Source organism: Hemiscyllium ocellatum, chromosome 15 (assembly GCF_020745735.1).
Source record: "Hemiscyllium ocellatum isolate sHemOce1 chromosome 15, sHemOce1.pat.X.cur, whole genome shotgun sequence".
Taxonomy (NCBI): Eukaryota; Metazoa; Chordata; class Chondrichthyes; order Orectolobiformes; family Hemiscylliidae; genus Hemiscyllium; species Hemiscyllium ocellatum.
In genome coordinates, this window is record NC_083415.1 from 22,831,299 (window position 1) to 23,984,731 (window position 1,153,433).

General features: G+C 40.3%; 3 protein-coding genes and 2 long non-coding RNA genes across 14 annotated transcripts; 3 read left to right on the forward strand and 2 right to left on the reverse strand.

Annotated features, from left to right (window-relative positions):
* The first annotated feature begins 67,926 nt into the window (after positions 1-67,926).
* On the forward strand, positions 67,927-583,734 carry LOC132822716 (teashirt homolog 2). Of its 4 annotated transcripts, none has more exons than XM_060835994.1 (4): positions 67,927-68,141; positions 330,373-330,453; positions 330,955-333,473; positions 583,400-583,734. In XM_060835994.1, the coding sequence occupies exons 1-3, from the start codon at positions 68,102-68,104 to the stop codon at positions 333,462-333,464; spliced, it is 2,631 nt and encodes an 876-aa protein (XP_060691977.1). In that variant the 5' UTR covers positions 67,927-68,101; the 3' UTR covers positions 333,465-333,473; positions 583,400-583,734. The 4 variants fall into 4 exon arrangements, with proteins under 4 accessions (XP_060691977.1, XP_060691975.1, XP_060691974.1 ...); XM_060835992.1 differs by lacking the exon at positions 583,400-583,734 and adding exons at positions 334,650-334,684; positions 338,774-338,819 and having other exon boundaries at positions 330,373-333,473; XM_060835991.1 differs by having other exon boundaries at positions 330,373-333,473.
* Positions 583,735-645,229: 61,495 nt separating this feature from the next.
* On the reverse strand, positions 645,230-720,408 carry znf217 (zinc finger protein 217). Of its 4 annotated transcripts, none has more exons than XM_060836308.1 (7): positions 720,391-720,408; positions 710,060-710,159; positions 678,840-680,702; positions 671,448-671,573; positions 665,109-666,851; positions 655,442-655,570; positions 645,230-647,336 (listed from the first exon to the last, which is right to left on the reverse strand). In XM_060836308.1, exons 3-6 carry the CDS (start codon positions 680,548-680,550, stop codon positions 655,461-655,463), a joined length of 3,690 nt encoding a protein of 1,229 aa, XP_060692291.1. In that variant the 5' UTR covers positions 680,551-680,702; positions 710,060-710,159; positions 720,391-720,408; the 3' UTR covers positions 645,230-647,336; positions 655,442-655,460. The 4 variants fall into 4 exon arrangements, with proteins under 4 accessions (XP_060692291.1, XP_060692289.1, XP_060692290.1 ...); XM_060836306.1 differs by having other exon boundaries at positions 720,299-720,408; XM_060836307.1 differs by lacking the exon at positions 720,391-720,408 and adding an exon at positions 720,191-720,248.
* Positions 720,409-721,768: 1,360 nt separating this feature from the next.
* On the forward strand, positions 721,769-731,381 carry LOC132822717 (uncharacterized). The gene is made up of 3 exons (XR_009645464.1): positions 721,769-721,822; positions 725,644-725,775; positions 731,164-731,381. It is a non-coding gene; the product is annotated as an uncharacterized LOC132822717 (long non-coding RNA).
* Positions 731,382-1,001,290: 269,909 nt separating this feature from the next.
* Positions 1,001,291-1,107,186, reverse strand: LOC132822718 (breast carcinoma-amplified sequence 1-like). Of its 4 annotated transcripts, none has more exons than XM_060835997.1 (13): positions 1,106,958-1,107,186; positions 1,093,139-1,093,220; positions 1,084,494-1,084,572; positions 1,076,498-1,076,557; positions 1,065,615-1,066,135; positions 1,031,400-1,031,564; positions 1,030,573-1,030,635; positions 1,028,489-1,028,656; positions 1,027,294-1,027,314; positions 1,020,888-1,021,058; positions 1,016,788-1,016,853; positions 1,004,606-1,004,884; positions 1,001,291-1,001,969 (listed from the first exon to the last, which is right to left on the reverse strand). In XM_060835997.1, the coding sequence occupies exons 2-13, from the start codon at positions 1,093,208-1,093,210 to the stop codon at positions 1,001,895-1,001,897; spliced, it is 1,740 nt and encodes a 579-aa protein (XP_060691980.1). In that variant the 5' UTR covers positions 1,093,211-1,093,220; positions 1,106,958-1,107,186; the 3' UTR covers positions 1,001,291-1,001,894. The 4 variants fall into 4 exon arrangements, with proteins under 4 accessions (XP_060691980.1, XP_060691978.1, XP_060691979.1 ...); XM_060835995.1 differs by having other exon boundaries at positions 1,027,276-1,027,314; XM_060835996.1 differs by having other exon boundaries at positions 1,027,276-1,027,314; positions 1,093,139-1,093,223.
* On the forward strand, positions 1,106,936-1,141,868 carry LOC132822719 (uncharacterized). The gene is made up of 3 exons (XR_009645465.1): positions 1,106,936-1,107,020; positions 1,116,987-1,117,014; positions 1,141,543-1,141,868. It is a non-coding gene; the product is annotated as an uncharacterized LOC132822719 (long non-coding RNA).
* Positions 1,141,869-1,153,433: the final 11,565 nt, after the last annotated feature.

The window sequence follows — 1,153,433 nt, forward strand, 5'->3', positions numbered from 1 at the left end:
ACTGTTAAACTATGAAAATTATCAACATTCCTAAATTAATTTCACAACTATTGCTCCCACAACTTCTGTACTGCTCATTGTTAGCCAATCCTTTGTCCAATTCTGAACTGACCGAAAGCAACCTGCATTCATGTTTAGCAAAGCGTTCCCATTACAATGAAGCCTTTCTCTCATTTGGTGGGTTGGACTAAAATGGGCTTCACCTAAAAAATTAACTTGCATGCGAGATACTCTTGCACTCTTCAAAGTGCACCGCAAATCGAAGTGCAAAGACGGGTCTCACTAAATAGCATTTCAGCAATCTTTCTGTCGCCAACAAAACTGAAACGACAGACTATTAAATAATGAGACATCTAATCTCAAACTCCAAACTCATCTGAGGAAAGCAATAAACCCTCCATTCCATTGAAGGACCAACCTGAAGGTGAAGCTAGACCATGGAAGGCCTTCCTATTTATGATCTCCATTCCAGTATATTGGTGCAACAATACTGTAACCCCACTTGGCTTCCATCAATAAAACTCTTGAGAAGCCAACTATTCTGAAGAACCTGATCAGTACTGTTTCAAAGTAACGTGTTTCATCAACCTGATCCTTCCAGCTCAGGCAGATTCAGACAAGCAGTTTTTTTTAAAACAAATTTAACTTTTTGATGGTGGCCACATTTGGTCCCCTTAAGGACCATTGTTTTGGTGAGATGTAGATACCATTTTACTGGTGTCAGAACCTGCTCCTTTGCACTCAAAATAAACCAATTTTACCAAGTGGATCTCAAAAATACATTAGGCTTGTTATATCCATACACAATAAAGTAAAAGGCTATTCAGTATGGGCCTTGGATGTCTCTGTCTTTCTGCTTTCAGCAAGAGGATGTGAGTGTGCACATTCTGCTCCAGAAAAGCACCACCATCCATACTGCTCCAAGGCACTTTTACATTGTTAAAATGAGTACATGAGTGAACAATCTCTAAGGTGTTTATGTTAAACAATGCTTCAATATATTTACACATATGCAAATTGACAGAGGTACTAAGCAAAGTATTGATAATCAGTTGAGGGGTATTATGAAATTTATATGGAGTTTATAGCCTTGGCTTCATGTACTTCTCCCAGCTCCCTCATTGTCTTTGGAACATCTCAGCAGGGCATGAGCACTGAGTATGGAGGACGACTTCACCCTGCCACATGGACACCTTGCCTGACCCCGATCAATTCTCAGGCTTATTTGCATTTGAGAAGGGCAGGAGGGCAACACAGCAGCAGTGGCTCTCAGAATCTGTCAACATGCAAGTAGCCTTTGTGCCTTGTTAGAACAGAATTATTTATATATTCTGAAATAATTGACTCACTTCCTTCATTCTTCACAAAGCAATGCTCCATGAGCACATGCACAGGCTCCAGTTTGAAAGAAAATGTTCCACCTCTTTTTTGCCAGCTGTTGAGTATTAAATGCCTGAGCCAGACTCATATTCATTACATCTTAAAAATGTGTTGCTGGAAAAGCACAGCAGGTTAGGCAGCAGAAGGGCTTATGTTCAAAACGTCGATTCTCCTACTCCTTTGATGCTGCCTGACCTGCTGCGCTTTTCCAGTAACACATTTTTAAGCTCTGATCTCCAGCATCTGCAGTCCTCACTTTCTCCTAGTCTTATTTATTACATTCAGTACAAATAACGGAAGTGTTCAAGAGGTCGTAGTGAGCTCATTTGGAGTATCTCTATAGATATCCACACGATATGAGCATTTCTTCGCTGGTGAGAAATGGAAAGAGCACACGATCCCTGAGATTATTGTCCCAATTTTTGATGTACCTACAAGAGTTTTGATGAAAAGGTGATGGAAACGGGGAAAATTTAAACTTTATCCAAACATCCTAATATCACAGTGTTTTCTAATTGCAAACATAAGTGTGAAAAATCTGTGAATAACTATGTTACTCATAGAGATTTCATATTGCATTTCAGAAAGCTAGATTAATGGCCACTTTGAGGGAAGAAAGGTCATTTCATATTTTTAATGTCATTTTTTGATTATGAAAGCACACAATTCTGTAATGATATCTTCTAAATTGTTCTTATTTTGCCCCAGATCTATACTAATGGAACATCTAATTAGCAAGGCAATATATTTAAAAAAACTTCAAATAATTATACAAATGAAGCCACCTAATTATTTAAACATACAATGCATAAATCAAAATCTTCCTGATCTAGAACACAGAATTAAAATCAAATTATACTTATTGTTTGGAATGTAAAAGAAAAATAATCTAACTGGATTAGAGGGTGGAATTTCCATCTTCCTATTTTTATTTGGTCAATGAAATCACAATGGTGAAATTGCGCTAATTTTGCTAAAATCCACTAGTGAGAGAATTACTGTCAGTTTGCATTTTCTATCAACTGTTAATGACTTTCAATAATGGTTACCACCAGAATCATTAAGATACAATTAAACTAATAATTACATCCCAATTATAATCTTCAAACACAAGTTCCTTTCCTTAACACTGGCAATAAGAGGCCCCACCAGAGCATTAAAAATGAGTGTTCAGAAACAGATTTTATTTTTGTTTGAACCAATGTCTTCACAAAGAGATTAGGTGGCACCTTATGTCCAGGAACAAAAGCTACGCAACACAAAAGAAAGAGGGTGAGACATTAACAAGTCCATTGAATTTGCTGAATAAAATTTAACAATCAGATTTACTTAAAAGCAACACGCATGAGGATGTTCGTTCATGTAATGGGTTTGATGGATCTGTGTCACCTGTTGCAGACTGATTTACAAACAATTCTCTTGTGTTTCTCACAGCCATAAACCTTACATTTATATGTTGCCAGATCTTTACAGACAATTTTCAGGATAAAGAATGAATGTTTCTTATTGAACAAAATGAATCTAAAGTCCCTTACTTTTGGAAATGGGGCTGTGCAAAACGTATATTTGGAATGGTGAATTGTAAACATCAGTTTAGACCACTTGGGCTGGATTGCTTTACTCTCTATTATAATTTTAAGTAATTTTAGTTTCGGTGTTATTATCCATTATATAAATTAATTATTGCTGTAAAGTTTCTGGGCATGAGAAATAAGACTGTGTAACAAGCATCAGTCAAAACCTTTAGATGAATGACCTTTCTTGGGTGCTGTTTTTAAGTAACATACATTGTTAACCTCATTCAATGGACTTCTATTGTGTTGCGTAGCCTTTGATGATGTTTGGTTAGATCTTTCCAATGACATCGCTCCACTCTTGTCATGCAGTCACTATGTAATCTATTTTAAATGGGTTAATGCTACTGCTAAAGATTGAACCATGTTTAGCATTTTTCTTTTAAAAGCCCTTTATCGCTAGCTGATACTGAACAAGTCTGATCCCAAAGTGAAAACTAGGTTGATGAACTTGTATGCCTTGGAGGTCAGTCACTAAACACAAGCCTGCCAATGTAAATATAATGAAAGAAAATAAAAGTTCATAACAGAAAAGTAAAACTTAAACTACACTGTACTATATAAGATTGGATTGGAAGTCATATTGGAAGCACCTTCAACACATTGTCTAGCTATCACCATTGTTAACAGCTAACCCAAGAATGCAACTTTTTAAAAAATGGTTTTGTGATTTGCACATGAAAGAAATGAAACTATCACTGTATTCTAACAGATGAAAGGCTTAACAGACAATCAATTTTTCAATGTATAATTTCAGTTACATCACACTATAAATTTTTGCTATAAATTCTGTGTGTTAGGATCGAACCCTCCACTGTCACCTGATGAAGGAGCGACGCTCCGAAAGCTGATGTGCTTCCAATTAAACCTGTTGGACTATAACCTGGTGTGGTGCGATTTTTAACTATGTAAGATTGGAGGCTGTATAGAAAGGTATAAAGATTTGTTCGTGTCATTATCCTTACCTAGGATGTTTTTAAGCTTTGCTGCTTCATGTGCACCTGGGAGTAGCAGAGTGCAGGCCCTCTCATTTTCTCATTACATAATCTAATCTTTCTGCAGAGGTACAGGCACAGTCTCCTTTCCTTCCATCAGTTCAGCAGTTTGCTCCTCAAGGGGTCATCTGTCTGAGATATGGCTCACCCTATCTGGGCACCTTCATACTGATTATGCATTTCTTTTTCCTGAGGTTGAGAAGCATTAGGGGACAATTGGTTGAAATGGAGATGTCAACCCCTACAACTAGGAATGGCCACTACTGTGTTATTGATTAAAAAACACGTGGCTTGGGGCATTTGAGGACTTGAGGAACCAAGATTCTGTTTCATCAATAAGTTAGAGTAGATGAAAGACGATAAAGCATTATGTGACTGAGATAATGTTGAGATGTTTCGAACAAAGTCTCTTTTGTGGTTGTATCATTGTCCTAAGAAAACCTTCCGTGATTTGTAAATTCTCCAAGTGGACATGAAAGGGCTTGATGTGATGTATATGCTCTGCTAAGTGTTGTTACTCATTTATCTCATTTTATGTTCTAAGTGTGAATCTTGGTTAATATTAAGAGCCAGTTGCAAGTGGTGCAACATTGGTAAACATAAAGATGAAGCCAATATAGTTCCAGAGAACCATTGGGCTACGCTCTCATAAGGAGAAGTGAGAGGTAATGGGATTTAACTTGAGGGTCACCACACCTCAGGTGAGGGAAGAGTTTATGGCAACCTCTGCCAATGTGGTGAAGCATTGTTAAGTCTCATTGATTAAGATATATTTGTTGCATATGAGACATGTGAGGAGACTATCTATAACCCAATATTGTGTGTGACAATCCTTTACATTGAGGAACCTACAATGCTCACTCACATTCAGGGGTATGAAGCATGGAGTAAATAGTGGTTCTTGGCTTGTAGGAATGTAGTTCATCCTCTTGTAACACTGGAACCAGGTTCTTTTGAGCTTTCCACTGATCTCTACAGCAAACTAGGCTGCCTTTGCGATTGGCCTCCTATTGCAATCCCATAGAAGCAGTTCAACTTTTCTCTGCCAGATAAGAAGAACATTGAGGGAGATCATTGAAATATGAAACCACTTACTGATGTCAGTTCCAGGGGTGGATGGGGCAAGCAACCAACTTTGAATGATATATGGCTTACAAAGAACAAAATGCTGACCAGGTAGACCTGAAAGTTGAATCCCAGGAAATCCCAGAAGCCTTTGGAACTTTCTGCCCATAGGATTCAGTGTTCTATTTACATATACAACCACATTGAGCTGACAAAAATGTAATTACAGGCCAACATGTCACCATGCAGAGGCACTCCTTGCTTTTAGGTCTGAGTCACACAAACACAAGACTCTACTCATAAAGTTTCCAATACCTGTTTACCCTTTAACTGGAGTGTTGTCTGTAACTTTCCCTTGACAGCTAGTTCAACTCTTCCAGGACCGTGAAAGTGGGTTTCTGTTGGCTGCAGGCAATACATTGACACTCATGATTCATTACATTATAAAACCATGATATTCACTCCAGTATCTCGTTAAATTTGATAATATGTCCATTGATCTATATATTTACTTCCAAAATGAATAATTGGGATAATTAATCACATCAAGGAAATCTTTTCACTCCTCTTTCAGCAGAGATTCGTGAACTTAATAATAGATTTATGTGTATGGACTTTTTCTTTGAAAAGTTTAAAGGCAGAGATTTTACTTTGGTACATTTTCCTAAAATGGCCAATTATTTGAGTCAGAATACATTGCTTTATTTGCAGGACACTGCAAACTAGTGGGTTCATGCCTCCTGGTCTTTCTAGCATCATAGTGCCGAGGTAGGGTTTTATGGCATCTTGCACATTTCCACCTAATTATAATCTTCTTTTCTAGTGTTTCTTCTATATTCCTGTACTTAAGTATTGTAAGGTCACTGGAGGTTTCCTGAGGAAAGGTTTATCTGCACCTTTCAGTATTGATTTGTTCTATGTATGAAGCTATTTATGGATTAGTTTTTCTTTCACAGAATACCGGACATCTGTGTTACAACCTGAAATAACTTTTAAAGTTGATTTTCTGACTCCCTCTGCTTCCACCTAATCTCTTAACAGGTTTAGAGTTCTTCCATTGTCTCTTAACATACTGGTTAAGAGATGATACCATTTTCTCAGGTCTGATGGTGGATCATCATCATTGTTAAACTTTCAGTGTTTTGGGATCCTTCACAGTTGTCACAATATTATATACGGATTAGCCTAGTTTTGGAGAGACTACTGAGGTATGTTCAAACAGTACTCGGTTTATTAAGTATTAAGGAGCGTTATACAACTTTACGTTAATGTGTCGTCCTGTTGAAGAGATAACCAAACTCCCTCTAGGTATCTCTGTCATGAGTTTGCTTACATCAGCATTATATGAGGTGCTATCACACAATCCCAGAAATTAACCTTTACAACTTTAATTTTATAGTTTATTTTAAAAAAGACAAAGGCCTAGAATTTCCGCAATCTTAGTCAATGTAGCCAAAAATCAGCCACGTTAATCTAAAAGATTTAGGTAGCGCAAGTTATTCAACATAAGTTCAGTTTCTGTGTTGTTTAGAAATGTTGCTTAAAAAAAGGCATCCAGGTAGAAGCTAGGTCCATCCTAAAAGAGGTTACATTCCTGATTGAATTAATGACCATGGCAAGGTTCTGCTGATTACATCATTTGTGGCTCTCAAAGAAGATTTTGAAAGAAGAAATAAGAGGAAGCAAAGAAATGTTTTGTAAATTTTAAATGTTAAAAGCAATTCAATTTACTAAGTAACTGAAGAGAGTGTGACAATGGAACTGGTAAACAAGTATGTATGCATTATGGTGTACTTTTCAATGACTTAAAATCTGACATCTTCACTAAACATGTTTTTTTTTCATGATATTCCCATTTTCAAATAAATAAAAATGCACCAGGTTAAGACTCCGAAATATTTTAGGGAATTTTAAAAATTCTAAGGTAGAAAATAAAAATAAACAGTTAAATTCTATTCTGTCTTACTTCACTGGTTCATGCAAGATTTTACATTTGTGGTTTGCAAATGAGTTTGAATGGCGATTTGAACATGAAATTCACTTTGAAAAGTTACAGGAATTGTGAATGCAATTTGAGACCGGGATTATTTCAGAAATCTTCATCAGAACTGTCATTTTGGGTGTGTACTGAGCTTTTGAAGAGTACATACATAATAGATCATAATCTGTTTATTCTCATTATAGATATTGATCAGAATATTACCTATTTGTTGCACTAGTTTTATTTCAGTCCTGTGCTACTGTTAAGCATTGTCTAATAGTAACCATGATGGTCCAATTTATAAGTGATACGAAAATTTTAATTTTGGATATGCACATAGATTAATATCCTCCACATATACCGCCTTATTTCAAATTCAATGATCTTTGATCTGAATATTAGGAGCAAGCTAAATATGACACGATTAAAGAAATGGTAACAATTGATAAAAGTTAAAAAAAAAAGTGCTGATGACTCACGTTGGTATGTCAAGTATACAATTCTACTCAACAGTTAGCAAACATAACTTTGAAATGTTGAAGAAACTCTTCTGCTTATTGGTAATTCAGATGGTGTTCTTCAATCAAACCTTGAGAAGACCTGCATAATAACTGCACACTGGTGCATCATGCAAACTATTGGTTTTTAGGCCTCCATCAATGAAGATCTTTGATTTGAGAGAACATTTTCTTACTGCGAAAAATAATGAGCTAATGTTAGAAGTTAAAGAACCCTTTGCAGCCATTATACCGTGTCAAAGTTAAGAATTTCTTGCAATGATTAAATAAACATTTAGAATAAATATTCCTGCCTTCCATGTAGCACAAAAGCTGGAGGGAGAAAATATTGAAAACCAATAATTGATGGACAGGCGCAGTAAATATAAATAGTTGTAGAATCCTGATGAGGGCTCCGAAATACAAAAGAAGTACGACATCAGTGCATGAATCACCAAAGTGTTCTGAGGGACTGTGCTTCACCAATGTTTTCAGGGATATAAGTTATACCACATAGTTGAAACCAGCAATTAATGAATCAGACAATAAATCAAGGTTGTTGTGATTATTTAACAAAGAATATATTCAATAAATGTTAAGAATATTAAGTATTTTCTTAACAATACCTTTCTCAATGTTTCTCTGCATGATGTGATCTGAAGTCAACAGTAGCAAATTGCCTTGAAAGGATCAAACGTAAGATGAAGGATCAGAGCTATTAACTTGGAATGGGTTATCCTGAAAATGAATTCAAATATCCACCACTTTGAGAGCAGTAATACTTCATAATTCCCCTTTATGTCTGTTGTCTGAGGCGGTGCAACTAGCTTTGAGCAGGTAGAGGTGATGCTTTCTCCAAGAGATTTTCGAACATCTCTCACACTAGTGTACTTACAATCACTCAGTATAACCCTTGTGTTATGGTCAGTATGTCAGTACACCTTCAACAGATGTGGTCATGACATCATCACTGCCTTCGAGTGTGTAAACTGAGGTTATAAAGGCCTCCTACTCCATCCTACCCTGGAACATTTAAGCAGGATACTACCATTTCTCTGTTAATCTAAGATCAAGCTGTTAGCCCTGCATTTATGAGCCTGCAAATATGGTGTATGATGTCTGGTTACAGCAAGGCAGAACATAATGTGCAGTGTTACAATAACATTGAGTCAGTGTATGGGATTGCACTCCACTGTGTTCTTGTGCATGTGTGACTCCACAGAACGCCTTTTTAAATGTTTTAGCAATCCACTCAGCTATATCCAATTGCTACAATGTCTGATAAAAAAAATGAAAGAAACAGATCACTCAGAATTGACCAAGGTACCAAAATCAGCACACATCGTCTTATCCTCCGTACTAATATCTGAGAGGTAGTACTAAATTAGGAAAGGTATCCCATAGACTAATTGAGCAACATACTGACACAGTCATTCTCATAGAATCATAGTTCACAGACAATGTCGCAGATACCATCATTATCAAGCTTATGTATGTTTAGTCCCATTGGCAGGACAGACCCAGCAGAGATGGCAGCTCAGTTGTCTAGAAATGTAAGGGAGTTATCCTGGCAGTCTTCAACATTGACTCCAGACCCCATGACATCTTATGGCATCAAGTCAAACATGGGCAAGGACATCTCCTGCCTATTACCACCTTGAAATAATTCCACAGAGTCGAATACCCTTTATTTCCATGAGCATGGAACATGGACTCTGACCAGCTAGGCCAATGCCAATCTCTGGAATGAGGAGACTCTGAGATTCCTGTTGATATCGGTCAGCCAGGGATCTCTGATTGGGTCCAGTTTAACGACCCAAATCAGGGATCTCATACTTAATGGGCCTTCCTTCCAATCATTACGCACTTATTGCTCCCCTTCGCAGTGGTCCATATTGAAAATCACAATGGGAACTTACTGAGGATGTCAAGGGCACATAATGAACTTTGGGCAGGGGACTTCAATGTACATCATTAAGAGTATTTCAGTTGTGCCACAATGGATTGAGATTGCCTAGTCCTAAAGGGCATAGATGGTACACTGGGTCTGCAGCAAGTGGTGAGGGAACCATCTGCAATGTATAAATCAACAGCATTGTGGCATACTCATTGCATCAAAATGGCACCTCTAAACAGGCTGATCCAGCACAGCTACAGCACTGGCATCTACCTGACAATGTGAAAAGTTGCCCACAAATGTCATTTGCACAAAAGGCAAGACAAATCCATCCTGGCCAATTACTACCATAACAGTCTACTGTTAAACATCAGCATGGGTGAATCATTGAAAGCATAATCAAACAGCACTTACTCAACTATAATCTGCTCACTGATGCTAAATTTATATTTTCTCAAACCATTGAGCTCTTGCCCCCATTACAGTCTTGATGCAAACATGGGCAAAATAATTAGACTCAAAGAGGGGATGTCAGAGGAACTACCCGTGATTGCATTTATTTGAATACAGCACAGAGTCAATTGAAAGCAGGTGAAGTCTCAGTGCAAGTGGAACCACACCATTCAAAAGGGAAAATGGTTGTTGTCATGGGAGGTGAATCATTTTCAGGCACAGAACATCAAAACCAGCATTGTTTAGGGTAGGGTGCAGACCCAGTTATCTTCAACTGCTTCAATGACAGCCTGACCTCCACCATAAGATCAGAGAGAGGAAGGCATTGCGCAATATTGAACACTGTTCCTGACTCCTCAGATATTAACATATCCCATCTCCAGTTGCCCAATTCCATACAATCCAAAACCATTGCTACCTGCTGCTAGCGAGCTCTTGAGGCATGCCATTCTGCACTTGTAACACAGTGACTGTTTTATATACCATTGTGCAATAAGAAAGACCAATTATGCTGTGATTGTGAGAAAGTTTGGGTTCGTATTAGTGGTAGTATTCTCTTCTCACTTTGCAGATCTGAGTAAATAGAGAGGTTTGAGTGAAATTCAGAATTTGCTCCAGGGAGAATCTTCTCTGATCATATCTGTTTAGGTATGTTCTAAGAAATCCAGTGGCAGATCACCTACATTGGGATCTGGGTTGGTCAGGTCATCTGAAGCCATATAATTGACAATGTATTGACAATTTAAGCTTCCTGTGTCATTTTCCAGGTTTGGAGTAGACCCTCCCCCATTAGATACATCCCTGGATTTACGGCATACAGGTCAACTCTAGCATTCCTTATTGCTCTCTTGCTCCACTTCATTTAAGCTGTTATACACTTCCGATTCCATAATATTACTGTGAATTGTTTGCCTCCATTTCATCCAGCAGACCTCTGTACTCAAGTAACTCCCCTCTGTGAACAATTTTCTGAGGTGGCCGTCCAGCTATCAGTTCAACAGCATACGAACGGTGACCTGTGTTCAGCTCTGTTCTGACTCTGTGAGGTACAGTTTGCAAGACACTTTACATCTTATTCTGACCCCTGAATGACTACTCTGGACCAATTGGAAGGTCAGCTTTATCAGCCTTGCAATCATTTTTCTTTTCAGCAGTTCTTTCTTAGTCCTCTTGAATGCCATCTTGAATGATTGGGTTAGATGCTTGATGTTTGTCTATCTGTTCACTGCCCTGCCAAATCCATCAGAACATGTGGTGAGCCCAAGGAGTTGGTCTACAAGTAGGATTTACTCTTGTCCAAAGAAAAGATGGGAGGGAGAGTAGCCTGTGGATGAGTTCAGAATGAAATTATTGGCATAAACCAGCTGCGGAATGCTCTTAGGCCACATCTGTTTACTCCAAGGAGGCAGATGGACATGCAGAATATGGTTTAATAATTCACACTGCTCATTATCTTCTGGATGATAGGGGAATTGTGTGGCTTCTGGCAATGCCCTAAACCCTCCTAAGCTCTTGTAGAGTCTTGGTCTCGAAGTTGAACCCCTGAACAATGTGAATCTGATATGGAACACAAGTCACAAGTCGTTCTTTAATAATCGTTCAGGCTTTTTGCTCATATGTGGGAATTTCCTGCATGAACTTGGTGAAGACATCTGTGAATATGAGAATGTTCTCAATTCTGTTACTATTCTTGTCAATGACCGAAAAATCCATTGCAGGAACCTCCAGAAGAGAGCCCAGGGATCCCATGCTGAAGTGAAGTCACTTGCCTGTTTTGGCCAAAGTACATCTCTCTCCATTCAAATAGTGATCTTCAGCATCACAGCCATCTCAAGGCAGTAACATCTCTCTCTGGTCAGGACAGACACTTCTTTCACTGTTTGGTGTCCTGCTTATCTAGTGTTGCTAACAACACTTGACACTTGTGGTTGTTAGGAAGGATGTGTTGTTTCACCTCTCTTTCCTTGTCATGAACTAACTAATGGAGGATTTGATCCACTTCCCTGCTACACTCCTCACACCTCAACAGTTTTCGTGCCTGTTTGCAATCCCGCGTCATCTGGCACTTGGTTGGTGGATGTTCGATCTTCCAGAAATGTGACAGTCTAGTGATGACCATATAAATCAGCTGAAGCTGCCTGACATTCTCTTTCAAGATAGACAGCAAAGGTGAAATCATACCTTACTCCAGTGGTCTAGACTTGGTTGGGGGATCCAACTCACAAGTGCATTAATGATTATCCACGGTATCTTAGCTTGAAGGTCCATGGGTATTCTGGTCAGAACACTGCTTTTGAATTGATGTTTAGTCACTGTGTTGGCCATAGCACCCTGTAACTTGACAGGGGTGCAATCCTTCTACAGCTGAGTCCTCTGATTAAGAGCATCAGCATTTGCATAACTGTTGCCCAACCTGTACCACATCTGGAATTGAAACTGAGCACAAAGGAGAAAGTGAGGACTGTAGATCAGAGTCAAAAAGTGTGGCGCTGGAAACCACAGCAGGTCAGCAACATCCGAGGGGCAGGAGAGTCGACATTTCAGACATATGCCTTTCATTCCTGATTCCACATTGAAAATGAGCCCATTGGTGGCCCATTGGATCTTTGTCACTCCCAGCTTGGTAGGTTTGAAAGTCGTTGGAATGGATTGTTGTCTGTAAATATTCAAACTGCACACTGAACAGAATCCAAACTTTTGGTAAATAGTCCAACTCATTGCTAGAAGTTCAAGTTTCACATGGATAATTCTCCATATTTCTCTCATTTGACTTAAGGCTCAAACTGACAAGTGATGGCCATTGATTTCTGTCCTTGAACCTGTGGAGCACCGTTCCTGGGACAAGGAAACTGGAACTTGGTTTCTCATATGAAAGGGAGTTGGAAATCTGGGTAACCAAGGACAGGCAATAAGATAAGTTTCTACTTGGGGTATGACAGAAGCCTTCATATACTAGGGTCTAACTTCCTATGATGTTCTGTGATGTAATATGACTTGTACATCTTTTCCCACTCACTCTTTCAGCATTTTCTGTTTTCCTCAGCAAATTGTGGAGTGAAGTAGCCAATTGCGCATAATCTTACACAAATCTCCTACAGTGGTCAGCTGGACCCATGCCATTCCCTCCCTGTTTTCAGGGCTATTCTTCTCCTGCTCAGAATTTCTCAGTATCAGGAGTGATGCCTTCCTCGGTAACATGGTGCCCAAGATATAACACATCTCTCTGGAAAAGTTATGGCTGTGGTTTGACATTCATAGTGTAAAGATCTCTTTTTTTTCAGACCTTGGAGTAGAAATGGGAAAGGGTACTGCTTTAAACCAAGGAAGCTATGTAAGAAGGTGTCAGTTTTAAAAACAAATTACTGTTAGACATTGAGAGTTGCATGTACAAAGTTGGGGAGGAAGCTGATGCGACTCATTAAAGTTTATGAGAGTGAATTTGAAAAAGGAAATCATGGGAAAACAGCGTGGACCAAGTTGTATCTTTAATTAAGAGTCTGGAGGTTAAAACCGCTATGAGTTCAAGAGAGCTGAATAAGGCAGATTAAAGATAAAAAGTGTGTCTGCCAAGAGGAAAACTAACAGCTTTCTCTTCAAAAGATGCAGCTCAACCCATATTAACCTGATAGACTTGTACAAGTCCCATTTTCCTGAGAATGAACTCAGAAATCCAGGAAACTAAAGTTCTGCCTCCTGCACCAATTCTTCAGCCACACATTCATCTATCTACCCAATCCACCTTTAATCACTAGCAGATGGCACTGGGAGCAGTCTTGAGATTACGATCTTTGAAGCCCCACTTTTCAATTTGCTGCCTAGCTGCCTAAATTCCTATAGCAATATCTCACCTTTCTCTTTCTACTTATATCATCAGTACCGTGATGTGAACCACGACCTCTGACTGTTCCCCTCCACCTCAGAATGCACTGCTGCCATTCAGCGACATTCTTGACCATTGCCTAAATGAAGCAATACACGATCCTGGAGTCATGTCTGCAGCCACTAACTAAGGGCAGCACAGTGGTTAGCACTGCTGCCCCACAGGACCACAGACCCAGGTTCAAATCCAACCTCAGGTGACTGTGTGGAGTTATCACATTCTCCCTGTGTCTGCATGGGTTTCCTCCCACAGTCCAAAGATGTGCAGATTATCCAGTTTGGTCATGCTAAACTTGCCTCTAGTATCTGGGAATATACAGCCTAGTGGAAAGACCATGGAAAATGCAAGGTTGAGGGGGTGGGTCTGGGTGAGATGCTCTTTGGAGGGTCAGTATGAGCTTGTTGGGCCAAATGGCTTGTTTCCACACTGTAAGGATTCCATTCTATTGAGTGTCCTACCATAATAGGTCTTCCTCTTTATCTGCTCCTACCATGTGCAATCAGGCTCTGACTGTAGTCTGCTGAATGTTATTTCATATGTGCAGTGGCCAAAGCAAAGACGAAACAAAGTTCATCACCAGAAGCCAAAACATTGCCACAAGTAGATGATTGAATAGCTGAAACAATATTTGAAGATGGGGAAATTTCAAAGGAAGCATTTGCACATTTTCATTATTTGAGGCTTAGAAAATAAATCCAAAGCTAATTAAGTTAACACAAACATTGTAACTGAAACTGAAAGGTTCAGGAGTACTGTTGCATTTTAAACAGATTTCTGATGATGAAGTTGAGACACTCTTGCAGATTGCTGAATGAGGAATGGACAATTGTTCACTATGAAATGGTTCCGTCTCGACGTTGTAAGGAGAGATTGCAAGTGGCATATGAAATGGCAGAAAAGGTAGGAGTACAACAATTCAAGTATCGATGGACAGGCATTTTGCCTGGCCAAGATTTCAAAGGGATGTACTGCAATATGTCATTTGACAGGAAAATCTCAACAGGTAATCAACCAGGCATCTTTAATACCCATACCAGTTTTTGAAGAACCACTCAATTGAGTGTTAGTTGACTGTGTAAGAACATTACCAAAAAAGAAAGCAAGACATCAGTACATACTTAAAATTATGACAGTCTGATTTCCAGAAGCTATTCCTTTTGAGATTAATTACATCTTTGCCCAAAAATGAATGTAATATAAAATTCAGTAATGAACTCTGGAATGAAATTTTGGTGGATGCAGAGGAGGTGTTAGTCAATTTAGGGGAAATCTCTAAATGTGTTGACGAAATTATTATTTTGTTCGAAAAAAATGGATGAAAGTACTGAAAATGATTCCTAATCAAGAAATGTGGAATGCACAAACCTATCACAAAAATAGGATGACAAATGTCTATTCACTGAGAACAATATGAAACAAATGTTCAGTGTCCGAATGCAGATTGATCTGAACCATCAGATTTAAATTTTGATTATAATGCTCAGGAAGATGGAAATTTGCTGTTGTGCAGGAGAACAAAGAAATATAAGGAAACAATATGCAATTAAATGAATATTATATCATAAAACATCCTTTAACAGTCTCCATAGTAGCATTATGTCCAGATTGTTCATATTGTGCTCTGTAAATGGCAAATTTACCCAATGAGGAGGATACTAAGGATATGCCAACATCTCTGGTACAATTAGAAGAATGTAAACTAGTTGTTAAGACTCCTGTTATAAATTCTCTTTTAGAATCTAATATAGATTTCTGTAATTATACTGAGGGAGTATCAATGTTTCTCAGAATGCTTGATGGAGACTTTGAAGTAAAGAAATTCCCTAGAGCATCTGATGAAGAGGAACAGGGGCTATATTACAATGGAGAAAGTAAGAAATGCGTTGAACATAAGAGGCAAGAAATAAGCATTCAATCTGAATCATCAAAAGTAGAACTGGAACCAGAAGCAACAGAGATTTGAATTCCTCACACTGATTGACACATCGATATTCATTTCAACAAGCAAAACATTCTGACAAATTTGTATGAAATAAATGGGTCAGAAAGTTTAAGTGCTGTTGCTTCAGACACAATAGACATTTGTAGCTCAGAACAAGTAAGAAAGTAAGCCTCCAAAAATAGATTTTTGAATCTGTGCGATGATTGAGAACAATAGATGTTCAAGTGAAGTGTTGATGTTTGACACATAATCTGATGTACTACCTTAAGAAATCAGGTTTCTCTTCTGGTCTGAAGAAGTGGACATTAGTCAAACAACTGTGACAAAACAAGAAACTGCAATGGAAAGTAAGAAAACAGACGTGAAAGCAAATGTGTGGGAAAACGTTTTCAGCTCATGCCTTGAGGATGACTTTATTGGAGCAGGAATGCTCAAATATTTATTTGAGTTAGAATCGCAGGAATAATTCAATGACTCTATCTGAGAACATTCATCTTGCAGCCAGGTTAACTCAATATAATTTTAGACACTGACCCGGAGAATTCATTCTGGGATCAAATGAAGTTGTTTTTTTTCTGTTTCAAGTGAAGATCTGGATACAAATATTGAATGTTTATTATCCAAGATTGATGCTATTTTTAATAACGTTAAAGAGACTAAGACTAAATAAGAGACTGAGCCCATAGAGCAAATGGAATTTCTTAATTTGGAAAAATATTTTTGATGAGAAATTTAAAATTCAAAGTATGAATTTACTCAGATAGAGCTTATTGATTCAACTATTCAACACAAAGATTGTTCACATTTCTGGTAAAGGTAATTTCATTGCAGAGCCATGGTTCAGAATGAAAAACTATTAAATAAATTAAAGATTTAAGGGAAGATGAAATATTGTATAACACTTGTGCAAGGGTTGAATGAGAATAAATTGATATATCTCATGTTTTGTTGTTATGTGTCACATATGTTGTGATGAAATGTATTTTAAAAATAGTATTTCAACTCACTTAAGGTTGAAGGCATGGAAAGATCATTTTTATTTTTGGAAAAAAAATTCTGCTTTCGACTGTAAGTGGCTGCATGCAAGAACCTGGTAGGAAATGGCTTATTTGGGGAATACAAACAGCAAAAGTAGGATCATGGCACTGAGATAAGTCAGTGGAGGTGTGCCCTGTGAAAGAGGGCTAGCCAAGCTCCTCAGTACTGAGAGAAGCATGCTGTACCCATGGACCATGGCTAAGTCTCCATCATGCATTCAGATTCAGCACCAGCATGGGCACTAACTTGATGAAGGCACTGTGTCAGTTGAGTGACCGACATGTTCATCAAAAGACAGTCCCTGCTGCAATCAGAATCTCTTACCATTATATCAAACATGAAATTTACTGCATTCACTGGATTCCAACTGAATATTTACTTGACAGACAACGGAGTGATTGTCTCTCCCTCTTACCGCAACCTTCCAAGTTTCACACATTAAGGATCACGTTTTCCCCCAGCATTCACCTCTTTCTTGGTTATTTCTGGTAACTTCTCCATCATTGAGATGCCAATGTTTCATTTGCAAGGACCAATAGCATGATCCAAATCACCTTTGACCAGCATTTGAACCCTCAGCACATTCACTCTGCTTGCACTGCAATTATAGAATGAAAATATTACAAATGAAGTGTGCCTACACTTTGCAAATGCAAGCTTTATGTATTTGGCTCTTCAATGTCCGAGCATCCCACACGTTTACCCCTCAAAGAGACAATGACTCCCTCAACCCTGGGCACTGTCCCAGCCATTTCCCAGGGAATGCAGATCACGATGGACACAGACAGTACTGGCTCCATCTTGTCACAGGTACCTTTCCCCATTGTACATTACTGTACTCCAACAGCCCATTTCCACCCATGTGGAAAACCATCTCAGACTTTGCATCTAACTGTTCCAGAATTGAAAAGTGCGGTGCTGGAAAAGCGCAGCAGGCCAGGCAGCATCCGAGGAGCAAGTTCGGCAGCTACACTGGCACCATCCCCACATTTTCCTCCACTACATCGATGATTGTATTTTGCGCTACCTCGTGCTCCCACAAGGGGGTTGAACAGTTCATCCACTTTACTAACACCTTCCACCCTGACCTCAAATTTACCTGGACCATCTCAGACTCCTCCCTCCTCTTCTTAGACCTTTTCATTTCTATCTCGCACGACTAACTCAACACATTTACTACAAACCGACCGACTCCCACAGCTACCTAGATTACAACTCCTCCCATCCTGCCCCCCCCCCCGTAAAAACGACATCTCATATTCCCAATTCCTTCGCCTGCACCGCATCTGCACCCAGGAGGACCAATTTCATTACCGAACAGCCCAAATGGGCTCCTTCTTCAAAGACCGCAATTTCCCCTCCAACGTGGTCAACGATGTTCTCAACCGCATCTCCTCACTTCCTGCGCCTCTGCTCTTGAATCCCGCCCCTCCAATCGCCACCAGGACAGAACCCCACTGGTCCTCACCTTCCACCCCATCAATCTCCATATATATCGTATCATCCATCGTCATTTCTGCCACCTCCAAATGGACCCCACCACCAGAGATATATTTCCCTCCCCTCCCCTATCAGCGTTCTGAAAAGACCACTCCGTCCGTGACTCCTTCGTCAGGTCCACACCCCCCACCAACCCAACTTCCACTCCCGGCACCTTCCCCTGCAACCGCAAGAAGTGCAAAACTTGTGCCCACACCTCCCCCCTCACCTCCCTCCAAGGCCCCAATGGATCCTTATATATCCGTCACAAATTCACCTGCACCTCCACACACATCATTTACTGTATCCGCCTGCACCCGATGTGGTCTCCTCTACATTGGGAAGACAGGCCCCCTACTTGCGGAACGTTTCAGGGAACACCTCTGGGACACCAGCACCAACCGACCCAACCGCCCGTGGCTGAACACTTTAACTCCCCCTCCCACTCTGCCAAGGACATGCAGGTCCTTGGCCTCCTCCATCACATGACACCTGGAGGAAAAGCGCCTCATCTTCCGACAAGGAACCCTCCAACCACACAGGATGAATGTAGATTTCTCCAGCTTCCTCATTTCCCCTCCCCCCACCTCATCTCAGTCCCAACCCCCGGATTCAGCACTGCCCTCTTGACCTGCAATCTTCTTCCTGACCTCTCCGTCCCCACCCCTCTCTGGCCTATCACTCTCACCCTTACCTCCTTCCACCTATCGTATTCCCAGCACCCCTCCCCCAAATTCCCCCCCACCCGCTACCTTTTATCTCAGCCCGCTTGGCACACCAGCCTCATTCCTGAAGAAGGGCTTATGCCCAAACGTTGATTCTCCTGCTCCTCGGATGCTGCCTGGCCTGCTGTGCTTTTCCAGCACCACACTTTTCAACGCTGGTCTCCAGCATCTGCAGTCCTCACTTTCTCCTAATCTAACTGTTCCAGCCTCTGAGCCCAAATTCACCACTGTGGTCCTGCCTTACACCCTCCTCAACAATCAGCCCCCAGGGCTGCATTCACCCTAGACCTCTGACTGAATTTGACAAACAGCCCCTAGACATGATTGACTGGGTATGACGGAATTTTCTTTGCAGCTCTCTGACTGACAATATACAATTTCCCTGACTGTTTGCGATGGACTGAACAGGCTAACTGTTGTCCACTCCCTGGACTGGAGGCGGACGTATCCCCTGACTGTGAATGTCCCACATGGATGACTGACCGTGGCCAAGCCTCTGGACTAGGTGCAGACTGTGCCCATAGCTAATACTGCCAGGGCATGGCCATTTGGTTGAATGAAGTGCAGTGTGTTTTTCATACACGCAGCTGGCATGTGTTGCAGTATTAGACTGACCTCTTGGTCCCATTGTACATTAATGAGGTGAGATATGCAGTAAATAAGGTAATGTACAAGCAAACTTCCACCCCCAACCCTCTCCCCCCACCCCGCCCAGATGGTTATGACACAGAATAAAATGTTATAAGCAGACAATGACAGTGCCTCGTCTTTAAACTGTTTCCTTAATTGTCAAGTCGAAGATGAGTACAATGTCCAAATGCACAAAAAAGAACTAGACACCACGTAGTCTCAATTTTTGTCCTTCCATTGGGATATCTATTGGGTCATGAACTACTAGAAACTCTAGACTATGCAAAGTGTGATTGAAGACAGATAGGGAGAGCTTATTCTGGCCATGGCCAGGGATATCTGATCCCTGCAAAGCAGAGATTCAGTTGAGGAAAGAGCACTAATCACTTCACACTCCTCAGCAAGGTGCTCACTGAAAACTAGTGAGTAATGGTTGACAATTGCAGTCATGACAATTAGGCACAATATTTCCACCTTGCCAAATGTGATGCTCACAACAAGGCAAATCCCTATCACTATACACGAGCCTCTTCCTAAATGAACCTTGCCCTGACCTGGCACTCAGTGGAAGTCCCAATTAGTTTAATGTCTCGTCAGAAGGAAAGGCAAATGCACACGATGAGGTCTTCGTGTCTGATGGCCCTAGTTATTGAAGGCACTCATTCAAAATACCCGGTCTTATTACCACTCCAATATTTCTGCTAGGAATTCCTATAGTAGGCCTGGCTGTTGGGTTTATTGTGAGATAGGACAGCACCAACTGAATTGCACTTGCTGTGCAGTGATCTGTTTTACCTGACTCTTCAGCCAGAGATCTATATCTCTGTCCTCACCAATGATCACATCCTTGATAATGGCCTGGTTCCTGATCCTAGCAGTCCAATCCTTTTCCCATGATATGGATGATGTAATCCAGGGTGCCAAATAAAGTTAATTGAGATTTCTCACTATTAACGATTTGGAGATGCTGGTTTTGGACTGGGGTGTACAAAGTTAAAAATCACACAATACCAGGTTATAGTCCAACAGGTTAAATTAGATGCCGTAGCTTTCGGAGCGCTGCTCCTTCATCAGGTGCTTGTGGAGAACACAATTGTAAGACACAGAATTTATAGCAAAAGTTTACAGTGTGATGTAACTGAAATTATTCATTGAAAAATACCTTGATTGTTTGTTGAGCCTCTCACCTGTTCGAATACCATGATAGTTTCACTTCCTTCATATGTAAATCACAAAACCTTTTTTAAAAGTTACATTCTCAGGTTAACTGTAACAATTGGTGTCAGCTCAGATCAGATGTTAAGATGTTGAAGGTCTTAGCCCCGTGTTCCCTGCCTGTGCCCTAATGTTTAGACTGATTCTAATCTAAAAAGTGAATTCACAGCGTCTTACATGGAATCATGCAGTTTTTGAGCAAAGTACAATGTAACTCTGCAAGTACAAATTCACCCCACAAATATATCTGTCTATGTGTGCATGCGGATGTGTGTGTGTGTGTGTGTGTGTCTGGGGTGGGGGGGTTGTGCGTGTGAGAGAGTGTGCATATGTGTGTGAGAGAGTATAAAGTGTCTATGTCTGTGAGAGGATGCATGTGGGAGTGTGTGTGTCTGTAGGAGTGTGTATGTGTCTGGGGTGGGAGTTTGTGAGTGTCTGTGAGAGAAAGTGTATAGGTGTGTATGTGTGAGTGTAAAATGGTCTAATTCTGTGAGAGGATACATGTGTGTCGTGAGGAGTGTGTGTGTCTGTTGGAGTGAGTGTGTGTGTGTGTCTGTGTGTATATAGGAGTATCTGTGTTTGTATAAGAGTGTCTGTGTGTGTGCCTGTGTGTGTATAGTGCAATGGTGGTCACCTGTAATGTGACATGAACCCAAGGTCCCAGTTGAGGCCCTCCCTATGGGTACAGTACTTAGCGATCAGCCTCTGCTTAGCCACTTTTCGCTGCTGCCTGCCCCGAAGTTGACCTTAGAGGATGGTCACCCAAAGGACCAAGGTCGAATGTCCTGGAGCACTGGAGTGTTCCCCAACTGGGAGGAAACACTCCTGTCTGTTGATTGTTATGCGGTGACCATTCATCCGTTGTCATAGCCTTTGCTTGGTTTCCCCACCGTATCATGCCTCCGGGCATCCTTGCCTGCAACGTATAAGGCAGACAACACTGGCTGAGTCGCATGAGCACCTGCCATGTACATGGTGGGAGGTGTCCCCATGTGTAATAGTGGTATCTATGTCCAAACTCTGACATGTCTTGCTGCACCTACCGTGACAGGGTTGTATGGAGTTGTCCTGAAAGCTGGGCAGTTTGAGGTTTGGCAGTTGTTTAAAGATGAGCAGTAGAAGTGTGGGGAAGGTCTTGGTGAGGTGCTCATTCTCATTGATAATGTGTTGCAGGCTGCAAAGAACATAGCGTATTTTTTCGGCTCCTGGGAAATACTGAACAACGAAGGGTACCCTGTCGGTTGCAGCACGTATCTGACTCCTGAGGACATCATTATGATTCCTTCTTGTGGCACGCAGAACAGGCAGTCGATGAGTTGAACATCATATCCCATTCTTGTGAGGGCATCCCTGAGTACTTCCAGGTGTCCGTCACATACCTCTTCATCTGAGCAGATCCAGTGTACGCATAGGGCTTGCCCATAGGGGATGGATGTTTTAATATGTTTTGGGTGGAAGCTGGAGAAGTGTAGCATTGTGAGATTGCCAGTGGGTTTGCGATAGAGTGTAGTGCTGAGGTGTCCATCCTTGATGGAGATGCATGTGTCCAAGAATGGGACAGATAGTCGAGAGTGTCCATGGTGAGTTTGATGGTGGGATGAAACTTGTTGATGTCACTGTGTAATTTTATCAGTGACTCCTCGCCATGGGTCCAGAGGAAGAAATTATCATCAATATACCTGGTGTATTGTGTTGGTTGGAGGTTCTGCATAGAGAAGAAGTCTTGTTCAAATCTGTGCATGAAAACGTTGGCATCTGTACATTAGATTTCAAGATGCCTTCAACATAGCCAGAGAGGTTCTCACACAGGGTTCCATTGCCTGATATGATGGGACGTCCTGGTGTTGTTGGCTTTGTGTACCTTTGGAAGGCAGTAGAAGTCACCTACATGAGAAGTACGTGGGATGAGGACATGTAGGGAACTCTGAAGGACTGGATCCAAAGTCCTGATCAATGTCCAGATTAGAATGGTACTGGAAAAGCACAGCATTTCAGGCAGTATCCGAGGAGCAGTAAAATCGACGTTTTGGGCAAAAGCCGTTCATCAGGAATACAAGCAGAGAGCTAGAAGGGTGGAGAGATAAATGAGAGGAGGGTGGGAGTGGGGAGAAAGTAGCATAGAGTACAATAGGTGAGTGGGGGAGGAGATGAAGGTGATAGGTCGGAGAGGTGGAGTGGATAGGTGGAAAAGAAGATAGGCAGGTAGGACAAGTCATGGGGACAGTGCTGAGCTGGAAGTTTGGAACTGGGGTGAGGTGGGGAAGGGGAAATGAGGAAACTGTTGAAGTCCACATTGATGTCCTGGGGTTGAAGTGTTCCGAGGTGGAAGATGAGGCGTTCTTCCTCCAGGCGTCAGGTGGTGAGGGGGTGGCGGTGAAGGAGGCCCAGGACTTCCATGTCCTCGGCAGAGTGGGAGAGCAAGTTGAAATGGTGGGCCACAGGGCAGTGTGGTTGATTGGCGCGGGTGTTCCAGAGATGTTCCCTAAAACGCTCTGCGAGGAGGCGTCCAGTCTCCCCAATGTAGAGGAGACCTCATCGGGAGCAACAGATACAATAAATGATATTGGTGGATGTGCAGGTGAAACCTTGATGGATGTGGAAGGCTCCTTTAGGGCCTTGGATGGAGGTGAGGGCGGAGGTGTGGATGCAGGTTTTGCAATTCCTGCGGTGGCAGGGGAAGGTGCCAGGATGGGGGGGGGTGGGTTGTAGGGGGCCGTGGACCTGACCAGGTAGTCACAGAGGGAACGGTCTTTGCGGAAGGTGGAAAGGGATGGGGAGGGAAATATATCCCTGGTGGTGGGATCTGTTTGGAGGTGGCGGAAATGTCAGTGGATAATTTGGTTTATGCAAAGGTTGGTAGGGTGGAAGGTGAACACCAGGAGAGTTCTGTCCTTGTTACGGTTGGAGGGGTGGGGTCTGAGGGCGGAGGTGCAGGATGTGGATGAGATGCGTTGGAGGGCATCTTTTACCATGTGGGATGGGAAATTGTGGTCTCTAAAGAAGGAGGCCATCTGGTGTGTTCTATCATGAAACTGGTCCTCCTGGAAGCAGATACGGTGGAGGCGGAGGAATTGGGAATATGGGATGGCATTTTTGCAGGAGGTAGGGTGGGAAGAGGTGTAATCCAGGCAGCTGTGGGAGTTGGTGGGTTTGTAAAAAATGTCGGTGTCAAGTCAGTCGTCACTAATGGAGATGGAAAGGTCCAGGAAGGGGAGGGAGGTGTCAGAGATGGTCCCGGTAAATTTAAGGTCAGGGTGGAATGTGTTGGTGAACTTGATGAATTGCTCAACCTCCTCGCGGGAGCACGAGGTGGCACCAATGCAGTCATCAATGTAGCGGAGGAAGAGGTGGGGAGTGGTACCAGTGAAATTACGGAAGATCAACTGTTCTACATAGCCAACAAAGAGACAGGCATAGCTGGGGCCCATACGGGTGCCCATGGCTACCCCTTTGATCTGGAGAAAGTGGGAGGATTCGAAGGAGAAATTGTTCAGGATGAGGACCAGTTCAGCCAGACGGATGAGAGTGTCGGTGTAAGGGTACTGTTGGGGACGTCGGGAGAGGAAGAAATGGAGGGCTTGAAAGCCCTGGTCATGACGGTTGGAGTTGTAGAGGAACTGATTATCCATGGTGAAGATGAGGCGTTGGGGTCTAGGAAAACTGAAGTCTTGGAGGAGGTGGAGGGCGTGGGTGGTGTCTCAAACGTATGTGAGGAGTTCCTGGACTGGGGAGATAGGGCAGTGTCGAGGTAGGTAGAGATGAGTTCAGTGGGGCAGGAGCATGTTGAAACAATGGGTCGGCCAGAGTGGTCTGGCTTGTGGATCTTGGGAAGGAGGTAAAACCGGGCAGTGTGGGGTTCCCGGACTATGAGGTTGGAAGCTGTGGGTGAGAGATCTCCTGAGGTGACGAGGTTCTGTATGGTCTGGGAGATGATGGTTTGGTGATAGGGGGGTGGGGTCATGGTCAAGACGGGGCAGTAGGTAGAGGTGTCCTCGAGTTGGCATTTGGCTTCAGCGGTATAGAGGTCAGTGTGCCAGACTACTACTGCACCCCCTTTATCTGCTGGTTTGATGGTGAGGTCGGGATTGGAGCAGAGGGATTAGAAGGCTGCAAGGTGTGAGGGTGAGAGATTGGAGTTGGGGAGAGGTGTCCTGATTAATGTGTTTAGTTCACGGGTGTGTTCTTTGCTTGGATCAGCCAGTAGTTGCCTGTAGTGTTCCTGGTTGTTCAGTTGTCGGTACACTTCCTTGCAGTAATCTATTCTATTCTGAAGGACAATGGCTCCTCCTTTATCTGCTGGTTTGATAACAATGTTGTGATTCATTTTGAGAGCCTGGATGGCATTGCGTTGTGATTGGGTGATGTTCTCCTCTATCTTATGGGTACAGCTGTTGAATCTGGCATATATATATTTCCTGACGGTTTGAGCACACATGTCAAGCCCAGGGCAGCATCCCTCTGGTGGGGTCCAAGTTGACTCCTTTGGTTGCTCCCTGTTCCCGGTTGATTTAAAGGAGGAACCCAGGAGGACTATACAGTTAAAGAACTTTACCATCTGCAGGGATATGTATACCGGTGCTCCCCTTTGCCTTATATACATTTATGCCCTCTGCTGTAGCTATAAAAGGTTACCTCTGCTCCAAAAGCCTTAGTCAGTTCCTCAAAGATCTGTTGTGAATTTCTTTGAACATCTGGACCTTGCCCAATGCTTCTTGATAAGCTTTCCCACACAGACGTTCAATCGCAAACAATGCCACCCATTGTATGTCAGAACCAACCGTGTGTCCTCAATCCTGTCCTCAGTCATTGGATCATTGGATGTTTCCAGTCTACCCTTAAATACGTTCAGCTTCCTAATCATCAGCAAGTAGAATATTCAACCAAATGTCTCCCTTCCTTCTTCTCTAACATCAAGGGGAGTCATCAGGGAAGTCCCTGCCTGGATTTGGCCTAAAGGTACAATTTCCGGGACAAGCCTGGAGCAGCTTCAGCCCTCCCTCCCTCCTCGTGGATATTGCCAGTTTCAATTACCCCTTCATAATGATTAGGCACCTTTTAGCATTCTATTGCTTGATTTTGCCAGCGCTGTGGAATCCTGCCATTTACACCAGACGTGTAAATGAGATTTGAACGCACAGTCAGCCAAAAGATCGTGAAGCAAGGAGTTTTTATTCCACCAGCATCAGAAGACCATAAGAGCATAAGACATGGAAGCAGAATTAGGTCATCGATCATGGCTGATATGTTTCTCAACCCCATTTTCCTACCTTCTCCCCTTAACTCTTGATCTCCTTACTGATCAAGAACCCCTCCAACGCATCTCATCCACATCCCACACCTCCGCCCTCAAACCCCATACCTCCAACCGTAGCAAGGACAGAATGCCCCTGGTGCTCACCTTCCACTCTACCAACCTTTGCATAAACCAAATCATCCGCCGACATTTCCGCCACCTCCAAACAGACCCCACCACCAGGGATATATTTCCCTCCCCACCCCTTTTCGCCTTCTGCAAAGACCGTTCCCTCCCTGACTACCTGGTCAGGTCCACACACCCCTACAACCCACACTCCCATCCTGGCACTTTCCCCTGCCACCACAGGAACTGTAAAACCTGCACCCACACCTCCGCCCTCACCTCTATCCAAGGCCCTAAAGGAGCCTTCCACATCCATCAAAGTTTTACCTGCACATCCACTAACATCATTTATTGTATCCGTTTTTCCAGATGCGGTCTCCTCTACATTGGGGAGATTGGGTGGCTCCTAGCAGAGCACTTTAGGGAACATCTCTGGGACACCTGCACCAATCAACCACACCGCCCCGTGGCCCAACATTTCAACTCCCCCTCCCACTCTGCCGAGGACATGGAGGTCCTGGGCCCCCTTCACCGCCGCTCCCTCACCACCAGACGCCTGGAGGAAGAACCTCGGAACACTTCAACCCCAGGGCATCAATGTGGACTTCAACAGTTTCCTCACTTCCCCTTCCCCTCCCTCACCTTAGTTCCAAACTTCCAGCTCAGCACTGTCCCCATGACTCTCCGGACTTGTCCTACCTGCCTATCTCCTTTTCCAACTATCCACTCCACCCTCTCCTCCCTGACCTATCACCTTCATCCCCTCCCCCACTCACCCATTGTACTCTATACTACTTTCTCCCCACCCCCACCCTCCTCTAACTTATCTCTCCATGCTTCAGGCTCACTGTCTTTATTCCTGATGAAGGGCTTTTGCCCGAAATGTCAATTTTGCTGCTCCTCGGATGCTGCCTGAACTGCTGTGCTCTTCCAGCACCACTGATCCAGAATCTGGTTTCCAGCATCTGCAGTCATTGTTTTTACCCCAGTGATCAAGAACCTGTTTTTCTTTGTCTTAAATATCCTCAATAACTTGGCCCCCATAGCCTTCTGCTGCTATGAGGTCCACAGAGTAACCATCCTCTGCCTGAAGGGTAAAAAATGAGGTCTGCAGATGCTGGAGATCACAGTTGAAAATGTGTTGCTGGTTAAAGCACAGCAGGTTAGGCAGCATCCAAGGAATAGGAAATTCGACGTTTCGGGCATAAGCCCTTCATCAGGAATGAGGAGAGGGTGCCAAGCAGGCTAAGATGAAAGGTAGGGAGGAGGGACTTAGGGGAGGGGTGATGGAGATGTGATAGGTGGAAGGAGGTCAAGGTGAGGGTGATAGGCCGGAGTGGGGTGGGGGCGGAGAGGTTAGGAAGAAGATTGCAGGTTAGGAGGGCGGTGCTGAGTTGAGGGAACCGACTGAGACAAGGTGGGGGGAGGGGAAATGAGGAAACTGGAGAAATCTGAGTTCATCCCTTGTTGTTGGAGGGTTCCCAGGCGGAAGATGAGGCGTTCTTCCTCCAACCGTCGTGTTGTTATGTTTAGCCGGTGGAGGAGTCCAAGGACCTGCATGTCCTCGGTGGAGTGGGAGGGAGAGTTAAAGTGTTGAGCCACGGGGTGGTTGGGTTGGTTGGTCCGGGCGTCCCTGAGGTGTTCTCTGAAGCGTTCCGCAAGTAAGCGGCCCGTCTCCCCAATGTAGAGGAGGCCACATCGGGTGCAGCGGATGCAATAGATGATATGTGTGGAGGTGCAGGTGAACTTGTGGCAGATATGGAAGGATCCCTTCACGACGGTTGGAGGAAGAACGCCTCGTCTTCCGCCCGGGAACCCTCCAACCACAAGGGATGAACTCAGATTTCTCCAGTTTCCTCATTTCCCCTCCCCCCACCTTGTCTCAGTCGGTTCCCTCAACTCAGCACCGCCCTCCTAACCTGCAATCTTCTTCCTAACCTCTCCGCCCCCACCCCACTCCGGCCTATCACCCTCACCTTGACCTCCTTCCACCTATCACATCTCCATCGCCCCTCCCCCAAGTCCCTCCTCCCTACCTTTTATCTTAGCCTGCCTGGCACCCTCTCCTCATTCCTGATGAAGGGCTTATGCCCAAAACGTCGAATTTCCTATTCCTTGGATGCTGCCTAACCTGCTGTGCTTTAACCAGCAACACATTTTCAACCATCCTCTGCCTGAAGGCATCCTCCTCACAGCAAGTAAAGAATCATCCCTTCATTCTGAGGCTGAGCCCTCGGGTCCTCATCTCTCCTATTAGTGGAAACATCCCCTCTAAATCCACTCAGTCCAGGTCTCTCAGTTTTCAGTAAGTATCAATCAGACACCCTCTCATCCTTCTAAATTCTTAAGTTCAAGCCCCAAGTCCTCAACCATTCCTCATCTGACAAGCCCATCATCCATGGGACCATTCTCAAGCCTCCTGTGGACTCCCTCCAACACGTTAGATACAGTGCTCAAAACTGCTCACAATATTCCAAATGCAGTCTGACCAGAGCCTTATAGAGGCTCAGCAATATATCCCTGCTCTTGTACCCTAACCCTCTTGAAATATATGCTAATATTACCTTTATCTTCCTAACTGCTAACTGCATCTGCATGTTAAGCTTAAGAGAATCCTGAGCAAGGACTCCAAAGTCCCTTTATGCTTCAGATTTCTGTAGCCTTTCCCCATTTAGAAAATAGTGTTTGCCTCTATTCTTCCTACCAAAGTGCAGAACCTCAAACTTTCCCACATTGTTTTCCATCTGCCAGTTCTTTGCCCGCTTGCCGAGCATGTTCAAGCCTTTTTGCAGTCTCTCCATTTGCATAACACTACCTGTCCCTCCACCTATCTTTGTGTCATCTGAAATATTAGCAACAATGCCCTCAGTTCCTTCTTCCAGATCATTAATGTTTCATGTAAATAGTTGTTGTCCCAACCCTGCAGATCTCCACTAGTCATTGGCTACCATCCATCATGCCAGAACCTTGCCTTTAATACCACGAGCTCTTTTCTTATTTAGCAGTCTCATGTGCAGCACTTTGTCAATCCAAATAGAAAGTCGAAATAGATCACCTCCACTGTCTAACTTACTTATTACCAGCTCAAAGATGTCGAACACATTTGTCAGGCATGAATGCCTTGATGAAGCCATGTTGACGCTGCTCTATTTTACCATGTATTTCCAAGTACTCCACAACTCATCCTTAATAATGAACACTAAAATCTTACCAAAGACCAGAGTCAGGTTAACCAGCCTAAGTTTCTGCCTCTCTCTCTTAAAGCAGAGTGTTACATTAACTTTTTCCAGTCCTCTAGGACCCTCCCTGACTCCAGTGTTTCCTAAAAGATCACCACCAATGTTTTCACAATCTCTTCAGTTTTCTTCTTCAACACCCTGGGATGTGGCCCACACAGTCCATGTGATTTATTCACCTTCCGACCTTTCAGCTTCCCCAGCACCCTCTCCTTAATGATGGCCACTACACATACCTCTATCCCCTGACTCTCTTGAAGTTCTAGTGTGTTGCTGATGTCTTCTAGTATGAAAACTGATACAAAATACCTACCCAGTTCCTCCGCCATTTCTTGGTTCCCTATACTACTTCTCTCAACTCATTTTCCACTGATCCAATATCCACCGTTGCCTCTCTCTTACCTTTTCAGATATCTAAAAATCTCTGGCAATCTTATTTTATATTGTTAGCTAGCTTACTGTCATATTTCACTTTCTCCCTCCTTACCACTTTTTTCAGCTATCCTCTGCTAGTTTTTAAATGCATCCCAATCATCTGGCTTCCCACTAATCTTCAAAGCATTATTTTTTACCTTTTCTTTTATGTTATCCCTGACTGCTCTTGCAAGGCATGGTTGCCTCATCCTCCCTGAACATGTTTCTTCTTCCTTGGGATGAATTTTGGCTGTGCCTCCCAAACTTCCAGCAGTAACTCCTACCATTGCTGCTCCACTGTCTTCCCTGCTAGGATCCCCTTTCAATCAACTCTGGCCAGCTCCTCTCTCATGTCTTTATAGTTATCTTTACTCAGTTGTAATACTGTTACATCTGTTTCCAGCTTCTTCTTCTCAAACATCAGAGAGAATTCAAACATGTTATGTTACTTCCCCACTACGATCTTCCTTCCCTTAAGCTCCCTTATCATGTCTGCCTCATTATACACCATCAAATCCAGAATTACCTACTCTCTAGATTTTTTTCTTCAATTCATTTGCAGGATGAGGGCATCATTGGCAATGGTAGATTTATTGCGTATCCCTAATTGCCCTGAGGGCACTTAAGAGGCAACCTCATTGCTGTGGGTCTGGAATCACATGTAGGCCAGACCAGGTAAGAATGGCAGTTTCCTTCCCAAAAGGACATTAGTGAACCAGATGGGTTTTCCCAACAACAGGCAATGGATTCACGATCATCAATAGACTCTTAACTCCAGTTTTTTTTTTCTTATTCAGTTAAATTCCACCCTGTGCCGATCTGCAGAACATGGGTCTGCAGAATATTAGCTGAGTTCTGAATTAATAATCTAGACATATAACCACGAGGCCATTGCCTCCCTTATGTAGTGGGCACTACCACAAGCTGCTCCAAAAAACCATATGGTGGACATTCTACAAATTTATTTTCTTGAGATCTGCTCCCAACCTGATTTTCCCACTCCACCTAGATATTGAAATCCCCCACGATTATTGTAAAATAGCTTTTGTTACATGCCTTTTCTATCTCCTGATTTATTCTCTTCTCTGCATTCTGTCTACAGAGGCCTATGTACATTTCCCATCTACATATTTTCGTTTTGCAGTTCCGCACCTTTACCACTGTAGATTTGATGCCTTCCAACTCTCTATCACTTCTTGTTTTTGATTTCATTTCATTTCTTACTAACAAAGCAACCTCATTCCATCTGTCCATCTGTCTGTCACCATCACCACCTGCTGGTGGTGGTTTTGGTACAATTACTTCAGCTGCCCTGCTCAGCATTCTCCTTTCCCATTATCACCATTGCTGGTGGTTCTCTTACATTTCAAAGGGATTTTGGTTACTGGAACCAATTTCCAGGTCACGTTTAGCACCATCAGTTGTCAGTCAAGTTCATCACATAGCCCCCCCTGCATTTGAAAATCGCATTGTCTCACTGAGGTCTTAGGATCTTTAAGACTAAAATCTAGTCCAAGAGTTTGAGATAATGTTTTCTAACACATAGATAAAAGGTTTATGTTTCTGAAGTATGTGTATTTTAAAATGACTGGACCTCTTTGAACACACCAGTTTCTCTGCAGGAAAGCTTAATAACTTGAACTCTTCTTCTGTTTCCTCATGTACTCTGCAAAATATGTACCATAGGCAAACATTGTATTATTAATGCATTATTAACTTTACATATCCCTATCTCTTGTTGGAGAGCACAGTCAGTAAAGTGACAAGCTACAATGTTCTAAAATTCAAAAAGATTATCCTGCGATCAAATAATGATCACTCTGTCTGAGTCTTTGTCTCACATTTGTGTTACTTCTTCCTGAAGAAGAAATCATGGAAATACAGGGCTGTTGACTTTCCAGGTTTGTGAAGATTTGAACACAGTTAGAAAAATTTAGTATTTTTAAATTCCCAGATTTTACATGGGAACACTCAAGCAAACTGTGTATTTTAAAATGATCAGTGTAAAGTGTGTAATAAAGCTGGTATGAGTACAGAGTCCTTGACTTAATGCTCGAGCAAAACTTGACAGAATATATTTTCTAGGCCAAATAGGATTCATTCAAGGGTTTTTAAGAAACTCGAAGACATATTGACAGAACTATAAGACTTTGAAGATAATAAACATGAACTATCAATATTCAACCTCCATTGTCTGGTTTTAATATCGGAAACCTTCACTCATTAAAGAGATTTTTCTGGAAAGGGTAACTACAGACATGAAAAATGGCTGCTGTGATCACCTGACCACAGATTGAGGCTAGCTTTTGTAAAACCAGTCTGAGGTAAACAATCACTGTCTGCATTGAAATTACCATTGCTTTCAAAGACTGTGAAACTAGACGATTATGTCAGCATCAAGAAATTTGTGTCTTGTTTAATTTATAGGTGTATGATGATTTCACACATTGGGGTATGAAAGACGAGATAGCCAGTTTGGAAATCCAAGGAGCAAACTAGGGAATGTACAACTGGACCTGTATCAACAGCTGCTCCTGAGCATCAGAGACAAGAAAAAAATTGACGTGTTAGAAAGAATTGGTTGACAATCTCGCTCTGTCTGTTTCTCTCTCTCTCAACTTCAAAAAGCAGTGCCCAGTGAAAAATGCTTTGGAACCACAATCACTTGTCGAGAATTCAAGAATTACAAATGTCACCACTACTGAAGAAACAAAACAACAGCTAAACAGTAGGGATTCGGGCTTAAAATCTAACACCACAGAGACTTTAAACTGCAACTCTCTTTTCCTTCCTGTCCTTTTTAAGCTTAATTCTGGTGGTAGCTAATTGTGATAACGATGTACTAAAAAAAACATTGGTTTGTCACCTATCGAGGAGGGGTTAAACAGAGAGGAGTCAGTCATCCTTGCTCATCTATTAATTCTGTGCTTCTGTAAAATGTTTAAGATTCATTGGAAAGAACAGTAATTTAGGAGAGTAGCAAATATAATATCCTTATTTAAATATGATCTAAAGTTACAATGGCACATTGTGGGAATATTCAGGAATTAATGGACGCGTATGGCGCAAATTTACAATTGGGACTTAATACCAATTTGATATGATTTTTTGATAAATACATGATGTTGACAATGTAGATGGGCTTTACTTGGCTTTTATGAAAAGCACTGCAGTACTCAGTTAAGTGATGCTCAGTTGCCAATCCTGATTTCACGCGAGCTGGTAAACCGAAGCACCATCTGTCCTCTCAGGTGCACATAAATGAAGTGGAGGAGCCAGTACTGAACTAGGGTGTACTAAGTTAAAAATCACACAACAACAGGTTATAGTCCAACAGGTTTATTTGGAAGCACGAGCTTTTGGAGCACAGCTCCACAACCACCTGATGAAGGAGCAGCGCTTTGAAAGCTAGTGCTTCCAAATAAACCTGTCGGACTATAACCTGGTGTTGTGTGATTTTTGACATAAATGAAGCTATGGTTCCATTTCAAAGATGGAGTTGGTGTATATTTGTTGCTCTTGTCATTAGCACATTTGTGTTTCTGTAAGCATGCTTTGTGCAAATTTCATACAGTGTTTCCTGCATTACAATAGTCAAGTGATGTATCACATACCATCCAAAGTATCCAGTGGGCTGTGGCAACATCCATATTCACATACATGCTGTAGCCTGGAAGTATAGTATAGCAGCTCTTTCTTCCTTTCCATCACACAGCTGATCAGGAATTTCTCTTAATCTGCTAATGGCATGGGTTAGAAGAATTTCCAGTTGAAAATAGAGTCATAGCATCGTAGAGACGTACAGACCCTTTTGTCCAGTTTGTCCATGTCGACCAGATATCCTAAATTGATCTAGTCTCATTTGCCAGCATTTGGCCCATATCCCTCTGAAACCTTCCTATTCATGTACCCATCCAGAAGCCTTTTAACTGTTATAATTGTACCAGCTTCCACCATTTCCTCTGGCAGCTCATTCCATATGTGCACCAACCTCTGCATGAAAAAGTTGCCCATTAGGTTCATTTAAATCTTTCCACTCTTACCTTAAACCTATAACTTTTAGTTTTGAGCTCTCCATCCTGAGGAAAAGACCTTGGCTATTCACCCTAGCCATGTCCCTCATGATTTTCTAAACCTCTATATGGTCATCCCTCAGCCTCTGATGCTCCAGGGAAAATAGCCCCAGCCTATAGTTCAAACCCTCCAACCCTGGCAACATCCTTGTAAATTTTTTCTGAACCCTTTCAAGTTTTACAACATATTTCCTATAGCAGGATGAACAGAATTGAATGCAGTATTCCAAAAGTGGCCTAACCAATGTCCTGTGCAGCTGCAACATGACCTCCCAGCTCCGATTCACAACCCACTCACCAATAAAAGCAAGCATATCTTTGGCTGCACTGTGAATGCATCTACCTTGGACATCAGATCACATTGTGGGTCTTGAAGCCAAATTTTCTGGTTCAGAGTTAAAAATCACACAACACCAGGTTATAGTCCAATAGGTTTATGTGGAACCACGAGCTTTCAAAGCACTGCTTCTTCATCAGGTTGTTGTGAAGCAGAATCGTAAGACACAGACTTTATAGCAACAGGATTGCAGTGTCATGCAATGTAATATTGAACAAATTTAGCTTAACTATTTCATCTTTTAGAATGACCATGTTAGTTTCGGTTACAATCTCAAGGTAGCTTTTAACAATAGGCGTCATCTCAGCTCAGATAATGCATTGAAGGAGTGAAGTTAAAGTCTGACTGAGTCCCAATATTAGGTCAGACTGATTCTGTTTCTAAAGTGGGAGTTACAGAATGTTACATGCATTTATTCAGTACCGAACTTGGCTCACACAGACACTCACATCCCCCAACACACACCCACATGCTACACACTCACTTGGTCTCCCTGCACACACACATAAATGATTATATTTTCTACAGTGTGGGAACAGGCCCTTCGACCCAGCAAGTCCACACCAACCCTCCGAAGAATAGCCCACCCAAACCCCTCTCCCTCTGACCAACACTCTGGGCAATTTAGAATGGCCAATTTACCTGACCTGCAGATCTTTGGACTGTGGGAGAAAACTGGAACACCCGGAGGAAACCCACGCAGACACAGGGAGAATGTACCAACTCCACACAGACAGTCGCCCGAGACTGGAATCAAACCTAGTACCCTGGTGCTATGAGGCAGCAGTGCTAACCACTGAGCCACCATGTGGGGTGAATTTGTACTTGCAGAATTACATTTTATTTTGCTCAAAAACTGCATAAATCCATGTAACATTCTATAACTCCCACTTTAGAAATAGAATCAGTCTGATCTAACATTGGGATACAGTCAGACTAACTTCACATGTTCAATGCATTATCTGAGCTGAGATGACACCTATTGTTAGAAAATACCTTGAAATTGTAACTAGAAAAAAAATTCTAGGATTTACACATGAAGGAACTGAAACTAACATGATCATTCTAAGACTTAAGGTAAATTTATTCAATATTACATTGCATGACACTGCAATCCTGTTGCTATAAAATCTGTGTCTTATGATTCTGCTCCACAACCATCTGATGAAGAAGCAGCGCTTTGAAAGCTAGTGGTTCCAAATAATCCTGTTGGATTATAACCTTGTATTGTGTAATTTTTAGCTTTGCCCACCCCAGTCTAACTTTGGCGTCTCCAAATCATTCCTGGTTCAGAGGCAGGGATGCTGCACATTACAACAATAACAACTGCAGTTCAAATATATTCCAATGGTTGAAAAGCCTTTGGGCATATCCAGAGGTTATGAACAACACAATCCAATGTGATGTGTCACATGGTAAACTAGATGAGAAAAATAATGGACATTGTAATGGGTGAAACATGATGAAAAGGATAAATATTAGGTATATCATGGGAAACGAGGTCTCAGTAAACGGAAGCTTTTCTAGTTGGAAATGTGATGAATCTGTTAGCATTATTCTTATATTTGTAATCAAACTCTTTAACACTTTCAAAGCTAACCTACAACAGAGCAAGTCGTGTTTGACTTAAGAATGGTATCTTCAAACCAGAGCATTAAGGGTTCATTGTATGAGGGTTAATTGGACAAGACAATAGCATTTGAAATAAAATGGCGAAGAAAACGAGACCTGGTGAAAAACAATCCAACCTGTTTTGGCTGGGAGGTGACCGCATAACCTTGCTGGAGATCACAGCAGGTCAGACAGCATCCATGGAGTGAGAGTAAGCTAACACTTTGCGTCTAAATGACTGTTTATCTAGACTCACAACTTCAGCTTGTTTTCTCTCCATGGATGCTGTCTGACCGACTGTGATCTCCAGCATTTGTTGTTTCCAACATCTGTAGTAATTTGTTCCTACAGCATAATCTTGATTGTCTGTGGGAAACATTTTCTTGTGTAGTTAACATGGAGCAAGCTGGAGATGTTTCTGCACAATGCAATTTCTAGAAAAGTAGTCAAAGTATGACAAAATGAAGATACAGCACATAACCAGAATAGTATCAATATCAAGGACTCTGTTCTTCTCATAGAACTTTTCCCATCGGACCCGGGTTGATGAGACTGGGACTTTCCCCATTGGACCGGGGTCTATGAGACTGGGACTTTCCCCTTCAGACTTGGATCCATGAGATTAGGACTTTGCACATCAGACTGGGATTTGTGAGACTGTAATTTTAGCCAAGGGACTGGTGTCCGTGAAACTGGGACTTTTCCCATCAGAATGGGATTCATGAGACTGGGCTTTAACCATGGGAATGGTGTTCATGAGACTGGGACTTGTCAGGTTGGACTGGGATCCTTGAAACTGAGACTTTCCCCGATGGACTGGTGTCCATGAGACTGGGACTTTCCCCACTGAACTGGTATCTGTGAGACTGGAACTTTCCCCTTTGGACTGGTGTCCGTGAGACTGGGACTTTCCACATCAGACTGGGATTTATGAGACCAGGGCTATGGACCTTCCTCATCAGACTGGGGTACAAGGACTGATGCCAGGGAACTTGAATAAGACCTCGGAGTATGAGTCGTCAGCCAATACTCCCCAATAGGCACCAGGCAGTGAGAGTCATTTATTGAATCTGTTTAAAGTTTAAGTTAATAGATTCATTTATTATTTTGTGTATTTAAATGAGATTAAGCTAATAAATTTTCTTTATACCAAAATGTGTGTGTCTTTTTATCATCATTTTGATGCCACCTTAAAGAACTTGTTCAGTATTTTCAGACTAACAATACAGAGTGTCAATATGTTCATTGAAAAGTTTCTGATTCCAAGCAAAAATTTAGGTTAACAGATTGGATGACGTGTACAAGCTATAGGTACAGTTAGACTCTATGGTTAAGAATGTATAATTGGAACATGCAACTTAGATGAAAATAAAGTTATATGCTTAGAAATACACTATAAACATTGATCAGAAAGTACTGTCAAAAATGAATTGGGAAAATTATCTTGGATCCATGCACTTCTCAAGGTATTGTGCTAATTGTCGATCATGCTAAAATTCAAATGGAAGATTGGGTTTTGTGAAAATGTGAAAAAAGTACAGCTCAAAGTAAAATGAAGTATTGGTCAGGCTGTGCCTGGTGCATTTTTAGCAAGTCTGCAATCCTCACTGCAAGAGGTATATAGTGAAAGGGAGAGAAGAACTACAGGAATGATTAGGGAACTTGACAAAAATACAAAAGTGGACTCAGTTTACATCTTCTTCGTACCTTCATAGATGTGAAGACTAGAATGGATATGGTGACAGTATTCAAACTGGAATATCACAAGAGACTTAGAGATATTGGAAGATTCATTAAGAAGATTAGCTTTATCATGGAATAGCTGAACAAGAGAAACAAGTAGAAGTTAAGAAAGCCAGATTCAGGTGGGAAATTTCCTCTGAGACACTGGACAATTTTGGAATAATTAATTTAACAAGAATAGTTGTAGGAGCAACAAAGTGAGATCTCTTCAAAAGGAAACTGGATAAGTCTGTTGAAGAGAAAGGCTTTTGCTACAGCCACTTGTAAAGATGCACAATACAGTCTTTTCCATATTGGAATTTTCTATTTGCTTACCTTTTTCTGCAATGTGAAAGCCTTGTTTCTATTTTCCTGCTGCCCATTGTAAGTGCTGTCACTAATTTTAATAACATAATGCTCATTTATAAAGGTCAGGTGGTTCATTTCTAGTTCACTAAATTCATTAATTTTTACACTTCTGTCTGGTTGGCTAAATTTGTGGTCAGTGGATTGATTAGCCCAGCCACAACAGGAAATATGGCTTTTAGTGCGCATCAAGGGAAAATTGAAGCCCCACATCTAATTTAGAAAAACATCTTTGCAAAATACCTGTAAATCAAAATTATGTTTTCCATCTTTTATAGCTGATTAGATAGGGTGTTTGTGCTGGCAAGTTGCCAGACTGAACAGACTGATGAGCAATCACATCTGGATTGGAGCAATCTAAAGGGTCACTGCATGCTGGTCATGGAGACCTCATTTCTTTTCAACCCCATTTCTTGTATTACTTATTACCAAGCAGATGTGAGTCATCTGAATATATCAATTGGAAATTTGGAGGAAGCATTATTTTATACATTTTTTTGCCATTACTTTCAAACATTATCAACAACGCTATTGAAATTCAAAAGGTGCAGTTGAATCAGTCCCTTCAAACAGCACTTTCATGACGACAGATATCTCTTCTCAACTAACATATTGCTGCTGAGAAAATTTCTCCATAATCAGGTAAGGAGTTAAGATAATGGAAGATTTTCAATCCATGATGGAATAACAATTTGTGGAAACTGTAGAGACAAAGTATTTTAGGCACATTTGAATTTTCTGACATAGCAGCATTCATGGTGCTATATTGCTAAATGATTGTAATTTCTTACTGAAACAAAAAAAACAGTTCTGAAGAAGGGTGTCTGGATTTAAAACACTAACTCTGCTTTCTTTCCACAGATGCTGCCAGATTAGGTTCTCCCGCAATTTCTGTTTTTGCGTCAGACTTCAAGCATCCACAGTTCTCTGTTTTATTTTTATGCAATTTGTTACTCTTTTGTAATCGTGTTACAAGGGTTCAAATTCCACTGTGCTGTTTTGTGCTATGACCATACAAACTATTTTACCCTGTTTCTCAACTGGCACACCCATTAACTCCAGTGCGATGACAGAATCTGGTAAAAAAAATACAAGCTATGTAAACATGATAAGGACATTGGCCATCAATCCATTTCATTTGTTTGTGGAATATATTACCTTGAAACATTTCAGAATGAGAACAATTTAGACAAGTATTTTCACATAAAAGTGATATTTCAGAATTCGGTTCCAGCAAATTCTTACTTAGTGGATATTCATATTCTTACAAAATAATTATGAAAGATGAAAAGGCCTCTAAACTGCCAAGACTTAAGAACCTAATATTGCAATGTTTGCACGCTATACATTTCTGTATAATTGCTCAAAAAACACCATTATAAGAATTACAACAAATAATATTGATGAGTACTACCATGTCATATAAAACTGAGTTGATCACCTGGATTCTTGGTATTACAAGATTCATGGCATACCCAGTCTAAGTTATTGTCTAACAATTGCAATGTCAGCTGGAGCTCGATGACACAACTTTCTTCAATGGGTCAGATGGTTGTGGGTCAAGTGACAGAGAGAAAGTGAGGACTGCAAATGCTGGGGATCAGAGTCGAGAAGTGCGGCGCTAGAAAAGCACAACAGGTCAGGCAACATCTGAGGAGCAGGAGTGTCGACATTTCAGACACAGCCTTTCATTAGGAATACAACATTCCTGATGAAGGGCTTATGCCTGTAGTGTCAACTGGCCTGCTCCTTGGATTCTGCCTGACCTTCTGTGCTTTTCCAGCACCACACGTTTTGACCCAGGGTCAAGTGACACTAAGCTCAAAATCTAGATGCTGCTCCACTGCAATACTGAAGCAGTGATGACATTTGGATGAGACATAAACTGAAGACTTCACTTGCCAATCAAGTGGACACAATTGATCCCATTATATGTTTTGAAGAAGGTCAAAAGTCACAAAACATCAGGTTTTAGTCCAACAGGTTTATTTGAAATCATAAGCTTTCGGAGTGCTATCCCTTTGTCAGGTGAGAAGAGAGCACCCAGGCATAGAGTTTATAATCCAAGAGATCAAAAGATCATATGATCAATGCGTCATACACTCTACTCACACTGTTCGTATGATCTTTTGATCTGTCAGATTACAAACTCTGTGCCTAGGTACTCTCTTCACTTTACCTAACAGAGGAGCAGCGCTCTGAAAGCTTGTGATTTCAAATCAACCCATTGGACTATAACCTGGTGTCTTGTGACTTTTGATCTTGTCCACCCCAGTCCAACACTGGCACTTTCCCATAGTGTTTTGAAGAAAAACAACAATAGGTAGTTTTCTCCAGTACCTTGGCCAGTCCCCAAACCTATACCACTAAAGGGGTTGGATGCTTGTGAGGTTTTGCAATGCTGAAATTGCTGCTGCAGCATATTCTACCTTACACCAGGAACTACAGTTCAAAAATACTACTCTGGCACTTTAGAGTTTCCTGAGATTTGGAAAGATGTTGCTATACAAATCAATTTGCATTAAGCTTAGCTTCTTCCCGAGTCACATCAACAGATGTGTGAGTGAATTACTATATTTGATGATGTAATGAAAGGTGTATAATATTATATATTCTTATCACTTTGGAAGTTGGGTTTTAAAATAAAGGCAGAGAGATTTTCATCAATCCTGCAAAGGTTCTTTTTCAATGTAAGGATTTGTTTTACTACTCCAACTGCAACTTCTCTGTTTCCTGAGATACAGTTCAGTTCAATTCCAAATAATGGGATGGGTTTGTAATTTCTATTTATACATCCAATTAATATTGTCTCCTTCATTAACACCTCAGGAAAATAAATCCTCAGCTGCCATCAGTGATCGACTTACTCTAGTGTCTCTCATAACCTTTATTGGTTTACTTCATGAAGAGAAGGGAATGCACCAATTGAAATAAAAATTTCAGAACATCTAGTTGTCTGATTCTCCTCATCAATAACTGAGAAGAATTTTCTCAAATGTGTGGAGTCACCTTTCTTAGTCAATTCCAAGAAAACATATATCTTCAAATGACACCTCAGTGTTAATGCCTGGTTCCTATCTTGATACCTTCGTCTTTGAGGGTTCCATAAGCAGATCTCCGACTGCAATCTGTCTGCTACTTAAACAGCAAATGACTTTGCAATGTCCATTTTTATTAAAACAGGAGCATGTAATTTTCTTTATATCACTTTTACAAGTAATCTTTCTACTTTCTTACATTGTCATCCTTCAAGTTGTTCCATAAAACTAGTACCTCTTCCATGCACTAAATTTCTAAACTTCAAATTTCCTATGGAGAACTGTGTGACCATTTCCCCACTTGCAACTTCCTCTGTGAGACACTATATGCATCTCCAAAAAACACTGCTCTCAGTTAAAAACAGAATACCATCTGATATTTGATGCTTATCTAAAGAAGTTTTAGAATTTGCTGGAAAGCCATTTCAAATTCCTCCCTCACTCGCTCAACATTTTTCTCTAACATCAGTGTTTGAAACCACTGATTCCACCACATTTCGTTTTTCTCTTGGCAAATTCTGCAAGTATCTCACGAGGTTGTGTTTTTTTTTGAAATCTGACATTTTAATAGATGAACTTCAGGGACAACCTCATAAGCATTGAATACAGCATTTTAAACAGTTTCATAATCTGTCGTTTGTTCTTCTGACAAAATGCCACGCATTGTCAAAGCTGCACCTGTCAAAGCACTTTCTAAGGTTAAGGTCCAAATTGTGTCGACCAACTACTTTTCAGATGAGACCACCTAGTTTTCAACTCTATCCTCAGGCACTTAACATAGATTTTTAGTTGAATCAAATCTGTTACTGGAATCAGAATCATCTCTGAGCTATTTGGATTTCAAGTTTTTTATAATTCCAACACTCTGCAAATTACTTTGTTTCTCATTCCTCTCCTTTTCCATTACTTTTATTTTACTCTCCTTCATATTCAAACTTTCATAATGCCAATTCTTTTTATGTTTCTTGCTCCTCCCTTTCCATCGTTTTTTATTCTTTTCATTTTCCATTTTTGTTCTCTTTTCCATCCAAGTCAAGTAGAGCAAACTTTGTTTTAACCAGCACTTTATAAATTGGCACTCTGAATAAACCAGCAAAAACAATACACCTCAAATACCATAAAGTTTACTATCTTATTTTGCCCACTTACTATATGTTTTTATATTTATTTATGCTCAATCTAAATATACTTGTTCAATCAAAGGGCCACACAAAATACCAAATTTGATTCAATTTCAAATTAATTTCTACTCAAATACCCATGATATCTGAGTAGTCAACTGAAGATGTGAGTCAGATGTTCTCTACCAGTATGTTTATTTAAGGCAAAGTTGCATTTGTTTTTAAGTGATTTATGCTGTAAAAAAAGTGACACGTATACCCCTTGCATTATGTCTCGATTACTTAGTGTGTGTTTTTATTTGGATTATATGGACATCTTCACTATCTGGAATATTTGATTCAATCAGCACACTCCTTGTACCAGAGAATCTCTACAATGGGGAAGCAGGCTATTTGGCCCATCAGGTCTGCACTGAGCTTCCAAATAGCATCCCACCCAGACTCACCCCCATCCCTGTAATCCCACATCCAATAGTCAACCACCAAACCCACACATCGCTGGACACTGTGAACAATTTAGCTTAGACAATTCACCTAGCTTGCACATCTTTGGACTGTGGATGGAAACCAGAGCACATGGAGGAAACCTACGCAGACACAGGGAGAATGCATAAACCTGAGGGTGGAATCGCACCTGGGTCCCTGGCGCTATGAGGCAGCAGTGGCTCAGGTCCAGATAATAAAACGTTTACAGTAGTTCTGTTTCTCCTTTCCTTTCTTTTCACTTGAACTCATTTTTTTTTTCATTTCCAATGGAATCTTAGCTAATTCAAGTTGTGATATCTCAAATTCATCTCAATTTGCTGCGACTAATTCGAGATGTTGAGTAATCGCTTTCAAAAATCTCCTTCAAGACCCTACTTGTATATCTACCTTCAATTCATCCACTAATTCCTTTAGTTTAGCCATTGTCAAAGATTGTCAACAATCCTCCATTATGTTATCTGGTCCCAGAAACATTTTAGCAACATTGAAAGTTATTTTGAAAATCTAACCCATCCAATAAACTTTACCTCATGCACCTAAATTATGTCACACTTACATTCAATAAATGCAGCTCTGAGCAAAACCCTCCAACTGTTATAATCCCAGTGACGGTAACACTGAACAAGTCAGATTCCAGAATGAAAGCTGGTTTAATAGATTCTTTTCATTCCTGATGAAGGGCTTTTGCCCGAAACGTCGATTTTGCTGCATTTTGGATGCTGCCTGAACTGCTGTGCTCTTCCTGCACCACTGATCCAGAATCTGGTTTCCAGCATCTGCAGTCATTGTTTTTACCTCCTAGATTCTTTTCATTGTTTAATTAGCTAGATTGCTTGCATAGTAACTAAGCTAAATTCACATAAAGCTGCACATTTTCTTTAACACAAAAAACAAGCTTATAAATATAGAAGTCCATTAAAGTAATCAAAAACATAGAACAAATCGAAGTCACAACCTGTTTCCCAATAGAGTTTTACAGAATTTCAAGTCCAGACAAATTATACCCAGATCTCAACTCTAACATTCCTACTTAACTGACTCCTTACAGTTTTTTTTTTGGTTGTTGACAATTTGATGAGTCCTTTCCAAATCTGCCAGCATGAACTTTAACTGAAATCTGACAACCTAAACTTTCTCAGTTCCAATAACTTGCAGATTTCTAAGTGAACCCAAACGGAAATTTCACAAACTAAGCTTTCTACTGATCCCTCACCAGTCCTCAGCACCTTTTAGGACAGAAACACTACCTGCTTCTAAACTCAACCTGAGTGCTTACTGAACTAAACAAATGGTCAGCTCTAGACTCTTCTGTACTGAAAACAGAACTAATGACCTTAATTGTTTATAATACTACATCTCATGAATCCAGCAGTATAAACCTCTTCAGATTAACGCTGCAAGGAGCTGCAAATATCTGCTTTCTGACTAAATGCTCAATTTAACACTATTCCAGAAGGACTTAATTTTATAGACATAATCAGAACCAAACTATTTTGAACATGAAATCCAGATTCCAAAATAATATGTTTGAGCTTTTTTTGTTACAGCATTTTTATTTCAACAGGTACAGCTATGAAAGTGCATGTTAGCTTGTCAGAAAAGCAATCAGAAAGTTATAGAGATGTACAGCACAGAAACAAACCCTTCAGTCTAACTTGTCCATGGGGACCACACATCCCAAATTAATCAATCTCATTTGCCAGCATTTGGCCTATACCCCTCTAAAGCCTTCCTTTTCATGTACATATCCAGATGCCATTTAAATGATGTGGAGGTGCTGGTGTTGAACGGGGTGGACAAAGTTAAAAATCACACAACACCAGGTTATAGTCCAACCGGTTTATTTGGAAGTACGTGCTTTTGAAGCGCTGCTCCTTCATCAGGTAGCTAGAGGAGTAGGACACAGAATTTATAGCAAAAGATCATAGTGTCATATAACTGATGCAATATATTGAACAAACCTAGATTGCTGTTAAGTCTTTTTAACATTTAAATGATGTAATTGTATCAGCCTCCAACACTTTCTCTGGCAACTCATTCCATACACACAACCTCTGTCTGAAAAAGTTGCCCTTAGATCCCTTTTAAATCTTTCCTCTTACACTGAACCTGTGCCCTCCAGTTCTGGACTCCTCACCTCCCCACCCCCACACGCACCTCCCCCTCCCCCACTCCCACCACCACCCCCCAACCCGGGGAAAAGACCTTGTCTATTTATTCTACCCATACCTTTCATGATTTTATAAACCTCTATAAGGTCACCCCTCAGCCTCTCACGTTCCAGGGAAAACAGCCCCAGCCTACTCAGCCTCTCCCTATAGTTCAAATCCTCCAACCCTGACAAGATCCCTGCAAATCTTTTCTGAACCTTTCCAAGTTTCACAACATTTTTCCTATAACAGGGAGACCAGAACTGAACACAATCACCAAAAGTATCCTAACCCATGTCCTGTACAGCAGCAACATGACCTCCCAACTCCTGTTACTCAGTGCTCTGACCAGTAAAGGAAAGCACATCAAATGCTTTTTTCTCTATCCTATCTACCTGTGACTCTACTTTCAAGGAGCTATGAACCTGCACTCCAAGGTCTCTTTGTTCAGTAACATTCACCAGGACCTTAGCATTAAGTGTATGAGTCCTGCCCTGATTTGCCTTTCCAAAATGCAACACCTCGCATTTATCTAAATTAAATTCAATCTACCACTTCTCAGCCTATTTGCCCATCTGATAAAGATCCTCTTGTACTCTGAGGTAACCTTCTTCACTGTCCATTTCCTTGATAACGTGATGGCTGGATTCTTATGTGACCCTGCACTAGATAAAAATCACGCAATAAAAATAGTACTTAAAGTGTCGGTGATGGAATCGCATTATAGGCAACATATGTTTTAAAAGTTAGCATGTTAGAAAAAGTGTCCCCTATTCTTAATTGCATTACAACCAATTTGCATTGACAAAATGCGCATTACAGCAGAACGACTTTTATCACCAATGTTGGGGGCATCTGCAAACTTACTAACTATTCCTCCTATATTCATAACCAAATCTTTATATAAATGACAAAAAGCAGTGGATCCAGTACCTTAACCAGCAGACTATGAAATGTTAAAAAGCAATATTCAATGCTTATGAGCTTGTCCCTGAAGCTTATCAATTAAAATGTAAAACAACAAGAAGGAAAACTAATCAGATATTTGTTGAACTTGCCAGGGAAAGAATATGTTGGATAACACTGGGGTTAGAAAAATGTGAATATAAAGCAAATAATGATTTAGCAAGAGTTCAGAAATAGTATCCCAGTAAACCTTTTAAAATGTGAGTGTTCGTCATCTGTTAAAGATCTGAGAAACAAAGTTCTGGCAGATACCTGTGATTTTCCCACAGGGAGTTACATGTGCAGAGATTATAATATGAGAAGCCAAATTAAAATGGGGAAATAAAAAATACTTGTGGATGAAAAAGTACTTAGTTTTGGGGAATGACCAGAAGGTTGCCAAAGTAAGAAAGTGGAAAGACTGGAGCTTAAATGAGATTGAAGAACATAACATGCTTCAACTGTATTAAGGTTGGACATACCAAATCCAATCACCTCAAGTTAAATGGGAGATTCATTGGGCCATGTTTAAGGCCTTAGAGAAGGGTACATCAGGAATGGAAATGGGTGCAGTATTATATTTGGGGCTGTAGTATGACAAGAACATGTTTTGTTAGAATCTTCTAAAAAGGAAACGTTGACTCATGAAAGTTATGAAAGGTCTTCCTCAACTTTCAAACCTCAGGAATCAATTTGATCTTAAGGAATGATCTGTCTTGTTAAACAAAAACACTGGTTTCACTAAGCATGGTGTAACAACAAACAGAGGTTAAAAGAAAACTGAGATGTTACTAGAGGAACATCCTGGATTGTTTGTGGTAACTAAATGGTAAAGTCAAAGAAGTGGATAGGAAGAGGAGGTATCTATGAAAAGAGATGACTTTGAAATTCAGATTCCAGACAAAATTTTTGAAAACTGAAAATATATTAACAGAGAAAAGGTGAAGAGAATGGGGTTGAATAATTTAGCCCACCTTCTTTAATAGGTTTGCAATAAATGAATCATGAATTAAAGGCAGTTGTATCAAAGAGAATATTCATGAAATGAGTCAGAATCAACACCTGAGTGTTATTATTTGAATGTCAAAGTATTAAGAAATTGGAGGCAACCTTCTATACCAGTCAATGAAAATGTGCAGTTAGGTGGCTGTTTCATCTGAGTTATCACTGATTCTCAAAATTCCACTGATAGGTAATTTACATATTAGGAAAACATAGAGTAAAATACTACACCATTTGGCCAGGAATATATAAAGGTGCTGACAGTCATTGCCAGATATGTTACTCGTGTTAGGTAGTGGGGAAACCCAAACCATGAATTAAAAATTTCATCCCAATACCAGTTCCTGAGAACTATTTAGCAGGGTTTTAATAGAATATGTAACACTGCTACTTAAAATGTGAATGAATGTATTTAGCAATTATGCATAAATCAACAACATTTCTGGAAGGAATGCCTTTGGGGAATATTAAGCCAAAAATGGTATTGGAAAAGTTAATTCAGATTTTTACAAGTTATCAGTGACCCAAATAAACACAATCAGATCAAGGTTCAATGTTATAAATATTTTGTGATTTGGAAATAAAATAATTTACATTTTAAGTTTATCATTCAAAATTTGAAGAAGCACTAGTAAGGTGGTATCAATGTGAATTCCTTATGACCGTTATCCATTAGGGATGCTCCTAATGAGTCCAGAGGATTCAGTCTTTCTGAACTGATATGTCGACATGAGGTGAGAGGATACCTTAAATTAATTAAAGAGAAATGCAGAAACTACATTTCGACTTTATGTTTCAGGTTTCAGAGAAAAACTAACCAAAGCGAATGAGTTGGCTGATAAAGCATTAACAATCATTGAAAATGAGAGCAAATAAACAAGCCAAAGCTCAAAATGTTGATGCTGGAAACAGAAGTATTAGTAATATTACCTGGTTCTCTGAAGTTATCATAAGTAAAGCTCACTGGACCTTATCAAATACAAAATAAAATGAGAATTACATAATGAGTACTGCAGACAGGAAGGAAGAAATTATATTGTTATGTTAATACATTAAAGAGCTATCACAACAAGGAAGGTAGTCACATTTGACAAATTTGCAAGAGTTCATTGAAGCTATAACAGAGAAAGTTGATAAAGCTGAATCAGTCAATTTAGTGTGTCTGGATTTTCAGAATGCACTCAATAAGGTGCCAATTTTTTAAAAAATCCATTGCACAAGATAAGAATTCATGAAGTTGGGAGTAATGTATTAACATAGATTGAAGATTGATTAACTGATGGAGTTCACAATGATCGAATTTCCTGTTCCTTGGATGTTGCCTAACCTGCTGTGCTTTAACCAGCAACACATTTTCAGCTCAGTCCTAAGACCACAATTATTTGTGAACTATATGAGTGAGTTAGAGGAGGGGAAGTGTAATATATCTAAATTTGCTGATGATAACAAGGAGGTAGAAGACCACCTTATAATGAGGAGGTAATCAATCTGCAAGGGATATAAATAGGTTGAATAAGGACAAAAACTTGGTAGAGGGAATTAAATATAGGAAAATGTGATTTATTTATTGATTATCAAGTGTATCTTGTCACAAGACTACACTGAAAAATATTGTGAAGTGTTGCTAGTTAAAACACAGAAAATAGAAACCAAATATCAAGCAGAAAAATGAAGAAATAAAGAAAAAGTGTCCAACTTTACAATTATCCTTGTTAAGTGCTCCATCATGGGCCATGGGCCACGAGTCCCATTCAGTGCACCACCACCGCTTGAAGAAAAGTTATCTCTCTTCAACACCATCTCACCTCCAGCAACACCCTTGCCAACCATGAGTCCTCACGGGACCTAGCTAATGCAGACACCACTGACGCTGCCCACTACCACAGCAATCCAAACTCAACCCCGCTGCCGCCACCAGGAGTTTACTTTGGGCCCACATTGCCGAGAAACTGCTACTGATGTCGCTGGGTCACAGATTGGGCCTAAACTCACCTTCTCCCCCGCTAGACACAGACACTGTCTGGAACCCACGCTTGCCTCTGCCACAGCAGCCAGGACCACCTCGCCAATGCAGAAGCCTCCAGGATGCCAATCTGCCTCTGAAGTCACTGTCACATGTCCAAACTGCTGTGCTTTCAAGCTACACTGATGCAGTTGCCACAACTGAGCCCTTCATCAGGGGGCAAGTAAACCAAAATAAAAGAGGAGAGAAAAAAAGGAAAAGAAATGAAAAGAAAAGCGGATGGAGTGGACAAGTCCCAAACTCAGGAGTCCTACTCCACCGCCACCTTCATGAACTTTGGTAAGAAGCTTCAAAAGACAGACTTTTAGTTAAATGGTGAGAGACTTCAAAACTGTCTAATGATGGGGAATCCAGGAGTTCTTGTGTATGAAATGTAAAATGTTAGCAAGAGGGGCAGCAAGTAATTATGAGGGCACATGGAATTTTGGCCTTTATTGCTAGGAAGTTAAAGTTTCAAAACAGGCAAGTTTTGTAAAACTGTACAGGATATTGATGAGTCTAGCACTGGGTACAATTTTGGTCCCCATATTTTGACAACATATACTTGCAGTGGAGTTTTATCAAACAAGATTCACAAAGATTCATTCCTAGAAGAAAACGGTTAACTTATCAAGAAAGACTAAACAGGTTTGGCTTTGTTAGAGAACAGCAATGATCTTTTTGAAACACATATGATTCTGAGGGGGCTTGATGGGGTAGATGTTTGAAAGGTGATTCGAACAGTGGTGGAGGCTCAAACAAGGGGCATAGTTCCGGAATAAGTTGACACTCATTTCAAAGTGAAATATGAAGGAATTTTTTTTCTCCAAAAGGATCATGAATGTCTGAAATTCTCAACCTCACCACATTGTGCAGACGATGATTTGGAGGTGTTGGTGTTGGACTGTGGTGGACAAAGTCAGAAATTATATGACACCAGGTTATAGTCCAACAGTTTATTTGAAATTATAAGCTTTAGGAGCACAGCATCTCCGTCAGGTGAAGTGAGAGAGACACAAACAGACACAGAATTTATAGGCAGAGGAATCAAGGGCAGAGAGATCAAACAATCAGACAAATGGTGTGAGTGGATTGTCAAATAATAAGTCTCTGCAGGTGATCAAAAGTGCCAGAGGGTGTGTGTAAAATGTCAACAGCTGAATAACAAGCAAAGGGATTACCTATAATTCATAGAGTCATAGAGATGTACAGCATGGAAACAGACCCTGCAGTCCAACTGGTCCACGCTGATCAGATATCCCAACCCAATCTAGGCCCACCTGCCAGCACCTGGCACATATCCCTCCAAACCCTTCCTATTCATATACCCATCCAGATGCCTTTTAAATGTTGCAATTGCACCAGCCTCCACCATTTTGTCTGGCAGCTCATTTCATACACATACCACCCTCTGCGTGAAAATGTTGCCCCTTAGTTCCCTTTTATATCTTTCCTCTCTCAGCCTAAACTTATGCCTTCTAGTTCTGGACTCCCCTACCCCAGGGAAAAGACTTCGTCTATTTATCCTATCCATGACCCTCATGATTTTATAAACCTCTATAAGGTTACTCCTCAGCCTCCAACACTCCAGGGAAAACAGTCATAGCGTATTCAACCTCTACCTATAGCTCGAATCCTGCAACCCTGGCAACATCCTTGTAAATCTTTTCTGAACCCTTTCAAGTTTCACAACATCTTTCTGATAGGAAGGAGACCAGAATTGCATGCAATACTCTAACAGTGGCCTAACCAATGTCCTGTACAGCAACAACATGACTTCCCAACTCGTGTATTCAGTACTCTGTTCAATAAAGGAAAGCATACCAAAGGCCTTCTTCACTATCTTAACTATGTGCGACTCTACTTTTGAGGAACTATGAACCTGCGCTCCAAGGTCTCTTTGTTTAACAACACTCCCTAGGACCTTACCATTAATGTAAAAGTCTTGTTAAGATTTGTTTTCCCAAAATGCAGCACCTTGCATTTAGCTAAATTAAACTCCATCTGCCACTTCTCAGCCCATCTGATCAAGATCCTATTGTAATCTGAGGTAACCTTCTTCATTTCCACTACACCTCCAATTTTGGTGTCATCTGTAAACCTACTAATTGTACCTCTTATGCTCACATCCAAATCATTTATATAAATGACAAAAAGTAGAGGACCCAGCACCGATCCTTGTGGCACTCCACTGGTCACAAGCCTCCAGTCTGAAAAACAACGCTCCACCACCACCCTCAGTTTTCTACCTTTGAGCCAGTTCTGTATCCAAATGGCTAGTTCTCCCTGTATTCCAGGAGATCTAACCTTGCTAACCAGTCTCCCATGGGGAACATTGTTGAACGCCTTACTGAAGTCAATATAGATCACATCTACCACTCTGCCTTCATCAATCCTCTTTGATACTTCTTCAAAAAAATCACTCAAGTTTGTGAGACATGATTTCCCATGCACAAAGCCATGTTGACTATCTCTAATCAGTCTTTGCTTTTCCAAATACATGTATATCCTGTCCGTCAGGATTCCCTCCAACAACTTGCCCAGCACTGAGGTCAGGCCTACTGGTATACAGTTCCCTGGCTTGTCCTTACCACCCTTCTTAAACAGTGGCACCACATTAGCCAACCTCCAGTCTTCCAGCACCTCACCTTGGAGAAAAGAAGGTTTAGGAGTGACTTGATAGAGGTGTGCAAGATGATTAGGGGTTTAGATAGGGTTGACAATGAGAACCTTTTTCCACATATAGACTCAGCTATTACGAGGGGGCATAGCTTTAAATTAAGGGGAGGTAGGTATAGAACAGATGTTAGGGGTAGATTCTTTACTCAGAGAGTCGTGAGTTCATGGAATGCCCTGCCAGTAGCAGTGGTGGACTCTCCCTCTTTATGGGCATTTAAACGGGCATTGGATAGGCATATGGAGGATAGTGGTCTAGTGTAGGTTAGGTGGGCTTGGGTCGGCACAACATCGAGGGCCAAAGGGCCTGTGCTGCGCTGTATTTTTCTATGTTCTATTTCTATGTTCTGTGACTATCAATGATACAAATATCTCAGCAAGAGGCCCAGCAATCATTTCCCTAGCTTCCCACAGAGTTCTAGGATAGCCTGATCAGGTCCTGGGGATTTATCCACTTCCATGCATTTTAAGACATCCAGCACTTCCTCCTCAGTAATAAGGACATTTTTCAAGATGTCACCATCTATTTCCCAACATTCTATATCTTCCATGTCCTTTTCCACAGTAAATACTGATGCAAAATATTTGCTTAGTATCACCCCCATTTCCTGTGGCTCCACACAAAGGCCACCTTGCTGATCTTTGAGGGGCCCCATTGTCTCCCTTTTGTCCTTAATGTATTTGTAAAAACCCTTTGGATTCTCCTTAATTCTATTTGTCAAAGCTATCTCATGTCCACTTTTTGCCCTCCTGATTTCCCTCCTAATCATACTCCCACTGCCTTTATACTCTTCTAAGGATTCATTTGATCTAGCTTGTCTATACCTGACATATGCTTCCTTCTTTTTCTTAACCAAACTGCTTAACTGCTTTAGTCATCCAGCATTCCCTCCACCTACCAGCCTTTCCTTTCCAATTAAATGAGGCAGAGAGATAATTACAAAAAATTAAAAATAATGTATGATGGAGACAAACAAAATAAACCTGACAATTCCAATAAACCTGTTGGACTATAACCTGGTGTCATGTGACTTCTAACATTATTCACCCCATTCCAACACCGGCACGTCCACATCACGGCTATCATCAGCACCACAAAACCGCCGGCTCAAAGTGAAGAGGATCTCTAGATCACGCATATCAACACAGATAGCAGAGACAATCCTGAAAGGATTACAGATCACGAATCCATTTAAGTTGACCTACAATACAGACTATGCTGAGAGACTCTGCTATCACACCTCTCGCACACTCCTCAATCATCTCGCACACCAGTTCAACAGCAGATGCTGCAACTTTGTAACTGAGATAGAGTACACATTCTTAGCTTGTGTTCCAGATACAGCAGACCAGCTACAAGGCACTGTGAAGCAGACAAGGCAATGGACCTACATGCACACCTAAGCAGACAAGGCAATGGACCCAAGTGCAGGAATCGAGAGAAACTTGGCAATCACCACCAGAAGTAACCAAGCCTCCTTTGGTGCCATGGTTAAAACAGATACTACCATGGAAGAATCTATCATCAGCCATATCTATCACACACTTCAACTGGATGAAATCAAAGTTCTCAGCTGAGGGCTCAATTTCTGCCCCACCACCAAAATGGACCCCATTGGGTTGGCGGCAGACACAGAGGAATTCATCAGGTGAATGAGGCTCCGGGAATTCTTCCACAAACTGCAAGATGTCATCAGAGAGCCCAATGAGACAACCAATGAATCAGAACAAGTTACAGAGAGATTCATGAGGCAGTAACTAAAGAGAAAAGAGTCGATTTGGATCCCTCCAGAAGGCCGCTGCCCTCGGCTCAATGTGTATCCTCAAGCTGTCACGAGATGCGTTAATGCCAGATTCATCAGCTGCACTCACAAGGTAGCTCAGAACGTCATCTAAGCACAACGCAATACTATCCACATTCTCAAGACCAATTGCAACAAACCAGCAGCAAAGGTGAAGTCATTATCATACAGAATAGAACAAACAACTGCAAAGAAGTGTACTGACAACTGAACAACCAGGAACACTACAGACAACTACCTGCTGATCTGACCAAAGAATACACCCATCAACTGAACAAACTGATCAAGACTGTTGATCCAGACCTTCAGAGAACCCTGTGCAATCTCATCACACATGCTTCTCGCATAGGAGTCTTTGACTGCCTTCCGAAGATACATAAAGCCAACACAGCTGGACGTCCCATCGTATAAGGCAATGGGATCCTGTGTGAGACCCTCTCTGGCTATGTCAAGGGCATCTTGAAACCCATTGTACAAAGAACCTCCAGCTTCTGTCGCGACACTACAGATTTCTTACAGAAACTTAGCATCCACAGACCAGTCGAACCGGGAACATTCCTCGTCACAATGGATGTTTGACACTCTAAATCAGTATTCTCCATGATGAAGGCATCACTGCAACAGCCTCAGCATTAAACGTCAACAACTGCCAATCTCCAGGTACCATCCTACAACTCATCTACATCAACCTCAACCACAACGTATTCATCAGCAACAACCAGTTCTTCATCCAGACACATGGAAAAATTTGCATCCCAATATGCCAACATTTTCATGCACAAGTTTAAGCAAGACCTCCTTGCTGCACTGGACTTTTGACCAACGCTATACACCAGAAACATTGACAAATTTTCTGCCTTTGGACTCATGGTGAGGAATCACTGAAAAGACAACATAACGATATCAACAAGTTTCATCCCACCATCAGACTTACCACAAACTATCTTCAGAATCAATCTCATTCTTGGACACATGCATCTCCATCAAGGAAAGACATCTCAGTATCTCACTGTACCACAAGCTCACGGATAACCTCATGATGCTGCACTTCTCGGGCTTCCACCCTAAACATGTTAAAGAAGCCACAATCCCCTATGGACAAGCCCTGCACACACACAGGATCTGTTCAGATGCAGAGGAATGTGATGGATATGGAAAGATTTTGAAAGATACCTTCATACGAATGAGATACAGTGCTCAATGCATTAATCGCCAGTTCCCACGTGCCACAGTGAAAAACTGCAATGACCACCTCAGGAGACAGACAAAGGGTATGACTGATAGAGTACCCTTCATCGTCAAGTACTTCTCCAGAATAGAAGGATTACAACACGTTCTTCACAGTCTTCAACATGTCATTAATGACAAGGAGCATCTCATCAAGACCATCCCTACGCCTCCACTTCTCGCCTTCAAACAACTGCCCTAGCTTAAACAGACCATCATTTGCAGCAAACTACCCATCCTTCAGGACAACATTGTCCACAACACCACACAATCCTGCCACAGCAATCTCTGCAAGACATGTTAGATCATCGACATAGATACTACCATTGCACGTGGGAACACCACCCACCATGTACACAGCAGATACTCGGCTGTGACTTGGCCAATGTTGTCCATCTCATACGCTGCAGGCAAGGATGCCCTGAGGCAAGGTATATTAGTGAGACCATGCAAATGCTATGACAATGGATGAATGGATACTGCGCAACAACAGCCAGATGGGAATCCCTTTCCGTCAGGGAACATTTCAGCAGTACAGGGCGTTCAGCCTCCGATCTATGGGTGAGCATCCTCCAAGGTGGTCTTAGAGATCCACAACAGTGCAGAATCGCCAAGCAGAAACTGATAGCCAAGTTCCATACCCATGAAGACAGCCTCAACAGTGATCTTGGGTTCATGTCATGATACATGTGACCCCACCACACTGTACTGTAACAGTAAAATCTTCCTTTCTGTCCTGTTTTGACAGCATCACCTTGATAAATTGGTATGACCTCACTATCTTAATTAGTTTGTATAGTTTTAGATTACTTGTTACTTTGGCTAGACCCTCAGCATGCAACTCTTATACTTGTCATAGTATTCCACACATTTGGTTTGTTGCCAGCACCATTTTATTTTTTATTTTTTTGTAATTATCTCTCCACCTCATTTAATTGGATTATAGGTCATCCCTTTACTTGTTATTCAGCTGTTGACACTTCACTCACACCGTCTGACATTTTTGATCACTTGTAAGGACTTATTATTCAACACTCCACTCACATTATTTGTACGCAGTTAAAAATAACACAGCACCAGTTTGTAGTCCAACAGGTTCATTTGGAAGCACGAGCTTTTGGAGCGCTGCTCCTTAATTGGGTAGTCCAACACTAGCACTTACATCTCATGACTACTTGTATAATCTTTTGATCTCTCTCCCCTTGATCTCTCTGCTTATAAATTCTGTGTCTGTGTTCTTCTCTCTCATTTCACTTGAAGGAGGGGCTACACTCCAAAAGCTTGGTTAGCACTGCTGCCTCACAGCGCCAGAGAACCGGGTTCAATTCCCGACTCAGGCGACTGACTGTGTGGAGTTTGCACGTTCTCCCCGTGTCTGCGTGGGTTTCCTCTGGGTGCTCCGGTTTCCTCCCACAGTCCAAAGATGTGCGGGTCAGGTGAATTGGCCATGCTAAATTGCCCGTAGTGTTAGGTAAGGGGTAATGTAGGGGTATGGGTGGGTTTCGCTTCGGCGGGTCGGTGTGGACTTGTTGGGCCGAAGGGCCTGTTTCCACACTGTAAGTCTAATCTAAAATAACCTGGTGTCATGTGACTTCTGACATTGTGGAGGCTAGATTGCTTAAAATATTTAAAGGAGAAGTAGATAGTTTTTTTTAACAAATGTCAGGGAGCTAACGGCTATATTAAGCTGGCACTGAAGTGGCAATGAGATCTCTGACAGATCAGCCATGATGTTGTTGATTAGCAAAGCAGGGTTGAAGGGGCCCAAATGTCCTACTTCTGCTCCTATTTCCTATGTTCTTATAAATCAACATCCTCACAAGGTTCATCCAGAATTTCATAAGGTGCAATGAAATGATTGAACGTTAAACTGAGTCATAATACCTCAAGCTCACCTTTTGTGATGATGCAGAAACTGGATGGGTCAGAAAGATTGATGATCACAAAGTCAACATGATAACAAGAATGTACTGTTATGCTATTCCAAGACTAGGGGAATACATTGAAAGAATTGTACGCATATGATTTATCACCAAAACAGACTTGCTAACAGAATATTAAGTTCCATCTTTTGATTGAGGTGAAGTATTAGCAACTTTTGTGACACTGAGTAAACTTTATAACTTAACTTAATGTTATTTAGAATGGAAAATGCACCAGCAACTTTACTACTCTTATCCAAAAAAATTCATTAAAGGAGAAAGGATTGTTGAAGGCAGAGCAGTTCATGTAATCCATATGACATCAGAAAGGTATTCAACAAGATTCCTCATGGGAGATTGGTTAGCAAGGCAGATCTCAAGGAATACAGGGAGAAATAGCCTTTTAGGTACAGAACTGGCTTGAAGATAAAGACAGAGGGTGTTGGTGCAGGATTGCTTTTCAGATTGGAGGCCTGTGACATTGGTGTGCCACAAGGATCAGTGCTGGATCTACTGCTTTCTGCCATTTATGCAAATAATTTGGATGCAAACGTAGAAGGTATAGTTAGTAAGTTTGCAGATGACACCAAAATTGGAGGTGTAGTGGACAGCAAAGAAGGTTACCTCAGAGTACAACGGGATCTTCATCAGATGGCCCAATGGGTTGAGGAGTGGCAGATGGAATTTAATTTCAATAAATACAAGGTGCTGCATTTTGGAAAAGCAAATCAGAGCAGAACTTACACATTTAATGGGAAAGTCCTTGCTGAACAAAGAGACCTTGGAGTGCAGGTTCATAATTTCTTGAAAGTAGAGTCACAGGTAGATAGTACAGTGAAGAAGGTGTTTGGCATGCTTTCCTTTACTAGTCAGAGCATTGAGTACAGGAGTTAGGAGGTCATGTTGCAGCTGTACAGGACATTAGTTAAGCCATTTTTCTGTACCCTTCCTAACAGAAGGATGTTGTGAGACTTGAAAGGGTTTGGAAATGACTTACAAGGATGTTGCCAGGTTTGGAAGATTTGATCAAATGAGAGAGACCAAACAGGCTGTGGCTTGTTTTCCCTGGCATGTCGGATGCTGAGGGGTGACCTTATGGAGGTTTATAAAATCATGAGGGGCATGGATGAGATAAATAGATAAGGTCTTTTCCCTGGGGTGCGGTGTCCAGAACTCGAGGGCATGTTTTCACACAGAGGATGATGCGTGTATGGAATGAGCTGCCAGAGGAAGTGGTGGAGGCTGGTACAATTCCAGCATTTAAAAGTATCCAGATGGGTTATGAATAGGAAGGATTGAGAGGGCTATGAGCAAATGGAACTAGATTAGGTTAGTATATCTGGTCGGCATGAACAAGTTGGACTGAAGGGTACGTTTCCATGCCGTATATCTCTATGACTCTATGACTACAAAGCTGAATTCTTTACATTGGTGATGTGATTGTGTTCAACAAAACCTGGGATGAACATGCACAGTATTTGAAATAAATGTTTGGTCAGCTACAGAGAACCGCTTTGATCCTACATATTGCAGAAAATAAACTTATCAAAGTAAAAGTACTCGAGCTGTTGTGGACTTTCCTGTGTGTAAGACAAAATTCAAAATTCTGTGATGTATTGCCATGAGTAGATGTTACTGAACTTATTTCCCCAAATTTTAGGATCATAATGGCTCATTTTGACAAATTTCTTGAAGGCAGGCAATAAATTTGAATGAATAAAATAAGAGAAGAGTGACTTTGACAATTTAAAAGTAGTACTGACAACAACCATACCAATGTTGTCAGCAGGCAATTATGAGAAGCCATTCAAGCTGGTAGTGATGCCAGCATCACTGGTGAGAGGGTAATTTTATTATAAGAAGAATGAATAGCAATTGTGTGGCTAGTCAGTTAGTTTTCCTAGAAATTGAATGCCGGTCAACAAAAATATTCAACAATTTAGAAAGAAATACAGAGTCTTGTTTTGACTCTACATCAATTTGCAATTCACATTCCAATGATTCTGAAGGAACTGTTATTGAAATGGAGCACAGCATTTTCTTTTGCAGAGATTTCAGGACAAGAATTTAAGTTTGTTTAATTGGAGTTTAATATCGTAGCCATACATTCTAAAAACTTTCCATTTTGCTGACAAGGGCAATGTTGTGATGGATGCTTTGACAAACTGAATGATAGCACAGTGGCTCAGTGGTTTGCACTGCTGCCTCACAGCACCTGGGTTCAATCCCAACCTCAGGGACTGTCTGTGTGGAGTTTGCACATCCACCCCATGTCTGTGTGGGTTCCTCGTGCCACACTGGTTTCCTCCCCCCCACACACACACTGTCCAAAGAGATGGAGTTCAGGTGGATTGCTAAATTGTTCATAGTGTCCAGGAATGCATAGGTTAAGTTGGATTTGTCAGAGGAATTGCAGGGATTGGATAAGGTTGGGATGCTGTTCAAAGGGTCAGTGTGGACTTGGTGGTCCAAATGGCCTGCTTCCATGCTCTGGAGATTCTACAAATTGCAAAAATTAAGGAAACTGAATACTGTGACTGAAATGGACCTATGCAGAATATGGGTTGTTATGAAAATCATTGTATATAGCACAACACTGTTAATGTAACATATAAATGATTTTTTGGAACAACTTTTTGTGCAAAATAAAAATGCCTCTTTAGGATATCTTTTCGTATTTGATTGACAATGTTATCATATCCAACAATATAATTTTTTTTGATGTTAGGTTTTAAAATTGAGGAAGAGGGCTTTTGGACAGTTTCATGAAGAATGCCTAATAGGACAGTCAGTCATCCTGGAACAGTGACCCAAATACATCACTGCTACAAAGAACATGTGACTCCAACCAGATACTTAGCAGAACTCCTGTGGTATTAATGGATAAACGACTGTTTTTATGGCAGGTAGGACAAACAGAACCAAGCCATTAGTTTGTTTTGACTTCATCGTAGAAGAATCAACTTGCTCAGATCAGTTCAGAAGAAACAGGCTAATAGTTCAGATCAGGAGAACCAGTCAAATCAGTTTTCCAGTGTTTGGCATTTCAAAGATTGGAGAGTTTGTATATAAGTTGTCAAGTTGTTAGAAGTTCAGGACTTCAAAATTATGAAAGTTTCATGCCTTTACACTTGGAAAGGAATTGTCCCTCCGGTTCACAGAAAAGAAACTGGAAAGAATCAGTTAAGTAGATACTGAGTGTTGAAACAGGAGAATAATTTCTCTGGACTTGAGTTTCTGGATAGTGGATAGTTTTGTAAAATGGGTTGAAAGTTAATTTGCCATTTCTGATGAGATTTTTCTGAACTGTCATCTACATGTAGATCACTTTGGTTTTTTTCCATCCTTTCTGTGATAATCTTATGTTCTGTTGCTAAAGATTATCTCTAATCTTGTGTGAATATGTTTCAGCGACAACCCAACTAAATATATAAAAAGTACAAACGTATGACCAGTCATGCCAGGTTTAATCCTGGGTTCTGACATGTTCAATAGTACCAGTGGCTGGGATCATAACAATAAGTGATAAACTGGTTCAGACAGAATTCAAACTTTATGTACAATTTGCATAATTTGGGTGTAGCTGAAGTTAAAGATGTGCTGTTTTGATTGATTGTCTGTGTTGAGTGTAGCCCTGAGTCAGTTAACATTGTAAACAAACTATGTTAGGCAAGTGTGAAGATCATTTGAATGATTGACTTGATCAATTTGATTTCTGGGTGTGTTGAGATAATTCACAGGCCATGAGCGTGACAGAGGATAAACTGAATGGAATGTATATAACTTTTGGAATTGGCATATAAATTGAAAATTAATTCTTTTTTCAATTGTCAACAGGTTATTGGACTAGCAATCCAAAGACTTGGATTAATAATCTAAAATGTATGAATTCAAATTCCATTATTCAGTTGGGGGTAAAACCATCACAAAATTGTGAGGGGCATGGATAGGATAAATAGACAAAGTATTTTCCATGGGGTCGGGGAGTCCAGAACTAGAGGGCAGAGGTTTAGGCTGAGGGGGAAAGATACCTAAGGGGCAACTTTTTCACACAGAGGGTGGTATGTGTATGGAATGAGCTGCCAGAGGATGTGGTGGAGGCTAGTACAATTACAACATTTAAGAGGCATTTGGATGGGTATATGAATAGGAAGGGTTTGGAGGGATATGGGCTGGGTGCTGGCAGGTGGGACTAGATTGGGTTGGGATATCTGGTCGGCATGGATGGGTTGGACCGAAGCGTCTGTTTCCATGCTGTACATTTCTACAACTCTATATCTGCAGAAGAGCAACAAATGCTAGCATTTCCACCAGTGAATGAAAACAAAGGCATGAATGACAGCAAACATTTGGACAAGCATAAAGTATTGACTTTATTCAGCATCGTAACTTCCCAAAGGAAGGTATCAAGAAGATGATTCCCTCCCCAGAATTTTTTTTCAAGTAGATATTAACATAATGAGGCAGTGGCAATGTACTGTGAATGCCAAAGATCTAAGATAAGGACGAAAAGTGCTGAAAAGCCTCTACAGGCCTGGAAGTATCTGTGGAGAGAGAACTAGTGTTAATGTTTCATATCCAATGGGAATCTTCTTCAGAACAGTTCCAAAGAATATTGGACACAAAATGTTTACTCTGTTTCTCTCATCATAGATGCTAGCAGAATTGCTGAGTTCTTTGTTTTTATTATTGATATAATTGTCTAGCTCATATAATAGCTAATGTTACTTTCAGTGAGCTTGTTACATATATACGCCATAATTCATCAGTAAAACATTATTTCTACTTGATCTATCATCAAAACAGTAGATATCATATGCACCACATTGCACTGTTGAATTATTTAGCCTTACAAACTTACTATCACAGATTTTTAGTTTTATATGCTTGTACATATCTGAGATAATGAAGGGCTTTTGCCCGAAACGTTGATTTTTTTACTCCTTGGATGCTGCCTGACCTGCTGTGCTTTTCCAGCATCACTCTAATCTTGACTCTGATCTCCAGCATCTGCAGTCCTCACTTTTGCCATGTCTGAGATAGTCAAAGTAAAGTAACTAGTGGGTTTGTATTTTGATTGGTAAGCTGGAAAGTGTGCTTATTATTAATTGTTAGGTTAGGTTTAACTTATGTTTTAGGTTGAATATGAACTTGGCTAAGAGACTAAGACTAGAATTGGTTCCTAGCACCTTACTTAATGCTTTGATATAAGCAGTAATGACTGGCACAGAGATCTTAAGGTAACAAAGAATGATTGCTGATGTCTATCTGGAGTCATGGTGAGAATAGAATAGACATCACTATGATCAACAGACTGGGGTTATATTAGGACTTGGAGATATCTCATTATGACAAGTGATGACAAAAAATAATGTGGAGCCATAGATGCTGATTGGCAGAATTGAATTTTGGATGAAGATGATAATGCAAAAAGTAGGATTAGTGTAAAATAAATTGTTTCTGATTAAGGTTGACAAACCACAGATAGATAAGGAGAGAGATACGTCCTGTTAGGTTAGGGGACAGGGCAGGTGAAAAGGAATAGGTATGATTATTAGAAAAACACTAGGGTAAAACAAAATGGGTCAGCAGATAATAAACATTCCTTGGAAAATTCTCTTCAAAATAGAGTATTTTCTTTTCCTTGCAAAATATACAATTTAAAACCGACCCAATTACACCCTTTGTATAGATTCATTACATAATATTCCCACTTTTCTCTCCCATAATGTGTATAATGTCCAGTTCAAATTTGTCAAGCACCTGAGATCATTGTGTTCTGTGTAGTTGCTAGAGTTTAAGAGGTCATCACATATCTTAATGAAGTACAGACGTGGATTGAATCAGTTCTCAGACATGATGTTAAAGCTGTGTCTGTTGTAAGGCAATAATAATGAAATCACATAGCAAAAAAACCTATTGCATATGTTCTGAAAAGAAAATACCTTTACAGTGTGGACACAAATATAAATGTTTAGTGGCTAAAGTGGTTGTAATTAACAAAAGGAAATTAGATTTGTTATTCCTCAGCCTAAAAATACCCTAAATGTAATGAAAATAAACAAAATATTATTATCTTTGCAAGTAGGTTGTAGTGATTCAGCTTGGAACTTACTCTCAAGGTTTGGACGATGGTTAACCACTTGAGTATTACTCTAACGGTTGACAAGGTTTCTCAAATATTTGTAGAGTGTTTTTGCAAGGTTTGTGAAGGTTTGTATCTCGGGCTGAGGTTCAGGGTGTAGGTTTGCTCGCTGAGCTGTAGGTTTGATATCCAGACATTTCATTACCTGGCTAGGTAACACCATCAGTGGCGACCTCCAAGTGAAACAAAGCTGTTGTCTCCTGCTTTCTATTTATATGTTTGTCCTGGATGGGGTTCCTGGGGTTTGTGGTGATGTCATTTCCTGTTCGTTTTCTGAGGGGTTGATACATGGCATCTAGATCTATGTGTTTGTTTATGGCGTTGTGGTTGGAGTGCCAGGCCTCTAGGAATTCTCTGGCATGTCTTTGCTTAGCCTGTCACTGTCACAGTCGAAAGAAAGGACAACGGAGATCTACAAACCTGTATATCCAGAAAACTGACAAACACTGACCAAATATTTAACTATACTAGCAAGCATCCCAACACAACAAACGAAGCTGTATCAGAACACTATTCCAACGAGCCACCACACACTGCAACACAGAAGAACTTCGGAAAACAGAGGAGAACCACCTATACAACGTATTCAAGAAGAACGGATACTCAAAAAAATACAGTCCGCAGATTCCTCAAGAACAAACCACGACAAGCAGACCAAACACAGCCAGAAACCCTAACCACCTTACCTTACATCAAAGAAATTTCAGAAACGACATACTCGGAATCCTAGTAGCACACAAACCCACCAACACTGTCAAACAAAAACTAACAAACTTAAAAGACACAGTACAACCCATGAACAAAACCAACGTCATCTACAAAATTCCATGCAAGGACTGCCACAAACACTACATAGGACAAACAGGAAGAAAGGTAGCCACCAGGATACACAAACACTAGCTAGCCACAAAAAGACACGACCCTCTCTCCCTTGTAGCCCTATACACAGATGAAAAAAACACCATTTCGACTGGGACAACACATCTATCCTGGGACAGGCTAAGCAAAGACATGCCAGAGAATTCCTGGAGGCCTGGCACTCCAATCACAATGCCATAAACAAGCACATAGATCTAGATGCCATCTATCAACCCCTCAGAAAACGAACAGGAAATGACATCACCACAAACCCCAGGAACCCCATACAGGACAAACATATAAATAGAAAGCAGGAGACAACAGCTTTGTTTCACTTGGAGGTCGCCACTGATGATGTTACCCAGCCAGGTAATGAAATGTCTGGATATCAAACCTACAGCTCAGCGAGCAAACCTACATCCTGATTTGTAGAGTGTGTTGCATCCTTTAATGTAGCTATAACTTACCAATTATCATGATAGAAGTTAGTTTGCTTTCTTGTATTTGTCATCAGTTACATTTAAAATCGCACTTGCTAACATAAGAAAATGAATATTTGCCTGACATTTTACACTGAAGGCATGCTGGGTCAACCAGTCCTCTAATGGTTTGGATCTGAAAACAGAATTTGGATGCATTTTATAGAGCAATGGATGGTAATTAATGAAATACGGATATCAATATGGCGAAGGTAGTGGAACTTGTAGTGCATTCAGATGAACATTCCTAACTCATCCTTTGTACTATCTCATATGTATTATAATTGCTTGACAAAGTTCGAATTAATAGTACGTATAGCTGCATTTATAGGATGTGTATGGTAGATGTAATTAGCTGCCTGTGTAGAACACAAGATGGATTATTACATCTCATTAATAGTCAAAGATACTAAAAGCATTAGATTATAAGATTATGATGAATAACATTGGTTAAGGTCAAGTTGAATATATTAGATGATATTTGGCAGAGAGGGGCTTGAATCATGGTGAAACCGAATGAAAAAAATTATAATTAGTCAGAACAGGAAAAGATGTTTGGCACACTCTAGGTTAGGATAAAATTTCATTTTTTCCTATTCCTTAGTTAGAATAAAGTGAGGTATATTTGATTGTTAACATGGTAAGGCAGCCTCGGAATGGAAATAGATGTCTGTAAATATGTTTCATATAATGGAGTTAGGATGACAGGCACATCTGATTTTAATTTAGCATCAGAGTGAAAATAGTGACAGATGATTAAATTTTCATTAATAGACTGATCATAAAGTGGAAATTAGAAGTATTGCCTATGAACATACTTCATCAGAGTGTGACTTGGTATAGAGATCATTTATTTCATCACCTGTACGTAGCTATTATACTGTATCCTAATGGCACAATTGTAAATAGAACAGTGTGTCTTCAAGGGCTATTTAATCATAAGGAATATCATATCACTACAAGGGCTGCACTGTGATCCTGACAGATGGGCTTTAGTGTAGGTGAGCATAATTGACAGAGCTAAAGTTGAAGGAATGATTGACAAATTGGGTTCAAGGTGGAATTGGGCAGTAATTATGATTGACAGACTGAACTTCAGGGTAAATTTAGAACTATGATTTTTTTTCACAGATTTGGGGTTCAGTGTGGAATTTGAAGTATAAAATTATGACGATAGATCAGCGGGTTGATAAATCTTGTATGATTAACAACTGCAGATCAGATTTTAGGATAAAAAGGATTATTGAAGCGTGGGAGAGAATAAAAATCTGATCTCGCCGAGGTAAATATTGAAAGTGCGAAACATAACGATTATTCTACCCAATGGTTCAAATTTAGTGAAGACTTGAAGTTGTATCATGAGAAAGTTGGGTGACCTTTTCAATCGGTTATCCTTCTAACCGGCAGGTGAGGATTACTATGTATCTTCAATGAAAATCATTCAAATCACTTTTTTTTTTGCAGGGTGAGTTTCAGGATATTTAAAGCCCCTTGACATCGTTTCAATTAATGCTGCATTGGACCAGATTGGAGGCTGAGCCAAGGGTTGTGTAATTATATTATCAAATTGTTGATTCTATTGACACTATCATGCACGTAATGATTGGCAGATCGTGTAAGGTGTCGAGGAGATCAGAACTGCCGGATGGTCTATGGTATGATGTGGGTGAAAGGTTTTTATTGATTGAAATCGGGTTGGGGTGTATTTAGACAACAGGCAGAGTACATTGACTGGGAGTTGTAGCTTCTGCTGCTCTGTTACACTCGGCAGGCTCGCGGTCACTGATTTGACAGAACAGAGGTTAACCCATGGTCGGTGATTTTCCTTCCTGGTTTAGTTGATTAGATTACATGCCTTTGATGGTTTCTTAATCACACAGTAACCGGTCGGTGCAGCCTGCCGGTGAGTTTAGCTAATCGAAGAGGGCTGGAGATGTCAGTGATCAGAGAGTCCTGTGATCCATTGCCGTCCAGGGACAGATAGCACTGACAAAAGCAGCTCCGCTGAAGTTCGTACTGGGCGATCGGAAAGCGCGCAAGTCTCTTCGATTTCTCATGTAAGACCAGGATAGCAATCATTTGTATGTTCACCATCAAGGATTGCCAGCCGAAGTTCATCAAGTGACTCTTCCGAACTATCCAGTAAATTATTGATGTGCCTCCAAATCCTGGGACATGGTAAATTCGTAAGTACGGCCAGTCAGTCTCATCCATCAGTCTTAAAGCGTATGAGTAAGGTTACTCATCAAACCCATATTAAGAACAATATAGCACCACACAACTTTATTAGCTTGTCGCGTCGTGGGACGGTGTCGATGTATACATTATTCGTGGCAATGTATGATGTTAGGTCAGACTAAAATGTGCTGGTCAGATATTTTGTAAATGTGATTTCATACGCTTTTAAAAACACATTTACAGATTCATTCATTTGACCATTCCTTCTCATTCGTGTTTCTCAAGTGAGTGAAATCTCTCATAACTGACTTTTTTTATTCTTGATTCAAAATAATGAAGAATTCCAGATACATCTTTTTTTTAAAGAAAAAAGTTTAATCCTCAGCGCTCATTTGCCTTTCCACACACAGGTTAATTTTGCTGCGTTTTCTGAATTCCACAATTGAACTTAATCTCGAGTCAAACGCGTTTTGGAGTGGATAGATTTTCAAGATGCACACCAATTATTAGCTTTGGTGTTAGAAAAAAGCACAATTTAGCAGCAAATATTCTTGGGGATTGATAACTTCATCAAGCGTGTTATAAATTGTCCTGGAACGTTTAGTAATACTGAATTTCAAACCTGGGTCCGTTGGCTCTGTCCCAGCATGTCTGGCTTCTGCAGCACTGAACTGTACTCAAGCAATTCATGCCTACCCATGGACACTAACCATGGAATTGTAATTCTCGGTTTATTTACATTCAGCAGAGATTACTAAACAAATCCGTTCCAGTTTCTGCTGTTCTTATTTCTTACTGGAATTCGAATTTAGAGTCAGCAGTTCTAAAATATTTAAAATTGCATCTGCATAACACCTGCTCTTGTATTGTCATGAATTGGTATCAGATATCATGGTACTTACCGGGACATATCTCTATGTCTGCAGGCTCAACTCTTCATGTTCGATTGACAGAAATTGAAAAACAGAAGGAACTTTTTTTTTAAACTTTCTGGGAGCAATTAAGATTTTGCATTCGTGAACATATACAATCCAGGGTCCATGGTGTTTCACATGTCTATATGCCTGATTCACATAATTGTAATTTATGTTTATTTATTTTGAAACCCATGTAACAATATTGTACCTATAGTACACAGGCATATTGTCTGTGCAAATGTACATGCTTAACATCTATGTCGTATAAACCAAATGTTTATCAACATTATATTAAAGCAAGTTGCGTGTCGCGTTATGTGTAACGTGAATAATTACAGCCAAAGCTTATCCGCAAATAGTTGCCTTGTTTTCTATAAACATTTCCGTGCGCAGCATAAGTGGGAAACCAGCTCACGCGAAAAAAAAAGAAAGTTGGCAGAAATGGTCTTTGTCGGGATCATATGTCGCCACAAATTGAGACAGTTTCAAAAGTTTATATCGGGGGTCAGCTTTCTGTTTCAGAGAATGCTTTAGGAATAATTTTACACAGAACGGATAGATGTATGCGTACGATCTGAGTGCAAAATGCTCATCCAATTCCCAGTTCAGATAGAATTCATAATTCTGTCATTGTGTATGCATTGTTCTTACTGTCGTTAACAAATACTCAGCGCCTTGTTATTGATAGATTTCTGTTCTGCTTTCATTTTTCACTGTTCCAGATGCTGTCAAATGCAAGGATGAGGCTGCTATAGATTGCATTTGACTTTGCCAGAAGGAGGAGCAGAAGGGAGGAGGAGGGGATCGATGCTCGCTTCTATCGCTTACCCGTGTCTGTACGAGTGAGACTGAGCCCAGTCCCTCCGGAAAAGCTACCAGCCACCGACCGACCGAGAGCAGCAGAAGCTCCGCTCCGCCACTGCTCCAACAGGCGCTCGCTCGGGGAAAGGAGAGAGAGAGAGAGACTGAGACAGGGAGAGGGAGGCAGGACCGACAGCTGCGATCGTCCAGCCGGGGGGGTGGTGCGTCTCTGTGCAAACCCAGCCACCAGCTCATCCCCCCCCCCCCCCCCCCCGACACTTCCATACGTTATTCTGTGTAATATTTAGGATATTGTCTTTAACACCTACACATCTATACACACGCAGATAGAGAACTCGCCACCGCTGAGCATCCCTCCTCTTCCCCGTCCTCCCCTCCCTCATCACCCCCCCCCCCTTCCCTCCCCTCAGCCTCACCTCTTCACACACCTGAAGAAAAGTCAAGTTGAAACTCTCACACAACATGCCGCGGAGGAAGCAGCAAGCACCCAAACGGGCTGCAGGTAAACAAACAACTTCTAATATCTTACCTCTGCTCTGACCCCGGCACTGTTATTATTCAGCAATTGTGTTATTTTATTAAAAAGAAACAGAAAATCTTCCTGTCCAAACGCGTTCTGTGATATAGCTCATGTGGTCGTTGGTGTTTGGGGGTGGGTTGGGTGGTGTGATTTTGTTGAGACTTCCCTCTTTTGCCTGAAGTTTTTGTTGTTTTGTTGTTGGATGTGGATTCTTTTCGGTGAGTTTAGCGGGGACTCTGAGCTGTGTGTGTGTGTGTCTGTGTGTGTGTGGAGTTCATGCTGATGGGGACTTTGCCTGGTCCAGCACAATGTAACCCGTGTGTGTTTATTCCCTGTCAGTCAAAGGGAATGCAGTCTCCCTCTCTCTTTGCGAGAGAGAGAAAAAAAAAGATGGATGGGTTGCAATATTTGACTGTAATCTGATACAATGTTTGCAGTGCAGGGGATTTGTGCTCTTACCGCGGTTAAATGGGCTGCTCTCTGTCAGGGTAAAAAAACAAAAGCAACGGAATTGTGGAGAAGCGGGCACTTCGTAAGCTCTGGCTGAGATATACATGGAAGTGCTGCTGGAACTTTGTCCGATTGTAGCTCAAGTCTCATAACCCTCCGAGAGAGAGATAAAAAAAAACATAGCTTTACAAAAGAGGAATCTAATCTGGGAAATAAATTGCCTGCTTAAACCTTTCCTCCTGAGAGTTGTGATATTTGGTGGTGTGGGGCACAGAAATAAAAGTTCATTTTTCATCCGCCGGATCCACCCACTTAACTGGTCTTAAAGTCGATTGCCATCTTTGATTTGACGCGTGATTGATCACCTGTCATGTGGCAGGCTTTGATCTATTCATTCTCGATAAATATCAATAAATCACTCACTATGGCAACGCATGTGCTAGTGACGTAACGCCTGCCCCTGTCATTTTCTTGCCCAGACATGCACAATTATTTTGTTTAGTTTTTTTTTAAATGTGTTTTTTTCTTCATTTCCTCTCCTTTAAGGAGAGTGGGATGAATACATTATGAAGAAATCTTGGCTATTAGTTTACACGCTTTCAACTTGCATGGCTGTAATCTGGTAAATGTGTCACTGCTATAGAAATAACCCTCCAGAAGACTTTCTTCATTGTTGAGGTAATTGTCTCTCCCTTGACAGGCACATTCATCAGTGGCTTAATGGTCAATCAAAAGTTGGCAGGCTGAGTGTTTTCATTCTTTCCTATACACTACATTAGGCATACTTAATCAAAATGTCTCTGTGTAATGGCTGTGAAGAGTTCATGACTGAGTGATCTGTTGTCTGCACAGATAGAAAATTAACAGCTCAGTGCTGGAAGATGTGAGCTTGCAGATAAACAAATCGTGCATTAATATTTCATCTTTGAGACCTCGATGTGCTATCAGCAGCATATTCTTGGCTGTTCTTCTTCCTGATGGTTTCACAGCTGTAACTCATTTCACTGATGACTTTACTGGGGTTACCAAGAGTGACGACAAATTGATTACCTGGCAGTACAGGAAGGGGCAAAGAGATGTGGGTTGACAGACATGATATAATAATAAGTTCAACAATGTATTGAAGGAAATTGGGTTTTGGATGGGGGGGGGGAAATCAGCAAGTCACATTCACAAAAAAAACTTTAAATGCTGTTTCAGTGTTTAAAAAGATACTTACTTATTTAGAGAAATGCCAGTTCTCCATGTTCCTGTCATTCCTGAAACTTGACACTACCGTCAACCAGGGAATTCAAAAAAATGTCTGGTAACAATATGTTTTATGATTTGAAAGTTTGATGAGGTTAAAAGTGCAGTAATACCACCTGGTGGGGTTCACCAGTTTATATGGTGCCAAAAATGTCTGTTGTATAATGTCTAGAAGTTAACTGTGATTGTGACGTCACAGCCAAGGAATTCTAATAAAACTAAACTAAAGTTCTTCAGAAACTAAATCCACTCATAGCTTCAAGAAAAACAAAAACATAACTAAATAATTTATCTACCTTCAAAAAAGTGTTTCCAAATTTGATTCATTTTCATTTTGCTTTATCAATACACTTTTTTTCTTTTGTTTTACAAATAGAATCTCTGAATTTACTATTCATATAGTATTTCGATATTTATATTATGTCAGGATGATTAATATTAGAAATTGTCTTGAGTAAAGATGGCATGAAATATATTAAAGAATTGACCAGAATAAACTACTTTAAGAATTCAAATTATGTTCTATGGGCCAGATTTATAAAAACCTTTTATTGTATTGCAGGACATTTGTGATTTAGTATTCAGTTCTTTGTAGAAGACAAAGACGAACAAACTTTTTAACAGAGTCTTGGTTTTATTTGTAACCTGATGATTCATTATTTTAATAATATAACAATTATCAGCGCTCCTTTTAAGCTTACTTTCCAAGTCTATCTAAGCTCGGAAAACAGCTTTTACTTTAGATCAGAACTGTGTGAAAGTCGTAGTCCTGAACTCTCACTTTCAAAAGATCTCAAACCTGGAACATTATTTGTTGTAGTTGTCCATTTTTTTCCCCCCCATCTTGCTGTCATTTTCATGCTTTTAAAACTGAAATCAGAATGTGAAATCAATGTTTCTTTTCAGTCTTTCCTACCTTGTTGGCACATTGCACTTCCAGACCGCAGTCCTTCACCTTAGTTTCTCACTTATAAATAAACGACTAATGTCTCTAATAATCAGTGCATAAGAGTAACCTTTTCTTGAAATGTGATTTCCATCATCCTTTTTGTAGAGTAATGTGGAAACCATTTAAAAATCAGTTTGTGAACTGCATAGGTTGTAGCCTTACAGGCAAGATTAATAACTCTGTTTTAAGCATTAATATTTTTTAATGATTAACATTCTAGCTGATTGTATCAGTTCTAAGTGGGTCAACACATGCACCACTTTTGTTTCTTTAAATACAGGAATAATTGCCTGCCAAGATGTATCACTAAGCACAAGACTGTCCCAGTATTGAATAGTTCTCGGTGACTTTACGGATGGTATGGTCACTGGCTCTCCAAAGATTAATTTCTGACTCTTAGTGTGCTTTTTTTTTCTGAAGTCCAAAGTGTTCTAACAAAAATCAATCCCTTAATCCTTTATAGGTGTAGGATCTCTTGCTCTTACACACACAGCCTAATGCTTTGGTGAGTTTGTTTCTATCATTGTGATATGAAGCCACAGGAGTGTCATTTTGTCGCTTCATGAATATAATGAATTTCAGAAGACATAGCAGTGAAAGTACAAGGAAAACAAAGAGAATGTTGGAAATGTGAGGCAATAAACATAAAAGGCTAGAAGTACACAGTAGGTGTGGCTCCATCTGAAAAGGCAGGTTAATGTTTCAAGTGTAGATTCTTCATTAAAGCTCTGATGAAAGAACTCAGTCTCAACCATTAATGCAAGTTCTCTCTTTTCAGAGCTTGACAAACCTACATTGTACTTTTGTGTGTTTTCTCTTTGCTTCTAGGAGAGAAAGTGCTCATGGTGAAATCAGAAATATGTTTGTAACTGCTTTTAAATCTTGATACTTTCCAGTCCAGAATTTTCAGGGTGGACCATGCTGCAACAATTTGTGATGATAAGTGGGTTATTCACTAAGCAGGAATTAAATGTAATAATTACAGTTGTACATTAGCTCCACATGAAGTAATTGTAGATTAATGAACACCTGTGTCCAGAAGAGAAAACTTAAATTCTTGCTTTGAACCTTCTCACTAATTGTACTAATAAAACAAAACAAAGACCAATGGTAAAACAAAAGAAAGGTTTGTTGATTTTAACATCTGTTTTCAATGTGTTTTTTTGAAATGAAAATCACTTATTGGATACATTCTGTTCGAAAGTGTGGAAATGTAAGTTTATAAGTCCCTTGAATTTGCTTTTAAAATCATAGCTAATTATACACCAACTTCTTGTTTCTATTAGTGGCACCTCAGTGTTTGGTGTAGTATTAGCTTGGAGGATGCTGTCACTCCACAACGAAATAGACCATGCTGAACTTTACCCAAGGTGGTAGATTTCACCATGCTCCAACCAGTACAGCCATTGTTGTAAATCACGCTTTGGAACTCTCCTAACTGAGATTGAGCATATTAAATCTTTATATTCATTTACTATTGCAGATTAGGATGCAAATTTTGAGAAGAATTAATATCGATAATATGTTATATACTTTATTCTTATGATTTCTACTCTTTGCCCATAAGACCTTGTGAGTAAGAGTCCTCGTTAAGTTAGGAAAATAATCAGAAATATGAGCAAGAGTTGGCCATTTTGTCCAAAAGCCTGCTTAGACAATCAATAAGATTATGGCTGCCTTGATTGTGGCTTTGATTCCATTTTCTAACATGCCCCCATAACCATTAACTCCCAGCTCAAAAATCTGTCGAATTTAAAGTTGTCTATTTAGACTACTCCCTGTGCAAAAGAATTCCATGGACAAATGACAATGAGGAGAAATTTCTCCACTTCCTCACGTTAAATGGGAGGTATGCTATTTTAAAACAGTGTCCCTTTGTTCTCAATTTCCCCATAAGATGTAATATCTTCTCAGCATCTACCTTGTCAAGCCTTGTCTCAATCTTGTATGTTACAGTACAATCATGCTTCGTTCTTTTTAACGCCACTGAATATCGACGCAACCTGTTCAGCCTTTCTTTACAAGGGAAGACACTTTCATTTTAGGAATGTGCCTTGTGAAACTTGTCTGAACTGCCTCCAAGACAAATATATCCTGACTTAAATAAGGAGACAAAACCTGTACACAGTATTCCAGGTGAGGTCTCACCAATCCAGAGGAGAGCAGTGAGAGTCCAAATGTGCATCAACACAATCAGATTCTGACATAAACATATGCGTTTACTACAAAGAGTGTATTCAGGCAACAATGCCCTATGTAAGAGGCAGACAGTTCTAATATGTATTTGTTCACAATGAATATTTATTGCTGAAACAGGTTTTTAAAAGGTAATTCATGGGAATCGCTGGCAGGGCCAACATTGATTGTCCAACCCCAGTTGTCTTTGAGGTGATGGTGGTGGGCTGCTTTCTTGAACATCTGCAGTCATTTGGTGTCAGTATACCCACAATGCCATTAAGGGTGCGCTATTGAAGCTTTTAATCTTGCATCAATCAAGGCAGAATATTGTTTCCTTTGAGATTTGATATTTTGGGATTCTATGCTAATGAAAAGGTTCAACAACATGTTTTTTTCAAAAATGATTAAGTACTGTGGTAACAAAATAATAATTATAGAATATAAATTTAAACTTACTTAGATGACTAAATTGCTTCTGTTTGGATCTCTGGAATCAGTCAAGCAGCAGCTGGATAATGTGGAATGGCTGCAAAATGGACATTACAGTTTCTTTGGAAGATAGGCAGGGTAGAGTGGGTGGCCCATCCTAATATTATTCATTTTATGGGGAATGTCAGTGGGAGGAGCTGGTAGCATAGTGGTAGGCAACAAATGCCACCTTGCCAACAATACCAACATCCCATGCAAGAATAAAGAAAAGAGAAATTCCTGAACCAATGTTGACAGACTCAGAAATTCAGCACTGAATGCTGACGTTTAATCCATTCATTGTCTGTGATAGTAACACATGAGAATGAATTCATTTCATCTCATTTCCTTCCTCTTACTCCGTATCATCTTTTATTTTTCTTTCACAGTTCATCTGATTCCCACTTAATAGTCATGATTCACTCAGTTACATTAGTCACTTGTGGTAGTCCATTTAATATTCCAGTAACCTTCTGTAAATAAAAGAAAAGGCTTCTAACTTTTCCCTTCTAGTAATGAGTCAACATTTATATCACTATGATTTGAACATTTGGTGGCCAGAAAGAAAAGTATTGAGGCCATGATTCTTGTGAACTAATTTAGTTCTGTCCATTTTGGATGTTTAGATTAGATTAGATTACTTACAGTGTGGAACCAGGCCCTTTGGGCCAACAAGTCCACACCGACCCGCCGAAGCGCAACCCACCCATACCCCTACATTTACCCCTTACCTAACACTACGGGCAATTTAGCATGGCCAATTCACCTGACCCGCACGTCTTTGGACTGTGGGAGGAAACTGGAGCACCCGGAGGAAACCCATGCAGACACGGGGAGAACGTGCAAACTCCGCACAGTCAGTCGCCTGAGTCGGGAATTGAACCCGGGTCTCGGGCGCTGTGAGACAGCAGTGCTAACCACTGTGCCACCGTGCCGCCCACAATTCTTTATCACTACGCAATTAATGTTGGAAGCAGCATTATGTAAAATGGGCTGAATAAGGCTATATCTATCGGCAAAGAAGTATAATATTGGAGACGTAGAACGATGCTATTTTGGTGAGTCAGTGCCACTGGGTAAGTGCTCATAATGTAATACAATATCTTAAAGAATTTACCTTTAATAACGATATACGTCCTTATATTCTGGAGTGAAAGTCAAATAAAACATTTTATCTTCAATATATAATCAAGCTTATTGTGACTTATGCATTGATAGCTTGAAGAAGATGTTGGTTGTGGAAAAGTTCTTGCCTTGAATTTCCCCACCTGCTTGCCTGATTGAGAGATGTGGTAGTTAACATTCAAAGGCGCACAAATGGCAAAATGCAGTTTTCTTTTTGATATATATTTGTTGGTATGTATCTCAGTTGCAGAGAAATAAGCCAATGGATTGTTGTGTATGTCTGGGCCTTCCTATAAACAATGAAAATGTAATTGTCATTTTTCATGATTTACTATTGGAAACAGATGTTTTTTGTTGATTAAAAGTCTATAGGTAATGACCACAATGCTGTGCTGTACTAATGTGTATGTTTCAATCAAAAGCATCTGTTTCTCACTTTCAGTGCCATATTTCTATAAAAGTTGTACACTTACGTAAGTTACCAGACCATGTGGGAAACCTTTCATTCTGCAAGGTATGGTTCTGGAAACAAAATACAAAGTAATCATTTGACATTGCTCTTCCCATCTTCTGTGATGCTTTTGCATTCTTTTGCATTATTATGTTTTGTTATTAGATGCAGAGATAATAACAAATTCTGAGTCATTATGTCTTTATTTGCAATCTGAGTGTTTCTTGATTAGTCCCCCCTTCCCATAGGCTCAACATAGACCCTTAGCCAAACGTCCATAAAACAGCTTGATCCAAAAGCACTATAAATAGTGACTTCCTTAGAATGTGCATTTTTATGTCAAAAGGGCATTGACTTCAAGATGTGGGAAGTATGTGGGTTAGACAGAGACATTGGTTATTGCACCAGATAGCATGGTGAATCATTGGTCGATCAGCATGCTGTTATCTGTAGCAGTGCAAATTCTTCCTTGGTTCTTTAATTTTGCTTTGTTGAAAAGGCTCTTGATTGACCTCACTGTGTGTTTATACTTCTCTGAATTAAACTACTCCAGCAGTAATTGACCATTATATTTGCCTGAAAAATAAAATTGGTTTGCGCTTTAACAAAATCCTCTGATTTTCACCCTGCCAATTTGTTATTTTTAGAATGTGTTAAAGTCAATTTAAGCCTTTTATATGAAGTGTATAATTTATTCTAAGGAGCATACAAGCTTTAAGTCAAAATGGTGGCTGCTTTTAACTCTGCTGCTTAGCTTAGATGAGCCTCTTGCTTGTAAAGTCATATATCATCTTTGCTGAGAGCTGTGGATAAAACCTAGCACTATTTTTGGAAAGAAAAGAGCAACGCAGCTGAAAGGAAGAAACATTTTTTTTTAAAAAGGCATAGTAGATATAATAGAATCATAGAATCGCTCCAGTGCACTTAGAGGCCATTTGACCCATCAACTCTACACCAACCCTCTGAAGGGCATTCCACCCTATCCCCATAACCCCCCTTTTATCATGGCTCATTCCCCTAAATTAGACATTTCTGCACACTAAGGGCAATTTATCACGGCTAATCCACCTAACCTGCACGTCTTTGGACTGTGGGAGGAAATCCATGCAGACACAAGAAGAATGTGCAAAACTCACACACAGTCACCCAAGACTGGTCAAATCTTGGTACCTAATGCTATGAGGTAGCAGTGTAAACTGTTGTCATTGATAACATACAAAAAAAAATCTTTTGCATAGGAGGGAGAAAGAGAGTTTAATGAATTATCACACATATGCACGCAATCTGCAGCTCCAGTAATGTAATTAGAATTTAGGTGATTCAAATTTATTTGACTACTGGTGCTTTACATTTGGCTGAATTTCTGTTTGAATTGAATAAGTCCAGCAAATCTAAATCTCCAGATGGCAAACTATATATTGGTGATTTTTCTTTTTTAAAAAGTGAATTTGGGTTTGAGATTTAGTTTAAGGATTGTGTGGCCCAGATTAAAGTTCAGTTTTGTTCCAGTTTTCTACCCTGCCCCACATTGTGCTTTTCCTGAAGTACACCTATACCAAGTGCTGACTCCAACTACTGTATTTACACCTAACTGATATTATTTAGTTTAATATAGAAGTGGTTGAACTTGTAAAGAAAGAACAGCTTTGAAAGAAAGATTAATATTGTGCCTTTCATGATCTCAGGGCGTCTCAAAGCACTTGAAGCCAATGAAGTACAAATTGAAGTATTGTTCATGGTGATTTGCAAACTGAGAAAAGACGTCAGGATTTTTAATGTGCCCACTTCTAGGTAGTGAGGTCACTCTCTTTCATTTCCTATCCTTTTTATCTATTTATGTTTCTGGACATAAAATTTGGATCACCCTCGCTCACAGATGCAGAATTTTACCTCTAGTGCTTTACTCCAAAGAACATCCCTTTATGCTGTTTGCATAAAATGTTTTGACAGACATTATTCCATAATCCACTGTTGTTAATAACTCCCAGCTCCACATTTTCACCAGTCACTTTGACTCTTCAACCTTTTTTCTGTTGCCAAAGCCAGTTGGCTGATATTTAGTCTGAACATGGGAAGGCTGTTATCATTATCTTTGGTTCCCTCCCTATTGCTTCAGACTGCTCATAGCCTTAAAATCTTGTTTGAGTTGAGATCTTGCCTCCAACACATTCCTGATAGGTCTTCCATGTTCCAGCCTGTATAAAAATCTGTTTGCATAGGAAACAAGAAACAGAGTATGGTAAAATGTACCAGGTTATGTTTGTTGACCTACACATCGACATCTATGAGTGCGGTGCTGGAAAAGCACAGTCAGTTAGGCAGCAAACGAGAACAGGAGAATCAGCGTTTCAGGCATAAGCCCTTCATCATGAAATGTTGACTCTCCTGCTCCTTAGATGCTGCCTGACCGGCTTTGCTTTTCCATCACCACACTCTTCAACTCTATTCTCCAGCATCTGCAGTCCTCATTTACTCCTACACATTGACATCAGCCACTGCGTCAGATCTAAAATTCTTATATCCTTGTCCACAACATTATCCCACCCGCCTAATTTCTTTCATCCTTACAACTGTCATCTCCACTGTCTATATCTCTTTTTTGGCTCTTGTGCATCACCCTCTTCCCTTTTACTGTGCTAATGGTGATGATCTCCAGCCCTCTGTGTCCCATTTGATTGAACAGGCTCTGGAAATCTTCCTTTATCTTCCTTTCATTTTTCATTTTAAGAGACCTGTTGGTATCCACTTCTTTGGTTAAGCATTTAGACACCTTCTACTATCTCCTGCTTTGTCTCTAGTGTTCCCCTTGGTGCGACCCAAATGATTCTTGTCTTCACAATGGGATTTTAACTAAGGTGATCACCGCCTACTCCAGTAGAATTTTTTTTCAAGTTCCTAGATTGTCAGGGATATTAATTTTGCTGTGTATTTGGTTCTGCTCTTCAAAAAGGAGAGACCTACAAATTTACAATTAAGCATCTCACAACATCTTCTAATTTATGCTATCAAAAGGCCAAGACAGTGGAGGACTGTACTTTGATTATTGATGTCCCACAGTGAGTTGACATGTTGATGCCAAGTCTGGTATCACTCCTAAATTGAATAACTTCCCTAAAGTACATCCAATGTAATTACATTCAAAGTGCTCTACAGTTCTGCAAAACTACCCCTGAAATATTAATTCTATAAATTTAGCACTGGCCGTAAGCAAATTACTGTTGGGTAGTTTTTGTTCGTATTGATTTTCGTATTTATTTACACCTGTATTTCCTTTGCATTAATGAGTACCAATAACAGAGTTCATATTTCCGAATGTTTCTATCAAAGATGGATTGTTTGGTAATCATCTTTACTAAGACCTTGCTGATTTTTGTGGCACTGGTTGGAAAAAATCATTATGCTCCAATGCAATGCATTCTAATGAATTTTCAAAATACTTTTTTTGTTTGAAGCAGAACTTTTACCTCTATTCCTTTTGTGGTCAGGATACCTCAACTTATAGAAAGGGAGACCAAGTACTGCAAAAAAAAAGTTATCAGCATCTTATCAGGCAGAGATCCAAAAAATGTCAAATTGTAGAACTTAAGCTTTGTGCTGCTATTTAACTGTAAAGTTGATGGATTTTTGACAGGTTTATAGCTGACAAGTTCCATGGCTAGTCAAGCAGTGCAATTATGTTTGAGTTAATTTGATATAATCAAGTTGATGTTATGCAGTCCCAGTTGACTCGAGCAGTGTATGTAGTCCGTTTTCTGCTGGTGGTTATAAGTAAGAATTGAAATTTGGTTAATCCAATCAGAGAAGAAAGCATCTCACACTGTGATATGTTTCAAGTTTGTTGTACTTTGTAAAGTAATGTAAAAAGCAGCAGCTAATGTCAGAGGTAACCCAATCAGTCACATGTAGAGTGGAGACCATTTAGTTGTTCGTGTGCAAAGCCGTAAATGTTGTGCTTTGAAATGTTTCTTTTAATGTAGTTAAATTGGCAGAAGCTGTCTCCCTTCTGAACTGAGTTGAGCATGCACGCTTGAGAAAGCGTTATCATGGGAACAAGCTTTGTGGAGCCTAGTTCAAACTAAATACACTTGCTTTGGAGCTGTACAGCACAACACAAACTGGCAGTATGGAGTTTGGGGGTGAATGTAGGTTTTACATTGTTTGAGTAACAAAGTTGAGCTCTAGCTTAGAAAGATGCAAGTGACCCTGATTGTTCACAGTAGAATGATTGCAAAAATCTCCAACCTTACATAGGTTTTGATTTATTTTTAAAATTGTCATCAAAAACAAACCTATAACTATTTGTTTCAAGCACAACACAGGGAAGCTAGGGCAAATGTTATTTTAAATTGGATATTTGAGGTCCAGTTTGCCACATATAAATTTCCTAATCTAAAACTAGATTGTAGTAGATGCTGGAAATCTAAACAACAAATGCGGAAAGTATTCAGCAGATCTGGCAGCATCTGTGCAGGGAGAAATTGTTAATCCATGGAATTTGAAGCTGCCCTGTGAGCCAACTGAAAGGAGGTGTGGACGCATAAAATTGAATGACATGGTAGGAACACTGTGCCTGTTGTCCTCCTGTCCTGCTGGTGAAATACCAGTAGTGGGAGGGGAATCTTGGAGTAAATGGCAATGCCACCAGATACTGTCAGCTTTATTGTAGATAAAATTTCTCATGTCCACCTTTGTTCACCCTTGGGCTAAGGAAGGGCTTCCTCCCTTTGCTAGCGGTATTTTCCCAGCAGTAGGGAGCTCAATTGCATGAGACATAACCACTAGGTAAAGCCTGTTTGCCTTGTTACCAATATTTGTTTGGGAGGGATGGGCTGAACAGCGGGAACTGTATGATAGTGAGGTACCAGTACCCAAAGATACTAATGTGTGTCTTCCCCTCCCCAACCCTACCAGAGTCCCCCCACAATACTGATCCTGGTCTCTTCCATCCCTGTTACTGGGCTCTGCCCTCCTGGATGTGTTGGGACACCCCCTCCCCCCAAACATACACACAGATACACACCCCCTCCTCAGCTCAAGCTATGGTGGGGTTGGCGACTGGATGCAACACCTATCACATTGTGAGACACAAAAGAAGTTGCATCAAGACACTGTTCAAAAGAGCCACAACACACTGCAGTACACCAGAACTGCAAAAAGAGGAAGAAGAACACCTATCCAATGTATTCGCCAAAAACAGATACCCGCGCAATTTCATCAACAGATGCCTAAGGGAAAGACAATGGAATGAGGACATGCTGCAACCCAAAGGACTAGCCACACTACCATACATCAAGAGCATTTCCAAACTGACAGCCAGACTACTGCGACCGCTAGGACTCATAACAGCACACAAACCGACAACAACTCACCAGAACAAAGGACCCGATACTCAGCATGAGCAAAACCATGCAAGGACTGCACAAAACACTACATAGGACAAACAGGAAGACAGCTAACGATCCGCATCCATAAACACCAACTAGCCACAAAAAGATACGACCAGCTATCCTTAGTTGCCACACATGCAGATGACAAGCAACATGAATATCCCTGGGCCAACACTACTATTATAGGACAAGCCATACAGAGAACAGCCAGGGAATTCCTAGAGGCATGGCACTCATCCACAGATTCAATCAATAAGCACATCGACCTGGACCCAATATACCGACCACTGCAGCGGACAGCTGGAACTGACAACCGGAAACGGCAGATTCAAACCACAACAAATGCCGGAGGAAAGATTCCCAGGAGGCTCCCAAGCACTGAGGATGTCACCTAGACAGGGGACGAAACGTCTGCAACACAAATTCCCAGCTTGGCGAACAGAACCGCAACAACGAGCACCCGAGCTACAAATCTTCTCCCAAACTTTGAAGGTACCCCCCCATTACATCTCAGGGGCAATGAGGGATGTACAAATCCTATTGGCCTTGCCAGTGACACCAACATACCTTGGATTAATTAAAATCAAAACAGTTGGAAGTTCAGAACCTTGTTATCTTCTAAACAGGATTATCAACTTGCATTTAAAGGGACTTGTATGCTGTACATTTGTGTTCTAACAGGTTTGGAACAAACTTCTCCCATTCTTATTTCACAGTCCTGTGGCATGCCTTCAAGCAGCAACTTTAAACAAATCAGCAACTGTTCTGACTCTCTCTTTGAGGTCTCATTTCAAAATGATGCAGGTTTTCTCTTGCCATAATCTTTTTCACCAGTTGCCCAGACTAAGTACTTAGGCCAACAGTTTAATGCAGAACCAAAGATGTGCTGCATCATCAGCAGTGATGCCTTTCAGATATGACACAATTATAAAACTCTGCCTTTTCAGATAAATGCAATAGATTCCATGACACAGTTTGAAAGAAGCACAGAGGAGTTTTCAGTTTTCACATTGCTCCTTATTGGACCTCATTGCACAAATTGACAGTCACACATCCAATTTGACAGTATTTCAAAAATATGTCTTCGGCTGTAATGATCTTGGAGGCAGCCTGAGGTCATAAAAGGCACAAAAGAAATTAAAGTTTTTTTTTCTGTTTTGGACAGGGGGCATATTAATGTACTTTAGTCATTGAGATATATTTATGCATATAGTTAGAAGTGAAAACTATAAAGCAATTGCATTGATATGGAAAATAACACCTACTAGAGACACAATGCCACTCAAATTTGGCCCATTCAACTAAACTCAAAATGTTGCTCTTAGGCTCTTTGAATCTTGTCAGATACCTTCACTTGTTGAAAGGGAAGGCGGCCTTAACCTACAGTTGTTGAAATTAATTATACAGTCTGATGATTAAACCTAAGAAATGTAGGTAAATGTACTGTTTTGTCCAAAGGATTAGTTGCAGTTTTGTGTTTGGTGGCATTAATATACATTATCCAACTGGGGTCTCTTGTTTTACTTGCATATGCCTTCAGATTTCTATACTTGTACAATCACTGGCACTTTATTTCTGTGACTGTAAATCTAATAAAAACTCACCTCCTATAATACTTTCTTTTGGATAAGTAATCTTATCCCTTGGAGGGACAGGAGGGCATAAAAGTGAATTATCATACAGAAGTTTGAAAGTCGTTCAATTAAAGGACAAACTTAAGTTTCGACAGCTCAGTATTTTAATTCCAAAAAACATTGCTTTGTTCAAAACTGATGCAATGTTTTTTTCCTTTTTATAGGGGCAGCACTTTTCATGTGGAATTCTTAATCCTGGCATCAAGCTCAATTAAGAATCAGAAGTCCATAATAGATGGGGAATGGTCATTCATGACTTTTCCTTGTGCAGCCAGTTAGTGGCTGGGGTTGAGTGAATTGGGGACAATGAGGAGGGTTTCGCAGCTGGAGGGTTTATTCGAGACTTTCTAAATTGAAAACAGCATTTTGGAGCCATTCAGGATATTTGAGAAATGAAGCTTGTCAAACTGGATGCACCCTATCCACATCTCTTTGAAGTTCAAATACTTTTTTTTTGCAGCCCCGGCATTGTTGTGGGAAGGAGATCCTTCTGCAGAGTGGCCTATAGCTGCTGCTGTACCCAGACAGACCCAAAGGGACATCCAGCAGTGAGCTGGAGAACTGCCCTCTTCCCCAGTCTATAGCTGGAGGCTGTCTCTGTGCAGTGTCTCTCACCACCTGTAGGAATCTGGAGGCTCATGGGAAAATCTTTGTTGGCCTTAAGTAGCCCTTAACAAGCCTGCTTGGCTACTCACTGTATGTGGATGGACAGCTCTGTGAACCACCCTGGATCTCACCTCCAGGAAAATGCCAAAGAGGCAGAGTGGAACTGGAGAATGGGCAAGCTGCCAGCAGTGTTACTTGTAGTATTTGACTGCATCTTCTCCTTCGCCCTCCTAGGGCAGCACAGTGGCTCTGTGGTTACCACTGCCTCACAGCGCCAGGGGCCCGGGTTCGACTCCTGCCTTGTGCAACTGTCTGTGTGGTTTTTACATTCTCCCTGTGTCTGCCTGGGTTTCTTCTGGGTACTCCAGTTTCCTCCCACAATCCAAAGATGTGCAGGTTAGGTGAATTGACCATGCTAATTTGCCCATCGTGTCAGATGCATTAGTCAGGGGTAAGTACCGGATAGGGGAATGGGTCTGGGTGGATTACTTTTCACAGTCTCGGTGTGGACTTGTTGGACCAAATGATTAGTTTCCATATGTAGGGAATCTGATCTCAACAAGTCTAAAAGTTGTGCCATTGGTGGTCACATAATGCAGTGGTAGTGACCCTACCCTTTGGGTCAGGGGGCCTGCGTTCAAGTACCACCTGCTTCAGAGGTGTGTTTTAAAATATCTGAACAGATCAGATTGATTTAAAGCTATCTGAAAATCCTTTATGGTTTCCAAATCTCACCAGCTCTGGGCATATGTGTGATGAGATGTAACTGCTGTATTAGTAGTGGTACATGTGGCGAGGGGGAGAACTGGAGCCACTAATAGAAGGTTTAGATTTCAACTGTAAAACATGGATAAAAAGCTTGTTAATATACTCAAATGCAAAAACAAGGCTTAAGTGTTCTCATTTTTTATACGTATGCGTATATTAAATATTTCTGGGAGAATGTTTGAATCCATAAATTACACCCTTCAGTTTGTAAAATATTTGCTTCTTGATTTGGATAGTAAAAGACCTCAAAGGAAACCATCCTTTTTTTGGCGCAAGTTAACCATTGCTCTCTGTTTCCCAAAACCATTGATAAGAGCCTTTCAGATGATAGGCTGTCATTCAGTAATCCTTACCCTCTTCCCAAAATATTGTTACTAAGATTTAAAAGATGCTGTTTTGTCCCGATAGTTGCACTGTAAAATGTATACTGCCTCAAACAGTCATTCACTCCTGTTATTAAAATACTTGCAAGTGACAAAAGAATGCACCTATTACATCGGGAGGCTTTTGTTTTGCATTTTTAATTAAGAAAATTGCATCTAATGTCATTTAGGGAAAAAAGAATGCGATCTTTGAATGTAAGTGCAGAATATGTTGACTTGAAAGAATGTCGAGTTAAATTATATCCAGCTTTCCCCAATAAAAAATGTATTGTGCATCAAATTTAATCCACAAAGATAATGTGTTCATTCCTGATGTTTTTTTTCTTTCAAGTTGTCTTGTCTGATGCATATGAACTGTTTGAGTCGACTGCAAGCATTATTTCTATTTGTGAATGCAGGCAAAAGTGGCAGCTTGTAAGCGCTGTTGAGTTAATTTGATGTGCATCAAAATAAAGTTGACTCCAATTTGAAGTTGACTTGTGTCATGCGTGTAAATGCGGTATGTGTCAATGTGTTTTTGTTTACCTGACTGCTATCGTTGGAGATGTTACCATTTTTCTGGATGCTTCCAGTGGTAAAATCACATCTGTCGCATCCAAATCTCAGATTTGATTGCTAAGCAGTAAGGTGATTCATTTAAAACCACATTTCCTTGTCTCGTTCAAGTAAGGAGTGATGTTTTGTCGAACACAAAGTCAAGTATACACAAACTAATGAGGAAACATGGCCAACATTTGAAGAATATGTTTCATTTTACGTTAATTAAGCGTAATTCGTACAACAAGGCCATTGTCAACATTTGTCTGCATTTGGAATCTTGACTTGACAAAAAGGTTTTGAGTTTGACATCATGAGAGCTGTTCTAAAGAGCCTCAGGTCATGATTCAATAATGAAGATGAAAGCAACATACCACATGTGCTGGAAATTTTGAAATAAAAGCAGAATGTAGTGGAAACACTGGTTCTGGCAGCATCTGAAGAGAAGGAATTACAAAACCAGCGAACAAGGTTGAAGATAACCGTTCATAGATCTCTTCACAATCATAGAGTCAGACAAGTCGACAATTCAACCTAACTATCTAACTCCACTTTCCAGTACTTGACTCATAGCCTTGTTTGTCTTGATAGCACAAATGTACAGCAAATACTTAGTATTTTATTAGATTACTTACAGTATGGAAACAGGCCCTTCGGCCCAACAAGTCCACACCAACCCGCCGAAACGCAACCCACCCAGACCTATTCCCCTACATTTACCTCTTCACCTAACACTACGGGTAATTTAGCATGGCCAAGTCACCTAATCTGCACATTTTTGCACTGTGGGAGGAAACCGGAGTACCCGGAGGAAACCCACGCAGACACGGGGAGAATGTGCAAACTTTACTCAGTCAGTTGCCTGAGGCGGGAATTGAACCCGGGTCTCTGGCGGTGTGAGGCAGCAGTGCTAACCACTGTGCCACCGCACTCTTACAGGCAGAGAATTTCAGATTCCTATCACCCTCTGGATGATTTTATTTTATTTTCCTCAAATCATCTGTCAAACTCCTGCCCTTAACATTAAATCTAAGCCCCCCTGGTCATTGATCTCTCCACCAAGGGAAAATGTTTGTTCCTGTCTACTCTGTCAAAGCCCCCTCATAATTTTATACATCCCAAATATGTCCTCTCTCCGTCTCCTTTGCACCAAGAAAAACAGCTCCAGTGTAAACAATTCCTCTTTAATAAGTAAAATGCTTCATCCCAGGCAAGATTCTGGGAAATCTCCTCTGCAGTCTCTCCAGTGCAATCATCCCTCCCAAAGGTCCTAGCATCTTTCTTCTTAAGGTCCATCATGGTTTTTATACTGCTGGGGAGCTATTTCACTCAACCACCAAGTGCCAGGTATGTCATGGACAATCTGCACATAGTGCAATGACCCTGAACTCCTTCTGGTTGGAGTTGATATTCTCCCAAGGTTATTTTATATAAAACCTCTCAAATTCCTAGTGGAAGAGGATTTGTTCCTACAGTTGTTGTTAGTATTCTGATTCTAGCAAGTATAGCAGAATATTTACATGGAAAGCTCATTTAAAATCGGTACACAAGTGAAACACTCAATATAGCTCATCATTATTGCATTATTTTTTTAATTAAGAGATTGTATGAAGTTTCCTAAACGTATACCTTTAAAATGTTAAGAGGAAAATGTTGTAGTGGTCATTACAACTTTAACTGTATGGACAATAATTTCATCTAGCAAATAATGCATTTCTTTGCCCATTATACATTTGAAGAAACATTGTCAGTAAAGTGAAGCATCTTGTGAGAGATTCATAGACCAAAACGGTAAATAATAAAATTGACCTGATGATGCACATTGTAGGATACAGTAGCATTGTGGTTATGCTACTAGGCTGGTAATCTACAGGTCTTGATGAATGACTTGGACAATGAGTTTAAATCCACCATCGCAGCTGGCGAATTTAAATTCAGTTTATTGGATGAAAATGTAGAATAAAAAGCTAGTAGTATCAGTGGAGACCAGTAAACTACCAGGTTGTTGTTACAAAAACACATCTGGTTCTCTAATGTAAAAGAAGAAAATACTGGAAATACACAGCAGGATTGACAGCATCTGTGGATAGAAAAACAAAGTTATAAGACCAAAAGAAATAGGAACAAGAATAGCTTGTTTATCCCTCTGAGCCTGTGATGCTATTCACAGGATCATGGTTGATTCGACACACCTATGGCCCTCAATTCCCTTACAATTCTAAACTTTGTCTATATTTCTGATTAAAAGTAATAGGTTTTAAGGAAGTGAAATGGAGGAGGGCAAAAATGTGAGGTAAAGTCTGTGATAGGGGAAACGAGACATTGTCCTACATTATAATGAATGTCTACCATCTGAAAGTAAAAATGATACCAATGAGGTTAAGATGGAAACCTGCAAAGAGAAGGAGACAAAATGGTGGGTAGTGATTTGTGGTCTCTACTATGATCTGAATTCGCTGTTGTAAAGAGGTCTGTAAAGTGCTTAATAAGGAAATGAGGTGCTGTTCCATGAGCTTGTGTTGAGCTCCACTGCAACATTGTTCTTTCTGTAAGACATTAGGGAACCAATCAGCCATCCTTACTTGTTGCGGACATATGTGACCTACAGCTAATTGATTGTCCCACAACTGTTCTGAAATTGTCCACAAAGCTACAGTTACATAGAAGATGGCTCACCACCACCTTTTCAATGGTGTTTGGGCATCAGCAATAGCTGCTAGGTTGCCAGTGATGCCCACATCCCATGAATAAATACAGAAAAGGATGTGGGCAAAGAGCAAAGGAATGGGAGTGCAAAACAGCAACTTCAGATGATAAGTTGGAACTTGCACAAGGATAAGGAGACTCCTTCTGGACTGTGGCTTTCATAATGAATCTTAAGGTCTATTAGGATGGCACAAGGTCGTATTGTGAACCACGATTATGTGATGGTAAAATTGACTACAGTTTACAAATAGAAATGAGAAATAGGATCTTTGAAATGAATACCCTTCGCTGGAACCGATCAAGGTGTAGGTTGTTTTTCTCCATATCCATCCTGCAATCAAAAACAGTGGAATTTGCAATGACTATTTCACAATCTGAACCATACCCTACTAACAATTCACAACTGTCATTGTGCTTTTATTCTTTTGAATGATGTCTTTGATGCTGTTATTCTCTTTGTAATAATGTAATTTGTGCTATGCTGTCAGAAATCCTTGAGGGGGATACTCCAATGATAGAACTGCAAAGCAGAATTCCCCATTGCAGCAGCTGTAATGCCAGCAATGCTAAATCAAATCCTTAAGAGTTTGCTTTGGGGGAGTTCATTGGAATTACCCCAGGGCCATTTGCACCAAAAATGAATGCTAACAATATTATGCTCCAAAAAAAGCCTCAAACGGTTTGCCTCTAGGATCAGTTACCCTGGTCGAGGTTAAGGAATGGAACCTTTCAGAAGACTTCGATAGGACTCATGTTAGCAGTTAATTATAAGAGTTCTTCCAAAGGTTTTCAGGCCTCAGATTCCTGGGTAACCCAGAAAGTCTGGTGACATGGGCCCTGAATGAGTGGGTATCAGATTGTGTGGTCTAGCTGAAGCTCTGTCCATGGTCTCTCCCTTCATTATCAGTCAGAATTATTATTTTACTTTGCACCATGTTACCTTTCCATCTCTTTATTTTTCTGCTGCAGTAAATATGATAGTCCATTGTGTCACCAAAACACACTAATGCTGATTCCCTGGAAAGAAGTTATTGCTCACCATATTGGGAAATTGCAGTCAATTCTACTGCTGTTTGTAGCTGTGTATCCTGAAAAACCCCTCAGCCTTTCAGTACTATCCTACTTCTTAATTTTGCTGACTGCATCACACTAACATATTTACATCGAGATTGGGGACTGGTGACAGACTGTCAGTTAAAACGTAGGTCTGGAACAGTCGTCATTCTAAAGTAGCTGAAAATGTGTTGCTGGAAAAGCAACACATTTTCAGGGCTTAAGCCCAAAACGTTGAATCTCCTGTTCCTTGGATGCTGCCTGACCTGCTGCGCTTTTCCAGCAACACATTTTCAGCTCTGATCTCCAGCAGCTGCAGCCCTCACTTTCTCCTCGTCATTCTAAAGTAGTCAAGGTGAAGCTTCAGCTGTGAGAGTACACCAACTCTATAGCGAATAAGAATCATTCAGTCTAATCCTTATTTCAGCATTGCATGTCCACATAACTATACCTCCTAAATCTTGTATTTGAGTAAAGCTGGGGTAACCTTTAAGAATGGTGTCTTTGATCTCTACTCTAGTAATAGTGCAGGAATTATGATTGGCCTCAGTGAATCTGGGTAATGGATGTAGAAGGATTTGGTGTTTCTCACTCCCAGTTTCTATTCCGTAGGTTCCACTGAAAAAGTGCAAACTTTATCATTGGATGAGTGAAGATTTCGGGATCACTATTAATATTTTCCATGCTTCTAAAAGCCTGTCAACCACTGTCAAATCCTATACAAATAATGCCCTCTTGGACAAGAAACTGTGCAACTATACAGCACCATCAAAGAATCAACCATGCATGGAGAAGAAAGGAAGGAAAATTACTGACAAGAAAATTATTTCTGGCAATTCCATCTCGACCTGCTAACTGTGTGGTGCTTTGCGCAGCCCTACAGACTGGCAGCCTTTTCATTCAGGTTCACCAAACCTCGAATAAGTTAGGAAATTGTGAAGTCTATATTTAGATCAAAGTATCTGTAATCATATTGCATGTTTTAAGTCATGTAGTGACATTCTCAGCTGAGGTTAAAACTATGATCAAGGCTGAATTATTAAAATGTATCTTTCCTAATATTGATGGAGCTATATTGGATTGTCACAAATCCTCCAAATGATTAGGATCTCAGCAATTGCATTAGGTGTCCCTGCAGAAGACATTTTAAAATAAACATATAGACATGGGAAAAAAGACAAAAGGTTGTTGATAACTTTGGACACAAAATCCAAAAATATCATCATAATTTCAAGTTTTTCATGGTGTAGTGCTTCTGTTTTGAAGGTGAAGAATGCTTCATTTTTTTAATCAGTTGCCTAAAGTAAGTTTAAGTTCGGGTTATCACTGATGCCATAAGACATACTCTGCTTGGTTATAGCTAACGTAAGTATTCAAGTTAAGTATAAAACATAAGAGAAATTGGGCTCCAGTTCATATCACTGGATTTCAAAAGGCTACCCATGATAAGCTGAAAGATAATTTTTGAGGGCTAGGGGCACTGACTCATACGGGGTATCTTTAACTGGTAGCACAGATTGGAAATTAGGGCACATGATCTGTCTTAAGTTTCTGACTATCTGAACGATTGAAAATTCTTGGCAATGGAAGAGGGTTGAGGTCATGGTATTGGCAACTCATAACTTTCTCGACCAATGCTCTTTATAGTTATTTTAATCAATGTTATCGGAGATGCTGAGACACTCCTCTGTGGCAAGTTGGGCTTGAACCTAGACCTTCTGTCCCAAAGGTGGGGATACTACCATTGCAGCACAGAGCCCTTCTAGGTTCCACTTCATGGATATTTGTTCCAGTGATCTTGTTCAGAGGTATTGTGATGCAACTTTGGAATAGATGAGACTTGAACCCAGTCCTTCAGGCTCAAATCACTATTTCACAAGTGCCTTTATGAGCACTTCTTCATCAATAGTTTTCCAATCAACTTGTTATGCATCTCTGGAGCAGGTGGGATGTGAATTTGGGCCTTGTGGTTTAGAGATAGGGTCACTGCCACTGCACCAAAAAAGCTGTTCCCTCCTTCTCTCTGTCAGATATCGAAGTGCAATCTCCTGCAACTGAATGGCTCACCCCACCCCTCCCCCCTCTTGCTCATGAGGAATTGGTTAACCAGCTCAACAATCTTCAAACATAGAATTGTCAGCTATGGAGTACAATATCACCTCTTTCAACAGTCGAAGCATTGAGATGTGACTGAGATTAATTTGGGATTCAATGCAGTGGAATTTGAGTTTTGGGTGTAACAGAGTTGATCAGGTCTTGTATTGAAGGAAGACAATAGACTCTGTGGAACCTCAAATTCTGAATTATTATAAATCTGTAAACGTGGAGATGGACTGTGGTGTCATCTTTCCTCTATAAAAGTGTATAGTGATTTTAATTTTGAATCATAGTGAACTTTCCAAGACATTAATTCCCAAAGTAGCAAATTTTTAAAAACGACTGATTCTGACTGAACTGCAAATGGCCAAATGAACCAACTTGGCTGTAATGCCATAAAACTTTGCTGTTAAAATGCAGAATGGGTGCCCAGAGGGGACAAACACCCGCATTTAAAAATTGCTCAAGTATACTTGCAGTATATTGCATGCCTCCCAGGAACCGATGAGTCTGTTTTACATCGGTTATGGGGACATGCATTATCCAGCCTTTGTAAATCAGGACATTCCTAAAAACCAGATGTCCATTCCCTGTAGACACCCCACACTTTTTTTTTTCCGGCAGTTCAGTTCAGTTGACGGTTCACTTCATCTTAACTGAATTCCACAACACAACAGTTGTCATATTTGATTTGTCATATTCAATTAAGTTTATTTGTAATACCCTGAACAGTTTGACAGGTTCAAATAAGCAGAAGAGAATGATGTACAAGTTTCCATTTTAAAAATTTAGACTATATTGGCCAACAAAAAGGGTACTACCTTTTTTGAGTGTATCATCTGGATAAAATAACATTTGACAGCACACAGATGCCACTCGAAGTTTTAAAACATTAAATAAATGCTTCTGTATACAAGGAAGGATTGGAATTACCAGTGGAGAACATTTTGCACAGCCAGCGGTGTGGCTGCATTATAAGTGTCATATTAGATTTAGCTACATTATTGACATAACATTCTTCCAGGCCAGGTGACATGTAGAACAAATAGTGGATTCACATAGCCGCTTGCTATAGAGGTCATTAGACTGTTTGAAAGCAATAAGTCACCTTTATCAATTTCTTGCTTGTTGTATGAGGATTTCAGCCCTTTTGTAGGGATGTATCCATTTCATATGGATAAAAAAAGCAAGGAACATCTTGCCACTTTTTTTTCATTTTGTGATTGCTTTGGTTTGTAGCCATTCCGATTTTCCAAAAGAATTTTGTGCCAGAGATGACTTTTTTAAATATTAAAGTAAGAATAATATTGTTACAGGTTGTAGTTTTATCAAAGATGTGAATGATCTTCTGATTGTCAGCTTTTAGCCATTTTTACGTAAGAATATTTCCACAATAAAATTATAAAGTGACCGTGGTTTATTGAGTATATTAATTGATTGGTAAATTTTACTAGAAAAAAGATTAGGACATGGAATCTCTAGGATTCCCGAACATTAAAATTCATTGGAGGACTAACTGGAAAAGAGGAAAAAAATCAGAATGTAACAAAATGAATGGAAGGTCAAAAAATAATGCCTGTTGCATATGATAATACTTTTGAAGTCAATTTTCCTAACATTGTGAATTAGTTCAGATTATTTGGGTTTTGGGGATTTTTCTAAGCTTGCTATTTAACGCTTGTCTTTATTTATTAAAGTGACATTACTGTTCCTGCAAAGTTGGACAATATTTGTGTGCTTGGTTAGGAGCAACACAAAAAAAAAACAGAAGTGTATTGATTTAAACAGGTGGCTGAGGCAATGGTATAAATAATTTTACATAAAGTATGAGGTTTGTATGCAAAAATGGCAAATGAAGTCTGATCTAAAAGGGGAAGACCAAATTTCTAAGTTGAAGAAAGAAGATGTGGCATATATACAAAAGTTACTGAACCTGGTAGAAAGGAGTTGGGATGCTGGACTTCTTCACAAGATGTTTAGAATATTAATGCAAGGAAATCTTCTTGCAGTTTTGCAGAGCATTGGTCAGAGCAAATTTATAGCACAATATTTAAACATTAAACCTCCATCTTTGGAAGGAATAAAAATCCTGGATAAAGCTCAATTACAGCCTGGTCAGACAATATTCAAGTTGAAGGGTTTGAGTTATGGGAATGTAAACTTGAGATATATAAAGGTGAGGGAACCAAAGGAAGATTTTTATCAATATATAAAAAGGATGTGATTAATTATCTCATCTGGGATCAATTCTTCCTCTGATAGAATGAATCCTACATTGGCCTTTGTTCTTAGCAGTAAAGGAACAAAATTTGCCTTTCATGTTGCTGCCAACTGACCTTTGGTAGGCTTGTGCCAATGAATTCCCCTCAATGAGTAGCCCTTCCAGTGTGGTACCTTCTAGAGGGAACTTGTTACATCTACTAGTACTGAAAGCAACACATAGGTTCCTCAACTAATCAGATCGAAGAAACATAAGTAAGACACATTGGAGATTAAGTTACAAAAGTCATAGGAAATTGCCATAAAGAGCTTCTCAACATTAGGAGCAAAATATCCCATATTCCAAGCATGTGTTGAAAGGTGAGATGAGAATCTGACTGGTGAATAGTGAGAGACCTATTAAGATAGGTAGAAATCTCATTATTAGTTCATCTCACTTCATTTGTTTGCAGTTTCCCATTCTCCCACTTTCTGGATCAAATCTTAATATGAAAGTCAAAATGCTAATCTCATTTTTAGTCACTGGCCCTCTGCTTTGGACAATAGTCAACAATGTCTAAAGGCTCACAATACTTCTGTCTTGAATTGCATTTCAGGACAGACACAAAGCCAGGTAGCTAATGATTCTTGTCAGCTGGCAGCAGTCAAAGAGCTGAATGTATCTCTCCACATCACCATGCTACGTCAATGTCACATCTGCACAATGTTTCAGCAGCCTGTGTGGCACAACTCCATGCACGTATATCGGTTAAAAGACATGTCAAAGTTTTAGTGGAGTGGGCTTTAGTCAAATCAATGGACACCCTTCAGTAAGAGGGTCTTGGCACAGTAAGTCAAATGCTGACTTTGATATTAGTCCATGAGCTTGGGCACGGTCAGTCAGCTGGTTGGGACAGTCAGGGTCAGGATCCTTTCCACGTCGTAGTTAGTAGCCAAATGCTGGACACCATACCCAGTGTCTTAGCTTTTTCTTACCTTATATGGGACAGTTTCTCCTGGAATGAGACAAAGGGATAGATTGAGTGAAATACAAGTTGATGGCACAATTGTTAACGCTGGTGCACATGAGTGTAAAGCTGATGAGTGTTGAATAAATGAATGGATAGCAGAGAGATCATGTAGGCAAGTGGTTTGGGGGGTTTGGGTGGGCATGAGGGAAGATATAGTATACAATAGTGAGAGGGTGATCCGTCAACTGTGGTGAGACACATATGCAGTGGAAGAGTTAGAATGAGTGTGAGATGGCAGCAAGGAAATGAATGTAGTCACCTTTTGTGGAGCAAAACGGCTATTGACCTTCCAACACTCTGGAATGTCCTTTCAAACCATAAAACCAGGTCTGACCCAGATGGCAGTCTCATGTGTATTGACAGCATCTGGTGTTGTGGTCGTCTCTGCTTGACATGGGGGAAAACTATGGCCTTCCTCTGTACCATCCTTCCAAACAGACCTCCAGCTCTCTGTCAGCGAATTGGGTTGCCTGTTTCCCTTTGTGTTTATGCTTGACACAGTTGCCATGGAACAATGCAGGACAGCTGCAGACTGATACCACTTGACTTGGTGTACTCCTGGGCTTTTAAAATGATGCTAGTGGGAGGAATTCTAAGAGTTCCCAGCAATGGTGAGTACTATTGCCTGTGGTGAACGGGAGAAACAACAGCGGGATGCCACAGTGGTATGTTGCATAGATAATGAAGCAGGTTTGAGGAGATGCCGTGAGAAATCTTGCTGAGGCTCACGGGACCAAATCTTCCTTGCAATTTGCTAGCATTTACACTGAACTGATTTTTTGGTAAAACTCAGCAATAAGAATTCAAATGCAGGAATTATAAATTTTGTTCAAACGATGCACAAAAGTGCAATAAAAATTGTGAACTATAGATGGGATTAAGGGGTAGGAAGAAAGGAAGCACAAATGTGGACAAAAATTAACTTTGAAAGAATAATTCTCCTATGTTCTCTTCTGAGTGCAATTCCACATTTGCAAAATTTCTTTTCAGGGACCGAGATAGCTCAGCAATATTTATCATTTATTATGCCATTATCAATGATGAGAGTTGCAATAGTGTGGCCTGTGAATAATCCAGTAATTCCTGACAGCAGTGCATGATTTCTATGTTTAGCTGAGCACTGGTGTACTCTAGAATTACTTGCGTTTTTCTCCTTATTTTATAGTCAAGAGTACTGATACCGTTTGTTGACAATCTCAACACCACTAATTTCAACCCATAATCTTAACATGTGATCTATGCCAATTTAAAAATGAATTTGGAGAAAAACAAAAGATTCCAGCAATTTAAATTACATGGACATTGATGCCAAAAGAATAATAACAACAACATAGGAGTTGGGAGATCATGTTGTGACTGTACAGGACATTGCTTTGACCACTTTTGGAATGCTGTGTTCAGTTCTGGTCTCCCTACTGCAGGAGGGATGTTGTGAAACTTGAAAGGGTTCAGAAAAAATTTACAAGGATGTTGCCAGGGTTGGAGGATTTGAGATATAGGGAGAGGCTGAATAGGCTGGGGCTGTTTTCCCTGGAGCATCAGAGTATGGGCGGTGGGGAGGGGAGGGAGGGTGACCTTATAAAAGTTTATAAAATTACAAGGGTCCTGAATAGGGTGAATAGTCAAGGTCTTTTCACTGGTGTAGAGGAGTCCAAAACTAGGGAACGTTGTTTTAACATAGGAGGGGAAAGGTTTAAAAGGGACCCGAGAGGCAACGTATTCATGCAGAGGGTGGTGCATGTATGGAATGAGCTGCCAGAAGAGGTGGTGGAAGCTGGTATAATTATATTTTAAAAGGGTACATGAACAGGACAGTTTTGTAGAGATGTGTGCCAAATACTGGCAATTAGGACCAGATAAATGTAGAATATCTGATTGGCATGGATGAGTTGGACTAAAGGTTCTGTTTCTGATCTGTACATCTCTATGACTCCATGGTGTCTTCGCAAATAAATACCTAAGTTTTGAAATTTTTAAAAAATTTTCTCTGCACTCAGGGTCACATCCAATAACCCAGAGACTTTTTTTTTAAACTTGCTAAGTATCAAGTTAAATTTGTATTGTGTCTGGTCAAACAGAGAACTTACTTACTTCACTTTGTTTCAGCTCTTTAGTTTTTCAGATGTAATCTTTGTTGACTTTGAAGGTATTAGGATGACATTGTATTTCAATGTAACTTGGGCTTTAAAATCAACTGACTCTCTGAATTATTAAAATAACAAATTAATGGTACAGTGTGGATTTACAAAAGTTGAGTTTGCCAATTTCCTTGAGTCAGTGGAATAAAGCTAATAAGTATGACTGTATCTCTGTGTGGCAATTCATTTTCCATTTTTTTATCTATCATTTTCAGAAGGTTTCAGATGAACTCTCCAATCAGAACCAGCTGGGCTGAAAAGTAATTTTCAGAAAACAGCTGGGTACAAACAAATGCAGCTAACTATTAAACTCATAAGCAGCCAATCAAACCTAATCAGGCCAATTCCCACCAAATGCTTGTGCTTGAATTGAAATTTTACAATAGTTTGTCAGATCAAACTCAGAATATATTTTCTGTAAGTAAATATAGTTTACAATTTCTACATATCTTGACCTTTAAAGAAATTAATGACAAAAATGATTGGTACATCAAGGCTGCAAAGAAATAGGCATTTAACATCCTTGTACTCTCTCTGAACTTATTTCCAGTGATTTACCAGATTTGGAGATTACAGACATATTGAATCACCAGACGGTAACGGATTTTCTCTGTCATATAGCACACTTAAATTTCTATGCTTCCAAACATTTCTGCTAATCTATATACAATAGCTACTGGTAGAAATGGTATGTTATGTTGCACCTCAAACTCCTCATACCTGGTATCACAGTCATATCAACTTTACTAGCAGTTTCATACTCTCTGTTGAATCTTCCACTCACTTTGACCAACCTCATCAGATAATTGGGTCTGGCTCAGTTTGAGTGTATGAGCTTGTGTGTGGGCTGAAATTTTACTCTATAGCAATGGCTAACTACATAGTCTTGGTTAATGGCCTATAATACCAATTGTTGAAGGCTGATTGGAATTTGTTCGTCTGCGTTCAGATTCCTGGAGGTATTCGGAAACAGTATAGCTGCCTGGAAGTGGCCATCAGTGGCAAATTGAGCTGTATGATAGTGAGGCAGAATGGGGCAAAGTGCCCAGGTGTCCCTTAGTTATCTGATGGGCAATGACTACCAAGGATCAGAGTGCCGGATACTAAGAACACTTACAGCAGTGCAGAAGGAAAGATGTTATTGTGTGGTGTGCTCTCAATGTTATCAAGGACTTCCCATCAACAACTGTAACCTATATGTAGCCTGCAGCTAAGATGCCATTAATATGTAAGAGACATGGGGGAGGGAAAGGTTCAGGTCCCTGCTTATGCTTCACTGCAGCAGGATGATAAGAGTGAAGTACAGTAAAAATTAATCAATTTGTTTTTTGTTAATTGCTCCAAAGTAACTTACTAAACGTTATGGAATCCAGTATTGCACAATGAACAGACCAACTCTGAGTGGGACAATACAATGTAAAACTAAACAAATGCCATCCTACTTACTTGCTTGGCTATTGCTGCAGTTTCACTATCCTCCACAATGGTGATCTGACTGCTATTTTGTTGTAGTTTAAAATGTTTAAAGGTAGAACAGAGGCTCTTTGGGGTCCTCTCCCTCCGATTCTTGAGAGAGAGTTTCTGTTTTTATCACTGCTGGAGAATGTTCTACTGGCTGTACATCCTTGAGTCCTTAATTGGCAACCTGACTCTTTAGCCACGAATTGGCCAATTCGAGGAAAATCCCAGTGGAATAGGTATGGATAGCCCACAGAGTATAAGCCATATAATTTCCTTTGGTGCCTGAAAATGGGATGTTGAAACCCATGAATAAACCTTGCCCCATGTTTCAGACATTGTTAGTAAATCTCTGATTAGTATAAACAGTGATACACACTTTGTTTCCATATATCAATTCTAATAGTGAATCCTTGGAATTCTGTGCTGTGTTTCTGTACATGATATTTGTCAGTTTGGCATTAAACCTCTTTCTGAGTTTGTTCACCTGAGGATAAGGTTGAAGTTGTTTTATTTGGCACTGTTGCCCTAAATAAGCAAAGAGCTTAAACATTAAACTAGCCAACTTATTCGACAAAATCTCTTCTGAGAAACTAATTTAGAGACTATTTCTAAGAATTAATTGGTCATGTCTTCTGCATTCAGAAGTGCACAAACTATCATGACTGGATATTGAGGTGAGGTGGTGATGCAGTGGTACTGTCACTGAAGTAGTAATCGTGAAACACAGATAAATACTCTGGGGAGTTTGAATCCCATCATGCCAGAGGATAAAATTTAAAGCAATGAAAATGTGGAACTGAAAGCAAGTCTAATGGCAACCATGTAACTGTTTTTGATTGAATACCAAGATGGTGTGGAATTTCTTCTCTGAGGGTTGAGATTCTCTAGAACTTCTTGCTCCAGTAATCTGTTGGGGAAGGGAGCAGGTGCATGGTCTGTGTATATTTAAGGCTGAGTTGAATAGATTCTTGATTGGTAGGAATTCAAAGGATATTGGGAAATGGCAGGAAAGTGGACATGATGAATGCCAGATCAGCTATGATCCTATTGAATGGAGGAGCAGGCTTGAAAGATCTACTCTTCTTTCTGTTTGTTATAAAATCCCTTAAAGGAAGAAAATCTGCTATTCCTATGTGCTCTGGCCAATATGTGATTCTAGATCCACAACAATGTGGTCTGCTCTAACTGGCCTGTGAAATGGCCATTGCAAACCACTTGGTTAAGTGGCAGTTAGCAATGGGCACTAAATACCGTAACCAGTAACTCCACCATCTCATGAAGGAATTCATGGTGCTGTTTGTGGTTTATACTTTTACCTATTTACTGGCATTGCCCCAACCTTTTTCTTTAAATTAACAAAAGCGCTCACGAATTTTCTTTGAGATCCTAGACCCAATCTGTTTTTCATGTACACTAATGTCTAAAGACATAAATTAATGTTACAGTGAATCTTATCAATATGTCACTATCAGAACCCATCTTCATACCATCCCTGAACTGGTTTTGATTTTTCATGTTGGATCAAAAGGCTTTCCTCATAACTGTACATCAATTCAGGCAGCTGGTCCCTGATTCTTGGGATGACCTGAACTTAAATGCCTCCTGTTGCACATTAGTGAGCCTCTACTACTTCATGACAATTGAGATTATCCAGGTCTCTGATTGCAAGATAACATGTAGGGAGACCCGAGCCCTCATGTGCTATTACACAATTTAGCCTCACTACAGCAGCAAAAGCTTCCTAATGTCAGGACCTGGTTTCTGTCTTATATACAAATGAGCTGAGGTTGCTATTGCTGCTTTGGCTGCCAGTGTTTCAGTCTGGCTTAGCTCCACTGTCTTCGTCTAACACTAAATAACCAGCCAAAATGATCCTTCATTCAGACTATTTCTCAGCATTAAAAAATGAGTGTGGGGATTTTTGCTTTCACCTCCAACCACAAATGATATTCCAGCTTTATATTAACTGATCAAATTAGACCAAGGCTTTGGGTATTCTTCTCTGCTAAATTCTATACCAATTTGGTCAGATCAGTTAGAATTATTGCTGTACTCAAGTACTGGAGAACAGTGAAAAGTTTACAATGTCCCCCCAACCAGCAGCATCTTAGGTACACAATACCGAGGCACAAGTCTTCGATGAGAAATAGAGAAAAAAGTTACATTACCTTACAGTTAGTGTAAGTTAGAAAAATAATAAATAAATAATAAGTTAAAAACATTACAATTCCAACACAGACCCAATCACACTTAAAACCTCGATCAGCTACCTGTTCACCAGGCCAAAACAAATTGTGTTATGTTCCACGTATTTGCATGTCTTTTTACAAAGTCAAATCTTCTCACTTGGGACCTGGAACAACAATTGCTTATATTGGAGTTATTTGGTACAATTATAGCACTTGAGCAGTTTTCACATTGACTTAGTGTTTCATTCTACAGTCCTTTTCCCTCTTCCCTGGTCCTTCACCTTTTTTATTTCTTTATAACAAGGACATTAGATTAGATTAGACTTACAGTGTGGAAACAGGCCCTTTGGCCCAACAAGTCCACACCGACCCGCCGAAGCGCAACCCACCCATACCCCTACATTTGACCCCTACCTAACACTACGGGCAATTTAGCATGGCCAATTCACCTAACCCGCACATCTTTGGACTGTGGGAGGAAACCGGAGCACCCGGAGGAAACCCACGCAGACACGGGGAGAACATGCAAACTCCACACAGTCTGTCGCCTGAGTCGGGAATTGAACCCGGGTCTCAGGAGCTGTGAGGCAGCAGTGCTAACCACTGTGCCACCGTGCCGCCCATTATGTTGGTATTGAGAATAACATCACATAGTATGATTCTATTTTGTCAGCATTTTGAGTAAAGTTGATTTTCAACAAGAAAGGATTTTCATTCTGGTAGGCACTGATATTGTTCTGTCCTTTCTTGTCATGGCTATGCTGAAAACATCTTACATGCTTGATTTCATAATAACTGGAAGGAATGAATATATTTCTAATATGGGAAAGAAAAGAGAAGGGATAGGGAGCAGTTTGAGAGAGGAATGTGAATACAATTCAGGTCATGTTTTTAAGATATGCACAATGTTTTTGACAAGCAAACCAAAACACACTCCAAGTTGTTCTTAAACTCATATCAGGCAATACTCATAATTTGCCAGTATCAATCTGATTCCTATCTTGACTGTGGTCCATTATTGTTAAGGGGAATAGTTAGTGTATTATTAGATGGTCCAGCTTCCTCTGAAATTGGCACTGTTCTTTTGCATATTGACATATGCACAGGACATGCTAGCTTCTGGATTAAGTTCCACTCCAGGACTTGAAACACAAAAATCAAGACTGACAGTCCCTCAGAATCTCACCATCTTTCTGGTGAGGTATTAAAATGCAGCCCTCTCAGCCCTCTTGTGTGGACATTAAAATAGGGCCATGGAGAAAGTGAGGACGGCAGTTGCTGGAGATCAGAGTTTGGTGCTGGAAAAGCACAGCAGGTCAGGCAGCATCCAAGGAGCAGCAGAATCCTGATGAAGGGCTTATGCCCGAAACATTGATTCTGCTGCTCCCCGGCCATGGGATATTTTAACAAATGTCTATTTCTGAATCAACTTCACAAAATCAGATTATCTGGTCAATTGCACATAACTGTTTCCAGTGACTAGCTAAATGTGAATTGACTGCCTTGCTTTATAAATGACAATGGTGACTACACTTCAAAAGTACTTCATTGGCTGTGAAGTGTTTTGAGATATCCCAGTAGTCATTAAAGATGCTATAATAAATACAAATTTTTCTTTTAATTATTACAACACCATAATGACTTTTAATGTAGCAGAGTAGGAGAAGAAAGGAGACATACTGTTGATAGTACAATTTAGTTAGGAGGAATTCTGAGGCAGGAGCCAAGATGTGTGCCATGTGTAGGTAGAATAACATTTGAATTTCAGAGGAAATCAGGCAGCAGTGAAGAAGTAGTAGTAAATGTTGTTTAATGTGGCTTGCTTACACCAGCCCTGTCACTATTACAATGGTAACGTTTCATCAAGAGTTATTCATGTAGATGAGATAGACTAGCTACTATTATTCTTAATTACAGGGGCACAATACACGATCAAAACATCAGGTAAACAACCTACTGCCAGGCATCTTCTAGTGATGCTCATTAAATGACCACTAGGAGGTACAGGAGAACCATTCAGTTGATCTATGCCTGCACTTACCCTCTCTCCTTGAAGAGTGGTGTCTATCATTTGCTTTCTGTACTTCTATCTGACAGTCCAGCTGTGTGTGGCAGGTAGAATTTGCCCATTAGGTCTGTAACCCGTTAGGCATTCACTTAAGGGAAACAGCTATAATTTTTCTTCTTTTGAGCCAGGTGACTGGTTGAAGGTAATTCGAGGTCTGAAATGTCAGCATAATTTGGAGTTCTGTTTGAAACACATCAGACCACAGGGGTTTCTTGTGAAATTCTAGAATTGTAGAATATATCATGACACAAACAATATTCCATCTTAGGTACCCCAACTAGAAATAAATAACATTAAGTTGTTTTACAAGCAAAAGTTGGACCAATAATCCAATGGGTAAAACACTATACTGGGAGTATGAATTTATAAAATTATCCGTTTGGAATAAAGTTTCCTCTGTCTATTTGAGTTTACGTTAAAATATCCTCACTTGGAATTCCTCTGAAATAGACTTGACAATCTTGGGTGCAATCCTTTCTTTCTATGACCTTCCTAAATTAAACATGTAATGGTGCTATAATAATTTTAAAAGGACACCTTGGATCTGTTTTGTAACATTTTATGGCCAATTAAGTACTTTTGATATGGAGTCACCATTATAATAAAGGGATGGTGGCAGTCAGTTCATACACAAACTCCCAGAAACAACCATGTGATCCCGATCATGTTATCTGTTTCTGTTATATTAATTGAGGGATAACATTGAACAGGTCACCTGGAATAACTCCACTACTCTTCTTTGAAGCAGAATGTTGGCTGAATTTTTGTTTAACATTTCACTTGAAAGATGGCACCTCTGCAATACTGAGGGAACCTGACTTTGGTGTACAACTCTCAAAGGGAAACTTAAATTGAAGCTAGTAATGCAGAAGGAGAAGTGCTATATTGAGTCATAGCTGACACATTATTCACCAATAAAGAGAATCTGGTGAGTAATGACACATTTCTTTTGGTTTTATCTGTTCCCACATTTGTAAAAGTTCATTTGCAAATTTCTCATAATTTATTCTGGAACTTGCAGTTAGTTATATATAAAAAAACCGTTCAATGAGATTATGAGACTAATTTGGATATCAGAGCCACCATCTCATGTATACCATGAAATACAGTGTTATATATTTGGAATGTGTCAAAGAACTTGGCCATTATTATCATAATGCTGGATTCTACGATAATACATTATGTTGCAGATGTTTACTGTTAAATGTTGTACATTGTAATGATGGTCAGATGCCGTTTGTTTGTATTGGCTAGTAGTGTATTTTTAATGGCTTGAAGTTGAAGATGGTGTTGTTATTGTCAGAATTAGAAATGCAGGCCCCTTTTATGGTCAAAGAGAGCAGGTGATATCCATTGGACTTCATATTAAAGAGCTGAGTTCTGTTTGGTGGAGGAGATAAAAAGCATTCAGTTGGACAGGAAAGCACTTCAGGATTCAAAAGAGCAAAAACACCTGAATTCATTGTTTGATCTGATATTGGAAGGTTTGGAAAAAAAAGCTGCTTTCTGTGCTCTTATGGTACAGTGGTAATGTCCCTATCTCTGATTGATGACTTGGGTTCAAGTCCCACCTGCTCCAGAAGTGTGTCATAACATCTCTGAACGGGTTGATTGGAAACTATAAAAAGAGGAGCTCAGTTCATACCTCTCCACTGGGCCTGATCAAACTGGCCATCAGCAGATCCCAGGATGTAGTTTGTGACTGCCTATCTCTTTTCCATGGCTGTTTTCATGCCTGTGTATCCTTAGTGAGTTAACAGTGTCGACCAACTCTCTTGAGCCATTTCAGTGGGATATGTGTGTAACTTGTTAGGTTAATTGGTGAAAGGGGTGATTTGGTGATGAGATTTAAAGCAAAAGAGTTGAATTCATGCCTCTCTCCCACAACCCCTATGCTTGTGTCCAGGTGTCCATGTGACACAGGAGAACAATAACTCATCTTTTTCTTTGGAAACCTTGCCACAAAATCACCCTTTTATGCTACAGTGATGGTTCCATACTGTAAGACCCATGTCTTTTAAAATCTACAAAGAGAAAAGACTGTTTTTAAATCAATGATTTACCAGGATGGCTTCATAATTTCACAGCAAGGAATTTGATACCAATGGTGAACTCTGTTTTGTGGCTATGGGTTCCTGCAATGTGCAGACAATCAGGAGCCACAGAATTATTTGCGAGTGAAGCTGATTGGTTCTCAGCTACCTGAGCAGGTTGGAACTAAAAACAAGTTACAGAGTCACACCGAGAGATAATGACAACAGAATGGTGTGCTGTTGTTCAGTCCAGCAAAAGTTGCCTCTTCTGTTCAGCAAAATAAACTCTATTTAGACTTGAATAAAACCATGTACCATTCCTGTAGTAGTTACTGTGAGCTGTGACTTTCCAATTGACAAATCAAAGACATTTTGTAAATGAATCATTTGCTCTTTTACAAACTGGTGGAAGCTTCCAGAGAAAGACAAGTGAATACTAAGAGCTTGGCTACATGAAGCAGGATCCTCTCACTATCAGAATCAGGAAGCAAAGGCCATTGAACTGACTCTCCAGTTTGATCCAGGTTTGAGTCCCAACTGCCCCTGGGGTATGACATAATATACCTGAGCAAGTTCATTGAAATCAATGAATTGAGGTTCATATTTAAGTCCCAATTGCCCTAAAATAAAAACTTATAAGAGCGGAATTCTTGAATTGATAATTTGAATAACCCACCAATAACTTTTAAAAAATGAGATTTTTAGCATGGTAGGGACGAGAGTGCATCCTTTTTCCCTCCAAGGATATTTTGATCTAATAAGATTTTGCTTTGTTTTAAATTAATTAACTTACATTGCTCCCAGCATGGATGTTTTGTTTCCTTTGATTATTTTTCTGTTTTTTTTAGGAAAAGAGCTAACTTGTTCCTCAGTAAAAAAGTTATCTTCTGGACAGGAAAGGGTCCAGAAGGGAAAGTTGGAAACTGATGTTTGTACTAAACTATAGATTTATGGGCGGCATGGTGGCACAGTGGTTAGCACTGCTGTCTCACAGCGCCTGAGACCCGGGTTCAATTCCCGACTCGGGCGACTGACTGTGTGGAGTTTGCACGTTCTCCCCGTGTCTGCGTGGGTTTCCTCTGGGTGCTCCGGTTTCCTCCCACAGTCCAAAGATGTGCGGGTCAGGTGAATTGGCCATGCTAACTTGCCCGTAGTGTTAGGTAAGACGTAAATGTAGGGGTATGGGTGGGTCGGTGTGGACTTGTTGGGCCGAAGGGCCTGTTTCCACACTGTAAGTAATCTAATCTAAAACTTTCATACATTTGAGTAAGTCTTTATTGCCTACATCATTTTATGGATATCTGTATGTCAAACAGATATTTCATTATTCTACCAATTTCAACCATTCCTTCTTTAGGTATACTTGGCAAGAATGCTACAGAGAACTACTTTATCCGTGCAGTAAATATTCATATAGTGAGAATTAATGTCAAAGATTGATTGCAGCTCCAGAATTGGTGCTCTTCCACATTCAAAATTGTTTATCCAGTATCCTCTCATATTGAGTTGAAAAAGAATCTTAAACAGTCACTAAATAGAGTTTTTTTGGGAATGTCTGCAGCTTTTTATATCAAGTTGTAAACAAAGTGGAAAGCAATGTTTGCATTCTCCTGTAAAACAAAGTAATGTACTCCAAAACTTCAATTTATAAGTTGCTGTAGAGTTTTGGGGGAAAAAGGTGATAAAAGTCTTTTTTACACTCTTAATAAAAGAAAAACTGATTTAATTAGATCCAAGGCAATATTCTAGTAGAACTCCAGTCTAGAGCCTAGAAGTTCAAACAGAATCTGGCTAATTTGGTTTTCTGCTATAGTTGTACCAGTTCCTGTGCAGGAGAGATGGTAAAACTTTATCCTGTAATCCAAATGAATGGTTGTGGTTGATGAGTTTTGTACGAGTCTAAATCAGGCCCAAGTTAAGGCCCCAGCACTAATCATGGGTAATCTATGCTGGAGAGAATTGATTACCTTCAGACGATGATTACAAAGCTCCCCAAGCAGTTTAAAATTTGGGAAACTTGTATTTCTGTAAGAATCCTTTAGGTTTCAAAAAAAAAATTGCAAGACTTTGGGGTTTTATCAGAGGGGCTTTGCTGGAATAGCAAGGTGGTATGACATTCCTGTTTGTGTGATTCAAGAGAAAGGTCTAGACCTTTTCTGTTCAAGCATACAAAACAAAATGATGCCAGTTCTTTTCAGCTGGCAGAGTGGCTGGACTGGAATGTTTGGGGGCCTTTATGTGTTATGATGTTTAAAAACCTTTCCCCTTTTGTTTTTTTTCTCAGTGCTTCAAATTGTTCCTTGTAGAATATGGTTAGTCGAGAGTGGAAATAATGAAAGCATAATATGCTGTTATGCTGCTATCTTGATAATTTGCTTTATTCATTTAAAAATAATTATATATGGTGTATTGCTTTTCTGGGAGATACTGTTTTTAGAATGTGCAGAATGATACTAGCAATGGCACCATTTCTGTGATACAGCTATAGCCAGCCCTGGAAAGAGTCCAGCTTTACACCAAACCCATGTTTATACTTCTGTGATATGAATGTACTGTCAGTATGACTCCCCACAGCTGGAGGGCAAATGTTCATACAAGTATGCAATCGGTGTAAGGGGAGGAAGGTTACATTATACTGTTTCTTGCAAAGCACAGTTCATTTCAGACTCTCCAGCAACATAACTTTATAGAGCAAACGAGGCTGGCAGCAGTTAAGAATCTTTTGAATTAGATTCTATAAGGGGAGTGGAATAAAAAGAGCAGCTATAATAAATACCCGAGTGTGTACAAAAGAAGGCAAGCATAGTGCGGTATTGGGTTGTAATTTAATGTTGTTTTATAGAAAATGTTAGGTCAGTCTCGTCTGAACAACTTTAACAACAAAAACATTTTGACATATCTCGCTTACGATGAGTCTGTTGTACCAGCACACACCATTTTTTTTCTCCTTTTGGGCAATTAGGAAGTGTTGGAAGTATTACCAGACTGGTTGTCAACCTGTTTAAATCATACCATGAACATTCCTTGGCTCACAATTACTGACCTGATTCTTAAACCCAAAGCTTAATCATAGGGGCACTACTTACCAAGTCACATGACCTCCATTTTATGGCCATCTTGGCGTTGGATAACTGGACTAAAAGTCAGCTATGTTTTGGTAGATGAAATTTTCCTTTTATTGCATAATTTCTCGACCATCAATTCAATGTGTTTGCATGAAAAGCAGAGATAAACTCTTGTTTGCCATCCAATTTCAATTGGAAATGTCACGAGAACTGGAGATGTTACGTAGTAGATACACCTCTTGGAAGTATGTTCACCTTCCCTTTAAGCGAATTCACCCTGAAGGACTTCATTTACTGAGTGTGTGGCAGTTACTCTGCTCTGGGTCCACAGTTACAACTATAGAGGTCAGTTGAATTGCTATACTTCCTATTTAATAAAACTGTAATATGTTTTACCAAATTCGATAAACTAAACCATGGAGTTAATCCCAGGCAGTTTTGGGTCTCTAATCTTACGTAAAACATCATTGCTATTGAGAGAGTGCAATGAATGTTCACCTAGACTTATTCTCAATATAGCAGGACTATACTGTGAAGTGGGACTGGAGATACTAAGCCTGTATTCAGAGTTTTGAAGAATGTGAGGTGATCCCTTTAAAACTTATAAAATATCAAAAGAGATAGTCAGGGTAGGTGTAGGTAAGATATTTCCACAGGTTGGGGAGTTGAGAGTTAGGGGATGCTATTTCAAAATAAGGAGGACGCCTCTTAGGATTGAATTGAGGAGAACATTTGTCAATGTTTGGTTTCTGAACCCCAGAAGGCAGTAGAAGTTCAACATTGAGGATTAGAGATGAATAGCTTTCTAAATACTAATGACATAAAGGTGTTTGGAGGGAGTGAGAGAACAAGGCATTAAGTGGATGATTAGCTTTGATCATGTTGAATGGCAGACCAAGCTCAATTGGCTGAATGGCCTCCTTCTGTTCCTGTGTTCTTCTTTAATCCCTGGTGAGGGAGTGATTTTTATTAACTTGACAGTCTCACTCTGAATTAATGGAAATTGTTGTCATTTGCTATACACTAAAATTATGGAAAGTTATTTAAGATCAGTATTTTTGGAAATGTGACCACATTAGAGGGGCAAAAATCTGCATTTTGTGTGAATGGTTCGCCAACATTATTGCATTGTATAGCATGGTACTCAAATGCTAGACTTGTTGAGTGGAAGTCTTGAATTAAAAATAATGATCAGGACTTAACTGGGTGAAGTGCGTTGTTAACTGTGCCCCATTATCCCACAAGTCTTCACAAAATGTATAAATGCTTAAAAACTGAATTAGACCATCAAGGTGACCAATTTATCTGACTGACTACTACCCAAGACAAAAGCAAAATATAGGACGTTTACCTCAGTTAACGGTATGCTTACTTAACTTGACCAAGAACACTGAAAAGAGAGGATTTCAACTATACTCCTTCAAAACTCCAAACACACACAATCATAATTGAAACAGATAACAGTCAACAGTTTAACACATGTATACTATGTATACCCATAACACTATGGGTGGAGAATAATATACATAGGGTAAGCAAAGTTCTGAAGTCCAAACTTTCAGACGACAAAACAGAGAGGTCCTTGTGATTTCACAAGGATGGGATGTCTGTATGTTAAGTCATTCTTTAATTTGATGACGAATGAGGTGAACTTGTATAAATTCTTTCTTTTCAGCTTTCCTGGGTTTTCTGTGACCCCCCACCCACCCACCCTGTCAACAAAGGTGGGATGCTCTCTGTCTACAGGGTTTGGATGTTGTTCAGTCTCTGAAGCCCCTGGTACTTCATACTCTGAGCTATAGAGGGCTGGTGCCAGGCAGATTTTGCTTAACTCAAAAGATTTCTGATGCCATTCTGTCTTGAATTCTCTGTTTTATTGCTTTCAAAAAGCAACATTGTATTGCACAGCCTAATAATATGCAACACTTGATTTCTAAGTTTCAAAACCTTTCCTGGTGTTCTAGTTATAGCATTCCAACTTTAGTTTCAATTCAGTTACGAAAATGAAAATTATATGCCTTACACTAAGCTGTGACTAGTGGGGTATTGCAAAAATCAGTACATGTTGTCAATATGCATGAATTATTTGGATGGAAGGACCAAATGCAATATTTGCAAATTTGCAGGCGATAGAAAGCTAAATGGGGATGTGCATTGTGAGAAAGATATTGGATGTTTTCAGGAGGATTTGAAAATGCTTGGTAATTGGACAAGAACATGGCAGATAGAAATCCAATGTGGGAAAAAATTAGGTTATCCACTTTGGTGTGAAGTGTAGACGTGCAGAGTTTCGCTTAAATGGCGAGAGGTTGGAAAGTGTGGGTATGCAAAGAGATCTGTGCGTCCTTTTCAATAAGTAATACTTAAAGGGATGGATAGTGTAGATACAAGTAAGTCAGTCCCCCTTGTTGGGTCATGAAGAAGTAGGAGGCACCGTTTAAGATCAAGATCATAAAAAAAAAGTTTTGTATTGAGAGAGTGGTGGAATCTTACCTGGAGGAGGATGGAAGCTCAGTATATTTACAGTAGAAGTTGATAGATTTTTGATTACCAATGGCATAAAACATTATTGAATAGTGTAGTGATAAGGCAGTGAGGTGTTTGATTGTAATAACTGAAGGAGGAGGCTTGCCAGGTTGAATGGCCTACTTGTGTTCCAATGTTCCTAATGTTATTCAAGAAATTCTGATATTGTGCTATTTGATTTTCCAACTGATCTAAAAGAAGTTTATTAAAATCATGAGGGATTTAGATCAGGTGAATGGCAGGTGCCCTTTCCTTAGGGTGTGAGATTTCAAGATTGGGGGGCGTATTTCTAAGGCGAAAGGAAAAAGATTTCAAAAAGACATGAGGGGCATTTTTGTTTTACACAGTGTCATTCGTGTGTGGAATGAACTTGCAGAGGAAGTGGTGAACGTGGGTATTGTTACAACGTTTAAAAGACATTTGGATAAGTACTTGAATAAGAAATGTGAGGAGGGATGTGTGCCAAGCACAGGTAGGTGGGACTGGTTTAATTTGGGATTATGTTTGGCTTGGACGAGTTAGGCTGAAGGGCCTGTTTCCATGCTGTCTCACTATGGCTGCAGAGGGTTTCTGAAAATCTATCAGTGGTGTCAGTTCGTAATGCTCTCAGTCAGATCATCAGCAAAAGGTGGGAAGGTTTCATTCATTGTGTTACCAAGCAGCATTTGCAAAGTGGTAAACTGTTCATAAATTCTTTAGTGGATTCGGCCACTGTTTCTGTAATGAACTTTAGATCTCATTAATTTGTTAATTCATTGTGGACCCAAAATCCACAAAAATCTGGGGATAAGATGACATTTACTGTTCTTAACATCAAGGCAGCACTTGACTGAACGTGGCATCAAGGAACCCTGGTATTAGTGACCTCAAAGGGATTCAAGGGAAACCTGTTGACTAGTTAGATTCATATCTCACACATAGGGAGATGGTTATGGTCATTCTCTGTTGTCCAGCAGTGCTGCAGAAATTCCTCCGTGTCGTGATTTAAGTCCAACCATGTTAAGTTGCTTCATCAATGTCCTACCTTTTGTTATAAAAGTGATAACAACTGCATAATGTTCAGTACCATTCATGGCTCCTCAGGTACTGAAGCAGTCCATGCCCACAGGCAGAAATACCAGGCCAACATTCAGGTTTGGCTGACAGGAGGCGAGTAATATTCCTGGTACGCAAGTGCGAAGCAATAATCCCTCTCTATCAAGAGAACGCTACTTCTCTTTTATATTCAGCTGCATCACAGAATTCCTGAAAATCAACACTCCAGGGATAGCTACTGACAAGAAAGTTAACTAGAACAGCGTAATAAACAGTGCTACAAGAGGAGCTCAGAGGCCAGGCAGTCTGTGGCAAGTAACTCACCAATTTAGTTCTGAAAAGCCATCCCCCAGTTACAAATATGGAGTAAGATGGAATACACCTTTGCTTCTCTGGATGAGTGCAGCACTAGCAATGTTCAAAACTCTTGACATTCGCCAGGCAAATGCAGCCAATATGACAAACACCCTTTATGTAACTTCAAATATTCGCTCCCTCCAAAGCTGATGCATAGTGGTAGCAGTGTGTACCAGAAACACAGGATTCACTGCAGCATCTCAGTAAGGCTCCTTTGACAGTACTTTTCAAACCTACAAACCTCTACCATTTAGATGGAAAAGGCATCAAATGCCAGGGAATACCACCAGCTGCCGGTTTTCCTCCAAACAAGTCACATCCTGACTTTGAACTATATCACCATGGCATCAGCATCATTATGTCAACAGCTTGAAACTTCTATCTCAACAACACAAGTACACGAGATGGACTGCAGCGGTTCAAGAAGCCAGTTCCCCCCCCCCCCCCCCCAACACTTCAGGAGTAATTAGGATGGACAAAAAAAAATACTTGCCAATGTTGCCCACATCCCAGAAAGACACACAAAAACATTCCAGTCTAAAGTTCATACCAGTCTAAAACACTGGTGTGAATGGTCAATATCAGTTGAACTACCAGTGGTCCTTGCCACCATTCACTTGAGTTTCAGTTCTCAACAAAATTTGGTCAGACATGTACATGTCCATGTCTGTTTTTTCATCCCTTTTGAGTTATGGATGTCTGTGCTCATAATTTAACTGGTGCCAGTCTTGTCATAGTGATTTCAGTGTCTCACAGATCTCTTCTCAGTCCATCTTCAGGAATAAATGTTGCTCATACCTAGGAACATTTTGGTCTGACCACATGTAGCTTTTTGGGACATCCAACTTATTTAGAAAAAGTTATTGACTGAATTTGGAAATAGCGAGTTTTGAGAAGAGTTTGGAATGTCTCAGTTTTTCATTTCAGTAGTTGTTATTTCTTGCTGATCATAAATATCAATCCCTTTTAGGAATGCAATTTTTTTTATATAAGTAGTCCAGATTCAAGGTAATTTATTCTCTTTATCTCAAGTCTAATTTGTTCCTCAATTTTTTATTTAGTCAGAGCCTGTTTGGTTTTTGACAATTATTTGTGCTGTTATGCACAGCTCTATTCTTTTCGAGGTGTTCCACTTATCTTTCAAACGTACCACCGCCTCCAAATGATTTCTTTCATTTTTTTCCTTCATGTTGTTAAAATTCACCCTTTTAAAATGATAAATCTGACGCCCAGTCTTAAGGCTTTTCTGAATCAGAATCTGTAATAATCCTTATTTAGAGCTGTAAGCACATGATTTTATATACATCTTTGGGCCCGTTTTGTAGAGGGTGTGGTATTATGGTGATTATATTACTAATAATCTAGAGTTAAAATACCAATGCAACAAGTTAAGGAATGGAGGTCAGTTTAAAAATAAAAAGATGGTATCAGTAAAAGTGACAATTACATTGCTGGATTGCTGAAAACTTTAGCTAGTTCATCAGCTTCATTACCCAGTATGTCCTGCATGCAGCCATTGTTCCACACATCCTGCAGTTAACCCTTATCTGCCCTATGAAGGGATGGAAAACACAAAATTGCTGGAAATCACAGAGGATCAGGCAGCATCTACGGAGAGAGAGCAGGCTAACCTTGAGTGTAGATGAACCTTCGTCAGCCGTCTGAAAGGACCCAACCAACCTTCTCTCTCAAGCTAATTGGGGAAGGACTTCATAAATTGCTTTTATCAGTGACAATAATATCCCGAGATCTAAATCCAGACGAACTTGTGCCTTGCTGCACTGAGTAAAGATGCAGGCATGAATTACCAGCTCTAATTCTTTCCTTTTAGAACCCCATCTGTTTCCCAGAAAGCTGGACCATGTCAGATCAGGAAGGTCAAAAGGATCACTTAAAGAAAAATCACTCTAGGGCCATCAACAGGAACCTGCAAAACTGGAGGGAATAATGTTCAAACAAGGAATGTAGCCAAAACTGATGGATTGCTGCATTTCAGTTTAACTGAAATCATTTGTCATCTGCAAAATAAGAATATGTATAATTTAATGGATTTCATTCTGTATAAATTACATATTATGGGAATAATAGCAGTTGGATATCAATATTATTTTTCAATAGTTGATAATACTTAACGTACTGATGAAATCACTGATGACAATTACAGCTGATAATTAAAGCTTATGCAAAAATTGTTACATAATACTATGTTAGATAATTTGAGGAAGTAGTCAGTCATTCAAAACAAATGCATGGAACAGATAAGGTTAAAAATAAAGCTTGCTGATTTAACAGTGAGGAATGGATCCCTGCAGAAGTTGCAAAGCGGGGTGGTGGAAGGGCAGTGGGGAGCAGAGAAGAAATAACACAATCCTCGTGAATCAAATTGGCAATATTTGAAAATAATTAATCAAACACCATGCTGGTCTCTCCCCCACCACCCCACATCTCAATTCTTTGCCACTACTGACAATCAACACGAAAAAGAACTTTCACTGAGATATAGTTGAAACTGGAAGTGGCAGACAAAAGGACCTCATTTATATTCTAACATTACACCTGGTATTCAGATTCGGCTCAAATGGATGGTGGTTATGTTACTGGAGTAGTAATGCCAAGATCAGGGCTAATGATCCAGAGATATGGATTCCAAACCCTCCACAACAGCTAGGGAAATTATATTCTATTAACGAAGCAAATGTGGAACCACAAAGTGTTTTTTTAAATATACTGGAACCACAAAGCTTGTCTCCTGGGGTCAACTATCCTCAGCTGCTTCATCAACAACTTTCTCTCCATTGTAAAGTCAGAAGCTGATAATTTGCAGAGTGCCTGGATAAATCCACAACTCCTCAGATAACAAAATAGTCTTTGCCTTTATCCAAGAAGGCATGGGCTGACGAGTTGGAAGTAATGTTCAAACCAATACACGTGCCTAACAATAACCCATCTCTCCTTATAATTCAATTGCATTTGCATCACAAAAGCTTGACTTTATTCAGATCCTGGGAGTTGCTGTTGACCACAAATATAACCAGAGCAGCCAGAAGTCTTTAGAGACTCGGCTTTCTGTAGTGAGTAACTCAAATTCTGACTCCAAAACCTATTCATCATTGACAAAGTGCAAATTATAAGTGAGTTGGAATACTCTCCACTTTCCTGAATGTGTGCAGCTCCAACAATATTCAAGAAGCAATATTTTACAATTGGGGGAAGGGAAATTATGATGCTGTAAGACAGGATTTGAGGAGCATAAGTTGGGAGCATAGGCTGTCAGGGAAGGTTGTGATGGAAATGTGGAACTTTTTCAAGGAGCAGATACGACGCGTCCTTGATATATATGTACCTATCAGGCAGGAAAGAAATGGTCGTGTGAGGGAGCCTTGGTTGACGAGGGAGGTTGAATGTCTAGTAAAGAGGAAGAAGGAGGCTTACATAAGGTTGAGGAAACAGGGTTCAGACAGAGCAGTGGAGGGATACAGGATAGCCAGAAGGGACCTGAAGAAAGGGATTAGGAGAGCTAAGAGAGGGCATGAAAAATCCTTGGCGGATAGGATCAAGGATAACCCCAAGGCATTTTATGCGTATGTGAGAAACATGAGAATGACGAGAATGAGGGTAGGTCCGATCAAGGACAGTAGTGGGAGATTGTGTAATGAGTCGGAAGAGATAGGAGAGGTCTTGAACTAGTACTTTTCTTCAGTATTTACGAACGAGAGGGACCGTATTGTTGAAGAGGAGAGTGTGAAACGGACTGGTAAGCTAGAAGAGATACTTGTTAGGAAGGAAGATGTGTTGGACGTTTTGAACAACTTGAGGATAGACAAGTCCCCCGGGCCTGCCGGGATATATCCTAGGATTATGTGGGAAGCAAGAGAGGAAATTGCAGTACCGTTGGCAATGATCTTTTCGTCTTCACTGTCAACGGGGGTGGTACCAGGGGACTGGAGAGTAGCGAATGTTGTGCCCCTGTTCAAAAAAGGGAATAGGGATAACCCCGGGAATTACAGGCCAGTTAGCCTTTCTTCTGTGGTAGGCAAAGTAATGGAAAGGGTACTGAGGGATAGGATTTATGAGTATCTGGAAAGACACTGCTTGATTAGGGACACCCAGCGCGGATTTGTGAAGGGTAGGTCTTGCCTTACAAGTCTTATTGAATTCTTTGAGGAGGTGACCAAGCATGTGGATGAGGGTAGAGCAGTGGATGTAGTGTACATGGATTTTAGTAAGGCATTTGATAAGGTTCCCCATGGTAGGCTTATGCGGAAAGTCAGGAGGCATGGGATAGAGGGAAACTTGGCCAATTGGATTGAAAACTAGCTAACCGGTCGAAGTCAGAGAGTGGTGGTAGATGGTAAATATTCAGCCTGGAGCCCAGTTACAAGTGGAGTTCCGCAGGGATCAGTTCTGGGTCCTCTGCTGTTTGTAATTTTTATTAATGACTTGGATGAGGGAGTCGAAGGGTGGGTCAGTAAATTTGCAGATGATACGAAGATTGGTGGAGTTGTGGACAGTGAGGAGGGATGCTGTCGGCTGCAAAGGGACTTAGATATGATGCAGAGCTGGGCTGAGGAGTGGCAGATGGAGTTCAACCCTGCCAAGTGTGAGGTTGTCCATTTTGGAAGAACAAATAAGAATGCAGAATACAGGGTTAACAGTAGAGTTCTTAGTCAGGTGGAGGAACAGAGGGATCTTGGGGTCTATGTACATAGATCTTTGAAAGTTGCCACTCAGGTGGATAGAGCTTGTAAGAAGGCCTATGGTGTATTAGCGTTCATTAGCAGAGGGATTGAATTCAAGAGTCGTGAAGTGATGTTGCAGCTGTACAGGACTTTGGTAAGGCCACATTTGGAGTACTGTGTGCAGTTCTGGTCGCCTCACTTTAGGAAAGATGTGGAAGCTTTGGAGAGAGTGCAGAGAAGATTTACCAGGATGTTGCCTGGAATGGAGAATAGGTCGTACGAGGACAGGTTGAGAGTTCTCGGCCTTTTCTCGTTGGAACGGCGAAGGATGAGGGGTGACTTGATAGAGGTTTATAAGATGATCAGAGGAATAGATAGAGTAGACAGTCAGAAACTTTTTCCCCGGGTACAACAGAGTATTACAAGGGGACATAAATTTAAGGTGAAGGGTGGAAGGTATAGGGGAGATGTCAGGGGTGGGTTCTTTACCCAGAGAGTGGTGGGGGCATGGAATGCGCTGCCCGTGGCAGTGGTAGAGTCAGAATCATTGACGACCTTTAAGCGGCAATTGGATAGGTACATGGATGGGTGCTTAATCTAGGATAGATGTTCGGCACAACATCGTGGGCTGAAGGGCCTGTTCTGTGCTGTATTGTTCTATGTTCTATGTTCTAAGCTTGACACATTGTAAGACAAAGCAGTGTCTTTGAAAGGCCCGACCAACAGCATACATGTTCACTCACTCCACCACTGTAGTTGCCATGGAATCACCTACCTCATCATGACAATGACTCATCAAGCCTTCAAAGGACCAATGGTTTTGAAATGTTAACTTTGTTTTCTCTCCACAGATGCTGTCAAACCTGCTGAGTTTCTCCAGCAATTTCTGTTGTTGTGTGTTTCACATCTCTAGCACCCACAGTTCCCTGTTTTATTATCATTTTTCTTTTATTCACTTTGTGGGACTTGGGCATTGCTGGCTAGCCAGCAATGATAGCCCACCCCTATTTTCCCTTGAGAAGGTGGTGGTCAGCTACCTTCTTGAATTGCTGCTGTCGCTTGCTGTGGGTTGACCCATAATGCTGGTAGGGAGGGAATTCCAGGATTTTGACCCAATGGCTGTGAAGGGACGGCAGTATACTTCCAAGTCAAAGTCATGAATGGCTTGGAGGAGAACTTGCAGGCAATGTTTTCCCAAGTATCTGCTTCCCTTGTCCTTCGAGGTGGAAGTGGTGTTGGGTTTGGAAGGTGCTATCTAAGGATCTTTTGGTGAATTTCCTTGAAGTTCCCTCCAAGTCAAATTGCTCTGACTTGGGAATACAGCACTGTGTCTTCAGCATTGTCAATCAATATTCCAAAACTCCCTACTTAAAGGACTATGGAGGCTCTGCACCACGTTCACAAAAGTGATTCTCAAAGGCAGCTTACTACTACTTTCCAAAGAGCATTGCCCTTGTCAACATCCCATGGAAGAATCAAATAAAATTGGCTGACAGTTTCTTTCCCCCTTCTAATAAACAAGGAAGTTCAAGTGTTTCTCTCTGTCTGCACACTTCAATGACACCAAGTATCGCAAATTTTTCTTTTATTAACATTAATGGAGATAAGAATTGTAGGCCCAAAAATGTCCACCACATTCATCACTTCCTCAGGAAGTTCATTCCACATTTGAACCAGCCTCGTGTCTTTTTTTTTAGACCTCTCACCTCTCACTTTTTAAAAATGTGTGCCCTAGCACTTCTAGTTGATATAAGCCAAAGACAGGCATTGCAGCTAGAGAAGACAACTTCAAAGTACAAAATGGGTTGGTTAGGATACACAAGTTATAGAGATTCACAGCACGGAAACAGACCCTTTGGTCCAACTCGTCCATGCCAACTAAATATCCTATATAGATTCAGGAGAAAGTGAGGACTGCAGATGCTGGAGATCAGAGTCGAGAGTGTGGTGCTGGAATAGCACAGCAGGTCAGGCAGCATATAAGGAGCTGGAGAATCGATGTTTCAGGCAAAAGCCCTTCATCAGGAATCAGTTATACAGATCTAGTCCCCTTTGCCAGCATTTGGCCCATATCCCTGTAAACCTTTTTCTATTCATATAACAATCCAGATGCCTTTTAAATGCTGTAATTGTACCAGCCTCCTCCACTTCCTCTGGCAGCTTATTCCATACATCTCTCCCTCTCGCCCTAAACCTATGCCTTCTAGTTTTGGACTCCCCCACCCCAGGGAAAAGACTTTGTCTATTTATCCTACCCATGCCCCTCATGATTTTATAAACCTCCATAACTTCTTCACTCAGCCTCTGATGCTCCTGGGAAAATAACTCCAGACTATTCAGCCTCTCCCTATAGCTCAAACCCTCCAACCCTGGTAACAAATTTGTAAATCTTTTTTGAACTGTTTCAGGTTTTGCAACATTCTTTCTATAGGAAGGAGACCAGAATTTCTCACAATACTCTAAAATGGCCTAACCAATGTCCTGTACAACTGCAATATGATTTCCCAACTCCTATAGTCCGTGCACTGACCAATAATGGCAAGCATATCAAACACCGCCTTCACTATCTTATCTGCCTGCAACTCCACTTTCAAGGAACTATGAATGTACAATCCAAGGTATCTTTGTTCAGCAATACTCCCCAGGATCTTTCTATTAAGTGTATAAATGCAGCACTTCACATTTATCTAAATTAAACTCCCTCAGCCCATTGGCCCATCTGATCAAAATCCCATTTTACTTAGAGGTAACCTTCTTCACTTTCCACTGCACCTCCAATTTTGGTATCATCTGCAAAGTTACTAACTATACCTGCTATGTTCATGTACAAATCATTTATATAAATGATGAAAAGCAGTGGACCTAGCACCGATCCTTGTGCTCCACCACCAGTCACTGTCTTCTACCTTTTGAGTCAGTTCTGTATCCAAGTTGCTAATTCTCCCTGTATTCCATGTGATCTAACCTTGCTAACCAGTCTACCATTAGGAACCTTGACGAACGTCTTACTGAAGTCCACTTAGGTCACATCCACCACTCTGCCCTCATCAACCCTCTTCATTACTTCTTTCAAAAAACTCAATCAAGTTAGTGAGATACAATTTCCCACACACAAAGCCATGTTGACGATCCCTAATCAGTTCTTGCTTTTTCCAAATACATGTGAATCCTATTCCTCAGGATTCCCTCGGACAACTTGCCCACCACCGATGTCAGGCTCACTGGTCTATAGTTCCCTTGCTTTTCTTTACCACCTTTCTTAAGCAGTGGCACCATGTTAGCCAACTTCTAGTCTTCCGGCACCTCACCTGTAGCAATTGGTGATACAAATATCTCAACAAAGGGCCCAGCAATCATTTCCCTAGTTTCCCACAGAATTTTATGGTACACCAGGTCATGAGCATAGCAATGATGGATTAAAGTTAATGCAGAAAGGTGAAACTGTATTTATGTATAGTATATATGAAGGAAAATAGGTAAGACATATACTCCCATGAGCAGAATTAAAATAGCCAAGGCTGAAGTCCTAATCATGTCTAAACAATGCGGAGCAGCAAAGAATCAAACCAAAAGGTTACTTACCTGCATTATCAGAACAGTAATATAGAATCTAGAGGAGTTAATGATGGAGTTTAGTAGACTGAGATCAGACAACATCTGTCCAACTGCTTTCAGTTTTGGAAGCAGTGTGAAAGATAGCCACAATGCTGATTTCTTGTAGCAGGGGTCAGAGTTATCTTATAACTTGGGAGAAATTGGACTTTTCTATCTGGAAAGGAGACATTATAGAAGAATATTAGATTGTGAGATGTGTATCAGAAATTATTCTGGAAAATGTACTTAAATCAAAGTGCAAGGATAGAGCAAGAGGGTACAGGCTCAAGTAAGTGGAAAGATAATTTTAGGTCTGCTATCCAAAAATTCTTCTTCATTTAAAGTGAAGAACAAGTGAATCAGATATCAGATGGAGTACTGGTGGCAGAAGCATTAGAACTTTGTAAGGAACAGTTGGGTGCTACATTGGGGAGTCTTTGAGTCTCTGAAAGTATGGTTGTCAAAGAGAACTTACACAAAAATGCAGAAGTCAGTAATTTTGATTGAGTGTGGAATCAGTACAGTTTTTAGTTTGCAATGATTATTGTAATTCTAGACAGTCATATTTATGGCAAGTCTGTGTCTAGAGAAATTTCAATTCAATTGTTGATTTGGTGACTGAGCTGCGGACTTTGTGAGTACTTGGTTGGACAGGGAAAGTTACATGACACTTTCCAGAGGGAAGTCTTAATGTTTAGGTTAAGCAGTGCATTATAGTTGGTCAATCATTGGGGCAGCACAAGTGATTAAGAATCATGGAGGTATGGGGATCCATACATAGCATTTACCCATAGCATAAGGGTAAATTCAAAATCAGTGAGGGAAATGTGAGGGCTCTGGAATAAAATTCAACAAAGTAGGCAAGAAGAGACAGTGAATGTAATAAATGAAATGCCACTTCAGTGACTAAGTAGGTCTCAGGGAAATTTCAGGGAAAAGTTCCAAGCTAAAAGCAATATACCTGAATCTACAAAACATTCACAACAAATTAGAGAACTTAATGTTTTGATTTAATAACTATTATTTTTATTAATGGTCATTACAGAAGTATGGTTGTGAAGAGATCAAGGTTACCAATTAATATTGTGCAATACTTAACATTTAGAAGCAGTTGAAGAGTTGGGGTGTTAGCCCTTTTATATAGGATGGGATAAAAGCACTAGACAAGAATGATTTCAGAAAGTCAATAAATTGAATTGGTTTTTAGGTTAAGAACTAAGAACAGAAAGCTGGTGGGTGTTATCTGTAAGCCTATAGAGGGATATAAGAGGCTCAAAAGTAAGATTAATGCAATAATCAAATGGACAGAGTTAAGCAAATTGAAGTAATGGTGTGGAGGATGTGTTCACACATTCAGTACAAGCATATTGAAACTGAGTCAGGAACAGATTATTTTGGATCTAGTACCATGAAAATGGGTTATTTGATAATCTTCAGATAAAGGGAGCTTCTGGGGAAGAATGAGGATAATAGGATTAAACTTTATGTTGTGTTCTTAAATTAGTTAAGTCCAAAACTAAAATCTTAAATCCAAACAAAGCAAAGAACAAAAGAATTAGAAGTGAGTTGCCCAATGTGGATTGAAAAACCGGATGAAAATCTATGTTAGTAGATGAATAACGAGTGACATTTAAAGACTTGAACTGTAATTTGTAGCCAATATTGACTTCCATTATGATACAATAACCCCACAAACAAGTGGTCTGGTTGTGTCTAACAGCAAAGTTTAATGCTAACAGAGGAGTCATGGTGGCTCAGTGGTTAACATTGCCACCTTACATTGCAATCTCAGGTGACTGTAGATTTTCTCCCACAGGCCAGGGATGTGCAGGCTAGTTGGATTAGCTATGGGGAATGCAGGATTACACGGATAAGGTAGGGGATTGGAAGTGGATGGGATTCTCTTTAGAGGGTTAGTGTGGACTTGATGGGCCAAATGGCCTGCTTCCACACTGTAAGGATTCCGATTCTATGGAAATGGATTGAAGAACTTCATAAAGTTGCCAAAAAGATACCCGAAAGGACTGTTTTTTTTAGAATTTAACAAAAGAGAGCTAATAAATTATAGTCATAGAATCATACAGCATGGAAACCAATCCTTCAGTCCAACTAGTATATGCTGGCTAAGTTTCCCAAAGTAAGTTGGTCCCATTTGCTTGCATTTGGCCCATGTCCTCCTAAACCTTTCCTGATCATGTACCTGTCCAAATGTCTTCTAAATGTTATAACTGTACTTGAATCTACTACAAACTCAGTATATTGTAGATTCCTGATGAAGGGCTTTTGCCCGAAACGTCGATTTCGCTGCTCCTTGGACGCTGCCTGTACTGCTGTGCACTTCCAGCACCACTAATCCAGTATCTACTACAAGCAGTTCATGCCATACACGAACCACCTTCTGTGTGAAAAACTTTCCCCTCAGGCCCCTTTTGAATCTTTCTACTCATCTTAAAATTATAGCCTCTATGTTTGAACTCCCCAACCCTAGGGAAAAGACCTTTGCTATTCCCCTTATCTGTGCCCATCATGATATTAAAAAACATCTTCTAAAACATCTTATAAAGTCATTCCTCAACTTCCTACACTCCAGTGAAGTCAGTCCCAGTTTATTCAGCCTCTCCTTATAGCTCAAACCTTCATTCACAGCCACCTCCTGGTAAATCCTTTCTGCATCTTCTCCAATTTAATAATATCTTTCTAATAACGAGGCTCACCAGAATTGTATGCAATATTGCAGCATCTGATATGACCATAACATGGCCAAACTCTCATACTCTATGGACTGAGCAATGAAAGAAAGTGTTCCAAACACCACCTTTACCATTCTGTCTACCTGCGGTGTAATTTTCAATGAACGTACCTGAACCCTACAACAAGACCTAGGGTCCTACCATTCACTGTGTAAGACCTGCCCTTGTTTGTCTTACCAAAATACAACACCTTGCATTTATCTACATTAAGCTCCATCTGCCACACCTTGACCCATTGAGCCAACCGATCAAGATCCCTTTGTAATCTTAGATCACCTTCCTCACTGTCGACTATACTACCAATTTTGCTGTCATCCGGAAACTTACTAATCATGCTTCTTGTATTCTCATCCAAAATATTCATACAAATGCCAAACAACCATGGACCCAACACCAATCGCTGGTCACATGCCTCCAATCTGAAAAACAACCCTCCACTACCACTCTCTGGCTCCTACCATCAAGTCAATTTTGTATCCAATTGACAAATTAGAAAAGGAGAATATGAGAAGAAATAATTAGCATAAAAAATCTGGTTGAAAACATTTCTAAATGTATGTAAATAGGAAGAGATTTATGAAAGTAAAAATAGATCCATGAAAGATATAGACAGGTGAAGTTATGATGGAAAATAAGAAAATAGTAGAGGCTGTTGAACAAAGTTTGCATCTGTATTCATGGTGGAAGACACAAAATACAATCCATAAATAAGTGAGAACCAATGTCTATGGGAACAAGAAAATTCTAGAAGTTGGTACAAGTAAAGAAATAGAACTACAGCAATTGATTGGACTGTGTTTATCCACCTCCTGATCTGATGTCCTGCATCCTAAGACTTTAAAGAGTTCATTTCAGGTTTAGTGCATGCAATAATATTGATCTTTTGGAATCCCTTAGATTACAGAATAGTTTCCAAGAATCAGAAGGTAGCAAATTTAGCCTAGTTATTTTTAAAAAGAAAGTAAGAGAGAATGGATTTATGTTGGGAGAATTTTGTTTGACAAATCTGTTTTGAGATTTTTGAGGAAGCAACTCATTGCAAGGAGAAGAGGAAATTTATGGATTTGATGTTTGTGTGGAGTTTCAAAAAATGATCAGTAGGATGCTACATGCAAGGTTATTGTGTCAAATTAAGACGTGGTTCATGGGGTCATATATTTGCAAAAATTAAGGATTAGTTTATGGGCAGAAAACAGAATTTGAGTAAACAGGACATTTTCATGCCTGTAAGATAACACAAGATCTCAGCCATTTATAATCTATATCAGTACATCATTTTTAATCTAATCCAGGGGACTGAATGCAACATACTGACTTTGGTAAAGATACACAATTAGCTGGGAAATACTTAAGAACATATAAAGTACCTTCCTTGTCTGTACTTAACATGTCAGAAAATGCAATTGCTTGGAAGGGTTTACTCAGAAGTTTGCCAATGGAGGTGAGAAGTGAAAGATAAAGTGGATGAGATATCCTAGTGTAAAACCAAAAGTTGGTGAAATGAGTACTCGCACATTGACAGAATGGTCCAGCCAAGTTGCACATGATGGAATTGTTATGCTCCACAGTTGTAAAAATACTAGATCAGTCAGATATTTGTTAGGATCTGGCTTGATAGGATGAATGGCAAGGAAGAATGAAGGATGAGAAAATCAGTTGCAGTTCTCCAGCATTAAATTGAAACACCAAAAGAATTTATATGATACAAACTTGAACAGAACAGGCAGCCTGAACAAGTAAAAGTAACATACCAGGTCATGTTTTAAACTCAAGCCAACAGACTTGACCCAGCTTAGTCTCTTCACTGTGACTTTCACTCTGATAAGCTTTTAAGCTAATTCCTTTTATATTCTGGGTTAGCCTGCTAAGGTCACAGTTCATGTCTATGGTATATGATTTCCTGGTCCAAGTATAGGTGATCCCCAATTTATGAGCACTTGTACTTAATGTGATCCCATATCAATATAAATTTTAAAGATTTCTGTCTTGCAAACATGTTCTCATACTTATGGATGACTACTGTATACTGTATTTTATTGTGCTGTGACTTGCTTACAAATTGAGTTATGAGTGGACTGAAGAACCGAGTCTATTCGGTGACCTAGGGACTGCCTGTTCTAGGTGTTGTGACAGTCACGTACCATGACCTAACTGACCAATGTAGTCACTTTCTTCATCTCAACTCTGCAGATCAATTTCACCTCTGCTTTTACATCTCTTTGCTCCTCACCATTTGTTGAGCATTCCGTTTTATCTTTCTAAACATACAGAACAAAATTCTTCGGTGAATCACGACAGACTATGTTTTGCCTTCCCCTGTTATTTGGTGTTTCAAAACAAAGATCCACCAATTTCAGTTTCAAACTTCAGTCCAGTAGCTCTTAGACTTAACAGTAATAGTAGTTATTTAAATTAGTAAACCTCATGGCTTTCTTGCTTTTAAAAACCTCTCACCTGGGTCAAAAATCCAAGCCTTATTAGTAAACCCATGCAGGCATAACATAATTAATTTTGTAATGGATTTATGAATACAGGTTGGAATGGCATAGTGAGATGTAAAGTAATATGGAATCAATAAAGAGAAAAGCTGCTGTATTACTTGTAATACACAAAATGACTGTGACACAATCTTTACCCTGTACCACCTTTCACCAATTTTAAAATTTTGTTTGACAGAAGTAGCACCTATCAGTTTTGTCAGTGATCCTTAGCTGAGTGTGTATTAAATTACACTCCATCAAAAACTGCAAGGTACTAAGCTTTTTAAAATATATTTACAAGTTTAAATGTTATTTCTAATACACTATGCAGTAGTCTTTAAAATAAAAATCATAATTTTAGAACATTTCTTTTCCTCTTACACACACACCACATTAAACAGTTTGTATCAAATTCAGCAATCCTTCATGTTAAATTGCTTCCAATATTAGATGTAACCATTTAACCTTTTTAGTGTAGATATTTCATGCAATATTTATACTTTTAAAATTTGAGTTCAGTGTTCCCTATTTTTGTGACATTTTGCTTTTTCTCACACTTCAGTTTCTTTCATGATCTGGCCTTACAATCATCACCGAACCATCTTCAACAAGATGTCTGTGAAACCCTGTTGTACATTCCATGTGAAATTCCCACCAAAATGATCTATACATTTTAGTTAAGGTCTGTGAAGATACCCTCCCCAAAATTCTAAGATATGCCAGTCTGCTATTTCAAAGCAGTTAACTGAAAACTATTTTTATTTTTTTTCACTGTCTTGCTTTACAGCAATACCATATGGGTAAATAGATGGGTGACCTGTTTTCAGCTGTTGCTTATAACTGGCCCTAAGAAAAGATCCAATTACTAGACTTTGAGCTTAACATTTGAAATTTCTCTAAAGTGAACTCCTATTCCCAAAAAGGCTGACAAAATGTAGTTGGGAAAACAACAATTGGAAGGATCATGGTCCTTCAAAGAGAACAAGAAATTCTAACAGTGAGTTAGAACCTGGCACTGCGCCATCTGACTGTCTCCTGCATTTGCCTGGAATGAGTACAGATTGCATTGATTGTTCAAACAAATGCAGACATGTGAAGTCTGAAGAACTCCATGTAGTCTCAATTCAGATCCATGAAGGCCTTTGATGTTCTCTGTTCATCACGAAGTTAGAGCTTTTGGCAAGCAACAGGATATTTAATGAACATCAAATGAATTGAAGAGTACAGGTAAACATAATTAGAAAACAAATCAACATGCATTATTGAAGTGATATTACTTTTTGAATGAAATAAAGCCATTTACCAAGCTCATGATTATAACCACTGACTTTGATCTTTGTTGTTGTTCTGGTGCCTGGATCTTAAAGTTGGGACATAAGCAATGAAACCTTTCCTGAATACAGTGTTACATGTTTAGCAGAGCTGTTGATTAGTTGACTGAAGATACTATGTATGTGTTCTACTTGGAGCTGTGTAGAATGATATAACATATTTGGCAATTACTTTTTTAAATCCAGTTTAGTGGCAAAATATTTACTTAAAACATTCTATTTTAGCCATTATTGAAACATTTCAATATAGTCTCAAAAAGACTACTTCAAAAATATTTATTTCAAAGTCATGAGACCATGTGGATGTGATTATTCATTCTGATATTGCGTCTGAAAGACCTCAAGTCATATCTTGCTGTGGCTGGAAACTGGAAGTATGTAGATTTGGTGGTAATGGTTTGATTTAATCTAATCGAAAGGATCAAGGCCAGGTTTTATAATCACTTAGGAAGACAGGAGAGCTATTTATATGATGTGGATTGTGTTGTTGTATAATGTCATTATATGGAATGAATGTTGTTACTAAATGCTAACAAATGCTTTATTTAATTGCTGACTTTTAAGTCAATTTAAGTTTGTCAAGATTTTCTTAAGTATATGATAGACAAGTAAACAGAAAAATGTAATTTATCAATAAGAATAAATAGGATCAATCTTTTTGTTTTTCAGTAAATTCCCATGGGAAGTTTATCAACTAAATTAGTTTATTGGCAAACAGTTAAAAGTTCTTTAATCTTGTCACCTAAATTGAGAATTAACTGCCTTCTGCTTATCCATCAAAAATTGTAACATTGAATTAACAGACTTATTAATCAAGACAACCAGTTCACAATGAGTTCAGGTAGCCCTCTTATAAAGACAAATATCTGAACTGTATGTTGAAATGATTTTTCAGACTACGTTGAAACTATATTCCTGAGAGCGCCAGTGATTGCAAATGGAATCCAAAATCAAGTTTTCAAAACTTGCCCACAAATTAATTCACTCAATTAGATTTGATGTGCTTTTTCCTTCAGATGGTAGAGATTAAGGTTGAGAATGTCACATTTTATGGATTTCCTCTGTACTGAACCAAGGGCCGGTAATGCCAGCTGTGAAAGCTGGTTGGTCACCATTGTCAATCTGCTATTATTAATAAAGCAATGAAGCTGCCTTGGTCGCAGAAGTCGAAGAACACTAGTTCATTCAGATTTTCATTATGCCCATGTTACATGAACATGACAAAACTGTGTCCTCTCAATGCAAGCTTTAGTCACCAAACAGCGGTCTTTCCTTGCAAGGATTCTGGTCCTTTCAAGAGCAAACAAAATATATCGTTAGAGAATATTCTTCCAGTGGTGCTACCATGAATTTTTGGTTGACCAGAAGAGAATAGATACACTACAGAATCATCATGATGCAGAACTGCTGTTTCGAGCAATTATGCAACATGATGTTCTGATGGAAGAAAGTATGTGGTACAAGTCAATTTTTTTTAGACTATGCCTAAAGGTTAAATTGATGGAGTTGACTAGTACACGGATAGTACTTTTTGAGGGGCTGAAGTTTGCTACAGTCCAAAATATAATCAGCAGAAGCCCAAATGATCTCTCAACGAATAAAGAGGAAAAGCCACAACGAATTACACTAATTCTACATGTGCTACAGGGGAACTGAGCTCAGCTGAACTATACACAAAGAGAAGTTGTTTCCTGACTCTGACCTGATGCATCTAAAACTTTCATGCCGAGTTCTTCCATTTTCCTCCATTTTCTCTTGTCTCCTGTTTTTTTTTGTTTTTCAAACTAACATTATAAGTTTTTATTTCTGATTTTAAAAAAGTGTTATCAGACATTTGACTCTTTCACATTTTCACCGATCATTGTTGCCGTGAGAAATCATTACCAGCTGCACAGGAATTACCGTGAAGTAAATGCATATACCAGTCAGCCTATCTTGTACAGGAAATGATGATGTAATAAAGTTTGTATCACACTAATTATAGTGCTCGTTTGACAACAAAAACTTAAGAAATCCGTAGCTTAATGGTGTGAATCGTGTATCAAAATGTATGATAGCATGAAAGAAGTTATTTTCTCATCATAGCATATATGCATAGGATAATACCTATCTCTCAAATGGTGATCTGCTACCTGAGAAGAACAAGTGTTGACTTTTGCATGAGAAATATGGAAAACTACAGATTGTTTGGCTTAAAATAGGAAGTTGACTTTTACATGAAGTCGACCTTTCCTCAAGCATCTACGGTAGCTACATTGAATTGAGGGCTAAAGTGTATTTAGGAAGATAACAATGTACAGAACGGGATTTAGAAAATTAAATACTACTTAGTCTGGACAGTTTGTCCTATTATTGGGTCTAGGGTCAGGATGACCTTTTCAGATCACTTTCATTTCTGTTTTGCTTTGTCCCAAGCTATTCTTTGCAACACGAGATAGTTCTTGTTCTAATATTTCACTTAATATCTGATTGACATGTATTGTTTGCCTCTTCATTACATTCTGGTTCAACATAGAACTTCACCATATTCACGCCAGTCCCAGTGATCATCTTCACAATTTTAAAGATAAATAGGTAAGGTGTATGGCTGAAAAGCTAGAGACATTAGGTAAGTCTCTGATTTGGACCTACGACCATAAGAACATGACTATTTATCTTTTGCTGGTAATGGCCCAGTAGTCCTCTAGCTGTTGCATTTAGAAGAAGCAAGGCATTGACACAGATGGGTTTTGCCCATGTCTTGAGACTGTTGTATTCTAAGAGAAAAATAGAAACATTGCCTACTGATTATCTCATTTTACTGGTCTTTGGTGAACTTGGTTCATTCTGCTCATATAAGGCCATGATGTGCTTGTCTGATCATTGACCTGTGCACACAGACCTCTTGAAGGCAATTAAGGATGGCCATTAATTTCTGGCCTTGCTGCTGCTCACATACCAGTGATAATTGAAATGATAATTGAAAAATATCTTTGTCAAAAATCAGAGATGATGCCCAAGAAGGAATAGTAGTTAAAATTGCAAATCACTCTTTGTTATCCACTCATTTTACAATCTGAATGGGGAAAGCTCCATTCCATTAGGAGCCAAGAATATGCCTTATTGATGCTTATGTTTTCTGAGAAACCCAATTTTATTAGCACATCCTGTAAGGCTGGCAGACTTTGTATAATGTATTGTGGGTATATAGTCTTCTAATGTTAAATATTATTTGCTAAACAGAGATACACGTGGTTACTGAACTTTCATGTAATTCAATTCATTTATAGTACATTTAGTGGAGAGCTGATAGTCATAGTGTCGTATAGTTTTGTAAGGACTAGTAAACAGCTGCTTGATCCTTTCGTACTGAAGGAAACAAAGCAAACTGTTTAACTGAAACTAATAACCTGCATGTATGGAATCTGCCTTCAACAATAAAGCTTTGTTAGTATCAGACAGATGGGTGTTTACTGCAATATAGTATTAGTGATTGGAGAAAGCAAGACAAGGGATTTTCAGCTGATATTTCTGCTCTGGGAATTCTTTGCAGTGTGACACACACCCTGTTGTTGAATTGTATGTGATTATGTTGGTGCTTAACTATAAGCTGTATGTAGGAGAAAGTGAAGACTACAGATCAGAGCTGAGAATGTGTTGCTGGAAAAGCGCAACAGGTCAGGCAGCATCCAAGGAGCAGGAGAATCGACATTTCAGGCATAAGCCCTTCTTCTGGAATGAGGAGAGTGTGCCAAGCAGGCTAAGATAAAAGGTAGGGAGGAGGGACTTGGGGGAGGGGCATTGTAAATGTGATAGGTGGAAGGAGGTTAAGGTGAGGGTGATAGGCCAGAGAAGGGGTGGGGGAGGAGAGGTCAGGAAGAAGATTGCAGGTTAGGAAGGTGGTGCTGAGTTCGAGGGTTGGGACTGAGACAAGGTGGGGGGAGGGGAAATGAGGAAACTGGAGAAGTCTGAGTTCATCCCTTATGGTTGGAGGGTTCCGAAGCGGGAAGATGAGGCACTCTTCCTCCAGCCGTCGTGTTGCTATGGTCTGGCGATGGAGGAGTCCAAGGACCTGCATGTCCTTGGTGGAGTGGGAGGGGGAGTTGAAGTGTTGAGCCACGTGGTGGTTGGGTTGGTTGGTCCGGGTGTCCCAGAGGTGAAACGTTCCGCAAGTAGGTGGCCTCCTCCCCAATATAGAGGAGGCCACATCAGGTGCACAGGATGCAGTAAATGATGTGTGTGGAGGTGCAGGTGAATTTGTGGCAGATATGGAAGTATCCCTTGGGGCCTTGGAGGGAAGTAAGGGGGGAGGTGTGGGTGCAAGTTTTGCATTTCTTGCAGTTGCAGGGGAAGCTATGGTCTGGCGATGGAGGAGTCCAAGGACCTGCATGTCCTCCATTGCTGGACCATAGCAACACGACGGCTGGAGGAAGAGCGCTTCCTCTTCCGCCTAGGAACCCTCCCACCACAAGGGATGAACTCAGATTTCTCCAGTTTCCTCATTTTCCCTCCCCCCACCTTGTCTCAGACCCAATGCTCGAATTCAGCACCACCTTCCTAACCTGCAATCTTCTTCCTGACCTCTCCGCGCCCACCCCCACTCCGGCCTATTACCCTCATCTTAACCTTCTTCCATCTATCTCATTTCCAAAGTCCCTCCCCCCTACCTTTTATCTTAGCCTGCTGGACACACTTTCCTCATTCCTGAAGAAGGGCTCATGCCCAAAATGTCAATTCTCCTGCTCCTTGGATGCTGCATGACCTGCTGCACTTTTCCAGCAGCACATTTTCAGCTATAAGGTGTATGTGTGTAGAAGATAAGAGTTTGGGCATTGGTAGTTTGGAAAGATGTTTCAAATAATGCAGTTCAGAAACTTCCAATATGGTAATTACTTTGATGTATTTACTGCATTTGCCTATTGAATAATCCTTTTTGCAAGGAGGAGCAAATTTTGGGTGAGGGTAATGGCATGGTGGGGATTTTGAGATGAGGGGGTTGATGTTTGAGTATAAGGGCAATTTTATGTTTGTAAACAAGATGACACAACTCAATAAGTAAGGAAATGACCCATGAATGAAATAACTAGAAATCAGCAACTAACCATACTCTAGAAACAGGAAGGAGTAATCAATTTGGAGTGATATGTGTGTCCAGTCCCATTTTTAGTTTCAGTGATAATGCAACTCAAAGGGGCTTGGACTAGTTGTGCATAAAAGACAGTAATCTATCATAGAGGTGCAGCAAGTAATGAGGGATACGAATGGGATTTTGGCCCAAGAGGTTGGAGTATAAGAGTAGGGAAGTCTTACTGCAGCGGGTGAGACCAAATCTGGTATATGTAAGCAGTTTTGGTCCCTTATTTAAGGAAGGATATTGTTTCAGAGAATGTTCAGTAGGATGATCTCTGGTATAGAGAGATTGACTTATGAGCAAAGGTTAAACAAGGTAAAACTCCATACAGTGCAACTTAGAAGTATGAGTGGTGATCTCATTGAAGCATATAGAATTCTTAATGCGCTTGATAGGGTAAATGCTGAGAGGATGTTTCCCCTCATGGGGAGGGCATAGTCTCACATTGTTGCTGCTTTATTCTGAGTCTAAGGTGAGGAGGAATTTTTTTCTGAGGGTTGAGTGTCTTTGGAACTCCTTTCATCATAGAACTGTGGGGCATACATTTATGTGTATTTAAGACTGAGATAATAGACTCTTGATCAGTTGGGGAATTGAGGGTAACCGGGAAAATGCAAGAAAGTGGAAATGAGAAATGTTGAATCAGCCATGATTCCATTGAATGGCGGAGCAGCCTCAAGGCACCAAAAGGCTGCTTCATGTTCCTATTTCTTATGGTCTTGTGTAGTTCGATGACTGCACCTCACTTGCTTGACTAAAATGATGGCAATTTTTTAAATGAAGTGGGTATTTTAAATACCATGCTTGAACTATCTTGACTGCTGTTCTGTGATATGTGAACTTCATTTGCACCATTTTAGTTTTTTGTGACAATATCAGAATGGATCAGATTAGACTCTTTTTTTTTAAAAAGCCTATGTTGGAAATGGAAGTAAAACAGTGTTGAATTCACACAATGAACACTAAAAGAAAGAATATAACTTTTAAATTGTTCAGAGTTGTAATAAATGACCCCATCTGAACTGGTAATTTACTTTTCTTGTCGATATGTGACCTGCTGGGAGCTTTTGGAATTGTCAATTTTTAATTTTGTGATATATTAATCATTCAGAGAGTTGCATTGTCTGAGTTCGTCCTCCTGAACTACGACTTATTTAATTTTCTAATTTATTTTACCTGAAGAATTTGTACTCAAAAGATCTGTGTCTAATGGTGTCATAAGTTGCGACTTGTAAACTTTTCATTGTACTCATGTAAAATACATCTGAAAATGAAACTACTTCAATAATGTACATAGTGACAATTGTGGACCATCAATAGCAATTGGAGCAGGAGCATTGCAACAATAACTTGGATATCAGTGAAAGAAGTAAATTTTCCAGGAAAATGACACCAAGTGCAATATCATATCAGTTTTACTTATAGGGAATGCATGCGTTGTTGTGTGAATAGCATGCCATATTGGGTTGATTAGCTTTGTACATTTTCCTTTCACCTTTGAACATGTTTTTGAAACCAGGTGATAGCTGCATAGAATATACAGCACAGAAGCAGGCCATTCAGCCCAACCTCGTGATTGGCATTTATTTGACACTTGAGCCTCCACCAATCCTTCCTCACTTAACTCTTAACAGCCTCAATTATCAAGTTTCCTCTTGAATGCAACTATACATTTTTCTTCAACTGCTCACCTATAGTGAGTTGCACATTCTCGCTACGTGAATAAAGAAGTTTATTTGAAACTCCCTATTTGATTTCTTGGGGATTATCTTGTATTGATGGGATACAGGTTTCTTCAGTCTGTCATCCATAATGATCCCAAGTGAAATGAATTGCGATAGCTTTAGCTTGTGATCATGAGACCTTCTACGTGCTCATAATTTGGGCACTAGCTTGGACATTGGTTGTTCAAGAAGTTATTTGGTGTAGGAAATGGAAGTATGTAATATAGGAAGTAATATTCTTTTTGTATTTGATATTGACAGAGTACATTACTTGCTGCTTTATTCTGCAGTTGGTCTGTGCCATTACAGGCATGGAAGTATATCATTCTGACTCAGAGGCTCAAAATGCTAGACTGTTCCATTTCCTGTCCTGCTCTAAATAATGTAACAAAAGATCCCAGTGAAACAGACAGGAGTGCTTTTTGCCAGAAGCCAGATTCACACAATGAACATGTAATAGAAAGAAGACAACATAACCTTTAAATTGTTCAGAGTTGTACTGAATGATCCCATTTGAACTGATAATTTACTTTTCTTGTGTAGCTGTGTGACCTGCTGTAAGCTTTTGGAATTGTCAGTTTTTAATTTCATGATATATTAATGGTTCAGAGATTGCATACTCTGATTTCCTCCTCCTATTGTCTGTAATGCAGGACTTTAATTTCTTTATTTTTCTATTTTTCTTTCCTTAATACATCACTGGTGGGCAAGTTGTTGGAGGGACATCCTGAGGGACAGGATGTACATATATTTGAAAAAGCAAGGACTGATTAGGGATAGTCAACATGGCTTTGTGCATGGGAAATCATGTCTCACAAACTTGACTGAGTTTTTTGAAGAAGTAACAAAGAGGATTGATGAGGGCAGAGCAGTGGACGTGATCTGTATGGACTTCAGTAAAGCGTTTGACAAGGTTCCCCATGAGAGACTTGTTAGCAAGGTTAGATCTCCTGGAATACAGGGAGAACTAGCCATTTGGATACAGAACTGGCTCAAAGATAGAAGACAGAGTTGGTGGTGGAAGATTGTTTTTCAGACTGGAGGCCTATGACCAGTGGAGTGCCACAAGGATCGGTGCTGGGTCCTCTACTTTTAGTCATTTACATAAATGATTTGGATGCAAGCATAAGAGGTACAGTTAGTAAGTATGCAGATGACACCAAAATTGGAGGTGTAGTGGACAGCGAACAAGGTTACCTCAGATTACAACAGGATCTTGACCAGATGGGCCAATGGGCTGAGAAGTAGCCGATGGAGTTTAATTCAGATAAATGCAAGGTTCCGCATTTTGGGAAAGCAAATCTTAGCAGGACTTATACACTTAATGGTAAGGTCCTCGGAAGTGTTGCTGAACAAAGAGAGCTTGGAGTGCAGGTTCATAGCTCCTTGAAAGTAGAACCGCAGGTAGACAGGATAGTGAAGAAGGCGTTTGGTATGCTTTCCTTCATTGGTCAGAACATTGAGTACAGGAGTTGGGAGGTCATGTTGCTTCTGTACAGGACATTGGTTAGGCCACTTTTAGAATATTGCATATAATTCTGGTCTCCTTCCTATCAGAAGGATGTTGTGAAACTTGAAAGGGTTCAGAAAAGGTTTACAGGGATGTTGCCAGGGTTGGAGGATTTGAGCTATAAGGAGCGGTTGAATAGGCTGGGGCTGTTTTCCCCGGAGTGTCGGAGGCTGAGAGATGACCTTTATAGAGGTTTATAAAATCATAAGGGGCATGGATAGGATAAATAGACAAAGCCTTTTCCTTCTGATGCGGGAGTCCAGAACTAGAGGGCACAGTTTAGGGTGAGAGGGGAAAGATATAAAAGAGACCTAAGGGGCAGTGTTTCATGAAGAGGGTGGTATGTGTATGGAATGAGCTGCCAGAGGAAGTGGTGGAGGATGGTACTCTTTCAACATGGAAAAGGCATCTGGATGGGTATATAAATAGGAAGGGATATGGGTCGGATGCGGGCAGGTGGGAGTAGGTTGGTTTGAGATATCTCGTCGGCATGGACAAGTTGGACCGAAGGGTCTGTTTCCATGCTGTACATCTCTATGACTTGAAGAATTTGTACTCAATCATCTGTACCTAGGTACCTTTTATACACAATGGTGCCATAAGTGGTGACTTGTAAACCTTTCACTGTACTCATGTGAATACTTGTAGTAACAATTAACATTTATTTCAAGTCCTAACACTTTCTGGGTAAACTTAATTGAAAAAAAGTTAGACAAATCAGACAAATTCTCATGATGGTAGTCTATTGCCTTAATTTTTTTAGTGAGGAGGGGTATTTCTCTTGTTTTCATCACTCCAGTTTTGAGTGCTGAGAGCCAATAATATATTAGGAATTTGGGTGTATTATCTGTGCATAGGCAGCACTGTAATATCAAATAATGCTAAAGCATCAGCAAACACCAGGGGACCAAAGAATGAAAAGTCAGTGAGCAACTGAAATTGTTCTACTTTCATTGTTATACATATTTTTGTTGGCAGACATTGTGGGCAGCCTCTTCAAGAGCGAAGAGTGTGATGTGCTTTTTTGTCCCCTCTTTTTTTGGAGAAATTTTCTTCTTTGACTTTGTTTTAAAAGATGCCAATATTCTTTCAACACAATGTTGAGTAGTGTGTTCGTGATCATGAATGGTAAAAGTGGGCAGGAGAAGGAGATTGGAATAGCTATTATTGGTCTGATAGCCTATAGCTTCAGAAACATATTTGCAAACTTGATAGATTTGGTTTCTAAATTGATGTCCTGTCATTATTGTTTGAGACACTAACAAGTATGCAGAGGCAATGACGTGCAGAAAAGTACTTTTTGTAAAATGTCTCCTCACCAAATACCTTTTAACTTTTCTAGAGCAGGCACTACTCTTTTGTCATTACTTCCATAAGAGACATTTTATATTTTGTTTAAAAGTCCTGAATTTAATTGACTGTTTTTGAAATAAGAGTCAATAGTGTGCTGCTAGAAAAGGACAGCAGCTCAGGTTACATCAGGAAAGGCTTTTGCCCGAAAGGTTGATTCTCCTGCTCCTTGGATGTACCACACTCTAGACTCTGATCTCCACCATTTGCAGTCCTCACTTTCACCCTGTTTTTGAAATAAGCTAAAATGTTGGATGCTGATCAGATTGAAATAGTTTGTGGACAGCAACCTAACCTGTGTTCCATTTAAGATGCTGATAAAATTGTATTGTTAAAAAGCATGAAATGTCATAGAGAGTCATAGAGATGTACAGCACGGAAACAGACCCTTCGGTCCAACCTGTCCATGCCGACCAGATATCCCAATCCAATCTAGTCCCACCTGCCAACACCTGGCCCATATCCCTCCAAACCCTTCCTATTCATATACCCATCCAAATGACTTTTAAATGTTGCAATTGTACCAGCCTCCACCACTCCCTCTGGCAGCTCATTCCATACACATACCACTCTCTGCCTGAAAACGTTGCCCCTTAGGTCTCTTTTATATCTTTCCCCCCTCACCCTAAACCTACACCCTCTAGTTCTGGACCCCCCGACCCCATGGAAATGACTTTGTTTATTTATTCTATCCATGCCCCTCTCAATTTTATAAACCTCTATAAGGCCACCCCTCAGCCTCTGATGCACCAGGGAAAAAAAGCCCCAACCTATTCAACCGCTCCTTTTAGCTCAGATCCTCCAACCCTGGCAACAATCCCTGTAAATCTTTTCTGAACCCTTTCAAGTTTCCTTTCTGATAGGAAGGAGACCAGAATTGCATGCAATATTCCAACAGTAGCCTAATCAGTGTCCTGTACAGCAGCAACGTGACCTCCCAACTCCTGTACTCAATGCTCTGACCAATGAAGGAAAGCATACCAAAAGCCGCCTTTACTATCCTAACTACCTGCAACTCCACTTTCAAGGAGCTATGAACCTGCACTCCAAGGTCTCTTTATTCAGAAACACTCTTAGGACCTTACCGTTAAGTGTATAAGTCCTGCTAAGATTTGCTTTCGCAAAGTGCAGCACCTCACATTTATCTGAATTAAATTCCATCTGCCACTGCTCAGCCCATTGACCCATCTGGTCAAGATCCTGTTGTAATCTAAGGTAACCTTCTTCGCTCTCCACTACACTTCCAATTTTGGAGTCATCTGCAAACTTATTAAATATACCTCTTATGTTCACATACAAATCATTTATGTATATGACAAGAAGTAGAGGACCCAGCACTGACCCTTGTGGCACTCCAATAGTCACAGGCTACCAGTCTGAAAAACAGCCCTCCACCACCACCTTTGCGCCAGTTCTGTAACCAAGTGGCTAGTTGTCCCTGCATTCTGAGAGATCTAACCTTGCTAACCAGTCTCCCATGGGGAAGCTGGTCGAATGCCTTACTGAAGTCCATGTAGATCACATCTACTGCTCTGCTCTCATCAATCCTCTTTGTTACTTCTTCAAAAAAAATCTCAATCGAGTTTGTGAGACATGATTTCCCATGCCCAAAACCATGTTGACTATCCCTAATAAGTCCTTGCCTTTCCAAATATATGTACATCCTGTCCCTCAGGATTCCCTCCAGAGTATGTCTTATGGCATCAGTAATAACCTGAACTTAAACTTACTTTAGGAAACTGATTAAAAAAATGAAGCATTCTTCACCTTCAAAACAGAAGCACTATCACGAAAAACTTGAAATTATTATGATAACTTCAGACACAAAATCCAAAAACATCAACAACCTTTTGTTTTTTTTCCAATGTCTATATGTTTATTTAAAAATATCTTCTGCAGGGACACCTAATGCAATTGCTGAGATCCTAGTCATTTGGAGGATTTGTGACAATCCAATATAGCTGCATCAATATTAGGAAAGATACACTTTAATAATTCAGCCTTGATCATATTTTAACCTCAGCTGAGAATGTCACTACATGACTTAAAACATGCAATATGATTACAGATACTTTGATCTAAATATAAACTTTACAATTTCCTAACTTATGCGAGGTTTGGTGAACCTGAGTGTAAAGGTTGTCAGACTGCAGGGCTGCACAAAGCACCACACAGTTAGCAAGTTGAGATGGAATTGCCAGAAATAATTTTCTTGTCAGTAATTTTCCTTCCTTTCTTCTCATGCATGGTGTTATTGGTGATTTCAAGTAACACTGCTCTGTCAATACTGAAGGGAAAGAAAGTGTTAAATGGAGAACTAGATTCTGACTAGGATTGTGAATTACGAATGCATTGAAAAACTATTTTGATCCAGAGCCACATAATACTTTGGTAGGGTGTAATATAGATCTGATGATTTCCATCCTATCCTAAGCATCTAGTGGTCTGAGTTAGTGTAGCAAGTTGCACCATATTCTGTTAAAATTCTTTGTGTTTATACTTCCATATTTTGAGTTATGGTAGTTTTATTTTGGGGGGGGGATGGTGAGGGAAATACAGTAATCATCTCTCGTTTGTTTTTCAATGTATTTTTATATATTTTCTAATTGTTCTTGCAATTTGAGTGTTGTCTACCTTTAATTGCCTCAAAAAGTTTGATACAAGCCTTGCTTTGTACCTAGGAAGGATCGTTGCCAGGCAAATAAATGGTAATACATGTCCCAAATTGCAATGATGTGGAATTCCAAGTGGTGGTGCTTCCATGTGTTTGCTGCCCTTGTTTTTCCAGTTAACAGATGTCAGTGGTTTGACAACTGCTTTCAGAGGAGATTTGGTGAATTAATAGATTTCATTTTGAAGCTGGTACAAACTTCTACCACTGTATTTTTTTTAGATGGTGCATGTGACTTTTTAGATTGGTTGATTGGGCACGCAATCTGTGTTTTCTTGGATGCTATTGAGCTTGTGTGTTCAACTTTTATTTATCAATGCAAGGGGAGATTCCATGTAAATTATGAACAGGCTTTGGGAAGTAAGCAAGTGAGTTACTCACTGTAGAACACTCAACCTCTGACTTGAGTAATATTCATATGACTCGTTTAGATATGTCTCTGGTCAGTGGTAATATGCAGAATGTTGATGATGGTGGTTCAGTAATGGTAATGTAGTTGAATGTTCGAGGCAGATGGTTAAATTCTTTCTCTTTGAATGCGGTGACAAATAGACCTCGGTATTGGGGGATGTGGGATTCATAGCGAGGGTCTTTTGACATTTGCTTTAACATTGTTCCTGAACACACACAATAGATAATGACACTTGTGGTGGGCCATGATCCACAATCCTTTAATAGCCTCCCTTAATTTCATAAAAACTGCAAAGGGTCAGTATGGACAGGTTGGACCAAAGATAATACTTCCATGCTGTACATCTCTATGACTCTATTACTGGGTCATTTTTATCTTTGAAAATCATGTTGAGAGAGCTGGGTGTCAGCTTGATAACTGAACCTAAAAGGCACTGAGTGAAATTTGGAAAGCCTGGGATTACGGCTGAAATACCCAGAATCAGAATGCACGCAATGTTTTCAAAGGGTTCCCGAGTCATCCTGACTCAGTAAAAATCTGGCCCCAACAGTGTATCTACTGTCAGCACAGATACTTCTTGTCTGTAAGTATTAAGGTGTTGCATCTTCTTCCCTGTAAAACACCACTGACTCCCCTTTAGTCTTCTCGCCTCGTCTCGCCGGAGTTGTGGTGACCCTCAAGTTCAGCCACCACTAGTTGTCTTGCCTTCTAATGAGAGGGCAAGCCTATGGTCTGGTAGGATTATGGCAACTTTACTCTTTACTGTCTGCAAAATGCAGAACAGGTCACATGACTGCCTTTCTTTCTCCATTTTACTCAAAATTAAAACACTGCTTTGAAACAAAACAATCCTGTAAAACATCTTATTTTTAATGAGGTGGGCCAAATGACCTAGATGTGCTCCTATATCTTATGCAGATTGATGGAGTGGTATTGTTTGGGTTATATCTGTCTTGCTTTTTGTGGTTGGGACATGTCTAGGCAATGTTCCCCATTGTTGGATAGACGACCATATTTTAGTTTTACAGATGGTTTTCATTTAACACTGTACTTGTTTCTGAAAATTAAAACTTAAAGCCAATCGCATTTCCCCATTAAAATCAATGTAATGTTATGTTTTGGAGGATTTCTGCACCAGAGGAGAAAAGGACATGATGCCATTTAAATTGAAGATATTTTCATTGCGAATAACTTTTAAACGAAAATAAACTTGATGAATGAAAATGGTAACTTTGATAGTATCTCAAATTCACTGTGACTTGCACATTACATATCCTTGTTTTATACCCTTCTGACCTCTGTGAACTCTTTTCTCTCACTGATCTTCCAACCTGCAGCCTCTCCTGCTCGCTAACAGTTCAGTTGTTGAGTAAAACGTCTCATTGCCAGGGGATCAGGGGTCAGCTACCAGGGGATTTCAGATCTCAAAGAGATGAAACTGATCTCAAGACCATTTGAAGAGAATTTAGCCCCTGCAGGTTGAAACCACTTACCTTGAATCACCATTCATAGAGCCCTCGCTTACAGTACAGGTTCAAGCAGGAGAGGGAAATCCCAGGAAGGAGAGTCAGGGACAATGAGGAATCTCAAGAGGGTGAGTTGTGGAGCAGGAAGGTCGTTGAGTCAGAGGGTCGGCAAGCAAGATGAGGGGATGGAGATGAGGGAGGATACTTTAAAGTAGTGTTGATTGGGTCACATTGCCAAAGTCATAAAAGGAGCAAATGGTGTTGAAACAAAGTTCATAAACTTCAACAAGAATATAGGTTCTTTTAACTTACTGATATTAAAATGAAACAATGAAAAATAGGCCATTGTTAAATGGAAACTTAACAAACTGGAAGAGCTTAGCTGAGGACACAGCTAATATTGAACACAAGTCTTCAGTACTCATGTTGGAATGTTGACAGGGCCCATGACCTTCACTGTACCCAACATGCTCTTGGAAAAACACTGGAGAGTGAATCAAATTGTCTGCAGAATAGTAAGAAAGATGATGGTGGGCACCTCAGAAGAAAGCTGAGGTGAATGATTCATCCCAAACATTAATTATCATTGAGTATAATAAGCTTAGCACAGTGACATATAACATTCTATTTGACGAAATATGGAGGGGTAAATAAACGGCTGTTCAAATCCATTTAGAAAATGGCTTTTTCTGATCCTTACTGAAACTTTCATTTTAAAAAAGGTATTCACATTTCTTGTTGTTTAGAATGTTTGTTTCACACTGTAGCAAAGCTAGTTACCAAAGTGTGGCTATTAGGTTTCTTGTAGTACATTTTATATCCAAACTCCCCATAGTTTCAATTTTCACAGAAGTCCACCGACTGTGCAAAACATTTCTGTATAAGTCATTGGGGCCGCATTACTTCACAACATTTCACAGCCTTGATGGGAGTGTATGAGAAATCCTGCTGTACCATCACATGGATCTGTGTGTGATGCAGTTGAGCTGTCTGTGTCTCTGAGTTACTGCTAATTCCATTCAGTCCCTGAGTCAATGCAGGTCGTGGTGTAATAGTACCGTTCAAATCACGGAAGAGTTGGAACTGGAGTTTGCCCCCAGTGTTCCCAAAGCCTTAACTGGACTGAACAGAAAGGAGCAAAGCTTAATGAAGAATATTTTTCAGTAGCACAGTGTGCCCCCTGTTCGACTGGTATTTAGTGTTTCTATGGCCAATTGTTGCTTGCTTCTTCCATGTTAGATCCCATTGGAATCTATGCTTCAAATGAAGTTGAGGTGCAGAATAGAGCAGGTTTGAGAGGCTGAATATCCCAATGTGTACTGAAGTCTGTGTTATCGTCACCAAGGACGCTTCTCTTTGGGCCTTTTTGAAGTACTTTGAATGGAATTCCTGGAAAAGTCCAGTAATGCCTCGGCTCCCACCCCCATCACCAGCACCACCACCATTCCAAACTGCCATATTGGATAAGTACTGTGGATAGGTTGAAGATGGATGGAAGTATCCATTTCTTGGAAAACAGTTGCTGGGGGTTGGAAACACTGTGGATGTGGGTTATGTTGCAAATTGCTGTCTCATAAATAAAAGAATGGCATCCCTGTTGTAATCAAAATTTCTGTACCAATTTAAAGGGGTTTTCATTGAAGAATAAATCTAGTAGTTGCTGAATGAAATTGATAATTAATGAAGTGATTATTGGAAGTTCATTCCAAGTTATACAAATATCAAAAACGTAAAATGAATTTATAAATTCAGAGTTTGATACAGTTTATCATTGTTTTATTCATTCTCTATCTTTGTTTACATTAATCTTACTAAAACAGGAACTCTTCATTTGATGTTAAACTTTAGTTATGAGAAAGCACAATTTTAGAGATTCTTAGGTTTAATGCAATTTTAGCAGTACTAGGCAATACTTCAGTATTAGATTAGAGTGGTGCTGGAAAAGCACAGCAGGTCAGGCAGCATCCGAGGAGCAGGTAAATCGACGTTTCGGGCAAAAGCCCTTCATCAGGAATAGAGGGAGGGTGCCTGCAGAGTGGAGAGATAAATGAGAGGGGGATGGGGGTGGGGAGAAAGTAGCACAGAGTACAATAGGTGAATGGGGGTGGGGATGGAGCTGATAGGTCAGGAAGGAGGGTGGAGAAGGTAGCAAAGAATACAATGGGTGAATGGGGGTGGGGATGAAGGTGATAGGTCAGAGAGGAGGGTGGAGGGGATAGTTGGAAAGGAAGATAGGCAGGTAGGACAGGTCATGAAGGCAGTGCTGAGCTGGGGTGAGGTGGAGGAAGGGGAAATGAGGAAACCGGTGAAATCCACATTGATGCCCTGGGGTTGAAGTGTTCTGAAGCAGAAGATGAGGCGTTCTTCCTCCAGGCGTCGGGTGGTGAGGGAGTGGCGGTGGAGGAGGCCCAGGACCTGCATGTCATAGAGTCTTAGAGATGTCCAGCATGGAAGCAAATCCTTTGGTCCAACCTGTCATGGGAGGGGGAGTTGAAATGTTGGGCCACAGGGCGGTGTGGTTGATTGGTGTGGGTGACCCAGAGATGTTCCCTAAAGCGCTCTGTTAGGAGGCGTCCGGTCTCTCCATTGTAGAGGAGACCGCATCAGGAGCAACGAATACAATAAATTATATTGGTGGATGTGTTGGTAAAACTTTGGATGTGGAAGGCTTCTTTGGGACCTTGGATGGAGGTGAGGGAGGATGTGTGGACACAGGTTTTGCAATTCCTGTGGTAGCAGGGGAGGGTGGGTTGTTGGGGGGGCATGGATCTGACCAGGTAGTCACAGAGGGAAAGGTCTTTGCAGAAGGTGGAAAGGGGTGGGGAGGGAAATATATCCCTGGTGGTTGGGTCCATTTGGAGGTGGTGGAAATGTCGTTGGATGATATGATTTATGCGAAGGTTGGTAGGGTGGAAGGTGAGCACCAGGGGGGTTCTGCCTTTGTTACAGTTAGAGGGGTGGGGTTTGAGGGCAGAGGGGCAGGATGTGGACGAGATGTGTTGGAGAGTATCTTTAACCATGTGGGAAGGGAAATTGCAGTCCACCCTACCAATCTTCGCATAACTCACCTTCCACCCTACCAACTTTTGCATAAACCACATCATCCAAAGACATTTCCGTCACCTCCAAACAGATCCCACCACCAGGGATATATTTCCCTCCCCACCCATTTCAGCATTCTGCAAAGACCATTCTCTCCGTAACTACCTGGTTAGGTCGACGCACCCCCCCCCCCCCCCCCCCCCCCAACAACCCACCCCACAACCCACCCTCCCTTCCTTGCACCCTCCCCTGCCACCGCAGGAATTGCAAAACCTGCCCCCACACCTCCTCCCTCACCTCCATCCAAGGCCTCAAAGGAATCTTCCACCATCCATCAAAGTGTTATCTGCATGTCCACCAATATCGTTTATTGTATCCGTTGCTCCCGATGCAGTCTCTACATTGGGGGAGACTGGACGCCTCCTAGCAGAGTGCTTTAGGGATAATCTCCCGTATACCCGCACCAATCAATCCCACAGCCCTGTGCCCCGACATTTCAACTCTCCCTCCTGCTCTGCCGAGGACATCCAGGTCCTGGGCTTCCTCCACCGCCGCTCCCTCATCACCTAACGCCTGGAGGAAGAACGCCTCCTCTTTCGCCTCAGAACACTTCAACCCCATGGCATCAATGTGGATTTCACCAGTTTCCTCATTTCCCCTTCCCACACTTCACCCCAGCTCCAAACTTCCAGCTCAGCACCGCCTTCATGACCTGTCCTACCTGCCTTGGATGCTACCTGAATTGCTGTGCTCTGCCAGCACCACTAATCCAGAATCCACTACCTGTCTATCTTCCTTTCCAACTATCCACTCCACCCTCGTCTCTGACCTGTCAGCTCCATCCCCACCCCCATTCACCTATTGTACTCTGTGCTACTTTTTCCCCACCCCACCCTCCTCTCATTTATCTCTCCACTCTGCAGGCACCCTGCCTCTATTCCTGATGAAGGGCTTTTGCCCGAAACGCCGATTTTCCTGCTGTTTGGATGCTGCCTGACCTGCTGTGCTTTTCCAGCACCACTCTAATCTAGACTCTAGTTTCCAGCATCTGCAGCCCTTGTTTTTACCTAAGTAATTCAGTATTTCAGACTAGAATTTATCCGCAAAGGAATTGATGTTGCTGCCTTTATATGGTCGATTCATCCTAAAGGAGGCACTATTTCAGCTTTGTTTGTGCTAGAAGTGCATTATTCCAAATATTTTGACAGGCTTGGCCAATGCAATACCCAAGTCTTAAAAAGAATCATTTTAACATGCCTCATGGAAGTGTTATCTGATGCTCAGTACTAAGAAGTCAACATATGTTGATATATTCTGATAGAATGCATTGACATCTGTGGATGGGTGGCGAATGGATAAAACCTGAAATAGTAAATTACATTAATTGTGATTAATTTATCTGAGTAAGACCCACACATAATCAGTTTGAGATGGACAGGATTAGAAATTAGACAACTGAAAATGGATTATAGTTATCAGCTTATTTAATGAAGATGTTTGTTACAGGTTGAATGCAGTAAGTACACAATGTATGTTACAAATTGGATATAAAAAGTCATTCTATTTCCAAGACCCCTCCTTGCACACAGGAAAGGCTCAGAGGCTGAGATGCTAACTTTTAATGGTATGAAAATGGATGCAACTCACTGATGCCGGAAGGGAAATTTGCTAATTTCTGAGTACCAAATATCATTGATGACCAAACAGGAGCATAGCAGCATTCGTCTGCTGATCAAATAGAGAACAGGATAAGCCTTTGTTTTATATTAAATGGAAATGCATTTTTAAAAAAAACTCATTAGTTGAGATCTCTTCTGGTGAGATCTGGCAATTCATGGTATCAATCCTTAACATTTACTTGAGGATCAATATATACATTTTCCTGGGGCAATTCAATACTCAAACCTTCAAATTTCAAGTTGTTTTTGAGATCCTTAGAACTGAGTTGGTGTAAATACTATCTGTTTGAGAAATTTTGCTGGGTTTGGAGTTTAGTGTGTAAAGTTAAGACCCCATCTGTTTATAAGCAATGGATGAACGAAAACAGTCGCAACTATGGATATTTTCTCAAAAAAGGTCTTTTGGCCTCCAAGAATGAATTAGTAGCCTGCTGTTGAATCTTGAGTAAATTCTGGAGTGGAAAATGTGTTGCTGGAAAAGCGCAGCAGCTTAGGCAGCATCCAAGTAGCAGGAGAATCGACGTTTCGGGCATAAGCCCTTCTTCAGGAATGTCACAGAGTCGTGAAGAAGGGCTTATGCCCAAAACATCAATTCTCCTGCTCCTTGGATGCTGCCTGACCTGCTGCGCTTTTCCAGCAACACATTTTTCAGCTCTGACCTCCAGCATCTGCAGTCCTCACTTTCTCCTAAATTCTAGAGTGGTTCCATGTTGACTAGGAAATGAATGGAAGTTTGGCTGCAGGAAATTCAAGATGGATGCTTGTAGCTGGCAAAGAGAGGACACATTTATCTCCTAACCATAATAATTATCAGATTGAAACTGTGAAAAATGAAAGGACAACACCAAAATAATTGGATATAACAGCTGAGGCCTTTGAAGTTATTAATGGAATGGCTAGTGCTTTAAAAAGAGTGATCTTTTCAAGTTTTATAATTAGTGGGCCGACTAACACTGAGGTTGGTGAGAGTGTTCAGAGTAAAGAATGCTTTCTCTGATGCCATTCATAAACTTACAATATATAACTTGACTTTCACTGCCATTAAAAACTCTCCTTTCATTCTAGCTAATTGTGGTTACCAGTTTGCTCTGACCAGTTTAAAGGAGAGTTATATTAACTGAAGTAAGAGATTTGTACTAAACCAGATTTGATGCCAAACTCTAAAAATCCAGATAGAATGACTGCTGGGAAGTTTTGTCTGGTATAACCATTGTGTTTGGTGGACTGATTTTATACTCTGATATTGCGGTGTCTTGTATTTTCAGGAAGTCTGTACTTTCTTTGTGAGATATCCACTTTCACACCAAAGTGAACTGAAAAGTATAATGAAAGAGCATGAGTTGGTTTCCTGATGATTACTGCATCATTAAGTTCCAACCAATATGCACGTGTGTGTGTGTGTGTGTGTGTGTGTGTGTGTTGCTGTATTCTCAGAAAAGCTGCCTTTTTGTGGATGTTAGTAGGGAAAGTGCTTTCCCAGGGAATAAAAAGTCAGTTTGCAAACAATAAGGCTGAGGGAGCAGGATTAAGGCAAGGTGGATAGCAAGATCTTAGTAAAACTACAACTGTGCTGGTTTGTTATACTATGACTATTAATTAAAAATTCAACTTCATTGCCCGAGTGCTTTCTTAAATAGCCATTTGCTTTTTTTTTCATAAAGACTAAATCTATATCAGCTATAAACATAAATCAACAATGTTTCACAGAGAAAAGGCATGCATCAATATCAGCGAAGCGCCATACCTTCTGCTGTACCACATGGATAAGAAATGAAGAAACTTTGCCATTTTAAACTGGACCATCACTGAACACCTATCCCCACAAATGTCCTGAACTTTGAACTCGTTGGAGAATCATGCTATCCTTCACAACAACATTGACACCCCATTCTGTCATGATTGGATCAAAAATGTTTGAATCAGGAAGGTCTTTTCAGACCAACAGGAGCACCCACAATATTTTGCACCAGATCATTTGGGATTAACTTTATGGTTTGTAGCAGCATAGAACGCAGTTGAAATTATTATTAAAACAGTTAGATATCACTGGTGCCTTAATTTCCTTGTTTAGTAGTTTATCATGATTCACATGATTCTAACAATTCAGACATTTTAAAATTTTCTGGACGAAAGCAGATTATTTTCAGGGTATACATGCAGGTGGTGTTAGTGCAAATTTTTCACATCTCGCTTTTTTCTAGAATGATCAAATTAAGCATGAACTCTTTGAATTACATTGTTCTGGTTGGTTTAGCCTAGCAGCAGCAGCAGCATGGGAGTGTGTTACCAGACTTGATCTGCAAAAGCTTTGGCAATAATGTAACTAGGTTTAATGCACATGTCATAATGTATGCAATATTCTTTAAAAATATCTTAAGTTTAAATTACAAACTAAAATAGTATTGAATTCATGTATGTTGTTTATATAACACCAATTGATTTTACTTTTTTGGCAAAATTTTGTTTTCTTTTAGAAAAGGATTTTTTCGCAATTGTTTGACACAGTGAGCTAGCAAATTTTCATTTCATCTCTGGAACATGAGCTTAAATCCCATACCTCCTGATGAGTGTTGCATCTTCTCAGATAACTACACTGAAAACTACTTAACCCTTGCATCCTCTTTTATTGCCTATTAGGTCCTTTGCAGCATTAATTCAGGCCTTTTTAATTGTGGCATTTCTCAGATGGATAAGAAACTTCAAAAAGGCTGCTATATCTCAACTGTTTTACGCTGGTATAGCTTTATCATCGTCACATAGCTATTGTATAAAGCAGCTTGGATACTGAACGGCATGTCATGCTGTGATACATTGCGACTGCATATTGCAATACCATGACATCCATGTTTTTAACTAACATGTCAAAGTTGAATCATGTCACTGCAGTCTAGTAATGGTAAAGGTTTGTGAATAATGATGACCTGTAAACAGTAATTTCTTTCTCAGTATGTGAGAGACCATTAAAACTCTGAAAGTATTACTTACATGTAGGGTCTTGACATATTTAATTTTTCAACATGTTTTAACGTGAAAGAAATGCAAAAGAGGCAAGTTTAAGCATGGAACTCTGTTTTGCTTCATGTTTTCTCTTATTTTTATCTTCCTTTTTTGTATATTACTTGAAGCCAGGGTAATGAGGAACTGTGTTTCCATAGGCAGTTCTCTCAGACTACAATTTATTTCTGTATCATAGAGTAAAAACATTGTGTTAGAAGAGGGTCATGTGCTGGTAATGTTTGTGTGCTATTGTTTCTGCTGAATCTACTGATCACACTAACAAAAGCCCCAAAATCCATAAACAAGTGTTTATGTTCAGTCTAGCATTAATTACAGATTGATTTCAGAATGAATACTTTTTAAGGTTTAAGTTTAAATAGTGTTTGTTGGAGACTGAGTACAACTTGCGAAATGAATACTTCACCTGAAATCAGAGCATCTTTTTGAATTTGCGATAACTGGTCTTTTCAATTTGTTTTAAAAGTATTCTGATGTAGGAAATGCAAGTGATATTTTATCAGCTTAGGCAGGGTAAATAGGTGCGAAACAAAGACATTTCTGATTCGGAATCTCAAAATCAGTTTTTTTTTCCTTTTTTATTTGGTCATGAGATGTGATGTCACCAGGGCATATGTTACCCAATCTTAATCTCTCTCTAATTAGTAGCATTATTGCTTTTGATTTCATCTCCCTTTTTAAGGATAGAATTTTGGGTGTGCACACACGCCAACTATTAAATTTGAAAGTATGACTTGAACTTTATGGCAACATGAATGATTAGCAGAATCTGAGATGTGAATCTGTTACTTTTATAATTTATAAGTCATTAGGCACTGACAGAAAGTTCAAATCAAATGAAGTGATTTGAAAGCTATTGGATTTTTACCTTGTGAGGAAGGATAGTTGGTCGTTTCAGATTTTGCAAACAATGTTTGATTCTGGGGAGGGCTAGAGTACAGATTTCTCCTCCCACTTGCAAATAATCAATTGTTATTCTGACAGTGGTGAGAGACTCCCTATTCTATTTAGTGAATTTGGTGGTCAAGAGGGCCAATGAACTATGCTTGCAGGCATCATATGACCTTTTCTGTGACTTCATTTGTGCATAACAATTATTTTTCATGTGAAGCAGCCCAGCTAATATTTTGCTTAAATAAGCTGAGAGATGATGGCAGGTATTCTTGGTTAATGTGAGAGATCTGTAATTCATACACATTTGTTTAGTACTTGAGTTGTGGTTTCCTTTTGCAGCAATGGATGAATATGAGATTTGCATTGCAAAGCGATAGTGAAGACCTCGAAATGTTTGGGAGGCCATTCTGCCTTTTAATGTTTTGTTCAAATGTAATTGGTGTTGTAGAATGCGTATCATTGACTTATGCCCATCCTTGCTGGTTTCAATATTAATCATTCTGGCTTTATTTGCTGAATTGAAAACAAAAATGAACAATGTGATACAGTAAGTGACAATACCTTTCTAAATCCATGGAGGAAGAAATGTGAAAATACTGACTGTTGGTGTAAACATTGACAGACATCAATAGCTCAATTTAATGAAAACGAAAACAGAAAATGCTGGAGAAAATCATCAGATTTGGCAGCATCTTTGGAGAGAGAAGCAGAGGCAATGTTTTGAGTTGGAAATTACTTCTATTATTCTGAAGAAGTCTCACTGAACTTGAAATGACAATTCTTGTTAATCAGTCCAGAGATGCTGCCAGAGCTGCTAAGCATCTCCAGTATTTTCTGTTTTTATCTCATATTTCCAGTATCCACAGTATATTGCTTTTATTTGAAAGCATTTTAACTGGTTTGTGCCAGTGAAAGTTTGTTTGAGGCCATTCATAAAGCTGTATCATGGACATTTCACTTTACCTATCTTGTGACCAAGTAAGGAGTGTGACATTCACTGCCCTTTTTTAAAAACTCTTGTGTCATTGCAGACAATTTTTTAAAACATTTTTGATCTGATTAAGTCAATTTAGTTGAAGGAAAGCCAATTCTAGAATTTCCTTTGAGTGCAAGACCGTGGAGATTTACTCCTTAACTAACCTTGAGAAAAACAGGAAAAAGTGATATTAACCACATAGACAAAGAACAGGTAACAAGCTTAAAAAGAAGGGGAAGATGTATCTAGTACCGGAAGGTAATGGTTTGCGTGTTAAAGGTTTCAATCTTTATGTTGCAAGAGTGAAACATGAGTTCCAGCTGTTTACCTGTTTCATCAGGAACCGCAACATTTGTAAATAACATTGATTTCTCAGTGAATAGCATTGTTTCTAAGTTACTTTATCACCAGCACTGGTTTTTGTGAGAAAATTTTCCAGTGTCCGAAATGTAACTTTTTAATTTTTTTTGTGAGATGTGGGTGTTGCTTGCTAGGCAAGCATTTATTGCCCATCCTTAACTGCTTGTTAAGGGTCCACCACACATTGCTTTGGGTCTTGAATCACATGTGGGTCAAACCAGATAAGATTGACAGATTTCCTTACCTAAGGGACATTGATGAACCATATAGGGTTTTAAAATGACAGTTGACAGTTACAGTTAGATTAGTCTTTTATTACTAGGTTTTTTAATTGAATTCAAATTCTGTTATCCGCCCTGGGTAGGATCTGAAGCAATATCCTTGGGTTTTGGGTTACTAATCCAGTGACATTACCACTATGCCACTGTCTCCCCAATATTCATTTGTGTATTCCAAGTCTATCTATCTGCACTGTCTTTTACAAACTGAACACTCCACAGGTAGCTATCTCGATTATATGGGGCTACCGTGCAAGTGTGAGTAAAACAAGAGATGCGCATTTCTTAGTGTCTCATTGAGTTCCAGTTTATCTTGATTAAATGCTAATTCAGATGCAATTGATTTTGTATATTCCATGCAATTTGTTTAACTGGTCAGGTGATCATAGTAGCCCACTGTAAGTCAGCACTGTCCATTTTAGAACCACTTTTATTTCATGAAAGTCTCTGGTCTTAAAGCCAAATGATGGAAGTTGAATATTGATTGTCCATTTTCACTATGATCATAATACCTACCAGCCGCCTCTAATGATTTATTCACCCGTGCATTCAATTTCATTTTTTTTTGGATAGTCTGTTGTTGAAAAGAACATGTGATTCATTTCCAGTCAAATGTTGAACAGTCAACAGTAAGTGGAATGGGGCACATGCAAAAAGTGAGTGCTGAATAAAGCTACTTAAACTAACCTTTCCTTTTACACTTAAACCAGTTGTTCTTTTGCTGAAGAGAAATGCATGCAATATTTAATTACTCTGCTGTAGTAGATGGGTTCCATTAAGAACAACTGCTCTATTTCATCATTCAAAATGGTGTGATGCATCATGCTGTTCTTCACTGTTGCTCCTACCAGAATTCACCAATAGAGCAATGACCCTTCAAGCAATCTGGAAAATAAGTTATCCCTTACCTATAGGTCATTGATATGAACTTAAAACCATTACAGAGACATAGTTACATGAAAATCAATGCTAAGAACTTCACTTCTCAAAAGGACAGGCAGACAGGAAAGGATGTGGGCTAGCCTTGACATGGAATCATTACAATAGCAAGAAATTATGTTGGATCAAGTGTTATGGAATCCATGTGAGCGGAGCTAAGAATTAATGAAGGGAAGAAGGCAATGATGGAAATAGTCTATTGCCCCACCCACCCCAGGTAGTAACCATACTTGTATGATAGGGAATAGAATACAGTAGGAAGTTATTGTCACATATATTTGTACAAAAAAACATACGAAGAAGTTTTATAAGTCACCATACCACAGTCCTGAAATAGTGACAGAAGTCATAAATATGATAAAATGAAGCAAAATTAAATTAGGAGGTAATTAAGGCATGTAAAAAAGCAGTACATTTATCATGGATGATTTTAATCTTCATGTAGATTGGCAAAATCAAATTGGCAGAGATAACCGTGAAGAACATATCATAGTGTATAATTAGGGTGGTTTCCAAGAAATGTGGATCCAATTAGAGATCAGTGTTTTTGGATCTGGTAAAATGCAATGAGGCAGATTTAATAAATGATCTCACAGGAAAAGATCTGCAGGAAACCCTAACTATTGGTAGAATTTAGCAATTATTTTGAGTGAGAGAAATTTGGTTTGGAACCAACTGTGCTGAACTTAACTAAAAAGTAATTATGAAGGACTGAAGGCAGCATTAGCTAGAGCTGACTGAAAAGCTTTTTTTTTAGCAGACAATGCAGTTGAGGAACAAAGGCAGAATGACTTTCAACAAAGATATATCCTGGTGATGAAGAAACGTCATAGGAAGGTTAGACAGCAATTATGGTTAAGCAAGAGCATTAAGGATAGCATCAAATTGAAAGGAAAAAAAAATTCAACGTGGCAACCAGAAAATGTGAAAATTTTAAACCCAACAAAAGATGATCAAAACAACAATAAAGGAGATCCAAATAAACATTAAGGGTAAACTTGTTGTAATATCAGAACAAACAACAATCCTTTTTAACTATAAAAAAAAGAGAGGGCAAAGCGACTGGAAAGTCCTTGTAGAATCAGGCCGAGGAAGTAATGGAACCAGGAAATCACAGAGAAATCGAGTAAATATCCTGCATCAGTCTTCTCAGTAAAAGACATTAATAGCTTTCTGAGCATACTAAATAATCAAGGATGAAAAGGTGAAGACATAATCAATACAATAACTAACAATTGGTAAAAGGTACTGAGGAAACTAATGGGACAAAATGCTGATAAGTCCCTTGGAACTGATGGCTTGCATCCTCATATTTTAAAGAAAGTATATATAAAGTATATGTAGTGGATGCACTGGTAGTAATCTTCCAAGATTCCTTGAATTCTGGAAAGATCCATCGGATTGGAAAACTGCAAATTTAATACCCTAATTTAAAAAAGAGAAGGAGACAGCAATTAGGTAACTATTGGCCAGTTGGCTTAACATCTAGAAGTGGAAATATGTTCGAGTTTATTAGAAAGGATGTAATCGTAGAACATTTAAATACTTAATATTTTTAAGCAGAATCAGCATGGCTTTATGAGGGGGAAATCATGTCTAACAAATTTCTCAGTTGTTTGAGAGGGTGTAAAGCAGGCTAGGAAACAGAAACCAGTAGATGTCATATATTTGGATTTCAAAAAGGCATTTGATAAGGTACTGCACATAGGCTCTTATCTTATGAAGTAGCCTTATCATGTTTGGATTTGTATATTCAAATGGATAAAGGATTGGGTAAGTCACCAAAGGTAAAGAATTGGGAGTGGGGGCATTTTCACTATGGCAACCTAGTACTAGAGAAGTGCAATAGGGATCAGTGCTGGGGTATCAGACATTTATGTCTTACATTAATGAATTGGATGTAGGAACTAACCTTACTATCACCAGGATTGTGGATAATGTAAGAATAGGTAGGAAGGCAGCTGGTGAGGATCACATTGTCTACATAGGAACATGGGCAAGTTAATTGAGTCGGTGAAAACTTGGGAAATAATGTCACAACATTTGAGTTTTAACACTTTGGCAGAAGAACTATTTAAATGGGGAGCAACTCCAGAAAGCCACAGCACAAGATGATGTGGGAATCTTGTGCATAACTGACAAAAATGCTAGCATATAAAATCAGCAAGTAATCGAAAAGGCAAATGGAATGTAAGTCTTTATTGCAAAAGGGATGGATTTTCAAAGTAGGAAAGACTTGCTAAAAGGAGAAAGTGAGGACTGCAGATGCTGGAGATCAGAGCTGAAAAATGTGTTGCTGGAAAAGCGCAGCAGGTCAGGCAGCATCCAAGGAGCAGGAGAATCGACGTTTCAGACATAAGTCCTTCTTCAGGAATGAGGCGGGTGTGCCAAGCAGACTTGCTAAAACAATGTAATACACTATTTAGATCACACCTAGAATACTGTGAAGAGTTTTAGTTTGCTCATCTACAGAAAGATATTGGCATTAGAAACAGTCTAAATAAAGTTCACTAGATTGATCCCGTGTGTAGAGGGATTTTCTTATGGGAATGGTTGAGGGGTTCGACCTGTATTCGTTGGAAGACAACGAATGAGAAACTCCAAAAATATTCACTCCCTCCAACACCGTAGCATTGTGTACCAAACAAGATGCGAGGCAGAAACTTACCAAAGCTCTGTCCATGGAACCTTCTAAATCCACAACCGCTTCCATTAATATTTGTGCCAGGAGCGTCAGACCTCTGGAAAAGAAGAGCTGTCCTTCCCTCTGCAGTAAGAAACACCTCAAGCCTGATGCGAGCAAGTTTACTTTCTCCCATCACTTGCTGTGAGAAAGATGGTCAAGAAGCTGCAAGTCCTGATAAGCCAAAAGGAGCACCTCTGTGAACTCTGTGGATGATGACCATTGACCTACATTTCCAGTCTTTCCATCCACCCAAGACAGTTTTGCTTTATGTCGATCTGAATGAATGTGTAGGGAAAGTTTTACAAGGGGGTCAGAGTTTTAACCAGGAGATTCAAATGGTGACCTAATCTATTTACATGTAATAAATAGCAATTCTTGTAAAGTACAGAAACGTGGTTGATGTTTGCTGTCCATGTGGGTCTCAATATCAGGTATATTTTGGAATTTTGTGTACTTGTGTAAAATCTTGAACTTCTGTGACAACTGCAGCAATCGAGAGCCTTGATTTTCATCATGCTGTCCCAGTGAGGTATGACATGAAACATATAAACAGGGTGAATGTTGCAAGGTTAGTTTTTCCTGTCAGAGAATCTTAGATTGAAGGGCATAGTCTGAGTAAGAGATCAACCAGTGGGGACAGAGATGGGAGGAATTTCTTCTTTGAGGATAGTGAATCTTTGGAGGTTTTTTGTTACTGCAGATGGTTTGGTTAATTATATTTATTGTTGAGACAGACAGATACATAATCACTAAGTGAATAGGGGTTATGGACAAAAGGCAGGAAAGTGGAGGTGCAGTCATTTGGATCAGCCATGGTTTCATTGAATGGTGGAGCAGTCTTGATGGGCCATATAGCCTCATTTTGTTCAATGTCTTGTGGTCTATAGCATTTACAGCCTTTGCAAAGAATACTTTTATTCTACGTTTTGTACAATTAATGTTTGGCTCAGTGTCAGAGATGTTATTATTCAAAGAGTTGGCTTCTTGGCAACAATTACAGTCCTTTTACAGGAGATTGTTGAGTTCATTAAAAAAAAATGCACATTAATTATACTTGGTCTCAAGTCTTCGTTTGGTGAAAGACAGAACTTGAATTTAAAAAGCACTTACCAGAGGACATGACATACAAAAAACTGTTTTGAAAAATAGGCATCGTTGTTATGTAGGTGAGTGCAATAATCACCTTGCACACAGCAGGATCCCATGAGCAGCAATAACTTTAGTATGACAATGTTAGTTCAAAGAGGAATGTTGGTTAGGCCACACAGAACTGTACTGCTTTTCTTGGTGTAATTAGTATTTAATATTACCTGAACAGACAAATTGAGTCTTGATTTTAAATCCTTGAACACGATAACAAATCTGATGATGCGGGCTGCATTGTTAGAGCACCGTGTATAATGAACTCAAATTTTGGAGTTGCACCTAAACCCCTAAACTGATGTCTTGGACAGCAGTGTTCTCAACCAATCCAAACTGATGAGAAGGTTCAGCTGCTTTATTTGATCTTGAAAACATAAGATTTGGAATTTTTAAATACATTCATCTTTTGTTAATAAATCAATGTGTCCACCCTCCTTCTCATATCCATCAACTAGTTCAATTTTGAATCTGCTTTCCTGCTGTGATTCAGTGATCTTTGCTTGCAACCAATTCCACAAATTGAGGCCCTGGTCAGGGTAAAAAAAATCTTTTCTTTTCTCCTCTTTTCTTTTCATTCCCAAATTCATAAAACACTTTTAGAAGTTAGTGCATTATTGCTTTTCGCGAAATGTTGCTTTAAAAGCTGGACACGATGATGAGTCAAAGATCAGGATGAAACTCCATGACCAATTGCTATCTGCAGTCAAGCAGAAGAAAGTTAGAGTCCAGTTACATATATACTTGTATGTGAGTATGAGCTGTAGTCTGTGCCTTTTAATAAATCTGCATAAGATTTTAAAGTAAACTGAACCCACACTCCTTAACCTGTGCTTTTTACCAACAACACAGGAGAAATGGTATGGTGATCAGTGTTGGGGAATCTTCTTAAGAAATAAAGACAGTGATGCGAGCTTGAAAACCTCCAGACAAGATTGGAAGCAGTAGAGAAGTATATTTACATCAGACCCTAGAGAAAACAAAAGTCCTTGTAGAAACAGTGAGTGCATGATTTCTGGATATCCAGGTCCATGCAGGTAGTGAGTTGCTTCTGAATTGGATTGTGGAAGCAAAAGGACTAACAAGACAATCTCGTGATCACTGCATTAAAAAAAAACTGTTTTATATTTTAAAAAAACTTGAGCTGCTGATGGAAAGAACACAGTGTAGAATCTTTTCAAAAACGAAACACAGCAGCTGCATTATTGAATCTCCACTCCCAGTACCATTTTAGCAGTAGGACTATTATAAATCTTGTCTACGTTGATGGCGTGTGCAAAAGATGGGGAATATCACAAAGATGACAACCACATTCCCTAACATGAACTGGAAGATCACCGATATCCTATCTGATATGAAGCTCCTTCAATAAAAGATGGAGCTATTCATTTTTACTTTTAGCTGTCAGAGAACCAGATAAGAAAGTAATGAAAATTAACAGAATGATTGGAAATAAAGGGCTATGTAAAGTTAACAGTTCAGGCCTGTTTCAAGAGAACCAGAGGATTATGATAAGGAAAATCAACTTTGTACAAAAGTAAGCTTTAGAATTCACCATCAGAGTAGGTATCGCAAAGACATCAGCCACAGGAAACACTTGATCAGTCTCTTAGTGAGACTGGGATCTTTTAGAGGCTGAGTTGTTTGAGCAGATAGGCAAAAGTGAGGACTGCAGGTGCTGGAAACCAGAGTTTAGATCAGAGTGGTGCTGGAAAAGCACAGCAGGCCTGGCAGCATCCGAGGAGCAGTAAAATTGACATGTCTACGTTCGTTAGGTGCAGTTTTGATATTGCTGCATCAGATGGAAAAGATAAAGCAAGTAAGCCGTTTGGGAAGTGCAGGCTATTACATCTACCAGCAAGTTATCATGCATTCCAAGATCTTTGCGAGTCATGAAGTGCAAAAATTATATTGGGCTCACCTAGGTAAGAAGTCTGCTTCCTAAAATACTGTCTTAAGTTACAATGGGATATAATCAAACGAAAAGCGTTTGCAGTATGTATGCAGCAACAATGGTGAATATGCCAATGATCTGTATAAATGTAAACATACGCGTGAGGTTAGCAGCAGGACTGGCTAGGCAAAGGTTCAGAGTGGAACAACCTGTGGCCTTAAGATGAACAGGCTTTCCATGTTGTGGATGAACTCAAATAGTTATCAAATGCCTGAAGAAAATTGACTAGCACACTAAATGAAACCAAAGTTGGCAAAGGAGCTAATTCAAATATCCTACTGATCAGAATTCTGATGTATTTTGATCCCATCCATTGCAATAGTGTGTTAATTTTGAAATGCAACTATGGGAGATCTGCATGGAAACGATATATATTTTTACCTGAAGGACAGGGGAGCACCAGCAATAGTGGGATTACCGAGATGCACAAACTTCAATGTTGTAACCATTTAATAAAACACCAAGATACCAGTTGCAGCAGGAGAGACCAGTTGGTCAGATCAATTTATTTTGTTCTCTGTAATAAAGCTAGGAGATCTATCCTGACCCAAACAAAATTGAATATGTTGCCAAGGCAAACAAGACCTGCAGCAGAGATGTCTTAAATTTTAAAATTCCTTAGCACCATGCCAAATGTTTCTGACCAAAATGTCATTAAGAGAACTCTTCACTGGAAGACCATCATCTTGTATTCTAATAATGCAAAAAAGCATTACTAGTAGAAACTCTTATGCTACGATATTTGGATCAAGGAAGAGAACTGTTCTGGAAGTTAATCCTTTGCGGAAAGGATGAGGAATGTGCATCATGCAAGATGGCAAATCAGTTTCATTTGGATACAAAAGTCTGTTGTAAACACAAGCAATGTGTACAAGCATTGAGTATCTTACACTTATTCTAATGGCTGGTATCACGTGATTCCATATGTATCTGTTTGGTAAGCAATTCACTTTGGCAAGGGTCTGTAATTATTTTCCAGTGATTTAGTGCAGATCACTAACGAATACTCCACCTAGATTGATTTTTAGTAAAATTATAGAGATGCAACTTTGATACTGTGGTTTGCAGCGGATAGCAAAACAGCTACATTTCTCTCTATTGGTTTACTGTCACAGGAGAATGTTTGGAAAGCAAATTAGGGCAACTTGGCATCACTTGCCCAAGTTCTCTGAGATAAAGGACATACTTGAAAGATAAGGGAGAACAAAGATGTGGATGTAAATTACCTACTTGTTTCATAGGACAGGAGGTCAGAGTCCTACAGCCTTCATGAGGAACATGGTATCCAAAACAGACTCTGAGCCTCGGTCTTAGTAAGTCATGCACCAGGTGGAACAATATTGTGGAGGAACAAATGTCAACTCGGGGAGCTATATAATATTTCAATTGTGATCAGAAACACACAAGCTTGGATATTAAAGGTCAGGAGACATTCAGGACAACAATCAACACGCTAACAACATGCAAAATTTCAACAGCCCAGTACAAAAAGAACACCTAAATATGAAGTCCAAACCTCAAGAAATTTATCTTGTAGCATGATAATGAAGGATTGTCAAACCATGACACATTATACAGATCTTAGTGTCTTAAACAGTTAATAATTTTAAAAATTTATTCTGTCCAATTAGCTTTATAAATTCCCAAATGTATACGTAGGTTCAACCTTAGTGTATGTAATTTTATCTTGTGTTGGGAGGTGAGAAGAGGATGAGTATTACTATTTTAAGAGTTGGGTTGCTTTAAGAATGGAATATGGTAATAAGCGAGGACCCAGATGAAACCGCTTGAGCAATTGTCTTGTGCAATTCAACTGAAGCATGCAGGATACACATACATGGTGATCTGAAAGTGCAAGGTGCAATCTGAGCTGTTAAATAAGCTGTATAATCGAACCGCATCTATACTATTTAATTTGTATTATTTATCCCTGTATTACCTACATATCCCTAAAAATATATCAATAGTGAGAAAAATGGACCACAATATTACAGTGAGGTAATGATGATAAATTTCATACTACTACCAAATGGCAAATTCAACAGTAGCAGGACAAACTTATACAATTAATGAAATGCCAAATTATCACAGAATTGCTAATAGTCTTGATTTTCAGGTGGAGCTCTATTCTTGTGGCTGGAGCCTCTAAAAGAAACAGGATGTACATAACTCAGGAAAAATGAGAGCTAAATGATGTAATTCAGAATCAAAACAACATTTTCATCTTGTCTTTCTAATTCACTGTTTCTGCCCATTGCCAAAAGGGTTCAGCTATTACTATTGGTCATTTAAAGAAACAGACGTGGGCAAGAAATGCAGCCCTCGGCAGTGACATGTACTTCCTGCGAACAAACATAAATTAATTTCAGCTGCAATCAGGGATGTTAGATAGAAACTTGTAACATTTTTATTAGTCTCTTATAAATTTGGGCTTTTAAATTCTATGCATTATATTGAGCCCAGTGAATTGAGAGTGGCATTCAGTTGGGTCACTTACCCTGGAAAGAGATCTTAGCTACCCCAGGGGCAGGTGAGTGCTCAGATGGACTCATTAGAAGGTTTGCCTTGGTACTTGGAGACTCTGTCCCAGTTGGTTTTAGAAGCTGTTAGGTCCATGTAATCTTCACTCTTCACACCCATTCCCTTCCTGCCACCTCCATAGCCACTTACTCAGTACTCACCATGGGCAAACCTCTGAAGCATATGGAGGTAAAAATAATGATAGACTTTCAGTAGATTAAATAAAGTCTTCACTAAACTTTTTAAATTTTCTGCAGTGATTCATCTTTAACTCGAAGCAAATTGATTCTGAACCTCCATCAAAGATGGCTAATATTTTCACTGCATCTTTAAACTATCAATAAAACTGACTTAGAATATCATGCTGAGAACAGTGTAGCCAAAGTCAGCCAAGCATTCATCAAGTCATAAAATAGCTGTTGGGGAATTGACAATAAAAAGCTTTTTGAAACTGGATGACCAGACTTTTTGACTCTAATCTACACTGCATGACCTATCAAACAAAGCAATCCAATATTTGGGCGGCACGGTGGCACAGTGGTTAGCACTGCTGCCTCACAGCGCCTGTAGACCCGGGTTCAATTCCCGACTCAGGCGACTGACTGTGTGGAGTTTGCACGTTCTCCCCGTGTCTGCGTGGGTTTCCTCCGGGTGCTCCGGTTTCCTCCCACAGTCCAAAGATGTGCGGGTCAGGTGAATTGGCCAAGCTAAATTGCCCGTAGTGTTAGGTAAGGGATAAATGTAGAGGTATGGGTGGGTTGCGCTTCGGCGGGTCGGTGTGGACTTGTTGGGCCGAAGGGCCTGTTTCCACACTGTAAGTCTAATCTAAGTCTAATCTAATCTAAAAAAAAATGTTCTCACCAAAAATTCAGCCTACTTTCTTTATGCGTAAACAACAGTCAATTTAACAATGTTCTGCCCTTGCTGCTAAAATAGACCTAATCTTCCCATCAAGAGTGTTTACATGTACCATTTCAATTTATCATTCCCATGCTGCAAGTAATCACTATGATAGTGAGAGTAGAGTGGTGCTGGAAAAGCACAGCATGTCAGGCAGCATCCGAGGGGCAGGAGAATCAACATTTTGGGCAAAAGCCCTTCATCAGGATATCTGGTTGGCTGATGAAGGGCTTTTGCCCGAAACATCGATTTTCCTGCTCCTTGGATGCTGCCTGACCTGTGCGTTTCCCGCACCACTCTAATCTTAACTCTGATCTCCAGCATCTGCCGTACCCACAAATGCCTAATCACTGATGATATTAACCAACTGGACATCATAGGATATGAGTTCCCTGATTGGGGCTGTTAATATTAGTGGCCAGCACAGTGGTTAGCACTGCTGCCTCACAGCGCCAGAGACCCGGGTTCAATTCTCGACTCAGGCGACTGTGTGGAGTTTGCACATTCTCCCAGTGTCTGCGTGGGTTTCCTCCGGGTGCCTCGGTTTTCTCCCATAGTCCAAAGATGTGCAGGTCAGATGATTTGGCCATGCTAATTTGCCCGTGGTGTTAGGTAAAGGGGTAAATGTAGGGGAATGGGTGGGTGCGCTTCAACGGGTCGGTGTGGACTTGTTGGGCTGAAGGGCCTATTTCCACACTATAAGTAATCTAATCTAATCTAATCTGGTCCAGTCAGGGAGCTCTAGCTGACAGATTGGGCCGAAGGGCCTGTTTCCACACTAAGTGATCTAATCTAAAACTCTGATCGGCCCGGATTGCTCTTAAGACAAAACTTTTTTAAAAAAAGAAAAAAAAAAGAACAGGAGTGTCAAACACTGCTCACTCTGAGAGCTGGATCAGTGTCAAGGACTCTCCATACGTCACTAAAGTGGATTTGGCGATGGGGTACCTGCCTCTGCAGAATTAGTTCATTAAGGTATTACATCAACTAAATTGATGTTTGTTCAATCTCTGTACGCAGTCTAAATGGCACTACTGAGGTTGTATTTCCCTCTGTAAAATTCATGCCATGCCCACTCTCCTGTTCTAACAACTTGGATATCTGTAATGGGATGGGGTGATATCAGTGTCCTGCCCACTATTGGTAAATTGCTGCAGAAACATCCTGACTCTGAAAATCCAGTTCTGAATGGTTTCAGTTGAAGCTTCTCATTCTACTATGCTTTTAGCTGAGATGTTAATCTATTGATTGCAATTAGTTAATACTTCCACTAAATTAACAAAGGAAATTTGAATAAAATGTGTTAATTGTTTATCAATCATCTTGCAGCTTAATTTCAAGGACTTAGAATATTCATTTTGGCCAGAACCCAAGTTAGCACTTACATTCCATTCACCTCACCGTAATCAGTAGTTTATAGGGGAACCCCAGGTTAATGTACACCTTTTCATTCCTCACCACCAAATTACACAGTATACAAACTTCAGAACACAGGAGTGCATTTTGTGTTTTTCAATCACAGTTGGCCAACAATGATATGATAATGTGGCATCTGGCAGAGTTAGGCACATGTCCGTCTGAAACAATGGGATCCTGTTTCAATTCACTGATTGCCACAGGAGCTGTCACATGCCTTCTGTAGATCACAGTTCCCATGTCAAAGCTGTGCTATCATTGCAAAGCTAAAGTGTAACAGAACACACACTGATTAACAGTAGTACGATATACAGCTTGCCCCCCCTTACAAGCAAGACCTTTGCTCTCTCATGGGGTGGGCTGAAAGTCTTCCCACTAATCATTGCAAAGCCTGTATAATCAATTCACAAAATAATTGTGTGCTCCTACTGCATATGCAGGCTTCAACCAGTATGTTCTTGCTTATTTTGCCTGTCTTAATGTACATTAATAACTTCAGAATGTGCTTGCACAGCTGGTGTTCCCCTTTTGTACACTCGATTAAACAGCCAGGACTTAAATGACAAAATATTTTTCATTACATTAGTTACATCTGCAGTAGTTTTACTGCTGAGGCTGTATTTAGTAAGGTGTACCAGTTTCAGATGTTAGCAATATTTTATCTCTGACTAATGCATGTTCCTTTATATAATTGTTTCATTATTCCTCTTACTGATGTATCACAGATTTTTTTGCCACTTGCTAGATATTGATGCATAATATGTAAGAATTCAGGAAGTTCTGCTCTTAAAGAGGAAATGTCTATCTTGATGATTTAGAACTCTCGCAATAGGTTGCACAGTAATACACCCATGCAGCAACCAATGACCTTTTTTATTTTAAAGGCATCAACTTATATATAAAACAAAAATAAAAATTCAAAGACTTGGCAGCTCTCAGAACATGCAGCCACAAACCTGCTAACAAATTCTGGCGGTGGATTCTTCCTGGCTATGTAAAGAACTGAAAAAGTTCAACCCTCAATGGCTCTTGAAAGAAAAACATCTTTATGCAGGTAATGTACAAATGAATGAAGATATTTGCAGAAGACATCATAAGAACTGTACATTAAGCACAAAGAACAAATTTATAGCGGGGCTTCCAGGTGTCAAAAACACAGTACCTCAGCCATCATTGTGAATTCAAGAGATACTCCTCAATTCACACACATTGTTGTGAGTACAGTTTATCACTCATGCTGCTTTGTAGTGTGTGCGAAGTTTGTTTTTTTGTCTCATTGTCTTCATTGACCCAATATGAACACTTTTTGTAAACAGCACTCACTAATTTGGTGATGAATACCCCTTTATGTGGCACAATGCCATTGGAGGGTCGACTCTGCAAAATAAACCTACTCTTGCTGACCTGCATTGGGTGTCTGTCTCCAAGTGCATTCAAGTTAAAATCCTTATTCTTGTCTTCTGATTTATTTCCCCTCTCAATATTACAACCTAGTACACAATCTGGCACAGTTCAATCTTCTGGTTCTTCCTGGAGTGGTGAAAGTTTGAAACCTTCTTCTGTCTTGGCAGCCAATGACCAATTGTCGATTGTTGATTTTAGAATTTGGATTAGCTAGATTATTGTTGGTCAAAGATATTAAGTGATGTGTTGCAAAGATTTAGGTCACATTATAGCTATAATTCAATTGACTGATGGAGCAGGCTTGAGTGATTAAATGGCTGAAACCTGTTCTATGCTCTGTTCAGTCCATATGGCAGTGGAAATACCTTGTCTAAACTGCCTCCCTTGTCCCATCATTTTAAAAAATTCTTAAAACTCATTTTTAAAAATTAACTCCTGATTTCTAATATTAATTTGGCATTAAGTTTAGCACTTATTTACCCTTTACATCATCATTTATTTCTTCCTTTCTTCTCATGCTTACCAGTTGAATATAATAAAACTGCAGTTTATCCTTGTTGTTGTGATAGATAAAGAGATAAAATATATTAAAGAGATAAAATTAAGAATAAGAGTAATATATATTGGAAGGCAAGGTAACACTGTTTTCATAAAATGATCTTTTATGATGCTTGTCTAGAGTTTAGATAACTCCCATAATATTGGAAAAAATAATCCTCGTGTGAGATAAAATAAACCTTCAGAAGAACACCAAGGAAACATGGTCACTCTAACAGCACTTTCCATGTTTTTTTTAAGGAGTTTAAATTGCCATATTACCCATATCATGTTTTCGCAGCCATTTTGTCACAAAAAATTCCTGATTATTTCCAAATTGTAGCGCAAAATGTAATCTACAGCATGCATGTAGTAAAGCATATTTTGAGCATGAATGTTTATCTGCTAATTGAAACCAGGACATTAATTTTCACTGCAATTCTGACTGAGTTTAGAGCATTACCAGGACTGAAATTATTTCCTGTGTTTTTTGTTTTGGTAAAAAACTTAATGCTGACTTCAGATAAATATATTATTATGTTGGAATGGAATCTACATACTATTTTGGATCTGCTGATGTTTGCCATCTTAAAAGTGAATAAATATGATGTTGTCTAACTTTTGAAGAGAATCTGTCTTCATGAATGCAGCAGATCACAATAATGTACATAACTTCTTCTCAAAGGTAAAGCCTTTTTATGATGAATTAATGTTGCTGAGTTACAAAACTGTGATGATTCATGTGAATCATGATACTGTGCATCTTACTCAATGTTGTCAAAAATATACAGGGAAAAGTTGGAAATGAACAAAACAATTTTACTGCTTACAGGATGATATTTCACTTGAATGAAATCCAAAAATAATAATTAATATTTCCTGATGTAGCCATTTCATATAACACAATTATTTTCATTGAATCATTTGAATTGTTTTATTATAGTGCAGGGAAGGCCAATTGACCTATTGAGTCTGCATCAACCCTCTGAAGAGTATCACACCCAGATCCAGCTCACCCACCCTATTCCCATAACTTTACATATACCATGGCTAATCCACCTAGCCTGTACATTCGTGGACAATTTAGCATGGCCAATCCACCTCATGTTAACATCTTTTGACTGTGGCAGGGAACTGGAGCAGACAGAGGGAAAACATGCAAATTCCACACAGTCACCTAAGACTGGAATTGAACACATGTCCATGGCACTATGCGGCAGACACGCTAACTACTGAGCCACTTTGCTAGCAAAACATTTACCTTGGGTGAACTTCATACTCTATTAACATAGACCCTCATTTATGTGGCTGAAATCAGCTTTTGTTTAAACAACAAAATATCACCCACTATGCTATTTAGAACTATATCGATATAATTCACTGAAGGATTAAGTAAAATAGATAGTTCATTTATGTTTAAAGTGAGGTATCAGGGATAAGTTGAATGAGTCCTGTTCTGTACCATGCTTGGAGTTTCTGTGTGACAAGGATTAGCCAGTGTGGAGGGGACCATAGTTTTAATTCAGTCTAGAAATAATGCAGGAACTGCTTTCTAAAAGTTCTCAATAGAGCAAAAGACTAGCCTCCAAAGTGCACAACTTCAGACAAAATGAAAGCATCAATGTAGTGTTATTTGAATGAACTGCTCCTGATTTAAAAATCGCTCATTAAGAAATATGCTTTTTGCAACTTTTTCAGTTGCTTCTATATTTTCTGCTGACGAGTAAGTTTTGATCTCATCAGAATAATTGTTTTGAACGTTTGAGACAATTGGAGCTAAATTAACTTAAACAGTTGAAGCTGAAGCACTCTTTTCTGAACATCTTTATCTCATCTGTTAATTTAACTCGTTTACATAGACAGACTTGGTTATACTTTCAAACCAAGAATTCAAGTGATGTCTTCAACAAATTTGGTTGTGAATGTAGGAAGTATGGTTACTAAGTTTGCAGATCAGACCAAAATAGATGGTGCAGTGGACCGAGAGGAAAATTATTTCTGAGTACATTGGGATCTTGATCAGATGGGAAAATGGGCCAAGGAATGGCAGATGGAGCTTAATTCCGATAAATGTGAGCTGTTGCATTTTGGTATGGCAGACTAGGCCAAGACTTACACTGTTTTTGGTCCTACTCTGGAGAATTTTGTTGAACAAAGAGACTTAAGGGTTCAGGTGTGTTGTTCCTTGAAATTGGAGTCATGGGTACAAAGGATGGTGAAGAAGGCATTGGCATGCTTATCTTCATTGGCCAGAACACTATAGGAGCTGGGGCATCATGTTGTGGTTGTCCAGGACATTGGTTAGGCCACTTTTGGAGCATTGTGTGCAATTCTGGTCTCCTTGATATTGGAAAGATATTGTCAAAATTGAGAGGGTGCAGAAAAGATTTAAGAGGTTGTTGCTAGTACTAGAGGGTTTGAATGATAGGGAAAGGCTATATAGGCTGGAGCTTTTTTCCCTGGAGCCTCAGAGTCTGAGGGGTGATCTTGAAGAGGTTTATATAATCATGAGGGACATGGATAAGGTGAACAGCCAAGATCGTTTACCAAGAGTTGGGGAGATCAAAACTAGAGGACATAGGTTTAAGGCGAGAGAGGCAAGATTTAAAAAGGATACAAAGGGTTGTGCGTGTGTTGAATATGCTGCCTGAGAAGGTGGTGAAGGCAGGTATAATTTCAACATTTAAAAGTCATGGGCGGAAAGATATATGAAGAGGAAGTGTTCAGAGGAATTTAGACCAAATGCTTGCCCTGGTCTACCTTACCAAAATGCAACACCTCACATTTATCTAAATTAAACTCCATCTGCCATCCCTCGGCCCAGATTGGAATGTCTGGTTGGCGTGAACGAATTGGAACAAAGCTTCTGTTTTCTCTAAACACTATTTAAACAAATATATTTAGAGGTCTTAGAGGACAAGAGCAAGAAAATGATGTGAATATTCTTAGTTGTAACTTGCAACTTGAATACTGCTGAAAAACAGCATATTGCTGAAGGTTTTCATCTTGCAGTCATCAGGATAAACGTGAGTGCCAAATTACAGGTGGCTAAAAGCATTTTATGGTACAGGAGAAAAGATGCTCATTGCTTGGTGACTCAACTTTGGCCATGGAAAAAACAATAAGGAACTATTGTCTATGCAACGTTCCAAGCAAATAAGGTAAAAGGCTTGAACTTATCCTTTTGCTTGTCGAGAATGGATCCCTGTGTATGCATCTAACAACTGTAAATAAACCAGATTGCAAATATGGCTGACTGCCTTAAATGAGACATCAATGTCGCTCATAACACACAAAGGATTCCTCAGAAAATGCAGCCAAATTACAGAATTGTTGTTTTGGACTTTGAAAGCATGGCTCCTTGAGTATGGTTTATTTATTACAAACATAGTGATGATTGCATAACTATATTGTTGCATGTGAATTTCAGTGAGAGTGCAATGCGAGCAGTACATCCTTGTGAATCATAAACCATTCATAATGTGGCTCTTTTACATTTGCTGGAAATGGCATATTTAATGTTATCTGCAAACAAAATGTTCCAGCTTTGCAGCTTTTGAAGTAACACCTGGCAATTCCTCAGACAGTTAGAGTAGCCTTATCAACGAATTAGCACCCTTTTCTCCTGTATTAATTTTATTGTACAAATTATTGTGATCATTTGAAATTCGGTACATCTTATTGCTTTGACAATATGTATCTTTTTCAGCAATACTCAGTTTCCTTCTTTGTAATGTTTTTAGATTATCAACAACTGACAATAATACTTCCACTTAGACAATGTTTGTTTGCTTGAAAATCTTTTCATTTCTATGGAGTATTTGCAAGGCAATTCAGGAATCTTCTGGACCATAAGCCTGGGCACAATATTTTCTGTACTAAAGGCTTTTTTGAAGTTCTCGAGACGTACTGTTCAAAAGCACTATTATTGCTTTTTTTTTTACATTTACCCTTGACTCAGTTTCTGTCCTGTGATACCGTGTAAATGTTGGATTGTGTTATAAATAATAACAAAAATCTTACCATATTCTACCCATGCAGACTTGAGATGTTTGTGAATATTATCCTACACTTGCAACACAGAAAGATGGGTCACGTTTGCACCTCAACGCTTATTAGTTGCAGGATTGCATATATGTTATGACTGCGACCTTCATAACTATTCAACTTTAAATGCACCAGAATTGACAATATATATAATGAGGAAACATGTTCAGATATTTTTAGAATTAAAGGACATTAAATCCACAACAGTTGTCCCATAATGTCATATATAATGATGTAGGGCGGCTAAGACACTGTGGGTTAGCTTACTTTGCAACGCTAACCTCTCTGTTAATGAACTTTGTTAATTACAGAAGACAGATTTCCTTTAACTGTGCAATCTTTGCCATCAAGATTATGTCAATTTAATGATCACTGTAGCTGCTTCAATGTATTATAAGTCTTACTAGAAAGACTTTTTTTTAGAAAGCTGACCCAGAGTCTAATCCCATTTTCTAGCACTTGGTATGTAGGTTACGGCACTTCAAGTTCACGTCCAAGTAACTTAAAAAAAATGCATTCAGGACTGATGCTTCCATTATCCTTTCAGCAGGGTGCCCTAGATTCCCACCACCCTCTTAATGAATATAATTCCCCTCAACTCCCCTACCTGAGTGTACTGGGATTGATAGCAGAAGATGCTATGAGTTTTAAAAAGTTGTGTGACACAACCCTGAAGGCCATAGTGCAAACGATGGGCAGCAGAAAAGATGTCCTTTTCCCTCTGGTGCCAGGAGGCCCTTCAAGCAGCCACTTCAAAGGCAATGCATGTAAATAGCAGTTTCGACCAGTGCCAGCGATTTAGCAAAAAGGGTCTAAATGTAGTGCCACAAGAAGTTAAATGATCTGATATGAATGGTCAAAGTCAGTGAATGTATCTCTTGATGTCGCATCCTAACAAATGAACCATTAGCCTTGCACACTGCCCAGTTCACCAGCACTGACCCACCCTCACCCCAGTTTTGCCTCATCCTCATATTCTTAGCACCACTGTGAACACCATACTAAAATCTTGGAGCTTCTCCACACTGCTAGCTTTTCAAGCATGACAGTACCGTTACTCAAACAATCTGCTCTTATTGACAGACTTTCTTCCTGCAGGACAGATGTCAGATAAATTAAGGCAACAGTGCATGACGAGAAAGTGTTGTATGTACCTTTTTCAATTTGAAATGCTGCTAGTAATCATTAGGAATGGCCATTTTTGAGGCTCTTACCAGCTGTAGGACTGGAAACATTTAAGATGACAGTATTTTCCTAGCTTTTATCTCATTTCACAAACTATCCTGATTTACAAACTGCATGTGGTGTGAGCGTGTGCCTTTTGCTTTTCCTGTTCCCTGCTCATCCAAAATCTACCTGTCGTTCCTCTTATCCTTCCAGATGCTCAAGAACTGTCACCTGCTCAATCATTGGTATGGAAGTCTGAAGAGGAAGCAGAAATTAATGAAGAAAAAACACTGTCAGCCAATGTCTTGCTTGCATCCAGCAGCTCAGGCACTACTGCTTTCTTGGCTGTCACTAGAAATGAGCAAGATGTTTATCATTCAAGCCCAGACTAAGGAGAGGGAGAGAAACAGAGAAAAAAAAATGGAGTAAGAGGTAGAGAGAAAGGCTGGAAGACAGGAATGAAGTCAGTGAAGGGGGGGGTAGAAAAGAGAGAATAAAAGGCTAAAGAAGAAACAGCATTTTAAAAATAACTAAACAAAACAACTATATTCCACATCAACAATCAGTTGTTAGTTGGTCAATCTGTGGTCAATGAGTGGTTGTGTGTCTTAAACTTTGTTTTTGTTCTCACATCTTTGGCCTTCATCATCCACCTTGCTTCAATGGCAGTTACACCTTGGCGAAGCAGGGCCTGCCATTGTAGATGATCCGGTGCACACACTTCCCAACTGTTGAGGTCAAAGCCGATCTTCAGGTAGCCTTTCATGGTATCATTAAAACGTTGCCATCCTGTGGTCTTTGACAGGTTTTCAGCTTGAAACAGGGAGTACACTATGGAAAGCCACAATTTGGCATTCTGAAGTAATCGCCCGATGACTACAGTTTCCACATGAATTGTCGCAGTTATGCTTAGGAAGCCTGCTTATTGGATGCCTCTTATTCATGATCCATTCAGGTGATGTTTATGGAAGATCCGACAATGTTGATGGTATGTATCTGACTTTCATAGATATCCCCAAAGGCAAGCTGTCGTTGTCTCAAGCCAACATCAAAACCTCAAGATTGACATCATCATCTAAGGAGCTGTGGAGAAGGAATGCTGAAGAAGGTGGACAGTGGCCCTTTCTGGAAAGGCAAGAGCTCCATGGAAAGGAGCATCTGTAGAATTGCCTTTGCCAGTCAAAATGATCTTATATGGCTGCTGGGGCAAAGCCAGGGTAGATAGTTCTCTGAATGTATTTTTCTCATGGTCAGGGCAGCGCGATGGCTCGATGGTTAGCACTGCTGCCTCACAGCGCCAGGGACCTGGGTTCAATTCCAGCCTCTGGCAGACTATCTGCGTGGAGTTTGCACATTCTCCCGGTGTCTGCGTGGGCTTCCTCCTGGTGCTCTGGTTTCCTCCCACAGTCCAAAGATGTGCAGATTAGGTAAATTGGCCATGCTAAATTGTCCATAGTGGTAGGGGCATGGGTCTGGGCGGGTTACTCTTCGAGGGTCAGTGTGGACTTGTTGGGCCGAAGGGCCTGTTTCCGCACTGTAGGGAATCTAATCTAACCTAAAAGTGACCGAGTGTATGCCACCACTCTAGACTCTGAGAGCACCGCCAAGGAACTGTTCATTGTGGACATGTGCCAGCCTTGCTTCGTGTCCTAAAAGATAACAAACTCATTATACTCGCCGATTTCAACACTAGGGTTGGATGTAATTACTCAGTCTGGAAGGGGACAATCGGGAAAGTGGTGTTGGTATGCTGAAGCTACAGTGCCTTTCTTTTGAGTAAACGTGCTGAGCACAAACTTCTAACCACCCTATTCTGCCCACACAAACATACACAAGTCCTCCTAATAGTAGGAGACAATGAGGTCTGCAGATCAGAGTTGAGAGTATGCTTGCTGGAAAAGCACATGAGGTCAGACAATCTTATCCCCCTGCCATTTATCTCTCCACCGCCGAGGCTCCCAGCCTCATTCCTGATGAAGGGCTCCGGCCCGAAACATTGATTCTTCTAAAAGTAATCCTGTTCCCAACATTGCAACTAAAATATTATATCATTGCCCATGCTTGAGACCATTGCAGCACAAGCAGAATATACAACATCTCAATGCTTCAAAGGAAACTCAAACCGAGTTCACCACGTTTCAATATGTCGCCATGTCTGCCCAGTTGTACTGGATAGATGCAGAGTGCAGTGTGAACACAAGGATTTTGAGGGACTTTTGGCGTTTCATATCAGTATAGCAAATTGCTGAGATGCTGTCCAAGAGAGACTGTGATGGTACTTCCATCAACTATAGACCTGTTGTCTTCACTCGCAATAAAAGCATTGATGCTTTGAGCAATGTTGCTTGACTAGAGCTTATGGTGTTCCTTGTCAACCAACCTGCCCCATCTGCTATGACTGATGCCAATAGGGTGCGGTCGAAATTAAGCCCACATGGTATGAGGTCATCCTGCAATGCCATTGGTTGTTTTTATGACTCAAACGTTTTGCCCAACAATGCTGTAAACACTGGGAAAGTACTGAGGAGCACCGAAACAGGCTGCTGTAAAACCAACACTGGGAAATGTACAAGGCTGATTAGTTTTACATTGCATATTTAATGGTTTATTGGATGAAGTTGATTTAGTATGGCAGCCTTGTGTTATTTACCTCAGTATTAATTCAAGAGAATGTTGGAATTGTAAGGTATGTAACTACTGCACAACAGGGCTTTGTCTTGGATTTAACCAGTAGTTGAGAGAGACAGTCATAGGTATGAATATTTGGTCAGGAAAACAATATAATATAAAAATAGAAAATAAAATATAAAAACTCAGCCACCAAACAGTAATAAAAATGAGGAAGCTAAGAAATGGCATGTGGTTTGTTTTTATGATGTGGCATTACCTTAAAAACAGTATTATTTCTGTCCTTGTCAAGAGTTTGATTGCAGGGGCCATTTTAATTACATACTCTGCCTTGTCAAAACTTTGGCAGTGTGGTAGCTGGGAGAAGCTTGGTGTTCAGTGTAAGCCGTTCTCCAGCATTTGGGTGAAGAGGAGACAGCTGTTTGACACTGCACTGTTTAAACTCACTGTTTAAACAGAAATATTGCTGTGAACATTTACCTCATGAGCATTATCTAGTTAAGTAATCTATGCAGTGTGGTTTACTTAAATGAGTGAGGGTGGGGAGTGTGGTGTTGATGAAACAGAAGGCCATAACTTATGTTATAATAGTAGTAAGCATTAGGTGTCTCTCATTGTTGCACTTTTTGGACATCCTTTTGGGAGTACGCATATGCACGTCATGTAATTAACTGCTAAGTTTAAACTTCCTTTGAGCTGATTTCCACTGCCTTGGATTCTGTGAGAATCTCGCTCTCTTAGATGTACACTGTTTTCTCTAGACTTGTTACACTGTTTAATTTCTGGTGTATCTCAATCCACTATTCAATTGCCCTCCATCACATGCCTCAATGACCGAATTGCCCATCCTCTAAATGCCATTACGCTAGCTGCCCACCTTCAAGCTATGAGCTAGAAAATGGGATCAGAGTAGAACTTCAGAAAAACCACTGTGGAGAGAAAGCAGAATTAACATTTGGGTCCAATGATCCTTCTTCAGAACTGATTGTAGCTAGGAAAAGCTCAGTATATATACTGATGGTTTGTAGGGGGACAAGTGGTGGAGTTGGAGGATGATAGGTGGAGATGGAGCCCAGAGAGGAAAATAGCAGCTGGGCAGACAGAGGAATGGGGACCATTAGTAGCTGAGAATGGATTGGTTGTGTTAGCAACCCATGTAATGACAAAGCCTGGTTTTTGGGAATTGGGGGAAAGACATAAAATGAGGCATTCAGTCACTCAGATTAATGAACTTTTAAGCTTCACAGTCAACTGCAATATTCCCAGCATCAGCACTGACTGGAAGACCTAGTAGAACATCACTTTGGAACACTAGAGCTCTGCAAATAATTTAGAAAATGTATTTATTTAAAAATGTTTGTATTTTGTTACAATCTTTTGCAACTTCCCATCTGCTACCAGTTATGGTTTCTCATTTGATGATTAATGCATTTGAGCTAGTGCTTGCAGGTTCTGAATGATTGATAAGCTTTCATTTATAATAGCATCTTCCTTCTCATCTATTAGGAAGGGCATCGTTCAGGAAAGACTTCAGAAAATGCAGGAAAGTGCAAGTAATGCTGAGTAAAATGCTATCTATTATCATGCCATTACCACATCTGGGGAGAACTGCTAGCCAGTGAGTGAGCTTGTAGGCCAATGAAAAGCGGTGAGATGATTATTTAACTTGCTTGGCAACTAAGCATCAATCTCTGCACCACCATTGCTATAATATATCATCTTGGAAAGTCACTGGAGACTGACAATGAATTTCTTCCACTACCAAGTTTGAGTCCTGAGGTCTGAAGCTAGGTCCAGGCGCAGTAGGTGATTGGGACTTGTGAATTTTCACATGCTCCTCCAGTTCTTGGCCTCCACCTGGACATGTTGGAGATGCTGGACGTGGGTAGCAGCTTTGTGGTTGCTTCCTCTTCCGTTTAGGTGGTCTTGAACAGGAGGTGCCCATTAGACAGTGGGGATTTTGCATTCCCCAGAAAGGTTTGTTGCTTTCTGTAATGAAAATTTGAGTAGAGTGTTATTTTGGAAATCTCGTTTCAAGCTCGTGGATAATATGACTTGTCCAGTGCAGCTGATTGGCCATAACTAGTGCCTTGATGTTGGGAACTGTGGCTGGAAAGATGATACTATCATTGGAGCATTTAAAATGCCAGTGGATTAGTAGGATTTTCCTGCTCATGTTTAGGGATTTGAAATATCTGTGGTATATTATGCACATTTCCAATGTGTACATGAGGGTTGGTAACTTCTGCCTGTTGACTTTAAACTTGGCACTGGGTTTGACGTATTTGTCATCAACCACTCTGCCTTTGGCCATCAGAGGAACAATTTTAAATTTCATTGTCTCACTAACACTGTCCACAGCTGCCATTAATATGGTTTGTAGGATGAACTGTTCATACCAGTTGAAGCAGCACACGTTGTCAGGGAGAACTTCAGTGTGAGCTTTCTCACACAATGGTTATGGCTTTGTTTCTAATCATTCATAGGATGTGGGCTCTGCTGGCCAGGACATCTTTTTTTTTTGCCTATCCCTATTTACCTTTGGGAAGGTGGCACTGAGCTATCTTTTTGATTCATTTGAAGTCTATTTGGTATAGGTACAATTAACCATGCCCTTAAGGAGGGAATATCAAGATTTTAGATTAGATTAGATTACTTACAGTGTGGAAACAGGCCCTTCGGCCCAACAAGTCCACACCGACCCGCCGAAGCGCAACCCACCCATACCCCTACATTTACCCCTTACCTAACACTACGGGCAATTTAGCATGGCCAATTCACCTGACCAGCACATCTTTGTGACTGTGGGAGGAAACCGGAGCACCCGGAGGAAACCCACGCAGACACGGGGAGAACGTGCAAACTCCACACAGTCAGTCGCCTGAGGCGGGAATTGAACCCAGGTCCCTGGCGCTGTGAGGCAGCAGTGCTAACCACTGTGCCACCGTGCCGCCCCAGTGGCATTGAAAAAATGGAAATATTTATCCATGTCATGGTGAATGACTTGGAAGAAAGCTTGCAGATAATGGTGGTCCTATATATCTATTGGCCTTGGCCTTTTAATGGAAGTGACTGCAGGTTGGAAGGTACTGTCTAAGAAGCCTTCATGAATTTCTGTAGTGTGTGTAGATGGTACAAATTGTAGGGTCAAACGTCTTGAACATTATTGGAGCTGAATTTCTCTAAGGAGGTATTCCATCATACTCCTCACTTGTGATTTGTAGATGGTGGACTGAGTTACTCATTTCTAGCCCCTGACTTCCTGCGGTAGCCACAGCCTATATATGGCTAGTCCAGTTTGTTTCTGGATGTTGATTGTGGGGGATTCAGTGATGATAATGGTACTGAATGCCAAGAGTTGATGGATAGAGATGGTCATAACCTGACACTTTTGTGGCATAAATGTCTCTTGCCCACTTGCCAGCTTAAATGTGGATATTGGGTGGCACAGTGGTTAGCACTGCTGCCTCACAGCGCCAGAGACCCAGGTTCAATTCCTGACTCAGGTGACTGACTGTGTGGAGTTTGCACATTCTCCCCGTGTCTGCGTGGGTTTCCTCTGGGTGCTCTGGTTTCCTCCCACAGTCCAAAGATGTGCAGGTTAGATGAATTGGCCATGCTAAATTGCCCGTAGGGTTAGGTAAAGGGGTAAATGTAGGGGAATGGGTGGGTTGTGCTTCAGCGGGTCGGTGTGGACTCGTTGGGCCAAAGGACCTCTTTCCACACTGTAAGTAATCTAATCTAAAGTAATCTAAAGTTTTACTGTATTTGGATGTTGAATGGTAGGCCAGGAGATTACGCAGAATATAGATTAAAAACAAAGATAGGAGAAAAAAAGCATACAAGAGCTAGAAATATAAAAAAAACAGATTTAAGAGTTCCTGTAGGTATTTGAAAAAGAAGACCACCATGAACATTGTCCTGTACAAGGTGATTCTGAGAAATTAATAAAGCAAAGTGAGGGCAGTTGAATTAAACATGTATTTTTCATAATTCCCCTCAATGCATGATACAAGCAACATCCCAGAAATAGCTGGAATTCAGTAAATGAACAGAGGGAGAAACTTAATCAGATTACAATCACCAAGGAGGTGCTACTGAAGAAATTATTTGAGCTCATAGCTTACAATTCCCCAGGTCCTAAAGAACTTTACCTGACAGTCTTAAAAAAAGTAGCAAGTGAGATCATTGACATATTAATTTTCCAAAATTCACGAGGTTTGAGTAAGTTGGCTGCAAGTCGGACTCCTCTGCCGGAGAAACATTACTTTATTTCTGGACTGACTAAGTTAAAGGCAAGGAAAAAAGACAAGGAATTTATTTATTAATGTCAAATTGAATGTTTGTTGATAATGCTTTATTGTAAATCTGTTGGAAATCCTACTCAAAAGATCAAGAGGTTAGATCTTGACAGTCAGCTGGCTTATCTTTTTAGCACAGACTTGTTGGTCACAAGCACCACCTGCTGCATGCAACGATTCAGTATCTTGCCTCAGATTGTTCAGTCTTTTGCCACATTACTACTTCATTAAATTCCCCAGCAGATACACCACACCCTTTGCTGATGGATAGGCATTTAGATCATGTAGTTATTATTATCCCTCCTCTAAGGATTGACAGACACTGATTTGACAGTTACACTTAGAGACATTTCTAATGTTAACCGATTCCTGTCCGGTTAGTGTTTTTGTTTCAGTTTTCTGCATCTAGTTGAATTTTTCCTGGTTTGACCTCCAGTTGTTTTTTTTTTCCCATGTTGTAAATGCAATTGTAAGTTGTAATCATAATATAAAATCTGTGATTTCATTCAATCACAGTTCTGACCAAAACATTATTTTTTTGAGCACCCATTCACTTATACTTAACCGACCAGATTGTAATGGACTGTCAACACTTATTTCCCCACTGTGAGTGCCTTCTCAAAATGTCCTCCCACATTGTGTTATGATGATGAGGTGTTGTTACTGCATTATAGAAGCAAGTATGTTATACCTCTGTGAAAATAACATAACACTTTTTAAAAATACTAGAAAAATAGATGTCATCGGGGCTATACACAGGCATCCAACCAGAATTAAAAGCTTTAACTGAAACTGCCTTCTGACATTAGCAAACCAATTTTATAAATAATCATAAATAATACAATAGGCTGATTTTACTATTTCACACCAATGCTGTTTGGAACATGTGCGCAGCTCATTAGGTGCAGACTATTTAGATCACTGCTACTTGCTAACTTGTCAAGGGTCCCAAATCTCAAGTGGCAGCTTGTAGAAATGCTACACACATTAAACATCAGCGCACTGCATCATCGAGTGATAGGATATAGGCCTGTGACTTATTTCCCCTACGTACTGACATACTTTTCCTTTGAAGAGGAGCTTGAGGTGCATAAAAGTAGGTCAAAATGAGACATGGATGATGCTGACTTAGTCTTTCTCTGTGACTAGACTTGCAGACTACACCCAAGTTGTCCACAGCAGCAATCTGCAAGTGTATGCATTGGCCCCACCATAGAGATGGTGGGCTAGTGGCAATGTTAATGACCTAGTAATCTAGAGGTCTGAGAACAGGGTTCAAATCCCATCATGGTAGTTGGTGCAATTTAAAACAATATTTTAAAAAGATATGAAATCTAAAGCTAGTCTCCATACTGGTGACTGTGAAACTATGAATAATTATCATTAAAAGCTACCTTATTCTCAAATGCCCTTTAGGAGCAGAAGTTTGCTGTCCTTACCTTTTCTGGCCTGAACGTGACTCCAGAGCCTGAAGAATGTGATTGATTCCAAACTGTCTTCTGAACTGACTGAGCAAGCCACCCATGCAAAGTTAAATGAGGCATGGAGAATACATGTATAAATTCCTGGTATACACATGGCATCTTATTATTTTTATGTACTTTTGATTGAGAACTAAAATTGAAAAAGGACTGTTTCTTGTGGAGTTGTGATCAGTTGAGGATGAAAAAGGCCATCAGTCTGGGAACAGCTATCTGATTGGCTGCTGGGTAGCTGAACTGCTTGTTTTTCGTTTGGGGGTGGGAGGCAGGGGATGAATGAGACTAGTAGTAGCCTTTGGACTGCTATAAGGGGCAGGTGGTGAGCATATTTTTGTCTCTAGAAAATGACGAAAGCCAGGAGGCCTGGGTTAAAGAACACTAATAACAAAATTTAATGACCAATTCTTTGGCAGGTAAAGCGATGAAATATTCCCACAAGGTCAAATGATATTTTATAAATATTCCCATTGCGTGCATTTCAAAGTTAAATATTTCTCTGTTTGATCCCATTACACAGTAAATGACTTCATTTTCATGCCTTTTGGCCACTTATCTGAGAGGTTGTTGTTGTTGTTGTTGTGTTTGTTGTTGTTTGTTTGTTGTTTAATTAATCTTTGGTTCCTTTTAGGATTATTTTTAGTCCTCACTTAAAATGAATACAGATGAGTCCCTTTTTATTGCAACATAGTCCTGTTTTAATACAGAGCACTACCTTTGGGTAGAGAGGTCCAAAAAGTGGGTGACTAGATTTTCTATGGAATGAGGTGAAAAATTGAGATAATCTATGAAACCAAAAAAAATAAAACTATGTATAAATGGAAAAATGAGGAGGAAGTGTCTCCGTTTTTTTAAAAAAAGTAAATCTGCTAAATAAGATGGTGCCTTTATTAAACAGAAATCCTACTTGTAAAGTTGCAGTCATTTAATCACCAATGTACATTATTGTTACTCGCTTCAGTGTTTTCTGGCAAGAGATATGACTGCATTATATGATTTATATTTCCTCAAGGTCTGGACCAAAAAAAAAGTTTTTAAATACATATATATGTGCTAGCAGTTATCTCATTTTAAATCTCAACAAATGTGGCAAAAGACAATGTTTCCTTTGGATGCATTGATTTTGGACCAGATTTGGCAGTCTGTAGCAAGAAACAGGGTGTATCACCAACTGAGAAGAAAACTGCTCACACAGAGCTAAGAAGCTTTTTTGTTCTGGATTTTGCATTTCTCAAGCTAATTGCATTCTGGGGCTATGTCGCGGCATCCAAAAACAGTGATGTCATCATTCAGGCGAAACCGCCAATCACCTTGAAGAATTCTCACAGACGTCAAGCCAAGAAGTTTAAAAAAAAATAGACTATAGTTCACCTTTTTATAGTTTTACAGAGAGTGAAGTGAAAATATTCAGACATAAGCTAAAATATCTTAAACTTAAGTTTTTTTTAGTTCAGGATATCACATTCTGCAAATATAGCTTTCAGTTTTCAGGGCTAGAGTGATCATTCGGCAGTAATTATGTACAGTACACTAGCTGGTTTAAAAAAAATTACTCTTAGTCAACAAGTTATAACTTTTCAAAGATGTTGCAGGGAGATTAATAGCTAAAAATTTGCAACTTTGTGTCAGATTAAACTATTTCTAAGATTTCTGTCTGTGACAATGTAAATAATGCTTCCTATAAAGAAGCAGGAAATCACACACATTAATTTGAGTTTTTGCATTCACTGCAGATGTCCAGGTGCCATAAATTGCTGTCACACAACAATGACCGTGTCACTGAGATTTTGGGCAATATTACAAGTGCAAAATACAGGACATTTATTTTAAACCATCTGGGACAACATCTTTTTGCACTGACACTTGCATTTGGAGACATTCCTTTGTACAGAAGAATTGAATATGTGAAAACAACAACATGTGTAAAATAAGTAGAAGAATTGAATGTTTGTGCAAGGGAAAGTTGATAGACTGAGATACAACCATTGGCTTACCTAATATTTCTTTTAGGCTAGAGTAGGATGTTATGTATTTGATTATTGATACTTTTTATATATATAGCCCATGCAAAACGAACAAAAGAATCACTGTCCCTTTAAATGGATTATTGTAACCATCAAAGTCGACATTCTCACTTATTTGGCTGTGGATGAATGCTGCCTTTTTATAGTGTGTTGGTGTTAGTAACAAGCTACTTATTACAGAGGCAAAAGCTGAAGCCAAAATGAGAGCATGCATGACTGGCAGCAATCAATCAGCCTTTTAATGGCACCCTGTTTCTGCTTTCATCTATAATCTGAGTGCTGTATGCAGAGCCTGCCAAAACATAGGTGCATTCTTTAAACACTGAGCTCTGAAATTTTAATAGGTAGTATTCATATCAATGTTCTTTAAAGTAGTATAGCAGACTGTAAACTGTACACACATACAGTGGAGGAATCACGTTAAACAGAGTTTTCAGATCAAGAAACTTTGTAATACTTTATCCACTGCATTTCTAAAGGCCGAAAGACATTCCAACCCTATACAAAAAGGTTTGAGACCAGCGTAAATAGATTTGCACAATGTTGGCATTATTTGTTACAAAGACCTTTTTTATCTGTAGTGTTTTTTCTTTCTGAAACACATTGTTCCTCACTGCTGAATTGCCAAGAATGTTGCAATAATATTCGTTAAAGCCTGTCTGTTTTCAGTGCTGGACGTTTTATAAGATTTTTTTTAGATTACAGTGTGGAAACAGGCCCTTCGGCCCAACAAGTGCACACCAACCTGCCGAAGCGTAACCCACCCAGACCCATTCCCCTACATTTACCCCCTAACACTAGGGGCAATTTAGCATGGCCAATTCACCTAACCTGCACGTTTTTGGATTGTGGGAGGAAACCGGATCACCCGGAGGGAACCCACGGGGACACTGGGAGAATGTGCAAACTCCACACACAGTCGCCTGAGGCAGGAATTGAACCCGGGTCTCTGGCGCTGTGAGGCCGCAATGCTTGCCACCGTGCCACCCATGGACTGGGTTACTTGCATGCCACAATTGTGTGTTCATACCTACTTCTTTGCTGTAATTGACAAATATAGTTTAAAGCAGAAGATTCAATAAAAAAAGTTATTAACTTAAACAAACCAAATTGGTGAGCTTCCCAGTAAGAAGGGGCTAATGGCATGACAGGAAATAATTGGTAGTTTTTAAAATTTAAGATTTTTTATTCTCTAAGATGGCATACTTTTTTAATGGCTAAACGTTAGCATTCCTCTTGCAATTTCATTTTTTTAAGTTTGAATGCATTGTGGGTTATGGCCTACTTAACTTGTGGGCCAATGGATTTCTGGGTAATATTTTGTCTTAAAGTCTGATTTGTATAACACAGAAAACATTTTACTATGCCAGTGGTTCCCAGCTAAAAATGGCACCTCAAGAGATTATTCAACCAGAATAAGTTTCTCATTCTATCTTAAGTTTGCTTTAAGTTATTCTGTTTTTAAGTCTGAAGTTTTATTTTTGCCAGTTTCTTGTGTCAGTTGCATGGGGTTACATAATCCAGTAACTGAAAACTGCTTACATTCCAAACATGACAAAACTCCACTTTTGGCACTAATCTGGTTTGGTTGTTTTGCGGGATCTGCGGCAAGTGTTCTAAGCTTCTTTGTTTTTGAAGAGATAGATGATCCCTCCACAGATTTTGACCAACAATACTCTGTTAAGATTTGATCTTCCTTATATGCCAGAGTATTTTCTGTACATTCTATTGTCATGTAATTAATGAGTCCTTCCTTTTATATACAGTTATTTAATGCATAGTCAAGCAGTTGAATGTCAAAAAACTGTGAAATTAGCTCCATAAAATCCAGTGTGAGCTGATTTCTCTTGCTCTAATTTTCAGTGGCGTGGAATGTCTTTTTAAGTTTTAAGGAGTAATTTTGTCTCACTATTGCAATGACACCATGATCCACCCCATCCATGAACTCTGCTAAAAAAACAGAACCCCTGGTGATATCTAGGCAGCTGAGTCCTCCAGTGACTGCAATTGTGATACATTTAGATTTTTTCCAGCTATCCATTTAAGCGTCAACCCACATCATTTCCTTGAAAAATGAAGAAAGATATATTTTTGATGCACATTTACCAACCTCCTATGGGTTTTCAACTGACAATCAAATGATAAAAATACCTTAGACATGTCATGTTGCACAGCGGATGGCACTTGAGTACATATCTAATAATTGAGTATTCTTGGTATTTACATACCTTCAGTAGACCAAGTTGCTTTCTGTTCATTATCAAGTTGCTTTCCTTTATTTGTATTAATGACAGTGATGATGGGGCTGAATAACACACATTGATTTTTTTTTGCAACAGATGAGCAAATAGCATGTACTTACAGATGTGATGGAGGCTGAGGCATCATATAGTTTTGGATGCTCCATATATATTCCCAATAACCTACCTCATTGTCATCATTGCTGTATTGTGTTGTTCATAAAAGATGCTATGACTTGCACATACCAATTTCCCATGCATGACCTTCCTGGAAGTTGGTACATATGTTCAAGGGGCCCTCAGATTTTCTTGTCAGTGATATCTGAGTTGTGGAACTAAATGAATTTGGATGGTGTATTGAACCATGCCTTCTGGGAGCTGTGTTGATTTAGGTTGAATCGGAGGAGGTTGGTGCTAGTCAATCATGTAAGGAAACAATGTCCTCTACAAGGTTTGTCCACCAGGTACTCCAGGACAGTACCTGTTGAAGATACCATATAATGAGACTGTCTACAAGAGAAACTCCTGAGATCAGTTGTCAGGAAACACTGACATTTATTATTAAGGAAGTTTTTGCAATTCATTTAGAAATTATAGCCTGGTCTAACAAAATCAGCATGAGTTTTTGGGAAGGAAAAATATGTTTGACCGATGAATTGGAGTTTTTGAGTATGTAACTAACTAGGTCAACAAAGGAGAACCAGTAGATGAAAAACACTTGGAACGTCAAAGGTTGCCACAATACAATAATAGGTTAAGAAGGTAATATCATCATCATGTGTTCTCTATATGAAGGCACATCTTCGTTATAGGTACCATAGAAGTAAATGAGACAAGGTTGCAAAGTCATCCTAATAGGAACAAGGATCTATTCTTGTGCTGTTGGCATTATTACTGGCCCTTCAGCCAACTCTGTTGCCTTCCACAGTCAGAATTGCTGCAGTAGCATGCAGTTCTGTATTACTTTTGTAGCCTGGAACTATGAATAGCAATGGTAGCGGCTCTGATTACTTTCCATTAGATGACTGATCAGGAAGTTCTAATCCTTATCCTCTGCCATCAGCATACATTGGAAAGATTTATTTAACCTGTTTGTTTGGGTTATGTACCTATCTTCATTGGCTATAAAGTTGTCAAGTCAGACATGAACCCAGAGCTTCTGGCTCAGAGGATGGAATGATACCCATTGTGCTACAAGAGGACATTGGCTGTTCTATATTAACATGATTAGAGAATTAGGTGATACTTGGGAAATAAAGAGCAAGGATAGATAGGGTATTTTTAAAGTTTCCAATCTGTAAGCAGTGGACTACTACTTGGAACATGCTGGAGCCTGAACTTATTACAATCTACATTAACGAATTGGATGCAGAGACAGAGACTAATGTATCTCAGTGTGCTAATAGTAAGGAGCTAGCTAAAAATGTAAACTATGAGGATGACACAAAGAGGTTGCAAAGAAACATAGGCGGGTTAAGTGATGGGCAACAAAGAGGAAGATGACGTGGGAATAATGAAGACACATTTGAAATACTATTTGCAGTTTTGGTGTCCACACTTACCTTGGAGACAATATTGGATTATGGAATGAGCGCTGTCCTACGCAGAGAGACTGAGTAAACTGTGATAAACCTCTGACAACTAGTCAGTGAAACAGAAGACTTGGAGTAAATATTTATTCACTTTTAAATTAATTCATAAAGTGAAATGTCACAAATGTATAATCACAACGTATGTCTTAATTATGTTGAGTATCAAATTAATAAAAATAACTTAATTAACTGAAGAACCACCGACCCTTAACGGCACTGGAACAAAAGCAAAGTTTAAAGGAAACTTATTAATTTTAAATGAAGATCCTATTTTGGGGGAGAGGATGCACTCTGGAAACACAGGGCCCCCAGTTGTGGAAGGCCTTGAGCATGTCAGGGAATATTGCATGCTCCCTCTCTAGGGCCACCCTGGTGCCCACATTACTACAGAAGAATGGCAAGCTCTCAGGCCTAGTAACTCTTACATGACCTACTGCCTGCACCCATTAGTAACCACCACCTCCAGGACCAGAACTGACCTATGAGGAATTCTTCTGAGTTGCCAACACTTCAAACTCAGTGGCCAAATACCAGAAGCTGAAGTGCAGTTGAAAATTGAGTAACAGCTCCTTCTAAAAGTGAAAAAGAATTGTATCCTAACACAACTATTAGACACATGGAACAGGGGCATGTCTTTAAATAATCATCAAATGAATGTCTCACACCTTATATCCTTAACTTTAATTTATAAAATAAACCAAAGGGAAGCTCTTGTGATAGAGGGTAGTGTTTGTATCTCTGAGCCACGAGATCTGGGTTGAAGTCCCACTTCTTCCAGAGGTGTGCAATAACATCACTGGACAGATTGATTAGAAAATGTATATAATACAAACAAAAGTATATAGGGGTTCAGAAACAGGAGATTCTGAAGAGTTTTGCAGGGTTGACACTGACAGGTAGTGTATTTGGCTGGTGAATCTGGAACAAAGGGACAGAGACTCAGAATGGCCATTTAGGACTGAGATGAAGAGAAGCTTCCTCATTCAAAGGGGAATTGGAAATCTTTAGGATTTTTAAGCCCAGCGTCTTGTTCTTACTCAATCTCTGAATATATAAAAGCTGAGAGAAACAGAATTTTGGTGCCTCATGGAATTAAGAGATGGCTAGAGAGCAGAGGAGTTGGAGGTGGGGAAATGCAAATCAGCTGCGATCAAATTAAGTGACAGAGATCGGTCATCTCCGATCTTTTATGTTCTTTAAGTGAACATGTTCAGATAAATTACAAACTATAAGCATAATTCAAACTGGTCCTAACTGTAATGTTACCTCAAAGCTTATCATCGGAGTGTCAAATTCCTTACAATTTTAGGTTTTTGTTTGCAGAAGCCTTGAATGAAAGAGGATTTTTTCAGTACTCTGCTTCTTGTGAAACATGCCAACATTTTCCATATATGAATCTCCCTTTTTTGAATGCTACCTTTATCTACTTTGCTTCCATTCATAGCGTACCTGCTTTTGAGGAAGTGTGGAGCTGCTTTGCTTTTCAGTGTAAAAGCTGCCTCTCATCGAGATCCTTGGTCAATAATGTTCCATTTGCTGAATGTGATAATGTCTTCTGATTGCATTTCTCTGGCTGTCTGAGAGTGAATTGAGGTAGAATTGGCATTCTCTGGGATTTTATTCAGAGCCTGCCAAGATTTGAATTTCTGGGTGAAGCATGCACCTGAAGCATGTAGTAATGTGAAACTTAGTGTTTAAAGCAAACCGAATCAGGCTTTATAGAGCATAACTATTTACAACATCTTACATGGAGCCCTACAGACTCAGACTCCAGTATGATGTGATCTGACATCACAATGACATAGCCTTATTCAGCTTTGTTGCTATCCGGAATTTAAAAGCTACAATTCCCTTTCTTGACAATGCTCACCTAACCTATGTTCATAAGAAAGGTGCTTAATCTCTTGTGGTCTTTTCTGAACTGAAAAATTCAAATATAGAGTTCTGTTCTTTGCAATGATTGAGCAACATTATTCCTTCTCAGGAAGAAGCTCTAAATGACTCTCTTTTCCCCAGCAGTTTTAGGCACATAATTTAGATGAAAAGTGCTTCATCCCCAAGAGTATTGTTCCCCTTTAAAATGTACAACAGATCTCTCAATAGTGACAATGAATTATGGCCGTTCTTTCATGAACATGAAAGACCCATAACTCATGAGTGCCTGTACTTATGAGATGGTCTTGTGCATGAATGAAAGAATGTTTGTTTAGAATTCAGTATATCAGAGAAATATGTTTATTCTGTGAACCCGTAGTTCCTAGTACCATTTTTAAAATGTCATGAAGCGAATTTGATCATGTTAAAGTAGATCGAGCCACACAACATGAAACAGACTCTTTGGTCGAACCAATCCATGCCGACCACTTTCCCAAACTAAACTAGTGCTATTTGCCTACATTTGACCCATATCTCTCCAATTCCTTTGTATTCATGTACTTATCCAAATGTCTTTTAACTGTTGTAACTGCACCTGCGTCCATCACTTCCTCTGGCAATTCATTCCACACATGAATCACTTTCTGATTGTGTGTGTGCTCTCACCTTAAAAATATACCCCTAACTCAGGGAAGAGACCCTTGCCATTCTCTGCCCCTCATGATTTTATAAACTTTTATAAGGTCACCCTCAATGATCCAGTGAAAAAAGTCCTAACCTATCCAGCCTATTTTTATAACTCAGACCTTTGATTCCCAGCAGCATCCTGGTAAATCATTTCTGAACCCCTTCCAATATAATAATATCCTTCCTATAGGAAGGCAATCTGACATGCACACAGTGCTCCAGAGCCTCACCAGTGTCCTGTACAACCTCAACATGATTTCCCAACCCCTATACTCAAAGGTCTGAGCTATGAAGGCAAGTGTGCTAAATGCTGTCTTAACCACCTAGTCTACCAATGATGCAACTTTTAAAGAATTATGAACCCCTAGGTCTCTCTGTCTACATGGCCATACCATTAATTTTATAAATCCTGCCCTTGTTTGTTTCACTAAAATGCAATGCCTCGCATTTATCCAAATTAAATCTGGCACTCCTTAGCCCATTGATCAAGATCTCTTTGTAACCTTGGGTATAGTGTCCACTATGTCACCAGTTTTAGTGTCATTCACAAACTTACTAACCATGTCTCCTATCTTCTCTTCCAAATAGTTTATATAAATAGAACAAAAGTACCAATCCCTGTGGAACACCGCTGGTCACAGACCTCCAGACTGAAAAACAACCCTCCACTACCATCCTCTGTCTCCTATTGTCAAACTGATTTTGCATCAAATTTGTAAGGTCACCCTGACTCCCATGTGATCTAGCTTTATTAATTAGTCTACTTTGTCAAAGGATTTACTGAAGTCCATATAAATTACTTCTCTGCCCTCATCAATCTTTTTGGTTACTTCCTCAAAAAACTCGATCAAATTTGTGAGACGTGATTTCCCTCACACAAAACCATGCCAACTATCCCTAATCGGTCCTTGCCTCTTCAAATGCATGTAAATCCTATCTTTCAGAATCACCACCAGCAACTTACCCAGCACCGATGTCAGGCTCATGGATGTTTTGTTCCCAGGCTTCTCCCTACAGCCTTTCTTAAATAAAGGCACAACATTAGCCATCCTTCATTACCTCACCTATGGTTATAGTTTGTATGAATATTTCTGATCTTCACCACTGAAAGTTGCCTTCTGTTGGTGCATTTGTCACCATCTGTATAATTCCTGTATATGAAAAATGATTATTCCTCTTTGTGAATAACTGTATTACAGTGTGACCATCTGATTATTTTTCTCTATCTTTATTCTTTGTAATTTGATTACTAGTACTAATAACCAAACTCAGCAGTTGTTAAGTTTGTTCACCACTAAGGTCAAGCATATTTCACATACCAACTCTTCTAGATTACTTATTGAGCCAAAAAATTAATTTCAGCAATAGAATTTGGTATCCTGCCACTGAATGTCCCTGTTCTCTGCTCTAATGATTGACTGTCTCTGCACCATTTATACAATTTACTCAATCTACCTAATTCTTTGTCATCATACTTTCTTTATGGAACCTTCTGTGAGATTAAAGCTATCTGATATTTTCAGTTCCTCTTGCCAGGCGGATTATTTTATGTGCAATGTGATAATTTAATGCCAAAAGGGAGCCCGTAATATTAACTTCAGTCTATGACAGTTGTATCTTGTCAGTCCTATTGCGCTCGCAAATGTCCAATATAATATGATTGTGCAAGGAATATTTCACTTCTTGACATTTCAGGTGACTTCTGTACAAAAAATGCTTGCATTGTCAAATTAGAAATCTGAAATGAAATAGATAAGGCCCTTTAGGTTACGTTTTCAACAGTTTGAACTTAGTTTGAATTTGTTGTTTACTTTATTAGGAAGCAGGTATATCAAACATACAGTATGTGTTATATACTACTGTGTCTTGCTTTAAGTTCTTTTGTCATCCTTCACAAAATGTATGGTAAATTTGATAAAAGAAAATACAAGTTCCAAGCTGTCAGTTGTTTTGTGCGTAGTCCACTGCTTAATAGTTATTTAGTTTCGGGAAGGTCCAGTCAAAGTTATTTGTTCATGTTCAGTGGCATTAAAGGTGATAATTTGTGAGAAAATGCCAACTGCTTGGAAAATTGAGCACTTCCCTCTGCATCTTTTCAGAAACTGTTCTCACTAGAGCATTAACACAATGAAAACTTTTTGTCTGGTCACGAGTCATCTCCTTCCCCTCTGATTGCGCACAGCAGCAGTTAGTTTTCAGACATCATTATGTAGTGACAAAGGGCTACTAACAGCTTCTAGAAAGCACTTCCTGTCTTGTGTACTGAAATCTCCCCTGTGAAATCTAAGTGGCATTTGAAACCAACTATTGAGTAGCAATTTTTCCTTTCAAAAAAAAATGAAGTGGGTATAAACGGTTTTCAGGATTATCTCAAAAGGTAGAGAGTCAATTGTTGGCCTTTTCTACCTGTGAGTAAATGTGGGCAAAAAGTCTTTTCGGTGCTGTTAAAACTTGTTCTCCTGCCATCTTGTTGAAGGTCTTGAAAGGATTTTAAAACATTCTGAAGTCTTTGAAAGGAATTATAGTCACCCTTTGATATGTTCCTTTTCACAGACCTGCTCAGAGTCTTAGTATTGACAACAGACTCTGTGGTGTTACTGTATTCTTGTAGGAGCATGTTTATAGAAATGTTTATTTACCATCTCTTCTACTAGTCCAAAATCATTCCTAACATAATTTAGTTAAACCTCACTGGAGGATTTTCCTTGTGCTTTACCTTGATTGTTACCAATAGTAAGCATTGTTTATATGTATCATTAATTTAGTTGTGTCACTTATCTACAAACCAGTGATTGCACTGTTGTCTTGCTTGACTTGGAATTAGTTTTGACTTTAAGTCTGAAGTATTGGGCTCGAAACTCCATCCAGCACTTGACCCTATCCACTGTTACATATTCAGAAGAGGTTGTTAAACTGATTTTCAATTTGGTAAATATTAAAGATCATGAGGCATGATTTGAAGAAAAAATGATGGGGCGATTGCCTCTTGTCTCAGCTACGTTCCTGTCTCTCCAATAAAACAGAGTTCTTGATATCATCTAAATTGTTTCTTATGGACTTTGCTGCACGTGAATTGGCTCCTGTGTTTGAGTATATAACAAAACGTAGCAATGTCAGTACTTCAAATGTAATTGTTTTGTATGCAGAGATGAATGAATGCCGTGAAGCCATGATGACCTTTTCTATACAGTCATATTGTCACAGTGAAATTTGAGAATCTCTTCATCTGGGGTGAGGTAGAATTTGGAAGTGTAGCTAGTGAAGAGAAGATGTTGACTGTACTTTTGAATTTTGGGGCATGTAGCTACACAAACTTTAAATGGCGTTTTCAGATTTTGTACTTTCATAATGTCAAAAACCTGTTTAGAGCACTCATTTTCTTATTTTATGTGTGTTTCTCTGCAGCAGCTGTGTTATTGTCTCCCCACTCAGTCATTCTGTTCTTTGAATGTGCCTGAAATGACAGGTTTAAAGACTCGGTGCTCTCCCCAGTTACTGTTTATGATCTTTAGCACTGATAATGTGTGCTTAATGAGAATTTTTCTTTGTTGTAAATCCTTTAGCGAGTGCTCGATTTATTGACAGATGTCTACTTTCCCCCTTTTAAAATTACTTCATAAATCTCCTTGGGGGTGAAGAAAAGGACCAATGGTCACTGCCGAAGAGGGATATTCATGGAGGATTGCTTTCATTGCTATTTCCACGACACTGGACCTGTGCCTGAGTCCTGTGGCCTGTTTTGCATTCTGTTACTTTCATTAATGAGGCTTTGTGCACCTCATAGATTGATTTGTTCAAAGCTTTACAGCTTTGTTCTCTGGCATGGTGTAGATTCTCCTGAGAACCCAAATAAACTGTCATCAATACAACAATATGATGAGTGTTTGAGTGCTAAGATTCACATTAACATGGAGCAACTGCTGATTAAAAGTAGCAAGGGGAATATGTCAAAGCTTTCAAGACACATTTTGGTCCCTGATTAAAGAGTCAGTGATTGACCAACTTAACACTTTAATAACCAAATATGATTAAATACATAAAAGCCTGCTGTTTTGTAATGGAGAAGTTGTGCCTATTGGATTGCAATGTAAACTGACCATTTAGCATTTTACACTGAAGCCTTTGCATTTTCCTGGCTTGGCTCCAGCAGAGATGGCCATGCACACTTTTTCATCCTGAGTCAAAGACACACCCAGTATGATCTCCCTTTAGTTTCTTGCCCCACACTGTTTTTAAATGGAGCAATCGCCCTCAATCTCCTGACCAACAATATTAACACCACCTTACCTGACAATAATTACCCTCTCTCTCACCACCCCTTATGGTGGCAATGCTTTGCCCTTCCAACACCTCCCAAAAATCACTTGGCCTCCTCTCGCCCCATTCCCCAGCAATGCTCACCACCTCTCCCTGTCCCCTTCCCCTCATCCCTGACATTGTCTGCCTTCACCCCTCTTCAGTGCCAGTGTTCATTCTCTCTAGTCACCCCTGGTATTGTTCATCCCTTTCTTACCTGCTGGGTTTTATTCAGCATTTTGTGTTTCTGTTTCAGATTTACAGTCTCTGTAGTACAGTATTTTGCTTTTGTGTCTCTTCCCCATGTCAGAGCACTTCTCTTTTATTTGTATATCTGGGACTCTCATCATTCTCCTAACACGCAATTGCAAAAACCAGTTAAGCCAGTTAGTTAACTGGTTGATCTCATCTGCTCTGTACCAGAGGCTATGATTTCTTCACTTGGCACGGTCCAGCTTTAAAGAAGGGTTATTACAGCAAAGGTAACAATTTAAGTTGGGATGGTGAGGTGTTCACAATCCCTTTGATTCCTTCACTGTGTGGTGATGTAGAGCCTTGGTACTTCTGGCAAAGTGTAGGTTCACTGACAGCAACTTCTAGATTTCCATATTATTTCGCACGTCAGTTCACTGGAGTAATGTTTTGTTATTCTGATTGCAAAATTCAGTCCATATCATCTATTTTTTCACATCTTTAAGTGTGATATTAAGATAAAGTTGGGAGGAGTGGACTGATTCCTCTCCATGTCCCACTCACTCACTGGGTACAACAGAGTTTGAGTTTAAAAGAGAAATAATATTGCCATTTATGTATAGGTAAATTGGACCATATATAACTTAGTATCAGGAGTAAATTAATCAATTTCCTTAAAGTAATGCTGTATTAGTTTATTGCAAAAATCTTACTAAAGCAAAGATGGCAACAAAAAAAAATCAAAGGTTTAACATGCAAATATGTCATACTACACCTCTTGAAAAATTAGACAAATCTACACAATCCGGCAGGGCTGAAGTGGGTACTACAGATGCTGGAGATTAGAGTTCAGATTAGTGTGGTGCTGGAAAAGCACAGCAGGTCAGGCAGCATTCGAGGAGCAGGAAAATTGACGTTTCGGGCAAAAGCCATTCCCGAAGAAGGGCCTGAAACATCAATTTTTCCTGCTCCTCTGATGCTGCCTGACCTGCTGTCCAAATCTACACAATCCCTCCAAGCTTGGAAACAAAATAAATAAAACTCTGTGGAGTATTATCTTAAAAGAGCTTTGACCAAGCAACAGTTAAAGTCAGGAAAAGAAAACTGACCAAATGATGGTCTTCAGCCAAGGTCAGTCTCACATAAGCTGTTGATATTGAGATTTCTCCATAGATCAGTTATGGCAGGTTGAGGGATGTTTTACTGGAGACAGTGCTCTATATTCAGTTGTAGAGTACCTACTTTTACATTAGGAGGCCAGGTTCAAGTCACACCAGCTCTAGCAGTGTATAATTACATATCCAAACTGATTTGTTTTTGAAAATATCTAAAATGTAAAGGCTGTTTTATCTCCTCCCAAGTTGAGTATATAATAGGTGTTTGGTGTCTGGACCTATGGCTTTTTTCTCTTTTAGTTTCTCTTCTTTAGTTAGTATTTTCACACTGTCTGACCCAATTCCATTAACTTTCTCTTCAAACTCATTCTTTTGTCACTTTTGTTAAAAATTAAATTGACAGAGACATTTGAAACTTCTGTAATCTTTCGAACACTGCTCTTGAATTTACATTGCTATGGCCCTTTTGCTATTATTTTCCTTTTGTCATTGTCCCTGTAGAACATCCATCTATTATTATGTTGGATGATAATTTGATTTTGTAATCTGTTTTCTGGATTGTTTTAACTTATCCCATAAATTCTTAGCTTGGTGGATGCAACATTAACACTAATTGTGTGTGGATATATATATGCTCCAAGTATGATCCAGACAAGCTAATGTCGATCAGAGCATCAAAAGGATGGTTACAACTGGAAAAGGGGACTGATCTACATTTATGATAGATTTGTTGACACGCTTCAGCCTATGTAGAAGAGAGACAGACTTAGCCTTACTCATCTTGCAAAGGAGGTGGCTATTTGCCTTTATCCCTCTTCCTTTTGCTCTTTGAGTACTTGCTATTCATTTTCTTTTGATATAATTATGTGTTAGTTCTTTATTCATCAATAGTGCTCCAGACTTACGTAGTTTTTGAGCTTTTACTGGGATGAATTTCTGTTAAACTCTAATGATTACACAATTAAACACTTCCTGTTTACTGATGTTCTGGTTTTCAAGTTTTTCTCCTAAGTTACCCTCTTTAGTTCCACCCTAACCCCTTCATAACTTGTTTTTTTTCCCAACCTATTACATTAGACTTTGGCCCACTCATGTCAATCTTTATCCTGATCTTGAACCTTGTTATATTTTATGATCACTATTACTAAGATACTGTCGACCAGTTTCTGACTATTACCTTTTATAAGGTTCTGCAGTGATTTTTTTTTTGTTTGTCGCCTTACATTCTGAATGAGAAAGGAAACGTTTTTCCTTTTGCTATTTCCTCCTGCTGGCTTATCTGGGGGCTAGTTTAAATTTCTGATTGTTGTTGTTGTTCTGTGCCTGTGAGATACCTCATAACTTTGCCAGTGCATATCCTCCTCCAATTTCCCTTTCACTATTTCATTGGTTGCAATATATAATTATTAGAGTGATGGATTGTTTTTACTTTTTTAATTCATTGTTTGTCTAAACTGCTACTTGCACCTTTTTTTTTCTCCATTACCCATTGTTATCTTTAAATGGCACAGCTACTCCACCACTTGCCATTCCTTCAGTTCATTCCAAGAAGTGATGTGGAGGTGCTGGTGTTCGACTGGGGTAGACAAAGTCAGAAATCATGACACCAGGTTATAGTCCAACAGTTTAGTTAAATTCATAAGCTTTTGGAGCATCGCCCATTTTGTCAGGTGAAATGAGAGAGAAGCACACAGAACTTATGAGCAAAGAGATCAGAAGATCATACAAATGGTTGATGAGCTTTTGATCTGTCTGCCCGGATCCCTCTGCATATAAATTCGTGTCTGTCTGCTTTCCTCTCATTTCACCTGACAACGGGGCTACGCTCCTAAAGCTTGTGATTCCAAATACACCTGTTGGACTATAACCTGGTGTTGTGATTTCTGACTTCATTTCCAGAAGTATCATATCTGATGACGTTCTGTTCCCAATCCTGTTACCTATGTTTGAACCCTCTCTACAAATTATTGCTTCAGGTTCATCCATTTTGTTTTGAATACTGTACATGTTTCAAAACCAGCAGTCTAATTTTGTTTTTATTTGTCATTCATTTTTTTGGTTTTTAGTAATTGTTTTATCATTTTTAAGCATCAAACCTGAGGTTGTCTTTTCTTGTTAACCGTAGGGAATAGATTCTGCGGTGTGTACTTTGAAAGTAGGCATGCAATCTGTGCAGGGAGGTCGGAGAAGTGTCAGAACAAGTTCCCCACTTGTTTTTAACAGACATTGCTGAAGTGTTTCTGACTGTTCTGCCTTAATCTCATTTAAGAGTACAGATTTAACTGAAATAAATACCTTGCATATTTTAAATAATGGGATCTTAAAATAGAAATAAAGCCATTCAGCCCATCAAACCCTGTTCCCTTGATAGAGTAATCCAATTTGTTGCACTTCTCTGTTTTTCTTCTATTGGTCTTCAGATATTTCGCTTTCAAATATTTATATAATCCTGTTTTGAAAGTTACTGTGAAATCAAAAATTTCATCCTTCTTTCAAACAATATATTCCAGATCATGCCACTAATTGATTTTTTTTTAAAAACTCATCCTTTGCATTTCAAGCACAATTTGTTGAAGGTGAGAGAGACAGCAATTTATACATGTGTAACAGTTCATTCAAGACTATTTCAACTTAAATAACTATATAGCCCCTATATGCCATTAATTCAGCAGTCTTCATGGGGTTGATATTGTGAGACCCTTTTTTCTTTACAGAATTGAGATAGACTTCGACAATGATAAAGATCAGGAATTCAGATTGTTGCCATTTGTAAAGGATAGATTTTCTGTGACTGAGTATTTACTGGTGATACCGGTGTTACTGTCCCATCTCTGTGGGAACATATTCTATGTTTCTAGGGAATTTATTGGCAGTTCACTGTTATTTCTTTATGTATCCACTTGTAATAGCAGGTTGGGAAACTCCATGGGTGAAAGTGCTTTTAAATTGTATTGTATTTGTTTAGACCATGATTTCAATACCATTTTTTAATTAGATGATTTCTCAGTTATCAAAATGTTTGTTCATTCTCAATTTTGGAGGACCAAAGTGTTGATATGCTTAAGTTTGCTGCTAAAATGCCCCAAGTATTGCACTGTACCCTGCAAGATGTCAGTGTGCTGTGGAGGTCAGCAAAGACCAACAATAAATTGCATTTATATTGTGATTTGATTGTTGCAAAGTATCACAAAGTGTTTCATGGAAAAGTCATCTGCCAAACGTTGACACCATGTGGAAAAGGAGATACATAATTAGGAAGTTGCCCATCACTTTTTCAAAGAGGGAAATATAACTAATGTTTTAAAAGAAGAATAGGAATCTTAAAAGATTTGGAAAGGCAATTCCAGAATTGAGGACCGAGAAGAAGGCATGATTTCCAGTGATAGGGTGCTGTAAGGTGGATACAATTAAGTAGCTTTAATTGAGAGAGGTGGATTGTGGTGGGGGTATGTGGCTGGAGGAGGTTACAAAGAATCAGGAGGCATGGGAAGATTTCAAAAAAAAAGAGGAGAATTTTAAACTTTAGAATCGAAGCACAGGTGGACTTGGGGGCTGCAGAGTGCACAGGAGTGAACAGATCTTTGAGCAAGTTCAGATACAGGCAGCCAAGTTTTGAATGACCTCACGTTTAGACAAGAAAAGTTGGGTGACTGGCTAGGAGAACGCTGAAGCGTTGAGACTCTAGGCAAACTGTACTGGAACCACAATCTACTGATGTAACTGCACCTACCTGCCAATTGCTAACTGCAATTGAATCACATTGCATTAGATTAGCATGAGGATTGCATGGGGAAAACTCTACTACCTGTGGAAAAGAAAACTGTAGACCATTTGAAATAATAACATGATCATTGGGGGGAAATGGCGCTGCAGTTGTCAGCTGTTATGTCTATGGCTTATTCTGAGCTACACTGAAGAATGTGTTAGTGTGCTGCTCATCTGTATATCACACACATGACTGTCATGTTGACTAACATGACTTTTATTTGTACTTCCTTTCAAAATTGCATGGCATGACATGACTGTTCTTGATGTTTTGTTATGTCAAAGTGCTGGGCCTCACTGCTTGCAGCCTGTACAAACCAGAACTCCGTCCTCAGTCATAGCAGGTTATGTGTTGCATTGCTTGATGGATAATTAGAGTTCATGAAAGGTGTGTGTGCATGACAAGTCCTTCAAATTGCACTTCCATGTATGTGCCTGGCTGATGTGTATAGAAATCTAAGATGTAATGGAGCAATTGTAAACTTCACTCAAGGATTACCAGGAATTAATTCATAATATTTTGGTTTACAAAATTTGTACTGCAAACGCCTGGCACTCTTCCCTGAGTCCTGCAATTGCTTTCTGCTTTTGAAATTGCCTGACAGAAGGTAATATTATCTTGGGCACCAAATGGGCAAAGCCCCTTGTACCCACTCTCTGCAGCAGAACCTCAACTTTGCCAGCCTTCAGTTGGTGGCCAAGTGTTGTTCTATGATCAGTAATTGCCCACAAGGCTGTTTCATATGTATTTATTATTTTTCTTTTATTTTAGAGTTTCCTGCCATCTTTTTCTCCTTTCAAAGCCTCTGGAAAAGTTAACAAGCCTTTAAAAAGTATTCCTGTCCTTCTACTGATTACTAATCTTTCAGTATCCACATTTCCTTGAATATTGAAACAGCTTTTGTGAATTGCTTTGTTGCCCATAAGTGCCACCATGCTTTAATTGAACTCTGCACCTGGTCCAAAGTGTGCAGTCCTTCACTAAATTTCCTCATCATGTGCGCTCACAGGTGATCACATCAACTCACTACTGTGTCATGAATAAAAAAAGCGCAAAATTAGTATTTTATATTTTTATAGTGTTTTGAGATTAGTCTTTGAAATGTTTATGGATATTGGTGGGGTTAAGGTTTGGAAGGCAACACCTTGACCCCTTGGTTCTGTTATGATGGATTATCAATAATCTGGAGAGTCACTAAGAAGCAATTTTTGAATTATGAATATTATCCCACAGAATTACATTCTTTTTCTGGACAAACAAACATCCTTCATAAGGTAAAACCATAAACAGAATATCTGAGGAAAGAATGAATGTTTAGATTTGAAGTTTTAGCTTATTATTAGATTTTACAATCTTACTGTGTGTCATTTTATGGATATTGCTGGATGATGCAAATGACTGGGGTCCAATGGTGTTTGAGGACACTCATTTATATTGATAGAGCCAGCTAGGTCTTCAGCTATCCTCTCACTGACCAAGCCTTACACCAAGCTGCTTTTCCATGTTTCTCCACAATTTTCTTTCTCAAGTGGCGAGTGGATCAGGGAGCATTGGACTTGTAAAGTCTACAGATTTTTCAAATTTACTACATTGCTAATCTATGATTTGTTACTTGAGGTATACACCAAACAGATGCCTTTACTTTTCTATTCATTATCAAGGCAGTAAACTTGTGCTTATGGTGTACAGTCTACTGGAAGACGATGAAAAGCATCACAAGTAAAATTGATAGCAAAATTTCTGACTGAAGGTCATTGCAATGGATGAAACACCATAAATTACAGGGCATTTGATATTAAAGTGATTAAGAAAAGGTTACATGTGAAAACAAGTTGTTACCCAGAAAGGCAGGAACTTACATTTGAATACAATCTTGCGTGACCAGAGGACATCCCAAAGCACTGAAGGATATAGCTGCTAGGTCAGACATGCTCCTATTGGGCATTAGGGTCAAAAAAGTTTATCTTCAGCTCTGATAGATTCTTCTAGATTCAAAATGTTCGTTTGCTGTCTCTCCATGTATGCTGTCTGACCTGTTGTGATCTCCAGCATTTGTTGGTTTGAGCTTTTTACTCACAACGAGTAACAAGAGTGGTAGCTCTTCTACCCTGTTATCTCCGGTTCCGTAATGGAGCTAATGGTTTAGCTCCATAATAAAAGTAACGACCCCCTGCAAACTTACCTAGCCCAAAGAAAGAAATTGATACAGTCCCAGTCAAAAAATCTGCATCCGGATGCTGGTTTTGGCTGGAACTGTGTTTAAGTTATCTATATTCTTGCTTACTATTTGCTCTTGTCCCAGATATGGCAAACAATTTTAATGGCAACCTATTGTAACTGCATCTTTAAAAGAAGATTATTCCCTTCAATTTCCATTTTTAATTAAATTGACGTGTATGTACTGCCTCAGCAAATCCAGCAGTGGAGGACATGATCTTTGCCGTAGTTTACAGTTTTAGAACATGTTGAGAGTTCTCCCTGTCTCGCTTTCTTTTAAACAAAAAACAGTAGTTATCATTTTTCAGTCTCTGAAACGCAGACCTGACAGAGTCCAGATCAGCTCTCTTTGCCAAAAAGTTGATTTCCTGATTGCCGGAGTCATTTATCACAGACACTCCCATCTGTGCTGTTTGCCTTTGACAGAATGACATGTGTCATTTATCATAAGAGCTGTGAAAGGCTGTGGGGATGGGAATTTAAATCCTTTTGGAAGTGCTAGATATGCAGTGCTTGATCAACAGGATGGTCTTGTCCAAGAATTGTCATGTACGTCCACATATATTGAAATGGAAAAATACTGTTGACTTATTTAAGTCAAAATACAGTCAGTTGTTGCAGTTTTGATATGCTTCAAAATTCACAGCAGACTAACAGCTCCATTTTGGGAAATGATTTTGTTTGAAATAATATATCTGTTGGGAATATCTGACCTGCAGATACAGACCCATGTTTTATCAAAAATGTTGAACTGGGAGCTCCTTGCGATACTTTCAAAAACACTTCAGTAGAGGTTGAATTTTGCTGTCTTTATGCATTTTGCATTCCTCTTTCAATGAAACAGTTGTTGAGAAGATTTCATTGTACCATTACATAAACACTACTGAAGTTATTGGCAACAGTTTAAATGCCAGACGGGCCTTCCTATTACATTCTCCCCAGTTTTTTTTTTGGGCACTTTAAGCACCTAGCATGGATTTATATACTGATCAGGATTCACCTTGCTGTTAAGAAAATTTAAATTGAGCAATGTCACATCATGGTAGAGGACAGCTGATAATTCAGAACCAGAATCCTTTTCATCAGACAGATAGGCAGATACGTACAATGAATAACAGAGCAAGTAAAATGATATAGTTAAAATTAATGCAGCAACAAGGGCACAGATTATGATCAGAATCAGAAACCTTGTTTTCGACCATGATCGGATGAAAAATAACCTGTATGTCTTTCAATGTTTTCTTTACTGGAGATTCCTTGACAGAGGTTTCTTGTTATAAATCTGTCCAGAAATCCAGCAGCAAAGATATTCATTGAAACCATTCTCCATTTTGCATCAGTAAAGTTTTGTGATTTAAATACCTAGTAGTACAGGCAACCACTCTGAGAGCTCCTGTGAAAGAGCAGTTATTAAAGGTAAGTATGATGTAGCATAACAGATGGTTGAAAGGTTTAAATCATTGTGTAGTGTAGAGTGCCAGGTGGTTAAGGTAGGTAATGTGCTACATGGGTGAGGTGAGCAGAGTTCCAAGTGGGTGTGAGGTAAATGAATGAGTGCTCAGGAGAGATTAGGGAAATGTTATGTCTGATGGCAGAGGTTTTGCAGTCTGGTGGCTAGAAGGGTTATCTGGCTCAAGAAAGGCCGGCAAGGATGAGTTGTTGGTGGGGAGAGTAGTTGGGTCTAGCAGGGAGGTGGTCAGAGGATTGGGGGTATCAGGTCAAGATTGGCATTGATTTGGACTGATGCCTATACTGAGGGGCTATCTTTTTTGTGGTCAGATGTGTCAGATTCAATATGTGGGAGGAGCTTTCAGATATGGTATTCCAGGCCAGTGGGGTGGCAGCAGAGAAGTGAGGATGGTATCAGAGCTGGGGTGTTTTCAGTTTCAGTAGAATTGTTGGGAGGGAGGGCGTGATTGTCAGATACCTCATGTTCACCAAGTTATCAGGGTGCTGTAGTTGGGGGGGGGAAGGTTAGTGACGAGGATATTGTCAGTTTAATACCTACCCAGGGATCAGAGTTTTTTTAAATTTTTAACTCACTCTGGGTGAGTGTATATTTTAACTGAGTTGAAACCTTCAAATGTTTGCATTTTAAGGAGTTTTCTTGGATGGCTCCAGATGCAGGGAAATTGACCATTAGAAGTTTCAGTTTCGCAGGAAGTTCCCTCAGAGTCATCTGTGTCAGGAATTCCACACGGTCCCAATGAGCTACACCAATCTGTGTGACTCCAACTACACTTGCGCCATCAGAATACTTAGGTCAATATGAAGCCTTTGAGTTATAAAAACATTTTGTCATTGTGATTTTTAAGTAAAACAAGTTTGCTGAATTGGATTTGTGGTCGTATGCGAGAGATAAGCAACTTTGTTGAGCCTTCTCTAGTGTGTTACAATGTAAGTTGTTCGGGTGAAGGTTCAAGTGAAAATACAGAGTGCCGGGGAGGAGAAGATCTGGGAAGGCATTGCATCAGTGAGCGTGACTGAGAAGTTTAATGGATTGTCAGAAGTTCATCTCTTCATGGTTTCTTCAGTTAACCAATTGATGTGTACTGTGAAGGTGGGGTTGGGGTAGGTATAATGGAGGGTTGGGAGAAGTCGCAGGTTGAAGGCCAGAATGCTGAACAGCCTTTTATCAAACAAGTCAAGCTCCCAGAGAACTGAGGCAGGCCTTACAATCTCACTGCGTCCTTGGCTGCCCCTTTCTGCCTGTGGGGATTGTAGGCCTTTTTTAATATCACAAACCCACCTCACCAAGGACACATTGTATGTTGAGGGGTCATTTATGTTGAAGCAGATCTGCTGAGCCAGGTCGCTTCCCAAATGGAGAAGTGAAAAGTTGGCATTAAGTATACTGACTGCTTAACTGTGGTTACCTTAAAAGAAACAGATTACAGAGGCAAGTGGGTGATGTAGATAGAAATACATTTTTTTCTGTCTGTTTTATCTCTTAATAGTACAATAAGAAAGAGGTATAAAATAAACAATTGGTTACAGTACTGTCAACCTCGACCAGTGGAAAATACAGTATTATGCACAAATTAATTTAATACGTCCTACACACTTGCATAGCAGAGTGTTACTGTCTGTTGACATTGCAAGAATAGAGGAACATTAAGCTTGGTGCCATATCACCATGAAAACTGCCAGCATTTCTATTGGTCTGCAAATACTCAACCAATTACACCAAGTGTAATATTTTATTCTGATTTTCTGCTATCTTTCTGTACATTGCAGCATATTAATTGAACAGGAGATCCCACCAGTGTGGAATTATATAGTTTATCGACAGAGCATTTTGTATTCCTGTGAGGCTGAATTTTGGGAGTCTTCTGTTAGTGCACTGTATTTCAGCACTTTTGCTCTTTATATTTGCTAACTAATTCTGATTTAGATTTTAGATTTTTTACTTAGTGTGGAAACAGACCCTTTGGCCCAACAAGTCCACACCGACTCGCCGAAGCGCAACCCACCCAGACCCATTCCCCTACATTTACCCCTTCACCTAACACTACGGGCAATTTAGCATGGCCAATTCACCTAACCTGCACATCTTTGGACTGTGGGAGGAAACAGGAGCACCCAGAGGAAACCCACGCAGACACTGGGAGAATGTGCAAACTTCACACAGTCAGTCACCTGAGGTGGGAATTGAACCCAGTGCCTGCCACTGTGCTGCCCAACACTGTGCCGCCCAATTCTGATTGTGTTTTTTTACAAGTGCACTCATGTTGGAACTACAAGTGAGATTGGTGCAGTGTAACCTATCTGAGGGCTTCTATTACTGGATTACTGCTTTGTGACTGATTTCACGCCTATCATTATCACACGAGGATGCATATAATTTTGAATGTAGGTTTGCTCAGTAAGCTGGAAGGTTCATTTTTCAGACGTTTCGTCACCATACTAGGTAATATCTTCAGTGAGCCTCTGGATGAAGCACTGGTGGTATAGCCCACTTTCTGTTTAAGTTTGGGTTTCCTTGGGTGGTGATGTCATTTCCTGTGGTGGCATCATTTCCTTTGGCAATGTCATTTCCTGATATTTTTCTCCTGGGGTGGTAAATGGGATCTGGAAAAGCGCAGCAGGTCAGGCAGCATCAAAGGAGCAGGAGAATCGACGTTTCGGGCATAAGCCCTTCTTCAGGAATGAGGACGGTGTGCCAAGCAGGCTAAGATAAAAGGTAGGGAGGAGGGATTTGGAATGCGATAGGTGGAAGGAGGTTAAGGTGAGGGTGATAGGCCAGAGAGGGGTTGGGGGCGGAGAGGTCAGGAAGAAGATTGCAGGTCAAGAAGGCGGTGCTGAGTTCGAGGGTTGGGACTGAGAAAAGGTGGGGGAGGGGAAATGAGGAAGGTGGAGAAATCTGCATTCATTCCCTTGTGATTGGAGGGTTCCTAAGCAGACGATGAGGCGCTGTTCCTCCAGGCGTCGTGTTGCCATGGCCTGGCGATGGAGGAGGCCAAGGACCTGCATGTCCTTTGCGGAGTGGGAAGGGGAGTTAATGTGTTCAGTCACGGGGCGGTTGGGTTGGTTGGTGTAGGTGTCCCAGAGGTGTTCTCTGAAACGTTCCGCAAGTAGGCGGCCTGTCTCCCCAATGTATAGGAGGCCACATCGGGTGCAGTGGATGCAGTAAATGATGTGTGTGGAGGTGCAGGTGAATTTGTGACAGATATGGAAGATTCACTTGGGGCCTTGGAGGGAAATGAGGGGGAGGTATGAGCGCAAGTTTTGCATTTCTTGCAGCTGCAGGGGAAGGTGCCGGGAGTAGAGGTTGGGTTGATGGGGAGTGTGGACCTGACGAGGGAGTCATGGAGGGAGTGGTCTTTCCGGAACACTGATAGGGGAGGGGAGGGAAATATATCCTTGGTGGTGGGGTCTGTTTGGAGGTGGCGGAAATGACCGAAGGATGATACAATGTATCTGGAGGTTGGTGGGATGGTAGGTGCGGACCAGTGGGGTTCTGTCCTGGTGGCAATTGGAGGGGCAGGGTTCAAGGGCAGAGGAGCAGCAAGTGAGGAGATGCGGTGGAGAGCATCGTACAGCCAATGGGGAACTTCAAACCAGCATCTACAGGAAAATAACACATATGGACAAAATATTGAATTACAGAAGCAATCATCCCAACATCCACTAATGAAGCTATATTAGAACATTATTCCAATGAGCCACCACACACTGCAACACAGAGGAACTATGCAGAGCAGAGAAAAATCACTATACCATGTATTCAAAAAGAATGGGTACCGAATGAACAAAGTCCACCAATTTCTCAGCAACAAACCCAAACAAGCAGTCAAAACATGTCCAGAAACCCTAGCCACTCTCCCCTATATCAAAGGCCTATCGGAAACAGCTGCCAAACTACTCAGACCCCTTGACATCATGATAGCCCACAAACCCACCAACGCATTAAAACAGCAGCTAATGAACTTGAAAAACCCTATACAGACAACAAGCAAAACTGATATCATTTACAAAATACCTTGTAAAAACTGTAACAAACACTACATTGGACAAACAGGCAGAAAACTAGCCACTGGGATACATGAACATCAATTCACCATAAAAAGACACGACTCTCGTTCACTAGTATCTTTACATACAGATGAGGAAGGACACCACTTTAACATGGACAACACATCCATCCTAGGACAAGCCAAAAAGGGACATGAGAATTCCTAGAAGCATGGCATTCCAACCAGAACTCTATCAACAAACACATTGACTTGGATCCCATTTGCCACCCTCTGAAAAAAATAACAGGAAATGAAGTCGCCACAGGAAATGAAATCACCAACCCAAGGAAATCCAAACTTATAAATAGAAAGCAGACCATACCACCAGTTCTTCATCTTGGTGGCTAACTGAAGATGTTACTTAGCATGGCGATGAAACATCTGAAAATGAACCTTCCAGCTGTGAGCAAATCTACATCCAGAATCTCAACCTGAGCTACAAATCTTCACAAAACTTGCTAATATAATTTTGAAATCTAGTTTTTCAGCTCCAAGTGATTACAAATGAATTTGGAGAAGATTTATAGCTCAGATTGTAAAGTTTTTGGTGATAAACACATTGACATGGTTTCAATGCTTGTTGTTAAAAATACTTTCTTCCATTATAGGTTTATTGTTTTACAGTTTTATTTAGTTGGAGTGTAAAAGTTGCAAACTGATTTTTATGGCCGTGCATTTTTATCAATATAGTGCAAAGTCAACAACGAAAATATATAGGCAACAGTGAGGACTGCAGATGCTGGAAACCAGAGTTTAAATCAGAGTGGTGCTAGAAAAGCACAGCAGGTCAGGCAGCATCCAAGGAGCAGGAAAATGGATGTTTCAGGCAAACGCCCAAAATTTAAAACATTGTTTTAGCTGGCTTTAAGGTCCTGAAGTTTGCTTATTGCTGATACTAAGTGACATGATATAATATAAAGTCAAATAGTGGTGGGCGTGTGCTGACATGAAATCGCATGAAGTTTGTATAAGAACTGCAAAGGGCTATGCAGGATGGATTAAGGGGCATTGACATGTTTGCAGGAACATAGATATGCTTCAGAAGGCATTGTGAAATGTATGGAAGGTGAGAGATGGATGAGAACTGAAGGAATGTTTTACTTTTATTTAGTATTTTTAACTTTAGACATGCTGTTGGTTCCTGGAGGCAGACAATCTCCTCAGCCTCTGATCTCAATCGCCTCCTGCATTCCTGAGGCATGATCTGCCCTCCAACTTTTCAAACACAGACTGGAAATTAAAATACAAGCTGAGTTGTTAAAAGTGGACTTTGTAAATCTGGGAATTCTCCCATTCTACGCATGTGAGAGACAAAGTCGGAGACCAAAGTGTTTGTATTCCATCTTTAATGGTATGTGTTGCTGGGTTAGAGGATGGCTATCATCAGTCATCTGACTTAATCAATTATTATATGCTGTTTACTTATCACTAATTGAAAAAAAAATTTTGGAAGGAATGCTGGGATTGCTTCTAGATGATAGAGTGGAATCAAAAGTGGCCATTTTACCAATGACTAGATGTCTCTCCATTCCAGATGAATAGAAGGAAGAGCATCATCAGTGTTGTTATTAAATGCATTTGAGAAACCAAAATGCAGTCTGTTTTTTTTTGCTGTGTTTAAGCCTTTGTGGCATGAATCTCTCCATTGCACTAGAGAACTTGTTCCACAACTGAAAGCTTTCCCAGTTTGGGGTTGACATGGATGAATGGTTAAGTGGTTAAATGAGGGATGCTTGACGTGCAGAGGGCCTTGCCTGCATCTGCAACTAATCGTGATTGATCTATATCAGCACAAGGATGTCCTTGGCTGCTTCATGACTTTCAAAAGTGCTCACTGTCACCTCTGCGAGGCTCCATGATAGCACCAGAACTGCACCTGACTGGATTACTCAACCACCTATGCATGTGTGATATGGTCTCTTGGCTGCAAATTTTCATTTGTTTGTTGCTTCTCCATAATTGAAATGCCTGGGGATTGATGGAAAAACAAAGCAATAGTGCAAAACAAAACTTTTAAAAATTGGAAAAAAAAATATTTCTTGTCCAACCTCTCTCGTGTCTCCTTTCCTCATTACTGTGTATTAGGGTATTGTCAATTGCATGACAACTCTTCACCCGTGAATACCACCTGATGTTAAAGTATTTGTGGTGCCCCGATGTCTTGCATGTGCCAGGAGTGCCAATAAATTACGTAGAATGGCTGCACTCATTACATTGAGAACTTGAACTGATGTATTTCAGATACAGACAAGACCCAAACAACAGCACCATTGTGTGGGGACTAATTATTGAGCCAGGCCCCACTGATATAACAGGTAACTGGCAACTAGAGTTCTGTGCACAACTTTCAGGCTCCCTCCTGTACAAATCGATCTTGTGTGTAGTGAGTTGTTATTATGATATACTAATTCACGGTCTTACATTGTGACCACATCTCATGAAGAAATGATGGGTTTGCAATTAAATTGTTTGCTCCAATTTCTTGCCTCGATTCATTCCATAACCCTGTTACTGTTATTACTGTCCTACTTGCTAGCAACTGACCTCCCATTCTCTCTGTCCATTAAAAAGATTTCATTCCACACATCGTTAATAATCACTTAATTTCTTATTTCTATAACTGTATGTTAGGGTATATTTCCAGAAATAAAAGGTAATGCTCCTATAACATATTCTGAACCTGCTACAATTAGTTAGCATCCTATTTTCACTTGCAGAAATAAATGAGAATGCTTGCTGCCATATTAGTACATTCAGGAGTTGGCCTATAAGTTTGTTGCAATATTTTTATTAATGCAGAGTTTTTAGTTGCTTAAATTTTTGTGAGGCAGAGTCAGCAATTATTACACCATCCACCTGCTGCATTAAATAATATGGTAGACGCATCACAGGCATTAGAAAACTATTACTGTAGCTGCTTTCTTGATACTCTGTCCTTAAAAAAAGCTTATTTCAAAACTGTACCACTGTTTTCTTAGGAACTTCATAAAATATGTACGACTAGCATTTCATGTGTGTTTTTGTTCAGAAAAAGAGGGATCTGACTTAGGAAGAAAGATGCTAGATTAATATTGTGAGGTTTGTTCTAAGGATAAGTCTCGGTGTGGGGAGGGGGATGGTGGGGAGGAACTTGAACTGCTGCCACAATTTTGGCTCAGGAAGCATGTTGTTAACTCTGAGGGCTTAAAATGGTAGGCATTCCATTTCCCAATCATGTCCAGAAAGCAAATAAATTCCACAATAAAATGAAAGAAAAATGAATTCTTTTAATTTCCATTGTTTAATCATTCATGTTAAGCAGGCATTGCTGGCAGGCTAGCATTTATTGCCCATCCCACGTTGCCTTTGAGAAGATGGGAGTGAGCTGTCTCTTAACGGAATCCTCATCTTTACAAAATTTGGGAAGCAGAGAAATGTCTTTTTGCTGTCTTGCTATTTATACATATACTTCCTCATCATTGCTTGAAAGGTAGTTTAGTTATCACTGAGTTACAATTTCACAAATAAAAATCATGGAATCACACATTTTGCATCCTTTTGCATTTCAAAACTTGTACTGTCAATAATAAACATTGATGTTTAATACCATTGTACAAATTTCTTCTGTAGTAGACGTAGAGGTGCTTTCACTAAAATCGAAAAATGGTGAAATGTCACACATTCACTGGTATTGTGGGCAACAGTAATTTCAATCATGTAGTATCTGGTTTTGTCTCTTTTTATAAATAAGAGGCATTTGAAGTTGATGTGAAACCCTTCCATCTTATATCTTCCTTGATAGTGATCTAAAGATGAAACAGTTCTTTTAGATGATGTCCTGACACTGTTTGTGTAAATCAGGGAGGCAATTTCAAATTATATTTTGAAGCTAATAAAGAAGTAAGCAAAAACATTTAATGGGAATATCTGAAATGGTGCACTTGTATATAGCACAATAGACATTTTGCAGAAACATTGTGTCATACTTAAACCAACACTTGGCATTAAACAAGCCTCTTCAAATAAAGAAATTTCACTGTGGAAATATGATCAAGTTGGGATGCGTGCACTGATGAAGCGATGTGCTGTGGAGGTCAACTCCATGTTAAGCATTACCTTGTATGTCTCAGTAGCCTCACATTTGCTGCAGAGCAAGACAATGGGGTGAGAATGTGCACAATTCACTGTTTGTCAGGGCCCTCCTTTTTTTCCTGGCTGTATTTTCTTTGTTCCTGGTGTCTTTTATTGCCTTTCTAGTGATACTCCAAAGTCTTAACATCAATAATTGTCTCCCAGTTGTCTGCTATTTTAATTTCTTGCTTGCAGGTGTTACCCAGTGGCCAATTCACAATCGTCTGAAGGTCACAAACTGTTTGGCTATATGTATATCAATATTCTGATGCACTCAGTAAAGTCAATCTAAGTGTTGTTAGTTTAACAATGATTGAATTAGCATGCTCCAAGACCTCTATGTTGGCAGAAATGAAAATTTTGAGACCCAGTTTTAGAGAAATGTTACATGGTCCTTCAGCAGATAATTTTCCCACTTCCAAAGCAAGCAGACAATTTCAGATGACTCTGATACGTCATAAATGTTGCTGTTGCTTGGCTTTAAATGTTAACACTTCGAACAAAAATCGCTTTTTTTTCAAGTCACCCAAGTTTTTTTTAACCAGTGCTGAGAATTGTAAAGATTTTATAAAGATAAAAAGTATCCCACAGGAAAGCTCTCTGAAGGGTATGATGGGACAGACTGCTTACTAACCGGTTAAAGTATATTTGTTTGGAAGCAGGTATGAGCAGATTTGTGCATTTTGCCTATGTTTGCTTGTAATTAATATGTTGAATTAAAAATTCTCATTTTTGTTTTCAATGTTTCCATGGCCATGCTCCTCCCCATCTCTGTAATGTTCTCCAGCAGAGCAGTTCACTGAGCTATTTGCCGGCCTCTTCTGTATTTCCAATTTTAATTGCTCCACCATTGCTGTCCATACTTTTAGCTGCTAAGGCTCCAAATTCTTAAATTTTACTCTTTAAACTTTTCTGCCTCTCTGCGTCTGTTTCTTCCTTTAAGACACATCTTGGTCTCTACCTATGACCTCATTTGTCCTAATATCTCCTTATATGTCTTGACACCAAACTACTTAAATCTCTCCCCTCCAGACATTGTGATATTTGACCATGTTAAAGGTACTATATCAAAACACTTTGTGTAACATTGTTGGATAAAATAAAACAAATGCAGTATATGATCTGGTAAACCTTTTTGATATCTGCCTGTCAATCACTGTTTGGTGCTCTAAGATCAAAGAGGCTGAAACATAGAACGAACTAACAGAAATTTTATTTGTCTTTCATCAATGTAGAGGCAAATACGTGAGAGCCACATGTGAAATGGGCTCAATCTAGAATATAAATCTCCTGTTTGAGTGCTAGCCCAGGTTCACTCCGAGGCATTGCAAACATTATTGTTCTAATTAATGGTCAGTGGTTACCTGTGGTAAGTTAATGAATTTTGCATTACAGTTTGGATATTCTAGTTTTTATTTTATTGAACAATGATTCAGAAATTAATGCCGAATTCATATAATCTGAACAGGATTATCATCCAGTTATTTCAACATAAGTAAAACGTGAGCAGACTTGTATAATTTCTGACAAGATAAATACAGTTATGAATTCCTTTTTTTAACTCTGAAAGAAAATGTAACATATCAGCTGTTGTTTGTGTAACTCTACACTTAGTCATTTGGAGGGTGACAGAAATATACAGTTGAGGCCAAAAACTCTGGTGATCCATGTAGGTATAATCACTATCGAGGGTAAAGATAACGTTAGTGGAATGGGCTCTGTTATTGATCACCACCCCCTGCCACCACCTCCACAAGTGACTCCTGTCATTTGTCTGTCTGTTGTCAGTTGCCATCACATGCTGGGTACAAAACTTTGTTTTTTTTTAATTTGAGGTAATATATTTATTGGGGGAAGAGAGTGGCTCCCTGTTTTGAAAGCTCTGTGATGGTTCAACTTTCAGGAAGATTGGCAAAGCAAAGGATGTTGGGCTCCAGAATGGCTTAATATTGTTTAGTTGTGTTTATACGATATGATCTTTTTAGTATCTCGGATCTCTCAATTAAATGTGCCAGTATGCTTAAAGCTGTACTTGTCTCTGGCTTGTGAATGTGGGCGTCTGTGGATGGAATAGTTCATCTGGCGAAGCTCTGTCATTAGACCTGACACAAATTATCTAGACTTGGCTGTAAGACGATTGATCTTTGTTCGTAAGCCTAAGGTCCAGACAGTACCACTTAACACAAGCTTTAAAATATCCGTGCCAATGTAATCAATTGCTAGAAGGTTCAGCAGGTAATGTGCAACAGCTGATGAACACACTAGGGTCTCAGAGCAAAAGAAACAAACCACTGTGTGGAGGAAATGGCGCATTTTATAGCTGCATTATGGAAATAATTACAATTAAAAGATTATTATGAACCATGCATGTAAGTTGACTGAATGGAATAAAGTGATTGTGGAATGCTCCACAGTCTCTTTCTCTGAAGGGAAAGGGGTAACTCCAAATATGCTTTACTGTTGTAGTTAGGCTTGTTTATTGCATTGGTTCAATGCACTAATAGGTGTGGATACACTTAAGCCAATAGATTTTAATGGTCTGTGATAGACTTCCTGTGTAATACACTTCATTACTCATCAATGTAGAGGCAAATTCGTGAGAGCCACGTGTGAAATGGGCTCAACCTAGAATATAAATCTCCTGTTTGAGTGCTAGCCCAGGTTCACTCCGAGGCATTGCAAACATTATTGTTCTAATAAATGGTCAGTGGTTACCTGTGGTAAGTTAATGAATTTTGCTATTACAGTTTGGATATTCTAGTTTTTATTTTATTGAACAATGATTCAGAAATTAATGCCGAATTCATATAATCTAAACGGGATTATCATCCAGGTATTTCAACATAAGTAAAACTGTGCTACCATTGCCATCAGTAACAGACCTGTAGCTTAGTGTATGGAGCATGTTGTGTACAAGTTCAACATATTAAAGGATAATAAGATTATTTTCAGTTTACCACTGGTGTGTGAAGCTGAGATTGCAGGTGAGTGTTTGTTTCACTCTAGAAAAATAGGTACCCAACTTCCATTGTTTTTACCCTGAGAGGGAAAGGCTCCACTTCATAGAAACAGCAGCCAGGGATAACTAGAGACAGGGACAGCATAGTCCCACCTCATGTGGATGTACATAACAATATCTCTGAACTGGTTGATTAGCAAATAGCTAAAACAAAAAGAAAGGGCTTACAAAAATGCAAAAACAAACACCGATCCTGCTGAATGGGAAAGGTACAAAAACCAGCAAAGTTCCACAGAACAGTGTTTAAGAGCTTATAAAGGGATTATGAAAGGAAACTGGCCAGAGGCTTCAAAATCAATAAGAAGAAATTTTATAGTTACATAAAGGAAATTGGGAGGTCAGTGAAATGGCATCAGGAATGTCAATATAGGACGCCAGACTGTGCTAAGTGAGAGAGACCGTTTACTTGAGGGGATAAAGTTTGGTGTTAGAACCACAGAAATGGCCCTGCATGGGTAAGAGGCACAGACAATGTGAGGCCGAGTCCCATCTTGTGTGAAGTTTGGGTAGGCGTGATGGTCCTGAACAAGCATGTGGATCATGTGAAATCTGAGAACTTGCAGCACTGTGGGTGCAAAATGTGTCCAGCTCCTCGACTGCTTTTCCAACTATTGGGGAACCATTGGTTCTTCCTGACCGTCAAGCATCGAAGATACCTCAGAATCTGAAATGGACATGTCACCAGCTCAATGCCTTTGCTGTCTGAAGAAGAGAATGACTTTCTTTGGAGATTGGATGCAAGAGGCAAGCTACTGCGCATTTCGCACCACCTGTAACAGAGGCAGAGTTGCTCAAACACCCCAGGAGAAGCTACAAAAAACAGAACTGGCATATGTCCTTGGACTCATGGGAGAGGAATGTAGTGATTGTGATGAGGTCAGCTAGGTGGACCTCATAGAATATGAATTCCCTAACAGGGGCTGTTAATCTGGTCCAACTCGGGCCCGCAGGCTGATAGATAAGAGCAGGAATGTCAGACATTCTGTTCACTCTGAGGGAGCTGAACCAATGTCAAGGACTCTCCATGTGTAAATAAAGAGTAAAGTGGTAATGGGATGCTTTTTTTTTTACTATCTTGCTCAATTTAGGTCTAGTGGTTCTCTTTTGCTGTCTCAAGTCCACACACCTTAGCAACTACAGTGGCTTACAGGCTTAGATCCTGAAGAAAATTTTAACCATTTGGCCATGGCTGGCTTTGGGGTTTTGCTGTGGATTGACCTAGAGTCATGCTGTTCAGGATGTGTCCTGAGTGAGACTGTGCACTTTCCTTCACTCAAGTAATGTTCCCCAAGCTCAGTCAGACTAGCAAGGGTGTCCACTTTCATTAGACTATCCTGCAACCATTATATTCCACTTGCCGCATTTTCTAGTGATAAAGCCAGCTGTAGTGCCTTTTTGAAGTTCAATTGGACTTCACCTAGGTGTTGCATTTACATGTTTATTATTAATCCCACATACCAAACTGTGTCTCAGCATCTCATTAAGGGTAAACCAAAGTCACATGCCTCTGCTAGTTATCTTAACATAATCAAAAATCCTGAAAGGAATTCCTGTAGTTCTTAGATTTCCAATGAAACCATTAGCATCTCAGACTGAGAGGAGGCTTAGGGCCATAATATTCCTTAGCTAAATCCATCAACTCTTGAAAGGTTTTGCTAACTGGTGCCTTGGGGAAAGTTTAGCTCCTATTAACCAAGAAAGCTGCAGAACTACGAGCTGTCAGGAGCATTACACGTTGCTTTTTATCTGCCCTAATATCATTTGCCCAGGAAAAAAAAGACATTCTTTCCACATACAGTCTCCAATGGTAGGATTGAATGAGTCAAGCTTCCCAAATAACGGGTTGATGTCAGAAATGTTTACCCAATTCAAGGATGTTGTAAGAAAATTTCTTCAGGAGTGTGCATCCCACACTAATCACAACTGAAATAACTCCACAGAGGCCGGTATCCCGTCACCAAATCAACCTTTATTTATAAATGGAGAATCCTTGACACCAATCCAGCTTTCAGAGTGAGCAGGATGTCAAGGGCTACCTAATTGGACCAGATTAACAGCACCACTTGTATTCTATGAGGTCCATCTGGCTGACCTAATTACAGACACTACTGTTAAAAGTAATGGTGACCCACGAAAGACTGAAAGTGCGGATATTGTTAATGACTATGTGAAAATGGCAGACATGTTAAGTAATTACTTTGCTTCAGTATTTACAGTAGGAAAGGAGGATAGCTTATCGGAAGTCCCAAGGGAATTCATAATGTTACGGAACTGAATAATGAAGAAATGAATGGACTTAAAGAATGACAAGTCCCTGGGACTTGACTGTTTCCATCCAAAGAAGTAAAGGAGCACATTGCAGATGCCCTAACTATCAACTTTCAGAGTTCCCTGGATACAGGAATAATATCTCTGGATTGGAACATTGTGTATGTCACTCCACTTTTTAAGAAGGATGAAAGAGGAAAACCAGGTAATTAGAAACCAATTAGCCTAACATCTGTGGTGGGATAAGTGTTGCAATCTACATTAAGAGATGGGCTAACTAAACATGTTGTAAATTTTCAGTAAATCAGGGAGTGCCAGCATGGATTCATGACAGCTAGGTCCTTCCGAACAACTAATTGATTTTTTTTTGAAGAAGTGACGGAGGTAGTAGATGGGGAATATCTATGGATGTTGTTTATATAGACTTCCAGAAAGCATTTGATAGATGCTCAAAATAAGAGATTTTTAACTAAAATAGAAGCCCACAAACTGAGGGCACATTATTGACGAGGTTTGGAGATTAGTTAAGGCAATAGAATGTAGGGATAATGGGAAGCTATTCAAATTGGAAGAATGTGACCAGTAGTGTTCCACAAGGATCTGTTAGAGCCTCAGTTTTTCACATTACTTATTGTTGACTTGGAGAATGGCATAGAAAGTCACATCCAACTTTGGTGATGACATAAAGTTAAGTGACATTACAGACTGTGCAGATGATAGCTTATCAACATCCATTGATAATTTTATGCTAATTGAGTGGGCAAAACTGTGGCAGATGGAGTTCAATGTAAACAAGTGTGAAATTATCCATTTTGATCTGAAAATGAATACATCGTGATAGCATGAAATTAAATGCAATGGATAGGCAAATAGACTTGTGGGGTGGGAATGTTCAGGTGCTTTGTTCTTTCACGTGTCACAAACGGGTGCAGAAAATAATCATGAAAGCTAATGGAATGTTGGCTGTCTATCTTGGATTGGAGTACAGGGATGCAGAAGTTAGGCGCAGTTAGACAAAAACGTAGTTAGATTCTAATTGGAGTACAGTGAGCAGTACTGTGATTCTATATTCTATGGCCTTTCTATGATGCAGCAGATGTGGGCACCACACGTTAGGAAGAATATATTGACCTTGACGGAAGTCCAACCTAGGTTTACAAGAATGATACCTGGACTTAAGAAATTAAGTTATGAGAAAAGATTACTCATATTAGGCCTTTTTTCTCTAGAAGTTATAAGGTTAAAGGGTGATCTGATCGAACTCTTCAAGATATTAACAAGAAAAGAAAAGTTAGATAAGGATAATCTTTTCCAATGTTTGGTCATTCTAAAACTAGGGGCATAGACTGAGAATTAAGGCTAGACCATTCAGGAGAGGTGTTAGGAAGCACTTCTACACACAAAGGGCTGTAGAAGTTTGGAACCTTTCCACAAAATGCAGTGGATAAATTGTTAATTAAACTAAGTTTTTTCTAAAGATTAAGTAAAGGGATTATGGATTTGGGCCAAGGGAAGGTATATGGAGTTAGGCCACAGATCAGCCATGATCTCATTGAATGGTGGAACAGGCTTGAGGGGTTGAATAGCCTACTCCTGTTCCTGTGTTCCTAAAGTTGGCCAGTTACTATATCACGGACCCAAACAGCAGTGCTGGTTTCAGTTTACAGCAGAAAAGTGAAATTTACCCTAAAAATCATCAAAGTGTTTAAAAACTTTAGACATGGAAATCTGGGTTTGTATTGTTAGTTTTTATTAAAGTTAGCAGTGGATGTTCAGTAAGACGTTCCATAAGACCATAAAACATAGGAGTGGAAGTAAGGCCATTTGGCCAATCGAGTCCACTCCGCCATTCAATCATGGCTGATGGACATTTCAACTCCACTTATCCGCATTCTCCCCATAGCCCTTAATTCCTTTTGACATCAAGAATTTATCACTCTCTGCCTTGAAGACATTTAGCGTCCCGGCCTCCACTGCACTCTGCGGCAATGAATTCCACAGGCCCACCACACTCTGGCTGAAGAAATGTCTCCGCATTTTTGTTCTGAATTGACCCCCTCTAATTCTAAGGCTGTATCCACGGGTCCTAGTCTCCTCGCCTAACGGAAACAATTTCCTAGCGTCCACCCTTTCCAAGCCATGTTTGACAAAGTTCCCCATGAGAGACTGATTAGCAAGGTTAGATCTCATGGAATACAGGGAGAACTAGCCATTTGGATACAGAACTGGCTCAAAGGTAGAAGACAGAGGGTGGTGGTGGAGGGTTGTTTTTCAGACTGGAGGCCTGTGACCAATGGAGTACCACAAAGATCGATGCTGGGCCCTCTACTTTTTGTCATTTACATAAATGATTTGGATGCAAGCATAAGAGGTACAGTTAGTAAGTTTGCAGATGACACCAAAATTGGAGGTGTAGTGGACAGTGAAGAGGGTTACCTCAGATTACAACAGGATCTGGACCAGATGGGCCAATGGGATGGAGTTTAATTCAGATAAATACGAGGTGCTGCATTTTGGGAAAGCAAATTTTAGCAGGAAATATACACTTAATGGTAAGGACCTTGGGAGTGTTGCTGAACAAAGAGACCTTGGAATGCAGGTTCATAGCTCCTTGAAAGTGGAGTCACAGGTAGATAGGATAGTGAAGAAGGCATTTGGTATGCTTTGCTTTATTGGGGTCAGAGTATTGAGTACAGAGGTTGGGAGGTCATGTTGCGGCTGTACGGGACATTGGTTAGGCCACTGTTGGAATATTGTGCGCAATTCTGGTCTCCTTCCTATCAGAAAGATGTTGTGAAACTTGAAATGATTCAGAAAAAATTTACTAGGATGTTGCCAGTGCTGGTGGATCTGAGCTACAGGGAACAGGCTGGGGCTGTTTCCCTGGAGCGTCGGAGGCTGAGGGGTGAAATTAGAGGTTTACAAAATCATGAGGGGCATGGATGGGATAAATAAACAAAGTCTTTTCTCTGGGTTCGGGGAGTCCAGAACTAAAGGGCATAGGTTTAGGGTGAGAGGGGAAAGATATAAAAGAGACCTAAGGAGCAACGTTTTCATGTAGAGTGTAGTACGTTTATGGAATGAGCTGCCAGAGGAAGTTGTGGAGGCTGGTACAATTGCAACATTTAAGAGCATTTGGATGTGTATATGAATAGGAAGGGTTTAGAGGGATATGGGCCAGGTGCTGGTAGGTGGGACTAGATTGGGTTGGGATATCTGGTCGGCATGGACAGGTTGGACCGAAGGGTCTGTTTCCATGCTGTACATCTCTGGCTCTATGCTTGTGAATTTCATTCTTCCGCCAATAAACTTTACTGAAATCCTTGTGAAAATCAAAGCCTATAATATTCTTGTTTAAAAATGATCTCATCGATGACAGAACTGCTGTGTGCTTATCCATATAAGACCAAGAGCATAAGACAGGTGAATTCCTGTGTTAATAACTGCATCCCTGATGGTTATAGTTAGCAAGCAAGATGACTCATAAGACACAAGCTGTTCATATTGTGAGATTATTTGCAGTATCAAAATTAGCATATTTGTGTCATTCAATGCTATCAGTGCTTTGATCTGATTGTTTTTAATTAAATGCAAATGAAAAACAATTATGTTTGAATTTATTGGCCTCTTAAAACCAGGGCAAGTGAATGTTTTGTTGGCATGTTTATGTACAATGTGACTTAATTGGATAATCTGGCAAACAGAGCAGCTTTTAGTTGAGCCCTTTACCTGAAAGTCGGGATTTTAAAGATAGGTTTACAGTGTAGACAAAAAAAAAATTATGGAATGCAGAAGAGCATTTCCTCTGAGTGTTGGTTGTGGAATTATGAATATATTTTTAAACAAATAAGTTCATGAAAACAGCCAACAAGATGTGGTTTGTCCCCATTACACTTTATTGGATGCTGATTATTTCTTGAATGTTAATTTTTGAAGCTATTGAAATTGTTTACATGGTGGTTTTAAATGTTGATGTCAAATATGACTCAATACATCCTTAATTCAGTATGTGATACCATTAGCCCCTGCATTAATATTTCCTAGTCTTACACAAATTTAATGTCTACATTTTTGAAATACTTTGATGATATGTTGGCATGATTATCCTGCTGCTGAATAACATTTTCGAAAGAATCTTTTAAAAATTCCAGTGAAATGGTCAGCATTCCCTCATTGCTTCTTCCAAACAGTGATACATCAATACTGACACATGCCCAGATATCAGCAAACAAAGAGTTAGACAAAACAATGAAACCAACATTATGAGCCATTATTGAAGCGTTTGATGCAAAACAAAATTTGGAGGCAATCAAGTGAACTGGTAGGAAATTGTTGAAACATTCTGATGACTGAGAAGCCTGCTGTTTGTGACTGTGAAGTGTAACTCATATTCAAATGTTGTTGAGCAACATTCTACCAGAGGGCGACACAGAGCCAGCAATGTAACTGCAGTCTGCCTCCTACTAGTGGATGCTTGTTCATGTGTTTTGGTTTTGGTTTAGTGGTGGTACTGTGACCTCTAAGCCAGAAAATCTGGGCTCATGCCCCACCCTTGGACCTGAACAAACAATCTAGGTGGATACCAGCGCAAAACATGGAATGTAGCGGTTGGCTGTTGTTCAAATGAAAGACTAAAATGGGTCCTGTCTGTCTGTCCATATGACTAAAAGAAATCCCACCACTTATTTGTTTTGAAGAAATGCCAAAGAGTACCCTCAGCTTCCAGTATTTAAGTCTTAATCATGCAAGTATAGCTTCATTGCAGAAATGAATAACTAGTACCGTTGGTGTTCCTGAGATCTTGTTATACATAGTGACTGCTTTTGCATTTTAAAAAAAGCAGTGACTACATTTTAAACGCACTTAATTGACCATCTAGAACTTAGAAAGATCCTGAAATTGAGAAAGATGCCACTTAAATCCAAGTTAATTCTTTCCACTCTGTGATATAGAAATAAATCATTCATTCATCATTGTGCTTCTTCTACATGTTGTGGACAAAAATTCAGAGCTATAAGGGAAGTCATTGGATGGTAGAGTACATTTGTCAAAGTAAAAGAGAATTGCGATTTTCATTAATCTAATTGGTTTTATGTCAGTAGTACATCAGTCTTAAGCGGTTGATTAGACTGGCAGTCTCAGCATTTGCAGATAGTGTTTGCCTGGTAATTTATGTTTGATTGTTTCATTCTTTTAAGAACAGTTTTAGAATGAGATTATTCTACAATTTACTTGGACGAAAACGGTCTGACAGGCACAAGAAATCTCCCCTCTTTCAGTAAAGGCAGTGGAGAAAAATAGCCATATGATGAAGATTTGCTTTTAGAGAAATAGAATGCAGATTTAGGCAAAAAAAAATAGCAGATGGAGTTTAATCTGAACAAATGCCAGGTGATGCATTTTGGAAGATCAAATTCAAGTGTGAATTATACAATAAATGGCATAACCCTAAGGAGTATTGACATACAGAGGAATATGGGTAAGGAGGTCCACAGATCCCTAACAGTGGCAAGACAGGTGGATAAGATGGTCAAGAAGGCATACAGCACACCTGCCTTCATTGACTGGAGCATTGAATATAAAAGTTGGCAAATTATGTTACAGCTGTACAAAACTTCAGTTAGGCCATATTTGGAATTTTGCATGCGGTTCAGGTTACCAGACACTTTGGAGAGAAGGTTTATCAGGATGTTGCCTAGTCTGGAGGGTTTTAGGTATGAGGACAGGTTGGACAAAACAGGATTGTTTTCACAGGAAAAATGGAGGCTAAGGGGAGACCTGATGGAGGTTTACCAAATTATGAATGGCATCGATTGGGTGGATAGTCAGAGAGCTTTTCCCAGGGTGGGAAGTTAAACCACAAAAGGGTATTGGTTCAAGGTGAAGGGGGGCATGTTTAGGGGAGAAGTGCAGGGAATTTTTCACACAGGGTGGTCGGTGCCTAGAATGCACTACCAGTAGATGTAGTGGAAGCAGGCATGTTAACAACATTTAATGCGTAGCATGATGGACACATCAACATGAAGCGAACAGAGGGATAGATACTGTGCTTGGGCAATAAGGATTAGGAATTGACACATGTTTGGTGGGCCAAAGGACCTGTTACTGTGCTGTATCGTATTGTATATTCTATTGCATAAAAATAAAAATAAAAATCTATCATTAATTTGCAGAATTTCTCCAATGATATGACTGCTGTTTAGCCAAGAAGGTCTTAAAGTTTAACGTTTTTTAAAAACTGCTTTTTAGATGACAAATGAGATTGCCAACAACCAAAAGAATTATTTTTGGTAATGTTTGCTGACACAGGAACATACACAGTAACAGCAGCATCTCGTAAATAAATTGAAATGAAGAATGTGGGTGTTAATTTTGTCTGTTAATCTTCTTTTAAGCTTGATTTATGACTTGTCCCTTGATTTTGCCATTACTTATATCCATTGTTCGTAGCTTTTGCTTAATTGTTTTCCATCTACAGGAATTATACAAAGTCATGGTGCTTTCACAGAGTAATGAATGACCAAGAGGCAGTATCCAGCATTCCCAAAGCCATCTTTATAATACTAGAGGTTTTGCATCCAAACACATGTAGGTGAGCATGTACAGTCAGAAATTTTCTTCTGATGGTTGATGTCAGCAGAGACTTTTAGTTTTGCGTAAAAACTGATGAAGGGCTTATGCTCGAAACGTCGAATTCTCTATTCCTGAGATGCTGCCTGGTCTGCTGTGCTTTGACCAGCAACACATTTGCAACTTTTAGTTTTGCTGCTACTTGTTGAATTGTATAATCCCCTTGCCCTCACACAGTTACAAATGGATGTCATGTTGTTCTCATATGTCACTTTGTCTGACCATCTAATTACCTTTTTAAAAAGCTCACCACACATTTAAGTTTAAACTATTTCATCAGAATTTAAATATACTTTATAGTGGCAGATGGGAACTTATTGTTCTAGAAATTGTCCTTCGATCCACTCATCAATAAGATTTAGCATATTATCTTCACAATGAAATAGGATAAAAGTGACTTCTCAAATTCTGTTCAGACTCCCAAACATCATTCCATTGTTCCAGTGTAGCTATTACGTTATCTTGTTCTCTGTAAATGTTGATACATCACCTCACTAATTTAATGAGTACTTTTCTCAAGCTATGGAAATCCTGCAATGTTATTTTTAAAACTGGTGTGTATGAAAGTTGGTCTTGAATTTCAATCTTATTTGAGATTGCACTGGCAATGAAAAGCTGCTGTTCCATCTAAATAATAATGTAAGAATCTTTGGCTGTTGTTGGTGGAGAGCTTGGAAGCCAGAAAGGCAATTAATTAGATGGACTGGTGTCATACCTGACCCCATTGTTGTACATGGATCTAAAAGGATGAGTAGCTGACTGATTGAAATAAGCATGGCCCACTATGTGATGAAGACTTGGTGGGAGAGTAGACTGGGCAGCTCGGTGGCTTAGTGGTCAGCACTGCTGCCTTACAGCGCCAGAAACCCAGGTTCAATTCCAGCCTCTGGCGACTGTCTGTGTGGAGTTTGCACATTCTCCCGGTGTCTGTGTGAGTTTCCTCCGGGTGCTCCAGTTTCCTCCCAGAGTCCAAGCATGTGCAGGTTAGATGATTTGGCTATGCTAAATTGCCCATAGTGCTAGGTGCATCAGTCAGAGGGAAATGAGTCTGGATGGAATACTCTTTGTGGACTGGTTGGGCCAAACGTCCTCCCAGCAGTCTTTGTAATAATGTAGAGCCTATTTTTGTAACCAACTATAAATTGTAGAATAGAAGCCTTTACTCTTCAATACTCTTTTTGTTAGACAATATGATGACTATCCTCACATGCACTTGCCCACAAATGTTCCTAAGGAAACACAAATTAATGGCAATCCACACAGTATGGATATTTTGAGTTCCAATGTTTAGAATTCAAAATTTAGCTTCAGGTCAAGGTTGCAAACCTTGCATTCAACATGGGGGTGCGACCAGGAAGGTGACAAAAACATTTGTTTGGATGCAAAATTTCTAGTATAATAAGATGGCTTTGGGAGTTTTGAATACTGCCTTTTGGTCATTCACTATTCTGTGAAAGCACTTTGTATAACACCTTGTAGGACAACTCAAATTTGCATTGAGTTTTCCTTTTAAGTTCATTTTTGCTTAAATAGAAAGCAATTAAGCAAAAAGCTACGAACAATATAAGATTAGATTTTAGATTAGACTTACAGTGTGGAAACAGGCCCTTCGGCCCAACAAGTCCACACCGACCCGCCGAAGCGAAAACCACCCATTCCCCCACATTTATCCCTTCACCTAACACTACGGTCAATTTAGCATGGCCAATTCACCCTAACCTGCACATCTTTGGACTGTGGGAGGAAACCGGAGCACCCGGAGGAAACCCACGCAGACACGGGGAGAATGTGCAAACTCCACACAGTCAGTCGCCTGAGTCAGGAATTGAACCCAGGTCTCTGGCGCTGTGAGGCAGCAGTGCTAACCACTGTGCCACCGTGCCACCCAAAAGTAACGGTAAAATCAAGTAACAGGTCAGAAATCAAGCTGAAAAGAAGATTAACAGATGAATAATTAATAGACAGCCTAACAATGACCCTGCAAATATTCCTCTGAACAAATTGTGAAATGGTAAAGGAACTGGAAAACTGGTATACTAAGAGTGCCGAAGTGGAAGAAGAAGGAGAAAATAAAATATTGTATTTACATACCCAGGAAATGTCACTTACCCAGGGGAATGAAAATTATAAGGGATCAATTCAAATGTTGACCACCAATGAGCTCCTCTAAAGGGAAGAAGTAACAATGAAAAAAAGACTAAAATATTAAATTAGCACGTGCAAAGTGTTAATAGAAGGAGAGTAAGTGCCGATAGTGGCAGATAAGAAAGAGTGAGAGATCAGACAACTGTGAGAAACTAATAACATGTTAGTCAGTTCACCTCAGTGGACTTCAAGTATTCAGTACAAAATGTCTCTCCATTGGTCAACCTGACCACAAAAACTCTTGGTGTCCTTGTGCACTAGTTGCTGAAACTAAGCATGCAGGTACAGCAGATGGTAGAGAAGCCTTCAGAGCACAAGATTTTGGAACAGTAATTAGGTGAGACCATACCTTCAATTGAAACATATATTGGCAATGGCAGGAGTGCAGCAATGGTTTACGTGATTGATTATTGGGATGGTAGGACTGACATATGAAGAGAGAGTAGATTGGTTAGAACTATATTCACTGGAGTTCTGAAGAAAGAGGGAGGATGAGATATGGTAAATGCAAAAATGATGTTCCCGATGACTGGGAGTTCAGAACCAGAGATCGCAATCTAAGGATTCAGGATAGGTCATTTTTAGAATTGAAATGAGGAGAAATGTCTTCATCCAAAGAGTGATAAGCCTGTGGAATTGTCTGCCATAGAAAATGTTCGAGGCCTTAATATAAAATCATGAGGGGCATAGCGAAGGTGAATATCAAGGATCTTTTCCTCTGTGTTGAGGAGTTCAAAGCTAGGGTGCATATTTTAAGATGAAAGATATAAAAGGGATCTGAGGGGCAACCTTCTTGCATAGAGTGGTTCATGTGTAAAATGAATTGCCAGAGAAAGTGGTGGATGCACAGTTAGTGATGAAAAATCATTTGGATCAGTTCATGAATAAAACATATTTGGAGGGATATGGGTCAGGCACAAGCAGGTGGAACTGGGGTAGTTTGGGAATATGGTCAGCATGGACTGGTTGAACGGAAAGGTCTGTTCCTGTGCTGTATGACTCTAAAACATTGAATATATTCAAATAGAAGTCACAAAAGAGATCAAAGGGTATGGGAGAAAGTGGGAACAGCTACTAAATTGGATCATCATACATGATCATATTGAATGGCAGAGCAGGCTTAAAGGGCCGAATGGCCTACTGCTTCAACTTCATATGTCTCTACAGAGATTCTCTGTTATAATCTTGAATCAAACAACAACAGTAATGGAAATAATGGAGTTAATGTCAAAAATAAAACAAGATGAGAGGTATGTTGAAGAGGTGTGATGAAGTAAAGTTAATTACCAAATAGGTTTGAACAATGCAAACATAACAAAAATTGCCAGAACCTTGAATGTAGAAACTTTTGTATTTGCAAATCTCTGGAAATTTGTTGATTTGTTTTCTTCATTTATTTTTAAAACAACGCGGTTGCAATTCCTGCATGATATTCACCATTCCTCGCTGTGTTTCTGTGTCAAAACCGAAATTAAACTTGGCTTCTTTAAAGTTTATGGTGGAAAAGAGTACACACAATAACTTTTTGGAGGTATCACACAGTGGGAAGGTGCTCCGATGACACCAGTGTGCATCAACAAATTGAGAGCACATCACCTAAAGATTTCTGATGCTTATTGGCTGTGACATACTCAGATTGTTTGTCCCAATTAAATATTTATTTTTAAGTCAACATCCTTTGCATTGCTCCAGGTAATGGCTAATGAATTCTGGGATGGCCTTATCAATTTGCTAATGGTCAGGAAAGGGAATCTCAGAAAAACAATTTCATAATTAAATGCCAGTTTTGGCTTAGTGGGCACCACACTTGCCCATGAACCAAAAAGATTACAACTTCACAGCCCACTTTAGGGCTTCAGCACATAATCCAGGCTCACATTTTTAAATGAAAGCATGTTGTGTTATAATTCGGATAAAATATTAAACCAAGGCTCTGTCTACTCGATTGGGTGCAATAAAATAATTGGAATGACTGTACCAAGAGCTTTGTTTTCTGCAGTCATCTGTGATTGGAACTCTATCAAATCCCTTCAGGAAATCTAAGAATGGCACCTCCACTGCTTCCCCTTTATCTACAGCTTATGTTGCCTCCTCAAATAATTTCAATAGATTATCAAACATGATTTCCCTTTCCCAGAACCATATTGATGCTGCCTGATTACCTTGAACTTATCTAGGTGCTCTGCTATATCTTCTTTAATAATATCTGTCTCAGGGAAAAGTTAGAAGCTGTTAACCTAGATGTTAAGGAAAGGAAGGCAATATACACCTTTTACCCCGTGTTTGAAGATGAGAGCAAGGATGTCTTGGATAATAATTCAATTCACCAACCCTGCTGAAAACACGCATCAACTAATCTTTTGTCATCTACTGCTTTGTGTAGTCTTCCAGTGCAAATGTCAGCCTGAAAAACCAGAAACACATTTCAAATGTAATTCATTAACTGTGAAATACTCCATAAATACAAAATATCTCCAAAAAATTCAGTGTAAGTCTTGCATGTCCACTTTGCCATTTTCTTGAACTAGATTACAACACACACAATCGGGTCAGGAACAAGGTTCAAATAGAAGGTTTGGCACTGACCAGAATTTTGTCAGTCTGCTGACTGCAGTTCACCACAGGCAGACAGGATAAGTCTGCTACACGGAGTGCTTTTCGATGCTGTGGCTGAAGAAAAGAGGAACTGGCAGAGGATGAGTCAAGATTAGAGTGGTGATCATTGCTCATCCCTGCTGCAATCGATGCCCAGGCTGCATTCAGCAGGTGCAAAGTCCTTCTGTAGTTTTAATTGGGAAGCACAACCTTCTGCTAATCCAGGAAGGCCCAGATGAGAACATGCAGGGAGGCATCATGAACCTTTCAGGCCACACATTCTCCTGAAATGTGTGTCCACTTCAGAATGCAGTGATAGCAAGTTGACTAGTATCTCTTCATAGCTAATTGCCTGGTCATCATGCAATTACACATTGCCACTTGTCTTTACTCCTAATTCGTAGGTCATGTGCTTCCATTGGGACATTTATGAGTGCAACACCATTCCACCAAGTATGAAGATATGATTAGTAAATAACTTTATTCCTGCTGACATTATAAACTGAACTGAGTACAGAAACATGAGGACAGGTAGAATTATGTTGAGCTATATACATTATGTATGTGCAGAGTCATGGATGACATGTAAGTAATGTGATTATTGGCTACTTTGGGATTTGGGATATGTTAGAATGGAAAAAAAAACTGATCATTATATTTGAACCCACTCAGCTATCAATTCTGCCAATCATGCCTTTGATCTAGCAACACCTCAAATTTCAAATTCTCAACATTGTGCTCAGATCCCTCCATGGTTTTGCACCTCCCTATTCAACCATATGACCATCTGCATTCCTCCTGTAACATCCTCTTGTATGTCTCTTCCCTTTCACTATTGATTGCTATGCCTACAATCATCTATTCCCTAAGTAGTGGGATTTGCTTTTTAAAGTTCTCCATTTTCCCAAATCTCTCCTCCATTTCTCCAAATCTCTCTCCTCCTTTAAGATTTTCTTCAACATTGACCTCTTTGACCAAGCTTTTTAGGAGATGTTCCAGTGTTAAAAGTACTACCAAAATGCGTTGCTATTGCATTCTCATTTTTGTTTTTCATTTAAATCCAAGATGTTCAAAGAAAGGAATGCTTGTTGGCTTACTTACTGTAATTACTTTAGATATTCTATATTCCTCCTGAGTAACTTGAATGTCCATTGCAGTGGCCCAGAGCTTTATACTTCATTCAGTTTTGAAGACCAGCATTGTTAAATATCATATCCCACATTTCTAATTGCGATTATGGCTGTTTACGATTCCCACAAGATGTCATAATTGCCATTAAAAGTGTAATTTAAATGTTAATTAATTATGTTCTTATTCCAAAGAGAAATGAGAGCTTTCTTGTACTCATTTGTTAATTGCTCCACCAAACTGCAATGCATTTGAATAATTTTGTTTGACTTAGTAAAATCTTTATAATATTGATTAGGGAATTTGGTATGTTAAGTAATAACTAACTGAAGTTGTAGGATATTCATCAATTGTTTTGATCTAAACAAAAATGAAAAAGAAAACATGAATCACTCTTGCAGTTCTTAGCAAATTGTTATGCACTTGCTTGCAAGGTGATACCAAGCAAAAGCCTTAGCGCTGATATAAAATAACTCTGACCCATAAACACTCCACTTTCTCTCCATGGGTCACTGCTTTGTGCTATTAGTGAGCAAGTTTTTTTACGTTGTCACCAATCTTCCATTGCATTGCTAATAGACCACTTGTTATTGTTGTAATAATCACATGGGTAATAAAACATTGACATTCATATTTAATTACCAGAGTTAAATCAGATTTTCAGGACATAATTGATGACAATCTAGAATGTCTTTTATTTTTTCTAGATACTAATTGGATGATTTTTATATGTGATAAATCATTAAACTACTAAATCCTTTTTCCACTACAAGTGTAGGCGTGAGGAGTGAGATTTTGAGAGCTATATAAAGTCCTATATAATGGTCTTGATAAGGTCAATTTGAAGGGCACGAAGAATGTTTTCTCTTGGTGGTGTGTTCAGAACTAGGGTGCACTGTTTTAAAATTAATAGTCACTATTTCTGGTGAATGTTTCATTATCTGAGGAATCACAAATATGCTGAACTTTGTGCCATTGTCAGTGAATGTCGCCACTTTGGAAGGTCATTGATGAAGCAGCTAAAGATGGTTGGGCAAGAACACTGCGGTTTGAGTTGGAATAATGTTACAAAAATGCAAATTGATGTACCAGAGTGGTGGCACAGTTCTATGTTTGGAAACTCATTTTGGGGACAGCTATGACATCGAAGTTATATATACGCTGGTTAGATATCAGACATTTGTCAAGGAGAGCAAGGGAGTTGGTTGTGGGATCTGGTTCCCCAATATTGGATAGCAGATAAGCATTTTGGTAATTTAGTTGTGGTGAAGGGATCAAAAGAAATAGTGATGAGGTGGTGTTGATGGTCATCAGCATGCACTTAAACTGAAAAACAATTATAAACATTAAATGAATTAATTTTTAATTATCAAAAAGTAATGTTTTAATCATAAGTTGTTATGTAAATAATCATTAAAATAATGTTTCCAACATACAAAGAAACAAAGACTTGCATTTATAAAGCACCATTTTCACCCTCTGGCTACCTTAAAGTGCTTTTTAGCCGTTGATGTATTTTGGAAGTGTAATCAAGTATAATGCAGAAAATGTAGTAGTCAATTTGTACAAAACAAGGTCACACAAATATAATGTGATAATGACAAGATTCGTAAAAAGAAGATTTGATTGAGGGATGATTATTGGTGAGGGGTTTGTGGAGAACTCCCCTATGGTTTTCATTCAAATAATACCACTGGAGTTCTCTATTCATCTGAAAGGCCAGATGAGACTTGGTTTAACAACTCATTTAAAGAAGTCAATTCAAAGTGTAGCCCATCCAAAAGGAGCGCAAACTGGATGTATTCTGGGGATTGCAGAACGGTATGTAAAACAAGGGAGATGGCAAATATTGACTAGACCTTGCATGGTTGGGAGTCAAGGTCAACAAATGCTTAACAGCGTTTACCTAATGTGTCCAGTTGTGAGAGGGAAAGAAGGAATGAATTCAATGCAAAAATAAGATTAACAAAAAGAAACCTGCTCCTTGAATCAGGACAATATCAAATGATTTGGACTTTCTCCCAAAAGCATGAGAGATACATTATCCCAGTCATCATCACCTATGGGTACCTACAGAAGGAGCAACTGACTGTTTAAAGGCAGTGCAAAACCATAGATCTCCCGCTACAGGATTAAGTAGCCCAGTACATAAACATTCTTAAATTGAATGTGAGCTCATTTTCACGTGGAATCAGGTGTTAAATTAATATGCAATTATGCACAACTGTGCTTTCAGTGCAACATTGTTGGTCATGGAGCATTTCCATCTTCAGAATCCATGTTGATTACTGTTATCAATGTACAAATAATCATCAATTTAAACATGATAGTGAATTTCCTTAATCTATTTGATGGGTCAGTAGGTGCCTCTTTTTGATTTTATTGTCCTTTTTGAATTTGAAACTGCAGTGCTCATTTCTAACCCTCTTGTAGCCCCTTGGGGGTCCAGGAACTCCTTCATAATGATAGTCAATGGTTCATTAATCTGCTCATTTAGTCTCATTTAGTATTCTGGGGTACATTTCTCATAATGTTAGAGAATGTTTGGAAGGCCTTTTAACATGCCTTGGATGTTCGTTTATTCCCCAGAATGCTTGTAAGCGTTAAACTTTCAATGCATATTTCACATGTTACAGCTTAAGAAGTCACTTTCATGATGTTTAATCTTGAAGCATAATGAATTATCAGAATAAATTTCCAACACTGTAGTAATCATTTGAAGCATCTGTAAATTTCATCTTGCAAGGTATGAAAGCAAAGGCTTATTGTGTAAATTCATTGTTCTCTTCAAAAAATGCTTTAATAAAAATGAGTATCTGACATCAGAGGATCTCATTATCAGAGCAGCTTGCTCTCTCTATCCATGAGCAGCTGGTTTTAGTCACAGCAAGTCGTAAAATATCACTGTTTCCTAAAACCAATACAGCTGGGAGATTTTGTGCCAAATTTCATGCTGTGTGTCCTTCATGCACCAGTCTTCAGAAACGACCACGTTTTCAGTCTCTCAGGCTCCCAGTCAATATTTTCAAAGATGGATGCTGCTTTAAAGCAAATATTGATTGTGGGTATTGAAGATAAGGTGCCATTTGTCATTGCTAATATTATTTAGAGTTATTGTTAAAAGCTGTAACATGAGAGGTGACCAGGCTTAAGGGAAAACGGGGAATAGAGAGTGCCTCAGCTGTGATAGATGAATGCACGGTCTTGGCTTTTACTGCAAGGAAGCTGTTGGCTGCTGTTTGGTTTACCTTTTTCCAAGAAAAACAGTTTGATGGGTTATGGAAGTGAACAGTATCACTCTGTCATAAATGGCGTGAACCTTCCATGGTGGTCTGTTCATCTGTGGGGGAAGAAAGGTCAACTTCTTTACAAAATCCTTTCAACAGGAACATGCTATTTACAGATGTAGGAAAATGGATGTCTATAATAATTTCAAAGCTAAAATATGCAATGGCTTGACTTTAAAAATTATGTCACATGAAATGTTATGTATTTAAAGGAACAGAATATTGTTGGAGAAATTGCTAAAATGATTACACAGAGCTAACAATGTATTTTTCTAAATGAATGCTTTGTAGTTTGCTTCTCATTTTCCCTAGTTTTTGCTAGTCTGTGTGTCCACAGACCCTGGCAGTTCTCTGGTTCCAAACCCTGTGTTACCCAGTAGAGGCGCCAGCAGGATCTTGAATCATTGGAGCACCATGGACAATTCCAATTCTGTCTATCTGCCATTCAACATCCACACGTACAGCTTTGTTGTTGGATAACTATTGGAAGACACATTTCCTGGCTGATTTTCCTTTTCCTGCCTGGAGTTCCTTATCAACATGGATTTGACAGTGAGGTAGAAGATTATTTTGGGAAAAGATAAATGTGAACATTGGATTCTGAGGTGCTAATCAGATTAGCACATGCCTTTTAATTCATTGTTGTCATTATATTGTGTGCATTGTTTAATTAAGATGTGTTTAATTTGTTTCTGTCACTGTCTGACTTCCAACTAATTTCACAGCAGCAGCACCAAGGCAGAATAATGAAGGTTCTTAGGTTAAGCAAAACTATGCATCTTTTGTTCGTTTTCCATTGGTTCTTAGCCAATTATTAAAGTACAATTAGTAACTGTGTTGCAGTAATTTGCAAAATCTGATTTTGCTTTCGAATTTGTTTATTTAAATTTAAGTCATGCTCTGCGTGAAGCTTCTAAAAATGTGTAACTTTAAACACAGGCAACAAGGTGAGTGTAATTATCTGAGCTGGCTTACTATTCAAATTGATTGAAATGTTTTGTGGTGTTTTTAACCTGGCTCAATCCTTTTCGAATATCCTCATTTGCATCTGTACCCAGAATGCTTTCCTGTGAACACCAAATGTACGTTTATATTACTGCACACATTAGGGCATCTCTAATTACATATAATGCTCTATGTGCGCCTGTATAGCTTTAAGACCAGAACGCTTCTAACAAGCTGCTGACACCAGTCTGTTAGCATCTGTGTTGCCAAGCAACTAAGAGGCCTGGTAGGTTAGGCATTCTGAAGTGACCTTGGCAGTCTGTTTATATTGCCCCAGTTTCATAGTGTAATCTGCTGGTTAGGGACCAGGTTTTCATGCTTAAGCAGCACTTAAACAGAGATTTTTATTCTACAGCATAATTTAAAAGGTTTATAAATTTTGTCATTCCCCCATTATGATTGAAACTCAGATGAAATTATTCAGGATCTCTCAATTGGATTATTAGTTACACCTCCAGAAATAGGCTAAGAATAGGAATTTTGTTTTATGAAATATGTATGAATAAAAATCAGGCTCAAACGAGTTTAACAATTAGAACGGGTGAAGAAATATTGGCAGATTAATTTCTTATTGATAAGTAGAGTTTCTGTCCACTTTGGATATTATAGTTAGATGTTTTGGAGTTACTACAATTTTTCAGTGATAGTCATATTAGTCACAATCCAGAATTTCAGTAATATATGTGCCTGATTAAAGTGTTAAATGTAGAGTGAGAAATTATGTGATCAAGGTAGTCATTATCTGGTAAGATGACTCTGATACATCCAATTTTAATATCCAGCTTGCATAATGAATCAATGGCTTAGGCCCTATTTATGAGGTGACCAATAAGCCCAATCCTACAGTTCATGAAACTGTAGGAAACTAGCAATGCCATAATTTATACTGATTGAAGTAAAGATCAGTGAAGTTAGGCTTGCAGTAGATAGCAGTGGAGAACCACCTGGCTCATTTCTCTTCTAGGCCATCAAGAAAAGAGAGTTTAATTGACTGCTTCATTTCAAAGGATGGAGCCCATTAAGGCAAATAATGAAATTCTTACATGCAGCTGTGGATTCAAATATAGCAAACCAGTCAATGTATTGGAAATATTCAAGGCATAAGAGGTTTTGTGTCATTCCACTGAAGACATATTTCTAATAGAATACAACAAAAATGTTTATGAGAACCAGGACTAATGGAGATCCCATGGCAACACAATGTATTTGGGCAAAAATGATGTCATGAATACTGATTCACACAATGGTGCTTGGTCTGGACAGCAGTAATTTAGTGTTACAATGTAAGTGTCTATGGCTTTCTTGAATGTTTCTTCAGTCAATAATGTCAATTGAGCAGCTGGTGCAGTACCATCAAGGTGCAAATCCTGTACAATCTTCACAAATGTGAAGGAATTCCTCATTGTTTATGTGGAAAATTTGTTCAAAACTGTTTGAACAATTAACCCAACCATTTGCTTCGCTGATGTTGTGTAGAACCCATCATAGATAAGGTGGACCATAAAGAGACATAACATTTGAGTGTCTTCAGTATTGTGAACGGAGTACCTGAGCCCTATCATGTATTTTCCCTGATAGCTTCATGATCTTATACAAGTTGGCAAGGTTATCTGGAATCCAATTGCAATTGCAGAATTCCAAATGATGTGTACAGTATTCGCACGCAGTCTGAGTGTCTGCCTGCATTGCAAGGCCTTAGGTCTAACATGGAAATAAAAACCAGTAAGCCCAGCAAAGGGACAGGAATAGATATCCTTTACAAGTGTGACTATAGCAACAAAATGCGTGCCATTCTTGATGAAGGACCCAAATTCTTATCCATTGGAACAGTCTCTTAGCATGACTGCACTTGGTTGGAAAGAATTTATGAAAAGTAGATAAATTTAATTCCTGGAATGGATGTTGCCTTATAAGGAAAGGTTGGACATGCTAGGCTTGTATCTGCTGGAAGATACAAGAGTAAGAATTGACTTGGCTGAAAAATTTAAGGTCCTGAAAGGTTGGAGAGAATCAAGAACTGTGGGTTACTACATAAAAATGAGGGGTCACCCAATTAAGACAGAGATAAGGAGATTTATTTTTCTTTCAGAGGGTCATGAGTTTTTTGGAATTCTCTTCAAAATGCAGTGGAAACAGCCCCGCCTTCAAACATTTTTAAAATAAAGATTACGGAGGGCAGTAGGGAATATAGAATAATCAGATCAGCCTTGAACTTATTGAATCACCGAACAGGTCGGTGAGACTGACTGGTCTTCTCCTGCACTTGATTCATAAGTTCATATGTAACACTTGAATAGCAAAGAGAAATATACCTTTCGTTAAGAGGTTTCTAACCATGGCATGGTGTGATGGGCAATGACTTTTGTGTTTTTCTGTGATATAACTGCCACCCCTAAGTCAGAAAGTTGTGGGTTCTGGTCCAACTTCAGAGATTTGACTGTCTGTACATATTATGACTTTATTTTTTTAAAAAGGCATGGGAGTCATCTCTGGTGCCCTGATCAATATGTAACCCTCAATCAACCTGAAGAGGACATATTATCTAGTCATCATTGCATTGCAGTTTGTGCTGTCTTACAGTGCATAAATTGGCTGCTGTTATTTTAATGTTTCAACAGTGACTACACTCATAATTATTTAACTAGCTGAAAGCCATTTGGGATTCCTGAAGTTGTGAACGGTCTTGTATAAATGTAAATGTTTCTTAAATTTTAAGATGAATTATAAAGTGATAAAGTCCTATTTGAATACTGAAGTAAAGTTTACCTTCTTTATTGCACAAACACTAAGCCTGGAAACTAAAATGTGAGAAACCTTTATTGATTTCATTGGAATAGCTGTTTCTCTGCAATTCAGCTGAAATATTAACTTGTTTCTATCACTCACTTGGTAGAGAGGAAAATTGTAAAATCTGTTTTTAAGTGAAGAAGGTTATCTAAGATTACAAAGAGATTTTGATCAGTTGGGTCAGTGGAGTTGACTGAGGAGTGATGGATGGAGTTTAATTCGGATAAATGTGAGGTATTGTGCTTTACTAAAACAAACAAGGGCAGGTAAGGTCCTAGCTAGTGTTGTAGAACAGAGAGACCTACAGGTTTAGGTACATAATTCTTTGAAATTTGCATCACAGTTAGACAGGGTGGTTAAGATGGCATTTAGTACACGTTCCTTTATTGTTCAGACCTTTTGAGTATAGGAGTTGGGACATTGTGTTGAGGATGTACAGGACATTGGTGAGACCTCACCTGGATGAAGTTGCTGGTTGGTTCACCAAGCTGGTGAATTTTTGTCTCCCTCCTCGTGATATCCTCACTGCTGTGTAGCCTCTTGATGTCATTGTGATATGTCCTGAATTTATACGGTTCTGTCTGTTGTGGTAGGTGGTTCATGTCCAGTTTTGTACTGTAGTGGTCTGTAGATGAGGTCTATTTCAATAAGTTTGTTTATGGAACCAACGGATGAATACCAGGCCTCCAGGAGTTCCCAGGTTTGCCTTTGTTTAGCCTGCCCCAGTATCATCACATTGTCCAAGTTGAGTTGATGACTTCTGTGTATTGATATGAGTGAGGACTGGTCATGTCGTTTTGTTACAAACTGATGTTCATGTATTCTGGTGACAAATTTCCTGCCCGTTTGACCTATGCAATTTTCTTTTTTTGCGGAGCTCTTGGGTATTACAATGTGTTATGGCTCATTTAAACCGGACACAGCTCTGTTTCTGGACAGTGGCATTATTGTTGTAACTGAGGATCTGGTCTGGATGTGTAGCATTTCTGTGCAGTCTGGTAAGAAGTTCAACCAATACATCTAAGTTGATGGTTTTCTTTTCTCTGGTGAACTTGATCCCAGTGAATATGCTAGTGATGAGCTGCTGTGTACTTTCCAACTTGGGCCATTTAATGATGATAAAGGTATCATTCACTTAGTTTGGGCCAGATTTCGGGAAGACTTTTACATCCTCTGAGAATAATGACAGCACCAAACCCATAGCCGCATTTCGCCATCCACTAAAAAGACCCCAAAGCACAACTTGCAGAATGAATGTGAAGTACAAAAAACCATGCAGCATCTGCGAGAAAAATTATGTTGGACAAATGGGCAGGAAACTTGCCACCAGAGTATATGAGCATCAGCTTGTAACTAGACATGACCAGTTCTCCTTCGTATCAATACACAAAAGTCATCAACTCAACTGGGACAATGTTATGATACTGGGACAAGCTAAACAAAGGCAAGCTCGCGAATTCCTGGAGCCTGGTATCATCTACAGATTCCATAAACAAACATATTGAAATAGACCCCATTTATGGACCACTACAGAACAAAAGTGGACATGAACCACCATCACAACAGACAGAACCATATAAATTCAGGACAGATCACAACAACATTTGGAGGCTATGCAGCAATGAAGATGTCACCCAGGATGGAGACTAAATGTTTGCAAGAAAATCAACCAGCTCAGTGAACACACCAACAACTTCGTCCCCAACCCAAGCTGCTGGTCTTCACTAAAATCTTAGACCTCTTCTGGAGTACTGTCTGTAGTTCTAGTTGCCCTGGTATAGGAAGGGGAGTATTAAATTGGGGAGGGTGCAGAAAAAGATTTACCAGGATATTGCCAGGAATGAAGTGTTTGGGTTATAAAAATAGGCTGAATTAGCAGGGACTTTTTTCACTGGAGTCTGGGAAATTGAGGGTGACCGAGGGTTATAACATTGAGAGGCACAGGTCAAGGTGAATAGCAAGTGTTTTTTCCTAGAGTAGTGGAGTTGAAAACTGGACAGTATACACTCGAGGTAAGAAGGGAAAGTTTTAAAAAGCACAGGAGGGTCAACTTCTTACACAGAGAGTGTTTCATGCGTGGAATGAACTGCCAGAGGAAGTGATGGATGCAGGTATAGTTACAACATTTAAAAAAACATTTTGGGTAAGTACATGAGTGGAAAAGGTTAAGAGGGATATGGGCCAAATGCAGGCAAGTGGGACTAGTTGGACCGAAGGGTCTTTTTCCGTGCTATATGACTCTATTACCGGACTACTTCGTAATATATTAGATCCTCCTGAATTAGAGAAATGGACAGAGGGTCAGCAAAATTATTGATTCTCCCAGGAAGAAGAATGACTGCAGTGTCACAGCATACTTGCGAAACAAACTGTACATTAATCCCAAGGGTCACATTGCAAACCCTATGTACTTTATAGAAAAAATAGAGTCCAGGAGCAGAAGCAGCTCATTGGCACTTTGAACCTGCACTGACAGTCAAATAATCATGGCTGATCCTCTATCTCAATACCATATAACTGCTTTCACCCATATTCCTTAATGCCTTTAAAATCTTTTTAAAAATCTATTTCTTTATCAGATTTATTCAATGACTAGGCCTCTACGCCTTTCTTTCAATTGATATTTTTATTGAAAGTTTAACATGCTTTTACAAGCTTACAAATAAAAAAAAGCACAAGTACAAACACTAATATACAATTAAATCTTAAATAAATAATAGCCAAAATCTGTCAAACAAAAAGAAGAGATACAGAGGGAAAAAAAAGGAAAAAGACAAAACTCAACTAACTACGAATCTAACCTATAACTAACCAGAGCGTTTGATCAAATAACTTCCATTACTCAAGAGAAAAAAAAATCACATAGTAAATAAATAGTGAAGTACATGCTCAGAATGAATTAACATCAAATTGTAAAAAAAACGCCGTATCCGTGCGGGATTCCTCCCCAAGGGGCCCCGGACCAGCCAGAACCGTTACCACAATTAGATGAAAGCCCTTGACAAAATGGCCAAAATATCTGTATCTATGTAATTCAAGAAGGGCTGCCATATTTTATGGAATAATTCAGTTTTTTGGTGCACCATATTTGTAAGAAAGTCAAGGGGAATACATTCCATGATTAATCTGTGCCAATTCAGAAGCCCTGGAAGGCCCTCAGCCACCCAGTTTACGAAGATATTTTTCCTTGCACAAAAGGAGAGAATGAAAAATAATTTCCTCCAGTGCACTTCAGAGAAGGTAAGCTCAAGAAGCCCAGGAGAAGAGATAGTGGATCTACTCTAATTTCCATTCCCAAGATTTCTGTCAAGGCATTTGCTACTTTGGTCCAGTATTTGCAGATCTTATGGCATGTCCATAAGCAGTGTGTGAGAGTGCCCACCTCTGTTTTACATTTGGGACACATTGGAGATGCTCCTGCCCTAAATTTTGCCAATTGTTCCAGTGCTATATAAGTCCCATGGAGTATCTTTAACTGAATGGACTGGGTTCTGTTCCAAATGGAGATTTTTCTGGCATTTTCCCAGATGTCATCTCATATTTCTGTAGAAATTTCCAGCCCCAAATTCTGATCCCATGTTCCAAGATGGTCCATGTCTTCCGACACTTCACTATGTGATAAAGAGTGCTGACCGAGGGTACACCCATTGGCCACAACACTCTACGTTCTCTATCTGATATATAAAGGCTATCTAATAGCGTAGTCTTCTTCTGTATATAATCTTGAATTTGGAAGTATCAAAAGAGGTCTCCATTAGGTAGTCCAAATTTCTGATGCAGCTGTTCAAAAGACATCGGGACCCCCTCCTCAAACAGATCCCCTAAACAGGATATGGACCTCTAGGATTTGAATGTGGCATCTGTGAGCCCCGGTTGAAAACCTCATGCCCCACTATAGGAGTATAGCGGGATGTTTTATGTGAATTACCCTTGTTTTGCTGCATTATATTCCAGGCTTTAATTGTGTTTAATACTATAGGGTTTTTACAGTGGTCCATAATGATTTTCATCTTATCTAAAAATAAGAGGGCACTTTAGTTGAGAAGCCTCAACGTCCAGCCAGATTGATTGTAGGTCAGGCGAGACCCAATTGGCTATGTAGCTTAATGGGGAACTCAGCTGATACTTCCTAAAGTCTGGAAAATCCAGCCCTCCCCTTGCCTGTGGAAGCTGTAGCTGCTTTAACTTAATGAGGGGTCATCTATGATTCCAGCTGAAAGAACCCAGCCAACCATACCATTTGTGCAGTGCTGGCCTCAGCAGCATCACTGGGAGCATTCTCATAGGGTATAAGAGACGGGGCAAGACATTCATTTTAATTAGAGCTATTCTACCTAGCCAGGAAATTGGAAGATTTCCCCCCTCCAACGTTGAAGGTCCTGTCTTGGGGTGATAAATATAAAAAGCCCTCCAGAGACCATTGAAATGGGAAGTGAGATCCATCTAATAAGTGGGACATACTAGCGAGACCACCCATCGGCATGGCCTCTGATTTTGTGAAATTAATTTTGTAACCTGAGAATGCACTAAATATATTAATAACTTGGAGTAAGCAAGATATGGACATCAGAGGATTACTAAGAAAAAGGAGAACATCATCTGCATAAAGGGTAATTTGATGTTTACCTGTACCAACCCTCAGGTCCATTATGTTAGAGTCAGCCCGTATAGCTTCCGCTAGTGGCTCAATTATTAGCATGAATAGCAATGGTGAGAGAGGACAGCCCCTACACACACTGAAGCAATCCGAGCCTAATCCATTGGTGATCACAACAGCTTTGGGGTTGAGACAATGTTGAGACCCATTTAGCAAATACCTTTCCAATGCCAAACCTTTCCAATGTATAGAACAGGTATGACCATTCAGCCCTGTTGAGTGCCTTCTCCGCGTCCAATGAGATTACTATTCCCGATATTTTTTCCTGATGACAGACTTGAATCACATTCAAAACTCTTCTAATGTTATTAGATGATCTGCGGCCCTTGATAAACCCCGTCTGACCATCTTTTATGATATATGGAAATACCCTCTCCAGCCTCGATGCAAATGTTTTAGAAAGAATTTAAAAATTACCTTTAGCAAGGATATTGGTCTGTATGATGCACAATCTTTTGGGTCCTTTCCTTTTTTGAGAATGAGGGAGATATTCACCTCTTTCAGTGAAGGCGGGAGGCAGCCCTGACTATATGAGTAGTTGTACATGTCCATAAGTGGACCAGCTAATACTCCTGTAAACTTTATAGAATTCAACCCGAAATCCATCTGGGCCAGGTGCCTTACCGCTCTGAAGCTGCCTGATTGCATCAAGTACTTCTTGGGTTGTTAGGGGAGAATTCAGGACCGATACCTCTTCTGAGGTCAAGTCCGGAAAGGCCAGGCTTTTAAAAGGGACTGTATCCTCCTGGCTCTTTCTTCACAATCCTGCGATTTATACAAATCAGAATAAAACTTTCTGAAGATTATGTTGATCCTTTTATGATCGTGAGTCAGAGTACCAGCACTTTCCCTGGTGGACGTGATAGCTTGAAGGGCCTTTTCTTTCCTTGTAAGAAATGCTAAGTATCTATCAGATTTATCGCCAAATTCATATAATCTTTGCTTTGCAAATAATATTTCCCTCTTTTCTGTTTGGGTAAGTGCGATATTCAGGGCTGTCCTAAGGGCCGTAATCCTTTGTAATTTAACAAAAGAGAGTCTATCAACGTACGCTGTTTCAGCTGCCTTTAAGCGAGCCTCAAATAGACGCTGTTGTTCTCCCTTTAGTTTTTTCTGAGTCGCCGAGTATGAAATGATCAGACCTCACGCATAAGCCGTAATGGTCTCCCACGTCATTGTCAGGTTACTAGCCGCACCTGAATTAATTTCCAAAAAAGTTTTAAATTCTTGAGAAAAATATTTTACAACTTTACTATCCTTCATTAAGAAGGAATCCAGGCGCCAGTGTCGAGGGGATGCCTCATTGTTCCTAGCCTTGATTTCCATATTCACAGCAGCGTGATCAGAAATTATCGTATTACCTATTTTGCTGGATGATTTGGAATTCAAAAAAAGTCAAGGGGCAAAAAACTTATCCATTCTGGTGTGACATTTATGTGGATTAGAGTAAAAAGAGAAATCTCTGCCTTGCGGGTGGAGGCACCTCCACACATTTACTAATCCTAACTCTATTCAAATCCGCCAATTGTCTGGATCTGGGGAATACACCCGCAGTACTCTTGGATATCCTATTTATCTCCGGGTCCATAATGCAATTAAAATCTCCCACTATAATTGTGTGATGAGCCCCGAGAGCCGTCAGTTTGGAGAAAGCTTCCATTATAAATTTGAAAGGATGCACCAGGGGACAATACAGATTTTAAAATCCCATATTCCTCTCCATTTATAAGGGCTTTAATCAGTATATATCGTCCAGATTCATCTTTTATCTGACTTAGGATTTTGAAAGGGGGATTCTTCTGAATAAGAATGACTACTTTCCGCTCAAAAAGTAGGGGAGAAGAAAAGAAGGCCTGATCATATCCTCCCCATTTGTAATTTCAAATGTTCTTTATCCAGTAAATGTGTCTCCTGTAGGAGAGCTATATCAACACTTTCTGTTTTGAGGTTTGATAATATTTTCTTCTTTTTGATTGGTGAATTACTCCCCTTGACATTCCAGGTGCACCGTTTAATCGAATGACTAACCATAAACATCCAGGCAAGTTTGAGACCCCCCCGGAGGAGAAAACCTATCCAAAACACCCCGAGCATAGACCATAGAAAATTCACAAAAATAGAGATTCTTTAATACACTTATACCAATATAATAAAAAACTATTTCTAAATAGAAAAAATATATAAAACATATTTAAATGGAGATTTTCCCCCTTGCTTCCAGGGGGCATCACTTCCTTTCCAAAAATCCATCATATCCTCTCCCAACCAGTGCCCCACCCTCGACCCAGGCACCCCATAATAAAATAAAGAAAATTCAAGTGTACTGTAAAGCTAAAGTTAACAGTGAGTACCCTATCCCCCACCCACCACCCACACCAACATCTAGATATATTTGGTAATGTTAATACTACATATAAACATATAAAACTGTAAAATTACAGTCTCAGCAGATAATAATTAAGTATAGTAACACAAAATAATACAGGGAAACAACCCCACTCTAAAAGAAAGAGATAAGGTAGGACAAGGCAGACGCCTCTCCTCACCTGAATCAACTAGACCACTCAGCCTATATATAAGAGAAAATCACAAAGTGGAGAACAAATAAGCCCCCCTCCCTACTCCCCGGAGATAATATTAAGCAATAAAGGTAATAAGAGAAAAAAAAGGGTAAACGGGGAGGGGGGAGCAGAACAACATCATTCACCACACGAAGGAACTCTTACAATCTATTTAAGAGAGTCCAAAAATTCCTTGGCCTTCTCCGGTGATCCAAAGTTACAGACTGACCCTTCATGGCTAAAACATAGCATCGCTGGATAGCGCAGGGTGTATTGTAGGTTTAAACCCCTTAGATGCTTCTTGGTTTCATCAAACGCCCTTCTCTTGCAGATCAAAGCTGGGAAAAAATCCTGAAACAGCATAACCTTAGATCCTTTGTAAGTCATGGCTTGGGGATCTTTCCCGAGATTTCTGGAGGCTTCCAGGGGCATTTGCTTCTCTCCGAAGCCAGAACAGGACTGGGCGGGGGCGTTGGTCCAACCCGGGCCTGCATATTTCAACCTGGAGGGCCCATTCTACCCTTACCTGGCCTGATCTAGCCTCCAGCTTCAACATCTGAGGGAGTCACTGTTCCAAAAACACTGCAAGCTGGCCTTCCGCTTCCCGTTCGGGAAGGTCCAGCAAACGAATATTTTTTTCAACGACCTCGAGAATCAAGGTCATCGATGTGATCTTCTAAGGCCTGGATTCACTGTTCGAGAGTCTGGACACGACCCACGGTGGATTCTGCAGCAGCTTCGGAGGTCGTGGCCTTTAGTTCCACCCCTCCGACTCGAAGTTCAGTTTTTTTCTGTGTCTCGGTCGTACTTTTGCAGTGCGACCGAGAGCGATTCCCATCTGCTCCTGGACTCTTCTATGAAGGTGTGGATCTTCTCTTCAAGCTTGGAAATCACCGCAACAAGGCTCCCTTGGGCGGCTGCGAACGCCTTTGCTGTGGTGGGGAAGGGGTTCCTGTGTGTTGCGAGCTGTGGGCATTCTTTCCTTTAGTCATTTTAACAGAGCACCAAACTACTCAAGTTTGATGCAAAATGATTAACTGCATTGAATAAAAATTATTTTAAATGATTTGGCAGGTGTGGTAGGGGCAGGCAGCCCACTTTGCCGGAGTCTTGGGCAGAGCACTAGACTCAGACTTGCTGGGTCACCGCCATCTTGGATCACCCCTCTACACCTTTCTACAATAGAGGATTTCACAGGTTCTCTACACTTTGAGTGAAGAAACGTTTCCCCATCTCAGTTCTAAATGGTTTATTCCTTATCCAGACACTCTCTCGTTTGAAATTTCCAACCAGAGAAAACATCCTCCCAGCACCTAGCCTGCCCATCCCTCTCAGGATGTTATATGTTTCAGTCGGATCCCTTCTCACCTCAAAGAGTGAAAGCAAGCTTATTTGAACTGATCTCTCATCCTATGTCAGTCTTGCCATGCCCAGTCTCAGCACAATGAGCCAGGGTGCTGCTTCAGCTGCAGTGGAGGCATTGTGGATCCAGATCTTCCTCCTTGTGGCTTTGGCAACATTGTCCCATAGCCACTTCAGAAACCTAGGAGCCATGGAGGGAACAAAACACAAACTTTGTATCAATTCTTCTTTTAAATTTCAGTATTTAAAATGGCATTGGATGATAGCAGCTTATACACATTCCGCTGTATTTTCATGAGTACAGGTGAGAATAAGTTACTATATTATACCAATCTGCACTCTATTCTCTCAATGAAAAGTATATTCTTTCAGGGAGGAAGTTCAAAACTGCATGCAGTGCTCCAGGTGCATTCTCACCAAGGCCCTGTATAATATCAGTAAAACATCTCAACTTCTGAACTCGGATCCTCTTGCAGACCAGGATAACATCTACGTTCCTAATTACTTGCTGCTCCTGCCTGCGTACTTTCATTGACTACTGTACAAATACATCCAGATCTCTTAGTGCAAATATGTTTCCCAATAGATCACTATTCAAATGGTACTGTCTTTCTGTTTTTCACACTATCGTTTGAGTGGCCCTTGGGTTAAACTGGTGAAAGATGATGTTGGTGACACTGGCACATGGTGGATTCTGCCTACTGTTTTCCCCCAGAACTGGCATTGGCCCTCAGTGCCTTCCTGTGCAGTTTGATCTGTTGTTAACTTCTATGGGGCTAGTTTAAAAAAGAGCTCCCCCATCTGCGACTGCAATGGCCCAGATCTTTGCACGTATACTGAATTGGAAGACATTGCTATCCTACACCCCCCAAAACTTTCAGAGATCACACAGAACCAGAGGAAAATTATAATACAGAGAGAGAGGCCATTCAGCCCATCATTGTTGCACTGGATGAAAACACTAGTTTCACATTCTAATTCCACTTTCCAGCACAAAGCTGGAGCCCTGCAGTTTACAGCACTTCAGGTACATATTCAAATTCCCTTTTAAAAAGTTGAGAGTTTCAACCTCAAATATCAAACTGGCTGTGAATTCCAGATGCCTGCAAAGTAAAACAATTCTCTTCATCTCCTCACGAATTTTGCTACCAATTCCCTTCAATCTGTGCCCCTTGATAAGTGAACTCTCCCATATCTTCCTTTGTTTACCCTCTCCAAATGATTAACTTCATACTTCTCTGGATAAATTGCAATCGCCACTTTTCTACCCAACCACAAACCATTATAGTATCCTGCAGTTGACAGTCTTCATTATCTATTGCCTGTTTGATTTTTGTGTCATCTGAAAACTTCCCAATCACGTCTCCTACATTTCAGTCAAAACCACTAATAAACACCAGAACCTGCAAGAGTCCCAGCACTAAGCCCTATAGAACACCACGATAGGGTGTTCTTTCCATCATAAAAACAGCATTGACCAGTCTGCTTTTTGAAACCTTGTCAAATGTCTTAGGCACTGTCCACTACACTATCTTCAACAATCCTCTTTTTGTAACTTCCTGAAAAAATAATTAATTAATTTCCCTTAAAAACTGTGCTAACTAGCCATTATTAATCTCTGGTTTTCCAATTACTAGGTAATCCTACCTCTCAATATTAATTCTTGTACTTTGTCCACCACCAAGGTCAGACTGACTAACATTTTAATATTTAGTCTATGTCATGCATCCTTTTTGAATAGTGGTATGAATTTTTCACTTCTCTAATGCTGTGGTATCTCAATTATATCTTGTGAAATTGGATAATGACCCTCAGAATATCTGTTATTTCCTACTGCCTTCCCTTAACAGCCTCGGATACAATTCATCCAGCCCTGGTGATTTATTCACCTTCAAGGTCAGTCCCTCCAGTACTTCCCTTCTCATTATGCTTATTTAATCTAATATTTTACACACCTCCTCTTTAAATAGATTGTCTGTGTTACACTTCTCCCATGTGAAGACAAAGAGACAATACTCATTAAGAATCCTTCCACATCTTCTGCATCCATGCACAACTCACCAGGTACAACTTTGACAAATCCAATATTTTCCTAAGATATTCTCCTGCTATTAAGGTACACTACAGATAAAAGATTTTTAAAATTTTTCCTTAATTTTACTGGCCATTTTTTAAAAATCCTCTTTGCTTTCCTAATTCCTATTTCCACGTCATGCTGATACTCCTGAGCTTCCTGAAATGTTATTTATTCTGTTATTTTCATAAGCTTTGTTTTTCTGTTTTATTGGTGAACCAGGACCCTCTATATTTGCCTGTACCACCCTTTTTCCTTGTAAAGATATGTCTATGTTCTATCAAGAGTCTCACCTTTGAATGCCTGACATTGATTTGTTGCTCATTTCCCTTCAAGAAGCTGTAGCTGGTCCATCTTTGCCAGATCATCTTTCAGCTTTATAAAGTTTGTTTTCCTCTAAATTAGAACTTTTACTGTTGTTCTATATTTTTTTCTCTTTATTACAATGTTAAAACTCATTGTATTATGTTCACTGTTTCTAAAACAGTCACCAAAATCTACTTCATCCACCTACCAAGTCTCGTTTCTTAGGACTAAATCTGGAGTTACATTTTATCTCATTGGTCATGGTGACTAAAAAGTTCTATGCTTTTCAAGAATATTGTGCCCTGTGTTCCTTTCACACTTTTTTCATATCCAGATAATACTTGGTTGATGAGAATTGTTTTTGTATTCAAGAGTTTGCCGATATATTTGCTCCTGTAACACATACTCACATTCTCTGGAGGTCTGTAGTATACAGCGAGCAGTGTGGCTGCCCCATTATTGGTTGTTGAGCTGAATCTATATAATTTCATTTGTTGTTTGATTTAGTACATCATTCCTTTTAACAGCTGTGACTTTCTTTCAACCAATAACCCTCATCCCTATCTTGCCTGAAAAGTCTATATCGAGAATGTTGAGCCTACCAATCTTGTCCCTCTTTCCACCAGGTTTCCATTTTGACAATGTTATCAGTCAACTCTGGGTCTACTTGTGCTCTCAGCACATCATGTTTATTCACTGTACTACGTCTTGTGCTGTACATTTTTAAATCAGTCTCAGAGCCTTCAGATTAGATAAATTCCATAACTGTGAGGGATAAAGAAGCCAATTGGGCAGATGCGGATTTGCCTGGATCCCAACAATCTAAATGAAGCAAAAAGGTATCAGTACACTGGAAGAGATCACATCTGCCCTAGCAAGGACAAGAAATTTCTGTAAACTTGATGCCACAAATGGCGGCTGGAATATGAAGCACGATGAGGTACCTTCACTGATCACAACATTCAGCATCCACGTTGGCCAGTTCAAATTCCTGCATCTACTTTTCGGTCTTAAAGTAAGCCAGGATGTGTTACAGCAGAAAGCAGCCAGTCATACAGAAGGTGTAGTTGATGCAGCTGAGAACATCCAGATTATGATATAGGTAAAAAGGTCATGGCCACTATCTAAGCTAAATCATGGAGAGAACCAAGAAGATTAAATTAAGCTAAAAACAAGCAAACACATTGAGTGTGACAATGCAGTTTTTTTTTTAAATTGTGTATTCACTGGGGAGAGTGCAAAATGTCACATCCCATCTCACCAAAAGACAAGGTAGAGTTGAGAGATTTCCTTGATCTGATATCGTTATTAGATTAGATTTGATTACTTACAGTGTGGAAGCAGGCCCTTCGGCCCAACAAGTCCACACCGACCCGCAACCCACCCAGATCCATTCCCCTACATTTACCCCTTTGCCTAACACTACAGGCAATTTAGCATGGCCAATTCACCTAACCTGCACATTTTTGGACTGTGGGAGGAAACCAGAGCACCCGTAGAAAACCCACGCAGACACGTGGAGAATGTGCAAACTCCACACAGTCAATCGCCTGAGGCGGGAATTGAACCCATGTCTCTGGCGCTGTGAGGCAGCAGTGCTAGCCACTGTGCCACTGAATTATTTTATAGCTGATATTTCTGAACAGATAGCAAACTTATGAGAGGTAATAAAAGAAAATATAGAGTAATCATTGATCAGAGTCATAGGGGTCAGGGTCAGACCCTTCAGTCCAACTTATCCATGCCGACCAGGTATGCTAAACTGAACTAACCCCATTTGTCTGCATTTGGCCCATATCCCTCTAAACCTTTCCTAGTTGTGTACCTGTCCAGAAGTCTTTTAAGTGTTATATTTGCACTCGCCTCTACCACTTCCTCTGGCAGCACATTCCATACATGTTCTGCCCTCTGTGTGAAAAAGTTGCCCCTTAGGCCCCTTTTAAATCTTTCCCCTCCTACCTTAAAACTATGCCCTCTAGTTTTAGACATGCCAAACATTGGAAAAAGTCTTTGACTGTTTACCCTGTCCATGTCCATCATGATTTTATAAACCTCTAAAAGGTCAGTCCTCAGCCTGCATGGAAAAAAGTCCCAGGCTATCTAGCCTCTCTTTAATGCTCAAATCCTCCAGCCCTGGCAATGTCCTTATAAAATTTTTCTGTACCATTTCCGGTTTAACAACAACATTTTTATAGGGTGACCAGAATTGTACGCAGTATTGTAAAGGTGGTCTTACCAATGTCCTGTACAACTACAGTATGATGTCCCAACTCCTACACTCAATGCTTTGACCAATGACTCTGGATCAGTGGTGCTGGAAGAGCACAGCAGTTCAGGCAGCATCCAACGAGCAGCGAAATCGACGTTTCGGGCAAAAGCCCTTCATCAGGAATAAAGGCAGTGAGCTGGAAGAATGGAGAGATAAGCTAGAGGAGGGTGGGGAGAGAGTAGCATAGAGTACAATGGGTGAGTGGGGGAGGAGATGAAGGTGATAGATCAGGGAGGAGAGGGTGGAGTGGATAGGTGGAAAAGAAGATAGGCAGGTTGGACAAGTCCGGACAAGTCATGGTGACAGTGCTGAGCTGGAAGTTTGAAACTAGGATGAGGTGGCGGAAGGGGATATGAGGAAGCCGTTGAAGTCCACATTGATGCCCTGGGGTTGAAGTGTTCCGAGGCGGAAGATGAAACTCGTTCTTCCTCCAGGCGTCTGGTGGTGAGGGAGTGGCGGTGAAGGAGGCCCAGGACCTCCATGTCCTCGGCAGAATGGGAGGGGGAGTTGAAATTTTGGGCCACAGGGCAGTGTGGTTGATTGGTGCTGGTATCTCTGAGATGTTCCCTAAAGCGTTCTGCTGGGAGGTGCCCAGTCTCCCCAATGTAGAGGAGACCGCATCGGGAGCAACGGATACGATAAATGATATTAGTGGATGTGCAGGTAAAACTTTGGATGTGGAAGGCTCCTTTAGGGCCTTGGATAGAGGTGAGGGAGGAGGTGTGGGCACAGGTTTTACAGTTCCTGCGGTGGCAGGGGAAAGTGCCAGGATGGGAGGGTGGGTCATAGGGGGGGCGTGGACCTGACCAGGTAGTCACGGAGGGAACGGTCTTTGCGAAAGGCGAAAATGGGTGGGGAAGGAAATATATCCCTGGTGGTGGGGTCTTTTTGGAGGTGGCGGAAATGTCGGCGGATGATTTTGTTTATGCGAAGGTTGGTAGGGTGGAAGGTGAGCACCAGGGGCGTTCTGTCCTTGTTACGGTTGGAGGGGTGTGGGCTGAGGGCGGAGCTGCGGGATGTGGACGAGATGCGTTGGAGGGCATCTTTAACCACGTGGGAAGGGAAATTGTGGTCTCTAAAGAAGGAGCCATCTGGTGTGTTCTATGGTGAAACTGGTCCTCCTGGGAGCAGATACGGGCGGAGGCAGAGGAATTGGGAATACGGGATGGCATTTTTGCAAGAGATAGGGTGGGAAGAGGTGTAATCCAGGTAGCTGTGGGAGTCGGTGGGTTTGTAAAAAATGTCAGTGTCAAGTTGGTCATCATTAATGGAGATTCCTTTCTCACCACAGGAGAGCTCCAACAATTCTTCAGGATACTTCTGAAGAAGAATCCTATCAGGCTGGAAATATTAACTCTGTTTCTGTCTCCACAGATGCTGCCAGACCTGCTGAGTTTCTCCAGCATTTGTTTCAACAGTTTTTTTTCTAGAACTTGTAACATCCGGTGAGACCCAACTGATGAAAATGGAGTTTTCAGCACTCCTGTGTGAGTGTGGAAAATTCCACAAACATCATGGTAGCAGCAAATTTATGCGAGAGAGTAATCATCATCACTGGAGCAGATCCACAAGACAAATCTGTGTAGAAATGCAATAAGCCTGCAGATGTTTTTATTGTGCACTGGAGTCACATGTCAAGTAACAATATATCATTCGATTAGTTTTCTCATCACATGGAGTGGAGAAGGTATACACAACGAAGCTCCAACATTTTGAGTGTTGATGATTTTTAACTAACGGGCTCTAGAGATGTAACATAATCCATTTTAATTCTTTCATGATGAGTATATTGGTACCCTTTTATTGCCACCTCCTCAACCAGTAGAAATAACCTATCATTGTCACGCTACCCTAAAATCAAGAGCTCATCTGCCTAACCGTTTTAAATTACTCAGTGAAAAATAGCCAGAACTTCTTGAATTCCTCCTTCACAACTGGACCGTTCTAATCTTGGTAATGCCCTCACAGTGCCTTTTCCTTGTAGTGCATAATAATCTGATTGAGGTTTAACATTGCCGACTTATTTTGGTTGCTCATGAAGTGGAAAGCAGATGTTCAATGGTATTTTACGAAGCGCTCTTTGCCTGGGCTTGTGCTTGAATCTTTACTTTAATTTCCGTACATCTATCTTTGTCAAAAGAAAATTGTTTACAATGCAGAATTTCCCTAATGATCACAAAACACAATTTATTGAAAAATAATATTCAAGTGAAACTAATATGGTTGTGCAACTCTATGGTAGGCCAAAAAGTAACATGCTGTCTAAAGTTAAGCAATTGTCATTTTTGTTGACTTAACTAACATTTGCCCCACAACTTATAAATTAAAGCAAACATGGATTAAATGGGCTATTGTATGTTTTGGGGTGATTGGGTGTACTGCATTACATTTCTTTGTTGGAATGAAGGATTTTCTAACTTGGCTAGAAAAGTTTTATGTTGTCCAGATGACAATACTGCATAGATTTAAAGCTGTAAGTCAACTGATGAATATGCACAAGTATAATGAACTGCAAAGAGCCTTTAAAATGCAATAGAACAAAGTTAGCTCCAGTTGTCTCTGATAAACTATGTGAATATCAACTAAACAAAAGTTTGCGATTGCAAGGAGTTTATGTCATATTATTACAGATTATCATGTGTTCCTCCCAATTATTGGTCAACATGCATTGACTTAGAAAATGTCATGCAAGTCACAGTCCCCCTTTCTATTTTTATCTTTGTCACTAGTCCAAAAACATTAGCAACTATCTACTTTTAGAAGCTATCCATCAAGGTCCAGTTTCAATACAGTAGCTCTTTGTTTTGTACTATACAGAAAAACTGCCACTTATTCATTTATATGTAAATAATGGTAGTCCATTTTACCTCAGTTCTAGCAAGGCTCAGGCACCCATGGGTAGCTTTTAACTCACTGAATCCAGGTTAAACTATATTTAGGAGAATTACTTACCATAGCAAATAACTCCATAGCAGCCTTTTAAAATTCTTTCTGATACTAATTTACATTGGGCTAAATAACTGAAACAAATAGCCCTGCTGGTGTCAACCGAGAGGACGGCCTGTACACAATCATTGTATTCTAGTTTATTGCACAACTTACCTTTAGAATTGAGGCTGTATGGCATTTTCCAATGAAGATGAAAGATATATAGTTCTGTAATGGGTCTCAGGAAAGAACTTGGCCCCTTTCTAACTTTGTGTTTGCAAATGTGATTAATTGTTGTACAATCCATACTTAAATCACTTGTGAGAAGAATGACAATTGTTCTCAACACTTCTTCATAAGATATTTTGATTGAAGTTAAAAATCACACAACACCAGGTTATAGTCCAACAGGTTTATTTGGAAGCACTAGCTTTCGGAGCACTGCTCCTTCAGCAGGTCACAACCACCTGATGAAGGAGCAGTGCTCTGAAAGCTAGTACTTCCAAATAAACCTGTTGGACTATAACCTGGCGTTGTGTGATTTTTAACTTTGTACACCCCAGTCCAACACCAGCATCTCCAAATCCTATTTTGCTTGGCTTCTGTTCCTATTGGTGAATTGTAGGAGGCTGATATTTAACACCTACCAATGCAAATCTGCCTCCAACTCACTTTTGTTTCTCATAGAAACTCTACAAGCTACAGGTGGTAGTTTCAAATTCAGAAAACTATCCTATGGGTTTTAAAGCACTGAAGCCAATTACAAAGAGTCATACCATTTTTTTGCCAGGTACCAGAAACCTTGAGAGTGTGAGGAACAGAATTTTCTAATGTGTACATTGAAGTGCTAATGGCAGAATTGCTAGTTAGGAAGGACTCTATAGGACAGTAGGCAAGAGCATAGAGAATGTTACTAGCTGACTTTGGAAGGGGCATTGACTGCCTCTGACCCTTCTCCCAACCAAAGTGCCACGAAAATGATTCAATTAGCTCCCTCTCAAGAGGGCTAATTCAAATGCTGAGAAAAAAGTGAGGACTGCAGATGCTGGAGATCAGAGCTGAAAATGTGTTGCTGGAAAAGCACAGCAGGTCAGGCAGCATCCAAGGAACAGGAAAGTCGACGTTTCGGGCATGAGCTCTTCTTCAGGAAGAAGGGCTCATGCCCAAAACATCGACTCTCTTGCTCCTTGGATGCTGCCTGACCTGCTGTGCTTTTCCAGCAACACATTTTCACCTCTAATTCAAATACTGATCCCAGTAACCATGCAGCTGCTTTCACCTTCTGAGCAATCAGCACCAAATGCATGAACAATTCTACTGAAGCTAAAAGTGCATCACATCACATTAAAGTATGCTCCTTAATGTAAATAGGGAAGATTCATGGCACTTAGCTCTTCAACAACATTTGCTCCCCCTCCAAAGGAAAGAAAGAGAATATGACCAGCTCCGCAGAGCAAAAAATAATGGAGGATTGAGATTCTTGGAAGTACTATGTCCAAAGAAGGAGACAATGTTGGATTTAAGAGGCAAATAGGAGAAGAGTAAAGTGGAGGCAAATTGGCAATGAAAGTTGGTGAACAGTCGCCAAGGCAAAAACATTGCTGCAATATCTTTGTCCTCGCCCTTTATTTTTTCAACAGACAATATAACTGTGCATTTGATAGAAAAGTTTGCAGTGTTGAAATTGAGCATGCAGAATCAGAAGGGGAAGAAATCTGAATAGCCATGAAATACTGATCTCAGCAGCTTAGTTTTCAAGAAGACAGTGAATTCAGGGTACTATTCTCTGACAGAGTTAGTTGAGAGGATTTCCTTGCATAAATGGCTGAGAAGTTGTGAGGTAGGAAGAGTTCACTATCTGCAATACATTGCACCTTTTTCATAATCTGCAGAGCACCCTGAATGATGTGATCACCTGGGAAATGGCTGCAGTATTCACTTGTCAGGAGAACTTTCAATTATGTTGTTAATTTCCAGTACTTCAAAAGATGGATTGAGCAGTTTCATTCTGATTTAACTGTCTCAATTTGAACTATTTAATCTAACTGCTACTGGTTGCACCTCTAATTCAACACCTAGCCACAGTGTGGCTGCAAGCATTGGATGCAAATTTTACTGTGTCTTCTGGGTTCAGCACACCCTGAGTTGTTGAACACTTCCTGTCCATAGGGTTCCAGGGCAACTGCATTACCCTCTACAGCTTTAACTGGAGCTAATCAGGTATTGCTCATAGACATTTTTTATTTGGGAACTGACATAGGCTGATTAATCCAAAATATAATCATAGAATCTAACAAGTAATTGTGGAAGGGGAAAATATATTTTCATAGAATGGCTACAATGAATAAGAAGGCCATTTGGCTCATCATGTGTGTGCTGGTTGTCTGAAGCAACACCTCATCTCCTCCCTGTCAATTTCCTCCTGAATCCCTCCATTAAAATTGTGTCTCTGATTCTCATTGCTCCAACCAATGGAAACAGTTTGTCCCTAACTACTGTGCTAAGGCCGTGCTCAACTTTCTCTGAAAGGCACATCCCAACTTCAATCATTTCACAAATCCTCATTCCTGGAGCTACTTTTGTTCAATTTTTCTGCACTTCCTGCTGAATATTTTTGATTCAAGAAAGAATAGCTTAGTATGCCAATTTCCGAGTTTGATTCCATACGTAATTCCAATCTTTAGAAGTTGGATGAAGGCAAATGCAAACTTTGGTTCTTTGAAGGACAACAACAGAAGTCATGCAGTAGAAAGTTAAGTGGGGTCTGGGCTGATGTTTATGTTCTGTTTGCTCAGAAAGCTAGCTGCTGAATCCTCTGTACACTATTCCTTTCACCTATGTGCCTCCCTTCACAATTTGCAGAACACCATGGTCAGTACACTTGGGCGGTCTACTGGTAGGAAGGAGATGCCATCTGAGCTGATTTCAAAAAGCCTTTGGCCTAGCTACTACTTTGTTTTAAAGAATGCCAGTTTTATCTTATCAAAATAAGTATATCCCAATAAAAAAGCAATATGTCGATTTCAAACTGCTTTGAAAACCATAAGTAAATGAGATCCAAAGAGAGCTAGCCAGTTGGTTATATGGATGGTTTGGGTGAGAATTTACGAGATATGGTTAGTAAATTTGTGGATGACACCAGGTTTGGTGGTAGAATGGACAGTGAAGAAATTTATCGGGAATACAATAAGATATTGATCAATTGGGCCAGTGGGAGGAGTGGTAGATGGAGTTTAGTTTAGATAAATGCAAGGTGTTGCATTTTGGTAGGTCAAGCCAGGGTAGGACTTATACAGACAATGTTAGGGCCCTGGGCAGTGTTATAGGACAAAGAGACCATGGGGTGCAGCTCCTTTAAAATCTGGAGTCACTGATAGACAGGGTGGTGAAGTAAGCCTTGAGCGTACTGACTTTCATTGCTCATGTGGGAGAAGATACGGGCCCCGGCCTCCCCATTACATGGTCACAAAGCATACAACACAAAATGTCCGCACTTAGCCACCGAGCCTACCTACAATGCCTCAAATTGGCCAAACCAGGTGCCCCAGACATCACACATACCTCAGGACATGGCTCATCCAGCCCCAGACCACGAGAATATACTTCAGATTAATTGATAATGAGCCTCACTCTCCACAACAGACACCTCTGATGTCCTGAGGGCACAGCTGCTCCCAATGGGAGTCAAGCCTTCACGAAGGGTACCCAGATGAGGAAGCACCAAAGGTACTTTACTTTCCCCCTCAACAATACAAACACATTGACACCAGGATGAAACCCACTAACACCTCCTCCAGCCAAGGATCGGAATCTCCTGAATCAATTAAGAAACTCATTGTCAGACACTGGATGCTTGAATCTTTTCAATGAATGAATTTTATTTCTTTGTTGTACAACTCACACCATTGTCTCATAACTCACCCTTCCTTTTTGTAAGAGTATAAAACTCCACTGTATTCTCTGTTCGGGGAAGAAGCTGTGGTTCTTTCTGAACAGCCTGTCAGTGACTATTTCAGTGGGGTCAAGTCTCTTCCGTGATATCGCTGTTTGTTAAATAAATCCTTGTCAGTTTTCAGTTTGATCTGTGTGTTTGTGTTCTCTGATTAACTGGGCTATGCCAAATTGCCCATAGTGTTAGGTGAAGGGGTAAATGTAGGGTTGCTCTTTGGAGGGTCGGTGTGGACTTGTTGGGCTAAAGGGCCTGTTTCCACACTAAGTAATCTAATCTAATCTAATCTAAAATCAGCAACAAGGTATTAGTGACTTAGCTAAGATATTCCATAGAGAAGAAAGTTAGCAACAGGAAAAACATGAACTCAATTCTGATGAAAGATCAAAGACACAAAACCCTGTTTCTTTTTACACAGATTGTTACCAGATCTCCTGAGAATTTTTAGCATTTTCTATTTTATTGTAGTTTTAAAGGAAAGCATTTTGGAATGGTATATGCTAATGTAAATGAGTACACTTTGAAATGGGTACATTTTAATGAACTGTTGATAAATTTAATGAAATTTAATGATTGTGGAGTGAAAATTGTTTGAATGGCAATTTCAGAATGACAGTTCCACAAAACAATTGTTTTGTGTTGATAGTTCCCTCTCAATGAAAAGGACTGTCCTCAGCTGTATTCCTGAAGAAGGGCTCATGCCCGAAACGTCGATTCTCCTGCTCCTTGGATGCTACCTGACCTACTGCGCTTTTCCAGCAACACATTTTCAGCTCTGATCTCCAGCATCTGCAGTCCTCACTTTCTCCTCAGCTGTATGCCCACAGGTGTATTACAGTCATATTGATATCAAGGTGAAAACTACAGCAAGACTAGATGGTGTGTTTTGTACATCGAAAAGGACAGGTTACAATGTGCAAACTAAGCCATAATAAATATGTAACTGGCTTTGATTGTTTACCCAGTGTGTTGCCCAAGTACTCTGAGGCAAGGTGCTTTATTTTCTTTTGATTATGGATAGGATACTGCAACAATACTGATATGTTAACAGCTTTCTTTCATGTGTTTCAAGGACACAAGTTACAAATTTCTTTTTAAAATAGTACAATAACTCGTGAAACTAATTTGTAAAGCAACTTATTATATCATTGACATAATCCACCAAACAGCCAATAATCCTTTGAATTTCTTTTGTTTTTGAAGTGTAATCACTGTTGTTATGCAGACAAGTGCAGGAGCACATGTTTGAACATAGAACATAGAACATAGAAGGATACAGCGCAGTACAGGCCCTTCGGCCCTCGATGTTGCGCCGACCGAGTCCTACCTAACCTATACTAGCCCAATAACTTCCAAATGCCTATCCAATGCCCGCTTAAATGAACATAAAGAAGGAGAGTTCACCACTGATACGGGCAGGGCATTCCATGAACTCACAACCCGCTGTGTGAAGAATCTACCCCTAACATCTGTCCTATACCTACCACCCCTTAATTTAAAGCTATGTCCCCTAGTAACACCTGACTCCATTAGCGGTAAAAGGTTCTTAGTATCTACCCTATCTAAACCCCTAATCATCTTATACACTTCTATCAGATCTCCCCTAAACCTTCTCTTCTCCAATGAGAACAGCCCCAAGTGCCTCAGCCTTTCCTCATACGATCTTCCTACCATTCCAGGCAACATCCTGGTAAACCTCCTCTGCACGCGTTCTAAAGCTTCCACATCCTTCCTATAGTATGGCGACCAAAACTGCACACAATACTCCAGATGAGGCCTCACCAGAGTCTTATACAACTGCAACATGACCTCAGGACTCCGGAACTCAATTCCTCTGCCAATAAAGCCCAGTACACCATATGCCTTCCTCACAGCACTATTTACCTGGGTGGCAACTTTCAGAGATCTGTGTACATAGACACCAAGATCCCTCTGCTCATCCACACTACCAAGTAGCCTACCATTAGCCCAGTAATCCATCATCTTGTTATTCCTACCAAAGTGAACGACTTCGCACTTAGCTACATTGAATTCCATTTGCCACATTTCCGCCCAGCTCTGCAACTTATCTATATCACGCTGTAACCTACCACTTCCTTCCTCACTATCCACAACTCCACCGACTTTCGTGTCATCCGCAAACTTGCTTACCCAGCTTTCAAGTCCTTCCTCTAGATCATTTATAAAGATAACAAAAAGCAATGGTCCCAAAACAGATCCTTGTGGTACACCGCTAGTAACTGCGCTCCAAGATGAACATAATCCATCAACTACTACCCTCTGTCTCCTTCCAGCCAGCCAATTCCTAATCCAAACCTCTAATGTATCCTCAATGCCATACCTCCGTAGTTTTAGCATTAGCCTACCATGGGGAACCTTATCGAACGCCTTACTAAAATCCATATACACAACATCTACTGCTTTACCCTCATCCACTTCCTTAGTCACCTTCTCAAAGAACTCAATAAGGTTTGTGAGGCACGACCTGCCCTTCACAAAACCATGCTGGCTATCCCTGATCACGTTATTCCTACCCAGATGTTCATAAATCTTATCCCTTACCATTCTCTCTAAGACTTTGCCTACCACTGAAGTCAGACTCACTGGCCTATAGTTACTAGGGCTATCCCTACTCCCTTTCTTGAACAATGGGACCACATTCGCTATCCTCCAGTCCTCTGGTACTATTCCCGTTGACAATGACGACATAAAAATCCAGGCCAATGGCTCTGCTATCTCCTCCCTAGCTTCCCATAGGATCCTGGGGTAAATGCCATCAGGCCCAGGAGACTTATCTATATTCATCCTTTCCAATATTCCCAAAACCTCTTCCCTGCATATTTCCAGGGCATCCATTCTAATTATTTGTGATTCCATATTCACATCAGCAACAGTGTCCTGTTCCTGAGTGAATACTGCTGAAAAGTACTGATTTAATGTCTCTCCAATCTCCTCCGCCTCCACACACAACTTCCCACTACTATCCTTGACTGGACCGATACCTACCCTAGTCATCCTTTTATTCTTGACATACCTATAGAAAGCCTTTGGGTTTTCCCTAATCCTACCAGCTAAAGACTTTTCATGTCCCCTTCTCGCTTTTCTTAGCTCCCTCTTTAGCTCCTTCCTGGCTACCTTATAACTCTCAATCGCCCCTACTGAACCTTCACGCCTCATCTTTACATATGCTGCCTTCTTCCCTTTCACAAGGGACTCCAATTCCTTACTAAACCACGGCTGCCTCACAAGGCCCTTTACACCATGCCTGACTGGTACATACCTATCGAGGACACGCAGTAGCTGCTCCTTGAACAATCCCCACATCTCATTAGTGTTCTTCTCTTGAAGCCTGTTTTTCCAATCCACACAACCTAAGTCATGCCTCACTGCATCATAATTTCCCTGCCCCCAGCTATAGCTCTTGCCCTGCGGCGCACGATTATCCCTCTCCATCACTAAAGTAAAAGTCACCGAGTTGTGGTCACTGTCCCCGAAGTGCTCACCTACCTCCAAGTCTAACACCTGGCCTGGTTCATTACCTAGAACCAAATCCAATATAGCCTCCCCTCTTGTTGGCCTGTCGACATATTGTGTCAGGAAACCCTCCTGCACACATTGTACAAACACCGACCCATCTAATGAACTCGAGCTATAGCTCTCCCAGTCAATATCTGGGAAGTTAAAGTCCCCCATAACAACCACCCTGCTACCTTCACTCTTTTCCTGAATCATCCTCGCAATATTATCCTCTACTTCTCTAGGACTATTAGGAGGCCTGTAGAAAACACCTAACAGGGTGACCTCACCTTTCCTATTTCTAACCTCAGCCCAAACTACCTCAGATGGCAAGTCCTCTTCCATCGTCCATTCCACTGCTGTGATACTGTCTTTGACAAGTAATGCCACGCCTCCCCCTTTTTTACCCCCATGTCTGATCCTACTAAAACATTTGAACCCTGGAACGTGCAACAGCCATTCTTGTCCCTGTTCTACCCACGTCTCTGTAATGGCCACAACATCGAAGTCCCAGGTACCAACCCACGCTGCAAGTTCACCTACCTTATTCCTTATACTTCTGGCATTGAAGTATACACACTTCAATCCTCCTTTCTGGTTACAGGCACCCTCCTTAGAGATCGCTGCATTATTCTTAACCTCCCTACACTCAAGGTCCTGTACCCTAAAGCTACAGTCCTGGTTCCCATGCCCCCGCGGAGTTAGTTTAAACCCTCCCAAAGAGCACTAGCAAACCTCCCCCCAAGGACACTGGTGCCCCTCAGGTTCAGGTGTTCACGTCATGTTCCCATAAACTTCAAATGAGATTAATGATCATCTATTCATTTTTGGTGGGTTCTTTGAGGACAGGTGTTAGCCTGCACAGTGGTAGAGCTCCCTTCATTAAATCATGTTGTAGGAATTGTATTCACCACAACATTAAAAAAGACCAACAGGATCTTGGTTCAGTATCTCACCTGAGGAATAGCACTTTCAATGCTTAATATTCATTCTCTTAAACTAGGGAACACCAGAGCTGTTTTATGTGCTGAGTCATAGAGTCCCTACAGTGTGAAAACAAGCCATTAGGCCCAAAGGGTCCATACCGAACCACATTCCACCCAGACCCATCCCCAACCCTGTATTTTGCCTATGGCTAACCCACCTAGCTGATACAAAATTCCTCTGGTGTTTAGGGATGTATGGTCAATCCGCTTAACTTGCTCATCTTTGGACTGTGGGAGGAAACCGAAGTTCCCAGCGGAAACCCATGCAGACATGGCGAAAATGTGCAAACTCCACAGAGGCAGTTGCCCAAGGGAAGAATTGAACCCGGGTTCCTGACACTGAGGCAGCGGTGCTAACCATGGTGCCACCCTTGATGGTCTTGAATGTCCAACTTTTTTATTCCAAGATAGAGATCTTACAAATTGAGATTTTTCATTGCTACTGTGAGTTGTATTTTTTTGGTTTTCTAGATTTGCTTTGATTTCAAAAATATGTTCAAATTATGGTCCCTTTCGACAAAACTTTTTCTTTGAAAATTTAAAACTTTGTGCTGAAATGCTGAATCAGTACATGAATTGGGTCAATCACACACTTAACCCCGGTTTCAGACTTTTCACTGTGCCACTGAATATTTCTGCTTTCCACAATTGTTAGCTTTCTAGTTTCTTGTTGTGAGATTAGGATTATGTACCTATTGCATCACACAAGTGCATCCTTGAAGCTGACAACAATGTGGATAGCCCATTCAATGAGATGGTAGACTCAGGCAGGTAGGCACAGAGAGAATTGGTAAAAACAATGACTGCAGATGCTGGAAACCAGATTCTGGATCAGTGGTGCTGGAAGAGCACAGCAGTTCAGGCAGCATCCAAAGTGCAGCGAAATCGACATTTCGGGCAAAAGCCCTTCATCAGAAATCAGAATTGGTGACTGCCAAACAATCTAGGAGTGCTAGGTGGTTAGTGCAGGTGGTTTATCAGTATCTGGCTCACTGATGAACCAATTTCCTGTTTTGGATATTAGTGAATATGATAGTTCCTCAGAGAAATGTAGCAAGTTCTTGGTATCACGAGTGGCTGAGCTGAACAGCTGGAGAGGAAGAAAAGTGGAATAGTGAAAGGGAAAGGAAGTTCAATAGTCATGGGAACAGACAGGGAATTTCGTGGCCATAGGTGAGAGTCCAGGATGGTTTGTTGTCTCCCTGGTGTCAGCAAAAAGGATGTCACTGAGCAGAGATAGGACGTTTGTTCAGGGACAAAGAACAAAGAAAATTTACAGCCCAGGAACAGGCCCTTTGGCCCTCCAAGCCTGAGCCGATTGAGATTCAGAAATCTTGGTTCACGTTCATACCAATGATGTAAGTAGAAAGAGTGATGAGGTTCTGAAAGCAGGGTTTAGAAAGCTAGGAAGAGCAGGATTACTAAAACCATAATCTCAGAATTATTTTCAACACCATATATGAGTGAATATAGAAATGGTAAGATTGATTGGATGAACATGTAGCCAGAGAAATGCTGCAACAGGGCTGACTTTAGGTTCCTAGGGCCTTGGGACCATTTCTAGGGCAGGTGAACCTATACAAGGAGGGGATGGGGTTATACTTTTGCAGAACAGGGATAGTTATCCTAGTCGAAAAATTTGCTCGCGCTTTTAGAGAGAGTTTAACTTGGTTGTCTGGGAATATGAATATAAGATTAAATTCTGATTGAGGATTTAAAAACTCTTAATGAGAAGTAGATATGCAGTATACAAAATAGCAAGCAATAAAAACAAATGACAACTTCAAATGGAATCAATAAACAAAAAAATGTTAAAAATCTTAAAGACACTCTGAATTCACACAACATGTGCAGCAAGGCATGTAAGTTGATGGCACAAGTAGAAGTAAATGAGTGTGATCTATTTACTTTATGAAGATGTAGCTGAAGGGTGACCAAGGTTGATAAGAATATTCAAGGATATTTTATGTTTAGGAATTGACAGATATAAAGGAAAATTAGGCAGTGTAGTGCTGTTATTGAAGGATGGAATCACATGTGAGTTAGAAAGGATCATGAATCAAAAGAATGCGATGTAGAATCGAGCTAAGGAGAACAAGGGCAACTAACTATTCAGAAAAAAAATTAACTCTGAAAAGTGAAGTGATGCATCTTGGAAGAAGTAACAAGACAAGGGTGTCCTCTGAATGGCGGGACACAAAGAAGATTAGATGAATAGATCTTGGGATGCTTGTCCATAGATCCTTGAAGGTGGCAAGACAGATTGATCAGGTAATTGAGAAGGCACATGGGACACTTGCCTTTATCAGTTAGGCATAGATTAGACCAGCTGGGAGGTCACATTGGAGCTGTACATGATCTTGGATAGGCCACAACTGGAGTACCATGGGCAGTAGCGGTCACTGGTTGGAGGATGAGTTGCATTGGAGAGGGGGTGTGCAGAGTAGATTGACCAGCACATTGGCTGGGGTGGACCATTTCAACTATGAAGAGAGGTAGGGTGTGCTTGGATTGTTTTGAGCAGGGAAGGCTGAGAAAAGACCTGATTGAGGTGTATGTGTTTATGAGGGGCATAGGCAGATCAGATAGGAAGCAGCTGCTGCTCTTTATTGGAAGTTAGCAATAAGAAGGCTAAAATCAAGAGCTGGAGGTTTAGAGGGAATTTGAGGAATTTATTTGTTCCGGGCTGATGGGAATCTATAATTCACTGTCCCAGATGATAAAGGGTGAAAAAGTGTGCACATAAATTGGGGATATCTAATGAGCACCGATTTTGTGGAACACAAGTTTCTGGAGAGAGTACAAGATGGTTTCCTTGAGGAATGTGTGGAGGAACAAAGTCCAGAAGAGACTAATTAATCCCTTCACTTTACATAATATTAGATTAAAACAATGTTGTTAAAGAACTCTTAAGGTATAGTGATGATAATATGATGGAATTTTCCATTAAGTTTGAAAACCGTGTAGTTCAGCCCAAAACAAGGGTCTTAAATCTAAACAAAGAAAACTCTGCAGGTACAAGGTACAGGTTGGCTGTGATGGATTGGGAAAATACAGGAGCATGTGTAAAAATGGATAGGCAATGGTTAGTTCTTGAAGAAAATAGCTGAAAATGTGTTGCTGGAAACACATTTAAGAAAATACACTGGTTTCCTACAAACATTTATCCTTTAGTCACAAGAGCCCAAAGTGGAAAGTGAGGTAACTAAGGAAATGAAAAATTCTACTAGATAAAAGGTGGAGGCTTATATACTAAGTGAAAAATATACTAAGTCTGAGGAATGGGACTATCTTAAAATTCAGCATAGGGGGCCTGATAAACTGATGAAGAAAGGCAGAATGGAATATGAATGTTAACCAAGAAGAAACATAAAAACAAAACATATATAAAAGAAAAAGATTAAGGAAGTCGAGCATGGATGCATGAGTGACAGATGTAGTAGAATCTACATTGTTTCAGACTGTAATGCATTTTCATGTACTGGACAGGATCATGTTCAAATCCATTGTACTGCATGTCTTAACTTGCATCTAAAAATGGCTGCATGTAGCAGTTGGACACATTTCACTAAATACAAAGACCCTCAGTAGAATTTGTCCCCTAGCCAATTTTGAATACTCCATTGTTACTTTGCATTTACCAGTGGAAGCTTTTCTTTGTTCACTTTATACCCATTCTATTGCGCTTTATCAGTTCCCAATTAACCAACAGAAAAATATAGGGATGAGTTTATCTTTAAAAATCTTAGCCAAAAAGCAGCTGATGAGTGTGCTAGATGAGCAATGGTGCATCTGACATAAGCAAAGCATGTCTGCTCAGTGAGATAGCATCAGTCAATGTTCTAAAGAGGAATTGATAAAGTATATTATACTTGGTAGGTAAATTTAAATTTTAATGGAATAACTAGTTGATTTATATTTTTACCTCTTATAGTTGTTTAATCATGGACAGATTCAGATTCTCTTGTTGATTCAAAGTATTAAGCATATCTACCTTGTAGCAGATACAGCATTTGGGAGATTATGCAATACAGAAAGCAAATTCCAACCTATTTTATATCTAGGCCCTGTTCTGCCATCAGAAAACAGAATAATGGATCACATTCAGTTTTAGCCAATATTAAATGCAGGGGCTAATTGCTATTTTAGTCATTGTCTATTGGCTGCAGCAAGCCAAATTGAGTGGCTGATTACCTGGGAGACACAGGGGCCTATGGCAGCAGGTAAGCATAGAGGAGAAAAGAACAGTACATAGGTCCAGAGAACATTAATGGAACTGTAGAAAAAAGATTGTAATCGATTGGATCATCAAAGTCAGGATCAGATGCAATAATAATTTGGCAGGAGGGAAGGAGGCATGAAGATATTGGGGATGAGTGGGGTGAAAACATGAAAGACCAGAAGAGATTGGTGAAATGATGAAGAGACAGGAAATAGATAAGGGTTTTGTGGGGATCATTGGGCTGGGACATAATTGCAATCACCATTTGTGGAGGCCATGTGAAAAGTGCTGAAGGCAGTTGCTCAGGTGGTTAACAAGGTGGGCTGAGGGTAAAGATTCCTCTTCCGTTATCCCATGAACAGTGCTGCACAGGCACTTACCTCTTCCAACTAGAGTTCACATCTTCCTTCAACAGCTGGGTTTCTAACAGCCTGAGAGGACACCAGAAACAGAGGCAAAATATTGGCCATGCATCCTCCTCAAAATGTTGAAATGAGTAACCAATTTCTTGAGAGGAGCTTGGACATCTGCAAGCCAACCTCCCATCTCCATTAGAACCAATAGGTGAGATTAATTTGAATTAGTTTTTGATTTCAAATCTTTTTTTTTTCATTTTTCACTTCCCAATAACCCAGAGTAACTTTACAGCTTTCAAAAGAAGTTCCAAAAATTTAGATGTCAAGTACCCATGATGCTATTTAAAGAATGTTTTGGAGAATTCTTTACTTATGTATTTGAGTCAACAGCCTCCACTAATCAGCAAGCTGAGGCAGTGTAGGTATGACCGGTGCAGTATAATATGGATTATGTGAGGATATCCACTTTGGGAGCAAAAGCAGCAAGGTGAATTATTATCTGAATGGCTATAAATTGAGGGGAATGTACAACAAGTCCTGGGTATCCTCAGATACCAGTCACTGAAGGTAAGCGTGAAGATGCACCAGATCATAAAGAAGGCAGATGGTTTCTTGGCTATCATAATGAGATGGTTTGGGCACAGGAGCAGGGATGTCTTACTGTAATTATACAGAACCTAGGTGTGATCACATCTGGAGTTGTGTGTGGAGCTTTGGTGGTCTTATCTGAGGAATAGTGTTCTTGCTATAGAGAGTGTGCAACAAAGCTTTACCAGGCTGATTCCAGGGATAGCAGGAATGACATCGCGGAGAGAGGTTAGAGCATTTAGGATTATATTTGCTGGAACTCAGAAGAATGAGGAGGGATTTCATTCAAACTTATGTGGTTGTAAAAGGACCATACAAGGAAGATGCAGGAAGGATTCTCCCAATGGCAGGGAAATCTAGAACCAGGAGACAACACATCAAAATATGGGTTAAACTATTAAGGACTGAGACAAGAAAACTTTTTCACTCAGTGATGAGTCTTTGGAATTCATCACTATGGAAAGCAGTTAAGACAAAATATTGTATGATTTCAGTGAAGAGTTAGATATAACACTAAAGGGATAAAAGTAGAGGATGAGACAGCTGGAACAGATTGAGTCTGATCATATTGAACAGCAGGAATGTCTGGAAGGACCCAAAGGCCACCTCCTCATCCTATTTTCTACATTTTAACTAATCCACAAATGCAAATTAATTAGGCATTTGTTGAATTTCTGTTTCCTTATGTTATATGCATTGATAAGAATTATAAGGCACTGTATATTCCTGTACATATGTACATCATCATATTTTCATTTTGATTGTTCTCTGTCTGCAGACTTATTTAAAAATTTTTATCCAGAATGTTGTGTCTTCAAATGGTCTTTCATTTTCCTTTTTTTAATAATGTTCTAAATGTAACCTCCATGAAAATCTAAGGGCTGAATTTAATGAGGTACCAAGATCCCTGCAGTCTTTCTGAAGTTGGGAGGAGCTCAACCAGGTGATGAACAATTGTCTGGCAGCCATTTAATAGCCAATTTGCTCTTAATAAATGTGGGATGCAACTTCTCCCCCTCACCCTGCCCAGAATGAGGGAGACCTGACTTGGAGAGCTTTCATCAGTCAGAGGCTACTAGGAATGGTGGCCCCTGCTGGAATTTTATCAGTGCCTTTTAGCAGGGACTGTCAATGTCAATGTGAGGGTGGTAGTTATGGGTAGGGAGGCAACACTAGTGAAGTTGGGGTTGGTGGAGGGGAGCATCATAAATGGGAGGCCAACTCAACAAGGGGAAGTCTTGGGGTTGGTTGTAGGCTATTTCCAGTGGACTAATTCAAAACAAATGCATCTCCTCACCCCTCTGTCTCCTGCCCCATCATGTGACAAAAGTTGGGAAAACTAATAAACCCACCTAGATGTGGGTCCTTTCTGTCACCGGATAAATCCAGGTGGTGGTAGGATAAGGAAGTAAAATGGGAACTAAATCCCCTCTCACCACTGGCATAATTGTGATGAGGTCAGCAATGGAATGGGTAATTGGTACCAGATGGCTTTAACAGGCTCCTTCACATCAAATCTCCCAGCTTGGGAGTGTTCAGTGCGATCCTAACTGCATCTCACTGGTGAGAATCACTGTTATACTGCTGTTCTTCATATCTGAAAGAGATAAATTATAATGCTCGCCTTCTTGGTCAAGTTGATTTGTGCCAAATGCCAAGATTGAAGACCCAATCAATTGTTAAACTTAGCACAAATCTTGCATCAGTTCCCACATGTCCCAATTCATGACATGATAACAAACTAGTTCATCCCAGAAACCGATGCAGATAATATAAGGAGAAAGATAATCGATGGTAACTGATTCAAACAGTTATTTCAAAATCTTGCCACTAGCTGTTTAACATTTCACCATGGTTTTCCTGCATTTACATTACAAGGAGCATATGTATTGGATGTGCTGGGGTCTTGCCTGACAGCTAAAGAGCATGGGTAGCCTCTATTGTGGAAGTTCTATCAAATTAAGTGCCATTCAGGCATTTGACTGGGCAGCAGCCTGCAGGCAGAGATAGTGCCAGTGGAAGCTACCAGCCAATCAACAACTAGCAGCTCCTCACTATCCAGCACCATGACCTTGGGGGTAGTTGCTGCTATTGGTGTTGCATTCATCCAAGGTCCAAGATCCAGAAGGATGTAGACACAGGTGAGTGATAGCAGAAGAGGATCAGCTGGAGGTGCATTCACAGGACGTAGATGTCACTGGCCCAGCATTTCTTGCCAATCCTTATTTGCCCAGAAGACAGTTAAGTCTTTTTAAAGCATTTGCAGCCTATGGATCAGTAGTTATGAGGCGATGTAGATGTTCCTTTTAACTACTTTTACTTCTTATAGTCTCTGAAGACTACACAGTGTTTCTCTCAGTGGCAGAGCTTGCAATTCTCATATTCATTTCACTCACCCAATGCCATATTCAATCCTGTCATTCTGGGCACAGCAAATAACTGAGAGGTTTTGGCATGCAGCATTCCTGTTTATGTTTATATTAAGAGGCCATATTTGTGCAGGTATTAATTTTCAGTTATTTTACTGTATCTGTGTTTTTAAGAATCTCTAATAAGTAAATGGGGAAGTGATAGCATAATGGAATTAAATATCCAGCAATCTAGGTAATGTTCTGGGGACCCATGTTCAAATCCCTCCATGTCAGATGGTGGAATTTGAATTCAATAAAAATCTGTAATTAAGAGTCTAATGATTACATGAATCCATTGCCAATTGTTACTCATATCCTTTAAAGAAGGAAATCTGCCATCCTTACCTGGTCTGGCCTCCACATGATTCTGGATCCACAGCAATGTGGTTGGCTCTAAATTGCCCTCTGGGCAAGTAAGGATGGGTAATAAATGCTGGCCTAGCCAGCTTAAGGCCCTCATACTGCGAATGAATTTTCTAAAAAACAGAAATAATGACAATTATTATGCAACATTTTGTATTATTTTTGTGTATATGACGGCTCTGCGGTATAAATCCGATGAGTGACACACTCATTCTCCAATATCACTGATTAGTCTTTTATCCTTTTCCCAAGATGGCGACTGTTTATCCTGGTGTTGATGAGATCTGTTGGCTAGACTGCTTGTTTGCGATGCCCAGTGATATCAACCCTGCGGATTCATTTCTTGTACTGGCTGAGGTCATCATCAAGAACACTCGTTCTCAACTTCCCACCCACATGAGGCATGGTGACCCTCTGGCTAACCCACTACCAGTTGCCTGTCTCTTATGAGAGGGTGGCCCTGTGTGGCTATGGAGATTTTACCTTTTACTATTTATCCTCCACTTTGCAGTCTGCTTTGAGGTGCTTTCCCACATTGAGGAATACTTCAAAAATTAAACTATAAATTTCCTCCACTTTTTTTTGTCATTTTTACCTACACTTCTTTACCAAACGTTTGCTGTTTCATTTTCTAGGTCACCACTTGTGGAGTTTTAAATGGCATGAGAATCATTAAATGCCTAGATATTCATAAAAATGTGTGGCTTCACTTCAATCACTGCACAATACAGTCATGTCCACAAGCTATATGATAACAATTTATTTCAAATGATGTAGTGCTAAATTACAGTGACACTTCATTACTTGGTACAAATACAGCTTATTAGTAAGAGAAAAGCTAGGCGTGGACCAAAAGCACAGAAAGCAGTGGCAGACACATTGCACTTTAAGAGTTCATGGATTGTAGCCATTCTGGAGAGGCTAACATGTCAGTTTAACCTTCTGCCTGATACGGTGAATGCTTTTTAAGTGGTGGGAACAGCAGCTTTTTGTACAGAACATGAAGTGCTGAGAAGTGTTTCTTGTAATGCATTATTAAGGATGTGTTAGGGTTGTTTGAGCAGAGACACCACGGAACAGAGTAATGCAGTTGTAAAAGATGATAAACAAGAATTCGGGCTGTATTTTTTTGCCCATAGCAAAGTGAATGTGGCTCAGGGCATTGTGGTAATTGGATAAAATGCTTCAGCTAAAATCTGCTGAGTTCATTTTCATTTCAATGCACTTGAGACAGGCGTGCCACAATATTTTCTTAGTTCAACATAGGAAATAGCTTGGCAAGAAATATTCAATGAGCATCGAAACTGTTTAACCTGTGCAGTTAAGTTGAGCATGAGGTGAATTTGAATAAAAGTACATCCTTGTGATAGTTCTAAAATTTTCATTGCTTATTTCTGTAAACAAATTGGAAAACACTGTTAGTCACAGTGCAATGTTAAAGTTATTATGTAAGATTGGTATGGTTTATTAAAAAAAATTGCTTTTCTTCTCTAATGGATTTATCTGAGGATGATAACAGTCTGGATGTTATGCTATTTGCATACTTGCAGAATGCTACTTAGTGTCAAAGGCCAAAGCTTGATTCTACTACACACTGCAACAATTCATATCAATCAGTTATAAAGGATATATCTTCTCAATGCATTTTAAGATGCTCGTTAAGTGTTAGCTGAGGAAAGTGCTCAACATTTAAAATGTTGCAGCATATGTGTGTCCTTGGGTTAATGTGGAGGTGGGAGAGTGTGAAGGAGTCCAGTGGAAAAAACTGACAAAGTTGAGGACTCAAGGACCTCTGCAATCATAATGGCAACACCTTATTTAAACAACCTGCTAACTCCCTCCTGACAGACAGCTGAATTTGCAATCTGGCCTGAGTGATATGTGAAGGAACAACAGGAGGTCGTAGTCTGGGACCCATATAAATAGTTCATAGCTGTCAATAAGATGATAAAGGTTTTAGACCATAATCGGCCAGGACCATGGGGTTGGGGGAAACGGCCACTAGTTTGAGAACTTGATTAGAAATTGGGTAGGTCAATTGGTTCCTTGAGTGTAAAAGTGTGGTGCTGGAAAAGTACAGCCAGTCAGGCAGCATCTGAGGAGCAGGAGAGATAATGTGTCAAGCATAAACTCTTCATCAGGAATGTGGGGGTGGGGGGATGCAGCCAAGTGGATAGAGACCAATGGGAAGGGGTTGGGACTGGTGGGGTGGAGAGGGGAAGGTAGCTAAGAATGCAATAGGTAGATGAAGATGGGGAGTGATGGTGATAGGTTGGACTGGAGGGTGGAGCGGAAACACTTGAACTCCCCCTCCCATTTAGCCAAGGGCGTGCAAGTCCCAGACCACCACCAACTACAAATCCTAGCCACCTGATGACTGGAGGAATAACTCCTCATCTTCTGCCCGGGGACCTTCCAACCACACAGAATCAATGTCAATTTCACAGTTTTCCTCAACTGTCCTCCCACCACTTTATCCCAGGTCCACCCTTCCAACTCTCACCGCCCAATTGAACTGTCTTACCTGTCCGTCTTCCTTCACACCTATCTGCTCCACCCTCCGCTCTGATCTCTCACCATTACCCCCCACCTTCATTCACCTATTGGATTCCTAGCTACCTTCTGCCCAGCCCCACCCCCTTCCCATTTATCTCTGTCTCCTTACCCACCCCCATATTCCTGATGAAGGGCTTATGGTCAACTTCGACTCTCCTGATCCTCAAATGCTACCTGACCTCCTGTGTTTTTCCAGCACCACTTGTTTAGACTCCTATCTCCAGCATCTGCAGTCCTCACTCTCTCCTGGTTCCTTGTGAGGCCACGGCTGCTCTTCTGGTCTGTGAGGAGCGCAATAAAATGCTGTTCTGCAGATCTTCACTTCCTGCCTTGTGGTCTGCTGACCAGTATCTGCTACAATATGCTTGAGCCTGCTTTACAATCAAATTTAGATGTGATGCTCCTGATGTTGTCAGATCTCAGCCTTTGAATGTTTTATTGAGAAATCCAGGAACCGAAATAACGTGATGGCTTGCTTTAATGTTTGTTAAGATTTGCATTATGAGAAGTTTGCAACTCACCAAATTCAGTCTTAATTGTTAAGCTGCAAGAGCAATTGTAAACAGTTTTTAATGCATCAGTATTGGTTTCCATAAGAGATTTTGTGGATATCTTTTTCTGGCAAAGTATGCAGTAGCAAACCCCCTGGGGTTAGCAACTCCAGTTGGTGGTCTTTCTGGAGATTTGATCAGATGATGGACAGTCAATTTAATCATGTGATGTTTGTTCATGTGCTGTTTGCAGTTTGCAAACATCCAAATGTCCATCTTTTCACGTTTGATTTTCATGCTCCAGTTCCATTTTAACTAACCTGATTTAACAATTGCCACATGAAAGATACTGTTACATAAAACGAATGGACATACTTTGCTAAATTTCCAAAGATGGGAGTTCTGAAATGGCTTGACAGGGTAGACACTGGGAGGTTGTTCCATCTGGCTATGGAATCTCGAATATTAAAGCACAGTCTCCAGATAAAGGCCTGAGATTTGGAACTGAGATAGAGAGGAATTTCTTCACTTTGAGGCTTCTAAATCTTTGGAACTTTTGATTTGAAAGGATTGTCGATGCTGAATACTGAAGTATGTTTAAATCTGAAATTGGTAGGTGAGAAAGTGGAATTATTGAATGCGAGTGCAGGCTTGAGGGCCTGTGTGCTCCAATCTTGCTGCAGTTCCTTATGTAGGATTTTTCATTCGTACTGGACGTAATATCAAGGGCAATGAAAGGCATTATCTTCCATTGTTTCAAAGTGTTTCTACCTATAGGCAGGACCATACATCTGTCCCAGAAGGTTTTGAGCCAAGCATAAAATTGAAGGTTAAACCTATGTAAATGCAACTGAATAAATATTTTTAAGATTCTGTGTTGTCCAATGGATGCTAAATGCCAGCTGGGGTGTTTATGATGGTTTTATCATCAGCCATCTAGCCAACTGAGTAGTTTACATTGTAGAGGGATTATAATAACATGGATTCAATTTCTGCACTGGCTGGGGTTACCATGAAGGGCTGTCATCTTTAATCTTTCCTCTCGCCTGAGCTGTGGTGTCCCTCGGGTTAAAGCACTACTGGACCCCTCTCTCTCATGAGAGAACAGCCCTATGGTACAGTCAGTCTATGGTGACCTTACCAGGGCTGGCTGCCTTTGGATTCGTGTTGGCATCCAGGCTTTTGTGTGCATCCTTTGATTAGGATACACTGAAGATCTAAACATAGTATTGGATTCAAACACTTCCTGCCAGTTTATAGCTGGACCCTTGACCACTTGGAGGTGAAAAAAGAGCTTGAAAGAAATTATGTCCAACAGCTGAACTGAGAAAGGCCATGACTAGGACTTGGGTCCCAAAGCTGTTGCAATGACGTGGGTCTGCAATTGCAAATACAAACTGTGGAGGCTCTATTTTTTTTCTTGTGGGCAGCCAGCTTGGCGTCAGTCCTCATATGAGGATTTCTAATCTCCTGTTTATATTCTCTTTTTTTCTTTTTTTTTATAAACCCCCGGTACCAATGTCATGTGTGCAGGTGTAGGACACAGTGAAGAACAACGAGTGCAAAAAATCTTTATTATGGAGGCTTTATATACAAGCTGTTTTTCAACTAGCACATCAGACCATCGTCTATCAATTCTTAACTGCAAGAGACACCAAAAGCAAAGCCAGCAAGTTGGCAAGCCTAGAGCTAGCTAAGTAAATCAAGAGTAATATTGAGTCTTGCTTCAACAGATGGGGCAAAGGAATTATAATCCATTACAATTTTTTTCACACAGTTCTATACATTGAAGTTCCATATGATTGCCTGTGGTGTATTTGGAGGGAGAGCCAGAGTTTAATGGTAACCAGCAATTGGCATAGACTTATTACTAAACCGACAATGTCTGTGCTGTTATAGCACAGTGGTAGGTGTCCACACCCCTGAGCCAACAATCCTGGATGGTCCTACCTACTCCCAAGGTATGTAATAACATCACTGAACACATTGTTTCATTTTCTAATCAATGTCCGCACTGACCTGTCCCTGTTTATCATATGCATTGTGGCTGTAGATCCAAAGACTTCCTTTGATGAATCAGCCATTGGTAACAACTTCCTGGGTGTCCATACCTTTCTATAGGGACATCTTCAAATGAGATGTGAAAATAGCAGATACAGACAACTTGGGAGCAGTGTTCCCTCAAAGCTACTTGGCCACACAGCCACTGGAAAAATGCAAGCAAGCAGATTGACCTGCGAATGCATTGGCTTCATCGGAGATACGTGCAAAAATATGAGAAAGAATGTTACTTGAGAGACAGTGACTGATGCCCACAATCTCTGGAGGTGGAATGTTTGGAAAGATATTGGAAGAAGTGAACAGAAATTAAACATTCAATTGGAGAAAAGGCCCAAACAAACCATTCTAGCCCACTGTCCTCCTCGATGCCACTGATTACCAATATGCTGATGGAATCTCCCAATTGTATTGGTAAATGGATAGAACCTAGTCACCTTGCAATTGCATTTTGGGAGTGATTGTGATCCTTCCACCCTATCCATTCAAAGATGCCTTGTTTCATTTGAAACTTTAGCAGAAAATCAGGCCTTGTTTCAGTGTGTCTCCACTGTGACAGCAGTGACTTTGAGTTATCAAACTGAATCAGAACCCTTTGGGTATTGTTTCCAAATTTATGTTCTTTCTACAAAAAAATGAAGCTGAACGCATTAGTCCTATTTGCACGAAGGTGTCAATTTGTGCTTAATCTGCTGTTGGTTTCTAAGTTTAGCACTTTCATGTCTGAATGCTGAAATTTTTGATGCATAAGCACAAGCAGGAATAATAACCAGTTACTAAAATTAGGGACCTATCCAACAACAATGATTATAGTAATAACTTATGTTTGATAGTAGTCCTCATGTGGAAGAATGCAACAAAGGTACATTGTAGGCTAATGGCATAGAAATCTCTCTTTTTGCCAGTCCAAAATGATTTAATTTGGATATTCTCTGTATAGTTTCACATGGCTGCTACTTGCAATAATTTTGAGTTAATTTACAGGATGTATTAAGATGGCTCGTTGACATAGGAGTAAATGCAGATTGGTCGATAAAATACAGCAAGTGGGTTAGTGAAGAATGGAGCAGGTGAGTTTGGGTACCATGGTATATGTGATCCCAGAGTGCTCACAACTCATCTGTTTGAGCGGATAGAAAATTGCAAAGCTTGCCATTCCTAAGAATCGCAACTCCCCAGCATTTCCGCTCCTTGACGGCATCGTTGAACACAGATTAAACTTGAAATCAGATCCAGAAAGTTGAGTTTCTGTGACATGCCAGGCAATGGGATTTAAAAACGTCTTGGAATTTTTAAAAAAATTTACATTTTGCAAGTAACCAGATAGATTCAGAAATTACATTGTGGTGTACAAACGTAAAGTGGCTTTTTAAGTGGGTGATCGCCTTCTCAAAAATAGCAAAAGGAGAAATTCACATTTGTTATTCTCTTAGTATAATTTCAAGGTGACTATTCCAGATATTATTCTTTTCATAAGAGCCCGATGAGCACAGCTGAAATCCCCAAGGCTGGACTTCAACAGTAATGAAGCACTGGGGAAGAAGGCAGTCATGCTCATTTGCTGTCAGATTTTAACAATTGCCCCGTCCAGAAGGGGCAGGAGAAGGTGATATAGTCATCATGTCCAGTGGCCCCAGTTAATATTGTGCAGCCATATGTTTAATTTCTGTTGTGACAGCTAGTGGAATTTAAATTCAATTAATAATAATGTGGAATTGAAGGATAATCTCAGTAATGGTAATCGTGAAACTATGGTCAATTGATGCCTAGTCAATAGCATCCATGTGGTTGTGGTTCCAGTCACTACAGTCATATGTCTCCCATTCGATTACCAGACTTCACAGAAGCATGATGGTTACTGCCAGTGTCAAGCCCTTCATAACACTTAAGGAGCCACACATGCCCTCATTCACAATGGTGGAAGCAAGAATCTGGGCCCAGGTAACTGCATTTTAAAAAGTGCTTAAAAGTTTCTTAAGGAACAGGGTTGCTCTTTCTAGCCTCCCAAAGACCCATTGCAACTCCCCGAATTGAGTTGTTCACCCCATCCCAGCCCACTACTCTGTCACAAACTGTTTCGGCAGGTTCATGATGAGGGTTTGAACCCATACCTTTTCTGACTCCCTCTTGCAAGTGGTGATGTCATTCCTGATAGCTTCAGATAGGACTCCAAACACAAACATGTGAGGAAGACATGGATTTAAAACCACCTGGGCTTCACGCTATGGTTTACTACAGACTTCACCCCCGCCTTTGTTCCTACCTCAAATTAAAGTTGCCCTTTAAACTTGTAGCCTGCAAGTGGATTTCGTGATGAAGGGAAGATTAAGGAGCTAATGATTTGTATAGTACATTGAATAAATGAAAATCTCAACAGCATGAGGTTAAATTCATTTTCACCAGCAGCACAAATGAGATGCACACTGATTTGACAGCAAATGTTTCACTTTGTCAAATCTTTCTTCCTTTGAAGTTCACAGAATGACAGTTCAGATTCTTTGTGTCTTGTTTCCCAGTCTCATGGTCATTCAGATCCAAAGAAGAATCACATTGGACTTGAAATTTTAATGCTGTTTCTGTCTCCACCAATACTGCAAGACTTGCTGAGTTTCTCCAGAAGTTTGATTTTTGTTTTAAAAGATCTCCAGACAACAACAATAATTTATTTTTGTTTTGCAGCCAGTTTAGTGGTCTAGAATTAAAAATCTTGGCAATGTATTGCAAACTAATGAAAAATAAGTAGTTATGTGGTGAAAAAAATGACTACTATCCTGATATGAGCTCATTTTGCATTGCTGGAGAGATCAATTTTAATTTGATGTTCTAATCTGTATTTTTGACAAAGAAAAATCCCAGAATGTATTTCTGAACAGAGATAATCAGTAATTCTTAGAGGAGGATTTATAGTAAAGTATACACACCTACTCTGTTCTCTATAATTGTTGTATCATTTAAGACAGCCCATGCAATAATGTACTCACTAATATTATACAGACTCTATGGTTATATATTGTAATTTTCTAGCTGATGGTTTCCTGATTCAGAGCATCAGAGAAAGGTTACAGTCACTGTTTCTGGGTCCCCTCAGAAGCAGCATTGTGCGTGTTGCCTGTCTTGCTGTCAAGATCTTCTGTAATTTTCACTAAACTGTACATAAAAAAAGAAAAGCTAGCATATTTTATTTGCCACAGGAACAATGTCCCCAATGTGGTGCTCCAGAAATCATCTCATGTATTTTTTTATGCTAATAACGTGTCTCATCTGCCAGAGTTATGAAAGCAATTGGTAGTAATTTTACTGTTAAGTTCCAAATAGTATAATACCGACAGTCAGAACCACAGAAATCTTTTGCTTTTCCTGTATGGTAGGTTTCTCTGAAATTTGCATTACCATTTTAGGTCTTTAGGGCCCACTACTACTAATCCAATGCTGCACAGCTGTGAAATGCTGGGTGTAGATAATCCTATCAATATGGGGGGGTGCTTCTTCCTGCTGAAGGATGTATAGGTCCTTACCAGATAGAAAACTAAGCCAAATCTCTGCTCAGGCTATTTCCCAATTGGTGGTATGACCCATGCACTTAAATATCTAAATTCATCGGTAGGAATCTGATACTGTGACTTATGTTCTGGCTCTAGCCTGCATCACAGATGATTGGAACCGGTTGAGAGTAGAAAATTTGACTTTTAAAAATGTAGTTAATGACATAAAACCTTGTATTTTACATCAGGCAGCTAATCAAAGGTGCACTGATATAGTTGGAACACCATTATTGGTCTGTTGTCATGTAACCCTTACAGAAGTTTTAATGCTCAACAGAAATTTGTGTACAGCATAGTAACTTCTGCTACAAAGCAAGATCACAAGGTTGCAAAGCGATATGGTCAGAACAATGTAATGTTTATAATGCAGACCAATTCATGAACATTCAGGCATAAAAAAAATAATGTGAAATCTGTTTGTGAAACTGAATAAATGTGTGTAAGCAAAAAAAAAAAATCTGTTGAGGTCATCAAGTACCTGCAACGACATATCCAAGATGTTTCAATAAAGTGAATGATCGTACCATTTGATGATTGGCTTGAATTTATTCAATGGAATATCGGGGGTGTGAATCAAATCCGTGGTTACATTTTCAACACCTTGTCAAATGACAAAAAAAATTTTGAACACAACACATGAACAGACATTAAACCATAAGTGTGTGTTTTAGTGTTTGATAAAATTTCGGTGAAAACGTTGGGACCTTCGATTAAATCCTGCAGCATCTTCTGCTCCCATAACTATGAAGATCACAGTAACAATGTTATGCAATCTGGTATTTAGGCTATCAAACCACTGCCCTGAATATGAAAGCCTTTCCTTGTCACATTTAGCACTTAGTTCCCGATGAAGTCTTGTTTTGATCGCTGAAGATTGGAGGAGCGTGATGGTCTAGGGTTTCCATCCACTCTTCAACCCCTTGAGCACACACTTCTGGTTGTTGAGTAATGAGAATCATTAACTGTTTCCATGGCGATTTGTTTGTGGACTGGATCGTTCAACCCACTAACTGAATTGAAAAATGTTTGTGCACGCGCAGAAGTGGGACAGGATGTTTTTAAGAAGGAGCAAAAAAACTTTTTTTATCATGTAAATCTGGTTGTGCATTTAATTTTCAAATAAAGAATAACTCACTATGCACAATACTAACTAGTGAAATTTCATCTAAAGGTGCTGTTTAATGTGCGTCTGTGTCAAGATAACTGGAGCGCAAACCAGGCATTTTCAAACATTCTGCTGATCTCCATTTTTTCTAATTGCATTCATTAATTTAGGGGGCAATACTGAATTAGAGTCAGCAGGTAATATTTAAATCAAAATTCCCAAACAACAGCCCTGTAAATATTTGAACCAACCTTGGTGCTAACTTCTGACATTACTTTGAAGTTGATCAAGTAATTGCCAAAGGTAAAAAAAAGGTTAGGGATTAAAAAACAGATTTTGTGTGACAAAACAGAAAACCGAAAGTAATTAAAGTATTAATTTGGGAAATAATTAAAATGTTAACTGTGGCTTAGAGCGCCATTCTGAAATTTTAATAATTCAAGATTATTGTATAATATGGATTTTATAAGCTCATTAAATCACCTTTCCTTTAATGAAGCAGTAGTAATGAATGGTAGTCAAAAGAAGCTAAATCTTTCTTGACTAAATTAAAAGAAAATGAGGAAGCATAATGGCTTGTGTTTGGCAGCTTAAGCTCCTGTTTTTACTGTCACCTTCACTTTATTCATGGTTGTCACTATTGGGTCATGCATTATTAATAACAATTTTAGGAACATTTAGCATAGATGCCAGCACAGTGTCATGCTGGCTTTGAACCCAAACCTAAAAACATATTATTGCATTGGTTGAAAAATATTCTTAAATTGATTACATCAGGGAACCCCAGCTTTACCTCTTCCATGCTCACCATCCAGGGCCCCAAACACACTTTTCAGATTAAGCAGCGTTTCACTTGTACCTCTTTCAATTTGGTCTGTTGCATTCATTGCTCCCAATGTGGTCTCCTTTATGTTGGGGAGACAAAACGCTGACTGGGTGATTGCTTTGCCAATCAGTCAGTACGCAATCATGTCCCGGACCTTCCCGTGGCTTGCCATTTCAACACACAACCCTGCTCCCACATGTCTGTCCTTGGTCTGCTGCAATGTTCCAGTGAAGCTCAACGCAAACTGAAGGAACAGCATCTCATCTTCCGACTAGGCGCGTTACAGCCTGCCGGTCTCAACATTGAATTCAGCTGCAAATGTGTTGCTGGTCAAAGCACAGCAGGCCAGGCAGCATCTCAGGAATAGAGAATTCGACGTTTCGAGCATAAGCCCTTCAGGGGTTATTCAGGAATTCGAAACGTCGAATTCTCTATTCCTGAGATGCTGCCTGGCCTGCTGTGCTTTGACCAGCAACACATTTGCAGCTGTGATCTCCAGCATCTGCTGACCTCATTTTTTACTCAACATTGAATTCAACAACTTCAGATGATTATCCCATCTCAGCCCCTCGGTTTTCATTCTGTTCCATAATTTTATTTCATTTATTTTTTTTTCACTGTTCTGTTCCTCTTCTTTCTTAATTGTCTTCCTTTCTCTCGCTCCCCACTCTCTCATCACCTTTTTCCTCTCCTCTTCCCCCTTTGCTACCCTTTTCCCCTGTTTTCCATTTTGCCTCTGCTTCACCCATCCCCCACATATTTTGTCAACATAGCACTGGCTTCAGCCTTGGTCATTCACAGCACCTAATCTCTCTCTGCACTGTCATTGTCACCTCTTTATTGCTACATTTGCTTCTGGAGCCATGACTCACCTTCTCTCAGCCTAGTATAAATACCTCCCTATTTCTCCCTTTTTTTAAGCTTTGACAAAGGGTCAGTTGGACTCGAACCGTCAGCTCTTTTCTCTCCTTGCAGATGCTGCCAGACTGCTGAGATTTTCCAGCATTTTCTCTTTTGGTTTCAGATTCCAGCATCTGCAGTAATTTGCTTTTGTCATGAAATCTGCTGTGCTTTATTGTTTTCCACTTACTGTGTCTGCAGGATACATTTTTAACCACTTCTTCGGATTATATACCATTCTTAGTTCTCAAGTTGTGTACAAATTTATATGGTATAAACCTGCAAAAATGATTAAGTAGACAAAACATGAATACTCAACGCTGAAGTTAAACCAAAAGGAACTCTAAATTGCACAGTAAATCAATTAATGCCTGAAGCAAGGGAGGGTGATGTTTTGGGTGTGTTACCTTTCATCAGATTGATTGTATCCTGTGAGGCTTTCACAAGCGGAATATTTTTGCCCCTGATTGTCTGATTATATAGGTCTCTGTTTCCAGAAGGATCTTTGAGCTAGTGTTTTCTGCATTTCTAGACCATTATTTATTTTTCTTTTGCATAAGTCAGATTTAGAATTTGAATGTATTTGGAATGAGAGCAGTTTTCTGTTGTTGTCTGTCATAGCAGTTTGTGTGAACTTTTACTATTTCCAAATGGTGTGTTCGTAAATAAGTGATACAAATGAGTCCAAAGGTGATCTTTGCAGGACAGTGTCCCAAATTCATATTACTTTTTCATCACTTCAGGCTGTGGCGCCGCTGTGCACAGCGACAGTAACAAATGTAAATTTCCCATGATCAGAATTTGGCTGTCGAGAATGATTTCATAATGCAGAAAAATTTGGCTTAACTTCTGAAACATTTTAGATTTGGTGGCAGTTACTTTTTAAGAACAATGCAGCTTTTATGATAAATGCTGAAATATTCTCCTGTACAAATGCAGTGTCCTTTTAAAGATGCATCATAGGTTCACTGGCAAATTAGCAGCTGAAAGGTATGCATGGAAAAAGAGCAGGAGCTTAAAATGTTTGCTGAAACATTAACCCCCTATGCTAATCTGGGAAATGGACTGATCCCTAGAAATTTCAAGGTGATTGTTGGTCTTTATATTTTGGCAAACTCAAATTGAGTTTGTGTATTACTTACCAACCTCATATGTAATGTATTCAATGTTGCTAGCTCTTACTGGGAATACTTATTTGACACATATGATAGCTGCAAGTTTTACTGAACATGATTATCTGGATTGAATTGGAATGCACATTTGGGCAGTACTTTCCTTCCAGGGCTGAGAAATAGAGATGTCACTTGGTCCTGATCCTGATCCAGTTCAGAGTAACAGGGAAATGATGAGATCAGATTATTTAGTAAGGGTTTGCAGCTAATTGCTTTGGGGATGGATTGGTGGACAGTTCATGAGGGCAAGAGCAGAGGCATGACTAGATCATGAACATATATCAGCTGAGGAGCCGGAGGGTACATTCTGTGCCTGACCACCTGCTGGACCCGAAATAGTTCTGTGTTGTGCTGGCACCAGTGAAAATGCAGCTTTGAATGAATAAGGTTAGTGGCATTGGTCATAGATGTCAGAGCCGTATTTTGCTGTGTTCCAGCCTTGAAAGAAAACTGGTTCAAGCTGACCATGAGAGACCTAAGGGAGACCATAAGTCTGTTACCACCTTTAAGGAGGAAGCCATGGGCATTGCCAGGGTCCCTGATGAAGAGCAAGCCAGCCATTACAAAATGGAATCTGAGGTGTATATGATGATCCACATAGTGCTCATTAAATAAGAGCATTGCACCCTAGCCCACACAGCAGCATACTAGACAGAGATGAATTGAAAAACCTCAGATGGTACCTGACCTGCTGTGCTTTTGCAGCACCACTATTTTGGCTCTGATCTCCAGAATCTGCAGTCCTCATCTTTTCCTGTGGATATCTTCTGTCCAAAGCTAATATTCAAGATCGACAGTTGGAGTCTTCAAGGCAATAGGAACAATCTTCCTCACCACATGCAACCACAAATTATGCACTGTCACATCTTACATGTGTACCACTCACCAGCACAGCTACAGTCACCTTGATAAGTCTTTGTGCCTGGTTAAATTGTGAGACATTGCATGATGAGTATTGCACTGGTGTACAGAAGGAAATGCCAGAGTTAGAGGGAACTTGGGGTAACGGAGGGAGAACAGACAAAGCCGTGCTCAGTAAGGCACAGATAGAGAGCCTCTTGAATCAAGAAAGGAGCCCACAGGCAGCTACCTGGGCCAGCAACAACGAATGTGCTTGCATGCTTCAGAATTCACTGAGTGAGTGCGAGATCTTGGGCCGAGATCATTAGTGAATCAGCGAACTTACTTAGTGCAGACAGCTGTTGAAGCTGGACCATTAGAAATATTCAAGGTTGAGATAAATATATTTTAAATGTGAGGAATTGAGATGTATGGAGAAAAAAAAAACAGGAAATGGAATTGAGAATTATTAGATCAGCCATGATATCATTGAATTACAGAGCAGACTCAATGGACCATATGGTCTACTTCTGCTCCTACATCTTAGCCTTCTGGTCCCCTAGGTGCATTGCAATAGCAAGTTTGATTTTATGGACTCTTTTGAGATAGTAGCCAAACTCATGAACAGGACATGGAGTGTGCAGACCCTGCACGCTAATGATCACAGGATTCCTGCTTTATTATGAAGTCTCAACAAGTTAGTGGAGCTGATGGCATAGGGATGTCTAGAGTGAGGATGTCAAGTGTGTTCCAGCTGATGGTTCAGTTACATCTTCCTGGAGTGCCAATTAAGACCTGACACTGTCATGAAGAAGGTTGAGGGTGTTCCCCTGTACTGGAAATTGTCACCATCAGTTCCCTCTCACTGTTGGAGCATCTGAACATTACAGCCTTATCCTGAAATCATATTAGTGGAACAGCCTCCGAACATTCCACTAAAGCACAGTCCTTTCCCTGGAGACAAGTGAGTAGCTGCATCGATCGGCAAGTATAGCAAGAGTACCTTGAAGAAATGGCCAAGAGCAGACACCATTGCATCAGGCAGGGGACTGAGCAGGTCCCTTCACATGTCCACTTTTTGCCATTTGGAGCACTATATAAATGGTGGCACATGAAACCAGCTTTGAAAGCCTTTTTTTATGGAATTGAGAAGAAGGATAACATTGTTTCAATTTACAATGAATGGTGACGTTGAAATTTCTGGACACACACGTGCCTTTCATTGATGGTAGGAAGTAAACTGCTGTGGCTGATTCCTTTAATGGTCATGTTGCAATAATCCCTCCTGAGTTAGAGGAGCTTAGCTGAAAAGAGGGTGAATCAGATAATCTCTAATGTTCATGACTTCCTACTCCGAGGCTGAGCCCAGCAAAGACCAAGCAAACATCTGTGCAACCAGGGCACCTAAACGTTGCTGAAGAAGGGCTTATGCCCGAAACATCAATTCTCCTGCTCCTCGGATGCTGCCTGGCCTGCTGTGCTTTTCCAGCACCACACTTTTCAACCTTTACATTGTGTATCTCCCTTCTCCTCTGCCCTGATGAACAGTCTGAATGTAGGACCTAACTGACCTAAAAATCCACACCTTATCCATAGGCCACATTATGAAGGGGACAGTAGACCACGCCATGTGCAAGACCCTTTCAGTGGATCCTGCAGTATTTCAAGTAAGCAACCCAGACACTAGAATTGTGTCTTCGAAATCCAATAATCTGCTCAATGTTTGTTCCAGTGAGCAGCTATCTTCAGCTGTACAGCCTCCACACCTCTGTCTTGGGGTTTCCTTGAAAGGGTGAGCATCTGTCTCCTCGAGGGGCATCCTTTGTTTCCCAAAATCCATGGGTTTGAAGGACGGAATGCAATGCTTATGCAGTGTGGACTGGCAGAAAATGAAGGAGTCTTGATGACTGCCAGGAAAGCAAAAGTAGACATGCAGGAAGCTGCTGCAGTTCTAGTCAACATTAAGGGAGTGGAAGCCTTTCTTGTTAATGAATTTGACTGATCAGTCACTGTCTCCCTTAATGGCCATGTAGGTGCATTTGGTGATGCTCTGTACCTGAGGAAATCCAAAGACGGAGATGAAACATACTGCTCTCTGAGGCTCCATCTGTCTGGTATTGAATAGATTGTCCATCTTTCACAAAGTGAAGATCAGTGATATGCAAAACTCAATGGTGTGGTTTGCCAGATGTCGCCAAGGTTCTTAGTTAATCATTGGAAGGAACCCGGAAGCAAAAACATCATGCGTGTTCAGCTTTCTGAGCTGCCAGCAATTGGTTAAAACTCCGCTGCACTCCAGAAAATATGGATACAATTTCCAGAGTTGCTGTGACACTAAAAGTTAAATTGGATTAATGACCTTTGCAGATAAGCTGCTTTATATAGGAAAAAATTTATCCAATTCGCATTTCATGATCATATATCACCTACAATGGCATCTGTGATTCGTGAATTGAGTAAGTCCTTCAATTAACATGGAAAAAAGAATTGTTACCAGCCAAAGGTTGGAAGTGCAGCTGGCTATTTGGCTAATGCAACCATAAACACTGGGATAATGATCTCTTAAGTAATTGTACTCTGTGCATTACAGTACAGGTGTTTTTTTTTGTTGTTTAATTTGTGTGTATTTATCAAAGTAATCAGTGTGAGTGCTTGGGCATAAGTTCTGATTTTGGTCTGCAAACAGTAATTACAATAGAGCCATCACTAAAATTCAGAGTGATCTAACTTAAGACAATGTATTTCAGATGCAAACACTTTCAGGTTGGATCATTTTGTTACAGTATACCCATCTCTCCTCATAAAGGAAGCTGAGCTATGCTTAGTTCAGCAACAAATGAGTCCTTTATCCATGACAGTCAAGTGTTACTTTTGTGATTGTACAGTTCCTTTTAAGATCCGATAAATAGTGTATGTGTAAAATCAGTGCTACATCAAAAATCTTAGCTCCATGTAGTAGTTGAAATGTTGTACAACCTATTGAAGGTTTGAGGTCAAATAGCTATAAGTAATTCCCAATGGTCTGATAGATGAAGTCACCTTTGTGGTGATTAACAGATTTCATTTTAAAATGTTGCTGATACCTTTCCCATAAGGATAGGAACTGAGAATGTTCATATTCCTGGAAATTGTGTACTGCTCTGTTCCCAGGATTCATTGTTCTTGAGTACTTCTGCTTCATGGCTGTCAACTTACTCTACTCTCTCCTCCCTCAACTGTAATGCTCAGTATTCTGACAACAGAAATTATGCTGAAATTGGAAAGAATTATTTTGTGAATTACAGCAAGTGGATAGCAAATGCGCTCCATTCATTGTTGGTTGCTCAAAATAAATTGGTTTTGGTCGAACCACATACACCTCTCATTTTTAGTTTTAAGAATAGCGTCAGATTATCCAGGCAGTAATGATTGAAATATCGTGTTGTGAACATTATGGCATGCATCATTGTAGCATGTGAATTGATTGTCAACAAGGTTGTAATGTCCAAAAGTCAAAATAAATTCATATGTTCAACTGAATTCAGGTGAATTTATTCCCTGCCCTCATTTCGGGAACTTCGACCACAATGCCATGTTTCTTCTCCCGGCTTACAGACAAAAGCTCAAGCAGGAGACCCCCCTCGAGGATACAGGTCCAGTGCTGGTCAGAGGAGGCAGAGGATCAACTCTGGCGCTGTCTGGAATCGGCTGATTGGGCCGTGTTCCAACAGGCCATAGGTACCTTGGACAGGTACGCCACCACCGTCGCAGTCTTTATCAGCAAGTGTGTGGAGGACTGCATACCGAGGAAGTCAATCTGAATGTTCCCCAAAAGGAAACCCTGGATGAATCAGGACACACAGAACCTGCTAAAAACCAGATGTGAGGCTTTTAGATAGAAGGAATCCAAGTATGACCTTCGCAAAGCCATTAAGACAGTCGATGACCAATACCAATTCAAACTAGAGACCCAGACAGACACCTGGTGACTATGGCAAGAACTAAATGACATCACAGGTTCTAAGAAGAGACAGTGCAACATAGCAGATGATGACTTATCCCTCCTAGATAATCTCAACACCTTCTACAATCACTTTGAGCAGAATTTCGGTGGAGAGGTAACACCTATTCTGATGAGTCCTAAAGAACCTATTCCCAACAGTCACTGCATGAGAGGTCAGATCAGTTTTCCTTCGTGTGAATCCAAAGAAAGTAATGGGACCAGACGGAGTACCAGGCCGTGCACTCAGAGCATGCGCAGATCAACTGGCAGAGGTCTTCGCTGACATCTTCAACCTCTCCCTGCAGCAGGCTACTGTCCCTGCCTGTTTCAAGAGGGCCAACATCATCCCTGTACCTAAGAAGGCTCATGCAGCATGTCTCAATGACTACTGCCAAGTGGCCCTAACTTCGGTGGTCATGAAGTGATTTGAAAGGCTAGTCATGGCATTAATCAACTCCAGCCTCCCCACTACTCTTGACCCACTCCAATTTGCCTATCGAACCAACAGATCCACGTCAGATGCCATATCACTTGCCCTTCACTCCTCCCAAGAACATCTTGACATTTGGACAGCTACATTGACTACAGTTCAGTCTTCAACACTATTATCCCCTCGAGACTGACTACTAAATTTAGTGATCTCAGACTAAGTTCCACTTTCTGCAACTGGAGCCTCAGTTTCCTGACTCACAGGTCACAATCAGTGAAAGTTGGGGACAATATTTCATCCTCACTAACACTCAACACTAGAGCCCCCAGGGGTGTGTACTCACCCCCTACTGTACTGCAAAGCCAAATACCGGTCTAATGCCATTTACAGGTTCACTGATGATACCACCACGGTCGGTCAAATTTCAGATGGTGACAAAACAGACTACAGATGGGAGGTGGAAGACCTGGAAAAATGGTGCACTGAGAATAATCTAGCTCTCAATGCCATCCCACCCTGGCAATGTTTTTCTACAACCTCTACCATCAGGAAGAAGATACAGAAGCCTGAACACACTCACCAGCCAGTTTTGAAACAGTTCCTATCCTACTGTTGTTAGAATACTGAATGGACTCTCAAACTCTTACCATTTGCCTGTACCTGTGGTTTTATTTTTGCTGCTGTTTACCTATTATTTACTTAGCTGTGCTACTTAACTCTGTATTGCTCGCAAGACAAAGCTTTTCACTGTGTTTCGGTACAGGTGATGATAAATTCAATTCAATTCAAGTTTATTACTGCTTAATGATTTTGGGTGGTTTTCCCTTCTGTCACAGGACTTTATCATTGTGCCACAGGACGATTTTGGTGTAGTTGGTGTGAAAATTAAAATGCAATGTTAGCCTAAACTTGTTTAACTTAATATGTTTGGCTCAATTAATTTCGATGAGCAAAGCTGAATTCCCAATGAAAATCATCAATCTTTGGTGAGACATGCTGAAAAAAGGAGAAAAGATAGGAGTCTAGCAAGACTTAGTCCTTTTATTTTCTAAATAACCTGCCCAGAAATGGTAATGCACACCTCTGGAACAAGTGGAATTTGAACCTGGGTATTCTTGTTCAGAGATAGGGACATTCCCATTGCACTGTCAGAAAACTGATTTGAAATCTTTGTTTCTACTGTGCTAATGATCACTTGTGGAGGATCTTGGATGTCGGTGCCAGTAGTTGGGGAAAGAAAAGATAGGTTTGGACCTTTTTTCTTGTATTCTTTCTTAAGATGTGGGTCTTTGGATTAGTAGTTCAGTGGCATTGCCATTTTGCCACTGTTTCCTCCAGGTGGAAGTCCTTTAGTGGACAGCTGGAGATGCTCTCAGAATAATAGTGAGGCTTTTATTGTTCTTAGAGTAGTACTAAATTCAGTGGATGCCCTTTATTCTGGGTTTACATTTAGCAATCATAAAAGAAATTGTGTTTGATTTATGTTTGGTCTCATCTCACTGAAATGCTAATCCATTTGACATCGGAGATGAGTACATAGCACACATGAAATTCTAACATCCAGGTCATTTAACAAAGTGTTACATTGTTATGGCGCCTGGGTCACGCTACAACCAAATATTAGGCAGAAAAGCGATCAGTTTATGGCAGGTACCAGCCATATTAAACTCAAGTGGATATTGTGGTCATCACATGAAATTGTCTCATGGCTGAGTTTTTGTGGCTGCTTTTATATTTTTTATAAGGCAGTACAAGCTTGAAAGAAAAACATTATCAGCTAAAGGGAAAATGCAAGAAAATGAAATCGGATTTTTACAATTTAGACCAATGCAGGCACAAGTACAATGGATCAAATGGCCTCTTCATGTCTTGGGCATTCTATTTAATGGCAAAGCAATCTTTTATTTTTAAAATAATTCTGCATTTCTCCATTTTTTTATGTCTTTTTGGAACCATTGCCTCTGAGCATAAGTCTTTAGGAATGCTTTATAACTTGCTTATTTGTATCTTTCGTCAACAGGAGCAAAAATGTTACTTGATTAGTTCTTTACCAAAAAGCTTTCAACCAATAGGTAGACAATACTCACTAAGACTGGATTTTATTCTGCAAATTGAAAGCTAAAAGTGAATTAATATCAAAAATAGATATCAGAACATCAATATATCTAAAATATTTTATAGGCCCTGACTGCCACTTTGAGAGGAGAGAAAGAAACAAATCATAATAATCTGAAGAAATCTGCTTAAATGTATGCGTGAGTTAAGTGTGGTATTCCAGTGCACTATACATAAATTCTAATCCAAATGATCCAACCTTGGGAGTAACATTTGTTGTTGGACTAAGTTGCCATTTAGTAAGATGCGAAGAAGAAAATTTAATGAACCAACATCAATGTCTATGTCATCATTGACAAATTCTAAACATAGCTGAAAATGTGTTGCTGGAAAAGCGCAGCAGGTCAGGCAGCATCCAGGGAACAGGGGAATCGACATTTCGGGCATAAGCCCTTCTTCAGGCTTATGCCCGAAACGTCGATTCTCCTGTTCTTTGGATGCTGCCTGACCTGCTGCGCTTTTCCAGCAACACATCTTCAGCTCTGATCTCCAGCATCTGCAGTCCTCACTTTCTCCTTGAAAATTCTAAACATAAACCTATTCTCAGGTCCTAGGTTTGCCCTTTGCATAATTTCGAATTCTCAATACCTGGTGCTACAACCAAGTGTAGGTACGTCTGTAGAACATCATTGTAGATTAACAGTAGGTAATCTGTAATAAGCAGCATGTTTCATTCACATTTACCTTTGTCAGACGATTGGTTGGAAGACAAATCCTTACATATTTTTACATGATGAACTGGAATTTAATATTTTTTTGAAGCTGTGGCCACACCTATTGGCATTATTATTGTCGACTAGAATATTATTCATAAAGCCATGAAGTCAAACTAGGAAGTGTAAGTTTCTACATGTGTTGGATTCTCAAGTAATTTTAGAGCTATCTTCTAGTCACCTTATGAGGAGTAACACAAAAAAGTCAAAGTTTAGCTCATTAGCACGTCACAAAGATGCCCATCACAAAGCATCTTTAGATTCCTTATGTCAAATTGATTTGATGGTCTCACAGCTGGCATCGATTCTGGCACTTTGTTTTGACCCCTGTTTGAAGATTCAGGAAAGGTCATGAAAATGAGGCATAAACGCATTTATTGATTAGAATTTTGCTGTGTAACAACTGTTATGAGCTTCACTTAGGGGACGCAGGGAAACTTCCTTGTAGAATTTGACACATTGAAGCCTTTTATTTGTGTAATGTTAACCTAACATGTCTATAACAAGAACAACTTATATCTACTTGGCACAGTTAATGTAATGAAATGTCGCAGCACTTGATTTAGAAATAATGCAGGTGAAAAATGTCTATTAAGGTAACAAAATTTTACAAGCTTACTGATCTCCCATTTCCTCAGGACTCTAGTCCTGTTTCCTTCAATGGTATCAGTTGCAATAATTTTCCTTGGGTTTCTGTTCAAGGACTCATTGCTTATTTCAGTTTTCACCAGCTGAAAAAGCAGAAAGCAAGTAAAGGTTTTTATCTGTTTGGTTTGTTGACAAGATGCAGTTTCTTTCCTCAAACTGAGATTCATCGATTCACCAATATATAACACCGAGATTAAAATTATTTTCTTATTTGCTTTGCACAAGTGAATTCTTAATGCAATGCTTAAGTTGTGTTTTTCAAGTATATATAGCTTGGGTTACCTTTATGTAGAGTATAAAGTGAATAATTACAGCAGAGTGTAACTTTTTTGGAGCTAATAAACAGTTATTGGGGCCTGATCCAAAATTGTCAACTTTGATCAGAGTCCTGAATGCAAGACGTAATCTGAGTTAACCTGATTAGTGTTTCACAAACCGTTCCAGTGCATTTTCTTGACGTTTCATACAAATGGAATATGGAGGAATGCTATTGGTATTGTAAATGTATCCTTTTCTACATCAAGGACAACTTCCAAAAGTGTTTCAAAATAGGAAAGCACAAGTTTGTAGGTTTTCTCTTTTTTGAAGAATAATTGGATTCCAGTAGTTTATAGCAATCTAGTAGCAAGCTAGTGAATGGCATCAATGCGGTTTATACTGGTATCAATTACCAGTATGAAAAGGCAATATTCTAGTTTATGGTTTATGCCTTGGTTCCTTTCCTCTCCATGTCCTGCAGTCTCAGAACAGTGCACAATTTATTTATAGCTGAAACAGAGCACCACTGGCGCAAAAGACATTCTAAATGCAGATTGGCTGCTGTTTCAGGATTTCTGTATTTTCTGACACCCCAGTGTATTATCATAATTGACTTTTGTACATGATATTGTGCTAAAATGAGGTGCATTTGTTTAAAGCCCTAGAGTCCCTTTCTTCGATTTTACCAAGTTTCAGCTTCATTGTCTGGATCACATGACCTTTTCACCAGACCTGTCCAAAGTTATAAAAGCTGAGTGACAGGGAATGGAGATCCAGTGACAGCCCAAATATATGAAAGAAATCAGACTGCCAGTTGCCCATTAAAGAGGCTGCTGTACACGGCGGCCTCATCATGTTTGCTTTCAAACTACACTGAGCACCTAAATCACCAGAGTGAATGCAGATGGAAGTGGACAGTAGTGCTGCAAATGGCTGCAACAATGTCATCAAACTTTTTCATTCAGCCAAAGGAAAGCTTATTATCACTATTGTGTATAAAGCATTTAACTCTTTCAGTGAAGCATACTTGGAATGAGAAATAAGACGGCTATGGTTCCTGAGTAGTAACCAGTCACAAAATATAAATTAGGCAAAACATTGCAACTGCAGGAAATCTACTGTGGGCAGATCAAACAACAGCATCTGTTCAGTAAGGGAAAAAGTTAGATTAACCGTTCTGGTCTTAGGACACTTTTTTTCAGAGCCGTATTATCTCAAACATTAACTTTCGGTGTTATTTAAAATAACATTTTTATACAATGTTCACCGAATTATTCCCCTATTCTCGAAGTTATTACTGTACCTTTATTGAGATATAGGTTCAAAAGGATTCAGCAGTTGCCTAGTATCTTGCCTGTATTTCATGACTATTTCATCTGCAGTCAGGACACTTAAGTATTATCAGGCTATGTAACCTGGAGGCATTTCAACAGAGCCAGTCTCCCCTTCATCTGTGTATCACCTCTGTTTAGAAAGAACCTACCTCATTTTTGAGGGTGTTTCTGGGTGTACTTTTATCTGAAGATGTATCTGCTTAAGGTACTTTTCTTTTAAAAAAGTGTTTTTCCTATCATTAGAATAAAAGTAAATGTATATCGGTTGTGAAGTTTAAACAAGTTAAAATGTTACAACTGCTGGAAAGCTAATGTGAGCAGATCAGACAGTCAGCCTCTGTGGAGTAAGGGAAATGGTTAGATTAATCTTTTCAGTATTAGGAAACTTCTTCAGAAGCTGCAAGACTTCAAACATTAACATTCAGCTTTATTAACGATACAATTGTTATCAATCATATATAACTATACCTTAACGAAAGTGGTAAATGCAATTTGTGTTTATAGAACATAGAACAGTACAGCACAGAACAGGCCCTTCAGCCCACGATGTTGTGCTGACCACTGATCCTCATGTATGCACCCTCAAATTTCTGTGACCATATGCATGTCCAGGAGTCTTTTAAATGTCCCCAGTGACCCTGCCTCCACAACTGCTGCTGGCAACACATTCCATGCTCTCACAACTCTGTGTAAAGAATCCACCTCTGACATTCCCTCTATACTTTCCTCCAACCAACTTAAAACTATGACCCCTCGTGTTAGTCATTTCTGCCCTGGGAAATAGTCTCTGGCTAGCGACTGTACAGTGTAGAGGTTTGAAAATAAACTGGAATTTGTACAAAGCATTTTATTGCCCCACACTCAAAGAGCTTTATAGTCAATGCAATTGTTTTAATGTGCATTCTCTATTGTAATCTAGAAAGTTAGTGACCAGTTTTGAGGAGTTTGTCATATGAAGACTGATTGAACAGTCTAGGCCTATAATGTCTGGAAGTTAGACGAATGAGAGGAGATCAAATTAAGATATTCAAGATGATAAGAGGTGTGGATAAAATAGTGGATGCTTCCTCTTGCATTCTAAGATGAGTGTTCATAGTCTTAGGATAAGGTGTAACAAATTTAAAACAGAGTTGAGGAGAAACGACTTCTTCCAAAGGGTTGCGAATCTGTGGAATTTGCTAAAAAAAAATGCATGGATACTGGGACAGTGAGTAAACTTAGAGGAGTTAGACTAATTTTTAATTGGTAATGGATTGAAGGGAAATGGAGAGAAGGCAGGAAAATGGGATGACGAACATATCATAGAACATAGAACATAGAAGGATACAGCGCAGTACAGGCCCTTCGGCCCTCGATGTTGCGCCGACCGAATCCTACCTAACCTATACTAGCCCAATAACTTCCAAATGCCTATCCAATGCCCGCTTAAATGACCATAAAGAAGGAGAGTTCACCACTGATACGGGCAGGGCATTCCATGAACTCACAACCCGCTGTGTGAAGAATCTACCCCTAACATCTGTCCTGTACCTACCACCCCTTAATTTAAAGCTATGTCCCCTAGTAACACCTGACTCCATTAGCGGTAAAAGGTTCTTAGTATCTACCCTATCTAAACCCCTAATCATCTTATACACTTCTATCAGATCTCCCCTAAACCTTCTCTTCTCCAATGAGAACAGCCCCAAGTGCCTCAGCCTTTCCTCATAAGATTTTCCTACCATTCCAGGCAACATCCTGGTAAACCGCCTCTGCACTCGTTCTAAAGCTTCCACATCCTTCCTATAGTATGGCGACCAAAACTGCACACAATACTCCAGATGAGGCCTCACCAGAGTCTTATACAACTGCAACATGACCTCAGGACTCCGGAACTCAATTCCTCTGCCAATAAAGCCCAGTACACCATATGCCTTCCTCACAGCACTATTTACCTGGGTGGCAACTTTCAGAGATCTGTGTACATGGACACCAAGATCCCTCTGCTCATCCACACTACCAAGTAGCCTACCATTAGCCCAGTAATCCATCATCTTGTTATTCCTACCAAAGTGAACGACTTCGCACTTAGCTACATTGAATTCCATTTGCCACATTTCCGCCCAGCTCTGCAACTTATCTATATCCCGCTGTAACCTACCACTTCCTTCCTCACTATCCACAACTCCACGATCAAATGGCCTAATTCTGCCCCTAATCTTATGAACTTATAATATGCACGCAGGAAACTCCTACCAACAGTAATGTGATTTTTTTTAACAGATAAGTATTGCTCATGTCTTCACTATAGTGCAGTTGAGTCTTTTGTATTCCAAACAGGCAGATGGGGCCATACTTTAACATCTCTGCACTGGGTAAAACTACCTTAAAAACCTTTGTGAAAGAGCTAATTTGGAGAATTACATTCCAGTAATGTTTTATCATATTGAGAATGTCTTGTGATGTAAAATATTGGTTCAACTGACCACAAAGTATGTGGTTGTAGTGGTATCTATGAAAACAATTGCAGTAAACCACTGCAATTCAATAAAAAAATAAACTAAATGATTACATTAAATGGTGCCAGAGCACTGATATTTTCAAACCTGGCTATCTGCCAGGACTGAAACCTAGTAATTTCTTTTAAGAGCTGGTCTAAAGATTCCTTAAGTATGACCTCTCACAATTAAATATGTCTCAGTTCCCCGCCAATTCTTTCAGGTAATTATCTTGTACTTTTTTATTGTGTGTGTTGCATATCCAAAGGACGAGGGTTGTATATCCAAAATTAAAAGAAAGTTCCATTTCTCAAAATATTTAGTACAGCCAAATTAACTATTTTATAATCATGACTGTAGTGATTTCATTGCTTGAATGTAAGAATATCACATTTGTTTTAAATGTCATACAACAGCCCACAATGCATCATGATTTCCTTGATGACTTAGAGGCCAAAAGAGGAAATACCTTTCCTTTAAAACATGTGCATCAAATATTACCTATTCTAGCAGTGATGAAGTCACAGTACTGCCTCCTCTATTATTTGTTTGCAATCAGCATGCACAAATAGTCATAGAGATGTACAGCATGGAAACAGACCCTTCAGTCCAACCCGTCCATGCCGACCAGATTTCCCAACCCAATCTAGTCCCACCTGCCAGCACCCAGCCCATATCCCTCCAAACCCTTCCTATTCATATACTCATCCAGATCTTTTTAAATGCTGCAATTGTACTAGCCTCCACCACTGCCTCTGTCTGTTTTCTTTTATTCTTTTTCTTCTCTATCTTTGTTCTTCAATGAATATGTAAAATTTCTGTACCGGAAAGTTTTGGAAAGCCCTTCTTTTAATCCCTGTCTAATTCTTGTATTTGCATATCCTACTCTACCTGTTGCAAGCAATTGAATAATAATCCCTATTATAATATGATCAATACTACATTTCCAATTATATCGTGGACCATTGATTCACAGTTAAATCAACTGACCATTAATACACAATCGATAGTTACATCCTGGAAGTTACAATTAACTATGTTGTGATTACTTGGAGTCTAACTTGTCCTTTTGTAGCAGTGAGAATCTCTGGCATGCAGATAGAATAACCATTTAGCTTCTTCATGCCTCTGCTGTTATCCTTAATGCCTAACCTGGACACTGCCAAACCTTATTTGCAGTTGTAAGTTTAGAAGGTGCTGTCTAAGGGGTATTGAATTTCTGCATTGTCGAGATGGTATATGTGGCTACTGTTGAGTGCCATTGGTGCAGGAAATTGTTTGCTTGTGAATGTGGTGTCAAAAAAGTAATCTGCTTTGTCCTGGATGGTGTCAAGCTTTTTGAGTGAGCAATATTCCATCATACTCCTGACTTGTGCCTTGTAGATGGTGGACAGGCTTTAGAAGTCAGGATGTGAGTCACTGACTGCAAGGTATCTAGCCTCTGACCTGTTTTTGCAGCCAGAGAACTTACATGACTAGTGCAGTCCAGTTCAGTTTCTGTACACTGATAATGTGAGATTAGGGATAGTGATAGCACTGAATGGCAAAGGTTGGGTCATCTCTTGTTGGAGGTGGTCATTGCCTGGCACTTGTGTGGCATGATTGTTACTTTCGTCTCTCCTCTCAGCTTAACACCTCAATGCTGAGCAGGCTGGCTTGGGAGAGGAAGTTGCTGTTGGATTGCCTTTTTGTTCACTGGATTAAGAGGATTCTGTGAATGAGCTGAGTATGGTACCTCTCCAGTGCTTTGAGGTGTCTGCTATTGCTTGTTCAGGTCTCAAACAAAAGTGTGAAGGATATTATCTACAGTGATAGAAAGGGACATAGCATACAAACATAAGAATCAACCAACAAATAAAGTCGGGAAAAATGGTAGTCTCTGCCTGAATGCATGCAGCATTCATAACAAAATGGTTGAATTGGTAGCACAAATAGAAATAAATGACTATGATTTGTGAACCATTATCGAGATAAGGCTTCAAAGCAACAATGGCTAGGACCTGAATATTCAAAAGTAATTTGACTTGTTGAAAGGACATGAAGAAAGAAAAATATATGGGGTAGCTTTTTGCACTAGTGGTTTTGATAATAAATGATAATAAAAATAATGAGATATCACCTCAGTTCAGAAAATCAAAGTACACATTGAAAGCTTCCAAACCTCATGCAGTTTTTCATTCTCCTACCGCTTGTTATGTACCAGGCCAGAGCCCTCAAAACATTACAACAAGGTAGCCCAGACCCTAACTTTGCTAGTTGTTTTAAGCTGGTGTAACGCGGATACTCCAGGAAAGAATCAGCTGGTCAAACCATTTAGTTTTAAGCAAAACAGAAATTATTTACAAGATTACTGAATGAAACACAACCAACAGAATGCTGAATAACTTCTCCAAAAACCCAACAGATCATCCCAACTTAATGATGCTGTTCCAAATGCTTGCAGCAATCCCAATATACACCTGTTGGCACATAAAGCTAAAATTGAGCACATGTTCTGACAGGATAGAAGGCAGGGAGAGATAGTACCAGCCTGGACCACCACCTGTGGGCCCAGCAGCTTTTTTTTCACTCCTACTAAGAAAGAAACCAAGCCAGAGAAAAGCTGAGCTGGGAGAACTGGCCACTCCTCTTTCATTGTGCAAGTGTTTTTTTTAATTGAAAGCGTCTGCTGAGGCAGTATCTGTTAGCGATTATCAAATTGCCCCTAAAACCCTACACCCCTGACTTTTCAGAGTCTGCGTCATTTATGACCTCTCCAAGGAAAAACCAAGGACAACATAACCTTATTAAAGAAGCAGCTTCGTCACATGCTGGTTCTTGTAAACTACACAGTGACAATTCCTGACATGAAGGTAAGAGTCTTTACTCTGACTCCAGCTCTCATCTTGCTCCTCTGGGTCTCAATTTCAGACACCAGTCACCAAAGTCTCAGAGCACACATCCATGGGAGGTGACTGCATGCACCCCACATCGATCTCTTCATGGCATATCTCCAGTCTACTGACAGTACAGTTCTGCATGCCAATGCTGCATTTAGGAGTGCACTGACACCTTTCATTGAAATGCTGCTGCACGCACAATTTCTGTACAAGAACAGACAGCCAACTCAAGGACTGAACCAGGATCACTGTCTTTTCCTTAGCACTCATTCACGTTGAGCTGACTTCAATGCTCACAGCATACATGCCTTGGTTTCTGGTAGTTTGCTACCTCAGCCAGAGCTTATGGGTCCACAGATTTTCTGTCTTGCCTTGCTGTTTAGCACAGACAGAAAGCCAAGCAGCTTGTCATGGTTGTCAGCAGTGATGAGCCAAGGATTGGTCAAGTTGCTAAGTGGCACTGTGCTGCATTAATCTCACATTGACACCATGTGACAGTCGCTTGTGCAGCAAACACACTACATATATGGCCAAGTATCAAAGTCTAGGGGGATTTGTCATCTTTAAGTCAGTTGCTCAGTAAGGGATGTCTGGTGTAGTAGGTGATGGGTATAGTTGAATCTCAGTCCAGGGGATTGGACATAGTCAGTTGGTGGCCTGAGTCAGTCACAGTCAGTGGGATCTGTGACACGAGAATTTGGCGAATGGGCCATTGTCAGTCCTGCAGTTCCAGGGCAAAGATTTAGGGGAATTGCAGTAAGTCAGGCAAGGACCTGCAAACAGATCAGCCAGGGATCTGGTCACACATTAGTCAGGACTGTCCAGACAAGTCAGTAAGGGATTGGGCAACAGTTAGCTCTGGGCGTCATCTGAATGAAAGTCAGTGGAGATTAGCAGGGGATTCTGATGATTTTGGGAAGTTGGAGAAATCAATGCTGGAAGTTGGAGGCGGTAACCTGGGATGCAGAGGGGGCAAGAATGGTGAAGAGGGGAAATTTGACAAAGGCCAAAAGGCAATAATGTATGAGACTAGATGGGTTACTGTGGTGGTCGGCAGAAATGTGGTTGTTGGCAGTTGACAACAGCATGACAATGGGCAAGACTAATGTGTAATGGCAGGGCTAAGGGAGTATTGATGGGAGTTGGAGATAAAATTCCAGAGGATTAGTACTGATGGTCTGGACAGAGTGCGAGAAAGAAAAGGACATTGAAGTTTGGCAGGCCCCTTAATTATCGGGCTGTGCTTGTGACTCACTGTGCCCACTGTGAATTGCCAAATAGCATTTCCTGCCATGTTCACTAAACTTGAAAAGGTACACTGCAAACAGAAAAAAGCTGCGACCACAACCAGAGTGAACGGAGTCAGCATTCGAGGTTCTTTTTCTGCCTAAGGACACTGGTTCTTCTAGTGAGTGACATGAAGTCCTGCAAGGAGTAATTGCATTAATCAGCCACTTTCACATTACAGGTTGAAGTCATTTTTAATTATAGCATCGCCCATGTGAAATCCATGTAGTCTCGACTGTGTGGGGTGCAAATACAGGCCACGCGTATTGTTCGTAATTGCAAATTGAAGATAGTAATCTCTGTGAAGCAGAAGTAATCACAGGTGACCCTGAAAATGGCACGTATGACCACAGTTCACAAAGAGAATGCAAGATATCAAAGGCTGCAGAGGGGCGTGGAACTGAATTCCTTTCATTTTGAACAGTGAATATTCACCAACATGCTCTTTGCTGCAGTGATGTCATTTGTGGGCAATGTGGGGCTGGGAGGACAAGGTCTCAGTACTCATACAGCAGTTACAATCTCCTACTGTCTCTGTGCAATGTGACTGCTGCTGCACTCATCAGAATGAGGCCCTGTGTCAAAGTTCCATGTAAAGGCATTCCATGGCTCTCCTGTCACAGTGCTCTCATGTCCCACTGAACAGAGCAGAATGCTAAACCGTCATGTGTGCATGATGTGAATGTTGACTGTTCACAGTACTAAGGACTGCCTGGCTCTTATATTCCCCAAACTGGTTCAGTGTAAGTGTGACTGATCATTTCAGTTACAGCAGGGGTTATTGTCGAACACCTGCAGGGCAGCAAAAATGCAGAGAGGTGGAGGACGACCCAATTTACCAGTGCACCCACGACTAGCAGAAACCACCATGGGCTGTGGAACGGCCTCCACATGATGTCATCCGTGCCGAAGATACAGAAGCCACAGACACTATTGTCCCCAGGGCCAGCCCCTCCAGATGAGTGGGGCACAGGACACTCATAGGTCTATGCCAGCTGCTCGAGTTGGATTTAGGACCTGAAGAGTTTGGTAGCCAACCTATCCTGGTTGAGAGTATGGTGCTGGAAAAGCACAGCAGGTCAGGCAGCAGCCAAGGAGCAGGAGAATCAACATTTCGGGCATAAGTCTTTCATCAGGAATCCTATCCTGCTGTCTGTCAAGGTGACAGCTGTGTAACATTTTAAAGCAACAGGTTCCTTGCATAGAGACACGGGATCTGTGTGGGATCTCACAACCTCATCCCCACAAGTGTATCAAGGCGGTTACAGATACAATTTGTACCAGGTCATACTGCTTTATATTGTTTCCCTCGACAAGGTCAGAGCTGCAGCACTCAACTCTCATTCCTGCTTCGGTTCAAAGGCAGATGCCTTAAAAGGCTGGTGACTGGGAGATGAGGAATACCCTCGGTGACAGGGACTGATGCAAAGCCCAACTGAGATGGAACATCAATAAAATGTAGGCCACTCCTCAACTAGGGCCATGGTGGAGCAGATGATAGGACTTCTGTGAAGGTAAGGTTCAGATTCTTATGTCAGACTAGGTGGATAGACTTAGTGCACTCCAGGCAGAGTATACTTCATTATCCTAGCATGCTGTGCTCTACATAGCTGGAGCAGGCAATGAGGGGATGTGATGGAAGCTGAAGAGCTGGGACAGCAGCAGAAGTCTTCTGGAGAGGCAGATGAGAATATTAAGCAGGAGGAATATCACCTTCAGGATGTTACAGCCCAGCAGTCTCAGAGACAGCAAGCCAGATATGACTTAACTGACATCTGGTTCCAGTAGATGAGACCTGGGTGCAGTGATCAATCATTGACTGCTTACCTTTCAAGGATGAAGTTAATGTGTTTCTGCTCTGAGAGGCAAATGGAGCTTCTGTTTATCTGTCATTTCTTCCACTGTTGCTGGGTAAAAGTGAGTGTTTTGAACATTTCGAAGATTTCCTGTATGTCATGGTCCCACATTGAACAATGTTAAGATATGGGTCTCATTTGGAGGTGTCTCCATCCTACAGGTAGGGATTTCACGTTTCTCTCCAATCCGCATAGATGTCACACGAGGATTGATTTTTTTTCTGACCCCTGTGGTAACCCTGGATCTGGTGGCATCCTGTACGATTGGTAATATTGCCATCTCTGATCATGCTCCAGTGTACCTCATGGTTAAGATTAAGGATGTTACAGTGGATTTCAGGTACTAGCGAATGGACCCCTTTATTCTCATGGACAGTATGTTTGTGGAGTATTTCTTGAGGGAGTTTCGGGCATTCGTAGACATCAACATAGGCTCGGTTGATAGCTCATCTGTCTGGGAAACTGCCAAAGCTTATGCCAGGGGATTAGTTATTTCATATTCCACCAGTAGGAAGCGGCAGAAGGGTAAGCAGCAATGTCTCCTTGAAGCACAGTTGAAGGCAGCCGAGAAGGCCTATTTTGACCGACCCTCATTGGTCAAACTAGATGATTATGGTACTGCGGTCTGCACTAAATTCTGTGCTCATGCAGACGGCAAACAAGGAGCTGGCTTTTGCAAAGCAAAGGTTATACGAGCATGGTGACAAGCCAGGCAAATACTTAGCATACCTTGCCAGAAAGAGAAGTGCCCCACAAACAATTGCAGCGATTGGGGAAGGGTCTGGGAACCTAACATGTGATTCTAAAATAATTAATGTGGCGTTCCAGATATAATTTAGAGTAGAATATCAGTCTGAGAATTGTGAAGAGGGGCAGGCCAAAATGGAACCCTTTTTTAGAGATCTGAAGTTCCCGGGTGTGACTCCCAAACAACAGTCCTTTCTCAATGCCTCATTATCAGAGCAAGAAATGCAGGAAGCTGTGAGGCAGCTTCAGAGTGGAAAGGCGCCCGGTCCTGATGGACTTCCGAGTGAATTGTAGAAGGAATTTATAAATATACTATCAGGCACGATGCTGAATCTGTTTAATGATTCATACAGTCTTGTTTGTCTCCCACCATCTCTGAGAGAGGCCAATATTTCACTTATCCTGAGGGAAGGATCCGGAAGACTGTGCTTCATACAGGCCCATCTCGCTCTTCAATGTGGACTTTAAGATCCTCTCTAAGGCTCTAGCATTAAGGCTGGAGACTGTGTTACCCTCTATTGTTAAAGAGGATCAGATGGGCTTCATAAAGGGTCACAAATCCTTCAATAACGTTAGGAGGCTGCTTAACGTAATTCAAGCATGCCAACAGCAGTCAATACAGGGATTGGTGATTTCTTTAGATGCAGAGAAGGCATTTGACCGAGTTGAGTGGCTGTACCTTTTCTATACTCTAGACTGGTTTGGTTTGGGTGAAGTTTCATAAGATGGATAAAGGTTCTCTACAGTGTACCTCTCGCTGCGGTCATTACCAACGGGGTACGATCAAGCAATTTTAATATTTCTTAAGGGCAGCCGGCAGGACTGTCCCCTTTCACCATTACTTTTTACGTTGATGATTGAACCATTGGCAGAGGTCATTCGTGGGGATCTCAATATATCAGTTCCAGATGTGGAGTCAAAATTACATAAGATCTCGCTGTATGCAGATGATGTTCTAATTTTCTTGACAAATCCTGCAGTTTTATTGCCTTGCCTGATACAATGCATTCAAGCGTTAGGCGCTTTTTCAGGGTATAAGATTAATTTTGCTAAATCAGAGGCTATGCCTATAGGTGGTCTTATGAAAGAGTTGGCTTTTGAGAGTGACTGTAGATTCCCATTTAGGTGGTCACGGGGGTTTTGTGTATTTGGGCATATTCATTACTCCAGTTCTGGATTGGCTGTTCAAAGCCAATTTTACTCAATTATTTGAAAAAATTAAACAAGATCTCCAAAGATGGGAGGCACTTCCAGTCTCATGGTTGGGTCGGATAGTGCTTATTAAGATGAATATTCTCCCTCGTTTGTTATACCCTATACGGATGCTCCCCCTGATTTTAAACAAGCAAACAGTCAGGAGACTGAACAGTTGGTTCAGCTCCTTTATCTGGCACCATAAACGGCCCCTCATTAAATTAGCCAAACTGCAGTTGCCTCAGATTGGGGAGAGTAGACTTTCTGGATGTGAAAAATTACCAATTAAGCTCGCTCTTGATCTACGTGAGTGATTGTGTTTGTAGGGACCCTCTTTCAATATGGCTAGATATCGAAGCCTCCCAGGCAAGGTGCCCCCTTACCAGTTGCTGTTTTTGGACAAGGTGAGGACAGTTAGGGAATATTGCCATAACCTAATAGTCATCAATACTGTTAAAGCATGGAGGGCAATTTGGCAGAGTGAAGGTAATATTGGCAAAACATCTTTGTTTACACCTTTAGTGGGTATGCCGGGTTTTCATCCGGGTATGATAGATTCAGGATTTAAACATTGGGCAGCTAGGGGTATATCTTGCATGGGGACTTATTTGAGGGAGATACAATGATGTCCTTCGATCAGTTAGTACGGAACTACGGGTCACATAATAGTGACCTCTTTCGTTTTTTTCAAGTTAGGGATTTTATTTTAAAAAACCACACTTTTGATCCCTACAAATCTGACATCGAAAGAGGGGTACTAAGGGCTAAGAGTACACTCTCTGTCAGTACTTTATATCACCCATCGGGGGATGCCACATCAGATGAGTCTGATCGACTCTGCAAGATGTAGGAAAGAGAGCTGGGTGTTGAAGTTTCTTCAAAGGCATGGGAGGATATTTGGGAGAATGCATGGAAGATATTAATTTGCAATAGGACCCATGCTTTACAGTTGAAGATTCTCCACAGGGTCCACTTAGCCCCAGACCGTTTGTCAAAATTTAAACCAGGGGTATCTTCAGCATGCCCTAAGTGCAAGGTCTGTACGGGTACTCTTACCCATTGTCTTTGGTCTTGTGACAGGCTTCAAACATATTGGAGCGCTGTGGTGGGTGCAATGGAGAGGATGTTGGGTGTAGGGTGGAGAAGGACCCTATTTCTCTCCTTTTGGGCCTACCCATTGTATTTCCTGCAGACTCGCATAAGAAAAAACTTTTCAATATTCTTACATTCTGTGTAAAGAAGAATATCTTGCTAGGTTGGTTACCCGAAAAACCCCCCAGGCCTGTCGGGTTGGCGGAAGATTGTTATGGAGCATATTCCCCTGGATTTTCTCACAAATATGATACACCACAAAACTGAAAATTTTTACAAGACATGGCAACCCTTTTTGAAATATTTGGACACAGATTTATCTGCCACACTAACAAGGGCTTTTATATAGCCGTAACGATTGTGTTTCATGAGTCCAATATCCAGGGTGGAGGAGCTGTGAATGTATGAGTGTTTTGTTTGGCTGGGCTGAGTTATTACTATTTACTTGTTTGTTGTTAGGTATTTATTTAGTTTGTTAAATAGCTAGCTTAGGTTTTTTTAATTTTATACTTCTCTATATATGTTTATACATTCGTATAGGAGGGTGGGTTGGGGAATTTATTTTTATTATTTGGGTTTAGTTTTGTACTATTTTTGTATTGTTTTGAATGGCATTGTTTTGTGGTTGTTGTAATATTTAAAAATCTATTTTTTTCTTAATAAAAATATATTATAAAAAAAAATATGGGTCTATATTGGGTATTGAAGAAACAACTGCACAGTCAGTGCAATTCTATGTCCAACGAAGTGGCAGCCCTTTGTGATTGCTCTCCCATTATGTGCACGGTGAAGGCCAACTCTGGAAAGCCACTGCTTGACCGTGTGCAGGGTTTCACTCCAAAAACGTAGCTGGTATCTTGAATTCTTGGATGTTCCAGCTACGTAAAAGTTTTTCTGCGTACAGTGAGTACACAAATTTGGTGAGTAGGGTGGCAAAGAGTTGTGATCCATAGGTAATTATGTGGGTTTGGGATGACAGCACAAAAAGTTATGGGTCTTGCAGAGAGAATCCCTCTATAAAACTTGCCAATTTGTGGTAAAATTCAGCCTGCAGAAACTACTGTGGTGGAGATATGATTCAGGAAAGACATAGTGGAAATAGCCTTTAGGTTCCCTTACCGCAACTGGACCAACCAGACTAAATCATAGAGTATAAATCATGGCATAATGTTGGCCTGTAAGAAAGATACCACAATAATTGTCGGGCTTATTTACATTTTTATATAGAGTGGACAAATGAAATTGGCAAAAGCAGCCTGGACGCACATATTCGTAGAATGTATTCAAAACAACTTATTTAAACAATACGTTCGGGGAACAGGCTATTTTAGACTTGATAATGTGTTATCAGTCAAGATTAATTAATGAACTCATGAAGTATCCTCTAGGTGAAGAGTACTTCTAAGATGATCGAATTTTTGAGGGTGACAAATGTAGGTACAAACATAGTTTCCTCCTTGTGTAATTGCCATTTTTAGCACATGAAGAATGTAGCCCAAATTTGAGAATGGCATCTTAGTGTCACTTCTGAAGGTCTCACTGCCTCGTATTGCCACACGGCATTTTCACCAGGGGAAATGGGAATGGGAGGTCGTTCAGATTTCAGCAGTATGCTTAAAAGTGTAGTTGCTTGACTTAGGAGGAATTTTGGCACTCAGGTTTCTGATACACAACCTGTGGGTTTTATACATTTGAGGAAAAGAATTAAACCTATTGGAATTCTTTAAAAAGGTCGGGTACCCCTTTGGAATTGAGGATCGTGAATGTTTGTGCATGTAACAGATGGATAAATTCTGAGAGACTCTCAAATTATTTAAATCTCCTGTCCTTTATATTTTAAAAATAAACAGCCTGCTTAGACAAAAACAAAAAGTGCTTGCAATATCAATATATAATTGTTCAGGTGGGCCTGGTGGTTATCATTAAGGCAACAGTTTTGCTTGACTGCTTCTACAACTTATCATTAACACAGTGCTGGCATGTGAGCTCTCAGTTTCTTCATTCCAAATAGTTTTAAGGAATTAACTGTATTTGAAGCATAGTTATGAATACAACTGCTTGTTTTAAGGGCTTAAATTTGTTCAATGAACATTCATCACTAAGAGTGTTTCTCAATATGGTGAAGGCCATAATAAATTCTTCAAATTTTGTTTGATTTAATCATATCATGGATCTTGAACACTGTCCATTCTGCTGACTTGGTGAATGGTCATGGAGGGTGTATGGACAAATGGTAATGAAGTGGTTTATGGATTCAGGTGAATTGTGACTGTCTTAGTGTCGAAGCCTCCCCGAGAACTTCAGTGGGTAAGGGAGGACTCCCTATTGGATTCTACTGAACCTTCCCTGGTTCTTTCCCTGAGATCATTCAATTTTTTTTTAGATTAGATTGCTTACAGTGTGGAAACAGGCCCTTCGGCCCACACCCAGACATTTAGCATGGCCAATTCACCTAACCTGCACACCTTTGGACTGTGGAAGGAAACTGGAGCACCCAGAGGAAACCCACGCAGACACCCAATTGCCTGGAATAAAATTCTTACAAGCAGTCCATTAAAGGTTTAGCACATTTATTTAAACATTTGCTATAGTATCACAGTTACAGAATAACAAGATACCAAGCCCTAGTCTAAGTAGAGGTTTTAAAACCTCAGCAGAGTAGCTGACCACACTTACCAACCTCATGCTCTCTCAGACTACTCCAAAAATGGCACTCACAATCTTTGGTTTTTATACAATTTTTGCCCACTAAACATATCAATCAAACTCATGCTGATGAACATGATATCCTCCCCGCATTCCTGCTGTGCTTGTGATGAACTTGTTAATCTTTTGATCACATTACTAGACTAGCAATGACGGAACTGCCCTTGTACTGATTCGGGTAATGACATCAAGTGTTGATATCTTCTAAAGTTTGGTCACATAACTTCATTACTTTATGGCCTTGTTTAAACCTGATTACTGGCTTTTTTTGTGTGTCTTAAACCCATTTCTCATTGTTTTCCACCTCACATGCTTGGTCAGTCAACTCTTTGTTCAAACCCCTATTGTCTTTCCTCGTAGGTACTTGAAGTGATCTGTCAAAGGCTTTTGTTCCTCCTTAATGATGAATTGTTGAGTCACATAGCGGCCTAAATGTGTTCTTGTACAATGCTGGGCTTCCTGCTTTTCCCAGCAAAGTTATCTTAATTAATATCTTTTCCTTTTGTTTTATGTCTAACATTCTTTGGGTTCTTTAATTTTATGCTTTCCCTCCGTGTCCTTTCTCATTAGCTTAAGAAATCGAGATGATCAGATAATATGAGTTGGCACAAGTTTGCATTAAGTTGACATTATAATTATAAAGGTATATGGAGGTGAATGAATTTCATGGCTTGGCTTGATTTTAGTTACCAAAAACAAATTAGAAAAATGAAGCATGATTGAAAATGAGCAAGAAATATAAAATACAGTAAAAGCTGCTAAAGGTACGGGTCATTCTGCTATAATGCAGGTTTCGTCAGCGCGGATTGGCTATAATACGAATAATAAATTGTGGATTATGCAAAATTTCTACTGACCAAGTATAGCAATTTTCTATTTGCAGCCTTCCACAGCACAGTTTTCTATAGTGGTTTTCCGTAGCGTGATTTTCTATAGTATGAGGATGCAGTGGAACACAGTTATAGCGTTATAGCAGAAGGACCTGTATATAAGATGGAAGGGAATAGCTAAAGTCAATGTTCTATCCTTAAGGCATGAGACAGGGAATTAAGAATGGGAAATAAGGAAATGGCAGAAAGTTTGAACAATTATTTTGTGTTTATCTTCACTGTGGAAGAAACAATAATCAGCAAACTGAAACATATATAGATATAATACCCAGAATCTCTCTGTCGAAAAGCATTTTCAATTAAGTGGAACATCAATGTGGATAGATAGGCTGAGGTTAACAACCTTCTCATCTGTCTGAAATTGTCCAACACATAAGCAGTGTACGCACGTGCTGAGGCAGAGGTTACGTGATGTTGGTGCAGAGTATTACCAGAGGCACTATATGCCTGTGCCTCAAACGGACACTAGTGTCATTGCAACTGACAAGAAAAGGCCACATTCTTATGTTATGCTCATCTTCCCTTTTTGCTATTGACCTGCACTGAATGCAGGCACCAAAGAGAACACAGCTTTACAGTGGCCACTGCCAGCATCTACCAGCAGTGTTAAAAACGCCAGACTGAAAACAAAACTAGGAGGTGCAGGACTGCATTAAAACACACGGCTTGCTGTTGCCCAATGGTTCCTCTATTTGTGAATGCTACCTTTATCCTCCTTCCTGCCTCATGACCCTCAATTTCCCCTTCTAGTATCTAATTGGGAGTTACAGTGATCTGAACTGAAAATAGGCTCCAGTGAGCTGCCTGCTGATATTCAGTAGTCATTTCCAGTTTGTCAGTCTGCTGTTTATCTGATTATGGCCCTATGTCCAAAAGCCAGGAGATCTAAAATTTAACCTGGTCAAAGTCCTAATGGTGCTGGAATTTGAACTTTGGATTTGTTAAATTCTGAGGGGACTTGACAGGGTAGATACTGGAGAGTGTTTTCCCTCATATCTGAACTCCTAGCACAGTTTAAGTTAAGAGATCCCTTATTTAAGATGGAGATGAGGAGAAATTTCTTCTCTCAGGACATTGTTAATCTTTGGAATTCCCTTCCACAGAGAATAATGGAAGTTTGGTAATTCTGTATATTCAAGGCTAAGATTTTGAACAACTTTGAGAGTTAATGGATACGAGAGATAAGGTAAGAATGTGGTCAAGGCAGTCAAGTCAGCCATGATCTTATAGAATGTTGGAGCCAACTCGGTATATAATATGGCTTCTATTTTTTTATGACCCTTATTTATGGGCTTAGATTAGCAGTGTCTAACTTTTCCAAGGAAGGTTGAGAAATGCTTTAAGGTTTTGTTTCCTTCAGTTAATAAATCTCTTAAATCGAAAGAATCCAGCCATACACATTTTCATGCACATTCATGCAATTAATAGAAGTTGATACAATAATGTAAAAATCTGTTACCACCAGGCTTTTGCCCAATAGCACTCCCCCCAACCCCCCATTCTCTCCCCCCCCCCCCCCCACTCCGTGCTGAGCCCATTGAAGAATGCACTTTGTAAGAAAAATGTGGATACTGAAAATTGATGGATTTCAACATCAGTGTGGATAGATAGGCTGAGGTAACAACTTTTTCATCTGTCGCTGTCTTTTGATCTCTTTTAGATAATTTTGTCACTCAATCCAGTGCAAACATGGTTACTTTTAATATGCATTTAAACAGTTGCAGTGACATGAAACTTCTGTTTCTGCTGTCAGTGTGCCAATTGAGTTGAATATGCTTATATAATATTGTTTTGTCCATTACTTAAACAAACAAATTATATCAATGTAAGGAGCAAATAATTATAATTGTCCCTGATATTGTCATCAAAAGTACTTCATAGCTTATAATTTGTTGTGTAAAGCAAGAGAGGAACAATGATTTCAGGCCTGGAATGCTAAATTCTCCAGTTAGGAAATGGATTTGGCTAGAGATCCAGATTTTTGGCAATCATTAGCTGACTCTGTTAAAAGCCAGACAGGAAGTACCAGTTCAGACCTATCTATCACAATCACATTGACGGTCTTAAGGCAGGCATAACCAAACAATGATGCATGTCTTCAACCCAACCCTGACCAATCAATGAACATTGTATTTGAAGTTGACATAAGTAATCCATCTCTTACAAAAAAATTGTAAATAATTTAGCAACTTTCCTTCAGAATTTTTCTCTCCCTTCTTAAAATACATAGGTATGTTATTTTCAGTTCCCATTGCTCTTGTGATCAGTTCAAATGAGTTGTAGAAAGGATATCCATTTGAAGACATTTTAAAAATAATGTATTGTTCAGATACACAGGGATCAAGAATGATACATTACAATTTATTAAAACCAAGCAGCATATTAGCATTAAAGCTTGCAAAAACCTCAAACCTTGAATAGCTGTTCAATGCAACTGTGTTTTAAAACTTGGAGAGAGGTATTTAAACCTACGAAAGATAAAGCATCCCTCTAGATGTGTGGCATTTGCAAAATGTGCCAAAAACTATGAACTTTCATGCAAATGAATCTGTTGCTGCATTCACATGACTATCTGCATGCCAAATATCAAACAAGAACTATGTTTGGTGTAGATACTATCAAATAAAAATCGTGTTAAAGGTGATGTTTGTGGCCTTTTCTGCCAGCAAAATAAGTATTTAATCAATGGCTTTTTCTCATTCTTGTCCATGGTGGTCGAATCATTAGTAAAACTTCCCTATTTTCATTTGCATTTAAGTCAGGTAGTTTTTATAATGGACTGCCAATCAGCAAAGCCACCTTTATGCCCAGCAGCAAGCTGAACATCAGATCTCCAGTTGGAGGTGACTGCTTGTCACCATAGGTAAACCGCTCCTTCATTTCAAAAGGCAAAATTTCACAGAGGCTAACTTAGGTCAGTATGAAAAATTACTACTTTATTAATTCTATGGTAATTTGCTTAGACTCTGTTTAATTAACAACAGAAAAGGTGAATTTGCTGTGGATAAACCAAAATTAGGGTAAATAATTATCTTGATGTAAGTTTAAGCAAAAAAGGATAGCAACACCACAAATGCCATGAAAGCTACCATAGTGTACACACTTGAAAAGTTTCTTTCTTGAGATTTATTGTTTAAAGAAAATGTAATGGCCTTTTTTAGGATCCTCATATAAGTTTATAGCCTAAAAAGGGGCCAGTTGGCTTACTGTACTTGTCTCAGTTTTACGAAATAGCTATCTATTTCCCAGTCAAGTACTTATCCATTTTCCTGTTAAAAATTTTTACTTTCTCCTTACACCATAGTTTCCCATGCTACATTTCAGCACCTGCCCACCAGCTATCTACATTAGATTAGTTTCCCTACAGTGTGGAAACAGGTCCTTCGATAAGCCCACACCACCCCTCCGAACAGTAACCCACCTAGACCCATTTCCCTCTGACTAATGCACCTCACGCTATGGGCAATTTAGCATGGCAAATTCACCTGACCTGCACAGCTTTAGACTGTTGGAGGAAACTGCAGCACCCGGAGAAAACATACGCAGATGCAGGGAGAATGTGCAAACTCCACACAGACGGTTGTCCGAGGCTGGACTTGAAGCTGTGTCCCTGGTGCTGTGAGGCAACAGTGCTAACCACTGAGCCACCATGCCGCCCCTACATGTGAAATGTTCACCCAACTTGTTCCTTCAAAGATAGTTTCTGTGGGAAAATGTAAACACAGAATTTGTAATTTACAAGACAATTGTTTTCTGCACTCTGCCACATAAAAAGTCTTAATACTTTATTTATAAAATAATTATTATGGCATATAAGAACCTGGAATATTAAGGAACCAGTCACCTCACATCACTATCAGGGCCTTTAGTTTTAAATCAGGCAGCATTTTGATATATTTAAAGAAATTCATGACCTGTCCCTTTATCAATGTGGCGTATTGGAACAATACAGTCATTTTTCATTATTTTGGGTAGAAGGAAAGTTTATTTCATAGCAACATAGTCATTATTGATTTCTACTGGAACAACTCTAAAATTATTCATTTTCTTCCTGATAGATATTGGATTTGTACTTTGTTTTACTCTCTTTGATAATTATCTAAGAAAATTTTAGGTTTTTCTATTAAATAATTGAAGAAATAGTCGATGCAATGTAGAAGAGGTCCAATATTCATAAGAGCTGACAGCAGTGATTTGAAAAGCTGTTTCTATCTGCTAGAAAACAAAATCACGACAAGGAATTTTAATCACCATGTGCTCATCAAGCTGTAAAGGGGCCAGAATTTGCTGTAGAAGTAATGGTTAAGCAATTGGCAGTCACTTATTATTGTGTAAATCAGAAAGCAACTTGTGTGATCACACATGTGCAATTAACCGTGGACATGAGGCAATTGCTGTCTGAGTTGCTCTGATTATCCAGTCGGCGGGCAGGAATGTTAGCTGCAGGGAGGCTCAGCATTCACATACATGGAGTGATGTGAAGTTACTTTATGTTCATGATTGATACCCAGTAAACTCACCTGAAAAAGCAAGGACTTGTCCGTTCCAGTCTAAGGAGTTGACTGTGGGGCTGGAAAAGCACAGCAGGTGAGGCAGCGTCCGAGGAGCAGGAGAATCAGTGTTTCAGGCAAAAGCCCAGTGGAAGTGTTTGTCTTTTGTGATAGAATGATATTCAATAATCATTGCCAAACAATCTCTCTCATGTTGAAAATGATTTTTATAAGAGTCCCATTCCTTCAGATTTCAATTAGAAATTAATTAAGTTTCTAAGAATTTGTTTCCGTTTCCTTTGTTACACTTATTCCCATTATCATTTTCCTTCTTATTTTCCATCCTGCACCAGATTTAAGGACAACTTATTGCCATTAAATAGGACTTAGGTGAGACTATATAAGTGTTTTGTGGCTGGAGATTTGCTGTGGGAGCAAAAGACATACGTTCATTCTGCTTCCTGATTCCAGAGCAGTCACTCTTTGGGATTTTCAACGATTTGACTCCTATTTGACACAGAGTTATGTTGTCTGTCCCATTCAATGCACTGTTCAGCCTCTCGAAGTTAAAAGCCAATCATTGCAAGGGGGGGAAGAGTGGAGCAAGCTGCAATATAGGGTAATTAACTATGAAAGCATGCTTAAATTTGGAATTGCACTCTTCTCAATCTTGTTAAAGCTTAAAGTGAAAAAAACAGAAAAAACAACCTGTCTTTGCCTGTCTGCAAAGTTGCCTGTCCACCATCCCCTCTTGGCTACTGCATGCCTCCCTCCAGCTAATTAATGCCTGCATCATCCTGTTGGGACAGAGATACCCCAGTCAGCCTTCTTTCACTCTGGTACGCGAAATTCTCAATGAGCCCAACTGGCTGTCTGTCAGGTGGCCACGTTACTCTGTTGGTCCTGAATCCACTTGTTCAAAATGACCAGCATTCTGAACAGGGTCAGGCCGCATTTGCCTTCATGCCAGTTGGAGCAGGACCCGAGCGTTCAGTCCTTGATCTTTGTACCTGATGAAGGATATCTGTTCACTAAAAGCAATGTAACAAATGTTCATTCGATCGACTTCTGGGATTAAAGAGTTGTCTTTGGAGGATCAATTAAACAGAATAGAATTAACCTTCCTTGAATTTAGTAATCACACAACACCAGGTTATAGTCCAACACGTTTAATTGGAAGCACTCTAGCTTTTGGAGTGACGCTCCTTCACCTGATGAAGGAGCGTCACTCTGAAAGCTAGTGTGCTTCCAATTAAACCTGTTGGACTATAACCTGGTGTTGTGCGATATTTAACTTTGTACACCCCAGTCCAACACTGGCATCTCCAAATCTTGAATTTAGTAGACTGAAAGGTGATTCCATTGAGACATATGACACTCTAACATATTGAGAGGTCTTGACAAGATTGATGCTATTTTCCCTAGGTACAAAACTTGATGGGTTGCTTGGTCTACTTCTATTGTTTATGTTTTTGACATTGAATTAAATATTGTAACTCACATTACCTGATTCAGGCCTTGATGCTCATTAGTACTTCTTCAGTTTGTTTAGTAAGGTACGCAGTTCACGCATGTCCTACATCTCTTGTGATGGATATCATGCCATCCTTGCCATCTAATTACATTGAACTGCAGAGCAATATAACATTAGAAGTCTGTGGCCAAGTATAAATGTAGTGATCAGTTGACAGCATGTAGAACAAGCTCTAAACCACTGTATTCCCCCCTAAACTAGAGAGTATTATAAATGAACTCTAAATTTATCTGGTGTTCAGTGATATTTTACTTCTTGAATAATTGTAGATTGGAAAAATACCAAGCTACACCAAAATACATAAGACCATGGTTCGATTTGACAAAGTGATACAAGTAACAACAGAATCATAGGTCCTCAAGCTAGTTTCTAAATTAAAGCTTTTAGTTAATTGCTGGACTCAGAATAGCCTTTTCTTTAATGTAGTTATTCTCTTTGAAAAGCCTTACTTTAAAACTGTTTATCTTCTTTTCCCATTGACACGTTAAGGGCATCAACCACTCCTGAACAACCTCTGTCAATGCTAGAACCTTAAAGATTTTCAAACAATAGTTATCTTTCTTAAACCCTCAGAAGAAACTTTTTTCTGATTAGAATGTGGAATAGAAGTGTTGCCATTAACACTTCCACAATCCTAAACTCAAAATTTGTTTCTGCAATAGCTGGCACTATAATTCAGTTTTAAATTCCCTTCCGCAATAACTCAACGAGTTTAGCAGATCAAGTCATTTCCAAATTCATTTCCTGATTTGTGATGAATTGGTTAATCAGCTGAGCTATGGTATAAAATTGTTAACATTCCTCTATTCATGCCCTTTTGCTGAGAAGTATACATTTAGGCAATGGCCCTGCAGTAGATAATGGCCCCTGCTAAAAATATGAGGGTCAATATCAGGTGGTGTGCTGTTAGATGGACCTCACTGCCAAGGCTAACAGAAGAATGTTGGTCATTTAGAGGAGACTTGTGGAACAACTTTCAACTAAGAGAGTTGGTGGGAGTGAAGGCAAATAAAGAAATTAGTTAGAGAGGGGAAAACAAAATTCTGATCATTGAGAATTGTCATGTTTTCGAATCCAGAAGTACGTTTGAAAAATCAGTATTCCTGTTGAAACTATTACAGCTGGTTTCTTTTTAAAAATGTAAGTATGCTGAATTCTCTGGATTGTCATACAGGGTTATTAACTGCACTGATGGCCTTGCCATGTGAACAGGGTTCAGCTAAGTATGTTTACATTTTTTATGTGTGTTGGATTTTGCAAATATCTTTTTTTTTGCCTAGTATTCAGTTCCTACCTCTGTCCAGTCTTTACAGTGTCTGGATACTTTCAAATCATTGACAGCTCAGCCGATTAGACATTCAGTTATGGCTACACAGCAAACATATCCACGTGGCTTTATCATAAAGGATCTTTCTTTTTCATAGAATACATTAATGGGTTATGTCAATCTGGCTATGTTATACTGTTACAAAAAAGCGAAGGTGGGTGAAATGGTTCCATTTTTTGAAGCCCCCTCATCAATTGCAATTGTTAAAAATGTTTAGCAACAGCTATCACACTTTCTGTTCCCAATTATCCTGTTGCTTGTTGCTGACTTTCTCCAACCCTTCCAATTTCTATGGCTGGACTTTTCTGTTTGTTGGGTTTCTTTTTGCTATCAACCAAATTGATCCCCAATAGGCTATCTACTCCAGCGTTGGAAATTTGGAACTGCCTCCACTGTTGCCCGATGGATAACAAATCCCTTCTCTCGGTAAATGTTAAACAATTTGCTTCCAGGTGAATATTTAAATTCTCCCCATGAGCAACATCTGTGGGCATCCAGTATCTTGGAGAAGGTTGATCTCTGGCTATTTAAAACAGCCAGTGGTCACTATTCCATTTGACTCAATCTCCCAACAGCGCTCCTGGTTGACGGTCAGGTCTGAGCAAGCATTGACAACCTTGAATGTTATGAGTACCACTCCTGTAACCTGTTTTTCTGGGGTGATGGTAAAATGATTGATCCCCTTTTGTGGGGAAGGTGCTGGACTTGATCATTAAGAAGGTTATAACTGGACACTTAGAAAACCTCAAGATAATTCAGAAGAGTTAATATGGTATTATGAGTGGGAAATCAAGTTTAAACAATTCAGTGGTATTCTTTGAAGGAGTAATATGTATGTGAATAAAGAGGAGCTTACTAAAGTATGTACTTGGATTTTTAGAAGATATTAGACAAGGTTTTACGTAAAAGATTAATGTACAAGAGCCCATGATAAGGGGGTACCATAATGGCATGTATGGAAAATTAATTGTCTGGCAGAAAACCGAGTCTGCATGAGTATGCAGGTAGGCAGAATATGATGAGTAGAGTCCCGCAGGGACCTTCAGCTAGTTATAATTTCTATCAATGACATTGTTAAGGGGATAAAAGGCATGGTAGCTAACATTGCAGAGGACACAATAATATGTTGTAAAAATGATGTAACAATGATGCAGACCAATACATTATAGGTCAAGTGAGTGGGCAAGAAAACTGGCAGATGGAAAATAATTTGAAGTTGTTCACTTTGGCATGAAGAATTAAAAAGGAGAGTATTATTTAAAAAGTAAATTACTGAAGAATTCTGAAGCGCAGGTGTTTTAGTGCATGAATCACAAAATGTTAGTATCTAGGTTACAGCATGTGATTAGGAAAACTAATGGAATACTAATCTTTATTATGAAAGAAATTGAACAAAAATTGAAGATATTATGTTTGAGTTGTACAGAGTACTGATGAGACCGCACTTCAAATACAGTGTGCAGCTTAGGTCTCCTTATTTAAGAAAAATATAAATGTGTTGGAAGCAGTTCAGAGAAGGTTTACTAGATTCAAACGTGGAATGAACAGGTTATCTCACAATGGAAAGGCTGTGTTTGTTTTTACTAGTTCAGAAGAGCATGGGATAACTTGATCGAACTCTACAAATTCCTAAGTGACGAAGGGATTTTTACCTTGCTCTTTTGTCTGTATTAGTGGCAGTTTCCAGATCCCACCTTTCCTGAATTTATGGGTGTATTTGATAAATCATTGTCATTTGCCAGAATTGATGTCTTTCTGAGCCCTGCTACCATATTTCTTTTGCATGCACCTGGGTTGGAAAAGAAATTGAGATATGACCTCTGAGGAGAATGATATAATAAGGTTTTTGGAGGCGTCCTCAGTTTTAATTGCTCGTGCCTGCTGGTCAAAAACATGCTGCTTAAACTGTTGAAAGTCCAAGGTGGCTCAGTGGTTAGCCCTGCTGCCTCACAGCACTAGGGTCCCAGGTTCAATTCTGGCCTCCGGCGACTGACTGTGTGGAGTTTGCACATTCTCCCCGTGTCTGCGGGTTTCCTCCAGGTACTCCGGTTTCCTCCCACAGTCCAAAGATGTGCAGTTCAGGTGAATTGACCATGTTAAATTACCCATATTGTTAGGTGCATTAGTCAAAGGGAAATGGGTCTGGGTGGGTTACTCTTTGGAGGGTCGGTGTGGACTAGTTGGGCCGAAGGGCCTGTTTCCACACTAGGGAATCTAATCTAAGTCTTTTCTTGATGAAAATCAGAGTTTTTGCCTGTATGCCTCTAACACTAGCAGGCACACACTAAAAGTATCTTCTTTCGCTGCTTCATTATTGTTCAAAAGCTATCCTCAATTAGTTCACAGAAGGGAGATAACAAAATGAGTAGTAAGTTGAAAAATAATATAACAACTATTGATGACTTTGCTGCTCTGTATTGCACTCGAATTATAATATTTTAGATGGCTAATGCCTCTCTAAAATGATGAAAAGAGGAAAATTATATTCCACTGAAAATATTACTCATCATAACTTCCTGCATTTAAAGCTTAGACAATTAAAATTTAAAATAGAGAGGAATTTAACAATCAAGTCATCTATACGTGGTACAGGATCACAAAATGTCTTGATGTTCAAAGTTTGTGAGAAGATTTGTAGCTCGGGTGCTCATTGTTGTGGTTCTGTTCGCCGAGCTGGGAATTTGTGTTGCAGACATTTCGTCCCCTGTCTAGGTGACATCCTCAGTGCTTGGGAGCCTCCTGTGAAGCGCTTCTGTGATCTTTCCTCCAGCATTTGTAGTGGTTTGAATCTGTCGCTTCTGGTTGTCAGTTCCAGCTGTCCGTTGCAGTGGCCAGATCGATGTGCTTATTGATTGAATCTGTGGATGAGTGCCATGCCTCTGGGAATTCCCTGGTTGTTCTCTGTTTGGCTTGTCCTATAATAGTAGTAGTGTTATCCCAGTCAAATTTATGTTGCTTGTCATCTGCGTGTATGGCTACAAAGGATAGCTGGTCGTGTCATTTCGTGGCTAGTTGGTGTTCATGGATGCGGATTGTTAGCTGTCTTCCTGTTTGTCCTATGTAGTGTTTTGTGCAGTCCTTGCATGGAATTTTGTACACTACGTTGGTTTTGCTCATGTTGGGTATCGGGTCCTTCGTTCTGGTGAGTTGTTGTCTGAGAGTGGCTGTTGATTTGTGTGCTACTATGAGTCTAGTGGTCGCAGTAGTCTGGCTGTCAGTTCAGAAATGCTCTTGATGTATGATGGTGTGGCTAGTCCTTTGGGTAGTGGCATGTCCTCGTTCCTTTGTCTTTCACTTAGGAATCTGTTGATGAAATTGCGGGGGTATCCGTTTTTGGCGAATACATTGTATAGGTGTTCTTCTTCCTCTTTTTGCAGTTCTGGTGTGCTGCAGTGTGTTGTGGCTCTTTTGAACAGTGTCTTGATGCAACATCTTTTGTGTGTGTTGAGGTGGTTGCTTTCAAAGTTCAGGACTTGGTCTGTGTGTGTGGCTTTCCTGTATACCTTTGTGGTGAATTCTCCGTTCGGTGTTCTCTGTACCATCATGTCTAGGAATGGGAGTTGGTTATCCTTTTCTTCCTCTCTACTGAGGAGTTTGACCCCACCCCAGAGCTCACCAATAGGATAAACAACACACTGAGGAACCTACAAAAAAATGGACAGATAACCAGGTTTGACCAACAGAGAATGAAACCTGAAAGCAACAACACCCCCAAATTCTATGGACTACATAAAGTGCACAAACCAGACATCCCACTCAGACCCATAGTATCACTACTAAGGACACCATTGCACAAACTGGCTAAAGAACTACAGCAAAAACTGAAACACCTGATCAGCAGATCCAGACACTCTATACAGTCAACACAGGGATTCTTGGACATCATCAGAAGTATACACATAGACCAGGAAGAAACCATGGTCTCATTCAATGTAATGGTACTGTTCACGTCTATCAACATAACCCTAGCCAGAGAAACAATAGCCAACCTGCTGGACATACAGAACAGACAACAGGACATTGAACCTATCAACAAAGACGGCATACTCAAACTACTGGACCTGTGCCTCTCAACACACTTCACATTCAACAACCAAATATATGAACAAATCAACGGCACACCCATGGGCTCACCCATCGCTGGACTCATAGCAGAAGCGGTAATGCAAAGGTTAGGACAAACAATCTTACCGCAAATTCAACCCAAACTCTGGGTCAGATACGTATATGATACTTTTGTAATCATTAAAAACATAGAAATAGAGAACACATACCAGATCGTCAATCCCACACTCACAGGAATCCAATTCACTAGAGAGGAAGAAAAGGACAACCAAGTCCTATTCCTAGACGTGATGGTACAGAGAACACCGAACGGAGAATTCATCACAAAGGTATACAGGAAAGCCACACACACAGACCAAGTCCTGAACTACGACAGCAACCACCCCAACACACATGAAAGAAGTTGCATCAAGACACTGTTCAAAAGGGCCACAACACACTGCAGTACACCAGAACTGCAAAAAGAGGAAGAAGAACACCTATACAATGTATTCGCAATTTCATTAACAGATGCCTAAGGGAAAGACAACGAAACGAGGACATGCCACTACCCAAAGGACTAGCCACACCACCATACATCAAGAGCATTTTCGAACTGACAGCCAGACTACTGCAACCACTAGGATTCGTAGTAGCACACAAATCAACAGCCACTCTCAGACAACAACTCACCAGAACGAAGGACCCGATACCCAGCATGAGCAAAACCAACGTAGTGTACAAAATTCCATGCAAGGACTGCACGAAACATTACAAAGGACAAACAGGAAGACAGCTAACGATCCGCATTCATGAACACCAACTAGCCACGAAACGACACGACCAGCTATCCTTTGGAGCCACATACGCAGATGACAAGCAACATAAATTTGACTGGGACAATACTACTATTATAGGACAAGCCAAACAGAGACAGCCAGAGAATTCCTAGAGGCATGGCACTCATCCACAGATTCAATCAATAAGCACATCAATCTGTACCCAATATACCAGCCACTGCAATAGACAGTAACTGACAACCGGAAGCGACAGATTCAAACCACTACAGATGCCAGAGAAAAGATCACAGAAGCGCTTCACAGGAGGCTCCCAAGCACTGAGGATGTCACCTAGACAGGGGACGAAACGTCTGCAACACAAATTCCCAGCTCGGCGAACACAACCACAACATGTCTTGATGTGATACAGCAATCTTGAGATTTACTGTAAAATTAATGGCTTGGAAAATGTAGAGGTTATATCAAAATACTATGCCAGAGCAAGTGGCTGAATGTGTAAATGTTTCTTCTTGTCAGGATGTGCTGTAATTAGCCAATAATAAATAACTTTGGGAGACAGTGGCAAGGTTAAAGATACGGATAGATAACCACACCAGAGATTCTAAGTCAAGTGTTTTAAGTTGCTGATGTGGGAAAATCTACAGACCCTGCTTCTAGCACAAACATTTGACCACATAACAAAGAAAGAAAAAACTTGCATTTACATGGTCCTTTTCACAACTTGAGGACATCCAAATTACTTGGCTGTCAATGAAGTATATTTTGAAGCATCGCCTTTATTACTCTATAGAGAACCGCAAGAAGTCCACATTGAGCTTAATGGTCATTATTACCATTATCATTTACATTCTGGTTAACCATGACTTTCCTTCAAGTAAAAGAAATCAATTAACTACAAAGATCAGCTGAAGAGGGGGAAAAAGCATCATCCCAAAGAAAGCAGCTCAGATTTGAACAGATTGCTGTGCAATATCAAAGAATTTGCAGTCCTGGTACTGAACTGGCAATTACTTTATGATTATTTCAGCATGATCCGATTTACAAAAAAAACACTTGCCTTTATTTAAGGGAGTCTGCAATAGTAAACACTATTTATGATTTGATTTTTGTTAAACAAAGGTAATGGCACCTAATCCTCCCCAAGACGTGTGTAGATGTTAAAGCCTGGCGGAGGTTAAATGTGATACAGCTGCAAAAACAGTGGCATACATCAAAGTTCTTTCATGAAATAAACCTGATCAAAAATAAGACAAGGATGCATATCCGGTATCTCAAAGCATCTTGTATAAATTTACAGTGCTTTTATGGATGAAAGATTTATTTGATCAGGTCTGCAATTTGCTCATGCTAATCTGTGCATTCTTACTGATTTTTAGGCCATTAATTAGTCATTGTGACAGCTACCATCAATAAAAACCAAGATTTTTAAAACTTCCTTTAAGCCGAAAGAGAGAAGAAGAAGTGCGGAAAAGAATTTTGAATTTGCGTGACAGAATATGTAGGTCTTTTTAAAAAAAAGTGGAATTATGTAGACAAAGAATTGAATGAATATTTTAAAAAGGGCAGAGAACAAACAAAAAGGAACAAAGTGTGAAGCAAATGATTGAGCAAGCAAAATAGTAGAAAGGCAAAATATTGCAGATGGTGAATATAAGTATGTTCATTTGCATTTTTACTATTTTAATATTGCCAATTAGGATTTATTATAGGAAATTTAGTAATGGTTAAAGGCTGTTACAGTGATAAGCTGTTCCTAATGTTTAGTTATTCTAACATAATGGTGTGTGAATGGAAAATTAAAACTTCGAGAACATGGGTTTATTTCCATGCCAAACAACAGAAGCAAGATGTAAAACACAAGGCGAAGTGATCCTACAACCAATGGGTCAAATCTAAACCTTGCAGTACTGCCAATTAAACAATTGGTTGACAATTAAACAAGCAATAGGAGGTAGAGGCAGAAATGCTCCCCTATTCTAAATGATGAGGAATTTAGCACACTGATGCTAAAGCATTTACAGATACCTTCAACTAGAGGCTACGAGTGGACAATGAATTTCAGCTTTCTTGTTAGTTTCCCAGCATCACCAAGACCAGTCCTCAGCCAATTCTATTCACTGCATATGACTGACACACTGGATACTTCAAAAATTATAGACCCTTGTACCATTCTGATTTGTGTTCTAGAAGAAGCTACACCCCTACTCAAACTGTTCTAGTACAGTTATAACACTAGCCTCTTCCCAATCATGGGGAAATTTGCTATGTCCTGCATACAACCATCTGGACAAATCTAAGCTGGCCAGTTCCCGACGTATAAGTCTAGTCTCGATCATCAGCAAAGTGATGTAAGAGGTTGTTGACCTGCAAAGTAGTAAGCTGCTTACTGATGTCTATTTGTTTTGCCAGAGCCACTTGGCTCCTGACGTTATTATAGCCTTTATCCAAACAAGGGTAAGAGAACAGAACTTCAGAGGTGAGGTGAAAGTAACTGTCTTTAACATCAGGACAACATTTGAACAACTGTAGCACCAAGGAGAACAAGGAAAGTTTTAAAAATTGAGATTGGATACACTTGGTAAAACGAAGAAGATGGTTGTTATTGTTAGAGATCAATCATCTCTCTCCCAGAACATCTCTGAAGGAGCTCCTTGGGGTAGTGTCCTAGGACCAATCGTCTTAAGCAGCTTCATCAAAAACCATCCCCCTATCATAAAGTCAAAAGTGAGAATCTTCACTGAGGATTACACAATGTTCAGTAGCTTTTGCAACTTCTTAGGTATTGAAATCTCTGATAATATGCAGTAAGACCTGAACAATATTAACGCTTGGACTGACGAGTGGCAAATATCATTCATGCCACACAAATGCAGGAATTGGCCATCTCAAACAAGAGAGAATCCAATCATCACCTCTTGATGGTCATTACACCCACTAAATCATTTACTATTAACTTCCTGGGGGGGGGGGGTTCCATTGACCCGAAACTGAACTGGACCAGTTACATATATACATGGTTGCAAAAGCAAGTTAGGGGCTGGGAATTATGTAGAGTAACTGACAACTTGTCTCCCTTGCGTTTGTTCACCATCTACAAGGCACAAGTCAGGAAAATGCTACACCTGTACAGTGCAGCTCTAACATACGTGAAGCTTGACAGCAACCAAACCAAAGCAGCCTGTTTGATTGCTACCCCATCAATGAACTTTACCATTCACTTCCTCACCACCAAGGCACAATGGCAACACTGTGTACCATTTAGACGACATACTGCAGTAACTTATCAAGGCTGCTATGAGAGCCCCTTTCAAACCTACACTGTTTATCACCAGATGGCAATGGAGTAGGGCCTGGGGTTCATCTGCTTTTCTTTTAGTTTCTTTTCTTTTGTTTCTCTCTTTTTTTCTTTTATTCTCTTTTATTTTAATAACCTCTCGCTGAATAGCTCAGTGCGACGGCTGCATTGATGGCGGCAAGTGGTCCCAGTTGCGTGAACTCTTGACAATTGGATTGGAGGTGAGTTTGGTCCCCAGTGGCATCTGCGTCCAGCGCTGATTCATAGAGGCAGTGGCAGAGGCAGTTTATGAGCCTCTGGCGACACCAGCTGCATCAGTGAGGTAGGCCCAAAGCAGACTCATGCTGCCGACGGAGTTAGGTTTAGGCCAGTGCAGCACCCAGCGGCATCAATCGCGTCTATATTGGTATGGTCCATCGAGGACTCATAATGACGAAGGTGTCGGGGAGGCGAGTTGGCACCGTACAGTGACAAATTTTGTTCCAGCGGTGGCTCGATGAAGAGACTCATGCCTAGCCACTAGGCCCATGGCTCATGGCAGTGCACTTAACAAGAGGTGTAAAATTAAACACTTTTTCTATATTTCTATATTTTTCTGCCTTTATATTCTATGTTTTGGTTTATTTTTCTGTGTTTTAAGATGGTGCTAGAGTGTCATGACACGATGCAACACTTTCCACTGTATGTTGTACCAAAATACATGTGAAAATAAATCAAATCATTTAGAAGACACTGTAAGCAGATGAAAGTGAAAATCATCACCTGTAAGCTTTTCTTTATGTTACACACCATTTTGACTTGGATATATATTGCTTTTCCTTTACTGTTACTGGGTCAAAAACCTCAAATTCCTTTCGTATATTACTGTTTGATTAAGCTTTTGTTGTGAAATAATAGTGCTTCACAGAATTTGTTAAGTTTGGTGTCTGTCTGATTCAGACAAACCTTTATACAACATCTGTCATATCTTCTTCCACTGCTTTTGGTATACTTAAAAAAAACAACTGCAGCAATCCGTGCTATTCATATACCTGTATTCCCTGAAAGACTTTTGACTACTAGTCTCACTATCTGATGTTAACCTGATTTGCTTCCCTGTCCATTCTCCATAGTAAAAATTTACAATAATAATGTCAAGTGGTGTACCAGGGTTAAATAACACACATGCTCTTGATTTACACGTGCAAGGTAATTTTAAAGGTTTTGTCCTGGGTCCTGGCTGATTGGATCTAGTCAGTTTATACTGAACGAACTGGGTAGCTCACTGAGTACCAGTCAGCATTATGCAAAGAGCAAAATCAACAGCAGATTTGTTAGAATGTAAGGTATGCTACAAACTTTGGTGCTTCTGTTGTAATAGATTCATTCCTGTTACATAAATCATTTCATGCTTTAAAGCAAGGAGAGAAATTGGAAGGGAGTAATTAATTTTCGGGGCCTACTACATAATTGAGAACATGCTGTCAAATTTGTACGAGTTAATTTAATTTCTGCTTGTCTCTCTGAGACAGGAGTTCCATTGACACATTTTAAAAAGAACCTACCACCACACCTAACTGGGGATCAGCTTTTGTGCATTTCCATTGCTTAATATTTGTATACACAGCAAACCACAATCAGTTATGTCCTGGCAATTGGTCTGGAATTATTCAAATAAGCTGGAGACAGCCACCTCTTTTTTCCAATTCCTAATATATTTCAGAATGAGAGATTAATTCTACAAAGTATCAGCGCAATTTCATTTTTAAAAATTCAATTTGATTGCAGCACTGTCACTTTTATATTCAAATAAAATGATGATAACTGTTTTGGTCTCACTGCCATCTTTTCTGGTGACATTTATTAGAAATGCCATGACGTTTATGGGATGGCTGAGCTATACATTAATGCTGCGTAAGCTTAATTTGTGATGCATTAAATTCAGTTCATCTAAATCTGTTCAGAAACTCAAACTTCTTAAGTATTTCTACACTGTAAAGAAAAAATGCATGCGGTAGAAATATTGCTTCCTCCTTTTTGTTTAAATGCCTGACTTTTTAGGATTGGGCCATGGTCAGTCCTGCAGGCCAAGAGCAACCATTCTGAGGATTAAAAGTAAGGTCCACTGGAGTATTGTGGAGACATCAGTTCAAGGGCTGCACCAGTTTTGCATGCAGTGAGACAAAGTGAGGGATTGTGAATAATGGAAGTGGGAGGAAGAGCTGTTAGTGGTGATGCATGAATTGAGCCGGTGCAGTGGCCCAAATGAGTGAGTGAGTGGGAGGTTCAGAGGGCAGAGAAGGTGAATAGTTTGGGAGGATAAGGTGGGTGAGAGCATTGATAGGACATGATGCATGCAAGAATGAGAGTTGTAGACTGTGGGTCTTGGTGACACATATGCGCAGTGGCAGAGTTGAATATGTGGTGGCCCAGTGAACATGAGCAATCAGAGAGAAGATAGTGAGCTTTACACTTAGTACAGAAGATCATTAACTTCTTCGTGCACTGCCATGTGTTGAGCTAACCTGGGACATTGACTGATCTAGGCAACTCTCTTAGTCCAGGCTGGTTGGGTCTGGTGACTTGACCTCCTTTGGCATCAGTAGATAACAACTCTACCCTCTTGTCTACCACCTCATTCACCAGCATCTCCAGATCCCTTTTGTGAACTGAGGAGCTAACTTGCCTTTCCTAAGCATCTCTTTGGAGACTACAGTGAGAAGGGTAGTGTCTTATCTTGCATCTTATCTGGTGCATTGCTGCAGTTTAAACATGGCACCTGAAGTGTGAATGTTATAAACTCCCAACAGCAGTGTGAACGCTTCCACCTCTCATTCCACCACAAAGGTGCTATAGAGGCTGGATGTCTAGAAATGAAATCAAAGCAGAGGATGAGAAAAGTCATATTGAGCCACAATGCCATATGTCTAACTCAAAAAAGTACTTTGCTTTAAATAAATAGGAAAATTTCAGATAACAGGCCATACTTTCCCTGTTGTACTCTCTCAATCATCGCCTTGCACTTTAAAATCTCTTGCCATCCTATAAATTCATAGCATCAGTACCATTTCTTTGCCATTCCTTCTCTCCTGAAAAGCACTGAATTGGGAATAGTGGATCAGATTGTAAAACATCAAAAAAGCAGAGGAAAGTTAATTAAATAGTGCAAATATCTATACAAATTAAAGGTGTGTTTTCTTTGTTATGTTTAGAAAACAGTGTATAGACAATTGTACAGGGCAGTATCCACTATTAGAGTCATAGAGGTGTACAGCATGGAAACAGACCCTTCGGTCCAACCTGTCCATGCCGACCAGATATCCCTACCCAAACTAGAGCCACCTGCCAGCACCCGGCCCATATTCCACCAAACCCTTCCTATTCATATACCCATCCAACTGCCTCTTAAATGTTGCAATTGTACCAGCCTCCACCACATCCTCTGGCATCTCATTCCATACACGTACCACCCTCTGCGTGAAAAGGTTGCCCCTTAGGTCTCTTTTATTTTCCACTCTCACCCTAAACCTATGCCCTCGAGCTCAGGTCTCCCTGACCCCAGGGAAAAGACTTTGTCTATTTATCCTATCCACGCCCCTCATAATTTTGTAATCCTCTATAAGGTCATCCCTCAGCCTCCTACGCTCAAGGGAAAACAGCCCCAGCCTGTTCAGCCTCTCTGTGTAGCTCAGATCCTCCAACCCTGGCAACATCTTTGTAAATCTTTTCTGAACTCTTTCAAGTTTCACAACATCTTTCCGATAGGAAGGAGACCAGAATTGCACGCAATATTCCAACAGTGGCCTAACCAATGTCCTGTACAGCTGCAATATAACCTCCCAACTCCTGTACTCAATACTCTGACCAATAAAGCAAAGCATACCAAACACCTCCTTCAATATCCTATCTACTTGCGACTTCACTTTCAAGGAGCTATGAACCTGCACTCCAAGGTCTCTTTGTTCAGCAACACTCCCTAGGACGTTACCATTAAGTGTATAAGTCCTGCTAAGATTTGCTTTTCCAAAATGCAGCACCTCGCATTTATCTGAATTAAACTCCATCTGCCACTTCTCAGCCCATTGGCCCATCTGGTCCAGATCCTGTTGTAATCTGAGGTAACCAACCCTCTTCGCTGTCCATTACCCCTTCAATTTTGGTGTCATCTGCAAACTTACTAACCGTACCTCTTATGCTCACATCCAAATCATTTATGTAAATGACAAAAAGTAGAGAGCCTAGCACCGATCCTTGTGGCACTCCACTGGTCACAGGCCTCCAGTCTGAAAAACAACCCTCCACCACCACGCTCTTTCTTCTACCTTTGAGCCAGTTCTGTATCCAAATGGCTAGTTCTCCCTGTATTAAATGAGAGCTAATCTTGCTAATCAGTCTCCAATGGGGAACCTTGTCGAAGTCTTATTGAAGTCCATATAGATCACATCTACTGCTCTGCCCTCATCAATCTTCTTTGTTACTTCTTCAAGTTTGAGACATGATTTCCCACGCACGAAGCCATGTTGACTATCCCAAATCAATCCTTGCCTTTCCAAATACATGTACATCCTGTCCCTCAGGATTCCCTCCAACAACTTACCCACCACCGAGGTCAGGCTCACAGATCTATAGTTCCCTGGCTTGTCTTTACTGCCCTTTTTAAACGGTGGCACCACGTTTGCCAACATCCAATCTTCCGGCACCTCACCTGTGACTATCGATACAAATATCTCAGCAATAGGCCCAACAATCACTTCTCTAGCTTCCCACAGAGTTCTCTGGTACACCTGATCAGGTCCTGGGGTTTTATCCACTTTTAACCATTTCAAGACATCTAGCACTTCCTCCTCTGTAATCTGGACATTTTGCAAGATGTCACCATCTATTTCCCTACAGTCTATATCTTCCATATCCTTTTCCACAGTAAATACTGATGGCAAAATATTCATTTAGTATCTCCCCCATTTTCTGTGGCTCCACACAAAGGCCGCCTTGCTGATCTTTGAGGGGCCCTATTCTCTCCCTAGTTACCCTTCTGTCCTTAATATATTTGTAAAAATCCTTTGGATTCTCCTTAATTCTATTTGCCAAAGCTATCTCATCTCCCCATTTTGCCCCCCTGATTTCCCTCTTAAGTATACTCCTACTTTCTTTATACTCTTCTAAGGATTCACTTGATCTATCCTGTCTGTACCTGACATATGCTTCCTTCTTTTTCTTAAACAAACCCTCAATTTCTTTAGTCATCCAGCATTCCCTATACCTACCAGCCTTCCCTTTTACCCTGACAGGAATATACTTTCTTTGGATTCTTGTTATCTCATTTCTGAAGGCTTCCCATTTCCAGCCGTCCCTTTACCTGCGAACATCTGCCTCCAATCAGCTTTTGAAAATTCTTACCTAATACCGTCAAAATTGGCCTTTTCTCCAATTTAGAACTTCAACTTTTAGATCTGGTCTATCTTTTTCCATTCGTATTTTAAAACGAATAGAATTATGATCGCTGGCCCCAAAGTGCTCTCCCACTGACACCTCAGTCACCTGTCCTGCCTTATTTCCCAAGAGTAGGTCAAGTTTTGCACCTTCTATTGTAGGTACATCCATATACTGAATCAGAAAATTGTCTTGTACACACCTAAGAAATTCCTTTCCATCTAAACCTTTAACACTATGGCAGTCCCAGTCGATGTTTGGAAAGTTAAAATCCCCTACCATAACTACCCTATTATTCTTACAGATAGCTGAGATCTCCTTCCAAGTTTGTTTCTCAATTTCCCTCTGGCTATTGGGGGGGTCCATAATACAATCCCAATTAGGTGATCATCTCTTTCTTATTTCTCAGTTCCACACAAATAACTTCCCTGGATGTATTTCCAGGAATATTCTCCCTCAGCACAGTTGTAATGCTATCCCTTATCAAAAATGCCACTCCCCCTCCTCTCTTGCCTCCCTTTTTATCCTTCCTGTAGCATTTGTATCCTGGAACATTAAGCTGCCAGTCCTGCCCATCCCTGAGCCATGTTTCCGTAATTCCGTAAACCCAGTCCCATGTCCCTAACCATGCCCTGAGTTCATCTGCCTTCCCTGTTAGGCCCCTTGCATTGAACTAAATGCAGTTTAATTTATTTGTCCTACTTTGTCCCTGCCTGCCCTGACTGTTTGACTTCTTGAGTTCAACAGTAAGATATGTGTGTCGAACATAAGGAGAATAGTATCATTGTCAGGATATAAGTGAAAGCAGAGTTAGGTAAAGGATGACTCATAAAAAGAATATCGGATAAGAGGCATTTGTAATTATGTTGTACAATACAAGCGAGTATGTTGCAGATCCTGAAGTGTAGCATAATATTTCCTATATTTTGTTTTCCCGTATTATTCAAAACAAATGATCAATTAAGCATTATCATCTGCAGCATATGCATTCGGGTTAACTATTTTCATTTGTAGACAATTTAGAGAAAACCTGTATTTTTCACAGTTAAATTTGATTGCTTCAGATTTGAAAACTGATTTTTAATTATTCTCCTCAAATTCAACATGGACCAATAACTAAATACACTTCAAAACATCAGTGATTATTTGGGGAAGATACCTGGGACCTGAAGAAAAGCAGATGTTGTTTCGCTTTATTTTATAAACAATGTCAAAAGTAGCCCAGGAAACTACAGACCAGTGACACACATGTCTGCTGTGGATTAATCCATGAAAGCCTGTTTTTTTTTAACAATTATACCACAAACCCCAACAGTCAATTTCTTTACCAAGGTGATATCTTGCACTGAATGAACAGCAATTTTGTTCAAAATCCAATTTTAGTCACATTGTTGACTAGTTGGAACTTGTTTGCACTGTACGGACAGTTATCCTCTTTGTCTTGCATTTTGGAACATAAAATAATAACTTTGAAATATAAGGAGAACTAGCCATTCGAATACATAACTGGCTTGTAGGCAGGAGAGTGGAGGGTTGCTTTTCAGACTGGAGGCCTGTGACCACTGGTATGCCACAAGGATGCGTATTGGGTCCATTTTTTTTGTCATTTGTAGAAATGATTTGGATATGATTATAGGAGTATGGTTTATAGATTTGCAGATGACACCAAAATTGGAGGCGTAGTGGACAGCAAAGAAGGTTACCTCAGAGTCCAACAGGACCTTGGGTCAGATGGGCCAATGGGCTGAGGAGTGGCAGATGGACATAAATGCCAAGTGGAAAGGCAGATCAGGGCAGGGCTTATACATTTAATGTAAGATACTGGGGATTGTTGCCAAACAAAGAGACTCTGGAGTGCAGGTTCATAGTTACTTGAAAGTAGAGTTGCAGGTCGATAGGATAGTGAAGGCGGCATTTGATACACTTGCCTTTAACGGTCAGTACATTAAGAATAGAAGGTGGGAGTTCATGTTGGCACTGTACAGGATATCGGTTAGGCTACTTTTGGAATACTGCATTCAATTTTGGTCTCCCTGCTATAGGAAAGATGTTGCAAAACTTAAAAGGGTTCAGAAAAGATTTACAAGGATGTTGCTAGGGTTGGAGGGTTGAGCGATCGGGAGAGGCTGGTGAGGCTAGGGCTATTTTTCCTGGAGCATTGGAACTGAGGGATGACTTATATGAAATCATGAGGGGCATGGATAGGGTGAATAGTGAAGGTCTTTTCCCCAGGGTAGTGGAATTCAAAACTAGAGGGCATAGATTTAAGGTGAAAGAGGAATGATTTAAAAGGGATGACAGGGGCAACGTTTTGATGCAAAGGGTGGCGCATGTATGGAATGAAATGCTATAGGAAGTGATGGAGGCTGGTACAGTTAGGAAGCATTTAGAGGGAAATGGGCCAAATGCTGGCAAATGGGACTAGATTAATTTAGGATATCTAGTCGGCTTGAACAGGTTGGACTGAAAGGTCTATTTCCATTTTGAGGACGGCATGGTGGCACAGTGGTTAGCACTGCTGCCTCACAGCGCCAGAGATCCGGGTTCAATTCCTGCCTCAGGCAAATATCTGTGTGGAATTTGCACATTCTCCCCGTGTCTGCGTGGGTTTCCTCCGGGTGCTCCAGTTTCCTCCCACTGTCCAAAAATGTGCAGGTTAGGTGAATTGCCTGTAGTGTTAGGTGAAGGGGTAAATGTAGGGGAATGGGTCTGGGTGGGTTGCTCTTCGGAGAGTCAGTGTGTACTTGTTGGGCCGAAGGGCCTGTTTCCACACTGTAAGTAATCTTATTTCTATGCCTCTATGGTGATAAATGGCTAAACAAGACAAATCCAATGCAACTAATTACCATCCAACCTGTCTACTCCAATCATCAGTAAAATGATTGATCAACATTACTATCAAGTAGCATTTACTCCACAATAACCTGCTCATCAATACTCCATTTTAATTTCACCATGACCAGACTTCATTTTAGTCTTGCTCCAAACATGGAAAAAGAAGTGGAATTTCAGAATTGAGGTGACTGTGACATCAAGGCAGTGTTTGGCTGGGTGAAGTATCAAAGAGCCCAAACAAAATTGAAGTTAACTGGAACCAACAGGAAGATCTCCAATGACTGGAGCTATCCTAATTACAAGAGAAGATAGTCGATAATCTCAGCCCCAGAAAATCATTGGAGATGTTCCTTGAGGCAGCGTCCAACCATCTTCTTGTACTTCAACAACATTCCTTCCACTAGAAGGTCAGAAATAGGATATTTGCTGATAATTGCAGTGTTAATTTCTATCCACAATACATCAAAAACTGAACTTGCATTTGTGTGGACTGTTATACTGGAGCCTTTATCAATATGCAGGGTAGCACTCTTCTTGCATATGCATAGGGAGCAGACAGAGGCCTTTTAGCCTTTCAAGACTCCTCCAGCATTCAGTAGATCTGTTTATGTTCTGAATTCCACATTTCCATCTCTCTCCAGTAAGCTTTGATTTCCCTCTCCTAATAGAATCTATCTACCTAAACCTTAAAAGATCTAATGACACTACCCCCCCGCCTCACTTTTGAGTTGGAAGTTTGAGAAAAAGAATCCTGCTCTAAAAAGGTGACCCCTAATTTTAAAAACAGTGCCCCTAGATCTGCAATTACCTACAAGAGTAAACATCTTTCCCATATCCACTTTATCAAGACAGACCATTCAGGATCTTATCCACTTCATTCAAATCATCCCTCACTCTTCTAAACCCTAGTAAAACCATATCGAGTCTGTCCCATCTTCCCTCATAAGACAACCTGTTTATTCCAGATACCAATCTAGTAGGCCTCCTCTGAATTACATCCAATACATTTACACCCTTCCTCAAATAAGGAGCCCAAAATCAAACAGTATTTGAGATGTAGTCTCTCCAACCCCTGTACAGCTGAAGCATTTGGAATTTGTGTGTGCATTGAATGCACAAACACAATGTACATCCGGAAACCTGTATGGAATCATTGAATTGCTGGATTAAACTGTTTCCCTCACTTACCGCGTTCCTACAAGCACAGTTTTTTAAAAGTGATTTTTATGATGAAAGCATTTTGAAAATTGAACAAATCTTTCAGTATTTCAAAAAAGATGAAGCATTTATCAGTCTGAAATATGTGGAATACTGTTACCAGCTTCAGCGAGTTGAATTATATTAATAATTCAGTTCTGAAAAATATCAGTATATCTGATTCTGACGCAAGATTAATTAATTCTGAATTATGTTTAGTACAAATTAATAAAGCTCAGTCATTCACTGGAGAAAGATATCTAAAAACAAAGTGAAGATGTAACAAGGTTTTTGAGAAAGTTTAATGAAGCAAAATAAAAATTTGAAGAGAAAGGACTACAATCTCCACACCCCAAATTGTAAATCTTTCCATTTTATACCTTAAAATAAATCAAAATGGTTCAGAACTTAAATAATGTGAATTTAAGAGGTGGTATCACTTTTTATTGGCCTGTTCACAATCTGTAGTAATTGAAAATTCTAAAGAATTGAATATATTCAATTTAATCATGTATGTGGTCCATAAATGTGTTCTGTGCAGAGACTTGTAATCAAACGCTCAACTCCCATTCAGAGCAACTCAGTTCAAATCCCTTTCAATTGGCAATCAAGCCAGCTTTGTTCTGGTTGTCAACAGACTTCTTTCTCCTTTTTGCATGGGAAGAGGACATTGAAAAGAAGATCATTTCCCCTCCTCCCCCTCCTGCTATTCACTGATAATGGTATGACACTGATGGTCAACATGGAGAGCTGTGCAGACTTTTCTTATCAATCCATTTATTAAATATAATTTCAAATGATAAAGATTGTGCATGAGAGCTCCCATAAAACTTTAACTTAAACAGCAACACTATATTGATCTTTAATTCTCTTAAACAAACTGGCTTGTGTTTTGAAATGGTCTGCTTTGATACACAATTTTGGTCAAGGAAAAGTGCAGATATGCTTAGAGTGATTTTCACATTAAGACAAAATACCAGCTGGAGGATCTTATGAAAATAATGGAAGGATCACATCAGGTCAAGTAAAGTTTTGATGCAACTAAAATGACTGACTGTCAAATACAAAGGCCAGTCCATTTCTTCTCTTAAGTAGGATGAATAGATACCACTTTCACTTTTGTTAAAGCTGTTATTAAAATATTGATGAAACTGTTGCTTTGGTGCCACGACTTTCTAAGATGGTGTTTGAGGGGAGGTTTGCACGTACAGTTAGTTTTTCAAATCAGCCTTAACACTGATGAAAAGAAAATCTTAAGCAGACACAGTTGGTGTCTGTTGCAGCAATTATGTTGGCATTACAGACTCAATGATTCAGTACAAATTCTTGAAACAATTTAATGTTTAAAAAGGACAGCCATTCATTTTATAATTAAAACAAATCCATTGCAAAACATCTTTTTAACACTGTGATGCACCAAATTTTCAACAGATAATTGGCTTGGTCACAAATCATATACTCAAATCATCCTCTGAAATCTTATGGGTTCCAGAATAGTTTATGTTGAGGAAACCAATAGTCTATCTTTGCTAACTGTATGAATCCTGCATGAAATCAGTTTGACCAATCCTAATGGCAAAATGTCGCACCTCATAAAGCAACCAACAATTTGAATAAACTGTCTGTAAATTAATCAATGAGAGAGAGCCATTCTAGTCTTAAATTGATCCCATATCACATCTGAGCAAATGTGGTTGCTAGCGGTCTACACTTTGATGACTGGAACAACAACACATGTTAGGGAGATCTCTGGAATACTTCAAAAACTGTGTTTGCAACTCAACCGACCGGATAGGTAGTTAAGATCACCCATGGGAATTAATAGTCAAGCACCCATTCTCTTCCTGTAGATTCTGGTTTTTACCGGTTTTTCTGACAACTGCAGAATCCTCTTTCATACATGTTGGATTCTGAGGACATAATTTAACCTGAAGCTTGTGCAGGAAATTGATTGTAGCTTTCCTACCTGGCTAACCTAATGGCAGGAGACGTTGAAGTCCGATCAGGTCCAAAAAGGTGTGTTACGTTGTCCGCCCATGCCTACCCCCACCCTGCCCCGGAATCCTAATGACCAAACCCTCCTAAACTCCCTCCTGCTATCTTACCTCTGTCAAAAAAATCATTGTTTTGGTTAAAGTATGATGCTCAAAATGCCTATCCGGTCCTGGCCAGTTTTGAGTGGGAGCGGGACTGAAGCAATGCAGATGAAGTGCAAAGATAGTGTCCCATGGTTCATCTACTGACCTTGTTTGTTGCTTGCCTCAGGCCTCATTCATCTAACCTTTGCCTCTTGTTAAAATCACAGCAATCACATCCATCCAAAGCATAAGCTCAGAATACCAGTGATAAAGCTCCTTATGCTGGGAGAACCTCCTGCAGGAGCGTGGTGTCATCTGATTTTTTTTTCTGCTTTTGTGCAGAAGCTCATATTTAATTATTGCTGAACCTGGGTTGACAAATCATAGAGAAAATATTTAATTAACCACTGTTACTCCAGTAATGTCTGCTTTTTTTTTCTCTGTGCTGCCAGCAGTAGTAATCAACTGCAAATGTAATCTGGCCATGTTACATTTATTCCTTTCTGGATCTTGATCAACAAGAAAAAAAAAATCCCCCAGTACATCTGAGGGTGGCTGGTGTGAGAAACAGGTGTAATAATAGGTGTTAGGCAAAATGTTTATATAAATAAGTCTATAATAAATGTAATTACACCAGACACGTCATACCCGTGTATTCAGTTGATCATTTCTGACATCGAGGTTAAATCATAATACTGAACTAATACAACATTAGCTCTAGTTTGCCTCCAGCCATCTTGTACCAGGCCTGAGAATGCTTTATGTCGCATTTTCCACTGACATCCCTCAGTGTCATGTGGACAAAACTGGCCAAAAATATGTAAATTTAAATTTTACCAGTACGTAGTGAAATGTTAGATTTTTGTTGCCTTTAGCCAATGAAAAGATGTCCTCAACCAAAAACACACTGTTAAAGGCATTCCGTGTCTATAACATACATCGTTCTTCAAAGAATATTATTTATTATACATTGCTCTTTTACAGAGGAATGATGTGAACCTGTCTTCTCTCATCATCATGCAATCAAATCTATAAAATGAAAATTTGTCCCAAAAGTGGGCTTTGTACTCCGAGCAGAAAAATGGACTTGCTGAGAAATGTGTGAGATTAAAGGCTAGTTCAGCAACTGTGCAAAAATAGAGATGTATCAGCGATGTTGAAAGTTAGGTTGAACATTGCTGGGGAAGTTAAAACAAACAGGTTTCTTTGGAAGTACAAGCTTGCGGAGCACTGCCCCTTCATCAGCTAGCTACCTGATGAATGAGCAGCGCCCCGAGAGCTTGTACTGTACTTCCAAATAAACCTGTTGGACTATAACCTGGTGTTGAGATTTTCAATGTTGTCCACCCCAGTCCAACACTGGCACCTCCACGTCATTGCTGGAGAAGATGTAAGGAGGAATCTGTTTTTGTTTGTGACAGTAATGTTGATTGTTCAGCTTCAGTTTCTGCTGATTACCATTTCACCATTTCTTTGTATTTCAGTTTATGTTCCAGATGAGGACTTGAAGACAGGAGAACTGAGAGAAAGAGAAGATGCCAGCCCTTCTGCTGCAGAATTGCAAGGTAATGGTTATATGTGCACTGAAGAGGAAGAGGAGGAGGAGGAAGAAAGCAAAGGCAGTTACAGCTACCAGAATTCCCCAGTCAGTGCAATGTCCAATCAGGATGCAGAGTGTGAATCCCACCTGAGTGATACCAGTGACAGATTGGCTGACTTTAAAAGTATTTCTTCCAGGGATGGACAGGAAAAGGAAGAACAATCAAATGGAGAGTTAAAGAATGGCCAGCAGAACAGTTTAGGAGCAATGAGAGCTGTTTATGCAAGCTTTCTGTCTGATTCATATTGGTCAAGTCTGGGATTTGACCTCAAACAATCAAAGACTGAAAGGACAAGCTGCAAGAGCAGCAATGAGAGCACCAAAAGTAGTTTTGATTGGCACCAAGATGCATTATCCAAAACATTTCAGCAAACATCCTCTGGCAGGCCAGTGCCTAAACCAAATCTTTTCAGTTCAGTGCAGTTGTACAGGCAAAATAACAAGTTGTTTGGGACTGTTTTCACAGGTGCCAGTAGGTTTCGCTGCAGAGAATGTAGTGCAGCATATGACACTTTGGTAGAGCTAACTGTACACATGAATGATTCAGGACATTACCAAGATGATAATCATGAAAAGGACGTGGACCGCAACAGCAGTTGGACAAAGACACGAAAACGGGCTTTGCAGGACATTGATGGGATGCATGATGCCCAGAAAGTTTTAAAGTGTATGTACTGTGGACATTCATTTGATTCCCTCCAAGATCTGAGTGTCCATATGATCAAAACAAAACATTACCAGAAAGTGCCTCTGAAGGAACCTATGCCACCTATTGGATCAAAGTTAGTCCCTCCGACAAAAAAACGAGCCCAGCATGAAGTTAATCAGCCTTGTTCGCCAGATTCAACAACTGGAGTTGCAGGTACTTTTGCAGGTGAAGCACAAAAGAATTCAAATCCCTATGTGTCATCTAACAATCGCTATGGTTATCAAAATGGTGCCAGCTATACCTGGCAGTTTGAAGCCTGTAAGTCTCAAATCCTGAAGTGCATGGAGTGTGGAAGCTCGCATGATACATTACAGCAGCTCACAGCTCATATGATGGTAACGGGGCACTTTCTTAAGGTAACAAACTCTGCATCAAAGAAAGGAAAACAGATTGTTTTTGACCCTTTGGCTGTCGACAAAGCACAGTCAGTCACTGAAGGGCCATCAAATGAAACCCAACCATTGGCGCCAGTCAGCAAATTGCCTCCAGATTCATTAACACCCTCAGTGTCAGAAGATAACAAAACCCATGAAGAAAAGCAAGAAATATCAGAAGACATGGAAAAACAGCAAAAAGATAAAGATGATTGCAAAGATGACAACCTGGAAAAGATCTTTGATCCTACACTTCAGTATCAATATATAAGAGAGGAAGATCTAGAAGAGAGCTCAAAGGGGGGTGGAGATATTCTTAAATCCCTGGAAAACACTGTTACTTCAGCCATCAACAAAGCCCAAACTGGGAGCCCCAGCTGGAGTGCTTATCCTAGCATTCATGCTGCCTATCAGCTCCCTGGTATTATTAAACCTGTGCAACTTGGTACACAAATATTACAAGTTAAGCCAAACCTGAAACCAATAGCTCCAAAAGTCAGATATTTCTCTGTTATTACAAGTAACCAAAACCAACCCCTTCAATCCAACAATGACCAAATTAAGGAAGAGCCTATTAGTCCATCTCATGAACAACTTTCATCCAAATTGGAAGAAAGCAATATTGAGAAAAAGGATCCAAAATTAAATCTTCAATCTGGGGTAATTTCACCATGTAAAATGGAATGTGAGAGCCCAATAAAAACAGAAATTCTGCCTGATCAGCCAAGGACGCATTCCCCTTGTTTGAAAGATGCTGAAGAAGCAAAAGAAAGGTTCAAGAAAGAGCCTGTAAAAAATGACACAGGCTCTCCAAATTTTTCAATGACCAATGGTTGCTCTGGAATGACTGTTATCACAGACCATCCATCTGAACAACTTTCTGTCAGTCCACTTAGTGCATTGCAGTCTATCATGAACACTCATCTTGGCAAAGCTGCCAAGCCCCTTAATTCAAACTCTGACCCTGTAACTATGTTATGTAGACTCAATAAAAGTTTACTGGAGAAATCAGCTTCACCACCAAGTTTAGTCAAGCCATCTAATCTTGCTGATCGATATTACTATGAAAGTAGTGATCAACCAATAGATCTCACAAAGTCTAAGAGTGACAAAGCTGCCCAATCAAACCCAGTCAAACCCTTTACTTCACTACCTTCCAAACATGCTCTATCAGATATTGCTGACATGGTAAAGGTCCTCCCTAAAGGCACAACACCAAAACCTTCTACCTCATCGAAGATGACAACAGAGAAGTTAGAGACTGATGTGAGGAGCTTTGAAGATGTGTCAATGGAATTTTTACCAGTTCAGAAAAGAAAAGGTAGGCAGTCAAACTGGAATCCCCAGCATCTTCTCATTCTTCAGGCCCAGTTTGCTGCCAGCCTTTGGCAAACAGGTGAAGGCAAATATCTATTATCGGATCTCGGTCCACAAGACCGCATGCATATTTCAAAGTTTACTGGACTCACCATGACTACCATAAGTCACTGGCTTGCCAATGTAAAATATCAACTAAGAAAGACAGGTGGAACAAAATTCCTTAAGAACTTAGACACAGGACACCCAATTTTCTACTGCAATGATTGTGCCTCCCAGTTTAGGACTCCTTCCACTTATATTGGTCATTTAGAATCCCATTTGGGCTTCACTATGAAAGATATGGCAAAAATATCTGTACAGCATGCCAGAGGGGATCAAGAAGTGTCTAAAGTGACACCTGAGAAGTCAGCAGGGCCATTGGTAACAGATGAGGACACAGGCAGCAAGTTCCAGTGTAATCTGTGTAATCGAACTTTTGCTAGCAAGCACGCAGTAAAACTTCACCTCAGCAAAACGCATGGCAAGTCACCAGAGAATCATTCGCAGTATGTAACTGAATTAGAGGAAGAGTAACAACTCAAGGTGAGTATCAAGACTCTTTCTGTATTATTCAAAGTATTTAAAGTATTGGGAAGGTGAGTCACTGTAAATTGTATTAAACTGTATTCCGGAGAAGTGTTTTGGTCAAGATAAAAAGTCCTTTGCAAAAATTCTTTATTGTTTCTGATGGATAATATTTTGAGTAACTATTCATACAGCAGGGACATTTAATCCTAAAGCTAAGGCCATCCGTTTGATTTGAAGGAAGTTTAGTGCAGTTTTTGGATAAAGAAATAATATGAATAATATGCCCCACATATTTGTGACATTGTGTTATTTCATAAGGTTTGCTTGTTACTCCTTCTTATTGTCAAAAATTTTCAATCATGTCTCTGCTTTACTAAAGAAAATAATTGTACCTGCTATATAAAAAGGGCCATTACTGAAACTTCTTGAGCTTCTCCCTGGCAGTTTGCACACTGAATTATTTAAGTATACCTGAAATATTGAAAATATGCTGCTCAAGATGTTGATGCAAAATGGTCTGGTAGTTGACCAGAAGGAAGCCTGTTTCACACAGTGTCTATTGTTCTTATTTTTTAACTTCAGTAAGAAAGGGAATTTAGCTTGGTGTAAAACAGGTAGCCAGTGCCTATTTTTTGCTACTGGTGTTGATAGTTCCCATCCACAGGATGTTTTGGCTCTGCAAAAAGCTTTTCAGAATCAGTTTAAAAGCTACAGGTACGACACAATTTTCTCAAAATATTGCACTCTTCTATTTCATGCCTGTTATTGCACAAAGATTCTTGATAACAATAAGTGTGTTGATTTGAATGGGTATAATTTATGTCTCAGTATAATTCTGATGCACATTAATGAAATTGAACCTTTGATTACTGGATCTGTGTTTTTTTTGGGAGACAAGCAGATTCCTTGGTAAACAATAATCTATTGATAAAGTGCAATTTTGTTTGAGCCTAATTTAAGAGAATGATGGAACTAACTGTGCATTGAATATTAATGAAATTACAATTATTATTGTATTTTGTGAAACTGTACAAGTACAATAAATATATTTACCATTTAAAACTCAACCTAGCAGTCGACTGTACACTAAGCCCTTTTCACATTCAAAACTCTATTATAGAAAGGTCTGTCAGAATGTAGCACTGAATGCTTTAATAGTTGGAGGAAAATTAGCCTATTTTTTTCTTTTAGAATGGACAGTCTGGAGAGTTTGGTACATAAATAAGGTATGTCATAAAGATTATAACTTCACTTGAAAAATGAAAATGTGTCAACCGTCTATTTCATTATAATAACTACTTCCAGCTTATCATGTGATCCAATATGTGTAATACCAGGTTTTTGCTTCAGTATTATATTCAAAACCTGGGAAAAACAGAATGAATCTAAACCCAAAGTAATCCAAATTTGGCCATTACAAGTTCTTTAGAATTCTGCCTAGTTCTGATTACTTTGGGTGGGAATCATCGTGCCTTATCCATTAGAAGAATAGTCCACAGTCCAGATACATTGTGTTTGGTTGCATGATGGTATGGTGATAGATGGTGACCTGCCATCTGCTTTTGGAGTGCTAAGAGTGCTAACCTTTAGTTCTTTCGGTGATAGAGAAGAAGTGTATTAAACTACTGGCAATCTTGTTCAATGAAGCTTCACCTGTGATCTTGTTGGAAGTGTTTACACATTTACCTTTGTGACTATCAGTGATTTGGGAGTGTGACTGGCAGTGGTGCAGTGTGGACCAACTCGTTCTGACTTAGAATCAATATTCTTGATTCAGGGGAAAAGAGTTTGATTTCTGCCCATTAAATTCCAGATAAATGTTGACTGTGTACATTCTGGAGAAATTTCATCATTGGGTTTCTACATGTTTGTCTTTGCGTTCCCCAGCAGTATCATAGGAACAAGTCCTTATTAACATGCAGTGTAACTGGAACTCTTGCCAGTCAACCAGAGAAGATTGTCACACTCAATATTACTATTAGTTAGAAAAATTGTATTAGAAGTCGAAGACTGATGTTCATCCCAAGGTTTTAGGCTGTAGAATGACTGTACTATTTAGTTGAAACAATAAAAAAGTAGAAGAGAAAATTCAGTTATGGACTGATTAGCAGAATCCATACTTAACATAGAGAAGCAATTTAGTTTTATATTTTGTCAATGAGGGGACAATAAGCAATGCATGATTGTTGTGTAGGACTGATAGTGCACTGAAGACATTTAAAATGTAGGATCTGTCAATATCTGCATCTTGTAGTCACAACAAAAAGCCAGTAACATATGATAATTACACTGGGTTGGCTACAAGCAGAAGAAAAGCCGTAGTTGTTTACAGCTGTTTATCAGTTAGATACTACACTCTCATAATTTGACTGTTGAAGGTATTAATATCTTCTATTATAAATCCCATCATCAAAGCAGTTAAATTAGATCAATTATACTTGTAGAATATTAAACTGTGAATTTGCTAATTTAAATTTGATGGACCAGCTTTTATTCCTCTACCGTTCCCACTTCAAGCTGCCTTGATGTAAGGAAGAAAGCTTCTTGCATTTAAATTTTATTCAACCTGAGGGAATTGCACTTAATTTCCTTTCACAAACTCCAACTAGTTCAATAATGTGTTTCAGGGGGGGATAACCTACAACCCCTATCCAATCTTGACCTGAATTATAAACTGTGTGATTGACTCTTATCAGTTTGGGAAGTGAGCTATCAGGGCATTCATTTATATAAATAACTTTCGTAAAGCGCTCTGTGCTATTGGGAGCCCTATGAAGACTAGGACTGCAGTGGTTCTAGCAAAAGGTCCACTGCCACCTTTTCAGGGAAATTAATGATGATTAGTAACAGTGGACTTAATAGAATGCTAGCGAACCATGAAATCTTGGCAGAAATGGCGGAAGTCATGTTTTAGTCAATTTTCTGCTCCCAAACTGACAGCACAAAAAAAACTTATTTATTTACACAATAGTAAAACAATCCCAGACGCTTTGAAGTAAAATTTTGTTTGATAAGTTAACACCCAGTCACAGAATGAAATCTTAGGATTGATGAGCAAAAGCTGCGTCAAAGAGGGAAGCTTGAAGGAATGTTTTGAAGAAAAACATGTGAAGCAATAGAAAGGCTTAGGATGGAATCCCAGAGCTTGGACTCTAGTGAGCTGAAAGCATGTGGATCATGTTCATCCAGTTCTAGATGTCACATGAGCTGTGTAAAACTGAAGGTATAATTAAAATCAGGGAAGCACAAGCGGAGGCAGTGATGGCAATGACATTGGACAAGTGATCCAGAGACCTGAGCTCTTGCTCTAAGGCATGGGTTTGAATTCCACCAGGACAGCTGGTGAAGCACAGCAAGGCACAACCATTATACGTGTAGCAGCAACGTGTTCTCTGAAGATGTCTGCAAGGGACACATGATTAGTAGAACAAAAGGTATAAGGATAGATCCTGAGAGATCTCCAAAGGGAATGCTGAGAGTGAATGAAAAAGTCATTGCAGATGATTCTCTGGATCAGACAAAATGCATGAGATAGAAACAGGTGAATCAGGTGGATGATGGAGGAGGTTAGTGTGATCATCCTTATCAAAGGCTGTTGACACATTGAGGAGGAAGAGGAGAAATAACTTATGGTCGCAGTCACATTGATTGTCATTTGTGAATTTGATAAGAGCTGTTGCAGAACTATGGCAGCAGTGAAAACTTGACTGAAGAATTTTAACCTTGAAGTTCCAGGGCAATATTCACTTGGATTTGGGAGGCAACAGCAGTCATAGATACATACAGATGTACCATGGAGACAGACCCTTCGGTCCAGCTAATCCATGCTGACCAGATATCCCAACCTAATCTAGTCCTATTTGCCAGCATTTGGCTCATATCCGTCTAAACCCTTCCTATTCATATACACATCCAGGTGCCTTTTAAATGCTGTAATTGTACCAGCCTCTGCCACTTCCTCTGGCAGCTTATTCCATACACGCACCACCCTCTGTGTGAAAAACTTGCCCCTTTATCACTTTTCCCTCTGATCATAAATCTAATTCTGGATTCCCCCATCCCAGGGAATAGACCTTGTCTATTTATCCTATCCATGCCTCTCATGATTTTATAAACCTCTATAAGGTCACCCTTCAACCTCCAATGCTGCAGGGAAAACAGCCCCAGCCAATTCAGCCTCTCCCTATAGCTCAAATCCTCCAACCCTGGCAACATGCTTGTAAATCTTTTCTGAACTTTTCAAGTTTCACAACAAGCTTCCAATAGGAAGGAGATCAGAATTGCACACAATATTCCAAAAGTGGCCTAACCAATGTCCTGAAAGGAAAGCATACCAAACGCCATTTCACTATCCTATCTACCTGCGACTCTACTTTCAAGGAGCTATGAACCTTCACTCCAAGGTCTTTTTGTTCAGCAGCACTCCCCAGAACCTTACCATTAAGTATATAAGTCCTGCTCTATTGCATTTCCAAAATGCAGCACCTCGCATTTATCTAAATTAGACTCCATCTGCCACTGCTCAGCCCTTTGGCCCATCTGGTCAAGATCCTGTTGTACTCTGATGTAGCCTCCTTTGCTGTCCACTACACCTTCAATTTTGGTGTCATCTGCAAACTTACTAACTATACCTCCTATGTTCACATCCGAATCATTTAAACGAATGACAAAAAGCATTGGACCCAGCACCTGTCGCCCAATTCCTAAGCATCTGTATTCCTCTGCTCCCCACCTACTCATGCATCTGGCCAGAAGCACCTTAAATGAATCTACTATGCCTGCCTCTACCACCTCTGCTGGCAACATGTTCCAAACGCCCACCACCTTCTGTGGCATTATCGCTGGGTTGTTACTCCAGAGTCTCAGATAATGTTCTGGGGACCAGCTTTCGAATCCCACCGCAGCAGATGGTGGAATTTGTATTTAATAAATATCTGGAACTAAGTGTTTAACGATGACCATGAATCCATTGTCAATTGTTGGAAAAACCCATCTGGATCACTAATGCCCTTTAGGGAAGGAAACTGCCATTTTTATCTGGTCTGGCCGACATTTGCCTCCAGACCCACGGCAGTGTGGTTGACTCTTAGCTGCCGTCTGGGTATTTATGTATGAGCAATAACTGCTAGCTGAGGCATCAATATCCACACCTCGTTACTGAACGTTTCTAAAACAAAAGGTATCGCATGGAATAGGGTTGAGGGAACAAAAAGAAACAGAACTGAGGAAGAATCATTGGACTCAAACGTTAACTTTGCTTCTCTCTCCACAGATGCTGCCGGACCTGCTCATAGCATTCTCTGTGTTTGTTTCAGATTTCCAGCATCTGCAGTATTTTGCTTTTATTTAAGGGAATAGAAGGCATATCTCGTGGACAAGACAAACTCAGAAAGAACTTGAGGGACGTAGGAGAATAACCAGAGAAACCAAATTTATAGCAGTAAAGAAAAATGGAATTTTCCCATTTGTTCATGTAACTACTAACATTGACATCATAGTGACAAAAATGTAGTGAGTTAAATGATAAAGTAATCTTTTTTTTAATCATAGATTTTGTACTTTTATTGTACATTGTGTCTCTGATATCATGGAAGTTCCTGTGCAATTGCATTACATTTTCATTAGTAATTGGGCTTCTTCTAAGATTACAGAATTTTCCCCATGATATGTGGAAGATGGGCAGCCAGACAAACTGGGAGACCATAGCATTGGATTTATTGCACACACACTGCAGTGAGAATATGCAGTGTAAAATTTATCTGCATCCAATTCACAGTGAATCCACAACACAACATATTACACTGGCTGAAGAATTTCCTTAGTTTGTCTTTTGTCGATCGTGCCAGGTATCGCACCCTTGGTGAGGACAGTAGTATGTATTTTTCTGGATGTGTGTAGACAGGTACAGGATATCAATCAACAAGTAATCCAGAATTGAATGCAGCACTATCCATTTCTAAAGGAACATGTGTACCTACGAAATACAAGTAAGAGCAGCCATTTGGCCCTTCAGATTTATTCCCTTGTTCAAGAAAATAATTGCTCATCTAATCATGGTTTTAACTCCACTTGCTTGGACCTCACATAACTTTTAACTTCTCATGAATCAAAAATTTGTCTAATTTTGTCTTGAATATATTCAATGCTGGGCTTTCTCTACTCTCCAGGTTAGTGAATTCAAAGATTATTGACCATCAGAAGAAATTCCTCCTCAGCCGCCTTAAATACGACAGCTCTTAATTTGAAACTGTGCTCTTTAGTTCTTGATCCCTTTCATGATGGGGAACTTCCTCTCATCAATTATCCTGTCAATTCCCCTCAGAATCTCATTTGTGTCAATAAGATCACGGGTCCTTTTAGCTTCCAGAAGGTATAAGCCTAAGCTGCTCAACCTTTCATCATAAGTAACCAATCAGCCCAGCAGTCAGCTGATTGAACATTCGCTGAACTAGGTCCAATGGAAGTATGCACCTTTTTAAGCAAGGAAAACCAAAACTGGATTATGGAACTCTAATACTCCAACTAAGGCCTGAACATATTTCCAGTCGACGTAAGGACTCACCATTAGCGGTTTTAATCAGGCAACCAGTGTTTAGTTTAATTCCTGATAGATTTCGACAGGTTGTTTTTACAATTGTGCAAGTCACTAGGGTTCTTTGGAATGTTTTTGTTCAAATTTACAGGGTGTGATGCAGTATGTGCTGAAGGACTTGTTCCAGACTTCAAAGCTTCTCCAGTCAGTTCCTCCCGGATATATTACGCTCCCACATAAATGGCTTGGAGAGAATAAGACTCTCACTGACAGATAAAATGTAATTGATCAGACCATTGCTGTATTAAAATGATGCTTCCCCTGTTTTAACTGGTCTGCAGGAACCCTTGGTGGAGCAAGTGCCAAATTATATGTTGTTCTGCTACATGCTGCACAACCTCCTTACCAGGAGGGGCAGCCCCTTGCCACTGGCGATAATGTAAGCAGCTAAAGGGGAGAAGCAAGTGGAAAGCAAGAGACAACCTAAGCAGTCCCTTTATACCTAGTCCAGAAGTGAATAACTCAGCCATGTGAAGGAGAGACAATGGAGTAATGCTGGGCCCAAGTTAATGTTCTGAGCCATGGATTTAAATCCCACCCTGGCAGCTAGTGGTATTTAAGTGCAACTAGTAAATCTGGAATTGAAAGCTAGCCTCAGTATTGATCACTAATGTCTTTTAAGGAAGGAATTCTGCCATCCTTCCTTGGAGATATCCTACATTGAACTCTCAACCACTTTACTGTGGGTCTACTTTCAATTGTCCTGAGGGATGAAGAATGGACAGTAGTTGCTGGATTGGCCAACAATGTTTGTATCCAATGAAAGAATAAAGTTTTAAAAAAGATAAATCCGAACCTCAATTCACTGGTTATTAACAGCTGAAAACCTTAACTTCCCTCTGTTTCTGTCTGTCCACAATACAAAAATAAAATAAATATTCCAAAACTAATTCACTTCTGGTCTATATTTGTATATCTGGTAAATATTTGTTTGTATAGGTATCAACTAATCCGCCTTGTGCATTCCCAGAATTCTGAAGGAGATCGCTGAGGAGGTTGTAGAAGCACTGGTGGTGATCTTTCAAGAGTCACTGGAGGGTCCCAGAGGACTAGAAAATAGCTCCCGTAATACGCCTGTTTAAGAAGGAAGGGAGGCAGAAGACAGGAAGTATAGGCTGGTTGGCCTGAACTCGGTCATTGGTCAGATTTTACAGTCCATTATTAATAATGAGATTGTCAAGTACTTGGAAGTGTATGGTAAAATAGGGTTGAGACAACATGGCTTCATCAAGGTGAAGTCCTGTTTGACCAATCTATTAGAATTCTTCGAGGAGATATTGGGCAAATTGGACAAAGAGTAGGGATAAAAGGTATTTTTCAGGATGAGCTGGTGACTAGTGAAATTCCGCAGGAATCTGTCTTTTGACCACAACTATTCACGTTATACATTAACGATCTGGATGAAGGAACTGAGCACATTATTACTAATTTTTCAGATGACTCAAAAAAGGTAGAGGGACAGGTAGTGTTGAGGAAGCAGAGAGGCTGTGGAAGGACTTAGACTCGCTAGGAAAATGGGCAAAGAAGTAGTGGATGGAATACAATGTGGGGAATTGTGAGATTATGCACTTTGGTCGGAAGAATAGAGGTGTAGACTATTTTTTATGGGGAAACCCTTCAAAAATCTGCAGCAAAGAGACTTGGGAGTCCCAGTTCAAGATTCTCTTACAGTTAATATCCAAGTTCAGTTGGCAATTAGGAATTCAAATGCAATGTAGCATTCATTTCAAGGGGGTGAGAATATAAGAGCAGTGATATACTGCTGAGGTGTATAAGGCTATGGTCAACTGCATTTGGAATATTGTGAACAGTTTTGCGTCCTCTATTGAAGGAAGGATGTACTGGCATTGGAAGAGGTCCAGAGGGGGTTTACAAGTATAACCCCAGGGATGCTGGATTTGTGGTGGAGATTTCTGGGTGTGTACTCAATGGGATTTAGAAGATGAGGGTGTGATCTCATTGAAACTTAAAGAATACTGAGGGAACTGGATAGTGTGGACGTGGAAAAGATGCTCCACTCGTATAAGAGATTAGGGCCTGAGGGCACAGCCTCAGAATGAATGGACAACTCTTTCGAACTAGAAGAAATTTCTTCAACCAGGAGGTGGTGAATCTGTGGAACTCATTCTTGCAGAGAGCTGTGGAAGCCAAGTCATTAAATATCTTTAAGATAGAGATAGATAAGCCCTTGATTGATAAGGGTTATGTGGAGAAGGGAGGAAAATGGGGTTGAGAAATATATCAGCCATGATCCAATGGCGGAGCAGACTTGATGTGTTGGATGGATTAATTCTGCTCCTATATCTTAGGGTATTGATTACTTGTTTGATGTCAGCTACAGTCCCCTTTTCCAGGATAGGGGTCTACAACCATATCTATCCGTTCCCGTTTTGGGTTTTTACCTCCAGTTATGTGCTATCTTGAAATGCAACAGCAAGTGTCAGTGAGTGCTGTGAAATCAGCTTGGGTGTTGTGGCTATCATGGTTGAATGACTGGTATTATGCATAAGTTGAGATTTGTGTTTGACACTTGCAGCATTAGTGTTTGAGGGTGAGTGAAACCATATAAATGTGAAGTAGGAGTCACAATTGATCGAGTTTATTGGTAAAGCAGTGAGGGAGTCTGGTGAATTGAGCAGCACGTGAGGCTGGTGCTGCAGTTAGTGAGGTTTGACATTTGGAGATACACTCACTGACCTTGTCCTCTTGTGTGAAGTATTCAGCTTCTTTCTGTACTGTATTCAGGTCATCAGGGCTGGACTTCTGGCATTGAGCTTGACAGCTATCTACTCTGAATTCTTTGCATTTTTCTAGAAGGCCCTCTGGCATCCAATGAATAAAAGACAGATTAAAGTCATCTAAAAGTGTACTGCCCATGAATTTATTTGCATCAAGTTTCACTCACCTGTCATCTCTGTGGTAGCTGACCTACATTGCCACCTGGTCAAACTTTGTAGTTTTTTTTATTGCTTATTGAATCTTCCCTTCAAATCCTTCCATGGCCTATCACTCCCTACCTCTGTAAAATCCTTTAGCTCCACAACCTTTCAGGATACCTGTGCTTCTTTCATTCTGGCCTCTTGTGCATCCTTGAGTTTAATTGCTCCACTGTTGGTGGTTGCATCTTCAGTTCCCTCAGCTCTAATCTCTGAAATTACCCTCTTCAACCTTTTCTAGCTCTCGACCTCACTTCCCTTAACGGGCCTGGAATAAGTGATGAATGAGTGATGAACCTGGGTCATCTGAAAAGAAACCCAGAAATGTACAACTTCCATGTGGAGTAGGAAAATGAATTTCTGTTCACAACTGTCAAAATTAAGAACCTTTCCCTTATTTCTCTCCAAAATATGTTAAAAAATGAAAAAGGAGCTTCTATAACAGCACAGCACAGTACAATGCACAGTAAATTCAAGGATAGTTTTCCTTTGAGCAGCATGCTTCTGACAAAGGAAGTTGATGAGCGGAAGGCCATCTTGAAAGCTTGATGGTAATTTCTTTTTAAACTAGCTGCAAAAGAAAAGGCCTGCAGTGAAGGATCGTTTCATGTGCCATCTTCTGGCAAAAAGGAAGAAATCATTCACAGATGGGAAAGTAATTGAAGATGCAATGATGTGGCCACTGATTTTTTTTTATTGGCACTAAGAACAAAGAAGAAATAATAATGACAATTCAGAGAACGTCACTTAATACTTCCACAGTAGCAAGATAAGTGGAATTTTTTTATGAAGATGTCTTTTAACAAATACAGCAGGACCTGAAGGACTCACTGCAGTTCAATAAGTCTATTGACATGACCAACACAGCCCAGCTGATTGTTTTGGTATACGTGGTTTTCAAGGACATAACCACTAAGGAGGATCTTCTCAGTCATTTGTTCTCTCTTTAAGGGACAAGGCACGATGATATCAGCAATAAATTCCAAAGGTACATGCTTCAGAAAAAAACAAGGAACTGCTTTCCATCAGAACTGCTGGCACACCAACCATGCTTGGTGCAAATGTGGGCTTTATTGCATTTTACAAGAAATGATTCTGATTTCCATTGTTTTGCCAATTACCTGTGTATAACCTGCCAGTAAGCATTAGCAAGTAAAGTTATTGGCTTTTCATGTAATGGAAGTATTGGTTATAATTGTAAACTTGATACAAGCAAGATCCCTTCAGCATAGCTTTTGTAAATCCTTACCCGATGCTGATTATGATGAGATAATCCCATTTGCTGTTATGAGATGGGTAAGTCAAAGTAAGGTCATGCAAAGGTTTTTAGCTCTAATTTCTGAAATTCAGTTTTCTTAATCAAGAAATGAATAAGTTGTCAGACAGTGTAGTTATTAGACTTTAGCTGCCTGAATGAAAAGCTGAATTGTGAATTGCAGGGAAAGGGCAGAGACTGAACACATATGATCTGTGCTGTGAATGCATCCAAATTGAAATTGGGTTGGTGCTCATATCCGTTGTAAAATAAAATACTATGCACTTCACAAATCTGAAGAACGTTCAAGAAAATAGAAGATAAAGAAAAATGGTTCCTGCTGGCAAACACCTGTACACAGCCGAGAAAGCTAGCAGACAAACTTGACAGGCAATTTCAGAAATTAGGTATGATGGAACAACTCATCGTGTTTGTCTCTAATCCATTCCTTCAAGTAGGCATTCGTTACCAAATTCCATCAGGTATTTGATTTACAGAGCAGTTGAGATGATATGATAATAACTACTACACAAAATCATACTGAGCTGAAAGTCAGATCACGAGAGTGACTGATTCTTAGGGTCTTGTAAACCAAGAAAAACATTCATTTCTATTATCCTGTGTTTTTAAAGTGAAAGCTTACTTTGACTATAAGCCAGATTTCAAAGCACTGGCAAATAATATGCAGTCACAGATGTCACATTGAGGCTTCATAGAATCAGAACCCCTACAGTGTGGAAACAGGTTCTTCAGCCAACACCAAAACCTCCGAAGAGCAATCCACCCAGACCCATTCCCCCTGACTCATGCACCTAACCTACATATCCCTGAACACAAGGGCAATTTAGCGTAGCCAATCCACCTAACCTCCACACCTTTGGACTTGTGGGAGGAAACTGGAGCACCCAGAGGAAACCCACACAGACACTGAGAGAATATGGAAACTCCACACAGTCACCTGAGGGTGGAATCAAACCCAGACCCCTGGTGTTGTGAGGCAGCAGTGCTAACCACTGAGCCACCATGCCACCCTGCTGAGATTTGGTGAGTTGCAGACAAAATAAACAGTAAAATATACCTGGTTTTAGATTTATATAGCACTATAGTTATGCCATTTAGTCTTTTTTTTAAGGTCGATCCTGGTATGTACTTAAATTCAATAAGTGGTCTTGTGTTTGAAAAGTTGGAGACCATTATTTTGTTGTGTTGAAGACACTATGTAGCTGTTAGTTTGTTGTGATTCCCATTCCTCTGCATCTGCTCTATCAAAGCATCCAATGCAATGTCAGAAAATCTTGGAGCTTGCTTCTCCAATTTCATGCCAATCTCGGGCCACTCAGTTGTACAATGGCTCTAGCCACAGCTAACTTTCCTTTTGAGGCACAGTCTAGCTTTAAGTGATTTTGTAATGTTAGGATGTAAAGTTTGCGATTGAAATTTAAAGGAAACTTTTTAATTCTCCTTGCAGTTCTTATTCATCTGTAATTGTAGTATTAAATAGTGGCAAAATCATATTCCAATTTCCTGCTTTTTCTATAAATATTGTAAACTGAATGTAAGCCTCAGGTCCATCTGTCATAATTTCCATCAGGGAATCTTTCAGAGATGCATTTTGAAGATTTTTAGGGAAACATTTACGTACTGATTTCATTTAATGACACCTTTCTTGAAGCTGTGAAGTAATTTATAGTTTCCTGCACCCAAGAAGGCAACGAGTCATACATTTTTAAAAACTTCTTACTATAATATTGTACTGCATTTGTATGAAAGATGCAGTTACAAAATTTCCAGTAATCGTTATTTTGTCATCTGAAAGTCAAGGGAAACACCAATTATGGTTAAAAATTTGAATACTGGCCATTGTGCACCTTTATTACAGAGATATAAAAATGCCAAGCTGATTTAAATTCCAGTACAATTTGCCTTTCAAGTGGCTCAGGATTGTGGATTTGCTGCTGTCTGAGTACATTCGGGAAAAGAAATACTGTCTTTTTCAGTGTAGATTCAAGTGAAGATTTTCTCTTCAAATAGACCTGCAGTAATAATCATATGATAAAAAGCTAGAATGCTGAATCAAAAATTTTCACTTCTATCCAGATTCATTTTGTTCCTTCATTAAGACTGTTCTATGTTACAAAGAAACAAAAGCACAAAACTTTTTTGAATCATTATTTAATTCTTCAGGGCTAACAGCTAAGATCTTGTGATATAAGAAACAGTCAGTTTATAGCGTTAATCATTATTGAAGTCTAAATTGCAGAGATTCAACTTTACAATGCATGAAGGATGTGAATTTGCTGTACTGACTACTAGTCATCCATTCAGACTGAGGCCACTGCATTCAAGTATATGTACAAATTCTAAACCATGATGTATTTCAATTATTGCCAATCTCTCTGGCACTGAAAATTAAATTTTGGAAGTTTATTTTGGAAACCATGTGGTGGAAACATGAAAAGGACATTATCTGTAAGGTGACCTAACATTTTAGACTGTGGAAGGGAGGAATGTTATGTCTCTCAGCTGATCACCAGAGTCCATCATTTGAAGGTATCACTAATATTTCACCTGTCCCACCTGCATTGCAATAAAAGCATTTATCACATCGATACAGCTTTTCTTATATTTCTTTGCCTGGCAAAATTCCTCTCACATTGAAAATGCAACTTCAATTGACATTGAGCTGTATGCTTTCCTTCAAAAAAGAGTTTTAGCTCCAATACTCCTCCTCAGAGTGAGTTTGTCTTCTACTCCCAACCTGTTTTTCATTAAATTGAAAGTGGGCAGGTTGAGTTAGTTTTGTTAGAATTAAAAAAGGTTGTAGCCTACAGTCTAATTCAGTTCATCTCCTGGAGTGTTAAAGTCTCATGTACAGGGAGGTGAGGTGCCTGCTTTAGGGCCCAACTGTGATTTCGAACAGCAATGAGGATGCTAAAACTCAGATAACCAGGCAGTGAAGAATACTGGAGCGCTGTCTGTACACACTTTTATACCCTTTAATTTGCAGACCCACCCAGAAAGCATAGTTTCAGCCTTCTCTTAAATACCTTTTTTTGTGTGCCAAATGAATAAAATTAGATTAACTCTTTAAGTGCCCTTTAAATTGTAGTAAAAATGTAAATTTTGAAGAAACTTAACTAGTTAAATTAAAATGTTATTGTGAGTGGCGATGATGTGAATGCACAATTATTAACCACCCAATTAATCTACATATAATGTGAGCCAGTAAGACCCTTTAGAATCCTGTTTTCAGCTTTCAACTAAAGGTAAGTTTTTTCTGAAGCAATTTCTTATGTAAGAGCCAGGAGGAGTGAAAATACTGATCTGACTCCTCAGTTGTCGTCACTGAACCCTTCCCCTATCCATTAGGGAGAGAGAGAGAGGGCAAGGACCAGTACAAGGAGACTGGAACTGTTAATCCTTGCCACTCATACCTCCAACATAGCAAGTAAGTCAAATTTTAACTCTTCAATTTTTAATTTTTAAGTAGACTGCTCTTAAAGTAAAAGCAGCTTGCTTAGAATTGAGTGATAACTGGTTCAGGACCGAAGCTAAAGAGGAATGCAACAAAATTTTGAAATAAGGCTTGTGTGACTAGAGTGGACATCTTTTGAGACAGATTTTAGTTGACTATTAATGGCGGATTAAGAAAACCTTGATCATTGTCTGGAGAATGGGAGTTTAGCTCCAGGAATGGATTGCAGTTGTTAAGTCTAGCAGTGAAGGCATGGATGAGGGTTTTAGCAGCAAATACTCTTAAGTTAGAGGTCAATTATTATCGTAATAGCTGCCCTGCAGTGCCACCATATCCTTTTTGCTTTGTAAGCTTACATTTTTGCCCTAACCCCACCCCTCCTGAACTGCCCCACTTCCTTAGTCAAAGCTCCTTTTATAGTAGAGTTATTCGATTTGGCAGCATCATTCACTGCTCACTGGAGCGGACTGGGAAAGAAGTTTAGCAGAAAGGTGGTTGAGGAACTACAGAAAATGTTTTAGAAAATTGTTCATGCCTCACTGAGCAACAAAACATCTCAGTGAGGAACTAGAATCCTAGGAAGGGGGTAAACCAACCACAGATAAGTAAAGATGTTAAGGATGATGTGACTCAAATTGGAGCACGGAGGCTGAGGGGTGACCTTGTCAAGGTTTATAAAATTGCGAGGGACATGGATAGGGTGAATAGCCAAGGTATTTTGCCCTGGACAGGTGAGTTCAAAACTAAATGACATAGGTTTAAGATGAGAGAGGAAAGATTTAAAAAGGATCTGAGAGGGAATTCTTCATGCAGAGGGTGGTGTGTATAAGAAATGAGCTGCCAAAGGAAGTGGTGGAGGCTGTTACAATTACAACATTTAAAAAACATCTGGATGGGTATATGAATAGGAAGAGCTTCGAGAGATATAGGCCAAATGCTGGCAAATGGAACCAGATCAGTTTAGGAGGTCTGATTGGCATGGACGAGTTGGACTGAAGAGTTTGTTTCCATGTTGTACGTCTCTGTGACTCTATCACTTACATTTTAGTGTTCTTAAAAAGATTTTAAATAATTGTTTACCATGGAGCAAATGCTTTGCATTCTATGACTAAAATGAATTTCAGATACATCCCTTTTGTGTAAGTGTTGTGGATGAATATGAGACCACCTCCATGATGAATTTTACATTTGACAGCTCTCCTCCCATACCTGATATTTCCCATGGGATGTTATTTTGTTACAAATTTAAATAAGCGCACATTTTTTTAAAAAGAGGCCTTGTTATTTTTCTGCAGTGCAGTACAGATTAAGACCATTGTAGATTGTAGATATTGAGCACAATCATTAGATTATATTTGATTTTTCATGTTGCAAGGTGGATTTTTGATTTCAGAAATGATGATGCAGAAAACTTAGTAGTTGTTATAGTTGCAAGTTGCCATGTTTATTCTTGGCTTTTTGTGGAGGCTGAGATATTTTCCCTCAATGGAAATGAATCAACATCATTTTTATCAGGTTCAACGTTCCTAAACTTCACCCAAAACTTCAACTGATTCTGTATGAGATATTGTTCCACATTTGAGATCACCTTGTGCTACCATTTATTTAGAGCCTGATTTCTGTCTTCTCATGGAGGTAAAACTCAGCTCTCCAAACACAGAAAAATGTTTTTTTTGTAAGGAAGCCCAATGCCTTTATGTCTTCTGCCTCACACTACGTTAATGTAGAATCTTACAGATTGTTAAAGCCTTGGGTACAAAATAATCACACCTCTTCCAAAGTCTGTGTACCCATTGTGAGGGGAAAAGGAAGATTGCATTCCACCCTGTGTGCTATTTTAACGTATTTTTGTGGCTTCTTGAAGGTCAAGAAACATACATTGCTTTGTAGAGTTTGTGATCACTGGGCGAGGCCTTCTGAAGAATCAGGAATATTCTAATAAGTAAGTGTAAAATGCTTTCATACTTTATAATATGACATCTACTGATGACATTTTAATATAGATCTATTTTTAATGCAGTGATTCATCACTGTCCTGGAGAGGCAAGTTGACCCTTGCATTCACCATCATTGTGTGTTACAGTTGGAGAATGTGCCAGAATGCTCTCAATAGTGTCAAAATACATGTTGATAAAGTTTTTTGTCATGTTTGGTTTCAACTTTGTACCAATAATGTTGAGTAGTAAAACACCAGCTCCTCTCTGTTGATTAACAGTGCACTTCAAATTGAAAATGCTGTATTTGTTCTCTCAAGCTCAAGGTTTTGTGGCTATAATGGTTTGTTTAATAACTGTCAGTGTAATGAATGATTGGTTGTGTGAATGATCTGAGTTCAGAAGGTATTCCATTAGTCCTGTTGTTCCTGAGAATGATTGACAGTTTAAAGAGGGTGCAGTAATATCATCTAACTTTGATATGGTTTTTGATTACATGCTTATTTGTTTACGCATATTAATAGTCACATAAATTTTTCCAAGGAGAATTCTTTTTAACCTCAAATACAATGACAGATTTCTGAATGAAGATTTTATTCAGTTGACATGGAATTAATTTACTTACACCTGCATTAAAAATAATTTGTATTGCTTTTAAGTGACTCTTGAGCCACTGTACAGAGTGAATGGCTGGGGAGGATAAATTGGATCTAGATCAGAGAGGTGCTGGAAAAGCACAACAGGTCAGACAGCATCTGAGGAGCAAAGTAATTGACTTTTCAGGCAAAAGCCCTTCATCAGGAACGAGGCAGGGAGTGGTGTGGAGAGGTGGGTGGAGAGTTAAGTGGGAGCGGGGGTGGGGCTGGAGAGAAGGTAGCCAAGAGTACAACAGAGGGATGGAGGTGGGGATAAAGGTGATAGGTCAGAGAGGAGGGTGGAGCGGATAGGTGGGAAGGAAGATTGGCAGGTAGGACAGGTCATAAGAATGGTGCTGAGCTGGCAGGTTGGAACTGGGGTAAGGTGTGGGGAGGGGAGGGGGAATGAGGAAACTGGTGAAGTCCACAGGATAAATCGGATCGCATGGGGATCTGAGTGGCATAGGAAAACGGAGGGGGCATGAAGTGAGAGTGCATAGGCAATCAGAGGGAGCTTTGAAAGGAGCATGGGTATTTGAGGGGGATGTGTAGTAAGAAGGTTCATCAATGAGGGGTAAAATTTGGAGGGCATTTAAACAGTATTGAATAGTGGATAGCTTTCTCTGAGAACTGAGGCTTTCTGACCAGCCCATCTCCAAACCCGCGTTCATGTCTCACTCCACAAAAGTTTGTAAACTGCGTTGCAAACTTGACCAAGTGAAACACAGAAGTGCTGGGCAATGGCTGTCTTGTGTTGATTTTGTTTTGGAAGGTATGAAACACCCCAGTGCATGTTTCACTAGCCTGGCATGGAAATTCACCCATGGTCATTATTATTGGTTGGGCATTAGTAGTGAAGTTCATCTGGCTGATTGAAGCAGGCACTATCTTTGTCATTGTCATCTTGCAATCGATATGTGTGTTTTTTTGCAGGCTGATTGAATAGCAGCCATGAATTAGAAAGCTTGCTGACTTCCCTTCCCTCGCTCAAATACATGCAAGTCAGTTGCAATCACTCTGTTTAAATAATTCAAACTGGGTCCAATCTTGAGGCTAGGGCTTAGCCACTCTTTGAATAAAGTCATCATAAAATAAAGTCTTGCCTTTTTCAGCTATCAGTATCTCATGATGCAATGAGGGGACAGTGAGGTCTGCAGATGCTGGAAATCAGAGTTGAGAGTGTGTTGCTGGAAAAGCACAGCAGGTCAGGCAGCATCCGAGGCGCAGGAAAATCAATGTTTCATCAGGAATGATACAATACCCAGTTTATTATCCAGTCTTCAATATGAAATGACGTCTGTATCATTTAGTTTTATGAACACAGATGCTGTACAGTGTTCTTTCATGACATCTTTCATTATATCTAAACAGTTTTACAGCATACTTTCATATTATTTGTGAAATGTTACTTTATTTATTTTTGCTTTTGAGTTTGAGTGAATGGTGTAGATGATTTAGTTTGTAAATATCGGGTTGACATGATTTCTTGGGGCAAACTCCAACAGACCACATTATGATGTGACCACACTAACTTCCCAAACGTTAGCTCATGTAACATATACTACAAAATCTGGGTTCAGCATTGAGATGAATGTCTTGAAGTTAATAAGCAACACTGTTTACACAAGGTCTGGTTATGTGCTTACTGATGTTATTGTACATTACATACATATAGCTGACTACCCAGACTCAATTGGACTGACAGCATGACTGAAAGTGAAGTAGGTATTTTTATAACAAATGTTGTATGTTGTGATGTTATGTAACTCTCTTAAAAAGTACAGCGCCTGTCTAGTCTGAAATCTATGCAGTAATACACTTGGATGATTGTGCAGTAGCAGGGGCTTATTATACCCGCACCTGTAGAAACATCAGTCTTGAGCTGACTGACAAAAAAAAATGGTCAGGTTTAGGAGGGGTCATGCCAGGTGGAAGGACTGGAAAATATGAGCACAGACCCCACCCTGCCGAGGTACCGTTCTTCCTGCCGATTATCCTGAGCTAGAAGAGGGTGGGCTGACCTCCTTCATTCTACCTTCACTAGTTGCACGTATTAATGCAGTGGCAATGGAGGGAAGACCCTTAGCTGATCAATGATTAGCTGATGCCTTATCTCTTCCCCTCTCCCCCAACACAATTTCATGGACAGCTCAAGGTGGTTGACTGACTACTCATTTTAGTTTGTGTATCCTGTCTAGGACATCCATGTTTGACTTGATAAGAGGCGTATTGCAGGCAGGAGGGATATCCTCCCTCTATCCCCAATAATTTCTTCCCATTCTGAAAGCACAAGGGAGACGGGCAAAACATGAAGTGGTAGCTTTAGTCCTCACTGGTGTAGGATGGGTGGGTGGGCAATGATGTTCAAGCATGCAAATTCACAATGTTGTGCAGCATTATGAATCCCCTTCATCTCTGCAACCCCAGACAGCTCTCTGTGGAGGCAGATGTGGCCGGTATAAGCAACGGAATGTAACAAATTCACTTTAAGAGTCTGTTGTTGCCTATTATCAGGGGCCAACAAGGGGCCTTCGTATCCCAGGGATACCCTCCTGGTGATCATGAGGTAGTGGGAATGCTGCGGACAGGCCTGGAGGCTCACTGCAGTCTCAGGCCATCCTGGGGAAGGGTCTCCCTTGCCTGCACTCTACTGTCCCAGCATTGGACGGTGGTGGTCAAACTGCTTCGGGTATTTCATATTCTGAATTTAAAATGGATGGAGAGAGGCTGCCACCATCCTGGAATACCCTATGCCTCATTTAGCTGCAAAGGTGCCCATGCAGCTTATTCCATGAAGGAGAGCGAAACTGATGTCTGATCAAGTTCTTGGAAGAATGTAGCCAAGTGACTGTCCTACATAGTTCAGATTTCTGGCTCATATTTGAGTCTGAAAGCAGGGTCATAGAATCATACAGCACAGAAACAGATCCTTCAGTCCAACTCATCCCTGCCGACTAAGTTTCTCAAACTGAACTTGTCCCATTTGCCTGCGTTTAGCTCATATTCCTCCAAAGCATTTCTATTCATGGATAAAACTACATAGCTTTTACATGTACCTGCGTCGACCACTTCCTCTGGCAATTTGTTCCACATACAAGCCACCACATTACCCCTCAGGTCCTTGTTAAATCTTTCTGCTCTCACTTTAAAAAATATGCCCTCTAGTTTTGTAATCCCCAATCTTACTTTTACTATTCACCTTATCAATGCGCCTCATGATTTTATAAACCTGTAAAAAGTCACCTCTCAGTCTCTTACACTCCAGTGAACAAAGTCCCAGCCTATCCAGTCTCTACTTATAATTGGAACCCTCCAGTCCTGGTAACTTCCTTGTAAATCTTTTCTGCACTCTTTCCAATGTAATAATATCCTTCTTATAGCAGGGTGACTAGAACTGTACACAGTACTCAAAGTGGCCTCACAAACATCCGGTACAATAGCAACATGATGTTCCAACTCCTATACTCCGTGCTCTAAGCAATGAAGGCAAATGTGCTAAATACCTTCTTCATCACACTGTCTATCTGTGACATAACTTTCAAAGAACTGTATACCTGAACTCCCATGTATCTCTGTTCAAAATCACTACCCAGGGCCCTACCAGTAACTGTATACGTTCTGCCCTTGTTTTCTAACTAAAATGCAACACCTCACATTAAGACAGATGTGAGAGGCAGCATTCTTAAGGACATGGAATGCTCTGCCTGCCAATGTAGTTAACTCAGCCACGTTAGGGGCATTTAATCAGTCGTTGGATAAGCATCGGGATGGTGATGGGATAGTGTAAGGGGCTGGCCTTAGATGAGTTCACAAGTTGGTGCAACATCAAGGATCGAAGGGCCTGTTCTGTGCTGTATTATTCTATATTCTATCCAAATTAAACTCCATTTGCCACTCCTCAGCCCACGTCCCAATTGATCAAGATTCCTTTGTAATCTTAGTTAACTACTTCACTGTCACCCACTACCTGAAGCTAATAGGGAAGGTTCAGGTCCTGGCCCCAGTAAAATGCTTGAGTATACCACCAAGCTTTCCCGCAGCTGTTATTTGCTATGTTTTGACAGAAAGAGTTTTATTTTGGGATGATAGTGGGCCACAAGTGATCATTTGCTGTAGCAGCTCTTTGAGATCATAATGAAAAAAAAATGGCAGTAAACAGATAAAGCATGAGGCTAGAAGAGGAAAACTATATATTCACTTAAAGATTTTCTGTACAGTAGACAATAAACAAAAGTGATTGTAATCAGCCTAAATCAGTAAAGGTCTGGCTTATCAAAGTTCTTATTCACAAAATTGAAATCACTTATCAAGAATTTACATAAATGAAGTCTATTGTCCTAAATAAATCTAAAACCGTTCTTGTACCTAAAGGAAAAAGGAAAAAAAAGCTGAAGATTTTAAGTGCTAATGAAAGTCATTGCATACTAAATTGATTAGTTCCTTTGTGCATTTTTGTGCCTGTCAAGTCATAAGCTACCTCTGGACATCACTTCGCTGCTTCATAATAGACAACTGACATTCTGTGGTAAATGGAAAAAGAACAGAGCAGAACAGCAAATATTCTAATGCGTTGACACTCACTTGCCCTCTATTGTTCAAAATGAGGAGCAATCATCATTGTTCATCAAATGGCTCCTAATGCAGTTAAAGCATTCAGCTATAATTTCTTATTGCATTTATAATTACTGTCATAGACTATACACCTCAGTGAGCATATTAAAGCCATAAATTATGTAGGCCTTGCCATAGCTGAAGAAGTTGATTTTTCTGGCAGCAGTTATTTGTTAGGGAGCTAGGCTTTTCAAATAAAAAGATGACTGAAGTGCTTGAACAATGCAAGGAATACTTTGTTCAGTCAGTCATCTAGAGTTGACTCAGGTAATTGCAAAACAACTGAGTTCTAGTGTTTTAATAATCCATTCCATTAACGGGACTACATTGTACTGGTTGAGTGGCAGTTTAGTCAGAAATTGTTTTTTCTGTGATTGTTTCTACATAGAGTAAATTGATATAAAAATGTTCTGCAGTAAAAATACACAAAATGGTTCCTTTCAGTGCATTGATGAAGGGTGTTTTTCTACTTTCAAATCTTTACTAGTAAAAACCTTTCAATCTTCAAAATTTATATGCCTTTTGTTTTGCTTATTTTCCTTTTGTCGTTTTGTAAATGCCCAGCTTCCTTCTATCATCTCAGATTGACATTTGGTTATCTGCCAAGCAAGAAGCCCACATAATCACAGCAACACGAACAAAAATGCTGTACCACAGATGTTGGCAGAAGAAAGCTGAGTGGCTTTGTATATGATGCAGTCACAAAAGACTTGAAGGTTAAAATGTGACTTTTTTTTTGGAAAAAAAACATATTGGAACTAAATAAACCTTCAAAGAGAAATTGCTTTTTTTTTGGCTCACCTTATTCCTTTACCTAATAACAGCTATATGATTATTGGAGTCAAAAGCCATTAAGGTCAGAATCTATTCATTCAAATCAAATGTTGTGCTTATCAGTGATGAAGCTCCGTTAAGCATTAATGTAGGGTACTTACAAAAGTTGATCCTAATAGGAGAGTGACATTTGTAAACATTTGAGTGGCACCAAAAGAACACAGCACCGTATATAGTTTTTCAGATATTTGAGATTGTGCTACATGATAGAAACTAAAAGAAAAACACTGTTTATCTGACAACAAAAGGGAAATCCTCCTTGGGTTTATTTGGTACTCTCAGAGCACACAATCAACAACATAATCAGTTAGAAAAGGGTAGTTTTAAAGGGCTAGAAATGTCAAATATTCTGAATGTATTCTTCACACATTGGGCAGGCTCTGCATTGTCGTTATAGCTGTAACCTTAGATATTGAGTATTATGAAGAGGGTTTGGTTATAACTGAGGCTGGGAAGAGGGGACAAGACCAGGTCTCAAAAACTGCCTCCAGGACCCAGTGGATTTGTCCAATTCCTATGAACCCACCAGGAATCGACAAAAAGGGCCAATTTGAATGGTTAAGAGCCATCTCAACTGCTGAAAATGTGTTGCTGGAAAAGTGCAGCAGGTCAGGCAGCATCCAAGGAACAGGAGATTCGACGTTTCGGGCATAAGCCCTTCAGGAATAAGTCCTGAAGAAGGGCTTATGCCCGAAATGTCGAATCTCCTGTTCCTTGGATGCTGCCTGACCTGCTGCGCTTTTCCAACAACACATTTTCAGCTCTGATCTCGAGCATCTGCAGACCTCACTTTCTCCTCCTGTGAACCATCTCAACCTTCTCTATTGACGACTGCCAGATCCTGCTGATAGATTTAGTCCCAGCCAGCCTCCAGAATGTTAATATTGCAATGCCAATAACACAAACAGTCTGGAACTTTGCAACATTATTTCTCACCTGCTTGTGGTAGGTGATCACCCCGATCTTTGCTGAGGTGAGCTAATGTAGGAGAGGGGGTGTTGTAACCTGATGTGACTCTACCTGCCAGTTCAACCCTCCATCCACCGTATACCAGTCAGATGTGCATCATTAAAATCACCCCTTAAAAAATTAAATATTGATCTGGCTTTGGGTCACAAGGGATATACGACAGAAACCTCAAGGAAATGGAAAAAGACCTTAAGACGTAGAAGCAGAAATTAGGCCATTTGGTCCATTGAGTCTGCTCCGCCATTCAATCATGGCTGATAAGTTTCTCAAGTAAAAAGTGAGGTCTGCAGATGCTGGAGATCAGAGCTGAAAATGTGTTGCTGGTTAAAGCGCAGCAGGTCCTGATGAAGGGCTTTTGCCCGAAACGTCGAATTTCCTGTTCCTTGGATGCTGCCTGACCTACTGCGCTTTAACCAGCAACACATTTTCAGCACTGATAAGTTTCTCAACCCCATTTTTCCAGTTTCTTCCTGAAACTTTTGATCCTCTTGGCATTCAAGAACTTATCTATCTCTGATTTAGGGATCAAACAATACAGAGAGAAATAGAAACAGCATGCTGCATTGGATGATTGTCTGGGACCATATTGAATTGTGTAGCAGGCTTAAATGGCTGGATGGCTTACTCCTCCTACTTTCTATGCTTTTTATTTTCAGTGTTTCTGTGTCAGGTTTTTATAAATAATGTAGATGAAGATTTAGCATAAGAAGATGCAGTTCTATGAAAAAAATCATTCAGCTCAGCAGTCCTGTTCCATCCAGAGTCCTTGGGTAGAATTTTATTGCTTTCCCCCCCCACCCCCCCGGCTGGGAGGCGAGGGCACCACTGCCAGCCCAGAGACTTGCTGACCACCCAAGGAGGTGAGTTCCTAAGCTGCATAATTACAGGCCCTACTCAAGGAATGTCTCATGGGGTCACTGAGCTTTTGGGACAACTACCAACGAAATGGAGGTGATCTTGCTTTGGTACCTGCAGGAGATATCGGAGCCAGCCACCAGTTGCAGTGGTCCCAACAGTCTCCCCGAGACATTTTCCCCTTCATCCTAATTTTCTTATTTGACCTGAACCTGACATCCTTCAGCAATGCACCATTGAGGTAGCTGGGCTCCTGGCCTTCAGTTTGAACTGATAGTAAAAGGAAGGTAGGCCCAAAGACAGCCAGTTCAGAGGCTGTCTGGGGTGAAATTATTGCAAGTGTGGGCTGGGGGATTTGCCTTTTGCCCTGATAGTGGGGATGCAAAGATTGTGATAGAATTCAAGCCCTTGTAATTGCCTGGATGTAGGTTTGTTCGCTGATCTGTAAGGTTCAGTTTCAGATATTTCATGCCATACTAGGTAACATAATGAGTGAGCCTCCGAATGAAGCCCGAGTGGTATGGTCCACTTTTTATTTATGTGTTTAGGTTTCCTTGGGTTGGTGACATTATTTCCTGTGCTAACGTCATTTCCTGTTTTTCTTTCCTCGGGGTGGTAAATGGGATCCAAGTCAATGTGTTTGTTGATAGAATTCCGATTGGAATGCCATGCTTCAAGGAATTCTCATGTTTCTCTCTGTTTGGCTCATCTTAGGATGGGTGTGTTGTCCCAGTCGAAGTGGTGTCCTTCCTCATCTGTATGTCAAATTGTAATTGCCTTTATTCCATACCTTTGAGAATTGTCCTTGCCTTAAGTATCTATCAAATACCTTTGCCTGCTTTGACTCGACTCTTCAACATGCGCAAGGCTCCTGAATGACTGCAGAAGGTGTAGCTGAGAATTTGAGAGAACAAGTATTATCCCGATACTTAAGGAGGAGTGAAATGTCAGTCTGAAAATATTGGCCATTTAATTGTACCTTTAGTGAGGTATCTTACGACGCGAGTGTATTGAAGGATTGTAAAGTCATAAGAATTAAATAAGAATGGATTTAAAGTAATTGATTGACAAATCTGCTTGAATTTTTTAGGATATAACTAAGTTAGTGGATGAAGCATAATCAATGAATACAATTTACTTGAATTTTCAGAAGCCATTTAAAAAATCTGCATAGGCTCCAATGGTCTTGTGAAGTTAATAACAAATTAGCCAGCTGGATTGAAAATTAATGGCAATTCAAAGGAAAATGCAATGAGAATCTCCTCATTCAAAATTATTTAGTTCCAATTATCTGATCATTAGCACTTCATTCCCATTTGCTGTTTAATTTTTTTTGAGTGCAACATAACTCAGCAGCATTGCTGCCTCACAGCGCCTAGGGCCAGGTTCAATTCCACTCTCAGGTGGTTGTTGATGTGGAGTTTGTCCATTGTCCCAGTGTCTGCATAGTTTTCCTGTGAGTGGCCCAGTTTCCACCCAGAATCCAAAGATGTGCAGGCAAGGTGGATTAGCCATGGTAAATGTAGGGTAACGGAGATCAGGTAAGGGGAGTAAGTTTGGGTAGGATGCTCTTCAGAGGGTCAGTGCAGACTCGATAGGCCGAATATCCTCGATCTGCACTGTGGAGATTCGAGGAAGTATAGAGAATAATTGGAAGAAAATGCAGCACCAAGTTCAAACAGCCTCTCTCTTACCGAGCTTCCAATACAGCTTAAATAAAAACAAAGAACTGTGGATGCTGAAGGTCTGAAACAAAAACAGAAATTGTAGGAGAAATTCAACACATCTGCCAGCATGTGTGGAGAGAAAACCAAATTAGCATTTTGAGTCCAGTGACCCTGGTTTCTGGGAAAGGTCTGCTGCCAGACCTGTTGAGTTTCTCCAGCAATTTTGGTTTGTCGTCCATTGCAGCTTACTGTTCCCTTTGAGTAAGAAAGGCTCCACTTGGACCGTCAGCTGCAAGAGCCTCCTCCACCCTTGATTGGTGATTGACACCTTCAGCTGACACCACCACACCCTCAAACTCAGCCCTTACACTCTGCACCTGAGTTCATAGAATCCCTACAGCCATTCAGCCCATCCATCCACACCTACCCTGCACACAGCATCCCACTCAGACCCATCTCCCTATAACTGAGTATTTAGCATGGCCAATCCACCTAACCTGCACATCTTTGGGCTGTGGGAGGAACCAGAGCACCCAGAAGAAACCCACACAGACACTGGGTGAATGTCTATATGGAGTTTGTGCGTTCTCCCTGTGCCTGCATGGCTTTCCTCTGAGTGCACCGGTTTCTTTCCACAGTCCAAACAAGTGCAGGTTATGTGGATTGAGCAATTTAGCGTGTCCATGGATGTGCAGGCTAGGATTCACCATTGGAAATGCAGGGTTACAGGGATTGGGTGAGGGGGTGGGTCTGAGTGGGATGCTCTTTGAAGGGTAGGTACAGCTAGGCCGAATGGCTGTACGGATACTATGAATTCAGGTGCAGTGTGTTCGGGCTGAGTTTGGGGGTGCGGAGATGATTGCTGGTGGTGTCAATCAGCAACCAAACGTGGGGGAGGCTCTTGCAGCTGGAGGTCCAGTTGGAGCCTTTTGCACTTGAAGGGAACAGCAAGCTGCGATAAAGACAAACCAAAATTGCTGGAGAAACCCAGCAGGTCTGGTGGCAGACCTTTTCCAGAAACCAGGACATTAATTCTGTTTTCTTTCCGCACATGCTGGCAGATCTGTTGAATTTCTCCTGCAATTTCTGTTTTTGCTTCAGACCATCAGCATCCACAGTTCTCTGTTTTATTTAAACTGTATTGGAAGATCGGTAAGAGAGAGGTGTTTGAACCTGATGCTGCAATTTTCTTCCAATTATTTCCTATGCTTCCTAGAATCTCCACAGTGCAGATCGAGGACATTTGGCCTGTTGAGTCTGCACCGACCCTCTGAAGACCCTCCTACCCAAACTCACTCCCCTACCCTATCTCCATAATCCCACATTTACCACGGCTAACCCACAGCCTATACATCTTTGGACTGTGGGAGGAAACCGGAGCACCCGGAGGAAAGCCACACGCACAGTAGCCTGTGTGTGGAATCGAACCCAGGTCCCAGGCACTGTGAGGTAGCATTGCTCACCACTGTACTACCATGCTGCTCCTATTCCACTGAAAAATAGATTTTTACAGCCGTGTCACCATTCTATAGAACAGCCTCTGACTGTTCCTGCCATCCAGGAAGGTAGAGAGAGCCTCAAAGCTTTCTTAAAGTAATGATCCTCCCTTTCCTCTCCCTTTTCCTTGTCACTTGCAGCTCCTGCCTGCCCTCCATATGATCAGGGTTAGGTCAGGCATCAGTGGAAAGGTAGTGCACTGGCCACCCAACGTTATTTACACAGCCCACAATCACCATAAACCCTCATCAAGGACATATAAAACCCTGCAGTTGAAAATACACAAAAAGAGTGCATGTCCTGCCGTCCTTAAAAGGCAAAATATTTAATGGATATTATTTCAACTCCACTTTTTCGATGGGGAATCATGTGTTAGGAACATATGTCAGAAAATTAGGCTTACATCAAACATTGTTATCTGGCAAGTGCTATAAAATGAATGAAAATCACACGTAGCCCACAGAAAAATTGTTGCTATGCATCTTTGACCAAGTTTCCCAGCAGGAGCAAAAGTTCAGCGGATTGCCTCCTTAGGGTTCGCACTTCACTGCAACAGGGCAGTGCTAAACCCAACGTTATCGAAAGTAGGCATTTGCAAACATGACTGAAATAGTGTACAAATCACAGCACTGAGACTTCTGAATTTATTTTAAATTCCATTCATAAAAGCCAACATAGCAACCAAATCAGGATTTCATAGCTTCAGTAAACATTTCAATTTGAAGATTACCCCAGAAGCACACTACTACACACTATGTTGGCAAAATGAGTATAACCCAAGACTGATTATTTGTGAGTTAATGTATTTCACAATATGGAACCATATGGTTATACCACGATTACGAAGTCAATTAACATAAATGTAGCTAACAAGCTTATTTGTAATTCAGTCTCCTGTAGTCATTGCCTCCTAATCACATCAGCTGCAATATCAAGCACCCTCCCATGTTCACTCCATGCTCAAGCTGGTATTGCTGTTTGACTGTATTTCAGCATTCTTAGAAAACATTTTTAATTTGCAGTCCTGTAGTTATTTGTGTTTGTGATCATTCTTTACATCTGCTAGCATCTGCTGATTTTAAGAAATCTAACTTCATTTTGCTAAAGATATTGTCACGATGTTGTTAGAAATTAGGGTGTTAACAGGGCTCCAAAATTTTAAACAAAAAATTCAAACTTTTTTAAAAACCCACAACTGAGTGCTAATTAAAACATGTTCCAAGTCTCTGATGCTTTTCTACAGAGCACCCGATTACCAAACAGTTAGTAAAATCTACTGCAATCTCTCATGTGGCATATTGTTCAAATTTGCTGTGGAGCACTTCACGTTTTCATGTCTGCATTCATATACTGTGAAAGCAAGAAGTTCCAAATCCAAGACTGGTTCCATTTTGGTTTTAGAGTCTCATTAGCTGCTGCAGTTTCTGCACATTCAGAAGTAGCTATACACTGGAAGTACATTAACATCAAGCCATTTAAGCTAATGGCATTAAACTGAATCCCAGCAAGAAGATTGGGATATCCGACAGAAAGATCTAGTTCCAAGCACTGTAGTCAGGAAAATATTCCTGCGCCTCTTGCAAAATAAAAACACACCGGTTTATTTGGCAATCAAAATAGCAGCTGAAAGTCCTCAGCGAGGAGGACCAATACTTATTTTGTTCTTCTTACACTGATGGAACTTTTGAATAGCAATTCCTCGCAAATATATGCAAGAGACTTAACTACTGCTTCGGACAGCCTCACAGGATACCCAAAGAATAGTGATGTCTTCCAAGGCACTGGATGACATGGGTGTTGGTGGGAATGTTAGGAAAGGCAGTGAGATACAAAAAAACTGCAGGTGCTGGAATCCAAAGTAGACAAGCAGGAGGCTGGAAGAATGTAGCAAGCCAGGCAGCATCAGAAGATAGAGAAGTCAATGTTTTTGGTTTAACCCTTTTTCAGGAGTGAGGTAGTGAGATAGCAAGCAAGATGTTTCTTAATGTTGAGAGCAAAAGTCCTGTTTTCTATCATGAGAGTACAGCAAAATGAGGTTCTCACCAAACAGCAGTGAGAGTCCTATTTACATTTCCTATTCTTCCATCCATCTGTTAGAAACTAGACAGTGACCAATCTCCAGATGATGGTCAAATGAGTTATCTAGTGACTCTAGCTCGCCACTTGCTCCTAGAGCCCTCCAACTTGACACCAGGCATCAACATCTCAAGATGTGCTCCGTGAGCAGTGACCATGAGAGTATGCCATGGTCTGACTTGCAGGTCTGACTTGCAGGTCTGACCATTAAAAGTCAATGTGGAGTTATTAGGGGCTGTTATCTTGTGCAGAAAGAAAAATGAAGGGCTCGGTAGTGGGATTTGGAGGCAACATACTGGGATGCAGAGGGGATTTCAATTGTATAGAGGGTCAGCTGTGTATAAGAGAGGGAGACAGCAGAGCATTCAACGAGTAATGTGGGAGAGGGGTTATCAGCAGTCAGCAACACTCTGTCTTCAATGGCAGTATGATGAACTACTATAGGTACACAATGTACCGGGGGTGGGGATAATAAAGCAGAGCAGTGAACTGTTAGATCAATGGATTGGATGGGATGATGGGCAAGTTCAAAATTGATGGGGTGCAGGACTCTACTAAAATGAGAATGTGTACACTTGGGGATTCTCCAAAGAAATGGGGCTGAGACAGAGCTTCACTGCATGGGGAGCGACTGCTGTTTCCCTCTACTGTATTGTAAATAACAAGTAACCAATGGAGCTGAAAGTAGCTGCTAACTCTTCTTTGAGGGAAGGGGTTTCACTTTTGAGTAATATTGAGACATTTCTATGAGCAGTAAATCCTGTGTATGAACCTTAGGCATAATCCTACTGAGTGGAGCACAAAGCACCCTTGGCCACATCATGCAGTGCCAGGAATCAATGCCACATATATGACTTTGATGCACAAGCTATATATAACAGCGAAAAAAGATTGACCCCAGTTACCAAATTAACAGTCACCTTCCAGTTCCCAAAGCCTGCATGGAATGTAGAAACTGCTCATTGAAAACCTTAGACCATAAAACATCATGTCGCACAAGGATTTCTAGTCTCTGCACCTTCAGTCTTGATGCAGCAGCTAGACACGCATTCACTCACATAGCTAATAGTGACAAATGAACTCAAATTTACAAATGTGAAAACATACTTAGTGAAGTGTCACTATGACACCTGTATGTCCTCAAGAAAGTGTCAACTTTTTCCTCCAATTATACTTGGGGGTGTAAGTGTTTGCCCTACAGTGAAGCCAATTGGCCTTGGACTGGTGTCTGGTGACCATTGGACCAAAGATTGAGTGAGTGTGTCTTACCCAGAGGCAGATATGACCTCCTGGACTTAATTCCCATAAGGCTGAGGGTTGCAGGTAACGTGGACATGCAAGGCCTGGCCTCCTCTCACGTGTCCTAAGAGAAATTACCTGGGGTCCTTTATGTGGTTTCCCCTCCATCTGGATATCGACTGATACCACCTTGTGTCATTCTGAGGAAGGGGGTGAAGTCAAGATCCCTCTCCCCCTTTTGCCTTGCTGTTGATGTTGAACACTAAGGGAGTGATGGATTGTAGGTCAGTATACATATCCAGTGGACTCTGAGGATGCTGCACCTAGAGTACCACAGCAATGAGCAATGCTCCTGACTTGGTTGCCGGGTCCCACAGCTGTTTCACCATCATCACGAGCAGATGAGGGCTGAATGCTGTGTGTCTCACCACCCACTCTGGGTCTCCAGAAATGGGACAAATGTTAATCTCGCTCTCGCTCGCGCTCTCTCGCTCTTTCTTCCTTGCTCTCTCTTTTCCTCACTCTCTCTCTCTCCCTCTCTATGTAACGCTCTGTCTTTCTCTTTCTGTCTCTCTCCACTTTGTGGCTGTAACACTGTATTTTGCATACTGTTCTGCCACTTGGATACACTTTGTATAGTACAATCTGCCTGTATATTGCACAAAACAACAGTTTTCACTGTATCTCGGTACATATGATAACAATACATTAATCAAAAAAAGTTATAGAGTGAGATGAAAGGGAGCAATACTTGTAATGCTGGTGCAGGAGGGGAAAGTTAGTAAGTATTCCAAATCTGCGAGTAAGAATGCAGAAGGCATAGTAGTGTGGTGAGTTAGAGAAGGTCAGAACAAGTAAAGGAACATGTTGTTTGAATTGAGAGTGGTTCACCATGAGTGGTACTTGTGGAGCAGAGAAGTTTATTAACCTAATTTGCTGAGCATTTCTACAATCTGTCAACACCACACTGACCTGGTGGCAATCTTAGAAATGATTGCCAGGGTCTGCCTCCTCTGCCAGTCCTGGGGTCTGCTCTTCTCTGCATTGTCTCATCTGCCAGGACCTTCAGGTCTCTACCTGCAAAGCATGGCACCAGTTTCTGTTGTCTGTCATGTCTGGGGCAAATAAGCTGAACTGTGCAGGGCAGGTTCAGGCAGCCCGTGCTTAACCTGGTGCATATTTGCCATTTAAATATGGCAACACCATCAGGGATCCTGGGATAACCCAGAACTGGCAAGTGGCACCAAAAGTGAGTGAGATAATATGATAAGGGAGGCATCATAGGAGTGTGGTTCATGGGTAATGAAGCAGGTTTGGGATGATGGCATACGAAAACTCACTGGGCCTGGTGGAAAGAAGCCCTCCATGAAAGATGCCCAAATTGATGCTTAGCAAGATTCAGTCCAACATGCACCAATTTCTACCCCATTGAGTCCACACTAGGCATTGCTGTCAGGCTTATTTAATCAGTAAGAGACATGTCCAACACTTGCAATAACTGCATATCTTGTGAGAATGTTATTTTAAGTGTGTCATTCATTCAGCATGGTGCTCATTGTTTTAATCATGGAAGATTCAATCTATATTGAGCAAAATTCAATTTAGCAGTCTCCCTGAAATTGGTTGATAGTGATGTTCCCCAATGTTCAGTGTTCAAATCAATACTACAGATATAAATTATTTGGATATCAAAATACGGAGTAATCTTTCAAAGTTTGCCAATGATACCAAACCTGGAGGTGAGACAGATGGTGAAAATGATACCAATTAATGTAACAGATCAGAGGCTACTAGAAAGGGCACACAAGTGGCAGATCAAATTTAATACATACTTTGCAAAATTGCGTTGTCTCACCAAAATAGTTAGTGAGAGACAATATAACAACAACTTATTTATGCAGGGCCTTGAACATAATGAGACATCTCCAAGGACTTCACAAACACTATTAAATATATCATATGTCTGTAACATAGAAAAGCAGGTGAAGCCATATTAACTTAGATGAACAAAAAGAAATCACACAGTGAAGTTGTTTTTAAGGGGTGTCTTAAAGGAGGAAAGTGGGATAGACAGAGGCAGTGAATGTTTCAGAGCTTAGAACCTCAGCCGCTGAAGATGTAGCCAACAATGGAGGAGCAGTTAAAATTGGGAATGGTCATGAAGTTGGAATTAGTGAAGCACGGTTGATTTCAGAAAGTTGTGGGGTTAATGGAGATTACAGCAATAGGAAGGTGCAAGGCCACTGAAGGATTTACAAAAAAGAATGAGAATTTTGAAACCAAGGCATTGCTTCATCAAGAATCAGTTTAGCTCAGGTGTTTAACCAGAACATGACAACAGCATCAGAGGTTTGGATGACTTTACTTAAACAGAAGGTATGCAGTCAAGAATGTGGTGCTGGAAAAGCACAGCAGATCAGGCAGCATCTGAGAAGCAGGAGAATTGATGTTTCGGGCAAGAGACCTTTATCAGGAATAAGCCTCACTCCTAATGAAGGGCTTATGCCCAAAACATCGATACTCCTGCTCTTAGATGCTGCCTGACCTGCTGTGCTTTTCCAGCACCACACTCTTGACTCTGATCTCCAGCATCTCCGGTCCTCACTGAAGGTATAGAGTGGCAGAACAGTCAGGAGTGTTGCAATAGTCCCAGATGTTCTAAGAGTTAGAGCAGCAGATGAGCCGAAATGCTGCTCCAAAACAATAGCTTTATTCATTGTAGTTTTTCCAGTGTTTAGTTGGAGGAGACTTCTGTGCATCTAATACTGTGTGTTAGATAAGGAGTCTGATAATTTAGCAATAGTGGATGGTAAGGTAGAACTGGGTATCATCAGCATATACAGTATGTGAAAACTAATGCCTCACCCTTCAGGAGCAGTAGAAAACTGATGAAGAGGAGGGAGCCAAGGATAGCCATGAGAGGGACAGGGTGATTCACACAGTCTTTTTCCCAGGGTTGGGGAATCGAGGACTAGAGCGCATCAGCTTAAGGTTAAGGGGGAAATAATAAAATGGAACCTGGAGGACAATTTTTTGACAGAGTGTGGTACACATATGGAATGAGCTGCCAGCAGAAGTTGTTGAGGAAGGTACATTAACAACATTTAAAAGACATTTTGGACAAACACATTAATGGGAAAGGATTAGAAGAAGATGGGCCAAGTGCAGGGAAATGGGGTTAGCATAGGTGGACATTTTGGCTGGCATGGACCAGTTTGGGCAAAAGGGCCTGTCTCTGTGCTGTAGGACTCTATCACTCTATGATAGATCCTTAAGGAAATGCCAGGCTAAATGGGATGTTTCTGAAGGGTGTGGGGAGACAAAACGAGACATTCATATGTATAGCTTGTTGAAGGTTTTGCGTTTGATTTATTGTTTTCACATGTACCGAGATACAGTCAAATGGTGCTTTGTGTGTCATATAGGCAGATCGTATCATACCTACCTGGTAGCAGAATAGAGTGCAGGATACGGTGTTGCAGCTGCACAGAAGGTGTATATAGAAAGAGAGAGAGAGGTATTGAGAGGGTGAATTTTTTTGTTCATGCATGGTGCATGGATGCCACTGGCTAGCCAGCAAGTCATGGGATCTTGTGCTCCATGATTAGAGGTATTGAACACAAAACAGAGAAGTTGTGCTTTACCTGTAAAGCTCTGGTTAGGCCACAATTAAAGTGTGATGTCTAGTTTTAGTCGCCTGACTTAAGAAGGCTGTAAGAGACCTTGTGAGGGTGCAAAGGAAATTGACCATCATGTTTCAGAAAGATAGCTGCAAGGCAAAGTTAGAAAAAATGGGATTTCTGTTTGTAAAACAAAGGAGATTGGGTCAAATTCTTCCTCAATGTACAAGATTAGAGAATGTTTATGTAAGGTGAACAAAGAAAAGCTATTGCTGTCAGCTGTTGATGCAAGGACTGGATGACACCAATTTGATATTTTGGGTAAATGCGTTGAGGGGTGTGTGGAAGAACTTTTTAAAACAGCAAGAGGTCATGACCTAGAACTCATCTTCCACAGGGGATGTGCAAATAGGGCCGATCAATGATTTCAACAGGAAATTGAAGGCGAACTACTAATGAATGGTGTAGATCAACATGGATAGAGTGAGTGAATGAAACTAATGGAAGTTCTCGACCAAGATCCAACATGGACGTGATGAAAACAGACTGCTAAAATCGTACTGTAATTCTGGAGTCTCTCTAGCATGTACTCAAAAATGTTCTTTTAACTTAGTAGAACAAACCTATGATCGGAAACAGTGGCAAGCATTCTTTGGGCTGAATTTCCATTGATTTTCCCCAGATCCTAAAGCCTTTAATTTAAAAAAAAGTCAGCTTGGATCCAGATGTGAAAGACCCAACCTCATTTCCAGCAGAACCCATTTTTGCCAGGCAGGCAAATCACAGTGGTGGAAACATAACCCAGCAACATCATTTGAAAATAGTGCTGTGTTTGAACAGACAATACTTTTGTCTTGCCTTAGTAGTATTGCCTTAGCCCACACTGTGGGAGTCACTAATTTAGGGAGGAGACACAAGTACTATCGAAGGGCAAATAAAGGGTGATATGTGTCATGATGTGAAGTTTTTTAAATTTCCAACTATTTAGAAATGAAAAGAAGACAATCAGCAGCTGTCAGTTAGATTTTCAAGATAATCCAGTGTCGGCATTGAATGACAGACCATCTGGTATAGCTCAGAAAGAAAGTTAAAAATCACACACCAGTTTATAATCCAACATAGTTATTTGAAGTACTAGCTTTTGGAGCATTGCTCCTTCATCAGGTAGCTGTGGAGCAGGATAATAAGACACAGAATTTATAGCTTGATATGATCACTGTATCAAGCATGCAACTGAAACAATATATTGAATAAACCTAGATTTCTGGTAATTCTTTCATCTTTTAGAATGAATTGCAGGTTTCAATTCAGCAATATGTAAGTGCCAGAACTACTTTAAATTGCATCCTCAATATAACTTAAGGCTATATAAAAAAGTGACATCTCAGTTCAGCAATGCATTAAAAGTGTGAAGTTAGACTTTGTCTGAATCCCAAACTTGAGTCAGACTGGTTCTATTTGCTAAGAAGGAGTTTTTAAAATGTTACATGGTTTGACTGCCTGCAGATTGTGTGCCTTTTGAATAAAATAAAATGTATCTGCAATTACAATTCTGCAAATGCAAATTCACTCCATAGACACTGATATGTGTGCACGCTTGCATGTGAGTGTGTGAATGCATATGAGAGTGTGAGAGTGCAGGTGTGCACATCTCTCTGGGGTGGGGGGGGGACGGTTGTATGTGTGTGTCTGAGAGAGAATGTGTGTTTAAGCAAGGGTCTGTATGAGTGTGAGAGTTTGTAAGAATGTGCGTGTATGTGTATGTGTGAGAGTGTGTGTAGTGTAATAGGGTCACCTGCAGTGTGATATGAACCCAAGGTCCCAGTTAAGGCCATCCTCATGGGTACCAAACTTGGCTATAGCCTGTGCTTGGGCACTCTGCCTTGTTGTATATCCTGAAGTTTGCCTTAGAGGATAGTCACCCGAAGATCTGAGGCCAAATGTCCCTGCCTGCTGAAGTGTTCCCCGACTTTAGTGGTCAGGGACATTTAGCCTCAGATCTTAGGGTGTGCATCCTCCAAGGCATATCTGGAAGTTCGCAACAACGCAGAGTGGTCGAGCAGAGGCTGATAGCCAAGTTCGGTATCCATGAGGATGGCCTTAACCGGGACCTTGGGTTCGTGTCACACTACAGGTGACCCTATTACACTACACATTCTGTCTCACACATTCACATACACACACATACATGCACACTCTTATACTCACACAGACCCTCTCTCATACACATGCTGTTTCTCAGATACACACACAGCTGCCCCCAAGAGGCACACACACACGAACACATGCTCATATGCACTTATGTGCACACTCTCACTCTTTCTGTCTCACTCTTTCTGTCTCACTCTTTCTGTCTCTCTCTCTCACTCTCTCTCTCTCTCTCTCTCTCTCTCTCACTCTCTCACTTATTCTCTCACTCTCTCTTACTCGTCCACCCTGCCCTCCATGCACGTGCACACACATTTAAGTCTATGGGGTGAATTTGCATTTGCAGAATTGTAATTGCAGATTCATTCTATTTTGTTCAAAAAGCACACAATCTACTGGCAGTCAATCTATATCATGTTTTATAAATTCCTACTTTTGGAAATAGAACCAGTCTGACGCAAGATGGGGATGCAGACAGACTCTAACCTCACACCTTCAATGCAATGCCTGAGCTAAGATATCAGCTGTTTTTTAATAAAACTTTAAGTTACCTTGAGAATGTGATTCGAAAGAAGTTCTGATATTTATGTAATAAAGAACTGAATCCTGCAACCCATTCTAAAAGATGAAAGACTTAACAGCAATCTAGGTTTGTTCAATATATTGCATCGATTGCATACATGGCAGTGATCATTTGCTATAAGTTCTGTGTCTTATGATCCTGTGTGATTTTTAACTTTGCAAAAGTGAGGACTGGAGATCAGTGTCTAGATTAGAGTGGTGCTGGAAAAGCAGGTCAGGCAGCATCCAAGGAGCAGGAAAATCGACATTTTGGGCAAAAGCCTTTCGTCAGAAATGAAGGCAGGGAGCCTCTGCGATGGAGAGATAAATGAGAGGGGGGTGGGGCTGGGGAGAAGGGAGCCAAGAGTACAATAGGTAGATGGAGGTGGGGATGAAGGTGATAGGTCAGAGAGGAGGGTGGAGCGGATAGGTGGGAAGGAAGATTGGCAGGTAGGACAGGTCATGAGGATGGTGCTGAGCTGGAAAGTTGGAAGTGGGATAAGGTGTGGGGGGAGGGGAAATAAGGAAACTGGTGAAGTCTACATTGATGCCCTGGGGTTGAAATATTCAGAGACGGAAGATGAGACATTTTTCCTCCAGGCGTCGAGTGTTGAAGGAGTGGCGGTGAAGGAGGCCAAGAACCTGCATGTCCTCAGCAGAGTGGGATGGAGAGTTGAAATGTTGGGCCACAGGGCGGTGTGGTTGATTGGTGCGGGTGTCCCGGAGATGTTCCCTAAAGCGCTCTGCGAGAAGGCGTCCAGTCTCCCCAATGTAAAGGAGACCGCATTGGGAGCAACAGATACAATAAATCACATTGGTGGATGTGCAGGTGAAACTTTGGATGTGGAAGGCTCCTTTGGGGCATTGAACGGAGGTGAGGGAGGAGGTATGAGCACAGGTTTTGCAATTCCTGCAGTGGCAGGGGAAGGTGCCAGGAGGGGAGGGTGGGTTGTTGGGAGTAGCGTGGACCTGACCAGGTAGTCACAGAGGGAATGATCTTTGCGGAAAGGGGTGAGGAGGGAAATATATCCCTGGTAGTAGGGTCCGTGTGGAGGTGGCGGAAGTGTCATCCACTCCAGTCCAACACCAGCTCCTCCGTATCTCAAATAAATATTACCAAATGTTCTTGCAATTTTAGTTGACTGAATTGTTGCCACTTCCAAGGGTTCTGATTACAACTGAGTCCTTTGAGCAAATGGCTGAATGTTAATATCTCCAAAGTAGAGGGCCTGAAGTTACATCTTTTCGAGGCTATTAAAGGAGTGGCTATCTTTGATGCAGTTATAAGTCAAAGTTTGTTTTAATAAAAGATTAACCACTTGAAAGGAATTCATCTGTGAATGAGAAGATCTGTGAATTCTGTGAAGCAGAGACTTTTTTAAAGGTGGGAGAACTTTGATCACAGAGAATCACAGAGTCTCACAGTACGGAAACAGACCCTTCGGTCCAACCAGTCCATGCTGACCATGTTCCCAAACTAAACTAGTCCCACCTGGCTGCTTCTGGCCCATATCACTCCAAACCTTTCCTATTCATGTACTTATCAAAATGTCTTTTAAATGTTGTAATTGTACCCACATCCAACACTTCCTCTGAACCACTGTCTGTAAAAAAAAAATCCCTCATATCTTTTTATAAATTTTCCTCCCCTCTCCTTAAAAGTATGTCTCTCCGTCTTGAAATCCCCACCTTAGGGAGAAGGCACCTGTCATTCACCTTTTCTGTACTCAGGATTTGCAAAACCTCAATAATTTGCATCAGTATTTACTGTGGAAAGGGATATGGAAGGTATAGACTGTAGGGAAATAGATGGTGACATCTTGCAAAATGTCCAGATTACAGAGGAGGAAGTACTGGATGTCTTGAAACGGTTAAAAGTGGATGAATCCCCAGGACTTGATCAGGTATACCCGGGAACTCTGTGGGAAGCTAGAAAAGTGATTGCTGGGCCTCTTGCTGAGATATTTGTATCATTGATAGTCACAGGTGAGGTGCCAGGAGACTGGAGGTTAGCAAACTTGGTGCCATTGTTTACGAAGGTCAGTAAAGACAAGCCATCGACTAGTGAGCCTGACCTCGGTGGTGGGCAAGTTGTTGGAGGGAATCCTGAGGGACAGGATGTACATGTATTTGGAAAGGCAAGGACTGATTTGGAATAATCAACATGGCTTTGTGTGTGGGAAATCATGTCTCACAAACTTGATTGAGCTTTTTGAAGGAGTAACAAAGAAGGTTGATTAGGGCAGAGCAGTAGATGTGATCTATGTAGACTTCAGTAAGGCGTACAATAAGGTTCCCCATGAGAGACTGATTAGCAAGGTTAGATCTCATGGAATACAGGGAGAACTAGCCATTTGAATACAGAAGTGGCTCAAAGGTAGAAGACAGAGGATGGTGGTGGAGGGTTGTTTTTCAGACTGGAGGCCTGTGATCAGTGGAGTGCCACAAGGATCGGTGCTGGGTCCTCTACTTTTTGTTATTTACATAAATGATTTGGATGCGAGCATAAGAGGTACTGTTAGTAAGTTTGCAGATGACACCAAAATTGGAGGTGTAGTGGACAGTGAAGAGGGTTACCTCAGATTACAACAGGATCTGAACCAGATGGGCCAATGGGCTGAGAAGCGGCAGATGGAGTTTAAATCAGATAAATGCGAGTTGCTGCATTTTGGGAAAGCAAATCTTAGCAGGACAGAGGTTGGGAAGTCATGTTGTGGCTGTACAGGACATTGGTTCGGCCATTGTTGGAATATTGCGTGCAATTCTGGTCTCCTGCCTATCGGAAAAATGTTGTGAAACTTGAAAGGGTTCAGAAAAGATTTACAAGGATGTTGCCAGGATTGGAGATCTGAGCTACACAAAGAGGTTGAACAGGCTGGGAATGTTTTGCCTGGAGTGTCGGAGGCTGAGGGGTGACCTTATAGAGGTTTACAAAATTATGAGGGGCATGGATAGGATAAACAGACAAAGTCTCTTCCCTGGGGTCAGGGAGTCCAGAAATAGAGGGCATAGTTTTATGGTGAGAGGGGAAGATATAAAAGAGACCAAAGGGGCAACGTTTTCACGCAGAGGGTGGTGCGTGTATGGAATGAGCTGCCAGAGGAAATGGTGGGGGCTGGTACAATTGCAACATTTAAGAGGCATTTGAATGGGTATATGAATAGGAGGGGTTTGGTGGGATATGGGCCAGGTGCTGGCAGATGGGAGTAGATTGGATTGGGGTATCTGGTCCGCATGAACGGGTTGGACCGAAGGGTCTGTTTCCATGCTGTACATCTCTATTACTCTATCTACGACTCTAATGTCACCTCTCAACCTCCTCCCCTCCAGTGAAAACAGCTCCAGCTTATCCAGCACCTCAAACCCACAATTCCTGGCAACAACCTGGTTAATCTTTTCTGAACCTTCTCCAGCTTAATAATATCCTTCCTATAATAGGGAGACCAGAACTGGACACAGCTCTCCAGAAGAGGGCTCAGCAACACCCTGCACAACCTCAACATGACTCTTCAACCCCCACACTCAAAGGATTGAGCAATGAAGGCAAACATGCCAAACACCCTCCCAACTATCCTGTCTTTATGTGACAAAAACTTCGAAGAACCACACTCCTTTGGTCTCTCCGCTCCACAACACCACTCAAGGCCCTCCCGTCAACTGTACAAAGCCTGTCCTAACCCGTTTCCCATCCCATCAGGTCAGGCCCACCAGTCCATGCCTGTGCCATCAGCTCCCCAATCCCACTCCGAGCACTGAGTGCATTGAGGCACAAGGCCCCCCCAAACTAAATTCCGCCGATCCGTCCGTCTCCCTCAATCTGTCCGTCCGCCTGTGCACCACACCTTCCACACACTCTCTATCACCATCCACTAGTCCCTAATAAACACCAAGCCTCATCCCTATCACCCACACCAACTCGCAACCCACACCCGCACGTTCGTGATTACCACCCTCACCATAGGCCGCCAGACTGGCCCGGCCCGGCCCAACCAAATGGCCAACCTCCACCCTCTGCCCATCATCCCACCCACTGCCTTGGCCTCCCCCTTCCACATCACCAGTTTAAATCTCATCAAGCCACACCAGCAAACCTCCCCGACAGGGCGCCGGCGCCTCCCCAGTCAAGATGACATCCGTCCCCTCTGCACACGCATACTTGCACTGGAAGATCCTACCGATGCAGAAGTCTGAAATCCCCGCACCAGTTCTTTAGCTGCACTATCCTCCCACTCCCCGCCTCACCACCAAACAGCACAGGGAGCAATCCCAAGTCCACAACCTTGGAGACCCTGCCCCTCAATCCACAGCCAAGTTCCCTGAACTCTCCCTGCAGGACACCGTCACTTGTTCCTTCCCCTCCCCACACCCCCCACCCCCCACCCCCCCACACCGACACAAAGGTGCTCCACAACACCTGGCCATTCACCCTCCTCCTCCCCACCCCACCCCACCCCACCCCACCTCCCTCCCAAAACATCCCGAGCATGCTGAGAGATAGAGTCATCAAGATGTGCAGCACGGAAACAGACCCCTCGGTCCAACCTGAAGGTGCAAGTGTTGATGGAGATGGTATGTGGAGTCTGAGGTGCAGTGACTGATCATGGAGATGTCCAGAGAGGGCATGATGTGTCATCAAGGTGCCATGAGGGATATAAATGGCAGTGGGGATGGGCAGGTTATGTGAAGGCGGGGGGAGAGGGGAAAGGGGAGGGTTAGAAACACTAACAGCCTTTTATTAAAGTCTGAGGTCCCCCTCCGCATTTGCCTGTCTCCATGGCCACTTTTGAACTGCCTAGAGAACCAAAGGCCCCCAATCTGATCACGCCACCAACATCCCAGTGTGAGAATTATTCGTGTAGGAATGGTTTTAACTGAAAAAATACCACTATCAGAGGGTACTACTAAGTCAATAACTCTGTAAATCCTTCATTTGAAGCATCTGTCCTACAGATGACAAATTAACTCGGCAAAAGGGAGAATAAAAAATGGAACAACAGAAAATATTCAGTGGGGATTGATCTGAATAAATTCCTGTGCCCCATTGACAAATATCACTATAAAACTTAAATCAATGCATGGCATTCCATTCAGCGTTTCCTGAGTCCATTTATCATAACTTAGTCACTCCAAAGAAACCAATAATATTTTTGCTTAATTGATTTTCCTTTCTTTTTCCTTCCTTGTCTTTTAGTCCTGCTCTTTCAAAGATTTGATTTTCCCAGATCTTTCCATGTCAATCTCTTCTTCTCTTTATGCATTTTCAGTTGTACATTAGAAGTTCTTTTCTCCGAATTTATTGATTGTTTACTCCGAACGCTATCCATGTTTTAATTTGTTCTGTGCTTCCGTTTTCTTTATTCTTTGTGATTCTTGTTGACTTCAAATTTGGATTGTGTGCTTTGTTCTCATTTTGTTTTTATTGTGTTCACTCTTTCCTGTTTCTTTCTATCCATTTCCTCTTGTGTTGCCTTTTGTTTTGCTCTTGTGGATTCCTTTTCTCTATCTCATCACACTCCCTCTCTGACATCAGTCATAAAGAATAATGAATGCAGTGTCACTAAAGCAACTGCAAAGAAATCTCCATTATCATTAGTCACCACGCAAAATTTCCACTTTCTGTCAATGGTATGACTTTATTTTAATGTACTGTTTTGCCTTCCTCTGATTTCACAGCATTCTTCCTCAACATATCAACATATGCAGAGGTTTTACAGTTCACCTTGCCTACCCTTGCAGATATTACATTACTCCTGCGCCTAACAATTAACCCAGATGTAGCAAATTGCTTATTGGGATATGTTAGGATTTATGCTGTCAATTTAATCTGGAATTGTGAAAATATCAAATGCAAGACCAGTGTCTTATAGGCTAAAATAACCATGATACTCATCTGGAGATGAAAGAATATAATGAACCACCCAAAAAGGCAATAAGAATAGAAATCAGATACAGTCAGATCTCCAAGCGCAGATAATTTGCACACAACCAGTCCATCAAATGTTCATTTCTCCCCCCCTGCTCTCAGTTGATTACAGATAACTAACTGGAGTTGCTGTCGGATGATCACTCAGATGAACTCCTTGATCAGCAAAAAAAAGTTCTGGCTTCTAAGTCAAATTGTCTTAGGTTTTGACATTATACAGTACAACACTGACATACAAATAATTTGAAGTAAGTTAAATCCTAATTTAAAACAGCCAATGAAGGAATGTCATGTTTTGGAATTTTAATTCTTTGGCCTTGGATATATTTGTAACTGTTCATGTTAGAAATAATGTTATAATGTTATAAATTTACAATAACATCACAAATAACCTCTGGGAATGCAAATTAGATTTAGACAGCATTAATTCCAAGTGCTACTTCCCATGCGCAGCATCAGCTTGAAACATTGGAAATTTGTTAAATTATCCCTGTATCCTCCAAATAAATACATCAAATGGCTTAATTTGCGTGTTTAGCAGGAGGTTGCTCCCAGACAAGGCTTATATTTATGTGGGTAGCTGTTTGGTCTGTTGAGCAGCTTATCCTTTATACGTAGTGATCTCGGAGATGATCAGAAGTCAAGTCTTTGATTTGCTCCCCAGCTAAGGAAGAACAGTCAGTCCACAGGAAAACGCTTTAAAATTGAGGTCTTCTTGCTTAGAATGTCAAACATAGACCAGTACAGCGCAGGAACAGCCCTTTCAGCCCACAATGTTGTACCAAATATCATGCCAAATTAAACAAACCCTTTCTGCTTGCCAATGGTCCACATATTTCCATTCTTTGTTGTTCATGTGTTTATCTAAAAGCTCCTTAAATGGTCCTATTGTATCTGCCTCCACCATTACTCCTGGCAGTTCATGCCAGGCAGCTACTGCTGTTGGTGTAGAAAAACACTTGCACCTCACATCTGCTTTGAAATTGCCCTTTCTCACCTGAAATGTATACCCTCCATTTAATGCTGAGAATTATCCATTTCATTATGTATTCCACTCCTTAACAAAGATGGTGGCATGTGCATTAGTTGGTGTAAGTTAAAAGGAGCATAAGGAATAGAATAAAATGTGCTGCAATTTTTATATGTAAAATAAATCAACATGTTTGATCTCATGGAGTATAGGGAGAACTAGCCATTTGGATACAGAACTGGCTCAAAGGTAGAAGACAGAGAGTGGTGGTGGAGGGTTGTTTTTCAGACTGGAGGCCTGTGACCAAGGGAGTGCCACAAGGAGCGGTGCTGGGCCACAACTTTTCATCATTTATATAAATGATTTGGATGTGAACATAAGAGGTATATTTAGTAAGTTTGCAGATATCACCAAAATTGGAGGTGTAGTGGACAGTGAAGAAGGTCACCTCCAATTACAATGGGATCTTGATCAGATGGGCCAAGTGGCAGATGGACTTCAATTTTAGATAAATGTGAGGTGCTGCGTTTTGGGAAAGCAATTCTTAGGAGGACTTATACACTTAATGGTAAGGTCCTAGGGAGTGCTGCTGAACAAAGAGACCTTTTAGTGCAGGTTCATAGCTCCTTGAAAGTGGAGTCACAGGGAGATAGGATAGCGAAGAAGGCATTTGGTATGCTTTCCCTTGTTGGTCAGAGTATTGAGTACAGGGGTTGGGAGGTCATGTTGCAGCTGTACAGGACGTTGGTTAGGCCTGTGTTGGAATATTGTGTGCAATTCTGGTCTCCTTCCTATCGGAAAGATGTTGTGAAACTTGAAAGGGTTCAGAAAAGATTTACAAGGATGTTGCCAGGGTTGGAGGATCTGAGCTACAGGGAGAGGCTGAATAGGCTGGGGCTGTTTTCTCTGGAGCGTCAAAGGCTGAGGGGTGACCTTATAGAGGTTTATAAAATCATGAGGGGCATGGATACGATAAATAGACAAAGTCTTTTCCCTGGGCTGGGGGAGTGCAGAGCTAGAGGGCATAGGATTAGGGTGAGAGGGGAAAGATATAAAAGAAACCTAAAGGACAACTTTTTCATGTAGAGGGTGGTACGTGTATGGAATGAGCTGCCAGAGGAAGTGGTGAAGGCTAGTGCAATTGAAATAGTTAAGAGGCATCTGGATAGGTATATGAATAGGAAGGGTTTGGAGGGATATAGGCCAGGTGCTGGCAGAAGGGTCTAGATTGGGTTGGGATATCTGGTTGGCATGGACTGGTTGAACCGAATGGTCTGTTTCCATGCTGAACATCTCTGTGACTCTATGGCTCTATAATTGTTTGTATTTGTCTTTGTTTCAGAAAGGAGTACACCTATCCACTTATAGGAGAGGCCAGGAATGCTGAACCCAAGGGAATGTCTAGTGCAAACTTAAAATTACTAACATGATATAGCCCCACAGCATTTGAGTCTGTGGTCCCAGAATTGCAGCTTAATGCAACAAACATAATTCGCATGTAACAGAGGCAATACTTCACTATATATCAAAATGAAATAAAAATACATAATATAAATGCTTTTTTAAAATACGTACGAAAACATTGTCATAACTCACAGGGGTAGTCTGCTAGGAATCAAGTCCCACTTTTCTCAGAGTAATCACAACTGTGAAAAGATTTACTTAAACTATCCACAGTCCTAAGTTTAGCTGACCGAGGATAACTGTTTGTTACAAACAAATTGTTTTCAGCCATCAGCAATTAGTTAATATGAATTGCTAACATATAACCTGAACTATTTAAACTCCCCCCTTTACAAACGGGCAGAAACTCAAAGGTGGGAAAAAATCGTGAAATCACAGTTCGATAATACCAGTCAAGTACAGAATTCAATGAATCACTTTCATTGACATTTTTTTCATTTCTTTATAGTTCTTTGTTGTTGACACAAGATTATTTACACGCCAATGCTCTATTTCATTCACTGATTGTGAATTCATCCTTTTACTGTTTTTAAAGGCATTGTATTCCATTTTCAATAGGGTGTTTGCAGAGAAAATTAGTAGAGGTTAGCCTGGTGTCACTGGAGACGTTCTGGTACCTTCACATTGGAGAGAGACAGAGAAATATCTCAGTGTTTTCCCTCCGCAGGCTAGATGGTTGACAGTGCCACTAACTGCACATGCTATCCATGGTCACTTGGTCAAGAGCCAACAAGATGTTACTATCAAGTAGTTTTCCTTTGACTAAGTGGTGTCTATTTGTTGCTGTTGCTGTTCCAGGAAAAATTAAACATTTTATACAAAACAAAATGTGCTCCAGTAAATATTTTACTATAGCCAACTGTATCCATTCTCCTTGGTTTAAAGCTGATTCTCCCTTTTTTGAAGGCCACAGTTCAAAGAGCAAAGGAAATTTTTAAAAATGTGGAACAGGATCCCTTAGTATCTGCACAATTCATACTATGGCAATATCTTTTGTAGAATCAAACATGAAGTCCATTGAGGCCGTCGTGATTTCAAGGATAGGCAAGTAGGAGGCTGGAAGAACACAGCAAGCCAGGCAGCTTCAGGAGGTAAAGAAGTCAATGTTCTGGATGTAACCCTTCCTCAGGATTTGGGGTGGGTGTAGGGGGAACTGCAGATAAAGGGGAGTGGGTTGGGTGGGGAGAGGGACAGAATGGTGAGATAGGAATAGGTGAACATAGCTCGAGGGTACGAGCTGGTTGGCCGATGGGGAGAATGAATCCAATTGGTAGCTGGAAGGAAGGGTCAGTCAGAGGAATGGAAGGGAGGGGGAGGGGCTGGAAAAAGAGCCTCTCCTCCTCCCTTTAATTCCACTGACTGATTCTTCCTTCTAGCTACCAACCGGATTCATTCCTCCTACCATCCAACCAGGTCGTACCCTGTACCTGTGTTCACCTATCCCTACCTCACCACTCCAGCCCTCTCCACACCTAAAACCCTCCCCCAACCACCATTCCCCTTTTTCTGCAGCTCCCCTTACACCCACCCCCAGTCCTGAAGAAGAGTTACACCCAAAGTGTTGACTTCTCCACCTCTGGCTTGCTGCGTTCTTCTAGTCTCCTGCTTGTCTACCTTGGATTCCCGCATCTGCAGTTCCTTTTATCTCTAACTCATGCTGTCGGCTCGACAGTATTGAGTTGCCATATAAGGGAGATTATTGATGGCTCAATTCACCTAATTAATATTCATTTTTTAATCTTGCCAAACTCGCTCAACAAGTTGGATGTCATGACAACACGATGTGGAAGTCAGAGGCAGCTGTCTGGTGGATTAAGCTTGCTGCCTTTTCTGAATGACCTCCATCTTGTGCATGACCAAACAGTAGAATTGTAGATTCCCTACAGTACAGAAAGTGCCCATTCATCCTGTCAGGTCTGCACACACCCACCAAAGAGTATCCCACCCAGAACCCTATCCTATCCGCATAACCATGAATTTATATGGCTAACCCACATAGCCTGCACAACCCTTGACACTAAGGGCAATTTACCATTGCCAATCCACCTAACATCTTTGGATTATGGAAGGAAACCAGAGCACCCAGCAGAAACCCACACAGACATAGGGAGAATGTCCGTACAATCACCAAGACTGGAATCAACCTGGGTCCCTGGCACAGAGTGGGTGCTAAGCATATGATCCAGTCACCAGCAGCACACACCCCTCATTCACGGCCTTGTCATCCAGCTTTTCCAATCCCTCACAACTGGTCCTCTGGAAGCACAGAGTTTTATTGCAGGGTGGCAATCAGTATTAAAAGACCACAGAGGGGACATTTTTGAATGCAAATGTTGACATAATGGATAAGGCTGCATCCCAGGACTTGTTGATGTTCTGCCTTGACACTCACTCACTCAGCAGCGATCTTAGCACCTATCGCAGCATCTGTGCCTTTCCTTACCCTACAATACCAAGTAGTGGTGCTCAACAGTCTCAGTCAAAGACAGTCTTTGTTGTATCGCACTCTGCTACATCAACGTCAATCTTGTGCCTTGTGCCAACAGCTTGGGTGGCAAGCATGTGCAGAAAACAAGCAATCGTGTCTCTAGTTTCCAGGGTGTAGTCCTCACCAAAGTCCATGTAGGCACCTGTCAGTCAGTGGGTCCTAGCATAGTAAGGCAAAGGATGCCTCTGATTTCACCCCAGAGTGTTGGCCAGAGTCAGGCATCCTGTCAGGGTGATTCTGGTCATGGAATCAATGCCTCTGCACTCAGGAGAGTGGGTCATGGTCAGTCCTGTGGCTCCATTGTGGGTTTAGGTTGTGTAGATGTACGGCCATCAGTCAGGGGTCTGAGTGTGTCTCATCCCAGGCTATGTGGTCCAGTCACTCAGTTGGGTATGCCACAGTCAGTCTGTTGGAATCCATTCAAAGAGACTGATTGGACAAAGGGTTGGAGAGGGAACTGTGGTGTGTGCAGGGCAAGAACAGTTGCTGATGTGAGAAATTAATCTTCAGCATTGGGCACCACAGGCTCTGGAGAAGAATGGATTACAATTGTAGGGTGAGGGGGCAACTGTATGCGCTGAAGGGAGATATGGATGGCTGGGAGTCAGATACAATGGAGGGGGACTTTGTCCATAGTAAGAAGTTCCCTGGCTTTGGTAGTAGGGGAGGAGGTGAATGACTACACATAGCATATTGACACCGTGTGCTGGGGTTTGAGTGGGGAGTGTAGGCAAGTGTAGAACATGTGCGTACCAGTTGAGTGGGGAATATGTGAATTCTATGGGGTTTATGAGATGACCTACTTTGAGGGGAATGTGGTTGGGGGCTCAATTACACATTTCATTGGAGGCTGGAAGCCAGTGAATGAGGAGTGCTCACTGTTGCCTTTTATTGTGCTGGAAATGGAAAGTGTGCAATGGGGAAGTAAAGCACTGCCACTATACATTGACCGGGTATGGTAACTGACTTCATTAATGAGGGAGGGTCTGCAGCATTGGCCCTTGAGAGAAGATGAAGGGAGATACTGAAACAACACTGGGAGACGGGGCATGAACTTTGGGAGGGTGAGTGCAGTAGCGGAGAGAAGGATTTGGCACTTGTCCGAGTGTGGTGGAGATCATTGCCCTGCTTTCAGCACTGCTGGCCGTTCATCTGCTGAGTCAGGGTAAGATTGACACAGATAGCAACCTTGGAACAGGCTACCAGGATCTGGTGGCACAATGTCCTCTGCCAGACCCCCTCTCCTTTGCATCACCCTGTCCACCAGAACATCCAGATTGTTCTAAGGGCCACCTTCTAGTCCTCTGTCAGATTCTGCCCATGTGGGCAGCAATGGAATACATGCCCAGTGGCCTTTTCAAAATGGCACAGATGCAAGGAATGCTGGCCTATGGGCAGATATCTGTAAATTGTTCTGGAAACAGTGCATGGTGAGATAGGACTGGACTTGGACATGAAGGATACTATAACGGCCTGGTATGTAGGTAATTAATACGGTGCATTTGGTAAGATGCAGCACAGAGACTCACTCAGCTTTGTCGTTTAAATAAAAACCTGACACAACTTGGACTGAGCCAAAAAAAAAGTAAGATCAGCTTGTGGTTCTTTATGCTATCTGCTTTTGAAATGGTACTGTGTAATACTACTTCTTGACACTCGTTTATTTCTTTTTCTGTACAGCGCAAACGTTCCTAAGCATTTTTGCTGACAGCATGCATAAGAACACATTTTATACCATTTTGTAATTGAACATCAGACCAAATTATGACCTTGATTGATTGGGCCTATCAAGCATCTTTTATTGAAGGAAAGTGAGACAGAATCTATTCTGGCAATGGAACTTGCAAACATTTAACTTTATATAGATATGATTTTCTGAAATAAAATAGCGAGAATGTATTATGTCTGTTGTAATTATCTCAACTTTCTGTTCTAATGTGATAGATTTAATCAGTTCTCAAGCACACATGTAGATCGAGTATCCTACCTTGAGGACAACAATGAATCTTGCACCATAATCATGGTGTTGGTCTCTATGGAGACCTAAACAACATTTCTGCCATTACTTCAGCTGTGTGTAGGTCAGTGACTACTAGGGGGAGAAAAGAATGAGAATTGCATAGAGCAGCTACAGTAAATTACAGGGAAGAGATAGTGCATCTGTATGGTTGATATTGCTTGTCTCTGAAACACTGCACACTTGGGAGACAGACAATAAACCCAGTTGGTAATACAGAAGTACTTTGCAGTGGCATGCACAGTACATCATCCTTTGGAAATCTAGTCTCCTTGCTTGTTATTTTCTGGTTTGGTCCTATAGGCTCCCTATATATTATATCCTCACCTTTTTGAGGATTGAGGTCAAAATGACTTTTTCCATACGTTGGTCAAATAGATTCAGGAACTTATTCATTTTCCAGAAATGTATCAGTTCAAAAAGAAATTTGTACTATTTTAATAAATCAACCCCAAACATGTTCTAATTTACTGTTGGCTTTTTCTTCTGTGGTTTTCAATCTGTTCCTTTCTTTTGTTTTATATGGCCATGAGCATTTCAGTACAGAGTTGATTATTGATGTTGGTAAAATAAGTTAAAACTTTCTTATGATGTTATTCTTTCACAACATGTGAACCCATTTGCAATAAATAGAATCTGCATGGAAACATCATTGCTATATGAATAGTATAAGTTAATATCACTGAGTAATTTTTAGACATTGAAAGGAAACAGATTAGACACCGAGAGGCATGATAAAATTGGACAGAAATTTGCTATTGGGCTTGTCACCTACTGAATGGAGCACTCAGCGAGGCAGTTAATCAGATGTTAGTATTTGCTGAGAAATGAACCGCAGACTGGAGCAAATTTCTCTTACTCTCCCCTCATCTCCTAGTTTCAATTGCTGATCGCAATTCTGTAATGATAGACATTAAGTAGTACTGAAGCTGCTCATTATAACACTGTTCCTGTTATAATGTTTTTTTGTGGCTCTTTTTAGTAAGTGGACATTGTCGTGGTAACGTGAGTGTTTTCAGCACAATAATTTCCTGGAGCAAACAGACCTTGACGATCCAAAAGTACATAGTTCATCAATTTTATTTTTTGAAAATGTTACATTGTTTATACATATCTGCTGCATAAACATTTAGAGTAAATTTTCCTGCAGTTGTATCAAAATATAATTCATTAAATTGGAGGTACTTTAATTGCCAAAATCCTGAATATGCATCTAAACCACCACACGTCTATCTGTCTGTCTGTCTCTCTCTCTCTCTCGAACATCCCTATGCTCTGGTAGGAGTAGTATTACAATTACAATTGATATTGAGTGTGGTATTAGTTTACAATTGATACCAATCCTTTTGGAAGCTATGCCGGGGCAAGGAAAAATATTCTTAGAATCACCTTCCAATCAACTTAGGGAAACAGACAGTATTAAAATCAAAGTTAAAGGGAATTGCTTTCTACACTTTGCTACAATAGAAGAATGATCATCCCTGTAGGTCATTCCCAACAAATATCATAGAATCCCTAGAGAGTGGAAACAGACCATTTGACCCAACAAGTCCACACTGACTCTCCAAAGAGTAACCCACCCAGACCCATTCCCCTACCCTTTTGCTCTACATTTCCCACGAATGACCTCCACATTGGCAATTTAGCTTGGCCAATTCACCTATTCTGCACATCTTTGGATTGTGGGAGGAAACCAAAGCACCTGGATGAAACCCGCACATTCACGGGGAGAATGTTCAAGCTCTACACAGAAAGTTGCCCGAGGTTGGAATTGAACCCAGGTCCCTGGTGCTGTGAGGCAGCAATGCTAACCACTGAGCCATTGTGCAGCCCCTTATATGCTTCATTATTAAGTAGCTGCATGTGTAGCTTTCAATATTCATCGGTTAGCAGGCACCAAAGAAATTCAAATTTATTCACTTCCCACTGCAGAATTGGGATCCATCAGACATTCCAGACTGTGAATAGGTTGTCCCACCATTTAAAATCCTGGCCCCAGCATGGGATAGGTCATCTACAAAAGCAACTGCAGGCACCTAACCTTCAGCTGTTCCAGGGCAGGAGAGCCCAAAACTAGGGGGCCTAGGTTTAAGGTGTGAGGAGAAAGATTTAAAAGGAACTATGTGGCAATCTTTTCACCCAGAGGGTGGTGCATGAGTGGAATGAGCTGCCAGAGGAAGAGGCTGGTATATTTAAAACATTTACAAGGTATCTGGATGGGTATATGAATAGGAAGGGTTTGGAGGGATATGGGCCAAGTGCTGGCAAATGAGACTAGATTAGTTCAGAATATCTGGTCGGTATGGATGAGTTGGACCGAGGGGGTCTGTTTCTGTGCTGTACAACTCTATGACTCTAGGTAAACCTCAATTCAAATCTGTCTAATTAGTTTTATAAAACAGTTTACCAATTATCAGTTTCTATTCTTCTTTCCTTTCCCAATGCTTCTCTCTTCTCCTTAAGATGTGTTCTTGTGCTACATTACTGTTGTCCTTCATTACTTTCCTAATTTGCTTTTTATTTATTCATTCTCGGGCTTGTGAATGCATTTATTGCCCATCTCTAATTATTGTTGAAATGTTGATGGTGAGCCGGTATCTTGAACTGCTACTCTCTACTTTGGTTCAAGGACAATGAAGAAATGATATATTAGCAGCTCAGGATGGTGTGTGTCTCGGGGTGGGACCTATAAGTGGGGTATTCCATGCACTTGACACTCTTGACCCTCAACGTGGTAGAGATCGCAGGGACTGGGAGGTCCTTTAAGAAGTTTTGGTAAATCGCTACAATGGATCGTTAAATGGCATGCATCTCAGTCATAGTGCACTAGTGGTAGAGGCAATGAATGGTGAGAAGGCTGCTGATCAAGTGGACGCTGTGTTCTTAGTGGAGTTGAGCTTCTTGAGTGTTGTTGGCAAAGTACTAATCCATGCAAGCTGAAAGTTTTCTGTCACATTCCTGACCGGTGTGTGTAGTGAATAGATTTTGGGGAGACTGTGAGTCTTTCACAACAGAATATTCAGTCACTGATTTGCTGTTAATCTGCAGTATATGTATAGCTGATGCAGTTAAGTTTCTGGTGAGTAGTAACCTATAGTATGTCAATCATGACAATGCCGATGAATGTCAAAGGGGGAGAGATTAAACAGTCTGTTTAATCGTCATTAAACATCATTACTTGATACAAATTTTGCTTGCCCTCATCTGAATGTTGTCCATTTCTTACCATACATTGCACTGCTTACTCCTTTATTTGAGGACTTGCAAATGGAACTGACCACTGCAATCATCAGTGAAGATGTCCACTCTCCCCTTAGGTTAGAGATAAAAGACCAAAAGACAGTTGGGCTAAGCTGAAAAATCTTCTGACTGAATTCACATTCTATCTCCATTAGTCAATACAATGAATATTTGTCTGTGAGCTGCATCATATATGAGCTACTCCGTGTCATCATTCATCATCCATTGCTGTATATTCCAACAGTTATTATTAGAACCAATTGTAACACATACGCTGCCACTATCTAAGGCCAGTAAAAAATGAGGTCTGCAGATGCTGGAGATCACAGCTGCAAATGTGTTGCTGGTCAAAGCACAGCAGGCCAGGCAGCATCTCAGAAATAGAGAATTCGACGTTTCGAGCATAAGCCCTTCATCAGGAATAAGAGAGAGAGAGCCAAGCAGGCTAAGATAACAGGTAGGGAGGAGGGACTAGGGGGAGGGGCGATGGAGGTGGGATAGGTGGAAGGAGGTCAGATGACCTGGGGGGTGCAGTGAGAGAGAGACTCACTGAAATCCTTGTAGAGGGAGGAAGAGAGCTTCTTCAAGGAAGGCATCCTTGTAAGAGGATTCGCAGTAGGTTAAAATCTTCGAGTAAAAAATGAGGTCTGCAGATGCTGGAGATCACAGCTGCAAATGTGTTGCTGGTCAAAGCACAGCAGGCCAGGCAGCATCCCAGAAATAGAGTTGAGTCTACAATACATTTGATCCTGAACTTTGCTGCTATGTGAATTCAATAACCTAAATAGAGCTGCAAAAGCCATAGTCTTTTAAATTGACTGACATATCTGGTCGGCATGGACAAGTTGGATGTGCTGTACATTTCTATGACTGTGGAAGCATACCTTGACAGCAGATTTTCTATCTGTAGTAGCTATAAGCAGCAGCAGCTGACATTAACAAATACGCCCATAGCACCAGAAAGATGATAGCACAGAAAGGAGCCATTCAGTTCATCATGTCTGCACCAGTTGAATAAACAAGCCACCCATTCTAATCCCACTATCCAAGTTAGTGTTTCAGGTGCAGATCCAGATTCCTGCTAAAGAAGTTGAGAGTTTCTGCCTGAACCACCAAACTGGGCAGGAAATTCCAGGTACCCACCACGTCTGGGTGACCAAGTTTATCTTTATGTCCCCTCTAATACTTCTACCAATTACCTCAAATCTATGCCTTTAGTAAAACAACTCTCTGCTAAAGGAAAATAGTCTTCCCTGTGCTCTCGATTTGATCCCCTCGTTACTTTGTACACCTCAATTAAGTCATCCTTCAGTTTCCTGTATTCTAAGAAAAACAGTCTTGATGCATCCAATTTTCCTTACTCCTGGCAATGTACTTGTAAATTTTCTCTGTACTCCATCTGAAATAATTATGGCCTTGTGATAATGTAGTGACCAGACCAAAGTTCCAACTGTGGTCTAATCAATGCACTGTACACTTATACAGGCATTTTATATTCCTGCATGTGGATTTAACACCTAACCCAATGAAATAAAGTATCCCATTTGCCTTCTTTACCACTTTATATACCTGTCCAACTCTTCCAGGGACCTATATACATGCATCCAAAGTCTCTCACTTCTTCTACCGCCCTTAATGTACTCTATGTAATATTGTGTCGTCTTGGTGTATTTTCCTTTGTTTTGTTGCCCTCCCCAAATGGGTAACCAGGCACTTTGCTGGATTGAATTCCATTTGCTACTTTTCATCCCTCTTCCCCAAGCCATTAATATCATCTACAGTCAACAGCCATCCTCTTCCAAAGACTGTATTCCATAGATGGTCAACTGGGATGGGACTTGCTTCTTGCACCTGTAATTGGTATATATTATTGATTGTTATGTTTGTGTGTTGGTAGAGTTAATAGAAATTCATATCCTCCGCAACATCATTGATGTAAAATGTTGCAGATGAAGGTCCCAGCCCAATTATCCCAAGATCAGGAGCATTGAATGCCAATGGACAGCAGCATATTTGTCCAAATGCCATCAGTTTACTACCAAGTGGACAAACTTCAGTGAATTATGGCCTGGAATCGAGCCGATCCTAGCTCTCAGGACAGGAAATGGAGAGATTGGAGTCTTAAAATAATGTTTTCATGTAAAATAACTTCTAGAGAAGGCTGACTAAGGTCCCAAGCTCACCAATAGTGACAGTATCACTGTTGTCCTGAAAAACAATTTGTTCATGGAAAAACACTACACAATGCCTGCTTGTTTTGTCTTTATATTTTGGTCCAATAGTAAATTTTCAAGCACTGTGGACAGATTGGGAGCTTGAAATAAGAATAGGATAAACCAGCTAGGTTAACAGCAGTTATCACCTATCGTAGATAGCATCAAAATTCACCACAGCCAACATAATCATTATCATACCTAAACTAAATATTTCCTCCAGCAGAGCCACTGTGCAGAAACCCCAATGAGTGACATCTCCCTTAAAGCTGTAACTCCATCCCACAAAAAATCGCAAAGATTTTGTGTTCCCGCTTCTGTCTATGAATCAAAAGACAGTGTAGAAGAGATCCAGACAGCAAAGGAGGAAAGGGGCATTGTAAGCAGCCGATGACATTTCATCTAAATGCAAAGACACCACTGTCAGAATGTCCTATTCTAATATTGCCACCAATCACCGCCACCCATCTCTGGGAGTCCAGGGTCATAGGAAACTAGTGAGACCTCACCAGTTGTCAAATGTACACTTGCAGATATCATATAACTGAGCAATAACTTCACTAAATGGTTGTGTACACATGATATAGCATATGCTTGATGAGGTAAATTCAGCCTTTGGTTTATCCTAACTGTCCAGAATTCAAAGACTGGCTTACAATAGTAAGAGTGATTGCCTGAGAGAGGTGTGCTTCTGTGAAGGACATACAGAATCTGCCCCATTGTCAGAGGGTAATTTTGCAGAAATTTATTGGGTGGGTGTTTCCTGACCCTACAGACATTTTAAGTGACCATATACTACATAGCATTGCAGGGCAGATGCTGAAACTACATTGGATATTTTTTGATTCTAGAGGCAGTGTACTAAATTAATAAAGATTTGGAAAGGGCAGGCAGAACAGCTTCAATGCATGGAAACATCATCCAGTGGAGTAACCTTGTTTAAGCAGTTATTACAATCAAACTGAAATGTATAGTTTTAAACTGCTGAACTGATTTTCTTCAACAAAAACAATATTGCTGTTAGAATGCACCGTTGTAGTGCTAAGCTGTGAGCTGTACTTGCTGTATACTTGATCATAACGCCTCCACCTTCAGGGGACTTTATCTAAAATTAATCAGTGGAATATGTTTGGAGAAAAATAATTTCGACTATAATTTGTACTTGTCTGAAATGACACTCTAACAAAGAGAAATGAATGACAAATTTTGGATCATAAGAAAGCAGATGGTTTCTGTAACATGTCTCTTTGTTTATCATAAACTCAGCAGGAAGTGGAAGCTTGCATTTGTATTTATATATAATACTTGTTTTTTTATATTTTAAATTCACATGCCTGGTCAACTGCTTGTGACATATGTGGAAAAATAAAGTGCATGAATTTGAAATATATGCTGCTATCAACCTTCTATACACACAGCACTGGTTCAGTTGCAAAGACCACTATTGTTTTGACTTTTTGAAATCTATTGTACTGATTAGCTACTTCTGCTTTAGGGCCACGAGTGGTTTTTTTTTTGATAATTTCAGCAGAACCTCAGAATGATATAACACCAGCAACATTACTTAGAAGATAAGCAAACTGCAGGCGAAATTTCAACCCTTGGCAAAGTGGAGATTGAAAAATGCCAGCAGGGGACCATCCTTTAAAATATGTGCTTCAGATTGAGAGATGATGCATCTTGAGGAAGGCTGGCATTTCTTTTTCAGTAAAGTGGTAGATGTGCCTTAACCTTTTCTGCCCCTGAAATGAATGAGGGGCAAGCATTAGCTTCTAATGTGAAAGAAAGCAGTAAAAGAACAGGCTATTGTTTGCAATTGCAGTTTGTCATTTAGAGTATGCAAGCTGAGACAATTAAGAAAGTGAAAAGACCATAAGAATATGATGAATCACAGCATGATGAATTCTTATGGGAGTCATGATTGACCCCCTGTCCCTACTTTCCCCTTGGTTTTTGATTAGGTTCATGGGTATAAGCAAAAGAGTCTGTTGATATTTGATGAGTCAAATCTCTCTGTGATAAAAAGCTCATGTAAACCTCTATGTTGGAGCTCAAGTTTTTTAACTTGTAACTCAATTAATTCAATTATGTTTATAATTTGGCTAGAGGATTATTTTCCAATGTGCTCAGAAAAGCCTGACCTGTGCCTTTTAGTAGTGTGCACAGTACTATTACAAACAATAGTTGTTCGCAATGTCCTATTGGGATAAAACCAGGCCCCTTCCCTAGTTAGACTATTTACATGTTGTGGGTATGTTTGTGAGCTGGGAAGTTGGTTTGCAGACATTTTGTCCCATTACTAGGTGACACCTTCAGTGTTGTGGAGCCTCCTGTACTGTGTCGTTTGGAATTTATTTGGTTTTGTTCCCGTTGCATCTGGTCTGATTCTGGTTGTTCATTGCAATGGTCAGTGTATTTGGGTCTAGGTCAATGTGTTTGTTGTTGGAGTCCGTGGATGAGTGCCCATGCTTCGAGGAATTCTCTGGCTGTCCTTTGTTTGGCTTATCCTATTTATGTTGCATTGTCCCAGTCGAATTTGTGGTCCTTGTCATCTGTGTGTATAGCTACTAAAGATAGCTGGTCATGGCATTGAGTGGCTAGTTGATGGTCATGAATGTAGATTGGTAGTTTTCTGCTGTTTGTCATGTATGGTGTTTTGTGCAGTCTCTGCATGGAATCTTGTACACCATGTTTGTCCTGCACAAGGTGACTATTGGGTCTTTTGTTCTGGTGAGTTGTCTGAGCGTGGCTGTTGGTTTAAGGGCTGTCATAAATCTGAGTGGTAAGAGGAGTCTGGCTGTTAGTTCTGAGATGTTTTTTATGCAAGCTAATGTGGTAAGCATGTTGGGTCATGGCATGTCATCGTTGTGGTGTTTGTCTGTTAGTTATCTGCAGATAAAGTTGCGGGGATATCTGTTTTTGGCAAAGACTTTGTAGAAGTGTTTGTCTACTACTCTTTGCAGGTCAGAGTGCTGCAGTATGTTTTAGTCCTTTTGAACAGGGTCCTAATGCAGATTCTCTTGCTGTCATAATTCAGGATGTGGTCTGCGGGTGGCTTTTCTGTACATTTTTGTTATGCACTCACCATTCTGTGTTCTTTCAACATCACATTCAGGAATGGAAGTTGGTTAGAAATTTCCTCCTCCTTCGTAGATTGTTTCTAAAGACTGTCCTGTATGCATCTAACAAATTCCCAACCACCTTTCATAGGAGGATTCAAACTGATGTGGAAAATTAGAAATGGTTCTCAAGACAAGCACCTGCATTAAGCAAGTGCCAGGCAATATTGGGGAAGTTAAAATTACCCATCGCATCAAACCTGTTTATTTTTCAGGTTTTTCCATAATCTTTCCACATATCTGTTCCTCTATCACCTGCTGCCCTTTGGAGGCCTGGAGTACAATCTCATCAAAGTCTGATTGCTTGATGGTTCTTTGTGATCAGGACTTCCTTGTCCCAGATCATTAATTTTTGTGGAGTGCCTAAAGGCAATGGATCAGCCTGACACTGAGTGCTGGAAATTGAATGGATTGCCAAACCAAATAACCAACAAGGAGCACCAAGCAGATCTTTAACAAGGTGGAGAGAGAAGTAAAAAGGATTCCAAGTGTATCATGCTTCAGCATGCATTTGTTCCTGTTAGATTTTTCACGTGTCCCTTTTAATCATCTCCAATGAGTGGTGTCATTTTTGTTCCAAAAGATATTTTTGGTAACTCACTCCTCAAGAGTACTATCCCTTAGGACTTCTAATGTAACCGCTTTGCTGCTGAAGTACATGTTGATGGAGTTTGTACATCACAACACAAGAATGAATAATTATCAGTGGTTCAACTCATTTTTCTTTCATGGGAGGATTCAAACTGACGTAGAAAATTAGAAATTGTTCTCAAGACAACAGAACACTCTGTAAAAGTGGTCTTATGTTTTCTCATTTGTATATTCTAAAATGAAACTATTAATCCGTCATTCTTTTTCCCTCAGACAAAAAATAATTCTGGATTCTCAAATTTACAAGTTGAAAGCTTGGAGCACCCTACAGTATCATAGCTTGACAGTCCACCAACAGATCTGACTAGACACCTCCAAGATTTACTCTTACAAATTATATAGGCAACTACCTTCATCAATATTTTTCTTGAAATAAAGGCTAACTATCTTTTCATGTACAACATGGAGTCTCTGAACTTGCCCTTTTATTTAGTCCAATCCTTGGTGCTCCTTCCAAACTTACTTCCACTCTTAACTTTATTCATAATTCAACTCACTTTCCCATTCCCCAGCCCCTCCCCACAGCTGCACTTCCAGTATTCAACTGGTCTAGGCATCTTTTCCTATTCACTATTTTTTTCACGACTGAACCTTACCTTCAATATCCACTATTGTCTTAAATCAATTACTCTCCGAGCTTAATTGAATGACCTGCTACTTGTCCTATGGCATTACCCTGAGGCAATGCTGTCTATTCCAAAACATTCACCATTGGCACATTCCACAAAATTTCACATAGAATCTCCTCAACTTATAACTAAAATCTCCTTTTCTTTTCAGAAAAGAGTGGAACACTTTTTCGTATCTAGCCACTGTTTCATGTTTAATTTCTTGAAAATCCAATCTACTTTCTCCAGTTAAAGTCACGAATGATGCCACTTGACTAGCTAAAGGTCCTTTGTCTATTCATGTTCATCATAAATTCTTGGCTATCTTGCCATTGTCGACCATTTCTTCCTGCTCCATCAGTGACAACACTGCTGCACCAGTGGTTTCTCCTATCTTGTCTTCATGGAGGCAGCACAGCCATAATTCAGCCACCCAGAGACACAAGCAAACAGACCTCTACATAAGGTTAGCAATTAAAGGGGTTGGAAGAGGAGCCCAGTGCTGGAGAAACCCCAGAAAGGTCTTGTAGGGAATGAAGAGCACTCCTACTTTTTGGATCCTACAAAGAAACTTTCAAACAAATACAAAAGTGCAGTTTGCTCCTTCTCTCTGTACTTGGAACCTTCTCGTGTCATTTTCCCACGTTTTTCCTCTGTATAATTTGGATATATTCATATATGAGCAAGGTTGGTTATTGTCCATGCCCAATTCTTCAAGAAGGTAGTGATGAACAGCTTGCTGAAACCAGTGTATCAAGATACTACCATGATATTATTAAGTTGAGAGTTCTGGGATTTTGACCCAGCAGCAGTGAAGGCACAGTGATACGTTGGAATGTGATTTCGAAGGGAATCTGCATTGTTCCCATCTATTTGCTGCCCTTGGTCTTCGAAGCAGTAAAGGTCATTAGTTTGTGAGGTGCTATCAAAAAGTTGTTGCAGTATATCCTGTGAAATGTAGCCATGTTGGACAGATGGGAAAAGGAGTAAATGTTTAAGATGCTGCATGTGATTGGCACAAGTGTGACTGGGATTCAGTGTAATTTGGACAAACTGAGTGAAAGGGCACATGCATAGCAGTTGAAGTGTAATGTGGATAGGTGTGAGATCATCACTTTGATAGTGAAAACAGGAGAGCAGATTATTATCTAAAGGGCAGTAGAATGGCAGAGGGGGAGATGCAATGAGACCTGGATGTCTTTGTACACCCTTTGCTGAAACCATGCAGATGAAGAAGGCAATGATATGTTGACTTCCATAGCAAGAGTTTTCAAGGATGGGAGCAGAAATGTCTTGCTGTAATTGTATGGGACCTTGGATGGACAACACCTGGAGTATCATGTGCAGTTTTGATATCCTTATCAGACTGTGTTCACTTGGCCAAGTGGAGAGATTCCACTAAGGCAGATTCATACTTTGTAAGTGACAGGGAGGCTTTGAGGGGTAAGGCTAATACCCCTTTAAGCTGAATGATCACAACAGCTTGTTCCAATCCTGGTGAGACTGCCAAATTTATATTAGGATCTGGTTAGAGACCACTAATTTTACTGTTTAAAGTAGGCAAAATGTAAAATTCTAGGTATTTACACAGAGTATAAAACAAAAGGAGCAAAAGCTTCCATGATCTTCAGCATTTGTGTGGTGTTAATGTTACTGACATGTCAACAGCCCAAGCTGGAATGTGATCAAGGAGCAAATTATAGCAGATGCTGGAATCTGTACTGAAAATAAAAAAATGCTGAAAATCACAGCGGGTCAGACAGCATCCATGGAGAGAAAGCAAGCTAACATTTCGAATCGAGAACACTTTATCAGAGCCAAATGATCCAGGTATTTCTATATGTGGACACAGACTCTTTAAATGTGCGAAGGAGTTTTGAATGAAACTCTGCAATTACCAGTGATGCTGCTCACTTTTCCCGTTATGATGAAGCTAAGGTCCTTGATTAAGCTGAATAAAGGTGCACCAAGGCAACTGACCTCAGAAACAACTACAGTGAAGATCAGGGACTGTGATAATTGGCCTGTAGCATCTGTATTCTTCTTCTATTCTGTTCGTATGACTTTATTCATTTGTGGGAGGTGGGTAATACTGGATAGACTGGCCTTTATTGCCCATCCCTATCTTCCCTTGAGAAGGTGATAGTAAGCTGCTATTTAAAACACTGCCATTCATTTAACACAGGCTCAGTCAGTGGTATTAAGAAGGGAGTTTGGGAATTTGACCGAGTTACAGTGCAGTATCAGTGATATGGTTCTAAGTCAAATGTTCTGGCTTGGAGGGAAACTCTGATGCTCTTGTCAATCTAGTTGGTAGAGGTCATAGCTTTGGAGTCCAACCAGTGGAGAGTTTTCCCCTTAGTTCTTACTGACCTCAATTTTATAAGGACTCAATTGTGTCCCACTCAGTTTATTGCAGCTTTGATGTCATTGCACTCATTCTTACATAATCTCTGGGATTCACTTTCTTTTTCCATATGTAGACCAAAGCATTAACACAACCTGGAGTCACATTGTCCTCATGACATCCAAACTCTGCTTTGTTGAGCAGGTTACTGGTGAGAAAATGTTACTTGATGACCCTGTGAATGGCACCTGCCATCACCTTGCTGCTGATAGAGAATAGACTGATTAGGCAAAAAAACTGAGGAGCAGTAAAATCGACGTTTCAGGCAAAAGCCCTTCATCAGGTATTCCTGATGAAGGGCTTTTGCCTGAAACATCGATTTTCCTGTTCCTCGGATGCTGCCTGAACTGCTGTGCTTTCCCAGCACACTCTAATCTAAACTCTGGTTTCCAGCATCTGCAGTCATTGTTTTTACCTAGGCAAAAAAACTGGCCAAGTTTGATTTGTACTGCTTTTTGGGTGCAGGACATAGCTGGATAGTTTTCCACGATGGGTGAATGCCAAGTTGTAACTGTATTGGATCAGCTTGGCTAAAAGAACGCTCATCCTGGAACACCAGTCTTTAACTCTGCAATGGCATGTTGTCAGGACCTTTTTGCTATCTAGTGCGCTCAGCATCAGATGGAGTGAATCAGATTGTCTTGAGGAATGACATTTGTGATGGTGATGTGCATAACAGTAGGTCTCAGGTGTGTCTGATTTCTTTTGGACCCTGCCAGTTACTATAAGCATACTTTTCATGTTTTCAAGCACCTCCTCTGAGTAAAGTTCATTACAATTGCAAACTTATTTCATTGTAGTGGAATTACAAAAGGGTAAAATTCGTAAAACTATTTTCAGTCCACCTAAACAGTTTTAAATTCATAATAGTACTGCACCATGTTATAGGATAACTAATCCTGCTGACCCCACCCTAGATTATTCCCTGTCTCATGTTAGACCCCATTAACAAAACAGATTTTCCCTATATAGGCAACTGAGCCAAAATAATCTATGACAGGTGATTGAATTAGATTAAAATGATCTCCACCCTACCTTTTATAATCATTCACGAGCTTTCGTTCCCAATAATCTTTTACTCTGTCCTGAATTTTCTTAATGTCCCATGTCTCCATAAAAGTCTACTCCACACACTCTTAACGCTCTGTGTAAGGTAGATAAACGTAAGCTGTTCACCTTCCCTCTTCACAATTGTCCAATCACAGTTACAGAGTGTAGGCTAATTTTAACTTTATGTTAATCAGGTAAGTCGGATTAGACTTCAATAGAATTCAGCACTGGGAGAGAGATGCAATTGGTGTCTAATTCAGTATCACATATTTTAAATCTTACATTAGATAATCTCAAAATGATGCTTTTGTTGTATCAAATAGTGTAATATAGTTTAATTTGTGTAAGACTCTCAATGTTGAAAACCTCATTGAAATTTCCTCTAGGTCTGTTCTCCAGAGTAAACATTCCCAATTCACTTAATCTCTTTTCATGCTCGGGTATCTAATTCTTTCATCAGTCTATAAGACGATCTTTTCTGCATCGTCTCCAAACCCAGAAAACATGCAGTTATGAGCAGAATTATCTATCGTGTTCCAAGTAAGACCATGCCTATGCCTTGTTTGAGCTCACTTGTCGCCTGGGGAGTTGTGTTCTATCCTTGTAGGTATAACTGAATCACTAAACAGTTATATAGTGAATGAAACAGGATTTTTAAAACATGTCTTAGGTGCACATTCTGATTAAACCTAACTTTTCATCTTCTTTTCTATTCCCTGTAGAGTCCTACAGCATGGAAACAGATCCTTTTGTTACCAAACCAAACTAGTCCCACTTGCTTGCATTTGGCACATATGCCTCCAAACCTTTCCTATTCATGAACTTATCCACATGTCTTCTAAATGTTGTAACTGTACCTGCATCCACCACAACCTCTGCAGTTCATTCCACTCTCAAACTCCTCTCTGTGAGAATGTGGTAAGCCTGTGAAATTCCAGGCCACAGAAAACATGTGGTTGACTCTCAACTGGCCCTTTAAGATTAGGAATGGGCAATAACTGCTAGCCTAGCCAGTGAATGAATAGCCCTTGAATGAATTAAAAAAAAGATGCTGCACTGTATTACAATTAAGCTATTAACTGTAATATATCCAATGAGATATTTAGCTGTCAACTGTTAAATGACATATGTTTTAATTGTTGGAATCACTTGACATTTTACACGTCACTTTTAAATAATTTGTTCCAATGGGAGAAATCTATTCTATTTTGTCAGTCTGGAAATTTTGCCACAATCTGTTTTAATCAGAGTTTCATACCAAATTGAACTTTAGTATTGCTATTACAGTTGCGAGTAACGTATGTATGCCTCACATTGAAGTTGCAAATACTACTTAGGGCATGGCCTCAGATTTTTTTTTGGAAGCTTCTTTGTATGTATTACCACAGCTAACCTGTAAACCAGACTCTGTTTTATTTTAAAATGATTTTAATTGGAATTGCTGAATGATTTGCACAAGAGTGGGTTGCCAATTGTACATTTATTTTGGAGGAAGTCCCCGATGAGAGATTACGGTGCAAGTAGGATCCAAATTCAATTTAATTTGATACAAAATGGTTTATCCAAAGCATTCTCAGATTGCTTGGATAATATAAATGGAATTTTAGTGACTTGATAGGTGGGCTCCCAGTGAGAGCAATTTCAGAATGTTTTGGTTTATGAAGAATTCCACTTGCTTTAAAAGAACCAGATGCAACACTAATCCCCTTTTTAGAAGCAAAAATGTACAATGTAATATGATTAATGTCTTTTTAATGTACTTATTTACTTAAATATTAATGCTCATTGGGATACAGAATGGGAGGGATTTCTGGAAATGTCTGACCAAAGGAATGAAATTACTCTTCATGGACGCATTAACCTGGAGTTTTGTGCCATCGCTATCATTTCAGCTGTGTGTACGGTCAGTACAAGCAAGTTTAGTGACAAGTTCAGAAAAATCTCCTGCCAAATTCATCAATGTGTGTGTTTTTTTTTAATAACAAGAAGCAAAAGTATCAAGCACATTCTTTTCCACTGATTTCTTTTGAAATGAATAACTATAATCAGACCCCTCTCTCAAAAAATTGACTAGCATTACTTTTCTCTCTCTCCATTTGTTAATGTACGCTCTCAATGGTGTAAAAGTATTACTGTTATAAATCAGTCCCATGATTTTTTTTATTGGAAACGCATCTCTGTTCACCAGGGGAGCCTTTCAACTCGCTGCAGATTTCCCACAGCCCTGGTACAATGCCAAATAATGCAAATGAAACAAAGATTGTAACAGTTCCCCCTCTGCTCCAAACCGTAGCTCAAAGAAAACAAAACAGTGCCACCATGAAGAAGTAGCACGTCTCTATTTCAGGGTGAGGCTGCATATTCAGTGGAAGTATGAAAAATTTTACAGCCTAAAAGAATCCAATTATCATTTAAGTATGCGTATGGATAGAAAGATATGGTTGGCAGGCTAAAAGTTACAAGTGCAGGAATCTGGAGTTACTGTACTTTAGGCTGTTTACATAGATCATTTAACTTCTGCTAAAAACACATCTAACCCACTCTAAAGCCATACAAACTGAGAAAATTGAGCATGTAATTAAAATACTCACATTGTTACATTACCACAACAATGCTTTGATGTAGTGGAATGTGAAAAAGACTACAATAAAAGACATATTAAGCATCTTCTAGACACGGATAAAAAGAACATGATGTATTTTCAAGCATTTTAAACTTATTAGGCCAAAGTATCATATGGGCCCAGTATCTTTAGTGAAATTAATAATCAATTATTACAGTCCTTGGACTTCAATGTGAGTTCAAAGGTAGCGTGAATTTGTCCATGAAAATCCAGAGTGGGTTAGTATTTGCAGAATTGCTTTAAGTGTGCTAGTTCTGAGGAACCTACATAATTTCTATTACTGCAGATTCCCGAGTACCAAAACAATAATGTTACAGCTGTGAGCTTGTACCCAGTTGTTCTAAGTGCATTTATGTAAACCTGGTTTTCTGTCCTTCCCTATCCTTCCCTATCCTTCCATAGTCTGCCTCTTCAAATTGCACTTGAAATACTATCATACAAGTTTTTCTTTTTTCTGCAACTCTGTAAACCAAGCATCATGCATCAGGCATACGTATCAGGGTTTTAACTATTGATAGAAAAGTCGTAGAGAGATGAACAGATGAATTCCCAAATGTACTTTAACATATTAAGCTCTTCACTATGTTAATCACTATAAATAATAACATTTCAAATAACAGTAGCTTTTTGTATTTTTTCTTAACCCAATTCTGTCTGAGCATAACTAATCAATAAGCAGGTTTTCTCTGTCTTGCTGTAAACAAGTTCTTAATTAATAAGGCTTCTTTTTATTATTTCATGGGATATAGGCATCAATGGCCATGCTGGCATTTATTACTCATCCCTAATTACCCAGAGGGCAGTTAAGTGTCAACCAAATTGCTCTGGGTCTGGAGTCGTGCTCAGGCCAGACCAGGTAAGAACAGCAGTTTCTATCCTTAAAGGAAATTAGTGATGCTCTTTTAGTAATTGCTGGAGCCAGATGAGTTTACTGATAATTGACAGTGGTTTCATGGTCATCATTAGACTCCTAATTCCAGATGTTTGTTGAATTTGAATTATACGATCTGCCATTGCAGGTTTCAAATCAGGGTTTCTGGATTAATAGTCTTGCAATAATACCACTAGGCCATCACTTCCACACTTGTGCCTCTTCTGATAATTTTGTAGCCAGAGATACTTATTTCTGAGCATATCTAGAGTATGAGTGATTTAACCACGCAGTGCAATATCTGGGTGCACAAAGTAAAGAGCTATGACCCTTTCCTGCAGCAGAATAATTTCCTAGCAACGATAACCTACATTCTCCTTTTCCACTAATTGCCACCCAAACCCATCATCCCTTTGCCCCAACCTCCTCATATCCGCTAGCAAGTGCAAGGAGCTCTTGGACCTTTTTTGTAACTACAATTAATTAATTCAGCTTCTTCAGATACTTCACTCTTTTTTGTAATCACCATAGCCTCCCTTCGGCCAGCCAATTTCCCTCCCTTGCCCTAATTCAGTTTAGGTCCTGTTCAAAACTGCCATCATCACTCTTCTTCAATATACTGTAGACATTTCAGTCCTTGCAGCCACCATTTAATATCTATTCTTTCTTTCCTCCTTGAATATGTTCTAATCTCCCAAATATATTTCCAAATGTGTATAGCTTCCTGGTTGAACCATTCCAGTCAAATATTTACCCTTACCACAATACTGAAATGTCTATAATTAAATTCACAAATTACCTCCTTTGTGACATCCCTTGGCTTTCTTGATCCTCTGTAACAGTAACTGTGGCCACTCATGCCATAGACTTTTAAAGCCTCTTCTCTATTCCCCTTATTAATGGGATTATCCTTTACTTGGTCCACTCTTACCTACTTAATCAGAGCAAGAGGACTCTATTAATAGTTTCTCATTCAGTCCTATATTGTTACTACTAGAATCATGCAAAAATTTATCCTTGACTCTTGACTCTTCCTTAACTTATGTAAAGCAAAAGTAAGGCTTGAATCACAACGTCAGGACATCCAAAATGGTTTTTCATCCAATGAAGTACTTTTGGAGTACATTTGCTGTAGTAAAATCTCCTGGATGGGATTTTACAGTGTTGACCAGATAATTTGCATCTCTCTCTCTCTCTCTCTCTCACGTTCACTCACTCTCACATTCTCTCTCAAATACACACACACACACACACACACACACTCTCTCTCTCTCTCTCTCTCTCTCTCTCTCTCACACACACACACACACACACACACACACGCACTTCTGTTTTAAAGATACTGGGATCAGTAAAAGAAAATTAATTATACGTTATCTATATTGTTCATGATTCCAGACTGTGCAACTAGATCGTTCTGGTTTCAGTCTACAGCAAACATTCAAAGCTGAACTTTGGTATAAATGAAACCCATAACAAAAGCAGGTTTGACAGCAAACCTGATGGAGTACTGAAAAATTTTTATTTTTGTTCACAAGGAAGCATTACTCACCTCTTGATTCATGATTTCAACTCTATTTTCACAACCCCTTGATTCTTTAAGTAATATGATCTGTTCATGGGTCAAAAACAAGATTGCTCTACGCCAAAAATCCTTGCAGAAATATGATCATATAGTGAAACACAAAAAAAGATATAAATAAACATTTTAATATCACAGAATTGGACAATATGAGCTTTCAGACCAGGTTCCATTGAAAAGCAATGTTTCCCTTTATTGCTTTGCTTTGAACATAATTCAGCTGTCCAAACTAAGTCAGATCTAATGTAGAAAACACTGTGTCCCTTTCTTAAAATGAGCCTTTGATAATTTATTTTCAATGATTCAGTGCAACCCAAATAACAATCACAAAATGGATCATTATTGCTATCACAGATTTTGAATGTGAACCCATCCACTGAAGTGTTAATATACAGAACAATTAACAATCCCAACAGAAGGAACAAAATATTGACTTCAACATCCCGTGTTAATATTTTTTCACTTTCTCTACGATCTCAATTTCTTGAAAGCACTGGCTTTTAGTCTGATGATCAGAGAGTTCCAATGATGCAGAAAGAGGCCATTAGGTCCATCAAGTCTGCATCAACCCTCTGACGAGCATCCTACCCAGAGCCTTCCCATTCCTGTAATCCCATAGTTACTATGGCTAATCCATCTAGCCTGCACTTCCTTAGACATTATAGGGCAATTTAGCATGGCCAATCCATTTACCTGCGCATCTTTAGATTGTGGGAGGAAACCAAAGCACCCAGCAGAAACCTATGCAGATACAGAGAGAATGTGCAAACTCCACACAGATTGCCATCCAAAGCCAGAATCAAACCTCAGTCCCTGACGTTGTGATATGGCAGTGCCAATCACTGAGCCACTGTGCCACCCATGTCACACAAGTCCTATTACAGCTTCAGCACTTCAACCAAATGGCCATTCTTCGTGAGCATTAATGTGATTCATGGCCAATTTAGCATCCAGTTCTCAGCTAATTTTTATATATTAGCGTTCTATTTGAGGTCATTGAATGAATAACAAAGTAGGGTGGGGCTGGCAGCGGAGGGGAAGAGGAGGTTCTTATGGTGCAATGTAGTGTACCTACCTCTCAGCCAGGAGGCCTGGGTTCAAATCCCACTTGCCCCAGAGATTAAATGTATCTACAATTCATAAAGGAACCCTTACTAAAATGTTCCCACACCCCACTCCACAACCCAGCATTTAATGTTTAGCTGATGCCCAGTTTTAACAAGCTAACTCAACAACATTGTAAGAAAATGTCTGAGTACGGAAATGTGGACTTTGTGAGACAACTGTGAGCACAAATATCTTAAGTGACAAAAGGGAGGTTGGAAATGGTGAGTTATTTTACAAACATAGAGGTCACAAGAGTAAAATTTTCAGTAAGGGGGAGAGACGTTGGCTTAATTTTGAAAGGCAGCCTTACCTGAAAAGAGTGAACCATTCACAATAAAAATAGAAAGTGCCGGCTTAACTCAACAGGTATGGTAAGGTCGGTTCTGAAGAAGAGTCGTAATGGACTGAAAACACTAACTTTGTTTCTCTCTCCATAGTTGCTGCCAGACCTGCTGAGTTTGTCTTGCATTTAATGTTTTTATTCCAGATTTTCCAACAGCCTTAGTATTTTGTTTTCATTTGAACCATTTATAATATCAGCTAATGGGGGTAGGAGTAGAAATTTGTGTGGGCATCTTAGAAACAGGGTCAAGAGAATAGAAAGGAAGGTTTGCAGAGGTAGAAAAGATGACATAATGGACAGTGTTAGTCCACCTGTGAAGGAATCACAAGGGAATTTTAAGGAGACAATTAGCAGTGATACGGGTGGGGTGGAAATTATCTTTGCGTTCCTGGTGAATCTTAGATTAATGAATAGTTTCAACAAAGGAAAGCAGAATGTGACAATGCTTGATGTGGTCTAGGCAAATCTGATGATGAATGGGGAATATAATTGTTCACCATATACATAATATTCTGGACATAACTGGAATGAAGCTGGGTGCCATCTCAGGAAGAACAACCAGCGTAGGAAAGAGAATGATGAGAATATAAGGAAGTGAACAGAGATGCATTATTTGTGATTATTCTAATGGGAATAGAGAAGCCAAATGAGCTAGTATGGTCATAGGATTGAAGAGTTTATACAGGGAGAGGAGTAATGGGAGAGACAGGAGAGCAGTGAACTCAGACAGAGATGGGGGAATAAGTTAGACTGATGACTAAAGCCACTGAGGACAAGAACCTATTCATTGTGGAGATTGAAGGAGGAAAACAGTCATAATTTATCAGTGAGTAAATTGTTACAAGAACTCAGTGGGTGGTGCAGAGCAGGAAATTTAAAGGAGGGAGAGAAAATGGAGCAAAGTGATGTGCTCAGTATTCGAGATGTTCCAAGGTTAGAGGCACCAGTGTAAGTATGCTAATAAGAACCACACCTGGTATGAGAACTAGGGGCAGCAGTAGACAATTTATCCCTTGGGCCTGCTCTACCATTTATTACAATCATGGCTGATCTCATCAAAACTCCAACCCTACTTTCCTGCCACTCTTCATCACCCTTCAACCTATCACTAACTGAAAATTTACCTATCTCCTCCTTAACTGTTCTCAATGTCTTGGCATCCACTGTTCTCTGAGGTAGTGAATTCCACAAATTCATGACCCTTTGAGTGTCGTAATTTTTCCTAATCCCTGATTTAAACCTTATCCTAAAAATATGATCTCTCATTCAAGGTTACCCCAAAAAAGGAAACATCGTCTCCATGTCACCTGATGGTCATGGCAAGGCTAGTTTTGGAATGTTAAACCAAATCTTTTGTAGAGATCTTGGTACTGGAGAAGATGTCATTACCCATGACCCGGATTCTGCAAGAGCCACCACATCAATCATCCACACCAAGGTCATGGATATTGAATCTTGTTCTCAGGTGAACAAATATGCTGGAGGCAAGTTTGGATAGGGAACAATGATTCATTATTTGCTTACAGAGTTCAACAAGGTCAAGGCTAAGCAAGATAGAAAGGATAATTCCTCAGACTGGCCTAGGGGGAAGGCTAGGCCTCCCCAAAATGCTGAAAGAGAGACAACAAAAAAAATCCTCCTCCATGAGACAACCAACCCTGGAAATGGGACTGAAAATTAGAGAAATAATGAACAATTATGGGGGTGGGGTGGACTGCGGTTTGAAGTGCCTGGGTGGGGAGAATTGAAAAGAAGGATGATTGGGTAAGAGGAAGAGGGGAGAAATGAGAAAATAATTCAGCAAGAAGGAAAAGGAAAAGAAAAAAAAAATTAAAGCTCAAATCACGAGTCACAGCTAAAATGCAAAAGAAATATAATCACGTTGCCTAAATGTTGCCAAGCATCACAATGTTTAGAATATATATACCCTGGTTATAAATGCAAAAGAAGACCATCAAAACATAAATTCAGAAACCCTGTGATAGAATAAAATTGGCTCTTGAATGAGATGGGCTCAGTTTAAAACTCTGTTGAAGAAACATCAACCTTAATAGAGAGATGCAGAGGGAGAGTGATCTTAAGAGCTGTTTGAATGGCAAATTATCATAGAGTGTACAATTGGAGGTTATCCCAGGGAACATATGAATCATAGATTCCCTACAGTGCAGAACAAGTCCATTTGGCCCTTCAAGTCTGCACTGACGCACCAAAGAACATCCCACTCATATCTAGACCCCCCTCCCCCGCAAACACCTGCCACTCACCCTTTCCCTGTAATCCCACATTTACTACGGCTAACCCAGTCTGCCTGCACATACCTGAACACTACGGAAAATTGAGCATAGGCAATCCAGCTAACCTGCACATCTTTGGACATGTGAGCTGAGGTGTGTGGAGAATCAGCCATGCCTCTAGCATTAAGTTTATCTGGTGGTCCAGCAGAACTAAGGATTGACTTGGTGATCACGTGAAAGAATCCAGTGTAGCAGCCACAATGAGAAAACAAAGAATGAAAGAGCAAACGCCATTCTGCAGCAGCAGAGCTAAATCCATGACAGGCTGAGGGCTGAGTGAGGGAAATACAGATTTCAAATGATCTACTTCTTCAGTGACTCATACTGAACAGGAGAAAATTTAGGAAGGTTTTACTTTCAGCTCTGTCAGTTATACTCATAGGATTGAAGTTAAAAGCTGAGGGCACAACGGATTTGGTAAAAGAACTTTTGATGTGCGAATTAATGAGGCGATGAGTTATCAGACCTTATCACAGGTGAACTGTTGGGCCAATAGGTGAAGGTTTATGCTAAAATAGACACAAGTGGTATAAACACTAATGTGCTCTTTGAATTTATTATTACCATTAGATCCTGCTATTAAAATGAAAATTGATCTCCAGGCACAAAGTTGCCATGGGAACAAAAAAATCCTTAAAAGGAGAGATCAAAGATTCTGATCCAGTTTTCACATAGAATTGACAATAGTTTTTCCTGGTTTTGTTTATAATTGCTGATGCAGAAAAATGCTCAGTCCTTGAAATCTTAAAATAAAATTTGATGGTGCCGGATTGATCAACTCTGAACTTTGTTTTTAAGCAATACAGATTTTTATGCAGTTTAATAATGGTTGTGACCAAAACAAAAATTGCTTGTCTGTTTAATGTCCAAGGCAATGACCTGGCGTGGTCTAGACAAGAAACCACTGACTGACAATGGCCAATTATATTTTTCTAAGGTACCATATCATGAGGACAGCTTTGCATTATCTGAGTGTGCATCCTGAGCCCCAGTTAATATGAAGACAGAAAACTGTATGAGCTGAAGACTTTGTCAATCACAAAGAATAATGAGATCAATTAGAACATTTACACTCAAATTAGTTTGAGCATACGGTGATTAAAACTGTTACTCATGTCATTGGCTGGCAAGGTTCATTGGCAATACAGTTTGAAATGGAAAACTCGATTATCAGGATGTGCAGTTTCAACTGAGTTTTGTCCTCCATACCAGGGTTAGTTCAAATGAAAAAGGAAGTCATTTATTTGCAAAGTGAAGTGTAAGTGCTTGCAGAATCTGCCTTTCTCAGTATATTCACAGCACAGTACTTATGACAAATGTTCTCAAGGAATTTGGCAACAATCATGCAGGAACTGACCACTGTGTTTTCATACTCCATGAATAATTGTTTTGTAATATTTCAGTGCAATGTTAAAGGAAGTGGAGACAACCTTTTATAAATGCATGTTATGTAGATTTCATTAAAAAAATCTTTCACTCCATACTTGACTGAAATGATCGAGGCGGAGTGGATATAGGACTTGGATACAAGAATGAGACAGTAAAAGCAAGTGAAGTAATTACCACATATTAGGCAGGATGTCTATTGGAAGATCTGGTAAAGAACACTGAATCAGTATTTAATGAGAGGCCTGATAAATCGGTGACCAGGGTGAGGTCATAACCCTGCCTAATTCAGAACTACAAAAGCCAAAAGAGGAGCCCATTTGGCAAAGACTGAATTGCAGCCTCCCCTTTAAGGTCTCCTGGTAATATCAGCTAAACTATTGTGTGGATTTTTGACACTATTTGGAAAACATATACATAGAGGAAGCCAAATTTAAACTCTCAGCTTCAAATCTTTGCTTTCAGAAAGCTTGTTAATATGTAACAGAGGATTATTCTGCCGACTCATTCCTACTTAATTGAGATTTGGTTAAACATTGTTACAGTGTTATAGAACATAACTTCAGTCCAACGACTTCACTCTTACCCCAGCTCTTGGATAATACAGTTATAACCCATCCGGGGCAAGGTTCCCCAATTTATTATCATTCCATATGGGATACCCTGAAACATTAAACCTGTGGGTGACAAGAGTTAAGCTGGTTTCCTTTCTTTATCCATCTGCGACATGGTGAATTGCTACAAGGTTACATTAAAAATTATCCTTCCCTTGTGGATGCCTTCCTCCCAAACCAAATGAAAATATGTTTTAAAAGGTGCCAGTTTAACTAGACTTTCTTGAATTAACCCAAGAATGAGTTTATTTATTACTAAACACAACACGAACCATTAATAAACACAAGCACACACAGATTGGAAATGAGTTCAGTCCAGAGAGTGAGAAATGTTAAATATATGTGTGCATATATATAATCGGTCTTTGAGTCATTTATAAAATGTAAATTATAAAACCTTACCTGTGGCATTGACTTTGCTATTGGGGAAATCAATTTCATGATTCTTGGATTCACTGGTTGATTGAAATTATTCTCCTATGGTTCCTTTATACAGTGGCTGGCTGGTAGCACTCAGGGTGAGATAGTGTTTCTCCTTTCTTACCTGCAGTACAGGGTTCTTGAATGGCTGTTCTCAAAATTTGACCATTACAGCACTCTGGTTAACACATCAGGACACAAGGCCAGTAGTATGCATACAGACCAGGGGTTGCAGATAGTTTTAAAATTTTTCGACAGCCCTGGAAGGAGAAAACACCAGCATATCTGTTGGAGATGGCTTCCTGTTGAAAGTGGGGTAGCCTTTGTTATCTCTTATTGCTTATTGTTTGAATTTTCCAGATTCTGTATGGTGTGACATTCCATTAATCCCACAAGGACTCTCCCAGACTGTCACTGCACAGTTGCTTCAGGCTATATCAGTCCTCTACTACCTATTGGAATTACATGTTTGCTATGTTCATAAGTTCTTCAGCATTCTGAGTCATCATCGTGACAGTGCCTAACCCATCAGATCATTCAGCTCAGCCTTGCTCCAATACTTTCTTCCTCTTACCCAGTATTTTGCCTTTTTATTATCCAACAGGGAATCATTTGTTTTGTACTAGAAGTATGCACACATCCCGCACGTCCATTGTATTGATCCTAAAGAAAGAAGGAAATCGGAACGATGCAGAAAAGAAAACAGAAATTCCTAGAAAAGCTCAGGAGGCCTAGCAGCATCTGTGTAGAGAAATCAGAGTTAACATTTCAGGTCAAGTGACTCTTCCTCAGAACTATTACATATATAGCAATACAGTTTCATTGCAAATATCTTGTGATTGGTTGGTTGATAATAAGGCTGTGATTTGGGCAGCTTTTTACATTGTTCTTAAATTAACCTTTCATATGACATTGTTAGATGCCATTGCAAACATTGTTTCTTTTCTTGAATCAACACTGTAGGATTATCCAGCTTTTGGCTTTATAGGCATCAAAGGCTATGCTTCAGTTATATGTGGCATGAGTGAACAACATTTGGGGTATTGTGTACAATATTGCCCTCCTTACTTTAGGAAGAATTTAAATCCATTGGAAGCGGTTTAGAGAAGGTTTACTAGATGAATATCTGGAATGGCCAGATTGTATTATGAGGAAAGGGTATGGATGTAGGTTTGCTCACTGAGCTGGAAGGTTCATTTCCAGACGTTTTGTCACCCTACTAGGTAACATCTTCAGTGGGCCTCCGGGAAAGGCTAGATTGGCTAGGCTTGCATTCACTGGAGCTTAGAAGTGTAAGAGGTAACTTGATTGCCATATAAAATCCTGAGAGGTCTTGACAGGATGAATGTGAAGTGGATATTCCCTCTTGTGAAGAGGATTTAGAACACTAATTCAAAATAAGAGATCATAAGTCAGAGATAAGGATAATTCATTTTTTTCAGGATTGTATGGCCTTGAAACACACTTCTCAAAAGGTGGTCAAAACAGGGTTTTGAACTTTTTCGAACAGATGTAACAAGGAGTTGAAGGGTTACCTGCAGTAGTCTGACTGCACAATAAAGCTGGGATGGGCTCAAGGACCTGAGCAGTCCTGCTCCAAATGTGTATGTTTGCATGTAAAGGATGTTGGTTTTAAGTCTTTTGAGTAGCAGTTTCTAAATTGAACATTATTGTATTCTCTAGAAGTAATTCATTGGCTGTTAAGTGCTTTTCCGAATTCTGAAATTGTGAAAGGTGCAATAAAATTGCAACATTTTTCCACATTAAAAATACTTTGTTGTTATAATGTACAATTGCTGAATATATGGAAGAAACCAGTGAGGCACACAGAGAGGCTTCAAAAGGCTTTGTGGTTCCCTTAATGGGAGAATTACTTTATTGAAACATATAGAGTCATTGAGCTGTACCCTTTGGTCCAACTTGTCCATGCTGACCAGATTCTTAAATTAATCCAGTCCCATTTGCCAGCACTTGGTCCATATCCCTTTAAATCCTTCCTATTCATACACCCATACATGTTGTAAATGTACCAGCCTCCATCACTTGCTCTGGCAGCTCATTCTGGACACGCACCACCCTCTACGTGAAAAAAGTTGCCCCGTAGGTCCCTTTTAAATCTTTCCCCTCTCACCTTGAACCTATGCCGTCTAGTTTTGGACACCCCATCCCAGGGAAAACTCCTTGTCTATTCACTCCATCCATGCCCCTCATGATTTTATAAAAGCATCAAAAAAATCAACATCCTTTACATGTGAACATATACATTTGGAGCAGGACTACTCAGGTCCTTGAGCCCACCCCAGTTTTATTGTGCAATCAGACTACTGCTGGTAACCCTTCAACTCCTTGTTAATTCTCAGCACAACATGGTGGGCCGAAGAGCCTGTTCTGTGCTGAACTTTTCTATGTTCTATGTCACATCTCAACCTCTGATGCTTCAAGGAAAACAGCCCCATCCTATTTAGCCTCTCCCTATAGCTCAACCCCTCAACCCTGGAAATATCTTTGTAAATCTTTTCTGAACCTTTTTAGGTTTTACAATATTCTTCCTATGGCAGGAAGACCAGAATTGCATGCAACATTCCGAAAGAGGCCTAGCCAATGTCCTGTACAGCCACAACATGACCTCCCAACTCCTATACTCAATGCCCTGACCAATAAAAGAAAGCATACCAAATGCCGCCTTCAGTATCCTGTTTCTGAGCAACTCATAGTTTTAAAGCAACTATGAACTTGCACTCCAAGGTCTCTTTGTTCAGCAACACTCCCCAGGACCTTCCCATTAAGTGTATAAGTGCTGCCTTGATTTGTCTTACCAAAATGCAGATGCTCACATTAGATTCTGCGAGGACTTTTGCACTTGTGGGAGAGACTAGGACTAGGACGCAGGGTTTTAAAACAAAAGGTCAGCTATGTAAGATGGCAATGAGGTGGAATTTGTTCTCTCTTCTCTTGAAAATGATGGGCATTGAGTCACTTGATACTTTTAACACAGGGTTGGATGGATTCTTATCTAATGGGGGAGTTGATGGCTATCATGGATAGGGTCAGGAACAGAAATCACAGGCTTCAATCCTAGCCTCCAACCCCATGTTCACCTCCTGCCCCAAGCACAGTCACCCTGCCCCTGACCCCAAACACAGGAGGCTGCTTGAGCCAAGGCCTTGATTAAAGGGCCCTGACCTCTTGAAAATTGATTTTTCTGCACCTAAAAACTGTGTGGATCATCATATTGCATGGTACCAAATTCAACCTCAATATTACCTCGTTTAGAAATGTTAATTGATACAACAGGTCCCACCACAAATTTGTGAGGTAGATGAAGTTAGGTAAAGCTATATATATATATATATATATATATATGTGTGTGTGTAGCATCTGGATTATAGAAGTAGGACATATAATTTAAAAATGTATGAAAAAAGTGTGTAAAACAATGGTTATTGTTACATGGAGAGACTTGAAATATCAGTATTTTCCAAATGAGGCACAGAGAACATGTTCATAAGCTATGAAGGCTTTGATAGTATGAATAAGTAACTAATGGCTCTTATCGTCTCTTCAAGTTGATCGATGTGGACAATAGGCAGGGATTGGAGAGGTGATTAGTGCTAAAAGGGATGGGGAGGTGGTTAGTGGTAGAGGGGGTTGGCAGGTTGTTAGTGGTAAAGGGGTGGAGAGGTGTTTCGAGGTTGCAAGTATTGCTAGGACCCGGAAAGTTGGAAGTATAGGTTTCCTGAGCGACATCCCTTAACGTTTTCTTCAGTTCATTCATGGATTCAGCCCCTCATGCCCCTTTACAGTTGTCAATTTCCCAAGGACAGTGAATTCCAGCCTACATTGGTTTAAAAATAGAGTCATTGGTAAACTGGATATATGCAACCTTATTAAAATATTTCAATGGCAAATTAGTCTCATGAGAGACTGATTGGGAATTCCACTTCTGAACCATAAGTAGGAGGATCAAGGTCTGGTTAGGTTCCTGTCTGTTTCAGAATTTTTAGCACTTCCCATCCAGAAAAAAGCCACTTAGTTTGGGTGTTTATAATGATCCTCTTTATTTCCTCTGCTTATTGATGAGCAGTCATCAGTTTAACTCACACTAAGAATATGAGGAAAAAGGTTCGGGGAAGTTCTTCATACCAAGAAGTGTTGGAGTTTCAAATGTGTGCATGTTGAAGGAGGAAGTTAAGTCAAAAACATATTTTAACAGAAAGGTGACTAAACATTTGAAGCATTGAAATCTATCGCGAATTGTTCAGTGGGGTTAGTTATGTGTGCTGTATCAGTGAGCTACAAAAACACATGTTGAGTTGCTTTCTCCAATGTATAATCTTGTACTGCTGCTGCTTCACTTATCCTTCATTGCTACCCTTTGTCCAGAATGAAGTCTGACCTTGCCTCCTAAATGTGAGACTGCTGGTGATAAATTAAATGAATAACTGTTGAATAAAGGAACAGGAAGCAGCCTTGGTAACTTCAAAAATTAAATGGGACAACAAAGTACGAACATGAGACCTTACATGTTACATCACCTGTTAATTGTATATAAAAATGAGCATAAATTGCACTCTGGGAGTGAGTATTAATTGGGGATTTATCTACACTGAGAGGAGCAGTGTGAAAGGGAGCTTGTTTGTGGAGTGTCTAATGTTGGTCTCTGTAACTGAATAGAAACTAAGCTGCAATATATTATCCTTCATCACAGATTATAAATATTTTAAAACCATTAATCACGAAGAAGAATTTCATGGAATTCCTTGCATTAAAGAGGAGGAAACCGGTTAGTAGATAATGCTGCGAGTTTACATTTCCTGGCCAATTCCTACTTGTCTTGTGAAGTTGTTAGCCTTAAACTAGCAACTAATTACAACTTAATTGCAACATTCAAAAGGCATCTGGGTAGGTACATGAATAGGAAGGGTTTAGAGTGAGATGGGCCAAATGCTGGCTAATGGGACTGGATTAATTTAGGCTTTTTGGTCGGCATGGATGAGTTGAACAAAAAGGAGTGCTTTGCTTGGAACTCATTGGCTAGTTTTTTGAGGGTATTAACAGTCAACTGCATTGTGAAGGGATAAATCTGATACTGGCCAGATCAGATTGAGGTTACAGATTCTCTTCTCTGAAAAACATTGATTTTTGGACAATTTGGCAGCTTGTCATTGTTATTTGTTTTTCTAGCTCATGCCAGATTGATGGGATTTTAGTTTATACTGTGGAAATGCTGGAAGGTTCTTGAACAGAGAAGAGAAGGGTTTTTAAGAGACTACGTTAGGAAGGGAAAGAGTTGATAAGACAAAGACTTGGGTTGAGCAGAACAATAGTGATTAAAAGATCAATCACCAACATAGAGAGAAGCAAGAATTGAGCAAGACTTGACTGTGATAGTGTAGAGGGTGAGAACTGGAATTTACAATGGAGGAGAACTCATAGATAGAACGATGAGATTGTGGACAGATTGGAAAATGAGAATGTGCTTCTTTCTGTCAGTAAGCTCGGAGACAGGGAAACAGTGAAGCTCACCAAGGCCAGTGCTGATAAAGGTGCATGTCTTTCAGTGAGCTCTTCCATGGAGTTGCAAGTTACTGTAATTTTAATACATGAAAGTGGACAAATAAATGGTTGTGAATAACCATGATAAGAATGTGGATTAAGCACTAACCTTTTCCATTCCAATACCACAGTGATAAGCAGATGGATATTAACAGCACTGCTAAAGATGTCAAATGTTGAAGGTGCACAATGCAATCAGCAGGATTTCCGACGTGTGGTAGTCACACTCGGATTGCCATTCCACACCTTTCTTACATTAACAAAGAGTTCCACATTTCTGACAGCAGATTCTGACAGAAAGTGTGAAGTTACAATTTATTTCTGACAAGTCTCTCATTGTGCAGGATAGCCAGGGTAAGAAAACCACACACTTTTTTTAACTGCAGTCAGTTGTCATATTCTGTGATGCTAGAGACTGATGTTACATATGCCATGATGACAGAGGAGAGAACTCAGATGGTAGAAAAGTTCCGAATTGATAAGAAAGAAGTGTTAGATTGTTGATATGTAAAGTTGGCATGCCACCAGGACCAGATGAGATGCATTCAAGGAGTTTGAATGAAGTGAGAGTGGAAATTGTAGATTTCTGTCAGAAGGCGTTCGATATAGTGCCACACAATAGACCTGTGTGCAAAGTTATAAGTCATGGAATGAAAAATGTTTGCAGCAACATGGACACCAAATTGGCTGAGTGATAGGAGACAGAGAGTAATAGTTTTCAGGCTGGAGTAATGTATATTGTGGAGTCCCCTGTGGTTGGGAGTCTTGTTTTTTCCTGATATATTTTAATGATCTGGATCTCGGTTTTAACATTTCAGAATCATAAGATTTTTATTTTGAATAATTTCGGTACACTGGCAGTCCAAATAATTACAAAAAGAAGTGAAGAGGTTGGAGGGATATTGGCCAAGTTCAGGCAGGTGGGACTAGTTTAATTTGAGAACATGGATGGTGTGAACTGGTTGGACCGAAGAGTCTGTTTCCGTGCTGTATGACTCTGTGGTGTGCAGAGAAACCTGAACAAGATGCAGACTCTTGGAAGAGGATGGGGTAGAATTCCAAAAGGAGTTGGACAAGTTGTTAGAATGGGCAGAGAGGTGGCAGATGAGTTTTGCTGCAGAGAAATGTGAAGTAATGCAACATAGTAGGAAGGACATTGAAAGACAATATAAAATAGGGGATACAATTCTCAGGAGAGTGCATGAGCAGTGGGTCCTGGGTGTATATGTGCATAGATCATTGAATATGGCAGGACAGATGGTGAGAGCTATAAATAAAGCATATGGCATTCTCTGTGTTATTAGTAGATGCATAGAGTACAAGAACAAGGAAGGGATGTTGAATTTGTACAAAACCGTTATGAAACCTCAGTGACAAGTTTGTGTACTGTTCTGGGTGCCATGTTGTAAGAAGCATGTGAATACATTAGAGAGATTGCAGAAGAGATTTACAAAAAGGTTCCAGGGATGAGAAACTTTAGTTAAGAGAATAAATCAAAGAAGTTGTGACAGTTCTCCTTGGGGAGAAGAAGGCCAAAATTAGATCTAATGGAGGTTTTCAAAGTCATGAGCAGACTGGATTTAGTAGAGTGGGTGCAACTGCTCCCATTAATAAAAGGAACAAGAAGAAAGAGGCATTGCTTTCAGGTGATCTGCAAAAGAAACTAAGGTGGAGTGAGGAAAAATATTTTCACTCAAGTGAGTAGTTAGGGTATGGAATACACTGCTTGAAGGTGTAGTGGAGGTAGGTTTAATTGAAACATTCGAGAAGGCACTTAATGATTATTTGGATAAGAATAATGTGTGAGGTTATAGGGAAAAGACAGAAGATTGACACTGATATTCATTTAACAAGCCACTGCAGCTATGATGAACTGATTGGCCACTTCCTGCACTGTTCAACTTGTATAATTCTATAAAATGACCAACCCGATCACAGATAACAACTTTGATAGCTGCTGAGAAAGGGTAAGTGTGTAAGGAACATACAAGACTGGGACGCCAGGTGGTTAGGATGCTATGTGAGTACAGTTCCAGATCAATAGGAAGAAGAGTGCCAGTTGGTTAGGGGGTCAGCTGGATAAGGGATAGGGTGCAGCCTGGTAAGGTGCCAAGTAAATGATGAAATGTTTGGGGTAGATCGTGGGTGGGCAGGACATATGAGGTCTAGTGAGGAGGTACTGTCAGGTTGTGGAGAAGAGTCTTCCTGTATCCCATGAAAAGGAGTTCAATGTGAGTCCTGAGCAGAAAGAGGTGGTGTCATGTCCCAGGGCAAGTTGGAGGGCGGACAGAATGTCTTAGGTGGAGAAAGGATTTTGGATCAGGTGACAGAGATGGGTATTGCAACCTGGAGGTAGAAATGGTTGTCACTGTAAAGGAGTGAGGGATACAGGAAGTCAGGGGAAGGTACGGTTTTGAATGAATGAGTTAAATCTAGGATTGGAGGATTCAGTTAGATCGTTACTTTGGAGTTAGATTAAGTATTTACTATTTAATAGGTATTTAATATAGTTAGGTATTCAACATTTCCTTAGTATCTATTTACTTAACTGCGTCAGAACTTTCTTTACACCTTTGAAATTATCCAGGTGCTGGCATCTTCAATTTCACAGGCAATTTTCATCTAAGTCGAAGACATTGGGGATTCCCCAGAGTCCCAGTGATCATCTTCCATCTACATGGCAGCAACTGTCTGGTCATCAGATCTGAGCCAATGAGCTATCAATGCAGAGACAAATTGGAAGCTGATTAAACGATCAGGAATCCAGGAAGAAATGGGTCACTCAAGTTTTGTTATAGCTCTGTTTTTCTAGATGCCGGAGCTAGGTGACACTAAAGCTAAACAATGTTGCTTACAGGAATCTGCTGAGTCTCCTTTAGGATCTGATCATAGTAAGAGAATGTGTACTCATTCTGTCCTTTGCAGTTACACCACAGATGCTGCATATCACATGAAGCAGCCTCGAAGGATCCACAGGAATAGATCATATAATACTTACAATCTAGGTCAAAGTTAAAAATCACAGAGCACCAGGTTATAGATAACGTCATGATTTGGAGATGCCAGTGTTGACTGGGGTGTACAAAGTTAAAAATCATGCAACACCAGGTTATAGTCCAACAGGTTTAACTGGAAGCATTAGCTTTCGGAGCGCTGCTCCTTCATCAGGTTCCTTCCAGTTAAACCTGTTGGACTATAACCTGGTGTTGCATGATTTTTAACTTTGCCCACCCCAGTCCAACACCGGCACCTCCAAATCTAGGTCAAGCCCACCTTCCAGTGCTCTTTCCAAACAATCTCTGTGTTTGCCCTATTTTACCCAATAGAAGTTTGTATATTGTTGTCAATGGGAGCTGAGTGATCAATCAGAAGGCGTGTGGGAATATATGGTACAATATTTCATCCTTTCACTAGATTTGGTTCATTGTGGATGCTGTTGATTTGATTTGATTTGATTTACTTTAGTCACATGTGCCTAACTACAGTGAAAAGCTTTGTCTTGCAATTAATACAGGCAGATCATAGCAAATAAGGACAAATAGACCATGGGGCACTTAGAGCGCAGTACAGAGGTTACATTGCACAGGAGGTGCACAAAGCAAGACCAACATTAATTGAAGTAAGAGAGTTCATTTATCAGTCTAATAACGGCAATTAATGAATTGTTCTTGAACCTGTTGGTGCATGTGTTCAAATTTCTGTATCTTCTGCCTGACAGAAGAGGATGTAGCAGGGCACTGCCAGGATGGGAGAGGTCTTTGATAATGTTGGCAGCCTTTTCCCGCCAACAGGAAGTGTAAATGGAGTCCATGGATGGAAGGTAGGCTTCTGTGATTGGTCTGGGCTGTGTCCACAATCTTCTGTCATTTCTTATGGTCCAAGACAGAGCAGTTGCCATACCAGACAGTTATGCACCTGGACAGTATGCTTTCTATGGTTCATCTGTAAAAGTTGGTGAGGAGCCTTATGGACATACTGAATTTCCTAAGCCACCTGAGGAAGAGGAGGCATTGTTGTGCATTATTGACTGTCACATCTACATGAGAGAACCAGGGCAGATTGTCCATTATTGTCACTCCTAGGAGCTTGACGGTCTCAACCCTCGAAATTTCCACTTCATTGATATACATGGGTTATGTCCTCCTCCTTGCTTCCTGAAATCTTTTGTTATGCTGATATTAAGAGAGAAGTTGTCAACATTGCATCATGATACCAAGCCCTCTATTTCTTTTCTGTTTTCTGACTGATCATTGTATGATATCTGTCCTACTATGATGATGTCATCAGCAAACTTGTAGATGGCGTTTGTTTGGAATTTAGCAACACAGTCGTGGGTATACAGGGGGTACAGTAGGGTGCTGAGAACACATTCTTGGGGGATGCCAGTATTGAGGGTTATCGTTGGAGGAAATGCAGTTGTCTGTCTTCCCTGATTGAAGTCTATGGGTCAGAAAGCCAAGGATCCAGTTGCAGAGGCCAGAAAAGCAACCAAGGTCTCTGTGTTTTGAGATTAGTCTGGAGGGGATTATGGTGTTGAAGGCGGAGCTGTAGTCCGTGAACAGGAGTCTGACATGGGTGCCCTTGTTGTCCAGATGTTCCAGGGATGCGTCCGGGGCTAGGGAAACTGCATTTGGTGTGAACCAGTTATGTTGGTAGGCAAATTGTAGGGATCGAGGCAGGCTGGGAGACTGGAGTTGATCTGGGCCATGATCAGCCCATTGAAGCACTTCATGATCCTGTTTATAGTTCTACTGATGCCTGAGTTGCCTTGCTACAATCTTGGACAAATACTTTGGACTGTTTAACATTTATGATTACACCTAATTATTTTGGTTCTTAGAATGTCCAATGCCTGAAAGTTAACTTAGAGAACAATCCATTGGTTATGTTGTGAGGATACATTGACAGTCTGCTGTGGTCTGTAATCTTCTTTCTTGCTTTACTCCTTACATCCAAGATGGAGGACAGGAAAAATTTCTGGCTGTAAGAACTGCTTTTTTTGAGGTATTTTAGATGTTGGAGGTGATTTCCTCACATTCCAGGAGCAGCAATTACTGTTTCATATGCTATTGCATTGTTTTGGAACTTTGGAAAAAAAGGTCAAAATTTCAGATTTAAAAGGGAGAAGGAGCAGACAAAGGAAGCACATGGTGAGGACAGTGCAGGTGAGCGAGAACCTGCACAGTTACCGCCTTTGCTGTTTGAACTCGTGTATCGCTGGACATCGGAGTGCATCTGGGAAAATTAACAAATAGTGAAATTCACAACTAATCTTGGAGGAACTATTGGGCGAAGGTCACAGCATGGAATCAGATAAGTTAATTGTTGTTTTAAGTCTGTCAAAGAGAGAGGCTGTATTAGTGAGTACAGTGGGTTCTTTCTTGATTATATGTTTTTGGAGATGAGTCTCTTGATTAAACTTAAAATATAAGCCATAGCTATTAATTTAACCTGGGGCAGTGTTTGTAGAGGAACAAGGCAGTGTTGTTTTCTGGGTCTGTAGATTGTGAAGGAGCAAAAATGGCCTTTGCAGTGATATGTACTTCTTGTCAGATGTGGGAGTTTAAAGAGAGTTTAAGGGTTACTGCGGATTATATCTGCCATAAATGCTGTTGGATGTGAATCTTATCAGAATGAGTGGATCGGTTAGAGAGACAGATAGAAGCGATGAGGAATTTGCAACAGCAACAGTATGTGATGGATGGCAGTTATACGAAGGGGGGAAATGTCTCAGATATAGTCACATAGATGGGTTAACTCCAGGAAAGGTAAGAGAGGTGGGCAGCTAGTGCAGGAGTCTTTTGTGGATGTACCCATTTCAAACAGGTGTGCTGTTTTGGAAAATGTAGGGGGTGATGGATTCTCAGGGGAACCATGAACAGTCAAATTTCTGGTATTGAGACTGGCTCTAATGCAATGAGGGGTACGTCGGCTTCCAAGAGATCAATTGTGTTAGGGGATTCTGTTGTCCGAGGTATAGACAGATGTTTCTGTGGCCAGCAGAGAAAAAGCAGAATGGTGTGTTGTTTCCCTGGTGTCAAGATTAAGGAAGTCTCAGACAGGGTGCAGAATGTTCTCATGGGGGAGAGGGGCCAGCAAAAGTCATTGTCCACATTGGAACCAATGACATTGGAAGGGAAAAGGTTGAGATTCTGAAGGAAGATTACAGAGAGTTAGGCAGAAATTTAAAAAGAAGGTCCTCAAGGGTAGTAATATCTGAATTACTCCCAGTGCTATGAGCTAGGGAGGGCAGGAATAGGAGGATAGAGCAGATGAACGCATGGCTGAGGAGCTGGTGTTTGGGAAAAGGATTCACATTTTTGGATCATTGGAATCTCTTTTGGGGTAGAAGTGACCTGTACAAGAAGGACAGATTGCACCTAAATTGGAAGGGGACGAATATACTGGCGGGGAAATTTGCTAGAACTGCTTGGGAGGATTTAAACTAGTAAGGTGGAGGGATGGGACCCAGGGAGATAGTGAGGAGAGAGATCGATCTGAGACGGGTACAGCTGAGAACAGAAGTGAGTCAAACAGTCAAGGCAGGCAGGGACAAGGTAGGACAAATAAATTAAACTGCATTTATTTCAATTAAAGGGGCCTAACAGGGAAGGCTGATGAACTCAGGGCATGGTTAGGAACATGGGACTGGGATATCATAGCAATTACAGAAACATGGCTCAGGGATGGGCAGGACTGGCAGCTTAATGTTCCAGGATATAAATGCTTCAGGAAGGATAGAAAGAGAGGCAAAAGAGGAGGGGGAGTGGCATTTTTGATAAGGGATAGCATTACAGCTGTGCTGAGCGAGGATATTCCCGGAAATACATCCAGGGAAGTTATTTGGGTAGAACTGAGAAATAAGAAAGAGATGATCACTTTATTGGGATTTTATTATAGACCCTCTAATAGTCAGAGGGAAATTGAGAAACAAACTTGTACGGAGATCTCAGCTATCTGTAAGAATAATAGGGTAGTTATGGGGATTTTAACTTTCCAAACATCGACTAGGACTGCTATAATATTAAAGGTTTAGATGGAAAGGAATTTCTTAAGTGTGTACAAGACAATTTTCTGATTCAATATGTGAATGTACCTACTAGAGAAGGTGCTAAACTTGACTTACTCTTGGGAAATAAGGCAGGGCAGGTGATTGAGGTGTCAGTGGGGAGCACTTTGGGGTCAGCGACCATAATTCTATACGTTTTAAAGTAGTGATGGAAAAGGATAGACCAGATCTAAAAGTTGAAGTCCTAAATTGGAGAAATGGCCAATTTTGACGATATTGGGCAAGAACTTTCGAAAGCTGATTGGAGGCAGATGTTCGCAGGTAAAGGGACGGCTCGAAATTGGGAAGCCTTCAGAAATGAGATAACAAGAATCCAGAGAAAGTATATTCCTGTCAGGGTGAAAGGGAAGGCTGGTAGGTGTAGGGAATGCTGGATGACTAAAGAAATTGAGGGTTTGGTTCAGAAAAAGAAGGAAGCATATGTCAGGTACAGACAGGATAGATCGAGTGAATCCTTAGAAGAGTATAAAGAAAGTAGGAGTATACTTAAGAGGGAAATCAGGGGGGCAAAACGGGGACATGAAATAGCTTAGGCAAATAGAATTAAGAATAATCCAAAGTGTTTTGACAAATATATTAAGGAAGAAAGGATAACTAGGGAGAGAATAGGGCCCTGTAAAGATCAGCAAGGCAGCCTTTGTGTGGAGCCACAGAAAATGGGGGAGATACTAAATGAATATTTTGCATCAATATTTACTGTGGAAAAGGATATGGAAGATATAGACTGTAGGGAAATAGATGGTGACGTCTCGCAAAATGTCCAGATTACAGAGGAGGAAGTACTAGATGTCTTGAAACGGTTAAAGGTGGATAAATCCCCAGGGCTTGATCAGGTGTACCCGAGAACTCTGTGGGAAACTAGAGAAGTGATTGCTGGGCCTCTTGCTGAGATATTTGTATTATCGATAGTCACAGGTGAGGTGCTAGAAGACTGGAGGTTGGCAAACGTGGTGTCACTGTTTAAGAAGGGTGGTAAAGACAAGCCAGGGAACTGTAATCCGGTGAGCCTGACCTCAGTGGTGGGCAAGTTGTTGGAGGGAATCCTGAGGGACAGGATGTAAATGTACTTGGAAAGGCAAGGACTCATTCGGGATAGTCAACATGGCTTTGTACATGGGAAATCATGTATCACAAACTTGGTTGAGCGTTTTGAAGAAGTAACAAAGAGGATTGATGAGGGTAGAGCAGTAGATGTGATCTATATGGACTTCAGTAATGTGTTCCCCATGGGAGACTGTTGAGCAAGGTTAGATCTCATGGAATACAGGGAGAACTAGCCATTGGGATACAGAACTGGCTCAAAGGTAGAAGACCAAGCGTGGTGGTGGAGGGTTGTTTTTCAGACTGGAGGCCTGTGACCAATGGAGTGCCACAAGGATCGGTGCTGGGTCCTCTACTTTTTGTCATTTACATAAATGATTTGAATGCGAGCATAAGAGGTACAGTTCGTAAGTTTGTAGATGACACCAAAATTGGAAGTGTAGTGGACAGTAAAGAGGGTTACCTCAGATTACAACAGGATCTGGACCAGATGGGCCAATGGGCTGAGAAGTGGCAGATGGAGTTTAATTCAGATAAATACGAGGTGCTGCATTTTGGGAAAGCAAATCCTAGCAGGACTTATACACTTAATGGTAAGGTCCTAGAGATGTTGTGAAACTTGAAAGGGTTCAGAAAAGATTTACAAGGATGTTGCCAGGGTTGGCGGATTTGAGCTGCAGGGAGAGGCTAAACAGGCTGGGGCTGTTTCCCTGGAGTGTCGGAGGCTGAGGGGTGACCTTGTAGAGGTTTACAAAATTATGAGGGCATGGATAGGATAAATAGACAAAGTCTTTTCCCTGGGGTCAGGGAGTTCAGAACTAGAGGGCATAGGTTTAGGGTGAGAGGGGAAAGATATAAAAGAGACCTAAGGGGCAATGTTTTCACGCAGAGGGTGGTATGTGTGTGGAATGAGCTGCCAGAGGATGTGTTGGAGGCTGGTACAATTGCGACATTTAAAAGGCATTTGGATGGATATATGAATAGGAAGGGTTTGGAGGGATATGGGCTGGGTCCTGGCAGGTGAGACTAGATTGGGTTGGCATATCTGGTTGGCATGAACGGGTTGGACCGAAGGGTCTGTTTCTGTGCTGTACATCTCTATGACTCTATATGGATATTTTTTCATTCAGTGTCCCTTTTCCACATTTGTCTGTAGACTTCTCCAGAGTGTTGGTACTTGGGCTGTTGCTTGGGTCAGTGACAATTCTTGTTCCACCCTGCTATTATACTCAAGATGTAGCAATGTCATTGTGCCTTGGACTGTCTTCTGCAGAATAATCTGAGGAAAGTTACAGTGCAGAACAATGTCTTCGGAGAGAGAAAAGATCATAAATCAAATATTAACCATAAGTGGGTCATTTTCTGGTTGGTAAGATGCAATGGATGGTGTCTCACTGGAAGTGCTTAGCATCAACTGTTTACAAGTTATAACTTAAATGAAGGGACAAAGATTTGGTAGTTAAATTTGCTGGTGACACAAAGTTGTGAAGAACAGTATGTTGTAATGAGGACATAAAAGGACTATGAAGGAATGTAGCAAACTTTATAGAGATTGACTACATAATAAGGAAATTATGCTTCAGTTATATGGGGGGCAGGTGAGGCCATATTTGGAGTACGATGTGCAGTATTGGTCTCCTTTTTTAAGGAAGAATGTAAATGCTTTGCAAGCAGTTCAAATACAGTTTACTGGATTAATAGCTGGAATTGTCAGGTTGTTCTCTGAGGAAAGGTTGGACAGGCTAGAATTGTATTTGTTGAAGTTCAGAAGAGTAAGAATCAACCTGATTGAGACATGAGGGGAGTTAGTGGAGTGGATGTGGAGATGTTTTCTCTTATGGGAGGACCTAGAACTATGAGTCATTGCTCAAAAATGAGCAAAAGTCCATTTAAGTCAAAGATGAGGTTAACTTTATTCCCCCAGAGTTATAAGTCTTTAGAACTCCCTTAAAAGTCATTATATGCAGGGCTGACCAGGACACAGATGTCTTTGACTATTTACCTGAAGAGTTGTGACATCCTTTGACACTGGCAGTCAGTCATGTCCAGGTAGCTGGGCCTCTGCAGGTGAATAGTCATGTCTTCTTCCCCTTTGTGCCTTGTGTCCATCTCTTCCTGATGCCCAGTCCTCAGCCGTTCACCTGAATCTGGTTGTGCCTCAATTTCTGATGGTGCTGCACCTTACCTGGTGCTCACACAGAGCCCAATCAGTCTTACCCACTGCTCCAATATCTAATCCATAACAAGAGGGTGATGACTTCCTCAACTGGCTAAGAGTCATGGAGATAAGCCGTACAGAAACAGAACTTTCGGTCCAAGTTCTTAAATGCTAACTCTTCCTCTGATCAGTGATGTGCTGGTGCATCTTTACCTTCAGGTAAACTTTTTGCCAAGGAAAGCACCATCCTTATTCAACAGATTTTCACCTGCATCATCAGTCCCAGACATGCTTCTCACTCACCTCCAGCTAGTCTGAAGCAAATAGCTGGTAAGGGCTAACCATCCCTGGGAAGATCCAAAGGGTTTGCAGAGACAAGCTTTAAACAAGCCCCTAACTACTTTAGTTGGACTGTTTAGAGGTGTGGGCAAGTTCGGAGAATCCCATTTACCTTTAACCCCAACCAACCCTACACTGGAAGAAAATCAGAAATGGAGGTGGGACAACTGCCTCATAGTGCTTTGCCACCTTTTCAGGATGCCCACCTCCCCCCCAGGCCCAAATCAACCAATAGAAATCCATTCTGTGATCCCCTGTGCACATTTTAAATACAGACAAATGAAGAAGTAACTAACATTCAACACTACCCAATTGTGGTCCTGGCACAAGTCCATTCCACACATCAATACCACTGCAGGTTTTATGAAATCATGGTGTTGGCATTCACGTTCAGTGTTGGTTTTTTGTGCATTTTCTGTGATTATTGTGATGCCAGATTGGATGTCACACAGGTCATCACTATATTATAGGAAAGATGTGAATGCTTTGGAGAGGGTTCAGAGGAAGTTTACCAGGATGCTGCCTGGACTGGAGGGCTTATCTTATGAAGAGAGGTTGACTGAGCTCGGGCTTTTTTCATTGGAGAAAAGGAGGAGGAGAGGGGACCTAATTGAGGTATACAAGATAATGAGAGGCATAGATAGAGTCGATAGCCAGAGACTATTTCCCCAGGGCAGAAATGGCTTACACGAGAGGTCATAGTTTTAAGCTAGTTGGAGGAAAATATAGAAGGGATGTCAGAGGCGGGTTCTTTACACAGAGTTGTGAGAGCATGGAATGCGTTGCCAGCAGCAGTTGTGGAAGCAAGGTTATTGGGGACATTTAAGAGACTGCTGGACATGCATATGGTCACAGAATTTGAGGGTGCATACATGAGGATCAATAGTCGGCACAACATTGAGGGCTGAAGGGCCTGTTCTGTGCTGTACTGTTCTATGTTCTATGTTCTATTATCATGGTCTTTGCTTACCATTCCCCAACTACTCCAATGTGACATAAACTTGCATCAGCCCTGATTAGTTATATGGCTACCTATATTACCTCATGTTTTCCATTTTTCTTTAACCTGATAGAACTTGATTCTCACTCTAATCAGTTCTGATTAGTTTTTCTAATCCTCTTCATCTCCTAAACCCCTCTGTGGCTCTAAAAATGTTGTCATCTTTTCTCATTGTGTTTGGTTGAATGAATTCAAAACATCACTACAACTTTAGCTTTATCCTTTAGAACATTGTTAATATTAAAATGTACTAATAGCACAGTGGAGAAATCAAATTATGCACATAAATATGCTTGCGTAGCAGGAATAAAACTGAAGTTAGTGACAATGATGCCAGTTCGCATTTGCAAATCTACCATCAATCTGTCATTAAATATGTTATCAGAGGATGCTAAGTGTATGGTCCTTGCTTGCATTGCTGCTTATTCATGATGCTGATGTGCAGTAATGGGGCAATGTACATTAACATATTCTTGGTTGGGTGAACACAAAACATTCCTAGAAGCCTCTGCCTTGATTCCCCTTGTGACCAACTAGGAAGTGTGGCATATCCTTAAATTGCCAGAAAAAAGCAAAAACACATTACTTTTAATTAATAGTCCCATCACTTATTTATCAGTTGAATCCTCCCGTCTTGATAATTTAAGTGATACATAAACCACAGGCCATTTGATTTATTAACTCTTTGAGCACTGGAATTATAGCTTTGCTCAGCACCTGTGATATTTATTCAGAAATATGTATTTTTTAAATGCTGGAGCTAATGAATAATTTAGAATCAGATTACAAATTCACATCTCTTCATTAAGTTGATTAATTCTGGTGACAACATATACTGTCATTGCAGCGATTAGGGTAAAACCACGCCTTTTGCTGTTGGAATTCCAGAGGAATAAATGAGTTTAGCCCTGAAGATAAGATTGTAAATTAAGAAAATTGGATGCAAAACTAAGATGGTATGATGCTGCAAGGCTCAATTTAAGAAGGTTACCAAAAAGCAAGCAGTAAAGGTCTTTTGTTCTATTCGCGCAAGATGCTCATATTGAGCAAGGTAGTTCAAGTAAATTAAAGTAAGGGGACCCAACGTCAGTAATGTTGAGGGAAATGTTGTTCATATCGAAAATTCACGCAGTACCTATTTTATATTGTTATGTACAGTTCAGTCAAGTTACTTCTGATTCTTGACAGCATTTTTATTATTCTAACTAATATATTTGCAGAGTATTTAAGAGTGATTTGGCTTGAAGAATAGCAATGACTGAAATGAATAGGGTCTTTCTGATTTAAATATGTTTTTCACATTCTGATGTAATAATCTAATTGCTGTTCACAGACCTTTATTGTATGAGAACTGGCCACTATATTTGTGTATATAACAGTTGCTGCCCTTTCAAGCAGCTCATTGTATGATGTATCATTTTGGCAGCCACTATTTTGATGCAGATAGTTCCACTTATTTAGAAGATAAAAATCACACAACATCAGGTTATAGTCCAACAGGTTTATTTGGAAGTGCAGCATTCACAGCGCTGCTCCTTTGTCAGGTAGCTGGTGGAGTAGGATGATAGGGCGCAGAATTTATAGCAAAAGATCATAGTGTCATACTCTGTGCAATATATTGGACAAACCTAGATTGCTATTAAATCTTTCATCTTTTAGAATGGGCTGCAGGTTTCAATTCATTAATATCTAAATCCCAGAATTTCTTTCAAGTCACATTCCCCAGATAACTTGAGGTTTCAGAAAAGAAGTGACATCTCAGCTCAGATAATGTATTACAGTACGAGGTTAGAGTCTGCATGTATTCCAATCTTGAATCAAACCGGTTCTATTTCCAAAGTAGAATTTTATAAAATGTCACATGAATTATAAAAAATATTGACTGCCTACAGAGAGTGTGTTTTTTGAACAAACTAGAATGTATCTGCAAATGCAAATTCACCCCATAGACTTGTGTGTGTGTGTGTGTGTGTAATGTGAGAGGGTGAGAGAGTGACTCTGTGTGTGTGTGTGTGCGCGAACGAACGAACATGATGGAGTATATGCCTGTGAGAGGATGTAGTGTATGGGGTGAGAGTATGTGAACACCAACCTGAGAGAGGGTTTGCATGAGTGTGTTAGTGTGTAGGAGTTTATAGTGCAGTGGGGTCACCTGTAGTGTGACATGAACCCAATGTTCTGATTGAGGCCATCCTCGTGGGTACTGAACCCAGCTATCAGCCTCTGCTCAGCCACTCTGCATTGTTACATAGCTATGGAGAAGGGGAGGATTAGGCAAAAATGGGAGGATATTTAATTGGGGAAGAGGAAACTATGATACGATTAGACATGAGTTAGGAAGCATGGACTGGAAGCAATTGTTCCATGGTAAAGGCACTATAGACATGTGGAGACTGTTTAAAGAACAATTGTTGCGAGTGATGAATAAATATGTCCCTCTGAGACAGGCAAGAAGGGGTAAGATAAAGGAACGTTGGATGACTAGAGCGGTGGAGTGTCTCGCCAAAAGGAAGAAGGTAGCTTACATAAGGTGGAGGAAGCTAGGGTCAAGCTCAGCTCTAGAGGATTACAGGCAGGCAAGGAAGGAGCTCAAAAATGGTCTGAGGAGAGCCAGGAGGGTGCACGAGAAAGGCTTGGCAGAACAGATTAGGGAGAACCCAAAGGCATTTTACACTTATGTAAGGAATAAGAGAATAGTCAAAGAAAATGTAGGTCCGATCAGGGATAGCTTAGGGAACTTGTGTGTGGAGTCTGAGGAGGTAGGGGAAGCCCTAAATGAGTTTTTTGCTTCTGTCTTTATGAAAGAAACGAACTTTGTAGTGAATGAAACCTTTGAAGAGCAGGTATGCATGCTGGAATGGATAGAGATAGAGGAAGCCGATGTGCTGAAAATGTTGTCAAACATTAAGATTGACAAGTCGCCAGGCCTGGACCAGATTTGTCCTCGGCTGCTTTGGGAAAAGAGAAATGCAATTGCTTTGCTACTTGCGAAGATCTTTGCATCCTCGTTTTCTGCTGGAGTCGTGCCTGAGGACTGGAGGCATGCAAATGTAATTCCTCTCTCCAAGAAAGGAAATAGGGAAATCCCCGGCAATTACAGACCAGTAAGTCTCACATCTGTCGTCTGCAAGGTGTCAGAAAGGATTCTGAGGGATAGGATTTATGACCATCTGGAAGAACCTGGCTTGATTAAATGCAGTCAACACGGCTTTGTGAGGGGCAGGTCATGCCTTACAAATCTTATTGAGTTCTTTGAGGATGTGACTAGAAAAGTTGATTAGGGTCGAGCTGTGGATGTGGTGTATATGGACTTCAAGGCATTTGATAAGGTTCCCCATGGTAGGCTCATTCAGAAGGTCAGGAGGAATGGGATACAGGGGAACTTAGCTGTCTGGATACAGAATTGGCTGGCCAACAGAAGACAGTGAGTGGTAGCATAAGGAAATTATTCTACCTGGAAGTCAGTGGTGAATGGTGTTCTACAGGGCTCTGCCCTTGGGCCTCTACTGTTTGTAATTTTTATAAATGACTTGGATGAGGGGATTGAAGGATGGGTCAGCAAGTTTGCTGATGACACAAAGGTTAGAGGTGTTGTTGACAGTATAGCGATCTGTTGTAGGCTGCAGCGTGACATTGACACGTTGCAGAGATGGGCTGAGAGGTGGCAGATGGAGTTCAACCTGGATAAATACAAGGTGATGCATTTTGGAAGGTCGAATTTGAAAGCTGAGTACAGGATTAAGGATAGGATTCTTGGCAGTGTGGAGGAACAAAGGGATCTTGATGTGCACGTACATAGATCCCTTAAAATGGCCACCCAAATGGACAGGATGGTTAAGAATGCATATGGTGGTTTGGCTTTTATTAACAGGGGGATTGAGTTTAAGAGTCATGAGATCTTGTTGCAGAACTATAAAACTTTGGTTAGACCGCCCTTGGAATACTGCGTCCAGTTCTGGTCGCCCTATTATAGGAAAGATGTGGATGTTTTGGAGAGGGTTCAGAGGAGGTTTACCAGGATGCTGCCTGGACTGGAGGGCTTACCTTATGAAGAGATGTTGACTGCTCAGACTTTTCTCATTGGAGAAAAGGAGGAGGAGGTATACAAAATAATGAGAGGCATAGATAGAGTCGATAGCCAGAGACTATTTCCAGACCAAAAATTGCGAACACGAGGGGTCATAGTTTTAAGCTAGTTGGAGGAAAGTATAGAGGGGATGTCAGAGGTGGGTTCTTTACACAGAGAGTTGTGAGAGCATGGAATGCGTTGCCAGCAGCAGTTGTGGAAACAAGGTTATTGGGGACATTTAAGAGACTGCTGGACATGCATATGGTCACAGAAATTTGAGGGTGCATACATGAGGATCAATGGTCGGCACAACATCGTGGGCTGAAGGGCCTGTTCTGTGCTGTACTGTTCTATGTTCTATGTTACATATCCCTCCTAGTCAGGGTTTTTTCATAAAACCTTAAGATATCTCGAGAATGTGACTTTAAACAAGTTCTGGGATTTACATATTAATTAATTGAAATCTGCAGCTCTTTCCAAAAGATGAAAGACTTAACAGCAATCTAGGCTTGCTCGATATATTGCATCAGAGTATGACACTATGATCTTTTGCTATAAATTCTGTGCCCTGTCGTCCTACTCCACAGCTACCTGATAAAGGAGCAGCGCTCCAAAAACTTGTACTTCCAAATAAACCTGTTGGACTATAACCTGGTATCGTGTGATTTTTAACTTTGTCCACCCCAGTCCAACACCAACACCTCCTCATCATTATTTCAAAGAGGGGTTAATTCTCTCAGCCACACAAATCAGAGTTATAACTTCACTGTGGGGGTGCTCATAGCACCCCATCCCCTCTTCCTCTATCCATGAATATATCATTATTCCTAAATTTGATAGCCAAATTTCTGTGTTTGTGACTCATTGCTTTCCAATAACTAATCATGTAACAATTGTGTTCATATTTTACAAAGTTCTTAGCACTCAAAAGGTTAGCAGAGTTAACAGCATTCTCCAAAGATGCAAAGTGTTCCAGAATTGAAGCCTAATTAGGTGACGTAATTTCTTATAGAGTCATAGAGGTGTACAGCATGGAAACAGACCCTTCAGTCCAACCCCGTCCATGCCGACCAGATATCCCAACCCAATCTAGTCCCACCTACCAGCACCCGGCTTATATCCCTCCAAACCCTCTCTATTCCTCTACCCATCCAAATGCCTCTTAAATGTTGCAATTGTACCAGCCTCCACCACTTCCTCTGGCAGTTCATCCCATACACAAGAAACTTACTTTCTTCCATAACATCATATCAATTCCAATAACTTTGAAAACAAAAGGTTACCACCATTTCAAACAAACAAAGTGATGAGGCAGCTTTGATAGGTCGATCAACCAAAGACCTAGAAATCTATGCAGCCATGTGACAAACTCATGCTGAAAAATATTTTGAAACGCATTCTTGAGAAATGGTTGTATCTGGCTAAGCCAGCATTGATTTGCGCACCTGTTTGCAATGAGAAGATAGTGTTGGCCCTCCTTTAATGATGACACTCTGCCTTTTCCAGTTAGTAGATAACAGCTCCATGGTGTGCTAGGTCACTTAAGGCAATTACAGAATAACATAGATGGGCAAATTGAATCACACATAGGACAAATATTGGTACAGGCAACTGATTTCACTTCCTAACGAGTCATAGTGAACCTGTGGAGTTGCTACTGGTCATAGAAGCCCTCGTGGTCAGTTTGACTGAGAGCAGCTTCTTATTACTATATTTTGCTTTTACTTGACTTAAAGTCAGCTTCTTCTACTGATGTGACAGGAAATCATATAAATTTATATAAATGATTTATATTTTGGTTCAGACATACCTAATATAATTTTCTGGCAAAAACATTGGAATGTTTAAGTTGAACAAAATCTTAACCTACAGGTTTTATTTAAGGACAAGTGGGGATATTGAGCAAGATTTTTGCAGTCTATCCTGAGTTGTTCACCTATAAAAGTGGAAGCTCAGACCCATTTGGGGTATTTCCAGCTGTAATCCTGGGTGCCCCCATTTTCAGGAAGGCAGAGTAAGGATGTGGCTGGTGTAGGTCACATGTCTGCACCCTGCACTCCTAGTATGATTGGCTCTATTTGAGGAGAGCAGCACAATTTCCAAAGAGTTGGGCATGGTTTTCAAAAGTTGATAGTCATGGCTCTAAGAGATAAACCATAGTCTGGATGAAACATTTTGAAAGGTAAGTTTGAAGATCTTACCTACTCTCCTCATGCCAAACTATGCCCCTCTGTCCAACTCCTCCCCGTTGTCCCTCATAAACCCCTGTGCCAAACCATGGTATTTCCATGCCTATTAACCTATGGCATTTCCATGCTCATTCATCTCCTATACAATCTGTACAGAACCAAATAAATTCTATTTTAACAATGTGATGTATGAAAACGCTCTTAAAACATCACTCATTCATAACTTCCTGAAAAAATTATTGTATTACAGCCAGATAAAAATGTCAATAAAGCTGACCTTAAAGGTGATAAAGTGATAATGGTAGAAACTGTAACCATTTGACATACTTATCTTGGGCAAATACCATTAATCAATTGAGAAATAGATCCAAGAGAAAAGGCTGCCAATCCAAATCGATGACTATTATCATTTAAAGGGCAAGGCAACAGATCCAATGAACCAACATTCCCTGAAAGTTGCTCTTCAAGCCACTCACCATCCTGGCTTGGAAATATTTTGCTATACCTTCACTGTTGCTGGATCAAAATCCTGGACCTTCTCCCCTAGCAAGATTGTGGATGAACCTAACCAATTGGACTGCAGATATAAAAGAAGGCAGCTCATCACCAGCTTCTCTAGGACAACTAGGGATGAGCAATAAACGCTGGTCCAGCAAGTGGAGCCTACACTCACTGAAAGAAGAAAATAAATGAAATAACTTGGGTGTAGTTCTTCCAATGTATTAATGGACCTGACTCCAGTACGTATTCACGCTTCCCAGATTGCAAATCCTATCTTTGTAGGCAAAGATACTCCCAAAGCAAGCTAAGCTGTAGCATGAAATTTCTGCACAGCCACCTACTCCCTTTAGGTCGAAAATACAGCCCCTTAATGTTAAAAGTTATGAAAGCTACTGAGCACACCCTTGTACAAGGGGATCTTGTGGTGCGATGGTAGTGTCCCTATCTCAAGGCCAGGAGGCAAGGGTTCGAGACTCACTTTTTCCACAAGTGAATAATGAAGTCCCTGACCAGGTTGTTTAGAAACCATCTATAAACACATGGTAAAAAGTAGAGGGAGCTAAATTCAATTTCCCTACTGATGCTGCTCTGAAAAGGAAAACTTGGGGCTCTTCTGGTGCAATGGGAGTGTTTCTATCTCAGGCCCACTTTCAAGTCCCAGTTACTGTGAACTGATTGATTAGAAAATACCTCCCCCTTGTGCAGTGATTAGTTCCTGATGTACGATGTTGCACACAATCTCATCCTACATGGCACTTTTTAAATGGATGATTGCATGGCAATTTAGAATTTGAAACTTGAATGGATCTTCTTTTGCAATTGATAGCCATTCGAATGAAAAAAAATGATAAGGTTGGTCACTTATTTGTGCCAATAAAAATCTCAAAATGATCAAGTGCACTGATGAGACTTAGTCTGCAAACTATCTGTTCAACTCAATCCAGACAAAAAGCACCTGGTGACATTGTGTTTCTGAGTCCACTTTGGCCCCCATCAGCATTTGGAATTTATTGAAACATTTAAAATGTATTGTAGGAATTTTATAGCTTTGCATTGTCCTCTGCTCCACATGTATTATTATGCTACATCTGTAATCATTGTCAGGAGCATGTTAGTGACGAGAACTGCATTGTCTTGACTGCTATCTCCTGTATACTGAAGGCAACACTTTATTCATGCAATATGTATTGATTTTAATCCCATTGCTAAAGAAGATTTTCACTGCGACAATACGCAAAATGTATCATATTATGTCAGTATAAGAGTGAATTCTGGGAAATCCCCCTGATGGCTGAGTGCATTTTATCCTGGATGGCAACTTTGGACCAGACTGATGCAGTCTCCTGTTGAGGACTCCACCCCTGATCCTGGAGAGACTGAAGTCCTGCATTGGCACAACAGGACCTCTGTGATTGTGCATGAAACACAGAAAGCTGGCACACAGGTGCCACAGGTAATATGTCCTTATTTCAAGGGGATTGGATATAAGAGTCGGGAAATCTTATAGCAACTGTAACCTTACTGAACAGACCATCGGGAGTATTAAGAGCCATTTTGGTCCCATTATTTAAGGAAAGACATTATTTCATTGGCGGCAGTTTAAAGAATGTTCACTCGGATAATCCGTGTTTATGGAGGAACTATCTTATGAGGAAGGCTAAGCAGGTTGGGACTGTATCTATTGCTGTGTAGAAGAATGAGAGATGATCTCATTGAAACATATAGGATTCTTAAAGGGCTTGACACGATTAATGCTGAAAGGATGTTTTCCCTCAGGGGAGAGTTCAAGACCAGAAGACTTAGCCTCAGAATACAGGGGCACCAATTTAAGACTGAGATGAGGAGGAATTTCTTCTCTCAAAAGATTGAGTGCCTTTAGAACTTCTTGCCTCATTCAGCTTTCGGAGCTGAGTTCTTCTGTATATATAAGGTTGAAATAGATAGATTCTTGATCAGTAATGGAATCAACGGGAAAAATGAGGTAAGTGGACACGCAAAATGTTGGATCAGCCATGATCCTATTGAATGGCAGAGCAGGCTGGAGGGGCCCAGCAGCCTACTCCTGTTTTTATTTCTTATAGACCTGTGGCCTTATAGGACCCTGCCGGCAGAATGAGGCACCAATTTTCCCCTGTCTGCCACATACAGGGCAAATGTCAGCAACCGTACAAATCAGCTGGAGGCTGACAGTGCTCATCAGGGTGCACAACAGGCTTTTAAAGAATTCTGAGTCACCAGAGGAAGATTTGAGTCTATTACGTCCAGCGTTTTTAACACATACTCATGGCAACGAACAAGTTCATTGACCTACAAGAGGGAGAATATTCCAGGCTATGAACATTTAACACTTAAATGTAATATTAAATGCAAGAAACTACATTGAATACCTATCCAAAAGAAAGGCAGTGCAATACTGTCATAACATTAGCTTCAGGTTAAAACCAATAGTCAAGTTTATTTGCAAGTAAGATGCATGAAAAAGTTTGCATTGGTTGGAACGATTTCTTTAGAAAACATCTGTTAAGTGTTAAGTTAAATTTTTTTTAGCCATCCTGATGCAATGATGTATGCTTGTTCATTAATTCTTCAGTGAATCTCAGGACCTGAGATAAATACACCAGAGAAATTTCCTGTATTTGTTTCAATGAAAATACTGCTCATTTAAATATTGGTAATCAATCAAATTTAAATATTCTAGAATGATTCGACAGATAAATACATACATATCATTTAAATATTGCATGCCTGTTGATGCTTTAGTGATGTGTGATTTAGTTTATACATGGTGAATACACAGGCCAAACTACAAGCAACTTTTTATTAAATCAAACAAAGGGAAGTGAGCTGTTGCTTTCTGCACCCTCACATAGAAACAAAGCAATTCCTTTATAGTTGAATAGCTTTATTTTAAAATATTTTCCATGATATTCTGATGCAGGAATGTTCCTTACTAAGATTGAAATATTGATCTGATTTGTCATTTGATCTTGTTTTATTTCCCAGCGTCATCTCATTGATACTGATGTCTCAGCCAAGTGTCCACATAAGGGATAATAAATCTGTTTTGTTTACATAGCCCTATTCTAGATGAAATCTTGCATCATGTCCAGTAATACATTTTAAACTGTTTCCCACAACTTTTCTCTTTACATAGAAACATAGGAAATGAGAGAGAGTAGTCCACCTGTCCCTTTGATCCTGCTCCACTATTCAACATGATAATGGCAGATCATCCAACTCCGTTCCCTCTTCCTACTTTCACCCCATACCATTTGATCCATTTAATCCCAAGAACTCCTTGTTGACAATATTCAGTGCTTTAGCCTCAACAGCTCTCTCCTGGCAGAGAATTCTACAGGTTTACCATTCTCTGGATGAAGAAATTTCTCTTCATCTTAGCTGTAAATGGCCTGCCCTGTATCGTTAAACCATGACTCCCAGGTTCTCCAGTTATCAGAACATCCTTCCTGCATTTATCCTGTAAAGACATTAAAGTGTTATAAGTTTCTATGAGATGGCCCCTCATTCTTCTGAACCCCGTCTCTCTTCATACATCAGTCCTGCCATCGCAGGGATCAGTCTGGTAATTCTTAATTACATTCCCTCCATTGTGAATATATCTTTCTTCAGATAAGGAGACCAAAACTAAACCAAGTACTCCAGGTGTGGTCTCACCAAGATCCTGTACAATTGTAGCAAGCCATCTCTGCACAAGGTACTTAAATGCTCACACTATGAAGACCAGCATGCCATTTGTCTCCTTCACTTCCCATTGCACCTGCATGCTTACTTTAAGCAACAGGTGAATATTGATACTCGGGTCTCCTTGCCACCACCTCCTTTCCTAACCTATTGCAATTCTAATAAGCTGTCTTCCTGTTTTTGCTACCAGACTGGATAACCTTACATTTATCAACATTATTCTTCTTGGCCATGCATTTTCCCACTCAGTCAAACAGTCAAAAGCACACTGAAGCATTTCTGCACTCTCCTCACAGCTCACTCTCCCACCCAGCTTTGTGTTGTTTGCAACCTTGGATATATTACATTTACATTTATTTCCCTCATCTAAATCATTAAAGTTTGGCGTGAATAGCTGGGGTCCAAGCACAGGTCCTTTGGGTATCCCACTAGTCACTCAGAAAAATACTTAGTTGTTTTTATTGTCTGATTTCTGTCTGCCACCCAGTTCTCTCTCCAAGGGTGGTCCAGGTTTGGAATTCTCTTCCAGCAGTTGATAGTAGATCCATTGTTGACTTTAAATCAGATAGATAATTTTTGTTTAGCAGAGGTATTAAATGGTAGCGGGTAAAGGAAGAAATATAGAGTTAGGCAAACAGATCAGCATGATCTCAGTGAATGGTGGAATAGGCGAAAGGGTCTACTCCTGTTGCTATGTTCCATGTCTGTACACCACTGCCAATCCCATGCCCTTTAGTTTTACATGCTAACCTTTTATGGTGGACCTTATTGAAAGCCTTCTGAAAGTCTAAGCAAACCACATAAACTGACTGCTCCTTATTAACTCCAGTAGTTTTATCCTTGAAAAATTGTAGTTGATTTATCAAGCATGACTTGCTTTTCATATATCTATGCTGATTCTGTCCAATCTTGTCACTGTTTTCCAAATGCTGCACTATTATATCTGTTATAATGAACTCAAATATTTTCTAACTATTCATGTCAGACTATCATCCCCTGATTTCTTGACACTTTTTTTTTAAAATAGTGGAGTTATATTAACTACTCTGCGTAGGAACTGTGCTATAAAATCTTGAAAGATGGCGACCAATGCATCCATTACTTCTAAGATAATTTCCATAATTACTCTGGGATTTAGATTATGAGGTTCTAAGGATTTATCAATCTTTAATCCTATCAATTTCCCACAACCATCTCCCTTATAATAGTAACTTCCTTCCAACCCTCTATTTATTGGTTGATGGATTTATTTAATTAACTGATGTATTGTTGACCCTTGTGCTCAGATACATTGAAAAGTGTTGTTCTGCGTGCTGATAGGCAGATTGTACCATGCAGAGTGCATCGGGGTAGCACAATACCTATGCAGAATACAGTGTTACAACCACAGAAAAGGTGGAGAGAGAGATCAGAATTAACATTTGAGAGGTCTGTTCAAAAGTTTGATAACAGCAGGGAAGAATCTGTTCACTTACTAAACTCAGTGTTTCCCAACACTTTTAGGATATCATTTGTATCTTCCTTTGTGAAGACAGAACCAAAGTATGTATTTAAATAATCTTCTTTTTATTCCCCATTATAACTTTCCCTATTTCTGAATGTAAGGGACTTACTGTCTTCACTAATCTCTTCCTCTAAAGTTTCTATAATCAGTTTGTTTGTTCCCTGCAGGCTTACTCCCATACTCTACATTCCCCCTCTTAATCCTTCTTTGCTGAAATCTAAACTGATCCCAATCCATGGGTGTCCTGTTTTTCTAACCTCCTATTAGCTATAGTGGTAAATATATCAATTTAATAAAATTTCTAAGTGGTATTAAAGAATCAACTATTGTCCTTAATGTATCAATTTTATCCACAGTAATTTCCAATGGAATGGAATATGTAACCAAATAATAAACAAATTAACAGTAATAGGACCACAAGAACATTAAAAAGGCAAGTGCAAGGTTTTGCTATGGTAATCGTTACTGAAGCTGACAGCCAACTTTGGGAGTTTGGATATGCACAAACTAACACAGGAGTCCAACAGTTACTGTTAGCACGTCTATGCTCTTCAGTAGTACGTGCTGTCAAAATTCCCACAGACTGCAATCTCCCTGGTCGTCATGAATTGACAAGAACGTTCTCACTAACTCTGGTATTCGCATTGCAAAATCCCTGGAAGCACCTTTCCCCAGTGAGGTTTAACTGTTCTGAAGAAGGGTCTCTGGACCCAAAACATTAATTCTGCTTCTCTCTACAGATGCTGCCAGACCTGCTGAGTTATCCCGATAATTGCTGGTTTAGTTTCAGGTTTCCAGTTCTTTGTTTTTTTTTGTGAGGTATAACTAAAGTTTTAACAATGTACAAACTTAATAATTACTACCAAACACACTCACTGATCTTAACCTAATGTCATACTAGTGGAATGTCAAATTTCTCCACCATTACTTTTTTAAAAATCTGTATTTTTTAAAGCATTTTAAAATTCTATTATATCTTTATTTTAGTAACCAAGCAACTACGGGATACATGTGTTTAATTCCCTTAAAATTTTAATTCAGCATGACGAGTATTAAAGTGGTTTGAAGTTTCTGGTTTGAAATGTGTGGCAACTTTAATATGATTGGCTGCCTACCTGCTACAGAGATTACTAAAACTTTATAGGTAGATCTCTTCAAGGTCAGCAGAGAATGCTAAAGTTTCATGCTGAGTGTAGTGTCTAGGTCAATGTTAAGAACAAAGGACCAAAATTTGAATCACCCTACCGCTGAATCATTTTTTTTTACTAAGTCTTGAGTTATGTTGTATTTTGTTTTTTGGAAGGGTGTCTCACCGTAGGGTCTAGTGAGTTTTCTTGCCCGATCTTACCAACATCAATTACCTACCAGCCTCCGTGGTATCCCTCACTTCTTAACTCTGCTCCCATCTTGGCATGCGCCATTCCCTGAACAATTTACCACTCAGTGAATATCACACAATTCACCAGAATCCCTTCTTCCTGTGCCATCTTTAAAAGTCTGTCATGCATGCACCCTGACGAGCACTGTCGGTCTCCAGTTGTTTTGTACAATTGTTGACATTTGCCCTGTATTTGGCAGACAGGGGGAAAATGGTGCCTCACGTTGCCAGCAGGGTCCTATAAGACCACAAATCTACAAGAAATAAAAACAGGAGTAGGCTGCTAGGCCTCTCCAGCCTGCTCTGCCATTCAATAGGATTATGACTGATCCGACATTTTGTGTGTCCACTTACCTCATGTTTCCCCTTGATTCCATTACTGATCAAGAATCTATCTATTTCAGCCTTATATATACAGAAGGACTCGGCTCCGAAAGCTGACTGAGGCAAGGAGTTCTAAAGGCAAGCAATCCTTTGAGAGAAGAAATTCCTCCTCATTCTCAGTCTTAAATTGGTCCCTTTATTCTGAGGTTAAGTCTTCTAGTCTTGAACTCTCCCCTGAGGGCAAACATCCTTTCAGCATTTATTGTGTCAAGTCCTTTAAGAATCCTATATGTTTCAATGAGATCACCTCTCATTCCTCTAAACTCCTTTAGGTATAATCCCAACCTGCTTAGCCTTTCTCATAAGATAGTTCCTCCATAAACAGGAATTATCCAAGTGAACATTTCCAAACTGCCACCAATGAAATAATGTCTTAAATAATGGGAACAAAATGGTTTTCAATATTCCAGGTGGTCTGTTCAATAAGGTTACAGTTGCTGTAAGATTTCCCGACTTGAATTAAGGATGGATTACCTGCGGTGCCAGCTTGTGTGTTTCATGCACAATCACAGAGGTCCTGCTGGAGAGATTGTGCAACGCAGGACTTCAGTCTCCCGAGGGCCAGGAGTGGAGGCCTCAATACCAGACTGTGCCAGTCTGGTCTAAAGTTGCCGTGCAGGATAAAGCGCACTCAGCCATCAGGGGTAATTCCCAGAAATTGAAGCATGTTCGCCACTCGACCTGGGTAAGTTCCACCATCTTCTCTCCAATAACTAACATTCAATCTGTTTCTGCTGCTACACCCACCTTGCACCAAGGCACATAAACTACTACTCTTGCTATTACCTGCAATACCTTCCCTCACTCCCTGTCACCCACCCCAGCACCAACACTACAAACTAACTTATCTTGTAATCAGTCTGTGCTACCTACTCTGGACACTTTTCCACCTTCAACAACAGTACTAACCATGTGACTCACTTTTCTTTCTTTCATAACACCTGTCTGTCTCTCATTCCATGATGAAAACAGACCATGTTAGGGTAGAAAGATTCAAGATGGGGTGATGGTGTGCTTCCTGTCACTTAGCACCTCACTTTCTTTATCAGAAGAGAACCTTGACTCTGACCACCCTGAACAGGGTCTGGACTGGTATCTGAGGCAGTTCTTGATGAACTGTGCCAGGACTCCTAAGTAAAGGCCAGCTGACCACTGTAACAAGCTTAAATAACACAAGAGATCTGAAACAAACAAAAACACAAATTGCTGGAAAAAGTCAATAGGTCTGGCAGCATCTGTGGAAATTTAATATTTGAATCCAGTGACCTTTTTTTCAGAACTTGGGGGTTCGGCAAGATAGAGCCAAGCCCATCAATCCTGGGAGTAAAAGCTAAAGAGGACTGAGGCAGACTAATTAGAATGACCTTGTCAGTTCTTTGGGACATTGAGACTGTTATCTTATAAACTGTCTAGCCCTAACCCCTCGCACCCACTCACTACATCCCTCATTCCCCTGACACACCCTTCCAATGCCCTTTATTGTGCTTCATGTCAGCTATATACCTGTGTATGTCTACTGATATCCCCAACCTCATATCCACTTACGCAATATCTGCCATCATTAGACCTCAGGAGCTTTAGTGATGGAAATAAATTAACTAACAATCCAACATAGCTCTGCTTTAGATACACTTGGTAATGAAGAAAACTTTTGAGTCACCTCATGTTGTTTATCTCATAAAAGGAGAAACAATCATCTGTTCAGACTCCATATCAGACAACTGTTGCTTTAAACTGTCAATTAAACTGAACTCAGAACAACTGGCTGAAATAACTTGCAAATTTTGAAAATCAGCCAAGCATTGCAAACTGTCAACAAAGAGCTCTAAAATTATCCAAACGGATTCTTCAGTCCCCAAATTGCAGCATTTTGCCGGTTTGTCAAATAGTCCGACAGGGGTATTTTAAAAATCTCACTGATAGCTTCCATCTTTTGTAAAGTGAAATGAGCAAGGCATTTTAAAAACAAAGTGAGATCAAGACTTAGATATTTTTGAAAAGCAGATAAGGTCTGATTATGTCTCTTCCATCAGTTCATGACTTCCACCCAGCAAGGTGAGGCTCTTGCAAACAGCCTGTGTTCAAATGGCACTGCTGCATTTGAGTTTCCTCCCTGAGTAATTCCTGCCCTGCTTGCGACAAGCAGATCTACTTAAAATGGGGGCCACACTTCTGAATCTGGGTCCTGACTGGTGCTTGTGAAGGTCAATGGAGTTTCCCTGATTCTGCGAAAATCTGTCTGTAAAATGTTGTGTAATATAACTCCAAATTGGTAACCTTAAACTAAACCTGTTTGGAGTTACTGCAGCCTGCAGCAATATTTCAATGCGTACATAGTGTGCTGACTGCTATTCCTTGTTCATTTACAAATTGAGAGTATTCAGTTTTATTTGTTGTCAGACCAGCTGCTCAGAGCTGACTGTCATTTAACATGACATATATCAGTGAGGATTGTCACAGATAGCAGCATCTTTTTCTCACTTGCAAACAGAGCAGTTGCTTAAAGACTTGAGTGAGTGCGTGCTCTGGCATTGAAGCTTGTTAGGCCCTGGGGTACATTGTTCAGAACTGACATTATTCAAAGTTTTCTAATGGGTATTTTGCATGAGTGTATACTATGGAGAAGGATATGGAAGCTGGAGAGCATGGAGAAATAAATCTTGAAATATCTTGAAAAATGTCTATATTACAGAGGAGGGGATGCTGAATGTCTTAAAATGTACAAAGGTCGATACATCTCAGGCACCTGATCAGGTGAACCTTGGAACTCTGTTGAAAGCTAAGGAAGTGATTGTTGGGCCCCTTGCTGAGATATTTGTATCATTGATAGCCACAGATGAGGTGCTGGAAGACTGGAGGTTGGCTAACATGGTGCCACTATTGAAGAAAGGTGGTAAGGACAAGCCAGGAAACTGTAGACCAGTGAGCATGATGTCTCTACTGGGCAAATTGTTGGAAAGAATCCTGAGGGACAGGATGTACATGTATTTGAAAAGACAAGGATTGATCAAAGATAGTCAACTTGACTTTGTGGGAAATTGTGTCTCACAAACTTGATCGAGTTATTTGAAGAAGTAATGAAGAAGATTGATGAGTGCAGAGTTGCGGACATGATCTACATGGACTTCAGTAAGTGTTTGACCAGGTTTTCACAGTGGACTGGTTAGCAATGTTAACTCACATGGAATAAAGGGAGAACTAGCCATTTGGATACAGAAGGCAAAAGACAGAGGGTAGTGGTGAAGGGATGCTCTTTAGACTGGAGGCCTGTGACCAGTGGTGTGCCTTGAAAGATCAGTGCTGGGTCCACTGCTTTTCAACATTTATATAAATGTCTTGAATGGGAACATAGGAGGTATAGTTAGTAAGTTTGCAGATGACACCAAAATTGGAGGTGTAGTGGACAGCGAAGGTGGTTACCTTAGAGTACAATGGGATCTTGATCAGATGGGCTAATGAGCTGAAAAGTGGCAGATGGATTTAATTTAGATAAATGTGAGGTGCTTATACACTTGATGGTAAGGTCTTGGGAAGTGTTGCTGAACAAAGAGACCTTGGAATGCAGGTTCCTACTTCCTTGAAAGTGGAATCCCAAGTAGACAGGATAATGAAGAAGGCATTTGGTATGCTTTCCTCTATTTGTCACTGCATTGAATGTAGGAGTTGGGAGGTCATATTGCAGTTGAACAGGACATTGGTTAGGCCACTTTTGGAATACTGAGTAAATTCTGGTCTCCTTCCTATCAGAATGAAGTTGTGAAACTTGAAATGGGGTGAAAAGCCAAAATCTTTTCCCTGGTTGGGGCGGCACGGTGGCACAGTGGTTATCACTGCTGCCTCACAGCGCCAGGGACCCAAGTTTAATTCCCACCTTGGGCAACTGTCTGTGTGGAGTTTGCACATTCTCCCTGTGTCTGCGTGGGTTTCCCCCGGGTGCTCTGGTTTCATCCCACAGTCCAAAGATGTGCAGTTCATGTAAATTGGCTATGCTAAATTGCCTGTAGTGTTAGGTTTAGGGCAATGGGTCTGGGTGGGTTGCTCTTTGGAGGGTCAGTGTGGACTTGTTGGACCAAAGGGCCTGTTTCCACACTGTAGAGAATCTAATCTAATCAAAAGATTTACAAGGATGTTGCAGGGTTGGAGGATTTGAGTTATAGGGAGAGGCTGAATAGGCTAGGGCTGTTTTCTCTGGAGTATTGGAGGCTGAGGGGTGACCTTACGGAGGTTTATAAAATCATGAGGGATTTGGACGGGGAGAAAAGCCAAAATCTTTTCCCTGGGGTGGGGGAGTACAAAACTGGAGGGCATAGGTTTAAGGTGAAAGGGAAAGATTTAAAAGGGACCTCGGGGCAATGTTTTCACATAAAGGGTGGTGTGTGTATGGAATGAGCTGCCAGAGGAAGTGGTGGAGGCTGGTACAATTACAGCATTTAAAAAGCATCTGGATAGGTAGATGAATAAGAAAGGTTTAGAGGGATATGGGCCGCATGCTGGCAAATAGGACTAGATTAATTTAGGATGCCTGGTTGCCTTGGGTCTGTTTCCATGCTGTGCAACTCTACGATAGTATGAATAGTTTGGAAATTTGAACAACCCAAAGAACACTCAATATTGGACCTAGCTCCTATTATCATCAAGCAGGTGATCTGCAGGCACCTATTGGGAAGCTCCAGATATCAGTCTAACAAAAGTACTGGCCTTAAGACAATGTGAACTGCAATCCTCAGCTAAATGATTTGTATCGCCATCTTCCTACCAGACTAAAGAGCAGCTCTCTCATTAGAGAGAGATGACTGGTTGTGAGTTTACCTGAAGGCCACCGTACCTCCGATGAGGAGAGTCCTTCATGGTAACCTCAGCACTGATGGGAAATGAGTCCGTGCTACTGGCTGTCCGTCTAGCCAGCTGAGCTAAGTCAACCCCCACTAAATGATCAAAGCAGGCCTAAAGAGGTGGAAAGATGTTGTAAAAATTGAGAGGGTGCAGAAAAGATTTGCCAGGATTAGAGGGTTTGAGCTATAGTGAGAGGCTGAATAGGCTGGGGCTGTTTTTGCCAGAGTGTTAGAGGCTAATGACTGACCTTAAAAAAGTCTATAAAATCATGAGGGGCATGGATAGGGTAAATAGGCAAGAGTAGGATAGTGCAAAACTGGAGATGAGAAGGGAAGGTTAAGGTGAGAAGGAAATGAAATATAAGGGACCTAAGGGACAATATTTTCATGCAGAGGGTAGTGCGTGTATAGAATGAGCTGTCGGAGAAGGTGGTGGAAGCAGGTACGATTACAAATTTAAATGGCCCCGGTTGGGTATATGAATAGGAAGGGTTAGAGGGATATGGGCCGAGAGTAATTTAGGATATCTGGTCAGCATGGACGAGTTGGACCGAAGGGTCTGTTTCTATACTGTACGTCGCTATGACTCTAAGTAAGACCTTAAGAGACCGAATTAGGCATTGGCTGGAAAATCTCCTCCTCCTCTAAATTCTAATGGATCATAACTTCACACTGAGGCTGTGCCCTTGAGTCTTAATCTCTCCTAATTAATGGAGACATTTTCTCAATGTCCACACTAGCCAGGCCTCTCAGTACTCGTTATGTTTCAATCAGATGCCCCCTTGTCCTTCTCAACTCCATAGAACAGACCCTGGGTTCTTAGCTGCTCCTCATATGGCAAGCACTTCATCCCTGGATCAATATTATCTTCTGGGTCCTCTCCAAGGCCTTCCCTACATGTGGGGTCCAGAAATGCTCAGAGTATTCCAAATGAGGTCTGTCCAGAGCCTTATACAGCCTCAGTAGTACATCTCTGCTCTTGTATTTTTGCTCTCTTGAAATGAATGCTAACAACGCATTTGCCTTCCTAACTGCCAATTGAAGCTGCACGTTAACCTCAAGAGAATCTTAAATTAGCACTCCTAAGTCCCTTTGTACTTTAGATTTCCAATGCTTTTCCCCATTTAAAAAGTAGTCTGTATCTCCATTCTTCCTGCCAAAGTACATAACTTCATACTTCCGAGCAGTGTATTCCATCTGCCACTTCTTTGCCCACTTTCCGGGTCCAAATTGGGAGAATTACTTTGGTTGTTCAGGGAAGATGGTTGTCGCTGGCAATCAGGGAGGGCAGGGCCAGGAATCTTGTAGGTCAGGCGGGTTTGGAAGTGGGGCAAGTGACTGGCAGTTGGCACGGCACAGTGACTCATTGGTTAGCAGTGCGATCTCACAAACCATGGACTCTGGTTCGATTCCATGCTTAGGCAACAGTCTGTATGGAGTGTGCAGATTGTTAGTGCTGGGTGCAGTGCATCATTTAAGATAGCCTGCTTGAGCTGCTATTTAGTTCTAGTTTTCCCCCATGCGGCTGGCATTACTTATCACTGGACAAACCAGTGTTGCAGAGGAGACTGAGCAGAGATTTTTTTTCCCTATATCTTCATAGCAGCTGGCACATTTGCTGATAATGGGCCTGCACGTCCTACTTACTGATGCTGTGCAGTCAAATTTCTGGACCAATATATTTTTGATGCTGCTTCTTTTGAAAATGTTCTGTTTATCTGTGGAATGCATTGTAATACAGTGCTTCCATGCACTTGCTTTATAATCTGGAGGTTGCAAGTTTGATAACAATTTTGTCTTTTCATCAATTTCTGAATCATGTTTACCCAACTATTCCAATAGAGGTTTGTTGATGGCATGAAATAAAAGTGGCCTTAGCTTCCAGATGTATGTTTTTCACCTGGTGCTAGCATGAAACCATTCTATATGGGAGATATGAGAATTTATTCTCTTCATAGCTTTACTCATCATTATACACCTACTCCAGACTTGTAACATTCTCCATCTTGAACTCCATTTCCTTAACATTGGAGTCCTCTATAATCCCCCTACCTTTTGCAGGTCGTGCCTTCAACTGCATAAGCCTCAGACACTAGAATATGCAACCCTCACCCCCACCCCCCCCCACCACCCCCCATCCCCCATCCCCCATCCCCCAGTCATTCCATTTCCCCCTCAACCTTTGAATACTTATTAGCAGCAACACTTCAGCCAAGTCTTGGACTTTGCGTTTCCTTCTTTCATGCAACATTCTTTATTTTGATTCCAGTTTTGCTAAGAGCCTTGAGATGTTCTTCTTAATTAAAGAAACTATATAAATGCAAATTATTGTATTTTAGGCATGTCTTTTGGACAGGAAATGATGCTCCTAAAAAAAAGCAGCTTCTTTCCATTAATGGTAGTCATCCTCACTATACTCCTGTCTCATTGGTCACATTTTCGGCCAATGAAATTCAGTCAATATTGAGGTATAAAGATTATAAATGCTATGAAGCCAAATGCATCATTTTCTCAAAACTTTTAGTGCAATTTTTTTTCGAAAGGTGCAGGAAGCATTTTTTTCTGCACACTCCAAATGGGTTACGGGATGATAACTCCTCTGAAAATTGAGTTATAAATCTTCATCTTACCCATTCTCACTGTCAATAAAGAAAATAATCTATTAAAGGTTCAGAGGTATCAAAGTATTTCCCAACTTTAAAGACTAGCATCTAACAATCCTAAATCTCCATTTTGTCAAACTCTTAATTCTGTTTGAATATTCCCTGTAAGCTCTGGTTCTGTAACAGCTGCGAGCAATAACCTTGGGCTACACGCTGAATTTTCTGTGCAGTAGCAAACAGTAGGATGTGAATAAGTTACAGACCTGCTGCCAATTGTATTGTCAAACTGTGGAAAGAAAATACATACGCGCTGAAATCCCACATCACTAAACCAATCCCCAACACACCCTTTTTCTCTCCCACCCAATATGATGTTGTCGATTCTGATCAGTCTTCAGCCCATGTCTCTTGCCCATGCTAACACTCTATTGTTATTATTTTCAGAACAGACTAGAAAGATGTTGAAAATGCTTAGATCATCCCACTTCATCACTAAAGCCATGGACCTGATTGGATGTACTCTTTTTGAAACCCCAGGGCTGACAGATATGTGCTTCAATAATAAAAACTGAAAAAACTGTAGACGTTGGAAATCAAAAACAAAAACAGTAGTTGCTGGCAAAGCTCAGCGGGTCTGGCAGCTTCTGTGAAGAGAAATCAAAGTTAACATTTCAGGTCCAGTTCTGAGGAAGAGTCACCGGACTCAAAAGGTTAACTAGGTAAAAACAATGACTGCAGATACTGGAAACCAGATTCTGGATCAGTGGTGCTGGAAGAGCACAGCAGTTCAAGCAGCATCCAACGAGCAGTGAAATCGATGTTTCGGGCAAAAGCCCTTCATCAGGCTTTATTCCTGATGAAGAGCTTTTGCCTGAAACATCGATTTCGCTGCTCGTTGGATGCTGCCTGAACTGCTGTGCCCTTCCAACACCACTGATCCAGAATCAAAAGGTTAACTGTTTCTCTTAACAGATGCTGCCAGACCTGCTGAGCTTTTCCAGCAACTTTTGTTTTTGTTGCGTTTCAGTATTACCTTATCCCATTTTTGCAAATCCTATGAAATTTACAAGCAGGTTCTCTGTCATAAACCAACCAAATAGTGATTTACTATAATTTCTCTTTGATATTCTTTGTGAAGATAACAACAATAGAGTGATAGCATGGGCAAGAGGCACTGGCTGAAAACTGATCAGAATCTGCAGTATCTAAGTGCGACCTTCATTGTCATCTGGTCATCAGCTGAGAAGACACTGAGTTCTAATCACCCCTCTGTCTGACCCAAATCATGTTATAAAGTAATTAAAGAGGATGTTGGCAGCATGAAGCAGCACTGTAGTAATTAGTTGTTATCTTTTAAATTCCTTAGAATAAAAAGCACAGCAGTTAAACAATGAATTACAGGGGACTCCTGAAAAATGTATTGCTTGCTTTCCGGAAAACGTTATTCTTTGATGAAGATTATTCTTGGATTGGGATTTCTAAATGATGGGAGTGAATGGGAATGGCGTGGCAGAATCTTTTCCTGGCTGAGTTTACCCAGATGTAACAGTATTGAGGAAAACTGCATTAAAAAAGCAATGGAATATTTCAAAAATATTGTTCATATTTTCCGTAATAGGTTGGATGTGAAGTTATTATGACAGGTCAATTTAGGATTGGCATGTTCATTTTTGCCAGCTGGTGTCAGAGAGAAACCACACAGATTTGGGACCAAATATGAGAAGTGTTACATTGACAGTATGTGTTTACAAACAGAATTATTCTTCACCAACTTTATGTAATTGAGAAACCTGTGTATGTGCCATTGTGAAACTTACAAATAAAGGCTCCTCCTTGGCATTGTCAACATTGGTAATAATAGAGGCACAGGAGGAGATCATTCAGTCTCTTAAGCTTGCTCTAAAAAACTATTAGATCATAACAGACCTATGATTCAACTTCCTTTCTTCAGATTTGCACATCATCGTTTTATAGCCTTATGTCCAAAGATTCAAAAGATCTTAGTTTTGGAAATATCATTTGGAAAGAAAGATTTGGAAAGGAAGTTCCAGATTCCAACAAGCCTTTATGTAAGAAGATTCTTCCCAAAGTCACTCCTCATATCAATGTTGACCTTAGACAATAAGATATAGGAGCACAATTAGGCTATTCAGCCCACCGAGTTTACTCTGCCATTCAATCATGGCTGACATGTTTCTCAAACACATTCTCCTACCATCTCCCTGGAACAATTAATCGCCTTACTAATTAAGAACCTATCCATCTCTTCCTTAAGTACACTCAATGACTTAACCACCACAGCCCTCTGTAGCAATGAATTCCATTGATCAACCAACCTCTGGCTGAAGAAATTCCTCATCATCTCATTTCTAAAGGGTTGTCCCTTCTCTCTAAGGCCCGAAGTTCAGGTCCAAGTTTCTCCTGCTAGTGGAAATAACTCCTCATGTCTACTATATTCAGGTGTCCCAATATTCTGTAAGTTTCAATAAGATCCCTCCTAATCCTTCTAAACTCCATAGAATACAGACCCAGATTCCTCAGTCATTCCTTATATGACAAACTCTTCATTCCCAGGATCATTCTTGTGAACCTCTTCTGGACCCGCTCCAAGGCCAACACATTCTTCCCTGGATACGGGGCACGAAACTGCGCACAATATTCCAAATGCAACCTTACATAATCTCAGCATTATATTTCTGCTGTTGTATTTTAGCCCCCTTGAAATGAATGCTGACATTGTATTTGCATTCCTAACTGCCAACTGAGCATGCATGTTAATTTTAAGAGAATCCTGCAATAAATTTCCTTGCACTTCAGATTTCCAAAGCCTTTCTGCATTTACAAAATAGTCTATTCTTCCTACCAGGGTGTGTCACTTCACATGCTCCCACATTGTATTCCATCTGCCACTTCTTTGTCCACTCTCCTAGCCTGTCTAAATCCTTCTGCAGCTTCCACACGACTATCCCTCCACCTATCTTTGTGTCATCTGCAAATGTAGCAACAAAGCCCTCAGCTGCTTGTTCCACATCGTTAATGTGTAACATGAATAGTTGTGATCCTAACCCGGATATCTGTAGAACTCTACAATCACTGACTGACATCCTCATAAAGACTGTTGCATCCATACTTTCTTGCCTCTACCATTCAGCCAAAGCTCTATCCAAGCCAGTACCTTGCCCCAAACACCATGGTCACCTATTTTATTTAGAAGCCTCCTGTGCAGCACTCATCAAAGCCCTTCTGGAAATCCAAGTAGATCACATCCACTGGTTCTCCTTTGTCTAAGGTGCTCATTACCTCCCCAAAGAATTCTAACAGGTTTTTCAGGGATGACCTCCCATTGGTGAAGCCATGCTGACTCAGCCCTGTTTTATCATGTGCTTTTTCTGAACTTTGGAATTTAGTGCAACATTAAAAAAACCTTGTTTGAAAGGCTGGTTTTATCTCACAACTTCAGTGCTGGCTTCCATATTGTGAACTTTGCTGGAGATGTGGGTGCTGAACCAGATACCTACAAGTTTAATACATGAGCGCTGATTAGCTGCAATTGTAGTGGAGCAATACAGCTGGGCTGCACATAGCCGCTTCCACTGAAGACGTGCAGTCTTCAGGATGGCATTCAGTATCAGGATGGCTTGGCAACCAAATATGAGGGCACGTAGGCTCTCAGATATGGCACTGGAGGTCAGGTGGAGGAGATGCGGAGGGAGAGGGATGGCCTGTAAATGCAGGAGGGAAGGAAGCTACCTCTCTTCTAATCACCTCCTCCCCCGCCCAATCCATACCCAGATATAGCCTTCTTCAGCAGGTAATGCTGAACTCCTCTCTTCCTCCCATTCCAAAACTTGACCAATATGAATCCATGGTAAAATATTGACTATTCTCCTTATGAAGGGCTTTTGCCCGAAACATGGATTTTCCTGCTCTTCAGATGCTGCCTGACCTGTGCTTTTTCCAGCACCAGTCTAATCTGTTCTCCTGGTGACTTTGTTTTCCTTAAGTTGTGAATGTCGCAGCATTTATTCTAGATTCCGAATTACATTCAAGAAAGTAGTTGTGAGTGTGCAGTTTTTGAAACACTGCAGCCTATGTGCTGCAGGTGCACTTACAGGGTTAATGTAGGATTGTTGGACTTTGACAGAGCAATGTGCAACAGCAATATCAAGCCAGGATGATGTTTTCAAGGGCAACTCATGATTATTGATATTAAAATGAATCTGCTGCTCTTGTTCTTCAAGTAGAAGTGGTTACAGATTCAGAAGGTTCTGTTGAAAGAACGCTGACAAGCTGCTGCTGAGCATTTTGCATTTATTTGGGTGAAAATGGGTACTGCAGCTGCTGGAGATTAGAGTCAAGATTAGAGGGGTGCTGGAAAAACACAGCAGGTGAGGCAAAAGCCCTTCATCAGGAATGCCTGCTCCTCAGATGCTGTCTGACCTGCTGTGATTTTCCAGCGCTCTAATTTTGCATTTAGTGCACATTGCTGCTAGGGTGCCTGCTAATGGAGGAAGCAAATGTTTCAGGATTTGTTTGGATTGCCAATTAAGTTGGCAGTTTGGCCTGGATGAAGTTGATTTTTTGATTGTTCCTGAAGCTGCCCTTATCCAGGTAAGTGGAGAGGGTTCCATCACACTTCTGTCCCTTGTAAATGGTGAACAGGCTTTGGGAACTCAGAATTCTCAATTCCTTTGCAGCTGTTTGAGCTACATTATCTGCATAGCTCATCCAGTCAAATTTCTGATCAATGTTAACCCACAGGGTGATAATGTAATGCTGCTGAAAATAAATGAGAGATGATTAAACACTCTCTTGCTGGGGATGGTTATTGTTTGACATTGTGCACATAGATGTACTGCCATTTGTTAGCCCAAGCCTAAAGGTTATCCACATCTTGCTGCATTTGAACATGGCCTGTTTCAGTAACTGATGAGTTGTGAATGTTGTTGAACATTGTGCAATAATCAGCAAACATTCCACTTCAAATCATATGATGAAGGGAAGGTCATTGATGAAGCAGCTGAATGCAGTTGGATTTAAAAACAATGTTTGGAGTAAAACCTGCAGTGACATCTTGGAACTGTGATGATTAGCCTTCAACAAAAACAACCATCTTCATATGTGCTCTGTTATTCAAATCAGTGACAAGTTTTCCTTGATTCCTATCGACTTGAATTTTGACCTCAAACAAATGAATGTGAACAGCCATTTCAAGTGACAGTCAGCTGAGTAGTGAGCATCTAGTTGGCCATACCTAGTGGTGTCTTCAGATTCCTTTATCATGATCTTCCTTTGCCAAGTGCCAATGATCTTTTTCAAGATCCTATCTTGACTAACTCAAAGGATTGTTTGCGACTGAACCTACTGCTGAAATTCACCCTCTGGCTTTGAATAAGGAATTGCAAGTGGTAGAGTTGCTACTAATGAGGGAAAGACATGTATTTCGATTTTGATAATTTACATATTTGTTCTGACTCCAGTATTCTTTCAAGACCAATGAAGGAACAAGGTGAAGAAAGTAACCCGAAAGGGAAAAAAAGTATTTTTGTTTAATTATTTGTTTATTTGACAAGACAGAATATCTCATGAAAAATAGCATTATGGCTAATGCTTCACTCTGTCACACTTACTGTGATAATATTTTGTCATACCTGGATGTCATGCATAGGTATTACTTGAAATTGTAAGACATATACTAGTTAATTAGACTTGCCTTTCACTCCCAAATGTGAAATGTTATCCCTCCAGACTCCATCGTACTCCTATTTCCTTCAAGTACTATCATAGGTAAGTTGTTAAGAAAAACATTATAAGCCCTTCTTCTTAAGTTATTGTTAATCATTCATAGCATTATTTTATCTTCTGGTGCACCGATTCACATAATTTTGATGTTGCAGAATTTAATTTTGGATTTTTTTCTATCTCACTTCTGTCCAACAAGCCACGGTCCACTTCCCTTGCTACTTGTTTCCTGTCTCCGTGTACATAATTCCTTGCTGGATCACCAATTGCAAATCATTCTGTCCCAATCCCAGGGATGACTCCTGGTTACATGGCCTCGACCACTCGATATTGACCTGCCCAGTCATGGTCCAACTCTGGACTATCATAAAGTGCAACAGCCGTTCTGTCTGGCAAACTTGGTGCCATGATTGTTTGGACCTCGAGCACATTTGCTCACTCTCGCCAACAGTCTTAATGTATCCTGTGTCAACCCAATCCTGGATGTGCAGGTTTCTCAGAGATTATCAGTTTCATTTATAGTTGCAATTAGAAGTTTATCAACAAATTGCAATTTTTGAAACTTAGAAAGAAAACTAGATTTTCACTGAGCATCCTATGAGATGGTGGGAGGTTTAAGTGGGAGGCAGTGGGAAATGACGGTTCAAAGAGAATATGGTGAATAGGGCAGACAGGGCTCAGAATTATGGTTTGGTCAGGAAGAATTAAATGGGATAGTTTTGGCAGAATTGGGATGGCTAACATTAGGCCACAAGGGGCAAAATGGAGAAGTCAGGAAAGGATGGAACAGAGGGTTAGGATACAATAGTTGAACTGACTTTTCAAAGGAGAAACGGAAATAATGGGAGTAAGGCAATGATAAGAAAGGCACAATATACTGGAGGATATAACTTTAATGAATGTCATGAAGAAATCATGTTGGGATCTTTCGACCAAAAATTAGAGATATATAAGTGACCACAGTTACATTCTAATTAACCATTTGAGTTTAAATCTAGAGGTAATTACAAGGTTTTTTCTGCAGGCTATTTTTCCAGAAAGTGTTCTGCTCCAACTGAGCATCCGAAATCAGATCTCTTTACCAGACTCCAACCAATCAATAAATAATACCATACAGTATCCGTTGCTATTTTGCTCAAGAAGTAATTGGGAATTTCTTGGGGAGTGCAATTTAGTGATGTAGTTATCAAAATTTAAAAGCAGAATGTAAAACAAGGTCTCATCCAAATGAAGTTTTCTCCATTCACCACAGTTCAAGAATTGAATGTTCTTTTATGGTTATGCAATAAATTGTTGATGTTGGAATATCAATAGTTCCATCAATGTTGTCACTGTTTAGCCATATTGCAGTGTGTTGATGGGATGTTGTCATGGTTGGCAGCATGGAACACATGAGATTGCTAGATCGATCAAGATATCAAATTAGTATCAAATATCCAAATATTAAACAGTGGCATTGCAATTGATTAGAATAGAGAATAAGTGCATCTAATTTTTTTTACATCATGTGACTTTAATCTTCTACAGTTAGAGAATACTCACGTGACCTGTACTTTATGTATCATAAATATCAAGAATTAATGTTCACCGGTCTAACTAACATTAGTTTAATAGCATGCTGGTTTCACAGATTTTTCCGTAAACTGGTTAGGAATCATCAGATATAATGATCCTTTGGGATGTATTTTAAAATCATCACAATATAGTTATTTAATGGAGTGGAAGTTTTTTTTCAATTAATTGCTAGCAGTCAGTTGGATGAATGCTTCTTTTGTGTTTCATTGCAGCAACTGAAGCTTGTGTCATGAAGAATAAAGAGAGGGCTAAAATTGATTTTGTTAAAACTGGATTACTGCTTTATAAATGGATATGTGCACCCTTTGCTGAGTTGGTTCAGTGATGTTTCCTGTGAATTCAGAACACACATTAGCTGATTTCACTATCTGCAACTGCATTTTGACATATTGAAGGTTGTAAGCAGAACTGGCCTGATAGGATGGGAGTCACTGCCCCAATGTAGTTCTGCTCTATGATTTCAAGCTGTGCATTCGTTTCCACATATGATGTTTGTTCCTTCATAATTATTATTAGTGATATTAGCCATTGTATGGTTTGTGTGATGGTGTGACATTCCTTTGTCATTTAAAACAGAAGGGTTGATACCTGCATAAGGTAACAAAGACTTGTAATTATACATACATTAGCAATATCATTGTTAATAATGTCTGGGTTTTTGTGTATCATATTCCTTCTTATGTCTCAGAGCTGTGTTTTCTTATATTCCTGAGCAGACCTCCATATTGGATTCACAGAGTTTGTCTCAGAATTATCAAAACTCGCCCTCAGAAGGTTACCAGTTTTGAATTGAACAGATTCCATTTCACATGTACTTCATTGAGATACGCTGTGAATTTATGTGCACATGAAGTTGCAAAGCAACAGAAATGTCACTGCAATTTCAAGTTGCCAGAAACCATCCCATTGTACCAGAAAATAGCTGCATATTGTCAAAAGGTTAATGCAGCAAAATACTGCAATATCCAGGAAAAACAAAAATAAATCCTGCTGGATTCAGTCTAGAATAATTGCGAAATTGTTAACTATAAGATGTGCACACAAATGCAGTGTTGTTTCCAGAGCTTATTAGTAAATGTTTTATCTATTCTGAAGACTTGGTCAAGGCTTTTGACTGACCTCAAATGGAAAGAGTGGCCATGAAATAAGTAGTCCATGATGTATTTCTCAGTTTTGTAAACCTAAAAGAGTAACATATTCAGTGCAAAAGCTGTATATCTGTTGAGACACACACAAGTGCAGACAGTAGGAAAAATTACTGCAAAGCTTGCAATTGGGAAGTGTATTACCTATTATTTACTACTTTAAGTATGAAATGTGATTGTATTTTACACAGAGGTAGAGAAAAGAATTATTGGCGAACAAGTATTAATAGCGGATTTTTTCCAGCAGCTCATGTTTCAGTGATATTTGCATAATAGACAACAGTAACTGTCCAGATTTAACCTCAAGGATTGCGATAAGCATCTTTTGCATAAACAAAAGAATGTTTCCACATAATTATTCATTACCTTCTTTGCAAAGTGTGGTAACTCAAATTAGGAGCTTTACATGAAGTCAGATTTTGCAGAAAACTGCTGAACAAATATGAAGTGGAAATCAAAATGGTAGAATGCAGATTCAGTATCAAATTTAAAAATCAGAGTTAATATTTGCTTTCACTTATTCATGACAAGTGAGCATCAGTAGCAAAGCTAGCATTTGTTGCCACTAGCAAATTGATCCTTAAAGTTATAGAGAGCCAACCTGCTTGAGGTGCTGCAGAAGTTATGTTGCTGAATCTTACAGGGATCCGAGCTATGGGGAAATTTCTGGCAGCATTAGGCAAGAATCCAATGAGGCTGGTGTCAATATCGGGAACATCGCGCTCCATCTTTTATTCTTTTGAAAAGTGATGTGGTGAATTTCTCTCTAGACAGCAGCAAGTTGCCAATAAATGGGGATTATTTATTAAATTCCGCATTAACAACCCAACTCACCTTATTAATATTCAGCTTCCTATCTGACCAAATACGCTAAAGACGATGGAAGTTGAGAAAACTTGACATGGAAACCAAAGTGGGTGCCTGGCGAATTCAGGTGACTTCATCTTTATATTGGGAGTCAACATCTCAGGACAGGCTCCATGGGCATCAGCCACATACACACTATAGCCATGAATATTGGCATCAGGCAGGCAACATAGTCTTGAGTAGTGTTACATCTGAGTCTGGAGGAGTGTAATGTTTCCTTTTCCGGTCCCACTCCTCCACCGATTAACACAAATTTTTGCTTTACCTGGTTTGGTGTGACAGCCAATTACATAGACCTTAGACCGGCAGGTTCAATGTTAAGAATACATCAGCCAGGTTTCCTTAATCAGCAACAAATGATGGGTTTATTCCCAAGAACACACTTATTTAAAATGTAATGCAAAGTTTATTGAAAAACAATTTGATTTGGACAAATATTTACATCTACCCTTTTTAAAACCAAATCTAACTCTCATAGCTGTGAAGAAGCAAAAAAGAATGAAAACTCTTCAATGTTAATTTTAAAAAATCTTAGCCAAGAAATATTTAAACACATGAAAGTAAATTAAGTTATGGATTGCCCTAAATGGTATTATAATTCCAAGATTATTCTTTACACAATCTACTAACTTTGAGGTGTTTTCCTGGAACAATTCTAATTGCCTGATTACAATTTACTTCAGATGGTAGTGTAGATTCCAAGAAAGTCCTCTTCAGGAACTCTTCCCAAGTGGTAAAGATGACTTTTGCTGGCTGTTTAGTTCACTGATTTTACTGAAAGGAATTGTGAAGAAAGAGGAAGCAAGAACAACGAGTTGTTGCACCTCAGGCAGGTCTCAAATTGTCACTGAATGAATTCAAAAATAGTGGGTCCTGTTCCACCCATCACCTTGGTCATGTGATCTCTCTGAAAATTCTCTAGATTGTGTGATGCCAGCTTCCTGCTCAATGCAGTTGCAACATTGTTCCTGTTACATCAGTGCATTTTTTCTTCACAAAGTGTCCTTTCTTTAATAGTTCAAGATGTATTTAGAATACATTATTATTTTTCGCGCACAATCTTTTGTGAAGCAATATTTGGGACATATCTGTTAATAATATCTTAATGTAGATTAAATACATTTCATTACAAGCTAACAAAACATCTGGGAAAATAAATAAAAATCATGTGCACACCCATTCACTCTAGACTAGCTAATACAGTAATGGTTTTCTACCATGATATTTGCATAATTCAAAACAAGGTTAAACTTTGGGCCACACATTAGTTATCATCTTGTTTCCCCATTAATATGGATAATCTTTGTGTAAAATTCCACCAAAATAGTTTGACATTCTAGTTTTGAATTTTTCTGCAATAGCTAGGGAGTTCTGATCAGTGTATAGCAGTGTCTCCCCTATGCATTTCAAAATGTGGATGTCGGTTTGCTCGCTGAGGTGGAAGGTTTGTTTTCAGATGTTTCGTCACCATAGTGGGTAACATCATCCAGATGAAGCACTGGTGGTGTAGCCCGTTTTCTATTTATATGTTTGGGTTTCCTTTAGGTTGGTGAAGTCAGTTCCTGTGGTGACATCATTTCCTATGGTGATGTCATTTCCTATATTTTTCTCAGGGGGTGGTAAATGTGATCCAAGTCAATGTGTTTGTTGATAGAGTTCTGGTTGGAATGCCATGCATCCGGGAATTCTCGTGTGTGTCTCTGTTTGGCTTGTCCTAGAATGGATGTGTTGTCCCAATCGAAGTGGTGTCCTTCCTCATCTTCCAACCTTGGCCCATATAACTCTATTCGTATCCCCATCCAAATGCCTTTTAAGTGCTGTAATTGTACCAGCCTCCACCAATTCCTCTGGCAGCTCATTCCATACATGCACCACCCTCTGTGTGAAAAAATTGCCCCTTAGGTCTCTTTTATATCTTTTCCCTCTCACCTTAAACCTATGTCCTCCAGTTCTGGACTCCAGGGAGTAGACCTTGTTTGTTTATCCTATCCATGTCCCTCATGATTTATAAATCTCTATAAGGTCACCCCTCAGCTTCCAAAGCTTCTGGTAACACAGCCTCAGCCTTTTCAGCCTCTCCCTGTAGCTCAAATTCTCCAACCCTGGCAACATCTTTGTAAATCTTTTCTGAACCCTTTCAAGGTTCATACAATTCTCCTGATAGGAAGGAGAGTAGAACTGAATGCAATATTCCAAAAGTGGACTAACTAATGTCCTGTACAGCCACAAAATGACCTCAACTCGTATACTCCGTGCTCTGACCAGTCAAGGAAAGCATACCAAAAGCCGCCTTCATTATCCTATCCACCTGCAACTGTACTTTCAAGGAGCTATGAACCTGCACTCCAAGGTCTTTTTATTCAACAACACTCCCCAGGACCTTACCATTAAGTGTATAAGTCCTGCTCTGATTTGCTTTCCCAAAATACAGCACCTCACATTTATCTAAATTAAACTCTGTCAGCCACTCTTCAGCATCTGATCAAGATCCTGTTGTAATCTGAGGTAACCTTTTTCACTGTCCACTGCACCTCCAATTTTGGTCTCATCTGCAAACTTACTAACTATACCTCTTAAGCTCACATCCAAATCATTTATATAAATGATGAAAAGTAGTGGACCCAGCACCAATCCTTGTGGCCCTCCACTGGTCACAGGCCTCCAGTCTGAAAAACAACACTCTACCATCACTCTCTGTGTTTTACCTTTGAGCCAGTTCTATATCCATATGGCTCGCTCTCCCTGTATTCCATGAGATCGAACCTTGCTAACCAGTCTCCCATGGGGAACCTTGTTGAATGCCTTACTGAAATCCATATAAATCACGTGTCCCACTTTGCCCTCATTTTTGCCCTCTACTTCTTCAAAATACTCAATCCAGTTCATGAGACATGATTTTCCACGCACAGTCATGTTGACTGTCCCTGATCAGTCTTTGCCTTTCCAAATACATGTACATCCTGTCCTTCAGGATTCCCTCCAGCAACTTATCCACCACTGATGTCAAGCTCACTAGTCTATAGTTCCCTGGCTTTTCCTTACTACCCTTCTTTAACAGTGGCACCACGTTAGCCAACCTCCAGTCTTCCGGCACCTCACCTATGACTCTCAATGATCCAAATATCTCAGCAAGGGTTCCCTAGCTTCCCACAGAGTTCTAGGGTACACCTGATTAGGTCCTGGGAATTTATCCACTTTTATGTGTTTCAAGATATCCAGCACCACCACCTCTGTAATATGGACATTTTTCAAGATGTCACCATCTATTTCTCCACATTCTATAACTTCCATGTCCTTCTCCACAGTAAACACTGATGCAAAATACCTGTTTAGTACCTCCCCCATCTCCTACAGCTCCACACATAGTTATAGAGGTGTACAGCATGGAAACAGACCCTTCAGTCCAATCCGTCCAAACCGACCAAATGTCTCAACCCAATGTAGTCCCACCGGCCAGCACCCGCTCCATCCCTCCAAACCCTTCCTATTCATATACCCATCCAAATGCCTATTAAATGTTGCAATTGTACCAGCTTCCACCACTTCCTCTGGCAGCTCGTTCCATACATGTACCACCTTCTGTGTGAAAAAGTTGCCCCTTAGGTCTCTTTTATATCTTTCCCCTCTCACCACAAAACTATGCCCTCTAGTTCTGGATTCCCTGACCGTTAGGGAAAAGACTTTGCATATTCACCCTATCCATACCCCTCATAATTTTGTAAACCTCTATAAGGTCACCCCTCAGCCTCCGACACTCCAGGGAAAACAGCCCCAGCCTATTCAGCCTCTCCCTATAGCTCAAATTCTCCAACTCTGGCAACATCCTTGTAAATCTTTCTTGAACCCTTTCAAATTTCACCAGAATTGCATGCAATATTCCAACATTGGCCAAACATAGGCTGTCTTGCTGATCTTTGAAGGGCCCTATTTGCTCCCGAGTTACCCTTTTGCCCTTAATGTATTAATTTGTCTATCTTTCACAGGGTATGTAGGTTTGGTGGGTTATCCATAGGAAATGCAAGGTTACAGGGATAGAATGAGAGGGGTGAGTCCAGGTGGATGCTCTTTGGATAAAAAAGTGAGGTCTGCAGATGCTGGAGATCCGAGCTGAAAATGTGTTGCTGGTTAAAGCGCAGCAGGTCAGGCAGCATCCAAGGAACAGGAAATTCGACGTTTCGGGCTAAAGCCCTTCATCAGTCATTCCTGATGAAGGGCTTTAGTCCGAAACGTCGAATTTCCTGTTCCTTGGATGCTGCCTGACCTGCTGCGCTTTAACCAGCAACACATTTTCAGTTCGGATGCTCTTTGGATGGTCGGTATGGACTCGATGGAGTGATTAGCCTGCTTTCACACTGCAGAGAATCTCTGATTCTGACCTGCCACCTGTCTTTTCACAAGTAAATTATGTTTTTAGTTTAATTTGATACTGCCTTTAACATTTTTAGTTAACCACAGAAAGTAGTTAATTAGAATCTATGTATTCTGTGAATTCTGAAACATTCTTTTAAATGCCTATCAATGCAACTCTACTAATGCATCCTTCAAGCTAATTTGCCAATTCACTTTAGCCAGTTCTGCTTTCATACCTTCATATTTCACTTAAATTAAGGGGAAGATGGTTAGAAGATGGTTTCAGACCCACCAATCTTGCCCTCCATCTGATCAAAAATTCAATCATATTATGGTTGCTGCTGCCTATCAACCTGAAGGTGTCCCATTTTAATGCAATGAAGGCACATATGCATTTAGGCATCTCTCCATCTTCGGCATTTTCAGTTTTGGCTTGAGAGGTGAATGCTTTTTTTGCTCCTGGCTATCCCTTCCCGCCCTGCTGTTTGTCTTCCTTCCATCTTTCCACTTTCTATCCTTCTCGTTTATAAAGGTGTTGGAAGAGGAATTTCACTTGAAGTAAGGACTCCCAAGCCACTCTTGGTGATGGATAGTCAAGTCCCTGATCCATTTAAATTGTGTTGCCTGGCTTCCAATGATATCCAACATGATGAAAAACTGAGTTATCAACTGAGGAAGAGTAACTCACAAGAGGCCTCCTTGCTCATATTTAATCTGATGCCTTAAGTATTCCTGGGGTCCAGTTTTGAGGACTCATAGGCCAGCTCCCTCTAGGATGGTGGTGAGGTGGTGTCAGGGACATTACTTGTATCTTTCCATGGGAATGACAATGCAATGTTTGTTTTTAAGGTTTTTCTCCCAATTATGGTTCTCCTCAGCACCTCCCCAGTGTTAGCAAGGAGGACTTTACAGCATTGACAGTAATGTGTGTATCTTTGTCATTTTCAATTGCCTTAGTTGATGCCAGGTAGTCTATCTAGTTTTGTTCCTTTTATCCGACAATAAAGGATTTAGATACAATTGAGCAGCTTGCTAGCCCATTTCAGAAAGCATTTAAGAGTAAACTATGTTGCTGTGGATCTGGAATCGCATGTAGGCCAGACCAGCTAACTGTGGCAGATTTTCCTTGTCAAAAGGCTATCATTGAACCAGATGAGTTTCCAGATTTTTTTGGAATTAAAATTCATTAAATTTAAAATTCCACCATCTGTAGCAATGGGATTCAAATCTATATTTCCATTATCCTGGGTTTCTGAAATGCTAGTCCGGTGATAGTATAGCTATACCATCTCTTCCCTGCAGTGGCATCAAGAGGAGTGAATCAGATTGTCTGAAAACTGGTAAATGTGTTGCAGGGTACCTCAAGAGACCTAAATCAATAATCTACTCAGCACTTTTGTCTAAAGACATTTGGAAATACTCAATATTATGTTTTGTACTGATGTGCTGAGCTCGCCCATTATTGAGGGCATGAGTATTTATGGAACCTTTTGCTCAGGTTAGTTGTATAATTGCTACTGTCATTTATGACTGCCTGTAGAAGAATTTTATCCCAACCTACCATCTATAGAATCCATCTACCAGGCCCACTGCCAAGGAAAGGCCACCAGCATTCTCAAAGATCCATCCCACCCTGGCAATGTTTTCCTACAGCCTCTACCATTGGGGAGAAGGTACAGACACCTGAACACACCAGTTTCAAAACAGTTTCTTCCCTCCTGTTGTTAGAATACTGAATGGACTCTCAAACTCTTAACATTCGCCTGTACCAGTGTTTTTGTTTTTGCCACTTTTTATCAATTATTCACTTATCTATGCTACTTAACTCTGTGATCTGCCTGTATTTGCTCACAAGACAAAGCTTTTCACTGTGCCTCAATACACGTGACAATAAATTCAATTCAAATTCAAATTCAAATCAGTTGGTTGGCTGTATCTATTGCATGCAGATTGTGTTGTTAAGCATGCATGTAGTTCTGCATTGTAGCTTTGGGTTGCCATCTCATGCTTCTGGCATGCTTTCTTACTCTCTTTAATAAACCATGATTGACTCCTTGAATTTGACATAGCAAATTTGAGAAGCCTGTCCCTGCTTTGAGTTTGTAAGCTCATATGCCTACACCCTCCAAGGGAGCCAGTGAGGCCAGGTGTAAAGGACACACCCCATGCCAATGAAAGTTTTGAACATCAGCAAGTATGGGTGGAAATCTCAAAATAATCCACCATTCTTTAATGGCTTCAAGCTAATTTTAAGTTGTGAAAATTCAATCCTTGGTGACATCCACAATGCAAATAAACGAGTAAAGCTCTTTTTTTCCCTGTCCAATGTCGTCTAGAGCAATCTCAATAAAACTGCTCTTGCTGAGCCACATGAAGTATTTCCAATTCCACTAAATCCTACAATTCTTTCATGCTAAATTAACGCAAGCTTTGCATCAGGTTATACTAAAAATGGAATTGTGATTGCCTAACTTCATTTGACATAAAATTCTTGTCAACAAGAGAACATTTTCAATCTACTGGTGGAGAGTGGATTCAAGCCCAAATTCACTGTTTGATCAAAAGCTGACATAAAAAAACTGTAATTGTAATTTTCTTTGTTAACAATTATCATTTTTTTATCTTTTTGCAAAAAAAAGTGTTGGCTAAGTCAGCTAGAGTCATTTTATAGCACTGTTGTTGACTTATATGCAGCAGACAACTGATCAGTTCATTATTACTTTCGAAAACCTGCTTGTGTGTCACATTCACCTTTCACATTTAGGATAAGATGTGCAAGTTTTCAGCTATGCTGCTGAGAGGAACATCTTGCATCAGAACTATGCTTCCTGTTGGCTAAATCTTAAGCTGAATCACTAGCAGTCGGGAAGAAATGTCACCAACCTGCTGCCAGCAGATCCAGAACAAAGAATTTGTAATGGGGACGAGTAAAAGAAGTCTTTGTATCAAAATAAAAGTTGAAAACAAAATGTAAATGGATTCAACAAAATCAATTTAGAATTCAGCTAACTTTATAGAAGCCATTCCATCTAATGATAGAAATAAACCATCTCAAAACATAAAACAGTAAATTCATATTAAACCTGTGTGCAAATATCAAATCCAGACTATTTCTAGAATTTAGTTTTTACTATGTATTTACCAAGACACACCACACCAAAAAGGTTTTGCAATTCCAAGTGTAATTCAATTCATGCAGTGACTGTGTCATAATTTTGATGTGATGTTGTGTGGTAACTAAAATTCAAGGTGATCTGACCTTGTCCTTCCACTATTTCTTCTGCCTGTCATAAAGTGAGTCTTTTTTTTCATGAATTTTCAGTAATACTTTAACCTGCCAATTAGAGGAAATAAAAAAATAGAAATTGCTGGAGAATCTCAGCAGGTCTGGCAGTATCTGTGGAGAGAAATCAGAATTAGTGTTTCAGGTCCAGTGACCCTTCTTCAGAATTGACGGTAGCTAGGAAAAGGATGGATTTTATGCAGAAGACAGCGTGGGAGGAGGGTGTAAGGAGTAAACGCTAGGTGGAGGTAGAGGCTAAAGAGAGAGAATAACAGTTGGACAGACAAAGGAATGGAAAATGATCAGCCTAATATGAATGGCTGCTAATGGGGCTGATTAGTAACAAGAATCATAGAGTCATAGAGATATACAGCATAGAAACAGACCCTTCGGTCCAATTTGTCCATGCCGACCAAATATCCTAAATTAATCTAGTCCCATTTGCCAGCATTTTGTCCATTTCCCTCATTTACCCATCCAGATGCCTTATAAATGTTGTACTTGTACCAGCCTCCACCACTTCCTCTGGCAACTCATTCCATATATGCACCACCCTCTGCGTGAAAAAATTGCACCTTTGGTCCCTTTTATATGTTTGCCCTCTCACTTTAAACCTACGCCTTCTAGTTTTGGACTTCCTCACCCTGGGGTAAAGATCTTTTCTGTTTACCCTACCATGGCTCTCATGATTTTCTAGCAATAGCACGAGGCACCTCCCATGTCCTTACCCCAACCCTGATATACCAGGCCTTGTTATCACATGGTCAGCTGTTACACACAATCCATTGTTCTCCTCTATTAATAGCTATTCATTCTCCTAGGCTGACCGTTATCCACTCCTTCATCTATCCAACTGTTCTTCTGGTCATCTTGAGCTCTACCATCATCTATCGCTAACTCCTTACTCCCTTCTCCAACCCTATCTTCTGCATAAAAAGCTTTTTCCTAGTTACCATCAGTTCAGAGAAAGGGTCACTGGACCTGAAACATTAATTCTGATTTCTCTGCACAGATGCTGCCACGCTTGCTGAGATTTTCCAGCAGTTTCTGTTTTTGTTTCTGATTTGCCACATCTGCAGTACTTTCAATTTTTTTAATTATGCCAATTAGTAGATCTCGAAATTAAAGGAACTACTCATTGTTTACCAATGCCAATTGTATAAGCTGTTTAACATATGAACACACGTCTTTCACTCCCAATTAGAAATATCAAACTGCTAAAAATCTGCTACTGTAACATATTCAGAAGTTAAAGCCTTGTAAGTGTTGAATGCTAACTTGAGACCACTAGCAAATGAGATAGCATTGCACATACTAACCATTTTAATCATTGTAGTCTTTAGCTTCTCACTTTTAAAAGTTTTGACTCCTCAGGAGTAAAACAATCTTGGAAGAGAATTAGAGAAGTATTTCAAATGGGTTGTTCAACACAGAAACGGGAAATGAATCTGTGCAAATGCATTAGAATTCCACTGACTGAAAAATATTCCATTTTATTAAGGAGGATTGCACCTTATTTACTGCAAGATTTTTCCCTCGTCATCCAGAAAAGTCTTATACTAATTTCTTTTCTCAGTTAAACAGCAATCACTCTTCTGTCACCAGAGTCTTAAACTTTTGAACCCTGTCAGCAAAAAATTCCAACAAAATGTAACCAAAGATTCACAGGGGAACAATTCAGCACCATCAAAATGAACTGCTGCAATACATTAGTGTCTATGTGCAGCGCGGCGAATATTGAGCTCTGTGTGCAGTAATTGTCACGATGACAGAGCTGGGAAAGCTCTTTATAATTAGGATGGTTGTTTTGTCATGTGTAATGATCTGGAGAAGAGTCAGGGAGGGTAGAGGAACGAGAGCTGCTTTTCCCTGCAGCCTAGAGACAGAGCTGGACGGCAGCTGGTGGATTGGCTCAGCAAGCCACCCATCAGCTGTCAGAGAACTGTGCAGCAGAGGCTCGGACGAAATAAAGCCAATCAGTGAAATAATGAGCAAGGTAATATTCCCCCAGAGACTTCCTGCAGGTTTTGTCAAGCCCACCGCAACTGTCTAACTATTTGCTTTATAGGAACCACATTTCTCTATTGATATGGGAGGCCCTTTGTTTTGTGTTAGGCAGAGGAAAGAAAAGTTGATTTAAATCAGCATTCTTCCTACCAGTATGCACATTCTTACCGGTCTGGTCAACTTGTGTTTGAAATTGTCTTTATGTCGCTTTAATAAGTTGCACAGAAACATAACCATAATAACATTGAATAAATTCCAAAGCAAACTTTATCTATTTTAATCATGTGAAGAATATTAAGATTCTTCCATTCTTCTGACTTTCAGTACATAACTGAAGATTCACAGCTACCATGTTCAGAGAATTAGGACTTTATACAAAACATGATTTAGCTGTTTGCAACCAAGCTTTGGAGCACTCTAGCCACACTTCAAGATTTTTTGCAAAGTGCAGTATTTTAATTAAGACCTAATATATCCGCAGCCCTGCTGAACAAAAAAAAGCTGATTGACACATTCAACCTCTGAATCTTGATTCTTTCAGAGCCTCAGCTCTCCTAGAGAATGCAAACATAGCCATTATGCAATGTATTCACACCATGTAATTTTTATATTTCAGGCCATATTTTTGTGTCAACATTTCTTTTGAAATCTAACGTTGTGCAGCTCATGCCCTACCACCTTCAAGACTATTACAGCCTCAATGTTGCAATCATATTATTATGACCATGTAAGGTTATACCTTACAGCGCAGCCACCCTCAATAGAACATGATGACAGCTTTCAGCTGTTCAGTCAGGTACTATTAAATTACTTTCAGTGAATGTGAAATCATTCTGGTTAAATAAGCTTTATTGATACTAACCATACTCAGGCCATGTTGAGCTATCATGTCCTTGGACACTTGTCTATGTACATCAGGTGAAGACAAGATCAAGATTGGCTCATACATAGAGGATTAGATAACCTGTTAGTACCTAAAGCAAAGTTCACTCATGAACAATACCATTGGGTGCTTGTAGAACTTGGCAGTCTTGAAAACATACTCTGAAGCATTAAGATCATGAGAAAAGCAAGGGAAAAAATGGTAAAGCCATTGTAAAATCTCAACCATCAGTATTGACTTTCCAAAATATCCAAACATTGTGTTTTGGCCCTTCATTGTGCTTTAAATACTTATATCCCTCTCACTTAGTACAATCACAGTTAGGGAAACCCAATCGGAAATGGTCTTACCAATAATGCCATAAAAGGCTAGAACTCAAAAGAACTCCAATGACTTGTATACTGTCCTTCAGAGTATTGAATTGTATAATTCTGATTAATTCATCATCTGCAGCTAATTCAAGCAATGCCGCCAGTGGAAATAATGTAGTGCCCAAAGTCAACTTAGATTGAGGTTGGAATGACCTAGTGAGAACAGCAACACATGAACTTCTGTGCTCTGCAATGATGTGATGTGGGTAATGCTTTATGCAGATCAACCAAAATTAATTGGCTCATTCATTATGCTCTCACTGTGACAGATAAATAGACTTTCTCATTCTATTCTTTCGAGTGCATAACCCCTTCTCAATACAGAATCTGCATGACTGATGTATTTGTAGCATCAGTAGATTAAAAAAAATTGAACCTCAAAGATCCTCTTCACCAATGTAGAGAAAGTGATAACTTCAAATCACAGTGCTGTGGAGTGGCAGTGGAAATATGAACATTGAGCAGAGGAGGCAGAGATAGTTGAAAATGTCTTCAAAATATAATGCTGAACAGCTTTGGAAATCTTCTTACCAAAGTAATGCTTGTACAAAACAAAATTGGGAGAAATATATAGAATTATCAGCCTTCCCTACTTTTAAAGCTGTATAACTATATTAGTCAGTAGATGACCTTTATAGTCCGTGACATGATCACTGATTTGTGTTGACTCTTCAATGAATAGAGGATTTACATTTCAGTTCAGCCTTGGATACGGAAAACTGACTTGGAAGATTCAATTTGAGGTCATTCAACAATGGACCATGCTAGTTAATGTGTGAAGACACACTGTCAGACTAGGAAGATGCTTTCATTTTTGTTGTACATCCCACCCCCCCCCCCCCCCCCCCCCCCCCCCACCCCCAAAAAAACTCCATTGGCAAATAGACTAGTAGGGATATGTGTAGTGATAAGATTTGGGTTTATTCCTGTCAACCACAAATAAATTCCCAATCTTGGCCATGTTGGAAATGCAACTACAAAATATATAGCAGGTATCTAGACAAAAGAGAGCAGAAGAATGGGAAGATACATTTCTTCCTGATATTCTCATAAGATACCTTGGGTTGACATTGCTCTGTTTCGAATAGCAGACTAACATAGTTGTAAAATATTGTGTATCCACCTTTATAATAAATTAGTTAACCCTTCATCTTAAACCAGCCAAAAAAATTGCATTTAAACAAGCCACAAAGGAATTGACACAGACACATTAATGTGTTCATTAAAAAGAACATACAGAGAAATTCTTGCCCTTTGCAGCTTGATCAAGACTTGCTTCTTGTAAGACCATTTTGATTAGAAGACTATCAATGAAAAAAAAATATTTTCATGTTTTATCCTGTGTTCCATGTTTCTTGAGGGAAAGAAACACTTTTTGGAATAAAGGATTCATACAAGTAAGATGTTCAGTTTATCTTCATTCCATAAAAAGTGATTAGTTCATATTTATTTAAATTCCAAGATGCTATTACTGTTATTTGCTCCACTCTTTCTTGAATCTTTCTAATTCACATGCACCACTTATTTTATTTCTGAATATTGGTATTCCTAAGTCATTGCCAGCCTTACATTCCTGTTCTGATTGTAGATAAGGCTCAGTGGTGTGCCACAGGCTTCTCAACTCTCACAAATAGCAGACAATTCACACAAGTGGGCACATCAGGTAATGAGCTAACCTCAGTGAGGGTATCATCAGCTTTATCTTGTGCAGTAATGAGACATCACCCATGAAGTGCATGAAGCCTGGAATGATGATAGAGGCAGATGATCTTAGAAAGAGGAAATTGACTCTGAAGGCAACAAGATGCAAGACAGATCCAGACACTCTGTTGACTGAGAGGAATTATGATCAGTCACTTCAGAAATGATTAGGATGTCACTGAGTCCCATATTTAAAAATGGAATGCTATTGATTACAATAGAAGTAAGTGATCAACATTAAATCCAACACTTTGCAAAAAAAAAGGGACCTTGAGAAGAGGGAATGTTTTGCAATTTCTGAATAGGAAACATGGCACCAGAATGAAATAAATGTATCATGATGAATGGCAAAAGTATACTAACTTTTGTGTTGGTATAGGTTGTGTTTTCACATCAGATAAAGCTACATTTTGCAGTTCTTAGAGTACACAGGAAAATAGATAGTTGACATTGAGTTACTTAGCTGTAAGTCAATTAGACAGTTTTGATTAAAGCTTGAATATCAGCAGAGTTCTGTGTTGGTTTGTCTATAACATGGCATGCTTTATTTTTTTAAGTCTAATTTGACTCCAATTATTTTTAACATTTACAGTTCAGTAGACATTTACAGTTTACAATGTAACAAAAGAGAACAGAAATAAAAGATAATGTAGAACGTATGGGCTATACAGAATCACATGATAGCTATGAAAATGTTACAAGTTTTGCCTTGTTCCTTACCCCCCTTTTAATTCTGCCCTCATTATAACAGCCTGATCGTATATTATTAGTAAATAAACTGTTCAGCATATACACCTTTTGCTTTCTTGCATGTTTGCTGCAAAGTGATAACAGCCTTCAGACGGCAAGGTAAATGTAATATAGTACTGAACCATTAGTTGCAATCCAGTTTTGTTTGCATTTTATATTAGAAAGTCATTTGGGTACTTATATCAAATCCTTGGATTACGAGCACTCACCTCTTTATCACATTATTGTATGTGCTAGGACCTATATGATGAATTCACATAAGTTGAAGTGGAGTATTAAATTGAATTGTAGCCCTACTGTTCTTCACTATCAGATGAGCATTCCTCAGTGTCAAATCCAAGTGTCATCTTTTCTGTTGAACTAAACCCTTCAAACACTTTGGAGAAAATGACTGTCATACAGGAATGAAGCAGCTGTGCTTGCCCTGGTTGGGTTGGCAGTCTGCTTTCACAAGCAGCTCCACAAATCACATAACTCTGTCCAAGGGCTATGGAGTCAGGATTATCAGTTTAAAGGCAAAAAGTGTAGGAAATCATTCATGAGAGCAGTGATTAAAGTGTGAACTCTAAGCCTTGTTTACATTAGTGGATTTAAAGCCCATGTGTCATCAAGAATTTCTGCCTTACAAGTCAGAAACTCTTTACCTCTAACATTTCAGAACATGAAGACATTATTGCTGAGACAGCAGACAATTGACTAATATCAAAGATGGTGCTTGACAGATCAAATCTACTGTGATGCCTGTGTTAAAAAGGGATCTCAGCCCTGTTTTAAAATGATAAACGTTAATAATTTACTTACAAGCTAAATCTTGTGCCTGACCTTCTGGGCTGTATTCAGCTGTAAATGGAAAATTGCACATGTAATGTTACATTTTACCTCCATGTCAATGATGACAGTTTGAATTCTTTCTGTTCATCAACCAACTTCCCTGGATGAGTTAGTTACCTGGCCAAAATTATCCCAGAGAGACAGAACAGTAACATCAGTTCCTTGTCACTGTAATGTAAAACACAGAAAGGTGAGTGAGTCACTTTATCTCTGATTAAGAAGTGTGGTGATATTCATGGATAAGCAGCAGTGAGCCTTATTTCCTCTATGTTAGATTTATCTTTGATTTTGTTGGCTTTAATTTTTTTTAAAACAATGTTCAACAATCTCAGACATCACATCACCTAATAGACCTTCCTGGGTATCCTTGGCTCACCCGAGCATGCTGTAATTAGTTGAGCAATGCAGACAAGAAAGATTGAGGTTTGTGCTGAGTTAACAGTTCTCAACCTGGGCAGAATGGCAGAATTGGTATCTGTTGTCACTGGGTTAAGAACCACAAAGCTGGCAACGGTTCTCATTACTGACTGGCATCAAACAACTTCTGTTGCAGTGTGCATCAGATGGGAACAATCCATTTGTCATCTCTCCCCAATGATTGAAAAGCCTGCTGATATTATCCTTCCAACACTTAAAGCTACTGAAATGACATACGTGTGTACATATAAAATTGCCAATAGCTTTAGAAATATGGTGGCATAGCCACCAAAAAGCTGAGGACTCTAGAAAGTACAGAGGGCTAGTAATTTAGTCCATAAATATAAAAAACATTGCTTCACACCTGACTGAACAAGTATGAACACATGAAAAGCTAAAGTAAATTGACATGTTTGAAAATCAATGGTGCATTTCCAGATGAATCTGGACATGTGATCCACCCAAATACTTTTGATTGTTTATATGAAACGTCATGCATTTTAGTTAGTGTCTCCAAATTCTTCATGAACAATTGACCATTTTTTTCTGGATTTAACTTCAATAAGTCACCCCAACTGGCTGAAAAATTGAGCAGAATCAGGCTGGAAGGACTGATGCAAGTTTGAAATCTTAGGTACAGAAAAAGATGCCACTGTTGCGTTGTTAATGCAAATGACACACTTGACTGGAACTCCAGCTTCCAGGCTTTAATGTCAGGTTAGGGGTCATGCCTTGGTGTAACAGCTCTGGGACTAAACTACTTTGGATATGATAGGAGCAGTGCACCTGCAATTTAAATTCAATACAACACTGTTATTTCTTCTTAAAGTTTTAAACTATTTAATTTTGTTCTTGATTTGTTTATTTTATAATTTTGTGCAAAAGTGTTTTTCAAATATCTCAAAAGTTTTAAGAAGCTTAGACAGTAAATTGTTTGAATTTATTCGGAATAAAAGTATTGTTTGACAGCCACGTTTTGTAAATCCCATTCCAGTCCTTAAGCTCTGAGGATGGTTTGTTCAATTAATAAAGCTAGATTTTCTTACCTTGTAAAAGATCTTATCCATGCACATTGTATATAATGCACTCTATATCTAACCTAACAATCTTAAATGGCATCATTACCTACCAAATACATGTTTCACTCTGGGCCTAAGCGACAGTTTTAAAAGTAGCAGAACGAAGTGATGAAGAGGAACTAATAAATCAGTTTAATTTATCATTTACAATGCTAATGTCTGCATTTCTGTTTGGAAGGAACGGTGACAATTGCATTTATGATTAACATTGTCCTTTTCATCCTTATTGGCTCTACAAAAGTTCAATTCAGTGGCATCATTGTCCTTCAATTTAATAAACACCTCCCCCCCCAAAAAAAAGTGTTGCACCATTTATGACTGATGACTGAGACACTTGCAGCACTGAATGTCGTTACTCAGATGATCGGTTTAGAGGGCCGCAATAGAATTATGCAGACTTGATCCTGACTTGATACGTGAAGGTGTCACACATTACAGAAGGAAGTTTAGTCCTGCAATCTTCCTTTCTTTTCGGATGCCGACTCCAGTGACATTTCATCTAGAATTCAAAGAGCACTGCCTTAATGAAATGCATAATTAACATATTATAATTGTGCTGTGCAGTATGATGATTTTGACAGAACTCACTTTCCATGGCTAATTCTATGCTAATTTAATCTGTTCCTCACTTGCCAACATGACCTTTCCTGATTGAGTTTCACAGAGGAATTTTTTTTTGATGGATTGATTTATCAGCATTGCAGAGACAACACTTCATAAGGACTGCTGGACTGGAAGGAAGGAAGGAGCAGAAATTGTCACAAAACAGTGTTGCAAATTGCACTTGCAGCTTTCCACTGCTGTCCCACAAAAAAAGACAGGTGATTTAATTACCAGTCAGAAGCAAGTTCATGAAAAAAAGCATTAAAATGTGTCATAAAAAAGTATCACATTGATAGATTTTAATAGCGCTGGAAGTTATTATGCATCTTTTCAGGGACAACTTGAGGCTAAAAATGATTGGCTCATCAGTGTTATTTAAACATATGGAAATTACAGCAAGTGCATTACCACTACTAGGCAATACTAGAGATGCCAGATAGTCAGAATACTGACACATGATGCAGGGTTCAATCACAATTAATAAGTAACTAAATTGCCACGGCATTTTTAAAGCTTTGGTTATCCATCTCTGTCTTTTTATTTCTTTTTGATTTTTTGGATGGGAGTGTGTAGTAACAACTTACTGAAAATGTACTTAAACTCCAGAAATTTTAGCAACAGGGAATAAGTGATTTGAGCAAGCAATGTTTCTAAGAACATAAAAACGAGACAAGTGGATTAAAAAGTTCATGAAGTTAAGCCTATGAGGGGAACGATTGATATTTCATTTGCAACACTTTATGAAATCAGGAAATACTTAGACAGAAATAACCTGCTCAATAAACCTCAGTTCACATTCCATTGGATGTGTTCAAGTCTAGATTGCTTCACAGCCTTAAACCAGGTGTGAATGCAAGATCTGAATGCCAGAGAAAATGTTAGAATAGCTGGTCTCCACACCAAGCTATGCTTCGGTAGATTATGGCACCAAAGAGATCTATCAAACCTAAAGTCAATAGAGTCAAAAGGAAACCCACCACTAGCTCTCATTCCAGTCCAGTAACAAGTAAACCCTGCATAACTGGAGGTCTCATCTTCCAAGTGGTTATTAAATACCTTGAGAGATCTTAGTCATTCAAAACATTATGTGGATGCAAGTCATCACATTCTCACCCCCAGCCCCCTATCCCAGCATATGACCACGGAGGAATTCTCCAGGGAACTGTGCTTGATCTTAGCTAACTATCTTCAATTGATTCATTAATTGCTTTCTCTCTTTTGTAACAAGAATAAGACTGTTACCCAACAACTGCCCAAGCTGCATAATGAAACAGCTCCTGTATCCAAGTTCTGAGGAAGGGTCACTGGACCCAAAATTTTAACTCTGATTTACCTTTACAGATGCTGCCTGACCTGCTCAGCTTTTCCAGCAATTCCTGCTTTTGTTCCTATATCCAGATTGGGCCCAATCATGGCACACAGTATTTTTGCTGCATGAATGCCAGGTTAATAATTGTCTACCTAATCATTTTGGCTTTATCACATTCCTGTCATCACCTGTTGTACATGGTGGCAAGGTTTATCAACGGTAACAGCTCAGGGTATTGATTGGGGGAAAGGAACTCAGTAAAATCAAAGTGGCTGATCTTTCTTGTGCTGAAAATGGTCAACAGCTGGCACAAATAATACCTCAGACTTCTCCAGATATGGATACAGGCTATTAGATTAGATTAGATTACTTACAGTGTGGAAACAGGCCCTTCGGCCCAACAAGTCCACACCGACCCGCCGAAGCGCAACCCACCCATACCCCTACATATACCCCTTACCTAACACTACGGGCAATTTAGCGTGGCCAATTCACCTGACCCGCACATCTTTGGACTGTGGGAGGAAACCGGAGCACCCGGCGGAAACCCACGCAGACACGGGGAGAACGTGCAAACTCCACACAGTCAGTCGCCTGAGGCGGGAATTGAACCCAGGTCCCTGGCGCTGTGAGGCAGCAGTGCTAACCACTGTGCCACCGTGCCACCCAATAAAAGTCTTCCCCATATTCCCCCGAGAGCAACTTTGAAAATAGGTACTAATGGAGACACCAAAACAGTCAGGTACATGGGCATCAAGAAGCTGCACAGAAGAATGACAGTATATTTAATCAATGAGCTGTGTTATAGATTCTGCTACTTGCATGTGCAATAACAACAATAGATCTTCAACAATGCTTGGGGCTTTATTTGTTGAATTTACTGTAGACTTCTTTCCTTTACAAGTGAATTACACCGCCCCTTGTAAGGGGCTCTGAAATGGTGCAGAAGAACATCTGATTGATTGCCAAGAAGTTTCTCCTAGGTTTCTGTATTGTACTGTGCAAGGGCACCACACCATGAGGTTTAAAGAACAGAAGAAATAGGAGCAGGAGTAGGCCATCTGGCCCCTTCAAGCCCGCTTCACCATTCAATAAGATCATGGCTGATATGTAGATATGTATTATGATGCCATACATGATTAAATCTTTAACTGTTCAACCTACAATCTGTGCAAATAGGATTTCAGATTTTGGTTAAAAAAAATCCCATTTGAACCTGTATAAATTTCAAATATTGATGAAATTGATCTAATACTACTGTAATTACACATTATGTATATCGTCCACTTTGGACTTATTGTTTGTAGTTATCTACATAAATGCAATCAACATCTTTAATATAATTGATTGTCTCCATCACGGTTAGTTTTATGCCTTCAGTAGTTCTTTAAACAAATCTGAACTGATCATGGCTACATCTGAAAGTTTGGACACCTGAAATCTCATAATAGTATTTGTGAAGGATAGGCCTGCTGTGCTGATAGTCTACGCAAGTAGTGTCTCCACTCAAAATGCTACCAGCATTGCCGCATACTTAATGCTAGATTGCAGTGCAGCTAACAGTTATTCTAACCTAATTGCATCACTTCATAATGTCACATGTATGTTCTTAGAAACTATAGAAAAATAAGGTTTACAATGAGGAAGTAGTCTGTCTTGAGTGTTTATTACTGTACAAGACAAATGGGCTACAGTATATGCTAAGTTCTCATACTGTACTGAACTTGTTCCTCACCACTATCCTAATCTCCTCCAGATCTTCAAAGTAGTTTGCATGGAGCTTATTGTCTGCAATAAATAATCATGCTTGCTGCCTACTCTGCATTTGTAAAAATCAACTTGATGAGGCTCCATCACTGAGGTTTCCATTGCATTCAAGGCTTGATTACTAAATTGGGCTATTCTCATTTTTGGATTGATTATCAACAAATACTGTACACTCTACAGTTACATTAATAAACCTTTCATTATTTATTCTGGTTAAGTGGCTTGTTAGCTGCTTGAGAAGTGTTAAAGGATCATTATTGCAGCTGCATTATAATTGGCTTCTATTTTTTCATTATTGCAAACAAAATTGCATTCTCAGAGCATGTGGGCTTAAGATCCATGCATTCTTGCAACACTGTCATAAATTACAACAAGAATGCTTATTCCATCTGTGTTTTGAGAAAAGAGGAGAGAGTTACATGTTAAAATAGGACTGTGTTGAAAGCTAAGATTTAATTGAACCTTTTCTCTAACCATTTAAAATTAGCATGTTAAATACAGCAAAGCTAAACTGGCAGGTGGGACTCATCCAGTAACAGTGTTATTCCTAACACCTTTTTCCCTGCCGTTTATACGATTATGTTTTCCATGTTTTTCTGCAGCTCACTATCTATATTGCTATTGCAGTTACAGGAGTTACATATACGTCAGTTATAGAGACAGCTGTCTGCAGTGACGTGTAGAATGTGTTCTTCAGAGGTGCAGACAATAGAGTTACAATTACAGTATTGTTGGCGGGATAATGGGTTAATTCTGGCAAAGTACATTTACAATGTATAACAAGTCCTCATTATAATGTGATGTTTGGGAGCCGTCCAACATCTATTTTATAACAGAAAAAAGCAGTGGAACAAAAGAATACTGTAATCCCATGTTTCGTGGACGATTTTATCAGTCCAAAATGGGGGATGTACATAGTACGTGAAATTATAGTAGTATTAGATCAGTTTCGTCAACATTTGTAATATATGCAGGTTAAAATGGGGAATTTTATTTAACCAAAATCTGGAATCTTATTTGCACAGATTGCAGGTTGAGATAACTTGAACTGTTAAAGATTGAATTATGTATGGCAACATTATAATTCAAAATTTATTGTATGTACTTATCTAAAATTAGCATCTCTCAATGAGGCTATAAGAAATGCAACATTGTTTGAGCTTTAATGGAGAGTGCGGCAAACAGCCTGGTGCCCATTGTTCAGTTTAAAAAAAACACAAAAATAGGCTGACTTTCACCCGTGTTGGTCAGAAAAGAGCTGTTCACCCTAATCCTTCTTTCCACCTTCCAGCTCTTGTCTGAAGCCCAGTAAGGTGCAGCATCTCACATGCTTGTCAAAGCGTTGTTTACATATAGTGATGCTTCTGTACCTACCATCTTTTTGGGCAGCAAATTCTGGATCACTACCACTGTCTGTAGAAGTTATGCAATTCCCTTTCAATCGTTTTACTAGTTATATTAAACTTACACTCCTTAGTTATTGACCTCCCTAACAGTGGATATGAAATTTCCAATGACTCTATTTGGACCCATTATAATATATGCTCTAATTAAATGTCCTCGAATTTTATATATTCCAAAGAAAACAATTCAGCATATCCAGTCTTTTTAATAGCTAAAATTCACCATTTCTAGCAATTCCTCTCGTAAATCTCCTCTGTACCCTGTGATGCGATCATACTTTTCTTCTAATGCAATAGCTAAAACTATGTCCAGCTCTAGCTGTGATCTAATGAATGGTTTATCAGTTCTGGTATGACCTCCATGCTCCTACATGCTAGGCTTTGGCCAATATCCATCCTGTTAAACTGCCTTATCAGCCCATTCTGTTACTTCGAGGGATCTGTTGATGCACACTCCAAGATCCCTCTGTTCTCAACACTTCAATTCATACATGTATCTTGTTTGACCTCCTCAAGTGTATTATCTCTCATTTTTTCTGGATTGAACTTCATTGGGTACTCTTTCAGTCTATTTGAATAGTCTGATGATATCTGCCTACAGTCCACATTTCCTTCCTCCCAGCCAATTTTGATATCATGTGCAAACTCCTTTGTATATGAAGAAAGGAAAGGGACATCACTTTGATTATACATACAGACAAGAGACCCAGTACTGAGCTCTGCCCACTGAAAGCATTCTTCAAGTCACCAAAACACCCGTTGACCTTTTCCTTCTGCTGCCTGCCACTGAGCCAATTTTGTATCCAACCTGTCACTTTCTTTTGTATTCAGTGCGTTTTTAATTTGCTGACTTGTCTTGCCAGCTCGTCAAAAACCTCGCTAAAATCCATGCAGACTACATAAAATGCACCTCCCTCATCAACCTTTGTTAGTTACTGCCTCCAAAAATTCAATCAGATTATTCGAACAAATCCATGCTGACTATCCTTGATGTCACTGTTTCCCTAAATTAAAATAGAATAGAATTAGAATATCCTTTAGTGTCAGGTGTACTTCACTACAGAGGTACAGGACTGCGATGAAAATTTTTACAATGGCTGCCTTTAATGGTGCCATCTTAGGTACAAGTATCTAGGTACAAATCTTTGATAAAAAGAGGAATAAAAAGAAAAGTAGTATTACTTACAGTGTCAAAAAATAAGTTAGTTATAACATGGTTAAAGAATTGACATTACACTCTGAAAAAGAATTTCAAATAGCAGCAGTTCAGCACATGGTATGACTGCCCACGCCGGGACCCAGTCCAAGAACAATCCCACCCCACTGCAAGCCACCAGTGCACTCTACACCAGCATCAGCGTAATTTGCGCTGTTCCAGGACTCGCTGCTCCAGGACTCATTTCCACCTTGTGCTGCTCCAGGACTCGCTTCCCCTCACTCTGCCCCGGGACTCGCTTTCCCTTGCACTGCTCTGGTATTCACTTCCCCTCACGCTGCCCCGGGACGCTCTTCCCTTCGCGCTGCTCCGGTACTCGCTTCCCCTCATGCTGCCCCGGGACTCGCTTTCCCTTGCACTGCTCTGGTATTCACTTCCCCTCACGCTGCCCCGGGACGCTCTTCCCTTCGCGCTGCTCCGGTACTCGCTTCCCCTCATGCTGCCCCGGGACTCGCTTTCCCTTGCACTGCTCTGGTATTCACTTCCCCTCACGCTGCCCCGGGACGCTCTTCCCTTCGCGCTGCTCCGGTACTCGCTTCCCCTCATGCTGCCCCGGGACGCTCTTCCCTTCGCGCTGCTCCGGTACTCGCTTCCCCTCATGCTGCCCCGGGACGCTCTTCCCTTCGCGCTGCTCCGGTACTCGCTTCCCCTCGAGCTGCCCTGGGACTCGTTTCCCCTCGCGCTGCCCTGGGACTCGTTTCCCCTCGCGCTGCCCCGGGACTCGTTTTCCCTCTCGCTGCTCCGAGACTACTAGAAAGAGCGAAAATAAAGGAAAAGATAAAAAGAATAGGTAGAGCAGAGGAGCTCCGATGGCCTGTCCTACGCTGCGCCATCTTGCCGTTATGGAGCAGATATTTCTTAAACCTTTCCCACCACCAAGATTAGATTGAAAACACTGGATTATCGGAACCATTCTTCACCTTTTCAAACAATGTTACGATGTTAACAATCTCCTTGAATGACACCTCTAGTCAGAAAGGAGAGTTAACGATGGTTAAAGCTTTAGCCACTTCTTCACTATAATCTCGCAAAAGCCTGGGCTACCTCTCTGGGGCAATTCGGAATGGACGTCAAATAATGGCCTAGCCAGTGAAACCACATTATATGAATATACTTTTTGACGAGTTAATTTAGGCCTGATGATGTATGCAGAATGTTTTTAAAAATGTTAAACACCGTAAGATTTCCTCCTTACTATGTTCATCCCATCCAATATTTAATACTCCTCCTAATGACAACATCTGCTTTATTCCCTTTGTTGGTGAAAACAGACACAAGGGGTGAAATCATGTACAACTCTGAGTGACATGGGCTGCGGTGAGATGTGTGGTAGAATCAGACGGGAAGTCTGGCAACGCCCATCTTGCTGTTGGGAGATCTCATTCCATCTGTTATGCTTTTTACAAGTGGTGTGGTGAGGTTCTCAATAGGCAGCATCGAGTTGCCAATTGATGGTGGTTATTGCTTGTTAAACGTCTTGTTAACAGCTCAAATCCCCTCATTACTATTCAGCCATCCATCTTATCAAACTCACCAAACAAGCCTGACATCGGGAAAACCTGATGAGAAAAATCAAAGCTCACTGCTTGTTATGAAAGACATCCATGTTGGACACCAGACAACAGAACCTCAGGGTAGCTCCATGGACACCGGCCACATGTCCCTAATCCACAGACAGTGGCACATGGAATGAGTTGCCAGAGGAAGTGATGGAGGCTGGTACATATGGATGGTTACATGAATAGGAAGGGGTTAGAGGGATATAGGCCAAATGTTGTCAAATGGGACAAGATTAATTTAGGATATCTGGTTGGCATGGACAAGTTGGACCAAAGAGTCTGTTTCCATGCTGTATGTCCTATGACTTTACGTACCAATCTCTATGACTCTACGTACCAATCTTTATGAACCCTCATGGCACATCTCTAATCACATTTCTGCCCTTCAATACTGCACCTCAGGCTGCACTGTTCAACACTGTAGTAATGCTTTAGCCAACACAGTGAGGTCACTGATAAGCACTTAAACCAGGCTGCATCTCCAGGCTCTTTGTTTGCTGTCATAATGCTCGCTCAATCTGAGCGTATCTGGATGCTCACAACGTCTTTGTTTCTCCCTTGTCTTGCCTTTTTCACATTGCCCCCTCAGCCAGAGAGACAAGGCTGACAGTACTTGCCATACCACTTACCAAGGACAGAAAGCCAGGAAGATTGTCATAGTTGTCAGTGGTCCTTGGGCAAGTCAGTGTGAGAACGGCCTTCACTCAGGTCAGCCTCTGATACCGGTCCAGAGCTTGTAGAAATTTCTCAGAGTCAGGGTCCTCTCCTCAAAGGGGTGAGGAGCTGAATAACAGGCAGCCCACAACCTGTTCTTCTACCCTATGGTGGGCTGCTTTCCCCCTAGAATGAGAAAGAGCTGGGTATTACTGAGTGGGACAGCTGATATTGTTGGTGCAGGTGGGGGTACGTCCGGAGTGAGTATAGAGTGCTGAGAACATGTAGAGTCATTGGTGTCGGGTCGGAGTGGGTGCCAGAGAATGAGGGGCAGTGTCATGGGTGAGTGGTGGAGTGAGAGTGGTGGGAGGTGGGTGTGGTAACATAGAGTGAGTGAGTGTGAGGTAGCAGTGCGAGGATGGCCAAATTGCTCCTAATAAGTGAGAATGCACTATCACAAGTGGCAATCTTGGACCAGGCTGGCACACTCTGATGTCATGGCCTCCACTGCTGGTCCTGAGGAAGGAGGAAGTGCCATGCCCGCACTACTCTATCCAGGACACTGCCTGCAAAACAAGATGCTCATTTCCCGATGTCTACCATATGCAGGCCAAACGTCAGTAGGGAAGCTGCAGACTGACAGTGCTTGTTTAGATGTACAACAGGCTGTTAAATCCTAGGATATCTAGGCAAGCTGTCCTGGGAATGGCATGTGATAAGATTGGACACGAGAGACAACATGTGAGGCAAGTCTGTGAGGTAAGATACAGTGAGAGAAGACAATACACCTCAGAAATAACTGGATGGAATTCAGAATTAGCCTAATAAATGTAGGATTCAGCCCAAAGTATCAATTTAGAACTTACCCACATCCTATGTTTCCACACACAACTACGTTTTGGCGTCTCGTCTGTCGTCATCTTAATTACTCTCTTTGTTTTTTTATATATTCAGCAAGCATCTTTAAGTTTTCCTTGATTTTGCTTGGCAATATGTTTTCCCATTAATGTCCTTTCTTTGTTTTCCTAATTTTTAAAATAATTTTGTCACAGATCTTTCTCTCCTCTTGCTGGCATTCTGCTTTGACATCTGACATGCTCTTTCCTTTCTTCCCTTGTTCTACACTCTCAGTTCTTAGTTTATACATCTGCCCTAACTTCAAGAGACAGCAATGTACTAATACGCAAACAAAGCAGACCATCTCCCCGCTGCCCTGTGTCTCAATCCTTGATTGGATTTTGTTCTTTCAGAATGATGCTGATTTCATGCTATATTTGAGTCCAGGGACTGCTAAAGTGTGATTCCATACATGGCCATGGTTATAGTGTCATAGAGTCATAGAGATGTACAGCACCGAAACAGATCCTTTGGTTCTGAATTAGATTTTTTTTTCTCTGTAAATAACATCTACTCTTTGAACTTGGGTGGTTGGAATCTGGAAACTCCAAATTCTAGGCCAAGATCTTAACATCTGACACTGGAAAGATATTTTGCACACTGCATGACATGGAGGGAAGCATATGACCTATTACATCTATGCTGTTTTTGGCAAAAACTATCCAATTAATCACACCTCTGCAAGTAGCCTTTTTCTTTCCTTTCACATCTATATTGAACTCCCATTTTGAGTGCCATTATTGAAACAGCTTCCTTCTTCCAGTTTCTTCTTCTTTAAATTATCAAAACTTGTCATACTATTGAGCATCTCTTTCTTGTTGTAAGGAGAAAAACTCAAGTTTCATTACAGTGTTTTATCACAGACAGCACTGCACAATCATGGCACCATTTACACCCGTGAGCCCTTTCCAATATTTGATTAAGTCATGGTTTGTCTCTGCCACAAATCCAGATCCCTCACCCTTCTAACCATGATTGGACTGGCTTTTTTTCACAAGACGCTTTGTATGATATGTCATGTAAGAGAGTTTTTTTTATGCTCAAAGAACAGTGGCAGAGTTTTGTTGTCCTTTGAAAAAGCAGACAAAAGCTGAGACTACCTAGGATAGGCATTTCCCAGATTTTACTAATTTTGTGCTGCACCTCACTCCACCTTCCCCCTCTGGCACAGTTTCACTGCTGAACTCAATATTGAGTCCAGCAGGCTGCAGGGTTCTCAAGCAGAAAATGAGGTGCTGTTCTTCTAGGTTCTTCTGAACTTCATTGGAGCACTGCAGCAAACCTGAGACAAAGGTGTTGGCCAGGAAACAGGATGGTGTATTGACATGGCAGGCTACTGGAAGCTCAGGGTCTTTTTATTTTTTGCAGAGAGAATGCAAGTGTTCTGAGAAATGGTCACCCAGTCTATGCTGCATTTCCCCATTGTGGAGGAGATTACATAGTGAGCAGTGAATGAAGTACATTATGGAGCAGACTAAACCCACTCAAACTATTTTAAGAAGATAATCTATAGCCTAACGTTTTCGTATTTTAAACGCAAGTGTAAAGCATTCTGTTTTGGTGCAATTCAATTGATCAAACAACCAGACTTGAAACAAAGCCCACTTTATTCATGCAGTATAACTAAAATACAGACAATGTGAAATAAATAAATCGGTGTAACTGTAACTCTATAAAAATGCTTAACAACATAATATATACATTAACTACTGCCAATTAACTGTTCCAATAGAGTAACATCCCAAAAAGGCACCCTTGGAAATGGCAAATTCAGTAAAATAGATTGTCTCCCACGCAATTCTAACAGCAGAAAGAGAACCCCAGCTTTTAGCTGTAACAGAGAGAGGAAGAAGAGCTTCCATATCCAGTTTCAAAATGCCAGCAACTGCAGAAAGCAAGCCTAAGACAATAAATGAATGCTAATGGGATGGAGCTTGACCCCATCCATTCATGCTGTTTCTGTTGTTCCAACGTTTTTTTTAAAAAACCAAGGCATCACAAATCATTTACTTTATTGATGCTGACTTTGAAACAAATAACTCAGTACCTCTGCCTCAATCTCTCTTCAAAAAAAAGGACAAAATACACCTCTTAAAGTCATAGTATTGTTACAAGTTGACTCAATTTTGTGAAGTTCAGGTAAAGTACTGCTTCACCTGGAAAGTGTGTTTGGGCCCTTGGAGACTGAGGAGGGAGGAGGTATACAGGCAGATGTTACACCTGTGTTTTCAGAGGAAGGGGCTATGGAGTACATGTTGGGAGTGGAGGAGGAGTTGACCAGGATGTGCCAGAGAGTGCGGTCCTAGTGGAAGAGTGACAGGGGAGGGGAACATCTATCTGATGGAAGCATCTTGCTGGAGGTGGCAGAAATGGTGGCTATTGATGCTGTTGATCCAGATGCTGGTGGGATGGTAGGTGAGGACAAGAGGGACCCTGTCGCTCTTCCAGGATGGAAGAAAAGGGGTGAGGGCTGAATTGCAGGAGATGGGTCAGACTTGGCTGAGGGCCCTATCAACTACGGTGCTGAGGCAATGTCAGTTGAGGAAAAAGGTCAACTATTTGGAGGCTTCCTTGTCAAATTTGGTATCTTCCAAACGGATGTGATGCAGATGGAAGAACTGAGAGAATGAAATGGTGTCTTTACAGGAAGCAGGGTGTGAGGATGTATAGTCTACATAACTGTGGGAGTTGGTGGGTTAGTAGTGGATATTGGTGATGAGACTACCCCAGAAATGGAAATTCAGATGTCGAAGAGGGAACAGAGGATTCAGAGATGGACTGTATGAAGATTAGAGTGGGATGGAAATTGGAAGTGAAGTTGATGAGAGAGGGAGCAGCACAAATGATATCATCAATACACTGGAGAAAGAGTAGTGGGGGGGCTGCCAAAATAGGACTGGAACAAGGAATTTTTCAAAGAGATGGACACAGGAGCAGACAGGTGGGACTAGTTTAGTTTGGGATTATGTCCAGCATGGAATAATTGGACCAAAGGGTCTGTTTCCATGCTGTATGACTCTATAACTGGGGCCCATGTAGGTATCCATGGTCACACCTTTTATTTGAAGCAAGCAAGAGGAGTTCAAGGAGGAGTTGTTCAGGGTGAGGACGAGCTTGGCTGGACAGGGGAGGGTGCTGGATGGGGAGAGTTCAGGCCTTTTTCCAGGAAGAAGCAGAGAGCTCTGAGACCAACCTGATGGGGGATTGACATGTAAAAGGATTACTGATGATAAGCTGAATGGGAAATATGGAGAAGTAGGGTGTTAATGAGGAATGTGAAAAAGGACCCATTGTTTAACAATTTCAGAATGGGAACCTCCTCCTCCAAGATCATTACCCACACCCAAAGTTGTTTTGTATGGGTCACACCCATCATAACCAATCCATTTTCAACCATTCACACTTCTTGTTAGTACCCTACGCAGCATTACCTTCCTCTCTGCGTATCTCTTTTTCTAGTTCTCACTCATCAACGGCTATCTATTCTAATTACTCCTCATCCACTGATGTCATCAGCATAAGCACTACCCTTTCCTGGCTGCTTTCAGTTCTGTTGAAAGGTCACTGGATTCAGCGTGTTAACTGTTTCTTTCTCTACAGATGTTGCCAGACCCACTGAGTTTCTCCAGCATTTTTTGTTTGGTTTCAGGTTTGCACCTTGCACAGTTTGACACACGCGAGGCTCCGGTTCCCTTCGCTTTTTACGCAGAAAGTGATGTTACCCTTCATGTAGCTGTGGTGTCTCAACGGTTGCCCCAGATTGTACTCCCAGCAGCGAGAAATCAATTAGGAGTGATTATTCCCACTGAGTCGGCAGATGAAGAGCATTGGGTAGAAACAGCAACAGATTAACAGTGGATTCACCTTAATGCATGATATTTTTTCCCCACTGCCTTCCAAGGAGAGGGTAAGCTCAACATTTTCAGCACCTCAGTGAAGGATATATAAGGCTATAATAGGGTGTTAATGATTTCTGGAGCACTGCACTATAACAAAGGTTTCCTGTGTGCACTGGCTGTGGTGAACGCTGGTATTCAGTGTTGGAATCAAAGTTGTTAATACTATGCTGTTGACAGTGTGTGACATTCAGATCAGTTTGTAAGTGTCACCTTGCTTGATGTGAGATAATGAAGATGCATGTCAGCTATCATCAGCAAAAACACAGCTTGAGAAACAGAATTTTAAAAATCCAACTAACAAACTAAACTCTGCATTAAAAAGAACGCAACAAATTCGTCAATCTAATTTAATGTTGAAATTAAAATAATGACAATGTTAGCTGAACCTTTTGATTAGATTGCATACATGTGACTCTTACCTGATTATCTATGATTCCCTGTATTTGTTTAGTTCTTAATGTATAATGTTTAATGTATTAAGTTTCTGTGATATGCTTAAATTTTAACTACGTGACAATTTTATTTGGAAGTTAAGTTTCCATTTTTACAGAAAAATTGATTGGACAATTTGAACACAACCTCATGAATGTTCTAAGATTTGCCTTTTCAGGATGCTAAGGAATGTTCTACATTATCTGTATTTCAAAGTAATTAACCACTCAGCAAAAAGGTCTCAAGTGGGTGAAAAGTAATGCAAATCTCTATTGCCATATAATTGTAATTTTAAAAAGTGGGATTTTAAGCATCAGACAAATCCCTCCAAACAATGTTTCCAGTTATGTCCTCAACATGTTCTTTGGACTGCATTGATAACTTCATGAGGAAATCTTACCAAACATGACCTTGGTTTGTGTTTTGTTACACATACTGTATGGAAACCATGTAGCTGTTCAAACTGACACTGTCCTTTGTATTCACTGACTCTTCTTGTGCATTTTACAAACAATAATTCATAGAAATGTAGAGGAGGTAATCACGGAGGTAGAGAGAAGCTTGTAAAATAATAGCTATCCTCTCATCAATGGACAGTTGAAGAAGTAGCTGCAGGAGTTTACTAACCTGTGTTTGGGATTTGTGTAGCTGCTCTCATTGCTGTGTGTTGAATAAAATTTTATAACTGTTTAGTAAGCAAATAGTACAGGAAGAAAATGTAGTGCAGTAAAGACGTTAACTGAATTATTCCACAAAAATCAGATAACAAGTTTAAAGCATTTTCTCAAACATAATATAATTTTGGACAGAAAAATCATGCTCTGAGCTTTCTAGAGAACTTGGAGCATCCCTGCAGGGGAACGTTTTGTGTTCCCTCTTTGATGTGGGGCAACGAAGTGCAGAGGCATGGAGGAAAATGTTCTCGCTGGTTCAGGTTGACATCCAACAATTCGTGCCTCAAGCCAAGAAAACAAGCTGTGTGTTATCATGTTGGACTGAGGTGGGGGTGGGATGGGATGTCACTATGGTGTGCTTGTTCAAAGCTGTTACTATTATTACAGTAAATGGTTACCACAGTGATGTGACTCAGGGTAGTAAAATCTAAAATGGTAGTAGGAGTGAGCACACAGTGTTCTGTCCAGTCTTCAGATAAAATTTAATTGGGTTGTGTAAAGTGACATATGAAATTGTGTCCAAAAAACTGTTGTCATGGAAATTGTGACATATTGATACGTAGTGGCAGGCTACATTGTATTTCAAAATGACCAATACTTGCATAGCAGATATTCTTATTTTGTTATTAATTTCTATTAATAAAATTGCATTAAGGAGGCTTGTTTTTCATTTTGTGCAAATAGGGTACATTTCAACCATATCAAGTACTTGCACCTAAGTTTTAAAAATAGACTGACTGACATTACTCAAAACATGGATTACTATTAGTGATGAAATATCTGCTTCCCAAAAGTCTGTGAAGAAGGTAGATAATTAAATGGAGCAACATTTTTGAGATGGTACTGTCATACACACCATTCAAAATCTCAGCAAATGCGCTCAGACCATTGATGAAAACAGCAAATTTAACTCCTTTATTCGAAAATGGAGGGAGAGAGAGAGAGAGAAAACAGGCCAGTTAGCTTAATATCTGTGTTAGGGAAGACACTATAGTAGGACACTATGCGAAACAGAAAGAGTCATCTTGGTGTTGTGAACAGTAAATCATGTTGAACTAATTTACTGAAGTTCTTTCAGGAGAACCAATATTTGCTGTGGGTCACTGGGACCTCCTATACTTAGATTTCCAAAAGGCGTCTGATAAGGTATCATATTGAAGGTTATTGCAGAAAATAAGAGCTTATTGTGTAAGAGAGTCCATAATGACACGGATAGAAGATTGATTAGTTAACTTGAAATGAAAAATAGGCAAAAATGGATCATTTTCTAGCTGACAAGCTGTAACACGAGCCACAGGAATCAATGCTCAGACCTAAACTTCTGACAATTAATACAAATGAAGAGATCAAGTGTATAGTTGCAACGTTCATTGATGACACATAGATTGGAAAGCAAGTTGTGAAGAGGACATATGGGCATAAAAGGATATTGATTGGTTAAAGGTGTGGACAAAGTTGTGACAAATGGAGTATCATGTGGGGAAATATGAAATTATCCATCTTGGTAGGAAGGATGGGGAAACAAAGCATATCATCTAATGGTGAGAAATTGCAAAACTTTGAGATGAGGAAGAATCTGGGTACTCTTGAGCATAAATCACAGAAGTTTAATATGTGGGTCCAACAAGTCATTAGGAAAGCTAATAGAATGCTATCATTTATTGCAAGGAGAATTCAGTACAAAAGTAGAGATGTTTTGCTTCAGCCAAACAGGGCATTGTTGAAACTATATGTACAGTTTGGTCACCTTACTTAATGAAGGATGGAAATGTGCTGGAAGCAGTTCAGAGAAGTTTTACTTGACTGATACCTGGAATGTGAGGGTTGCTTGATGAGGAAAGGTTGGGCTTGTATCTATTTGTATTTGAGTTTGGAAGAGTAAGACATGATTCATGAGGGAACTTAATGGAGCAGATGTGCAGAATTGTTACTTCTTGTGAAGAGTTCTAGAACTGGGGACCACGATTTAGAAAGAAGAGGTCACCCATTTGAGACAGGGCTAAGGAGCAATATTATCTCATAGAAGGGGGTGAGTAATCAGAATGCTCTTTGAAAAGATAGATGAAGCAGTGCCCTGAAATCTCTTGAAGACCGGCCTGGATAGATTTTTGAGAAGTAAGGGAGTCCATGTTTATCATTGGAAGGCAGCTATACTGTGTCTAATTTTTCCTGCTACATGCACAGGCCTTGAAGGTCAATGCTTAGCAATGACTTCTGGAAGCAGACATCAAAATGTCTGCAGGCTGAGCTGCATGTGTGGACCCTCCAAGTGACTGTCTGTGTCTACAGCTCATTGATAAGCAGGAATGTGAAGTAATTCGATCTTATTGATTAACAGGACAGACTCCAGGGGCTAAGTAGCTTTCACCTACTCTTGATTTATATGTTTGTATGAGGAATATGTTTGAACATCATTGAATGGTATGCTTTGGATAACTGTTACACCCAATTGTCCTGATGTGATATTTAACCTTAAACCCATGGGCATCGCAATAACATTTAACCCATTTTACAATCGTTATAATAATGATTAAAAGGGTGAGTTTTCCCAGCATTTAAATGATGCAGGTACTGGTGTGTTGGTTGGGAAAATAATGGCAAGATCAAAAAATTAAATTCTCAATTTTAAATAAAAAGAGTCCAGTTTTGCATGTAAGGTTGAATGGAGACATGAGACTCTCATCGTAAGCAAAGAGAGGCCCATTTGGATGGATATCTCATTATTAACTGCTCTTACCTTTGGGTCCGGCATGGTGGCTCAGTGGTTAACACAGCTGCCTCACAACGTCAGGGACCCAGTTTCGATTCTAGCCTCAGGCGACTGTGTGTGTGGAATTTGCACAGTCTCCCCATGTCTGCGTGGGTTTCCCCCGGGTGCTCCAGTTTCCTCCCACAATCCAAAGATGTGCAGATTAGGTGAATTGGTCATGCTTCATTGCCCATAGAGTTAGATGCATTAGTCAGGGGTAAATATGGGGAGTGGGTCTGGGTGGGTTACTCTTCAGAGGGTTGGTGTGGACTAGTTGGGCTGAAGGGCCTGGTTCTAATCAAATCTACCTCATTTACTATTGTGTTTACATTTGCTAGTGTCCCACATAGAAAGAAATTAGCCAACGATAAATGTCCAACATGAAAGTCAGAGTGGGTACTGATCACTCCGGCTTGCCATTTGCTTCTTCAGGCATTCTTCTTCTTAGAATCCCTACAGTGTGGAATTAGACCATTCACTCCATCGAATCCACACTGACCCTCTGACCCCAACCCAAGCCCTACCTTATCCTTATAATCCTGCATTTCCCATGGCTAATCCAGCTAACCTGCAATCCCTGGATACTTGGCAATTTAGCATGGCCAATGCACCTAATCTGCACACCTTCAGACAGTGGGAGGAAGCCAAAGCACCCAGAGGAAACCCACGCAGACATGAAGGGGAGTGTACAAACATACACAGTCACCCAAGGCTGGAATCGAATCTGGGTCCCTGGTGCTGTGAGGCAGCAGTGCTAACCATTGAGTCACTATGCCTCCCCCGGAAGTCCTGAATATCTCAGGGCACACTCCATGAGTAGTGACTGTCTACTGCCCCATTCACAGAGTTTAGCTTGGACACCTACCAGCATCATCACAATATCGCAGCCTGTCACAAAATCACTCAGAATATAGTGATCACTGTCCACTTCAGAGCTGAACTTTGGAATGCACCAAAACCTTTTGATGTGATACTCCTGCCAGGCCAATTTGTGCACAGAGACAGACACTCATCTTACTTTGAAACAGGGTTCACCTGAAGGCTCATTTTATATACACACACACACACTCACACACACACACACACACACACACACACACTCACTCTCAATGCTCGCTCACTCTGTTTCTTATGAAGAGCTACTAATGGCTGGCAGTGATGAACCTGGTGTCCAGCTGGTTTTTAAACATGGTGCTGGTGGCAAAAATCCCTGAGGGTCCCAGGAATGATAAGCACTTCTGCAGATGGTGACTGCATGTTTGTGTAAGCAGGGCACCATAATTGAATGGTGCAAATGATATGAGGTGAGCAACGGAGAATTATGTGAGTTGGTTCATTAGGACCCACAGAGAGAAACCCACCATGAAAATCCCCAAACTCAATACTTGGTCGAGAACATGTTGCCTATGACAGTGGTGGAATTGGAGGTAAATGATTTCAAAAGGCGATTGGATGGCACTTAAGAGAAATGAAGTTTTAGGCCTATGCCAATAGACCGAGATGATGAGAATGAGTCCATTGGCGTGTGGACTTGGTGGGCCAGATGGCTTCCTTCTGTGCTGTCATGACTCTATGACATGGATTGTGGTACACAGTAATCACCACTAGTGGTTCATCCCTTGGAAGAGTCAGACATATATGAGTTTAGCTTTATACTATCAGTTCCATTTCTGTTGATTTGGTGCACCTAGTTACACATTCACAGCTGTGCTGATAAAATTATCAATGAATCACTGACAGATTGAGGTATCCAAGATGTGGAGGAGCCAATGTTGGATTGGGGTGGACAAAGTTAAAAATCACACAACACCAGGTTATAGTCCAACAGGTTTATTTGGAAGCACTAGCTTTCAGAGCGCTGCTCTTTCATGAGCTACCTGATGAAGGAGCAGCACTTTAATCTGTTGGACTATAATCTGGTGTTGTGTGATTTTTAACTTCAAGATTGAGTTATGGCTTTTTAAAAGCATTCTTAATCAATATGAACAGAAATTTGAGCCTGTTGCTCTGTTTGAGTAAATGATGCTGATCTATATTTCAATTGCATTTCATTCCATGTTATTTAATACCCTTACCTAACAAAAATCTGTCAACTAACTACTTGAACTTTCAATTGATTAAGCCTCCATAGCATTTTGGAGGAGAAATTTCTAGATTTTCATTTTGTGCGAAGACTGTTTTTCAATAATCATAACATATCCTATCTGTTAGCATCTAAAATCCTAGACCATAATTCAGGCGCATTACTTCTGGAGGAGGGCTGCAAACTTTTTTTCTTGTTTAATAAATGTTGCTTTCAATGCAAGCAATCTTCGATTAAAGCTAAGCAATTCCATATCAACAAAATGATTACTTGGGAAACTCAGGAATGAGAAATTAATGCAGAAATAAAATGTTTAGCAACATAACCATAAGCAACTTAAGGTTGCAGGTCATCTGCTGATGGTTCAAAGTGAGAAAGCTTCATTTTGTCACAATAACTATGGAACATTGTCATCCCACACTGTGTTCCCACTTAGCCTGATATCTGATGTTTTTGAATGGCTTGAGTCACAGTATAGTCAGAGTTGAAACTGGACCAATCCCTTTAAGAGAAAGAGCTCAAATGAGAAGAGGGAGACTTACACTTCTGATCTTAATATTGTGAGAGAGAGCATTATTTATTGTAGGTATGTGCTTAGTGATCGAAGCATTTTACAAGAAGAACATGAGTATCTATCTCACATAAAAACTGTCAATATTATATTTGAAATAGTGCATTAAAGATATGACTGAGCTGTAACCTTACCTCTAACAGAGAGGTAAGCTCAGTGTTAGAGAAATTTCATGTATTTCATTTATTCATGGGATGCGAGCACTGGAAAGGCCATTATTTGCTGCCCATACCAAATTTCACTTGAAGGTAATGGTGATCACCTCTTGAACCACTGTATTCCATCTGGAAAGGCAAGGACTGATAAGAGATAGTCAACATGGCTTTATCCATGGGAAATCATGTCTCACAAACTTGATTGAGTTTTTTGAAGAAGTAACAAAGAGGATTGATGAGGGCAGAATGGTGGACATGATCAATATGACTTCAGTAAGACATTCGACAAGGGTCCCCATGGGAGACAGGTTAGCAAGGTTAGATCACATGGAATAGAGGGAGAACTAGCCATTTGGACACAGAACTGGCTCAAAGGTAGAAGGCAGAGGGTGATGGTGGAGGGTTGTTTTTCACACTGGAGGCCTGTGACCAGTGGAGTGCCACAAAGATCAATGCTGGGTCCTCTACTTTTTGTCATTTACACAAATGATTTGGATGTAAGCATAAGAGGTATAGTTAGTCAGTTTGCAGATGAACCCAAATTGGAGATGTAGTGGACAACGAAGATGACTATCTTAGATTACAACAGGGTATTGATCAGATGGGCCAATGGGCTGAGAAGCGGCAGATGGAGTTTAATGTGAGGTGCTGCATTTTGGGAACGCAAACCTTAGCAGGACTTATACACTTAATGGTAAGGTCCTAGGGAGTGTTTCTGAACAAAGAGACCTTAGAGTGCAGGTTCATAGCTCCCTGTAAGTGGAGTCGCAGGTAGATAGGGTAGTGAAGAAGGTGTTTGGTATGCTTTCCTTTATTGGTTAGAGCATTGAATACAGGAGTTGAAAGGTTATTTTGCAGCTGTACAGGACATTGGTTAGGCCATTGTTAGAGTACTGTGTGCAATTCTGGTCTTCCTATTGGAAAGATGTTGTGAAACCTGAAAGGGTTCAGAAAAGATTTACAAGGATGTTGCCAGGATTGGAGGATTTGAGCTATAGGTAGAGGTTGAATAAGCTAGGACTGTTTTCCCTGGAGTATGAGAGGCTGAGGTTTACAAAATCATGAGAGGCATGGATAGGATAAATAGACAAAGTTTTTTCCCTGGGTTGGGGGAATCCAGAACTGAGAGTGCATAGGTTTATGGTGAGAGGGGAAAGATATAAAGGAGACCTATGAGGCAACGTTTTCAAGCAGAGGGTGGTACGTGTATGGAATGAGCTGCCAGAGGAAGTGGTGGAACCGGGTGCTCTGGTTTCCTCCCACAATCCAAAAATGTGCAGGTTAGGTGAATTGGCCATGCTTAATTGCCCGTAGTGTTAGCTGAAGGGGTAAATGTAGGGGAATGGGTCTGGGTGGGTTGCGCTTCAGCAGGTCAATGTGGACTTGTTGGGCCAAAGGGCCTGTTTCCACACTGTAAGTAATCTAATCTAGTACAGTTACAACATTTAAAAGGCACCTGGATGGGTATATGAATAGGAAGGGTTTGGAGGGATATGGGCAGGCAGAACTAGATTGGGTTGGGGCCGAATGGTCAGTTTCCATGCTGTACATCTCTGTAACTCTATCTAGCATAGGTGTACCCACAGAACTGTCACAAAAAGAGCTCCAGTTCTTTGACCCAGGAGCGGTGAAGGAGGAGTGGTATGTTTCTAGGTCAAGAAGAGTGTGTGACTTACAGGAGGTAGTGCATCTGCTGCCCTCCTCCTCCAAAGGAGGGTCACCGGTTTGGATAGCGCCATAAAAGAAGGCTTGGTATGTTAATGCATTGCATCCTGTAAATAGTATTGAAGTTCAAACCGAAACGTGATGGCCATTCATCTCTGAGGCATGATCACTTTCGCACTGGCTAGTTTCAAAATCCATTTGTTATGTGGCCAAATGGCCTAACTTCATATTACCGATCATTGCATACAGCATTGCACAAAACAATTGCACTATCAAACCATTTTTTTTTCAAGCAGCTCCTCCACTAACTTAGTTTTAATATTTTATGAGAGGGAAAAAAAAATCCCAGCAGCAGATTCCCTGAGGGAGCTGCTATTTTATTTTTTGATTTGAGTCTGAAGAATGGCTGTCTGCTCTGACTGAAGCCCGTATTGTACACAGCCGTGGAGCAGTAATTGAACACTGCCGGGCCCGCCCTCATTTGCATTTGCCTGCCTTTGAGTGACAGCTGTACACGAAATGCCACATCAGTTGCCAGTATGTTGTGAGTCCGCACTAACAATCCCATGGCTCGGGGGAGACCTGCCATATTGTGATTTGGCTATCAGGCATGAAGGAAATAATTTCAAGTGCCAGGAATATGAGGCTGAATAAATGTTTCAGTGCTTCTGTATGCTGGAGGTGACAGTTCTGATTTACTGTAAAGTAATGCCTTTTTATCTATGGGATTGGCTTTCCTCGTAGTATCCTAGACATTGGTAAATTAAAAATGAATATTAGAATGACTTTATGCCAAGAAAAAATCACATGACTGCACTTGTATTCTTAAAACAATTGTCCTTTTTGTCATAAGTAGGCAAGAATTTCAAATGATCTAAATATACAGATAAATACAGCAGTGTTTAATAACATATATTTCAGTCTCCTTAAACTCATGTAACTTGGTATTCAAGTATTTCTAATGCCAGAGCATTAAGCTTTTAATCCAGTTATGGTGGGCTGGGGTATGGTGCACTAAGAAGTAGGGATAATGTTTGGATAAATTTTAACTTGAAATGTCTAAAGTTTAAAATTTCCAGAGTTCAAAAATCCACGTTTACATTGTAATGCAAAATGAGCAGAAAAGCTACCCTGTTTATTGGCAGCACCATTATATAAATACTGCCAACAATCAGATTAGCTCTTGACAAGATATACACTTTGGAAATACCACCTTTAGAAAGGGCTGCAATATTGACCTCTGCTTTGATTTGTAAATTTCAGTTATTACTGGTAAAACTAGAAGGTAACATGTTTGGCTTATCATTATATATTGGAATGAGAACTTTAGGTAGATAATTAATTTAATTATAAAGGTTTTAAAGATAGCTTTTTTTATAAAATTTGTAATTATACCTCAACCATCAGTTTGCAATAAGTAGTGTAATTATGGCTATACAGTGAGACATACACCAAGCACAAGACCAGTAGGCAGAGGCGTGAGGATACAAACATGAATCACTAAGACATTTCATATAAAGTAATCTCTTACCCAGGAATAGGTTGCTGGCAAAACATAGGAACATATGCAGCACTGAATATAGAAATCCCTTAGGAACCTCACATCACACACCCACCAATCTGATCCAGTTTTTTAAGGGTGGATGAGGGGAAATTGAGGACATTTCGAGTTCAGTAACAAGTGATAATCACAATTCCCACCAAATCATAGTAGCCAGCCAAATCATAGAATCCCTACAGTGTGGAAGCAAGCCATTCAGCCCATCAAGTTCACACCAACACTCCGAAAAGCATTCTACCCAGACCAACTCTCCTACCCTCTCTGTGTAACCCTGCCTTCCCCATGGCTAATCCATGTAGCCCGCACATCCCTGGATGCTATGGACAATTTAGTATGGCCGATCCTTACACATCTTTGGATTATAGGAATAAACCAGAGCACTTGGAGGAAACCCTTGCAGACATGAGAAGAATGTGCAAACTCCACATAGAGAGTTGCCTGAGGGTGGAATTGAACCCAGGTCCCTTACACTGTGAGGCAACAGTGCTAAACACTGAGCCACCATGCCGCCCCACATGGACAATATGGTTAGCATCTGGGAGGAAATGCAATCAGCAAGTGATTGCGATAATGAAGAGAGGAAACTAAGGAGAGGACTGGCAGGCTGCAATCAGGAGGGAGGAGAGAGGTTAGTAATTGGTAAATTAAGAGAACAGGGGAGGCTGGCAATTTGGGCAAGTGAAGGCTGAAGGGTTTTCTAAGATGTCTGAGAGAGAGTACTCCTGATCCACACTCGGTTTTGAAAATGGCATTTTCAAAGATGAGAGAAATGAACTGGGCAGTATGTTGTCAGCAAACTTTTTTCCAGCTCAGTTTGTTCTTCACAGCTTCCCTCCAACTGAGCCAGATAAGACAAAAACCTCTCCAGGCCAGTCACTGTTCAAAACAGCCCAGGTGGGACCTACAGCAAAGCAAGCAGTTATCACCAACCATGTGGCTCACAGGAAGCTCTGCTTAGAAAACATTCTCCATTGTCCACAGTGACCTTTCAATGACCGCTTTAAAAGAAACTACTCAACGTGTTTCCACAAAAAATTAAAATACATGTTATTTTCCACAATCTTCCAAAACTAAAAGTACGCGATATTGAATATAAAGCATTTTTGTAACAAATAATTTTACAATTATGGAATGAAGTATCTGGAAAACCTAATTTATATTTTTCAAATGTAATATGAATTAATAAAGCCAATCCTGGAAAAAAGTTGCATGTTCAGAGAAACCTGAGAGATATAAATTGTTGAAGATGGCAAGATAAATTGATAAAGCTGTTAAGAATATTTTGGCTATGGCCAATATTTATATTTACATGATTTCGGGGACTGTGCATTAAGTGTTGGGGGAGATGGATTCAGGAGCATTTAGATCTCACCAGATCAAGCATCAGTTAGCAGAGGTAGAGGTGGGAAGGATTTTGGAATCAGTGTGGGACATAGGGTGACTGCTCCCAGGGAGAGGAGGGGGGTGGTGTTGTCAAGTCAGGCTGCCATACTGTGAGCTTTTGTCCAATCAGGAACTTTATAACTGAAGACCCATCCAGTTTGAGCCAGGAAGTTACAGTGCATTTCTGGAGGCCCTGGCTGCGAAGCTATGGAAGAACTGCACTGTTGAGCAGGTTAGTACTTGTTCAGGGGGCTGTGAATTAGTGATTACAGACAGAAGACACTCAGAAAGGATGATTCCACTGCCTTCCATTTCAGCAGCCCAATTGTCTTTCTGCCATTTAGATTAGATTCCCTACAGTGTGGAAACAGGCCCTTCGGCCCAACCAGTCAGCACCAACCCTCCGAAGAGTAACCCACCCAGACCCACTTCCCTCTGACTAATGCACCAAACACTATGGGGCAATTTAACACGGCCAATTCACCTGAGAATATGCAAACTCCACACAGACAATTGCCCAAAGCTAGACTTGAACCTGGGACCCTGGTGCTGTGAGTCAGCGGTGCTAACCACTGACCCACCGTGCCACCCTAATTTGTGGTCAGTAAAGGCTCCTCAAACCAAGAAGCAAGCTATCCTAGATGGAAAGGAGCCAGTTTTCTTATCTGCCAAGTAATTGGACTCATAGAAAATCGAGTAGCTGAAAGTGAGGACTGCCGATGCTGGAGACCAGAGTTGAAAAATGTAGTGCTGGAAAAACACAGCAGGCCAGGCAGCATCCGAGGAGCAAGAGAATCTTCATTCCTGAAGAAAGGCTTATGTCTGGCCTGCTGTGTATTTCCAGCACCATATTTTTCAACTCATAGAAAATCGAGGCCTATACATGTTCAAATATTTTCTAATCAGCCTGTTCAGCAATGTCATTACACACCTCAGCAGTTGGGATTTGAACTCAGGCCTCCTGGTCCAAAGTCAAGGGGACTACCACTACAAAACAATAACCCCTCCTTGATGTGTCCATTAGTTGATGACCTAAGGGCAATATTCTGTGAGTAATATTCACAGAACCTAATAGCGGAGGTGGTGGGTCAGGAGTGAGTATCTCCCTAACTAACCTGCTCAATTATACACTCTTCCCACCACTTTCCACCCAGGGAGAGAAAAACAAATGTATAATGGGGCACAAAGAAAATATTGGAAATAATTATAAACCATGTTGGGCCTCAGAGTATCATGTCCGATTTGGGCTACTATACTTTGGGAAAAAGCAGAATGGTACCAGGAACACAAGCTTTCAATAGTGTTGAGTGATGAGAGAAGCTGGCATTGCTCTTCCAACAGTAGAGAAGGTCGAGTAAGATTTAATAGAGATGTTCGAGTTATTATGCATTTTGATAAAGCAGCTAGAGAGAATCTACTTCCAGAGCCATGAGGCTCAACAAACTGAGGATATACAATTAAAATAATTGCAAAATGTCCATGGGAGAAATTGAGACTTTTTTTTAACATGCCAAGTTGCCAGGATCTGAATGATCTTGAAGGAGCATAGTCAATAGTAATTTGAAAAAGGAATTGGATAATATAATTGGAAAGGGGAAAATGTAGAGCTCTGAAGGAAGAGCAATGGAGTGGATCTCGTTGGTTAACACTGAAGAGTTGGCTCCAGTACAGGAAGCTGAAATGGTCTCTTTTTGTGCTTTAAGTGTCCATGGCATTGTTGTTATTAAGTGCCCTCTCCCTTTCTATTTAAACTAAATTCAACATGGGATTCCAAACTTTAAAATTCAGATTTAACTCTGAAGTTCCAATTGTACAGAGCTAAAAATATAATTAAATACAAATTTCTCAAACCCTTTTATAATGTATGACATTGTTCAAAAATGTGCATGCATTTTAATACAACAACTGAGTGGTGAGTCCAATCTAAATATTGTGTGTCCTTCTCAAACACCTCTACGTCATGTTGACATTGAGGCTAAATAGGACTGGTTGCACACAGCATTGTTGAACTCAAGGACATTCTGACACTTCCTCCATACACAGCCCTCCCACTCATTACCTTTATTAATAATTCTACATTGAAAGTTAAATGCACATTTTAGAGTAAGTTAGAACAGGTTTGCAAAATTATTTTGTCACAGGGTGACATGCTGCAACCGATGCTGAACATTTCTGCAATGACTGAGTACAGTGTGATTTGGTGCTTTAGTCCCATCATTGTATGTTGAAAACATCAATTTATGACCGGAGCTGAGTGATAGAACTCTCAAATCATGTACTAACAGTAACTTTTAGTGTAATGGGCATTCTCCTATCAAATTCAGTGGCAGCCAACTGAAAAATATTGTCTGTTGCTGTTTTAGTTTTGACCTCAGATCCATAAGCAACAAAAACAAATGTTGAGGTACACGTGCACATTATCTTTTACCAAATAAGCTATTATTTTGCCTCCTGTGCCAATGTGACAGCAAAATCAGCAAATGTAGATCTGGTAATTTGAGAAAAGCATATGAAAGCTGTCTTACTTTTGTCAAAATCTATTGGTTCACTCATCTCCTTTAGGGAGGGGAATCTGCAATATCTGTATACTTTGGACTGCAATTGATTCGAACCCCACACATGTGTTCATTCTTAATGTTCTCTGGACAACCAGGAATCTGCATTAAAGACTACCTTGTTGGTGGGGAATTGTTGTTGTGCTGGCTATCCCTCGAGGTCAAAGATGATGGTCTTCATTCCATTGATCTTTTTATGGGCTCTCAGATGGCTTATGAGTCCAATCTTGGCTTTGATAGTGAGGATTAGTTGTTAGTTATAGCAAGTTAAGTCTTGAGCAGCACTCACACCTGGAGTAATTGAAGAATTTAGAATTCCCTCCCCAGCTCTATCAACGGTGATATCTAAAGGTAGATACAATGGAGGGAAATCTCAGTGCATAAGAGCGAGGGATGGGAGCGTTAGATGTTATTCATTCTGAGTCTGAATATCATCCAGTACTATTAGAATTTACAGCCTGGTAATTCTTGAATGCAAAGCAGCATCTTATGATCCAATATAGTGAGAAGGAAATAATGTCCACCATTGAGGTCGGGGAAAATAAAGCATTCTCAACCTATGCATGAAGAAGACATTGTATTGCTGATCAACCCAGATTGTCCTAAAATCTTCAAGAATTAAGAATGAATCTTCAACACATTGCTTCAAGTAACCAAGGAGAGAAATCAAAGGACATCAATTGTAGCACTCCAGTTTAACGGTATCAACAATAGGAAATAAAAGATCTTTAACCTGTAACATTTATTGTCCTATCCAAATGCACATAATCTTCCATTGTCTCATTGAAAATCACACAACACTGGGTTATAGTCCAACATGTTATTGTAGTGTATTGTGAACTTGAGGTTGTCCAGTCTTTAAAGGAGAAGGCGTCTTTAGTCTTGCAGGTATAAACCTGCAAATAACCTGGAATGGGTACAAAGCCCTTTGCATTCTTTTATGAGACTTAAAGCTCGTTTGTGGCCTTTGCTGCAGTATTGGTTTCCGTGGGGCAGCTGGTTTGTGTTCAGGAAAACCAGGCTTATGTGCAGCCTAACAGGAGGTTCTGACACAATCAGCCAAGCCGAGCACAAATTATACTCAGAATTGTTTCCGCTCAAACATATTTGAATATCAACATGGAATTTTTAATGAACCAGAACAACTGAGCAATGTGTTCATTGTAATTTTTTTTTGCATTAGGTCCGGATTTCCATTGGCCAGCCAGTTGTTATTCCAGTGTAAATTGGAGTTGTGCATGAGGACCCTGTAGCAGTCTCAGAAGGAATTGCCCAGGAAATTGAAGGGCACTGGACAAACTCTCGACCTTTGGAACCCTTGGAAATATCCATTCAAATGGCAAATTACGGGGTTTCAATGAAATTAAGTACTTGGTTACTTGGGAAAAGTTAAATGATTAAATACATAATCTAACTCGTGACCAGTCACTTAACATACTCACCTCACATACCCTGGACCCTGACCTGACATACCCCCACCCCAATTTCTCCCTGGGAGCTGTCACCCTAGACCCCACTCCCAATTCCAGGACCCCTTCCTCCTCCATCTCCTTCTGCACTACCCCATCCAAATCCCCTTTCCTGCCACTCCAGACCTGATAACCCGACCAGCCTCTTATCCACTTCCCTTCCCCATCTGTGACCTGACACCCACCCTCCCCGTTCCGCTGCCAGACCTATCCATACCAGGCACTGCCCCTGGCCAACCCAGCAGCTGCATCACTTACCGGGCCTTCTTGCATCTCTCTGTCCATGTGGCAGCCTCCTCCCCGGCAGCTACTTTCTGCCTCCTACCTACTTGACTCAGGGTTCTGCACCCTTGGACAACTATCAGAATGAAAGTATGCTCTGCATTTTGGGAGGAGCCCTGATTGGAATGGCCTGTCAGAAATGTGAAGCGCTCTCTGTTTGTGAGAAAACAGGGGGCGGACGGTAATCCATAGGATTGCCAATCCTCTGGAAATCCAGCCCTGGAGCAGTTTTATCAATACTGTTGAAAATGGATTCATCATAAAGAAAGCATCTTTATCTATCTTTGTATCTAAAAAGATACTTGTAATATTTTGAACATCTTTGAAGGCCAACAAACAGGCACAATTAGTGGACTGTTGCAATGGGGACTAATGCATTTGACACTGCCAGCTTTGTGGATGAGGCTGGCTTCAAGGATGATGTTTTGCAAACTAGTGAAAGAGATAATGGAAAATTGACTTGATCTGAACATGACATCCTCTTGAAATTCTTTCTTGCTGGCTGGACTGCTTTTGGATGAATTGTGGTGAGGAAAAAAAGTCACTGTGACCTAGGGAAGCTCCAGGTCAGAAAAAGCAAGGCAGCCAATAAGATTAGACAAGTATCAACTATATTTACCCGAATGTAAAGGTTGGTGTCTCCCAAACCCGCATTAAAAACATTGTCTGCTTCCAGCCAACACATTGTTGATCGCTACTGTTTAATCCCTTGATAGGTGCCAGTACTCACCAGCTTCATTTCAGACTTTATCCACCAAGTCAACCATTCTGCCGATGCATGCAACCAACAATAGTCACACTGTTGAGTAGCTGTAGGCCTCATCAAGAGCCTCCATGTGAATAAAGCCAGCACCACTTAAAGGTAGTTTGTACTAAATTAGGCTTGAAATGAAAAATGTACTTTGACTGGCACAGGTGCTGGAACGGTTTCTAAAATAAATTCTGAAGCAGGATGAAGAATGCTACAACAACATGATTCAAGGTTCTGAGACTTTGAACTAGTGCTCTTCATGGCTGCGTTGGATGTGAAGAGGATGTAGGACAAAAGGCATTTGAAAAAGCAGTAGTACTGGTACCTATGGTAATCAGTACCAGAATTTGGACTTCCAACACAGACACAACGTGCAAGATGCTCAGCAGCCTTATTCAAGGGCTGAAAGTCATTCAACAAATCTTCAAAAGACACAGCCTCTGTCACTACTCATTTACAAATGATCTGTATCAATCAGGACTTATACCAAACATTCCTATCTTCATCATTCTTAGGGGAGGTAATGGCCTAATGGTATTATCACTGGATTGTTAATCCAGAGATATAGATAATGTTCTGGGGACACAGATTCAAATTCCTCCACTGCAGATTTGAATCAAATAATTTTTTAAAATCTGGATTTAGCAGTCTAACAATGACTGTAAAATTATTGTTGATTGTTGGAAAAACCCATCTTGTTCAATAATGTCCTTTGGGGAAGGAAATAGCCATCCTTATCTAATCTGGCCTATGTGCGATTCCAGACCTACAGCAACGTGGTTGACTCTCAACTGCCCTCTGGGCAATTAGAGAGGGGGACTAAATGCTGTCCTGGCCAGTGACACCCTCATTCTGTGAATGAATTAAAAAAACACACACTTAGCACTGCTACAAGTCTCATAGATACAAATTATATGTTGTACAAACTGTCAGTTACTCACCAGTGACAACCACATCACCCAGCCAATGTTACTGATATATTTTTGTTTCTCTGAAAGAATAAGGTGACACATAATTAGAGACTGCACTGTCTAAAACTTGGAATCCAGCTGTGACCACACATCCTTGCCTGCATGGAGGAGAGTGTGTGGTCATTATTAGAGCAGCTAAAGTACTGCAGCCATGATCAACTGCGGGGCTGAGACTGCTAAAGGTGATGGGCCCCCATATCTCTCACCTCAATTCCCCCTCATTCCACAATCTCTTCCAATTTACAATCTAAAGGTTATGTAAGCATGCATCTCCTGCTTTCTCCAGCTCCTGCCTTTGCCACACTATCCATGTGCCTGTCTCCTGTCCTTACTGATCCTTGCTGAGTTTGATGATTCTCCCAGCATGCTTTGATTCATTTTGGAGTCCACAATAAAATATGATGACAGCAACAGGATTCATCTTGACTAGAAAATCATACCACAGTGAAGATCAAGAAACAGACCTCCATTCATCAGCAGAAGAGAATTTTAAATTTATTTCATTATTTCATAAACTCTGAAGTACGCCTCTAAGATCAGCTAGCAGCCAGTAAACCCACAAAGCTAAACTGTTGTGAAGGAAACATCTCTAAACAGAACAGTCATCAGAGAAAACTCCAAAACACTGAGTCTCAAAAATGATTTTACGCCCAGGAATAGGGGAAGCAAGTTTTTAAAAATTAGTGTGTGCAGTAAAGGTACATTAACAGCCATGGGGAGAAATCAAAGTCAATTCCTAACGAAGAGAGATTGGTTATTGGACACCCAGAACAGATTTGATCCCTTAAGTGAAGAGATAAAACAAGAATCATGTTTACTTGAAAAACTATAGTGAGGAACACCTATAAGTCCTCTAAAAGTGAGTTAACAAATTTCTTAATGAATTTAATAGCAGCAAGTTAATTCCTCAGGTACAGAATTGCAAAAAGAATATCAGTTGAAAGCAGAAAAGACAATCAGCAATAAAAATCGTGTTTGCATTTCAAAGTATCAGACTATCAGTGACAGTGACTTTAGTGAGCTCTATTATTATTTCGATGTTTTGGATGACAATTTCAAGTCTTATTTGGTAACTAAGAATTTTATTCAATTTTATTCATTGAAATACAAATAATATAATAAAAGAAAAAAAGTAAATGTGATCATGTGGTGTCAAATTCCTATGAAAACAACTCTATTACAGTAAAACAAATCAGCACCAAAGACTTTAAAGTTGAAAAGCACAGCAGGTCATGCAGCATCTGAGGAGCAGGAGAGTCGATGTTTCGGATATAAGCTCTTCATCAGAAATGTGAGGGATGGGGGAAGGGGGCTGAGAGACAAATAGGAGGATGGGGATGAGGATGGGGGCAAGGCAGCTGGCAAGCGATAGGTAGGTGAAGGTGGTAATAGATCAGAGCGGAGGATGGAGCAGATAGGTAGGAAAGAAGATGGACAGGTAGGACAGTTCAAGGGGGCAGTGTCGTGTTGGAGGGTGGAATCTGGGATGAGGTAGGGGGAGGGGAGATAAGGAAACTGGTGAAGTTGATGTTGATGCCATGTGGTTGGAGGGTCCCAAGGTGGAAGGTGAGGTTTTCTTCCACCAGGTGTCAGGTGGCTTGGATATGGCGGTGGAGGAAGCCCTGGACTTGCATGTCCTTGGTGGAGTGGGAGGGAGAGTTGAAGTGGTCAACCACAGGTGGTGGGTTATTTGGTATGTCCCAGAGATGTTCCCTGAAATGGCCTGCGATTTGGCATCCTGTCTCCTCAGTGTAGAGGAGTCCACATCAAGAGCAACAGACACAATAGATAAGGTATCTGGATGTGCAGGTAAATCTCTGCTGGATGTGGAAAGATTCTTTGGGGCCTTGGACGGAGATAAGTGGGGGGAGTGGGGGGGGAGGTGTGTGCACAGGCTTCACACCTCTCTCAGCAGCAAGGGAAGGTGCCGGGTGTTGAGGGTGGGTTGGTGGGGGGCATGGACCTAATGAGGGAGTCACCAAGGGAATGGTCTCTGTGGAATGCTGAAAGCGGTGGGGAAGGAAATATATCTCTGGAGGAAATGGCAGAGGATAATACACTGTGTCAGGATATTGGTGCTTGTTTGGGGTGAAAGCTGAGGACTGGGGTGGGAGCAGGGAGGAGGAGGGGGCTGGCATTCTATCCTTGTTGTGGCCAGAGGGTTGGGTTCAAGGGCCGGAGGTCTGGGAAATGGAGGAGAGGTGCTGGAAGGCATTGTGGTCCTTGATGGACCATATGGTATGTCCTAAAGTGGGATTCCTCCTCCTGGGAGCAGGGGTTGAGGAATTGGGAGTTAGGGACTGGGAGGTGGTGTAGCCCAGGTAGCTTTGCGAGTTGGTGGATTTGAAGTAGATGTCCATATTGAGTTGGGAGACAGAGAGGTCCAGGAAGGGGAGGGAGGTGTCCGGGGTGAATTTGGGGTCAGGATAGAAGGTGTTCATGAAGTTGATGAACAGTTCAATCTCCTCATGGGGCACAAGGTGGCAAAGATAGAGTCATCAATGTAGCAGAGGAAAAGGTGGGGGATAGTGCCAGTGTAACTGTGGAAGATGGACTGTTCCACATACCCGATGAAGAGGCAAGCATAGCTGGGACCCATTCAGGTGACCATGGTGAGTGACCCCTTTTGTCTGAAGGAAGTGGGAGGATTCGCGGGAGAAGTTGTTGAGGGTGAGGACCAGTTCCGCAAGTTGAATGGATGTGTCTGTGGAGAGGTACTGGTTGGGGCTGCAGGAGAGGCGGAAACAAAGGGCTTGGAGGCCTTCACCATAGTAGATGGACATATGTAGGGACTGAATGTCCATGGTGAAGATTAGGCATTGGGGGCCTGCCAACCAAAATCAAGGAGAAGGTGGAGGGCATGGGTCGTGTGCCAAATGTATGTAGGAAGTTCAAGGCAGCCATCTTTGTGCTTTCATAGAACAGCCATCTAAAAACTAAACTGCTGAAACTAGTTAGCAAACTAAACAGCAGAAGAGGTTTCAGATAATACATTTGTGTTTCTAGGCACATTCAAATTTTCCAAATTGACCAGTGATAGGATCTTTACCTCAGACAGCTGCTGCCTTGTGTTTTGCAGTGTATTTCTTAATTAAAAGTTGCTTACTTTTTGTCATCTTCAAACTGAATATTTCACACTCTATCATGACACTGAGTCTGAATTATATATTTTCTCCAGTATGGGAAAGTATAGATTGTAGAAGGAAATTTTATGGAATTTAATAGATATTGTGTTCCCACTCACTGATCTTCAGACATCTGCAGAAAGAATTGAATGTACCTCACTTTGGAAGCAATTAGGCTTTGGCTCCAATTAAGCTCCTCATCCCAGAGAAAGCTGGGATTGCAAAACAGGTGGCAATACTACCATGTGAATAAATGACTGACTAATGTTAACATCCCAATCATAGTACGTTCTGTGTCCACTTCATGGAAACAGGCATAGCAGAGTGGTCAAGAACAAGAGTACAACTGCCAAGATTATGTGAACCATGTCTGCAGAGCCTGGCACATCTGTATGTCAGGGACTATGCAAAATTATGATAGATGTCTGCTGATTCCATGCTCATTGCCAAGTGGCTTTCTTCTGGTGGACTGCAAATGACTCAGTGCAAGCTGGGTAAATCACCTAATGCATGACTTGTAAACTTTCTAGAACAGTTACCACATTGCAACAAAAACAGAAATAGCTGGAGAAACTCAGCAGGACTGGCAGCATCAGTGGAGAGAAAGCAGAGTTAATATTTTGCGTCCAGTGGCCCTTCTTCAGAACTCACTGGAAGCTCTGAAGATACTTGTCAAGTGGGAAGTTCATAACTTCATTGTCTAATAGCTCAACAAGTATGTCTAGTGAATGGTTAATCATTATACACTAAGTCTGCTCAAGTTTGACCAATATTAATTTTAGTGGTGGTGTTGGAGATGGATTGCCATTGGCTTCCTTGTGCTTCAGTCAGCCAGAGATTACATGAGACATGTCCATTTCCAAACTTAGGCTGAGGACAGAATTGATTCAGCTGCAATATCCCCCTACTGATCTTTACTGTCAAGGTTCATCAATGAGTAGTTGCCACTTGGGTGAGGTGCCAGATGGTGTCCAGTATCCATTCAAAAGCTTCCTGGGGGATAAATGACTAACTGTATAAAGGATAAAAATCTTTAAGGCTTGGAAAGAAAATAAAGTAAGAAATAATTAGTTAGTATTCAGGTAATGTGTGCAATGATATCATGACATCGCAGACAATGTCTCATTGCTTCAGTGTAGTAGAAAGATTATTGACTCCACAGCAGCAAAGTTGTGAATATTATATAGTTTTGGACTTTTGATTGGTGGTGGAGTGATTGCTGAGGAAACATCATCTTTAGTGCCTCATTTTCTGCAGTTCATGGATATTACAGTTGTTATACTTAATGGGGTCCGCCAACCTGAATTGCAGTTGAAAGTAATTTTTTTTAATGGTAGGAAAGCTGCCTGTATATTTAACAGACAGCTGCAGGATAATAATGAAAAAGAAGCTCAGCATTACTTCCTTTCTGGTATTTTTGCTGCTGTTCTTACAGACTGAACAACACCTGCACAGTAGCAAAAGCTTCTCTTCACTGGTCAGAACATGGTTATGCAGCAGTAAATCAGCCACATACCAGTTGCCTGACTCTCAATTCATTAGTTTATGATAAAAATGCATTGGATTGTAGCAGGAAATGGAAAAGTACACATTGCAATGACATCCAAACCTGTGGATAGCACATGATCTGGTGCATTTTGCAATATTCATAGCTGGAAGTACCTGTTTCATATTGGCAGGTTCCCCTTCTCAGCTAGATCACCTTGAACAGTGTACAAGCTTTCTTGCTGATGGGAAAGGTAAAGCAGAAGAGGAAATTGAGATACAGATAGCCTCTGCTCTTGTGGAAGTCATACAGAGATTTCAGGTTCATAGACTATATTCCTAATCTCCTTGACATAGGAATAGAGTATGTTAGGGCTTCAGGAGCACAGTGTAGGGAGAGAATTCTTTATTTTCAATTTTAATAAACGGAAAGTCACAGAGGCACTTCCCCGAAACTGTGTTATATGTAGTGTGAGAGTTTACTGCCAACAAATCCCCCTCATGTGACAGGTCCTTTTCGTCTATTATGACAATGTGTTTTGGAAAATGGTGGTAATCTATAGATTAGATTTTGACCCTGTGACAAAGCAATCTGAACAGTTATCCTGACCCTTCTCCTCACAAGCCAACAAAACAGTCAATTGATTTGGCTGTTGTTTCTAAGATGCCAAAATCTAATGACAGGATTTTATCAGAGGGTTGTGGATTCTTATATTGGGATGAAATAGACATCCTGTCCTGTCCTGTGCCTACATTTGCTAGCTGCAGGTAGTCTTCCAGGAGGCCACTGCTTAATTGGCTGCTCTATTAAGCATAGAGGGCAGGTTCTCAATGCTGGCAGCCCACACAGAGGTGACTTCACAACCCCTTCAGGAACAGTGGGTTTGGTGAGAGCCCATGTGCGATCCCTCAGAATGAGGGTTCTCTTGCTGAGTAGCACAGCAGCACCAAACTAAAAATAGAAATCGGGGAAACCGGGTGCTTTGAGATGAAAGGGAAACCCATCTGCTGGCCTTGCAATCCATCAAAGGAGAAATGGAGCCTCCGGCTTCAATAAACCATCCATTTACAAGAGGTGGCCTACACTGAGGTAGTGAATCCACATGTGACAGGGACCTACTCTGCCAGAGGCCAAACACCTAACAGGACACACATTCACATCAGATTGGGGTCTTAACCAGCATAATTAGCTGCTCGTTTCCATGGAGTGCGCAGTTGGTCTGATTCTAACCCATCCCTAGGAAAGTTCAGGTAACAGGGATGTGTCTGTGCGTGGTCCTGATTTTTTGCTCCTCTTGAGTTCTTGGTTTTCCCTAGCCTCCAACAGTGCCAGCACAGGATGTGGACAGTTTAGTCCTTCCTACTGTTATTGCCATGATAATGAAATGAGCAAACTCCAGACAAACTTGCCATTGTAGAAATATTTTCATGTTTCATCAGTTATTGTTTTACGTAGTACTTGAGTATTCAGGTTTTACTGCTCTCTAATATTCTGGACCATTAAACTTGTCAGTTTCACGAATTTATTTGTTCAATGATTCAGGAAGGTTTTATGATTTCAGTCTGCCCTTGCTTTCTATTCACAGATTAAGGGTGAGATTAAATAACATATGTACAGTAATGATGAATTGGAGTTTGATTCGGCTGATTCTGTTCAGACTCCTGTTGCCAATTCAGGGTGTACTCCTGGAGTTTTCATCACTTGACCTCCACCTACCTAAACTCATCATGCCCCACCAGGGTCCTGCTATTGACCAAAACTTATTTTTTTTAAAAAACCACACATCACCTTTCAATACATAATGAGATTACTCTTTTCTCCCCATGTCCAATTTTTTTTATAACTAACAGAAAAAGATTTCAGAGAAGAAAAATCTTTTTAAACACAAAATGATTTTTCACCCAAGTTACTAATGACAATCATAGAATCCCTACAGTGTGAAAGCAGGCCATTGACTCCATCGCCCCTCTGAAGAGCTTCCTACCCAGACCCTACTCTATTCCACCCACAGCCCTACCCCATCCTTGTAACCCTGCATTTCCCATGGCTAATCCACCAAAACTGCACATCCCTGGACACAATAGGCAATTTAGCTTGGCTAATCCACCTAACCTGTACAACAATGTTCTGATAATGAATCTCGATTTCCTGGACATTCTGGGATAAAATTGGAGAGTTGGAAGTCCAAATGCAAATCTAAGAAGTGCAGTTTGATTCAACTATAGAAGGTATTTATTTTTCTCCAGGGCAGAGAAGTGGAGAAAAATACCCAAAACAGTCATGTCATTCTTGAAAGAAGGACCTATTTAAACAAAGACATTGCATTTCATTAACAACAAAATAGTTGAAATAACTGCACAGAAGCCAGTATCCTGTCACCAAGTCACCCTTTATTTAATTGTGCACAGTACACTGGCTGTGGCCAGCCAGTTCAGAGTCAGTCTGCTGGACTGAGGAGATTCTAAATCCCCTGTTTTCTTGGTCAGCCAGGTCTCAGGTTAACAACCCCAGTCAGGGGTATCGTAGCCAACAAGATCCTCCTGGATCCAATCACTGCAGTATTATTATGATGATGACATGAGCTGGGACAGTGAGGCCTTGTGATCATGACGCACCATGGAATTGCAAGCCTCAGACATTCTGACAGAGAAAAGAGTCCAAATTACGATAAGCTTTTTCCACTTGCTGCTTACTAATTGGAAAGCACCATAGATAGAAGGCTAGACTTAATGCAAGTTGAAGTTGCATTCTAGCAAGGAGACAGACAATGTACCCATTACGTCGTTTTATCAAGAAGTATGTATGGAATATTGCTCAAATGCTTTGCTTCGGCTTTCATTCCCTTTTGAATATACAGATTTAGATTCTACTCGATGTGCAACTTGCAAGTGTTTTTGCAACTAGCTTTCCCGAGCTTTCAAACTTATTATTCACCAACTGCTTCAGAGCAGCCACAGTGGTTGGTGTGGATCTAAGTCCCCTACCTGTCCTATTATTATCTTGCACAGTGTGCACTTCAGGAAGTTCAGAAGAAGAGGAATTGAAATGTCTGTGGAAACAATTCGCAAGTACAGTATTGGTTGTCTTGCTAGATAGTGTTGTGTAAGTTAATATATTCATCATTATTTGTCAAAAATCATCAGCTACCTCGTTAGGAGTGCCTGATGATTTTTGACACTTTTGTTCGTGATCACAGTTTTTATGTGGGTGTGTAGTATGCAGAAGATACCAGCATCTAGTGCAACAAGGATCAGCTGTTTATTTCAGGTTGTAAATAGAAAACAACATATTTTCAAATACATTTGAATTCTGTGATAGGCAGAAAGTTAAGAAAAACAGAAATATACTGCAAGACATAGAGGGAGTTGAAGTAACAGCACTCAGCAGCAATATTCATGTGTTTTCCAGGTCTCTGTGTGTTCTTTTTCCTCCTTGTTAAATTGGCTTTCTCAAATGCCTTCTGTGTAAGTTGTATAAACATACAAATTAGGAATAGGAGTAGGCAACTTGTCTCATCAGACCTGCTCCACCATTCATTAAGATCATGTCCAATCTGATGATGAGCTTAACTCCAAATTCCTGCCTTTCCCCCAAAGCCTTACTCTGCCTTATCCAAAATCGATCTACCTATGCCTTAAAAATATTGGAAGATTCTGCATCTACCAACTTTTGAGGAATAATGTTCCAAACCCTCATGATTCTCTGTGAGGAAAAGATTCTCCTTAGGTCTGTCTTAAATGTCTTATTTTTAAACAGTGGCCTCTATTTCTAGATTCTCCCAGGACAGAAAACATGTTCTCTGTCAAAATTCATCAGCATCTCATTTGCTTCAATCAAGTCACCTCTTATTATCCCAAACTACAGAGAATATAAGCCTGGTCTGTCCAACCTTCCCTCACAAATTAATATGCCCATTCTAGGTATTAATCTTATAAAGCTTCTCTAAACTGCTTCCAAAACATTTACATCCTCCTTAAATAAGGTGATCAATACTTAATGCAGGACACCAGATGTGGTCTCACCAGTGCCCTACATAGCTGAAGCATAACCTCCATACTTTTGTATTCAATTTCTCTTGTAATATGTGATACATTCTATTTGCTTTCCTAATTACTTGCTGTACCTCCATATTAACCTTTCATGATTCATTCACTAGGGCAACTAAGTTATTTTGCATTTCCGCATTCTGCAAATTCTCACCATTCTTCCTGTCAAAGTGGATAATTTCACATTTTGCCACATTATACTACATTTACCAGATCATTGTCCATTAAGTTAACCTATCAACATTCCTTTTTAGTCTACATATATCCTTTTCACAGCTTAGCTTCTTGACTGTCTTTGTGTCATCACCAAATTTAGCAACCATAGCTTTAATACCTTCATCCAAGTCATTATTGTAAAAAGTTGAAGTCCTTGCACTTTGATGCACTACTAAGCACATTTTGCCAGCAAAAGCACAACCCATTTATGCCTACTGCCAGTTTTCTGCCAGTGAGCTAATCTTTTATCAGTGATAAAATGCTACCCCCTACATCTTAAGCTTTGATTTTTGGGAATAAACTTTAATGTGCCACCTTATTAAATGCCTTCTCATAATCTACTAGAATATATCCATTGGTTACAAATGGATATTTATTGGAGTTCTCCAATAAATTTCCCTTTCAGAAAATCATGTTGACTCTGCCTGATTGCTTCAGTTTTTTTTCTAAGATAATGAATATAATCATGACTTCTAACATCTATTACAGATGTTAAACTAAATGTCCTGCTGTCTGCTTCCTTCTCTCAAACTGAATAGATAGATTCACTCTTCTCATTTAATGGAACCATCCCCAAATTGAGGGAAGTTGGGAAATTTAAAACCGTTGCATTGACGATCAGAAGATCTTTTTCTTATAATACCTGAAGACGAAGTCCATCAGGACACAGAGAATTGTTATTGTGCAGCTCCAACAAGTTGCACAGTCACACTTACCTAGTTACTGCAGTTTGCTCGTGTTCCTCACTCCATTGCATTCTGTGATTCTGGGACATTGCTACAATCCTTTATATGGCGATCACTGCAAAATACCTGTTCAATTTATCAATGTTCCTCAATGGGTATCTCCATTAAGACTACCTTGATTACAATGGCAGATTCAAAGTAGTCCTGTGTCAGCCGCTTTGAATCAGTCCCACTACCTCCAGTTGATGCTTGATAGTCCTCTATGCATTCTGTTCTACAGCATGAGAAAAGGTGATGAAAAAAAAATCACTTTTCATTATAATCAAACAAGTTTCATTACACTCATATTGAAAATAAAACTAAGATATGCCATAGAATCCTCAATGCATATTTAACATGTTATGTTTGACTAAATCATAATGTTTCTACTTTCAATTTTGATATTACTGTAATAATTTCTGTGAATGATCAGCAATCACACTCCAGTCTTCGTTTTCCACTTTTACTAACAGATAATCACTCATTGTGTGCACATTTATCAAGTATGCTGCATGAGTGTGCATTACCTTACATTTATCTACACAGTAAAAGAAGATTGAGTGGGAGAATGATGGGGGTCTCTAAAATGCTGAGAGGGTTGGATAATGTATGAGTAAGCAGATTATTTAACTCTGGCTGTGATTGCAGAACTATGAAACATTAGTATAGTAAATGCTGTTTAATCAGAACATCTCAGCGGAAACTAATTCTTCACCGATCAACCGACGTAAATAGGAGCCAGTAACTAATGTTTTCAGTTTTCTCAGACTCTTGACGTTTTAGCCAGCTATGAGGCTCAGCTTTTTACATGTTGGTAAAACAGCTGGTTATATGGCTGGCTGAAATGTCAGGAGGGATAGAACAGCAGACATTCCACCTGACTGCATAGTCTAGTCACTGCATGGGGAATCATTGAAGGCAGTCTGTTCCTGGCCAATCATCCCTTTAAAGCTGATGTCTGAATTTTCCATGGCCCAATCAAATGTGACATGGACTAATTGTTAATGGTAGGTTTTATTATTCCTGCACAATGTGGAACCTCACTTCAGGAAAGTGCTTGGATTAATTGTGTAACATGCGTTGGTTAAATGACTAGGTACAAATGTGATTGAAGGTGCTACAGATAGGCATAGAAGATCAAATGTAAATAGCTTCAGTGTTGTCCAACTTATCACTATATCATCTGTGGAATGCAATTGGTCAGAATAAAGTACTTACCTGATACAGTGGAAACTCGATTATCCAAACGTGATGGGTGGGCACTATTTCGTTTGGATAATCGATTATTCAGAAAATTGATTAAATGCCTTTTCTCTGTTACTCGGAGTTTTAAAGTCTGCTCCCCATTCAGGAGACTGCAACAGCTCGCAGAGTGTGGGAACCCGCCCCCAACACCGCGCCCTCTCTCCCCTCCACGTCCAACAGTGCCCCACACTACTAACCTGCCCCCAAACCCGGTCCAACCACCCCCCCCCCCCACACCCCTCGTCCACCCCCGGCCCCGCTCTGGGGCAGCCAGGCTGCACAGCAACAACAAGACTACTGTGACAGCTGCCTTTGTGGGGTAAATCTCCAAATAGTGCGCACACACACCAACAGCCATATACACAACTTTTTGCTGCAAATGTTTGCCAGGTTCCATGTTTACCCTGTACAGGACAATGTTGGAGAGATAATTCCTGGGAAGGGGGTTTTAGGGTACATCCCTCTGTAGAACTCCAGGTGAAGTGTAGGAAGAGAGAGTGGGCGGGAGGTCAGTCATTTGGAGACGGTGCCTGTTTAATCATTGTAAACAAAAGACGTCATCACTGCTAGAAACACGTCTTTGATGTAATGTTTCTATCGGGACCTCGAGATCTCCTTTGGATAATCTGATTTTCAGATAATTGGTATTCGGATAATCAAGTTTCCTTTGTATTTGGAACTTTGCTTCATTTTCTTGTAGTTTGAAGGAAAACTCTTTATCTTGGAAGTTTACCTCTGGTTCTTCACCTTTCTTAAAAGAGACTCAGGGTGGTAATTGTATCTTATTTGATAAGATTTAGTTTGTATTTGCCTATGAGACAAAGGGTTCAAATCTGAGCTCAGTGGGGCTCACTGGTTGGGTACTGCCGGTGCCATTTGAAGTGGCTTCTGCTCCATTTTGGCAGAGGCACATGCGCACCTAATTTCTAACCGAGGTGTGCAGAGCTGGTGGGTCACAATATAAAGGCAGCACCGTCATTTTGGAGGTCCATACATTAGCTGACATCTCTCAAAATTACACAACTAACCATGCATTAAGCAGCAGAAACCATGCATTAATCCGCCAGCACTAATAAAAAAAGTTAAAAACCATTTGCAGATTAATTGCTAGTTGATTGCTATTGGTTGTTGCTACAATTCTGCATATGGTGGATACTATCCATAGATTAGTTCAATTGTAAAACTCTACAGGAAATGGTCTGGCAGATGCCAAAAGATCTTTCATAGTCTATGAGGCTTCTAGTATTAACCAGGCACGTAGGTGCATGAGGAGAAGGAGGAGGAGGAAAAGTGTAGAAGGATGAAACAAATGTATAAAATACTGGAGAAACTCAGCAGGTTGGGCAGAATTTCTGGAGAGAGAAACAAAGTAAATGTTTTAAGTCTGATCTGACTCTTATTGTGAGAATACTACTAAAACATATAGAAGGGGTCAACAGGAAGCTGTATCTGCCCAGCTATTCAAGCCTATCTCTTACCAGAACATCAGCAAGAATCAATATGTGATACACTTACAATTCAATAAAGACAACCTCAATTAAACTTGCCACCTGCAGTAGACACACCCTCAATCCCACAGCAGAAGCATACGACAGTGCCTGTGGCTATTAAAGTGCAACTGATAAATTAAAATAAATACGCTCACATTCAGAATCCTCTTGAAAACTTTCAAAACTGTTAGTATGAAAGCCAGTTTTCAGAAAGGCCATGAAGTTGTTGAAATTACACAATTAGTGGAGCTTCAACCTTTGAAATTGTAGTTAGACATGCTCTCTTCATCCATAGTATGGAAAGTCACAGTGTAGCTGCCTACAGGAATGCAGCTACACCGAATGATCCTTTTATGAATATTGCACAAGATGAATTATGGGTGTTTCATGACAATTCTTAATGATTGTATGTCCAGAGTATGAATCATTTATAACAGTAAGTCTATGTTCAACAGTGTCCCAGTTTACTTTGGTTCACTTTATCATCTGTTCATGTCACAAGATTCTGTTCAACATCATTTCATTCTAGTCTAAGGTAGGCCCATGTGACCTGACCTGCACCATTTTCGAGAAATGTTCGGACTCAGTAACCCAGCCTCTTACCCTTTACCCCTTACCCTTTGACTTGTAGCCTCTCCCATTCACTAACCTAGCCTCTTGCTCCTTGCCTCCATGGTCAGCAGCTCTATCTAACTGGGCAAGGCTCAGTACTGTAGGGCTAGTCACTAAAATGTGTATGGTCAGTAAGGGAGTTTGTAAAGACAGTGATCAGGAATATGGTCAATCCCCTGATTTAGCTTCTCACCAAACCTTGCTCTTACCAAACCTCCTATTCTTTGACTCTTCCTGCTTGTCCCTTCTTCCAAACCCTCACTGTGACTGCAGAGGAAGCAACAGAGAACTATAGCTTGCCAAAGCTTCCAAAAACTCCAAAAAGTACAAGAATTGAAAGCATTCATTTTATTTGCAGAGAGTGAGCTTCTGCACATGATTGCAAATTACATTTAGCATATGTAAATAAACCATACTATAAATTTGACTGATTGTAGCTGTTTACGCATTCAGTATTGTTCAGCAAATGCCGTTCAATTGCAGAATCACGTCGAACAGTAGCCATTTTGTTTTGAGTTTTGTCAGCATAAATTAGAAACCTGCTGCATTAAAAAGAGTTATAGGTAACTACAACATAAGCAAAATAAGTTCAATTTAATCCATAATGAAATAGTCAGAATTTAATGCTAACACAAGTGTGGTTCTTAAAAAAAACTCATAGAATTTTTTCCAGTTGTTGTTCAATTATTTTTTCAGTGTTATAAGCTACTTTAAATAGAACACTGTTACAAAGATTGCAAAATCTTTTGCCTTCACTAGAAGAGAAAGCTTCTATGAACGAAAAATCTTTATGACTGTGTAACACTTGCTTTTAAAAATGTCTCCTATTGAAAGAAGCACGTCAAAGATGCACTGTTGTCAGAAATTTCAGGCTAGCAAACCAGAAATATTGTTATGTTTAGAATGAGCAATGACTGTCAACGTTATCATCACAAACATGTATTGAATTTTCTTTATGTTTACATCTTTCCTCCCTGCAAACTATTTCTGCTTATTTTGTCTACTTTCATTCCTTTTACTATTTGCTTTGTCCTGCACATATTTCATGAAATTATGTGACTATCACATTCTGTCCTCATTCGTAGGACTCTGCTCACTTCATTCTTACTGAAGAGCAGCTTTCAGAAAGCTGGTCACTCTGCAACTGCAATTGAAAATAGCAGGCTGTGTAAAGTATCACTGACTCCCAACAACATGGTATTTTGTGGTACCTATAATTCTATCATCATGTAGCCACATTGAGTAATTCTGTGGAATCGTGGGATACAAATCGATGGAACTAAGTCTGAATGTGTTTCTCTTGTCAAGCTTTTGAAAATAGGTTCTCACTTACTAGTGGGCCAGCAATAAGTTGAAGTTGCATGACATCTGATTTACTCATGGAATACAAAATACTCCTTGTATAATCTTATCCCATTAACAGTTTTTTTTAAAAGGAGTAAACATGTAACTTACCAATTGTCTGTGGGAACTGATAGAGCCATTCAAATGAAATATTTGTCCAAAACTGGAGGGCCAGCTTCCCTATTGTCTTTTCATAATTGCTCAACACACTGAATAAAAGGAAGCCTCTTCCATGCTCCACATCACTTGTTGGCCATCTCTAGGGAAGAAAGGTAACAGAATCCCTTTCACTAACGCTTGCAACCATTTAACTTTTATCAATTCTGTGGCTAAGACAACTGTGTTTGACCTATTTTGAATGAAAGAGGACAATCATGGGAATAAATAGCAAGAGAAAACAAAATGTTCTATGAACTTTCTTGGTTTTGCATTATTTCTCTAGTTGTCCAAAGAAGCCCCCACAAAGTTATGATAAATGATCAGACAGTCTCCTGCAGAAAGTATGCTTCATGTTGTATAGGGGAGTTAATCTTAAAGATTTGTGTTCAACTTCTTCTGTGTGATTGGATTGAATGTTATTTTGGACGGCACGTTAGGATGCCAGTGCCCCATTCTAATATACAACGCTTGCCCCCAGCAGTTTGCGTCTCCAGAGGTACTTGGGGCAAAATTGATCTATGGCAGTAATGCAAAGTGGGATAATAGTGAATTGGCAGCCTTTTTCACACTATACTTGATTTCTTTTTTATTGACTTCTAGAATGGAAAAGAAAATTGGCATGATATAAAACCAGCTGCCAATTCATTATGAGTTTGTCTTGTGCATTATCATTTTGAACTAACAATTCAAATTCTTGGGAAGAGAAGTGTCTATTTTATCATTGGAATCTTGCTTTATGAGAATCATCTTTGGGACTTCATCATTTAGATGGGCCTCCCTGATGAGTGTCTGGAAATGGGGTGGATCTCATCCACTTAATGATGCAGCTGCGTAATAATAGTAATTTGTAGTATATATCTCTCTCCCCTCAATGTCAATGATGACGATATAAGCTACCAATAGCTAACAAAAATATTTTAGTCCATAAAAATATGAGAATAAGACCTGAGGCATTTTAATAATCATTATTAACACAACGAGAAAAGGTTTCCGTTCCATATCAAACACTGGCATTTTTCTAGCCTGCTTTTACAGTCATGTGAATTTAGAAACTATATGAGAATTGAGAAAAAACATTCAGGTTTGGTAGCTATACTAGATGTAACTAGTAAGGAGTAGCAAACCTTAATTAAATATAAAATTTTAAACATTCTAATTGGGTACTAATGCTATACATGTGCATAAACTGTAAAATTCCTAGTTTTGAGTTGGCCTGCATCTTTAACATCTTCCTCTTCACATAAGGTCTTGCTAAGACTATTCTTGTTTTTTTAGTTGCTATCTAGAGTACTTTTAAAAAGGTGGAGAATTGAGGAAATAATAACAGTTATTGAAAGCAAACCTGAAAATGATGAAGGGAAAGATTTCTTGTAGCTTAAAATATTTTGAACCATCAAAATGAAGCAAATAATAACGAGTGCAGCCTTCCATTGGCAACAGGGCAGCTCATGGTTCTGACCACATATGCAGAGTCAAATCAGACACAGTGTAGTTTGTAATTGACCAAAAGCAAAACAAGCTTTCGACTTGTGACCTTCGGCTATTTGAAATAGAATAAATGACCATTTGAAATATAAAATAATAGAATATTTTTAATCAAGTAGAAAAACCATGCTAATGGTAACACATTTAATGGCTTAAAACTGAAGTGTCACAAATTTAATATAGAAAAACACAAGTAAGGACATGACAAATGCATTGTAAATAGATTTAGCACTAAACCATGAATGCTTTGAGTTCATATGTAGTTCTGCTTGTACAGTGTCATTTCCAGTACTTGGCTGTCTCAATTCACATTTTTATTTTACTGTAGATAATTAAGAACATCTTCCTGACGATGGTCTCCCATAAGCATCTACTTAAGACATCAACTTTCCCAAGCCTGTCTAGTACAAAAAGTCTGAATCAAAGCCTCTGGTTTTGGCACTGTGCCTAAATAAATCATCTGAGTCTTTATCACTCCACACAAACACATGCCTTTGTTCATATACTCTTCTTCCCCAGAATGTCTGTGGCTTAATTAATCCACTGCAAACATTTTGAGTCAACTGCATTACAGTTGATTGCTGTTAATTTTTTAAAATCCTTTTAGAAGTACCACATTGAGCTGGATTATTGAAGAACTGCTGTGTTCCTTAAAAATGCTGAAATCTTTTTGTAGAAACAGTGGAAAGGCTTGGAATGGAAAATATTTAAGTTGCAAAATGACCTAAAAAAAATTGAACTTCCATTCTGTAATAAAGTATCGTTATTTATGGAACTGGTCAGACCTACAGCTCTGTACTGTAAAGGAAGTTCATCTTTGTATCCTGTTCTAGGACAGTACAAACCAGCATGATTTCAGAGAATGAATTATATCGATTGCCTTGCCCCATTTTATTGGAATGTGATCCAAATAATGATAACACCACCCGGAAATGTTAAAATTAAAATGCAAAAAAAGGAAAATATTTTACATCAGTAGGTACAGGAGAATTAATAGGTACACAAAACCAATAACACTATTATTCATTTTCAACGAAATTTGATTTTGAATATATAGGCTGAAAAGCCATGGTTCATGGATGAGGGAAAGGCCCACAATAAAGCCTAGTTTTTAATCACAGTAAAGTCTAGTACAGTTGACCAAAGTTTCACAATGGAATGAAGTGGTTGAATTTTTATGAGAGTTTTCTGAATAATCAGCCATAACTTCAAGGGATGGTCCGTGAAAAGCTCAAGAGAAATAGTATGTGAGCTTTTTTTTCTGCATTTCGCTGCTTTTCACCACGCACAGAGTATTTAGAGCAATTTTAGAAACTAACTACTAAGGGTAATCCAAATTCTCAGTGCACTCAGCTGGGGCATTGAATTAAAATGATGGCAATTTACGTTACAGCTGTATAAAACTTTAGTTAGGCCACATTTGGAATATTATATGCAGATCTCATTGCCACTCTGCCAGAAGGACATGGATACTTTGGTGAAGAAAAGGTTGATCAGGTTAGTGCCTGCTGTGGAGAGTTTTAGTTATGAGGAAACGCTAGATAAACTTGGATTCTTTTCACTGGCAAGACGGAGGCTGAGGGCCAACCTTATAGAGGTCTTCAAAATTATAAGAGGCATTGATAGGGTGGACAGTCAGAGACTTTTTCTGTGGGTAGAAGGTCAAATATAACTGGGCACAGGTTCAAGGTGAGAGGGGGAAAGTTTTTCACACAGAGGGTGGTGGGTGCCTGGAATGCGCTGGCCAGAGGAATTAGTGGTAGTAGGCACATTAGCAATGTTTAAGGTATATCTTGATAGACACATAAATAGGAGGCAAACAGAGGGATAGAAATCATATATGGGAAATGAGTAGTGGATCTAAAAATGGATTAGGAATTGGTACAGTCTTGTCGGGCTGAAGGGCCTGTTCCTGTGCTGTATTACTTACAGTGTGGAAACAGGCCCTTCGGCCCAATAAGTCCACACCGACCCTCCGAAGAGCAACCCACCCAGACCCATTCCCCTACATTTACCCCTTCACCTAACACTACGGGCAATTTAGCATGGCCAATTCACCTAACCTGCACACCTTTGGACTGTGGGAGGAAACCGGAGCACCCAGAGGAAACTCATTGCATTATTATTGTATTAGTAATGTACTTACTAATTCCAGGTAATTATGTCTTTTTCCATCTATGTAATGACTTTGACATACATTCCACAACATACATGTTTATGCCACTTGCTCCTTCATGTTCGCACAGCACAGGTAACCGTTCTTGAGTATCTGACGCACAAAGACTCAAGGGAAGGTTTGGCATCAGATGAAGAGGAAATCATGTATACATTAACCAAAACTGGTATATCAGAAGAGACTGTGATGAGAGGGCAGTGGGACGTGACAAGTACTAGCTGTGCATTTACCATCATCTACAATGCTGTCAGATCCCTACTGACCATAGCCTCAGTCATGGCTGCTGAATGATGAGCATTGCCTCCTCTGTGTGCGTGAGGGCTTGCAGCCATGTTTGCCACTCATTGGTTGAATCCTGCTGCCTGCATTTACGTGTCATCTCATATTGCAAAGGGAGATTTATAACAGAGAGTGTGGTGTTGTGTATTTGGATTCTGTAACACTCATAGTTAAACGACTGGCAGCATGTGCTACATAAGCCATGTCGTTCATGGTTTGCTGCAATGCAAAATTTCTGAGGTTAAGAGGAAGCTGTGAATGTGAGATTTAATACATTGTTGATAGACACTGTTGGTGAGTGAAGGCAGGTGGTGCCTTGAGCAGTGTCTAAGGTTAGCAGTTAGTCATTTGTAAGGGTACAATATTTGTTGGTGAATTCACTGGCCTTCAACCATTTCTGAAAGGCTATTACACTGTATTCAGTTTCAGAGAATGACACTCCTGCCATCTACTTGCTCCCATTAACTTCACTTTCTGAAGAACCTGCTGGTGAGTGGAGAATAACTCTTCTCCTGTCCACCTCCTGCACCAAGGCCTGGACTGCTGTCTCAAATGAGAAACAGAGTAAATTGGCTGGATTATATGTGAAGAGAAGGCTCCCCTTATTCTACCGTTGGGAGTGAGCACTCTTCTGCTAGGCTGGCAACCTTTTAATTAGTAAGAGATAGGGATGGAGGAGGTCTCCAATTGAAGGCTAGCAGCTCTGTGACACAAAAAGATCAAATGCTAAACACTTCCTTTCTGGGTGGGCACACTTAGAATAAAATTATTAATATCTCAGTGTGGAGCAGGGAAATGTTATCATTCCCACCAAGGGTGACACGGTGGCTCAGTGGTTAACACTCCTGCCCCACAGTGCCAGGGACCCAGGTTCATTTACACCCTTGGGTGACTGTCAGTGTGGAGTCTGCTCATTCTCGACATGTCTCTGTGGGTTTCCTTCGGGTGCTCCAATTCCTCCCACAATCAAAAGATGTGCCGATTAGGTGGATTGGCCATGCTAAAATGTCCATAAGTGTTCAGGAATGTACAGGATAGGTGCGTTAGCCATGGGAAATGCAAGATTATGGGGTAGGACTGTTGATCTTGGTGAGATGGTGTCCAGAGCGTTGGTGTGGATTGGATGGGCTGAGTGGCCTGCTTCCACACTGTGGTGAAATCTATGATTCTATGTAGTACTTGGCTCATTCAATGTAGCTGGTCTTCCAGAAAACCCATTCAAGATATTTCTCACTAATAAAATACCAGCCACTACAATTATTGCAAAAGTCCCAAGCCAAAGAGATATCATGAATGCCTCCAAATCCAGGTAAATCTCATGGGCCAGGTTGGAAACCCTTGGGGTGAGGGACATGTTAGACAGTGCAGTGAAGATAGGGAGAAACAGGAAAGCAAAACTGATGAGTTCCAGAGAGAAGGAAGCTTTCCCACACTCCTTTCACTAACTAGCAGCCTGCAAGCCCACAAGTTAGGTGCATGCTTCTTGCACCATCAGTTACATTGGAGTGGTGGTGGGGTGAGGCCTCTAATTGTACATGAATTGCTCACTATCACCCTCAATTGGGTCTGATTAACTGTCTGCACCTTGCCAAAGCACTATGGCGTTGGGCAGGCATGTCATTAATGGCATGGCACCTTAACGTGTGTGCTCACCCACCTGTTTTCCCACTTAGTAACAGTTCATAAAATTAAATCCAGTGTTTTCTGTTGCTGACATTTCATTGTTTCTGATGAAAGGCTTGACCTGCATTTTCTTGTCTTCCTTTCAGATTTCCACCACCTGAAATATTTTACTTTGGTTGAAGCAATAGGTACTGGTTAATCAGACATTGTGATCAGTGTTTTATTTGTGGGCTTTATGAAATTTCACAGCCAAAGCTTGTCATATTTCAGTTTTTTTTAAATTTGGAGACACCGGTGTTGGACTGGGCTGCACGAAGTTAAAAATCACACAACACCACGTTACAGTCCAACAGGTTATTTGGAAGCACTCCGAAAGCTAGTGCTTCCAAATAAACCTAATGGACTATAACCTGAGGTTGTGTGATTTTTAAGTTTTTTTTAAAAAGTGGGCTTCTGTGACTGGATTAGCATTTATTGCCCATCCCAAATTGCCTTTGAGAATGCGCTGATGAGCTGCATTCTAGAACTGCTGCAATCCATCTGGTGTATGTGTCCCTACAATGCCATTAGGGAGGGAGTTCAAATAAGTGAACTGGCTCTACTTTTGTATCAATCTATCTGTATTTTGCCAGTTGTGTTCTACTTTCTTCCCTCACTAGTGTTCTCTCATACTTGTATAAGCTGTGGCTTATTTAGCAGCATTTCTCCCTCAGACATTCGGCTATGTTTCAAACATCATTTTAGGACAAAACTAAGATTGACACTCCAGGGCATTTCTCAGAGAGTACTGCTTTAATGAAGTTACCGCATTTCAGATGAGACATCAAACTAACAACCCATGGCAATGTTCTGAAAATGAGCATTGTCCTGCCTAATGTTTATCCCTCATCAACATTAACAAAAAAAAGTTAAACAATGATTGTTGCATTGCTGTTATGGGAGTTTGCTCTGTGCTACCTCATGTCTGACTTTACAACAGAAACTACATTTCAGAAGTACTTCATTTGCTGAAAGCTCTTTGGGATGTCCTAATGTGCTCTATAAATGGAACTCTTTCTTTTTCCACCAAAGATGCCAGCTTACCACTGGGACTTAGTTCTGAGATAATGAGGTGACATTCAATGTTTCAGAGACACGGCTGTTGTTCATGTGTGAATCTTGAATTTTGGAGAAATTTTCAACTATAGCAGCATCAGAGTGAAGATCAAAGCAATATCCGTCCACAAATCATCAGAAGGCAACAATTTAGCTGCCTTTGCACTCAATAACTCAAGGGCTGTACAAAAGTTATAGTACACCTATCGTTCAGGAACTAAAATTATTTCAACACAAACAAAATGTCAAACTGGGGACTTTCCTCCTGCTGTAAGGTTGAGCTGCACACTGAGTAAATTCAGCAATCAGGAAAATGATTTTCTTGATAAAGTCAGCAGTTAAATTTTATGACATACACTTGCATTGGACATACAGGATAGTTTTGCAATCCCAAACCTTCTGTGCTTACACAGAAGGTTGTTAGGTAAAAGGGTTACAAATTGTAGCTGTGTTTCTTCAAAGCATCCTCCTTGAGAGCAAGTCTTCCTATAGGGAGTCTAGGAGAACAAAATTACATGATTCTTTGAATTTCAAAAATACTGCCAATTCTGTTTTGCAAGCAAATATGAACTTCAGATATACTTTCATAGGATTCAGTTAAGCGCTATATACATAATTCTTCAAAATATGTGGAGGTGAAATCAGCTAACTGCAGTCACAAAACACATAACTACTGTTTGTTTAAATCAGATGATTGAGCAAAATAAACCATTCAAGTCACCTGTACATGAGTGAGAAAGAACATGAAAGGTTTGATCCTTTTCAGCATTATATTTAATAAATGGTCATACAAATGGCCTCCCTCTCTCAGCAGAGCAGGTAAGGGCTGTTTGGCAGTGGCTGCTTGAAGGTTCGGTGACGTTTGTTTTAACGGTTTAAATTTGAATTTTTTTTTAAAAAAAGCGCAGAGCGGACCCGGAAGCTGGTGTAGCACAAGCTTACCTGGGTAAGTTTTCCTACAAATGCACGCAGGAGCGGAACCCAAGGCACTACAGAGGTAGAGCTCCCACCCGCCCTCCTCCTCTCACCTAATAATAATACCCATTGTGGTAAGAAGGTAATTGCTGCATTTTGCTTATTCTCGTGTTTAGACCTAGGTTTTTTAAAGGTTACTTTTAGAGGGATGGCAGTGAAGGCAGTGCAATGTTCCTCTTGCAACATGTTTGAGGTGAGGGATGCCATGGTCGTCCCTGCTGATTACACTTGCAGGAAGTGCACCCATCTCCAGCGCCTCCAAGACCCTGTTAGGGAACTGGAGCTGGAGTTGGATGAACTTAGGATCATTCGGGAGGCAGAGGGGGGTCATAGATCGGAGCTTTAGGGAAGTAGTAACTCCAAAGATTGCAGACAGGTGGGTGACAGTGAGGGGGACTGGGAATAAGCAGCCAGTGCAGAGACCCCCTGCGGCCGTTCACCTCAAGAACAAGTATACCGTTTTGGATACTTGTGGGGGGGACGACTTACGAGGGGTAAGCAATGGGGTTCAGGCCTCTGGCATGGAGCCCATCCCCGTTGCTCAGAAGGGAAGGGTGGAGAAGAGCAGAGCAATAGTTATTGGAGACTCGATAGTTCGGGGCACAGATAGGCGGTTTTGTGGGGGCGAGAGAGACTCACGTTTGGTATGTTGCCTCCCAGGTGCAAGGGTATGTGATGTCTCTGATCGTGTTTTCCGGGTCCTTAAGGGGGAGGGGGAGCAGCCTGAAGTTGTGGTCCACGTTGGCACCAACGACATAGGTAGGAAGAGGGATGAGGATGTTAGGCAGGCTTTCAGGGAGCTAGGTTGGAAGCTCAGAGTTAGAACAAACAGAGTTGTTGTCTCTGGTTTGTAACCTGTGCCACGTGATAGAGAGTCGAGGAATAGGGAGAGAGAGCAGTTAAATGTGTGGCTACAGGGATGGTGTAGGAGGGAGGGATTGCAGTTTCTGGATAACTGGGGTTCTTTCTGGGGAAGGTGGGACCTCTATAAACAGGATGGTCTACATCTGAACCTGAGGGGCACCAGCATCCTTGGGGGGAGGTTTGCTAGTGCTCTTTCAGGGGGGTTTAAACTAACTCTGCAGGGGCATGGGAACCTAGACTGTAGTTTTAGGGTGCAGGACCTTGAGTTTAGGGAGGTTAGGAACCAGGCATCAATCTCGAAGGAGGGTGCCTGTAAACAGGAAGGTGGCTTGAAGTGTGTATACTTCAATGCAAGAAGTATACGAAATAAGGTAGGTGAACTTGCAGCGTGGGTTGGTACTTGGGAGTTCGATGTTGTGGCTATTATGGAGACATGGGTAGAACAGGGACAAGATTGGTTGTTGCAGGTTCCAGGGTTTAAATGTTTTAGTAGGGTCAGAGGTGGGGGTAAAAGAGGGGAAGGTGTGGCATTGCTTGTCAAAGATAGTATTACAGCAGTGGAAAGGACGATGGATGAAGACTCGCCATCTGAGGTAGTTTGGGTTGAGGTTAGAAATAGGAAAGGTGAGGTCACCCTGTTAGGAGTTTTCTACAGGCCTCCTAATAGTCCTAGAAACATAAAAGAAAGGATTGCGAGGATGATTCAGGAGAAGAGTGAAAGTAATAGGGTGGTTGTTGTGGGGGACTTTAACTTTCCAGATATTGACTGGGAAAGCTATAGCTCGAGTACGTTAGATGGGTCGGTGTTTGTCCAATGTGTGCAGGAGCGTTTCCTGACACAATATGTAGACAGGCCAACAAGAGGTGAGGCCATACTGGATTTGGTTCTGGGTAACGAATCAGGCCAGGTGTTAGAATTGGAGGTAGGTGAGCACTTTGGGGACAGTGACCACAATTCGGTGACTTTTACTCTAGTGATGGAGAGGGATAAGTGTGCACTACAGGGCAAGAGTTATAGCTGGGGGCAGGGAAATTATGATGCGGTGAGGCATGACTTAGGATGTGTGGCTTGGAAAAGTAGGCTTCAAGGGAAGGGCACAATCGATATGTGGAGCTTGTTCAAGGAGCAACTATTGAGTGCCCTTGATAAGTATATGTACCTGTCAGGCATGGAGGAAAGAGTCGTGTGAGGGAGCCGTGGTTAAATAAGGAATTGGAATCCCTTGTTAAAGGGAAGAGGGCGGCCTATGTAAAGATGAGGCGGGAAGGTTCAATTGGGGCGATTGAGAGTTATAAGATAGCCAGGAAGGATCTAAAGAGAGAGCTAAGAGCAGCAAGGAGGGGACATGAGAAGTCCGTGGTTGGTAGGATTAGGGAAAACCCAAAAGCTTTCTATAGGTATGTCAGGAATAAAAGGATGACTAGGGTAGGAATAGGTCTAGTCAAGGATAGTAGTGGGAAGTTGTGTGTGGAGGCTGAAGAAATTGGGGAGACACTGAATGAATACTTTTCGTCAGTATTCACTCAGGAACAGGACATTGTTGCCGATGTGAATATTGAGTCACAATTAATTAGAATGGATGGCTTTGAGATATGTAGGGAAGAGGTGTTGGAAATTCTGGAAAGGGTGAATGTAGATAGGTCCCCTGGGCCTGATGGCATTTATCCTAGGATTCTCTGGGAAGCAAGGGAGGAGACTGCAGAGCCATTGGCCTTGATTTTTATGTCGTCATTGTCTACAGGAATAGTGCCAGAAGACTGGAGGATAGCAAATGTGGTTCCCTTGTTCAAGAAGGGGAGTAGGGATAACCCTAGTAACTATAGGCCGGTCAGTCTTACCTCTATTGTGGGCAAATTCTTCGAGAGAATTGTAAGGGATAGGATTTATGAACATCTGGATAGGAATAATGTGATCAAGGATAGTCAGCATGGTTTTGTGAAGGGCAGGTCGTGCCTCACAAACCTTATTGAATTCTTTGAGAAGGTGACTAAGGAGGTGGACAAGGGTAAAGCGGTAGATGTGGTGTTTTTGGATTTTAGTAAGGTGTTTGATAAGGTTCCCCATGGTAGGCTACTGCAACAAATACAGAGGTATGGCATTGAGGGGGAGTTGGAGGTTTGGATTAGGAATTGGCTGGCTGGAAGAAGACAGAGGGTAGTAGTTGATGGTAAAGGTTCATCTTGGAGTGCAGTTACCAGCGGTGTTCTGCAAAGATCTGTTTTGGGACCATTGCTGTTTGTCATTTTTATAAATGACCTGGAGGAGGGGCTAGAAGGTTGGGTGAGCAAGTTTGCGGATGATACGAAAGTCGGTGGAGTTGTTGACTGTGAGGAAGGATGTGGCAGGTTACAGCGGGATATAGATAAGCTGCAGAGCTGGGCAGAAAGGTGGCAAATGGAGTTCGACGTAGGTAAGTGTGAAGTGATTCACCTTGGTAAGAGTAACAAGAAGATGGAGTACTGGGCTAATGGTCGGATATTTGGTAGTGTGGATGAGCAGAGGGATCTTGGTGTCCACGTAAACAGATCTCTGAAAGTTGCCACCCAGGTAAATAGTGTTGTGAAGAAGGCATATGGCGTACTGGCATTTATTGATAGAGGAATTGAGTTCCGGAGTCCTGAGGTCATGTTGCAGTTGTATAAGACTCTGGTGCGGCCGCATCTGGAGTATTGTTTGCAGTTTTGGTCACCATACTATAGGAAGGATGTGGAGGCACTGGAATGGGTGCAGAGGAGGTTTACCAGGATGTTGTCTGATATGGTAGGAAGATCGTATGAGGAAAGGCTGAGGCACTTGGGGCTGTTTTCATTGGAGAAAAGAAGGTTTAGGGGTGACTTGTTAGAGATGTACAAGATGATTAGGGGTTTAGATAGGGTTGACCATGAGAACCTTTCTCCACGTATGGAGTTAGCTATTACGAGGGGGCATAGCTTTAAATTAAGGGGTGGTAGGGACAGATGTTAGAGGTAGATTCTTTACTCAGTGAGTCGTGAGTTCATGGAATGCCCTGCCAGTAACAGTGGTGGACTCTCCCTCTTTATGGGTATTTAAACGGGCATTGGATAGGCATTTGGAGGAAAATGGGCTAGTGTAGGTTAGGTGGGATTGGATTGGCGCAACATCGAGGCCCGAAGGGCCTGTACTGCGCTGTATTTTTCGATGTTCGATGTTCTATGTTCTAAATAATGTGGAGGAATGGACTGCTGTTGTCATTGTCCGAGGATGATTCATAGGCCAGATTTCTGAGGACAAGTAATGACGTTCCAAATGTGTTGTGATTATGAACCAGAAATACCACTAAAGAACAAAAGGTTTCTTGTGTCAGAGATTTTTTTGCCTCATATTACAGTACTAAATGGATGAATTGTTAACAAACGCCCTGAATATTCTAGAATGCGATGAAAAAGGTAGAGAATAATTGGTCACTGTGCGGCATAAGATCAATTCATGAGCAAACCAAGGTTTCATACTGCTGTGCAGCTTACCAGTGCAGATTTTAAACAATACTTCTCGCTCTATGGTTTTTTAAAATGAGATTTGGTCCTGCATTAGTCTAAAAGTAATATACATGTAAAAAGTCAAACAAACTGTTTGGGGTGTAAAAGGCAGGGGAGAAGGGGCATTATGATAGTTCCTCATGAATAATAATGAAAGCAAAATGTTGAAAAGTCTTTCCTGGCCTCTTGTTGCTTCTCTGTGGGAGTGCATACAGGACTGTGTTGTACCCCATAGGATGTGCCTGTACTTACAGTGCACACAGAAGGGTAAAAAACTTGATTTCTGAGTGTGATGTAGGGGGGAAAAAACACAATATTTAAGGATATTGAAAGTTAGTGTTTTTTTTCCCATGTTGTTTGACATGATTAAACAATAAAGCATGAGGAATTCAGAAATCCGAAAGATGCTGGCCATCATCCATATTTTACAAAGTGAAAACTTTCTCAGCGGGGGTATTCACTAAAGAAAGAACTGATCAAATAATATTCCAAAAAATAAGGATTGCCTAGGTCTTATTAAGTTGTCACATTAATCGGGGGGAATCATCCATTTTGAGCTTATTTTTGCGAATATTGTAGGACATTAATATAAAGGATGGAAAATGCTAAAATGGCATCTGGCAACTTTTGAAGATCCCATTAATAACCTAAAATTACTTTAGAAGTTACACCTGTCCAGATATATGTACACATATGGAATGAAGATTTGAGACTTAAAGTGAAATCTTCCATGATTTGACATTAAAATACTGTATTGTATGTGTTTTTAAAGATTCTAATTCAATACATTGTGTTTTCAATTCACATGTGTTTTAGTTATGTGATATCCAACTACGTATGGAGAAACAAAACACCCTTTCCAGAGAGTTAGTTTCATTAGTTGTAAAGATGAGTTTTTGTTTATTTTATTTCTTATCGCATCAGTAAAGCTCAAAGAAATTTATGACTGTGTCTTTTATGTGTGGTGGTCTGGAGACAGTGACTTGACTGGCTTCTGTTGAAAGGGAATCAGTGAAATTGTCAGTTGATTACTTTGCCTTGATTAGCATTTATAAGAGTCCTACGATACATATTTGCATTCCTATTTAGCTGAGATTTTGTAGGGCACAAATGATTAAACTTGTCACCCAGGCTGATTGACAGGGTCAGATCTTTGCTTTATATTCTTTTGAAATTAAAAACAAATGTGTCAGCTTCTTCATGCGGCTGAGTGCTGAGAAGCTGGGCTGCCTTGTCATCGGAGATAGGTCAGGAATGTTTTAATTTTAGGGATAGATTCTAGTTGTCAAGTGAGTCTGATGGCGTGTAGTTCTGAAGACAAGATGTGAAGGGTGTATGGAAGATGGGGGAACAACAGACAAAGACAAACACCCTCGCATCATTACCAGAATCATTTGGATTCTTCTCTGACAGATTTAATCACTCTGAATGACTACAAAACTCAATCAAGCAACTGGATAGTGATCTTGCTGGTCAACTTAACCCCTTGAGGACAGAATCAAATAGCACCCAATAGCCTGCTGCATTAGCTTATTCACTGCACATTGTCATTGAGATGTCTCTTGTTATCTGATTTCTTCCTTTCACTGGCAGTTGGGCATATTTGCAGGGACAAGAACTTAACTAGGAATTATGACAAATGGGAACTTATGTAACAAATGATTTAACTCCTTCGCTGACACATTTATTCTTGACATCTGTTGAAATCTAGCAAACCAAATTGCAGGAAATCTGTCAAACCCAAACCCATTATAACAAAATAAAGGCTCAGTGCCCAGGATCATCACTTTCCACATTGTCACTGGAAAAGGCAATCTGAACCTTCTGAAAAAGTGAAAAAAAAAATGAGATTGAGAATTTGCTTTCATTGCCTTCTGTGATAGGGTAGAGTTGTGAAAGTAACTGAATTATAACTCAACATTTCTATTTTTTGCTAGTTAGTGTCTTTTTTAATATATTTATTGAATTTCAAATGGTTACAGCATTATCAAGCCCCTAATTATGGAACATGATGTATAATATATAGAGGCATTTACACTTTCTCCACCTGTTGAGATTGCAAGATGTGGCTGCTATGCACTTCGTGTAGAAGGCAACTCCAAATACCTGCGACTTGCAGTACAATACATATGTAGCTATTTATGGTCATCAAGAACTTGGCTTTCTGCTACCACCAGTAGTTGAGACTGATGCATCAATTTCATGGGTGACTCCATCTACACAAAGCCAAATGCAGAATTGGTATTAGAATTTGGCACATCATAAGCTTTTTTTGAAAAAGTCTTGCAGGTGTTAAGTTAGCAAGTTCTGTATTTTGAAATTTTTGTGTGTAGTGAAATGTTCATGTTACTCAGATTTCTTTAAAATGATCTCTGACAGGGCCTTAGTTCAGCACTGAAAATCATGTCAACATTTGGTACTTTCCACTAGTTTGACTCACTTGTCTTCCAAAATAATTTATTGGATTTTAAAGAGAAATTGTTTCATTTAAAAGAACAGTTCAAAGCTACCAGAGTTCAAATATGCTCAGCAGGTGGACGTGGAATCTGAATAAAGGTAACTATTTAATTTCAAGAAGTCTACAGCTCCTCTGAAACACACACTACTTCAGTCAGACTATTCTTCAGTCAAAATGACCAAAATAACTGGTTTCACTTAGATTCTTTCTATTAACTCAGTGTTGTTGCAATTACATTGTTCTTTCTCAAGAGTTTTCCCTACCTGTTGGATGCTGTGTAATTATAAAACTGAACAAAAGAAGCATGTTGATCAAAAGCTTTAATTTCATTGAGGAAACATCATGCCAATCTGTATCCCACAACCAGTCCTGAAACCTCTGCCCATATTTTGACAATGGAAAAAATTCCCTCACACCACCTGAATCTTCAGAAAAATCGGTGTTCCCCACTTCCCAATGTTAATAGATCTTTAAACGAAAATGCCAGGATCGTAATGCAGATTTTTATATTTGCCAAAAGATAATCACTTCTTCCTTCAACTATACCCTATCTGTGAATCAAGTTTAATTGAAAGCAGACCTCGTTATCACATGGGCTGCTGCCCCAACAAACCCTTTGTCAGCCATTAACTGTCCCCATTTGCAGTTACACATGCTCCCAGGCTGACCTTTGTGCATTACTTTGCCCAACTGTTGTTCTTTCTTACTGGACTTCCTTTCCATCTATCCTCCACCCAACCCACACTCAATCCTCAGCACCATTTCCTAGCTGCCATCAGTTCTGAAGAAAGGGCACTGAACCCAAAACGTTATCTCTGCTTTCTCCCTTCAGACTGGAGGCCTGTGACCAATGGTGTGTCACAAGGATTGGTGCTGGGTCCACTGCTTTTCATCATTTATATAAATGAGTTGGATGTGAACACCAGAGTATAGTCAGTAAGTTTGCAGATGACATCAAAATTGGAGATATAGTGGACAGCGAAGAAGCAAGGTTTGTGAAGCAAAGAAGGTTACCTCAGAGTACAATGGGATCTTGATCAGATGGGCCAATGGGCTGAGGAGTGGCAGATGGACTTTAATTTAGATAAATGCGAGGTGCTGCACTTTAGAAAAACAAATCCGAGCAGGATTTATACACTTAATGATAAGGTCCTGAGGAGTGTTGCTAAACAAAGATATCTTGGAGTGCAGGTTCATAGTTCCTTGAAAGTGGAGCCGCAGGTAGATAGGATAGTGAAGACAGTGTTTGGTATGCTTTCCTTTATTGGTCAGTGTATTGAGTACAAGAGTTGGGAGGTCATATTGCGGCTGTACAGGACATTGGTTAGGCCACTTTTGGAATATTGCATATAATTCTGGTCTCCCTCCAATAGGAAGGATGCTGTGAAACGTGAAAGTGTTCAGAAAGGGTTTAGAAGGACATTGCCAGGGTTGCAGGATTTGAGCTACAGTGAGAGATTGAATAGGCTGGGGCTGTTTTCCCTGGAGTGTCGGAGGCTGAGGGGTGACTTTATAGAGGTTTATAAAATCATGAAGGGCATGGATAGAGTAAATAGGCAAAGTCTTTTCTCTGTGGTCAGGGAGTCCAGAACTGGAGGCCATAGATTTAGGGTGAGAGGGGAAAGATATGAAAGAGACCTAAGGGGCAGCTTTTTCAAGCAGAGGATGGTGCATGTATGGAATGAGCTGCCGGAGGGATTAGTGGAGAGTGGTACAATTGCAACATTTAAAAGGCATCTGGATGGGTATAGGAATAGGAAGGGTTTGGAGGGATATGGGCTGGGTGCTGGCAGGTGGGAATAGATTAGGTTAGGATATCTAGTCGGCATGGACAAGTTAGACCAAAGGATCTGCTACCGTGCTGTACATCTCTATGACTCTAAAAAGAAACAATGTGAATATAACTTTTTAACTGATGCAATCCTTGTATTTCTTCCCACCAAGAAAAATGAAAGAAGCATGGAAGTGTGCCAATATTTAAATTTGACTCCTATTGCAGAGATTTTGTACTTCAAGAAATACATGCATTTGTGTAGTGTGATCTTAATTATCCAGCAGTTCTGTTTGGAACATGTTTTGTACTAGCCTACAAGAGAGAATTCCATGCTGCAGCACTAAAGGTTCCCAGAGGTTATGATTGTAATGAATCACCGGCTCCATGCCAGGAAAAGCTGGCCTCAGCCGAGTGAAAATGGATGCTGGAGTGGTGAGCCATCAGGAAGCTACAGTCAGCTTTTGTAGCAGTTCTATCTTACCCTACAAGCTGTGTTAATGTGCATTTGTATAAATCGGTACCCATTGTTAAGCATCAGCATTTCCATGCAAATGATTTCCCCAATTGAATGTATAAAATTTGCGATGTGAATTACATTGTCCCCTACCCCTATTGTGAATTCATACGCTGGCTATGACCATGGCAATGGAATTCCCATTTGTTGCATTTAGGAAGAGGATTCGATTAACTGCCCAATTTCTAAGCTAAAATAAGTAGAAAATGCTAGAGAAACCCAGCAGCATCTGGAGTCAGATATGACGCCTTTTCAGCAGGTCTGGCAGCATCTGTTCTGAATTCCTCCAGCATTTTCTGCTTTTATTTCAGATTTCCAGCAGTATTTTGCTTTTATCACAGTCAAAGCTAGTCTTGTTCAAAGTGGAGCTATTGATATTTTCAGCTGATCAGAAATAGGTTTCAAACTGTTATCAAGTCTGTGAAATCTCCAAGAAAGCATATTCATGAAACAATTGCCTAGAAAAGTTTTCTTCAGAACGAACAATGTTCAGTAGTCTTTTGTTATTGACTTTGGTGGCTCACATTGATATCTAATGTAGCTAAAATAAAGAGAAAAGATAAAAATCTGAACACACCAGAACTTTATAGCAGTGTGAGCACAATAGCAGCAATAATATGTGTTCCTTTTATTGTTGAGCAAAGCCAAGGCTGAGATATCTCGTGGATAATACAATGAAAACAAAACATCATCAAGATCAATGGGGAAGAAGCGAAACTCGCTGAGTAAGGAAATGGTATCAATAAAGCAAGAAAAAATGGTTGAAACAAAAAAAAGCAAAATAGGTAAGAAAGGCAAGAGAAAGGAAAGAAAATACAGAGTATTATTTTTGGAAATAAAACATGAAAGTAAATTGTGGAAATTGAAAGGATGATCTTCATTATGAAGAAAGACAGAGAGAGAGAGAGACAGCGGAAACGTAGGTTGCCCTCAGGAGTGGCATTGCTCCAGGTTCTTTTACTTGCTGTTGCTCAATGTAGCCAAGTAAAACCATAGGAACCATACTTTATAGTATCAAATTCCAACATTAAAGTAGCACATTTGATAAAAGAATGCAGTAATAAAAAAAATGCACAAAGGTATCCACGATAATGTCTCAAACAATTGGAAGTATTATTGAAGGAACCCCAGTGGACCATGCATTTATAAGACTGAGCCTTGGATATCTACTCTCCACATGGACCACCCTCATTCTAGACTCATGATAGAATAATTTCAGCTGCATCTTAATGAATTTGTTCCACATTTCTTCCAAGTTTGGAACCTATTGAGACGTACACAATTAAAGCCTGTTAGCTGAAACAAGTCCATGCTGTCTGTGCTAGACAAATGTTTGATTTAAATATTTAGATTGTAATTGGAAGTATTCAGCCATTTTCAAAAATTGATGAATAATAATTATTGCTAAAAAGAGAGACATGTTGCCAAAGTTTTTCCATTGCACTTCTCAAGATAAATTAGATTACAGTGTGGAAACAAGCCCTTTGTCCCAAGTCAACATCGACCCTAAAAAGAGCAACCCACCCAGACCCATTCCCCTACTCCCAACACTACGGGCAATTTAGCATGGCCAATTCAGTTAACCTGCACATCTTTGGACTGTGGGAGAAAACCAGAGCACCTGGTGGAAACCCATGCAGACACGGGGAGAATGTGCAAACTCCACACAGACAGTTACCCAAGGCGGGAATTGAACCCAGGTTTCTGGTGCTGTGAGGCAGCAGTGCTAACCACTGTGCCACCACACAAGTATTCCAAATTTCAAATTATCACCAAGATATATGCTACAGGAGAATGCTGAGAGATTGTTTCCACTGGTCAGGGTACTTAACACAAGGGGCACACTGTCAGGATAAAGAGCCAATCACTTAGGACTGAGATGAGGAGAGGTACCATCACTCAAATGGTTGTGAATCTTTAATCTTCTGGAGCACAGAATTCCAGAGTCTCCTTTGTTGAATACATTAAACGCTGTGAAACAATTTTTTTTGTCGCTACAGTATCAAGGGATTTTGGAGAGTGGTCAGGAAAGTGGAATTATAGCCCAAGATCTGCCATCAACCCAAGACAATTCTCCTGCCTATAAGCTAAAGCCTTTTCAAGGATCGCCGTCTTGTTGTGGTGGAGAAGCTTGTGTGTGCCTAGGAACCCAAGAGCTAAACCATCTGGAGTGTAGCTCCTGGCTGGGTCACCCATGGCAGTAAAATCAAGGAGGAGGTTTCAGACAAAGCACAATCCATGAAGACCTCAATGGCAGAGCAGGCAAAGGATGATAGCTGAACCTAAATTAGAATGTAGGTTGCGAAGGCAAATGAAGGCTGCAATAGAGAAGAGCTGCCAGTCCATGCCACTGGGCTTTGTCTCCTACCTGCCAAGGTCTGTGTGATGACTGTCTGTACACCAGCCTCCCCACGAGAGGCATCCTCCTAAGAGGTACCAGTCCTAGTTAGATCCCGGACAGAAGTCCTATAGCGATCAGCTAATGGTGGAGATGGCGGGGCTGTGATACCTGGAAGTCCATCGTCACAAACGGACACATTAGGTGGTCTATCTGCCTCATTCATGCCCCTGAATTTAGGCAGCTGCACCCACAACTGAGCAGGCCTGTTTAGGATCTGCTCTGCACACTCCACAGTGTTGCCCTAAAAATAACTGCTTCTAAACTCCTGACTGGATCACTGTGTCCAAAGAAATCGCCCACATGTGGTCAGAAACAAAGAATTGAAAATGTGTTGCTGGAAAAGCGCAGCAGGCCAGGCAGCATCCAAGGAGCAGGAGAATCGACGTTTTGGGCATGAGCCCTTCTCCTTGGATGCTGACTGACCTGCTGCGCTTTTCCAGCAACACATTTTCAGCTCTAATCTCCAGCATCTTCAGTCCTCACTTTCTCTTCAGAAACAAAGAATTGTAAAGTTTGGATCCAGGAATGTAAGAACCCTGATGGAGCTAGATAACCATGATCAACTGAGAGAAGGACTGCATCAAGAATAGCAGAGAACTGAATAGATGCCAGATCAATCAAAGCTGTGCTTTCCGAAGTCTGCCTTGCAGAAAATGGGCAGCTGAAGGAAGTGAGGTGGTTACACCTTCTTCTGGAAAGGGAAAGCTGCTGATGACCCCAGAATTCAAGAAGTTGAATTTGCAATTAAAAACCAGCTCATCAGATGCCTCACTAAATGTCCTGTAGGGATCAGTGACCGACTCATGCCCATCTCTCTGATGCCCACTAACAACTCGATGGCTACAATTCTAAATGCCTATGCCCCAACCCTGACTCAGAGCAGGAAATAAAGGAGACTTCCTATGTCAACCTTGACACACTGTTGTCGAGCATCCCCAGGGAGGACAAGATAACTCTTCTTTGAGACCTGAGGGCCAGGGTTGGTTGAGATCACAAACTTTGGAATGGCACCACAGGAAGGGAAGATATTGGCAACATCAACTCCGATGTAATCCTTCTTATCACAAAATGCACTGCAAACAACCTCACCATCACAAACATACTCTTCCATAAGAAAAGCAAATTCTTGGAGGCGCCCATGTTCAGGACAATGGTATCCAGTTGATTATTTCATTGTTCAGTCCAGGACAATTGGGACATGAATGTCACCAGAGCTATGACTGACTCAGATGACCGCTGGACAGATCACCGCCTAATCCATTCTGCTACATCAATCAGACTACATAGAAAGAGGAGGGTTCAGAAGAAGCAAATCTGGCCAAGATTTAACATTGCGAGCCGGAATGACACAGTCACTATGCAACATTTGCAGGTCTCACTTGCTAAAAACCTACCTCGGGAATACCCAGAGGACATGGGAGAACACTGGAGTTTGCTTAAATCAACGATTGTCAGTGCCTGCAATAAACCCTTGGGTACAAGTCCAGAAGCCATCAGGACTAGTTTGATGAGAATGATACAGAAATTGAACAACTCATCTCCATGCCAAGGACAGCCAACTGAGACTGTCAGAATGACAGGCCTATCGAAGGACCTGTGCCAAAGTGAAGGCTGATGTCCTGAAGAAGATAAAGGAGCATCAAAAACAGATGGTGAACTGATAAGGCGTTGGAAATCCAGCAGCTGGCATGACAGTGACACAAGAGGCTTCTTCAGTGCCCCCAAGGCAGTATACAGTCTGAGCTACCATGGTCAAAGCCCCCTGCACTCTAAAGACAGACAAAAACTGCTCAAGGACAACGTGGCAATAAATGCTCATTGGAGAGAGCATTTCCAAGAACCTCTCAATTGTAATACCAATGTTAACTTGGAAATTATCAAACCACTCCTCCAGAGATCCATGCAAGGTGACATGGAAGAATCTCCTAGTGACACTGAAGTAGCAGATGCTATAAGAAACCTAAAAAACAACAAGGTTGGTCCTGATGGGATTCTTGCAGAGATCCTAAGAGACCCACAGCTCCATGTTCAAAAACATGCTTTGTTCTTGAAGATTTGACTGAAAGGACTTCCCTCAGAGCTCAGTGGGTAATAGGGAAGTCAAATGGAATGTTGTTCTTTATACTGTAAATAAAAGTCAAGGGGGGTTTGCTAAAACATTACTAGATCAATGGTTGAATTTTGTAAACAGTTTTGGGACGGCTATACTGGCTTGAATGCAGTCCAGAGAGCATTAACTAGCTTGGTACTAGGTATGGAGGAACTGCCTTATGAGGAGACGCTTAATAGGTTTGACCTGGACTCACTGTAATACAGAAAAAATGATAGTGACCTTATTGTAACACACAAGTTTCTTAAGGGACTTGACAGGGTATTTGTGAAAGGTTGTTCCCCTAATGGAAGAATCTAGGACTAGAAGATATCATCTAAAATTAAAGGGTCATACATTTAAGATGGAAATAAGGAGTAATTTCTTCGCTCAGCATAGTGAATCTGTGGTGGTTGAGGCTGATGCTGTTGACCAGCAGAACCAATGATGGGCTGAATGGCTACTTCTGCTCCTACGGTCTTAACTGCGTAGCACTGAATATCAACCCCAGGGTGTGGGTGGAATTAATACGCACTGGAAGGAACACTCTAGAGTCTGGAACTTTGAACCAGACAAGACTCCAACTGAACATTAACACACAAAGTAGGGTATATTGGTCCTTAGCTATTTAACTATGAGTCTGAACCTGTTATGTCTCTGATTGCCATGTATCACCGTATTAATGTATAATAAATAGTGTTACATTGAAGTCTGAGCCTGAAGACAGAGCTTCACTTTGCCTTCTCTTTGACCAGTCTGTAATAATGTAAACTCATTGTGTGTCGTCTAACCACAAGACAAAAGTTAGGAGACGCATGTTTTCATCCTGATCTCTGCAAGGATACAACTAGTTATGGCAACAATTGGCCTCAGCTGGAGAAAAAGATAAATCTGCAATCAATCATGATGAAAAAGCAATGGCTGAGGTTAAAGAGCTTTGCAATCAGAAAAGAATTGGTGAGGACATGGTATCCTCCAACTGTGAGAGTCATGCCAACTCTGACTGGTGTCGCATAAAAAGAATGGATTCCTAAGCTGGTTACCAAAACACATGGAATGGTTTCTTAGTATGAGGGAGCATTTCACATGGAAGGATTAAAATTGCAAAATAATACCTGTGTTGTTTGGACAGATCATCTGTTGTAAGTGCCACTTTCTATTATTAAACTAAATGATGCTAGTGTTGTGCGCTGTTACAATTCTAAAATAACTGTTCAACTGTAATTCCTACATCATACTTTGAGACTGAGCTGAAATTGCTCAATTTCCAGATGCCTGAAATGAAATAGAAAATATTCAAGGGAAGATTGTTGAGTGTGTTGGAAGATGTTAATGAGCTATGTTGGTAATGTCAAAAGTGAGCTAAATTTCATTAATTTACCATTAATTTTGCTTGTGTTCTGCTTGTCCATACTTTTAACTGAAAGCCTATTTGTTTTCTTTGCTTCAGATTTATTTTAATATGGTCAATTGTAACAAGGCCATTGCAATATCTTCTCTTCCATTATAGTGCAAAGCCGTGGCCGAGTTCTCAGCCATGGCCAGCTCCCTTCACCTCTGCCTAGACACCTTGTGTTCTGGGTAATGTTGTCTTTTCTTTTGTGTTCTTTGTTTCTCTCTTCTGGCCTCCTGATACCCAGAGCTCTTCCTTTCCTATACAGGCTGCTCTTCTCCCATTTCCAATGGTTTTGATTCTAAAGGGAAAAATGGTAGAACACCCAGCTATTGTTTTCCTGCTACTTAGGTTGAGTTCATTCTGCCATCTGCACTGGCCCGATGCTATAGAATGCCAGGAAAGGGACAAACTGCTAAACTGTCAGTGGTCTGAATGCTAGCCGCACCCCTGACCTGTGATGGGCTGCTACAACCTTTCCTTCAAAGGGGGAAAGTGATTACATTGACATTCAGAAATGTTTCTGGCCTCTCTGACTCACCCCGACTGGGTTAATTCCTGCAATGTGCCTGAGCTAGGTTGCTCCTAAATGCCAGGCATCTCCACAGAATTCAAATCACTTTAGAAAGGTGGGCTTTAGCAAGTCTTAAAGACTTTCATTGGCTTCAATGAGAGTGTGACCATGTATGTAGGCATGCTCTCCTTCTTGCACTCATGAATGGAGGTAACATTTTGGTGCGTATGGTTCACTCCCTCTTGTAATCGTAAATGTTTGCACTTGATGCAGATCCCTGAAATCATCCCTCACTGAAGAGAACTTGATTGCCCATCCAGAAAATAGAGTTACTGAAGATTGAGAAAGTTAGAGGGAGACATAGCACAAATATATATCTTCTGATAACTGACTTGTGCTTGTGTTGTAGTACATTGCTCACTAGCAGCTTAGAAATTGCAGATGATAAACAGATTTTGAATGTTGTAGTATGACCTTTATGATGAATACCATTAATGGAAGTGTGCTCTGTAATTCAGCTCTGCCCTGATCCTGTAAGAGTGGTACAGTGGGACAGTGTTTAGCACTTCTGCCTCACACTGCCAGGTACCCGAGTTCAATTCCAGCCTTGGGCGACTGTCTGTGTGAAGTTTGCACATTCTCGCCGTGTCTGCGTCGGTTTCCTCCAGGTGCTCCAGTTTCCCCCCACAGTCCACTGAGATTGGCCATGCTCAGAAAAAAATTGCCCATTGGTATCCAGGGATGTGTAGGTTAGATGAGTCAGCCATGGTAAAAACCCATGTGAGGTTGGGGGTGGAATGGGGGTAGGGTCTGCTCTTCAGAGGGTTGGTGCAAACTGGAAGGGCTGAACAGCCTCTTTCTGCACTGTAGGGATTCTGACATTTATATTAACCTGATACTTAGTGCCATTAGTGCACAGATGTAGAGCTTTTAAAAGGCCTTTGCATGTTATTTAATGACTTAATTATTTTATACTTTTGTCAGAGAGAGAATGAGAATTTGGTGAATTCAAGTTGGCTCATTACCAATAGCCAGATAAATTAACCCAGTGAAAGGCCATTAAGTAAGAGAAAAAAACTTGCTACAAATGTCTATGTTTCTACCCATGTATTAGGAACAGATGAAATAAACAAATTTGATACCAAGGTTCCAGTGTGCCCATAGGAATATTCTGTTCATAGGTACTTTATACAAATTATCCATTGAAAGAGGGGGGAGTGCTGTATATGTATGTGAGAAAGGGAAAGAGAACTAACTGTCTAGAAACCCAATTCCTACTGTAAACCAAACAGAAACCCTTAAAAATTAAATGTGGTGCCAGCAAGAAATTGTGTTCCCAGCATAGGTGAAGCTGAGATATCCTGTCAAATTGAAGGCATTTCATCCTCTCAACTAATGCAGCAAAGACATACAAACACACATACATTAGCTTACATTTCCTTTCCAGGCGCATATGAGACAATAAGAGAGAGAGGGAGAGACTCATAATATACTGCAGGGTTAATGACAGTCTCCAGACTTTCCCATAATGACAGGTTGTCGACAGGTTATTTACTCATTTTCCCCATAATACGTTGTTAGAATTTCACTTTCACTGAATCTGACTGTGAAACCGTGCTGTTCTCTGAAGTAACATTTCTCAACAGATGGAGCTAAGACACGCTACTTAAATACATAATACTGCCAAACTTACAAGGTTCACAATCACGTAATTAGCTGTAATTAAGGAACAGTAAGTGAAAAATAATTTACAGTTTAGTTTATTTATCACATTAGCTAGTGTCAACTTTTACTCACACAGAACAGCGTGAATTCAATTATTTTTTCCTTTCTACTGTGTTAATTTGAAATGTAAGAGATGCAATAAGGTGGGAGTACAGTGGGATTTTATATGTAGAAAATGAATAATTAGTATTTCAGTTGAGAAAATATATAACATTCTAAATGTATCTCCACAGTGTTACAGTTTAAATCATTACATTTGCAGCCTATTTGGGGGATGGGTTAAATTCATTTGTAAAATTTATTACCTTGCATATTTCTACCAAATTACTGACTACGTTTAAGTTTTATGTATTTGTCAGCAATACAGTTTACTGTATATTTGAACATGGAACAGAACTTATTTCTTTTGTTGGCATTCATTGTCAGCATTAAGGATTGCCAACTCCAGTCTAGCTCAAACAGCTGCACAGTAAGATGCCCTCCAAACCCTCCCATAGTGTGCGTTTATCCAAGATTTCGAGGAGTATCCCCTAGTGAACTAATCCAGATTGTTCTAATTTCCATGTTTTAGAGCCAGATCTTCATATATTTTCCCAAAAAAATGGGGTTTCCAAATACTGTTCTTCATCGTACTTTATTCTTTGCTCATAAAATTGTAAGAGTGCACTGCTTTTGAAAAAAGAGCTTCTTATGATTGTGATTTGAAATGAAAAATAAGCTCCGAGTGTGAAATAGCTGTTACAATGGCTCTGGTAATTCTTCTCAAATACTTGTGTTTTCACAGCGTTCTTGTGGTGCACTGGGAGTGCCTCCACCTCTGGGCCTGAAGCTCTAGCTTCAAGTCACGTGCCAGGATTTGTTGACCATTAAAGGTGCATTTACAATGTGGCCATGGTAGTTGATGAGTAAAAAGTGAGATCTGCAGATGCTGGAGATCAGAGCTGAAAATGTGTTGCTGGTTAAAACACAGCAGGTTAGGCAGCATCCAAGGAACAGGAAATTCGATGTTTCGGGCCAGAGGCCTTCATCGGGGCCTGGCCCGAAACATCAAATTTCCTGTTCCTTGGATGTTGCCTAACCTGCTGTGCTTTAACCAGCAACACATTTTCAGCCATGGTAGTTGATGGTTAGCCTATAAATCCTGTCAACCCAGCTGTGATGGTGTTAGCGTGAGGCTGTAAGAGTGGGATAGTCTCCTGGTCAACCAGCATATGCAGAAGGCAAAAGCAAGCCACTGCAGTACTTTCATGAAATCATAGAATTCCTACAGTGTGGAAAGAAGCTATTCAGCCCATCAGCTCCTTATCGATCCTACAAAGAACATCCTGCCCAGACCTAGCTTCCACCCTATACCTGTAACCTCATGTTTACCATGGCTAATCCTAAAGCAACATATCGCTTGACACTACAGACAATTTACCACAACTGATCCACCAAACTAGTCCAATCCTTGGACTGTAGGAGGAAGCCAGAGCACCTGGAGGAAATCCACACAGACACAGGGAGGACATGGAAATACCATCCAGACAGTCACACAGCTGGAATCGAGCCCAGTCCCTGGCTCTGTGAGGCAGCAGTGCTAACCTCTGAGCCACCTTAACGCTGCCCTTTGGCCCAATGAGCGCAGGAAAAAAATTATTGTTCCATGGGATGTGGGTTTCCTTAACAAGACCAGCATTTGTTGTCCAACCCTTATTGCTTTTGAACAGATTGGCTTACCAGGTCAACCACATTACCGTATGTCTGGAATCCCACCTCGACCAGGCCAGACAGGGACAGCAGATTTCCCTCTCATGAACATATCAGTGAACCAAATGGGATTTTATGGATGATAGCTTCATGGTCGCCACTACTGAGACCAGCTCTCACTTCAGATTTTCAATCAATTTCTTGAATTTAAGTCCCACCAGCTGCCAAGATATGATTATGAACTGATTATACAAGTTGGAGGTGCCATGTTGGACTGGAGTGGACAAAGTTAAAAGTCATGCAACACCAGGTTATAGTTTATTTGGAAGCACTAGCTTTCGAAACACTGCTCCTTCATCAGGTGGTTGAAGAGTCTCAGAATAAAGGAGTGCCAATCTGAGACTGAGATGAGCAGGGATTTCTTCTCTCAGAAGGTTGTGAGTCTTTGGAACTCCTTGCTGCAGAGAGCTGTGGGAGCAGGCCTTTATGTATAAGTATGGCTGAGATAGATTGATTCAGTAGGGAAATCGAGAGTTATGGGGAAAGTGGTATGTCAGATCAGTTATGATCCTATTGAATAGCATTTCAGGCTCGAGCTGAACAGTCTACTTCTGTTCCTATGTCTTCTGGTCTTAAAATATTGTCAATGTGCTGTACAAGATTAAAAGAATCTCAATGAAGATTAATAAAAATGTAGTCAAGTCACCAGGTCCAAGATGCTGAAGATTCATTGAATTGAGCTTTCATGAACAGAATTGTCGGTGATGGAGTTCAGGCATCAGAAATGCTAAGGAGGCACCAAAAAGGGATATCCGTGATTCAAGGGACTTTGTCAATGATCAGGGAAGAAAAAAACCATGTCAGATAAGAGTGAGCACAGTAAAGCTACTGAGCAGAAACTATTTATGGGTTTCTGTGCAATTCTGTTGAAATGAAACACCAATTCTCGAGATGAATAACAATTCAGAGAAATTGGAATCTCTTGCTCTGCAGGGCTAAACTACAGATTACCCACTTGAGATTTGGGGAAAAGCTTCTAGTCAGGGAATATTGCAGTGAGCCTAGCTGTGCAACTATAATGTTGACAGGTATCGCAAATTAATTACCCAACACTCAAAACTGCACCTCTTGTGGCATTGTGTATGAGAACAAGACAAAAATTAAACTGGTTACTGACATTGATATCTCTTTGTAGTAAATGCAAACATTGGAGAAGAAATTAAACATTGTTATGCTCATTGTACAAGCAGAAAATGGGCATAATAAAGCCAGTTTCAGGGAAAAAAAAACAGCTTTTGCTTTAAGGGGGAATAAGAAATTGCTAAGCCAAAATTACATTGGGCCATTTTTATTGGCATCTCTGGCAGTCCCTTCAAACAGGCATGAGGTCCCAAAAATATGCAACTGTGCATCATTATATCTATGTTAGGTGGTATCAATGAAATTTTACTGAGTCTGAGCAATGGCTGGCAACTGATGATTTGGTTTACTATAAACCTTTCTGTAGAAAAATGAGGAGCAAGAGTGCTCCACAACACCACAGACGACTTGACAATCCTCCATGTATTGACTATTTCAATAAGTCCCATGGGACTTGTGCCAATGTTCTCGAAGTTGTGAGCAACCTGCCCATGGAGGTACAACAAGCTGTGGCAATTTACATGGAAGATGTTAATAAGGTCCATGAAGCAGCTTCAGGCTTTGGGCCCCTACATTAAGGCATGATCAAACCATACAGTGCCAAGCTCTGGTTCAAAAATAGACTCAGCTGCATTTTTCTCTTGTTGTGTTTAAAGTCACACCTTAAGTTTAGCACATTTTTAGGAAGTGTTATGCTATTCAATAATAAATGATTAATTGCATATAAATGATTATATACATTCTACGAATAGTGACACTTTTAATGATTCAATTTGTAAATAATTCCTCAACACAATTTTACATATGGATGCAAGATAAATCTTTGAGTACCAACAATCCAAACCAAGCGACTCAGTCTTAATTGAATTTGCATTTCTTATTTGTCAGTACTTTTCGTTTGAATTGGTTTTGAAGCTAAAAGTTTCAAAAGGTCGGTTTTAGTGCGGTTACCTCATTGGTTTAAAAATAAGGCAACCTGCCAGGATCTGCTGTTACCAAAAAACTGAGGTATGTGCAAATGAATTTAAACTTTGTGTGGCCCTGTTGCTGCAAGGCATGAATTTCCCCAGCCAATGAAGACCAAACAAAATTCATACATCTGCCAAAGTAATTAAAGATAGAACCTGTGAGTTAGCATTTCATTTGTGGAAGTTAGTCTGTGTGCATAAAATGGGAAATAAATTACACCATTGTGAATACAGAAAATATACAAATGTGTTGTCACAAAGATTGTTGACTTAGAACTATGAACAACAGCAACTTCACTAACATCCCATCCTCAATAATGGGAGAGTCTGGCACATTGGTGCAAAAGATAACACTGAAGCATTCACAACAATCCTTAACCAGAAGTACAAGTGGGAGATCCTCTGGAGGATGCTGACATCACAAATGGCAGTTTTCTGTCATTTGAATCACTCTACATGATTGTCAAGACACATCTGGAGTCACTAGATATGACAAAGCTTATAGGCCTGGCAATATTCTGGTAATGGTACTGAAGACTTATGCTCCAGAACTTGTCAAGTCCAAAGCCAAACTGTTCCAGAACAGTTACACCAAAGACATGTACCTGACAATGTGAAAAATTGCTCAGGTATGACCTGTACATAAAAGGCAGGAAAAATTCAACATGACTAATTACCATCCTATCAGTCTGCTGTCAGTGATCACTACAGTGAGGGAAGGTATCACTGACATTGCTGTCAAGCAGCACCTGCTCAGCAATAACCTGTTCAGTGATGCCCAGTTTGGGTTCCAACAGGGCTAATCAGCTCCTGACCTCATTACAGCTTTAGTTCAAAGAAAGACAAAAAGCTGAATTCCAGGGATAAATTGGAAGTGACTGCACTTGACATCAAGGCTACAAGTGGCCCAAGTATGTCATTAAGGAGCTCAGGCAAAACTAGAATCAGGAAAAACACTCTGCTGGTTGTATTCATATCTGACACTGAGGAAAATGGTTGTGGTTGTTAGAGGTCAATCATCTTAGCTGCAGGACATCTCTGCAGGTGTCCAGGGAAATGTCCTTCACTCCATCATCATCAGCTGCTTTATCAATGACCTTCCCTCCATTGTAATTTGGAGGGAAGTGGGCATGTTTAATGATGACTGCTCAATGTTCAGCACCATTCTTAACTCTTCAGTCCATAACCAATTGCTGCCTGACCTGAACAATATCTACGTTTGCTGAAAGAACTGCAGATGTTGTATAAATCAGAAACGTAAACAGAAATTGCTAGAAAAGCTCGGCAAGTCTGGAAGGCATTTGTGAAGAGAAATCAGAGTTAGTGTTTCAGGTCCTGTGCCCCTCAGAACTCATGTTCTGAGGAAGGGTCACCAGACCCGAAATGTTAACTCTAATTTCTCTTCACAGATGCTGTTCCACCTGCTGAGCTTTTCTAGCAATTTCTGTTTTTGTTTTGAATAAACATGTTTGGGCTGACAATTCACAAGTAACATTTCTGCCACTCAGGTGCTTGGTAATGACTGTCTCAAAAAGAGAGAATCCATCACACCTTAACTTTCAATGGCATTACCATTCCTGAATTCCCAGTATCAACACCTTGGGGGCTACCATTGACCAGCAACTGAACTGGACAAGTCATATGAACAAATTAGCTCCAAGGGTAGGTCAGAGGTTTGAAAACTTGCAGCAGTTAACCTCAGCTCCTGATTTCCCAAAGCCTGTCCACCATCTACATGGCACAAGTCAACAGGGTGGTGTAATACTGCGCACTTGCTTGCAGGAGTGCAGCTGCAACAACATTTTCAGTATACAGGCCAACGCAGCCTGTTTGATTGGCATCACATCCACAAACATGTATTCCCTCCAGCACGGACACACTCAATAGCAGCAGTGTGTACTATTTGCAAGATGCAGTGCAGGAATTCATCGATGTTCCTTAGTTAACACCTTCCAAACCCACAACTGCTATATCTAGAAGGAAAATGACAGCTTATGCATGAGGACCCAACTAGCTGCAAGTTCCCCTGTAAGCCACACATGATCTGAAAATACATTGTTGTTCCTTCAATGAATGTGGGTCAAATTCCTGGAATGTCCTCTCTAATTGCATTGTGGGTTAACTTTGAGCAAATGGATTGCAGCAATTCAAGAAGGCAGCTTATACCACCTTGTCAAGGGCAATAGATGATGGGCAATACGTGTGGCCTAGCCAACAAAGCCCATATTCCCTGAATGAAAAGAAAAAATTTAAGCATATTACCTCAGTGGAAAACCAACACCGAAATTTAGCCATCTGTTACCTGAAATCTATGTAAATGAAAATTAAGCCGTTGCTATAACAACACCAGGTCTGATTTTACACCTGGATGGTAACTTGAAAATCAGCATAGCATTTTCTGATTTAAAACTACACCGTGACATGCATGTCCTTCTCTGCTATAGTTTTCTAAAATGTTCTGCCTAATTCTGATTTAAAATGAGCTACAGTTTAAAAGGATTTGTAAAGCATATTTGTTTACAAATGTAAAATACAATGTAAATCATGCAGGAATGTTTTCCTTAGATCACCTGCTTACAATATTGGGGTGAAAGTAACTCCTCAGACTTGGCTTTCTCCTTTCCCAACATTTTTATTAATGATGCATTCTTAAAAAAATGTATGTTATGAACGAATTATAGTTAACAACAACTGTTGTAATATACCCAGTTGATGTTAAATTAGATCAGAGACTGATCATCCAGGAGTCTGGTGTCCATTTTAAAATAAGCACAGACGATTTATTTTCACTGCAGTTCTGCTCTTTGTGTGTTTCCTGCACATTTTGATGGTTTGTTCTATAGCCTGTCACCATTTAATCCTACAATTAGAACGTCGGGCGTCTTTTATCGGTCTTTATAAGCTTAAAAGTCACACTCAATGAACTGCCATTTGAAGACAGGAATGCTGAGACAGTCCCAGGTTCTGAAGTGTGTTCTTCTTTGCTAATGACATAGTTCTTGTTAGTTTTGCCACGGGAAGGCTGGTTGTACCCAGGGGATTGAATGTTCCCTCCAACACTTCGTCAAACACTTTACCCTGTGGCAAGAAGTTGATGTCATGATAGATCACATCTCCTTGGGTTGCTTCATCACAGAACAAACCACAAACAGGTTGAGATATGGCACCTGTGCACTTAATTAACTAATTCTCTTTCTTTCTACTGCCCTTCCTTGAAGCCACTGTTACAATTTATTCCCTTTCGTTTCATTTGTGAAATGTTGTTTACAAATGAACAGGAAACATTTATTTATCACTTCTGAATTTTCCTTCTGCTTGATGGTTACCTGCAGTCAGCTGCTTTATCATAAACTGTTAACTTTTTCAAAGCTGTACTTTTTTTCTTTTCCTCAGTTAATGCAACTTGTTACCACACTCTACCATCAGGAGATATCGCTGTCCAAGTGTGTTTCACAGCAAGTGTCACTGCCATACTACCACCTCCGTTCTCTTTGGCAGTCCCTCAAGGTCGAGAATGACTTGCTTCCACTCTGGGGAATGGGATAGGGATGGGTTCAGCAGTGGCTGAATTTTCCAGTCCCGGAGCCACAGACTCTGTCCCAGGTTGGGCAAGGGGGTGTATGAAGTGGTGTGAAACTCCTGATTCTGCATGCTCGTTCTGCTGTGTTGTACTTAGCCTTCACATGCTCCACTTAGTGATGCTCCAAATGGTTGATTCTGCTCCAGTTTGTGTGTTCTAGGTAAGGCAATTCTTGTGCAGGTGTGGGGTGTTGTTTTTGTTTAGGGAGGCATTTCCTTGTAATGTTTGCTTTGCAAAACAGAATTTATTCTGTTAACAGTTGAAAAACAACAGGGCTTCCAGCGCCGATGAATCTCTCTGCTGAAGGACTAAAATATGGTGGAGAGGTACTTTTGACATGAATGCATGATCTCGTTGTCCTTGTCTGGAAGGAAAAGTGCATGCTGGTAGATTTCCAAGCTCCATAATTGTGACCATCTTCAAGAAAGGAGAAGAGTCTGACGATAAAACATACAGAAGGTTTTCCCTATTGTCCACCACAGATTGGAGAGATCATTGTGGGAACCCTCCTCAACAACCATTTCCTGTGCTCCTCCCAAGTCTCAAAGTGGTTTCTACCTGTCAACAGGCATAAGGGACAAGATTTAAATTGGTGCCAAATCCAAGGAAAGTGCAAGGAACAGCACCAACGGCTGTACATAGCCTTCTTTGACCTTACAAAGACCTTTGACTGTGTCAACTGTCAGAGATTGTGGAATATCCCCCTCAAATTCAGCTATCTGCAGAAATCTGATACCATTCTCCGCCTACACTACCATTCACCTCCCAAAACATGTCAGACAATTAAAGATCATTAAGAATTAGCTAAAATTCAATTATAACTTAATTACACAGAGTGAAACCAAGGCTTATCAAGAGCAATGGACTCAAATCCATTCCTTGAAATTCTGAATTAGTTAATTTCACTTCTGACAACAGTGCAGTGACAAAATGGAGAGGCTGGAAATCTGAAGTAAAAACTAGGGAATGTTGCAGAAATTCAGCAGATCTGGCAGCATCTGTGGAGAACAATCAAGTTAACATTTTGAGTCTGGTATGATCTTCTTCAGAATCTTTACACGGACACGCAATATCCACACAAGAATTCTCAAGTGAAAGTCACTGCATTGTTCCACTGCTGTAAGCCGTGGGTGGCACTTGGGTTCAGAAAGTTGTGGGTTGCACGTCTGAAGATATGTTGGTTTTCTAATGTATCCAGGTAGAAATGCAAATCAGCCATCCTCCAGAGCTTCAATCCTTTTCTAATTTGAGGTTGAAGTGAGACTTGAATATGTAAACATTTGTAAGATCTGACGGGTGAGACTTGGAAATGAACAGACAAGACTAAGACTCTTGCCATTGTTATCTCACATGTAGACAATGTATTTCCTAGCAAGTTGCTTACCTTTGGCCTTTCTTGGCCCCATACCAACCAAGTCATCTGGGGTTGTTACAGGACACAATTCACCAGTCCTCCATTTTACCTTAAATTAAACAAACAGTCCCAAAATATAGCAATCTTATAAACTTTGGCCTGACTGTTAGGATGAATAGTAATCTCAGTCAGATTGTCACTGCGCTCCTACCTTCTTTGAATTAGGATGAGTGCGACACTTTTTGCCAGAAATTCCAATCCCAACTCCTCTGTGGAGTGCACCTGAGATCAAGTTCCGTCCTGGAGCAGGATAGTCAAACCATACCCACTTTTGCAGCAGTGTGCTATGTTCCGTGATTTAAATGTCTAGGAGGATAACCAGCCACTTTGACAGCTACTGTGAAAGGGTAGCTATGGGCTTTGGGTGGCAATCGGTTAAGGGGTTTAGATAATAGGTAAGGTATCAGGGTACCCAGCTAAGTGATAGTGTGCTCAGGGAGGGCAGAGATGGGGTGCTAAGTTTGGTATTGGGGGTGGTTGGTGTTGCCATAGAAACATAGAAATTAGGGGTGGAAGTAGACAACTCAGTCCTTTGAGCCCACTCTGCCATTTAACATATCATAGCTAATCTTATCCTGGTCTCAACTCACTTTCCTACATGCTGTCCATAGCTTTTTTCCTGATTTTCATGAGAAACACATCTATTTCTGTCTTGAATCTGTTGATTGATTCTGCCTCCACTGCACTCTGGGGCAGTGACTTCCACAGATTCACAACCCTCTGAGAGAAGTAGTTTCTCCTCATCTCAGTTTTGAATCTACCCTCTCTCACTCTACAATATCTGACCTCTTGTTTGAGACTGTGCCACAAAGGGGAGCAGCTATTCAACTTCTCAATCCCCTTTAGCATTTTGTACTCCTTAATCAGATTGCCCCACATTCTTCTGAACTCCAGCAATTAAAAGCCCAAGCTATTCAACCACTCCTCGTACACCAGCCCTTTCATCCCTGGAATTAATCTGGAAAACCTCCTCACCCATAGCCCCACCATTGCATTCAACCTAACCCTCCCCATTGGGATATGCCTCCAGTGCCACCACATCCTTCCTCAAGTAAGGAGACCAACAATGATACTCTCGGTGTGTTCTTATCAATGCCTTATGTAATTGCAACAACACTACTTTAACTTTTGTAATCCAGTCCTTTTGCAATAAATGCCAAGATTCAACTTGCCTTTCTTGTTATATCTTGAACCTGCATACCCACTTTCTGCAATTTATGCCCAAGGACCTGCTGATCCCTCTACACACATGCACTTTTGAATCTGCTTCCCATTTAAACAATGATTTGTACTTTTATTTTTCCAGCCAAAATAGTTAACCTCGCACTTATCCAGATTAAACTGTCTGCCAGTTTCTGGCCCATTCTCGTAGCCTATCAATATCCATCTGTAAACTCTTTATCTCCTCATCACAGCCTGCTTTCCCACCTATTTCAGTATCATCCATGAATTTCACTATGTTATTCACTGTCCTTGCTTGCAAATCATTTATATAGGTTATAAATATTCGAGGTTCAAGAACTGAAACCTGCAGCATCCTACTAGTTACAGTTTGCCAAACAGAGAAAGAGCCATTTATCCTGACCCTCTGATTTCTATCAGTCAGCTAATCCTTTGCCTAAGTCAATACTCTACCCCTAACTCCCTGGGATCTAACCTGTTACATCTAGCTGCTGGGTGTAAGGGTTCTCAGATCAGAAAGGGAGAGGGACTGGGTTGTCAGGTACAGTGGTGAAGATGTTACTTCTGGCATTGTGTGTAGGGTACTGCCCAATGGGGAGGGATATGTTGAATCCAATGGTGAGGCTATGGGTGAGGTTCAGTGAAGTGAGTGAAGTTGAATCCCAGGAGTTCAGTCTGGCAGCAAGGTTGTTAATTCCTGAGAAGGGGTAAACTGATGGTGCTGGTTGTAGAGTAGTTGCCAAGGGTCAGGGGATCTTTAGTTGGGAGGTTGTGTGAAGGGAATGAGCTTATTTGTTACCCGGGAGTTAGAGTTGGGGCAGAACCTTATAAAGATCATATGGCAAGATGTGTGGCAGAATTGGGTGACAAGTACAGTGAAGCCCATCACAACATTGGGAGTAACTTGCACTAACTTTTAAGCTTTTCTCAAGCAGTGTGACGAAATTCTCACTAGGCAGCAGTGAGATACCAATTGACGGTAATTACAGCTAATTAAATGCCTTGTGTTGAAATCCAGATTGCCTCCCATTTTACCGGCCTTGCCAACAACCTCGATGTCGGGAAAATTCGATAAGCAAACCACGGCAAATGTATCAGATTCAGCACACTGCTTGCTCCATGTTGAAAACCAGGCACCAACATTCCAGAGTCATTCCAGGAGCACCAGCCAAATGTGGAGGAGCCAGAGTTGGACAGGAGTGGACACGGACAATGGGATCTGACATGTTCCAGCCCCTAACAACCCTCATGGTACATCTCCAATCCACTTACAAAAAGCTCTGTACTTTAATCCTGCACCAACTTGGGGCTGCACCAGGAATGATCAAAGTAATGCTGCAGCAAGGACACTATATGCTCAGACACCCGACTTGTGGACTGGACCAGGCTGCATCTCCAAGCTCTTCATTTGTTCTTACAGCCCTTACTTGCGCTGAGATTACCTGAATGCTCACAGCCTTCCTGCCTTGCATTACTTTGCCTTTTAGTGCTTCACTTCCTTAGCCAGTGATACCAGCCTCATGGCATTGCAGACACAAAGATAACAAGCTTGTCATGATTGTCACTAGATCTCAGTCACGTCAAGGGAAATAGTCTTTGTTTAGGGTTTCCTGGCACAGTAAGTCATAGGCCAGCCTCCCATTCCAATCTAAGCTCTGCTTAGGGAGGTCAGAGTGAGAATCCTGTCCTTATAAGCAACATGAGAGGCCGCATGATGGGCAGCACAATGCTCATGTTGATTCTTTCTGCCTTCCTCTGAGCTAATTTATTTATGGAGAAAGAGAGTGGAAAGTATCACGAGAGGTGAAAGTAGGTGGCACAGCTATTCCAGTTGATGCAAGAGGGGAGGTATTCCAAATGAGTATGCACCATTCGTGGTATCAAGCATCGGGGTGGGTGAAAGCGCGTGGGAAAGTGGCAGGCATTGTGAAAGTGGTAGGGCATGCTGGGAGATGGGTACAGTAGCAGAGATAGAGTGAGATATTGGAGAGAAAATACTGGCACTCAGGTTAGTGAACTAAGAAGGACACTGACCTTTGGCCTATAATGTTGTGTCTTCCTCTGGATGACTAATGCTGCTTTAACCCAGCTGGCAAACTCAGATCAAGGTAGGCATGGTCTGCAGTTTTGCCTCCATTACTGGTCCTGAGAGAGGAGGAGTTTGTGCATGTGAACCACTCCATCTAGCAGGAACCCTGCCTGCGGAGCGGAGTGCTGATTTCCCCTTCCACCCATGACTAGGGCAAATGTTGACATCTGAACAGGGCAACTCCAGCCTGCCAGGGCTTGTCTGGGTGCACAGTGGGCTTTCAAAATTAGCACAGGTACAAATGATGCCATTCTTCTGCCATATATCTGCTGAGTGGTGAGGTGTTTCCAGAGCTGCATATGGTAAGAAGATCAGAAATCAGATGGGAGAGATGCCATTGAGGATGTGGGGAGGGGTGGTGGTGGTAGGTAGTTAATGAGACAAGTTTGGTTAGACATGATGAGAGAATTCGCTGCAAACCCTCCAAAGGAAATTCAGTGCAAGTTAGACTTAGCCCAAAAAAGCTCTTGACTTGTAAACCTCTAGCTTTTACTGGTCAATTGTTTGAATAACTGAAGAACGACCCTCTGAATTTTCTGACTAATGATTCTTTTGCTGAGTTCCAAATTCAGGGGAATTGCTTACTGAATTTCTTGGACATTTCGCATGGGATTTCCCAACGAGTAACTCCGGACTGTATTTCTGCATTGACTAAATGGACATCGGAATATCCAAGACACTGCATTTGTAACACATCTCATCAAAGATGATAAGTCATTACCGAGATGCTATTTTATTATTCAAGTAATAAACAATACTATTCAGAATTTAACAACTTATAATATTCTAAACAATTTTAGATGCTAAGTTATTACATTCAGTACAGCGGGCACTGATATATGAATGTCAGACTTATGAACACTCATATTTATGAACATGATCTCTTACAGGGATGTAATTTTAAAGACCCAAACGTACTTATGAATGGCTCCTTTACATCTTCCTGTTCTGACTTCTGTATAAATTGACTTGCAAACGGACTTCAGAGTGGAACCTGTTTGCAACCAGGGTTATGTAATCATGGCTTTCATCTGTTTTACCCATCTCACTATTAAAGGCTTGTCTTAGCAATATGATAAAATCATCACAACTCAATATCACGTGTCACTTTAAATCTAAAGTCCTGCGCATAAGAGTCTTTAAAGTTCTTTCTCTCATTTAAATGAGAATTTTCTTCAATTTTTGTGGCTTTTTCTTCTTTAATGCAACACAAAATATCACCTTCCTCTCTTTGCCAGATCTGTTCAGTTTTCCAATATCCTTGATTAAAACATGGCACAATTGTTTCAGTCCAGAAAACATTGCCAAGAAAAACACTGTTACTTGCAAACAATCCTTGTGATTTTTAAATTCCAGTAGGTGTTAACTGTAAGTGGAGACAAAATCTTTTGTAACAATTTATGTTCCCATGAGGCTTTGGTATATCCTTTTGTTCCTTTTTAGACCCAGACTCTACATTGTCATCACAGTGTTGACTTTTAACACCACCTTTGAACTACACTAGATCTCTGTTCTCTTTTATAGCTGTAGATTTTTTAATGTCTAAGTCGATAAAGGAATCAAGACATTCACACCACTGAATCATCTTCCTCCTGTTTAAATGCAAGATTACAAGATTCCTTCAATACATTAAGATCTGTCAAAAATTCTTGGTACTCCTGGAACCAGTAAATTCTTTCCTCTCATTCAGCATACTCAGTCCCTCTCTCATAAGCTTTGACATTCTGAAGTTTTAATTTATGTTCCAAAACCTGAATTCTTCCTCATAGTTCTACAGTATCAGCATGAGTTACAGCCAAGTCATTTTGTTTTAAAGTACAATTTTCCTTTATTTCTCCATCAGCCTTGAGTGCTGCTGCTGTTTGCTTTGACACTTGTTGCCTAATTTCTGCCAGCAGGTTTAATTCAGACAGCCTCAATTTATTTCCAGCTGTTTTAACTCTTTGTTGTCAATCTGATGTTTCAGTCTGAACTCCTGACACTTTGGGCACCTCCTAAGTCAAGCCACAGTTTTAAAAAAACACATTTCAGGGACTGTCATATGTTAAGGGTAATGGGGCATAGACAGGAAAATGGACATGTGACCACAAACAAATCAGCCACGGTCTTATTCACTGGTAAAACATGTCAAAACAGTAACTCCAGCTCCTAAATCCTATGTTTTACAAATATACATAGGAGATTTAACAACTGTATGGAGATAAAATGTCTGGACACCAAAAACTTCAGTCAGTGATAATCACTAAAGTATTACACTGTTTTTTCAGGGAATGCTGTAACAGAGAGTAAAATTTTCCTAGGATAAAGTAAACAGAATAAACGGGCAATTTTGACACCACGTCCACTATAACAGGACTAAAGCAGTTTAAACTCACTTTTTTGGAATAGGTAAAGTTTCCATCAATGCCTTGCAGTATTACATTTTTACTTATTCCTTATTCTGGAGGGCAATTTTGTGATTGGCTGACATAAAGAATTGACCTGACCCTGGTACATGACAAAGAAACAAAATCAAGATGGGGCCAGGGAAATTTTCAGACTCAATATTGAGTCCAGGAGGCTCCGAAGTGCCTAATCAGAGAATAAAGTGATGCTCTTTGGGCTTGTGCAAACTTCAGTGGACCAGAGTAACAAGCCGAGGACAGGAAGGTGAGTGCGAGAACAAGGTGGTGAATTGAAATGACAAAGAACTAGACGCTCAGGATCACATTTGTGATCTGAGCAGGGATGTTCTATAAAGTGATGCCCAAGTCTGCGTTTAGTGTCTCAACTGTGGGTGAGACCACATTGCCAGCAGCCAATGCAATAAACCAAATTTTAAAAAGTGCATGTGAATCACTGCTTTAGCCAGAAGGAGTGTTTGGGGCCTTACTTACTGAGGATTAAGGACACAGAGGGGCACATGTTATGCTGTTGTGATTGCATGGGAAGGGAAGAGTGATTGAGAAGTGGAGAATGGTCCCATTCTGATGGGAAAGGGAGATGTATTTGATGATGGTGTCTTGCCAGAGGTGGTGAAAATGGCAGAGGATAATTGCCAACAAGGACTTGGGCCCCTCTTGTCCCTAAAATAACCAAGCCACTAAGACTATGGTACAGTGGAATTCAGAGCAGGTCTCATGACTGCATTCTTTCCTCCATTTTACCTTAAAGATAAAGTCCCTAAACAAAAGTGTGACATAAGTTTTATATCTGTGACAATATAGTTCACATCATATACAGCCTATTGCAGTATATTCACTAACTGTGGTATTTCCAGTAAAATTGTTTAAAAGGATAAAGAAAGCATTTTCAAAACACGAGGATTACAATCTATTTTGGATAGGTTGTAGAATTTGTGTAAATTAGATTACTTACAGTGTGGAAACAGGCCCTTTGGCCCAACAAGTCCACACCGACCCGCCGAAGCGAAACCCACCCATACCCCTACATTTGCCCCTTACCTAACACTACGGGCAATTTAGCATGGCCAATTCACCTGACTTGCACATCTTTAGACTGTGGGAGGAAACCGGAGCACCCGGAGGAAACCCACGCAGACACGGGGAGAACGTGCAAACTCCACACAGTCAGTCGCCTGAGTCGGGAATTGAACCTGGGTCTCAGGCGCTGTGAGGCAGTAGTGCTAACCACTGTGCCAGCATGCCGCCCACTTACATATAGATTTTTTAGAGCATACGATCACGATACATTAAAATCCTTTTCATACTTTTCTACAAGATATTCCCTTTCTTATAGTATTCCCCTACATGATCATGAGTTTGCCTCTTTATTCATGAATATAGACTTGCCATTTCAGTGATTTAAAGTTTGTTCAGGTTCATATTTATCTTTTTATTCTCAGTCGCCATGTTTGTTCTGTTCTAAGACTGGTTCAGTCCAGATTAAGCTGTTGTGCAGCTGCCCACAAATCTCTGTGAATTGTTGCCAGAAAGGACCATCTCTGGATCCTAAAAAAAGTAGTTGAAACTATGGAGTTTAGGTTAAAGGGCCCTAAAACTACTGAAGCATTTTACATCCTCTGAAACTGCAGCCTAAATAGCAGGAAGCGTAGCAGCAACAAAATGTTTTAGAAACTGAAAATAAAGTGCCATAAACTCCTTGTAGTAGCCCTATTGATGTTTTATGATTCCCTTTGAATTAAAAAAAAGCTACTTCTTCCTCCCTGCCTCCCCCCACCACTATTGCCCCATTCACAAAAAGCTGAGTCACACCAAAATCCCTACACTTATTTCAGCTTGCAGCTAATGAAAATGAAAACAAGATACATCATCTTTCTTGACTTTTGGAGGGGATCAGTGAAAACCAGAGAAGTTGCATAAATTGCTGGAAACAGCAAGTTTTCTGGCAAATCTGCCAGTATTCCACTGGAATTAGGGTGGAACACTGAATATTTCAAGCCCTAAGGATTCCCAGTATTGTTATAGAACATAGAAAAATACAGCGCAGTAAAGGCCCTTTGGCCCTCGATGTTGTGCCGATCCAAGCCCACCTAACATACACTAGCCCACTATCCTCCATATGCCTATCCAATGCCTGTTTAAATGCCCATAAAGAGGGAGAGTCCACCACTGCTACTGGCAGGGCATTCCATGAACTCACGACTCGCTGAGTAAAGAATCTACCCCTAACATCTGTCCTATCCCCACCACCCCTTTAATTTAAAGCTATGCCCCCTTGTAATAGCTGACTCCATACGTGGAAAAAGATTCTCATTGTCAACCCTACCTAAACCCCTAATCATCTTGTACAGCTCTATTAAGTCACCCCTAAACTTTCTTTTCTCCAATGAAAACAACCCCAAGTGCCTCAGCCTTTCCTCATACGATCTTCCTACCATACCAGGCAACATCTTGGTAAACCTCCTCTGCACCCGCTCCAGTGCCTCCACATCCTTCCTATAGTATGGCGACCAAAACTGCACACAATGCTCCAGATGGGGCCGCACCAGAGCCTATACAACTGCAACATGACCTCAGGACTCCGGAACTCAATTCCTCTACCAATAAAAGCCAGTACGCCATATGCCTTCTTCACAACACTATTTACCTGGGTGGCAACTTTCAGAGATCTGTGTACATGGACACCAAGATCCCTCTGCTCATCCACACTACCAAGTATCCGACCATTAGCCCAGTACCCCATCTTCTTGTTACTCTTACCAAAATGAATCACTTCACACTTAGCTACATTGGACTCCATTTGCCACCTTTCTGTCCAGCTCTGCAGCTTATCTATATCCCGCTGTAACCTGCCACATCCTTCCTCACTGTCAACAACTTCACCGACCTTCGTATCATCTGCAAACTTGCTCACCCAACCTTCTAGCCCCTCCTCCAGGTCATTTACAAAAATGACAAACAGCAATGGTCCAAAAACAGATCCTTGTGGAACACCGCTGGTAACTGCACTCCAAGATGAACCTTTACCATCAACTACTACCCTCTGTATTCTTCCAGCCAGCCAATTCCTAATCCAAACCTCTAACACACCCTCAATGCTATACCTCCGTATTTTTTGCAGTAGCCTACCATGGGGAACCTTATCAAATACCTTATTAAAATCCATATACACCACATCTACTGCTTTACCCTCGTCGACCTCCTTAGTCACCTTCTCAAAGAATTCAGTAAGGTTTGTGAGGCATGACCTGCCCTTCACAAAACCATGCTGACTATCCTTGATCACATTATTCCTATCCAGATGTTCATAAATCCTATCCCTTACAATTCTCTCTAAGTCTTTGCCCACAACAGAAGTGAGACTCACCGGCCTATAGTTACTAGGGTTATCCCTACTCCCCTTCTTGAACAATGGAACCACATTTGCTATCTTCCAGTCTTCTGGCACTATTCCTGTAGACAACGAGGACATGAAAATCAAGGCCAATGGCTCTGCAATCTCTCCCTTGCTTCCCAGAGAATCCTAGGATAAATGCCATCAGGCCCAAGGGACTTATCTATTTTCACTCTTTACAGAATTTCCAACACCTCTTCCCTACATACCTCAAAGCCATCCATTCTAATTAATTGTGACTCAATATTCACATCTGCAACAATGTCCTGTTCCTGAGTGAATACTGACGAAAAGTATTCATTCAGTGTCTCCCCAATCTCTTCAGCCTCCAAACACAACTTCCCACTACTATCCTTGACTGGACCTATTCCTACCCTAGTCATTCTTTTATTCATGACATACCTATAGAAAGCCTTTGGGTTTTCCCTAATCCTACCAACCAAGGACTTTTCATGTCCCCTCCTTGCTGCTCTTAGCTCTCTCTTTAGATCCTTCCTGGCTACCTTATGACTCTCAATCGCCCCAATTGAACCTTCACGCCTCATCTTTACATAGGCCGCTCTCTTCCCTTTAACAAGGGATTCCAATTCCTTATTTAACCACGGCTCCCTCACACGACCCTTTCCTCCCTCCATGACAGGTACATACTTATCAACGACACTCAGTAGTTGCTCCTTGAACAAGCTCCACATATCGATTGTGCCCTTCCCTTGAAGCCTACTTTTCCAAGCCCCGCATCCTAAGTCATGCCTCACCGCATCATAATTTCCCTGCCCCCAGCTATAACTCTTGCCCTGCAGTGCACACTTATCAGTCTCCGTCACTAGAGTAAAAGTCACCGAATTGTGGTCACTGTCCCCAAAGTGCTCACCTATCTCCAATTCTAACACCTGGCCTGGTTTGTTACCCAGAACCAAATCCAGTATGGCCTCACCTCTTGTTGGCCTGTCTACATATTGTGTCAGGAAACGCTCCTGCACACATTGGACAAACACCGACTCATCTAATGTACTCGAGCTATAGCTTTCCCAGTCAATGTCTGGAAAGTTAAAGTCCCCCACAACAACCACCCTATTACTTTCACTCTTCTCCTGAATCATCCTCGCAATCCTTTCTTCTATGTCTCTAGGACTATTAGGAGGCCTGTAGAAAACTCCTAACAGGGTGACCTCACCTTTCCTATTTCTAACCTCAACCCAAACTACCTCAGATGGCGAGTCTTCATCCATCGTCCTTTCCACTGCTGTAATACTATCTTTGACAAGCAATGCCACACCTCCCCCTCTTTTACCCCCACCTCTGACCCTACTAAAACATTTAAACCCTGGAACCTGCAACAACCAATCTTGTCCCTGTTCTACCCATGTCTCCGTAATAGCCACAACATCAAACTCCCAAGTACCAACCCACGCTGCAAGTTTACCTACCTTATTTCGTATACTTCTGGCATTGAAGTATACACACTTCAAGTCACCTTCCTGTTTACAGGCACCCTCCTTCGAGATTGATGCCATGTTCCTAACCTCCCTAAACTCAAGGTCCTGCACCCTAAAACTACAGTCTAGGTTCCCATGCCCCTGCAGAGTTAGTTTAAACCCCCCTGAAAGAGCACTAGCAAACCTCCCCCCAAGGATACTGGTGCCCCTCAGGTTCAGGTGTAGACCATCCTGTTTATAGAGGTCCCACTTTCCCCAGAAAGAACCCCAGTTATCCAGAAACTGGAATCCCTCCCTCCTGGACCATCCCTGTAGCCGCGCATTTAACTGCTCTCTCTCCCTATTCCTCGACTCTCTATCACGTGGCATGGGTAACAAACCAGAGACAACAACTCTGTTTGTTCTAACTCTGAGCTTCCAACCTAGCTCCCTGAAAGCCTGCCTAACATCCTCATCCCTCTTCCTACCTATGTCGTTGGTGCCAATGTGGACCACGACTTCGGGCTGCTCCCCCTCCCCCTTAAGGACGCGGAAAACATGATCAGAGACGTCACGTACCCTTGCACCTGGGAGGCAACATACCAATCATGAGTCTCTCTCGCCCCCACAAAACCGCTTATCTGTGCCCCGAACTATCGGAACCCCAACAACTATTGCTCTGCTCTTCTCCACCCTTCCCTTCTGAGCAACGGGGCCAGGCTCCGTGCCAGAGGCCCTGGTAAGTCGTCCCCCTCACAAGTATCCGAAACGGTATACTTGTCCTTGAGGGGAACGGCCGCAGGGGTTCCCTGCACTGGCTGCTTCCTCCCAGTCCCCCTCACTGTCATCCATCTGTCTGCAATCTTTGGAGTTACTACTTCCCTAAAGCTCTGATCTGTGACCCCCTCTGCCTCCCGAATGATCCTAAGTTCATCCAACTCCAGCTCCAGTTCCCTAACACGGTCTTGGAGGAGCCGGAGATTGGGTGCACTTCCTGCTAGTGTAATCAGCAGGGACGACCATGGCATCCCTCACCTCAAACATGTTGCAAGAGGAACATTGCACTGCCTTCATTGCCATCCCTCTAAAAGTAACCTTTAAAAAAAACTAGGTCTAAAGAATAGAACATGCAAAATGCAGCACTTACCTGCTTACCACAACGGGTTATTGTAGGAATTGTTGAAACATTTTAAATATTCTTAAATAATGTTTATATTTTCTGAACTTATTAAGGAGAGGGAATATCAGTGTGAAGAAACAATATAGATTTCTTCTGTGGCCATCTATTGACATCACCAAACACAGCTAATTTAGATAATAGCGTGTTTTTAACTGTTGAAACAAAGTAGAAGTGTAACCTTAAGAATAGGAACCATATTACATCAGTGTTTTTTGTTCTCTATTTCTGGAATCAGGTGTTCTAATGGCCAACTGGTATGAGATTTCAAATTGGAGTAAGATTAATTTATCCATGTTGAATTGTTTCAACTTGAATTCTTGCAAAGATAGATGCAGATTGTGAAGAGTTAAGTATCATAGTTGTATACAAAGACCATCAGCTACTGGAATTCTATCAAGGTGCAAATTAATTAGCCACCCAATAGTGCTTTGAATTCATAATTAATTCTACACTGTCCTTTGAGTTTAAAATTCTTCCAAGTTTTGAGTCATCTGCAAATTTTTAAATTGCTCCATGCACACCAATATCTAGACCATTAATATATATCAGGTAAAGCCAGACTTCCCTTTGATCCCTGGGAACTCCGCTACAAATATTCTTCCAGCCAAAGCATTTCCATTGACCATTACTCTATTTCCCATTGCACAGCCAACTTTGTATCCATGTTATTGCTAACTCTTTTATTCCATGACATATAGCATTCCTTACAAGTCTGTTGTGTGGCAAATATCCTTTGAGTTTCCATGTACACAATTTCAACAGGCCTTTCTGTTACCTAAAACTCCAGCAATTTCGTTGAACATTATTTCCTGTTTAGAAATCCATGCCAACTACTCAACATGCGTTCTTTCCATATGATTGATAATTCTAATAATTGTTTCTCAAACCTTCCCCATCACTAAAGTTAAACTGCTGTAATTGATGGGAGTATCCTCACAACCTTCCTTGATCAAGGCTGTAATGTCTGCAATTTTCCAGTCTTCTGACACCTCCCCAAGTTAAGAAAAAACTGAGAGCTTGTGGCTAGTGTCCCTGCAATTTCCATTCTTGCATCCTTCAAAATCCTTGAATGCATCTCATCTGATCCCAGTGCATTATCAACTTTAAATTCAATCTACCAACACTGTGCCTTATCAATTTTTAAACCAACCAGAATTCCCTCTTCTGTCACTATGGCTTGGGTAGTTTTTCTCTCTTTCGCAAAGAGCTGCATAGTATTGATGTACTACCTCAGCCAAGCTCCCTACCTCCAAGTGTAAATCACCATTTTTAGAAACCCTAATGGTGTAGTGATAGTATCCAAGTCTCTGAACCAGGAGCCTTGGGTTCAATTCCATCTTATTTATAGGTGTGTAATAACATCTCTGAGCATGTGGATTCAGAAAATATCTAAATTCCTTTTTTTTCTCGTTCCTTCTTGTCTTTCTCTATTACCCTTTTCCTCTTTATATTACAATAGAACCCTTTGGGACATCTCTTTATGTTAGATGCCAGTCTTGTCTCATAATTCTTCTTTGCTTCTCTTACATGCTTTTTCACCTCCTCTCTGAACCTTCGATATTCCTCTTGGTTTTCAATTTTATTTTCTATCTCCTTCATCATCCAGAGAGCTCTGGATTCATTTGTTCTACCTCTCCCAGCTGTACACAAACTATCTCCTCTGTGAAAGAAGCAAGCCCATTGTTCAGTTACTGTTTTTTTTCCCATCAACCTCTCATTCTAGTCAATCCTGCCCAACTCTGCTGTTGCCCCAGTGAAGATTGCTTTGTGTCAATTGATTTTCCTTACTCTGTGTTGTTACATGTCATTCTTCACCATCATCCTGAACCTTGCAAGACAATGACCACTGTCTCTTAAATGTTCTCCAACTAACACTTGATGCACTTGACCCACCTCCGTTCCAAGAATTAGGTCCAACAGTGCATCCTTTCTTGATGGATTGGAAACGTACTGATGTAGGAAGCTCTCCTGCACAATCCAGGAACACTTGCTGTCTGGTCCACAACAAGTATTCCAATACATATTTAGGGAATTAAAGTCTCCCATTAAAACTGTTCTATAATGTTAGCATCTTTCTAAAATTCACTCCAGGTTTGTTCTTCAACATCTTTTCCATTAGTTGGTGGTCTATAGACAACACCTAGCAATGTAATCTTACTGTTTTTGTTCCTTAGTTCTAGCCAAATTGATTCTGTGCATGAATTGTCTGATACCTATTTTATTCTTCAGCACTGCAATGCTATCCTTAACCAATACTGCTACTCCGCTGCTTTCTTCACTAAATATTTTGTATCCAGGAATATTTAACACGCAGTCTTGCCCATCTTTGAGCCAGTTCTCTTGTTGTCACCACAGCATCAAAATTCCATATGACAGCCAGTGCCTGTAACTCCCTAATCTTCTTTACTAAACTTTGTGCAGTCACTTACAGTGCACAGTCACCCTGATCTAAACTACTCAGATTGTAAGAGACTCCTCATGAGAGTATCTGTGGATTTTATCCTGAAAAAGACTCTGGTAAAAAAAAGATTAAAAACTGTCATAGCTGTTTGTGCTAAATATATATGCAGAACAATTCTGGGTTCACTTAGAGCTAAAGTTACCTTACTGAAGGTTGCAGACCTGATTTTCATCTCACTGGTGCCACGTTCCTCAGTAGCAAAACCTTAAATTTGTTGTGGCTAGTGTTCCCAAGAGAAACAAGTACGAACTTCCAGCATATATGGGTAAATCCAAATTTTATGATGTACTTAGGAACCCACTGCAATTTTTGGGCATTGAGTGAGCACTGGAGATTGTATGGAAAACACACATATAACTTAGATTTAAAGAAGTTTTTGTTTTAAATTAACTGACGAGTGCAGAATTCTAGGGTGTCACAATGTTTTTATATGTTTATTTCATAGTCTAGGATTATAAATTTAGAAAGCTTTTCTTTATATTTGACCAGTTTTATCACTTTAATAATGTTTATTTAGCACCAGTGCACACCCCAAAACCAGCCACCTGGGAGATATTGGCAATTATTCAAAACTAGCAGCCTATACGCCATAACTTTTGAACTCAACATTCCACTCAAATTTAGTTCCATTCCAAATATGACATCCAAAGGTGATTCTGAAGAGAGGTTAGGTGCCAAGTTGAGGAACCTAGACTGTAAGGTAACCTGCTGGCTGAGTGTTTCCTGGGAAACTTACTGAAGAGTATGGACTAAGGTCAGAAAGCAGCTTCCTTGCTACCTTGTAAGAAGAGGAAGATTGTACAGAGAACTTCATCACAGGAGAGAGAGAAAAGGAGAAAAATAATTTGCCTTTATATTAAGAAAAACAGTTTTAACTTGTTAGCATCCACAATCTTGCCACCTGCTATGCCTTTTTATCATTTTTTTAAAATAAAAAGCTTTGAACTCATTTTGTTTTTCAGTTTACAATGACATTTTCAGGTCTCCATGTACTTTTTCTTCCCATCTGATTTGGACTGTCCTTTGAAAAATTGTTCCAGATTGTTTTCTGTCAAAACTTATTTATGAGATGGAGGGAGATGGAATTTTGTAATCATTACTTCCCTGTGTTTTTTTTTAATTTTCTGTTTGTACATAAGCCAGAATCAATAAAAATGCTACTTTTATTTAGTGCCTCTATCTTTCTCTCTTGCCAATTCTTCCTTCCGTCTCAAATTTCTTAGTTATGTTCAAGGTCTCTTCCTTCAGCTTTCAAAGTGGACAAAAGTGCTGACTACCCTTGTCCGGCTTTTGATGCCACTGTTACTGTGTTACAATAATAGCAAAGTAGTTATGTATGCAAGGAGAAATGAACAGACTGGCTCTTGCTTTATCAAGTAAATGCCCAACCCAGTAACTCACAACATGTATTAAAAACTATATCAGTTTGCAGACCATGCATAATTGCCAGCCCTATGTCAAGATTGTTCTCTTCAACTTCTTTTGCAAAGAAAAGACAAAGACTATCTCCTTGTTTCCATCCTGTTTCATTATGTAGAAAATATGAGTGCATCCTAATTGCTCTCAGTAATTAAACAGTGAAATATGGGGCAGAATATTCCCATTTTCAGTTAAAAGTGTTCTGACGTGTGAGATTGATGGTGCCTAGCCTGCTTGATTTGAAGTGCCTTTTCTCACCCAATCTTCCACCTCGTTAATTATGAACCAGGCTGCTGAGTGACTTTCCCAGGGAATCGCACAATCAGAGAGGCAGAATTATTCACCACTGCTGGGAGTTACTGGCGTTCATGCTTGTGGCACATCATATTTAAAGCTTCACCACACACCAATTCAGATGCTGTAAGCCCTTCACACTGAGGTGCTAGATGGTTATCGCTGGCAGAAAGGAAAGCTTACTCCTTGCTTCATAGACAGGGACCTGTAGGGTTGGTGGATGGTGGTTGGTATAGTGGAGGGTTGCTTTTTTTTAATCTGCAACCACCACCAGAATGGTCACCAGCCAGTGAGAGAACTTGCAGCATGTGTCAGTGTCATGCCCCAACTCAAATAGGATGTCTAGCATTGTAGAAGGATGCGAAATGATTTTCTGTAGTCTGCAAGGTTATGTATCACCATCTTCTCACATTCAAATTCTTAGTGAAATGTCTGCCACTGCATACATTTCACTAAGGCTCCTGTACTACAGCCCTCATATTGCATGCATTATGTCCATTCAACAGGTCTTCCCTACCATACCATGCCCTTTGAACTTCCTGTCCTTTCACTGGGGCACAGCACATCACTTCTGTTCCCACATCACCACTAACTAAATTTTCATCATTGCTTAATTGATCCTATTGGTTAATTGCAGAAAAAAGATAGCTCGTTTTTCCTTCACCCCAAACTGATGTTTCCAATATATCCCAACTATCTTAATCAGAATCCCCTTTGCTTGCAGTTAATCTGCAGGACTGACCATGGTCCAATCCCTAGAATGTAAAGACATGGATCCCAGGCTCTTCTGGTACCAACCCCTTGTAATGTAATCAGACAAGCCCATTGACTGTGGTGATGCCCATGAATGTGTGTAGTTCCCCTTCAACTGGCTTCCATTTGACTTTCACATGCCATCATTTGCTTGAAGTATATGTCATGTGTTTGGCACAAAAACTGCAAGTAAGTGTTGCAGCTCTGACATTGATGGAGGATGCTGACTCACAGTGACATGTCCATCCTCGCTCAGATAGACTGCCAGTTCAGCGCTCCTGCCATCACAAGCTGCCCGCCTGTATCTCTGTACAATAGAAACTATAAGACACAGACGGGCAGCCTCTTACTGAGTACTAAAGCCCCTGTGAACTAAGAAAGCAATGTGAGCCACATAGAGGCCATCAGCCTATAAGTCAGTGTGGAAGTCAGTGAATATGTGTTCAAAAAGCAATGTGAAGTGGACAGGAGTCAGCAACCTCCATGTCAGCGGTAGAGTGAGTTAGTGGTAAGAAAGCAAGCTGAGAGCCCTAAGATGCATCTGGTGTAGATGCATGAGATGTGTGTGTATGAAAGATTTGGACATGTATGTGTGTGCATAACTCTGCACATTACGCAATGTGGCAGGAGCATGCAAGTCATAGGTATCCCAAGCTGCAGTGTAAAGTGTTAAATGGCTGCAGTGGTGTTTGATGCGATCTGAGAGCAGGCATAGTAATGTGGTGAGGTTGATGGTTTGCCAGAGCTGATTTTCATGAATGAAGGGTCAGAGTGCATGGTGGTCACAGAGCATGCAGAGACATTGTTGTGGATGATGGCCTGGATAAGCATTTGGCAAACTGCATCCACCAGGTACCTGCATGTTGGGAATGTGCACCATATACTTTCTCACTAGGGGAGGGGAGAATTGGAAGTGGTGTATAAATAGGGTATGTCAAGGTTGGAGTGAGATCCAGTTAAATGTATACAAGGTAATTGTTGCTTGGTGATGAAATTCTGAATTCACCATTTACGACTCAAGGAGAAACTTGAGAAAATATTTATCAACGTCATGATTCAGATTTTTTCATTCATGCTACTTTTCTCACTATTACTCACACCACACCAGCAAGGGGGAAATTCTTATCCTCTTTTGATTAGTTGTAGTGAAAATGGAGTTTTGCGCTTCTGTTAGTATGCAATTTGTAAACAAGTTTAAAAAAAGTTAACACTAACTATCAAATACAGGGAGCTGAAATGAAATGTTCAGTGGGGTATTAAACTGCAAGGTAGCAGCAGAAGTGTGCTGCTAACCACTGAGCACGGTGGGTGCTCCGGTTCCTCCCACAGTCCAAAGATGTGCAGGTTAGGTGAATTGGATATGCTAAATTGCCCGTAGTGTTAGGTGCATTAGTCAGGGGTGAATGTAGTGAAATGGGTCTGGGTAGGTTGCTCTTCGGAGAGTCAGTGTGGACTTGTTGGGCCAAAGGGCCTGTTTCCACATTGTAGGGAATCTAATCTAATCCAACTATTAAATTAGTGCCACTTCCCTGGCCTTTCCCTATTACCCTATATTTATTCAATGCCCTCATGAAATTGATTATTAAATTGGCTTCCACAAAATTTTGAGGTTGTGTTTTTCATATTCCTAAATAAAAACAGAACCTCATACCTTGTTTGTTTAAGAATGTTTATCTTTGAGCAGTGACTGAACAATTTTCACCACAGGAGGATAATCAGAAGGGTCACACTAGGAGGTCATAGAGCCTTTGGGTAGCCGATACCTTGGACAATGACAATGGTTTGGTGAAGATCAGTTGCCTGCCCCCCTGAAGAAAGTGGTTATACCATCCAACTAAAGAGCATAGAGTAATTTAAAATAAGATCCTGATTTTTTTGGAAGTCAGGCAATCAATAAAAGAAAGGATTAGCAGTTTGAAAGTAAAAACATGCCGTTTACAAGGGGTTAAAACTGAAATTCAACTGTGGTAGGAGATCAAAGAACTTCAATCTGTCAGCTTGGTAAATCAGTGCCAATCTAAGACAGAAGCAGAAATGTCAATCTTACTTAAGTAGAACCCTAAAAATCTACTGTCTTCCTATAAGAGCACACAGACAAAGATTGCAAAACCTCCTTTAAACATGCTGCTCAAGAAAGCATGGCTGCTTTAACATTGATGCCACATTTGATACTATCAACTCTCACTTGTTTACAGTCCAACCTGATCTAACCTTTAAATCACAAACATCTTTATCATCCTTGACTCAGGAGGGGTGAGATGAGCCCTTAGCAAATAGATTTAGTCATCCAGCTTTAATGGTTCAGTAAAATGAAAGCGGTTGCTGATTGGCTAAACATAGATGATTACATCAGGGAAAGCCATTAGTAATTAATGAAATGCTGGCAGTAATTGGGAATGTGTAAGGAGGCTGTAATGGAAGTCATCCATTCTGTGCATCCCTCACAGACGTGGAACAATCCCTCACTATCCTTATGATCTCACATGCTTATCCATGCAAATCTATCTGACAGGAAGGTACATCTCTGTCTCCTTAATTGGGCAGAATGGAGTTGTTTATGGATATCACAGACATTTAGGCCTCAGTAGGGGGTTGCTCAAAAAACTCGTTAGCAAAAGCCACCCTAACAATCCAGTCAGATTCCTTCCCCAGAGTTCCCTGTGTCCAGAAAAATGGTGTTTCAATCAGACATTAATTTCTAGAACAGAACAAGAGAATATCTCCAGCAGGCAGGAAGCCCAATCAAAGGCCTTGATTTACAACTTTTCATATCCCTGCTCTTTATCAACACTGAGAGGTTTTATATAATTTGAACCTTGTAATGTTCCCATGTGAGAAATGGGTTATGAATCATGCAGAGCAATAAACTATCTTATGTGCGCTGGGACAGTGTGTTATGTAGTGGAAAAATGTATTCAGTATAGTGTAATCCCAAGTCCCATCATTTAAAGAGACAGTAACATTTTTTAGTGACCTACTGTAATTCAAAGTTATCAAAATTCAAATCTATGCAACATACCTTTTTTAGCCTTCACTTTTTATTATTTATGAGATGTGGTAATTATCTAATTTTGTGCTCATTGTGATGGGAAACAGCCTTTCACACAAAATGCAATTTAAACATTCCCAGGTCAGTTATGCCCATAATAACAGTCAGTTCCAGATAAAAGTTAGTGTACAGTGATGCCAGTATTAAGGCTCAAAAGGGTGTAATCCATGTTCACATAGGGTGTACATCTCCATCATTTATACAGTGTTCTGGTGCCTTGTCACTGATAATTGTTTAGTTCACAATGAGTGTTATGTCATCGCAGTTTGATTGTAGTGTGAATCTCTATGAGTATTATATCCAGCTCCTTGATACAATGGCATGAGTTAGCAAACGAAGTGATCCTTAACGATGAGTTGTCGGAATCTGCACCTTTTCCAGTACCAGCATTGAGAACAGCTGTTGAGAGCAGATGAATTCTCAAGGGCTGCTCTCAGTGCAGTTTGCAGTGAAATCTGAAAGACTAGATGAGGTTTTCCAACCTCCTGCCTTCTTCATTCTACCTCCTTCCCTTTTGTTTCTCCCTTTTTGTCCAACGTTCCTTAGGAACTGTTTGCAAATCCTTCACTTTCTCTATTTTACCTTCAATGCTTTTTAATCATTAGTTTCTCTTTATCTGGTTCTTTAATTGTTCCCTTTGCCACTTGAGTTTGTACCTTTTCTTCCATTTGTACCTTAATTTACTTTCCTGTTTCTGCTATATTTTTTGTTTGTTTGAAATCATTGTGTGCCATCTCTCAAAAATCTATATTGAAAACAAGCACAGAGAGATCCAATCAGCATCTGATAAAAAAAGGAAATATCTTGTTTTAGACATCATCTTTCAACTGAGCTCCCAGTGATTTCTGTTGTTACTTTACATTTCCAGCATTTATTTTGTCCTTTGTGTCCCTAATGCATTCAAATGAATTCTTCTTCAGTTGGTTATTTGAGCAAAGAGGCTAATCCATTTATTTTAAGTGAGTTATTTTATTCTATATGGTTTAGCCTCTTTGTTAAATTAGCACAGGATTTTTTTCAGACTATCATACAAATTAGGCAACAATCCCAGCCATTTAAGGGCGAGGGAGGTTTCTCTGTCTACTTTCATTTTCAGGCTGTGATTATAACAAAAAAAGAAGGGTGATGAATCACTTTGGGGCAAGTTGCAAATCCCCTCAACCTGAATAACGAAATTCTACTGCTTCTTTTAATACTGGTGCTTTTTCCATTTGGTTATTTTGTCCCTAAGCAAATTCAGGTATTCAAACTGAACCCTGGTTATAGTTCTCTGCAGATTATACATGTGTTACATCTGTTTTTTCAAATAAATGTTTGATGCATCAGTGAAGGTGTTGTACTTTTATATCAAGGAAGCCAACAAATTGTCAATCACATTGAGTAAATAACTAACTATCCTGGTTTAAGTCATTACTCCATCAAGGTCCTGAATTCCAAATAATGTGTTCTACTGTAATACAAATTTATGCCTTGAAAGCTGGGCTTTAAATGAGTTTGTTGTTTTTTTCCCCTTTTTATTATTTATCCGTTGTGCTATATTATTTTGTTTTTGTATAGTCTGCATTATATAACTAACAAATCCTAATTATCAAATCTTCCGTATGGGTATCAAAGTAAATGCTATCCTTTTCATTTTACATCCTTTATTATCAAAAGCTGAGATCTCAATTTGAAATAGATTATAAACAGTGGCAGGTTGCCTATTATTCAAATACTCCAGAACCACTGCACACTAACAGAAAGGCACAACAGCTCGACAAGTAAATTCCAGCCAAGTTGTCATGCAGCAGTCTCTCAGTCCTGCTCCCAAACACAAGTCCCCTGATCTAACAGTTTCCACTGGTGCAGAATGATGGTTGTTTGGCCTTGCTGACATTCTGGTTTACTTTCTCCTTCCATGTTTGAGGAGACCTGTGAGCATCCATTGTTAAGATGTCCAGCATTCATGTGTATGATTGACGTCAGTATCTCAGATTTCATAACAGAAACCTGATGAAGTGAGCCCTCAAATTGACCATAAATTCCTGCTCAAATTTTGGAGAATATACAAATGGGAACAATTGCAGAAACATGTTGCTACATTTTTATTTTCAATCGCAAAACCACACAGAAAACATTGCTGGTTTAAAGATTATTGTAAATTTATATTGCTGCAATGACTGCAGTTTGCAAATCCTGCAGCCATAATTATAACTTTGCTATTAAGCAAACTCATTTGACATGATTTTATTTTTTGCTTCACCTCTCTCGTCACCCTCTTCCTACCTCCTTGTCATTCTTTTTAAATTTTCATTTTCCCGTGTTTCGAATCGCATGAGTCTGTGTGCTGGACTGACAGTGTTGCGGAGAGGGCATAACAAGGAGTCATTAGATGGTCAGGGAATCATAAAGTTATGGCTGAAATTCCATTACAGAAGCTGGGCAGCAGACAGATTTTATGGAAGAGTAGGGTGAAAATGAAGCTTGATAAGTATTGAAACCCAGTCCTGAATTAAATAAGGAGACATCTTTACAGTTACTAACAAGCAACTTCTCGACAATTCACAGTTCTAAAATCTTGACAATGTAAAATAATCTTGCAACTTGGATTCGGCTATATTTTCCCTCAGTAAATTTCATCAGTATTGATTTTAACTCTCAATGCCCTCATGATGTAAAAATCATAGGAAAGGAAAGGAGGTCAAAATTTTGCTTGAAGTCAGCATTTAAATTCCCTTCATAATTTAAAATTTCTCTTTTTTTTGTCAGTTGTTGTGCATAGTCGGTAATAATTTTGCAGTTAACAGTAGTCCTCTATTAATTACTCCAAAATCAATAGAAACTTGCAGAAATGCAAAATATCGATTGTTACTGTTTTATTTATGTAATTTAATTTAGTTGGAAGCTGCACACAGAAAAACATTGATGTTGAATCAAATTTTCAAGAAAATTAGACAAATCAAATGGGTTATATGTGTCTTGGAAATTAACCCCAAAACATAGGTATTTATCATTAAAGTTGGAATGTTCAGTTTATGAAATGGCATCAGTATAGGCTTAAACTACAATATAAAGCTTGCAAACTACAAAATGTCAGGATCTTCAACTTCCTTTTTTTAAATGAATTTCTTCTTTTTTTTGGACTTTAAAAATGGTGTAACTCCTTCAGATTGGGCTTCAAACAATAATAAAAATAATAATTATACTTGTAGCAGTAGTAGTGCCTGAACTTGGAGAATGCTATCAGCACAAAGGCCCTCCTGGACTACACTAAAAATGCTACAGCATGTTGTCTCAGCACCTATCCAGATCTTTTGTTGTAGTGCTGTCACTCTAACCACAGCTACGATCAGTTATATTAAGTTGTGCAACATCTCTTTGTGTTAACATTTTAACTGATTTGGGGACTTCTAGATTTTTCCATTTCATATAGAGTAATTGAAGTCTACAAATATCCTCTTAAATAGACTGCCTTTGTTACCAGTATGTGTGTATTATTTATAGTTACAGGACCTGTATTTGCTGATTAGGGTAGGAGGTGCTGTGTGATATTAAATATGACAGCGGCAATATGTAATGGTTTGGTTTAATTGATGTTTCGCTGACCTTTACAGAGCCTGGTGTTCATATAATGCAGATCAGTTTTATTGTTATAATTTCTCTGACTCGTTGGGTTTTAAAAAATCGATGGTTATTATATCTTTTTTGAAATGATATTTCTGCTCAATACACGCATAGGGACTGGTGAATGTTATTATGTTTGTGCTAATGGAATATACCTACTTATCATATCACATTAATTCGTTGTGTTCTGTATTGTATAAAGTGTGTTTTGAGGTTGTATGAATCATATTTCAGGAGGGTTAGGCTCTTTCAATTTCAGAATCTAATTAATAATTTTGGGAAATGTATCGGCTTATAAAGAAAACGTTTGCTGAGATTGCTGCAAAATCCTTTTATCAACATGCAAGGAATGCAAAGTTAGTAGTGATGAGGAATTTTAATTTTGTTTATTTTCATTTAACACAGAAGTTGCATTGTTTGTATGAATTTGCAGTATTTTATCTAAAATGCTGTTAGTTTCTTTATAATATTTTCATTGGCTTTCTATGTCAAATCATATAGTCTTAAAGTACAGTGCCACATCAGTAATTTTCTTGTTAAAATCAAAAATGTGAGATCAAAGTGTTAAGAGGATTTTTTTGAGGGGGAAACTAACTTTGTGGAAGGATCAGATTGGATTAATAGATTACTAAAGGAGGCATATTACCATCAGCATCTCTTATTTGAATTGGTCTCTCAGCATTAAAATTAACATTTAACAAGCTTAGTTAATTTTGTTAATTTCAATTCATCCTGTTCATACTTTTATGGAAGTAGTATAAGGACTGGTAGCTGGGAAGATTTACTGAGCCTGACAGTACGAGGGAACTGAATTAACATCAGCAGAGATACAGTCATTAACCCGGGAGTTCTTCAGCCAGTGTGTCATTTTAACCGTGTGCGTTAATTTAATGCTGTCAGGCTCAGTAACTCTTCTGAGCCAGTTCCCCAGATTACATCATCAGCACTGATCATTTAAATATTTTCTATTTGACATACAGTAAAAGATAGAGAAATATATTTTTAAGCATTTTAATTCTTTGTAACCATTTCTATTTTTAAAACAAACTTCTTGCTAGAGACTTTTTCTCTTCTTTTGTGTCCTCTCCTTTTTCTCCTATTGTCTCTCACAGTAGCCCTGATGAGATTCTGAATGGATTCTCACCTCACTGCCCTGGTACCAGAGATCATGCTTTGTTTTAACCACTTCTACAGTGACTTTTTTTTAGCTTGGAATGAATTGTGAGGAAGATCTGATTACCGGGGTGTCCATATTGTGTAAATTATAACTGAAGCAATACTACAGCTTAATTCAAACAATAAAGATTCTCCCCCACAGTCACATCTAATATAAAATTGAGAGCCTCACATGGGTTTGTAGCCTGCAATGCACGAAATTTGTATTTTATGGGAAACTGAGGACTCAATATTTAATGTGACTTATTAATTCTTATTAATATGGATGGGAATATTAAGATATAGCAGCACATGTAATGTTACCAACCTGGGCTGACACTGAGTATATTCTTCAAAATTAAGCTATAATATTGTTTCTAATGAATATAATCAGGAATTTAGAAGGAACTTTTATACCAAAAGGTGGTTATGGTTTGGAAGTAGAAGATGTTGTTAATGCAAATGACATAGATGCATTTAAAGGGAAGCTGGTAAGCATAACAGAAAGGATAATTTGAAGGGTAAGCTTAGGTGGAGAAGGGTGGCAGGAGACTGGTATGGCACATAAATGCCAGTTGGGACAAAAGGTCCTGTTTTGTAAACTCTATGTAATTTAATGTCGCTTGCACCTCATCATATCCTTAGAATACATGAATTTCCTTATGAAGGACAGTGAGTGTCGTGCAAACAAGTATGGCATCCATTTGCATCAAACAGGATATGAATTAAATAACTGTTAGCTGAAGAAGGTGTGTTGCCCAGGAAACCAAGTGAACTGCCTACTGTTCTCTAAATGATACAAGAGGAGTAGGGGATCACTTACATCCTGTTGTATCATTACAACATAGACCTATAAAATATATTAACACTGACAACATCGTACTCCTTCAGTATTGGACTGATCTGTCAACTAAGATTAGGCACTCAATCTTGGATTGGACCCTGAACCCATGACCTTCAGATTCAAAGATGTGAGTTTTCCCAATTCCGCTGTGACATTCCCAAATATTGAAGAGTAAACTCCACCAGACTGCTAAGAACACAAAGGTTAATTCTTTATAGTCTATTGAATGGCTTAGGTAATATCTGGATGATTAGGACAATTGCTAATGAAGATAATTTTCTCAGAGAGCAACCTCAGTTTACTGTCCAAATGGACTAGCAGGACATTAAAAGGAAAATATACCCAACAGCTGTAGTCAGAATCTCATAGTGCTCTAAATGATGTAGACTATGATGTGAAATGAGGCAGAGTCATATGACAAGTCTATCTCAACATCAGGAACAACTCATTGCATCTTTTAATTAAGTTCCAGGCATCAAGGCAAGATGCTTTCTAGGCAGCAGGGAATTACAGGACTCCCCTCTTTATCATGCAGCTCTCTAGCTTACCGTCTACTGTGAGCAAAGTAGACACAAAAATTCTCAACATGGAAATCGAAGTGAAGGTACTTGGCAACTTCACCTCACTGCTGGATACTTAGTGTTCAAGTTGGTCACCATGTACTAGCATCTCAGGGCATGAACCATGGGCACCAGACGCATGTACCCCTTATCCATGTACATTGGCATTCCATCATGTGCCATCTTCAAAGCACGTTTTCAATCCACTTACAACATTCTTCTGTACTTCAGTAGTGCACCTCGAGGCATAACGGCAACTATCATTGTAGTTCTGAAGCAACACAGTGTGCTCAGGGAGACACACCCAATTTATGCACTAGACTACGATGCATCTCCAAGCTGTTTGCTTACTCCCCTAGCATTCACTCACCTTGGGCCTACTGGATGCTTAGAACATAGCTGCCTTGCATTACCTTGCCTTTGCCTTTTTGCAACCTTGCTCCTCAGCCAAAGACACCAGGCTGATATTGCAATTGAATGCCTTGTCATTTAGTGCAGATGCTAAGCCAGAAGCTAGTCATATTTGTCAACAGTGCCCACTTGGGTCGAGAGATAGCCTTTGCTTAGGGGGCCTGACACTAAGTGAAAGATAATGTCTGATATCATTCCAGGTGACTTGGACACAATGAGCCAGCACTTGGAGGGCTCAGAGTTGAGAATGAGCTGAATGCCAGGCACCTCACCACATGCCTTGACTCTTTCTGCCATATTGTGGAATGTTTTTTCTCTTGGAATAAGAGAGGCATAGGTATTAAGGAAGATAAAAGTGGGTGGCACAGCTATTTTTGGAGCAGGTTGGGAGATGTCCCAAACGAGTAAGTATGCAGCATAGAGGACGCAGGGTTAGTGGTGCTGGGGTTAGGGTGAATGAGGACAAGTATGGGAAGATGTTGCAGGCAATAGTGAGAGTGGCATAGCAGGAGCCTTGATGGGAGGTGCATTTAAGTAACAGAGAAATTGTGAGTGCGAGGTTTCGAAGAAAAGATGGATACTGGTTGAGTGGAGAAGGTCATTGACCTTCTTACATTTCTATGAATTCCTCCAGAAGCTGAGATTGCACTGACCCCCCAAATGGCCATCTTAAAACAGGCTGGCATGCTCTGGCTTTATGGCTCCTCTGCTGATCCTGGGGAAAGAGGGCATCCCACTTGCGTACCATTCTGTTCAACAGGACCTCCGTAAAGCAAGGCACCAATTTTCCTTCCGCACTGTGTCTGTGGTAAAAGTCAGGAACCATACCAGGCATCTTTAGACTCTCAGTGGTTATCGGGGTATACAGTAGCCCTGTAAAGATGGCATCGGTACAAGGGGCGGAAGTTCCATTCTAAAATATCCCTGCAGTAGTGAGTTATTCTGGCCATAGTGATTTGTAGACTGAAGCTAGAATTGGGTGAGAGAATGCCATGGGGCAGGGTGGATAGTTAATGAGGCAGTTTGGTAAGAGAATTTGCTGGGCCTCCTAGAGAGAAACACTTGTTTGGAACTCTTCAAAACTGATAGTCAAAATATAGAAACATTTAGCCCATTATCTTTTATCATCAACGAGACAGAAGTCAGTTGAACAGGCACATAGTCTCAGACTAAGGGTTTTTTAAAAATTGTCCAGAGTAATTTGTCAATACTGGTGAGGGGTGGTATTACCCTACATCATAAAATAGTGGGGGTACAGCACTGTACGTACGTACAACTTATAAAAGAGACATAAATGAATGCCAGAAATAAATGCACAATATAAGAACATTGTTATTAAGCTTCCTTTCAACTGAGTGACTTCCAACATGAGCTCCAAGGACAGTGACGTCCAGTTACAATAGAGATACCGATGCTGAGACAAGAAAAAAAAGCAGTGCCTGGGGATTGAATGAAAGGTTCCCATTTCTTTCTGTCTTGGAAGTGAAACCATTTCAGGGTCATTTACCCAAATTCCTCCTATCGATAGGACTAAAGTGAATAATTTTATTCCAAAAAGTTTGAAACAGCTGCAACAGCAATTTGCAGGGAGAGAGTTAATTTGCAGTGTTCTGATCCAATCACTGAACTGTCCATTTCAAAGGAGTAGCAGAAACTCCAGGAGGAGTTTTCATTTTGCACTTAGGGAAAGCACATAGGTCAGTGCATGGGCCTGTATCTTTGAAGTACTTGCGAAGGCATAAAGGGAGAGTCCAGTTTCCTGAAAGCAGACAATCTTAGCATTGCAGACTACAGAGTCAATGAAGCAGATATGTTGAAAACTTTCTTGTCTTCTAGGCTTCATCTGTAGCCACGGTCTCCTGTGGAGGGGTTGGTCTAGCTGCTCACTCCCTTTTAATTAATAGCTTTAAACGGTAGCTTTAATATCTTTAATACACCGAATGCCCTTAATTGAACAACAAGCTCAGCCTCTTGCCAGTAATTGGCCAATTTGGGGAAAATCATAGCTGGGTGATTATTCTTGATACAGTACAGAGCTTCTGACCCCCTTTTGATATGGCAGTTGGATCCTAGTTCATATGAGAAAATCCTGTCCCATAACATTTTACAAAGTGGGAAGATGACAACCATCTACTCTGCCAATTGCCATTCAATCCTTGCTTATCTCTTTTGTCCTGCTTGCAATGGAAACCCCTTATAACTGAAAAATGATGAGAGTTTAAAAGGGAACAAGGCCAGAGGATGGATAATTTGAACCTTTTTTTTAAAAATGGTGTTGCAATATCAATGCACCCATTTGTCAATTTCATTTATTTTCGTCAAGTAGATTGGCATATGTAAATATATATGGCTTACTTTTAGAAAAGCTTGCAGACTGCGAGTGGGCGTGTCCTCGGCGTTCGGCGATCACGTGGTCCTCTGATGCGTGCGCAGAGGATGATCACGTGATGCTCCGGGACGCAGGCACGGTCACGTGGTCTCCCTGTTTCATGCTCCAGAAGAGTGCCGGGAGGTCACGTGATCAGCTGTTTCGCGCCCCGGAAGTGTGCGAGTCTGCCATTTCGCGCCCGAAAGGAGGCCGCGTGGTGCTCCTTTTCAGAGACAAAGGAAGGTCACATGGGATCGGACATCCGGGAATGCGAGGAGGCGGGAAATGGAGTCAGAGCAACAGCCAATTAGAAGACAATCTCACTTGAGTGATAGTATGATGTTTTGTATGGTATAAAAGACTGGGTCAGGGGCAGAAATACGTCTTTGTTCTTTGTGAACTGACTTACTTAGTAGTTTGTCAGGGACAGAAAGGTTTAGACTCGGAGCTCTGTATACTTTATCCACTTACTGCTAGAATAAAACTAAAAGTGTAAGATTGAATATCTTCTCCTATTGTTTTATTTAAAGAGCACGCAGGACTGGGCTCACACATAGAAGAAAGTAAGTTGGTAGATTGAGCCTAAAGTCCAGCACATACTTGTTTAGGTTATTTCCAAATCAATGCAACTTTCCAGGATGCATAATAATAAAAAAAGACGTGATTGCTAAAATGCAACAAAGTCCGCATGTTCTTTGCAGTATAGGTGCAGAGCTTGAAACAACTGGCCATACTTGTATGTGAGTTGTAAATGTATTGAAAAGAAATGTGAGAGGTGCTCCCAGCCCAGACAATGTTCCCCTTCCCTGTTGGGTGAAGGGTCATTTTAGCAAGTGATCTGCAAGCAGAGAAGAGAAATGACAGGAATTGAAAGGGAAAAAAATCATGATTCAGAAGTGGTGTGTCTTAGAATGGGGAAGTGTTAAAGCAGCCTTTGCAAATGCAACCAGGACCAAAAAAAGGTGAGGTGAAGCATTAATTAAAGGAGAAGGGAGAGCTGTACTTTATAACAGTAACTATCCAAGTAGGTAAGCAACTTATCACTCCTGATATTGACGTAAACCTTTTTTACAACACGGACTGCTTCAAAAGTAACTCATTCGTTATAAACTGTGTCACAGAGCTATTGTGAAAAGTTGGTGGAATTCTTTTCTTCCTCTTCCGCCCCTGCGTGTTTGGTGGCTTGAGCCTTGTCCTGTCCAAGTGTAAAGCAAACACCTCACTTGGGTTTCCTTGTATTGTACTCCAAGAAAGAGATGCAGCATCTACAGTGGTGGAATCCGTGGGATTAGAGGTGGAACTGGCATCCTGCCTGGAAACCCATGCACATGAATATCGTGTAACGCACTATGTGAGATGTGGTTGCTCCCAGTCTGCAATTTGAATAGACTTCCTTTACTGTTTTGGAAGCAGCAGTGGTGGTGGTGGGCAATCCTAGCCTCCTATCAAGTTATGTAGAAAGGCTGCTGTAAAATGAAAGACTGAAAGAAAATCAACTATGTTGAAGTTCAGAAACTTTCTTTTTCCAATATGTCAACAATAACTTTTTTGTGAATGTTGAATTTCATGTTTTTTTCCCTGAAAAATCTGTGGAAATTCAAGAATAAAACATTTAAAACAATAACCACAGGACTGCCAACTTTTTCTTGTCCTACTCCATAGTTTGTTGAAGACTGAAGTTCAAAAGTTGGAATATAAATTAATTGCTATGTGACTTAATTTACATTCTGAAAATAATAGTGGTCCCTGATATCAGCAAAAGTGATTTTGAAGCAATTCTTAAATCAGAACATTAGGTTCAGCACCTGACATTGTTGTGACTTGACATTGCGTGAAATGTGATTATCTTACCTTAAACAGTGTTGATTTGGGCACTTTAAAGCAACATCACTACTGTATGGGGGAGATTATTAAGGTAGAACAGAAATTGCATCACCCCATACCCCACTCCTAGCAAAATGTAGCACACATTACAAGGCGTGATTTTCCATTTCTTTGCTTGTGCAGTTCTATGTCAGAGCAGGTTTCCTGTCCATTGTAGAAGTAGTTGTTTGTCAATGGGATGAGACACAGGCAACTTTCTATAAGAGAGGGTTTTCACTCCACTTTGGCAATGCCTGGGTACATAAAATAGAAATATATTAAAAGCTGGAGGTATGTCTCATTACACAGAATTTATCTGATGCAGTCGTTACTGTTTTTCAATTTGTTTTAATGGGGTAGATGCAAGAGAATTTTTAACTAAAAGTTAGATGATATGATCATTGGTGCAACAAAATCCATCACCCTAACCATTTGAGCCTTCTTTTAACCCATGCTTTAAAATTTAATAAGGCTAAAGAGTCCATTTTAACAAAATGTATCACAATTCTGTCTTTTTACAATGATTCCCCTTTTTTTAACATTAGCATAAACTTTGAAGCTGTGCCCTACTGAATTTATTCTGCTACCAATATCTCCTGTGGTGTACCTGTTTTCCATATTTAAGGCAATGGCTGAACAAACCCGAAATACACTGACATCAGCACATCATTTGTGTCACTTTAAGGGATAAACAGTTGAATAGAAGTGGGAGCAGTGCATGTTGAGTGACAGTAGTGAGTCGGCACTTTGGGTCCAGGTACCTGATCTCATCTGTCGTGTGGAGAAAAGATGCTAGACTTTCTCCACACACGAAGCAGCATTTAATGAGTGACTCTCATATACCTCCTAGTGACTGCCTTTGGACTAGCATGGTCAAGGATAAGAACTGTTCAGGAAACGAAACTATAACTCCAAAACTATAGTTGTTCTTTGATTCCTGGAGAAGGAGATAAATGACAGCTGAAACTGCACTCCAATAATTGATTTATGAACTATAAATATGATGTGCTTGGATATATGAAAATATTTCTTTACTTCGATACCTGTCATGAGAACCTATTGTTTTAAGAATATCTTATCATGAATTGTAGTAAATAGGGATAATTGTTTTTCAAGCACAATACTGCTCTCTTGAGTTGATATTAATAAATAGGTATTTTTAAACATATAGTTTTCGAAATACAAAAAAACAAGTAATACAAATGAAATTTGATGAAAATCTTCAGTCTTCCAGTGCTGTAGAACTTAGGCTACAGCTGTGTGATATGATGGCTGTCATTAGTTGTATATGCTTGTATAACTGGCAAAAATACTTACTGGAGACATCAATTGAACTGGAATCATAAAATAACCCTTTCAGCTTCTCTTCGATATGTTTACTGAAAAAGGCTGATGTTATTTTCATCAAATGTAAGTGCCAAAAGTTGTAGCAAGGCATTTGACAAATTATGACAGAATATGCAGAAGTGCTGCTGAATTTATTCTATTTTCTATACCTCTTTCTTGATTTATGGTTAGTTTTTCTGTTACAATGATTTCTTTACCAATGCACATTAGACTGGTGTCTAACAAGTTTCACTGTCTGAAAAATTTCTCTGAGGATTGTCATTATATTGTTGCAAAACAATAGCCAGAGGTTATTTGCTGCCTCCACAAGACTTCTTTTTATTTTAATCGCCAGCACTGACTTCAGGGGGTACCAGAGTCAAAAGGGAATTAAACTCTGCTTTATGGTGGATATAAAAACTGTGTTTTATTCTGAAAGTTATAGAGCAGCCTGTGCAGATTACTCATGGTGCTTTTCTGTTGTCAAAAATTGATTTTTAATTATTTTGAGCTATAATCACAGAGAGAAATACCACTAATATTAGTGCAGTGTCACTGCGCTATAGTAACATCATTAGCATGGGAATGTGAGCAATCACTCCACACGAATTAGATAATGTAACATACAAGGATCTGAAGTTATTCACTTGCTTCAGAAATGTTCAGTATTCAAAGGAACACTATATGTTCTTTCATTCTATTTGATCATCTTTAGTTTTGTAAATGAGCAGATCATTTTGCCAGATCCTTTGTAGTGCAAACTGTGGCCAAGGTTTCTTTGTAGTTCAGCACTGGCATTTTCCAAGTTTTTTTTTGACATGGGTCTTTTATACTGAATATTATTTAAGCACCTGCCTTACGTGGATGCAATGTCATCATGGATTTCTCTAAAGGTCAGTTAATAATAGCATGGTTGTGATACTGAGACGTACAAACCCAGGTTTCCAGTCTATGCTGAGTTTGCAGGAAAACACTGAAGGTGCTACAAATAGCTTTCCAGTCCCTTGGGTAAGGAAGAGAATGAAGCAGCCAGAGATCCAGATTCTGATTGTTATCCAGTGTATTCTGTTGAAAGATGGATGTTGGGTGAAATCAGAAGTGGGCTGAGTTGTGATGTCCTTGGCAATCTGACAGTTTTTCAACATTAAATAATGCATTTTTTTGCGATACCAAAGGGCAACTGGCCTTCATATATTCCTGTCCCATTGACTTTGAAAAACCGAGGGAAGCAAGTTGAAAGTGCTTTTACTTTCTGCAGAATATTCTATAATGTTCTGATGTGGTTTGTAATTCAGTCAGTAATTGTACTCTAACTGAAACTGCCCCGTTTCAGGTAGAGCAGCACTCGATGAAATGTGTTGGAAAATTGCTAGCAGACTAATGTTTCGGCAGTAGCACTGAAAGGATTAAAAGATCATTTTGTATGTGGAGGGGGAGGAGTTGCATTGTGAACTTAAGGAGTTACACCAGCTGATAAGACCCAACCTTCTTGGCTGGTTGCATTAACCCTCCAGATCTAGAGGGCACATGAGAGTCCGGCTGACATGAAGCAAAGAGCCTTGAAAACCTATCATTTTCAGTGAGGACACTTCATCCTCAGCTCATGTCACTGGACGATCCCCCATGAATTTTCAGCTTAGATCAATTAAACATTCTCTAAGGGAAGCAGGAAATTTGCTTGGCTCTGCATTGTCATGGGATCCAGGGACAGTTTGTTTTCAAAATGCTCCCAAGATTTTCAAAAGAGGAGCTCTGTTTTTTTTTTAAATCACCTGCATCTTAAGAATAAAGTAGGAAGTTGGTTAAAATGTACTAATAACATCATCCTTTTTCTTCTTCTCAGGGGCAAAGGTAAACAATGATCATAATCTGCAGTCCAGGCATCCTTTTCCCGGCCCTCTCCTGCATCACTTCAGCTGCGACATTGAACTCCAAGTGCTCTGACTGCAAAGAGCACTCAACTCCAGCAGTTACTCTTCATTCTCACTAACAATTTCGTAATGAAGTATTGATTTTTCACCTCGATTCTTATGGATGTTATTAGATTTTCATTGATAAACTGTGCTCTGCCTCTCTACTCCCTGCTGTTTCTCTGGAGCACATAAAAGACAAAGTGTTTCTGTGGGGAATAATGGCCGGGAACATTGATGTGCTTATTTCGTCAATTGGTTACTCCTGATGGCAAAAAAGGTACAATTTTTCAAACTTTAATGCTCGAGTTTAATGCAAAGATACAATCAGATTGGACACTAATGTCTTTACTGCTGATACTGACATTGAATTACGGCTGAATCGGGGCTGTGGCCCAGAGAACGCTTTCTATGAAGGAGGTGCTTTGTAGCCAGTGTAGTTGTCAATGTTCCACTTGGGTTTCCCACTGCAGTCTTAACAGCACAAGGGATCAATCTGTCTAACTAAGAAGAAAAGGACTGATGAAGCAGTGAGTGAGGTTCAGCCAGAGAGAGAGAAAAAAACTTGTACACTGTTAATCATCTGCTGCAATAATGCACAGAATCAGCTTCTTTGTGGGGAGGAACATGGACTAACACAGACACTTTCGCTGCCAGGAGAATCAGTCTATTGCTGTCGCTGTATAAAAAATAGCCTCCGCCTACATCCTACATCACACCGAGTCTGAATCTACAGCAGAAGGAGAAGGAAAAACTTATCATGAGGAAGCAGACAGCTGAAGTTCAATCCTGATACATTCTTGTTTCCACAGACAGTATAAGCTATAACGCAGGATGCATGGCAGACACCTGGGGTGTAGGGAATGAATCTCCATTTATCCCTGATAAAGTCACAAGAGACAAAGTCACAAATGAGTGATGATGTTGCAACTATGAGTTCAATAAATACCACAGGCATACACATCAGATATTCAGTTTATTCACACGGCTAGAGAAATGTGTCAGCTTATTTAGTGTAACTTTTATTTTTGGAATGTTCAATTACTGATTTTTTTTTTCTTATTAAGACCAATCAACCTTGTACAAGTCAGTGTTAATCCACCAAGCTTATAGCACCACTCTGACATACAACCAGTGTGCAGAGGATGTACATCTGCAATCTGTAGTTAATGAAAAATATAACCCACTCAGAACAGTCTGATTTCATAAATGCAGGTGCCCTGGGCTTATGAGGTCCATCTAGAAAATAGGATTGTTTTGTTTCAATGCTCACTGGCATGTATCCAATTTATCTCACACTTTATTATTAATGATCATTTCAAATTAAGCTTTTCTCAGTTTTGTCTGTTGCAGTGTGTATTGGCTTGATTTGAAGTTGCTGGAGATAAGTCCTATCAGTATACATGCAGCACAAATAATTTTAAAAAGCCCTGTGTTATTCAATGGGTTTCTCATTTGTCTTTATTGATGAAGTCTAAGGACGAATCTCAGCACAGGCCAAAACAAGCAGACCAGTATTGCTCAAACGTTAAAATCAGTACACCACTCATTCCTATCCTTCTCACTTAATTAAAAATATATGTGATGCCCGATTTCTAAATTCCTTTGGTGAAAAAGATTTCTTGAGACCAAAAGGACCTGTAGTTTGTGACTCCCAACACTACATTGCTGCCATTTTATCATTGCAGATCTGAGGTTATGCATGATTTGCAGTGAAGCTGCCTCGTTTTCAGTTCTCTCACAAAGCATAATTGTGCAATAATAAGCAACTACTACATGACAGATTTCTCGGTGCTAAGGTTCTTATTTTTCTTGTCAAAATGTATTTCTGAAATAAATGTATAGACATGATATGCAACAATCATGTTCTTGCAGTGGCCCTCATTGCAAATTTAATGTCACGTGGTAGATTTCCACTGTGCTGTTTGGTTGTTGCAGGTTGCTTGCATGTGGTAGATCTGCCCAGTGATGAAAATCAGGTTGTTTCTACAACTGATGGCCAATCCTCAATGCCACTTTCCAGGCTCTAATCTGAAAAGATATGCTGCCACTTCTTTCTGGCTTGAATAATCTTATCTGGAAACAGTAAGCCTTGTCCCTGTGCACTCCCAGGACATCATGTGTCAAGTACCACTTCAGTATTCTATACCACTGCATCTTACTTTTCTATACTTGCTGTAATTTAAATGATTGTTTTCATACTGTTTTTCAGAGAGTTACTCATTGGATTAGTAGATCTTTAGTCCAGCTGCCCTTAAGAAGTGAAAGGTTTTCAGTTTGTGTTCTAACATGAAATGAACCCCTGGCCACGTTAAAAGTGACCATTTGATATGAAAAGAAACCCTCTTCCCCCATAATCTGGTCAGTACTTATAAATAATTTCTGCGGAACCAGGTTCTCTTTGTTATCAAGTATAGCAAACAAAATTACAACAAGTAATTACACCCTCCACACACTCTAAATGATCTCAGAAATTACCTGTTACACGCACTAGTGGCCATTGCTTGTGATTGATCGGAGGCAATGTCCCAAAAAAAGGATTTTTATTTTTGCTTTACATCCATCAGTAACCATTCACAACCCGGCTTCGAGGTCATGTAATCTTCCTAATTTGATGATATATATTTTGTAAATATAATTCTTGATTTTGGACTCAAAATGACAAAAGTTTCCTTTCAATAAGCATTTATTAGGAGCAGGTACAAGATTCACAAAAGGTTCAATTAGTTATTTGGTTACTATAGATTCAAGTAACATAATAGTCATAAAAGTAGGGATCTGGGAGTATAATCTATAAATAAAACAGCTCCTCACATTAATAAAGACCTTAGTCACCAATAAAATCTCAGTGCTGCTGGCTGGGAGCATCTGATCAGTTGTAGCATTCAGTTAGCGCACAACAACTGTTTATCACCTCACAATTCGAACATTCATCACTTGAACTTCTTACCTGATAATGCTATTGAACATTTGAAAGGCCAAGATGATTCATCCTATTTAGTTAGATATTCCCAAACCATATGAAATTAGCTTCCTTGACAGGATATATGACTAGATGGCTTGGATTTGGCTATTCAATACAAAATTCACAGAAATAAATCCAATTATTTGCTAGTGATTTCACATTGAAGAAAAAAGCAATGCAGTGTTAGTAGCACTGCATGCAATTCCCATCAATGATATCCATGTTTTAAATCTATAAGCTTCCAATAGCGTCCTTAATATAATTCTCCTGTGTTCCCATTTTGGCCATAGGTGCCAGGACAAGTTGACAACTTCTATCATATTGGGCTTCTAATTGTTAAATGTATCACAGGTTATAATAAATGTTTAGAGTATCATTGTGGCATCACTTTGGAAATCTAATGTTAATTTCAAAGTCCTTCGAATTTCAATGCCAATTCATTGAAAAACCAAGCAATTGCAAATATGTAATATATAATCATGGCAGTTATTCCTATAGCAAACTACTCAGTAGTGAACATAATTGATTTGAATTGAATGGATTCTATTCTAAATGGATTCTATTTTTAATGTTAGCAATGCTTCAGGAGGAGTGTTATGAGGATTTTGTCAAAACTTGAATCCCATTTCAGCGAGGAGGTAGTGATGTAGTGGTATTGTCAGTGGTCTGTCTAATAATCAATAACCCCAATGTTCTGATGGCAAAATTTGAAAAATCTGGTGACCATACAACCACAGACAATTCTTATAAAAACCCATCAGTTCATTGATGCCCTTTGGGGAAGGATATCTGCTATCCTTACTTCATCTTGCATGTGACTCTGGACCACAGTAATGTACTCTTGACTACCCTTTGGGCAGTTAGACGACATACAAATGCTGGCCTAGCCAGCAATGTACATCATTAAGAAAACATTTCCATTCAAATTCTTCTTAATTATTATTTAGAAGTGCTTCTTAGCTTTAAATCAGTCACCATTCCCACCCCACTGCTAAGTGCCTGTTTTACAATATCCTAACGTTCTCCCTTCAGTCCAACCTCCACATTTCTCAAACTCTTCAACTCTCTGCTGCTTGGGCTGGTACTTGAATGTCTGATCATTGATCATAGCAGGACTGGGCAAGATGTCTCAGAGCCTGCTACTAGTGCTCAACTAGCACAATGGGTTCCTGATCATTGCAGAGTTGTTGCATGGTACCTTAAGAAAATACACAAACATTTCTTCGTGTAGAAAGGGAAAAACCTAAAAAAAAACTGTGACTTTTTTTTTACAATGCACATCCAATTAGTCATTTACTGAGTGCCATTTATGTGAAGACCATAAGCAGAGATCTGCTCCCAGTTTGCTCTCCCAGCCAAAGTGTACAGAATGTGAGGAGCAAAAGAATGAAGTAAAATTATAGGTACTGTGTTCTTGATCAGTAGGAAAAAATTATAGGGTGGAAGAGACATTTTACTTTGGTATATAAATCCTCTTCCAAAACAAAATGGCTTGGTTATGTTCTTTGCCATCAATTTTGACAGAGACTTGCCTTATCTCAAGAACTGTGTGCCACACTGTGTTCTTGATCAGTAGGAAATGAAAACAATCTGATTGCAACTCCTTGATTATGACACTACTTACCACAACCAGTCCTGTCCCTTAAGGAGTTAATTCCAAGTCTCAGATTGGAGTTCAATTGTCTTGCAGCCCTCTCCCTTTCTTATGTTTAATTTGTCGTTCATCCTCTTTAATTGGGCATTGTAATAACTTTTAAGTTTTATCACTGAATCTCCATAGAGTCTAGATACCTCCGCACATCTCAAGGTTATATGATGCTTTGTGACCATGTTCAATAACAATTCAATAAAATCATCCGCCACTGAAAATTCTGGAGCCACAAATCTCATTTTGCTTTAATACAACTGACAACTAGCACAGTTATTGTATATTTTTAGTGTAGAAATCACCTCCTTATCCTGTATAATTCAGCGTGGATAGAGTCCTTAGGGGCAGAGAAATCCTTGTCCACTGCTGAAGATCAAGGCGGGCAGACAGCAGATGGATTTGATTGTTCTGTGTCTTGTGCAGACCTGGGGAGTAGACTGGGGAGGTTAGACATAGAGAAATGAGCACAGGAGAAGCTTGTGGTGGGTTGTGACTGAATGATGCCTGACAGGAAAGCCTTTCAGTCTTTTGTATTACAAAATAAATTCTATAGCCCTCTTAAACCCAGCATAAAAAATCTGTCATTCACCTCCCAGGGACTATGTCAGTCAAACTCCAGTCGGACATAATAGCAAAATTGCATTTCTCAGGGCATGCACAGCCAGGTTCAGAATACAAAAGTATCATGCTTTGGGGAGAAGGGAAAAAAAAAGAAAATGAAGTTTCAGAAATGTCATTCTGAGGTAATGAGGCGTGGGCAGAAAATATACCCCGCGCATCATTTGATAGAGATGCTGGTCGAAATAGCTTCATTGATGTGTCAGCATTCGTCTATCAATCAATCATCCATTACACTTTTCAAGTAACAATAACTGCAAAAGCTACAGGGCAGCTTATGGAATTCGTTTATGGGTATCAAAAACAGCAGTTAAAATGCAGTTTTGACATGAAAAGTATGAAGCAAGTAATTTTTTTTACGGCAGAAAGGAAAGATGCACTAGACCAAGGAGTGCTTTGATGATATGGTTGTGGTTTGACTTTATTTAATGTTTCAACCTAAAGCGGAAATGAAAGTTTCTTCACTCCTTTTGTCTGTGGTATTATCCAGCTGGACACTTGAGTCATGCCGGAAAGAAAACAGCACTTAGCTATCTTATTTGTACACAGAATTGAGCAATTAATCGGCAACCTTTTGGAAATACCTCTGTAAAGTAAAATTTTGTTCCTTTTTTGACCAGAAACTCCTTCCAAGTAATCGGCTTTGAGCCTGGATAAAATATGCTCACCATATGTATACTGCAAATCCCCTAGCTGTCCAAAAAGACTGCAGTAGTTCAATTTCTTTTTGGCTTTCCTCCAAAACAAGGCAGATTAACATTATAAATGTTCTACTTTAGGAGGCTTTTGACTCCCGACACTCACCATTTTTGTTACAGAGCACCAAGTTTTCATTGCATTTGCAGTAGAGGTGATAGAACTTTATTTTAAATAGGTATTTTTAATGTAATAACAGCAAAACTCATTCACTGTCAAAAAAATTGAAATTATTTTTCAACTCAGATGCTAAAATATTGTTGAATTGAAAGTTGAACTTACGAGTTATCAAATCAGTTTGAGAGCAAGCATCTGTTTATACCAGTGCTGATAGCCCGAACATGTGATTTAAAAAGCCAGGTAGTCCAGTGTTTTGTTTTCTGTACTTTGGCTTCTGTCCTAATTGCCAGCTGGTCTTTTTACAAATATCATTTAATTGATGCTCCCAATTATCATGTCTCTAACCATCTACATTTAGGTGTAAAAATATATGATTGCAGAAAGGACAAAATGAACATGGCAAATATGTTTAAAACATAGACTCAGGCCAATGCAGCTTCAGATAAATAAAACCTGAAGCAGTGGGCACTACTAATCAACTCTACTGATTTTTCAGTGGCAGTGCTAGGCTGTTTATGATGCTATTTGAATTAATTAGGGCATGTTGGATCTTTTACTTTAGATTCTTTTGTCCTTTGGATTGAAAGACTGTGGTTCCGGATCAAAAGAACCAGGTCATAGGCTAGATAGTAGATGTAGATGGCTCAGCAACATAGCGTGTTAGTGTTAAAGGCAATATAACAATTGTCCAGCTCTGTCATCTTAAAGTTCTTTATGTCTATATGCACCATTTATTCCTGCTACGAGCATATTCTTCCTAAACCTTACCTAGATTTTGCCAGTTGACATCATTTACAGATTCCAAAATTTCAGAAAAGGAAATAAGCATAGATTTTATTTTGAGTTTGTGCTAATATTCACTAGTCCTGGCTTATTTTTAGAGCATAGACGTTATCATTGTAGCTCTGGTAGTGTGGATGGGTGTCATGCAGATCAAGAATCATCATATGTACTTCCAGGATAAGTCTCTTGTAAACTTTAGTGCAGACAAGTGTGTTTGCAAGTGTCCCTTTGATTTTGATGTGCTTGGGCAGAATGAAGTCTGCAATTTTACTTCAGATGAACTCTGAAAAGGGTCATTCAAAAATATGCAGCTTGTGAACAACTAGTGAAGAGTTGTTCTGATTCCCAATAATAGTATACATGCATATGTATAAGACTTGGATGGTTGACATCAATTGCAAGGGCACAACCAATAAGTAAACAACTAATCCTTCAGTTGTCAAAGCAGTCAGCCTTGAATCCTCGAATGAAACGGAGAAAACTCAAATTGAAGAATAAACCATGCAAATGCCCAGAATTGGATAGGAGACAATGAAACCATTGTGGTAAAAACAATGACTGCAGATGCTGGAAACCAGATTCTGGATTAGTGGTGCTGGAAGAGTACAGCAGTTCAGGCAGCATCCAAGGAGCAACTGGATGCTGCCTGAACTGCTGTGCTCTTCTAGCACCACTAATCCAGAATGAAATCATTGTGCTTAAGTTCCAACATTTAATTGTACATTGACTCTAATTATTCAATTTAAACACGATGAAGGATAAGGATAAGATATCGTTTCAGTATCACTTTGTGATGAGCTGGAATCAGACATTGGAAGGACTGTTATAATACATTACATAGGAATTTCTGATAAGGTCTGTACTACATTACTGATATCAGTAGCTCTAGAATTAGCAACTAACCAATGAGATGTTGAGTCTTCTAAAGTATTTGCCTGTTAAGAAGATACCATGCAAAAGGAGGAAACCAGGTAGTTTAATTAGTAATATAAAGACTTGAGTAAGATGGTAAAATTTGTACTTGCTGCCATCAATAATAATGAAATGATTTAATTGTGTATGTGCTACATTGAATAATTAACAGCTTCTGTTCATACTCCACAAACTTAACCTTGGGCCATGTATTGTACCTGAAATTGGCCTGTCACCAAGTACTAAGGTTGTCACTGCATTAATATAAATAGTGCCAGCACAAATTCAGATGGATTTAGAAGCTTAAGGACTACAAAAATACATCAACTGAGATTTTCCTTCAAGTTTATATGTTGAATAAAATTTCAAGCTGGTGTATGTGTAGCTTTGTGAATGAAAAACAACTATCCCACTCAAAACCTTTACCACAATGAGGTCATGTAAGCAAAAATCATCTTTAAGTGTCAATTTAGGAATATTTGCATTATAATAGAAACTTTTCAACAAAGACAATAGAGCAATGAAATGGTTAAGTCAGAGTTTTTTTTTAATTTCTCTATGTACAGATGACTTCAAAATGACTGACAACAGTTGTCCTCCAGTTACGTTATGTACCCATATAGTTTAATTAAGTCTATATATAGCCTGCTAATACTTACTCAGACATTTTATAACATAACTGCATGCTGTATATAAATATTCTTACATTCTTTTTTTAAAAAAATCCAATTGTATATTCACATTAATTGGAGCCGCCCAAAGGCTTGAGGGTGGGGGGAGGGAGGGGGAGGGGGGGGTGAAATTGCAAGGGAGTAACAGGCACAGGGGAGTTGTATTGTTTAGGAGTACATTAGAAGGATTAGAAGAAACTGCACTTCAATTTTTTTAATGAAGATGTGAAGCACTGTATAAACATGTAAAATATTCAGCCCCAAGTCTGTTAGGGAGAATGCTTTCATGTTTTGTTGGTCGTTCTTTTGACAAAATGCTCCACTTTTTTTTTGTTGTACAGATATTTACCTGCTAAATGCTACTCTACCTTTTGGCTTCCAGGCTTTTAAACAATGCAAGTGGCATCGAAAGCTTTTGGATTCAACTTGTTTTTTTTTCTAATCTGATGACAGTCAATACGAAAATTGGCCAAGTCAAAAATCAGCTTATTCTGAGGTCCTATTGAAATGCTCTCTTTCCCAACTTCATATAATTCAATACCATTGATAGGCAAAATCCACTCGTATGCCTCATGTAAATGTTTAGAAGGCAGAGACCACAAATGAGGGTTTCTCATGCTTTGATTTAATATTTATTGCATCTTTTAATCAGTATATGAAATAAATTAGTAAATATAAACTATTAAATAGCAAAACAACATTGGAAATGAAAATGCCAGCCATATATTTATGCACTGACTTCCAAAAATAATGAAGTTTTCTTGCATTTCCACCAAGTAATTATTTTTTAAATAAAACTTGAGAAACTATTTCCTGGCATTGAATAGAGGTGTCCAAGACTATAGTCTTGTACTGAATGGAAATTGTTTATCACTAAACTATTGTAACTTTTTTTATTGGTTGAAATCTATTCAATATCTGAAACATACTGGTGTATAATTTTATGACACACTGCCTTTTGTTTTAGTACAGTCATTCCTGTACTGTCTGTATTGAATTGTTCAGTTGAAACTGCTTGTAGTGTTGATCCACTGAGACACAAGCCCCAAATAAGGCTCATTTTTGTCAGACTGGGTTCTCCAATGATAATGACCTACAATACAGAAAAAGTGGATATGTATAAAGAAAAACAAACTGATGCACTTATTAAAGAGAACTATTTATATGATTAAAAAAATATATATTTAGATTTTTTCCAAGCACAACTCTGAACAAAAAGTGCTCTTTTTATGCTTTATGAAAATGAACTGTTTCTGATCTTTCTACATCAGGCTAAATAAACTGTGTAAAGACATTTGAAGAAACTGCTTTCTAGTGTGTTTATTGAGTACTGTTCATGTGTTTATTTGTCAATATGACTTATAATATCAACCTACTTTCTTGTCTTTCAGCCAGCAGATCAGTATGGTTTGGGATTTAGAAACCTTCCTAGTGCTTATTAATGTCAATCTATGATGGATGGTGTTCCATAGGACAGGATGGGTCCAATACTGTCTGTCATAGATAACCCATCTGCCACCTCCCACCTTCAGAAACTGATATATAATGAAAGTGTGACAACATTCAGTTAGTTCAGATCATATATTAAACCAGCCTTAATATATTAACTGCCACATTAAAATATATTGTGTACACAATCTGAGAGAATTACTGAAAGGAAAGATCTCATTCTGGAATTTGCAGTTTACCTTATCATAATCTAAATTGAAATGACTGCAGTTCAAAGTACTACATAAAAATCAAGTGAACAACAAATTTATATAGCACCTTTAACATAACATAATATTCCAAAACACTTCATGGTTATCAAACAGACATTGACAGCAAGCCAAAAAATGAGAGATAATGGCAGATGATCAAACGCTTGGCCACAGAAGTTGGTGTTCAATTGAATCTTAAAGGAGAAATTGAGAGGCTTAGGGGTTGACGATTGAGTGCACACACATTAATGGAGAGGAGTGAGAGAAGTTAGAGGATGTGAACAAGGCCATATATTCAGGAATGTGTAGTGGCTACGGGGGGGGTTGCTTACTGCGACCCCTGGTTCTGGACTCTCCTGTCATCAAATATATCAGCATTAATAGTAAGTAGCTCTTGTTGAATCAATTTATTCTTTTCATAATAGCACAATTTTCACTAAAAAGAAAAAATCCAAATCAAGTTATTGTAATCTGGGAATGGTTGATCAAGGTGGATTGAATCTTCAACTAATATCACCCTCAATATAAATAAATAATGCTTAGCTTTATCTCGAACAAAGATTCCATTGAACTCAGTGCTTTTCACATTTCTAATGCTGACACTTTTAAGATGATTTATATTGAGCATGGAAGATGGATTAACACTTTAAGGACTGTAGTGACACTGTAATGAGAATCTCATCTGCGAACGTAGTGCTCCTGAAGGGCGAAACTTCCTGATTTATTATGAGAAGAAAACCAGTACCATTACAAATGACACTGGTGCTAAACTCCCATGAGAAGAAGAGTTGAAGACTTTCTGATGCTATAATATTCTCTGCTGCAGCTATACTTATACATATTTCCTCAACTGTCACATAGTTGGAAACTATGTATGCAAACTGTGAGATTGTTATTTTAAAAGTAATGGTGATTCACCACTGTGTCAGAATGTAAAATCATAAAAAAGACAACAAGTAACTACATAAAAAAGTTTTAAATGTATGCAATAAATAGGAAAATGCAAAGAAAATGAGCATATTCAATAGAATTTGCAGAGCCCAGTAGGTCAAAGAAAAACTAACCAAAGATATCAACATGTACCTGAGTGCATTTTTATAATATGATTGTTGTCGCACTTTTCATTACAATCTTCTGGTCTTCACAATCAGAATTGTGATTAGGGTGATGAAAAAAACTATAGACTTATTGGATCAAAAGAAATGGATCAAGTATAGCAAGCAGCAGTCTCCTCAAGATTGCTTAGGGAGGTTGGTGAGAATAATGACTTGAAAGTTTAAATTTATAGTAATTACTTTTAAAAGGAATCAACTTCATGCAATCATTCCAAAGCAATGTCATAAAATGTTAAAATTCGGACATTGTTTCCAATATTGTCAACACAAAAATATTTCCAATTTCTGCCTGTTAACATGAACTTGTTGTGAAACATACTTGTACTAAGAATTAAAAATAGAAACTGATCAATATATAATTTATCATCTCATGCCCTGGTCCTTCATCATCAACCTCTCCCTTAGTTAGATAAATCACTGCATCCCTTGATCTATCAATACACATTGAATACAGCCACAGAAGATCAGCCTGTGTTGCAACAATAAGAACTTTTATTTCCCACATTAATCATTCTTGTGGGTTCTGAGCAGTGCTTCTGTTCACAAGTAACTAATCGAGCACAATTTGTGTTTTTTGACTTCAACAGACTAAAAAGCTGGATTTAAAATACCTAAACTCATCCTGCAAGAATTACACTTTTTATTTATGAAATGAGTGGCAGTTTATATTGTTTCAATATAAATACATCATTTTCTTTCTCTTTTGTTTAGAAATCATTCATGGTTTTACTCAAAAGGTTAATTTCAAAGCTCATGCTGTTACTGCCCCTCAGTTCCAGCTCCTTACTTTGTAGGAATCTGGAGCTTGTAACCTCAGTACACAAACTGCATGCTTACTACCCCTATAAATATATTCAGAATGAATTATGCCAGAATTGGCTTTTTAAAAGTGCATTTCTTCCTTTACAGCTCATATTTTAAGTGGTGCAATAAGCGTAAAGCAGAGTGACTATTGAACAATGAAAACTGCAAGAATTGTCAAACCTGTTGATATATGCTCCTACATGTTTGTGCAGTAAGAACTCTCACCAAATATATGTGTAATGGACCAGAGTTTGGTTGAGTTGGCATTCACATGCAATCAAGGCAGCCAATAGTTTTTAAAGAAACATGTTCATTCATAGACGAATGGTAATGTATGAAACAAGTGATGTATTGTAGTCGCTAATGTAAGTAGTAATATAAAATACAATCAATGAAAAGGCTAAAGTGATTATATTTTGTTTTTATTCCCATGAGTTTACTTCAAAGGAACATCACATAAGTACTGTATCAATATCAGTTTATTCTGTGCTGTGCATTCTTTTCTTGGCTATGTATATAGCTGTGCTATCCTTAGTAATTCAGATCAACATGCATGACAAACTTTTGAGTTAACAAATACCTATTAAACAAATCATAACACAGCAAAGCAGAATTTCAGTGCTGAGAATAAACTCAGATTGTTTACATTATGCAGCAAATAATTCGAAGGAGCAGTTTCCATTGGCTTGTCGACAGATGGAATTTGTTTAAAAATCAACAGTTGGTTAATTCATATAATTTGATCATTCGTTGTGCTACTGTTCTTCAAGAGCGGGTAGTATTTGCCTCAAATTTGAGGCATAAATAATACTACAATTACTAGATAAGAACCTTAGAAAAATATGACAACAGCTATTCAACTCATCAAGCTACTTCAGCCACACAACTTAAACAGTGTAACATGATTGATCACTTTCTCTCTCTCATCTTTTTGATTTCATTAAGAGAAAGTTTTGTATTGATACAACTAATACTTAAAAGGTAGTCAACAACATTTGAAATTATTTCTTAATGCCCATACCACCAGGGTTCAGTATTAGCCTCTACACTAAATAGACATTTTCCTGATTCCTGACGAGAGTAACCTTCATCTGGAACATTTTACCATCATCCATGACACAAAGGTGCCTATAAAATGCTGATTTTGCAGGTGCTGGTGTTGGACTGGGGTGTATAAAGTTAAAAATCACAACAGCAGGTTATAGTCCAACAGGTGTATTTGGAAGCATTAGTTTTTGGAGCACTGTTCCTTCATCAGGTCACCTGACAAAGGGGCAGTGCTCCAAAAGCTAGTGCTTCCAAATAAACCTGTTGGATTATAATCTGATGTTGTGATTTTCAACTTTAACCTAAAAATAGCAATCCAGCATTTTATAATGTGCCTTAAATTCATCCTTAAGATTGCTATCATGTTTAGGTGCTTGGTTTGAACCCAGTCAGAAAGATGTACTGAAAGTCTTCTGATAGAGAGCCAATGAGGTTTCAAATGTTAAATCAGTTGAGGCTGAAATACACAAAGCATTTGATTAATGAAAAGCAATAGAGTGAATATCAATAAACAGAATTACATTAATATTTGTAATGTTATGAACAGAATCTTCTGCTCTCACTGGTGGTGAGCTTGGAGGTGGGAAAGGCATTTAATTAGTTGGGGCAATGTCACACTTTAGTCCCATTGCCTTTCTGCCTACACTAGAATGAAAGACTTGGCCTGAAAGTACATGGTTGACTGTCCAGCTCCACCACCAGTAAGTGGCCAATTAAGAACCACAGGGCCTCATCCCACTGCTGCTGGAATTAGCCTGGATTCAAATGGATCTGTTGCCATGTGGTTTGCATGACAGGTCGAACTGTGAAGGCCACTTGTCACCGGAGGTGTAGCATCCACTAATCAAAGGCAATTAGTTCCTGCTCAAGAGACTGGACATTGCAAAAGGTCTTGTGGGCCTGAAGGGAGCTAGACCCTGCTCTTACTTATGACACCTTGTGTCCCCTCTCCAAGACACCCACCCAATGAAAACCACCCCCATCTCTAGCTGGTGTTCACCTTGATCCTGGGTCTCCAGGATGAAGAGAGAGAAAGCCTCAGATTAGAACTTGTTAGTGGCACAATTGAGCAGAAGAGCTACTGACTTCCAACCCTAGCACCTAATGTTTGAGCATAGTCCTGGCAGTGGCCTCACCATTGCCTGATTGATGTGTGGCTTGGAGTGAAGTCCTGAAAAGAGGCATTGTGAGTCTCTCTCATACTCTCCAGTTGGCAGGGAGATCCCCAAAGCCTGAACCAGACTCTGCCCAGTGACACTAATAACACATACAACATAAAAGAGATTTCCATAAACTGGGTAGAAAATAATCTCAAGGCCTGGATTCAAAGCAAGTGCACATTTGTACATTAGATTACTTACAGTGTGGAAACAGGCCCTTCAGCCCAACAAGTCCACACCGACCCGCCGAAGCGCAACCCACCCAGACCCATTCCCCTGCATTTACCCCTTCACCTAACACTACGGGCAATTTAGCTTGGCCAATTTACCTAACCTGCACATTTTTGGACTGTGGGTGGAAACCGGAGCACCCGGAGGAAACCCACGCAGACACGGGGGAAACGTGCAAACTCCACACAGTCAGTCGCCTGAGGCGGGAACTGAACCTAGGTCTCTGGTGCTGTGAGGCAGCAGTGCTAACCACTGTGCCACCGTGCCACCCAATGATCTTAGATTAGATTAGATTACTTACAGTGTGGAAACAGGTCCTTTGGCCCAACAAGTCCACACCGACCCGCCGAAGCGCAACCCACCCAGACCCCTACATTTACCCCTTACCTAACACTGCGGGCAATTTAGCATGGCCAATTCACCTGATCTGCACATCTTTGGACTGTGGGAGGAAACCGGAGCACCCGGAGGAAACCCACACAGACACGGGGAGAACGTGCAAACTCCACACAGACCAGTCGCCTGAGTCGGGAATTGAACCCGGGTCCCTGGCGCTGTGAGACAGCAGTGCTAACCACCGTGCCGCCCTTTTTTTTTAGATTACTTACAGTGTGGAAACAGGCCCTTCGGCCCAACAAGTCCACACCGACCCGCCGAAGCGCAACCCATCCATACCCCTACATATACCCCTTACCTAACACTACGGGCAATTTAGCATGGCCAATTCACCTGACCCGCACATCTTTGGACTGTGGGAGGAAACCGGAGCACCCAGAGGAAACCCACGCAGACACGGGGAGAACGTGCAAACTCCACACAGTCAGTCGCCTGAGGCGGGAATCGAACCCAGGTCCCTGGCGCTGTGAGGCAGCAGTGCTAACCACTGTGCAATATTACTTACATATTCTGAAGGCTATAAAGGTTCTAAAGAAAATAAGAGCAGCCAGCTTCAATTTCATTCTAGTAAGATGAAAACTAGATCAAAAACCCACTTGTAAGTTTTGCTCTCACCATTCTACTTAAAAGTAGTCATTAATGATGGCCAGTATTACCAATGGAAACATTAATGCTATGCAATGAGCAATGTCATGAAGATATAACTAAAGAAATATGTTTAGTCAGAGCCGAGACAGCGTTATTTTATACCACACCATTGTTTTCAATATTCAGGGATGCAGAAACAGAAAACCACATTGCTACACAGCATTGTAGAAGCACCATAATGAGATTAAAATTTACCAACATTGAAGATTTTAGGTCAGTTTCAGAGAGGCCATGAGAAACATATACAAGTAGATTGGTGTTGAACAGTTGTATGAGGACCACCTTCTGTAGTCTCAGTATATGTGCACTGAAGAATATTTTAAAATACCTTAAAATCACTGTCTCAAAGAGCAAAATATAATCAAATACTTTAATTCACTCTTTATTTTGGAACTCCAACATAAGACCTGCATTTAACATTTTGAATAAATTTGGTTCCCTTTTCTATTGAGTATTAACCTATGAAGACCAAACATAACAAGGTAAACTATAAAAGTGGAAACAGTCAGAGTGAATCTTGTATTATTTAAGAGATTTCCCAGCAGGGACTCGCATTGTGCAGTGGAAACCCAGAGGTGTAGTAATGATGGCCGTTTTTATAATACCATTTAATGCTACAGCTAATATTAAGTTTTAAACTCATTGTGTCTCCTTAAATAAAAACAAAATGGCTAAAAATAAACATGAGTATAATATGCATCTGTTCAAGACAAGACATATTAAATGTTTCAGGAACACAATTTAGCATTTTATTAGCCCTCTCTTATTTCAGGGTGGAAGGGTAAACCACTCCTGTGTTCAGCTGTAGGTCTGTTGATTTGATATCCTAGCATAGAGGTCATGAATATTACCATCCAGATTCAACATTTAATTGGTTGGATGCTTTACTTTTAGTTTACTTTTCACTAGAGAGGTTTAATTTTTGTTTAAAAAAATTACTTCTTTACTGTATTAAGAATGCCAAGTGTTTTTAGATATTTGTTAGTGTTCTGGAGACGAAATAAAGAGGAAATGCTACAGACCACAATGGTTCCAGTCTTCGCATGGACCATAAAGAGTCACACGGAACTAAAATGTGATTAGACAAAAACCACAATTATGGGATCACATTTAGTATAGTGAGTCTATGACTATTGTATAAAATATTATAAAATAAAACATTGGAAATAATTTAAAGTTGTACCTTATGACTTTTGTTTGAATGAAAACCAAGTGGTATACAATACAATTGGAAGAAGTGTAAGCCACTTGCTGTTACACTGAAACTGAAATGATGGCAAGGAACAAAATACTTTATTCTACTGTTATAATAAAGCAGTTAACAATTCAGATGATGCCTGAAATGAAATATTAAGCAAAAACTCCCAGCCTGATCAGAAGAACAAAGAGCCTAATGGCAGTATTCAAAGATAAACATTGATATCTTCTGGTATCAGCATATGCTATCTAGCCCAACACCACCAAATAATATCATTCATTCTTTCACTTTTGTGGGCTCTTGCTCTGTCCATATTGGATGGACAATACCAAAAATGCTTTGCAGTATTCTGTTCAATACCTATCGCTCAACTAGAATTACTAAATTATCATTTGCAGTTTGAGAATCCTTGCTATGTGCAATTTAGCTGCTGTGTTTCTGACATTATAACAATGTCTACAAGAGAACTAGACCAAGAGCAGTGCTATATCAATGCAATGTATTCTTTCTAATACAGGACTCCTTAATTCAGGATGGTCTTCATTCTTCCATTATTGAAGATATTTCACAATACAAGTCATAGTCTATTTGGCTGATTCCATGGGATCCAAACAGCTGGGACACTGTATACCAGTGCATCAATAAAACTAACAATAATTGGGCCACATTGCTCACACACTCCCTTCTGGAAATAGATAGAGGGCTCAAAGTGATTTTATTTGAAAAGTTTCTTCTTGTTTTATTTCTTTTTCTATTACTTGTGCCTGTGTATCAGTTGTATCTTGGTGATGATTACTGGAGCAACTCTGTCTCCAATTTTATTTTCATGTATAAGAAAAGACATTTTTCTACAGAGCAGGATAGACAGATGGCATGTGAGTACTGAAGCTAAGGGAACTCAGCCATTAACTTACACCGGAACTTTGGATAAGGATGGATTAGTAACACAAGGGGATAATTGTGAGATGTGAGAGCGGTCCTTTCAATAGCTAAACTATAAATCAGCTTATACTGTCTGCCAGAATTCTCTAGGCCCCTGTTTGCGGGTAAAGTGCAGTTTTGAACAGGAATGGTCAAGAGATTTCAAACCAAAACTTTCTAATCCATTAGGAGTGGAGGATATTCTTGCCTTCTTTTGTTAGTTTTTAACAATTGCTTCAGGGATCAGAGTGAGCAGAAGGAATAACATCAGTGAACTTTTATCTCAAGAGTAATGGATCATGAAAGCATGGAATCTATCCACTCTTGTAATGTTCAAGGCACAGTTTGGTCTTAGCCTCCATCAGAACTCAACAAACTCACCAGTTAGTGTATATGGCCACTTTCATCTCAAAATGATAAAGAAACACAAGTTTAATGCTGCAAAATTAAGGTTTCAGACACTGAGTTAAAACAGCAGGGGAAAGGATTCACTCCAAACAACTTGTCAAATTTAATTGACTTGTTCTCTTTTTTCATGTTTAATGTTCTATAAAGAGTGTCTTTTCCTTCACAGAAAAAAAGAGAAACAAAATGCAGAATATTCAGTTGTGAAGGGTTTTGGAGTAAGCTTACCATGCCATTTTCTATTCTCAGAGGATTCACTGAAGTCAAGGTTGAGGTAGGTCATTAGTTTGACATTAAAATCTTGGAATAAAAATAGCCCACAAATTAATGTCTATATGCATTTCAGTTGTGTTTGTTCCTCTTCCTCCTTGATCTTTAGGCATTTACCTCACTTTGCGGTCAGAATTGGGAGCTTCAGGTGCATCAGTCAAGATCTTGTAACTCAGTGTCCCATTAAAGGTGGCATTGATCTTTGCATAAATTATTTTTGGGAAGGAACAAGTTTATCAGGTTTATCAACAACTGCAAATCTTCTGATCCACGAAAACTGTAATGCACCCCAAATATCTGTAAAAAGTCCAAAACAACAGAAAAGCCCAATATAAACATCTGGAAAATTTGCATTTGCAACATTTTGTCTTTGTAAGTGGTCAGATCTATTTACAGCTGTAAATTGAGCCCTCACTTGGACAAAGCTGAAGAATTGAGAAAAGATATACAGTTGTAGCTTGTAAATGCAGCAACAGGAACTGGTACAGAGGCCCACTGATTATTCTAGTTCTATCTCTATTGGCATTGAATGCCATAGAGAGATAGTACTTTTCTATATGTGTTTTGTCTTTGAAGAACATTTACTTGTCCTAGACGATGTATCAGCAGTTATCACCCTTATGAATATTTTACATTTGACAATGATGCTAAGCTGTCAATACATGATTTCTTCTTAGTTTTGTACATAGGACATCACTAAGCATCTTCCTCTGATCTCCACATTTAACATTTACTGGCAGGTACACATGAACGTGACTTACATACACATCACAATTCCTTTGTCATGGCTGTTAGCACTGGCTAACAGAACACTAAGAGTTCACAACATCCACTTCAAGGCAGCAGCTCACCACCAGAGTTTGAGACCTGCTAGAGGTGAACAACAAATGCTGAGACTGCCAGTAATGTCCCAACAATGAATATCACCATTAACAATTACAGGATAAATGCACTGATGCCATCTTTTTACAAAGTTACTGTAGTGGTTGCAACGAGGTCAGCCAGGTGGACCGCTTAGTATGAATTCCGATTGGACCGAATTGACAGCCCCAATTAGGAAGTCCTGGCTGACAGAAATAAACAGGACTCTGAGGTTCTGCTCACTCAGAGCTGGCTCTGAGGAAGCCGTATCAGTGCCAAGGACTCTCCACATGTAAATAAAGTGTGACTTGTTGCCTGGATACTGGCCTCTGTGGACTTAATTCAATTACCTTTACTGGGTGGACATAATTTATTTAAATTTGTTGACTGCCAGAGAGGTACAACTGGAGATGGATGTAAAAACATAATGAACAAGCAAACAAACAAACAAGAAACAGGGGACGACCACTTGGCCCTTGCAGCCTGCTCTGCTATTCAATAAAACCATCTTTGGTTTAACCTCAACCCTATACTCCTGCATAGTCTTTCATCCCCTTGGTAATCAATAACTTATCAATCCGCCTTAAAAACATTTAAAGATTTTGAAAATACTGCCTTTTGAGGAAGAGAATTCTAAAGACTCACAACACTTACGGAGAAGTGATGCTTCCTCATCTCCATCTTAAATGTACAACACTTATATCTAAACTATAACTCTAGTTGTAGATCCTTCACAAGAGAAAACATTCTTTCAACATTCACCAAGTCCCCTCAGATCTTATGTTTCAATTACATCATCTTTGATTCTTCTAAACTCCAGAGGATACATGCCAAGCCTGCTCAGCCTTTCCTCAAGGCAAACTGATGATTCCAAGAATTAGTCTGAACTGCTTCCAATGCTTCTTAAGTATGATGACAAGCATTCCAGATGCAGTCTCACTAGTGCTATAAGTAAAGCGTAACTTCCCTACTCTTACATTCAATTCCCATTGCAATAAAACATAACATTATATTTGCTCTACCTTCATGCTAACCTTCTGCAATTTATGTACTAGGATACCCAAATCTCTCTGCATGTCGTGATCTAAATACTGAGATTGCAGAGCTCTATGTTTATTTTTCTTTATTCCTACTGCCAAAGTGGAATTTCACACTTTCCCACATTGTACCACATTTCCCAGACCTTTACTCACTTAACCCAAATCCATTCATTGGCTCTTAATGATGTCCTCTTCATGACTCACATTCCTACCTACCTTTGTGTCATCAGCAAATTTGCTTACCATACCTTTGGTCCATTCATCCAAATCACACGTAAATGGTAGGAGGTCCCAGCATCTGTGGCATACCACTCATTACTTCATTCTAGCTTGGAAAAAAAGCATTCCTACTCTGCTTCCTGTAAGCCAAACAGTTTTCGATCCAGGTGAGGATACAACCCATTCTTGTCAATGACGTTTGAATACTCTCTCTGACACCTCTTCTAATAATATGGTGCCCACAACTGTACACATTCTCCAGCTGAGGTCTATTAAGTGTCTTGTACAAATTCAAAATTGCCTCCTTGCACTTATACTCCAAGGCCCCATTAATAAGGTTGAGAACACTGTATATTTCCCTCCCCTCCCCTATCAGCATTCCGAAAAGACCACTCCCTCTGTGACTCCCTCGTCAGGTCCACACCCCCCACCAACCCAACCTCCACTCCCGGCACCTTCCCCTGCAACCACAAGAAATGCAAAACTTGCGCCCACACCTTCTCCCTTACTTCTCTCCAAGGCCCCAAGGGATCCTTCCATATCCGTCACAAATTCACCTGCACCTCCACACACATCTATTGCATCCCCTGCACCCGATGTGGCCTCCTCTATATTGGGGAGACAGGCCGCCTTCTTGCAGAACATTTCAGAGAACACCTCTGGGACACCCGGACCAACCAACCCAACCACCCCGTGGCTCAACACTTTAACTCCCCCTCCCACTCCACCAAGGACATGCAGATCCTTGGACTCCTCCATTGCCAGACCATAACAACACAACGGTTAGAGGAAGAGCGCCTCATCTTCCGCCTGGGAACCCTCCAACCACAAGGGATGAACTCAGATTTCTCCAGTTTCCTCATTTCCCCTCCCCCCACCTTGTCTCAGTCGAATCCCTCGAACTCAGCACTGCCCTCCTAACCTGCAATCTTCTTCCTAACCTCTCCGCCCCCACCCCACTCCGGCCTATCACCCTCACCTTGACCTCCTTCCACCTATCACATCTCCATCGCCCCTCCCCCAAGTCCCTCCTCCCTACCTTTTATCTTAATCTGCCTGGCACCCTCTCCTCATTCCTGATGAAGGGCTTATGCCCGAAACGTCGAATTTCCTGTTACTTGGATGCTGCCTGACCTGCTGCGCTTTTTCAGCAACACATTTTCAGTTGAGAACACTGTATGCCTTATGAACTGCTCTCTTATAAACTGCACATATACACCAGGTGATTTTGCTCCTGAAGCCCATTTAGAAATGGAATTAAGAAGTCTGAGAAGAGACTTGACAGAGGTTTTCTAAATCATGAGTAGGCTGGAGTGAGTAGAAAGGGCAATGTTGTTCCTGCTCATGAAAATAAAAATGACACATGGGCCTAGAATTAAAATGATGGGCAAACAAGCAAGGCAATAGACAATAGACAATAGGTGCAGGAGTAGGCCATTCTGCCCTTCGAGCCTGCACCACCATTCAATATGATCATGGCTGATCATCCTTCATCAGTATCCTGTTCCTGCCTTATCTCCATAACCCATAATTCCACAATCGTTGAGAGCTCTATCCAACTCTTTCTTAAATGAATCCAGAGACTAGGTCTCCACTGCCCTCTGAGCAGAACATTCCATACAGCCACCACTCTCTGGGTGAAGAGTTTCTCCTCATCTCTGTCCTAAATGGTCTACCTTGTATTTTTAAGCTGTGTCCTCTGATTCGGCACTCACCCATCAGCAGAAACATGTTTCCTGCCTTCAGAGTGTCCAATCCTTTAATAATCTTATATGTCTCAATCATATCCCCTCTCAGTCTTCTAAACTCAAGGGTATACAAGCCCAGTCGCTCCAGTCTTTCAACGCAAGGTAGTCCCGCCATTCCAGGAATTGGCCTCGTTGACCTACGCTGCACTCCCTCAATAGCCAGAATGTCTTTCCTCAAATTTGGAGACCAGAACTGCAAACAGTAGTGGTCTCACCAGGGTCCTGTACAGCTGCTGAAGAACATCTTTGCTTCTATACTCAATTCCTCTTGTTATGAAGGCCAACATGCTATTAGCCTTCTTCACTACCTGCTGTACTTGCATGCTTGCCTTCATTGACTGGTGTACAAAAACACCCAGATCTCTCTGTACTGCCCCTTTACCTAAATTGATTCCATTTAGGTAGTAATCTGCCTTTCTGTTATTGCCACCAAAGTGGATAACCATACATTTATCCACATTAAACTGCATCTGCCATGCATCTGACCACTCACCTAACTTGTCCAGGTCACCCTGTAATCTCCTCACATCCTCATCACATTTCACCCTGCCACCCAGCTTAGTATCATCAGCAAATTTGCTAATGTTATTACTAATACCATCTTCTACATCATTAACATATATTGTAAAAAGCTGCGGTCCCAGTACTGATCCCTGCGGTACCCCACTGCTCACTGCCTGCCATTCCAAAATGGAGCCGTTTATCACTACTCTGTTTCCTATCAGCCAACCAACTTTGAATCCAAGTTTGTACTTTGCTCCCAATACCATGCGCCCTAATTTTGCTCACTAACCTCCTATGTGGGACTTTATCAAAAGCTTTCTGAAAGTCCAGGTACACTACATCTACTGGATCTCCCGCGTCCATTTTCAAAGTTACATCCTCAAAAAAATTCAAGAGGATTAGTCAAGCATGATTTCCCTTTCATAAATCCATGCTGAGTCTAACCTATCCTGTAACTACTATCCAGATGTGTCGTAATTTCATCCTTTATAATAGACTCCAGCATCTTTCCCACCACTGAGATCAGACTAACTGGTCTATAATTTCCTGCTTTCTCTCTCCCACCTTTCTTAAAAAGTGGTATAACATTATCCACCCTCCAATCCGCAGGAACTGATCCCGAATCTATCGAACTCTGGAAAATAATCACCAACGCATCTACGATTTCTCAAGCCACCTCCTTCAGTACCCTGGGATGTAGACAATCAGGCCCCAGGGACTTATCAACCTTCAGACCTAACAGTCTCTCCAACACTAATTCCTGGCAAATGTAAATTCCCTTCAGTTCAGGTCCTTCAGCCACTGTTACCTCAGGGAGATTGCTTGTGTCTTCCCCAGTGAACACAGATCTGAAGTACCAATTCAATTCTTCTGCCATTTCTTTGTTCCCCATAATATATTCCCCTGTTTCTGTCTTCAAGGGCCCAATTTTAGTCTTAACCATTTTTTTGCCTTTCACATACCTAAAAAAACTTTTACTATCCTCCTTTATATTATTGGCCAGCTTACCTTCGTTCCTAATTTTTTCTCTGCGTATTTCCTTCTCAGTAATCCTCTGTTGTTCTTTAAAAGCTTCCCAGCCCTCCGTTTTCCCACTTATCTTTGCTATGTTATACTTTTTCTCTTTTAACTTTATATGTTTCTTAACTTCCCTCATCAGCCACAGCCACCCATGCCTCCTCCTAGGATCTTTCTTCCTTTTTGGAATGAACTGATTCTGCAACTTCTGCATTATACACAGAAATATCCGCCATTATTCCTCCACTGTCATCCTGCTAAGGTATTGCACCATTGAACTTTGGCCAGCTCGTCCCTCATAGCTCCATAATTCCCTTTATTCAACTGAAAAATAGTCACTTCCAATTGTACCTCTCCCTCTCAAATTGCAGATTGAAGCTTATTGTATTATGGTCACTACTTCCCAATGGCTCCTTCACTTCGAGGTCCCTGACCAATTCTGGTTCGTTGCACAATACCAGATCCAGAATTGCCTTCTCCCTGGTCGGCTCCAGCACCAGCTGCTCTAAGAATCCATCTCTGAGAAACTCCACAAAGTCTCTTTCTTGAGGTCCAATACCAACCTGATTCTCCCAGTCTACCTGCATGTCGAAATCCCCATAACAAATGTAGTAACATCTTTGCGATAGGCCAATTTCAGCTCCTGATTTAAGTTACATCCGACATCCAGACTATTGTTTGGGGGCCTGTAGATAACTCCCAAGAGGGTCTCAGCTCTCAGCTCTATCCACACTGACTCTACATCCCCTGATTCTAGGCCCCCCCCGCGCAAAGAACTGTATATCATCCCTTAGCAACATGGCCACCCCACCCCCTCTGCCCGTCAGTCTGTCCTTACAATAGCACATGTAGCTTTGAATATTATTTCCCAGGCCCTGTCCACTTGAAGCCACGTCTCAGTTATCCCCACAATATCATATCTGCCAATTTCCAAAAGAGCCTCAAGTCATCCATCTTATTTCTAATGCTTCGTGCATTCATATATAGTATTTTTAATTTGTTACTGCGCTCACCCTTCCCATCAACTCCTATTTCACTCAACCTTACAGCATGATCCCTTTCTGAGTTTTCTGCCTCATTGATACAGTTGTCTTCCTTAACTTCCCTTGTTCTAACTTTCCCTCCAATTTCCAAGGGTATGTTTAAAAAAAAACACCATCACACAGCGAGATATTAGGGACTGAATGCACTGCCTGGAAATATGTTGGAGGCAGGTTGAAATGAGGCATTCAAGGAGGCACTGGATGATTGTTTACATACTAAATGATGTACAGTAGTGTTGGGGGGGGGGAAGGCAGGAGATTGGCATGAGGTAATAGAGCAGTGCAGGTACAGTGGACTGAATGGCTTCATTTTGCACTATAACAATTGTGTGATATTGAGGTCCATTTCAAAGTCAGAGTATTTCATTCACATTATCATTACATGGGCTAGTGCAGAGAGTAATGACAAGACTATATACCATGGAGTGCATCTGTTTATTCTGTTGCAAATCTCTCTCAAGTGATAATGCTGGGTAATTTCTTTCTCTCTTTGACTCCTAGAGTCTTTTATAAATTCTACCAATTCTCAGCACCTTAACTGAAATAACCTTATAAAAAATTGGGAATAAACTCCTGATATATATGGTCCATTTCCACTCTAGGCTGTGCATTCACAAATAGCTATTACATCATCAGGCAGGTACAAAACTTACAGTTTTCAAACAATAACATAAAACACAATGGTATGTTCTTGGATAAATTGAACCCAAGTTATGAAAATCAATAAAATTGTTAAAAGACCTTCAAAATGTTAATGCGCAAAAATGTAGTCATATCATTCCTTCCTGTTATATATTAAAGACGGTCTTTCAAATCCATTTTGGGGATAGCAGAGAAAATATTTTATCACATGTGACTGCATTTTAGACAGTCACATTAAGAGATTGAGCCTAAAAGTACCATAAATATAGTATTTTGGAAAGCATAGAAGTATAAATTGTGTTATGCCCAGAGGGTAGAAGAATACTAAATGTGGTTGTGATGGGAACTATTTAAAGGACATATGGCTGTCCCTTAGGAGGAGTTTTTAAGGACTATTTCCAATAGCTCAGATATGGTGCAACTTATGGCATTTCTGTTCCAAGGATGTTATGGAATTATGCAATAGGTAGATCGGAGCACACAAAAGGAATACCAACACCAATAGTGTTTAAATGTGCAGCTAAACATTGTAGAAAACATTTGAATCTTAGTCACTGATTGATTGGTTCTGGGCAAAATTAAGACACATTCTTTAGTATGAACCCAGCTCAAGGTCTATGCCACATTGTACATTGCAATTCATGGTTTTCTCCAGACGTGTTTTGTATTTTCATGAGTCAAGGGATGTGGTGCAGTTTAAAATAATGTAAAGTTGATCAAAATTCTCAATCATTTTGAGAAGATTCTTTACCTTCTAAAATTACTGGACTTCTACCAGAATCTTTGATTATTTTTAAAATTAAACTTAAAGAAAACCCTAGAATTGAGCTAAACTGGAATATACAGTCCCAGGGACAGTTTGTATAGAAGGTGGGGAAAACCAATCACACCTCAGCCCTACAAGAACAATGAACTAATCTTTATGTGAAAATGAATTCAGACAAGTTGGAATCTGCACAAATTCCAAGACCTCCAACTTCAATGGATGTTCAATCACGTAAACACAGGACATTTGCACCTACTTTAATGATCAGGAAGGCCAATTCATCTCAAAAGAAACAACAAAGAGATTATTCTAGAAAACCAGATTTGGCAGGGAGATAAGAGGCCTGCAATTTTGTTTAATTGGAGGCCCCAATCCCAGGTATATAAAAAAAGTCAGAAGGGGCTGAAACAGAAGAGGGAAAGATTCCCTGCAAGTACTACCAGGAGATGGACTACAACCCAAAAAGGATCGTCACAGTCATCTTTAACCTCCATTGACCGGCCACAAACCACAAACCTGACAACTGAAGACACACGAGAGCACCGACATCAACACCCCCAATCTTAGACACTTTCTAAGACTTAGCTATTAACTCTGTGTCTTACGACTTTATACTCCACAACCACCTGTTGAGGGAGCAGTGCTCCGAAAGCTTGTGCTTCCAAATAAACCTGTTGGACTATAACCTGGTGTTGTGTGATTTTTAACCTTTTAAGATGAAGACCCACTCGCAATAGCCACCAGAAATAAGAAAAACCAAGATACTTACCCGACAGATCCAAATGTGTCTTCCCCCATCAGCAGACATAGTCCAGACTGAAGGCCTACGGCGGTGGAAGTCCTCAACAGAGCACCAGCTACGGTGAGCGGGAACAGCCAACTGCACTTCAAAATCATGTTGCTCCAGTGGTGAGGTCAATTTTGAGAGACCCTAAAATCCAAATAGTTTGTGGGAAGCAGGTGGTGGGTTGGCAACAGTGCAGGACATCCCAAGGTCAGGAAGGTCACTTTATTCAGGTACTAGAGATCAAATTACTGTTGTGTGTGAGGCACAATAGCTTATATTAGACTAATAGTATATTTTAGTGTATTTATATTTAGTCCTAGCCTCAATACTAATCACTACTTGATAGTATTGATGCCACTGCTTGTAATTTGCCTTTTTCTTTCATTTTTTGTGATACATTTATTTATGGGTGGCACGGTGGTTACCATGGCTGCCTCACAGCGCCAGAGACCCGGGTTCAATTCCTGCCTCAGGCGACTGACTGTGTGGAGTTTGTACATTCTCCCTGTGTCTGCATGGGTTTCCTCCCACAGTCCAAAAATGTGCAGGTTAGGTAAATTGGCCATGCTATAGGGTGGCACGGTGGCACAGTGGTCAGCACTGCTGCCTCACAGCGCCAGAGACCTGGGTTCAATTCCCGCCTCAGGCAACTGACTGTGTGGAGTTTGCACGTTCTCCCCGTGTCTGCGTGGGTTTCCTCCGGGTGCTCCGGTTTCCTCCCACAGTCACAAAGATGTATAGGCCAGGTGAATTGGCCGTGCTAAATTGCCCGTAGTGTTAGGTAAGGGATATATGTAGGGGTATGGGTGGAGTGCTCTTCGGCGGGTGGTGTGGACTTGTTGGGCCAAAGGGCCTGTTTCCACACTGTTAGTAATCTAATCTAATCTAAATTGCCCATAGTGTTAGGTGAAGGGGAATGGATCTGGGTGGGTGCGCTTCAGCAGGTCGGTGTGGACTTGCTGGGCCGAAGGCCCTGTTTCCACACTGTAAGTAATCTAATATTCACTTTTTTTGTTGTTTTCTGTAAATATTCAATTTTGTGTTTTAGCAAACGCAGAGATTCTTTGCCCCTGAAATGCCTGCCTCCTGTTTTATCACACTACATTCACGAACTTCAGTCCAATGTCAGGACCAGGGACCTTATGGGTGATCCAGGCAACCTGAGAGTTCCTGCAATGTACTGATCAGACAAACCAGCACTCCCTATTATAAGCAGAAATTTACCTATATAGGAAAGTAGCTAAGCAAAGTCTTTCTTTCCTTTGCATGGTATTTTCCCAATTATATTGCATAAATGTGGACTTAAGCTTCGCAATAAGTATTATTTGATAATAAAGAAACTACAAGGATTAACATGGATGTCACATAAGTTTGTAACCTTTAACTGCCTCAGTTTCATACATCACACCTTTCACTTTACTGTTATTTGTCTATTGTCATGACCACAGTTCTGAATCCTGAAATACTATGGACATTTTAAATTTGTAAATACAAAATATGTTTTTTTAAAAGAGAGTACTGATATCTTCGCAAATGGCTGCATATGTAAAGTGTGGTGCTGGAAAAGCACAGCAGGTCAGGCAGCATCCAAGAGGCAGGAGAATCAATGTTTCAGACATCAGCCCTCATCTCCAGCATCTGCAGTCCTCATTTTCTCTCTGCATATGTAAAGTACAATGACAGACAACACAAGAGCGAGAGAGAGAGAGACCCATTGAAGTCATACCAAAAGGTGCAAAGGGAACTTCAAGCAACAACTCTCCAAAGGGGGAAAGAGGTAAGTCAAAACAGATGGACCATATCGCATGATCACAAAGGTAACAAGGGGCTAATGAATCCCTTTTCAACAGCAAGCCATCCCCTGCAGATTACATTCTGAATCATCGAAATGTTCAGTGCATTTGTGACTGGGCAGTGGGGATAAAGAAAGAAGGGGACTCATATCAATCCTCCTCACCTAGCAGCTTAATTTTGGATATCCTATCTGGAACTACAACTAATTGAGGAACCTTGCTGGGTCTGGGCCTAATATTTTCCAGAATACATATAATAAAACAAGGTATAGTTTTCATTTTCAGAAAAGCAGAATGTCACAAATACTGGAAACCCAAAAGAAGAACAAAACAAAGGATGGAAAAACTTAACAGGTCAGTCAACATCTGCAATGAGAAACAAGGGTTAATGTTTCAAATTAATGACCTTACATCAGAACTTTTCATTATTTCTAGGGCTCCTTTCAATGGGAAAAGTGTCCAAGTTATATGTATTCTGATCTTGTTTTATAATATCAGGTACTGATGCTCAATTTATAAATTCCGAGCGTCCACAATCAGCTGTCCAAACAAGATTTTATTTGCAAGTTTCTATCTTAGTTTAGACCACAGGAGTTAAAATTTTAACAGGAAATTATAGGACAAGCTACTGAGAGAAAAATGAAATCAGCAAGTGCTGGTGAAGCTCAGCAGATGAGGCAGCATCTCTAGAGAGAGAACTGGAATGAATTCTGGATAGGTTTGCTTTCTGAGATGGAAGGATGGTTTTCAGATGTCTTGTCACCATACTATATAACATCATCGAAGAGCCTCCGGATGAAGCGTTGTATTTGTGTTTAGGTATCTTTGGGTTGTTGATGCCATTTCCTATGCTGATGTCATTTCCTGTGCTTTTTCTCAGAGGGTGGTAAATGGGATCTAAGTCAATGTGGTTGTTGAGAGTGTTCCAGTTGGAATGCCATGCTTCTAAGAATTCTCATGCATGTCTTGGTTTGGCTTGTCCTAGGATGGATGTGTTGTCCCAGTCAAAGTGGTGTCCTTTCTCATCTGTATGTAAAGATACTAGTGAGAGAGGGTCATGTCTTTTTGTGGTGAGTTGATGTTCATGTATCCTGGTGGCTAGTTTTCGGCCTGTTTTGTCCAATGTGATGTTTGTTACAGTTCTTGCAAGGTTTTGCTTGTTGTCTGTATGGGGTCCTTCAAGTTCCTTGGCTGCTGTTTTATTGTTTTGGTAAGTTTATGGGCTACCATGATGCTAAGAGATCTGAGTAGTCTGATAGTCATTTCTAAGATGTTTTGATGTAAGAGAAAGCGAGTAGAGTTTCTGGCCATGTTTTGTCTGCTTGTCTGGATTTGTTGCTAAGAAATCGGCGGACTGTGTTCATTGAGTACCCATTCTTTTTTAATACACTGTACGGGTGATTTTCCTCTGCTTTTCCTACTTACTCTGTGCTGCACTGTGTGGTGTCTAGTTGAAATAATGTTCTAATGCATTTGTGGATGTTGGGATGATTGCTTCTGCAGTTCAATATTTGGTCCGTATGTGTTGTTTTCCTGGTTTGAAGTTCCCCATTGGCTGTTTGCTCTACTGCAACATCCAGGAATGGTAGTTTGTTGTTGTTTTCCTCCTTTTTAGTGAATTTTACGCCAACAAGGGAATGCCCTTGATGGTCTTAAAGGTTTCCTCTAATTTGTTTCGTTTAGTGATGACAAAGGTGTCATTCACATAGAGGACCCAAAGTTTGGGTTGGATGGTTGGCAGGGCTGTTTGTTTGAGTCTTTGCATTACTGCCTCTGCTAAGAACCCCAATATTGGATTGATAACCTTTGTCATCATTAAATGAAGAGACAGCTTTGGAGAGAGAGACAGAGTTAAAATTTTGAGTCTAATATGAAGAAAGGTATTGGACTCAAATGTTAACTGTCTCACTCTCCAAAGGTTCTTTCAGAGCTGCTGAGCTTCTCCAGCACTTCGTTTTCATTTCAGACTTTCAGTATCTGAGGTGCTATTTTAATTCCAAATAACAGACTCAGACTCTATCAGGTCCAAGTTACATTCACGTGGATTGACTTAATGATGAATGAGCACTTAGTAGTAGTGAAGTGGCATTATATTACAGAGGTTATTTTTACTTTTCTTTGTAAAATCATAAATCATATCATAGAACTTCAACAGGTTTGATCTTGATGTTGTTTGAAAACCCCAAGAGAAGAAATGTAAGGACTGACAAAACGTAAATCAGCAATTTTAGCAAAAGTGGTAATTCAGCAATTAGAACTGAAAAAAATCTGAGGTGAATTAAGGGTGACAACCTACCATAGTATATTGGTGGTACAATCTGTGATACAAGAATATTTACAGCCCTTAACTCTTTAACCCGATTACCCATCTAAGGGGGAAGTACTAAATGAAAGTCAACATCTCCTGCACAGAAAAGCATGGAAAAGCACAGAAAAGTCAGAATAGTCAGAGAACATTTGGAATAGCACCAGGTTAAGTGAGCTACTGGCAGAGGCCTGGGAACATAACATGTGTGCAGCCTCTTGGCTGCAGTTGACAGGGATTGTCTTGTGAGAAAATACAAAAAAAAAGTGGTGTCTGTCCATCCAAACTAGTGTGATATTCATTGGGCCAGAAGCCAAGGCAAGTAAGGGAATGGGGTAGGAAGTTCTAAATGATAATTTTCTGGAGTTTTTAAACTCTCATTTTATCAGTAACAATCAAAAATATACTCCCTGTCATTTTTACTGTTAAGATTAATGTCTGTATTAAATTGAGTCAAAGTAATTTTTGTCCATGTTATTGGCTATATCTAAATGTGTGATCCAATATTCAGGAACTTAATATTGCACAAATCTTGAATATGCCCACAGGCACACTGTCTGATATTCATCTTCTTAGTTTCCCTTTGTTCAGTATTGAAGTGTATACAACATTTTTGTTTAATGCAAATAGGAACTGTCAACATGCTTGTTTGACTGACAATTAAATTAATCTCAACTCTGACAAACTGTGAGCATGGTCAAAACATGGACTCAGTGGGTTACTCACCCCATAGAAATAGTGAACATAGTTACGTGAAAGACTTCAGCCAAAGTCCTGTGATTCATTTGGGAGTACAGTTAATTAACAATACAATTAGATAAAAGTCAGTTCCCAAGACCAAGTCTAGCTCTTGAACTGATGATATGGATTGATTTTTACATTTCAGTGTGCATGAATTTCTCTTGAATTGAGATTGGAAATTTAGTTGCTCATTTCCAATGCGGGCTTTAACTTTTTATGTGGGTTCCACACTGACAACTTTACGTACAAACAGGACTGAAGATGAAAATTGATTAAGTTTATATTTGGAATAGAGATCAGTAATGATAATACTGTGGTGTTTAATACAAATTTCTTTTTTAAAAAGCATATCCAGCCAACTCACAGAATGTCAATAAATAACACATGGCTACATAATTCATATTCAGAAATGTAATCCTATTTTTAGGATATAAAGACCATTTAAAGCTTAGTGGGAAAATATCACATGCATTAATAAATAAACATAAGCAAGAAACTAATCAGGCTTTAGTAGAGCTGACTTTAAAGACAGAGGGATTGACATGCAGATGTTAAATTAGGGCAAATCAATGAAAAAAAATTAGCAAAATGGAAACAAAATAAGACATATCACCTTTTAGCAGCCTCAGGACTTCCTAAAATGTTTTAGACCCAGTGCAATATTGTGCTTTTTGAAGTGTAGTCATGTTGGTAATGGAGGCAAGCCCAAGCTTACAAACAGCAAATGTGATCATCAACAGATAATCTGTTTCAGTGATACTGAGAGACAAATGTTGAACGGGACCACGAGAATACACCTCTGCTCAAGTCTTCACTATACTTCTGTAAGAGGATTTAGAAATAAACAAAGACTCAGATTTTCCATTTTGTGTTAAAGTAAAATGGCAAATATCTTAGATGGCATCACGTCTGCCAATGCCCTGGGCCAAGTTATTTCATGAGATAATGTGCTTCACACGCAATTATTTACCCAAGCGAGATATAGCACAAGTGACTCAGTGAATCGTACCTGGTGAGCCAACAGGCAATTCTCACCCCTGGACAGACCTTCTGGGACTGAAGGCTCTGGCATTATTTTTGAAGACCATCTGCACTTCACTTCTTTTGTTGAATGCTAGCAGCATCCCAGGAGCCTCTGGTCACCCCCAACAGCAAAGAAATGCTTCTGAAGCAGCAAAAGCTTGATTCAGTGACACGTTCTACTAACTGCTTACAGATGCAGTCACTGGCAGAAGACAGATCCTCTTCCCCCTGGACAGTACTTGGAGGCTTATGACCAAATAACAACGAGTGCCAGTGCCAAATGCCCCTTACTAACAAGATCAATAGCAGTGCAGGAAGAAAATGAATGATTTCCTGTACTCTGCAAGGGTGAGTAGCACCACCTTGTCTCAGCTAGTTCACACTGTCAGAGATATAACACAATCCAACTCTGCCACTACACAGGCATGTCACAAAGACTCAGTATCCCATGACTGATGTGAACTGAAGGGTTCACACTCACATTATGCTAACAATTGTCTAAGACTTCCCATTCATTGTACTTCCTACTTTCCAGGGCTTAGCACTTGGTATGGTTACGTATGCTCACAAACGTAATAATATCTTATTGCAGGAAAAGCTGGCCCAAACCCACAAGAGGACCAAGACCAGCACAGAATTCAAGAAAGCAAGATCTTCATTCCTTTTGAGGAACAGCCAATAGAGCTGACCAGGGAAGACCAGAACTATTCCTTGGGCAACAGGGAGACAGGAATGGCTGAGGATTGCAGTGAGCAACATTGTACTCTGATCTCCATAAGGTATTCTGTACTGTATTTGGACAGAAAAAGATTACAGAAACTAATCCTTTCTCTTCTCTTCAGCAGGCACTAATCAACATCCAGGACCAAGTTCAGAACAAGAGGTCACAATCTGAGCCTCTTTGCTCCAGCACCACCTCTGAGAGGAATACTGTGAATCTTCAGTGTCACCTGGACCATCACCAGTAGAGACAGGCAATCAGCTTAGAGGACCTAAGCTAGAGCAGAAGTTGGAGTAGAGTAGTCATTTTTTGGTCCCAGATCAGGCGCACAGATTCAGAAGAAATACTGGCTCTGTCAACATAACTTTTAAAAATGGCACTTCACATTTTTGATGCACATGTTCAGTTTGGCCTCAATGTCAGGTTGGACGACCGTGGAAATGGAAACAATTGGAGGAAGACTAGACACAATTTGGAGGACTGGGGCACATAAAAATAGCACCCTAGCTGAACAGTTGCTTACTGGGGTGAGCTTGTCAATGTTTTAGGTTCTGATCCTTGGAGGAGATGTTGCTGACATGTAAAAGATAAGTATAAAAGCTGCGAGTGTTTGTCCAACCGTAATCTTGTCCTGGATTGGGCTTTGGGGAAAGTGTGGACTGTAGATATTGGAGTCAGATTGGAAAAGTGTGGCACTGGAAAAGCACAGCAGGTCAGACAGTATCCGAGGAGCAGGAGAGTTGATGTTTCAGGCGTGAACCCTTCCGACGAAGGATTTATGCCCAAAAACATCGACTCTCCTGCTCCTCGGATGCTGCCTGACCTGCTGCGCTTTTCCAGTGCCACACTTTGACTCTATTATGGGCTTTCCCTATGAGAGAAATATCATTGCTGCAGCCATACTCAAACTAGAGAATATTTTTGTCACCACCATCAAAAAACTGACAATTTTGTAAACTGATCGGGTTGAGGAGCAGTGCTAATCTCACTGACTTGTCCACTTGCCCTCTTGCCACTCAACCCAATGGATGAAGTTACTGTCACCAGGTTACTCACATAACCACAGTGTAAATAAAAGTGAATAACATGAAATGAGATATAGTGAGCTGTCAGTTGCTGCTGTGTGCAGCTTGGAGTGACAGCCGACAAAAACTGCCAACAAATGTATGTGTGGAGCCATTTTTTCAATCATACAGTTATCATTATTCACTTACTAAATTATGAACTTGTAGGCTCATCAATGAACCTACAAAATCCAATGTTAGCAACGAGCCTCAGAGTGTTCATGATGTTACTCACTTTACATTCTCATTAATGGACTGTCACAGGGGAGCGGCTGGGGAAAGATGGAGTCAGTTGCTCCTGGTTTCTTTTTGAAGGACCTTCAGGTCCTAGCAGAGAAGTTTCAAAGGGGAATAGATATATTACACCCTGAAAGGAATAGAAACCACCAGCAACATCAAAGATGACAGCAGTAGAGATGCGTGTCACTAGAGATCAAAGATCATGAATTTGGTGTGAAAGAAATTACGAGAACTCTGATATCATTACATGGAGCTACATGGGAATGGATGTTGATTTTCAGATTAATATGGGGAACTTCATAATTTGCATTCACTGCATTTACTTGCTGACCTCCCCTCTAACCCTCAGTATCCTCCCCATTTTGCTTATCCCATCATTTTGCAATCCCTATTTCAACAGTGACCCTTCACCTACCCAAACGTGTTGGGAAAGCCCCCTTTATGATAAATGATTTTTGTAATGTCTGAAGCACCTGATCATTGAGCTTCCATGCCCTGGTTGGCCCTGCACCCTCTCTAGATTGAGGCCAGATGATTTACTTTGACTTCCCACTTCAATATTATCCAGATCCCTCCAGTATCCTACCAGTTTCCACCCTCCTACATTCAATTGCTTGCTACGATATTAACCATTCCCCCACCTAACAAATACAACCAGACTAAATCCCAGACTTGAGCTGCCAGCAGCCTCAACAAACAGCATGGACAGACTCCAAATCTCTCTGACTGATCATGGTCCAATTCCTGGGTTGAATGAGCCAATGGACCTGACTGACCAACTAGCAAAGCCTGGTCTGACTTTGCTCAACTTATGGGCCTGATCGTGGGCTGATTTCTAGACTAAATGATGCCAATCCCCACCTGACTTTCTCAACTAACGTAGTGATTGACCATGGCCAAATTCCTGGACTAGAAATGATCCAGCCTCTGGTCTGCCTTTGGCAGTAACTGTATATATAGCTTACACACCAACAAGTGTGCTGCTGCAGTAATGTGTCATTCATCCACATATAACCCTTTCTCACACTAATGCTTCATTATTCCCTATATTTGCATCTTACTGCCTTGCCTTCTGTGCTGAAATGTTCCTCGCAGCCTCAAGTTGCCTTCAGTGCTAAGTTGCCAGTCTGAGACACAAGCTGCTATCTGGCATCTGTGCTGAAGTATCACTGTGAAACAGAAGCTGCCGTATTGCCATGCTGCAGCATGGCATCGAGAAGGTTTAACCAGAGTTAAAAGGCAGCTGAAACTGTGAACTCACCTGGACTTGAGGCAGAAGACCAAATTGACTGATACATGCTTGCAACATACAGTTGAGTTTCCTATGCATCAAGTATCTCAATCGCACTGACTTTATTTGGAAGAGGAAATTTGTTTTGCAAAATTATGTAATTAATGAGATGGAAAGACATGCCACCTCACCAATCTAAGGAGAGACGATGAAATTGTTATTCTCATCACTTCAGAGTCTGGTGGTAAATGGGGCTGATAAACATTGTAGAAATAAAGGTTTTGTTAAATTTTATCAAAATGGTTAAGAGGCAATAGAATATCAATGTTAAAAGACTTAAGTTGAATCAGTGAAAGTGGACAAATTAGAATACTTCAGTTCCTAAAAGTATATTCAAAAAGTAATTTTGAATTGAATTTGTAGAGTACACAAATTGAGCACCTTAATTAGCACAAATAATGGAGGGGAGAAATAAATGACAGGAATTGCTAGAAACAATAACTTAGAAACGAGTGGAGCTACATTGAGCCACCAGCATTTCTCAGTGATAGCACTCTCACCTCTGGGTTTGAATGGTTGAGATTCCAGTCCCAGTTCAGAGTCTTAAAGCACATAATCTAGTTGGTACATCAGTGCGGTCTTGAGAGAGTGCTGCACTGTCAGATTTGCCGTCCTTCAAATAAAATGTTAAAAATGAAGAACCATCTATCCTCAGGATGTAAAGATTTTATGGCCCTATTTTGAGAGCCAAGGCGCTTTCCTGTGTCCTGTTTAATTTGCAGCCTATCTCAAAAATGAAAGATGATCTCTTATGTTTATGACATTTAGCTGAAAAAAGTCTCTCATTAGCTACTATGCACTTTGGGACATAAATGAAAGCTTCTAAACAAATGCAATTTTTGGTTTAAATTAGTCATTTCAAGTCCTTTACCACAACTTGAGGGCATAATTTAGGTCTGACACTCAGTTCCGTTTTGAAGTTTAATCTTGCTAAAGGTAATAACTGCAAATCAACTGGAATAATAAACCAAGATCCCCCTGTCTGCACATTCAAGGAGAAGATAATTCTCTGGACCAACATTCCTTCACTTAGCAATAATATCCAAGGATAAATTAGTTAGTTCCAGTGCCATTAGTGACTGTGTTGTCAATTTGCCTTGATAAGATACTGTTAATTGAAAAATAATTCATAATGTGGGCTACTTCAAAATGAGGATGTTACTTAAGTGGAGTAATATTAATGGTGGAGGTGAAGAAGGATTTATGCCTGAAACATTGATTCTCCGGCTCCTTGGATACTGCCTAGCCGGCTGTGCTTTTCCAGCACCACACTCTTCAACGACTAATATTAATGGTGGCATAAGTCAGAGAGATTGATAATGGAAGTTCTGTCAGAAAACAAACCAAGCACTTGAAAATGCACAAATCAACAAGACCAGGTTAAATGCACCCCAAAATAAAAATAAGCAACTGTGGTAGAAATTCAAATTCATTAAATAAAGACAAATACCACAAGACTCAGACACACAAAAGTTGAAAAATTATCTATGTTAAAATAGACTGCAGGAAAACTTTTGAAACTTTATTTCAAGGGGGTAAATCAAACCTTGGGTTATGACACCGAGTGGGGTCACAAATTTCACTCCTGTGCTGAGCAATGATCACACTGTGGAATTGTACCCAAGCCTGAAGGAAACTCTTACAATGGGCCACTTTGATAGATCTACAACATCCTGGCAGCTATGGTGCAGCTGGTTAACACATTGCTGCCTCACGTTTGATAGTAGCACTATTCATTTTTTGCCCATTGGGCAACTTGTTGTTCTTGCACCCGGCTCAAAACCTCCCTCCTGCTTGCCACCCCTCTCACTTCTTCACCTTTCTTCTTTTTTGTCTCATTACTCTTTTCCTATGCGCTGTCTTGCTCAGAGTGGGGGGTTCAAGAAATAGGCTCAAGCAGGGGCAGGTGCAGGAGGGATGCAACAAGGGGCAGGATGAGGGAATGGGAGGGAGGCAACGGAGGATCAGAGGGAGGTGGCAGTTGCAAAAGTAGGCAAATGGGAGGATGAGGTCAGGTTTCAATATTTGACAAAGAGCAGAGGTACACTCACTCTTTCGGTTACTGGGGTTCAAAACAGTATTGCAACATTCCCCCACCCTGAGCCACAGCTCTTGCGCTAGGATCACATTAATTCAGAATCATTAAAATGGGGGTAAAAGTTTAGGGACCACTCTTGTAAGCCGCCTCAGCATGAAAATATTCATTCATGCATTTTTTAAAAAAATCTTCCTGCAAGCTGATGCACAAGCCTGTTCCCAGGTGTGCGCCAATACCTTTATTTAACTGGTTAGCAAAGTGTAGAGAGTCTTGGATTTTCTTGCAGATTGACTATGTTGGAGGAAACCTGTCTCAGCAGAATGGCTCTACCCAGATGATTTATGGGTATCAGATCATAGTTATAACAAAGGACTACTGTACAAATATATTCAATGTTTTGAAATGCAGCACAGATATGTCATTTGCAATAAATAGTGCAAATCACAGCTGTGAATATGGAAGCAGATCAGAAAGTATTGCCTTACTTTTTGAATTGCAAATAAAGAGATAATGAGACAATAAGTGAGGCCTCACAGATCTAGGCCTCATTATAGACTTGTGAATTGTCTTAGTTCGAAATAATTTTGTTCTCCTTTGTTTTTTTGGAGTAAAACAGCAGGAATGGATTGCTCTGTTTTAGCCAAGGACATAATGCTGTTTGAGCTCAGTGCATTCTCAATGGCTGGCTGCAATTTGAGATAGCAATGATCAATTGCAACCAGCTCATTCATTGTGGATGAGGGAATATACTTAGACTGAACATTGTTTAGATAAGCAAGAGATATGAAGAAATATATTGAAATACATTACAAATAGTTGAGCTGAGCTGGAAAAGGGGAAATATGAATTCTGAACTCTGACTCTTTGACAGCAAACAGTTACTCAGATTGAATTAGCATGATGCATATTTTAGTTAATTTCTCTCAACCCTTTATGGAGGATTCCAGATAATCATGCTTTGTAACAGGACACAGCATTGTGATTTCATGTGTATTACTGTACAGTATTATAGGAAATTTAAACAGGATTCACTTATGTTTGTGCATTAAAGTAATTTAATACACAATGAAAATAAATTACATCAAAACCAGTCAACAAGATAGATAGACTTATTTTAACTCTAAATTAAACTGGATTCACTAACCTGCTTTGTCTACTGTATGTAAACAACTGAATTCAGTAAAATCAACATCAGATTAAAGGATTCTCTCTCCCTCTCATCCTAAACTTTATAAATTGAGGGTAAAGGCTGTAAACCTTGCAGTCTATTAACTATACATTGAGACTAGCAATATGCTTTTCATCATTATCCCCTTAGGTTATACACAGAAATGTAACTCATTAAAATGTCTTTGCACACCAATTTAACATGACCTGTTGAAATATCTACTCATGAGTAGTTGCCATTTCCTGTAACTTAAATGTGCAAGGCAATAATGGTTCACTAACATTACAAAATCAACTACCACTCCTTTACTCAGATCATACATACTCGTATTTGAGCTATTTGACTAGACAGGTCTCTTTCTGAACAGAATTACATATAGAAAATGTGGTAAATGTTTTAATGTTTACAGCCACATGCTATATGATGCTTGGAAAATACTGTATGCTGCAATACTGACCTCTAGTGCATATTATTGAACATCACCTTTTCAATTGTTCTCTCAAGGGTGGTTGAGTGGAATGCCGCATTATTATTTAAACGCTGCTATTTTACACAACATTTCCAATTGTCTTCGCCCTTATATGTTGGTTACCTAAAGGATCTGGAACAACTTTTCATATATCTTTGTTAATATAAATCAGAACCAGATCTAGCAACATCTAATCAAACAGTTTGTCCCTTTCCATACAAGGAATCAAATCTCCCTGAGAGCCAAAGCAGGACCAGGAGTTCACTATGTGGTGAAACAACAAAAACAAAAAGTGGCTTACCACTTTGCAGCCCAGCAACAACTTGTAATTCTATAGCACCTCGAACACCAAGCTTTATACAGCATACAGAAGTGTGAAGCCAGCTTTTCTCACTCTTTTGAAGAAGCTGAGAAGTCTAGAGAGGAAATTCCAGAATTAACTGCCTAGCCAGCTGAAGACAACCACCATTGGTGGAACTGTTCAAATCGTGAGGTTCAAAAGGATAGATTTAGAGGAGGCCACATCTCTCAGAAGATTATGGGACTGAATGAGAATAGAAATATGTCATAAGACCCTAATGTGGGAGCAGAGGTAGACTGTTAAGCCCATCAACTCTGCCCTTCAATGAGATCATGACTGACCTGATAATACTCAATTACACTTTCCTACTTTTTTCTCCCATAACCATTGGTTCACTTGCTGATTAAACATCTGCCTGTTCTAGCCTTAAATATATTTAATGAGGCAACACACTGTGGTAAAGAATTCTACAAGCTCACCACCCTCAGAAGAAATTCTCCTCATCCCTGTCTGAACCCTGCTAGCTCAGGCTGACAAGTGACCATCAGCAAAAAGAGACAATCAAATCACTGCCCCTTGGACATTCAATGGTGTTATAATCACTGATTCCCCCACTATCAACATCCTGAGGGTTACCACTAACCAAAAATGCAACTGGACTCACCACATAAATGCAGTGGCTACAAGAGCAGTCAGTGGCTAGGAATACTGCAGCAAGTAACTCAGCTCCTTACTCCCCAAACCCTGTTTATCATCCAGGAGAAAGTGAGGACTGCAGATGCTGGAGAGTCAGACCAAAACGTATGGTGCTGGAAAAGCACCGCTGGTCAGGCAGCATCTGAAGAGCAAGCGAGTCGACATGTCGGGCATAAGACCTTCATCTCTTGCTCCTCGGATGCTGCCTGACCTGCTGTGCTTTTCTAGCATCTCGCTTTTTTACTTTTACTCTCCAGCATCTACAAGACATAAGTCAGGTGTGTAATGGAATACTCCCCACTTGCCTGAATAGGTGCAGCTTCAACAACACAGGCAGCTTGGCACTATCCAGGCCCACATGGTTGACACGACATCCACAAACATCCGCTCCCTCCACCACCAACACTCAGTAGCAGCACTGTAGAATTTCACCCAAGATCCTCAGACTACGTTTTCCAAACCCATGACTATTTTCAACTGAGAAGAACACAGGGAGCAGATACATGGCAAGTTCCCCTCCTAGCCACTCACCATCTTGACTGTCGCTGAATCAAAATCCTGAAACTCCCTCCCTAATGGCATTGTGGGTCAACTCACAGCAGGTGGACTGCAGTGATTTAAGAAGGCAGCTCACCATCACCTTCTCAAATGGTGACTAGGGATGGGTAATAAATACTGGCCAGCCAGTGACCCCCACATTCCACAAATTAATTAAAAACAAACCGCTTACACTGAGGTTGTGCCATCAGGTCATAGACTCACTCTCACCTCTTTACATCTACATACCAAGCCCTCCAGGAATCTTATGTTTCAACGAGTTGTCCTCTCATTCTTCCAAACTCTCGTGAGTATAAACTCAGCCTACTCAATCTCTCCTCACAAGAAAATCCTTCCATAACTGGGATCAACTAAGCAAATTACTTCTGGACGGTTACCAATGCTAGTATGCCTTTCCTCACACAAGGGGCTCCAAATTATTCACTATATTCTATTTGTAGGGGAAAAACAGAAGAGGATTTGGAAACAAAAACTGAGAATTTTAAAAGCAGCTGGTTAACCATGAGTCAGTATAAATCATTGAGCACAAGGTTTATGAGTGAATGTAATTTGGCATGAGTGAGAACAAGGTCAGCAGAGTTTTAGATAACCTCAAGCTTACAACGCATAGAACAAGAGGCGCAGGCCATGAGTGCATTGGAAAGTCAAGTCTATGCATAGCAAAGGTATGGATGAGATCTTCAGTGAAGTGCGAGGGGAATAGGACAATGTTATGTTGGTAAAAATAGTTGAGATTTATGGTGGCCTGAGCATGTGGACAAAAGATTACACTCAAATGTGGCACCATGTTTGTGAACAAGTATGTTCAGCCTCTGCTATTGCCATGGAGACTGATGGAGTCTGTGGATAGACTATGGACTTGGGAGTAGGGCCCAAGCCAATTGTTTTGTTCTTCCCAATGTTTGATCAGAGGAAATTTCTGCTCCAGTAGTTCTGATTGTCAAACAGTCCAAGAATTTAGAAACGATGGAACATACAAGAGATGAAACGCAGCTATATATTGACAGGGTACACAAAAACTGATTCTGTGACTTTGAAGCCAGTCATCAAGGGGCAGCACATCAATGAAAAGTAAAAGGCTGCCAAGGATAGATCACTGGAGGACATGGTGAGACCAGGCAGAATTGCCATTTACAAATAATTTCTCAACATAATTAGATAGATTTACATGGAAACGGGCAGATATAGTCACATCCAGTTGAAAAACAACAGAAATGTTTGATGGTTAACTTTGCCAAAAACTGCAGACCGAGAAAGACAAACAGCAAGAGTTCACTTTTGCTACAGTAATGTAGGATATCATTTTTTACTTTGCTAAGAGGTGGTCCAATACTTTTGCAAGTGTGGAAACCACATTGAAATGATTCACACGAATTCAGGAGGTTTGGAATGTGTAGAAGTTTTGGGGAGAAAAAGGATGTTATGATATGGAGAGGGGGAATTGATTATGAGGATCCATGTTGGTTTTGGGTGGGGTGAGAAGGGGAGGGGGGTGTGATAATGACAAATTTGAAGGAGAGAACCAGTATCTCAAAAGAAGAAGGTAGTGAACATTATTAGCTAACACATGAATCAAGAAATAATGCTGGAGGTATCACATTTGAGTTCATGTTGTCTAGAATATAACATTAAACAAATCCATTTCAGTCACAATAAATGAAAACTATTGAAATTATTCCAACCCAACAACCTCAGAGGACAGGAGAGAAAATTAGTTTCCAGAATAAATGTTAGTATTGTGTGTTTCAATAAAATTGGCCCTTAGAAAATACAGACTATCATTGATGATTGCATTTTGTCCTTGACTGAGAAGAAATCAATTTTGTGGTCTCCTTAAATGTTCTAATTAGGCATTAAGAAAGTTGCAATGTCTCAATAAGTATTCATATTCATGGAAGATATAAGGCACCGGCAACATTTGCTCACTATTTGAATTATATAACTAATTTCACAATTAACCTTTTTCACTTCCATAGATGACTAATTCTATTATTTTCAGCTAGAGTTGAAAGCAGTAGGTGTTGTTTTGTCTAAGTCTTGATTATGATAAAGTAGTCATTGGAAACAAAGATGAAGACTGCATCTTTGTACACACCTGACATCACCTACTGTAGCTAAAACAATTTACCTGTATTTTAATTAGTCAAATGGCTGCATAGACGATCTAGATTCACTTTTTAACTGCTACTTTCATTCATCCCTAATCTACCTTGTTCAGCAATTAATGTACTTTGTTCTGTATTTTTTGTTCTAGCATTAATACAAATCAATTCCAAAACCCACATCTAAAATCAGGTAATCTCTAAATGGAGAAAATAGCAAGTTTGAAACAGATCCGTGATGAGTATCTCATACCTTACTAAGATACATTTTTAATTACATTACAGACAGCTCAGGTCCACCTTTATCAACCAGCTTGTTCCTATTAAACTATTTTTATTACCTATCAAATATAACTTTAACCATTTTAGATGATCAGATATATTAAAATATCAAGTTAGGAGCGCTCAGAACTTTACTTATAATGAACATCCTTTTTTTAATTCTTGAGCACATTTGGACATCATTGTTTGATACATTGCCTTTCCTTCATTAGCGTAACCTAATTCATACATATACTGACGACACCAAGCTTCACCACAACATTTGCTCAATTGGTTGTCTCCATATAACCAGACGACTAGCCCAATATCCAGCCATAGATAAGCAATAATCTCTTTCAACTTTACATTGAGAAAACCAAAGCCATGATTTATGATCTCAACCATAACTCAATCCCTTATCTGTGTATTCCACCCCACATCTGAGTCCAAACTTGTGAAACTTGTTTGATCTTAAGCAGAGCTATACACCTCTCAGTGTTTATATATTTGTTCTTGGGATGTGAGCACCACTGACAAGAACTAAATTTAGCATCCACCTCTAATTTCCCTCATCAACCCTGAAACTGTTTATTGTTATCTGTACAGTATTTCCTATCACCGCATCATACTCTTCCTTCAGTAAATACTTGTGTAACCCAGAAGATTTTCCTGTTTGAAAAATATGTCCACTTAAAATATAATCTAAGCAGAAAATATTTCAATTTGGGCAATAGTTCAACTGCACATATGGCTCAATGTTTAAATAATCTAGCATTGCTTTAATGTTGAAAACCAGTACTGTGAATATTAAAGTTTAGTTGAAAACTTCACAGTATTAAACATTCACAAAGACATTTTAATTGATAGATGTTAATTGAATAAATCAAGAGCTCATATCTGTCTGTCACTATGGTTCAAGAGGAAGATTTTAATGTCCCTTGAGAATATTTGCTTACCAAAAGGATACAAGTGTTGGTGCACTAAAGGAATCCAGTAATGGGGTAATAAATCCTCTTGTGATGTTCAATTAGAATTGGAAAATACAACAGCATCAGAACACTAACCAGCCTGCTGTGTTCTACAAAGGAAATTAAAATGGCTCATCCATTGTGCTTGTTGAAAGCTCCTAAAATGGAAGAATGTTTTATACAAATATTTCATGTCTGGCTGGCAAATATTTAGCTCAAATAAGATTAGATTGTATCATGTTAAACAAGCAATAAATGTTAAAGAGACATTTAAACATAAAAATGATGTTGTTTGATACAAGCATTGACTTGTGGCATTATTACACAATCTGTTTCCTTTGAGGATTTTGAGTATGTTAAAACACACTAATAATAAATGCAATTTGAAATAGTGCACTACACAATTTACTTGCAGTAAACAAAAACAGAAATTGCTGGAAAAACTCAGCTCTAGCAGCATCTATTCTAAAGGAGGGTCACTGGACCCAAAACATTGTGTGCTTTCTCTCCATAGATGATGCCAAACTTGCTAAGTCTTTTTCAAACATTTCTATTTTTGTTTTAGATTTCCAGCTGTCTTTTTTTAAAAATTACTTTCAGTAAAAATTACAGGTTTATCAAAATATATTTTTGCAGGCTAATATGGTGTTATTCAGCTGTTTCTGATCTAAGCATGTAACAGATGCAATCACTTTAATATGTGGCACAGTACAGGTATTACATGCGTTTGTCAATGCGAATTGGCTATAACACGATTGATGAATTGTGGATACTGTTTGGATAACAACATCAAATGAACAGGTATAGCGATCTTCTACAGTGCAATTTTGTATAACATGAAAATGCAGAGGATTGCAGCTGTCATGTTATAGCAGAATGACCTGTAATTGTTTTGACAAAAACATGGTGATCTATAAACAGGAACTCATTAAGTTTAAACTGTGCCTGTGCAACTGACTCAAAATGCAATCACATGTATAGAGCACAAGATGGCCCTCTTGTATAGTAGACCTCTGCAAACAATACATAATTCCTGGAACACTGCAAGTCATTATGTACTTCAGGGTTGAACAGCAGTAATCCAGCAGGTTGCTTATCTGTGTAGATTATTTGCTTTCAGTACAGGATCTCTGCTGAGGAGTTAAATGAACTACCTATGAAATGGTACTCATCTGAAAAGTAATCTGGATTGTAAACCTGCATGGGATTAGAATCTTTGTTATTAAATTCCATTTGAAGAACTGACGTAATATTCTCAAAGGCCATAAACCCCTTATGGACTTCAGTATGGCTTCCTGACGACTGGGACTATAGCCCATTAGAGAATTTTCTTTCATTAATAGTTACATCTTAAGTGTTGATAAAGTGGATTCTGAAAAGAATATTGGTAGAATTAGAAACAAAACAGAAATTGCCGGAAAAAATGCAGAGGTCTGGCAACATCTGTGAAAAGAAAACAGAGTTAACGCTTCAGGTCCAGTGACCCTTCTTCGGAATGGTAGAATTAGTTGGTGATCAAAAGTACTTAAGAGTGAAAAGCCATAAAGAAAGTCAAAACAAGCAGAGGTGTCGTTGAATCTCTGAACTTTAAGTTCATTTGCAAACATAAATATCCACCATACTTGGAATAGAAGAAATGTCCCTAGTTGGAATATGTCCTTAGCTGTTCCTGAAATTATTCATAAGAAGAACAGATTCCAATTTAGCCCAAAGATAAGCCAAAATGATAACTCCCGAGTCTAGAGCAGACATGATTTCAGAATGATCAAAATCATTCTAGAATATAATTTCAATTATTGGTCCAGGAACTGATCAGATAAACTGGCATGCAATAGACTTCAGACTATCTGCAACTATTAATTGAAAGTAAGTGTAACACATCAATAGATATACTGCATTATGTTAGATAAGTTAGAGGTACTATTATCAAAGCTTGACAGAGCTGATGAGGAGGACAAAAAACAGAAAAATCCATTCTACAATACTGCTGAGTGACATTTTAAGGCAGTTACCTAGTGGATAGACACTTTATTGAATTTTTAAAATATTTATAATCAGATGATCCAAGAAAATAATTGGAATTATCTATGTTTCATTTCTTCCCACAATTTATGCTTAGAAATGCAGGCAAAATGTGGAACAAGAATAAAGAATTTTATGTATTAATCAGCTACTTCACACTTTTAAAAGTGCGAACCTGCCAAATTACAGAATCTAGCAAATTCAATGTCTGTTGCAAATTGAAGCTTGATGTCTCAAAATGCCACTCTTGGTTATAACAGCTATGGAGGAATCACTGAAGTTGTAAGAATGGAAAACAGCACATCTCTGGTAAAATATTTTGACTGAAGAAAGCACATCCTTTGATGGAAAGTAATTAGGACAGAAAAAGCCTCAGGCCACAGTTGCAGTTTTAAAGTACCAACTGGATTACAGTGTATGTAAAGGTCGAATTGCTACATCGCCAGTTGCATGTCTGATTTGCAACACATGTCCCACAAATTCAGGTTTTGTTACAGCTCTGAATAAATGTACCAAGAGCAAAAAGTGAGTTTAAGATCTATGATTTTTCTCAGCAAATGTAAATGAGTTGTTATATTCAACCTTCAAAATGTCACCTTGATTTCTGGTAGCCCTCTCATCAGAAAGTCCCAGTAAAAACACTTCAATACATTGAAAAAAGAGATCCCATATTGAGTTCAGGTCTAGGAGTAATCTGCACTTGTTTTGAGACACATATCTGTTCACTGTCTGCTCAATGCAAAAATGTATTATTTGTATAAAATTAAATTTCATAAAAATAAGTTTTGGCATTGAATGGGCAATGAACAGAAGCGATAAAGTAGACAGCTAGAGGTGGTTGATAACAAATGAGTCCTCAAAGTCACGCCAACTGAAAGCATTGACTCAAATGAAGTAATGGCAACAATTAAAGGAGCACAGTCACCTTAGAATTGTGAAGTTGGAGATTACAGAGATAAGGGACAAGGTAATGGCAGGATTTGAAAAGAGGGATGAATGCTTCTAAAAGTTGAAGGGCTACTTAATAAAGAACAAAGTAGTCAGTAAACACAGGGATGGTGGTGAATAGGACTTGATGAGAGTGAGGAAACAGGCAAACATTTGGAAGTTTTCTCAAGTGTCAGAGTGAAGGACATGTAAAACCAGTCAGTGATATCAGAGCAGTCAGAAGTTCAGAAGTAACAAACAGGTGAGTGATTCAGCAATTGGAGGGGTGTTAAGCTTATTTTCTCAAGATGGAAATAGGCTGTTTATAGTGGCATAGATATGTGGTCATCAGCTCCTCTCATGATTAAAGTTGGCACCAGATTTAGGATGAACCAAACTCTCCACAGTGGCCCAAGAGGGGGATAGAGTTCAATATAATTTGTTACTGGTACCAAAGAGGAATGGTTGTCAGTCTTCCCAATATTTAGTTGGAGGAATTTTCTATTCATTCAGTACTGGATTATGTACAGTCTGAAAATTTATGTACAATAAGAGATTACATGAGGCAGAGTGGACTGTCATCAGTGTACAAGGTAAAAACAATGACTGCAGATGCTGGAAACCAGATTCTGGATCAGTGGTGCTGGAAGAGCACAGCAGTTCAGGCAGTATCCAAAGTACAGCGAAATCGACGTTTCGGGCAAAAGCCCTTCATCAGGAATAAAGGCAGTGAGCCTGAAGCATGGAGAGATAAACTAGAGGAGGGTGGGGTGGGGAGAAAGTAGCATAGAGTACAATGGGTGAGTGGGGGAGGGGATGAAGGTGATAGGTTAGGGAGGAGAGGGTGGAGTGGATAGGTGGAAAAGAAGCTAGGCAGGTAGGACAAGTCATGGGGACAGTGCTGAGCTGGAAGTTTGAAACTAGGATGAGGTGGGGGAAGGGGAAATTAGGAAACAGTTGATGTCCACATTGATGCCCTGGGATTGAAGTGTTCCGAGGTGGAAGATGAGGCGTTCTTCCTCCAGGCGTCTGGTGGTGAGAGAGCAGCGGTGAAGGAGGCACAGGACCTCCATGTCCTCAGCAGAGTGGGAGGGGGAGTTGAAATGTTGGGCCATGGGGCGGTGTGGCTGATTGGTGCGGGTGTCCCGGAGATGTTCCCTAAAGAGCTCTGCTAGGAGGCGCCCTGTCTCCCCAATGTAGAGGAGACCGCATTGGGAGCAACGGATACAATAAATGATATTAGTGGATGTGCAGGTAAAACTTTGATGGATGTGGAAGGCTCCTTTAGGGCCTTGGATAGAGGTGAGGGATTAGGCGTGGGCACAGGTTTTACAGTTCTTGCGGTGGCAGGGGAAAGTGCCAGTGTGCGAGGATGGGTTGTAGGGGGGCATGGACCTGACCAGGTAGTCACGGAGAGAACGGTCTTTGCGGAAGGCGGAAAGGGGTGGGGAGGGAAATATATCCCTGGTGGTGGGGTCTTTTTGGAGGTGGCGGAAATGTCAGTGGATGATTTGGTTTATGCAAAGGTTTGTAGGGTGGAAGGTGAGCACCAGGGACATTCTGTCCTTGTTACGGTTGGAGGGGTGGGGTCTGAGGGCGGAGGTGCGGGATGTGGACGAGATGCATTGGAGGGCATCTTTAACCACATGGAAGGGAAATTGCGGTCTCTGAAGAAGGAGCCATCTGGTGTGTTCTATGGTGAAACTGGTCCTCCTGAGAGCAGATACGGTGGAGGCAGAGGAATTGGGAATACGAGATGGCATTTTTGCAAGAGGTACGGTGGGAAGAGGTGTAATCCAGGTAGCTGTGGGAGTCAGTGGGTTTGTAAAAAATGTCAGTGTCAAGTCGGTCGTCATTAATGGAGATGGAAAGGTCCAGGAAGGGGAGGGAGGTGTCAGAGATGGTCCAGGTAAATTTAAGGTCAGGGTGGAATGTGTTGGTGAAGTTGATGAATTGCTCAACCTCCTCGCGGGAGCAAGAGGTGGCGCCAATGCAGTCATCAATGTAGCGGAGGAAGAGGTGGGGAGTGGTGCCGGTGTAATTACGGAAGATCAATTGTTCTACGTAGCCAACAAAGAGACAGGCATAGTTGGGCCCCTTCCTGTGCCCATCCTACCCCTTTGCTTTGGAGGAAGTGGGAGGATTCAAAGGAGAAATTGTTAAGGGTGAGGACCAGTTCGGCCAAACGAATGAGAGTGTCGGTGGAAGGTTACTGTTGGGGATGTCTGGAGAGGAAAAACGGAGGGCTTGGAGGCGCTGGTCATGGCGGATGGAGGTGTAGAGTGATTGGATATCCATGGTGAAGATGCTTCAGGCTCACTGCCTTTATTCATGATGAAGGGCTTTTGCCTGAAATGTCGATTTCGCTGCACTTTGGATACTGCCTGAACTGCTATGCTCTTCCAGCACCACTGATCCAGAATGTCATCAGTGTACATGTGGAATCTAATGGTGTGTTTTCTGATAATGTCAGCAAGATGCTTTATATCAGGTGGGTCAAGATTAAGATATTAAACACAGTGGTGGATCAGGAAAATAAGTCATTGCATTGATTCTGACTACAAGTAGATATGTATGTTAAGTCAACCATATAATTGGCTGTATCTAGGTTAGACTTGCCAGATACATGATCAAAAGGCTAAACCCTACCAAAGTTTTCTTCTGAAAAAGTGAAGATTAGTGCCCCATTTTGCAAACATGGACTTTGAGGTCCTGATGATGTGGTGGAGAGTTGGGCTACAATTAGCTGAAGGGACCAACACCAGACCAGGCCAGTCTGGTCTCATGTTGCCACCTGAGTCAGGGAGGTTTATATAGTCCAGAGAAATGCCCAGCATCCCTGATGACAAGGTGGTTACCTTCTGTGTTTGCAAGAATGCCACCACTTTACTGTCTGCAACCAAGGCTTATCATCTACTACATTCTCTATGGATGCATTCCCCCTAAAACACACTCATCTGTCCTAAACTACACCCCGCCCCCTCCTTTTATGGTCCCTGTGCTGCCTCACTCAGAGGTTAAACCAACTTCCATTCACTAATAGCTGTGCCATCCACTTTCATCTCACTCAATCTCTCCCTTTCTCTCAATTTAGGAGAAAAAGCCAACAATATGGCAGAAGGAATCAGGATGGGTGGTGGGCAGTCCAGCTTTCAGCACCTCAGTGTTAAGGAGAGGATACTCACCCTGACTGCCCAAGCATCTGGAGCGAGGCAGACAGACACTGTTTAACTGGACCCCATGACCCGACACAGGCCATCTACCTTTTTTCAGATTGGATTCCCTACAGTGTGGAAACAGGCCCCTCGGCCCAATCAGTCCACACCCACCCTCTGAAGAGTAACCCAACCGGACCCACTCCCCTGTGACTAATGCACCTAACACTATGGGCAATTTAGCATAGTCAATTTATCTGATCTGCACTTCTTTTGGATTGTGGGAGGAAACTGGAGCACCCGGAGGAAACTCGCACAGACACGGGGAGAACGTGCAAACTCCACACAGTCACCTGAGGCCGGACTTGAACCTGGGACCCTGGTGCTGAGGCAGCACTGCTAATTACTGAGCCACCGTGCTGCCCCACCTTGCCTTGACTGAGGACTGTTCACAACCATGACAAAGCTTGTTGATTTTGCATCTACAGTAAACAGCAGGGAAAGCCAGAACCAAGAGCCCAGTAGCTCTGACTTGGTCGGGGAGGGGGGCAAAGAGAGGAGGAGCACAAGACACAGTCGGAGTGAGATGACCATCCAGGTAGGCTCAAGATAAGCAGGTGGTTGGAGAGCAAGCAAGCAAGCAATCTTGTGATGTAACCTCATGCAAACAGAACTGGGTGCCTGGAGCTGCAGTGCCCTTATAGTAGCGTTTCAATGCTAGCTGCCTGTGTGTGTTCCAAATGGCAGCTTTAAAGTGCAGTGGTGTTGGCTAAATGGATTGGAGATATGTCATGAGGGTGCTGAGAGGAATGCAGCATCTGTGAACAGAGGGTTATTGTGTCAGAATGTATTGAAAATGTTGACACCAGATGCCTACTATGGGGTCTGGAAGAGCAGGTTACAAGAAAAAGTAGTCAGGTACCTGCTCAGATGTTCTGGTCGAGAATTCAGCATCTAGCTTTCTTATGGTAGAATAGAATTCTTTTATATTATTCATTCACAGAAAGAGGGTATTGTTGACTCAACAGCATTTATTACCCAGCCCTATTTGCCAGAGGGCAGTTAAGAATCAGCAACGTTGATGTGGGCCTGGAGTCACATGTAGGCCAGACCAGGTAAGGTTGGCAGTTTCCTTCCATAAAAGGACATTAATGCACCAGATGGGTTTTTTTCCAGCAATTGACAATGGATTCATGACCATTAAAACACTTATTATAGATTTTTAAAACTGAACTCCATTCCACCATCACCCTTGGTAAGATTCAAACCTGAGTTCATGGTACATTATCTGGATTAACAGTCCTAGTTGTAATAGCGCTGGGCCACTGCTTCCCCAGATATGTATATTAATGAGACAGGAAGCAATCAAATGATACCCCCTTGACACGTATCTCACTGCTATCTAGTAAAAATCTCCCTTCAACATCCAGTACTCAGGAAATGCTGTAATTGCTCCAGATGTTGAGATATGCCTCATTGACTTCACCCAAATTTCTCACCATAGCCATCCTGTGGAGAGCCCTACATGATTCTGCCAAAGAAGTAACAGTATCATGCAAAAACAACCATTTGTACACAGCAAATGGTTAGGATCTGGAATACGCTGCAAATGCAAGGAGGAGACTGACTTCAATGCAGTTTTTAAAAAGAAATTGAATAAACTTGATGGGAAAGGAAATGGAGGATTAAGGAAAATGAAAAACAGCTGATTTGCTTTTGCTGTAGGCCAGCATGACCATAATAGACCCAAATGAAACCCTTTTGTGATGAAGCCTATGATTTTTATGAACTGTACCCCACGGTGGCTCAGTGGTTAGCACTACTGCCTCAGAGCACCAGGGACCTGGGTTCAATTCCAGCCTCTGGCGACTGTCTGCGTGGAGTTTGCACATTCTCCCAGTGTCTATGTGGGTTTCCTCTGGGTGCTCTGGTTTCTTCCCACAATCCAAAGATGTGCAGGTTAGGTGGATTGGCCCAAATTAAATTGCCCATAGCGGTAGGTGCACGAGTAGGGGAATGGGTCTGGGTGGGTTACTCTGCGGAGGGTCGGTGTGAACATGTTGGTTCGAAGGACCTGTTTCTACACTGTAGGGAATCTAATCTAAAGTCCAGTTTGATACCCAATGTGATATTGAGAAAACATTGCACTGCCTTGGAGAAACATCTCGAAGTCTGATCCAGCGATTTATTTGACAACATTCCCACCCACTCCAGGAAGTGTAACATCTGCCCATTTACCTCCTTCCTCCCTCACTATCCAAGGGCCCAACCACATCTTCCAGCTGAAGCAGCATTTTACCTGCACTTCACACAATCTAGTCTACTGCACTCACTGCACACAATGTGGTCCCCTTTCTACTGGGGAAACAAAGCATAGACTGGGTGACTAGTTCACAGAACTCATATGTTCTGTCTACAAAAAACCTTCCAGTAGCCACTTCAACACACCATCTTGTTCCCTGGCCAACATCTGTCTCAGGCTTGCTGTGGTGCTCTAGTGAAGCTCAGTGCAAGGTGGAAGAACAGCACTTCATTTTCCAATTGGGAAGTCTAAAGTCTCTGGAGCCAATATAAAGTTCAACAATTTTAGGACTGAGGCACCTTCTCCCATGTCGTTACCGCAACGCCCCTCCCCCCCCGCAGCACAGTCTGCTATTACACACAACCCATTGTTCTCCACTAATTGTCCCCATTAGTAGCTATTCATTTTCCCAGCTGATCATTCTTCACTTTTCTCTCTTTCTGGGCTCTATCTCCACTTCTTATTCATTCCTTACCACCCTGCTCCCCATCTTTTGCATTAAAACCAACTTTTTGCAAGCTTTCAGTTCTGAGGGAAGGTCACTCAAACTGAAATGTTAACTCTGATTTCTCTCCAGAGATGTTGCCAGACCTGCTGAGGTTTTCCAGCAATTTCTGCCTTTTGTTTCTAATTTCCAACATCTGCAGTTCCTTCAGTTTTTATATTATTCTTGAAGCCTGATCTTCCTCTCACGGTAGTACCACTGGGTATTTCATTATCTAAAGCAGAACATTCAAATCTCGCTATATACATAGACAAAGGTCTACTCTTATCAGTAAACACATGCATAGAACAAACCTACATTTGTACAGTGATAGCTGAAGGCTATCTAGCCCCCAACTTTCAAAACTACTCAGTTGTGTCAACTTAATTTGCTTTCAAGAGCTAAATGAGCAATAAAACCATTGAATATGTTGCCCTGGAATTTAGCATGTTTACTTGGGCAAAGATGCAGAGTTTTTCATAGATGCTTATTCCGCTATGGTTCCTGTTCCATATTTATTTAAATGCCAAAAATAAAAGTCTGCAGAGAGAGATAGTTTTTAACCCTCTTAATTCTCTGTTCGTTGTCTATCTCTAAAACTAAATATGACCAATTGTGCTAAGTTTGCATGTTCTCCACTTGTCTGAGTGGGCTTCTTCCCACAGTCCAAAAATGTGCAAGTTAGGGGGATTGGCTTGCTAAATTGCTCCATAATGTCCATGGATGCATGGTCTAAGTGGAATTGTATTGAATTTATTGTCATGTGTAGTGAGGCACAATGAAAAGCTTGGTCTTGCAAGCAATACAGGTCGATCACAGAGTTAAGTAGCATAGATAAGTAAATAATAGGTAAACAGTGGTAAAAATCCACCAACTCACGGACACCTCCTCTTATCGCCCCCTCAACCACGACCCCACCTCCCACCACCAAACCATCATCTCCCAGACCATCCATAATCTCATCACCTCAGGGGATCTCCCATCCACCGCCTCCAACCTCATAGTTCCACAACCCCGCACCGCCCATTTCTACCTCCTGCCCAAAATCCACAAACGTGAATGCCCTGGCCGACCCATTGTCTCAGCCTGCTCCTGCCCCACCGAACTCATCTCCGCATACCTTGACACGGTTCTGTCCCCTTTAGTCCAAGAACTCCCCACCTATGTCCGTGACACCACCCACGCCCTCCACCTCCTCCAGGATTTGCGCTTCCCCGGTCCCCGACGCCTTATTTTCACGATGGACATCTAGTCCCTGTACACCTCCATCCCCCATCACGAAGGACTCAAAGCCCTCCGCTTAGATTAGATTACTTACAGTGTGGAAACAGGCCCTTCGGCCCAACAAGTCCACACCGACCCGCCGAAGCGCAACCCACCCATACCCCTACATATACCCCTTACCTAACACTACGGGCAATTTAGCATGGCCAATTCACCTGACCTGCACATCTTTGGACTGTGGGAGGAAACCGGAGCACCCGGAGGAAACCCACGCAGACACGGGGAGAACGTGCAAACTCCACACAGTCAGTCGCCTGAGGTGGGAATTGAACCCAGGTCCCTGGCGCTGTGAGGCAGCAGTGCTAACCACTGTGCCACTGCTTCTTCCTTTCCCGCCGCACCAACCAGTACCCTTCCACTGGCACCCTCCTTCGACTGACTGAACTGCTCCTCACCCTGAATAACTTCTCTTTTCAATCCTCCCACTTCCTCCAAACTAAAGGAGTTGCCATGGGCACCCGCATGGGCCCCAGCTATGCCTGTCTCTTGGTAGGATATGTGGAACAGTCCATCTTCCGCAACTACACTGGCACCACCCCCTACCTTTTCCTCCGCTACATCGACGACTGTATCGGCGCTGCCTCGTGCTCCCACGACGAGGTTGAACAGTTCATCAACTTTACTAACACCTTCCATCCCGACCTCAAATTCACCTGGACTATCTCAGACTCCTCCCTCCCCTTCCTAGACCTTTCCATTTCTATCTCAGGCGACCGACTCAACACAGCCATCTACTATAAACCGACTGACTCCCACAGCTATCTGGACTACACCTCCTCCCACCCTGCCCCCTGTAAAAACTCCATCCCATATTCCCAATTCCTTTGTCTCTGCCGTATCTGCTCCCAGGAGGACCAGTTCCAACACCGCACAGCCCAGATGGCCTCCTTCTTCAAGGACCGCAGATTCCCCCCAAACGTGATCGACGATGCCCTCCACCGCATCTCCTCCACTTCCCGCTCCTCCGCCCTTGAGCCCCGCTCCTCCAACCGCCACCAAGACAGAACCCCACTGGTTCTCACCTACCACCCCACCAACCTCCGTATACAACGTATCATCCACCGTCATTTCCGCCACCTCCAAACGGACCCCACCACCAGGGATATATTTCCCTCCCCTCCCCTATCAGCGTTCCGCAAAGACCACTCCCTTCGTGACTCCCTCGTCAGGTCCACACCCCCCACCAACCCAACCTCCACTCCCGGCACCTTCCCCTGCAACCGCAGGAAATGTAAAACTTGCGCCCACACCTCCTCCCTCACTTCCCTCCAAGGCCCCAAGGGATCCTTCCATATCCGCCACAACTTCACCTGTACCTCCACACACATCATCTATTGCATCCGCTGCACCCGATGTGGCCTCCTCTATATTGGAGAGACGGGCCGCTTACTTGCGGAACGCTTCAAAGAACACCTCAGGGATGCCCGGACCAACCAACCCAACCACCCCGTGGCTCAACACTTTAACTCCCCCTCCCACTCCACCGAGGGCATGCAGGTCCTTGGACTCCTCCACCGGCAAAACATAACACGACGGTTGGAGGAAGAGCGCCTCAGCTTCCGCCTGGGAACCCTTCAACCACAAGGAATGAACTCAGATTTCTCCAGTTTCCTCATTTCCCCTCCCCCCACCTTGTCTCAGTCGGTTCCCTCAACTCAGCACCGCCCTCCTAATCTGCAATCTTCTTCCTGACCTCTCCGCCCCCACCCCACTCTGGCCTATCACCCTCACCTTGACCTCCTTCCACCTATCACATCTCCATCGCCCCTCCCCCCTACCTTTTATCTTAGCCTGCCTGGCACCCTCTCCTCATTCCTGATGAAGGGCTTATGCCCGAAACGTCGAATTTCCTATTCCTTGGATGCTGCCTGACCCGCTGTGCTTTAACCAGCAACACATTTTCAACTAAAAATCAAAAACACAGGTACAGGCGAATGTTAAGAGTTTGATAGTCCAGTGAGTATTCTAACAACAGGAGGGAAGAAACTGTTTTGAAACTGGTTGGTGCGTGTGTTGAGGCCTGTGTACCTTCTCTGCGATGGTAGAGATTGTAGGAAAACATTGGCAGGGTGGGATGGATCTTCGAGAATGCTGGCAGCCTTTCCTTGACAGCGGGCCTGGTAGATGGATTCTATAGATGGGAAGTTGGCCTTTGAGATTGTGTGGGTCAAGTTCACCATTCTCTGTAACCATCTCCAATCTCGCATGGTACAGTTGCCATACCAGGTAATGATACATCCAGAAGAATGCTCTCGATGACGCACCTATAAAAGTTGGCAAGGGTATTCACCATCATGCCAAATTTCCTCCGCTGCCTGAGAAAGAGATATTGTTAGGCCTTTGTGACTAATGTGTCCACATGAAGAGTCCAAGAAAGCTTTTTGAGGATGACCAGTCCCAGGAGCTTGACATTCCACTCGTCTCACCTCTGTGCTGTTAGTGTGCAGGGGTGCATGAGTAACATCCTGCCGAAAGTCAACGTGTTCCTTGGTTTTGCTGGCATTGAGAGCTAGATCACTCTCAGTGCATCATTTTTCCAGGTCTTCCACCTCCCATCTGTAGTCTGTTTCGTCACCGTCTGAGATTCGACTGACTATGTGGTGTCAGTGAACTTGTAAATGGCATTAGTCTTGTATTTGGCGACACAGTCATGGGTATACAGTGACTACAGTAGAGGGCTAATTATGGACCCCTGGGGGGCCCCATTTTAAGTGTGAGTGAGGATGAAATATTGTCCTCAATCTTCACTGTATGTAGCCTGTGGGTCAGGAAACTGAGGTTTCAATTGCAGAGAGTGGGGCTTAGTCCAAGATCAAATGCTAATCGATGGAGATAGGTTAGGCTGATCTTCGGAGGGTCAGTGCAGACTCAATGGGCCGAACAGCCTTTCTCTACACTGTAGGGACTCTAGATTCCATAAAAAGTGTCAAGCAGTGCATTTTTTTTTGTTAAACATAGCATGAACTATATGAAATTAAATTCAAATGAATAAAGTTTATAATAAATCAAGTTTGAAAAGATCCGACCTTAAATTTGGTTTAAGTCTAATATGGAGAAAGCATGATTGGACATGTTGGGAACTGGGTAACTCAACTAAGTTGTAATCACTGCACTCCTCCCACCTCAGGTAAGTTTATTAGCAGTGCTGGCTTAGTTAAAAAATCAAAGTGATTCAGCTTTAAATATCAACTGGGTAATCAGATTTAAATTTCATAAATTTGGAAAGTACATACTTACTGTTGTGTATTGGTAAATCATAAATGACAAAATGTTCTCCTTCTACATTCAGCAGTCCCATTTGAATTCAATGGGAATGTAACTTTAAAAATTTGCACATGGAAAGCTGCTCTAGGTTTTGCATTTTAACAGCCCCCAATGACAAACCACAAACACCAATACCCACTTGATATGTTGTAGAGCTGACTATTCAAATTTCAGAAGTTGGCAAAAGTTAAATCTGAACATTCAACACTTCTTCCCCAAAGTTAACAATTTCTGACAGCATTACCAAAAATCTCAACTGGCACATCACAAAACTGACATATGAACATGGTCAGGGAAATTCCACAAGTTAATAAAGATGCCGTCCAAATAACCAACACTCTCAATCTATACCTGTAAAAGGGAGTCATCAGGCAGTGGGAGAGGAAATCAATCTAAACTAAGATCAGTGTGGAATTGATGTGCCAACATTGCTGGATTTCTGATGCACAGTTTAAAAGGGGAAGGAGTGTCTGCTGGTTATAATGGTGTCAGATGGAAGGGATTTGGGCAGCCCTTGCAGTTTCTATTGCACAAGGTTATTATTTACATTCTTGTCCAAAGTTTAGAAAGATGCATGATATGGAAAGAAAGAAAATTAATTTGATCGATAGGCTCAAGAGTCTCCAGTCAAAGTGAAAAACATCTGCTGCCTCTGACATTGTACTCTCAAGGGACTGTAGATATTGAGTGTTAGTGCCAAAAGCCTCATTTATTCTCCAATTTGTGATGCATTTTGCACTCAAAACTTTACCCACATATTTGGAAAACTATAACAAGGAAAAGGGGAATACTACGTATTTTTCTTGGGGCACGGTGGCACAGTGGTTAGCACTGCTGCCTCACAGCGCCAGGGACCTGGGTTCAATTCCCGCCTCAGGCGACTGACTGTGCGGAGTTTGCACGTCCTCCCCGTGTCTGCGTGGGTTTCCTCCCACAGTCCAAAGATGTGCGGATCAGGTGAATTGGCCATGCTAAATTGCCCATAGTGGTAGGTAAGGGGTAAATGTAGGGGTATGGGTGGGTTGCGCTTCGGCGGGTCGGTGTGGACTTGTTGGGCCGAAGGGCCTGTTTCCACACTGTAAGTAATCTAATCTATGTGCAGAAGTTGGTATCATTTTCAAAACTCAAAGTACTAATAAATTCTAGAAGTTAAATTCACATGGGATATAAACTCACAATTGGCATTGTAAATCTAAAGATGGTGAAGAAAAGGAATAGCTCAGGACCAACTTCAAGTGCATGGTTCAGGTATGACTGTAGGATATCATTTTCTGACAAATAATTTCAATCACTATTGTAGTGCACACTCCACACTGTCAATGTCTTGGTGTGCTGAATTTTTAAAAAAGGTAGAGAAAATGTAGAATGACTGCAACATGTAAGCACTCCAAGCTCATTTAATTTTTGCTCCTGCTACTTTAGTCATCAGATACATGAGCCATGACTGAAAACAATAATTGTGTTGAAGGTGGAGTCTGTTTTCAGAGGCTGCAGAAGATGGTTCTGAAGGAAGCAGCAGTTCTAATAACAAATTTTGTCTAGTTATATACAACAAGAGTCCAAAGAAAAATACAATTGTATAAAATAGTCCGTTTCCACTCACAGCTATCCCCAACACAAATTCACTTAGCTTTTATTCATGTAATATTTAAGATTCTATTCGGAAAGGGAATAAATATATTAACATATCTTGTGCACTATAAAATGCTTCCAAAGACTTTTGTTGAAGGTATCTGAATGCTTCAGTGTAAACATTGTGTGAAGTTCAGAGAAATGCACAGTAAAATAACAACAAATGCAGATTTAAACTGCACAGTGATGCCTCCTAGAAGTGAAGTTATAGGAAATGCAAGTTTTGCAAATAGGCAAAAGCAGCAATTTTTCTTGGACAAAATAAAGAACTCCAACAGAATCAGAGATGCAAAACACCATATATTCCAAAACTGGATGAATGTACATCAAACAACAGTACATTATAAATTAGAGACAGACAGTCTGAAACACTATTGTATGGTTGAACACGATTAAAGAAATCAAAAAGATCCATAAGTAATAAATACAAAAAGAAAACTGAATTAAATAAGATGTACCTTAATATGCATACTACAGTGTGCCCAACTACAAACACAAAACTTTTATTCTCTAATGTCGTAACACTGAGGGATCCAAAAGACATTGATGGAAATTCCCTATAAATTGCATTGTAAAGAAATATATTCAAAATTCAATGGAATAGGAATTAATGAATTCAGCATGCACCCTCAAGCAACAATTTTATATTCAGATCAAACAAGCAACTTTCAGCCCCTGTATTTGACGCATAACAATTTCAAAAATATGCATTAAAAAGTGCAACTATAAAACATTTTCTAGCACATGTACATATGGCTCAGTCTTCTCTAGGAGAAAGAAAATCAGAATCCATGGTCACAGGAGGTCAGTAGTGTCAATATTACAAACCCCAAACCAAAACATATGCTCAACAGAATGAGCAGTCTTCTTTTTCCCCCAAGAAAATTATGAGTTTGAGATTTCTTGGTAAGGCACACGTCACAAGTCAGACGCTCTGCTTGGAAGTATTAGAACAGACTGTAAGACTAATATAACATACACATCGTCTTGCTGCATAGCTAGTTTCCTCTTTGTATATCACCAGATTCTTAAATGAGAAAATAAAATTGCTTTTTACAAACTTGAGTTAACAGTTGAAACATAACTATCAGGCACAGTAAACTATATGCAAGGTTCACAATCTTCCAATGGTTCCATTACCAAGGCTTTGTTAGCAGCATTTGTGGAGAGCTGACAGACCATGTACCAATGTTCTGTGCATGCTGTGCACCAAGATGTTTTTATTTATGAATGCAGATAGCTTTTAACTAATCCATCTTTTTAAAAAAGTCAAAATGTTATTCAATTCTTTTTAAAAAAATCTAAAGCTAGCCAAAAGCCTCAATTACTTCATAAAAACCACCTGGAATTCAACCAAAAAAAATCCCCTTCACCTAAACAAATGTACAAAATGAATAGCAAATATTTTAGCAGCCCAATTGTACTGAAATATTACATTTGCTGTATTTACATTAAAAACAATTGAGGCTATCTACCGAGCCTAATATCAAACAAATGAACACTGGCCCATTACCTATCTCAAAACAAAACTGAATTTTACTTCTACATACAATTCTTCCCCAGGGTACAGGGCTAGTCCATTAATAGACAGCATTCCTGTCACTAGTGCAGTATATACAAATTGCCATTCCTACACACTATCCTTGGTCATTGTCATCTCTTGAAATTCACGTTAGATAATGCTAAAGAAATAAATCCACCAAATTCTTCCAAAGTCTCATACACTTGTTGACTTCCATTTGTACTTAACAATCACAGTTCTGTTCATTCTGTCTTGCTCTCAAAACAGAAATTTAGTGCATTTCATCATTGAAAATTGAATAATTTTGAATTACTTGGAGCAAAAGTTTATTTTCAGCCTATTTGAAACTTCCCAATACCATTGGTCCTAGTCAAATAACAAATCATAAAACGAGTAGAGAAGTTCAATTCTCAAAGACAGAAAAGGATTACTGAAATTAAAAATCAAAATGCAATAACCTTCCTCACAGAACTAAAAGTACAATGAAATTAATTTAAAATGCGCATTAAAGTGGCCAGATTAAAAAGGGGCAAGTTCAGTAAATGGGTAGTTTTCAATAGAATTATTGATTTAATCTTTCATCTACACAACCTGGAAAACTGAACTAAACATTTTAAATGTTGCAGAACAAAGTGTCTAAAAATGGTAAATTCACTGACTTTCACCCAATACAACAAATTTAAGTATAGCTGTGGCAAGCATTACTTATGAGTACATTAAAGCTTGAACTGTTAATATACATTCAATCAGGAAACAAAGGTATAGCAGTTGTGCTTATGGGACAACACAATTAATAGATAAGCTGCAGGAAAGATGCACTGATTTTGGTTAATATCAATTATGACTAGAATATAGCTGCACTTATACATCTTGCCCCTCAGCAATCTATCAACAAGGTCTTAGTGATAAAGTTATCAAGAGCATTCTCCAATGAGCAGAGACTGAATAATAATTTAGGATTACAGTACTTGCCACACAGTGTAAATTAAGAACACTAAACTCCACGGTGAAGGGTGGGACTGTTTTAACAATAAAAAACTCCCATTGCCTCCTGCACTCTAGTATGCCAAATATAAATATAGTTTTATGCAAAAATAAAACTACAAATAATCTTAACATTAAACTCATTTGGATTCATTTTGAAAACAAAAATGAAAACATCAGCTAGTTAGAATACTTTCAATGTTGTCAGTTGCCTACAAGAAAGTGTATAGCATGCAATCTGAGGATTTTGACTTTGCTTAACTCAATTTTATTTTAAGGCTGGTGCTAATACTCAATTAGACATTTGTTTAGTTATACATCTCCAGTCAAGAGGATTGCTTTGCAGAATCTGTCGAATTCCAGCTTGTAGGATGATCAAAACGAAACTGTGCTGTGACACACATTGGGATGATTATAAGGTACTGCTTCAGTTCCTGAATCAATATTCCACCTGCGGAAGGGGAGGCCCAAAAGGTCATCTCTCAGATGTTGAAGGCTACGCCTAGACAGAAGTCTCTAGAAACTTGCATAATGCAAATGAAATTACAGGACATTTCTTACAACAGTGCATCTTGCCTCTCCATTTCAAAGCCAAAACCCTTCCTGCTTTGGCCTTGCATGCATACTAGTGAAACACTGGGGCTGAAATTGAGCAAGGAAGCAAAACAATACAATATACACTGGTCTTTTCAAATTATGCAAATTTAAACAATGGTTCAGAATTTTCACTGTGTTGTTAAATTTGTGCATACAAATATTTCTGAATCATTAGTTGACTGGAAATGACCCAGCAATTGTCTAGTTGCAATCTACCATGTTTAATTTTGAAAAGATTCCCATGTCATATTCCAATAGTGCATTATTTGTCGAGTAGAGCACATTTATGGTAAGATAATCCAACACTCTGCTGTGTCATTTCAGAGTGCCGTGTAAGGGACACTTGGGTAATGCATCTTCCAACACATTTATAATTTTCGCAATATTAACAATCAAGGTCCTGCTGCACAGAACTCTAAAGCAACCAGTTTTCAAACAAAATATTTACTAAATGTAAAGGGTACCCAACTTAAGTACTGCTTGCCACAGCTGTGCAACCAAAGACCAAATGGAATATAAAGAGACTATTGGAAGACTGATGCTAGAAGCATTACTACAGGTTGTACAATTTATTGCTTATTTTTCAATGTAAAGAGAAAGGTCAATAACAGTTATACAATTTCCCAGAAATGTCAATATCAGGTACCAAAATCCAATTTCACTTTATAAACAAAAAAATGGCCCCCAACTCAATTATTAGTGCCAAGCAATGTAGTTATTGCAAAAAACAGGAACACTAGACAATTCAAACATTACAATTTCAAGTTCATAATCAAAATGGAATACAAGGCATTTTGTTTGCATTTGTGTGTATATATAGTTTCTGCTTACAACTGTGTTTGAACAGAACAAAAGATGTAATCCAAAAGTGAATAGTAGTGTTCTATAAATGTAGAAATCACAGCTTATTTGGTGTGGATCTTGAACTCAGGCATTGTTAGATTTCATCTGTGAGCCAGCGAGTTGCCCCCAAAAATCAACTTGGATGCAGAAAGAACATTTCATTCACAGCTTCCAACAGATCTAAGGTCAAGAATATACAAAACAGTCATTAGGAAACACATTTGAACAGCCAGAACTATCAACAGGCCATTGAAAGTTTGCAATTGACCTTTTAATGACTGATCTGAAAGTTGGTAGAACTATCTTCTTCCTCAGCAGTAACCTTTGCTTTAAAAAGTCTTTGAGGTTGTGATTTAGAAATGAGACACTTTTTCCAAAAAAAATTAGAAGAGCTATTAAGAATTATGTGCTCCTAGTCTCAACCACATAAATGTGGAGATCTTGTCCAATGAACCCTCTGCATAAATCTTATTTTTTTTAATATATAAAAAGAAAAGCATCAAAACCCAAAATGTTAATATTCTAATCCAGTAGGTAGTACATCTAGTGGAGGATAAAAAAGTTAGCGAACCACATTAAATCAAAGTCAATTTTTTTTTTAAGAAGCTAAACTTTATTCAAAGCAAAAAGGTTTCCCCCAGTGAATGCCAACTTTTATACAACTTTCCAACCATGCATGTTTTTTCCCCTCACTATTCAACATTACAATAGTGACAACACTTCGAAAGTATTCCTTTAGCTGAGAAGTGTTTGAAGACATGTGTGGTCATGAAAAGCACTAAGTTCAAGTTGTTTTTCCCCTGATTTGTACAAAAAAAAAAGTGATTCCGTCCCAGTTTTCTGAATGACAAGATCTATCGAACTATAGCGTTGTAATTGATAGGAGTACAACCTGAAAGCTTTTCAACATTTTTTTTCTTGCTCGCCAGTTTGACTCCACTCTTTGCCTGTTTCCTTGTAATAGAACTCCCATGCCAACCACACATGTATAAACCAAGTTATCTGAACATTAATTATCCAAATTTCAGATTATCCAAACAAGATCTCATGGTCCCGGAGTTTGAGATCAGAAACTGGACTCTGTCACTACCTGCAGAAACTCTTCCCAAGACAGTCTGCCCACCAGTGAACTCAGCAACTTCGCTCCTGCTCTGTCATTTATATTTTAAAATGAGAAGCAGAAGCAAAATAAAATGATTGAGATAAATTTAACAGTAGAGGATCTGGTTGTCTAGCTCCTATAACTGGTTTCCAGAAGGGGGGTGGAACAGCTGTGCAAGGACCCAGAAATAGATGGTGTTGCACGCGCTGTGCGCCTGGGCCCTAGGATTGTTTGTGAGATGCCGCAGTTTCCAACTGGCAGCAGTGGAGGAAGCACAGGGCTGGTGATTGCTAAGGGGAGACCAGAAAGTGAAGAAATAAAAAGAGGAGGAGAGGAACTGGCGGCCTTGGAGTCTGGTTGAAAAGGCTGGATGCGGCAGCTCACTATACACCAGAGGGAGGTCTTCCAAATGGCTGAAGAGCCTCTGTCAGGTGCAAGTGTTTAAATATTAAAATGAATTCAACCCCTTTTCATGTTAACTTGATTTAAGATTCTTACCAGATTAGAACATAGAACATAGAAAAATACAGTGCAGTACAGGCCCTTTGGCCCTCGATGTTGCGCCGATCCAAGCCCACCGAACCTACAGTAGCCCACTATCCTCCATATGCCTATCCAATGCCCGTTTAAATGCCCACAAAGAGGGAGAGTCCACCACTGCTACTGGCAGGGCATTCCATGAACTCACAACTCGCTGAGTAAAGAATCTACCCCTAACATCTGTCCCATACCTACCTTTCCTTAATTTAAAGCTATGCCCCCTCGTAATAGCTAACTCCATACGTGGAAAAAGGTTCTCATGGTCAACCCTATCTAAAGCCCTAATCATCTTGTACACCTCTATCAAGTCACCCCTAAACCTTCTTTTCTCCAATGAAAACAGCCCCAAGTGCCTCAGCCTTTCCTCATACGATCTTCTTACCATACCAGACAACATGCTGGTAAACCTCCTCTGCACCTGCTCCAGTGCCTCCACATCCTTCCTATAGCATGGCACACAATACTCCAGGTGCGGCTGCACCAGAGTCTTATACGACTGCAACATGACCTCAGGACTCCGGAACTCAATTCCTCTACCAATAAAAGCCAGTACGCCATATGCCTTCTTCACAGCACTATTTACATGGGGTGGCAACTTTCAGAGATCTGTGTACATGGACACCAAGATCCCTCTGCTCATCCACACTACCAAGTATCCGACCATTAGCCCAGTACCCCATCTTCTTGTTACTCTTACCAAAGTGAATCACTTCACACTTACCTACATTGAACTCCATTTGCCACCTTTCTGCCCAGCTCTGCAGCTTATCTATATCCTGCTGTAACCTGCCACATCCTTCCTCACTGTCAACAACTCCACCGACTTTCATATCAACCACAAACTTGCTCACCCAACCTTCTAGACCCTCCTCCAGGTCATTTATAAAAACGACAAACAGCAATGGTCCAAAAACAGATCCTTGCGGAACACCGCTAGTAACTGCACTCCAAGATGAACCTTTACCCTCTGTCTTCTTCCAGCCAGCCAATTCCTAATCCAAACCTCCAACTCACCCTCAATGCCATACCTCCGTATTTTTTGCAGTAGCCTACCATGGGGAACCTTATCAAATGCCTTATTAAAATCCATATACACCACATCTACCGCTTTACCCTCGTCCACCTCCTTAGTCACCTTCTCTACGAATTCAATAAGGTTTGTGAGGCATGACCTGCCCTTCACAAAACCATGCTGACTTTGCTTGATCACATTATTCCTATCCAGATGTTCATAAATCCTATCCCTTACAATTCTAAGACTTTTCCTACAACAGAAGTGAGAATCACTGGCCTATAGTTACTAGGGTTATCCCTATTACCCATTGTTCAAGAAGGAACCACATTTGCTATCCTCCAGTCTTCTGGCACTATTCCTGTAGACAACGAGGACATAAAAACCATGGCCAATGGCTCTGCAATCTCCTCCCTTGCTTCCCAGAGAATCCTAGGATAAATGCCATCAGGCCCAGGGGACTTATCTATTTTCACCCTTTCCAGAATTTCCAACACCTCTTCTCTACATACCTCAAAGCCATCCATTCTAATTAATTGTGACTCAATATTCACATCTGCAACAATGTCCTGTTCCTGAGTGAATACTGACGAAAAGTATTCATTCAGTATCTCCCCAGTCTCTTCAGCCTCCACACGCAACTTCCCACTACTATCCTTGACTGAACCTATTCTTACCCTAGTCATTCTTTTATTCCTGACATACCTATAGAAAGCCTTTGGGTTTTCCCTAATCCTACCAACCAAGGACTTTTCATGTCCCATCCTTGCTGCTCTTAGCTCTCTCTTTAGATCCTTCCTGGCTACCTTATAACTCTCAATCGCCCCAAGTGAACCTTCACGCCTCATCTTTACATAGGCCGCCCTCTTCCCTTTAACAAGGGATTCCAATTCCTTATTAAACCACGGCTCCCTCACACGACCCTTTCCTCCCTGATTGGTTATCCGAACATTCAATTATCCAAACAAAATATGCCCCGCCTGTATTGTTTGGATAATAGAGGTTGCCCGGTTCCCAGTTCAGTCTCAAATATATTATATATAACCCAACCTTCACTGCTTTTGGGATGGAGACGCATGTTCTAGAGATTAATGACAGTCTTAGAAGAACTCTATCCTATTGTTTTATATGGGAGACCCTTAATTTCTGTTGATACAAAGTTTGAAAGGGCTCTGTCAGAAAAAAAGTGACTTCTAAAGGATGTAGTCATAGTTGGTTTGATAGCAGTTATTGCACAACGGTAAAAGGCTGAGTAGATAATGGTGAGCCACCTTCTTGAATCATTACAGTCCCTTGTAGTGGAGGGACACCCACAGTGCTGTCTGGAAAGGACTTCAGGATGACAGTCAAAGGAGTGATAATCTATTTCCAATTTAGGAAGACATGTGGTTGGTAGAAGCACTTGCCATGTGGTGATGCTTGTCTTGTCCTCATCCTACTAAGTGGGAGAGAATATCGATTTGGAAGGTATTATCAGAAAGAGGCTTGCTGAGCTGCTGCAGATGGTACACACTTTTGTGTATGAGTGTTGATGGTGAAGGGACTGAAATGTTGAAGGTGGTGGACGTGGTGCCAGTCAAGTGGGCTGCTTTGTCCTGGATGGCATCCAGCTTCTTGAATGAGCATCACTCATTTAGGCAACTGGAATGTACAGGGGAACCTAGATTATCTGAACGAGATGGGCAGACTGTTTCATTTGGATAATCGATTATTCGATTAAATGCCTTTCCTCTGGGGCTCTGAGCTTTTAAAAGTCTGCTCCCCCACTCAGGAGACTACAGCAGCACACAGCGCGCGAGTCTCAACCCCCAACACCCTCCCCCCACCCACCTGGCACCGCTCCCCAACATCCCACACTGACTGCCACCGCCCAGCCCCGTCCAATACTTCCCCCAATACTTATAGCCCTGTCCACGCCCTCCGATCCCCGTCCAGCACTGCCCCCGCTTCCACCCCCCATCCCCATCCAGCGCTGCCTTCCACTCTCTCTCTCCCCCTCCCTCCCCAACCCCCCCCAACACTGCCCCCACTTCCGCCCCCTCTCCAGGGCAGCCGAACTGGACAATAAGACTACAGCTACTGCCTTTGTGAGGTAAGTCTCCAAACAGCGCGCGTGCGCGCACACTCACACACACACAAACTTTTGACTGCAACTTTTTCACAGGTTCCACCTCTGCCCCTGTACAGGACAATGTCGGTCAGATTATCGAAGGGGGGGTTGGAGGAGGGGGGTTACTGTGCATTCCTATGTAGAACTCCAGGCAAAGTGTTGGGAGACAGAGTGCGTGGGGTCAATCATTTGGAGAAAGTGCCTGTTCAGTCACTGAACAGAAGACGCGATCACTATTGGAAACATGTCTTTGATGTAACGCTTCTCTTGAGACCTAGAGATCTCCTTCGGATAATCAGATTTTCGGATAATTGGTATTCGGATAACCGAGGTTACTCTGTATTTCATCAGTCATTTGATTTATGCCTTGTAGATGGTGGGCAGGCTTTGGGGAGTCAGAAAGCAGATTAGTTGAACTGCTCTATTTATATGGCTGCTCCACTTCAGTTTCTGATCAATGGTAACCCATAGGATGTTGAGAGTGGAACATTCAGTGATGGAAATCCCAATGAATGTCAAGGGACAATGGTTGGTTGTCTCTTATTGGAGGAGAAAGTGAGGTCTGCAGATGCTGGAGATCAGAGCTGAAAATGTGTTGCTGAAAAAGTGCAGCAGGTCAGGCAGCATCCAGGAAACAGGAGATTTGACGTTTCGGGCATAAGCCCTTCTTCAGGAATGAGGAAAGTGTGCCCAGCAGCCTAAGATAAAAGGTAGGGAGGAGGGGTGATGGAGATGTGATAGGTGGAAGGAGGTCAAGGTGAGGGTGATAGGCCGGAGTGGGGTGGGGGCAGAGAGGTCAGGAAGAAGATTGCAGGTTAGGAAGGTGGTGCTGAGTTCGAGGGATTTGATTGAGACAAGGTGGGGGGAGGGGAAATGAGGAAATTGGAGACTGAGACAAGGTGGGGGGAGGGGAAATGAGGATACTCCCCCCATCTTGTCTCAGTCAAATCCCTCGAACTCAGCACCGCCTTCCTAACCTGCAATCTTCTTCCTGACCTCTCCGCCCCCACCCCACTCCGGCCTATCACCCTCACCTTGACCTTCTTCCACCTATCACATCTCCATCGCCTCTCCCCCAAGTCCCTCCTTCCGACCTTTTATTTTAGCCTGCTGGGCACACTCTCCTCATTCCTGAAGAAGGGCTCATGCCCGAAACGTTGAATCTCCTGTTCCCTGGATGCTGCCTGACCTGTCTCTTACTGGAGACATGCATTGCCTGGCACTGAAGTGGCAAGTATCATTTGTGCCATGCATAGCTCAAATCATAATCTTATTCCAGATCTTGTAGCATATAGACCGTTTCAGGAGGATTCATGAATAGTGCTGGAACATTACACAATCACATCTGACCTTCTGATAGAAGAAAGGTTATCCATGAAACAGCTGATGAGGAAAGTAGTAACCTTGAGGAATCCCTGTAGTTATCTCCTGGGACTGAAATGACTAACCTACAATCACCACAACCATCTTCCTCCATGCTAGGTAGGACTCCAGCCAGCAAGTGTTTCCGAGTTCCTACTGATTAGTTTTGCTAGGACTTCAACACTGTTAGCTAGCTTTTCACATATCTAACATATGCAATAGATTGTTGGTGCATAATTGCGTGAGCTATTAGTGAAGTCAATGTCATTTAACTTTAACTACCAAGCAATTTATTTGGCAAGTCTTAGGAGTAATGCAGCAAAAATTGGGAGTTAAATTTAAATATTATACAAACGTTTAAAGATATTGTGTTGTCAAAAGCTAGCTTAAAGAAGTTGTACAAGTGCATTGGCAATTCTAAGAGAAACAGAACTTTAACAACATACAATAGATGAGAAAATCTTTGCAGAAACTGCATTAGAGGCTGCTCAGTTGATTGCTGTAACATAGTGACTGACAAGACCAAAAAAAAATCAGAAATAAAAACAATTTCATCTGTTCAAGGGAGTAAAGGTGGTTTTGGTTTGAGCCAGGGGCAATACCTGCAATTCAATGCTGTAATGTTTCAAAGTGAGTAAACAATAACCTTGGGCCAGGCATTAGACATCGGGGCTCACATCTCCCAAATGTTTCTCTAAATAACGTCTATTAGGTGATTAAAAAAATTGAAAACAGTCTACCCATACAAGGCAATGGTTAATTCAGCAAGCCAGCGGGGAGCAAAAAGAACTGAAGACCAGAGTAGTCGATTCCAGTGAGGTTAACTTAAGGGTCAGGGTAAGGAGCATTTAATCACAACTAAAACTGCAAATGACCAATTAGGATTTTGCAAAGTTGGAGAAGAAATTTATCTGCAAAGAAAACAGCAATCATGTTTCTTTGCTACTTACTGATAACCTATCTATTCACAATTCTGCATTCATTTTTCACCTATAGCATTTCTCGCTTAGTAACCTTTTATAGGCTGAACTGACTACATCACATCATTCTTCTAAAGGGAGAAAATTACAAAAAAAAGACAAGTCATTTTTTGCTAACACTCAAATCTTAAATGCAATTCACGATAACCATTTAAAAGTATAAACAAACATCAGAAAACATATGTTTGAAACATTGGTAATCAGTGTGCTAGAGAACCCATCAGACAAAATAGAGTAAAGTACAATGATCAAAGGGGTTATTTATAACATTGAAACCATTAGATTTTATATAGTTTTCAACAGTACCATTTAATTTCCTATTGTCATGTTCATACCTTCTCCATAATTATAAACCTCTATATCCACTGTTCTGTTTTGCCCAAGTCATTCTCCTTTAACACGTTTCATTGATGCAAATTTGCTACAACACAATTGATAATTAAGGAACACTTTCTAAAGCAAAAACTTTTACAGCATGCATTGTTTATAACAGGATTCTGGTCCCATTAGTTTAAAAAGGTGCTGCTATAACGCAACTTTCTTATAATATTGGATTGCATGAGAAGAGAACTACCACAGTATAGCAGAACTGACTGTACTCAGGAAAGCTGATGCCATGATCACAAGCAGCTGTACCCTAAATGGTGTTTCTAAATGCTTTTTTCATGTCTGTAAATTTTATATGTTGTAATATTTCTATTACTTTCATCAGCCTGTGCTTACCCGTGGTTAGTTTTCCACTCTTCCCGCATTGCCAACGGCTTATGCACCTCTTTTCTCAACTCTAAAATTCAACTCAACTTGACAGTACCTGCAGACTACTTTCAGATTCAATCCCGTTCTTCTCAAGGCACTTCTCCAAAACGGTTTGTCAGACAGCTTAGTAAACAAACTACAAATTCTGTTGAAATACTTGCATAAAGTATTTTCAAATAGAGCTTCATTTCTAACTTGCAATCCTTTGAAAAACTTGGCCTAGCAGAAAAGCCAAGTCAATATGTAGCTTAAGTTATAAATTTTGATATCCTCACTGGTTAGATTTTGCCTTTATTTCAGAGATGCAGTGCAACAAATTTGCTTTGACACAGCCATTATATTACCAGTTGGACCTTCATTACAGGGGTTGTGGTTTAATCTATTTGCAAGAAATTTATGTATTCCTTGTAGTCACATATTTACCTTATTCCACTGACAGGTTTCATTGGGTCATGTATTCTTCCTTGTCTAAAGATCCACTATGAGGGTGACTAATGCTCCTTTTTTGTGACATACTGTTAGAGTGCTGCAGGTACTGGAAAGGTCTTTTCCCTGTATAAAATTCAAAATAAAACATAAGTTTAAAAAAAATTCCCCTTCTTAATAAAATGTATGCTCAATCTAGTCATTTACAGCAAAGCATGCACATAATGTACAAGAACCCAAATGCATCAAAATAAGACTGCACTTGACCAGAATTTAACCTGCTGTTTGAACGTGACTTTTTATCAACATCCCTCCCAACTTCACCCAAACGTGCCACAGAAAACAACAATTGCAAACAATGACCAAACTAGTTAGATAACAAGTCCCTGCATTGGTAAAGATTTATTTTTGTGCACAGACTGTTTATATTATGAAGGTGTAGAAATGTACTGTACCTTTAAGAGAGTGAAGGACTCAGAGGTACAGAGTGCTGGAGAAGTTACAATGTAACATTTGGTCCAGCAGCTAAAGTAGCTGGTTGCCTGGATATAAAAACAAATTCAAATTTGGCCAAATCAGTTTAAATTATACCCCCAAAAAAGTACCAAACTCCACTCAAGTTTGAATTTAATATCTTGACAATAAAAAAAAAGCCAATGATATAATCCAGTACCTTGGGAGGTACAAGACCGGGAAAACCTAAACAGTTGAGAGAGAACTGCCAAGTCACTAACCGGTATAGACTGCCCAAAACATAGCTGACTGATAAAGGTACCTTTAAAGAGAATGACCTGTGAAACAGAAATCCCCAAGAAGAAGAAAAGCTACAGAGGAAGATACAAAGTGAAGATTCGACAACTGTCTAGTTTTTGAAATTTGATTTTTTGGTACATCTTAGGCAGGTTTCATCGGACTATTATAGCAGGGAAAGTAAAAGATTGGTTAGAGGAAGGAGTTGTCAATAATTGTTAGCAAATTATTTGCTATTATACTTTAAGAAATAAAGCTGTTAATTTTTCCTTTAAACTGTTCTCGACCTCTCAAATTTTCACAGATTACTGCACGGGATAAATCTTGTGTTCTGGTTTCAAATTAGCAGAGGCAGCTTGTCATTGGGACTTGAACTGGTTTAGACAGATGTGAGGGGGTACAAAAAAATCCCAGATTTAAACACTTACAGGTTAGTGCCCTAGATCTTTAAATAAAACACAGGTGAGACAATTTGTTTAATTTCGGTGACTTGTGGTTGATTAAAAGTTAGAGAAGTGGCCCTTAAAGTTGCTGAAGAGGTTCTGGAATTTGAAGACGATTCTCAAAATTTGCCAAGAAAGTTTAGAAGAAAAAGGCCATACTTTTAGTATTAGATTTGGTTTTAACCAAGGACAAAAGTAAAGCTGAAATGTTAAGGGAGTTATTCAAACACTTAGATGTGTCAGAGAAACAGAAGTGCAGGAGAGGTTGAAAATTCTAAATTACAATAGAGAAAAACGGAGTTAGAAGATGGAAAGAAAATGAAAGAGAGAGAAGATTCTGAGCGGAGCAAAAAAAGAGAGAATTTGAACTTGAAAAGTTGAGACTTAGCAGTCAAGTTAACAGGATGGAGATTAAAACAGAAGGTAGTGATATATAAGTAAATATGTCAAAACTCTGCCACATTTTGATGAAAAAAAAATGTTGAAGCCTTCTTCATTTCATTTGAAAAATTGGAGTGGTCTGAGGATTTACAGGAAATGCTAGTTCAAACTAAACTGGTAGGTAGAGCTAGTGAGGTATTTGCCGCACTGTCAGATGAGAGATCAAGAGGTTAAACAGGCTATTTTAAGCACTTATGAATTGGTTTGGAAGCATATAGACAGCAGTTCAGAAACACAAAAGGAGGAACCAGGTCAGACTTATGTTCAGGTCAAAAGACTTCAGCATATCAAATTGATAGATGGACGCATGTTTGAAAACACAGAGGAACTTTAAGGCAGTATGAGAGACTTATTCTGCTCGAGTTTAAAAACTCACTTCCAGAGATGGTAAGAATTAATGTGGAGGAACAAAGTTTAGGAAGTGAGAAGGGCAAAAGAACAAGCAGATGAACACACATTGGTGCATATTTGGCCCAGTGAGGGATAGGTTGGGAGAAGGGGAGATCCTATACTATGAAACCAGGAGTAGAGAACACTGGTAACAATTTATCACACGACAAAAAAAAAGCCCAAGAAGGGGGGAGGGAGGTGAAAGCCATCATGTGTATCTACTGTGATAAAGTGGGACATCTAAAGTCAGTGCTGGTCATTAAAGAAAGGCACTGTGGGAAGAGATGTGGTAAAAGCAGCTAAGCCAGTGGCATTAGTGAATGTAAGAAAGGAGACCCCAAGAGGAGCCGAGGAGCTGCAGGAGAGTGCACAGCCTAGGCAGGAGCTGGGTATGGAGTTAGTACCTGATCTCTCGTCAGAATTTGCCTCTGTGGGTAAAGTTTACTCAAAGAATTGGGGAGAAGGACAAGAAGTGATAATTTTGGGAGATACAGGATCTAACCAGTCACTTTCTGAGCGAATGTGCTCACTTTCTGATCTGTTACCAAAAAGTGAGGTAATTTGTGGGATAGATGGACAGAAATTTGGCATTCCCCATGTAAGATCAGGTTGGAGTGCCAACTTAAGACTGGAGAAGTTACAGCAGAAGTGATTGTGGAGAAGTCCAAGGAAGACCAAGAAACTGAGGAGTTAGAATAGAAATATCCTGGTATGTTCCCGGACTGTGTGGTAACAAGATCCCACTATCATAAGTCACAGCATGTAGTGAAAAGTAAAGAGAGTGTTGAAGGAGTTGAGGTTCGGTTAGTGGATACCCTGTTTGACATAATGGTGCAAGAAAAACTTGAACAGTCAGAGGGTCAGACAAAAGCGTTTAGCCCTGAAAGGCTAAGGGAATTGTAGCAGGGAACGGGCCGATGTGCACAAGATTGTGTTGCTGGTAGCATACAGACAGGGGGCGTTACAAGTAGCAAATTAACTAAGGGGATGAAAGACTCCGGCTAAAAAGGTACAAAAACATTTTTATTGGCCTAGAATGCACAAGGATGTGGTTAACTTTTGCCATATGTGTCACACAAGCCAAGTGGTCGGCAAGCCACAGGTAGTAATAAAACCAGATTCTTGGTTGCCAATTTCCACATTAGAAGAACTTTTAACGTGGGTTATAATTGATTGTGTAGGTCCCCTCCTGAGAACTAAAAGTGGAATCAGTACTTGTTAACCATAATGATTGAGTCTACCAAATTTCTGGAGGCAATTCCATTACAGAGTATCAAGGCAAAACGGGTAGTAGAGGAGTTAGTAGCTTTCTTCACATGGTATGGGTTACCTGGAGAGATGGAATCAGACCAAGAGTCATAAGAAAGTAATCGCAGATTTACCTGAAAGTTTAGATGTTTTATATAAAAATATTGTATACATTGTGTGTGTGTGTATGTGTAAGTAAAATATATAAAACACATACATACACATACATATATACACATGGGTTTATGGGAAAAAGTTAGTGAACTTAGATTAAAAAGTTATTGGTATATTAGGGTAATATGTTTAAAGAATAGAAAGAAAAATGAAACCATCTTTTCATTATGATGGTTAATTTCTTAAGGGGGACATGTCATGAAGCTATAGAAGTCTACCATACCTTTAAGAGAGTGAAGGACTCAGAGAACACAGTGCTGGATAAATGACATTGTCACATTTGGTCCAACAACCAGAGTAGCTGGTTGGCTGAATACAAAAACAAATTCAAATTGGCCAATTAGTTTAAATTGTACCCCAAAAATACCAAACTCCAATCAAGTTTGAATTTAGCATCTTGACAATAGTAAAAACCAATGGCACAATCCGATACTTTGGGAGGTATAAGACCAGGAAAACTTGAACAGTCGAGAACTGTCGAGCCACCAACGTGTATAGACTGCCTGAAACATAGCTCTCAGAAATATCTTTATCAGTCAGTGACCTGTGAAACAGAAATTCCCAAAGAAAATCTACACAGGAAGATACAAAGAGAAGATTCGACAGCTGCCTGGTTTTTGAAATTTGAATTTTTGGTAAATCCAACTCAGGGGTTTTATCGGACTTTTATTACAGAAGGGTAAGTAAAAGATAGGTTAGAGGAAGGAGTTGTAAATAATTGTTAGAGAATTATTTTCTCATACTTTAAAAAATAAACTTGTTAATTTTTACTTTAAACAGTTCTTGATCTCTCAAATTTTCAGATTACTGCATGGGATAAATCTTGTGTTGCTGGATTTAAATTTGCTGAGGGGTTTATCCTGTTTCTAACAATATGAAAGGGAAACATGTAGGGCTGGATTACTAGATGTAACAGGGGTTAATGCACACATGTTGAGGTCAGTGTGGCCTGGGTTAATACAGGAATAAATCCTTTGGAGACCATGCCTCCAATAGGTGCAGGTGTGTGTCACAGGAGTCTATGACCTCCTTCCTTAACCGATAGCATTCAGTGGCAGTCACTATACAATTCACCCTGTCTCTGCCTTCCTCCTGCAGCACGTAATATTGCAGTAGAGATAGAACTAGTCATTATTGACCATGTAAATGGCCTCAAATGAATCCTGGGGCACATGGGATACCTAATGCCTTGACTGCCTAACGTGATACAGGAGATAGGTCAGGATTGAGTGGGAAAGGTGCACACTTTGTTTTTAAAAAAGTCTCCCTTCAAAATGCTAGTTGGGGACGGTAAACTCCAACCCATGATAAAGGTTTCCAAAAATCTTTGGGACATGTCAAGCCAGATAAAATTTTACAATTAACACACTGGATCAGTTAACTGGATAAATGTAGCTCACTGGGAATAATATATTCAAGTTAGAAGGTCATGGGTCCCAACTTCACCCAAGAGTTGACATAAAACGTTGGATCACTTTTCAGTCCAACACAGAAGGTTGCATTAATGAGATATTAAACCTCTAGAGGATGCAAAAAAAATGCTGAAAAGCGCAGGGAAGTTGTCCTAGTATGCTAATCAATGGTCAGTCCTCAACCAACTGAGGAGATATTGCATTAGAGTTTACAGCACTTTGGCAGATACAGATTTGCCACCACATTTCTCAATTTAACAAGTATCTACTATTAGAAGTTCCCAAGTAGATATTATAACTAAATACTGAACACACACTGTTAGTCATTTAATTTTATACAACTATTAACACATTACTTTCTATTTTAGTGCTGCTTTACACCAGGAGCTAAGGTTACTTTTAGTTCAGAGTTCAAGCTTAAATAGATTTTCTTAACTAATCTATTTATACACAAAATCTCAACTCTCACATCGCAGAGGTAGAGTTACACCCATTAATTGCATCGCCTGGCACAATGTGTTAGAAACAACATCAAAAAATAAAAAGGAAAATGGATAAGTTCTCATGTGGATGAGAAAGGATCAACATAACATTTTATCTGACAATAACCTACCTTGACAACATAATTGAGGTTTTAATCATAAACCTGTCTTGGTTACTGATCTCAATCAGAGCAATACTATTCCTAGATTAGGAAAGGCAAGGAGAAAAGCAATAAATATTGCTACCCACTAATCATCCAGGTAAATTTCCCTCGCCAGGCCCAGAATCCTGGCACGTTCTACCAAACTAGATCAAGCAAAGCATGCAGAAACTCCACAACAAGTCACAACTATTTCACCAAGTCTGGATGCAGACAGATGTCAAGTTTAAGCCAAACATTGCGGGCACCATTAATCATGTTAGCACTGTTACCTCGGAATTTAAGAACCCAATTCTGACCTCAACCACTCAGTCACCATATAACACTCACCAAGTCTGCCTTCCTATGTGCACTCAGTTAAGCATCTGTGAACTTACCCTCATCTGTTTTTATTTAAACAGGAAAAACAGTTAATCAGGAAGTAAGTTACATGGGAACACTTGCGCCTTCAATTACATTGCATGATAAAAGTAACATTTAGTGATAGGGGCTGCTTCTTTTGAAGAATGTCCAGTCAAGGAAAACCAAAGCTGAAGATTGAACTGGAGGTCCATCTTTGTTTCAACTATTCACAAAACAAAGTCTCTTACCAGCAGTGATTGATCATTTTATTCTAGATTTAAAAGGTATACAGTTCCTTCCGACATTAGATTTGATCAGTGTTTTCAGCAAAGCACTGAAAAAAAAACTGGAGAAACTTCAAGCATTGTGAAACAGAACAGCATGAATGTTGTACTTTTACAAAAGCTGAATACATTTCTTTTGACAGTCAGGTTGAGTCAGGGATTCACAAGTTAGTGATCAGAGAGAAAGGGGCAGTTAGAGATCCTTGTATTTTTTAAATAAAAAGGGGAGAAAGAGAAAACAAGCAACCCACCTACACTCATTTCAAAAATATCTCACTTGCTGACTGAGAACAAGACTGAGATAAGTTGTAGGGACTGTGTCATAGTTACACTATTCAACTCCTGTTCAATGTTCTACTGTAAGTACCTTCCACAGAAACAGTGGGTCATATGGTGACTATCACTTGACTGTGGTTAAATCTTTCTAATGAAATATTGGAACATTTTAAATGGGCATGTTTACAATACTGTAGGTTTTTCCAAAAACATTTCCTTCCCCAGCGAGAGAATTTCTGCAAAAACATTGTGAAAAATCCTTAAAATTAACAACCTTAAATAGAGAACTTTGACAAATTTTCATTGAGTTGCCAGATATACAAAAAAGTTCAAATCCTAAAATAATGGCAAATATTTATACCAATCTTTTCCTAAGAGCAATATAGAATACATAAATGTATACCTCAAAACTGCATGTAACCAATAGTATGTGTTTATGATCCTGGAAGGGATCCAGTTAAACATCTAGAAGGTGTGAACAGTTGCTGAGCAACAATTATCATTTTTTTAAAATATAGACTGACAAAATCTCTGACCTGTAAGTGTCCCAAGTAACAACCACAAAACAGCAGGAGAAATGATCATGTTAAAATTCAGGACAGGAAGATGTCATTAGCATGCCTGATAGTAGCCAGAGAATGGCCCTGGCATATGAACCTTGGCATGACTACATGTCAGCCTTCATTGTCATCAGGGTTGGCAGCCCAAAATAAAAAGTGTAAGACTGCAAGTATGAATAAATTAAAAGCCACAAGCTTGATATGCCTCTACACTAGCATTACACTCTTGTCAGGCATGATCCTTTAAACAGCTGACTTTACTTTTCAGACATCAACCAGCTTCATGAAGCAGCAAGTCAGGCAAGATGGAACGTCATCACCTTAATGGGGGCAACTGATACAAAAGCAACAAGGAATGAGTGGCACCAGAACTTTCTCGTCTCCTCTGGGCGAAAGGAGAAGTGTGATGAACAAGCAGTGATTGGAAACATCATGGGCTAATCAAGTTTGCTGAGTGTAATGCATTTCCCACGTCACTCCTGATCTTCCATCCAACACACTGCTCTGCCCCAGAGAATGCTGTCACAGACCAACAAGACCTGCTTGTAATTCAAAGTGCTCAAAGACACTTTGGGTTTGAAGGCATTTAGTATTTTCCACTGCCTACATTATCAAGTGTAAAATTAAGGCTGGATCCGTGACACCTTCTCATTCAAAACCCATTTCCACTGGAAACTGAGTAAAAGATTTAGAAGGGTAATTATACCTATATCTTGCAAGCTAACAGTTTTCAATCCTGCAACATTAACAATGTGGCATATATTTAATCTCGCTGTTGATGCTACAAAATTTAACCTGAACCTTCATTTAATCTGTCACATTTACACATCAATGACTGACTTCATACACAGCTAAAGATCAGTTTCAAGACAATTTCACAGGAACCATAATGAGGTTGCTGGTCCAGACCAGATGGTGTTGTCAGGAGTTCAGCTCATGTAAACCCTCCTTCACCCTGCAAAGGTGATGTTCTGTTTAGAGGTTTGTTCAAATAAAGCAATGAGTGAAATTTTACAAAATGATAATAAAAAACACAAATCAAAGTGACCAGTGCATAGCAAGTGACTGAAGTTAGTTTGCCAGAAGTGTACTAGCCAATAAGGCATTTTTCAGTAATTATGAAGTCTTTTGGAGGCGTGTTTTTGATTATAGATAAAGCAGAGGATAGAATATCTGGTAAATAGGGTTACTGATAACAAAAATATATATAAAAATTATTGGTCCCAGGGGCAACATAGAACCTTCAAAATTATGGTGTTTTGGGAAGGGCTTAAATTAACACGTGGATCCAATAAAAGTATACCTTCACACTCCACAAAGATGACCATTTTAAAAATTTAAACATTGCGGAGTCATTGGGTTTTGAACATTGTGGAAAGAGACCCTTCAGTCCATTACATCTGTGACAGTCATCTGGCACTTTTGTTCTTTCCATTTCCAGCACCTGCCCTTGTATGCTGTAGTGTATCAACTGCTCATCTAAATAATTAGATTTCTTAAACATTTCTCCCTCTACCGCCACTTTGAACAGTGATACCCACCATCCTCTTGGTGAGAACATCTTTTCCTCAAATCCCCTCTGAACCTCCTGTAGCTTGTATTTAAACTGTGCCCCATGCTAAAAAAAGGGAAACATTTGCCCCTATGTACTTTGCCTGTGTCCTTCAGAGCAGACAGAATGCAGGGGTGGGATCATGACAAAAATCCAACTGATGAGTCATAAGTTGTAAGGAAAACAACCTCAGCCTGTCTAGTCTCTTCCCAGTTGAATGGCTCCAGCCTAGGCAACATCCTGGTGAAACTCCTTCGCACCGTCTCGTGCAATTCTACCCTTTTTATTGTAGAGGACTACAGCTGCACACCGTATTCTAATTATGGCCTTAATAACATTATGCATAACTCCATCATAGCCTCACTGCTGCTCTCTTCACTGCCTTAACTAATAAAGGCAAGTATCCCATATGCTTTTTTAAAAATCACCTTGCCTTCCTGTCCTGCTGCCTTCAAGGATAGGCACAGCAAGATCCTACAGATCCTTAGGACCCTGAGAAGTAAAAATATGTACTGTGCCTCGCTGGTCCTGCCAAAATGCATTGCCACACATCATTCAGGATTAAATTTCATTTACCACTTTTCAGATTATCTGACCAGCCCGTCTATATAACCCTGTAATTTAAGATTTTCATGCTTGCAATTTACTACACCACATATTCCCATGTCACCTGGAAGTTGACTCATCATACAACCTACATTTATATCTTTCATTAACGCACAGTGCCATCAGGAAGAAACCTAGCACTGAACCATGCAGCACGCCATTGGGTGCAGATTTCCCGTCACACAAACACCCTGAGACCATCACCCTCTGCTCCCTACCACGTCAATTTGCTGAATTGTCATGGATTCCATGGGTTCTAAGCTTCTGAATCAGTTTGCTGTGGGAGATCTTGTCAAAAGCCTCACTGAAGTCTATAGAGAACACTACCCTCATCTACATACCCAGTTGTCCCAATAGGTTCAAGTTTACGAGACAAATCTCCCCACGATTAATCTGCCTTGCCAAGCGGAGATTAGTTGTGTCTCAGACTCCTTCTAATAGATTTCCTATCAAGATAAGCTAATGATATAATGTAACAAAGCCTTTTTAAAATACTCAGACTTCAAGAATGCATCTACAGTAAATTTGAAAAGCTACACCTACCTTCTTGACCAATATTAGGATCTCCACTATTACTGGGTCCACAATTATTATATAACGAGGCAAGGTCTTGTGAGCTGTAGGACTTCAAAAGTTTCAATACATTCCAATGCTGATCAACTCCATTTGAATCGAGTTGTGATCCAGACTTAGATGGTATCCCAGAGTTTCTGGCCTGAACAGAAGGTATTTCTGGAGATAATTTCACATTTCTTCCTTGGACACCCCTCCTAGTTCCAAAAACAGGCTGATCATTCCTTAAAGGACTGTTTAGTTTCATTTTTTTAGCTGTACGCTCATGAGAATCTAAGCCTCCCTGATTTTCAGACACATCAGTAAGACACATTTTACTAACGTTGGAAGCCCAAAGACTGTCAAACCTAACTAAAGATCCCCTAGGTCCATCAGATTCATAGTCCAACTTGATACAGGGTCTTTCAGAAGTATTTCTTTTACTATTGCCAGGTTCTGATGGTCCACTTCTTTCCATTCTTTGGACTACATCTGGCATCTGTCGAAATTCCGTATGCATTGATCGATAATTTTCTACATGTGCACTGGAATTTTGGGTTGCCTTAAATGCTTTAAAGTCACCTGATGATCTGGATCCTGCTGCAGAAGGAAGAAGATTATTGCACTGAGACTGGTGTAATGATGACAATGATGACGACGATGATGATTTTGCCTTCCCAAGCAGCAAGTTTGAAGATTCTGGTGAAGTTGCCGGTACTGGTGACTTGGTCCGACGAGAAAATTCTCTGTTTGTTTCTTTGGTGGCAAGTAAAGAAGAAACATCTTGACCTAATAGTGCAGGGGGGCATCCAGTGCGTCTGCTTTTAACTGACCCACCACAAACAGCACCGCGCATTCCATTTATTGGGCTTAGGTCAGCACTGTATTTATGCACCACCCTTTGGTGCATCACTAAGACCTCTGGGTACAAAGTTCTGTAAGTACAAAATGGGCACGTGTTGCTCAGTAAGGCACTCTTGGAAACTGAGGTAGCTGCATTTCCCAGAGGACTACCATTGCTACACAGACTTCTTTGATACATCATCGTGCAAAGATTCAAGGGCTTTTCCAAAAAGCTGCATTCAGATTGATCACTGAAGTCCTCTAACTTAACTCGAGTACTAACATAGCATTGGTCATTTATTGGAGCAGGTTCCCATCTTGTGTTTCTAGTATTATTCTGTTGACCACCACCTTCTGACAATCCTTCCATTAAACAATCCTCCGAAACCTTTGAATTTTCCGCATCAAGAACCACCTTTGGATCAGAGTCATTCCTGTGTGACTCACCCATCACCTTTTCACCCTTTGATTTTTTGCAGTATGGTAGTGCTGCATTGCAGAAGGTTGGGTGATTATGATGCAAACTAGTATCCCTGTTCAAGTCAGGAAGCTCCCGGCTCACATTTGAAAATGCAGCATTAGCGAAAACAGAACGAGGAGGAGGAGGAGTCGTCAGTTTGTGCTTCCTCCGAGGAAAGTCTGCATCTAAATCTTTGGCACTGCCCAAAGAGTCTGCAAGCAATTTTGTCGAATCCACAGATTCCTGAACAGGTTCATCGCTTCCTTTTGGTACCACTTCCAACTTGGGAGATGCTGATGAATTCTTCAGAGAATCATTCTTTTCTTCAGGCTTTTTCTGCTCACCTTTGTGGTGTCGCTCCAAATGATATTTAAGTGAGGTCTTTTGAGCTGCAGCATAGTCACAGAGTGGACACCGATGGGGCTTTTCACCTAAAGCAAAAAACAAAAAGATTTAAATGAACGACCTCTATACTTTAGGACCTACCAATTACTTGCATTATGAACCATAATCATGCAAATTAGTTATTTTGTCACAAGATTTTTTCCATCATGATTTAAATACCATTTCAGAGTCATGCCTTCACCTGAAAGAAAAGAATAAGATTAAAACATCTTCCAATACAAACCAGAAATACTCCTCTCTCACTAAAGAAAAGCTTTGCCACTCAAACATTTGTTTTGTTGGTTAGTACAAGAAGAATGGTGATTTAGGAAAGAGACCCCTCCTACAGTTCTTTTGTCCAGAGGGGATAATTCCATATATCTCCAATCTGTCCATCCAACTGAAGTCCCATAGCCTTTGAATCACTACCATAAATCTGACCAAGTACTCTAATTACCGCTGTGTTAGTGTTGATCATACCTTCCTTGCTTTTGTAACTGATGCCTTCTTAAAAAAAACTTTGTCACCTTCAACAATTTCTGCACATAAACTCCAAAATGAAGGTTTCCCTTCCAGAATATTATTTTTCCCCAGAAATTGCCTCTCTTCACTCCACCCTACCACTTCACATTCCTGGGATTTCAATTTCAGCTAGACACCTGACCAACCATCCCACTAGATTAGTACAGAATGTACCAACAGCAGCGTTGAAGGCAGTACACATTGTTACTTCATTGGTTTGCCTGTCAACTTCTGATTCAGATTCAATTGGACAAGTTCCAACTTCACCCACTCTAGTTAGCCTCAATTCTCATGCCTGGTTAACCTTAACCTTATGTTACTATGATCACTATTCCCCAAATGTTCCTTGATACTGGACCCATCTCATTTCACAGAACCAGACCCAAGGATGCTTCCTTCCTCACTGAGCCACAAAAATAAATAATTTTAAAAAGAATTCTAAATACACTTCAAAAATTCTTCCCTATTTCTGTCTTTCACACCTTTGAAGTTCCAGACTATATCAAAATAATTGGCATCATTCCCCAAGTACCCTTTCAATCAGTGGACTGAAATTTTCAACAATGTTTTGATATGAAATCTGATGCTGCTTCAATTTACAGTGAGTACAAAAAGTGGAAAGTAAGGTCAGATCCCCTGGTAAGCAGAGATTTAAAGTTTTCCCAATATGTAATTTAGTTTTGATGTTCAGAGATTAAATAGATTTGCCCATGAGGAGGTAACAAGCAAGTTAGACAAAAGATAGCTAGTGAAGGTGATCTATTTGGATTTCTGTGGGTATGTGACAAGGTGTCATACAGGAGGCTGTTAAATAAGATAAGAGCCAAAGGTGTTAGGGACAAGGTATGGCATGGCAGAAGGTAGACAGTGAGTATAAACAAGTCTTTTTCAGGATTGCAGCCAGTCACCAATGGAGTCTGACAGACAGTCAGTGCTGGGATCACAACTATCTACGTTCACGATCTGGACAAAGGAACAGAAGGCACTGATGGTAAGTTTGCAGATGACATAGATAAGTAGCATTGAGGAAGCAGGAAGGGTACACAAGGACTTGGACAGGCTAGAAGAGTGGGTGAAGAGGTGGAATACAAATGCAGAGAAGTGAAAGTTTATGCACTTTGATAGGAAGAATAGATGTAAGACTGTTTTCTAAATAGAGAAAGACTTCAAAAATCTGAAGGTCAAAAGAACTTAAGAGTCCTAGTTCATGATTCTCTTAAGGCTAACATGCACGTACAGTTGGCAGTTAGGAATACAAATGCAACATTGGTATGCAAGGGGACTAGAATACAAGTGCAGGGATGTAGTGCTCAGGTTGTATAAGGCTTTGATCAGTATACATTTGGAATATTGCAAGCAGTTTGGGGCTCCTTTTCCAAGGAGGAGATATGCTGCTCTTGGAGGAAGTTTACAACAACGATCTCAGGGATGAAGCACCTGTCATATGCAGAGTGGTTGTGGATTCTAGGTCTGCACCACATGGAGTTTAAAAGGATGAGGGAGGCCTCATTTGAGCATATAATACTGAGAGGCCTGGACAGAGTGGACATGGAGAAGATATTGCCACTAGGAGAGACCAAGGCCTGAGGACACAACCTTAGAGTGAAGGGACAACTGAGATCAGGAGTTTCTTCAGTCACAGGTGGCCAATCTATGGAACCTATTGCCACAGAAGGCTGTGAAGACCAAGAGAATGAATGTCTTTAAGACACGGGAAGGTAAGGTCTTCATTAGCAAGGGGATCAAAGGTTATAGGGAGAAGCCAGGAGAATGGGTTGGAGAAATATATCAGCTGTTATTGAATGTTGGTGCAGACTTGACGAGCCAAACATTGCAATCCTGCTCCTTTAACTTATTTTGATTGGCAAAACTGCTTTCTCAAATTGAACAAAATTACACTCATCTCTTCCTGTTTCCCTTCTATGCTTTCACAAAATATGGAACAGGACCAGCTCTAACACGTTCCTCATTCAGGAATATATTAGGTTAGCCAGCCAAATAGATTATCGCATTGTTCAATTGCATACTCTCAGCAGACATGACCAGAATCAACAATTCAAAACTGCTAGGGGGGGGGGGGGGGGGGGGGGGAGGCCATTTGGTCACCTAACGCCAGGTAAACTATTACCAAATGTGATGAGGAACAATGCACTTTTAAAAGCAGGTTTTGCAATATGCATCATGCATGAAAAAAAGGCAGAATATTCTTGATAATTAATTTAAATTAATCTGCATCAGAGACGCGTCCAATTTGTTTAAATAATCACTTTTATTTTTCCAATGTAATCTCTATCTCCAAAGACTAAGTTTAAGTTCATTTAGTCATTCCTTACTCATTTTGTTCATTCTCTTTGCACAATCATTATTGAAATGCTCAGTTAGCAAGGATAATCCATCTGCAATTTCCTTCGATTTTCAGAAGGCCAATAAGATATATCACAAGAGATTAACAGGGAAGTTAATACTTGTTGAAATAATTAACAACTGAACAAATCAGAAGCTAGATGGAATAGTTAGATTGATGGAAAAACTTGACAACTATTTGTGAATAGGGAAATGTGGCTTGTACCAAATTGGCTGATATCAAAGCTAAGTAGACAAGTTACAGGGAGCTCAAGTGAGGAAGAGGTCAACAGCATAACAGTTGGTCTATCCATGACTACAAAAATTAATTAGTCCTTGATTATTTTCAGAAAGATTTAAGTAAAAAAAGACCGATGGATTGGTTTTTACATTGATATGGGTAGAGAATTAATTACAAGGACAAGTGACAATAAAACCATACAATATGAAAAGGTCTTATTATAGCATTCAACAGAAGTAGCTGAAGAATCTGGTTAGTAATAAGCAAACGGGGTGCATTTGAAGAGCTAAAAATGACTTGCATTTATAATTCACAATTATGGAATGGACTATATACTTAAGTTTTTTAAAAACTACAAAGGGCTAAACAACATCCAGAAATCAGCAAGAAAATTGAAGTCAATAAAAATGTACATAAAGTAAAAATAACATGATAAAGGGTTTAAAATAAAGATGGACTGTGCATAAAATTAGTGCCAGACTGCAGTGCAAAATTCACAAGCTTTGAGAAAGACTTGATATTACAGACAAGGTCTTACTGAATAGTACATGAGCAAAACAGAACTCCATACAGAAAGATCAATCAATTTTGAAAATATACTACAAAATTAATTAATTAGACCCTTCACAATTGTTTAGTGTGGCAGTAAAAAATTAATTTAATGGCTTCATTAATTGAAAACATGATTGTCCAGCACTTTAAGGATTCGCCTTCTATGTAATGTTAGATATGGGTGAAAGGAACATTGTGCATAAGGTTAGGAAGTAATCCCTTTTGTGGTCACAGCAAAAAAAAAAGGAATAAATCCACGATGGAATAAATGGATTTTCGGTCATGAAACGTAAAATCGATTTCAAAAGCCTTTTTCCATGAGACTTTGCAAGCTATTTAGATATTCTTTGTTGGGGTCAATCCATGTAAAGCTCCAACCTAGCTTTCATCAATGGCTTTGTCATGGCCATACCTAATATTTGTATTAAGCAACCTACTGGGGCATGCCTCTGGGACAGTCGGGACTTGCACTCTGACCTTCTGGACCAGAAGTAGGGCCACTATCTCAGTGCTGGAAAATGCTTGGTCAAGCTTGGAAATGCTTGGAAAATGCCGTGGGCGGCACAGTGGCACAGTGGTTAGCACTGCTGCCTCACAGCGCCTGAGACCCGGGTTCATTTCCCGACTCAGGCGACTGACTGTGTGGAGTTTGCACGTTCTCCCCGTGTCTGCGTGGGTTTCCTCCGGGTGCTCCGGTTTCCTCCCACAGTCCAAAGATGTGCGGGTCAGGTGAATTGGCCATGTTAAATTGCCCGTAGTGTTAGGTAAGGGGTAAATCTGGGGTATGGGTGGGTTGCGCTTCGGCGGGTCGGTGTGGACTTGTTGGGCCGAAGGGCAACCCACCCATACCCCACATTTACCCCTTACCTTTCCACACTAAGTAATCTAATCTAATCTTATCTTATATCCAATGTGAGGTCAATAATTTAACCCTATCATTTAAAGCAATTTGTGAGGATTCCTTACAAATGAAACACAGACACACCTGTGTGTATCCTGAGATGAATATTGAGGTAATAGTTTGAACGGAAAGACTTTCCGCAGTAACTGCATTCACCAGATGAGCCAGCCTCTCTTCTACTTCCTCGTTCTGAGCCATCCTCACTCCGATCTAGAGAGAGAAAAAGAGCAAACCATTTTCAACTATTTCCTTCCATTCATTTTACACAAGTTTCTCCTAACCCAAGGAATTGAATCAGTTATAGATGGAATCTACAGAAAAAAAAACTGTATATTAAAAAGTACTTTAAAATTATGCATTTGTAATTAGGCTAAAAAAATTAGAAAACAGAATGCAAGAAATTTACACATATACCTGGATAACTAGAAACTGAAAAGGCAAAATTACAGAGTCACAAATACACCCCTCTCCAAGTAGAGTATCAAAGCTAACAACAGATGATGATCAAATTCAATGGCAAACTGGAGTGTGCTATTGATTTAAATGCCTCACTGTAAGCCAGCTGACAACTCCAGGCCAAAATTATTTTGCTACCTCTAATGTCTCACTCTCTTCTTCTGAATAAAACAAAAAAAAAAGGTGCAACTAAAAATCAGTTGATGTGGAAAGTTGAATGTTGATCTTGGGAAGAGCAAAAGATACAATAAGGCAATGTCCAACTTTAATCAATCAATCAAGAGAGAAACAGTTAGCGTAGAGTCCAAAGACTCTTTAGAAGTATTTTGAAGAGTAGTCTTTGGACCAAACATCGACTCTTGTTCTCTCAAGATGCTGACTGTCACTGTAAGCTAGCTGACAACTCCAGGAAAAATACTTTTTCCAGCATTAATGTTTTGTTTTATTTAATATTTCCAGCAATCACACAAGTATTTTGTTTTGGTACAACTATACTCAAATGCTGGTTTATAAACACTAAAATGCTAACCTACAATGTTTAATTACCATTTGTCTGCTGACCAGGCCAGCTACATTCACTCACCAACTTAGAGAGATCATTTATAATTTGCCTCTAATAAACTTTGATTTTTAAAGTTAAATCACCACGTCCAATTTGAAAAAGAAATAATGCATACTAAAAGGTGTAGATATCAGTGGTTTGAGATTTGAGTTCAGCTCCTCTCTTATGCACCAAAAGGAAGTTGTCAATTTAAAGGACTTCAGTAATATTCAATAACAGGAAGTAGCTCTGGGCTATGGATTTATTCCTCGTGCATGTGACTAGATAGCCAATGACGAAAAGGTAGAAAGACTTGAAAATACACAAACAGGAATATTGCTGACTTTTTTCCCCAAAATTCACAAGTTAGAGTATGAAATATACAAATATCACAGTAATGTAGGAGTTGAATCTAAGATTTGAGATTTATCATTGTAAATATTTACCATCATTGATAATCCTATCATCTTAATGACAACTAGAAAGGAACAAGCAATGCTAACCTCAAACACCCACATCTCAAAAATTGAAAAAAAAATCCACGAGTTTTTCATTTCAACTTCCATGATGCAGTTGCAAACTGTGATCACTAGATAAATCTGTGGCCAATTTAAATGCATTTTCCTAAATTACTCATTGTGATCATGTGCTTATCAATTGACACTAAACATCATCACATGCCATTTACTGGTAAACTATGACTATCCAATGTCTTAAACTTCAATAGGCATCATCTGAAGGACATCATAAAATATAATAAATATCAAGCCTAAAAGAAAGGCAAAAATTACTCTTCAACATGATTAAAGCCAGATATTAATTAGACATGGGAAGTGCAAGAAGGAAAAAGGACTGCAGATGCTGGAGACCAGAGTTGAAAAGTGTGGTGCTGGAAAAACACAGCAGGCCAGGCAGCATCCGAGGAGGAGAATCGACGTTTCGGGCATAAGCCCTTCATCAGGCATGGAAGGTGCAACAGGGCAGAATGGACATCGGACCAACAAGTCCACACTGACCCGCCACCCACCCAAACCCCTTCCCCTACATTTACCCCTTCACCTAACACTACAGGCAATTTAGCATGGCCAATCCACCTAACCTGCACATTTTTGGACTGTGGGAGGAAACCTGAGCACCCGGAGGAAACCCATGCAGACATGGGGAGAATGTGCAAACTCCACACAGTCGCCTGACGTGGGAATTGAACCCAGGTCTCTGGCACTGTGAGGCAGTAGTGCTAACCACTGTGCCACCGTGCTGCCCATTGATGAACACAACAATTGAGACAAAGTCCTAGAGAAACAAGATTGGTATGGGGTGCAGCCAGTTCATAGAATCCCTAGTGCTGCAAGTGGCCTTTCGGCTCATCGAGTTCATGCTGACTCTGAAGAGAATCTCACCAATTCTATCCCTGTAATAGGGCCAACCTGATGAAGGGCTTATGCTCGAAACGTCGAATTCTCTATTCCTGAGATGCTGCCTAACCTGCTGTGCTTTGACCAGCAACACATTTGCAGCTGTGATCTCCAGCATCTGCAGACCTCATTTTTTACTCGAATAGGGCCAACCCACCTAGCCTGCACATCCCTGGACACCATGAGCAATCTACAATAGTCAATCCACATCTTTGGACTGTGGGAGAAAACTGGAGCACCTAGAGGAAATCCATGCAGTTACGGGAAGAACTTGCAAACTCCACACAGATAGTCACCCGAGGTTAAATCAAACCCAGGTCCCTGGTGCTGTAAGGCAATAGTGCTAACAACTGTACAGCACTTGCTTCGTTGTAGCCTGCTGCTACAACAAAGTCATTTGGCAGATTTCCAACCAAAGCAGGTGTGGGAAGCCAGGAAATGACCTAACCACTTTTGGAATACTGTGTACAAGTCTGGGTCCCTCCAATGGGAAGGATGTTGTGAAACTTGAAAGGGTACAGAAACCATCCGCGAGGACATTGTCAGTGTTGGAGGGTTTGAGCTATAGGGAGAGGCTGTGGCTTTTTCCCTGGAGCATCGGAGGCTGAAGGGTGGCCTTATAGAGATTTATAAAACCATGAGGGGCACGGATAGAATAAATAGACAAAGTCTTTATCTTGGGTTGGGGAGTCCGGAACAAGAGGGCATAGGTTTAGGATGAGGGGGTGGTGGTCAAGATTTAAAAAAGGACCTAAGGGTCACCTTTTCACGCAAAAGGGTAATGCATGTATGGAATGAGTTGCCAGAGGAAGTGGAGGAGGCTGGTACAATTACAATATTTAACAGACATCTGGATGGTTTTATGAATAGGAAGGGTTTAGAAGGATTAATCTAGGATATCTGGCTGGGTGGACGAGTTGGACCAAACAATCTGTTTCTGTGATGTAAATTTCTATGACTCTAGCAACGTTGAGAGCAAAAGTCCAGGCCTAACTCTTTGAATGCAACTTCAACTTAATTTCACAACATGCAACAGCAGCGAGAGCACAAAAAAAAGGAAGCAAGGAAGGAAGATGGCACAGTCTAATTTGTATCAATTGGTCATTTTCCTACATGCTGCCGTTTTCTTTTGGGGTATTCCATGTGATTCTTCACAATTCTACATAGACATGAACTTGAAAGGTATTTTTTAAACACAAAAATCAGAACAGAATACTCAAGAGTACATAGATGTCACAGTAATCATAGTCCAACATTTATTAAGTTGAAGGTCATTTTATCATTGTGCACAGTTCAGTGTCACATGTATTTCTCGGGTATCAGCAGTTTGGTGAAATAGAAAAATGCTTCTCATGTAAAAAAGTAATAAAACACTAGATGGTGCAATCCTACTGTTGTTGCAGACAACGAACATGTGCTTGCAAATGAACTAGATAGCTTTCCATATAGAAAGTTGGAAATACATAAAGAATGTGCAAAGTAAATTCCACGTCTATAACAAATTCAACGTCTAAAACTAATTTGTGTAGTATGATAAATGCACCTGATCTTGAAAAACCACTAGAGTAAATTCCTTACAGCAGTACTGACAAACAATGGTCTGCAAGTCACAAGGAAACTGACCTCTGAAGTGAACTACTTTCAAAGAGGAACAAAGCAGAAAACATGCACAAGCAATTTTTAGAAATCCCAGTGCATGCAACTTTTTAAAATCTATATTCTTGGGCAGGAGAGGAAAAAAAGTCATTGAATAATCCAAAAGGTGGAAGAATGAAAGACCATAGAAAGGGTACACTACTCAAAGCAAGCAAACTAACCAGCAAAATTCCACTCAGTCACTGCCCTAATGTAAATATTCAGGAGTTGGTCAGTTTCACTTGTCATTATAAAAAGCTTCAAGGCAGTTCTAACCTCAAACGGATAGAAATTAATTTCAGTGAGATTATTATAGTGACATAATCAATGCCAAACTAGACTTTCTGGTATCTCTGTAGTAAGCATGCCATAAAGTTTCCTGCATACCTGTACAAAAACAACAATTTTCATCTAGTTGGAAGTGATTGTATTATTCATCATGGTCTATTTTTATATTAAAAAATACTGCAATCACATTATATTCAACTGACACTGTCACCAAATTTAGCTACCAGCTTCAAATATTTGGTAAAACATTTCATGGAAAACACGTCAGTGCGAATAGTAGCATTTCAACCATATTGAAATTAATCACTAGTGAGAGATGAAATCAGGCTTTGCACATGGCGCATCATTTATTTAATAGTGTCCCACAAAAAGTTTTGTTGGCAAATACCTCCACATGCATTTTGCAACTAATCAGGTGGCATAGGGAGACGAAGGGAGGGAGTCCTTGAAAAATATAATTCTGCTTTACATATTCTATGCTCAGTTATCAGGGAAGGATTAAATTCCAAAGTCCTTGCAAAATGACACAAGTAAATTTATTTTGCAACACTGACCAACACCCAGTGACTGCAACACAAGTTTTTCACCAAATTTCTGCTCCTTTCAATTATGTCAACATTCAGCCAACATTAAACATGCTATTAAATTGTAGACATATGAGAAGGGACAAAATAGTACAAGTGGCTAACACAGTTTAAAAGGACAGGTGCATAAACTGAACCTCATTTCAGGAACATTAAATAATGGCACAATGTAGAGGCAGGATTCAGGATTTTGGGATTTTGATATTATTAGTGGAAGCAATGGAAAGTTGGAAGGTATCATGTATCCGGAAGCCAGGAGTCATTCAGGATACAGTGGAAACTGATAATCATGGAGGTTGATGCAGAAATCTAGTCCCAACGGCCTAGATGTAGTCCCCAAATAGTTCAGTATTACACCATTGGTCAAGGTCAGAAACACACTTTCAAATATCATTACACCAACGCAGTTAACCTCAGTCATTGTTCAATTCAGCACACAGAACTCTATTAATTACAACCCCTATTAACACACACAGGCTTCACCATACACAGTCAGTCAGTCAGCCAAATCACCCAAATACAATGCACCATACTCGCTGAAAAATGCTCTCCTCTTTTGCAAAGAAGTGGCACATGAGCAAAATAACCTAAGGGAGAAGGTACACCTTCATACCTTAAACTCAAGACGACCATGCTGGATTGGGAAAATCTCAGTGGATCCAATATAGATATGCATGTGCCAAAAACAATGGGTGCAAACAATTCAAACTTCAAGCCATACATTTTGTGAATTAATTTGCTCTCTGCAGTTCAAGTATTTTATTGGCTTGTGTTTGAAGCTACATTCTGGAGTTCTTACAGAGAGGAACCTTTCACTTGTCTAGATAGCAGCAGTTAGATGTGAGCAAATTTGTAACATGCATAGAACGCAAATAGGGAACACCAGATTATTTCAAATTCCGTTTTCAATGTATTTAACACATACTTCAAAAGGCATCAAAACATTACACTAGACTTCTTGGTTTCAGCTTTAAACAGCAATACAAGTTTATCCAAAACAGCATAACTTAGCAACACGTTTGCTTTTCTTTACAAAGGGAGTAGTCACACTGAGCTACTTGTGTTGCAAAAGCAGCAGCTTTTTTTTTCACAAAAAAGTGTCATGTTAGCTCTTTTCTTTTCCACATGACCCTATGGAAGCAATCTATACTCATTTGAATGATATAATGTGATTAATAAAATTTCAAAACCAAAAGTTTGCAAGACCCAAAACATCTGATCAAACCCCACAAACTGAATTTTAATTAAATGGTTTAGACCCTTCCTCAAACAAGCAATTGAAAACATATTGAGATATACAAGATATTTAAGTAAAGCTAGTTTCAATTACTATATAATCTCAAACAACAGTCAATTGCATGTAAAAATTGATTGCTGTTTCAAGAAAATCCAAACTCTTTGTACTTACCACTTGCACGCTGAAGTCAAAACCTGCGCTGATGCAAACCTAATCCTTGATAGAATCACAGAATACAATACAGCTCTCAATTCAACAATAAGAATACTTTTCTGCTTCCTGTGTGTTGTTTTGTTTGCTTGTGACAAGCCTGGCACCAGTTGTTCTGACCTGACAACTCTGATGATAAGAGATGGCAGGAGAAACATGGATTTCAATGACTTTGGGGATGGCACGGTGGCTCAGTGGTTAGCACTGCTACATAACAGCACCAGTGTCCCAGGTAAGATTCCAGCCTTGGGCAACCGGTGTGTGGAGTTTGCACATTCTCCCAGTGTCTGCGTGGGTTTCCTCCCACAATCCGGAGACATGTAGGTCAGGTGAATTGGCCATGCTAAATTGCCTATCATGTTAGGTGCATTATTCAGAGGGAAATGAGTCTGGTTGGGTTATTCTTCGGACGGTTGGTGTGGACTTGTTGGGCCAAAGGGCCTGTTTCCAAACTGTAGGGAATGGAATCTCATCATCTCTCCAAAACGTGAAGAAAAAATTCACCACTGCTTTGTTCTAAAAGTTTAATCTTAGAAAAACAACTTTTCAAATGAGGACATGTGGAAACTATAAATATTTAGAAGTTATACTCGTAAGCCAATAACACAAAGTATTTGAAATGAGACAATGACTAATCTTAAGGCAATATATTCTTACTGCAATTATCTTTATATGAAATGAATAGCAATGAATAATAAAAAAAACTAAAAACAAGATTTGCTGAAGTCTTAAGTGTTGTAGTACAATAATCGCACAGCTTATTTGAGAAAAATACAATTTTAAGATTCAGGTACAAATTTATGTATTATTTTGGGAGAATTTATAAAGCATTTTTTGTAAGAAATCTATTTCCTCGAGATATAACTTAAAACAATACAGAACAAAGGAAGATAAGTCAAGCTTGTGAAATGTTACTAAATATCCTGTGATATACCCAAAATTTATATTCTCTCAGTGAGATACTGCGTCAGAAGTTAGCATAGATTCTTATCCAAAGCAAAAGAAAAAGAAAGGGGTGGCAGGGGTGCTCAACAGGACGTTCACATGTTGAAAATTGAGAATTTGCAAGAAATTTGAGAAGACATCCCAATAACTGTATACCTGTCCTACCTGATGAAGGTCCTTCTCCCAGTGCTCCATCTTCTGATCCCTCTTCAGAGCCCTCCTCAGGTTTGTCCATTTCTGGACTATGGTCTTCAATTGTTTTAACTGAATCAACAGATTGAGTGCCAGCTTCACTGCTATCAACTGAATTTGAAGGGTTCTCTACACTTTTCCTGCCTTTCCTGTGTACTCTGGAGTGCAGCACTAACTGATGGTAGGTTCTAAAAATCTTACCACACATTGTACAGTTGGTCGGTTTAGTTTTATTCTGGGTCAATTTTGGGTCAACGTCAATGTCACCCACAGTGGCTGGTCCACTCTGACATATACTGCTGCTTTTGATTTTAGTCTTGTCAAGGTTCTCCACGGTAGCACCATGATTGCCTTTATCGGAGGTCCAATGTTCATTAGATTCCTCTTTGTCCGAGGGCTCCTCTTCATTCTCAGAGTTTGCTATTTGCCCTGGATCTTTCACATTTTCTCGACCAACTGCCACCTTTCCCTTGGTGGCCAGCTGCCAGGCCTGGTATGTATTAAAGGGATCAAGTTCAGGTATCCATTTTCCAAGTTTCACGGGTTTGCAATTTTGTGGTAAGTGGGGATGTAATTGTAACGTTTGCAGGAATGCCTCCTGTGGTACTACAATTTCCTGATTTAAGGAATAGTCATCCATTCTATCATCATCAGGCATGTCTTTGTTATGAACTTTACTATGTTCCTTCAAATTGTCTTTACTGGGGAAAAGAAAGCCACAGACCATGCACATTTTATAAGGAGATACAACATGACCAGAAAATGGTTCCTGCACAATAACGTTGTTGATCGTCGCAGGACCTTCTGAATCCGGCTGAGATTTGCCCCTAGCTTTACTTGAATGTGTTCGCATGTGGTTTTTCAGAAACCAAGGCTCCTTGAAGCGTCGGCCACATACATTACAACCATAGGTAAATGAATCTTTGTGCTTCCTCATGTGAGTTTCCAGATTCACAGCACTCTCACAGGACAGTCCACACACTTTACAGCTGAGTTCACCATCTTCACTTTCATCATTAATCTCCTGTTCTGGAGAACTTGCTGTAATGTGCATCTCTACCATAGGACTCAAACCCTCCTCCACTCGAAGGACTGCAGGCTCACATAGGGTGGGCCGGTGCTGAACTACCACATGGTGACGGAGTTCTTCAGAGTGTTGAAAGCCTTTATTGCAAAACATACAAGGCAGAAGGGAAAGTTCTTCAGCATGGACTGCAATATTTCTTTCTAAAGCATCCAGAGTTAAAGCAACACCATTTATAGGCTTTACATCAGTATCATTCATTTCAATGTCATTAGGATGGATTCTACTAGACAGAGCACTTGGGATTTCAAAGCTTGTAGACAGAGCAGCCTTATTTCTTTCAGTTTTTCTACCCTGCTGCAAATGCTCTACTTTGTGCTTTTGAAGATGAATTTTCAAATTTGCTTTCTGCGAAATTCTACGATCACAAAATTGATGCTTTTCATTTGAATGCATGTGCATATGTTGAGTTAAAAGACTATCAAAAGGAAAACACTGGTCACAAATTGAGCAATGGTGTTCAACAGACTTTTTTGGGTTCGAAAATTCATCAAGTGTTAAGTTCATATCATCTCTGACGTCCTCAGATGTTTTCGTTAAGGTACTCCCAGTAGACTTCATCACAAATTCATGCGTGTGTTTATCAGTAAACCAAGGCATAAGCTCTTCCTCAGATGTTCTTTCTTGATGGTCTTGTAGTTTTGTTCTTAACACATTATTTGAGACAAATAAAGCTTTAGAATTTCAATTTCAATGTCAAAAGCTTGCTTTTCTTCTATCCTTGTACTTAACAGATGCAGGGGATGCAGTTGCTGAAAGCAGAATACACAACATTCAAAATAAGATTAAAATTGTCACCATTTAGCCCATTAATATTACACAACAAAAAAGAAGTTAAGCATTATGCTCTGGTGCTAAAAATAGTTATGAATAGAAAAACAGTTTCAGTTCATAAGATACTTAACACAAACATGCATAACTGCTTTACACTGCGAAGAAAATGTCAGGAACATAAAGAACAATAAGAAATCAACTATCCAAAAAGGAAGCTGCTCTTTGACAGGCTGTTTGAAAACCGTCCAGTTTGAAACAGAGTTAACAATCATTTCTATACACATTTGTTTCTGCTAAAATTGGAGAGCTGGGTGTCTATCTCCATTTTCCTTTAGACTCATTGGACTGGATTTTACATTAGAAATAATGGGGAACCTCAGTGCTCACTGGTATTCAAGTGGAAATCCTATTTATGCTTAGTTGCTCTAAGTTAAAACTTGATCATCAGATCTGACATCAGGGTTCTTATTATCTACAAGAATTTTCCATCTTGACTGAAAACTCCATTCCTCTCCTAGGCAGAGATCCTGAAGAAGGGCTTTTTCCTGAAAAGTCAATTCTCCTGCGCCTTAGATGCTGCCTAACCTGCTGTGTTTTTCCAGCACCCCACACTTGACTCTAATCTCCAGCATCTGCAGTCCTCACTTTCACCTAACAATCAGGGATCCCCCTGCTCCTCATTTCAATTGTTCTGGCTAATCAGAGTTATGACCAGCTATTAAGAGTGTAACATTTTCAGAGTAAACATCCAGGGTATCTCATTTCTGGCACAACATTTTGATCTTGAGCTCAGTGGCTAGATTTTAAAAAGGAGGGTTCTGGGCTACAAAAAAAAAATCAGGCTTTTTAATATTAAAACACCCATGCAATTTCAAAAAAATCATCAGGTGTCATGGCCTTAAGGGGTCCTGAGACACACCTTCCAGGTTACATCCAATCTCAAACAAGCAATCTGGAGAATGGAGTCTGAAACAGGAAGTCCAATACTTGAGGATTAAATTATTGTTGGAGATGTTAAAAAAATCCCCTTCACACCACCTTTCTCACTTGCTCTTTCATTTCTCGCATGATTGATATTGAAATAAATATGCTCAATTTGCACTACCTTGCTCAGATTCTGATTTGCTGATTTAAAATCTTAAATTTAACTCCCTGCAGTCCTCATTTTCTCCAGGTAAGGAGATGCATCGTTACCTATCCTATTGAGGGATTTCACAACTTTAGTCTTGTGTAGAATGTGGGCACTGACAAAGCCTGTATTTGTCACTATCCGGACAAAACAGTACTCTTAAATGCCTGTGCTGAGCTACTTCAGAGCCACTCTTTGCAAGGGGTGTGCAGTCACGTATCAGGGCGACGGATTAAAAATTTTCTTCCTTAAAAAGGATAGTAGTTTTTCAAAACAAAAAATCTATTCAATAAATGACAATTGTTACATGGTTAGCATTAGGCCAGCTTTTAATTTCAGGTGTTTATGGCATTCAGATTTCACTATCTTCCACGTGGGATTTGTAGGCCTGTTCCCATTAGTTTGGTGCTCTGGATTATTAATGCAATGAACTAACCACCATGCTATTGCCTAACCCCTTAAGATCCCTGTTTGGTTACTGTGCCATTTCTAATCAATGTTCTAGTACAAATGCCTATAGAAGCTACATAAACCTATTGCATACTCCATGCACTTTGTTTCTCTGCAGGTTACTCAAAGACAAGACTTCGTTTCGCAACCCCCTTGGAATCCCACAGACAATTGCTGTGCAAAAATACTGCAAAAAGGGGAACAAGAACATTAATCTTCACTAACTTTACTTTCTGGATTATTGGTATGCTTTCCTTTATTGGTCAGAGTATTCAGTACAGGAGTTGGGAGGTCATGTTGCGGCTGTACAGGACATTTGTTGGAATATTGCATGCAATACTGGTCTCCTTTCTATCTCAAAGATGTTGTGAAACTGAAAGGGTTCAGAAAAGATTTACAAGGATGTTGCCAGGATTGGAGGATTTGAGCTATAGGGAGAGGCTGAACAGGCTAGGGCTGTTTTCCCTGGAGCGTCACAGGCTGAGGGATGACCTTATAGAGGTTTACAAAATTATAAAGGGGCATGGATAGGGTAAATAGGCAAAGTCTTTTCCCTGGGGTCGGGAGCCCAGAACTATAGGGGATAGGTTTAGGGCGAGGGGAAAAAGACATAAGAGACCTAAGGGGCAACTTTTTCACGCAGAGGGTGGTATGTGTATGGAATGAGCTGTCAGAGGATGTGGTGGAGGCTGGTACAATTGCAACATTTAAGAGGCATTTCGATGGGTATATGAATACAAAGGATTTGGAGGGAAATGGGCTGGGTGCTGGCAGGTGGGACGAGATTGGGTTGGGATATCTGGTCTGCATGGACAGGTTGGACTGAAGGGTCTGTTTCCATGCGTACATCTCTATGACTATGTAATAAACATTGGGTGAACGTGGAGATGGCAATCTCTTCCTGTGCACTCATTCTCAACAATGGACAGAAAGATCACAAAATGAAATTGTTAACGTACTATTTAAAAAGAACCCCAACTTTAGGAGGGTATTTTTCCCCCTCCTGGTCTTAAAGACAATGCCCAGCCATATGCATTTCCCCCTAAAACATTTGCTGCCACATGGTGGCACAGTATTAAAACTCTACACCCAAGTTGATTAGCTTGGATTAAACAAATTTTCAGTATTCATTTTTTTTCTCATGTTTAACTCCCAACTTAATTTCTCCAGTCACTGTGAAAATGGCTATTCAGTGGCTCTAAATTTTAAAACAATCCTGTCACTGCCATTATGCTATCATTAACTGTATACAACATAAATGATCAGGAAATTGTAAATACTCGGGCAGTGATAATAATCCATTTAAGACAGCAAAGAGTAGAACAAACAAAAAGAGTAGAGTATTGCATATTTTTCTTTGTATCTTCAAAATGTATCAGCTTCGTTCAGTAAAAGACAAAACTGCTAGTGATTACTCCTTGATATAAAAGGGCCTAGAAAAACGTGTGCCAAATTTATTTTGTTGAATATAACAAAAAATAGCCCAGGATCTACCTACATGTAGGGTTGGGCACTAATTGTTCAGGGATTCTTTCTCAATGATCATGACTGAAACAAGACTGACAACCACTTCCTGGATGAGTTCTTCAAGGAAGAAAACACAACTTCATGCAGCTTACAACACCACTTAGCCTTGAACTCACCACTTGCCACAACATCCTTTCAGCTGCTTATTTGATCTCTCTCTCCTCCAACTTTGATGAATTTTGCCAAGAGCAAAATTATCTCCCAACCCAGTTTAGATTAGACTTACAGTGTGGAAACAGGCCCTTCGGCCCAACAAGTCCACACCGACCCGCCGAAGCGAAACCCACCCATACCCCTACATATACCCCTTACCTAACACTACGGGCAATTTAGCATGGCCAATTCACCTGACCCGCACATTTTTGGAGTGTGGGAGGAAACCGGAGCACCCGGAGGAAACCCACGCAGACACGGGGAGAACGTGCAAACTCCACACAGTCAGTCGCCTGAGTCGGGAATTGAACCTGGGTCTCAGGCGCTGTGAGGCAGCAGTGCTAACCACTGTGCCACCGTGCCGCCCAAACTGTGCCACCGTGCCGCCCAGTTATTCCTCAAATTGCACTACTCCACCCCATGCCCACTCAAGTCTCAGGGTATATGCGCATGTTTTCTGCTAAAACCACACAAGTCTAGAAGGACAGAACAAAGATAAAAACTTGGCTTCCTTCTTCCACAAAAACAACTGTCTTGGAATCCCTCTTCTGCTACTCCATCCTTGTTTCTAAAGTAATAAGAGACTCATAAATTTCCTTTGTCTCCACGAATGATAGTTATAGACTATTGGTTGCCTGATCAAAATTACTTATACTTTACAAATATTAGCAACAAATAGAAAACACAACTACTGGGATGTGCAATCTGGTGGTGTCAGCTGTGGCTTTACTAGTAACACCCCAGCCTACGAATCACAAAAGGTCATTAGGGTTAAAATTCATACCAGGACCTGAACACAAAAATCAAAATTGAAACATTAGTGCAGCACTGATCCATTTGGAGGTATTATCCTGCAGATAAAAACGTTAAACCAAAGCAGTCTGCTTTATTAGGTGCATAAACAATATTTTGTGGCACTATTTTTGAAAAGAAGCTTGGAAATTCTCTCCAACATCACAACCAATATTTATCTCTCAGTTATCATAAAACAGATCAAATCCTAACTGCACTGATCATTGCAAGAGGTGTGTTTATTTTAGAGTTAGAAAGATGTACAGCAAGGAAAAACACCCTTCGGTCCAACTTGCCCATGCCCAGCAGATAACCTAAACTAATCTTGTTGCATTTGCCAGCACTTGGCTCATATTCCTGTAACCATCCTGATGCCTTTTTAAAAATGTTGTAACCATACTAGCCTCCACCACTTCCTTTGGCAGCTCATTCAATCCACACACCACCCTCTGCTTGAAAAGTTGCCCTTAGGACCCTTCCAAACTTTGCTCCACTGAACCTTAAATCTATGCCCTCTAGTTCTGGACTCCCCCACTCCAGGGAAATACCTTTTCTATTTCCCATATCCGTACACCTCATGACTTTATAACCCTCTATGAAGGTCACCCCTCAGCCTCTGATGTTCCAGGGAAAACAGCCCCAGCCTATTCAGCCTCTCCCTGTACCTCAAACCCTGGCAACATCTTTATTAATCTTTTCAGAACCGTTTCAAGTTTCACAACATCCTTCCTATTGGAGGGAGATCAGAATTGCACACTGTATTCCAAAAGTGGCCGAACCCATATCCTGAACAGCCACAATACGACCTCCCAACTCCTAAACTCGATGCACTGACTAATAAAAGGAAAGCATATCAAACACCTTCTTCACTATCTTGTCTACCGGTGATTCTACCTTCAAGAAGCTATGAACCTGCACTACAAGGTCTCTTGGTTCATCAACACTCCCCAGGATCTTACCATTAAGTGTATAAGTTGTGCCCTGATTTGCCTTTCCAAAATGCAGCACCTCACATTTATCTAAATTAAATTCCATCTGCCACTCCTCAGCCCATTGGCCCATCTGATCAAGATCCTGTTGTACTGAGGTAACGTTCTTCACTGTCCATTATACCTCCAGTTCACAGAACGTGTGAATCATTGGTAGACCAGTGTTTAATAACCAATTCTATTTGCTCAAGATGGTGATATAGCAAGCCACCTTCTCAATCTATTGCAGTCCATTGGCTATACAACCTATACCACAAGTAAGGAAGAGATTGCCAAAATTTTAATGTAGTGACAAAAGGAACAATTGAATTCTAAATCAGGGCAGGGCATATAACTTGGAGGGGGACTTGCAGGTGGTAACGTTCCCGGGCATCTGGTGCTTTTGAACATGCAGAGACAACAGGGTGAGAAGATACTGTTGACTAACAACTGAAGTGTAGATAGTGCGTACTGCTGCCTCTCAATGCTGAAAGCGGTGGATGAGATGACATACCAAGTTGGCTGCTTTGCCCTGGATGGTAAAAGAGCCTGGTGTTATTGTTGGGGTGCACACATCCAGACAAGTGGAAAGCTTTTCATCACACTCCTGTGCGCCTTTGAAATGGAAAACAGGTATCAGGGAGACAAGGGAAGAATGATAGAATTCCCAGCCTCTGACCTGCTCTTCCAGCCACATTATTTATATGGTGCTCGGTTTCTGCTTCTGACCAATGGTAACCTCCCAAGAGGCTGATAGTGGGGGGTCCAGCAGTGGTAATGTTATTGCATTTCAAGGGATGATGGTTAGATTCACTGTTGTCGAGATGTTACAACCATGACCATACTTCAAAAAAGTACTTCATTTGCTGTAAAGTGATTTTGAATATCCAGCAATCGTGAAAGACTCTTGAAAGAACTAAAAGCCTTTTATATTCGTCAGAAATTTTGTAACCTAACCACATTTGATTACTATTCTAAATTAGGAAAAAAAACCACTGGTTTCTCCAGTTGCTGTGAATAGCTGTGGGGTCAAAAATCAAAGAGAAAAGCCAGAATGAGATTAAAAAACACAAAATACTATTTACAAATTGTCAGTTTCAAATTCTTTACGAACTTTTGCTTGGAGACTGACTGCTGGTATTAGACAGGCTGTGATATTCTGCCCACCTTAAAATAATGACAGTTAAATCAAAGGAAGTGTGTTAATATGACAAACTATTTTAGAAGTTTCCAACCTGTTATAAGTGCTAGCTTCACCATTAAAAATAAACTTACTTTTCTTACTAGGTTTTCCCAATTTTTAATCACAGTTTACATTAACAATATAAAAATACTATACTTTCTAGTTCAAGTGGTGTACAAAACGATGCATCCCAATTTGAATCTGCATTTTTTAAAATTCTACCACATTGACCTAGATAAATAACCCAAAAGAAAGTTATCATCCTCATGTCCAATTATATTTTAAAATAAGAGAAAAAGATATTTCAGATCTTTGATGCTGACATCAAAGAGGAAGGGGAACTTGCAGGTGGTAACATTCCCAGACATCTGCTGCTCATGAACATGTAGAGTACACATGTTGAGAAGATACTGTTGAAGGAGGCTTGACTAGCAACTAAAGTTTAGAAGCGCATACTGCTGCCTCTGTCAATGCTGAAGGTGGTGGATGAGATGACATATCAAGCTGGCTGCTTTGCCCTGGATGGTAAAATAGCCTGTTGTTGTTGCAAATACCTGTTTTCAGGACCCTAAAGAATCTTTGAAGCAAATTTTTGTGCGCTGCAAACCAAAGCTTCAAAATATTACACATAGCAGAATAGGGAATGCTGTAAGAACTCAAGCCAGGCGCACGTGCGTGTACACACACACATTAACACTATATGTCTCTGCAGTGGAAATGTGACTACAGTAGAGTCAAAAGAGAGCATGAGACAGAAAGACTGACTGGAGTAGTATTTCTTTAATGACACATCATGGATTTATTTATGCTGGTACTGTTGGAAGCTAGCTACACACAAAGTGCTTTGTGCAGCAGGTGGTACCTGCAGTTGTGCCAAGTTTATTACACAGTCCATTATTATTTTGTTGCAACATACTGGTCCTGTACTTAGTTTCAAAATAAGCCACTGTCCCTCTGTTGAGCTATATATTTTGCATCTTGTTTAAAGAAAGAACATCTACCAAAATACTAAATAAGACTTTACATTCAATCCCACTGTATATTATTCCATACCATTGTTAATGCAGAAATGAGCAAGCTTTTCCAGCAGCCTGAAAACCAGTCAATATTACATAAAACACTGCCATGTACAGTTTTTAGTACCCTGTCTAAAAAGCTGAAACTCAAAAATCCCATCAAGATGGTTTTTATTGGATTGAAATTGGTCCTTTCTTTTCTCATCTGTATGTTGATAGGCATGGTACATTGATATAAAAACAGAAAAATGCTGGAAATGTTCAGGTCAGGCAGCATGTATGGTGAAACAGGAGTTAACATTTCAGATTGATGACCTGTCAGTGTGAAATAGTGTTAACTCTGGCTCAACACCAGAGTGGAAATATTCAGCAACATTTTTTTGTTCTTATTTCAGATTTCCTACTTCTGCAATGCATTGCTTCCACATTGATATGAATTGACAACTACACCGTGATCTGAAGCAGTCTCCTCTGATTTGGGAACCTAACAGTAACAATTTGATTTGAAGTGATTACATTTCAAATGTACTTGAATGGTCATGCAAAGTTCTACATAAATGCAAGCCTTTTTCAATGCAAAAACCAATTCAATGCTCTAAAAGCCATTACTAATTGCAATACGTGGGTGTGAGCATTTAATTCATTATTTGTATTAGCACAAGCACCATAAATTCCCTGCAACAGATGCTTTGATTTTCTCTGTCTTCATCACCTAATTTACCATTCAACATCTTGATGTATGCATACGTAGTATTTTTATTATGTAAAATTTCAGTAAATTCTGATCAGGACACGTTAAAGATGACAATATCAACTTGAGGAATCTTTCCAAATGCTATTATGTGCGGCAAAAGATTAACATTATCAACTTCCCTCAAGTGTGACAGACTTGCAATACTGCACCCAAGCCCCAGCTAAACCTATAAAGGTTCACTGGAAAGGCCCAGTAAGTGTTTCCAACAGGTAGGATTTAAATATCAGACAAGCTTAGACATGGGTTGCCACGAGCTGTGAAGAATCCACATGTCAAAAACCAAATGTTATTTGAAATACAACCTCCACGGTTAATTGTAAAAGCAGCTGAAACACCATTTTTCAGCAGCAATTACTACAGCTGGACAAGCAGAGTTCAGTTTTGTTTACAATTTTGAAATCAGTAACATTCAGCAGCAATATATATTACAGATCAGCATTTTCCTAAATAAAACCTACAGGGGAGAAAAGAAGAAAAAAAACTTTAAAGTATTCACCTGCTTTAAATTGGAAAGTCAGAGGATATTCTACTAGGATGTTTTAAATGAGCAAACTATTATTTTTGTAAATGCTCCAGCACTGAAAACATTAATTTATAATCAGGAACAGTATTGACTACACTTCCTTTAACGATCTTAGAGAAAGCATATGCACAATGATTACACATGGGATTACTGCATTCTATTAACTAGTGCAGTATCACTAACAAATTCAAATTCATGTGTAACACCAACTTACTTTATGAATGGTACTATAAACTCGCATATCAAGTACCCAGTTTGAGAGGGAGATTTTTCTTTAGTCTATTGTAGTGTTGTGCGTGTGGTGAACTGGGAATCCAGATACGGAAAATCATATTTTGGACTAATCAAGGTAGCGCCTGTACCAGAATTCCAAAAACTTTTGAGAAAGACAAATTTTTTTTAAACATTTGAATGGCAAAGACATTTTAATTCTATTTGATGGTGAATGTTTGTGGTCAGAAAAAAGTGTCACCACAGGCATTGTTACAGCTAGTCATTTCTATTGGGCTGTACCATTCTTGTGCAAAGAATTAAGAATCATAGAATCCCAACAAGGGGGAAGCAGGCCATTCGGTCCATCAAACCCTCACCGATCCTCCGAAGAGGATCTCACTTAGAGCCACCCTGTACAGTACGGAAACAGACCCTTCGGCTCAAGTTGTCCATGCTGACCGATGCCAGCACCTGACCCATCTCCCTCCAAACCGTTCCTATTCATAAACCCATCCAAAATGCCTTTTGAATGTTGCAATTGTACCAGCCTCCACCACTTTCACACAGACGGTGGTAGGCGTATGGAATGAGCTGCTAGAGGAAAAGTTGCCCCTTAGCTCCCATTTACACCTCTCCCTCACTGTAAACCTGTGCCTTCTAGTTCTGGACTTGCCCAACCCAGGAGAAACTTAGGATAAATAGACAATCTGTCCCCCTCATGATTTTATAACTTTCTATAAAAAGGTCACCCCTCAGCCTCCATGTTCCAGGGAAAACAGCCCCAGCCTATTCAACCTCTCCCTATAGCTCAATCTTTGGATTGTGGGAAGTAAGTGAACCACTTGGAGGAAACCCACGCAGACATGGGAGGAATGTGCAAACTGAAGACAGACAGTTGCCAGAGGGCGAAATTGAACCCAGATCCCTGGCACTGTGAGGCAGCAGTCCTAACCACTGAGCTATGCTGCATGAATAAATACCCTAAATAATCAAATTTACTGCCTCCTACCTATAATATGCAGATTCAGTCAGACAAATGGCACACTTATCATTGGATGTCAGGTATTTGAAAGAAAAATAACATTTACTGCATTTCCTATTTAGATTGAAAATATGGCATAGAGATCAAAGAGTACATATCATAGTGCATGAGAATTTCATTACAGAGATAGGGAATATTCCACCAATATTCCAGCCCCAAATCTCCATTTTGAATTACATTTTCATACTCTTGAAAGTATTTAAAATAATTGAACTAGAGCAATGGAAGCAAAATAAAGTAGAAAACGTCAGAACTATCAAAAATACACCAATCTTATGGCTCTGGATTAGTTGCCTTATTTAAAAAAAAAATGGAGTTTGAGAATGAGATTCTCAAATTGAGTTTTAAAAAAATGGAAAAAAAAATCAAATAATGCATTAATCTACACCAGCTAAGTCCATGCACAGAAATCAAATGATAAAGATCAAGAAATTGTGTGGAGTGCAAGTAGTAACAATAAAAATCCAAGTTAATCATTAAAAGATGAAAACTAAGGATTAGTAGTTAGGTCGACCATGCCCTCATTCACCCTTATGTACTCAAAGCAGTGACTGAGCTGTTTGATTACTGCATGAATACTAAACCAAAAGGTTCGGCATTGAGACACTAGTCACTCAAAAGGAGTTTAGCTTGTTGTTTCTATGCCAGACACCAGAATCCTGTGCAACTCCTCAACTTAGGAATTCTGCTACCAAGGGACAATAGACAATAGGTGCAGGAGTAGGCCATTCGGCCCTTCGAGCCAGCACCACCATTCATTATGATCATGGTTGATCATCCTCAATCAGTATCCTGTTCCTGCTTTATCCCTTTCACCCTTGATTCCACATTCAGAATTTTATTCATTTCTTTCTTGAAAGTATCCAGAGACTGGGCCTCCACTGCCTTCTGGGGTAGAGTATTCCATATATCCACCACTAACTGGGTGAAGAAGTTTCTCCTCTACTCTAATCTAAATGGCCTTCCCCTTATTTTTAAACTGTGTCCCCTGGTTCTGGACTCACCCATCAGCGGAAACATGTTTCTTACCTCCAGAGTGCCCAATCTTTTAATAATCTTATATGTCTCCAGCATATCCCCTCTCACCCTTCTAAACTCAAGCATATACAAGCCCAGTCACTCCAATCTTTCAGCATTGGATAGTCCCACCAATCCGGGAATTGACCTAGTGAACCTATGCTGCACTCCCTCAATAGCTAGAATATCCTTCCTTAAATTTGGAGACCAAAACTGCACACAATACTCCAGATGCGGTCTCACCAGGGCCCTGTATAGCTGCAGAAGGACCTCTTTGCTCCTTGACTCAACTGGTCTGGTTATGAAGTCCAGAATGCCATTAAACTTTCTTCACTGCCTGCTGTACCTGCATGCTTGCTTTCATGACTGATGTACAAGAACACCTAGATCGCGCTGTGCTTGCCATTTACCAAACTGGACTCCAATTAGATAGCAATCTGCCTTCCTGTTCTTGCCAAAGTGGATAACCACACATTTAAACTGCATGCACTATGCATCCGTCCACTCACCTCGCCTGTCCAAGTCACCCTGTATTCTCATAACAACCTTCTCACACTTCACCCAGCTTTGTGACATCAGCAAATTTGCTAATATTACTTTTAATGCCTTCATCTATATCATTAATGTATATTGTAAACAGCTGTGGTCCCAGCATCAAGCCTTGCGGCACCCCACTGGTCTTCGCCTGCCATTCCGAAAGGGATCCATTTATCCCTACTCTTTGCTTCCTGTCAGCTAGCCAATTTTCAATCCAAGTCAGTATTTTGCCTCCAATACCATGTGCCCTAATTTTGCTCACTAATCTCCAATATGGGTCTTTATCAAAGGCTTTATAAAAGCCCAGATACACTACATCCACTGGCTCTTCCTCGTCCATCTTCATAGTTACATCCTCAAAAAATTCCAGAAGGTAAATCAAGCATGATTTCCCCTTTGTAAATCCATGCTGACTCTGACTTATTCTGTTACTGTGATCCAAATGAGTCATAATTTCATCTTTTATAATTGACCCCAGCATCTTTCCCACCACTGATGCCAGGCTAACCAGTCTATAATTTCCTGTTTTCTCTCTCCTTCCTTTCTTGAAAAGTTGGACAACATTAGCTACCCTCCAATCTGCAGGAACTGATCTGGAATCTATAGAACATTGGAAAAGGATCACCAATACTTCCACGAATTCTAAGGCCACCTCCTTAAGTACCCAGGAGGTTTGAAGCACTACCTACCGTGCAGAGACTGTAAATTGCACATTGAGATGGCTTATCAAACCAGCCGAGCAAGTAAGGCATCCTTGAGCCAGAAGGACTGTTTTTCTTATTGAACACCCCGACTTGCCCTAGACAAGGTGGTGCTGGCAAGTTATCTCCTTGAACCACTGCAGTCCCATCTGTGATAGATCAAGTGACTTGCCATTTCAGCAGGCAGGTAATTCTCAAATAAGTGTGTGTGTGTGTGTGTGTGTGTGTGTGTGGAATTAGAGATCAACTTGAACAGAGAAGGATAGTAGACTTCCACCCCTAAAAGGACAGTGAACCAGAAGATTTTTTTTAAAATGTTGACATATTCATCATTAGTCTGGTTTTTGCATTTTTAAAAATCTGGATGGAATTCAAAGTCATGTCCTCAACATTAGCCTGAGGCACTGCATTACTGGTCCAGTGAAATTACCACTAGTGCATCCTTCTCTCTAACAGTCTAAAATGAACTGTACTACCATTATTACTTAACACAAACTACAACAGCTTTGCTAGTCATCCTACAATATATGAACTCTCAATTTCAACCCTAGTTTGCAAAGAGACATTTTTGATTATTGTTTACAATTAAAACTAGACAATCTAATGACATGCCAATTGTCATATGAAATTGTTTTTAAAAAAATCTCATGAAAGGAGAAAGAGAGTCTGTTAGCTCAAATGGCTGGATAGTTGTTGCGAAATGTAGTGTAGTGTAGAGTGATGACAATATAGCATGGGTTCAATTCCTGAACCATTCAAGATTACCATGAAAGTTACACCTTCTCACCAGAGATGGTGTAATCCTCAGATTAGTCAGTCATCTCAGACCTCAGAAGGGCCTTATGGTCGACTAAGAGGATAAAAACTTTGAGACTAACAGTCTAGTAACTGGAAAGAATAGCACAATTGATCATTTACCTAGTCACGTTATTATTGTCAATACCAAAATATGGTGAATGTGAATTATTCAAACTGACTAGAACAAGCGCTTGCCAGAGTGATAGGAGACTCAATCACAAAGACAAGCAAAACTCTGGCTCACTATTATAGTGATAAACAAAGTACTTGAGCTCAATGCATAGAAATGCACCACTACATTTGCCTGCTTGTACACCTCTGTCAATAATGAAAGCCAAAGTTTGAGAGAATATTTGTAGCTTGGGTGCTCGTTGTTGTGGTTCTGTTCGCCGAGCTGGGAATTTGTGTTGCAGACGTTTCGTCCCCTGCCTAGGTGACATCCTCCGTGCTTGGGAGCCTCCTGTGAAGCGCTTCTATGATCTTTCCTCCGGCATTTGTACTGGTTTGAATCTGCCGCTTGCGGTTGTCAGTTCCGGCTGTCTGTTACAGACCAAGTCCTGAACTATGAAAGCAACCACCCCAATACACATGAAAGTTGCATCAAGAGCCACAACACACTGCAGTACACCAGAACTGCAAAAAGAGAGGTAGAAGAACACCTATACAACGTATTCGCCAAAAATGGATACCCACACAATTTCATCAACAGATGCCGAAGGGAAAGACAACGGAACGAGGACAAGTCGCAACCCAAACGACTAGCCACGCCACCATACATCAAGAGCATTTCCGAACTGACAGCCAGACTACTGCGACCACTAGGATTCAACAGCACACAAACCAACAGCCACACTCAGACAACAACTCACCAGAACGAAGGACTCGATACCCAGCATGAGCAAAACCAATGTAGTGTACAAAATCCCATGCAAGGACTGCACAAAACACTACATAGGACAAACAGGAAGACAGCTAACGATCCGCATCCATGAACACCAACTAGCCACAAAACGACATGACCAGCTATCCTTAGTAGCCACACACGCAAATGACAAGCAACATGAGTTCGACTGGGACAACACTACTATTATAGGACAAGCCAAACAGAGAACAGCCAGGGAATTCCTAGAGGCACATCGATCTGGACCCAATATACCGGCCACTGCAATGGACAGCTGGAACTGACAAAAGGGCAGATTCAAACCACTACAAATGCCGGAGGAAAGATCACAGAAGTGCTTCACAGGAGGCTCCCAAGCACTGATGATATCACCTAGACAGGGGACGAAATGCCTGCAACACAAATTCCCAGCTCAGCGAACAGAACCACAACAATGAAAGCCAAACTTGGATTCTATTCCTTAATCTATTTCTACAAAAGTAAATACTTATTTCTAATGTCCAATAATACGGCTGCAGTTTAACTAATTGATAAACTTGCAGTGTGTTACCGGAAGATTGGGTTAAACATTTCTAATCAAGTTTACTGTTCAAGTCAATGCTAGAAAAGCATCAAAATTATTTCCCAGGCCTTTTTCATCTTTACTATTTCACTCATGTTTCAAAATGAGAATTAATGTGAAACCTATTTGCATATCATTCAGGAATAAGTTTTACTCAAAAATTACTTTTTCTCTAATTTTTGTTGGTCTTCTCAACACCTTGGCTCATGTAACCTTAGATGTTAACCTCCATGACACAAGGAGCATTGCAGTGAAATAGGATTCTCTTCATCTGACATCCACATTCACTCCTCATCTGGGGCTCCTGGATTTATAATGGAAATTGGAGACTATTTTTCCATCACCTACAATGGGATGTAGGAATGGTATTGCAAGGCAAATTAGCTGATGCCAAAACCAAATGAGTAGAGCCATAGCAAGCTCACAAAAGTCAATTACAAAGAGGCACCAAAGACAAAGTTTGTTAAATAGACATTGATTTAATTGAGAAAAACACTAGAGTCAGTTTTATTAAGTTTGTTTCAAACTGATGTTAGACAGCTTGTAAATCAAGTTTGCTAAATACATTTGAAATGAAGAGCTGAGATGAGTATTAATCAGAAACAAAAGAATTACCACACCACACCACACCAACAAATGCTGGACAATACCGCTATGCATTGCTTTCTGCTGTTTTCAGGTTGCCTTTTCCAGGTGATAACAATGCCTCACCTGCACAGGTATATATTTTTGCTGTAATATTACTTCTTGGTTCCGGAATTTAATTCCGCTAAAACATATCTTTCTCCATTACACTGCTTCTAAATATCTCAAAACTTGTACTTTTGCTATAATCTGTAAACATTACTGTCACAAATCTAACAAAAGTTCCGAACAAATTCAAATTCAACACTTCAATGTTTGTACCATCACAAACAACGCTATAGTGGCCAAGCCTACAGGTGTTTTAAGCAGTTAGCCAGCTTGTTTCCCAGGGTATGATGGGAATATAACAACATTCATTCGAGTGTATCATTTACCAGATGCATAGAACCTACAAGAAAACAGTTAGAATTGTGCCTCCTGTAAATCAACTTTGCATTGTACAGGAAAAAACCTTTCCATCATAGATTTGGAAAAATGTTTCAAAATATCTTCCTTAGCAGAAGATATCTTATGCTCCTATTTAGAGGTGCGCGAAAAGGAATTAAACTGAAATTACATCAAAACACTGACTTAAAGTCCCCAAAAGATGTCCATGGGGGTCACTGCATCCCATATAAAAGCCCAAAGAAATTCCAATTTCGCCTTTCACTATTTGCAAAAATAAACATTTAGGCGACACACTGTCAAGTAATATAGGTTAATGATCGATCTTTCAGTGCTGCAGTCAAACATTTGTATGAAAGCCCTCTAAATCTGTTCGCATTCAACACTAGTTTTTGTTCAAAAACCACTTCAAAACATAATGCCAGAGAAGACAGACACTGATTAGGAATAATTGGTAAATGTGTATTCTCTAGGAATTCAGAGTGCTGACCTTTATTGTCAATTCAAAGAAATGACCGACGACAAGTTTCAAGACTATGCATGTCTTTGAATTCTTTTGTAAAACTAAATATTTTGAGGCACCAACTTCCATTAGAACAAATGAAATTATGACTTTTATGCAAGTGATATGCCCTCAAGTGACAGACTGCCAGTACTGCGGTAATAAATTTTGAATTATTCTATTGGTATAGTCCTTGCAACAATTTTGAATGAGCTATTATATAAATGAATAATTATAACTGAACCAGATCTTCGATACCACATCATGATATGTGTAATGCAGTGGTCCATGTCAAGCATACCAGTAACTCTATGGGTAACATTAGCATCTATTTTTGCAGAACAGTCATTCTGCCTATAGCAACATGCTTTTCTTAACACACCGACTATTCCATATTAGATGAAAATTGAGTGCAGGGGAAGGATGGTTGTGGTTCTGGGATGGGGTGGGGGTCAAGGGAAGAGATGGCTGAAAGATAGAAAGGACTTTACACATCAAATACAACCCCCACAGGCACCCTCTGGTTTCATATTTTTGTAAGCTGCTCATTTCAAAGGCAGTCAATTTATAATTGTCAATTATTCATTTGTGGACATCACTGACTATATGAGCATTTTCTGCCCATCCTAATTGTCCTCAAGGCTACCACAGAAGATACTGGGTACAAGTGATAATTTTAACTCAAAAGTTTGCTTGGAAACAAGTAAAATACCTCAACATCTTCAGAGTCAAACCCTTGTACTTTCCTCAAAGCTACACATAAAACAATTGCTTATTGGAGTATACTGAGCATTTACATGGCTCAGTAATACACCAACATTCATTTCAGAGGCAGCCAATCAACTGATAATTCAATGCTTCGAAACAGTAAACATAATGATCTTAAGATAGTCAAAAGATACACAAACATTTAAGTATCAAAGGATATACCCAGCTTGTAATTACTCTCATAGTGGGAGAATTCTGTTTAGAAACCAAAGCACTCTAACCAAATTTAAGTATCTAAACTGACAGTCTGTTATTATACTAAGTCCAGGAATCCTGAAGGGCTTATGCCCGAAACGTTGATTCTCCTGCTCCTTGGATGCTGCCTGACCTGCTGCGCTTTTCCAGCAACACATTTTTCAGCTCTGATCTCCAGCATCTGCAGTCCTCACTTTCTCCTTAGAATTGATGGTACCTTGGAAAAGGATGCGTGTATATCCTTGTGCATGTGCATGCACGTGCGAACAATAGATGGAGATAGAGCCCAAAGACAGAAACAGGTGGACAGATGCAACAAGTGTGTATAAAGACCAGCCTAGGACAATCATGAGCTGCTAATGGGGACCATTAGCTGACAATGGGCAGTGTGTGAGAGCAACCGATGCGATGACAAGGCCTAATGTGTGGGTGTGGGGTGGAAAGAAAGGTGTGCAACCCTTAAAATTGTTCAACTCAATATTAACTCCAGAAGGTTTCATGGCTCCCAAGTGGAAAAGGATGTGCTGTTCTTCCAGCTTGCATTGCTTCTCTGGAGCACTACAGCAAGCCTGAGACAGAGATGCTGACCAGAGTGGATGCTGAATAGGCTCCATCCCTTCGCCTTCACCTCATCTTCCACATAAAAATCATCTTTTTTCCTTTTTTCCCATCTGGTCTGAGGAAGGGTCACTTTACCAAAAACATTAACTCTGCTTTCTCTCCACAGATGCTGCCAGACCTGCTGAGTTTTCCAGCACTTTCTGATTTTGTTTCAGGATTTCCAACATCTGCAGTTCCTTCAGCTTTTTGCTATGGTTACTAAAATTTTGACAACAAAGAGGATGGATAAAAATGGAAGTTTTTTAAAAAAGGATTAAAAGGAGGCTACAAAGCAACACTGCCAGGTTAAATGAGTGGTAAAGATGTGGCAAATGGAGCATAATGTGGGGAAACATGAAATTCTCCTTGTTCTTATTCCTACTAATGATCAAAATGGTCAGAGATTGCAGAGCTGAGTGTGCAATATGGGTGGCCTCATGCATGAATCATAGAAAGTTACTATGCAAGTAAAGTAAATAACTTTCGTGGAAAACAAATTGAATACACAAGTAGGAATTATGCTTCAATTATACAAGGCATTGGTGAGATCAAATAGTGTACAGTATACAGTACTGGTCTCCTTAAGGAAAGCATAAATACGTGGGAAACATTTGGAAGGTTTACTGGACGAATTCCTGGAATGGGTAGGTTGACTCAGGAGGAAAGATTTGACTGTCTATGCTTCCATATGTTGGGAGTTTACAAAAGTAAGTGATGACATGACTGAAATAGAAAATACTAAAGAGTGCTCGATCAGATGTACAAGAAGAAATTATGTTTACTTTTGAGAGATTCTAGAACTCAGCTCAGTTTCCAAATAAAGGATTATCCATTTAGAGTCATAGAGATGTACAGCATGGAAACAGACCCTTCGGTCTAGCCCGTCCATGCCGACCAGATATCCCAACCAATCTAGTCCCACCCGCCAGCACCCAGCCCACATCTCTCCAAACCCTTCCTATTCATATACCCATTCAAATGCCTCTTAAATGTTGCAATTGTACCAGCCTCCATCACTTCCTCTGGCAGCTCATTCCATAGACGTACCACCCTCTGTGTGAAAATGTTGCCCCTTAGGTCTCTTTTATATCTTTCCCCTCTCACCCTAAACCTATGCCCTCTAGTTCTGAACTCCCCGACCCCAGAGAAAAGACTTTGTCTATTTATCCTATCCATGCCCCTTATAATTTGGTAAACCTCTATAAAGTCACCCCTCAGCCTCCGACGCTCAAGGGAAAACAGCCCCAGCCTGTTCAGCGTCTCCCTGTAGCTCAGATTCTCCAACTCTGGCAACATCCTTGTGAATCTTTTCTGAACCCTTTCAAAGTTTCACAACATCTTTCCGACAGGAAGGAGACCAGAATTGAACACAATATTCCAACAGTGGCCTAACCAATGTCCTGCACATCCGCAACATGACCTCCCAACTCCTGTACTCAATACTCTGACCAATAAAGGAAAGCATATCAAAATGCCTTCTTCACTATCCTATAACTGTGATTCCACTTTCAAGGAGCTATGAACCTGCTCTTCAAGGTCTCTTTGTTCAGCAACACTCCCTAGGATCTTACCATTAAGTATATAAAACCTGCTAAGATTTGCTTTCCCAAAATGCAGCACCTCGCATTTATCCGAATTAAACTCCATCTGCCACTTCTCAGCCCATTGGCCCATCTGGTCCAGACCCTGTTGCAATCTGAGGTAACCCTCTTCGCTGTCCACTACACCTCCAAATTTGGTGTCATCTGCAAACTTACTAACTGTACTTCTTATGCTCACATCCAAATCATTTATGTAAATAACAAAAAGTAGAGGGCCCAGCATCGATCCTTGTGGCATTCCACTGGTCACAGGCCTCCCGTTTGAAAAACCACCCTCCACCACCACCACGCTTAGTCTTCTACCTTTCAGCCAGTTCTGTATCCAAATGGCTAGTTCACCCTGTATTCCATGAGATCTAACCTTGCTAATCAGTCTCTCATGAGGAACCTTGTCGAACGCCTTACTGAAGTCCACATAGATCACATCTACTGCTCTGCCCTCAATTTTCTTTCTTACTTCTTCAAAAAACTCAATCAACTTTGTGAGACATGATTTCCCACGCACAAAGCCATGTTGACTATCCCAAATCAGTTCTTGCCTTTCTAAATACATGTACATCCTGTCCCTCAGGATACCCTCCAACAACTTGCCCATCACAGAGGTCAGGCTCACTGGTCTATAGTTCCCTGGCTTGTCTTTACCGTCCTTCTTAAACAGTGGCACCACATTTGCCAACCTCGTCTTCCAACACCTCACCTGTGACTATCGATGATAAAAATATCTCAACAAGAGGCCCAACATTCACTTCTCTAGCTTCCCACAGAGTTCTTGGGTACACCTGATCAGGTCCTGGAGATTTATCCACCTTTAACAGTTTCAAGAAATCCAGCACTTCCTCCTCTGTAATCTGGACATTTTGCAAGATGTCACCATCAATTTCCCTACAGTCTATATCTTCCATATTCTTTTCCACAGTAAATACTGATGCAAAATATTCATTTAGTATCTCCCCCATTTTCTGTGGCTCCACACAAAGGCCGCCTTGCTGATCTTTGAGGGGCCCTGTTCTCTCCCTAGTTACCCTTTTGTCCTTAATATATTTGTAAAACCCCTTTGGATTCTCCTTAATTCTATTTGTCAAAGCTATCTCATGAGCCCGTTTTGCCCTCCTGATTTCCCTCTTAAGTATACTCCTACTTTCTTCATATTCTAAGGATTCACTCGACCTATCCTGTCTGTACCTGACATATGCTTCCTTCTTTTTCTTAACCAAACTCTCAATTTCTTTAGTCATCTAGCATTCCCTATATCTGCCAGCCTTCCCTTTCACCTGACAGGAATATACTTTCTTTAAAACAGAGGATGACAATTTTCCCCACTCAAATGCAAACCCTAATTTTTTTTTTCCCCCTCAAACATGGTGGAAACAGAGAGCTTTTTTAAAAACAAAAAAAAACACAAGTAGATAGATTCAGAATAAATAAAGGGCTCAAAGGTTACCAGGGATATCAGATCTACATTAATGAATGGCAGACTTGATTTGAGGGGCAGAGTGGCCTGATTCTATTCCTATGTGACAGTGAGTCAATGAATGGGAAAGGCCACTCCAAAATGGTGAACAACTGATCCAACCCTTCCAACATAAAACAATTTTAAAATTAAGCATATGGCATTAAACAAGAACAGAGGCCATTTTAATTGGTCAACACTAAAAAGGAAATAAACTGAGTCAATGTGAAATGGAGGCTTACAGAATGTGCAATAGACATTTGGAGAAGTGATGCAGACAATAAACTATAGAGTTTCAACAATCATAGCTGCTTGTAGCACAGGTGATGCTTGGATCAGTATTTTATGGAACATTCAATATCAATGCCCATCTTTTAGAGACAGCAAGGGTCAGAAAATGCGAATACAAAAGTGTGTCTTAAGCACCACTCAACATGATGTAATATGGACTTAGTGCAGGGAACAGCTTTGGACCTTAGAGGAGGAAGACCTAACATTAAAGATTGAAAGGGAAAGATCTCAATAACTACATCCATCAAAACAAATGTAATATGTATCAGTGATTATGCCTGGTTTTTCTCTACCATACTAGAGCAAGCAGGCCCTGCAGATCCTGACCAAGAAAAACAATGGCAGAAGCAAATCTACCTCATGTATCTTTTAGCTGATCTATGATTAGAATTGATCGTAAAGTCCTACAGACCAGTCCTACAGACAGACTTTCTCAAAATGTTCAACAGTCCTTGGCTCAAATACTCCCTTTACAGCTTTCACCCTGAGCGTGTCACTAAATTGGCATTATTTGGTAAAATGGCAGCACTGCTTGTCCCCAACACTCAGCACTCGCACAAATCAGCAGCAACCAAAACCTTGCTGGATTCTGTTTGACATAAACAGGATCCTCTTTCTAAATAAAGAAAAACAGGTTTTCCTGGCAGCTTTGAAAACCAAGGAAGTTTATGCTGACGTTGCTACCAGCTGTGACACTCATGTGCCAGAGACCAGTGACATCAGCAGCTCCTTACAAAAATCAGTTGTTTTAATATTTAAAACAAGTGGCTGGCAGTGTAATTGCTCCAAGCTTTATCAGTCATTTAAACAGCTATTATATCAAATGGAAGTAAGACCTGTTTAAAGCCACACTCTAGAATTTAACATTGACAGCTCATTCAAAAACCATCTGATTTGTATTACTAGTGAACATTAACTTGCAGAGAGAAGTCATCAATCTTTTGTCAAACGACAGATTTGCTTTAAACAAAAAAAATGCGAACAAGGGTGAGGTGTGGTTTCAAGTGATAGATAGGATTTAAAAGCTTCGCATACAAAATGTTTGTACCAATAAGATGTTATGGATGCTCGTTTGGTAAACAGATCAAAGTGATGAAACTCAAAAGTTTCTTGAAATTTTATTTTTTAAAAAAATGAAATCATTTATAACATTTAATTCAGAGAAATGCGCAGTGCCTCAGCAGCGAAGTGCTTCAGGAGGATAGCTTGCAAAAGCACTTAATTTCTTTTCCGCTGGAGGAGTCAAGGTTGGGGGTGGGGGGATAATTGGGCAAGTTACTCATGAAGAAGTAGTCAACCCCCTTTTTCTACCTCACCAAGTAATTTCTGGGTGAGAAGTTCCATGGAGAATTCAAATCCACCAAACAACACTTATGGTGATCAAACAACAGCCATTCCAGGGACTCAACTCACCACCTTCCTGATTATCTGCCTTCTCGCAATCGAGGGGGGTGGCTGGGTAACCATGAAAACTCAGCTGTCAAAACTTGTGGCGCTGGAAAAACACAGCCAGTCAGGCAGCATCCGAGGAGTGAAAGAGTTGACATTTCAAACATAAGCTCTTCAGGAATGTGGGGGGTGCCCAAGGGGGCTGAGAGATTAATGGGAAGGGGTGGGGAGAAGAGGTAGCTTGGAATGCGATAGGTAGATCAAGTTGGGGGGTGTTAGTGATAGGGTTGGGCACAGGGGAGGGAAGGAAGATGGACAGATAGGACAGACACAATGACTTTGATCTCCTACATCTGCAATCCTCACCTTCTCTTCCATGAATGCTCAGCTGTCAGTTATTTGGGGGGGGGAGAAACGGCATATTTGTAAATATCAAAATGTGTCAACCGGCCTCTGAAAGCCAACACCCTGCCCTCGCCTCCAAGCGACCAATCCCTCTGAAAATACTTTTCCTCAACCTTTACCCCAAGATACAGAAGAAAGAAAAGCACTTACCTTGTCACTGCTGCTTTCTCAGGCCAAGGCTTTAACTGACTGTCTTTAACACCCAAAAAGCTACAGGCCCCCAATTGGTATCCCAACTTGCCAGAAGCTTGTAGCCAGTGTTCAGGCCTGCAATAAACTCGCTAAAGCTCACTAATCAGCTCAAGCTGACTGGAATTCAATTGATCATCCCTCAACACACTTCCCAGAAAAGGCAAACATCATGGTCACACGGAGTCAGAGAACTACAGCATTGGAAAACATTCTTTGGCCATTCTGTCCAAGTCAGTCAAAAATCAACCATCCAATTATTCCAATATAATTCTCTGGCACTTAGCCTGTAGCCTCATATGCCTTATCAATGCAAGGACACATCTAAATACTAAAGGGTTTCTGCATCATACAGCCTTGCAGATTGCCACCACCTTTAGGGGAATTTTTTTTCTCACATCTCCATCTCAACCTTTGGCCCTCTACCTCAAAGCTATGCTCCCGGCCACTGGTCCCACAAGAAAACGTTTCTTCCCATCTTCTCTTCCTACGCCCCTCAAATTTTATTCATCTCAATCATGTCCTGCTCAATCTCCTCTGTTGCAAGGAAAACAACAGCTGTCTGTCCAATCTCACTAACTTTTTATTGTATGATGCCATTTGTACAAAGTGTACAAGTGTGTTTTACACTTTTCCCATATTATCACTTCCCCTCTACACTGATTTTAAACCTGAATAAATTATCCATTAGACTAGTGAGTAATAAAGTAAAAACCTCCATGGTCTTACCAGGCCATAGGGCTGTTCTTTCATGACATACAGACAGAGGCAACTAGTGATAGTTTAACAAGACAGGCACCATTTCTCAGCCGAGGGAACTGGCTGGAAATGTCAAGTCCCGAGGGTAATCCCAACCAAAAACTGAACCCACTCTGTTCCCGTTACTCTATGCTGCAAACCAGCCAGCCATCCATCCAACCAGAGTCTGTGGAGAAAACATAACATCTCAGATGTGGGGTCACTTGAAACATGCCCACTCAGGACACGGATTATAGATTACATTCCCTCGTGTGGAAACAGGCCCTTTGGCCCAACAAGTCACACTGACCTTCTGAAAAGTAACTCACCCAGACCTATTTCCCTCTGACTAATGCACCTAACACAGCAATTTAGCATGGCCAATTCACCTGACCTGCACATCTTTGGACTGTGGGAAGAAACCCACGCAGACAGTGGGAGAATGTGCAAACTCCACACAGACGGTTGCCAGAGGCTGGAATCGAACCTGGGATCCTGTAAGGCAGCAGTGCTAATCACTGAGCCACCTCTGAGGGATATCAATTTTCTGATTCTAAAATTTTCTAATTCTATTTGTCTTGCAACTGAAAACATCTGCATTAGGTTTACATTTATTTTCTCATAAGAGACCACTACAAGACTGTCAACAAGCAATCAGATGAATCCATCTACTGTCTAAATACCTTGGTTACTTGCATGGTGAGTGAACACTATTGTAGCACTTGAAGCATAAGTTACCAGGCTGTATACATCATCAAGGGTATTGGCATATATAGAGAGTAGAAGCAACTGATAAGACAAGCAAAGCTTACATATTTTGATGATTAACGGGTGTTGAACATAACCTACATTCATGTATACCGTGGTCTTGACTGAAATGAACAAGTACCACTTTTTAAAAAGGGCTGTCACATAAGGCCTTATTCTGCTTACAATGGTAGTACATTTTAACATGAGTCACGGCCAGATCTTCCAGGTGAAGGACAATGCTACAAGGGAAGCAATATATAATCATGAACCAACAAGAGGTTTTTGTTCAGCAGGACAGCAAGACAGCTTTTTCCACACAAAAAGCAAACTAATGCAGAATATGAAAGGAACAGTAAGTCTGTACAGGATGTGCAAGATCAGTAAAATGAAAACACATATGCTGGATCATCAATCTTGACAAAAATTAGATGAAATAGTCACGATGAAAATGATTCTATAGGACTTGTCTAAGTCCCAGAAAAGAACTAGAGATAAAAAGTTAATTTCTCAAAATTGCTAGAAATAAAATCTTTTGATACTTTAAGTAGAATACTTATTCGTGCTTCCCAAATAATGGCAAAGGTACAGGGAGAAACACCACAATGACTCTTAAAGGCCATTGCTACATCTGTTTAAATTGGTCTTGCATGTCTCCATACAGATTTGAAAAACTGCCAAAATGAAAACCCACGGGTCTTCAAGATCACAGCTACAAAATCATTTTCCTCCATTTGAAACAAGCTATTGTGTTCAAATTAACAAATAAACAGATAGTGTCCAACGTTAATTCAAAATTTTAGTTAAAAAAGTAATTTCTTGCAAGCCAGCTTCTAGGTTGTACCACTAAATCATGCCTTAAATCTGCTACCACTGCAGAATGTCTGCAAAAATAACCTAAGCTTGCAAACAGACTCAAGAATAAGTGCCCAAATCCAAACTGTATAACCACCAGAGGTGTTTTATTGGCATCCTTTCTTATGAAACCTTTCAAACTTCGCCCTTTGGTAAAATTCTTTTAGTGTGAAACTTTAGACAATGACAGCAACAACTATGAGAGTTCCTTGAATTTTTTTTAAAAAGTGGATAGTTCTGTTCCTTCCTACCCACACAAGTTAAGCTTGCCATACACTGTTCAAAAAATAAACCAAATTATTTTATGGCAATTGATAACTGGGGCTGCATCTGTGGTTATAGTTTCTAGTTAAGTAATATGATGCAATACTTAAAGCAAATAGATCAATTCTGACTTCATTCAGGTTAAAAAAAAACCTTTTCTAAAAATGCTTAGAACAGTGCAACTAGAATGTGGCAATATTGAACAAGTTTATTTACATAAGTAACAACTTACATTGAAAGAAAGATTCTCCCAATACACTGCAATGCTGTTACTGCTAAATTGTTGCAATGATAAAAATCATATGACCAATTAACTTGAACTGTAAACATGTCAAATAGTTCCTTTTAAAGAAATACTCACCAATGTTTCACTGGACTTTGTATCGGGTCATGAAATCAGTATGCAAGATGACTACAAAAGATGTGTAACCTACTGCTCACTAATTATTTAGTTACTTGAAGTAAGAAATTATAATTTTTAGTCAAATTAAGAAATTGGATCAATGGCAGCAGTCCTCTTTCAGCTCAAGTCCTCTGGCTGGCTGACTGAGCTCCAGTACACCTGCCTACAGTTCGAACACCTCTTGCCAAATGAACTCTGGACTGAACTGCAGAAAAACAATGCTGCTCCTTCATCAAACACAATCTTTTATTTTAAAAAAACAGGGATAGCATACGATGCAAAGTCAGCATGCTACTTATACTTCTCCATCTGATAGAGCACTGTGATGGCTTCAACACACAGCAATGATTTGCTGTACTATGAATGATATTTGAAAACTCAAGCAGCAGAAGTGAGAGGATTCCCAAGATTGTGTGGGGATAGGTAGGCAGCTCAAATGTTTCAGAAAGGAAAGCCTTTCAAATCCAGACCAGAGAGTGGTATAAGTACACAAATTATAGAGGTGGTGGTGCATGGTGCAGTGGTACTCCCCATCTGTACCTGAAAATCTGGGCTCAAATCCCAACTGCTCTAGAGGCATGTCATAACATCACTGAACAGGTTGATTAGTAAACATTTACTGAGTGTAGGGAGTGTTAAGTAACAATGTAAAGAAATTGCATCATGAAACCTGAAAACGATTAAGTAAGGCACTTCAGAAAATGGAGCAAACACCCAAATATGATGTTTTAGAAACCGAGTGAATTTAGGGTTCTTGTGCTGAGCAGTCATTTTACTTTTTTTTTTAAGTGAAATCTAAAAAAGTTTTCAAATTCCTGCCACAACTTCAAAACCAAAATGGCATAAAAATGTATCATGCAATATGTTCATCTGCTTCAAAAATTCCTTTGTTTATTTGTTTGAAAGAAATGGTTAAACTGCTTACAATTTTTCTCAAAAGTGTTAATAATACACAGCATAATATCCAGTCTCAAAAATGAATATCCTGAAGGATTCAGTGCACTCAATTATGCTGGATGAGCTATAGAACAGCTCTCCACTTGAGTGGTTAATAAAAAGGGATTTGACTAATCAAATTCACAATTTCCCAACAGAAAAGATTTTAAATGATTCAGTTTAACAAGTAATTTCAAATTATCAAGAGTTGACTGCACATCTAATTGTAAATATTGAGCCAATTTTAATGGGTTAAAACAAGAAGTCAGTTGCAAAAAAAAAATTGTTTCCCTGGCATTTTATCAAATATTCTTTTCTCAACGCATTTATCACTACTTTCTGTAAAATTCGGCTGATTACTCACCTGCTGGCTGAGCTAGTTTTTCCATGAGACTAAATGAGTTGCAATAAAGGGACAATTAACCAAAGTGTTCAGCAATGGGATTGGCTGATGGAAAGAAAAAGTTACATATAGAGTTTCCACCCTGACAGTGACCATTAACAACTGGTTATTTGGCTTCCAAATTGTTATGGCTTAATTCAACTGCAGATTCGGCATGCATGTATGCAAAATAAATCACTAGCTAATAAATTACATGTGAACTCTGCCTCATCTGTCGCATCCTTTCGTGCAGCAGCCAAGTTGGAGCTTTCACAAGACCCTCAACTTAAAATTAACTAACTCAGTGTAGAAACTGTGTCATTTAATACTACTGCAGACAAATTCAACATGAGCCATTAGAAATTGAATTTTACTTTCAACAAATACCGTATAAATAGGAGGAATTGGAAAGAGAAGTCCAAATGAAGGACAGAGAATGCAATCAATTCTCAAACAGAAGCATAAAATGCATAAATTTAAAAACAGCACTCAATTATTCCAGTACTATTCCACTTAAAAGATTTTGCGAGTTTGAAACATTGAGGTGTAGAATTTAAATCTGCTTTCCATTCTTACATTGTTGGAAGGGTAAAGTTTTTCCAAGACTGCACCAATTGCCAAGAGTTCAAATTCCACAAGGAATTTTAACTCATTTTTGGTGAAGAAAAAAAACTCGCTAAATAGATGCCATAAAATATTGTTGTAAAATCTTAATTAGTTCATTACAGTCTTCCAGAAGGAAATCTCTGCTTGGACCTAGTTTAGCATTGATGTTAATTTTGAGCCCAGACCAAAATGCTTGACATGCAACTTTGCATCAAAGTGGTCTTAGCAAGACAAGTGGCTAGCTAAGGTCATGTTTCTATCAAGAAAGGATATATATGAACTTTTTTTAATTGCTGAAAATAATCTGAGCTGGCACCAATACTGCACAATTTTCCAAGAGAGATAGGAACTAGCCCATTGTTCGGTATAGTAGAATACTCCAGTTAAGTGCCCAAACAAAAAAGGACCAACATGCACCAAGGAGTATTTAGCAATAGACCTACTTTAAATACAATCCTAAAAGTTAAGAACAAGATATATGATATCAATTTGTTTCACACATGGACACAAATGCTGAAAATACAGCATAATCTGTTTGGTATTAAAGACTAAGGCCCATTAATAATTTCCAATAGTCAGCCAAAGGAAATTAAAGACAAATTAAAATAAAATGGAGGACTGACTTATTTCACTCAGTTGTAAGACTAGTCATGTCTTAAACAAGATAAACTACATTCTGCTGACTTTCAGCATTCAGGCTTCAAACTTCCTGGTATTCTAGCTTCCTAAGAAGGACTGAAGTGCAAAGTCACTTCTGCTGGTACATCATGTAACAGTATATCAGAAATCTCTACTGAATCTAGAAATCTTCTGAAACTGTATCCATTGTTTTTGCTGACTCTTCAGCTGTTAATGGCTGCAATTTACAGAAGCATCATATAGTGCAAGTAGCTCACAGAAGTACACTTTGTTGATAATATAAATCCTCAGAACCCTTCTCACTGGCTTTAGCAACATCTCAAAACTGGCATGCTGCGTACAGAAGCCAGAAACATAAGTAGCATCACCACACTGGAGACCTTCGGTAAGCACGACTGCAACTATAACTGCATGCAGACAGTTTGAAGAAAGGTTGGTCAACACAAAATCAAACCTTTTAAAATTCATTTACAGGATGTGGGTGTTGCTGGCTGGGCCAGCATTTATTGCTCGTCCCTAATTGAGAATCAACTACTTTGCTGTGGGTCAGGAGTCACATGTAGATCAGAGCTGGTATGGATGGGCTTAGTGAACCAGATGGGTTTTCCTGAATTGACAATTATTTCATGGTCACCATTAGACTCTTCATGCCAGATTTGAGTTTTTTTTTAAATTGAATTCAAATGGCACCATCCGCTGTGGCAGGATTTGAACTCAGGTCCCCAGAGCATTACCTGGGTCTTTACCTTAATTAATTAAAACTTTACCAAAGAACAAGTGTTATATCTTCTATAAAAGTCAACCTCACATAACTAGCCTTGCAAATCAACCCACTGATCAGAACTAAGATGTAAACTCAGTCAGTTGAACATGTATGCATACAAGTTATTGGGATGAGGGGAAAGAAGGAAATAAAATGAATACCTTTCTGTATTTCAAAAGCACACTTCCTTGTAAATTAAAGGCAAATTGGCATGAATGCAGATTTACAGGCTAGGCTTGACTGACTATAATCACTAATCACAGAAGAGAAAACAGCATGTATTTATTGTGTTTTAAACCTTTATAAATCAGACTCACCAATTTCAACTCTGGATTCAATTCAATTTCTGTCAATATTCAGGGAGGAGGTAACTTCAGCTGTGTGTCCATGAATATTTCCTAAACAGGCACCAATTACCTTTCAAATCAAAAAAATACACACGACTGGTTAGACAGGTGCCACACCCTCACGCAACATATTATAATGAGAAAGTGCATCCATAAAATGTGCTACATCTAGGTTAGCGCATTTGCACCAATGATAAACATGTGAATCATTGCACTGATTACACATTGAATAAATGTAATACTTGCATGTTGCAAAGTCTAATATTCAAAGCAATAAAATGAAGAAAATTCTGAATGTTTGACCAAAATAAAATGAGTTACCCAATCATGCTATTGGTCATTTCACAACTCACCAGAAAATTAAGAGCTCTTGGCAATCTTCAACTATTATCCTCATCGATATAAAATTAAGTACACTCATGTATTCTATATTTCCAACAATTCTGATGCGCACAAATAAAATGTACGAGATACTTAGCCACATAAACCAATACTGGCTCAAAATAAATTCTCAATGTGCACAGCCAGCACTGGTGATGGTAATGGTGACAGTGATGGCAATTGCATGAGCAGGTGTGTAGCTGAGATACATGCCTCTCCTCCAAAATGAATTTAGGAGGAACACTCATTCAAGCAAGGCATTACAGAATTATTTGCAGCATTATTGAAATTGCAACCTAACAAAGTACATGCATCAACACCTTAAGGGGGAAAAGAAAACGAGGGAATTTACTTCTCTTACTATACTAGTCACATTTTCAATATTGTGCAAGTTATCAAAAATCTCAGTATTGCTCAACTCCCATCATGCTGACACCTACCAGAAGGAGCAAGATTCTACACCCTAGAAGAACTTCTAAAAACATTTTTGCATCTAAGCTACCTTGATTTAGCCTTTCAAAAGTAACTCCCACCTGGAACTCTCAATGAAAACCACATGCACAATATGATCCCATTATGAGCAATAACTCTCATGTATCAGCAAGCTGGACTGTAGACAGCATCCCAACCAATTGCACTTCTCTACCCACCACACAAGAGTGAGAAATCTGTCTATTTCATGCTTGCCCCTCACAATGATTCCTCACTCCTGTCCTACTTAAATGCCAAAGAATCCAAGAGATCACATTGTTGTGTTTTTGTTGCAAAGAGTTCCTTACAGAATCTTAGAATGGGTACCAAATTTAGTAGCCTTTTTTTTGGTATCACATGTGGAAGTTTCACCTGGTGGCTCAATAACTCAATAGCATTTTGATTTTTATATGGCATTATTGTTCACACTATCACTAGAAAAATTTAGATTGCAGTGTGAAATTCAGACAAATTAGCCAAAAAAGAGAAAAAAAAATCCATCCACAAAACTAACTCCCAAAGTTGCTAGCTTTAAGTTTTTTTTCCAGATCTAACATTCCCATTTTGCTCAGTTCTGTTTCTTCAGATTTTTAGCCTATTTTGCACGTTTCATATTGAAGACAATTCATAAAACAAATTTAAAACTGTAATGATTTGCTCTGTGCAAATCTTGCTGAGTTCAGTACTTCCTTTGCACAAATGCCACAATAATTTGTTTAAGAATACAATTTGAGCCATTTTGTTCACTGTTCTTCCTTCAACCACACCACAACTGAACATATTACAATAATTGCATCAATAATGGAGCAATTCTCTACCTCAATCTCAAACAAATCCCTATAGCACCAACTAGAATCTGGTTATTCCCTTAACAGGAGGTTGAAGATAACTCAGGATATTAAAAGTAAAAGCATACGAATAATGATATACTATATTATTTTATGATAGTTAACGATTTACAAGGCCAATAGTGTAGCACAAATCCTATACTTGCATGACTGAGCTGTGGCCCTTGTGTGTGCTAGATATTCAAAAATCACACCCTGGCCATAAGTAGCTTGAGCACATTATTTCAGTTCCAGCGGTTTTGATACAGCCTAAATGTAAAGCGGTCCTTTAACCTTTTTCTTCTTGTTAAGACTTTGCTGCCTACGAACCAATAAACATTGGCACTCCAACAACATTATCAGCATACGTCACAAATCAATGCAATCTGAAAGAGACCACAAGGATGCAAAAGCAGAGAAACAGAATTTAGCCCATCGAGTCAATTCTGCTATTCAATGACATCATGGCTGATCTGATAATCAATCCCACTTTTCTCATTATTCCCCCAATAACTCGGAATTCCTAGGCTGACTAAAATCAGTGTATCTCAGCCTCGAATGTACTTAATAACCCAGCCACTACAGCCCTCTATAGTAAATAACTCTACATCTTGTGCCCGGTATAGCTCAAAGTTTTTACAATTTTGCAACATACCCCAGGCAATACATCCTCTCGGTGACAAACACCTCATTGAAAAAGCTGACTGGTAGGATATACTTCAAAAGACCAGAAAAATTTTTCTAAAAAATATTTTAAGTGGTTCAACCTTGAAAAAAAACTGTCACTCCTTCTTACTTTGTAACCAAATCTAACAGTTTTAAAGGCAGAGCAATTAGTAGAGATAACTGCTTAAGAATGGCTTAAACTTTCATATTTTTAAAAGTTACCTCCCAAATATGTACAGTGATTAAACTACCTGACAGTTAAATCTCCAACCATTTCTGCAATTCTGCTGAATGTAGGGTCCAAACTACCTGGTTTCCTGATGAAGGGCTTATGCCCGAAATGTTGAATTTCCTGTTCCTTGGATGCTGCCTGACCTGCTGTGCTTTTCCAGCAACACATTTTCAGCTCTGATCTCCAGCATCTGCAGACCTCACTTTCTCCTCCAAACTACCAATGCGCATACAACTTTAATGCTGGTTCAGAATGCATTGAACAAAGTACAGAATTAACAGTGAACATAGCAGCTTAATATGCTCTTGTACCAAATTTGCATTCAGCCCAAGTTATTAGGGATGGGCAACAAATGCTGGCCTTGACAGAGATGCTGACATACCATGGAAACAAAATTAGAAACTTGTTAAATGGACATCACCTACACATGTCCACACACAGAAGTAAATTACTATACAGGTATTACAGATATACAGCCCTATCAGGTGTAATGCTATTGAGCACTATCCAATAACTTAAAATTTATATGGACTAAATGAGCTTATATGAACTCAATGAGTTTACTCAGACAGAGATGACTTATCATTCAATACCCTGGATATCATCTTAAGTCTGTTTCTCAACTGATTTGGTAGGAATGCAGCAATCAGCTTCCTTAAGGGAAAGAATTAACCACGGTCACAACTCCAGACTGTGACCCAACTATTCCTCCTCTTACTACACTTTTATGAAGATCAGGAGAGGATGGAATCTTCAAAAAAAACAAGCTTCATTGTAATATACTCCAAGATGAAATAGTCTGCCAGTATTGATGCACAAGCTTTCACAGTAGATAACAATCATTAAGTGAGTTGCCAGAATGATCAGAGCTTGTGGACTCTTACTCGGTTGTGAGCAAATAAAGACATTGAGGTCAGGACACAGCACAAAAACTAATTTCAGAATAGTATCCGAGAACAAGCTTGAATTGTTGATTCACTGTAAACCTAAAAAAAAAAACTTAGTTCTCTTGCTCATTTAAGAATATTAAAATCTAAATAAAAAAATCTATCATGGAAAAAAGCTCTTTAAAAAGAACTGGCTATAATGCTAATCATTTCCTAGGAAATTATTACTGTCTTGAAGGAAGGTCTCACTCTACCCATCATAATCACTATTAATATATCCTCATCAAGGTTTCTAACTGTTACGAAAAAGGATTATAGCTTTTGCATATAGTGCATACTGGATTGTAAGAATATTACAAAGCTGCAAAGAGAATCCAATCTGAGGGAGCAAGCTGTTACACATAGGCAGAAAAAAAAAGTTATAAATGTCACAATATTTGAAAATGAAGATCAAAGGATAGGAGAGGAAGTTGCTATCAAGGCAGTAAGGGAAGTTTAAGTAACCTAAAGCTACCATGCCAGCTTTATTCAGTGATGCAAACGGATGAGATTTTGCAAGACTTAAAAAAGGTTCAAAAATATTAGCATTTACTGGTTTAGTGATACTTAATTTGAGAAAAAAAAAGTCTCCTGACATCTGCTGCAACACTGTGGTCACATCTGCAGCTTTACTGCTCATATCTACACAAAAGAAAAAGTGATGATATTCAAACAGAGGAAATACACCAAATCTGTTTGATGTAGAATATGTACACAGCTCATTTTGGTTCTCTTTTATAAATTGTACAATAAAATGGTAGATATGGAGCTATAGATTTATGATGACACAAGAAGTTTACTTAGCAGACGGTTTTATATTAAAACACTTTGGTGGCTGCTCATGGGAGGCTTGTTTGACCAGTTCCTTTTTTGAACCAAGTGATGATGATTGCACTATAAGCCCTTAGCATTTCGCGTTTCCTCATTATCATTTGTATGATAGAAGAATTCAAAATGGGATAAGTTTGTACTGCTGGTGCTTACTAGTAAACATCACTGGAACTACTGCAGGGCAGAATACAATGGTGTTATTTAAAATTAGCTTTTTAAAAGTTCTTTCATGGGAGATGGGTATTGCTGGCAAGACTAACATTTGTTGCCTGAGACAAATTGCATTTCTGAAGGTGGCATCATTCATGAGAGGTGGGGAAATAGAATGGTCACTGGACATAAAAACTATTACACATTTCAACTGAAAAAAATTGGATGCCTAAATAAAACTACACCACTGACCAACCTTTTCTATTTATTTTTAGTTACTACCTATTCTTAAAACTCCCCATTTGCAAGTAACTGCATCACAGAGGATTTAGATATCATGTTTTTGTTTGATTAAGTTTTACTGGAAATATTTCACCCATTTCCAGGAACTTGTTTTAAAAGGGAGCAAAGCATAAATAAAACTTCAGCTCACCAATTTTAGTTTGCCAATTTTTCATCACAATCCATTCCTCCCTTCTGAAAGCATCAATTTCTTTTGGGGTCTGGGGCATTCACTAACAACTTTTTGAAGTACTACAGTTCAGTAAAATCCCACTCCTTGCCCAAAACCCATAAATGTATACCTTCCACTGAGGATCATTGGACATCATCAAAAATAAGAAAAACTGTTTAATTTCCCTCCTTAATCCAAGGACGCAGAGGGCAACTTAAGCACTTTTATAGTCACCTTGTTTTTGCCTGTACTGAATTAGCTGATCCCAGCCAATTCAGCACATACACAAACAAGTGTCTAATAGAATAAAGAACCTCAATGAAAATTCTGAAAACCAAATTAGATCAGAATGGCTTAATCCCAACTCTGTTTGGCCTAATTATACAGTAGCTTTATCAAATGAGCTATTGGGAGGAGTATCCACTATTGCTATTGAATATTTTAAGTACTGGATGGCATGTATCACACTCCTTTTCTTAAAATGGCAAGATGGAATTAGAATGACTCTTAAAAACTACATGCAATTCACTCTTGTTTGTACTATATAGGTAACCTGCAGAGAATCTGGTACACCCCTGTTCACCTTCAAAACATTCCACCACCAATTGCAACTTCTTAGGGAAGAAAGTCATAAGCAAAATTGAACATTTGCATTTTATTGCACATTAGAGGAGAATTTCTTTTAAAAAACCATTTTAAGCAATTAGTTTAATAGGCTCTTTCTTGTTCAACCTGTGTGGAGTTTACACAAATCATTTTACCTAATACAATAATAGGTGGGTGGGGTTGCTTCTTGTCTGTGATATAAATTTCCCATTGTTTTATCCACAAAAAATTAGAAGCACAGCAGTTACACAGCAGAAGCTCAATCACCCAAATCTTCTGAGTTTAACATTACAGTTATATTGCACTCACTGCACATTTATCCGTTGCTCTTTCAACTTACTGGCAGCTAAGATACTAAATGGACACATTTTTTGAAAAAGTTATTAAAGCAAAAATCAACTGGAACACATAGTACAAGGTGAACTAGCACAAAGTAATAACACATCACAACCATGCACCAACTTCTTATAGACATAGTGCTACACAACATGATCTAGGGCTGTTAAAAGGCAATAGTCCAGGTCTCTAATTTAAGGAACTGTTTAAGTCCAACAACCCTATGTGGTACAGGATATGTGTTATACAAATATCAATGCAATCTATATCCAGTACAGACTTTGTACATTTATTGAAAATTTAGATAAGTCATCAAGGTCACAATCCACAAGCCCAACAGGCAGTCCGACATGCCTAATGCGAAGGACAGATGTGCCTTTTAGTTTAACGGCACAACACAAGAGGCTGCCTGTATATCAAAATCAGCTCTGAAAGGAAGGGTGGGAAACAGCCACTAGCCTAGTAACCACTTCTACTTATACAAAGCAACCCACTAAATAATAGCATGCACAAATCAGGCAATTCAGAAATTTCTTTCTTGTATAATAAAATATGAAAATCAAGGTGTCGGACAGAAAGCATCTACTTTCAAACATAATCCTTTAATCAGGTTGCACAACTTATTTCTTCATTATAAGCAAATCTTCCTCAAATAAAAGAACTGCACTTTAACAAGCAGTAAAATTGATTCCACACATTCCTGACTCTTTTACAAGTCTCACCTTCAACAAAAGCTGATTGCTGTTTCAAAGTATTTGCTACAAAGCATTACAAAATCAACTGTACTTGGATACAGTAACAAAACCCAGACTCAAAAAAAGAGCATATAAAACCACACAACAGAAAGCAAACTTTGCTTACCATACTGAACTGCATTCTGCTTTATGACTCAGACCATTTTAGGAGCCTTAATTTCTCAATTGTAAAATAGTACTTGTCAGCAGAACACCAGGAATTCAAATTTACACTGAACTTGTAAGAAGCTAACATAAAAAAAACAAAAGAGTTGGATCTTTGCTATGCAATCGTACGTAGCTGACGTAAGATTAAAAGTTGTTCTGCTATATTTCATCTAAAAAAAACCCTCATCTCAAATTGCAAAGCTTTGAACAATGTAAAAGGATCATAGTTAAACAAAGATTAATGGCCAACTGAATTTCATTCTGAACTCCAAAATGAGCCAACATTTCAATTCCCCACCATATACAAGGTTCAGGTTTTTCCAGGGTTTCTGAAACAATAGTGCTGCTGTGATCATTATTCTGCCTGTGGAGGATCTCAGTTTCCACATTATGATAAACAAATGCAGGACTTCCTTGATCAATGAATCATACTGGAAAAAGTCAGCAACTTTAGAGTTGGGGTGGTGGCAAGGAAGAGAATTTATGACTATCTGAAATATTTCCCCCCTTCTCCAAAATACAATCGAGAATGAATACAATACATAACATGCTTGCTTATAAAATCCTGTTGCCTTCTGTATGTAGCCTAACGAAGCATTACTATCAGAAACTAAGTGCCCAAGAACTTCCTCTACACATGTTGAAAAGGGGATATACAGAAATGTTAAGTCATTAAAAAAAGGAAATGGAAAAGCTATACCATTTTAGGGACAAAAGGCTTTACCATTTTTGTGTTACACATGACTGAATTCACCAGATAAAGAATGTTTTTCACTTCCTGGTACACTTTCTCACTGCACAATTATGATTATTTAAAATCCTTACAGCTGCTCGCATCCAATTTATTTTTAACTAATAGTACTGCAAGATATCACATTTAAAGTTTCTTTGATTGTGTTTAAATGAGATTTTAAACTGACATAATTCCCTTGAAGAACTGGTATGCAGAGTGCAGATCAGAAGCTGAAGTTTATATATTGCAAAACTTTAAGGAAGCATTAAGTAGTCAAAAGGGCCATTTAAATCACCAAACAGCTCATTTTCATTCATGGAATCACTGAAATAATCCTAGGAATTATATTCTCTATATTTAAACACCAAATTATCTGGTCCAAGTCATTTTAGTTTGATATGAAGATAGAAATTATATAGCCTAGTATGTAAAATTTGAACATAAAACTATTGAATGCCATTTGGGTTATTTGATAGCTCTTTCATCTGTACTGCATGTGTGCAGTCAGCAATCAAGTACAGTTTTGAAATCTCAACCCACTATTCCTAAAACAAACATTTCAATTAAACACATCAAGCAAGCCAATTGCAAAAAGTACACAAAAAAAGTCAACCTTGAGACATTTTCAAAAACACTCAGTCCCTGAAGGAGAGCCAACCAGCTGCCACTGACCTTTGTTAAAAAGACTAAAAGTTCCAATCAAGGTTGCAGAGACAAAGGCAAGAAAAAAAACAAATGCAACTTATTTGAAACTTTTCAACTCTCATTTCAGGTAAATTTGATCAAGTACTTTATTCCTTATTTGTCCAGCAGTCCTGGTTTCAAATCAGTCAATTAGTAACTAACTATTAGCACAATTCACAACGTAGCCCTTTGGTTTAAGGTGAAATGTATTCTGAAATAACCTGTTAGTTCTGTGCTTGAAGTAAGTTTTTTTAAAATAATAATTTCTATTATTTTGAAAATGTAAATACTTTTTGTTTCTATTCCCAGTATTGAATTGGACAAGTACAAATTACAATTCAAAAGGTATCTTCCATCATGCATTGTTTTAAACAAGTTAATTACAGAACTGAAAATAAAACTAAATGAAAAAGTTATTTCAATGGTTTAACATTCTAAAGCAGAGTTTCTATTCTTACAAGGCAACCAAGAATGAACAAAAGAAATATGGAGACTTTTTTTGCAACATACAAGTATTTGGCAATAAGTTACATTCTACCAAGTAGGGCTAATGAGAGTACTTTTAAATACCTCTATACGTTTTTCCTCATTACGTTGGGGAGGGGGGGAAACTACAATTCAGTTCAAAAGGGACTTTCAGCACACATGTCTAAACATGGCGTGAAGGCATTCAGGCTATTGTCATGTCATTGTGCTTGATACCTTTTCTCTAACACAACCCCCAACCATACCGTCATGGTATTAGTCAGCAAGTCACTGCCTGCTTCAAGCAGATAAAGTCTGAATAACCTTCGATTTTCAACCGAATTCTTAGATACTATTTAAGAGATCCTTTATACATATATTTTAAAAAGCCACTTAAAAAAGTTCTTTGAAAAAAAATCTTCACAAGTAAACGACCAACAATCAACATAATCCTGGACCATGTGATCCGGGAGTTGCTGATTAGAATAAAAACGAAGTGTGTGAGGACAATCTTCAGTCGAACTGCTTTGGAGAATAAAAGTTCGACGTTATTCTGATATTTAGAAAAAAACAATAATACCCTGATGAACCCCAAAAACGGGGAACAACTTAAAGCAATCGTCACCATACGATATGGAAGCAATTAATAAATGGAACGCCCCGTTAAATTCACCACCAGCCTCCCCACCCCCACCCCACAGGGAAAAAACGAAATCAAAAAGAAATCTGTAACTAAAAGTTATTCGTTTGTGGTTGATGTATTGATCGCCATATACAATCTGTATCGCGGACAAAACATCGCCCACTGAGGACCTAAACACAACCCAAACGAAACAAAAAGAAACTGACAGCGATCAATGAACTTTCATAATGACTAACAAGCCAACCCCACAGCTTCAAGCCCCAGTCCACTGTTAAAATTCCCTTCATCTTAAACTCTACCTCTCATTATCTCTCTCTCTCTCTTTTGCACAAGGGGCAGAACGCTGCCGGCTCTGACCTGGTCTTTCTTTCTAATTTTAAAAGTTCCGATTTGTTTTGCACCTCTACAATAATAGAGGAAACAAAAACCATTAAGATGATTTCTATATCTGAAGCCGAATCTTCCGTTGACTTTATTTCACACCCACTAATTTCCCACCCCCCCCCCCCCCGACTTTTCTGTTTAGAGCCGTTATTGATGTGTTTGCATTGAGTAGGGCACCAAAAGTACCCGTTTCATCAGGCGAGGACGACCTTTCGAATTATAGTGTCTTGCAACAACAGCGATGGACGACAAACAAAAAAAAACAAGCCTCACTTTAATAAAAATACCAAAGCAAGTTTCAACAAATCCACGAATTCTGTTAAGTGCCACAAACAAGACTACAGTCTATATATATACATAATATACATATATATAAAATATACACACACCCGTTCCTTCCTGCGACTGACCTGCCTCTCACTGTCCTGCTGTGTTTGCACTCATTCTCCGAAGCCCTTTATTCTAACCCTATCTGGTTATTGATTGACTCATCTCCTAACGCCGAGCTGCGTTCCTACCTGGCTCTAGGTACAGCCTCCGTGCACTACTCGCTTCCTATTCCCCGACAACACTCCGGTACTCCGAATGCCTGCCTCGCTCGCTCACTCACCAACTCCCCCAACACACACCATCCTCAGTGTCACGTGTCCACCTCTCCTTGTGCCCGCGCCTCCAAAAAAAGTGTGCACGCGCCCATTCCCGTCGAGCGCGCCCCCGAGGATCCACCAGATATGTAAGTGCTCTTTCCTCTCTCTCTCTTTTCCGTGCCTCGGAGGGACAGCCCCTTCATGAGCCCAGCCAACTTTTTATTTTTGTTCTCCTCTTCACAAAGTTTGTTTAGAAACTTTTTCTTCTACGTGGGCATCAGGAATGATGGTATTGACATTCCATGTTTAGTCTGTGTTCTTTAGGAATTCATGTTCTGTGCTAAAGCTTTTAAATTCTCTTTCTGTTGCTTCTATTTTTCTATTCCATCTCCTCCGATCCCAAAATTTGCCTCTTTCTATGTTCACTTTTGGATCTCCACTATACTTTTTTATCTGATTTCAGACTCCAAGCTGCTTAGGCCTTGCAATGAAAATCTGTGAATGATCACAGCACAAATGATATTCAGAGAAAGATGGAAAATATCACCAAAGCAGTCAGAAGGTGTACAACATATTAGACATACAATTATGTTGTTACAATAATTCTTGGCGTAATATGGACATTATTCCATTTTCACATGAAAACACTACATATACAAATGATTAAACTGCAAACAGATTAAATGATCAGATCATATTTTCTGTGATGATTGGCCTGATTTTGTTGATACACAGAGGTGGTAGGATACATTTCAATCAACTTTATTGTTTCACAAAACTTCTATAATTCTCAATTGAGAAAAAGCATTTTCGTTATGTCTTCAGCCGCATCCTGTGAATGCATCTATGTTTGCTACTGTTACTTAAAATGTATTTAACATTTAGGATATAGAGAATAAAACAAACTCAGCAAATTTAATTCAGTTAACAATTAAATCTGTGCAGAATCTGTTAACTGTCATTTTTCAGTTCAAGGATCGACATTGGAGAGGTGTTAAAATTAATTTCATTGCCCTTGCATTAGGGAAGAGAAAATCATGAGTGTTTAAGACATTGTTTTCAGTGTGGTTCTGCAGTTGATTTGCCTGCTGCCACTCATTTGATTGTAATATTCAACAGAACTGTCTTGTTACATAACAGCATTGAATTTGTTTTTTAATGAATTGGTTTTCAGCTATTTGTTTTACAAGAATAATCATGAAAATAATTTTTATTTTTTTGTTAGATGTTCCACAAAGTGATTATTTAAAGGCTTATATTATAAGGTTAATTATTGCAAGACTTTTTTTCTCTCACAACATTTGCTTGTTTTTATTCTAATGAATGTATGTGTACACATATATAAAAAGAACATAAAACATGTGAAGATGTGCTGTATCATATACACATCTTCTTTGTGCCATAGGCTGTGCGCATACAGCTGAAGTATGTCATCGAGTGATCTAAACCCCAGAGGTGAGTTACATCTGTCAAACTCTCACCCAGAATTCAACATACACATTAAAACCTTTTAATTCTGTTTTTCATTGAGTATTCTGATTTCAGTTTTGCTGTTGGAGCTTGTATCTCCGACTACTGTTATGAACCCTTCCTTAAAATTTTAAGCCACTGTCATAACTAAAAATCAAATGTCTCAGGCACATCTATTAAAGCAGACAATAAAATATGGGGAGTGTGTTGCTGGAAAAGTACAGCCAGTCAGGTAGCATCCGAGGAACAGGAGAATCAATGAGCATAAGTCCTTCATTCAGGAAGAGGTTTGCGACCCAGGGACGGAGAGATAAATGGGAGGGGGTGGGGCTGGTGGAAAGGTAGCTAGGAATGCGATAGGTAGATAAAGATGGGGGTGAAGGTGATAGGTCAGACAGGAGGGTGGAAGGGATAGGTGGAAAGGAAGATGGACAGCTAAGGCAGTTCAAGAGTGCTGTGCCAATTTGGAAGTTTGGATCTGGGATGGGGATGTGTGGGGGGGAAGAGGAAACTGGTGAAATCCACATTGATCCCATGTGGTTGGAGGGTCCCAAGGTGGAAGATGAGGCATTCCTCCTCCAGGTGTCGGGTGGTTAAGCTTTGGCGATGGAGGAGGCCCAGGACCTGCATGTCCTTGGTGGAGTGGTAGGGCAAATTAACGTGTTTGGCCACAGGGCGGTCGGGGGGTGTTTAAAGCTTGTGTCCCAGAGATGTTCTCTGGAGTGTTCCACAAGTTGGCATCCTGTCTCCCCAATGTAGAGGAGACCACATTAGGAGCTACGGATACAGGAGATGATGTGTATGGAAGTACAGATAAATCTCTGTCGGATGTGGATGGATCCTTTAGGGCCTTGGACAGATGTAAGGGGGGAGGTGTGGGTGCAGGTTTTACACTTCTTGGGGTGGTAGGGGAAGGTCCAGGAGTAGAGGGTGAGTTGGTAGGGGGTGCGGAGGGAATGGTCTCTCCAGAACGTAGATAGGGGTGAGGAGGGACTATATCATTGGTGGTGGGGGTCTGATTACAGGTGACGGAAATGGCAGAGGATGATGCCATGTATCCGGAGGTTAGTTGGTTGGAAGGTGAGGACCAGGGGGTTCTGTCCTCGTTGCAATTGGAGGGGTGGGGTTCAAGGGCAGAGGTGCATAAAGCGGAGGAGATGCGCCAGAGGGCATCGTCAACCACATGAGAGGGGAAATTGCAGTCTTTGAAGAAGGAGGGCACCTGGTATGTCCTATGGTAGAATTGGTCCTCCTGGGAGCAGATGCAGCCGAGGTGGAGGAAATGGGAATGAGGGATAGTGTTTTTACAGGAGGCACGGTGGAAGCAGGTGCTGTCCAGGTAGCTGTGAGAGTCGAGTTTGTTGTCCATGTTGAATCATTCGCTAAAAATGGAGATGGAGAGGTCCAGAAAGGGATGGAGGTGTCCAAGATGGTCCAGGTGAACAACCCCAAGTCCCAAGTCCCCCTCCCACTCCACTAAGGACATGCAAGTCCTGGGTCTCTTCTACCACCAAACCCCAACCACCTGATGCCTAAAGGAAGAACGCATCATCTTCCACCTTGGGACCCTCCAATCACAAGGGATCAAGGTGGATTTCACCAGTTTCCTCATTTTCCCTCCCCTCCCCCACCTTATCCCAGATTCAACTTCCAACATGGCACCATCCTCTTGAACTATTCTACCTGTCCATCTTCCTCCATCATCCTCTTCGACCTATCACTTTCACCTCCACCCTAATCTACCTATCGCATCCCCAGCTACCTTCCCCCAGCCCCACCCACCTCCCATTTATCTCTCACCTCCCCGGCCTGCAAGCTTCATTCCTGATGAAGAACTAATGCTCGAAACATTGATTCTCCGGCTTCTCGGATGCTGTCTGACCGGTTGTGCTTTCTCAACACCACACTTGATCTCCAGCATCTGCAGTCCTGACTTTCCCTGAGACAATAAATATAGTTGGGACGTGCTTCATTTGCTTTGGGGACTGGATAAAAATTTGTGAGCTTTCTCTTTTTGGAATCAGTACTTATTGCCTCCCTTTGGGATATTAACAATGTTAGAGAGGGCATCAAAATCAGAAAGTGGTTGCTTGATTGGGCAAATGCCCATTTTTAATCCAATGGATTTGTATGTTCTTTTACACTTTACTGTCACATATCAAGATGTGGGGGAGGGTCAAGATTATGGACCAAACTCATAATGTGTGACTGTCTCACATGACAAAAAATGCAAAGAGGGAATATTCCCTGGAAATTTCTTTCTTCCCTGCACTTCATGTAGTAAACTTTAAATAAGTTCTCTATAAATTCTCACAGTCGTACGATATATAACACATGGATGGAATATTTTCACTGAATTACAATTTATAATGTAATTATTGTGATGTGCAGAAAAACAATTTTAATGAAATCTTGCATTGATGTCTTTACAGTATGTTGTTTTACATTATATTCTTACCATCATAACTATACTGTCTATAGACCTGGGGTATGTCTTTAATCGGCTGAAATAAGGAAAACATATGAATGCTTCCACATCGAATTTTCCTGGCAAGACTTTACTGCATCTAGTTGGTGTGAAGTTTTTTTTTTCTGCAGCATCTATAGTAGATGTAAACATATTGATGCACTACAGATGCTGTGTCTAGTACACACATGTGTATGTTTATGGATCTATGAGGTCAGTTTCTGTCAGCTAATTTAACTCTGACTTAAAACAGGCCCTTGTAAACTGGTTTTGATGATCAGTACCAACAATCTATTTCATGTATGTCAACAGATGATATGAAGTTGTACTGTTTGTTTTCCATTAGAAAGGGAAAATAACAAAAATAAAAAGAGGTTTTTAAGTTTTCTTGAATATATACTTCTCGGAAATCATGGAAGTGCACACACATGTGCAATATCGAAAAACATAGTATTACATTCCATACATTATTTCTCTGCTTAGAAAGATTTGAGTAATTTCTTTGTGAACAGCATTTACAATCATAATATTTTACTCACTGATGAAAGCAACATTACATATTGTTATGATCATTTTTGAAAATACAGTAAACCAATAATCATTGCTGAATAAAGGTAAAGCATAAGTTAAACAGATGCTAGAAGTTTTGTATGTGGGAAATGTGAAATTTCCGTACAAAGCACAAATCAATTTTAGAATCATAGATACCTATGCAGATAAAGGCCATTCGGCCTATCGAATCTACATCGACCCCCCCACAAAGAACATTCCACCTAGACGCACCCTATCCTTGTAACCCCACATTATATCATGGCTGATTGACCTAGCTAAACATCCCTGGATACTGTGGGGAACTTAGCATGGCCAATCTGCACATCTTTTGAGGGTGAGGAATCCGGAGCACATGGCAGAAACGCACGCAGACACGGGGACCATGTGCAAAGTCCACCCAGACAGTTCCCCAAGGCTACAATCGAACCTGATTATTTATTTTTACATTAGCAACCTTTCCAAAGACAATATAAAAGGTATCAGGAATAGAATGGCATAACATCTGTTATTGTCTCCCTTAATTTTTCCATAAAGGAGCACAAATAATGAAACTGAGTTTCTCTTATGGGTTTGCACCATGCATATGATGGGGCAAGTAGCTTCCTTCTGTGCTGTAATCATTCTGTGATTGCACGATAGACATACTGCTCACAAAAGGAAAATGTTTCAGATTCTGTAGCTCTGAAATAAAAAGAATACTGCAAATATTCAGCAGGTTAGGAGGCATCTGTGGAGAGAGAGAAACAAAGATAATGGTTTGCATGGATAACATTTCCTTACTCCACAGAAGCTGCATGACCTGCTCACGATATCTTTAAAAATACTGGTCCTGACGGTCTGGATAGAATGATATACTACAAACGTGTATGAAGTTGAAGAAACTGACATTGTGTCATTTCTCAGGGTAATGCTGTGAAAAGTCAGTGTCAACCTTTTACATTTTATTTTGCTCAAAAACTGTATGAATCTATGTAAAATTCTGCAAAACTATACAGAACGTTTGCCAGTCTGACATAACATTGGGACACCGACATATTGTTTAAAAAGCTGAGGTCTCTTGAGAATGTAGATATCAAAGAACAGAAACCAGCATATCCCATTATAAAAGATGAAAGTTTTGATCTAAGGTAGTTTACTATATCACATCTCCATGACACTAGACTACTTTGGCTCTAAATTCTGTGACCATAATCTTAACCTCCACAACCACCTGATGAAGGAGTGGCACTCTGAAAGATAGTGCTTCCAAATAAACCTGTTGGACTATAACCTGGTGTTGTGTAATTTTTGACTTTTAAATTTAAACAAAACCTGGCAATTAATTTTCAATCAGCATTAATTGTTGCATTGTCTATGGCAACATTCTTACTAATCAGAGTCCACTTGCCAATCAATAAACACTACTCTCTCACGCAGTAAAGATGTTGATTTCACCTCAAATTGATATTTTTGCAAAATGTCTTGATGCGTGGAAGAAGAAAAGTTACAACAAAATGTGCCTTTTTCAGCAATACTTAAGTTCCCTACTACAAAGTCATTTTCTCTTGAGACAACAACATTGAGAATTTTGGGTCTCTCCATTCAAGTGCAAAGGTGACAATTCTTCACTTCCCTCCCACACTGCTACAGCCTCTCCCCACGACCACCATCAGAAGTACAACCACTATAGCTAATCCAAAAAATGCTCATGGCCTACTTTCTACGGATGAATTTCTGTCACATCTATTTCACTTTATCTTCCTCTGGCACGCTTCTCCCAAAATTTGTTTCCTTTCAACAGTCAGAGAATCATTTTGGGATTTCACACTGTACACAGCATCTGGTAACTTCCTTAATCAGGGAATCTTGCCTTTCAGTGTTAATTTCACAATTTCCCAAATCTGTGCATTCAAACATGGACCCATGGTATTAAAGTTGAATTATCTGGTCTTTTTCTGAAATTAGCTCAGTCACATGCAGAGATTCAACCAATTGTCATCTAAATGTAATTTCTGAGTTACTCATGAAAAGGTATAAGACAATGAATATTTTTTAAAAATCAATCCTTTGTAGTTGCGGGTTTTATCAGACTTCATTTAGTTATTGAAAATACTTTACTTTCACATTAGAAAAATCTGTGTAATTTACAGATTTAATTTATTCGTAGTATTATAATAGATAAATGTGACACAGCACTTGCCAATGTTCAACCATTTGCTCTATCAATGAGAAATGATAAGATGCTTGCTGACCAATCCTCCTCCAGGTATTATCATTCCAGTGCAGTTCTAAGGATAACTGCACTCTTGAATTGCTGTCTTTTAGATGATATGTAAAACTGAGACATCATCTGCCTGCTTAAGTGGATGTAAAACGTCACACAATACAAATCCAAAGAAGAATGGGGCAGTTGTCCATAGTGAAGTGGCCAATGTCCACCCTTCAGTCAACATGACAAAACAGATTATCTGTTTTTAATGGTTTGCTTTGTGCAAAATTACCTCTCATCCTTTCAACATTACAACAGTGACCGTGCTTTGAAATAACTTCCTTGGCCATAAAATATTTTGAGCTGAAAACGTGTTGCTGGAAAAGCGCAGCAGGTCAGGCAGCATCCAAGGAGCAGGAGAATTGACGTTTCGGGCATGAGCCCGAATCATCTTCGGGCTCATGCCCGAAACGTCGATTCTCCTGCTCCTTGGATGCTGCCTGACCTGCTGCGCTTTTCCAGCAACACATTTTCAGCTCTGATCTCCAGCATCTGCAGTCCTCACTTTCTCCCATAAAATATTTTGAGCTGTCTAGTGTTGTAAAAAACATATTTCAAATTCATTCATGGAATGTGGGTGTCGCTGGCTAGGCAAACATTTCTTGCCCATCCCTAATTCCATTGAGAAGGTGGTGCTGCTGAGCTGCCTTCTTGATCCACTCCAGTCCTTGAGTTGTAGGGCATCCCCTGTTAAGAAGGGAGTTCCAGGACTTTGACTCAGTGACAGTGAAGAAATAGCAATGTAGTTCCAAGTCACAGTGGTGTGTGGCTTGGAGGGAACCATGCAGTGGTAGCGTCCCATGCTTCTGCTGCACTTGTTTTTTTCTAGGTGGAAGAGGTTGTGGTTTTGGAAAGTGCTGATGAACGCGTCTTGGTGAGTTAGTGTAGTGCATCCTGTATTTGATATACACAGTTACCACTTTATTTCAGTTATGAAGGTAGTTAAAGTTGAAGATAGTGAGAAAGGCATCAAGCAAGTGAATTTCTTTATCCTGGATTGTATTGAGCTTCTTGACTCTTGTTGAAGCTGGACATATCCAGGCAAATGGAAAGTATTCCATCAGACTTCTGACTTTGCCTTGTATATGGTGGGCAGGCATTGACAAGAAAGAAATTGAGTTATCTGATCCAAAATACTTTGCCTCTGATCTGCTCAGGTAGCCATATTATTTAAATGGCCGGTGCACATAAATTTCTGGTCAATGATAATCCGTCAAATATTGACAGTGGGGGATTCAATGATGGTAATGTCATTAATGTCAGTGGATTAGATTCTCAATTATCAGTGTTGCTTATTACCTAGCACTTACATTGCCCAAATGTAACTTGCCACTTGTCGGTCTGAGTCTCAATATTGTCCAGGTTCTGCTGCATTTGGCCATGGACTGCTTCAGTATCTAGAAGGGTTATATGGTGCTGAAAATTATGCAGTCATCAGTGAACATCTCTAATTCTGATCTTATGATGGAGGGAAGATTAAGCTGCAACTATTTCTTAGATTAGATTCCCTACAGTGTGGAAACAGGTCCTTTGGCCCAACAAGTCACCAACCCTCCGAAGAGCAACCCACTCCAGACTAATGCACCCAACCCTATGGGCTATCTAATATGGCCAATTCACCTGACCTGCACACCTTTGGACTGTGGGAGGATACCATAGCACCCAGAGGAAACCCATGCAGATACGGGGAGAATGTGCAAACTCCACACAGACACAGACAGCTGAGGCTGGCATTGAACCTTGGACCATGGTGCTGAGGCAGCAGTGCTAACCACTGAGCAACCTTGCTGCCCACCTTGACTTGACTGAGGACTGTTCACAACCATGACAAAGCTTGTTGACTTTGTATCTGCATTAAACAGCAGTTATTTGCTATTAACCAATATTTTTGACACATGGATACCTCTTTAAGAAAAGATCTGTAAAAACTTCCCCATTGATCCAAGCAAGTGAAAATTTGTCTTCCCTGCTACCAGTCAGAGTTAATTTCAAAGTGTTGACAGTTGAAGCTGGTCAAAAATAAATTCAAGCAATAGGAAATGCCATCTGTAGTATGGAATCTTTGCTCCTCTATCCTTTGGAGCTTCATAAAACTTACATTAAGGAACTTAAAAAAACTGGAGGAATAGATCTGCTTTGCATTCACAAAATCCTCCAAATCTGATGGCAAGGTAGTCCAACAACAGCAGCTTCGCCCACACCAACATTACCATCATTGAGATGGTAATTATTCACAACAGTCCACTTGGTGGACTGTTTGTTCATATGAGTGACACCAGAGTCATGAAACAACTGTCCTACTAAGAACCTGGTCATGGCAGGAGATCCCTGGATGACAGTAGAGGGACATTTTGGGGAAGTCCTCAAAGCATTGATGAAGAGAACAAACATCCCCAGTGATTCACAGGGGTCTCTCACTTATAAGCAACTTAAATGGAGAAAATGGAATTGAATTGAATTTATTGTCACGTGTACCAAGGCACAGAGAAAAGCTTTGTCTTGCGAGCAATACAAGAAGACCACAGAGTTAAGTAATATAGATAAGTAAATAATAGGTAAACAGTGGCAAAAACACGAAACACAGGTACAGGTGAATGTTAAGAGTTTGTGAATCCATTCAGTATTCCAACAACAGTAGGGTAGAAACTGTTACGAAACCGGCTGGTGTGTGTGTTCAGGCTTCTATACCTTCTCCCCGATGGTAGAGGTTGTAGGAAAACATTGCCAGGATGGGATGGAGCTTTGAGAATGCTAGCGGCCTTTCCTTGACAGCAGGCCTGGTAGATGGATTCTATAGATGGGAGGTTGACCTTTGTGATAGTCCGGGCCTAGTTCACCACTCTCAGTAACTGTCTCCAATCTTGAATGGTACAGTTGCCATACCAGGTAGTGATATATCCAGACAGAGTACTTTCGATTGTGCAACTATAAAAGTTGGCACGGGTATTCGCCATCATGCCAAATTTCCTCAGCTACCTGAGGAAGAAGAGACGTTGTTGGGTCTTTGTAACCAGTTCATTCACATGAAGAATCCAAGAAAGCTTGACCATTCCCAGGAGCTTGACAGTCTCCACTCATTCCACCTCTGTGCTGTTAATGTGGTTGGTAGGGGGGCATGAGTAACATTCAGCTGAAAGTCAATAATGAGTTCCTTGGTTTTGCCGGCATTGAGAGCTAGGTTGTTCTCAGTGCACCATTTTTCCAGGTCTTCCACCTCCCGTCTGTAGTCTGTTTCGTCACCATCTGAGATTCAACCGACTATAGTGGTGTCGTCAGTGAACATGTAAATGATATTATTGGCATGGCACCAAACTTCAAAAGCATGTGTTTGAAAAGTCAAGTATCAACTGCCTGGGTCTTCAAGTAGCACCTGCCCTACATGTGGTAAACTCTGCAGACCATTCCCTGGACTTCTCAAAACCCATTGAATTGCAGTGGAAGTAATTCAGAAGTTACAGAGGCATGCCATTTGGTCCTAAGGATTTCTATATTGTTCCAATAATACTAAAGGATAGAATTGAACTAGGCAGTAATATTACGCATTGCAAAATAATCTATCAACACTTGATGTGTTGGTTCCCACATAAACAAAATCTGGGCAAGGTACCCAAAAAAGTTTAATACTGTACCTGATAAAGGACTAATCTCCTCAGGAGATGATGGAAGTAATGAAAATGTGCCAAGAGGAAAATAAATTGCAAAAGTACTGTACTATTAGCTTCCACTAAGTAACTTTAAAATTAATTCCAAATGATGATTAACAGTTTAACTACATATATGATTTTATATAATAGTATGTAGTACAGTAATGAGACTTGGCATGTTACATATTTATAGAAATTATTACTATAAAGGTGGTCTATGTTTTAAAAACATACCAATTTCTAGTGATCTGGTCACAACAGGTTTCAGTACCAAATAAAGAAAGACAGCAAAGAAATTGTTATTATGTTACTGATGGTGTCACGAGCTACAATGTTGATGTAAATTTGTTTTTGATAAATCACCATTCCTGCTTCAATAGTTATTTAATATTTTATTTTTCTATTTATGTTACAGATATGTTTTGGAAAGTCTTTGTGGCAAGGGCAGGTTTACATTACTTACCACTGTAGAGAACAAAAAAACTTCCACTTGATACTGGGACTGTTGTTGTGATACAGCAAGTTACAGTACAAACTTAAATTATCCCACCTTCAACTTTCCTTTACACTTTGATGTGCAAATACAATGAAGTGTGTAAAACAGCGACCGTTACTGATTGTGTACAGTTCAGATTGAAGCCCAAATATGAATTTATTGTGGCATAATCTCTTTCAGTGACAAACAATATAGCTCATTATTTTATGCAATGTACATTTTAAATAGAGTACACTTTTTTCTGCCTCTTCAATATGTTTATAAGAAGTAACTCTTAAACTCACACTGAAGTGATCAATTTTTTTTTGTTCAATTGTGCAAGTTGCACACATTGAAATGCACTCCATTAAATCAGTTCTTCAGTATGTGGAAAAGCATATCAACAGCACCTATATTGCAAAGAATGCATCATGTTAATAACTTTGAACATTTTAGGAGGTTTGGCAAGCACTGCATAAGGATAGAGAAACAACTATTGCACAATCAAATTGAAACAGATCTGCTGCTTTACCTTTAGCCTATTTAATAAGTTTTCTAATAGCTGCACACATTGTAAATATGCAAATTGGATATTGCAGCAAATTCTGCAAAATGCTCAAAGCATAAGTCAGCACCTGTACAGAGAACAGTTGCCTTAAAATTTCAGGGGTGGAACTTTTAAGAAAACATCACAAAGAGCACCTATTTTCAACTCTCTAGCATGGCCTGATTTTGCATACAGTTCAGCTGCTGTAGAAACACTCATTCAAACATATCTTACCCATTGTATTCCTAGTAACCTCCCACATTCTACCATCTGTAAACTTGAAGGCATCCAAAACTCATGTTGACTTCTGTCTTAACTTACAATACGTCCCTTTTGCTGATCACCACTGTGCTTGCTGAACACACTACCTCGCTGTCAAGCAACGTTTTGATTTATAAATATTTGTCTCTTGTTTTCAAATCCTTCCACGGCCTAGTTTGTTCACTTCGCTGTAATCTCCTACATCACAACAACCCTGCAAGATAACTGGATTCTTAGTATTCCTGATTTTAACCATTCCATCATTGAAGTGGCTGTACCTTTGGTTACTTCAGCCTCAAGCTTTTGAATATACCTCTTACATCTCTCTAACTCATCTCCCTTCTTAAAGACACTCCTTAAAATGTATATTTTTGCCAATCTTTTTGTCATCTGATCTATTATTTTCTAATGTATTTCAGCATCTTGTCTTGATTTATAATATTGAAATGCCCTGGAATATTTTATGTTGTTATTAAACAAACATAAATTGCTTTTGGAATTATATTTAAATTCTCATTAGCTAGAAGTAGCATGAATAGTTTTCATTTATTTTTGTCTTGGTATTAGATCCTTTGGTTTCTTGCAAGAAAGTTGAATTTATTTAAGAAGGTAGTGTGCAGAGGATTTATACTATACGTTTTGCTAGAGTCACCAAATTATTTATGCTCATATAATTACAGTGAAGTTTGAGGTCAAATAATGCTGTGTCTTTGCATCAACCATCTTCTTCATCTTCCTCACTGCAATACTACACTTCATCTCCAACAATCAAAACAAACGTTTTGACAATTTATGAAAGAGAGAGGAAATTGTTCAAACCAAAACCAAAGGCATCCAGCCTCAGGCATCAAAATATACTCTACCATGAGACTTAGGCATGCCTTCACACAGAAACTGAGCTCCTAACTAATTTTGACTGCTCCTCCAAAGTGTTTAGCCTTTCACTAATACCTGGAAAACTAGTTCTTTTCCGAATATCACCCATCACCACTGATCATTGGCAAGATTCTCGAAAATGTGAACCATTCACACCTCTTGAAAGTTTCTTCTTGAGGAAGACAACAAAGCTGACCCAAAATGCTTTGTGCGTGCTCAGCCTTCTGCCAACTCAGGAAAAGTGTAAAAACAAAGAACTGTGGATCCTGGAAATCTAAACCTAAAACAGTGCTGGAGAAATTCAACAGGCCTGGCAGCATCTGCAGAGAGAACAATAAAGTTAACGTCTTGAGTCCAGCAGCCCTTCTCGGAACTGAAGATAGCCCGGAAAGAATGGTATTTATGTTGATGACAGGTTGCTTTGGGTCTGTGAATAAGAGGTGGTGCTCACAGAGAGAGAAACAAAATAGAGCATACAAAAAGAGATTGCTAATATGTTAAGAGAGAGATAAGTACTGGACAGGGTGCTGACCAGAAATGTAAATAGTTGCCTGCCATTTAAACACACCACCATGTTCTCACGCAAACATCTCTGTTCTATCTCAGGCCTGCAACAGTGTTCCAGAGAAATTCAACACAAACTGGAGGAACATACCTCATCTTCTGCCTCACTGACTTACATCCTTCAGATTTCAACATTGAGTTTTAACAATTTCAGAATGTGAACACCATCTTCCATGTTAGTTACCCTCCCCCATAGGCCTAGGTCCTTTTTTTCTATATGTGGGTTGTTCCTAGCACAGTCAACCCATTTTCAATTATGTACTCTTCTTGTTAGAACCTTCACATTTATCTCTCTGTGCTTATCATTAGCAATCTTTTTGTTTGTTTATCCTTTTGTCTCTCCCTTTCTATCTCTCCCTCTCTCTCTGGGTACTGTCTCCATGTACTCTATTCATTCCCCTCCCCCTACACCCATTCCTAGTTATCTTTGGTTCTGACAAAGTGATATCAGAGTCCAAACATTAACTCTGTTTTTCACACTACATATGCTGCCAGACCTGCTGATTTTTTCCTGCAATCCATTTTTGTTTGAGGAAAAATGTATTTGAGGAGCACGATTTCAAATCCATGATTAAGATCGTGGTTTACTGAGCAGCAGTGATTTCCTTATGCTCTGCTTTGCTCAGAGATTTTAAAGAGGCTACAGTAAGCATGTCAAAGCACTGGGGAAATATCACCAGAGTACGTTTGCATGATCTTCCAAATTTCAGTGACAAAAAGGATGAACTAATAGCAGGATATTTCCTCAAGTCAACATTGATCAGAGTATTGAGTACAGGAGTTGGGAGGTCATGTTGCGGCTGTGCAGGACATTGGTTAGGCCACTGTTGGAATATTGGGAGCAATTCTGGTCTTCTTCCTATTGGAAAGGTGTTGTGAAACTTGAAAGGGTTCAGAAAAAGTTTACAAGGATGTTGCCAGGGTTGGAGCATTTGGGCTAGAGGGAGAGGTTGAATAGGCTAGGGCAGTTTTCCCTGGAGCGTTGGAGGCTGAGGGGTCACCTTCCAGAGGTTTATAAAATCATGAGGGACATGGATAGGATAAATAGACAAAGTCTTTTCCTGGGATTGGGGAGTCCAGAACTAGAGGGCATAGGGTTAGGGTGAGAAGGGAAAAATATAAAAGACACCTAAGGGGCAACTTTTTCACGCAGAGGATGGTATGTGTATGAAATGAACTGCCAGAGGAAATGGTGGAGGCTGGTACAATTGCAACATTTAAGAGGCATCTGGATGGGTATATGAATAGGAAGGGTTTGGAGGGATATGGGCCGGGTGCTGGCAGGTGGGACTGGATTGGGTTGGCATATCTAGTCAGCATGGAATGGTTGGACCGAAGCGCCTGTTTCTGTGCAGTATTGCCAAACACTTCTTATTCATGTACTTACCCTAAATGTCTTTCAAAGCACTAACTATACCCATATCCGTCATTTCTTCTGGAAGTTCATTCCAAACACAATCCATGCTATGTAAAAAAAATTGACTCTCAAGTCGTTTTGAAATCGTTCTTCTCTCACCTTGAAAATATGTCCCCTTATCTTGAAACCCCCTACCCTAGGGAAAAGAAACATGCCATTCAAATTGTCTATACTCATTATTTTATAAACCTCTATAAGGTCACCTCTCAACCTCCTACACTCCAGTGAAAAAGGTATCAGCCTATTCATAACTCAAACCCTCAATTCCCAGAAACATCATGATAAATCTCTTTGAACCCCCTCCAGCTTAATAACAGAACTGTACAGCACAGTACAGGCCCTTTGGCCCCCAATGTGGTGCCAACCTTTTCTTGTACTCTAAGATCAAATTAACCTACATATCCATCATTGTACAATCTTCCATGTGCCTATCCAAGAGTCCCTTAAATGTCTCTAATATATCCGACTCTACTACCACCAATGGCAGTGTATTTCACACACTCATCACTCTCTGTGTAAAGAACCTACCTCTGACATCTCCCTAAACCTTCCTCCAATCACCTTAAAATTATGCCCCTTTGTGACAACCATTTCCGTCTTGAGAAAAAGTCTCTGGCTATCCATTCTATCTATGCCTCTCATCATCTTGTATATCTCTATCAAGTCACCTCTCATTTTTCTTTGCTCCAATGAGAAAAGCCCTATCTTCCTCAAACTTAATTCATAAGACATGCCCTCCTGTCCAGACAGCATTCTGGTAAATCTGGGTAAATCTTTACCCTCTCTTAAGCTTCCACATCCTTACTCTAATGAGGCAACCAAAATTGAACACAATATCCCAAATGTGGAAGTCTTCCTCTAACAGGTAAACCGAAACTGGGGACATGAGATGCCCAGTAAAAAAGCAGAAATGTTTTAGGTATGACTTCAGACATCTCGCCAAGACCTTCCTCACTCCTCCAATTCTCACCTTTAAACAACTGCTAAACGTTAAACAGATAATTGTTCACTGCAGCCTTCAGGGCATTGATCACAACACAGTGCCACCCTGTCATGTCAACCACTGCAGGACGTATCAGAGTGTCGACACGGATACCACCATTACACATGGTGACATCACCCACCATGTACCAGATACTCATGTGACTTGGCCAATGTTGTCTATCTCATATGCTACAGGCAAGGCTGCCCCTGAGGCATGGTACATTGATAAGACCAAGTAGACACGACAATAACAGATGAATGGAAACCATGCAACAATCACCAGACACGGGTGTTCCCTCCTAGTCGTGGAACACTTCAGTGGTTAGGGACATTCAGCCTTGGATCTTCGAGCGACCATTCTCCGAGGCGGACTTTGGAATTGGCCACAACGCAGTGGCTCAGCAGATGCTGATAGCCAAGCTCAGTATCCGTGGGGATGATCTCAGCTGGCACCTTGGGTTCATGTCACACTACAGGTGACCCCATTACACTATATACTCACTCTCTCACACACAGACACACACACACACACACACACACAGATACACATATACTCTTACATACTCTCACATTCTCATGTAGACCCTGTCTCATACACACACACACACACTCTCTCTCACACTCACGCACACCCTCTCATAGGCTTATACTCCTTCGCACTCCCACATACACTTTACCAAGCTTTCACACATGCAAACACACACTCACTCATGTGCACTCACGCTCTGTGTCTTTCTTTCTGTTTCTCTCTGTCTGTCAGTCTGTCTCTGTCTCTCTCTCTCTCTCTCTCTCATGCACGCACACACACATGTAAGTTTATGGGATGAATTTGCATTTGCAGAATTATATTTGCAGTTACATTCTATTTTGCTCAAAAAATGCACAAACTGTAAGTATTCAATACAGACACTCAATCCATGTAATACTTTATAAATTCCACTTTGGAAATGGAACCAGTCCAACTCAAGATTGGGATACAGACAAGCTCTAACCTCACACCTTTAATGCATTGTTTGATCTGTGATGTCACTTTCTTTAGTTACAAAACCTTGTTATCTTGAAGGTGACTTAAAAGAACTTCTGGGATTTACATATTAATGAATTAAAATCTGCAACCCATTCGAAAAGATGAAAGAATTAATAACAATCTAGGTTTGTTTAATATATCACTAGTGTCATGCAACTGAAATCTTTTGCTATAAATTATGTGTTTGATGGTCTTGTGCTCCACAACCACCTGATGAAGGAGCAGTGCTCTAAAAGCTAGCACATCCAAATAAACCTGTTGGACTATAACCTGATGTTGTGTGATTTTTAACTTTGTCCCTCCCAGTCCAACACCAGCTCCTCCACATCACTCATGCTTCCCTGAAAGCTCCCTGGCTGTGACTGGCCAAAATGGAGAAGTTGATTTGTGAATCACCAAACACATCAGGCTGAGGTAAAGTCAAGTCAAGGCAATGCACAAGCCTCCAAGAAACTGAATGTCCCTTTAAACAATACCTATTCTGTGGTAGTGTCTACAACTCATGCTTCTCAGTCATTTCAGAATCTGTTGAACCAGAGTGAGAAACAGTCAACCTCAATCCCAAGGGAATTCCTAAGAAGAAGAAGATAGATTCTGCCAAATAAAAAGGACCACCTTGAATGTTGCATACTAGTGCTATAAGATAAACATTCAGGATTGAACATATGAATCCATATTATTTGTTCACCTGATATTGTATCTGTTTTTGGCTATTTCTGCATTAGTCCAATTTTGTTATTAAGGATTCACAGCTCAGATAGTTTCTGGGCTGACCTTTTATACAGAACCTGATAATGCACTGTGCCCAACAGAATTTTAAATTGTGATGTGGAATTTTAATCAGCGGTAAAAAAAATTGGCTGGTTTTATAATTAGGTAAAATTTGAGCACTCTGCACAGTTTAGATTAGACTTACAGTGTGGAAACAGGCCCTTCGGCCCAACAAGTCCACACCGACCCGCCGAAGTGAAACCCACCCATACCCCTACATTACCCCTTACCTAACACTACGGGCAATTTAGCATGGCCAATTCACCTGACCCGCACATCTTTGGACTGTGGGAGGAAACCGGAGCACCCGGAGGAAACCCACGCAGACACGGGGAGAACGTGCAAACTCCACACAGTCAGTCACCTGAGTCGGGAATTGAACCCAGGTCTCTGGCGCTGTGAGGCAGCAGTGCTAACCACTGTGCCACCGTGCCGTCCAAAGTTCTTTAACTTTGTGCCCCAAAAAGTCATGTGAAGACCTCTAAGGGTGAGGTTTCACAGACAGGAGGCAGACCACTTTAGAGAATATTGACCCCATCCGGTATCTCAATGTCAGGCTGCTTAAATCCTTTTCTTCCAAGAAACAAGTTGGCATATCACCATTTCCAGTTGAACTGGGCAACAATCTAATGGAATCTTGCTATGGTGCATTGCGAGAGTGTTAATGTTCTATGGGTCTGGAGATCCATGGCTGAAGATGAGACAATAAATTGTTTGTCATTGCAATTGATTGCTTTGTGATTAATTACATCACAAAACTACCCTGAAAATTCTAGAATTCCATATTTGCTTTCCAGCAATGTTTGATGCGAGAAACTCATAAGAGTCCTGACACCAACATCCAATGCGAAAGGCACAACTAAGGGAAATGTACCATACCATATATTTCTCTAATTTAGTTTGGATTGCAATACACACAGCTACAAAAAAGGTAGATGTATGTTGGCCAAACGAAAGGATAATTGTAAAGTGCCATTTTTCATTGGGCTGAAAACAGGTGGAAACTAGGGAGCTTTCGGCCCTCCCATATTTTTCATGCAAAGTCACATGACCTAGCTCTGAAAATTTTAGGACAATACTTGTGCTGCAGATAGATAAATTAAATTGAAGTATTCAAATCATTCATGGACAGATTTGAAAGCATATCATATTATGAAATATTCAGACAAAGTCTGTCCCAGATGTTAATTTTCTAATCATGCCCAGTCTGATATAAGATATATTTTGGTGATCTGTAAGCGAACCGGCATATATAATCTAAGGGAATAGAATCAGAATTTGCATGTTCCTATTAATGGTTAGAGTAGGAACTTTGATCTCTGTCAGTTTTCTGCCTATCTTTCTCGAATGCATTGACTCCTTGCTGAGGTGGAAAGGCATGGGCTGCAATTCGAGACTAGTGGCCACTGCACGTGTGAGCTGAGAGAATTCATATCAGCAGGCTGAAAAATGCATTAGGTGTCAGTCAGCCTTAATCCTATCCATGTGTGTACATTTTCAACTAGTTAATGAGCAGAGTGGAACCTGTATGTTATTCATAATGACTAAAAAAAGTCCTCTTGTAGCAGCCACTGAGGCTGTGATCAACCAACTCAACAGACTGGCAAGTGATCTTGTTACCTTCTAGTGTGTATGCATTCATTACCTAAACTCACAAAGTCACTGGAGGAGTCTAAATAGCATGCATAATGCCCTTGGCCTGTTATTATTGTGATATACAAAGATCTGTTGTTGTAGATAATAAATATTTAGTATCTGGAGAATGAGCAAATATCCATGAATCTAAGACTCATCATCTAGCTTTGTTTTGTATGCTGTACGCAGTTGCTTTATTCCGTTTCATTGTGGTAACCTAGAAGGGAGCTCCATAATTCTTGGAACTCCATTTGCTTCAGTTTTATCTTAGATAGTTGCCATTTTTTAAAAATGCTGCTTTTGTGGAATTAGACAATTATGCTTTATTGTTTAATAGGAGTACGTTGATAATAGAACTTTGAACATTCCTGATGGCAAGAAAGATCAGTTAGTTTGAAATAGTTCAATTCCTTTGGGGCCTGATTGCATGATTTTAAATTATACTACCCAACTTTGCAGATTGTCAACATTACAACAAGCAAAGAACATTTAGTAAAAGACTTATACCTGTATTTAGGTAATAAACATTAGGGTGGGACTTCTTAAAGCAAGCTTTTTTTTACTTTCAGTTTCGCAATTTGGTTTTCATTTGGTACAGTCGTGAGTCTTACGTAAGCATTATATATTCCTTGGCACAAATCCTTTAAAGTAATATAGAAACCTTAATATCTTATTTAGATTAAAAGTCTTGCCTTTTTAAAAATTAAAATCAAGTTATGTGGAAAATTATATTTTGTATGATAAATCTAAATAGAAACAGTAAATCACTAGTAAACTAGGCAGCCCAGCATTGTCCAATTGTAATAACATTTTGTATTTGTGAAACTAACAATCCTATGAACATAGCAACCAGTAATTATGCTTGCAGGATAAGTGAAATGAATATTTTAAAATGTAGTTGGAATGAAAGACTGTTAGTTTATCTGTCTGTCACTTCACTTATAAAAGATCATATATGATGGGGCTAAGCCAGCAACCTGCTTTTATCCACTGATGACATCTATTTTCTTCTTTCCAAGTTAGGAAATGAAAACAATCAAATAGAGAATTATTGTTCGTGAGAATCTGTAACACTGATAGCAATAGTTTGTGTTGATATACACCTTTAGTGTGGAAAAACTGACACAGGGTTCTTCACAAAAGTCATCATAAGAAATTAATGAAGGCAGATGAACCAAAATAGGAATAATTTGGACTAATAACCAAAAGCTTGCTCATAGAATTTTAAAGATGGAGGTGCAGAATTTAAGCAAGAATCCCTGAGCATTGGGTATATGTAGATAATAGCAGCCTCTAATGGTGAGGTGAAGAGAGGGTGCAAGCACAAAAAGCATGGAGAAATTACTGGTGGAGGATTTGTAAGACTGGTGGAGAGTACTACACTGAGGAGAGAGAGGAAAGACCATGAAAGCTTTTCTCTACAACCATTTGATTTGTAGGCGTTGATGCTTTGTGTTAATTTAGTAAGTAGTTAAGCAGTTGCTTTGGGTTAATTGATTGATTAATTAATTGGCTGGGTAGATACAAAACGAGAACAAAAACAACTGTTGTGTGGATGGAGCTGTAAGACTGAGTAATTAATAAAGTCTATTTTCAGAGAAATATGGTTTACTTTTTGCCACTGACTAGCTTGTACACAAATAGAAAATTTTATCGCAGAAATTGGTTCCCTAAAGGTGAAGATGGGAAAGTAAGAACGTTTTACTGTCAGAAGATTGCAATTTGTGAAACCCAGTGCAAAGTATCAGGATACAATTTCCCATTGGAGTTTGGAGAAGTAAAACCTTACAATTAACGGGAAAGTAAAGCAGATATTTAGATGTGTATTATGTATTTACCCCAAGAAAAAATGGTCAGACCTTGGCCCTGTCACTTCCTAGTAAAAACAAGATCCAGTATAAACTATTCTCCTAGCCAGAGACTAAAAATTGGACACTGAGAAAGATTTATGGTCTATTAAAATTTCTGAACAAAATTTGTAAGGAAGATGACCTGTTAAACGCATGTTGGATACAGTCAAACTTTGATAAATGCAGAAATTAGGATGGATACCTATAGAAGAGTATTTAATGTACTACTATTTAACAGACCATATGCAAAATTCCAGAAGTTCTGCTTGGAGATTCGTAATTCAATGTTTACCTTTAAATTGTTGGACTGTGCTAAAGTGCCAAATATGGATAGGTAAATGGAGTTAGCTTATCAGAAGGAAACATACTTTAGGAACAGGTGTAAGAAATGTTTTTAAAACACAAAATCCTGTGAAAATATTCATTCCTAGCAATTGTTACAGCTTAATTGGAATATTCAACAGTAACATGAAAAATGAATGAATTCAATTGTAATTATAATGCACAACCACCCAAAAACAGTATGAAAATTTATGTACCACAGTAAAATTATGACTAAAATGTGTGGCTCAAGATGCATCTGGCAATTGTAAGAGATGACAGGAAGTATAACAGAAAATGAACCCCAGAATTCTCATGGTATGGTCAACAGGTATTTTAGATTTGACGCAAAATATCTTATAGACCGGACTATAAATATTATAGCCAGCCCTTGAAATATTAAGAAGCTAGACTAGACCTAACTTTTTCTTATTTTAAAAGGTAAGTGCAAGGCTTTGCATTCAGTATATAATTTGAAACTACAAGTCTTGAAGCAATACACACTTTATTTACATAGTATAATTAAAATACAATGAGAAGAATAAGAAATTTGAATAACAACTGTGTTGGAAAATAGATTATTGAACTTCTAAATAGCAGCTTTTCCAATGTAGGAACATCCCATAAATGCACCCTTGGCAAGTGCAAATTCAGAATAATAGATTATTTCACAGGCAATTCTCCAGTCCAAGAGGAAAACATGAAGAGAAAACTCAGAGGGAGAGATGTACTGCAGCTTCCAAATGACCTCAAGACCACAACTACTGCTCCTGTAAAACTAAAAGTAAAGGTCCTGATTCTATTAGAGCTTGCCCTACGCATTCAGGCTGCTTCTATTGTTCCTACCTTTAAAAAAATACCCAAGGCTTCACAAGCTGTTTATTAATGAGCTTTCAGTAGGCAGCTCTGTACTTTGGTCTTAAAACCTCTCTTCAAAACAAAAAGGACAAAATATACCTCTTAAAGAGATAGTAGCATCACAAATACCACAAATACAAATCTTTTGTCCTAAATGGAATAACATTTTTGGAATCACATGACATAGAAGATTCAGAAAAAGATGAAATTGTATGCTTTACACAAAGCTTCAGCACACTGATTAACGCTTTCGTTTGGAGAATCATTCAACTGTATAGCTTTGAACAATGGAGACATGTCGGTAGTGAATGGAGTGGATTCTTAAAATATGACTATGATTATCTAAATAACAAGACTAAAGTAATGTTAAGGAATTTGAGAATTCTATTGCTTCAGATTTGGGATGTCAATGTACTGAAATCAGGTTGAGCTACAAATCTTCTCAAAACTTGCTAAGTACTGAAAACAGTAAGAAGCATGTGGGTTTCCTGTACATTAACCAGGTTATCAGCACAGATATAGTGTTAAGTGAATTACACTTGCTGTTCAGCAGGCCACCAATGAAAAACACTGAAAAGAAACTGGACATGGAATATGACAACAATTGCTTTTGCATAGTCAGTGGATTTACAGTTTACAACAGATATTGTTTAATTCCTCTGACAAAACTTAATTTCTTGATTTTAAAATATTAAGCAGGTGTTATTGATGTCAGGAGAGCAGGCTTTAAAGGACAAAATGGTAATTATCTTCAAACCACATTGGCAATTTGCCTACCCATCTTTTCACAGGCCAAATATTCTTATAAAAGAGAGAGTAAAGGCTGACAAGTACATTGATGTCATTGAAAATATTAACAATAACTGTGATATGTAAATATTATTGGAGGACATCACCACAACCCTTAGTGAATCTTCCAATAAAAAGTAGCAATGAATTTTCAGGTATGAAACAAGGGAAAGAAAGCTTGAACTTTGTAGGTTTGGCCACAAAAATATATAACAAAGAGCATTAGTGGACATTGTAATGGAAAAATGGTTGGGGACTGGTCTGGAGGTGCCAGCTAATTTCCAAACTGACCATCCGAATTTGCCATTGATAAATATATGAATATTGCAGTAATGAACACAATGGCAGAATATCCTGTTGCTAATAATAGAATATGTGAAAGAAATCACATGGTACAGTAACAGATAAGATACTTCATTAAATCCCAGCAGACTATTAAGTTGTAAATGAAAGTGTGCCCTGGTGTAGATAATCCGTGCAATGGTTGGGGGCCCTGCTTCACATCTTGTCTGAAGCCTTTTCCTGTATATTTTAAGATAGACTTGCATTTTTCAGAAAATTCCCACTGCTGCCAGTGTATTATATTTTCTTGTTATTTGTACGTAACACTCATTGAATAGCATGGATTCAGAATCTCAAGCAGTTCAAAAAAAGGCTTACTAACAGTTTATGCTACAACTCTCAGTTACGGATACCCATGTTATTAACCTCCTGTTTACTGTAAACAAATGGCAGGACCCTGAGGAGCATTGATATACAGAGGGACCTTGGGGTCCAAGTCCAAAGCTTCTTGAAAGTGGCAACACAAGTAGATATGGTGGTGAAGAAGGTGAACAACATGCTTGACTTCATTGGTCAGGGCATTGAGTCTAGAACTTGGCAAGTCATGTTGCAGCTGTATGAGAACTTAGGCCAGATTTGGAATACTGTGAGCAATTCTGGTCACCGCATCAGAGGAAAGGATATAGAGACATTGGAGACAGCTCAAAAGAGGTTGCCTAGATTGGAGTGTACTGGCTATGGGGAGAGGTTGGATAAACTTGGATTCTTTCTGTGTCAGAGACTGAGGGCCAATCTAATAGAAGTATATAAAATTGAGCAGCATGGATAGGGTGTATAGTTGGAGTCTTTTTATCAGGGTAGCAATGTCAAATACTAGGGATCATAAGTTTAAGGTGAGAGGGGAAAAGTTTCAAGGGAGATATGCAAGGAAAGTGTTTTTTTTACACAGAGGGTGGTAGGTGCCTGGAACATGCTGCAGTGGAGGTGCTAGAAGTAGATACATTAACAGAGTTTAAGAGGAATTCAGACAGGTACATGAACAGATAGGGATTAGAAGGATATGGACCATTTGCCAGCAGATGGGATTAGTTTAGAATGACATCATTGTCAGCACAGACATGTGGGCTGAGGGGCCTGTGCTGCACTGTTCCATGTTCAGTGTAAATGATTTGTATAATGTGCTGTCTTCATGAATTAGAATAGACAAAAATAAAGTGCAGTACATTTTAAAAATAAGCAATATATTTTTCTTTAGAATGGGAAGAAACTGCCCAACCAATCCACATGTTTATGTTCTATCCATACTTCACCAACTGATAGAAGTCAATAACACAATTATTCCATATGACATTGCAATTAGCCTCAACTAATGCCAAGTTTTTTTGTATATTTTATGTCAGCTTTGATTCAGTTGGTACCACTTTCACCTGTAACTCAGATGGTTGTATCCTCAAATCACAGAGATGGGCACAAGCATCTAGACTGATGTTCCAGTTCCATATTGAGAGAGTGCTGCATTGAAAGAGTAATTTTTTTCCCCCTCTTAATTTTTTATTATTTAGTATTTTATTAATCCCATCTACTGTGAAGACTAATGCAAAATATTTATTCAACTCCTCTGCTATTTAATTGTTCCCTACGATTATTCCTCCAGCCTCATTTAAGTGGCCTAAGGTCATAATATGAAAGAAAAAGCTTGCCAAATGGTTGAACATTTAACCACTGTCAATTAATGTAAACAGCCAGCTGGTTTGCTAATGTACTTTAGGGAGGGAAATTTGTCATCCTTACTGTCTGATCTACATATGACTTCAGACACATCACACTGTGCTTGACTCTAAGCTGCCTACTGAGCAATCAGAGATGGGCAATATCTACAACACTGCCTTTGCATGAATGATGTTGTTTTTTTAAATGACTTCAATTTGTGAATTGAGTTAGCCTTTTCTATTCCATTAGTACTTTACGCAGGCACCTCTCACACATTTTAAAATGAAGAATTCAAGCTTTTAATCATAATTTATCAAACTGAATGCAAACACAAGGGTTCAGCCTGACAATCCTTCTTTACACTGGGTGTGCATTGTATTTTTGAGGTAATTCCTTCATAGCAATGTGTGCTGAAGTTGATGTTGGAATCCATTTTGAACTTCTCATGATAAAAATCACTAACCCTGTCTTCCTGAAATTTTCCGATTCCCGGCCAAGAAATGGGAATTCTAATGAAGAGGATACAGAAGTGATTCCCTATTCTGGAACCAAATTCCTCCCCATTGCTGTTTTGAATGTGTTAATTCATTGCTTGTTAGTTTTCCATTTGCTGGATATCCCCTTTGTTTTTACCGCTGTGTGAACCTAAACACAGTATTGACATGCAGTTTATTCTCATTGGGCATCATGGTTACACTGCTCCTGCCAAATAACGGCTTTGATTTCCATGTTGCAAATTGGCACAGTCAAGTTTCTCAGAAGGAGGAGCAAATTGAGAGATGCATTGAAAGGAGGTAAAAATAGGTAAGAAAGAGATGCAAATACATGGAAAGGTAGTTGCTGCTTGTTAGCAGGATTCAGAACTGTCATTAAACCCTAAAGGGAAAATTGGAAAACAGTTTCCTTTCTGTTGAGAATCTGATGTTTGTCACTTCACAACTTTTTTTTTAAACCATTGCTAACATCATTCAAGAAAGTGGAAATTCCACCTTGAGCATTATAACCCATAGGTACAACTACTAACAACTGAGTCATACTCCAATATGCTGTGAGTAAGGAATTTTATCGCTGTCTTTACAGGAACTACTATTAAAGTTCAATAAATGTCTCATTTTCATGTCTCATTAACTTTTTTGCCTATGCATAATACTCATGAAAGTAGCTATATCTTGAGGATTTGTGGACTTGTGTTTTGTTATAAACATCCTTTCATCCATATAGTTATATAAAGTCATATCACATGGAAACCGACCCTTTGGTCCAAATTATCTTACTGACCAGACATCTCAATTTGACCTACTCCCATTTGCCAACATTTAGCCCATATCCCTCTAAACATTTCCTATTCATGTACAAATCCAAATGTCTGTTAAATGCTGTAAATTGTACTAGCATCCACCACTTCCTACGGAAGCTCATTCCATACACACACCATCCTCTGCGTGAAGAAGTTACCCCTCACATTCATTTAAATTTTTTCCCTTCACACCTTAGACCCATGTTCTCTAGTTTTGTCTACCCTCATCCTTGGAAAAAGATCTTGGCTATCCATCCCATCCATGCCCCTCATGATTTATATGGTTACCCCTCAGCCTCCAATGCTTTAGGGAAAAAAGCCCATACTCAGTCTTTCCCTATAGTTCAAACCCTCCAGTCCTGGCAGCATCCTTGTAAATCTTTTCTGCACCCTCTCAAGTTTAACAATATCCTTCATTTAAAAGGGTGACCAGATTTGTATACAGTATTCTAAAAGTGACCTTACCATTGCCCCTGTACAACTGCAACATGACATCCCAACTCCTAAACCAATGAAGGCAAGCATTGCCTTCTTCATCACTGTCCACCTGTGACTTCACTTCTAAGGAGCTGTGGAAGTTGATGAGTCTGCAATTAAATGGTAAGAGTTAAGTGGTATATTAACTAAGTGACAGGTGAAAGAACCAATAATACAGATGAAGCTAAACTGATTGCCTTTCTGTTGTTACAATTAGTGAGATCAGGAGAAATGGAACCAATGACAAGTTATCTGCTTTTTTATTGATTCTGAAAACATCATCATTAAACAAATAAAGTTCAAATTGTAAGCTTTGTCAGTACTATTTAGAATTAATGATTAGTTTAGAAGGGTCACACACACTAGGCCGAGGGAAGGCTGATTCCAAAAGTCAGAGGAATAAATTTAACAAATGTTTACAGAAACATAAATGCTTCAACTTGATAAGGGATATTTGTAAGGTGATCACATAGTAATATGTGGGATATTATTAGAATAAAAAAGTAAACTCAACAGATATGAAGTTAAAACTTGGACCAGGATACATGAACATAATGTAGTAAAAGAGACATTTGGGAAACATGACAGTGAAGTATTGGGCCAGGTTTTCTCAGGTCTGGCAATATCAGACAGATTGCTACCCCCATGTTTCATTTTAACAAAAGAAGAGAACTCAACAATTCTGAGAAGAGACTCTCCTCAGGCCTCCCTCAGAAACCTAGAGCCATACTTCTGTTCTGACAGGTTCTCAGTAGTGAACAATTATCAGAGGAAGGTAAATCACATCCTCTTTTCACAGCAGCTGTCAATTCTTATGTAGATAGTCAAGTGCGGAGCTGTGGGATAGGTTGCCTGATGGATAATGGGATAGAGTGCCCACTAAGTAGGATACCAGCTGTGATGACTGCACCTCGGAAGGAGTACATGCCAGAGTAGGATGCCAGGTCAATAGGGGATAGAGTGCCAGTTTAGTAAGGCACCAGCTGGGTACAGAGCCAGTGTGCCAGGTAAAAAGAGTGCCAGCCAGTTATTAGGTAGAGTGCCAATTGCATATGGCACCAGAGTGCAAGGTGGTACCTAGATGGCCAGCACAGATATTCCACGAGCTATAACTAATATAACTGAGACAAATTGCAGGCTAAGGCTATCTTCTCTGTTTTATCTGTTGTGTTTTTGTGCTATTAATTTCGTGATTGTGGAGAGGAAGTTTGGATGCAATGTTGACATGCCAAGTTGGCCAATTAGTGAGATGCAAATGCACAGAAACAAGCTTTTCACGACTCATCACCAAGATTCCAAACTTACCATCTAAAGCTTGAGGATTAAATCAGGCAAGCTTTTCTCGAGACTAAAACAGAAATTGCTGGGGTTGTGCAGAGAAAGCACAGTTAACCTTTCTCCAGAACTGATAGTAACTAGTTTCAAATCCCACCTGCTCCAGAGGTGTGTAATATCATTGAACAGGTTGATTCGAAAAAAAGGCATAAGCTTAAAACAGAAGATAGAAGAAAAGGGAATGAGTGGATAGGTGGAGCCCAGAGAAACAAAAGTAGTTAGGCAGACAAATTGATGGATGATAGTAGGCTAGGGAGAAAGAAAAGCTGATAATATGTGCATAAGAATGTGCAAATGTGTTGGCTGTACTGAAGGTAGCTCACAATAGGGCCTGGGTTGTGGGGGTCGGTAAAGGGGATAGAAGAAGGTGTTGAGGATCTAAAGTTACTGAACTGGATAATGAGTCCTGAAGACTGCATAGTCCCCAGCAGAAAATGAGGTGCTGTTTTTCCAGTTTGCACTGAGGCTAACTGAAACACTGCAGCAGGCTCTAGTCAGAGATGTTGGCCAGGAAACACGGTGGTGTGTTGAGGTGGCAAGTGTTGAGAATATGACTTTTTTTGTCCCAGCTTGCCTGATTAAGTCATCACATTGACCATTACTCTTGCATGCAAGAGGTTTGCAAATTCCACCTTTAACCTTTTTGAACAGACATGTTACAGTAGCCCCCCTCTGGTACAGTCTGTTTATTGAAGGAGCACCCGCATCTTCTGATTCTTCCTCTCTGATGTGCTTCAGGAAACAGAATCTGATGACTAGTTCACTTTCAGAATCAAACACAAAGAATAAATTCCTACTTGTATTGCAACATTTACAAATTCACAATACCTAACCTACTCAGTAGATAATTAATTGTTTTGATGTGCAGCTACTGCTAGAATGCAGGGAAAGAACACCATTTTCTCCAATACCATTAGCAATTTTGCAACAACCTCTCGTGTACTCATGTTTTATCTTCTACTATAATTGGAACATGGAGTTTGTATATTAGTTCAATTATTTCTTATTACTTTAAAATTTCTATCTTAATATCACATTTCACTATGAGATTGCCTGTCATAGAGATGTACAGCACGGAAACAGACCCTTCAGTCCAACCCGTCCATGCCGACCAGATATCCCAACCCAATCTAGTCCCACCTGCCAGCACCCAGCCCATATCCCTCCAAACCCTTCCTATTCATATATCCATTCAAATGCCTTTTAAATGTTGCAATTGTACCAGCCTCCACCACTTCCTCTGGCAGCTCACTCCATACACCTACCACCCTCTGTATGAAAATGTTGCCCCTTAGGTCCCTTTTATATCTTTCCCCTCTCACCCTAAACCTATGCCCTCTAGTTCTGGACTCCCCAACCCCAGAGAAAAGACTTTGTCTATTTATCCTATCCATGCCCCTCATAATCTTGTAAACCTCTCCCCTCAGCCTCCAACGCTTCAGGGAAAACAGTCCCAGCCTGTTCAGCCTCTCCCTGTAGCTCAAATCCTCCAACCTTGGCAACATCCTTGTAAATCTTTTCTGAATCCTTTCAAGTTTCACAACATCTTTCTGATAGGAAGGAGACCAGAATTGTATGCAATATTCCAACAATGGCCTAACGAATGTTCTGTACAACCGCAACATGATCTCCCAATTCCTGTACTCAATACTCTGACCAATAAAGGAAAGCTTACCAAACGCCTCCCTCACTATCCTATCTACCTGTGACGTTGAAAAGTGTGGTGCTGGAAAAGCGCAGCAGGCCAGGCAGCATCTGAGGAGCAGGAGAATCGACATTTTGTGCATAAGCTCTTCTTCAGGAACCTAATGCCTGAAACGTCGATTCTCCTGCTCCTCGGTTGCTGCCTAGCCTGCTGCGCTTTTCCAGGCCAACGCTTTTCAACTCCGGTCTCCAGCATTTGCAGTCCTCACTTTCTCCTATCTACCTGTGACTCTAATTTCAAGGAGCTATGAACCTGCATTCCAAAGTCTCTTTGTTCAGCAACACTCCCTAGGACCTCACTATTAAGTGTATAAGTCCTGCTATGATTTGCTTTCCCAAAATGCAGCACCTCGCACTTATCTGAACTAAACTCCATCTGCCACTTCTCAGCCCATAGGCCCATCTGATCAAGATCCTGTTGTAATCTGAGGTAACCTTCTTCGCTGTCCACTACACCTCCAAATTTGGTGTCATCTGCAAACTTACTAACTGTACCTCTTATGCTCGCATCCAAATCATTTAAATGACAAAATGTAGAGGACCTAGCACCAATCCTTGTGGCATTCCACTAGTCACAGGCCTCCAGTCTGAAAAACAACTCTCCTCCACCACCGTCTGTCTTCTACCTTTGAGCCAATCCTGTATCCAAATGGCTAGTTCTCCCTATATTTCATGAGATCTAACCTTGCTAACCAGCCTCCCATGGGGAATCTTGTCGAATGCCTTACTGAAGTCCACATAGATCACATCTACCACTCTGCCCTCATCAATCTTCTTTGTTTCTTCTTCAAAAAACTCAATCAAGTTTGTGAGACATGATTTCCCACACACAACGCCATGTTGACTATCCCTAATCAGTCCTTGCCTTTCCAAATACATGTACATCCTGTCCCTCAGGATTCCCTCTAACAACTTGTCAACCACTGACGTCAGGCTCACTGGTCTGTCATCCCCTAGCTTGGCCTTACCACCCTTCTTAAGCAGTGGGACCACATTAGTCAACCTCAGTCTTCCGGCACCTCACCTGTGACTATCGATGATACAAATATCTCAGCAAGAGGTCCAGCAATCACTGTTCTATCTTCCCACAGAGTTCTAGGGTCCACTTGATCAGGTCCTAGGAATTTATCCACCTTTATGTGTTTCAAGAAATCCAGCACTTCCTGCTCTGTAATATGGAAATTTTTCAAGGTGTCATCATCTATTTCCCTACATTCTATATCTTCCATATCTTTTTCCACAGTAAATACTGATGTAGAATATTCATATAGTATCTCCCTCATTTTCTGCGGTTCTACACAAAGGCCGCCTTGCTCATCTTTGAGGGGCCCTATTCTCTCCCTAGTTACCCTCTTGTCCCTAATGTATTTGTAAAAACCCTTTGGATTCTCCTTAATTCTATTTGCCAAAGCTCTCTCATGTCCCCTTTTTGACCTCCTGATTTCACTCTGAAGTATATACTCCTACTGCCTTTATACTCTTCTAAGGATTCACTCGATCTGCAAAATATTTCCATTTAAATTTCACAGTTTACAACATCAACAGATCGCAGTAGGTCACCATCAATGCTGGATTCATATTTATGAAATCCTTTGAAGTTAGTCAATGTTGGAAAGTTGAGAGATATGGCAGTCAATTTGTACACAGCAAGGCTGCAAAATAGTATAATGAGTTTAAAGACCGGGTAGAATCTATTTGAGTGAAGTTGGGTGAGGGATAAATACTGAGCAGGCCACTACAAGAATGCTACTGCCTTTTTGTCAGAAAGTGCCATGAACGCTTTTATGTCACTTAAGAAAGAAGATAAGGGCCTTAGTTCAATATCTCACCTGAAAGATGGTGCTTCAGATAAAGCATTTCCTCAGCATGACACTGTGTCATGACTGTGGAGTATAACCCTGGACTACCTATAGATATATCAAACTTTAATTCCAACTGTTTTTTTTCAAACAGGACAACCGCTACGCAAACTGAAACAAAAACATGCAGGCATACCAAATAGGAGCAGGAGTGGACCATTTGACCACTTCAGCCTGCTTCCATTTTATTTAAGATTACGGCTGATCTATTTGGGTTTTGAGTTCCACAATACCATCTACCTATGATAACTCTTGATTCTCCTGCATAATAAGAATCCATACACCTCTATTTTAAAATATTCAATGACATGGCCTCCATCTTCTAAGGCAGAGTGTTCCAAAGTAATGAAATAGTCACCCTTGTTGCTGTCCTGAAAAGGCTGACGAATATATTTAGAACAGCATCCCTGATTCCGGACTGACCCCACAAGAGGAAACATTCTGTCCACATTTGCCTTGTCAAGACAATTCAAGATCTTACATACCTTAATCTCGTCACACATCCCATCTTCCAGTTAAAACAACTCCATCTTGTCCATCCTATTCACACAAGTCAACATGCTTATTTTCCTATCAGGAGTTATTTCACACTGAACATTATTAGACAAAGGACAGTCATCTCAAAGAGAGATATATTTTATCTTCTCTTTTCATGAATGCACAAAAGACAAGGGTTGAAATTCAGTTCACTCGTGGTCAGTGTGTGCTGGTGGAAGGATGTGTGAGTGAGCTGAAGTACTCACGTGTACTAGTGTGCATTTGAGCGCTGGTGTGCTGTGAAGGCCACACTCCAGGAACCACTCACTAGTTACTCCTGCATTTTTAGATAAAGTACACTCTTGTTCTGAGTGCTAGAAGTCAGTCAGTCAGCAAGCCAAAATAATTTGATTCCAATCTTCAAAGCAAAGAATCTTAAAACCAACTATTTGAATCTCAATATTCCATTTCACACTCTTTAAGAACAACCAAAACTGAGCCATTTATCTTTCAACTTCTATTTACTTTGGACTCACTTTTCATTTCTAATCTATGTGTCAGTGTGGTGTTTCTTAATTCTTCTTTAATTTAGTAACTACATTGCTAAGCTCTCTTTTGTTAACTCAAGAAAGCATGGTTAAATTAACTCCTTTTAGAGATATCTCCATTTGGCCTGGGAGAAGCAGGTGGAGGGGGCAGGTAATTAAAGGATGTTTGGCAGTTCATCCTTTCTCACCTGGGAGCTTGACAATTTGGGGTTTCCATCTGGAGCTGTGATAGTTGGGTCACCTTGCCCAGGGTCTTGTCGTAACAACTGAAATATATGTCCAGATTGATAAGTCAAGCTTCTGGAATGTTGCTTGAACCCACAACCTTCTGATTCAGAGATGTAAATGTAATGACCAATTTAAGGACATGTTTAACATGCATATGGAAACACTTAGTACTTCCTTTTATATTAACTGATGAAATGTTCTAGTCCAATCCTTGTGCTGTTCTGTTTTTGCTTTTTCACTTCACACTTCATATTGCTTAAAATTTTCTTTCATGTGTTTATCCATTATTTTGTAATATCCCTCAGTTTAGTTTCATGCTACAAATATTCATGGAATGCTATGCTTTGATACATTATGACCTTTTCACTTGCAGGAATATATTATTGCCTCACATAGTTGAAGAATTTCCACCCCATTTTTATAACTTTTCTGTTCAGTTAATTTAGTCTTGATCTCTTCTTATCTCAGCTTTAACCTTTTCCATTCTCTGCTCCCCCCCCCCCCCCCGCATCTTTGATTGTTTTCAACCCTTTTCTATTTTCACGTTGACTCTCACATTCATTATTTTGTAATTGTACTTCCATTTTCACATTAGCTATTTGTCCTAGCCTTTCTCTCAGACAACATTTCTCTTCATGTTATTCTAATGAGGTAGTGGGGGTGGGGGCTTATAGATCTTGAAAGAAAGCTAAGTATTGCAGACACTGGAAACATTCAGCAGTCCAGGCAGCATCTGCAGAGAGAGAAGTGCTGTGTTAGAATTCCGGGCTGATGCCTATCAGAACTGAAAATACTTCAGATAAACAGCTTTTAAACAGGTACACATTAGTGAAGCATACTGCTTGAGAAAGCAGGGTGAGAAGCAAATTGTTCTCAGCTGTGACAACCCCCACAGTATGAATCTTTGCCAGTGAATTCAGGAAGGGAGAAAATGTAAAAAAAAAGGAATGCTTGACAACAAGACTTCCTCTGTTCAATGGTTCAATACAGTAGTGCCCACACAATATGAGGTCATATATATAAACATGCAGAGAAAGCTTATAGTTAATGAAAGAGAACCCTATTGCTACTTCAGTACTTGTATTTGAAGCCAATTGATTATTTATAATTTCCTACAGGAAAAAAAGATTTGAAGATTTTCCAGTCGTAGTGTAGGAAGTCAGCATTCTCTGCTGCTACTTGTCATGCAGTACTGTGTAATTGCTGTATACTGTATAATTGCTGTATTATACCTTAGCATTTAGTTTCCCAGGAACAAACTAAGTACAGTTTCTCTGAAATATTGCTTTTCTACATGAACAGTATAGTGCAGAAATTGTTTTGAAGCAAGAATCTTTCTGATATGCAATTATTAAGAAGTCAGGCACAAAAAATAGCAATCTATATTTATATAATTGCCAGCAGATCTCCTGTGGTTTTGTTCATGGTAAAGCTGAGGATATGTCATTTAGTGACTGGAGCATTATACCATGTAGCACAAATGTATTATTCTGTTGCTAAAGTAGTGTTGTACACAAATAGCCTATCCTTTTAAAGGCTACTGTACCTTGTTACTATAGATATATTCTGAGGTTAACTAGAGGTGAATTGCTAAGTCAATTAGAGGATGTTTTCAACAGTTAAAAAGTTTCCATTGAATCGCGAGGACATTATTGGCTTTAGTTTTCCTTTCTTTTATTCCTTTTCTTGTTCAAGTTCTTTTAGATTTTGACTTCTGTTGTGTGCCAGAAGAGATTGTTTTCTCTTCTATCTGTTAGCCAAGTGTCTATTCTTCATGGAGTGGGAGTTAATTGCTGGCTCTACCCCTATTCAAAGGCCAGTTACAAACCAACCAACATAAAAAAAAGGCAGCCCCTTACAATGATAATGTGCTGTGGGAAGTCTGACCATGTTTAATTTCCAATCCTCAGTGGAACCAAGTCCCACCCTCACAGTGTGAGAAAATCTGATTGGCCTGCAGTTCTTGCAGTACTAGAGTTCATTAATAGGCATTGCTGGGCACTCCAAGTAGTCTCACTGAGAAAAATGTATGGACCTTTATATGAGGAGGGATCTGGCATGCTAGGGATGACCAGGGTTGGGGAGTTGGGTATTGGAGGTCAGTGGAGAGGCACAAAGAGGGTGTAACATTTTGGGATGAAGGTGTCCCTGCTGCACTCAGGGACTCCCCAGAGGAAGTATCTGTCCTTCTCACTTTTTTACCAGAATTGATAAGAAACTGGCTTGCACATTCTTGCCTGCCTTCTCCTAGCTTCCAACCATATTACAGCATGAGCAACATTATAATTGTTGACCATCTCAGTTGCTTGACAATGAGGTTCTTTACAATGGCGGATGGTTTGCCGATTTTGCTGCCTGTCTGATCACAATATTATGGGAAACCAGTAAGTTGTCATCTCATTAGCAATCAAATGGCATCCTGCTAGATTTTACACATGCGCAGGGTGGCAGTAGTCATGATTTCCACACTTAAATCTTGACCCATGTGGCAATCCAGGTAGTGAGTGTCAAATCTATTCAACCATGCATGGTGATTTGATGGACCCTGCACTTCACCTGGAGTTTCTCACAGGGCTCACTGAATAGTCAGAAGCTAGGTCAACTCTTAGCTCTTCCTATATGTGGAAGCGCAATGTTGCCTTGGCTGAAATAAATAACTTAGCACAAGGTAGGAACCAAACCCAGAAGTTAGTTATGAACGTACTTTCTCAATTCTAACATGATTGAAATTATACTGTGCACTTGATATTCATGAACTAAAGGACAGTGTGTAAATTATAATCAACATAAACCACATTAATTAACAAAATGCATAGTGATAAACATGCGCATACAGATAATTTAGCAGGTGCACCAGTCATCAGTTGTGATCCCTTGAGAAATGATAGAGCAAACAATTCAGTTTACACTCAGCAACATGTAATGTAGCAACAGAAAATATCCAATGTATTTTTTCTTTAAGAGTCAAATTTTTTAAAAATTCTGTTTCAATTTTAGTTGACTTTAAAAAAGCTATCAACATTTATTGATGTTAGCCATCATTTTGTAGTTTTTTTTGACACACACCATTATAAATATCAAGGTCACCTTGTACTCAAACACCCAGCTGCTGACTTTCCAGGGAGTCACTGTTTTTCTAAAATTTTGTTTGGATGACTTTTGCGCTCAGCAAATGCTGGAAAGCTGAATGCTTCATCCACTGTTTGTCACGTAGCTGCACCATCAAGTAATATAGGTCTAGTATAGCATAGGAAGTAAATGTGACTCTGTTCCCAATACTTCCAGCCAACATTGTATTGCACAGGTGAGTTATTTCACTCTATCTGCTGATGGGCCATGTTCCTGGTTACATTCTGCCCCAAAATGTCCCCTGCTCCCAATCACATAATTTTCCAGGAGACAGGATGTGGTTGTCAGGGGTAGCTGTTTGTAAATGACAGATAATTGTAGATTAAGGCAAAATGTTCAAAACTTTCCAGTTGGGATTCTGTTCCCCAAAGGTAAGGAGTCACAGGATGATTGCTAGAAGGTGACACTGATATTGCATTCCTAGAGGTGTGGGCTGTCCTCCTGTCTGCAGCTGCAATTGTAAGCTGCCCTGTGGAGACTTCTGTCTCTGTAGTAGGGGCCCATTTACTTACATTTCCACATTTTCCTCTTTTATTAGTTTTAATTTTGAACAAGTTGGAGAAAGGATTCCAGCTTCCTAAAAGATCTTAGAAGGCCTGATCCAATCCTTCTTTGCAATGCAAGACCTCCTACTGGTCCCCAGCTTTGAAAGCCTGTATATCACCCTTCACTGGATGGCGAGCCTGCTGGATATTATGGTTCAAGAAAATTCACAGCTGGGTGTCTGTTTCCAGCACACTGCAGATTTTTTTATCCTGATTTGAGCTAAGTGCACTATCTTGAAGCCCCTGGGGAAAGTTCTGTCTTGAATTCAAATCCACTTTCTAAGGGTAAAAGGTTTGTACCCCAAATGTTTGCACGACCCCATCTGGTTAACCTTAGTTCTCACGATTTCAGCAGGGCTATTAACAATGACACTGGTAACTAGAATTGACTTCAGTACCATTTGCTAAGAAGGATATTATCAGTGTTTTCATGCCTGAATGCTATCAAGCAATTTCATTTGAAACCTGCATTGTGTATGTAGCCTGTGTCTGGACAGGGGTAAACTTTCTTTAACATGCACTCGTAGGATGTGGGCGTCACTGGCCGGGCCAACAATGTTTTTGCCCATTTATATTTGCCCTTGAGAAGGTGGAGGTGAGCTGTCTTCTTGAACTGCTGTCATCCACAAGCTGAAGGTAGACTGCATTAGGGATGGAATTCCAAACGTTTTTCCCAATGACACTGATGGAACAGTAATGCATATCCAAGTCAGGATGATGACTGGCTTGCAGGAGAACTTGCTGGTATCCCCTTGAAGTGCTAGTGAGTTTGAAGATGCTGTTTCTGGATCATTGGTGAATTTCTGCAATGCACGTTATAGTTGGTACACACTGTGACTGAGGTCAGTGCTGGAGGAAGTGGATGTTTGTGAATGTGATGCCAATCAAACAGATTGCATAGTTCTCAATGGTGTCAAGCTTCTTGAGCATTTTTGGAGCTATATCCATCCAGGCAAGTAGAAAACATTCTATCACATTCCATCCTGACTTGTGCCTTGTATATGGTGGTCTGGTTTTGGGGAGTTGGAAGTTGAGTTGCTCATTGTAGGATTCCTTTCATGGTGTACACCCTTCCTTCTAACAGTGAGGAACTCATGGATCCTTTGTCACTAAGATTAAGACTAACCATTCAACTAATCACCAAGCCAACACATACGGACATTTCTGCCCTGCCCTAGCATTAATACCACATCTTTGTGTTTTCCTCATAGATCTCCTCTGTATATTATTAACACCTCACATGATTTAGATCCTAGATGGTTAATACTGTCTCCCAGCAAAGTAAGATGTAAAAAGATAGTCAGGAATAATGATGATGAATAATAATAGTGCTTCTTCCAAATTGTGAAGGATGTTTCAACTGCTGTTGAAAAAATTTAAGAACTTTCCAGTTGTGTCTTGTGAATGTCTTTATAATCCAGCCATGTCTATGAACAAATCTTACCCAATGCTGATGGAAAGGGTCAATGATTGCCTTTCCTCATATACTGACCCCTTTCATTAAAAAAAAACTACTGTCCTCCCTCCCTCCTGAGTCTCACACTCACCTTGCAAACTACTACTTAATCTCAAACTGATTAAAAATCATTGGTCATTATTTAAGTCGCCATTTACCAAATTTATAACTGAGATAAGGAGATTTTTTTTCTCTCAGAGGGTCATGAGTCTTTTGAATTCACTTTCTGAAAAGGTGATGTAAGCAGGTTCTTTGAATATTTTTTAAAGACAGAGACAAAGATAGATTGTTTCTTTGTTAAGAAGGCAAAAGGTAATCAGGGTCGGCAGGAATGTGAATCTGAGGTTACAGTCAGATTAGTTTGTCTTTATTCAGTGGTGTAGCAGGCTTGATGGGCTGAATGGTCTTATTATATGTTCCTTATTCATATGTTCATGTGTAACTTCTCTCAACTTTAGATCTTGAAAAGCTTCAGACTATAAGTATTAGTAATGGAGGAACGCTGCACTAGAGGCATTGGGAATGGAGGAGGTGTGTGTTGGTGCTTGTCGTGGTAATTCCCCTTTGCTACACAGCCAGTTTCATGGCCTTGGCAATGTTTTTTTTTAACCAGATTTTTCATGCTTTCTTCTGCTAGTTTGTAACTATTAGCACCCCTTCCAGATCTACATTTTATTTAACTAAAATATTAACTCCATTTTACTATCTGCAGATGATACTTGACATACCAGAATTTTCTGGATTTAGGTTTCCAGTATTCGTAGCATATGTTTTAGTCTTGTGTTGTTCCTATGCAAATCATTGAAACATTGAATGTTTTCAAGAAAGAGTTAGATTTAATTCTTAGGGCTAATGGGATCACAGAGTTTGGAATGGAATTGGGAACAGGGTACCAAATAGGATTATCAGTCATGATCATATTAAATGCTGGAGGAGGCTCATAGGGCTCAATTAATACTCCTTTTCCTATTTTCTATGTTTCTAATCACCTTTCATCATGCACCATTGTCCCATCTATCATTCTTCTCTCCTCCATTCTATCACAGGTCTTCCACATGCTTTTAACCACACCAAGCCCCTTTTCTTGGCTCTGTATGTCTAGAGAAATATTATCAATATATTTTTTCAGCTGTGATAAGGAAATGAACTAGTTTACAAATTAAGGCTCTCTCACTTAAGATGGAGATGAGGAAAAATTGTTAAATTCAGAGGATGGATTTTTGCACAGTGGGCAGAGTCAGTGAATATTTTTAAGGCTGAGTTAAATTGGTCATTAATTGACAAAAGAATCAAAGGTTCTGGGGGTAAACAATCAGTCCAGAGCTCACCAATAGCAGAGCTTGCTCAAAGGGCTGAATGGCCTCCTTCTCCAAATTTGTATGATTTATATGTTAAATTGATTTCTCTTTCCATAAATGCTGCCATTAGAAATTAATCTCTCAGACATTGTGAATGAATAAATGTGTTGAATTGATAAACTTTCGGATTGATCAATTGAGAATAGTACACACCTGTAGTCTGTGCAGCACATAGATTCTTTAATAACAGAAAATTATTTGCTACTAGTCTTAATTATTTCTTGTTTTGGAACTATCTGAGGAAGCAGTGGGTTGACAAGTTCCTGGTTCCCAATGGGTTTCATCCTGAGATCTTTAAATCAGTTGCTAATGAGGTAGTGGATGAATGGTGTTAATTTTCCAAAATAAACTAGATTCTGGGGAGATTCCATCAGACTGGAAAGTAGCCAATATAATGAATCTATTCAAGAAAGGAGGAAGTCAGAAAACAGGAAACTATACACCAGTTAGCTTGATATCTGTCATCGGGAAGTTATTAGAATAACTTTGTTATAGCTGAATGCTTAGGAAAACTCAAGGTAATCAGGAAGAGTCAGAATAGAATTGTGCAAGGGGATCATGTTTAACCGATTACTGGCATCGTTTGATAGACCTAACATGAGGGACTCTCAACGGAATAGTGGTGGTGTCCCTACCACTGATACAGGAGGCCGTGCTCCAGAAGTATGTGATAACATCTCTGAACAAGTTAAGATTAGATTAGATTAGATTACTTACAGTATGAAAACAGGCCCTTTGGCCCAATAAATCCACACCGACCCGCCAAAGCGCAACCCACCCATTCCTCTACATTTACCCCTAACCTAACACTACGTGCAATTTAGCATGGCCAGTTCACCTGACCCACACATCTTTGGACTGTGGGAGGAAACCGGAGCACCCGGAGGAAACCCACGCAGACACAGGGAGAATGTGCAAACTCCACACAGTTACCCGAGGTGGAAATTGAACCCGGGATCTCTGGCGCTGTGAGGCAGCAGTGCTAACCACTGTGCCACCGAATCAGAAAAATAAATCTGAAGAAGTGACAAGCATTGTGAATGAAGTGGAGTTTGCAGATGTTCTGTGCTTGGATTTCCAGAAGGTTTTTTTTAGATTACTTACAGTGTGGAAACAGGCCCTTCGGCCCAACAAGTTCACACTTACCCACCGAAGCGCAACCCACCCAGACCCATTCCCCTACACCTAACACTATGGGCAATTTAGCATGGCCAATTCACCTAACCTGAATAATTCTTTTGGACTGTGGGAGGAAACAGGAGCACCCGGAGGAAACCCACGCAGACACGGGGAGAATGTACAAACTCCACACAGTCAGTCGCCTGAGGCGGGAACTGAACCCGGGTCTTTAGTGCTGCGAGTCAGCAGTGCTAACCACTGTGCCATCGTGCCGCCCAAGGTGTTTGATGAGGTCCCGTATAAAATGTTAGGTGCAAAGTAGCAGCTGGCTGGCAGAAAACAGAAAAAGTGAGGACTGCAGATGCTGGAGATCAGAGCTTAAAAATATGTTGCTGGAAAAGCACAGCAGGTCAGCATTTCGGGCATAAGCCCTTCTTCAGGAATAAGGAGGGTGTGCCAAGCAGGCTAAGATAAAAGGTAGGGAGGAGGGACTTGGGGGAGGCGCGTTGGGAATACGATAGGTGGAAGGAGGTTAAGGTGAGGGTGATAGGCCGGAGAAGGGGTTGGGGCGGAGAGGTTGGGAAGAAGATTGCAGGTCGAAAGGTTCTTCTCGACCTCTCCACCCCCACCCCCACTCTGGCCTATCACCCTCACCTTAATCTCCTTCCACCTATCGTATTCCCAACCCCTCTCCCCCAAGTCCCTCCTCCCTACCTTTTATCTTAGTATCCTTGACACACCATCCTCATTCCTGAAGAAGGGCTTATGCCCGAAACGTCAATTCTCCTGCTCCTTGGATGCTGCCTGACCTGCTGCGCTTTTCCAGCAACACATTTTTAAGCTCAGAAAACAGACAGTGTCTTTTTCTGATAGTCAGGATGTAAAACTGGAGTCCTGTATGGGTCTGTGCTGGGACCACATATTTTTGCAATTTATATCAATGATTTAAATGAGGGGAGCAGGGATTTTTGTGGCACAGTGGCAGTGTCCCTACCTCTGAACCAGGAGACCTGTGTTCAAACCTTAAATTCTCCAGAAGTGTGCTATAACATTTCTCAACAGGTTGATAGTAAAATATCTGGACGTGGGGAGCAAAGGCATGGAGGTGAAATTTTCTAATAATACAAAGATGGGTTTGTTGTGTAGAGGGCATTGGGAGTTACAGACAGACACAGGCAGGTTGAGTAAATGAGCAAAAATTGGACAGATGGAGTATAATATGAGAAAATATTAAGTTTTTCATTTTGGCAGGAAAAATAAAAAGCAATGTCATGACAACAGATCAAAGCCCCAAAGTGCTATGGAAATTGTTAACTTTTAAGCACAAAAAGTGTTCATTAAAAGCAGTTTACTACAGCCACAAAATAACTGAATATGTTAATTTAGTCAGTGGCTGGTAAAGTCTTGTGTGGGGCCCATGCAATGTTACACCTGTAGAGACATAGTAAATTTATGAATGCAGAGAGAGACATGAGAGAAAGAGATAACGATGGGGCTGGCTAATTCCCTTCTCTCAGCCATTTTTTGCAGCATGTTTTTGTTTTGGCCTTCCAGGAAAATACAAAAAAGGTCTGATTTCCTGATGAATGTATTAGTGTACTATAAGATTCACAACTCTAAGAATATCCATTTAAACACCCCTGTACTGCAGGTAAAATGACAAAAATCTCTCTACCTTAGATTGTGTGATGCTAGTCAGCACTGCCAAAAGGAATCAAAACAAAAGACTCAATACATCTACAAAACCTAGAATCTCAATTGGTTGTTAAACTACCAACATCAATGTTACTGGTGACATCTACTGCAATGACTATAATTTCAACTTTTCGCTCTTCATGAACCAATTAGAGACTGATCTGTACTTTTAAAAATGTTTAGCTGTTTGGACTCATTTCTTCTTTCTGTTCTGTATATGTGCTTTGCATTAGTTTTTTTTCTTATATGTAATAATTAATTAATTTTATTTCTGTTAAAATAAGAGACCTGCTTAAATTAGCTCCTTTTAAAAACCGAGTTCATTTATGTCTGGGGCAATATATTTGCAAATTTTAGAATGAATCCAACTGAGTGGTGAGTGAATAACTGAGGACAGTAGTTCATCCACCTTCACTGAGATCTAATCGTCTTGAAATATCCCATCTGGAATTGTAATGAATTGAGGAACCGTGTCTGCGGACTGGTCATGACAAGAGTATCACTTAAGTGAAGAATGGCTGTAGAATTTTGAGGTGCAGAGGGATCTAAATATTCAAGTAACAATGCAACATGTTTGGTCCGTATGCATGTAGCAAGCAATTAAGGTTAATGGAATGCTTTCTTATATTAGGAAAGAAATTGAATATAAAAAAAGGATGTTATGTTTAAATTACACATGACACCAGTGAGGATACGTCTAAGTACTGTGTACAGTTTTGATCTTGTTTAAGGAAAGATATGAATACTTCAGAGGCAGTTCAGAGGAAGTTGACTTGATTGATACCTGGAATAAATGGATTGTCTTATGATGAAAGAATGGACAGCTTACACTTGTTTCTGCTGGAGTTCAGAAGAATGAGGGTTGACTTGATTGAAATGTATAAAATCCTAAATTGTCTTGACAAGGTGACTGTGGAAAGCATCCTTCCTCTTTTATGTGTGCATCAGGAACTAGGGGGCACTGTTTAAAAATTAGCTGTTGCCCTTTTAGGACAGAAATGTGGAGAAAGGTTTCTGCTGAGATGGACTACAACACTGAAACTCTCTAATTCAGAAAACACGAAGACAAGATAATTGAATTTCTTTTTAAGGTGGAAGTAGATTCTTTATTAGGCAAGGGAATCAAAGGTTATCGGGTTAAAGGAAAGATGAAATGTGAAACACAAACAGATAAGCCAAGAAGTCATTAAGTTATGGAGTAGGTTTGAGGAACTGAATTGTCTACTTCTGCTCTGAATTCATATTTTTGTATGATTCAGAAGATTGTGGTTTAAAACTCCATTCTTGGAATTGCATATATAACTCAGGTTGATATTTTAATTTATTACAGGTAAACGTTAGATTTTTGAATACGTAAAGTTTCCAGTGAAGCCGAAACCAATATGCCTGTTTAGATAAGTGATCCCATGGCAGAAAAACGCTACGAATTAACCGTATGCCAGGTCAATATTTTTCTCTCAATAAACAGAAGAAAGATAGTTCAACTGGTCATTTATATGAGTTAGGTGCAGAAGTAGGCCTTCTGGCCCCACGAATCTGCATGTTTGTCCATACAACAGAATGACTGTATTTCTGGAGCTGTTTCACATTCACTTAGTGAGTTTTGAAGATGTAACTTGCTACATTCACATAACTTACTTCTTTAATCTGGAAATACTGTGCATAATGTTTAATCTGCTCCATATCAGTAAGCCGAAGTCTGTTCTATATTAAATATCCAAAATATTATGATCTGGCAGTAGTTACAGACATCTTGTTACCTCAAAGCTCGATTGTTGCTGTGCTTTCCTTGCTCCCATCTTCCACCGTCTGTAAACTTGTTTTTGTAAAAATACTGCTGCACATATTCAACTTTGCAATGAGCCCTGTTCAACCAATATCCCTCAGTTAGCTGACTTACTTTGGGTTTTGGTTCATAAATGCAGCAGTTTAAAAATTAGCATTCTTATTTATAAATTACTCCATTACCATATCCTTCCCATCTCCAATTTCATCCAAAATCTCTGAGTCTCCAATTTTGACATCGTGTTCACTTCTAATTTCTTTCAGATTATCATCTTCTACTATGCCTCCAGCGCCCAGTTCTGGAGGTCTGGAATTATCTCCCTAAATCTCCACACCTTTTTCTTCTTAAAGGCTCTGGGGTAGAATCTTAATCAGAGTCTGAGCGATGTGGACCATGACAAGATATGTGACAGAATGGGACAAGACAGTCAGTGAAGCAGTGCTCACTGTCACTTTCCAATTTAATGAAAATTGGAAAGTTCAGTGGGGAAGAAAAACAGCTGTGAGCATACTTGGCAGGGGTGAGGTAAGTGACTCGACCTGTGAGGGAGGGGGCTGCAGCACTCAGTGATGTTCGGGCTTTTAAAGGGAAATAACATTACACACATACCCAAGTACAATATGCAATGAACACCTTTGAGGTCCCTACTCCATGGCCATCCCAAAGTATTATCCCCACTCTATGTGATGGACATACCTGCCATAGTTTGTGCTGGACAACTCATTAATACTTATACTTTTGGTTACGGAGGCCTCAAAACCATATGGATGTTGCATGAGAAAGTCCAAAAGGTGTCAATATGACCCAATGTCATGTACACGCATTGTTCCTCTTGCATGCAGATTGTATTGTAGGCTCTCAGAACAAATTTTCAGCCATAAATTGATGCTGAATGGTGTAACAATGCCATTTGGGCCTATAACAACCAGATATATTGTGAAAGCACTTGGATTTATACAAAAGATTGAAATACAGCCATTGTGGCTTGTACCAGCGAAGTTTCTTCAATAGCTTTTCTTCTTCCTCACCTTCCCACTATGCCATGGTGTAGCTGTGGGTTCTGTAGATGGGGTGAAGGGTGTCTGCTCAGCAGTGGAGCCTACTGGCCCGACGTGGGTGACCATGGGGGTGCTTCTGAACTGGCCAGACAAACTAACAGTGTTTTTTTTTCCAGAGGCAAGTTGACAACCCTTGGCTCAAACTTCTAAGGGTTTGGGGAATTGGTGTTGGGAGTAGGGTTGAGGTGCAAGGCTTGGCCACCTCTGCAGTGTCCCCAGTGGAGACTTCTGAGGGAACTGTGGTTCCTCCTCTAGCTGGGTGCTTCTTGGCACTGCTATGTCTTCTTTTGAGGAGGGGGCACCTGCAGAGTGTGCCGGGTTCAACTGACTCGTCACCTTGCCTTCATTGGTTGTGGCAATGGAGTGCAGATGAGGGTGCTTTTCTAGCCGATCCTGAGGCCGCTGGACTCAGCTGTCCATGAAAGTAACTGCAAAATGACCATAAGGCAGCTAGGCCATCAATAGTGAGTGGCAGAGCACCAGCCTTGTGAGGAATGTGATGCAGTAGCAGAGAGAGTGTGACACTTACCCTGGCATAGCAGAGAAGGTCATTGGCCTCCTTTCAACATTATTGACCATTTCACCCCAACTTGCAACTAAGAGAAGACTCTAATCCAGGTGGTGATCTCAGATCAGGCTGCCAGGTTATGGTGGTGCAACCTCCTCTGCCAGTCTTCCGTGAAGAGGATTTATCTTCAATGCACCACCCTGTCTCTTTCAGAGAATTCTGGTGTTATCTTCACCTTCTTTGCCATGTTCAGATTCTGACCATCAATCAGTAAGGAACCTTTGGAATGCCAGTCTTGTCCATGCATGTCTTTAATAGCAGGAATGGATGCAGGGATGCCAGTCTTTCAGCAATACCAATAGATTGGCGAGATGTTCGATCAGACGATAAGACCACAGTCATAGGAGCAGAAATTAGGCCATTTAGCCCATCAAGTCTGTTCCACCATTCAATCGTCGCGGGTAAGTTTCTTAACCCCATACTCCTGCCTTCTCCCCGTAATCTTTGATCCGCTTAACAATCAAGAACCTATCTATCTCTGTCTTAAATATACTCAATAACCTGGTCTTCACAGTCTTTCTGTGACAGTGAATTCCATAGATCCACCATTCTTTGGCTGAAGCAATTTTCTTCATCTTTGTTCTAAAGGCTGTGCCCTCAGGTCCTAGTCTCTCCTGCTAATGGAAACATCTTCCCAATGTCCACTCTAGCCAAGCCTTTCAGTATTGTGTAAGTTTCTATCAGATTTCCCTTCATCCTTCTAAACTCCATCAAGACATCATCATGCATGTTAAGGTAGGGCTGGAAATGGATGGACATCATGAGGTTGGGTACGGGACCTCACTAGGCCTTGGAATCCTCCAAAACACTTGACACAATGTTGACTGAGCCAAAAAAACCATAAGATTTAGCCCTATCTCTTTAACCAACCATGTTACTCCTTAAAAAGTGGTTTGGTCAAATTTTGGCCTAAAAGCTCCTGCAAATAGTCTTTGCTGTTTTACTTTTTCAAAAATGTTATGTAAATACAAGTTGTTTATTTCTGTCTGCTGATTTAAATAGATAGCGACATCTAATAGAATCTGTTATGGACATGCAGTTCCATCCATCTGGATTCTCTTCGTTCAGATAATCCAATAGGCCTCAAACAAGTTAGCATGTTATAATATCCCAAAGCACCTCAATGGAGCATTTACAAAGCAGAACTAAACACCAAGCCATATGAGATGATTTTAAGTTAGATGATCTAATGTTTGGTCAAAAAGACATGTTGAAAGGAGCATCAAAAAGGAACAAAGAGAAGTTGAGAACTGTGGAGGTGTGGGGAGACAATTCCAGAATCAAGGAATTCCTGTAGTGCAGTTAGAGGCCATTCAGCCCATCAAGTCTGCACTGACCATCTGTAAAACACCCCACCTACATTCAGCTACCCACCCTGTCACCATAGATCCACACTTACCATGGCTGATTGACCTAGCCTGCACATCCCTGGAGATTATCAGGCAATTTGGTAATGCACCTAACCTGCACATCTTTGGATTTGGGAAGAAACCAGAGCACCAGATGGAAATCCACTCAGACACAAGTAGACCATGCAAACTCCACACAGTTAATCGCTGAGGGTGGAATCAAACTTGGGTCCCTGGCACTGCGAAGTAGCAGTGCTGACCACTGACCACCTGACCAAGTCAGGGCCAGGCAGTTGAAGCCAGAGCCATGAATAGTATAGCAATTAAAACTGGAGATTTTCAAGGTATTAAAGTTAATGAGTGCAGAAACCTTGGAGAGTTGTGGGATTGATTTGAGATTACAGAGATAGGCAATGGTGAGTGAATGGAGAGACTGGAAAATAAAGATGAGAATTTTTGCTTGACTAGGATTCAATATACTGTTAGTCAGTGAGCACAGAGGTGATATTTGAATGGATATGGTGCTCGACAGGTATGGACAGCAGAGCTTCACTGACATTAAATTTACCGAAAGTGGAATGTGGGAGAACTACCAATACCATCAGAATAAACACATCTGCAGGTAATGACAACCATGAATCGGGTTTTCGTTATGATAGTTCTTTCTGCACAGATTAATATGCTAAATTTGCCTGGATTTGATCCAGATGACAACTGGCTTTTCAAGTTATTGCAGAAGAGAATATGAAAATTCAAAATGTTTTGCTATGTATTTTGGAATGTTGACACTGCCAGTAAAGTTACTTTCATTGCCCATCCCCAGGTCAAGAGTTAATTGTGTTATGTGGCCTAAAATCCTAAGCCGAACCAGGCAGGAGTGGCTGATTCCATTCTCAGAGGTTTATTAGTAAAGCAGTTGGGTAGTGACGACAATCTGGTAGCTTTTTTTTTCTGATAAATTACCTAAGATATTGAAACGAATGAAGGAGACCTTTTGACATTCGCTTACTAGATATCACTAGTAAAAACAGTTAAAGCAGTTGATCATACTATTTGGAAAATGTCTGTGAAAGGCAAAAAGACTGATCATTATTACTGTATTAATTTTTTTCTGTTGCTGAGTCCTTTAAGCTGGTATCAGATTCCTGTGTGCTGGGTGTGGAGGTGTGGATGAACTAAATTCAGAATGATCAATGCAACACTGTCATCCAGCAAGAAAGAGCTGTAAGCTGTTCACATAACGCTATTCAATTTCCCTTCCAATTGAGGCCACTACATAACAAGATAGAGCAAAAAAATCATTTTATATATATAAAAAAGATCATAATTGCTCTTTATTTTCTTAGATAATATGAAAACATCATGTTATTTTCTTCCATTTGTGGTAGAAATCTAATATTGTTTATACAAAGCCTGCATGACAGGAGAAAAATGTGGTTTTCAAACAGATTTACTAATTATATGATTTTCATATTGATTGAAAATAACAAAAGGTAGAGGCATGTATCAGTATGATTAATCAGAGAGAGTACAATACCTTGCATTTATTCTACCGACAAAGCAAATACTATTGTTTCTTGCATTGAACACATCATTGTTTCAATGTCATATGGCAGTACTGTCTGAATGCAAATGAATAAATTCAAGATTTCAACAACTTCTAAATATATTTATCAAAAATTCAAGCAATTGAACCACTTTTGATTCCTGGTACAGTTAAGTGAGATTGCCAGGAAATCTAATCAGTGTTTAAATTTGCCATTCAGCCCAGGTGCACCTGAACAAATAATAATAGATTAGCTGTTCCTTTTAGTAGGTAGCAGGTATTTTATCAAGGGTGTGATGATTTAAATGCAGTAAGTCATCTTGATCCCACAAATTTTGGGAGTCACCCAAACCTGTTCCATGAATGAGGTGTACTCCAATTCAACTTAAAAAAAAATCAAGCAAGCAAAATAACATTATCAACCGTGGTATGGTGTTTAGCTAACTTAATGCTAAGTGCTACTTCCTGCATTCATATATTGAATTGCAGCTGTTTGTACCCTTTCAGTGCATTGTTCTTTGATGATGCCTATACAAAACCACCTCCTGCAGAACTAATGTGTTGTAGCCATAGAATCTGAAACTAGTTTAATCTTTGTATATGAGAAAATCTGTTTATACATGATTTATTATGAGGATTAGGTTAGGAATAATAGGAATGAAAAAGGAAACCAGCAGTGGACCTGCTTGTTGGTTGACTTTTTGAGTGTCCCCATAACTGATTCTGCAATAGGGTACTCCATTCTGTCTCTTTTATTATGATAATCCCAACAATACCCATCCTGAGGGACAATGCTCTTACATCGATAATAATCAATGGGACTTTACGTTTTGTACAGCCATTAGCCTTGTTAGCTCCAGTAAGCCGGCAATATTTTTTCTCAAATATTGTAGTCTGTTACATTGCCAAATTACTCTGGTTCAATGCTATTGAGCACTTTGGGAATACTGTGGATTCTTCAAGTACTATTTAAATGCAAATTCCTTTTTCTTTGCTCCTGATAAAATATCATCTCCAATATACCAACCAACATGTAGGGTTTCCAAGTAGCTGACCACATTACTTCTATTTCCTACACCCCAGTTACTTATCTGTTCCTTTTCTATGCCTCTATCCTTTTCAGTCTCACTGCTTTTTTTCTGAGCCTTTTTTGATGTTTGACTTTTCTCTTCCTATTTCTTATTTTTCTGTTTTTACTTCTTATTCCTGTTTGTAAAAGTGAGAAGTGTGCAGCTGCATGACAACTCATAGTTTACTTGCAGCATCATGGATCACCAAGTTGTCGGCTTTTTGGGAAGAATTGTTGGAGACTCCACCATTTACTTGGGTGGGGAATGAGGTGGAATATGAGACTTTCCTGGACTGTGTTCCACCATGGGGTGTATGGATTGTTGCAGTCTATGAAGTTGGAAATTGTTTTGCGTTCCTCCAAGTTAGACTATCAAAAGCCTGGCAATAATATTCCCACTAGTTCCCAACGCAGAGTTCCAGCTGAACATGCTGAACACTCTGAAGAAGGTGCATGGGAGGAACCATTAATCTTCCAGAGAGAATAACAATAGCAGCTATAGCCCTGCTACAATTGTCAAGGTGGAAATGAATTAGACCAGCCCACAAAGTCACCATAGTCTGACCATAGGACTGCTCTCTTGTTAAAGAGAGAGAGATGACTAATAGTAGTTTAACCTGAGGGTCACCACATCTTAGGCAAGTGAACGGATTGAGAGAGTCCCTTATGATAATCTCTCAGCTGGTATTGAACCCATGCTGTTGGTGTTACTCTGCATCATAAACCAGCCATCCAGCTGACTGAGCTTCACAACTGACACACTTGATTGTGCTTCTTCTGCCACTAAACCTTTGGAGTATGAAGGATTGAATGGGAAAGGACAGCAGTTCTGTTGGGGCAGGAGCACAGGGGATGACTATTATTATAAGGAACAGACTTTCTGCCTTTCGCTTTACTGAAAGCTTCAATGTGATTCAAACTGAGAATGCTGAACATCCCCAGCCAAAGGGACCAGGATTGGAATGGCAGTGGAAGAGTATCAGAATAAAAACTGCAGTAAATCATATACATGAATGCAGGTGTTCCAATACTGTGGCACTGAAATGTTGGGCTTCGAGGGAGCAACGACTGCTTTGAAGCTGTGTCCAAATGCTAAATGTTGCATGGCCCCTTTAAATCAGCAGAATTCTGTTTTAAGGAGAAAGTGAGGACTACACATGCCAGAAACCAGAGTCAAAAAGTATGGTACTGGAAAAGCATAGCCAGTCAGGCAGCATCCGAGGAGTAGTAGAGTCAATGTTTCGAGCATAAGATCTTCAGGAATTCCTGATGAAGAGCTTATGCTGGAAATGTCGAGTCTCCTGCTCCTCGGATGCTGCCGGACTGGCTGTGCTTTTCCAGCACCACACATTTTGACAGAGTTCTGTTTTAAGGTAGTTACGGCTTATCTGCCTGTGATTTGAGGCTTGAATGCTGCGTAGATGCTCTTTGAACTTAAAGAGACTGCAAGCAAAGCAAAAACAGGAATTGCTAGAAAAACTCAACTGGCAGCATCTGTGGAGGGAAAGCAGAATTAACTTCTTCAGTACTGATGGTAGCTAGGAAAAAGTTACCCTCTACAGCAGCAGACATTATTATGCAGAAGGTGGATGAGGGGACAGGAGTAAATGATAAGCGAAGATAGAGCCCAAACAGAGAGCAAAACAGCTGGACAGCCACAGTAGTGGGTAAAGGTGAGCCTCAAAGAATGAATGGCACTTTCCTCACCACTGTCAGAGGTCTCCATCCATCCCACCCTAGTTGTACTGATGACTGATACACACTCATCCCTACCTATACAGATTTCAGCCCCAACCTCCAATTTTAAAAAACTTGGCATCATGACAACTGTCATGCAGCAAAATGTGGTCCCAATTTGGGAAAAGTTTAGGAACCTACCAAAAGTTTACTTGTCTCAGTAACTGACTTAGCGTATATATGATTGCACTTGAATATTTGAACTCTCATGGAATTTTGTGACTTTTTGAGTTTTACAAATAAGTCTCATGATTTCCTCAGAAGTCGACATTTTATGGTTAATGTTTAAAGCATGTTCTTTTATCTTATGGTTTGATGCTGCACTCGGAAATTTTTTTGTGTTTTAGCCAAGGAGAAGACAAAGTCAAGATATGTCTTTAGGCTCAGATTTCAAAGTAACACTAATTATTATACCTCAGAACTAAATACTGCTGTACAGATGATAATTATTGATATACCACATTCTGACACATAGTTATGTGAGGTAAGGACTAAGGCATCTTCTTCACGTCCATTTGCTCTCAAGACTCTAAAGTTCTAGAGCATTGTAGTCTTCCTCTCACTATGCTCACTGTGTGCCATTTATACTTAATGATATACAGCTCCATGACATTGTTACAAGTTGGCTGCATGGTTCTTATGCCCTTTCACAATAGCAATTGCCAAAGGTTCAAAAACTTGAGTACTGTAAAGTCATTCATACATTGTTGCACAATAGCCTGGATGGTGGGACAGCTAAACCTGTGCATTTACAGCTTGTACTTATATTGTTAATATCCAAACAACAAAATCCAAACTGTACGACTAAAGCGGATATGTGGTTTATCCTAGCATCTTTATGTAAATACTTTTGATCTTTAAGTAGTGTGGAATGTTGTATAAGATATGACTCTGAAGAGGTTAATGTTCATGCTACCTTGGTTACACCCAGTTTATTGATGTCACACACAGTTTCTTGGTGGAGACAAGGAATTTACTCCAGATTTCAGACAGAGTAGATGCATCTGTACTAGTTTCTTAAGATTCTAGTAACTATGCTGGACAAAGGCGGCACAGTGGCACAGTGGTTAGCACTGGTGCCTCACAGTGCCAGAGACCCGGGTTCAATTCCCACCTCAGGCAACTGTCTGTGTGGAGTTCGCACATTTTCCCCATGTCTGAGTGGGTTTCCTCTGGGTGCTCCTGTTTCCTCCCAGAGTCCAAAAATGTGCAGGTTAGGTGAATTGGCCATGCTAAATTGCCTGTAGTGTTAGGTGAAGGGGTAAATGTAGGGGAATGGGTCTGGGTTGGTTACTGTTTGGAGGGTCGGTGTGGACTAGTTGGGCCGAAGGGCCTCTTTCCACACTGTAAGTAATCTAATCTAATCAAAACTTAGTTGTATTTAAGGTTCCTATGAAATTGTCTTTCTTGTTACCTACGACCAGTGCCTCTTCAATACAAATTGTATGGATGTATATCTTCTAGCACTAACCAATGGATAGGCCTAAGACAAAACAAAAGCAAAGGAAGATTGGTGGTAACTAACTACTTCAAACAATCCTTACCCAGTACAACATACCGTGGAGGTAGCAAATACTAAAAATGTGGTTATTTGAGAAAGTACCGCATGGTTGCAGTGGTGAGGATCTGAAGCCTACAAGAAGAAGAAATCCAAAAGAACTAGAGGAAAATAAAATAAATTGAAGCAATATGTTTATTACTTAAAGAACATTATTATTTTAAGAAGACGCAATCAGCCACAACTGAAATGTAGTTGCCAACAGAAGGAGACAGTAGCAGCTGTCGATACAGCCAAAAGGCAAGCTCAGCACTCCAAAGACAAAACTTTATGCTGAAGCTGGTGAGAAGTGTGTGAGATATAGTGTGGGCTAGAAAAAAGGAGAAAATACATTTAGAAAATACAGAGGCCTGAGTGAAGAAGGCTTTGTAACAAGCAACTGAAGGCTCCAAGCAGTACCATTTAAAGATCCCTAAGGGAAAAGGAAATAACTTTATGAAAAAAAAAACACATAAATCAGAATGCAAAGGCAAAGGAGTGGAAAAAAACAGGCCTGATCTTTCACAACAATCATCACTGTTATTCAGCATAAGGTCCATGAGGCAGAACTGCAAGGAACAGCGAAAGGGCAAGAAAACATATTTAGACTGGGGATGCAGATAGGGAAGGCTTTGACATTTATTTAAGCTAAAATACACATTTAATAACATGTATTGAAAATGTCTACCAGAATAAGAAAAGTCAGGAAAATTGAAATATTTAAAGGACTGGCACTCAGTAATCAAGCTGCAATTTCAGTGTGAAGGTTTTTCAAAATCGCAGACAAATAACTTTATTTAAAGATTTATGTAGAAGGAAGTACTTGGATTAGACCATGAAAAGTTGGAGTACAAACATTTAGCTGGGAAGTCGAGAGAGAAATAAAATCTTTTTGGTTGCAGAAGGCTACAAATCCTTTTGAGTTCTCAAAAAGGATTACAGAGATTAAATTTTATTGTGAAATCTGCAAATACACAGCATTTTCAGATAACAAGAAGAAGAAATTTAGTAAGTTTTGCCAGAACGTAAAATATAGGTGCAGGAGTAGGTCATTAGGCTCATCAGGAAGACAGTGAGGTCTGCAGATGCTAGAGATCAGAGTTGAGAATGTGTTGCTGGAAAAGCACAGCAGGTCAAGCAGCATCCAAGGAGCAGGAAAACCAACATTTTAGGCTGGAGCCCTTCATCAGGAATGAAGCTAGGAGCCTCGGGAGTGGAGAGATAAATGAGGGGGGGGTGGGGCTGGGGAGAAGGTAGCTGAGAGTGCCATTAGGCTTGTCAGGCCTACCATACCATTCACTACACTCATGTATGATCTGCATCAGGCCTCAATTGTTCTCACACGCCAGCTCTTCATTATCCTCCACCTCCTGATATTTCTGATATCGATCTTATCTATCTATCTATCTATCTATCTGTCTATCTATCTATCTATCTATCTATCCATCCATCTATATATCTATCTATCTATTTTTCTATCTACCTATTTTTCTATCTATCGATCTATCCATCACCTTTTAAATACTTCCAGTGACCTACCCTCCATAACTCTCGAGGATAGAAAATTCCAGGGATTCATTGGAATTTTTGGGAGAAGGAATTCCTTCACACTTCAGGAAACAGGTGGAGAGTAAATGGAAATACCAGAAATGAAAACATTTTGAGAAACTACCTCTGCTCATTGAAAAATCTTTAACTGTCCAGACATACAACAGTCTGCTGAACAAATTGATAAAACAGAACAGTCGATGCCAGTAATGGGAAAAGTCCTGAGTGAATAGCAATCTTTCAGTAACATGACTGAGAGTCTGTAAAGGTTTACTTCACCAGTCAAGTAATAACAGTGGGTAACTGAAAACATCCAGCCTGATCAACATCTCAAAAAAGGTAATATGCATAAGATTCCATGAAAGACAGATTCAGGACACAGTGAAGAAGAAGTTACTGGGTTCAAGCATCTAGGATACTGCCAAAAAGATCTACTTCCTCCCATTAAAAGGCAATTGTCTGAGCTGGAGATCTAGGGTATAACAAAAAAAGTATATATTTCAACAGAATAGTTATCTTCCAGGAACAAAAGAAGGAAATTAAAGTTCCTCCAGATAAGTTAATGGACCAACAACAACAAGATCACCATCGTCTGTGAGGGATATCTGAGAGATAAAAGATCTTCCAGTAGAGAAGTCATCCACAATTCTGAACAAGGATTAACAGTCCTCAAGTAAAAGTTCTTCCAGTCCTCCAAGTATGAAGAAAGTCCACTCAAAGGATTGTGAAACATCCAGAGTGGCTACATTTCTACAGTCAGCAGGCTTGAGGGGAATGAGATAATAGTGAGTGTTATAAATTGTATGATAGATTAACCATAGGGAAAAGTGTTGGGGGGTGATGTATATGGTAATGATTCTGAATGGATTGATTCTGATGGTCCATTGACTTGACCAATTCTACGAAAGTCACATATAGGCTGTGGGTGAGACATGGAGTGCTATTCCAGTTTTTGGAGATATATCTGTGCCAACTCCCTGAGGTCCTTATAATTATACTTGATCAACTGCAGTTGTGTTTATTATTTTCATGTAATAAACATTCATGTTATATAAGAATAGCGCATCTTCTGTAAATATGGAATGATAGCATCTTCTATCACCAATCACTAGATAAACCTAAGACAAAGTGAAGACAAAGAAGATTTGACAACAGTTAACTAGCTCAAACAGTTCTTACTCAGCATAACATGCTAGGGGAGGTAGAAACCACCACAAAGTACCAGGAGTGGTCTTCTAAAAAAACGTCACAAGGAGTACTTTGACTAATGAGTCAAACATGTTTCTTTAGATCTGTGTAATTCAGGCTGATCTTATTTTGAACTGCTACACATTTCATTATATTGGAAGTCAGTGATGAATACTGTTATTTAATTGCTCACAAAGTAAACATCATACACTTTGTCATGTTTTATATTCACTTCATTGTGCTGTGGTTGTTTGTGCTCATTAAAATTCTGCCAAAAGCTCTTGCCCATCATCAGAATTTAACCAAGGCCTGACATAAAAGTACCTTCAGCCTCTCTGTGGCTGAGACAAGTTTCCCTATTTTCAGTGGGGAACAATTAATGTTGAGTTCATAAAACATCACTGGCTACCAGCAAAGTAGAAGCTTAAATTCAAAGATTAACCATCATTATGTATAAAAATGTCTGTGTTTAATAATGTATTTTTAGAAGGAGAATTTCTGGATCAGGCCTGAAACAAAACTAAATTACTACTCCACATTTGGTTAATGTTTGACTCATCCCAGTCATTTCATTTTTGGTGTTTTCCTTTCCCCAGTCCCCACATCCCAATTTCCCAGAAGTAATGATCCTTTCTGCAGAACAGGAATGGGATGCCTGCTGTTAATATGATTTTTACTTAGAGACTGTGAATAGGAAATTTCATCTGGGTGCATTGCAGTTGAGACTGAGCTTGTTCCATTCCAAGTTTTACACATAGATTTTTCACCAAGCATCTACGGAGACTGAACTGGATCAGAACAAGACTACATTTCACATTTACATTTATGTAGCAAAAATACTGAATAAGTGATATACAAGAAAATGTTACAGGTTATTATTAGAAGCAGTGAAAGTGGACACTGAGTCAAGGGAAGATAAATCAGAAGAGTTAACCAAAGACTTGGCAAGAAAGATGGGTTTTTAGGGGCAATGTAAAGGCAACAATAGAAATGAAGAGAGGTAAAGAAATTAATTCTGGAATCCAGATCTTAGGTATGATGCTAATGTTGGGTAAAAGGGAAATGGCCTGCATAAAATTACAGAATTACAGAATTCACAGAATGTTGTAGGATACAAAGAAGTTAAAGATGATAACAAGGGACAAAACTGTGGAAGGGAATTCAATAAGACAGTATGCAAAATGTTTAGAATTAGTGGAACAGGGACCAAATTACTTCAATCCATGAGGTGAAGAGTGAAAAGGACTTGATACAACTTAGGATACAGGCACCAGTGTTTTGGATGGGTTTAAGATTATGGAAGGGGGAAATGGGAGGCCAGATAGAAATTTGATATGCTTGGATCAGAAATTAACCAAATCATAGAAGCTCTCTTCCTCCCTCTGCAAGGATTTCAGTGAGTCTCTCTCTCACTGCACCCCCCAGGTCATCTCCTCTGCACAGAAGCTCTTCAGCCATTTCCTGATGAAGGGCTCTGGCCCGAAACGTCGAATTTCCTGTTCCTTGGATGCTGCCTGACCTGCTGTGCTTTAACCAGCAACACATTTTCAACTCTGGTCACATCCTCAAAAAACACAAGCATGGTTTCCCTTTCATGAATCCATGCTGACTAGGACCAATTCTGCCATTGCTTTCCAAGTGCTCAGTTATTACATCCTTAATGACCGACTCTAGCATTTTCCCCACGACTGATGTCAGGCTAATCAGCCTGTAATTCACCATTTTCCCCCTCCCTCTTGAAAACCACAAAGATTGGGGTTACATTAGCTACCATTCAGGCCATTTGAACTCTTCCAAAGCCTACAGAATGCTAGTAGTGCATCTGCTATTTCTAGGGCCACTTCCTTAAGTACTCTGGGATGCAAAACTTCAGGTCCTGGGATCTTTCAATTCCATCATTTTCCCATTTCCTGACTAATAAGGATTTCCTTCTGTTTCTCCTTTGTGCTTGGCCCTCTGACATCTTGCATTTCCTGAAGGTTATTTGTGTCCTCCTTAGTGAAGACAGATCCAAACCACTTGTTCCCCGGTCTGCCATCTCTTTGTTGTCCATTATGAATTCACCTGATTGTAACTGCAAGGGACCTATATTTGTCTTCACCAGTCTTTCTTCGCTTCACGTTTTTATGGAAGCTTTTGCAGTCAGTTTTTATGTTTTCTCTTTCCAAATTAAACCCTTTGTCCTCCTCTGCTGAATTTTAAATTTCTCCCAGTCCTCGGGTTTGCTGCTTTTCCTGGCCAATTTAATGCCTCCTCTTTGGCTTTGACACTGTCCCTGATTTCCCTTGTTAGCCATGGTTGAGCTACCTTCCTTGTTTTACTCTTACATAAGACAGTTGTTGAAGTTCATCCAAGTGTACTTAAAATATCTGCCATTGCCTATCCACCAAAACCCCTATAAGTATCATAGAACATAGAACAGTACAGCACAGAACAGGCCCTTCAGCCCATGATGTTGTGCAGACCATTGATCCTCATGTAAGGTGAACCCTCAAAATTCTGTGACCATATGCATGTCCAGCGTCTCTTAAATATCTCCAATGACCTCGCTTCCACAACTGCTGCTGGCAACAGATTCCATGCTCCCACAGCTCTCTGCATAAAGAACCCGCCTCTGACATCCCCTCTATACTTTCCGCCAAACAGTTTAAAATTATGACCCCTCGTGTTAACAATTTCTGCCCTGGGAAAAAGTCTCTGGCTATCAACTCTATCTATGCCTCTCATTATCTTGTGCACCTCAATTAGGTCCCCTCTCTTCCTTCTTTTTTCCAATGAAAAAAGTCCGAGCTCAGTCAACCTCTCTTCATAAAATAAGCCCTCCATTTCAGGCAGCATCCTGGAATACCTCCTCTGACCCCTCTCCAAAGCATTCACTTCTTTCCTATAATAGGGCAACCAGAACTGGACACAGTATTCCAAGTGCGGTCTAACCAAAGTTTTATAGAGCTGCTGCAAATGTGTTGCTGGTCAAAGCACAGCAGGCCAGGCAGCATCTCAGGAATAGAGAATTCGACGTTTCGAGCATAAGCCCTTCCTGATGAAGGGCTTATGCTCGAAACGTCGAATTCTCTATTCCTGAGATGCTGCCTGGCCTGCTGTGCTTTGACCAGCAACACATTTGCAGCTGTGATCTCCAGCATCTGCAGACCTCATTTTTTACTCGAAGATTTTATAGAGCTGCAACAAGATCACATGGCTCTTAAACTCAATCCCCCTGTAAATGAAAGCCAAAACACCATATGCTTTCTTAACAACCCTGTCCACTTGGGTAGCAATTTTAAGGGATCTGTGTACCTGCACACCAAGATCCCACTGTTCCTCCACACTGCCAAGAATCCTGTCTTTAATCCTGTACTCAACTTTCAAGTTTGACCTTCCAAAATGCACCACTTTGCATTTATCCAGGTTGAACTCCATCTGCCACCTCTCAGTCCATCTCTGCATCCTGTCAATGTCACGCTGCAGCCTACAACAGTCCTCTATACTGTCAATGAAACCTCCAACCTTTGTGTTGTCTACAAACTTGCTAACCCATCCTTCAATCTCCTCATCTAAGTCATTAATAAAAATTACAAAGAGTAGAGGCCAAAGAACAGAGCCCTGTGAAACACCACTCACCACTGACTTCCAAGCAAAATACTTTCCTTCCACTATCACTCGCTGTCTTCTGTTGATCAGCCAATTCAGTATCCAGACAGCTAAATCTCCCTGTTGCCCATTCCTCCTGACCTTCTGAACAAACCTACCATGGGGAACCTTATCAAATGCCTTGCTGAAGTCCATATACACCACGTCCACCGCTTGACCCTCATCAACTTGTCTAGTAACATCCTCAAAGAACTCAATAAGATTTGTGAGGCGTGACCTGCCCCTCACAAAACCATGCTGACTGGATTTAATCAAGCCATGCTCTTTCAGATGGTCATAAATCCTATCCCTCAGAATCCTTTCTAACACCTTGCAGATGACAGACGTGAGACTGACTGGTCTGTAATTGCCAGGGATTTCCCTATTTCCTTTTTGAAGAGAGGAATTACATTTGTCTCCCTCCAGTCCTCATGTACGACTCCGGTGGAGAGCGAGGATGCAAAGATCTTCGCAAGCGGCGAAGCAATCACATTTCTCGCTTCCCAAAGCAGCCGAGGACAAATCTGGTCTGGCCCTGGTGACTTGTCAAGCTTAATGTTTGTCAAAATTTTCAGCACATCAGCTTCCTCAATCTCTATCCGTTCCAGCATGCTTTCCTGCTCCTCAATGGTTTAATTCACTACAAGGTCCTTTTCTTTAGTAAAGACAGAAGAAAAAACTCATTTAGGGCTTGCCCTACCTCCTCAGACTCTATACACAAGTTCCCAATGCTATCCCTGATTGGCCCTACTCTTTCTTTGATCATTCTCTTATTCCTCACATACATGTAAAATGTCATTGGATTCTCCCTAATCCTTTCTGCCAAGCCTTTTTCGTGCCCCCTCCTGGCTCTCCTCAGACCATTTTTGGGCTCCTTTCTCACCTGCCTGTAATCCTCTACTTGCTTCCTCCACCTTACGTCAGCTGCCTTCTTTCTTTTGACTAGAAGCTCCTCTGCTCTCATCATCAAAGGTTCCTTTATCTTACACCTTCTTGCCTGTCCCAGGGGAAAACATTTATGCAGCACTCACAACAACTGTTCCTTAAACTGTCTCCACATGTCTATAGTGCCCTTTCCATGGAACAATTGCTCCTAATCCATGCTTCCCAACTCATGTCTGCTAGCATCATAGTTTCCTTTTCCCAATTAAATATCCTCCCATTGTGCCTGCTTCTGTCCTTCTCCATAGCTATGGAGAATGTGAGGCAGTTGTGGTCACTATCACCAAAATGCTCTCCCACCCCAAGATCTGACACCTGCCCTGGCTCATTGCCAAGCACCAAGTTCAAAATGGCCTTTCCCTTCGTCGGCCTGTCAATGCATTGAGTTAGGAAACCCTCCTGAACACACCTTACAAAAACAGTTCCTTCCAAACCATCTGCTCGAAGGAGGTTCCAATCAATATTGGGAAAGTTAAAGTCACCCATTACAACAACCCTACTACATTCGTGGGTGGTACGGTGGCACAGCAGTTAGCCCTGCTGTCTCACAGCGCCTGAGACCCGGGTTCATTTCCCGACTCAGGCGACTGACTGTGTGGAGTTTGCACGTTCTCCCCATGTCTGCGTGGGTTTCCTCCGGGTGCTCCAGTTTCCTCCCACAGTCCAAAGATGTGCGGGTCAGGTGAATTGGTCATGCTAAATTGCCCGTAGTGTTAGGTAAGGGGTAAATGTAGGGGTATGGGTGGGTTGCGCTTCGGTGGGTCGGTGTGGACTTGTTGGGCCGAAGGGCCTGTTTCCACACTGTAAGTAATCTAATCTAATCTAATCTAATTCACACTTTTCCAAAATCTGCCGACCTATGCTTTCTTCAATCTCACTGCTGCTATTGGGGGGCCTGTAGTAAACCCCTAATGAGGTGACTGCTCCCTTACTGTTCCTAATTTCCACTTATACTGACTCAGTAGGCAGACCCTCCTCGACAGTGGTAATTTCTGTAGCTGTGACACCCTCTCTGATTAGTAATGCTACACCCTCTCCTCTTTTTTTCCCCTCCCTATTCTTTTTAAATGTTCTAAACCTTGGAATATCCAGCAACCATTCCTGCCCCTGAGAAACCCACGTCTCTGTTATGGCCACAACATCATAGCACCAGGTACTGATCCATGCTCTAAGATCATCACTTCTATTCCTGATACTCCTTGCATTAAAGCAAGCACATTTCAACCGATCCCTTGGTTCTTTCCCACGAAATTCCTTTTTACTGGCTGTGCTACCTCTTGCTATTGCCTCACCTCCATCAACTGTCACCTCTGGTATATAGCTCAGGTTCCCACCCCCCTGCCATACTAGTTTAAACCCTCCTGAACCACTCGATTAAACCTTCCACCCGGGACATTGGTCCCCTTCCAGTTCAGGTGCAACCCGTCCTTCATGTACAGGTCCCACCTTCCCCAGAAGGCCTCCCAATTATCTACATATCTGAAGCCCTCCCTCCTACACCAGCTGCGCAGCCACGTGTTGAGCTGCACCCGCTCCCTGTTCCTCGCCTCGCTATCTCGTAGCACCGGTAGTAAACCCGAGAACAGTACTCTGTTCTTCCTTCTCTGCAGTTTCCACCCTAACTCCCTGAAATCGCTTTTTATATCCTCAATCATTTTCCTGGCTATATCATTGGTGCCAATATGTAACACGATTTCTGGCTGTTCGCCCTCCCCTTTCAGAATCTTATACACCTGATCAGAGACGTCCCGGACACTGGCACCAGGGAGGCAACATACCTTCTGGGAATCCTGATCCTGACCACAAAATCTCCTGTCGATTGTCCTAACAATTGAGTCTCCTACCACTAGCGCTTTTCTATTCTGCCCCCTTCCCTTCTGGGCCACAGTGTCAGGCTCAGTGCCAGAGAACTGACCACTATGGCTTTCCTCTGGTAGGTCATCCCCCCCAGCAGTATCCAAAACGATATACTTATTGCTGAGGGGAATGTCCACAGGGGATCTCTGCACTGTCTGTCTGTCCCCCTTTCCTCCCCCTGACTGTAACCCATCCATCCTTATCCTGAGCCAGTAACTCCTCTCAATTACCCCCTCAGCTTCCCAAATGATCTGCTCCAGCTCCATTTCCTCACACGGTTTTCAAGGAGCTGGAGTTAGGTGCCCTTCCTGCAGATGTAGCCAGCGGAGACATGTGTCATGTCTCTCACCTGCCACATTCTGCAGATACCCTTTAAGTATCTTTGGCCAGCTTAACCTAGCCAGTAATAAAGACAAGGAGATGGAAGGGAGGATTGCATTAGAGGAATAGTCAGTTTATAACAGTGGGTTGTAATGCTCATTGAGAGATAATTAAGTGAGGCATGGAGCAATTTAAACTGGCGAATGAGCATTTTCAAATTGGCAGTGTTGGGGCATGGTGAGTTGATGTCGTTCAATAAGAACAGAACAATTGACACAAAGAATTTGCAGCTGAGTAGGATATGTCCAAGAGAATTTTGTATGAATTTACATTTACAAAAGGTAGAAAGAGACTCCTTATGAGATCATTTTCATAGCTGTGCCTCACAATGTTTCTGCAACACATTTCTTTGTGATAAAGATAGAAGTTGGCAAAGTTTGTGATGGAAAGGATGCACTGTCAAAGTTTCAGCCTGAGAAGTGACTACAGAATAGGTGGTTTGGGACTTACAACAGGACCTGAAGTCATAGCTTTCCTCCCCCATTGTTTAGCTGGAGGAAATCGCAGATCATCCAAGATTGGATATAAACCAAGCACAGAGACAGTTGCACTCTTCTAATTTCCGATGGTCTAGCAACATTGAAACCAGTTGTAAAGTTTGCATAACTAATCCATGTACTAAGTTTCTTCAGGTTACTTTAAATTATACTATTCTGCTATGGTAACTTTTCCATTCACTTTTGTAAAGTTGGTCCTAATTTTCAATGAAGAAGGAAGAGGAAAAGCAAGGAATAATAGTTCAATTAACCTGACATCAGTCACTGGAACAATGCTCAATTCTATTGTTAGATAATAGGATTCAGTATAGTCAGCGTGGTCTTATGAAAGATAATTTGTGATTTTTAATTCTATTGGAGTTGTTAAGAGTGTAACTATCAGTGAAGATAAAAGAGGACTAGCAGTTGTAGTATATTTGGATTTTTGCAAGACATTTGCTAAGATATTAGAAAAACAAAGTAGGTTGTTGCACAGTATTGGGATTTATAGGATTAATAGTAATAACAAGTATGGACTGAGGAGTTGTTAAAAAACATAAAACAAGGTATTGAAATAAATCAGTCAGTTTTAGGGGACTATGAGAATGTCACAACATCAGATTGGCCTCAACTATTTACGAGTAAAAAATGAGGTCTGCAGATGCTGGAGATCACAGCTGCAAATGTGTTGCTGGTCAAAGCACAGCAGGCCAGGCAGCAACCCTATATCAATAACTTAGATGAGGGGACAGGCTGAACTTTCTTTCACTATAGTCCAGAAGAGTGGGGGTGATTTGTTTAGAGTTTATAAGATCCCAAATTGTATTAACAAGGTGGATGCGGACAAGATATATACTCTTGTGTGTGAATCTAGAACTGTTTTAAAATTAGAGGTTTTTAAGACCGAGATGGAGGGAATTTTTTTCTTTTGAGAGTTGTTACAACTTTGGATATCTGTCTCGGACAGCAATGGAATTGGGATCTTTGTATAATTTTCAGATGGAGGTAGCTAAGTTCTTGTTAGGCAATGGAACCAAAGATTATTGGAGACAGATGAATTCACAACTACAACAGATCAGCTATGATCTTATTGGACAGTGGAGCAGGCTTGAAGGACCAAATCTGTTCCTAATGTGTATATTCATAAATATCACAGCTCAGATCGAACCTGACCCATTCAATAGCATGAATGCTTCAGGTCAAGATGACTGATGTTCTTGGAAAAGAACTCAACCCATTCATGTTGTTTCTCTCCGCAGATGCCACCTGATAGGCTGAGTATTTCCATTGTTTTGTGTTTATTTTCACAAAATTCATAATTGCTTGATACCATTCTCCCCTCATTTGGTCATTTGTTCGACTGCAGTGATGAAATGTAGGGCTAGTTAATAGAAGATTTGCTACAGCCTGATCATGTCCTTATGATTTTATTGCAAAACTCAGATGCCATCTGGCTTAGTTGCAACCCGTCATACAGGTTAATATACGCCATCATTTAACAACTCATTGGGGACTTCAAACAGTAATATTGATATCTTGACAGTTTGGGAGGAGGCTGTATGATTCAAATGATTATTCCACTGTGTGGTTACTATTGTGAAGGATTTACATTTTGATAAAGGAATTTCTTAAACTATGATCATGGGACATGAAGTGTTTGAGTAAAAGATGAGTAAAATTTAGACCAATTACCATTCATTTAATTTATGGCAATTTGCCCAATATTGTTGTACATATGCCTGTGCCAGTAAAAGGTTTTATGCTGACATGCGTGAAAGTTGAATGTAGTTAATTATCTGCTGTTAGGTAGAGCTTCCTCTTGATTCTTTATTGCACCTTTCCAACTTGTTAAACTTGCTATTGCTGGAAATCTAATGGGATTATAATAGGGAGGACCGAAGCAAAGACTGAAAGTTGTTTGCTTTAAGAAAATGTAAGATCTAAAATTGTGTGCTGTATGTATTTTGCAGCCATTTCATCACTTGCAGCAAGACGTTTGGTAAGATATTAGAAAAACAAAGCAGGTTGTTGCACAGTATTGGTATTTATAGGATTAATAATAACAAATATGGATTGAGGTTGTTAAAAAACATAAAACAAAGTATTGAAATAAATCAGTCAGTTTTTGGGGATTATGAGAATGTCACAACATCAAATGGGCCTCAACTATTTACACCCTATATCAATAACTTAGATGAGAGGACAGGCTGAACTTTCTTTCACTATAGTCCAGAAGAGTGGGGGTGATTTGTTTGAAGTTTATAAGATCCCAAATTGTATTAACAAGGTGGATGCGGACAGGATATATACTCTTGTGTGTGAATCTAGAACTGTTTTAAAATTAGAGGTTTTTAAGACCAAGATGGAGGGAATTTTTTTCTTTTGAAAGTTGTTACAACTTTGGATATCTGTCTCGGATAGCGATGGAATTGGGATCTTTGTATAATTTTCAGATGGAGGTAGCTAAGTTCTTGTTAGGCAATGGAACCAAAGATTATTGGATACAGATGAGAGTGTAGAATTTGCAACTTCAACAGATCAACCATGATCTTATTGGACAGTGGAACAGGCTCGAAGGACCAAATCTGTCCCTAATGTGTATATTCATAAATATCACAGCTCAGATCAAACCTGGCCAATTCAATAGCATGAATGCTTCAGGTCAAGATGACTGATGCTCTTGGAAAAGAACTCGACCTATTGATGTTGTTTCTCTCCACAGATGCTGCCCGCTAGGCTGAGTATTTCCATCGTTTTGTGTTTTTTTTCCACAAAATTCGTAATTGCATGATACCATTCTCCCCTCATTTGGTCATTTGTTCGACTGCAGTGATGAAATGTAGGGCTAGTTAATAGAAGATTTGCTACAGCCTGATCATGTCCTTATGATTTTATTGCAAAACTCAGATGCCATCTGGCTTAGTTGCAACCCGTCATACAGGTTAATATACTCCATCATTTAACAACTCATTGGGGACTTCAAACAGTAATATTGATATCTTGACAGTTTGGGAGGAGGCTGTATGATACAAGTGAGTTGATGCATTAAAAAATGATTATTCCACTGTGTGGTTACTATTGTAAAGGATTTACATTTTGATGAAGGAATTTCTTAAACTATGATCATGGGACATGAAGTGTATGAGTAAAAGATGAGTAAAATTTGGACCAATTACCATTCATTTAATTTATGGCAATTTGCCCAATATTGTTGTACATATGCCTGTGCCAGTAAAAGGTTTTATGCTGACATGCGTGAAAGTTGAATGTAGTTAATTATCTGCTGTTAGGTAGAGCTTCCTCTTGATTCTTTATTGCACCTTTCCAATTTGCTATTAAACTTGCTATTGCTGGAAATCTAATGGGATTATAAAGGGAGGACCAAGGCAAAGACAGAAATTTAAATCAGTTGTTTGCTTTAAGAAAATGTAAGATCTAAAATTGAGTGCTACATGTATTTTGCAGCCCAGTTACCTGTGATTTTGAATGCCTCAGGTTGAAAGCCAGTCTCTGCCTTTTTTCCCTCCAGATCATGGACACATTTCCTGACTTCTCCGGCCAGTTTTCACCATCAATGGATATGACAACAACACAGTGGCATTGCCATGAAATATTTCTGTTTTGAATGAGTTTGCTGCAGAGGGTTTATTAACTAACTTTAATATTGCCAACATCAATCCTGGTATCTGTTTTGAAATGGTTGTCATTCCCATATTAACAAATAGGCTTTGAATGATAAATGAGTTCAAGTTAAGAAGTTTAGAGTCTCACACAAAAAAGGCCTTTCAGTATCATTATTTTTTGTGCCAGAAAGAACATTCTATTAGGTTGGGTGTTGGAAAATCCCCCCGGGGGTGGCATGAGCTAGTCATGGAGCACATCTCCTTGGATTTTCTTACGAGTATGACACACCATAAAACTGACAATTTCTATAAGACGTGGTGGCCCTTTTTGGACTACCTGGGTACAAATTTGTCCACCATACTAATAAGAGCCTTTATATAGCAATAGCAATTCTATGTAATGAATCTAGTATCCAGATGGGAGGAACTACAAACTTATGAATATGTATAAACTTATGTGATCAATGATTGAGGGCTATTGCTTTGTTTTGCTGAGCTGCGTTATGGTTATTATCACTATTATTATTGTTAAGACTTTTCTTTTAAGCTTAGTTATTATTTGACATTTATTTATGTAATTAGCAGATTTGTTTTTTTAATATTAGTTTGAATTGTTTGGTTTTGTATTTGTTGTAATATTCAAAAGAAAAGTTTTTCCTTTTTTTAATAAAAATATATTTTAAAAAAAAGTTTGACTCTATGGTTCTAAGTTTATAATGGGAGCATTTGGATTGGCAACTACTTTTGTTTATTAACAAGTGTGAAAAATCTATTTCCTGCTACAGATACTAATCAGAAGAGAGACATAGTTAAGTTGATATAGTTGTATTTCTGTTGATTTTAATTTGCTAAATTTAAAAGCAATAGATATTGAATTGTTGCACGGGAGAAACTACATGTATATGTATGTCTTATTTGCCTTGCATAAATAATTCCTGTGTAAAATACAGACATTAGCTATAAAATTGTTGATACGATTACTTTTTTCCCCAACTTTCCCCAGATGATAATAAAAATGTGGGAGTACAGTTTCCAGGGTAAATCTGACTTGCTGCTCTGAATCATAGAGCCAGAGTTATACAGCATGGAAACAGACCTTTGGTACAACTCATCCATGCCAACCAGGTATCCTAAATTAATCTACTCACACTTGCCAGCATTTGGTCCATATCTATCTAAAGCCTTCATATGCATATACCCATCTAGATGCCTTTTAAATGTTGTAGTCGCTTGGTAGAACTTGATACATAGTTGATTTTGCCCTTTTTAGACCCAGAGTCTGGCACTTATTATAAGTTGATTTCAGCTAAGCCAGTAATGACCAGTGCTAAAGCCTTGGATATTTGTCCAACAGGTTTAATTGGAAGCACACTAGCTTTCGGAGCACCGCTCCTTCATCAGGTGGTTGTGGAGGACACAGTTGTAAGGCACTGAATTTATAGCAAAATTTATGATGAAGGAGCAGCACTCTGAAAGCTAGTGTGCTTCCAATTAAACCTGTTGGACTATAACCTTGTGTTGTGTGATTTTTAACTTTGTACGCCCCAGTCCAACACCGACATCTCTAAATCTTGAATATTTGTGTTGTGTGTGACACCTGTTGCTGAAATTGGCTCTCTCAGCCACTGGGTGAACCATGCAAACTAAATAGAAAGTATTGATATGTATAAAGGAGCCAAAGAAGTCAAGATCCCACCTATCAGTGGTGTTGAGTAAATAATACAATTGACTTGATTTTTATCACCTAGTGGATTATAGTGGAAAATTTGAATGTGTCATTCTCTAATGTACAATATTGACTAAACCTCAAAAGTACTTCATTGGCTATAAAGCATTTTGTGATGCCCTGATGATTTGATATGTAAATACAAATGCAGGTATTTGGGCTGGACTATATGCTGGGGGTCAGCACCCGACAGTGAAGCATAAATTTTTCACATGAACATTTCCCCACTTATCTGGCTCATTCTGCTTTTTGTTTGAAGTGATGGCTCATTAATTAGTGTGAGCAGGACTTCCATCTTTCGCCAGTCAGAGGCCAACAGCTTTGTTTGGCAGCAGTGCCAGCAGGAGTACATTCAGGTTCCTCTAGAATCTTGTTAGGACCAAGCTGAGCAGCCCTAGAAATGGGGACCAAGTGCAATTGGATGGACGCTGGAAAGCAAACTGCTGGGATGTACATTGAGTACTGGCCTGTCCCATTGATGGTTAAGTCAAAGAAGAGATGCGATGAGGCCCTTCATTGCACTTTAATTGTCCACTTAAAGGTCTAAATTGGCCACAGCTGGGTGATTGAGACAATGCCAATGACATGACTTCCTCAAGTATAGGTCTGCCCACCTGCTCTCCTGCCTGTGGATTTGCTATAAAATTCACATTCTTTTTTCTTTAATGGGCAAATGTTCCATTTGATGCAATGCTTTAAGACATTTAAAAAGCCACTTTCTTCTCAAAATGTTTTAAAATATACCACTGTAGTAATTGTAACAAGGTCAACCAGGAGGATCTCATAGAATATTAGTTCCCTGATTGGGGCTGTTAATATGGTCCAATGAGGTGGCCGTGGCTGACAGATATAAACAGGAGTAAGGGTTTGGGGCCTAGCTTTGCTGCTCCTCTCCCTTGTAAAATTGCTGTCTCTTGTACAGCTGTAAATGTTTATTGTAAACTGTTTTGTAATTTGTTGAATAAAATAAAATAATTAACAGGGGAAAAAAAATTAAACAGGAGTAAGTGAGGACTGCAGATGCTGGAGATCAGAGTAAAAAAAATGTGGCTCTGGAAAAGAACAGTAGGTCAGGTAGCATCCAATGAGCAGGAGAGTTGACATTTCGTTATAAGCCCTTCATCAGGAATGTGGGGGGAGGGTGTCGCAAGGGGGCTGTGAGATAAATAGGAAGGGTGTGAAGCTGGTGGGAAGGTAGCTTGGAAGGCGACAGATAAATGAAGGTAGAATGTGATGGTGATAGGGTGGAGCAGACATGTGGATGGAATATGGACACGCTGAGAGCTAGCCCTGAGGGAGTTGGATCAGTGCCAAGGACTCTCCATGTGTAAATAAAGATGGCTTGATGAGGGGTTATTTCAGTGATGATTACAGAAAAGCACGCTCCTAAAGAAATCCACTTACAATAGTCGTCCTTGAGTTGAGGTAAGCAATTCAGGCATCATGCTGTTATTTGGGAAGCTAGATTCATTTGATCCTGCCATAAAAGACTGAACCTAGTATGACATTGAAGCAGATGAAAAGCAATGAGTAATTCTCCTGTCAGCTTGTGGACCCGCAGCTTTTTAGGTTATTAGGAGCCTAACTTTGTGAGAGGCACCCCAGATACTAAAACCTTTCAAGAATTGATGGATTTAGTTGATGAATATTATAACCTAATTCTGAGATGCTATCAATTTTACTCAGCAATGTGAGAACCATGGAAATTAGTATTTTTGACTAGGTTAAAATGACTGGCAGAGGTATGTGACTGTTTTGTTTCTGACTGAGATGATGAGAGAGTCTGGCATGTGGGATTAATGATGTAACCAAACCAAAGCACCTACTAGCTGAAACACAACTGGTCTTCAAACAGACAGCACAACTGGCTTTATCGTTGGAAAATGAGGCAAGTGGACCGTATGAGTTGCAGGGTATTCCAATGGAATTAGACAGCCTTGCCAGTCTAATTGAGCTTGGGGAACATCACTTGAGGGAACATAATTGCACAGCCTCACTCAGGACATATCCTGAACAGAGGAACTCTAGGTCAGCCTACAGCAAAACCCCAAAACAAAGCCAACCCTTGGCCAAATAGTTAACATTTTCTTCAAGATCCAGGGCGGAAAGCTATTGGAATTGCCGCTGGTGTGTGGATTCGAAATGGCAAAAGGCTCCCACTTGGCCTGAATTGAGTCAAAAAAAACTCATAAGCTAGCACCAGGAGAGAGGGCACCTGGAAAGTCCACCTATGTCTGGCTTGGAACAGTAAAATTACTTAGCAACATCCAAAATCAGAACCAATCAAACTAAAAGTCTGGTTAAGTGGTCACCTAGGTCTAATGGAGGTCACTGAAATAGCTATGCTGGTATTGATCTCCAAAGGTTGGTTCACCTTTGACTTCTATTACATGGTAAACCACTTTTTTTTTAGATTAGATTAGATTCCTTACAGTGTGGAAACTGGCCCTTTGGCCCAACCAGTCCATACCGACCCTCTGAAGAGTAACCCAGCCAGAACCATTTCCCTCCGACTAATGCACCTAACAGTATGGGCAATGTACCACGGCCAATTCTCCTGATCCGCACATCTTTGGACTGTGGGAGGAAACCGGAGCACCAGGAGGAAACCCACGCAGTCACAGGGAGAATGTGCAAACTAAACACAGACAGTCACCCGAGGCTGAAATCGAACCTGGGACACTGGTGTTGTGAGGCAGCAGTGCTAACCACTGAGCCACTGTGCAGCTGGATCAATACCCAATCCCTTACATATAGGATTTATACGCAAAGCTGACAGTGAGCTGTCCTTCATGAAGCTGGACATGAGCCATGCGTATTTGCAATTACGGTTCAATGAGGATTTCCAGAGGTATGCTACAATTAATACCCATAAGGGTTTGTACCAATATACGAGACTGCCACTTGGGGTATCAACAGCCTATGCAATTTTTCAGCGGACGGTGGAGAACATTTTACAAGGTCTACTCTTAGGTCACCATTTATCCAGATGTCATGGAGTAACAGGGAAGACTAATAAGGAGTACTTAGAGGACTTGGACATGGCCCTTAAACATTTCTCCCAGGCAGGCGTATGCCTTAGAAGGGAAAAATATGCATTCCAGACACTCAAGTGACCCACCTGGGCTACAGAGTTTTCAAGACTGGGTTACACCTGTTGAAAGATAACGTGAGTGATCAAAGGTGCCCCAGCTCCAACATCCGTACCTGAGCTTAGATCTTGCCTGGGGCTGCGGAAAGTTCATACATAACCTGGCCTCCATCATAATACCTTTACAGTTGCTCTTGGAAAATGGTCTGCGTTGGAAATGGCTGCATAACCAAGACATAGCTTTTGTAGCATACAATAATCCCAAGTGAGATCTTGTGTTGACACGCGATGCCTCCTTGTCCAGCATCAGTGTAGTGCTACTCATAGGTGACACAATGGAGAGGAATGCCCAATAGAGTATGCATTCAAAACTTTGGCTAATGCAAAGCGTAAATAGCCCAAACACACGTGAAAGGTTTAGTGGTCATATTTGGAGTTGGGAAGTCCCACCAATACCTTTACTGATGTAAATTTGTAATAATAACACACCACAATCCCCTGCGAGGCCTACTTAAAAAGGACAATGTAGTGCTGCCTATAGCTTCAATCTGAATTCAGCAGCGGGTTCTAAAACTAAGTGTAAATAATTACAAGTTGAAACACTGTCCAGGAGGCCAAGTAGAAAATATGGTTGCATTGATCTGCCTCCCACTGGTATATACACTACCAATGGTGCTGTCACTAGAAGCGCACGTAATGGTTTCAAATTTTCTGGACACAATTCCAGTCACAGCTGGCAATATCGCACTTTGATACCAAAAGATCTGGTCCTGGCAAAACTCAAACAGCTGGTGGTGATGGGGAAGTCAAAGGGCAATCACAGCTAGAATTGAAACCATTCTGGGCATGACAAAACCAGATCACCGTACAGGAAAGCGTTTTATTATGGGGAGTAGGAGTGATTGCAAGGCCACTGCCAGATACTGACTGAACTCCACCAGGGTCATCCAAGTGTTTCCAAAATGAAGATGTTGGCAAGAGGTTGTCTGGTGGTCAGGATTGGATGCAGACATAGCCACTTTGGTGGGGCAGTGCTTAAGAGTACCAACAAATTACTGCCAGCAGCTCCCCCCATTTGTGGGAATGGCTGGGTAACTCCTGGACTTGGATACATGTCAACCATGTCGGTCTTTTCATGGGCTCAATATTCTTAGTCACTTTGGATGCCCACTCAAAATGGCTGGCATGCATAGAGTTCTTGAAAATTGACAAACTGTGCACATCTTTTGCAATACGTGGACTCCTGGAAGTATTGGTCACAGGTAACGGGCCATCATTTTCCAGCAGGAAATTTGAATGCTTCCTAAAGTCAGATGGGTATTCAACATATAAGGATAACTCCATACAATCCATGATCGAATGGTCTCACAGTCCAAACTTTGAAAGCAGGCTGAAAGAAACAGCCTCGTTAGATGTCAAACTGGTCCAGCCCTATTTGACTATAGGACCACCCCTCACGCAACTATAGGGATAACTGCAGCAGAGTTGCTATATCACGTTAAATCTGATCTTCCTGGACCTGGGTGGGAGAGGATGAAACAGCATCAGGAACACCAATGCCAGACACAAGTCTCTGCTAAGTGAGAGAAATAGTTTACTTCAGGGGATGAAGTTTGGTGTAGCAACCACAGAAATGGCCCTGCATGGGTAAAAGGCATTGTTGATGTGACATCAAGTGCAGTGACATATTAAAGAGGCTAGGTGAGAGAGTCCTGAACAAGCAGGTGGACCATATAAAAGCTGCAAACTTGTAAATGGCGTGGGAGCAAAGCGTGCCTGGCTCCTCGACTACCTTTCTGACTGTTCCAGAATCCGTGGGTTCTCCTTCGCTGTCAAGTATAGAAAATACCTCGGAATCTGAAATGGACATAGCAGATATTTCTGCCTCAATGTCTTTGCTACCTGATGAGGAGATTGAATTTCTTCCGAGATGCTCTGGGTGCATGAGGTGAGCGACTGTGCATTAGTGCCTCCTCTATCTGTGGCAGGGTCAGAGGGACCTGACCCGGTGCTAACTTGCCCCAGGTGGAGCTACAAAATTAAGTATTAGCCCATGAGTTCAGACTCAGAGGGAGAGATGTAGTGATTGTAACGAGGTCAGCTTGATAGTCCTCAGAGAATATGAGTTCTCTGTTTGGGGCTGTTAATCTGGTTCAGTTAGGGAGCTCTGGCTGACAGATACAAACAGGAGTGTCAGACATCATGTTCAGTCTGAGGGAGTTGGACTAGTACCAAGGACTTTCTATGTTCAAATAAAGGCTGATTTGGTGAGAGAATATCGTCTTCTGCGGAGTTATTTCCATCACAATATGAGATTGTTCTTCCACTATGTTTATCAAAGAAGATATATTTGTAGACAGGTTCAGTGACAATCCTGGACAGTTACTGGCAACTTGGGTGAGAGTGAATAAGGAGTTCCTACTCCTAATCACTCTCCAAAGACTCCAGTTTAAGTATATGTATCTGGTATTTGAGTTAGTCTGTGATGGCTGTCAGAATTGAATAAACTGTCAATGCCCCATTTTTGGTTCATACCAAAATAAGGAACTCTGACAAGATATTGGATAGGTGATAAGCACAGAACAGTCGCAATGGCCTTATGCACTGTCTGTAATATAATGTAAACCTCAAAGCTATTCACAGAAGCACAAACTAGATGATGAGCCAATGACAATATTAATAAGCATGATGAACGTTGGACAGGATAGTAAGATTTAACGAAAATCTTAAAGAAGGAGAGGTATGCTAAGGGATGAAGGGTCTTTAGGAAGGAAGTTAAAGCCTCCACAGTCAATAGAGGGAGCAAAGAGGCTGAGGCAGCAAAGAGGCCATAGACAAAGAAATGGAGAGTTTTCTTTAGGGGGCCCAGAAAGACTGTTGTAATGGATATTATTGAGAGGGCAGGTCATGACTGGATTTTACATGAAGATAAGATATGGGGGAACAGGTGCCAACATCAAACATAATGAACAAGTGGAACATGGGGTAGAATATATTGGCACCAAGATTTGATTGAGCTGAGTTTTACAGAGGAAGGCAAACAGGAGACAAAGCATGAGATCAGTGGAACAGACAGGTCCAGGTTCACGAAATTCATGGCGCAGAGCTTCAGCAGCTGATAGCCTCCCTCAGAAATCAGTGATTTTTAGACAGAAAAATGGAATATTGTTTACATTTGTTCAGTATTAAAATGGATTATTACCGTTGGTTACATTGTGCTCATTACAGGGCACTTTATGATTTTTACTTTATGATCCATTTTAACATTCTTCCTGATTTGGAGAATTTGTAATAAACCGTGGTCACAATGGAAATTTATTTTTTCCCCCATCTGCTGCGTGCTTGAAGAATGGGCTGTGTTACTTTGGTGGAATGAATTGATCATTGAACAGAGGGAGGGGACCTGAGTTCAAATTATACAGTCAGGAGACAGAGTGAAGAAATGTGGGGGATGAGAGGGAGAGGAGGAAAAAAACACAATGTATATTTATTTAGTATTATTTTCGTAAAATTATTAAAAATCTTTATATTCCATTCAAAAACAAGGCGAGCAGCAGGAAAGGACATTCTATAGGATGATTTATGACCTTCAAAATGAATAACCCAGCAAAAAGACCATATCACCAGAAACAGTGCACTCTGAGATGCAGCATTCCAAGCACTACATTAAATGCATGGCTGAATTCTCTTGAGGTTACATTATACAGAAAATGGTGGAAAACAATGAAAGACTGAGTGAAAGGCAAAACATTTGAATACATCTGCTTCAGTCTTTTCTTCCTTTGTCACTTTGTCACTATCAAACCAAACTAGACTTGTGGAGCAGCAAAAAAAATTGTGTAAGTTCTTTTAAAAAAAAGTATACAGAATATATGGTGTGTATTCATAGAGAATATGTAGAGAATATATAATACATAACTCAGATCAGAATGCAAGTAGAATTTTGAATGGAAACAAATGTTTGATTAAAATATTGATTGTGGCAGTTGCTAAATAGACCGTTTTGAGGTAAAACATTGTGGAACATCAGTAGACAGCAAATTTAGGCAAACAGGTTTAGAAACAAACGAAAATAACCTCCAATCGAGAAAAAAAACATAATCACATGTAGAAAAAAAAGCCTTATTTGTGTTATTCTGATAGAGGCAGTCAGCAGCACTGTTTCGCTCTATTGACTTATGTTAAAATGTACAGTTCCACATTTAAGAAAAACTGTTGGGCGTGATACACATTTATTTCAATTGATTTTCATAAAGGCTTCAAGAGAATCTTTTCTTGCATTTTAAAATACCAAGTACTGGTAAAACTCAGATTTGCCTGTAGCTAGTCAGCCTCACTTATAACCTTAATTTATTTTAATTATGACCCCACATCAGCACAGCTGCTAAACAGGCATAAGTCACACAAATCTCCAGTTTCCACGTAATCAGCTTCTCATTCAACCCACATGTTCTGGCCTATCTTGTATATCTAGCAATGTAAATACACCCATCCCCCCACTAGCACTCCGTGTACAAGCCATCAGGGGGTGACTTCATTGTTCCTCAAATAATGCAGAACTTCTTCAATAGCACATTTCAGCACTTAAAACATTGAGGCTTTTTTTTAACTTGTAAAACCTGGTCAGCTTGCACAGAGCCATTCTGAAACTTAAAAAAAACTTCAGCGTATATTTAATTCATCACCTTGCAAGTAATTACGATCAAATCAGATTTTACTGGAAAGTATTAGATTGCTGTTCTTTTTAATTTGCTCTAGTTCCCCAAGTAAAGTGTTAGGATTCAGCACATGTTTCAATGCCACTATTGTAAGTGAACGATAATACAGTAGTGTGTTGGACATGAACGAGGCTAATGAGTTAGAGTGCAATAGCTTTTTGAACTTTTGTATCAATGAATACACAGGCAATCTCCCTCTTTCTAAAAAGTAGTGATGGTGCAAAAATGAAGGCAGTGGGCCCCACATGATTGATCACCACAAACAAATGGCAGGAGGGAGGAAATTATCCCAGACCTACTGTAACAGAAACAGCTAGCAGCTGATGCAAATGTAAAATAAGCATTTATAAACAAAATGCCAGGGAGTGTTACAATCTATTGCTCTGCAGAAATGTTCTGTTTACTATTTGAAACTATTTATTAAAAGTTAGCATCCTCTCCCTCTCTTACTAAAAAAATACTATTTCACATTGCCAGGCATGATTATATGTTGCTTTGGTTATGGAATTAAGATTGTTGGTCATGTAAAATAATGATTTAAAACTAAATACTGACATCTTGTACTTATATAGCTTTAATGCAATAAAATATCCCAAGTGCCTCACCACAGGAGAATTTGTGAAGGAAAAGAGCCAAGTAAAGAGATATTAGCTCGGCAGGTGACCAAATTCTTGGCTCAAGAGGTAGGTTATAAGGAGCATGTTCAAGGTGGTAAAAGTGATAGAGAGGTGAAAATGTGTTGCTGGAAAAGCACAGCAGGTCAGGCAGCATCCAAGGAACAGGAAATTTGACGTTTCGGGCATAAGCCCTTCTTCAGGAAAAGGGCTTATGCCCGAAACATCGAATTTCCTGTTCCTTGGATGCTGCCTGACCTGCTGTGCTTTTCCAGCAACACATTTTCAGCTCTGATCTCCAGCATCTGCAGACCTCACTTTCTCCTGATAGAGAGAGGAAACAGATTGAGAGAAGGAATTCCAGACCTTAGGAAGCAGACAGCCAAAGGCACTGCCATCAATGGTAGAATAGGTAAAAACAATGACTGCAGATGTTGGAAACCTAATGAAGGGCTTTTGCCCGAAACGTCGATTTTCCTGCTCCTCTGATGCTGCCTGAACTGCTGTACTTTTCCAGCACCACTCTAATCCATCAATGGTAGAATGTTTAACATTGAGTCTGCACAAGAGGCCAAAATTAGAGCCATGCAGACATCTTGGAAACGTGGGGGATTTGAAGAATTGATCGACATAGTGAAGGAAGAAGGTGTGGCAAGACTGGAAAATAAGGATTGGAATTTTAAAATCAAGGCATTGCTTAAGAAGGAATTATTATAGTCCAATGAATATGGTGAGGGAGAGGAAACCAAGATTTGGTGCAAGTTGGAACACTGGCAGCTATGGATGAACTGAAGTTTACAGAGAGTAAATCCTTGTGAGGACAGCCAGCGAGTATATTGGAATTGTCCCGTCATACAAAATACCACAGAATCATTGCAACAAAGAACTATTCATTTTTTTTTAACTTATTCACAATTCACCAGCATTTACTAGGCCAGCATTCATTGCCCATCCTTAATTTACAGCATTACTATGGCTCTCATGTAGGCCAGAACAGGTAAGGATAGCATTTCCTTTCCCAAGGGATATAAGTGAACAAGATAGGTTTTTCCCCAAAAATCAGCAATGGATTCATGGTCATCTTTGGCTCTTAATTCCAGATTTTTATTGTGTTCAAATTTCACCATTTGCCATGTGGTGGGGCATTACCTGGGTCTCAGGACTAACAATCCAGTGATACTATCACTTGGCTGTTGTCTCCCCCAGCTATTCAAGAGCAGAATGCTATTCTTTGCACTTCTTGTTCAGGGATAGTAATTTGTTTTTTTGGATTTTATTCCATCAGATCCATTGATGTGTGTATGTATGTGGCTGTGCATGTGTGATTAGTGACTCTTTGCTGCCACAGTAGGTTTCTCCAGGGAATTGCTGAGTAAGTTGGACCTGAGAGGAAAAAACTTCAATCTCCAAACTGAGCTAAATGGGTCAATCTTGCAATAGGGACACTACCACTGATTTCAGTTTGTCTCAGGTGTGGAAGAAGAATTGGACAGCGGATGATGATCACTCCTTGGATTCAACTGGAAGTGCATGTTTGTAGACATTAGTGATGAGATCAGGCTTGATTATGGTGGCTTTCACATTTAAATAGTCTATCAACACTCACCATCATGGCTCATACATTAATTAGTACTCAGGACAGGTACATTGGGGGCGATGTGGTAGAACCACATTCCAGTAAGAAAGACAACAACTTTGAGAGAAAGAGGAAAATGGGAGAAAAACTGTCAAGAGAAGAACTAAAAACATAAATGAATTTGAATTAAATTGAAGTTCATTGATACAACATCAAACGGTGGGTGCAAATTAATCAATTTCACACTTTAGTTCATTTAGTCATTTACCTCACAGACTTATACATAGTGTCCCCAACATTTGTGGAATACAATCATCATGATTTGCATCATGAGACTTTCAAACAGGTGTTTTTATTCTGTCTTTGAGTTTGAATTTTTTTATTAGATTTATTTTTGTGGTTTTGGTTTGCCTGTATTTTCATTAAAAATAGCAAAAACAGTGCCTTCGCATTTGTTTTATGAAGGTATTGTTCAAATTAATTTTCAGTTTCTTGCCAATAGGAATCCATCAACATGCCAAGGCTCTTTGGCATAACTACATATTCCGAAAGCAGTACACAGAACAACTAATTTGTTCCTAGTTTCCAGGTTAGTCCGAGGTGGGGGGAAAAGAAGGTTATAGGCGAAAGTGAGGACTGCAGATGCTAGAGATCAGAGTCGAGACTGTGGGACTAGAAAAGCACAGCAGGTCAGGCAGCATCCAAGGAGCAGGAGAATCGAGCAAAAGCCCTTCATCAAAAAAATAAAGTTATGACTACCTAAGTGTCATAATGGTTCCAAGGAAGGGTCACCAGACCTGAAACATTCAGTCTGAGTTCTCATCACAGGTACTGCCAGACTTGCTGAGCTTTTCCAGCAGTTTCAGTTTTTGTGTCACAATGTGACTTGATTGTCCTTCATGGTTGATGGGTGGAATGCTGGTGTGGATGAGAGGGACAACATTTTATGTAGAATGAGCCTCCACAAATATACTGTAGAGTTCTCAGTACTGCTTTTTATGCTTTCTTTAGGTTATAAGAAATGCTATGTTGCAGATATACCATAATTGTAACATATTACTCTATCAATTGAACGGAAAACTTAAAATGTTATTTTATTGTTTCATTGCAACAAACTAATGACATAGCAGACACTGAACATAGCAAAAGTAAAGTGTACCTACATTATTTGGAAATTTTGCACAAATTTAAGATGAATCGATTGCTTCAGAGTCAATTGAATACTTTAAATTTGGCCACAATTATGACATTGGATGATATGTCCATTCTGTCAAAAAAAAATTTCTAACTAATGGGCTGTTAGCTTCCAAGGGCTCACCAGCACTTGGAATTTCACAATTGCAGCAATCACAGGAATGGAAGGAGACTTAGGAAGGCTGGTCTTACTCAGATTAGGATTATATTCTCATACCAGGCGCACCTGAGAACATATTGAACTTTAATTCCAAAAAGTGTTTTTTTAAATAAAGTATTGATTACAGCTGAAGTAACTGCAGACATAAGTTTAATGATTGCCTGGACAGAGAACCATCTGGAATGGATAGCTTGTGAATCATAGAATCTCTACAGTATAGAAGCAGGCCATTTGGACAATGAAGTCCATGCTGACAATTAGAACATCCCACCCAGACCCACGATTAATCCACCTAACCTGCACATCTTTAGATTGCGAAAGGAAACTAGAGCATCTCAAGGAAATCCATGCAGATACTGGGCAAATGTGCAAACTCCACACAGACAATCACCAGAGGGTGGAATTGAACCTGTGTCCCTGGTGCTGTGAGGCAGCAATGCTAACCACTGAGCCACCATTTCACCTTAAGATGAAGTCAAGGATGCTTCAAAGTGATGGACTTCAAGGAAATAAATACGCTACAAGCTGAACTGTGGGCATCTAAGCTTGCGAACACAGCAGTCTGGACAGGGAACATGTATGCATAATCGCTTTCCAAGAGGACACAGAGACAGAGGTTTAAAGTAAACTTCAACTTTGATCAGTGTGTTCGTGACCGCTCAGCCTAGAGTGTGAACTGGTGTGCTGTGAAGGTCACAGCTTTGAGAGCAGCATTTTAAACACCCCTTCAAAACAGGTAAAAAAAGGAAAAAGTTACTCTTTTCCTCTCTCTTCCTGAGAGCTACCACCTATCTTCTGTAGAAAGGAATCAGGACAAATTAATTTCATTTTGTTGACAAATCTAAAAATCTTGAAATTGACTGTTCATCTATCAACATCAATGCTACAGGTAACAACCGCGATAATGATCTGAACTTCCTTCCATTATGTCTTCCAATGACTCAGGACTAATTTGTTTTTAAACATAATATTGAACTCAATTCTCATTCTAATCGGTGTGCATGTATAATTAATTCTCACATTTATTAACCAATCAACACATTGTTTTGTCGACCCAGGAAGTTCTGGTTTAATTGGCTCAGTTCAAAACATAAATTCATTTTATCTGGAGAATCTCGTGTGGATTAACCTGGTGGGAACCAACCAAGGGCTGAGTGAAGAAAGAAAGAAAACCAGTTTGTTGCTCCTACCCCTGGAGATTGACAATTTGGGGCATCCCATTTTGGGAAACCTCGCCATTGGTCTGGTGGTAACATAAAAGACAAACTCTGCAACCACCCAGGCATGGTGGGAATGTGCTGTCAAAGTCAGCAACTTTGAAAGGTCTGCATTATTTGGAACATTAAGACTGTAGCCCAAGAGAAGCCGAGGCAGGTTTGACAGGCATGTGGCATTAAGCTATTGAATGTCATGTACCATAGTCTGACTTTACAAGTGTTTTTCTGTCCAACTCACCACCAACTTTTCAAGTGTGCACTTCACCCTGGCAAAGTGCAGATACACAAAGGAAACCATATGCTATGAAGAAAAAGAAATCCATGATTTAAAGTGTTCAGAATTGCCCGGAATTTATTACTTTCCTTTCATACCTAAGGACATCTTCTACTGGAGGTTGAACACTGGGGATTGACCTTAATGCTTAGCTGACATCATTTTTAGGGACCTTTCAACCCATTGGTGCCATAATCTACCTCTGTTTGGCTTTGTAAATAGTGCCTTCTTACACTCAGTGAGGATGCTTTAGTCTGATTAGTTGAGAGCTATGCTATCTCTTGACTTGCTTTCAGCTCCCACGGATGAGGGCAGCTTGAATAAAATCAAATTTCAGCTCTAAAGCCTTTGAAAATATCGTGGCAGCTGACTGCAGAATTCCAGTGCAGTGAGATTGGATGTTTGTCGAGAGGTAAGTGTTGATGGAGGCAAGGAGAACCCCTCAGCTCTCTTTAACCTAGAGCAGTTAATTTTTTACGCCCATCTGAAGGAAGCCTTAGTTTAGCATTGCATTTGAGAGCTGACCCCTCCAACAGTACAACACTCCCTCAAGTTATGAACTCACATCTTTAGATTAAGAATTCCACCACTGAACTGAACAAAGGTTGACATCATAGTGAATAACTTGCCTTCATCATCTGAGGCCTCGCTGACACTGATCGGCTTTGCAAGAAAATGTGTTTTCTTTTGTTCCACATTTGACTTGTATGTACTTCTGGAGAAACTCAATGACCAGTGATTAACAGCTGTGGATACTTGCACAATTAAGTCATCTTTGCAACTACATTTCAGCTGTAGGCACAAAAATTAAACAAAAGGCTGTTCTCAGCTGCTTTAAGAAAACTATCAAATGTGTTGTTGACAAGGGCAAATGCTACAACCAATTTGTCAATAGCATCGCTTTTCAAGAAAAGTGTGTGGCAAAACCACCTGATGAGGTGACAGAGCAATCAGAGGTGACAACAGAGAAAATTTCTGATTTGAAGCAGTGGTGTGAAATAGAGTCATAGGGTCATGGAGATCTACAGCATGAAAACAGACCCTTTGTCCATGCAGACCAGATATCCCAACCAAATCTAGTCCCACTTTTCAGCACCTGGCCTATATCACTCCAAACCCTTCCTATTCATATACCCATCCAGATGCCTTTTAAATGTTGCAATTGTACCAGCCTCCACCACTTCTTCTGGCAGCTCATTCCATACATGTATATACTCTGCGGGAAAAGGTCTCCTTTATATCTATACCCTCTCACCTTAAACTTATGCTCTCTCGTTCTGGACTCCTCCACCCCAAGGAAAAGACCTTGTCTATTTACCCCATCCATGCCCCTCATGATTTTGTAAACCTCTATAAGGTCACCCTCAGCCTCCGATGCTCCAGGAAAAACAGCCCAGCCTGTTCAACCTCTCCCTATAGCTCAGATCCTCAAATCTTTTCTGAACCCTTTCACGTTTCACAACATCTTTCCGAACGGAAGGAGAAATAGACTTAACCTTTTGAAAAGATTTGAGGGAAGGTGTTCCCAAAGCCCTCCCAGAGAGATCATCCATAGGAAGTAATTTTCCCTTCATCTGAAGGGACACACATTGCCCTGTTTAAATTAAAGAACGTTTTCATCGGCACCACCACAACCAAATTGGGGGAAGAATCAATTATGTATGACATTCTTCCACTATGCTATTTTACAGTTTGATTGGCATATGATGTTAAATTATTCCAGGAAGCTATCTAATCTTGGATTTCAGCAAAATGTTGCACAGGTTTAACTGAATTTTCTGTCCCTTCTCTGGTTTTAGTTTGACAAAAAGTGATCCAAACAGGTGTTTGTACAAAACCATACGAACCATGTAGCTGTAAAAATAAAAACAGAAAACCAGCAGGTCTGGCAACATCTGTGGAAAGAAATCAAAGCAATGTTTCAAGTCTGGTGAATCTTTTTCACAATGGCTTGTAGTTGCATTGTGCTTCCTGCACATGTAATCTTATTATATGGTCATTGCTGACAGTTTGAGTCATAGAGTCAAAGAAATGTGCAGCATGTAAACAGACCCTTCGGTCTAACCCGTCCATGCCGATCAGATATCCCAACCCAATCTAGTTTCACCTGCCAGTACCCGGCCCATGTCCCTCCAAACCCTTCCTATTCATATACCCATCCAAATGCCTTTTAAATGTTGCAATTGTACCAGCCTCCACCACTTCCTCTGGCAGCTCATTCCATGCATGTATCACCCTCTGTGTGAAAATGTTGCCCCTTAGGTCTCTTTTATATCTTTCCCCTCTCAACCTAAACCTATGCTCTCTGGTTCTGGACTCCACCATCCCAGGGAAAAGACTTTATCCTATCCGTGCCCCTCATAATTTTGTAAACCTCTATAAGGTCACCCCTCAGCCTCCGATGGTCCAGGGAAAACAGTCCCAGCCTGTTCAGCCTCTCCCTGTAGCTCAGATCCTCCAACCCTGGCAACATCCTTGAAAATCTTTTCTGAATCCTTTCAAGTTTCACAACATCTTTCCGATAGGAAGGAGACCAGAATTGCACGCAATTTTCCAACAGTGGCCTAACCAATGTCCTGTACAGCCGCAACATGACCTCCCAACTCCTGTACTCAATACGCTGACCAACGAAGGAAAGCATACCAAACGCCTTCTTCACTATCCTACCTACGTGTGACTCCACTTTCAAGGAGCTATGAACTTGCACTCCAAGGTCTCTTTGTTCAGCAACACTCCCAGGACCTTACCATTAAGTGGATAAGTCCTGCTAAGATTTGCTTTCCCAAAATGCAGCACCTCACATTTATCTGAATTAAACTCCATCTGCCGCTTCTCAGCTCATTGGCCCATTTGGTCCAGATCCTGTTGTAATCTGAGGTTACCTTTTTCACTGTCCACTTCACCTCCAATTTTGTTATCATCTGCAAACTTACTAACTGCACCTCTTACTCTCGCATCCAAATCGTTTATGTAAATGGTAAAAAGTAGAGGACCCAGCACTGATCCTTTGGCATTCCACTGGTCACAGGCCTCCAGGTTGAAAAACAACCTTCCACCACCACCCTCTGTCTTCTACCATTGAGCCAGTTCTGTATCCAAAAAGCTAGTTCTCCCATTACTTCATGAGATCTAACCTTGCTAACCAGTCTCCCATGGGGAATCTTGTCGAACGCCTTACTAAGTCTATATAGATCACATCTACTACTATGCCCTCATCAATCCTCTTTGTTACTTCTTCAAAAAACTCAATCAAGTTTGTGAGACATGATTTCCCACGCACAAAGCCGTGTTCACTATCCCTAATCAATCCTAGCCTTTCCAAATACATGTACATCCTGTCCCTCAGGATTCCCTCCAACAACTTGCCCACCAGGGACGTCAGGCTCACTGGTCTATAGTTCCCTGGCTTGTCCTTACCACCCTTCTTAAACAGTGGCACCACGTTAGCCAATCTCCAGCCTTCTGGCACCTCAGCTATGACTATCAGTGACATAAATATCTCAGCAAGAGGCCCAGCAATCACTTCTCTAGCTTCCCACAGAGTTCTAGGGTACACCTGATCAGGTTCTGGGGATTTATCCACCTTTCAAGACATCCAGCACTTTCTCCTCTGTAATATGGGCATTTTGCAAGGTGTCACCATCTATTTCACTACTTTCTATATCTTACATATCCTTTTCCAAAGTAAATACTGATGCAAAATACTCATTTAGTATTTCCCCCATTTTCTGCGGCTCCACACAAAGACCTCCTTGCTGATCTTTGAGGGGCCCTATTCTCTCCCTAGTTACCCTTTTGTCCTTAATGTATTTGTAAAAACCCTTTGGATTCTCCTTAACTGTATTTGCCAAAGCTATCTCATGTCCCCTTTTTGCCCTCCTGATTTCACTCTTAAATATATTCCTACTGCCTTTATACTCTTCTAAGAATTCACTTGATTCTATCCTGTGCGTCCTTACATATGCGTTCTTCTTTTTCTTAACCAAACCCTCAATTTCTTTAGTCATCCAGTATTCCCTATACCTACCAGCCTTTCCTTTCACCCTAACAGGAATATACTTTCTCTGGATTCTTGTCATCTCATTTCTGAAGTCTTTCCATTTTCCAGCCATCCCTTTACCTGTGAACATCTGCCCCCAATCAGCTTTTTAAAGTTCTGAAGATGGGCTTATGCTCGAAACATCGATTCTCCTGCTCCTTGGATGCTGCCTGACCTGCTGCGCTTCTCCGGCAACACATTTTTCAGTTTTGAAAGTTCTTGCCGAATACTGTTAAAATTGGCCTTTCTCCAATTTAGAGCTTCAATTTTTAGATCTGGTCTATCGTTTTCCATCACTATTTTAAATCTAATAGAATTATGGTTGCTGGCCCCAAAGTGCTCTCCCACTGACTTGTCTTATTTCCCAAGAGCAGGTCAAGTTTTGCACCTTCTGTAGTAGGTACATCCACATACTGCATCAGAAAAGTTTCTTGTACTCCCTGAACAAACTCTTCTCCATCTAAACCCTTAACACTATGGCAGTCCCAGTCTATGTTAGGAAAGTTAAAATCCCTGACCATAACCACCTTATTGTTCTTGCAGGTAGCTCAGATCTCCTTACAAGTTTGTTTTTGCACTTAATACACTGCATAAGATAATGATCGCGGGAGCTGGGTTGAAATACCATCATGGCAGATGGTGGAATTTGAATTCAATAAATATTTTGAATTAAGGAATGCATGAATCCATTGTCGATTGTTGGAAATACCCATCTGGTTCACTCATGTCCTTTAGGGAAGGTAACTGCCATCCTTACCTGGTTTAGCCTACATGTGACTCCAGGCTCTCAGCAATGTGATTGACTCTCAACTGCCCTTTGGCCAATTAGAAATGGACAATAAATGTTGCCAAGCATACGAATGAATAAACAAAAGCAAATTGAACATAAGCTACAGGTTTATCTGTGAAAACTGTCTTTGTTGCAACCTTGTTAAACCAGGTCCATTCCCCTCCAAACAATCTTCTTTAAACCAAACAAAATAGTCCACTGGGAACTCTATATTACAAAAATAGATACAAGATCGTGTCCAAAAGTATTAAACCAATCCTTTTCAGATGTTGCCTCACCTTGTGTTTTCAGTTTTTTCCCCCATTTTTAATTGGACTGAATGGACAATGGACTGAAGCTTATTAGATATTGCTGAAGTATTTTTGTCATGTTTCATGGAGGATTTCTCTTAATGAGGCCTGGTGAATTTTCTCCCACTAACATTCTAAACGCGCCTCATTAACTAACATGGATGTCCTATGCCATCCTGATTCTTCCACTCGCTAAAGTGGAAGTCCTTGCCCATGTCAGGACATCCTGGGTTTCCTGTTGTGATGCCATATTTAAAAATCCATTGTGCTGCCTGTCAAAGTGTACCATTACTATATTGCCCACCTCTGAAGAGGAAAGTACATGCATAGACAAAGATACAGAGGAGATATTTAGAGTTCTGTAAAACTCATTCAGTATTAAGTACTACAACAAATAACAGGTGCTTTTAACTAGTAGAGATAACTCAATCACTGTCTTTCATTACTTTGGGTTGTATAACTAACCCCAACTGTTATTACCCTGGAGAAATGGCAGCTGGCCAGGATGAACTCTTCTCAATGTTTTCATCATGTCTCCTGATGTAGGATACCTCTTATGGAGTTATTTTTTTGAAGACCTGATAAAAATCAAGGATTTCTGGGCTGCTTTAAACATAGGTCTCTATGCCAAGTGTGTGCCTTATTTGGACTTATCAGTACATGTCACTAATCCCAAATGTTTCGTCCTTATTAGGTAGAGACAGCCAGTTACTAATTTCCTGCACTCTTAGCAGACCTGAATGACTCAGCGTAATTCCACTCTCATAACAGCTCTTGTCAGTTCCTGTACTTCCTCAGCCTTAGCCAAACCAGGTTTGTGCATGACATAAAAATTGGTGGGATGGCAAGTGATGAGGGGGGGTAGAAAGAATCATTAGAAGAATACAGACTCTATAAATTAAGCAAATGGGCAAAAACTTGCAGATGGAATAGAATGTGGGAAAACATGAGATTGCATGTTTTGGTAGGAAAAATTGAAGTGCTGAATATTATTTAAGTTGAAAAAGATTGCATAAACTTACAGCACAGAGAGGTTCAGGAGTCGTGTCCATGCATTGTAAGCTTGCTTGCAAAGTTGTTTGGCAATAAGGGAAGAGAAATGGAATATTGGCCTTTATTTCAAAGGGAATGAAATTTAAATATAGGGAAGTCTTGCTAAAACTAGTCAGATCACAGCTGGAATGCTATGAACAGTTTTGGTCCCCTGATCTAAGAAAAGATGTACTGACATTAGAGGCAGACCAGAGAAGGTTTCTCAAGATTGATCCTGGGTGTAGAGGCACTATCTTATGAAGAAAGGTTGATTAGGTTGGGAGTGTACTCATTGGAGTTTAGAAGAATTAGAGGTGATCTTATTGACGCTTCAGGCTCTTATGGAGCTTAATAGGTTAGATGAGAAAGATTGTTCCCTGTGGGGGATTCAAGGACCAGTGGGCATAATCTCAGAGTAAAAGGTCATCCATTTAAGAAAAAAAGATATGGAGAATTTCTTCTCTCAGAGGATAGTGAATTTATGGAATTCTTTATCGCAGTTGGCTGTTGAGGATGGATTGTTAAGTATATTCAAGACAGAGTTAAATAGATTTTTAATCAATAGGAATCAAAGCTTAAGGGTAAAAATCAGGAAAGTGGAGTTGAGGATAATCAGATGAGCCATGACCTCATTGAACGATGGCGCAGACTCAATGGGCTGAATGGTCTACTTTGCTTCCACCTCTTATGCTCTTATGATGATATGGAGTCCATAGCTACCCTGCACAGGTCTGTGGCATTTGCATTGGATGTGGGAATTGGTATGTTGCTTTCTGGACATGATCCTGGTAGACAAGCTAGTGTATAGGTGGGCTGTCCTCTTTTCCCAGGACTGGTAGAGGAGACCAGGCCACTAGACCCTGCCAGCCTGGTCTGAGGTTGCTGCCAGATCAGTGTGGTGTCAGCCATTCTGAAGAATGTGCAGCAATGGTGTAGGCAGCTCGGTGACCATCTCTACTCTGCCATGGTATGTGACCCCATCTTCCCTCCAAAACCTCATACTCACTCCAACTCTGTTGCTGTACCCACTTCCACCAGGGGTCAAACTCTACAGAGCTTGCTACTGCTTGCAATGTCTTCTCTAACCTGCTCTCACCCACTCAATCTTCCCAGATTATTGAGGCTGCAAGACTGCTGCACTCCAGCTCACTTACTTGGGACACCTTACAACCTTTCCCTAACCTCCACTGGCACTAACAACTATGCCACCCACTTTTATCTCACATTGTCCTTTCATTTGCCTCATTCCATGAGAAAATGGCTTACAATTGGCCAAAAAGATCCAAGACAAGCAATGATCAGTGCTCCCTGTAACTTTTGTTTTGGCTATGTGAGCCTCTATGGTATGTGGATGCCAGGGACTCGTGGAATTGGAAGCACAGCTTAGAGGGATTGTCACTGATGGACTGCTTAACATTCATGTTCTCAGCATGTACGAGGACAGGGCTCTGCCTGTGACCACCCTAAGTAGCTGAATGACTATGGTCATGCCCCTGGACTAATATCAGGTAAGTCCTTTGACTGAAAGTAAGCACTCCCTGGACTTCGCTGAGGATGATTCCCTTTTGACTTTTACACATCACCACTTGGTTGATGCGCATGTATTTGCATTTAGGCTGCTGACACACATTGCAAGTGTCACATTGATGCAGTATGGTGTCAACTTTGGCTTTCTAATTGCATTGAACAGCAAGACATAGTGCTGTGAGTCTTTAGGATCTGGCTCAGGAGCAAAAAGGCAAGGCAAGGCAGGGCACATCAAGGTAGATGCAAAGTGAGTCAGTATTAAGAGAGGGAATGAGCAATCCTGAGTTGCTTCCAGGTCCAATGCATGAGTTGGGTGTCTATCTTTTTCAGCAGCGTTGCAATGAAAGGTGCTGATGCATTCCAGAGATGCTGATACAACATAAAAGTGCAGAATTGTACTGTAAGTGGATGAGAGATGTGCCATGAGGCTGTGGTGAGACTGATACATTTTGGATGCCAACATCTGTGGAGGTGGGCAGTGTATAGCTGCTGTCCATTGAGTTTGCCTTGAAATATTTGTGCAGAATGCCCAAAATGATCATCCAGACGTGCAAGGGATAAGCTACACTCACCAGGTTCCCTCTCTGACGTCTATGTCAGGATCTAGTTATTGGCATCTAGTTTCTATCCAGTGGGTGACAGATTGGAAGCCTGCATATTAAAGAATCCTAAGATTAGGTAGTAATGAGGGATATAAGGAGCAATAATTAATGTTAATAAGCCTCTTAGCACTCACTAGCAAGAATCTTGTCTTAACTTCCAGGACATGATTGGAAAATGCAAATTTTTGGTCTCAATGTCAAGAAGGGCCTTGGTTAACAACTCACCTGAATTTCCCGAATTGTTTTCACCCTGGGCCCCATCATTCAGGACCTGGAAAGATTCTGTTGAGTACCTTTTATCTAAATATTTTGAAAACACAATTATTGTTGGTATATTTTCTGTGACAGTATAAAACAAAAACTAAAATAAATGTGATCTCTTTAGAAATTGAAATACACCATAATGAACTGATATTGATTAGTTAGGTAGAGAAGTTATGAAGTCAATGCAATGTGTCAAATCTCTCAAACTGTTGACAAGGTAAACATCTGGCCAGTGCTGGGGAAGCTTAAGGATTCCGGCAGGTTGAGTGACTCAGCTGTTTTACCTTGCTCAGATCTGTTGAGAACCATTATGCTGCTTTATCCATGCTGCAAGCTAATGTCAGGATAATCTGATTAAACAAGACAGTTAAAAGCATTGCTATAGTCAATGATGTAAACTAGAGTTCACTGATATTATCACATTTCTGATTAATTGCTATTCTGTGGCCACCAAATTACACAGAACCCGAGAACGTGCCAGGTATCGCAATGTGTGAATAACTCAGGCTCATTGCCACAGTTTTACTTTTATGCTAACACTGCTACTAGCCTGGTTCAATACCTTCCATTAGTGTCTCTGAGCTGTGGTTGAATATCCCATTATACAATACCCAATACCTCTGTTATGGCCTACAAGCTTTGTGCTGTCTCCTTATTTGCATAACTTTATGCATCGTCAATAGTTGTTCACTTCAAGCTTGTGTGATGCTAGCACACTTTAAACCTAAGCTGAATTATTTAATGTCAGCCTTCACCTCTTAAAATAGAGGTATCTCTGCTGTACAAATGCTGGAATTGATTGTCCAGTGAGTGTGATAAGCTAAAGACTTGATGATAATGCAAAAAGGTAGAAAGCATGTGCCAAGGTTCTCAAGTGCCATTCTGGACATTTTGTGGAGAAGACAGAGAGCTTCTACCTACAAGGAACTAGGTGGACTACAAGATTAATGAAGATAATGGGACTAGATAGCCCTGGCTTGATTTAAACCCTGAGGGTTGAGAAACAGTGCTGCAAGTTCAAAGACCTCACATGAATTAGCACCACAATTGCAACAGCACAGCTATCTCAAAGTGTTGTAGGGCTGGAGGAAATTATAGAGATAGGGAGGGACAGGCCACAGAAGGCTTTGAAAACAAAGCTGAGCATTTTCAAATAGATGCATTTCATAACTGGCACCCAGAGTGGTTTGGTGAGGACAGTGGTGATGGATACCAGGATTTAATATGAGGTAAGATATTGATGGAGGGCCTCAAGTTTAAAGAGTGGAACTTTGGAGGCTGTCTGCCACCTTTTGGTGTTGGAATAGTTAAGTCCAGAGATTCAATGGCCTAGCTGAGATTTTCAATAGCAGCTGAGCTGAGGAGTAGAAGAGTCAAGCAAGTGGAAATCGGTGGTTTTGGTGATGGTGCGGATATGTGGTTAGAACATGATTTTGGGGTCAGACGTGACAACGAGTTAGTGAAGATGTTTCAGTTGAAAGAAGTTGAAAGAGAGAGTTGAAAGATGTTTTACAGACCACCCCACCTCCAACAGTGTATTTGCAGACTTGGAAAATGGGATAAATGGCTAGCCAACCAACATCCCACACGCCCTGAGCTGTCTTCCATAGTACTTTGCATTTAAGTGTATAAGAATGGGAGCTGGAGTAGACCATTCAGCCCATTGAGCCAGCTGTACCATTCAACAAAATCCTGGTTGATCATCTAATTCAATTCTACCTTCCTGCCCAATCCCCATATCACTTAATTCCTTCAGTGCCAAAAAAATTCTCAATGTTTTAGAATATACTGTCAGGAGAAACATGTTTTCAGAACTGACCTTATTAAGGCCCTGAATAATTTAATATGTTTCAATTAAAACACCCCCTATTCCAGGGAGTGTGGGACCAATCTGCTCAACCTTCCCTCGTAAATCAGCTCCATCATCTAGAGACCAGTCTGGTGAATCCTTGTATTCCTTTTATGACATCCTTCTTCAGATAAAACTCCACACAATGCTTTAGATGTGACCTCACCAATGCCCCATGTATTTGTAGTAAGATCTCTTCATTCTAAACTCTTACCTCCGATTATGCACCAATTGCCTTGTCAACATCTGCAGTATTTTTTTGTCTCTAACGAACTTATTGTTGTACTTGCATGTGAAATTTCTGTGATGCATTTATGGTTCCCCTCAGCTTTATCTGAATGTAAACATTTCCCAGTCCCTCACCATTCAAAACATATTCTGTTATTTTCCTGCCAAAGTAGATAACATTGTAATTTTCCACATTATACTTCATCAGTCACATTTAGGCCTCCTTACTCAACTGATCTATGGCATAGCTTCTTTACATCATCCTTATTGTTTACTTTTCCATCTAACTTTGTGTCATCAGCAAACATGGATACAGTACACAAAGGCTTATGTTTGTCTCTGATGAAATGTTCATTATATTTAATGTGCAATTTTCATGTGATTTTCTATCTGACATGGTCAAGGACCTGATGAAACCTGTGGACTTAACTGAGAAAAAATAAATACATTTGAGTTAAAGAAGTGTGAATGATGCATAGAACACCTGCTTGTTCCTGAAGTAGCAATGAAAACAAATAAATTATGACAACATGTTTCAAGAATATGGCTTATATTTCCTTCACTGTAGATTAGAGGTGAAATAGCTGAGGTATTTAAAATTATGAAAGGAGTTCTCAAAACATAAGAGGGAAACTATTTCATCTTGTGGGGTAATTGCAAAACAAGAGTATATAGCATAAAATTCAAGCTTAGCAATTCAAAAGTGGTGTCAGGAAATAATTCATCACAGAAAGAGTATTGGAAATCTCATTTTTTGCAACCTTCATCGCTAGATACAACAACTCAAGGTAACAAATCAGGAAGTTAACATTCTAAAAGCTCAAAGCTGATGGCCAAAGACAAATCCAGAACATAAAAGATAAATGGTTGGAAGAATTATCTTCATGCAAAGCTAAGCATTTTAAAGCCACAAGGACCATTTATAGACCAAGGCCAAATGTGAAAAAAATCACTTTCACTCACAGGATGGTGCATTTTTCCTTAAGGATGATAATACTGGAAAGAGCATTGCCTATAGTTCTTCAACTGGAAATTCACAGTTGATACTCTGCAGGCTATTCTCCCCAGCACCCTGTGGTACAATCAATGGGTGGACCATCATCAATGGGTAAGCTCCAACATGCATTCAAATGGATGAAAGATAATAAAGCCTGCAGTTTTGATGGTATTCCAAATTAATTCATCAAAACTGGGAGTCTTTTGCTCACATCACGTGGGAATAAATAACTTCTCCATCTCAACCACAGCTCCCCCCCACCTCTACCCACCAATTCAGGAATATTGCAGTTTTAAGTAGGGAGATAAATAGGAGAAAAAAGGAGATACTGTGGAAACTAGCTCTTGTCCATAGTATGGAATATCCTGAAGCACATGCCCCTGAATCACCTAACACTGCCTGAGATTCTGTGTGGTTTTAAAGCATTTGATTCAGCAAATCAGGAAGCAGTATGGATTGTTTTCTGGAGATTCGGATGTCCAAGAAACTTCATCATGATATTGCCTGCAGTGGGTACTTTAAATTCTGCGCTGATGCCAAGCAGGGCTAGATGGCAGCTCCATACTACTTACAATCTATCTTCAGTCTGACAGTTGCTATCTAGATGGAAAACTATTTAACCTCCATCCCTCTAAACTATATGACCACAGTAGATATAAATGACCTATAGAATGTGCATGGCTGTAGTGTTGTCGCTCATTCTGCATCAAATTTGCAAACCACTCTTGATCTGCTCAATTCTGCATTACATGAGCCCAATATTGCACCTCCCATACATGTTGAAGGAGAGATTCTAAAATATGTTGAGCACTTCCTATATTTTCAACGGTCTCTCATAGGCCACCATTTAGCTGAAAGATCAAACATTGATTAGCTTAGCCAGTTCAATTTTTGCAACCAGTGCATGTTTAACATTAAACAACTCTCCCGCAAGTCAACAAAATTCCTGGTTTGTGAAGCAGTTGGCACCGCACTGCTATACTGCTCTGGGACATGGACTGTGTATCAGTGAACAAAAGAATACGAGACAAATTCCACAAGTCTCTGGATTCAATAGGAAGAGAGCCAAAACATGCAATCAAATGGATGAAAGACATTAAAGTGTCTTCCTTATAGCCAACCCTATAAGCATATAGGAAAAAGACACCTACAAAATTAACTACAATAAACTGGATACCATCTGGAAAGTTGAAAAACATTTCTCCTGCCAACTCCAATTTTTGTAACCCTCAACTGCCTACTGTACTAGGGAAGGACAAAAGAAAATGCCTTCATGACACTCACTCTTCTTGAAGCATGGCAGCAGTGATATTAACGTCTAAGAGGAACAATCTACCAATCTTTTGATATGGTGGTAAATTGTGCATCAAGGTGAATTTTATGTTTTGAGTTTAAACATCTAAATGATGAGACAGGGTGGCAGCAAACAAGCAAAGGAAAGGAGAAATATCCTGTACTTCAAATCCCAATATCTCATAGGATGGTTTTCCCCCACTTGCCAAATAATTTAAGAATTTGGAAATAAACTGTTCACTGATATGAAGACCCATGCTGGAAACCTGTGACCCTGAGTAGACATCATTCTCAAAGTGAGGCATAGCCAATCATGATGACATGAAATTGAAATCTGGAATTGTTTTCCCAAAGCCATTCAAACTAAGTCAATTAAAAGTTGTAAAACAGAGATGAGTAGAAATTTATTAGTCAAGGCTACTAAGAGTTACAAAACTTAACTAGATGGAGTTAAGGTCCAGATCAGCCATCATCTGGTTCAATGGTGGAAAACATCAATGGTCTGAACAGCCTGCTTTTTTCCTTAAATTATAGAATCACTGTAGTGTTGAAGCAGGCCATTCAGGCCGCATCACACCACTCCTCCGAAGAGCATTCCCGCCCAGACCCACCTCCCTACCCCATTCCTATAACCCTACATTTCTCATGGCTAATCCACCTAGCCTGCACATCTTAGGACTGTGGGAGAAAATGGGAGCACCTGAAGGAAACCCACGCAGACACGGGGAGATTGTGTAAACTCCACACAGTCGCCTGAGGCTGGAATCAAATTTGGGTCGCTGGTGCTATGAGGCAGTACCGTGCCGCCCAATATTTTTCTGATATTGCCATTGTTATCACTGTTGTTTTTAATGCACTGTAACTCACGACTTTGTAATAAACAGTAATGGTGATGGAAATTGGTGTTATTTGCTGGATTTAAACTTGGGCGGTTTTAGTGGTGGGAACTGTACTAACTTCAAAATATGGTGAATTTCTTAAACTTCTTCAGTGGCTTAAATTGATAAAACATCTGGTTTCCATTAATGACATATGTTAGATGGGAAACAAAGCCATTCAATTGTACATGTTATTTTTCTTCTTTTACAATATGAAGATAAATGTTATTTTTTCTAAAAAGGCAACATTACCACATCTAATACCTGCCACTTCTTATATAAATTGCTCACATGCTTCTCATATGCTACATGGGAGACTAATGCTGGAAAGAAAGAAATGATTTGCTGTACTTTGCTAGTGGTGTGTGTGGTAATGAGATGCTGCCAGTGATAGTTGTATTGTAGTTGGCAGGGAAATGTTTTTCCTCCTTATAAGCATTAAAGTTTAAAAGGAAAATAATGAAAGAGAGAGATTTAGTGGAGACCTCAAAATTAAGGGACAAATAAATACTTAGTTGAAACCCCAGTTTTCTTCTGTCAACTGAGCATTGAATGATGATACCCAGATGGTGAAATCATTCAGTTTTAAAGTATTTGACATGCCTATCATGTTGCTATTGTAAATGTTACATCATTCTAATAAGGCATTTCTCTATTAATTAAGATCACTTTTTAACTCTTTCTCTATTTAAAAAAGATTTACTCATTGAATGGGACAAAATGGGAAAATACTTAGCAAGTTATTCATTTCAGAGTAGTTAGAGTGCATCTTTAATTCATTTCTACACTATAGCAGCTACTCATGCTACTTAGCCTCTATTTTTCTTATTTCCTGAACCATCCCTTAGATCTCAGTCTAAACAAGGAACAAAAATGCAAATTAGTTCAAGTCATTCAACCACAAAAGAAAATAAATGGATTTTGCATGGGCTACAGCATTCATTCTTTACCAATTCATTTATCTTTTAGAAAAGACAGTTGCCCTCAACTTTTGATCTGCTTGCACTCTATCAGATAAAGTTGTTACAGAACCTAGTTCTCTATCTTCTAGTTAAATCATGTTTCATACCAGGAAAAATCATTTAACTTTGGTGAAATGATGCACAGAAGCAAATTTAATTTCAAAAACAAACTAAATCTGATTATTTGCATGAGGTACATGCACATTTCAAAACATGTTTCGATATTTCAATAAGTTCATACAGTTTATCTGTTGGCACTTAAAGAACAGTTTTGCAGTTTGTGTTGTGTTGTGAAATGTTTTTGCATTTGGTGGTGTATTGATCTGAGTTGATTACAAGGAGTCTTTTTTGTATATAACTACCTGCTGTTTTGAATCTTTGTGCTTATGAAAAATGCTTTAATAAAACATTAATTAGAAATAAACACCACACTTCATAAGATGGTTATTTTTTATCCATTTGTTAAAATGAAAAATGGTGTGAAAGTGTGTTATCTGTTGGTTAACTAATCCACCATTTCAAAACATATGAAGTATGACTTATGGAAAATAGTAGTGGGCAAAATTCCATGACCCCTAGCAAAGGTGGGGAACCATTTAATCAGGTGAGAGGGTGAGGCATGAAGACCCCATTCCCTCCTTGCAGGTCCTTGTTCAAGTTCTGGGCAAGAGCTTTTGCCTGAAATGTTAATTCTCCTGCTCCTCGGATGCTGCCTGACCTGCTGTGCTATTCCAGTACCACACTCTCGACCCTAAGAAATCTGGAAGGCAACCTTCACATCCAGAGGTCAACTGGGGCTCCTAAGGGTTGGTTTGCTCAGTTGGTTGGATGGATACTTGGTGATGCAGAGTGATACCAGCAGTGTGGGTTCAATTCCAATGCCAGTTGAGGTTATCATAATGGACTCTCCTTCTCAACCTCTCCCCTCACCTCAGACATGGTGACCTGGTCTTTAATGAAATGAACAGTCCTATTGTCTGTTGGGACTATGTTGATTTACCTTTACTTTGTTATAGGATCTAACCTGACTACCACTAGAATTGTACCAGCAGAGTTGTACAAGTTGTCAGAGGTTTGCTGGTGTAGACCCCTTATGCTCACGCATTCTGTGTTCTTAAAAAAAAACTCAACAGCAGAAAAGAGGGCCCCTGGGACGACAACCCTTGCCCTTTCTTTCAACTCGCCTCATCTGAACCCTATCTACAAGCCCAACCTTACAAACCCCCCAACAACTACCCCAGTCCATTTACATCTCTCAAAGAATCCAGTGTTGATCCCTAATAAAAGCTCTAGTGCAGTACAAGAAATGACCATGTCTCATGAAACTGGAGAAGCACTGGTGTCTGATTGTCTGGGAACCCTTGGGAGTGGGATTTCTTTTCTGCACCAGGATTACTTCAACGGGAAGCCAGGTGCTTCCCAGGTAGTTGCCAAATTCTTAAAATATTACGTCACACTATATTCCAGCAGCTGTGTTTTTTTTTAGATTAGATTACTTACAGTGTGGAAACAGGCCCTTCGGCCCAACAAGTCCACACCGACCCGCCGAAGCGCAACCCACCCATACATTTGCCCCTTACCAATTTAGCATGGCCAATTCACCTAACCCGCACATCTTTGGGTTGTGGGAGGAAACCGGAGCACCCGGAGTAAACCCACGCAGACACGGGGAGAATGTGCAAACTCCACACAGTCAGTCGCCTGAGTCGGGAATTGAACCCGGGTCTCAGGCGCTGTGAGACAGCAGTGCTAACCACTGTGCCACTGTGCCGCCCACGGTTTTTGCCTATTCAGTTAACCTGTCTATATCCCTGAACTTTGTGTCATTGTCACTACTTGCCTTCCCACCTATTTTTGTGTCATCCACAAACCTGATGATAGTGCATTAAATTCCATTATCCAAGATATATATATATAGTAAATAAATGTGGCCCAAGCACTAAGGCACCATGGCACTCCATTAGTTAACAGGATTCTATCCTGAAAATTTCCAACTTTCCCAGCTGTCACTCTTTATTAGTTAGCCATACCTTTATCCATGCTCATACACTGCTCCCGATTCCATGGTCGCTGATCTTATGAAATAGCGTTATGTGTGTAAATAAGGGAAGCTTTATAGGTGTATGGAGAAAGACTAAGGGACTGGGACTAATTGCAATGCTCCTTCAAAGAGTTGGCAGATGGATGATGAATTAAATGGCCTCCTTGTCTGCTGAATAATTCAATAATACTGACATCAGGTCTATATATTGTTTACATGTTTAACATCTGGCTTGAGATTGATCTGAATTGAGTGGGTATCCTCAAAATCATAGTCCAGCCTTAATTACATATTGGTAAAGTGCCTACAATGTGAGTATGTGCCAATTTAACTCAACTGTTGGCATTCTCACTGAATTATAACTCTGCTACAGGATTGTCTTCATAATATAGGAGAATTTTATATTATCTTATCAAAGTGGACTTCAATAGTACTTTATTAGTCTGTAAAGTACTTTAAATCTCTTGAGTTCGTGAATGGTGCTGCATAAATGTGAATTGTTCTTTTCTTTTTAAATCATTAGAATGAGACATAGTTTAACTGATCATACCATTGGTTTAAAACTGCTTTCAGTGCACAAATTATCAGCTGCACACTCCTTCTTCCTATCTTAATTATGCTTCAACATAGTTGTAAAATTTTGTACACCCTCAAAATGGGACATGACCTTGTTATAAATGCAAATTGAATAAATGTAAATTAAATAAATGCAAATAATGGGCTGAAGCTTCAAGCACTGAAAGAAGTGTTGTATACTTTGCAATTATACAGATATAAAATCCTCTGCATGATTTACAATTGCTTAGATTTATTTGCCATTATCTTGTGCCATTTATTGCTAGTTGACAGGAATGCCTATGTATCAAGGCAGTGTAGTGTCGCTGGCAACCATTTTACAAATTATCAAGGCTGGACTATTTAGGTTTTTATATTTTACTTTGAATCGGTTGGATTCCAGACTCTTATTTCAAAAGGACCTGAGAAGAATTATTTAAATCATTTTAGGTGAGGTATTAATTTGAATATTTTGACTCTTCAGGCCAGTCTTTGCAGATTCAAGTTGTTTCAGATAGAGCACTTCCTGGAACAGTCAGGATTTTTATGAACCATACTATAATAGTTCTGTGTCACAAGAATGCACAGCAAACAGTTAATTGTGAAATAGTTCAAAGATTATAGAGTCAGAGTCATATCGCGCAGAAAGAGACCCTTCAGTCCAACTAGTCCATGCTGTCCATGTGCCCAAACTGAACTAGTCCTACCTGCCTGCACTGGCCCATATCTCTCCAAGTCTTTCCTATTGATGTACTCAATCAAATGTCTTTTAAATGTTGTAACTGTACCTGCATCCACCAATTCCTCGGGAAGTTCCTTTCACACACTAACCACTCTCTGTGTAAAAAAGAAAGTTCTGCCTCATGACCTTTTTAAAGCTTTCTGCTCTCACCATCAAAATAAGCCCCCTAGTTTTGAACTCCCCTACCTTAGGAAAAGGACCTTTGCTTTTCCCCCTTTCTATGCCCTTCATGATTTTATAAACTTCTATAAGGTCATTCCTCAACCTCCTAAGCGCCAGTGAAATAATGTTGCAGCCTATCCAGGCTATTTTTATATTTCAAACCCTCCATTCCCATTGACCATTACCCTGGTAAAACTTTTCTGAGCTCTCTTCACTTTAATAATATCTTTCTTATAACAGGGTGGCCAGAACTGCACACTGTACCTCAGAAGAGGCGCCATCAATGATCTGTACAACCTCAATATGATGTCCCAAAGCCAATACTCAAGGTCTGAGCAATGACAGCAACCTAAATGCCTTCTTAACCACCCTATTTACCTGTGATGCAAATTTCAAAGAATTATGTACCTCAACCCTTAGTTCTGTCTGTTTTACAATACTAGCCAGGATACTACCATTAATTGTGTAAATCCTGCCCTTATTAGCTTTACCAAAATGCATTTATCCAAATTAAACTCCGTATGTCACTCCTAAGCCAATTGATCAAGCTATTTTTGTAATCTTAAATAACATTCTTCAATGTCCACTATGTCAGCAATTTTAGTGTCATCCGCAAACTTACTAACCATGCCTCCAATATTCTTATTCAAATCATTTATATAAGTGACAAACAAAATTGGACCCAGCACCAATCCCTGTGGAACACTATTAGTCACAGACCTCCAGTCCAAAATGCAACCCTTCACTATCACTCTCTGTCTCCTGCTGTTAAACCAATTAGGTATCCAATTGGCAAGCTCTCCCTGAATCCCACATGATCTAATTTTATTAAATGGTCTACCATGAAGATCCTTGTCAAAGACTTTAATAAATTCCAAGTGAACAATATCTACTGCACTACCCTCATCATTATTTTTGGTTACTTCCTCAAAAAACTCAGTCAAGTTTGTGAGACACATCCATGCTGACTATTCCTAATCAGTCCTTGCCTCTCCAAATACACATAAATCCCATCTTTCAGAATCACCACCAACAATTTACTCAGACTGACAGACCCTACGATCCAACTCGTCCATGCCGAACAGATATCCCAAATTAATCTTGTTCGATTTGCTAGCATTTGGCCGTCATCCCTCTAAACCCTTCCTATTCATACACCCATCCAGATGCCTATTAAATGTTGTAATTGTACCTGCCTTCACCACTTCCTGGCAGCTCATTCTATACACACACCACCTTCTGTGTGAAAAGTTTGCCCCTTAGGTTCCCTTTAAATTTTTCCTCTCTCACCTTGAACCTAAGCCCTCTAGATTTGGAATGCTGTATACTGGGGAAGAGATCTTGTCCTTTATTCTATCCATGCCCCTCATGATTTTATAAACCTCTTTAAGGTCATCCCTCAGCCTCTGACGCTTCAGGAAAAATAAACCCAGCCTATTCAGCCTCTCATATCTTAAACCATCCAACCCTGGCAACATCCTTGTAAATCTTTTCTGTGCCCTTTCACGTTTCACAGCATCCTTCTGATAAGAAGGAGACCAGAATTGCATACAATATCCCTAAAGTGCCCTAACCAATTTCCTGTACAGCCGCAACATGACCTCCCAATTCCTATACTCAATGCTCTGACCAATAAAGGAAAGCATACCAAATGTCTTCTTCGCAATCTTATCTACCTGCGACTCCACTTTCAAGAAACTATGAACCTGCACTCCAAGGTCTCTTTGTTCAGCAACATTCCCAGGGTCTTACCATTAAATGTCTAAGTCCTGCTAAGATTTGTCTTTCCAAAATTCAGCTCCTCGCATTGATCTAAATGAAACTCCATCTGCCACTCTTCAACCCATTGGCCCATCTGATGAAGATCCCATTGTAATCTGAGGTAACATTCTTTGTTGTCCACTACACCTCCAATTTTGGTGTCATCTGCAAACTTACTAACTGTACCTTCAATGTTCATATCCAAATCATTTATATAAATGACAAAAAGCAATGGACCCAGCACCGAAAAGCAACCCTCCACCACCACCTTTGTCTTCTACCTTTGAGCTAATTTTGTATCAAAAGCTCTCCTTTTATTCCACGTGATATAACTTTGCTAATCAGTCAAACATGTGGAACATTGTCAAACACCTTAAAGAACTCCATATAGACAACTTCCACTGCTCTGCCTTCATCAATCTTGTTTGTTCCTTCTTTAAAAAACTCAGTCAAGTTGGTGAGACACTATTTCCCATGCAAAAAGCCATGTTGACTGTCTCTAATCAGTCTACATGTTTCCAAATACATGTAAATCCTGTCCCTCAGAATCTTCTCCAACAACTTACCACCATTGAAATCTTGCTCACTGGCCTGTTGTTCCTTACCATCTTTTTTCAGTAATGGCACCGTGTTAGCCAACCTCCAGTCTTGTGGCACCTCATCTGTGGCTAGCGATGACACATATATCTCAGCAAGGGGCCCATCAATCACTTCCCTAGTTTCCCACAAAGTTCTAGGTTAGACCTGTCTTTAAGTGTTTTAAGATGTCCAGCAACCCCTCCTCTGTAAAGGAATACTTTCCAAGATATCACTATTTATTTCCCCAAGTTCTCTAGCTTCCATATCCTTCTCCACAGTAAACACTGATGCAAAATACTCATTTAGTATCTAACTGTCTATATCTAATATATGATCCTTTTTTTATTCTTAACTGGAATCTCAATATCATTATTCATTCATTATTCCCTCATCTTACCAGCCTTTCCTTTCACTTTAACAGGAACACAATGTCTCTGAACTCTTGTTATCATACTTGTGAAAGCCTCTCACTTGTCAGTCGTCCCTTTACCTCGGTCATAAATATCTGTCAGTTAAAAAAAAAATCACATCAAATAACTCCAGTCAAATATAATCTCATTACTCTTCAATAAGTAATGAGAGAAAAAAATGTAATGTTTTCTTTATATATACTGGTTAATATTTTCCTAAATAGACATCATTCTCTTTTTGTAATTGTTAATGTTGCCATGAAAAGTGACAGAACCCAATAATCTAGAATTTCTTGCAATCATGAGGCAAATAACATATGATGAAAAATTTACTTGTCATGTGTTCTTTCTTGTTGCTTAATCTGACATGTAGAAAATAACTTTAATTTTGTGCAATCTGATTATAATTGAGATGTGTGACACTAGTCTGCAAAGAAAATGTCACTCACTCAGTCTAAGTGATACTAAGTCACTTACATAGTTGTAAGTACTTTTGAAATCTGAAATCAATTCTAAAAATTTGTAGCCGGGAGAATTAGAAAAGTTACCTTAGCAAATGTTTTCACATGGTTTAACATTATACAGTAATGTGAAATTAAACTAAATGCTTTGTCAACTTCAAAGATATCCAAAAAAAATGTCATGAGAAAGTGGTCTGCAGTCTGTATTTTAATCGGTTTTCATTTATCTGTATTAATTTGTTTTTTTTTGGATAAATCTGTGGATTTTAGCATATAGAGTTTTATGATGAACAATATTGTGAAAGATTTGAGATATCCTCATCAGGATAAAAAAAAATCCCAGTTCTGGTTTTGACCATGATTGTGTTTGACGTATTGAAATTTTAGAAACATTCCCCTGCAAATCCAACTGATTTATTTGCAAGGTTATCCACCAATATGCTTTTTAGAAGACTAATTCTTTTCAGTATAAATTGAATATCCCAGTAGAGACCACAACAAGTTTTTAATATGTTATATAAAGGAATCTATAATGCCTTGAACTACTAAAAATGATCATTATGAACTATCCATAGTGTGGATATGAATTCAACAACAATTTGCTATGTCTTTAATGTAATTTGATATCCTAAGATACCTCCAGGAGTATTATCAAACAAAAATTGCCACATAATGAGCTATTCAGGCAGATAAGCCAATGATTGGTCAAAGAGGTTTTAAGAAGCCTCCTAAAGGAGAGACAAAGTTTATAAAGGGAATTCAACTGCGTAGGGCCTTTTAAAGCATAGCTGCTGGCAGAAGGATTAAAATGTGCAAGAGGCCAGAATTGGAGGAGCCCAACTATTTGGAGGGTATCTATTACTTGAATCCAAGGCTTGTGTCTACCTGATCCTCGCAGAATCAGAATGCTGTCTATTAGTATCATTTTGACTTTCTCACTTTAAGGGTAAATTTGTTTAAACATGCCATTTTGTCCATTTTCACATATAACAGGCCAATATTGGGTACACAAAGGAATTGAGGATATCATGACTACATTGAACAGGCTGTTTTACTTACTAAGATTCTACTCTCTACTCTTAAAAGATCGGCAAAAATTGAGACCTCAGTGGTGCTGTCATCTGCCTGGTTACTTGTATCTTGCACTTAGAGTCAAGAGTCATAGAGATGTACAGCACGGTCCAACTCATCCATGTTATCCTGACCCAATCTAGTCCCATTTGCCAGCACTTGGTCCATATCCCTCTAAACTTTCCTACTCATATACACATCCGGATGTCTTTTCAATGCTGTAATTGTACCAGCCTCCACCACTTCCTCTGGCAGCTCATTCCATACACGCACTACTCTGCGTGAAAAAGTTGCCCCTTTGGTCCCTTTATATCTTTCCCCTCTCACCCATAACATATACCCTCCAGTTCTGGACTCCCCCACCCCAGGGAAAAGACCTTGTCTAATTATCCTATACATGCCCCTCATGATTTTATAAACCTCCACGAAGTCCTCCCTCAGCCTCCAACTCTCAAGGGAAAACAGCCCTAGCATATTCAGCCTCTCCATGTAGCTCAAATCCTCCAACCATGGCAACATCCTTATAAATCCTTTCTGAACCCTTTCAAGTTTCACAGCATCCTTCTGATAAGAAGGAGAACAAAATTGCATGCAATATTCCTAAAGTGGCCTAACTAATGTCGTGTACAGCTGCAACATTACCTCCCAACTCCTATACTCAATGCTCTGACCAATAAAGGAAAGCATATCAAATGCCCTCTTCACTATCCTATCTATCTGAGACTCTACTTTCAAGGAACTATGAACCTGCACTCCAAGGTCTCTTTGTTCAGCAACACTCCCTAGGACCTTACCATTAAGTGTATAAGTCCTGCTCTATTTGCTTTTCCAAAATGCAGCACCTCGCATTTATCTAAATTAAACTTCATCAGCCACTCCTCGCCTATTAGCCCTTCTGATCAAGATTCCGTTGTACTCTGAGATAACCTTCTTCGTTGTTCATTGCACCTCCAATTTTGGTGTCACCTGCAAACTTACTAACTATACCTCCAATGTTCACATCCAAATTATTTACATAAATGACAAAAAGTAGTGGACCCAGTACCGATTCTTGTGGCACACAGGCCTCCAGTCTGAAAAGCAACCCTCCATCGTGACCTTCTGTCTTCTACGTTCGAGCCAATTTTGTATCCAAATGGTTAGTTGTCCCTGCATTCCGTGAGATCTAACCTTGTTAACCAGTCTTCCATGAGGAACCTTGTCAAACGCCTTACTGAAGTCAACATAGATCACATCTACTGCTCTGTCCTCATCAATCCACTTTGTTACTTCTTCAAAAAACTCAATCAAGTTTGTGAGACATGATTCCCCATGCACAAAGCCATGCTGACTATCCCTAATCAGTCCTTGCTTTTCCAAATACATGTTAAACCCATCCCTCAGGATTCCCCCCAACAACTTGCCCACCACCGAGTTAGACTCACTGGTCTGTAATTCCCTGGCTTGTCTTTACCACCCTTCTTAAACAGTGGCACTACGTTTGCCAATTTCCAGTCTTCCGGCACCTCACCTGTGACTATTGATGATACAAATACCTCAGCAAGAGACCCAGCAATCACTTCCCTAGCTTCCTAGAGTTCTAGGGTACTCCTAATCAAGCCCTGGGGATTTATGCCCCTTTATGTGTTTCAAGACATCTGGCATCACCTCCTGTGTAATTTGGACATTTTTCGAGATGTCACTATCTACTTCCTCACATTCTATATCTTCCATGTCCTTCTGCACAGTAAACACTGATTCAAAATACTCGTTTAGTAGCTCCCCCCATCTCCTGCTGCGCCACACAAAGGCTGCCTTGCTGATATTTGAGGGGACCTAATGTCTCTCTAGTTACTCTTTTGTCCTTAATATATTTATAAAATCCCTTTGGATTCCCTTTAACCATTTTTGCCCTCTTAAGTGTACTCCTACTGCCTTTATACTCTTCTAAAAATGCACTCAATCTCTCCTGTCTATAACTGACATATGCTTCTTTCTTTTTCTTATCCAAAACCTGAATGTCTCTAGTCATTGACCATTCCCTACACCTACCAGCCTTTCCTTTCACCCTCAAAGGAATATACTGTCTTTGGACTCTTGTTATCTCATTTTTGAAGGCTTCCCATTTTCCAGCTGTCCCTTTACCCATGAACATCTGCCCCCAATCAGCTTTTGAAACTCCCCACATTAACTTTTGAGTCTCAATGAAAGAACGTTTTCAGTGAAATATTTCTGAGTGGTGGAGCAATTGAGTATTACTTGATTGAATTATGTTTAAAGGGAAATAATAGAGCAATAAATTACCACACTCCAAGTTATCAAACATTTGCCATCATTATTTTCCAGTCAGGTTAGCAGCTGACATGAAATTAGTTTTAGTGCAACAAATTGTGATGGCTATTGTTTTCAGAGTTGTTGGTATTAGATAAAAGCTCATAAAAATAGGAACAGGAGTAGGCCATACCCACTCCTTGAGCCTGCTCCACCATTTAATACATTCATTGCTGTTTCGATATTCCTCATATCCACTTTCCTGATTGTTCCCCATAACCATTAGTGGGCGGCACGGTGGAGTGGGCGGCACGGTGGCACAGTGGTTAGCACTGCTGCCTCACAGCACCTGGAGACCCGGGTTCAATTCCCGACTCAGGCGACTAACTGTGTGGAGTTTGCACGTTCTCCCCGTGTCTGCGTGGGTTTCCTCCGGGTGCTCCGGTTTCCTCCCACAGTCCAAAGATGTGCGGGTCAGGTGAATTGGCTAGGATAAATTGCCCGTAGTGTTAGGTAATAGGAGTAGATGTAGGGGTATGGGTGGGTTGCGCTTCGGCGGGTCGGTGTGGGCTCGTTGGGCCGGAGGGCCTGTTTCCACACTGTAAGTAATCTAAAGAAAATACCCTTGCTTCCCCAACTGATTAGTAATCTATCTATCTCAACTTTAAATATATATGAAGACTCTGTCCCCTCACCTCTCTGTGGCAAGGAGAGAAGAAATTCCTCCTCATCTTAGTCTTAAATTGGCATCTCTTAATTCTGAGGTTATGCCCTCTGGTGCTGGAGTCTCCCATGAAGGGAAATATTTACTCGGTATTTACTCTGAGAATCCTATGGGTTTCAATGAGACCATTCTTCTGAACTCCACTGATTAGACTCCCAACCTAGTTAGCCTTTCCCTCCGTCCTAGGGATCATCCTGATGAACCTTCCTGAACTGTCTCCAAAGAAATGAAATCTATCGTTAAATAAAGGGATCTAAGCTGCTCATAATACTCTGGGTGTGGTCTCACTAGCACTTGTACAGTTGTAGGAAGGCTTCCCCACATATTCTATTAGTTGAGTTATCAAAACAATGGAATGGTGCCATTCAAGATGGAAGCAGAGTAGCAGCGCAGTGTGCTCAGAAACTCTGTTGTGTCTGATTTTAGTTTTTTATTCTTTCATGACATTTTTTCTTAGTTTAATCTACTTACCTTATGCCAGGTGTGAGTTTGTGCAGTGCAGAGACTGTTGTGGTGGAGATCGAGCCAGCATGGGGAAGGCAAGCCCAACATTGTGGTCAGAGAGGTCTCCAGCATTGATGGAAGTCATCACACATGGGGGTGACAGCAGGAACATGCAGCCCACAGTGAGCGATAGTGATAGCAGGCAGCTGCTCCTGGTGTTGGAGCAGATTGGGGTGGTCGGAGGGGAGGGCAAGCTGAGTCCAGAGTGGGGTAGGGAGAGCCCGGAGAGGGGGAGAGTGGGAGTCCGGAGCAGGAGAGAGTGAGAGAGCCTGGGGGGTGTGGGGGGAGGGAGTGAGAGCCTGGAGTAGGGGGAGGAGTGAGAGAGTCTGGAGCAGGGGTGAGTGAGAGAGCCCGGAGTGGGAGGAGTGAGAGAGTGTCCAGAGCAGGAGGAGTGAGAGAGTCCAGAGCAGGAGAGAGTGAGAGAGCCCAGAGCAGGAGAGAGTGAGAGAGTCCGGAGCGGGAAAGAGTGAGAGAGTCCGGAGCAGGGGAGAATGAGAGAGCCTGGAGTGGGGGGAGTGAGAGAGGCTGGAGCAGGGAAAGTGAGAGAGACTGGAGCAGGGGAGAGTGAGAGAGTCCAGAGCAGGAGAGTGTGAGAGAGCCTGGAGCAGGGAAAGTGAGAGAGACTGGAGCAGGGGAGAGTGAGAGAGTCCAGAGCAGGAGAGTGTGAGAGAGCCTGGAGCAGGGAAAGTGAGAGAGGCTGGAGTGGGGGGAGTGAGAGAGCCCGGAGCAGGGGAGAGTGAGAGAGTCTGGAGCAGGAGAGAGTGAGAGAGCCCGGAGCGGGGAGGAGAGAGAGCGAGGTCCAGAGCAAGGGAGTGAGAGAGCCCGGAGTGGGGAAGAGAGAGAGCCCGGAACAAGGGGGAGCGAGAGAGCCCGGAGCGGGGAGAGTGAGAGAGTCTGGAGCAGGAGAGAGTGAGAGAGCCTGGAGCGGGGAGGAGAGAGAGCGAGAGGTCCAGAGCAAGGGAGTGAGAGAGCCCGGAGGGGGAGGAGAGAGAGCCCGGAGCGGGGGGAGCGAGAGAGCCCGGAGCAGGGAGAGTGAGGGGAGAGTGAGAGGCCCAGAGCGAGGGAGTGAGAGAGCCTACAGCGGGGGGGGGGGGGGAATGAGAGAGCCCAGTGCGAAGAGAGTCAGAGAGCCCAGAACAGGGGGAAAGTGAGAGAGCCTGGAGCAGGGGAGAGTGAGAGAGTCCAGTGCGGGGAAAAGAGAGAGCCTGGAGTAGGGGAGAGTGAGAGAGCCTGGAGCAGCGGGAGTGTGAGCTTGGAGCAGGGGAGTGTGAGTCCCCACAGCAGGGGAGTGAGAGCCCAGTATGGCCAGGTGGTTTGGGACTCTGATGTGAAACTGTTGACTGTGGTTTTTTTTGTTCTTCTACTTTTAAGTAAGAAGTACTGTAATGTTTAACTTTTAAACTTTATTTTATTTATTTTTATGTACCTTTGTACCTCAGATGATGCCATATGTGGTGACTTGTAAGCTTTTCACTGTACTCATGGGAGATCATGTGACCATAAATCTAATATAAAAGTCCTAGAAAATTGTTCTGGGACATAAGTACATGATGTAACTCTCTTATTTCATAATTGCCTGGTACTTCTCTTCCATAAAATTGGCCCCAGAACTTGATTATGTCATTGCAATTGTGCAAGTCTACAAGAAATCCAATACAATATGTTCAGAAAGCTACTATCTATATTACCTAAACATTCTGTGTGGACGTTGTAATGAAATTATGTGAGCCTTGATGAAAGATTTCACTGATTCCAGTAACAGGCTAAAGTTAGGTAAAAACAGCTTCAATTCCTCAACTCGCCATTTTTTTTCTCCTCATTCATTTTCCTGAAAGCATCGTGTCTTACTGATCTGTTCAAGTCAGTCACCTTCTGATTCTGTGCTTGACTGATTATTATGTGTGAACTCTTGACAATGAAAGTTAGCAAACTATCAGGAACTGGGGCCTCATAACAGAACCCAATTTTAACTATATCCTCAACAGGGGTTGTGGACTAAATAAAAGCCTGCATGTAGAATCTTGTCCAAAATATTCTTTCTTAATCCTAGACTTCTAGTGAGAACAAATTTTCTAATTTAATATTGCTAACATTGCAACTTGTGGCTACATTTCAAAACAATTCAAGAGTTGGAAAAACACTTTAAAGGTGCTATATGAATTTTCTTTTACTGACCAGTGCTTCTTTGAAATTGTTTAACTCAAGCTGAATAAAGAGCCAAAGTTGAAACCATAGTAGTCAGTGCATACCAACTGTATACCATTTAATACCAATGAGTCATCAAGGATGAAGTCATTTTGTTTTTGAAAAGTTTGAATATTGGAAAAGAACTTTGCAAACTTCCCCTGATGATCTAGTATGTGAATGAAGCCTGGTATGTTGTACAAAGTCAAATAGACCACAAATATCCACCATGTGATTACTGATTTAATCTTAGAGTCAGCAGGTCTCACTGTCTCCAAGTTTTGCTCAGGTGGCAAGCTAAGTGTTTCAATTAGCCTAAGTAGGTTTAGGATTAAAACAGAAATTGCTGAAGAAGCTCAGTTGGTGAGGCAGCATCTGAGAGAGAAACATTTTAATTTAAGTGACCCTGCTTCAGAACTATTCAGAACCTGTTGCGTTTTTCAAGCAATTTCTGTTTTTGTTTCAGATTTTCAGCATCCACAGTTCTTTGTTTTATTTTAATATATTTAGGCTAAGTTGGGGTGATGGGGGGGTGGGGTTAGCGATAGTGTTGGAGGTGGCGGGGGTGTTTTTTTGGATGTGGCAGGGAGGAGATTTATTTGGTGCTCCTGGTTCTGATTACTGTTCAATTAAACCTATGGGAAAGCATATTTGGACATGGGGATCAACAAGAAGATTGAGAAAGCAGCCTCAACTCTTGCTCGCCTCACAACTCGAGTATGGACACATCCCAAGTTGACAGTGAAGACAAAAATGTCAGTCTACAATGCCTGTGTCATAAGCACACTGCTGTAGGGCAGCACGGTGGCACAGTGGTTAGCACCCAACTCAGGTGACTGTGTGGAATTTGCACATTCTCCCCGTGTCTGTGTGGGTTTCCTCCTGGTGCTCCGGTTTCCTCCCACAGTCCAAAGATGTGCGGGTCAGGTGAATTGGCCATGCTAAATTGCCCGTAGTGTTAGGTAAAGGGGTAAATGTAGGGGAATGGGTGGGTTGCGCTTCGGCGGGTCGGTGTGGACTTGTTAGGCTGAAGGGCCTGTTTCACACTGTAAGTAATCTAATCTAATCTAAAATGTATGGCAGTGAAACATGGACTACATGTATCAGACAGGAGAGAAGACTGAACACCTTCCACATGAGGAGTATCCGCCATATCCTGGCAAGACAGTGAGTCCAACACAGCAGTCCTGTCTCGCACTGGCCTTCCCAGCATGTACACTGCTTAGGCAGCAGAGACTGCGCTGGCCACATCCCAAAAGATATCTTCTACTGAGAGCTCGCATCTGGGAAGACACCCACTGGCCTTCCCCAGCTGCACTACTAGGACGTCTGCATGAGGGACATGAAGGCGTTTGGTATTGTCATGGAGTCCTGGGGATTGCAGCTGACCACACGAGATGGAGAAACTCCCTGAACCAACACCTCAAAACAGGGAAATGAAGCTGATGAGTGCTGCAGCAGACAAGCGGGCACGAAGGAAAGAGTGCAGCAGCTCGAGTAGATCACATACAGATATAACCTCTGTGACCAGGACTGTCACTCCAGCATTGGTTTCTTCAGTCATAAGCGGCGTTGCTTCAGGGAAGCAGAAAGCCAGAACAACGAGGATGCAACCCATGGTCAGCCATGGCTGAAAAGGGGCCTCACAATGCTTATGTGGATTATAGGTTAGGGTAGTGTCAGACCCAGCATAGAAAATTGGCATGAACAGCAAATAGGCTGCTATCAGCTGCAAGGAACCATACCTGAACAAGACAGCAACTTCTGGAGAAAATTACCCTAAAATTGCTTCTGCTATTGGGCTGATGGTGCACACTGAAAGCTTAATGGTATTAGAAACAATCTGAATCAAGCATAATTGAACGCTTAAGTAAAAAGGCAAAATAGAATATTAGTTAACATTTCTTAAAAACGTGCTAATAGAGTATTGCAAGTTTTGATATACTACATGGATCTAGCCTTGACAGAATCTTAAAATTCCTCTGTTATATGAAGTCTGTTGTGAGAGATCACAGAAATAAACCTGCAGTATAGATTAAATGATAGATTAAATATCCAAAATCACTACTTGGAAAAGTTTCAAAGTTAAGCTTTATTGTTTTCATATTATTTTATATGGAGGTCATTGTTTTTATATAATAGTTACTTGAATATTGAGCTTCTGCCATCAGCAATCATTTCTAAATTAATCTGACTTAATATAACTCGTAAAATTCTCCAGCTGGCAAGTACTACAGAGTTCAGCTTAGCACATAAGTGTTAGATAGTTATTATCTATTTATAGTAGCTAGGAGTATTGTGTTATGGCCAGAGTAATTCTTGACAACTAGATGCCAGTATTATCGTGTGTGAGATCTCTATAGCATACAGGCTCCATATTTAACCATTATGCATCTAAGACTGCATATTTTCCAATATAACTATTCATTTTCTTGAGCCTGGAGGTATAATATAGGCCTCATTATTAAATTACAGAGCAATTCTTTATAGATGCATGTCAAGTTTATGTACAGCAGACAGGAGCAAAAGCAGTCATTCACTCAAAGAATTTCAAAAGTATTTGTTCATAAGATTTGAAATTCTAACCAAATCAACAGCTTATGCAAATTAAAATCAGCTAACAGTTAAACTTAGTTGGGTGGCAAAATCATATATCAAAATGAAAACTAACATTCCAACAGGTTACCACAATAGATAACAAGGAAGGGGAAAAAATAAGGAGCTATCGCTTTGAGTGCATTCAGGAACCTTTGTATGTATTCTTGTGGCATTTCAGAGAATAATTAGTTTGAAGTGTCTCTAGTTAAAGAGGGAATCAAGTTTGGAACAGTTGAATCTAAAGACATCTTAGCTCAGACAGAAGGCTAAAATATATAAAAATTCCGTATAATCATTAACAAATAGTCCATGTTTGTTAATCGGACTGTGTTTAATGCCACATTCTTTAATGGAGCCTTTTTTGAGATAGCAATTGATTAGTTACGCACTTAAGTCGATGCTGATGAGGTTTGGTTAATGGCAATAATTAAATTTCCTTTGAGATATTAAAGTTAAAAAGTCTCCTTGGAGGTTTTAACAGTTTCCATATAAAGATGTTTTGCTTTACATGTTTGTCATATAATTAATATTGTAAACACAATTGTCAGATGAATGCTTAGTTTAAATTTAAAACAACTAAGACCAGTTCAGACTAATTACCCTTTCTGACTACAGAATTTTACTAACAACAATCTACACAGATGATCAAACTGAGTAAAACCTCTGTAGCTGGTTTGCAAGAATTTGCAGTTGTAACGATAATCAGTGACGCAGTCAACCTCAACTTTATGGCAAACATGTCTTCCTGTGAGAAATTCTGCTCAACATCTTCAGTGTTAAAAGCTATTCAAAGAGGTTTAGCTGAAAATGTCTGCCTCAGGCTAAAAATGCAAAGCATTCAATTTCCAGTTAATTTACAAGTTAGTTCAATTCAATGATAAATCATTTAGACACAACAAATAAAGAAGGACCAAATTGAAATTTAAAGAGAAAAAAATCAATTCATTGTTTTTGGTTGCTTTTCTATGCTAAATTTTAAAATTCAACTTCGTTAGTATGTTACTCAATAAATTGTGCTATTTACTCATTGTTTTACCATTAATTTCATTCATTTATTTTCCATTTTGTGATATTATTTTAGAAATGGACCAAACATATGACAAATGCCATTTTTATATTGCATTTTATTTTAATAATTCCGATGATTGCATCCATGTTGGTTCTGTCAGTATACACAATGAATCACTGAATCATAAGATCAGGAGGGTCCCTCATCTACTCAAGTCTCAGACACTTGAGCTTAGATGGCAGCTGGGATGCTACAATAGGTTGCAGTGCTATGCGATAGGGAGGGAGAATTTGGTGAGAGCTTCCATTCCAAAATCTGACACAACAACTGCTGCTGCATGTTTGAGGAAGTCACGTAAGGACAAAATTGGTCTCAGCTTTAGTTCCTCATCTGCCTTCAAGAGGTCTAGTGACCCACATAATAAATACTGACCGAATTAGAGAATAAGACAACTGTGCAACTGGATCCCATGAAGAAATTAACATTCTGGACAGAAAGCAAAAGGTACAAAATGACATGAAGTGGAAAAAGTACTGCCTGGCATGGCTGCCCACTCCCCAATTATCCAGCAAAGAAGGGTCCTGAAGAAGGGTTATGCCTGAAATGCCAACTCTTACTCCTCAGATGCGTACTGACCTGCTGTGCGTTTTCCTGTGCCACGCGTTATCAGCTCCAGTTAAGCATGCACAAGCCCAAATGAGGTTTTGATTTTTAAAATATGTCATTCACCACATTTCTGCTCATGTTGCATGTTTTTCTTAATTGTTTTAAAGTGAAGATTCATTGTTTTATTCTAAGTTAGTATTGTTAGATGCTTCATCTGAGGATGCTTCACTATGGGTGGCATGGTGGCACAGTGGTTAGCATTGCTGCCAGAGACCTGGGTTCAATTCCCACCTCAGGCAAGTGTCTGTGTGGAGATTGCACATTCTCCTTGTGTCTGTGTGGGGGTGCTCTGGTTTCCTCCCACAGTCCAAAAAAATGTGCAGGTTAGGTGAATTGGCCATGCTAAATTGCCTCTAGTGTTAGGTGAAGGGGTAAATGTAGGGGAATGGATCTAGGTGGGTTGTTCTTCAGAGGGTCGGTGTGGAATTGTTGGCCGAAGGGCCTGTTTCCACACTGTAAGTAATCTAGTCTAATCTCTGGACATATACTTTTCGACGCTGCTGGCCCCTTATACTAGACCAGTGGTCTCCAACCTTTTTAAGCATAAGATCACTTTTTAAAAATTTAAATGCAGCCAGTAACAATCCTGAGGAAAGTCTAGAGTGAACTGTCTAACTTTGTGCTTTATAAATCTAAAAACAAGAATATATAATTTGACAGTGTTTGCTGACAATGACAACTATGGACAGTTATGCATGCATGCATGCTCATTGGGGAAACACATGCTTCAAAGCACAAATGTCATAAATGCCCTCTCTTCCCCTGTCTCCCTTCCATGCTCTTTGGGACTCCAGGATTCTCCTTGTCACTCCCCAATCACACCTCTGCCTCACCAATACCTCCCCCTCTGATTCTCTCCCTGATCCTGATCTCTCATCCACTCTCTTCCCAGGTTATCTCAAGCATTCCACCTACCTAGACCCAATCTTACCACCAGAATCCCCCTCCCTCCTGAACAGCAATCTGTTCCAATCACTCCCCCATTACTCTCTCTCTCCTCCATCTCTCCCACTGCTCAGACCCAATCTCTTGCCCACAACACACTTTGGCTGCTTTTCCCTGAAAGCTGCACATGCATCGGTGTCAGTGAATGCAATCATATAATTATTTAACCTTTGGCTCATCAAGTCCCAGTATGGCAGCCTTGAAGTCTGAGATGAATTTTGGGGCACCCTTAATTTTATAAAGCTAAAATTGCTTTAGTCCTACAGGACCATACAGTTGCTCTCCTGTCAGAGAGAGAAAAAGAGAGAGAGGTATAACTGTTGATGGCTTAACCTAAGGGTCATCATGCCTCAGGCGAGGGGACAGGTAGAGAAGTGGGACCTTCACTGTAACATCAGGTGGTTTAGGAATTGAACCTGCACTGTTGGTGTTACTCTGCATCACAAACCTACTGCCCAACCAGCCCACCAATTCCTACTTGAAGGAATGGATTTAAGACAAACATGACATTTTGTTCCATCACATCTTAAACCTTAAATTGCCTATCGAATTCCTCTGCTAATATCCTGAGGTGAGTGAACCGACGTTTTCTGGGTGTGACAATTCTTTTTTGAGTTGATATTTTTTCTAGTATTTTCTCCAGACTTGGGAAGTTTGCAATATTTTATTTTATAATGAGACTCAGTTTCAATTTGAATGCATTCACAACACTATGTGCTCAGTCTCTGCCCTTTCCCTGCAGTGCACTATTCATCTCATTCTGTTTGATGTCATACCTGGAAAGAACCCAAAGTTGAGCAACCACTCTGTCTGACAGCTCACTGCACATTTTATTCCTTAAGTTAAGTGACAACTTTAGGCATCGGATCAAAAATATTTGCAGGACCTTCTTCTGGTTTAACCACCTCGCATCAACATGGAAGATTTGGGAGCAAATTACTGCAGATGCTGGAACTTGTACAACAAACAAAAAATACAGGAGATCACAGCAGGTCAGGCAGCATCCATGGAGAGAGAGCAAGCTAACGTTTTGATTCCAGATGACATTTCATCAGAGCTAAAGTGAAGTGTGGAGGGGACAGCGTTTATGCAATGGAGGAGGTGAGGTGCTGGGGGAGAAAGGATGTTGATGGTGCAGGTTAAGTGATCAGAATGTGAGAAGGTCGAAGTGCCAGACTATAAAGAACAGACATTCCCACTGGAATGGGGGGATGGGAGAGAGGACATGGTGACAGATAATGTAACAAGTAAAGCTAAAGGAATGGAGTGAGTTCACAATCTGAAGATGTTAAAGTCAATATTAAGTCCAGAAAATTGTACAAAGTTAAAAATCACACAACACCAGGTTATAGTCCAACTGGTTTATTTGGAAGCACACGCTTTCGGAGCGCTGCTCCTTCATCAGGTGGTTGCCAGTTCAACACCAGCATCTCCAAATCAGAAAATTGTAAAGTGCCTAGTCTGACGATGCAATGTTGTTCCTCTAGTTTGTGCTGTGATTCTTTGGTGCACTGTAGCATGCCGAGGGCAGACACATGGGCACACATGCCGGACACTGTGTTAAAATGACCAGGAAGGTCGGAGTCATGTTTGCGCATGGACAGGAGGTATTCTGCAAAGCGGTCATCCAATCTACATTGAGTTTCTCCAATGTAAAAAAAAATCACACAACACCAGGTTATCGTCCAACAGATTTATTTGGAAGCACTAGCTTTAGGAGCACTGCTCCTTTATCAGGTAGTTCCAATGTAGAGTAGGCCACACTGGGAACAATGAATGCAGTAGACCAGATAGGAGGAGGTACAGGCGAAATGCTACTTCTTCTGGAAAGACAGTTTAAGTCCTTGGATGGTGGTGAAGGAGCAGGTGTTTGCATAAATACTGCCATCTCCAAACTTCACATCAGCTCTGATGAACGGTAATCCAGACTTGAAATATTAGCTTGCTCTCTCTTCATGGATATTGCCTGACCTAATGGGATTTCCAGCATTTTTGTTTTCAACATGGAAGATTTGTTCATTGCACAGAGTTCATCAATTAAAATTTCAACAACCTGAAGGCCTCTTGCTCAAATTAAGTTTGTAATCTTATCAGTTGCTTTCATAACGTTCGAAAAATACATGATGGTCCTCACTAATGCTTGCTCATAGAGTATGCAGTAATTGACAACACAGCAGAAATCAGGACTATTTCTGCATAAGGCAGCAAAGCCTGCAATTGGACCAGTTATGGCTGTTGCACCATCAGTTGTAATGGAAACCCAATTTCCTGACTGGAATGTTTTTCTCAAGCATGTATTTCTTGAATTTCTTGCGGGTATTCTCACTTCTTGTTCTTTCTTTAAAGGAGTAAAGGTTGAGAAAATCCTCTTCAGTTGTCATGTCCTTAAAAACCATCCTTAAATCAGCTGGACTATAAGCAGACATGTCAATAGATCCACTGAGCTGCATTGAGAAGGATTCACAGCCCTTCAGGTCCTGCTGTAGTTGCTGATTGATATCTTTGAAAGATTCAACTTGTCTTCTCATGTGAAAGTATCAAGCGACATGCTTTGAATCACCATTATTATTTCTTCTTTCTTCTTTAAGTCTTTGAATAAAGAGTTATTGGTCACAGTCATAGCTTCTATAACCACTTTGTCATCTCTGAATAATTTCTTATGTTTTGCCGGAGGATGGAAAACATGAAATGATGTTCAATGCAGGACTGGCATTTTGCTGCTAGTTTACAAAAAAAAAGTTGAACTTATAAAACTGCCACAGTCATAAACTTTCTTTGTCTGAAGTATACTTGTAGTTCAAAGGAAACCTTTCCTTGAATTTTCTGTGCATCATTGTGTGTGTTGTTCCAAATTCCTATTTTTACCTGTTAACATCTAGGCCGTTCTTCTATAATGTGATGGGGGTTGTGTCCTTGTGCAACACTGCATTATAGAAAAATTGCTGTTTAGAAACGGTGCTTAAAGTGCTGGCGACATAATTGCGTTATAGCCAACATACATTTTAAAAGTTCATGCTTTACAAATAGCATCCCCAATTCATTAATCACGTTACAGCGAATTTGCATCAAAGTAACATGCATTATAATGGAATGACCTGTGCTTTGATGACATACAAGGCGAACATTCTTATCTTTTACAATTGTGGACAGAACTTCATTTTCCAGTTCTGTGTGGAAGTTGTACATTTTTGCTTTCTGTTTAGATGGCCCAGAATCACCACTCGGCATTATTACTTCACCTTGTAGTTTGTGACCTCACTCTGGTAGTGGTCACACTGCAGGTAGCTCTCTGGAACATCTGGAATTTTGATGGCTGCTTTCAAGTGTGGACACACCAGAGATTGTTTTTGCAGTCGTGATTTATTTTGGGGGGCCCTGCTGGGCTTGTGTTGCTCAGTTATTAGATCTCAAATTAGTTTATCCGTTAAGACCCTGTATGAGCAACATTCTGCCAACTGGTATAAATATGTTGAATTCATTCTCCCTGTTGTTGAGATAATTGTTCAATATTGCCCTTTCTATGACTCAAGTTCTTTTTAAGGCCAAAGTACATATTAAATTCTTTATTCATACCTTGAAATCTATAGTATTTTTTTCTTTGATTTGATCTATCAGGGAATCATCGGCTAATGGACTTAGAGCATTCAAAATGTGATGACTTCGTGGTGCTGCTCCCCTACATGCAAGCCTGATTTAGTTCCATAACACTGAAACTGCTGCTTTCAAAGCTCTCAATTCTGTCCTTCTTGTGGACCGTCTGTGATTTTGAATGGCCATGGAAATGCTAATGTTTCTACCAGAGCTTCAGTCCAATTGATTGTTGCATTGAATTGACCTTAGTATTTGGAATGTTTCTTTTTTTACCTGAAGTATTCTGTTGTAGTGTTTTTGCTTTCCAAAGTGTTCCTTATGTGTGACTTTGGTGTTCAGGACTTTTGAGGTTCTTTTTTGGCCCTCCAAGTTTTCTCATTTATTGTACGTTGTATTCGAAGTCTTCTGGGATTCTTTCCCGGCCTCTTCAATTTTATTATTTTTCTGATGTCTCTCAGACTAGCATACAACACTAGCATCAGATCTCACTTTTTCCTAGATGTCCAATTACAGCAAGACCCAGGCATTTTCCAGTCTTAGGCTAACAAATGACAAGTAACATTCACGCTACACAAATATCAGGCAATAATTATCTCCAACAAAAGATAATTTAATGATCACCCTTGACATTAGTGACATTACCTTCACCATAATCACTGTTATTGTATCCTGAAGTATAGAAACAAAGCCAGAAATTGCTGGAAAAGCTGAGTAGGTCTGATAGCATCTCTGGAGAGAAACGTTTCGGATCCATTGACCCTTCTTCAGAAGTGATGGTAGCTGGGAAAATGTTTTTTTTGTAGACGATAGTGTGGAAGAAGGGGTTAAGGAATAAATGATAGGTGGAGATAGAGTCCAGAGAGAGAAGGACAGTTGGACAGACAAAGATGTGGTTAATGGTCAGGCTAGGAGGATGAATAGCCATTAATGGAGACTGTTAGTGACTAACAATGGGTTGCATGTAATCGCAGTCTATGTAATAACAAGGCCTGGAGTCTGGGATTGAGGGAAATGCATGGGAGAAGCTCAATCTGTGAAATTGTTGAACTTGATACTGATTCCAGAAAGCTGTACTGTTTCCAAGCAGACAATGAGATGCTGTTCTTCCAGCTTGCACTGAGCTTCACTGGAACACTGCAGCAAGCCTAAGACAAACATTTTGGCCAGGGAACACAGTGGTGTGTTGAAGTGGCAGGCAACTGAAAGCTCAGGGTCTTTTTTAGCAGAGAGAATGTAGGTCTTCTGCAAAGTGGTCACCCAGTCTACGCTTCATTTCCCCAATGTAGAAGAGACTACATTGTGCACAGTGAATGCAGTAGACAAGATCGAGTCAAGTACAGGTAAAGCACTGCTCTGCTTCAAAGGTGTTTTTGGGCCCTCGGATAGTGAGGTGACAGGAAGCAAATCGACAGAGGTGTTACACCTTTTATGGTTGCAGGGGAAGGTGCTGTGGGGGTGGTATTGGGAGTGAAGGAGGAATGGACTAAGGTGTCCCAGTGGGAACCTGGAGTAAATCATTGACTAGAACTTGAACTGGACTAGCCATATAAACACTGTAGCTCTCAGAGCTGGGCAAAAGCTAAGAATCTTGCGGTGATCAACTCACCTCCAAAACAATGTTCCCTCTAAGCTCTGGAACCGTGTAGCTATTCTGAGGGTCCATGCATGTTGATCAGCTTTCCTACTCCATTCACAGCTTTGACTTTCAGCAACTTTTTAGATTCACCTTCCAAAACATTACTACAACCATCTAAAGGGTGAAGGGCAGCAGATCATAACTACGTGCAAAGCAACATCATTATGTGCAAGTTCCCCTCCAAGCCACTCATCATGCTAATTTGGAAATATATCGCCATTCCTTCAGTGTTGCTGATCACAATTCTGGAATGCCCTACCTAACGGCATTGCAGACATACCTATGTCAAATTGTCTGCATGGTTTAAGAAGGCAGTTCATCACTATCTAACAAAGGCAACCAAGAATGAGCAGTAAATGCTGGCCTGTCCATCAAAATCAACATTCCATGAATGACAAACATAAACTTCCCTAGCATTGGTGAGGCCACTTCTGGAATACTGTGTTCAATTCTGGTCTCCCTGCTATAGGAAGGATGTTGTTAAACTTGAAAGGGTTCAGGAAAGATTTACAAGGATGTTTCTGGGATTGGAGGGTTTGAGCTATAGGGAGAGGCTGAATAGGCTGGTGCTATTTTCCCTGGAACGTCAGAAACTGAAGGGTGACCTTATTGAGATTTATAAGGTCGTGAGGGCATGGATAAGGTGAATAGCCAAAGTGTTTTGCTGAGGGTGGGGGAGCCAATACTGGAGAACATAACTTTAAGGTGAAAGGGGAAAGATTTAAATGGGAACTAAGAGGCAACATTTTCACACAGAGGGTGGTGCGTATATGGAACAAACTGCCAGTGAAAGTGGTGGAGGTTGGTACAATTGCAGCATTTAAAAGGCATCTGGATTGATAAATGAATAGAAAGGTTTTAGAGGGACTTGGGCCAAATACTGGCAAATGGGATGAGATCAAATTCCGATATATGTTTGGCATGTACGACTTGAACTGAATGGTCTGTTTCTGTGTTGTACATCTTTGTGACTCCAGACACCACCACACCCTATTCTGTGCAATAGACTTGACACTGGTTCTAGTGTAGTTAGATACTCTGTCTTAGTAACTTTGAGCTGTGGATGTCAACACATATACTTTTAGAGTTTGTAACCTCCTTAACTTAGAGTCAGGCTCGTTGATTACTTTTGTTCTATAACATTTGATTTGCAGGTTTCAGGACACAGCTCTCTAGTGTAGTGTTTAAGACCTGTCTCTTTACATCCTTCTTCTCATTTGATTTCTACTTTTCTTCAGATCTGTTGATGTCAGTCAAACATCAATTATATTATTTGCATGTTTTGTTATACATAGCATGATATATTTGAATTGGCCAGTGTGGAAATAATATGTTACAGACTGTGAGTGAAAATCGTCCAACTGTATTTTCCTTTAATTTCAGTGAACTAGAAAAGTATGTAGATGTATGTATTCTCTCTTGCCCATTTGAATTCCCACAAAGTACCATGTTCTAGGAATCTGTCCATCCTGCATTAGATAACCTCTATAATACTGGAAAAGGATCTTAAAAATCCATTGTGTTCAGATTGCTTTAGAATAGAATGATATGATGGTATTTATAAAAGATGGTATTTATACCCGGTTGAGTGGGAATACCACCAGTAAAGACCTGTTAAACTCTGGTACTGGTGAAATCGGCAACCACACCTCAGTAAATCAAATCAACCAGCCCAAACAGTGAGTGAAAATCTGTTAGTAAATTATGCATAGCTATGTAACTAACTGCCAAACAACTGATGGCCTGCTGTGCCCAGCAGTTAAAGCTATCTGCTTTAGTGGACATTGAAATATTATTCAGGACTTAGACTTTACTGGGCAAAAAATCAAGCTCTGAAAGGGGTATAAAATCTGGCATAGAGGGTTGGCCATTTGTTTTCACTTCAATGGAACGGATCATTGGACAGGTTTAACAAGAGGCCAGTTTTCCATTGCCTGCTTGTCACACTGCTGAAATTGAATTTTATGTTCCCTTCATTCTCAACTAGCTTTTTCCATTGTTCCATGTGGTTCACTCTTGACTGTTTCCACAGTTATCTGAGTACATATGTATAAGTCACCGCTAAATTCCGGAGTCTCTCATTGGTATTCATCCTGGTTTTCATTCAAATAATTAAATCAATAGGTCATCAAATGTGTTTCAATCCAGGCAGATGTTAGAATGTCACAATTGCCTGTGGCCTGAACGAAGGAAAAATTCATTCTAGTTGACCCTATCTTTTTCTTGTAGCTATTAATAAATGACTTGTTAATTTCAGGTTTTATTTATACAGCAGATCACCATACAGATATATTAATTATGAGCAAAAGTAGACTGCTTAGGTCCTTGAGCCTGCCAGGTAAATTAATAAGCGCCCCAGTGCCCCCTGCTATAAAAAGCAAAAATATGGATGTTGGAATGATAAAAACATTAGACTCACATATAGTTGAATAGCACCAGCTTGGACTTTAGGATTGACTTGTTGGCAGAGGTAGCAGCCAGTTTACAGTATTTGTCACCCGAGATGAGGAAGGGATGAAAACAAAACTTTGGGAAATTGTTGGACCAAAACAAATTGTGAAGAACAAAGCTGAAATGGATTAATTTCACACTAACATTAGTAATTTCAAACATTCAAGTGAACTTTGTGGAGCAATTATGTAGCAATAGCAAAATTAATTATTAACAGATGAGACACATTTTCGTTACGTGGTGGACAGCAAATAACAGTTTATTTAGCAAGAGCTTACAAATGTTTTTTAGTTAAAGCTTTAACTGAGGTTGATTTGATTTACTGAGGTGTGGTTGCCGATTTCACCAGTACCAGAGTTTAACAGCAGCCCTTTGTTCTTTAGTCATTTTTACTTTAATAATTTACAATGAGTCATATTTCTGGAAGCTAATATGTGATGACAAAGCAGATCATCCTAAACACCAGGAAATTGTAGGAGAATGGGAAGGTCTAGAGGTCACGTGTGTTGTTCAAAGGAAAAAGGTCAGGAACAGCATAGTGAGGGGGTGGGTGGAAAAGGATTCGTGAATGGGAAGGTGTAACATTTGCTAATGCAGGTGGGAATGATGGCCATATTTCCCTTGATACCCCTGCCCTCCTTACAAAACCAGCAATCAGCCATTACTGTGTCATTTCCTCACAAGCCTGACAGTGCTATACTCTAGGAAGAATTCAGTTGAGCCAAACAACTGAGAAGGAAAGAATGTTCTTACGCAACATGAACCATGAGGTATTTATGGACATACTGAACATTTGATTATTACATGTTTTTGCTGCATGATAAAGACAGAAAATCATTCCTCTTTATTCAAGGAAGGGACCAAATGTCACTTTGAAATTCAGACAAGCTTTTATTTGAACTTGGACGTCAAAACAAAATTTTTGAAATTTAAACAATGGCCTCCATTGAAACTGAAAAGAAAAACATTTTTTAAAAGTTACACCAGTCATCCAAATGGGAAAAGTACTCAAATGCATCTCAATACCCAAACAATGTTAGTCAAAGTAGCGGTGACCTTAAAGTTACAGAGCCATGTATGAATCACTAGAGTCAAAACACATCTACATTACAAAACTAAATAGTGACAGTTGAAATTGTAAAGCATTGAACGCTCAGCTTAGAGTCATAAAGATATACAACACAGAAACAGACCCTTTGGTCCAACTCGTCCATGCCGACCTGATATCTCAACCTAATCTAGTCCCATTTGCCAGCACTTGGCTCAAATCCCTCTAAAAGCTTCCTATTCATGTACACATCCAGATGCCTTTTAAATGTTCCAATTGTACCAGCCTCCACCAATTCCTCTGGCAGCTCATTCCATACAGGCACCACCCTCTGCGTGAAAAACTTGCCCATTAGGTCCCTTTTATATCTTTTCCCTCTCACCCTAAATCTATGCCCTCTAGTTCTGGGCTCCCCCATGCCAGGGAAAAGACCATTTCTATTTATCCTATCCATGCCCCTCATGATTTTATAAACCTCTATGAGGTCATCCCTCAGCCTTCGACACTCCAGGGGAAAACAGCCCCAGCCTATTCAGCCTCTCTCTATACCTCAAATCCTCCAACCCTGACAACATTCTTGTAAATCTTTTCTGAACCCTTTCATGATTCACAACATCCTTCCAATGGAAAGGAGACCAGAACTGCATGCAATATTCCAAGTGGCCTAACCAATGTCCTGTACAGCCGCAACATGACCTCCCAACTCCTATACTCAATGCTCTGACCAATAAAGGAAAGCATACCAATTGCCACCTTCACTATCCTATCCACCTGCAACTGTACTTTGAAGGAGCTATGAACCTACACTCCAAGGTCTCTTTGGTCAGCAACATTCCCAAGGACCTTACGATTAAGTGTATAAGTCCTGCTAAGATTTGCTTTCCCAAAATGCTGCACTTATCTAAATTAAACTCCATCTGCCACTCCTCAGCCCATTGGCCCATTTAATCAAGATCCCATTGTAATCTGAAGCAATCTTCTTCGCTGTCCACTACACTTTCAATTTTTGTGTCATCTGCAAACCTATTTACTATACTTCCTATGCTCATATCCAAATCATTTATATAAATGATGAAAAATAGTGGACCCAGCACCTATGATTGTGGCACTCCACTGGTCACAGGCCTCCAGTCTGAAAAACAACTCTCCATCGCCACCATCCTCTGTCTTGTACTTTCGAGCCAGTTCTGTATCCAAATGGCTAGTTCTCCCTGTATTCCCTGAGATCTAACCTTGCTAACCAGCTCCATTGGTTCCTCTGATGACCACACACTTTTCAGTGGGAAAGTCTGTACCAGCACGCAAATTGTAACTGGGCTGGGGCGGGAGGTCCAATTTTCCACCAAGCATTTATTTCAATGATTACACCAAACTCGTAAAAGGTATGTGCAGAATTGTGACCCTATACCTTTACAATCTGTAAAAGGCCACAAGGAACGTAACATGGATTTTGGGAAGGGGAGGAATTTTGTGTCAAAAACGTCAAAATTACAGGTTTCCCAGCCCCATTCCATATCAACTGGCAGCAAAAATCTGGCCTGGTGTGAATTTGTTTAAATGGTAGATGCCGATGACATGCTGGAGTGAGGGGCAAGGGGGAATTTGTGGCTTAGAAAAGTTATTGACCATGACAGGTTGATTGAGCTAAATTAATTTTGTGGTTTGTTTAAAACAACTCAACCTCCCAGCACCCTGGGTGAATGATGGTCTTTGCATATATTGAATCAACACTTTAACACCTTACATTTACTGTTGGCCAGATCCCCTTACGATGTCATTAGCACTTAACATTAATACAAAATGATTTTTTTTTAAATCAGCAAACCAGATGTTGAAATTAATCATGATTTTTGAAACTGCTGCATTCGACAGGGAGGTTCCCGCTTTCAAATATTAAACACAAACATTTGTTACCACATTTTTAGTAATCTGGCTGTTTGTGGCAAACAAGTTTCCAGCTAACATCATTTTTCTGTAACTCCATTTACTGTGCATGCAATGTGTTTCCCACAATGATATACCTATTCTGCACTAAGTGCAAATTAAGATCTCAGCACTACCTTTATTTGGGTAAGAGGTTACTGTAAGTTATTATTGAGCTGTAAGATTTTACAGGAGTAATTTCAAATCACTTAAGAAATGGTGTGCTATTCCAGACAACCAAATAAAGAATTAGATTTTGTCAGACTGTTTGATTCCGAGTCACAATGATTTTAGAAAGGAATTTAACTGTATGATAAAGATACATCAGCTTGAGAAAAAGTGGATATATTCAATGTGCAGAACTGAAGCATATGATTTTTATTGCTAGCCCACATTAGGTGTTTCAACATTATCAAAGGTCAAATCTGCATTACACACACTGCAGCAGCAGTCACAATAAATGTCGACAGTTCCTTTGAAACATTATGAAAGACTCTTATTTTTTGCTGCTTTCCTTTAAGTCAAAAGCAATCATGTGTACTGCTCAATGTCAGGACTGATCTTAAATATGGAAACAAAAAAAAGGTACTTTTGAGCTGAAGAAGTTATGCACTAAATCTGATCTGACTGTGGCATTTTCTTTCCTGCGTGTTATCCATTGCACTTGTCAATGACATTACTCCCTTTTACTGTAATGCTGTAGCCTAAATTTAAAATTATTGTATCCATTTTACAGGTGAAAGGCGAGCATCTTTCTCAGCCAGCCTCTGATGCCTTTATCGATATGGTGGGTGGAGAAAATCCAACTCATAATGAGCAAGTTGGTTATATTGAATGCTATGAAAAACAAGTGAAACATGATCAAATTTCGAGATCACCATACTTTCAAGCTAATGCTAACTTTCAAATTTAGTTTCCTATGTGATTCCAAGACGTTGTATTTCCACCCCCATAACAGCCACTGTTGCCATTTCTTCACACTCGCTGAGACTAAAATTCTTACTTACACTTGTCATCTTTAAATTAAAATTCTTGTTGCCAGCTGTCCTTTGCTCCCCCTAAGAAGAGAGAAAAATTCCATTCACACTGTAATGTCTGTGATCTCCAGAAGTCCTAAAGTGATCACAGCCAATTAAATAATGTTGATGTACAGTCATAGTTATAATTTTGGGAAATGAGGCAATCAACATGTAAGTACAACGAAGTCTCACAAATAAAAAGAAGATAGATGACCAGATAATCTGTTTTCCAGTGATGATAGTTTAACAAGAAATGTTGGTCATAAACTCCATAATTCTGTCAACCACATCCTGTCCCATAACCATCCTGTTCAAATAAGGTGTGCAAATCATTAAAATTGTGTGCACATTGTGGGGATGGATTGTTCAAATTGTTTGCCAAATGCTTTGCTACTTAATGTTATTTTAATGCATTGCACAGTGGAGTCAGGTCGGAACATGCCTGATTCAAGTGTGGCCTACTAATGTGGAATTTGGGGCTCCATCACACCGTCAGGACTGTAACAGAATTTTGACTCTCAGAGCATCAAACCCACCAATGGTAGAAACCTGGAGTTGTCCTAGCTCACCCTGGAAGTCTTGGGCCTTGTCTTCCCTGGACCATTGTGGGACTCTCCCAGATAGCACGGTGGCACAGTGGTTAGCACTGCTGTCTCATAGTGCCAGAGACCTGGGTTCAGTTCCCACCTCCAGGTGACTGTGTGGAGTTTGCACATTCTCCCCGTGTCTGCGTTAGTTTCCTCCAGGTGCTTCACTCCAAAAATGTGCAGGTTAGGTGAATTGGCCATGCTAACTCGCCTGAAGTGTTAGGTGAAGGGCTAAAATGTAGGGGAATGGGTCTTGGTGGGTTGTGCTTCAGCAGGTCAGTGTGGACTTGTTGGGCCAAAGGGCCTGTTTTCACACTGTAAATGAAAGTAATCTAAACCATCACTGAATGTACGTACATGGCCAGCTTTTGGCTATAACAGTCCTTTTTTAAAATGCACATTTTGGAATCAAAGGTTTGATAAATCTTTAATTATTTCAGGATTCTAATCTGGCATTATGACACATGCATTGTTGAAACTGTACATAGAATACTGTATGCAGTTTTGTTCTCCTTACTGATCAAGAGATATACTTGCATTGGAAGTAGCTCAGAATGGATTGTCTTATAAGGAAAGGTTGATCAAATTGGGCCTATACTCATTGGAGTTTAGAAGTAGAGGTGAACTTATTAAAACATATAAGATTCTGAGGCGACATTGTCAGGAAAGAATCTTCTCATGGGGAAATCTTGAACAAGGGGACACACATTAACAATAAAATCAGATTTATAATTGAGATGAGGAGAAATTTCTTCTCACAGCAGAATTCCCTTCCACAAAGTGCAGATGAGGCTGAGTTATTAATGTTTTCAAGATTTATGTTCGATAGATTTTTGACCAACAAATGAATCAGGGATGAGGGGCCAGCTATGTCAGCAGCATTAAGGTCACAAACAGATCAACCGAGGTTTTACTGAATGAGAGAGTCGGCTCAATCAGCTGAAAGGTCTATTTCTACTTCTATTTCTCATAATCTTATGAAAAGAATTGGGCTGATCGTAAATAGACACTTCATTGAATTCTTTCAGTTGCCTGTTGAGAATGTTATGATAGAATAACACTTAAGGTCTTGATTTTAGGCAAGATCTGCAAATTATTGATGTGAGTTTACTTAAAGACAGTAAAAAGCTTTGAAAATATTTTAATATAATTATGTATGGTGTGTTTTAAGACTTCAGATGACTATGAAATATATTTACTCTCTAACTCAATTAATTCTGTATTCTACTCAGTCAGTTCTGGCAAGAAAAGATTTTTCTCATTCAGTAAAATGGTCTCATGTAACTGAATGGCCAAAGAGTCTCATAAATATATCAAGAGCCAGGCTGCAGGATTTATTGTTAACTCTAGCTCCTTGCTGTAGAATCCTCAGTGCATGCTCTACATCTGACAAATTGATGCAAGATTATTGAGTTGTGAATCTGGAAACAGAATTCCACCCAGTCCAGACGTCAGACCAGATGCACAGTCAGCTTAACCAGCATAAAACTTAGCCAAACACCACTGTGGTGGTTTTCATTATGCTGCTTTCTGGATTGTAATAAAATGTAAAAGCAACAATGGTTGGGCACTGGCAAGGAAAGCATTGGTGAAGAAGGTGGCATTTGGTATGCTTTCCTTTATTGGTCAGAGTATTGAGTACAGGAGTTGGGAGGTCATGTTGCGGCTGTACAGGACATTGGTTAGGCCACTATTGGAATATTGCGTGCAATTCTGGTCTCCTTCCTATCGGAAAGATGTTGTGGAACTTGAAAGGGTTCAGAAAATATTTACAAGGATGTTGCCAGGGTTGGAGGATTTGAGCTATAGGGAGAGGCTGAACTGGCTGCGGCTGTTTTCCCTGCAGCATCGGAGGCTGAGGGGTGACCTTATAGAGGTTTACAAAATTATGAGGGGCATGGATAGCATAAATAGGCAAAGTCTTTTCCCTGGGGTCGGGGAGTCCAGAACTGGAGGGCATAGGTTTAGGTTGAGAGGGGAAAGATATAAAAGAAACCTAAGGGGCAAGTTTTTCATGCAGAGGGTGGTACATGTATGGAAATAGTTGCTGGAAGATGTAGTGGAGGCTGGTACAATTGCAATATTTAAGAGGCATTTGAATGGGTATATGAATAGGAAGGGTTTGGAAGGATATGGGTCGGGTGCTGGCAGGTGGGACTAGATTGGGTTGGGATATCTTGTCTGCATGGACAGGTTGGACTGAAGGGTCTGTTTCCATGCTGTACATCTCTATGACTCTAAGTTGAGTATTAAAGATGGGGATTGAAGGCTTCAGTTGCAATAGGGGCAGGGATAGAATTGTAGATGGAAATTAATTGTTAAATTATGATATTTGAACTCTTAAGGTGTTCTGCAGCCTGGTTCAACCTAAGCAAGCAACCAGAAAAGATGATGAAGGCAATGGCAGAAGTACATTCCCTGAGTCAGGAGCCAAAAAATAAAAATTTTGATTTTCTCTATTATAGGAGACTTTGACTCATGCGTGGCTCTACTGAACAAACAGATCTGTAGAACAACTACTAACATATATATGCATGGTAAGGCAGAGCAGATACCTCTGGAAGACAGGGTAGCTGATGGACAAATCAGTTCTCTTGAGAATTTGAAGTTTAGACATCAATGTTTGAAATTACATTGAATGTATCATGTTCATGTAACACCTTGGTATTTATCTGGAAAGAATCAAATTTTAAGCAGGTTTTCATTTGACTGCAGACTACTGATAGAAATTATTTGCATGTAGTTCCAATAAACTTTTTCAACTTTGTACATGTCAAACAGAGCTACAGAAATGTTAAACAAGTCAGTTGAAAGAAAGCTAGAGATTGGTGCAGTGGGATTTTGTTTTTAACCCACATTCTCTTTTTTCTGCTGAAGATGTAAGTGACTCATATTGGGACACAACTTCACCCACATTCTGATATCTCAGTCACCTTTCAATAGGCTTATTAAGATAATGCATAATTGTGACATCAATGAACATGCACACAATTAGAGTGAGCAATAGAAATTAGGGCCAAAATTTTCCTCTTTTGATTTGAGTTGTGTGATTTATATATAGTTTAATATCTTTCATTTTTTATATTTTTTTTATTTGAACTAGTGACATATGGGTTTTCTGTGTATCTAAAAATCATCTGCTGATCTTGCTTCACACACCTGCCCCTGCCCCAAACACAACCTTCTCATGACTCCTATCCCATATCTTCAATCTTTATATTTACAAATTTCCAACATTTCCCACAAAAAAAAGTCACTTATCTTCTCACTGCTCCTGGTCCTCAGAGCTGCGAGGCAGCCAGGATCTCTGCTATCGCATTGCTCTTCACAGTGGCTACAGATCACATTCCTGATGAAGGGCTTATGCCCAAAACGTCAACTCTGCTGCTCCTCAGATGCTGTCTGACTTGCTATGTTTTTCCAGCACCACACTTTATGACTCTGACACTCCAGCATCTGCAGTCCTCACTTTCTACATCACTGGCATTGACCTCATTGGCCAGTTTCCTGCTGGGTCATTACTTAAATGGCTGATTTGCACTTGATTTGGCATGCTTTCATGCTGGTGGGAGTGGGCTCTTAAAGATGCCCATGCCGCAAATGTAGAAGTGCCTAAATGTTTCTGTTTCCTCCTTCCAAAACTATCTAAGTAAATTGTAACATCATGCTGAGATCAACTGAATGCTGGCACCTTCCTGCTTCATGTGACTCAGTACCACAAAAAGTGGTGGACTTGGCTAGCAAATTATTATGAAGGGTGTGCCAACAACTTTTTTCAATATGCTTTATTAAGAACATTTGTAAAAGTAGGATTGCATAATAGTTCAAAGTTAACATTACATAAAGTGAAATACAATTCTGTTTCTTTCAATAACGTTTGTGGCACTCTATGAGGTTTCTCACTACACCTACAACTTACATTTACATTATGCATATTATGTCAAATATTTTCACATGTACACAGCTCTTTTAGCCTAACTCTTTTAGCCAATTCCTCACATCCTTGTGTGAAGATTTTGTGGCTCTAATTACTGTGTGGACAGAATGTGTATAATATGCCTTTAAGCTAAACAGCAAAGAGACACAATGAATGGTCAACAGTTTGCAAATAATGTCCACATTCAAACTACAGCCTTCCCTATTGCACAAATCACAACAATCAGTTTGTCAAGTAGCAACAATGGTAATTGATGCAACAGGTCTTTAGTGATTTCTAGATGAATTTATATTTATCACACTGTGGCAAATTGTATCACAGATAAATGTCAGATAACGTGTGCAGCTGCCCCTTTTCAAATTTGCAAATGACAAAGCTTTGTGCATATACAAGAACTATTGATTGACTTCAAGAGGTTTAGTTCAAATATTCAAGCAAGAGGTATGTGCCTGTACATTTTCAAATGTAGATGAAAGGAACAGTAATATAGTGGATATGTTGCATGTTGTGTCTGATTTTATGCCTATTGCAGTGTGAACTGAGTTCCATGCTCAACAAAAAAAAATCACATTCAAAGTTAACTGTTTCAGGATGAAATTCCCTGAATGTTTGTCATTGTGGTGTCAATACCATAATTTTACCATCAAATTTCAAAGTTGGACATAATGTGCATGAGAGAAATATTATTCCATTTCAATAGCATTCAAAGTTTAAAAAAATCACGCAACCCAGGTTTATTTGAAGCACTAACTTTCGGAGTGCTGCCTCTTCATCGGGTGGTTTTCAAACACCTGAGGAAGAAATTGTGCCTCCAAATAAACCTGTTGGACTATAACCTGGGGTTGTGTAATTTTTAACTTTGCCCACCCAAGTCCAACACCGGCACCTCCAAGTAATAACATTCAAAGTAGGGTGTTTCCTTAAACAATTTTGTGACTGCATTAACTTGGGATCTAACAATACAGTAGCTTTTGAAGCTGGGATAAATTAAATGAAGAAATGCTTAAAGAAAATTATAATCCTGGCTCTAAGAGTAATTTCACTAAATTCTATTTGGTTTGATTTCGGAACAGAGAGTGTGGTCGAGAATGATGTGCAAGCTTTACAGAATGCATTATTCAACTGTTATTTTTGCAAAACATCAGGAAGAAAATCTCATGTATAATAGTACCCCGCACATCATGAGTGTGTATATTTGTGCCTGTTTATTTTGATTTAATAGACTACACAAGTTTAAAATAATTACAAGTGATCTCCCTTTTGATAAGCTGGCCAGGACTTTGCAACTCCTGCCTTCTATTTCTGTTAGAAAAAGCATTGCAGTACTTCGCTTCGGTTGTAATTTTTAAGCACACCCTCCGGTTTAGCTTTGTCAGAAGAAAATGATAATTGTTCATCCTTTACTCACTTCACCTTTCTGTCCTTCTTGCCAGTTCAATATAATAAATGAAGTTGGTAAGTGATGAAAAACTGCACTCGAGAATGGATTTAAAACCATTCTGTAAGGTTTGATAGGAATAAGAATAGTCCTGTACTTTATTCACTCCTGTGCAAATATATAAATTAAAAAATGATAAAAACAAAGGCAACTGAAGAAATATCCCATTGTGATCAAGTTCATTTTGAATTGATACAAGTCCGTTGGTTTATGTTGGCATCGAAGCTTTCAACAATTGCAGTGTAAATAAATAATTACTCTAACAAAATGTATTAGCTTTAGACAATTCTAGAGTGGTCCCATTTTTTTCAATATAGCGTAACATATACAATCTTTCCAGACACAAAATAATTCATAGATGTATGTTATTTGAAGGCTTGGGAAGCATTATGCAAACATTTCAAAAAACCTCTGGCATTTATCTAATAATATGCATTTGCAAGCTGAATTCACATATTTGCTCCCTGTTACACTGAACTTTGCTGGGATAGGCATTTGACCTATTTCTCAAAACACTGTTCTCTGACTCATTCCACACAACCTAATTAAGATATGTTGCTGCAAATTGATCAGATCAACCATTTCACATGCCTAAACTGGGTTGCAGGGTGGTTATACTTTAAACAATAAACACTGGCTTTGATAAGATTCTCTTCACAATCCTTCCCTTTTCTCTTTATTCAATTGAAAGAACTGGTCTATCTGCATTCTTTCAGTGAGCTACCAGTTGTTCTTGTGAATCAAATTTATATTACTGCATTTAGAAAGTACACTTGACTTGAGATCTTTATAAAATAAGAACAAAGTTCAGAATAACTTTAAAGAAGACTAATCAAAATCATGTTACACTCTTCTATAGGCTATTCTGAAATAATTATTTGCATTGTATGTATATACCAAGCAAAGTTATTTGTAAAAACAAATGATTTAGAAGTCATTGGGATTGGACAAGGTGTTATAGGAACGAAAAGAGCCTTGATTTGTAAGGAGTACCTTAATGTATGGCATATGCTGCAGCCTTTTAGCTAATTCACATGTCTCTCTGCACTAATAATAGAGGAGGTTACATGCCAATTATTCAGGGTGAAATCAGCCAGTAAGCTCAATACAATAGAAGCAGTGTTCAGGTCCTTGATGTGGCACATTTTTTAAACACATTATCACCAGCTGCTTCGGAACAGTCCTGATACATCTTAGTCTCTAACTATATCTAGGAATGCAAATTGCTTTAAATTGGCAATTTACATTACTTTATCTTTACATATAGTAATATGTGCCAACTTCTTTATCACTGTGTAATTTTTCAAAATGATTTCCATATATTTTGTTGCTTTTCACATTAGAACATACAGATTATTGTCAACTGAAATTGGACATCCATTAAAATGCTTTGTCTCTGATGCCACAAACACACGCTCACACACTGTTCTTCATTAACAGTGGCCTTGCATTCACAATCCACTCAAACTAATGTAAGATTGCCGCCTTTGGATTTGTGACAATATAAATGATGGGAATTTTATATAGCAGAATTATAAAAAATAATAGACAGTTTGAAAAGAATAATTTACATTTAGTGGACTCTCTTGGAGGGTTAACTTGTGTAAATGTGCTTGTCAGAGCTAATCTAGGCTCAAATATACAATTGCAACTGACCACAAGCCATAAGGTTTAGTTGCAGAATCAATAGAATATAAGTCATACTCCAAAAATGTTTTATAACTTCTGAGTTAGTTAAAATATCTGGTTCTGTGGCTGAGTAATAGCATGCTTATTGAAACAAGAACCAACTACAAAATAAAGTGTAATAAATCTAATTAAACAAACAAAGTAATGTTGAAGGTTCAATTAGAAATACATTTGCTATGAATTCCAGCTAATTTGTTTTAATTTAAATTATTGTGTTTAAAATAATTGCAAAACAAATTAGATTAGATTAGACTTACAGTGTGGAAACAGGCCCTTCGGCCCAACAAGTCCACACCGACCCGCCGAAGCGCAACCCACCCATACCCCTGCATTCACCCCTTACCTAACACTACAGGCAATTTAGCATGGCCAATTCACCTGACCCGCACATCTTTGTGACTGTGGGAGGAAACCGGAGCACCCGGAGGAAACCCACGCAGACACGGGGAGAACGTGCAAACTCCACACAGTCAGTCGCCTGAGTCGGGAATTGAACCCGGGTCTACAGGCGCTGTGAGGCAGCAGTGCTAACCACTGTGCCACCGTGCCGCCCACTGAACATCCAGGACAAACACAGTATGGCACAATTCGGCAATTTCACTCAGGAACAGGAGGAAAGGTCACACCAATTGCATCTTGAAGGGGCAAGAGGATCATTTGAAGCTTCATTCTGTTTGACTCATAACGTTAGGATGATTCTGTGATTCAATAACATCTCTCAACTTGAGAAACATGTATATGAACAGATAAAAGAGGATAATGTTGAAGACGATGCCAATGCTTTGCTGATTACATTGTCCCAGGACTCTCCTGGTCAGCCTTCCTCTTTCTATACTTTGTAAACTTAAGCTCATCCGCAATCATGCTGCTCATTTCTCAACTTTCACCATGTCCTATGCAATAATCATCCTGTCTTGTTGATCTGCATTGGCTCTTATCTTTAAGTCCCTCTTTGGCATTTCCTTCCTAACTTGGTGACCATTTCTGACTGCACAAGAAGGAGAAATGGTGGTCTAGTTGTGAGTCACTGAGTTAGTTATCCAGATCCTGGTGTTAATGTTCTGGGGCTTTGGGTTCTAATACTACAGTACAGATAATGAAATTTTAGTTATTTTTTTAAGTCACAATTATAAAAGAAAGCTTCATGGCAAGCATGCAACTGTCTATTGTCATTAAAAACCCATTTGTTGACTGTGTCATTTAGGGAAGGAAATCTGTTGTGTTTACCTAGTCTGGCCTACATATGATTCCAGATCCACAGTAATATGCCTGAATTGCCCAACAATCTTCCACCACCACCCTCTACCTCCTACCTTTTAGCCAATTTTGTATCCACATGGCTAGTTCTCTCTGTGTTCTATGTGATCTAACCTTGTGAACCAGTCTATCATGTGGAACCTTATCAAACAACTTCAGTTCATATAGACAACATCCACCGCTGTTCCTTCATCAATCCTCTATTATGAAGTTGTGGGTGTACTGCACCTTTAAGAGAGTTAAAAGCTGATAGAACTACCTGACAGCACCAAGTGTTCTCAATAAGGTAACAATGTAACACTTGGTCAAAAAATAAATTAGCTGGTTGCTTGGAAACGACAAAACAGATTCAAATTAGGCCAATCAGTTTAAATTATACCCCAAAAAGTACCAAATTCCAATCAAGTTTGAATTGAGTATATTGGCAATCTTAAAAGCCAATGACACAATCTGATACTTGGGAGTAAAAAACCTGGGAAAATTGACATTTGTGAGGAGAACTGTTCAGCTATCAGCATGTAAAAGACTACCTGAAAAATAGCTCTCTTAAAAGTACCGTTATCGATCAGTAACCTGTGAAGCAGAATCCCTAAGAAGAAGAAAAGAAGACACAGGAAGATCCAAATAGAAGAACCAAAAGCTGCCTGGTTTTGAGGTAAGAAGTTTTGTTTTCATAAATCTTAATTGGGAGCTTTATTGAACTAGTCTTGTAGAAGAGGAAAGTAAACAATTGTTTAGAGGACAGAGTTATTTATTCTCTGTTATAGTTACAATAATAGAGTTGTTAATTTTTACTTTAAATAATTCTTGGCCTCTTGAATTTTCACTGTACGGGATAAATCTTTTCTGTGTTGCTGGCTTTAAATTAAGCAGAAGCGATTACTTCATGTCATAACATCTTTGTCACTTCTTCAAAAAACTCAGTCAAGTTAGTGAAACATGATTTCCCACGTATAAAGCCAAGTTGATTGCCCCTAATCAGTCCTTCCCTCTGCAAATTCATGTAAATCCTGTCCCTTAGAATCCCATCCAACAACTTGCTCATCACTGATGTCAAGCTCACTATCTGATCCATTGCTTGTGGATTAAGAACCTACTTGCTGTCCATAACATGACGACAAACCTACACTCTCAACATTAATTACCCTGTCTATTGCATGCTACATACGCTACTTGGCCTGCATGTAGTTTTATCTTGCAGCTTCACCACACACCCAGTTTTTGGTATGCCTGTTGTTTTTCACTGAACCAAGGCTAATCTCTTGGCTTGGTGGCAATGGTAGAGTGGGGGAATATACTTAAGGTTACTGTCATGGGTGAATATAATTCTGCTATTGCTGACCCAAAATATATCAGTTTTTGGTAGGAATCAGTGTGAAAGCAGGCCATTTGTCCCAATTTAGATTTGCTCAAAATCTATCCTACTCAGCATAGTGGGATGTGCTGAGTGGGATATCACTGTTGCACAAGATAATGTTGTGTATTTTCAATGTGAATGGGAGATTTTATCTCCACAGTTACTGGGCAGTGGTCACTCCCACTGCTGTCATAATGGATGGTGCCTCTGCTATAGGAAGATTGGTGAGAATAAAATCAATTATGTTTTCCCTCTTGTTGGTTCCCTCAACTTCAGTCACAGACAAAGTCTAGGAACTGTGTGTTTTAGGACTTGATCTAAACAATGAGTAGTGGTGCTACTGAGCCACTCTTGCAGATGTACATTGAAGTCCCCTACCCAGAGTAGGAGATATACCTACCCAGAGTACCTTGTATGTCATTGCCACCCTCAGTGCATCATTGATGTTGTGTTCAATATGAAGGAATTAGCTGAGGAGTGGGGACGAAGATAGTAATCTATGGAGGATACCTCTTACCTGAACAACAAGCTGCTTCTCCATTCTAGCTGAAGGGTCTCTTATTGGTCTTCCTGCACTGAGAATCTACTTGCTGCCCATAATTGGACAGAGAACCTGCACTCTTGACAATAAATGGCCAATCTGGGAAAACCATTGCCAGAAAACAGATCCCCATATAAAGCTGTGCCATTGACCCCCATTAGATCTCTGACATCAACTCAAAGACGAAATTCTATCATTGTGTTTCCCAGTATTTGATATTAATGCCTTAATTACTCATAACTTGAGAATGTTTTAATATTGTTTTTTTAGTGGAGTACTTGTGATATTGTTGGTCAGAAGGATCTAGAACCATAGTAATTTTATTTTCAAATCCGTGTTCAAACAACTCTTCATAGTATCCTACAGTGTAGAAGAAGGCCATTCAACCCATCAAGTTCACACCGACCCTCTGAAGATGATCCCACCCTGACCCACCTTACCCCCGTGACCTTGCATTTCCTATGGTTAATCCACACATCCCTGGACACTATGGGCAAGTTAACACGGCCAATTCAACTAAACTGCACGAGGAGATCCAAGATGGCGGCGACTCAGCAAGTCTGAGTCTACAGAGCCCTTCCCAAAACCTGGGAAAAGTGGGTTTCCTGCCCCCACCACACTTGCCAAACCACCCAAAAAATTTCTTTAATCTTAATTAGCTGCTGAATATTATATTTAAACAGTCTAATACTGAGTGGATAATGAGTAAATCAAAGGGACCCCGCAGCTCTCAGAAAACAAAGACCCCTCCCCCACCCTCTCCTCCTCCGGCTGCAGCTGATGTAAAAACAGGCCTTGAAGAGATGATTGCCAGGCTGGAAACGACACTCGTCAATTTCATCGCAGAATCCAGACAGAGATGGAATGCATTCGAAGAAAAGCTGCAGAAACACAGCCAGGCTCTCGAGGAATTACAGGGCCGAGTGAAGGGGGCGGAGCTAAAGGCCACGACCTCCGAGGCTGCAGCACAAACAGCTGCAGAACAGGTGCGAGCTCTGGAGCAGAGAGTCAGGGCCTTTGAAATCTACATGGATGACCTGGATAATAGAAATCGGAGAAAGAATATCCGTCTTCTGGGCCTCCCTGAACAAGAAGAGAAGGGACAGTTAGTAGTATTTCTGGAGCGATGGTTGCCCCAGCTTTTAAACCTGGGGGCTGAAACTGACCGGGTAAGGGTGGAGTGGGCCTACCGGGTCGCAGTACGCGGATCTGGCCCAAACCAGCGCCCACGCCCGGTCCTGTTCCGGCTGCAGAGTTATAGGGAGAGGCAGATACTCCTGGATGCCTCCAGAAAGCTTGGAAAGGATCCTAAAGCTATGATTCATGAAGGATCCAAGATTGTTATTTCAGGACTTCTCCCCGGCTTTGGCACGAAGGAGGAAGGCATTTGATGAGGTGAAGAAATGTTTAAGGGACTTAGATATTCAATACACCTTACGCTACCCAGCGACGTTATGCTTTACCCACGAAGGATCCGAGTATAATTTTAGATCATCGGAAGAGGCCAAGAAACTTTTAGACTCTGTTAAATAAATCGTAAGAGACAATTTATGTTGGCTTGCCTCTCCCACACTCCGTGGGGAGAAATGGATACTTTATTCTACTTTACTTTTGCCTCTGGGAGCGGGGTTGTCTTCCTTGCTATGTTATTATACTTAACTGTAATCTGTTGGAGTTGTAATTTTATAGTTATGTGTGTTTGTACGTGGCATTGATGCTAGCAGATATACTCAGGTATGGGTGGGGAGGGGTGGGGGTGCGGAGCTCACTGTTAACTCTAGCTCGGTATTATATCTAAATCCTATTAAGGAGCGCCCAGGTCGAGGGTGGGACACTGTTTGGGAGAGGATATGGTGGAACGTTGGAAAGGTAGTAAGGCCCCCTGAGAACAAGGGGGAAGATCTCCATTCAAACATGTTTAATTTTTTTTTTGTTCTTATTGTTTGGAAATAACTTCCTTTTTATCATACTGTTACGAGTGTATTAGAGAACATTTTCTCTTATTTGAAGGATGTAAGCGACTCAACTATACACTCTGGATGATTGTGGATTAGTTGAATTTTGATGATTATATATTTAAGATCTATTTTTATATTCATGTTTGTGCTTGAAAATTCTGCTTATTTTTGTAAATTTGTCAAAATGTTAAATTCCCAATAAAAATATCTATATAAAAAAAAACTAAACTGCACATGTTTGGACTGTGGGAGGAAACCAGAGCACCAGAAGGAAACCTATATGGATACAGAGAGAACGTGCAAACTCCACACAGACAGTTGCATGAGGTTGGAATTGAACCTGGATCCCTGGCACTGTGAGGCAGCGTAGTCTTATCTTTTGCACTTTGTTGATTGTGTTCTTAATTATATACAGGCGACTGACAGTAACTGGGGATTCACTTTGCCCCTAAAACTAGGAACAGACTGAAACACTTATTGTTAGGTTAGGCAATACATGTTTGTAATGAGTATCTCTACAAATAAAAATTTTTTGTTCAGTTTGTTTCCAGTAATTACCTCCATTAACCAATTCTGTTTTTTTTTGAGGGGCTGAATTGTCTACTTTTCCTATGTTATCCTGATGAATCTGTACTTTTGCTTACTGAGGCTCCCTTCTGTAGATTGGCCTCAGATTATCCCCATACTCTCTAGGTCATTCAGACCGAGAAGGTAGCCCTGGCTTAAAATCCTCAGAGCTGCTTTAAACTATCATTGATTGTTCCCTGGTAATTTGAACTCTAACTTAGTCAAGGACAAAGGACCCCAGTCCAACACCGGCATCTCCAAATCATTAGTCAAAGTCAATATTCTTCACACTATATGTACATATTTTTTGAGGGGAAACGATGGAGCTGTAGCATGTTGTCTAATTGGCTCCAAGTCAGTAGTTGAAATTAAAAACAAGACACAAAATTCAACTATGATAGTTTGTTTATACAGAGGTTGCAATTTTACAGCTCTCTGTCTCCTGATTACTCCTCCAGTGACCGAACTATCCCTTTTTACATATTTTCTAATTGCTTTGTTTAGGGATGCCATTGCACACCTTGGGAGAAGGACTTGAATCTATATCAACTGGCTCAGAGAAAGGGAATTACCACAGCAACACAAAAGCCCTCCCGTACTGTTGCAGGCATTTTTATAATCAACCTATTTGTAATGTCATTACACACCTTTTGAGAAAGTATGGCTTGAACCTGGACCTCCTGCCTCAGAGACAACAACACTACCATTGCAGCACAAAGGTCATTCCAGTACCTGTGTAAGTTCTAACTTTTTAAAAATGTTCAAATTTATTTTTTCCAATCAACTTGTTCAGCGATATTATTACACACCTCTGGAGCAGGTGGGACTTTAACCTGAGCCTTCTGGTCCAGATATAGTGACACTACTGCTGCACCATAAGAGGGCCCTTTAAAAATCTGAGTTCTTCCCTTACTAAGGAATTAGAGAATACTTTCCACTGGCTGCATTCAAACCCAATACAAAGAAAAGTAGTTATAATTATTAGAGGCCCAATGATCTCAATCTCAAGACATAATCAGAAGAGCTCTTCAGAATTTTTTTTTGTTTAATCTATTTTTCCAGAATCCACCTGTTCAGAAATGTTATTACACACTCCTGGGGTGGTGGGTCTTGAACCTGGAGCTCCTGATCTGGGGTAGGGACACTACCATTGTGCCACAAGAGTCTCCCCCAAAACTCGATGCTGGTGGAACTTGAACGCACAACATTTGAATGGCACATACTAACAATTGATTAGAAGTCCAACACACTCTGTGCCACAGAACTCATAATGCATTCCAAGACCTCACTGGTTACAAGCAGGAATGTGAGGCAAAGACTCTAAGAATGATCAGAGCCAGTATAAACATCCAAACCATGCTCTTAGCAAATTCTGAATCACTCTCCAATCATAGAGTCATACAGCACAGAAACAGACTCTTTGATTCAACCAGTTCAAGCCAACCATAATCCCAAACTAAACTAGAACTATCTGCCTGTGCTTGGTCTATATCTGTCCAAACATTTCTTATTCATGTACTAACCTAAATATCTTTTACATGTTGTAACTGTACCCCCATGTCCACCACTTCCTCTGGAAGTTCCTTCCTCACACGAGCCACACGCTTGCAAAAAAATTGTCCATCATGTCTTTTTTAAAATATTTTTCCTGTCATCTTCAAAATATGCCCCCTAGTCTTAAAATCCCCCATCCTAGGGAAAAGACACTGCCATTTACCTTATTTATACCCCTCATTATTTTATAAATGTCGATAAGGTCACCTCTCAACCTCTGATGCCCCAGTAAAAAAAATGTTGCAACCTATCCAGCCTCTCCTTATAACTCAAATCCTCCATTCCTGGTAAACCCTCTGTTGAACCCTCTACAGCTTCAAAATAGTCTCCCTCTAACAGGGAGACCAGAAATGGACAGAGCACTGCAGAAGAGGCCTCACCAACCAATCTTCTCATATAATTAACCCTCAATCCCATTTTAAAGATACTCTGAGGTATTTTCTAATCAATTTCTTCAGACACCTGTTTAGAGCACTGTGACTTGAACCTCCGTCTCCTGGATCAGATTTAGGGTCACTACCACAAGAGCCCTCACTAGATACTTAAAAATATTTTCTAATCAACTTATCAAGAGATTGTATACCTCTGAAGAAGGTGTAACTTGTTCTAGCTGACTCATATATAGGGACATTGGTTTTCTGGCTCATAGACCGGGACATTGCTACTATGCTATAAGAACTATAGATGCTCTGAGATATTTTCGAATCAACCTATTCAGAACTCATATTAAACACCACTGAGCAGATGGGACTCCAACCAAGGACTCCTGTTTTAGGGGTAGGAAAAGTACCTCTGCTCTACAAGATACTGTAAGAGAATTAATCAATGAATACCATCACCTGTTTATCTTTAACCCTCATGATATAATTGACTTGGCACTAATATTGCCCACAAAGTCTCCTGATGCATTGAGTATTTTTTTTGCATATTCCCAGGCATCAGTTATACTGAAAAGATTAACAGAACATGGTTGTTCTTGACAGTGCCAAATCAAAGCACTTATCATATCCTCACCTGTTTTATTACGATATGCAATAATATTTGGGGAAGTGGTTACTGTTGAGCAATTACTTTTTTTTTTGGTTTGTTGGCACCAAATAAATTCCACCACCATATCTAGTTTATCATGCCACAATTAGAGTATACCACATGTACTTCGTAGGATTTGTTTTGCTAATTCGTGTAGTTAGCCCACAATGATGGGCAATTGCTTATTTATTGTAAGAAGTTTGATCTTGACTGCCAGCCATTGTTCAGTACAAAATTAGAAGGAAAAGTACCTATCATGATTTCAGTGTGTATTTTTGCTACAAAAGCTATATTCATATGGGATTTCCAGAGAGTTAGTGGCCATTGTAGACAAAGGGGTTTTTACAGAGCTGCCTTAATTTGTTTTCCTCACCTACGTTTTCTTGTATTCAATTGCCCCTCTTCCTTCATGTGCCAAATGATATGTATATAATGATTCCTACAGACTGCACACAAAGGCACTTAGAGTCAGTGTCATGGAGATGTACAGCACAGAAACAGACCTCTCGGTCCAACTCATCCATGCTGACCAGATATCCTAAACTAGTCTAGTCCTTTTTGTCAGCACTTGATCCGTATCCCTTTAAACTGTTTCTATTCATATACCTATCCAGATGCCTTTTAAATGTTGTAATTGTACTAGCCTCCACCACTTCCTCTGGCAGTGCATCCCATACATGCACCACCCTCTGCATGAAAAAGTTGTCCCTTATGTTCCTTTTGAATCTTTCCCCTCTCACTTTAAACCTGTGTCATCTAGGTCTGGACACCCCACTCAGAGAAAATACCTTGTCTATTTATCATATCCATGCCCCTCATGATTTTAAAAATCTCTATAAGGTCAGCCCTCAATCTTGGATGCTCCAGGGAAAACAGCCATAGCCTAGTCAGCCTCTCCCTATAGCTACAGTAGAGATAAAGGTTGTATGACAATGGCAAGCCCGTACACTAAAGGTACATTGATTTCTTTAAATATTGCCGTTTTCATAATAAAAACAAGATTTTTAAGCAGTATTATTTGCAGTTACAAGTTATGCAAGTTTTTCAGTATGTATGATCAAAGAAAATTATCATGCATAAACAAAACACTGTTGTTAGCTGTAATCAGTTCCATGTTTGACAATTTCTGCTAATCTTTAAATTTTGCAGGTCCCGCAGTGACACAAGCACACTGCTTTTGACTCTTCATTTGGTATCTACTCATTCTGACGTTACTGTTCCTTTTCCGGGGTACGTTGCTTCTCTGGTAAGTGTATTTGCAGCAGTAACTGGTGTTGTTGATCCATTTCTGTTGTCAGGTGACAATAGATCCTTGCCATTGGTGTTTGTTCTGTACTTTGTGCTGGAGGGGAGATCAATTCTTCCACACCACTGTCTGCATTGAAGGAACAGCTTCTCTAATTGTACATATATGTTCATTCACATTCACCATGGATGATTGAGGTGTCAACTGCTCTGGTCATGTCCTAAATATCCATATTGGCTAACTGTTGTTGAATGCATTGACCTTTTGCTGTCTGACTAGCTCTTCAGTGCTCAGGTGGGCAATGATTTGACAGCTGTGTCAAAGTGAAATTAGCTTTCAATTGTTTCCCCTTTATTTTATCATGCATACGTCTTACTACTTCTGGTTTCAGTCATTTTTTGGCCATTAGAAGAGATGTTTGAGTACAACATCACATTAGTGATTGGCCTGGACTATTTTTCATAAAGCCAGTAGGTGTATTTCTCTACTCGGGAATTGCGTTGTATATGTCTGTATTTTTTTTGTGTGATCTCTGGCGATTTTCACTTAGAGTCATAGAGATGTACAGCATGGAAACAGACCCTTCGGTCCAACCCATCCAGGCCGACCAGATATCCCAACCCAATCTAGTCCTACCTGCCAGCACCCGTCCCATATCCCTCCAAAACCTTCCTATTCATATACCCATCCAAATGCCTCTTAAATGTTGCAATTGTACCAGCCTCCATCACTTCCTCTGGCAGCTCATTCCATACACATACCATCCTCTGTGTGAAAAACTTGACCCTTAGGTCTCTTTTATATCTTTCCCCTCTCACCCTAAACCTATACCCTCTAGTTCTGGACTCCCCGACCCCAGGGAAAAGACTTTGCCTATTAACCCTATCCATGCCCCTCATAATTTTGTAAACCTCTATAAAGTCACCCTTCAGCCTCCGATGCTCCAGGGAAGACAGCTCCAGCCTGTTCAGCGTCTCCCTGTAGCTCAGATCCTCCATCCCTGGCAACATCCTTGTAAATCTTTTCTGAACCCTTTCAAGTTTCACAACATCTTTCAGATAGGAAGGAGATCAGAATTGCACGCAATATTCCAATAGTGGCCTAACCAATGTCCTGTACAGCCGCAACATGACCTCCCAACTCCTGTACTCAATACTCTGACCAATAAAGGAAAGCATACCAAATGCCGCCTTCACTATCCTATCTACCTGCGACTCCACTTTCAAGGAGCTATGAACCTGCACTCCAAGGTCCCTTTATTCAGCAGCACTCCCTAGACCTTACCAGTAAGTGTATAAGTCCTCCTAAGATTTGCTTTCCCAAAATGCAGCACCTTGCATTTATCTGAATTAAACTCCATCTGCCACTTCTCAGCTCATTGGTCCATCCGATCAAGATCCTGTTGTAATCTGAGGTAACCCTCTTCGCTGTCCACTACAGCTCCAATTTTGATGTAATCTGCAAACTTATTAACTGTACCTCTTATGCTCACATTCCACCACAGCTCTTCTATTTGACTGGGATTCATGTGGAGATGATGTGAAGAGTTGGATTTTCCAATGAGTTATGAAGTATCCAAGTTCTACACTCATGAGTTGAGGGCCATTGTGGCTCAACTCAGTTCTGGAGTGCCGTACCAACTGAAAGCGTTCTTTTAGTCATTCTATAACCTCACTGGTAGTTATTGATGTCAACTCGTCTGCCTTCCTGTATTCAGAATAGTAATTGAAAGTGACATGAAAATCAGTTCCTGTGAGAGTGAAGGGATCTACTCCATGCTTCATCCATGGTCTTCCTGGAATATCGTCTATCATAATCAACACTAGCTTGCATAACTTGGGATTTCTTACTGGCATTGCACTGGCTGAAGTGGTCCTTAATCTCATTGCTCATGTTTGCCAATGGAGCATATCTCATTTTTTTTTTCAGACTAGACTCAATTCTGTGATGGCTAGCATGGATGTCTATCAACATTTTTTTTTATTCATCTCCTTAGGGATAAAAACTGTATTTTCCCTTGTACAAGGTGCCGTCTTAGGCTAACATTTCATCTCTATATGTCTGATACTCTTATATAGCAACATTTTATAAAAGGTGTATTCTTGATGTTTCCAGGCCAACTTTTCATAATTACTTCAGGCTGAAGAATTTGGAGACTACCAGTTTGTTGCATAATTACTTGGTTTGAGCAAGGAGCTTGTCCCTTAGTTTTAATGTCTTTGTTGAATTGACAACTCACAGGGGTAATCAACATGTTGCTCCTCATTGTATCTGGAATATTCACACACTATTTTAGCTATCTCAACTTCAGAGGGAGAAATGTTTTTGATATCATGTCAGAAACATACATTTGTTTCCTTTGCTTATAGTTCACCTTCAGATCATATCTCTACAAATGATGTAAGATTCTTCAAAGACACATTGGAGTAAATAGAAGTAGTTTCAGGAAGATGCTTTGAAGTGGCTTGTAGTTGAATGTCATTGTAACTTTTTCTCTTGCAAATAGGTATTGATTAAATTGTTCACAAGCAAAGGTTGTGGTAGGCTTTTTCTCTCTGTTTCAGCATAGTGTTGTTCAGTTTGGTTAACACCTTGGATGCAATTGTAACTGGTTGACCCCCATTTCATTAGGGTTACTCCAAGTCCTGACTCACTGGCATCACATCACTTCCCGACTCAGGCGACAAACTGTGTGGAGTTTGCACGTTCTCCCCGTGTCTGCGTGGGTTTCCTCCCACAGTCCAAAGATGTGCGGGTCAGGTGAATTGGCCATGCTAAATTGCCCATAGTGTTAGGTAAGGGGTAAATGTAGGGGTATGGGTGGGTTGCGCTTCGGCGGGTCAGTGTGGACTTGTTGGGCCGAAGGGCCTGGTTCCACACTGTAAGTAATCTAATCAATGACATTATCATTGACATCTCAGTACCTTAGCATTGGTATGGACACCATGCGTTCTGTTTCCAGTGAAATCTGCTTCTTGGTTGATGCTCCAATTCCATGTCCTTAGAAGTAAGCTTGCACAGAGGTTCAGACACTGATGACAAAATTAAGTGAAAACTTTGCTAAATCATTCGCAAATCCAGTGAATCTCTGCATTGCTTTCAGTTGGGTGTTAAGTTCTACAGCTTGTTAGGTTCTGGGTGAAGGCCTTTTGCTGTCCATACATTTCATACAAAGTTGATTTCAGGCATCTTCAATTTCACCGTTCTTGTCTTCAGGTTCATCTAGCAAGGTCTCTGCGGCAGTCCCTTTCTGCTGCATTATCTATCATAATATTTAATTCTGTTTTCTGACCTTGATTCTATCTGCTGACTTTTCAGCAAATATTTCTTTTTCTCCAATATGTTGTTCCCATTCACATTAGACTGTCTTTTAGTATGATGTAAAGCCTCAACTGTTCTCCCATTAATATGCTGTAGCTGCTGATTGACAACTTCAGAGCTCCTATATATACAGATAGCTTTCTTGAGGCTTTTCTGATCCTCAGTGAGATCTAGGTTGCAATACAGTTTGAAGCCCTCTTCCCTCAGCAAGTTGCATGGTTGTTGTTGTTGATGCTCAGATTCTTTTTAATTAATTATGTTGCTGATTCGTAGTTCTATTACTGGAACGGAAAAAGAATCAATTCTGTTTCTTATCTCCTTTCGTTTCCACAGTAGCAGGGAATGGAAAATGCAGTTATTTTGACTTACCCATTCATTCAAAATTTGGAGGTGCTGGTGTTGGACTGGGGTGTACCAAGTTAAAAATCACACAGCACCAGGTTATGGTCCAACAGGTTTATTTGGAAGCACTAGCTTTCTGAGTTCTGCTCCTTCATCAGGTGGTTGTAGCAGTGCTCTGAAAGCTAGTGCTTCTAAATAAACCTGTTGGACTATAATCTGGTGTTGTGCCATTCATTCAAAGTTGCCAACTATTGTTTTCCTGTTTACTTCCTTGTTGTATCTTTCTGTGGCAAGCTTCTCCTCTAGCTCTGAAAATCCATACTTTTTTGTCTGCACCACAATGATGCCAGGTACTGTATTTAGTGGCTCCCACTGACTGCACAAAAAGGCACTTATAGCAGTGGTAGAGGTTGTGGCTACAGTACATCAGACAATCCACGAAGGGTAAACATGCATTTCTTTGACCACTGTGTCTTACTAATGTTTGGTAGGAGTAAAATGCAGTCATTGACTCCATTTGCCTCCCAATATATCATTTTATGATGCCTTAAGTAAGAGGGAGTGGTGAAAAGTACAAATTAGCTTATCTCATGTTCTGTTCTTTTATATGCATTTTTATTTCCTGTTGACTGACTGAAATAGAAAACAGTCTCTGACCTGGTTGGGTTGTATCAGGTAGCTAGGAAATAGCTAGTATTGTATTGTAATCCTTACAACTATATATTAAATGTTTCTGCATGTGAAGAGATTCACTGCAATATTCACTGCAACATATTGGTTCTAGGCTTATTTGAGGCACTTATTTTAATCTATTAATTAACTTCGTAGACAGGCATATTGAAAATGCAAAAGCTGTAGAGTTTAGCTATTTCTTCTGAGTAATTTATAAATGCTACAAATATTAGAATCAAGGAAACAAAATGAGATTGTTCCCTTTCAAAGGGTATGGGATGGGTCAGGGTGTCACTTTCATAATGCAAGTTCTCTCTCATTTTTAAAGGACCAGGTTTCAATAATGTCTTGTCCTGACCATCTACCTCACCTCCATCTCAATGAACACTAGCGACACTGTCCACTTCTTCCCTCTCAATGTATCACTTCCGATTTCCTCTGGACTCCAATGGGAAAAGCATGTGTCAAATCCCAGTCCCACTAGGCCTGACTGGAACTCATATTTAAGGCTGAGGTCTGGCACCATCATTCTTTGCTGAGATTCCTGAAATAGGAGGTGCAGCAGGCATCCACAGAGCGGACATAAAGCTTCTGTATCAAGAGGTTCGACAACTTTTTGACCCTGAGAAACATATATGTACATTCCAGCTGCTCATATATGATATGCATAGTAACAAAATGATATATTCTATGCGATACATTTATATAGCTCAGTTATGCTGCGTTTTATTTACAATAGTGGGGCAACACAAATGGGTAAGTTGATTATAGTCACACTGTAGTGGTCTATTTGTGTTATTACAAAACAGTAGAAAGTATATCTTACACTAAGTTGCACCACTAAATGAACAGTATGCTAACATATTATATAATCAATACCAGATGATTGAAAGGATAGGTATGATTACCAGCTGAAAGCTTTGCTTAATGTATAAACTGCTCTTGTTTCATTCCTGATGTTGTAATCATCACTATTAGGTCTAACTCACTCCTGGTCAAGCACTATTACATGTATAAATTCAGGGTAGGATGTCATTCACGTTATACAATAGATAAATATTTTACTTGTGACAATTCTTAGTGATAATAAAATCTTATTTTCAAAATGGTTTCATGTCAATACATCTATATTATTGTGAAACCTCAATCATCTACCACAAATGGAAAAAGAAATCCCCTCCTGGTTAATGAGAATTGACACATACAGTACTTAAAAGGTAGCAACATTTTAATTTTGCAGAAATAGCCTCTGCACTGGCATCATACAAAGGGGTTAGTACAGTATAAATAACAATATAAACATTGGTGTATTGGTTTCTCACAATGCTTTGGTCCATGAATATTTGAAAAGAGAAATAAGTGATAGCAGGTAACCAAAATAATAATCTGCAGTTTCATGCAAGAACTTTCTGATTGGATCAGTTAAGGCTCAAAGCCTAGATTTCTGCAGATTGATTGTTGAGAAACAAATTACATATTAGGAAAATAAATCAGCTCCTCTTTTTAATTGGTCCACTTTGGTACTGTGAAATCCAATCGGGTTAATTTAACTGGGTAAAAATTACAGTATTTCCTTGGTTTCAGTTGCTGTCAGCAGATTGGTGTTTAATTTGTGAAGTAACCACTAAATATGGAGAATAAAGTTACAAGTTAGAAAGTGATGAGGTAGCAGTTTTAACCAAGTTCTATAATGCAATTGACACATTACTAATCTGTGACTATGAGAACAGCCTTATGCAATTGCTCTTCATTGGAATGCTCCACCATTTCTGTCACTGTCCTGGCAGGTTGATGATTGGATGACCCTTAACCAATCTGTAGCTCTCTGTCACAACTGCAGCCCCATTTTCCCTTAACCATTTATGTAATTTTTCAAATTGTAGTATATTTGGCACTAAAAATATCCTGAGAAGGTGTGCCAGAAAATAAATGCCACACCGAAAGAAGATATATCAGCAGGATGAGCCAAAGGTTTGGGGAAAGAGACGAATTTTAATGATAGAAATTGGTGGAGAGGGAGAAGAGTTTAGCGAGGAAATTTCAGAACCGACAACTGAGATGACTGAAAACATAATCACTGGACTTGAAATATTACCTCTGCTTTCTCTCCACAGATGCTGCCAAACCCACTGAATTTCTGTAGCAATTTTTGTTACATAACTAGTTGTGTTGGAATGTAACAAAAAATAAATTCACACAGGGTGATCAATTCTGCAACTCCTTGCTGTGTATGGATCTGAGGGAGACTGTGCAGTGGTAGGAAAAATCAGAGGGAACAAAAGTAGCGCGGTTCAGTGGAACAGATCCTTCATAGGTTTGGACATTTGGAAAGGTTTACAGAGATAGGTAGAGTTGTGGGCAATTAGTAATTTAGAACTAAGATGCAGAATGTTAAATTTAAATCTTTAGGTAACCAGGTGTCGACTTAAATCAGTGAAGACAAGGAGTTCTAGGTGAGTGTAACTTGGAGATATAGCCAGAAACATTGTGAATGTTTATAGAATATTAAGATGTTGAGGTCACCTAGTATAGCACCGACAAAGGCATGCATCAGGGTTTTAGCAGCAATTGGTTTCAGAAAGGTGAAGGTAAATAGCTAGTGACTACAAATTGATTCATAGTATGAAAAAATGCTTAAGTATTTGGAGAATATATTTGCAGCAATATGGAAAAAAGGCTGGAAATTGAGATGAATTGGATTGCTCTTCAAAAGAGATGGCACAAACTTAATGAAACTCATTCTTCTGTCCAATACTCCTACATGACAAAATACATTTCACAGAATCTTAAAATCCCTACAGTGTGGAAGCAGGTTATTTGGTCCATTAAGTCTACACTGACGCTCTGAAGACCAATCCATCCACTCTCAACCCCTACCCTATCCCTGTAACTCTGCATTTCCCATGGCTACCCATCTAGCCTGCACATCCCTGGACACTATGGGCAATTTAGCATAGACAATCCACCTAATCTGCACCTCTTTGCACTGGGGGAGGAAACAGGACCACCTGCAGGAAACTCGCACTGAAACCCACAGGGAGAATGTACAAACTCCACACAGAGAGTCGCACCAGGGTGGATTTGAACTTGACAAGATAATGGATGAGACATGAGGAATTATAAATTTAAAGGAAACACAATAAAACAAGGTACTAAGTATTTAAAAAATACAATCTCGCAGTTCATTTATTAAATGTTATAATATTAAAATGTGTTAATAAATATTAAATTATGTGCTAAATATTGAAAATAATTATAGCTAGAGGGCCAATTTGCCTTGAGCAAACACATTTGACATTGAATCGTTGACCATATCCCTGCTAGGAAGAGCTTCTAGTCAGGTTCATGACTAGTCCATTCATCTATCCGTGGTGTTGTCAAGGAAGTGATGTATTAGCAAGTGGCTATTCTGTTAAAAGATGTCACTAATGAAACACATGCTGATGATGAAAATGTGATATTCAGACATAATCACTGACAAGGAATTTTGTGTTTTACTACTGACAACATATTACAGACGTGAATCAAAATAAAAATGATTACGGATTTGGAATTCCTCGAGTTGTGTTCCCTATGTTATGTTGGTTCATGCGCATTGTTGCCCTCCAGCAGTGGTGTTCGCAGAGAATCCTAGGTCAGTGGGCGCACATTTCACTTGTGTGGAGCAGGCAAACACAAGCATCACCACAGGGGCATCTTCAGCACCCACCCCTCCCCTTTTGGCCAATCTATCATCTACTGCAAAAGGAGGGTGCTTGTTAAAGGTAAATCATATTTGACTAATGTGATGGATGAGACATGTATGAACACATATGAACATATTTTTGTATGAACATTCAACAGGTATTTGTTAAAGCACAACATAATAGACCTCTCAGAAAAACGTGTAACCAGTGGGATAAAAGGAGCTGTAGTGGGATGAATTTAGAGGAAAAAAAAGGCACTGGAATAGAAAACAGAAAGTTGTGATGAAATGGCTGTCTTGTGGATTGGAGGAAGGAATAAAATGGAGTTCCCTAGGATTGGAATCAGGAGTTGTATTGTTTCTGGTATACATGAATGGCTTGGGTAAGAGCATAGGGCAGAATTTGTAGAAGAACAAAACTTGAAAGTATAGTAAATACCAAGGAAGTTAATAATAAATTTCAATAGGACAGACACGTTGGTCGAGGGCAGACACATTAGATGAAATCCTGTGCAATGCAATGATAACAGAATATTTTGATAAGTATGAAGAGGAACAATATATACTAAATGGTACAAGTTTAAAGTGAATGTAAAAGGAGAGAAACTGGAGGTTCATGCTTTCAAATATTTGAGGTGGCTCATTTGGTTATCAAAACAATTGTTGAAGCATAAGGAGATCACTGGGCTTTATATTTAGAGTTACCAAAGAATAAACACTTAATCTAATACAGTTTGATCCCACCTGGAGTATTGTACCATACAGCAATATGCAGTATGGTAAGGCTTTGGTGAGGGTCTTTGTTGATCCCAGGGATGAAATAATATATCTACATAACTAGACTGGAGAAACTGGGATTGTTCTTCTTAAGCAAAGAAAGCTAGGAGAGAATTTAACAATAATGTGTAAAATGATAAAAAGCTCAGACAGAGGAAGTAAGTATAAGCTTATTGTAATCTCTGAAGGATTGATAACCAGAGGGCAGAGAGTTAAGATGACTGAAAAGTTAAGGGGTTTACCCTGCTGTCTCACCAAGTACCTGAGTTTGATTCTAGCCTCAGGCGATTGTGTGGAGTTTGCACATTCTCCCTCAGGAGGCGAGAGAGGCGGGGAAAACTGTCCTACTCCAGGAAAGCATGCAGAACCTGCTCCTGCTGCAGACGATGGGGGTCGATGCCACGGAGGACCTCCAGGAGGTGAAGGGCCAGCAAGCCTCGTCCTTTGCCTCGGAAGCCTCCAAGATAATCTTCTGGTCCAGGGTCCGCTCTGTGGAGCAGGACCGAGACATGCTCACGTTTCTTCTTCCAGAAGGTGCACAAAGAGAGCTCCGTGCTCAACAGCCTGAAGGAAGAAGATGGCTTGGTAATGTCATCTCAGGCTGACGTCATGAGGATCAGCAAATCCTGCTCTGTCAGTCTGTATGACTCGAAGCTAACCGACAGCGCAGCCTCCCAGTCGTTCCTGTCCTCTATCACGGAGGTCTTAGACGACAGAACACGGGAGATGCTTGACCGTTCGCTATGTCTGGATGAGCTGACCAAGGGCCTCAAGTCCTTCGAAAAGAATAAAACTCCCAGAAGCGACGGCTTACCGGTCAAGCTCTAATCCGCTCTGTGGGACTTGATTGGTCAGGACCTGCTGGAGGTGTATGTCAGTATGCTTCTGGCAGATACCATGAGTGAATCCATGAGGAAAGGCATCATCACCCTCATCTACAAGCAGCAGGGGGAGAGGGAGGAAATCAGAAATTGGAGACCAATCTTACTATTGAATACAGATTACAAAATCTTGGCAAAGGTCATTGCCAACCGATCAGGTCTGCTCTGGGACCGGTGATTCACCCTGACCAAACCTGTGCTGTACCGGGCAGGAAGATCGCTGAGAGTCTCGCACTCCTCAGGAAAACGATCGCCTACATGCAGGACAGGGGGTTGGATACCTGCCTCATCAGCCTGGACCAGGAGAAAGCCTTTGACAGGACATCACATACATATATGGGAGACATTCTCTCCAAAATGGGCTTTGGGGAGGGAATCTGCAATTGGATCAGACTGTTCTACACCAACATTGCCAGCGCAGTCTCAATCAATAGGTGGGAATCAGATAGCTTCCCAGTCAGATCTGGAATCAGGTAGGGCTGCCCTCTCGCTCCTGCCTAGTTTGTGTGCTGCATAGAGCCCTTTGCTGAGTTCATCAGGAAGGATGCGAGCCTGAGGGGGTGACTACTCGTGGCAGCAGGGGCCTGCAGGTTAAAGCCTCCCTGTACATGGATGACGTTGCTGTTTTCTGCTCAGATCTGCTGTCCGTGCACAGACTCTTGTGCGCATGTGACCAGTTCGAACGGGCCTCGAGGGCCATGGTCAACCGAGGCAAGAGCGAGGCCATGCTTTTCGGGAACTGGGCCGACCAATCCTTTATCCTCTTCACCGTCAGGACTGACCATCTGAAGGTGCTGGGTATTTGGTTCGGAGGGATTGGAGTGTGCGCCAAGTCTTGAGGGGAGCATGTCAAGAAAGTGAGGCAGAAACTGGGCAGATGGAAGCTATGGTCACTCTCTATCATGGGTAAAAATCTGGTCATCAGGTGTGAGGCACTGTCAGTGTTGTTATATGTGGCCTATTCCCAGAACCTGTGCCGTCGCAGTCAACCGGGCCATCTTCCATTTTGTATGGAGATCAAAGATGGCCAGGGTCCGAAGGGACTTGATGTACAAAGCTCTGGGCAACGGGGGGAAAACGCACCAAACGCCACCCTCACCTGATGGCCATCTTTTGTGTGTGTGGCTGCATCAAGCTGTGTGTGGATCCCCAGTACGCAAACACCAAGTGTCACTACGTACTGAGGTTCTACCTGTCCCTGGTGTTGCGAAGGATGGGCCTGGCCTCCCTGCCACGGAATGCTCTAAGTAGTTGGACTGTTCCGTATCACCTGTCCTTCGTAGATAAATTTATGAAGAAAAATACCTTTGACCACAAGTCCATCAGGAAGTGGTCAGCACGTAGTGTCCTTGAGACCCTTCGGGAAAAGGAGAGGGCAGATCCTGTTGAGTGGTTCCCTGGGCAGACTGTCAAAGTCATTTGGCAAAATGCCTCATCGCCAGAATTTTCCAACAAGCACCAAGACACGGCTTGGCTGGTGGTGAGAAGGGCTCTGCCTGTGAGATTCTTTATTCACGCCCAGACTCTCTGCCGCAGCGCACGCTGTCCTCGAAGCGGCTGCGGGGTGGACGATACTGTCACATACCTCCTTCTGGAATGTGCCTACGCAAAGGAAGTCTGGAGACGAATGCAGTGGTGTTTGTCGAGGTTCGCCCGAACAGCTCCATGATGCAGGACTCCATGCTCTACGGTCTGTTCCCCAGGATGCACACCGGTACAAACATCACTGTGTCTGGAGGATCAACACTTCGGTCAAAGACAGTCTTTGGTCTGTCCGAAACCTGTTGATCTTCCAGCTGAAGGAGCTGACCCTGACTGAGTGTTGCGGACTGGCACATTCCAAGGTCTAGGACTACATGTTGAGGGATGCGCTGAAGCTTGGGGCAGCTGCCGCCAAGGCACGGTGGGGAAAGACCACCGTGTAACGTCTGCCTGCCAAAGAACAGGGGGCCCACTCAGTAAGTAGGCTCCGCTGACACCTCAGCTAAATATATGCATAGTAAACGTATAGACCTGTATATACAAATGATTACTTGATCTCTGTATACAAAGAAATTGCATGTTTACGTATGTATGGCATGACCAATTGTACAGATCATCAAAATGTTTATGAATAAAGTATATTTTTGAAAATAAAAAAAATTCTCCCTTCATCTGTGTGGGTTTTCTCTGAGTGCTCCAGTTTCCTTCCACAGACCAAAGATGTGCAGATTAAATAGATTGACCATGCTAAATTGCCCATGGTGTTCAGGGGTGTGCAGGTTTGGTGGATTAGCCATGGGAAATGTGGCATTATGGGGATGTGGTAGAGGGATGGGATACTCTTCAGAGAGTTGGTGTGGACTCGATGGACTGAATGGCCTGCTTCCACATCGTACAAATTCTATGATGATGATGATGATGATGAAAACAAACCAGGGAGACACAAAGAGAAATTTCTTCACTTAGCATGTAGAGAGGGTTTGAAAATGCAATACCTAAAATGATGGTGAACACACATTCAATAGCAAATTTTCAAAAGGGAACATTTGAAGGAGTAGGAAAATGAAGTGATATGGAGAATGAATGGGAGAACAAGATTATCTGGATTGCTCTTTGAGGGAGCAAATGCAGCCTTGCTGGACCAATAGCCTCCATCCCTGCTGTAATATTCTGTGATTTATGATTCACATCCACCTCAAGTGCAACAGTTCATATCCTTCTAGGCCACAGGGACAATCTGTAGATGTTATTTTTAAAAAGCAGAGCCAGCATAGATTTCTTGAGAGAAAATCACATTTAAGTAACTTGCTGGACTTTGCTAAAGTAACAGAGAGGATTACACAGAAGGCATATGATACATTACCACATAATATAGAGCTTATAGAATGAAAGGGTCCATAGCAATATGGATAGAAAATTGGCTGTGACAGTAAACAGAGAGTAAGGGTGAATGCATATTTCTTGGCCTGGGAGAAGGTATGCAATAGAATCCACTTGAGATCAGTGCTGGTATCATTCCTATTTCTGATATTTATTACCTTTAGACCTTGGTATACAGGGCACAGTTTCAAATTAAAGGGCCCATTTCTAGAGAATAGAGTGACTCAATTAGTTTGACCTCCTAACATCCATCCTGCCCCAGCTGAGCCAAGTTGTGGAAATGCCCATGCCTGCATTCTCAGCCATACCTCCCTTGCTGGCATTTTCCCAATGATTTCCATGCTTATCTTTAACTTCTACCCTACCTCAACCCCATCATTTTGTCTCACGTTATCTTATTCTTTCCTGTCAGAAGTGAAGAGTAGAAAAATTGAAATGAAGTGTAATCATTTTATTTTTATTTTAGTGTGCGTTATCCACAGATTCCTGAAGGTAATAGGGTTAAGAAGGCATATGGGATTCATGCCTTTCGTAACCAACGTAGAGCAGTAATGTTATGCTGAAACTGTATAAACACTGGTTAGACCACAATTGGAGGACTGGGTGCAGTTCTGGTCACCATATTATAGAAGGGACGTGACAGGTGTAGAGGAGATTTACCAGGATGCTGCCCGGATTAGAGGATCCGAGTTATAAGGAATGATTGAATAGGCTGTGGCTGTTTGCCTTGGAGCAACAAAGATTGAGAGTGGAATTGATTGAGGTGTATCATATAATGAGAGGCATGGATAAGGTGGGTAGGAAGTTATTTTTCCATTAGAAGAGGGGTCAATCTCAAAGCTTTAAAGTAGGATATAGAAGGCTAAGAGGGGAGTTGAGGAGAAATGTTTTCACCAAGAGAGTGGTGAGAATCTGGAACTCATTGCCTGAAGGGGTGGCTGAGTCAAAAACACTCAAAACATTGAAGCAGTATTTTGATATTCACATGCATTGCCATAGCCTCCAGGACTAGTGGCCCAGAACTGGAGAATGGGACTGGTGTAGTCAGACCTTTGTTGACTGGCATGGACATGTTGAATCAACTGTCTGTAAACATCTGAATCTGTGAGCACTGTATAGAGAAACCTCGATTATCTGAATATGGGATTATCCAAACAAGATCGCAAGGTTCCAATATTTAGCTAAACTGTGCTATCCGGTATTCAATTATCCAAACATTTGATTATCTGACAAAATACTCCCCTCCCTGGTGTTGTTTGGATAATCAGGTTTTCTCTGTATATGGCATTAATGATTTTTTATGGGTCAGTGGCTCTTGATATTATTTACTCCTCATTCTAGGTTTTTCCAAAGTGGAAGGAGTAAATAAGTATCTATTTGGTGTGTGGGTACATTTGTGTGATACCAATGCCCTCACCTTGTTCTGCAAGGACAAGGGATGGTCCTGAAACTCACGAATACAAATGTGAGGCATAGCATCATTGCTGCTCTTGAAGCATCTTATATGGCCCCTTTGGAAACAGAATAATGTTTAATAATGAGCATCAAACTACTTTATATTCCCCAACATGGTAAATCTGGACAAGTTAGATACCTGTCTCAGTGCTTCAAAGTCAGAGAGTTCAAGAGAGAAATTCAATTGCATCCCAGATTAAGACCTTTATTGCTCCATTACCAATAGCCATGGAATTTCTACAAAGGCCAAAGTGCACTGGAGGTCCATCAGTTTTCATTTGTGTGTTGTGCTGGAATGAAGTAAGTCTGATGATAATGGGAAATAACAACAGGTCAGCACAGGAACAGGCCTTTTGGCCCACCAAGTCTGGATCAGTGAATCCTTCCACAGTTACAATCAGACCTTTCTGGCTGCTTTACACATTCTTAAGTTATTTCAGAAAACATTGGTGCTCAAATGGTATTTATGAGGTGTTTAATCACAGTTTTATAAGCTAAATACTCAACTTGGCCTCTGAAGTCATATACAATCATCTCTGGTTTGTCCTTTTCACTATGTCACCTGCTGCCTGTTCCCCAATCATTACCAAATAGCTTAAGTGGATATATACATGCTATCGGTATCCAACATTAGATGCGATTGCACATTGGAATAGTATTTCCTTAACAACATCACTTGTGCTTGAATTACAGTAGCAACCAATGTAAGATTATCAATCTTGTTGTTTCTTTACTCATCTTGTAAACTACATATACTCACTTAGAGTCATAAAGTCATACAGATGTACAACATGGAAACAGACTCTTCAGTCCAAGTTGTCCGTACCAACCAGATCTCCTAAGTTAATCTAGTCCCATTTGCCAGCACTTGGCCCATACCCCTCTAAACCCTTCCTATTCATATACCCATCCAGATGCCTTTTAAATGTTGTAATTGGACCAGCCTCCACCACTTTCTCTGGCAGCTCATTCCTTTGTGTGAAAAAGTTGCCCATTAGAACCCTTTTATAACTTTCCCCTTTCACCTTAAACCAATGCTGTCTAGTTCTGGACTCCCCACCTATGGGAAAAGACCTTGTCTATTTATTGTATCCATGCTCCTCATGATTTTATACATCTCCATAAGGTCACCCTTCAGCCTCCAATGCTCCAGCGAAAACAGACCCAACCTGTTCAGCTTCCCCTTAGAGCTCAAACCCTCCAAACCTGGCAACGTTCTTGTAAATCTTTTCTGAACTCTTTCACATTTCACAGCATCCTTCCTGTTGGAGGGAGACCAGAGTTGAACGCAGTAGTCCAAAAGTGGCCTAACCAATGTCCTGTACATGCCCTCCCAACTCCTACACTCAGTACACTGACCACTAAAGAAAAACATACCAAATGCCTTCTTCACTATCCTATCTAGCTGAAAGTCTGCTTAAACATAAGCAATGCCTTTTCTTTTCAAACAGAAAATACATGTCCACCCATTGCACCTTTCTCAATGGAAGAAGAGCTTGGAGAAATAGCCTTTCCCTTGTACATTCCACACAATAATGATTTAAGCTATCAGAGTTGACTTGTCTGTTTTGAATTTAAACAAATGCTTGGTATTTAACTTTTCCCTGGTGCATTCTCCATGACAATGCCTCTCTCACATAGAGTTCACTTACCAATCAATAAACATCCACTTCTCATGCAGCATAATTTGTGATTTGAGGCATGGTGGCTCAGTGGTTAACACTGCTGCCTCACAGTGTCAGGGGCCTGGGTTCAGTTCCAACCACAGGCGATTGTCTGTGTGGAGTTTACACGTTCTGCCTGTGCCTATGTGGGTTTCCGCCTGGTGCTCTGGTTTCCTCACAAAGTCCAAAGATGTGCCAGTTGGGTGGATTGGCCATGTCAAATTACCCATGGTGTTCACGGATGTGTAGGTTAGGTGTGTTAGCCTTGGGAAATGCAGGGACGGGGAGGTGGGATGATTGTTAGAGGCTTGGTATGATCCTGTTGTGCTGAATGGCTGTTTACTCACTGTGAGGATTCTATTTATGATTCTATCCTGATGCAAAATTTTGATGTGTGCTGCTTCTTTAAACAATATATTGTGTATTATGCTGCCCTGACAGGTGCTATGATTATCTGTCTTGCTAAGTGACTGAGTGACTGAATAAGTGAGTGAGTGGGTGAACAATGTGCGAGAGTAATAAGCAAAAAAAGATCAAGGATCCCAACGGGTTTACAGCCATTCAATAATCATTTCCATCAATTTACGTGGAGAAAAATCCAGCAAATCATTGATCTCATCTGCTTTCTGATGGGATGTTAAAATTGTCCCTAAAGTGTTAAGATGTTGGAGGTCTGAGGAAAAAATAGTGACTTCCAAATACCATTCCTAAACACAGTTTGTATGCATGTATCATGCCCTTTGCTGGGCTGCATACATCAACTTCGCCCTCCAACAATGAAAAGTTAAGGGTGACAATAGATGTATATTTCAGAACAACCACAAAATGTGCCCTATAAAAATCTGAGCATGAATATCCCTAACATCCTTGCAAATGGATTTGTTAGTCTTGTTGGGAGAAGTTTCAACTAGTTCGGCAGGGGAAAGGGACATAGAGCATTAGTTCAAAAGGGGCACAGCATATGCTAGGAAAGGAACTAAGGAAGTGATAGTTCAGCCAAGTTGAGTTTCAAGGCAGGAAGGTGAGGCTGGACAGCCTACATAAATACGAAGATTATTCTAGGTAAGAGAGATGAGTTAAGGGCATAGATTAACATGTGCAATGCTGTTGCCATCATAGGGATATGATTGAGGAAGGAGCAAGATGGGCAACTTAACATTCTAGGGTACAGCATCATCAAGCAGAGCACAGGAGAGTGTAAAAGAGGAGGTAGTGCCACATTATTAATGAAGGAGTCAGCTACTGCAGTAAGGAAGGACAAACTGTTAAAAGGATCTTCAAATGAGGTGTCATGTGTACAGTTTAGGAATTTAAAGGGACCAGTCACACTGCTGATAGTGTAGATAGGGCCCAAAACAGTCAGCAGGCAATTGAGGAGCAGGTATGTTGGCAATCCACTGAGGTAAGTAAAAATAAAAATCAAAATAGGATAGTTATATTCAGGAATTTCAACTTCCCCAATATTAATTAGGATGGCCATAGTATAAAGAGTTTAAAAGATACTAATTTCTTGAAATGTATTCAGAACAGCTTTTCATATAAATATGTAAAAGTTCCAAACAAGGGATTGGACCTAATTCTGAGGGATGAAGCTGGAGAATTTAAGGTGGCAATGGGGGAACATTTTCGTGATAGCAATCACAATGATTTAGGTTTGTTATGGAAAAGGAAAAACATGGTCTACAAAAAAGTGTTTGGATTGGGGGGAAGACAGATTTCATTAAAATAAGGCAGAATCTACCTCAAGGAGACTGGGAACAGGTATTGATGGAAAATCTATAGCAGAACAGTGGGTGGCTCAAAAAGCAGTTGGGGAGAATAGAGACCCAACATACTCCCTTTCGAGTGAATTGTAAGAGCAATAAGCCCAGAGATCCTTGGAAGCCTAGGATTATTCAGGAATGGATAAGAAGGGGAAAAAAAGAAGCTTTCAACAGGTATAAAGGCAGTTATAGTAAATTCTGGGGGAATTTAAGCAGCAATTAGGCGAGCAAAGAGGAATATGACAAAACACTGGCAGGTAAGTTTAGGGAGAATCCCAAGATGTTCTATAAGTATGTCAAGGGGAACAGAATAACCAGGGAAAGAGCAGGGCCTATGAGGGACCAAGGGGCAATCTGTGCTTGCAGCCAGAGGACATGAGTAGAGAGTTAAGTGAGTATTTCATTCCTGTCTTCACTTGGGAAAATGAGGATGCAATTACAGGATTCAGGAAGAGGTACTGTGGGGTTCTTGAGCAGTTTGACAGAGGGAGTGAAGAGGTATTGGAGGTTTTGGAGATCTTAAATGAGGACAAATCTCTCAGTCTGGATAAGTGTATCCCAGGCATGGGTTCTGATCCAAATTTTTTTATTATATAAAAAAAATTATAGATATTTTTATTGAAAATTTAACATGTTTTACAAGTTTACAAAAGAAAAATAAACTATCTCCACCCCTCCGATTCGGCACTTGATTTCCTCGATGTCTAGGTCATGCTTTTGCAGCGCGACCGAGAGTAAATTCCATCGGCTCTGGGACTCCTCGATGAAGGCGTCGATCTTCGCGTCAAGTTTGGAGATTACTTTCACAAGGCTCGCCACCGTAGGTAAGTCCCCCAGGGCAGCTGCGGACACCTCTGCTGCAGCTGGGGAGGGTGGGGGAGGGGCTCCTGCCTGCTGAGAACTGTGGGCTCCTTTTCCCCCTAGCCATTTTTACAGGAGACTAGACTGTTTAAATTTAGTACTGAGCAACTAGTTACATTAAGTAAAAACTATTTTAAATGATTTGGTAAGTGTGGTAGAGGCAGATGGCCCACTTTGCCCGTGTCTTGGGAGGAGCACTATAGACTCAGACTTGCAGGGTTGCCGCCATCTTGGATCTCCCTGACCCAAATTTCTGATTCCTCTCTGGCTACAGGGGAGATGCCAGAGGACAGCTAATGTGGTTCCACTTTTCAAGAAGGGTGGCAGAGATAAACCAGGGAATTACAGCCAGTGAGTCTCAGATCAGTGGGTGAGAAACTATTGGAGAAAATTCTGAAGGATAGAGTTAAGCCATTGTTGGAGAGGCAAGGTTTGATTAGGGATAGTCAAGATGGCTGTGTCAGAGGGAAGTCATGCAAAAAAATTTGATTGACTTTTTCGAGAAGGTGGTCAAGTGTGCAGATGAGGTTAGTGTGGTTGATGTAGTTCGTATCGATTCCAGCGAGACCTTTGACAAGTTCCAACTTGGGAAATTGATGAAGAAGATAAAGACTCATGGGATCCAGTGCAACTTGGCAACTTGGATCCAAAATTGCCTTAGTCATCGGAGACATAAAGTGGTATAACAGGAAGCTGGTGTCTATTGGCATACCACAGGGATCTCGGCCCTTTTAATGCTAGGTCCTTTATTATTTGTGATATATACATGATACAATGAGAATATGAGAGGAATGATAAATACGTTTACAGATGTCACAAAGATTGGCTAGCTGGAAATAATGAAGAAGAAAGTCTTAGGTTACAGAAGAATATTGATGGATTGGTCAAATGGCAAATGGAATTTAACCCTGAAACGTGTTGCACTTTAGAAAAAGCAACAAGGTAAGAGAGTACTCAATAAATGGCAGAGTAGTAGAAAGCTCAGAGGAAAACAGGGATCTTGGGATACTTGTCTACAGATCTTTGAAGGTGACAGGATAGGCTAATAGGGTAGTTAACAAGACATATGGAACACTTGCCTTTCCCAGTCATGGCATGGATTATAAGGGCAGAGAGGTTATGTAGAGCTTTAAAAAATTTTGGTTCGCCCATAGCTGGTGGATTGTTTGCAGTTCTGGTCACCGCATTACAGGATGGAAATGAAGGAGGTGCGGAGGCGATTCATCAGAATGTTGCCTGGGTTGGAGCATTTTAGTTATGAAGAGAGGCTGGATAACTTTGGCTTTTTCTTTGGAGCAGAAAAGTCTGAGGGAGTTCTGAGTGAGGTGTATAAAGTTATGAGGGGCATGAACAGGGTGGATAGAAAGCATCTGCTTCCTTTAGTCAAATGGAAGGTTCATTAATAAAGGGGCATCATTTTACGGTGAAAGACAGGATGTTAAGAGAAAATTTGAGGAAAATGTTTTCACCAGAGGGTGGTGGGATTCTGGAAGGCAATGCATGAGGCAGCAAACCTCAATCTTGGTGAACACTTGGAGTGTCATAACATTCAAGGAACGAGTTTTGGAAATTACAAGTAGTGTAGATTCAAAGTAGGTTTGTCAGTGCTGACTTGACTGGCTGAAGAGACTCCTCTGTATTTTAAGATTCTATGATTCCATATTGTATGAATGAAAGGGTTAAAACATTTGACTTGCTACTTAGTGTACAGTCTGAATCATATTGCCTCACTTTGAAAGAATGTTCTTTGCCCATGAACTTTGAAAATTATGCTTTGCAGTTTTGCAGAGGTTAGTAAACATCATCCTCATTTGCTCCCACAGCCTTTATTCATCCTATTGACCAAGTTCTCCAATATCATGTAGGTCATTATATTGCGAAGCAATGTGTTCTTTTGTTTCAAAAATAAAAGATGCCTTTGCTATATTTATTGCCCAAACACTGCACATGCAAAATTTTAAAGTGGAACAGTAGAATTGTCTTCCCTCCATTATCTGAATTCCAACAGCACCAAAGCAACAGATTGTAACAATACACAGCGGTTCTCTTCAAATAGAAGCAACAACTGTCTTCCAGCTGTTACGACGCAGGATATCCTGTATTCTCAATCAGCCAGCACCTTGGCTCCATGCCCAATACAGGCAACGAACTTGTTGGTCACATATTCATATAACATCAAAATACAACACAAAATCATCCATTGAAAACTCCCCTGTGGGGATATAGAATCCTGAATCAGTCCCACTACCTCGCAGCTTGGGCCAGACAACTGGCTTTCCAATGGCAAAACTTAAGGAAGACTACAATCTGAACCATATGCTCAACAAAGGAATTATGGTGACTGACAAGAATCAACAGTTGAATTATTGTCCTGCATTCATCTGGATTATGTATGAAACCTTAAATCTTGCAAGCCTTTTTCCAATTTGTGAAGTTATCTGATCAAACAAGAGTTAAACTTATTTGATTTGAACATAAATTTGATTATCAATTTTGCAGTCTGTTAATAATATGCTGTCTGTTAGATGGTACAAATGCAGCCCTTATGACACAGCATTTTGTCTACACTAAATCTATTAGAAGTTATATGTGTAAGAGTTAGCGACAAATAAAACAATATGTACTCATTTTAACTTATTCTCATCTACTCATAACTCTACATGTAGATTAAAAATCTGTCTCTCAATATCATTGCTGATTTTAACACTGTGTTGTATGGATTTAAATTTTCCTGGAACATGATTTAACATGATAATTGTCTTGTGTCAAAAAGCGTTTCATTTATGAGCTTCCTTATCTCTGGTACTCACAATGACCTGAGGTATGACCTAGACTTAAATTATACTGTTTTGGATATCTTACATGTTTTATATAAAATAATAATGATGATGTGCATTAATACACATTAATATAGAGCCTCACATATCAAAATTTCTCAATGTGTCACACGATGAATTACGTTAAAATGTAAAAGCAGCTACAAGAACAGACACATGTTCTTAGATTACTTACAGTGTGGAAACAGGCCTTTCGGCCCAACAAGTCCACACTGACCCGCCGAAGCGCAATCCACCCATACCCCTACATTTACCCCTTACCTAACACTACGGGCAATTTAGCATGGTCAATTCACCTGGCCCGCACATCTTTGTGACTGTGGGAGGAAACCAGAGCACCCGGAGGAAACCCATGCAGACACGGGGAGAACGTGCAAACTCCACACAGGCAGTCGCCTTGAGGCGGGAACTGAACCTGGGTCTCTGGCGCTGTGAGGCAGCAGTGCTAACCACTATGCCACCATGCCACCCACATGTTCTAACGTTCAGAAAATTGGAGAACAACCTATCTCTGAAGGAGGCTGTTCATTTTATAATCTCTGTAATCCCATCCTCTCCACCAACGCACTCACACCAACATTACTACCTGCTGGTTTGTAAAACACAAGAACCACTTTCAGGAAAGAAGGGAATATCATCAAAATAAAAAAAAAAGTTTTGCATTTATGTGGCATCTTTTGCAATCAGTGCACATTACAATATATTTTATGGCTAATGATATACTTTCAGAGTAGCATCCAACATTAAGACAAGATCAAGTTGCCATTATCTTGCCAGTCCATGAGACTCCTCTCTCATTAGACAGATGACTGGTGGTGGTTGAAACTGAGAGTCCTTCATTGTAACCTCCGCAGGTACAGGAATTTAACCCATCCTATTGGCATCACTCTGTATCACAAACCAGCCTATCCAGCTAAGTGAGCTAACCAATCCCAGTATCCAACATTCCAAAGTAGCTGATTTCTGTACAGCAATTTCCCACAAGCAGCAATGTGACAGGGACCAAATGATCTTTTCTTTGAGATCTTGACTCAAAGATAATATTGGTCAGAACACCAGAGATAACTCCATTGCTCTTCTTTGAAATAATGCCCCAGGATCTTTTATGTCCAGCAGAGTGGCTTATCTGAAAATTTGCACCTCTGACAAGTGCAGGACTGAGCACTTCCTCCTGTGCTACATCAACAACCTTGTGAATCTAAGGTAAGAATATGATCAACTGAACCACAGCTGAAATCTAAAACAAAAAAATTAGAGTTTAGCAAAAATAAAATAGCTTCTGTCTCTCCCCTTTCAGTATTACTGTTGAAAAGGACTGTCTAAACACCCTGTCTTCTGTATGACCTTGTATGTTATGATCTGCCTCTAGTGCATACAAAACAAAACTTTTCTCTGTACTGAGGGACATGTGACAATAATAAACCATATCAAATTACATCAAAATGGGCATTGTAATAAAGTGGATTCTGGATTAGTGGTGCTGGCAGAGCACAGCGGTTCAGGCAGCATCCAAGGAGCAGTGAAATCGATGCTGCCTAAACTGCTGTGCTCTTCCAGCACCACTAATCCAGAATCTGGTTTCCAGCATCTGCAGTCATTGTTTTTACCCCATTGTAATAAAGTGGTACTGGAGGTAGCATGGCTTGAATTAAGTTAGACAGTGCCACAGCACTATATATAATAAACACACATAATCACATATGTGACTGAAAATGTATGATTTAGGTGCATACTTCTATATTTGTTCTAATAGCTAATGAAAGCAAGACTGCAACAAATTTCCATAGATCTATTTAGCACCTTTCTCAACCTCAAGACCTACCAAAATGTTTTCCAACCGCCAAAGTACTTTTGAAGTGCAGTCAACGCTGTAATTAAGCAGAGTAACATCCACAAACAGCAATGAGGTAATGACGAGATCATCTGTTTTTGTTTGGTAATGGGTGAAGGAAAAATTTAGCCAGGATACCAGGGAAAACTCTCCTGTTGTTCAAATAGTGCCAGGGGATCTTTTATGCTCTCATGAGAGGGCAAATGTGACCTTAGTTTTAAATGTCATTCTAAAAGACACTGCTTCTGATAGTGCAACACTTACTCAGTACTATGGTGGAGTATTAGCCTGCCCAGATTAAGAGCACATAAGAAAGACAGCAGGAATAGACCATATGGCCACTTGAACCTGCTCTGACATTCAATAGTCCAAACCAAAACTAAATTTCTATGTCAACTTTATTTTCCCGCACCATCTCCATATCCCATGATTCCCTTAGTGACTAATAATCTTTCAATCATCTGGTATATACTCATCAACTGTCCTTTGGGATTCATAATCCTCTGATTTAAGAAATTTCAGTTCAGGTTAGCGCAACTCGCCCTTTATCCTGAGATTATACATCCTATATTTATAATTTTCAGCTATACTAGATGTTTCAGCATCTATCCTTAAAATCCTTGTAAAAATATTATCCAGCATCTGTTTTCATTCATATAAATAGGAGAGAATTTAGGCCAATTCTATTCCATCTCTCTTAATGGAACAGCCTTTGCATTGTAGGACTTGATTATGCCCCTCTCTGCCCCTCTCTCCCTATCCAGTCCACCACCTCCTGGCCAACACCCATCTCCCCAACCCCAAGATAATTATGATTATCTTTTCCTTATGAGAAGGCCAGACTTTATGCAGCACTACAAGTGGCCTCAACAGTGATGTTTGCAATTACAGCAGGATTTCCATACTATACCTCTTTTAATGGCTAACATCATATATCTTCCTAATTTTTGCAGTACCCACTGTTAATATTCTGTATTTCATTTACAAGAACATCTAAATCTTTTTGAATTCCAATGTTTACCTATCTGTCATCTTTAAAACCATTGCTCTGCCTTATCTTGTTCAACATTAGCATTTAAACCATTTGTCTCCTTTTGTAGTCTGCCTATGATTCCTCCCTATTTAACTTCTTGTGGTGGTTTTTATTGCCAGCAAACGCAAATATTTTACACTCAGTCTCCTCATAGATTATGAATAGCTTACACTCAAGTGCTGCTGCTTCTCACAGTCTACTGTTTTGTATTCTTCCATCCTGGAAATGACCATTTCTTCCAGTTTCAAGTCGTGGCAAGTCACAAATTAAAGTGAAAGAGTTTATAACAGTGTTTGAGGTCACATGATTATGGCAAGCCAGCCAGCACAATATGTACAATTGCACTTCTGTAAGCATTCCCTTTTCATAAAAAACAAAAAGAAAGTGTGCACTGCTATTTGCAGCTACAGGTACATAGCCAACAAAGAAAAACTTCTCATTCATGAGCAAAACTATGAAAATTCTAGCTTGTCCAATTTTACCATTTTCTGCATATCCCATAGAATCCCTACAATGTGGAAACAGGCCATTTGGCCCAACAAGTCCACACCAATCCTTGAAGAGTAACCCACTCAAACCCATTCCCCTACATTTACCCCTGACTAATGTACCTAACCTAGACATCCCTGAACATTTGGGTAATTAACCTAATCTGAACTTTTTGAATTGGGGAAAGAAACCAGAGGAAACCCACATAGATACAGGAAGAATGTGTAAACTCCACACAGACAGTCATCTGAGGCTGGAACTGAACCCAGGTCGCTGATGCAGTAGCACTAACCACTGAGCCACCTTGACACCCCTATTTTACCCATTATCTCTTGAGTGTACAAAAATGGCATGCATGTGGCTTATCGTTGTCAATTTGGTACCTGTTCATTTCTGAGGTGAGGTTCTTTCTCTAAGTAAGTGTCCTTCCCAGGCTGAGATCTTAAGCAGAACAAGATACTTATATGTCAGATTCAATGTCACTGCTGGCTTAATGACTTTCAAAGCATGCACAAAGTTTACTTTTTAAGTATTGAATTGTTGCTGCTGCTTTTTTTTAGTCAAGTGAAACATGCCTCTTCTCCTGTGTATTCATAACACTGCACATTGTTAACTGTGTGCTCGCAGAGATGTTCACACTCTGATGATAAATTAACCCATATTACTAGATGACCCATGAATCAACAAATCATTGCACTGACTCATACCTGCTGGTAACGGAATCTCTGCTGTGGCTTTCACCTTGTCAAGTTCTGGGCAAATTCATTTCACTGACAGTGCATACCTGACTTCAGGCATCTTCACTTTTTTTCTTCTTTCTTATCACACTTTTTCTTGTGCTGCTCTGTGATGTTTGCTAACTCTTCTGCTTTCACTTGCTCACCATTAGTTGCGAGCTCCTGAAAGAATGATTTCAGGCTGTATTTGGACAGACAGTTGGAGCTCTCCTCAACAGATTTTGAGTTGGTCTCACATGCTCATCTATCTTACAATGATGTTCTCTAGGAAGACATTCAAGACCAGCAACACAAAAATCACTTCTGGCACATTTGGGATTGCTCATTCAAGCTTTAGACTTACTTGACCTGAGATGAATGAATTTTGCTTAACATTTACTCTGGAACTCTAGATCTTCATTTTTCTCATTGTATTGGGCTCCTAACATCATCTGTCCTATTGGGATGAATATAATTGCATCATATAGCCTCAACCTTACTTTTGAAGGCAGCATTGTTGGGTCATCATCTTGAGCCAAACTGCAAAGCTCATGATGTTGCACACAGCACCAATGTTCATCTGAAATTTCATGTTCCCTTAATGCTCTCCTTCTGTAGTCATCATTCTAATAGTCATAAAATAATTATCTTTTAACTTTATGATGATAACCTGTTGTATGACTTGGAGTGATTTGTCAGAATCATTGGCGGACATCTCTCCAGCAGCTGCCTTTATAGCTTGCTTTCTTTGGAAGATAAAGACTTTAATGGAATGTGATTCCGTTTTTTTTCAGTTAGGGCAGCAATTATCATATTCTGGAATGTGTTTTTTTATTACCCTCCACAATACTTACATCCTCTGGCTTTTGTCTTTCTGTAATTCCTTCTGCAAGCCAAAGATTGACAATCTCACAGCATGCCAATAGATTTCTTTAGATTAGACTCCCTACAGTGTGAAAACAGTCCTTTAGTTCAACCAGTCCACACCGACCCTCTGAAGAGTAACCCACACAGACCCAATTCCCTTTGACTGATGCACCTAACACTATGGGCAATTTACTTGGCCAATCCACCTGACCTGCATATTTTTGGACTGTGGGAGGAATCCGGAGCACCCGGAGGAAACCCACGCAGAGACGGGGAGAATGTACAAGCTCCACACAGACTGTTGCCCAAGGCTGGAATCGAACCTGGGAACCTAGTGTTGTGAGGCAGCAGTTCTAACCCCTTCTTGAGAATAAGTTTCTCCCCTCTTAACAGATGTCCTCTAATAGTAGGATCTCATATGTCAAAGAATATCCTGTCTCTGATGAGACCTTTTTTTTAACTTATTCAAACTTATTAATTCAGCTAGATGGTGACATGGAGCTTATGATCAATACTCTCCATCTTTGATTGACAATGTTGACCACATATCAGTCATAAGTAACATTAATTGAGCACACAAAGTATGTCTTCAAAGTCTTGAAAATCTCTTCTGTTTGGGTCTGCTACTCGTCGAAAATGTTCAGGCTGCAATACAACTTGTAGCACATTTGCCCCAAAACTGATAACAGGTTTTGCAACACTTATTGCTCAGTTTTTTAAAAATGTAATTCTATAGCTATGTCATAGATCTGCTACTGAGTGGGAAAAAAAATTGTTTCTCATAACTCCTTTCATTCCTAGAGCCTCAGGGTGCAGTTAACTCACTGTCATCCTGACGCATCCACCAATTAAGTTGCAGACACTACTGTTACAGCTGAGAAAATTCACCCAATCGCAGTTGGATGCTTTGACCATGTGTCAGGTACTGTGTCTAATGGCAGTTGCAAACTAAAATGAAAGCACATTGAGCAGAGGTAAACATTACATGACTACAGCAAGGTAGTTAATGTACCATATTCAATTGCATTTTTCTAAACAGTTTCTGGAATGTCTGTTTCCATTTTCCAATCTTCAATTCATGTTAGTATATTTTCCATAATTCCATGTACCCACTTCTTGTACAATAAACTTGCTGGAGTTACTGGAAAAAGCTTGAATCCATAGATTTCTCACTGAGAATCAAGAGTGCTGCAGAAAGTCTGGATTGCGGGATAATTGTATCAAGGACCAAATAGTTGATATTCATTTGTTTATTATTTCAGATAAGTGAGGAACATTAAAATGAAACACATCTTCCATGCAAAAATTTTCCTTCAGTTCCACAAATCAAATGCCATTTCTAAACGAAACACAGTGTGCACATAAGTATGCAATTTGCAGGGTAACTAGCAGAAAGCAAGTAATCCAGCACCTGTTCCCACTGCAGCTGTAAATGCTTCATGTATTAACAAGCAACAAGCAGCTGCAAGTATTTATGCAATTTATAAATGCACTTTTGTATGAGAATGTCAAGATTTCCTCCCTTTCAGCAGATCTGCATTGCCCCAGATCAAGCTGATTTTTTTCTGCTGCCCTATCTGATGTACAAAATGGCTGCTGGGCAAGACATTGTTCACAAAATTGATCTCTCTTTTTGTCCTCGGCTCCTTTCTCAATACTATACTCTTGTATACTGTCAGTCTATGGAAAGTTCCTGGGTTTTGCACTAGGCTATTATACGACAATATTCTGAGTTATATTATGAAAATGAAACAGGATGCTGCATTTATTTTGGTGCACACTTAAATTACACACTATTTCATTTGTGGAACTGAAGGAAAACTATTTGCACTGAAGATGTATTTCATTTTAATGTTCCTGTACTTACCTGAAATAATCCTGTTGATTTTGTTGAAAGGTTTGGAAGAGACAAAAAAAACCAAATGAATTATGAGGCCTGTTGTGAAAGTAGGGCATTTTTTGACGTTATACATCTTTATTCAAAGTTTTATTAGAAAGGGCTGTGGAAAAGCCTCAAGGATAATATTGGGATTAGATATTTCTGATATTCATTCACACTAAATAAATCATGGCTACAGGCACATATCACTATGTTTGCATCATAAAAATAATGACAAATCAAATCCCAAGTGGGTGTCACAGAAATACTAGTGAATAATCCACAGACTAATAAGAAAAACTAGCCTAATTTTTGAAGAGCTCAGCTTGATTAGCAATTGACTTGTGTAACCATTAAAAGCAAGGAGGTCCCAGACTTTAATCAGTTAATCTCATGTGGGTGTTATGACCTAAGCCCAGGCGAGACTTCCTAAATTACTATGGTCCTGAATAAGATACCGCAAGTTGTTATGGAGGGATTGAACTGACCCTCTTTTTTTATTCACCTGACTCTTCAGTTGATCACAAGTTTAACTAAAAAAGCATCTCTTCTTTGTGGATGTCTTTCTCCCAGGCCAAATTAGTTTATATTTTAAAGCAGCCAATTTAACTGCCTTATTTCACTTAACAAGAGAGAAAGTGTATTAATTGCTAAACACAAAATCATATAAAAATATACCACACATACACTTGGATTAAGAGTAAGACATGAATCCAAAAATAAAACGACATATGGATCAGTCTCTCTCAGTCATTCGTGAAGAATAGACAGTTAACTCTTGATGAAGGGCTCTGGCCCGAAACGTCGAATTTCCTGTTCCTTGGATGCTGCCTAACCTGCTGTGCTTTAACCAGCAACACATTTTCAGCTCTGATCTCCAGCATCTGCAGACCTCACTTTTTACTCTACTAACTCTTGATAGTTGAACAATCAAGATTTTATGATTCTTGGTTTTTGCAGCTTAGTTGAACTCATGTTATTATGTTTCCTTTTGGTTGTTGTGGGTTAACAGAACTCAGAGTTAAAAAGTCCTTCTGTTATTCTGTTTCCTTTTGACTGGCTTGTTCGCTAGATTCTAGCATTCAGAGCAAGAGAAACCTGTTGCCTCCAACACAGGAGTGACTAGTGGGCTATGTTCCCTCTAATTTTTCCTGCTGTCACATAGACCGCTGAGGTCCATGGGCAGATTCCTTCGACCTGACTTCTTGTTTGTCCTCTGAAACAAAGTTTGCAATGTTGATTATCTGAGGTGTTTGGTAGACTTCTGGAGAATCAATCAGCGATTGCAAAGCTGATTTAACCTGTAAGGTTCTGCAGTAAATATGTCAAGATACCACAAATGAGTGAGCTTTGGGTGAGATACTGATTTGGAATTTCTTCTTCTTGTGCTTCTTTTGAAATTGGCTTCCTATTGACTTTTTTTTGACATTCATGGGTGTTACCATAACTGAATCCCCCACTATCAACATCCTTGGGGTTACCATTGACCAGGTCAGAGGCTTGGAATACCAAGGCAAGTAACTCAGCTCCTGACTCCGCAAAGCCTGTCCATCATCTACAAAGCACAAGTCAGGAGTGGGATGGAATACTTCCCACTTGCATAGATGGTTGCAGCTCCAACAACACTAAAGAAGCTTGACACCATCCAGAACTAAGCAGCCTGCTTGATTGGCATAACATCCCATAACTAAGAAAGTACATACAATGTGCCTTAATGAGTACCACCCAGTGGCTCTGAACTCAACAACAAAAAAGTGCTTTAAGAGGTTGGTCCATATCAACTTTAGCCTCCCAGCCTGCCTCGATCCTCTGCAGTTGCCTTCCGATGTAATAGGCAGAAGTGGGTACTGCAGATATTGGAGATTAGAGTCAAGTTTAGAGTGGTGCTGGAAAAGCACAGCAGGTCAGGCAGCATCTGAGGAGCAGGAAAGTCGATGTTTTGGGCAAAAGCCCTTCATCAGGAATGAGGAATCAGAACCCATTCCTGATGAAGGGTTTTTGCCCGAAACGTCGAATTTCCTGCTCCACGAATGCTGCCTGACCCACCGATGTAATAGGTCCACAGAGGATGCCATTTCCATAGACCTGCACTCATCCCTGGAACATCTGAACAACACGGACACCTGCGTCAGAATCCTGCTCATTGACTACAGTTCCACCTTCAAAACTATTATCCCCTCCAGACTGATTTCCATCTTTTTGACCTTGGTCCTGGCTCCATCCTCTGCAATTGGATCCTCAGCTTTCTGACCCACAGACTGCAATCAGTAAAGATAAGTTACTGCACTTCCTCCACAATAACACTCAACAATGGAGTCCCCAAGGATGTGCCCTCAGACCCCTACTGTACTCCCTGAATACTCATGACTGTGTTGCCAAATTCCAAGTGGACACCATCTACAAGTTTGCTGACAACACCACCATAGTAGGACGGATATCTAACAATGATGAGTCAAAATACAGAAGGGAGATGGGGGTGTTGATGAGGTGGTCAGCAAAACTAAAGAACTGATCATTGACTTCAGAAAAAAAGGAGGAGAACATGTCCCCATCTACGTCAATGGAACTGAGATTGAGAGGGTTGAGAGCATCAAGTTCCTAGGAGTGACGAAAACCGACAGCCTGTCCTCAACTTCCCAAATAGATGCGATAGTTGAGAAAGCACAATGATACATCTTCTTCCTCAAGTGGTCAAGAAATTGTCATGTCCATAAGGACCCACACCGACTTCTACAGATGTACCCTGGAAAGCATACTGTCAGGTGCATAACGGTTTGGTATGACAACTGCTGTGCCCAGGACCATCAGAAACTACAGAAGGTAGTGTGCACAGCTCAGACCATTACAGAAGCCAACCTTCCATCCATGGACTCCATTTACATGGCTCGCTGTTGCAAAATAGGCTGCCAACATTGTCAAAGATCCTTCATACCATCTGTGGCCCCCAATCTACTGATTCATCACCAAGGTGCTGATGAATTAACAATGCTCACAGAAAATTAAAGCTCAATTTCTATAATTGGGTATCTTTGAAAGGCCCTTCATCAATCAATGAAGAATAATGTCTCTTGATGCCCCTCTCCCACTATCTGAAATGACAAAAGTGACCAAACTCTTGCCTAGCAGCAGAGCTCCAGTAGCTTGTTCAAACACATTGAAGTCTACAAAACTGGAGGCAATGTCTGATGAAGAAGTTCACTGAATAACTGCAAGTCTTTGTGGGAGCAAGGAACCAGCCAAAAAGAATACATCTCATCCACATGTCCAATCATAAAAGAACTCACCTTCATCCCTGTACTCCTGCTCATACACAGCCACTCTTTCATTTCTAGCCTACTGTCATTTTACCCACACATTTTCCACCATGTGGGGTGACATGATGACTTGTGGTTAGCACTGCTGCCTCACAGTTCCAGGGATCTGGGTACAATTCCAGCCTTGGGTGACTGTATGGTGTTTGCACGTTCTCCCTGTGTCTGTGTGGATTTCTGTTGGGTGCTCCAGTTTCCTCCCAGTGTCCAAAGGTGTGCAAGTTCAATGGATTGGCCATGTTAAATTGTCCCACAGTGTGCAGGTTTGGTGGATTAACGATGGTAATTGTGGGGTTATGGGGATGGGGTGAGGGCCTCGGTCTGGGTGGAATGTTCTTTGATAGTTGATGTGGACTCAATGGGCTGAATGGCCTCTTTCCACACTGAGGGATACTATGATTTAAGTTCTCCCCAACTGGAATTGCTCATTGGACTGTGTCTCTTCAACTGTGATTCCAGGTACCTCCATTAGCCTTCTGGTTCCCTGCTCAGACCTGACATCTAAATTTTACTAAGTTGAATGGGGTGCCATATGAAGACAATTTGTTCTCATTGATTAGTGGATCATATAATAGTTGGATATTCAGATGACATCAGCTACCAGATATAGAGAACTGTGTCCTTGTGATGGGAGCAGTGAAAGTAATTATACTAATGTCTTGTACTCAAACCACAGCCAGCTAAGTTCTGGTAATGCTCCGCTTTCAGAATGGAAACAATAATAAATTCAGTTAAATGTTTTCCTAAAAATGTGGTTATGTGACCTTGGTGCAATCTTAGATTCTCAAAGCCAAACTGAATCATGCTGTGCTGTCTTAGTTATAATATTGTGGAGATGCAAATTCAATCTAAATGTTCAGCCACATCTTTTTCTGGTTTGAATGATTTGTATCAATAGTTTGCGTCAAAACCTTGAAAATATTTCAATGTTTATGCATTAGGTATGTGATGCATGATGGGGTTAGTCTGTATTTCGTATAAATTCCGCGATGTAAACACATCATCAGTAAAACCCTCGATGTTGTCAACAGCAAGTATGATCACTTGCCATTGCCGAAGACTGGAGTAGATTATTTCTTACACTCTATTCAGCATCACCATTTCTGAATTGCTCCAATAGTATGGCCTTTTATAGAAGAAACTATTTCAAGGACACATTATTTAAACAATTCAGATATAACAACTTTGAAAAAAAACTCTAGCGGAGTGCCATACAGCTGCTATTTCAGAAGCAAGTGATTATTCTGAGCAAGCAGGAATTTATGTCTTGGTAGCAAATATTCCAATTCTTTTCTTCACTTAGATTTTGATAAGTGATTGAGAAAGGAGTAGTTCAAAATTAGCTGACAAACGTATGCAGTAATCATCAGACTTGGCAGTACTACTGATTTGTAATGCAAGCTAGCTTTTAAAATTACAAATTGCATAGGCATTAATCGTACTCTAAAGACCACAGAAAACCAGGTAAAAGCTTTACATCATGCATAGATTTATGGTGACATTGCAGAACATACAGAAACTTGCTATATTATGATTTTGTATTTTTTTAAATTAGAAACCACTTTTGAATACATACCTATCATTGCAACATGTCTGACAATCTTAAATATAATTTGAATTGTAATAAAATCAGTTTCTATTATAAATCTAACTCTCAATGCGGACCACATTCATTTCTCTGAATCATGAGTTCGCATTCAGCAAAATAAATTCAGCATAATGTTACAATTAATTGAAAGACCTCACCCCAATTAATGGGATGGAATACATCTGAGTATAATGTCAAATATTGTTAAGCCTTTTGATTTGTTTTCTGAATTTGCAACTAAAGTATTGCTAAATCTAGTAAAATTCATATTTCAATCAATAAAATACTGTGGTGCCTCGGCATCTGACTTTAATTCATTCAAGGAGGCTGTTCGGTTTGCGAAAAGTTTGGAATCTGAAATGATTTTTCCCATAAGAAATAATGGAAAGTGAATAAATCCATTTCTGGACCCAAAAAAAAATTTTCAAGATACTTTTAACTGCAAATACACAAGGTTAAAGTAAAATAAGATGAGTAAATGACCTAAGTATCAAGTAATAATAATAAAAGCAAGAAATAAATGTACTAACGTGAAAATACTTCATTTATCTTAGTGAGGAGTGTTAGTAATGAATGCACTTACTTGCTTCACTGCTTTTCTTGGGTGCCGTGGTGAATGCACAAGGGTGATAATTAAAAAAAACAGCAGAAACCAAGGTGAAAACACGAGGTAAACTAGTGATGGACACACAAGAGACGCTTTCATGACTACTTCCCAGGATAAACTGAACAAACAATGTGCAACCTGAATGGTACGTGGTGTTCGAATTCTGAAAATGTGTTTGGATTTTGGGGCAAAAATTTTCTCGAAATATTTGTTCAGATTCCAATTTGTTCAAACAATAGTGCGTTCGGATTCCGGGGTCACCACTGTACTTCTAAGAAGGTGACCTTAAAAGCATCTATATCTTGTTGAATATTATTATTGGTTATTGCGTTAAAATTTTCTGTTACCTAAAGAAACTCATTGAATTATAGGAATAAAGAATACATAGCAAAAATAAATAGCACAGAATGTTTTCCAGTACAGTTTTTATTCAAAATAAATATTGTAAATACTTATGCTGCCAAGCAAATTGCACCACTTATATTTGTGATGAATGTATGGATTTATGTGAAGAGGATAGCCAAGCATAATAGCAAACATCCTTTCCAATTGTTTAATAAAAGCAAAGTTTAAAAACATCAATATTACGTTATGTCCTTTAAACATAAATTTGTAAAATTCCTTTGATTATTAATCTGGCTACCCAAAGTTTCTGTATTGCTGAAGGGCAACAAAATGTATTTTTTTGCCCTAAATTTCATAGTCAAAATGTAAGAATGGTTTACATCTGTGTATGTGCACTACCAGACAAAATGGATAGTCATCTAACTTCTAGGTAACAACTTATCATCTGTCATTTTGAAGAAAATCATATGACACGGCCTTAATAAAATTTACATTTGACCTGGCTTTCCCCTAAGTCTTTCCAAAGTTGATGTATAATGTTAAAATTTCATGTATCATTCTTATTACTTGGCCAATTCTATATTTGCATCAGTACATTTAATGTATATGCTCTACATTACTTTCATGGAAAACCATTGGCATTGTTTATATTTTCAACACAGCTGACTTCAGCTTGTGAAAGTATATATGAGTTACACCAAATGTATATGATGCAGGATTACAAAACAATGAATCATTTGATGGCTGCTTTTTAAGGATATGAGCCAGCATTTATTTTCAAACAAATAGCAGTTGCAAGCAAAAACTGCTGCAACCTTTTACGTTAAGAATAAATACAAGCACTGCCTTCCTTTGTGTTTAATTTTTCTGTACCCTGGACCAAAAACAAATCAGCACACAAATCCTTACTGATTTAAGAATTAAACTTGGAAAATAAACCAACAACGATTCAGAATGGATTTGGAATGTGTTGATATGCAGTCTTTAATTAAATGATTTAATCTGCAAATTATGCTTTCTTATCCAAATCAAAATAGTTAATCTCTAATGGAACTTTTTTTTGTAAACAATAAGTTAGAGAAGAATATTCCATGGAGTCCATTCAGATTTTTACCACTGAAAAAGTGAAATTCCAGAGCTCAATATTGTGGGGCAAAAAAAGTGATTTTCATGCCCTATAAGAATGCAAATCTGTTTATTCTGATCTCCCACACTATCAGGACCCTCAGTAATAAACATGATTTGAGTCCCATGAGGTGTGTTAGTTTCTTCATGAATGAGGTATCTGTTATTTAAAGTAATGGTTCTGGAAGAGTTCTGACAATGTCACACACAATGGGACATATTAAGCATGTACTGATCTAATAATCCAGAGTTACCAGAGTACTGCTCTGGGAATAAAAACAAAATGGAAATCTGAAACAAAAACAGAAAACCGTCAAGAAACTCACTAAGTTTGGCTGTATCAGTGGAGAGAGAAACAGAGTTAATGTTTCAAACCTCAAAAACAGAAATTGCTGGAAAAACTCAGCAGATCTGAAAGGAATATGGAGAGAAATCAGAGTTAACATTTCGGGTTCAGTGACCTTACCTCAGAATGTTTCAAGTCCAATATGACTTATAGATCTAAAAGAAACTTGAACATGGCCATTTTCTATGCTGTTGATAGAGAAGGAGAAGGAGGAATGAGTGGGAGAAATAGATAAGGAGAGTGATAATAGAGGTAAAGGAGAGTTGGAGATGTAAAATAGGTGTAAATGATCAGTGTGAAGATGAGAAAGTGTGCCTGTTTTCCTGAGAACAAAGCCAGTAAGACACTAACAAAACCTGACCCATGTAGGAGGAAGGGAGAGGGATTGCAATCAAAATGGAGGACAGAGGTCATACTCTAAAGACATCCTCTGAGACTGATTCACGCGTACGCCCCCACTGTAAAAACTGGGTGGCTGGTCATCCTACAGCAGCTCTCACTGCTGCTGGCAATATCAAGCTAGTCATCCTGGTCAGAAACTTCAACTACATCATAGATGGAGAGGAAAAATCCAGAGGAGCTGACAGCACACAGGAGGCCATGCCTGGATTCCTGATGGAAGCGGTAATGGTTACCAAGCTGCATATTGTCTTCAGCACTCCTGGAAGCGGAGCACAGTATAAATATAGATTTTTCCGCACAAGGATAGGTTTCCTATTTGTGTCCCACACAATCTTGGTCAGATCCACCATCGTGAAGCCAATGTTCTTCTGACTACTGCCTCCTGCTGGCCAGCTGTCATCCACGGGACAAGTAGCAGGCCAGGAAGGGAGCGTGGAAGCTGAATGTGAAACTGTTCACCGCAGAAAACATTGAAGAGCTCAAAAAGGACTACACAGGTTGGAAATCTGTGAAGCCCCACTTTGACTGTGTATTGGACTGGTGGGAAATAGTCAAGGGAACATCAAGCTGTTCTTTATCCTTAAAGGCGTTCAGAAGGTGAGAGATAGTCAGGAAAAACTGTCCAAACTTGCATGCAGAACCTGCTCCTACTGCAGATGATGGGTGCTGATATCACAGAAGATCGCCAGGAGGTGAAAAGCCAGAAAGCCTTGCTCTTTGCCTCTGTGGTCTGCAAGATAATCTTCATGCCCACTGTCCACACCGTGGAGCAGGATGAGACATACTCACATTTCTTCTTGCAGAAGGTCTACAAGGAGAGCTCTGTGCTCAGTAGTCTGAAGGTAGAAGATGAATCAATAATGTCATCTCAGTCTGACAGTCTGAAGATCAGCAAATCCTTTCATGTCAGATTGTATGACATGAAGCCCACAGACAGTATGGCCTCCCAATGGCTCCTGTTTTCTATCATGGAGGTCTTAGAGGCAACACGCAGGAGAGGCTGGACCAGTCATTGTCTCTGGATGAGCTGACTGGCGCTCTCAACTCATTCGAAAAAAAATATGATATGGAAGTGCTGGTGTTGGACAAAGTTAAAAATCACACAACACCAGGTTATAGACCAACAGGTTTCTTTGGAAGCTTGTACTTCCAAATAAACCTGTTGGACTGTAACCTGGTGTTGTGTGATTTTTGACTTAGAAGAAAACAAACTTCCCGGAAATGACAGCTTACCAGGGAAATTGGATTCAACTCTATGGGACCTGCTGGAGGTGGCGGACAATATGCTCTTGGCAGGTACCATTTGCGAATCCATGAGGAAAGGTAACAGCACCCTCATCTATGGAAGGGGGAGAGGGAGGAAATTAGAAATTGGTGACCAATATCATTGCTGAATGCAGATTACAATGTCCTATCTCAGGTCATCACCAACTGGGTCAGGTCTGCTTTGGGATCAGTGATCCACTCTCACTAAACCTGTGCTGTAGTGGGCAGAATGATCTCTGCCAGCTCCATACTCCTCAGGGATATCATTGCCAAGTGCAGGACAGAGGGTGGACGCCAACCTCATCCTCCTGGACCATTAGAAGGTCTTTGACATGATATCACACACCTACACATGGGACATGTGTCCAAAATGGCTTTGGGGAAGGAATCCGCAATTGAGTCTGACCACTCTATATCAGCATTGTTAGTGCAGTCTCAATCAACCGGTGGGAATCAGAAAACTTCCATATCAGATCCGGAGTCAGGTAGGTTTGCCTCACTCTCTCCTGCCTCGTTTGTGTGTTATATAGAGCCTTTTGCTGTGTCCATCAGGAAGGATGCAAGCCTGAGAGGGGTGACTTTTCCAGGTAGCGGAGGCCAGCAGGTCAAAGCCTCCCTGAACATGGATGATGTCAGTGATTTCTGCTTGCATTCACTCTCAGTCCGCAAATTCATGAGCATCTGTGACCAGTTTGAAGTGGCCTCAGGAGCGAGTGTAAATCAAGGCAAGACTGAGGCCATGTTCTTTGGGAACTGGGCTCACTGATCCTTTATCGCCTTCACCATTAGGACAGATTATTTGAAGGTGCTGGGAATATGGTTTGGAAGATAAGTGCTGTGCACAAAAACTTAGGAGAAGCATATCACCAAGATGAGGCAGGACCTGGGCTTTAAGGAGCATTGCTCCCTCTCCATTCTGGGTAAAATCCTGATCATTAGGTATGAGGCACTGTCTCTGTGGTTATACATGGTGCAGGTCTGGCTCATTCCCCAGTACTGCACTATTGCAGTCACCTGAACCAAATTACACTTCAGCTGGAGGTTTAAGCTGGACCAGGCAGGGACACCATGTACAAAACTCTGGATAATGTGTACAGCATCAAGCTGTCACCACATTCTGAGGTTCCACTTGTTCTCGGTGTTGTGAAGAGAATGTCCCAGAGGGAACAATCTCTGCAAAATGCTGACAGTGGAAGGAAAATGTGTTTGTTGGTGGATTCCTGTTGGAGATGATGGAAATGAAGGAAGATGGCCCTTTGAACAGAAAGTCTGGTCATGGAAAGTGAGGAAAAGAGGAAACCTACTGACATACTGGGAAGTAAGGAAAAGTGTGAAAGCAGAACGACTGGAAGTGGGCCAGACGTGGCTGAGCGCCAGTCAACAATGATGGGGAGGAATCCTTGGTTAATAAAAAAGAATGACACATTAGATACAACCCAATGAAAATGGCGTCACTGGTCTGGATGCAGAGGAGAATGCTCTGAGAACATTGGATCAAAACCATCCATAGCAATTGGTGCCATTTGAATTCAATTTAAAAACTTTAAAATCAAAAGCTATGGTGAGCATGTAACTGCTGTCAGTTGTCATATATAAAAAAAAATTCTAGTTAACTAACATCCTTTAGGGAAAGAAATCTGCCATCCTTTCTTGGTCTGGTCTACATGTGACTCCAGACCAACAACAATGTAGTTAACTCTTAACAGCCTTCTGGGCAATTAGGTTTCGGCAATAAAACCTGGCCTAGCCAGTGATGCCCATATCACATGAGCAAATAAAAAAAAGGTCTGGTTAGAGACAGCGAGTTTTATGCTAGCCTTCAACGAGGCTTCATATATTCAGTACTGCTCCTGAGAGTCCTTAACCAAGATAAAAGAAAGAACTGTGGATTCTGGAAGTTGAAATTAAAACAGAAATTGCTGGGACAACTCAGCAGGTTTGGCAACATCTGTGACGAGTAACCAGAGTTAATGTTCTGAAGAAGACTCACTGGAACTTAAATATTCATCCTGCTTTCTCTCCAAAGATGCTTCCAGACCTGCTGAGTATTCCCACCAATTTCTGTTTTTGTTCCTGAGAGTCTTTAGTGATTATACCTGACTAGTAACATAAATTGTATTTATTGTTATCATGCAATAAACCATCTTGTGAACTAAGACAAGTGCCTTCTTCTCCAAAGACTCATCAGTACTATATCCTCTGTCACTGATAATTAGGCAAACTTTGGATGCATTTAGACCATGGAGGATTGGTGGTTGTGAACAATCCCAAACACCCATACCATGTGCCACATACAGGCAGATGTGGTCAACACCATGAAGTGCCAGCAGTGTCAATCAGGTCAGATTCCATTATATCTTCTATTGCTGCCCATCAGATAAAGGGATGGAGAATTATTTCTTCAGTGGTTGTCCAAGAGCTGTCAGTTAATCAAAGAACTTAATGTTTAAGAAACAACTGGGAATAAGCAAGTTTCTTAAACATCACCTGTTGCCACCTCTGAGGTTGAGCCAGGGACAGTGGGTGGATTACCCTCAGCTCTTTGGACCAGCGCATATGACCCCAACCAGCACGTCTTCCCTGAAGCTGCTCACCTAGAAATTTTCCAGCTCCTGATACCATACCTCAGAAGTGAAAATCCAAGCCATTATCATCATCGAAATAATGAGATGTTAAAGTGAGTACCATTTGCATTTTCAAATAAGCATTAAAATTCCTGTGAGGCACTTGTTTTGACTGTTGCTTCACTACAGGAAGGATGTTGTGAAACTTGAAAGGGTTCAGGAAAGATTTGCAAGAATGTTGCCAGGGTTGGAGGATTTGAGCTTTTGGGACAGGCTGAACAGGCTGGGGCTGTTTTCCCTGGAGCGTAAAGGCTGAGGTGTGACCTTATTGAGATTTATAAAATCATGAGGTGCATTGATAGAGTAAATAGACAAGATCTTTTCCCTGGGGTTGGTAGAGTACACAACTAGAGGGCATAGGTTTAGGGTGAGATGGGAAATGTTTAAAAGGTACCTAATGCGCAACTTTTTTGTGCAGAGGGTGGTACATGTATGGAATGAGCTGCCAGAGGAAGTGGTGGAGGCTGGTACAATTACAGCATTTAAAAGGCATCTGGATGGGTATATGAATAGGAAAGGTTTGGAGGGATATGAGCCAACAAATAGGAAGAGATTAATCTGAGATATCTGGTCGACATGGATGAGTTGGACTGAAGGGTCTATTTCCATGCTGTACATCTCTATGACTATAACCCCCTTGACGTGGCAAGATTTTTGAGACCAAAACCATTCTTAGACAATTAATGTTATGCTGCTGAAATGCAATTGATGCCAGATGGGTGGCATTACTTAATCAGTAGTGGAGTGAATTCTGCAATTACTGCTAGCAGGGCTTCCAGTTCAAAGATTCTGTCCCCACAGGTAAAAAAAAACAAGTTAACATACTTCTTTCACTTTGCATACAGTGTCATCAATTTTGTGTAGTTATTACACACTTGATATTCGGTCCAATAGGGCAAGGATTTGCTGCTTATTCTTACATGTAAGTTGTAGGCTCTGCCTGTGACACAAGATATTTCCTCCATACTTCATGATCCCTTGTGTATTGCTGACCCCTTTCAGCCTCCCCATGTGCCCCATATGTATTGCAATTAACATGCCTAATTTAACCACAGAAGTCATGGACTTTGGAAATTCTCCTGCCCTTAATAACCAGACATCGACCCATATACAGGCCAGAGATGGTGAGACCTGTTTGAACTCCTGTTCCAGAGATGGCTGGCCCATCCTATTCTCTCTGAGGTTCTACTTTTCTAAATAGAATTTCTCCCTATAACAATGGCACTTCCTTTAGTGACCCAGTACAATGAACTTCAGAAGAACATAAGAAATAGACTGGCCATTCAATAAGATCATGGTTTATCTGTCCCAGGCATCAATTCTTCTTTCATGCCAGCTTTTTATAGCTCTCAACTCTCTGATATTTCTCCTTAAATATTTCCAGTGATCCAGTCTTCACAGCTGTCTTGAGTAGAGAATTCTCCCACTGTGAGAAGGAATTCCGTTCCATCTCATTTTTAAATGAATGTCCCCTTAGTTGGTCACCATGCCTCAGATGAAGTGCAAGATTGAGAAGATGGGACAGTCCCATCAGAACAGGAATTGAACCCACTATGTTGTTCAGTCACTCTACTGCAAACTAGCCATCCAATTAACTAACCCCCCTCAAATTATTGTGTCATTGAAGGTAGTTCAAAAGGGATTCTCTAGACTGATTTCTGGGATGTAGGGTTGACTTATGAAGAATCACTAAACAGGTTAGGCCTGATGATCAAGAGTAGACTGATGGGACACTGGCAAAAGTGAGGACTGCAGATGCAGGAGATTAGAGTCAAGATTAGAGTGGTGCTGGAAATGCGCACCAAGTCAGGCAGGATCCGAGGAGCAGGAAAATTGATGTTTCAGGCAGGAGCCCTTCATCAGGAATGGGACAATGATTGGCCAGGCTGGCTTCTTTCTTTTTTGTGTGTGAAGGATATATCTGGGCAGTTTTTCACTATGTCAGTTGGATGCCAGTGTTATAGCTTAGCTAGGGGCATGGACAGCTCTAGAGCACAAGTCTTCAAAACTATTTCCAGAATATTTTCAGGGTTGGAACATTATATGTATGATGTGATTCTGTAAGTATGACAGGCTGTTACTTGACTAGCCTATGAGACAACTGTCCCAATTTTTGTCCCTTTCCTTACTAAGGAAGACTTTGTAGGTCCACAGAGCTGAGTTTACCATTGGCATTACCAGTAAATAGTTTTGACACCAGTTGGTCTGTCAAGTTTTATTCATTTTTTGAGACATGTTACTAATTGATTTAGTGACTGAATGACTTGCTAAGCCACTTCACAAGGCAGTTAGTAGTCACCACATTGTTGCAGGTCTGGAGTCACATGGGAAGACCAGAACAGGTAAGGACGTCATCTTTGCTACCCAAATTTTAACAACTGATTTCATAGTCATTTCAGTTTTTTTTATTGGACTTGTCATTTCAGTTTTTTATTGAATTCAGATTCCACCATTTGTCATGGTGGGATTTGAACCTCTGTCCCCAGGACATTATCTGGATCTCTGGATTTTGAGTCCAGTGACGGAGTCAGTTTCAGTCTCTACAGATGCCAGCAGCACATAACATTTTTTTTAAAAAGCCTATAAAAACTAATCACACTTTTTGGATATTTTTATCATTCTGTGTTTTTTTGCAAAGTCCAGAAGTTGATGTTGGTTTCAGAGGAGCAATGACAGCAAGCGTTGACAGTTTCACTGTCATCACTACCTCAAAATCTGAGCCAATATTCTGCACTGAACAGTAATCAACAGCATTTCCAGAAAAGGAAGCTTAACAGCATTTTTAAAAAGAGGAAGGTGAGAGGAAACAGAAACCATGAAAAAAAACTCAAATTTTCACAAATTCTGTAGGAATGAACTGGAAAAACAAATGTAGTACAGTCACAGCAGTCCATCGAGAGTAATCGTCTTTTGAAGGAAAAATAATCTGTAACAGAGTAATATTTTGTCCATGACCTATTTCTTAGAATTTGGCCTTGTTTACATTGCTGTTCTCACTTCCCATTTGTGGTGAACAGAATGGATTAACAGTAAAACTGCAAACAGAGCAGTCATTTACTTCAATGCTAGTCTGAGGTAATGACGTTACTGAACCATTTAAAGCTGGTTACAAGCCAATACATTTCAAATTCTGATTGGCATTATCTCTGCATATTTGTAACAGTTAGCATAAACAGTCTCATTTCATTCTGGCTGTTTCTAGCTCAAGAAACACTCTAACACATGGATGTACTGGCTTGGTAATTTGATACCATAGGCCATACGGACTAGCTAAAAGCAGAGCTGAGTGGGCAATGAGAGATCACATTCAGTTTGAATTAATATGATCTTCCAGTATCAAAAGGTTAGAGGAGTAAAAACAAGTTAAATCTGTTTAAAAGGGACTGCCAAATTAGTTCACCAATCTAATTGCTATTGTGTTAGCCAAGTCACTATGATAGAATTTTTAAAAAAAATTTGAATTTCCTAACAATTCTTAATACAGTAATTAAAATTTCTCTCTGTCAAATCCAATAGAAACTTAGCAGTCACTTCCTCATTTTCACAAACAGAGACCAAGACGGAAATTTTTAAGTGTATTTTTAAAAATCTTCCTGAGCTCCCTGTTGCTGTAATCATCTCAATCTCAACCCAAATTAACATTTTTCATCTATGAACTTTGACATTCACTGTTAACAGTTTGCCCAATCACGATTGAATAAAAATATAAAAGAAAACCTCAGCGTTACAGATGAATCTGACCTTGTCCTTATCTGATATCTAAACACATACCTTGTTCACAACAATTATGGGTACTCATCAGAACTGAGAACACTAGACAATTTACCTCACCCTAAGTAGAGATTTTAAAGCACTCCCATGGTCATCTCAGCTGATATCAGCTCACCAGGGATTCTACCTAAGAACATTGTCCTGGATGACTTAAAAACCCAGTGAGTAAATTACTGAATCCATCAGGAGATTCACACTTTCTGTACATTATATTAGCAAAACCTCCATTCACCTGAAAAAAGCAATAGGAAATGTTTGGGGAATTCTCACTTGAGGTTGAGCAAATATCAGAATTTGCATTGTTATTTTAGCAAATATGCACAATTCATTCATTCCACCACAATTTACTTTAATCTGCTTAAATTCATTTGTTCAATTAATATAATTCATGTGCTAATGATAGGTGAGCTACTTCTCAATAAAGTAAACTGTTCTAGAAAATCCTAAGGTGGATATAGCTATAGGAATGGAACATAACCCATCAAAAATATTAAGCTTGGCTAATTGTCTGATAAATTATGTTTGCGGTTTTGAAGATTCTGTAAAGCTCATACCATAGAGAGGAGAAGGACTAGGAAGGAAATTGCTTCTGAAAGATACCATTACCTTTCAGGTCAAAAAGATTAAGTTTGACTTGACAGCTGTTTACAGACATGAAAATGAAGGCCTTGCTGTCAGAAGAAGAGCCTTGGGGGAAATTGAGGTGGATAGGACCCAAACCAATCTAAATTCATCACTTAACAGGAGATGAACATCTGTATATTCTCTAAAGAGTGGTCTATGGGACAGCTGGATGTGGTAATGACCAGCAAGGATGAAAGCTTAAACAGTAACCATTTTATTAATGTGCTGATTAAATATTGATACGTGAACAATTCATGAACTTTTATCAAAGGTATGGGCCAAGATCTTGTTCAATCAAACACTGTAAAAGAAAGAATAAAGCTAATGTAATCAAACACATGAAGATGATAGTCAGTGCTAAAAGTAAATGTCAAACAGACTATGCTTTGAAAACTCAGTTAGTTATATACTGAACATATGTACTCAGAAGAGAATTACATTATTTGACATGCCACATTTGCTGTGAACCAGCTCAACAGATCTTTTCTATATATTTATTCACAGATGAGAAATGGTCTACATTTAACTGAAAGGATGAAGGGGGAAATCCAGAAGACGTAAAACATTTCACCTGAGAAGATAAGACATTTTGAATTGCATTAATATTACATAAAACAAAGGAATGGGGCATGTACGCTCCTATACATACAAAACATGAGAATGAAGGCATAGCATACGATGCTGTTTTGCCTAGATTCCACATGCATGGTAAATATGTGAACATAGGAGCAAGAAATAGGAGTAAGAGTAGAACTTGTTCACTATTCAATAAATTGTGTCAGATCTTCTGTGTCAACTCCATTTTCCTGGCCATCTATCTCTTAAGTTAACAAAAAGCTACCTCTCTCAATCTTAAATATTTTTCATCTCTTTGATGTCAATACTCCTGCTGGAATGTAAGGTATTCCTGAGTCTTGATCCAAAAAGAAAACAGAAATAATGATAAAATTCTAAATCAGGATAGTGCATCAATGAATGAAGAGAGGCTTGGACTTTAAGTTTGAGAAGATGTAATGTGTTGTTGCTTTTTTAAGTGTGAATTGAGAAGCTCTTTAGAAATTGGATTGATCAAGTACAATCATTTGAGATGGAGGGAAGTTGCAGAAATGGTGGAAGCCATCATTGCTTGTGCTCCCATACAATGCATATCAAGTATTCTGCATCACTGACATTTTCCTTTCTATGCTGTTAATATACCCTACCCCATCAGAGTAGCTTTGTTAGTTTCAAATTTCATAATTATCTTCCAGAATGTGATGTGAATATGCATTTCTACCTAGTTTGAGTAGAATCGAGTTAGTAATGCATACTGCTGTGGTGAGTGATCTTTCAATGTGCCTAATAGCACTAGTGGTTCCCCTTGTTTTCTAAGGAGAGCAGATGGGATACAATAAGCATACTTAGTCATCTGGGGTAATGCATATTACATATACTATTGTACATTATTCACTGATAATCCAATTCACATTACTATCTACTACTTGTATGAGATGCAGATCCAGGCAAGGTAAAAGGAATTAATATAAACTATTCCCTAGGATGGATGCTATTTTTATATACTTTTACATGAATTAATATCTGTGAAGTTCAGATTGGAGTTGTCAATGATCCTGAAGAAGGCCTTCCCAGTAAGAAATAAAGCATTATATCTATTTTAAAAATGACCATAATGCAGATATTGCATCACAATTATCAAGAATAAATTTCTGTACAAAGTGCAGAATTTTCCCACTTGCAGTTAAGACACTTTGCCGAATGAGATTCAGGACATGCTCATGCAGATCTGCTCTTCTCCTCATTTGTTCTGCATTTAGACTCCATCTTGGAGAGCCTAGTGTCCGGAGAGGTGGAGGTGCTTGCCAGTGCCTGGACTTTGTGACATTCATGCCTTTGTGCTTTGTTTAAAAACCAGCTGTATACCTTTTCAGATGCTGTACATCAGAAAAAAATGCCTCACACTGTGATCCTTGAATATAATCACTGCCGACATAGTGCAGAGGAAAGGAAAGCTCCCTTCCTACTTCAGGGACAATGATTTGGTGAATTTGATGGATTGGGTGGCAGAGAAGAAAGAAGTACTTTTTCTTGTGGCCTACTACAGGAGACCACACCACCAGACCAACTCAATCTGGTCCCAAATTGCAGCCTGAATTATTGCTGTGTCCCAGCTGAAAGAGGTGCCCAGCAGTGCCAGAAGAAGGTCAGCAATTTTTGTGTTTCACAAGTGTAAGTGTTGCCAGCTTCTCTTTGCTATGTCACACTCACAGGATCACAACTCACTTTTACTCTGCCATTACACATACATTAAGATTCATGGATTTCAGCTCTCATTATAGTCTGCATCATGTCCATTTAACAGCCCTCAACCCATTCTTCCAAACTACTAACCCTTCATGCCTTCAATGCTTCCTAGCCACTCACTGCTGACACCCCGCCACCTCTCCTCCTCTTGCATCATTACTAATTATTCATACATTTTCTTCCATCTAACTAAATCACTCCATTTGTCTCATTCTCGGAAATATTGGCCTGGGACTGATACCTTCCAGAATGGGATGTGCATCTGCGTTTGTATCTAGTTTGAGTGGAATGGAGTTGGTAACGGATAGAACTTTGGTGAGTGATCTACCTGTAATCTGCAGACTGGTTGCACTTGCCCTGCTGGGCTAATTGTGACTGAATCCCGAGACTTCAAGAATATAGATCCAGCAACACTGGTAGGGGCAAGCACGTGACCAATTGTGGCAGCCCCCAGACTCAAATCATTCGAGCCCCTTGATTGACTATGTCCATAGCACCTGACTGACCATAGTCCCTCTTCACCTTACTAAGGACTACTCTCCTTTGACTTTCGGACACAGTCATTTGCTTGTAGCACATGCAGTGCCCTTCCTGCCTGACCTGCTGGCGCGTGCTGTAGGTGTGACGTTGATGCAGTGTGGAGCTGCACAGCCATATGTTCTTGACTGCTCAGACTTCCAAACCTTCAGAAGTTGCCTGCAACCTCCCCCCGCCCCCAACTCCCTCCGCTCTTAAAAGCATTGCAAGTTACAGGAGCCAGCAAATTGTAACTGAGCACTGAAAACCCTGAGCACTAAATAAGCAATGTGACCCATAGAGAGGCTGGCAGCTTGTAAATCAGTGAGCATACATTAAGAAAATAATGTGAAATGGACAGAGGCTGGCAAAGAGAGTGAGCACTAAGAAATCAAGCTAAAAGCCATAGGATCACCCTGCATAGATGCATGAGATGCATGTGCATCCCTGCATACAGAGTGACTCGGCAAAAAAATGAAAGCCTTAGGTGTCCCTGAGCTTCAAAGTAATGTGTTGAAGGGCTGGACTGGTATGTGAGGTGGTTCAAGAACAGACATGATATTGCACTCAGGCTGGTAATGCTGCCTTATGTGGATGAAGTATTAAGGAGCATAGGGGCAACGAAGCATGCAGGGACTTTTTTTATGAAGAAGCAGTTGGATGATTACTGCCACCAACGTTTGGTGAAGTATAGCCACCAGGTAATCTGCTCTGATTGCATGTTTGGAATTTGCGTTATGCAGATTCTCAGATAAAGAAAGGAGAATTGGGAGTATGAATAAAGTCAATTGCAACTTTAACCGGATACAAATCGCAAAAGTAAGGTTCTGAAGTCTTTTTGAAGTCACTATTTAAAGCTGGAGAGGAAAAATCACAATAATCTTTCTCGACTGTTGAAGTTCTGAATTTTATTTTTATTCCCTTCACATTTTCACATTTTCTTTCCAGTGCTCACACCCCGCCAGGGAGGAGAAAATTCAGCCAAAAGTTCTTGATAAATTAGTAAATACTGTTCTCTTCCAGTTTTCTCTTAAAGATAAAAATGCAGATTAAAAAGGATGATCATCTCATGGAAACTCTATTCTGCTGTGTGTTCTCTATAATGCAATCGATATAACTCTGCTACTTACACTTCTACTGCATTACACCTGCTTTATATCAGTACATCATATTTTATGTATATGTATATACATATATATTTCCTCAGTTGTGAGGGATTGATTGTTGACCTTTATAGTCTGTGTGTGTTAACTATTTGCCACATAAACTTAAGAGAATGGTTGGTAACCTCTCAGCAACAGCTAATTTCCTTCATAACTGTACATGATTTTTGTTGCTACTTCACAGTACTATTTATATCTTATTGTTTTACCTTTGTCTTAAAACAATCTTATAAAGCCCCTTGGCACATTACAAAGGTGACTACATAAATACACGTTATTGTTGCCTTGTTAATTCTTGTCAAGTTTCCCTCATTATTCTTTGAAACATTCTCATCTTCACTATTGCGTATCAATGTTTTTGCAAAGTTCCTTGCTATTTTCCTCACTAGAAAAATCTCAAAGGGTCATCATTTCAGATGAATGAAGAATGGCTGTTACTTTCTTGTAACTACATGTGATATGACAGTTGTGGAAGTGTCTATGTCAAAACCAGATTCCCCATATTTGCAACTGTGGCTGAATGTTAATATGATGGAGAAATATGATACACATATTTTTCCAAAAATAAATTTGTAAAAAACCAATCACCTCAAAGCATTTTTAACAATTAACAACATTGTTTGCCTAGGAAATGATAGCATTAGACTTTCCCTTTGTTGCTGACACAAAGAGAACCATTCTTCAATTCATTTACTGCTGTGTGACCCAGAAAGGTTAAGGTTCAGAACTCTTTTTCAAATTATGCTTTTAAGAGTCACATTTGCGAGTACAAAGAGGCAGAATATGTCCTGAGGTTTAAGAAAAATCACTAGCTATTAGTGTCACCAAAGAATATTACAAATAAACAGATTTTTGTATGATTTATCTTGTCCGATGTTTTTACAAAGGAACCCTAGTATCTCATTCATACGTTAATGCCCAGTATTGCATTTACTGGCTACTGCTTCAGTCATTTGCTAGCAAAATATTCAATGTAGACTTGTTCTGGTGATATTAATTATTCAGGTCATTACCCATTGCGTATACAAAGCATTTATATGTGCCAAACCTTCTTTCCTTTCTAGCCTGTTACAAACCATCTGATTATATATTATAGTGTAACATAATCTTTGTTTTGAGATAAATGAACCCAGCAGAATGCAAGAACTTCAGGAAAGTCATCCTAGCATTGTCGATTACTGCACAAAAGTAACAATTGCAAGTATACAATGATGTACCAAGTTCCAACAATAAACTAGAAAGCAAAGTTAGTTACTTGGATAGCAATTACTATACAGACACTTTCTTCCTGACAAAATATTTTGTGTACAGTAGTTTGATTGAGGGCAAAAGGAACAGGAGAAATGAGTATCATTATCACAACCTTGTCACATGTAAATAATACAATGGCTTCCTTTGACATAACTTTTGTGTCTTGTGACTTTCTGGCAAATGTCTTTCTTGAAGACGTAACAACATGATCCTGAAGCAATTAGTCAAATCTGGTAGAAATATTGTGAAAATCCTTTTCCCCTCCCATGAACAATTGTTTTCAAAGTTTTTATGCTTCATTTAAAATGTAAAACTATATCATCCCTTCTTCAAAATTTGCACACAGTTCTTATTGGCCTTATGAAATCATACTCGGCTGAATTTGCTCATGCACAGGCCAAAAGAAAGCATGCTGCTTCAGTGGCAACAGGAAGAACTGAGTAGCTAGGCTACTTTTCATTCATCCAGCAATTGATCAAGTTCCTGAAGGGCCACAACCGTAACCAAACAAAAACTTTCTCTTAAGTTTCACTACTACGTTTCTTCCAAATCCTCCATAATCATCATTGCATATTAAATGCATGTTCCTTTCCTGTGTTCAATTGCCCACTGTTAAGCATATCTTTTGCTCTGTTATATAGTCACTCCCCTCACTTATACTGAGGAGACTTGTAATCGTCTGCCATCCCTTGATTCGACAATGACATCTACTCAAGGCAATAGGTTTCTGACACAAACTTTCATGTAACTGAACATGTTGACTCAAAGTGTTATGCAGCTTGATGGAGAGGTTGTCACTATATTGAACAATTGGTATCACGCTGCCCCATTCATTAGTGTCAATGTTGCTGCATTTTCAGGAGAGCTTCAGAGTGTCTTTAAAAGATTTTGTTTGTCCTCCCATGGAACACTGGCCATTTGAATGATGATAAGAAGTACCTGGTGGTGAAGATGTATATCCGTTGACAGGACACAGTCCAGTCAATTGTTAATTTAAAGGGGCTTTACTTGAATGTTCATGGAGTTGGCTTCAATGAGGACATTAGTATTTGTCTTATTGTTCTTCCAATGAATAGGAGAATGAAAATGGAAGCTTTGCTGATAGAAATTCTTTAGTGACCTTACATGTTGCTGATACATGCTCTCAGTTTCACTGTACTAAAAGAAAGTGGAGATGATCACTCTGTGTAAATTTTTGTAGATTGTTGTCAGATGCTCACTGCCACAATTTGGTGCTGGATCTCCTCATTAATGGTGCCTTCTGAGAGAGAAAACTGCCAAGCTGTAGGAAATGCTGAATGTATTCTAGTAGTATGTGGGAGGGCATGGAATATTTGACTGAATAGATGTAAATTAATATCTAAGATTTGTATGGAAGCATTCAAGGTCAGGCTGTGTTTCTTGTAAAGATTGGGAGCGGCTTATAAATCTGGTACTGAATGGGCAAAAAAATGCAGTTATTTGCATACTGCAGTCATGTACATCTATGGTGATCCGGTTACCTATCATATAGAGGTGATTGAGGTGAAAGATCTTTCCATCAATGTGGCATTTTATAGTGACACTAGAAGACATTGATTTTTGAAGAGATGAAAAGCCACTGCCAGGTAAATTGCAGTAAGCATGGGGGCTTTTCAATGGCAGTCTGGATTATGAAGGCATCTGTTTCACATCTACCAATCAAGATAGGTGCATTTATATGTATTGTTGCCGTTTTACAGGGCCTTGGTGAGATCACAAGGATAATATTGCGTGAAGTTTTGGTTTCCTTTCTGAGGAAGGATCTTGAGGGAGTGTCATGAAGGTTTACCAGGCTGCTTCTGGGAACAGCAGGACTGATGTAAGAAGGGAGATTGGCTAGGTTAGGATTACTTTTGCTGCAGTTCAGACAAATGACGGGGGTCTCATAGAGATGTATACAATTCTAACAAGACAAGACAGGGTAGATGCAGGGAGGATGTTCCCGATGGTGGGTGTGCCCAGAACCAGGGTGTCTTAGGACCCGGGGTAGACCATTTGAAATGGAGATGAGGAGACATTACTTTAACCAAAGAGTGGAATTCATTACCATAGGAAGTAGTTGTTGCCAAAACATTGGATGTATTCAAGAGGTTGTGGGGGGAGTTGGACAATCAGCAATGATTGTGATGAATGGTGGAGCAGACTCAAAGGGCCAAATGGGCCTTCTCAAACTCCTATCTTCTATGTTTCGATAAAAACTAAGCAATTGCTGTCTAGTGGTTAACTTTCTTTCTTTTCAACTTTGATTATTTATTCTGTGAAGCAACAATGAGCCTGCAACAAATGTACTTGACTTCTGTGCCTGAAGTATAGGCAGTCATAAACACAAATAGTCATACTGGCTATAAATTTTCTTCACTTCCTGGATTCAGGAAAGCAATGGTGATTCAAATGCACTGGATGGCACCCCCTGCTGGTTAGTCATTATTGCCTGTTGTTTCTGTTGGATTTTGTTGGCTTTTATGATGTGATTCCCTATTATCAGTGTAACTAGTGCAAAGGTTCATGGAATGTAAATGAAAATAATATTTCAGGAAATTTACTTTTCATAATCTTTATGTGTTAGTTTTAAATCAAACAGGCTCCATTCACCAAACCAAGCCACACCCTGGGTGAGTTATTCTTGAGAGTTTCCATTAATTGTGCTCTTCTGCAAGATTTGAAGGAGCTTCCACATATTAAGCTTCATTACTTCTTTGCAAGAATACAAATTGGTAAAACAAATTAAAAGCTCAACACTGTACATTAACCTAATCAGAAAATTGTTTTGTATGTTTTTTTAAGAATAATTTTCAGTAACTTTAAATCATGTCACATGTGGTCAACTGACATGTGATTTAAATATTTATTTTAGTCATGCTAAACTTATTTTATCTGTATTAATTAAACTTTAATAACCTTAATAAATTGCCACTCTTGTATATCAAGGAATATTTATAACCACTTAAACCAAGCATTAAAACATTGCTTGATCACATTGGTTCATGACAGATGTTGCATTTGGCAATATGCAAATCAGTTTGAATGGAAACTTGGAAAAAATTTTAATACTTCAAATTTGCCACAAATTGCACTCAAAGGGGAAACTGTTTGTGTGTTTTTTTAATCTTCCAGTAAACTGTATTTTAAAAGATGAAACAAAGGATTTTCATTTGGATTTTTTACCCTTCTCAAAGTGCTTGCTTCTTTTGCATTAATAAAATTACCACTTGCTTAATTTGGCAGCGTGTTTGGTCAGGTTCATTGTGAAGCTATTTTGTAAATGACTTCCTATTCTGGTTTCCACTTCACCAATTTCTGTTTCTTCAGAGAATGATGTGTCCTCAATACCCTGCTCACAAGGCCACTATTCACCCTCGCGCTGTTGGGCAAATGTCACATCATGATTGAGTTGAGGGATTTGGGAAATTGGATTGTTGTGTTCTGTTCAATGCCAATGGAAGAGCATTCCAATCAGAAATCGAAATGACATTGAAATTTGTCATTCCCAAAGCAGTGCTGTATTGACCACCCACCACATGCAGCACCATATATGTAAGTTCATTGACTGCAATGGAATTAAATATTGAGACTCCGCACATAGCAAATGGCTGATCTGACACTACTCAAGATGGATTTTCACGCCACTGAATTTTGGAGGGATACCTTGACTGGTTTTTCCCTTTTAACCTTGGATGATGAAGTTGATTGTAGGGACTGACTGCTAGTCTACTTGAAATTTGCTAACCCAGCACAGATTATAAGGATTGAGCCACAGAACTTTGTACTCCCTTTGGCTTTGCTACTCATTGCTTTAGAAAGCTGAGGTAATGAAGAAATCTTTAACTAAGTGGTAAGCTGGAGGAGGGTGTGGTGTTTTTGTTAGTTTTCAAGTCTTCTTCCATATTTTCATGCCTCATTTTGCAATAAAACTGCATGTAAAACACCTGGCAAACGTAGTTAAGCACAAGTCATGGCCTGCAATGATAATGGTATTGAATGTACTGAAGAGGACATAACACAATTAATTTGATCATGTTCATTCCGCTAAACTAATCTTGACTTTCCTTCCTTCAATCCCACCTCCCCCCCCCCCTCCTCTTCTTAAGGCATTAAATCTTGTAAAGACATAAACAGTCACACACTCCATGCCATACACTTGCTTATCAGGAGGCCATTCCCCATGTGCGACTGCTGATTGAAGTAGACAAGCCGGAGACTGGAAGAACACAGCAAGCCAGGCAGCAACAGGAGGTGCAGAAGTCAAAGTTTCGGGTGTAGCCCTACTTCAGTTGCATTGGAAGAGCATTCCAAACTTATTCCTGTTTACGCATACACACCTACAGCAGGAATTTCTGTACACCAAACATGAGGGAAATAATTTCCTCTGTTCACAAACCTGTTCCTTTGACATGTATTTCAATACAAAATGGTAAGCAAAGAAAGTATCTTCCCATTCCACCTCCATCTCCCCACAAGGTGAGGAGATCTTAGAAGCTTCACTCTTTCTTATCCAAAGGACATGAAGTCAACTTCAAAGGTTTTTTCACTGTTGCCAGGTGTCAGAACCTGGCACAGATTGGGAATCAAACATAGGATCATATATGACTCAAACGTTCCCTCTTTAATTGAATTCATGGTGCTGTACCAACAATATTAGTGAAACTGTTGTCATTAGTTCCAACTAGAAAGTTCCACATCATGTGCGTAGTACCATTTTGACAACATGTTGCTTTTTGTAGAAACTCATTGCCATATGAATATTCAATTATCATGCAGAAAGTAGACAAAGAAAATATCCTAAATGTATTGTTCATATGCAAGATATGAATTGAACCTCCTAAATTTAACTTGTTTTGCATTGAAGTGACTACAGTTGATGAAAATAAACCCACATCTCACAAGATTCCCATGACAGCAACTTATTTGCATATGTGTTATTTTTTGAATTCAGCATGCATGTAGTTTGCAGTGCTTTTCATTGTCAAGTACAGATATGTTATTGTGGTGGATGTGGCTGGTGAAATTAAATGATATGTAAGATCTGTTGTTGATAAGTTGCTGTGATCTCAATGTCAGAAACATGTTGCAGCTGCAAATTACTTTGAGAACTAAGTACTAATGGAAAGGATAGCAAACAATTTCCTGAAAGGCAATTCAGATAAACTCTGTATTAATCTTGGTGCACTGCTAGCAGTTTTAGATCTGGTTCAGAGGGTTTATAGATCCAATTTCTTATTTTAGGAATTGTGTTTCCTAGCAGTATTCTGGCTTGGTGGATATCCTGCATAGTAACTTGTTTTAGAAAAATAGAAGCAAGGAGCATAGATAGGCCATTCAGGCCTTCAAGCCTGCTGTACCATTCAGTACGATCATGGCTGATCTTCTCCCTCAACACCATTTTCCTGCTTTCTCCTCATATTCTTAATATCTTTAACACTCTTTTTGAATATAATTGGTGACCCAGCCTTCACAGCCTTCTGTGTTTTTTTCTCATTCATAGGATAAGGGTATTGCTGCCTAGGTAAGCTTTTATTGTGATTCCTAATTGCCCATAAGACCATAAGACACAGCAGCAGAAATTAGGCCATTCAGCCCATCAATTCTGCTCTGCCACTCAATCATGGCTGATAAGTTTCTCAAATTCACTCCCCCACTTTCTCCCCGTAACCATTGATCCCTTTGAGAATCAAGAACCTACCTAACCCCATCTTAAGTAGAGTCAATGATCTGTGGGTCTGGAGTCAAATATAGTCCAGACAAGGTAAGGATGACAGTTTCCTTTCCGGAAGGACATTAGTGAACCAAATGGACTTTTCATCAATGGTTTCATGGTCATTGTCAGACTTTTAAAAAATTCAAATTCCACCATCTGCCATGGCAGGAATTGAACCCAGTTCCCCAGAACATTACCAGCTTCTCTGAATTAACTGTGATTGCACTACAGCTGGGAACACCTGCAGTTTTGAGGGAACATGTTGGAAACTTTTTCATCCCATTAACACTGGAAGAATCTGAAGATATTTTGGTATGGGCCAGCCACTGAGCACTCAAAGTGCCCGTATGTGGTGTGATAACCCTTTAATGCACAAATCGAGATCCCAGCCAAAAGCCATATTCTGCAATTTCAACTATCAACCTTCTTCTTCCCGTCCCTTAAGACACTCCTTGAAATTATGATACTTATGTCTGAGGAACACCATATGACTGCAAATATTAATTTTAGGTAACCATACAAGGCCTTGGTATAACTTATGATGAAGACAGACAGTAATGTTGTACAACACCATCAATTATTTCCTCAAGTTATTTGAGTCTTGAAGGCGTCACCTACGAAAACAGGCAAAAGTATATCCACCTGGCTGTCCACAGTGAGTTTGGTTGCACTCTTTTGACCTCATGTTCAGTCTAACATGATGTGAATGGAAAATTCTCTCTGAGTTCCAAAAGCACTCTCGTGTTCAATTATGGGAGAATTAAGAATAATGAAGTATTGTGTGAAGTAATCTCTGGTTACGCTTTCCCATGTTTAAAATTAAATTGGTCTAGGATTTTGTGTGACTAGCAAGATTCCATAAATTGTCCAATGATGGTGGGTCTTTGCCTTGTGGCCTCAGTCCTTGTAATAATGGTGCTCCATGTTAGCACTTGACAGAGAATAGCAGGAGATATATCAGTGCTGGATCTAGTCCAAGACATAACGGTGAATGACTTGGAGGGGAAGTATCTGATCCCGAGCCACTACACCCATTTTTGGACTAAGTCTGAAAGCAGGAAAATTTTTTGGAAAGAAACCTACAGTTCATTTTGTTGAGAAACCCTGCAGATCTTTCATCATTCAGGCAGCTGATTGGCTACGAGCAGGTATCATTTGAAATTACTAACCTGGAATGGGAAGTCCCACATATCTGGATTAGCCAGTCAATCAGAGGTGAGCATCTCCAGAAATTTTCAGTGCCATTGGGAATGCTGTGGCTGCTGCAGGGACACTGACATTTAGCTGACCCCTTCAGAGAAGATCAGTGCTAAGAAAGGTAGGTGTTGTTCAGAATGGGCTTTCAGAGATTGGGAGTCCTGGGGACAGGGGAGTCAGAAGTAAGAGCAAAGATTTGGCTTACAGGCCTTCTCCCTTCCCGAGCTCCAGTCCCTGAATCTTGCACAAATTAATTGCGATTGAAAGTCCCTGCCCCCTCCTCCAGAAAAATCTCAGATTGTGCCCAAATTGCTTTGACGTTGGTGGGTCAGCTCATTTTCAACCTGTTTGAAGATGAAGGAACTGCAGCCCAGATGGTATGAGGACCTTAAGTGGTTGCTAATTGACCACTTACGAGCCCTAACTGATGACAGGGTGAGAGAGTTGATCATGATCCTTCCCGCCGGTGCTCAATTTCGGAAGTGCCAGGTATTTCCCCAGCGCCAACCTGACTGATTACCTGACCTTCTTGCCACCTTCATGCTGCTTCACAGGAAGTGAAACCTCTGACCTTTGTGCCACAGTCAGATAAAGTGTTTGAATCAAGCATTTCACCATTTGAGTAACAGTGAAACATTATCTCACCTTCATTTCCACATTGTTGCTTTCAGCTTATTGTCACTTGTGCTTTTAAAGCTGCAAATCTATTCTGCAGATAATCATTATGTTCGTTTTATATGTTATGATTTTCATTGTCAGTTCTTATTTGTTGATAATTTCTTTGCAGGTGAACTTACTAAAGAAACTCATTTCCCTCTCACATCTATAAGATGCAAGTTTTTATATCGTTAGGTGATTGAAATCTCCTCAGACTTGAGGATAGGTTTTTTTTTCAAAATGAGCAATTACTTTGCTTACTTCATTGGAACATAATCCCTCTCGCCCATTTCTCCATGAATTGATAGCACACTGGAATAAAACACTGCTATTGTCACAAACTGACTGGCAATACCTGTGAATACAATAAACATTCAGTTAGATTTATTTCAGCACCTTAAACATGTTTTACATTGGAAGAGTTTTGGTTGTATGAGCCTCAAAATGCCAAAGCCTTAATAGTCTGAATGTTGAGAGTGCATAAGTCGTATATCATCAAGATTTTGTGAGGTGTCTCAATAGTTCCTTCACTAGTCACTTCACTAGTACCCACAGAATAAGGGTGTGGTGATCTGGCATGAAATTCTGAACACGCCTCTTACATATAAAATGATCACAATGAAGCAGTGCAGTTACATGCTGACAACTTGAAAACTTCCCTTTTGTGAAACAAAGGGTTTTTTTACAAAAAGAATCAGAACCAGGTCACAGCACAGACATTCCTTATGATTGACCAGGTCCACGAGTTACAATAACGGTGTTACTGCCAAATCCCTCTCATATGGCTGCCACAGTGTTATCATCAACTTGAAAAAGCCACTGTGCAGCTTTATTTTAAATAGAGTCAGTAACAGGCATCAATAAAAGAAGCAAAAGCCACAGCAGGGTGATTTTATTCAGAAGATATCTGCTTCTTGTAAAGGAATAGGAAATAGTTTCGTAATTTACAGTACAAAAGCAGCATGATGTCACCAACAAGTCAGAGCTGCATTCCAGATAATGAAAACAACTATTTGCCAAAACTGTAGGTTCTTTATTTTACTGTCACCTCTTCATTCATTCTTTTATTCTGTTCTTTTCTCCCCCTTTGTCTCTCTTTCTCACCCTTTTTCCCTTCTTGCTAATGCAGGAATGCAGTCAAAACGTTAAACATTAAGCCTTTGTCAGTGTAGTCTAGAGGTTAGCCTGAGTAGTGTCTGTAAAGTATAGCTGCTGATATATGATCTCTGAGATTCAATCCAACACTGACATTAAAAACAGGTGCTCCTTGCCTAAAGGCAATATGCCAGTCCTCTCGTAATTCTTGTCAACATTTTAATTTACGAAAGATCTAACATGCCAGGTTTCTTGCACTCATTTGGAGTTGAAACATGAAGGAAAAATGTTTGAGCATTAAAGTATGCTTAATGTAGAAGGTCTGTGTTAACAATAATCCAAAATTCCCTTCCTAAGGTTTGCAGCAAGTCAACATGAAGATTCCTCATGACTAACTACATGAGATCTGATCGGATAATTTCTCCAGAAAAAGGGCTTAAGTGCCAAAACACTGAGACTGTTGTTGAAGTTTCAGGAATATATTGAACCATGTGCATGTACTTAACTATGTAATACATGCTAAGAATCTAAAAATAGCTAACTGCTGTTTCAGACTGGGATCCTTTGTCAAGAAGACAGTATCCTTTCTCCTGGCCTGCATAAGCTGTGTAGTCAAGATTATTAAATATAGATTCACAGTGTTCCTATTAAACCACTAAAGCATTGTGTGAATATTTAGTGTTGGCTTAATTTTAAGTTAACCAAACAGATGACAAAAAATTTTAAACGCTGTGATGGTCACAGGCTGTAAAAGTCTGATGTTGAATATATATATATATATATAGCAGTTTGAATCACTGTGTTAGTCATAACACAGACATTTCACCAAAGTGTTTGTAGAATAGATGCATCTCTGAAGCTTTAGAGATCTGTTCTCCAATGATAAATTGGTTATCATGGCACTGTCTTACAAAACTATATTTACATTGGGAAGATGGTTACCTGATAACTATTTTAATACAAAAGAGATAGCTGATGTTTTGAGAACGCTATATAAACTTTACAAAATGCCAGCTCCAAGATAAGAATCTACATTCTGTGTAAAAATAGTACATTTCAGAACTGTTTATTTGAATAGACTGAAAGGACAGCCGTGAGTTAAATATATTCAGCTTAATTATAAATGTGAACATTGTTGGATAACAGAGGCACTCTTTCTTTTTCTATATGTTCATCTTAATGTTCAGTCTGTAATTTTCCCCTTGATACCTTTTCACAATAAAGGCTTGTTTGGTAACTAATTGGTTACAATGCTGCATTGTACAACAATAAGACCAGTCTTTTTAGTTTGCAGAGGTAGATTCAAAGCACAATAATACTGAACATCACATGTTGCTTAAAGATCTGAAATAAAATAAGTGATTTTAACAGAGTCAGACCAGTAGTGCAGTGAATTCCATTTTAAATCTTTTAATGTGTAAATATATTACAATGGTGTGCAAATAACAATATCTATGCAAGCATGTGGCCCTATTTTGGCCATGTTTTCTCTTTTGCTTTAATCATGATAGCAAGCAAGAAGTTTCAGTCATGTGGGTAAATATAAATACTTTTAAAAATTAAGTGATTTTGTTTTGTTTTTCAGTTTTTCCTTTCCTAAAGGAAATGGTAGGATTTGGTTTTACTGGTGCCACGCCCAAATGAGTATGGCTCATGTATAAATCTTGCACAGGCTGTTAGAGTGTGAGGACATCAGAATCAAATTGGGTTTATCTTTGTTCAGTATCTATGCATGTGTACTTGGATCAGAGATTATTGGATAGAGATTACTATGAGGAATGCTGGTCACAGATCCACTGAGGCCCTTCTGACTGAAATAATCTAACCCAGAATAGGAATTAAACTGCTAACATTTTCTGGGCCTGAGCAACTTAATGGCAAAGCTCACTAAGCTATGTAAAGAGGTAACTAATAGGGTTATGATTTACAAAAAAAAACATATCCATTTGCCAACATTGCTGAGATCCAGGATGTGGAGAATGAAATGTTCTGATACTCTAAATTCTATCATTTTGCAAAGGGTTTGATTTGTAGCAGTGTAGTCAAGGCACCCAAACCCCAGCAGATTAAACATGTTCATGATCCAGTGTCATTGGCAGGAGAGGGGATGCAACTAGAGAGAAAAGGAAACGTGTATTTATCAAAGATAGATAAATGTGGGTGTGTGGAGTTTCTACATGTCAATTTGTTTCATCAGATTGGATGTAAAATAAGCGACAGAGATGATTAAATCATTAAACTATGTCTGGATTAACTCATTATCTTGCTTTGTTGCATCATTGTAGCTGAAGGCATCAGGCATCTTTTCTGTGGCCTAGACATGTTCTGGAAAAGAAGCCAAAGACATTATTAATAATAAATGCCATGATAGCAAATGCACAATTCAGCCTTTGTGATTTTAGCTTATTAGCTATTAGAAATTTTCCTAGATCTGCAGTGACAATAAAGCATTTAGTCAAGGTTTTCTTAAAATTTTGCTTTCGTTCTTAGGACTAGCCAATCACTTCCTTCTCAGTACTAGTCCCTTCCAAACTGATATCATCGTTCCTAAAATCAAAATAATGTTTGACTCCTAAGTCCTTGCAACAACTATCCTGTATCCAACTTCCATTTCCTTTTAAAGTCCTTGAATGTTGCCTAACCTCCCAAGTCTGTGCTCATCTTTTATGTAACTCCATGACTGAACCTTGCCAATCAGTTTTCAGCACCTGTACAGCAGGTCACAAATTAAACCTTTTGTAATGGGGGCTGTGATACATTTTCCTTTCTCATCTTCTGTGGTCTCACTGTAGTAATGAACAAAGCCAAGCATGTCATACTTCTTGAATGAGCCTCTCCTTAGTCACACATCAGAACTGAACACCTTCATTTGTATTACCACTGGAATTCCAAAGGATTTCCTTCAATCCCCTGCCCATCCATACTCTCCCACTAATTCCCAACGACACTGGTGGCTGTGTCATAACTCACCCAAACCCCACACATTTCACATAACTCATGAAACATTGTGCTTCTTCACCTTTCCACAAGTCCGTCCTCCTTCACAATCTTATTTTAAGCCTGAAGCTCATCTTCCTTTTTTGGCTCAACATTCATTTGTGTCTGATTACAGATCCATGCAGTACTGGGGAGTTTTTGATTTCTCCACATTAAAGACACTATGTATGCAAGCTGACATTAAACTGCAGTTTGTAGTGGATCTAGTTTCTGGAAACAGCTGTACCAGAATAATTCATGCACTGAGCTGAATCAGAGAGACATGCCATTGCACTAGGTATGTTGAAATGTGCATAAAACACTCTTTGTAATTTTATGACTTCCTCCTGGTGGAAACATGCACATAGTTTAAAAATTATATGCAATAAATCATTCACTACACATTTTTCAACTAAATGGCGGAATAATTTCAACTTTTTCAGCATAATCTTTCACTTAAGACACTTATTACAGTATTTGAAAAGTCACATTAGTTTAAAGTTATGTTGTCAATTTTTTGGCCTCCCTGTTTTGATGGCAGAATATCTTGCTGACCTATTCATCTACAATCTTTGCTTGCAAGCTTATGTGAAATCAGCAAATTATAACTTTGGGCAAGTTTCATGGAGGGTTTCTCTCAAAGACACCTGGCAGGTTTTCTCACACGATCTCGAAGTTCGCCTTATTACCCATGCACTATGCCCCTACAGTGTCACACTAGTTTTCTCCCGACCTCCTCAGTGGGAAGTGCTGGCTGTGGCTGGGAACTCCTGAGGTGACCTGGTGCCAGAGCTCTCTTTACAGTTCAGCTGGGTACTTGCTCGAGGGCTGGTGGTCCACCTCTGCCCCACATGGTTTCTGTCAATTGCCTCAGACATTTCAGACAGAGAAAGGTTGGTGCGTTTTAATGAGAGCACAGGCCTCTTGGTAAATGTAGGGTAATTACACTTGCTCCCCATGGGGCATACCCTAAGATATCGGTGACTGATGGAGAGCTGAAGAAACAAGCAGTTGAGCTGGAGTTGTCAGATAACTGCTCTGACTAGGAATTGTCGGCATTTAGTTTCTATCTGGTGGCGAGGAGAATGGAAAACTTCGTAACACCGAGTTCGCAAAATGTAATGATATGGATGCTAGTATATGAAAATACATGCAAACATGCCTCTTGCTACTCACAAGCAAGAATCTTGTCTCATCGTTTAACACTTGGTTGTAAAATGAGACTTCTTGCACTCATATTTTGAAATCTCTTTCTGCCCATCTCACACAATTCTCCAACATTCTCGCCAATGCCCACATTGTTTAGGGACTGAGAAGACTTGGCCTTTTGTAACAATCTGATTCATTTAGCAGTTTTTATCTTAGCTTCTTGTTAGCTTAGACAGTAAGTGTCACCAAGCTGATCAATCATAGGAAGCATCAGAGGAAAAAGCTGTTCCTGCCAATATCCAATATTCCCATATTCTCATCTGCAGACACCACTGGATAATAATCAGGGCTGGTGACACAGGTTTATTATACTCCCTTTCTCAACAGGTCTCGGAGATGAATGATAATATTGCCACCAGATAAGATGTGTGCAGCCACAGAGATCAAATATGAGCTTTCATAACTCATATAAATCAGCATCGCAGTTAAGTATTAGAGCCTTCAGGACAAAAAGCAGACACAAAGAAAGAAACATTTGAGGGAAGGGAACAACAGGATTAGCTGAAAACAGAAAAGAAAACCATTGAAACAGCAGACAGATAAGAACAAGAGAAAGAGGAAAGTTACAATGGAAAATTGCAGCTGGATTTAAAAAAATCTGCAAATGTGGAGACATAAATAGCAAGTTATAAACCTTCGGCCTGAAACATTTCCTGCACATGCAAGAATGTGTAGACTGAAATAGTTCTGTTCTGCCTTTGGGTTTGCATGAACAACATACCTGAAAGTAAAAACAAAACCTTAGCAGATTCAATATATAGATCTCTGTGAAATGCAATATCTTATTATTAAATTTAAGTCAAAGTAGATTTAATGTTCAACATGTGTTCAACATATTTTAAAATGTTTATTTTAGTACCAGATTTTCAGCGGATGTTAGTGATTTTTATTAACAGCTCCACATGGTGTGAGGAATACTGTTGTTAAAACTTTTAGTAAATCAATTTGCAATGAATAAATGCTCTAAGAAAAACATTGACCATTTTTGTTATTCTTGAAATTATTGATGTCACATGAGCTCCAAGATCGTAACAAATACTTTCCTGTCACATTTTATGTTTCTTTGCTTTTTTCTCGTTTGCCTGCTGCCACCATCACCATCTGACGTTTTCAACATAGCTCTGTAACTAGGCACCAGGTGGTAGCTCATAAAATCTTGGATGACACTGGGTGCAATTTGAGCTGCTTGATGTGAAACAGATCTGTAAATGGATACATAAACCTTTGGACAAAAACATGCGCAAGGCTACTTGAATTGGGATACACTAATGGTAGGTGAAAGGATATGGGAGCGGGAGGGGGAGGATCCAGTTGTTGTGGTCCACGTTGGTACTAACAACATAGGCAAGACTAGGGTGGAGGACCTGTTTGGGGATTACGAAGCACTAGGAAGGAAATTGAACTACATGTCCTCAAGGGTCATAATCTCCAGATTACTGCCCGAGCCACGTGCCAATTGGCATAGGGATAAGAAAATTAGGGAAGTAAACACATGGCTAAGGGATTGGTGTGGGAAAGAGGGATTCCACTTCATGGGGCATTGGCATCAGTTTTGGAACAGGGGGGATTTGTACCGTTGGGACGGTCTCCACCTGAATCGATCAGATACCAATGTTCTAGCAAAAAGGATAAATAGGGTGGTCAGTAGGACTTTAAACTTCTGAGTTGGGGGGAAGGGAAAGTGAAAGCAACAGGGAGTATGGAGTTAAATGGAAATATAAACAACAGGATAGCATATGTGCAGACGGATCTAAACTCGAGGCAGACTGGGAATGCAGCAAAAAGGAAGGATAATTTAGGACATCTTATGACTTCCAATATCTCTAATGATAAAGTTAGCTTTACCTGAATGCTCGTAGCATTCATAACAAAGCAGATGAACTAATGGCACAGATCATTGTGAATGATTATGATGTTATAGGCATCACGGAGATATGGTTGCAGGGGGGTCAGGACTGGCAGTTAAACCTCCAAGGATTTTCAACTTATCGAAAAGACAGGGAGGTGGGCAGAGGGGGTGGAGTTGCCTTGTTAGTTAAGAACAAAAATTAAATCTATGGCACTGAATGACATAGCGTCGGATGATGTGGAGTCTGTGTGGGTGGAATTGAGGAACCACAAAGGCAAAAAAACCATAATTGAAGTTGTGTATAGACCTCCTAACAGTGGTCAGGACCAGGGATGCAACATGTACTGGGAAATAGAGAAGGCATGTCAGAAAGGCAAGGTCACAGTGATCATGGGAGAGTTCAATATGCAGGTGGACTGGGTAAATAATATTGCCAGTGGATCCAAAGAAAGGGAATTCATGGAATGCTTACAGGATGGCTTTTTGAAACAGCTTGTCATGGAGCCCACAAGGGAGCAGGCTATTCTGGACCTAATGCTTTGTAATGAAACCAGACTTTATAAAGGATCTTAAAGTAAGTGAACCCTTAGGAAGCAGCGATCATAATATGGTAGAGTTCAGTCTGCAGTTTGAAAGAGAGAAGGCAAAATTGGATGTAATGGTGTTACAGTTAAATAAAGGTAATTATGAGGGCATGAGAGGTTTATCCCCAAGAAAAGCAAGATTATCCGGGGAGGGATTAGACAGCCATGGCTGACAAAGGAAATCAGGAAATGTATTAAAGGAAAAGAGAGATCCTATAAAGTGGCCAAGAACAGTGGGAAATCAGAAGATTGGGAAAGCAAAAAAAAAATGAGAAGAACAAAGAAAGTAAGAAGGAAGGAGAGGATCAAATATGAAGGTAGGCTAGCCAGTAATATTAGAAATGATAGTAAAAGTTTCTTTCAATACATAAGAAACAAACAACAGGCAAAAGTAGACATTGGGCCACTTCAAACTGATGCTGGAAGCCTAGTGATGGGGGATAAGGAAATAGCAGGAGAACTTAACAAGTACTTTGTGTCAGTTTTCACAGTGGAAGACATGAGTAATATCCCAACAATTAAAGGGTGTTAGGGGGCTGAGTTGACTATGGTTGCCGTTACAAAAGAGAAAGTACTAGAAAAGCTAAAAGGTCTTAAAATTGATAAATCTCCTGGCCCCGATGGGATACATCCTAGAGTTCTGATAGAGGTGGCTGAGGAAATAGCGGAGGCATTGGTTGAGATCTTTCAAGAGTCACTGGAGTCAGGGAAAGTCCCGGATGATTGGAAGATCGCTGTTATAACCCCCTTGTTCAAGAAAGGATTAAGACAAAAGATGGAAAATTATAGGCCAATTAGCCTAAACTCGGTTGTTGGTAAAATTCTAGAATCCATCATTAAGGATGAGGTTTCTAAATTCTTGGAAGAGCAGAGTCTGATTAGAACAAGTCAACATGGATTTAATAAGGGGAGGTCGTGCCTGACAAACCTGTTGGAATTCTTTGAAGAGGTGACAAGTAGGTTATACCAGGGAAACCCAGTGGATGTGGTCTATCTAGACTTCCAAAAGGCCTTTGATAAGGTGCCACACGGGAGGCTGCTGAGCAAGGTGAGGGCCCATGGTGTTCAAGGTGAGCTACTGGTATGAATTGAGGATTGGCTGTCTGTCAGAAGGCAGAGAGTTGGGATAAAAGGTTCTTTTTCGGAATGGCAGCCGGTGACAAGCGGTATCCCACAGGGTTCAGTGTTGGGGCCGCAGCTGTTCACATTATATATTAATGATCTGGATGAAGGGACTGGGGGCATTCTAGTGAAGTTTGCCGATGATACGAAGTTAGGTGGACAGGCAGGTAGTACTGAGGAAGTGGGGAGGCTGCAGAAGGATCTAGACAGTTTGGGAGAGTGGTCCAGGAAATGGCTGATGGAATTCAACGTGAGCAAATGCGAGGTCTTGCTCTTTGGAAAAAAGAATAAAAGCATAGACTACTTTCTAAACAGTGAGAAAATTCGTAAAGCCAAAGTACAAAGGGATCTGGGAGTGCTAGTCGAGGATTCTCTAAAGGTAAACATGCAGGTTGAGTCTGTGATTAAGAAAGCGAATGCAATGTTGTCACTTATCTCAAGAGGGTTGGAATATAAAAGCACCGTTGTGCTACTGAGACTTTATAAAGCTCTGGTTAGGCCCCATTTGAAGTGCTGTGTCCAGTTTTTGTCCCCACCTCAGGAAGGACATACTGGCACTGGAACGTGTCCAGCAGAGATTCGCACAGATGATCCCTGGAATGGTTGGTCTAACATACGAGGAACGGCTGAGGATCCTGGGATTGTATTCATTGGAGTTGAGAAGATTAAAGGGAGATCTAATAGAAACTTACAAGATAATACATGGCTTGGAAAGGGTGGATGCTAGGAAATTTTTTCCGTTAGGCGAGGAGACTAGGACACAGCCTTAAAATTAGAGGGGGTCAATTCAGAACAGAAATGCGGAGACATTTCTTCAGCCCGAAAGTGGTGGGCCAGTGGAATTCACTGCCGCAGAGTGCAAAGGGGGCCGGGACGCTAAATGTCTTCAAGGCAGAGATTGATAGATTCTTGATGTCTTGAGGAATTAAGGGCTACGGGGAAAATGTGGGTAAATGGAGTTGGAATGCTCATCAGCCATGATTGAATGGCGGAGTGGACTCGATGGGCCAAATGGCCTTACTTCCACTCCTATGTCTTATGGTCTTATGGTCTAAATAATTCCAGAGAGGCCAGTATCCCATCACCAAGGCACCTTTTATTTACACATGAACATCCTTGACTATCGAACTGCCCCATACAGTGTCAGATACCAGTGTGTCAGTATCTCTGACAATCGACCTTTTTATGTCAGCTAGGGCTCCCCAGTTGGACCAGATTAACAGCCCCATTCAGGGAAATCATACTCTATGAAGTCTAGCTGACTGACTTTGTTACCATCACGACAGTAGGCCCTATTTGTGCTCAGAAATAAGATAGGGAAGCATTCACTGCAAGTACTCTTGCCCATTAATATATGATGTGGCAAGTCATATGGCCAACACTGCTGGAGTTTACTAGAAAATTTGCCTGAAATAAATAATTCAAGGATAACGACATTGGGTGGGCCTTTGGTACAAAGTTATTTTAGCACACTTCTGGGTGGTGGATAAGCTCTCTTCATGATACATAACCTCTTCCTTACTCTCAAAATTGATCTCAAATTGGTGATAGAAGTTTATTTTGGTAAACTGCTGGCTTAGCTGGTGAGTTGAGCAATTTGCCGGTTTCATTCTTACATGGGTCAAATGTGAAGTGTTCAGGTGGCTGGTGCAATACCAACTTCATGCGTAATGAATAGAAGTAGGCAACATACTCAATTTATGAGAGATCATGGAGTATGATGGGGGAATATAAGATGTCATCGAGGCTTGGCAGGGCCATGTGCTCTTGTACAATGGCATAGTGTGGTGTTGGGAGTATGACAAGCCATTAGGGAATGGGTGGAGGTTTGGTGGAATAGAACATTGGGAGTTTGTGAAGGACAATGGGTTATAAAGGTGAGAGCTGGAGGATTTTATTTTATCTTAATGTTTGGCCATAGTACTGAAGACAGACTGTCTCACAACCTGACATCAGCCTCCTGGACTGTTCCTGTGTCACTGATTTTCAGTCCTGTCCTCCCCGCCCTGGACTGAAAATAGGGAATGTTGAAAATGGCTACTTTTAAAGTTGGGTTTGTGGGACAAGAATTTTCCCATCCTGTACACCCAGCCTAGGAACAGAAATCAGAACAATATCTAACATTTAAAGTCCCCAAGCTCCTCACAACGTTAATGGCATTTCAACTCCATACTAGGCCAAACTGAATCTTCTGGTGTCCACACTTCTACCAAAATTCACCTCTGTTAATCTTCTGATCATACTCAGTAGACCTTCAGTAGCAGGACACCTACTGGCAGCTCATTGGCTTTTAACTGGAACTACAAGCTTCTTTGGTCCAGGGATCTGTCCTCGCTAATCTTCAGCCAACAGATGTCTGGGTACATGGGGCAGAATGTCCCATGTGGTGGTTGAATTTGGAATGCAAATTCCTTCACTATCCTCAGCCTGCCTCATTATTAAGATGTTATGATACAAAGTTTGATGCAAGTTGGTGGACATTTTGAATGTTTTGCAGCAACCATCCTCCCAGTCATTAATGCTAATGCTGCTGTAAGAGTTTCAGAGTATCTTTGAAGTGCTTTCTTTGTTCTTCCCTGGGACATCTGTGAGTTGAAAGAGCAGGACTGGTGAGGGAGATGCTGTTTGGCATTCCAGGAACAGGGATTAATTTTCCCAATTTTTTGGCAAGGTATTGTCTTGAGTAACATTTGTAAGATGCGCCTGGTCTGTAATAGCTCATTGTTGATTTTTCTGCTGCAGTTTTCCACTCCTCGCCTCATAACTGATGCAGCTAGCCCCTTCTGGTGTCTGTCTTGTAAAAGCATGTGGCAGCAGATGCTGAATGTAAAAACCTCGGGGACTTTGCAATGTTCATGTTGCTCGTGCCATATTTAATTCCTATCTCAATAGCACTGGAAGCTGGCATGATGTTTCAGCACTACCCTGTGGAAAAGGTTTAGAAAGGCAAATTAACGCCATGGTTTGCACACTAGGACCTAGTGTGGCTTCACTGGTGGAAAGTAGGGCAGGGTCTTTTTTTCCCTGCTGCCTGACAAAGGTGGCCAAAGTCCCAGACTCAGGCAGCCTAGACTGAGATAGTGGCTCCAAGTCAGCACAGTGTTTTGGGTGAAACTTGATGTGCAACAGCATAAAAAGGTCAGGGGAAAAACAAACAGACATTGCTGGAAGAGCTCAGCAGATCTGGCAGCATCTGTGGAGTGAAATCACAGTTAATGTTACAGGCTGAGGGACACTTCCTCAGAAGTGTTTTTTTTAATAGCGGATGATGTTTATCGAGCCATGGAGATGTACAACAGGGAAACAGACCCATCGGTCCAACTCGTCCATGCTAACCAGATATCCTAATCTAGTCCCGTTTGTCAGCACTTAGCCTATATCCCTCTAAACCTTTCCTATTCATATACCCATCCAGATGCCTTTTAAATACTATAATTGTATCAGACTCCACCACTTCCTTTGGCAGCTCATTCCATACATGCACCACCCTTTCCATGAAAATGTTGCCCCTCAGGTCCCTTTTAAATTGTTCCCCTCTCACCCTAAACATATGCCCTCTAGTTCTCGACTCCCTACCCTAGGGAAAAGACTTTGTCTATTTATCCTATCCATGCCCCTCGTGATTTTATAAACCTCTATAAGGTCACCCTTCAGCCTCCAATGCTTCAGAGAAAACAGCCCCAGCCTATTCAGCCTCTCTCTATAACTCAACCCTGGCAACATCTTTGTAAATTGTTTCTGAAACCGTTCAAGTTTCACAACAACCTTCCTGTAAGAGGGAGACCAGAATTGCACACAATATTCCATAAGTGGCCAAACCAATGTCCTATAAAGCCACACCACATTCTCCCAACTCCTATACTCAATGCACTGACCAATAATGATCTTCTGTGCTCTGCAGGGGTATGACCCACCATCTTCTCTGCATTCTCATGTTTATGCGTCACCAGTTACTCTACCTCTGTCAATGCACACACCACTCATCAAGGTTCCAACACAACAAATTCTCATCATTCCTTCGCACCGTGCCAATTCATTAGCCCTCAGCCAATTCGCCTTCCCAAAGTACGAATCCTTCTGTACTTCTTACTGTCTCACTGGGGTCAGTGCATCATCATTCCTGCATCACCACTCCCTGCTCTTCCATCCCTTCCATCATATACAATCCCTCCAGTTGACTCATTGCAGGAATAATTGGCCCTGGTCTCAGCTCCTATAGTTCCCTGAATGACATGATTCACCGTGATCCCCTCCAATACCCCCTGTTCCCACCCACTCTTCTGCAGATCATTTCAACTGTGTTGCGTCACTGTGACTGTCTGCTTCCACTTATGTAACATCACCTAACTGTTCTGCATCTGTTTTTGTGATTGAAATACCCTTTAGAATATTTGTTACCTCGAGACTTGGTGTTTTCCCTGGAGCATTGGAGGCTGAAGGGTGACCTTATAAAATCATGAGGGTCATGGATAGGGCAAATAGACAAGATCTTTTCCCTGTTTTGAAAAATGTGATGCTGGAAAAACATAGCAGGCCAGGCAGCATCCGAGGAGCAGGAGAATCGACGTTTCAGGCATAAGCCCTTCTTTTCCCTAGGGTGTTACTCTCAACACACTTCTGGCTGGACCTCAATTTTATAACTTGGATAAACCTGAGTCTATCCAAATCTTCAATGGTTACACTTCAACTCTCAAAAAAAGGTTCTTTCAACCATTAGCATCATGTTTTCTGACCTTCAATGTCTCCCCATGTGCAAAGGCCTAATTTTAAAATCCGTGTTTTCAAATCCCTTTAGAAGGCCTTTGCATATCTAGGCTCCTCTACTTTGGAAATATCTTTGATTTTAATTGGTTTACAATTGGTGAATTTGCTTTTAGTTTCCTTGGCTATAATCTTTGGAATTTGTTTCTAAAACCTCTCTGGCTCTTGACCTCTCTCTTTCCTCCTTTAAGATACTCTTCAATGCCTGTGGTTCTGATCAGGTTTTGGTAACCTGCCATAATATCACTTCACATGGCTGAGCGTAAAACCTTATCAAATGATGCTCCTATGAATGTCTTGGAATGTTTTTCTATGTAAAAGGCCCTAAATAAATTGGAGTGGTTGAGTAATTTCTCAATATGAATAAGTCCTGGCATTCCAACCTGCTGTATTTGAATCACTGATTATCATATTATGCATACAATATTTAACATTGTGTACCTCTTCCACAAGCTGTTACAGGGAATGTAAACTCCCTGTCGTTATTTTAATCCATTGTAAATATTTATTCAGAGTTATGACATTTTGTGCACAATGAACTTTAGGCCTTCAAGTGATTACAATTACCTTACTCACCCTATGGCCTTTCTAAAAGAATGCAGATGTGTTAAGTAAGTTTTAATGAGTTAAAAGTTATGCAATAATTTAAACGACATCCAGTTAAACTTTTAATACATATATTTTCAGTGTAAGCCATCTGGTTTATTTGCAATATTTAAGAGATTATCGCCACATTCTCTGATCCTAATTGGTTAAATGCCTGTGATATTTTTCCCTGCAGTCACTGATACTTTCAAACTGTTTGACTTAATTTGATTAACAAAGGCCCATCTCATAATGTAATATATTGTAAATTGTAAGTTTTAAAAGGTTTTTTGTTGCTGCAAGCGCCTGTTCAGATCCTTTATTTATTATTATTGCTTACATCTGAAAACAGCATGAATTAACCTTTTGCACACGTACACAATGCTTTGAAATTATTCAGAGGTCATATGAAGTGGGTAGTCATTCACAGAATCACATAAAATATCGACAAAAGTGGGAAATACACAGCAAAACAATCAATATTTCAACTAAGTATTTTAATTCCTTGCATTAAAAAAGGACACTTCATCACAGCTCTTCTGTGTATTTGCAATATTTGCTGTGGTCTTTTACTTCAAGATGTATCCTACTGTTTCATTTCAACAATAGGGTTCTGTATTGAGAGTATGAACAGAAATGGCAATGTTGAAACCATTATCAGGTGCTATTTACTTGGAAATAACTTGGAAGCATCTGGTTACATTCCAATGATAAAGGTTTGTTTTGGCTCCTCATTATGGAAAACCAGCTAACCCAAACACAGAGCTGATCTGCTGAATGTACAGTTTCAAGTACAGATAATTTGAGAGAGAGAAACACTTGCATTTTGATCTGTTTCCTGATTTGTAAAAGCTTTTGTTTACTGGGTAATGGAAGTGAAAAATATATATATAATAATTTCTGCCTACAAAACAGCAGTGCCTTAAATTTCATGCATCAATGACATACCTCATTTATAATCTTGAATTTCTCCACTTTTACTCATTCCTATTTCTTTTCTGAATAGTTCAAGGGCTTTCTTTGGAGTTCTGCACTGTAGGAGTCTCTCATTCATTAAATGTTGTCAAGTAACAGCATTGTTTATGAAATTGCTGCCTTCTAGAATTAATCAAAGTTCATTACACAAGATAAGCCACCTTTCTTTTCAGTCTTGCCACATGATGGGAAAAAAACCAGATCCAAATGCTAAAATCTTGTGAAATGCTTTCTGCAGGAAACAGATTGGATAACTCCACAGGGACTGAATGCTTTTTCAAATATTAGTGTGTTACTTGGCTGACAAAATCTTGGTTAATCTAGCTCAAGAATTGCAAGCTAGTCCCTTATCAATCATCAAAAGCTAAATGGCAAATGGTTGTTTTTTACAATTGCAGTAGTGGGGTAATGAGAATGTTAATTTTACATTTAATTTTCGAAATTTTTCCTTTGTTATTGGATTCAGGTTAGTCTGAGTAATCTTTCCTTTGGCTTCCTTTTCCTTTAGTTAGTCACCTATATGAAACTCCTCTGTTCATATTTTTCCAGCACGGAGTGAGGTGGCTTCAGCTGTGATGTGTCATAATGAGATGTAGAGCATAATTTCATGAAGGGAATTGTTTAACTGAAACTACAAGTGGTATGTTAGAGAAAACAGAAATTAATATTTCTCTTTAAGAAAATAGAACTAGACAGTAGGTCCATCAGTGCTTGAAAATAGCAAAAATAGCTTAACATTTCGAATAAGATTCTGACCATCATGTCTCAGAGGCCCAGGTTTTCTTGGTTGGTACATGCACCATTCCCAGAGGCAGCTAGCCACTTAAATAATCAGCTGCTTCCAATGAAATAAAATTTTAGAGGCTCTGCTGTCTGGAGTTCAGAATGTGGAAGTTACACCAGTAAAACAAGTCTCTTTTCATGGCATTTCATTTGGGCAGCTTTCTTCACCCCCCCCCCCCCCCCCCCCCCCCAAAAAAAATTGTTTTACTCATAAAAAAAGCCAAAAAAACTACAAAATATTTTAACCTGAATGTTACAACATTTGTAAGAAAAGTTTCTTTCATGCTTCACTTGACACAATTGTAATAGACATAATTGATTGTTTTGTGGGATTACGATGTGGAAAAAATGGAGACCTGGATCAAGGAAGGACAGCTCTGGGAGTTAAATATTCCTTGTTTCAAAGCATTCAGGGAAAGGGAATAATAGGAGGTGTGGCTCTACTGGAGGAAGACAATGGTCCAGAAGATTCAAGGATAAAATTAATTTGGCTAGAGCTGAGGACTAAGAAGAGTGCAATTGCATTGCTCAATGTAATCCATAATCCATTCCTGAAGAAAGCCTTATGCCCAAATGTCGATTCTCCTGCTCCTTGGCTGCTGCCTGACCTGCTACGCTTTTCCAGCAACACATTTTCAGCTCTGATCTCCAGCATCTGCAGTCCTCACTTTATCCAAGTAATCCATAATTCACCAGCTAGTGTGAAGGATGTATAAGAATAAATCAACTAGGGAATTATCAAGTGGTGTGAACATCATATAGCAGGTAGAATGGGAACTTTAATTATCTTTTTATCAATTACTCTAGTAGTAGTGTAAGGGACAACAAGGGACAAATATTCCTAGATTGTGTTGAGGAGAATTTTCTACAGCAGAATGTATGCATTTCAACAGAACAGAAGGCACTGATAGATCTGGACCTTGGGAATGGGGTGGGCCAGGTAAATCAAATGACAGTGGGGAACATTTGAAGCACATCGATCATTGTAACATAAGGTTCGAGATGGTGTTAGAAAATAGCATTGGTCAATCCAGAGTGAGAGTAATCGGCTGGACAAGAGCTGATTTCAATAGGGAAAGACTGTTGTTGAACCACAATGACTGGAACCAAAGATTGGTGTGAGAAACAACAACTGAACAATGGGTTGCATTCAAAGATGAGATATTTTGGACACAGTCAATGTATAGTCCCCAAAAAGGGAATGGAAAGAGCTTCCTGAACTATGAAGGAGATAGTAATTTGGTTAAAGAAATAAAAGTGTGTTTATGACAGCTGTCAAGTCCTAAACACATTTAAGAATCAGCTGAATACAGAAGGTTCAGAAGTGAGGTGGAATAGCAAATAAGAAAAGCAAAGAGTGAATATGAAAAGTGACTGGCAGCTAAAATAAAAAAGAAACTTCAATGTGTTCCACAAGCACATAAATAATAAAGAGTAATAAAAGGCTGAGCAGGGACCAAAAAAGAATTTACACTTACAGGCAATAACTGTGGCTGAGGTGTTAAATGAATATTTTGCATCTACCTTTACTAAGGAATGAGATGCTGCCTAGGCCAACCCAGTCAGAAACCCAGTCACTTGAAGCTTTTAAAAGTAATGAAGGGAAGGTATTGGATAGGCTGTTGGTACTTAAAGTTGATTAGGCATGGATTATGGATGAGTTGCATCCAAGGATATTGAAGACAGTGAGACTAGAAATTTCAGTAGTATTGGTAATTATCTTTCACCATTTCCTGGATGTGAGGTGGTGCAAGAGATTAGATAATTGGAAAGAATATGCCCTTCATCAAAAAAAATGTTTTAAAGATTGGCCCTGCAATTATAGACCAGTCAGTTTAACTTCACTATTGTGAAGCTTTTAGAAACAATTATTTGCAATAGAATAAATGCTCAATTTGAAAAATATGGACTGATTTGAAAGAATTGGCATGGCTTTTATGAGAAAATTGTGGCTAACTAACTGGCTGGAGTTTGAAGAGGTAGCGTAGAGGGTTGCTTACGGACAGCTGTTGATGTGGTGCATGGACTTCCAAAAGACATTCCACATAGTTCCACACAACAGACGTGTGAGGAAAGCTGGAGGTCATGAAAGAAAAGGACAGTAGCAATACAGATTTAAAATTGACTAAAGGATAGGAAATAGAGAGTAATTGCTAATGTTTCAGACTGAAAAAATATCTTAGTGGAATTCCCCAGGGGTCAATATTTTGACCTTTGCTTTTTCTTGTATATTATGATCTGGCTGTTGGCATATGGGAGATAATTTCAAAGTTTGCAGTAAAAAACAAAATTGGAAGAATTGTAAACTGTGAATAAGACAGTATAGAAATTCAAAAAGACATTGACACAGTGGAGTGGGCAGATAGTTGACAGATAATGAACAATGTGGAGAACTGTGATACGATGCACTTTGGTACAAAGAACATGAAGAGATAATACAGATCGAAAGGTATAACTCCACAGAGAGACCTGGGTATATTTGTACATAAGACGTTAAAGATAGCAGGCCAGATAGAGAAAACTGATAATAAAGCAGATTTCATTCTAGGCTTCATGAATAGGAGCTTAAATTATAAGAGCAGGTGATTATAGAGTCATACAGCATGGAATCAGAACCTTTGGTCCAACTCATCCATGCTGACCAAATTTCCCAAAATAAAATAGTCACATTAGCCTGCATTTGGCCTAAATCCCTCTAAACCTTTCCTATTCCTATTCATGTACCTATGATGAACTTGTATAAGTCACTGGTTAGAGCTCATCTGGAGTGTTGTGTACAGTACCACATTGTAAAAGGGATGCTAATGCATTGGACAGAATCCAAACGAGGTTTATGAGAATGAATCCAGAGATGTGATACTTCAGATATGAGGTAAGATTGGAGACGCTGAAATATTTCCCTTGAAGAGGAGAAGGCTAAGAAGAGATTTGATTAAAGTTTTCAAAATCATAAGACACTTGATAGAATGGATAAGGAGAATCTCTTTGCCCTCAGCAATGGATTGAGAACCAGAGGGCCCAGTTTCAAAGGGCTGCATCTATGTTTTTGCCTGTGTTTCAGTTGCATCAAGTGTTTTGGAGAATTTGTTGCCAAGAGATCTAATGGGCTTTATCATGTAACTTACCAAACTCACCTCTTTAACTACTTATCCAACCCTGGGGTTCACCTGATTTTCATCTGATTCTAGCACCATCTTACCATGTATCATTCCAAGAAACATGTGACTGCCAGAATATTCTAGAATTGAGTAGCATCCCTGGTGCGAGCACTATATTTAAAAGGCTCTTGTGTACCTGGACAAACACTGTTGGCATGCAACTGCCCTGTGTAGTTCCTGACATTTGCTGCGGATATAGCAACGATGGGAGATTGGCACCCCCTCTTTATGGACACAGACATGGAGGCATTGCTGGATTGTTCCCTCGCTACTGGTGTCAGCCCTCTGGATTGGAAAATTAAGTATGTTACTCCACGTTTTAAGAAGAGTGGAAGAGAAAAGAATGGATAATTATAGATCAGTTAGCCTAACATCACTGGTGGGGAAATTATTGGAGTCTATATTAAAAGAGAAGGTGATTGAACACCACCTTGAAATTGTTTTGGTTAATCAGGGAGAGCCAACATGGATTCATAATAGGTAGATCATGCCTCATTGAATTTTATGGAGAAGTGACTAAGGATGGGGACAAGAAAATGTTGTTTACATGGACTTACTGAAGATATTTGATAAAGTCCTGCATAAGTGACTGTTAACTAAGATAGAAGCCTATGGAGATCTGATCTCCAGCATCTACAGTCCTCACTCTCTCCTAGAAGCCCATGGAACTGAGAGAAAATTACTGATATGTCTGGGAAATTGGTTGAGTGACAGGTGACAGATTGTAGGGATAGTGGGTAGGTACTCATATTGGCAGGATGTGACCAGTGGTGTCCCATAAGGATCTGTGTTAGGGCCTCAGTAATTCACATTATTTATTAACTGCTTAGATAATAGCATGGAAAGTCATATATCCAAATTTGCTGATGATACAAAGTTAGGGGGCATTATAGACAGTGTAGATAATAGCACAAAATTACAAAGGGATATTGATACATTAGATGAATGGGCAAAACTCTGCCACATAGAGTTCAATGTACGTGTGAGGTTATCTATTTTGCACTGGAAAAGGACAGATCAGGTTACTTTCTAGATGGTGTGAAGTTAAGTACAATAGAGTACAAGTGGCTTAAAGGTTCAGGTGCATAATTCTTTAAAATGTCATGAACAGATGCAGAAAATAATCGAAAAAGCTAATGGAAAGCTTGCCTTTTTATCAAGAGGACTAGAGTAGAAGGATACAGAAGTTATTCTGCTGCTGTACAAAACCATGACTGGAGCCCATTTGGAGACTGTGAGCAAATCTGAGCACCATATGTTTGGAAGGATACATTGGACATAGAGGGAGTGCAACATAAGTTTACAAGAATCACACCTGGACTTCAGAAGTGAAGCTATGAGAAGACATCACACAAATTATGGTTGTTTTCACTGGAATTTAGAAGGTTAAGGGGTGATTTGATCAAAGTCTTCAAGGTATTAAGAGGAAAAGACAAAGTAGATAGACTATTTTCACTGCTTGGAGATTCCCAAGCTAATGGGCAAAGTCTAAACTTTAGGGCCAGACCATTCAGAAGAGATGTTAGGAAGCACTGGTACACAAAAAGGGTGATAGAGGTTTGGAACCCTCTTCCACAAGTGGCAGTAGATGCTAGATCAGATTTTAATTTTAGATTTGAAATAGATTTTTTTTATTAAGCAAAGGCATTAAGGATATAGGCCAAAGGCAGATTTATGGAGATAGATCCATGGCTAAACAGACATTAAATGACTGAACAGACTGGAGGAGGCTGAATGATCCACTCCTGTTCCTATGTTCCTAAAATTAGGTTAATAGATAGGGAGGAAATAATAAATGTTAAAGAAGAACTATGCATTAATTAAACTCTACATAAATAAGTGCATTCCTGAGACAGTCATAGCGTTTCTCTCTATGCTCCACCACTTGTGCACTGAAACCTCAAAAATGCAATTAAAAGAGATAATAATTGCTATTATACATTTGCGCACAAGTCCACGTTGAATTAATTAAAATCGAATAAGATGGGATGAAATAGTTTGTCCACTAATTTTCATAAGTTTCTGTTATATACTGCACATTATATTCCAGTCTTCTAGGCTGCCAAATTGTTTGCTGCGGTTAACAAGTTGATAATATCTGGAAGCCCTTTGGTTACAATTTGATACTGCTAGCTCCTGCTAGTTCTTATCCAAAAGCAAAATCACATCCACCACATATGCTTTCTTGGTTGCTTTGTGAGTTTATCAGATGAGCAACAGAATTATAACAAACAGAAAGATCCCATAGTTGGTCAAGGTGGCAAAGGGCAACTGGCAACCATAGTATATTGCAGAACATTGTCAATGGCTTCAGGAAAGGAAGAAAATATAGTATATTTTCAGAAAACAATAACAGTTTGAGAAGGAAAAAAGATTATTACCCACATAATCTATTGCAGAAATAGTTAGACTAACAAGTTTTTGGAAGCCAGGGATACCTGCAGATCTCTGCAATTTCTAGAAGTTTCCAATGTGACTGCAACGGCTGAATTTTCATTCACTTTGTCTGAATGAGATGCTAGAATAGTGGTGGGGCAGGATTAGGAATGCTTTAGATCTATACCACTTGTTCATGATTCCAGTCTGAACTCAATGTTAGTATGGCTGGTACATCTGGTGAGTTGAGGTACCTCAGCTGATACATATGTCCTGATACCACCATTGAACTCCAGCTCAGGCAATATTCTTCAATAAACATGGGAGAAAATGTGATTAGCATGCAATCAGAATGGCCTGTTTTTTTAGAGGCTGATTCAACTCTTAATGAGGTGGTGAACACCCAAGGCCAATGACTCTTCCCTGGGCAGCGAGAAGCACAAGATTGTCAAGGCATGGATGCAGTGTGTACCAGTGATGTGCACAAAGCCGTATGCTTGCTTGATGCCAATTATATGCCCTCCAATGCATGTTGCAATGAACACATTGTTGGAAAGGGCCACTAAGTACAATCACAGTATTTTTGGGCAGATCCTAATCGAGCCAGTTCAAAGCTGCTGCATGTTTTTTGAAGAAAGAGTAAAATAAATCCTCATCCTCCACCTCCATATCTCAGCAATCTCTTATAGTAGTGCATCGCAGATTACCTTGCAAAGAACATTGGTTCTTGTTAAAAATTGAGTGAAAGGATTTTAATAAAATGGATCAGCACATACCAATTCACAATCACTTCCATCTAGAAGGACAAGGGCAGCAGAACACCATCACTTCCAGGTTCCAGTCCAAGTCACTCACCATCCTGACTTGGAAATATAGTGTTTTCCTTCTGTGTCTACAGTATACCAATGGACTATAACAGTTCAAGGAGGTAGTTCATACCACCTTCTTAATGACATCTAGCTGTTAATGATGCCCACTTTTAAAATCATTTTTAAAATTGCAGAAAGCACACTCTGAAATAGCTTCTTTAAGGTTAGGCTTTTGTATATAATTGCAACATTCTTTCCAATATACATGATCACATTTCGCTCATACTTTCTTAGCATTTCTTATCGGCAGGTGCTGGTCTCAACAGCTGCTAGGTTTGGGGGCAGCTTTGTTCAACCAGTAGAAACACTAGATGGCAATGTCAGAGGTCAGACTGGTGATATAGCCAGTCAAAATATATTGTTACTGATGGTTATCATTGCCAAACACTTGATACTAATTTTTGTACATATATCAACTCCAATTTAATTTCTTCAATTAAAAGTGTTGGCAATAGTTTAATATCAAATATGATGTCTACATTACTAAATTTGCAAAGAAAACTGAGTTTTAATCCTTCATCCCATTTTATCCAACTTACATGACAGCTTGAACAGTCAGTAACGAACAGGCTGGAGAGTAGAAAGGGTCAGATTGCCAGGATACATGCTTCTTGCCACTCTCCCCAAAGTCTAACCTGGATTGGTGAAGCTCAATCCAGGAGATTTCCCTGAGCAAAAAGCTTCTAGGCTTGCACTAACATGCTTTGGTTTAGTCCTTGTCACTTAAAGTAAGAGTTTTGTCTTATTTTGCCTTGTTCTGGATGTTGTTGTAATTCTTTTACTGAAAATGCAAGGGTAAAATCCCATAACTGCTGGGGACCTACTGCAAATACAGAAAACAAATAATTTGAAGCTCAAATTTGTCAATTCCTACATATTTGAAAGGTCTGCTGTGCCCGTGGATAGTCTAGAATGCAGTTAAAATGATGAACGAGTAAGATGGAGCAGTGCTGAAAGCAAGGCCACTGCTCAAACTCTGTTTAGGGAAGTGATATAAACCAAAAAAAAAGTCGATGTTATCGTTTCTGTCAGCAGACTCCTGAGGTGAATTAGAGAACAATTGAAGCTCTTTTTTGTTTATTTTTATCATCCATATTTCTTGATGCAAACTTATGGAACACCAACAGGAAATGGGACGGATATAAGAACAAAATTAGAAATGACAATAAATTTAAATCTGAAACAATAATCTGTATTTTCTCTTTCTCAGTTTGTGTAAGTGCTGTGTACTTTTCTGCTTTCATTCCGTCTTTCCATTTTATATAGTCCTTTCTTTAAACTTCTATTGAATAGATTTGTTGACTAGTATTCAGCTTGAAAAGTATCGGTTTAAGTAGACAGTTTTAGCGGAACTGTTTCACAGACATGGTACTCAACTAGTACTGCAGCTAATCTATTATTGGATTAGCTGACATGCAAATACAGCTCATAAAATTGGTCAGTAGACTTTGCAGAACTTCCTGCTTGTGCAATAGAATTTATGAAGCATTGCACTTCATTTCTACATTTTCTTATTATCTAATTTGATGACTTCATGGTGGATGTCACTGACAGGAGATTTTTACATGCTGGAAAGCATGTACTTTAAAGGCTTCTCTGCATGAGGATTTTTTTTTGTTTTGATAGTATCTTGCTTACCACAATTCTCTATTTCCTCTGCCAGTCTTTCTCTTCACCACCTTGACATCTTCAAACATAACTGTTACAGTTTCAAATAATCTCAACAGCATAAACAATAAAAAGGAAGCCATGTATTTCTTGCTGTTGACAATTTATGAAGGAACCATGTCTTCTTAATGTCCTCAGGATGTGCCTACAAGAATTTATTTCTGAGTGATCCCAGGATATGCCTACTCACAGCCACTGGATCATGTAGATTGAAAGGGATGGCTCACATTGCATGTTCACAAAGCAACTCTGGATTTAATATCACCCCTGCCCTTTGAAAAGAGAGCTCGCTTACTTACTAAGTATTGTCACATGAGATCTGGTAGTAATCAGAATAAAGATCAGGTCTTTGATACAACATTTTTAATGACCCCAAAGCATCCCAAAATGATCAAGAACCAATGATGTGGCCACTGTTGCATTGTACCATGACAGAAAAACTGCACACAGGAAGATCCCACAAGCAGTAATACCATGATTGACTTTAGTTTGATTATAAATATTAGGCAATACACCAGGAAAATGCTACAGTTCTTCTTCAAGTTGCACAATAGATTATATGATCTTTTGAAGCATCTAAAAGGGTAGACTGCACCTTAGTTCAGCCTTTCAGCAGCAAGTCAGCACATCTGACAGTGTGCTCTCAACAGAACAAAGAGCAAAGAACAAAGAAAATTTACAGCCCAGGAACAGGCCCTTCGGCCCTCTAAGCCTGAGCCGATCCAAATGTACTGTCTAAACCTGTCGGTCAATTCCTAAGCATCTGTATCCCTTTGCTCCCCACCGACTCATGCATTTGTCCAGATGTATCTTAAATGAATCTACTGTGCCTGCCTCTACCACCTCTGCTGGCAACACGTTCCAAGCGCCCACCACCCTCTGTGTGAGGTACTTACCGCGTGTATCCCCTTTAAACTTCTCACCTCTCACCTTGAAAGCGTGACCTCTCGTTATTGAATCCTTCACCCAGGGAAAAAGCTTGTCTCTATCCACCCTGTCTATACCCTTCATAATTTTGTAAACCTCAATCAGGTCTCCCCTCAATCTCCTTTTTTCTAGTGAAAATAAACCTAACCTATTCAACCTCTCTTCATAGCTAGCATCTTCCATACCAGGCAACATCCTCATAAACCTTCTCTGCACCCTCTCCAAAGCGTCCACATCCTTTTGGTAATGTGGCGACCAGAACTGTACACAGTATTCTAAATGTGGCCGAACCAATGTCTAGTACAATTTTAACATGATTTGCTAGCTCTTATACTCAATGCCTCATCCAATGAAGGCAAGCATACTATATGCCTTCTTGACCATTCTGTCCACCTGTGCAGCAACCTTCAGGGTACAATGGACCTGCACTCCCAGATCTCTCTGCCCATCAACCTTTCCCAAGGCTCTTCCATTCATTGTATAATTTGCTCTAAAATTAGTCTTGCCTAAATGCGTCACTTCACATTTGTCTGGATTGAAAACCATCTGCCACTTTTCCACCCAACTCTCCAGTCTATCGATATCCTCCTGTATTCTTTGGCAGTCCCTTATGCTTTCTACTACTTCACCAATCTCCATGTCATCTGCAAACTTGCTGATCATACCAGATCATTTATGTATATTACAAACAACAGTGGCCCCAACACTGACCCCTGTGGAACACCACTGGTCGTCTTTCTCCAATTCGAGAAACTGCCTTCAACTACTACTCTGTTTCCTGTTGCTCAACCAGTTCTTTATCCACCTAGCTAGAACACCCTGCACACCATGTGACTTCACTTTCTCCATTAGTCTAGCATGGGGAACCTTATCAAATGCCTTACTAAAGTCCATCTATGTGACATCAACAGCCCTTCCTTCATCTATCAACTTGGTCACTTCCTCGAAGAACTCTATTAAGTTGGTAAGGCACGATCTCCCCTGCATGAAACCATGTTGCCTATCACTGATTAGCCCATTCCTTTCTAAATATAAATAGATCCTATCCCTCAGTACCTTCTCTAGCAACTTTCCCACCACTGACATCAGGCTCACTGGTCTGTAGTTACCTGGAATATCCCTACTACCCTTCTTGTACAGGGGGACAACATGAGCAACCCTCCAGTCCTCCGGCCCATCACCTGTATTTAAGGATGCCACAAAGATATCTATCAGGGTCCCAGCTATTTCCTCTCTTGTTTCCTTCAGCAACCTGGGATCTATCCCATCTGGTCCTGGGGATTTATCCACCTTAATAACCTCCAGCCTACCCAACACATCTTCCGTACTTATGTCAATGTGATCTAGACCAACCAAACTTCTTTGTCTAATCTCAACATTCATCACGTTCCTCTCCTCAGTGAACACTGATGCAAAGTAATCATTTAGAATCTCACCCATTCGCTCAGGTTCAACACACAGCCTTCCTTCGTTATCCTTTAATGGACCAATCCTTTCTCTAGTTACCCACTTACTTCTTATATAAGAATAAAATGCTTTGAGATTCTCCTTAATTCTGCTCACTAAAACTATTTCATGACCCCTTTTAGCCTGCTTGATTCCTGTTTTAAGACTTGTCCTACTCTTCCAATAATCTTCCAAGGCCCGCTCTGTTCTTAGCTGCCTAGACCTTATGTATGCTTCCCTTTTCCTCTTGGCTAGTCGTACAATTTCTCCTGTCTTCCATGGTTCATGAATCTTGCCCTTCCTTTCCTTTGCCTTCAACGGGACATGGTCACTTGGCCACTTGGAGTGATCAGGGTCAGTATCATTACAGGCTGGGGAGTTGACCATTATCAGACCGGCAGGTCCAGTGCAACCTGTCTGAGAATTGGCAGAAACGTCATTCAGAAAGTCACACCGAGATCAGCTCAGGCTTCAGTCACCTATCAGTCAGGGCTGTCCAAGTCAGTCAGAGGGTGGGCACACTTTGTCCTGGGGTTGGGATGGGGGGGGGCATTGTCAGTTCAATGAAAACCAAAGAGGGTTATCAGGAACCTTTCTGTGGTAGAAAGGTTGGGAGTCAATTCAGGGGATTGGAGTCAGCAAGCTGGAAGACCGAAGGGAAAATATTCACGAAGGGGGACATATATGGAGGAGGAGGCGATAGTGAATTGGATGCAATGGGTGACTGTGGGGGGGGGGTTCATCAATGGTCACCACCCACCCCAGCTTTATCTGGGAGACAGTGCAGCGCAATGACTAAGCTGTAAGTCTGGGCCTCATCGGGTAACGTTGGGAGATTAAGTCATAATTCGAAAAGCTGTGTATACTTGTCAGGAGTGTCAGGAACAAAGGGGGCATAGAGGTGCAGGGAGAGCACTTGATTACTAGGCTGAGCCTGCAACTCATAGTGTCAAGGACAGCCTGTATGGCCTTCCATTCCCAGGTGAGTCATAAATATGTAATGGAAATAGAATATGGCTACAAAGACAATCGGATTGGGTGAAGAAAGTGTTTTCTTTCTGTCTGAACATGCAGGACCTATATGCTAGTGATGTGAGACCCTTCAAGAGAAAATTGCATTAAGCAGGCACTTTCACAGTACAGATTAAAGACTTTTGTAATTACAGTCTACGTTTGAAATACATGCAATTTCCAACTGTGGGGATACAAGTTCTGATCTCAAACAGTCTTGACCATGTGGAGAGAGAAACAAAGTTAAAATTGCAACTCTGGTATGATTCTTCTTCAGTTAAGAATGTAAGAAATAGGAACAGCAATAGGCCATTTGTCCCCTCTGCTCTGCTGTTCAATAGGATCATGGCTCATTCGACATTTCTCACGTCGACATTTCTCACGTCCACTTTCCTACTCTTTGCCCTTAACCTTTGATTCCCCTACTAATCGAGAATCGAATGATCTCTGCCTTAAATATATACAAGGACTCTGCATCCTTAGCTCTCAGTGAAAAGGAATTCAAAATATTCACAAATGTCTCAGAGAATTTCCTCCGCACCTCCATCTTAAATTAGTACCGTTTATTCTGAGCCCTCTGGTCCTAAGCTGTTTACTGAGGAGACACATCATCTCAGCATTTACCCTGTCAAACCCCTTAAGAATCTGATATGTTTCAATGAGATCACCTCTCGGTGAGGAGAGTCCCAACCTATTTAACCTTTGCTCATGAATCAGCCCCTCCATACCAAGGATTATCAAAGTGAACATTCTCTCAACTGCCTCCAATGAAATAATATCTTTCCTTAAATAGAGGGACCTTACTCTCACCTCATAGCACCAGGTCACCCAGGTTCGATTCCAGCCTCAGGCGACTGACTGTGTGGAGTTTGCACGTTCTCCCTGTCTCTGCGTGGGTTTCCTCCGGATACTCCAGTTTCCTCCCACAGTCCAAAGATGTGTGGGTCAGGTGAATTGGCCATGCTAAATTGCCCATTGTGTTAGGTGCATTAGTCAGAGGGAAATGGGTCTGGGTGGGTTACTCTTCAGAGGATCGGTGTGGACTGGTTGGGCCAAAGGGCCTGTTTCCACACTGTAGAGAATCTAATCAAAAATTGAATGAATTGAAATAAGGGTTAACATTCCATTAGCCTGCCTGATCACCTGCTGCACCTGCATTTCATACACAAGTACTGCCAACTTTCTTTGTCTTGGAGATTTCTCAATTTTTCTCTGTTTAAATAATCTTCTGTTTGTTTGATCTCCCTTCCAAAATGAACAAATTCACATTCTCCTACATTACACTCTGTTTGCCAAGTTCTGCAGATCTGAAAAAGAGTCATACCAGACTTGGAACACCGGTTTTGTTCTTCTCGTCAAAGATGCTGCCAGACCTGCTGAGCTTCTCCAGCGTTCTCTGTTTTTGTTTCAGATTTTCAGCATCTGCAGTAAGTTGACTTTAATCTTGACCATTAATGGTGATGGAACATTGATCATTGTTATCTATATGAAGCTAAAGAAATCTCAGGTGACCTGAAAAGTGTCACCTGTGGGTCACAGTTCACAAAGACAATCCAAAATCTCATTGGCTGCTCCAGGGCACCAAGCTGATTTCCTCTAACCTTGAACTGTAAGTACTCGCCAAAACACTCTTAAATGCAATGTTGTCTTTCTTGGGTGATCTAAGGGATGGGGAGCAAGGCATCAATAATCAGATATTGCCTATAATCTCCACTGCATTTGAGTGAGATGGCTTCAGCTGCATTCATTGGAATAAGGTCCCTATGTCAATGAAGAGGTATTCCATGGCCTTTCTTGTTGGAATGCCCCTTATCCCACTGTATCAGGATAATGCAAAACCAATATTTGTGTGCGGTGTGAATGCTGTCAGCTCAAATTATGAAGGATCTCTTCTATTTACAATATTCCCCACACAGATTCTCAGAACTGTAACCAGCCAAAGCAGAGGTATTGTTTGTGACTGCTACTTCAAAGGTGCAGATAGATTGAGGAAGAACAAATATTCCCAAAAGTCCAGGACAAGCAGGACCTCCTGTGACTACTGAATGTCTTCTGCATGAAGATGTTGCAACTGAAGTTCCTGTCAAGATGCATAGGTGGTATAGGAGGCCCACAGCCTGTCATCCTCAATGCCATTTCTTCCAGCTGGAGACAAAAAAATTGCAGATGCTGGAATCCAAAGGAGACAAGTAGGGGGCTGCGAGAACACAGTATGTCAGCAGCATCAGGAGGTGGAGAAGTCAAAGTTTTGGGTGTAACCCTTCTTCAGGACTCCTGGAGAAGGGTTACACCTGAAACGTTGAATTTTCCACCTCCTGATGCTGCCTGACTTGCCTGCCAGCCTCCTGCCTGTCTGCCATTTCTTCCAGATGTGCGAGGTATGGTGTTATTGCAAGCTCAGGATGTCTTGGGACTGTGTCACTGAATTCCTGGAGCAGGACCTGAGACCAGCACCATTGCCGACTCCTCAGATACTGAAGCAGTCAACGTTCAAATGCACTAAGACCTGCACAATATCCAAGTATGGGCTAGGAGAAAGTGTGGGCTACAGATGCTGGGGATCAGAGTCCAGAGTGTGGTGCTGGAAAGGCACAGCAGGTCAGGCAGCATCCAAGGAGCAGGAGAATCGAAGTTTTGGGCATAAGCCATTCATCAGGATTGAGGTTTGTGGGCTGGGGGGCTGACAGATACATCCTGGAATTCCCTACCTAAGGGTATTGTGGGTCTACCTACAGCACATAGTCTGCAGAGATTTAAAGGAGGTAAGTCAACACCATCTTCTCAACAGCAAGTAAGGCTGGGTAATGAGTGATGCCATGTCCCACAAATAAATAAGAAAAAAGACAGGTGGTGATGTAAAATTGTTACAAATAGTTAGTTACGAATGTGAGCTTCTATTTGAAATAAACTGTCATCTGTGCCATCTCTCTGCACTCAGGAGCATTTATGTTTTCTTCTCTACTCACTATATAGACTATGAAGGTCAGCTTGCAGTTGGCAGTACTTGCCTTGACTTGCTGCATGTTTAAATAAATGCTGGCCCTGTATCAAGGTCCCAGCAGTGACAATACTTCTGTCCTTGCTGAACAGAAGATAGAGCAATAGAGGAGAGAGTGGAGAGATATAAAAGCACAGTGAATAGTTACCGAAGTGAACTTGCAAGAAAACTCATTTGAGCTCATGGTGATATCCTTGATGAAATTCCTCAACATTCACATTTAGCCAATTTCTGATAAAATTCCATCACAATCTGCTGGTTCAGAGATGATGATGCTACTACAAAACCCATTTTACTACTGGTGTAGTGTGGAGTCCATTGACAGTCAAGGGCAATGAAAGAAGATGTGAAAACCATAACTCTTTCCAAAAGAGATTAAAAAAGCTTTACTCATTGTTGGAGCAATTTACCTTGAAATGGTTACATAATTCTGGAACCCAATGCTTTGACAAAATCCTCTTAGACGCTGTGTGACATGAATTATGGTGAGAAATGTGGGAGAATCATGTGAGAAGTTGGAACAAGACCTTCATGGTGGCAAGAGCATCACTGAGCACTTTCCAACTACGTTCCAAACATCGAGCCAAGATTTTTATAGATAGGCAAGAGGCCTATTAATGAGTGTTTGGCTCACTATCACCTTCATAATTACTTAAACTCATTTTATTACCATGTAATCACCAATTCTAACACCTATCGAATAGAAACTCAGAGTTGAGCATTCCGAACATAAAAGTTTGAGCAGGTAACTGGTGATTCCAGCTCGTTGTCTGCTCCTCCAGCCCTCCACCTTGGATACCAGCATCACTGGGCACACTCCATGGGCATCATTCACATACAGTCCACATCCATGGATATTGGCATTCAATACGTTATCAGCCTCACTGAGGCCTCTTGTCACATTTCCAACTCACATACAGTATGCTACTACACTTTAATGTTGCAATTTGGAATCCACCATCAACTATGTTTGGAATGCTGCTGCACAGACCTTTTATACACAGGTATATCCCACAGATTAATCCAGTTGTATTGCCTGTTGGCTTCCTTTGTGCTCACTCCTACTTCAATGCTCACAGCATTGCTGCCTTGCTTTTCTGTTCAGTACGTTACCCCCTCATCCACAGCTAAAAGGTCACAATGCTTCTATCTTGACTTGCCTTTTTGTGCAGACATAAAGTCAAGACTCTTGTTATAATTGTCAGCAATCATCAGTCAAGGGAGCGGTCACCTTGCTGTACAGCACTGTGCTACATCAATCTCACTTGTACTGTGTATCAGTAGCTTATGCAGCAAACACACCGCTATTGCTTCAAGCATGTTCGCTATCAAAAGTGAAGGGGTCCTGGAACATTAAATAAAGGCTGACCTCCAATACCAGCCCAGGGATGTGGGCACACATAGGGTGGTCAGGGTCAGCATCCTCTCTTTGGAGGCGTGAAGAGCCAAATGTCAGGCAGTCCAGTTCCCATCTTGGCCTTTTCTATCCTATTGTAGCTGTTTTTTCCTGGAAGTCAAGGAATGCTGGGATTGAGTGAGGTTAAAATGGCTAGCAACGTTGTTAGCGTTGGTGTAGGTGGGGAAAGTGTAGTCGTAAATGAGAGATCAGGCATACAGAGGGCATCCAGTGTTAGTAATCTGAGGGTTTGGGGGAGGGGATGAGAGCAAGTGAGGGAAGATATTATAGGCAATTCTGAGTATGCCCTTGATGGGAAGTGAGTACAGTAACAGAGATAGCGGGAGTGTGAGATAGCATACAGTGGTAGTGACATGTGCCCTGGTAGGTTTTTCCTACAATGCTAGACATTCCTCCAGACAGCTGAGGCTGCACTGACCCAGGTGCCAACCTCAGACAAGGCTGGCAGTTTCTGACAGTGTGGCCTCCTTTGCCAGTCTGGTGGGAGAGGAGGTCCCTCTTCTGCACCAACCTATTCAATAGGGCCTCCAGGTCCCTGTCTGAAAAGCAGAGCATGAATTTTTCCTTCTTCACCATGTCTGTGATAAATGTTACAAACTGTGCTGGGCAGCTGCGGACTGATCACTGAACTGGGGAAACATTTTTGAACATGGACCCTGGCATATCCTGGTCATGACAAGTACATCCAGATGGGAGAATTAGGCTAGCAGAAAGCACGAAGAGAACTGTCGAAGTCTAATATGTCGATATCGAGGCCGGTTTGGGATTAGAAAACTCACTAGGCCTCATAGAGAGAAACTCTTCATGAAACCCAACAGAAACAACATTTTGCCAAAAAATGGAAAATTTCATTCCTTAAATTCCACATGATTTGAAGTCATTATGTCTGAATAAATGCTTTAAACTATAAATTACTAAAACCCTTTTCATGTCATTTATAACCAATGCTGTGGAGAATGTTACCTGTTAGTTCCTGCTATAAAACTGAAAAGGTCACTGAATTCAAAAGAAACTTACAAAATAACTTTCAGAATATTCAACACCATCTTGTGACAGCTCGTTAGTAACTTAGTGCTAGAGTGAATTGTTAAAAGCTACAATCAACAAATTTGCACTCAGATTCATAGCAAGCAACTATGCAATGTAAGTAGTTGCGATTTTGAGAAACTCAACATGAAATACTGAGAAAACAATTTTAATCAGGGAAAGTGACTGGCATGGGCTGCATGTTGTAGGGGAAGGACATAGTGTTGTGGATGGCAGATAACTCAATGGCCCCGAGAAGGAGGGCTGCTTGGAAGCTGGGGACACTCACCTGGATAAAATCCATTTACTAGCCACAACACAGTGGGTGTGGCCTGAAATGGTTGACAGTGCAGCTTGGGTCCTTCAGTGAGACGGCAGCCTTCCTTTGGGATCTGATTCAATGGGCTGGCCATTCCAGTAATGCCAGAGTTAGAAGTGTACAGTTCAAGGCTCCAAGAAGGACACCAAAAAAGAAACACTGGTTGCCCCAGAAAAGTATGGGGGGTTTTGAACAGGGAGGGACCCTCGAGCCCAGGAAGGGTGGACAGAGAGGTCACGTTGCCAATTTTAGTAAACAGAAGATACAGAAGATAATGAAATTTTGAGATGCAACTGATCCATGCAGGAGCGCCTACCCCAAATGAAGTGCCTCCCATTTCCTTACTATTTTTTCTCATCAATGCTATAAAAAACAAACCGCCCATTTCCCATCCCATCTCCTGACTTCAATGCTCCATAGTCATGGTTGTCCACTAAACTGTGGAGACTATTAATGAAATTACTGATGGATTTCTTTAAATAACTAGCCCTTCTCTTAAATCCTGTCATTTCAAAAATTTTATCTGCTTTCAGATTGAAATAATTGTTAAAAACTTTTAGAACTTCTTCACAACTAACTGGGCCATTTTTGATTTCTTGACCATTCATAATGCCATTCAGTCAAGGACCCGTTAAACATTTTAGTACATCAATACATTCAGCTTCAGATTTAAAGGGTAACTTTGAAGCAATTTTGTATCTCAAGAACTCTTTTCCAAGATTTCCAATTCAATGTTCTATTTGATCCATTTCTGATATTTAACCTTTTTTTTGCAAGTACTATTTATTCTTCCATTTCTTCTCAATGCTTCTTTTATTTATTCTTGTTCAAATACAGCTGTTTTAAATATGTTGTATCTCAGTGTTATTTATATTCTTTTGCCTTCAAGCATATTTTCTTGTATTAAACAATACTGTTTAATTTAGAATTAGAATTAGAATTAGATTTTATTGTCACGTGTACTCAAGTATAGGGATACATGAGTACAGTGAAAAGTGTACAAAGTCGCCATCCCTGGTGCTGCCTTAGGGACAAAGGTACCAAAATACAAAATCTTTGATATGGATTGGAAACATAAAGAAATAAAGTTAAAGGATCAACATTACAATCTTTCTAAATCGGAGGAAGTGAAAAGAAATAAAAGCAGACAGAGCAGATGATTCCTTACTAAGATTCACCTCGAGGCCGGAAGTCTGTGTCGGGATTCACCCCCAGGCCGGGATTCACCCCCAGGCCGGGAATCTGTGCTGGGATTCACCTTGAGGCTGGGAGTCTGTGTCGGGATTCACCTTGAGGCTGGGAGTCTATGCTGGGATTCACCCCTAGGCCGGGAGTCTGTGCTGGGATTCACCTTGAGGGTGGGAGTCCGTGCTGGGATTCACCTTGAGGCTGGGAGTCTGTGCTGGGATTCACCTCAAGGCTGGGAGTCTGTGTTGGGATTCACCTTGAGGCTGGGAGTCTGTGCTAGGATTCACCTCAAGGCTGGGAGTCCGTGTCGGGATTCACCTTGAGGCTGGGAGTCTGTGCTGGGATTCACCCCTAGGCTGGGAGTCTGTGCTGGGATTCACCTTGAGGCTGGGAGTCTGTGCTGGGATTCATCTTGAGGCTGGGAGTCTGTGCTGGGATTCATCTTGAGGCTGGGAGTCCGTGCTTGGATTCACTTTGAGGCTGGGAGTCTGTGCTGAGATTCACCTCGAGGCTGGGAGTCTGTGCTGGGATTCACCTCAAGGCTGGGAGTCTGTGCTGGGATTCACCTCTGGCACTGGGCTTCACCGAATTTCTATGGATTTAAATTTTGAATACTTCTCCAATATTGTATGAAATTCTCACAGTGAAGCTTTAAATTTAGTTAACTTACACAAAAGTCTATTGAGTTATTTCTTTCAGGTTTTAAATTGGGTTAAATGGCAATATTCACTGCAGTGCACATTGGAGGTTTGTCTGCCATTTGTGATGATCAAAACTGGGGTTTCATACCTTCTGAAGCCAAACTGGAGGTCTCCAGTTTATTTTCAGGCAAACACCTTCCTTCTTTCACTGTCCAAAAAACCATGCACATCCTCTTGTACAATTTTAAAAATAAACTTTTGTGGCTGCGGCCTTTGTAACTTTTCCTACCAAAAGAATGGCCTGACCTTCTAAATTTTGAAGATTCCTATACTTCCTTCTATGATTACTTTCCCCAAGTCTTGTTCTTTGATATCTTATATAGATTGTGTGGCTCTTCTGATACTGTCCTCTCATTATAAATTAACCTCCTGAATTGTGTTCTAAAGCCTGCAGCCATATCTGATGGAGCCTGCTCATGAAGTCTGCAATACTCCTTTTGAAGTTTAAATACTTCCTTTCGCTTCTGTCATTTCTTGCTGTTATTGTAAGGTTTTGCCTATGGTCCTCAGGGATTTCCAACTTTACTCCAGGAGGATACAATCGCTCCACAGAATCTTCTGCTCTAAGGACTCTGTCTCTTCCAAGTATGGCTACTATTTACCTTCTTGCTTGTAATGTATTTAAACTGGTAAATGCAATTGCCTTCAGAATGTTTTCTTCATGGGTCAAATGGATTTTTTCCACCATTGTTACTCTGAGGTTTTCCAACAAGGCCCCCCCCCCCCACCATTGCTCATCATCTCATGGCAGGCTCTGGATAATTGAGGCATGGTGCTGCTACATATCCTTTTTTGCTGCATCTAAGAGGCTGTATAATTATAAATGGTAGAGGGTAGATTGCTGATAGTCTTAAAAGGAGTCTCATAATTTAGTGATACCAGTGTTGGACTGGGATGTACAAAGTTAAAGCTCTCACAACACCAGGTTATAGTCCAACTGGTTTATTTGGAAGCACTAGCTTTCAGAGCAATGCTCCTTCATCAGGTGGTCGTGGAATGTACATGGTCTTTCTAAAAGATGAGAGACTTAACAAACAGGTCTTTTTCAATATATAATTTCAGTTACATCACACTGTAAACTTTTGCTATAAATTCTGTATCTTACAAACTTATACTCCACAACCACCTGATGAAAGAGCAGCACTCTGAAAGCTAGTGCTTCCAAATAAACCTGTTGGACTATAACCTGTTTTGTGTGATTTTTAGCTCAAAAGAAGAGGTACTTGTATTATATAACTGGATGCAGCTTATTACATGGTACAAAGTATTGCTACTAGTCAGCCATAACTAAGACTATTCTGACGACACTTTTGACTTCACTAGGACCTTATTCAATCCTGCATCATTATATATTCAAATACATGTGACATCATCAAATTTTGTGGTGCTGAATGCAGTTTCAACATTAAATCTCACAGAACCATAGCCTTGTGCAATGTTAATCTCACAATAACAGATTATTTGCAAAGTCAGGAATCGCACTTGATAAAAGAGAAGTCCAGGCATGAAGAAGGAGCATTGTGTGAAATCACATGACAAAGTGCAGACAGTTGGGTGGAACAAGGGACCCAGTGAAAGTCATTATCGTGTTAATAGCTTTCAATATTTAGATTTTAGTTGTAAAACACATGAGGAACTGCTTATAATGTCTGAAAGGTATCTGAATCTGGAGGACTGAACCTCATTGTATTCTCCTTGAGTAACTTCTCTTCACTTCGACCCTAATAAATTGAAGCAAGAAAACTTTGGTATCCAAGACTCATGCTTAATTCAACTTCGTAATTAATGAGTAATTCATCATGGATGAGTTAGCCACATCTTATTTTTGAAGAAGTGGCACAGTTGACATAGGACTGTACTGTACTCTAAAGGGACTTGATTAAGTAAAATCTTGTGATAAGATCACTTCCACATTCGGTAACCCACAGTACTTGCTGTTCCTTCACTACCACTGAGTTAAAATCTGAAATTTCCTTCCTAACAGCATTGTGGGTGTTGCTACACCCACGGTCTATAACTGTTCAAGAAGGTAATATTGCTGTTGGATGAAGTAATGGTTCTGCAGGGGTTAATGTTCATATTACAGTGGCCTCAACCAAGTCTATGATATCACACAGAGTTTATGGATGGAAACAAATGTTCTACTCTAGGTTAGAGGAAGAGGGTGTACCTGTACTAGCACTTCAAGGTATTATAGTTGTGCTCGATCGAATGTAGTTGTACTGAGTTCTATTATGTTAAAATGCCCTCTGGTTATCTAAGTATAGTGCATCTTCTATAGCTACTCTACTGTGATATATCCTCCACCGTTAATCACTAAATAGGCCCAAGACACCGCAAAGAAGGCATATGCATGCTTCCCCTTATTGGTTGGGGAACGGAATACAAGAGTCAGGATGTCACATTGCAGCTTTATAAGACTGCACACAGGCCACACTTAGAGTATTGCATTCAATTCTGGTTGCCACATTACAGGAAGTATGTGGAGGCTTTGGAGTGGGTGTAGAAGAAGTTTGCCAGGGTGTTGCCTGGATTAGAGGATATGAGTTATAAGAAAAGGCTAGAAAAGCTCAGGATTTTTTCCTCTGGATCAGAACAGGCTGAGGGGGAACTTGATAGAAGTCTATAAAATTATGAGATGCATAGATAAGTTTGACAGTCAGAATCTTTCTCCCAGAACTGAAACGTCTTATACTAGGGGGCATGCATTTAACGTGAGAGGAGGTGTAAGGGGCAGGTTTTTCACATAGACAGTGATAGGAATCTGGAATGTACAGCCAGGGGTGGTGTTGGAGGAGGCAGATATGATAGGGGCATTTAAGGGAGTTTAAGGTAAGCACATGAATATGTAGGAATGGAAGGATATGGACCAAGGGCAGGCAGAAGGGATTAGTTTAATGTTGTGTCATGTTCGGGACAACATTCTTGGTCACGGGGCCTGTTCTCTGTTCTATAAAGGGGAATTGGTGGCAGTAACATCCTCAAACAAGCCTTATTCTGAATCTCATAGAGACAGAGGTGGCAAATTAACACAATGAGTCATAATTTGAGAAAATACCACAAATATTACCTCGTCCAAGGCAATTGGTAATGCAACAAATGCTAATCTAATCTAGTCTAGTCTGGTCTAGACTAGTCTAGTCATTAGTACCCACTTCCCACGAACAAATAAAATAAAACATCATGCAATAAGATGCTACTGAAGAAACATATAGGAATGTGAATAGTAATTACATTGGATGGAGACAGTAAAGCAAATACAAAGTTGCTTGGTATAAGGGGGTGACCGTGTGACTGAGAGAGTCTGCAATTGACAGGTCCCTGAGATCAAGGAGATCTGAACGATCAAGTGGGTCTGTGTGATCGTGATGGTCCATGTGATTAAAGAAGTCTGTGTGATCTAGGCGTTCTGAGTGACTGAAAGGATCTGAATGGTTGAAGGTATCTGTGTGATCAAAAGCGACTCTGGTATTGAGGGAGCTGTGTGATTGATGGGATCTGATTGGGCGAAAGGGTCTATGTGAATACTTAAATGAGGTCAAGAAGGTTTTGCTTGAAAAATTGGAAAAGATTTGTGTGACTGCTCTGATTTTACTCCTCACCACAGTGACAAGGGAAACACTTGCAGCGAGCATGGGAACTTCTTTCAGACAAAAATTTAGGAGACACCAACTAAAATACTCATGAAATAAAGTGCCTTAGACATAGTTAGCTATACTTCTTAGGATTTAAAAACGTTCAATGTGTAGAAGGGAGCAGAAATAGTATCAGCAAAGATAAATCAGGCCTTTTCCAGCATATGAATCTTACAAAAGAGTTCCTTAAAAATCCTTGGGTTGGCCCTAAGGTCACAAAACTGATTACATTTGAAAATGGGTACGGGTTTCATGTTATGCATCCATGTCCACTGCTTCTGATCCAAGTAGCACATCAGCTTCATGCTGTTGAGTGGTTGCACACCTGAGCAGAGTCACAACATTGCGAGAAATCTGCATGACTGAAATGTTACTCTGTCTGTTTCAATGAAGGAAATGTAGTATGGCTGGATCTGGTGAGAACATAGAACATAGAACAATACAGTGCAGAACAGGCCCTCAATGTTGTGCCAACCTGTGAACTAATCTAAGCCTATCCCCCTACACTATCCCATCATCATCCATGTGCTTAACCAAGGATTGTTTAAATGTCCGTAATGTGGCTGAGTTAACTACATTGGTACATAGGGCATTCTACGCCTTTACCACTCTCAGAGTATAGAACCTGCCTCTGACATCTGTCTTAAAGTTTTCACCCCTCAATTTGTAGCTATGCCCCCTCGTACAAGCTGACATCATCATCCTAGGAAAAAGACTTTCACTTTCTGCCCTATCTAATCCTCTGATCATCTTGTATGTTCTCTATCAAATTCCCTCTTAGCCTTCTTCTTTCCAATGAGAACAGACCCAAGTTCTCTCAGCCTTTCTTCATAAGAGCTTCCCTCCAGACCAGGCAGCATTCTGGTAAATCTCCTCTGCACCTGTTAAAGCACGAGTGAAAAGAACAAAGAATTGTCAGCAGCTAACATCCTTGAAAACCTGAGGGAGAAGGACATGGTAAATCATATCTGTTGGTTCTCTCAGCAGACTGTCTAAATAATTTGGCAGAATGCCAAATCACCACAATTACATACCATCACCAAGCAATAGCTTGGCTGGTGGTGTAAAAGGTCAATAAAAGATCACACAAAACTGGGAAATGAACATACTGGAATTCAATTTTCAGGACCCAAGAAAACTCACATCAGTTTCTGTCTCTTCCAAGCTTTCTGCTGTTTTCCTTCACAGCCTTCTTACCTGCCTGGGGTAACTTCTCTACTCTGTACACAGCCCTTGAGGTGTCTGTTCTCGGGTGGAGATCATTGTCCATTTCCTTGTAGAATGTGTCTTTGCAAAGAAGGTCAAGAGAGTGATGCAATCGTGTTTGTCCTGGGCAGCTCCTGATCTCTATAGGCTGTTCCCAGGTGTGTACACCACAAGGATCATCATCTGCAGCTGAAAGGTCATTAACCAGGTGAAAGGTACTCTAGGCCTGAAATCCGCTGGTCTACAAATAACCTTGATTGACTGTCGCAGACTGGAACACTTCAAGGTCTTAGGGCAGACTCTGCAGAGGCAGAATGGGGAAAGGTCACTGTCTAAGGCCTTTTTGATGAGGAACATAGAAAGGCTAAAATCCACAGAGCTCTTTGGTCTGTATACCTCATGAGGAAATGTGCATTATGAATATTCAGATCATTGATCGTATTGAAACATCTCAGAGTGGAACATGATGTATGGAGAAAAGCTTATTTCTATTACATTTTCTGTAATTTTCAATTTGAAACATTTTCCTTTCAGACTGTACGTTTGACATGGAGTGCATGTTATAAACATTGAGTTTATTACAACTACATTGAGGCACTGAAGTGTAAACTTGCTGTCTGAAGACAGCTTGAATTTTATTGCACCTTTTGTAATTTTCAAATCAAATTGTTTTGCAAGGCACTTTAACAATCTTATAATTAAAGTATATTTTGGAAAAAAATATGCAATGAATTAAGGCATAATATGGTGGAGAGCAGGCTCCAAGAATTCCCATGCTGTACTGAAGACTTTGGATGAGGTCATTCAAAAGAGGAGATGCTACCTATCTGCAAGGAGTCAGGAAGTGCTTCAGATAAAGTCTTAGAAGCAGTGGAAACAGATAGCAGGAGCAGTGAAAGCCATGTGTCCACACCTGTAAACGTGGATGCAGTGCTGTACAAAGTTCAACACCTTCACATGAATTGTCAAGGCCAGTAAGTTAATCTTTAAGTGCCATAAGCTTAGCAATGAATCATTAATCTCAATATGCCACAATCCATCACTCACTTCCCATCAATTGTTATCAATCATACTAAAACCAACATGCAATCATTCATCTAATCGTCTCAGTTACAATAATGCCACATTGCACAAAACATCTGCATATTGTCATATACATAACCATTTAAGCTAAACTACATCAGCAAAATATGATGCACCAAACTCACAGACATATATCCTTTTCTCTCGCAGGATCAACTGGTATATGCTGAGAGGCATAATAAGCATTTATCTAGATGGGAAACTAAAGGCAAATAGCCTAGGTAGAATTGTCAAACTTGAACCCAAAGCCTTTAATACATGCCACCACTCCTTGTAGACCTCAACAGTTTTATGTAGCAGTAAAAACCATCAAAGACTTCCATAAATGCGCAATAACCAATATCGACCAATTAGCAACAAAGTGAAAGTAGCCAAAGATTTCTTCAATGCATGCTAAAGAATTGTCCTTGTTTAAATCTGAGTACGTATTCAGATGAGCAGAGTCAAAGCAGTCCTTAGTTTGAGTGTCATTGCAAATGGCAGCATTGGCATGAAATCAGTGTTACATGGTGACTGATACAATTATCTTATTCTGATATTTCCAGAACCTGTGCTAAAGTAGTTAACAAAATAGCACCTGGCATGGCAAACGCCAGATGTGAGCACCTGTGATGTGGTCACCTTTTTGAAACAAAACAAGAGTTGTAACTAAGGTTACTTCATAACTGATTTTTGCCACTTAAATACGTAACAAAAGTGTTAGAAGAAAGGCAATGAGGTTAATGCCCTCTAGCAAAAGCTAAAATTACTGTGAGCAATAAGCTTTTCAGATTTTTTTTGTATTTTCATTGCAAAAAGAGAAGGCTGCTGGATTCTTTTACAGTCTCAGAACATCTGTGTGAATGTGTTTGTTTGCTGTTGGCTTAATGACCCTGAAAGTTAACAGTGATATAATCAACTAAAAACTGGTTCAGCAGAAACTACTGCTGTTTTCTGTTTCTGGTTTTGAATTGATTTGAGTAATTTACTGGAATGCTTGATTAAATTAAGAAACTTCTGTGGATTTGCATTGTAGATGGTAGTCACATGAATTATGCGAATACCCTTAGGTGTGCAAGGTGGAAATCTCAGAAAAATCCTGAGATTTTCAGAATTCACAACTTGATGTGCAAATCAAGGTTGTTAAGTTGGATGAAAGTGTGAATAATTGTTGAAACTTCTTGTCAATTTAAGAATAAATTGGAATGCAAGACGTAATAGGAGATGTTTCAAATTAAAAGCATGTGGCATGGATTCATTTTGAACAAAATCCAAAATGTTAAGTTCCCAAAAGCATTTTTAAAAGTTATAAAAAACTTCTGCAAATTTGTTATGTGATTCACTCCACTTCCACCCTCAACAGTTTCACAAGCAATGCAAATTATTTACTCCCCTTTTTAAAAACAAAGATGTTTATCTCACATGTCTAACACATTAGTCTGTTTGTGAGGTGAGGGTGTTCTAAACCAAACTGTCTGCTACAATATTCAGCTGATTTGCTGCTAACTTCAAAACCAAGGGAAGAATATCTTCTGTTGTTCAGTGAGCAGCTTAAATTGTTATCACTGGGTGCCGAAGGCAGTGAGAGGTTCCTAGGAGACTAACCAGAAACATTTGCATGAAAGCACAGAGAAGCCAATCTCAAATTTGCCATTCAAAAATGGGGACAAGCATCCAACTAACATGATGTTACAGGGCTCAGTGTAAAGCTTGTAAAAAAGAAGTTTAGATTTTATTGTATTCATTCATGGGATATTTTACACTGTGATCATGTATTAAACCTGTCATGTTACACATTACCAGATCAAAAATTGCATGATCCCTGCTTGCAACTACACCACGTGGAGGGTGAGCCAGCTACCTGGGTTCGATTCCAAACTTGGCTGACTGCCTGTGTGGGTTTCCTTCAGGTGCTCCGGTCTCCTCCCACAGTCCAAAGAAGTGCTGGTCAGGTGAATTAGCCACGCTAAATTGCCCATAGTGTTACGTGCATTAGTCAGGAGTAAATATAGGGTAGAGAAATGGGTCTGGGTGGGTTACCCTTTAGCGGGTCGCTGTGGCCTCATTGGGCTGAAGGGCCGGTTTCCACGCTGTTGGGAATCTAATCTAATTTAAACATTATTGTGGGAAGCATGGTGGCACAGTGGTTAGCACGGCTGTCTCACAGCGCTAAGGGGGCCCAGATTCAGTTCCATCCTCGGGTGACTATGTGGAATTTGCACATTCTGGGTGGGTTCTTCCAACAATTAGGAGGATTGGCTATACTAAATAGTGTGCAGGGTAGGCAGATTACCCATGAGGATTACAGGGATAGGATAGGGGGCTGGGTATGGGTGGGATGGTCTTTGGAGGGGGGTGGGGGGAGGTGGTTGTGTGAACATGATGGGTTGAATGGCCGGCTTCCAAATTATAGGAATTCTATGATAATGTTTGAGAAAATTGTCCAAAATACCTTAGCTACCTTTGCCAATTTGATTTTCCCAATCTACATGAACATTAAAGGCACCCATGATTAATGCATTGCCTTTTTGAAAATCCCCTCATTATTTCTTGATTTATTCTCTGTCCTCAGAACAGCTATAGTGAGGGCGGATAGAGATTGCTCCCACCAGAGTATTCTTCTCCTGGCTTTTACTTACCCTCACCCATATGGATTCTATGTCCTCTAATCCTTGATCATTTCTTGCGAACATATTATTTCATCTCATACTATCAAAGCAAACCAACCACCCTTCCCCTCCCTCTGTCCCTTTAGAAAAGATACTAACAAAATAGTTCTGAGCTTTGATATCCATGTACTGACTATAAGATCATACTCATTAATATTTATTTATACTATTAATTCATTTATTCTGTTCTGAATACTGCGTACATTTAAAAGCCAGTGGTTTTGCCTTTTTAAAACAAAAGAAACGAAGAATTGCGGGTGCTGGAAATCAGAAATGAAAACAGGAATTGCTGTAAAAACTCAGCAGGTCAGGCAGCATCTGTGGAAAGAAATCAGAGTTAACATTTTGGATCCCGTGACCCTTTTTCAAAATAGTCTGGTCCAGAAGGGTCACTGGATTTAAAACCTTAACTCCACTTTCACTCCACAGACACTGCCAGACCTGCTGATTTTTCCCAGCAATTCCTGCTTTTGGTTTTATCTTTTTACCGATCTTCTCCTTTCACCACATTTGCTTCATTTTTAATGGCTGTACACTCCATTCCTTCCTGTCCCACGCTGGGTATTATTAAAATAGTTGCGTGCAATGATGCAATTCCCTTTGGTGTTGTAACTTTACAATTTCACCCACAACTCCCTTCCATTCCGATTAGTTTAAACCCTTTCTGAAACCCTAGTTTTTTAATTTGCTAGGACATTGGTCCCACTCCGATTCAAGTGAAACCTGTACAATTGGAACAGCTTCTTCCTAAACCATTGCAAATAGAGGGGGCTGCTGGATTCCTTTTCAGTCTCAGAACATCTGTGTGAATGTGTTTGTTTGCTGTTGGCTTAATGACCCTTTGTACACCATTAATGGTGCTAGCAACTGAATCCAAATACTTCCACACCAAACTTTAAGCCATACCTTAACTGCTGTAATTATGCTGTGCAAGTTTGCCTGTGTTTTGGGTAATAGCTCTGACGTTGTTACCTTGGATGTTCTGCTGTTTAATTTAGCTGCTAACTATTCAAAATCTTTCAGTAGAGCCTCATTTCCAGTCTCGTCAATGTTATTAGCACAAATGTGCACCACAGCAACTGGATCCTCCTCTTTCACTCATGTTCCTCTGCAGTCCCAACGAGATGACCTTAACCATGGCACAAGGCAAGCAACACAGTTGTTCGGACTCGTACTTAGGTTCGCTGACAGCAGTATCTCTCCCCTAGTTAAACAGTGCCATGCCATTGCTATGTTCCTATTTGCTAACCCCACCAGAATGGCTCCCTCTACCAGGATGGCGTGGTCAGTATAGTTATCGTCCCTGGGTCCCCACTTTCATTCATACAGCCTGCAAGAAGCTCTTTACTATTGGACAGTTGTAAAGACTGACGCTCCATGAGAGTTGCTCTTTGAGCTCTCCACTTCTTCCTGAAAAGAAGGCCTGAACCGTCCCCATCCATCACCACCTTCTCCCGCCTGGCCGAGTTCTTCCTCACACTAAACAACTTCTGCTTTAACTCTTCATACTGTCTTCAGATCAAAGGGGTGGCTCTGGGCACCAGCCCCCAAACTCCAGTTATGCCTATCTCTTTATAGGGTATGTGGAACATTCCTCATTTCAGTCCTGCTTGGGTCCTTCCCCATAATTCTTTTTTGGTACATTGATGATCTCATCGGGGCTGCTTCCCTCTCTCATCCTGTAAAGACTGCATTTCATTCCCCCATTTCCTCCATCCTTGTTGAATCTGTTCTGTTGATGCTACCCTCTGCAGGGGGTGGGAGTATCAGGAATGTCCAACATTTTCCTCTACTGAGGATTCCTCAGCATCATGGTTGACAGGGCCTTCAATCATGTCTGACTTATCCCCCACACTTTGCACACATTTTCCTCTCCCTTCCTTTGTCAGCGTTCCGCAGGGACTGTCCTTCCAGAACCCCCTGGTCCAATCCTCCTCCACTCCCAACACCTCCCCAAATTCCCATGCAATCCCTGAAGATGTAGCATCTGCCTGCTTACTTCTTCCCTCCTCACAATCTAAGGCCACAGACACACCTTCCAGGTGAAGCAGTGATTTACCTGCACTTCACTCAATCTAGTCTATTGCATTCGGTGCTTACAATTTGGTCTTCCCTACACTGGGGAGACAAAACTCAGACTGGGTGATTGCTTTGTAAAACACCTATGCTCTGTTGGCAAAAATTGCCCTGAGCTTCCATGTCCCTTGCCATTTCAACACACAATGCGTTCCTTGGCCAACATTTCTGTCTTGGACCTGCAGCATTGCTCCAGCAAGGCTCAAGGCAAATTTGAAAAACTTTTCCACTTGGAATTCTGCAGCCTTTGGACTCAACCTCAATCTGATGAAAAGTTCAAAAGATTCATTACAAGTCAAGTTGTTCCTCAGTTGGAAGAAAGTGGTTATATTGCGCTGAATCTTATTTTTCTTTTGTCTAAGCATGAGTAATATTGATTTTCTTAGAAGATTGTTCACTGCAAGGCGTAGAGTGTTAGCTCACCATATCTTACCAAAATCACCTCTAACTACCTATCATGTCCTATGGTATCTCTAATGTCTAATATTTGCCCATCTTACTATATCATTTGAGAAACAACTCACCATTCAATGGAAGTCTGCTGAAGGACCAGCATCCCTTGCTCCTGTGCCATCTTTGTAAGGCTGTTGTGCACGTGGGTAAACATTGATAATCTAACATTGCCCCTCATTGACTATGTCTTGACACAATTGCCACAAACCTATGCTTGCCATGACATATAGCTATCAAGGCTGATACTCCCTTACACATACAACTCATTCTCTCAGCCTGGTCACTGTTTAACCACTTTCCATATCCCTTGCTCTATCCTGTCTAACCATTCTTTGTAACTCATCGCTGCTTTGTTCTCAGTGTCCAGTGGACATCCAAAACATGTCATTGACCAATAGTGGAACATTACTTGCAGGCAAGCAATTATACAAATACAAGACAAGCGTGAGATTTTATTTACAAAACATTAACAGAGCCAACAGAGTCTGAGCATTATGCCAAATTTTGGTTTCGTGACCAAAGATTATTTTACAGTCAATGATTGTCTACTGCACCCAGCTCTCATCTGTTGGAAGTGGGTATCAATGAGATTTTGTTTGGCTGAGCTCCATCATAGACAATGCCAACTTTCTCCCTCCTACTGTCCTTGTCCTCTTCTTTGGAAGATTGCTTCCATTCCCTCCCCAGTTTTTCAGCATCTATCCCTTTGGCTTATTGATATCAATGTGCAGAAGACATGACACTGAGATGATGCAACACACAATGCCCAGATGAACACCACTGCAACAGTTCCAAGCACAGAACTGCATCTTCATTTGCTTTATGTTCTGCTCCACCTTGGCCCTACTCAAAGCTTCGGCAGCATTGTAGTTGCACTTCGGACCAGTCAGGGGTTGTACAAAGGGTGCCAGGAACCATGTCACTGTAGATATCCGTTATCCCCAAAAATTCAGCCTTGTCAGACACCCCGACCCTCAAAATCACTGGAACGTAAGAGTTTTCCAGAATATACAAGTTTTGGGAGCTACGAAGGTGGCAGGTACACACTTTCCAGGCAGTGTAATGGTGGTCACAGATGAAGTTGCCCCAGACAAGTGACCAACTTTAATGAACAGCACCAAGACGTGACTGATCAGAACCGTAGTGGCTGTCTTGGTAGTTCCCTGACTAATGGTATTCAATTGTCCTGACTGCTTGTGCTGTCCCTGCAGAAGTACCTGTTGAATACTCCCCAGACTTCACTGGGACAGATATCCTGATTGTGAGCATTTCAAGCACTTGACTGACCCTGTCTAAGTCCTTGGATCATGTGGACAGTGTGCCCATGACTTGGATCACCCCCCATTAAATGATTTCCCCCCACCCTACCATGCCTGTACTGAGCACCAATGACCAACCAGTTTTCAACATGGCCATTTTGTTGAATGCATGTGCAGTGTTTTTGCTGCACAGGCAACTGGCAAATGCTATAGACATAGGTGATGTCTCAGAGTGCTGAAAACCAAGATGTTCCCAGCCTTAATCCAGACAGATCCCTCTAGACAAGCAGCTTGTCTGTGAGTCGTTGCTAAAGAACACCTTGAAACAGCCTTTGGCACTGGGTGAAATGCTAATGTGCTAACAGGCATGGCATGGCAAATTAATGCAAGGCATGGCTGGTGTGAGCATGCAGATGAAAATTATGCAAAACCTAGGAGTGGCAAGAGAACAGCCCTGAGATGCAGCCTAGTCCAGCGTAGTAGCTGGGTACCTGTCCATGAACACACAGTATCTTGGTTACAGTCTCCTCAAAGTTAGTTGCCAGTGTATCAGAGAGGTGCCATGATGGTTGTGATGGATTGGTAGATGCCAGATGCCAATGTCTGTGGACAAAAGATATAGGTGTTTGGTGCCTATGAATTGTACTGTGAGATACTGTTACCCAGCATCCAACATGGAGGTCGTTTGGAACAAGTAGTGAGCTGAATCTGCAGGGTTTATGGTTTGGGTTTCTTGCTGAGTTTTCCTAATGTCAAGCTTGTTTGTCAAATTTGGCAAGGTGGGTGGCTGATATTTATGAGGTGAGTTGGTCAGTTAACCAGCAATACTTACTGTCAATTGGCAATCCACTGCTACTTCACAGGAAGCAAGCCACACTGCTAATAGAAGCGTAAAAGATGGAACTAATAGCTCCTGACATTGAGATGGCCCTTGCTGCTAAACCTGTTGCCCACTTCTGCCACATGTCTTGCCATAGCACACATCACTCAGATCCTTAAAAGATTGCACCCATTGTGTTTACTCAAACAATTGAGAGAACTTCAGCAAATTACTGAGTCAGTAAAAGGTAAAGTCACTTTTGTCCCAGAGGACTACAGGACTGTCTTTCATGAGAGAGAGAAAACTGATGGTCAGCACAGCTTCAGGTGACTGTGTGTGTGGAGTTTGCACATTCTCCCCATGTCAGCGTGGGTTTCCTCCGGGTGCTCAGGTTTCCTCCCACAGTCCAAAGATGTGCAGGTTAGGTGAATTGGCCATGCTAAATTGCCCATAATGTTCAGGGATGTGGAGGTTAGGTGCTGCCTGGCCTGCTGTGCTTTAACCAGCAACACATTTTCAGCTGTGATCTCCAGCATCTGCAGACCTCATTTTTTACTCGAAGATTTTAACCTACTGCGAATCCTCTTACAAGGATGCCTTCCTTGAAGAAGCTCTCTTCCTCCCTCTACAAGGATTTCAGTGAGTCTCTCTCTCACTGCACCCCCCAGGTCATCTCCTCTGCACAGAAATTCTTCAGCCACGTTCCTCTCCGCCCCCACCCCACTCCGGCCTATCACCCTCACCTTGACCTCCTTCCACCTATCCCACCTCCATCGCCCCTCCCCCAAGTCCCTCCTCCCTACCTTTTATCTTAGCCTGCTTGGCTACTCTCTCTCATTCCTGATGAAGGGCTTATGCTCGAAACGTCGAATTCCCTATTCCTGAGATGCTGCCTGGCCTGCTGTGCTTTAACCAGCAACACATTTTCAGCTATTTCCTGAAACCCTCTACCACACTGATTGCTATAACTTGGCTGAGGGAGAAACTGACATCTTCTCTCAAACCTCTACTGATGGCATTCCTTTCTGTGCAGTGAGCAGGATGCCTGGCTCTGCCTTTCCGTCTTTTAAAGGCCCCTTGCATGTTTCTGATATTGTCAGGTCTATGCAGAACTAATTGAGGCAAATGAAAATTCAAATATATGTCCAAATTATGAGCTGCATAAAATGTAGTAGACAGGAAGAAACCTTTCCCCTTGTAGGAGGTATTAATGATCGGAGACATAGATTTAAGATAAAGGGCCAGAGGGTCAGAAGAAATGGAAGATAAAGCTTTTTCACTCAGAGGATTATGGGAATCTGGAACTCACTGCTATAAGGGTAGTAGAAGCAGAAATCCTCATAGGGTTAAAGAAACATTTAGATGTGCATTTGCCGTGCCAAAGCATGCAAGGCTGTGGGCCAAGTGCTGGAAAGTGGGATTAGAGTAGTCAGGTGACTGTTTTAAACTGGTGCAGGCATGAGGGGCTGACAGGCCTTTTCTGTGCTGTAGGTCTATATGGCTCTATGACTATTCATTCATGTTTGTAGCATGTCTGTGGGCAAGCAATTGCTTTTCTCATGGTCTAAACTTATCAAGTCCCAAGAACCTTTGGTGATTTATATTTGGAGCTGAGGGAGGATTTCCTCTGTATGTTGTTTTTAGTGAAATTCTGCATCAAAAATATATTTTTGATTCTGTATGAAGTGACAGAGTGTGTGCTCAATGTGTTTAAACTAGATGACCGATAGTTAAATCACAAATTTTAAATTAATTTATAGCGTACTTCTGCATAAAATAAAATAACAATTTTACTAGATTACCTTTTTTATTAATGAGAGCTTCAATAAATAAGAAGGCAAGTCTTACAATGTGTTCAAGAGGAAATGATGTAATTACCTCACCAGTCTATGACCTGATTTACTTCTTAGAGTCTCACTGGCATTACACTTTAATGCAAAGAGTACAGATGCACCTTCATAGGTCCATTTGATTCTTTTGAGTGCTCTTTATTCTGGTTCAAAACCTCCTGTTCCTTAATTCACAATTCCTTGCTCTCCTTTTGGGACTATTTGTAACTTTGGCCAAGATTCTTATGACTATTTCTAAGGTCTTCGTTAGTCTATTCTCATTATCATACACTGTGAAGCACCATAATTATTTTTAATGTATTTATATTAAAGATGCTGCATACCTGCAAGCTGTTCTTATACAAATAAGTGTAAGTGATGGATAGAAAACCTCTGCAAAATCTGCCCTGGAGCAATAAGACTAAACACTTCCTATTTCCTTGCCCCATTGCTTTTCTGACAAGAAAGTAGAAACAGAGAATCACAGTGGAAAAGGAAGAAAAAATGGTACAGTTGCTAACATTTTGTTCAACATCACCTGCATCAACACTGACAGTGTTCATGTCTATTAACATCAATCAGATAAGTTTGGACTTCAGTTCTTCCTGGTGGCTATGAAGAGCTAACCAAGTGATAGATCAGAAAAATTCCACTATTAGTCCACAGTCTACACTGCTGTGGTGAAAATTACATCTGAGACAGGGTAGGGAGAATACAACTGGCATCTGGGTTGGGAAAGAAAAAGGTTTCTACTCCCGATTGCTAATCAGAGATAACGGCTGATAATGTTCCCTCCTCCTCTGGCCAAAGGGCTTAAAGGCTTAAGGTTCTAGAGTAGGGAAAGACTTTGGAGTTGGACTTCAAACATGTACCATATAGGCTTTGCAACTTGGTACATCTCTAGTATCACATTCAGGAGGACTGAATCATTTCCTGGTCCAGATCTCATGAATATTTTCTAGTGTGCTGTGGCACCAAAGGGGAGCCAATGGCTTAATGGTATTATCATAGGATTATTAATCCTGAAACCCAGATGATGTTGTGGGGATCTGGGTTTGAATCCCACCAAGGCAGATGGTGAAGTTTGAATTCAATTAAAAGAAAATGTGGAACTAAGCTCTAACCATGGCCATGAAACAGCTGCTGATTTCAGGGAAAGAAACATCTGGGTCACTAATGTCCTTGAGGAAAGAAACTGCCATCCTTACCCAATCTGGCCTACATGTGACTCCAGATCCACAGCAATGTAGTTCACATTTAACTGCCCTCCGGGCAACTAGGGATGGGCAACAAATAGTGCCTAGCAGAAACACTCACATCCTGTGATTGAGTTAAAAAGAAGCATCCTTTTCCATCTTTCTGGTTTTCCCTGGAGAAAAATGTATTGCTATGTTACTGTATGTGGTCACATAATTAGTAAGGTTGGAAATCATTTCTGAAGATTGGAGGACTATTCCTGTCTAAAGAAGTCTGAATTATCAGTGCCAAACAAAAAATAACTCAAAGTTTTTTGGAAAAACCCTCCAGCAGTTTCATTTAAGAGAATTGATTGGGTTTCTCAACACTTGCAGGAACGGGCAAGTCAAGACCTACTGCACTTTATATATCAAAGGCATCTTTGCCTGCTTTTGGCAATGGCATTGAAGATTGAGTTAAATGCTTGAAGTTTATTCGGATTGATAAATAATGATTTTGATACTCATAATTCATCATTATGGACTTCTCCAGATCTTAAATCATACATTCACTGTAAAAAATGAATTGGATGTGACCAAATATACTACAGGCAAGACACGTGGCACAAGATGATGTTCTATTGTAAATATATGCTGCTCGCGTAACCTCCTAATTGTAACATTCATCTTGCTGATAAATGATTTGGGTTACTAAGTTGGCAAATGTATGTTATTGTAGCAGATAACTAAATGATTTTTTAATCTATGTAACTATGCTCTGTTGAGTTAATTTCCAAGCCTATGTAAACAATAGTAGTAAATGTTATCAGTGACAGTATATGTATCATACTGTTTTGCTTTGAATCTACAGAATTCCACCCAAATATGGCATTTTTGTGCAAGCGTGAGTAAGTTAACACATTAAATGGAATGAAGACTTGCACTCTTCAATTAGTGCTGTCCTGTTGTCTCGTAATATAGACTGCAAAATGGGAGTGCCTCTACATTACTCTAAGCTGAGGGTAAATAACTTTGATTACTGTCAATTGAAACTATTAGATCAACTCTTCCATCTAGAACATTTAAGAACTATTTAGGTGTTTACTTGTATTCAAGGCTATAGGCCAAGTGCTGGGAACTGGCAATAGATTGGGTGGATGCTTGATGACTCACGTGGACGCTATAATCCAAAGGCCTCCTTCCATGCTGTAAAGACCCCATGACTCTACGGCCTTGATTATAGGACCGTGTTTACCACATCCTGGGTTAAGCACAGCATCTGATGGGAGTAGATTTGGCAGGCTAAAAACTCAATATTACGTTTGCTAAAAATAAATTTTGAATAATTGAACTTGTAAAAGAGAGTTTAGGGAAGTTAATAGTATGTCAGTCAGTATTTGAGAAAAGCAGAGCTGCTTTTCAAGTGGTTTTCTCTGAAAGAATACTGAAAGAGGGTCCCAGATCCTGGCCAGAACATTAACTTGTTTTTATTCTTCAGAGTCTGAGGAAGTCTCTATATTCTTGATAGTTTCTATTCACATTTCACATTTGTTATTTATCTCATTTCATATTTGAACACTTACTTTCTACCCTATCAAAGAGAGATTAAGGTTTTTGCAGGAACTCTGTAATAGATATAAATTTCTTGTCCTCCTAATTTTCCACTTGATACATGTGATATTGGCAGATTTCTAATTCTCACCTCTTTCTCGGCACCATAAGATCAGGAAATGGGTTTATAGTACCTTCCTGTCATCGGATTTTCTACTTTCGCTGACAGTAGCAAAGATAAGATGAAAATCAAGAAAATGTTTTCTGTACCAGGGCAGCTTTGAAATGTTATCATTGTGGTGCCAAATGTTTTATAAGCATAGCTTTTAAAAGTGGTTTACTGGATAATAAACATGTTATCCACTCCATCTTATTGCAGTCGATGTAAAATGCCCACTAAATGAAGTCAGGTTGGTTTGACAGATCTTAATGCACTACAGTTTTTTTACATCACTTTTGCTGGCGACACTCTTTTGGATGTCAGGGGTGTATCCACTGGGAAAAGATGTAATTTCTGTCATTTCCTGTGGCATCTACATTTTGAGAAATCTCATCTATCAGAATTCAGAACATAACTTTAACAACAGGAAAAACAAGAATATTCAGATAAACCTCCGACAGAGAATAATTTCAATTTAAAAGAAAATGCCATCTAGTGTCCAGAATTCAGAACTTGCAAACAGTTTCAAAACAGATAAAGGAAGACAATATTCTTTTCCCCTTTTTACTTCCCTTCCAGAAGGTGAAAGGTTATGCCATTGTAGTTCTACAAATGGTGGGAGCTTTCAAGTATTTTGCTCAATATGTCATTGTCTTAACTAAATGTCGCCTCTGATGTTTGAATGGGTTTGCTCAGTCAAAAACAGAGTCATTTTATCATTGGAGAGTTTGCTGATCAGACTGCACTGAGTTTGTTAATCATACCTAATCAACGGTTTTCTATGTTCCTATATTGATAGTAACTGCTTGCTTGACGTGTGTGCTGGTTGAGAGTATGATTGAGTTCCATGTTGCCCATTGCAGTCAAATAGTGTTCAATAAATGCTGACATGACTACTGATGCTCACATTCCAAGAATGAATTTTAAAAATCTATTTACTGTCAAGACTCACCCATAACTAACAGTTAAACAAAATAAAAATGCTTAGTGTCATTCCCCTTTCTGAAAACTTAATGTAGCTTCCAGTTTACAAGGTACTGAACAATACTAACCACAACTTTGATCATTTTCGTACTCAGAAAAGCCTGCTTGTTGCCAGCAAGGTCACTTGCACAACTCTTCTGGTTTAGTTTGTATTTTAAATCGTGTCAAGGACAGTGCCTTCTTTATCAGTCTTTTTTTAAAAGGACCAGACCATGTTTTTATACATAAACATTAAATGCTGTATTATTACATGATGCATGTTTGAATACAGTGCATTTTACAATGTCACAGCTTTAGTAAATAAAAGTTTTATATTTCAGGGAGAATAGCAAAGTAGGACACATAGTATAAAAAAACCCACAATTTTATTGACCTTGGCTCACAAATTACCCTGAACTTAAATATTAGAACTCCCCTACAGGGTTTAAGACATGAAGAATTGATCAAATATATCAGGGTAAATAAATCATGTATGCTAAACCTTCAGGTTAATAGTTTTACTTCTGAAGGACTTAATGGCTGTTAATCAAAATGGCACATGGACATTTTCCTGAGGGAAATTTCATTAAACATGAACTGTGTCAGAAAACTAATGATCACAATTCACTTTGTTATAATTCAACCTTTCAAACTTGCAAAGTTGTTAAGAAGCTACTTATGCTGGATAATTTACAAACATCTGGCAATTAATGGAAGGGTGTAACTTATCTCTCCACCAAACTGGAGAAAGCACTCACTTACCCAAAAGGCTCTTGGTGTAACTGGCATGCAGTATTGTTATCCCCTCCTCAATATCGTTGGACTGTCCTTCTGTTTTATTTGTTTGACCCCAGTATGTTTGTAAGTGCTGTTCTGAAGTGCACGGATATTTTGTAAGCAAGTTGATGGCAGCTTGGATACTGGTGCTGTGGTGCGCTGGTTAAATACTGTAAACTGTAAATAAGCCCCTTGAGTACAGAGCTTAGCGACCTTGAAAATTGAAACTATTCCAGAAACCATCACATTCAGGAATCAGCAGAGAATTTATACAAAAAGCTTATGCAGATAAATAATTTATTTCAGCCAAATAGTTGAATGGCCTAGACAATTGAGGAAAATCGGATCCACGTTATTTAACAATGGAGGCAATTTGCATGAATGAGAATGATGATTAGCCTGGTGTTGATATGGAAATGGAAACATTTTAATCAATCTTTTTTATTCATTTCAGGGATATGGGCATGCCTGGAGTCTGGAGTCACATGTAGGCCAGAACAGTTAAGGATAGTAGATTTCCTTTCCGAAAGGGCATTAGTGAAACAGATGGTTTTTACAACAGTGACTGTGATTACATGGTTATCATTAGACTTGCTTTTTATTACAGATTTTTTACTGAATTCAAAGCTCACCATCTGTGATAGTGGGATTTAAGCCCATGTCCTCAGGACATTAGCTTGGGGTTCAGGATTACTGGTCCAATTATATTGCCACCACATTACCATCTCCCAAGATCGTATTTGTACAGGAGCTTTAACATTATCAAATATTCCAAATAACTTCATAAAGGAAAATTGTATAGCTTTTGAAATTGGGGTGAAGAGGCTTATTGGGATGTTTCCAAGACATTTGGGAAAGTGATAAACTACATAATGGAGGGTGTAAGAATCATCATAACCTAGTATCGGAGTACTATTTTGTGGAAGGTAATAGTCCTGTGAGGATTCATTCTGGAGGCATGCTATCACAGTTTTGAGTGGCGAATGGAATATTCCAGCCCTCAAACCTGTTTTGGACCAGACCAATCCCACTCAAAATGTATGAAGAAGATAGCCTCAACCCTATGTTTTCCTTATTTTAAAGGCAAATGTAAGGCGTTGCATTCCAGATTAAATTCGATTGGGTCAGACATCTTGATTTAAAGCAAAACACACTTTATTTTTACACTACAGTTAAAATACAGACAAACTAAAAATAAAAGAATTGGCTTAACTGTAACTCTATTAAAATGCTTAACAAAATTACATATTAACTGCTGCTAATTAACAGTTGCAATATCATAATTTTAAGTCTGTCCAAGAGAAAGGCTGTATTAGTGAGTACAGTGGGTTCTTTCTTGATCACATGTTTTTGGAGATAAGTCTTGTGATTAAACTTAAAATATAAGCCATCGCTATTAATTTAACCTGGGCAGTGTTTTGTAGAGGAATAAGACAGTGTTATTTATTAGGTCTGTAGATTGTGAAGGAGCAAAAATGGCCTTTGCAGTGATATATACTTCTTGCCAGATGTGGGAGTTTAAAGAGAGTTTAAGGGTTACTGTGGATTATATCTGCCATAAATGCTGTTGGATGCGAATCTTACCACATCGAGTGGATCAGTTGAAGAGACAGATAGATGCGATGAAGAATTTGCAACAACAACAGTATGTGATGGATGGCAGTTATAGGAAGGCGGGAAGTCTCAGATACAGTCACATAGATGGGTTAACTCCAGGAAGGGTAAGAGAGGTGGGCAGCTAGTGCAGGAGTCTTTTGTGGATATACCCATTTCAAACAGGTATGCTGTTTTGGAAAATGTAGGGGATGATGGATTCTCAGGGGAACGTAGTAGAAACAGCCAAGCTTCTGGTATTGAGACAGGCTGTAATGCAACAAGGGGTACGTCAGCTTTCAAAAGATCAATTGTAGTCCAAGGTGCAGACAGACATTTATGTGGCCAACAGAGAAAAAGCAGAATGGTGTGTTGCTTCCCTGGTGCCAGGATCAAGGATGTCTCAGAGAGGGTGCAGAATGTTCTCACAGGGAAGAGGAGCCAGCAAGAGGTCATTGTCCACATTGGAACCAATGATACAGGAAGGGAAAAGGTTGAGATTCTGAAGGAAGATTACAGACAGTTAGGTAGAAATTTAAAAAGGAGGTCCTCAAGGGTAGTAATATCTGGATTACTCCCAGTTCTACAAGCTAGTGAAGGCAGGATAGAGCAGATGAATGCATGGCTGAGGAGCTGGTGCATGGGAGAAGGATTCACATTTTTGGATCATTGGAATGTCTTTTGGGGTAGGAGTGACCTGTACAAGAAGGACGGATTGTACCTAAATTGGAAGGGGACTAGTATACTGGCAGGGAAATTTGCTACAGCTGCTTGGGAGGTGGTGGGTGGAGGGGAACCCAGGGAGATAGTGACTCAGTTGGTGGATGTCCCAACTAGAGAAGGTGCAAAACTTGACCTACACTTGGGAAATAAGGCAGGGCAAGTGACTGAGGTGTCAGTGGGGGAGCACTTTTGGGGCCAGCGACCATAATTCTATTTGTTTAAAATATTGATGGAAAAGGATTGACCAGATCTAAAATTCCAAGTCCTAAATTGGAGAAAGGCCAATCTTAACGGTATTAGGCAAGAACTTTCGAAAGCTGATTGTCGGCAGATGTTTGCAGGTAAAGGGACGGCTGGAAAATGGCAAGCCTTCAGAAATGAGATAACAAGAATCCAGAGAAAGTATACTCCTGTCCGGGTGAAAGGGAAGGCTGGCAGGTATAGGGAATGCTGGATGACTAAAGAAGTTAAGGGTTTGGTTAAGAAAAAGAAGGAAGCATATGTCAGGTATAGACAGGATAGATCGAGTGAATCCTTAGAAGAGTATAAAGGAAGTAGGAGTATATTTAAGAGGGAAATCAGGAGGACAAAACGGGGACATGAGATAGCTTTGGCAAATAGAATTAAGGAGAATCCAAAGTGTTTTGATAAATATATTAAGGAAGAAAGGATAACTAGGGAGAGAATAGGGCCCCTCAAAGATCAACAAGGCGGCCTTTTGTGGAGCCACAGAAAATGGGGGAGATACTAAATGAATATTTTGCATCAGTATTTACTGTGAAAAAGGATATGGAAGATATAGACCGTAGGGAAATTGATGGTGACATCTTGCAAAATGTCCAGATTACAGAGGAGGAAGTGCTAGATGTCTTGAAATGGTTAAAGGTGGATAAAGCCCCAGGACCTGATCAGGTGTACCCAAGAACTCTGTGGGAAGCTAGAGAAGTGATTGCTGGGCCTTTTGCTGAGATATTTGTATCATCAATAGTCACAGGTGAGGTGCCGGAAGATTGGAGGTTGGCAAACGTGGTGCCACTGTTTAAGAAGGGTGGTAAAGACAAGCCCACTGGAACTATAGACCAGTGAGCCGGACCTCGGTGGTGGGCAAGTTATTGGAGGGAATCCTGAGGGACAGGATGTACATGTATTTGGAAAGGCAAGGATTGATTCGGGATAGTCAACATGGCTTTGTGCGTGGAAAGTCATGTCTCACAAACTTGATTGAGTTTTTTGAAGAAGTAACAAAGATGATTGATGAGGGCAGAGCAGTAGATGTGATCTATGTGGACTTCAATAAGGCGTTCGACAAGGTTCCCCATGGGAGACTGATTAGCAAGGTTAAATCTCATGGAATACAGGGAGAACTGGCCATTTGGATACAGAACTGGCTCAAAGGTAGAAGACAGAAGATGGTGGTGGAGGGTTGTTTTTCAGACTGGAGGCCTGTGACCAGTGGAGTGCCACAAGGATCAGTGCTGGGCCCTCTACTTTTTGTCATTTACATAAATGATTTGGATATGAGCATAAGACGTACAGTTAGTAAGTTTGCAGATGACACCAAAATTGGAAGTGTAGTGGAAAGCGAAGAGGGTTACCTCAGATTACAACAGGATCTGGACCAGATGGGCCAATGGGCTGAGAAGTGGCAGATGGAGTTTAATTTAGATAAATGCGAGGTCCTGCATTTTGGGAAAGCAAATCTTAGCAGGACTTATATACTTAATGGTAAGGTCCTAGGGAGTGTTGCTGAACAAAGAGACCTTGGAGTGCAGGTTCATAGCTCCTTGAAAGTGGAGTCGCAGGTAGATAGGATGGTGAAGGAGGCATTTGGTATGCTTTCCTTTATTGGTCAGAGTATTGAGTACAGGAGTTGGGAGGTCATGTTACGGCTGTACAGGACATTGGTTAGGTCACTGTTGGAAAATTGCGTGCAATTCTGGTCTCCTTCCTATCGGAAAGATGTTGTGAAACTTGAAAGGGTTCAGAAAAGATTTACAATGATGTAGCAAGGGTTGGAGGATTTAAGCTACAGGGAGAGGCTGAACAGGCTGGGGCTGTTTTCCCCGGAGCGTCGGAAGCTGGGGGGTGACCTTATAGAGGTTCACATAGTTATGAGGGGAATGGATAGGATAAATATACAAAGTCTTTTCCCTGGGGTCGGGGTGTCCAGAACATAGGTTTAGGATGAGAGGGGAAAGATATAAAAGAGACCTAAAAGGCAACTTTTTCACGCAGAGGGTGGTACATGTGTGGAATGAGCTGCCAGAGGATGTGGTGGAGGCTGGTACAATTGCAACATTTAAGAGACATTTGGATGTATATATGAGTAGGAAGGGTTTGGAGGGATATGGGCTGGGTGTTGGCAGGTGGGACTAGATTGGGTTGGGATATCTGGTCGGCATGGACAGGTTGGACCAAAGGGTCTGTTTTCATGCTGTACATCTCTGTGATTCTATGACACTAAATGCTATTCTCATTAACTCTTACTCCATTGCAAATAATTCTTCCTCACAGAGCTTTTTGTTTCCCACTTCCAGCTCTCTTTTACTGTCTACATGAATTCTTTAAAGTCACCTCTACGTATTCAGAGTATCACATTATCACAAACCAACCACGGATAACATTCTTATGATTATTTTTGTGTTTTATTCCTCATTGCTTTCCTTGCTCTTTCTACATCACATCAACTTCCAACACCTCTGTCCCATGATCTAATTCCTTGGAACACTATCAGTCAGTTACAGTTTTAGCCATTCAGTCCTTTGTCTAGCATTCCCCTTGCATAATGCATCAAAGGGATATGTTTGCTACTTCCCATGGAGCTATTGCTCTTCCTTTTGCTGACTTACTATTGTTACCTATTACTAACTCATTTCATAAAAATAAGATCAGTTGTTAGACACATAGCTCCATCACTCCAAAACCTCTCTAAACCTTCCATTGCCTGTACCCAGCTTCATCACTCCATTATCCCTTGCAACTCCTGCATTGCTTCCACTAAGCCACATCACTCCACCAGTCTGTTTCTCCCTCCTTTCCTCTGAGCTATGAAACTGCTTACCCAACATTGTCAGATGAACATTAAATTCCTCCATTGCGGTCTTTGGCCCATGCTATCATCTGCTTCTGTGGCAGTTCCAGTTAAACAAGACTGTTGATAATCTCAGTATCTGGTTCACCCCAAGTTAAGTTTCTGACTTTTTAGTCAATCCAAAACAAAGTCTGTTTTCTCTCATTTCCATACCACTAACCCTATTCTTATCTCAGCCACTTCCTGTCAAGATCTTTGTGAATATTTTTGTCAGCTCTAGACCTTATTACACCAATGTTTATTTGACCAATATCCCATACTCCAGGAACGTTAGCTGATCCAAACTTGCTGCCTTGCATTCTAATGTCTATTCACATTTCATCCCCTTCATGAACTACAGTACTTTCATGCTCCAATTCTCAAACTAACAATACTTTGTTTAAAATAAAGGCCCTCAATTGCCATGACTCCTAAATACAAAAGAACTTCCAATTTTACAATTTCTTCCAAAGTCTCTGTTCCTCTGACTGAGTTCAATTCCATCTTTTCAATCCTATTTTGTTCATAAATTGACGGCAACATTTGCCTGCATTACAATAAATGCACTTCAAAAGTAATCTCTTGATTGCCATGTTACCCAGCTTCCCTCCCAGCATATAGACTGCTCCCCTACAATAGCATACTTCTACATGGAATCAAATATCCCTCTTTGGACTCCTGCCTGCAATGTATGGACCTGACAGCCTTGGCCTCAAGTAGGGATGGAACCCTTTTGAAAACATCAGGCTCCAATATAGAGAGAACACTTCAATAAACTCTGAAACTGCCATACAATTGTCAAGGAGAATGTGCTTGAGAAAATCCTCCAATTCCCTAGCAAAAATTATCTTTAACTTACAACTGGTATGGCAGATGTTGAAGCCACCCTTAGACACAAGAATGGAAAAGCCACAGGTGTAGATGGGATTCCAGTGGAGATTTTCAAACTTGGAGGAGCAGAGTTTACCATTCTTCTCTGTCAACCCATCCTGAAAGTGTGGAAGAAAGAAGAAATCCTTGCTGGTCTCAAGGATGCTGACATTACCACTGGTTTCAAGAAAGGAGACAAAGTGATGTGGGAACTACTGAGGGATCTCCCTACTCTCCATCGCTGGGAAGGTTATTGTCTGACTCCTCACGAGATGCCTTATCCCAGTCTCTGAGGAAATCTTTCCGAAATCCAATGCAGCCTCTGAAAAACTGTGGATTTATGGGCATGTTTTTATTGCTTGACAATTCCAGAGGATTGCCAGGAACAACACCAAGAACCCAAATGGCCTTCATTGATCTGACCATGGCTTTTGACTCAGTCAATAGGGAAATGCTACGGAAGACCCTTTCAAAGGCTGGCTGTCCAGTGAAATTTATCAACATTCTCCATCTCCTCCACAACAAGATGTCAACGATCGTCCTGACCAACAGTAATAAGGCAGAATTCTCTTAGGTCATGACAGGCGGCAAGCAGGGATGTATCATCACCTTCACTCTTTCTTCATTGTGACTATTCTTCATCTTGTCAAGAACTAGTTTCCCAGTTGTCTGGACATTGTCTGTAGGATTGTTGGAAAACTTTTCAATCTGAACTGGTGCATGGTGGCACAGTGATTAGCACTGCTGCCTCACAGTGCTAGAGACCCGGGTTCAATTCCTGCCTCAGGCAACTGTCTGAGTGGAGTTTGCACATTCTCCCCGTGTCTGTATGGGTTTCTTCCGGGTGCTTCGGTTTCCTCCCACAGTCCCAAAATGTGCAGGTTAGGTAAATTGGTCATGTTAAATTGCCTGTAAATGTTGGAGAATGGGTCAGGGTGGGTTGCTCTTCAGAGGGTCGGTGTGGACTTGTTGGGCCAAAGGGCCTGTTTCCACACTGTAAGTAATCTAAATTACACAAATCCATGAAGAGATCAGTACTCACTTGTGGAACTTCAATATCTGGATGACAATGTCATATCTGCTCTCTCGGAATAGAATCTTCAAGTCTCACTTAATGTCTTCACAGGAACATACTGAAGAATTGGCCTCAGCTTTGACCTCAAAAAGACTTCAATCCTTTACCAGCCTGACCCAGGTCAAATTCCAATCCAAGCTTCTGTTAAGATTAAAGGAAAAATTGTCATAAATGTGGAGCAGTTCCCCTAACTGAGAAGGCTGACATGGAGATGCAGAAATTCAACATCACCTCCAAGTTGTGAGCAGTGCACTCAGATGCCTAAGGATGAGTGTCTTTGAAAACTGTAACATCCATGCTGGTACCAAGATACTTGCATGTACATTTCTGACTTCTTCCATCTGACTCTTCTATATGGCCCTGAAACTTGGATAATATATATACGGCACCTCAATGCCCTTGAAAAATGTAATTGATGCTGTTTGAGTTGGATTTTCCACATAGAACATCGAACATTACAGCGCAGTACAGGCCCTTTAGCCCTCAATGTTGGACCAACCTGTGAAATTAATCTGATGCCCATCTAACCTCCATGGTTCCATTATCCATATGTATGTCCAATGCCAATTTAAATGCCCTTAATGTCAGCGAGTCTACTACTGTTGCAGGCAGGCCATTCCACACCCCTGCTACTCTCTGAGTAAAAAAAACTATGCGTGATATCGGTCCTAAATCTATCACCCCTCAATTTAAATCTATATTCCCTCATGTAAGCCTTCACCTTCCAAGGAAAGAGGCTCTCATTGTCTTCCCTATCTAACTCTCTGATTCTCTTATACGTCTCTATTAAGTCACCTCTCAACCTTCTTCTCTCCAACGAAACAGCCTCAGTTCCCTCGGCCTTTCCTCTTAAAACCTTCCTTCTATACCAGGGAACATCCTAGTAAATCTCATTTGAACTCTTTCCAAAGCTTCCGTATCCTTCCTATAATGCGGTGACCAGAACTGCACGCAATACTCCAGGTGCGGCCTTACCAGCGTTTTGTACAGCTGAAGCATGACCTCATGGCTCTGAAACTCAATCCCCCTTTTAATAAACGCTAACACACCATATGCCTTCTTAACAACTTTATCAACATGGGTGGCAACTTTCAGGGACTTATGCACCTGGACACCAAGATTTCTCTGTTCATCTACACTGTCAAGAATTTTACCATTAGTCCAGTACTCTGCATGCCTGTTACTTTTTCCAAAGTGAACTACCTCACACTTTTCAGCATTAAAATTCATTTGTCACTTCTCAGCCTAACTCTGTATGTTATCTATGTCCCTCTGTAACCCACAACATCCTTCAGCACTATTCACAACTCTGCCTATCCTAGTGTCATCTGCAAATTTGCTAATCCATCTTTCTATGCACACATCCAGATCATTTATAAAAATGACAAACCGCAATAGCCCCAAAATGGATCCTTGCAGCACACCAGTGGTAACTGAACTCCAGCTTGAACATTTCCCATCAACCACCACACTCTGCTTTCTCTCACCTAGCCAATTTCTGATCCAAACCGCTAAATCACCTTCAATCCTGAAACTCCATATTTTGTGCAATAGCCTACCATGTGGAGCCTTATCAAATGTCTTACTGAAGTCCATATACACCACACCAACCGCTTTACCTTCATTCACTTGTTTTGTCACCTTCTCGAAGAACTCAATAAGGTTATTGAGGCACATCCTACCCTTCACAAAACGTGCTGACTATCCCTAATCAAATTATTCCTTTCCAGATGATTATAAATCCTATCTCTTATAACCTTTTCAAATACCTTACCCACAACCAAAGTAAGGCTCACTGGCCTATAATTACCAGGGTTGTCCTGACTCCCCTTCTAAACAAGGGAACAACATTTGCTATCCTCCAGTCTTCTGGCACTACTCTTGTCAACAATGATAACATAAAGATCAAAGCCAAAGGCTCTGCAATCTCCTCCCTGGCTTTCCAGAGAATCCGAGGATAATTGCATTGCCATCTAATCTTGTAGCCTGTACATCTGCATTCTCACTAACATTGCCCTTTTCCAATGTGAATACTGAGGAAAAGTATTCATTAAGCACTTCCCCTATGTCCTCAGATTCCACACACAACTTCCCAATATTATCTTTAATTGGCCTTAATCTTGCTCTCGTCATTCTTTTATTCCTGATACACCTATAGAAGGCCTTAGGGTTTTCCTTCATCCTATCCACCAACAACTTTTCATGCCCCCTCCTGGTTCTTCTTAGCCCTCTCAAATCTTTTCTGGCTAATTTACAACTCTCAAGTCCCCTAACTGAGCCTTCACAATTCATCCTCACATAAGCCTTCTTCTTCCTCTTGACAAGAGCTTCAACTTTTTAGTAAACTATGGTTCCCCCTCTCAAAAACTACCTCCCTGCCTGATAGGTATTTACTTATCAAGGACCCACAGTAGCTGTTCCTTGAATAGGTTCCACATTTCAAGTGTGTCCATCCCCTGCAGTTTCTTTCCCCATCCTAAGCATCCTAAATCTTATCTAATTGCATCATAATTGTCTTTCCCCCAGTTATACCTCCTTCCCTGCGGTATATGCCTATCCCTGTCAATATGCCTATGCCTATTGTAGACATAGCTGAATTGTGGTCTCTGACACCAAAGTGCTCACTGACCTCCAAATCTAACACCTGGACGGGTTCAGTCCCCAGTACCAAATCCAATACGGCATCACCCCTTGCCCCATCAGCTAGGAGGACAGACTTATGAACATTGGTGTCTCTGAAGCAGCCAATTGCACCAACATTGAAGCCAGGATCTTCCAAAACCAACTCTGCTGCGTTGGCTACACACTTAGGATGTCTGAGTTCCAACTACCAAAGCAAATCATTCTTGGCAGCTCAAGGACATGAGAGGAGGACAAAGGAAGGATTTCAAAGACTTCTTAAAGACTTTCCTCAAGACATACGACATAGATGTCAATGTGTGGGAGACCCTCATTCAAATGAAAGTGATTCGGATGAAGCTCATGTATGAAGTGACACAATTCTTTGAGAATAGCCGTCAGCAAGAGGCAGTATGGAAAAGGAACAAGAGAAAGGAATGCCAGAGATTTCAAGGCCAAGACCAATTCCATTTCATGGAAACACCTACCAAATGCATTGTTGGAGATTCAGCTCTAGGATCAGGCTTTTCAGCCATGCAAGGACTCACGGAATCATAACCATTGACACGGAATTTCCTAAATGGGCAATCATACTCCTTGGCAAGTAATTGCTGGTGAAGATGACTGCAATGTATTGTATAGTTCCATATTACATAATTAAATATTGTACAAGTTTAGTTAAAAGCACATTTCTCCACATTAGCTGATGCATGTATCAGTCTGTACTTCTGTATGACATTATATTGTATCACATCAGTACTGCTTTTTATTGTTCCATCGAATTCTGACATATTTTATTTAATTGTTAAGTTTTCATAAAACTCACCTACCTATAATTTTATTTTAACATATCATGGTTGTAGACTTAAATTAATTAAACGTTTACAGTCAATCGCTTTTATTTCTTCTAAATGAAAGTACAGGTCTACGATAACTATATAATTTGTGATATACAACCTACAAAAGTCCCCAGGGATAATATGAATTTGTTTTTTTTTCCATTCCATGTTTAAATGAATAACACCAATTTTGAATTTCAATTAATGTTATTCTGGTTTATATTCTTGTGCCCACTGTGCAATTGCTCAGTTATTCATCTTGCTAGAACAAGAAATGAATTTTCTTGTGTCTTTTTTAATGTGTCAATCATTGCTAAATATTGCCTCACAGCATGTTTGTCACATGAATAGCTGTAGTGAGCATTGCAGGTTATGTGTGATTTGTTCATTTTGGTCAAGTCTTGGATATTTGCTTTCTAACTGATATATTGTGGTTGATGTTCATCCAGGTGCAGGCTGTGAACAGTTAACACATTTTCAAGTGGAAAATATCACCACTCACTGCTATGGCTGACAGTTTGTGTGCCAATTATACCTTCAGGGGGTTGGTGTAATATTCTGAGTTATAATGTTTTAAATTGTGTATTATCAATCAGACAAAGAACAGTGTGTCCTCATTATAATACATTGAATGATCCCATATGCAAGATACCAGAAGTTAGTTTCATCATGTGGGCCATAGTCAGGGATAACTCTAATGATCTAATTTGTCCATATTAGCTGTCCTGCCAATAGAAATAATGTTACGGTTTAGTACAATATTGATATTTGCTATTCAATATTATTAAAACATTTAATTGACTATGCTTCTGAAAGTATTTACAGAAGATTTTGATTATTCCCTCTTCCTTTTCAATATGTGGTGAATTGGCTGCAATGAGCTAGACTGGCATTTGAGGTTATTTGATTGGCCGAAGTGACTTCCCTTAGATTTTCTACTCTTTTATCATTATTCAACAAACAATATCCAAAGTTTATATTTGTGGAGATCAAGTGTACATAGATTAAAGACCACAGCTGTTAAGTATCATACCACTAATTATCACCATTTTCAGAGAGAAACAAAGACCCTGGAAGGGGTAAGGTACATAAAGACAAAATGAAGGCACTAATTAAGCAGATGCTCTCCGGGTAACCTGAATGCCTCTTTAAGGTCAATAATGCCACTTCACAGTGTCAGGAATCAGGCGTGAATAATGGAGTTAAAAGCAAAATGTTAGGAATCTGAAGTGTAGTACTGGGAAATTCAACGAGTCTGATAGTATCTGTCAGTGGAGAATCAGTTAAAACTTCAAGTCCGATATGACTATGTTTTTGGAATTGAAGAGAGAGGTGGTAACGTGATGGGTTTTATATTTTAGAAAGAAATGGGAGGTGCAAATGGAACAGAAGGGAAGGTGAAGAGGAGGTGAACAAGATTAAAGATCAGAGGTGGTACAGAACAAAAGGCAAAGAAAATGGTAATCAGTTCAGAGGAGAGAGATAGACCCAAAGTAGATGGTAAGAGTAAATGTTGATGGCTGAATTTGGATTGGCTTTGTTGAAAGCAAAGCCAAGAAAACCAAACACAAGGGTGGTTGGGATGGTTTGGGGTGGGGTTGAGGCAATGCAGACAGTGGGAGCAAGAGAAACAAACTAGGATGATTCACAGTCTGAAACTGTTATGTTCCATATTGAGTTCAGTTGTATAGCAGGGAATTAGATCATAAAATGTATAGAATGTAAAGGGAGAGTTGTAACTGGACCTCAAAGATTATAGTTTATGTATTATTTTTGATTCAAGAAATTTATGAAATTTGATTTATGAATACTTGTGAAGAAATTTGTATGTATTAACTATTATTGGCATGGTGGAGAAAATGTGTAATTTGGAGGTTTGGCAAAAAGTACTAAAGGAGACAATAGTTTGTTGCATTGGCCTTTGGGTACCAACCCATTGGTGGCTTGCGGTTGATATAGTTCTCTGCCAGCAATCTTCCATTCCATGGTGTGTCTAAGAGCTTACCTAATTATCAGTAATAGAAGAGATACAACTGAAAAGTCTTAATAAGAAGAGGAACAAATAAGATGTAGTTTCCTGCATGATAGCAACAAACATGGTTAACATTAATTATTTCATCATAATTATAACTATCAGATGTTAGAGATGACACATCTGTCTCCGTTGGGACCTTGTGCCTGAATCTCTAAACACAGACTACTACTTCATCAGATTGGGTGGAGCAAATGCAACACCAACATCAACTGCTCAGAATCATTACCACACCCAACATGGATATATGTGATTGTAGACCTCTCAATTACTGGCTATCCAATGGCTAGTCTAGAATATAAATCTCAGCACAAATCACTTACATCAAGAGACGTGGTAGAAGATTTTAAAAAATCAGATAGGTAAAGAAAATATATTAAACCTGTTCTGTCAATCATAACTGTTTCAAATTGCTGGAAAACTGTATAAAATTGCAATATAATTCCTTGAAACAGCAAAGGAGCATTGAGTAATTCTAAAAATATTATTCAACATGTGGGAGTGATTCAGAATCATTACCATTTATTGCTTAAGTAGCTGTTAGCCACATAACCCAGCCTTCTGCTTGATGTAACTGCCAATCAAACCACTTACCATCAGGATAACTACATCCTGACATCCTCGTTGTATACCTATCAGTTACAATATTCAATTTTCAGCTGCATGGACACAGTAAGGCTCTAAATGGAACATCTACACTGGAGCTACTATGATTGTAAAATTAAATCATGCGTGTATCTGATGGTCAAGTTGATATTGATACTACCTTTAGTAAAGTTTCAGATTTAATCCTGAACTTATTTTGTTAGGATCTCAAACTGATGCTGGTAATGAAAAAAATAATTTTAATTTATTATCATTATTCACTGACCCACTGAAGATTATTTGCAGAAATCTTTTTTTCAGAGTCAATCCTTTAGGATTGAGGACAACTTGCTTCTACTGTGGTTTGGTGTGTTATGAAATGATTGGTAAGTCCAAATCTTCAGACTCTGCTACACGCAGTGGTTAAAGGATCATATAGATGAAAGCTTTAGAGGTTTGTGACCTCCCCTCAATGCCTTGACTTTGCCTCTGCATAGTATTGACAAAGACTCTCAATGTGTTCAGTGCCCTCCTGAAAGAACCTTCTTGAGTTTTGTGAATCATAGGTCAGGTATTCCCATGAGCCAGTGACGCTGTTTCACCTTTTTAGGGATGCCTTGAGGACATTTCTACAGTGTTTCCACTGTCCTCCTGGGAGTCTCCTTATGCAGCTATGTTCTGAGTTGAGCAGTTACCTTGGGATTCTGGTGTCAGGCATACTTGGTTTTGAATGATTAGTGCCTCGATGCCAGGCATGTTGGTGTGGAAAAGGACACCGCTATTGGACTGAATTTCTCTCTGCCAGATTTGGGGAACTTTGAGAAAGTAGCAGGTGCTAATTCTGAGTGCTTTGAAGCTGCTATTGGTTGTCTAAGTTGCCAAAGCAAAGAGGAGCATGGTAAGTCTGACCTTGGTGTCAGTCTTGTGATTCTGAGTCTCAATTACTCTCTTCCTCAATTGGCTGTAGGTTGACTGGGCTTATTGGAAGTGATAGTGAATTTTGTTGCCTATTATTCAGAATTGTGTTATGGTGGCAAGCCTCTCTGTCTTGTTGAAAATCCTGGAAGACATGAGGAATTGCAACTGCTTTCCTATACCAGTATTTTGGGAGGGGAGAGAAGAGAACTGGAAAATGAGACTAGAAATGTTAGGTGGTTGTTCTTGACTGGCACAAACTCAATGGGCTGAAGGGCCTTTTTCTGTGTTGTAGAACACTATGAGCCTGTAACTTTATGGACTATGATTTGGAGGTGTCATGTTGGACGGGTGTGGACCAAGTTAAAAATCACACAACACCAGGTTATAGTCCAACAGGTTTATTTGGAAACACTAGTTTACAGAGTGCTTTGTTTATCTCATGCGCTTCAGACAAGGCTGTCACTGAGGCATGGTACATTGGCGAGACCGAGCAGATGCTACGAATAGACACTGTGCAACGATCACCAGAGAAATGTTCCCTCACAGTTGGGGAACACTTCAGCGGTCTGGGACATTTGGCCTCGGATCTTCAGGTGACCATCCTCCAAGGTGGACTTCAGGGTATGCAAAATGGCCAAGCAAATGCTGATAGCCAAGTTCAGTACCCATAGGGGTGGCCTCACCAGGACCTTGGGTTCATGTCACACTACAGGTGACCCCACTGCACTATACACTCTCTTTCTCTCTCTCTCACACACACACACACTTACATACTCACACACTCATGCAGACCCTCTCTCTCATATGCATACACATACACTCTCATACTTGCACCTACACACACACCTCTCACAAGTGTATACTACATCACACTCATACATACAGTTTATGAAGCATACACACATGCAAATACAAACTCTGTCATGCGCACTCACACTCACATGCATACACACACACTCACTCTCTCAGTCATGCACGCACACACATTTGGGGTGAATTTGCAATTGTAGCATTATATTTGCAGATACATTTTATTTTGCTCAAAAGCACACAATCTGCAGGCAGTCAATGCAGGGAGTCATAGAGTCATAGAGATGTACAAAATGGAAACAGACCCTTCAGTCCAACCCGTCCATGCCGACCAGATATCCCAACCCAATCTAGTCCCATCTCCCATGGGGAAGCTTGTCGAACGCCTTACTGAAGTCCATATAGATCACATCTACTGCTCTGCCCTCATCAATCCTCTTTATTACAACATTTTATAAATTTCTACTTTGGAAATAGAATCAGTCTGACTCACGATTAGGAGATGGACAGATTCTAACCTCACACCTTTAATGCATTGTCTGAGCTGAGATGTCACTTTTCTTTATAAAACCTTAAATTATCTCGAGAATGTGACTTAAAAGAAGTTCTGGGATTTACATATTAATGAGCCAAAACCTGCAACCCATTCTAAAAGATGAAAGACTTAACAGCAATCCAGGTTTATTCAATATATAATTTCAGTTGCACAGCATTGAAATCTTTTGTTATAAATTCCGTGTCTTATGATCCCCTTCCAAAGCTACCTGATGAAGGAGCAGTGGTCCAAAAGCTAGTGCTTCCAACTAAACCTGTTGAATTCTCACCTGGTGTTATGTGATTTTTAACTTTATGGACTGGGAGAGACTGAAGTTTTTATAAATGTGTAATTCCTGTAGGTAACTGGTAAGAAGCCAACTACATTCCCAAAAATGGGAATTTGGTGTCCCTGGTGTCTGAAATCCAGAGTATGGAGGTTAGACCAAATAAGAGCAAGTCTGTTCTCAGTATATTCTTTTGTGTATCTCGGATACCACTTTGGAGAGCTAAAGATGCCCTTTTAGATATTATTCCAGGAACCATGGGTCCGGGGTCACAGATTTTGGGAAGGAGAGCTGTCTTGTGCCCTTTGAAACTGTTAATTGAGGGGTAGATTGTGCACAATAACTAAATATACTCCTTCGAATGTCCAACCTGTCAAGACCATTCAGGAGTAACAACAAATGTGAACAAGTGTCAACCTACCAGCAAGTGTCTAGGAATCTCAAAATGACTGGTTAGGGATGAGAGTGCTTTTCTTTCAATAGAGTAACTTGCAATATAGAAATGTAAGCTATGGATCTTTTTCTTTCTACGTATTGGGTTATTTCAGATTCAATGAACCACCGCGGCAAGTGAAGGAAGAAAGGGTGCTGGATGGAAGTAGGCCTTAATTTGGCACGGGGTATACAGAGTCATCAGACATAGGTAGAAGGCATTAGTTTGCTGCATGAGTTTAAAAATAGATCCAGTAGTGTTTGACTGCTGGGTATTTCAGATTGCATCCATTATAAATTGTTGAGGGATTCTGCTGCATGTGATCAGATCACAACACTTGTCCACTAGACTGCTCCCATTGAGTGTAGAATAGAAATGTTTATTGACATACGGGATGGAGAACTTAAGCAAGATACTTATTGAACATTAAACACTTGAGTGAACTGTTGCTTTCATAAAGGATTAATTGAAATAAGTGCAATATTTTGGATTTTTGTATCAAAGAGAATGGACTATTCTCAATAGTCACATTGTTGCATCCAGCTTCCAATGAACTCCCAGTTTATACTCACACCTTGGGTGAAATTCTTCAATTTATTATAGCTCCAGAGGGATATCTCAAATCCTTAAGCTCTCAGGTCAGGAGGGTTGAACTGGCTCCCATTCTTTAGTTACTCAATCATCAGTAGGCTGCAGCAAGTTTTATTTTAAAATGAATTCCATCCCTTGTGGATACCTTTCTTGCACACCCAAATGAACTTGTGCTTTAAAATAGACACAATTAAACCAAGCTTTCATACCTGCCAGTAAAGAATCTGGTTCCCCTTCAGTGCAGGAAGTGAATTAGCTAGCAGCCACACAGAAGGGAAACAAGACAACAACAGGATTCTCTCACATCCTGAATTCTGGAATTCAATCCTGGTCGAAAAGGAAACTGAGTACTCATAGGTGAGAGGGAAATGCCAGGAACCATCTTCTGGATAGAAAGGGCGGTGCTGACATGAACGGTGAGACCAAGAAGCCAGCATGTTTTAATTGTTGAAAGAAAGGCATGTCTGGGACAATTACTGAGCTTATCGGGGCACATACCCCTCATGCAGAGAATGGGAACCAGTCAGCGAGCTTAACAGACCAGGCTATGGCTTTGACTGCAGCTCCAAAATCTTATGTAGGCACTCCTGAGATTGGGGATGAGGTTAACCAACTCCCTGCGAGTTACTGTGATTTTGTATCTAAAGGAAGACTGGCTACATTTCATCACAGTGAGGTGAGCAAGCCTATACTGAGGGATACTGGGGCCAGCTGGAGAAAGGCATGACCTTTCCACTAAAGAGGGCAGTTTACTAGCAAGATTCTAGTAAAAAAGATTGAAGGAGGGTATATGCCCATCCCCTTTTACTGTGCGAAGTGTGACCTTTAATCAGGACCAGTCACAATGGGTGTCATCCCCACACTGCCTGTCAACGGGATTGACCTATTCCTTGGTAAGTATCCAGGTAACAGCATCCCTAGTGCTCTCCAAGAAGTTTGCTGAGATCTGAGAAATGCAATTAAAATAACTGGAAGTCCTTTCTAAAAAAACGCAGTCAGCTGACCTCATGGTCAAACTCACAAGGAGAAAATCTGCCAAGGTCAAGCAAGTTACCTTGGAAACATAGTGCGTCAAGGACAACTTCTGCACAGGGCTCCAAAGTAGGAGAAGCAGTAACATAGATCACTATACCTAAAATGAAATGGGAAATCATGACATTCTTAGAAATGGGTAGGTTCTCCCGAATGCACGTCCCAAATTATACCTATGATGCTGATAGGTCTATGACCGAAAAAAAAACAAAGGTAACATAGGCTAAAAAATTCCAAACTGCTTTTGAAAAGCTGAAGGCCTTTTTGAGAAACATCCCTGTGCTTTTGGCTCCAAACTTTAACAAAATATTTAAAGTGACCATCGGTGTGAGTAAAACTGGGGTAAGGCCTGTACTCCATCAGGAAGACACATCCAGAATAGGGAGACTAATTGGGTGCTACAGCAATAAAACTAAAGACTCATTAAAAATAATATTTCACAGCAGAGAAGAACACCCTTGGTTCATTAGTTTGACTCTGAAACACTTTGAGACATATGCTTGAAGTGAGTGCAGAGAGACCATAGTCTATATTATAAAATCAGTAAAGTTTTGTGGAAATGATTAAGATTCAGAATTATAGGTTATTCCTTTAGAACACTTGCCTTCAATCTGCATCAGTTAAAAATCACCCACATTGTAGGGAAATTAAATGTAATTGCAGATGGCCTGTGCAGAACTTAAAGAGAAGACTTGGTTAGAACCGAAAAAAATAAATTGACCAAGTCTAGTTGAATGAATGTGCATATGAGAGTGTCTGTTGTTTTATACATGTTCAATTCTATTACATTGTATGTAATGAAAGTGAATTATTTCATTAATTAAGCAGGGAAGTGTTACAATGATGAGTTGAAACTTGAAAGGCAGTGGGTGTCTTTAGATTTCAATTCCAAAACTTGTGTTTTTTTTTACTGCAGATGGCTAGCTGGCAAAAAGGTTTGTATGGATCATACAGAATATAATACCTGAGTGTGTCAGGAAAACTTCAAATCAAGAGAAAGTGACTTGAGGTAACAAGGGTCCATTGAGCCCCTGCTCGACAGTAGGGACTGAACATTCTTATGTGTACCAGCCTGGATTCAAGTGGAGCATGTTGTGAAGATCACATTTAAAGATATGTTCCATAGTTATCCCTGTATTGTAGGCAAAGATGCTCTCTCACTCTGCATGCGACATGTCAGGCAGACAAAATGGAAATAAGAATGCAAACACTTCCTGACTGCTGGAAATCAGTGACAGTCAAAAGGAATCAGAGTGACTGATTCAATTTGCACCTCTAAGGATCATCAAACCAACTGTTCCAACTACCAGTGTCAATCCACCTGGTAACTACCACTAAAACAGGTACATTTCATCTATCCAGTCTTCGCATACAAATCAGAGACTAATCTATATTCTGTTTCTTTAAAAATGTGTGTGTTACATTATAAATCTTCTTCTTGTCATAATTAATAAACTTACTCTTTGTTAAGTCAAGAAAGCCTGTTTTACTCGATTGAAAAGTAAGTTCATTTGGGTTTGAGAGAGGCATCTGCAAGGGAGGGATCTATTTTTAAATAAACTTTGTTGCAAGCAACCAAAGGCACTGCTGAATAAAGAAGGGGAACCTTCCTCACCAGGGAGCTAGCTCTCTTGCAAGTGTTCTTGATGCAGAGGTATGGACACACAAGGTTGTAGCACAGTGGCCAATTTGCTGCACAGAAGGTTTTGGATTTTGGCCTGTTGTCAGTCGAACCCAGGAAAGATTTACCACGATTTGTTACAGTTTGAGGGAGGAAACACCAAATTGTCAAGCTCACTGGTGAGGAAGGTTCCCCTTCTTTATTCAGCAGTGCCTTTGGTTGCTTGCAACAAAGTTTATTTAAAAATAGATCCCTTTCCTCGCAGATGCCTCTCTCGAACCCAAATGAACTTACTTTTCAATTGAGTAAAGCAGGCTTTCTTGAGTTAACAAAGAGTAAGTTTATTAATTACGACAAGAAGAAGATTTATAATGCAACACACACATTTTTAAAGAAACAGAATATAGATTAGTCTCTGATTTGTATGCAAAGACTGGATAGAAGAGAGCTAGAAAGATAGCTTGGATATCGACCACCATGACTCTGGAGGTTGACTGTTTGTAAGGGCATTGGAAAAGGAAAGCAGAAATAAAAAGCAAAGTTGGCTGAGAGGACTCCCAAAAGAAAACAGAAACCAAAGTATATTTTGTGCCTTCTAGCCCACTGTCATTGTCTGTAGCAAATTTAGCAGGAATTGCTGTGACAGTGCAGGGCTCCTAGATCGCACCAAATCATCATGTTATGAAACAACAGAATGCCACATACATGCTTGCTCATTTACCAGGTTGGTTGTAAAACCGTGTACTTTGGAAATTTGGCTTGTTTTTACTTAATTTGGTCAAGAAGAAATGATTCCTAAGATATTAGATAAATGTAAGGTGCTGCATTTTGGGAAAACAAATCTTAGCAGAACTTATACACTTAATGGCAAGGTCCTAGGAAGCGTTGCTGAACAAAGAGACTTTGGAGTGCAGATTCATAGCTGTATGAAAGTGGAGTCACAGGTAAATAGGATAGTGAAGAAGACTTTTAGTATGCTTTCCTTTATTGGTCAGAATATTGAGTATAGGAATTGGGAGGTCATGTTGCAGCTGTACAGGACATTGGTTAGGCCACTGTTGGAATATTGCATGTAATTCTGGTCTCCTTCCTTTTGGAAGGATGTTGTGAAACTTGAAAGGATGTTGCCAGGGTTGGAGGATTTGAGCTATAGGAAAAGGTTTAAAAGGCTAGGGTATTTTCCCTGGAGTGTCGGAGACCGAGGACTGACATTACAGAGGTTTATAAAATCATGAGGGGCATGGATAGGATAAATAGACAAAGTCGCTTCTTTGGGGTGTGGAAGTCTAGAACTTGAGGGCATAGGTTTAGGGTGAGAGGGGAAAGATATAAAAGAGACTTAAAGGGCACCGTTTTCACACAGGGGGTGGTATATGTATGGAATGAGCTGCCAGAGGAAGTGGTGGAGGCTGGTACAATTGTAACATTTAAAAGGAATCTGGATGGGTATATGAATAGGAAGGGTTTGGAGGGATATGGGCTAGGTGCTGTCAGGTGGGACTAGATTGTGTTCGGATGTCTGATCAACATGGACGAGTTAGACCGAAGGGTCTGTTTCCATGCTGTACATCTCTCTGACTCTACATTCCAAAATATTATTCTCTGATTAAATGTTCCAAAGGAGCACCACTGATCAGTAAAATATTGCATTCTTTATGACCTTGGCTCCTTTAAAATCATCTACCTGTGTTCAGCCAGCAGAGGGAGTATTGGGAACATCATTGCCAACAAAATTAATCTTTTGAAAGGTTTCCAGCATTCAAAGCATTTACTCATAGAATCACAGTTTTACAGCAAAAAAAAAGGAGGAATTGCTTTAGCTGAGTTGGCTGGATTGTTGGTTTGCAGAGCAGTGTAATGCCAACTGTGTGAGTTCAATTCCCATCACTGGTTTGAGGTTACTTTGAGGGACTCTCCTGCTCAAGCTCTTCCTTTGCCTGAGGTCTGGTGGCCCTCAGGTTGAATCACCACCATCTCCTTCTTTCTAGTGAGAGGGGAGCCCTATGGTCTGGTAAGACTATGGTGACGCAATACAATACGGCAAAACACAGACTCTTAAGTCCAATGCTTCTGTGCCAACCAGACATTGCAATCTGATTTAGTCTCATTTGCCAGCATTTGATCCATATCACTCTAAACCCTTCCTATTCATGTACCCATCCAGATACCATTTAAATGTTGCAATGATACCAGCCTCCACCACTTCCTCTGACAGCTTATTCCATACACCCAACAGCCTCTACATGAAAAGGGTTACCCCTTAGGTCCTTTTTAAATCTTTCCTCTCTCACCTTAAATCTATGTCTTCTAGTTTTGAACTCTCCCACCCAGGAAAAAGACCTTGGCTATTCACCCTACCATGTCCCTCATGATTTTATAAACCTCTATAAGGTCATTTCTCAGTCCTCAATGTCTTGTCTACAACTCAAACCCTCCAGTACTGGCAACAATCTTGTCAATCTTTTCTGAACCCTGCCAAGTTTAGCAACATCCTTTCTGTAGAAGAGTGACCAGAATTACATATAGTATTCTAAAAGTGGCCTCACAATGTCCTGTACAGCCACAATATAACCTCCCAACTCCTTGACTCAATGCACTGACCAATGAAGACATGCGTGCCAAATGCTCTCTTCACCACATTGTCTACCTGTAACTCAATTTTCAAAGAAACCATGCACCAGCACCCCCAGGTCTCTTTGTTCGCAACACTCCCCTACTATTGACTATATAAGTCCTGCCCTGATTTGCATTTCCAAAATGCAACACCTCACATTTATCTAAATTAAACTCCATCTGCCGCTTCTCAGCTCATTGGCCCATCTGATCAAGGTCCTGGTACATTCAGATCATCTTCTTCACTTTGCACAACACCATCTATTTTGGTGTCATCTGTAAACTTACTAACCATACCTTCTCTATTCACATCCAAATCATTTATATAAATACTGAAAAGCAATGGATCCAGCTCTGATCCTTGCAGCAGACTGCTGATCACAGGCCTCCTGCCCAAAAAGCAATCCTCTACCAAGACTCTCTGTCTCCTACCTTCACACCAATTTTGTATCCAATTGGCTAGCTCCCCTGGATTCCATGTGATCTAGCTTTATTAACCAGTCTACCATACATAGCTTTGCCGAATGCTTTGCTGAAGTCCAAACAGACGTCTACTGCTCTGTCTTCATACTTCTGTGCCACCTCTTCAAAAAAACTAAATAAAGTTAGTGAGACAAATTTCCCACACACAAAGCTAGGCTGACCATTCCTAGTCAGCCCTTGCCTTTCCAAATGCATGTAAAACCTGTCCCTTAGAGCCCTCTCCAACAACCTACCCATCACTGATGTCAGGCTCGCTGGTCTATTGCTCCCTAGCTTTTCCTTCCCACCTTTTTTCAATAATGGCACCATATTTGTCAAACTCCAGTCTTCAGGCAACTCCTTATCAGGATTTTATTTGAAGCAGGCAACTGTGGGATTCTCACACTGACTTAAAACAACAATTTACTAGTGTTAAATGTTAATGAATTTACATCCAATATTTTCTTCCATCTTCCAATGGAATATTCTTCATATTAAAAATGATAGTCAAACAATTCACAAATTGTCATGTCTTGAGTTCTGTAACTAGACCCCTCAGGCTGTGTGCATAACAAAGAATATATATTGTGAAGATCAAGAGTATTGAAAATGCATTAATGCAAATATAATGGAACATAGTATACAAGTAAAAGTTTATTTCTATTACACTTTGGTAATTTTCCAATTTAAAATGATTTACTCACTGTTTCTAAACATGACATGAAATATGTTCTGTTAATATTAAGACTATTGTGATCATATTGAGTGGAGCATACTGCATGGAAACAAGTTGAATTTTATTGCAAATTCCGTAACATTCAAGTTCAAATATTTTATAATTTGTTTTACAAATTTTAAAAATAAAATATTCATTTGGAGAAAAAAAATCTATCAAAGGTGTTCTTGGTTTCCTGCTCTTGATCATTTTTCAGAAATGTCTGTTGGAATACCAGCATGAACATTAGATGAGTGGAAGATTGTGTTTTGCTGTAAATCTCGTCAATTAGATAAGTTTCCATCAGTTTAAGATCTACTATGAAGACTAACAGTTTGACTAAGGTATTTAAAGACAACACCGGCAAGATTCAGCATTTGCAGGAAAAGGGGGTAAAAGGGGATATTATATAATCTTAAATATATAATACTAAATTACTCTGCAGTTTGTAAATTTATCCTTGGTAACAGGGAATTAATTTACAAAGTGTCTGAGGCTATAAATCAAAAGCTGCTTGAGCTCAACAGCAAACTGAACAAAGCAGGATATCACTCTACAGATTTTGACCAAAACTGCCAAAAATGTAATATCAATCAGATAAAAGCTTGCTTTATTCAAATGCAGGAACACAAATAGGAGTTTGTACATTGAATGAAATTTTAATTGCTTGAAATAATAATGAACTGTATACAGATGAATCAAAAGTAATGCATACATAGCCTGAAAGGCAATGTTCAGAAACAGTTCAGAACTTGTTGGCAATAACTCAGAGAACTCTGAGTTTTAGCAGCAATTAACACATGATGAAAGCTTTATACCATAATTACACTGTGATGACATGTAAAGATTTTTTTTTCTGTGAAGGTTTAATTCTGATCAGCTTTTCAAAATTCATGTAGCCAGAGTATAACTTAAAATTGTTCAATTAACCTTGGACAATAACGGAATAATTAGAGGAAATAGGATATAGGAAATTAAGGCATATAAACTAAATTAAATAGACTGCAATTATCCTAAGTCTTTCGTTGCTAATGTGTTAGTGAACATAAAAGATTGAATTATAAAGTTAATTTCCAAAATATATAGACCATTGACATATCGATAAATATTCATTAAGAATTTCTACTTTTAAAATTATGATATTAGAAACCAGAGCTTTCTTCAATCATGCAGACATTCAAAGTTTCCTCAGATTATTTAAAAAGTTAATAAAATGCATTGAAAACAAATTTATGAAAAATTATTAGAAAGTTGCTGCATTCTTTTTTGAAACTAAGGATTGGATATCCCATTTGTACTGATGGGGCATAAAATATTTTGCTGTGTGGCTTATTCAGTGTTATGATGAAGAGCAATATTAAATGCTCAGCTATAGAGCCAGCATCAGTCCTGTTTTGCCTCTTTTCAGGAACGGCCCCTAATTAAGGGCTAATCAGATGGTTAGGTGGACAGTGCTGAGATTTCCTGGGGTCAAGGGCACTTGAGTGGGGAGGTTAAAGGGAAAACTGACAGGCACTTAGCTGCTGCTAATTATTACATGCACCCAAGGCCTAGGATTGCCTATGGACCTAGGCACTATTGAAAGATGGTTCTTGAGGCATCAGAGAATAGGGTTCATGAGTGAGGGGTGGAGGAAGTTGGCAGTAAGATTAGATTAGATTAGACTTACAGTGTGGAAACAGGCCCTTCGGCCCAACAAGTCCACACCGACCCGCCTAGGACTTGGCTGTTTCCTCCCTGGAATACCGGCTTCCTCAATCACACTCCAAGTACTTTTGAATGAGGTATCCCCTGGAACCCACAAACAATAAAGAGAGAGTTTGTTTGGCACCATGAATGGCTGGATAACTCTCCATTGGTAGGTAAATATTGACAGTAGCAGGGTGACATTGTAGACATTAAAGACCTCAGTTAGCAACAGGACCAAGTGATCATGGAAGCCCCTATACCTGGCCATTCTGCTTGAATAAATGACCACTCCACCAAACTCACAACAAAGAAGGGCACATTCACGGCCTTTTCTTGAGTTATCACTAAAATTAAAGTTCTAACTTGGTTTGACATGACAATGTTTAGACTCTCTGTAAACCTAATTCTCGTAATGAAAGCTGTAATTTATTACTAATATAAACACATCTGTTATTAGATAGTATATACAAACTATAATATTCCCCATCAGCTTTTTTGAAATTAAAATGTTTCACCATTGCTACCATGTAATTTAAAACCTTTAAAAAACCCTTAAAATTCACTGTACAATGAGGCTCAGAATGTGTTCCACGCTAATAGCATATCTCACTGTTTAATCATTATTTTGACTTAACCCTTTGATTTGTGATGTTATTTTAACTTGTTGCAGCTTAAATGCCTTGCAACACACTGAAGACAACTTGCTATACTGTTTGAAACCTCTGAGGCAGGTTTCTTTTACAGATGCTGCTGCTTCCCAAACCACCTCCTGAGGAGTTGAGGTGGGTGGGGGTTGGGGGGGAGGGGGAGGAGTGGAGGTGACATATCCTTTGTCAATCGCAGCAGCCTCAAAATAAGTGTTCATTGGCTGGGGACAGGATGTTTGCCCAACACTCAGAGTGAAGTCCTGCCTCGGAGAGATGCTGTCCAATCTGATTGACCTTGCAACTCTCTAGCCCCTGGCAGTGCCTCTGAAAGCAGTGGCCATATGTACAAGCAGTTCCCAGATTCTCAATGCAGGAGGCATCTCAGTGGGGGAGGGGGGAATGTGAACCCTAGGCTGGGGCATGGCCAGGGATGTGGGGTTTTTTGGGGAAAGGAGGGTTTACCCATTAAAGGAAGGGCTCCCTTAAACCTTGAGTGAGACCCTGTTCTTTCAGTCTGGGACATGAGCAGTGTGACCTGCCAACTCATCAGAAGGTGGTTTGGGAAACTGCACTGTCTGGGGAAAAAAAAACTACCCTCAGAGGTTTCACCACAGCAAGTTGTCTTCAATGTGTTGCAAGGCACTTAAGCTGCAATGAGTTAAAATAATACCACAAATCAAAGAGTTATGTCAAAATAATGAATGAACAGTGAGATACGCTGTTACCGTGGAACACAGTCTGCTACTGAGCTTCTGCGTCAGCCTCAAAATTAAAGATGAGCTGGAATGGGCCTTCAAGTAGTCAATAAATGCCCACATTTGGATGAGTGCAGGGAGGTGTCCCTAGACCTCACCTGACAAAAACCTGTTGACAAGAGTGAGGGTGAACGAAAAGGAAGGCCACCCAGGGAATTTCATGGGCCTCACTTGCCAGTAGTGTACTGTAGATTTTAGTCCTGTTGTTTGTACATACACAATTAGAACTGAATGACTAATATGTTTAGTGAAACTATACATTTCTATCAATGCACTTACCTAAAACATGAAAATGATGGGTATTCTAAATCACATATAGCTTTAACGATTCTGAAATCTTTTGAAAGTACACTAATTAATTATCTAGAAATATGGTCAGAAATATATTCTTGGGCATGGCTGGAATGCTGATAGATACAAAAGGAACAGTTAGAGCTGTCCACTGTATGTGATTTCACCAAGTGTTAAAGCATGTTGCCAAGCTTCCTTGAATGAAGGACTACGCTGGTATCACTTTGTCTTCCCTGCAGGAGAGATAACAACAGGATCTGTTTGCACTGCAACATCTGCTGTCTTTTTGCCTCCCTGTGAAGCATAAAAATAAATTGCAGACAATTACAGCAATAATGATCATCTCCATATAGCTTTATCACTTTTACATCCAATAATTTAATATTTTATGCTTGTTTTACTTTATTTTTCTCCACTCTGTCTGAAGAAATTTCCTTTGCTAAGGTGCACTGCAAAAAAGCCAGTGCAGCAGAGGGACTGCTTAACTGCAGAGTACATCACAACTGAGTTTAAACATACCCCGCTATGCTATTCATATATGAACAGTTCCAATAGCGCATTCTATTTGGCAATTGTGAATGGAACCTTGATTGTGATATTTTTCCTTCCCAAATCTATGATGGTCCAATCCATTATAGTGCCTCTATTACAGCCGTTTTTAAGATCAGCTAACACAATGTAAACATTCTTTTAACTTGCTTTTTCCTTTCTCTGTTCTGGCAATAACAGTGATATATTTGATTGAATAGAACCACTGATTAAACAGCATTCAACCAAGGTTAATGGACTGTGGAAAAATGCAGAACAGTTGGTTCTTTTCAAAGGAAAACAAGGTTGTACTGGAGGAAAACTAATGATGAATATTTTTTAGTTGTCTGCCAAATTGTGGTACCTCAACACAAGTGGACGTTATTTTTAATTTGAGCCATTCCATTGAGTCATAGCAGACTATTCAACCATGAAGGTCATTACAATCCTGTCAACTTGACATCTGCACTTTGGTTATTTCAGCTAGGTGGCAATGATATCATGATTTATAACAAACATTCTTTCTGATATTCTGTCTGTAACACAAGTTAGTGAGATCAATTGCCACTGTAAACAGAAAAATATAGCTTGCCCTACATTTTCATATGGCTTAAATTCTGTTCAGCTTCCTGAAAAGGCTTTATTCAGTATTAAGCAAATTGTGTAGAATTTATATTTAAGACTAAATTTCTAAAAAAATTGTTCATCTTTAAACATTTTTAATGCTATCCAACAAAGATTAAGAAACCTCCAGAGCTTCGGGATTAAACATTTAAGATAGTCATAGTGAAGGACTAAAAGAAACACAAAAAATATGCAACAAAATAAAAGAGCAAGACTATGTTGATTGATGATAATATCAGTAATTTACTAATTCTGGGTTCAGGTATCTTAATTGTTACTCCTCTTGATGTGTTCATAACCAGATTTTGAAAATAGTACCTCCGGGTTGATATGAAATGGTGATTATGCTGTTATATTTCTGTTTTATTTTAAAACATTCCAATCATCTATAACTTGCACATGAAGGGCAAAAAGTATTTTTTATGTTTATCTATTTTTATTATACTTGTATGTCTACATCTTGAAATTTGAAAAACACTCAAAGCATCTGTCATGACTAATAAGTCATCTACAAGATAAAACTGTGCATTAAACTTCAGTTTTTCTAACTATTAATCTAATTATGATACAAAAATGTCCTTCATGACTGTGAATACTGAGACCAATTATAATCACTGAAAAGATTGCCTCCTTCACTGGATGATCTTTCAATTCTCCTCTCATTAAGCCCCCACCTTCTGTTGGATCTGGTGTACTTTTCCAGACATTAGGAGCAATATCCACTAGGGATTATTCCACTGAGCAGAAGGAAAAGCTAAACGCATGACCAGCTGTGCTCACTGATCCAAGCTGGGGGTTAATCAGCATTCATGCAGAGGTAGAATTATCTAAATATTGCACTGTACTAGTATTATGATAGAATAAATACAGTGGAATTATTATCTCAATCCCACTAGTGCTTCTGTGAATTATGCAGCTAATCATTTTGGCTTGATATAAAGATACGATGCATATCAGTAACACTTGTGAGTAGCTATAAACTCAGTTATAATCTGATTATTTTGAAAATAATGTGGACCAGTGATTAGAAGTAGTCTGTTTGCAAAGACTTTAAGTGGAACCATATCGGTCACACTAGCTTGCAATTCATTGTTAAATTCTACTGAGAAGTCATCTGACTACATGTTAGACTTAGTCTGTCTTACAACATTTTCTGTGTTAAGTTCTTAGTCACAGCTGGAACTTTCCAGGAAGGCACATTACCTCAGGGAGAGTGGGTGTAGCAAACACAAAGGAAATTAAATTGTGAGTTAAGCCATAATACTCCAATGTGCTGACAAGGAGGTGCAATGCTTAGGTTTGAACACAAGTCATGCACTGATTTCTCAGTACGACAGCTGGGAAAATGTGGACAAGCGTAAGAAAAATAGCTAAAAGCATGAACCGTAAAGAAAATGTGTCTATTTTTCCAACTACCCGCAGAAAAGTAAATGTGTGTTTTAATGTCTGTATCATTATTAGTGATTGCTAGTCAAGTTTACTAACTATATATTCATGAAAATTTATTTCTATTTAGACCCTCGTGGAGATGGTTACAATTGCCATTAAAATTTGTGGTCTCTAGCATTCTTTCGTCAAGTCAGTTCAGGATAAACTATATAAAGACAAATAATGCAAGTGGGAAAAATAAAACAGAAAAGATTGGGGAGTATGGTTTAACAAAATCCTCAAACTCCACAAAAATGTCAAGTTATATAAATTTGTAGTTAATTTAGTTTTGAAATGCTTAAATGGAAAAGGCTGTGGAATCTTATTTTATCTGAGCTTCCTTAACATACCAATTGTTTCAGGAACACCCCAAATGATTGCTTCTTCTCCAGTCCCTTCCCTGGGGTTCCTTTGACTTTGATGTTATTGCCATTGGGTATTGGCACCGAAGCAGCATTCTGTTGTTGAGCAGGAGGAAGGTCTTCCATAGATTTTGCTCTCTGAGGTTCTGCTTGATTGCCTTCTGTTGCTGACTTTTTCTGTTTCGAATTGTCTTTGCCTTTCTTTGCTGGTGTACTTTCTCTCGTCTCAACTCCTTTCTTCGTCAAGTCATCTGCCGAGCTTGAGTCCTGCAAGGGAGAAAGCAATGCCATCAGAATCTTAAACAGTAACATGAAAACTTCTCATTGATTTTTGCACTTCCAGGAAACTGAGACAGAAAACAGATCATTGAGCTGCTGATGCAATATCAACCATAGTGAAGAGGTAACTGTGTGGCTGGAGAGATGGTGTGCAAAGCAAGGTTTCAGACCTCTGGAAGGAGAACAGTATTAGAATTTGGGGAGTGGAAGAAGACTACCAGGGGTTTAGCACTGTCTGTGCGGCAAGGCTAAGTTGTTTCAGTCATTGACAGCTGCATTTAAAACAATGCAAGTCAATGAAGGTAAGTGAAATATAAGGGACATGATAAACTCATGATGAGAAAAGAATCATTGCTGCACTGGAATTGCATCCAACAATTAACCTCCACCTTCTTTCCCTGCAAAAAGGTGCAGAAGGCTTCAGTGTAAAAATGTAAAGGGGCACTTTAAATCCCAGTCAGCACTGGACATGCGCTCTCTAGCACTGATCCAAAGATCTGGACCACTTATATGCTGGAAATTGAAGCTGCCTGGTATAGAAGTTAGTTTTTATATTAAGTTGCTTCTTCTTCAAAATAATCAGCTGGTTGCACAATTCTATTAAAACAAAATCACACAACACCAGGTTATAGTCCAACAGGTTTATTTGGAAGCACTAGCTGCTTTCCGTTGGACTATAGCCTGGTGTTGTGTGATTTTTAACTTTGTCTACCCCAGTCCAACATCTGCTCCTCCACATTAATTCTACTCAAGGCATTCCATTACAAGGTAGCATAACTTAGGCACCATGCAGAAAAGACATCGAGCTTGATTTTAACATTGTTCCTTCACCTGCTCAGCATCAGAATCTCTGAAGTCATTTCCCAATCCCTGAGTTCCCAGCAGCGCTGTGGATGTACCTGCACCAGATGCAGTGTTCAAAATGGTATACCACTCAGCATATCATTGTCTCTGGTATGTCTAAGAACGGACAATAAACTGTGTCCTAGCCAACAACTCTCACTCTCATGAACAAATCTAAAAAAACATGCTGTGCAATTCAGAATTTTTAAAATGTTAAATCTTGCCAAAGTTAAGTCTGTCAGCTGGATTTGAAGTAATATTCCAGGACAAAGCTTTGTAATGGTCTTTTTAAAGGACTTATAAAGATATACCCTGTACACAGGGTGGTATTTAATGCCAAGTCATTTGAGAGATGGGTGGGGGTTGGGAAGTGTAATAAAAAATGGGATGGATTAGTATTGAGAACACAGCAGCTTCCCAAATGTAAGCCAATTGAGGGTATTCGGGAGGGGGGTATCTATATGTTGGGAAGAGTGCACAAGTATCCTCTAGGGTGGGGGTGGGGGGTCGCTGCCACCAACCTTGAGGGTGGTGTCTCTTTTGCTTGGCAACCTTTGGCGCCAAGTGTCCCTCGCATAGGAAGACCACAGGCTACTTAATTTGACCCCTTCCCTTCCTGTCACTGGAGTTTGCCTGATTGTTCCTGGTGAACCCATCCTACTTACCTGCCTTACAGCATTCCTTAGCTGCATTCATCCTTGGATCTTCTGAAGTACCTGTAGCAGCCACTACTCTCAGGAGTGCTGTTTTTGAAGATTTGCTGGTTTATGATTGGCCAGCAGCTCTTGAAGGAAGGGTATCAGCTTACAGGGACTTGGAAGCCCCAGAGCTGAACAAATAGGTGTCTGATTGATTTTTATTCATGTAGTGAGTTGGGGCACACAGGAATGGCAGCTATGGGGTTGCTACATCATCTCTAACCATGGGCACTAAATCCAATTTTTTATTTATTTTCTTCTTATTTTCCATTTAGTTGCAACTGATAGTATGGAACACCTTCTATGTCTAACAGAAAAAATGACACAGTCTGTTCTTTCCTGTTGGAAAAATCTTGCATTTCTATGACCATTCTTGTAAATCTATCTTGCCCCTTCTCCAGTGCCTCTATATTCTGTTTATAATACAGCACTGGCACTTTGTGCAATACTTTATAATTCTATTAGATGTAGGAGCAGAAAGGGCCTTTCATTGTGATCATGGCTGCTCTGATATTCTCAAATAGATGTTCCTGCCTTTCCCCATAATCTTTGATTCCCTTACTGATTACAAATTTGTCTATTTCAGCCCTGAATATAATACAAGTGTAATCTAACCATGATCTGAGAAAATTATATTGTAACTTCTCTGCTTTTCAATTGTATCCCTCGAGAAATAACTCTGGATTTCCTTTTCTATTGTTTTATTAACCTTGTAATCTTAGCTAGCTTGGCCCTGCCACAGATAATCCAAAACATCATTACTATTTTTACCTCAGCAAAATGGGATAGACTTGTCCTGCAATGTTTATAGGTTAGGAAAGTCACCATTCATTATGAGACTCTCTGTCACCTCTTCAGAATTAACTACAGAGTTTCTTTATGTTGACATCAATGATGTAAAGAGTAGATTCAAGCCAACAAATCTTTTGCCTGTAAGATCACTGGAATGAAAAAGTGATTTCACAGCAGAAAACAAAGCTATAACTGTTAGATATAAATAATACGGTAGTTATCCTGCACAATATTTCTTGTGATTTCTGAAAAGGCACAAAAATAAGTTTTATAAGTAATCATTAAGGAATACGTACCAGGTAAACGTCCTTCCCATATATTTATGAGAACAAGATGCCCATTATTCGTTTAATTTAAATGCAAATTAATCAAATAAATAAGGGGCTGAGCAGTATCTGGCATCTCTTTATGGCTGCCAGTTGAATACTATTTCACAGCACTGTTGAGCTTATGGTGTTTAGAGCTCTAGATTTCTCCATTGAAAGCAATAAGTAAGAGAGGTTCCTAGAACCAAGTGTAAGTGAATAAAAATAAGTGATGTTCCTAACTGAAAAGCCAAACACTGCAATGTGCCTTCTCATGATGAAACGAGTGAAGAAATACTGAGAAAAAGAATTGCCAAGGGTATAATTTTTTGTGCATACGTGAAGGAAAGATTACAGTAACCCTTAGCTTTGATTATTCTTTAGTACAATTTTTAAAAAAGAATTAACTACAACAGCAACTGTTAACATTGCTAGCTTACACCTTTGCAGTTTATTAACCAAACCTGCTTTTAACTCTGCACAAGCTCTGAAAGAGTTAAAATCTCATTGAAAGAATCCACATGAATTTGGGAATGCTTTTCAGGACTTCAAGTTTACTTCAGTAATTCTATATAGAATCTGAGGTTGAAAATTTATGGGAGTGGTGCCCTCTCTTTATAGTGAGAATGTGTTGCTGGTGTTTTGTTCCATTTGTATTTGTAGTCCTTCAGTGCATGTATGAATAAACATATCTCATAGGTCAACCTAACTTTAAGTACCAACATTGAGTGTGATTCTGCTCAGCTTAAGTTGGAAAATGCCCATGTGCATCTTTCTCGTGTACACTGATAAGATAGCAAGCTGGATCTCAAAACCATTCAAATTTCTTCGATTCAAACCTAATGGGTCAACTGAGTTTATGCAGCAGCCTGACTGATGTTGGTTGTTGTTGGAGGGAATCCGGGCCAGGATGTACATGTATTTGGAAAGGCAAGGACTGATTGTGGATCGTCAGTATGGCTTTGTGTGTGGGAAATCATGTCACACAAACTTGATTGAGTTTTTTGAAGAAGTAACAAAGAGGATTGATGAGGGCAGAGATGTAATCTATATGGTCTTGGGTAAGGCGTTCGACAAGCTTCCCTATAGGAGACTGATTAGCAAGGTTAGATCTCATGGAATAGGGAGAATTCGCCATTTGGATACAGAACTGGCTCCAAGGTAGAAGACAGAGGGTGGTGGTGGAGGATTGTTTTTCAGACTGGAGGGCTGTGACCATTGAAGTGCCACAAGGATTGGTGCTGCATCCCCTACTTTCTGTCATTTACATAAATGATTTGGATGTGAGCATAAGAGGTACAGTTAGTAAGTTTGCAGATGACACCAAAATTGGAGGTGCAGTGGTCAGCGAAGAAGGCTACTTCAGATTACAACAGAATCTTGACCAGGTGGGCCAATGGGCTGAGAAGTGGCAGATGGAGGTTAATTCAGATAAATGCAAGGTGCTGCATTTTGGGAAAGCAAATCTTAGCAGGACTTACACACTTAATGGTAAGGTCCTAGGGAGTGTTGCTGAACAAAGAGACCTTGGAGTGCAGGTTCATAGCTCCTTGAAAGTGGAATCACAGTTAGATAGGATAGTGAAGAAGGCGTTTGTATGCGTTTGGTCAGTGTATTGAGTACATGAGTTGGGAGGTCATGTTGCAGCTCTACTGGACATTGGTTAGGCCACTGTTGGAATATTGCATATAATTCTGGTTTCCTTCCTATCGGAAAGATGTTGTGAAACTTGAAAGGGTTCATAAGTGATTTACAAGGATGTTGCCAGGGTTGGAGGATTTGAGCTATAGGGAGAGGTTGAATAGGCTAGAGCTGTTTTCCCGGAGGCATCAGAGTCTGAGGGATGACCTTCCAGTGGCTTATAAAATCATGAGGTGCATTGACAGCAGAAATAGACAAAGTCTCTTCCCTGGGGTGGGGGAGTCCAGAACTAGAGGGCATAGGTTTATGGTGAGAGGGGAAAGATATGAAAGAGATCTAAGGGGCAGCCTTTTCACTCAGAGGGTGGTACGGGTATGGAATGAGCTGCCAGAGGAAGTGGTGGAGGCTGGTACAATTGCAACTTAACTACAATTTAAGAGGCATTTGGATGGGTATATGAATAGGAAGGGTTTGGAGGGATATGGGCCGGGTGCTGGCAGGTGGGACTAGATTGGGTTGGGATATCTGGTCGGCATGGATAAGTTGAACCAAAGGATCTGTTTCTGTGCTGTACATCTCTATGATTCTATGATTCTGTTTGGGTTTCGCTGTTTGAGTCAGCAGGTATTGTTCATCACTGATTCCTGTAGAAGTGGTGGTCAGCTGCCTTCTTGTGGTAGACCCACAATGCCATGAGGGAGGGAATTACTGGATGTTTTACCCAGCAACACTAAAGGAACTGTGGTATATTTCCAAATCAAGATGAGCAGCAGCTTGGAGGAGAACATGCAAGTATTTCCATATATCTGCTGCCCTTGTCCTTCTAAATAAAAGTGGTTATGGATTTGGAAGAAGAAAGAATTAATTGATATGTCCAGTCATGTTATGACAAAACTCGATGGCGAAGAAACATGAATCCAGGCCTCTTGGTTCAGAAGCAGGAAGACTATCACTGCGCCACAAGAAATTTCATGCTTCCTCATCCTTCTGGTCAAATTAACCATTGGTTGTATTACCTATCACCCAACCAATTCTAAGTTATCTTTAAAAATAACAAGCTATCTAGGAGAGACCATGATGAGCTCATTTAATGCAACATGAAGAGAAAGAAAGAATAAAAGTAACAAACCACAAATACTTTGAAAAATAGATGAGAGTGGAGTGGAAGTTCTAGAAGACTAGGTGGAGTTTTCATTTCTGTGGCTACGTGGAGGTAGTTATACCTGTAGCTTATGTGTAGCTATAGAATAATAATGTATAATAAGCAATAATTCTTGTTTAGAACAGAAACTTAGTTGATGTTTTCTGTCAGCCTTGGTTTGAAAGTTAGGCAAATTGACTTATTTGAAAAAAAATCTTTACCTCTGCTTATGACACTGGGAACAGTGAGGTTTGATTGCCGTGCCCTGGCCCAGTAGGTTGTTACAGTGTGCTGAAGGGGAGATTGGATATGGTCCACCACATGGTCAGAATTTCTCGAAACGGCTTATACCAACTCCGCATCAGGAGTCAATATTGTAATGAAACTTTGGGTCAGGATGGCACATCACAGCACTAACAAAACTTTATGTTTATCTCTGCAACTTCTGTGACACAGAGCAAAAGGAATGGCCAGAAAAGAAAAGCTCAGCTCCCAAGCCCATTTCTCCCAACCAGCCTCCAGATGACTCCTTTGAGGAGGAACAGCCAGGACTTTCAGAGAATGAACTGTCAACTCATTCCAGAACCCAACTTCCTCCAGTGCAGAGACACCCACCTCAGTGGGGAACCTGGCTTGAGTAGATTTGGGTTCACATTCTGGTGAGTACACTGACATTGGCCTGAAGATATAGGAGGAAGAAATCATCAAATCACAGAAGCCCCACAGTGTGGAAGACTGGTCATTTGGCCCAATAAGTCCACACCGACCCTTCAAAGAGCATCCCACCAAGGCCCATCCCCCTAACCTTTCCATACAACCCTGCATTTGCTGTGGCTAATGCAACTAACTTACACATGCTTGATGTCTCTGACACTCACAGGACTCATGGTGACAAAGTTCTGTTCAGCTCAGTACAGATGATGAGTCTTTGGACTTAGCCATTAATGAGCTGATAGAGATGCAGAAGCAAGCAGGGGAACATCTGGCGGAAGTGCCAGAGATCATACACATTCATGGAATGATGGGCAAGGGAGACTCCAATGCCCACATTCTATCTGATTTTGTAAATCCGGCATGGAAAAATATTGCTGTCTCCATAGATCAGTGGTAGCTGCAGTAGAGAGTAAGGTTCAGCAGAACTGTCAGTACCTGCTGGACAGATGAGTGGACTTTGCTCCAATGCTTGAAGCATTCACTGGCTCAGCGAGAGGGGACAAAGGAACTTTAACCTCACTCCAGATTCCTTAGCAATTCAAGTGGTGAGGGAGGTGTTGTTGCATGTGAAAAGGGAGGAGAAATGACAGGTAAGATCCCAGAAATTGTCCTCCTAGGTCACTCCAGAGGTGCTCTGCCTCATCACTTTCCCTATGCGCACACCCAAGTGCTTTCACCAGCTTCAGAGTTTGCACTGTGCAGGTGACCACCAGTGGGTCAGCACCCTTTAGGTTGCCAGAAAATGTCTGTTAACGTCATCTGAGGCAAAGCACTCAGCAGGTTTCCACAAGTTCAGCTGTACTTACCAAGGTGGCATCACTTCATGGTATAAGTGATAGAAAGATTAAAGATTACTGAAGCCCCTTTGGATGCATGGATGTTAACTTTCAGGACACTACACTGGAAATAAATATATCTGCATTCCTGTGGTTTCATCCAATCTACTAAGACTTGTAGCTGCATATCTTTTTATTGTAGATTATCCTGAGGTGCCATTTTGACCCTACATTCTTATATATATAGCAGGCTTAATGTTGCAAACAGCTATGACGCTCTAACTTATAGGTGTCAGCTGGGACAACACCAACCTTTTGCAGGCAGGTGCAGACGCTCTACAGTTATATTTGAAAAGTTAATCAGCGTTTCTTTAGCATGTGAATAATCCTTGTAAACTAAGCATATCACTTCCATGTGTGGCCACTATGTAAGCCTGCAGGGGTCCATATTGAGGATCCATGTAAAAAATAAAAATGTGCTTATTGGTACAAAAGAAGCACAATGTAGTAAGGAGTAACAGTGCAAAGGGCAATAAGGAGTGACAGTGCACACTGCATTCAAGGTGTAACAGTGCATAGTGCAGTGAGGAGTGACAGTGCATAGTGCAGTGAGGAGTGACAGTGCATAGTGCAGTAAGGAGTGACAGTGCACAGTGCAGTAAGGAGTGACAGTGCACAATGCAGTAAGGAGTTACAGCACACAGTGCAGGCAGGAGTGACAATGCACTGTGCAGTCAGAAGTGACAGTGCACAATGCAGTAAGGACTGACAGTGCACAGTACAGTAAGGAGTGACAGTGCACAATGCAGTAAGGAGTGACAGTGCACAGTGCAGTAATGAGTGACAGCACACAGTGCAATAAGGAGTGACAGTACACAATGCAGTAAGGAGTCACAGTATACAGGGCAGTAAGGAGTGGCAGTGCACAATGCAGTAAGGAGTGACAGTTCACAGTGCAGTAAGGAGTTACAGTGCACAGGGCAGTAAGGAGTGACAGTGAACAATGCAGTAAGGAGTGACAGTGCACAGTGCAGTAAGAGTGACAGTTCACAGTGCAGTAAGGAGTGACAGTGCACAATGCAGTAAGGAGTGACAGTGCACAGGGCAGTAAGGAGTGACAATGCACTGTGCAGTCAGGAGTGACAGTGTACAATGCAGTAAGGAATGACAGTGCATAGTGCAGTCAGGAGTGACAGTACACAGGGCAGTAAGGAGTGACAGTACACAGGGCAGTAAGGAGTGACAGTACACAGTACAGTAAGGAGTGACAGTGCACAATGCAGTAAGGAGTGACAGTACTCAGGGCAGTGAGGATTGGCAGTGCACAGTGCAGTAAGGAGTGACAGCACAGTTCAGTAAGGAGTGACAATGCAAAGTGCAGTAAGGAGTGACAGTGCACAATGCAGTAAGGAATGACGTTGCACAGTGCAGTAAGGAGTGACAGTGCACAGGGCAGTAAGGAATGACAATACACAGTGCAGTAAGGAGTGACAGCACAGTTCAGTAAGGAGTGACAATGCAAAGTGCAGTAAGGAGTGACAGTGCACAGTTCAGTAAGGAATGACAATACACAGTGCAGTAAGGAGTGATGGTACTCAGGGCAGTAAGGAGTGACAGCTCACAGTGCAGTCAGGAGTGACAATGCATAGTGCAGTAAGGAGTGATAGTGCCCTGTGCAGTATGGAGTGACAGTGCACAGTGCAGTAAGGAATGAGTGCACGGTGCAGTAAGGAGTGATGGTACACAGGGCAGTAAGGACTGACAGTGCACAGTGAAGTAAGGAGTGACAGTGCACTGCGCAGTAAGGAGTGATGGTAAACAGTGCAGTAAGGAGTGACAGTACACAGTGTTGTAAGGAGTGACAGTGCACAATGCAGGAAGGAGCGCTGGGGGCTGACCTTATAGAGGTTTACAAAATTATACGGGGCATGGATAGAATAAATAGACAAAGTCTTTTCCCTGGTGTCAGGGAGTCCAGAACTAGAGGGCATAGGTTTAGTGTGAGAGAGGAAAGATACAAAAAATCGATGCTGTACGTTTTTATGACTCTATGAGTGACAGTGCACTGTGCAGTAAGAAGTGACAGAACAGAGTGCAGTAAGGAGTAACAGTAAACAGGGCCGTAAGGAGTGACAGTGCACAGTGCAGTAAGGAATGACGGTACTCAGTGCAGTAAGGAGTCACTGTGCACACGGCCGTGAGGAGGGAGAGTACACAGGGAAATGAGGGTGACAGTGCACAGGGCAGTGAGGAGTGACAGTGCACGGTGCAGTAAGGAGTGACAGTGCACAATGCAGTGAGGAGTGCTGAGGGGTGACCTTTTAGAGGTTTACAAAATTATGAGGGCTTGGATAGGATAAATAGACAAAGTCTTTTCCCTGGGTTCAGGGAGTCCAGAACTAGAGGGCATAGGTTTAGGGTCAGAGGGGAAAGATATAAAAGACCTAAGGGCAACTTTTTCACGCAGAGGGTGGTATGTGTATGGAATGAGCTGCCAGAGGATGTGGTGGAGGCTGGTACAATTGCAACATTTAAGAGGCATTTGGATGGGTATAGGAATAGGAAGGGTTTGGTGGGATATGGGCAGGGCACTGGCAGGTGGGACTAGATTAGGTTTGGACATCTGGTCGGCATGGACGGGTTGGACCGAAGGGTCTGTTTCCATGCTGTACATCTCTATGACTCTATGAGTGACAGTGCACAGTGCAGTAAGGAGTGACAGTAAACAGTGCCATAAGGAGTGACAGTGCACAGTGCCGTAAGGAGTGACAGTGCACCGTGAGGTAAGGAGTGACAGCACACAGTGCAATATGGAGTGACAGTACACAGTGCAGTAAAGAGTGACAGTGCACAGTGAAATAAGGAGTGACAATGCACAGTGCAGTAAGGAGTGACAGTGCACAGTGAAGTAAGGAGTGACAGTGCACAGTGAAGTAAGGAGTGACAGTGCACAGTGCAGTAAGGAGTGGCAATGCAGTAAGAAGTGACAGTGCACAGTGCAGTAAGGAGTGACAGTACACAGGGCAGTAAGAAGTGACAGTGCACAGTGCAGTAAGGAGTGGCAATGCAGTAAGAAGTGACAGTGCACAGTGCAGTAAGGAGTCACAGCACACAGTGCAGTAAGGAGTGACAGTACACAGGGCAGTAAGGAGTGACAGTGCACTGTGCAGTAAGGAGTGACAGTGCACAGTGCAGTAAGGAGTGACAGTGCACAGGGCAGTACAGTGCTGTGAGGAGTGACAATACATTGTAGAGCAAGAAGTGGTAATGAACCGATATTGTCTGAATGGTATTCTGCCACAATGTATGAAATGGCAATACATTGAGCATTATAAAAGGTAGTTCTCGAAAAAAAGCGTGGTCCTGCCCATGTTACTCACAGTCCAAGAATAAATAAAAACTCACCGGCATTTTTATATAATCAAATAATCAATCTATATTAGAGGTGCTGTGAATATAAAATTGACAAAGTGTAATTATATCCTTTTGCGGCTGAAAGGTTGTGTTTAAGTGTTGATATAGGAATTCAAAATGGACAGGATGCACTACTTTGAAAGAAGGACTGAATTATGTTTGAGAGTCTTAGTCCTATTCATCCACCATAATTCTGCTGACATTGATGACTCCACTTGGTCTTAACCTGCATATAAAACGTCAAAGAAATTCAACTAGTGCTCAAATAAATAAAACGTATGACTCATGAAAGTTTTCTGAACATTTTCTCTGAGAGATGAATTCTCTGAACTGTTCTGCCACCACTCCCACCTCACGGGACGTATTCTCCCCCTGCTGAGGTTTCCTATTTCCTGCTAAAGCTTTCAAAAATGGTATTTGTGCCATAGCTTTTTTTTTAATCTTTCCGGCCTACCATTGGCAACCTGCCACTGAACATTGTTCTTGCTTTGGAGAATGACTGCTGGTTGTTTATTTTGATGCCCTTCACATTTCTACCACTGGATGGAGCTTCACAAGCAAGTTGCAGATCTCCTTTTCTGTATCTACAATATCATCAATGTGTTATAAGGTCAGAAGTAATGAGTTTGCTGACAATAGCACAATTTTCAGCACTGTTCATGACTCCTCAGATACTGAAGCGGTCCACATCTAGGTTTGGGTTGAAATGTGGCAAGTAACATTCATGGCGCACAAATGCCAAACAATGACCACATCGTGTAGGTAGAACCTAATTAGCGTACCTGGATTTCAATGAAATTACCATCACTGAATTGTCCACTATCAACATCTTGAGGGTTACCTTTGACCAGAACCCTACAGGACTAGCCATGTAAGTAATGGCTACAAGAGTAGGTTGGAGGCTGGAAATACCGTGGTGAGTAGCTCATCTCCTGACTCTCCAAAGTCAAGAGTGTGATGGAATGCTCCCCACTTGCCTGGATGAGTATAGCTTCAACAACAGTGAAGACATTTGACACTATCCAGGACAAAGCAGCCTGCTTGACTGGCACAACATACATAAAAATCCACTCCCTCCACCACTGACACCCAGTAGCAGCACTGTGTACCATCCACAAGATGCACTGCAGAATTTCAGCAAGGCTCCTTAGATAGAACCTACCAAACCCATGACCACTACCATTAAGGAGGACAAGTGCAGCAGATATATGGGAGTACCATTCTGTCAAATTCCTCTCCAAGCCACTCACCATTCTGACTTGGAAATATATCACCATTCCTTCAGTGTTGCTGGGTCAAAATCCTGGCACTCCCTCCCTCCCTCCCTAGTGATATTTTGTGTGTTTCTACACCAAATTGACTGTAGTGGTTCAAGAGGACATCTCATCACCACCACCTTCAGGGCAACTAGGGAGGAGCCCAGAATGCTGGCCCAACCATTCATGTTCACATCACATGAATGAATAAAAATAATTGAGCACAACTAGTTTTCTCTAAAATTCATGGGACATTAATACTTTAATAAATCTGTGCCCTGAACATTATGACACATCATAAACACATTTACCTTTGCTTCAGAACCTTTCACAGTTGAGCCCATAGAATCGGCATGTTTTTCATCGTCTTTGACTGACTGTAATCATAGAAACAAACTACTATTAGTTTATGAAGACATATTGAAATGTATAGTCAGTTGCTGACTATCCATTCTATAGATGTCTTAATGATGCCGCTGAGTTCAAGATCAGCAGCACCAATAAGCATCATATCACCGCAGAATAGATAATGATCCTGGGTTTTCCTATCAGCTCTGACCTGCTTTGTTTCTTTTAGAACAGTTGCTTTCAGCATTAATCAACTTTTTCTTCCATTAAGGATGTTTGTTGTAATATATTGAATTGAAAGGGCTTCTGGAAACAGCATGAAGTGCTGGTATTTATCATAAACAACAAACAAAAGGAAGACAATTAAAATGATTCACATGCTTTTTGAAAATTAAACCAAAAATGCAGACTATCAGTGTGCATCTAAGATTGGAAAAGATAAGCTATGTCATTTTGTTTGCAAGCTTGCCATCAAAATTACATGTTCTCCTTTCAGATTTTTAATATGTGTTGTGTTTTATCTTTTGAATTTATTGTGTGTGTTTGCTTTGCTGTGTGATTGCCAATTCCCAATTCACTTTCAAGGACAGCAATCACAGAATAACAAGCATCAGAACTGGTAACTCCTTGTTATGTCACAATATCCCCCAATGTTATGAGGACAGTTAAAATTTATTTATGTATATTTTCAGAAAGGAAACTCACAATACAGGTTAATACTTTACTAAGTTCTTCTCATAATAACATTCCTGTGCATTTTACTTAATTACTAACTTTAAAGTTTTTAACATTTTCAAGAGATTTCCCTTCTGTGTGAAAGCTTATTAAATTTTCTCCCTTCTGGGATATGATTTGGAGTTATTTACTGGTGGATATATTATTTAATGTATCATTTGTCAGTCTCAATGGTGAAGGCTGTTCAGATATTCTGACATGGATGGTGACATATCTGAATCTGTTAACTTATCCTTAGCTCATCTGATGTACACTCTTGAGTCTTCCAGAATCATGGTCTGGTGTAGACAGACAATGTCTTTTATTTTCTATTGAGAATTTCATAAATGCTTTGGGAAAATGCCAGAGGCAAGGTTCCAACTCAAATTAGGCTATTTTTAATGTTTCATAGTCTCATTTGCCGTTCTTGTTATATAGTCCATTATTGGCTTGGTAATTTGCACTACCTAATAAGATTGTGCCTGCTACACACTAGATTAGTAACAAGTATGTCAACATCAATGATACAAATTCCTGGTCTAAATTGAAACATGACTTAATTTGTGCCACATGGTATTTGATGTGGCCTTAAACAACACTAACTACATTCTGCTAAGGTCATGACTTATGAGTGTTTCTAATGAAATAACACTGAATATCTGTAATTGATTACTGCTTGCAGCCATCACGTTTTCAATCAATATTGCTTCTAACAAGCACCATTTGTAAATGAAGAATATTCTTTAATGACTCGCAGGACGAAATAAATTGTTGAAAACTATAAAAGTTGTTGTAAAGATCTTTGTTTGTAAGTCCAATATAAATTTTTCACAAATGCATTTTCAGCAATTCGTCATTTAGACGATCTCCAAAATCCCTTAAAAGTTTGCTGAATACAATCAAAAGCATTCAGAAACGTTAAACATGCTTTGAGCAGAAAAGAAGTCTCTGACAAATAGAAGTAAATTCCGAGGTTCAGAGTTGAGTACACTTCTGTTTTTGGTCATTATAAATGATTTGCTCTCGACAGTACAAATTTTAAATTTACTGCTGACACAACAGTGGGAATTTTAACAAACATTGAGGAGAAGCATAAATGACTCCAGAACATAAATAGGAGGGTAGATTCGAAAGACAGATGGGAGGTACAATGAAATGTGAATAAGTGGGAGGTAATTTACTTTAGGGGAAAAAAAAATCATGCAAAGATAGTGAATTAAGGAAAGAACAAAGAAACTTAGCAATTCCAATACTGAGTAGCTGATGCAGACAACACTGCATCATTTTTGGAAAGAATGAATGAACATTCAAAAGCATGAAAGATATATGGCTATGAAGATAGAGCAGGGCAGTGGGATCAGTTTCAGATTGCTCTAACTAAGAATCTACATAATGGGTTGAATGTGCTCCTTATATACTGTAAACTTCTGTGGTCCCATTATTAACATTGTCAGTATTGTCAATGAGCATGTGCCTCTAACTGAGTGTTGTTGCTCAGTTTGAAAGGAAGCCCAGTTTTCACTGCCAATGTAATCTGGCAGTGACAGTTAAAGAGAGGCACTGCAAAATTCAGAGGCATAGCAGCTTGCCTTTCGCTGCCTGGGTGCGATTCTGCCTCTAAAATGACAGTGCATCAGATTTAACTTTGACGGCAACATTCCTGCCACAAGAGTGCCAGACAACAATAATCTCCAACAAGAATTAAGCTAACCATCAACCTTCGATGTTTGTTTGCATACCATCACTGAATCCCCTGCGATCAACATCTAGGGGTTGTCATTGACCAGAAACTGAACTGGACTAGCCATATACATACATTGGCTACAAGAGCAGAACACAGGCTAGGAACTCACTTCCTGGCTCACTGTGGAACCATCTGTCAGGCATGAATTAGAATTTTGTTGGAATAAAGTCCATTTATCTAGTAGGTACTGATAACTGAAAGGATTCCACTCCTTCAATGGTCAGCAGACGCACGACCAAATGCAACAAATAAAAAAGTCAACTAATGATATCCTGTCAGTCTCTGTGCTAACATGACAAACCAAAAGGTAGCTACAACATTCAGCTCTATCTGCTGATCACATGGAAAATAACTCGAGCACATACTCCATCCACATGTGGGCAGAATACAGGTAATGAAAGCCATGCAATGTGATTGAGCAAAATAATTGGGAAGCCTAAGCAATGCTTCCACCATCACAATCTACAGCTCCACATTACAACATGCACAGACTCACAGACGCAGGTGAAAGTATGTGTTACCACAACAACTCAGATTTCTTGGAGTGCAGTTGGCAGGAAAGCCAGTGTTGATCAGATTGGTGTCAACAACATGGGATTTGATCCCTTTTACAGTTAGGGTAGATTTGGGATCTAGCTCCTTTTCTGCTGCGTGACACAACCACCTTCTCAAGGGCAATTAGGGATGGGCAATAAATGATGGTCAGCCAGCAACAATCACATCCTGCAAGTGAATAAATAAAATAGAGGTGATGGTGCTCCTGGAATGACCTGCATTTGGGCAGGGAACTAAAGAAGATAAGATTGGAGCCTGGGTAGTTAAATCAATAGAATATGAGACTTTTAATCCAAGGGCCATGAAGAAGCAGAGGGTTGCATGATGGCTTACTATGGGAAGGGTAGAACATCAAGGGGCAGGTGTTGGAAGTTTACTGGGCAGGATACCACCGAGTGGGATGCAGAGCAGGCTGGAGTAGAGTTGGAGAGGCCTGATACATGCCTATGGATAGAAGGACAGACTGGAGAACCCTGGTGGTGGGGAAACTAAACTTAAAGCCTTATTGGTAGGGTCGGATGCCACAGTGAGAAAGCTTGAGGGTGGAAGGAAATTAGAGTTTGAGTGGCAGGGATGGATCAGAGGATCTTGATGAGTGAGTGAGGGAGCTAAGCACCTGCTGTCAATGGTTTGAGTCTCGGCGCCCCATTGTGGGAGGGAGACCTCAAGGTGAAAATGTTTAGGGACTACATTAACAGAGGTTACTCTGGAAGGCACCGGGACTCAGTGGTAAGTAAGTATTCTCCTCTTCTTGGTAAAGCTGCTGGCTGGCCAGACATTTGGAATACCCAGCTGGCAGCAGTTAAAGCTCGTAGCATCATTGTCATGAACTAAGTTACAGTCCAGATTACACTGTCTGTTGCATCTCATTTCTGGAGTTAAGTTGGAAATGGGGAGATTTTAAGGTCAGTTTGGGTTAAGAGATAGGCTTTTCAGACACCAGTAATCCTGTGCAATACGCAAGAAGTCTGTTGTTTCCGTTAAAATTCAGCCCAATATCGCAGTATTGGAGGAAATCTATTTAAGAAGGTGCACAAAGGATGCATTTACCGTCTGCTTGAAGAAATTCAAGAAGCCCTTTTTAGTTGGTTTAACCTCCTCTTCTTCAGTTTTTCGTTTGTGTGCAGATTCAGGACATGCATCTTCCTGTTTTGACAGTCGTTTTTGTGATTGGGCTGTGATTTTATCAGATTTTTCAGCAGGTAGAGTTTCTTGTTCATCCTAGATGATAAATAATAATAGTAATTGGTGAAATTATAATAACATACAGATTTGAACAAAAAGAACAATATCAACCCACACTATACGCACAAACAGGAGAAAACCAGTTGTGCTTCTGAGTCCTAGATTCATGATGAATTACTTTAGATCTGAGTTCCCATAGTGACTGTACATCATCGATGCCAACATTTTGCAAACCACACAGCTGCTTTGATTAAAAGGCAATAAGCAATATTCAGAAATGTCACTTCAACTTGCCATTGTATTTCTTGGTGTGATGCTGATAGACCAAGCAATACTGTACAAGAATTGCTATTCAGCTCTTCTGCCCTGGATTGTATTCAAGTACTTAACTGAGTCAGACAAATATGAGCTACAATAACTGGTCTCATAATCTGCACAAGAGATGAGAAGGGTGAGTGCACTTCCTGAAATAACTCTACAGAGGCCGATATCCCATCACCAAGTCACCCTTTATTTAAACATGCATAATATTTCACACTGGCTCAGCTTCCTCGGAACCAGCTCTCAGGGTGAACAAAAATTCTGACATTCCTGTTTACATATGTCAGCCAAAACTCCCTAATTGGACCAGGTTAACAGCCCCAGTTAGGGAACTCATGTTCTATGAGGTCCCCTTGGCTGACCTTATTACAATCACGACAGTTTCTACTAAAACATAGATATGCAAGGGCAGGCTTTCAATGATTAAACACTCTACCAAATATCCCATTAGCATTTATTTCTTATTGCCTTTCACCAGTGGTTTCCAAAACCTTTCACCTTTCTCTTGTCCATAAAACCATTGATTTCTTGCTTGCTGGTTTCTCACCTGCTGGATTTCCTTTTCTTAACCAGCTGTTATTCATACCTCCACCTTGATAAAGATTGATAATAAGATATTCAGCACAGGAAACTTTTCAATGGAACTCAAGCTCATCCTTATCCACTTCTAAATATCCACTTTTCCAGCAATGAAGAAAAGTTTAGTTTTCTTCCTGGTACAGGAGTGCTAAGGCCATTTCTACTGCTGCCCATTAGCGATCTCGTAACTTGGCAAACCATAGGGACCAAAGCTGGACAATATGGTTTACTTCTACACTGCGGTATGTTCACAAATGGAGGATGACCTCTTAGATGAGCTATCAAAAGGCCAGCAGCTAGCAGTGGATCGAGGCAGTAAATGATCACTACTTTTGCAAAGGGAAATGATTTTTATAAAAGCCACGAAGTAGGTATTTTTACAACCCACAAAGGGACAGATAAATTTAAACAAGATATCTGAATTCTTATTGATAGAGTAACAAGGATCACATGGCAAGATTTCAGGTCATACAGCTTCCACTGCAACAAAAGAATGAGAAATAACAAAGCCTAAACATTACTTAAGATAGCTAATAGTCTAATATGCAAGAGAAAAGATACCCTGCCTTTAGCTTTCTAACATAACCAAAAGTTGCATGTCACAAGCCCGGTCTCTGAAGAATTGCCCATATCAGTCTAACATACTCTCAGCTTTTAACATGTTTACTTTACCCTAATTTGCCAAATTTTAATATGAAACAAATATCAAAAGGTGGTTCTCTCAGTTTCTGGAAAGTCCTGAAAAGAATACTGTATGAGGAATAATGTCTACTCTGGCAATTGCTTCCCCATAGGCCACATGGGGAAGAAACTTGGAGATTCACTAGATTACCATTAGATTCATACCATCTCCCTTCCCTACCCGTGCACTCTGCCTGATGGTCCTTAAAAAGATGCACTGACATCATCTGCTGACCACAGCAGTTACAGCCCTTAGTTTCTCTGTGAGATCTCTCCTTCTTTCTCTCCGCCCAAAAGTCTTGGTGAGACAATGTTTTTCCACATGCTGCCCCAGTTGTACTTGCCTTTGCTCCACGTATGAACCTTTTGTACTTTGATCTTGGTAGGTCTGATCTTTGTTCTGCTGTTCCTCAGGTAATTTTTTTAATTCATTCACACGATGAGGACATCGCTGATCAGGCCAGCATTTACTGCCAATCCCTTGTTGCCCAAAGGGCAGTTAAGAGTCACATGTAGGCTAGACCAGGTAAGGATGGCAGTTTTCCTTCCTGAAGGGCATTAGTGAACCAAATGGAGTTTTCCAACAATCAACAATGGGCTCATGGTCATCATTAAAGACTTAACTTCTGATTTTTCATTGAATTCAAATTCCACCACCTGCCATGGCAGACCTTGAACCTTGGTCCCCAGAACATTACTTGGGGACTCAGGATTAACAGCCAATCATTAAATCACTAAACCGTTGCCTCATTTGACCCATCAATGCCCCATTGGACTATGCACTAAATACACTGTCCCAAAACATAATAATCTTATAAAACCTCACATTTATAACTGCATTACATAAATAGTTTTTTCTTAATTTATTCATGGGTTGTGGGTATTTCTCATTAGGCCACCATTTATAATACACAGGGCAGTTAAGAGTCAACCACATTGCCATATGTTCTCAGAATATTAGACTGGAGTTCTGGATTCCTTCTCTAGTGATGGTATGACTACACCACCATCTCCCCAGAATAACCAAAGGATATTTTGTTCACTCATGGATCATGGATATCACTGGTTGGACCAGCAGTTATTGCCAATCCTTAGTTGCCCTTGAGAATGTGGTAGTGAGCTGCTTTCTTGAACTGCTGCAAATTATTTATTGTAGGTACACTCACAAAAATGTTAAGGATGGAATTCCAGGATACGGACCCAGTGACAGTGAAGAAACAGGGATATATTTTGGAGTCAAGATGACAAGAGCTTGGAGTGAAACTTGTTGATAATGATTAGATTAGATTACTTACAGTGCGGAAACAGGCCCTTCAGCCCAACAAGTCCACACCAACCCGCCGAAGCTCAACCCACCCATACCCCTACATTTACCTCTTACCTAACATTACCATCAATTTAGCGTGGCCAATTCACCTGATCCGCACATCTTTGGGACTGTGGGAGGAAACCGGAGCACCCGGAGGAAACCCACGCAGACACGGGGAGAACGTGCAAACTCCACACAGTCAGTCGCCTGAGGCGGGTATTGAACCCGGGTCTCTGGCGCTGTGAGGCAGCAGTGCTAACTGCTGTGCCACCGTGCCGCCCATGATGTTTCCATGTAACTGTTGTTTTCTAGATGGTAATGGTTATGGATTAGAAAGATGCTGTCAAAGAAGCCTTGGCAAATTTCTGCATTGTATCTTGTAAATTGCACACATTGCTGTTACTGAGTATCGGTGGTGAAAAGGATAAATGCTTGAAGCTGAGGTGTCTATTAAATGGGCTGCTTTGTCCTGGATGGTGTCAAATTTATTCTGCTGTCGGTGTTGCGCACCAGGCATATGAAGAATATTCCATGACACCTCTGATTTTTGTCCTGTAGATGGTGGATAGGCTTTGTTGAATCAGGAGGTAAGCTACTCATTGTAGAAATACCAAGCATCTGGCCTACTCCTGTAGCCACTGTATTTATATGGCTATTTCAGTTCAATTTCTGGTCAATGGTAACTCCCAGGATTATGATAGTGCAGGATTCGATGATGGTAATGCCGTTGAACATCAAGATGATGTTTAGAATCTCTCTTGTTGGATACAGATGGATCCTTCCAAGCTGTGTAGCTACGTGCACTTATAGCCAGTTCAATATTCCCCACACCGCAATTGGCATTGGCACACTACTCGCATTTTGGTTTCCAGTTTCAGAAATCTCTGCCATGTATGGGCCGCAGAGGCCTGTGTGACCAGTAAGAAAATTAGAGGGAAGTTAGAGGTTTCTCACTCTGCACCTTATGAGGGATAGAAAGTGATTGATGAAGCAGCTGAAGATGTTTCAGCATGGGACACTTCCCTGTCAGAAAGGTCCTGTAGCTGAGTTGACTGACCTCCAGCAACTACAACCATCTTCCTTCGTGCTAGGTATGACTCTAGTCAGTGGAGGTCTTTCCTCCCAATTCTCATTGATTACAGTTTTTCTGAGGCTCCACATGCAGTTAAACGTAGCCATGATGTCAACAGCAGTTACTCTCACCTTACCCCTGGAACTTAGCTCTTTTGTCCACCTGTGAATCAAGGCTGTAATGAGGTCAGGAGCTGGGGAGGCTCTGGTAGAACCCAAGTTGGGCATCAGTGAGCAGGTTATTGTGAGCAGGTGCTGTCTGACAGCACTGGTGCTGACATCTTCCATCACTTCACTGAAGATTGAGAGTAGTCTAATGGGGCAGTAATTGGCCAGATTGGATTTTTCCTGTTTTTTATTTAGAGGATACAGCCAGCCAATTTTCAACATTGTCAGGTAGATGCCAGTCTCACAGCTATATTAGAACAGCTTGACTTGTGCTATGGCAAGTTCTGGAGCACAAGTCTTCAGGACAACTCTCAGAAGACTGTCAAGTCCCACAGTCTTTGCTGCATCCAGTACCTCCAGCATTGTCTTGATATCATGTGAACCAAAATGAATTGTCTGAAGACTGGCATCTGTGATGCTGGGAATCTCCTGAGGAGGCTGAAATTGATCATTGCACTTTCAGCGAAAGATTGTTGCAAGTGCTTCAGCCTTATCTTTTGCACAAATGTGCTAGGCTCCCCCAGGTACTAAGGATGGGGCTATCTGTGGAGCCTCCTCCTCCAGTAGGTTGTTAAATTGTTCACAACCAGTCACAACTGCTTGTGGCAGGGCTGCAGAGGCTGTAGAATCATTTAGCTGTGTCTCTCACTTGCTGTTTATTCTGTTTGGTACACTAGTCCTGTTTTGTAGCTTCACCAAGTTGACAGCTTACTTTTCGGTATGCCTTGTGCATATTCTGACATATCCTCCTGCATTCCTCATGACAGAAACCACCACTGAAAGATACCATTAAGTTGTTTCTCTCTTGTTAAAAATATCAATTGGAGCTGGGAATATAACAAAGCATTAATTCACAGAATATGAATGTGAGACCAGGACCTTATCATTCATTTTCCTTTCTGATATTCAAACATCTGATTTACAAGTACAATGGGTGATCAAATTATCAAATGGTTTCAATGAGGCAATTACAAAGAGAAATTTATATCCATGCTATATTTGTTATGAATAAATATATTTGCAATCTGTGTCATCATCTTATTGGAATTATAATGACAACTGTTTTCTAGTCTTATCCTAGAAAACTTCAAAGCACTCTTAAATTCAGCCATTCAGATGGCTGCTGAAGCATTGGAGTGTGGCCACATGTATTCCATCCCCATCAGGTTAGACATTGCTTATATCTGTCATTGAAATACAGCATAAAAATAATACAATAAACTTGATTTAATGATCAAAACAACTTAATGGGTTTATCAAATTAAGCTTGATGAGCACTGTGTAAATAAAGTGCCTGGATTATGTTGAGCCATATAAAGCAGGAGCCCTAGATTCCCTGTGTTGATTTAAGAAGCATCAATTTATGCAGCAATTAAGTTGACTCTGAGACAGTAAAGGAAGGAATAAATCAGCTCAGGTTTTTGCTATTCTCATCATGAATTCTGGCTCATGAATCTTTGTAGTTTCCAAGTTGTTCTGATGAAGTTAAATAGTGTCCATGATACATGGGATGAAGCAGTTTTGAAAATATATTTTCATTCATAAAAATCATAGATACTATGCGTGGCCAAATACCATAAGTAGTAGTGTGCTTGCCTCCCAGCCAGAAAGCATGGGTTTAAATCTAGGTCTGTCTGTAATTAAGTCCCTATAATTCAGTTCAGAGATGTTCCGTAGCTTGAGGGGAGCTGATGGTTGAAGAAGCAAGATATTTTATCTCAGGGAAAAGAAAAATGACATTTTTGTGATGTTCTTTCTAAATCACACCTCCATTACATTATCTCAATGGCAGAAGTAAAGGAAGTCAACAACAACCACTGTGTCCTTTCACTGCAAAATGATGCAAGATGATAAATGGCCTCTCCAAAAGAAATTTAGAATGAAAGTAGTACTTATTGTGATATAAATTCAGCTATTGTATGAAAAAGAGTATGTTGAAAGTTTAATATAATTGTAATACAGCATGTAAAATATTAAATGCAGCACCACCAAGAAGGGACTCATTTGAATGGAGTGCAATTCATGTCTTCAGAGTTGCAGTCATTTTTTACTCTAGTTTCTTTTGACTGAAGCTCTCTGCTGGGTTCATAGGATTGCAGTCTATATATTATACAATTAACCTACCTTGTGAATTGCACTGACCTGTGGTACTTCTTTGCTGGTCTGAGTGAAGAAAAATAAATTAAAATGAATTAATCATTTACTAGGACTTTATGTTGTAAAATGTATAACTGGTTTAAGAAATGTTATATCTCGGAAGTGCAATTGCCTGCAGCAATGTGCAAGCACCACTCCCAAAGAACAGAAATCTTTTTAAATATCAGTAGAAATAGAACAATTTTGTGCATAACTGAATATTCAATATATACATTACTAAATATAATTTTGTTCATCAACAGATGTATTTTACACTTCTCTTCATCTTTATGTGAAATGAAATGAATTTTGATCATATTAATTTAAATTTAATAAGATCTTAGCATTTATCAGATTTATTTATATCTTTGTACTTGAGATATTTGCAACATATTAACATCTTGGCTCAGTGGTTAGCCCTGCTGCCTCACAGCGCCAGGGACCCGGGTTCAATTCGAGTCTCAGGAGACTGCCTGTGTGGAGTTTGCACATTCTCCCCGTGTCTGCGTGGGTTTCCTCCAGGTGCTCTGATTTCCTCCCACAGTCCAAAAGATGTGCAGGTCAGGTGAATTGGCCATGCTAAATTGCCTGTAGTGTTAGGTACATTAGTCAGGGGTAAATGTAAGGTAGGGGAATTGGTCTAGGTGGGTTATTCTTGGGAGAGTTAGTGTTGACTTGTTGGGCCAAATTGCCATCTAATCTTAATGTGAACTATTACATAAAGGGATAATTTATGCAGTCCCTGCCAGTATGCTATACTTGAAAGTCAGAGATATGCCTGCAACACTCATGTTTTTGAAGTAAACTTATATTCTTTTTAAAATTGCGTTCATTATTACTACAATTACTTTCTTTCTTCTTAAATGTTAAGTTGTACTGGTAGCAATTTATTAATTTCCGGTTGGCCAATTGTTCTACCTGTGTAGTTAATCTGTTTGATTGCATTTTGGTCAGTAAATGGATTTGACATTTGTTAAAGCTGTTTGTAATGGAAATTTGAATTTGAGTATGCAGGATGCTATACATCCATGAGAATTTGTCCAAATTAAAATTGTAATTAAGTGTATAAGTATGTTTGACTATGGTATGAAGAATTATTTCATTCTACATTTCAGTAGAGCAATGCAAAAATGGGGAAATAATAGTAATTCCTGATAAGCATTGTTATTCAAAATAATCAAATTTCTACATTGATACTGACCTTTTGCTTAAACAGTTTTCCAAATGGACTTTGTGTTGGTGTCTTTTCTAGTTTTGCTTTATCAAGAAATTCTGCATCATTTGTCTTGGGTATCTCCTGATCTGCTGCTTTTTGTTCTGATTTGTGAGATTTGGCTGCTGCTTCTTTCTGTTCAACACTTACTTTTTTCTGCAATAAAGAAAGCTGCATTCAATATTGTCACATTTGTATGTGATTAATCACTAAACCGAGCTGACTGATAAAATCAAATATCCCTTAACGTACTTTTAATTAAAAACTCTGTTCCCATTTATAGAGTCAGACCATTGCGTCTGCACCGGTCAAAAACAAGCACCTAACTAATCTAATCCCAATTTCCAGCAGTCAGACCATAGCCATTACAAAGTAAGGCTTAATTAACTTGTCAATCTTTTGGTCAAAATTTTTCCCTGATCATAGTGAATGTTATAAGTTCCTGCTCCTTTCCTTCCACATCTGGGTGTTTAAGCAATTTTGAGAAAATTTCCACATCTTCTACAGTGAAGGTTGACTTGCGATACTTATACTTAAATACTTAGTCAATTCCCCATCCCCCAAAACTTTCCTTCTTTTCTACATCATTGTCTCAGTCTCACTCCCGACAGAACAAACGCTAGCTTTGGTTACTCTTTTCTTATTTTAATTTTTGTAGAAACACTTCCTGGCTATTTTTGTATTTTTACCTAGTTTTCCATCAGCCTGCACTTTTAAAAATTCATTCCTTACTGCTTCTGGCTAATGTTATGACTACGTTTAATATCTGCAGAATTATACAGCATTTCTTTAAATTTTATAGTGTCCTTAACTTCCTTACTGAGCCACAGATGATGTGTCCTTCTCCAAGAGGTTTTTATTCTGGCTGGTGTAAACATTTTCCTGAATATTATTAAATATCTCCTTAAAAGTCTGCCACTACATTTCCAATATCCGACCTTTGAAACCAGTTTCCCAGTTCATACTAGCTGGCTCTGCCTTCATCTTACAATAACCTTCATTCAGGTTTAGAACACTCATCATAGACCCTCATGTTTTCCCTTCAAACTAAATATGAAATTCTATCACATTATTTCACTGTCGCCTGAATGCTCCTTTAGCATGAGTTTGTTGAGTAATCCTGTCACATTTGTCATTCCTGTATCTAAAATAGACTGTTCCCTGGTCTTCTCTAGAATATACTGTTGTAAACATTGAGTAGAATACAGTATGAATGAACTTTTGAGGCTATTTTTGCCAATCTGATTCACCCAATCTACATGTAGATTAAAGTCACCCATGATTTTTGTGGCATCTTTCTTACGTGCCCTATTTATTTCTTCCTCTATACCTTGTCCTACACAGTGTAACTGACTGTATACACCAGATCACAAGTGATCTCTTATCTTTTTTTATTTTTTATCTCTACTCAAACTGACCCTATATCTTGGTCTTCTGATCCAAGGTCATTGTTGTAGTTATTGCCTGTCAGTTAGTCAGCCACCCAGACTTCTGCCACCCGTGCTGAGATTGTGCAATATGGTGTATGCCATCAGGTTTTCTGAAGCTGTGGCTGCTCAAGATGAACTTGAAAGCTATCGGCAGTCTCCTCTATTGAATGTCAGCAGCCTTCCACCAGCCACACTGCAGCTTCTGGAACAGCACTAACTAACTGGTAGTAGCACACAGAAGATAGAAACCAAGAAAATGTGAGAGTGATTGACTTATTTTCTATGTAATACCACATGATTTCATTCATAAACTTTGCTTGAAATGCTTATTTCATTGGTGGCTTTATTTCTGCATGGTGGACAAACGGACACTTTGATGGTCAGTGACATAAGGAAGGTTGAGTTTAAGACTGTTAGGAAGTAAAGGATGGGTTTGTAGTGATTTACAATGCACTGAAGTTAGCTCTCCACAGACAACGTGGACAGAAAGGGGCTCTGTTGTTGTCTGCTGCTTCTCATTTTCTTCTTTGTCTTCTTCCTGTTCATGCTCCTGCTCATGAGTTGCTCACTTGATAGCTGGTGGCAAGATGATATGTGATATAAAGAAACAAAAAGGGACGGGAAAATAAACAAGAGGTTCACCTTGTCATCTGATGTCTGCTGTGAGTCAAGTTCTGCCTTGGAAGAAGACTTCGTTGGTGTCACCTATAATGAAAATTACAGTTAGTTGATACTCCAAAATAGTCAAGTAAAACATCATAAAGACAAGGATGGAGGCATCAACACAGATGGACTGCGGCATGGACTGAAGTCAGTTACAGGGATGATAAAATGTGGTCTTCATGATTACGAGAGACACAATTAGTAAAGGCAACACAGAGTTTGTAATGAGAAACAAAAACTGATATTTTCAAGCTTTCCATTCCATCTTCTACTTCGAGGCTTTCCTGCATCTAGTGACTCATGAGGCTGACCAACACATTCTTATATTTGTTCCCAAGGTCAGATTTTTTTGGAACAACATTAGTGTGACACCAGGTGCTTTCAGGAGTGGGGAGAGAGGAAGACTCTACTTCAAGAATGACTAAACATGAAAGTGTCCTGCTCTTACAGACAGCTATATTGAAATGATCTGCAGGATCAACTAGTGTTACCATCAAGTCCTCAAGTGGAACTTTAACTCGGAGGTCTAGCTACATAACCTCAGCCTTGCCTTTTCCAAAGACAGTAAACCAAATGATTCAATCATTCCTCAGAGTTAATGTTCTCCATTCTTGGCAACATCCTCCTAAATCTCCTCTGTACCCTCTCAAGATTTCAACATAAAAAAATAGTGATAGAATAGAATTGATCTTGCATTGAAACTTGTGCAGATTGTCCTGGGATTCCTAAAATGATCTTATATTCCTTCTGCATCAGCAACATATTCCTGACCACAGAACCCAACACAATAACCTGTCATCGCTTACAAGTGTTTTGAAGAAATTCATGACCGACTTATCGTCTGTAGGTGTGTCTACTTTATTATCCTTCTCAGGTTCCTGGAGATTCTCAGATGATTTTGAAGTTGAAATTTGAGATACTTTGTTACCGAGTGATGGTGTTGTATAGTCCTTATTGCTGTCACCTGTTTCCTGAAACACACAATTGAGAATAAAGTTGAATTGTGTAGTTTGCAATGAGTCAGAAGGTGTCTGCTGTTATCACATTTATATCACCTGACTTATTGTTTTAGTTTAAAATTAGAATTCGATTTGTATGCTGGTATTTGTGAGACTAAATTTCACAAATCTCTTTGCTTTAGTGTGAAAATTATAACTGAGCTACCTTGATACCTCAAGACATATTTTTACCTTGTATATGAAGCAAGATAGCTGGTAAAATGTAGTAACTGGACAGAGATATCTGATAATTAATAATGCTAGCCAGAGTTTAGTTGTATTGGGGCGTAATCTGGCATTCTGGTACTGAGACAGACAGACTCGGATTTGATGTACGCAGAATTTGTAGCACATCATGTAGCACTGCTTTGTTGTCTGCATAGATTGGCCAGGAGCAAACATCGTCATTGGTGGATGTGGAATCCTATGGCTTTTAAATTGATATCCTTGAGGAAGTCTGCATGGGCTGTAGAGGTAGGAGTCTGCAGAACTGTCTGCTCCCACTGAATTGATAGGCAACAACATTCTTCAAACATGTTTTTGTCCCTCCTATAGCACTGGGGGACAGGGGGCAGGATGGGGAGATGGTGGAATGGGACATACAGATTTGGATTTGTCCTAGAACTATGGGAGGACTTCTGAAACCTGGCAATATTAATTTGGGATTGCTGTGGAGGGAAGAGCTGTGCTTTGACAAAACAGGAGGTGGGAGGCATGTTTAGCTTCCCAGTAATTCCTGGTTTAGGCAGTTAAAGGAGGGTGAGTGCATAGCTCTGACCACATCGACTGAGGGTAATTGCATGCATCTGGGGAATGGTTTCCTATATTTTAAAGCTCTGTAAAAACATTCAATACAGTATTTTATGATTGTTCCTTGGACATTTTTCTCTGCCTCACATACAAATACAGCTGAAAGAAAATCAATCTAACTACTGCCAACAGTCAAAACCTAAGCAACGATTAAAGAGTTTCAAAATCTAATTTTTTTAAGCTGATGTGAAGAGGTTAACTGAAGAAAGAAATTTTAAGGCAGATTTCCAATGTCCCTCTCGGTTGAGCAGGAAGATTATACCTTGCGCAAAATGGAATTACAATACTCAATCAACAGCTGTGTCACAAGTTTAATGAGTAGCTTGAATTCTGGGTAGCGAGAATTACTCCAGAAATAGGAAGGATCTTATTAACCTGTGTAACTGAGAGTTTTAAAGCATATCAAGATGCAAGGTGTATGCTATGTTCTATGGATTGGTACCATCTTCTATCATAGAGTCAGAAGGATGTATAGCACGGAAACAGACCCTTCGGTCCAACTCGTCCATGCCAACCAGATAATCTAATGTAGTCCCAATTGTCAGCATTTGGCCCATGTCTTTCTACATAATTCCTATTTATATCCCATCCAGATGCCTTTTAAATGCTGTAATTGTACCATCCTCCACCACTTCCTCTGACAATTCCTTCCACACAAGCACCACACACTGCATGAAAATGTTGCCCCTTAGGTCCCTTTTAAATCTTTCCGTACCCACCTTAAAGGTATGCCCTCTAGTTTTGGACTCCCATACCTTGGGGAAAAGATCTTGGCTATTCACCCTACCCTTGACCCTCATGATTTTATTAACTTCTATAAGATCACTGCTCAGTTCTGACGCTCCAGAGAAAATAGCCCCAGCCTATTCCTCCTGTCCCTATAGCTCAAACTCTCCAACCCCGGCAACATCATTGTAAATCTTTTCTGAACTCTTTCTAGACTCATAGAGTCCTAGGGGTGTGTAGCACGGAAACAAGACTCTTCGGTCCAACTCGTCCATGCTGATCAGATATCCTAAATTATTCTAGACCATTTACTAGCATTTGCTCCATATCCCTCTAAACCTTTCCTATTCATATACCCATCCAGATGCCTTTTAAATATTGTCATTGTATAAGCCTCCACCACTTCCTCTGGCAGCTCATTTCATACAGGATCCACCCTCTGCATGAAGAAGTAGCCCCTTAGGTGCTTTTTAAATCTTTCCCCTCTCACCTTAAATCTATGCCCTCTAGTTTTGGAATCCCCTACCCTGGGGGAAAAGACCTTCACTATTCACCCTATCCATACCCCTCAAGATTTTACAAACTTCTAAGGTCACGCCTCAGCTTCTGACATTCCAGGGAAAACAGCCCCAGCCTATTCAGCCTCTCCCTGTAGCTCGAACCCTGGCAACATCTTTGTAATCTTTTCTGCTCCCTTTCAAGTTTAACATCATTCCTATGGCAGGGAGACCAGAACTGAATGCAGCATTCCAAAAGTGGCCTAACCAATGTCATGTACAGCCACAACACGGTGACACAGTGGCACAGTGGTTAGCACTGCTGCCTCACAGCGCCAGAGACCTGTGTTCAATTCCCGCCTCAGGTGACTGACTGTGTGGAGTTTGTTCATTCTCCCCTTGTCTGCGTGGGTTTCCTCCCACAGTCCAAAGATGTGCGGTTCAGGTAAATTGGCCATGCTAAATTGCCCGTAGTGTTAGGTAAGGGGTAATGTAGGGATATGGGTGGGTTACGCTTCGATGGGTCGGTGTGGACTTGTTGGGCCGAAGGGCCTGTTTCCATACTGTAAGTAATCTAATCTAAACATCACCTCCCAACTCCTATATTCAATGCACTGACCAATAGAGGCAAGCGTACCAAATGCCTCTTCACTATCCTATCTACCTGTGACTCCACTTTCGAGGAGCTATGAACCTCCACTCTCAGGTCTCTTTGTTCGGCAACATTCCCCGGGACCATGCCATTAAGTGTATAAGTCCTGCTCTGATTTGCCCTAGCAAAGTGCAGCTCCTCATGTTTACCTAAATTAAGCTCCATCTTGTCGAACCTTAACAGCCCATTGAAAGATAAGGCCAAATTTTGCGATCATGTTTGCATCAGGAGCAGCATTTGTGGCCCTACAAAACTCAATCTATCACAGCGTATGACAGTCCTTTTAACTACTCCACACCAGACGAGTAATGCAGAGGAGACTTGAATATTCCTGCCTTCCCAAACCAAGAGGCCATTTTGGGTGTGTGAACAGTTCATTTACAAAATCCAAAAAAGGCTCAGCCAGAAGAATAGCTGGGCCCTCCACCTTCTTTGCCAATCTCACTGATGGATACAATAACTTCAGTTAGAGTCATAGAGATGTACAGCATGGAAACACACCCTTCAGTCCAACTCGTCCATGCTGACCTGATATCCTAACAAAATGTAGTCCCATGTGCCAACACTTGGCCCATATCTCTCTCAACCCTTCCGATTCATATAGCCATCCAAATGCCTTTAAATATTGCAATTGTACTAGCCTCCACCACTTCCTCTGGCAGCTCATTCCATACACGTACCACCCTCTGCGTGAAAAAGTTGCCCCTAAGTCGCTTTTACATCTTTCCCCTCTCACCCTAGACCTATGCCCTCTAGTTCTGCACTCCCCCAATCTAGGGAAAATACCTTGTCTAGTTACCCTATTTGTGCCCCTTATGATTTTATAAACCTCCATAAAGTCACCCCTCAGCCTCCGAAGCTCCAGGGAAAACAGCCCCAGCTTATTCAACCTCTCCCTATAGGTCAAATCCTCCAACCTTGGCAACATTCTTGTAAATCTTTTCTGAACCCTTTCAAGTTTCACAACATCCTTCCAATAGGAGAGAGACCAGAACAACACACAATATTCCAAGACTGGCCTAACCAGCACCCTGTACAGCTGCAACATGGCCTCCCAACTCCTGTACTCAATGCTCTGTCCAATAAAGGAAAGCATACTAAATACCTGCTTCACTATCCTATCTACCTGCGATTCCACTTTCAAAGAACTATGACCCTGCACTCCAAGGTCTCTTCGTTCAGCAACACTCCCCAGGACCTTAGCATTAAGTGTATAAGTCCTGCTCTGATTTGCTTTCCCAAAATACAGCACCTCACATTTATCTAAACTTCATTTGCCACTCCTCAGCCCATTGGCCCATCCGATCAAGGTCCTGTTTTAATCTGAGGTACCTTCTTCACTATCTGCAAACCTACTAACAATATCTCCTAGGTTCACATCCAAATCATTTATATAAAGGATGAAAAGTAGTGAACCCAGCGCTGATTCATGTGGCACACCACTGCTCACAGGTGTCCAGTCTGAAATGCAACCCTCCACCACCATCCTCTGTTTTTTACTATACTTTAGTGTCTGCTGCCCTAATTTAAAGTACCCCCTATCAGACTGCAGGGTGCAGTTCAAATGAGGGGGAAAATTCACTCTTTCTTACACTACTTTTCCACCCACTTTTAAATAGAACCTACTGTTTTGAGCAGATGAGCAGGACACTGGACTCTAATAGTTAGAGACTTTGTAGACTGAGATGTTATCAGGATCTGCACTACATTAGATGTACATAGTAATGGCCAAACCTATTGGGAGATGGATTGAGGGCCAAATCTGACCCAGGAAGTAGGTTTTTAATTGTTTTATTTAGGTTTTCTTTTAGGATAGGCTTTTAATCTCCAACCCTTCAGCCAGAACCTGGGGAAAATACAGTGAATCCATTTGCATGCTCAGTGGCACTCCACCTGTTATTCTGATCATTAACGTAGCAGAGACTGGAAATTGAATCAGAGATTCTTTAGCTGTTCATACATCAATTCAGGAAGGTGATGGTCTCATGGTGTTATCACTAGACTATTAACCAAGAGACCCAGGTAATGTTCTGAGGACCATGGCAGATGATGGAATTTGGATTTAATTAGAAATCTGGGATTAAGAGTCTAAGGACCATCATGGAACCATTGTCACTTGTCAGAAAAGCTTATCTGATTCACTAATGTCCTTTAGAGAAGGAAATCTGCCATCCTTACTTAGTCTGACCTACATGTGAGTCCAAGCCCTCAGCAATATGGCTGGCTCTCAGCTGCCCTCTGAGCAAACTGGGGATGGGCAATAAATACTAGCCTGGCCAGTGACATCCACATCTATCCAATGTCATGGCAGCCAGTTGATCCCTCTACAATTTTGTTATCATGACAGCATATCTTTTCCTCGCTCTCATCAGAGGCTACCCTGAGAGAACAAGGGTAGCAAAAAGCAAGAGAATTAGGAAGGAGACTTCTAGACCCCCATCACTCATGTGGACTGTCCATGAAGATATACTCAGACTCTGGTTTCCATCAAAATCTCATTCGCCCAGCTGTTCCACAATTGTCCACTGTTCAATCCATCTCCCATATATCATCACAGCATCCTCCAGTCAAAGTATTGAAATTAAAATTGTATAATAATATCTTGGTAGCACAGAACTCCAACAAAGAAGAGAACCTCCACACTTGCAGCTGTTCATCCTGGAAATCGAGACTGAAACACAAGAAACCTCATTTAAAAAGGACGTGACAATAGATGGTGAGAGACGAGGATGCTGATTGGTTGGACACCTGACGCCTGGAGAAAGAACACTTCACCTTCCGCCTCGGGACCCTCTAACCCCATGGTAACAATGCCAATTTCACCAATTTCCTCATTTCCCCTCCCCCCACCTTACCCCAGATCGAACCTTCCAGTTCAGCACTGCCCTCATGACCCATCCCGTCTGTCCACCTTTCTTCCCACCTATCCGCTCCATCCTCCCCCTCTGACCTATCACCTTTACCCCCACCTCCATCGATTGAACTCTCAGCTACCTTCTCCCCAGCCCCATCCCCTCCCATTTATCTCTCCATTCCCGAGGCTCCCAGCCTCATTCCTGAAGGACTTTTCCCCAAAACGTCAATTTTTCTGCTCCTCGAATACTGCCTGACCTGCTGTACTTTTCCAGCACCACACTCTTGACTCTAATCTCCAGTATCTGCAGTATTCACTTTCGCCTATGGGTGGAACTGGTAACTGTTATAATTAACTGATAAAATTCAAACCAGGCAAGTCAACACTGACTGTCAGGATATTGCCATGAGAATGGTCTTTCTCCATTGCCTTGCTTCAGCAATAAAGAATGGCGCTTTATGTGTGAATAAATGTAGCTTCTTGCATGTGCAACCGCATCATATTCTAAACACAATCTTCAATTGGATTTCAGTGTATTTTGTAACACAATCAAGTTTAATTAGAAAATACTGTTGTCCCCATATGTCCACACTTCAGAAATATCCAAGAAGGTGCAAAGATAATTCTTGTCATTCCTCTCCATTACCTTCTTAAACTGGTTTTCTTTGTACCATCCTTCCTTACTTGCAAGAATTACTCCTGGAAACCATTGTCACTCAGAGTAAGACCACCTTGGCTGCTTCATTCCTCACTTCTCTTTGCTCACCAAGTTGAACATCTTAAAGGGTTGTCTCTCCCTAGCCCTAGACTCTCAGATTTCTCTTGTGTCTGTCCTATCTCCAAAACATATGATTTGTATGACACCCACCACTCACATTATTGATCTCATTCTGGGAAACTGATGATAAAAGCAACTACTTTTCTTGTAAATGACTGTCCTTACTTGGGCACTGAATGATGACTCTTTAAACTGGAAACTTACAACAAACATATTAATTAGCCAGGAGAAAGTGAGGTCTGCAGATCTGGAGATCAGAGCTGAAAATGTGTTGCTGGAAAAGCGCAGCAGGTCAGGCAGCATCCAAGGAACAGGAAATTCGACGTTTTGGGCATAAGTCCTTCATTAGCCAAATCAGCTTAATTAGCCAAATAACTTAACCCAAGGTCTCTCAAAATAAGAAATGCCACAAACACTTTTTAAGAGTGGGGTGTGCTGTGAGCCAAACACAGAACAGGCTTGAAAGAACAATAATAAATGTTGATGGGATGGTTTATAAATATATTTTATATGTATAAAATATAAACCTTAGAAAAATATGCATTCATGCTGGGATGTTTAGAAATATGTACAAAAGCAAATTCAAATGTTTTGCAATGAGTTTCAATATAGACAGCACTCTCAGGTGCCCTCCTGTTATAACATAGATAAACAAACATATTTTTCACTTGGTTATAAAGAAGCAACGTTTACATTTCAATGATCTTAGTGTTCACACTCCATGAGGAATTTGAAACATAATACTTTCAGTTCTGCTGAAAGAAGAAAAACAAATTACGAAGGAGAAAGCTGAAAAATACTATTATTGTTTTATGGCCTTTGGAAAATAAACTGTAAATTGATGCAGTGTTGAACTTTGAGTGAACAGCAATGTCGTATGAAAATGAATCATTTATTGTTACTGAAATACTAGCTTCTCACGCAGGATAATGAGGTGCTTGTGTCGGCACTAGCAGATGTTTTGAAAAGAACTTGCAGTATAATGGAGAATGCCAGTGCTAGGATTAACACAAAGCTTTTCTTACTGAACCAACAGATACTTTATTATACAAAGCATTCTAAAAATGATCACAATTTATATTACACCTCCCTTCTCCGCTTTTGTGGTTTCTTCCTAAACTGATGTGATACTTCAAAATACTTATATTGTTGCAAAAAGTTATGGTTTATTGGGTCTATCTCACTGATGCTTCTGAATAAAGCACGGTGGGCGGCATGGTGGCACAGTGGTTAGCACTGCTGCCTCACAGTGCCTGAGACCCGGGTTCATATCCCGACTCAGGCGACAGACTGTGTGGAGTTTGCACGTTCTCCCCGTGTCTGCGTGGGTTTCCTCCGGGTGCTCTGGTTTCCTCCCACAGTCCAAAGATGTGCAGGTCAGGTGAATTGGCCATGCTAAATTGCCCGTAGTATTAGGTAAGGGGTAAAGGTAGGGGTATGGGTGGGTTTCGCTTCGGCGGGTCGGTGTGGACTTGTTGGGCCGAAGGGCCTGTTTCCACACTGTAAGTCTAATCTAATCTAAAGGTTTGAGTAACAATTGATGCAAACTTCGACATGTACTTATTCTTGCTTAAAACACATGCAGGTATTAAAATTGTGTTGTTAAATTGAAGGTCAAAAATAAATTGCCCAAAACCATTCCCAATAAAGGACTGTATACTACTTGTGTTGGCAAGTTATGACTACAAATCCAATATTTCCAAATGTTTTGACAGTAATTTGGCAAAAGTAAACCCATTGTTGTGTTAAAATTGACCACCTTAGGGAAAGCTTTCATGACTATATCTCATCAAGTCTCATTCAGTGAACACCTGAATGAAAAACATTGATACATAAGGGATACCAGCACTCTGAACAATAGTGGCTACCGATTATGAACACAGTATAATTTTTGGCTTTTTTTACTGACCGTCTTATGGGTTTTGAGCTCAGTTCATCCGTTAACAGTGTGTATGGGATTTTCATGCCAGAGGTGGGAACGTGGATGTGGGTCTAATTTTGCCATCACAATTCCATCTCTTTCACCGAATATCTGGGATATGGGATCTTCCCAGTGAAAGGTCCTACTTTGTGCCAGAGTGTTGTCTGCCCTTTTTCAAGAGTTCCAATCAGCATCAGCGCTGGCAATAGGTCTGACCCTCAGTTGCCAGCACATATCAGTCTCCTGGGCTCTCTGCACGTGAGTTATCAAAATCAATGCTTGATCAAAATCTGGTCCTTCTTAGGATTCATCGTTTGCTGCTATCCCTCCTTTACTGACCTTCTTCAATATTAGCTTGTCTCCAATATCTTACCCCTCAAAAACTCCCTTATGTCTTGACTTTGAAGAAACTATCTGACATTTTGCTTTATCTTCACACATCACAAAATGAAAATCATGCCAAACTGATCTCGGCCTTTCAATGGCAGCAGGCGAGCTCCATGCTTCCCTGTCCTGCTCCCCACCTGCCACACACCCCCTCCCCCGTCCCACCGCAGTCTCCCCACTTTGTTCCCATGCCTTGCTCCTATGCCTTTCCTGGCCAGGCAGCGTCCGAGGAGCAGGAGAATCAACTCCAGCATCTGCAGTCCTCACTTTCTCCTTTGCCTTTCTGCCCTGCATCTCCCCAAATGTCTCACAAAATGCACTTGGAACTATCCTTTCCATCTCCTACACAAATAGTGAGAGATCTACAGTGCAACACTAGGGGAAGCCCACAGACAATTTCCCTATCTTCTGCCAGAGCTTCCTGTTGCAATTGACAAGTTAACAGTTAGTGGAAGTGTTTCTTGTGAACTTCAGCTGAAACCAAGGTATGATTCTGGGCTCTCCTCATATCTGCTCAAATCCTGATATGAGGATTTCAAACATCTTCATATAATAGCGTGTGTCTATAATGGCTGCAATATTAATCTGTTTACTGTTTCATCTAATAGAGACACCATAGTTTTAGATCCTTGCCAAGTAAGCAAAGGGTCTCATTCATCTATGCAGGAATATCTAAGGCAGACCTGAGATTTTTATAGGAATACAAAAAGGAACGGCAGTTACCATCATCTACGATTGTAGGTATTTAAAATGACACCTAATATGTCGCTAATGAGAGCTTCCATTCATTGTCTTCTCGAAGGACATAGAACAAACATCTTAATTTTGGAATCACAGACTCCATTCTCCTCATCCATCCAATCCAGCAGACGCTGCACCTGAACTCCTCTTTTTCTCTTTTCTGATCAGACTCATTATTCAGTCTCAGCCTAGCTCCACTGTCCTATAGCCCACAGGCTCTAAGCTAAATTTTACTGGCCATAAGCAGAGGAGCTTGGGAAATGGGGATGAGTGAACACTCTTAAAAAGAGGTAGGCAGCGAAATTTCTCCAAGGCCCTATTATGGGGTATTTAACAGTGCACACAACATTTTAGTGACTGTGGATCAATTTCTGCTGTGTGAAGAATCTACCAGCTATATAGATGTTGCCCTAGATGTTGTCAGGGAAATGGTTATGAAATTAATAAAGGGGGGAAATGGTGAATTGTTTATTAAGGTGGTGTTGGTGGGGTTTCTCTTCCAGCCCCCAGCATTTTGATTTTTAAGAGTTTGTCTTCACCTACTTGCTTTAGGCCCTAGGTCTCTCATCCACCTCAGCAACAACCATCACACCCCCTCTGATTGTACTGGTAGCACTCACAGATGGCCCACTATTCTGCATATATGATGGGTGCCATCCATAAGTGCAGTTCCAGGTTCTGCAGTGTGTCCCCAACCCTGAGTCCCACTCCAAGCCTAATGTTAGGCCCCCTTCAGCCTGAGGAAAACCATACCCTTTGATTTAGGACTTAGTTAAATTCAGAACTTTGGTTTTGTCTATGGCCTCAACAAGGTCTTGCCAAATCTATTACTGGCTCTTCGCTGAGGCCCCATAAGTTGTAATAAGTGTGGTAATATGTGGCAAAATTTTTAAAAAATGAATAATAATGTACACCTGTATGCATAAGCTGTTCCAAATGGGAGGCTTATACAATTGTTAATGTATTATAGGAAGATGAAATGAATCATGTGACCTATTCTGAATTCTGTCAATAGGCTGAGCATTGGAGTCCTTATTGATTAAAGGCAATGCTTAATTGTTTTGCTCAAAAGAAAGTCTAAGGTATTCATGCTTGAAAACTTAAGGCAGCAATAGATATGTTTATATGGTTGGGTTGGGAAATTCCATAGTCCCAGGAAAGTGTTTAGAAAGCTAGGTTACAAATTGTGATAGTTTAAACCATTCATTCATTTCCAAGCTACAATATAGTTAGGATTTAAAGATCAGGTGATCAGCATTTCTACCAAGATATGATGACTGTGTTATTTATGTTGTCAGGAGATGGGGGAGAGACATGAGTAAACATGAAGGATCAAATTACACACCTTCCTAAAATATTAGTGAATTTCACAGGCAAGTTAATCTGCCAGGATCTGGGAAAGGTGCTCGAGGGAGAAACTCTGAGGAAACCCCTCACCGTGAATGACAGTTATAAGGTGAAAGGAAAATGGAGGAAAATCCTCAGAGCTACCCAAGGAAGATTTCCAACAGTGCTTGCAGTTAAAGGGCAAAGCTCTATTTGAAACTCTAAAGTATAAGATGCCGACATGAATAGTGTATAGCCAGTGTTGATCATTACAGTCAAAGCTTCAAATCTTGCCATTTCATCTTTTTAGCAAATTGGAAATTTTAATTTCTTTTTAGAAAAACATTATGACCTTATTATTGGGATTGTAATAAAACACAAACACAACAACCTGAGTCCATACAGAGTTTTCACAATAAATTTATACAAAATCAAGGGACACTTGTACCCTCTATGGAAATCATTGTTACATACTCTTACTAGTTGACGATGCTCTCCACCGCACTCCTCCACTTCCCGCTCTTCTGCCCTTAACCCCACCCCTCCAATTGCCACCAGGACAGAACCCCACTGGTTCTCACATACCACCCCACCAACCTCCAGATACATCGTATCATCCTTCATCATTTCTGCCACCTCCAAACAGACCTCACCACCAGGGATATATTTCCCTCCCCTCCCCTATCAGTGTTCTGGAAAGACCACTCCCTCCGTGACTCCCTCATCAGGTCCACACCCCTCACCAACCCAACCTCCACTCCTGACACCTTCCCTTGCAACTGCAAGAAATGCAAAATTTGTGCCCACACCTCCCCCGTCACTTCCCTCCAAGGCCCCAAGGGATCCTTCCATATCTGTCACAAATTCACCTGCACCTCCACACACATCATTTACTGCATCCGCTGCACCCGATGTGGCCTCCTCTAGGGAGATAGGCTGCCTACTTGGGGAACATTTCAGAGAACATCTCTGGGACACCCACACCAACCAACCCAACCGCCCCGTGGCTGAACACTTTAATTCCCCTTCCCACTCCACCAATGAGAGCAGCCCCTGTCGGGTAAGACGCTGATGACACAACAATTGCTTCCAAAATGGAAAGTGCTGTAAGATCTGAATAAGCTAAGAAATAGGAACAGGGCAAGGGTTATGGTTAGGGTTAAGTCAGCCTCGAACCTGCTCTGCCATTCAATAGGCTCATGGCTGACATTCCTCACATCCATTTAGCTGCCCTTTCCCCATAACCCTTGATCAAGAATCTGTCTATTACAGCCTTAAGCATACATAATAAGTCTGTTCCCAAAAGCTCTTAACAACACGAAGTTCCAAAGACTCACAACCCTTTCAGCGAAGACATTTCTCCTCATCTCAGCCTTAAATTAGGGCCCCTTAACTCTGAGACTGTACCACATGGTGTAGTACAATACCACACAGATCAAAAAACCTGAATTCAATTTCTCTTGAACTTCCTGCTAGCTAACTTCAATTGCTGGATTGCTGTAATTGGCTGCTGCGCACACAAACAAAAGAAAGATGAAAGATTCACTCCTTATCATTATCCAGTTGCTCAAAATAAAAAACCTGCAAGTATAGTCATCGGTTGAGGGCAGGATTGGCTCAGCTCTGTTTGCTTACATGGTCGGGGCTTGGGATTGATATTCACATTTAGCTTCATGCATAGAGAATAACTACTTGGATGAGAAACCAGATGGCTGCGGTTCCTTGTAGTAACCATGTACACATGTGTAAATACAGGTTCATTTAAACATTTATATTACTTCTAAATCCATTTGTATTAACTATATTGCTTAATTATCCAAATATGCCATCCAATAATCAAAATATTTTAAATATGGTGTGCCTTGTTCCAAAGAAAATCATAAATCCAAGAGAATAAGTTCTTCAATCTAATTTTATTTCTTAAAATATCAATGCAAAATAAGTCACAAAATATTATATCAGTTATAAATATTAGGTAGAAGCTTGTTTTTGTGGCGTGTGGGTGGAGTATTGTGATTCACCATTTAATTCACTCCCATTAATAAACTTAGTGCATCACCTTCAACAAAGCTGTACAGTCCCACATTATTTGTGTCTGTTAAAATTAATAAATATGATACAGCTGATCCTTTATTTGTAAAAAGGACTTTTGCCTCCATGATATTAAATAATTCTCTGAACAAGGACAAATAGTTCAAATGTGTTATTGCACTGTTACACAGTGTTTAACTTAACCCAACTGCAATTTGAATTATGGATCATATGATTTGAAATTGTCTCCAAGGATACCTAAACTGTGACTATTTTTACGATATGTGGTGTGTTTAAGCTGTTCTGGTGTAATATATTTTCTTCCACTATTTGTACAGCAGTTTATAAAGACCAACTAGTATGTTATAATACAAGGCAGCATTATGCATTGCTATTCAGCATCTCAAAGCAAAGCTATAGATTTAAGGGAAAAAAAAAGTAAAACTTGGGAAATGTCACACAGTACCCTGACTTGTCTTTTATATCTGGAAATGGAACTACAGTATGCCCTGTATGCTCACTTCACAGTTTTGCTGGTTTGTACTTTTTTTTCTCTCTGTTTACTACTCTGGACTAGCTTCCAACTAGATGACAAAATTCACAAAATGACAAGATAATGCATGGCTTAGAAAGAGTGGAAGCTGAAAAGCTATTTCTGTTAGGCGGGAAGACTAGGACCAGTGGACACAGCCTTAGAATTAGAGGGGTAAAAAGTGAGGTCTGCAGATGCTGGAGATCAGAGCTGAAAATGTGTTGCTGGTTAAAGCGCAGCAGGTCAGGCAGCATTCAAGGAACAGGAAATTCGACGTTTCGGGCACTTTCCTCATTCCTGATGAAGGGCTTATGCCCGAAACGTCGAATTTCCTGTTCCTTGGATGCTGCCTGACCTGCTGCGCTTTAACCAGCAACACATTTTCAGCTTAGAATTAGAGGGGGTCAATTTAGAAAGGAAATGAGGAGACAATTCTTCAGCCAGAGAGTGGTGGGACAGTGGAATTCATTGCCACAGAGCGCAGCAGAGGCTGGGATGTTAAATGTCTTCAAGGCAGAGATTGATAAATTATTGATCTCGCAAGGAATTAAGGGCTACGGGGAGAGTGCGGGTAAGTGGAGTTAAAATGCCCATCAGCCATGATTAAATGGCGGAGTGGACTCGATGGGCCGAATGGCTTTACTTCCACTCCTATGTCTTATGGTCTAAAATATCATCCCTAAGTCTATTTTGCTGCATATCTATGACAGTCGGCTGCAGCTTAAAACTGAGCTCTGGAATAGCTGATCAGGAACTGATCATCTCAAAAGTACAAATGTAATCTTAACAGTACTACAAATAAATCTATAAATAATTATTTGTTCAGCTCATTGAGCATACATTTATTCCAGAAATCCAATATTAAACTTCCTGCTCTGTTCTTCCCACTATAACCTTTGCGTTGAAACGAAAAACTAGGTTGTAAGTTTGATTACAGAAATATTTTGAGTTATTGTCCAATTTTGGTACCACTTGACAACAGTATTACTGATTTTGGTTGATATCATTCAACTCTTGAGTGACATGGACAATGTCGCTGTATGTGGAAACATACAGAGAATTTAAAATTGAGATCTCAAAATTGAGAAAAAATTTCAGATTTATCATTTAGGATTTAAACGATGAATTCAGAATCTCACTAAGAAGCGGTGACTAGCATACTTCCATACATTTGTTTCTCATTAATAGCCTAACTCCCCTTATTTCTATGAAGCTGCTTATTCTCCTCTCCTTGCCTGAGACACTAGACAGTGCTGATTTCTGGCATGAAATTCAGAATGATTACTGGTGGCAGCAGCTTGTTTCTTCAGGCCTTCATCCAAATCTACCTTCACTACATTATCCTTGAATATCCCATGGACTCCATCCTCCTCCGCCCTTCAGCCAAGCAAGTCAGCATCAGCTAACCTCGAGCCTCAATACATCGTCATGCCTACTCTTGGGCCGACTCTCAAGCCACTTCAGCCCTTTAATTTACAGCTTACAACTTACACACTTCTGCCAGATCACAAACATCTACGTAGAACATTTCTGATCACTCATAGGTTTATTTCTTAGCTCTCATTGACTTTGCACTCAATTGGAGATTGCAAGTCGCAGTGACTTACATTTTGTTTTAGTTTGTAGCGAGAGGTAAGCAGCTTTTCACAGTTCAGAGCACTATGCAGTTAAATATATTGCAGAACGGCACCATGCTACATCAGTGTCAGACAGACCTATATCTTGTGCTAACAGTTCATGCAGCACACACTCGTACGACTTGGCCATGTGTGTCCTTTTGGTGGCGGTATTGGACAGGGCAGTCAAGGAGGATTTTTTGATTCACTCAGGGGATATGGGCTTCTCTGGTTAGTTCAGTATATAATTGTCCATTCCTAATTGCCTTACAGAAGTTGGCAGTGAGCTGTTTTATTGATCTGTTGTGATCAATTTGATGTAGGTTTCCAGGCTTTTGACACCATGACACTGAAGGAACAGCAATATATTTCCAAGTCAGGATAGTGAGTACCTTGGAAAGGAATTTGCTGTTGGTGGTACACCTTGTATGTGCTGCCTGCCTCCTTCAGGCATTGGTTATGGGTTGGAAAGCGCTGCCTCAGGAGCCTTGGTAAATTTCTGAAGTTCATCATGTACATGGTGCACAGTGCTGTTAATATGTGTCAGTGGGGGAGGAAGAGATTGTTTGTGGATGTGGTGCCATTCAAGTGGGCTGATTTGGCCTGGATGGTGTCAAGCTTCTTCTGCGTTGTTGGAGCTGCACCCATCAGGCAAATGGGGAGTATTCCATCACATCTCTGACATGCATTTTGGAGATGGTGGATAGGCTTTAGCGGGTCAGGAGGTGAGTTACTCACTGCAGGATTCCTTGCCTTTGACCTATCGTTGGAGCAACCGTATTTATATAGCCAGTCGTTGTGTTTCTGTTCAATGGTGGTCCCCAGGATGCTGACGGTAGGACATTCAGTGATAGAAATGCCACTGAATGTCAAGGGGTGATGTGTAGATTGCATCTTGTTGGAGGAGGGCCTTTCCTTAAGACGCAGTAGTAGCACCACTATCTCTAAGCCTGAATTCAAGACCTACCTGTTCTAGAGTTGTGTCAATAACATCTACCCTCAGGGTCTCTTGCAGTGATGTCCTAGAGCTGAGCAATGACAATTATCTTCCTTTGTACAAACCAAATGAAAGTTTCCCCCGATTCCCATTAACGTTAGTTTTACCAGGGCTTCTTAATGCTACTCTGAGTGAAATGCAGCCTTCATGTCAATGCCAGCCACTCTTACCTCACCCCTGGGAATTAGCTCTTTCGTCCAACTTTGAGTCAAGGCAGTATATGATATGGAGCTGAGTGGCCTTAAGTGGAACCCAAACTGAGCATCAGTGGGTAGGTTATTGCTAAGCAAGGCAAAAGCGAGGACATTCCTGATGAAGGGCTTTTGCCCAAAATGTCAGTTTTCCTGCTCCTCGGATGCTGCCTGACCCGCTGTGCTTTTCCAGCACCATATTTGCGACTCATTGCTAAGCAAGTGCTGCCTGATAGTACTGTTCACGACCCGTTTCATTACTTAAAAGTTCATTGAGAATAGACTGATGGAGCAGTATCTGGCTCAGTTAGATTTGACTTGCTTTTGATTACAGGAAAAACTGGGCAATTTTCTATTTCAACAGGTAGATGTCGGTGTTTGAAACTATACTGGATGTTGGAGATAGTGAGTCCTGATGAAGAGTCCTGCCCGAAATGTCGGCTCTCCTCCTCTGATGCTGCTTGACCTGCTAGGTTTTATCTAGCTCCGCGTTTTATCGACTCTAACTATACTGGATCATCTTGGCTAGGGGTGTGGCAAGTTCTGGAACATAAATCTTCGGGTCAGAGTCCCGAATATTGTCAGAGCCCATACACTTTGCTGTATTCAGTGGCTCCAACTGTTTCTTTATATTACTGTGCAACAAGGGTGTAGTTTGAGAGTGTAAGGTAGGTCAGAATGATGAGTGGACTTAATTGCATGCAATTGTGAGAGAATAGTCCATAAGCCTTAGTGACATGCGTTATTTGCAGCTCCCCTCACCCCCATCCCCGGTTCTGAAGCAGGGTTATACTGAAACGTTGACTTCTCCACGTCCTGATGCTACCTGGCTTGCTGTGTTCTTCCAGCCTCCTGCTTGTCTACAATGTGTATGCTGCAGCAGAGTTAGAATGAAAGTTGGCCCTGTGAGCATGTGATAGTTGCTGGCATATATGTTGGCAAAATATTTTGGCCAGGACACTGACCTGGACTTAAGCTGGGTGAGTCTGGTGTCATGTTTCTTGCCTTCCTCTTTGCCAGTCCATCCAGTAGTATCTCCAGGTATCTGTTGGCGAACTGAGGAGCTAACATGCCTACCTTGGCCATGTCCTTGGGGATAATAGTGCAGGATCATGATGTAAAAATCAGTTGCTATCTTCCAGTTTCTGAAGTGCTGTGGAACGGTGGTTTAAACATGGTACCGGTGGCATGCGTACTACAAAGTCCCAGTAATGACAAATGTTTCTACCTCGCTTGTTGTACGATTCCCCAGGAAGTGGGCCATGGAGGCTGCTTTCAAGATTAATGAGATGAAAAGTAGAACTTTGAGAGAGAAGGTGTCATGGGCCATTCTGGGTATCCCACCATGATCTTTACTAAAAAAGACAATTTATCCAAAAATGGGAAAATTCACCCCTTAATTTGTTTTCACTGTTAACCACCTCATGAATATTTTCCTCATGATGTTAGTGTGCATTATAATTGTGATTTGAAAGATCCTTAGTTATAATCTTATATCGCTCATAATTCAAGTTGGCTGCTGATCAATTGGTCGCAATAGATTTAACAAGCTACCTGCTGCTTGCTGCTCAGTTCATGCTGCTATATTAGCATCCAAATCCAGCCCTATAAAGCAAAAGATTGTGTGCTCTATTCCAGGATTTGAGCAAAGAAATCAGGTTAGCACCTGAACATAGTACTGAAGTACTGGTGCATTATCAAGAGTTATTGCCTGTTAAACAGCCCTTCCCAAAATCCACAAACCAGAATACCTTGGTGGGCCCATCATATCAGGCTGTTCTTGTCCCATCAAGCTCATTTCCTCCTACCTTGACTCCATCCTCTTTCTACTTGTCTAGACCCTGTCCACCTCCATCTGTGATTCCTCTGATGTCCTCCACCATATTGAAAATTTCCAGTTCCCTGGCCGTAACTGCCTCCTGTTCACCATGGATATCCAATTTCTCTATACCTCCATCCCCCACTAGGAATGGTCTGAGAGCTCTCAGCTTCTCCTTCAACCAGAAGCCCTAACACACTCCATCCACCACCACTCTCCTCCACCTGGCTGAACTCACTGAACAATTTCTCCTTTAATTCGTCTCACTTCTGTCAAGTCAAGGTGTGGCTATGAGCACCCACATGGGTGCCACTTACACCTGCCTCTTCTTGGGTGTATGGAACAATCCTTGTTCCACTCCTACACAGACCCCGCCCCCCCCCCACAACTGTTTTCTCGATACATTGATGACTGCTTTGGTGCCACTTAATGCTCCTGCCAGGAACTTGAAAGATTTGTTCATTTTGCGTCCAATTTCCACTCCTCTATAACTTTCACATCCCTTCCTTTTCTAACACATCCCTTCCTTGCCTCGATCTCTGTATCTACATTTTGAGAAATAAACTGTCTACTGCCATCCCCTATACTGCCACTCCCATAGCTACCTTCCCTACAGCTGCTCACACCCCACATCCCATTCTCCCAATTCCCTTGCCTATGCTGCATCTGTTCGGATGATCCCACCTTCCAGAACAGCGCTGCAGACATGGTTTGCTTCTTCTAGCACCGTGGTTTCCGACCCACTGTTGCTGAGAGAGACCTCAGCTGCATTCGACTATCATCCGTGTGTCCACCCTTGCCCCTTTCCCATCACTCACAACAGTGTGATCGGGTTCATCCCGCCAGCCTTCACATTTGTGGGCGGCACGGTGGCACAGTGGTTAGCACTGCTGTCTCACAGCGCCTGAGACCCGGGTTCAATTCCCGACTTAGGCGACTGACTGACTGTGTGGAGTTTGCACATTCTCCCCGTGTCTGCGTGGGTTTCCTCCGGGTGCTCCGGTTTCCTCCCACAGTCCAAAGATGTGCGGGTCAGGTGAATTGGCCATGCTAAATTGCCGGTAGTGTTAGGTAAGAGGTAAATGTAGGGGTATGGGTGGGTTGCGCTTTGGCGGGTCGGTGTAGACTTGTTGGGCCGAAGGGCCTGTTTCCACACTGTAAGTAATCTAATCTAATCTAATTTAAAGGATCATTCTCAACCATTCCAGACAACTCCAGCAGAATGACACCACCAAACATGACTTCCCCTCATTCCTCCAACTGCATTTCTTTGGGATCAATCCCTCCATTTATCGACCACGAACACGAGTCCCCGTTCCCACAGCACATTCCCATGTAACTGCAAAAGGTGCAACATCTGTATCTTCACCTTCTCCATGCTCACCATCCAAAGACCTATACAGTCTTTCCAGATGAAGCAGCATTTCACTTGTCCCTCCGCCAATCTTGTTTATTGTACTTGTTGCATTCAACGTGGCTTACTCCACATTGGAGAAAGCCAATGTGGACTGGGTGACCACTTTGCAGAACACCTCCAGTCTGTGCACAAGCATGACTCTGACCTTCCCCGAGCCAGTCATTGTATACTGTGTCTTGTTCGCATGCCCCCTTGTCTGTCCTCGGCATGTTGCAGTGCTTCACTGAATCACAGCACAAACTGGAGGAACAATATCTCATCGTCAGACTAGGCACTTTACAGCTTTCTGGACTTAATGTTGAGGGAACCAACTCCCATTCCTTTCCAAAAGAGAAAGTGCTGGAAATCTCAGCAGGTCTGGCAGCATCTGTAAGGAGGGAAAAGAGCTGACATTTTGAGTCTAACTGAACCTTTGTCAAAGCTAAAAAAACAGGGAGAAATAGGGAGGTATTTATACTGGGCTGAGAGAAGGCGAGTCATGGCTCCAGAAGCAAAGGTAGCAATAATGAGGTGATAATGACAGTGCATAGAGAGATTATAGGGAGATTAGGAGCTGTGACTGACCAAACTGAAGCCAGTGCCATGTGACAAAATATGTGGGGGATGGGAGGGATGGGTGAAGCAGAAGCAAAATGGAAAACGGGGAGAAGGGTAGCAAAGGGGGAAGAGGAGAGGAAAAAGGTGATGAGAGAGTGGGGAGCGAGAGAAAGAGAGACAATCAAGAAATAAGAGGTACAGAACAGTAAAAAAAAGTAAAGAAAAGATAAATAAAATAAATGAAATAAAATTACGGAGTAGAATGAAAACAGAGGGGTCGAGATGGGATAATCATCTGAAGTTGTTGAATTCAATGCTGAGGAGAAAGTGAGGACAGCAGATGCTGGAGATCAGAGATGAAAATGTGTTGCTGGAAAAGCGCAGCAGGTCAGGCAGCATCCAAAGAGCAAGAGATTCGATGTTTCGGGCATGAGCCCTTCTTCAGGAATGAGGAACGTGTGTCCAGCAGGTTAAGATAAAAAGTAGGGAGGAGGGACTTGGGGAAGGGGCGTTGGAAATAGGTGGAAGGAGGTCAAGGTGAGGGGATAGGCCGGAGTGGGGGTGGGGGCGGAGAGGTCAGGAAGAAGATTGCAGGTTAGGAAGGTGGTATTGAGTTCGAGGGATTTGAGTGAGACAAGGTGGGGGAGGGGAAAATGAGGAAACTGGAGAAATCTAGGTTCATCCCTTGTGGTTGGAGGGTTCCTAGGCGGAAGATGAGGCGCTCTTCCTCCAGCCGTCGTGTTGCTATGGTCTGTTGAGACCGGCAGGCTATAATGTGCCTAAGTCAGAAGATGAGATGCTGTTCCTCCAGTTTGCGTTGAGCTTCACTGGAACATTCAGGTACTCCCAATACTTTCCTTTCTGTTCTCAATATTTGCTACATTTTCTGTTACCATGTCCTCTGTCCCCTCCTGCCACCCCAGTGGAACTGTCTGTTCTTTCATGTCTGGTAGTTAGACACACCATTGCCTTGCCATTCTCACTTAATCTGAGCTATCATTATTTTTCTCCCGTAACACTCTTCACCGCCCCAACCCCCCCGCCTCAACTATAGCTTAAGTGATGCATCCTCCACACTGATGAAGGGTCATCTAAACTCTCTCTCCACAGATGCTGCCTGACCCACTGGAATCTGGTATTTGTTGTTAAACAGTTTGTCCATTCAACTGAATTCAGCCAATTAAACAAGTGCAAGTCAGTCTTTCAATCAACACTCACCCTGGAATCAACGCTCCCAAAAGCAGTCTAACTAGTTCTGTGGGATCATGCTATAAAGATTGACTATGACAGTACATCTATCAGGGAAACAACACTTTAAATACAGATAATTGAATGTGGGGTTCTTCAGAACACCCTAAGGCTACATCATACGTGAAAGGTGCAATAGATATACAAACCCATGCAAGTTATTTCTTCTATTCCCCTAATTATATTTCAAATCCTTCATATCTGCAGAAACTGGATGTCTGCAATGAAGGTTGTTTCTTATTTAAATAAAAAAATAGTCAGGCCTTAAAATGTGCTAACTGGCTAATGACTAAGTGTTTTCAAAATATTCAAGTGTCTTTCAGGTGGAGCCACAGGGCTGAACCTTACTTTTTTTGTTCATGCCTGAGTTGAGTCAAATATTTTTAGAGGAGTTTTTGTCATGAGGCCTTGCAAGATTTCCTCCCGGATCTTATTGAACACGTTGCATTAACGCCTCCCTATGTAGTCTCTCTCAGTCAAATCTCCGCCTGATCATTCAATGTGCCATTCCCAGAATAATTCACCACTCAGTAAATGTCCGTCAAAAGACTGGCATCCTGTCTGCCAGTCCATCTGCGAAAAGGCTGCTATGCATCCAGACAAGCACTGGCATTCTGCAGCTGCTCTGCGTGCTCAAGGACATTTTTGGGAAATATTGGAAAAGGAAAGGAAACCACTATGACTCTCCGACATTGACCTGAAGGCCCTAGTCGAGGGGTGGTTAAAGGAGGGCCGGCAGAGGAGGACGTACCACTAAACCCTGACAGCGGGTCGAAGCTGCCATCTGGGTCCACAGGGCAGAGGAATACTGAAGTCAGGAGGTCAATGCCATCACTCTTCTCTCTGCTATTTCATATGCACTCCACGTCAGCTGTACCCACCTCCCACCAAAGCCCATGCCCTGCCTCTCTCCCTGTTGTCTGCAACATCTTCCCTCACTTGCTCTGACTCCATCAATCTTCCTCACCATCAACCAGGCATGGCTTCTGAGCTGTCTCCTCATTCTCTCTGAACATCTCACCTCTGTTTGACCACCTTCAACCAGGATCTCTCCTGTGGGGAAGCCAAATATCCATGACCCACTAACCGAGTATGTATTACCCTACGCCCACACAAATAAAAATTGCTGAAGCAATTCAGCAGATTGTTAGCATCTGTGAAGAGAAATGTTTCGAGTTCAGTGACCCTTCATAATTCCACTGCAGCTCTCACACAAACTCCACTGTCACTTTCATTCATTGCACACTACTTACAACCACTGGCTGCAAGACTTCCTCTCTCTTGTGTCTTGCAGGTTCTGCCGTACCTCTGTATCAACTTAAAGAATCTTGACCATACCTCTGCGGAAATGCTTGACTTCTCCAGAAGTCACCTCTTGGTCCTCTGAGACAAGGGTACAGAAGTCTCAGAGAAAACATTGGCAAGGCTGCCCTCCTTTAATCCCCACCAGCTCAGATACTGACATGTCACATGGTGGCATTAGGCTTCAATAAAAACTATATTTCAGAGTAGTTTTGCTGATTGTTCCCATTTCTCTCAAAGGTAGAGACTCTTGCTACCAGCCCTTGGTAGTTTTCCAAATGGCTGTTCTTCTGCAAGAGCCTAAACAGTGAGTGCTTCACTGTTGAGCTCAGTCCCATTTCCACTGGTAACCAGTTTCCATACAGCTCTCCATGGTGTTCCAAACTATATAGCTCTGACAATGATCAACTATTTCATCAATAAAGTGGGAACTTGCAGCATTTTTCCATTTTTTTAAATGCAAGGTGTATACACTGGAGAGGAACTATTTACAACTGTCAATCTTGTCAATGTTAAATTTGATCTTCTTTATAAAATGTTTATCTCTTCAGCTGTTTAATTCAAACTGCAGATTATGCTTTCGTAGAATTGCTTGTACTGACTTTAATTAACCAAAAGGCAATGTCACTGCCAGAAGAATATTGCTCATTGCAAACAGAGTGCAGCAACTTAAAGAATCAAGTTGGTAAAAACTAAAGCTAAAACTAAAATCTGACAGTTTGAGCTTACAGACGTTACATTTTAATGAAAACGGGAAGCAAATACCACTTCAGAAAGGAAACTCATTAATTATAGTTGCTGTACTTGTCATGACCAGCTCATGTTCTACTGTAGTTCTGGCAAGGTGCTGTAAATAATTCCTCCCCAACCTGTTCATGCACATTAATACACACTTCTCGGGCAGGTGAACACTAGGAACATTGTGGTCACAATCACTGCACCACAAGAGTTCCTCACAATGCTGCATTCTCAGAAATGCTCCTTCAGATAAGATAGTAAACAGAAGTGAAAAGTGGAAGTTGCCAGTGTCCCAGAGGAACATATGCTGCTCTCTTATTAGACAGAAATGACTACAGTGTTGGGTTTGCCTCTGCTGGATTGGGTGACTGCTATTGCAAATTCTGTGGTCATTGTTGACATTTTCCTCAACCAGCACATCAAACTTGTTTCATGAATAATCCTCCTGCCCTCCTGCAGAGACTCAGCACAGAATCTAGAGTTAGATTACTTTTACAGGTCTGCAGGAGTGATGTATTAGTCATTCAGTTGCAGTTTGCTGTACCATTGATCTATCTTTGATCGCCACCCTAATTGGGCTCAGTATTTCAAAATAACAAGAATATTATGTTGGTTTTAATCACAAAACATGATAAAACGTGTCCAAATCAGGTTTAAAATTATACGTCGTTCAAAACATGTTGGCACAAAGACTGTAGAGCTGTAAAATAAATGGCAAAGGAGTCTATCCTTATTTCTCAAATACAAAGAAAATTTTTAAAAATGTCATATTGGTCTCGAGTCATTAACTCTCCACAGGTACTGTCAGACCTCCAGAATTTCACCAGAATTTTAAGTTTTTATTTCAGACCTCTAGCATCTTCTGCACTTTGTTTTTATTTTAATTCTGCTCCTCCATCGGAACTGATACATATGACTCATGTTTGAGGACTCTGGGTTTATACTTGATGGAGTTTAGAAGGTTGAGGGGGAATCTAACTGAAACCTACAGTATACTGAATGACCTGGACAGAGTGAACGTTGGGAAGATGTTTCCATTGGTAGGAGAGACTAGGACCTGAAGGCACAGCCTTAGACTAAAGGGAAGACTTTTTTCAAACAAAGATAAGGAAAAACGTCTTCAGCCAGAGAGTGGTGAATCTATAGAATTAATTGCCAAAGAAGGCTGTGGAGACCAGGTCAGAGTATATTTAAGACTGAGATAGATAGATTCTTGAGTATCAAGGGGATCAAGGTTAATGGGGAGAAAGCGGGAGAATGGGGTTGAGAAACCTATGAGCCATGGTTGAATGGTGGAGCAAACTTGATGGGCTGAATGGCCCAATTTCTGCTCCTATATCTTATGATCTTATGATACTATTGAATATAATCTTTGTTGGTTTATAAGAATGATCTATTTTGAGAATGAGGTCTTTTTAATGCTTCAAGAATATCTTTAGCTAATACTTTTGGTTTTCAACATTAAGTGTTTACAATTAATTACCAAAGAACACTGTGAACAATTAACAAAGAACAAAAAAATGAACATTTCTTTATAAGAAAATTGTTTATATAAACTAGAATTTTTAATCACCAACAGTTATTGAAGCAGAGTAAGTTATTTTATAGAGGAATTAAATGAAAAAGAATATTAACAAATAGAAAGCAAGAGTTTGGGATTAAAGTCGATGGCTGTGTAATATAGCACATCTAAATACGTGGCATACCAAATTGACTTTTAATGACACATTGCGCTGGTTTATGGTTCATAAGGGGCCAATGGTACAGGGATATCATAGTAAGCACTGAACAATGTGTAAGCCTATAGTGTTACAGCCAAATACCTATAAGACTCATCACAGTTGAGCCTGTTGTAAAATTTGTTTGAGATATACATTTTTCACAGAGATTATGTCCAAAGATGTGCAGGTTAGGTGGAATTGTCATGCTAAATTGCCCATTGTATCCAGTGGTGTGCAGGCTAGGTGAGTTAGCCATGGGAAATGATACAGGGATAAGGTAGGGAGGTAGGTTTGAGTAGGAAGCTCTTTGGAGGATCAGTGTGGACTCAATAGGTCAAATGGCCTGCTTTCACACTAGAGTAGGGATTCTATGATTCTCTGTGGAATAATGATTTACCATTGTGGCCCTCTGAGATCATGGTGCAATATTGAAGTAATGGGGTGGCACAGTAACACAGTGGTTAGCACTGCTGCCTCACAGCACCAGGGACCCGGGTTTGATTCCAGCTTTGGTCAACTGTCTGTATGGAGTTTGCACATTCTCTCCGTGTCTGTGTGGGTTTCCTCCGGGTGCTCCAGTTTCCTCCCACAGTCCAAAGATGTACAGGTTAGGTGAACTGACCATGCTAAATAGCTCATTAGACCCAATATACCGGCCACTGCAGCGGACAGCAACTGACAACCGGAAGCAGCAGAGACAAACCACTATAAATGCCGGAGGAATCAGCATAGAAGCTCCCAAGCACTGAGGATGTCACCTAGAAAGGGGGCAAAACGTTTGCAACAAAAACTCCCAGCTCGGCGAACAGAACCACAACATTCATGGAGATGGTACAGTTCCTAAGGCAGTCTGAGGTCTTGGAGCTGAATGTGGGACTTTTAAGAGGTGGGGTCATGGCTCTTTGGAAGAAGTCAAACGGATCAGTAGCGTGTGGGTCTGAAATCAGAAAGTTTGGCAAAGCAAAAGTGTGCTAAAGGTACTAAATGTGCATCAACTGCTATTTCCAGCTGCTTCAGATGCAGCGGGAACAAGACAGATGAGTGAGATGGTTGTCTAGCCAGAGGAAGCTGACTGACACAGCTCTCATCCAGAAGATCTAAGAGGAAGAGATTTCAAGATCAAAGCTCCGTTCGTGGCAAAAGTAAAATAAAAAGGCATAGATAAAACACTCCATATCTTGCAGAATTAATAAACTTAATTTCTCAGCAGGTCAGCATTCTCTAAGTTACAGCTAATCATGAAATTATTCAAAGTTGCTGAGAAAGATAGCAATATATGACTTAGAAATGAAATTCCTAAATTAATTTCACACCTGAGTAAGTTGAAAGTTGAGTACTACATAACATTGCAGCTAAATGCAAGACCAATTTCACTTCTTTACACCAAAAAAGGTATTACAATGGATAAAGTGAAAAAATGTAGCAAGAAGTAGTGTACTAAAATTTGCTCAGGTACAGTCTCTGTTCCTAAACGAAATGAGAAGGTCAAATGTGTGGAAGGATGCTGTCTGAACTGCTGTGTTTTTCCAGCACCACTCTAATTCAGAATCTGGTTTCCAGCATCTGCAGTCATTGTTTTTACCTAGTTGATTTTAACCCTACAGCAAATCCTCTTGCAAGGATGCCTGCCTTGAAGGAGTTTTCCTCCTCTCTCTACAAGAATCTGAGGGAGTCCCACTCCCACTCACCTATTGTACTCTATGCCACTTTCTCCCCACCCCCACCCTCCTCTCATTTATCTCTCCACCCTTCAGGCCTGTATTCCTGATGAAGTGCTTTTGTCTGAAACGTCGATTTTCCTGCTCCTTGGATGCTGTCTGAACTGCTGTGCTTTGCCAGCACCACTCTAATCCAGAATCTGGTTTCCAGCATCTGCAGTCATTGTTGTTACCAAATGTGTGGAGACCTGACACATATTGACCAGGCTGCACAGAGAGAAATTCATCAAATGTCACAAATTAATGATTACTTAGCAAAATTAGCAAAGTGTATAATATTTAATAAAACAGATGAATACCATTAGACCAGAAATCAAGATTATTAATTGCTTTTATAATGCATTTTGGTTGATACTGTTTTAATCTGGAATAAGTTAATTTGGAATAATATGAGCATCAGAAATATTCCAGAGGCTCAGATCCAATCTACTCCAAGGAAAGGAGGGAGTAAAATGCCACGTAGATGAAATCCTCACACATAAAACATAGTTTTTGATTAATTTCTGCAGCCTTACATGACTAAATGCTGGCAAATGGGACTAGATTAATTTAGGATATCTGGTTGGCATGGACAAGTTAGACCAAAGGGTTTGTTTCCGTTCTGTACATCTCTATGACTCTACGGCTTGCTGGTTCAACAAAGCAGGAATATAATTGTCGAATTAGGCATGTTCTGAAAATGGTAGTGCCTGTTGACATCCACAACTGCAGACACACACAATTCCAGAGCTGTCGCATCATCTTGCGAGAGTTCAATGACTGCCCTGTGCATGTACAGAGGAGAAGCAGAGCATTGAAACAGGATTCAGCAGGGACAATGAGTGAGGGGAGTGATGACGCAGGACTAAGGATGTTGAAGGGGTGTGAGGTCATGGAAAGGTGAAGGAAGACTAGGGAAGAGGGGAGTGGGGATGAGAGAATAAGGGAATAATGATGTGTCAGGGTTGGAGAGAGGACATTGGGTGGTGGGAGTGAGGATGTGGGATGGGGGAGTGAGAACATGGTTTGGGGAGGAGTGAGAACACGGAAAGGGTATAGTGAGGTTACAGGAAGGGAGTAGTGAGGATGCAGAAAGGGGATAGTGAGGATGCAGGATTGGCTTCGTGAGGATGCAGGAAGGTAGGGAGTGGTTGAAGATTTGGAGTTGATAGCTGAAAATGTGTTGCTGGTTAAAGCACAGCAGGTTAGGCAGCATCCAAGGAATAGGAAATTCAACGTTTCAGGCATAAGCCCTTCATCAGGATTCCTGATGAAGGGCTTATGCCCGAAACGTTGAATTTCCTATTCCTTGGATACTGCCTAACCTGCTGTGCTTTAACCAGCAACACATTTTCAGCTGTGATCTCCAGCATCTGCAGACCTCATTTTTTACCCGAAGATTTGGAGTTGATAACTGAGTTGGAAGTCTTTACAACCTCATTATTGCAAAACTTACTGTCATTAGAGAAGCAATTGCAGAAAGTCAGAAAAACTCAAAGTAGAGAGAAAGAATGCTTGCATTTCAGAGTTATCAGAGCAGCCATAATCTCATTGATTGGCTGAATGACCTACTTCTATTCCTCCATCTTATGGTCTTGGGTCTGCACTAAGGGGCACAGCAAGAAAGAGGTATCTCTGTCTGAGGGGGTAAAAAGGCAAGGCAAATCAGTGCAAGGAGGGATGCTGTTAGCATCCCAGTAGTTTCAAGAAGACTGAACACCAGGACACAAGGAGCTGAGAGTAGCCACCTTGTCCAGTCCCTGAGCTTGACATGTTTTCCTGAGCATAGAAATGAAACTTATAATGAGAGGTGCCGGTGCAGCCTGAGGTACAGTAATGATCCATCCTGTAAGTGAATTGGAGATAAGCCAAGAGGATTGTTAGTGTTTGATATATGTGACATGCCAATGGATAGGGAGTTCACATGGGCTGATGTGCATGCAGCATGCTCTGAGATGCTGGTTCTCAACATGGAAGTGAATCGGAGCAAGCTGCAAGCTGAATTCACCAGGCACTTGTTCTAATTTCCTTGTCAAGATTTCTTGACAGAGTTGAAAAATGTGGTGCTGGAAAAAACACAGCAGACCAGGCAGCATCCGAGGAGCAGGAGAATCAACGTTTCAGGCATAAGCCCTTCTTCAGGAATGAAGCTGGTGTGCCAGGCGGGCTAAGATAAAAGGTAGGGGGGAGGGAATTCGGGGGAGGGGCACTGGGAATATGAAAGGTGGAAGGAGGTGAGGGTGAGGGTGATAGGCTGGAGAGGGGGTGGGCGCGGAGAGGTCAGGAAGAAGATTGCAGGTCAAGAAGGTGGTGCTGAGTCCGAGGGTTGGGACTGAGCTAAGGTGGGAGGAGGGGAAATGAGGAAGCTGGAGAAATCTACATTCATCCCTTGTTGTTAGAGGGTTCCTAGTCGGAAGATGAGCAGCTCTTCCTCCAGGCATCGTGTGGCCAGGGTCTGGCGATGGAGGAGGCCAAGGACTTGCATGTCATTGGTGGAGTGGGAGGGGGAGCTAAAGTGTTCAGCCACAGGGTGGTTGGGTTGGTTGGTGCGGGTGTCCCAGAGGTGTTCTCTGAAATGTTCCGCAAGTAGGCGCAAGTAGAGGAGACCACATCGGGTGCAGTGGATACAGTAAATGATGTGTGTGGAGGTGCAGGTGAATTTGTGACGGATATAGAAGGATCCACTGGGGCCTTGGAGGGAGGTGAGAGGGGAGGTGTGGGCGCAAGTTTTGCACTTCTTGAGGTTGCAGGGGAAGGTGCCGGGAGTGGAGGTTGGGCTGGTGGGGGGTGTGGACCTGATGAGGGAGTCACGGAGGGAGGGGTCTCTCCTGAATGCTGATAGAGGTGGAGAGGGAAATATATCCTTGGTGGTGGGGAGTGTCTGGAGGTGGCAGAAATGACGGAGGATGATACGATGTACCCTATTGGAAGGGTGGAAGGTGAGGACCAGTGGAGTTTTGTCCTGGTGGCGATTGGAGGGCGGGGTTCAACTTCGGAGGTGCGGGAAGTGGAGGAGACACGGCAGAGAGTGTCGTCAACCACGTCGGAGTGGAAATTGCCGTCTTTGAAGAAGGAGGCCATTTGAGTTGTTCAGTAGTGGAATTGTTCCTCCTGGGAGCAGGTGTGGCTCTTTCATCAAAGAAAGTAAATACAAAAATCTTTCACGTACTCACCCCCACACTCCGGATTCCGCGACCATTCCAGAACCTTCTTGTGACATCCGGAACTGCTCGGGCGCCATTGCCCACACGGCTGCTGCATCCACCACCGCAGCGGTCAATGGTGACATCACTTCTGTCCCCACCGCCGCATGGACAACAGCCACCACCGACCATGCAGCCTCCACGCCCGCTGCCCACACAACCGCCTCCACGATTGCCAGGAAGACCGTTGCCGCAGCAACTTCCGCCTCCAGTGACGTCACTCACCTGCTCAAGGACCACGCTGACCCATGTCGATCTCCGCCCCCACGTCAATCTCCGCTCCCACATTGATCTCCGCCCCCACGTCGATCTCCGCCCCCACGTCGATCTCCGCCCCCACAACCGACTCTGCCCTATGACTAACTCCGCCCCCACGAATAACTCCGCCCCCATTCCCAGCTCCAGCCCCACACCAGGTCCTAGCTCCCAGCCCTGCCGTATTTTCACTATCCCTCCAGACCTCCCCCTCTCTGAGGATGAACGATTAGTCCTCAGCAGAGGCCTCACCTTCATCCGCCTACACTCTCGGATCAATGAGTTCAACACGTGTCTAGATATCGAGCATTTCTTCCGCCGCCTTCACCTCCACGCCTATTTCTTCAACAAGGACTCTCGCCCACCTTCTGACAACTCCTTCTCCCGTCTCCAACACATCCCATTCACTTGGACACCCCTTGCTGGCCTCTTACCTGCCCTTGATCTCTTCATATCCAACTGCCACTGCGACATTGACCGCCTCAACCTGTCCACCCCTCCTACCCACTCCAACCTCTCAACCTCACAACACGCTCCACTCCCTCTGCTCCAAACCCAACGTCACCATCAAACCGGCAGACAAGGGAGGTGCAGTCGTAGTTTGGCGCACCGATCTTTACACCGCTGAAGCTAGACGCCAACTTGCAGCACCTCCTCCTACTGCCCCCTTGACCATGAACCCACCTCCCACCACCAAACCATCATCTCCCAGACCATCCATAACCTCATCACCTCAGGGGATCTCCCATCCACCGCTTCCAACCTTATAGTCCCATAACCCCACACCATCCATTTCTGCCTCCTGCCCAAAATCCACAAACTCGACTGCCCCGGCCGAACTATTGTCTCAGCCTGCTCCTGCCCCACCGAACTCATCTCTGCATACTTCGACACTATCCTGTCCCTCTTAGTCCAAGAACTCCCCACTTACGTTCGGGACACCACCCACACCTTCCACCTCCTCCATGATTTTTGCTTCCCCGGCCCCCAACGCCTTATCTTCACGATGGACATCCAGTCCCTGTACACTTCCATTCCCCATTATGAAGGCCTCCAAGCCCTCCGCGTATGCCTCTCCCGCTGACCTAATCAGTACCCTTCCACTAACACAATCCTTCGACTGACTGAACTGGTCCTCACTCTTAACAACTTCTCCTTCCAATCCTCCCACTTCCTCCAAACCAAAGGAGTAGCCATGGGCACCCGCATGGGCCCCAGCTATACCTGCCTGTTCGTTGGATATGTGGAACAGTCCATCTTCTGCAGCTACACTGGCACCACCACCTCACCTTTTCCTCCACTACATCAATGATTATATTGGCACTACCTCGTCTCCCACGAGGAGGTTGAACAGTTCATCCAGTTTACTAACACCTTCCAACCTGACCTCAAATTTACCTGGACCGTCTCAGACTCCTCCCTCCCCTTCCTGGACCTCCCCATTTCTATCTCGGGCAACCAACTCAACACAGACATTTACTACAAACCGACCGACTCCTACAGCTACCTAGATTACACCTCCTCCCACCCTGCCCCCTGTTAAAACGCCATCCCATATTCCCAATTCTTCCACCTCCGCCACATCTGCTCCCAGGAGGACCAATTCCACTACCAAACAACTCAAATGGATTCCTTCTTCAAAGACCGCAATTTTCCCTCCGACGTGGTCGATGACGCTCTCCACCGCATCTACTCCACTTCCCACACTTCTGCCCTTGAACCCCGCTCCCCCAATCGCCACCAGGACAGAACCCCACAGGTCCTCACCTTCCTCCCCACCAACCTCCAGATACATCATATCATCCTCTGTCATTTCCGCCACCTCCAGACAGACCCCACCACCAGGAATATATTTCCCTCTCCACCCCTATCAGCATTCAGGAGAGACCACTCCCTCCGTGACTCCCTCATCAGGTCCACATCCCCCACCAACCCAACCTCCACTCCTGGCACCTTCCCTTGCAACCGCAAGAAGTACAAAACTTGTGCCCACACCTCCCCCCTCACCTCCCTCCAATACCCCAATGGATCCTTATATATCCGTCACAAATTCACTTGCACCTCCACACACATCATTTACTGTATCCGCTGCACCTGATGTGGTCTCCTCTACATTGGGGAGACAGGCCGCCTGCTTGCGGAACGTTTCAGGAAACACCTCTGGGACACCCACACCAACCAACCCAACCGCCCCGTGGCTGAACATTTTAGCTCCCCCTCCCACTCTGCCAATGACATGCAGGTCCTTGACCTCCTCCATCGCCAGACCCTGGCCACACGACGCCTGGAGGGAGAGCGTCTCATCTTCCGCCTAGGAACCCTCCAACCACACGGGATGAATGAAGATTTCTCCAGCTTCCTCATTTCTCCTCCCCCCACCCTATCTCAGTCCCAACCCTTGGATTCAGCACCGCCCTCTTAACCTGCAATCTTCTTCCTGACCTCTCCACCCCCACCCCCTCTCCGGCCTATCACCCTCACCCTCACCTCCTTCCACCTATTGTATTCCCAGTGTCCCTCCCCCAAATTCCCTCCCACCAACCTTTTATCTCAGCCCGCTTGGCACACCAGCCTCATTCCTGAAGAAGGGCTTATGCCCGAAACGCCGATTCTCCTGCTCCTCGGATGCTGCCTGGCCTGCTGTCTGTTTCCAGCACCACATTTTTCAACTCTGGTACTCCAGCATCTGCAGTCCTCGCTTTCTCCAAGATTTCTTGACATCCAATTTGTTTGGCAAGTTTGGTAAGATGGGAGGCTCAATGTTAATGAAGTGTGTTACACATCACAAGGTGTCTAACCCTCGCCAACTGGTAACCTGTGTTGCCTAGTGACAATCTCGCCAAGCACGAAAAAATGCAACAAAGATATCTTATGAGGTTCAGTGGGAGTGTCCCTATCTCTGAGACAGAAGGTCTAGGTTCGATATCCATCTGCACCAGAGGTACATCCTAGCATTTCTGAGCAGGTTCATTAAAAATATTAAAAGATGTAACAAGATGATCAAAGTGTCAAGATGAGTCTCACTGGACTTCTTGGTCAATTCTGCCATATGTCTTGCTATTGACCACTTATCTCAGACCCCTATAGATTCCACCCTTGTTTTCTGAATTCTGACTTGTTAACCTAATTTAAATTCCAACAGATGCAGTGGTAGGTTTGAATTCAACTCCACAGAATATTCTCCTGGGACCCTGAACTGCTTGTCCAGTGATCCAAGGGTATGATTAGGGTAACTCTATCTTTACCATGAGAAAATCATTTGATAAATATAAAGGAGATGGGGACTTTACTGAATCTCACAGCTGACAAAAATAACACTCTGTAAATGCTGCCATGTTGTGCCAGTTATTCAGTTACTAACTCTAGTCTGTCCACAATATGACATTAGGAAGTTTGTGCACAATTTGGGCAAAATTGCAACTACTGCCATATTGGAAAAGGAAATACAATTGTCGCACATCACTGACACATAAAAGCTCCTTTCATAATTAAATGAAGGACCTAATACCTAACTGATCCCTCTTGTGAGGAGATTTTATGTCCTGCTATAGTTTGGTTAGCAAATATGCTTCTTTGGTGGACTCCACACTATATGAAAATGGACTGCTGCTTGTACACCATTAAATCACTGCTTTCCTCCAATGTCGTTTTGCCCTCTGGATCCTGGTCTACATCCTCCTACTTCCTAGCCCTGATCCTTCCCTCCCCTTCCTCAGCCTCTTCTCCCATAATCTCCACTCAGCTCTCTGTCATGCTATCAATCCTTTAATCTTCATTTCCCCACGCTAGGTTATTGCTTGTATCACGCTGACTCGATATTGACACCTGATTTTGGGGGTCCCCCGGTTTATTCACTGAGGACCAGAAATGTTAATGAGTGTCTGCCCGACCACAGACCCTTTCATTTCCATATGCTTTAATTCCATAACTTTTAAAAATAAAGTCTGCAAACAAAACAGTATTTCAAAAATGTTAGACTCAGCAATTCCAGTGCTGATTTAACTGAATGAAAGTAGGTAGTACTCACCAAATAATGTTCCACGTTATCCAGTCTGTGGACAAGTTCAGTAGCTTCACTATCGGCAGCAACTGGGTCCTGACTTTCAGCAGTCTTCAGATTGCCCTGATTCTCATTTTGCTGTTTGCCCTTATCACCTTGTTTGAATAGTTTTTCAAAAAAGCTTACTTCTTTTTGCTTGGTTTCATTCACAGCGTGTTCTGGTGCATCTGATGATTCAGTCGCAGGCTGCTGCTGTTGCCTTTGTGTGGAGGATTCTTGAAGATTTACTTTATCAACTGATGCTGTGTTCACTGAGACACTCTCTTGATTGGTTTGGAGTGTTGCCGTTCCTGATAATGGCCCTGGAGAAGGGTCATTAGTACGCCCTGGTACAGAGCGAGAAAAAGCCATGGAAAATCTGGATTTAGAAACTGTCTTGGCAGACTTTTCAATTTCTTTTTCCTCTGCATTTGTATTGGCATGTTTCTCCATTGTTGCTTCTGATGTGAATGTCCCAGTGTCCTGCTTAACATCTGCTCCTGAGTCTACTGCAAATAAAAATATGAACAAAGATCCTGTTAATAATCTGTCGAATGTTGTAGATATATCCGGGCTTGACATATCACAAGATTTTTTAATTTGAATATGTCCACATTTACCTGGCAAAAAAAAAGCCTTAGATTTAACCTACTGCAGTCTGAATCTGCTGTCTCACTTGCATGTCCCCACATTTTCTGTTTTCCCGTTCTGATTTCCTGCATATAAAGTAAGCTGCTTTTTCTGAAATTTAACCGTGGTTACTCAAAAGAACGACAACAATACAAGGTTATGAAACAATATGTAAAATTTTGACTTGAACACTGGAAGCATGCTGAATATAAGCATATTACTTTAAAAGCATGACAAAATGTTAATGCTTATTGTTGTAAGGTAAAGCACAGAAAAAGTTAGAAAGTAGGTATAAGGGGCAGTTTCAATGTGAGTCTGTGGCTGTATATTTAAAAGCACATTGGAGTATGAAAATTGTTCCCTTACACCAAAGAATGGCTAACATCATTCGAGTCTGTTTACAAAGGAAACAGGGCGAACCTAACTAACTACAGACCACATTAGCTTGATGTCAGTATTGGATTTGGCAGAATATATCATGACCAGAACTTTCCAATAGACACCAAGACACAGCTTGGCTGGTGGTGAGATCCTTCTGCCACACTGCACACTCCCCTCGATGCAGCTGTCACACACCTCCTTCTGGAATATGCCTTTGCAAAGGAAGTCTGGAGAGTGATGTAGTGTTTTTTTCCTGAGGTTCATCCAGAGCAGCTCTATGACAAAGAATTCTGTGGTCTATTGTTTGTTCCCTGGGACAAACACTGAGACATTCATCAACTGCACCTAGACAACCATCAACTTGGTGGAAGACACTCTTTGGTCTGCCTGAAACTTGTTGGTCTTCCAGAACAAGCAGTTGACCTTGACTATGTGTCACAGACTGGCCCATTCCTAGGTCCAGGACTACATGTTGAGGGATGCAGTAAAACTTGGAGCAGCTGCAGCCAAGGCACAATGGGGAAAGACCACTGTCTAACCCAAAGTTAAATGGGGGTTTGTTTGGTTATTGGACCCTCTTGGGGCCTCAAATATATATAAATATAGTATTGTACAGGTAGGAAAAGCCTCTGGTTAGTGACCAGGAGAAGGGAAGGAAGTTACAGGGCACTATCTGCCCTGACATCTCTGTATATCTTTATTTAGCTATTCACTTAGTTAAGGCTTATTTTTCCCACTCAGTGCTCTAAGTTTCATATCTTTATGAATAAAGCTTTTTTTAATTTATAAAAGTCAGTATTGGATGAGATGTTTGGGTGAATAATTATGGATGTCCATATAACTACTGAGACAAAGAAACCCAAGACTGCAATTTAAGTCCCCTTCCTCCACACAGATATGAGTTTGGAGACAGGAGGTTGTGGAGCTATAGGTATTTAGCAGGGGGATGTGCTTGTCTATCAAAAAGTATACCTTGATTTGGCTGTAGGTTTTGACATGAGAGAGAGAGAGAGAGAGAGAGAGATGAGAGAGAAGTGTTACAGGACAGCTGGTATTGGTCAATGAATATCACTGTTTTACTATGTATTAAATTCAAGCAGTAGTTTTGATTGAAAGCTGGAAGAATTTACTATTTCAATAAATCAATAACTTACAATCAAAAAACAAATTAATTCATGAAATTAAGAATACTGAGTGGGGGAAAAAACCGTAACTAAGTAAATAGCTAACAATGACAGACAGCGATGTCAGGACAGATAGTGCCTTGTAACTTCCTTTCTTTCTCCCGGTGATTAGTTGAACAGCAAACCTGCTTGTGACCCAATGAAAATCCCTCTTCCCAGCAGGCTGGCAACGGGAGGTCAGATCAGTGAGGATTTGTCCCACCTCTCAATTCCACGTCCAATAGGAAATGATGACACCTTGAATCAAATGGAATGCATTGTGGGTGTGTGTGTGTCCGTCCACACAAGGCAAGCATATGAATGAGAAAGGAATAGAAGAAACCTGTTGAGTGAGTTGGAGTGGGAGAAGGCTCCTGTGCAGTATAAATGCCAGCAGAGACCAGTTGGTCACTGCATTCACAACATAACCAGAGCAGCTTTCAGGTATGGGGAATGAATTCCACAGAACTTCTCCCAACTTGCTGCCATCATTTCAGCAGTAAACCTGAAGAACTGGCATAAGTATCCACATGCACTCACATATATACCTTCCAATAGATCAGAGAAATTCCAAGCCATTCTGTATGATGGTATGAAGATCTCGTGGGTTGGGATTTTCTTGTTTTTGGTTTATACATGTTGGATGTCCATGAACTCATCACTAATGCCCATGCCCAAGAAAGCTGGTTCAGTTGCAAGACAATCTGCTCATTAAGAATTAATTGGCAGAGTTTAAGTAAATTTTTTGGCAAATAACATGCTTCAACACCAGCATATTGGAGCACCTGAAGTTGCTGGCCAATCAGAGGGAAGGTGATGATCAGTGAGGTGGTGTGTTGAGGCCCTTAAATAGCCATTAATTGATGCTACTGAACCTTCTCACCCAGAACTCAATTAGTGAGGCGCCAAAAAGAGGAGAAAGTATCTTTCCAGAGCAAATTTGCTTAATTATTTACGTTCCATGTCACCTAGAAGGAGGGTAAAATCCAACTTTTAGCAATTGATTTCATTTGTAAAAAGTCCAGAATGTTTTGCAGGATAATTGAAAGGTATTTCAAAACAGCCTGTTACATACTGTGTCATTAAACCAATATAATTGTTTGCAAACATGCTTTGAGCATTATGTTCTTTGGGGCTATATACCACATGAAGTGTCAATATAATAAACTCCATAAACACTGAGCACAAGACTTTCTCCATATTGAGGGTGTGGTCTAAAGGGTGTTACAACATTATTAAAACTGAACCATCAGTTTGAAATGTGTCTCACCATTTGTATTCTTTGCAATATTAGATTGCCCATCAGAAGCCTTCACCTATTCTTAACTAATCTCCCTTACTCATACTGCTACAGTAAAGCTCATTTCTTAGCTACAACTCAACACTCAGTGTAAGACATGAGATTTGGTATTATTTTCAAAGTCATGTTCTGAATGAGTCAGTCTTAAACAATTTGAAAACTGTATCTTGACCGAGTTTATATTGCTCTTGTTTTAGTCAAAGAGCCATCATAATTGCAAGTGCACAAATAAATAAGACACTGTTATTTCATGAAATGCTAGTCACACATTAGTGCCCTGTAATGTGATAATTAACTGAATGACAACCAAATGCAGCTGACACCATGTGGCTTATAGGACGTGCCTCAGGAAAGGCATGAAAGTGGACCCATACAAGTGACATATCACACAATGCACAATGCAAGCTCTATGACACAAGCTTGCAGAACTTGTGACTGTCAGCATGTTGTGATTACAATAAACTTGTTGTATAATAGATGCAGAACTCATTATGTGAAATGACGTAAATTAACAAAGAAATGTACCTCTTGGACTGTAATTCCTGAACACTGTTACAAAGGAGAAAAAAACTAGTTTGAAGTAATTTCAAATTGGACGATGGCATCATTTATTTAAAACCTAAACAGTAGATCTTATTACATTTTAATTAGATTTTGTTTAAAGTAATGTATATTCAGAGAAAAAAAGTTTTTGAAAACACAACAGTAATGTGATGAACAACACATAGGCTGGATTAGAATTTTTTATTCTGTCTTTGAAAGACATTTTCCAGATCCCTCTGAACACAGGATAGTCCTGGGGGGGGTTGGAGGTTTGCAAATGTGACACCATCATTTAAGAAAGAGACAGGAGGTAGGTATAAATGGAAATTTCTCGGATTGGAGAAAAGTTGAAATTGGCAATCCTCAGGGATCAGTGTTGCTTCTTCTAATTTATAATCTCTAACTTAGCAAATGATACCAAGATAGGGGGAATAGTGAATTGTGGGAGTGATGCTGAGTGACTTCAGAGAGACATTGACAAGTTGGCTGAATGGGCAGATGAATTGGCAAATGAATTTCAATGCAGAAAAAGGGAAGGTAATGTGTTTCGGTTGAAGAAACATGGAGAGACAGAACAAGCTCAATGCTACAACGTTGAGGGGATTGCAGGAGCAGAGGGACCTCGGGTTCATGTGTATGATTCTCTGAATGTGGCCTGACAAGTTGAGTTCAGAAGGTTTAAACAATCCCTTGTTTAATAAATAGAAGCATAGTGTATAAAAACAAGGAAGTGATGAAAGCAAGGACCAAATCATGGTCAGATCACTTTTGGAGTATGGTGTTCAGTTCTGGGTAACTTATTTAAGAAAGGATGTTAAAGCCCTGGAGAAAGTTCAAAGGAAGTTTAGATTAGATTCCCCATAATATGGAAACAAGCCATTTGGCCCAACAAGTCCACATCGACCCACTGAAGAGTAACCCACCCAGACCCATTCCCCTACCCTATATTTACTGCTAATGAATGCACTTAACACTATGGGCAATTTAGCATGGCCAATTCACCTGACCTGCACATCTTTGGATTGTGGGAGGAAACCCACGCAGACAAGAGGAGAATGTGCAAACTTCACACAGTAAAAAATGAGGTCAGCAGATGCTGGAGATCACAGCTGAAAATGTGTTGCTGGTCAAAGTACAGCAGGCCAGGCAGCATCTCAGGAATAGCCCAAGGCAGGAATCAAACCTAAGTCCCTGGTGCTGTGAGGCAGCCATGCTAACCACTGAGCACCGTGCCGCCCCTAAAACTGAAAGCACCTAGCATTGGACTCGAACCCACGGCTTTGAGATGAGGAGCATCAAGCCCTGCTGACTGAGCTAGCCAGGCCAGACTAACTGCTGTTTACTGGGATGATATCAGGAATGGGGGATTTTAGATACAAAGGAAGTTTCGAGAAATTGGGCTTATTCTCCATGGAACACTGAAGATTAAGAGGTGAATTTATTGAGGTGTTCAAACTTATGAAGTATTTTGACAGAATAAAGCAGGATATTCTGTTTCCACTAGCTGGTATGTCAGTAACAGGAGTCACAATTTTAAGATTGTCAACAAGAGAGCTAGAAGTAAGGTGAGGAGAAACTTTTTTACTCAGAGAGTTGTTGGGATTTGGAATGTGCTATCTGGGAGAGTGGTGGAGGCAAATTCCATAGGAGGTTTCAAAAGAAAGCTGGATATATATTTGAAATCAATGAATTTAGAGGGCACTGAAGAATGGGATTACTTGGGTAGCTCTTTCAGCAGTCAGTATAAACACCATGAGTTGAATGGCCTCTGTAATGTAAAATCCGATAATTCTAGTGAGTTTCCAACATATTGTAAGGGCAAGATGTATTCATTTCCAATGTTTCAGTCCACATTTTGATCTTAAATCCTGTGCTGTGGGTTGTCTGTGAATGAATAAAGGTTTCAGCAAACTGGATGTAAAACCACCATAAAGTATTAAAGTTGCTGAGTGGGTCATAATATTCCAGTTCAAAATTTCACAATATTCCGTTACTATGGAGGTGACATTGACAGGGACTTTTTTCAAGGGTTAACTGCCATATAACATTTGTTGGTGAAGCGACATCAGTAACAAGCTACATTCAAAATTAATTACCTCCAGAAAATATTTAAACTTGTGTACAGTTCCAGCCTTTAGCTGACAGTACTTTGGTGGAGCAGCTCACTGCTAAAGTTTCATTAAGGAAACGAGCAGCATATTGATACAGAATAAAACTGTAAATAAACACATTATTTCTTTAAAATGCAGCAAATTTTGACAACTTTTCTCGACCTTATGAGCTTCGTTCACCAATTCGCTGACTAAATCCTCTTAATGATTTCAAGAAAAATGGCATACTCCTTCAACCATGGCTGGGACCCAGTCTGCCCAGCTCCTGAGCAAATGGGCAGGCAGGATCAGGTAAAACTGGGCAGCATCACTATAACCCCCTACCTGCAACCACCTATCACCATCCTATCTACCCTTTCCCCAGCCTTACCACTCTCCCTCTATTTACGGCTGGGCTCCCTCCCCCTCCCCAGTCCTGACGAAGGGTTTCAACCTGAAATGTTGACTTTCCTGCTCCTCAGATGCTGTGCATTTCCAGCTTTACATCTATTGACTCTAGCATCCAGTGCGGTACTTGCTACCTCCGCTGGTATATTACCAGGAATGGGGTAGATGGTGGCAGGTTCATCTGCCATTAAAACCATCAAGTTACTTAAATTGTCAATTAATTTTTATTTACATACCTCCTCCCTCAGGGGAATCCCAATACCACATGACTAAGGGATCAAGCAAACCTTGGTCATTTATTCAGGTAGTCCTTGACCAAAGGGAGATTCTCTGCACACCCTTGCACCTATGATTGCTAGTGCCATTTGTACCCTTGGCTGAGTCTCCTGACTGCTGCCCACCAAAACTTCAACTGTGACTGTGACTGACCCCAGCAAAGCTGAACAACTTATCTTGCAGCTCAGCCACTTGTCATGAGGGACAGACTGCGGTCTCAGAAGTGCCTGGACATTCTGGTTTGGCAGTGAATTAGCCAATGCGATATTGACCAGACTTTTTTTTGTTTAAAAAATCCTGCCGTTGGTTAACTGATAAACATTGTTGGAACACCATGGCCCTCTGCAAATGCCACCATGTGATCCTTTGAGGGGAAGAACATGACTTAAGAATGATATTGAAAAATCAGCGCCTCTGACATTGCAGCATCAGTCCAGATTTCATTGTCAAGATCAACACTTTCAGAAAGTATTGGGGGTGACATGTGACATGGATAGGTCAATAATTTGGTGCTGCTGGTCTATGTTTGAATTTCCTAGCACTATTCCCAGGACTGCCACTCCGACCTGAGCAAATTGAAGAAGGCCAAACCAAGCACGGAATGGCTACGTGTAATTTCCCAAGAGGTCTATGGACTCCTGCTGGTGTTCATGAGACAGTTGATGGCTGCAGGTTTAATTTCTAGCAGAAAGCCAATGTGCAGTATTCCATGATCAACCTGAAGCTTCCTCCACTAGTCTGACCATGACTGCAGGTCACTGACCATGCTCTGGTGTGGCATGGACAGGCAGCTGTGGCTTTTTATATTTTCAGCTATTGTAAACGTGCTTGAGTAGCTAGCTTCCTCTGGGTCACAGATTCTGCCACAACAATGAAGACAGCACGTGGGCACGCAACATTTCTAGCTTTATTTGCTACCACACGTGACCTCTAATGCGAGAGCCTGATACTCTAATTCAGCACTGATTGCTGATGGTGGTGGCAGTGAGATGAGGGGGGAGCCTCTTTGAATGCAGGATGACCGAACCTAAGTTCCTGTATTGCTGCCGAATGCACAATTCACTGCTGGCCTGCTCCTTTTGAGTGACAGTTTGTGATGTCAGTGTGTGGTTGTGATGGTAAAGGGAAACCCACGTCCAGATAGATGAGTGCTGAAAGAGAAAGTGGAAGGGCAAAAGTACAGCATCTAACTATCAGACCTAGAAGCATATGGTCAATCTGAGTAAACTGCAGAATTTCAAGACCAACTGATGCTGTCAAGATGCTGCCATCTCCATGTCTGAATCTTAAGCTTTGCCAGCCTTAAATTGCTACTATTATTTAGCAGCTTCATTACACATGGTTAACAGTGCAGCATTAACTGGTGTACTTTTTATAGAAGGCCCAAGATGGACCATTTCAGTAACCAGTGGTTCGACAACAATTTCATTTAGCGACCACTTGAATGTTGATGGCTCTCTCTTCCCATGAACCATCAGCAACATTATCAGCTTCCTGTTTGACAGAAGGCGCTGCATGCTAGGGTACTCTTCATACTGTACTCAAGACATATCAGCACACACAGCCCATCTCCACATCCATCTGCTTCCAGGGTTAGCGAACTTGACTCACTCCTGCACTTCCCAGCCTGAAGTGAACAGTGTGTCATTCAGGAAACTTTCTGTTGAGGGAAATGCAGCAAGAGGAGAAATTTAACTCAAGCTGCCTGCCACATTAGGGAAAATCTGGGCTGAAATCTTTTATTACTGAAATCTCTTATTACTGAAATACATAGCATCTATTTATTAATAAAGTATTTGATCTTTTTCCTTATAATTCAGTAAATGTAATTAGTTTTTAAAAAGTATATTTGTATAAGCCAGCTTTTTCTCGAAAATTCCTGAAATGATACAGATGGTATTTTATCATCCTATCAAGTTGTTTGACTGCAATGTTCAATTGGCAAGCAATTGTTGTTTTAACAGTGTCCTACATTAAACTTAACAATCATGATGAAGCAGAACCCCACACCCTTTCCGTAAACAAGGCACATGAGATGCTTATTCAATTATGTGTTAACTTATTTAATGAAATTTGTGCCATGTTCCAATTTAGACTTTTATGATAAATGCAATAAGTGTTATAAGTTGCTCAGGAGTGTCGAGTTTCTCATTCTTTTCAGTTACACACTTTAATGTTTAATGAAATAAAAGAAGGCCACCAATTAAGTTTACAAAATGCAAACAGTAAAAGCTGACATGGTTCTCTTCATTTCGAAAGAGACGTATCCAATATTTTCTAATGATTCATAGCTAATATTTGAACTTAAGGTGGTTCTGTTGTGTTATATTTGGAAAATAAACAGTTTATATGGAAACGTTTGCCTTTATGCTAAATGGTTGATTTCACACCATGGTAATGGATTTCAAATTCTAGCACTGCTAGAACTGAGAGTGTTTATTAAAACCATACAGTAAGATTTTTAATGGCAATTGGGAACCACAAGGGGATGACTTATGTCCGTTTTTGACATATTTTCCTGGCTGGAGAAAGGGGACAGGGCACGTTTCATACAGGAGGGATCCCAAACTCAGCAGGCCGTATGAACCAAGAGCTGGCTTCAAACAGACCCCACTTTAACTGTTGCTAGGTCCTTAATCCAAAGTGTGAGAGTCAAATATTCATAGAGTAGATGTTAATACTCTTGAAGATGCCTCGACGTGCATGAAGGTTCTCAAATCCCCTGCTCTTTAAAGTTGAAAAGAAAAGCTATTACAAAGATTAAAACATAACCTCTCCCGGAGTACTCAGATTAGAAAGAAAAGTAGCATCTATTTGAACAAGTTAAGCTAATCTCTTTGCTGACATTTTCCCAAGAGTTGAGTGCAATGTTTTTGTCTATGGTTAGCCAATTTTCAAAAGTTACAATCTCAGCAGGGCGACAGAGGTCACAGTTTGATTGACAATTTAAAAGGCTATTAAAGGATTAGCTGTTTTGATGTGGGATCTGAATTTAAGTTCATTTTTAAGAGGTTAACTACTTGAGTTGATATAGAAGCTTTGAATGGGTTCTATGGAGAACAGATCTCTTTGCAATCAAGAGTGAATGATTGAAAGCTGTATTGGATTGTTAGAGGTATTTTGTTTTTGCTTTTCAGCCCCACATAGTTTCTGAGTTCTTTCTACGGTGATACTGGGAGAGTAGCCATGGAATTGGCATGGGTTGGAAGATGGTTGTTTGGTTGGTAGGGTGAGGTATGATGACCTAACAGTTTCTGAACTGACTGGACCCAAGTCCCGCAGAACTGAAACAAGCCTTCTAAGCTGCCTATCTTATTACTTGCTTGTCCCTATGGCCATCTACCCTCTGCTTCTGGAGTTAGCAGGAGGGATTTTGACTTGTTCATATATCCCAAAATGAGAAAGGTGCATTACCGAATAATTTCAGTGCCTCAGGCAGTTTACCAACTGAGCTAAACACCTTGAGAGTGAACAATCAGACTCCATATATCCTTTATAATAGCTTATTTTTGTTTAATTTCAGTGATGCAGCAGAGTATAAAGATGGAGAAGACTATGATTTTATTATTGTGTGATGTCAGATATCCCTCATTGTTAATCTGATTCTCATCGCACAGGACGTTTTGATTTATAAATTATGTACTTGCTCGAAATTTCACAAAATGCTATTACTATTTCTCTTGTTTTTGTCAGCTGATATCATATCACTGAAACCAAACTTCACTTTCCCATTTTTTTCCATCCTGCAAACCATTCCAGAAAAATATTGGGTCCTGTAGTTGATGAAGTATAGTTAGTGTACTACTGGATTAGAGGCAAGTCAGTTTGATTACAGAAACAAGAAAAAAAGCAGAATAAAACATAAACTCAGAAAAGCAGTTTAAATGAATGAAATTCAACGGATACAAAAGACACCTCAAGGCATTCCGCACATTTTATTTAAAATAACACAACTGTGTTGTAAACCAGGGAAAATAATAGTTTAAAACACAATGAAGACGAGTGAAATTAAGACAATAAAGGGGCTAGTGTCGTTAGGGAAGTGAAAATACAAGAGGTTTAGTCTATCATTCGACATACCTTTTGCTTTTCCAGACTTCAAATGCAATTTCTTCATCAGGTAATCAATTCTGCGGACATCTTCAGATGGAACAAGTGAAGGATGCAAAGAGACAGGATAATGAAAAAGAAAATACTGAAGAATAAAACGAAGTTGAAATAATAGACGTAGATGCAGTCTGTGTTATGTATGCAACGTTCTCAACTCTTCCCCATTCTTGGTCAGGGATAAGGAAGAACATAGAATATAGAACATTACAGTACAGTACAGGTCCTTTGGCCCTCGATGTTGCGCCGACCTGTGGAACCAATCTGAAGCCCATCTAACCTACACTATTCCATTTTCATCCATATGCTTATCCAATGTCCTTAACGTTGGCAAGTCTACTATATTGCAGACAGTGCGTTCCATGCCCCGACTACTCTGAGTAAAGAAACTACTTCTGACATCGGTCCTATAATCCATCACGCTCAATTTAAAGCTACATCTTCTCATGCTAGCCATCACCATCCAACGAAAAAGGCTCTCACTATCCACCCTATCTAACCCTCTGATTATCTTACATGTCTCAATTAGTCATCTCTCAACCTTCTCTCCAATTAAAACAGCCTCCAGTCCCTCAGCCTTTCCTCATAAGACATTCCTTCCATACCAGACAACATCCTAGTAAATCACCTCTGAACTCTTTTCAAAGCTTCCACATCCTTCTGCGGTGACCAAAACTGTATGCAATACTCCAAGTGCAGCCACACCAGAGTTTTGTATAGCTGCAGCATGACCTCGTGGCTCTGAAGCTCAATCCCTCTACCAATAACAGCCAACACATTGTATGCCTTCTTAACAACCCAATCAATTAATCTGGGTGGCAACTTTCAAGGATCTATGTACATGGACACCGAAATCTCTCCGCTCATCTGCACTACCAAGAATTTCACCATTAGCCCGGTACTCTGTATTTCGTTGCTCCTTCCAAAGCAAATCACCTCATACTTTTTTGCATTAAACTCCATTTGCCACATCTCAACCCAGCTCTGCAGCTTATCTGTGTCCCTTTGTAACCTGCAACATCCAACAGCACTGTCCACAACTCCACTGACCTTAGTGTCATCACAAATTTACCATCCAATCCTTCTACACCCTCATCTTGGTCATTGATAAAAATGACAAACAGCAGAGGCCCCAAAACAGATCTTTGTGGCACACCACTTGTAACTGAACTCCAGGATCAACATTTCCCATCAACCACCACCCTCTTCTTTCAGCTAGCCAATTTCTGACTCAAACCACTAAATCACCCTCAATCCCATGACTCCGTATTTTGTGCAATAACCTTATCAAAAGCCTTACCGAAATCCATAGGCACCATAACAATTAATCACTTTACCCTCATCCACCTGTGTGGTCACCTTCTCAAAGAACTCAATAAGGTTTTTTTAAGAACTCAAGTAGTGGGCCAGTCCGCCATCCATTTGTGATTACAGTGATTGGTCACTTCTTTTTCTTCAATGATTTCATTAGAAAACCTGTCACAAATGGTTTCAAAATTGAGTGATGCTGTGCATTGGTATTAAAAAATAAAACAGGAGAATGGCACCTCAATCCATTCATGCCCTCAGTTTTAAAATGTTACTGAGATTTAACAACCCTTCTCACTTTTTACAGAGAATGTGGTGGTAAAATAGAGTAAACCGTTGCAATGTGTTCTGTGTACTGTAATTCATCACTGGTTAGTTATGATTGGTCACAATGTGAAATAGTTGTGATTGTATCTAAGTTAAAATATGTTTAGGCCTCACCATTAGCTGTGACTTCTTAAAAAAAACTATGTATTTTCCACCAATGAACAATTACTGAATTGTTTAGACAAGTTTAAATGTGATCTGTGAAATAGAGCTCCAGTGGGTGACAGTTCTGATGCCTGCAAATCACAGTTAATTGATAGCACATGGGACTACAGCAAGCAGTCAGTTACTTGAACTGAACGAGACCCACTCAGATCGGCAGAAAATTCAGACTTGAATGCAAAACCTGACCTCAAGATTGGACCTTGCTGGGCTCAGTTTTTGGGATCAAATCAAAATGTACCAGCTCCACAGTGGTCTCTCCTGACAACTGTCTTTCAACAAAATGGACCTTAAAGAGCTTCTTACAGTCATAGTCAGACACAAGTGAATGACCACATTAAAATGGACTGGATGCTGGCTCAGTGGTGGCATTTAGGAAAGGCATCAAAAGGAGAGAGAGTTGGTGGCAATCAGAGGAGTTGGGGAGAGTGTTCCAATCTACAGGGCTTAGAAGGTTGAATAAATATCCTCTAAACAACAGTGAAATAGAAGAGTAAGTTACAAGGTTTGTGGATTGGACAGAGCAACATCGAAGGGGGGAGGGGGCGGGGGGGGATTTAAAACTAAGGATGATAATTTTAAATTCTACATAAATTTCCCCATTGACTGATGAAAGCATTACTGGGTTATAACCTATATTTGTTTCTTTTTCTCTTTAGTATTAATAGAAAGAGATTTTACAGATGTTGTGCTCTATCCTGGACACTTGAAAGGTTCAGCAGCACTGATCAATAACATCTGTTAAATAGGGTAATTTGTTTACCATGCTGTAACATGCTTGCACTAATCTTGCATTCAGAGTCAGTACTTTGATGTGCCTACTTCAAAATTCAAGACTAATAATTATCAACATGAAATTAAAATTTTCAATTCATGAACTCTTGTCTTTTATTTACAATGATTGAATTTTTTTTGAATTGTTAAAAGTATTCCTACGCACGAACAATGCATTCAACATTAGTTTAAACCTCCTTTCAATTACATAAAATTATCTTAATACACTTTCTTGAACTTTGGGTGTCAGTTTGTGACAACATGCCAATTACTTCACAGAATAATCCTTAAATAGCAATATCCTGGCAATTAACAAAAGCTGGGTGTATTTCTCCTGTGCGTACATTACTAATCCATAAGAAAACATAACTTGAAGTTATCAGAGATCATGTTAGTTCTAAATTTGAAGTCAGTAATATTGAGATAGCATTATGGCATTCTTTGGGTCCAAAGTCTGTAAAGATTGATATTTAAATTTAGTTTTTACTCTATGTTCATGGTAGACTGAAAAGCTTGTAGAAAAACCTGCTCTTTGATTTTATTGGCTATAAAAAGTTGGTGTTCTAATTAATGAGAATTAATTTTGCCTACTGAGCTGATTCAACTGGAAGTAATTCTGATTATTTAATTACCTCCTTTCAACACAAGTCTAAAGGGCTGTTGGCAACACAGGCATGATCAGTTCACTGTGTGTTGGTTCCTTTGTAAACAGGGCAAAACTGTTTACAAAGTGCACTAGAGCCATTTATTGGCAGAGATAAAGTACTGCAAGTCAGAACTAGATTCAATTCCTCCATTTCGACACACTCTCTCAAAATGAAATCCATTTCCTGTTCATCAATAATATTTTAATACTTGTATATAAATCGGGACCATTGTTCTTGTGCAGGTTGACTGGTCTGTTTGAAAAACAATTTCATGATATTAAGTTAACTTGTATTGTTTGTGTTTAATTACTTCTGCCTTGCTGTTACCTTGAATTATGACAAAGATCTCAGGAGTAGGTATATCATGTCTCAGGAAGATTAATAACCAGTTCTTCTTTGCTACATACGCCATTAAACAATTCATGGGGAATTGCAAAATTGAAATTATTGTTACTTTGTGATGGAGTGGAAGAGACCTGCATTTTTGATTCAGGAAACAGATTCTTCATGAAAAATGGATTACCAATATTGGCATAATTTGCTCATATGTAAGCACACACACAATGAATCAGCGGTGGGAATGTTTGCTGACAATTACACAATGTTCAATACCTTTGGCAGATCCTGAGATACGGAAGCAGTCCTTGTCCATATGCAGCAAGACCTGAATAACATTCGGATTCGAGTTGATAAGTGGCTTGGTACATTTGTGAAACACAAGTCACAGGCAATTCCCATGTGCAGCAAGACAGAATTAAGCCTTTGTCCCTTGACATTCAATGGTATTACCCTCAATGAATCCCCCACTATCAACGTCCTGGGAATTATGTATTGACCAAAACTGAACTGGACTACCAGAGGAATAGCATGGCCACAACAGCATTGTCAGAGGTTAGGATTCCTGCAGCAAGTAACTCATTTCCTGACTCCTCAAGGCATATACACCATTTATAAAGCATAAGACAGGAGTGTGATTGAATACTTTCTACTTGCTGAGATGAGTCAGCTGCTGCAACATTGAAGAAGTCAACATCATCCAAAACAAAATAGCCTATTTGATTGGCATTCCACCTAACACCCTCAAACATTCACTCCCCTCAACAATCACTCCCTTTAATATTCACTCTCTCCACCATTGATGTTCTGAAGCAGCTGACTACAAGATGCACCGCAGAAATTCACAATAATTCCTCAGACAGCACCTTCTAAACTCTTAGTGTCTGTCAACCAGAGGGTGAAGAGCAATAAATTCATCAGAACACCATCACTTGCAAATTCCTTTCCAAACCACACATCATTCTGACTTGGAACTTTATTGTCACTGGGTCAAAAAACTAGAACTCCTCACCTCCCAACTGCACTGTGGTTATGCCTAAACAACACTGGCAATGGTTGCTAAAGTCAGCAGCTCAAGGGCAATAAGGGAGCAGTTACACTGAATGTAGAATGTCAGCATCCCAGGGTAAACTTTGAGGGCAAGCCCATATCCGCTTACAGGGCAGGCCCTGTTTTAATGGTTCCAATGACCTGCTTTAATGAGCATGATGCAAGACTTTTGTTAACTCCCAGGAGGAGGGCCTGCTTCATTGAATTCATGGGTCAGTAGCTATACACTCCAGCAGCACCAAGCAGGGAAATGGCCCCTGCTGGTAGGTGCAAGCAGGTTAAAGAGTCGGCATTCAGCAATGAAGTCAGAATTGAAGCAAGTCCAAGTTAGCTGGGCCTCGGCTGACAGGCCCTAGAAAGTGCAAGGCCTCTGGTGTAGCTGGTGCTGTGGAAGCATACTGAACAAGATGGATTGTAGAGGTGGCCAGAATGTGGGAAGGGGACTTCCAATTTACACGGGGTCCAGAATGAAAGCATTGCAGTTTTGCTGAGTAGCAGCCCACAGATTAAACCTGCCAATCTAGAGAGTGGGCATTGGTCTTTAGATTATAGAGGTGGTCAGATGAGCTCCATAGTTGGACGTTAATAACACACTTAAGGGCCTCAACTGAAGTACAGATGGTTGACCCAAACAATGTCTCCTTCACAGCCCACCCATAAAAGTGGGAGTGGGAATATTGCTGATGGCATGGCAATATTCTACCTTTCTGTCCTCCCACTCATCAATATCTCATTATATTGTACTTAAGATATATTTTATATTGAAATAATGAATCATTATTATCAGATCAGCGTTGGAGAAGGTTCACCCACTGCTGACTATGATTAAAGTTACCCACTTGTCATCTTATACTGACACCTTTGTGCCTCCTGGTCTTGGATTCAACAAAGATCCAGTGGCAAATATAATTCCATTGAAGCCCCATCCTGACTCCATCTTAAACTCAGTCTTCAGGTCATTCACAAACTGTTTTTAAATGGAGCTGCCAGCCCCAATGTTGGACAACCTGCTGGGCAACAATTTTCACCCATCTCCCTTGCCTCCCAACAATGCTCACCTCCCCTCCACCCCCATCACAAGTAACTACAAAGGAATATTGTACACGGACTAAAGAATATCATTATATTATGGTATTGTGAGTAACAATATTGGAAAAGCTGTGATCTTTTTCCACATAAAAGTAATCTTGCATTTACACTGCACCTTTCATAAGCACGGCATCTCTAAAAGTGCTTCAGAGGCAGCGGAATCCTTTTGGACTGTATTGTTGTAATGTAGAAATGTGGTAGCCAACTTACACACAGCAAACCCTCATAAATGTGACAATGATCAAATAACCTGATTTTCTGGTATTGACTGAGGAATTAATATTGTGAGGAAACTGGAGGTAACTCCCCTGCAAAATGGAATCGGTTATATCCACCTGAGAGAAAGACCAGGCTTCAGTTAACAGCTTATCAAAAAAAAATCAAAATGAATCAGTTCAGTTATGCGTTTTCTGGGTGGAATGGTTTTTTACATTATCTGTCTAGTAGCAACTAAATAAAATCACCTTGTTAACCACAACTAACCATTTCTAATTTCAACTGAACAAGCAACAATGACACCTGCTCAAGTGCAGTAGGTATTTTATTTTTAGGAGATGCTAATTACATCACTGACATCTGACTGAAAATTAATTTGGTGTCTTCAGTTGGAAGCCATTGCAGCTTTTTCAAAGAGTTGGGACGGAACATATTTTTTGTTAATTTTCAGTAGAGACAGATGTCATGATCGCACCTATGGAAATACTAAACTTGTAATCACAATTTTTGTTTTAGATGAAGGAGTCAAAAGGAGGTAAATTCAGAGGCTGTCTGGAGAGGAGTTCCAGAATGTCACACCTATACTGAGTCAGGGAAACCTCACGTGGAAACATTAACGAAGAGTTAATGAGGGTCTGAAGGCTGACTACCCAAACCTCTCTCAATAGCAGGAAAACTCCTTCAGACAATGCTTGCATTTTACCTTTTAAAACCTCACAAAAATAGAGTTAAATGTGGGTTTCATCCCTTATTTACATATGCTACTGTTATTGACACCTTGGTGGTAATAAGGCCTCAGTTTGGCACAGCTGTTAAATACACATGCACTACAGATAAATGAAAAGGCCAGCCAGAAAGAACTGGGACAAATGAAATAAAATTAACCTGCAAAACCAAGGATCCCAAAATTAACTGTTAAATTACTAACATCAATGTTACCAGTATTGTACTATCCACTGAATGTGCGCAGCATTCAAATATCTGCTTGTCATGAATGACTCAGGTACTAACTAGTAAATCTCTTTTTAAACATTTACCTTTCATTGGGCTCACCTTTATTCCTAATCTATGTGTAGGTGAATTGCATTATTTTCTTCTCTTGCTGTTAGTTGGCATAACCTCATGCTTTTGTTCTCCCAAGAATGTCTGGTTAAATTAGCTCCTTGTAAAATGTAAATTCATTTGTTCTGGGAGAAAGTTATCCACAACGAAAGGGATCCTTTTTAAATCCACCTTGTTATGATCAAGCCCGGCTAATGGTTAATAAAAAAGGACAGCCAGTTCATCCCTCCTTAACCAGGATCTTAACAATTTGGGGTATCTTATTTGGAGTTGTAACAAACTAGGGAAACTCAGTCAAGAACTGTTTGAAACACAGGAGAAGGAAATGTCCTCTTCCAGACCCTACCAGGAAAACCTGAGACCCTCCCTGATGGTGACTCACCTTTTTTTCTACTTTGAGATCTTTACAAGTCAACCTTATTAATTGATACCAGCCTCACCCTACCTGCTGTCTCTGGGTGACAGCCAGATTATGTGATTTTCAATTGCTTCCCACTTGGAATGGATTGGCCAGTGACACTTAGCTGAACCTCAGAAATTACAATATTAGAATCATGTCTAGAGCAAAAGTTGATTTTTTATTTTAATGCAGATCTCTATTCATGCATTTAAAAGAAACAACATTATTCATCTCCTCACTAACTAACCTGTAGATTAACAGCTTCTTCAATATCTTAGCAGACTGTATGTCAGAATTGAAACCATATTCTTACTTGGATAGGTTGAAGTATACACACGATATCACCAGTCTCATATAACTGGTTTCCGGATTTCAAGCACATGAACTCTCTAATAAGAAAGATCTGTTCTAAAACTACAAATATAAGTGAAACTTTGCCAAATGTTAATTTAGTGCCAGTGGCCTGCATACAGGTATTCTAAATACGATTCCATGTGATTAGCTTCAATGTCAAAAACTTGAAATATAAAGACTAATGGTAAAAAGGATGCTTTTTAGTTTAACTCAAAACTTACTTCTTGAATAAAGTAATACATACCAGTATCACTCTTACTCTCAACTGAATTTGGTTTTCCGAATGTAGGGCCATTCTGAACAATCTCAGGAGGAGTTTCAGTCTGAAAAATGAAAATGTGTATAGTTGATAGATAAATGATATCATGCGTTAAGCGGATTAAATGCAAGGCAAGTTACTTTATCTCATTATGAAATTTTTAAAAAGGCAATTTAAGAGCATTATCTACAATTTTAGAAATGTAGGAATGAAGAAATTATTACAATTTATGACTCACAAAGTCACGTGAAATATTAAGGTTTTCTTCACCAATGTAACAAATTCTGTAATCACCAACTCCCTAGAGAGGGTTTTACATCTACCACACATCAATCGTATATTCCTTTCGAAAAAAGAAACTCTTGTGACCTCCAAGTATATTGGGAACTGCATACTCTCCAGTGCACATGTTTTTCCACCAGAAGGCAAGTGAAATATCCTGAAACCTTGTATCAAGAATAAAATATTGACCTTATTGATGCAATATAGTATATGCTGTGGTGGGGTAGTAGGTCTCACTCTCAAATTCTATAGAATTGAGATTATAAAGTACAAATTGTTAAATGCAATGTGCCAAGGACAAAGCTAAGGATTGTGGGATTGTGTGATATCACAAAACAAAAGTTCAATGTCTCCCTTTTGGATGGGATTTGGAAAAGAACAGTATCTCAAAAGGGAGGCCAAAGAAAATCAGTTACATTGTGATCTATTCATACAACAATACAAACTTTCAGTTAATTGCAGCAGGAAATGCTGGAAATAATCAGTAAATCAGGCAATATTTTTGGGGAGAGAAACAAAGTTAAATGTTTCAGGCTGATGACCTGAAAGATCATTGACCTGAACCATCAGTACTTGAGAAAAGAAAAAAAAATGAGTTGAGTATTTTCCGCATTTTATGCTTTTGTTTTAGATATCCAACATCCACAGTGTTTTGGTTGTACTTTAATTCCTGCCTAACTCATTACTGCTACAGCGAATGGCAAGGACAGAAGATTCACTACCATATCTGTAACTACATTCAACTCCCAATCCTCAGCAGTTGAAATAAATAAATTAAAAGTTTTAGAATTTTGAAATGAATCTATTGAATACTACACAAATTTACTTCTCATAACAACAAGACTTTGAACAAGTCCATGGCACTGAGTTACCAACAACGTGACAGTGTTTGGCTTTGCACGATTATTCTCACATGAACTTTCTAATCATGTTCTGGAGGAACAAAAAGCACTTTATCTCAAATCATAATATTCTCTGCCAAGCTTCTCTGTTTAACTCTTGGAAATGCAATGATGAAATAAGAATCCTTGAATGTTTGAGTTCAATATAAAATGTAGGATAATGCCAAAAACATAGCACAGATAAAGACAAAGTTTTTTGGCTACTCAGTTCCTGAGGACAATAAGTGGGATCTAGGTCAGAAAACCTCCTGAGCAGGTAATTTCTTTTGAGGTTCTAATAAAGTTTTTTCACCATATACTAAAGTTGAATGACATGACACATCTATTCTGAAGAAGGGTCACTGGACCCAAAATATTGACTCTGCTTTCTCACCACAGATGCTGCCAGTCTTACTGAGATTTTCCAGCAATTTTTGATTTTTTTCCCCTTTCCTGCTTTACAGGTCAATGCCTGATCACCAAAAATATCACCACAGCACATAGAATGAAACAGCATCTGTTAAAGATGCAGCAACAATCCTACAAAGAAACTCGATGGGATTTGCCAGGACAGAACACATCTGTGTCCTGGAATAATGTTGTAAAAAGTTGATGACGCTCTCATGTACCTATTGCCATTCTCCCTCTAAATGATAAAGGTCATGAGTTTGGAAGGTGAACTTTGGTGAAGCGTTGCAGTATGCCCTGAAGATAGTCCACACTGCTGCAACTGTGAAAGGATTTAATAATCAAGGTGTTAGATGGGGTGCCAATCAAATGGGGGCTGTTTTGTTCTCTGTGTTCCCAAGCCTTTTGAGTTGTTGGAGCTACTCATCCATGATTCATAATGAATTGGTATGATAGATTAAAGCGGAAAAGGTACTGGGTGGAAGCAGGCACCAAGTTGTCAGAAGGATATATGAGGCATCTTGGGGATGGACAAAGCTGCATGGATTGCTGTAAGTGGGGCATGGAGACTGCATGGGGTGAAGGGATGAGATATGTGAGGGTGTATGAACACTTTACATTTCTCTTCTTTTGGACAGGTTAGGTACCCTGATAGATCTGGTCCTAGGAGAACCTTTGGCAGAGATAATGTGTCCTTTCGGTTGTGTGTAAAAAGTACACAAACTCAATGGGGCTGGCAAAGTTGTCCACAAAAACTGTCAAAAGAAATGTGGAGTTAAGAAAAAATTCAAGACTTTTCAGTGTGATTGCTCATTTAAAAGCCTGATAGCATTTATTGTACATGATGGATTCCACTAACTATCACAATCACAATGGGATGCTAACTGACAGTCAGTTCAAACCATTTATTGAATGGAAATGGTTTTCACATAATATATTAAGCACTTGAGTGAAGTATTTGCTATTATGAAGGAATAGTTGAAGCACACAATGTATTGTGTGGGCTTTGCACCAATGAAACTGTTTTTCTTGTTAAAGCTGACAGGGTCAACAGACCAATAATATTATTTCCTGTTAGGATCCCACCGATTCATACCATGTCAGATAATAGGTCGGTTAGCATCTGTTCAGAGGAAAGGGCAGAGGGTGGTGAGTTGACACTGAGTTGGATTAGCAGTTATATATGCTATACAGTGTGATTGGAAGGAGACAAGGTGTAAGGGCTATGGAAATAGAAAGTTATGCATAGGACTGGACATAGATGCATGGGCTGGCATGGATGGAGCATGCAGAGTGAAGCGTGAAAGCAGAAGAGTCATAGAGATATACAGCACGGAAACAGACCCCTCGGTCCAACTTGACCATGCTGACCTGATATCCCAATCCAACCCTGTCAGCACCAGGCCCATATCCCTCCAAGCCCTTCCTGTTCATATACCCATCCAAATGCCTTTTAAATGCTGCAATTGTATTAGCCTCTACCACTTCCTCTGGCAACTCATTTCATACACGTACTACCGTCTGTGTGAAAAAGTTGCCCCATAGGTCTCTTTTATATCTTTCTCCTCTCACCCTAACCTATGCCCCCCACCCCAGGGAAGAGACTTTGTCTATCCTATCCATGCCCCTCATGATTTTATAAACCTCTATAAGGTCAGCCCTCAGCCTTTGACGCTCCAGGGAAAACAGCCCCAGCCTAGTCAGCCTCTCCCTATAGCTCAAATCCTCCAACCCTGGCAACATCCTCGTAAATCTTTTCTGGGCCCTTTCAAGTTTCAAACATCTTTCAGATAGGAAGGAGACCAGAATTGCACACAATATTCCAATAACGGCCTTACCAATGTCCTGTACAGCCGCAACATGACCTCCCAATTCCTGTACTCAATATTCTGACCAATAAAGGAAAGCATATGCCTTCTACTCCATCCTATCTACTTGCGACTCCACTTTCAACGAGCTATGAACCTGCACTCCAAGATATCTTTGTTCAACAACACTCCCTAGGACCTTACCATTAAGTGTATAAGTCCTGCTAAGATTTGTTTTCCCAAAATGCAGCACCTCACATGCATCTTAAATAAACTCGATCTGCCACTTCTCAGCCTATTGGCCCATCTGATCAAGATCCCATTGTAATCTGAGATAACCTTCTTCACTGTCCACTACACCTCCAATTTTGGTGTCATCTGCAAAGTTACTAATCCAAATCATTCACATCCAAATCATTCACATAAATAATGAAACATAGTGGATCCAGCACCGATCCTTGTGGCACTCCACTGGTCACAGGCCTCCAGTCTGAAAAACAACTCTCCACCACCACCCACTGTCTTTTTCTTTTTAGCAAGTTCTGTGTCCAATTGATTAGTTCTCCTTGTATTCCATGAGATCTAACCTTGCTAACCAGTCTCTATGGGGAACCTTGTCAAATGCTTTACTGAAGTCTATATAGATCACATCTACTGCTCTGCCCTCATCAAAACTCTGTTACTTCTTCAAAAAATTCAATCAAATCTGTGAGGTATGATTTCCCAGGCACAAAGCCATGTTGACTATCCCCAATCAGTCCTTACCTTTCCCAATACATGGACATCCTGTCCCTCAGGATTCCCTTAAACAACATGTTACAACCGACATCAGGCTCACTGGTCTATGGTTCCCTGGCTTGTCCTTACCGCCCTTCTTAAACAGTGGCACCACATTAGCCAACCTCCAGTCTTCTGGCACCTTACCTGTGACTATCGATGATACAAATATCTCAGTAAGAGGCCCAGCAATCACTTCCCTAACTTCCCACAGAGCCCTAGGGCACACCTGATTAGGTCCTGGTGATATATCCACTTTTATGAGTTTCAAGACATCCAGAACTTCCTCCTCTGTAATATGGTTATTTTTCAAAATGTCACCATCTATTTCCCGACATTCTATACCTTCCATATCCTTTTCCATAGTAAATACAGATGCAAAATACTTTTTTAGTATCTCCCCCATTTTCTGTGGCTCCACCCAAAGGCTGCATTGCTGATCTTTGAGGGGCCCTATTCTCTCCCTAGTTATCCTTTTGTCCTTAATGTCTATGTAATAACTCCTTGGATTCTCCTTAACTCTATTTGCCAAAGCTATCTCATGCCCCCTTTTTGCCTTTCTGATTTCCCTCTTATTTACTCCTACTTCCTTTATACCCTTCACTCTATCTATCCTGTCTATACCTGACATATGCTTCCTCCTTTTTCTTAACCAAACCCTCAATTTCTTTAGTCATCCAGCATTCTTTGTACCTACCAGCTTTTCCTTTCACCCTAGCAATAATATACTTTTTCTGGGCTCTCGATATCTAATTTCTGAAGACTTCCCATTTTCCAGCCATCCCTTTACCTGTGACCATCTGCCCCCAATCAGCTTTTGAATGTTCTTGTCTAATACCGTCAAAATTGGACCTTCTCCAATTTAGAACTTCAACTTTTAGATCTGGTCTATCCTTTTCCATCACCATTTTAAAACTAATAAAATTATGGTCGCTGGCCCCAAAGTGCTCCACAACTGCCACCTCAGTCACCTGCCCTGCCTTATGTCCCAAGAGTAGGCCAAGTGTTGTACCTTCTCTAGTTGGTACATCCGCATACTAAATCTGCAACTTTTTCCCCTTCCTATAACTGCCATTCATCACATCCCCTTGCTCTTGTAAATTCCTCATTGCCTCTAACTGTCTCTCCAACCGATCCATTCAATCTGATAGGATTTGCAACCAATGGCATTTATTGCAGTTGTAATCCTCAGTAAACCATAAACTCTCCCTAAACACCTTGTTTAATCTTTATTTTTAAGCTTTCAATATCGTGTCGGACTTCCCAGGCAGGCTTTCTACCCAGACTGCATTAGGAACTGGCAACGTCTTAGTCTCTCTTCCTGTATCACATGGTGTGGCTCCCAATCCAGTTCACCTACCCTCTGACCTCAAATTTGAAACATGTGCGGCCGTTTTCAAAGGTCAGACTTGTGGAGTCGGAATTTCTCTCAAACGTGTGCCCCAGACCTGGGAACATAATTAGGCCAGCAAATTTCATCCAACGTTAAGCTGGTATATTGCTGGGGCCCCATTTGGAGCCATCACCACAGTTAAAAGTCGAAGAATGTTTTTCTGGAAAAGCAAAGTGGGTCAGGCAGCATCGAAGGAGCAGGAGAATCGGTGTTTCCAACATAAGTCCTTCAACAGGAATGAGGCTTGTGAGTCACAAGGGCTGAGAGAGAAATGGGAGGAGGGTGTGGCTGGGGGGGAGGGGGGGGGTTCCTAGGAATGCGATAGGTAGATGAAGGTGGGGGGAGGTGAAAGTGATAGGTCAGAGAGGAGGGTGGAGCAGATGGTGGGAAGGAAGATGAACAGGTAGGATTGTTCAAGAGGACAGTGCCAGGTTGGAAAGTTGAGATGGGGATAAGGTGGGTGGGGAGGCAGGGAAATGGAGAAACTGGTGAAATCCACATTGATCCCATGTGGTTGCAGGGTCCCAAGGCGGAAGATGAGGCCTTCTTCCTCCAGATAATCGGGTGGAGGAGGCCCAGGACCTGCATATCCTTGGTGGAATTGAAGGGAAAGTTAAAGTGTTCAGCCCCAGGGTGATGGGGTTGGTTACTGCGGGTGTCCCAGAGTTGTTGTCTGAATCGATCTGCAAGTTGGCATCCTGTGTCCCCAATGTAGGGGAGACCACATTGGGTGCAACAGATGCAGTAGATGATGTGTGTGGAAGTAGAGGTAAACTTGTGTTGGATGTGGAGGGTTCCTTTGGGGCTTTGGACAGAAGTAAGCGGGGTTGGGGGGGGGGGGAATGTGGGTGCAGGTTTTGCACTTCTTGCAATGGCAGGGGAAGATGCTGGGAGGGGAGGGTGGGTTGGTGGGGGAGCATGGACTTGACAAAGGAATAGTGGAGGCAATGGTCTCTGCAGAATGCAGATAGGAGTGGGGAGGAAAATATATCTGAGGTGGTAGAGTAGATGGTGGAAATGGTGGAGAACGATGCGGTGTATGTAGAGGTTGGTGGGATGGAAGGTGAGGACCAGGTGAGGATTTATCACTTTCACCCCCACCTTCTCAGGTGCCCTTCTCTCAGCCACGCCCCCTTCCTATTTATCTGTCAGCCCCCTTGGCCCACAGGCTTCATTCCTGATGGAGGACTTATGTTCGAAATGTCGACTCTCTTACTCCTCGGATGCTGCCTGACCGGCTGTGCTTTTCCAGCAAGACATTCTTCGACTCTGATCTCCAGCATCTGCAGTGCTCATTTTCTTTTCGTTGATCATCCTCACAGTTATCCATGTTTTCTGTCACTTTCCGATCCATTATCCTGGAAAATGGCAAAAACTACAGCAGGTAAATAGGAAATGCCTTCAGAGTGCAGATCCCACCTCCCTGCAGGCATTTATATATAACAGGTTGGTCAAAGAATCAGTCTGAGCAGAAAATAGTAAAGTGAAAGGCTCTGCTAACCCAATTTCCCATTGTTTCCTGAGGAAACTGCACAGCTTTCGATCTATGTATTTTTATTTGATGAACCCCTTATATTCTCATCACTTATGAATCATGTAATAAAACTCACTCCATGGTTATGTTTAGTTTAAAGCTATCAGAAGTTCACAAAGATTCCTATAATCTTTTCTGTACTGTCAATGCATTTACTTTTTTATTTTGCATCCCCACATTGAACTTTATTTTACAAGCATAAATTTCTTAAGGTAGTCATTTCAAGGACATTTCTTCCAATCAGTGTTTCTAACAATGTAATGGAAATATTAAGAGTTGGTTAGCTCAGTTGATTGTATGGCTAGCTTTATGCTCAGAGTAATGTAACACTGTGCATTTGATTCCCATTCTGACTGAGGTGGAATTGGGATCTGACACCGTCAGAGTAGTGAACAATAGCAAACCATTTTTTTTATAATATCTGCCAAAAAATGGTCACCCTGCTATAGGAAGGAGTGTTCAGAAAAGATTTAACAGGGTTTTACCAGGACAGGAAGATTTGAGTTATTGGGAAAGGCTGTGGATAGACTGGGACTTTTTTCACTGCTGCAAATGTGTTGCTGGTCAAAGCACAGCAGGTTAGGCAGCATCTCAGGAATAGAGAATTCGACGTTTCGAGCATAAGCCCTTCATCAGGAATACTCATTTTTTACTTTTTTCACTGCAACACAGGAAGTTAAGGATTTTATAGAGGAGAAAATAAAATCAGGAGGTGCATAGATAAAGTGAATAGCAAAGGTCTTTTCCCTAGGATGGGTGATTTCAAAACCCATTTTTAAGGTGAGGGGAGAAAGATGTAAAAGATATCTTAGGGGCAAGTTTTTCACACCGAGGATGGTTCGTATGAGGAATGAGTTGCCACATGAAGCAGAAGATGCAAGTACAGAGACAACATTTAAAAGATGCTTGGATAGGTGTAGGAACAGGAAAGGTTTAGAGGGATTAGATTAGACTTACAGTGTGGAAACAGGCCCTTCGGCCCAACAAGTCCACACCGACCCGCCGAAGCGAAACCCACCCATACCCCTACATTTACCCCTTACCTAACACTACGGGCAATTTAGCATGGCCAATTCACCTGACCCGCACATCTTTGGACTGTGGGAGGAAACCGGAGCACCCGGAGGAAACCCACGCAGACACGGGGAGAACGTGCAAACTCCACACAGTCAGTCGCCTGAGTCGGGAATTGAACCCGGGTCTCTGGCGCTGTGAGGCAGCAGTGCTAACCACTGTGCCACCGTGCCGCCCAGATGTGGGCCAAATGCGTGCAGGTGGGACTCGTTTTGTTTGGGAAACTTGGTAAGCATGGACAAGTTTGTACTGAAGGGTCTGTTTCCATGCTGTAAGACTGTGAGACTCTATAAAATAGGTCGGGTTGAAGTATCGGAGTTACTTTATAATGTCACATAAGGTCAACATGAATCATGCAAAACACTTACTGTGGACATGCATTAGCATATCAAACCTTGAATTCAACTCTGTAAAATTAGAATGAACACTCAGACAAATATAAATCAAAGAAAATTCATTAATATTAGCATTACCATGGTTTGTTCCGAAACTGAGAATTCTGCTCCAGATTCATCGAGAGGTTCATGTGATGTTGTAGTACCCATGGTGAATATACTGCTTAAATACAAAATCAAGATTCATCAGTTTCAAGTCACACACAGTTTAATTTTGCTCTGTATACATGGATGAGGAACAGTAGTAACAATAAAATTCAAATAGCACAAATCTGTACATTACTAAAAAAAATTAAAAATAATAAAGATTGTTTGGATCTATTTTTAAGAATAAAACATGCCATGAGTTCTTCTCAACAGAGAAGGTGGCAAATAATGTAGGTTAATTTAAGAGATTAAATTGTGAAACTTCTTTCTAGCCCTTCCTAACACAATCTAGCAAAATTTTAGAACACAAAGTTAATATTAGCACTTGCATATTTACCTTTGACCACTTATATTCCAAAGAGACCCACCCAAAACCTTAACCATTGATTCCTTTGAGTGTAAGATCTATTATTGCACAAAATGTTTGGGATTGTCCAAACTCTTCAAGTTCAGGGTTTATTTGGCAAGGTGCTTTTCATTGCTTTGAGCTCCGGCATTTTAATATTGTTTGGGAACTGGACTGCATGTAAATCTAGCATACTTCACCCAAATATTGTAGAGTGTATATATACGAGTGATACAGAATGCAGCTTAAAAGGATGTTTAGTTCTGTGTCTGTCATTATACTACCCTGTACAATCGGATGTCACCAATCTGAGCTGATCCACCATAATCTCTTCATATCAAAACGTAACATGTTATTTATTGATTTATCATTGGCCACTTTGAGTAAAATACAGGGTAAATTGTGTGATTCCATATCAATCTCCATATCCACTAGAACCAGCTAGAAATTGGCAAGGGCCAGGAAGGATGGGTCGCTTATGGTGGAGTGACCATTATTTTGCTTCAGGCATGGAACATTACCTGTGATAGGGATGGAGAAGGAGTCTCTTCTGCCCAGAGGTCAATTAAGAGTCTCATCCTGCCCTGCTTACAACTTACTAGCAATGGGTGGGCCCTCTACTCTATGAGGAGACCATCAGGTAAATCTTGTTGGCCTCCCTGCAGGCTTAGGGGACCAGTGGAGAGTACTCCATCACACTCCTGACTTGTATCTTGTAGATGATGGACAGGCTTTGAGAAACAGGAAGTATGGTACTCACCTCAAGCTTCCCAGACTCTGATCTGCTGTTCATAGAGCTATAGAGGAAAGATTTTAAAAGGTTCTAAGGGGCAATTTTTTCATGCAGAGGGTGGTGTGTATGGAATGAGCTGCCAAAGGAAGTGGCAGAGGCTGGTACAATTACAACATTTAAAAGGCATCTAGATGGGTACATGAATAGGAAGGATTGAAAGGGATATGGGCCAAATGCTGGCAAATGGATATTAATTTAGGAAATGTGGTTGTCATGGACGAGTTGGATCGAAGGTTCAGTTTCAGTGCTGTACATCTCAATGACTCTGTGGCCCAATCAGTTCACAGTCAACAGTGGGACCCAGCAACAGCAATGACCACCAACAAGCCCGGACCTCACCAATCCCACCCTTATTGATTGTCTCCTGACTGGAAAGGGTAGAATGAATGTCATCTTTTTGCTACTCCATTGCCTTATAGCATGGATGGTCTCCTCAGTAACATTTTTGAAGCTGCAGAGCATTCAGCGCTCAGAATGGCTAGTAATTCTTGGACATAGGTACCTCTCATTCAACAAAAACTAATTCATTGTTGAGTTGCCAGAAATTGTGACCATGGGTGTCCCACAAATAGCTGAGGCTGAGCTGATTCTGGAATTGTCATCAAAGAGCCCCGTCATGCCAATACAATTCCAGCCTAAGGGATTCCATAATCAAAATCCTAAAGAGTAGACTGCTTCTCCTCCATGGACAGGTTGGGACCTACACAGCCCCCAATCCTGTTTCGGCTCTCAAAATGGAGTCTGGACTTGTCATAATTATCTTCTGTTAATTTAAACTGATATTGTTGTATCTTCCAAAGCTTGTGTTTTAATGATCATTAATATATTGTTTTCTCTAAAACTGAACTTTATCTGGAAGGAGACAGGAATTGAAAACGTGAATTAAAGATGGGTTTATGAGATAAAGCAGGAAGGATTAGTCAGCCATTGAATGCACAGGTAATTGGACTAGGCAATAAAAGTAATGAAAGTATGCAATCAAGAAAGGAAGAATGAGAGGGTGAAAGGGAAATGAAAGTGGCAGAGACAGAGGGAATGAGAAAACAGAAAAGCAAGTGATAAGAAAATTAAACAAGGAAGTAGAAGGATTCAGAGGAAACTTCAATGAATAGGTAATATCCAGACCACTACAAAATAGAAACTGTCAACCACCAAGCAAAGTTCAGAATTTATCCAAAGGTACATCAATACATTATGATACACACATACAACTTTAAAGATTTGAGTGTAATTTAAGCACTGAAAGGCTAAAGCCAGACCTGTAAAATAACAACTTCTAAATAAAACTCACATTTGACATAATGTTGATTGAAATGAGGCAAATGTACTAACAGCATTTAGCATTCCCATGTGAAATGTAGATCAATAATCTGTAGTATATCTTTATTCATTTTTACACTGTACACATCGATTTTGCTCCATGAAGTGCTCCTGTTACACTAAGAGAATGTCTCTTTCACGTTCATCCCTCAGTGAAAAAGATGAAGTAGTGGCAAGATTCAGACCAATTAACATTCTGACAGGACATGATGTGAACATGCCTTCTGTCATTATACCAGATAGTGCCCCCTCCCCTGCCTCAACTAACTGAGAGGCGGGGCAAGATTTCTTGTGGCCTTTCGAAGTCCAAAATCAGATTCAATAATGGATCCTGAACCTGCGCGCTCTGTATGCCAAATAAGCAGGAGCTAAATTGCGGGAGATAACCTTTTAATTGACCATCTCCATGCGAACAGCTTGAGAGCCTTGGAAGTCCTGTTGATGGCTATTGTTGCAACTACATGACATCCCAAAATGGGCTTTTAACCTGGAGTTACAAGCATGTCTAGGATTTACTTTTCTGGGGATAAGCTGTCCAGCAATATCTATCAATAAGGTAAAGTCATTATTGTCCCAGACTATACTATACTTACTTTCATCCTCTTCTTGTAAGGATTCCATTCTATTTTCCAAGTTTCTGCATTTCTGTTGTATTTGTTCCACAGGTTCCAATATATTTTCCCTTCTCCTCAAGGATTCCTGGTCACCATGGTTGACAGAATGTCTTAGCTATGTCTGACCTATTTCCCACACTTCTGTCCTCACCCTTTCCTCTCCCTCCCAGAACAATGCTTGGGACCCCTTTGTCCTCACTTTCAATCCCACAAGGCTCCACTTTCAAAGGATTATCCTCTGCCTTTCCATCACCAGCAGCAGAAATATATCTTTTCCTCCCCTTCCTTTTCAGAATTCCACAGGGAATATTCCCTTTGTAACACCTTGCCCACTCCTCTGTCTCTCTTAACACTTCTTCAACACTGTCCATAGTACCTTCCCATGAAAACACAGAAAGTACAACAAAAGCCTTTTTATGTCCTCTCTAACAAAAGCTCAAACACACCATCAGGTAAAGCAGTTGTTAATTTGAATTTATTTCAATCCAGTTGGCAATATCTCTGCTCATAATGTACACTACTCTACATTTGCAACACCAAATGCAGATTGGACAATCGTTTTGCTGAACACCTCCACTCATTCTGTAATAATGATTCTGAACTTTCAGTTGCTTTCCTTTTCAATAAACTGTCATGCTAACATTTCTGTCCTAGGACTACTTCAGTGCTTCAGCAAAGTTCTGAGCAAGCTGAAGGAACAGTACCTCATTTTCTACTTAGGCACCTTTACATTCTTCAGGACTCAATATTATGTTCAGCAACTTCAGATACTGAACACTTTCCTCTATTTTGATTACCCCCATCCCCATGTCTTGTTTGCATGGATTGACTCTAAGTGGGCCTGACCTATATCCACTTAGCATTAACTCCTCAGATGCTGCCTGACCTCCTGTGCTTTTCCAGTACCACTCTAATCTAGACTCTGATTTCCAGCATCTGCAGTCCTCACTTTTGCCTACTTAACACCTACTCAGCATTCAGGTATCTCCTCTCCTCCCATTAGTGCTTTGCTCTCGGCAACCTCACTATCTGTTCCACTTGCTCCTCCTCTTCACTTATCAACAGCACCATCATTTTCCTGCCTCCCTCAATTCCCTTCTTGATCATTTTGCAGAGTTATATGATTTACTTATACCAGGTGAATTGTTTAATTCAAATCACGGAGCTGACAGTTAGGATAAATGACAGATATATCAAATTGAGCTGAAGCAAATGAATGCACATTATAAGATCATAATCTTCTATCACCTGAGGGAAGAGAGAGGTCATGGTTTGGTGGTTGGGTCTCATGTTAGTGGCTGAACTGCACCAACATCAAATCCAGCACAGACACCAATGCAACCAAAGCTTCAGGATGTTGCAGCGATATTTCAGAGACCGCCTTGAACTGATCATTACCAGCAGACCATCTATAGAGCAGCCACAAATCCCAGGTACTTTCTTACAAATTACAAATCCATGTAAGTGAGGACTAAAGTAGCATTCAAGCCATAAGCTCATGTCAGTACCCACAATAACAGGCATCGCACTTGTGAACTTTATAAAACTATTTTGATGACTCGTCAAAAATATCTTTACCCATCAATGCATCCTTATGATAGCAAACTATTTCTACATGTGGCCTCAAAGCTTCAAATGTAGACCAGGTAGAGAAACACAATGATACATAAATTGGAACAGGAACAGTAGGGCACAAGAACAGAACCAATGTTGGCATGTTCAAAGATTGATTATCCTCGTTATGCTTAGCTCTCGAGATTTTGTCAGGTGCACAATACCCGAAAGAGATCATAAGTTGCCTTAAAAGCTACACCTCCTTGTTAATTTTTTTAAAATGGGTTTTGCTGGTCTACACTTTGGCTGTCACCAATCGCTTGAGACAAATGGACCACAATTCTGGAAATTTCCAACCAGATCAGAACTTAGATCCTCCTGGCACCTCATATCCTTGTACTGTGTGGGTATTACCATTAACCCAACATAAAGGCAGAGCAGATATTGCATCTCCACAGCATGGTCTAAGAACGAAGGTTCAAATCCAAACCCTAAGCCTGAAGTGATGCCAACAGTGCAGCATCTATCACATAGAGTCATACAGTCAGAGAGATGTACAGCATGGAGACAGACCCTTTGGTCCAACCCGTCCATGCCGACCAGATTTCCCAACCCAATCTAGTCCCACCTGCTAGCACCCGGCCCATATCCCTCCAAACCCTTCCTATTCATATACCCATCCAAATGCCACTTTAATATTGCAATTATACCAGCCTCCACCACTTCCTTTGGCAGTTCATTCCATACATGCACCACCCTCTACGTGAAAACATTGCCCCTTAGGTCTCTTTTATATCTTTCTCCTCTCACCCTAAACCTATGCCCTCTAGTTCTGGACTGCCCAACCCCAGGGAAAAGACTTTGTCTATTTATCCTATCCATGCCTATCATGATTTTGTGAACCTCGAAAAGGTCACCCCTCAGTTTCCGATGCTCTAGGGAAAACAGCCCCAGCCTGTTCAGCCTCTCCCTATAGCTCAAATCCTCCAACCCTGGCAACATCCTTGTAAATCTTTTCTGAACCCTTTCAAGTTTCACAACATCTTTCTGATAGGAAGGAGACCAGAATTACATGCAATATTCCAACAGTGGCCTAACCAATGTCCTGTACAGCCGCAACATGACCTCCAAACTCCTGTACTCAATAATCTGATCAATAGAGGAAAGCATACCAAATGCCTTCTTACTATCCTATCTACCAGCAATTCCACTTCCAAGGATCGATGAACCTGCACTCCAATGTCTCTTTGTTCAGCAACACTCCCTAGGACCTTACCATTAAGTGTATAAGTCCTGCTAAGATTTGCTTTCCCAAAATGCAGCAGGTCTCATTCATCTGAATTAAACTCCATTTGCCAGCTCTCAGCCCATTGGCCCATCTGATCAAGATCTTGTTGTAATCTGAGGTAACCCTCTTCACTGTTCACTACACCTCCAATTTTGGTGTCATCTGCAAACTTACTAACTGTACCACTTATGCTCACATCCAAATCATTTATGTAAATCACAAAACGTAGAGGACCCAGCACCGTTCCTTGTGGCACTCCACTGGTCACAGGCCTCCAGTCTGAAAAACAACCCTCCACCACCACCCTCTGTCTTCTACCTTTGAGTCAGTTCTGTATCCAAATGGCTAGTTCTCCCTGTATTCCATGAGATCTAACCTTGCTAATCAGTCTCTCATGGGGAACCTTGTTGAATGCCTTACTGAGGTCCATATGGCTCACATCTACTGCTCTGTCCTCATCAATCCTCTTTGTTACTTCTTCAAAAAACTCAATCAAGTTTGTGAGACATGATTTCCCACGCACAAAGCCATGTTGACTATCCTTAATCAGTCCTTGCCTTTCCAAATACATGTACATCCTGTCCCTCAGGATTCCCTCCAACAACTTGTCCACCACCGAGGTCAGGCTCACTGGTCTATAGTTCCCTGGTTTGACTTTACCACCCTTCTTAAACAGTGGCACCACGTTTGCCAACCTCCAGTCTTCTGGCACCTCACCTGTGACTATCGATGATACAAATATCTCAGACAATGAACAATGGATTGACCAGGGGCATAGAAACCTGATGTCATTGACCTTATGGGGGCGTTAATAGTTCAATTCATCTTCTAAGGTAAAGACTGGACATTGGCCAGAGGGATAGAAAACAATTGTCCAATTGAAACTGATTCCTTGAAGTGCCTATCACATGACTAAAACTCATCTATTCTTTGGAAAAAAGCTTTAATTACACATTCCCAATCCATTTTCTCTTTCTGGAAAAAAACCTAGTCCTCTGTTGATATTACAGTTTTCTAATTGGTGATATCATAAGGGCAGTACAGTGGCTGAGTGTTGAGCGACTGTTGCCTCAGAACACCAGAGACCTGGGTTGGATTCCACCCTTGGACAACTGTGTGGAGTTTGCACATTCTCCCTGTGTCTGCGTAGATTTCTTCTAGATATTCTGGTTTCCTCCCATGGTGCAGAGATATGCAGGTTGGTAAATTGGCATGACCAATCCACCTATAGTGTCCAAGGATGTGCAGGGTACATAGATTAGCCATGGGAAATGCAGGGTTGCAGGGATATAGTGGTGGTTCTGGGTGGGATGCCCTTCAGAGGGTCCGTGTGGACTCAAGGGGTCGTATGGCTTGCTTCCACATGCTGTAGGGATTCTAAGATTCTGCAAGCACTGTCCAGGCTTTGCTCGATTTGCCTCAAATTGGCTGACTGAAGGCTATTGCAGCATCATATTACAATGTAATATTTCATGATGCTCAGTGTATACAACTGTATGAAATTATGGCCAGAAAACTATGCAGGGCTGGATGGCCTGGCCCCAGAAGAAAAATCAGTGATGAGCCAACAGACTCAAGATAAATGCCTGCAAGATATAATGTGCTTTGGGTGGGTAGTCTCAGCATTGCCAGTGTTCCAGAATGGGCACTGCCAAGATTGGTGACAGCCCACACGGGAAGCTGAATGCATTGAGGAGTGAGTTAAATCAGGGGCTTTGGTCTGGGAATATTTACATCTTTGGTAGAAACTCAAGGAGTGTATAGGTTTAGTAATCTAGGCCGGAGGTAGGAAGTAGGTTATGATCTTCTCTTGGGGGATGGGGTTCTCCAGATAAACAAAGGACATCCTAGTAAGATAGTACCCTCACTCCTTCCTACTGTTTCCAACTCTTTAAATAAAGTGGAATGCTCAGTCCCACCTGTCTGTCCATGCAAACTGCTTTTATGGAACAGGCAGGTGATATTGGGGTCAACTGAGATTTTAACAAATCCAATTGCACCTTCATTATTTATTTACATAAGGTAGATAAGCTGCTGATTACGATGCCTGCCCATCCTCTGTAAAATGGTGTGAGCAGGCCAGAAGTGGGCTAGCCACATGATTTGTCACATACACTCCACCACCACTGAAGACACACTCCATGGGGTCAGGTAATAACCAGCTATAAATAAGAGACATTGAGAGAATGGATATTCTTGAGTGGGAGTTGAGAGAGATGTAGAAATGTTAGTTGACTTGTTATTCATCATTAGAAAACAAGGTGAAGTGCAATGCCATAGTTAGTAGGATTTGGTGTTGTACTACAAATTAAAGTAACACTACAGCTTAGACTCCTAGAAGTCAAGCTGAAATGCTCTAGTATGCTCGTCAGAGAGCACTGGAAGTATTATATACAATTCTGACACGTATCAGATCACATTCCAAGTTCCAGGGCAGTCACGAAGAGGCCGTTGAGACTGGTCCCACTATTAGACAGCAGAGGTTTGTGAACTGATTAACTAGTTACAGTCCTTCAGCTTTATGAAGAGATATTTCAGAGGAAATCCTAAAGAAACATCATTCTTAATAAAGTGCAAAAAGTAAACCAAATGAGCATTCAGATAACTTTAACTGTTAAGCAAGACATTCAGACACTGTAAAAGGTAAATTTAGTACAGAATTCAACAAATATTTCCTTAAAATTGACCATGCTAAATAGCTGAAACAGATTGTTTGGATGGTTGATGCTCGGGCATGTGACTTATTTAAAAAATCTTGAGGTGCTATTATTTGCAGATGTTAAAACTAGTACAGAGCTAAAGAGGCTGAAAGTCCATTTTTCATATCCTTCAAACTTCCCGTGGCTTAGTGATAAAATTCTATGAAAGTGGTCATGGTTTCAAGACCAGCACCAAAAACCATCAGCACATAATTTAGCCTGTAAGTTCAGTGTAGAATATGTATTTTAATTGGGATGTTAAACTGAGACCTTGCCTGTTCTCTTGGATGAAAAAGATCAGTTGTACTTGAACAGAAACAGGAGAGGTCTCCTGATGCTTTGACCAATAATTTTTCCCTCAATGCCAGAAGAAGTGAGTGATCTGATCACTGATCTATTTGCTGCTTTGATTGCTGAGTTTCTCTAATGACTAGAAAAGCACTTAATTTGCTTTGAGATGATTTGGGGCACCTCAAAACCAAGAAAGGTATGGTATAAATGCAAGCTTTTCCATTCTTAGCTGCTCAAGTATTGTAAATTATGTTATGGATTTGTGACAGATGATATTTATTCTGTCCCAAACAAATAATCACCAAATAATAAAGGGTTTACATAACACTATGAATGTAAAATAAAACACCAAGGAGTTCTCCAGAGGCATAATTGAAATGGATGTGGAGTCAATGGACAAGATGCTAGCCAGAGCACAAATACTTGGTCTAAAATTTTAAATAGAATCTTCAAGAGAAGATAGGAATAAAGAGAGGCAGAAGAGATTCCAGAGAATAGTGTGAGGTTGCAGATGGCATGTTGCTAATGAAGGCTAAGGCCATAATCTAGAAGTGGAAGATTTGATGAGTGTCACAGAGATAAGATATGGAGAAACCGTGATGGATTTCATAAATCTGAATGCATAAAAACTGAAATGCTGATTGGTCAGGAGCTAATGTATGTCAGTGAGAGTATGAATGAACAGAAACAGAAATTGCTTGTCTGGTAGTATCTATGGAGAGAAAGCAGAGTTAATGTTTCAGGTCCAGTGATCCTCCTTTCAAACTGACTGTAGCTAGGAAAAAGTTATTTTTTTATGCAGATGGTGGAGGTTGGGTAAGGACATGGAAAAAGGTGCTCAAGCCCTAAAATTGCTAACTCAATGTTGAGTCCAACTGGAAAATGAGGTGCTGTTTTCCCTTTCATAATGTGGTCTCTTCTGCATTGTGAAAATGAAGCGTAGACTGGGTGACCATTTTTCAGAACACCTATGTTCTGTCACAAAAAAGACCCTGAGCCTCTGGTTGCCTGCTGCCACCTCAACACACCACCATGTTCCCTGGCCAACATCACTGTCTCAGGCTTGCTGCAGTGCTCCAGTGGAAGAACAACACCTCATTTTCTGCTTGGATACCCTGCAGCCTTCTGGACACAACAATGTGTTCAATAATTTTAGGGCATGAACACTATCTCCCATGTGCTTACCCCAACCCCCATGTCATCATATGGGCTACAACAAACAACCCTCTGGCAGCTGCTAATTAGAAGCTACTCATTATCCCAGGCTGACCATTACCTGTTCCTTTGTCTGCCCAGTTGTATTTCTCCCTCTCTGGGCTCCAGCTCCACCTATTGTTTACTCCTTCCACTTCCCCTACCTCCATGTCCCACCCCATCCTATCTTTAGCATATATACCATTCTTTTCCTAGCTACAATCAGTTCTGAAAAAGGATCAATAGACCCACAACGTTAACTCTGCTTTCTCTCCACAGATGCTGCCAGATCTGTCTGCTGAGATTTTCCAGCAGTTTCTGTTTTTGTTTCTGATTTCCGGCATCCGCAGTTTCTTGATTCTTTTTGTCATAGAACATAGAAAAGTATAGCACAAACAAGCCCTTTGGCCCACGATGTTGTGCCGAGATTTAATCCTAATGTAAAATATAGTAACTTAACCTACGCACCCCTACACATCCATGTGCATGTCTAGCAGTCACTTAAATGTCCCTAATGACTCTGCTTCCACCACCACAGCTGGCAACACATTCCATGCATTCACAACTCTCTGCATAAAGAACCTACCTTTTACATCTCCTTTATACCTTCCTTCTAATATCTTCAAACTATGACTCCTCATACCCGTCAATCCTGGCCTGGGGAAAAGTCTCTGGCTATTGACTATCTATTCCTCTTGTTATTTTGTACGCCTCAATCAGGTCTTCTCTCTTCCTCCTCCTCTCCAGAGAGAAAAGTCTGAGCTTTCTTCATAAGGCAAGCCCTCCAGTCCAGGTAGCATCCTGGTAAACCTTCTTTGCATCTTTCTATAGTAGGGCGACCAGAACTGGACACAATATTCCAAGTGTGGTCTCACCAGGGACTTGTAGAGCTGCAGCAAAACCTTGCAGCTCTTAAACTCGATCATCCTGTTAATGAAAGCCAAAACACCATATGCTTTCTTCACAACCCTATCCACTTGGGTGGCAACTTTGAAGGATCTATGTACTTGCACACCCAGATCCCTCTCTGTTCCTCCACACTGTCAAGAATCCTGTCTTTAATCCTATATTCAGCATTTGAGTTCGACCTTCCAAAATGCATCACTTCGCATTTATCCAGGTTGAACTCCATCTGGCATTTCTCAGCCCAGCTCTGCATCCTGTCTATGTCATGCTGCAGACTGCAGTAGCCCTCTATACTATCGATGACACCTCCAACCTTTGTCATCTGCAAATTTACTAACTCACCCCTCAACCTCCTCATCCAAGTCATTTATGGATGAACAGGGCTTGAATGTGGTGATATAGAGGCTGCAATAGTTTGGATTAGCTGAAGTTTAGGTGAAGGGTAAAATGTCCAGCCTGACAGCAGGAGAACTAAACCTGGAGAGAAAAAAAAGACAAGGATAAAATTTGCTGCAGTAAATGGCATGAGGTAGAACCAGAGGCAGAATTTGCAAAGTTAGAATAAAGGTGTTCTAATGGCAGAACCTGAACTCAGTACAGTTTAGAATACCTTACAGTACAAACAGCCTGGTTCTGTTTGAGCTAAATGAACGGAGTCAGGATCAAAGTAGTTTGAGAATGAAGAGCTACTTCAGCACTTGATACTCTGGTCTAGTTACAGGCAATATTAAAATTTATAATTTGGCTTGTCAAGTATGAAAACACATCATGAAACTCTGGAGCAAGACATCAGCATTACCAATTAATTAACAAGACTTTTATCCAAGCTTTGATGACTTCAGTAAAGTGGGAATTGTGGAGAATGCATGAATTATGGGTCTGACGTGGGAAGCAGACATACAAAATAACACATAAAATATAAGCTATTTGCATACCATTTATATAGAAAAGAAGGATACTTGGACTTGAAAGCTACATATAACATAGCAACTGAGATATGTCGCTACCTTGGTAACCACAAGGAGGCTATTGCCAATCAAAGTTGCTGCCTTTAGTTTCAGTAAATGACAGGGATCAGAAGACATCTTCCTGGAGAACCTTAGCTGTGGCCAGTCAAAAGGTCTAGTTTTCACTTGGTTACAGTAAGTACTCCTGTGGCTCCATCAATACAATTTGACAACAAACATTGCAGTTTTAGATATTTTCTAATCCATCCCTGGAAGAAGTTGGACTTGAACCCAGGCCTCCTAGTCCAAAGGAACCACTACAACATTCCACTGGACTATAAGAACCCCAAATATTTTAAGTAGATATTTCTAATCAAATTGTTCAAAGATGTCATTACACACCTCAGGAGCAGGTTGGGCTTGGCTAACATAATAGCTACAAATTGAGTATTTTTAATGAAAACCTAAAGAATTGCTGATGCTGTACATTAGAAACAAAAACTGAAGTGATTGCAAAAACTCAGCAGGTCTAGAGCTGTTATGATGCACTTCTGGACCTTGAACCTGGGCCTCATAGCACAGTGGTAAGGTCACTACCAATACACCATGACAACCTTTTATATTGTCACTAACGTACTTACGCATCTCAATGAAGCAATAACATATTTTTGGGCGGCACGGTGGCACAGTGGTTAGCACTGCTGCCTCACAGCGCCAGAGACCCGGGTTCAATTCCCGACTCAGGCGACTGACTGTGTGGAGTTTGCACATTCTCCCCGTGTCTGCGTGGGTTTCCTCCGGGTGCTCCGGTTTCCTCCCACAGTCCAAAGATGTGCGGGTCAGGTGAATTGGCCATGCTAAATTGCCCGTAGTGTTAGGTAAGGGGTAAATGTAGGGGTATGGGTGGGTTTCGCTTCGGCGGGTCGGTGTGGACTTGTTGGGCCGAAGGGCCTGTTTCCACACTGTAAGTCTAATCTAATCTAAGTCAGGTTTAGAACATGTGTGGTAGTGAAGATCACATATTGGACTGTACAGATGACATTACCTACTGGTGCTGTGTCAATGTCGAGTCCTTTACTATCATTAATTGATGCTACTCAGTTAGGAGAATGTTAGTATAAATTATCCTAACTTAGCTTGTTACTTTTTTTGCCTTTTCCTGTAATGCTAACTCAGTTGGTGCAAACAGTCTATTACAGTAATAAGTAACAGGGTTTGAAGACTCTCCTGATTCAGTTTCCTATGTTTCATTCAGGATGCCGATTGTCATTCTTAAAAACAAAAGCACCCAGCTCACATGCTTTTGTTGTCATTCCAACCACAATCATTATCAAGTGTCATTGACAATTAGAAAACTGCTTTAAAATAACTATGACCGTCAGAGGAAGACTGAACTGTGTAACAACATAGTCCTTCTGCCATTTGAAAGAGATTGGCCCAGTATTCGCAGAGTAAGCTGCTTGGATATTTATGAATGTGAACACGTCACGCTTTTCAATCTTGTCGGACATTCAAAAAAGTCTTCCGAATAATAATTCTGTTCCCAATAAAGGAAAAAAAATCACTTCTGAAAACGAAAACAATTTTTCTTCAGTTTGCCAAAATAACATACATTAAATCAATCTGCCCTCTTATTTATGAACCCGGCATTTTTGTTGAAAATTCCATGACTTCAGCAACGTTCTCACTTTATTTTTAAAAAGCCGCAATCGTGCCCTTAATTCGGCAAGGCGGGGCGTTTTTTTCTCCAGGTGAACACTGTATGGTTTACTCTGCGGTGAAAAGAGGTAAAACTTGCCTGTCAGCAGCTCGGCGTCTTCACAGCATCGATCCAATTGCAGCCAAACCCAGCAAAAAATAGGTAACTCAAGTGTTAAACTACTATTGCTTCCTTCCACTGGCAAGATTTTTTGTTACTAGTGGCCAGTTTCACCGGCGATAAATTGCTACTTGCTGTACTCAATTAAGTTTAACACAATTACTTAAAGGGTGGAGCTGTCACTGCCGACCGCAATTCCTTGTCAGAATGTAGCACTTCGGAAAAAAAAACAACGCGCAAACAATTTCTCAACAGAAAATTTAGCAACAATGAAAAGCATCTACCCAACCCACATGAGGTCAAGTCATGGCAACTCAAGTGGACGATCTCAACTACTGGAGCTGCTAATATAAACAGCTCAGTTTTATTTTAATGGAAATTACTGCGAGGGATCCACTGCATAAAATAATTAAACCCCACAATAAGACATTGCAATTTTTGAAGTGAGTTTCCTCCAGTCCATGGTGTGTAGTAGACTTTCGTTAATAAGTGATAACATTTCTCATTAACTGAACAAATGTTTATCTTTTCACTATTTCCAGAACAATAACTAAATAATAACAGAAAGGGCAAAAATGACAAAAATCTAAGCTAAAAGTATGAAGAATTTCTAACCTAATTAGAAACGCCACAGTATCAAAATAAAAAAAAGCATTATACTTGTTTCAAATGTTGAAGTAACTTTTTTTTGTCAGTAATGAACTGAAGTGATACTGTGCTGATTGTAACATGAAAATATGACACAAAAGCTTGGAACATAAATTCTTTATAGGCGTGTGAGAGTGTTTCAGATAAGAAGGCTAAAGACATACAATACAACCACTGTTTTTGCCAATCTGAATGCAGCACTGAACTTAAAATTCTGTTTCGGTTGAATGACCTTCGATTAAACTTTTGCCTTACATTATTTGCAACAAATAAATCTTTGGCATGTGAATGCTTTGAAAGCAGAGCTCAGAAGAGCTATAATTTCCCACTGATGTACTTGGCAAATTTGTACAGAATAATTGATGTTCAGGGTGAATGTGTAAGTGAGTGACATTGGAATGCTTATTGTTTGGTATATGATACAGACAAGTCTGGATGCTGTAAAAGACCACACATACTTATGAATTTCTGTTTTGTTTAAATGGACAGTCCATTCTATACATTCATACAACTGTTGTTTTCTGAAAACACCTCAGTATATCATCATTGTAAATTATAGTGTTAGATTTTTAGTTAAAAATAATTAGTTTGCGACATTCCAGAGCCATTGCAAAACAGAGATCATTGCAGAGAAAGGGAATTGATGAAAAATAAAAACCATTCTGACTTAACAATCAATCTCATTTAGATTAGATTCCTTACAGCGTGGAAACAAGTCCACATCCTCCCCACCAAAGCACAACCCACCCATTCCCCTCTTACCTAAGACTACGGGCAATTTAGCATGGCCAATCCACCTGACCTGCATATCTTTGGACTGTAGGAAGAAACCAGAGCACCCGGAGGAAACCCACAGAGACACGGGGAGAATGTGCAAACTCCACACAGTCAGTCGCCTGAGTCAGGAATTGAACCCCGGTCTCTGGCGCTGTAAGGCAGCTGTGCTGACCACTGTGCCACTGTGCCACCATGCCGTCCACACTTACATTGTAGATTTAAAATAGTAAGTTGCTCCAAGGCACAGGGAGTATTAACAAGTAGAATATGACACCCCTAAATAATAGACTGTTGAAAAAGGAAGGATTGAAGAGCATTTGTAAAGGAGATCGAGACAGTTACAGAGAGAACTCCAGTAGTTAGGGCCTAGATTGTTGAAAGCATGGATGCCAGTGACTAAAATTGAGAATGTGCAAGTGGCCATAATTGGAGCGGCCCAGAAACCTTCAGGTAGGAAGAGTTCAGAAACAGGCAAGGCTGTGGATGGATTTGTAAACAAGTATGAGCAGTTTGAAGTTGCAGTGTTGCTGGGTAAGAGCCAATGTATGTCAATGAGCATAAGGGTAGTGGGAGAAATGGAATTTATTTAGTTAGGATTTTTGCAACAAAGTTTTAATGAATTTCCAGTTTATGCAGGGCTCAAGGGTAAACATAGAAACATAGAAGATAGGAGCAGGAGGAGGCCATTCGGCACTTCAAATCTGCTCTGCTGTTCATCACAATGACGGCAGATCATCCAACTGAATAGCCTAATCCTGCTTTCTCCCCATAACCTTTGATCCAATTTGCCCCAAATGCTATACCTAGCCACCTCTTGACAGATAGAAAATAAGAAATGGATCAACAAATCAGATCTATCAGCCACCAGGACATGGCCCAGGCTGGGGGTGAGGAGGAGAGTGGTTGTATCCAGGGTCAGTAATTGGGGTGGGGACTCAAAGGGACCTGCTGTGCTCAGGTGGGGTTTATCGGTAAGACCAATGTGATTATTTGAGGGACCTGGTCCAGAAGCAATACAGAGACCTGTGATTTTTGCCCCTGTGCCTACACTAAATTGTGTGACCATTAGAAGATGAAAAGTCACAAGCAGTAACCAGTTAGCACAATCTATGATGATAAAAGATGTTTAGAGTTGCTTTCAGCAATAAGTGAGCTGGTCAGAATGATATGTGCCTTAAGTATTTGTTCCCAGTACTTTTGATGGATCAATTGGTATATACGGCAGCTGTAAGTTCCTTGTCACAATTCTTTTGTACAGTATAATGTGCTGTGCTTGGAAGGAAAAATATACAACACATGCCTCTTAAATGATACAGAGAAAGCTAACTGTCACAGCCAAAAGGATCTTAGTGGGCAGCATGGTGGCACAGCGGTTAGCACTGCTGCCTCATAGTGCCAAAGACCTGGGTTCAATTCCCGACTCAGTCAACTGACTGTGTGGAATTTGCACGTTCTCCCCGTGCCTGTGTGGGTTTCCTCCCACAGTCCAAAGATGTGTGGGTTAGGTGAATTAGTCGAGCTAAATTGCCCCTAGTGTTAGGTAAGGGGTAAATGTTGGGGTATGGGTGGGTTGCGCTTTGGCAGGTCAGTGTGGACTTGTTGGGCCGAGGGGCCTGTTTCCACACTGTAAGTAATCTATGAGGCCAAGCAGATGCCAGTTACTGCCAAGATTATTCATGCTCCATAACACCAGAAGGCATAGGAGCAGAAGTACATCATTCAGCCCATCAAGTCTTCTCTGCTATTCAATGGGATTATTACTGATTTGATACTCCTCACTTAAATTTCCTGCCTTACCCCATAGCCTTTGATTCTCTTACCAATTAAACATCTGTCTATCTCAGCCTTCAATATAGTAATGACTTCACCTCAACGGCCATCTGTCGTGAGGAGTTCCACAGATGCACAACTCCCTTCATCTCTGTTTTAAATGTTTAACCCTTTATTCTGAGATTATGCCCCCTGGTCTTAGACTTGTCCACAAGAGGAAACTAATTTTCTACATTTATCCTTATACATTTCAATAAGGTCTCCCATCATTCACCTAAACTGTAATGAGTATAGGCTCAACCTATCCAACCTCTGTTCATACGAAAAACCTGCCCTACTGGAATCAATCTAATGAATCATGTTTAGACTTCCTCCAATGTCAGTATGTCCTTCATTAGTTAAGGAGATCAAAACTGTTCACAGTATTACCAGTGTGGTCTGACTATTACTTTGTTTAGTTTTGGCACAACTACACTATTTTATACTCCAATCCATTTGAAATAATTGTTAACATTCCATTTGCTTTCCCTATTACCCATTGAATTTGAATCTAGTAAATTGTGATTGATTCATTCTCTCTGTATTGAAGCTGTCAACAGATTTTCCCTATTGTAATAATTTTCACTCCTCTAATCTGCCAGCAGAATGCATATTTGACAGCCAAGTGCAGATTTGCATATATTGCAACAAGGGCTCTTGCCCAAAACGTTGATTTTCCTGTTCCTCGGATGCTGCCTGACCTGCACCACACACTTGATTGTATTCTACTGCCAAGCTTTCACCAGTTTTCTTAACATGTTTGCATTCCTCTGTAGATCTGTTGCATCATCCTCACCATTTGCCTTCCAACCTATTTTTGTGTCACCTGCAAATTTGCAAATAGTGAATTCACTTCCAACATCCAAGTCATTAATATGCATTGTAAATAATTATGAACTCACCACTGATCCCTATGGTACTCCAGTAACTACACCTTATCATCCAGGAAAAGTCACTTTTTTATTCCAATTCTCTATCGCCTATTATTTAGCCAATTCACTACTCTTGGTATTATCCTACTTCTAACACCATGGGCTTTATTTTATTGAGTAACCTTCTGTGTGGTATCTTACTGAATGTCCTTTGTAATTCCAAATACATTGCCCCTTCTGGTTCCTCTTTATTCATCCTGTTTGTTGTTACCTCTTCAAAGAATTCTAACAGATTTGTCAGGCATAAATTCCCCTTTGTGAAGGCAGTGCTGACTCTGCTTGATTACATTATGCCTTCCCACCTATATCTGAGTCACACAGAAATTTAGCAATAGTACATTTCATTTCAGATGTCAGTTTGCAAATGTTTCTTAAATTTTCTGTCAATCTCACTCATGAATGTTGGAATATAAAGACTGATGTAACAAAGTCGAATTCAGTCCAAACAGTCTTAACTTCTGGAAAGCAGCAAATTCTCAGGAGTTATTCTTCTTTCAACTTTTGCAAATTAAAGGTTCAAGCAATTTAATCATCAGTCACACAGTATTTTTAAGATCTTGCAAGCTCAGAAGCTTTTCAATTTTTATATGATTGGTTATGGCCTCAAAATGCATTCAAAGCAAACAGAAATTACAGCACATGTCATAGTGAGGATGTAATAAAAGACTGCTCAAAAATTACAATAAAACACAAGCAGGAATGAACAGTTCCTGCTGTGGCTAAAATTCTGTGGCAGATTTTCATCCATTCTAAACCAATTTTTTTTTGTTGTTAATTTCAATTATTAATTGCTGATATGGTATTTCTATAGTATGAATTAACTTGTTATTTAACTGCATGTGCCTTGACATATTATAATTTTAGTGCTAAAAGTTTTGCGCTGAGTTCATTTTATTCATTTGTAAGTTAGTTAATAAAATGTTGTAGTATTTGTTTATAGTTTCACGACACACTACAAGCAGAGTAGGAGGATTTAATGCATTTTTCCTCTTGAACCAGGATTTCAATAATGTGTCCAAAATTCCATGATGATTGGGTCATTCATTGCTTGCTGTCTGACAATCCTTAATGGCTTCATTCAACCAACATACTTGAAATATCATGATAACACTCATCAATGTGTTCCTTTCATTTCTTGTAGGTCAGTTCAAGAATTTAAAAGTGGTTTTTCATTATTTTAAAGATATTTAAATATGTGGTTCTCCTTGTCTCTTTAGATTTTCCCAGACCACTTAGTATTCCAAGCTAAAAAAAAGAGAAGCTGTGACCTGTTCAAATCCCTTTGTCCTCCTTTCCTGTCCTGCTTAGGTGCTGTAGCACCATATACTAAACCACATATTTTTCACAATATTTTGCACGCAAATAAAATCAGTTTTTTTTCCAAAACATTTTATAGAATTTTGTGTTAAGGTGATCATTGAGAACCTAAATGCATATTAGTGGTAATTAAATGTTTAATCTTTTCTGTTTGGTTTCTTCCTGTGATTTACTTTAGTTAAGCCATTGTATTACATCTGCAATGAACTAGAAAGAACTGGCATGCTACTTTATCGCAATCCTGCAGTTACTTCATGATGATATAATTGCAACAATCTTGTGGAGGAGATGTGAAAGAGATGCCTTCAAAAACCCATGTCAGAATCAAGCAAGGTTGTTAGTTTGCCCCCCTCCCCCCGCCAATATTGTCTACAATCTGACAGTTCTCCTCGTCAAAGGTAAACTGTTCCATGGTTGTCAGTACTAAATGCCATTTATCCATCTACCCCATAGACTTCCATGCCAAATCTAAACTGACTGCCATAGACGTATATGACATGCAGTTTGTGGATGCCTGTCGTAGCATTGCCCACTCTGTGTGAGATTAGTGAGTCAGTCATGCTCTCTATAATTCTTTATGAGAGACTTGGCCTGTTCTTAAATGTTATCAAGAAGAAAACTCGTATACCAACTCTCATCAGGTCAGCCATATAGTCCACTTATTATATAAGTTGAAGGAGAGTCTCTGGAATATGTTGAGCACTTTCCATAATTTAATTGCCAATGCAAACAAAAGCCCACCATTGATAGGATCCAACACCAGATCAACTGTATAAGCTCAGCCCTTTGTAGAGAACCGTGACAACAAATGCTTGACAATATAGACGTCCTTAAGCCAACAAGCATCTTCATGTCCAGAACATATTTCATAACCACACTCCTGTACTGTATTGTGACCTGGACTGTGCATCAACAACACATAAGAGCGCTATAGAAATGCTCCCAACAATATTTCTGGTGACAAATTTAATGGGAGGACAATTGAATAAAGGCTTGTGCTCTTTTTTAGGAATATACATTTATGCTTAAGAAACTACCTGGGACACACAAATAGTTTTTGAACTACACGGATGTTCTCCAGATTCAGAAGGGTTTTACCATTTGATTTTTTTGGAAACTGACATTAAAACTTTAATACATGCATGTATTTTTTACAGAAAGTCAAATGACTTTAGGGAAACAGCTAAAGAAACCTTTTAAGGAGGTAAGCGATAGGGTTTACTGGCTTAATCATGGAAAATCGCTTCCAGAGACCAGGGGACTCTATCCTCATGGTTATGAAGCAGTTACCAATGATCTTTTCCTCTCTCCTGAGCAGAGATTTTTGGGAAACTGGTATGGTTTCCAATTACTAATTTTATCTGCTCCTCTTGGAAAACTTGGAGGAGTAGACAGTAATCAATTCTCAGGGACTCAGATTTAACTTGCATGGAATTAGAATGAGGCACTTAGTTGTTGTGGTTCTGTTCGCCGAGCTGGGAGTTTGTGTTGCAAACGTTTCGTCCCCTTTCTAGGTAGCATCCTCAGTGCTTGGGAGCCTCCTGGGAAGCGCTTCTGTGGTGTTTCCTTTGGCATTTACAGTGGCTTGTCTCTGCCGCTTCCGGTTGTCAGTTCTTGCTGTCTGCTGCAGCGGCCGGTATATCGGGTCCAGGTCGATGTGTTTGTTGATAGAATCTGTGGATGAGTGCCATGCCTCTAGGAATTCCCTGGCTGTTCTCTGTTTGGCTTGCCCTATAATAGTAGTGTTGTCCCAGTCGAATTCATGTTGCTTGTCATGTGCGTGTGTGGCTACTAAGGATGGCTGGTCATGTCGTTTTGTGGCTTGTTGGTGTTCATTGATGTGGGTCATTAGCTGTCTTCCTGTTTGTCCTATGTAGTATTTTGTGCAGTCCTTGCATGGGATTTTGTACACTACATTGGTTTTGCTCATGCTGGGTATCGGGTCCTTCGTCCTGGTGAGTTCTTGTCTGAGAGTGGCTATTGGTTTGTGTGCTGTTATGAGTCCTAGTGGTCGCAGTAGTCTGGCTGTCAGTTCGGAAATGTTTTTGATGAATGGTAGTGTGGCTAGTCCTTTGGGTTGTGGCATGTCCTCATTCCATTGTCTTTCCGTTCAGCATCTGTTGATAAAATTGCAGGGATATCCGTTTTTGGTGAATACAGTGTATAGGTGTTCTTCTTCCTCTTTTTGCAGTTCTGGTGTACTGCAGTGCGTTGTGGCCCTTTTGAACAGTGTCTTGATGCAACTTCTTTTGTGTGTGTTGGGGTGGTTGCTTTCGTGGTTTAGGACTTGGTCTGTGTGTGTGGCTTTCCTGTATACCTTTGTGATGAATTCTCCATTCGGTGTTCTCTGTACCATCACGTCTAAGAATGGGAGTTGGGTGTCGTTTTCTTCCTCTCTAGTGAATCGGATTCCTGTGAGTGTGGCATTGATGATCCGGTGTGTGTTCTCTATTTCTGTGTTTTTAATGATTACAAAGGTATCATCTACATATCTGACCCAGAGTTTGGGTTGAATTTTGCAGTAAAACTGTTTGTTCTAATCTTTGCATTACCACTTCTGCTATGAGTCCAGAGATGGGTGAGCCCATGGGTGTACCGTTGATTTGTTCATATATTTGGTTGTTGAAAGTGAAGTGTGTTGTGAGGCACAGGCCCAGTAGTTTGAGAATGTCGTCTTTGTTGATAGGTTCCCCGTCTTGTTGTCTGTTCTGTATGTCCAGCAGGTTGGCTATTGTTTCTCTAGCTAGGGTTTTGTCGATAGAGGTGAACCAGTTTGTGTGATGTTATCCCTCGTAGTGATACTATGAGTCTGAGTGGGATGTCTGGTTTGTGCACTTTAGGTAGTCCATAGAATCTGGGGGTGTTGTTGCTTTCAGGTTTCATTCTCTGATCATTTTGATCATTAGAAAAAAAACTTGGTAGACTTTTCTTTTGCTTTTGGTAGTGGCACTAAAGAGAACCAATTGGTCGATTTGGTAACACTCATTTACGCTGATAGTGTCATTGGTGGAGTAGTGAGACTTGATTGTCAGCACATTTCTCCTTTTAGGAAGGAATTATGTGGGCCGCTTAAAAATGATGTGCGATAGATCCTAGCTGAGAGATTTCCCTCTGATTTTCAATCACTATTAACTGTCATTTAAGATGGGGTTTAAAATTGTCTCTTCTGATTCTTTTTGTACTTGGGTTGAGAGAATTGTCAACTTTTCTAGTCTAGATTTGATCTGATAAGAGTTTGCATAATTAAATGTTTTTACAGTATACTTGTTTTTGGAAGAAAATAACTGAAATTGGAAAATACTGATGTTTTTTCCTCCTTAAGTGAGCTAAAAGGTGGCATAATCTAGTCTGATTTGCATCTATTGTTTAGTGGAGGTCATCCTGACTTTGTTTAAATATCGTGACCAGACATCTTATTTTAGTACAGTGTAATTAACAGATTGGTGTTTGGGGTTAAATGCAATAGCTATGTTCCTGTACATTGCAACACAACAAACCAGAGAATGTGAATATGAACACAGGGGTGGAACAAGAATGTTTAAACAGTAGTTTTATTCTGGCTATACCTATTGTTCCCAAATGCTACAAGCTGGGAAAAAAAAGATTACTGAACATTACTCAATTATTTGAACAGTGTTGTCTCCCATTTAGAAACAAGCATTTTACAATTAAGGGCATGGTACTTTATTATGTGTTTTGAATTTAATGAATTATTATAATATACACAATTTTTAATGGAATTGTTCCTAGCTACACTGCTTGGTCATGCTTTGTTGCTGTAGAAAATGGTGGTCAGTGCACAGAATAGGCAATGGAGTTTAAGTCCTGCTTTGTCGTTTCTAGTGGGTTGGATCTGATTCTGATGTGTGACACTTCTGAGAGAAAAATACCTGGAATTTGTATTGCACCACCATGTTTGTTAACACAAACCTCCAAAAGTACCTCATACATAACTCTTTGATCCTTTCTTACCATTTTAAAGACAAATTCATTCAGTATTGTATATGCAGCCAGTTCTGATGATTGAACTGTGGTTTCTAATGATGTTGCTAAATGAAAAAAATGTTCATTCATGTTAGCGACTCATGGACAAGAAATTTTTGACTTCAAATTTTTAAAGTTTGTACAGCCTGAAAACCCAATCAGCTAGAAGTCTGAAAATACTAGAAAAAAATACATAACAATTAGGACCTGGAAGAAGCTACCTTTATATGAGTATAAATGGAGTATTGGTACAGTCATTTAATTACTGTCATTCATGTCTTATGCAAATGGTAACCTTAACATAAACTGGACAGATCCATGAAGGTCAGCACATTCAAAAGCCACTTTCATAAGTAGGCTATAGTCCCATTAGCCTTCTATTGGGAAAGTTTTTGGCCACAGGAAACCCATTTTGGAAAATGCTGTTGCAAATGTCTCATTGGGTTTAATATAAATGATGCTGGATAGAAAGTGTTATGATTATGTGTTGGGTATAACCTTCATTAAAATTTGTGCATATTCTGCATTCTGTTTATTTCAGACTTGTAAGGGGAAAAGTTGAAAATCAGGTAAGGAATCTCCTTGTGATTACAACCATTTGTTTATCTAGCATCAATAATATAACAAGGCACTTCACAGCCTGTTCAGAATGTGCAGGCTGACTCCTCTCTTCCGCCTTTAACAGAATGATAAGTTGGATGTTGCTGCACACAAACCCAATGTTCAATAAGTGGTTTTGGTATATCTCAGCATTGAGATGCAGCACCCACAAAGCCATGTGTGTGTGATTGATGATGTTGTGCATCATAGGAATCCCTGTTGTCCTGGCACAACCACATGCGTGCTCCTATTTGTCTCTGTTCCAAGAGAACATAATTAAGTCTCTTCCCCTGTGACCTTTCAAATACAGAAATGAATAACAAAACATTTGATATGTTTCCCATTCCAGCCTGGAAGAACCCAATTATAAAAATGTTCAGAGCGATGGTCACCATAACTGCCACTGAGTGTGCCACTCTTGTCCTGCTCTGTGACTGAAGTCTGGTTGCAAAAGATTTCGCACATCTGTGATCAGTACCTTGGGAAAGTGAAGTATACTTAGGTACAGATAAGAGAAATGTTGCCTACAGACCCTCACTGGATAAGCTCGAGCACAACCAGCTGGCCCCAGCTGAATGAATCCTGACTGCCTGCTGTCCATCCTCTGGTTGCATGCAGTGTGTATTCTTTGGTGGGCCTGCTCCATATCTTTGTGCACTTCAAAGCGGATAGCAACTGCAGTATCCATGAGTGGTTGCAAATGGAATAATTAGCAACAGTCACTGTCTTCCCTGAGCATACCACCATTACCTGCAGCTTTTAATCAACTTTACTGAATACTTTCAGCAAACTGTAACTTCTAATAAAATCTTCAAGAGCCAAGGATAGTAATAAACAACTAAACTGCAAGTTGAATGGCACCTTTAAACAGCGGGACTGGGTGTATCCTTTGTATTGGTGAGCATATGAATTTTTGGCATGACCTGCGCTCCCGTTGCCTCTGCCTTTTTGCCCATTTCTTTGGACAGGTGTCCACTCCCCATCCCGTAGATGCCTTCACCCATCTCCATCACTCTCCATCCACGCGAAACACTCCTGCTTGCCTTTTACCTGGACTTGTTCATTGAGAACTGTCAACACCACATTGATTACCTTAATTTCTCTACCCTTTCCCTCCTTGCCCATTCAAACCTTTCTCCTTCTGAACTGACTACATTCTGTGCAGTCAGATCCAACACTGATTTTGCCACCAAGCCTGCCAACAAGGGTGGTGCTGATGTAATCTAGTGTACTGAGCTCTACATTGAAGAGGTTGAGTGCCAGCTCTCTGATATCTCCTCCTATCTTCACTGCCCATCGAGCATTGGGCCATTGGGTCCATGACTGTCTTCAAATTCGCCTCATCTGGGGATCTCCCCCTGACTGCCTCCCACTTCATAGTCCCTCAACCCCAAATAACCCACTTCTACATTCTCCCCAGAATCCTCAAACGGGACAGTCCAGGCAAGCCCATTGTTTCTGCCCTTTCCTGCGCCATAGAACTTACTTATTCCTACATGGCTTCATTTTTTTCCCCCTTGCCCAGTCCCTTCCCACTTACATCCATGATTCTACTAATGCTTTATGTTGGTTTCAGAATTTCCAGTTTGTGAGCTCCCAATGCCTTCTCCTCACCGTGGTGTGCAATCCCTTTACACGTTAACCTCCCAGGAAGGTTGGTCTCAGGGCTCTCTGCTTCTTCCTGCAAAGAAGGCCTGACCCATCCCCGTCCACCACCACCGTTCTCTGCCTGGCCGAGCACACCCTCACTCTGAACAACTTCTCCTTTAACTTCTCTCATTTTCTTCAGATTAAAAGTGTAGCCATGGGTACCCGCATGGACCCCAATTATTCCTGTCTCCTTGTGGAATATGTGGAACATACCTTGTTTGAGACCTACTCCTATCCCCACTCACAACTCTTTCTCTGACACATCGATGACATTATCAATGCTGCTTCTCTCTCTCGTTCTGAACTGTAACAACTTATCAACTTCCCTTCCAACTTTCACTCCATTCTCACCTTCACCTGGTCCATCTCTGAACCTTCCCTTGCCTTCCTCAACACCTCTGGTTCCATTTCTAGAGTTAGACTGGCCACCAACATCCAGTACAAACCCGCCAACTTCCACAGTTACTAGACCACACATCCTCTCACTCTGCTTCCTGTAAAGACTCAATTCCATTCTCCCAATTTCTCCACCTCCATCACGTCAGTTCTGATGATACCTTCTGCATGCAGCTTCAGGAGTGTCCACCTTGTTTCTCATCCAAGGATTCCCCACCATCGTGGTTGACAGGGTCCTTAGCTATATTTGACATTTGTTCCATACTTCTGCCCTCACCGCTTCCCTTTCCTGTCAGAACAATGATAGGGTCCTTCTGGACCTCACTTACCACTCTGTCAGCCTCCTCATTCAATGGATTGCAAACTGCCAATTTCATCCCCTACAGTGAGATGCCACAACCAAACACGTATTCCTCACTCTTCTCTTGTCAGCATTCTGCAGAGACCATTCCCTCCAGTTCACTCTGGTCCACTCCTCTATTTCCAATGCTTGCCTACAACCCTGTGGTACCTCCCCTTGCAAATACAGAAGGTGTAACACCTGCCCATTTACCTCATCCCTCCTCACTATCCAAGGCCCGAGCCACACCTTCTAGGTGGAGCAACAATTTACCTGCACTTCACTCAATATTGTGTTCACTACTCACAAAGTGCTTTCGGCTACATTGGGGAGTCAAAACAGGGACTAGGTGACGACTTTGTGGAACACTTTCGTTTTATCTGCAAAAATCACCTCCAGCTTCCAATCTCCTGCCACTTCAACACACTACCATGTTCCCATGGCAACATCTCTGTCACAAGCCTGCTGCAGTCTTCTAATCCAAGCTCGAAGAACATAGAAACATAGAAGATGGGAGCAGAAAGAGGCCATTCGGCCCCCCAAGCCTGGTCTGCCTTTCATCACGATCATGGCTGATTGGTCAACTCAATAGCCTAATCCTGCCTCCCCCCCCCCCCCCCCCCCCCATTACTTTTGATTCCATTTGCTGCAAGTGCTATATCTAGCCACCGCTTGAATACATTTAACATTTTATTTCATACTTGGAGACCGTGCAGCCTCTGGGACTCAACATGGAGTTCAATAAGTTTAGAGCTGATTTTATCCTTCCATGCTTTTTACCCAGCCCTGTACCCAGTCCTGTTATGACGTGGATTGCTTTTAATACAGTCACCCAATGTTACTCAATCTTAGGTGAAAGTGGGTACTGCAGATGCTGGAGATTAGAGCCAAGATTAGAGTGGTTCTGGAAAAGCACAGCAGGTCAGGCAGCATCCGAGGAACAGGAAAATCGACATTTTGACCAAAGCCCTTCATCAGGACGAAGGGCTTTGGCTCGAAATGTCGATTTTTCTTACTCATTCTTAGGCCTATTACCACATTACATGGATGCTTCCAGTTCAGATAATCTATTCTCTCTTATTCTTTGCTTTAGTTATCACATATTCAGCTTTCCTTCTGTTCTGGTCTGCTATCCATAATCTCCTTATTCACTTACCCCTTTCATATTTCTCTCTCTCCACTGATCTGCTCATTTTTCTTCTGCCCCTAACCCTCTCAACTTCACCTTCAGCATAAATATTACTTTTTTTCTCACTGCTATCAATTCTGATGAAGAGTCACTGAACTCAAAAGGTTAACCCTGCTTTCTTTCCATAGATGCTGTCAGACCTGCTGAGGTTCTGTTTTTGTTTCAGATCTCCAGCATCTGCAATTCTTTGTTTTATTTCACATGTTCATGTTGTGAGAGTGTAAGATGGCATATGAATTGGAGCCACAGAGTCAAAGAAGTTAAGTCAGGTATCAAATCAGCATTAGACACTTGAGCTGATTTCTCATAATATCTATACTATCACAGCAACCTGTTGAAATTGCGTAATGGCAGGTCAGATCGCATTCTGTTGACATCCATGTCACTTATGTCTCAGTGATAAACCTCTTGGCTCCAGTGTCTAAGGGTTGAAGATTAGATATGCCCCACTGGGTGTGTTTGTGACAGATGGGCAAGTCCTACTGGTGAGGTGACCAGCTCACCAACATCTCATCCACCCCAAAGTCACTCCCATAAAACAGGATAGGTGGGCACCAAAATCAGCAACCTGCCCACACAAAATGCAAATAAATATTAGAGTCAATCAAGCTTAATAAAAACTCAATTATCCAGAATTTTTAAAAAGAAATTCATTCATTTAAAGTCTGGTTGAAGATTTGTAGCTCGGGTGTTCGTTGTTGTGGTTCTGTTCGCCGAGCTGGAAGTTTTTGCTGCAAACGTTTCGTTCCCTGGCTAGGGAACATCATCAGTGCTATTGGAGCCTCCTGTGAAGCGCTGCTTTGATGTTTCTTCCGGTATTTATAGTGGTTTGTTCTTGCCGCTTCCGGGTGTCAGTTTCAGCTGTAGTAGTTTGTATGTGGGGTCCAGGTCGATGTGTCTGTTGATGGATGTTCTTGCCGCTTCCGGGTGTCAGTTTCAGCTGTAGTGGTTTGTATATGGGGTCCAGGTCCATGTGTCTGTTAATGGAGTTTGTGGATGAATGCCATGCCTCTAGGAATTCCCTGGCTGTTCTCTGTCTGGCTTGTCCTATGATGGTAGTGTTTTCCCAGTCAAATTCATGTTCCTGGTTGTCTGAGTGTATGGCTACTAGGGATAGCTGGTCGTGTCGTTTTGTGGCTAGCTGATGTTCATGGATGCGGATTGTTAGCTGTCTTCCTGTTTGTCCTATATAGTGTTTTGTGCAGTCCTTGCATGGTATTTTGTAAACTACGTTAGTTTGGCTCGTGCTGGCTATTGGGTCCTTTGTTCTAGTGAGTTGTTGTCTGAGTGTGGAAGTTGGCTTGTGTGCTGTTATGAGTCCTAAGGGTCGCAGTAGTCTGGCTGTCAGTTCTGAGACGCTCCTGACGTATGGTAGTGTGGCTAGTCCTTTTGGTTGTGGCATGTCCTCGTTCCGTGGTCTATCTCTTAGGCATTTGGTGATAAAGTTGCGTGGGTATCCGTTTTTGGCGAATACCTTGTATAGGTGTTCTTCTTCCTCTTTTCGCAGTTCTGGTGTACTGCAGTGTGTTGTGGCTCTTTTGAATAGTGTCCTGATGCAGCTTCGTTTGTGTGTGTTGGGGTGGTTACTTTCATAGTTTAGGACTTGGTCTGTGTGTGTTGGTTTCCTGCGTACCCTTGTGGTGAATTCTCCGTTGGGTGTTCTCTCTACTAACACATCTAGGAATGGGAGTTGGCTATCCCTTTTCCTCTTCTCTCGTGAATCGTATTCCTGTGAGTGTGGCGTTGATGATTCGGTGTGTTTTTTTTTACACAGAAATCGAAAAAACACACCGAATCATCAACGCCACACTCACAGGAATACGATTCACGAGAGAAGAGGAAAAGGATAGCCAACTCCCATTCCTAGATGTGTTAGTAGAGAGAACACCCAACGGAGAATTCACCACAAGGGTACACAGGAAACCAACACACACAGACCAAGTCCTAAACTATGAAAGTAACCACCCTAACACACACAAATGAAGCTGCATCAGGACACTATTCAAAAGAGCCACAACACACTGCAGTACACCAGAACTGCGAAAAGAGGAAGAGGAACACCTATACAAGGTATTCGCCAAAAACGGATACCCACGCAACTTTATCACCAGATGCCTAAGAGATAGACCACGGAACGAGGACATGCCACAACCAAAAGGACTAGCCACACTACCATACGTCAGGAGCGTCTCAGAACTGATAGCCAGACTACTGCGACCCTTAGGACTCATAACAGCACACAAGCCAACTTCCACACTCAGACAACAACTCACTAGAACAAAGGACCCAATAGCCAGCACGAGCCAAACTAACGTAGTTTACAAAATACCATGCAAGGACTGCACAAAACACTATATAGGACAAACAGGAAGACAGCTAACAATCCGCATCCATGAACATCAGCTAGCCACAAAACGACACGACCAGCTATCCCTAGTAGCCATACACTCAGACAACCAGGAACATGAATTTGACTGGGAAAACACTACCATCATAGGACAAGCCAGACAGAGAACAGCCAGGGAATTCCTAGAGGCATGGCATTCATCCACAAACTCCATTAACAGACACATGGACCTGGACCCCATATACAAACCACTACAGCTGAAACTGACACCCAGAAGCGGCAAGAACATCCATCAACAGACACATCGACCTGGACCCCACATACAAACTACTACAGCTGAAACTGACACCCGGAAGCGGCAAGAACAAACCACTATAAATACCGGAAGAAACATCAAAGCAGCGCTTCACAGGAGGCTCCAATAGCACTGATGATGTTCCCTAGCCAGGGAACGAAACGTTTGCAGCAAAAACTTCCAGCTCGGCGAACAGAACCACAACAAATTCATTCATGATTATTGCCCATCTCTAGTTTCCCTTGAGAAGGTGGTAGTGAACTGCCTTCTTGAACTGCTGCAGTCCACCAGCTGTGGGTTGATCCACAATGCCATGAGGGAGGAAATTCCAGGATTTTGACCTAGTGACGGTAAAGGAGTAGTGATACATCTCCAAGGCAGGATGGTGAGGGGAACTTGAAGATTGTGGTGTTCCATGTATCTGCTGCCCTTGTCATTCTAGATGGAAGTGGTCATCGGCTTGGAAGTTGCTGTGTAAGAATCATTGGTGAATTTCTGCAGCACATCTTGTAGATAGTACACACTGTGGCTACTGAGTGTCGGTGATGGAAGGACTGAAAGCTTGTGGATTTGGTGCTACTCAAACAAGCTGCTTTGTCTTGGATGGTGTCAAGCTTCTTGAGTGTTGTTGGCATGTCAAAATATGGTTGGTGTGGGCAGGATGTTTACAGAATTTTATAAGATGGTAGGAATCAGGAGAGATCTGACCTTCAGGCAGTGCTCTTTGTTTAGGAGGCACACCTTACCAACTTCAACTAACAATGGCGCCTCCCTATTTCTTCAATTCTTTCTTCCTGCTCTGAAGAACCCAGTCTTCTCCCTGGGCTTACCAAAACCTCCCCAACCCAATACCCTGCACTTGCTTCACTATTGAATCCATGCTGTCTTTTTTCTCACCCTGCCTGCACTACCATCAGTGGGAGAAAGTGAGGACTGCAAATGCTGGAGATCAAAGTCAAAAAGTGTGGTCTGCAGAAAAAGCACAGCCGGTCAGGCAGCATCCGAGGAGCAGGCGAGTCGACCATTCAACTCTCCTGCTCCTCAGACGCTGCCGATCGGCTGTGCTTTTCCAGCACCACATGTTTTGACTCTGCAGTACCTTCAGTGCCCACTAGGGTGCTAATGATGCTGGCAGTATGACAGGAGTTTTACTGTGAATTCCATGTCCTATGATCCTGCCCCATTAGTTACCTGACAAAGTAGCAGCACTCTGAAAGCTTGTAGTTCCAAATAAACCTATTGGACAATACCCTGGCGTTGTGTGATATTTAATTTTGAGAAAGTGAGGACTGCAGGTGCTGGAGTCAGAGTCAAGATTGTGGTACTGGAAAAACACAGCAAGTCAGGCAGCATTCAAGGAGCAGGAAAATCAATGTTTTGGGCATAAGCCCCATTCCAGATGAAGGGCTTATGAGCCAAAGGAATAAAAAGATAAAAGGGAGGGGGGTGGAATTGGGGGGAAGATAGCTGAGACATAGATGGAGGTGGGAATAATGGTGATAGATTGGAGAGGAGGGTGGAGTGGATAGGTGGAAAGGAAGATGGACAGGTAGGACAAGTCATGAGGACGGTGCCGAGTTGGAAGGTTGGATATGGGATAAGGTGGGGAGGGAGGCGAGATGAGGAAACTGGTGAAATGTACATTAATCCCGTGTGGTTGGAGGGTCCCAAGGCGGAAGATGAGTTGCTCTTCCTCCAGACATAGGGTGGTTAGAGTTTTGCGATGGAGGAGGCTGAGCACCTGCATACCCTTGGCGGAATGGGAGGAGGCGTTAAAGTGTTGGCCCTGGGGCATGGGGTTGCTTCTTGCGTGTGTCCCGGAGATGTTCTCTGAAGCATTCTGCAGCTAGGTGTCCTGTCTCCCCAGTGTAGAAGAGACCACGTCAGGATTTTTAACTTTGTCCACCCGAGTCCAACACCGGCAACTCCACATCATATACTACAGGAGTAGCCGACCAAGTTGGAGATGGAAGTCCCACAATGGCAATGTATCCCACCTGCCGTGTGGTACAAGTTGTGGGAGGGCATTTTTCTGGTATGTCGGCTTGTGGAAGACTTTCCTTTCGGGTAGTGAGCAGTCCACACATTTATAATGTTAAACCCAATTGTCTTCAAATCCCCAAATCACCAAGAAATTCACTGTTGGCCAGTTCTTTTGTAAAGAAAAGGTCCCTGAATCAATAAAGAAAATTTTGCTCTGTAATGTGAAGCATTCAAAAAGGTGCGGCTCCCAAAGTTATACAGGTTTTTCCACTTTGGGAGAGGATTGCTCTGACTATTAAAATGAGTCAGAGTGGTGCTGGCTTACAGCCATGGAATACATTAAAAAAAATGTCATTAAGGTTAATTATAAGTGAAAGGTAAATCACCATTTTGTTATCCAGATTTAAACTTGAGAAAACAAAAATGCATAATAGTGTTTTATTCACACATATATTATTTTGAATACAGGGCCACAGATATGAAAACATGACGTAACTCCATATATTGGAAGTATGGAAAATCCTCTGGACCCACACAGATTTTTGCAAAACACAAAAGCAAAATAGTTGGCATGATAGAAATTTGAAATAGAAGCAGCAAGAAATGCTCAGCTGGCAGCCTTTATGGCGAAAGAATCAAAGTTCAATTTTCAGGTCACAGCATTCATCAGGACTGGCAAACATTAGAAATGTAATTGATATAATGTGGGTAAAATGGGGGAAATTGGAATAAGAACACAAGGGGAAAACTGTGAAATAATAAGAATTGGTGGATGTAGTTGACTGAATATCTGAATAATAATCACTGCAGTGAAAAGCAAAAACAAGAAAAACAAGATGATAGTCATCACATGCAGATGAACAGCACCTTATTCTTTATTCAGGCACTTTATTACTTTCTGGAGACCATATTAAATTCAACAGCTTTAGACTGTAATCTTGGCTGCCCCATTCTGATGAAGGGCTCCGGCCCGAAACGTCGAATTTCCTGTTCCTTGGATGCTGCCTGACCTGCTGTGCTTTAACCAGCAACACATTTTCAGCTCTGCCCCTTTCTGTTTCCTTTCCTTTGGATGTGTCAATCTCAATTTTGTTTTTCAGGTTTTTCTTATTGGACAATCAGTTGTTCATTCACCTCTCCTCTGGAACTATCTTGTGCCTCTTTATTTATCCCATTGTGACTTTGTTTGGCTCTGCTCCTTTATTGTCTTATCTTTCCTTCTATCACAGGCCATCTCTTTCTTTCTACAGACTGGAAACTTTTCCATTTCTAAATGTAATGATCTGAAATGTTGTTTCTCTCTCTGTCTAAATGCTGCCAGACTTGCTAAGTACTTCCAGCGTTCTGTTTTTATGATGCATTCAATGTACAAAGTACAACATTTTTATGAGATTTACTAAATGTAAATACCACACCCATTCACCCAAGAGTTGCATCTGTATCACCTAGAAAAATAATAATTGTGATGCGACACTGAACGAATACTGAGGATTGGATTGCAGGACCATTGCCTTTTTATTCTTGTAATTTTGTAATTTTGTGATTCTCGATCTGAAAGTTTAGAATTTTATAAAGTAGTAGAGGTCATAGAGAAATACAGCATGGAAACAGACCCTTCGGTCCAACTTATCCATGCTGCCCATCCTAATTAATCGAGTCCCATTTGCCAGCATTTGACCTATATCCCTCTAAACCCTTCCCGTTCATATACCCATCCAGATACTGTTTGAATGTTGCAATTGTACCAGCTTCCACCACTTCATCTGGCAGCTCATTCAATGCACACACCACCCTCTGCATGAAACATTTACTCCTTAGGTCACTTTTAAATCTTTCCCTTCTCACCTTAAATCTATGCCCTCTAGTTTTGAACTCCCCTACCCTGGGCAAAAGATCTTGGATATTCACCCTATTTATGCCCCTCGTGATTTTATAAACTTGTATAAGGTCAACCCGCAGCCTCCGACGCTCCAGGGAAAACAGCTCTGCCTATTCAGCCTCTCTGCATGGCTCAAACACTCCAACCTTGGCAACATCCTTGTAAATCTTTTCTGAACTCTTTCAAGTTTCATAACATCCTTTCGATAGGAAGGAGACCAGAATTAAACGTAATATTCCAACAGTAGCAAAGTGAAGACAAACGGATAGGTGACAAAAATTAGACTGCAAGGCTAACAGTTAACAAATGGAATTCAATATAGACAAATGAAACTGTCAATTTATAAAAATAAAATGAGATGATGGATTAAAAGATGAATTTGAGAAAAGGGAATCAGAAAATGAGTTTGAGAGTCTCAATAGATCAATCTCCCAAGATGTCAAACCAAAGGGAAGCTTCCCAACAAAACATAAGTGGGATGTTATATGATCAAAGGAATGGCTTTTTCCTTTAGAATGATAGTCAGATCACACCCGGAGTGCTGTACATAGTCTAGAATCCTAATCAGGGGTGTAGAATGCAGTTAAACAATAATAAGTTCAGGGAAAAGCTACCAGAATGTTCAAACTAAGGAACAATATTTGAGAACGGAATCACAAATTTCAATTAATGGTTTTGATACCAATGAGTGACATTTCCTGAGTGTACTCCTCCCCCTCCAAGAGCAATGGGTGTGTCACGTGGAAAAATAATCATTGTGATGTGGCACTGAACCAAACCTCTTTATATTGGAACAGAAGACTGAGTGAGAAATTATGGAAGAGTTCAAAATGGTAAAACTAAGAGGTTGGAAGGGAAGCTAGGGACATGTGATTTTGTGCAGGAGAGTAGAAAGAGAATGTGAATAAACTCAAAGATGGAAGATTCAGGTGAGATTCTAAGAAAATTTTAGTTAACTTGAAATGTTAGTCAGTTGTAATGTTGCTTTTACTAAGGAAGTTATGTGGATAGATGTTCAAGGCATGATAAAATAGGTACTTTAAGAAAAACACATATATTAGATTACCTACAGTGTAGAAACAGGCCCTTCAGCCCAATAAGTACACACCGCCCCTCCTAAGAGAAACCCATTTCCCTTCTGACTAATGCACCTAACACTACAGACAATTTAGCATGGCCAATTCACCTAACCTGCACACCTTTGGAAACCCACACAGGCACAGCGAGAATGTGCAGACTCCACACAGACAGTCACCTGAGCCTGGAATTGAACCTGGGGCCCTGGCGCTGTGAAGCAGTAGTGCTAACCACTGAGCCACCGTGCCACCCTAATAAACTTTTACAGTTTTAAGTGGAACCACTCAATTCTTTGGAAACTTGAATATTCCCAGAGGCTGTCAGCTTTTGCTGGCTTTTCAAATTCATAGAATCCCATTTCGTCCACACTGACCCTTCAAAGAGCACCCCACCCAGACCCACTCACTACCTCTGTAACCCTGCATTCCCCATGGATAACCCACCTAGCCTGAACATTCTGGTCAATTTATAGCGTGGCCAATTCACCTAACATGCACATCTTTGGTCTGTGGTCAGAAACTGGACCACCCAGTGGAAGTCCACGCAGAAACTCCACACAGACAATGGCCCCGAACGTGGAATCGAACCTACATCTCTGGAGCAATAATGCAGCAGTGCTAACAACTGAGCTACCGTGCTACCCTTCCTTTACAATTTCTAGCACAAAAAGAAAGTAGGTTAGAAAGAACTCATGACTCGGCTGGGATATTTTCCTTGGAGCTTTGGAGGTTGAGGAGTGATCTAATGGAAGTTTAAAGAATAATGAGGGGCATGGATAGGGTGAATAGCCATGGCTTTTTTCCCCAGGGTATAGGTAGTCCAAAACTAGAGGGCATAGATTTAAGGTGAGAGGGATAAGATTGAAAAGGGACTTAAGGGACAACTTTTTTTTCACGCAGATGGTGGTGTGTGTCTGGAATGAGCTGCTAAAGGAAGTGGTGGAGGCTGATATAATTACCAAATTTAAAAAGCATCTGGATGGGTACATGAATAGGAAGGATTTAGAGGGATATGAGCCAAATGCAGGCAAGTGGGATTAATTTACAATTTCTGGTCGGCATGGATGAGTTGGACCAAAAGGTCTGTTTCCATGCGATTCTTCTCTATGATTCTAATTAGGAATGAAAATGTAAACGTGTAAGTACTATCCTGTAGCCATTATGGAGACATTATTATATGGTGACATGGCTTGTGTCCTGAATTTCAAACGGTACAAAACATTTGAGAAAGATAGGAACCGAGGAAAAGGTGGAGGGGGTGGTTCTGTTAGCTAATAATAATATTAGCGCAATAGAGAAGGAAGACTTAAACTCAGGAAACTAAAATGTTGGAATAACTTTTCTAGAGATAAGAAATGATATAGGAAAGAACTCACATGTCACAGTGATGTAAAAAGGCCTCCTGCCAGCCAAACATAAAGGAAGAAATAATGAGAGCTTTTCAGAAAGGTATGGCAACAATCATAATGGCTCTTCATATCAACTGAAAAAGTCAGATGGACACAATTGCCTATGGGAGGACTTCATCGAATGTTTTGCAATGATTTCTTAGAACAGCATGTTCTGCAGCTGACCATGAGCTGGCTATCCTCAACATCCTTGTAAATCCTTTCTGAACCCTTTCAAGTTTCACAACATCCTTGCTATAGCAGGAGACCAGAATTAAATGCAGTATTACAATATGGCAAATTATTGCACAACAAAAATTAATTAATTAATTAATTATCTCATAGTGAGGACGCTTCCAGACAGGAGCAATTACAATAAAATTAAATTTTATGTTCAGTTTGAGGAAGAGAGAAGGAGGTCCGAGAGTATTTTTAAAATTAAACTAAGAGTGATTGTAAGGATCAATGCCTGTACCTAGGACACCGCTACTTGATGCTGCCTGAGGACACCTGTTATGCTGTGCTCTTTCCCAGGCAGAAACTTGGCACTCTATCGCAGTTGACAACATCTTTCTTTTTTTTTATATACCCAGAAGTGCTCTTTAACACAAGTGAATGATTTTTTTTGCCATCGCCATGTTTCTTTCATCAATTAACTATGACCAATATATCACCCATATTTTTGAGTCTCATAAAGTTATAGCGATGTACAGCATGGAAACAGAACCTTCATTCCAACTCGTCCATGCCGACCAGATATCCTAAATTAATCTAGCCCCATTTGCCAACACTTGGCTCATATTGCTCTAAGTACTATCTATTCATATATCCATCTGGATGCCTTTTAAATGTTGCACTTGTACCAGCCTCCATCACTTCCTCTAGCAGTCCATTCCATACGCACACCACCCTCTGCATGAAAAAGTTGTCTGTTAAGTGTCTTTTATATCTTTTCCCTTTCACCTTCAACCTATGCCCTCTAGTTTTGAACTCCCCCACCCCAGGGAAAAGACCTTGTCTATTTATGCTATCCATGTCCCTCATGATTTTGTGAACATATATAAAGTTATCCCTCACCCTCCGATTCGCCAGGGAAAATAACCCCAGCCTATTCAGCCTCTCCCTATAGCTCAAATCCTCCAACCCTGGCAACATCCTTGTAAATCCTTTCTGAGCCCTTTGAAGTTTCACAACATACTTCCTATAGCAGGGAGTCCAGAATTGCATGCAGTATTTCCAAAAATTGCCTAACCAATGTCCTGCATAGTCACAACATGACCACCCAACTCCAATATTCAATGCACTGTCCAATAAAGGCAAGCATACCAAATGTCTTCTTCATTATCCCTTCTACCTGTGACTCCATTTTTAAGAAACAATGAACCTGCACTCCAAGGTCTCTTTGTTTAGCAATACTCCCACGTCCTTACCATTCAGTGTATAAGTCCGACCGTGATTTGCCTTTCCAAAATGCAGCAGCTCACATTTATCTAAATTAAACTCTGTCTGCCACTCCTCGGCCCATTGGCCTATCTGATCAAGATTCCTTTGTACTATTTGCTGTCCACTACGCCTCCAATTTTGATGTCGTCTGCAAACATATTGACTATACCTCCTATATTCTCATCCAAATCATTTATATAAATGACAAAGGGCAGTGGACCCAGCACCGATCTGTTTGGCAGAATGGGCAGGGGTATGTCATTTGTCCCTTTGAGCCTGAACCACCATTCAATACTATTATGACAGATCGTGCAATTTCAACATCCCATCCCCACTTTCTCTCCATACACCTTGATCCATTTGCCTGCAAAGACCATGTCCAGCTCCCTCTTGAGTATGCCTAGTGAACTGTGGGAGAGAATTCCACAGGTTCACGACTCTCTGAGTGAAGAAATCCTTCTTCATCACAGTCCTGAATGGCTTACTCCTTATTCTTAGAAAGTGACCCCTGGTTCTGGACTTCCCCAACATTGGAAACATTTTCCCCGTATCTTGCCTGTCCAGTCCTGTCAGGATTTTATATGTTTCTATGAGATCCCCCTTCAATCTTCTAAAGTCCAGCGAGTACAATTGCAGTCAATCCAGTCTTTCCTCGTATGTCAGGCCTGCCATCCCGGGAATTAGTCTGGTGAACCTTGGCTAGACTCCCTCAATAGCAAGATTATCTTTCTTCAGACTAGGAGACCAAAACTGCACACAATACTCAAGGTGAGGCTTCAACGAGGCCCTCCAGCTGACAGCATCTCCGAACCTGTCCAGCAGTTTATGGACTGCCCTACGAAACTCAAATCTTAGAGCTCTGAGCTGAATGGGTCCATTGTTCAATGTTTTGGTGCTACGTAGCTAAAAATTCAACTGTGCCACCTAGAGATTTCTTCCAAAGGTTTTAAGAGTTGACTTTTTAATGTTAAATGATTCATTCTGAAGTACTATACAGTAAAAGGACATGCACTAAATTATTTCCATTCAATTGTCATGTATTGCCTACAAGGTGGACTGCAGAAATCCACCAAAAGTCATTAAATAGCACCTTCCAAACCCACGACCACATCCATCTAGAAGACAAGGGCAGCAGATACATTGGAACAACACCATCTGTGAGTTCCCTTTCAAGCTGCTCACCATCCTGACTTGAAAATAAGGATAGGCAATAAATACTGCCAGCTAGCAATGTCCATGTCTCACAAGTGAATTAAAAAATGCACTGACTACTATTGCCATGTATGGATATATTTAATTACTACCAGTTTTATTCCAATATAGCTTCCCACCATCAGATGGCGCCCTCTAGTAAATAGTTCACTGCAGTAATTTGTATGATATGATATTTCTATTTAAGCAAAAATAGATGGCATATCAATTATTGTAATACATTATAATATCCCGCAGTTCTAGTTCAAATAGTAGTGTGAAGTTGTTGGGTTTCTTAGCATTAAGTAATGATTTTGTTATATCAATTTTCAAACATTTCAGTGAAACATAGAAATGGATATAACCTCTTAGCAATGAAATGGTATTCAGTGGTATTGGAAAAATATAGAAAAAGTAAGTTAATTGTGTTAGTATTATTGATTTAAGAATAAAATTTGGCACAGCAAAGGTATAGACAAAAGAGCACCAACAGCACATTACTGCTACATCTCATTCATCTGATAAATAAATCTGAAATTAACCTTTTAATATAATTACATTTGAAAACTACAGTAAGTTTGTTCATTGAATGATGTGAAACTGCTACATCCTACCAGCCCAGTTACTGCAATGACTTCTCCTCTCATCCCTAAATTCCCAGGTTGTGGTTCACTCAAGATTAACCCTGGATTCCCCCTGCACCCCTGTTTTTCCCCTGATCTCGTGCATGTTTCCATTTTGATAACATGCTGCTTTTTTAATCAACCATCATCTGTAGTTACCTGCTTGTCCAGTAGGAAATTGTAATTCTCTTTTAAAAATAATATCAGAAAGAATATTGAGTGTTAAGTTCTTGCCAAATCTCAACAACTTAGCCCTCAGTTACATCCTCTGACTTTGTTCATGCAGATTGAATCACTGTGTGTTGTCACCATGTTCTACTGTTCTAAAATATCCTGTACCTTGTGCCATTCCTGCTGAAACCCTTATCTCCTGAAAACTGGGTTTATCCATTCCAGTACACTTGTTTTTCTAATTTCCATCCTCCATGAACAACAGTTTTAGTGTATAATGTTGTCAACTACAAACTTTTCCAAGAGTTGCAATGTGCCCAATTTTACAGTCATCATAACTAACCACAATTGGGAGAAAGTGAGGACTGCAGATGCTAGAAATCAGAGTCAAAAAGTGTGGCACTGGAAATAACATAGCAAATCAGGCAGCAGCCGAGGAGCAGGAGAGTTGACGTTTCAGGCATCAGCCAACATGTCATCGGACATTCCTGATGAAGGGCTTATGCCGGAACTGTCATTTCTCCTGTTCCTCGGATGCTGCCTGACCTGCTGTGTTTTTGCAGTGCTACATTTTATGATATTTACCACAAATGCCAATAATAACTTTAAAGAAGGCCAAAAGTGTTGTTAAACTCAAATGTTGAAAAGCTGTTGTCTGAGCTGCACTGCTTCAAGAAAATAACTTGAAGAAAATAGCTGTCTGATTCATGTTTCAAATGTTTTGAATGTTGTGAAAACTCTTTCAACTGAGATGTTTCAAGGCTAATTATTATTTTAACAATGTGATAAGTGTTGATGACGAAGAATCAATTTCTTTAGTACCAAAAAAGAAATAATACAAGTGTGGGGTCTCATACCTGCAAGTTTTAGTCCTTGTTGGATACCATAAAAATGCAAAGGTTTTTTTTAAACCACTTATTCCTTCTGCCTCGTTCTGCTTTTTTAATCCAACCCTACTTTCCATTTCTTTATTTCTCCTTTTATATCTGTTTGTCATTGAATACACCAACTCCATAGAGTCATAGAGTCATAGAGATGTACAGCATGGAACGCGTCCATGCTGACCAGGTATCCTAACTTAATCTAGTCCCATTTGCCAGCACTTGGCCATATCCCACCAAACCCTTCCTATTCACATACCAATCCAGATACCTTGTAAATGTTGTTATTGTACCAACCTCCACAACTTCTTTTGGCAGTTCATTCCATACACATACTACCCTCTGCATGAAAAAGTTGCCCCTTAGGTCCCTTTTAAATTTTTCGCCTCTCACCCTAAACCTATGCCCTCTGGTTCTGAACTCCCCCACCCCAGGGAAAAGACTTTGTCTATTTATCCTATCCATGCTCCTCATGATATTATAAACCTCTATAAAGTCACCCCTCAGCTCCGGAAAGCGCCTCAGCCTATTCAGCCTCTCCCTATAACTCAAATCCTCCAACCCTGGCAAAATCCTTGTAAATCTTGACTGAACTCTTTCAAGTTACACAACATCCTTCCGATAGGAGGGAGACCAAAATTGTATGCAATATTCCAAAAGTGGCCTAACCAATGTCCTGCACAGCCGCAACATGACCTCCAATAATCAATGCTCTTATCAATACATGAAAGCATACCAACGTGTTCTACACAATCCTATTAACTGGGACTCTACTTGCAAGAAATTATGAAACTGCACTCCAAGGTATCTTTGTTCAGCAACACTCCACAGGACTTTACCATTAAGTGTACAAGTCCTGTTCTGATTTGACTTAAATAAATGTGGCATCTCACATTTATTTAAATTATACTGCATTCGCCATTCCTCAGCCCATTGGCCCATCTGATCAAGATTCTGTTGTACTGTAAGGTAAACTTCTTTGCTGTCCACAACACCTCCAATTTTGGTATCATCTGCAAATTTACTAACCATACCTTCTATGTTCACATCCAAATCATTTATATAAATGATGAAAAGCAGCACCAATCCTTGTGGCACACCTCTGGTCACAGGCCTCCAATCTGAAAGGCAATCCTTCACTACCACCCTTTGTCTTTTATCTTCAAGCTAGTTCTCTATCCAAGTGGATCATTGTCCCTATATTCCATGAGACGTAACCTTGCTAATCAGTCTACCATGAGGAAGCTTGTTGAATGCCTGACTGAAATCCATATAGATCATGTCCATCACTCTGCCCTCATCAATCTTCTTTTTTAATTTCTTTCAAAAAGCTAAATCAACTTTGTGAGACATGATTTCCCATGCACAAAGCCATGTTGACTATCCCTAATCAGTCCTTGTCTTTCCAAATACATGTATATCCTATCCCTTGTGGAAGGGGCGGGGAGAGGAAGATGTTCTTCGTTGTGGGGTCTATTGGAGTTGTCAGAAGTGTTTAAGGATGATGCGTTGAATGCATCCGTTGCATCTGCTCGGACAAGGAGACATTCCACTCGTGAGCATCCCAGATGTCCACCTATTTTGAACAACGTGCTTTTCCTCCCTCTATCACCCAGACAGCCCTCGGCCACACCACATTCATTCCATGTTCCACTGCTCTAAAACTCTAAAATGAGAGGGGGGTGGGGATGGGGAAAAAGTAGCATACAGTACAACAGGTGAATGGGAGTGGGGGTGGAGGTGACAGGTTGGAGAGGAGGATGGGGAAAGGTAGCAAAGAGCACAATGGGTGAATGGGGGTGAGGATGATGGTGACAGGTCAGAGAGGAGGGTGGAGTGGATAGGTGTAAAGGAAGATAGTCAGGTAGGACAGGTCATGAGGGTGGTTCTGAGCTGGTAGGCTGGAGCTGGGGTGAGGTGGGGGAAGGGGAAATGAGGAAACTGGTGAAGTCCACATTGATGCCCTGGGGTTGAAGTGTTCCCAGGCGGAAGTTGAGGCGTTCTTCCTCCAGGCGTCGAGTGGTGAGGGAGCGGTGGTGGAGGAGGCCCAGGACCTGCATATCCTCGGCAGAGTGGGAGGGGGAGTTGAAATGTTGGGCTACAGGGCAGTGGGGTTGATTGGTGTGGGTGTCCCTGAGATGTTCCCTAAAACGTTCTGCTAGGAGGTGTCCAGTCTCCCCAGTGTAGAGAAGACCACATCGGGAGCAACGAATACAATAAATGATATTGGTGGATGTGCAGGTGAAACTTTGCTGGATGTGGAAGGCTCCTTTAGGGCCTTGGATGGAGGTGAGGGAGGAGGTGTGGGCACAGGTTTTGCAAATTCTGTGGTGGCAGGGGAGGGTGCCAGGAAGGTAGGGTGGGTGAAAGGGTGCGTGGACCTGACCAGGTAGTCACGGAGGGAATGGTCTTAGCAGAATGCGGAAATGGGTGGGGAAGGAAATATATCCCTTGTGTTGGCGTCCGTTTGGAGGTGGCAGAAATGTCGTCAGATGATGTGGTTGATGCAAAGGTTGATAGGGTGGAAGGTGAGCACCAGGGGCCTTCTGTCCTTGTTATGGTTGGAGGGATGGATTTTGAAGGCAGAAGGGTGGGATGTGGATGAGATGCTTTGGAGGGCACCTTTAGCCACGTGGGAAGGGAAATTTCAGTCTCTAAAGAAGGCGTGTTCTGTGGTGGAACTGGGCCTGCTGGGAGCAAATACGTGGAGGCAGAGGAATTGGGAATATGGGATGGCATTTTTTCAGGATGTAGGGTGGGAAGAGTTATAATCCAGATAGCTGTGGGAGTTGGTGGGTTTGTAAAAAATGTAAGTGTCAAGTCAGTTGTCACTAATGGAGATGGAGAGGTCCAGGAAGGGGAGGGAGGTGTCAGAGATGGTCCAGGTAAATTTAAGGTCAGGGTAGAATGTGTTGGTGAAGTTGATGAATTGCTCAACCTCCTCACGGGAGCACGAGGGGGCGCAAATGCAGCATATGTAGCAGAGGAAGAGGTGGGGAGTGGTGCCGGTGTAATTATGGAAGATGGACTGTTCTATGTGGCCAACAAAGAGACAGGCATAGCTGGGGCCCATATGGGTGCCCATGGCTACCCCTTTGGGCTGGAGGAAGTGGGGGGATTTGAAGGAAAAATTGTTAAGAGTGAGGACCAGTTCAGCCAAACGAATGAGTGTCGATGGAAGGGTACTGATGGGGACATCGGGAGAGGAAGAAACGGAGGGTTTGGAGGCCTTGGTCATGGTGGATGGAGGTGTAGAGGGATTGGATATCCATAGTGAAGATGGGGGATTGGAGGCCAGGGAAACAGTCTTGGAGTAGGGGGAGGGCGAGGGTGGCGTCACGAACATATATGGGGAGTTCCTGGACTAGGAGGAAAGGACATGTCAAGGTAGGTGGAGATGGGTTCAGTGGGGCAGGAGCATGCTGAGACAATGGGTCGGCGGGAGTGGTCAGGCTTGTGGATCTTGGGAAGGAGGTAGAACCGGGCAGTGCAGGGTTCCCGGTCTATGAGGTTGGAAGCTGTGGGTGGGAGATCTCCTGAGGTGATGAGGCTCTGTATGGTCTGGGAGATGACGGTTTGGTGATGGGGGTTGGGGTAAGGGACGGTTTGGTGACGGGGAGGGGTCATGGACTGTTTGGTGATGGGGGGAGTGGGGTCATGGGTGGTTTGGTGATCTTCCACCTCAGAGCACTTCAACCCCATGGCATCAATGTGGATTTCACCAGTTTCTTCATTTCCCCATCCCCCACCTCACCTTAGCTCCAGCCTACCAGCTCAGCACCGCCCTCATGACCTGTCCTACCTGCCTATCTTCTTTTCCACCTATCCATTCCACCCTCCTCTCTGACCTATCACCTCCATCCCCACCCCCATTCAATTATTGTACTCTATGCTATTTTCTCCCCACCCCCACCCCCTCTCATTTATCTCTCCACTGCAGGCACCCTACCTCTATTCCTGATGAAGGGCTTTTGCCCGAAACATTGACTTTCCTGCTCCTCAAATGCTGCCTGACCTGCTGTGCCTTTCCAGCACCACTCTAATCTACACTCTGGTTTCCAGCATCTGCACTCCTTGTTTTTACCCTGTTTTTAACCTACATAATAACTTGCCCCATTCATTTAGGTCCCAGCTATCGGACTTTATTTGCTTAATTATTGAGTAAAATAAAACAGAAGTTGTGCAAGGCGTCCAAAATGGAAGATACTATTAGATGTTCTGCCGCAGCACAATTTGGTTTTAGTATTTATATCATAAATCAGACCATTTGGCCCAATTAGTTTATGTTTGTATTTATACAAAGGCAAGGTTGAGGACAACAGTTCAGTGATTAATTACTAAAGCATTGGTTAATGATTATATTACTTTATTCAAGACATAATTTAAATTAAAGGTACTCACTGCTTTTATCTGTACTGATGCAGAAATAAATTTTCATCTGTCAATTATCCATATATAAAGTAGCATTCTTCATCACCACATTGAAGTTGTTATTTACTTTGCTTCAAATCGACCGAGAGATGTTTAACGGTCAGTTCAATTTAGAGTTGCCTTTTGAAATCATCCAACTATTAAAACAAAAATGTCTTCATTATCTTCACTGAGACAAGGACAGTGCAAATGATAAAATAATTCCTAGTGTTAGATGTGTGTAATTACATATAATGTATTTGTATAGGTCTCTTACCAATAATCTCCTTCAATTTTCTTTAATCATCATAACCTCCCAAATGTATTCTGCCCTAACTTTACTGAAGCTGTGATTTTTTGTTAATTGCACATACATTGACACTCACTGTGACTAAACATTGTTTATCATTAAAATATGCCGGTGCAACCTTCTTTAGGCAATTATTTGATTTTACATTTTCTCAAGTAGATATTGGCCCCTATTCAATGTACATTTAATGCAAGCAAAGTATTTATCTAGTTTTCAAGAATTTCAGTACATTATTTAATAACACAGTTGAGTTCAAAATGATAATTGAATTTCATGTAAAATAATCAAATATTTCTCTACTCCTGTTACTATTAAAAAAGTTCCAAATAAGATTATTAATTTTTATTCCATTGCTGTTCATTCAGAAATTGACATTGTGCAAAAGAAAATCTATACAGACCTGCTAAGCATTCTCTCAACAAAAGTGAAACACCACCAGAGAGTCAATTATCTTTCCTAAGTGTTTGTGCTTGCTTGTGGCTGTTTTGTAGAATGCACTGATTACTCCAGCCTTTGTTGTTAGCATCACATTTTATGAATACTGCCGAGAATGTTCAGTTGTCCAACCTGATTGGTTGGATGGAATCCAACTTTATTTTGACCTGAATGTATATGTCTTTAGAAGTGTTGCACAGATGTTCAAACATTGGTTGGTACAAAGTGTCTTTCAAGCAAACAAGCAAATGTCAACTTATGAGAACATGTTAAAATTACAAGCACAAAGAAAGCTATACAATGTGCAAAGCACAATGTCTACATAATTTCAAATGATTGATAAATCTCCTCAATTAATATGAATTATGTCCTGACTAATAGTAATTACAATGTTTAGGGAACTATATTTCTTTGCTATTTAGTTTTGCCCAAAAATAATATATATCACAAACTGACAAACAACAGATATAAAGGACTCTGTTGGGTATTATCTTAGTTATACATTTAATGTACAGAATTAATTTTTAAAGTAGGCAATTACCCCAAACAAAATACAAACTGTTCTTCCTCTATTCTGCTATCACAGATATCTGTATGTGCCAATTTATGCTTCTCACTGAAGTAATTGTATTCAATAATAAAATCCAGTTCAAAGAAAAGCAAATACTTTAGTTTCATAATCAAAGCTAAGGACCTAAGCACTAACAAAAGGCTAAGAAATTCAACTAGTTATAGACAGAAAACACTGCAGATGGTGGAATCCAAAGTAGACAAGCAGGCGGCTACAGGAACACAGCAAGCCGGGCAACATCAGGAAGTGGAGAAATTGATGTTGTGGATATAACCCTTCTTCAGGAATTCAGAAATTTAACTAAGCAGTACCTGGATCTTGGGTGTTAAATTACCTCCTAATTTCACAATTTGGAAAACTAGCAAATGCATGTTTTCAAAGGAGTGCATCACCACCCATTTTAATAAAAATCCCAATCTGGAGAGCTGTACAGGGTGACATATTTTTGCTTTGAGCATTACCAAGTGGAAAGCATTAGGATAAAATCAACTCCAAAGATTGAACAAAATATGGAATATACTTCCAAATTAGTATGAGTAGGCAAGTACCCGAACATCATGTGGAAACCAATGGATAACCAAGAGGTCTATCTCGATGAATAAACTAATTATGGCTCATAGTTCTTCTCATTTATCAAGCTGTACATAACATTGTGATCACTAATGTGACAAATAAAAAACTTTCACGTTAAAGCAAAAGGGAACTTTATTCTACATTCAACTGTGATAAAATGAATTATAGTAAAAAATGAGGTCTGCAGATGCTGGAGATCACAGCTGAAAATGTGTAGCTGGTTAAAGCACAGCAGGTCAGGCAGCATCCAAGGAATAGGAAATTCGACGTTTCGGGCATAAGCCCTTCATCCTGAAACGTCGAAACGTTGAATTTCCTATTCCTTGGATGCTGCCTGACCTGCTGTGCTTTAACCAGCTACACATTTTCAGCTAAAATGACTTATAGTCAAACTGCTTCCAGCTCTCTGCCGGAACACCACATATGTTCAAAAACATAACATGCACACATGAAAGAAAAGTAAACACAAAAGTGAGTTATTTCTTAACTATTAACATTGTCAGTAAAAATATATTGCTACCAACCTACTAATTATTGTCAAATGTGATACAGTGCTTGCCTTTGAATTTGACTGGAAGCTAGTTAACATCTTAGTGTGCTATTAAGACAGTGTCATTTGTCAATAAGTCATTAAATGGGAATCGCATCTGCCCTCTCAAGATAGGTGTAAAGGGTGTTATGGTACTATTTACTTGCAGAACAATATGGAGTTACCCCAGGATTTATGACTAATATGTATCCCCTGTCTTGATAGTGTTAAAAAATGAACTACCAATTTTTGACTTCTGTCAGCTGAATTAAATATCTAGGATTTTCATGGCCTGAAATGGTTTCAAAATCAAAAACAAAATTAATTTAAAATGGCTACAGGAATCATCTGACTGTGGTCAAACCAAGCCTTGTAAAATCATCAATAAATAATAACAAGTCATGACTGAAATGATCAATTTTATCAAAAAGGACTGAAACCAATCAGGTTTGAAGAAATCTATAGATTTTGTTTGATTTACATTTATGATAAGTTTCATCAGTTGGAGATGTAAGATTGCCTGCCATTATCCAGATTGAGGATAATGAACCTACACGTGGGAAACGCAAAAATGTGCTATGTTTCAGAGGACTGGTTGATCAGAAGGAGCATCATCTTAATCAGGCTACAGTGCAACAATGTCAGCAGCAATCACCCAGATGGACTTCTTTGGTAAATACCTCCAGTAGAACTGAGGTGGATGAAGTCTCAATCATTAACTGTAAATGTATTGATGCTGGGGAGGCAAGAAGCCCTTGTTTATTCCCACTGTGAATGCAGCTTATCAATTTATTCTTTCTTAACTTTTATTAAACAGAAAAAGCAAACGTTGCAAACCGACGGAAGGCTTCACTAGATCTGATGCTTCCTCATTCAAACATGACAACGTTTATGCGAGTGTGTGCTGGGGAAAGATTAACAATCCTTCAGACCAAGTTCTAACATCATGTGGCATTAAGAATAAGAGCCCTCTCCAGCTTCATTTGTTTACCAATCACTACAATAGTTGATCACACGGATGAGGAAGTAAAGTGAACATAGTTTTACAAATATAAGATTCCATGTACAACAAATGATCAGCACATTACCTATGTGCCTCTAAAGGTTTCCTCTTGGCGCTCCCTTCCACTATGTAAAGGTTCAGTCCTGGGCTCTACAGCTGGAGTAAAGGGAGCCTCCCCTCTTGTGGAGCTAGTTGATATTAGAGATTTGAATTGATGAGTTCGAGGGTATTTGTGATTAGAAGGCCCAGACATTCTGAGAATATCCTGGCGAGATAAAAGATCATTCTTTTTGCTTTAACACTCACAGGATTCAGGGTTGTAGGCAGAATGAAGATTGAAAGGGTAGACACATCTGGATTATCCTGACGCCACAAACCTTGGTAGCTGGGGTGTGGCATAATAGGGTTATGCCACTTATCAGGATCTCTAGTTTTCTCCTGAATGTCATTTATCCTTTATCTGCATAGCTACTGGCAGCACCCTGTCTCCTTGAGAAGAAGGAGCACCTGGAATGAAGTATCCCCTTGTTCCCATGTCATAAGTGCTGATAGCCAGTGGTTACAGTGATGGAGTGCATTCCTTCATGCATCTCCATGAGCCAATGAACAGTCTACTGGGCCTGGGTCTTCAAAGCAGCTGCCAGACTCTCCATGGGGACAGCCAGATGATGACATGCCATGGTCAGCATGGGTCAGATAGCATTGGTGAACTTCTCTAACATTTGACTGAGTTTCCCAAGTGACTCTAAAAGAAACTGTCTACTTCTGCAGTGCCTAAGTAAGAAGTCACACAACACCAGGTTATAGTCCAACAGGTTTACTTGAAATCACAAGCTTTCAGAGTGCTGCTCCTTCGGCAGGTGCCTGTGCCTATTCCTAAAGTGGTCCTCTCCTGGATGGGACCGAGCAGGACCTGGAGACTGGCAATCTTCTGAGCTTCAGCTACCTGAGACATTGCTTTCTCAGCCTTTGTGGTGACATGCCAGTGATTTACTCATTCAAATGTGCTCCTGATTTTAAGCGAACTAAAGAAACAACACAGTGTCAGTGTCTGAGCTGTGTGGAAGGTGCAGGACAATGGCTTGCTGGTGCATCCTTTGGGAGATCTGTGGCTCACTGCTCAGAGCGGAGGAGGTGGTGACTGGAGGAGCTGTTAATTTTGTGTTGAAGGTTGAGTGGATGCTGCTCATGCCTGCAGGGTACGAGAAAGAATGAGTTACAGAACAGGGGCAGAAGCTTGAGCATATTAAGAATACTTTCACAGTGCTGCCACTGAGAGAATAGTGCATGACTTGAGAATGGATCTTACTTGGTTACCAGCATGTGGAGGTTTCTAGGTCTTGGCTTCACAACATAAGGGGATATTGTCCTCTGCTGTTAAGACAAAGCGTCTCTCCTCATAGTGCATGAGCAGATGAATGTTAGGGGCCCACCACCTGTCTTTAGCCTTCCTACCCACTTATGGATTGTCTTCCCCTGGAATGAGAAAAGGGCAGGAATTGAACAAGGTGAAAGCGAGGTTAGCACAGTTGTTAGTGTTGGCACAGGTGGAGGAAAGTTGGTGAGATATCACAAGTGAGTGAATAAGATTCACTGAGGCCATTCAGGATGAATAAACTGGGAAGATTGAGGTAGGTGGGAGTGAGTGGGGCAAGATGCTGCAAGTAACAATGGGAGTGGTAGGCCACAAATCTTGGTAGCTGGGGTGTGGCATAATAGGGTTAGAGTGATTGTGAGATGGTGGAGAAAAGATGGTGGCACTCACCTTTACCATCTGCAGAAGGCCACTAACCTTCTCTCTATTATCAGGATCTCTAGTTTTCTCCTGAATGAAAATGTAGGTGATGAACTGAATTTACACAAAGCAAGAGAGGCAAATTGGCAGGCTGTTGGAAGGTAAAATAACAGATGAATATTTGCGAGGCAAGCCCCACTTCTTACTGCTGTGATACCAAATTGCCAGTGTATGTAAATTGGCAACTCAACCCAGCACCCATCTGAATAACTGGCCAATGAAGGGCCACTTCCTGCCTCCATTTTACTTCTGTTGGCAGGACATGCTACCATATTGCCAGAGTGCCAATGAAAACATAGCAGCTTCCCAGGTATTTTTGCAGTGCGGTAGGTTCACCATGCAGGGCACCCTGGCAACAATGGTCACCAGTACCATTAATGCTTTCAAGCCCAAATTTCCAGAAACTACATAGACTGTCTTCAAGAGTGCCCCACCATTCAGACACCCTTTCATGGATGTGGTAGCCTCAACAGTGGTCACTGCTGATGTTAGCATTGCTGAGCTGTCAACCCTCCCTTAGGGCCAGCAACTCTTGGAGGTGTCCGTCATCCTGGATAGCAACATCAACCAAGGACTCTTAGTTGGCTGCTTCCAGCAAACTTTCATTCCAGAGTCCAACTGTCAGCTGAAGTAGGGTTGGCTCCTGTTTTTGAGCCTATTGGTCGGACTTCACCATCACCAAAGTTCAACCCCTATTCACCACTTCCACTCTACACATGATGTGGGAGTACCTGTGTTGGACTGGAGTGGACAAAGTGAGAAGTCATACAGCACCAGGTTAAACTCTAACAGGTTTAGTTAATGCTTCCCTCCACTTCATCAGATGAAGGAGCAGTGCTCCGAAAACTTGTGATTTCAAATACACCTGTTGGACTATTCCACACACTGGCTGTGATACAGGAACAAAATTAACAATCCTCATCTGCAATTACAGCTGATTTGGAGAAATGCAAGATATGAGCGAAACTTCACTGAAGATATTAGTTTAGTCTCTTAACTTTAACTAAATACACACAAGCCCTCACGAATGTTACTGGCCTGTAGTCCATAATTTTCTTCAATTTAAAGTAATCACACAGCTTGGTACAGTGTTAATTTTTTACTCTTTCTCCCTGCCACTGCAGTTATATTTAGTGCATTTCGGCAGGCGTGCCTTCAAGGCACTTTTTGTAACATTGTCACTGGGACCAATACAAGTTTTGTTACAGTGAGTCCCTTTTGTATTCTGTGAGGCCATTCTATCCCATTGTCTATGTCAATTTTCTAATAGGACTGGTAGTACTATATTTATTTTAAAGATTATTTCAAGGTTACTAATATACTTCTTTATAATTATGTGTATTAATCTAAAACTGTGTAGTAAGAACTGGATATGTTATTTCTCAAATGACCGATAGGAAAGACAATACAAGTTAATAAGATTACAAAAAAAAAGTCATTGAGCAATAGTATGATGGTGTAGAGTGAACAATATGAGAACAACTGCTCATTATGTACCCACCTAATTTGTCTTTCCATTGAACTCTATGGAAAAGATAATCAAGCACAATGATTGTTTAATCCATTATCACACATGAAATACCACTGCTAATGGGTAAAATTAACCCTGTGGATTAAGGTGCTGTCAGCAATCTAAATTAGAACAGCATTCTATGGACACCACTGTGTACTTCAAGAACCAAGGCTGGGTTTGCTAATACAGGTAGTGTCAGGCTGTGGGGCATTTGTTGACAGCAGCATTTCTTGATGGAGGTGTGTACTGCAGATGCTGGAGATTAGAGTCAAGATTAGAGTGATGCTGGAAAAGCCCAGCAGGTCAGGCAGCATCTGAGGAAACTGATTAAGAGCTTTTGCCCGAAATGTCGATTTTCCTGCTCTTCGGATGCTGTCTGACCTGCTGTGCTTTTCCAGCACCACTCTAACCTTGACTCAGCAGCATTTCGTGACTTTGCTGGAAAAATAAAGGGAGAAGAATATATTTAGGTTAAGGATTTGTGTGCATATATTCCTGGAATATTTATTTGGGAAATGCACTTTAAAATTTCAGTATCATTATTGAAATAAGAATATTCCTAATGCTTGAATAGTTAATTTCTGGAATGTTTAACGTCTGTATTTTCTCATTATACTGCATGAACTGAAAAATAAACAAATTGGGGCCAAAGCATTTTGTCAAATTTACTGGAAGTTCAGAGATCAAGTGCTGGAGAATGAGCTCGCAATCGAGATTTAATCTCTGTAGATTTACAAGTTAATATCTCACTCAAATATACTTATGCCATCTTTCTTATATCACTGTCTTATAATCATTCCAAGCACCTGTTATGATAAATATAACAATATAAAGCAAAACCTTTACGTAATATGGCTCAAACTGCTTTAAAGCTATTGAAATACTTTTGAAGTATAGCCGAATGTAAGAAATGTGACAGTTAATTTGCAAACAACAAACTCTCACAAACAACGTCTTGCTGACCAAATAATCTATTTCATGATGTTGATTGAGATAACCCAGAAGAAAAATAATTGAGAATGACTTGTTTTGACTTTTATTCGGAACAGTGCTACAGCATGACCATTTCTAAGTCTTACTGTTTCTTTTAGTGGTTGTTCCCTCTACGAAATACTGCAAAATTATCAGGAATAACTTGTCTGCCCTTCTTCAAGAGTGCTCACTTGATGAGCTTTAGTTTGTTGTCTCTTTTGAAGGACACCCCTCTGATGATGCAGTATTTCCAAAATACTGTTCTGCTCCTTCAGACTTTTGTGTTTAAGTCATGAATTGGTACTTGAACTCTTTACCTTCAAACATGAAAGCAAGAGTACTGCCAAGTGAGCCACATCTGACAAATGGCTTTTGCATAGCATATATATCAGCTGTACTGCAGATCACGTGCAGATGCAGTAATCCATTATAACCCTAGATCTTATAGATTACAAGATTTAATGTTCTATTTGTGCATTCAGTCAGTTCAGATCAAAGCATCCAATTTGATATGTTTTGTAATTCCTATTGGCAGAGAATAAATTATCAGCCTTAATTGTACTGTACTTAATTGTCAATTTCATTGTAACTTTTATTGTCTAAACTTGTATATGGCCACTTGATGACTCCTATGCAACTGGATGCTTGAAGCCCTTCCATATGTTAATATCTGGTACCCAACTATAACACTCCACCACCAAACCATCAATTGTCTCCAGTTTTTCAGATTTTCTTAAATGACATTATTAATGAGACACAATTCTAAATAAATATTTGGAATCTAACACCATAATTTTTGTAGCTGCTACATACTCCACTGTCTTTCCGCTGACTCTATTGTTTTTCTCTGTTACAATGGTCAGATTGAGCTAAACCATGTTAAGTCTTGATATGCCATGATACTCTATAGCCGATCCATTACCAGTGCTAAAAATCACACAACACCAGGTTATAATCCAATAGGTTTAATTGGAAGCACTAGCTTTCAGAGCACCGCTCCTTCATCAGGTGGTTCATAATGTTCACAACCACCTGTTGAAGGAGCGGCACTCCGAAAGCTAGTGCTTCCAATTAAACCTATTGGACTATAACCTGGTGTTGTATGATTTTTAAGTTTATACACCCCACTCCAACACCAGCATCTCCAAATCATAATTACCAATGCTGGTAGCTTCCACCTTCACAAATTTGCTAACCTGCATTGCTCATCCATGACTGAAATCCTTACCCATACTTCTAAGCTGATGAATATCCTTCTCATTATTTGCTCATTGTCCATAAACTCTAACTGATCTAAATCACAATTGCCCACATCATGTATAAGACAAGATCATTCTAACTCATTGGCTCCAATCTCAAATGTTCACTGTCATGCAGTCTACTAATGTGTTAAATTATAATCCTCGTTCTGCTCCTACAATTTATGTATCACTTAACTGAAAGCTACATCTGCAAGCTTTGTCGGTTGCTAATGCCCTCTCATACCCTTCAGCACTCACATTATACATTCCTTTGCATTTCCCTCTTTATTCAGTCTCTATTCAGCACTCTTCATCTACTTACAGTACCAGTCTGAATATAGTGAAAATACAATGTTTCAAATATTGTCAGCATAGCACTAAAGAGGAAAACTGCTTCTAAATGTCACGGAACTAACATTAATTAGAAATCAGATAATTCTTATATTAGATATAAGAATTAATAATTAACTGAATTTCAGTTGTTCAAAATTAAAATGGCATCTTTCATTAGAGTGCATAATAATGAGTAACCTTGCTCAATAATATGACTTCAACATATTTAAAATGTTTTTGTGATGAGTGAGACACATAAAATACAATGTGCTTGGAGCTCAAATATGAGATAACCATACCTTGCCTGAAGTGATAGCTGCCCTTTTAGTTTCTCAAATCTTTAAATAAACGGGGAAAAAAGGTCTGTTTTTGTAAGTTAACTGTTGTTGCTATATAAAACAGGGCAACAAAAGATGATAGACCTCAAACAAAGAAGAAACTACCCAGCAAAAATTTTCCAATTTTTTTTGTGGAACATCCCTCAAATGCCTGATGGAAATGGTTCTAATCATGTTAATCTGCTATTCCGTGTTGTACACATAATTGTTTTTATTCATTCATGGAATTTGGACTTTGCTAACAAGAAGGAGAAAGCGAGGTCTGCAGTTGCTGGAGTATCAGAGCTGAAAATGTGTTGCTGGAAAAGCGCAGCAGGTCAGGCAGCATCCAAGGAACAGGAAATTCGACGTTTCGGGCATAAGCCCTTCACTTTGCTAACAAGGTCAGCATTTATTACCCACCCTGAATTACCCATAAGGGGGTGAGTGATCTCTTGAGCTGCAGCAGTCCTTGTGGCATAGGTACAATCAATATGCTATTATGAAGAAACCTCCTAACTCACATAGGTGTTAATCCCATAACAATTCAAGATGTTATAGGAGGCCTCCTGTGATCCGAGAGTACATGTTAACCTCTTGGGCAAACCAGGCATTCAGAAATTATCATGCATCCCTGGCCCATAACATAGGGAGGCTTTAGTCAGTGGACATCAATAGCATTAGCCTCATACTCTTACATATATATTGTGCTACCAATTTTCCAGTATCAGCTTGACCAAATTAGTAGCAGTTCCTTCCCTGAGTCACAAACCTATGAGTTCAAGATTCATCCCAAGCCTAAGCACCATTTCTTCATAATCGTCATGGTGTTGTCCTGAGACATCACATTTTGCATTGGTAGCTATCCTGGGAAAATACAACGTAACCATTTAATTTGCAGCTTTGTTATACTTTTACTTGGATACCCGCAAAAGTATCAGAGGAAATGCGATTAAATTAAGAATGGTCATTTCACGAAAGTGTAAGGACATTAGTATGAGCACTGCCTTAACCTTAGGCTCAAAACATCATTAAATCAATTCTTTGGCATCAAAATTAGTACAATTTGCACAATCTATGTTATAGCGTTTTTTAATATGATGTAAAATCCTAAAAATAAATCAGCAGCTTAACTAGTCATACCGTCATGATGACACTGAAAGAGACTGTTTGGCCCACAAAATCACTGCAGGCTTTCTGGAAAGCATTCGAGTCAGTCCCGTTTTCTTGCTCTATTCCCGGGCTCTGCAAGCTTATTTCTCTCAAATGTCAATCCAATTTCTTTTTGAAGTTGGTGATTCCACTTTCATCACCCTGTTCAGGAATGCATTCCTGGTCTTGACGATCACTGTATAAAATAATTCTTGCTCATATCCCCCTACATCTCTTGCCCATACTGTGTCCATAGTTCTTCCACCATCAGTGAATGGGAATAACCTGTCTTTGCCTACCTTATCTAAATCTTCCACAATCTTGTATAATCTTCTTTCAATTTTTTCTTCAATCCCCTTTAATCCAATAACAATTCCAGCTTCTCCAGCCTAACATTGTAACTAAGCTCCCTATTGTTGGAACCATTCTGATAAATCTCCTCCACACCCTTTCAAGAATATTCACTCTCTTCCTAAAATACAGTGACTTGAACTGAACACTTGATATTGTGTACACAGAGCTTTATTTAGGCCCAGGTTCTCTTTCCTGCTTTTTGTACTCATCAAGGCCCAAGATTTGTATATACTTTGCAAAATATTCTCTCAATATATTACGTCACCTTCAAAGATGATTCCCAGCAAATCAAAAAATGTAATTTGATCAATCAAGCATAATCCACATTTCACAAATCCATGCTGGCTATCCTTAATTAACTCAAAGCTCTGCAAGCATCTGTTGATTTTTTTTTCCCTTCTGGTTTTTGGGTTTTATAACATTCCTCACCATTGATGTGAAACTGTGGTGAAAAGAAATGTCCTTACTCACTTTTTGGAATCAAGGATATCAACATTTGCCATTTCCTAAACCTCTGGTACCTCCCCCATGGTTGGAACATTGGAAAATTATGTCAAAAGCTCAACCCTGATTTCTCCTCCAACCTTGAGCACAAGCTATTCAGGCTAGACAACTAACCATATCTAACCCTTCCAGTACAAATCTGTCTATCAATTTTCACCTCATTTATTCCCACTGCCAAGTCTGCTTCTACCGATATCTTGTCAACAATTATTTTCTGAGTAAGCAATCATTTCTACCAGCAATAAAGGAAATACATTTGCCTTGAGAGTGCGTCCTTGCCATGGAGGATCCCATTTTCCCCTTCCTCACCACATAACACTTTTAGAGCAAGAGGTGAAAGGTGATGATAGCAGCTTGCTCACTCATGTTGGCTCGCAGCTGACATGCACATAACAGTCACCCTCATCATGGAGATGTTCATGGGAGTAACTTCTGGGGCAACCCAATCATCAGAGAGGAAATCACCTTTAGTAGACCCTGCTATATAGTGGGTTCCGCAGACGAGAGGTCAAGAAAGCTGAGGAAGATTGGGACATCCTGCAAGGGTGCTCCTGTTGGGACTCCAGATGCTTGTTGGAGGACACCAGAGAAGTTACATTGCCACGAAAGATTTCTGTACTGCCAGTGTTACTGACTGGTCCATGCTACTTGGCCAGTCATGCAATCATTTGATGACCACTTTACCCTCTAATTCCAAGTCTTTTGTCATTACCAAGAACTGTTGTTTTTCTCAAAACTTGCCCACCTCCTTTTCCTGGCTCTCGCCATTAGGATCTTGTGAAGGAGGAACACATGCCTCTTTTCTGGGCCCTGTCTCTGACATTACTTGGCTGTTTTGTCTGCAAAGACAAAACCAATAAGAACTGTGGCCCTCTATGTCCAGTGTCCTCCTCAAACCATTAGGTGTTGTGTAGGTCAACTGTGAAGATCCTCAATAGCATAGTTGCTGGGTTCTGCAAATGGTCTGGACACACGCTTCCCATGCTCAGGAATGTCGTGTACCCTGGTGCTCCTCAGATGCTATGTTTTAAGAAGGGTACAAGCTCTTGAGAACTGAATTCATCTTGCCATTTAAGGTCGTGACTACAGGATTTTTTAGTTTTCCTTGTGCCTCTGATGGTGACAGTGAGCTACATGCAGGCTTCTTTGCTTTTGGCTGGTGACCTCTCCTGCCTGTCTGTGCTGTGGAAGGCTCTGGCCCAAAACACAAATCCGTCCCCTAGGCCAAGTAGCAACATCAGTGTTGGCTGCCACAGGGAATCTAAATCGATCCCAATCTGCATTTGATGCACCTCTATTCCTGTTCCCACTTCCTAATTAAATGCTTGTGAGAGCTGTGAATGTCGTGATTTTCATCAGATCCTGCCCTGAAAACGTAGCAGCTGTTTCCTGCTTCAAATTCATCCCTGCCCCTTTAAATGTCCTATATTTGCCATTGATTTAAAAAGAGAAAATAACTGTGGCAACCTTTTATAAATAAGACATTTCAATGGTACAGTTTGACCTGATCTTATCTGCATACAGAAATAACACTTCGAGGTACCAAGCATTCAATACTAATTTTGTAAATAATCTGCTAGTGTGCTATCGTAACACTAGACAAACTGTAACATTCATGTCTACAATATTGTGCATTGATAACTACTCCCCAAAACACTAATTATAATACATTGTTTTCTGTTTCTGTAACTGGGCTCCTGTATCAACTATTATTGCACACACATACATACAAGTAGAAGCCCAGTAAAAGGCAATTGGTTCGAATTTACACATACTAAATTTGGGATGAATAAATATTATGTTGGTCAATATAATAACTGTCTTTTAACTGACAATTTTTTTACATCCAAAGCATAGTCAAAACTGGATAGTTTGGAAGCTCATTTATGTGCCAGATGGAAGACTTCAGCACAGCTGTGTAAATAGTTTCTTGAATAACATAGCATCTCACAGCTCATAAAAAAAATCCTCTGATTATCTGGAAAAAAACAGTGCTGTGCAAATTACTGAAGAAATTGGTGACTTCAAATGGTCATGTTATTTGAAGACTTTAAACAAAACGCATATCATTTTGTTAAATGGTGCCATGATTATTTGTTCTATATTGTATTTTACAATCACTTGTTAAATTGATACTCTTGAACCACACGCACAGATTGCACTGTCTTATGTGTTTTTGATCTCAGCTGAGTTTCTTACAAGTTACATGTCATTGTAGCTGCACAGCACAGAAATGTTAGTCGACATTATTCTTTTAAGTATTTTAATGGTTGTTTTAAGGATATCAAAGCTAACAGTTTAAAAGAGCAACCAACTGTGATGATAATTTTTCAAAACTGAAATGTTGAAGAATCCAGTGACATACCCAAACTCTTCCAGGAATCCAAACTGGGCCAAACCTACCTCAGACCAAGCTGTGATCAGACATGATAAGTTCAGTAGAAAAAAGTAATGTAACAAGAGGATTTTTATCATTGAATGAATAGTTTCTATGAAGGATTCGCACATCCATTTCTCAGGGCAATTTGGGATAGGTGGGAAATGAACATTGCCAGTGCCATCCATGTTGTGAGATTTTTAAAAATCTTGAATTACTATAGTGCTATTCCACCCTGGGGTAGACAGAACCTCTGCCTTTTTTTTTTAATTCTCCTTGGTTAAGTCAACTTTTTTCTTAATGAAATTTGGATGGTCAAACATAAAAATACCAAAATAAATGGTGTGACTTATTGACCTATTCTATAACAATCGGGGAGAAGTTTTACTCAAGCAATGAATTGACTACTTTTTGTATTAAAAAGTATAATGATATGAAATAGTCCATGATAAATTTGAAGAAGGGGAGGGACATCTTCTAGTATCCTGGTCAAAAGTCAGTCAAAAAATGTACATCGTGTGGTGCTTTTGCAGCAAATTAAATATTTCTTGAAGTGTAGTCACTGCTGTAATTTAAGAAATGCAGTAGAAGTTTGCACAGTGTTCACAAACCAAAATGTGATAAAAGCCAGGTAATCTGTGAGGAATGTGAGTATGATGCTGTAATGAGGGACATTGACAAGTTGACCAAATGTGCAGACACCTGGCAGATAAATTTCAATGCAATTTGGTTGTAGAAATACGGAGATATGACAATGATCCATAGGTCCAATGATATAACTTTAAGGGGAGTACAGGAGCAGAGGAACCTTGGGGTTCCCATGCATGATTCTCTGAAGGTGGCCAGGCAAGTTGAAACAGTTGTTAAGAAACCTTATTTCGGGTTTATAAATAGAGGCAGAGCATAAATGAAAGGAAGTGATGCTACATCTCTACAAATCATTAGCCAGACCATGTTTGGAGTATTGTGCTTAGTTCGAGACATCTTATTTAAGGAAGGATGTTGAGGCCCTGAAGAGAGTGCAAAGTAGATACAAGGAAAAATTAAAGAAATTAGACTTATTTTCTTTGGAGCAGAAAAAATTAAGAGGTGACCTTACTGAGGCGTTCAAAATATTGAACAATTTTGACATAGTAAAGAAGGATAA

Bases quoted from the DNA above. Each gene is read 5' to 3' on its own strand.
- LOC132822718 (XM_060835995.1), bottom strand. From the start codon at position 1,093,210: ATGGGTACTACAACATCACATGAACCTCTCGATGAATCTGGAGCAGAA. The intron at 1,027,315-1,028,488 runs GTCAGTATCAAT...TTCTTCACTCAG, and splicing joins GAAAACTGTTTAAGCAAAAG to ACCAGCAAAGAAGTACCACA. The intron at 1,004,885-1,016,787 runs GTAAATGTGTTT...TCTCCCTTGCAG, and splicing joins TGAAAGGTTCTGAAGCAAAG to GACTCAAGCTCGGCAGATGA.
- LOC132822716 (XM_060835991.1), top strand. From the start codon at position 68,102: ATGCCGCGGAGGAAGCAGCAAGCACCCAAACGGGCTGCAG. The intron at 68,142-330,372 runs GTAAACAAACAA...TTTGTATTTCAG, and splicing joins AGCACCCAAACGGGCTGCAG to TTTATGTTCCAGATGAGGAC.
- znf217 (XM_060836308.1), bottom strand. From the start codon at position 680,550: ATGCCTTGGTTTACTGATAAACACACGCATGAATTTGTGATGAAGTCT. The intron at 671,574-678,839 runs GTAGGACAGGTA...TTCTCTCTCTAG, and splicing joins GGGAGAAGGACCTTCATCAG to ATCGGAGTGAGGATGGCTCA. The intron at 655,571-665,108 runs GTAGGTGTAGCT...AATTTTATACAG, and splicing joins TCCTAATATTGGTCAAGAAG to GGAAAAGACCTTTCCAGTAC.